Below are 1,022,663 nucleotides of genomic sequence, written 5' to 3'. Positions count from 1 at the left end.
TGGGCAACCTGTAAATAAAGATGTACTACAAGCGCAGTCCATGTATTCTCTATTAGAGTCTTATCTCCTTCTATAAAAGTTCTACTGCCCCAAAGTACCTTGTTTCGTAGAGTTCTTCAGTGAGTCATCGACAGGCCCTTCTTGAGCGCACTCCCTTTAAGGCAGGAGCCGCGGGTCGTCGAGATTCGGTGAAGAAAAAGGTGAACGCTGTTGTCTGGGAAGCAGCTTCAATCCTCTCGGTGCTCGTTGATGAAAGCTTGTGAATGTCCTGTGAGGAAGAGGTGGCAGTATACCTAGACGAAGATAGTTCGTTGCTGCACAGAGTTGATGAACTTTGGCCCAGCAAGGGCATCAGGTCATCGGTGTCTGGCGTTGTCAAACAGGAAGTGACCATGGCTGGCTTCAGTAGCTTCGTCAGCAAATCTTAGGTCTTCGGGTGGTGGGAAACCCACCAGCGTATTCTCCTCGGTCGTCGGCGGCCTGGACTTTCTCCAGCAGGACGAAAACGGTCGACGGTGATGAACAAGGGAGTCCTTCGATCACATGTTCTTCGGCAAAGGGAGCACGGTGGTCAGCGACGGTGGACATGCTTCTCTTTGTTCTCCTCGGCGGTCCCCTTCTCCGGCCGGCAGCCTTTCGTAGGTCTGTCTACAAAGGAGCTTTGGCAAAGATCAGCTGGTGCACGATGGTCCCTCGTAGCTTGGGAAGAGGTCTCCTAGCCAGGTCCTCTCTTGGATCAGTTCCTTGAAGGCACAGCAGCTTTCAGATTGGTGAAGGACAGCAGCAGCAATTCTTCTTCCAGTGGGCTTCAAGGTTTAAGCATCAAGTAGCAACTTCAGATTCTAAACGATTTCCATCAGTGAGAGGCCCCCAGATATACTGTTGATCTCCCATTCACTCTGCTGGGTCACACCCAGGCAACCAATCACTCAGAAGGGCATTCAGGCAGGCAGCCAATCAGGCTCACAGTGGATTCAGGCCATTTTCTCCATCCAGACACTCACAACACAGAATGTGGATTCAGACAAGCACTCTGCCATTCAGTACTCCACACTTTATTCATAACAGTTTCGGGCAGGGCTGTCATTGTGTCATACACCAGATACTAGACACCCATAACACGGAATGCGTATTTGTCACACACTCCATTCACCCAGGTCCCACCCCACGGGCGTACCCACAACATACAGTCATTGGGAAGGCTCCAGCCGGTCTGGCCTGGACTTCCCACAATACCATATATGGAACTTCCACCTGACAGCCAGTCATGGGGCAGGGGCAGAGCTAGGGCTTCCCCGGACTTCAGGAAACAAGGTAACAGGCGATGGAAAGCAAGAGGCCACGGGGGCCATCTTGTCTCCATCATGAATCCACTGATTCCAATGACTGGGCTTGGGCACCCTTCAATTCAGCACAGAGCTGCCACCAGCCCGGACCTGCTCTGTGGGCCACACACAGGTAGCCAAAAACATACACAAGGAGTACAGGGTCGTACTCCCACCCATGGGTGCCGTAAGGGTATCCCAAAGGTCTGTTCACCAACCAAAGACAGGAACAGCCACACCGGCAGGAGTCCCACATTAACTCCTGTGTGGAAAACAAGACAGAACATACATGATAATCAATAAAGGACAAGGATTCAGAGGCCTTGTCCCTCCGATGCATTTCCGGCATCACAACCACTGTCACGGTAACGTCTGTTTAAATAGATGTCTGGTTGGCGGTGGAGTTCTCCGATTTATGGTTTAGGATACAGGCTGTACGCTGAAGAGAACCCTCACTAAAATCCAGTGCTATATTGTTGCAAGAAAGATGAATTCCAGCTGTGACAGATTCTCTGCACAAACCAAATAAACTTTTTAAGTATAAGCCTCAAACTGAGCCAGCGAGTAGGGCTCCAGCAGGGCCTACTTGGTTGCAATCAATAAAAACATCTGTCAAGTAACAAAGTAAAGGACACTCACTTGTGCTTGCTTTAAATTTCTTAATTCCACAAACTTCAGAAACCACAAACTATTCATCTATTAGTGCAAAATATAATCCCAACAACTAAACTGCCAACAGGTGTCTTGCGCCATAAGGTGCATTCTCAACACTGAGCAACTGTCAAAAGTCTTAAAAATACCCAGAACAGACAGTATATTCATAGTACAAGAAAGTTTTTATTAAATACTTTGTTTCCAAATTTCTGGTTCCGCCTAACTCAGTTGATTCATTCACTTTTTTTCACGGCAAGAGGGTTTTCCTTTTCTGGAGAGTATTCATTATAAAGGAGGTATGTCTGCGCTGAGTAATTCGAATGCCAAGTTCGCCCAGGCTGGCCAATTGGTTTGATCAAATGAAAAGTATGCCCAGGCAAGAGTGTCTTCTAATAAATTCCTGAACCAGTCATTTGGTTGCCATGAGTGCGTTTGCTTGAGCAAATGGTGGCTGGAGAGAACTGTTCTCCCTGTACTCATCAGTGTGTTGACAGGAAGCCATGGAGACCAGCCATGTGAGCACACAGTCACTGAAACACACGTGAGATGTCTAGGTATGGTTGGAATATGTTGGGCTTTGACTGAAACACACAAAGCCTGGGAACAGGCCTGCCATGGTTGAAAGAGGAAGCCCCAGAAGGGATTGTGGGGCCCCCAAAGGTTGAATGGTTGTCAGTGGATGCAGTGTGTCTGGGATGTGTCCCTTAAAACAGAAGAGCCAGACTTCAAGACCCTGGCGATCATCTGAAAGCTCGGCTTGCATGCAGTCCTGCCACAGTATCGCTTACAAGGAGGAGCTCTGACAAGAAGTTGATTCAGCCTCCTCCCCATATTCCCCACCGCCAGGGCAAGTAGCGTTGAAACTGTTCTGACCAGGAGAACACTTGACATTGCTAGCCCAACCGATAACAATAGGCCATTCACTTCCATCGGTGTGTGGTTTGTCTCGTTGTGGTTAGTAAGACATGAAACTCCAATGGGAGTTGCAAGAACTCTATCCATAGGACGTTTCTTTTTTTTGTTTTGTTAGAAGTTTATCATCAAGCTGAACAAAAGCAGGGAATAAACAGTGCAAGAAATTATAAAAATGCAATAAACCATTACCAATCTCTGGTGTGTTCCAGCAGCCCCACCACCCCCAATAACCATTAATTATCCTAAACATCTTGTTAAGATGGGGTTATAGAACTAGCCCATTGGGCGGGCTATAAGAGGCCAACCTAGTCACTAACCACAGTATTTTAATCTAGTCTCGGCAAACTAACTTCAGGAGCTATGGGGGTTGTGTTAGACAGTCGAGGAATGGAGTACCATACACAAGTATAAAATGTCCCCTTTTATTTTTTCATTATACTGATGCCCCTAGGAAAGGTCAACAGCTGTGACAGTTTGACCCCTGGAAAACATTAACCCCTCAAATTATCTCGGCTCAAGGATAGTTTGCCCCTGCAACATTCCCTCCTTTAATATCCTACACACTAAATCCCATGCTCTATGCTGGAATAGTACAACCAAACGCAGCTCAATGAAATCTTCAGCAACAACCAAGGAACATTGACCACGGAAAAGTAGCCACCAACCATAACATCTGTGTGACTAGACATCAAGGAGGATAAGGAGAAAAATCCTGTTGACAACCAGACAACCCACCAGGGAAACTCTTGAACAACCAACCTAACTGGTAACGCAGACCCAGAATCATACAAGAAACCTATCCTCTAACCAACAAGCTCACACAGCAAAAATGCATTTTTACCAGGAAAGACCAACATGCAATAAGCAGCCGAAATAGAACCAAACAGAAGACCACCAACCATCTCAAACCACGACACCCGAGAGCGATCTAACCAACGCCAATAAACGACACGCTAAACTTCCCACTGGAAGAGAGCCCCTTTGCTGGAACAAGACCAAAATCACTCTGCTTTTTGTACTACCCATTAGGTAAGATTTTCATTTCAGTGATGTAGCTTCCTGACCTGTGTCAACCCTAGAACTTTTTGCTTGGATTTGGTAATATTTTTACCTTGGCCCTAGGTGAGTGGGAATCTTTTTCACCTCTCACTTAGTCTTTTACTGTTTTTATGGCTGACTTTTTATGTCTCTCCATAGTGTATGGTTGGAGTTATAGTTTCCTTTAACTTTTGGGCTTAGGCTGGGTTGCCCCTTTGGGCTTCCCTGTTAATTTCTCTTTAAAGTACCTGGGTGAACTACTCTTCCCAAGGGGTAAAGAGGGATTTTCATCCCCTTTACATGGTATATAGTGAGTGCCTTATGTAGAGTGCTCAGGGGATACATTGTATCCCCTTTCTCACTTACCTGTAAAAAAAGAATTGGTAGAATTGCAAGTTTACTTGAATGGCTGGTGGTTTTACCTTAGTGACTTTTTAGTCTTATTGCTCGCAGGCTGTTAAATCAGCCTTGGTAATGCACAGAAGGGCCACCCTTCTGTTAGAATGGTGGGTTCCTTCTTTTTCACCATTTTTCGGTATCCTTGTGGTTTCTGAGGTCTTCCCCTGTCATTCTAGGCGGGAACGACCTCTGTGGAAGTTTTGTCTTCAGCAGGAATCCTTTGTATTCCCCTCCCAGGCTCCAGAGTGTCTGAGAAGGCAGGAAGCGAGGGAGGAGTCCAAAACTCTGCAGCCCTTTATCTTCCACCCTGCCTGAAATGAACCCCATCTCAGTGGGGGGCTGACTGTCCTGATTGGACAGCCAGAACTCCCATTTCTAACTGCAGGGAGAGATTGTAGAACTTGTGCTGTAGTTCCTGATACATACTCTGAACCTGGAAGCTGCTGCCAAGTCGACCACTGGCAGTGAAACCGAAGAGGAAGATTAAAAAAGGACATCTATAGCGATTTCCAGTGATGAGATCCTGCTGTGTAACTGGAGCCTGATGTACCCTTTCCTTCCAATCGACCTGGGGTCCCGAATGCGACGACTCCTACCCAGAGGCGGGTGGGATCCACTAGTCTCAAGAAGACCTGCATTTTTAGCCATCTCGCGACATGCTGCGACCTTGCTGGGCTGCAAACTGCCAAATTCCCTGGGACCTCAAGTCTGAGTGTGGTGCATGGTCTTCTGAAGTCAGAATCCAGCTGTAATTGTGGTGGATTCCTCCTGGACCTCCAGAGACACGATTTGAATCCCTGAAGTCCCCTCACCAGAGTGCAGGACCAAAGCAGTGAAGAGAATCCGACCAGCGATATTAGTTCTTCCTCTGGTTGCTGTAAAAAGGCGCTGAATTCACAGAGCCGTGAGAATCCATGAAGAAACATTTGCTGGAAGCCTCCTCTCACTGCTGCTGCAAGTTCCCATCCAGTGTCCAGTTCTTTCGTCTCCAGACCAAGAATCCAGGTCCTGTGCTGCTGCATCCTGAAGGGATCCACTCCGAAACTCTTCTTTTCTCCTAAGGTACTCTATGGGCTTTTGTAATACTTACCTTAAGTCTGGTGTGCATCATGTGAGGCTGAGTTGGTGATTCATGTGGTTGGGAGTTTGTGCATACCACTTGCCCAGGCCTAATGCTGGAACACATATAGGGAGCCTTCTGTGAAATCCCTGTACACTTAAACTAACTCAAAGTGAATACTTGCTTGTTTAAGAAGATCTCCTATGGAACTTGACTTCTCCAGCATTGGATCTTTCATAGATTCACATGCTCTGAATATTCCCCGTCATCAGGATGGGAATCCTCATGAAAAATAGAGCATTTTAAATTAAACTAAAAACTATTCAATTTAGTGCTCTATCGTTGTCGTTTTGGGTCATACTGCCCACAGCCAATAGGGAACAACCCACTTAAGTCCGCCCCTGTCGGCTATCTTCAGATTTTTTACCAGACGTTAGTGTTTGGAGTCCCCAAAAATATTCTTCTTATTTCTTTGAAAAATATAATAACATTTTGGAATTTTGACAAAAAAAGTTTTTCTTTGATGTTGTTCGACGACCGGCAACACTGTATCAACAAGACCTCCTTCCGAAGTCCCTGCCACCGGTGAACGTCGAAGACAAGTTCAACTCCGCAGCTGGGCCTATCTCATGGCGGAACCCACGAGAAAGTGCCTCTTCAGGGCGTTTGCCACCTGTGGGCCTAAGAACGTCTGTGTGGAAGACTGCCTCTACTGCCTTCATCTTCACCCGCAGCATGTCAAGAACTGCGAGATCTGCCAGTCGTTCTCATCGAAGACGCTATATGACCGTTGTCGCCGCCTCGTCGCTTGGCTGGAAGACGCCGGCGAGGCCTTTGATTTGGCTTCAGTACGAAGTCGTGCCTCGTTATGGCAGGGCAGGATGGCCCAGCGAACCCCCTTAAGTAAGAGGTACAGATTGCATGACGACCAGGCCATGACCGAAAAGAGGCAGAAAGAGGGCCTCGGTTAAGGTCGTCCCACAATGATCTGCCTCTCCCCCCCCCCCCCAACTCCCCCGAAGGTCAGTGCCCAGGGAATTCCGTGGTAGGAAAAGGAACAAAGCCCTTTCCATCGCCCCAAAGAAGCATCGAGTTCGAGATCCATTTCCAAGTTGGGTGAGAATTCCTCTCCGACCTTATCACAGTCGGCTACGAAGCCATCTTCGATGCTCTCCAGGTTGTCAACACCAAAGTCGTTGACCACAGCTTCCTCATCTGCGATGCATACAATGGCAACAAAGTCTGTGGTCTTCTCCTCAAAGATGAGGCCATTGAAAACATCGTCCACAACGAAATCTTCCAAACCGTCAACCAAGATGACAACACCGTCATCAACAGGGGGTATGGACCAAGACCGTTAAGCCAGCGGTGCGGGCTGCACACCCAAACGCCACAATGTGGTGTGTACGTTCAATGTAATTCAGTCAAAAAAGTAACAAACTCCCGGTAACTTGTTGCAAGGTGCGACTATTTAATCTTGGTCTTATATTATTAACAACTATACATCCGGGTTGAAGCAGATGTGTAGGGTGAGCTCAAAAAATGGCCAATGCATTTCGGAACTAAATTCCTTCGTCAGGGCCAGCTCATTCTCAAATTAATAGGATCCGAATGTCCTAAAATCATAAACAAACGGATCTGTTACATAATACACAACAAATAAACAACAGTAGTTGGTACAACAGTGGGTACCGCGTTCATACAGTGAATTCACACAATTCGTGAAAGAGCAAGTAAATGAGGCCGTCAGCATGTGCATTATCATAATCATTTTTTTAAAGTAAGCCGGGTATGTTGTGCCATATTCAAAAGGAGGTATAAATGCACAAAATTGATAACACAACCCATCATTAATCATAAATGTACCGACACACATCAAAAGTAAAAAAATAATAAAAAGAAATAAAGGGTACATACGTGCAAAACCCAACCATATGCAAGGTTGTCAATGAATCGTAGAATCACAGCAATTATGCAGCGCCAACAAAGATAGTAAAGAGAGAAAGAAGAACAAGGTGGAAAAAATAACAAAGGGAAAGCGGTTAGCTGATACTTTCTCAATAAAGTAATGTAATTGTATGAATAAGGCTGCACTGACCTTGTTGTCAAAGCAGTATCGGCTTAAGTCTTGACAAACTCGTCAGGACAAAGATTCATGAAAGGCGTTCATAACCGCGTGCAGGCTATCTGAAAGAGACGCGCACCGCAGTGAAAAATATGCTTAAAGCCCATTCCGTACTCGGAGCTCAGGTGTCTATAATGACAGTTAGGCAAAGTCTAGACGCTTGAGAAGCGGCAGAAGAGTGAATCAACTGAAGGCGCCACAAGAGCGCGTTCATCGTATGCATGGTACTTTACTATGTTTACCTGTGGTTGCCTAGGCAATGTCAGGAGCCGTGACAATCTGGCGGCCATGACTAAAAGGTACTGATATGCTTAAAGGTAATAGAGACTCCCGTAACGTAGTGCATAATGTGCGTAAACACACATAATCCACCTAGATATTAACAAAATATAGAATGAGTAACAATTCAAATCTACATGAAAAGTAAAAAGTACATGAAAAATAAAAATACAAATAAAAAAACGGGAATAAAACACGTAATAGCAATGCATAGTGACAGTGCTTAACAGTAACTAGACAGATACCAAATGATGTCTTGGCCTGAAAGCCACAGTGAGGACCAGTGATGGACAAACTAAATAAGAAATGGATTGTCATGTGCTCAAACTCATCAATCAGGTGAAAGAGAGTAGGAGCCGGCCTAAACCGGCAGAAATTCAGGGTAAAGTTACCCAACAAAACCAGAGAGTCGAGAAAGTAGCCAGAAACGTGCTGGCGGTAACTAAGATGGTTCCATAAAGTGAATGCACAATTCATTACTTGCAATGCTGGCTATATATCTCATCATGACAGTGAATATATTTAAACCTATACCTCCAGTGGCAATTTCAACAAAAACAAAAATAACTCAATTTCATAGTTCGTTCTGAGGCATTGCACATTTATAATCATGAAAAATACTGAGGTAACTTCTCATGCGTCAAAGGAAACAACCGAGGTCGAATTCCTCATTCATCCCATTCGGTGATAAAGAGTCGAGCTTGTCAATCCAAAATGCCTCTTTCTGTGCTCTCCATTGCTTAATGTCTCGAGATTGATCTTCAGGAGGCATAACTTCCAGTACCAAAAACCTCAATTGGCTCACCGTATGCCCATTGTCATCAACCTCAACTTCGACAGCTACGACCACAGCGACAGCGGGTGCTTCGTCCATGACACAGTCAACGAGACAGGAATCTTGCCAGCCCATAGTTGCCACAGCTGTTGACTCGAAGACCAGTACCGACGCAGCAGAAGCACGGACTGATGACCATAGAACTGTATACCCAAACCTGGACGCAGCTCTACTACCAGGTGGCCTGGTTGTCCCAGAGCTGAATCTTACACAATCAGATGACGAGGACATTGGTGTACCAGAGCAGCCATCCCCACCTAGGGCTCTGCCACCGAGGAGTCCACCTCGGGGTGGGGTGGGGGGGTGTGCAAGCCTCATTAGACCACCACCTTTATTACCCCCTGCTGTTACCTGGACTGACTTCTGTCCCGGTGGGATGGGATCCTATGCTATAGCAGGAGCATTCCGAGATCAACCACCATGTCCTCAGAGGAACGTATTGTTGGATCTTTTATCAACCCTAACAACTGTGGTAGCTACCTTGAATGCACTCCACTTCAGAGCACCAGTTGCCAAACCCAGCAAGCAGAGGCTGGCTGAAACCTCAGGATCCTCCAGAGAGGGTTATGACGTTCCTCGCCCCCAAGCAGCAAGGGCACCAGTCGGCACCAACATATGGAACCTGAGGGGCACACTTCTCATACTCATGCCGATACAGACAAGTTCGGAACTTCATCTGGTTCACCATCTGCAGTGACAAAATCCTCACTCAGGGACTACCCCCCTCCAACCCCCCGACAGGATAGGGGTGTTCCATGCGCTTATGTCCAGAGCATCCACAATGTTCGGTTTAGCTCCGGAGGAACAAAGAAAGGAAGGCATTTTATATCAGCGCTCAGCGCAGAGAACAACAGAGAACAATGCAGGAAGTCTATCATGGTGATACCACTCCTGGAAGACATCTGGGAGGACGGCCTGGTAGCCATGGTACACCCGGCGACTGCACCTCCAAAGAGAAATCAGTTTACCAAAAAGTAAAGGGCCGCAGAAAACGCTGCAGCCAGTGTCCGCACACAGCCCATTCCATCCAGAAAAAGGCTGACTAACCCATCTTCATCCTGCTCGGTGCGCTCAGACAAGGAGGGTAAGCACCTTGACACCTTTGCCGAAAGGATCATCACAACGGCAGGTACCACCATCAAGGCGGCTAATGCTATGACCATACTCGCCCGCTATGATCGCAAGTTATGGTACAAGTTGGGACACCTGTTGGAATTATTGCCTGAGGACAAGAAGCAAGAGGCTTTGGACATTCTGCATGAGATCGCATCTGACCACGTCGACATCGCAGACACAGACTATTGCCAAATGGGCAAAGGAGTGGTCCTGTGCCAACAAGGTTGGCTTACGGCCAAAGACATCAGACCAGATGTCCAATCCTGGGTTACGTTTATGCCTTTCGATGGCAGAGCCCTGTTCAGAAAGAAGGTGGATGAGGCCTTTAAAGGCCAAAAAGACTGACACTGAAACTGCCCACTTCCTGGGCACATTGCGGAACAAGTGCCAGTCCTTTCAGGCAGTGAAGGGGCGCTATTCTAGAACTCTGTGGGACAGCTGCAGCACGTAACTGTCGTCCTACAAGACCCCTTATTCATCGGGACCAATACAGGAAGTAAACCCAGTTTTGCAAGGGTTCCCAGAGATGCAAGGCTCCTCCCAGCCTAGGAGCCAATCCAGCAAGCAGGCATGTCCGGCCGAGAGCCGGGCCCCCCACTTCAACACCCCAGTGGGGGATTGTCTATCAGACTTCGTTGACGAGTGGTCTCAAGTAACATCAGGCAAATCGGTGCTGTCCCTCCTCCATCAAGGGAACTCTCTAGAATTCAGAGAGTATCCTCCAGACATTCCTCCTGTGCAAACACTGGAAAAAAGTGCAGCTCCTCATAATACAAGACGTGTAGTCTCTACTAAGAAAGGGCGCTGTCGAAAAAGTGCCTAGGACCTGAAAGGGGTGTATTCCCGCTACTTTCTGGTAAGAAAAAAGGATTTACTCAAAAAAAAGAAGGGTTTGGAGACCCATCCTAGACTTGAGGGTGCTTAACAGGTTTCTTAAGGCACAAACCTTTTGTATGGTAACCTTGCTGCACATGCTCTCAGCTTCAGCAGGGAGATTTCCTAGCATCCCTCAATCTCGAAGATGCTTAACTGCACATCCCTATTCGTCTATCACTCCAGCACTACCTTAATTTCGTGTTGGCAGGAGAGCACTATCAGTTCAAGGATCTTCCCTTCGGGCTCAGATCAGCCCCTCTGGTTTTCACCAAATGCCTTGCACCAGTGGTGGCTCACATGCGGCGGAGAGGGGTTCACGTCTACCCATACTTGGATGTCTGGTTAATAAGAGCCCCGTCTTACGTGCTGGCTGAATCCAGCACGACTGTCATGATCCAATGTCTTCAGCAGCTGGGATTTTCCATCAAATTCCCGAAGTCTCAGCTAACCCCCTCCCGGACAGCACTGCACCTCTGAGCACTGCTAGACACCAGCGCTTGCAAAGCCATACCCTCAGACGAGAGAATAACGGCCCTTCTGCAAAAGGTGTATCGCCTCAGAAAAACCCAGTCAACCTCAGTCTGCAGCTCCAAGTCTCTGCTAGGGATACTGCCTTCATCCATCCTACTGTTTACCAATTGCAGATTGCGTATGAGGCCAGTGCAGGAATTCCTAGATGCCAGATGGGTACAAGCTTCAGGCTAATGGGAGGACTGCATCACGCTGACACCAGCATTCAGGAAGGGCCTGCTCTGGTGATTAGTGAGAGAACACATCCTGCAAGGAGCACCATTCAGGCTTCCAGACCATCAGATCAACGTAACCATGGACGCTTCCCGGGAAGGTTGGAGACCCACTGCCAGGACCAGCACACCAGAGGTGTGTGGTCAGAATTAGAGAAGACCGAGGACATCAACCTGCTGGAGCTACGAGCGACTTTCTGATCACTAAAATGTTTCCTCCTCCCATCCTCTGAGGGAAAGTGGTTTGGATCTATACGGACAACACAACGTCCATGTTTTACATCCACAAACGGGTAGGGGGGCCAGATCATCAGAGCTTTCCAGGGAGGCTCAAGCACTCTGGCATTGTACACTGCAACAGAGCATCTTCCTGATTCCCCTCCATCTACCGGGAAGCCTAGCAGACTCTCTCAGCAGGGAGTTGCGCTCTTGTCAAGAGTGGGATTTGCATAAAGACCAACTACACCAGTTGTTCCAGGAGTGGGGCACCCCAGAGATCGATCAGTTTGCTTTGGAGTGAATATTGGACGAGGGCGAGACTTAGTGTGCTGTTGGTGTTGTTTGTGTTGTTAGTTTGTTGTTGATGCCGTGTGGTAAAGTGCATGCGGTTTGCTGGGCGAGAGATGGTTGTGTGAGTTAGGTATGCAGAGATTTGAAGGATGGGTTAGTGGGGTGTGAATCATCCTGGATACGGCACATCTAGTTCAATATAATTTGTATTCCTATGGGTGGGGTTAGTTTCAGCTTTCCTTTCTTGACTGACTGTCACGGATAAATGCGCTCCCTGCTGTATTCTAATGATCTTTGTATAATGTGGATGGGTATGTCTATTCTCCCCCTCAGGTGTCGGAGCTGAGGGTTGTGTCTGTCTTCTATACCATGCCTTCCTTACAATGGCCTCCTCTCATCACACTCATCTAAAGGCTTGGGGCCTCGTAACAAGTCTGGTGGTAACCCTGCTGATGCTACCGGCAGATTGCTGCTGGACGTGTACATTTTTCTGGTGCCTGCCTTCCCGGTGGCAAAGGGAGATGACAACTTTGGCGGCCCAGGAAGTCAGGCACTGGTAAAATGTAAGACCCCATTCCTATGGAGTCCCATAGGACCTTAGTGCGTACCACTGAGGCACCGTTGCTGATGGTACCAGTGCTTCCTTGAGGGTCTGCCTACCATGGCCGCTGCGCCCGGCAGGGTCAGACCTGTCAGGCACAGCGGCTCCGGCAGGCAGACTCGTAGGTTGCCGGTCCATAAAAAATTGTGCTGGTAAGCTTACCGGCACTGCTGTTTCGAGACCGGCAAACTTGTAATGAGACCCATGGTCTTGCATGCTACAACTAAACAGATGACGCACATCATCTACAAAATCAACACTAGTGGAGAACAAGACACAACACTTATCAACTGCCTCACAGAAACAAACCATTGAATGATTACCAACCGCCTTAAACTCAACCCAGAGAAAATAGAAATCATGATCACGCCCAACTACCCGTCAAAACAACACCACGTTTCTTGGCCTATTGAAATGGGAAATCGACTGGAACCTTCCGAAGTGGTTAAAAACCTTGGAATATTCATAGACAATGACTAAACACTTGAACCGCAAGTCAATGCAGTAGTCGAGAAGTGCTTCTTCCACCTAGACACAATCAAGCAGATACTACCTTTCTTCACCTCACCACATGGAACACTAGACCTCATCCCCCTTGTCATTTCAAGAATAGACTACGCCAACAGCATCTATCTTGGAATGCCGGACTACGTTACCAAAAACTACAGCGAATACCGAACGCAGCAGCAAGACTACTTCTCAGACTCAGTAAGGAAGAACACTTAACACCAGCACCAAGAACCCTACATTGGCTATCAGTCAAAAAAATGAGTTTCTTATAACCCACAGAGCAATCCATGGCCAAAGAGCGGAGTTCATACAGGGAAAAATCTCCATCTACAAACCAAACCAAACGCTTAATATCTAGCAACGACATTCGCCTGAAAGCAAAAACAATACTCAAAGAAGAAATGTTGAGAATTAGCATTCTCCTGCATCTCAAAACTTTGAACTCACTCCAGAAGGAAATACGGACAACAGAAGGTCACCTTAAATTCAGAAAATTGCTAGAAATATTGCTCTTTAACTCACCAAGCTAAATGGGAAACACAGTTGAAGGGAAATGGCCTAAACAACACATGAGAAACGCCAAAAACAACTGAAATCTAATTAACCAAAACCTGGATACCTCAATGAAATAAAGCATTACCACCATTGAAATATATACACCCTGTCAGACCAACATTACCAGAGCAAAGAAGGACAGAGACTAACGAACCCTACTAAAAATGTTCTGATGCCCTGTTTACTCACCGACAAAAACAAAACTGTATTGCATCAGACACCTAAAACCACCACAAAATGCACAAACTCAGCAACACCCAATTGAATACAACACACTACAGAAAACTAAACCTATTGCACACAAATTATTCCACACGCATACATCAAGCACCACCTAACGCTTACCAACTAAAAATAAACCCAGCACACAGTGACAGTTTGTTTTCCAAACTGAAACTACCAACAGCACATCAAAGCTCTCTAGCGCTTTTCCCCTCTCCATCCCACTCACTAAGCCCTCCAGCCCTGCTTCCTTTTCAGATCTGCCAGTCTGCCTGGAGACTATGAACATGGCAGCGGTGCACAGTATAAATCACAATACCTGAAAAATAACAAACTTAGCAAATAAAAATTAAGAAAGGTGTGTCAGAAACACATACACACTCACTCTGCAGTGCAATTGCAAGGGAAGATTGTGAGGAAATGACTACTGCTCTGCAGGAGCATAGTACAGAGTAGTGAATAAAACTCCTATTCAGACCCACATTACTACTAAACCAGCAGTGATCCCACAGCCCCACAGGTATACCTCCATCGCCTCTTTAAGATAGCATGGGCCGAGGGAAGTATATACTCTTCAGGCAGGATGGGAGTTGGCACAGAAGCAGTCCAAACAGAAATAGTAATGGAGTAACCAAATAAAAGCATGTCCAACCAAAGTTGCTTAAAAATAGAATAAAACAAACTAATCCAAACACTCTTACCCCTGTAATAGAAGAGATGGAATATGCAGACTTTTAAAGAAAGGGGGCCTCTGGGTTTGAAGACGGGTGTACAGGCTATAATTTCCACAACAATGCCAAGTTCACTAAAGATGTATTTTAAAAAGGTCTTACAGGAGAGGCAGGGCCCCTTTAAATATATGGTTTCAAAGATTGTGGAGTTGTAGGTTTGGGATTGATGGTCCCCTGCGCACCTCGTGTTTTATGGTCAGACTCTTGCTTGCTGCCTAGTACATGGTTTGTCCGGGAACCAACTCCAGGGTTCCTGAGCAATTGATGCTTGGTGGGGTGACAAACCTTAGTTGAGTGTGGGCACTGGCTGGATCCGTGTGTCCAATGTTGGTAGTTAAGCTAACTTTTTGTCATCTAGCAATAGTCCAGTCTGTAGGTTTGTAGACATGGTATTTTATTGGTGTACGTTTACCAAAACCATTCAGTATGGCGTTGTGAGCCAAAAAGTGAAACAAAACAGCCGACACGCGTTTCAACCGAAGTCTTTCTCAAGGCTGTGATTAGTGAGATGAGTGATATGGTAATGTGAGTGTTTGTAATACAGTGCAGTGGAAAATGCCATATTGTTCTATAGATATTACACATTATTGCATCATAATTAACACGTGTTCATGAGACCAGTTTAAATCACAAAGCAGAATGGAGCAACAAACCATAGATTACAGTGTACGTGGTGCATGGTGAGTTGTGGTGATTTCAATACAATCAGTACTACATTTGTCATTTAGTATTGCAACATGTAAAATTGTCAGCATTGGGAGTTTTTGAGATTAGTTAGAGAGATACAGTACCAAGGAAAGAAGAGGGGGAGAAGAGATATTGAGAGATATGTTAGAGCCAGTGTGAATTGGAATAAAAGACTATGAAGACCATATTGATGGCAAGGAGTGTTGAACAGCTGACTGTTAACCCAGCGACCAAAATCAATGCTTGAAGGTATATTGCTTATTTCACGACACAGGGGGAACGAACCACATATATGCATCACCTTTTGGGCAACAACTTGGTATGGAACTACCTGGAAATGAAATTCACCTGTGTTAAAACATTGGAAATAGTTGTAGCATGGTCGTCCATACTGGGGTTAGAACGTTTCTGCCGTCTGTGTGGAGATCTACAATTGGAATCAGTGTACCACCTTCTGACTGAATGCCCGTCCTTAAATGACATGCGTGTGGGGGCCACAAGAGCAGCAGGAGTCAATGTTTCCATAAGAGCAGAGACCCTGTGGCATCTCGTCCTGTCTGGACATCACGAGCCATATATTATACACGTAACAAAACTCTGGTTAAGGATCTCAAATATTCTCCAGATTTTAATTTGATATGGCACGAGGAGAATTGGTATTGTCTGATGAGGTATAACATGGTACTTGATTGCTATTCACTGATAAGACTTGTGAAACAAGCGATTTAGTTTTAAAGGATTAAAAGGTGATCATTTGTTAACTATGTAATACTAAGTAAATAATACAAAAATAAAAAAGATGTATTGCTTGTCCTTGAGGCACCACAGTGTCGACACAGACTCGAACCGTGGAAAACACCTCGAAGCCTGGCACAAGACATTTCGAATCAGTTGCTCTCAATGGATCGCAGCGTTGCGACAGTCTAGTCCGCTTAAGAAGGTTCAGGCTTGTAGCGGTGATTGTCTCGAATCTGGTGGAAATAAATCAGGTAGGTGAGGAGTCGAGTCGGCTAGAAAAGGTTCAACCATCTGATGCAATTCTACATTGGTAATGGGCTCAGACAACTGGAGTGCAGAAAGTTGATGAGTCGAAATATTGGCTCGATGGTGGATCGTAAAGTCCTTATTGTCAAAGACAGCTCCAGGTGCCTTTAGCAGTTTGAAAAGCACCTTGAAAGAGTCAAGCCGGCTCAAAAGGATTGAACCTGATAACCAGGGTCCAGAGCTGTTTCCTGACTTCTGGGTGCTGGGGACCCTGTCCAAGGTCTACTGAGGCATGGTAAGTCATTTATTCGGCACTTCCCATCAAGGAGATCACTCCACATATTCTTCTGGGAGGGTTGGGGGGAAATGCTTGCCCTTTTCTTGGAGGTCTTTGTCCTTTCCACTTATATGGAAGAGGACTTTATAGCAGCCTGTACTTCCACCAAAGTTACAGGTGTAATTGTTCTTTAATCGTCCCAAGATGATACTCAACAGTGGGGAGATGGTATAACCCCCTTAAAAAGGCAATCTTCTACAGCAGATTGATTCCCTTCTCGCCTTCTGTAAAGGGCCCATGCCTCGATTCTGTTTCAGTCTTCTTCCTGGTGATGTCATACCAGAGTGCTTTGTCTGCAGGGGGAGGGGGCTTCTTTGGACTGATGCAGCTCTCCTAGTTATTTCAACTCAGCCCCCTTCTTCTGTCTGCCTACATCAGAGTCTTTGTTGATTACCTTCCTGATGTGATTTTCTTCGAAGCACTGGAATGCTCTCTGTTGGCAGTTCCTGTCTTCGTGGAAGGTGACAAAATCGATCCCATGGAAGATAAAGGATGTTGCTAGAGTAGAGCGCAAATGGTCCTATTTGGGTGACATTCAGGCCCAGTCATTGATCACACTGGAGGCCAGGAGAAAAAGGTCACTAGCTATCAAGCTGGTAATAAAATGACACCGGAAAGATGTGGCTGGTATAATTGTGGACCACTAGAGACTGCCATGTCATAACTAGACATGGCTTATATATAGTTATCCAACTATTCCCACCGAGTTCTGGGGGCACACAATTCTGTAATATAATTTAGGACCAGGATTATCCAAGGGTAAAGGTAGATCCTGGCTGCTGGAACTTTAGGCTCCATCCGTCTCTTGGTAGGACGGCGCATGTTACTTTGTACTGCCATGTTGCCAAACTACAAGGCAGGTGCTGGGGTGTCTCAGTAGACAAGCCCAGCAGAGTTCTATACCTGCAACATACTTAGCGTGGAGTATTATGAAAGGGGAGGTCGACCCACATCCTTTCATTACTAAATCAGAATTCAAGCTATTCCACCCTCGCTGATGGCATTTTGTCACAGAGATTACGCAGACTTTACGCTGCGCTAGAACACAGTAAAAGCAGTTCAATAAAGCAAAGCAATGGGTGCGTAGCAAGTGAAAAGGTCAGGTAATTAAATCATACACCATATACCATAAGTATAAGGCAGACACTTGCCTGTAGCAGCCCCTCCCTATCAGGTAAGTAGGCCGTGAGCTCCGCCAGGGTCAAGTTTCAGGTAATTTCCTGGATGGCTCAGAAATTCCCTTGCACAAGCTTTGACAATGCCAAAAGGTTGGTAAAAGATGACGCCAAAATCACCTTTTGGTGTAAAGATTTTAGGGGTAAACTCTCACTCCACTAGGAGCAAACCTGGCTGGAGGGGGATTCTTGGCTAGAAGAGTGTTTAGTGAGTGAACGTTTCACCCATTCACACCCTAGGACATGAGAGTGGCACGAAAAGGGGTAAGAACATTCAAGCCCCTTACTCTGATTTTGACTGACCACCCTTGAGGTAGTCGGGGTCGCTTGGACACATCTGTGAATGAAGGTGCAGGGGGGTCTAGGGTGCAGTGGCTGAAGTTCGTGTTGGATTTGGGTATGGGGTATGACTATACAGGAGTTTTGATCTCTGGTTCTGGGTCAACAGACTCTCAGCAGGACAGCCAAGTACCTCAGGAAAGCAGCCATCACAGGTCCCACGGCGTGCAGAGACCTCCATGACACAACAGGCGAAGGGTAGCAGCGAAGCAAACACTACTAAGGGTGGGCAGACACAGGTGTGTCTGTGGTCAAGATGAAACTCTGGGGAAGCTCTAATTCATGAAGGAGAGCAGCAGCAGCAGAGAACCTCTTGGGCTACAGGTCAACCTGCGGTGCCCAGGTTCCAGCTGAGGATGGTGACCGGTGCAGCCGAGACGCCAGGTAAGCAAATGGCCAGTCAACATCATGTTCATAAGACACTTCTGGCATCCACCAATGGGAAGCTTCCGGTGCAGGGCGCAGGATTGATTGTTCCAACTAGACAAAGCACCACCAGTGGAATTCTCTGGGTGGTGCAGGGCTTCACCAGGAGTTGTCTTTGGCAATGCAGATGGTCTGTACAAGCACTTGTATGAGTCTTCAATGCAGGCTCTTCGTCATTTAATGTTTTGGTTTCCAGTGGGCAACCACCAGAAAAGCTGCAGGGTTCCTCTTCGTATCAGAATTCTGGGCTGGGGTTTGTCCCAGCCTACCAACAGCAAGGATCTGCACCATTCGAACAGGGAAGGCTGTTTAATCATGGGCAGCCAGAAACCCCACAAGTGCCCAGCAATAGCTATTCTGTGCCTGCGGTTTTGGTTGGTACAAGATAGTCCCAACCCCATTTCCACCAGGTCAGATACACAAAGCACTTTGGCCAAAAGTGCATGCCCTTATATGGCATTTCCTGACCTGAGATGGCAGGAAGATGTACAACAACAAGATGGCTAAAGGACATGGCTTACCCAAAATTGCATTATGCTGTAAAAAGGAAACAGTACCCAGTCGTGCACTAGAAAAATGAGTGCAACTGTTCTCTGCCACTAGCCTTTCCTAGTGTGACAGGGTGAGGGGTCTGACCATGCCATAGCCAGACCTACTGCAGAGGTGGTGTGGATAAGGCAAGGACCACCACTGTCTCTAGCATACCAGAAGAGGTATATGAACATAGGTGCCCCTTTATATGATTCGATGCCTATTAGCATCTGTGCTGGCCAGGTCTCGGTTTAATCGTTCAGGTGTTTTTTCTTGGAGGTATGGTGACAATAACAGCTCGGCATCTTGACAAGAAGGACTACCACTTTCAACATGCACCAGACTTCAGACCCATGGGTTTGCCAGTAGATCCCAGGAAGCAGCTCAGTAGCAAACATCAAAAACTACAGGTACCACAATACACTTTGGTTCAATGCACGAGACCTGGCCCGGAAGAAGAGGGAGTCACTGGTTACTCTCATGGAAATGGGCTAGCCTTTATCATCCAAGAGCCAATTAGAACACCTACCCTACAAACCTTAGCCTGGATAAAGAGGAACAATGAGGTAGTGGGGGAGGAGCTGGAAAGGGATTATACAGGAATACTCAGGAACAGTCCAGGAACCCTGTTTAAACCACCATTTACTGAGTACAGGAGAGACAGAGGGCGCACACTGCAGGAGCCCGCGTGGCAAGATGGAGGCTGAAAGGAAGAGAGAATAGCTAGGGTGTGTGGGGGAGATGGAGCTAGGAGGGATCCAGGTGGACTAGGGACGTGAGCATAGACTAAAGAGGCCGAGACAGGAAAGTGAGAGGCAGGAGGGTGGGGGAGAGTAGAGACATTGATAGTGTGGGGAGTGAGACCTAGAGGGAAGCAGATAAGATCAGGTGGGAGCTGGAGAGAAGAGACGGAGCGAGAAGAACGGGGTGTTCGACCTTTTCAATAATGTCCAAGTTTACTAGATTGTCCAGCTCTTTGTCCACCAGTTCTCTCAGATGGAAGGGCACTCTCCGGTGTTTCAGAGTGATGGGCTGCAGAGACTCATCTATGTGCAGCCTCACCGGATCACCAGCCATTTCTCCGATTCCTTGGAACAGGGCAGAGTACTTATCCAGTAGGTCATGTATGTCTTCCATGTACATGGAGTAAGCGAAGCTTACAATGCCCAGGGCCTCCACGCGGTGCAGCTTAGCAGCATGTTAGTGCTCACCGGTGTCGCATAGAATCTCGCTGTGATTTTTCATCCTGCGTGTTCTACTTTGTTCCACGAATGCGCCATCCAGGGGAATCGGCTCTGATCCTCCGAACGTGAAGATGCGAGCCCTGGGGGTGACCAGTTTTGGTGGAGTGTCCATCGCATCATAGTGTCCACAGGCCATCACGTTGACTGACGCGCCCGTGTCCACCATCACCGGGACGGGGGACTTTTTTACTGCAACATTGCACCTTGGTTGCCGTCTGCTTTTCAACTGGAGGGCCTCCACACTTGATACGAAGATGTTCTCTTCCTCTTCTGCCTGGGCACCTTCTTCTTGGTCGACTTGGGCCACATTAGGTGGGCGGTATTGACGCAGGAATCCGGACCGTACCGGGCTTCTGGCACCATTACTGGCAGAGATGCCTTGCACACGCGTGCATAGTGGTCAGCAAGCCCGCACCGCCCACAGGTTCTTACCACCGCTGGACACTCGGCGGGGTGGGGCAGATTATGGTCACACTTCTGGCATGCTTTTCCAGCTCTCATGCCCCCGTCGCGGAAGCTGCTGCCGGGCCTCCTGGCACGTCTGCCGCCATGCCCCACCGCACATACCTCCTCTGTTTTCACTGGGCGTGTTCCTGCTTCCACCTTGGATGCACGTGCCTCTGAGACTTCATGGCAGCGTCCCAGTTCCAGGATGCAAGCAAGGGTGGTCCCCGGTTCCCTCAGTACCTGTCGCCGTAGTTTCCCCGACGAACAAGTCTGAATTAGGAGTGTCCTGATCTTGTCATCTGGGTCACCCCATGCACACGCCAGAGACAGGCGTTTGAGATGACCATAAAAAGTGTCCAGAGTCTCGTCTTCCTTCTGGCGAGCCGATAACATTACAAACCGCTCATAGTCTGCGTTGGCTAATGGGATGAAATGGTTGCGGAGAGCTGTCTTGGCGGCACCATACGAGGCATCAGCAGTTTGAAAGGATTCAAATATTTCCTGCACCGCAGGCCCTGCAGCATACAGCAGCGTCTCCAGCCTACTGTCGTCATTAGTCTCCATTGTGGCCCTGAAGTTCATGTCAAGGCGGTCAAACCACCGTTTCCATCTGGACCCCAGTCTGGATGGAGGGCCTGAGACATCGAACTGCGGGATTGGCTGGAGCACCGCAGGGTCCCGCATTTGTGCCATGACTTGGGGCACAGGCTGAACACCCGGTTGTGCCACAGGTGGGGGCTGAACTTGAGGTAACTGCTGGTCTGCAGGCTGCCCACCGTCTTGATCACCAGGTGCACTCATGGGTTAAAGCGCACAGGCACCCCCGCAGAAAAGAGATGGGGGCCGCAACTCACCCATCCAGCACAGGCCACGGAGGCTGTGGAGTACACCAGTTCAGTCACACAATAAAACCCAATGTCCAGACCTGATGATGATGAAGATATGTAGCAGATGCTGCAGGCCACAGGGTCCACCAGTTCAAAATTGTGTTTTAAAAATAGCAGCTGTTCATGATGACGATGGTGATGAAGATGAAAATCCTCAGCTGCAGAAAAGTGTGGAGGATCCACAGTCCAGCACAGATGGTCCAAAAATTGAGCCATGGATGTCCAGGGATCAAGCAGGCCTCAGCATCCTTCCCCCCGCACCTCGCCTTCACTCGCCCAAAAAATTCCAAATGGGCATGTGTGGGCAGATAGTTGCCCGCAATCATTGTGTCAAAAAATTGGGCCTGGATATCAATCACGGGCCACAACGGAGCGTCATGAACATCCACTGCCTGGGTTTGCGGCATGGAATGAACCAGCCTCCTCATCCGCTCCATTCAAAAATTGTTCTGGGTATCACCGCTGGGCCTGGGCAACATACCGGACTCGTTGCCACTGTTGGGGGTCTCTCAATGACCCTGCTCGTGATTCCCATGTTCTCCCAACTCCCACAGACTCACCCGGAGACGTCTGCTGTGTTCGGGCTCCCCGGTCGCACTAACGCGGCCGGGAACACCCCCTTTATTTACAGTACATGCGGCAGAGTGCAACGTCACTCCGCCGAGTGCTATTCCCTTAAAGGGGCAGCACCACATAGGGGATGGAGCATAGAGAGTGGGGGGGGGGGGGACAGAGGAGGGGAGAGACGAGTGAGGAAAAAGGTTGAAATGCGTTCATCCGGAAGAAAGGTGATCATACCACGGTTAAGTGAAATAGGAAGTCCATCAGGGCTTTAGAGAGATAAGGCTACATCCTTGAAGCCCTCCCTAAGATAGGGAGAGACTAGACCACATGGGTACCCTTTGATAGAGTGAATCTCTACTGTGGCAAGACCTTTGGAAAAGGGAGACTGGGTTAGGGAGGTGGAGCCCCCTCAAGGTTTAGGATATGATAGGTTATTTATAATGCGCTTAATACCCAGAGGTTTCTAAGCATGGACCCAGGGATTGAAATTGTGTAGCTCCGCGTCATCTTGCTTCCAAGGCGAGCGTTGCCCCTGAGCTATCCTCCCGGGACGGCATATTGGGTGGAACCCTGCCTGTTTTAATACGTAACAATTTTTGGAATTAAAACTTAAAATGTGTAGTCACGTGATTTATTGAGAACTTTATCACACATCACATCAAAAACACAAATAATATTACCAGACAAAAGGTGAAAAGGGATACCAAATAGCCCTACAGCACTCCACTGTAAGGTTATGTGTACTCCAATAAAACAACATAGGAATACATAGAAGGGACACAAACCACCCCCCGCCCCTCGGACTGGTAACGTTATGGGTAGACCAGTGCTCCAAAAGCAATTGATTGAGCAAGGTAAGTGAATCTAGAAAAGTCTTTGCCTATCATTCTGCCTTCCCGGATGCAGCTAAACATGCATACCAGGTCTTAACCCATCATTCCAGAAACCACCTGTACCACCCCCCTCCAGAACATCTGGACCAACTAACAGACCCAAATCATGCGCCACAAGTCTACTCTCGTGGCAGTTCAGCCACAACATACATCGGGTGCAGTAGGCTCTACCTCACGTAGGCAGCAAGGTATCATACAGGTATGTTTAATTGTATGAACATAAACCTAGCATTCTGGGATATCCCTCTAAACATCATACTAATCCTCTGCTAGGACTTGCCATCTAAATGGTCTGAAGGCTCCTACCGCACTCACATCCACAGATCAGGTGGTGTGCAAGAGGCTTTCAACAAGCTATAGTTTGAGTATAGGCCTTCAGCAACACCCAACATGAATGAAGAGGTTAGTAAGGTCGACATGGTGAGGAAGGGCAATATTCTTCACAGATGTTTCCCCAACCACAGTGTAGTAAATCATCCATGGTAGCTAAGGAACATGCCCACTGGACTATTGTAATTCAACCACCATTTGAAAGGCAGCGACTTCCATGGCTGAAAAAGTACCCTCCCCTTGACACCGGCAGCCAACTCTCATTCCCCCGCTGCACTCCAGATAAGAGGGTAGACCTGAGCGTTCCAATCAAGATAAGCATCCGAGTACAATAAGGAGGGTCACTTCTGATGTCCTGAGCCAATGCACCCCTTCCACAACCCAATAGCCAGACGGACCAACATGTGAAAATGCTTACATACCCTCTTCCCAAATTAATGCATGGAGAGGACCAGGACACAGCCGCCAAACATGCCAGCAATATTCATCCATGTTCTGTCCCGCAAAGCAATGTTCCCGCAAGACAATGTGATTCTTAGCATGCACCACACTTGGAATTATGAACCTAGCTTGCGTCACATCTAGATAGAAGTGTAACTGTTGGCATATGCCACACCTAGACGGAATCCCACAATTGCAAGGACAGCAATGCCAACTAACCAACCAGCTAACAATTCCATCCCTCTGCATACACCTCTCAAGCTATAACCAAACACAACCACAAGCCTAAAACGCAGCAATCCGCACAAACTTCACAACAACAAAACAAACCACACATAGACTTGCACAACAGCACACGACGACTACGGACCATAAAACACCCCAAGCCCAGCCAACGGACTCACCGGGCTGAGGCTGCCAACAGCGCATCACTGCTCTCTTGCACTTTTCCAGCTTATTCCCACTAACCCCCCCCCCTCTGCTCCCCTTTTCAGAGCCGCCAGAGCGCCAGGGGACCACTTCGGTGGTGATAGTGCGCGTTACAAATGTCCTTTAACATTAACAATGGAATTCCTAGGCGTGGCCGGCTTGGCACCCAGCCTCAGTCTTCCGAGAGTGAACAGGGCTACTCGTACTCTCACGCCGCCCGACAATAGTTATACCATCACTTGATCCACATTTCTGAAGAAAGCGGTGAAGACTAGAAAGGTTACAAAAATGCAGTTGCGGGAGTATCACTGTTTTAGAAATGGCAGTTCATCCCATCAGTGAGAGATCATCACTTGAGTCCACCGACTTCACAAATATATCAAGTGGTCTGCCTAAAAATGGACTACGACCTCTGGGAGGTCCTCAAAGAGGCACGATCTAAGTCACAATAGGGAAGATGCAAGACTTGCTTCGATTGATCTGGTAGCCTGCTATGTCTTGGGAGTCATCAATCGCAAAACAGAAAGGTGATGGCTGGAAGGTTTTGAATTAATCATAACCACGGGCAAAGCTCTGGGCAACCCTCCAGACCATCGTTTTTCAGCCTGCCAAGCCATTACAGAAGGGGAAAAACCATATGCAAATCAGGCTTGGTCCTACCCCAAAAGGGGCAGTCCAGCCCGAACTGCCAGGTCACATCCCTTCTGCACGAGACCACAAGCATCCCCAGACATGTTTCAGCCTTTTGGGCGTCATCAGTGAGGAGTAGCTTGGGTCTCTAGGCCCGGCAGACTCGGGACCCACGTCTGGGCATACCCGTCCCACTCGGGGTGACTTTAGCAAAACAGAAAGGTGATGGCTGGAAGGTTTTGAATTAATCATAACCACGGGCAAAGCTCTGGGCAACCCTCCAGACCATCGTTTTTCAGCCTGCCAAGCCATTACAGAAGGGGAAAAACCATATGCAAATCAGGCTTGGTCCTACCCCAAAAGGGGCAGTCCAGCCCGAACTGCCAGGTCACATCCCTTCTGCATGAGACCACAAGCATCCCCAGACATGTTTCAGCCTTTTGGGCGTCATCAGTGAGGAGTAGCTTGGGTCTCTAGGCCCGGCAGACTCGGGACCCACGTCTGGGCATACCCGTCCCACTCGGGGTGACTTTAGCAAAACAGAAAGGTGATGGCTGGAAGGTTTTGAATTAATCATAACCACGGGCAAAGCTCTGGGCAACCCTCCAGACCATCGTTTTTCAGCCTGCCAAGCCATTACAGAAGGGGAAAAACCATATGCAAATCAGGCTTGGTCCTACCCCAAAAGGGGCAGTCCAGCCCGAACTGCCAGGTCACATCCCTTCTGCACGAGACCACAAGCATCCCCAGACATGTTTCAGCCTTTTGGGCGTCATCAGTGAGGAGTAGCTTGGGTCTCTAGGCCCGGCAGACTCGGGACCCACGTCTGGGCATACCCGTCCCACTCGGGGTGGCTTTAGCAAAACAGAAAGGTGATGGCTGGAAGGTTTTGAATTAATCATAACCACGGGCAAAGCTCTGGGCAACCCTCCAGACCATCGTTTTTCAGCCTGCCAAGCCATTACAGAAGGGGAAAAACCATATGCAAATCAGGCTTGGTCCTACCCCAAAAGGGGCAGTCCAGCCCGAACTGCCAGGTCACATCCCTTCTGCACGAGACCACAAGCATCCCCAGACATGTTTCAGCCTTTTGGGCGTCATCAGTGAGGAGTAGCTTGGGTCCTAGCAGTTCGGGCTGGACTGCCCCTTTTGGGGTGGGGCCAAGCCTGATTTGCATATGGTCTTTCCCCTTCTGTAATGGCTTGGCAGGTGAAGAACGGTGGTCTGGAGGGTTGCCCAGAGCAATGCCAGTGGTTAAGATTCATTCTAAACCTTCCAGCCATCACCTCTTTGTTCTTGCTTTGTCACCCCGAGTGGGACGGGTATGCCCAGACGTGGGTCCCGTGCCTGCTGGGCCTAGAGACCCAAGCTGCTCCTCACTGATGAGCCCCAACAAGGGCGAAACATGTTTGGGGATGCTTGTGGTCTCGTGCAGAAGGGATGTGACCTAGCAGTTCGGGCTGGACTGCCCCTTTTGGGGTGGGGCCAAGCCTGATTTGCATATGGTCTTTCCCCTTCTGTAATGACTTGGCAGGTGAAGAACGGTGGTCTGGAGGGTTGCCCAGAGCAATGCCAGTGGTTAAGATTCATTCTAAACCTTCCAGCCATCACCTCTTTGTTCTTGCTTTGTCACCCCGAGTGGGACGGGTATGCCCAGACCTGGGTCCCGTGCCTGCTGGGCCTAGAGACCCAAGCTGCTCCTCACTGATGAGCCCCAACAAGGGCGAAACATGTTTGGGGATGCTTGTGGTCTCGTGCAGAAGGGATGTGACCTAGCAGTTCGGGCTGGACTGCCCCTTTTGGGGTGGGGCCAAGCCTGATTTGCATATGGTCTTTCCCCTTATGTAATGGCTTGGCAGGTGAAGAACGGTGGTCTGGAGGGTTGCCCAGAGCAATGCCAGTGGTTAAGATTCATTCTAAACCTTCCAGCCATCACCTCTTTGTTCTTGCTTTGTCACCCCGAGTGGGACGGGTATGCCCAGACGTGGGTCCCGTGCCTGCTGGGCCTAGAGACCCAAGCTGCTCCTCACTGATGAGCCCCAACAAGGGCGAAACATGTTTGGGGATGCTTGTGGTCTCGTGCAGAAGGGAAGTGACCTAGCAGTTCGGGCTGGACTGCCCCTTTTGGGGTGGGGCCAAGCCTGATTTGCATATGGTCTTTCCCCTTCTGTAATGGCTTGGCAGGTGAAGAACAGTGGTCTGGAGGGTTGCCCAGAGCAATGCCAGTGGTTAAGATTCATTCTAAACCTTCCAGCCATCACCTCTTTGTTCTTGCTTTGTCACCCCGAGTGGGACGGGTATGCCCAGACGTGGGTCCCGTGCCTGCTGGGCCTAGAGACCCAAGCTGCTCCTCACTGATGAGCCCCAACAAGGGCGAAACATGTTTGGGGATGCTTGTGGTCTCGTGCAGAAGGGATGTGACCTAGCAGTTCGGGCTGGACTGCCCCTTTTGGGGTGGGGCCAAGCCTGATTTGCATATGGTCTTTCCCCTTCTGTAATGGCTTGGCAGGTGAAGAACGGTGGTCTGGAGGGTTGCCCAGAGCAATGCCAGTGGTTAAGATTCATTCTAAACCTTCCAGCCATCACCTCTTTGTTCTTGCTTTGTCACCCCGAGTGGGACGGGTATGCCCAGACGTGGGTCCCGTGCCTGCTGGGCCTAGAGACCCAAGCTGCTCCTCACTGATGAGCCCCAACAAGGGCGAAACATGTTTGGGGATGCTTGTGGTCTCGTGCAGAAGGGATGTGACCTAGCAGTTCGGGCTGGACTGCCCCTTTTGGGGTGGGGCCAAGCCTGATTTGCATATGGTCTTTCCCCTTCTGTAATGGCTTGGCAGGTGAAGAACGGTGGTCTGGAGGGTTGCCAAGAGCAATGCCAGTGGTTAAGATTCATTCTAAACCTTCCAGCCATCACCTCTTTGTTCTTGCTTTGTCACCCCGAGTGGGACGGGTATGCCCAGACGTGGGTCCCGTGCCTGCTGGGCCTAGAGACCCAAGCTGCTCCTCACTGATGAGCCCCAACAAGGGCGAAACATGTTTGGGGATGCTTGTGGTCTCGTGCAGAAGGGATGTGACCTAGCAGTTCGGGCTGGACTGCCCCTTTTGGGGTGGGGCCAAGCCTGATTTGCATATGGTCTTTCCCCTTCTGTAATGGCTTGGCAGGTGAAGAACGGTGGTCTGGAGGGTTGCCCAGAGCAATGCCAGTGGTTAAGATTCATTCTAAACCTTCCAGCCATCACCTCTTTGTTCTTGCTTTGTCACCCCGAGTGGGACGGGTATGCCCAGACGTGGGTCCCGTGCCTGCTGGGCCTAGAGACCCAAGCTGCTCCTCACTGATGAGCCCCAACAAGGGCGAAACATGTTTGGGGATGCTTGTGGTCTCGTGCAGAAGGGATGTGACCTAGCAGTTCGGGCTGGACTGCCCCTTCTGGGGTGGGGCCAAGCCTGATTTGCATATGGTCTTTCCCCTTCTGTAATGGCTTGGCAGGTGAAGAACGGTGGTCTGGAGGGTTGCCCAGAGCAATGCCAGTGGTTAAGATTCATTCTAAACCTTCCAGCCATCACCTCTTTGTTCTTGCTTTGTCACCCCGAGTGGGACGGGTATGCCCAGACGTGGGTCCCGTGCCTGCTGGGCCTAGAGACCCAAGCTGCTCCTCACTGATGAGCCCCAACAAGGGCGAAACATGTTTGGGGATGCTTGTGGTCTCGTGCAGAAGGGATGTGACCTAGCAGTTCGGGCTGGACTGCCCCTTTTGGGGTGGGGCCAAGCCTGATTTGCATATGGTCTTTCCCCTTCTGTAATGGCTTGGCAGGTGAAGAACGGTGGTCTGGAGGGTTGCCCAGAGCAATGCCAGTGGTTAAGATTCATTCTAAACCTTCCAGCCATCACCTCTTTGTTCTTGCTTTGTCACCCCGAGTGGGACGGGTATGCCCAGACGTGGGTCCCGTGCCTGCTGGGCCTAGAGACCCAAGCTGCTCCTCACTGATGAGCCCCAACAAGGGCGAAACATGTTTGGGGATGCTTGTGGTCTCGTGCAGAAGGGATGTGACCTAGCAGTTCGGGCTGGACTGCCCCTTTTGGGGTGGGGCCAAGCCTGATTTGCATATGGTCTTTCCCCTTCTGTAATGGCTTGGCAGGTGAAGAACGGTGGTCTGGAGGGTTGCCCAGAGCAATGCCAGTGGTTAAGATTCATTCTAAACCTTCCAGCCATCACCTCTTTGTTCTTGCTTTGTCACCCCGAGTGGGACGGGTATGCCCAGACGTGGGTCCCGTGCCTGCTGGGCCTAGAGACCCAAGCTGCTCCTCACTGATGAGCCCCAACAAGGGCGAAACATGTTTGGGGATGCTTGTGGTCTCGTGCAGAAGGGATGTGACCTAGCAGTTCGGGCTGGACTGCCCCTTTTGGGGTGGGGCCAAGCCTGATTTGCATATGGTCTTTCCCCTTCTGTAATGGCTTGGCAGGTGAAGAACGGTGGTCTGGAGGGTTGCCCAGAGCAATGCCAGTGGTTAAGATTCATTCTAAACCTTCCAGCCATCACCTCTTTGTTCTTGCTTTGTCACCCCGAGTGGGACGGGTATGCCCAGACGTGGGTCCCGTGCCTGCTGGGCCTAGAGACCCAAGCTGCTCCTCACTGATGAGCCCCAACAAGGGCGAAACATGTTTGGGGATGCTTGTGGTCTCGTGCAGAAGGGATGTGACCTAGCAGTTCGGGCTGGACTGCCCCTTTTGGGGTGGGGCCAAGCCTGATTTGCATATGGTCTTTCCCCTTCTGTAATGGCTTGGCAGGTGAAGAACGGTGGTCTGGAGGGTTGCCCAGAGCAATGCCAGTGGTTAAGATTCATTCTAAACCTTCCAGCCATCACCTCTTTGTTCTTGCTTTGTCACCCCGAGTGGGACGGGTATGCCCAGACGTGGGTCCCGTGCCTGCTGGGCCTAGAGACCCAAGCTGCTCCTCACTGATGAGCCCCAACAAGGGCGAAACATGTTTGGGGATGCTTGTGGTCTCGTGCAGAAGGGATGTGACCTAGCAGTTCGGGCTGGACTGCCCCTTTTGGGGTGGGGCCAAGCCTGATTTGCATATGGTCTTTCCCCTTCTGTAATGGCTTGGCAGGTGAAGAACGGTGGTCTGGAGGGTTGCCCAGAGCAATGCCAGTGGTTAAGATTCATTCTAAACCTTCCAGCCATCACCTCTTTGTTCTTGCTTTGTCACCCCGAGTGGGACGGGTATGCCCAGACGTGGGTCCCGTGCCTGCTGGGCCTAGAGACCCAAGCTGCTCCTCACTGATGAGCCCCAACAAGGGCGAAACATGTTTGGGGATGCTTGTGGTCTCGTGCAGAAGGGATGTGACCTAGCAGTTCGGGCTGGACTGCCCCTTCTGGGGTGGGGCCAAGCCTGATTTGCATATGGTCTTTCCCCTTCTGTAATGGCTTGGCAGGTGAAGAACGGTGGTCTGGAGGGTTGCCCAGAGCAATGCCAGTGGTTAAGATTCATTCTAAACCTTCCAGCCATCACCTCTTTGTTCTTGCTTTGTCACCCCGAGTGGGACGGGTATGCCCAGACGTGGGTCCCGTGCCTGCTGGGCCTAGAGACCCAAGCTGCTCCTCACTGATGAGCCCCAACAAGGGCGAAACATGTTTGGGGATGCTTGTGGTCTCGTGCAGAAGGGATGTGACCTAGCAGTTCGGGCTGGACTGCCCCTTTTGGGGTGGGGCCAAGCCTGATTTGCATATGGTCTTTCCCCTTCTGTAATGGCTTGGCAGGTGAAGAACGGTGGTCTGGAGGGTTGCCCAGAGCAATGCCAGTGGTTAAGATTCATTCTAAACCTTCCAGCCATCACCTCTTTGTTCTTGCTTTGTCACCCCGAGTGGGACGGGTATGCCCAGACGTGGGTCCCGTGCCTGCTGGGCCTAGAGACCCAAGCTGCTCCTCACTGATGAGCCCCAACAAGGGCGAAACATGTTTGGGGATGCTTGTGGTCTCGTGCAGAAGGGATGTGACCTAGCAGTTCGGGCTGGACTGCCCCTTTTGGGGTGGGGCCAAGCCTGATTTGCATATGGTCTTTCCCCTTCTGTAATGGCTTGGCAGGTGAAGAACGGTGGTCTGGAGGGTTGCCCAGAGCAATGCCAGTGGTTAAGATTCATTCTAAACCTTCCAGCCATCACCTCTTTGTTCTTGCTTTGTCACCCCGAGTGGGACGGGTATGCCCAGACGTGGGTCCCGTGCCTGCTGGGCCTAGAGACCCAAGCTGCTCCTCACTGATGAGCCCCAACAAGGGCGAAACATGTTTGGGGATGCTTGTGGTCTCGTGCAGAAGGGATGTGACCTAGCAGTTCGGGCTGGACTGCCCCTTTTGGGGTGGGGCCAAGCCTGATTTGCATATGGTCTTTCCCCTTCTGTAATGGCTTGGCAGGTGAAGAACGGTGGTCTGGAGGGTTGCCCAGAGCAATGCCAGTGGTTAAGATTCATTCTAAACCTTCCAGCCATCACCTCTTTGTTCTTGCTTTGTCACCCCGAGTGGGACGGGTATGCCCAGACGTGGGTCCCGTGCCTGCTGGGCCTAGAGACCCAAGCTGCTCCTCACTGATGAGCCCCAACAAGGGCGAAACATGTTTGGGGATGCTTGTGGTCTCGTACAGAAGGGATGTGACCTAGCAGTTCGGGCTGGACTGCCCCTTTTGGGGTGGGGCCAAGCCTGATTTGCATATGGTCTTTCCCCTTCTGTAATGGCTTGGCAGGTGAAGAACGGTGGTCTGGAGGGTTGCCCAGAGCAATGCCAGTGGTTAAGATTCATTCTAAACCTTCCAGCCATCACCTCTTTGTTCTTGCTTTGTCACCCCGAGTGGGACGGGTATGCCCAGACGTGGGTCCCGTGCCTGCTGGGCCTAGAGACCCAAGCTGCTCCTCACTGATGAGCCCCAACAAGGGCGAAACATGTTTGGGGATGCTTGTGGTCTCGTGCAGAAGGGATGTGACCTAGCAGTTCGGGCTGGACTGCCCCTTTTGGGGTGGGGCCAAGCCTGATTTGCATATGGTCTTTCCCCTTCTGTAATGGCTTGGCAGGTGAAGAACGGTGGTCTGGAGGGTTGCCCAGAGCAATGCCAGTGGTTAAGATTCATTCTAAACCTTCCAGCCATCACCTCTTTGTTCTTGCTTTGGGAGTCATCAATAACCACGAGCATGGGAGGTTGCTGGCTGGATCACTCATGTATAATAAATCACTCATGTACAGCAAGGGCATGAGAATGGAACCGGAGAGACCAACTCCACCATCAAGAAAGTAGGACCTAAGGCCGTGCACCAGGGGTCCTCTGCAAACAATAGCAGCAAGACGGGACATCCTGGCCCTGTATACCTATACAGTGGCCACCCTTCTGAGATCATACTACATATCTTTACCAGAGCTCTTGGGAACACCCACAGCAACCTAGTCCGTCAAAGTAAATCCTGCTCCAACTCAAAAGCCTCAATAGTACAAAAAGAGCCATTTGGTCAGTCAATAGTTAGAATGTCCAGAGATGCAACCACTAACCTCCATCAATAATGTGTCATGTTATAGGTATCCTGACGCTGAGCGAAAAAAGACCTACAAGAGTAGCAAACTGTAGAGCTAGCAAAGATCAGTTAGGGAGCAAGAAAGTTTTAAGCAGTTTAGAAAGAAACCCGCAATCAGCCTGAGGGCAAGAGGAAGCGCATTCACACAAACGAGGGGCAACCACAAGTGAAGGCCCTACAACCAAAGGAAGCCTTCCTGAATTTGGGAACTAGCAGTAAACCAAGTTTGGCAGAGCAGAGAATCCAGGCAGGAGTATGAGGAAAAGAAAAAAAAAAAAATTCTCCTGGAGGAAAACCATGACCTGCTTTTGAAGCGCACGATGAGTCAAGCAAGGGGCCTTAAATGTGATTGTGCTTGTGACAGGCAACCAGTGAAGTTGAGCCAAAATGGGCAAAGAGCGCGAGAATGTAGGCAGACTCATAACAGATCGCTCGGCTGAATGATGCAGAATCTGGAGCCTTCGAATGTGATATTTTGGCTGGGATAGAAGGACAACGTTGCAATAGCCAAGCACTCCAGCAATTGGTGTGGCAATCACGGCACCCCGAACGTGCACAGGTTGAAAAGGTATAACTTTTTAAAGTGTTTGAAGCTTAAAGACGCCAGTTTTACAAATGCCACTCATTTGTAGTTCAGGCGACAAACGTAGAAGTGATTCTAACGCCACCGAATCTACTGGCACAGGCAAGTTCCCCATACTGGGGGGCCAGAAACCCAGGGTCCCCAACTGACTCATGGTGGGAGGGCCGATAATCATAACTTCAGACTACTCGACCGGGGAAGGGGAAGGCTGTGGCTCCTCACAAGTACAAGTCAGAATGTTTGCTCTAATAGGTAAGATTTTCTGAACAAAGTAATCTGAAAAGGAATCGCATAAAGGTTGCGAAGCATGAACCTGAGGAGAAATAGAATCAGGACAGGAAACTCCTTGACCACAGAAAATATTTATTCGCTGACATGGAAATGCAGTTAGTAGAATAGCCAATTTTTTCACCCTTAATAGCTCAGTGATAATTCAGGTGAGATGTGTTCAGCATAGGTCTGTCTGTCTGTGGACGGATAGGCCGAGCACTAGACGTGCTGGGATCGCTTGTATACAGGTTTCACCACACACAGTTCTGGAGTATACCAGGGTGCAGAGCATCGAAAAAGTTTATTCTGTATTTTTAATTGTGCCACCTCATCAGCTATAAGAGGTGTTAACGGATCATAGAGAGAGTCAGTAGACAAGATCTGAGAGAAACTTTCCGAACTCTGTGAAGACAGTCTTGCCAGTCGTCATAGAAATATTATTGCCAGATAAAATGTGTGCCCATCGTTCTTTAGGGACCATAGGTTTGTTGGATTTCATATAGAGCGTAGCAACTGCAAGGCGTTTGTCTGCTAAGGCTGGGCATTGCATTAGTAAATGATGCAGACTTTCGATAATGTCATCTTCCTTGCAATACCTGCATATTTGATGTCGGAGGGTTTTCTGTGCTCGTATCGCAAGGATTTGCTGTGTTGGTAGTACATTGAGACGCAGCCTCATGAAGGTGTCTCTAATAAGACGGTCGGGAAATAGCTTCAGATAGCGAGGGATCACATTTAAGGCTCTAACTTCGGTGGTACAATTTAACGTAAGTTTGTATCCATTTTTTTCATTTATTGTTGATATCCAATCGAATCTTTCAATTTGAATTTTGGCTCTTTGGGGTCTGCAGAGTAGGGTTTCAAGTGATATGTCATATCTTATCCTTTCTTGGTTAAGGAATTCCTTCCATTTGTTCAGAGCCATTGCATTGATATTTCCAGCGATTGGACGGAGAATATTCAAGGCGGGAATCTTCTCGTTGTTGTTTATTTTCCTGAGAAGATCCAGTTGTTTCCACCGTATGATTGAGTGTAGGGATTGGAGGCCAAGTTCGAAATCGGATTCTAGATGTTGGAATACATTTCGGGATGGCTAAGACCTTTGTCCAAAAGATTCGCTCCAGTTGGTCCCATACAGTTATTGATAGGTTTATCAATGACTCTCTGCCGTAGGTTAAGATGGGAACAACTTTTTGTTTGAAAAAAATGATGATTGGTTTCGTAGAATATTTCCCAAATTATTTATGTAGTACTAAGCCCTGACGCGCTAGAGAATGTGCTTTGCTTTTCAGATGGTCAATCCATGGTTGTTCGACTGAGGATTTATTGAGCCAGACCCCTAGATATTTGATTGTTTGCACTTGCTCGATTTTTTCCTTCTGTAGAAAAAATGATGGTGTTTTCTGAGAGGGACCCTTTTGTGTGGTTAACGACATGATCTTAGTTTTTCTGGTATTTATTTCCAGCTGATTTGTGTCCATGTATTTTTGAAGGTTATTCAGGGCAATCTGCAGACCTCTCGGTGTTTTGGCAAAGATTGCAATATCATCGGCATAAAGAATCATTGGAATTAATGTGGAGTTTAATTTTAGCGGATTCATTTGTGGAGTGGCTATAGTCTCTTCAAAATCTGATGTGTACAAATTGTACAAGGCTGCAGCCAGTGGGCAGCCTTGTTTGAGTCCATGCCAGGTTTTGATCGGTTGTGTGACAAGACCACTCTTACTCAAACGGATCTGCACTTGTGTAGATGAATATAGCAGTTTTATTGGTTCCAGTATGTTGTCTGGGCAACCCCATTTTGACAATTTTTCCCATAAGATGTTTCTATTAATTTTATCAAAAGCGAGATGGAGGTCAATGAAGGCCGCATAGGTCGGGGTGTTAGATCTGTTGGTTTTGTGTTTGAGCAGGTTTAAGATGAGTAAGTTGATATTGGTCCCAACATTTTTTACGAAACCAGTTTGCCGAATGGCGTGTCTGTTTGCTGTAGTGGCACATTGGTTCAGTTTCAAAAGAAGGATGTTTGCGAAAACTTTGCCCAATGGGTCCAAAAGCGCAATGGGCCTATAGTTTGATGGATTCTCAGTTGGTCCTTGCTTGTAGATGGGGATTATTGTCGCTCTTTGCCATGACGCAGGGATTTTTTTGGTGCGATTTATCAGTACAAATAGATGGCTGCAGAATGCTGCCCATGTGTCGGGATTCTTTTTAATAATGGCATTAGATAAGCCATCCGGGCCGGGGGCCCGAGATACATTTAGATGACGTATTGCATCGTTTATATCCGGAAGATCCCACTCGAACGTCCAGTCTAGTTGTCGGGGTGCTGATTCGTCGCAGTTTATCACGGGGCGCTTTTGATATAGCTGTTTGTAATGGGTGATCCAGCTTGTTTCAGGAACCTCGGAGATCATATGGTCAGCTGTAGTTGTTGTTTCATTGAACAGTTTCCAAAGATCTCGTGTATTTCGCGTCCCCATAGCTCTTAACATGGACTCTGCGTCATTTTGTTCGAGTGTCATCTTAGCGTTTTTCAACCAATTCTTATGACTTTGTTTTAGGTGTTTAATCTGAATATCCTTGGTTGGATTTAGTTGTTTCTTCAGTTGCCTGATCTGAGATCTTAGGGTTTTTTTCCTTAGAGCTATCATGCAGCTGCATGCATGATGATGTTGTTTTCTCGGTTGGAGTCCAGCAGTTGGACAATGGTGAAAATTTTGTAGTATCCATTCATAATTTAGTTTGGATTCGTCTATCATCGTTGTGCTGGTGAATTTGTCTGGGAGGGATTTTATTTCAGGTTGTGATAGTTTCAATCTTGTTGCCCTAAAATTGACTTCCAAATCAGGCAATTGGAGTCGCAGTGGGGGTTCTTTGCTGTTGGACCATGATCTAATCAAGATGTAATGGTCGCTATCCTTTGTGGCAATATTTTCCATCCGGCGTATGGGCTCTTTGATGCTCCGTGAACGATAAGTGTAGTCGATGATCCCAGAGCTAGCTCCGCGTGACCACGTTGGGGTGAATGAGTTAGAGGATGCATTAAAGGCATCAAGCCGCATCATATTTCGATCTGTCATTTCTTTAGACCATCGCCGAGCACGAGGTTCTAGCAAGTGGTCGGATAGCTCTTCGCCATTGGAGGAAAAAAGGTGGATATTCAAGTCACCGCATATGATAAATATAGTTCCGGGATATTTCAATGAGTCTTCGTCCATTTTTGTAAAGAAAGAGTCTAAAAAGAGGTCGTCAGATATTTTATTGGGATTCCAATATAGATTGAAGATGCCCATGTATTGCTTGTGGCCAGGTATCAAAAGGTCTTGTATAGAGTTCTTCTCCAGAGTCCCCTCTTGTTGTATAATGAGTCTCTGGATCCACGGAGAGATGTCTTGCGCTTCTACTACATTAAGATGAGAGCCCATTTTGATGAAAGTTAGAAGGCCAGCGGAGGGGCGTCCTTTTTGCCGGCAAATCGGTGGATTCATATAAGCAGTGTATCCATCACTTACTGGTTTTTGATGAAGCCATGTTTCCTGGAGACAAATTATATCAGAGTTTGTTAGTTCGGGTCTCGTCGATTGTTACAGATGAAGGTGACCGCGGGTGTTCCATGAGCAAATTGTCAAAGAGCATGGGTGTTGATCCAGTCGTTGCTAAGTAGCTTCTTGGACACTCATGTTTGTAGATGTGGATGTGTAACTCATGTCTTTCCATATTGGCTGACGGTCCTTCGTCGACTGATGTCTATGATAAAGGGTAGACTTCGTCACAAGGTTTATTGATCGCGCGTGAGAGGCGATCCGGTTTGCTGAGTAATGGCTGTCACTGGAGCTAAATGAAGAGTATATTGTTGTGTTACTTGTTTCATCAGTCTCTTGTTCAAGGTTAGAGTTGTTTGTCATATCTGTGACGCTGAGATGAAAACCCAACGTGCGGAGATCTTCGGTATGGGCTTCAATCAAGCGCAGAATCTTCAGTGTAGCACATTCGATCGCAATTTTGTCAAGTTTTTTATGATCTATGAATTCGATTAGGTGTAAGTCTTTCGTAGTAACTCTAGTCAGTGCTGGAATAGCGTGAAAGAGACGTAAGGTATTTGTCCTATTAAGGATTAAGTTGTCATATTGAGTGTCAATTCTTGCGAGTTGGAGTCTGTTTTTTGAAGATTTCTCTCGTGGATTGATGAAAGAAGGAAGTTTCAAGATGGCGGGCATCGGTTGATTAGGAATTGAAAAATCTAATGAAGTTTGCGAGATGGTAGAACCATCCAAATCAATGGTAGGGACGTGAAAATCAGGATCTCCGAGGGTCTCATCAACAGGATTTATCATGGATTGGAGGTCTGACTGTGTGCGTTCATAATTATCGATGGCGAGTTGGGCAGATACATCGAATTGGAGCTCTTCTTGAGTGCTAGCTTCATTATGATTGCTTGAATATGTAGATAAATTTAGTAAAAGTTCTGTCTCAGCTTGCTCTATTTTAGGTAAGTCAGCTTCACTAGAAATACTTGATGGAATTGTCAGCAGTTGCTGTTGCTGCAGAGGCCTGATTGTAAGATCCGGTTCGAGAATAGGTCGGGTCAGAGTCTGTTGTGGTATGCGGCTTGATAGTTTAGTGGTATGATTTACTGGGAAATTGAGATTGCGTAAGAAAGCTCGTGAGCCTTTTTTTTTTTTTTGATATAACATTTTTTATTGTTTTTTGACATCATCAAACACAACAACAATATGTGGTCGACATTTGGTCACCACACATAACCCTTTAAACATTTATAACATTTAAACACTCAGGTATACATTTCTTTCCGGCTTCAGGTTTCTGTTTGCATATATTGTAAACTTGTTACATCTAGAGTTTCTCAAAGTCGTTCCGATGGCTTATATCAATTCACAGATCAGCGCTCAGTGTCTCCATGTCTGTTCTTTGCTTGCCTTCAGCTATCCTCCCATTTTTGCCATATCTTGGCCGCTTTCTCTGGGCATCCTCTTGTAGTGTACACTCTCACCTCCATTGGGATACACATGTCCACGTCTGCTACCCATTTGGTGTATTGTGGCGGTGTGGGCGAGCCCCATAGTTGGGCTATGTTTCTTTTGGCAAGACTCGTAGTCGTTGTAAACATGAGTTTTTCAAATCTGGATAGCTCTATATCCGCAACTATTCCCAGTATCAGGAGTTTGGGGTCCATCGGTATTTCGCGGTCAAGTACTGCTGAGAGCTTATCGCAGCATTGTTGCCAAAAGTCTTGTATCTGCGGGCATTCCCATAGAATGTGGAAAAAGGTACCCCTCATCTGGTGACATCTCAAGCAATTGGGGTCTGTCGCTCTTCCCCACTGGTGCAGCGCCTCCCTGGGATAGGGATCAACTGTACTAGCCGGATCCTGGCTGAAATTGCTGATTCCCGGGGGTGCATGAGTGCCATTGTCCAGTCTTCCGCTTGTATTTGACCCACATCTCTTTCCCACTTCTCTTTAAGTCCTGTGAGTTCTTTCGTGGCAAATGAATTGATGGCATTGTACATTGTGGAGGTTACTTTATGCCCAATCCGTTCCATCACTATATTCCTCTCAATCGGGGTGCATTCCGGTATATTTGGAAGATCTATTTCGCTTGCGGTAAGTGCATGCCTTATTTGTAAGTAGTGGAAGTGCTCCGTGGTGGGGAGGTCGAATTCGTCCTCCAGGACTTGGAATGTCTTGATTTCGCCATCCTGTACCAGGTCTTCTAGTGTTTGTATCCCTGCCTCCTCCCAGACCGCCCATTTGGGAATGTCTTTAAGCTCCGGGAGGTGTTTATTCCACCACAGGGGTTGTTTCAGCGTGACTCTTCCTTCCCATCCTAGGTATTTATGCGCATCCGTCCAGATCTGTGTTCTCTGAGCCACCATTGTGGGTGTAGTTTGTCGGGTTTTCTTTTGATACAGGCTTTCTAGCGGGGCGACTCCATGATTCGCTTGGGCATCTGCTCTGTTGTGTGGTATCATTGGATCAGCATGCAGGCTATCATCCACTACTGACATTTGGGCAGCCCAATAATACGTCTGCAGGTGTGGCAGCCCGATTCCTCCGTCCCACACTGAGCGCTGAAGGGTTCTGAGAGCAATTCGTGGGTGGCCCCCTCCCCAAAGCAATTTCCTGAGCGATTCATCTATTTTATGAAATTCTGTTCGGGGTATGTATAACGGTGCGTTCTGCAGGGCATATAGGAACCGGGGGAGGGCCAACATCTTGAACAAAGCAGCTCTTCCCAGTAGGGTGAGCGGAAGGGCTATCCAGTGTTTAACGTCATTTACAAATCTATCCCTTACTGGGTGTAGGTTCCTCCTAATATACTGACTTAGGTCTGTTGAGATTTGTATCCCCAGGTATTGGAATTGCTCTTTCTCGATCTTAAATGGGTTATTTGCTAGGGTCGCTGCATCTAGTCCTTTTATTGGAAAAATCAGGGATTTGTCATAGTTTACCTTCAACCCACTAAAGGCTCCATATGTAGTTAGTATGTTAGTTACAATGGGACTGGAGATCGTTGGGTCACTAAGGTAGATTAGTAGGTCGTCTGCGTATAGGGACACCCTGTCCTCCCAATCCTGTGCCCAGCGGAACCCCCTCCAATCCATGGATTCCCTCAGCATTATCGCCAGTGGTTCTATCGCAAGTGCAAACAACATCGCCGAGAGGGGACATCCCTGCCTAGTACCCTTCCCGAGTTTAATGGTTCGTGAGGGCCAGCCATTGACCCTAACTTCAGCCATCGGGGCATTATATAGGAGCTTAACCCAGTCTGTAAATTGCTGTCCAAATCCCATTCTACCCATAATGTACCACAGGGCCTCCCAGTGGATCGAGTCGAAGGCCTTCTCGAAGTCAATAGTGAGCAGTGCCAGCGGGTCCTGTAGAGTGGCCGATCTTTCAATGGCAGAGTAAAGCCTGCGTATGTTCATTCGTGTGGATCTTTGTGGCATGAAGCCGCATTGGTCTGGATGGATTAGGGAGGTTATCACTGTTTGTAGCCTGTTGGCTAGTATTTTGGCCAGTATTTTAGCTTCCGTGTTAATGAGAGAGATTGGACGGTACGAGCTACATGCGTCTGGAGGTCTGCCTTCTTTGTGTATTACCACTATGCTGGCTTGTCTTAGGTCCGGTGGTAGGATGCCTTTCTCTTTCGCCTGCAGGAACATTTTGAGCATGTGCGGTGCCACTTCTCGGGTGCCAATTTTCTTCCATATTTCCACTGGAAGACCATTCGGCCCTGGGGTTTTTCCGTTCTGTAGCTGGGAGATGGCTGTCGTCAGTTCTTCTTCCGTTATTGGAGCCTCAAGATTCAGCTTCTGGGTTTCGTTTAGTATTGGGATGGTCACTGAGTCCAATGTGGTGGCGTCCAGCGGAGTTGTCGGTGGAGCATACAGCTTTTCGTAATAGGTTGCAAAGGCCTCCGCTATGCCTGAGTCTGTTGAGGCCCATTCGTCGCACCAAGAGGTGTCTATCCTCCCTTCTTTCCAACCATGCCAGCATTCTGCTGGCTTTGTCTCCCGTTTCATATATTCTTGCTCGTGTAGTTCTGTGCGCTTGTTTCGCGCATGTCAGTGCCACATTGTGTAGTTTCTTTTGTGCCACCTTTAGGGGTGTATTGTCATCTGTCATTCCTGACCTTATGAGGTTCTCTTCAGCTCTTCTCACGTCTGCTTCTGCTTCTTTTACTTCCTGCTGGTGTAGTTTTTTGTGTGCTGAGGTCCAGCTTAATATTTCACCCCTTAAAGTTGCTTTATATGCTTCCCATACTATTCCAGCGTCTTCCACGGAGTTCTGGTTTAGTTCAAAGTACATTTCGGTTGTTTCTTGGATTTTCTCCGTTAGTTCTGGGAATCCCAGGTAGTATGCATTTAGTCGCCACTTCAGTGGGGGCTGAGGTCTTTGTGTCTCAAGCGTCATTGTGAGTGCGGAGTGATCTGAAATTCCTCGGGGTTGCAGGGTTGACTCGATCACTTTGTGCATATTTACCCCAGGGAGGAAGAAATAGTCTATCCTGGACATCGATCCATGTGCACCGGAGTGGAAAGAGAATTGTTTCTCGCCTGGGTGGAGGTCTCTCCATGCGTCTGCAAGGCCCAGTGCTGATGCGAAGTTGGCCAGTTTGGTTGGTCTTGCCGGATTTCCCCCTCTCTGATGTGTGCGGTCCTCCACGGTGCTCATCACCTCATTGAAGTCTCCGCCCATCACTAGCGTATCCACTGGGTTATTTACTATTATCGGTGTGATTTCTTCTAATAGGGGGGCCAACAATGCTGGGGGCGAGTAGATCACCATTGTAGCTATGGTTTGGTTCCATAGTGTGCCATGCATAAACACAAATCTGCCTCCCGGATCTTGAATTATTTGTGTTACGTCTATCGGGGTTCTTTTGTTTATTAGTATCAGCACACCTCTCGAACCCATGGAGAAGCCTGCATGGATTGCTGTTTTGTATTTGGTTTTTTTGAAGAATTGACAGTTCGTGCCCGCCAGGTGCGTTTCGGTTAGCATCACTATATCCGGATCATGTCGAGTAATATATTGCATTACTAGTCTTCTCTTTATGCTGTTCCCCAGGCCATTCACATTCCATGTCATGAAGGCAAGCTTTTTTCCTTTAAGTCCAGCCGTAGTCATTACTCACTGAGTTCGTGGCCATATGTAGATGTTTGGTTCTTGCCATTTGCAAGCTTCTTTTATTCGATGAGGTCCTGATGAGCCAGTTGTCCTTTGGATACCTGTGTAACTCCCGATCCCCCCGCCCTATACTCCTTCCCCAACTGAAGCATCTGTCGCCCATTAAACAAAACATCTATCTACTTATAGTCTCTTTGGTATTAGGAATACCTCAATGCGTTCTTCGTACTTGTCCGGGGGGTAGTGCCGCGCCAGGTTTTGGGGCCGCCAGCATACATTTCACCAATTGTTATGTTCGTTAGGTGGTCCTTCTTTAGTTTCACATTATGGTACTTTTATCCTTCGTCCGTTCTTTCATCTATTCGTCTTAGTTTCGTGGTATCGCTTCCGTATCTTGATAGGGTAGTGTTTGCAGGGGTTCGTTTAGCTTTGGTCCATTTCTCTTTGATTCACTGCTTTTGCCTGGGTCTCAGGTGTCATGAGTTCTTTCATCTCACAGTCATGTTTGTACTGAATCACTTCCTCTCTGGGGTCTCGCCTCCATTTCTTGATGGGGCGTCTCATTTGGGGGCTCATTCAGATGTGGTCTATTTCTCCTTGGTTCTAGTCGCTTGCGTGGATTCCATTCCCCCTTCAGATGCCCCTCAGCCCAGGTCCATGCCTCTCTGGGGTCAGTGAAGTGTACTGTGGTGCCATTGTGGTATATCTTCAATTGCGCAGGGAATAGGAGGCCATACTTTACATTTAGCGCCTGTAGGCGCTTCTTGAGGGGGTCAAAGGATTGTCTCATTTTCTGCACCTCCCTAGTGAAGTCTGGAAAGAGGCCTATTCTGGAGCCGTTGTATGTTATCTCTCCTTTTTGTCTGGCCATTTGCAGTATAGCATCACGATCTCTGTAATTAAGGATCTTCGCTACCACCGTTCTCGGTTGCTTGGTATTGGTGTGCCCGTTGGGACTCGGTGCGCTCTCTCTATTGAGAAGAGTGTCGACAGGGTCTTGGGAGCGAATAGGTCGGTCAGCCATTTCTCCAGGAAGAGCTCCATGGAGTCCCCTTCAGTCTTTTCCGGCAGCCCAAGTATGCGTATATTATTCCTCCTTGATCTGCCCTCCCCCTCCTCCACCCTGGACTCTAGTACTTTGATGCGTTCTAGCGCTCTGTTCATTTGCTGGCCCATACTTCTTAAGTCATCCTCTGCAACAGATATACGGGTCTCGGCCTCACCAGTGCGGGAGGAGAGTTTTTGGAGATCATGTCGCAACAGAGAGACTTCTGTGGTGATGCTATCCATTTTGACTTCCATTGAGGATCGTGAGTTGGCAATGGCATTCATCACGTCCCTTAGGGATAGAGGTTCTCCAGGGTTTTGTGGATCTGAGTCCGTTGGTGGGGGCAGATTGGTGGTCGTGAATTGTTCCATGGTGCTCTGATTGGCCCATTTTTTAGTGGTTAGTGCCTTATCCTTACCCATTGTAGCAGCTATCTGGTTTGCTGTCGTTATGTAGTGCGCAGTTTCTGGGTCGTTTACGGGGTAGTTCGTCTGGCCTTATTTGGTCAGGAGGTTACCTTCTCGGGCAAGTGGTTCACTGATCTTTACGTGGATGCCTCCACTAATTTGCGTTATTGCATCATTCCACCAGTGGACTTCATCGCTTGGTGGGTTGGTTCTTGGTTTCACCCTTTCTCCTTTATGTGTCGGCCACAGGCTGGTACATCGGCTTCCCCTGTTGCTTTCACAGTCTTGGTAGTACCAGCACGATTCTAAGGGCAGTTCTGCGTTTATGTGTGTGATCGTCGCTGGTGAGAGGGTTAGCCGGTACGCCTCGTCTGGGAGTGTTATGAGCCACCTTAATTGTGCTGTCTTAATTGGTCCTCATGTCCCCCACCACTCTCTTCCAGCAATATGTTTTGGGGGTGCTTCCCTCCCGTACTCAGGGGGTACAGGTGGAGTGGCCCCAGGGATTGTACTGTCTCGAGGGGGTGGGGGGGGAGAATTACGGGTCGCCCACTCCAACCGATCGCCCTCTCCTTACCGCTGTGTTGATGCGGGTTCGGCGGGCTCAGTTCTGCTTCGCGTGTGTTGGCAGCAGCATGCGTATCGATCCCTCGTCCCCCTCCGCTTCGGTTCACACTGGATCTCTCACAGGGCGTGTGGGTTGCAGTCTCCGTGCTGTGGATCTAGAAGGCGCCCCTCGTCTCACGGCGAGCCTGCGGTTTCAGTCCGGGTTTGGGCGGTTTCGGGGGTGGGCTATGGTAGGCAGCCCTCCGTGCGATGCGTCGGCAACAGCGACAGTCGAGCAGTCCGGCCCGCAGAGGGTTGTTATTTCCCCATTTACCCCACTCGCCGGTGGGAGGCAGGCAGCGACTTCGACCACGCTCACACTGTCCCCCAGTGCACGGTAATCCAGCGCCCGCGGTTGCAGTCTCTCTCACGCTGTCTCAGGATGACTTCGCTGCACGGCGCCCCAGGTCAGTTGCCGCGTACGGCGGCCATTTTGTCGGTCCCGCGCGCTGCGGGCCTCGTTTCTTCTATGCGTCTCAGCCAGGGTTTCTCGCACCGGTTTTGGTCCGGGATCAGGCGGTTTTGCTCCGCAGTGGTTCTTGCCTCATCAGAGCGATTTTGGTCCTCGCAGGTGGTGATTATGGCAGGATTTCAGCAGGATCTTGCTGGCGGCCCCGGAGCGACGCGAGATCACGTCTGCATCGTCCGCCCGCTGGCCACGCCCCCCTCGTGAGCCTTTTTGATGCTGTTTATATTGTTTCTTTGGTTTCGGGTGACTGGAATTGGCGCTGATGAGTGGCCGCGTTGGATCGAAGATACTGTAAGAGTCCTTCGTTTTTACGGGGCAGTCAACGAGTGCTTCTGGACAGTTAGCTGGCTCTCTTGTTGAATCTTTCGGATCAATGGTTAAGTCGATTAAGCAATCAACAGTGCTTCCTCTATTGTTTAATTCCGAGGAAAAGCGCGTGGCTGTCTCATGGTGGCGTTGATTTTTCTGGTCCGTTTGTGTTGCCATGTTTTTTGAACTATATATCGTGTCTCGCTGGGGGGCTAGATTTTGTGCAGAATTAGCTATGTTGGTATGCATCAGTTGTATCAGTGCATCGGTAATATGTGCTTTTTCGATTCTTTCCTTTTGTGCTATATCAGCTAGCCTTTGTTGCCAGGAGGCACTGGTTTCAGCCTCCGCTTGGATCTGGCCTTCTATTTTAATCATCAGTACCTCTTGGATTTTTTGTTTCGAGTAGATTGAGGCTAGGATTGAGGCATGATCCCGTGCTGTATCTGCCTGTGCTTCTTGTAGTTTCATGTACGGAATTAGAGCTTGAGTGCAAACTGTTACCAACATATTTTGAAGATCCACCATCGTCGTAGGGATCGACTCTTGGTGTTGAGGTGGATTGGGCACAGGGAGAGGTTGGTAGGGATCAGATGTGGAAAATATATTCTCGCATTTAGGCTGCCGTAATGGTTGCATGCTTGCATTCATGACCGGCAATGGTGTGCTTGTTGTTTGATGTGTTTTGGCACTTGTAAATGGTCCACAGCTATCACTATTTGAAGTTTGCAGTCGGTCCCAAGTGTTTTTAGAGGTCTTCCTTTTGTTTTCTTGAAGCTCCATTAGGGCTTCAATCTCCGTTAAGTCTAGCGATAAACGCTGCAGACGTTGCTTTGAGACTGCTTGCGGCAGTAAATCGTGCAGTTCTGATTTGGTTCTGCGTTCATGCAGAGATTTCCATTTTGCTTTGGCCAGTTTTGCTCTATCTTTTTGGTGTTCCCGAGTTTGTGGGGGAGTTGTGCTAAGTTGAGGATCGGCTTGGTGATTACGTAGTAGAGTTACTTTTGGTTGAAGAGTAGTGAAATGCTGTAGGTTGGAAAGAATAGAGTTCTCAGGATTCTGTTGTTGGTGGGTGCTATTTGGGTCTGGGCACAGAGCGTCATTCTTCTCCAAGTGAATTGTCCGAGACGCGACTTCTGTATGTTGAGATTCAAGATCTATTGGTGGTATTGATTTAGATAACTGTGGCAAAGTTGTCTGTAATGTGGTGGATACCGCAGAGGAGATGTCATCAGTAGTTGCTGGTTCAGCTATGGTATCTGAAGTAGAGGTTTGTTGAAGGGCTTCTGACGTCTTCATATATGTAGTGGTTTCACTAAGAATTGTTTTTGGTATAAGGCAGATATTTTCATTAGACATAAGTGTAATATTTTGGTTGATGTTTTGATTAATATTATTTGAACATTGCATTGGATGCAATTTGCCGGATTGCTGTCTTGTTTGCATCCGCAGTGTACCAACTTGACCACTAGGGGGGTGGTTTGTTGAAGCTCCCTGCTTAGCTAACATAGCAGGATCTAGACGTTTATTCATGGGCGGGGCCTCCTCAGTGCCAGGAAGCCGCCGAAATCGCTTGACTTTCCGCACAGGGAAGAGAAACCTCAAAAACAATGGGTGCCACTGGGCCCAGCACGCACCCCGCACTTAACGCGGGGCAGCCGCCGACAGATCCGCCAGACAGACCCCTCACACACGCAGCAGGGCACCAGACGGCCCAAGGGAGATGCGCGGCACCGGGGGGCACCCGCTGCGGTCGCAGCCACAGCGCTCCAGGAGCAGCGGGGGCGGCAGGAGAGTCCGTCCGCCAAAAGAAAACGCTGGGAAAATGGTGAATCAGGAGCGGCAAGGTAACAGCTGCGGGATTTAACTTGGATGAGACTAATTGGGGTTGGGAAAAAGCAGTCTGGTGTCAAGACAAGGGCAAGATGGGGCTATTGGTCGTGGGTCTAGGAAGAGAGGGGCAGAAGAAGAAAGAAAAAAGAAAAAAAAAAAAAAAAAAAAAAGCTCCTTAGACACTGCAAAGGAGCAAGAACTTTATGTCCAGTAGTTCCGCACGTTTAAAATGTTATCCGTTAAATGTTTACTCGCATTTTGCTAGGAGCTGTCTGGTGAACAGCCACGTGGGTCAAAGGTTTCCCCGCAGTCCCCATGCGGCGTAGCTTCCAAGTATAGTGAGTTCAAGTAAAATGCCGAGTGGCACAGATTTACCTGCAAGACAGTTTGAAACGTCGTACTATATTGCTGGTGCTGCAGATATTAGAAGCGCACCGCGAACTTCCGTGGACTTCCAGGGACTCCAGTGACTCTGCACCGACTCCGCTCCGCGGGTCTAGGTGGCTTAAGAGTCCTGGAACCTCCCTCTTGCAGTAGAGAGAGAAGATAGAATCCAGGTGGGTACAGCAGAAAAAACACGAGTTCAGAGCAGCAAAGGTCCACGCTTCCACTCACTCCAGTGACTCTGCGAGTCATATTAAGCGAACAAAGAAAAGAGATAGGGCGATAAAGACATAAAAGAATAGGAACAAAGTACAATTACATACACAGCTATTAGTGGGAATTTCTAAACCCACAAATGGAATATTATAAAACTGGTAATAAATGGTATCTATTAACAAATTATAAGAAAACGGATAGTTCATGGTCTGAATTAAGGCCGCAATAGACAGTCCTGTATTTGCATATAAGCCTTGCTTTAATTCTACAGAGAATCAAAGTCAGGTTGCCCCCTCTTGGGGGCAGGACTGCTTTTGCAAGCTCTACAAATCTGATATTCTGTTTCAGGTCCATCTGATGATATTTCTGCCAATGACTGGCAAGAGGAAATTTGGCATCCTGGCTGGCTATGGTGAACAAATGTTCTCTGATCCGGGTCTTAAGCGGTCTGATGGTACTGCCGATATATTTTTTGTTGCACACACAAATGATACAGTAAACAATGAATTTAGTGTTACAATTCATGAACGTGTCAATCTGGTGGACCTGTCTTGAATTGAATACAACTTTTGTAGTCTCAAGTACATAGGGCCACATTGAGCAACTGCTGCATTTCCGAAAGCCTTTTAGATGATCTTGGCTTAGCCAGGTCGATTGCCGCGCTTCATTGTGCATGAATGACGGGTTTTGAATTTAATCCTTGCCTCTACTAGGAGCCAATGGAGAGATTTCAGAGCTGGAGAGATACGGTCCAGGGCTTGAGGCCAAGGACAAGTCTCGCAGTCCTGTTCTGGATTAGTTTCAGAGGGCGGAGAGTAGAGGCAGGTAGATTTAGAAAGAGGCTGTTACAATAGTCCAAGCTAGAGAGAACCAGAGCTTGAGATACCATGAGCTTCTGGGGTAAGGAGAGGAAAGGCAGAGTGGCTCTGAGGAGGTGCAGTCGGAAATTTGACTTTTTAGAGACCTCAGAGATGTGGGCGGAGAAGGAAAGGGTGGAGTCAAAGATGATCCTGAGGTTCTTAGCCTCGCAGGTGGGGGTAGGAGGAGGGCCAAGGGAGGCTGGCCAGAGAGTGAGGGGAAAGAATGGTGAAGGTGTGCCGATGAGGAGGATCTCCATCTTGCTGGCATTCAGACAAAGATCATTGGCGGCACACCAATCTTGAATGGCAGTTAGGCAGTCAGAGATGAGAGAGGGAGAGGAGGTGGCAGAGGGCAGCCTGAAAATGAGTTGAGTGTCGTCAGCGTAGCACTGGAAATTTGAGCAGAAAGTGGCAATACAGTGGGCGAGAGTTGCTAGGTATTGGTTAAAAAGCCAGGGCGAGAGGTTAGACCCCTGGGGAACACCACAGGTAGAGAGGAAATAGATGAAAGGAAGGACCCAAGTTGCACCTGGGAGGTTCGATCTGAGAGGAAAGAGGTCAGCCAGGCCAGAGTCTGATCAGCGATACCCAGGTTTTCACAGAGACGGTTGAGCAGGATGGTATGGTTGACCATGTCGAAGGCAGAAGAGAGATCGAGGAGGATGAGGACAGAGGGAATGTTAGAGTCAAGGTTGGAGAGCAGATCTTCACGGATGTTCAGGAGAGCAGTTTCCGTGCTTCTGGCAGCTCTGAAGCCAGACTGGTGGTCATGGAGACAGCTAACAGAATTAGAATGATGGTTAAGCTGAGAGATGGCCAACCTTTCCAGGAGTTTGCCAAGAAAGGGAGTAATGGAAATTGGGCGATAGTTAGCTGGACAAGAAGGATCAGCTGTGGGTTTCTTGAGAAGAGGATGCACAAAGGAGTGCTTCAGAGGGGACAGGAAGGATCCCGAGGCAAAGGAGTGGTTGCAAACATCCGCAAGGGCTGGAGCGAGGGTGTCAATGTGGTCCTTGATGGTTTTAGAGGAACAGGGATTAACCTGTTTTGACAAGGCACAAAATGCAGCAGTCAGGTTGATTTATAAAGTACCAAAATCTTCCCCAATATCGGCTCTGAGCTGCTCCCTCCACTGGCTGTCAGTAGGTGATAGAATCGATTTTAATAGCCTTTGTTTAATTTTTAAATGTCTGAACAACCGCGCCACATGATACCGGGCTGACAAGTGATGCGGAACCAACCACCCCGAACATTGCGCTTGGCGTACTAACTCCTATTGGATGTTCTGCCCTCCCGCTGTGTCTCGAGGGGGAGATCGACGGTTTGTAGTATTCGGCCCTAGACCCTGGAATAGCCTTCCGTGGGAGCTGAGGAAGAAGAAAACATTCTTCCAGTTTCTGAAATCCTTGAAAAACCTTTCTTCTTAAATAACTGATTTAAGTTTGTGGTGGCTGGCATAGGTGTTCATGGTTGAAAACTGGGATCCGCTCCATCTGAACCGTTTGAGATTAGATGGCTCCATCTGAATGTAGGAAATCAAAATAAATTTGAAGAATCAGCCCCATAGGGCTCTGATTGGTTGAAAAAACCTGACAAATCAGCCTAAATTTCAAGCCTCACAATTTGAGGATGAATCATCACGAGTGACCCAGAAGTCTGTGTGTTTGAATTGTTTTTCTATCACACTGAAAACCACTCCCACAATAGCAGTACAGGGCAAAACACAAAGGTGTTTAGGGCCTGCTGGTCGGCTTTTGGAAGTTCGTACAAGGATACCCATTGGAGTACGGGAAAGGAACATTTACATCTCTCTCTCCTCCCTCTCTTTTTCCCCCGACTCTGTGTTGTTCTTCCTTCTGGGGCCCAGGTCCTCAAGACCTTCAACTCTCTCTTCCTAAATATCTTCCTCCTCGAGCTCTTCGCTCATCCGCCTCCAACTCCCTCAGGGTCACTCGCTTCTTCAAGCAACGAGTTGGTGGTAGATCCCTTTCCTCGGCTGGGGCCTCCCCCTGGAATAGCCTCCCTGCCTCCCTGAAACTTGAAGAGAACCATCTCCGGTTCCAGAAGCACCTCAAAACGTTCTCTTCGCTTCTGCTCTATCTCCTCCTCTCCCCTGTTGGATTCCTTGCTGAACTGTACTGGCTACCTAGCCTCCCTCTCATCTCGGGCTCAGGTCCCCTACCCCGGCAGTTACACACCTGCACTGCCTCCCTTGCAACCCCCACACTTGGGGACTTTTTCTGTATCCCTACAGTCCCCCACCAGCATTTGACACCTGATGTCTGCACTTACCTTTGCACTTGCCACCAGCTGGCCCTACTTCTCATTTTGTTTTATTTATTCTATTTTTTCCCCATGTACTGCACTGTCCCCACCCCCTCCGCACTTTTCCTCTTCCCCCTTCCCCTGCACTTGCGCGATCTGAATGACACTTGGCCTAGTAAGATCGTTGTCTCTGTCTTCCCTCTGTTCTACCCCTTCCCTTGCCACGTCGCGCCTTGAAACATTTGCATATAGGCGCATTATAAATGCCATATCATACCCGAAGGTGGGGGGTTGGTAGGAAGCCCCTGGAAAAGTGACTGCATGAGCGTTCGCCAATAATCATAACAATAATGCATTGTATCATCACACACCAACGCTAAACCGCAAACCAAAAAAATGACATGCACATAAATGTGCTAATGATTACAGGATAAAACATGGCTATGTATTCAATAGCTCTTTCATAGAAAAGGCTACATCTGTCCCAATTGTCTTACAGATTTAACAGCAATTAAGGATGTGGTCTTCAAGGCCACATTAGGTATCAGGTCTCAAAGCGGGTTTCATGAGCTTAAATAATACAGTTTTGAGTCTCCATGTGGATGCTGGGTTCAGAGGCAACGCGCTTAAACCCTTTAGGAATTGCTTGCTGATATGGTCCAAAAATGAGGAATGTATACAGGCACCTTTTTGATAACAGGACTCCCACCTCATCCAGCTCTGGCTGTAGTCAGGAGGGGCAATAGTATCAAGAGAGACGCTTTGGAGAAGGTCCCGTCTCATCCAGTGCTGGCTGGAGTCAGGAGGGCAATATTATCAAGAGAGATAATTTGGAGAAGGTCCCGCCTCATCCAGCTCTGGCTGGAGTCAGGAGGGCAATATTATCAAGAGAGACGCTTTGGAGAAGGTCCCGCCTCATCCAGTTCTGGCTGGAGTTAGGAGGGGTAATAGTATCAAGAGAGGTGCTTTGGCGTGTAAACCTTCACAGGTACACAAGCAGCAACGGTTCCATTCCTTCTGATATGTTGTATGTGTAGTTGTAGCTCTGGCATCTGTCAGAATGGACATGCGACCCAGCAGTTTCTTTAGCATCCCTGCTCATGCACTACACAATCAATACTAGCAATGTCAGGTCGCATCGTAGTATGCGGTCTTGCCTCTTTCTGGTTTTACGTCTTGGGTGGATGTGAACCTGATCAGCTGTCAGAGACTGGTGAATGTGACCCAAAAACAAGATTTCTTTTGCATATGATGTTGGAAACAGGATCCCCTACACATCTGCAGTCAAAAACATGTCCCCCTTTGACCCTGGTTGCCTAATCCTACTGGAAAAGCATTGCAATTTGATGGTCTCTTTTCACACACAGATCATATCCCAAACATGGAAAATCTGTTGTAATCCCACTCTTGGGGAGATGGGGTCTAGTTGCTGAGCACTTAGATGACTTTATTCTGGCGGGCCCATGTCCCTTTCCATTATGTGCCCTTGGAAGGAATTGTGGAGCATTCTGGCCCGCTTTCTGATGATGTACAGTTATGTTTTAGTGTCAGCTCAGTTTCCATTTTAGACCTTTGCCATCTGATGACGAGAAGGAAGGGATGTTAATGCAAAGGGGATTTCTCCTCGTCCAAACAATTATCAAAATATCTGAGCAGTAGGCATCCCACCCAAAAACCCAAGCATCTGTCCTTAGTAGTGAAGTTGGCATAGCGTCCTGCAAAATGTCCACTTTTGTGAGTTCTTCACACGATTTATTTTAATTTATTATTTTATTTTAAAATGTTATATTACGAAAACCCGGGCCTGACGACAGCCGGGCACTGTACAGAATTATAATTTTGCTAATAAATAACGATATTATTATTATTCAATAGAAATTGGCTTGCTTTTTAAAGTTTTGGAAAATGAATAAAACTTGATTGTAGTCTACATACATTGCAGTCTCTCCACGATGATTTGCAAATCTGGAATTTTGAAAATACTTCCCTCCCTCCCAGAGAGGGCTAACCTACTGTCCATCACATTATAAGCAACACAAAAAAACAGGAGCAACCTAAAATAAGATGACATAATAAAATAGACAGGATAAAATTCTGAATGGCCAGGTTAAAAGAAATAAACTTTGATGGCCTTCTGAAACACACGTAATGGGGGGAGTAAACTAATGGGTAGGGCAGGGAATTCCAGGCACGGGGGCTAATAGAACTCCTAGTAGTCCATTGACCTCAGAAATGCTCAGTTCAGCCGCAAGATGAACAAGTTACTTTCTTACCTGGTAACGTTCTTTCGATGGGATGGTCCGACGACGTATTCCATATCTATGACAGGTAATCACCACAGCTGTGCTGCTTCGGAAACTTTTCCGGCGTCTGCGTCCTGCGTCGATGACGTCGATACGCCGACGTCTAGGACCTCCTCCGACGTCCGACGTCATCCGATGTGATAAGTAGGACGCACGACGCCTGTAGCCTCAGTTGTAGTTTTTTCCCCCAGAACGTGTGACAGAAGTCAACTGCCAGTCAGACACAAAGCCTTGCGGAACGTAAGCTGCAATCGCAAAAGAAATTCTGCAGCGGGGAAGGCAGGGCGGAAGCGATATGGAATACGTCGTCGGACCATCCCATCGAAAGAACGTTACCAGGTAAGAAAGTAACTTGTTCTTCGAGGGGATTGGGTCCTCCGACGTATTCCATATCTATGACAGACTCCCAAAGCAGTACCAGAGCAAGGAGGAGGGAAAGAATTTATAAACAAAATTAGAATAGCCAATCAAATAGCAGAGCAAAGGACCGCCTTGCCGAAGGCCAGATCCTGCCCTCTGATGGAATCGAGGGAATAATGCCGTACAAATGTATGTACTGAAGCCCAGGTGGCTGCATCACAGATGTTGCGAATAGGAACACCCCTCTGCAGGGCAGTAGATGCAGCCATGCCCCTGGTAGAATGGGCCCGCAAGCCAGCCGGTGGGTCCTTACCCGCCAAGCGGTAACATTCCGAGATGGCCAAAACAATCCAGCGGGACAAAGTCTGTTTCGTCACAGCTTGCCCCAAACGCTTACCAGCGTAACCAATAAAGAGTTGATCGTCCACTCTGACCCGGGACATGCGTGAAACATAAAAGCTTAAAGCTCTCCTAGGATCAAGCCTATGGAGCCTCTCCTCTTCCTTACCAGGATGCGGAGGAGGATAGAATGCCGGAAGAACAACCTTCTGGGCTAAATGAAATTCCGTCACTACCTTCGGAAGAAAAGAAGGACGAACTCGAAGGACAACCCTGTCCTTGTGAAATACAGTGAAGGGTGGCTTAACTGAAAGTGCCTGCAACTCACTCACTCTGCGAGCGGAAGTAACCGCAACTAAAAACACAGTTTTCAGAGTTAACAGCCTCAAAGGGCAAGAATGTAAAGGCTCAAACGGAGCACCCATAAGAAACCTAAGAACAAGGTTTAAATCCCAACCGGGCACCAGGAAAGGTGACGGAGGGAACACATTAGTGAGCCCTTTCAGAAACTGTGAAATTAAAGGGATCTTAAAGTAAGAACACTCATCAGACGAGCGCTTAAAGATGGACAGCGCTGCCAGGTAACCTTTAATGGTACCCACTTGCAAGCCCCTGTGGGCCAAAGAAAGCAAAAAGGACAGAACCATGGGGATGTCACATGCAAAAGGATCCACATTCCGAACTCTGCACCAGTCGCAGAACTTACGCCAACGGCAACGGTACAGAGACTTAGTTGCTGGCCTTCGGGCCGAAAGCAACACCTCCATCACGTCTTCAGGGAGGACCCAATCCCTATACCTCAACCTTTCAGAAGCCAAGCGTGAAGGTTGAGGGATCTGACCTCTGGATGGAGAACCAGACCCCCCTCCCGTGAGAGCAGATCGTCTCGGTAGGGAAGACGACGTGGAGGGCAGATGGACAAGTCGAGAAGGTCCGGGAACCACGTCCTCCGAGCCCACGCCGGAGCAATGAGGATCATCCGGGAACCGAACTTCCGCAACCTCCGCAGCACTTGCGGGATGACGGGGACTGGAGGAAACGCGTACAGCAGCGGGAACGACCAATCCACCACGAACGCGTCTCCTAAGGCCCCTCTTGGAGGAAATTCCCGCGAGCAGAACCTCCCGCACTTCCGGTTGACACTGGAGGCGAAGAGATCCACTTGAGGGGTCCCCCAAAGGGCGAAGATCTCCAGGAGAATCTCCTGAGCCAACTCCCACTCGTGAGAGATCGCGCTCTGCCTGCTCAGAGCGGCCGCCGTCACGTTTTCGACTCCGGCCAGATGAACTGCCGAGACCGAAACTTCCTGCTGGATGGCCCAGAACTCGAGCTGCATCGCCTCCCTGCACAGAGGAAGTGACCCTGCCCCCCCCTTTTTGTTGAGGTAGTGCATGGCCACCGTGTTGTCCGTCAGGATCAGGACATTCCTTCCTCGCACAGTCGGCAGAAAAGCCTTCAGGGCTAGCCTGACGGCCCTCAGCTCCAACAGATTGATATGGAGTCTGGACTCCGACGGAGACCAACGACCGCTGACTGTCAGCTCGTTGGCATGAGCTCCCCATCCCGTGAGGGATGCATCCGTCACGATCGTCACCTCCGGCCAGGGAAGCCAAAATGGAGCCCCCTTCATCAAGTTGCCTTCGACGGCCCACCACAGAAGGTCCTGGGCGACCGAGGGCGGCACCTGAATCGGGTCCGACATCCTGCCGGAGGACTGCGACCATTGCATCTTGAGTGCCCACTGCAAAGATCTCATGCGCAGGCGAGCCTCTGGCACCAGAAGAATGCAGGATGCCATGAGGCCGAGCAACCTCAAGAACTCGAACGCAGGGAGCGTCTGGGCATGCTGAAACTTGTGCACCATCTGCTGAATGTGAAGAGCCCTCACCTGGGGAGGAAAACACTGCCCCAGGGAAGTGTCGAGCACTGCTCCGATGTACTGGAGCCTCTGCGTTGGCGTCAAATGGGACTTCTTTAAATTGAGGGAGAAGCCCAGCCTGTGAAGGGAGTGGCAGGCGACGGACAGATGATCCAGGACCTGCTCGGGAGAGCTCCCCCTGATCAACCAATCGTCCAGGTAGGGGTAGACGTGAATCCCCCCTTGCCTGAGATGCGCTGCCACCACCACCATGAGCTTGGTGAAAACCCTCGGGGCGGAGGTCAAACCGAACGGCAGGACCCGAAACTGAAAGTGCGAGTCGCCAACCGCGAACCTCAGGTACTTCTTGTGCTTGGGATGGATCGGCACATGGAAGTAAGCATCCTTGAGGTCGAGTGACACCAACCAGTCCTGAAGCTGAAGGGCCTGGAGGACTTGAGAGAGAGTAACCATCTTGAACTTGTCCTTCCTGAGGAGTTTGTTCAAACCGCGCAAGTCCATGATGGGTCTCAATCCCCCGTCTTTCTTGGAAATCAAAAAATAAGGGGAATACCATCCCTTGTTCCTCACCGCTACAGGCACCAGTTCTATGGCGCCTTTCTCCAGCAGGGCTTGAATTTCCTGCGCAAGGAGCGGATCCGGACACTTCAAAGAGAGGTTCCCCGGTGGATTGTCGCGAGGCCTGTGCCGAAAGGGAAGACAGTAGCCGTGGGTTATGATCTCCAGAACCCACACATCCGAAGTAATGGCACGCCACTCTACAAGATGCTGCGCCAGCCTTCCCCCAACCGGCGAACCATGGGACAAGGCCTCATGACTGAGTAGGAGCGGCTGCGGCGTTACCTGAGGGCAAAGAGGCAACTGCCCGAGCGGCCTTGGCACCACGGGTACCCTGTCGTCCACCTCTGGTACCCCTGCGTTGGCCCCTTTGACTGCCAGCTCCTCTCGCTCTACCAAAGGACGAGTAATAGCGAAAGGAGCCACCCCTCCACTGCTGTCCCCTAGGACGAAAAGGCGGAGGTTGGCGAACTGCAGCGCCCAACGACTTCGCTGCAGCTTTTGAGGTCTGCAACCTCTCAAGGCTCTCGTCAGCCTTGCTGCCAAAAAGATGTTCACCATCAAAGGGCATGTTGAGGAGCCGGGACTGCACATCAGGAGCAAACCCCGACTTCCGCAACCACGCAAACCTGCGTATCACGGTGCTCGCCGCCATGGACCTACTGACGCATTCAGCTAAGTCCAAACCCGACTGAACGGACTCACACATGGCATCCTTACCATCCTGGACCAAAGCAAGGAAACCATCCCGTTCGTCCCCTTCGGGAATATGTTCAGCCGCTAACGCAACACAGTTCCACAGAGTGTGCGTGAAACGTGACAAGGCACAAATGGAGTTGGCCGCCTGAAGCGCCATACCACCAGAAGAAAACACCTTCTTCGCCCAGCCATCAAAACGTTTGTCGTCCCTATCAGGAGGGATGGTAGGGTACGACGCCTGCTTTGCCGGGGCCGTGGCCGCCTGCACCACCAAACTTTCCGGAGTGGGGTGCCTGGTCAAGTAGCAGGGGTCGCCACTGGCTGGACGGTATTTCCGCGACAAGGATCTGCCCACTGCCGGGAGACTCTCCGGAGCAGTCCAAGCCGCCGCCACCCTACGCTGTAAAGCCATATGGAATGGCAGAACCGGGTCAGACGGGGGACCAACATCAAGGATGTCCGTCAGATCATCCTGCACAAACTCCCCTGGGGGAGCAGACCATCCCAGATACTCAGACACCCTAGCCATAAGGCGCCGGTATGAGGAATCGGCATGGGAGCCAGGCTCAGGCCGACCAAATTCCACCTCCGGAGAGGTGTCCAGACCACTAGCATCATGCAGCGACTGCCTCAAATCGTCAAATTGACTATGGCCCGAGACAATGTCATCCGGCACCTGATCAGGAACCAGGCCAACCGAATCCTCATCCGCCTCCGAAATATAATCCAAGTGGTGGAAAGGCACCTGAGAGTGCCTGCTCTTAGCCAGAGCCTTCCTAGGGGGTACACCCGAGACACGGGGCACCTCCGACACGAAAGGCGTCGATGGCGTCGAGCGAATCGGCGCCGCCGTCGAGAAAACCGGCAACGGCGCCGAGAGGATCGGCGTCGACGTCGAGGAAATCGGCGTCGACGTCAGATGCAGCGCCTCCAATATCGGCGGCGTCGACACAGCCCTCGAAGCCGGAGCCCCGAGCGTGTCCCTCGACGACCTGAACGTCGACGGCTTCGACGACTTCCTCGGAGCCGGAGCTTCGAGAAAGCCTGTCGACGCCCTCGACGCCTCAGACGTCGATGTCTTTCTCGAAGACATCACAGGTGCACACGGTCTCGATCGCGTCGAGGACCGGGACCTGGAACGGGTACGGCGAGAACGAGCCTCCTTGTCCGAACGGGACCTCTCCCGTGACTCGTGCCGACCACTCTTGCGAGCGGCGTCTCTCGACCTCACACGGCCGACCCCACTCGGGGGCGCGGACGGTTGAGTACCCTGCGACTCAAGAATCGCCAACATTTTCTTCCCGAAGGAAGCCCATTCCTCCGGCGTCGCACGGCTGGTGGGATAACCGACGTGCCGGGCAGAGTCCTCGGAAGAGGACCTGCAAGGCGACCGGTGACGGCGCTTCCGAGAACGCCTCGAAGAGGCAGAGGAGTGGCGAGACCGACTCCTAGAAGAAGACCGACGAGACCTCCGACGATGACGCGGAGAGTCACCCATCGAATCATCCGTCGAAAGCCCCGCCGACTTCGACTTCCGGGGCTTGGACACCCGACCTACCGACAATTTCTTCTTACGTTCGCGTAAGGCCTTGGAAGTGAGCGACAGGCAGTCGACACAGTCATCCGTGTCGTGGGCCTCCCCGAGGCACCAGAGGCAGGCGTCGTGCGAGTCAGTCACCGACATCTTGGACCCACACACCCCGCACTTCTTGAAGCCCGGACGCGGGGTTGAAGACGAAGTGGAAGACATCGCTGCGAAGGAATATTCACAAACGAACAGGCTCGAAGAACCAGAAAGAACAGAACTCCAAAGAGTCGAGGCTAGAACCGAGAAACACGAAGCAACACGTTCGCGGAAAAAACAGAACTGAGGCTACAGGCGTCGTGCGTCCTACTTATCACATCGGATGACGTCGGACGTCGGAGGAGGTCCAAGACGTCGGCGTATCGACGTCATCGACGCAGGACGCAGACGCCGGAAAAGTTTCCGAAGCAGCACAGCTGTGGTGATTACCTGTCATAGATATGGAATACGTCGGAGGACCCAATCCCCTCGAAATGTTGGTTGTCCCAGCACCTCCATTTTGTACGTGATGCCGCAGATCGTGAAAAGGTATAGATAGTTAATTGGGAACCAATGAAGAGAAATTAGGGTAGGGGTGTCATACGGCAGGGTTTATAAACCTTAGATTAGTTGGGTGACGAAATGCAAAACAGCCTTCGGGGGTTCCAAGGTGGAAGAAGGGAGGCCCATGAAGATGGCATTCCCACCATCCAAACGAGGAAGAACTTGGTCCTCCAGCTGCGGGTGGTACGAGAGTCAGAGAGGAACACAAATGGTTTGGTAGTTCAAAGTAAAGGCAGCCGTAAAATAACAGCATTGGGAAATATGAGACCAAGTTAAAATCCTGAGTAAAATCCTAGGATTTTACAAAGGGCGCCAGGAATGGAGTAATTCCGAGTGAACAGCCACTCTGGGGGAAAAAGTACTGGGGAGGATGAGATGGAGGAAACTAAAAGAAACTTAGTGTTATGGGGTTTAGTTCCAATGATAAGAATATACAGTCCTCGATGGCACAGAGACAGTCCATAAGATGGAGACCATCAGCCAAGCACAACGCTTTGAGATAGACCTGGGCGTTGACATCATACTGGTGTAACCTGAGGCTTATACAGACACCAGATCTCCTAGATGTTCCATGCTGATCTTAAACTTGGGGGAAAAGGATCGAACCCTGGGAAACTCTGCATCACATAGGCAGGGGAGGAGGGTCTGACTTGGATGGCCCTATCTTCACAAAATGTGTATGATTGCACAGAAACCATTTTATGGTTCATTTAAACGGTAGACTCGAGAGTGGTGGAGTTTCCCATTGTCCGGTGGCTTAGATCTATTGCTGACTTCCTCTTGGATTGGGCCCATTCACCGTGGAACGAGACATATGTAGGAGAGCATGTCCCTGAAGAGGGACATGCACCTCCTTGTCCATGCAGGAGGAAAGGTTGAGAATTTGTTTCTCATGATCTGTGGTTTTCAATTCTATTACGAGGGGCACTGCAGCACTAGGTCTATGTCGAACTCTACCCCCAAGAAGATTGTATCTTGGGACAGCTTTAGCACAGAGCTTTGGATGTTGAGGGGAAAGCACAGAGATGTCAGGAGCAATATGGCTACATGTATATTTTCCTAGTTTTGAATTTAGGATTAACTTCACGTTGCCTACAGACGGTAGCCTGGTCTCTATTCACTATAGTTTCCTCGAGTTACTTCCATTTCACAGAAGGATCCTCAAATGTCACAGAAGATTTTTGGCTCTCTTTCAGGATCCACAGCAGAGACTCCCTGACCATTGCATTCTTCAAGATTTCTAACCCGTCTCCCCTGGAGCCAGACATTCTCAATGTTCAATACAGGTCTTTCCTGGACCAGTTTTTAAAGCACTCAAAACCATTCGTCCTTGGGCGCTTACTTTCTCAGGATTCACAACTGGTCCTCCTTGAACATTGGCTTTCTCAGAATTCACGTTTGGGTTCTCTCTTTGCTTTCTCAGGGTTCAGAGCAGGTCTCCCTGCAACCTTGGGTTTCTCAGCATTCACAACAGGTCCTCTCTGGACCTTGGTTTTCTTAGGCTCCACAGTAGGTATTGGTATTTCTCCACCCACCCCCTCTTCCACATTCAGGGTCTTTGTCAGGCAATCAATGTATCACCATCTTGCCAGGGGTTAGGGCTCACTCCATTCCAGGGTTTGCAGATGGAAAGCTTTGGATTGTCTGTTCCCAATTTTCCTAGGGGACCTTCAGGCAAACCACTCCCACTCTTCCATGGTGCTTCCAGATCTTAGCAGCACCCAGGATTTCCATTCAAGCCTTCATGGCTTGGGCTGCCTTCTTTAAGGCAGTGGCGTTTTTAAGGTTTCTCCAGAACTCAGCCTTTCACAGGGCTGTCAGCTTCTCGGCTTTCCTTCCTCCAGCCTTGTATCAAGGGAGTGGTGTTCGATATCTGCTTGCACCAAAGTCCTATCACTAACTGCTCTTTTCTGCACCCTAGATTGGGAAGGGTTTGCCAAGCCTTTGTCGGATTGGTTTTTCCCCCATACCACTATCAATTCTCACTTGTGATTGGTTACTCCCTTGGTGACTTCTAATTGCACTTATCAAGTGGTAATTATACAAACCGGGCATTAGTTAATTACCTGGTGTTCTAATTGGCAGTTAATGCAGGACCATGACTTTTGAAAGATGCCTGCTGTGTGTAGGGCCATCTGAGATTCACTTTTGTTTTTTTTTACAGGTCCTCTCATTGGACCTGGGGGTCTCAGCTTAATTTCAGTGAAACAACCATATCACCAAAATGTTAAGGCATTTAAACTACGTACGCAAGGCAACAGTGAGTCATCCACTTCTGCTAAATCGTACTACTTAAAATAAATTGGCCCTCCCTCTCCCTCGTCCTCTAATTCTGCTCAAGAGCAGAAAAAGTCTATTGAACTTCCCTCTGGGCATGTACATACCTTCCGCTCCAACCCTCATCAAGGAGCATACATCCCCGGTAGCAGGAAGGCTTTCCAAGTTCCTCCCTTTTTGGAAAACCATTACTCAAGGAGTGGGTTCTGAATATTATTCAACATCTTTCCTTTCCGGCTATGCCACCCCCCCTCTCCACTAAAGCTCAAAAAATCAACCCCAGAGCTCCTGGAAGAGATTCAAAAACTCCTTGTTCTAGGAGCAATAGAGTTGGTTCCTCAAGAGGAGGTAGGTCAGGGATTCTACTCTCGTTACTTCCTGATCCCAAAGAAATCAATTTTGGACCTTTCAGACCTCAACCAATTTCTATCTCTCGATACCTTCCACATGGTGACCATTCCTCAGATTCTGACTTCTCTTCATCCAAACGATTGGATGGCATCTGTAGATCTACAGGATGCTTATTTTCACATCCCCCCATCTAAAAACACCACCGTCAGTTCCTGAGATTCACAATGCGAAGGTCTCATTACCAGTTCACATGTCTTCCCTTTGGGCCAAATTTGGCTCCCAGGGTTTTCACAAAAATGTTGGGGTCATTGGCAGCCTACCTTTGGTTAAATCCCAGTCTCCGGAGGATTTGCTTCAGAAATTGCAAGTAACTTGCCATACTCTGTTCAACCTGGGGTTCTCCATAAATGTGACAAAATCCCAAACCCTCGCAAAGGATCCCATTCCTAGGAGCAGTTATAGACACTACCCTACACAAAGCCTTTCCATCCTCGGAAAGAGTGGAAGCCATTCAATAGACCATTGTTCAGTTCACTACCCACCAGACCCCAACAGCTTGCAGGTTTCAAAGCTGTTAGGCCTCATGGCACTTGCATAATGCTACTTCCCTTTGCAAGGCTCCATATGAGAACGACCCAGTGGCATCTTGCTCTCAACTGGAACCAGCTTTCAGATTCCCAGAAAATGAAAATCCAAATTCCAAAACAAGTTCAGGACTCTCTGCTCTGGTGGAACTCCCCAGAGAACCTGTTAACAGGGTCTCCCTTTCAACTTCCCCCTCACCAAATAGTCATAACAACAAACTCTTCAGAGTATGGTTGGGAAGCCCATTGTCAAAGTCTAACAGCTCACAGTCTTTGGTCCTCTCAGGAAAAGGACCACATAAATGTCCTGGAAGTAAGAGCCATATTTTGCACTCTAAATCTTTTCTTCCCTCAATCCAAAGAAAGGTGGTGAAAATCCTAACGGACAATACCACTTCAATGTTTTAGATCAACAAGCAGGGGGTACTTGTTACCTTCCCCTGTGTCTCTTAGCAGAACAAATTTGGTATTGGGCCACTCAAAATCAAAGTTTCCTGTTGGCGTCTCATCTCGAGGGGAAGAATAAGGTCATGGCAGACAAACTAAGCAGGTTACAGTCGCTCCGCACGAATGGGAGCTGAAACCATCTGTAGCACACGTAATTTCAGAAGTGGGGCCATCCATCAGTAGACCTCTTTGCCAACCAGCACAACTCACTCTTTCCTCAGTTTGCATCAAGGCAAGACCAGGGTCTTCTATCCATGGGAGATGCTCTACATCTGGATTGGTCAAATCTAACACTTTATGCTTTCCCACCTCTTCCATTGATTCACAAAATATTGCTGAAATTCAAAATGTCACACAATCTGACAATGATTCTAATAGCCCCATTCGACCCTCGCCAGATTTGGTTTCTAGACCTACTGGAATTAGCGGGGACTACCCCATTATATCTCCCACTTTCGAGAGATCTTTTAACGCAACAGAAGGGGCAGGTCCTTCTCGCCTCCCCTCAATTGCTCAACTTAAAGGTTTGGTTCCTGAAAAGCTAGCCTTCTCCCACTTGCATTTGTTAGAACAAAACATTGCCATTATGTCAGCCTCCAGAAAAGCTTCCACTAAGAAGCAATATCATAGCAAATTGTTATGTTTCTGTCACTGGGCCTTAGAACAAGACCTTAACCCTCTAAAGAACTCTATTGATGATGTCATCTCCTTCATGTCTTATCTTGTTTCCACCAGTGTCAAGGTAGACACGTGCAAACATTACTTTTCAGCTATTGGTGCTTACCTGACTAGAGAACCCAAGTCTTTCTCTCTTTCCAGCGAAGTAATTAAAAAGGCACTTCCAGGGCCTTTTACATTTGCATCCCCCTATTCGTGAACCTCCACCTCAGTGGCATCTCAACATGGTCTTATCAGCCCTAATGCAAAAACCATTTGAACCTATGTGATTTAGAATTCCTAACTTGGAAATCGGCCTTTTTAGTGGCCATTAGTTCAGCTAGACGAAGTTGTGAGCTCCAGACTCTTTCCTCAAAGGAACCCTGTATTGTCTTCCATAACGACAAAGTTGTCTTACGTACGGTCCGCTCCTTTCTAGCTAAGGTGATTTCTAATTTTCACTTAAACCAGGAAATATGTCTTCCCGTTTTTTTTCCTAGACCGCACGCTTCCACGGCCAAAGAGAAATTACATAATCTAGATATACAAAGAACCTTAAAGTTCTACCTTGAAAGACCAAACCGTTTAGGAATGCAGACAAACTCGTCGCTACCTACGGTGGCCCTTCTCCAGGCAGTAAGGCAGCAAAGGCTTCCGTAGACGGGTTGTCTCCTGTATCTCAAAAGCTTGAAAGGGGTTGTGACTTCAAGCTCATTCTACTAGAGCCAAGGCAGCATACGTAGCCTTTACAAGGCACGTTCCCATTGTAAAGCAGCTATCTGGGCTACCCCGCTTGCCTTTTTCAAGCACTATGCTATGGACACATCATTCAGAAATTATGCAAAATTTGGCCAAGAGGTTCCCCGCAACTTGGTTTTCCTGAATCCTGTACATGCGGTCGTCTCCACCCTCGCTTATTCAAAGGCTTTTTGGTCTGGTCCCAACCAGTTGGGATGGAGAGAAAGCCAGGACGACAGACAAATGAAAAATACCTTCACGGTGATTCAGGTTCTCTTAGTCCGGGCTCTCCCTCCTTCACAACACCCTCCTTCACAACGCCCAGTCATCCCCTACAGTACGCATGTAGTTAAATTCTACCACCATCAGGGGAACCACAGGAACTCGATGTGGACCGTTGGTGATGTGCGGGTAAGGTGTGGGCCCGGCGTACGTAGGGACGCATGCGTGATGTAGGCCCTTTCAAGTGACAGCTATCTTTTTCAGCCAGCTTTTCCGACAAATCTGCAGATGCAGGCATTGCCAAACAGTTGTCAAGGAGAGAGAGCCCGGGACTAAAAGAACCTCCACAAAGGTAATATTTCATATTTTTTAAATGTAGTAATGCAATTTGGTTTCAAGCAAACCTTCTGCTTAGTAACAGAGAAATAGACGGAACATTCACAAAACATATAAAACAAATGTTCCCCTCCTGAGTATGGTATTTATACAATCAATAAACATAATATCCAACATGATATTTAAACAGAAAAAATAGAGAGTTCATATATTTTAAAAAAATAGAAAAATACAGTTCCATAAAATCCTGGATCATCATGAAACTATTCAACAAACTTTGCAAATTAATAAACAGGGACAGTAAACAAACGGCAAGATTAAAATGATAGTGCTACCAAATACTTCCATGACTTGTAGATAATGATTATAGAAATCTTAGAACCTTTAAAAAGTGGCTTCCAAAAAACCTCCCCAGTAGTTAATCTATAATCTTTAAAGAAGCAATCGAAGAACTGTATTCTCAAAGGGACCAGTTAAATATTTGTCCCAGGATACAAACCGAGAAGCAGGAATCGACTGGCTACTCGTCTGATGTGTCTGATGGTTTGTAATTCTTGACTGAACCTTCAGTGAATGATGGAGCTGAATTGGAGTGATACCTTCTTTCCCAAATGTGGTCCAATATAGTCAGAAAAGTAGTATTCTCTGTTGTCTCTAATTAGCGAAAACACTTTCTCCTCCTGACTTACTGCTTGTGCAAAACAATTCAAATTATATACCTTGAGCTGGGGAAACAAAATGGGAGCATCTGGGTTGATGTTCACCTAGTCGTTGTTTAAGGGAGAGGTGCTCATTGTATTCTTCAACTTGCTATTCTCTTCACCACCCTCTTCACAATGTGTCATTGTCCTCTTCCTCATGTTCTTTTAATTATCCAAAATCAGATTTTTGCTCCCTTGCACTGGGAATTTGAGGCAGTATGTTCAAGGACACCAAGATCCCTTGATTTGGTTAGGTTTCGTATGAAGAAATTGTAATTTAGATGCAGGGTTAGGATACTCGGATATTTCTTCATTAATGTCCTCTGCTGTCGAGGGTAGGCCTCGACATCTTTTCAGGGGCTGTAGAGTAGGAAGGGTTTTCTTCCTTCCTTTAGCATAGTCTAGTACAATCCTCTTGAGGGAATGCATCAAAGCGTCTAGAAAGTTAACATCATCCCACTGTGTAGTTTCTGAACATTTCTCTCTGAGGTAGAGTCATCAATCATGGGCTGACTCTGTGTGCCAAAGTAATTCAGTAATATTTCTGGAAGTGACCAATTCCCTTATCGGAGAGACAAGATTTGTTAGCTTGCATTTCATAGGTACTGTTTACAGAGGAAGATATTCAAAGCATGCAAATCTATGAAAAATACAATAGCGGAGAACCGTGAAACTAAATGAATAGGAAACATGAATCCAAGTCATTGATTGAAGCTTCCCTAATAGTCAAGCCAACAGTAAAATATCATCTCTGGCCAAATCCTTCAGAATCTTTACTTGCCATGGCAACCTTCACCTGCTCTTTGCCGATGTTTAAAGTGCCAGTGTTTGGAATCTGCATAAAGGAATCATATGGAGCTTGCTGGACAAGCTATTGTAGAAGCGTCAGAAACCAACATACCAGTTAACCTTAAACTTAAACCGTAACACTATGCCAGAGTTTATAATTTCAACAATGAGAAAGCATAATCATCCATTGAGAGTAGGGTTGTACTGAAGGTCTCTAAAGCAACAGATTGATATTATGCCCCTGCCTGGTTATTTGCTGACGTTTTTCCGCAGACATCAGGATGGAATCAAGAAAAGACAGTGATCAGAAAGTGAATCCAGGGGGAAGTGTCCTTTCTGGAGATGATTAAGTTGGAACGAGGATAGAGACCTATCCTCGAGAGATCAAGCAAACTTTCGATCAGCGACAGGGAAAACTGGTCAGAAATTCCCCTTGAAAATGTTACTAGATAAGTACATGTTAATAGAGCAGGGCCCAAACTGTTGAACCTTAACCAATATATCATTGGCCCGTGATTCGATCAACCAGGGTCTTTCATAGAAATCCTTTGATGTGATATGCCTGAAAAATCCTTTCCTGGTGGCTTGTCTCAATGAGTTACCTATGCCATTTGGCGAGGTGAATACTGAAAACTGTTGAAGGATCTGATGGCGCTCAATAAGGATGCTGGCTCTCCCAAGTCTTAGAACCTATTGATTATTTGAACAGCATCACAAGTTATTATTACAGGCTCATTTTCCTAGTGTTAAAAAGATTACCTTTGCCTTACACCTACTTGCAGACGGCACTCTTCTTATGGCAAGAGAACTTGAGAATAATTAAGCTTACGGCAATTAGAAAGATGTAAAATAAACATAATGATGACTAAGGTGAAGATGCAGATTAGATTAGCTAATGGAGTAATACTCAAATAATACTAATTATGCATTCCACGGAGGGACACATGCATATTATCATCAGTTGGATGCGAGAATGAAATCTGAAGGAACTTGGGTCAACCGAGATTGCAAGAGGAAAACATTTGTAGCAAATGGCACTGTAAAGCCTGGAGAGAAGACACAGGGCCATGACAAATTCAACACGTTGAAAAAAACAGAACAGCAAACCAGCACAAGCCACCTCGGGCTGAATTAAGCTACAATTTACACTGAAAATGTAATTTTACTGTTTGCCCACTAGTGATTCTTGGCAAAATTGCCTTTCCTTTGACGGCATTTGTGCAATGTTACACAGTGCTAGAGAAGTCATGCACCCCCATTCCCTAAACAGACCCCATTATTGAAGCACTGTCTTAGTCATTTCAAAACTGTTTGCGCAGCACCCTACGTCTTGTGGGTGAGAAGGAGTAGGAAAGAAACCAGCTCAGAGACTGTGGTGACTCTTCAAAAAGGTTAATAAGTTGAAGGAAGATTTGGGTACCCACTTGGTTCATCTAAAAAAAGATTAGATTGATAAGGCAAAGTCAACCACTTGATAGGCCTGCTGATGAACAACAAGCAGGGTTGAGGTATAACCTGTCACATGTCAGTTCCATAGCAAAACAAAAGAGTTGATGGCTGGAAGCTTTAGAATAAATCTTGACCTCTGGCATTGCTCTGGGCTGGGCAACCCTCTAGACCATCGTTCTTCGCCTGCCAAGCCATTACAAAAGGAAAAAGACCATATGCAAATCAGGCTTGGTCCCACCCCCAAAGGGGTAGTCCAGGACGAACTGCTAGGTCACATCCCTTTTGCACAAGACCACAAGCATCCCCAGACATGTTTCAGCCTTGTTGGGCGTCATCAGTGAGGAGTAGCTTGGGGCTCTAGGCCCAGCAGGCAAGGGACCCACGTCTGGACATACCCTTACCACTCGGGGTGACAATAGCAAAACAAAAGAGTTGATGGCTGGAAGGTTTAGAATAAATCTTGACCTCTGGCATTGCTATGGGCAACCCTGCAGACCATCGTTCTTCGCCTGCCAAGCCATTACAAAAGGGGAAAGACCATATGCAAATCAGGCTTGGTCCCACCCCCAAAGGGGTAGGCCAGCCTGAACTGCTAGGTCACATCCCTTTTGCACGAGACCACAAGCATCCCCAGACATGTTTCAGCCTTGTTGGGCGTCATCAGTGAGGAGTAGCTTGGGTCTCTAGGCCCAGCAGGCAAGGGAATGACACCTGGGCATACCCTTCCCACACTTATAAGACCAGCCCACTTCAGTGCAGAATGTCTTGGTAAGAGTCGACTAGAAGTTGGACACATGCTTCAGAAAGAATGATGTGAAGTCACAGGCCAGGATTGTGATGCATGAACCTGCAATGTGTGACAGGATCAGGGGCAGCAGGGACACCTCCCAACCTGCTGTGGGCAGTCTGACCAGGCGTATACCAGCACCAATCCTATCTCAGTCAGGGTGAGTGGGTTGGGAGCGGCCCAGTCCTTGGCTCCTCTCCTTGAGTATGGATTGTGTACGTTTGCAGGTACCACTTTCCCTTCCACAATGGCCGTTAGCCTCTTTTCTGTCCAGAGTTCCCTTTTGTCTTTTTCAAAAAAGGAACTTCCAGAATGCACCTACATGCAAACAAGAAAACTCGGACTGGAATGAGGGAACCAAATCGAGAACAGAAATGGGACTTTTCTTGCCAAACAGAGATGAGACACTCCAAACCAGACCTATCAAACCCAGACAACCTCAGGTGAATGCTATGGCAACAGAAAATAAACGGCGTGAGAAGGGACTGTATGGGAGCAGAAGAGACCCACAGATCCTCTTCCAATCACAATCAAAACTTGCCTGCACATGAAACAAGCCACAAGGAAAAGGAGCAGCCTGAGCACATGGCTTCTACTGTGCAAATGGAGATTGAAAGGGGGCGGGGGAAAACACCTTTTCAAAGCAATCCAGTGAAAATGTAGCCCGCGATTGGCCAAGGGGAGCATGTGACAAGGGGGACCAATGGTAGCCAGGAGGATTGTTTTAAGGGGGAAGACTAGGACATAGAAGCTCAGCCATAACAATGGAGATTGAGAGGTGATCAGGTGGAGCAGTGATGGATCAAGAGACCAGGCAGAGGGCTGATGGTAGAGTGTTGACGAGACTGTGACAAGGTTCAGAGAGAGTGCAGATAAGGCATTGAGTGTAGGAGAGAATGGTACCCGTTGAGTGTAGTGTGGTGTGGTGTGGTGTGGTGTGGGTGGTGAGAGGTGTGTGAAAGGCAAGTTAAAGAAAGGTGGGAGATAGGGAGAGAAATGGAATATGTGTAGGGGGATTTCGAGATGATGTGAGAGAGTGACAGAGAATGTGTAACAGGAAAGGAAGAGGGAGCCTGTAATAGTGGGGTGGGCGAAGAGAGGAAGACCGTTTTGAGAGACTGGCAGAGAGTGTGTGTAGGACCATGAGACAGAGGAGTAGATCGGGGTTACCGAAGGTGAGAGGCGGGGTGGGCAGGTAGAAGAAAAATGGGAGGAGAGAGAGATGCAAGTAGAGTGAGGGTGGTGGAAATGAGGGTGGAGGAGAGGGGATCAGATAGAAGAGAAGCGAGGAGAAGAAAATAGGTAGAGAGAGAGATGGCGATCAGGAAGATTACAGGGTGAGAGTGGAGAGAGATAAAGGGAGAGATAGACAAAGAAAGTGAGAAGAGGAGAGACTGGAAGAGAAAACCTGGTGACATCGGGCAGCTCAACAGATGACAGCCATCCTTAAAAACGTCCCAGAGGGAGATGGATAGAAAAGGCCACAGACTAAGTTTTCCCTTGAAGATAAGAAACAGGTACATTGTTTCAATCATCCCAGTCTTAGCAGACATCTTCACGAAGCCCTTGTTCGATGATCTAGATGATCTGGGTGTTACCTACACTAACTATGCGGATGACACTCAGATTCTCATACCACTTTCAGGGGATTATGAACAAGATTTGGCATTGGTGAACAAGACCTATCTCATCATTCAGGCATGGATGGCCACCCACGGGCTATGCCTGAATGATGACAAAACGGAACTTATCATACTGGGGAACAAACAAAACATCAATAGATTAAAAGAAGAATACTCCTCCTTCGTCATAGACGGCAACACTATCAAGGTGGCAAAAGAGGTAAAAACATTAGGGTTTTACCTTGATTCCCACCTTTCCCTAACCAAACAGGTGAGCGCAATGGCATCCAGCACCGCATATACCTGCAAGCTGATTAGAGCCGCAAAACCATACCTATCCACTGCCAATTGCCTAACCCTTGCTCGAGCATTAGTGCTGTCGAAATTGGACTATTGCAACGCACTATACTTAGGGGCCAATAAACATACGTTGCAAAAGATTCAAACACTACAGAACAATGCTCTTAGAGCTACCTTAGGAATTCCAAGAAGGGAGCATATCTCAGAGGCTAGAAGACAATCCAACTGGCTCTCCACAGCGGACAAAATCAAACTCAAGACAGCTTCTCTAACTTTCAAAAGTATCAACCATCTAGCACCCAAATACCTAGCTGCTAAATTCAACAGAAAAATCTCCACTAGACCCACCAGAGAAGCATACTCCAACCAGTTAGTGATACCCCCATTTAAACTACGTACGGCCGGAGGAAACAGCTTCCCGGTCAAAGCTGCCCAGCTTTGGAACTCCCTCCCGCCCGGCCTGAGATCTACCCAATCCTACGCTCTCTTCAGATCTAACTGTATCAACTGGATCAAAGAGAATGACCGATAGTCCCGCCCTACACTAACATAACTACTGTCCTACAGACGTACTATGCACATAATTATATACTCTCTATCTTCCTACTGCATATTTCCTGTACATATTATGTTATATGTTTATTTTATGCACAATGTATATTCTCCCTACTGTCCTGCATTATGTAATTTCTACGATGTATAACCACCACTTGTAAGCATGCGTAACCTGTAAAGTTTAAAGTATCCTTGAACAACGCGCCCGGTTACCCTCGGGTTTGGTGCGCGCTATAAATAATAAACAAACAAATAATAAACAAACAAACAGACCAGTTATTTAAAAATGTAATAAAACTTCTTAAATCTATTTTTGTATGTGGATTTTGTGAGGCGATTTGTCACAAATGTATATTGGCGCCACTTTTTCGCACATCAGAGCTTGATGTACTTGTTCTGTAGATGCCCTCTCTCGTCCTGTTTTGAAGTTACTTTGGAGTAATGACTTTGAGGGTTAAGGTCCAGAGGTAGTGATGATGTTGTTGGGAGGTTTGGACCATGAATAGAATTAAAGATATGGACAAGCATCTTGAAGAGGGAGCAGTTTTGCATAGAGAGCCACCCAGCGTGGTCACGCCACACAGAGGTTGCAGAAGATGTAGGTAGGTTGTAGATGGCGCATGCAACAGACTGGATTATTTTGTTTAGACACACTAAAGACTAGAGAGGGTTGGCCAGGAGTAGACAGGCACAGGATTCAAGAATCCTGAGAACAGGATTTACAGAGTTTGGCGGGTAAGACGCAGGTGACTCGCTCTGATATTTAGGTAGATGCAGTGGAAGTAGCATTGAGAAAGTGATGTATTTGAATTTTGCAGTCAAATAGGACTCTAATGTCTCAAGTTCTGGGTGATGGGCTAGGATGCCAGGAGAAAAGATAAGGGATGGGAGAGTAGGCCTTGTACTGGAGGTTGTGAAGAGGTGAGCCTCAAACATCATCGGGCCCCCCAGCGATGGATGTTGGAGATGCAGTTGGCGATGCGCTCAGAGATGTCAGGATTAAAGAATTACAAGGAGAATAAGACCTAGGTGTTGTGGGCAGAGAGGTGATAAGAGAAGCCAGAGAAATCAATAGTTTTACCTAGGAGGTCGTGTAAAGAGAAAAATAAATGCATTGGCCAGGACAGAAATTCGTGGGGCGCCTACTGAAGCAGGCATGAGGGAGGTGGTGTTAGAGTTCCAGGAGTTGGGGAAGGAGTAACCAGAGAGAAAAGATACCACCCATTTGTGTGCAAAGTTCTTGAAGCCAAGGGATGAATACTAATCCATAGTGTGAAAGGTAGCCATGGAAGGGAGTAGAATGATACTGGGGTAGAGTTGTGAGTGCGAGCAGTGGTATTAAAGTTATAGACAGGAGCAAGAGCAGTTTCCGTGGGCTGTCTTCACCCATCTCAGAGTTAACTATAATCCAATCAGTATTGCACAGCAGAAGACTCTTGAGGATTCTGGAGTGGGTAGGCAGGAGAGACACTTATGTAGAAAGAGTGATTGTTTCGGTCAGTGTAAGCTGGTCCATCTTGTAGCAGGCTGGGAAGGCACCGGTTCATAGAGTTGGAAGAGGAAGGAATGGTGCGATCAGGTGATGGGTGCAGGTGATGGCCTGAGGTGTAAAGGGATCAACAAAGGTAGAGGATGAGCATCAGATTGGTAGAGGGAGGGAAGTGAGAGAGAAGAATGTGTGGGGTACGCAGAGTGGTGGGTAGAAGGCGGGAGGGGTGTGGGTATAGATGGTTGGACAAGGTGTATTATTTTAGGAAACAGAGGTGCAGCCATGGGCATGCTCATCAGCAGGGAGGGAGAAAATATGGAGCACGGTTTAGTGGAAGCGAGCATGAGGGTAACCAATGCAGTGTTGAACCCAACAAATTCCAGTTCAATTCAGTAAATCGGGAGACTGCTCAGAGGGATATCCCAATGTGGCCAAAATAAGGGACCATGGAATCAGACTTGAATTGTCTTTCGATGTTGGATGGGCAAGGGGGGATATGGGAGAAGATGGGGAGTGAGATAATCCTTTGCCAACAATATCTGCACAATTATTTGTAGAATCAACTACAGAAGTCACTGCACCATTTATTAATAAGTCCTTAGATCAAGGTATCATTTCATTGCAATTAAAGGCGTCTACCATTACTCCACTATTAATGAAACTAATGTTGGAACCTCAAATTATGAACAATTACAGACACATGGCTGGACTTCCATGGCTATCCAGGATCTTAGAACAGGCAGTAGCAGTCCAACTTCAATGTTTTTTGAATCAAACCAACTGCTTAACCTAAAGCAATCTGAGTTTTGTGCAGGATATGTCATGAAAACAGCCGTGCTCACAGTATGGGAATATGCTCTACAACAAGCTGACACAGGCCGTCGCACACTACTGGTATTGCTAGACTTGTCCGCTGCCTTGATCGTACCATACCTATTCAACGGCTCGAAAAATATGCACGTGTTTCTGCTCAGGTTTCAGTCATTCTAATCTGGCAGGACTCAAAAGGTGAAGCTGGGCCCTTCCTTTGTGCTGAAACAAAGTCTACATGTCCGATTCCAGTGCAGCAGGGTTCCCAGTTGTCTCCTCTTTTGTTCAACATTATGTCGGCCACTATACAACATTTTTGTTAAGGCGGTTGGCACGCAAGTCTATATTAAAACAATAACTTGGAGTTACATTTGATCATCTTGCTTTGTGGCTAAACGAGGTGGAATCTTGGATGTTGCACCATGCGTTACATTTAAACCCAAAGAAGAAAGAAATCATTTTGTTTGGCCTTAAATTAAAAAATTAAAGAGTTACATCTGCCCCCCCCCCCCAACACATTATTCAATATCCCTATGAGTTTTGTGCCGAAAGTGAAAAACATTTATTGGCAACTGCCTGGATGCACAAATCAATCAAGTGGTAAAACCTTCCTTTTACAAACCGAGGCTGCTACTTTAAACAATGGGCCTTATTCCGAGTCCGGCGGTAGCCGTGCCGGAAAAACCGGCACTCTGTCGCCGGACCCGAAATACCATTCCGCCTCTGTGATTACCGCAATCACCGGGGCATTACAACCCCTGGTGACCCGGTAATTCCGGTCCATGGGGATGGGGACAATGGAAACACTGGTTCCGTCTATGACAGAGCTGGTGTTCCCATTTCCGCCTGCAGGCGGGGGGCGTTCCTCCTGCCAGGTCAAACCTGGCGGGAGTGACACCTCCCGCCTGCAGAACTTGGAATCAGCCGGTCCGGAAACAACAGTGGTGGCGGATTTACCGCCACCGTTGTTCCAGGACCGGCAGGGTCGTACTGAGGCCCAATTACTTACTTTAATAAAGGGTTCTTTTCCAGTGGAGGTCGGTTCATTGATCAATTTAAAAATGTACTACTGTAACTCCCTTTGCTTAGGTATACCAAAAGTTCAACTTGAAAAAATAAAAATCCAAAACACAGCCATTCGGTTTATTTTCTAACTTGCTCGACAGGATTTGATTACCACCTTTTTCAAATCTCTTCACGGACGTCTGGTGAAGCAACGGGTCGAGTTTAAGGTAGTGTGCCAACCGTTTAAATGCCTCCATGGTACAGCACCAGTTTATCTTCAAAACAACATCATTTGCTACAACCCTAAGAGCAGGGGTGAAGTCCTAAAAATTAAAGTGGGGGGACTCTTCAACAAAATCAATGGGATGTGACCTCGCCAGAAATTAGCATATCAATGTGAAATATGCCCATTTCATTCAATTGGCTTTGCATAACCACCCAAATTGAATAGGACAAATGGCATTTGCCTTTCATAAAATCAATCACACACACAAAACTAAGGATATTTTCTTTTAATAGTGTTTTTGAAAACGTTAAAAGGTGTGCATGTTTTAAACTCCAAGAACCAATACAAATGTTTTCCCTGGGACTTCCAATACCGAAATGGGATATTTCACTGTTTGTTATTTTTCATCAGGCTATATAGTGCAGTGGTAAAGTGTCTGGCCTGCAAACCTGAAGACTGAGGTTTGATCTCCGAGGTCGGCTTTAATTCATAAATTAAAAGGGGACGTTCAATGTTTCTCTTTTAGCTGGGGGTGGGGGGGTACTGTTGCGAGTGAATTAAAGAACGGGCCCCTTTAAGAGGAAGAGGGCATGCAAGGGTGGGCGGGAGCAGGAGGAGGGAGGAAGTGGAGGAGAAAGGAAGTAGGAGGTCAGTAATGGAATGGAGAAATAAAGAGAAGGTTGGGGCGGATAATGGCTCTGGTGTGGTCATTTGGAGTGCGTGATACAGACCCCAGAGGGTGGGGCCAACAGGGACTCAGTCCCCCCCTCTGAATAAAGTGGGTGGACTCCTCCCCCCTCCACCCCCCGTGTACACTCGACTTGAGCCCTGCCTAAGAGATCATTACACTCCAGGATAAAAATGTATTAATGGTGCCTAAATCCAGATTTACGTCCCGAGGCGATCACAGATTTGAAGTAGCTGCTCCCAGTAGTCAGACTCACTACATGAATATATTCGCAAGGTATGTCATTTTGAATTTCAGGTGGCAATAAAAACCTGGCTTTTTTCTGATTTGATTTTGATTAGATTTTTAAATTTATATATCCCACCGGGGAACCTGGCAGCGAACTGCATCTACGTGCAGATGAATTTGTAACGAACCAACACCATTTAATTATGCCAAATGACTCAGAGAACTACGCAAACAAGTATGTTTACAGATTCTTCAGAAAAGTAGTTAAAGAATTGATTTGCCGTAAACGTAAAAGGAAGGGAATTCCAAGCCCGGGGTCCCACAATAGAGAAATGTCTATCACCCCAAGTATTGGTTCAAGAACGGGGAATTACCAGCAGGCTTTTTACCTGTCGATCACAGTGTCGGAGTAGGCTGATGACTTACCTTTCGAGATGTGAAGTAAGTAGGAGTCAGGCGGTGAATACATTTAAAGACAAGGCATACAACTTTGAACTGTATTCGCTGTTGCACTGGAAACCAGTGAAGGCTCTTCCGAAACTCTGAAATCAATGTTTTCCATGATAGTGAGAAAATCAATCGCACTGTGGAATTCTGAAGCGCTGAAGTTTGTATTTGGGTATAACGGCTGTCAGGGCATTGCAATAATCCAATTTGGTGTTTGTAAGAGATCCCACCACAATTGGACGGTCCTTCTCAGAAATGAGTGGGAGTAGGTGTTTAAGAAGTTTCATCCGAAAATAACAAGCCTTGCTGATATGGTTTGTATATTTGTTACTGTCAGTGTATAGTTGGCAGCCAACCCAAACAGGGTTGGGCAGGGTATCAAGTCTAGCACGTTGGTCAATTTCTTTTTAGGGCCAAGGACAACAATCTCCGTCTTCGAGGGATTTAATTGGGGTTTATTGTACAGCAATCATATTTACATTTTTTCAGCACATTTTAATATGTGCTCAAGCCTCCAGCGGCTGTGTAACACATACATATATCTGCGTGTCATCTGCATTTGAGTGGTAACACAGATTGAATTGAGCAAATATATTAAGTAGTGGGCGGATATATACATTAAACAATACAGGAGACAGGGATGAACCCTGCGGGACTCCACAGCTAAAAGGCAGAGGTTTGAGTCTGCCTTAACCTTTTGCAAGTGATTGGACAAGAGAGATGTGAACCATTGAAGGGCTGAGTCGGACATCTGTGCCAGTGATGAAAGTCTTCTTTTAAGTATGCCAAAGTCCACTGTATCGAAGGCTGCTGACAGATCCAGCATGACCAGCATGCTGATTTCCCCTTTGTCGGCAGTCTGGAGGAGATCATCCCAGACGGAAAGTAAAGTGGTGTCAGTCTCATGCAAGACGGCTAAATTAAGTGAGTGCATCACCCCTTGATGCAGTTAATAGCTTTCTTTTTATAAAGCACAACCTCCACCAATTTAACGCATCATGGTGCTGTAAAGGGACTGAGAAAGGGAGACAGCTGAAGTAAAAGAGAAACTAAAAGACTTTTTAGATGGCGACAGAATAAAAGGGGACTTTCTGGCACCCACAAAGAGCGGGGCAAGATTGTTGCACAACTGCTGCAGCCACTGAGAAGGTACTTCCTCCCACCCGCGAGCCTTTAAACCTAGGCACCTGAATCAGAAGTGCCTGCTCTGATCTTAAAGCTCAAGAGGGGATTTATATAGGTGAAACTTCTCCTGGAGATATTCTCCAACAGTGGCATAAACGGCACGATGAACAATACAAAGTGCTTTAAACTTAATGCGGCGGGCAATAGGTATCCAATGAAGGGAGTGAAGAACTGGTGAAATTGAGGTGCACAGGGGAGTATTAGTGGCAGCTCAAGCTGCAGCATTCTGTAAGACCTGCAGACGGTTCATAAAATAGCGGGGTTGCGCTAAATAAAGAGAATTGCAATAGTCCGTACTACTAGGATAGTGCAAGCGGACTGGTAGAAATGGGAGGACCTTGCAGAGAATTTTCAATTTGAAATATCCACTTTGACAAATGATGCTGACCTGAGCATCTGCAGAAAGAGATGCTAAGAGTTTACAGCCTAGGTCTTTAACCACAGAAACTGGTGTAGGAAGAGGACCCAGGGAGGTCGGCGAGAAGGCCTGCGTCCAGAAAGAAGTAGTAGAAGAAGAACCAATTACCAGAACTTCTGTTTTGTCCGCATTCATATTCAGACAATTTTGGTTTATCTAGTTACCCATGGATTCCAGGCAGTGGCTCAGACGAACTTCTGCGTCAGCTGCCGCCAGATCAAGATGTACGACGATTTGTGTATCGTTGGTGTAGGAATAGCAGTGGAACCCATGGGACTGGATGAGCTTGGCCAAAGGTTGAATGTAGACATTATATAGAAAATGTCTTGGGAGGATAGCTCAGGGGCAGCATGCGCGCCTTGGAAGCAAGACAACACGGAGCACCACAGGTTCGATCCCCAGATCCAGAGACGTTTTTATGGGAGGGCAAAAGAGGCATGTGCCCCGGGGCCCCGCCGCTGGTGGGGGCCCCCCCACATGGCTGCCTGATTGAAATCAGTCAATGCCCATTTGTTTTACAAAACTAAAATAACCCATACCATGTATGGTGCACTGCTGAGGTGCCACACGGGCTGGCCAATACATTTGGTTCTATCACTTAATCCTACAATTCATTTTGGGTTCACTGTAGTACACAGTTTGTCCAGTCATTATAGCACAACTCCTGTAGTTTTCTCACCCTTCTGTGGATTATATATAGGTACTGTGCCATACCGAAAGTTGAAATGCATATTGATATATTTGAGTGCCATGATTGCTCAGAAGATGGCTACTAAATTCCAGCAAGGCCGACTCAGCCTTTCCCATGTCTGAGGTTGATAAACGTGTATGTATAGATACTTTGTGATAGTAACACTTAATGTGTGCTACACAGCAATCTAATTGCACCAGTTAGAGCTAGCTATAGAAAGTGACATATCATCCATCTGGTGGGTCTAGAGCTTTGTTCCTCCAAATGAGGGTTGTTAAAATCGTAGCCACATCCCAATGAGGAACATAAAGTGTTAGTAGGTCGAGGTGGTTTAGGTTGTCAAATTCCAGACGCTGGCACCAAAGTGTTGTGGCTCATATCCCTGCATTGATTCTGGACAAATCATCTTATGCCACTGTATTGTGCTGCTGTGCCGTCTCCTGTGAAAAGGTTTGCCTTCTCACGTACAAGTGGCGTTGTTTAGCCTAGTGCTTGATCATTCTTTTCATGTAGATCATTTGAATGCAAGGGGTTCTAGACAGAAGCACGCAAACCAAACGTCGCAGACCTCTGGCAAACATATTTTCTAGTCTGCTCATTTGGCAAAAAACAGTCTGCTTTATTATACAATTTGAAAGGTAGTTCTGCACATACTAAACAACAGTCTTCAATTCTAACTTTATGGGTGCACGTAAAGCTTTAAAAAACTATTGAAAATCCCAGATGAAGCCGTTAAAGATCACATCAATTAATACTGTGGTGCTAATATACTTGCCTTGGTGATAGTGAAAATTAAGCTAGAATCATTGTCCTTTTGCATAAAATACTTCATATTGGGTTATTATGTGAATTGCATACTTCCATGTCAGTTCTGAAAACAATAAGGCATTATTTTAGTTCATGAAAGTGAAACACTCACAAATAATTGCACCTTGATCTATGATAAGAACTGGCAAACAATGTGTTCAAGTACAGAAATTGCAGATTCGGCTCAAATCTCAGCTTCACCTCTTAACCAACATATGTGATCCCGGGCAACTCATGTATTCTTGTTTTGCCTAACTTGTCCACTTTTCCAGTCTGTAAACTGTTGACAATTCTCAGGGCTATATTCTGTTCAAGGCACAGTGAACATGGTAAACACCATGCTTCATCGCGCCTTTTCATGATGCCCGGTACTGTCCTCATCCTGGCGCAGAGGATGATACTGGTGTGTCACAAACAGTCTGCCTTTTGCCTGTTTATTTAATTAATGGGTGGATTGCACGTTTTCAACAGCAGTTTCGTATAATTGCACAACATTTGCAATTTAACAAAAGCACTGCCCGAAACACCCCTTTTTGCATTCTGTTTATTTTTAAGTTTTCCGTAGCACTGTGGAACAACCCTCAATAACCAATCCCTCCAACACCCCAAAAAACAATAATCCATTCACTATAGGAACGTTGCAGAGTTATTTTCAATTATGGACAAAATATCTACTTAATTAATTAGGATCAGGCGTACTTGTGAGATTTTTTTGTTTTTGTTGAGAAGCACTTAATCTGTTGGTTTACCCCCGAGCAAAGGCACATGTCAAACAAGATGTGTAAGGTAGGTTGTGGGTGACCTTGCCTCTTTTCTCTGGTCACACTCCTCCGCTATAGCGAAAGTGCAATAAGCGGACCACCACCAAAGGAGGCTGTGTATGTGTCTGACATTTTTACACTCTCAATAACACGGAGCAGTGACACCAGAATCTACATGCAAACAACCTGTTTAACGAACTGGTGATTGCCAGGTTCGTTTCAAGCCAATGCTGGCAACAGGTGCATAGGTTGTTGAACTGGTGCATTGTGTGCTCCCTCAGTGACATCCGGGACCATCAGAATAGGTGTTAATTACCGAACATGTCGGTAAATCATAATCCAACATTTTTGGCAATTTACACCTAGCCGAGCATCGGGAGTTCGACCTCTAAGAGCCATTTTGTTCTAAGGTATGCTCTTCAAAAAAGTGTCACTCATGGTTTTACTGGCTACAGTGTTGAATTGTATATAATAATCCTGACCAATGATATATTACACATCACAAAGTCATTTGTTCTTTGTGGACTAATAGCAAAACGTCTTGAAAACCATAGCTTCTAATCTATAGCCACAATCTACGCAATCCGTCTACATGATTGGGCACTTTTACTTTTAATGAGACTGCCAACCTGAGTCATTTCTCTATGCTGGGGTATGTGTGCCTTTTTCATACAGCTACTTATCTGTGCCCTGCATTTGAACTACACCTTTCTCGTGGCTGCTATTTATAAAAATGTTCCTGTACCTATGCTTGAATACAACAGACCTTGTCCTGGACTGAAAATGTTGCCCTTCAAATGCTGCTTGTTTATTATTCTGATTCCAGCTAGTCTGAAGAGGGTAAGGAGGACCGGTAGGGAGCCCCATGCATATTTTCATTGCTGTAGGACAATATATCAAGCTGGGGTTTTGCTCGCGATGTCAGGGCGGTGACTAGGGATTTTGAATCCCGTAATTTCTTTGGTTCAGATAGGGGGCCCCAAGTGAGTCTGTGCCCCGTGCCCCAAGATTTCTTACGATGGCCCTTCCCGGGTCTGTGCTTAGAAACCTCTGGGTATTAAGTGCGTTATAAATAGCCTATCATTTCATATCAATAGGAGACATTGCAGAACCTTGGGTTACCCCACAAGTGAAGGAAACAGGATCAGATTGAAAAGGGCTGGCGATAAATTGATTGGCACCGATCAGATAGGAAAGAACCAAACCAGGCCAGGACTGAGCCGGAAACACCTGCACTAGACAGTCGAAGGAACAGGTTAATTTGGACTGTGGTGCGTTACAAATTACCATTACCATGAAGTGGTTGAGTGGGTTATCAGATGGTGACGCATCAACAGAGGCAGCAAGGGATCAAAGAGAGGAAGATTATATCTAGAAAATAGATGCGAGTCTGAGTAGGAAGATGTCTAGAGTGGATCACAGTTATAGATGAAGGGCCTAGGTCATATTGGGAATGTTCAGGTTCTGCCATGATGGAGTCAGGCACACTGGCAGGGAGAGAATCAAGGAGGAGGACGTCATCATTGAAGGACTGATGGAGAGTGCCGGTGGATAAGAAGATAGTCAGCGGCTAGGAGTGTAACGTGTTCAAAAGAGTGGAGTTAAGTCAGAAAGGGAAAGGTTGGATGGTCCTTCCTTTGATGTTCTCCAGACTAACACCACTGCCTCTTTTTAGCTAGGCAAGGGGAGTGGGAGATAGTAGAAACATCAGCACTGAGGGCAGCCAGAGTGGCAGTTTTGAGAGGGTCGATGCAAGTTTGCAGAGTTTGGGGTGATGGGTGCTGAAGAGGTAGTGAAGGAAGCGGCATTGCAGTACAATTAGGCATTCCATCAGAGAACAAGTTTCTTTCCAGGCCTTGGGTGGAAGTTACAGAGGGAGTGAGCTGAAGCACCTGGTAGGGACAGTACCGGCTCTAGCTCTCCGTTGTGGCTAAAGGGCAGGAATAAGGTATCATATGGCCTAACAGAATGTTGCCTCATTTGCAATAGGCCCACCCTGCCCCCCTTTAGAAGGCTGGTGTGGTTTATTGGTTTGCAGTACATGAAGATTTATAGCATGTTGTATTTTTATCATGACAGTTCTATTCAGGAACGGCCTATTTCTGGAGAGGTGGTGGATGAGTGAAAATCATCTTTCCAACATTTGAAACAACTTTTTTGCTATAACGTCTGATCTCCCCTCTGCTTCCTTCTCTGCCACTTGATGCAGAGTTCTTCAGGGGGTGGGACATAGACAGGAAGTGATTTTAGAAGAATATTGTGCTTTGAAGGGGCTGGAAGACCAGCTCCTTCAAAAGGGTCCGAAAGGCTTCCGATTGTCTTTGCGACGCTGCTCCCGCTCTATCTAGACCAGACATGACAACCAACCGTGCTTGATGGTTTACAATCATTTAATAGAAAAATAATTTTAAATGTTATAAATACTTATCCAAAGTTACAATAAGAATTAAGTTACTATTCAGTCCAATACACGAACAATTCCATCAAGTGCAAAGGAAGGGATCACACAAGGTACCCAGTCCCACAGTGAGAGAACACCATAGGGAGACATTACATGCTGTAGCTTCCCATGTCCCTCCCAGCCCAAGCGCTTGATGGGGCGAGAACACTCCGCTCACAGAGCCGCTTCATGGAAGTGTACACATCTCCCTTTCCCATCCCCATGGTCATAACGACCCCCAGTTGTACTTGATCACACAGTATTGAGAATCACCCAGGACTATCCAATGCAGAAGCACTTGCCACAGGCCATCAAGAACCCAACCGCAAAGGGAAAGTCCTCTGAGGAGCCCGAAAAGCACAAGGCACTAGATTTTGAGAATGTGATGCTACCATGGAGGAACCGGACCACACCTCAAGAAGTGCAGAGCACACTCATTAATCAAATCATATCTTGTGAAGAAAAACATGTCTCAATGCACCCAGTGGAACCCTATGCCATTCAATTCATAGTATCAGTCAATGGAAAATGGAAAATGGACCCTTATACGTAGCCAGCTATACAGTGACCCCTGTTACATAACACTTTATACGCATCTTCAACAGTCTTGTCGTGCACTTCAGCACGTTTCACAAGTACAGAAAACCCCATTTCTGCCAAAAGGAGAAGCTTCAGTTGCTCACGTGGTCCTCCGTTTCTGGCCTGTACACACAGCACGTTACTCTAACTGCTTGGTTGAAAAGTGAAGGCCCTCTTGGATCCAGACATTTCGACTATTTATCTTTTCACCCTTTGGATCATGTTCTCGAAAGCTCGCACCGCCTGCAAATTCCCGTTCAGGCATTTGGGGAAGTGAAAAATCGTTTACCCTTCAATGGCTCAGGCTTGTTCTTGGGCGTGGCCCTGGAAGCAAATCAGAGAAAGAAAAAGTCACCAACTCGTAAAAGGAAGTTAGAACTTGTGTACAGAGGAATCCATTGCCACATTCCAGGGGAGAGGCAGAAATTGCCAATTGGCCTTTCTCTATGTCCTTCTGTTGTATATCGATGTTCTGGTAATCATGTAATCTTATTATAATGTAGCAAATAGTTCATTTACACATGGTATTCCAATGTTGGAGGTTTAGCCTGCAGGGACAGAAGTTTCTTGTTATTAGGAATGGTGAAGGCCTTCCTTTAAATACAGTCCTTTGGGTGGTCTACATATTGAACATGGTATTAACCAAACTCATGATGATCTCAAAGATCTGGATGACCTTTCCCTTTGCGTGTCAATGCCATATTCAACACTTTAAAATGCAGAACATGCGGTATCACTCATGTACTATGTGGTAACTAAAGCATAGGAACTTTGTCGCTCATGTCCACACATTCTTGGTAGCCTGGACGTGTGCAGGTATTCTGGGTGTCCCAAGTAGATTCTGCCCACTGAATAGATTTTAAACCTGGATACTGCAGTATGTAAACATTTTAGAAGTCCAGGTTATTTGTGGTACCTTGAAATTGAAATGACCATTAAGTGCATTACACTCGCATAAGCCATCTGGTGCCGGTTTACCATTTGATGATTAGTTGAGCAAATGGGGACTCCGTCTATATGTCAAATTACGTCCTCCCAAAGGATAACTCCTTGAAAGAGCCTCAATGTTCATGCAAGTGGGATTCATTGTTGATTATGCCTTTTAGTACCCAGGTCCAGGCTGTCAACCAGTCAGATTCTATGAAATGAGGGCCTTAACAGTTGATTAGGCTTGCAAATTCCAAAGAATCTCATCTTTACGGACATCAGGCCGCTCAGTCACCTCTTGCACCCTTGTTGAGTGAAAATCCTTTTATACTTTTTACTGGCATTTAGGAAAAGCAACAGAGTATGTTCTTACGTGGGAATTCTAACATATACTGGAAGAGCCAGCATGAACATTTTGTGTTTTAGTACAATTACTGGCATTAAAGGTAAAGCAAACCAGAGTATGTTCTTGTGTGGGAATGCTGGCATATACTGGAAGAGCCAGCATGGACATTTTGTGTTATAGTATAATTACTGGCATTAAAGGTAAAGCAAACCAGAGTATGTTCTTGTGTGGGAATGCTGGCATATATATGTGCATCAGCACAGGACATTTATGGCCACAATCACCATGAATTTTCTTTTCACTAGCATTGTTCTGGCGTACAGTGGGAAAAGGCATTAGGAAAATGCGTTGGAAAATGCTCCTGTGCGTTTTGGGTGATTTGGCATCTACTGGACTTTTGTTAATTTCTTGCCCTAAAAAACGATTGCAAACTGTATGGCTTTTTACCCAATTTTTCACAGAAAGCATACTGTTAAGTGCACCATTTTAACCCATTAGTAAAAAAAAAATGTTCTTAGGGGAGAGCCCAACTGTTCCACAACTGCCTACTTAGGCCGGGGCAGAACAAGCCCCATTCCCTCTGCGGGCTTCCCTTGTGATGGGCCCTACCACGTTAGCTCCAGGTCCCACTTGTTAGACAATTCTGGCTCCGCCTCTGGCAACGTGGTCTGGGACCTTGCTGTGTTTCCTGTTTAGAGGATTGTGGCAGCCACACTTGGGTGTAAGGCTCTCAGCATAACAGGGTTCCATGTGTTAATATCCCCGCAAAAATATTGTGATAATAAAATATTGCCATATTTTTGCAGCTATATTGACGCATGGACCCTGCGGGGCACACCCCCGCAACCCCTGCTCCCACAAAATATCCTCCCCAAAAATATTGCCTATGACGAGACAAAAGGCCATATGTATGGCGATATTTTTGGTAGGGATATTTTGTATGGATACCCATAACAGCCATTTTCAAGCCACCTATTCGTAACCTATAGCAAAGAGAGGTTTAATGGTCCTGGGTACGGTTTCTGAAGTATGATTGGGGGCTTGGCAATATCACTGTGCTTGATCGCCCTCTGTTATGATTGCCATCGACCTGGATGGTCACCGCTAAATGTTATCTTCAGAATGCAAGCGGCCTAGGGAAGAAATTTGTTAAAGAGTAGAAAACGTGTGGCAAATGAGCGGTCTGCTCTCTGGTAACCAATCAGCCACTATTTAGTAAAAATCCCATTTGCCCACCACTGTAGAACACTAATCTCGCATACTGTCAAAGAGAGCACGGGAACCAGAGTAGTAGGTAAATAGCATCGACGAGGAAGGCAGTCTTTTTTCTGGAGAAAGATGGTCACTTACTGGTTTGTAATCGAGGGTCCAAGGCCAGTCTTTCCCTTCTTGGTCAGGCCGCTGGCGGACACCGTTGTTTGGCAGTTTACCTCTGGCGAGGTCAGTGGGTGAAACAGCCGTCCTATCAGAGAAGAAAGCAGTGTGGGATAAGATAATAGAGGGAGGGCATCCCATTTTCCTCCATCCTGTCCTAACTCGCCCATTCCACTCTGCCTCTTACTTCACTCTCACCCGCTTCATTGTCAATGCTTTTCAATGCCCCAGCCTTCTTTGCCCATGCAGCACTTCCTGCCAGGGGTGGACTAGGAACCAAAGGTTGCCCTGGAAATGTTTTACAAGGCATGCCCATATTACACTTCCAAGCCTAACCCCTCCAAGTATGGCGGCTGGGGGTGTTTCATAGAGCAGCATATACCATTTGCAAAAGTGAGGAATAACACATAGGAAGGTTTAAGTTACTTATGTGTAACTATTGTTCTCCAGCATGGGTCTGGCATGGATTCACATGCTCATCAATATTCCCTGTCAGGCTGGGAATCCTCAGTAAAAGAAAAAACTGTTTCACTTTCACTTTAAAACTGAATTTCTCCTTTAACCCAATCACTGTCCTCTGGATCATAATGCCCCATCCAATGACAGTTCTCTCCCTAAGCCCTGCCTCTGGCAACCATCTTCAGATTTGGTAAGCACATAAAGTGGCAGTATGACCAAGAAGAGCTGCAGAGGGGCTGGAGGGAGGGTTTGCATGTGAATCCATCCCAGACCCATGCTGGAGAACAATAGTTACAGGTAAGTAACTTAAACCTTCTTCAGCATGTGGTCAGGCATGGATTCACATGCTCATTAATAATGAATACACAGCAGGTCAACATTACACAACCAAGGATGATGGCAAGGCTCAACAGAAGCAATTAACATTTACCCCTGGAACAGACCCACGCAGTACTGCCTGGATAACTCTGGACTCCTCCCTGGAATCCCTGTCGATGAAGTAGAACTTCGTCAAGGTATGCGTGGACCTCCATGTTGCCGCCCTGCAGATGTCAAGCATGGGCACACCAGAAAGAAACACCGTTGTCACAGCAGTCACTCTGGTGGAATGGGATCGTACGTAGATCCAATCCCATTCCAATACGTAGAACTTCAAGGCATGAGCAATGTCCAGTGAATGCCGGGCCCTCTCCGCCAGAGACAAAGTTTTCGGGAAGAAAACGGGCAACATCAAGGGCTCATTGAGGTGAAATTCTGACGGAACCTTCAGCATGAAAGAGGGGTGTGTACACAGTACCACCCTTGATTTGTGGAAACTCAGATACGGTTGCTTGTAGGATAGGGCCTGCATCTCAAACACACGTCTGGCAGAGTGATGACCACAAGGAAAGCCGTTTTCCACGAGAGAAACTTGAGTGGGGCTTGATGCATAGGTTCGAAAGGTGCCCCCATGAGCCTCATCAGAACCATGTTGAGTTCCCATGCTGGGGCAGGAGCCTTCACCAGCGGGAAAGAATGGAAAAGCCCCTTGAGGAACTCCTTGATGAGTCTGTGGGAGCTGTAAGGAACTCATTGTGACAACAGTAAAGACAGACAAGTGATCACAGTTAAAGGGTGATTTTATTAAACTGTAAATACAGGGTGGAAAAACGCCTAACCTAAACCTAAATCTAAGATGGGAGCAAGCGTCGACCATCAAATAAAAAATAAGGCAGTCCTTGTGTCGCCTTGTCAAAGTAAAAGGGCTTATACTAAAACAAAAAACAATTGCCAAATCCGACAACTAATTACATAAAAAGTATGGGATAGGGTTTTCAATAAAGGAAAAAGTGTTCATAAATAATACGTCAGGATGGGATTGCCAGGGGTCTCCCTTCCCCACGATTTAGCACGAAACAAGGTGGGACTTTGGAGCACAGCACACACTCGAGCCTTCCCAGCACGAGCTAACAGTTCTGTATCAGCCATCAGGTTCTTCGATGGGTAAGTCTCTTTGTAATGAAAAAAGTCTCTTGCCTTCAAGGCCTGATGCATTCAACAAACAAACAATGTTCTGTTCATATATACTTTGGGTGATGGCTTCACCCCTTGGTCCCCCCGTTTCCGGGTGCAGACCCCTTACCAGTTGTATTCCACAAAACAACTAAACAGTTCCTTTTCTCAATGAACTTTGGGTGATGACATTTCACCCCTGGATCTTCCTTGGCCGGGCTCAGACCCAACTGACAAGGGGGACAATTCACTTCCCCTGGTCTTGCATTCACAAATCTTCAATGACTTTTTAAACAGGTCATAGAGCTTTGCCCTTGGTTGTCGGCTTCCCTCTGCCGGGTTCACTCTCGCCAACCTTTACCAAACAGTTCACAATGGGACTTTAGACTTCTCCCCTTCTCGTTAGCATCCCTCCACCGGGTTAACGCTTGCCAACTTTACAAAACACAGTTAATTACCGATTTCACCATGCGGGATTCATTTCACTTCTTCACAATTACCTGTAGCTCAAAGACTTTCGACGGTACAGGGTATTTTACAAGACCCCTGTATGACCACTTTGACCTATCTTCGCCTCTTCCCAAGGCCTTCTGGTTATGGTAATCTATCTCTGGGTAATCGCCCAGAGTTTTCTGCGTGAGCACCCATGTGGTGCCAGGCGCCTCTGTTGCAGGCTTTCCTCCCACTTTCTCAATAGTTCCTTTAAGCTCTCAAAGTTCAAATTATCTGTTCGCTACTTTTTCGTTCAACACAGCCCAGTCTCTTATTGACTCTCCCCTCGACTCACCGGCTGCGATGAACCGCTTGGCTTTCTTCTCCTTTGAGTCAAGGTTGGTGCCACAAAGACCAGCGTCTCTCCCCGGCTTGGTTATCAACGGAGGAGGGTCTTGCTTACCACGTGCATCTGCTGCAACACACGCTGGCTTTTGTTTGCAGCCTTAAAGGAGAGTTCCGGGACTTTTTTTTTTATTGTCCCTACGGTTCGGCCATGTGTTTTTAAGCATAACTCGGTAGATCGTGGAAAACTTTCCTATGGACCTTACCCGACTTTTCGTCCATTAACGCACTCGAAATCAGCCGCCATTTTATGATAATCCTATCACTTGCCGCATCGCCCTGGCTCACCTGCTTTTGCGGCACTAAATCAAATCCCCCGCCCCCGAGCCTGACATCAGCAGACGCGTACCGCCCATTTCCCAACGCCAAAGCACGTTTCGTGTCAACAATCGCTGCGCCTCAGCTAATGAAGTGTCGCCATGGAAACGGCAGGACGCCTCTTTCCTCAATAAGTATAAACACACCGTTTCACAACACACAGCAGCAGATTTTCGATTCCATTACTCTCGCTGTGTTACTTTGAGTATTCTGTGACTCGTTTCTGTGCTCTGGTCAAATACCTTCGTTGATTGTAGCCCGTGTGAACAGATACCAGTACCACCGCTATAAATTATTTTACTTTCTTTACCACACAATGGCTACAATAATGCCGTATATGTACGAGCCCGAGTACACCGAGGAAGAACTACTGGAAAGGCAAGCACGCGAAAACGATGGGGATTCGGACGGCAGTTGGGAGGACCAGTCAACGGATGAAGAGCCTGGACCATGTCGCATGGACGGCGTCTCCACCTGGTGCACGTGCAATCGTTGCGAGCTAATGCCAACTGAGGAGGAGAACTGCTGCTGCCGTGAAAATTCCGGGTGCTTGGCCTACATTTCGGAAGGCGAGCCAAGTCCGCAATGCATCACCGAGCTGCCAGAGTTCAGGGAAGCCTGCCTCTCACGGACAGTGTTGAGGATGATGATGGTGCTTATGCACGAACTTTGCGGCACTGTTCGTCCGCGTAATCCGAGTAACGAGTAAGTATACTCTGGTTGTGATGTCAGTGATGCCACTACTATTTCATGGTCGTCTCCCACATATAAAACTACATCTACATATCATTCGAATGCATGTAAATTGGTTCCATGTTGTGCATTTTCTAGATAGAATTTTTTTCAAAGCAGAATGACATTTTTGTACCTGAATCGACAGTGATAAGAAAGTTGTCATTTTAATACAGTTTGCATCTTTCATTTTCACAGGTGGTACAGGCTGGTGGCCTATCGTTGCTTCACTTGGTGGCTTCACGGGAGGCTCGGACACCGCGTTCGGAGAGTAATACCTGCCTGTGCGGTACTTGCCATTAGACAACATTTCCCCAGCGACAGTGGACAATACCGCGGCTTTTCCCGGGATGTGCTGCAACCGCAACTTTACAATGTGTAATGTTTATTATTTATGTTCAATTGAAATTAAGATCTAAAATAAAACCCAACATATATTTTAACAATGGTTGTTTTGATTTTTTAAATGAATCTAGTGTGTCTCCATTGAATAGTCTTCCTGTGCCTTGTCTTGTCACACCACATGTCTCCGGCCAGCATCCTCCCTCACGCTGGCCGCCCACCTTCAATCCACATAACCGTTGAACCCATATGCAGCAGACATACATATGTTATTTTGCGGGTTGGCATCAAGCCTCCCGGCCTTGCCTCCTCCCCCAAAAATACTTACCACACCACTTTGTTCAGGGTCTCCAGGGTGAACTGCACCCATATATTCTCCTGGGAGGCTGAGGTATTTATAAACTCACCCCCCTGCCTTCCATGTACTAGATCCTGCAGCCTGCCTCTTACATGCAGTTAGATGGCCTCTCCTTGGTGAGGCCCTACGGCAAACGAGTCTTGTCTGCACGACCACCGCCCGCACCGGGGTACTTGCGCTGGCAAGTGGAGCTGTCAGGGAGCGATAAAGGCCAAGAGGTGCCAAAGACCATGTACACTTCAAAGTGGTCTATAGAGCATGGGTTGTTGTTCCCATGTCTACCGCCAGACCCCGTGTCTCCTGCCAAGCATCTCCCCTCACGCTGGACGGCCCCCTGCAATCCACATAAGTGTGTCTCCATTCACGAGTCTTCCTGTGTCTTGTCTGCACGACCACCGCCCCAATCCACCCCCCGCCCTATCAAAGGCAGTTCGCACCGGGGTACTTGTGCTGGCAAGTGGAGCTGTCAGGGAGCGATAAAGGCCAAGAGGTGCCAAAGACCATGTACACTTCAAAGTGGTCTATAGAGCATGGGTTGTTGTTCCCATGTCTACCGCCAGACCCCGTGTCTCCTGCCAAGCATCTCCCCTCACGCGGGACGCCCCCCTGCAAACCGCATAATGCCACGACATATACACGTCATTCATTCACAAACACACCCCTGTTTCGAATTCTTTATAACCCACTTCATATTTCTAATGAGAACTTCTTTGCGCTTTGCTAGTCAACCCGTGAAGGTGCTGGTTGTCTGCTCTTCGTCTCTGTGAACTTCCGTGACCACTTTGAGCAAACTCATCAGTTTGCAACCTGTGAACTGCTCCCTGTTCTACGACAAGAAACTACTCTGATCCCTGCATCTAACTGTTTGCTCGTCAAGGTAAGGCCATGTACCATACTCATTTTGCGTCCAATTTCTTTTCGTTCAAGACAGTACATGCAAGGAACTAGTCACATGTTCTGAGTTTAGTGAAATTATTTTTGTATTTTTTTAAAGTTATTCAAATACTTATCCGCATGTGAATAACGTGTATAGTTCCAAGAACCAAAACATACCTTGCATTGAACCTTTTATGTATTTAATTTTTTAACACAATGGTATTCATAGAGAATTGTTGATCTTTACTTTTCAGAACTTTCCACAATGCCTGCCTGTTCCATTGGCGGTTGTCCTTCGAAGACCCATAATAAATCTGAAGGTACTATAATGCATGTTTTCCCTAAGACAATAGATCAGATAAGAGAATGGGTCCGATATTGCGGATATCCACCCTCTGAGCTTGAAAGTAGAGTCCTAGAAGTCTTTGCGGACAAGAGGGGTGATCGATACCGCATCTGCAGCAGGCACTTTACCTCTGACATGTACTCCACATCATTGCTAATAAAGAAGAACACACCGCGAGCGAGGCGAAAATTGCTCTCAACCGCTATTCCCACTCTATTCGTCCACATCCCTCCACTGGTGAGTCAAGTTTACGTATTTATCTCTCGGCCTTGCGGTAGTGTGTAGCATTAGCTAACAATAATTTCCCCATTTATGTATCCACTCAATATGAAGGCGGAAGATTCTCCATCCGTGTCGTTATTGCAGTCATCAGCCACTTCAAGCGCCTATCGGGTAATCTTACTTGGCTATTCTGCCACTGACTTGTTTTAGGCATGTAAATCAATAGTTTTAATTTATCGTGTAATTATTTTACCTAATGGTACACCCTTGTACTCGTCCTCTAGTCTTTGCTTTCAGTTATAATTATTGTTATCCAAAATAATTCAAGTACTGTCTTTCAGGGAGATGCTGAGGAGTCCAACGTATTGACGACTACCGTTGATGTCACTCAGATGCTCGAGGTACGTTTCAGGACAGTTCCATCGATGGAGATCATCAGATCTTGCATTCTTGTAGCGTGATTGTTACACACAATGTTTCTATCATTTTTAGCCATTGATATGTCCTTCTGTCGTCGCCCTCCTATGTGTCTTCTTTTTTCAATATTGTGTTCATTACTAATGAAAGTCCTATGTTTCAGGGAGTCGATGGAGCATTAGTCCAAGAAGAAGGGGGAGCGTGCAGTTACGGGTCGGCGCAACAGCTTGCAGAAGTGTGCACCGCAGTCACATCGTCCCTTGATGTTCTTATGCATTTCGAGGTATGGATACTGACAGCTCGATCAAGCGAGATCATATGACTTGATTACATCCGCTATACTTCCTTCTTTATTAACGCAAGTACTATGTTTCAGGGAGATGACGGAGCTTCTTCTACAAGAACATCACCCCTAGTAGTTGATGCAGATTTCTGGGTGGTGACACTTCCAACGATCGAGCAAATCGAATCATATTTAGATATCCATTATTTATTTTAGACAACTGATCATTTGTGCAGGTCTATTTAGATGAGCCGTTGACGCCTGCACAAACTTTATGTTCTTTTTATCAAAATAGAAAACCATACTAATGCAATTACTGTGTTTCAGGGAGTCACTGAAGCATCATCTTCAATAATATCATCAATGGAAGTCTATGAGGAGCCCGAGGTATGGATCTTGACAGTTCCATCTAACTAGATCAACAATGCGTGAACTATTGTCGTTTGAATGTTCTACACAATGCGTTCATTCGTGTTTTGCTATTGAGATGTACGTGGGTATTGGTCCCCAAGTACATTTTGTGTTTTCGATATTATTATACATACTAATGAAAGTTCTATGTTTCAGGGAGTCGATGGAGCGTCAGTGCGTGATGGATGTGCTTATCATGAAAATATAGTCGTTGCAGCGCAAGAGGAAGTGGAGACATGCACACACGAGTCGGAGCAACAGCGTCCTGATGTTGAAGTTCGAGGCAAGAAAGTTTCAAAGAAAAGAAAGCAAAAGAAGGTTAGTGTCCTGGTCACTATATTATGTTGTTTTTCACTGTTAATAGTTCAATACTGTAAGTTGTGTTTAAACTGAACATCCCTTTTCCAATCTGTCCTCTAGTTGCGAGTGGGTGTACGAACTAGATCTACACAGACAGTGAAGCGAACGAGAGATGTTGCTTGTCAAACCTTTTGGCAGGGACTTGAGACTGGAGATGCATCGTGCCAATGGGAAGAATATGAAGTGATTGACAACGGAGCTATACCACCACCAGCCATTGATAGTGAATGTCCTCCTGGTAGTTCGGATGCAGTCGGAGATCAATTCACAGAATCCACACCCGCAAAAACTAAGACCGCGAGAAAGTTGAAGAAATTGTTTTATTCACCCATCGCCGGAGAAGGAACAGATGTTGCAATGGAAGAGAATGAAGTAGACGACAATGAAACACCATCAATATCACTGAACATAGCGGAAGACGATATCAGAGATTCTACCTTTCATGTGAGTGACATGTCCTCAACGTTACAGGCCGAACCAGCTGGGATGCAGAGTGACAGTATAAGGAAAGAGGCCAAATTCATTGTATTCGATAGTTGTTTGATTGATATTATTATTCGGATGAAATGTGGGCATTTGGTTGGTGGGGAAGTATGTGGGGAGCCATTGATTAATGTGACTCGTGCAATTCGAGGCACTAACCTTAAAATACATGCCACCTGTACAAAATATCATCCTTTCACATGGTCTGCACAACCTATGCTGGGACAACTGCCAGCAGGCAATCTACTTTGTGCAGCGGCTGCACTTTTTAGTGGTTCAAGTTTTAAAAAATTAGAGTCGTTCTTTCAGTTTGTGGGAATCCATTTCATTGCGAAAACTCAGTTCTACAAATACCAAACCGATTATCTATTTCCAGCCATTAGCGAAGCTTGGAGAATGGAAACAATGTCTATTGATAGTACATTCGCGGGCAAACGGTTCAGGCTAGCCGGTGATGGACAGTGCGACAGCCCAGGATTTTCAGCCAAGTACTGCACCTACCGCTTTCAGGACATGGAAAGTAAGAAAATTGTGAGTTCGGTGGTCGTGCAGGTGTCACAAAGTACATCCTCAGTGGCCATGGAGAAAGTTGGCTTTGTAGCATCATTGCAAGAACTACAATCGCGGGGAATGGTGATCGACCTGATAGCCACGGACAGACACGTTTCAATTGCCAAGACAATGAGAGAACAGTACAAAAATATAAATCACCAATTTGACGTTTGGCATCTTGCAAAATCAATCAATAAAAAATTGTCGGCTGCAGGTAAAAAAAAAGAATTGCAAGGTATTTCACAGTGGTCCAAGTCAATCAGCAACCATCTTTGGTGGAGCTCAAAAACATGTGGAGGGTCGTTGGAAATTCTACTGGAAAAATGGCGGTCAGTAATGCCACACTGTACAAATGTTCACCGATGGAACACGAACCAACATTTCCACAATTGTGAACATGGCCATTTGTCCACAGAGGAGGCACGGAAGAAGAAGTGGTTGATTCCTTCATCACCCACTCACAAAGCCATTGAAAAGATTGTATTTGATAAAACTATAACAAAAGCTTTGAGTGGACTCACGGAATTCTGCCACACAGGAGATTTGGAGGTGTTCCACAATATGTGCCTAAAGTACAGGCCAAAACGATTGCATTTTGGCATGGAGGGCATGATAAATCGGACTCTTTTAGCGGTCTTGGCACATAACCATAATGTTGGCCGTCAACAAAGTAGGACGACCGGAACTTTAGGGACGCTTCGCTACAATAAGGCCTTCACTAAAAGAAGTAAACAATGGGTGATCAAACCAGTGTTTGAGGATATGCAATATGAGTTTATTGAGAAACTTATTGTTGACGTCCTAGATAGGCACATAAATGGAGCTGTGAACGAACCTGTGCAGGGGACAACTGCATTGCCACCCAACATTGCATCTGTTCCATGTCCACCTAAAGAAGAACTCATTGAGAAATACACATCACGGTTTAAATGATTGTAATTTGATTGTCTGTTCTCTCAAGTCTCCTCATGTCGCAGGCCCATTGAATATGTGTATCTATGTATTGTCTAAATAAAAGTGATTGCTCAGTGTACATGCAATGTGTCTCTCCACCCTTGTTCATTTGCGCATTAAATTAAACCAAACAGTAATATAAATCATTTTTCAATAAATATAGAATCTCTCCGTATTTATGGTTCTGTGTGGCTGCAAAGCACGCAGACAAAATGCAAAGATGGAGTGTAAATTTCAAGTCCTGTGAGAATGCCTTACACTGAATGTAGCTAACTTGGAATGTGTGCTCGTTCGAAGTGAAGGTCAGCTGCTTTGATTTTTTCTCGGGTGCCAGAATGGCCCACGACTCAGAATAAGGTTCTATTGTATTTTGACCTTGACAGGCCTGGACCACGTAAGAAACGATAATGAATATAATTTCAGAAACGAAAGCCATTTCATGTTCGTTCATTAGAAGAAATAACGTCGGCATAGAAGGAGTGGTATTTCGGGGCTGCCCTACGCACAGACGCAATGGAAAATGCAAATATAATGTAAGTAACTCTTTAGATGAGTTTATACCGCAATTTAATTACTATACAGTTGCTTTAAAGACGGGTTAAGTTGTACTTGTTCGTTCTATGTGGCATGTTGTTTTGTACCGCACACTATCTTGGGGAGAACCGTCTACTTTTACGGAAGCACCTCAAAACCTTTGCTTCTGCTTTCTCTCTCCCTCTCCCCTGCAACAACTGGTCCACTGTCTGCGATCTCGGTCCTGGGCCCTTCCACTCTCCACCTGCACTCCCTGTCAACCCCTGCACTGAGGGACTGTCTCAGTATCCTACAGCCCCCCCTTGACGTTTAAAACCCAGTTGCACTGTCCTAGCTATGAAATAATTTACCGACCGAATATATAAAATGAATAATTTTAATAAAGATCTGATGGTGAGACTAATTTCATTGTTTATGTTTTTCAAACAGGTACATCATGCATTACTGCATGTGTCACGAGTACCAGACACCGGCGGACGGCTTCTTTAACCGCCAGTTGCTTCTCCGCGTGAACAACGTTACCACCCTGACCATTTTATGGGACGATCGCCAAGTACAAGTATGCCCTTACGCGGTACTAACGGCTAGATGCAACATACAGACCGTTGTGGTGGCCTAGTGCCTCGTTGTTGGAACAGCCATGCGATTATCAGTGCGACCGAAGAGCTTATTTTATCGTAAACCAACACCATGTCTACTGCACACGAACATCGCTTGCCTCAAGACGAAATATTTTGGATCGAGAGCAAATAAAAATTCATTTATCTAAGACCCTGTGTACAGCAAAGGAACATCGTGTGCCTCGAAACGAACTTTTCGGAACGTGAACAAATAAAAATGCAAATCGCTGAATATTCTCAAAACATTTGATGTCAAATAAATGTACTTTGCCAAATGTACAATCTTGCCGTTTGCTTTTAAACCACTGTTTCATATTCCGAATTGTGGCGCTGTATTGTGAGATGATCTAAGACCCTGTGTACAGCAAAGGAACATCGTGTGCCTCGAAACGGAACTTTTTGGAACATGTGCAAATAAAAATGCTAATCGCTGAATATTCTCAAAACATTTGATGTCAAATAAATTTACTTTACCAAATTTACAATCTTGCGGTTTAATTTAAAAGTACAGTTTCATATTCCCAATTGTGGCGCGCTGTGTTGTTTGAGCTCATCTGTGTTGATTTCCTGGTTCTGTGTGGAGTCGCGTAGAAGACGCCTGGGCGCGTTTGCCTACGCAGCTCAGTCACGTCACGGATAGAGGCGGGGAATATGAATGTTTTGATCAAGTCTGTTTCAGGGGCGGGGGATTTGATTTAGTGCCGCAAAAGCAGGTGAGCCAGGGCGATGCGGCAAGTGATAGGATTATCATAAAATGGTGGCTGATTTCGAGTGCGTTAATGGACGAAAAGTCGGGTAAGGTCCATAGGAAAGTTTTCCACGATCTACCGAGTTATGCTTAAAAACACATGGCCGAACCGTAGGGACAATAAAAAAAAAGTCCCGGAACTCTCCTTTAAGAAGAGCCTACCACCTTTTGCGGATACGATCAGGCGACGAATGGAAAACTGCTTTTCGCACTCCTTTCGGACACTACGAGTATTGTGTCATGCCCTTTGGTCTAGTCAACGCTCCATCGATTTTTCAAAGATTCATGGACCGCATCTTTTCTGATCTGCTTTTTCATTGTGCCGTCGTCTACCTTGACGATATCCTGGTTTATTCTAAAGACGCCCAACTCCATTCTAATCACCTTCACCAAGTTCTTCAAAGACTGCAAGACAACCTACTTAAGGTCAATGCTGATAAGTGCGTCTTTCAAGCATCTGAGGTAAGCTATCTTGGCTTCATCCTGTCTTCGGAGGGAATCCACATGGATCCCGCTAAGATCGACGCCATACTGCAATGGCCTACACCCCATTCCATCAAAGACGTTCAAAGGTTTCTAGGGCTAGCTAATTTTTACCGCAAATTCATCCAAGGTTTCTCGGATCAAGTCCTTCCCATTACAAAGCTGTTAAAGAAGTCTTCAATGCCCTTTGTCTGGTCTTCTGAGGCAAGCTTGGCTTTCCAACGACTGAAGGAGGAATTCTGCTCTGCCCCGGTACTTCATCAACCAGATCAAAGTCTAAGATTCATTGTAGAAACTGATGCCTCCTCCGCTGCGATTGGTGCAGCTCTTCTAAAGGAACATGAAGGTTTGGAATATCCTGTTGCCTACATGTCCAAGACATTGAATGACAGCCAGACACACTATTCGGTAATAGAAAAAGAACTCCTGGCCATGAAATCCGCATGCGAAGAATGGAGACATCTCCTACAAGGGGCTAACCACCCCTTTGAAATCAGAACTGACCACAAGAATCTTAAAATTCTGCAAAAGATGGAATGTGTCAACTCCCGTCAGGCCCGTTGGGCGAATTTTTTCTCCCAATATGATTTCACATTGACCTACTTGCCAGGATCCAAGAACATCCTAGCTGATGCCCTTTCTAGAAGGCCTTATCCAGACATGCCTCAGAAGGAATACCCTAGTCTCATGCTTCCTGAAGTCAAGGTAATCTGTACGGTGGAGTCTTTCTTGGAAAGGGTTCGGAAGGCCACACAGTCTACCAGCATGTTTTCTGTCTCTCCTCTCTCAAAGGACATATCCATTCAAGATGGCTTATGTTTTAAGCAACAGAGATTATTCCTGCCAGACAGATTCACCCGTCATTCGGCTTTAAAGTGGTGTCATGATGACCCAACGGCAGGTCACAGAGGTGTTAAGAACACTCTGGAATTGCTTCATCGCAGGTTTTGGTGGCCCGGCATGGCCAAAGAAGTTTCAACCTACGTCAAGTAATGTCCTGTATGCTGTCGATCCAAACATTGCACTCAGAAGTCGATTGGGTTTCGCCAACAGCAGGATCTTCCTAAGAGACCTTGGAGCCTTATTTCCACAGATTTTATTGTGGATTTGCCACCCTCGGAAGGTTGTTCATGCATCATGGTAACTGTCGACTGCTTCACCAAGATGGCACATTTCACTCCCTTGGCTGGTCTTCCCACTGCCGCCGAGATGGCGGCTGTATTTGCCAGAGAAATATTTAGTTTGCATGGTACTCCGGACAAGATTATTTCTGACAGAGGTTCTCAGTATACTTCGAAGTACTGGAAGGAGCTTTGTGATAGACTGGGAATTGAATGTGCCTTATTGTCTGGCTTCCACCCGCAGACTAACGGGCAGACTGAAAGAACCCATGCCACACTGGAGCAGTATCTTAGGTGCTTCACGAATGCCCAACAGGATAATTGGGTTAGTCTGTTGGTCACCGCGGAATTTGCTTATAACAATGCCGAGCACAGTGCCAATGGTCTCAGTCCTTTTTTTTGTTCCTATGGTTTCCATCCCAGCTTTACTCCTTCTCTCTCCTTTCCCCCTTCCACCACTCCATCTGTGGATGCCCTACTTACCAGTATCTCGGAAGCCCACAAGTCAGCCGCCGGTTGTTTGCGGGCAAGCAGTCTTCGGTATCGATCGTACTGTAATCTTAAGCGCTTGCCCGTTCCAGCATGGTGGAGGGGCACCAAGGTCTGGTTGTCTACTAGGTTTCTGCCTCGCTGGCTTCACCCCTCTAAACTGTCTCCCCGGTACCTGGGTCCTTTTCTTATACTTCGCCATATCAACCCAGTGGCCTTCCGCCTCCTGTTGCCCAAGCACATGCACCGTCTCCATCCTGTTTTCCATTCCTCTCTCCTGAGGGAATGCAAGGGAGATCCCTATCATCGCCCTTTGCCACGGGATCCGGTCCCCACGGTGATTCCTTCCGATGAGTATGAGGTGGCCTCCGTTCGTGACTCCCGCTATCGGCGGGGTCGCTTGGAGTATTTGATCCACTGGAGGGGGTACCCTCACTCGGAGGACTCCTGGGAACCGGTGTCTCATGTGCACGCTCCGGCGTTGGTTGAATGATTTCACCGTCTGTTCCTGGGTAAGCCGGGGGGGGTGGCCCTTGGGGGGGGCATACTGTCATGCCGCCGTCTTTTGGTGGTCGCTGGCGGCTATGGAAGGCTTGGCGTTGGTGGCGCCATTAGACTGTCCCGTGTTTTTTCCTTTCACTTCCTGGTTTGACGGTCTAGTCTTTTCTCTTGTTTCCGTATTTAGCCACGCCCTTCTCTGGGCTCTGTTCGTTGCAACTTTGTTTCCTTTTGCCTTGTTGCCGTGCTACTTCTTACCTTGCTTCGTACCTGTTGTTTTCCCGCTGTTTCTCACGCGGATTCTTCCCTCCTAGCTTTCTCCTCCTCCCTTCCCCTTCCCTGTTATCCCGTCCTTACGGTTCCCGTACCGTATTGGGTCTCTCCTCTCCTTTTCTCTCGGACCGTGTCCCTGGTTCCTGCCGGTGCTTCCTTTCCAGTCCTTTGCACTGCTCCTTGCTCAGTACCAGCATCTCCGCAATCCGGACTCTCCGGTTCTCTGCAGCATCGAGAAACTTACCTTCATATCTGCTGCTCCCGCTCTTACCTGCAATTCCGGACGAAATTGGTCATCGCTTCCTGAACAGCATCAGTACCAGCTACATCCGTAGAGAGGTTTTTTTAAGCGGCTGCTTTTTTCCTCTCATATTGGTTCCTGCAGGACGGGGGCCGGCTGCTTCCCTGTTTATCAGGAAATCAGGGTGGCTTTTTCCCGCGGACGGCCGTATCTCTTCATAAAGAAGAAAAGACCCAAGAACAAGACCTCCAGACGAGAACTCGTTCCGGAAGAGACAGGTGAGGAGAAAGGGGAGGTGGACATTGATATATCAGACATAGAAGATAATCCGCTTGCTCCTATCAAATGTGACAGTTTCTTCTCCTACAAATACAAAAGAAATAAAGCATTATGCCAAGAGACTTAATGCAACCAATAAGAACGAGAATCTGATATCTACTGAAGATGCGAGGGGATCCATGTTAATACCTAATGGAAAAATGCCTTATAAAAAGAAAATATGAAAATGAAAGTACAATTTCGAAAGATGATCTGGATACGGTTAGCCTTGTCTTAACAGAGAGTCCTTTACAAGATAGACTCTTGAAACCACCAGCAGTTAACACAGATCAAGAGGGAAGTAGATGGGTAAGGCACGCACTAAAGAAACGAAGGAAATAAGTATGTCAGAGTTTAAGTGCTGTTCATTTAGTACAGCATTCTTCCGCTATGTGTAAGCATCTCCTAGGAAACATTTGTCGCGTAACACACATAAGCAGATTTCTGCTTTTGTCTTACATTAGGCACGTTAGATTTCTTCTTTTGCTTTACAGTCTGTGCATTACTCGCTGTTGCAACACTAGAACACAGTTTAGTCTTCACACCAGGGAGACAGAGTAATGACAAGCTAGCCCAAAGACGCCACAATCACTTTAGTGAGCAGAATGGGTTGCTTGTTTGTCTGGCCACAGAAGAAGAAACCAAGAGTATCTGAGGGGCAGTAGGTGAGTACCAGACCTCAGCCGGGAGAAACATAAGCCAAGCAACAGCCTGAACAGTGACATTCAATCAGTGGAAGTACTAATTGCATATCACTTACAATGTTAATGCACTTTTGTACACTTCCAACACTGGAAGTGGAAATCTTGCAACTGTAGGTCTTGCGTGTTAATGGTTGTTGGCAGACAACTGAAATGCGCCCATCTCTTACATAGTTCACATTGTGCCTGGTAAAGCAAACATGAAAAACAAGAGTAGTCGTACGTATCATTTAAAACAACATTCTTTAACATTCAAAGTAAAGTCGCTTACTAATTAGGAAAACACCAATGTAAGTTTCTTTGCATTTCAGTACACCGACAACTACTTTAGCGATAGATTAATGAGCACAACATGCATTCAAGTTACAGACATCAACTGTACCAATAATCACCAATAGATGTGTAATAAGTTATAATTATGTCCTAGCATCTAGCCTTTCTGTACTTGCACAAGTGATACTTTCACCACCGTTAAATACCATGATTTCAGGCCATTACAAATTTGTTCAAAGGCACTGACCAAACAGAAAACATTTGCAAAAACGCCAAATATCCGAACAGGAAATTTTGACATAGCGTGCCACCCCTCTAAGGACAAAACCAAAATAGCACAGGGGACACAAAGGAAACCTTGACCTTTGTTGTCGCATGGAGGGCGATTGAAGAAAGTCAAGGAGGGGTACACCTTCTACTCAAATGCACAGCACACGCACTGCAGGATAGATTACGTGTTGTTCTCCAGAAGTCTGCTAGTCCACACGACGGGGATCTCGCTCGAGACTATCATACACTCAGATCACACACCCATAACCCTAAACCTGAAAAGAAACAGACGACCTGCCACGCCTCTGGGTAGCAAAATGGGCAAATTGGTCTAACAACTGTATGAAGCAAATTATCTGCCCCTCCTAGAAAGGCTCAGGATGAAAATGATAGGCAGGTTGGGGGAACCAGATCATAAAGCCTACTATGTAGCAAGTACAGGGGAGGTGCCCCGAGGACTCAACGGAAGCATGCGGTGCAGAACTGACTCATGACACCAAGGACAACAAAGCATGGAGATGACACTTGAGCACTACGGACTACCGTCAAGGTGGGAGTGGGTGGGGTGTACACGTTACAGTTGTATTTTTTTTAATGTAACTTTAAGGAAGAATATTTCAACTGACCATTGCTTCATCCAAGCAGTTTGAGTCCATGAGGTTACAAGCCATACAGTAGTCGTCAATGTTGCATGCAAGAGAGAAAAGTGTAACTGGGTAAATCACTGCTTAATTCTATAACTCGAGTGTTGATAATTTCTTGAATATACTGCGTTTAGTTTTCCAGGAGGTCGAATCCAGGAATCCAGGAGGCAAGGTAAGTTTGCTAGAACTAGAATCCAGGAGGAAGAAGAAAGGTGGGGGGGTTCGAGGAAGGGATAGCGGAGTGGAAAGGAGAAGAACCGCGAGCTACGGAGCACACGTCTGGTCACTAATCGCTATAGCATTGAGACGCGCGGAGCCGCGGAAGGCACGGTCTAGAAATAGAGATAGGTTACGTCCAACGCATGGAGAGAGAAGGGAATGCGTTGGACGGCCATATTGGAGCTATTAATGTGTATAAATCCGTTGTGACAAGGACCCATAAGGCCCAAAAGTGGCGCACCCTGCGATTCATGACACCTGGTGCCTATGGCTCCAGGCTCAAACACCATGAAAAACATGTGCTTGGGAACTACTTATTGTGTTGTCAGCCAACATGGAGGCATCCACATAGCTTGGTTCCTAGGAACCAAGCTATGCGGTCTAGTGTTTTGGGTGTGGTAGCCTAGGGACTACTTTACTTGGACTATTTTGTTGGGGCTATTTAAACCACACCCGAGCAAGACAACACGCTTTGTGTTACTTTGCAGCTTGCAACGTGACGCTCACCGTGTCCAGCTATTCCCTCGAACCTCGGAGAAGCAGAACCTGCAAGGAGACAAAAGGAACATCATTAGTAGCAGCATCTTACCTGCAGTCTTCATCTTTAGCCACTCGCAGCTACTGAGAAAAAAGAGACATTTTAAACAAAGAAAGGCATGCAGGATAGCAACAAAACTAAAGAACAGCAATAAAACCTACCTGAACAATATCAAACGGGCCAGCGTCAGTGAAGTAACTGGACCACACACGCCCATGAAAGACAACGCGCCCCTCCAAAGAAGGCAGGACGGAGAGCACGCCTAACCCTACCACAAGGCAGAACCTTCCCTGCAGACCACATCTGGGAAAAGCTGAGAAGCATACCAGCGAGTATCCCGGCTGGGTGGCGTCCCTGTGGATACCAGGTGAGCGTAACAGAAGCAGTGTGATTTGTGCAGGCAGCCAACACGGAAGCTGGAGGAGGGAGAAGATGCCAGGACCACTGTTCGGCAGATATCAGCGGCTGGTCCTGAGAGAGTCCTTACGCCATAAACCCTGAAGTGCAGAGGTTGCGCAGCGGAAAGCGCACAAGAGGGAAGCTTGCCCTCTTCTGAACTGTTCTGCAGAGGCTGCGCAGCGGAAAGCAAAAACGAGGGAAGCTCTACTTCCCAGGAGGTTGTCTCCGGTGGCTGACATGCACCAGTGGGCCTCGGGAGCAAAAGGAGCTCCTGTTACAGATGGCGTGGATGATGGAAGACCCGGAAGTAGTTTTCCGGGTGCGAGGAGCCACAGAAGAAGAAGTCCTGCGAGCAGCGAGGGGAACAAAATACAACCCTATCTTTGTGAGTATTTGGTTACTGTGGGGAAACAAGAGTGGCAAAAAGGCTGCCCTTCTGGAAAAGGTTATGCAGAAGGAGAGGAGCATTATTTGCCAAGGAGTATTAAAGAACACCAATGTGAATTGTGTTTTACCTGAAGAGTTGGTAAAGGTTTGAAGCTTCAAAATGATGAATATTGTCAAGCTGTCATGAACCTCTTGTCAAATGATCTTAACTACAAAAGCGCTTGTGAAATGCTGTTCAGGCAGGGGAGTATACTCTGGTGGCAACCCTTTGAAGGAGAAGGCCTGGCATATGAGCAAACCAGGTATGAACTGAGGTAGTAGGCCTGGCATGGAAGTAACCTAGGTAGACGTTGATGAAGTGCTATAAAATGAGCCTGACAAAGACAATTTATGTTGCTGAAGAAAGAACTTTGTAAATCTGCTGTAAAGGAGTTATATTTCTTTCTAACTCTTCAATGGTGGCAAATCATCATGACCAAGACAATTATTGTTGCTATTAATGAACTGAGAAAATGCTGTTTATTTGAAGAAGATAAATCTTACGCTTGTTCAAGGAAGAAAAAGAATCTTCTATTTTCTTTAGTGAATCACTGGAAGGTTGGATCTTTCTGTTGACAAGTTGAAGTTGCAAAGAACTGTTTTGGAACTTTGGTGCAAACCAGGATTTCCTTATTTCTTTTTGGAACTGGGGAACAGAATCCTGCTTAAATTTGGGGAAAGGGAATTCACCCAGTTATAAGGAGAGGCTGTGTGTTACATTATGAACTCAATCATTATACTATTGTTGTTGTCTTTGAACTGCCATGCCATGTATTACCTCATTTGTTTATTGTATTTATAAGTGTGAGGGACAGATATTCTTTGTTTGATCATTTCCTTTAGTTTATTTTAGGCAGGGAAATCCCTTTCAGGGTAGGGATAGTGAGGCGTTTATCCAGCCTTTTCATTTTATAAATTGGCATTTCTTGAAAAACATTCACAAAGTTGTCCACCTCACATTTCTGACCCCTCACATATGGTGTCAGAGTGGGATCGGAATCAATAGATACAAATTGGGGATCCCTTACATATGAGCAACTAAGTAAAAGAGCCTCCACTCCCACTACAGCTAGTGAGAAATCAATAGATTTCGATATATATAGTAGAAGAGGGGAGTTAATTCATCCGCGAGAGAGGGGTTTGATCCCCTCAGATTTAAGTCTTATTCCTCCCAAGGGTACTTATGTCCGCCTTGCCTCTAAGTCAGGTCTATCCTGGTGTTATGTCCTAGACCATTTTTTTCAGGAGTAATTGATGCAAACTATAGAGGCGATGTTAAAGTATTTATGCAAATTAATTGAAAGAAAAGATACCAAATTAAAGCTGGAGAACAGATCACCCAAGGAATATTGGAGAGGACTATGTTTCCAAAACCAAAAGAGGTTAAGAATTATGATCAAACTGGAAGAGGAACTCAAGGTTTTGGGGAAGCAGACCTTGACCTGATGGTTCCAGTTAATATAGAAAAAAAAGGAGATTATTCCGGATTTAGCACAACTTAATGATCTATTACTAGGCAAACATTTAATCAGGTAACTGGTGAGGAAGAAGGGAGGAGAAAGAATGCTCAATTTTATTTTCTTTAAAAGCCAGATGTAGATGCCTGTGGTAATACCAGGACCCACATTGTGATTCCTAAAAGGTCAGAAAAATATTTTACTGGAATTGGCTCATGCTCATTTAACAGAGGGACATTTAGGAACAGCTAAAACACAAGCTCAAAATATAAACAGATCCTATTGGCCAGGAATGTATGCCAATATAAATAATTTTATAAACCTGTGTGCTTTGTGCCATAAAACTAGCACTAAAATGCTGCCTCTTGCTCCTTTACCTATTATTGATTTTCCCATTTCCAGAATCAGGATGTATATAGTAGGTCCATAAAACAAATCAAATCAAGGTTGGTTAATAAAAATATATTAGACATTTTAGACTATGCAACCCGTTACCCCAAAGCCTTCCCCCTATGGAACAATACTTCACAGAAGATCTTGAAACATGTACTTCCATTTTATTCCCAAACTGGATTCCCCAAAGAAATCCTGACTGATCAAGGGTCTAACTTTATGAGTAAACCCATGGCTGAGGTAAAAGATATTCTTCAGATCAAAACTTTATGAACTTCCATTTATCATCCCCAGACAGGTGGACAAGTTGAAAAATGTAACCAAACTCTGAAATACTTCTTAAAGGAAGTATTTTAGGCAGACGGGAAAACTGGGATATCATGATACCATGGGCCCTATTTACTATTTGGAAAACTCCTCAGTCATCTTCCTGAGTTTCCCCCTTCGAGCTACTATATGGAAGGGAACCCAGGGATGTGTCGGACATGATACATGAAACCTGGGAAGAAAGGGCTACTATTCCATTGTCACAAACTGCCCAAAGACTAAAAGAATATATGACCACATTTAGCAATATAGTACAAGTGTATATGACCCGGGCTCAAGAACATCAGAAATAATGTTATAGTAAGAAGGCAGTAATGAAATATTTTTCAATAGGCCAAAAAGTGTTGGTTCTCCTTCCATAATCTGACAATAAGATGCTTTCTACATGGCATGGGCCATGTGAAATCCTCGAACAAATGCTACCTTATAATTGTAAAATCTCTCAGCTTGAGAAAATGAAAACCCATATTTATCATTTCAACCTGCTTAAAGAATGGAAGGAAGATCCAGAGATAAATACTTTGGTATTGTTAACAAGCTTATTATATGAAGAGAGTGAAGCGGCTCAGTTAAGCTCTCCTACGTTATCTCGGAATCATAAACAAGATCTATTAGACCTTCTACAGTAATTCCCTGATGTGTTTAGAACTGAATCAGGAAGACTAAAAGGAGTGTATCATTACATACGTACTCCCCCTGGACAAGTAGTCCACCAACAACCCTATAGAATCCCTGAGAGCAGAAAGCAAATAAATCATCCATGAGGAAATAGAGGCTATGTCAAAAGCAGACATTATTGAGCCATCATCATAAACTCCACGGTCTTCCGCTATTGTACTAGTTGCCAAACCAGGCAATTCTTGGAGGTTTTGTATTGATTTCAGGGAAGGTAATGAAGTGTTACAGTTTAACAGCTATCCAATGCCCAGGATAGATGACTTGATTGACAGGTTAGGCGATGATGTATACCTTTTAATCATTTAGCTAACTAAAGGTTATTGGCAGGTTCCAGTTAATCCAGGGGATACACCAAATAACGCTTTTCCACCCATTTTATATGGGGCTTATATTGATGACATTATTATCCATAGCAAAACCTTGTCTGAACATATGCCGCATTTGTATCAAGTCACCTGGGCATTACGAAAAGCAGGACTCACTGTAAACACAAAGAAATGTCACCTAACTAAATCTGCTGTAAAATACTCCTCCAATTTCTCATAGGATATTCTTTCTCGGGTGACTCATGGTTCACCCCGGATCCCCTCAACCGGGCTCAGATCCCTGTTTACACAATGTTCAATCCCGTCTCCCTCTGCCGGGCTCAGACCAATTCCAATTTCCAATATAACTTTACACAAACCTGTTTTAAACAAAATCTTTTAGCTGATCTTCCTCCTCCAGGCTTGTACCAACTTCATATACGTTTTCATCAACTATCGAAGAATTGCAAATGTGCACAAGGTTTTGCTTGACCCGTTGCAGGACCACTTCAATTTCACAATTCTTTATCACTCTTCACATTTACCACCTTTCAGCTGGATACCTAACAGATACTTTTGAATGAGCACCCATGTGGTGCCGGACCACTCTGTCTACTGTATAGTGTCTTGGCTTCAAAGTTCACTCATCTTCTGTTTAATTCTGTTCGTGTCATTTGCCACGTATGCTTCATACAATGTTTTCTTTAGTTTTCACTACAGACTGTTGCCGCTTGCAAACTTGGCTTCAACACAGACCGGTCTGGTATCAGTCTCCCCAACTCTCCGGCTGTGCTGTCTTCACTGGCACTGCTTTGTTATAGGAGCCAAGGACAGTGCCAAGGCCACAAACGATTCTCCCTGCCTTGACTATCGACGCGGCAGAGCCACCGGTACCACCAACACACAAGTCTGGATTCCTTCAGCCTTGATTCCTGGTCTTAAGTTTCCTGTTCTGTAAGGCTCTTGAAAGTAATGGTCTTTCATTGAAAAGGTCAAGGGCTCTTCCCTTGTTGCAATCCTCTTCGGTCTTGCCGTCTTTCGCCTTGTATTAAACTGCCATCTTGGAACTGCTGCTTCCTTTGTGTGCTTTGCCTTGCTCAGAGTGTGCTTTCAAGCTGCGCCTTTTATCCCTGTGGGGAAGTGTAATGGAAGTCAGGTGTGAGCAATGGTCAGCAGCAATTGCCTGACACTGTCTGACCATTGTATTCGGACATGTCAGGTATACGGCTCGGGTGTTAGTCCGTTTTCTCTTGTAGTGAGCTGTCCGTAAGGAAATGTTCGTGTTGGGAAACAGGGTGGTGCGGGGGGGTTGAGTTCCTAAGTATCCTACTATGCCCTAGGATGGGCTAATGGTGTTACAGGGAAGGGGATACAGTGTCTCGCCATCCGGTGTACCACTTCCACTCCCCGAACACCCCTCACCCAGGTGATCCTCCCGCACTGGTCCACCACCAGGAATTGGATCCAAAACTGATGGCTGTGTACTGGCCATCTGGATGACAGATCCCTGGGGACTAGTGGGCGAGACACCTTCAGGTTCACACATTGTAAACACTAAAAATATATTGCACAACCAAGTTTGGATTCCACAAATGGACAATCTAGTAGAATGAATAATACAGCACTCTATGTATGTACTGTGGCTCAGTCGAACACCAACTGAAAGAATGCCCTAAGAAACCTAACAAGAAGGCGAGAAACGCCAGAATCAGGCGATAGACAGAGTCCCTACGCCGGGGATACTTTCAATGGACTCACACGGTACAGCCTCCGCCCCTGTGACTTTGCCAGTAGTATTTACTGCAACTACTGACGCTTCATTTCCTTCTCTAGCTATCATCGATTCCGGGGCAACTGGGAATTATATGGACTGTGATTATGCCATCAGTAACAATGTTCCTGTATTGAATAAGGACCAACGAGAGACCGTCCACGCTGTGGACGGTACTTCTCTGGCTCTGGCTTGGTTACCCAAAACACATCCCTCGTCCGCATGCAAACGGAAGGACATGTGGAAACAACCGCCTTCGATTTGATTAAAGTACCCCAGTTTCAGGTCATACTAGGTGTCCCGTGGTTACAATATCATAACCCAGCTACTGATTGGGCTGCTAAAACTGTCCAATTTCATTCCCCGGTTTGCAATGAGAAGTGATTTCAGGGCCCAAATGTGTGTCCGGAATCTTCTTGCCAAGCGTTGGCGGCCTCCCTGGCACTCATTGGAGTCATTACTACTGTCGAGGAAATCCACATTCCCTCCGAGTATACTGCCTTCCGGGATGTCTTCGACAAAGGGGCTGCAGATCATCTACCTCCGCATAGACCCTACGACTGCCCTATCGATCTAGTGCCAGGGGCTAAGATACCAACGGGTAGGGTGTACTCGCTTACTCTGCCCGAGGACAAGGTACTGAAGGAATACATCGACAAGGCCTTGGTCACAGGGTTCATCAGACCGTCAAGATCTCCTGCAGCATCTCCTCTCTTTTTCGTCCCTAAGAAAGAAGGCGACCTTCGCCCTTGCATCGATTACAGGGCCTTGAACGCTATAACTGTAAAAAACCAATACCCTCTCCCGCTGATATATGTTCGGTTGGATCAGCTTGGTTCTTCACTAATCTTCACTAAACTAGACCTTCAAGGCGCATACAATCTTGTTCGAATACGAAAGGGGGATGAGTGGAAAACAGCCTTCAAGACCCAGTAAGGGCTGTTTGAGTACCTAGTAATGCCCTTTGGGCTGTGCAATGTGCCACCCACATTCCAGGCATTCATGAATGATATCTTTCATGACTGTATTGATCAATTCGTTGTAGTCTACTTAGACGACATTTTGATATATTCCTCTTCCAGAGAGGAGCACATTGAACACGTTTGCTTTGTGCTTCAGAGGCTACGAGAAAGCCATTTGTTTGTCAAGGCAGAAAAGTGTGTGTTCAATTCCACTGAAGTGGAGTTCCTTGGGTACGACCTTACCAATCACGGAATTAGAATGAGTCATTCTAAAGTTAAAGCAGTTCTAGACTGGCCTGTGCCTACTACGACCAAGGCCCTGCAGTCCTTTTTGGGCTTCTCAAACTTTTATAGACGCTTCATCCACTCATTCTCATCCATCGCAGCTCCACTGACAGCATTGACCAATTCCAAACGGTCATTTCAATGGAGCCCGGAGGCACAACTGTCCTTTGAGGCTTTGAAGGCTGCCTTCTCAACTGCAACAGTACTACAGCATCCTAATCCGCTCTTGCCGTACCTGGTTGAGGCGGATGCCTCGGGTTCAGCCATAGGGGCAGTGTTATCTCAACGTTGTCCTGACTCAGGTGAGATCCATCCAGTTGCTTTCCATTCAAGAAAATTGACCCAGTATGAACGTAATTATCCTATCACGGAAAGGGAACTATTGGCCATCAAGGATGCCTTTTCTGAATGGAGGCACCACTTGTTGGGTGCGTGTCATCCTGTCACGGTCTTCTCAGACCATCGGAGTCTCCTTGCATTCAAGTCAATGAAATGCCTCACAGCTCGACAGGCCCGCTGGCATCTCTTCTTTTCACAATTCAACTTCACCATCACTTATCGGCTGGCCAGTTACAATACTTGCGCTGATGCCTTGTCACGCTTGGCTTCCAACCCTGATGGTAACACGAATGACCGCTCTCCCTTGCTACCCTGTAGAGTGGTCTGTGGGTGCACCCCTCAGCCTTCAATTCGTTCCCTATTATCTGACTGGGTTTCCTCAGATGCAGGGGATTGTGAGGCTCTCAACCTCGATGTGGTGCAGGGTTTGCCCTACATTCAAGGCAGAATATTTCTACCACATGGGTAGGCGCGTCTACGCATGCTTTCCTGGTCCCATGATTCACTGATAGCGGCTCATCTGGGCCAGCAAAAAACCCTGGACTCTTTGCGCCGTTGTCTATCCATGTCTAGCGAAGTAATCGACTACCTGGCCTCCTGTTCTGTGTGCTCTCAGTGCAAAATCTCCAGATCTAAACCTGAAGGTTTATTGCAGCCGCTTCCGGTACCGCACAAGCCATGGAACATGGTCTGTATGGATTTTATAGTCGATCTGCCTTCTGTGGATGGCTTTGATACCATCTGGGTTGTCATCGATTATTTCACCAAGATGGCACTTTTCATACCGTGTTCGGGACTGCCTTCGGCACCTGTCTTGGCCTCTGTTTGTTAAGTACATTTTCAGATTCTTTGGGCTCCTTTCTAATGTGGTTTCGGACCATGGCCCTCAGTTCACATCCCACTTCTGGAGGGCCTTGACAGCATCTCTTGGTGTTGATGACAGGTTTAGTTCTGCTTACCATCCACAGACGAATGGGCAACCTGAGAGGGTCAATGCAACTCTTGAGCAATACCTATGTTGCCTCTGCCTTTGCTTTCAGTCATCCTGGTTGGCGATGCTTCCACCCTCTGGCTTTCAGTCATCCTGGTTGGCAATGCTTCCACCCTCTGAATTTGCCTATGACAACTTGCGGCATTCGGCTTCTGGTGTTTCACCTTTCTTCGCTCTGTATGGTCATAATCCACGGTCCTTGCCTCTGGATCCTGCTCTTCCCATGGATAACTCGGCTGCTTGGGCATGTGTTCGGGATCTCAAATCTGTCCACAAAACCGTTCGGATACATCTCCTCTGTGCCCAGGTTAGGGCAAAAAAATATACTGATCGACATAGGATTCCTGCTCCCAAGTATAAAGTGGGCATGAAAGCTTGGTTGTCTACTCGCAACCTGAAGGTTCCTGGGAAGCTCTTGCTCCTGCCCAGGTTTGTGGGTCCTTATAGCATCATGGACGTGATTAGTCCCGTAGCTGTGCGGCTTTCTCTGCCTTCTTCTTGGAAAGTGCATCCTGTTCTTTATGTTTTTCTGGTGAAGCCGTGCCCTCCTTCTACTCATTTGCCTGTCCGTCCTCCCCCGATTAGGTTGGAGGGCGATGTCGAATACGAGGTGGCGGATATACTGGATTTTCAGCTGTGCAAGGGTCATCCATTCTATCTCGTTGATTGGAAGGGTTACGGCCCAGAGGATAGGTCCTGGAAACTGCTGGGTAACATCTGTTCTCCTGTGCTCCTACACTGCTTCCATGCCCGCAAGGGGTTGGCGCCACCTTTGGGGTTGGATGCTGTCACACATCGGGGTCTGAATGCCCCTCTTGCCTCCTCTTCATGCCAGAACAGACAGAGTTCTTTCAAAGTGCCTGCCAGAGTCGTGGCGCTCCGCCACAGTGTGCAACGCTGTGTAGCTCCCCTTTTCTCTCAATGGCGATTGCCATGGAGATTGGGGACGGCAAAAACGAAAAAACCAAGAAGCCATCCTCTGCATACAATTCCCAGGAAGCCTGACTATTGCGTGTAGTTTCCAATGCGGATACGTGATCTCTGCCTTGCATACGGTGCTCCGCCTCCTTGGTGAATTAACCTACTGCAGTTGGAGGGACGCTGCTTCCATTTAATGTTGCAGCCGGCATACAAAGTTTCGTCTTCCGTGCCCATCTTTGCTTTTGCTATATCATGTACCAGACCTTGTTTCCTCCTAATGGACTGCTTTAGGATTCCTCGATTCGTCTGCCCGCACGTGCACCAGACCTTTTGCATTCTTTACGGTTTGCCTTTGGATTTTGATTATTGCACTGTGTACGCCCGCCCGTGTACCGGACCCCATCGCCTGTCTACGGTCTGCTTGTGTATCCTGATTCTGTACCACCTACCGCCCACCTGTGTACCAGACCTTGCTGCCTGTCCCTGGATTGGCTTTGTTTGCTTGTTCAGAACAGGGTTTTCCACCCGTTACTGTGCCGAACTACCGAACATTCGCCTACACACTGATCTGCCTCATCCTCCCTGCTGACTCCAACCTCTCAGCTTCTACTCCTTAAAGGAGAGTTCCGGGACTTTTTTTTTATTGTCCCTACGGTTCGGCCATGTGTTTTTAAGCATAACTCGGTAGATCGTGGAAAACTTTCCTATGGACCTTACCCGACTTTTCGTCCATTAACGCACTCGAAATCAGCTGCCATTTTATGATAATCCTATCACTTGCCGCATCGCCCTGGCTCACCTGCTTTTGCGGCACTAAATCAAATCCCCCGCCCCTGAAACAGACTTGATCAAAACATTCATATTCCCCGCCTCTATCCGTGACGTGACTGAGCTGCGTAGGCAAACGCGCCCAGGCGTCTTCTACGCGACTCCACACAGAACCAGGAAATCAACACAGATGAGCTCAAACAACACAGCGCGCCACAATTGGGAATATGAAACTGTACTTTTAAATTAAACCGCAAGATTGTAAATTTGGTAAAGTAAATTTATTTGACATCAAATGTTTTGAGAATATTCAGCGATTTGCATTTTTATTTGTTCACGTTCCGAAAAGTTCGTTTCGAGGCACACGATGTTCCTTTGCTGTACACAGGGTCTTAGATAAATGAATTTTTATTTGCTCTCGATCCAAAATATTTCGTCTTGAGGCAAGCGATGTTCGTGTGCAGTAGACATGGTGTTGGTTTACGATAAAATAAGCTCTTCGGTCGCACTGATAATCGCATGGCTGTTCCAACAACGAGGCACTAGGCCACCACAACGGTCTGTATGTTGCATCTAGCCGTTAGTACCGCGTAAGGGCATACTTGTACTTGGCGATCGTCCCATAAAATGGTCAGGGTGGTAACGTTGTTCACGCGGAGAAGCAACTGGCGGTTAAAGAAGCCGTCCGCCGGTGTCTGGTACTCGTGACACATGCAGTAATGCATGATGTACCTGTTTGAAAAACATAAACAATGAAATTAGTCTCACCATCAGATCTTTATTAAAATTATTCATTTTATATATTCGGTCGGTAAATTATTTCATAGCTAGGACAGTGCAACTGGGTTTTAAACGTCAAGGGGGGGCTGTAGGATACTGAGACAGTCCCTCAGTGCAGGGGTTGACAGGGAGTGCAGGTGGAGAGTGGAAGGGCCCAGGACCGAGATCGCAGACAGTGGACCAGTTGTTGCAGGGGAGAGGGAGAGAGAAAGCAGAAGCAAAGGTTTTGAGGTGCTTCCGTAAAAGTAGACGGTTCTCCCCAAGATAGTGTGCGGTACAAAACAACATGCCACATAGAACGAACAAGTACAACTTAACCAGTCTTTAAAGCAACTGTATAGTAATTAAATTGCGGTATAAACTCATCTAAAGAGTTACTTACATTATATTTGCATTTTCCATTGCGTCTGTGCGTAGGGCAGCCCCGAAATACCACTCCTTCTATGCCGACGTTATTTCTTCTAATGAACGAACATGAAATGGCTTTCGTTTCTGAAATTATATTCATTATCGTTTCTTACGTGGTCCAGGCCTGTCAAGGTCAAAATACAATAGAACCTTATTCTGAGTCGTGGGCCATTCTGGCACCCGAGAAAAAATCAAAGCAGCTGACCTTCACTTCGAACGAGCACACATTCCAAGTTAGCTACATTCAGTGTAAGGCATTCTCACAGGACTTGAAATTTACACTCCATCTTTGCATTTTGTCTGCGTGCTTTGCAGCCACACAGAACCATAAATACGGAGAGATTCTATATTTATTGAAAAATGATTTATATTACTGTTTGGTTTAATTTAATGCGCAAATGAACAAGGGTGGAGAGACACATTGCATGTACACTGAGCAATCACTTTTATTTAGACAATACATAGATACACATATTCAATGGGCCTGCGACATGAGGAGACTTGAGAGAACAGACAATCAAATTACAATCATTTAAACCGTGATGTGTATTTCTCAATGAGTTCTTCTTTAGGTGGACATGGAACAGATGCAATGTTGGGTGGCAATGCAGTTGTCCCCTGCACAGGTTCGTTCACAGCTCCATTTATGTGCCTATCTAGGACGTCAACAATAAGTTTCTCAATAAACTCATATTGCATATCCTCAAACACTGGTTTGATCACCCATTGTTTACTTCTTTTAGTGAAGGCCTTATTGTAGCGAAGCGTCCCTAAAGTTCCGGTCGTCCTACTTTGTTGACGGCCAACATTATGGTTATGTGCCAAGACCGCTAAAAGAGTCCGATTTATCATGCCCTCCATGCCAAAATGCAATCGTTTTGGCCTGTACTTTAGGCACATATTGTGGAACACCTCCAAATCTCCTGTGTGGCAGAATTCCGTGAGTCCACTCAAAGCTTTTGTTATAGTTTTATCAAATACAATCTTTTCAATGGCTTTGTGAGTGGGTGATGAAGGAATCAACCACTTCTTCTTCCGTGCCTCCTCTGTGGACAAATGGCCATGTTCACAATTGTGGAAATGTTGGTTCGTGTTCCATCGGTGAACATTTGTACAGTGTGGCATTACTGACCGCCATTTTTCCAGTAGAATTTCCAACGACCCTCCACATGTTTTTGAGCTCCACCAAAGATGGTTGCTGATTAACTTGGACCACTGTGAAATACCTTGCAATTCTTTTTTTTTACCTGCAGCCGACAATTTTTTATTGATTGATTTTGCAAGATGCCAAACGTCAAATTGGTGATTTATATTTTTGTACTGTTCTCTCATTGTCTTGGCAATTGAAACGTGTCTGTCTGTGGCTATCAGGTCGATCACCATTCCCCGCGATTGTAGTTCTTGCAATGATGCTACAAAGCCAACTTTCTCCATGGCCACTGAGGATGTACTTTGTGACACCTGCACGACCACCGAACTCACAATTTTCTTACTTTCCATGTCCTGAAAGTGGTAGGTGCAGTACTTGGCTGAAAATCCTGGGCTGTCGCACTGTCCATCACCGGCTAGCCTGAACCGTTTGCCCGCGAATGTACTATCAATAGACATTTTTTCCATTCTCCAAGCTTCGCTAATGGCTGGAAATAGATAATCGGTTTGGTATTTGTAGAACTGAGTTTTCGCAATGAAATGGATTCCCACAAACTGAAAGAACGACTCTAATTTTTTAAAACTTGAACCACTAAAAAGTGCAGCCGCTGCACAAAGTAGATTGCCTGCTGGCAGTTGTCCCAGCATAGGTTGTGCAGACCATGTGAAAGGATGATATTTTGTACAGGTGGCATGTATTTTAAGGTTAGTGCCTCGAATTGCACGAGTCACATTAATCAATGGCTCCCCACATACTTCCCCACCAACCAAATGCCCACATTTCATCCGAATAATAATATCAATCAAACAACTATCGAATACAATGAATTTGGCCTCTTTCCTTATACTGTCACTCTGCATCCCAGCTGGTTCGGCCTGTAACGTTGAGGACATGTCACTCACATGAAAGGTAGAATCTCTGATATCGTCTTCCGCTATGTTCAGTGATATTGATGGTGTTTCATTGTCGTCTACTTCATTCTCTTCCATTGCAACATCTGTTCCTTCTCCGGCGATGGGTGAATAAAACAATTTCTTCAACTTTCTCGCGGTCTTAGTTTTTGCGGGTGTGGATTCTGTGAATTGATCTCCGACTGCATCCGAACTACCAGGAGGACATTCACTATCAATGGCTGGTGGTGGTATAGCTCCGTTGTCAATCACTTCATATTCTTCCCATTGGCACGATGCATCTCCAGTCTCAAGTCCCTGCCAAAAGGTTTGACAAGCAACATCTCTCGTTCGCTTCACTGTCTGTGTAGATCTAGTTCGTACACCCACTCGCAACTAGAGGACAGATTGGAAAAGGGATGTTCAGTTTAAACACAACTTACAGTATTGAACTATTAACAGTGAAAAACAACATAATATAGTGACCAGGACACTAACCTTCTTTTGCTTTCTTTTCTTTGAAACTTTCTTGCCTCGAACTTCAACATCAGGACGCTGTTGCTCCGACTCGTGTGTGCATGTCTCCACTTCCTCTTGCGCTGCAACGACTATACTTTCATGATAAGCACATCCATCACGCACTGACGCACCATCGACTCCCTGAAACATAGAACTTTCATTAGTATGTATAATAATATCGAAAACACAAAATGTACTTGGGGACCAATACCCACGTACATCTCAATAGCAAAACACGAATGAACGCATTGTGTAGAACATTCAAACGACAATAGTTCACGCATTGTTGATCTAGTTAGATGGAACTGTCAAGATCCATACCTCGGGCTCCTCATAGACTTCCATTGATGATATTATTGAAGATGATGCTTCAGTGACTCCCTGAAACACAGTAATTGCATTAGTATGGTTTTCTATTTTGATAAAAAGAACATAAAGTTTGTGCAGGCGTCAACGGCTCATCTAAATAGACCTGCACAAATGATCAGTTGTCTAAAATAAATAATGGATATCTAAATATGATTCGATTTGCTCGATCGTTGGAAGTGTCACCACCCAGAAATCTGCATCAACTACTAGGGGTGATGTTCTTGTAGAAGAAGCTCCGTCATCTCCCTGAAACATAGTACTTGCGTTAATAAAGAAGGAAGTATAGCGGATGTAATCAAGTCATATGATCTCGCTTGATCGAGCTGTCAGTATCCATACCTCGAAATGCATAAGAACATCAAGGGACGATGTGACTGCGGTGCACACTTCTGCAAGCTGTTGCGCCGACCCGTAACTGCACGCTCCCCCTTCTTCTTGGACTAATGCTCCATCGACTCCCTGAAACATAGGACTTTCATTAGTAATGAACACAATATTGAAAAAAGAAGACACATAGGAGGGCGACGACAGAAGGACATATCAATGGCTAAAAATGATAGAAACATTGTGTGTAACAATCACGCTACAAGAATGCAAGATCTGATGATCTCCATCGATGGAACTGTCCTGAAACGTACCTCGAGCATCTGAGTGACATCAACGGTAGTCGTCAATACGTTGGACTCCTCAGCATCTCCCTGAAAGACAGTACTTGAATTATTTTGGATAACAATAATTATAACTGAAAGCAAAGACTAGAGGACGAGTACAAGGGTGTACCATTAGGTAAAATAATTACACGATAAATTAAAACTATTGATTTACATGCCTAAAACAAGTCAGTGGCAGAATAGCCAAGTAAGATTACCCGATAGGCGCTTGAAGTGGCTGATGACTGCAATAACGACACGGATGGAGAATCTTCCGCCTTCATATTGAGTGGATACATAAATGGGGAAATTATTGTTAGCTAATGCTACACACTACCGCAAGGCCGAGAGATAAATACGTAAACTTGACTCACCAGTGGAGGGATGTGGACGAATAGAGTGGGAATAGCGGTTGAGAGCAATTTTCGCCTCGCTCGCGGTGTGTTCTTCTTTATTAGCAATGATGTGGAGTACATGTCAGAGGTAAAGTGCCTGCTGCAGATGCGGTATCGATCACCCCTCTTGTCCGCAAAGACTTCTAGGACTCTACTTTCAAGCTCAGAGGGTGGATATCCGCAATATCGGACCCATTCTCTTATCTGATCTATTGTCTTAGGGAAAACATGCATTATAGTACCTTCAGATTTATTATGGGTCTTCGAAGGACAACCGCCAATGGAACAGGCAGGCATTGTGGAAAGTTCTGAAAAGTAAAGATCAACAATTCTCTATGAATACCATTGTGTTAAAAAATTAAATACATAAAAGGTTCAATGCAAGGTATGTTTTGGTTCTTGGAACTATACACGTTATTCACATGCGGATAAGTATTTGAATAACTTTAAAAAAATACAAAAATAATTTCACTAAACTCAGAACATGTGACTAGTTCCTTGCATGTACTGTCTTGAACGAAAAGAAATTGGACGCAAAATGAGTATGGTACATGGCCTTACCTTGACGAGCAAACAGTTAGATGCAGGGATCAGAGTAGTTTCTTGTCGTAGAACAGGGAGCAGTTCACAGGTTGCAAACTGATGAGTTTGCTCAAAGTGGTCACGGAAGTTCACAGAGACGAAGAGCAGACAACCAGCACCTTCACGGGTTGACTAGCAAAGCGCAAAGAAGTTCTCATTAGAAATATGAAGTGGGTTATAATGAATTCGAAACAGGGGTGTGTTTGTGAATGAATGACGTGTATATGTCGTGGCATTATGCGGTTTGCAGGGGGGCGTCCCGCGTGAGGGGAGATGCTTGGCAGGAGACACGGGGTCTGGCGGTAGACATGGGAACAACAACCCATGCTCTATAGACCACTTTGAAGTGTACATGGTCTTTGGCACCTCTTGGCCTTTATCGCTCCCTGACAGCTCCACTTGCCAGCACAAGTACCCCGGTGCGAACTGCCTTTGATAGGGCGGGGGGTGGATTGGGGCGGTGGTCGTGCAGACAAGACACAGGAAGACTCGTGAATGGAGACACACTTATGTGGATTGCAGGGGGCCGTCCAGCGTGAGGGGAGATGCTTGGCAGGAGACACGGGGTCTGGCGGTAGACATGGGAACAACAACCCATGCTCTATAGACCACTTTGAAGTGTACATGGTCTTTGGCACCTCTTGGCCTTTATCGCTCCCTGACAGCTCCACTTGCCAGCGCAAGTACCCCGGTGCGGGCGGTGGTCGTGCAGACAAGACTCGTTTGCCGTAGGGCCTCACCAAGGAGAGGCCATCTAACTGCATGTAAGAGGCAGGCTGCAGGATCTAGTACATGGAAGGCAGGGGGGTGAGTTTATAAATACCTCAGCCTCCCAGGAGAATATATGGGTGCAGTTCACCCTGGAGACCCTGAACAAAGTGGTGTGGTAAGTATTTTTGGGGGAGGAGGCAAGGCCGGGAGGCTTGATGCCAACCCGCAAAATAACATATGTATGTCTGCTGCATATGGGTTCAACGGTTATGTGGATTGAAGGTGGGCGGCCAGCGTGAGGGAGGATGCTGGCCGGAGACATGTGGTGTGACAAGACAAGGCACAGGAAGACTATTCAATGGAGACACACTAGATTCATTTAAAAAATCAAAACAACCATTGTTAAAATATATGTTGGGTTTTATTTTAGATCTTAATTTCAATTGAACATAAATAATAAACATTACACATTGTAAAGTTGCGGTTGCAGCACATCCCGGGAAAAGCCGCGGTATTGTCCACTGTCGCTGGGGAAATGTTGTCTAATGGCAAGTACCGCACAGGCAGGTATTACTCTCCGAACGCGGTGTCCGAGCCTCCCGTGAAGCCACCAAGTGAAGCAACGATAGGCCACCAGCCTGTACCACCTGTGAAAATGAAAGATGCAAACTGTATTAAAATGACAACTTTCTTATCACTGTCGATTCAGGTACAAAAATGTCATTCTGCTTTGAAAAAAATTCTATCTAGAAAATGCACAACATGGAACCAATTTACATGCATTCGAATGATATGTAGATGTAGTTTTATATGTGGGAGACGACCATGAAATAGTAGTGGCATCACTGACATCACAACCAGAGTATACTTACTCGTTACTCGGATTACGCGGACGAACAGTGCCGCAAAGTTCGTGCATAAGCACCATCATCATCCTCAACACTGTCCGTGAGAGGCAGGCTTCCCTGAACTCTGGCAGCTCGGTGATGCATTGCGTACTTGGCTCGCCTTCCGAAATGTAGGCCAAGCACCCGGAATTTTCACGGCAGCAGCAGTTCTCCTCCTCAGTTGGCATTAGCTCGCAACGATTGCACGTGCACCAGGTGGAGACGCCGTCCATGCGACATGGTCCAGGCTCTTCATCCGTTGACTGGTCCTCCCAACTGCCGTCCGAATCCCCATCGTTTTCGCGTGCTTGCCTTTCCAGTAGTTCTTCCTCGGTGTACTCGGGCTCGTACATATACGGCATTATTGTAGCCATTGTGTGGTAAAGAAAGTAAAATAATTTATAGCGGTGGTACTGGTATCTGTTCACACGGGCTACAATCAACGAAGGTATTTGACCAGAGCACAGAAACGAGTCACAGAATACTCAAAGTAACACAGCGAGAGTAATGGAATCGAAAATCTGCTGCTGTGTGTTGTGAAACGGTGTGTTTATACTTATTGTGGAAAGAGGCGTCCTGCCGTTTCCATGGCGACACTTCATTAGCTGAGGCGCAGCGATTGTTGACACGAAACGTGCTTTGGCGTTGGGAAATGGGCGGTACGCGTCTGCTGATGTCAGGCTCGGGGGCGGGGGATTTGATTTAGTGCCGCAAAAGCAGGTGAGCCAGGGCGATGCGGCAAGTGATAGGATTATCATAAAATGGCGGCTGATTTCGAGTGCGTTAATGGACGAAAAGTCGGGTAAGGTCCATAGGAAAGTTTTCCACGATCTACCGAGTTATGCTTAAAAACACATGGCCGAACCGTAGGGACAATAAAAAAAAAGTCCCGGAACTCTCCTTTAAGATTCCATCTGCAGAGCTTTCACAGACCGTGATCGGAGAAGGCAAGGTCGCTTCTCTCCTCGTCACCCTCTCGGTATTCGCCGTCTTTCACCTCCTCTTGAACTGCCGTGCTGAGTTAGCTCTTACGGCGAGCGGTCTGCCTTGCTCGTCCTGTGCTCTCGTGCTCCACCTTTATCCCTGTGAGGAAGCGAAAGGGCCATCAGGTATGAGTGATTCTGGTCAATTGCCTGACTTTGCCGAACCCTTGTATTGGGACATGCCAGGTAAACGGCTCTGGTGTTAGTCCATTGTCTTTCGTGTTGTGCGTAAGTTTTTGTGTTGGACATGTTTGGGGGGCAGTGTTTCGGAATATCCTATGTAGTAGGATGGGGAAAAGGTGTTGAAAGAAGTGGGATACTGTGCCTCACCTGTTGGTGTCCCACTCCCCAAGAACCCCCCCTCCAGATGATCCTCCCCCACTGGTCCACCCCCCGGAACCTGATCCATTAGCGATGGCCATGTCCTGGTCACCTGGATGACAGATCCACCGGGCACTAGCTAGGGAGACACCTTCAGGTTTCTCACAGACCACAGCAAGGATCTTCCCGGTGATTTGGTGTAGTGTGAGATGGCCTCCAGGTGTACCTTGATGGATGCATGAGCCAGTCCAGCTTTTGCTAAGGACAGCAAGTATGGAAGGATCTGTGGAGCCGTGACCCTACATGGGGTCATCTTCTGGGCCCGGCACAACATAGCAACATGCTTCCACTTATGGCCATAGCACTTTAGAGTCAATGACGCCCCGGCCTTGGCGATGGCTTCCATGCAGTCCGCTGAGAACTCAAAACCTCCAAACTCGAACGGTGCAGGAGCCATGCCCTCTGGTTCAGTGATCCTGGGTTGTGATGAAGGATTGTGCCTCCCTCTCTGGTGAGCAGATGCGGAAGTACCAGCAACTTGACTGGAGGTGACGCTGACAGGCAGAGCATGTACGAATACCAAATCTGCCTCTGCCACGCTAGGACGATGAGTATCATCTTGCAGCGACACTGTCCGAATGTGTTGATGACACGTAGCAGGAGAGGAAACAGGGGAAAAGCGTACAGAAACAGACCTTCCCACAGGAAGGAGAACGCGTCCCCCAAGTTGGTGGAATCTGCTGGCAAACTTTTGGCATTTGGAGTTTGCTGCTGTGGCAAAGAGATTGATCAGGGGTCTGATTCATATGACGAACAGGCGGTCCACCTGATCTTGACAAAGTTCCCACTCATGGCAGCAGCGCAGTTCCCTGCTGATGGAGTATGCAATCGTGTTCTTGGAGAGGGACGAGCAACATCCCTTGTCCGATGGCCCAGTGCCAAAAGTCCTGAGCTTCCTTGGGGAGCGCTGGGGATCGAGTGCCTCCTTGCTTCCTGATGTGGAACATGGTGGTGGTGATGTTTGTGAAAATCCTCACTACCTTGCCCTTCAGAGATGGTAGGAAAGACTGGAGGGCCGAGAACACTGCCCGCATCTCCAGGATGTTTATGTGCAGATCCTTCTCCTCTGGAAGCCACATTCCTCTGTCGTGTAGACATCCGGTGTGAGCCCCCCCAACCTTCCAGAGAGGCATCTGTGGTGAGTCTCCTGGTATGGCAGGGTTTGAAATCCCATACCCTAGGCAATGTGGGAGAGCACCCCGGACATTTGTATCCAACGTGTATCCAAGAATTCCTGTAGGGGTCGCGTCTGCAACCTGCAGAGATGGACGAGGTAGATGCAGGATGACATTATGCCCAGCAACAACTTGACGGCCCACACAGTGTTCGCTGACAACAGTCGTTGAACCTTCTCTTGAATGGCTGCTAGCCTCTCCTCTGAGGGCAACACCAGGCAAGTCACTGTGTTTAGTGTGGCGCCGAGAAACAGCGTGGTCTGCGATGGTGTCAAGCAGGACTTGGGATAGTTTACAGAGAATCCCAGCTCTGTCAGTAGTCGGACTGTCTCCTTCATGTGTTCGTCGGCCAGCTCTCGAAAGAGGGCATGTATCAGCCAATTGTCCAGGTATTGGTACACGTGTATGCCCTGCAGAGGCAGATGGGCCACCACCGGGGCCAGGCATTTCGTAAAAACACTCTTGGGGCTGATTTCAAGTCGAATGGTAGGGCTTTGAACTGTCAGTGCTAGCCTTGCACCACGAACCGTAGGAACATTCAATGTTTCCTGTGGATGGGGACGTTGAAGTACGCGTCCTCTAGGTCCAACAATCTCAAAAGATCCCCTTCCTCCAGTTGGCTGAGCACATGCTGCAATGTGACCATCCTGAATTTTTGGCCCTTCAGCTACTTGTTCAGATGGCGCAAGTCCAGGATGGGTCTCCAACGCCCTGTCTTCTTTCTTACCAGAAAGTATCTGAGTATCTGGAATAGACTGCAGAGCCCCGGAGTCATTGGGGAACAAGCTCTATCGCTCCTTTCCATAACATCACCACTCCCAGGAGCTGAGGGTTGTGAAGCTCCCGACGGTGAATCCGTGGAATACATGGGCACCTGCGTTGGAACTCCAAGGTTTGTCCCTGTGCAGGAGCGTCCAGCACCCATCTGTCAGTGGTGATCTTTCTCCACTCGCTGACAAACCTCGTCAGCCGGCCTCCCACCGGGATGCACGAGTGGGGCCCCGATGTCTTGGCAAGTTCAGGCTTGCTGAGGCACTGGCGCCATGCCCTGTGGACGACGGTGGCGCTGACCTCTGCTACCATAGGCCTGGGAGCGACGTCTGTAGGCTTTCTGCGTGGAGGATCAGGGAGGTTGTCAGTATGATGTGGAGAATCCCTTGGCTAAGCTGCTCAATTTGCCCCTGGAGGAGCAGAAAGAAGACAAGCAATGCTGTTGAAGAGTGGCAAGGGAACATGACGTCTCTGTATCTGTCTTTAGGGCTTGAACGGATTTGTCGACCGCCTTCCTGAACAGATTTCTCAGTCGAAGAGCATATCCAGCACCTTTGCATGAACGTCCTGACGAAAGTACGTGGCCTTCAACCATCTCTGCTGATGAAGGCAGACTCTGTTCCACATCTGCGAGAAACCTGTGTCAGCAATGTCCACTGTCACCATAATGGCATGGTCTGATGCCACCTCCCCTTCCTGAAAGAGATTTTCTTGTCGTCAGGGAGGAACTCTAGGATCAGGCCCAACTTGTACCAAAGCTCCAGGTCATATTGGGACAAGATAGCCAGAACATTGCTCACCTTGATCATGGATGCTTCTGTGTAATTTACTCTCTTCACCATGGGGTCCAAATACTTCTCCTCGTTGTCTCATGACGATGAAGCCGGGTTAGGCGAGCGTTTCCTCGCGGCAGCCGATACTACTGAGTCCGACGACTGTTGCAACCTCAAGCACTTGGGCGCGGATTCTGCACCCTATATTTCTTCTCCAACCTGTCTTGCTTGGTTGGAGCCATGCATGGGTTCCTCATGAGGGCTAGGCCTTCCTCCCAAATGTCATCCAGAAAGGGCACCGCATTGATCGTCTTCCTCTTGGACTCTCATCACTGATACAAGAAGCCCCCTTCCCTGGTTTCCTTGGGCACCAGCTGGAACAACTTTGAGGCCCTGGAGATCGAGTGGAATGATTCCACCTCGTCTGGTGGAGAGACTATGAGGAGCGTCCAGGTGCAGCGATTCATTGTCTGCCAAGACGAAGTCCTCATCTTCATCAGTTCCCATGAACATGTCCGTACCAGAGTCCATGTCTGGGTCTGCTGGTGGAGTTGGGGCCAGACATGGTGGAGGAGGCTGATGTGGAAGCGTTGGATGATGCTTTCTCTTCTTACACAGAGGCTGGTCAGTCGCCTGCGGCACCACAGGTGTCGGTGCTGGGGGCAACCTCTGCTGGATCTCCATCACCAAGGTGTGGCGAGTCGACAGGATGTCCATGGATATGTACCTTGACTGCGAAGGGAACAATGGAGCGCTAGGCCCTGCACCACAGTTGTCCTCATCCTCTTGGTGGTGGTCGTCCATGGATGAGATGTCCATTGGTTGAAGGCCAACCTTGGAGGGCTGTTTTTAGGCCTCCTCACCTCCCCCTTTTCCTCCCTGAGGCTTTTAAACCAGGTTCTGGACCGGTGCCTTACCCCCTCAGGGGTGCTTGCAGTCTTTGCTGCCGCTTCGGTGGTCATGTCATGCCTTGGAAGCAAGGATACCCTTTGGTCCGTAGGAGTCTCCCTCATCAGATCAGCACCTACCTCTGCTGTGGTTGTCACAGCAGGTGTCGACGAAGTGGTTGACGAGGACTTTTGCTGCGCCGGTTGAGCCTGCTTGGGCTGTGAGGCCTTTTTCTTGTCCTCCGTCCAGGGCTTATCCGATTTCTCCCATAACTTGGCCGGGGTGGATGACTTCCTCTTTGAAGAGGAGCTTGATGGCAGGCTGGCTCTGGAGGCGAGCAGGGATAGTGATTGCGGCCTATCCAACTCGGACCAGCATCAGCAGTGAACATGGTGGAATTGGACTTGTGGTTCTTGGCCTTATCTTGGACACCCCCCCCCCCCCAAGTGGGGCGACCTCAAAAGACTTTTACCTCTTCCCAGAGGGAGACCGCTTTTCAGACCGTCCGGTCCTGAGCGAGTCATGACCCTGCTCGGAGCACAGTCAGAGGCCTTGTTCGAATGGAGCCATGCCGCCAGCCTGCTGTGCCTGTCTTTCATTGTCTTCTTCGAGAAGCCCAGGCATATCTCACACTCCACCTCTCTGTGCTCTGGGTGCAGGCAGTTAAGACATTGAAGATGTTTGTCCTCTATGAAGACATTCCGTAGCCCGCATTTGGTGCAGGGCCTGAAGAGGGTCCTTCCCTCCTTTTTCACCTCCATCATGGTCGGAGGGTGTGAAGTAGGACCAAGATGACCTTCCAGAAACTTCAACGAATCTTCGCAAAACTTCATCCCTTTTGCTGGCCGATGAGGAAAGAGCACACGGGCTCTAGTGGAAACAAAAATCGAACTTTTCTGCAATGAAACTTGGAAAGAAACATACAAATAGCTTGGGGAGAAATTCGAGGACTCCCAAAACTGAAGCGTGCAGTACAAATCGTAAGATGGCTGCCAGAGGTGGGGCTTAGGGAGAGGACTGTCATTGGATGGGGGCAGTATGACCCAGAGGATCGCGATTGCTTTAGAGGAGAAATACAGGTTTAAAGTGAAAGTGAAACTGTTTTTTCTTTTACTGAGGATGAACAGACTGACGACGGGGGATAGTCAGGAGCATGTGAATCCATGTCATATCCAATGCTGGAAAAGCTTTATAACAAGTTCAAAGGCATGCAGGGGATGAGAAGAGAAGGAAGGAAGGGACAGAGATACATGCAAGAGGGAGTAAGAAGAGCAGAAAACCAGGGTTCCCACATACAAGAGGCCCACTGGGAAATGTCCACATTTTCCTGTAGGCCACTTCACCGCAGTTTCCTAGCTAACTCACCCATAGGATAGAGCATATATATTTAAGTAGATTCTTAGCTGCGCACACAACTCTTTGCTTACCCACCCAGGCCTGCAGCCTGAAAAGCACATGCGGTGCCCATTTAGCCTTCTTCTCTCAGTTCTCATTGACATCAATCCCACCTTTCACATGGACCGTAGTGCCCCTGTCAACGCAGCTTTCTCGATTAACATGAATCCTCTCTGCTCCTAACTGACCAATTCTACTCGCTCTTAAATAAGTATGCCCTCTGTCCCTGTGGAAACCTGAAGACCAAGCGCTTCTAGACCCTGTACATTTTTACACCATGAAGAATCGGAAATAAGATGAAATTTGGGAGCCTCCAGCCATGTCCAAACCCGTTCTTTCTCCAAGCCATTGATATGCGTCGCCTCTCAAGTGCAAATGGCTGCGATGCCCACAGCTAAGATAAAGGGCCATGGTGGCAGCCAAATGCCCTTTACAATTTAGTGTGTGCTGATCAAGTTTCTTTCTGATTAAAATCTAAACGAAAAATGGACCCAAACCAAATTTGGCAGCTTTGTTTAATTGTATCCGCAAATATTTAGTCTCCAGCTACATACAAAGGTGGGATTACTCTTATTGTTGATCTTTGCAGGTAATCTTGATGCAATGTTGTAAAAACACTCTGCTTTATCTGTTTCCATGACTTATTGCAATACATACTTGTCCTTTCCGTCCAGTGTTCACTCCCCTATCCTTAGTATGCTTCCTTCAGATGCGAATGTCACCCCTAACTCTGCTGTATAGGGACACTGCCATCAATATGTTGGTGGGTTTAAAATAAAAAATCCCTTTTACTTAGTAGAATGGGCTATTTCAGCGAATAACAGATATTGACCTAGTAGCCATCACTTGAAACTCACCTCCAGATCAATGCATCATGGGTATTCAAGTTAGCTGAAAAGCTTGCTTGTTTCCACCCCCATGCATAACATTGTCATCATCTTGCAGGCCAGTGTTATTTTATGCTGACTGTTACCAACCACTGCTGACAACTCACAAGGATCCAACAACTATCCAGACATGCACTGCACTCTACATGGAGATCACCAGTGTGGGGCAGCTTGACATACTCGTCACTGGAGCAAGGTTACCAAACATCATTATTATTAGGGACAGGGCTAATAAAAAAAACAAAGCAAGGAAAAACCATTCTAATTTTCAGCAAATAAGATAAACACATTATTTTAATGCAACTTTTAGCATTATTTAAAAGAAAATCCCCATCAGCTGCACGTGACCGCCTACATTCTTTTTAGCCTCCTTGGTGGTAGTGAGTCTTAATGAATAATATTTTAAACTTCTCCTTCCCAAGATTTATTTATTTATATACAGGAAGAATAATGCTCTTTTGATTGCAAAAAACATTCAATAGATATCATATTTGATGGGAAGCAGTGAGCTTCCAACAATGGGGTGAGTTTGAGTGACATTCTGAGCAGGTTGTGGAGGGCAGCAAATGGAACAGTCACCGGGGACAATACATGGGTGCACACACATAGATTCAAGACAGTCAACAGATATTTTTAGGTGCAGGTAGGCGGTACGACCAGCTATGTTAGGGATGTGACCATGATAGAGTGGAGGCTGAGAAAGTGATTGACAGAGGTATGTAAGAGGCGAGGGGAAAATGTTAACGGATGACGGGTGGGTTAAGAGGGTAACTCTGAGGCAAGTAGGTAGGCTGTTTCTCGGATGTCCGGGGCAAGAGAATTCCATGCAAGTGAGCAAGAAGAAAGAAAGAGCGGAAGGGAGAGGAAGCACAGGAGATTACAAGATGCCTTGTAGAATTGGATAGAGGAGGATATATATAGTGGTGCCTAACCATGGATTGATTTGTGAAGCAGGAGAAGACATGTAAAACTGGCCCTGTTTTCCATTGTCAACCATCCAGCCTGGTGACCGTAAGAGGAAGTAGGTGTGAAGTGAGAGCGTTCAAAGAGAGTCCTGGTAGCGACGTTAATGATCTTGTCGAGAGGACAGAAAGAACAGTTGGGAAGACAAAAAAGGATGCTGGCACAGTAGTCCAGTTTAGAGAAGGCAAGGATGGTTACGAGATGCTTAGTGGTGTTAAAAGGAAGGAGTAGGGGAGAGTGTCATTTGGGAACTGGATAGGAAGGGGAGGAGATGAGAGAGATAATTTGGCAGGGAAGAAGAGCACCTCTGTTTTGTTAGAGTTTAAAATCAGAGAGTACAAAGTCATCCAATATTGGATGGCTATCAAGATATGTCCCCAGAGATTCCGGTGTACCTGTTGTGTCCCTTCGCCGATCCAGGGTAAGTGAAAGCCTGGTGTCCAACTCAGTCTGCAGATGTGCAATGAGGAAAGCAGACACCCTGCCCTGGACTGTGTCTGGAAAAACAGCCAGAAACTGGGAGCCTTCTTCCAACACCACAGGGAAAGATCGACCACGGATTAGTGCAGAGCACTGGACGTGGAAAGCCCAAGGTGAGAAACTAGCCCCCTTCCCGAGTGGGGAGGGAATTGACAGAAGCAAGAAAATACAAGCGGACTCAGGGAAGGTTCCAGGAGTCCAGAAGAAAACAAAAACGGAAATCAAATTTATGAGACCAGGAACCATAGGAGAGTAGAAGCAGAAGCTAGGAGCAAGGAGCAAGAACTCAGGAGGAAGCTAACTGGGTAAGCAGCAAACAGATCCAAAGACTAGCGTCACTTCCGGAAAAGGTGGTGATGCGATGAGCCAAGGGCATAGTGCTTTTTATGGGATCTGAAGCCCGACGCCAAAAGCTGTGACGCCCTGGGCAACGGACCAAGCCATGCGCACGGTGCATGCAAAGAAGGCAGATGCAGGACCAGCGCACATGCGTGATGCGGTCAACATGGTGGCCACCATGGTCTGGGGCCGCAACAACAGAGAAGGCTGTGACAGTCCCTGAGGGCGTGGATCGTGCAGCAGTGGTGCCCGGGGACCTAGATAGTGCAAGCACCAACAGGCCCACCAAGGGGGAAAGGAGCGACTCCACTGGTAAGGCGGGGATTGACAATGGCACAGAGTTGGACATTTTGACAGAGAGATCAGAGGACAGTTTGGGAACAGGGAAGAGAAGGCTCCCAAGGGAACGGGAGGACTCCATTGGGAGGGATGCAGGATTTGTCTTCCTCAGATAAATCTGTAGTGGCTTTCTGTCGGAGCGAGCTTCTTTCCCAAAGCCAACTATGGTTTCAGGTGTTGTCCGCAAAGAGCTGGTATGAGATCCCAAAGGAGATTAGTGCCCCAACAGAAGAGGCGTAGCATGAGGAGAGGACCCAAGACACAGCCTTGAACAATACCAACAGTTAAAGGAGTGAGTTGAGAGGTGTTGTTGCTCCAGGAGACAGAATTAGCGAGGTAAAAGGTAGGATTCCATGCAGGCAAAGGCTCGATTGCGAATCTCAAGAAAAGAGTATTATGAAGATCAGAGTGATTGGCCGTATCAAAGGTAGCAGACAGGTTAAGGAGAATTAGGATAGAGGATTGGTTAGCAGAGACAATGAAGTTGGAGACATTTATGAGAGCAGTTTCCGTGGAGTGACTGGAGCTGAAACCTGCTTGTAGGGGATCGCAAAGGGCTTGAGGTCTACAAAATTTGTAAGACGGTTGAACAGAACTCTTTCCAGCACTTTAGAGTAGTGCGCAAGGAGAGACGCAGGGCAAATGATGGCTTGACCCAGCAAAGGGTGAATTTTGATATGCTCCTTTTCAGCAGGGAAGGTTCCACTAATCCTGTAGCCCATGGTCTCATCAAAGTCACACCTAGGATAATCCCAAACTAAATTGCAGAGTCTAGATTCTAGGTGGCCAACAAGAGCATGTCAGGAATCCCTGTAAATATGTCACCAAGGTGAACTCTGTTGACTATCAATGTTTTTATATTACCTTCCAAGTTGAAGTAGCTCTTCTGTGTTCACTGGTCTGTACAACTCGACACATTGGTGCATAACCATTTCATAGCTACTAGCTCCTAAAACTCATGCCAGAACTCCAGACAGAAATATTCTGATAGCATCAGTGAATCTTTGTTCAAACTTGAGTTTAATATTCATATCTGTTTCTCCTCATACTTTAGTTACCAAAAACCATTGACATTCTATGAAATAACAGTTTAATGTCTTAGTTATTTTTATGTTGATATAATAATAGGTGAGATATCATGCAATATGCAATAGGTGAGCTCATTTTGAGTTCTGCACATCATCTTATTCAGCAGTCGAAGAACTGTAGGCCATTATGACACTCCAAATTAGTTCATGGTCCTTGAAAGATATTAAAACAGATTTCCTAGCATGTAAAGAGCTATTTTCATCTGCGTACGACGGTGCCACACACAATTGTCTACAAATGTCATAGGTCCACAGATTGTATTCTTCTGCCGAAAGAGTTCAGATAAAACAAAACTTGTTGAGTTATTTTAGTACATGTTGGTGTTATGAGATGTGAACTCAACTGTGAACTCAACCAAAAGAGGCTATTTTACACATGTATTTGATAACTTATGAACAGATTTATGTAACTAAATTCAGTGCGATACAAATAGCAAATTCAAGTTTAAAATAAAATTAAACACTGCCTATGCTATTAGAAACCCAGTCATCGTGCAGTGACCTAATGAAGCTCACTAAATGCTTCAGGGTGCTTCCTTAGGTTACTGCACTATGTGATGAATCCTGCGGATTCCTCACAAAGGCCCTACTTAAAGTCTCCTCCCAGGTGGCCAGGGGAAGGCAGCTGCTACCTGATCCAGACCCTGGTGGTGCTATTAGCCAGGAGCATCACCTGGGAGGAGAAGGCTCCCAAGGGAACGGGAGGACTCAATTGGGAGGGATGCAGGATTTGTCTTCCTCAGATAAATCTGTAGTGGCTTTCTGTCGGAGCGAGCTTCTTTCCAAAAGCCAACTATGGTGGCAGAAACTGTGCTCAATATGCTCAGCAGGCAATGGAGAGGGGCAGCCCTTGTGCTCATTTTAATTGGTTCAATGCACTAGTACTGAATATGATTTGCTGGAGAACAACTTTGGTTCTCGGCTTTCCGAGTTTGAGGTTGCCAGGTGAGCCCTGATTGTCAGCAGGTACTTGCTACCACATGCCTCTCCCCACCTTCTTCACCCCGACTCTGCTCCTTTCTGCAACCGCCGTCTCCCTGATCTTCCCGGTCCACATCTAAAGTGCCACCTCTCACCAAAATTCTGTGTTCCTTAAGTCTCTATGGTTTCCCTTAAAGCTAAAAAGGCAAGATGCCAAGAAATGCTTTTAACTTCTAGAATTCTCATGAAAGCCAGAACCATAGTCTGATCAACCCAATCTATTTCGACATTCTGTTTACATTGGAGAGAAATTGAAAGGAACATTTCATGAAATTGATTTCCTACCAAGCCCTTCCTGGACTTCACTTTTTCATGTCTCTTGACTGTCACTACCTGGGCTTCTACACCTATTCACGGACATATGCTTCTTCAACATGTGACCCCAGATTTGTATTTATCAATTGGCTTTATTAGCTTTACTCCTTTCGCCACAGAATTACAGTCCCCCCCCCATATCTCCTTACTTTTCTCCTACCAATCCTTACCTGGGATTCTCCCCATTTGCTATCTAAGCATTGCTCGTCTCCATTCTTCCCTTTGCTTAAGAAACTCTCCATTCCATCTCTTTTAGGCCATTCGGACCATCTGTTCATTTAAGTGGTTCCTTGCCTCATCCATTCTTCCCTGCACAGCTCAGGCTTTTTTTAGGGTCCCTTCCCTTCCCAGTCTTCTGCGCTTCTCCTCCATACCATTCTCCTCGTGCCTCCTTGGTTTTCTCTGTGCCCCTCAGTCACCATGGAGGTCCCCCATTCTGCTACATTGCCCATGCTCTTTTACCATTGTCCTCACCAGTCTTACATTTTCCACATCCTATCCTGTCTCGAGTATCCAGCCCTCCCTTTCACTCTTGCACCACACACACTAAAGACATTTACCCTTTTCTGCAGACATGGCATTGCACTCTTTGTTGAAACCCATCAGTCGGGAGGTGATGTTCTCCTGGTCATCGGACAGGAATTTGTTCCAGAAGCTTCCTGGCAGAGACAGCAGACGGGAGAGAACCTGAGAAGAAATGAGGCTGATCAAGTCATAGGATATGCACCTCTTTTTCCTGGTAGCGGCTCATGCAGGTGGATCAGTGGGAACTAGGATTCACTGTGGTCAATACTTAGGTCATGAACCTACCAGGCAGACTCTACATGGCCCGCTCAGCTCACCAGCTCCCACTTTCGCACACACACACTGTGAGCAGGAGTAGAAAATACATTTGTTCTCATCTTAAAAGGGACTGGTGGCTACGCCCCTTTAGAGTTAACCATGTGCACCCCATTTTTCGGGTTGGCTGAACGTTATCTTTGCATTTCATGGTGAAAGCATAGCTTTGGGGTGTCAAGTCTACAACCATCTCATTTCAGAGGTCCACACTCCACCTTGGCCAACATCACTTTTCAGAAGGGCACCTTCGTCCCAACCACCCATGGTATGCACCTACATCTGTAATCTGAATATGGTGGAGAGGGGCTTTGCTCGGATACATTTATCCTGACCCCACACGTCTAGGACAAGCACCCTTTTAGTGATCGTGTCTCACTGCCTCACATTGGGTTCTCCTACGTTTCACGGGCGGAAAAGGGATTCTTGGAAGAGAAGATCACTGCAATGGTACAACTTTAGAAGTGTACAGGTGAACAAGAACATGAAGACTTCTCTTCGCGCCTTCCCATGCTGAAATGGGAATTCATGGGAATGTTGTCCTTGGTTAGGGGGTTGGACCAACCTCAACATTTGTGGGGGCTGGATTAAAGTTTTTAAAACCGTGTCATGAGTGGGGCCATGAGCGATTACCCAACACACCTCCTAATACGTGCATGCTGCCCTATCAATTGTCCCTTTGCTTAATGCACGCTGGCCTCTAACCCTCTGAACACATAAGTGGTCTATCTGCTTCCAACTGAGCTGAGAAAAATGAAGGAAAATTAATTAATCTTTAGAGCTTGCTCTTAATTAATTACTAGTACTGGGTATCAAAAAGAGCCCCTCTTCAACATGACGCCAGCCGGCTTCTGTTCCGAGCGTAGCAAGAAAATGTATCAGTATCTCACCAGCAACTGGATGTGTGGCCTGCAGTTAACACATAGATCGTTGGAATAGGTGCATTCACACATTGGGCAGTTTTATGAGGTTTCAAAGGCTTGCATGTTGTGATGAACATGGTTTACTTTCATCCCTTGCCCCTTCAGAACCACCTTCCACCCCAATTTACGAAGTTTTTGTTTCACAAAGAGATGCTAATTATTGGGAGGCGTGGACCATCCAAAAGCTGATCTTGAGCAGTTAAGTCTTTGACTTCATCATGGGGGTGTATTTATATGGGGGCTTGGCAGGCTTCTAGTCTCTGGCACTGGGCGTTCATTGCTGCTCCCTGTAAAGGATAGTTTAGGCGTATTCTGCTCTCCCAGGTGAGAGATTTGATAGGCTCTTGCATTATGACCATTACCCATCTGCAGCCCGGGCTGAGTATCATTGCAGAGTGCTCCATTCCAGACGTAACTTCCTCGGTTTGTGAGGGCTTCAGCCCCCTCATTCCCCAATTCTGACACCACGGGACTGGTGGATTCATAGGAGTCATCAGTCAAAGCCATTTCTTTCATCACAGGACCCTAAAGAGTCGGGATAAGCTATTCTAACCCCTCCTCTCTTGCTGGGATGATTTGAACAGAGTACGGCATGCTCCAATTCGTTAATGTCACAATACCACTTTCATAAACCCTTTAAATACATACTGAGCTCACCTGGATCAGAACATGCATGTTCTGTTGCAGCATCAGGTCTAGTATGTTGCCACCAGGGCATGGTCCGAAACAGGGCGCACTGCACGCAGTACAAAAGTAAATCTGTTTGGTAAAAAGCCACCATGCAGCCTGAGACGACCATCTTTGGGCAGAATTTGCTAGTACTAGTCCATGAAATAAACCAATCACGCATTAGAGGAACTAAATTATGCACCTGTAAAGGCAGCGAACAGGTCCAGCTAGGAGCAGTCCAGCACTGACATTCTCCAGAATTGGGTTTGGATCAATTTAATTCAAATACAAACACTAGAAAATTTGGAAACCAACTAATCCACAGTATTTTGTGATTGAAACATTTTAACTTGTATGCTCTTGTATAGTCATACCAAGAAAGGGAGAGTTAACAAGTGTTTCAAGAACTAGTGCTTCAAGTTCTGTTTAAAAAGAAACTCAGAACATTTTCACAATGTAATTTCTTCTGTATGTAGCAATGCTGGAGATTTTGTCAAGCAATAATGTTAATGTTAAAGGACATTTGTACCGCGCACTATCACCACCGGAGTGGTCCCCTGGCACTCTGGCGGCTCTGAAAGAGGGAGGGAGAGGTGGGTTAGTGGGTGAAGGCTGGAAAAGTGCAAGATTGCAGTGATGTACTGTTGGCAGCCTCAGCCCGGTGGTTCCGTCGCTGGGCCTGGGGTGTATGCGGCCGGTAGACGTCGTGTGCTGATGTGCGGGTCTATGTGTGTTTTTGTTTTGTTGTTGCAGTGTAGTGAAGTTTGTGCGGTTTGTTGTGCTGGAGGTTTGTGGTTGTGTTTGGTTTGGAGTTTGAGAGGTGTATGCAGAGAAGGAAATTGTTAGTGGTATTGGTTAGTTGGTATCTCTACCCTGGATTGACCAGTTGGGCTCGTGTAATCATACACGACGGGTGCTTGCGCACCCTGTGCCTCAGAAGGTGCCCGTTTTGCATTCGAAGCCCCTTGAGCATTTGGCTGTCCCCTCCGTCTGCTCCCTCAATAACTTCGCATGCTCCTCACCCCCATCCACATGACCAGCGCACCTGCTAGTGTCCATACTTCAGATTGTGTGGTGATTGGTGGTATCTCGTCCGTTCCACAACCCCGTGGTACCTAATTGTAGCTGTACAGGCGGTGGGGGATGGTAAGGATTGGCTGGGGTTGTTGCCTCTGTCTCCCTGGGACTCGCAGGTGGTCCGCTGTGTCCAGCGTCAGCCCTACTGGTGCTCAGAGTACTTCTGTCGGTTCAAGGGGCTTGTAAATGTCCTTTCCTGTTGAGTCATTTGTCTTACTGTTGTTTCGGTTTTAGTCTCTGGTGTTGAAGAGCCAGGTTTTTAGTAATTTTCTGAATTTAAGGTGATCTTTGGTGTTCCTTATTATTTTTGGGATGTTGTTCCAGGTTTTCGTCGCTAAGTGGTCGAAGGCGGTGCCTCAGAGTTTTTTCTTGATGTAAGGTTTTAATTCGTCGGATATCGTTGGTTGACCTGAGCGGTCTCGTTGGCTTGTAGATTATTTTCTTTTGTAGGAATTCTGCTCTTTGTCCGCAGATTGCCCTGTGCGTTATGTACATTGCTTTGAAGGTGATAGTGTTTTACTGGGAGCCAGTGTATTGTTTTTAGGGCCGGGGTGATGTGGTCTCTTCTGGATAGTTTTAGGAGTAGTCTGGCTGCTGTGTTTTGGATCCGCTGTAGCTTCTTCAGTAGGTATTCCGGTACACTGAGGTAGAGGCTGTTTGCATAGTCGATACTTGACATGATGAGGCCGACAATAGTGAGTGTTTTGTGTGTGAAGGAGAGTAAAGGTAGTATTTTTCTTGCCGTGTGGAGGAGGAAGAAGCATTTCTTGAATGTTGCATTTATTTGCGGTCCTAAGGTTAGGGTGTTGTCCATCAGGACTCCCAGATTTTTTACTACCTTAGATGGTGATGGTGCAAATCCCATTTCCGTTGGCCACGGGATGGCAGTTTCCTTCTCTTGGTCTTTGTATACGATCATGATGTCTGTTTTTCCTGGGTTGCTTTTCAGGTTGTTGGCATTCATCCAGTTGAAGACCTCTTTTAGACAGTCGGTAAATGACAATAATGTAAATTTGTCTGATCTAACTGACATCTAGATCATGGCCACATTATAGCCTGTGTCTATGCCAGCCGCCCTGTCCTAAGTGGTGTATGTCTGTGTCCCAGCAAGCACTGACACGCCCCTCCTGGAAGGGATGAATAGGAGGGTGCAACAATTCAGTACCTCCTCTGATTGGCGGCCTGTACAGGTTCCTGGTTTGCACCTTATTGGCCAGGGCAAGACTGAGCATATTTAAATAGACGTTGAGCGAGTCAGAGTTGTCATGATTTATGGCCGTTGTTAGGGAGATGTTTCAACAGCCCTCTGTTTAGGGATGTGAAAAGATTTATCCTAAGGAGGGAAACATGAGGTCCACCAAGTTAGACCACACCACTTAACTGCTAACACAGCAGAGTGATCAGACATTCCCCAGGTGGGGGCTCGGTAGGGGGGTTGGCAGGCAGGCAGCTAGGAACGTGTTTTGCCTTCCTGTTTTCTCAGTAGTTTAAAGATATCTTTCTTAACTTAAGAGGTTCCTCTCTGCACTTAAATAAGGCTGGAAGGCCATGTGCTTTGTCGTGGACTGCAAATAATGCATTCACACTTATGTAAAGTTTGAAATAGACCTCTCTCAAGGGATCTTTATTATCACAATTAAAGGTTATCACAGTAAAAGACAGATAGAAATGATACAGAAATACATCAACATTAGCGTTTCTCTAAAATTCTTCATCTCTGCAAAGTCTTCACTGGGAATGACCCGGGTGGGAGCGAGAATCCTTCGCCAACGGGAACAGGCTAACGGAAACATCTGCTTCAGTCAGCCCAGCCGGAGTTCAAAGTAAGAAGTCAAGAAGTGAAGTGACTTGCTCTTTCCCAGTCTGTGTGATGTCTTGCCATCCAAATGTAATCCAGTATTTTTCCAGAGAGGTCTAAAGTCATTAGAATCCCACAGCTGCGCAGCCGTTGCAGCTACTGGACTCCACTGAATTTGTAAATAATCTCTGGATTCTCATGAGAAGCCGACAGACTTTGTTCGCGAAGAATGCAAAACAAGCTTCATCTGAACACAAACAAGCTGTCTTTCCATCGCTCCATCGAACACACATTGTGCTCAGAGAAATGGGCCCCTCTTTAAGCTTGAAGTCTAATGCTCATGTGTGTTCACAGAATGCATTTCACTTAGACTTGGAATCAAAGGTTACTTTTTTGTAATGCATTACAGAAAGTAGGGTCCAAACAATTACACCAGAGAGGACACTACACTTATATTAATTATAAACACTCTTTATTATGGTATTAATCAGAAGCAACATTCATTTTAAATAGGTTCTAGGCAACATACATGAGCTAGCGCGTATATTTGAAAAACTGTAAAAGGGACTTAGATAAGATATTTCCCATCCCTAAAGTCAGCATCAGAATAATTAACCGGTGGCAAAATACCCCGCAACTTATAAAAATGACGGCAGTGAAAAGGGATTCCTAGAAACAGGTATTTCAAGAAATTGTAGCCAATACATGAGAAGGCCTGTGTCCTTTTCTCACCCCATACCTAGCGTAACAGAACAATACTAACAACTGAACAATTCTACACAACTAGTACAGAAGGGAGGGTAAAGGGTTAAAAACAATGGCAGACCATGACAGTCATTGAGTAAGGTAACCAGAAACATGATCACACTGCGCTGGTTTAAAACAAGTTCCAGCATAACACAAAACCTGTATAGCAAACAAATTACTCAATGGCAAAGAGAAATCTATCAATCAGAAATAAATATAAAATTGTTGGTCCCTTCTAAAGATAGCAACGAGTCCTACTAATTCGAGGACCCCAAAAGGGACCTAGAGAAAATGTCCTTGTCCAAGTAAATACATGCAAGAGTCAATTTAGGTGAGCTGCCAAAGTTCGCAAAAGCTTTCCCAGAAAGAATAACAGGTGAAGTAGGGTACAGCATAAGGGGCAAACAGCTATAGGGTACATATGAGCAGACCCTCAAGCAGAGATCCAGTCTAGCGTTAGAGACTAGGCAAGAAAGAATGGATTGCAGAGGGAGCAGAGTCAACCAAAAGTGCAATAGAAGGGGTGGGGGACCTCAAAGGACGGGGTGGGGGACCTTAAAAGACCACCATTTCTGGTTCAATACGGCCCCTGATGAAGAACATATCATGACTCAAGGACCCAGGGACAAGTTCACACTGTGTTAGATATGAAAGACTAGCAACTGCCTGAGAGCAGGAAGTTTGAATAACATATTGCGATCGGGCTGGTCATGCTTGTGACCTTTGTCACGAAGGAGCTCAAACCCATGGTACACTTAGCATCCAGACGACTCAAAGGAGCAACAAGCATGACACATGGGAGGACGACCTGCAAGTCAGAAGCACTAGCATCCACAAAGAAGTTGACAGTGTCACGGAGGAACCCAATGGCCATAATTGAAAATAAACCCTTGAATATGTAATCCAAGAGGCTGAACTCCCCGATGTGCACTTTAATCCTCCCACCGCTTCTGCATTCTCAGAATGTTAACCTGTATTACAAAATATGTAAAGTGTTACCACTGGGACAACAGTCAGTGACCTTGCGTCATTGGTCAGCTGGGAGATGGAGGCTAAGCAAGTTAACACAGCCATGTGTCTTTCCAAAGGAGTAGAGCGCAGGTGCGGTCAGATGATCAAACACACCTGCCTGAGACTTATACTCTCTCAAACATGGGATGGGCAATAGTTCAATTGGGTGACCCCACCCCGCAAACGGGCTGGACCACAATTCAGCTGGTAGATTTGAACAATGGTACAGGGTGCTTTCAAGGGCAGCCTTCGACACAAAAGGTGTCCCCAGATACTTTTAAAAAATCTGACCCTCATTTTTTTTTATTTTTAAAAGATCACTTTTTCTTTGGTGCCCAAACAATATTTTTGTGCTGACCTGCTCTGGATAAATCTCTGTCAACTTGCATTTGTTCTCCTCTTCACGCACCCCCAGGTGTGCGCTGCCAGTTCCTGCCGAACCTTCCCTATGTAAAGGCATGCGGTCTGGTTCTTTCCTCCTCGCCTCATCCATTCTTTTCCTGTCCAACTCCAGTGCAATCTGTTCACTTACCACCCTTAGTGCTTGTGCATCCTCGTCCTCCCGTGCTCGTTCCCTAGCCAGTCTTTCTAACTATAGCTTCCTTAGCCTTCTCTCCTCACACCTACGTGTTTCCTGCTGTGACATGTTCCTACTACCCTGTACCATCTCTGCCTCTTCCAAATCCATCCCCTTTTTCTCCCATTCCTCCCTCTCCTTTTCCTTCCTTTCCCTTTCTATCATCTCGTTTCGCTCCCTTTCCATTATCCCCAACTCTTTCTCCCTTCTGTGCTCCCACTCTTCCTGTTCCAATTGCTCTTCCCTTCTCTGTTCCCTGTCCTCACATGCTCGCCTTGCTTCTCTGTCCCACTGTTGCTGCTGCTCCTCTCCTCCTGAGCTGCCCCGTCTTGACTTCCTTGTCCCAATTCCAAGCTCTCTATTCCTTTGGTTGCTCCTGTTGTCGTTACATTTAATTTCATGAGTATCTGTGCAGGCTATCCATTCTTCCAGCCCTATTCCCTTGAACTCAGTTTTTTGCATGCCACAGGCAATCCTTGTTTGGGTCGGTGCTGCTGGCGGCATGCCCTGTACCTCAATGTTGTTCATCTTTGGTATATAGTGGTGGTCTATACGTTGGGTTTGAATACTCGGCTGCCCTTAGTTCCCTCAGTTGATCCATTCCCTGCTCATCATCTATGTCATCGGATATTACACTAGGCGGGGCTGGCGGAGGTGCGGAGGGGTCAGAACCCTCCTACTTTGCCTCCTGCTGGTTCATCATCCATACCGTTCCCCCAGCCCCTTTTGGAACATGCGCCAAAGCTCGAATATGGCCATGCGGTTTGCTAATTTCTTCCCCTTGTATGAACTCTGTAAGTGGGTCAGTAGCGATTGCAGCACGTCCTTGGAGAAACTGCGGGCAGGCGGCCATGGGTTCAGGCTTTTTCCCCTCAGTGCCCCTTGACCACTGTATACTATATTTTACTATTTTATTCTTATAAGGTGGCATGGTCTTGCACATATGTTGTATTGGCGTTACTCCCCCCCCACCATCCCGTTTTACATTGGGTACATTATATTTTACCTGACCTCTAAGCAAGGGTTTCGATAATCCGCAGTCAGATAGAGAAAGTTACAGTGCAATGGTTATCACCTTGCACAGCGTACTCCAAGTACAGCCCCTCCTTCACCAGCTCTGCGGTTCTCTGGCACTCCACTCCACCCCAATCCACCGCCACTCTATCACCTCTCTACCAACCCAAGTCCACAATGCTAACTCCTCACCGTCACAACACTCCGTCCTATGCACCAACCTATGGGTGACGTCACCGAGCTAAAGTTAGAATAGGTAGGTAGACAAGTTCTACACACAGAAAACAATGACCTATTGCTTCAATCCCACAGAAAACACCACAAAACCTCAGAAAACCCCACATCTGTCTTTCTGCCTCTGCAGGGCAGGGAATACTTCGATTTCGTGTGACTAACTGCACCTGTTGTGTTGCTTAACGTGTGAAACGCCTCTCTCCAGGAAACTTAACCAGATAGTGCACCTTCCGCAATCTAGGATAGCTCCAGCTAACCCTCACAGGCATACCGACATCAACGCTTCAAGCTAAAACGCCCAATTCACAGGAATACCTTATTTATATACTTCTATAGTCCAAGCCTATCAAGTCTATAGTTCCCGTTCACCACCGGAACCTTTTACCTGGAAGACTAAACACTCCCTAGACATAGGAAAGGGACTTCTACCTCTGCTCCAGTACCTTCTGCCTCCCGCACATATAATATCCACACTCACACTTTCCTTTGCTATTTGCCTGGACCAATACTTACATTCCATGCTTGTTGACGGCGCTCAACCGCTGCCCCCTCCCCCCCCCCCATCAACCGCTCACCTCGCCCTTCTGGTCTGCCATGGACTCTTCACCGATCGCGGGCGGGATCATTTTCAAACGGCTCCCGACGGCCTTTCTCAGGTTAGCGATGTTCCGGCTTTCTTGCAATTCCCGTGAAGGTCCCACAGACTTTCAGTCCGGCGGCAAAGGAGGCAGCTTCTGGCCCCGCTGAAGCCACAAACCATCGCCTCTGCTACCAACTTGTTAGGGAGAACTCCCAAACAAGCAGGGCAGTTTGCTAGGAGTTCACAGACACCAAACTCATGGAAGGCATAACTCCTTGCCAATCCCAAAAGGAATGCAAGTCCAGACAAGTAGCAAGTTCAACTGATGTTTATTACAGCCAACAAACCAACAGGGTTCAGATGCTCAGAGGCAAATCCAGGCGCTCCTTGACAAACTCTGGCTCACAGACCAGTTTTGATAGCATATTACGTCACAAGTGCGTCACCCACTAGGCCCTTCTCCAAAAACCTATCTTCACTCGGGATTGGGTAATGAGTGGTAGTTCCCCTATAGTAGCCCTTGTAGAGGTTAGTGGATTGGACATGGCTATGTCAGGTGTCAGGCCTGGTCCATCCCCGAAAACTGCTACTTTCTAATTGTTACAGTATGTGGACACACTGATTGGTCGGTGGCTCCAGCTACCCACCCCTAGGGCCATAAACTGTGATTGGCTGAGCAGTGAGACCCCAGGCCTGGGACAAAATCAATTCCCAGCTCGGACTGCACCTGTTCACGGTGCTATGTGCAACTATATGTCTGTGATGTAACCGTGTGTAGGCCATTATTGCTGTGTGAGAGCTCCTTTCCCATCACATAACTGTAGTTTGCGCGTATCAAATTTTGTTGCGATGGTTGTCTGGTCTACGAGATGGTTGCGCTTCTCAGCCACCCGTTCTTGGCTCACTCTCAGCTCGGCTGTGTCACGTGCTGAGAGACCGTGTTTGTGAGCTCTGGAGTTCTGAATTATTCTGCATTTAAGAGGGATTATGCTTCTCTGCTGCCGGTGTTACTTCGGTTCAGGGTAAAGAATGTCACTTTGCAACAGTGCATCCTTGGCAGTGGCTTCATTCCCCACCGCGTTAGCTCTGCTTGCAAAGCACTCAGCGTGACTTCATGTTTTCTGAGACGGCTGTGGCCTACTAGGATTTCCTAAGCCATGGTCTGGTTTCTCCTGTGAGTGTCTTCCGTATAGCATCTATAGGTTAGCACGTTATGGCTCTGTCAGGTCCCCTGAGTGCTCCTGCCATTCCATGGGGTTGTTTGCATGTAAGCATCTGCAAGCATGTACACCTGATCTTCTTGCTTCTGGCGGTTTCTGCGTTGCTGCGATAAGCTAGTGGCAAAATAACAAAATTGCAGACAGTATGTGCATGTCACCGTCCTCTATCTCATAGAACTGTTTGCATGTGTTCGTGTGTTTGGGTGTCCCGAATGTGCAGATGGCACGTTCATGTCTAACGCTGCTGGGTCATGTGATCTCTAACGACTTGAGGCATGGTTTCTCAGTGTTTTAGTCGATTCTGTCCATATAGCTGTCTCTGGTGCCGTCTTGCGCGTCTTCATCCACTCGGAGTAATGCTAGTAATGCTCGTACTGCTCCTGGGTTATGGGGTCGTCTGAAGGGGTACTTCTCATGGTACTTGTCCATCGTGAGTGCAGTGGGGGTTGGTGCGAGCTCGTACGATCAGCGGCCATATTGTCTCTGGTGCTTCTTCCGGTTGAGGTGTCTTCCAGGACGGGCGGGGGGGGGGAATAGTTTGACCTGCCCTCCTCACCTTCTTTTCTCTCTTTACACACCTCCACTCTCTTCTCTTAACTCTTTATAACCCCTGAATGGGGGAATGAGGCAGGGATCGCTGGCCAGTGAAGCTGTGCCAGGGATCCCGAAAATGAGGGGAGAAAAACAATAATTGGATCCCCGGCGCGAGAGCCGAGCTGGAGATCAAGAGAAAAAAAAATAGAGTAAGGGACCCTCATGCACGCGAGGGTCCCTTTACTCTTAAAATGGAAAACAACTGTCACTGGCAGTGCGAGCGCAGTGCTGGTTGACAGTTGTTGTACCCTTCAACAGGGTTTCAGGTGGTCTGCACCCTGACACCGCCGTGGCCCATTCCTGATAAGCAGGGGAGGGCCTGTAAGCATTGCCACCCATCATGTGGCATCACATCACCTGGGCTCCATCATCTTTAATGACTGGCGCTCCCCATATAAGGGGAGCGCCCAAGATGTGTTTCTACTCCTCCTGGGGCTGAATATAAGAAACAGGCCATCCTCTTTCAGGTGGCTCACCTGAGCTCCCTGGGCCACACCTGGCATATATGGCCCAGGTGGAGCAAGTATTGTAGGGCCCCCATGTTGCCTCAGAGTGCTGGGCTGTATCTGACATGCAGCCCAGTCTATATAAAGACTTTGGGGCCCACACACTATTGCTGTTGCCGCTGCTGGCTACCACCGCCTACTGCCAGCTCTACAAAGACTTTGGGGGTCCCCCGCACTGTGGCTGCTGCTGCCTAGTGCTATGAGAGCCACCATTGAAGAGGGCAGGGAGAGAGAAGAAACCGAGAGCAGCAGCAAGGACCATGACAACACTTGCCAGGTTGTCTTGCAAGTAAGGTCATTATAAAAAAATACTCTTATATGTTTAATATTTAAAGGACTCTGTATATAGTGTCTTGCGTTTGTTCCTTTTATACAAAACACCACAAAACCCTGCTGGTGAACATGAAAAGTATATAAGTGAGCTTTTTACAACAAAAAAACCCCCTTTCCTTTTGTGCTCCAGTTGCTCTAACATTGTGTTTCCGCCTTAGGGGTATTTGGGGAACCTGCCTGCCCCAACCTCTTGATCTTCCCTAGCCTTATCACTTTCCTAGCGAGGTACACCAGGGTGATCTTGAACCCAGGAGAGTGGGGTTCGGAGACAGGTAAAGCAGGTCAAGTTACAAGTGAAGGAAGGGTTAAGTTGTCTATTGTGTGCCCACCGGTATTAGCCAAATTGATTGCTTACAATCGATTGAATAGTACATTTGACCGAATTTCGGCCAGTACCATTCAATCAATTATTAAAACATACCGAACATGTCCCCCGCTCGCCATATTTTGTTTTTCTGGCCTTGGGGTGCTGTGGGATTGTCCCCACTTCCTCAACAAAAAAGGAAAAAGAAGAAAAGGGGACTCTGCGGTATCTGATCGGATGCCACAGTGGTTCAGGGGACGTGGAGGCTAGCAAGTAAGTAGGGGAGATGGGGTGGGACGGGTGTATTTTGGTTTAATGTGAACAGCGATTGGGGTTGTTTCTGCGTCTGGTAATTGTTTGAATGCGGGCAGATTTATTGCATACAGTTCAGTGCAAACAATTATCAGATGAACAAACAACTCCAATCCGTGCCCGCTTACACCTGTCTCCCTATAAGGTGTGCTGGAAGATCACCTGCTACATCTTCATTCGGGTTGTCATGCCATTTCTGTGCTGATGATTTCCACATCTTTGAGTCCTACTCATCTTTCTCGCATGTCCTCAGCTGTACTATTTCTACCTGTCTTCTTGCTGTCCAGCCGCCTGCCTCAATGAATGCCCATTTTCTCTTTCTCAATGCAGCAAAAACTGAAATTCTCTTTTCCCCCTTCTTCCTCCATCCCTCCACCCATCCCCCCCTCACACCATTCGCTTCCCCCATCCTCTCTCTCCATCAGTCATTCCATCCGCAACCTGGGCATTATCTTTGACACCACTCTCTATTGCTAAGTCTTGCCGATTTCAACTCTACGACATACGCGAAGACTGCCCTTTTCGTACCTTTCATGTGACTTAAGTCTCTACTCTCGTTTTCTCCTGCCTTGACTATTGTTCCTTCTTTCTCATTGGTCTTACCATCTCGCTCCCCTGTGGTCTATTTTCCATTCTGCCATCCGTACCATTTTCCTATTGCCTCCTCGCTCCTCCCATTCCTCCTTGCTTCGGTCACTCTCTTGGCTAACTCTTGATAATAGCTTCCTCTCATTTTCTTACCACTGTATAAAAAGGCACACATGTTCTAGCTCCACCTCATCTTTCCTCTCTGCTCTCATTTCATACCCCTGACAGACCCCTCCCATCTGCCAATCAATTTTTACTGTCTGTCCCAAAGCCTCCCTGTGCTAAATCTCATTTCCTTACCTACTCCTTGTTAGCCCCTTAACTCTGGAACTCTTTTCCCCTTGATGCACATCTGTCCCCCATGCTTTCTCTTTTCCGTTCTCATCGTAAACTTCAGATGCTCAGCTCTAACTTTCAGTTGCTATTTTGTTTCTCCTTATTATTTATTTTCTCCTTTTATTTCATGATTTTGCACTGTATCCCTGTTTGTACAGCACTTTGGCAAAAGTGCCTTACAAGTTCAATAAATGCAAAATAAAACTAGTTAGGCACATCCTCAAGTCCATACACGTGTGCTGAAGGATGCCATCACCAATGATTCTTTAGAGTATATGCTGTAGTATCCTTTTTATTGTTAGGGCATGTATTGAGTGCCGACCTAGCTTGAGGAAGCAACAGAGCTTAACAATCATAGGGGGAAGAACAAGGGTTCTGAGCAGTGAAACAAGAGTGGTGATCTAACAACAGGAGAGGGAGGGCTATTCTCAGCAATGGACCTACAAATAACCAGGGGAAAACACAGTGGGGATCAGATCAACCAGTCTCAGTTATGGTGGGGAGTGGACCGTGTATGGATGTAGGTGTTAGGGAGGAGCCATTCCTTGAAGCAGAGGGTCTTGAGCTCTATCCTGAACTGTAGAAGTGATGGGGACAAGTCTGATGTTGACTGGGAGGAGGTTCCAAAGTCTTGGGGCATAGACAGCAAAGGTCTGTCTTTTTGTTTTTTCCTTCCTGCAGTGGTGGAGTTCAAATGTGCCCATGTCCTTACTTCTAGTGGTTCGTAGGCCTCCGGAGATGCCGAGTTTCTCAGTGAGGAAGCTTGGGGGCTTCAGGGCGACAGCCTTGTGGATGATGCAGCAAGTTTTGAAGATGATACAGGCTAACAGCAGGAGCCTTTGCAGTTCGATATGGGTCAGGGTGATGTGGTTGAATTTGTGAAGTCCTTTGACGAGTTGTGCTAAGTCTTCTCATTCTTGGCATTTTGGGACTGCTCAGCCAGGGAAAGAATTCAGCAGCTCACAGAGGTGTATACAACCCCCAATACCATAACAGTTGGCATACCAAGAGCTCCTTTTGTGAACTTCTCTCCTAAATTTACTCACATACAGTGCCAGCAACTGTTTACACACCTTCACAAACCAATTAGCTAACAGTTGCACCAGGCAATCAATCGAGTTGCCCGGCACACACCCTCTAATCACACGGTAAGGTCCTTCCTTAGACAGGCACCCAGAGCTTGTCTGACAGTGTACATCCTTCCATAGCATTTATTCAACACACTTGGTCAGACTGCAACATTCCAGGTGGTGGTGCCAAAGTCAACACAGACAACACAAACCACTGCATGTCTAGTGCAAATCACCATCGCATCTCTAGTCAATTACATGTTTATGCTAACTCTCAAAATGAGACGTACCCCAGTCTGTGCACCCCTTTACATCTGAGCCTGATAGCCTGTTCCTGTAGGCCACAGATGGTTAGCTGATAACTGCATTAAACAATGCTGCCACCAAGACTTCATTGACTATTTGCCGTAGCTGGTGTCCTTGTGTTACCAGGGGACATCTGCACTCTACTTTGCACTGGATAACAAGGGATTGATGGCATAAGTTGTGGCCCACTGAGTTAGTGTCTCAGATTCAGTAGCTTCTTGGGTCTACTTTTCACGATGGTGTGAGTCACACCAGAACGTCTGTATGGCCTCTTCATTTCACTATTCACCAGCTGTTGTCTATGGTTGTGCTGGTGAAAGCTTTGTAGCTTCTAGGGCGCCCTACACCACTATATTTACTAATTGAAATCTAGGTTATACCCAGATGGGCCCAGATTTGGGAGGCAGCTTTGGCGGCTGTAGTTGTGTGTGGTGCTGAGCTAGAAGAGAAAGACTCCTGCCACTTTACCCCATACGTACCCTGGCCTGCCGCGGAGTGTCCTGCATAATCATCAAGGAGCTGGGCTCAGGAGTCGAGTGACCAATGAGCGTCGGACCAAACACCCGGGATAAGTTACTCTGGTCCATGTTACAGTATGTACTCTGCATCACCCTGTGGAAAAAAGGACCTCAATCAGTGAGAGGAAGCATGGTGCATTGGACAAGGCCAACTTCAGTGTCAAACCAGTGCGGCCCATTTGAAACCTATTGGCAGGTTTAAACAGTTCACAAGATCATGCTACTCCCTATGTTTCTTTAAAGAAGCCGACTTAACATACTTATCAAATGTTGTATGTATACACAATCTAACTAATAGTGGGTGCACATTATCTTGAGCGGGGATGAGAATGAACAAAAAATAAATCAGTTGAGACTACGCTATGTTATCGAGACAGGGAAACAGGGGACATGGTATATGATGTTAGGTACAATGTACTGCCGTCAGTCGCCCTAAAAAAGTAGAAGAGGAGGGAAAGGGAACTTGCCAAAACTTCAATATAAATTTTTTAGTTAAACTTTAGGATATTATTGTGCACCAAATTCATGACAAATTTCCACATCAGATTTTAATGAGTTTGTCTTCGCGAAGAAATCAAAGTAGCAGCATCAAGCAATTCTTTGTCATGGATTTTATTACCCTTATCTGTCGAATGAATCCATTAGTGAGTGTTACATGTCTGTGGCATTTAAATGAAACAATGTTTTTCGTAACAGTACAAAGTAATAGCCATCGTTATGATGAGCATAATGTGGAAGAGTTGACCAAATTGGTGAAACATTTATAAGGTGATAGTTTACATGTTGACAAAGGATATATCGCCTTCGTTTCGTACAAATCGCACTTTATCAAGACTCAAATTAAAAGTTTATTTGGATTACAAAATGTTTTGGCAGGTGTCTATTTCTGATCCTCAAGTTAAACATAAGTTGTTTGTGAACATTGCATCTACAAGCATGAGGTTCTGTGCTTGTGGGAATGTATCCAATGGTTCACTTGGTATACTGTGGTTTTCACGACAGGAATTACTTTGAAAATATAAGGGGTTGTCAGTTAAGGGGTAAAAAGAGGGTGGTGAGGGGCTTGGGGTAGGGGTGGCATTCCCCCCATTTAAAAAAAAATTACTTTTCGAAGTAATTACTGTCGTCAAAATGACATGGAACCATTCACTTTAGCGGTCTGATGCCAGCTATTTTCTTAATTTAGAATATGCTTGTTTTAACTCTTATTTAGTGCTTGCATGCCCATTTGGTGCATCCTACATTACATACTATGAACCAACCTTGGCGATGAAACTTTAACAAACATAGATGAGATGCATGCCCCATTGCTCATAGTGCACAACCTACGGCATGAATACCACACGAGCGGATACCTTTGCACATGGTGTTTGGACACTGACTATTGGTTAAAGAGGGGAATTTCTAGGGGGTTTCTAAAGATAGCGTATTTGCGATTCAGATTCAGGAGAAGATGACAGCATTTTGTGGCTTCAAAAGAGAAATGTCTTATCAATCAAAGTTAATGGATATTGTTATTAGTAGCTTTTCCCATACAATGGTTGGAAGATTTTACATGTCGCTTACAATTTCAATACATTTGAAGAACTGTAAATCATGCTGCATCTTAACTCCACTTGTGGAAGCAAAAGGCATTTAGTGGCGATTGTTGGCTGTCCAATTTTAATAATAATGAGATCTGTGTGGTTGTGTTACTAGAATGTAAGACCTCCAATAACTCATTGGCCCTCATTACGAGTTGCCCAGTAAAAGCAGGTTCATTACCGGCATGCCGGAACGTGCGAGTCCGTGCTCGTATGAACCCGCTAACAGCGAGTGATTACGAGTGCGCGAGCACACACGTTCCCCCCATGCCGGTAGTGGCAATACCGCAATGCCGGTAAAGGGCAACCAACCCCCCTATACTGGCATTGCGGGGCCCGCCCATTGCGTAACCGCCTCATAACAACCCCTAAATACTGGCACGGTAATACCGGCACGGTATTACCGTGTTTGCAAAAAACGGATCTGGAAATTACATCATCGCGCAGGAACGGGAAATGGGCCGGCATGGGAGGAGACCGCAAGTTCCTTCATAGACCCTGAATCAATCGAGGGAATTGGAGACCAGGAGGTTGGCGCCGCATCATCCACAGAGGAAGGTGAGTGAACCATCACATCCATGTAGACTAAACCATGATGTGGCACAAGTGATGTGGAATTGAGACTAGGCAAGGCAATGCACGTCCCAAGGTTACATCAACATATCCATTCAAGAATGTGTGCCACACCCTGCACCACACGCATGCTGAGTGCCAATCCCAACAGAGGTGCAACATGACCCAACCATGCCCATGGAACTCACCACAGACACCAAACCAATGCCAAGCCAACAGCCATGCATTGATTGCCCACATGCCCCCTCAGAACACAGAATGCCACACCCCAGAAATTAAATGATGCCTGAATGTATGAACATATCACACAGCAATACATCATAGCTGCCATTTGACACCATCACTGATGACCTGCATCTCTTCTATCCCCCAAGCACCAATGAGGAAGATGGAATGCAGGACAGGGTTGCACGTTCATCCACTGCACACCAAGGGACCAGGGCCACCACCACCCCCCAGCCCAAGAAACTTCCTAGAGTAACAGGCAGTGTGCCACGCAAGGCAGTAACCCTGCAGGGGACACCTGCAGCCACAGAACAGCAGCAGCCACCCACAACAGTGGGAGGCGTTTCCATTGATGCTCCCCCAGCCACCGCGGACGTTGTGTCTACAGAGGTGGATAATGAGGGTGACATGTCCGGCACACCCACCACAAGCTCCATTACCAGCCTCCCCCCCTACAGAGTCTGAGTGCATGGACGATCGTGCCTCCATGACTCGGACCTTGGAGACTCTGACATTGGCATCTTTGAGGAGGACAGTGCCATGGACGTGGGCCCCACGCAGGTGCCATCCACCACTCTGCCAGCCACCACCCTGGCCACCAGTACTCCTGCAGCCAACGACTCTTTCGAGGCTAGCCTGGCAAGGGTTGAGGCCCGACAGGAGTCCATGCTGGAACTCATGCGGCAACAAGTAACCACTGAGAATGACGCCATGAGGGACATTGCCACGGCCATCGCAGCCAATACTGCTGCTGTGGAGGCATCGACATGTGCCTTTAGGGAGTGTATGGGGTCACTTACACAGGCCCTGCTTGCGAATCTGTCGCAAATTCAGCGCCCAAACCTTGGGGCAGCCATGGGACTGACCATCGACACCTCCACTGCAACAACCCCTTCCACCTCGGCCCAATCGAGCCCTGTGCGTTTGACGCAGAGGAGTGCACAGCGCTTGACCATGGCACCCCCGGATCCAAAAATTGCCAAGAAATAACAGGACAGGCAATGACATATTGAAAATGTACGTTGGTGAAGGGACCACTGTTTGTTTGACATATGGGGACATTTGGGGTTTGTGGGGTGGGTGAGGGAGTTTACTGGGGGTTGTGAGGGGATTATGTTCACAATATCACGTCTGTTGAAAATACACCGTTGTGTGCAAGCAAATCATTGGCTGGACATACTTCTTTTTGTACATGTACATTTATTGTGTGATGGTGTACAGTGGGCAGTTCTAACAAAACAAGTGTGCATGTCCACATTCAGCCAGTTTGTCGCAGACACATTACTTTCATTGTCCCTGCGTTTCAAAAGTATTTGTCAATTAGTGCTTGGCGTACAGCATGGCCATCCCGTGCATCACGTAATGACAGGGGGGCTCCTTCGCCTCCGTCTCCATCCCCTTCATCCTCACCCGGCCCATGCATGTCAATGTCAGGTGGCAGTGGTACATTCCTTCGGACGCACATGTGCAGCACGACACAGGCCATGGTGATCTTTGCCACCTTCTCGGGCCTATATAGGAGTGCCCCACCAGACCTGCTTAGGCAGCGGAACCGCACCTTCAACAGGCCAAAGGTCTGCTCAATCACAACACAGGTACGAGTGTGCACACGATTGTACTCCTCTTCATGGCTGTTCTGCGGGTTTCGCACAGGGGTAAGTAGCCACGGCCTCAAGGGATATCCTCCATCATCTGCAAGAAGATACAAATAGGTGTGTGTCACTCTGAAATGCCACTTTCAGGGAGCACGGTCATGGCAGCTGCTATTTGGTGTGGGCATGCACATGTCCCTGTCCGTGTACAAAATAGTCACCTACATGCAATGTATACTGTACAGAGGTATGGTACACAGGATGGGGTTAACTAGATGATGCAGGGTGTAATCCTGCATGCTGAGGCAGATGTGCTGTGGTAGTGTGACAAGGTTTAGTCTCAAATTCATGCTGTATATTGATTGCTATGCATGGTCACACTAGCCGCATTGCCACAGTTGCCAACCTATTCAGTCATGCATTGCTTGCCATCACCATGGTGCCCTGGTTGTGCCTCTTACTTGTTGTCATCCATATGCATTATTTGTGATATGTGGCCCAGTGATGTGTCCTGTTCCGTTTTTCTGGTTCAGGTGAGGAGTGTTTAGCTCTGCATGCATTCTCCACTCACTGGCTATTGCCACCCAGGTGAATTCCCCTCCTCCCCCTTTCTCACCCTAGTGCAGTAGCCCCCCCGTTCTGCATCTGCACACATCAGTACCCCACAGCATGGTCATGGCCCTGTTGTGCAACTCACCAAGCAGCCAGGCACGTGGTACAGCATGTCGCTCCATGTGACGGGGTAGCGTGCAGTTGCGCAGTAGCATGGCATCATGGGTGGATCCGGGATATCGGGCGCAGCAATGGGTGATGGTCTTGCTGGAGTCACATACCATTTGCACATTGATGGAGTGGTATTGCTTGCGATTGCGGTACACCGCCTCTATGGCATGGGGGACTACCAATTCCACATGGGCTCAGTCGATGGCACCGACACAATTGGGCATGCCTGCCAGTGCATGGAAGCCTACTTTGGTTTCGGCTATCTCCTGGCCAGTCCGTGGTAGGGATATATGGGTGCTTGCGTGCTTCAGGAGGGCATCCAGCATTTGGTTCAGCATGCGTGAGAATAGTGGTTGTGAAATGCCATGCAGTTGGCCCACTGTGTGTTGGTATGTGCCTGTGGCCAGGAAGTGTAGCACAGACACCACCTTTAGTAGTGGGGGGATGGCAGTACGTATTTGTATGTAGCTAGCAATGTCGTTCTGTATCATGTCCACTATGGTGGTGATGGTGTCACGGTCCAACCCTACAGGGTGTGGATCTGCTCAGGGGTTAGGTTGAATGGGCTGGGTCTGGTGCGAGGGATTGCTGGCTGCCTACGAGGCTCTGGTGGCTGCGCTAGTGGTAATGGCTGGGCCTGTCTCACCCTCCTTCTCCTCCTGTGTCTCCTCTGTGCTGCCTGTTCTTGCTGCTGTAGTTGTTGTTGTTGCAGTTGTTGCTGTAGTTGTATCAGTATAGCCATGTCCTCCTGCGCCATGAGTGCAAATGCTAGTGGTAGCATTTTGGTGTAGGAAGGGGTGTGGTGTTTAGTTGTGCTCCTTTTGTTCTGGGCAACATTGCCTACACCTGTGGGGGGGTTGTGGTGTGTGCTCAGTTTATACTGGCACAGCCTCCTTTGACTCCACCTGTGGGGATTGTGTGCACCTGTGGCAGCTGCCTTGTATCTTGCTTGCTGTTTGCGGGTGGTCTGCGATGCCTGTTTTGCCGGCATCCTGCAGCCCATGATTACCGGCTTTGCGATGCCGGTATTTGCATGTATGTGTGGGTTGGAATTACCCCCCCATTACCGGCATGCCGGTATTTACTCCCTGAAGGGGCACGTGTACGCGCCTATGCCGCTATTAGCGGCACCGTTGTTTAGTGTGGCGCTAATACCAGGTTTGCGGGTCGGAATGCAACGGAACGGTAAACGATGCCAGTATTACCATACCAGCATCATTTTTGCCTTACCGGCATACCTCGTAATGAGGCCCATTGAGTTTTAAGACCATCAAGCAAGACTTTTGATCATCAGGGACGGCAGGCAATCTTAGGGGCATGATCCTTTCAATGAATCAAACATCCGTGCACCAAGCCCCACCAGGTCACATTATAGGATGCGCCCTCATCACACGTGGGAGAACCAGGAGAATCGTGTGAAGTGGAATGATCCATGGAGGGTTATCACACCATAGCCTTACAATTCAATGTTAAATGTTTTACTCGTGTACCCTGAGGAAGAACTGGTTGATACATTTGGAAGAAAGTGCATAGCAGGACACCTCTAAAGGAATGATCATCTGTAAGATTATGAAGCTCTAACAGAGAGGAAAAAGAGAATAGCCGTGCCCCACACACCACTCAAGAACCTCAGTCTTATTACAGTAAGGAAAATTCAAGACTGTGATAAACACCAGCCAGTTGACTCTATGGATCTGATGCTTCACAACTGAGCCCAATTTAGGCCCTTCAGAGGGAGTGCTTCCAGTTCTCTTAACTCTCATCCGTGACGCTTCCTACACAATAACTTGATAAGAGTATAATAAAAGTAGCTACCGCCTACTCTCATTACCTCTTTGTGTCTTGCAAAGTGCTCAGTGCACCCGCTTCCTTTTATAACAACTTTGCATCAGTATTCCATCACACCAAAAAATAGCAGCAAGAAGTAAAAAAAATATACACTTTGTGAATATCCTAACACTGTTTGCACCGAGAGCAATTGGCCGGATAATTTAGAGTAGTTGACCGACATCCACTTCTTTAACCATTTCCCAAGCAAACAGAGTATTTATTGGTCTGAACTCCTACTTTGAAACTCATGAGTGTACAGCCTCAAAAAGGTGAGGGGGGCTAGATGGGAATCTATTATTCTGAGTTTAACAGACAAAACATTCACTATCAACATCGATCATGTTCCGAGTGGAAAATGCCCCCTTCTCAGTACTTTCTACAAACCTTTCTACCCCTCAGGGCATTACTACCAGCCTCAAAATCTTGGCCAATACGCCTCCAACAATCTCACAACCACCCTGTGGACTATTCATAATCTTCTCCATTGGACTAATGCTCCACTCCTAAACAGTCTGGTGTCTATGAACAAAACCCCATCACCCCCCTTCACTCTTCAGAATCCCAACAACTTCCTGTCCTCACAAACCACCATATACCTGTGCTGGGTCAGTCCACTTAGGTACTAATACCACTTGCCATCGCGTCCCTCCGAATATAAAATTACCCGAGGCCTGTGATAACATCCATCACCATCACATCCCTCGCAGAAGCCGCAACCTCATTACATCAAGTGGGAACAACTGCAAATGTATATTGTAATGTATATACTGTAAATGTATTGTTGCGATGCTAAATGCAAGGTCATCTTGCCACATCTGTAATATCATAGAAGAATGCTAAATCTTCTTGGGTATATCTGAAAGATGGTTTTCAGAAAATTATGCAACCCTCCAACACATTACTGCAACTGCACAACAACATCTAGCCGCACAACAGAAAAACCAATTTGAGGTGGGGTTGCTCTTATATATTCTGATAAATCTCAGCCTTTTTTTCTCTGCATTTACAACAAAACGTCGATCTACTGCATTGTATTCTATTGGCTGAAAGGTCACACTAAAGCCTTCTGCAGGAGTTATCCAACAGGGTCTGATCTACTACCCTGCTCCTTCGATTCCTCTGAATGGTATAGCTGAATTGGTCAGGACATGAAAGCATAAGGGAATTAAGACAACTGTAATGGCACAATTGCAACAATAACAATTCTCAACCCCTTTAATGAAGTGGTCCTCAAACCCCTGTAAAATGAAACAGTCCTGGAGTGTCTTAGTTGGGACAATTACCATTTTATCTCCAACATTCCCTTCCTGGAAAACATCACCTTTCAATTGAACCCATACAGCAAAGTAAAATGAGTGCTCCAGGATAACCCTTATGGGTTCACACAATCGAGGAATCTAGAAACTGGTCACATTTTTACATGGGAAGATATTTTGAAACCCATTGATAAGAAGTCTGCCTTTTTCATCCTCCTCCTGGACCTTTCATACAGTGGAGATTTCATCTTCGTCAAAAGACTTCATTGAGGCATGGGAATTGGAAACAAATTTCACTTTTCAAAGTCGGTACATTTCCTTAAATTTGGGTACCTCGGGGGTTGACCTTAAAGACTGCTTGATTTTTTATTAGATTTATGATATCATTAGCTTCGCCCCTTAACCAATTCTTGCCCTTTTTTCAACTCTACGCCGATGATTCCATTATTGCCTGTAATCTACCGAAATGTTAATGTGTCCTCTCAAATCATCACCAAATGTCTCTTAAGAGTTGAATACTGGAATGCAACCAACAATCTGTGCATGTTAGGAGCAAAACAGAAGCCATTGAATTTGATTCTCCTCAACCTTTTTCCCTTCCCATCAATTGACCCCCTTTGCTAGGCCCCACCCTAGAGTGCCTAACACCATCAAAAACCTCAGCTTCCGTTTCAAAATGGAGAGGACCTTCACACCACAGATAAAGTGTCTTGTAAAGTCAATTTCCAAATCCACACGCTCTTTGAAATCATCCCTTATATGAAGATTTTTCAAGACTAGACTATCAAACATTTGCACATATGATTAAAATTCAGCAAACGCACTTCTGAAATGCACTGACCAACCCCTTGCCATTCACTTCTTTTCACAGGTCTATCTGTAGCCTAGAACCGTCAGACTTTGGTTCTCACAACTGGTGATTCCTGGGGTAGTGCCCTCAAAATCATAACATCGGGCCCCCATAAACTTTACATCCCTTCTTACACCCTACCACCCCCTTCCTGGATCTTAGATCCACTGAAGGAAACCACCCCACGAGTTCTAGGTTTAAGAAACCTCATCACTGAGGCAGGTCAACCCCCCGAAAATCTAGAACAAGCTTCATGAAGAACTGAGAGCTAAATTCAAACGTGCCCTGAAAACTCACTGGCTAAAAAGGGTTGTCCTGGACCACAGAGATGACTTTCTCGTAAATCAAGAAATAACAGGGGTGTTTCTGTTTGGTCTCTACACTTTTCCATGAAGCAGTAGATGACAACGGAGGGGTTGGGGTTTGAACATAGTGGACTTGAAGCAAGCTCCACCGTGAACGTTTTCAGCCTTTATCCTCCCACCCCCCGCACTGAGGAGGGCATTAAACCTGAAAGGTTACTTCTATGGAGATGGTTTTGCTTCTAGGACATCTAATCCAAGAACTGGCATTTCCCAATGAAAATCCCTACAAGTGTCTGTTCTGTACTTTTAATTCAAGGGAATAAACCATTAAATCAAATAGTTGTAAAATATATCCTTTTATCGGTTCTCTGAGATTATTTTTACTATTTGATGCCAAAATTGGACACAATCATTTAAAAGGTTTTTTTTTTTTAGAAATACTAGCTCAATCCCTTTTGCATGGTTAAATCAATCATCTCCCAGGGAGCCTATGAAAAAATGAACTATGTGCTGAGGCTCTTGGTCTGTTCCTGTGAGCTCTTGTAGATGTATTCTTGCACACCACATAAAACAATATTAGTGGCGAGTGGCAAGAAGTGGGATGAACAAGGAGAAAGGACGAGCAGAATACACAAGCAGGATCAAGGCCAGGTCAGTAACTCCACCAGTCACACTTTGGTAAAAAGCCACAGATGGAAAAATGAAGTGGATAGAGAAGGAAGGAATGCAACTCAGAAGAAGTATGGCTGAAAGGTTTTGAATGAATGTAAACCAGTGCCATTGCTCCAGGCAACATTCTAGGCCGTTGTTATTTAGCCTGCCATACCATGTGCAGATCAGGCCTAGTCCCACCCAAAAAAGAGACAGCCCAAAAAAGAGACAGCCCAGCACAAACTGCTTGGTAGAAAGAAACTCCAGGTATGGTTGGTTCACATTGGGCGTCATCAGTGAGGTAGCACCTTGGTCTTTAGCCACAGCAGACTTTAGAAACAGGGCAGGGCATAGCCGTCCTACTCATGGTAACTTGTGCAACACTGAAGAGTGAGGGCCGTGAGGATGTCACTAAATAAATATTCCCATTGCTCGGGGCATCCCTGCTGAACAGTGTAATGTGAAAGGAGCTGCTGCATCAGAAGAGAATGGCGTCGCGTCAGGAGGATATGTTGCACACATTATATCAGAGAAGGAGCCATCAGAGAAATAGTGTTAAAGAAAGTCCTTGCATCATACAAGCGGTCATCATGTCGGAGAAAGAGTAATTGCATCAGGGAAGTAAGAATGAGCAATTGCTTCAAAGAATGAGTCCTCATATTAGAAACAGGATTCTCATAGTAAAGCAGCAGTGGAAAAGTAGGGTTACTGGCATCCAGCGAGAGGGGTCCAAGCGGTGTCATCATACCTGTGCAGGTGCAGAATGATATAGGCCATGGTGTCTCGGTTTGCTAGAGGAAGCTTCTTCACGACTTGACACATCTCTGCTTTGCTGTCTTCCTCGTTGATGATATCTGCCGATCAAATCAACAGAACAGGAAAGACTTCCATGAATTCATTTACGCCATTTTCCCCCCTCCCACCCAATAAATCAATGTAGACAAATCAACAGCAATGCAGCACATGTCCTTTTACTCATTCACTCCACCTTATGAAATCCACTGACCAGCCCCACAGAGAGCCCAGCCCCCATCCTATTTTATCAGAGGTTTTCATACCGTCTCCCGTTGTGTCCACTACAGTCATTACTTCGAAAATACCACTGTCGTTGAAATGACATGGAACCACCATACCTGTAGCCTAGAACAGACTTACAGACTTCAACCACTTTCCCTATAATCAACAGAATTCAGCCATTTTACTGGGAGACCCCCTTCATGTCTCACCACAACCCAGAGCAAACATGGAAGTGTCATGTCTCTAAGAGCACACTCATTCCTCGCACCGCCACCAGACCCCACATAGCAAAAACCCTGCATCCCACATGGCCGCTGTGAGGATGTCAGGGTTCTCTGTGATTGGGTAATCAGTCTTTATTGAGCACTCCACCAATCATGCTTTTTCTCGCCGACAATAAAGAGCTTGCAAAAGTATCTGGATGTTCTGCTGGTGGCACCATTTAAACCCAACTGCTTCTAGAGAATCATGGCAAATATGTCAGAGCAGGTGACCTTCTCTCAGAGGTCTTTCAACAAATATGTGGATCTTGTGACATGGAGGGCATTATCTGGACACTGTTCTGATTGACAAACCAATCCTTGGCAGTCCCAGGATGACCCTACTGGAGTTGTGTTTGGAATGGATATTGATTCTCATATTCAAGCCTCCATGATTGGGCACATCTCCAATCGCTCACCACACACATACACCAAATGATACCTGCTATTTGTGTACCAAAATTCTGCCACTCAGCTATAGTCCAGGCTAACCTTTTTTGCCCTGGTGTTGGCTTACTCCTACTTACAACTCCACTCGACCCATCACTATTGACTACACGCATTCACGGTTAAACAAGCACCACCCTCCACTCCGTCTTCCCTACTCAATACCTAATCATGCATTCATATGTAGCTTGTGTCTAGTTGCTTCCACTTTGATCTCCTATTTCACCCTTCCCTACTCCTCAGCCTCCCATCTGGATAACTCCAGTGGTGGCACAATCTACCAACCCGTAGACAAGCCTTAGTGCTGGAAGACTACAACAGTTGAATTTGGTGAAGTATAAAAGACTACTCAAATTATTTAAAAAAAAATGTAACGGCAATGCTTTTGCCCCAGATGCCAATGTGCCTATGTGTGGTTTTCAGAAATCAAACTGCACATTACGATTAGATGGCATGACTTTGAAGGACACAGCACAAAGTTTGATTTACATTGATCCGCCAAGTTAACATGCTTGCCACTGCCCCTTGTGTCTGACCCGAATAGTGGAAAGCATTGCTCACTTTCAAAGACTGTCAGGTAAATGTTGAGTGTCCGGGAACTTGATCCCACACTGGACCAAATTGGAAATTATACAGTAGCACTAATACTTTAGGGTAACTAGGGTTACACTACCATGGGCTGCTAGTGCCATGCAGCCATCAAACTTGCTGCAGAAACACCAACTGTAAAGAAGGCGAGCAAAGCACATGTTGCTGAATGTGAAACTTCAGACCCTCGTGAGGGATTTACTACACACTTGCATTCAAGGCTGATGTGAAGCCAACAGAAGACTTTAAAAAACCACATGCTTTACATCCAAACACAGGTCTTCATAGATTTTCTTCAAGAGAGTCACTTCCCCGGGTAACCTCCATCTAACTAACTTTTTGGGGATGTCCATGAATTGATCGAATGTGAAATGTCTGATGGAGGAAAAAATGAAATTTATTTTGCTGAAAATTACTTTTGGTTTTCTCTCCCTCTGACATTTCCGGCAACCCGCTTCCCTCGACCCCCTTACTTACCTCTTGGCGTCACACCTCTGTGTGTGCCGCCGTCTCCTGCATCCCTCTGCAACGCTGGTTCCCTTCACTTACGTGGATGGGAAAAGGCGCTGCAGGGTCCTCTTTTCTTTTTTTTCCTTAACTTTATTCGAACAAGTGCAGGGGGCACCCCCTCAACCTCTGATGACATCATAGTGAACAAGGGTGCAAGGGACACCCCCGCAGCCCCTGCTGCCCTTGAGCACTATAATGGCACCAAATGGTAGATTTGATCTAAATTTGCGGCTGTTTGGAAATTTTTATTCAACTGAAATTCGATCAAATCTCCAATTCGTTTTTTTTCGAATTGTTATATGGGTTTCACTATTTTGTAATTCAATACAATTGTCAGAGTTGACCTAATAAACCCCAATTAGTATTGTCATTTATGTTTCATATATAATTGACGTGAAAAAAAATATAATTCAATATGATTGGTTGACTTTCCATATGATCACTGGTTACTGTAATGCAACAGTTATTCTTTTTATCATATACATTGAAATAAAATGAACAGTGTGGTTTGTCAAAAAATGCATAAAATGATAGAGAACAAAAACATGAAATATCAAAACAAATATGGGAAAAAGTGCATATTAATGGAAACAATATATTTCAAGTATTTGAAGAAAGAAAGTGCCTACTGCAAGAAGTGTAATATAAATACTCAAAATCATACATAAAAACCGATAAAAGCTTTAGATACAATGCACCAGCCTATAATGACCAACATAATACAAATATACTAAAATTAAGGTCATGGTAGACCAGACTCAGTTGTCATTTGCAACATGTGACATATTCCATGTATTTAGAATGTCACCATGTTTCTGTCCCTTCTAATAATTGTGAGACCTTCTTCAGGCAGATATAGCATTTTTGTGGAACCAGATGGTTATACTCTAGTCCCTTTTTAATAATAGTTGGACATTCCAGTGCAGGGTTGTCCAACTCCAGGCTTTGAGGGCTGGAATCCTGACAGGTTGTCAGGATATCCCTCATTAATATTCATGAGAAAAAGTTTGCATACATTTAGAATCGTATTCAAATTTATCTCATACATGTTAATGAGGGATATCCTGAATACTCGCCCCAGGAGTCCGGTGCTCGAGGCCTGAAGTTGGACAACCCTGTTGCAGTGTATTATAGCGAACCACCTGCAAATAGCAAGCTCTGGACTACAGAAGCAAGAATATTGTTAAATTACAAATGAAATGTAATGGACTTTAAGATTCTGTTCTAAAAGCGCATAGTAACCATCAATACATTTATAAGAATCTAAAGGGATACTAAAGGTTCCTACTTAAAATCACAAATGATCCTAAATACACCAATGAAAGGTGAGCTATGTACCCTCAAATCCCCCGCTGTGCCCTACTCATGATCTTCCAGGTACATTCAGGCAACAATGAAAATGACATCTGTGATGATCTCGCATATGACATAATTGGCGACCATGATGAAATCTCCAGTGGCCAGCTTTATGTCTGAAATGCCCAGTTTGTAAATTGAAACACTTTTATAGTTGAAAGTTCAGAGTATAAAATGCTGTCCCAGTTTTTTACTGGACCACTTGCAAACCTAGAGAGGCATCAGATAGTCCTATACAGAACACAACGGTAGATTGATCGCTCTAGTTCCCCCCTGCCATGCTTGAGAAAGTCTCAGTCTTTCTTGGAATTTTAAAAACTTTTTTTTTCCAGTTTTAAATTCCGGACTACAATTTTTAACTGCATTTGGGTAATATCGATTGAACTCTTGAAATCACTGTGGAGGGCTAAACTGCAGGCACATGCTTTTTCCTACAGTCTCTGCTCCCACCCGCAGAGTAGATGTGTTCCAGCCTCTTTGCAACCTCTGGCTTGAGATGTACTCTTATCTGACACCACTATTAGAGCCAAGTCATTTGGACTAATGCCAACAATCTATCAAGGACCAGGATTTATGAAGCCTCCATTGAGGTATCGCCTTTAACGGGGATAGAGTGGATCTGGTGATCTTGCTACACCCCTGCTGTTAACCACCTATAATTGACTTGAATCCCATGAAGGCAACATGGTCTAGGAGCGAAACAAACTCTGGCCGTGATTGCACCCACACACACCAGCACATGCGAGTTAAACCGAGCACTGGGGAAAACTAGTCGATCAAGTCTTACTAAAAAAGAAAAAAAACACAGAACCAGAGGATTGTTCACAAGTCAAAGGGTGATCCACATGGAAGATGTGTACATACATTATGTGGTGTAGGCTACACAATACAACCAAAGAAAACTGACAGAAGCATTGAGAGCATGAGGAATCCGGCTAGGACTACCAAACACCTCAAGGACAACTGGTGTTACACAACATATAACCATGGCAACCAGAGGAGAGTTTTAGGAAACATTGTGGCTGGAAAACAAAGGTCCTCCGTTCATCTAATCCCTGCATTGTGACCCTTGATTGGGGTCAAGAGAAGCAGAGCTCTGAAGTTACCAGTGGCCATTAGTGAAAAAATGCCATACAGTCCTGTTTTTGAATGGATTTCTTGGACTTTTAGCTTCCTTTCCATCTGAAATTTAAAAAAAATAAGCCCCATGATACAGAAGGAAAAACATGGAATGGATGGCATGCGCATGCATGGCGAGAGGAAACAAACTCTGGAATAAGAGGAATTCCAGGGTGTGCCACCTTCTTTTGTAGCTGAAATAGAAATCCATGGCCACCCAACTACTCTGCATGATTTACAGTGGTTCATGTACAGTGCAGATATGAAAGCCACCCTGTCCACTCCAATTATTGTAACACGGACCATAGACTCAGAGAAAGAACAAATGAAGAAGCACTTGACCCAGATCTCGCAACAGATGACAAGAAAGAGCCAGAATCAGTCAACTGAAGATTCACATTAAAAAGGATAAAATCAGGTCTTTCGTAGACTCAAAGGAAGATTCTATGCGGTTTCAACCACCACACTTATCCTGTAGCCCTTAGTTAGATTCCTGTTTGTGCACATTTTTTTCTTTTTATGGGAAAATCTCCTACTACTCACTCCGTTCCCCTTATCGCCACAACCGTCTCTCTCTCTCTCTCCCTCCCTCTCCCTCCCTTCCTCCCCCTCCCTCCCCCTCCCTCTCTCTCTCTCCCTCCCCCTCCCTCTCTCTCTCCCTCTCCCTCCCTCCCTCCCTCCCTCTCCCTCCCTCTCCCTCTCCCTCTCCCTCTCCCTCTCCCTCTCCCTCCTCCCGACCCCCCCCACCACCCCCGGGCAAAGAGATGACATGCCTCACTGAGCATAACCGGTGTGCCATCTGTAGCCCACAGCCATGAAATGCAGGAAGTGGGAACCTAAACAAAGAACAGATTCTTTTTACATAGGCGGTGCATCGCTCGTTCAAATCATTGTTTACACAATATCTTGTGAACCATCAGGATTTATTGAATACATTTTTGCCTCGAATAGTGCCATCATATTTATTTTATTTTGAATTTGTGTTTTATGATGTGCAAACTTTCAACAATGTGGTTTCATAGTGCCCGGGGCTAAGTGGAATCAGACAGGTGCAATCAAACAATTTGACATTTTATGAACATACACTGAAAATAAAAGCAACACTACTAAATAGTAGTTGGATCCTTTTGATAAGTCTAACCTGCCTAGACTTAGAGCAGGATCTGTGAGTCTTAGCAAGAGAAACAGTGAGGCAATCTACGTGGATTAGTAGGGTGCTCTGTCAGTGTTCTGTGAAGGCAGACTTGAATAAGATTTTTTCAAACTTTTTTTTTTTTAAGGTTTATGTAGAAAGAATGGTCCAGTCCCAAAGAGTATCGATTCTATATCTTAACCAATTGCTGTGGGATATTGCCATACACAGAACACTTAATTGTGGTTGCCTTGTGACACTGGATTACTGAACTCTTTTCCAAGCTTGTTGAATAAAATAGTGGTAATGAACGTAATGAGCTCTACATTATGAGTCACAAGACCATCAACAAAGGTTTGCATTTTTTTTCTTTCATTTTCAAGACCTTAAAAAATACATTACTCCCTTTCAACCAAGCTCGTCTGTATGGTCATGTAAGATGGACATTGTCATCACATAAGACACATGTGGGATGCTGGCCACTATCTAGAGATGATCATCTGGTTCCAATGATTCAGTTTAGATAAGGCAGTGGGCTATAGCTGAATGACCCCTCAGTTGCTTCTTTCAGGTGGAGGTCCATCTGGGGGTCCTTTAATCATTTTGAAAAAGGCAACCAAAATGAGTAAAGGGCGTCCTTAGGGGGGCTTGTGCATTGGTCTCAAAGCCCATATCGATGCCTGCTATTTCTGTGCAACATCTGTCTCCTAACATGGTTTGGGCGTTGTTGTCAACAATTATTCTTCTGTTGCTACAGCAACTCTTGTTTTACATCTTTATGACCTGCCTCATGGTAACCTTACTACTGCCCTGTTTTGCAAGCTATCAGGAGCCTTGTATGGTTGGCTGTTACCTACACTGGGAGGAAGTAACATTTTAGCTGGCGACCTCAAAGCACATTGTATTGGCAGAAAAGATGATCTGTTATTAGAATTTGAAGTAGATATGACTAATGAGTACAACTTGGCGCTTCTTAACAAGGGCCGCAAAAGGACAGATGCTGCTAGGCTTTGAACTTGAGCCTATGTTGCCTTCTGATCGCGACACACTGCTAAATGTCACTACTAGGCACAGTGGAGACAGCACGTCCTGTCTAGACAGCATCGTTGTTACGCAAAGCCTATGTAATTTGGTTGTGAGGTACGAGATAAATCAGATCTCTCTTAGTGACTATGCGTTCTTACAGATGCCTAAAGTAGTGAGTTCCTCAACATTGGCCACCTGCAATTCCCAAGGCAATCAAAAGGTGTGGACTGAAGCCAACATAGAACAAAAAATCAATTTGCTAGCATTGGCCAGTCCTTACACACCAGTTGAATTACTTAATAAGGCAAAGAGAGACAAGTCAGCCTTGTTAGCTATTTTATGGCCTCACACTTCAAGGAGAAGAGTCTTGAACACGCAACAAAAAGGCTCCAGCTGTAAAGAAATTAAAAACAGGAGCATTACAGACAATATAAGCACTAACTAAGATTACACAAGTCAAGCTTATATAATGCTAACTGGAAGATGGTATACACTTTGATTAAGACGCATGACGCAAGCAAGGTCTGGCATCTGTATTGCTGCCATCTGTCAGTTCAAGTGCCTAGTGAGCTTAGCAGTATCTCCGAGCAGACTTGGATGATACACATTAAATTGTTATACTATAATTCTACTTGTGCTAACAATGAGATTGCGTCGTCCAAACCGGTGGTTAGCCTGAGTGACATTCAGATTGTTACTATAGACGTAACAAATATAATAATTAGACTGAAGGCATCCAGAGCTCCAGGCCCTGACGGACTGTCCAATGCCATCCTGAAGCGTAATCCAATCTATTGGGGCAAGACGGTGCATCTTTATACCTGTACACAAAAAGGGTTGTTATACTGACCCTACCAACTTTTGGCTGCTCGCCATGATAGATACGAGCAGCAAGATATTTGCAACCATACTCCTACAGCTGCTTGGTAATGGCAGAAACAAAGAAACTACTTAAGCTACAACAGATTGGAGGCAGGAAATAATGCACTACTTTACACGCCACGTGGGCGTAACAACTCTTGTCCGCTGATGTATTAGAAGGAACTGACAGAGGGCTGGCCTTGTGTTTCGTGGATTATTCTGCGGTGTCCAACAGTGTATCAAGACCTCACTGTGGGACAAACTCGAGCACTGGGGAATAAATCCCCACTTATTATACTATATAAAGACACTTTATACTAACACTCAGGTAACAGTCAGCCTCACCCAGGAGGGATCCATCTGGGCCCCAGTGTCCACCAACAAAGAGCTCAACCTTTACGTGGCCGACATGGGTGATAGCCTTTCGAAGTGCAGTGATTTTCCACCTAACCTGGGTGGTGTTCTCTTGAGCTGATCCTTTGCTGGCGATACGGTCCTTTTGGACAGAACACTGTTGGGGTTACAGCGCTCTATAGACTCTCTTTTCTTATATGCATCACTTGTGTATCAACCGAAATAAGACCAAGTTATTACGGATCAACGGGAAGAGAAGGTGCCTGTACAAATATAGTTGTTATATGGGTGGAGAGAGGCTAAACAGTTGACCAGTACCTGGGCCTTCCTTTTGATCGTACACCCAGTATTCAGCAATACAAGAGTCACATTTCCCTCAAGGCAACGCGTAAATGGCTCGTTATCAAAAGCGTTATTGTCAATGTTGGTGGGGGATCCACTGTAAGCTATCTTGAGATATATATGAAAGCTTTAATTCCAAGCATATTGTATGGATTGGAAATGCTTCAAAGAGGCCAAGTCAGTTGGCTCAAAAATCTTGAGGGTAAGCTTTTAAGGTCTCAAATCTGTATCGGTTGAAGCCTTGCGGCTAGAACTAGGAATAATTTCACTACTCACTATGGAACATAGCTTGTTGTAAGCTGCTAGGGAAAATATAACTGGGCGGTGACAACAATGGCACTATGTTCTGCCGGGTCACTCATTACAGTGGCTGCAGCCGTGCATGTATGGGATTGTATTCTTCTCAAACTCACCGTTTTGTAGCCATTGGTAATATGACTAGTAAATGTGACCGCAAAGGTTGGCAGCTTGTTTTATTCAGGTCTTTATCATTTTGCCAGAGTAATGAAGCCTTGCTTTATACATTATGGAATGACAGACTCTATCAGTGTTTGTCCGACCAAAACGAAAAGTAACTTAAAAAAGGTATCTTCAACCACAACAATCACATTGACGCCACGAGCCAAATCACAATCAAAAACGCCAACTGTGAGCAAAGATATTAGGCAATTCTGCCCTGCTCTGTCAACATGAATCAAGTATGTTTCCCCACTTGGAGCGAAACGATACATCTAATCCTATAGCAAAGAATCATGATGAAATTCAAACGCCGGTGAAACAAACGTCTCAGGACAACACACGCCTGCCATTACAACATGATTCATCAAAGAATCCTAAGTTGTGTGATGTGGAACCCCGAGATACGCGAGGAACTCCCGGTGTCTGATAACACCATGTTACAAACAATCAAACAATCTGAACAAGATAAGATCTTGAAGCCACAACTAGATCAAACAAACGAAATATCAGAAGTTGAAAACAATGAAGAAAATGATGAAAATGTATTCACAGAGGTAGCCAAACAAACCACCAGCCGAGAAAAGAGCTTATCACCGAGAACCTTGGCTACAGATTATCATCAACGTTGTTCAATGGATTCTTCTATTTCCGTGGCCGAATCATACATATTGCCCACGCCGTGACATTGAACTTCCTCAAGAGGAAAAACAGTAATACCATCAAACTCGGGGCTCTTGGAAGTTACATTGGTGGCGGTAAATACCACGATTCAAAGCCTATTTAAGCTCTTTGGAACACTTGAACAAAAAAATCATCCTGCAAACGGAAAAGATTGATCAAATCACATAAGGGATTCAAGCACATCCATACCAATAGAAAAATCTCAACATGAAGATCTGTTCATAAATGACTTGTCAAGAAGTGTTGAAATTGTTACAATACCTTCAACAGTTGCAACAAGCCTTCCAGCTTTTGAGCACATTATCTGCCCAATTGAAACAGATGTCCTGAAAACAGCTGATACAAACTCCTCATGGATAAGTGTTGATAATAATACTGTCACAACTATTCAACAGACCAATAAAGTAACCTATGACGTCTTTTCGAAACGCCCACGACACAAAGGTAAAGCCAGACACCTTATGACTAAACCAATGCAACCAACAAGAAGAGGCAATAAACGGAGTGTTCTATCCTCACGTACTCCTACTGTAGACTTGACAGGTCCCGAGAAGACTATTAATGAACCACAGGATGGCACTAACTCATTGACTGGACAGATCGCTCCATTAAATCAAACAGAAAGTTATCCTCAACCTCCAACGAATCATTCACCATTAAATCAACTTGTTATAGCACTTGATTTAGTGAATCAGAATCATCACAACAAACCAAATTCTTCAAGAACCAGTAATGGAATCGTACATACTAAGAACTTGGCTCCTTCGCCTGCAGTATTACACCAAGTAGGGCCCATGAGAAACAAACAACATCAGAATGATGAAATAAAAAATGCGGTAGATGCCTATCTTCAACAACGCTCAAATGAATTAAGGACATTAATTCCACCAAAAGAGAAATTTAACCAAGATGTGAATCTAGCCTCACAAGAAGTCCATACCAGCGGAGTATTACAACATTCTCATGATTTGAGTTGTAGAGAAGATACAACTCAATTCATCTTTGAGAAGTCCTCCGCTCCAATGTCTCTAAGGGATGTGCCCTCATTTGGCACGAGTTATGTACAGAACGAGACCATCAAGTCTATGATCGAATCGTATTTTTTGCAACATCTCCAGACGATGAATGCTTGTGAGCGAATGAAAGAAACCCAACAAAAAGTTACTTTCGCGGACGATAGGATTTCTGCCCATGAGTCTTTACCACGGCAAAAGATGAGCAATATGACGAAAAACTCGTCCTCCAAAAATCAATCTACAACTGGAGAGTTGTCCAACAAGCAACACAAGATGGACCCTAATAAAAAAAGGCATTTGTGAATTATCACACCTTAATATTGAAATGTCGTGCTGCTCCACACCCGCAATATGACTTATCAAGAGCAAGCGGGTTAAACATCTTTAACAATGTTCCTGATCTAGGAGATTTAACTTCGTCTGACATTGATCAAGTATAATTTATCTACGATGTAAATCTATCTATCATTCGTCTTTGGATGAAATCCGGCCCAGTGATGTACACTCTACGGGAAGTCAGGATGGAACTTTTCAAAATGGGATTTTTGCTCGCTCAAGATCCAGAAAGGAAAAATGGTGATTCTCCATCTGAATCGCAAGTACATATAAAATCTCCTATGTCTGAATAACAGTGTATTCATTGCACTATTGAACAACCCAAAACAGGGCACTCATCTGAACTTCAAGCATAACCATCATTGTACCAAAAAGCTAACAAAAAAAATCATCACTCAAGTTGCCTGACATTAGTAAGCTGGAATACAAGAGGCCATGCTCACTTTCTAACTGAACAGAACAATAACCTTATTGAAGCAGATGTAGTAGCCCTTCAAGAAACTTGGTTAAATGCTACTCCAATATGGGACAATCATGAAATATCTATTATTCTAGCGGTAATGGAGCAAAAAGGTCGTTCTATGGCAGGTTTGTTGGTTTCTGTAAAAACAAGCGCAGGATTAAAATTGCATCCCTGGGCAAGCCCTAACAACTACACTCAACTCGTGAAAATCACGTTGGACTCTCAAGTTGTGGCACTAATTAACCTTTACAGAAATCCAGCAGCCATATCTGATGGCCTCTTTTACAAAGATCTATCTGAGCTTCTTGAATTGATCGCAACAACCAAAGGAATGACATCAGTCATATTAGTTGGAGATCTTAATCTCGACCTCATTAAACCCACCAAAGGGAAAAAAAATCAAGAGATGAATAGATGGACTGCTTTCATGAAGCATGCAGGCATGTGAATGGCCAACGGTTCACTTCCCGGTGATATTCCTCCACAGATGACCTGGCAGAGAGGTGCTTCAACAAGCATCATCGACTATATATATTTAACAGAAGCACATTTTATACGGACATCAAGCTTCAAGATAATAGAACAAGCGATGAGTGATCATCACATGCTACAGTTAACCTGGCCAAGGGACAATCATGATGATCCATGTGAGCACCAATGGATGTCTCAAAATTTGACCATCAATAATGCAAAAACTTGCTTTAAGTGGTCTTTGAAAAATTTGACTGCGCTTAACTTAATGAAACTTTGAAGCTACAGATTTTTCACCATTTAAACTCATATGTGGATGCACGGTCACCATATAAAACCATTTACATTCCGACCAGAAGATCACATATCCATACTTTTGATACTGTAATGTCACATGCAAAAAAAGAATACCGAAAAGCAGTAAGAACAATCAGACACCTCCCATGGAATGAGAGGATTAAAACCAGTAAAGCGTTGAAATCACGCTATAGAAACTGGGTTAGGTCCCATAAAGGCAAACTTTTTCAACATGATGGGAGAGGCTTTTCTCGTTGCCACACTGAATAAAAACGCCTCACAAATTTGGCAACTGTTAAACGCAAACACTCATCAGTTGCAATCACAAATAAATGGAGTTATTGAAAATCAATGAATACTACACTTCACAAATCTATATGCTGACAAGTCCTTTGATTTTTTTCAGTATAAAAACAAATGTTCATCCTCTTGGTCCTTGGAATGCTCCGAGAATATAATTGAGGAACTAATAGCAAAATCTGCATCATCTTGAGCTGCCGGGCCTGATGCCATTACCAACTATATGCTAAAGGAACATCCTAAGCACTGGGCAATCGTCTTGAACAACATTTTTCAACGTATTCTTCGATCCAAGGAGATACCGAACTCTTGGCGCACTTCATGATTGTCCCAATCTTTAAAAAAGGAGATCGTGGAACACCTTCGAACTATCGACCAATCGCTCTCTTGGACTCTCCAGGCAAGATCTTTAATCGCTTAGTCCTAAGAGACTTTAACCAATGGACTCAGACAAGTAACCGCCATGATTGTAACCAAACAGGCTTTGTTTCTGGCCTTGGGACAGCAGTTAATCTCTTCATCCTCAATTCATTAAAAGCACAAGCGCAATATACTAAAACACCCTTACTCTTTGCATTTGTTGATCTAAATGCGGCTTTTGATTCAGTGTCAAGAGTGAAACTCATTGAAAAACTCATTAAAGCTCAATGTCCTCAAGATCTGATTGACATTATCTTTGCTTTGCATTCTTCGACGTCCATTCAGATCTGTTTGACTATGATGGGCATGCTGTCTGTGGTCATTGGAACTTCGAGGGCTGAAGCAGGGATTTATCCTAGCTTCAGCCCTCTTCAATTTCTTTATCCATGATGTACAAGCCATCTTCCTAAATATAGCATCTGACTCACCTAAAATTAATTCAGTTCCTATTCGAGCCCTGTGGTATGCTGATGACCTCGTCCTGGTCTCTAAAACTCCAACTGGGTTACAGAAGCTAATTTCTACTCTTGCTATTTACTTTGACGAGAATGAGTTGTCGATGAAAGTTAAAAAATCCCAGATAGTAGCCTATAGTCCAAAACCAACTCATAGAACTAAAATACCTGGATGGTAAAGGACATAGTTTTGGACATTGTTCCATGCTATAAATATCTGGGATCACAATTTGAAGCAAATCCATCTTCAATAGAGCATTTGCAGACATTACAAAACAAATTGACATCGGCAATATCTCAAACCAAACTCATTCTCTATAAATATGGCAAATTTGTCATCAGTCCTGCATTACACTTTTGGCAACAAAAGGTAACACCAGTGTTATTGTATGGGTTGGAGGCAAGAGCCATCACCGATACACAAGATTTGGATAAACTAGAATCTAAATTTTGGAGAAAAAGTTTAAATGTTCCACAATCAACACCTGGCCCATGGTTGAGATATGAGCTAGGTCTTGTTTAGTTAACTGCAAAATATCATTGGCAACTATGTGCGTTATTTCGAAAATGTCTTGTAAATACTAATGAAGGGTCGATTTTAGCCACTTTATCCACATATCTGTTCACATCAACTCATCTGTTTGTCCAGAAATTGACTAAATATGTGTATCAAATTATGATCAGTGCAGATGTAGATCTCGAAACACTTATACAAAATCCTAACAGAGCAAAAAAGAAGATCTTTCTCGATGACTGGATTAAGACACAGACATTGGGCCTCATTCCGAGTACGGCGCTAACCAATGGCGCTATTAACGCCTTGGTTGACGCCGTACCCGGACCGGCAGCGCCTTGGTGGATGGCGGAATTACCGCCCCATTCCAAGGTTGGCGGGGCGGTAATTCCCCATTCACCAAGGCTCTTCCCCATTCCCAAATGAGCCCCCATAGGACTCAATGGGAATGGGAAAGATGCAAATAACGGTGACCGTTCATTATTGGCTTGGAGGCCCCTTTGCGCCCTCGACTTTAACACCTGCTCAAAGCAGGCGTTAAGGGCGAGGGCGCAAAGGGAACTCGGAGTATGGCGGTAAGGGATCACCGCCACCGGTCTCGTTACCGGTGGCCGCTATCCCTTACCGCCATACTCGGAATGAGGCCCATTATGTCTACAATATAAGCATTTTTCAAGTCAGTTATATGGTGACAAGAAAATGGGGAGTGTGGAACCGTATTTGTTAAAATCTCTGTCACCCCAAGTGCGTATGGGTATTCTGAGAATGCGATTCAACCTCTGGCATACTCGCGATATTCTAGCTCAACGCAAACTAATTAAAATGACTGATAACTTTGTAGATTTTGCAATGACCCATCTCAAAAAGAAAGTCTAGAAAATATTATAACTGAATGTGAATAGCCAGCATTATATGCATTGCGAAATAAGTTCTTTATGAAGCATATGCTTACAGTAGCTAATGTCCTGCCAGATCTTAGATGGGCTTTTTTACTTAATTCTGCTAACATGAGTATACTCATTGCATCGGTTGGTTTTCTTAATGCACTCCATTTGTTTGATCCATAGAACCTGTGAATTTATGAATTGATGATTGCTATAACTTGACAACTTGTTAAAGATCTTCAGTATCAGCACAAATTGAATAATCAAACAGATTGTATTTTTTTTGTAATCATATGTTGAATGTTTCTTTTCTGTAATTTAGCGTTGATTGTTGTTTTCTTTTTGTGCTTCTTCTGGCCTCTAGAAGCCCATGCCACTTCCTTGTTTTTCCATGTAAACATTTTTTTTAATGTAAATATGTCCTTTTATATATGAACTGTATTTAATCATGTTAAAAAAAGTATTCTTATAAATTGAAAAAAAAAGTTGATTTATTTCAGCTAATATTTCAATAAAAAACAAAATGAACCCTTGCTTTATACATTATGGAATTTTAGTATTGTGATAATTGTTGAAATTGTTTCATTATTTTTTTTGTTAAATTTGCATTTTGTTTGTTTTATGTCTATGTGAAAGGCTTGATTATTAGCTAAAAGCATTAATAAAAAACAAAAAAAAGAATCACTCCCCCAGTATAAGAACAATTTCATCAGTGAGTAAATAAATCACTTATAAGAATGGGGAGGGGACAAATGGCAACAATTAGGGTTTTGGGAACATAAGACTGACCACATAATTTTATAATTTGAAATAGGTCTGCTAGAGGTCAATCATAAAACCCTTCTGAACAAACAAAAGGCTTTCTGCCCATTTCATTTGTCACCACACACACCAACAGTAATATGTCTGCAAACCACACACCCTACAAACATTTTGACTACATCGGTTTATGGGTGTGAGGTTTGGGCTGTTCTGCTGGAGAAGAAAACAAGGTCCCATTGTCCTAAACGCTTGACAGAGTTTGTAAATCAATAACTCAGTCCCCCTGGCTTGCTGAGAGTCTCCCTAGTGTGCACTCAGCAGAAGGATGCAGTCACGGGTGAAATCATATGGGCTGCTTATGAGGGACAAAGGTAGCCCTGGTAATGCTCTGGCTGGCCCTGCTCCACTTAAAGCCCTGTATATACTGCCTGTCACTGAGCCGCAGAGGAAGAGAACTCTACATGGAGAAGTTATCTTTCCGGACAGGGCAGAGAGCTGGAACAGGGTCAGTAAAACATGTGACTGATACTACTGACATGTTACCTTGAACAGATGTGATGTTCTTCCCAGATCTTGTTTTTAAGAGTATCAGGCATGTCAGGAAATTGCCAAATATCTCTCTCTTTCACTCCGCCTATGTCTTGCACAACAATAAAAGCATAGTACAATCATAGGCCTCAAACCTTTACCCTGAGGATTAGAAGGGGCTAATATTGAATCAGAAGGTAGTCCGGGTTCAAGAAGCTACCAGCCCAAGACCATCTTCTTCACACCATCACTCTCAAGCCAAAAGTCACACACATTGCTTCAATCTAGCTAACATTTTAAGTGGTGCGATTATATGAGTATTTAAAGTCTTCTACATGCACTCAACTCAGAATCTCACCTAAAACTGCCTGTAACTGCCAGTGCACCTGCAAAACATTCAACCAGTGACCAACATCCCCTACAGCCACAGCCAAACCCAAGCCAAGGACCTACCGGCTGCCTCCAGGAAGTGTGGGTGAAGGTAAAAAGTGACCAGAGGTTCCTTCAGGTTGCGGAGAAAGTCCTTCAGCAAGCCGCAGACTGCATGGATGTCATCCACTCGGTTCAGAGTCAGGGGGCCCTTTGCTCGCAGGAATTTCTGCTTCAGGTCCTTCACCAGTCGATCACAGCCTGGAATGCGGTATATCCCCTTCTGCCAAAGATAATAGGTGGTCAAAACGGATTTGGGGGTAAAAAGGGTAGAGCATTTCCACCAGTGCAAAGGTGTGGCATGGTATAGCACTGTGGGGAGGTGGAACAGGGCATGGTTCACACATCCAATGAGGTTTCCACCCTTGCCCAATGACCTCTTAAGCAGGAAGGAATGCAGTCTGGTAAAGTGAATCAAGCACCGGAGTGATGGTATAGATGAGTCACAGCAGGCAAAGATATTTCATTAAAGTCACCAACATGTCACACCTTCTCTTGCAGCACAGGGCACAGATGAACGTTTCACATAGGAAGATGTGTCATTTTGGTATACCACCCGAACACCAACATGTGTCTTCTTTGGTTTGAACACTGGTTGAGGCCTTACCTCCAATCCAAATACAGCCTCAGACCTTCCGAGGTTGGTGTGCCCGGCTTTTATGTAAGCTGGATCTCTTTTCTTGGTGGAGGCAACCAATACATAGTAAAATCTAAAAACGAAACTTTGGGTGTTTGGTGACAAGAACATCAGTTTTTTGCAGGAGGTTAGGGGCCCATTTGTACCTCTCCTCATATCTGGGTTTCTAAACCAATGGGAAATCTGTATCTAGTGCACATTTTTCACCTGATTAAAGCATTTATGTTCCCTTCTGCAAATATATAGGCTGAAACATTGCATCCTCCCAATTTCCATTTTTCAAACCACAGCCTGTAAGGTGGTGTGCTGCCCAGAATATGGGTCGACGAACCCGGAAAAGAAGTCAGACCAATTGTATTTGCCAATATGGCCCGAGTGTTCATTGTAACTTTAATTGATGGTAAGTAATATTTAGCCAGAGACCTTTGTTGCTTAGGGAGCCAAATCAAATAAAGGTATTGTAGCCAAACTGGGTCTTGTATAATTGTATAGCAGGGCTGAGCAACCACAGAGAACCTGCCAAGAGAAGAGGCTGAGTAAACCAGTTTGAGCCCCTGGAGAAAAGTGGGTGCCAGGGGAGGAAGGAGGGAGAAAAAGAGAACTAAAGAGAAAGAAAGAAAGAAAGAAAGAAAGAAAGAAAGAAAGAAAGAAAGAAAGAAAGAAAGAAAGAAAGAAAGAAAGAAAGAAAGAAAGAAAGAAAGAAAGAAAGAAAGAAAGAAAGAAAGAAAGAAAGAAAGAAAGAAAGAAAGAAAGAAAGAAAGAAAGAAAGAAAGAAAGAAAGAAAGAAAGAAAGAAAGAAAGAAAGAAAGAAAAGAATTCTGTGCCGTTATATTCTACTTCATGTTAGGTCATCCACCAGAACCTTCGAGGTTAGGTTCAACCTGAGCTTAGAGCCCTTTAGGTAACATGCATGTAGTGGATGGGATGCAGAAAAGCTAACACCAAATAATCGAACCAACTCAGGAAGATGACAAAGTTTACTGTTTTACTATCAATTGTCTAAAACAGGGAATTACAATGGACATCAAAGGACGTTAGCTCAAGTTATCACCTAACATTTTGCATAAAAAACACATTTGTATGCTAGAAATATGTCATAAGTGATGCCATACTACTTGGCAAATGAGAAAAACCTATGATGGGCCGTGATAGGATCAAGGGGAACATCCAAGTGTACTTTCTATATGGGGTGAGGTTGTGATTGGATATCTACTGTCAGGTGGACAACTTATGCCTACCTCTACTATTAAGTATATGGTACATCATTGGCTCTCAAACTATAAGGCCCTTCTTTATACGGCCCTCTACAATTGGTTGGCACGCTTGTGCCACGTCTGGAACATTCGGTTCACTTAGCAGCCCGTGAGCTCAGACCCAGGTGCCAGCAGGTGGACTTGACTTTACCTCCCGACCCAAATAGCAGTCACATTGAAATCAAGGCATAACACTGCACTGAAACCGGGCTGCAGGCGTAGGCCATAAACGTGGAATAAGTGTATGCCTGTGAAAGTAGGTTGTATTATGGGCGCTGGTGAGAAAGGCTAGAGCTGCAGAGATTCATAGACCTTTCATTGTCTCATGTTGCCAGCATTTCGTATCCTCAGAAAAATGCACCCTGCATGGCCACAAGGGGTTTAAAAGCTCCCCCTGAAAAGTGATCCCACGAGAAAGAGGGCACGAGCCTCTGACCTTCTTCCCCTGTCCCAGCTCTAAGTAATAGCACCCAACTCACCCCATCCCAAGACCCCAGAATTCCAAGGTACCAGTCAGTCCTAGACCACCGACCATAAAGCTGTTAGACCTCCCAATCGATTAGAAAAGATCAGAAAGCAGGGACAGGCTGCCTTCACCATGGGTCACGTGATTTGTGCTGCGAGGTGCCGGGCGGGCAAAACAACAAAACTTAAACGAGGGTGGAGAGCTTTGGAAGGGTGCAGACGGGTCTGAAATTGAGTTGTGGTTTGTCAGTTACAATGACCTTGAAGTATCGTCTTAGCCTTTGTCTGCAGTAGTGGTGCACACTAGGTTAGAGATAAAGTTTGTATTGTTTTTTCTTCGCCTAAAGAGCAATTACCTGTAGCCTCCTGCCTGATGCCGTGAAAGAAGCCCACTAGGAAGAAGATGGACAAACTGGGCTGGGACCAATGGCCTGGTATCCCTTATGGAGCAGGTAGCCTATGTATAAGGTTGTGCCAACTAGCCACTCCGATTTGTATTTTATGTAACTTACGTCACTGATGACGCTGTGTGCCTTTTTAATTTGTTGCTCGTACTAATTTTGCCAGAACGTTCCACGGCCGCAGAGTGCGTTGCTGGTGCATCTCTATTTTTGTGGAAATAAACCGTGTTCTCCTTGCAAGAGGTTTGCTGGGCCTTTTTCCCTAGTGGGTTGCATTTATTCTGGTGTGATCGTTGAGGGATTCTCTATATTTTTTATGACCCTGACATGATCCCAGCTACCCCCATGAAGACAGACGCTTCCAGGCCGCATCTCTGGAGGGGCCACGCCCACCTGCAGTGGCCAGTCCCAAGCACTCAATTCGCAGTTTTGTACAGGAGCCGTTTAAACAGAATTGCTGTCTGCTCTTTGGAGCAGGGGGCGGCTCATAGAAGGATGCAGGCCATTATTGGAACCCCTTGATGGAGGAGCTCAGGCGAACAAGGAGTTGTAAGTAGACCTCAGGCAAACGACAACAATGGGGGAGTGAGTGAGTGGGGAAACGTAGTATGTGTGCATGAAGGAGGAGCGTGCGAGGCCACGTGGCGGGTTGTTGTACTTTTTATTATTTTTATTGAGAAGGTAACAAGTAGGAAAACAGGAGTGTGGGATCCTTTCCGAGTAAGGGGAAAAGGTGGTGCCATATTTTTTATTGTGATAAGGGGATATAAAAGGTAGGAGCTCCGTACAATTAGAATCCTTGTATCCATGTGCCCAATATATTCTGTGTGAGGGTAGGGGGCGACTCGGATGTGGGAACAGAGAACTGGTAGTAACACTCATAATAGCACTGTGCGTGGCGCATAAGTACAATATTTCTTGTTGTAAATATGACAATTGTCAATATGGGTGTGATGACTCAGTTGGAGTACATGTATACTGAATTGCCATTGTATAAGGATAAGATCGAGAAATATTACAAACAGTGGGTGGCAGAGACACAAGGGGGGATGCCGTGACCCTGGCCAGAACATGGTACTGCACATTTGCAACTGCTAAATATAAAGGTAAAAAACTCCTGAAGAGAAGAGATTTTAGAATTGTGGAAGATGATAGAGGATGTTGAGGACCGGGAGGGGCACAACCCCCAAGATGGTAGCATCCCAACCCCAAGAGTAGCGCAGCCAACCACCCCGGAAAATACACAGTCACCCCCACCCCAAGTGGGGCTATTCCCACTCACGGCCCGACAGGCTACAGGATACACCAACCCAACATACATGGCTTCCTCTGCCACAGCACCACCCCCATATCACCCAGCACCTAACATCTAACACAACTATAGAAGAAGCATTGGAGGCAATGCAGGCAGAGTTGGCCCGCTTGAGGGCAGTGAGGGGGGGGGGGGCAAACAGGGGTGTGGTTTGGAAGAGATGAGAGCAGGAGACATTGTGTTTAGGCTGGAGAGCACTGTAACAAAGGAAGTGCATGTTGAGAAAGGGAATGGAGATGATCGAGGGGCTGAGTGTGTAGGTTACAAGACAGTAAGGTCAGACAGACCTGTGAGAAACCTGACGGTGTCTTCCTTACTAGTCCCCGGGGGTCTATCATCCAGATGGCCAGAACATGTCCAACACATGCCGGTTAGATAACACAGCGAATAGAGCCCTCGCTTTGACATCCGTGCAGAGACTGCCGACACAGTTTCGTATCCCGGCTGGGCCAAACTCAGCCTTGCATCCTGCCGAGGTTGATAAATGTAAAAATAAAAAATGATAAAAATAAATCTCTATTGGATCCAGTTCCTGGTGGTGCACCAGTGAGGGAGTGGAATTGGGACACCGACGGGTGAGATGCGGTATCCCCCTTCTTATGACAACTTTTCCCCACCTTGCACGTTGAATACCCAAACACTTTACCCCCCTATTTCCAACGCAAACACTTTCACATATTAGGAAGGACGGCGAACTAACACTCGAGCCATTTACCAAACATGTCGGAACACAAGGGTCAGGAAAAGACAGGCAATTGACCAGAACCGCACACACCCGACGGCCCTTTCCCTTTCCCACAGGGATAAAAAGGTGGAGCATGAGAGCATATGATGAGCAAGGCAGACCGCACAACGTGAGAGCTAACTCACCATGTCAGTTCAAGAGGAGGAGAAAGACGGCACGTACCAAGTGGGTGACAAGGAGAGAAGCAACCTTGCCCTTTCCGACCAAGGCCCGTGAAACCTCTGCAGAAGGAATTGTAATACCGTGAATAATAGCCAGCGTGTGTTGCAACAGATGTCAACGGTACACAAGACCCTCCTCCGCTGATAACCAATCCAGGGAGAGACTCTTGTCTCCATGGTACCAACCTTGACTCCAAAGAGGAAGAAAGCCAAGCGGTTCATCACAGCCGGTGAGTCAAGGGGAGAGTCGATAAGAAACCGAACTGTGTTGAACGAAAAGTATCAAACGTCTAATTGAACTGTGAAAAGTTAAAAGAACTATTGATACGAAAAGGGGCAAAACCAGCAACAGAGGAGTCCAGCGCCACGTGGGTGCTCACTTAGGAAACTCTGGGCGATTACCCGATTGTTGAAACTACCATAACCAGAAGGCCTTGGGAAAGGCGAGCAGTGGGTCAAAGTGGTCATACAGGAGTAAAATCCTCTGTACAGTTGAAAGTCTTTGACCGACAGATGATTGTGAAGCTAAGGGAAGTGAATTCCGCATTGTAAAAATTGAATAAGAAGGACATGATTGACAAGATTGGCAAGAGTGAACCCGAACGAGAAATGCAAATAAAGAGGGGGCGAAGTCTAAAGTCCCGAAATACAGTGTGTTGACAAGAGTGAACCCGGCCGAGGGATGTCCAGAGTAAACTGTTGAGAAAGACATTAAGATTTGCGAAGACACAGCAAAGTTGCATTTAAAGCCATAGTGAACCCAATCGAGGGAGGTGAATAGTCGGGTCGGATCTGCGCCCGGAAGAGGGGGATCCGAGGGTGAGAAGCCAACACCCGGCAACACGTGAATGCAACAAAGCAAAGTACAAGAGGGGAAGCCTTTTGAATATACGCCATACGAGAGTGATGCCAGACAAAGAAGATTGTGAATGCCAGAAGGGTCTGAGCCCGAACGAGGGAGACCCAAGGGGTGAGCAGCCATCACCCGAAGATTACATGCAAAAATACGAAAGGAACTTTGAACTTTTGTTTATTATTGAACTACCACCCACATAAAACCACAAGAAGAACTTTCGTACTTTTTGTTGAATATTTTACTTTGAACCCGTCAGACCCTCGAAAGTAGGAAGATATAGCTATCGGAGGTCCTGGTATCATTATCAGGGATCTGCGGCCGCAAGAGGGGGATCCAAGCAGGGTCGGATTGGCCCCTCGGCCCGTGGCTGGGCCAAAATTGTCCCTGGGAAGTGGGGCTGGTTTCTGGCCATGCCTGGGCCGGTTTGAAAAAAAAAATCCAATCTTTTTTTTTTCTCCAAAAAGCCTTTCATCCTTCTTAGGTCAATAAATGAGTACCAACACAGGTTGGGTGATATTGTATGCATATTTGTTCTATAAAAAAGAGCTTAAGCATAAGTGCTATATAATAACATTATCATTTGGCCTTGGGCGTCTGCTTGGATTCACAGTAATTTGACAATATGGATCTATACACACAGATATTAATGATACATATGGTGATCCATTCTTGTATGAAATGTATATCACATTAGTGAAATCATAACCATATTTTTCGTAGTGTACTTAGGAACAATGCTATTTGATGCCACTTCCTGTTTTGTCAAGGGGTGAAAGGTCATGTTTCATCGCTTCCCGGGATGTCACTTTGGGGTGGGGTCAAATGACATCACTTCCGGTGATGTCATCAGAGGTCAAGGGGTGGGCCACTTTCTTTTGGGTGACCATGCCCATTTCTTGTCCCAGTCGGACCCTGGATCCAAGAGTGAAAAGCATCACCCAACGTGCAAACAGAGAAGAACGTTTTGTTTATAAATTTGAATACATCAGGCCCACGGCAGCAAGAGACTTTTTGTAGAAAAGAGAATTAACCACTGAAGGTCCGGATTGCTGAGAGTGGAACTGCAGTCTCGTGCTGGGAAAGCTTGATCATGTGCTGTGCCCCAAAGTCCCACTTTGTCCCGTGCTGAAAACATGGGGAAGGGAAACCTCAAGTACTGCATCCTGACTTATCATTTATGAACACTTCCTTCTTTCTTAAGAACATTATCCCACACTTCTTTTTGTAATTAGCGTAAGAATTGGCAATAGGTTTTTCTTAGTATAGGCCCTTTTATTTGACATGACACAACTAAGACTGCCTTAATATTCATCGATGGTGGAAGCTTGCTCCCATCTTAGATTTAGGTTTAGATTAGGTGTTTTTCCAAACTACCTTTGCAATTTAAACACCCTTGAACTGTGATCACTTGTGTATGTCTCCACCATGAGTTCCTTACACAGGAGGCATCGGAGATATCACCAAGAGTAGAGAAGTTGTGGGGTACAATTGAGGCGTAGGTTTGGGCGGGTAGCAGTGGCAAGGAAAAAGGGAAGTGATGGATGGAAAGCGAGGTGGGGCGTGGGCACTCAGCTGCCATTTTTGCATAAAGGCACTGGGAGGGCGCATTATGTGCCTTGGCTCAGATGGATAAGAATAATTTGATCAAAACGCTCCTGCCTCTCACAGCGAGGCCTGGGTAGGGGACGCATGCATTCAATTGGTCTTAGAGCAGGCACTGTCAGCCATTTTACAACTCAGATCATAGAGCTTTTTTTCAATCTCTACCTATGCTGGTAATACTCATTTACCTGGTTCTCATACTGATATGTACTACACGAAAGTGATGGCTACAACTCCTCAACATTCCCCGATTCTAATGGTACAATGCTCAAGAGATGATCAAGTTAGCAGACAATTGATTGCCCATCTAATCAACAATGTGGAATCTAGGAATGGCACAGATTGGAGCTGGGTCTCTGCCCATTTGCTTGCTCGTAGCAATTAGAAATTGAGTGATGGCTCGATTGCAGCCCCCTGGTCACTTAATTGTACTTCAAGGAACTCAAGGCTAACAAAAGGTTAACAAAAGGTTAATCTTTTGTCTTCAACCGATTCTACTATTTTCGGGGCAGAGACATGTTCTGTATTCAGGAGTGCTGGTTGTCAGAACCTCCATCTGTAGATGGCTACCGCTATCTACTTAAACCACCCTACAAAGTGGATTAAAGGGAGACCTGCTTCTGGGCTGTTTGGGATTAGGAATGACATGAGTCTCAGCAAAGCCCAATGCCACCCTAAACTCTTTTGTACAACCTGTAGAGTTAACATGGGACCAGGCGGTGTACACAGAGCAGACATTTACTTTGGTTATGAATCGTTATCGGAATCGCAAAGAAATTACACAGGATGAGTTTTTTTTAGGCCTTTGAAGATGTGATCTATGCCTGGCAGATGGAGAGGAATTGTAACTTGATTTTTCTGTTTGGTGACCTTAATCTGGTTTGTGGGGAGCAACCGGACTCAATTAATGTCTCTGGGCACAGTTTAGCGGAAAGGCAGCCTGGTAGAGCATGGTTGGAACTTATGGCAGCCGGGGAATTGAATATTGTGAATGCTTCAGTAAAGGGTGACACGCCTGCCAATTATACCTGGAATCGAGGTGATTTGAGTAGTATTCTGGACTACTTCTTTGTTTCTGGTGACATTTGGTAGAATGTGTCCTCACTTAGAGTTAGGCACCCAACCCTCAGTGATCATAACCCCCTCTCACTATATTGGGAGGTGGTAAAGTTCAAAGAGGGCTGTCCCGTTTACCAACCAGCTGTGAAGGTGAAAACAGGAGGGGGAGGGTGGGGAAATGGGGTGAGCTGGAATCTTGGTAGTATGGAGAAATTCTACAAGATACTGAATCGCTGCTAATCCGCAGATGAACTTGAGGCAACACTGTTGGCTAACACTTACCAGGTTATCCTGAATCATGTATACGCCCATATGCCTTACACCCAGCAGTCAAAAATAGATATTAGGAATCATTTATATGATCCTGAGATTCAACTAAAGATCAGCGACTTGAGTCGAGCTCTAGCGTTTAAGACCAATGACGCCCAGGAGCAAAAATCCCTTAAGCTTAGTTAAGCAATGGTTGCCATTTCACAAATATGGTATGACCGATGCAAGGAAGATGTTGCAGGTGGTCAAATCTAGGGATGTCAGCTCGTTCTGGCGTACGACTAACAATACCATTCTACCGTCCTCCTATGCCAAGATTAACCCTATATGGGAGCAAGGGTTTATAAAGAGGACCGCACCAATGAAGATGGCCTTGAGTTTTGGTGCTTGGGATTTTCTGAGGAGGACATAGCTAACATAATCACCCGGAGTAAGAACACCCAAGCGCCTGGGTCCGACGGCCTTTCAAATGCAGTGTTGAAATTGGACCCCTTTCTATGGGCTCACACCCTGGGAATAGTCTTCAGTAGAGTCACCTCATTGGATAATATCCCAAAGTCTTGGGCAACATCATTGTTGTACCAATTCATAAAAAGGGCCAAAGACTGCTCGCGAGTAACTATCAACCCATCGCCCTATGAGAAATTCCAGCTTAAATGTATGCCACCTTAGTTCTGAGAGAACTGACATATTGGGCTCGGCATGCAGGGCGCCTAGAACCGCTGCAGACAGGCTCTTGAAATGGTACTGGCACTAATGCCAGTGCCTTTTTTTGGGCCCTGGTGAAAAAGGAAGCCATGGGGAAGTCGAGACCCTTATATGTGGCGTTGCTTGACTTCTCCATGGCATTTGATAGCGTAGATAGGTCCCGCTTATGGACTAAGCTTACTCAGTGGGGCTGCCCGGCAGACTTGCTTGTGATACTTGTCGCCTTGCACTCTTACGCCACCATCAGAGTGCGCCTTAATGACTAGGGCAAACTGTCTGTCTATTTCCATATATACGACGCAAGGCCTCAAAGCAGGGCCCCGCTATAGTTCAGTTTCTTTCTCTCTGACATTGCTGACATCTTTAGGAATAATCGATGTTTCTCTACATGCCTGGCTACTGCTTGTTTGGACTAATGGTTGTATGCGGATGACCTTGCCCTGTTGGATTACACCCCAATTGGCCTCCAGCATAAAGTGGCTGCACTGCAAGTTTACGCTAATCTAAACAAGCTAACCATTAACACAGCAAAATCGAAGTTTCTTGTTTTTAGGCCAGGCATGAAGCTAAAATACAAGAGTTTCAGCTGGAATGTGTGTGGTATGATCATGGGGAGAGTTACGAATTTTACTTATCTGGGCCACTATGGTTCTAAAATCTTAATGTTGGCTACTCAAGCGTCTGCAGTGAATCGAAGGTATGGCCATTTTCTTTGACGCCATTTCTTGATTTCTACAGACTAATGGTACTCCTAACCATTGCATACGGTGGTGAGATGCCAGGGTCTCCCTCTTGCTCTGGACTGTGAGGCCCTAGAGGAGCCGATTGGGCATAAAAGGTTGCATTTGCCTATCTGACCTCCTGCGGCTGTAATCCGTTACGAGTTGGGTTTATCCTCCATCAAGTTCCCATTGAAAGACTGCTAACTCATGATGAATTCTCGTGGGCATAACAAATGGCTGATTGCTGCAATGCAGTTTTTAAAAGAAGCTTTAAAACTGATGTCTATTTAAGCAAACTGTGGTATTTAACTGTTTACTGTTTACCATTTTATGGTGCTGATTGTAACATTTATACTTTTTTTTCCCTTTCTTCCTTTGTCTCCCCTTGTTGATTTTTTGTTTTTAATGATTTTTATTGTGACATTGTATATTGTTTATTCTTTGTTTTACGAATTTTTTAAAGGTTACAGTGATAACCAAACAACAATAAAAACAAAAATGAATAAAAATAAAAATAAATCAAGATGCCCACAACCCAAATAATTTAGCGACGAAAAATACTTGGACCCTAATTCACAGAGCCTTTTCCAATGGGGTTGCGCCATTATAAAACGCTTCTGTGAATTAGGCCCTTAGTCTACCCACAAGCATCTTCGGTAGATGGGGCAGATCTGTGCACAGGACGCTCATCAGATGATTCCTCAGCACATGGAGGAGGTAGTCCATCTTATTGGGGGATGCACACCATTGAAGTACCACTTTCACACTTGTGTTGGTCCGCCTGCACCAGTAATTTGAAGCACTATGAAGCATCTGCAAAGTGGCATGCTGGGGGTATAAAAACATCAGAATGAACAAATAAAGGTTCCTCACCTCCTTCAGTCCCCGGAGCTCGATCTCGTTCACGCACTGAATAACCAGAGAAGGAATCCTCGGGGGTGTGGTGGGGGCAAAGTCTGCAAGGACCCACTGTAAGGAACAAGGAAGAGTTACAGACAGCGAGAAAAGGCCTCCACACACGTTTTCAGTGTGAGAGCCTACCAATCACACTAGTTCTAGCCCTAGCGTGTATTGTTCTTCAGCTGCAGTAATGGCTGCTGATGTTGGTGGCCATCTTGGGTGCAAAATCCCACCTCTTAGAAATTGTCTTTTAAAGTCAGATGGATGGGCCAAACAGACCAGTGAAGAGGGGAGGTCAGACATGCAATTCAGGAGATGAGGCCAGCAACACAGGAAGGGCAACCAGGGGCCCAAATAAACTTGTAGAGAGCCAATCGGTTGGGCTGTTTGGAGTAAAAAGAGGGAATGCTACAAGCTCGACTGAGGAATTGGTCTTTCACCTAGGTGAAAAGACCAAGTACAGCCAAGATCTGTTTGATCAAGTGATGTGGTTCCAGGTGCAGAAAAATAAGCGCCTGCACTATATCCCACAGACACTGCGGTGATGCAACACCGTTCCACGAGCAGAAGAGTATGGAGGCCAAATAAACCTTCACTGTATGGATGATCCCAAGGGAAAAGGACAAAGATGAAGTGTTCATGAGCAAGGAGCCCTCATTCTAGTGTTTGCAGTAGCTGTGAGAAAGGCAAATGACTGAACTTGGAGACCATGGTGCCTGCTGAACCCTAGAGACCACTCCTACTGAAAAAAGACCAAGGTCAAGGAAGATGCGTCAATAAGAGAGGCCAATGACTAGCCGTGTGCATCTCCGTTAACAAGGGATAACGCACACGCTTCATTAACTCGCCCATATGGATAATCCCAACATAGAAAGGCTCTTGCACCACACCCCATTGGAGTGTACCGCTCTCTGGTAACTCACCTGTCCAATCTTCATTGGGGCCACCAGCGATCCGGGGACACAGAGCTTGGAGCAGATGTCTTTGCACTCCGGGTGAATCAGCAAACGGCAATCCCGGCACTTCAGGGACAGCTTCCCAAACCGTGTTCTCTTGCCACAGGCTGCACACGTTTCAGCAAGGATCACCTGTCGATAGATACCAGAACGTAAGATAGGTTACGCTACTGCAGAAAGTGGATACAAACCATTGAGGAGGTAGACCCTGGAAGTGAGCTAGGGGACGGCCGAGCGCCTAATAGAAGAGCTTGTCTTAGGGACCAGCGAGTGCACGAATGGATTGCTATATTACACAGAGGCCAGTTTTGCTAAATATACATAAACATTTGAGCCAACTCCTCTGGATCGTTGGCATATACTATTTGCTAGCCTTTGGGTAAAAAGTACCAGCCTCAAATGGAATCTACTTTGTTGATATGACCATACAGTCCTCGAGACCAGAGGTATCCCCAAGCCAAGTCACTTAGTTCAACATCCCAAATCCATGACTCCTAAATATCCTCTTGGTCAGAAGAAAAGCCTGGACTGGATCCGAAGTGTCGCATACAGATCTGGGAGGAAGAGGCCTGCATAAAATGTGCACGTGGGTCTGTACACCACAGCACACCCCCAACCCACTCTACACACATCTGGAAAAGAGCTCTCTCTCTCCCATAATTCCCCTTCCCTAAAGGAACGTCTGGATTGGAAAACACCACATTTGCTGGTTTGGTTGTGGCACGGGGTGCAGGAATATTGGAGTACTCCCGCGTGTGTATATTTTGCAATCCCCACAGAGTGTGAACATGGAGAACACTGGCCGCTTGCCCAGTAATACTCAGATGGGCAGAAGGAAGTGCAGCCGTTCCCTGAAGTCAAAACAATGGGGAAAACCTCCCAGTCCAGACACAAGCAGTAGATGTGGTTTCTCAGCCGTCTCACACCCCAAATGGAATGCTCCACACACACACACACACACACACACACACACCTTTGGTGTGCAGCAATCTAACAAAGTACACTCCGGGAGGGCGGGCTACATTAAGGGACAGCTTGCAGGAACTGCCACAACATTCAGGACTGATCCGAGATTACTCCCCCAGCCCCCAAAAGCGCTGGACCACCCAGCAAGCAGCCTTGGCACTGGGCATCTTCGGGAACTGAACATGACCAGTGGCAAGGCTGCTGGGTGGTCCAGCGCTTAAGGTAATTAGGATAAAGACATTCAAGTCCCAGTCCAGCACTGGATGGAACCTTTGGAGCTGCAGAGTGGGAGGCTGGAGATGGAGGAAGCTGGAGGTGAGGGGTAGAGAGCCAGAAGGTGGCGAGAGTAAGGAGGGGGTGTGGAAGAACTTCAGGAGTGAGGCACTTGGAAGGGCAGCTAACGGAGGAGCGAGCGGAAGGGAAACAGAAGAGATTGGCTTTTGCAAGGAGGAAAAGTACATTAACCCCTTCCATGCCAGGCTATTATACAAGTCTATGCAAAAAGGACGAGCATACTCGTCCTTGGAATTTGGGAAAGGAGTTGGGGGCATGGCCAAGAGGAAGTTGGAGGGGATGACAGAGGAGATGCTTTAGAATGTGTTAAGATTAAGAAGGAGGTTTGAAGAGGGCTTGAGGGGGAGTGTTTTTAAGAGGTGGCTGTAGGAGACATCCGAGAAGAGGAGCATAAAGGAAGGGGTTGGAAGAAAAGTTGAGCAGGAGCTTGAGAGGCAGAAGGTCAGAGGTGGAGAACAACCAAGAAGAAGTGAACCGAAAAAGAGTAATGCAAGATGGCAAACGTATAACAGAGTCATGACTGAAGAAACATCAGGATACTGCTGGCCAATCAATGGCCACTAGCGGTTAATTGCCCCGCATCCTCTTGCTTCCCAGGCGAGTGCGTTGCCCCCGAGCTAGTATCGATATCTGCAGTTAGGAGGCGCGTTAAAAGATGTGAAAGTTATAACAGCAAAAGAAGACCTCAAAATAAAAAAGTAAAAAGGAGCACCACAATTGTCCATTAAAAGATATTTGAAATACTGATATTTTGCAAAATTATTTTTTCAACAAACCAATACCATTTCAACCAAGTCATGTAATATTTTGAATGGAAAGTTACATTTTGTAATACAAAGATTCAGAAGCATTTGCCCCCAATCTATTTTAACTAAATACATGGCAGTGTACTTTCTGGTCCGTTGAATTGGTTTTCCCGATGTGCACACATCACTTTCTTCAAGTCCGATGTCTTCATCGGCCGAGAAAGGAATGGTCTTTTGTGGAGCATATCTTGTGGAAGGCAACCCATCAGCCCAGTGTGGCCTGCATTCGCGGGTGCATTCAAGTTCTTTCCACCAGGCACGCGTAAACACCTAAAAGAGCTTTCCCAAAGTCCCAGTGATTTTTATTGGCTCCCTTGCTCGAAGTGTGCCCTGGTGTATTTAAGACACAGATAGAAGCCGCAGCTCCGCTGAATAAACACAGACATGTTTCGTAGAGAAACCACTTTAATCACTTGAAGTGCACACACTTGGGTTTGTTTTTAAGGCTGTGTACGTAGTCCCTACTTACCTGGCAGCCAAAGGGCTATTGTGTTGCAAAGCCATCCTGGTGGCTCTGGGCATGGATGATGCGGCTAGATTGTAAGGTGAAGGTGTCATGGCCGAACCGGATAAACTGACAAGAAAATGTGCCATCAGCAAACAAGTGGCACACACCTGCACATTTAAGAAATGTTTCCGGAATAACTACTTTCTCACCCAGGAAGAGAGACAGCACATGAGTGCAGTCAATACCTCCGACTACGCTCAGAAATGAAGCGCAATTCTAAAGTTAGGCTTCACTTGTTTCAATTCTGCATTTTGGGTTTTGAAATTGAATATATTTTCATGTCTGAGAACACTGCGTCCTCACCTGCGTCTTGATCCGACAAGCAAGGCGGCGAATTCCTGCTGCCACGCGGTCTGATGAAAATACCTAGCACCACACAAATTCGAGCATAACCTGGGCATTTGTCCAATAGCTATGCCGTTGTATCCAACATTACCCATTTTGTCAGCCCCTTTCGTTTCCCCTCCAGTAAGGTGCTGCATGAGACATTTCCTTTGATTTGGCATAACAAGGCCGCAGATTTATTTTTACATATACATAACCACTGTAAACAGGTATTAAAAATTAGTTCCAAAAGGTGTGGCGACTGCTCCTCGTCCTGCTTCCCCCTTTACCTCCATATTGTTTGCAGGCACAACTCCCCCAAGGCCTTCGAGTCTGAGAAATCGCCTGCCCCTGCAGGTCTTTGCGGACTGGGGGGGCGCCGTTTGTTGGGGGGAAGTTGAGCCCCAATTGCTACCGCCAGACACCCCCGCCGTTTAGGCTCCCAGGAGGCGCTGTCTAGAATGGGCGAAGCCCCTTCCGGTTTAGCAATGGCTTATTCGGAGTCTTTGTCTTATCATAGGTTGCCACAACCCGCCACGCCAAAGGTGGGTTACCGCCCACCGTGGCTCCCCCTTTTCCTATTTTGTAGTTCTAGCAGTTCTGAGTACACCTTGCTGCCCTGTGCAACTCCGTCTATCCTCCTTTGACCAGGGATTTCACCTTTGCCCGTTGTGCCTGATCTAGGGATACTTCAGTCCCCTCCCTCTTTCCGTCATACCTTGACCTGCTCTTGCACAACCGGCTCCCGGTTTGACCACCGCTTTGAGGCCAACTGCCTCCCCTTTCCTCAAACCATCCCTTGGTAGCCCCAACTCTCTCAACCCTCCGTGCCTGCTATCCCCCTGCCCCTGCAGGTGATTCTGGGCTGAGAGAGAGCCATTTGTTCGAAGAAGCGGAGCCGTCGTTGCCACCACCAGACGCCCCTGCCGTTTTAGGCTCCCAAGAGGCTCTGGCCCGACTCCGCTTCTTGCATAGTCCAACCACCTCCTTTGTAGACACCGCTCTCTCAACCCTCCATGCCTGATACCCACCTGCCCCTGCAGGTGTTTTGGACTGAGAGAGCGCAATTTTCTCGAGGAAGCGGAGCCCTCGCTGCCCCCACCAGACGCCCCTGCCGTTTTAGGCTCCCAAGAGGCGCCGGTCCGACTCTGTTCCTTGCCCAACCGTCTCCTTCGTGGACACAATTCCCTGCACCCTCCGTGCCTGATACCACCTTGCCCCTGCAGATGTTTTTGGGCTGAGAGGGTGCCATTTGCTCGAGGAAGAGGAGCCCTCGTTGCCACCACCAGACGCCCCTGTTCTTTCAGGCTCCCCAGGGGGGCTGGTCCGACTCCGTTCCTTGCCTTGTCCAACCATCTCCTTCGTAGACACGACTCTCTCAACCCTCTGTGTCTGATACCACCTTGCCCCCGCAGATGTTTTTGGGCTGAGAGAACACCATTTGTTCGAGGAAGCGGAGCCCTCGTTGCCACACCAGACACCCCTGCCTGTATTTGAACAGAAAACTATTTGTTATCCACCCAATGCAGACATGAGGCATACTGTGGACACTTGTAGGCTGTGTCCCAAAAGCATTGCCTCGTGGATAGGTACCTTCCCTCATACATAAATGCCTTTGTCAGCTGAGTGAATAATTGACCACCCTGTCATCTCAGGGAAATCTTGGTTGGTGCAATCGCTACCTGTCCGTATGGATCATCTCCCCCAAGGAATGCCTCCCGGAAAACCCTTTCGAGTGGCTCCTGAAAACCAACCAGCCTATTATCCCTCGACCTTCCTCATAACTACTAAGTACTCCCATATCTAAACAACTTCAGGCCATGCTACAGCCTTCTGCCGAATTGCATTCTGGTATTTGTAGTCTCGTTATCCAGAAGTGGGGCTTATTTGTATCCATACAACCTATACTATTAGCCATAATTTTATTATCCACCCGCCATGTTTCCGCTAATCTTTCAGTAATTGTGCCTCTTAAAAGAATGTTAAATCCCGTGGCACGCTATCCTGCCCTAAAGACGTAGAAACCCACTTTAAGAAACCTATACTCGGTCCAGATGCACCCTAACATTTTTCTTGGATGTTGCATAAAAATCCAGACACGCGAGTTCCGCACGTTGCTGTGCTATGGCAAGTGTACTTAACTATTCACCTCCCGCGGGAGGGACCAGTGACTCACTACGCGCAGCAGTGCCCCCCCCCCACGCAACAGTACCCGGGGCTGTCCCCCCAATTGCCTGGCCATATGCCCCCCTGCCGTAAAGTCAAGCCGATCAACCCAGGAGATATACCCACACCCATCTCTCAAACCCAACAGTTGTGGGCTGTGTATACGCCTAAGGGATACGCCAGGCACAATCCCCTGGCCATGCACCCTTCTTGCACCTGCTACCATCGATGGCTAGTAAATACCCCAATATTCCATGGCCTTGTGCGTACACCTGTTACCAACAATGTACAGTAATACCACGGGCAACCATATCCCGTGGCCATGCACTTACACCATGTTTGCACCTACTAACATCAATAGTCAGAAAATCCCTATTCGTAGCAAGTATTCCCTATTATTCGTGTGGACATTACTGGAAACCAACTCTGATTACTTTTGTTTTTTGGAAAAACCAATCCCATGCCTGTGTAATGAAAGAAAATGTCTTCACTGCAAAGCCGCCATTTTTCCATTTCCAAAACAATAGAGAGCACCTTGACCAATGCGTAGCAGCTGCATGCAATCCGCCTTACTTAGAAATGCACATGGCAAATGCCTAAACGCATTCTGGGACTTAGTCTTGCAGGTATACAGGGCATTAAACCCCGGCCAGGGGCATGACTGCGTCTGGCATAAATTAATTTACCGAATAAAAGCCAATCTGATACCAATCCTGTGCCCAACTACCATTCCCATAATGCACCAAAATGGGCTCAAAACCTTAAACGCAAACTCTAAACACGGCCACTGACCCCATTTCATTTCAGCCCGCAAGTATTGCAGCAGTTCTTTAAAGCTGTGCCCGTACCTGGACCTCACTTGTAAAGGCACAACATTGCCACACCAACCTTAGGGGTTATCCGTTCCTTATGCAATCACGGCCTCCAACCATACCAGCGAACACTGCGCCTATACCATACTGTGCATTGCCCATTGACCCTAAGCGAACCCTCGTAAGTGAAAAGCTCGCCCCGTTTCGTCCCAAATGCACATCACACCTGCTTATACCGCTGTAAGTAGCGAACTGACCAGTTATATTACAACCCCAATATCTTTGTTGATCCCCTGAGCTACAGAAACATGGGGGGAGAGGCCAGCCCTAAACGCAAAATCGCGCCTTAAAAACACTAGCGTACCGGTGCGTTACAACTGGCCTATCATAAAATTCCCCCGCACTTTGCTATTACGTCCCTGCTATACTTCTTAGCCCACATTTGTGCCCATGTCGCACCATCATGCAACTCAATCCTACCATCTTGCCTTGTGGTGCTCCGACACCCGACACCAGAGTCCAGCCATAATGCTTAATAACAACATTTTGTCCCCGCTGCCTCGTGATGCACCCCCTAACGTTGGAAAGAGGCATGCCATAATCCTTGCAGCGCAACTGGGTGCTACCTGCCTCGTGGCGCTCCCACACATAATGTAAGGCGTCATTCAATACTGTTTATAGTGCCCTTTTGTAGTCCCTGCCCAGAGGCCTCCCCCATCCCTTGGGAAGAGTCGTATCTGCTTGTCCCGCCGTTGCAAACGTCAGATCTTTCCTTTTCGTACCGACAGTTTAAATAGTTCCCAAGGAGGCGTTTGACAGTAACATGTGTCGTAAATTGTGCAATTTAATGACTACCGTACAGTAACTGGTCAAAACTGCTAGGCGCACAGTGAAGTAACACACCATAGTAGCTTCTACGCATTGTCACTTTCGTGACGCCCCTCCCGTGCCTGCAATACTAAACCAGTTGACCACAACTACTACTGCCCGCACAACCGCAATGGAAGAATTCATGCCCGCCTTTCTAGAACCTCTTAATAATTGTGTATGAACTATGTTAGGTTACTCATACCTTGTTTAATACCCAGGGGCTTCTATGCGCGGAACGAACCTGGAGTGCTTTGTACCGTCATGCTCCCAAGGTGAGCACGTTACCCCTTGAGCTATCCTCCTCCTTATAAAGTAAGAATGCCGCCTTAAAACCAAATTGCCCCGAACCACCGCCGGTTTAAGAGAACAGTTTCTTATCCATTAGGCCACCGGGACCACTCGTGTGTGACAACCCACCCAGTGCTGTGTTAACAGAAACCACCCGCCTGATCTGCGTGTTGCGGACAACCTCAGCTCGCAACTCCAACTTTCCTAAAATGTGTCACCTGGGTGGGCATTAGATCGGTACCCACGTCCGACCCCTAAGGTGCCATATGTAATTTACTCCGCAAGTTCTGCTGCAGCGCTTATTAATGTGCGAAATCGGACCACTACTCCCACAATTATTCCTTAGTTGTATACTCCTACTTAGTTCCACAACGATTGCCCTAACGCAGCTTCGCCCGACTGAGCTGTTGGACTGGACACCCTGCATCAAAAGCACCTAAAACCTTAAACCCCTGTGGCAATTCCCATAAGATCGACCGCCGACCAGCTCCCTTATTGTCGTTTAATACGAGCGCGTACCCCGAGGGGACAGACACCCCGGAGTGACGTAGACCCAGCGCGGAGATGTCATGACCCAAAACCAAGCCCGAGTAACATTTAGGTTTGCTGTGTTGCAGCACAAAAAATCAATCGGGCTCGCCGCCACACGACCCCACTAGGACCCACCTAATAAAGAGGCCATCCAAACCGCTGACGCTGCACCTGGAAACATAACAACGGGTAACTCGAGTAATGAGGGCAGCCTGCTTCTGCTCTATGTGCCCGCGAAGAAAACAATAATTTGGCACTTATATAGCGCTACGAACCCTCAGGTATCTGAGCGCTTCTTATTACCCATGGTGTGTGGTGCTCATTTATCGACCTCGGAAGGATGAAAGGCTGAGTTTGGCCCCGCCGGGATTCGAACCTGCGTTAGCAGACTCTGCACCGATGTCAAAGCGAGCGTTCTACTCGCTGTGCCACTTGAAACAGATACTTTACGACGCGTTTCTTCTCGAGTGTATGTTGCCATTGCCAAACGTTTCTAAAATTCCAGCCCTTTTCCACTGAACACAGGAACACTTTTTTGATTTATCTCAGTAGCACAGGGGTTATGAACTGAGGAGACCGATCGTCACGGAATTAACCCCATATGCGCCCGCCGCCGCTTCAAAAGCGCTAAAACTTAAACCCCTGCAGCAACCCACCTAACCTCGATCGCCGACCCGTTCCCTTACTCTCCTATTAATACGGAGAGCGCACCCAGCTACTTCTGAAGCGACAACAGCGCATATATGGCGCTATATCCACCCCGCTCCTTACCCGACGCATACTCCTAGCTGGAACACCATCCACTCCTTCACTGGAAATCTCCTTGCTGGAACACCATCCACTCCTTCACTGGAAATCGCCCCAACATCGCCACTCTTCGTCTTTCTGGGTCGAAAAAAGCACTCCTGCAGCCACAGCATCGCGGGATCACAGACTCACAAACAGCAACCGAAAACGAAGTCCTCCACTTTTGGCGGGCGCCCAGCTGCTGGAAGAGCTGCAAGTGCCCCTGCGCCGGGCGCCCGCCGCTTTTATGTCCCAAGCCCCGCCTCCTTCCTTTGTTGCCCTTCGCTGGCTTTCCCGGGCTCTTGTCGCCCTCTCCTCTGGCTCCTTTGCCGCCCTCTCCCCTGCCCCTGGGGGGGAGGGGCGAGAGAGCGTCCAGGAGGAAGGCCCCTGCCCCGGTTATCGGGGTGCCTCCTCCACTTGCTGCGCTCTCCGTTCGTCACCTTCAGAATGACTCCACAAATGGTGAGACAGGTGCCCACCTGTTGGCAGAGTAATCGAATCAGAACAATTCCGAGGAAAGAGAGGCTATTATGCTGATCAAGCTCAGCCTTTAAAGATTGGTTTACAGGTAATATCAAAGAAAGATGCTCTTGAGCTGTAAATCCATGTATTCCTGGTTTGTAATGTATAAGCAGTAATTCTGCTCTGGCCTCGGCTACGGAACACCTTTGGTCTCCTCCTTCTCCGGATCGACCTGCGTCGATTTGTCTTCAGTTTGTCACTGTGGGATTCATGCTGGAATCACTGATAATGTGCTCTCTGAATCCTGTGACACGGACGCTTCAGCCTGACCATGAGGCTGGAGCAGGGGCGCCGAGTACGGGGGGCTGCGGGGCCTGCCACCCCGCCCCCCCAGGAAATGCAGTCGGGACTGAGCCCCCCGCCCCCCCACCAGAGAGAAGAGACGCAGTATGGATGGCCCTTTGTTCCATCCATACTGTCTCTCTCTCTGGTTGCCCGGGTAAAAGCCGGGGGGAAAAGATGTTTAGAAATTGTGGGACAGATGCAAAGCAAGAGGCTTTTGCTTTGCACCTGTCCCTCCATTTCTAAAAATCGTTTTGGGTTTGGTGTATTTGTACATCTGTGCACCCCTCTTGACAAGAGGGGTGAACAGATGTAGAGGTACACCCAACCCAGAAGGATTTTTAGAAATGGAGGTACAGATGCAAAGCGAGGGAGGGGGCAGGGAGAGGGCAAATGAGACCGTTTGCATGTCTCTGAGTGTGCACGTGGTGAGGGTGAATGCTATTGGCGGGGAGCAGAGGCGTATGAGCCAGCACTTTCTAGTAGAGCTGCCATATTTGAAATGGGGCAATGCTAGTGCTCCTCAGTTAGCTGGCTATACTCTTGATGGGATAGTACTGCTGTAACAGGGCTTCTATAATTGTTCAATCTACTCAGCAGTAATACTATGCTTTTGTTGAGGCACTGCTAGTTCATCTTAGTGGGGCTGGTATACTTTTGATGGAACAACATCAGCACTTCTCAGTTGAGCTGCTACACTCTTATTGACAAGGCACAGCACTTCTCAACAGATGTATTTCTTTTTATTTTAATTGGTTATTTATAATGTGTGTACTACCCAGAGGTTTCTAAGCGCGGACTGAGGGAGCGAACCTGTGTTGCGTGAACCGAGGGAGCGAACCTGTGTTGCGTGAACCTAGGGAGCGAACCTGTATTGCGCGGACCGAGGGAGCGAACCTGTATTGCGCAGACCGAGGGAGCGAACCTGTGTTGCGCGGACCGAGGGAGTGAACCTGTGTTGTGTGGACCGAGGGATCAAACCTGTGTTGCTCTGTGTCGTCTTGCTTCCAAGGCGAGCACGTTGCCCCTGAGCTATCCTTCCGATACTCTAAAGATCTGAAGTACATTTAATGATACAGAACCAGAACTATTGAGCAGGTATGTCATCATCAGTATATCTCAACACTGTCGTGGTTATACAAGAGCTCATATTTAAAGGGATGGAGTTACTCAGAATGTAGCAGCACTATTCACTAACCCAAAGTTCTTAAGCATAGTTAATGTGAAAATACTACACTTCTCACCGTTGGGCCAGTACTGCCACTTCTCACAGAGGCTTCTACACCTTTTATGGGGCAGCACTGATCAGCCTACTGCTGCCATGCTCAGAATTGTCATTTCCCAGCAGGACTGCTGTCCATAAGCTGCCGCTCAAGATGTTGGGAGCCGTGATGGGGCAAGGGATAGAAGGCTTGAGTCTGTAGGATAGCAGATTCAGCAGCGTCTTAAAACCTGCTCACTCCTTCTGGAGGGGCCATGGGGCAAAATTAGCCTGATCCCACATAGAGGGGGTTGTTACCCCTTTATCTCTCCTGAATGAAAGAATGAGTTCTCTCAGACACAAGTTATCACCCCTGCACACACTGAATGAACATGGTATGGATCTATAGATCGAGAAAACTGGAGTGACAATTCAGGGTGTTTAAACAGAAATATAATTGTCTTCCCAGATGGGAGACTGACTCCATTGATATACATGGGGTCACTGAGATGACCAAGAGTGAAACTGTACATTCAGTTGTAAGATTACCAGCAAAGGTTGATATTATGCTCCAAGGAGTGAGGTGCCCACTCAATATATCACACTGTTTATAGGTGTGAGACCCATCCTGAATGCTTGCCCAAAGAGCCTTGGACAGAGTTTCACACTGAAGAAGTGAGCATGTGATCTGGGGTCTGCAGCCAACACACACGCAGGGGAGTCCCATGCTCCCACTTGAGAGATGTGCACCAAATTAGTGATATTGTGGTCCAAGGTAGGAGGCACACGCACAGTCTTTGCTCTGACGTTTGACACACTCACAGGATGGGACGGCATTTCGTTCTCCCATCCTAGTTGTGTTGCTCTGCCTTTTGAGGGCTACTACAACCTGGATGATTACAGAGGGGTGGGGTAGGGGCAGTGACGGCCTACTGGAATGCAACTGAAGTCTTAAATCTCCTTCTTACTTGACTTCAATATATGCAGTACATGCTAGCCAATGTTTCCACTGTTCTGCGCTGCGCGCACCGTTGCACCAAGTTGGCGACTACATGCACATTTGCGGTCCTATAACTGCCAGTGATGTCACTTCCTGTATTTGGGCCCCCCCGCCCGGGAAATTCATAAGTCGACTCCCCTGGGCTGGAGCAGTATTCGTCATTTAGCAGAGACCCCGCAAGACGTGCCCACTGATTGGAACAAGGGGTTGAAGGGGACCATGAGGCCTACTTTTGGGACCGATTGCGGTCTGTTGGCCGTGGAGGCAGAGCGTGAGGAATAAGGAGTCACATACTTAAGTGCGACATACTGTGCATTGAGCTTTCATCTCTGCAGCCGGCAGCCAGCGAACCAAGCCAGACGGAGCCCGCAGCAGGTGAGGATGGAAGAGGGCGCAGAGTAGAGTGGTTGTGTGGGAGGCTCCTCCCAAAAGGGATTGGCAGGGGGCCGGCCAGGTCCAAAAGTCCGCCCTGGCAGGTGAAGCCTTCTCGACCCGAAATCTCGGTCTTTTGTTCCCGGCCTTCAGACATAGATCCCTTGGGACACAGGGAGATATCTCTACAGCCCAGATTCAAGGAAATACCATGCAGGGGGGCTCAATGCCCCACACTTTGAAACGTATGCCTTGGTCTCTATGTTACAACACTTCATCTATTGATAGGTGGTGCCTCTTACCCCTCACGGTTAGAGAAAATGCTATCCAGATCCTACTCTCTCAAATCGATACTACGGGTGCCGCCATTTTACCCATGGCATGAAATTAACACTGTAGTATTAACTCACTGGGCCCATCATAAATTACACCTTGAGTATTCACGCCCTCCACCTCACATATCTACTATCTTCTTACAACAAATAGAAGTGCTGCCACTTACAGCAGATCCCGGAAAATACTGTGAAGACGAAATAGAATGGACATTGTTAGACTTGAGTAATGATATGATATGATGTGGCATTTATAACGCGCCTGTAGTCAAGTGTTTTTAGGCGCGACAAGACTAGGAAGCGGAAACAAAGGGAGGACAAAATAATGATCTTACTAGGCCTTGATTCAATCAGATCGCGCAAATGCAGGGAAGGGGAGAAGTGCCAGGGGGGAGGGGAAGGGGGAAATGCTGTCAATTCACAAGAGCATCCAGCGGGTGGCTCATAAGTACAGAGAGAAGGGACTGTAGGGTTGCTGATCCAGACCCTTAAGTGTTGGGGAGCCCCGGAGGCAGTGCAAGGGCAACTGGACATGCAGAAGCCTAGGACCGAGTTCAGAGGGTGACCAGGTGACCAGTGCGTGGAGCAGTCAGGTGCATCAGCAGGGGAGAGGAAGAGAGCAAGTGGAAGTGAAAAGGAAGGTCTTGAGTTGCTTCCGACGCTGGATATGGTTCTGCTCAAGTAGAGGAGGCAGGGAGTCGGTTCCAGAGGGAGGCTCCAGCTGACGAGATAGATCTGCCCCAAACTCTCTGCTTGGAGAATTGTCTGACCTTCAGAGAGTTGGAGTTGGATGAGTGGAGAGCTCGAAAAGGAACATGTTTTGGAAGAGGAAGTTAGAGGTAGAGCGGTCCCAGGCCCCAGAAAGCCTTGTGGATGATGCAGAGGGTCTTGAACATGACCCCTACAGTCACGGGAGCCAGTGAAAAGATTCCAGAGCTGGAGTGATACGATCCCTGGGCTTGAGGCCAAGGACAAGTCTCGCAGTCCTGGTTTGAAAGCGGGTACTTACTCTCTTTCACAAACCAAGTGGGGCCTCTTTTGCAAGCACATTATTATAGCCTATTAAAGGCGAGACAGCCTCCAAGTTCCCGCTAATTTCCCTGTGAGCTGTTCACCAGCACTGTGTTACAATACATTACACTGGCAACCAGTGCTACACTGGCTGCTTCAGCTTCATATAAATCAGAAACGGGTCGGGTAAACGATAACTGTGGGACTTTGGTGGGAATCTGATTTGAATATCGATATTAAGGAAGAACAATGGACTCAAATTTGCAACCAGACCAGGCTTATATTGTAATTGGTTATGTGTAACACACTTAATACCCAGAGGTTTCCAAGCGCGGAGCGGGGGGGTCAAACCTGTGTTGCTTCCAAGATGAGCACGTTGCCCGTGAGCTACCCTCCCGAGACATCAAATCATAAAGACAGGGCTCTGCAATCTAAGCACCTACCTGAAGCCCATTACACACCACTAAACGAGCGCATGTTCGACTCCTCAATGTCACGAGCGGGTCCAAGACGCAAGCAAGATGATGCTATGCTTGCGCATCTATCTTGGACTTGGCCTAGAGTCTAGGCCACTCTAGCTGATACTGTGCAGGACAACGACCCCCACTCAATCGAGCTGGGTGCAGGAACTTGTGAGGGCTTATAACAATGGCCTACAGCACTTCACACGGGCCTACATACATAGGGACAAACCTGAAAAGGTATTCACAAGACATTGCAACTAATGAAAGATTGTTTTTAGTTTTAACAGGTCACCAAATAAGATACCCGCAGTGCGTGGATACGCATAATGACATTGTAATCGCTTGCTACTATAATGGTGCCCAATATAGCTCTGTAACTTTGGCTCATGTGTCTTCACTGGCATTAATCGATTTCAGAACCTTATGTTTTTGGATCTAAATGAACAACCGGATTTAATATGAAAAGAATTAAAGGCCTTGGCGTTGTCTTTACTCAAGGTCTTGATGTTGGGAAAGGGTCAGAGGTTTTCCAAGTAAAAGGTGATGCAATGGCTGGCATGGTTGACAAGTAGGCATTACTTATATGAGAGGACACCACCCACCATGTGCCATACACAACATTATGAATGTAATTCAAACAGCAGAATGCATCGCGATAACCAACACTGAGGCATGAAACTTGCAATTTCTCAAAGAATAGCCCATGTGAAAGTAACTATGAAATGGTTGCTAAACATAGGGCGACACTCTCCTCCACCACCCCCAACCCCCCAGTAATACTGCCAAATTGGAGCGTGAACGGTGGGTCTGCATGTCTTTTGACTCATGCAGACCCTTCGGTTATTCCCCATGTTGGTGTCCATTGGACTTCACTGGGAAAATGGAAAGTGTTCAATGCGTAGTTTGGTGGGGGGGTGGGGGGAACCATGCAAGGTTGACACTGGGGCACTGGTGGTGGAACTTCACACTGGAGGAGGAGCTGGAAGAGGCGCACACTGCTGAAGGTTGAAGCTCGGAAAAAGACAGAGGGCACTACTTAAAGCTCAGAATGAGGGCGCCACTAGAGTGAACGCGCCCCGAGTGAAATGGTGGAAGGCAATGCCAAAGACCAGGGGTTTGCAACCTTTGACTCCTCAGATGTTTCTGACCACAACTCGGGCTACAACTCCCATCAGCCCATGCCAATATAGGTGAGGGATCACAGGAGTCGTAGTTGAAAGCATCTGGAGATCCCCTAGTGGCAGCCCACTGCTATAGGTAGCTAACACTCAAGGCACAACTGGAGAAAGCACACACGGAAGGCACTGCTTGAGTAATCTCATGGTAAGGGCAGTGTGAAAGGAAGCACTGCTGGAGGACAAGGCGATACCATTGTGGGGGGGACGGGGGCGATCGCATAACACAGCTTTGAGGCATGATCACAACGAGGGCACCGCTGGAGCAAGGTCTCCCTAGTGCTTTGGCTTGGGAACTCGGTGTATGACAAAACGGGAGATGCAACAGAAGGCAGCCTTAGACCAAGCTTGTACAAAGGGCAGAACTGGAGGGCTCCGTTGGAACGGTGCAACCAAGGTAGGCTGAGGCTAGGGAGGGCAGACGGCATGCATACAGCAGGGTAGGATGCAGTTATAACCCATTAGATGACTTTATTCATTTTGGAAGAAAGAATTATTCTCCTGGGTCCAGTTTGCCCCTAGAGTCCAGGTCAATACATTATCTGGATCTTAATGTTAAGTTTCTACGCCACATCATCAAACCGGGGCGTTGGCTACGGAAGAAGTGGTGCCTGATCGGTCATCTCCACACCCACACTACCGGCAGGTTGCTGCCAACCCCTTAACAGTGAATCCGGCGCCTGACTTCCCAATGCCACCAGGACATTACTAGTCCCGGTGGCGCAGGAAGTCAGGTGCTGGATTCTGTATTTCCCATTGAGTGCCATAGGACTCTATGGGAGTGGGAGACAGGAGCGCTGGTGCCGGCACTTCCGTGACGAATCTGCCTACTGGGGCCGCTGTGCCCACCAGCGTCAGACCTGTTGGGTGCAGCGGCTCCATCAGGCAGACTCAGTGTGGCGGTCCACAAACAAGGGTGCCACCACACTTGTAATGAGGCCCCTATGTCTCCTAATATTCCCTGCCATGGAGCTCCTCTGGCACGTCTACAGACGAGATGGGGCATCAGTCCCGGGATATGCTACGTGGGTTGGACGGTTGTTAGTAAGATGCGAAGGAGAGCACAAACTCAACATATCCATTGTGATTTCCGACCCGTTGTTTCGCTATTTGTTGTTCCGTCCCCACTGTGCGATTACCTCTCTCTTTGTACCGATCCTTGCTCCGTCCCTGGATTGCCTTGCCCGTTCCTCTGTGGGTTTTGATTTCATGTGTGCAGAACTCTGATCTGCTTCAACGGACCGCGACTGCTTCTATCCCTTCCGGATTATGCCTTTGGCTTTTGGACTAATGCCCGCTTCCCCATTAGTTTCGTCATCGTGCTGTCTCGGGAGGATCGCTCAGTGGCAACGTGCTCGCCTTGGAAGCAAAACGACACAGAGCAACACAGGTTCGATCCCCGGGTCCGCGCTTAGAAACCTCTGGGTATTAAGCGTGTTATAAATAACCTATCGTATCAAGAGGTCCTTCCATGTTCTTTGATTTTGTGTCCTCATGCCGGAGTGTCGGGTTGTCTGACCCTGTCCTAAGGATTCCTCTTCGGATCTTCCAAAGATAGTGTTTCGGGTGACTGTTCCTTCAGTGCTCACTAGGGTACGCAGAAGGGGGTGCAGTATACTACGCATAACGCAACCCCTTGTTTCTTTCTTCCTCATAGATCTTCCTGTGTTCAATTCTACCCGCTTGCTCCACTGGTGGGAACCCTCCTGCGTAGTTTGACTCAGCTGGGTTCCGAATGGGGGAGACGGTAGGGAATGGTCCACAACACACAGCATGATTGGGTTGCCATAACACCCAATAACTTTTTGATATCCCTCTTCTGTTGCTCATAGCTGACCTTGGGGCAGATCCATACTAAGGCAGTGCAGGGAGCAGCAGGCACAGCTGAAGCAGACCAGGGAAGTAGCAGCGGATCCAGAGAACCGGTGAACAGAGACCGACTTCCCTGGGACAACTTACCAAGAGGTGGCAGTAAAAAAGTGGTATTGGAACCTAGTAGCTCAGGTTGTGCATCGGAAACGTAATCGAGTGGGTGTTACTCAAATACACACTACAGTAGTTAAAGAAAAATACAGCCAATTAACAAATAAGTACTTGTTGCACACCGGTCACCACATTTGCATGACGCAGACCCTTAAAATGCACAAAGAGACGAAGAACATCAACTCCTAGTAATCAGTGATCCCGTCCATTTTGCGTGTTATAGTCAAGAGGCGATGGTATGACTGGAGGAGTGATAACTAGCCGTTACTTTTCATCTCTACTTACAGGTGCTTTTAGGTGTGGACAATTTTCATGCCCGTTTGTCAGGTACCATTTTGTCAATTCTTTGACAATTTAAATATTTTTGTTAACACAAGTATTTTGTAAACATAAAACCTCAAATGCTGGCATCTTTCTATGGCCAAAGAGTTTTTTTGGTGTTTGTATCACTTGCTGGAGGGACAGGCACATTTCTTTAATTGTTCACATATTTTATGTGTATATGTATGTATGACTCTTAACAGATGGTTTAACGACTAGGGAGTTGCTATCAGTTGCTTCCTGACGATTCTTTTTTGAGGACCGGAACTGTCTGCAAAGCAATGGACTGCTTCTCCTGCCCCCATGGGCTACTCACCTGCTGTTCTGACACATTAAACAGGTTTCCTGTGGAACATCCAGCAGAACGAGGTGAAGTGTGTTTAGAATTGGACCTCATTTAGAAATGTCAGCAGTACATAAGGCATGGGAGCACCCAGGACTAAGAACTAATGATGTAGGTCTGGCATCAGTCCATCATGTGCCAAACGACCCCTTACATATAGGCACAGACCTGCCCTTTTCTCCCCCAGCTATCCTCCTCACAGAGACACCCTACACCACTCTACAACAAAGCAGGAGGTATCTTCTCACCGTTTTGGAAATGAAGATGTGTTTTCGAGGCGCTAAAGATGGGCGAGGCTCCGAGTTCAGCAGGACTTCTGGCTCCAGTTCCGTCTCATCAATTTGAGGCAGGGTCTCGTCCTCTATGCTTCCCCAGACAGAGGTTTGGCCTGTGGCGTTGCAATCCAAAGGGGAAATGGGTGAACACATTAACGGATGAATTAATGACAGAATAAACGTTGAATAACAGTGTTCATATCATACGGATTGCCTCTAGCGAGTAGTGCCTAGAAGCCCCACCTTACACCATTTCAACCAAAGAAATTGGGCCCCTTCCCTTTTAGGGGTGGCAGACAATCTCTCAGAGTACATTCCTCACTGTGAACCCCTTTTATGAAGGTAGGAGATATGTCCTCACTTTTTCATTCATTTTTATGCTATTGATAAGTTTTATGAAGCGCACTGATCCCACCGGAGTGGCTTCGTAGCGCTGCCGATTGGTGCTTATCGTGCAAATATAAGTGGTGTTGTTTACGCTTTGATAATCTGGGGCAGGTGAGGAACAGTAGAGCGACCATCTTCATTGGGACCCCAGATCTCACTCACTTGATCTTCTGCAGGGAGAGACAGCACATTGTTAAAAGTCATTAAATATTAGTTTGGAGTAACTAGGGTGATCAGAAGGTAAGTGTGGAGGGGAACGGTAAAAAACCATTTCAATTCAATTGGCCAAGAAAAGAGTTTTAGAGAAGCAAAACTCAAATTAAAGATTGGATCTGGGGCCCAACCACGTGCAAAAGAACACCCAGATTGTGTGGTAGTTTGGCGGGTGACATCAAGGGTGTAAGTATGTGCGTGTGAGAGACAGAGCGAGTGGACTGTGAACGTCACACAGGTCTGAACGTTTTAAAGCTGAGCTGATGGAACCTAACTCCAAGGCATAGATAGAGCAGGCGATGAACAGAGTTCGATTTTTACCTAAAGTCAGGCAGATGTGGGAAGTGCCACGAATGCACCAAAGAAGCTCTACCCGCTTCCAATAACCCCAGCACAGTCTGGATTACAGTCCAAGTGCTCTCTCAGGTTCAGCAGCATAGACTCGGCCATGAGGTGTGCCTCTCTCGCTCTCTGTTTCAAGCACCGCCCTCCTCTCGCACACACTCCCCCCTCCCCGCTCTCTCACACACGCACTCTGCTCCTACTCTCTCTCACACACAATCTGCCACCTTCTCTCTCATACACACAAACTGCCCTTTTATCTCGCTCACACATACAAACTCTGCCCATTTTTCTCACACACACTTGCTGCTCCCTTCCCTCACACTGTGCCCACTATCTCTCTTGCTCTGCCCCTCTTTCTTGGTCCATCTCTCTCCCCGACACTCTCAGAGTCCCAACACAGTCTCTCATTCCTGTGGTTTAAGTCCCTCTATCCGGGGGAGAGGGTGGGATAACACGTTTAAAAGCTGGCCGAGAGTTGGGCCATGAACCTATCGGGTTGCCAACCCCCTCCCACCCTTCCCTCTGAGCCCAGGAGTCTGAACCGCTATTACGCCTTCCTTTGGCCCAAGAGATGCATCGCGCACCCCACTCCAGAGGATATATATTTTTTTTTTATGCATTTGTATAGCGCTCATACAGCCCTTAGGCATCGTGGCGCTGTTACTTGTGTGTGGATTAGTTACAGAGAAGAACAAGTTACTCTCTTACCTGGTAACGTTCTTTCGATGGGATGGTCCGACGACGTATTCCATATCTATGACAGTAATCGCCACAGCTGTGCTGCTTCGGAAAATCTTCGGCGTCTGCATCCTGCGTCGATACGCCGCCCTCGAGGACCTCCTCCGACGGCCGACGTCACTGGATGTTATAAGTAGGACGCACGATGCCCGTAGCCTCATTTGTAGTTTTTTCCCAGAACGTGTGGCACCAGTCTTCTGCCAGTCTGACACACAAAGCCTTGTGGAAACGTAAGCTGCAATCACATAAGAAATTCTGTGGCAGGGAAGGCAGGGAGGGAGCGATATGGAATACGTCGTCGGACCATCCCATCGAAAGAACGTTACCAGGTAAGAGAGTAACTTGTTCTTCGAGGGGATTGGGTCCTACGACGTATTCCATATCTAGGACAGACTCCCAAAGCAGTACCAATGCAAGGAGGTGGGAAAACAATTTAGAAAACAGAAATTTAGAATGCCCAATCAAATTGAGGAGTAAAGGACCACCTTGCCAAAGGCCAGATCCTGCCCACGGATGGAATCGAGGGAGTAGTGACGTACAAAAGTATGTACCGAAGCCCAGGTGGCTGCATCACAGATGTTACAAATAGGAACACCCCTGTGTAGGGCAGTAGAGGCAGCCATATGCCTGGTAGAATGGGCCTGCAAGCCTACCGGTGGGTCCTTACCCGCCAAGCGGTAACACTCAGAAATAGCCAGAATAATCCAGCGAGACAAAGTCTGCTTAGTCACAGCTTGTCCCAAACGCTTTCCAGCTTAACCAATGAAGAGTTGATCGTCCACTCTGACCCGGGACATGTGAGAAATATAAAAGCTTAAAGCTCTCCTAGGATCAAGCCTATGGAGCCCCTCCTCTTCCTTACCAGGACGTGGAGGAGGATAAAACGCCGGAAGAACAACCTTCTGGCCTAAATGAAATTCCGACACCACCTTCGGAAGAAAGGAAGGACGAACTCTAAGGACAACCCTGTCCTTATGAAACACAGTGAAGGGTGGCTTAACTGAAAGTGCCTGTAACTCACTCACTCTGCGAGCGGAAGTGACCGCAACCAAAAATACAGTTTTAAGAGTTAACAGTCTCAAAGGGCATGAATGCAAAGGCTCAAACGGAGCACCCATCAGAAACTTGAGAACAAGGTTCAAATCCCAACCGGGCACCTAGAAAGGTGACGGAAGGAACACAGTGAGCCCTTTCAGAAACTGAGAAATTAAAGGAATTTTAAAATAGGAACACTCTTCAGATGAGCGCTTAAATATTGAAGGCGCCGCCAGGTAACCTTTAACGGTACCCACTTGCAAGCCCCTGTGGGCCAAAGAAAGCAAAAAAGACAGAAACATGGGAATGTCACATGCAAAAGGATCCACATTCTTAACCCTGCACCAGACGCCAACGGTACAGGGACTTTGTTGCTGGACGTCTGGCCGAGAGCAACACCGCCATCACATCTTCAGGGAGGTCACACTCCTTATACCTCAACCTTTCAGAAACCAAGCGTGAAGGTTGAGGGATCTGACCTCTGGATGGAGAACGGGACGCCCCTTCCGTGAGAGCAGATCATCTCGGTAGGGAAAACGATGTGGAGGGCAGATGGACAAGTCGAGAAGGTCCGGGTACCACGTCCTCCGGGCCCACGCTGGAGCAATGAGGATCATCCGGAAACCGAACCTCTGTAACCTCCGCAGTACTTGCGGGATGACGGGGACTGGAGGAAATGTGTACAGCAGTAGGAATGACCACTCCACCACGAACGCGTCTCCTAAGGCTCTTTTTGGAGGAAATTCCCATGAGCAGAACCTCTCGCACTTCCGGTTGACACTGGAGGCGGAGAGATCCACTTGAGGGGTCCCCCAAAGGGCGAAGATCTCCAGGAGAATCTCCTGAGCCAACTCCCACTCGTGAGAGATCGCGCTCTGCCTGCTCAGAGCATCCACTGTCTCGTTTTCTTCTCGGCCTGATGAACTGCAGAGATCAAAACTTCCTGCTGGATTGCCCAGAACAAGAGCTGCATCGCCTCCCTGCACAGAGGAAGTGACCCTGCCCCACCCTTTTTGTTGAGGTGGTGCATGGCCACCGTGTTGTCCGTCAGGATCAGGACATTCTTCCCTCGCACAATCGGCAGAAAAGCCTTCAGGACTAGCCTGACGGCCCTCAGCTCCAACAGATTTATATGGAGTTTGGACTACGACGGAGACCAACGACTGTGGACTGTCAACTCATTGGCATGAGCTCCCCATTCCGTGAGGGATGAGTCCGTCACGATCGTCGGCCAGGGCAGCCAAAATGGAGCCCCCTTCATCAGATTGTCTTCGACAGCCCACCACAGAAGGTCCTGGGCGACCGAGGACGGCACCTGAACAGGGTCCGACAACCTGCCGGAGGACAGACCACTGGAGCTTGAGTGCCCATTGCAAAGATCTCATCCGCAACCTGGCCTCCGTCACCAGAAGACTGCAGGATCCCATGAGGCCGAGCAATCTCAAGAACTCGAATGCCGGGAGACTTTGGGCAAGCTGAAACTTGTGCACCATCTGCTGAATGTGACGAGCCCTCACCTGGGGAGGAAAACACTGCCCCAGGGACGTGTCGAGCACAGCTCCGATGTACTGGAGCCTCTGAGTTGGTGTCAAATGGGACGTCTTTAAGTTGAGGGAGAAGCCCAGCTTGTGGAGGGAGTGGCAGGTGACTGACAGATGATCCAGGACTTGCTCGGGAGAGCGCGCCCTTATGAACCAATCGTCCAGGTAGGGGTAGACGTGAATTCCCCCTTTCCTGAGGTGCGCTGCCACCACTACCATGAGCTTGGTGAAGACCCTCGGGGCAGAGGTCAATCTGAACGGCAGGACCCGAAACTGAAAGTGCGAGTCGCCAACCGCGAACCTCAGGTACTTCTTGTGCTTTAGATGTATCGGCACATGAAAATAAGCGTCCTTAAGGTCGAGAGACACCAATCAGTCCTGAAGTTGAAGGGCCTGGAGGACTTGAGAGAGAGTAACCATCTTGAACTTGTCCTTCCTAAGGAGTTTGTTCAAACCGCGCAAGTCCATGATGGGTCTCAATCCCCCGTCTTTCTTGGAAATAAAAAAATAAGGGGAATACCATCCCTTGTTCCTCTCCGCTACAGGCACCAGTTCTATGGTGCCTTTCTCCAGCAGGGATTGAATTTCCTGCGCAAGGAGCGGATCCGGACTCTTCAAAGAGAGATTCCCCGGTGGATTGTCTTGAGGCCTCTGCCGGAAAGGAAGACAGTAGCCATGGGCTATGATCTCCAGAACCCACACATCTGAAGTAATGGCGCACCACTCTGCAAGATGCTGCGCCAGCCTTCCCCCAACCAGCGAACCATGGGACATGGCCTAATGACTGAGCTGAAGCGGCTGCAGCGTTGCCTGAGGGCAAAGAGGCAACAGCCCGAGCGGCCTTGGCACCTCAAGTACCTTGTTTTCCACCTCTGGCACTCCTACGGTGGCCCCTTTGACTGGCAGCTCCTCTCGCTTTACCAAAGGATGAAGTTGAAGGGCCTGGAGGACGAGAGAGTAACCATCTTGAACTTGTCCTTCCTGAGAAGTTTGTTCAAACCGCGCAAGTCCATGATGGGTCTCAATCCCCCGTCTTTCTTGGAAATCAAAAAATAAGGGGAATACCATCCCTTGTTCCTCTCTGCTACAGGCACCAGTTCTATGGTGCCTTTCTCCAGCAGGGATTGAATTTCCTGCGCAAGGAGCGGATCCGGACTCTTCAAAGAGAGATTCCCCGGTGGATTGTCTTGAGGCCTCTGCCGGAAAGGAAGACAGTAGCCGTGGGTTATGATCTCCAGAACTCACACATCTGAAGTAATGGCGCACCACTCTGCAAGATGCTGCGCCAGCCTTCCCCCAACCGGCGAACCATGGGACATGGCCTCATGACTGAGCTGAAGCGGCTGCAGCGTTGCCTGAGGGCAAAGAGGCAAGAGCCCGAGCGGCCCTGGCACCTCGAGTACCTTGTTTTCCACCTCTGGCACTCCTACAGTGGCCCCTTTGACTGGCAGCTCCTCTCGCTTTACCAAAGAATGAGTAATTACGAAAGGAACCTCCCCTCCATTGCTGTCCCCGAGGACGAAAAGGCGGGGGTTGGCGAACTGCAGCGCCCAACGACTTTGCTGCAGCTTTTGAGGTCTGCAACCACTCAAGGCTCTCGTCAGCCTTGCTGCCAAAAAGATGTTCCCCGTGAAATGGCATGTTGAGGAGCCGGGCCTGCACATCAGGAGCAAACCCCGACTTCCGCAACCACGCAAACCTGCGTAGTAAGGTGCCTGCTGCCATGGACCGGCTGACGCAATCTGCCATGTCCAACCCCGACTGAACGGCCTCACACGACATCCTTGCCATCCTGAACCATGGCAAGGAAACCATCCCGTTTGTCCCCTTCGGGAATATGTTCAGCCGCTAAGGAAACACAGTTCCACAGAGTGTGCATGAAACGCGACAAGGCACATACGGAGTTGGCTGCCTGAAGCGCCATCCCCCTGAAGAAAATACTTTCTTCGTCCAGCCGTCAAAGTGCTTGTCATCCCTATCAGGAGGGATGATAGGATACGACGCCTGCTTTGCCGGGGCCGTAGCCGCCTGCACCACCAAACTCTCCGGAGTGGGGTGCTTGGTCAAGTAGCAGAGGTCACTACTGGCTGGGCGGTATTTTCACGGCAAAGACTTGCCCACTGCCGGGAGACTCTCCGGAGCAGTCCAAGCCGCTGCCACCCTCCTCTGTAGAGCCATATGGAATGGCAGTACCGGGTCAGTTGGTGGACCTTGGTCGAGGATATCCGTAAGGTCATCCTGAAGAAAATCCCTTGGGGGAGCAGACCACCTCAGTGACCCTGGACATAAGGCGCCGGTACGAGGAGTCGGCATGAGTGCCAGGCTCAGGCCTACAAAACTCCACCTCCGGAGAGCTGTCCAGCCCACTGGCATCGTGCAGGAACTGCCGCAGGTCCTCAATTTGGCTATGGCCCCGAGAGAATCTCGTCTGGCACCGTATCAGGAACCATGCCATCATCAGAGCCCTCCTCCACCTCTGAAATAAACTCAAGATGGCGGTAAGAAGGCACAGAATGTGGAACAAAGCCATGCTTGACCTTGGCCAGAGCCTTTTTAGGGGGTTCCACTGAGCCCTGGGGTACCCTCGTCAAAACAGCCTCGAAAGGCGTTGAGTGAATCGGCGTCAACGCTGAACGAGGCGCCGACAGCATCGATGGCGTCGACACAGGCCTCGTGGCCGGAGCCCCGAGCGTGTCCCTCGACAGCCTGGGTGCCGATGGCGTTGACAACTTCTTCGGAGGCGGGTCCTCGAAAGAGTCCGTCAACGACCTCGACGCCACCGGCGTCGACGTCTTCCTCGAAGACACCACATGTACACACGATCTCGAGCGTGTCGCGGACCGGGACCTGGACCTGGACTGGGCATGACGAGAATGATTCCCCTTGTCCGAGCGGGACCTCTCCCGCGAATCGTGCCGACCACCCGAGCCCGAAGGCGTGCGAGATGTGTCTCTCGACCGACCATGACCGACCCCACTCTGAGGCACGGACGGACCATTGCCCTGCGATTTGAGAATCGCTAACATTTTGTTCCCGAAGGAAGCCCATTCCTCCGGTGTCGCATGCTTGGTTGGATAAGCGACCCGCCGACAGGCGGAGTACTCGGATGAGGACGGGGAAGGCGACCGATGACGGCGCTTCCGGGAGTGCCTTGAAGAGGCAGAGGAGTGGCGGGACCAACTCCGGGACCGAGACCCACTGGACTTCCGACGACGACGCGGAGTGTCACCCCTCAAATCGGCCGTCGAAAGCCCTGCAGACCTCGACTTCCGTGGCTTGGACACCTTAACAACCGACAACTTCTTCTTGCGCTCCCGCAAGGCTTTGGATGTGAGCGACTGGCAGTCGACACAGTCATCCGTGTCATGGGCCTCCCCGAGGCACCAGAGGCAGGCGTTGTTCGAGTCAGTCACCGACATCTTGGACCCACAGTCCCCGCACTTCTTAAAGCCCGGACGCGGGGTGGAAGACGAGGTAGACATCTTCACAAAGAATATACTTCACAATACGAACAGGTTCAAAGATCTGAGAAAGAACAGAACTCCAAAGAGTCGAGGCGTGTCGAGATCTCCGAAGCGAACACGTTCGCCGAAAAAATGGAACTAAGGCTACGGGCGTCGTGCGTCCTACTTATAATATACAGTGACGTCGGCCGTCGGAGGAGGTCCTTGAGGGCGGTGTATCAACGTCATCGAAGCAGGATGCAGACGCCAAAGATTTTCCGAAGCAGCACAGCTGTGGCGATTACTGTCATAGATATGGAATACGTCGGAGGACCCAATCCCCTCGAAAATAACATTTGCATATTAGTAGTATAAATAACATACATTTGAAACATTCTAATCTTGCAGGCATATTTAGCTTCACACAGCAATGGATGCGTGTGCCACCGAAAAGCTGAGCCCAGCAGTGAACTCTAGGGGTTGTGGTTGGAGCTTGTAGGAACTGTGAATCGCTGCGCTAGGTGTTTAGTCTGTGTTGTTGCTTGTTTTGTAGTAAACTGGTTATGTGCTGCTGCCTGTGTGTGGGTTTCCAAACGGACAGAGCTTCTGCAGTCCAAGTTTTAAGTATATGTTTTTTGCTGGGATTGGAACACTCCTGTACGTTGGCGCAGGATCAGGTAGTGAGTGACCTGTTCTCAAATGACAATATGTTAAGTTCTTCTTCAATAAGATTCGTACACCTTATCGCAGGGACATCATTTCACCAAAATGCCAGGGGTAGCAGAAGTAACATCACACGACCCTTGACCCCTGATGACATCTCAGTAAGTGATGTCATTTGACCCCCACCCCGAAGTGATATCGCGGGAAGCGATGGAACACAACCTTTCACCCGTTGACAAAACAGTAAGTGGCATCACATAGCATTGTACACTACGAATAATATGGTTAGGATATCACTATAATGTAATGTGCATTTCATACAAGAATGGATCGCCATATGTATCGTTAAAATCAGTGTGTGCAGGTCCATATTTTCAAAATGACTGAATGCAAGCAGACGTCCATGACCAAATGATAATGATGTGTTATTATATAGCACTTACGCTTAAGCGCTTTATATAGAAAAAATATACACCCAATATCACCTAACCTGTGTTGGTACTCATTTATCGACCTCAGAAGGGTGAAAGGCTGGGTTGAGGCGTTTAAGAACAGACTAAATCAGTGACTCCCCCCCCCCCTGAGGTGTGCCTGAAATAAACCTTTAATGAGTCTAGCAATTATTATATAGAATTCCAGAAAGACACATCATTTGGTATTCCTATGCTTTCTTATTTAGGATCACTGCTGAAAGTGTTAGACTTGTGGCACTCCTGTTCTTATTTTTCTTCTTCTTTTTGAGGGGCCTGAACAACAAAGCCAGTCACTCCGGAAGTAAAGAGCCACATGGTGCTGGCCACAGCCCAGGAGCTTGCATTACAAATGCGCCCCCCCCCCCTAAGAGGTTGCAAGGGAGACCACTGAGTGCGCAAGGGAGACCTCAGAGGAGAGGTTGCAGTTGCGACCTCTGGCGACCCCTAAATGACGTCCCTGCCTTATTGGTTTTGAGAAAATATTAGGTCTTATTGCGTCAGTTGTTCACACACGTTTGTTGGTTGTCATTTGTATGCCATACATCCTGCTGTGTACGTTGTTTCAATGCAAATCATAAAGCTCCATGCTTTCGAGTTTTAAGTGCCGACACGTGTTTCAGTCGTTGGTTTTTCTCAAGCAGTTGATTTTGTTCAGATATCTAGCTAAACCTAGCAGATCACCACGGGACCGTCACAGGATTCAGAAACCCAACCGGGAATGGATGCTATCCAGCAGACCATTTACCAACCCATATCAGAGACCCACAGGTATATCTGAACAAAATCAAATGCCTAGAGAAAAACCATCGGTTGAAACATGTGTCAGCACTTAAAAAAATCACAAGCATGGAGCTTTATGATTTGCATTGAAACAACATACACACCAGGACGTATGTCATACAAATGACAACCAATGCTAACCAACAAACGTGTATGAACAACTGACGCAATAAAGCCTAATACTTTCTCAAAACCGATAAGGTGTACAAATCTTATTGAAGAAGAACTTAACATATTGTCAATTGAGAACAGGTCACTACCTGATCCAGCGCCAACGTACAAGAGGGTTCCAATCTCAGCAAAAAATGTTAACTCTGGTAGTATGTTGATATTCCCTGTGCAGGATTTCGCCTCTTCCCCATCGCACCCCAGGGCTCAGTGTCACAGCAGAGTGCTGCCTTCTCCCTGCAACCTCCTCCATTTGGGAGGGCTTGAGCCCAGACAAGCCAGGTGCTGGATCCACCACTAAGGGTTCAGCACTGTCCCCTCTCCCAAGGGACAAGGGCTGTTGCCTTGATACCCCAAACAATAATCAGCATCACATCTGTAATAACACTGCGTGCAGTTATGATGGAGATTGTGGGGCCAAAATCCAGCCGGAAGGCCCTGCACCTACCAGACTCCTTGGGTACAATGTGAACACAAGGTCCTCCTCAGAGTTCACACTCCAGACACTACATCACACCCAGCATGCTTGCTTCCAGGCACTACTCAAGCCAGACCCCAAGGGTTACATACGCAACTCGTGAACCTTCTTACGTCGCCACTGAACCCACCTGTGTCCGCTGTCCCTTGGTCCCCCTCATCACCTTACCCAGTCCAGCAAATGGTCGACTCTGTCTGGACCTCCTGCGCGGAAGAGCCTCGACCGTGGGTGAAGGCTGTGTGGGGCTGTTGCAATCCGTGTACATCAAGGAGGTCTTCGTTATGAGTGCGCCAAGCACCTGCAAAAGAAAGTAAGAGAACATGAGGGAAAGAAGAAGGCCGGGCAAAGTTGGAGACCAATCATAACCCCAGGGAAGAGGCACAAAGGGGAGCCCACCCTGCGCACTGCCATATATGCTGGCAGGCGTAGAAGGATGCAGGCCTGCATTGGACCATTCGGACGGAGCCCTCCTTGGGTAAAGATGGCGGATCGGCAAGGTGCAGTGGGTGACGGACATGAGGTCTGGAGTTGACAGAGTCTAGAGAGTTACAACCGCTCTGTTTAGAGGGAATTGTTCAAATGCTTTTGAAGCAAAACTGGTCAAAAAGTTCACACACAGCAATAGAGAAGTTCTCCTAAACTCTGGAGATGGGAATTGTAATCAACATTCATGTGCCCGTTTGCAAACATAGATGACAATAACTGATTCTAGAGTATTTTTTCCTTTTGTATATTCTATGAAATTTTGCTCACAATGCCATCTTTTTGTCTTTTCAGTAAACTCTTTAAGTATTGAATTTATTCACTTATTTATAATGCGCTGAAAGCCCTGAGGCATCGTAGAGTGGAGCACACCGGAGGCGTTCACCCAGCTTTACGGAGAGCTTGGATTTCCTCCTTTGTCACAGCATGATGTCAGATATCAATTTACCAAGAGGCTGCTCAGGCTGTGATTGCATTTTTTAGGTAACCAATATGCTCCTAATGTTTGTCAATGAGCTAATTGATGTAACACCGGTTCTAGCCTGCTGGTATAGATTCCGATACTATTGGGAAGCCTGGGAGTCATTAGTCAGAAAGAACCTTCAATCGCATCACGATCGTGAATGCGGTTGAGTGGGTGAGCAGTCCCTGTGCTACAGTCCCATAAAGCAGTCCCGCAATCAGACTCTGCTGGTAGACCAGAAAGATGCAGCTATGCCTGAAACCACCATGGTTGTTGGAAACGTCCCTCATTTTACCCACATTTTGTAAAAAGCCGTTTGTCTGTGGTTGAAGTCCTTGGCCGCAGGTTGGTGGCAAGCCAGCAGGACTCCAAGCTACAGACAAGACTGAGTACATTCAAGTGACTGATCTTCAAAATGCAAACCAGTGGTTGGCTGTGCTTTCTTTTCATGAAATATCATAATCCTAGATTTGTTTTTGCATTTATTTCTAGGTGATTTTCTTTAGAATAAACCATCAGAGCCATAATCAGCCTCCTCATACCGACTGCCGTTTGGTCAAGTAGTACCACATCGTCAGCGTATGCCACCCAAGGCACATGTTTGCTGGCGATTCCAGGTGGGAAGGAACGCGACGGGGAGAGATAACCGGGCAGATCTGAGATATACAGATTCAAAAGGAGGGATGCAAGTAGACACCCCTGCTTAAGTACAAAGTTTGTTGAGACCGAGTCAGTTAGGCTGCCATGGTTATCCAATCAAAGATGAACAGTGGGGTTGCTATAGAAAAGATAAATCAACTTCAATAAACCCTGAGGTATTCCCCACTTAATTAATTTCGCCCGGAGTCTAGGAGGATCAACGCTATCAAAAGCCATACTTTTGTCAACAAAAGTGACATACAGCGGAGCTACTTTGCCCTTCTGCACCCTGGCAATTAGATGAAGATGTTGAGGGCAGTGGAACATTGTTTCTGAAAGCCAGTTTGAAGTGTATGCAGAATTTGTTTTCGTTGTGCCCAGTTTATCAATTCATCGTGCAGTAATGTTGCAAAGAATTTGCCGGGGGCATCCAACATGGCTATCAATCTGTAATTTTGTGGATTAAGTCCGTCACCCTTTTTGAAAACAGGTCTCGGAATAGATTTCTGACAAGAAGATCAGTCCTATCCTCAAACAGAAATTTACTGAAGATGTGCTGGAACAGTGGAATCCAGACATTGCAATTAGATTTGAAATTGGCATTTGATAAGCCATCGGGACCAGGGATGCTTTCAATTTCTCAATCTTGTTGGCAAGAGGACTCTCGTCTATCTCATATTTATTTATTTATTTTATTTATTTAAATTTGTATAGCGCGCAAGCAGCCCAGGGGCATTGAGGCGCTGTTACTTGCATGAGCTTAGTTACAGGCATGGTATCAGTAAGAGGCATATTACAGATAGGAACAAGCAAGGTTATCATTACAGCTTATGCGGTTGGTCAATACAACTTAAGCAGTGGGTCCTATGGTTGGTATTCATGCTGCTGCGAGGGACCTTATGAGAAGAGGGAGGTTTTCAAAGCTTTGCGGAAGGCTAGGAGGGAGGGCTCACTGCAGATGGTGGGAGGTAGGGCATTCCAGTGTGTGGGTGCGAGATAGGGGAAGCTGGATCCACCTGCTCTGGATCTTTTTACTAGTGGCACAGAGAGCATGTTGGTGTAGGGTGATCTTGTTGGTCTTGTAGAGGCGACGGAGTGGATTCTTTGTGAGAGGTAGTCGGGGGCAGTGAGATGGATGCATTTGTGTGTCCGTGTGAGAGCTTTGAAGACGATTCTCTCCTTTATTGGGAGCCAGTGGGCTAGTTTTCTGGCTTCCGAGATGTGGTCCCTTTTGGCAATACCTTGGGCTGCTCGGAGAGCACTATTCTGGATGACTTGTAGCCTCTCCAAGTTTCTTTTTGAGGTTCCTAGGAAGAGTATGTTGCAGTAGTCTAGCCTGGAGCCGGTGATGGCTCTGGCTATGTTTATGCAGTTCTCTTTGGAGAGGAAAGGCCTGACTGCGTTGATCAATTTAGCATGATATGCGGCTGAGGAGGCAATGGCGTTGACTTGTCTGTCCATGGAAAGGTTAGAGTCTAGGTAGACTCCAAGAGTTTTGACTGAGTCTGAAACAGGTATTTTGATGGTGTCGATGGTGAACTGACTGAATTGGGAGTCAAGTTTTTTTAGCGTTTCGGGGGAACCTACCAGTAGGAGTTCTGTCTTGTCAGAGTTGAGGCATAGTCCATTGTCTGCCATCCAAGCTTGGATGGTGTTGTAGAGGTTGTTAAGGGTCATGGAGTCAGTGTCGTAGTTGCCTGTGAGGGTAAGGAGGATCTGGGTATCGTCCGGGTAGTTAGTGTAGGATATACCCATAGCGTCGAGGATGAGGAAGAGGGGTCGTGTGAAGATGTTGTAGAGTGTGGGGGAGAGGCATGAGCCTTGGGGCATGCCAAAGAGTATGATAGTGGGTGAGGCAGAGGCTAGGTCGGAGAATACTTGCATGGTTCTGTCTTGTAGGAAGGATGTGATCCATGCTGTGGCGTCAGGGGAGAACTTGGCAGTGGAGGAGAGATGATGGCAAAGGACGTCATGATCTACGAGATCGAACGCTGCAGATAAGTCAAGGAGTAGGAGAAGAGCTGGTTTGCCCATGTCTCTGGCATCGTCCATTTGGTTTTTCAGGTCAAGTAGGGCGGTTTCAGTCCCATGTCTAGGGCAGAAGCCAGATTGGCGCAGTCCCAGGAGTTTGTTTTCTTCGATGAAGTGCTGAACCTGCAGATAGGCTGCTTTGTCGAGTATTTTGAGGAGTAAAGGGACAGTGGTGATGGGTCTATAGTTGTTGGGGGAGGTGGGATCGAGAGTTGGTTTTTTTAAGAGGGGGCGGACCCATGCTTCCTTGAGGGAGGTGGGGACTTTCCCTGTTGCGAAGGAGGCATTAACAAATGCTGTCAGGAAGGGAGCAAGCGCTTCAGTGCAGTCCTTGATGAGAGTGGCTGGGCAGGCATCACCTTTACAGTTGGATGCTTTGATGTTCTTCATTATGTTAATGATGTCCTTTTCCTGTATGGATTTGAAGGAGAAGGGTTGGGGAGGGTCTTGGGCTGGTGGTGGGACAGGGATATGAGTATTGGGCAGGGCTTGTTTGGTAGCTAGTATTTTGCTTTGGAGGCGGCTCAGTTTTGTTAGCATTGCCGTTTGAATTTCGTCGCACCAGGCTTTGTCTTTGGTGAAGTTCTGGGGGGTGGGAGTGGGAGTCTCTAGCTCCCTAAAAATTGCAAAGATTTCTTTTGTGCTGGATTGGGCTTCCGAAATTCTGGATTCAAAAGATTTGGATTTTGCCCGGGTGATAGCTTTTTTGTACTCCGTAGAGCAGGCTTTAAAGATCAGCTTGTCTTTGTCAGTGTGGGACGTTTGCCACTGAGTAAGTGCTGCCTTTTTCTCGTTTCGGAGTGCGAGCAAGTCTGGGGTGAACCAGGAGTTAGAGTGGATGGTGGGTTTGTATTTACAGGGTTTTAGTGGGGCAATGGAATTGATAGCTGCTTTAATGGCAGCATCGTAGGTTGATGCAAGAGTTTCTGGGTCTGTGGAAAAAGGTGGTCTGAAGGCTGGGCCTTGGAGGAAGGGCAGTAGTCTTTCCTTAGTGAGCTGGCGGGAGCTTCTTGTGAGGCAAGGTGGTAGGGGTTGGGGTGGCGGGGTAGAGGAGCTGGTGGTGAGGATGCTAAATGTGATGATATGGTGGTCAGACCATGGGGTAGGAGTGTTTCCAGTGATGATGAGTGGGCAGTTGTGCTGAGCAATCCAGTCGAGTGTTCTGCCCTGAGTGTGCGTTGGGCTAAAGATAGTGTTCTTATAGCCTAGTGTTGTTAGGGCTGAGTCAAGGGATTTGGCTGCTGGGTCCTTTTTATCCTGGAGGCCTAGGTTGACGTCCCCAAGGAGAATGGCTTGCAAATGTTTTTTGAGGTTGTCAGATAGAAGATGGATGAGGGAGGCTTGGAAGTATTCTATTGGGCCAGGAGGGCGATAGACAATATGAGCGGTAATGGTACAGTTGGGGGAGAGGATAATTTTGACTTGGAGGTAGTCGTTGTTGCTGTGTAGGGATTTTTCTACCTTTCTAATACTATAGCAGTCCTTAGCGATGATTACGACACCTCCACCTTTAGAGGGGCGATCTTGTCTGGTGATGGAGTAGACAGAAGGGAGTGCCAGGGAGAGCGCAGGGCCAGAGGCGTCGTGTAGCCAGGTTTCTGATATCATGAGCAGGTCAAGGTCATGGGTGGTTATGAGGTCGTGGATGTCTAGAGCGTGGGCGCTGATGGATCTAGCATTGATCATGGTGCATTTGAGGTGGGGTTCTGTGACGACTAGGGAGGGGTCTGTGGGAGGAGAGGGTGAGGTGATGGGCATGGTCGGTGTGGAGCTGGGGGCTCCAGTGGTGTTGTGGTGGGGGGCAGTAGAGGAATTGCATATCATACATATAGCACTGGGGGGCGCAGTTTCAGTGGTGGTGGGCACAGGTGAGATCACATTTGGCACAATAGCATTCACAATGGGGGTAGAAGAATTGCATATCACACATTTTGCACTGGGGGGCGCAGTTTCAGTGGTGGTGGGCACAGGTGAGATCACATTTGGCACAATAGCATTCACAATGGGGGTAGAAGAATTGCATATCACACATTTTGCACTGGGGGGCGCAGTTTCAGTGGTGGTAGGCACAGGTGAGATCATATTTGGCACAATAGCATTCACAATGGGGGTAGAAGAATTGCATATCACACATTTTGCACTGGGGGTGCAGTTTCAGTGGTGGTGGGCACAGGTGGGATCACATTTGGCACAATAGCATTCACAATGGGATAGAAGAATTGCATATCACACATTTTGCACTGGGGGGGATCGGTTTCAGTGGTGGTGGGCACGGATGGGGAGAAATTGCGGGCAGAGGTGGTACAATTAGGGGTGGGGTGGAGTGTATCATTTGCTACTGTATAGGGGGTAATTGGGAAGGCTTTAGGCTTTGTGGTTAACCGTCTGAGTATGGCCATGTAGGTGGGTGGGGTGGGTTGCGAGATACGGGAGCATAGCCGCGCATTGCGGATGTTAGTGGGAAGGGGATTGGAGCTGATGGTGGGCTCTATAGTGCGAGCACGTAGTCTGGAGCTCCTGGTGGCCAAGTCTTGGTGTAGGAGGAGGCAGTGGGCAAGCTCCTTACCTCTGTGACGTTGCATAGTATCGTGGCAAGTGGCAGACGAGCAGCGAAGAGCTGCAAAGAGGAGTGCAGGCCTTGTCCTCTGGCCTTCTCCTCGCGGCTTCGCCTGGCGGTGAGCCCCGTCTCCCTTTATGGTGGGGGGGGTCGGAGCCGGCAGGGCGGGAAGCCGTATCAGGCTGCGGGCGGGAAGGGCTATCGATTCGGCGGGAGATTCGAAAGATGCTTTTTTAAAAGCATTGTAGGCGGTGATCATGCCTTCCATGGTGGAGGCCTTTGCAATATGCGCGGGACGCGCTGGATCAGCTGGGGCTCGAAATGAAGATTAAAGTCAGCAGACAGCTGATCGAGCACAGCTGATGGAGGCACTCGCAGCGGAGTCGCCATATCGCTGCAAAAGGTCACTGGGGAAATCTGGTCCTTATACAATAATTTCAGAATGTGAGATGACTACCATGTAGCACCAGTAGGATTAATATTTTATATTCTGTTTTTTATAGAAATGATTCCAGATCCTTCTACTATCATTTGTTGCCAGTACCCTAAGCATCATTTGCCAATCCACAGTCTGTGTGGTTTGGCAGTGTCCATTTAACCAGGCACGATAGGCTGCTTTGTGTCGTTTAATAAGTATTCTAGCATCTTCTGGGTTTCGGTCAGAGTTTTTTTAAGACATGCCTAATGTTTTCCCATGAGACTCTTCTCAAATGCTATCGGCCCATTATATTTACTTGGATGTGGGTCAGAGCTTAACAGAAGTCAAGGACCTTGCTGAGACCACCTACAAGCCACTCTAGGTGCCAATGCTGGCATGACCACTCTGCATATGGATGGCAGATGTTTGGTGATTTCTATGCAAGAGAATATAATAGGTTAGGTTATGTGATTTGATATTTGTATAGCACCTACTGCAATTGTTATTGCCTCAAAGCGCTGTGGGGTGGAAGACCCTTTGAAAAACAGTAGCATTACAGTGCATGAATGTACGTGCCTATTCAATTACAAGCAGAGATGACTAGTTTAAGGACATCATAAAAGCGATGCCAACCAACGTGTTCAGGCGCATAGAGGACAGCTATGTCAGTGACTATGTGAAAGCTGGACAGACCTTTTCGTGGGACTACTCTGAATTCTATTGGTTGCAGAGCAAATGGGGGATGTGTGCTTTTGCATCTCTTCTTTGCACTTAAGTCCTGTACTAATAAAGGCAAATTGTGACGAATCAACTTCCGGGGCACCAGTGGTCCAGGGATGAATATCGGTTTCTAAACCATCAATCAACCCCACACCAGTAGTACACCAGAAGGGATCTGAACAGGTTGCAATACAAGTGCATTATAAGACCTTGTCCAATTTTGGTAACCTGGATGGAATGGTGGGCTTCAAATACTTGTGTATAGGCGCGTTATAAATGCCATATCATATCCCGGCAAGGTCGTGGATCGTTGGCTACATGCAACACAGCGAAAATACAATTATTACCCAATGATAAGAGGCACTGTCCAGTCAAGGTTGTATACAAATATCTACTTTATTATTACTACAACAGACAGCTCTAGCACACGACAATTACAACCCACACTGTAAAGGAACAAAGAGGACAGACAGTTTCACGAAGGAAAGGGATGCACTCTGGATACTGACAGGAGGGTACTTGGTACAGTAATCAGTCTTATTGTTCAAGATTATTTGGTTTTAGCACAAGGGGCAAAGGGTCGTAACTGTCTCTAGGGGCCTTTGGAGAAGGACCAGGGGAGCAGAACCACAATGTACCTGGTGCTGAAAAAGGTCTTGGTGCTCAACAGCATCAAGGCGGTTCCAGGGAGCTTTGCAGCCCTTGAGACGAGCTTGTGGCAGGAGCCAGCTGTGGGTACCAGGCGGCAGGCAGTTCGGCAAGTGAGGCTGGATGGACATCTGCAGATTGTCCGGCATGGCGGCTCAGGGCCAAGAATCGTCTCTGTACTGGTTGGCTGATCTGGAATGCTGGTCGAGGCATCTGGGACGGCTCTTGTCACTGTGGCGTGACAACAGTCAGCGGTGCATCCGGATGCGGTTCGAGGACTTGACGGTCTCGAAAATGTCCTTACAAAGATGGTCACTAGATGATGCTTTAGTGGCACTCCTCCTAGCTTCTTCACTGACTCGTGTCCTTTCAAGGTGGACGGCCAAAAGCTCAGGAGGGTGTTAGCAGGCAACAGGCTTGTCCTTTGTCCAGAGACTCTCAGGCACTTCCCACCTAGGAAGCTTGCTGTCAAAACCTAGCAGGGCATGCTGTGTGCTGGCTGGGTAACGGTTCTGGAGCTTCTGGACGGGTCCTCCGAGTCTGGTATCTCCCTCTGTTCCCTGGGAGATGTTTAGGGGAGGGATCTTGCTTCCCTCTTGGAACTCCTGGCCTTTCTTCACTGGCGGAAGATGTATTGTAGACTGTACCTTCAGCTCAGGTCCAAATGAGTCCTTTTTCTTACTCCTTTCAAAGTCTTCAGATCTGCTAAGTGAGGGGGTTCAGCTCTCTTTTAAAGCCAAATGTGCCCCAGTGATTGGTGTAGGTTAAGCACACCTTAATGAACTAATTCTGGGTCCCCACCAACAATGTTCTGTTATGCATGCATGCATGAGGTGTGCTCTGCAACAGGACAGACAAGGGGGTAGGTATTGTATTGTATTGTACCACAATTTATAGAGCGCAACAAGACCAGACGGCATCAAGGCGCTGAAGAGAACAGTGGGGCTGCAAGTCAAGGACTAGAACAGGAGGGTTTAAAGCCTTTTTTGAAAAAGAGATAAAGTCAGGAATACCATAAATCTGTGGAGGGAGGGCATTCCACAGCGTAGGGACATCATATACCTAAGTCACACCCATCTTCCTGTCTGTTCTAGATCAAAGTGTCTCTCTGGTTAACTGAGCCTTCTATGACTCTTGATTAAAGCGCAGGTTTGCCCTTGAAGTATGTTCACTCCCTTCAGTCGGTCAGAGCAGACTTCCCGTTTCCCCCAAACCACATACTTCTCCCCTCTGAAAGGGGTCATCTGTGGAGGGGGATGCCTACGGTAAATAGTGGACCCAGATATGCATTTCACTGCTTTTCATACATAGGGGTGGTAACTAGCTTCAAGTTGACATATTGCACACCAAAGGGGAGTTAGTCCCGCCTTCCTGTTGTCTCTCCGGCAACCAAGCCCACTCGGCAGGCTTGCCACCACCCGGAGAACAAAGGAATGCAGATCCATGGAGCCTTTGATATTTTAATTAGGCTGCTCATGGCTGGAGGAAGGTGTGCCTTCACCCTTCACCCTTCTTGGAATGGTTTGATGTACGCATGGCTGTCACATTCCATGTGAATATGACAGGGGAAGACGGTGCCTGTACGCTGTGTCTTCCCAGAGTACAGGTGACTATGTGTTTGGTGTGGGAAGCAGATGAAATGGGTGGGGAATGGCCTCACTCTTTTCTCAGAGGTTGGTCTCCCATCATTCATTTTCATTTATCAATGAGCTCAGACGAGCGCACTCTCCCTGTGCAGGTGGTCGAATTCCTCACACAAGTTATTTTGCTTTTGTATAGGTATTGCATAGTGGAATGTAAGTGATCTTGTATAGCCACTCCTGACACTTTTCGTAGGCTCTCTGCCCTTAGTTCTGTATAAAGGGGGTGGGGTTTATTAGAGGGACAGTGGAAAAGGCTGATGCAAAACCTTTGATGTTGATGGGTACAGCTTGGCTCCTGAACACCAATCTGCTTTCTATGGTTTTGGCAGAGAAACCTGGGAGTATGTTATCCAAAGCGAAGAGTCCAATACCTGAAAGGCTATAGCGCGTTGGGTCAGGTAAGCATCTGATGTGGGAGAGTGTGACAGGGCTAAAGAGGAAAGCTCATTCATGACTCAGTTGGTGTTGATGTGCTAATAGTTGGGCCTGTGGTGGCTGTCTGGGTGGGGGTTGTGCGTGTACTGTAAGGTGGTAGGGGATCTTAGAGGGGAGTCTGTTAGTCTGGGGAGGGCGGGCATAGGCCTTACAAGGCAAAATAACTTGCCAACCCTGCACCCCAACACCTGGTCATTTGCACACGGATCCCCTTTATCTAGCTCCCAATGCCACCTCTATGTCTGAAATAGATACATTGTACCCCAGGAGGAATGCACTAAGCGACTGCGAGTTGGCAGATAAGGGTCAGTGTGGATACTCAGACATTACCATTACCTGTTAAGGCTTATGGGTGGCAAGAAGCTAAGATTGAGTGGAAGGGCAGCTTGATATTTGAGGACCACAGCCACCCAGTCTGCCTTCCTAAGGGGATGGGGGAGAGAGAGAGCGAGCGAGCAAGGGAAATAGAGAGAGAAAGAGATAGGGGGAGGGGGAGAGAGAGACAGAGATCATATTTTAATGCATGTATGCTTAAAGAGTTTATACATTAATGATTTCCTCATAGAGGAAACATACCTTTTGAGTAAGGTCTAGAAGATCCAGCTCCAGCGCCAAACAGAAGGTCTTCAATTTCAAAAGGTTTAGAACTCCAGCAACGATTTTATTGTAATAGCCCAATCAGTTAATACAAATTTCAATGGAGGTTTTTTTTAGAGGTGTATCCGCTCATTACTTTGACTTTTAATAAAACACTATTTCTCTCCTGGCTACTACAGCATCAGCAACTCCAAGCAGATTTGTTGTCCCCCTGCAGTAAGAATAAATGCACATGATGGGGTGAATCTAAAGGGCGCCCCATTGCTGTTCGGTTCCCTCCATTAGCTGAGTTTCCCATCCAGACACTTGAGTTTTATGTTCAAAACACCTAGCTATGGAAGCTGAGAAAGCCCAAATAAGGATGAGGGACCTACTAAGATTGTAATACGAGTTTGCAGGGTGCATTTTAAATAAGTGTTTAAATGTTTACAAAATTAAGGCGGGGACTGCACTGTTACACGGGAGCGAGATTTGGGGTTACTCAAAATGTTCTAAATTCGCTGTTATACAGAATACAATTTTAAAAAAGATAATGGGACTTCCATTGAGCACTCCGAGCAGTGCCCTGCGCCTGGAACTGGGGGTGCCACCATTTGCAAACATAAGCAAGTATTAGATTTGGGTCCTCTTTCATGAAGATTCGTATGCAAGAGATTGAGAACCCAAATATCCAAAATGCATTCTTTGTAAATTGCAATTCTCCCGCAAACACTTGCTACACGTGGTATAATGAGGCTGGTTAACGATTTAAGAAGTGGGGATTTGTAGAGGTGGACATAAGGAAGCAAACTAATGACACAGACTTAAGATCTGTTTTAAAGCAAAGAGCTCTATGTGCTGATCAGGGGGAAAATAGGAGAAGGGCACGCGGCCAGGGATTGCCGAGGCCTTCTGCCCCTCTATTGTAATTGTAATTGGTCATTTATAACGCGCTTAATACCCAGAGGTTTCCAAGCGTAGACCCGGGGATCGAACCTGTGTTGCTCCGCGCAGTCTTGCTTCCAAGGAGAGCACGTTGCCCCCGAGCTATCCTCCCGAGACAAGGAGTGTATACAGAGGGTGTATACTCCAAGGGTGTATACAGAGGTAGAAGTGGATGCGTGTAACATTATGTCCCGCGACTGCCGATAATTGGCTTGGATGACCCGCTTAAATGTGCTCCCCTTAAAGGCTTGTACAAAATGTGGCCAGGAAGAAACCACTAATGCCTGCCTTTGTGACATGGCTGCCCCAGGGGGTCTGGCCATTTTCTGCCGGTTTGTATTTGTTTTATGGATTTGTGTGAGAAACTATTGGAAGCACATTTCATCGGGAATGATATCATGCACTGTGGGAAGGGAAGGCAGTATATCATGAATTGCAATAATGCAGATTTGTATTTGTAATGTCTACGATGTTAGGGTTGCGTTACATCGCTGGGCAAGGTATATGAAATAATTGGCTTTGTATTGATTTTATGTAGATTTGATAAATGTATCTATGTATGGTCGGAATTAGTGTTGAACAAAAGGTTTTTATTAATTGGTGTTGGGTGGTATTTGAAACTCGGTATTCTTTTTTTTAATGCGTGTTTCATTTATTGTTAAAGGAGAAATCCGAATTTAATAAAGTTGAATTGAGTGTTATGTTACCTAAATCATTATTTCAAGTGGCAGCCAAATAATCGGTTCTGCAGCAGCTGAACATTCTCAGCGTGCCTCCATGTACCCGGCGGACACAGTCGTCTTGAAGCAATTCCGCGACCCATCTTGTTGCATCTTCTCTCAAATCAGATGCCTCAGATGCGGTTAGAACAAGTGGAGCATCCAACACCACCTGCCGCATGAGAACATGCAACGAGCACTATGTCGAGGAGGCTAGTGCTTCTGTGCACGGCAATGGTAAGTGGAGGGAGATCTAATGCAATTAATGGCTCGTGTGAACCTGGATCTTTACTGGATGGCTTGGATGACTGGAGGGGAGTCAACCCCACTACCTGAATAGCCGATTCTAAGTGATATTTCCGGATTTGATGGCTGAACATAAAAAAAGACTGATTTATTTCGGCCGATTTTGTGTGGTCTCCAAAATATCACACTACAACCCCCTTCCCCCCCAGACCACCTGGAAAGGTGATCCGACTAACTCACTCATTCCCACTGTGTCTCACGCCAGCTGAATTTCAATGAATTTGCGGGTTTCACATCCCCCAAACCTACCTTTAATCGCCTGCTGCTCCCTGCCCAGCCCAAAACATTCCCCTTCACTTTCCACCACTCACCCACGCAAACACACTTTTACCCACTCCCCCCTCCCCTGCCACAAACATTTCCCCTCCTCGCCCACACAGACAAATACACACACAGAAAATAACACTTGCCTCACTCCCGCGACTTCCCTCGCCTGGCCGCATCGGTCAGACGCTGCGCGCACTCGTCCGCGACAGGGGCATGACAGTTTGATTTAGAAAGACCTCTCAGAGCGGTTTTGCGACATCGGTTTTGCTTTTTCCTTTTGCTGCGAAAATTAAACTATTTGTTCACTCCATAGAGAATAGCCTGGTAATGAGCCGCTGTGGGGTGTGCACTTGTGCAGCTAGGGTAACTGTAATGCCTCATACTATGACCAATGCCCTTTGGCGGGTTGCATAGTCATTATGGAATGCTGCAGAAACCGACTGAAGGGAGTGATACGTCTTCAAGATGTCAGTGAATGTCTGAGCCAGGTCCATGCTTCCCAGTTGGGTGAGGAAATACACATGGTCTTGTTATTCTATCGGAATGCTGTAAGACCTACCATTGACCCTCTTGTAGATGTGACAAGTCATTGGGCACAGTCCCTTGGAGGCATGCCAACCAAGGTGATCAGTGCTCCCCAGCCCATGCAGTCAACGATGGAGGTGCCCGGATCTGCCCTGCCTCATGTTGGAATTTCTTTTGTTTGAACCATGTTCTGCATTGGGGTGGGGCATGAAATGTTCCCAATACAAAGGCGCGAAGAACATGCAAGTTGTTGTGTTGTTCCATAGTGCATGTAAGGCTTTGCGACCTGACCGGGGGAGTAGACTAGGTCAAGACGAAACCCAGAAAGGAAACCTGGTGACCAGTGGCGCCAGCTATTCTCAGCTCTGGGTGATCCAGGGGTGTCTGTGAATGACACTGAAGAAGTGTTCACTCCAGAGAGGGTAGCAAGCGACTGCTTCAATGATGTTCCCTGCCTTTCAATGGTTGGCAGAATGGGGCTGGCTTGCTGGGCTGTGCCCCAGAACACACACCATGATGAGGAGCACAGGGGCAGCATGGAGAGGATCCTCTGGTACCCCAGTGTGGGGTTGGGCTAGCAGACGATTGCCACATTGTTAGGACTACACTTAAAGGTTCTGTGAAAGCACCTTTCTAAACAGGTATACATTGGTCTTTTGGTGCCTTTAAGGCAGGGCCCGCAGTGTCAGGCAATATGCAAATAATACTGCGGAAGGTATATATATATATATATATATATATATATATATATATACAAAATGGACGAACACTGCTACGACAATAGACAAAAGCCTACCAAAGCAGATCCAGATCGATCTCGATCTCTCTCTCGATCTCTATCTCTATCTCTCTCTCTCTCTCTCTTAGTTTATTTATTTAGCGCCTATGCACAATGTGTTTCAATGCCCTTCAAGGCAAGGGAGGGAAAAAGGGAAAATGCAATGAAATTGTCACAGTCCATGAACAGTAAGGATGTGAAATTAACTATCATACTCGGCCTGATGACATTTCAGATAGTGCAAGATTTAAGACATAGATAAGGAAGGGAGGGGGAGAGTGGAAAGGAAATGTAAACAGACAGGTGACTACTGTACGGGGCCTGACGACATTTCTGGTAGAGCCGGAGAAAAACAAAAGGTGAGGGAGAGGGGTGCAGAAAGGGAGGGGAGGAACAAAACAAGCAACTATCGTACTAGGCCTGACAACGTTTCAGATAGTGCTGGAGGGAGCAGGGAACAGTAAGGGGATGGGAGAGCGACAGACGAGGTTGCTATCATACTAGGTCCAGGGACAATTCTGATAGAGTAAGTGCATAGAAGAAAGTAAGGAGAGCAGGGGAGGAAGGGAGGAGATAGGAAAAGGGAGAGGGGAATAGAGTGTAAGCAGTCAAAAAGAGTGGAGACGCAAGAGGGGAGAGCAAATACAATTGCAGAAGTCAGTAGTAACACAATGTTACAAGCCAGGATACAAGGTGAAGATGGGAACAGCGTGATTCAGGGCCACCATGAGTACAAGATGCAAAGGAAGTCAATCATGAGAGTTGAGAAAGGGTGACACCGTGAATCAATGAAGTTCATAAAAGTAGAATCCAACGAATTGTCAACCAGGGAGGTTCAATACTCAAGGAAACAAATCCCAGTGGAAGAGGCTACCTGTCGATTTTGCAAGGACCCAGAGATGATGGAATCAATTAAACATTGGATGTTTTCTTGTCCTGTATTAAACACCCAAAGGAACCTATGTTTAGGAGAGTGGGTGGTAAATATAAATACGTCAACGGACGAGGAATACTGGGAAAGAATTTTGGCGGCTCAAAAAATTGGACCCACCCTGGAAGCTCTAAGATTCATAGAATCGATTCTGAAAGGACTAAATGAGGACAACAATGAATCCTGAGAGCAGGGCGAGGTCACGAATGAAGGCTGGGGAATGGGAAAGGTCATTGACTGATTTGTTAAAGGTTGAAAATTTGTATTTAACCAATAAAACAAAAAAATAAATAAAAATAAAAGTAGAGTCCAGCATTGGCCACAAGATGGTGATGGTGAAATCAGAATGTATCAGGACAGACTCCTGTGTGCAGGAAGGGGGGGCACAAGGGAACAACACAGGGGAACCAGAGAGGGTGGGAATGGCCTGAGGGGACAGAGGGTGTAAACACATGTTGGTGCATGCTTACCTGCTGTCTTAGAAGGGGGTAGGGGGGTCGGACCCTGGATCCTCCTGGTCCGCACAGGTGCAGACAGAGCCTAGGTGCGGGAGTTGGTAACAGTGAGCAGAGAATTTAATGTGCAGAAGGAGGAGGAGGTGATATGATATGATAGGATAGGTTATTTATAACACGCTTAATACCCAGAGGTTTCTAAACACGGACCTGGGGATCAAACCTGTGTTGCTCCGTGTCGTCTTGCTTCCAGGGCGAGCACGTTGCCCCTGAGATATCCTCCCGAGACGTGCAAAGTGAAGTGGCGGAGCAAGCGGGAGGAAGGGAGGTTGAAGGAGGTAGTAGAGATCAGGAGTCCAGGCTCCAGTAATTTGGCCTGAAGAGGAAGGAAGTGAGACCGACTTGGGTAGCTGGATTAGGCTGATTAGGCAGTGAAGTGAAGTAGGATCTCATCTGGCAACAATTGTTCCTCCAGGCACACCTCACCTCTGGGTAACACTGCCGACCTTGCTCCAACAAAACCTAGAGATGCAACACGAGTGTCTACAATGCATTAGAGCCACTACCAAACTCAAGGCTCGCAAGAGAACAACCCACCTAGGATCAAGAGGGGATCTATACAGAGAAGAGTTGGGCCTAAAGACTGAATGACTCCGGGGTGAGACCCAGAAAGAGAGACAATTTGCACCAGATATTGATTCTTTGTGACGCAGAAAAGGAGCAGACCTGTATATTGACTTACGCCATTGAGACCAATCTCTACCCACTCTAGGTGGACGAAGAGAACCTATGACACCCTGGGCACTGCTTGCAGAGGGTCGTGGGGAACCTTAAACGCCCAAGCACAGCCTCCACAGGAACCTCAGAGAGACTTTGTTCGTTCAAGGCATCACTCCCAAAGACTTTTTTTCAAGCATTACAGAAGAGAGTTGCTGGGCAGCTTTGTTTATTATTTTTCAAACCCGCAAAAGAGAAGTGTTACTAAGATACCTTCTCAGTGAAATCCAAAACCCCATTCATTGTATGGTTATCCCATATTTTGCGAGAGTGACTTCTGCATTCACTGCACATGGAGTCTTCAGGAAAACAAGCCACTTTTGTAGTATAGTTTGGCGGGACTATATACCAACTCCCTTCTTACCTAGATGTAAGCAGGAGATGGTATTCTAACAAGGTTGGAAGCAAGTCTTATTTCTGTAATTCAAGCAATGAAGTTAGGCTACCAGACGGCCAAGTGGCTTATGCATGTCCCCCATGGGAATATGAGAAAGTGGTGTGAGATTGACGGAGAGCAGGTAATCGGCAAACCCTGGTTTCATAGGTGCAGGGCAACTAGAGACATGCATTCAAACTAGTGGTTAAACTGAAGTCAATCCTGTATTAGGAGTGCAAGACTTCTCCCCCCAAGTAAAGAGACCTGGTGCACTGAAGTGTGTGCTATGGTCATTGTGATGGAGTTACTGATAAGACCAACAAGTGGGGGGGGGGGGGGCGGGAGAATCTGGTTACCAGCAGTGATGCTCACCCAGAGTTGGTATGTGGAGGATTCCCCCAGAGCACAGTATTTTAGTCAGAACCTGTAATTGAGAAGCTCTATAATAATCGATGAAATCTGCCCCCATACCCCACCCTCTGTGTTTCAGAGGTTTAATACCTCAAAGATGTCCTTTGTTTTCTGTTGTCTATGACCCTGCCAAAGAAGTCGCTTAACTTCACAAAAACACTGCCGGGCACCTTAATGCGGTGCACCTGAAACAGGAGGGCAAGCATGTGTAGAAGGCTATTGCTCATTAATATCCCAGTCAAGCTCCCCACCCAGAAGAGTTTTAGTGTGGCCCATCAGGCCTTCATGATCAGGGAGGTTTTGCAAGTACAGATTCTCATATTATAATATGCAGCGGTTGAGCTATGGTGATTCTGGAAGTCTGATATTGGGACCATAGGCAAGAGATCAATTGTGAAGCATGCTTTTTATAAGGTTATAGTGTATGATGTTTCCTTTACATGTGTTAAGAAATGTATGCACTGCTTTTAAGGATCGCCCCATTAATTACATGTTGCCTATGTTGTCATTATTTCAGCCCTCAAAGTGTGCAAAACAGGTGTTGGCTGTTTTGCTGTTGATTTGTTAAGCTGGTCATTATGTGAAGATTTCTTGTAACTAGATACAAATGGTGTACACCTTCACAATCATGACTTTACATTACACTGTACTTAAGCGACCACGATTAATCTTCATGTGTCTCCAAGGGTCAGCTTGTGGCAATTTTATGCAAGAGTAGCAGCCCACTGCTTGATCACTCATTGTAGGAATCGCCAGCTGAAGACAGCATCTCTTCTGGAATAGCACCTGGCATTTGCATTAGAATGAATTGGCACAGGTATTCTGTGAATGGCCCCTCTCTCAGCAAAGCCTCATTACACTGCCCTCTTCCCATCCCTTCCTAGGAATCGCTCTATGAAGACTCATTCCAGCCATGTCCGACCATGCAGTATGCAGAATGGAACAGGAGGCACCTAAAGACCCTTACCCTATTTACAGGGATAGGTAATGTATCCTGCGGTGGGAGTGCAAATAAAAAGGAAATCCCTGCACCTCTGGGTTGAAAACACTCCACAGGTCCACCAGAAAGAGGTATTCCAGATGCTTCTTAGACTCCCCCATCTTCCTGTCCTGCTGGAAGCACCCCTCACCCCCATATGTGTGCCTATCGCTTTGGGTTTCTATCATCATAATGAAATCTCCCATGAGTAGCAAAACGCCTTTCCAACCACCCAAACACCAAATGCAAACCATCTGCAGATATCAGCCAGTCCCTGATATGGGGCTGTGCACAGAACTCAACATGACTGTTACTGTTCCTCTCCTGCTGTACACCAGTTACAGGTGGCCTTACCAATCTCTATATACTGCCCAAGCCTCAAGATGTAGCATATTTATTAGTATGAGTATACACTTCCGCCTTCTTGCAATTAGGATGCCAGATAATAGTGTCCCACGTGATCACACTTCAATCTCTCTCTCTTCAATGAACACATCTTGTCTTTTAAACTCCTGTGACATCAATGATCACTTACAAGGGGAGTTCAACCATTCCATTTAGTGTGGCAACCTTTACGTGTCTTGTTTGGTTATTCAATACTGTGGACATAACTATTCTTTTAATTGTGAATCTCAAGTCCGGTTAGAAGACGTGCTTAGAAAGCAGGTGTGCTATAACATGTTGCGCGATACTGCATGTTTGGACACCAAGTTTATTGGTAACAAGGGCAGCCAAGATCACAACCACTTTGGCCACTAACTCTCAACCATAGTTCTCCCCCTGTTCGAGAACTCCCAGGAGAGGACTAGCAAGTAAAGGGAAGGAAGGAAGAATTAGACGAACGACAACCAGACAAGAACAAGGGATCCATAAGCCAGGGATGGCTTACACAGAATATAACGCGCCCTGACCCTTTTATTCATTTACTACAACACCACAACAATACAAATCACTTCACTACCAATACATCTACTGTTGCAATTATAATGTATCATATCTAAGAAAACATAAGCAATTCATACATTTTTCAGCATGTATCAACAATATTCGTCTGCCTGTCAGTCCCACCTTCTCCTCCTGGGGAGTTACCATAACCCAATAAGACTTCCTATACTGTAAGGGAGTGCCACAATGAGGTTTCCTTCTCTCTTCAACCCTCTTCCAGCCATTGTAGTGCTGAATGCTCTTGGAGTTGAATGCCTGACTCAGGTCTATCTTGACACTGTTGCATCTGTGCTAGGTTGGTGTGTGGATAACTGTTAGACTGTGCCCCTGCTTCGTTTGCATCATCATTAGTGTTCAAATTAGGGTTAGTGCTAGCAAACCTATTGGTTTTCGTGTCGCTGAAGTTTCAGCCTGGACACCAATTGGGAACTCCGACGCATTCCTGTAGCTGTATCATTTTAGGATAGTTTCCAAAACCTTTGGATTGCACCCCAGTATAAAGCACACATTCCATAAACTGCCATCTGAAGTGTGTACCGCGTTGCCCAAAACCTTTACTATCCTGATATTCTGGCTAAACTTAGGGACCCCTTTTCCCAGAAAACCAAGGAGCCTTATTTGAACCTATTGCCGTACCTTGAATTCGGATACTCTTACTTCATTTTTACCATTTAAATTATCTTTGGCGATAGCCTGTTTCTGGGTCACTCTCTCCCTTATGCTAATTAGGTCATGAGAGGACTGTACCTCTACTCTTGCTTCTCTTAAAAGCCACCAAGGTCTCATTTGTTTGGCTGCTTTATTGCCTCTCATGATTTCAGGTGGGGGTATCTCTGTCCATGTGTTTGTGCCGGTCAATACATCTAAAGGCAATCATCCATGACTTCTTCCATCGGACATCCATTCAGCAACGCTGTCTCTACACCATGCTTTACCACTCTGTTAATTCTTTCCACAAGTTCAATTGCTTGTGGATGATGTAATGCCACTATTTGATGTCATACTTCTTTATTGTTCAAGAAGGTGTTCATTTCACATAACACCAGTTGCACCCCATTGTCCGTAATTAGTCTTTCTTGGCACCCTTCACAAGCAAGCATTCCTGTGAGGGAAGTAATAATGGTGTCTGTGAATTTCTGTCCGATTAACTCCACTTTGGACCACCTTGAAAAGCAGTCAATTGCTACTATGGAAAACCTCTTCTTCTCTGGCAGGCTGTTGAACGGTCCAACAAGACCCAATGCAATTGTCTGCCATGGCCTTTCTGGAATTCATAACTGTTTCAAGGGTGGCATGCTATTAATACACTTTGTGTAATTCCCAGCACACTCTTGACACTAATCCAACGGTTTATTGCCTTTCCCATCATTGGCCACCAGAATTCTTCTCTTGCTAACCTTTATGTGAGCATATTCCCTGGGTGCACCTTGTATTATTCTCTGGCTTAATGTGGTGGGAAGAATAATGCACTGGCCTCTGAACACCAAATTGTTCATGACTCTTAATTTAGCAGCCACTTTCGCATATGGCTGAAGGTCCTGTGGTATTTGCCTCAAAATATTCCACCCTTCCATTTGCTGCTTGACTTGATCAGAGATCACGTCTTGCTCATCATCCTCCCTCCAGTTTGATTCTGTAACCACTCCATCACTAATGGCATCTACACTTGCTATTATCTACTCCCCCTCAACAGTCCCATTATCCATATTGGTTTGAGGAAGACGAGCCAGAATCTGCTGCAGTATTTGTTCTTCCCGGTTGATATTGTATGCCGTACGCATATTCTTGCAATCCTGCTGCAATCCTGGCCAGTCTGGGTGAGACTTCAAAGTCTCCGCACGCCTCCAGGCCCCTCAAAAGTGGTTGATAATTTGTGCTACGTACAAAAGTTGCTGTCCACAGAAATGTTCTGAAGTTTTACAGCCCAAAGACATGCTAATGTCTCTTTTCCAATTGTAGAATAACTGATCATTTTCTTTGATGGGATGGGTTGAAGGATGCTACTTACTGCATGTTCCCTCCCTTCTTTAGTTTGACATAGTACTGCACCAGCCCCTTATTGCTCGTGTCCACATTTACTATGCTCGATAGCTAGGTGTCGAACTTCTTTTTGAGTTGGAGATTGTGTAAATATATTTCTTGGATGCAGAAGGAAGTTTGTGCTCCATTACGCTAGGTCTGAAGTTATTGGCAACGTTCAAGGACCAACCTGGTGTTAGGCAGAATCTTGTGCATTTCCCTTAGGGAGCACTACAGAAGATTAGGGCTACAGGTGAGAGCAATAAATCCCCTTTGGTATCAGTCTGTACCACAAAGATTTAGTTGGTAGCTGTGGCTGAGCAGTCAGACTTATCTCAAGAGGGAGATGAGAAGTATTCAGGGTTTACACAATAGGCCTATAGTACTATGGCTCAAGGAAACACTGACCAAAGCTTTATAGTAAAAAGAATATATATATTTATTTTATACACTTCTAGTTAAACACATTCATCACAGTTATTAAGCAATTTAAATTCGGTCAAAGAAAGTATACACAACTCCCTAGTTAAATTGTAGACAAGTTTGAGCAAGAGTGAAAACTGAGCAAAATGGCACAGTGAAAGCCAAACACAAATGGTACTCTAACAATTTCTCACAAGGGAGGGAAAGCACAAGTTATACAGAAATATCTTCTTACTACCTCTAGCAACACTTCCCATAAGTTTGTGAACCAGTTTAGGCAAGGCAGTACATCAGTATAGGCACTACTTAAATGAAAACTGAGCTAAATGGCACTTCACAAGGTTTAAAAGTGGGAAGAAAGAGGTTGTTATAAGAAGTAGGTGCACCAACACAGTTCTAGTTGAGAGGCAATCCAGAGAAGGCAGTTTCTAACATATTTAGCCAGAGTAAGTAGGCTTGTGCCGGAGTCAGTGGTACAGGGCAAGGGCCCAGGAGCAAAATGTTCTTGTAGCTGCAGTCAAGTCTTTGGTTAACGATTTTGAAAAGGTGGATGCAGAAGGTGAAAGACAAATGTTAAAAGAGAGGGGGGCCAACCCAACAGGTAGGTAAAAGATTTTAAACACCTTTAGCTCTACCAGGCAGAAAGGGCGGTCTGGCGGAACAATGTGCCTTTAAAATGAAGAAGTGGCTCCTGCGGTGGTGGTTGTTCCTGGTAGTTCCTGCAGTTCGGGGGACCCAGCAGAGGAAGAGAGGCTCTCGTCATGGAGGAAGGTTCAAGTTACTGCACTACCCAGGGATGAAACCAGCCGCGGTGCTGCCCGACGAATAAAAGGTACGCTCCTTTAAATCGCGGTCTGGGTGGACTGGTGTCTGGCTATCCGGCCTCCGAGTACAGGGTACTGGCGATTCGACCAAGGCAGGTCCGGGACGGAGATTGGCAAACTAGTTGGCCCCACCAGCTCAAGGGAAGTGTTACGCTCACCTGGTATCCACAGGTACGCCACCCAGCCGGGTTACTCGCTGGTATGCTTCTCAGCTTTGCCCTGATGTGGTCTGCAGGGAAGGTTCTGCCTTGTGGTAGAATTAGGCGTGCTCTCCGACCTGCCTTCTTTGCAGGGGCGCGTTGTCTTTCATGGACGAGTGCGGTCCAGTTACTTCACTGACGCCGGCCCGTTTGATTTTGTTTGGTAGGTCTAATTGCTGTTCTTTAGGTTTGTTGCTATCCTGCATGCCTTTCTTTGTTTAAAATGTCTCTTTTTTCTCCCTTAGGTATGCAGAGCTTCAGCGCGATGAACTGGCTTGGTTGAGCCCCGCTGGTAAATGAGGGCGCATTAAGAGCGCTATGATGCGGTAAGTAAGCACTATGCGCAGCGCTGCAAAGTCTTGCCTTTGCTAACCATTCTTGTAGGTTGCAGTGTTCTTCAGCGCAAGTGGAATGTCCGGAGTGGGGCCAGCCGAGAGGCAACCAGCCAGGTAAGCCTTTTCAGCAGTTCGTAATTTGTAAATGTCTCTACAGCTTTCTTTAATGTTGCCTCTATCTTCCTCTTTCAGGTCGTTCTGTCCGGGAGGCGTGCAGATTTGAGGAAGCTGTTCTCAGTAGCTGAAAGTGTTTAAAGATGAAGACTGCAGGTAAGATGCTGCTGCTAATGATGTTCCTTTTGTCTCCTTGCAGGTTCTGCTTCTCCGAGGTTCGAGGGAATAGCTGGACACAGTGAGCATCACGTTGCAAGCTGCAAAGTAACGCGAAGCGTGTTGTCTTGCTCGGGTGTGGTTTAAATAGCCCCAACAAAATAGTCCAGGTAAAGTAGTCCCTAGGCTACCACACCCAAAACACTAGACGCATAGCTTGGTTCTTAGGAACCAAGCTATGTGGATGCCTCCATGTTGGCTGACAATACAATAAAGTAGTTCCCAAGCACATTGTTTTTCATGGTGTAAGAGCCTGGCGCCATAGGTGCCAGGACTGGCCCCCATGAGGGCTTTTGAAGAGGATGCCAGGCTCTAGAGGCCCGAGTTCTGAGTCCACCTGGCCAATGGATTTGCCAGAGGGGGTTTTGGGCGAGGGTCGTGACAGGAAGAAGGCTCTTGCAGATGAAGATCTTCTCTTGTCGTGTGGAGAAAAGTGGCAAGACCCTGCAGCAGGGCTTCACCGGTGGTTCAGTCGTTGCAGATGTCTTTGGCTTCTCTCCTCTTCAGCTTCTTAGTTCCAGTGGCGACGTCTTGCTCTTCCAGTCCTCAGGACCCTGCTTTTATGCAAAAAGATCCCCATTCATACAGCCTAGCTGTCACTTACACAGTGGAGTGGTCATTTTGGCGGGAGACCCTCCAGCCTATCAGGATAGAGTGTGACATGGGTTGCTGTGGCAACCCTGTCCAGAGGTCCTACTCCCCCTCCCACACAATGGACCCACCCCAGACTCAGTGGCGCCGAAAGGAGAGCTTCTTGGTAGAAGCCCGCTAAAAGGACAAACAAAGGATCCCCGACCTGGGTTAGGAGTTTAGAGAAAGACACGAGAAAGGATTTATATTAAAGTTCTGGCAAATAAAACCTACCAGAGCAAAGTTAACATTAAAATAAACCGGCGGTATGTTAGAGGCTGTCAGAAAACGTGGTAGCCTCGAACAATGGGAAAATCCCATAGGGAAATATTCGCAGTTGAATATTTACGGTAGTAACCACCGCCACCAGCCAGAAACTTTGGAGAGAGGGACTGTACGGTACCCTCTCGAAAATGAACATAAGGGAAAAACTATTAACCCTTCCCAGTACCTCCATAGTAAGATGGGCTGTACTGGTTTAGTTCATAGAAATTGACTAGTAAAGTCAATGGGGACTTTACATGCCCTGGGAGACAGTAGTCAGTCCCAGGGTTTAAAGTCTATGTTTGGGGGTCACTATGGCACCCCTGTGTTACGGCACTGAGGGGCTGTGTAACACATGTGAATAAAGATGCTTCCTATGGAGGTGAGAAAAACCCCATAGACATTAAACGCAAAAATAGCCCAGAACACACAGAGCAAAAATGCCTAAGAGTGGGAAAAAGAGTCTCACTCTCAGCAGGTAAAAAGAAACAAACCCTTCAAATCCAACAAAGCTGCTGGGGGACTCTGTAGCTAAGGGAAATTAGCCATAGAATGAGAATTCTCCCTAACACCGGAACTTTAGATTTGAAGGGAATGTTATGTCTTAGAAAAGACAGTTGAGGGAGCAGGAGTCTGTAGCTGAAGTGAGAGGCCGGGGCTGCTTATATTATTTCTTACCTGAATGCTGTTGATATACGTGGAATAAAGAAGTTTAAGTTCCCTTCAATGTCTGCAGTCCCTTTCGTAATAATGGCCCTCTTGATTTTTTCAAACGCCATTTGCTGGTCTTTGTTCCACATGAACGTTGTTCCTTTCTTTCGTATTGCTCTCAGTGGTTGGGATTTTACTGCAAACACATGTACAAACCTTGCCTGAAACTCAAATACCCAAGAATGAGGACATTTTCTCCTTGGTGGCGAGTGTTCTAGCGTCCTTCACTTACTGTAGCAAATTCATATTTGTTCTCACGCCTTCCTGTGTGATTGTGTGACCCAAGTAGTCTACATGGCTACAGCCTGGGTGGTATTTCTCTTTCTTGAAGGTGAACCCCTTGTTCTGCAGGTGTTGGGAATGTTAATAAGCTATGTTTTATGCTCTCTACTGTTTTTGAGAAAAGTAATATAATATGTCCTCTTAGAAATACAACACGCTCTTTATACGTTTGACAACTCTATCATTCTTTGGAAGATAGCTGCCATATTTGCATCCTTAGAGATTGGAAGGTGCCAAATGGGGCTCCAAATACAGTCTTGTTTCTGGAGTCTGATGTTAGCTTGATCCAGTGGTACACCGACTTCAAGTCCAGTGTGGAGAAAGCTCTAGCTCAGTTAATTATTTTTATTTTTTTATTTTTATTTCCTTTCTTTGTATATAGAAATAGGTAACAGTTGATGATATGTTCTTGTTATCCTTTTACTTGCTTGTTTGATACTGTTGCCATGGTGATCTTGTATCTGCTCATCTTACATCCAGAGGGATGGCTGGCCTATTAGCTGCCTTCCAGCTTCCTTATACAGGAACCCAAATCCATATAGAGTGCCAGGGGACCACTCCGGTGGTGATAGTGCGCGGTACAAATGTCCTTTAACATTAACATCTCTCTACCACGCCTTGACAAATACCCTTTGGTCGAAACACGTGTTGGCTTTGCTTATGGAATAGCCACTCCTTGTGTACAATACATATTACACACAGACACAAAAAATAGCAGCAATCTCATGCTAATAATAATCATTGCACACTACATTTCTGAGGGGAGACTCATTTTCTTGCACGCCACGCACAACCCTAAAGAGTATCACCTCCACAAATCCAGCACCAAGACTGACAGAATTACCAAAAAACACCTTCTCTACTAATCATGACGCAGGCTTTTTCAGCATCGCTCTTTGGGAACCATCAACCAGGCAACAGGAAGAACCATTGGAGAGACAACTAGATCGGCGCAAGGATCCAGCGTTCCCTTTTGCTCTAGCCGCTACCTATCCTTCTTTCTCAGAGAAACAGTGAAGTTCGTCTCTCACACCAGCACATGATGCTCCATGGGTTCCCAACACTTGATGCTCTTTCAGGGGTGAGGGGTAATTGTCTTAAGAGGCTAGACCACTGGCTTAGCTAGGGAATTGAGTAGCAGCTGAATTAGGCAGACATGTTTCACATACCCCTTGGTGGTGTCCCTCAAGACACTCTTGTACATGAGGGATTGACTAGGAAGACCATCCAGAATATTGGGGCATGAAATGGCAAATTTTGCGACATGAAATAGCAAATTCTGCAGCACAAAACTTTATTTATTGCAGCATTTTGCAGCACATTTTTATTGACTGGAGGGTGTAAGATTGACACTGCAAGAAAGCGGCAGTGTCCAAGGCTACGAAGGAGCCACAGTGTCATTATGTTCACCTTTTGTATTGATTTAAAACAAAAAGAGTCCCAGATATCTCTGGCTTGGCAGAACAGTGTTTGTTTGGCTATGTTTTTGGTTTAATGCGCATGCCTATTTAATATTATTGACAGTATTGATTGTTATCAGTCGTAATTCTGAAAATATCCCCCTTCTAGGTAACCCCACCCACATACCTCTCTCACCAACACACCTCACACATCTCAACTCCTCATCACAACTTGCGTTCTCAAACCTCTCACTCTGGCATACACATGCTCATGTGCTCGGTCACACTGCCAAGTCAGAATTTGCACTCCCCATTCCCTGAAACACTTCAAATCATACTCCCAACTCACACCATACACTCCCCAATTCCTCCTGCAGTATACAGCGCTTCATTCTTTCATGCTACCTCTGCATCTTGCATTCTTTCTCCCATTCTATCACACTCTTCCCTCATCCTTTCTCCCAATCTGCAATCTGTCTGGCCCGCTGCTCCCTCTCTGAGGTCTGGCCCACTGACCCCATTGCTTCCTCTGCTCGCTTGGCCACCGATTCCTCCTCTGACCCACTGTTCTCCCTCTACTTTCTTGCCTACCATTCCACATCTCACCCATCACCCCACTCTCTCTCCTATCCCTCTCATATTGTGACCGTTTGAAAAAAAACATTTAAATGTAGATTTATGCTACTTTTAGATAACCCCTTTTTTGGAAAGGAGCAGGTCACCTTAATCCCAAAGGTGACCTGTGCATTTCCAAAGGGCTGAGCTGTGGCACAAATGATGTGCTGGCCGCTGGCCAACCGCCTTTTGCGTCAGAAGCGTTCTCCCGACAATGTCCTACAGGCACCCAGCGCATTGCTCCGTGACAGGCCTTTAAGGGGCCTACCTCTGTAAAATGCAACCCAAAACGCATTTGTATCCTATTTGAGGAACAGAAGATAACAGGGGTTAATAACTCTACTGTCACAAAAAAGACCCTATCGTGCAATGGCACCCAGCGTGTGCCTATTCGAAGCAGGCGGATAGGGTTCTGCACATTTAAAAGCATATTTGTTTGTAAATTTGGGTTGCGCCCATTCAGAGGGCCTTTTTCATAGTGCCATGGTGAATTCGGCTGATCTTCTTTGCGTCATATTTATTTGAGAACCTTGACAGAAGGGGGAGAAAGACACAGAAGGCGGAGAGAAAGACACTGAAGGGGGAGAGAAAGACACAGAAGGAGGGAGAGAAAGACACAGAAGGGGGAGAGAAAGACACAGAAGGGGGGAGAGAAAGACACAGAAGGGGGGAGAGAAAGACACAGAAGGGGGGAGAGAAAGACACAGAAGGGGGGAGAGAAAGACACAGAAGGGGGGAGAGAAAGACACAGAAGGGGGAGAGAAAGACACAGAAGGGGGAGAGAAAGACACAGAAGGGGGGAGAGAAAGGCACAGAAGGGGGGGAGAGAAAGACACAGAAGGGGGGGAGAGAAAGACACAGAAGGGGGGAGAGAAAGACACAGAAGGGGGAGAGAAAGACACAGAAGGGGGAGAGAAAGACACAGAAGGGGGGAGAGAAAGACACAGAAGGGGGAGAGAAAGACACAGAAGGGCGAGAGAGACACAGAAGGGGGAGAGAGAAAGACAGAGGGGGAGAGAGAAAGACAGAGGGGGGAGAGAGAAAGACAGAGGGGGGAGAGAGAAAGACAGAGGGGGGAGAGAGAAAGACAGAGGGGGGAGAGAGAAAGAGAGGGGGGGAGAGAAAGAGAGGGGGGGAGAGAAAGAGAGGGGGGAGAGAGAAAGACAGAGGGGGAAGAGAGACAGAGGGGGGGAAGAGAGACACAGAGGGGGGGAAGAGAGACACAGAGGGGGGGAAGAGAGACACAGAGGGGGGAGGAAGAGAGACACAGAGGGGGGGAAGAGAGACACAGAGGGGAGGAAGAGAGACACAGAGGGGGGAGAAGAGAGACACAGAGGGGGGAGAAGAGAGACACAGAGGGGGGAGAAGAGAGACACAGAGGGGGGAGAAGAGAGACACAGAGGGGGGAGAAGAGAGACACAGAGGGGGGAGAAGAGAGACACAGAGGGGAGAAGAGAGACAGAAACGGGGGAGATAAAGAGAGGAGGAGAGAATGAGGGGGAGAGAAAGAAAGAAGGGGAGAGAGAGACAGAGGGGGGAGAGAGACACAGAGGGGGGAGAGACACAGAGGGGGGAGAGACACAGAGGGGGGAGAGACACAGAGGGGGGAGAGACACAGAGGGGGAGAGAGACACAGAGGGGGAGAGAGACACAGAGGGGGAGAGAGACACAGAGGGGAGAGAGACACAGAGGGGGGAGAGAGACACAGAGGGGGAGAGAGACACAGAGGGGGAGAGAGACACAGAGGGGGAGAGAGACACAGAGGGGGAGAGAGACACAGAGGGGGAGAGAGACACAGAGGGGGAGAGAGACACAGAGGGGGAGAGAGACACAGGGGGAAAGACAGAAGGGGTGAGAGAACGACAGAAGGGGTGAGAGAACGACAGAAGGGGTGAGAGAACGACAGAAGGGGTGAGAGAACGACAGAAGGGGTGAGAGAACGACAGAAGGGGTGAGAGAAAGACAAAAAAGGGGAGAAAAAAGACAGAAAGGGGAGAGAAAGACATAGAAGGCAGAAGAGACTGAAGGGGGGAGAGACAGAAGGGGTAGAGCAACAGAAGGGACATAGAGAACAATGGCGAGATAAGTGGTCTGCCCAGGGAGTGGCATGGGGTGGCACATGCTAGCCCTTGAATCTGATTTGCCACCCCCTTTATCCTAAACTATGATCATTATGTGTGCATGTGTGTGCGCTGTTACTTCATGCCATCCCTGCATAAGCCACTGGCCCATTTGGGCCCCCCAGTCAAAAGTCTGGACACACCACTGGGGAAGAGAAAGAAAGAATGGGGAGAGAGAGACAGAATGGGGAGAGAGAGATACAGAATGGGGAGAGAGACATAACAGGGAGAGAAAGGCACAGAATGGGGAGAGAGACACAGAATGGGGAGAGGCAGACGGGAAGAGAAAGACAGATGTGAGAAAGAAAGACACAAGGGGATGAAAGACAGAGGGAGGAGACACAAAGGGGGAGAGAGAAAGACACAGAGTGGAGAAGAGAAACAGAGAGAAGAGAAACATAGGGGAGAAGAGAAAGAGGGGAAAACAACTAAAAACATGGTTCTTCAACCCAGAATCAGAAGGGAACGAGTGGGAATTATACATTCTGGCAGAAACAGGAAGCCAAGGCAGGGACCTACAATCCATTCCGGAACTATGCCCAACTGGTGGGCGTCGGGAGGACATTTTGGACCGCTCATGCACACATCACCAAGTTTACAGAGGAATACCGCAGTAGGCAGGCACCCCCACTAGAAGTCAAGGGAGAGACCCATAACCTTCCTAACCTAACCATCTCTAACCCTAGGGCAGGGGAGACCACACGGCCATGACTCATGCCCACATACCGCTAGACTTCGACAGAAGATAATTACCACACCACAACATACCTGCCGGCTAGGATGCCAAACCATATCAAAGCACACAGGATGTTCATCGATGCCGACCACAGAAACCAAAGCAAAGAGGTAAGAAAAAAACCCCAAGCTAAGCCAATACTAAAACCAAATTTGTCCGCAAACTCTTCTACAGAAACTCACATGACCACATCCATGCACAGCAAACCGTACGTAATTCACCACACAGCAACAACATACAAACACATAACCATGCACAACAGCACATGAGAATCTCTCAGACTCTAAAATCGCACCTAAGCTCAGCGAACGGTGCAAACCGAACTGAAGTTGCCAACAGACCATCATATCTCACTTTCCTTTTCCCACTGCATCCTACTAGCCGCTCCCACAGCCTCCCCGTTTCACACCGTCCTTTTTCAGATCTGCCAGAGTGCCAGGGGACCACTCCGGTGGTGATAGTGCGCAGTACAAGTAACCTTTAACATTAACATTAAAAATGCCATGCCACAATGAAAACGGTATGCAGTCTTTATAACAAATGAAAAAATAACTAGTGTTTTCCATATTTTCATTATTTTATTTAAATGCACTATCCAACACTTTCCCCAAACATTCTAGGACTAGAGTTAGTATAGAAAAGTACACCAGTCCTAAAATATATTGGGGAGGGTGTTTGGTGCATTTAAATAAAATAATGAAAACATCAAAAACACTGTCGTTATTTTTTCATTCGTTATAAACACATGGAACCAAAGAAAATATGTCCAACTGGCTGCACGATGTAGACCAGTCTAGACACATAACATATTACAGTAAACATGCCAGGCCACATTTAGACATACCTAGACTGGTTGCACCAAAATGAAAGTCGAAGCAATAACACTTGTCATGGTTATTTTATCACTGATACCCAGAAAAATATACAATGATGCAGTAAGAAACGACTAGACTGGCAGCACCAAATGCCAGTCTAGCCAGGTAATGACCCTTAGCAGGGCTGCTTTATCAGAGATGCCCAGTTAAAAAAAAAAGTCAAGCCAAACCAAGAAATGACTAGACTGGTTGCACCAAAATGCCTCTCTAGCAACTAATACCACGTATCATGCCTGCTTAGCCTGGACATGGATGACCATTACGATTCATCGCACAATCTCTGTTCTGCCCCACCCCCACACATCCCGTCTCCTCGAACCTCCTTACCCCAACACCCAACATCCCTTTTCCTTGTCCCAGTGCTTGCGTATGAGGCTCCTTACCTCATAGGTAAGTACTGGGATGAGGAAGACTGGAACTAGCAGTAATGAAGATTACATGTAACTAAGCCAGGCAATACCTCCACGACCCTCTACCTCATCTGAGTACTTGTGTATGAGTCAAAGTGCCTCATGGGGACGAGAAAGAATAGGGCTCCGAGTAATGAAGATTACCAAAAAAGTAACCAAGGGATTAAACCCAAGTAGTGGCACAACACCATTGACCTGGCTGGGCTTCAGCCCCTCCTCACCCGAAATTGTGGGCTATGCTGTCTTGACCTGGCTGACCTGCAAAGCCGTTGTCAGACAGAACAGGACACAGATGTTAAACGACACCTGGGTTTGGATGTTAGCAAAGGCCCAGCAATTACTAACGTGAAGCATTTCACTTTTAGTACTTGCATTTAAATGCAGAATTCTTTAGGCTATTGAAATCTTGATGTGGGTTTAGTACTTGCATGCCAGGGAAGTGATTGGAAGGGTAGAGAGGGGACAGGCGACCGCTTATTCTCACAGCTGTCCATAAGTGGGTGCGTTCAGACTTAAAGGAGAGTGTTAACTGCTTGTAACATTGAGGCTGCACTACAATTGTCTCATTAGAATGCATAAAGAAGTTAGATGCCCCACACAAATAAATGTGCGTCTCCCCATCACCCGTGAAGTTAGCACCCCTCCCGAAATGTAGGGTTTGTTGCACCCCTGAACACAAGCACACACCATTCACCATACACACACATGCACACCCAGCCACACATACATTTAAGTGTGCACCCTTTCACCATAAAGGCACCCCCAGGCAGCCACCTATACATTTAATTGTGCACCCTTTCAGTATAAACTCACAAATGCAAGTGTCATGGGGTTAAGGGGAGCCCTATCACTTCAAAAAGAAATGGTTTCTTTTTGAAGTCACTCAGACTTCATAAACAAATTAATTCAGTTAAGGACTGCACCATAATGGAAATACTTTCTTTATGAAGGCAGAGTGACTTCAGAAATAAATAATTACTTTTATAAGTCATAGAGCTCCCCCATCCCATGACATGGAGGCCTCCAACTTAGAGGCTTCCAGGTCATAGGGTGGGGGTGTCCTCAGACTTCAAAAAGAAATTTTAATTTTTGTATAGTCACTCTGCCTTCCTATTCGAAGGGGGCCCCATCCTAGGACATGGGCCCCCCGCACTGCGAGGGGTGCAGGGGCCCTCGTTACGCCAGTGCAGCCACCGTTCTCATAGGTACATTTGGTAACAGCAGGGACTCTCAGAAAGTCCCTGTGGATTATCTGTCTCTGTGGAGTGGAGATTTGGCCTTTACATCCAAGATTTCAGTGCTTCCCAGTTTAATTATGTTTTCACCTGATGCCAAAAACAAAACCTCAAGTTTAAGGGTCCAGCACATTGCACCCACTTTCTCACGGATCTCTAGTACTTTGTTCCAGCATGCAGCATGTCTCCTGTCAATTTCAAGCACTGCCCTCTCCATCACTCACACTCTATCAATCACTCCTTCAATCACGCTCATTGTTGCTACCCCTCTCTCTCTCTCACTGAAACTCATTTTCTCTTGAACTCTTGAACTCTCTCACACTTATTCACTCTCCATTACTGTCTAGATCACTCACTCTCCCATCCTATCCCTCAGACTTACTCTCACACCATCACTTTCTCCTACTCATCCCTGCTTCGCTCTTCCCCTCTCCGCTTCCCTACTTCTGTCCCGCTCTCCGCTTCTGTCCCCCCCTCTGCCCTTGGCGTGTCCAGGGAGTGACCTGAGGTGACGTGTGCTACCCCCAGAATCTGATTGGCCAGCCTAGGTGCCACCCCATTATCCTAAACTATGAACATTATGTGTGTGTGCGCTCGTACTTCATGCCGCCCCTGCATAAGTCAATGCCCCACTTGGACCACTCCATTCAAGAGTATGGACACGCCACTGCCTCTCTGCTTCTCTCCCCCTCCTCTGCTTCTCTCCCCCGCCTCTGCTTCCCTCCCCCGCCTCTGCTTCCCTCCCCCGCCTCTGCTTCCCTCCCCCGCCTCTGCTTCCCTCCCCGCTTCTCTCCTCCCTCTCTCTGCTTCTCTCCCCCCTCTCTCTGCTTCTCTCCCACCCTCTCCCTGCTTCTCTCCCCGGACCTGGAAAGTACATCAGTCCTGCACGCGTCGCTTCGCCAGCTCCAGCACAGCACCATACTCACCAGTTCTCACAGCATCTTTCGATCTGGCATTGTCTCCATCATTTCTTCCCTGTAATCCGGCACCTCGGGGACATAGGAAGAAACAAGGTGAGCCAAGGGAATCAACAAATACAACCTCTTACCACCATAGACTTACCACCGGCCGTATTATTCCATAACTCTCCACATTTTCATATGCCGCATCTGTAAAGAGGGAGAAAAACAACACGTTAACGCATGCAATAGTTACCGGACAGCGTTGGATAACACAGACTCTTACCTGAACGCCAGCAGCAGCTACGAGACCTTCTTCTCACGAACTCAGTTGCAACTTAAGGAAGGAAGGAGACAAGAGTGAACATCGGGCACATTGAACTCTTTGAACTTGATACTTACCAATCCTGCCAGGGACTTCAGAGTCAATACTTACCGGAACTCTCCCAACGCCTTCAAACCAGTGAAGTAACTGGTATCTACGTGCCCCTGCAAGACACGCAGGATGGAGAGCTCATCTTTTACGAACATAAGGTGAGGTTACTAAGGGGATATCGGAGGTGATTAGTGGGGGAGAGCGAGAACAGTTGGGAGGCCATCACTAAAACCCATAGGTGGTTAATCCCTGTCTCCACTTGCAGGAAAATACTTCTTCGGGTCCAGCAGACAAGACTAGGCGGGGGCCAGTCCAGACAGTCATCTCTGCACTACGCATCACGTTGAAGGAGACCCCAGCTGTCCAGGTCCGATTGACACCCCTGTGGGGTCCAGGTGAGTGTAACAGTGCTTGCTCATATTTGTTGTTTTAAAATGTTATAATTCGCGATTTAAGCAAAGGTAAAGGGTTTATTTAATGATATGGTAAATATAGACCGTCAATTGAGACTTGTCATTATGGGGGATACTCCTCTCATGCACCTATGCAAGAGACTACCAAAACACACGCCCAAGCTCAAACAGTATATTGCAGAATGGGTAAAGGGCACAGCAGATAAAATGTTCATGTGGCCACATGGGGGATCATTGTCAAAAGTGGTATTGCAACATATGACCAGGTACTTGCACGCCGCATACACAGGGAAGAAATTAGAGAAAAGATTGGTGATTTTAGAACTTTGGAAGATGTATCAAGAAGAAAGAGAAGATCCACCACCTGAGGAGTGGATGCTTAGTTGGCATAAGGAGGAAGGCGTCAAGCCCTCAGTTACCTTGTCCGAAGCAAAGAGTGTTGCTCCGGAAGAGATAGGAGTGTATCCATTAAAGGAATTAGGAGCAGCGACAGGGTATAGTAATCCGATATATGAACGACCCGCTTATTGTAGTGATGATAGTCCGTAAGAGAATAAAAGAAAGAAAGATTTATATGTTCATACAAGACAAGAAAGAAAAAATGAGCGGTCAAATTTGTCGACAGAAGTAGACAGGGAGATTAAGAGATGGAAAGGAGACAAGGACATGGCTGACGAGATAGGGCTCCTACAAAACAAATGTTTGGGAGGACAGATATTACTCAAGATAGATGGGAAAAGTATTGAGGAACTTAGGCTAAGAGAAGATTAGGACGAACAAGAAAGGAAGGATAAGGAACGAGAGAGGAGCTTAAAAGATGAGCAGAAAAGGAAAAGCAGAGAGCGACAAGAAAAGATATCAAGAGGAGCAAGAGAAAATTGACTAATGGGCAGAAGAATAAATAAATTACGACAATAGACAAAGAATGATAGAAGAGATACAAAGGAAAGAAACAGAGGAGGAAGACGCACAGAGATCAAGGGACAAAAGGTTACAGAGATGAAAGGAAAAAGAGGAAAGTTAGAAGGGATGCAAGAGAACAAAGGGAAGTAGAGGAAGAAATAAATCAAAAAAGGAGACAGCACGATTTTTATGTCAGTCTCATTCATAAAGAACAAATTGGGCCGAGCCCAGAAATACGATGAGACAGGGTGGAAGAGATTCTTCTGATAAAGAATATACGCCAGCAGTATCTATAGTAGCACTAGAAGAAGAAAGATTTAATGCGGAAAGCATTGGAGAAAGGATCGATAAGGTCTATCAACAGTTAAGACGAGATAGTGAGTATGAAGCTCGAAAGAACGGTGATCGATCCCCAGTACCACAATCATGAAGTGAGGAGGGAAATCTGTTCAGTGATGAACATCTGGCATTGTCTTTGAGCAGACTGAACTTAGACAAGGGTGAGGGGGATGACAGTCACACTAGTTGGAGCCTAGACATGTCAGATGAGGAAAGAGTCCGATCGTGGGGTAGATGGAGGGAGCGCGTGCGCCCCTGAAGGAAGTTGCAAGTGCATAAGGAAGTGAGATGGTCAGATCTGGAACACCCTAAAGATAGAACGCTAGATCCCATAGTATATCGTGAGCGTTCCCTGGAGGACGATCACATAGTGAGAAGGGAGAGTCACCACCATATGTAAGCAGGTTAAGGTCATTACCGATGAGGAGACAGACAGGGACGATTATCCCTGCCATGGATAAACTAATAGTGGGATCCGACTATGTGATGGGGTTCACACAGTTCCACTTGTTAGAGAAGGGGAGAGCAAGACCGCAATGCATTCCATGGCCAGAGATGGACAATGATAACTTAAAATGCTCTCAGGGTACAATATCCTGACAAATCAGATATGGGTGCAATTATGACACGTAAGATGAAGGAAGATGAAGACCCTATTGCTTACATTCAGGAAATTCTGGAGAAATGGCAGCTTGAAACTCACGAGCTGTGGGAAAAGACAGTGGCATTATTTCACCATATTTTATGTCAGGGGTTGCCTGAGCCAGTACAGGGGCAGATGAAAAAACAAATGGGGATGGAAGCGAAGCCATGGGCTGAGATACAGTTGACAATAGTGTACCATTGTTGGTTATTACAAGAGAAAAACAAGAAGAAAGATAAGAATAGGAAACCAAGTTGGTTCAGAAAAAGTTGTCAAAATTTGCCATAGAAGCGGCGGTACTGACAAGCGGAGAAGGATTGGGAATGCAGGAAGCAATAGGTACACTGCAGGTGAAGAATGTGCGCCTGATGGACCAAGGTGGGTATTGGTTTACGCCACGAGGCAGAGGTATGGGTTATAGGGAAGAGGAGGCAGATTTCAGAGTAACCAAGGTGGGTTTAACAATACACAGAATGAGAACCAGAGTGCTCATGGAGGAGGATATAATCAAAGAGGGCTTAACAGAAGAGGTTCCCCCAGTATGTTGGAATTGTGGAATGACCGGACATATTGCGTGTGTATGTGGGAGCCAAGTGAATGTACAAAATGGGCAATTTTCCAGATACGGGACAGATTATCCTCCGCCATTAAAGCACACAGACCAGAGAGGGCTTTGCCCAAGATCACACATCTTAGCAGTCAAAATCACCGCAAGTACAGCATGTGCAACAGCAGGGACAAGCACAAATGAATCCACCACAAGGGCAGTTGCAACAAGCCCCTATGCAGACACAGCAGTATGCGGATACAGGACAAGTATTGACACCTAGAATAGGAGGTGTCACCGTGGTAGGAGGAAATCCTTTCACAGGCACAGGGATGAGCTTGTATCCACAATAGGACAGCACACAGGGTGACTTGATGTGTTCAGTGCTATCTGTGACACCAGACCCCCAAGAGGAACCAAGGGTCAATGTGACGATAGGAGGCAAATCCTTTTGTTTTCTTGTAGCCACAGGAGCAACTTGTTAGTGTATACGAGAGGGAAAGTATCCAATGTCAGATAGTGCCATGAATGCTCAAGGGTTCTCTGGAGCTATGAGTCGAGTTCCTTTTACTGATAAATTACCAGTCTCCATAGGAGAATGTGACATGTCCGTTCCTCTGTTATATTCATGCCAGACACTGGTTAACATTTTAGGAAGAGACTTAATGATGAAGCTTTATATGATTATTTAATTTACTGATCATCAAGGAATAGTGTGCTCCACTCAAGGAATACACTATTTAAATATGGGAGAGTTCATAGTGGCATTCACAGGGAAAGTGGCTCTGCGAAGCATTTCAGTAGATCCAGAGATTTTTCTAGCATTTTACTGACATGATTACCTGATCTAGTATGAACGATTGTGAGGATATCTGATTAGGTTTTATTTAGACCTCAAATACTTATCGCTGAGGAGAGTGGACAGACTATTCCTACAGAGTTGGAAGCAGCTATAGTACGAAAACAAATGGCAATGCTTGAAGGGATAGATGATGAGGGTAGACCGTGGAGAACAGTTGTAGCTCTTGAGATAGGGTACAGATTGACCGACATAACCGATGATGATATTTTTAGGGAAGATCAAAGCAATGACTTAGTGGTGTTCTTCATGAGCATTTCATACTGTATAAGGATAGAGAAAAGGGAGGTCTCACAAAGAATGGTGATAATGCGGCAGCGACCAGCATTTTTTCAGGAGGATCTTAAAAAGGTGACAAGTGCCCTATGGATCACAGGCTCCTATGACGTAGGTGATTTGAAGGGGGTAGGGGAGGTTAAAATAAAGCTTAAGCCAGGAGCAATTTTACCCCGAGCAAAACAGTACCCCATGTCTCGAGAAGCTGATAAAGGTATATTTCAGACTATTTCAGCACTGATGAATCAAGGGATTCTGGTACCATCAGAGTCATTGTGTAATACCACAGTGTATCAGATTAATAAATCTAAAGGAGGGTTGTGGAGATTTATTCAGGATTTGAGACCTTTTAACCAGATTTTAGATGCAGAGTTTCCTTTAGTTCCTAATCCCGCAACAATATTGTGCAGTATCCCAGTGGAATCTCAGTACTTCACAGTGATTGATTTGAAAAATGCGTTTTTCTTGATCCCGTTGAGCAAGGATTCACAAGACTTGACTTTATTCACGTTTCACCAAAAAAAGACTAAAAACATACCTGGCTGCCCCAGGGGTACTGCGAGTCCCCATCGATCTTTAACAGAGTCCTACAGATGGACCTAGGCAATATCGATCTCAGAAGTGCAGTGGTACAGTACGCAGATGACCTATTAATTTGCAGTAAAACAGAGGATGAGTGCAGACAGGACTCCATCCAACTAACGACTATTTTAGCAGACAAAGGATATAAGGTGGACAAGGAGAGTTGCAGTACTGTCAAGAAGAGGTGTTATACATAGGCCAGTTGATTTCACATGAAGGAAAGAAAGTGACACCTGGGGCGATCATGAAAACATCAAAACCAAATACAGTGAAACAGATGCAACAGTTTCTGGGTTTGTGCAATTATGTTAGAGCCTAGGCGTTTGACTATAGCACGTACACAAGGCGGCTTCTGCAAGATTTAAAGAAAGCACAAGTTGGTAAAACAAGACTAGAATGCACCGAAGAAATGGAGGAAGGATTTGAAGAATTGAAAAAAGCTATTTGTACAGCCCCAGTTGTAAAAATTCCCAATTATGCTGAGGAATTGTATTTGTTTTCACACACAAATGGGACAGTCATGACAGCAGTGCTTACACAAAGAACCACATTAGGGTACAGACCGTTGGCATATTACAGTGGGATTCTAGACCCAGTTATGAGAGGACACTTCCCTTGTGAGCAATCTTTGGCAGCCGCTGTGTTTGCAATTGAGATGTCCACAAGTATTGTCATGGGCTGCTCTATGACCCTTTACGTAGAGCATGCTTTATTTGTAATTTTAGAGAAACCCAAGGCACATTGACATCCAAAGAGCTTCGGTTTATGAGGTAATAATTTCAAACCCAGCGATTAAGATTGTAAAATGTAAAATAGTGAACCCAGCCACATTCATAACTAAGCTCATAGAAGAAGGTGATCATGTGCATGACTGTGCCAATTTTGTTGAATTTTATGATGCTATACCCTTTGTGAAGGAGAATGCTTTAGCAGGAGGGGAGATTCTTATAATTGATGGTTCTTCGAAAATTGATCAGACTAGTCGGGGAAAGGCATTCAAGTCCCGCAGTAGTAAAACACAGATTAAATGGAGAATTCGAGGTCATAGGCTATGGTCTCATTTTTCAGGGCAAGCAGCAGAATTAATAGTGCTTATTGTTGCACTTAAAAACATGAAGGACAGGAAGTGACGGTTTATAGAGACTGCGCCTTTGTGACGTCAACCGTACACGCAGAGTTGGCACATTGGAAGAGGAGGGGCTATTTCCGGGCAGACGGCTCTCCAGTGCAGCATGTATCCTTATTGCATAGGCTCATTAAGGCACTACAGCTCCCAGTAGCTATAGCGGTTATCAAGGAAGACAAGCTTGGTTGCATTTGATTGATGGATAGGATTATAAAAGGCAAGACTCTCCCTCCCACCGTTGCTGATACAGAAGCAAGACAAGAAGAAGAATTTCTGCGTTTGCAGACTCAATTGATGACTAAGAAGAAGGATGATAAAGCAACCAACTATTAATGCAGATTTTGCATTTGGACAAGGGCTGAATCGGACACTCCTTATAGATTTTATAGCGGGAGTGCAAACCCTTGCTGAGAGCCTTAGGGATCTTAAAAAATGAACTTTAGAAATCACATCGATGTATTAAAGTTATGCCTAAACAACAGTTTTTACTTAAGAGTTGGAAACGAGAGCCATATCCAGATTCATTCCTCACTGAGTATCTATTTGGTTAGCCCTATGGTTTTGACTGATGGGGGTTTGCACAGGCTTGTGTTTGCTGATTTTGTATTTATCCTTGACCCACTCTGCTATACTATGCGGCCTGACTCTGCTATCTATGGTGCGAGAAACAGCAAAATGGCGGCAAAACTCTTGTGCGCCAAAACCGCGTTTTTCAACACACAAAAAGATGGCTGAAAACCTGCCACCCATGGTACATGTGTGGTGGAACAGAGCACATGATGCAGAAAAAGTGCCAGTGGGCTCCAGGACAAATAGAGTGCAGAGGGAGCAGCGGCACTTTGCAAGTGAAACTCCAAAATTCGCCTGTAAATGACATTTACTTTGCTGCTGAAATTTAAGAATGCCTTTACAAAACACTGCCCAACACTCAATCTTGCTTGGCGCTAAATTCCATTTAATCTAATGAAACACTGTGAACGCACAAGGTCCTGAAATGTCAAAAGCAAAACATTTTCTCAGCAAAACTGGATTACCTGTGAATGACAGCGCCTGTCAAATGGGCTCTCCTTAAAGTTGTCTAAAACTAAAGATCTGCCGGGTTAGCAAATATAAAAGGACTGTTTTTGAAAGGAACACGGATCTCAGTTGTTTTGATCCCACAGGTTTAAATCTAAGAATGTAATTTATCTATGTCATCTGATGCAACAAGTTTGTGTTGTGCTGATTTTTAAGTCAAGAAAGTAAAAATTTAACTTAGGCTGGCGGGGCCTGCAAAAAGTTGAAAAACAGGTTTGCACCCAAGGGGAGGGCATTCCTCTCAGCAGATGCACACAGACACAAGTCTGTCCTACCCCACAATTATCATGTGTCTGCTACCAAGGACTGAACAATGTCAGATTCTCCAGGCCAGGAAATGGACGTGTGAAAAGGTCGTAAACCAGGCTTGCAGAAGGAAATCCCAAGGGTGGGGGCTACTCCTTGACTCCAGAGACATTCAAAAAGCGGACCATTTGCTGCTAAGAATCTGTAATGAACAATGTTTAGAGACTTATAACTCACTATCAGAAATGGTGAAAAATATAAAACGGGCAGATTTGTTACTCTAATTTTTGGCCCTACATTTCAAAACGTAGAGGAACTGTGTGGCATATTCTGAACAAGAATAGCAATATATGTGGTTTTATGGGAACTGTATTTAGGCTAGAATTGTTAAACTTTTAACACACATTCTTATGGTAAGCACGCATATTTGTGTAAATTTGGAGAACGTTTGGAAAATGTTTTAATGGCGAAATGGACAAAATGCTGCAAAGAGGCAAAACAAGGTCTCACAGCTGTGGGATTTTGAGGAGCAGATACTCCATAAAATATGTAATCCTTGCATGTGATTTTCATAGAGGTTACAAATGTGTAAATATGTATTTAGGACAAAACTCAATTTTGATACTAGTGGCTAGGGGAGGTTTCTAAGGATTGTAAAAACCAAACCATAAAACTTGACATCATCTGTCCTTGATCCAATCACTCGGGTGAAAGGCGGAGATGAGGCTCTGATCCAATCCCAGTTCACAGGGGCAAGCTTAGTGAAGCCGGCCCATACACCCATTTTTGTGATGTCATTTGAAAGGATAAAAGGAGACAGCTGACAACACAAAGGGACTCTCTCTTCTGATTCCAGCGAAGCACTCTGATTCAGCATTCAACATCCAGCCTTTAACATCCTTCCAGATCCAGATGCCAAGAACCAGGCCAAGCAGCTAGGCCACAATCCTCAATTAACCCTTACAACCCAGTGGAGCGCTGTGGTGTGGGGAAGCATCCTCAAACTATCTGGCATGCTAGCATAAATGCTTGCCCGATGAACTCGCAATCCCACTGAATTGAAATATCCAGAAACAAGAAGGGCAGATCCTGTGCAGTTCCGGTGACCGGCCTAGCTAATCCAGTCCCGCGTCTGATGTGCGGTCTTTCCCCGTTAGACCCGATCCATTGACCAAAATCTTGGCGGGCCTAAAATCTTAAATCTCAGTGGATTATGAGTATTAACAGGAAGCTAGAGAACTATTGTATACCTTGCCTGATCTCGTTCCACTCCAATCTCTGAACTACTCTTACTTTCATTCATAACCGGTAAAAGTGTCAAAATCTTTAGTGCTATCTTATTCTGTCTAGTTGCTAAAGCGTCATTTTCATAGTCATTTTTATTTTTGTAACTCTCATCCAAAAATCCCACTTCGAGTGTGTGGACTAGTTCAGAGCTTACTGCGGCCCAACCTTGTTGTCTAGTCTGCATGCTCTAGTCTTGAGTAGAAACATAAGTCATATTTTCTGGTTTTGAACTGAAGTTTTTCTCCAAATTCGTGTCTTTATTTCTGAAAAACATCTCTCACTAAAACCTCCATAACTCCCTCAGTTTTAAAGATAGAAATGAAATTTCAGTGCAAAACAGTGCAATTGACCCGTTTTTATCAAAAATCGCATAGTAAATGTTTGCTGCGAATGTATGTTTTGCAAAGGTTTTACACGTGTGAATCGCCTTTAAATTATTTCCCTCTTTGCTTTTGAGATTCCAAATGTTTTCTTTTGATTAAATCATTGCTTTTGCTTGCTTGCATCCGTACAAAGCGGCTCCCGTAGAAATTTATAATAATGTAAGCATTTTTTACCAAATTTAGTGTTTTTGCTCAGCCAGTTTCAAAGCCATGCTGACAGTTGAAAAGTCAAATCAGTTTTTCTCTTGTGTTTAAGGGGGAAAGGTGGGAGTGATATTCTGTTTGTTCTGTATTATTCCAGAGTACCTGCTCTCTCCTCACATCTATTTAAATTGCCTATTGGTGGGTTGAGGGGTGTTGCAGGGTGAACCTCTAACCACAGTGCTATCTGTTCCAAACCAACCCAAAAGTATTATTTTCTGTGCTGCATTCTTTTTGTGTTCATTACCTGATTCCCAGTGCATTAAAGATATTATTCATTGTTCTTGTCACCCATTGGTGATTGTGACCTATTAAAAATATATTGGGATTTTAAATTCTAAATAAATAAATACTTACCTTTGCAAACTAGCCTGATTCCTGGTTCAGTGTAACCTGGGGTTATTTTCAGAAGGGTGTAATATGAGTGGTATATCATTCAGAATATTGAATTTATAGACAAAATAAATAAGGGTTTCATTTTCGCACTACATGCTGGTCGAGACTTGGGTGTGTGCCTGATTGAAATCACTTACACTGCTCTTTTCAGAAGAGACATTGATATTTGCACTTTTTTACAGGATCCTAAAAATGGCCCTTGATTAGAAGACGACTCATAGCGATAATAGAGGCGATATTACAACTGCAGGAGTAAAATAATATTTTCCTTAAATGATAGTAGGAATAATGAGGAATGTTGAAACTAGTACAATATTAGGGAATGAGCAAGCCCGAGGTGGATGTCTATGGTATTGTGCATAGTGTATGCCTGTACAATCACACTTTTAACACTTACTTCATTTGGACTGGAATTCAATAGACACTCCTTATATATATTTTAGCAGAGAGTGCACGACATGCAGAGAATTTCAGAGTTTGAAAAGAACTTTTAGAAAAATATTGAAGCAGTGAATAATGCACCAGAGTTATGCCTAAAAGTCAGTTCTTGATCAGAAATTGGAAAAAAGACCAGAATCCAGATTCATTTCATGGAGAATATTTGTTTTAAAGTAATAAAAACACATGATATCTCTCAATAGTGACATTCATCAGCTTATGGTTTCTGCCTTCGTGTTCATACATCAATATTACCCTGCTCTTGTCAGAAGAGATGTTAATATTCACACTTTACCGGATCCTACAAATGGTCCAGTGATCAAAAGACTCATTATTGCTATAATTGAGAAAATTGTACAGTTGCAAATGTAAATGAACTCGATGATTGTATTACAAATTATTAATGACGAAAATTGTATGATCATAGAGAGCGAACAAGTTCAGCAAGTTGCAGGATGGCGCGAAAAATGGCTGCCAAGATTTCTATGCATAATTTATATTTGCATGATTTCTCTCATTGCCTCTCTGTTCCTTATTTTTCACAGTGTACCATCTCAATGCTTCTACTGAAGAAAGAGTTCCTATGGGTATTCCCAATAGGAGTATGAATGATGATAATTTCCTTGATCTCTATAAATATGTTAGGGGAGATAAAAGATGCAGTGGAAGATCATGAAGGGATAAATACCTATCTAGATAATTAAGCTCACCTATGGAACAACATGTGGTATCAACACATGAAAAAGGTGGGGGGAAAAAAGCATCTGATGAGAGTTGTTATGTCTGCTCTCTCATCCCATGCCATGAATACAGTAAGGACTTTCATTTCGAAGGAGGTTTCAGCACACAATGCGAAGTGCCTCAGCCATCTTGCAGCATGTACTACTTGAGGACAGTTGCAAGGAAGTTGGACGACTTTGCGATGGAGATCAAAATGGTTGTTTCCATAACAGGATGACTATATCAAGACCCTACAAATGGAGAAGGAGCCTAAATGGAAGAGCAAGAGGCTAGGGTATCCTGCTGCAGGACAGGATACCCTAGCTGCATTGAAGAAATTAAGAGAATGAATTGTCCTGATGTAATAGAAATAGCAGGATCACCTGGATGTTGGGAATGAACTCAAACTATTATTCTATGGACAAATGCATACCAAGAAGGGATGGGAAGAAGGAATGATGTCCTGTGCAGCTCATCTGCTGAAAATATATGATGTACAAGAAGTGCATAAGGTGAATGATGGATGCTTACAGTCTTGGGCCAAGCACTCCAAGCTACTGACATAGGTAAGACGAATCAGGCCCAGTAGTTGTATTTCCATTGGTTAATGCAACGCTAGGTTTCCAAAATCATGGGAAGCACCATGTGGGGCATAACAAAGAATGCAAAACCACAATTGACGTTCCTAGGATGAAAGAAGGGACAGTCGTCCTTCTGGATCGATATTGGGCTTGTGGATCTAGAGTCTATATGAAGTTGCACAAGGACTGGGGCGGAGTATGTTCCCTGGTGCTCATCATCTATGTTCCAGCATTAGTGATTCCTCAGAGTGACCTAAACTCCATTAAAGAAGAACTGAGACCCATACGATTGATGACAATCCAGAATAGGTCCGTCCATGATATGATCACAGTGATGGAAGGAGGAGTTTGCCCTAAAAATCGGGCCATCGTGTTGCACATTTGTACCTTCTCGTGATGACCAAAATGGAACCTTAACAGAGGCCATAACGTTGTTGACAGACCTGCATATCAAGATGGAAGATGAGACAGATGACATTGAAGATGACAGCTGGTTTATCTCTTTGTTCCCACAGTGGTTGGAAAATCTATTCAAGGTAATGTTTGGATTCTGTATGGTCAGGATGATGATAATGATGATTTCCCAATGTAAGAAAACGGCAAAGAAGGTGGTAGGGATGAAGATCATGATCGATGTCAAACCTAAACCGAACGCCAGGGAGTTGACTGATGACGCCATCAGAAAATACATAGATGCCAGCATCGCGACACTGGAAGGAACAAAGTTTCTGTATTCAAAGAATCACAAGTAGTATGTGGTCGATTAGTCTATTGTTCCCTGAATGGACAATGTAACTACATGACCTGGAGTGTGGATGAACATGTCAAATCAGCAGGCACCCTGAAGGGAGTGATGAAGATATGGACACCAAAGAAATACTTTTTCAAGAGAACATATCAGGATGTGGAAACGATTGAGGAGGTGGTCGAGCACTCGACCAGAGAGGGGAATGTAGAGGAGCAGCTGCATCCCTCTGCAGGTAACCCTGCCCGCCTTCCTCCCATATGTTGGAGACCTGAGATCGTGCCATGTTTGACACCAGCAGGTGTACCAATACAGCAGTACATGTTCCAAAAAAGATAGCCATTAAGACAACTGTACCAAATGTATCCCCGAAGGGATGACAAACCTCAGGGAGGAACTCCCTGAAAGAATATGAAAAAGACCAAAGAAAGAAGGTAGTGACGTCACAAGAGATATATACGACGTCTCAAGATACTGGCTGAAGATGTATGGATCCTGCAGAAACTAACTACGAAGTAAAGAATCAAGTCGACTTTTAAATTCAGCGCTTTGGCGTAAGGCGCTTCATAAATCAATAAAATACAAATACAAAATATGAAGAAGATTACACGTGCACGAAGTGCTACTGAGAACCAACCATTCTATAATTGTACAGATGCTGAAACGCAAGTGGACTAAGTCATCATAGAAGCGGGCTATCGCAGTAAATAAAATGCAGACGAAGCAGCCATTGTATGGAAGCTGGACATCAGTATCATGAATTTAGTAAGCCAGGATCCATGAAGAGGGAAGTGAAACTCTGTCACAGCAAGAATAAGCAGAATCGTGGAGCTGCATGGAGAGGTTGTCTGGCCTGGAGTCAAGACTGAAGCAGCCAATGTCAGCTATCTATTCGGGAAAGGAGCAAACGTGCGAAGGATGAATCATCCCTGGATAATGACCTGAATGTCTTTATTGACATGATTTTATAACACAGTTTGGTCATGGGGTGTCAACACGGTTGAACAGGTACCTCATACTTATTTTAGGGGCTCACTAAGGGCCGTCCCGCTCTCTATCTCGGTATAAATTCACCAAATCCTTCATAACCTAGACGTTCCTACTCCCACGGCTAGCAAATACAGACGGTTTTTCAATACTGTCTCAAAGTCTAACTTTCCTACTGGTGAGGACATAAAGGCAATCGCCTTCTCTAGCTAATCTCCTTCAGAGAATTCCTAAACTGTCCCTGCCATACCACGAGGTTAGTGCTAGTACTCACAAACCTGTCGGCAGCATTTGCAAGCTCCCTACCGTCTGTGATAGTCTTGTCCACAAGATGCTGGTGTAAGTCAACCTGATAATTATTCAATACATGCTCACACGCAATCAAATTGTACATTCTTTAAATGTGTCAACTGTTACCAGCCACCCACTCAGATATTTCAACGACAAGTGTGTGAATGCTTCAAATGTCTGCCCACTTTTCTTTCCGAGCTCTCTGAAGCTCATGAGATACTATTCTGGGGCATTACAGAACTTCCTGACGAGGGCTGCCAACACGCTCTCATAAACGGGCCTTTCCTCAGGAGTTAACTGAGGAATTGCATCAGTCCCCGGTGTCTGTAAGCGACTCATCAGACCTGCACCCTACAGCACCTCATCCAGCTCCTGTCGCTGGAAAGCCATCTTGAGCACTTCAAACCAGTCAAAAATATCCTTACCCACTTCATAAGCCTGTACTAAGACTTTGGGGATGTGCCGTCGGGGCTCATCACGGGCAATCTGGTTTGAGCCACTTCTGCTGCTTTCACTAGAGACAGATCTGATGGCCTCCTTCTGCTCTTCAAGCGCCAGCTTGCACAGCTCTATGGGGACTGTATCCCACTGTTTCTGTTCCTCTAGCACTAGTCTTCTCTCCTACAGCAGGAGCTTTCTAGCCGCTAACTCATTAACAGCCGGAACAATTACTGGGCCACTTAGAGACTGTGCTGGGGCCTGGGACCTGTGGGATGCCGCATTAGCCCAGTCCTCACAGACACTCTTGAGTGTTGAGAAACCACATTTGGCCCCCGGTGGGATGATTGGTGAGGAACCCTGGTCATGCGTTCATCCTCATAATTTTTCCCCCTCCGGCAAGTCTTATCCTTTCAGGTACAGGGGGCCTAACCCGTCCCATGGGGTCTTCTACCCAACCGCCCTCACTTCTACAGACAGTTTCATAAAGGAAAGGGATGCCCTCTGGATGCTGACAGGAGGGTAGTTGGTAAAGCAATCAGTCTTAACTGTTCAAGGTTTCTGGTTTCAGCACCAAGGAAGCAAGGGTACCTGATGCTTGAGATGTTATTTATGCTCGACAGCGATGAGTTGGTTCCAGGATGCTTTGCAGCTCCTGCAACAGAATTCAAGATGGGAGATAGCTGCGGGTATCAGGTGGCAGGCAGTTTGGCAAGTGAGGCTGGACGGATGGCTACCCTCCTGTCAGTATCCAGAGTGGCTCCCTTTCCTTCGTTAAACTGTCGTGTGTGTGCCTTTACAGTGTGAGTTGTATTTTGTAGTGTGCTAGAACGGTGTTATAATAATAATAAGTCCATATGTTTATACATCCTTGACTGGACAGTCCCTTTTATCATTGGGTAATGAAAGGATGCTACATAGACTTCCAATTGTAGCAATGTGGGCTTTTATTTCCAAGTGAGATGTACAGGTACAAGACCCCCCAACCTCCTCTCAAGGCTGCTTACTCTAACTGCCTCTAACAAGCTACGCATTCCCTTGGAGAACACTTGCAAAGCATTCTAACCAGAGAGTTCCATTGCTTTTCTCTCCCATCACCCCGACCACCACACAAAACACCCCTCCTCCCTTACCAAACAAAACATCCCTTAAAAAGTACTTATGCTTGTGAAAATTGAAAATATGAATTGAAAAGCATGAACTCAGAACAAAAAAATCAAAGCAAAGCTAAATGATGCACTGTTGAGAACTCAGTGAACCTTAAGAACTCTCGGCAAAATGATGCACAGTTAAGTACTTAGTGAACCTTAACTCAATAAATTCCACACTTATCCACTACACAACCTAACGGCACCTTTTAGCACCTGAGCCACCTGCACCGGCTTTGAATATAACAAATCACCCTTCCTTCTCACTACACCCTTCTTCACTCTAACAACATCCCCCACCTCTACCACTTCACCCCCCTTGGGGCGTGTCTCATTCACATTCTTCACCCATTTCTCCTTCCTCGCCTCCAACCTTTTTCTTACCTCATCCACAACACCACTTGTTTCCCTGGCCCTTCCCAGCCATGCTGGAGCCACCAGGGTGTTGGGATTTCTACCCCTCATAAGTTCAAAGGGACTGATCCCAGTCTCCACATGGGGAGGGGGGCAATCGCAATGCATATAACCGTTCCTTTATCGCAACTTTCTTATCTCTCCTGACACAGCACACATATGTACAGCCTCCATAATACACTGATTAACCATCTCAACCATCCCGTTACTGTGGGGTTGATTCAAGGCAGTCAGCCTATGCTTAACTCCACATCTCCTCAAATACTCCTGGAACAGCGCTCCCACAAATTGTGTACCATTGTCTGTCAAAATAGACATTGGCAAACCTCCCTCCTCAAATACATCTTGCAAGAATTCCACCATACACTGTGATGACACCTCCCTCACCACTTTGAACCCAGTCCACCTAGAAAATGTATCAACCACTACCGCAACAAATATACCTCGACCACCTCCTAAATCCATGGGCCCCACGATATCCATGGCCAGATCGTGCCACCCCCCCACAGGGGCATCAACTTTGATCATCGGTTGAATCTTGGCATGAATATTTTTGGCTGACCTTTCACACTCAATGCAAGACCCAACAACCTTCTCAATCTCTCGATCTAACCCTGGCCACCAATAATCCTCTTTGATAACCTCTTTAGTCTTGAAAAGTCCTATAAGGCCTTGATGACCAATCTCAATGAGCCTCCTCCTCAGTATCGACGGAACTACCAACCGATACCAGCGATATATCAAACTACCTTTTATACTCAGTTCCGCCCTCACCTCCCATAAAGCCCTCTCCTCTCCATTCAATTATCTCTTTTTAGGCCACCCACTCTGGACAAAATCAACAATGCGTTTCCACATATCATCCGACAACAACACCCTTTCCCACTCCTCTCTGGTAATCACTCCATTGCGTGTGAAATAAACTAAATCAGTAATGGCATCCTCCGGCACCCTTAAGCCCATCTCACACTCCTCATCTCGCAACCGGGAAACATGACCCGCACGAACATTCTCTTTTCCCGGAATCACTTCAATATTACATTTGTGGCACTGTAATCTTGCTACACAACACGCATCCCTCCTTGACACCTTCTCCAAACCTTGACTTTCAAAGATGGCTTCAAGCGGTTTGTGGTCTGTCCGTAATGTAAATTCAGAACCCCACCAAAAATTCTTGAACTTGTCAATTCCCCAGCCGCATGCTAGCGCTTCCTTTTCCAAGACAGAATAATTTAGTTCAGCACCTCTTAGCTTCCTGGATGCATGAGTTACCACTTCTTCAATACCCCACCTATCTGTCAAGGGATAATACAACACCAATTCCCGATTCGCTAGCATCCACTGAAATTACACTTGTCTTCCTGGAATCAAACATCGCCAATGCCTTAGCCATATCCATTTTCCTTTTCATCTCACAAAATTCACTTTCACAGGCATCATCCCAGTTGAACTCAACACCTTTCTTCAACAATCTTCTCATCTTTTTCACACCATCAGTGAAATTCTCCACAAATCTATGGTAGAACTCTATCGTGCCTAAAAATGACCAGAGCTCAGCCTTGTCCCTCAGAGACCTTATCCTCTTGATCCCCTGAACCAGATCCTTTTTAGGCAAAAGACCATTCTCAGATATCTCATGTCCCAGATACTCGATGCTTCTACTACCGAAAACACATTTTTCTGCCCTAAAGGTTATTCCCCGCTCCTTGAACACATCCAACACCTTCACTACACTCCTCTCAAGATCATGTTCGCTCGCACCACAGATCAACACATCATCCTGAAAACCCACACATTATTTATACCACCCAGAATCTTGTCCATAACATTTTGGAAAACGGATGATGCGGAAATCGACCCAAACGGCATGCAGTGAAACTGAAACACACCGTCATGTGTTATGAAGGCCGTAAGCTATCTCGAGTCCTGATCCAAGTCAATCTGATGATAAGCACTAGCCATGTCCAATTTTGTAAAGAACTTGGCTCTGCCAATTCTTCTCAGCATCACACTCATATTCGGCAAGGGATGCCGTTCAGCAATGATGCATTTACTCACCTCCCTCAAGTCATCACATACCCTTAACTCCCCATTGGCCTTCTTCGCCATCACCGTGGAGAAATCCACTCCACACTCCTCTCTGGTTCAATTATTCCTCCCTTTTTCAACCTCAAGTCCATCATGCACCGCACCTCAAAGAGATAAAGGTACCGAGCGCAATTTGGCACACACAGGTTCACTTCCACTTTTCATCACTATTTTGTGTACTATACCCTTTACACATCCCACATTTTTGGTGAATACTTCCAGGAATTTCTCAATCACACTCAACCCCTCTCCAACCTGAAGCACTTGTTCCTCTGTGTTTGGATCTAGTCGTATGAGCAACCGTCTCTGCTCCCTCCAACCTAAGAGAGTCTCTCCACTCTTTGACACATAAATCTTTCCTTCTGTTTCTCTGCCCTTGAACGCAAACCTTGCAGTGCAAAAGCCAATCACGTCAATCCTCCCACAGTTATATCCACCTGGCCTCTGATCGGATGGTAGCAAGTCACCAACCTTCCCTTCTACAACATTCTCATACACATCCTGCGACATACGTGTAATTTTGGCTCCTGAATCGGCCATCATTCTTACCATCCTCCCATTCACACCAATTAAAGCATACAGGTGTTCACAGTCATCCTCACTCTCACACTTCACTATGTTGACCGCGACTACCTCCACGCTTTCATCATCCTCCTCCTCCGATGACTGCTGCGTTTCCTCCGCGACATACAACACTTTCCTCCCTTCACCTATAGAATAATTCTTACAAGTTTTCAAAATGCCCCAACCTCTTACATTTCCCACATAAAGCCTTCCTACCCGGACAAATGGGTGAGTTAGCAAAATGCCCGGAACTGGCACAACGGAAGCACAGCCGGTCTTCCCTTTTCCCACATTGACAGCTGCAGTTTTTTCCATGGCGGGATCCCCTCCCTTAGGCCCCTTATCTCTTGGCTTCTTTCTCGAACCCTTGCGAAATTCTTTTTTCTGTTCGCCCACTCTCAACGCCTCACCAACGGGAATCTTTGCCTCCTTTTTTGACAATTTAGACACACACATTAAGGTATGCTCAGCCCTCTTGGCTATTCCAATGACCACTTCGAGATACGGGTCATCCTTCAGCCAAACCTCCCTCTGGGATCTTGTCATTGGAGCAATGTAACATAAATTGGTCCCGAATGTGCTCATTGAGCTGTGACCCAAACTTACAAGTCAATGACAATTGTCTCAAGGCCGTAATATACTCCTCCACACTTCCCCCCCCTCATGTTGTGCCCTCATCCCGAAATGAAATCTTTCAAGCACAGTGCTAAGGTGGGCTTCAAAATGTCTATCCAGTTTTTGCAAAGCCACATCGAACTCATTCACATTCCCATCCACATCCAGTTCTCCAATATCCAGCAATGTGTCAAAAATCCTTTGACCTTCATTACCTATAAAGTGCATTAACATTGACACTTTCCGTTCTGTCGACATACTGTTGCTAGCTGCAGCCTTCATGTAGTGTAAAAACCCCTTTTTCCAGGTCCCCCATTTGATCTTTGTAATACCAGCGGAGGGCATAAACATAGGCGGACCTGGTACCCCTGCCAAGGCCATGGTGAGTATTCTCCTATTGTTGAGAGTACCCAACAGCAATGAGGGCTAATACCTAGCTACCAGACCACCAGCTTGTGCTGTATGTACTAAAGGGGCTGCTAAGCAAACTCTGTCAATATCCCAATGAACAAGAGGAAAATCTCAAGAAGAACAGTGCTGTACAGTAACACTTCACAGAGGTACCAACAGGGAATATGCAGGGTAAATAAAAAAAAAAGAATTAAAAAAAAGAAAGGGCGCGACTTCTCACAGCAGTACTTTTCTGAACTAATGACAATGTCAGAAGCGCATACTCTCGTTCTGCATCGCGTCCGATTTTGCTCTTGTAGCCCGGTTCCACACGTTGCTGAAAACGCCTTCCCCAACTGGGCACTGGGCGCACTGTCGAATCACACGGTGTCCAATGTTTCCCACGCACCTCCAGCCGTGCACCCGGAATTCGTATCCTCCGACCTGAGGTGAAGGTTGCCGTGGGAGAGCACAGTGTTGAACACGTGACTTGCATGCTTACGCTGCTCCGTACATTGCGTGCTGGTCGTAATCTGATTGGCCAGCGCGCTCCAACACAAGCATTGCTAAGATGCGTCCAAGCACCGAAATCTCCGTAAGAGAAGCTCCCATCAGCTGGAATGCTGCAACGTCGCCGTGCCTCGTCCTCGAGGAGGTGTCGCTGTTGGAGTCCGACTTCAATCGGGCTCCAGGGTAGTTTGAATACATATAATAATCGCACATTCAAAATGAGACGCGGGAGCCGAGGTAAAGAGCTGCACTTCAATTTAATGTTGTCGCCAGAACTGGCGTCGGAGGCGGTAGCCCCGCCTCTTCCTTCTTCCGTGGCCACGCCGCAACATCGGCGTAAACAAAGCGGAAGGACTCAACTTTTTACAATGAACAAACCGATGTCCATGGAAATAGGACACATCTCCCCCCCACTTAAATGAGGAGCTCAATTCTTACATTTCTTCTATCCACCTAGGTGGTCGGCGAATAGTCCGTTTGGATGGGCTTCTCCGTGGTGTCTTCTCCCACCGTACGGGGGTGTCGCTGTCGCTGTCGTCCGCATCCCGTGCTTCCATCTGATACTCTGACTCCACTTCTGATGATTCCTGGTCAGTCCTCGAGCTATCAGTGATTGGTTCAGAGTGTCCTTCAAAGTTCTTGAAGAATGATGAGTTTCTCGTGATGGACCCTGAGGGGCTGGCTGCTGTTATCATGGAGCCACTTACGTGCGTCACTTCTAGGGGCTCAGGTCTGAATGCCGGGGTGTCTTTGGTGTTTTGTTCTTGCCTTACCAGCACCACGTCGCCCACTTGAATGTGACAAGGCTTGGCCTGTCTCTTTAGGTCAGTGTAGGTCTTCGTTAATTGTTTGCTCCGCTTATCTCTTTTGATGGCGTCACCAACGGCCGTTGGCGACGGGCAGGCCTGAGGATTGTGTGGCAGTTGCGTGCGTATGATGCGCCCGAACATTAGTGTGGACGGACACACCCCTGTGGTGCTGTGTGGAGTGTTCCGGTACTCGCGTAGGAGGGTGCAGATGGCCTGCATGAATGAGCGGTTGGTGATGGAACATATTTGGAGGGTTCTCTTGAGAGAGCTCATGAATTTTTCAGCCATTCCGTTCGCTTGTGGCCACAGAGGTGTGATTGTTCTATGCTGGAAACCAAGGTGTTCTGCGAACATTGCGAAGTCATGTCCACTGAACGGTGGGCCATTGTCTGACTTAACTGTCGATGGTATACCATAATCAGCAAATGTCTTGTCCAGGGCGGGTATAACCGCTTGGGCACTTGTAGAGTGAATGAGATGCACCTCCGGGAACCTTGACATTTCGTCTATAATTACCAGGACATATTTCCCGTTTGCCAGGGGTCCAAACATGTCTACAGCCACGCGGTCCCATACTTGCGGGGGCATCTCTGATGGTTGTAGGGGTGCCGGGAATGTTCGGTGGCCCACCGCCTGGCAGGTAAGGCAATTGCCGAGAATCTGTTCTACTTGTTCGTCCAGTTTGGGAAACCAGACCTTTGTTCTGAGTTGTCTCTTGGTAGACACTATTCCGCGGTGGCCAGCGTGAGCTATGTCCAGTATTTGCTTCTGCAAGCTGGAGGGTATTACAATTCGGTTTTCCTTGAGCAGCAAACCTTCCGGGGACACAGATAGCGTGTGGCGTATCAGTTTGAAAATACGGAGTTGAGCCTTTTCGGCTTCGGTCAGGTCTTTGACGTGCCACCGGTCCGTTCGCAGACACTCTTTGATGATGGGCATCATCTTATCTGTAGATGTGGCTTCTACGAGTTGAGCAACGGAGACATGCTTGGGTAGTGCATTGTTGACTAGAAAGTTGAGGTATTGATTTGCTTTTGTGGATTGTCGTTCCACTTGAGCTGGTAGGGGATATCTGGAGAGAAAGTCAGCTGGGTTGTTCTCTTTCCCCGGGCGATGTATAATCTTGAATGAGTACTCCTGTAAGCGTAGACCCCATCTGGCGATTCGGGGTGGCATTTTGGCCGTGGGTTTGCCATATATCGTTGTCAGTGCTTGGTGATCTGTCACGACCGTGAATGGGCGGCCATATAAGAAGAGATGGTAGTGCTCGCACGCCCATACAACTGCGAGACTCTCCTTTTCGGGTTGCGAGTACGCGCATTCTGCCTTTGATAGGCTCCGACTGGCATAGGCTACTATGCGCTTGGGTGCATTGGGCGGCGCTCCCGGTCTGGATTGAGCTAGAATGGCCCCCAAACCTACGGGACTGGCGTCCACTGTGAGTTCCGTGTCATAATCAGGGTCGTAATAGGCCATGCATGACGCTGATGATATGCGTCGTTTGATTTCCTGGAAGGCCTTTTCGCATTCCGTTGTCCATTCAAATTCTTGGTCCTTCCCAGTGAGGACTCTTAGTGGGGTGCTCACAGACACAAAGTCCTGAATGTACCTCGTGCAATAACTTGCCATGCCCAGAAAGGACCGTATGCCGGATGATGAAGTGGGAGTGGGGGCATCCACCAGGGCTTGCACCTTTTCGGGATCTGGGCGCATGCCCTTGTTTGAGAATATGTGTCCAAAGAACTTCAGAGTGGTCTTGTTGATCTCACATTTTTCCGGGTTGAGCGTGAGATTGGCGTTTTCTAGAGCCATGCAGACTCTTCGTAGCGTGTCATCGTGGCTTTCTTGGGAGGTGCCGAAGATAAGAATGTCATCGCTGTAATTCAGACAGTGCGGGATGTGCTTGATTATTTGATGTATCTCGTTCTGAAAGATCTCGGCTGCAGATGACACACCAAAACTTAGTCTCTTGTATCTGAAGAGTCCTAGATGGGTTGAGAAGGTAGTTATGTATCGAGAAGACGGGTGAAGTTCGAGTTGGTGGTAACCCTTGTTCAGGTCAAGCTTCGAAAAGACGGTGGCCCCATGTAGGAGGTGTATCATGACGTCATGCGTGGAGCCAGATGCCGTTCTCTTTCAATGGCCACATTTGGAGCACGCATGTCTACACAGATGCGTATTTTGGAGGTGCCATCCTTCTTGGGTACCGGTACTATTGGTGAAACCCATGGAGTTGGGCCCGATGCTGGTTCGATTATGCCTTGTTGGAGTAGCGAGTGGATCTCATCTTCAACTTGCCGTTGTATATTGAGGGGAATGCCCCGATAGTGTTGGGCAATGGGTTTTACTTGCTGATTAATGTGCAGCTTGATTTGCTTGTCCTTTAGGCACCCTAGTCCTTTAAAGAGTGACGGGAATATCTTCTGTATCATGTCTTTGGCGCCGGAGGTGTATGCAGACATGATCTGATACATGATGCTGATGAGGCCCATCTGTATCGCTGTGCGGAAGCTTAGGATGCTTCCTCCTGGAACTTCGCCCTTGATTACGTATACCTTTACTTTCTGGCTCTGCTCCTTGTACGTGCAGCGTGCATTGAACATCCCGATACAGTCTAGCGGTCTGTTGGATCCGTAGGGGTATATTAGCGTGTCGGCTTTCTTTAGGTCTTTCTTGATTTTCAATGATTTGTATATCATGTCATTGATGACATTCACGGTGGCGCCCGTGTCTATCAGAAATTCTAGGTCTTGGCCGTTCAGTTGGAGTAGTAAGGTCGGACTGTATTCAGTCGCTGTGGCATTTCCAATGGCATGTACGTAGGCTCGTTTTCTTTCTCCACTGGATGAGGAGGACCTAATTATCTGTCGGTCCTGAGGCGAATCATCCACGTATCTGATCCTATGTCTTGGTCTGCGGTGTGGAGAGTAGCGTCTGCTCTCTCGGTGGTTGGATGTTTCTCTCTCTCTCTCCTCTCTTCTCGCCTCCTTGATGAGGGCGCTTGTTCTTTGGTTGAGCTGTGAGAGCGTCTCCTTCCATGTGTGGAGCCTCGATGTGAGTTTCTGCGCGGGCTCTCCCGCCTAAAGCGTCCGCCTTCTCTGTTGCTTCCCGAGTTGTGGAGGGATTTGATGTTCTTGCAGACGGACTGGAAGTGGTTGTCCCCCCCGCATTTGTCGCACTGGTGTCCAATCGCCGGGCATGGGCCTACATGGGGAAAACGGAAACCACATCGATAGCATTTCTTTTCTTCAGTCGGGCTAACAGGCGTGCGGATGGGGCAGAGAGAGGCTGATTTTGCATTTTGCGTGATGGAAATGTTGCTTAGAGATTCCGTTTGTAGAGTTAGTGCAGCATCGGCTCTTGCAATTTGAAGGATCTCTTCTAGTGTCCTGCTTTTTTGTAGCAATTTTCTTCGAAAGTCAGGGGAGCCGCACCCTGCGATGGCTTGAGATTTCAGGGCCTCTTCGGTTGAGTATTTATCAAAGTCGCAGTATTTGGCTCTTTTCCTTAGCCTCATGATAAAGTTGTCCATGCTCTCATCTTTGTCTTGCGTCGTTGTGTGGAACACGTGTCTCTCGTAGTCGACGTTCCGTAAGGGTGCGAAATATGCATTTAATGAGTCAATTATGCCTTGGAACGAGTTGGTGTTGTCCTCGGGCATTTCGAACACGATGTCTCTCACCACGGGGCCCAATGAATGAAGCAGGATGCCTCGCAAGCGGCGTTCTTCTCGCACGCCCGAGGCGTCGATGTAGATGTGGAGTTCCTTTAGCCAGCGAGCCCATCTGGGTGCCAGGCTGTTGGTGTCCGTCATGTCAAAGTGAGGGACTGCTTGTAGTTGTAGAGATTCAGAGGAAGTGTCCTCTCCATTGTTGGCTGCTCTCGGAGTGGAGCTGGCTTGGGGGCTCTGTAGGCCGCTGTCAATGTTGTCAGTCGACATGTTGGTGGAAACGGCAGGGCTGCGTGGTTGTGGCACTCTGTTCACTGAGGTGGCATGTGCTGATGGTCCTTCGCTGCTTTCAACACCAGCACGACCTCGCCCTCTGAACGTAGGGGCTAGTGGTGACTTGGGCTGCATGGGAGTGACATGAGCAGCAGGCGGCCCTTGGGTGCTGGGCTGCAGAGTAATTTTCCTGGTGTAAATGTGAGCTGGTGGGGGCTTCCTTCTCCCCTACTGCTGAATCAGGCAGTATGAAAGGCTGCCGTGCCTGGGCAGCAGCTTAATGGTATGGCCCACACGTGGCACTGTACCTGCCAGCTGATGACTGTGGAGCCGGCGGCAGCGACGCTGCTCCTTGGCCCACACACGATGCTGGAGCACTCTGCGGGTGGGCGTGGGCGGGCCGGCGATTAGTAACAGCGCCGGAGGCAGTAGCGTTGCTTCGCGCTCCACACGCGACGCTGGAGCAGCCTGCTGGTGGGCGTGGGTCGGACGTCCTCGTCGCCAGTGTTGGAGTCCGACTTCAATCGGGCTCCAGGGTAGTTTGAATACATATAATAATCGCACATTCAAAATGAGACGCGGGAGCCGAGGTAAAGAGCTGCACTTCAATTTAATGTTGTCGCCAGAACTGGCGTCGGAGGCGGTAGCCCCGCCTCTTCCTTCTTCCGTGGCCACGCCGCAACATCGGCGTAAACAAAGAGGAAGGACTCAACTTTTTACAATGAACAAACCGATGTCCATGGAAATAGGACACAACATCCGCCACAACTTTTTTTCCAAAAATTCCGAGTAGCGATGCGCTCGAGTGAACCACATCACAGCCCCAAACAAAATGTTAACCGCTCCTCTTTACAACGATGGGTACATCCACTTGCTGCGCCGCAGGTTTCACACGGTTCCACACAGCGTACAGCGTACAGCGTTGAGCTTCCACACACTGGACACGCACCTTTTTGGAGTGGGAGCCTAAAAATGAAAAAAGGAGGCATCAATATCTTCCAGCTCCCTTTCCCAAACGTTAAATTCCACACGAGACCAAACGAATTGTGGCTAGAAGAGTCCCTCCTCATGACCTTGAGCGCGTGGGGAGCAGGGTCGGGGGGTCTTGATATCCCATCCTCGTCGCCAATGAAAGGATGCTAAATAGACTGCTAATTGTAGCAATGTAGGCTTTTATTTCCAGTTAAGATGTACAGGTACAAGACCCTCAACCTCCTCTCAAGGCTGCCTACTCCAACTGCCTCCAACAAGCTATGCATTCCCTTGGAGAAGGCTGGCAAAGAATTCTAACCAGAGAGTTCCTTTGCTTTTCTCTCCCATCACCCAGAGCACCACACAAAAGTTAATAATTGTATTTTCGCTGTATTGCAACTAACCAACGATCCACGACCTTGCAGAGATAAGCTTGCCTTTCCGTCCACGTTACCAAAAGTGGACAAGGAGGTTTATAAATGACTTGTGTTCCAATCTGTTCGGATCCCTTCTGGTGTACTAGAGGTGAAGGAGGTACAGCCATATGAACAGGTGTTAGATCAGCTGCTGAGAGACTACAGGAGTACGCCACACAGCTCCACAGGGAAATTCCCTGCAGAGGGACTGTTTGGCCGCAGCATCCGCACTCAGCTGCCACAACATACTAAAAAATCTGAGAGCTATGTGGAAGACGATGCCATGAGAGAAAGGGACGTGGCTGCTAAGGAAAAGATGAAGCACTAGGACAACAGGAGAAGTGCTAAGGACTCCTTGGTGATGTGGTAGTTGTGAAAGAGCCCAGCACCTACACAACACTGCCACGTTCCAGAAGGATCCACTGGTCATAACAGGGAAGAAAGGCTTCATGATTACCGCGGAAGGAGTCCAGCGCCAGGTGACATGGAACTTGTCATACTTCAAAAAACTATCAGTGACTGTCAGTCACGGAGGAGCAGAAGTTTTGAATGTGCGTCTTTATACTCCTCAGATGAGTCCTATCAGGGTGACGGCGAGCATTCTGAATACCGGCACACACCTGAACTTTCCTCGCTGCAATAACATAAGGGCGGGAGGCTCTAGTTTCCCAGTCGCTGCACCAATGGAATGATCACATCTCCCAAATTAGAAGAGAAGTTCATTGGCTCCCTGTCAAAGTGAGAATCCTCTTCAAGACCCTGATAACTGCTCAGAAATGTATCCCTAATGACGCCACTTCCTAGTTGAACAACAGCATAACCCAAAAGGTTTCTACCCGATTCTTAAGATCATGTACCAGCACACATCTGAACATTCCTAGCTACAAGAAAATAAGGGCGGGAGACCATTTTCCCAGTAGCCGCAACAATGCTCTGGAACACTCTACCGGCACACATTAGAAATTAGCAATTGCACCTGCGATTCAAGTCATTGATCAAAACCTTGTTTTTTTTATTAACAAATTTGACTAAGGTTTTAACCAACTCCGTCAATGTTCTTAACATGTTGTAGCTAAACTGTATGTCACTAGTTTTCCAAGTCTGTAACAAGTGATGTTTTTAAGCAACCAACGCTGTGATACCCGTGGGTTTGGACATGCAACAAACGTAAATGCAATGAGTGGGCTGAGCAAGGCAACTCTGTGCCTGTGTCTAGACCAGGAGAGTTGGAGGTAAGATATGACTGAGCGCAAAGGGCAAGAATAAGACCCAGGATACGTATTGAAGAGATGGGGTAATGAGACGCAGTTGGCATTTAAATTGGGTGGTGGGTTGTAGTATCGGGGAGTTGGGATTGTGGGACGTGCAGTTGGTGGGTGGGGCCAGGACCTTTGAAGCGAAGTGACATAGCAGGACAGGGGGAAGTAGTTGTATGCCAGAGAGTGAATAAAGAAGGTATGCTCCATGACGGGTGTGATGTATGCTCCATGACGGGTGTGCGCGTCTGATTTCCCCGAGATGTTGTGCAGGCCTTGGAGTCATGGGCCATCCCTGTGAACTTCTGAGCTGATAGAATACATTATTTAAATTAAATGTGTTCATGGTGCACTTTGGATCCCGCCACAAAAAAAGTGTTTTAAAAAATGCAAGCAAATGTCCATTTACAGTTTCTGACCATACCAGCCTAACCTCTGGATTTTTTCCGGAGACTCAGGAATTTTAACAATTTCTCCAGGTCTCCTGGAAAGATCCTGGAATCTCAGGAATTTTGGTGGGGGACAGCTTTCACTGATTACTTTTTTTTTGTTTTGTTATGCTTGCAGGAATGCACGGCCTCAGACACGCTGCCTGAGTGTGGCTTTGTCTCTGCAGCAATGACTGTAACGCTTCCAGCACATTGGCAAAAAGAATGCAGGTGAAGCAAAATAACGCGTGTTTATTTTGCTTCACCTTTCATTCTTTTTTGCCGACTTTCAATTCGAACGCGCGTTTATTTTGCTTTTGTTCTTTTTGCCCAGGTTAGGGTGGACTCAGCTCCATTGAACCACATCCATCAGGTTTGCAGGCTGGACAACTCACCACTGCACTACATAACCTGATGAAATACAACTAAGGTGAAATGTCCAATTTCGGTACTGCAGAATTCAGGGAAAACCTTTTGTATTGGTTCTTGGAGTTTACATGTGCACATTTTAATGTGTTGATTTTATGGAAGGCGATTGCCTTTTGTCCTAGGCGATTGCCTTTTGTCCTATGCAACGGGGGTGGTTGTGAAGAGGTAATTTTATGAAATGTGCATATTTCAATTTGAACTGCAAATTTCTGATGTCACATCACAACAGTTTACCTTTTTGACATGTGGGCGGGGTCATGTGAAAATGGGCGGAGCTGTGTGCCTGTGGGTGGCGCATACATCTCAGAAATTTTGATTTTCAAACGTAGGCGGGTATGTTTCTGACCATCATCTGTCAAAGCTCGAGAAAATAAATGTTATTTCTGCTGTAAGAGCTTAGCGCTCGAGAAGACGCAATCCTTGAGCCCAGCTCGCGGTGGTCAAGCTCTCCCACCAGGCCCCAGTAACCGCGCGCTTCTTCCCCACGTGCACCGCCGCCGCGCGCCCCTCGGCCGCCCACGCGCGAGATCGATGGCGCTATCGCGGCATTTTCTGCTGACCTGACGGCGGGCGCCCGTCCCCCGCCCCGGCGCGCGCACGCTGCGTAATTTGGTTAGCTCGATGAAAGTCATCAGCCACGTCCATCTATGGATTTTTTCCCCTCGTTGCTGCAGGCCGAGCTAACACAGTAACCGCATTTTATTAACTTACAGCCGCCCTCGAATAAATGAAAAAAAAGATGCATTGTAATTCCTAGGCCCAATTTAGCCCCAATCGATGCTTCAGGCTGTGTCCTCGCCCTCATTATTGCTTATAAACATGAGAATCTGCGCCAGGAACGCCGATACAGCAAAAGCTGCCTAGCAGCTGCTCTGTATGTTGAGGGGGCTGGGAGGAGGGCGGCAGTCCCCCACTAGTCCCTTATAGAACACTGCAGGTTGGCGTCAGGCCCACCAAGTCCTTTTCCATATGAGGGGAGTTCAACGCCTTAGAAAACTGCACGGTTAGACCCACCACAGGTTTCCTAGATAAAGCCCACCTTGTAGATTTTTAGGCTGCCTGTTAAATAGAAGCCTTTAAGCAATTCACACAATAAAATCCACTGTGATTGACTGACACCTACGCCCTAGTTAAGATCATACTGGAAATGACATTGATGTCACCTATTGCACTGCACAAACCCACGATTTTCCTTATCCTCTTGCTGAGATCACTTATTTAAGAGATGCCGTTCACTCACAGCATTAAACAAGCCTTCAAGCAGTGGTAACTAGTAGAAGTTTCATAGCGCTGTTACCAATTAGTATGGTTGCCCGTTCAAGGCCACACATTCAGGGGACTGGGAACCAAAAGAGGCCCTGGAAATAATTTTCAAAGTGGCCCCATATTGCACATTTTCAGCAAGTCCAACCATTTTCCAATGAGCAAATATGGAAATACCACACAAAAGAGGCCCAGGGTGCAGAGGCCTACCAGGAAAGCTCCAGAGTTCCAGCCCACCCCTGCCTAGGGTACAGAGGCCTACCAGGAAATCTCCAGAGTTCCCTATAGGCCAGCCCACCCCTGCCTAGGGTACAGAGGCCTACCAGGAAATCTCCAGAGTTCCCTATAGGCCAGTTCACCCCTGCACATATTGTATTGACTATGTAAGGTTGGACAGTCGAGTTGCCCGTACATAGATTATAATCTCGCATCCTCATGTTGCGCCCAGTTTTCTGCATCAAGCACTTTAACCTGCTGAGCCATTTCACAGGTTCATTGTTTCACCAACAGGACAAATAACCCCCATTTGGGTGACAGAAGCATTGCAAATTCCTTTGTTAGCTGAAGGTCAAATGTATTGCTGTCCATGGGCAGTGCTGTTTCTCAGTCCAATCACATTTAATTGAAAAGATCAAAGATGACACATTTTTCAGAATCACCACGTGAGAAAGCAAAGAGGGACCGCAAGAGGGAGTGTTGCTAGAATGTTAACCAATTTTAGCACAGCTTACACAACGCCCTTTACCGGGGTTCTGAATAAATGGAAGAAAAAACTTCCCCTTGGAAAAAAACTCTGGCTCGCTTTATGGCAGCGCATACAGAACTCCTTCTGCAGGTGGTGGGGGAAGGGTGGCTGGGAGGGGTGCAGACGTCGACATGCACAGTTTGCTAAGAGGTAAAGATCCAAGCAGGACTGAAAGGAGAATACATTATTATATTTACTAACCCACCACACATCAGACGGAGAAATGGATCAGGGAACAGCATTTGCAGTACTTGCAGGTCCAGAGAGAGCATCCCACAGATATGTCTGAGTTTCTAAAAGTGGCCTGATCATGGGTCACAAGGCACACCAGGCCTGGAGGTGGCAAATCAGTATTCTATGTTACTGCAGGTAGAAGTGTGTCACTTGCCTGCATGGGTGGCCACTTGTGATGCAGCGTCACCCAACAGGGTCTACAATGGCGCTGTAGGCAAGCCTGAAGTTCCCGTACAACAGGGGGCCAGCCAGGAGGACTTGGGTGGTGGGGGAGAATAGGGCACACTGAAGATGAAAGCAGCATACGCAGCCTTCAAGTCTGTATGGGCAAGAACTCTCTCTGGCTCCTGGCAGGGAATGCAGGACCCAGAGGTTTCACAGATCCTGCTTGCAGCTAGGTCTTCAGTGCAGGTATTTATGGACACTGCCATCTTGGGATCAAGGTCAAAGATGGCCACATTTCCTCCATGGCTTGTGAACCTGCAACCTTTTATTTCAAGCCTCTTACAGTCAGGAGTATTGGGGTGTAGCGTTTGGGACCAGCACTGTGCTTGGGAATCCCATGGTGTGAACTTGACTAGTTTTGGTTTCAGAAGGCCAGCTGCAAGTGAGGTGGTCTTCTCCATCACTTCTGCGGTTATTCCACAGGAAACTGGCCTGGGGTACAGGAATCAAAGAACACACCCATTCACCAAGGGGTAGGCTTCACACCAGGGTGATGCAGTTCTAATGGTCCTTTGAATTTATTTAGAAGGAAAGGGGGCAGGATTAATGTAGACATAGGGAGGTCTGTACACGTTTTGGAAACCTCTGCTCTCTTGTTCCTCATCCTCTTTCATGTCCCCTCCACTTCCTGTAGCACAAAGCACTTTGGTTGTGATGTCAGAAGGGCACATTTCACTCATTTTATGAGAAGAAATTGGACCCTTCAAGCAGGTTCGCTTTAGTCCAATCACCTGTGGGCTTTCGCCATTAAAAGAAGGGGTCTCGCACCACTGCTTGGAATCATCTTTGGACTTCAATCCTGAAAGATGATTGTGTTGGCCAGAGCAGTCCTTTCCAGAGTCCTCCAGTTGTGAGGTGAAGGCAGGTGTTCCAGGGCCGAGGCAAGGTCTGTCCTCTAACCATCTCCAGGGACCATTGGGGGTGACCTTTGCTGCTGGACAAAAAACACATCTCTGCCAGCGACTCTGTTGCCTGGGAACTCACAGTGTTGCAGGACCCCTGAAGGTGTGTGCCAGCCTCCCCTGTGTTTGGGAGCCCGAGAAAGGATTAACCTGGGCCCTTGAGACCCTGGAGTGGGACTCTCAGCACCTGGAAGCCATGAATGCCGAGGTCCATATTGTCAACATCGAACTGCTGTGAGCCATGAGCGTATGCGACACCAAGAGAGCCATCAGGATACTTCAACGAGCATTGTTCTTCAAACCACCATTGCCTTTATGACTCTATTCGCCATGACACTGTCTGCTGAAGCGCATCATTGCCTCGGCTGAACCCACAAAGCACTGCTGCCTCACATTGTTTGGGTCTCCGTCCGAAGCAACAGCCTTGTCATCGCTGCTCCTGTAGGTCTACTGACCCGAGCCTGATGCATCCCGAACTGCAACCCCCGAGCGCCACATAGAATTGACTTGCCTGCGCATCCTAGCCCAGCCCAACCAGCCCCTGTCGATACTTGACCACAGAAGTTAACCTCGTGACCGCTGGATCCGCAGAGCTCAAGTAAACGATTTGAGATTGAAGCTGCCTTCCTTTCAAAGCCCGACTCAACGCTGCTTGCTGCTGGAACACCGCAACTGCCGTATCTTCGAACCGAAGAGAACCCACGATCGAAGCATGGTTCAATGTCATGGAACCACCAAGACCTTTGCAAAGCTATTATTGACTAGTATCTGCTGCACACCTGGTCCCGCCTTGGGCTCTAGAGACTGGCTAGATCATTTTAATCCTTTTTGCAAGCTCCGGACATATCCTTGTTGACCATTGTTGTCTTTTAAGTGCCCCTTTCCCTCTGTCTCCTTACCTAGAGTGCTGCATTTATTCTATCTTTGCATATTCTGTGTTCTTTCTACAGGGGTGAGTTCCAACCATGTTTCTAGTTAGTTGTTATTGTACATGGTGTGTTTGATTAAAGTATATATTTATGGGAACCCATTTGGATATTTCTTTATTTTGGACGGTTATACTTCACTGTTTGGGGGTGCGACGGAACCACATTCACACCCCTCTTGAGAGTATAGACTTCCCTCGGCCAACATTACCACAAAAGGGGAAGATGATATATCTCTTAACTGTGCGTGTTTTTGTTTTGGCAGGATTTACCAAACTTCATACTCGGGGTCCATGACATAAGGCACTCCAACCCATAGTCCCCCAGAAACATAGCCCCCCCCCCCCATAGAGCTTCCCTCCAGTCCCCACAACTATGTTAAAACAGTGAGAATGGCAGAATAAGCGGAGGTTTTGCCACAATGCCTGGGTAGTTCTCGGCAAAGTCAATGAAAGGTCTCCAGGTAGTGACATTTACCTTTACGATTGTGTTGGCTCTTGGTTTGTAGAAGGGTGTGGGCCGAGAGGGCGCTTTAGCCTCTACTCACCCTTGTACTCCTGCAAGGCAGAGATCAATTCATCACAGTTTCGGTCCAAAGCAAGCCTGCTATAAGAGGTCCAAATCCAGGCTGTTTAAATAAGTGTCCTTTACCTTCGGACATCATACCCAGAATGGGGAGGACACAAAGTTGTAGAGAGCACTAGCAGAAACTAAGATGGCTACTCTGGCTACTCTAGCTATGCCACTTCTCATGTCTGTTGACTTCAAATGGACTCTAGTGGGCAGCATCCTGGCGCCGGAGTGCCTTTGTTATGTCAGTGCTGCATTTGAAGCTCAGAATTCCAGGGGAACACCTGGGGAGGGTTCCTGTGCACTGGGCGGAAGGTGCTACCGCTTCCTTCAGGAGGATCAAATGGCACCTTCGTGACCCTGGTCCCACATGACTTTTATGGGGATACCCAGGCCAGACAACTAATACACAACCCAGATATACCAGTGCAAACTGACACTAGAATGACATCAAATTGCTTTGCCAGTAGGATTGAGCGACTCTAGTAGCCATCATTTCATATCCAGTCATGGCTTATATTTACTGTTTAACTTGCCAGGGGCTGACTAAGATACACTATTATAATTTGAATCAGCGGTGTAAACAATTAAAAAACGACCTCTGCCTGCTGTAACTTTGTGTACCAGCAGACATCATGAATGCACATGTGATCTTTCAACCTGTTTTTCTGCCAGTGATGGGCGTGTCAGAAGACTGCATCATCAAAGCCACGCAATTGCACTATAATTTCAGAATGGATCATTTACGAAAGGGGTGTCTGATTAGCAGACCTCCCTTTCAGAAACAATTACCCGTATCAAAAGCTTGAGCTCTTCCGCTCTGTCACAGACACCAAAAGTGTTTGATCCACCTTTGCTTTTCCAAGGCTTAACAAAGATAAGTTTTAATTCTTACATGAAACCACTCATTTAATTGTCTGTGGTCCTGTTCCTTAGTAAATCAGTGTTTCTCTTTCTACCTTCTCAGCTTGTTTGATATCAAGATTGTATTGATCATCTGTTATGTTGTGTTATTTGGCATTTATACCCTGCTCTATATATCATTGGTATGACCTCAAAGTGCTTGTGGGTTGAACGCCCTTGGGGACCATAGTCCAGGTCAGTAGAGAAACAGGGTAACATAGGGTGCTTGGGTGCACTCATTATGTGCGCAGCTGATGCAATAGTCTGATGGTAGCTGCATGTTAGCATTAGGTGTAGTGGTATTGAGATCAGTTCAATGTGTGCAGTCAGGAGGTTGGTCTCCAAGACTGGATTCTGGCTGCGTTAGGCCTGTGTAGGATGCTTATGTGTGCAGATAGGACAATTTTCATGGGGTATAGCTGCCTTCTAGCAGGATGTTGAGGTGTTTGTGGGGTTTTGTTCGTATGTGAGCAGCTAGGCCGAAATTGATCGAGCGGTGTGGCTGCGCTCCAATGTGTGTTGGTGTAGATTCAAGAGTGAGCATAGTGATAGGAGAGGCGAGTGTCTGGAGAGGAGGTTTTATTCTTACGAGCCCACTGTTCTGGGTTTAATTACGCGTTTTGCGATTGGCTTTATTAGCGACTTAATGGACGTATTCAGTGGTATCATTGCTCGGTATTACACTGATCATTTTTCTGCAGGTTGTAGTGTCTTTGTGGCCTTTAAAGGTCTTAAAACCGGCATTATGGAAAGAGCCAGTTTTTTAGAGCTTTGCGTAAGGCCATGTAGTCTTGGGTGTGTCGAATGTGTGGGGGGAGTGAGTTTCACAGAGTTGGTGCCAAGATTGAGAAGGCGGATCCTCCAATCCTGGCAGAATTGGAGGATAGAATTACTAGTAAGAGGGCAGTGCTTGATTTTAGGGGTGCGCGATGGGAGGTAGGGTTTTATTTTGTCTTGTAGGTGCGTTGGGTCGGTCTTGTGCACTGCTCGGTGGGTAATGCATAGGGTTTTGAAGGTGGCCCTATGTCTGACAGGGAACCTGGGGAGGTTGCGGAGAGCGGGAGAGATGTGGTCTCTGTGTCCCAGGGCGAGAAGGAGTTTGGTTGGTTACTGCGTGTACTTGCCCAGTCTTAATCCGTCTGGGGTTAGAGGCCGAAAAACATTTTACTTTTTTAAAGTTTTGGCACAAGACATATTTGGGTCACTCAAATGAACCATAGTACCCCCTTGCCTCTGCATATGGTGGCACATTGTGATTAATGCAAAAGTGTGTGCGGGTCCAATACATTCAATAATTAAACTACATGGGTCAGGGAGGTGTGAACACAGGACCTTGTACGTGGCAGGTCGGAAGAAGGAGAAAGACCAGTTATTCTTGGTTCAGGGTATTTTATTTAAATAATCATAGAAGAAAATGGCTAACTATCCCCTAATCTATGGGGTTCCCTACCTCACTAACTAACTAGGGGTCTGGTCTTTAGAGAAGTTTACAAACAAATGGCCTGTCATCCGTCCAACTCTAAGCTATTCTATCCCTACCATTATAAGAAGACACAAAATGTCCAGGGGATTGGCTTCCTTCTCCTGAATAGGTGTCAAACATTTCAAAACAACAAAAGACAAAGAGACTGACTCCCTTCTCCTGGATAGATCTTGTAAAGTTACAAACTGCAAAAAAAAAGATCAGGAGAATGCTCCCCTTCTCTTGAATAAGCGTCTTCAACTTTCAAATAAACAAAGTCTGGCTGCAGAGTGGCAGTCTCTGCAGAACTTACTACGAGTTTCCTGATCACTGTGTGCTTTGGAGTCTTTTCGCAGTGTCTACAGCAGTGAGGGTGGGACATTTGTTTAAAAACCCTCTTTCCCGCGGAGCGGCCGCGGAGTGGCTGCAGAGTGGCAGCCTCTGCAGTCTATGGCAGCTAGGGCGGCAATACCTGCTAGCAGAAAAGTCTGCGCTTTTCCCACCTTCGCCTCCGCCGAAAAGACTCTGCTACCTGATTCAACCCACCCTGCCCCTACTCAGCCCGAGACCAAGCGCCCCTGACTATGGAGTGCAAAAACAAGTATGGCCCTTTTGGGGCTATTACCGCCTCCGTTGGATCAAGAGGAGGATCCCCCTGCGGTGAGGCTGGCAACCATCGAACCTGGACTTGATTTCGGATCGGAACCCGGAGCCCGCCAGCTGGATGTCCCGGGGACTCACCCCACCACTCGTCAATCTACTACGGCTGAGCTCCTCCCTTCCGCTCGCTGTCTCTTGCCGTGTGAAGCGAGTACAGCGTCGCCCCTCGGAGGAGAGGAAACACCGCCCGCTAAAGGTGAGGTGGGGCCTGCGGGTGGGGAGGGGGGAAGAGGGGACCTCGACTTGATTAAACTGCCTGATCGTTTGTCTCCCGGGCCCGTGGCTCGGGAGCCCGCATCCTTACCCCCCCCACCGACCACCGCCCCCCACGTTGTGGAGGGGATTAAAGATTGAGGTGGGGAGGTGAACTCCAAAACTCCAGAACTGTGCTGCAGGCCTGAACCACTTCATAGTGGTTCCCAATCCACACCACCCTCTTACTGAGTCCCGGGAGGTACAGATGGGGGGGGGTCCCACCCCTGTCCGACTCGGTAGAAGGTGAACCGCATTTAGCACCAGCTGCGACTGAACAACCTGAACCTGCTTTGCCCAAAACCCCCTCAGGAGCCTCTTTAAAGGACAGCTATAACAAACCCTCACACGCTTCTGCAAACTCCCTTCACCAAAAGAAGAAAGGAGTGCCGGCACGTAGCAAACGATGCGCCCACCAATGACAAAAGTCGGGGCTTAAAGCCCAGCCGACCAAGCGCCAAAGACTCCCCAATTTGCTTGACATGCTCCAGAAACCACCCGAGAAGGATGACACGACCCAGTTGTCTGGAAACAACAGGTTCTTCGCAAACTTTTAAAAAAATAAATCAACAGTCTCGGAAGAACTCCCCGACGCTGAGATCTTGAAAGTTGTCACGGACCAAACTCCTACAGTTAAGAACCTCGGAGGGGCTACCGGCGCGGGACCAATATTTACGTTAGAACCAGCACGCTTCTCATTTACTAGCATGGTCCCTGATGCCAAAATCAGATGGCATTTTGGTTCACCGCGACCCGGTGCCTCCCCCCTACCTAGACGGTCCACCACCACTTCAAATGACATGGAGGAGGTCACAACCCCCCCGTTTTCAAAGCGCCTCGAGGTGGTCCCAAAGGCCTCTTCAAATATGGGACTTCATTCAGGGGAGCTTGCTGCTTTGTCTCTTGCCCCCGTAGCTACACCGCCTACATCTAAGCCTTTAGTGCGGAACTGGGGGTCCCAACGACCTTCGGTGAAAGCCATCGACGAATTAAGCGACATCGAGTATCACTCGCATGGCTCGCCCTCGCTTGTACGAGAGGCTTATGCAGAAGAACTGGAAACCATTGACCTTACACGAACTACCCCTCACCCAGGAGCGTCTGTGGGGGTACCTCGGGCGAGAACCGAGGACCCCCCCCAACAACCTCGACAGTTCAAGCTACGGATACCAGAGAACTCTCAAGGCCAGGTGGGGGACCTGTCCTTGCCGCTTCAACGAGCCCTGCGATTCGCAGAGCTTCCGCTGGGACCCAGAACTTTAGCTCTCAAACTGCATTCAGTCCAACGAGAACCAGACGCTCAAGCGAGATAACAGGAAACCCATCGAAAGACTCCTCACCAAAGAAGACAGACTTAAGGCTAATCATGTCCATGGTAACTCTGGCTACGGCTCCGTTTTGCAAACTGTACGAGTCGATAAACGACTCGTTGAAAGATCATACCTCCATAATAGCAATGATGAACAGTCACCTGATCTTCTTGGAAGGTTCCATAAATGCACTTAACAACAAAATGGAAAAACGCCAAATGGATGAGGAGTCTGTGAAGCCCCAAGATGCTGTACCATCTACGCGAGTCTCACTTCTTGACTCGAGCTCTCAGACCCTAGAGCTGTGGTCGACCCCCCACTCTGAGGAGCACACGGAAGAGCCTGACCCATGATCCCCCCTCCAGGGGCTCCACGGAGACGAAAGCCAAGCCGGCAACCGTAAATGCAAACGGAGCAATCTATAACGAAACCATGTCCATCTTACCTGACCGTAAGCCGACTCACGACTCAAATGTAAAGGTAAATGTACCTGCAACGAAAGGTCTCGCTATCCTTCAAAATCAGAAAACAAATACATTTTTCTCCCCCAAACTGAACAGCGGTAAAGAGGCACCCTCCAAAGAGAACGGGGGCCCCCGCATATTGACTGAGAAACCCTTGTACACGGAATCTCCGACAACCCTCGTCTAAGGAGGACATTTTAGAAGTGGATGAGGACCTACTAAACCTTAGCGTTTACACGTTACCCGACAATCAGGAGGAAACCAGTAAACCCCACTACATGGAAGAGGAGACCTCTCCCTTTGAAACCTTAGAAAATCGCTGTAAAAAGCTTGTAAAGAAGTCCAGATGGGGGCCGGGGCCTCCGAGGTTTCGGACTCAGGAACCACATTGAAGGATTGAAAAAGGATTGAAAAAAACCCCTCCCCGCCTGGACAGAGAACTATTCCAACGACTAAATGGGTGCATGCTACACGGGCCAAATGGCTACCAGAAATGCGAAATCACTCAGAAACCAATAATAAGGGAAAGAAAAACTGGAACAGCCCTAAATCTAGTCCAAAGCAAGCTCCGAGAAGTTCGGTCCTTGGCCTCAAAACAGAACGCAACTTCAAGATTGAACAACTGCCGGATAACAAAAAATATGTGATACTGAACCGAGGTTTCCTACTACAACTTTTCAAATGTGTGCCGACGCTTCGTAGAGTTGAAACAAAAGACCTAGCCCGGGTCGAACCGTTTCACAAAGGTAAAATCGCTAGTGCCTACCTGCATGTGCATACAAACTGGGCAAAAGTTAGGATCTCTGAGGCAGCAGAACACTTATTAAAGCTGGGATTTGACTTGTTCGAACTCGGAGAGTGCACTACCCGCCTCACCACGAAAACCATCTGAGACGGCTGGGTATAATAAACTTTCCCATTCAACAAACCCTAGCAGTAAACCAAAATCGTCTGGGGAAACAACGGAGTCGAGGGGCCCGGAACAGATAGTTCAAATCAACGACCCACCTTCACAGGACCTCTATATACGGGGTTCGCCCCCGAGTTCTCGTCGTGAAGCAGAGACTCGTCAACCCACGAAAGACGCCACAGAAACGAAATTGCCTATAAAGATCCTCTAGGAAGAGGCAGACGCCCTGTCGGCCCTATGGCAAAAATTCAACAGACTGTAAACCAATCTCTCGGTCCAAAGGATCTAGGCTCTCAACAAACTCTCAAACAAGCCCCATTATCGCAACTATGGGCCTGGTTACCGAAGGCCCTCACGCTCAGTAAGAACAAATAGCAACCTGCCAAGCACCTCTCCGTACCACTTTCTATCAGACAAACCCCTGGGAAAGCAGAGCTATCTTTGGGGTCATGGAACACCCGCAGATTCTTACATCTGACCAAGAAAGGGGACCTAAATCTTGGGTGCTTTGATATAATCTGCTTACAAGAGTCCTGGATGATTGAACGTCCCTCCATGGATGGATACGACATGGCATGTGCTCCAGAAACTAAAGGGATCTTTGGCCGCCCCTGACCCGGCCTCATAACGGCTATCCGCTGTGGTTGTGGACTACACCTCAAAAAAACTCTGAGATCTACTACATACCTGCTTGCCATGGAAGTAAACTGGGAGAGTTTTGAGGAGGAAAAGGGCAAGTCCAAACCGCAGCCCTTAATTATCATCAATGTTTACTGGAACCCTGTAGCCATGAGTGATTCATCCTTCATTGCCTTGACTGGAGAGACCATTGACGAAGCTCATGTGAATTGTCCAGAGGCCTTGTTGATCATTTGCGGCGACCTAAATGCCACTTGGTCCCCGCATGAAACGACTGGTATTCCTACCCCTTCTTCATCACCCAGAAACAAACGTGGAGCAACGTGGCTGTCCCTGATGTCGTCCAGAGACTTGCTCTGTGCCAACGACCTATTCTCTAGAGAAAAGAGGCCACCAACCTGGGAAAGAGGCAACTCTCATGCGGACATCGATCACATTTTCATCAGCAGACATCTGGCACCTCTAACCATCTCGTTTGAAGTACTAAAGTCTTCTGCGAGCGATCACAATTTGCTGGTCCTGAAATGGAAGACTAGTCCGACTCACAACTTATACATGCCTGCTCAAGTGGAGTCAAATAATCAACAAAACCACCTAAAACTATCGGCAGCTTCCATTTTGAAGATAAAGTACCATTACTTATGTAAAGGAAGCGAGCCTGGTCAACAGAACGACCCGCAACTACCAGACTATCAACCTCTCCTGGTGCCATTCAGATATCGATCCAATAGCTCCAGACGGAGAAACAAACTCGCTACAGATGAGTACAGCAAAGAACTGGTCGTGAAAAGGCGCCTAGTGAGGAAAGCTAGAAGAAAACTTCGCGTTTTTCCCCTCGATAGAAAATCAAACAAGCTTCAATCGGGTCCAGCTAATCTACAAATCCTGGATCAGACAACATCGGATTCACCTATACCAACAAGACGTGCAAGCCATGTTGAAGTTGGTCAGCGGTCATCATCCGCGAGAGTTCTGGTCCCTCCTCAGATCCACATCTGCTCCCCTAGAGGAATCGCCAATAAACCCGATCTGTGAAACCGACTGGATGTACTTTTATTCAAACTTGTTCCAGACACCTGCAGCCTCCAGCCCTCCGGCGACCAGTACTAAACAGGAGCCATGGGTAGACCTGAGCAACGAAGCAGAGATCACCAAAGTTCTTCAAAGACTTAAACCTTCGAGAGCCCCTGGCCCGGATGGAATCACAAACCTTGACCTTAAACAACATCCAAAAGAATGGTCTACGCTGATTAGTGAAATTTTCAAACGATGTAAACAGGCCAGGCAAATTCTGTCCTCATGGACCACATCAATTGTAGTGCCCATATTTAAAAAAGGGCGCAAAGACGACCCAAAGAATTACCGCCCTATAGTACTTCTGGACACTGTCGGTAAAGGTCTTTGGCTCACTGCTACTGCAACACTTTCAGCGATGGGCAAGTAACGCAGAGTGCGCCGACCCGTTTCAAACGGGATTTACTAAAAACAACGGCACAACAACAAATATCATGTTCTTCAGCGCGTTAAAAAGCAAAGTCCTCGGAGGAGGCCCGAGAGTGTTCCTGGAATTCATAGATCTGGCGCTTTGATCAAGTAAACAGAGCGAAACTGTGGGGAAAACGGAGTCTTTGGAAATGCCCCACAGAATTTCTTCAACCGATTCAAGCACTACACCAAGATACCAAGCTGCGTGTGAGGCTAAATCAAGCCGGCTTGTTATCGGCAGGAATCCCAGTTGGTAGAGGAGTGAAACAGGGCTGCCCATTTGCCCCAGCCCTCTTTATTGCTTATCTCGGAGATTGCAAGGATTCTGAACTACCTATTCGCTCCTTTCCACCATCGATGGGGAAGCAGAAAACCACAAGGCTACTATACGCGGATGATTTAATTTTAATGGACATGACCCCGATTGGCCTCCAGCGCCAGCTTGATAACTTGGCCGCTTATACTCGAGCAAATGACTTAACCATCAATGTATCCAAAACCAAGATCATGATCATGGAAAAAAAACAAACGACCACAAGAAAAACTATCCTGGTACCTGGAGGGGGTTGCACTAGAAAAAGTCTCGAGCTTCAAATACTTGGGAGTACCGCTGGACTGTTCTAGTATCAATGCAACCCTCCAGAGCTGCTTAAGGAACAAAGCAAAAAAACTAGCGGCACAAGCCCGCGCCCTGGATAAGAAATTTGGACGTTTTTCCTTGCTACCAATGATCAAATTTTACCGTGTGAAGGTGGTTCCGTCACTCACCTACGCAGCAGAAGCTCTTCCTCACACGCCAGCGCATTTGTGGCTGAAGTTAGAGGGCTATTTCTGGCGCACGGTATTAGGCCTCCCAAAGTCAACATCTGCGCTTCTCATCAGAAGAGAGTTAGACCTTCTCTCCCTAGAAGGGACTACGGAGATAAAATCCATGATGCTCTATAGGAAAACGCTGCTCCCAGACTGTCTGCACCTGTTAGCCATTATACGTACTGACCCCTGGCCGCACGTTGTAGTGTGTTAAAATCTTGGGAAACAGCGTGCAAAGCGAAACTACTGGAAATTCACTCCTCAGAGCAAGACCTCATCTGTAATCCGACGAAGATAAAAAGAAAAATGGGCGAGCTTGACTGGATTAAAACCCTGGACAATGCAGCAAAAGCAAAATCAGTCAGTCATCTCCCACCCTATCAAAGTAAATTGAACACTGTTCCCCAGCAAGTTCCCCAGCAAAGCAGCCAGAAACTTGTTCTTGAGAGCACGTCTAAATTTACTGGAAACCAACGAGATCCTAAAACTCAGAGGACAGAGTAATTCAGACACATGCCGTTTCTGTAAGAACGACACAAAGGTGGAAACCATACGCCACCTGCTCTTAAACTGTCCAGGAACAAGAGAAATAGGCGAGAAATTCCTGCTACCACACCTTTCGGCATCATATATTAAGGAAGAGGAACTGTGGTGGAGCCGCTTAATGAGCGGAGAAAGGAACACTTGTACAATTAGTTTATTCTATCTTTATGAAATCTAAACCACTATTCAAACATCAACAAACTTAGTCACTAGAGCGCTGTTGGCTGAAATGACTTCTGCAAAAACGTTTTTTTCTTGGTTTCCTTGGTTCTTTTCTTTACACTTCGAAAGCATTGATCGTCCTTCACATGAATCTCTTCCTTTGAATCTCTTCCTTTGATATGCAGTTTCTTTTTTCGATATACAGTTTTTGATATACAGTTTCTTCTGCTTCTTCTACAATGTTTTGTAAAAATCATTAATTTGATTAAATCAACTAAATAAATAAAATAACCAAAGTCTAGGAGAATTACTCCCTTCTCCTAGACTTCCTTTCTTGCTTTTAATATGCAATCGTCTAATGTTCTTGAACTTTTTTTTTACTTGGGGCCAAGTACTGTGACGAGCATAATAATGATAATGATAATGATGTGTTATTTATATAGCTCCTTAATCCAAAGTGCTTTACAGAGCACATATTTACATACAATACACTCTTGGTTGCCGTGATCACTCCCTGGTCTCCCGCCATCCCGGTTACCTTGTTTCACATGGGTTGGCATCACTGGACCGGTTCTCAGGAGCGGGACTTCACATGACGTCCAGATGACTTGCTCTCTTGTTCCGTTACCTTTCTGTGTCTTTCTACAACTCTGCGGCTTCCGGGCTTCAATGGTCTCTGCGTAGTTGTCAGACCCACTCGTCCACCTCTCCAGGGTGACACCACCGCTCTTGCCTGCTTCTACCTCGTGGGGTTTCTTTCCCCTCTGCTAGTCAGTCTTGGTCTCCTTCGAGGTCTCTGGCCAGCAGGACTTTCTTCCTTTCTCCCAATGGAGGCTTGTGCGGTCTTGACGTCGAGCCATGACTTGAATGATTTGAAAGTCCCGGGCTTCTTTCCTGTCTGACACTAAGAGGAGTCCGTCCTTGGTTTTTATTACAGGTTGCTAGGTACTCCCCAGCAGAGGTTCGTCGTCTTTCCTCTCGGTCTGATGAATGTTCTGCATCCTCAATTCACTCTTCATCACAGTATTGGGATTAATCATTATTACTCTGCTACCACTCCTCTTCTTCATAGTACTTGTGATGGGTTGTTTTATTAAGAGGAATCTTGAATTCTGTAGGGCAATAACATTCAGTGGTCTGACTTGGTGGTCTTGTCGTGGCGTTAGAGAAAGGGGCTTTAGGGAGTTCCTCTGTGCAGCACGAGTCCATGCCCCTCGGGGGGGGGGCTCCCTATGAAGTCCCACTTACCGCCACCTGAGGGGGATTATTGCATAGTGGGCTCACCTCCCTAGCCTCGCAAGGAAAGGCTGCCCCTCTGGGGAGAAGTGACTGAATCCCCATGATGAAAGACAGGAAGTCACATTGCACTCCCCTTTGCTCTGCAAACTGAGGAGCTACTGCCTATAAGTATTTCTGCAACACCCGAGGCAACAGGCACAGCAAGCGAATATACGAGAGCAAAGTCCAATGCTAAGATTAGAAAAAACATTCAGAAATAAATCCTAGGGTCAACTAGCAGGGAACTGGCAACATTTGGTCTGGGGGACCAGTTTACTTTTCTGTCCCATAGTACAATGGGCCAAGCCCAAAATACTGCGGCTCCAACTACCAGAACAAGGAAACTCAATACTAACCTCTCACCCCAACACATTCCCAAGTATATATAGAGAACCGTACTTTCCTTTTATGAAACATATTTTTTCAGTGATGTTTGTGGTTTCCTAGACACCCAGACCTCTGGAAATTCTCCCACTTTCCAAATATAGTAAAATTATGTCACCAGGATAATGTAATTGGTGAAATGGGAAAGCTGGGATTTGAGCCCGGTTTTCAATGTGTTGCAGTTGTAATTTGACAGCAGGCTACATCTTCTCCCATCCCATCTTTAGGCATAGAAAAATGTAAAGAGGTGGCAAAGCTAGATAAATCATTGGTAGAGCAGAGCCATTGCTGAACCAGGGGCATCTGGGTTTGTTCTTAGGGTCAACCATGAGCTGGCGTGGCAAAAGCTCATACTGGCTTCCTGCCTCCTCAGCCTACAACACAAAACACATTCCTGCACCTTGTGTACCCACACCAGACAAATTAAGACCCTCACTTGTCACCAGTATGCTTAACATAACCTGTTTCCATTTTTAATAGAGTAATACTATAGAGTATAAACCCATATGAGTGAGGCTTTCTCTACAGATAATTAAGGAAAGGCACATCGATGATATGATAGGTCATTTATAATGCGCTTTATGCCCAGTGGTTTCTAAGCGCGGACCCGGGGATCAAAGTTGTGTTGCTCCGTCTTGTTTTGCTTCCAAGGCGAGCACGTTGCCCCTGAGCTATCCTCCCGAGATGAAAGGTAGTTTGCCCAGGATCATAATGTATGAAGTGTGAAAGTTGGGGATTTGAGCCCTGTCTTCCTGGTTCCACAATTCAGAAACCAGGAGCGACTTTATCTTCTCCTATTACATCTTCAATATTACAAAAAATACTTAGTTGTTATTCAAGGGCTAAACTAGTATACTGTTAAATAAATCTGGTTTTCAAAGCACCAACAAGGGGGAATCTTATTAATCGTCTGTATACTGAGGCAAATACATTTGAGAAACAGATTTGGATTATAATTAGAATGAAAACCCACTGTATAGTCTTAGTCTATACATTAGTGTGTAGTTTCAAAGCACCAAGTCACATGATAAAGCAACCTGAACAAATATAAGGGAAGCAGTAACTGAAACATGCTCATAAAGCAATGATGAACATGTTCAGTCCAGTTGTTCTAGTACCAGAGGCAGGATCCAAGGAGTTGAGATTCTGTGTGGACTACAGAGTTCTAAATGCAGTCACTAAGACTGATGCCCATCCTTTACCAAAGACAGATTAACGGGTGGATAAACTTGGTGCAGCTAAGTACCTCAGTACATTTGATCTGACGTCAGGCTATTGGCAAATAGCCCTGACAGACAATGCCAAGGAGAAAACTGCATTTTCAACCTCAGCAGGCCTCTACCAGTTTAAGGCTATGCCTTTTGGATTAAAAAATGTACCTGCTACATTCCAAAGGGTGGTCAATCAAGTTCTGAATGGGATGGAGGACTTCTACATGGCATACTTGGATGACATTGCAGTGTTCAGCCCTACTTGGAAATAACATGTTGATCACTTAGGACATGTTTTGCAGGCTCATCTGACCATAAAAGCAAGCAAATGTCAAATTGGTCAGAGCAAAGTGGTCTACCTTGGTCATGAGGTAGGAGGAGGTGAAATAAGGCCATTGTCTAGCAAAGTACAAGCTGTACAAAACTGGGCCACCCCTACTACTCAAACCCAAATGAGAGCCTTCCTAGTTCTCACTGGGTACTTTTTACGCTCACCCGGTCTCTGCGGAGGCGTTGGGGCACGGTTGAAGCCCTCCCTGAACTTGAATCACCCCCTTCAGGCCTCTCAGTAGAAAAGCTGTGAGCGGTGGTACGCAGTGATACTTGCCCTGCGTGGAGATAACAGTGTGTGAGTGCACCATCTGCGATTGTTGTACCTCTTGAACCCTTCACCCCAAAGTACATTTTCTGTGAGCATACGCTGGCCAATAAAGCTCACCTGTGAATTATGGAAGATAAGCTCTCAGTCTTGCTACTTCTGGCAGGGGCGCATCGAATGGGATCTAGTTCCTTCAATGATCCCTGATGAGGATTAGTCCTGTCCAGCTGTGACTATGCTTCTCCTTATGATTGGTAAGTCTTCCTTGAGCTCTTGTGATGCCGTTTGTTCTGTTTAATGTCTTTATATGTTGCTCCTATTTATGCCCGCAACAATGTCTCTCTTCCGTTTTCTTCCCTTATATAGAAATGCAGCCTCAATGCAGCTGTGAGACGCGAGACGCGGCTGGATGGAAGATGGATGTTACCGCAGTGTTCGATTGAAGGTAAGTGATATTTTAAGGAAAAGTGCAAAGTATGGCGAAGCGCAACCTTAAACTGACTGTTTTTTCGATGTCTAACCTTGTCTTCTGTTTTTCCTTGCAGGCGCTGCTGTCGACGATGGAGCGTGTCGTGCTGCATTGCCAAGATGAAGATTTTAGCATTCCGGAAAGTGTAAAGATGAATACTTGTTTTGCCGAAAGGAGATGTACAGGTAAGAACAGCTTCCCCCAGTTGGTAAGTATGCTGGCAGGAAGCAGGATGTCCAGGAAGCAGGATCTTCTAAAGGTAAGTCTGACCTTAGGCGACGGTGAGCGTTACACTGCTTGCAAGTGCAGAATAACGCAAAGCGTCTGTCTTGAGGATCGGGGCAGCTTATATAGCTGAGATCATGGGCACGCCCATTAGGGCCGGCTTACCAGCCACCCCCTGAAACTCCTAGAGAGTGAGCACGTGCGAAGGCAATCCATTAGCAGCCACACCCAAGAATACACTTGGGGCTGCTTAATGGATGGAATGTTCAAGGTTAATGCATCCTACTTAATGGATGGAATGTTCAAGGTTAATGCATCTGAAGTGCTATGTCCATAATAAAAGCTTTTTGGTGTTGAATGGGTGTTCTGGTTTACTTTTGTTCATGAGCCTGGCGCCAAAGGCGCCAGGACAGTGTCCACCCAGGTCTCCTGTGCATGCGACCCCTGCATGCCTGTGCCCCTGACTTCATGACCATGACAGTACTACAGGAATTTCATTGAGAACTATGGGTCCATAGCTTATCCTTTGAATGTTCTCTCCTCTCCAAAATTCACTAAAAAGCCTTTGAAAACCTGAAGAAAGCCCTTTGTCAAGCTCCAGTCCTAAGAGCTCCTGATTATCACCAACCCTTCATTGTGCAGACAGATGTATCCAATACAGGTAGAGGTGCAGTCCTTAGTCAACTGGATGAGAAAGGTAGGGAGGGCCCCATTTGCTTAATCAGCAGGAAGCTCAAGGAACCAGAAACAAGGTGGGCAACCATAGAGCATGAGTGTTTTGCCATTGTGTGGTCTCTGAAGAAGTTTAGACCATACTTATATAGATCTAGTTATGTGATTCAGACAGACCACCAAACCCTGAGATGGTTAATGCAAATGAAAGGGGAGAACACAAAACTACTATGATGGTCAATCTGCCTGCAAGGGTTTGATTTCACCATCGAGCACAGGTCAGGATGCCACTACCAAAATGCTGATGGTCTCTCTAGGATGTTTATAACCGACTAGAGTGAAGAGATTCATCCAGGACTGGATTAAATCCTCCAGTCCCTTAGTCTGGGGGGGAGGGGGCGAGTGTTAGGGAGAATTCTCCTCAATGGCTAATTTCCCTTACCTACTGAGTCCCTCAGCAGCATTGCTGGATTTCTAAGATTTATTTTTTTCACCTGGTAAGAGTGTGAGCCTTTTTTCCCCACTCTTACATGTGTTTTGCTGTGTGTTTTACATTTATGTGTTCATAGACTGTGGTGCCTCACCTACTCCAAAGGCATCAGCTTTTTACTGTGCGTCACACAGCACCTTCAGTGCAGTGACACAGGGTTGTCTTTTTCAGACTTCCCTTTTTAAACTCAATTTTTCTGGGACGGAATACTGTCTCCCAGAACATATAAAGTTGCCATTGACTTTATTAGTCTTTTTAAATTCACAGACCCAGTACAAACTATCTTCCATAGAGTACTGGAAAGGGTTTAAGGTTATCCCTTTTTGTCTGTTTCTCATGGCACATTATTTTGTTCCCCTTTCTTTAAGATTTGGCTGGTGGCAGTGGTAGCTACCATATTTTTCCTACCGCAGGCTATGAAAATAGCCTTGGTACTGTTTTAGGCTAAGTTAGAAGCCTCAAACTTTAATCCGCTGGACCCCATTTACTTTTATTTGGTTCCGGCTTGGTTTATTCGCCATTTCTTTTTGTTAAGGTCGTTCTCGTGTTTTACTCTGCGCGGCAAACCAGGTTTGGTTCTTTTGTTTGCTGTCCTTTGGCAGGCTTCTGCACAGAAGCCCGCCTTAGGCGCCTGCGAGTCTAGGTAGACAAGATGCAAGGTAGGGATTTTAGACCCCCAGCACAGGGTCTCCTTGGAGACCCAAGGCGCACTCATGTTTGATTGGCTCAGTGACTGTCCTGCCAGGACAGCCACCCTGCTGTGCGTTTGACAGCCAGGCTGTGTGAATGGGGAAAACTGCATAGAAAGCAGGTCTCTGCGACTTGGAAGGCAGAGTCGCCACTGGATTGAGAGAACCGAAGAGAAGATGACGGAAGAGGACTGCTGCAACTACTGAACCTCCCAGTGAAGCCCTGCTGCGGGTCCGAATCTCCTACGCTTCGACGACAGAGAAGATCCGCAAGGAATCTTCTTCCCTTGAGCTGGTGGGACCAACAAGTTCGCCAAACACCAAGCAAGGTCTACCTCCCCTGGTCGAATTTGCTGTGCATCGCTGCAGCAAACCGGATAGCCAGGAGGACCGGACCCTGTTTGGGTTTTAAGAAGCACACCTTTTATTTGTTGCTTTGCTCTGCTCCTGGTTTCTTCCCTGGGCAGTGCAGGACCCTCCAGTCTTCCTCCTTCGTGTCAGTCCGACAGTCGCTTCAGGAACCGTGAGCCTGCAGGAACTGCCAGGAACGTCTGCCTTAGCTACAGCATTATTCTTCTTCTAAGGTACTGTTCAAACCCGGTTGTTCGTTTTGTCTGACTACAGTGAAAGTGTTTTAAATCTTTCACCAATCCGAGGGCTTGTCCTTCTCTACTCTTAAGTAACTTTTCTTGCGACCAACTTTTGGCAAAGACTTAACCGCGAACTACTCTGAAGTGTGTGATCCTCTGCAATGTCTCTGAACCATTAACATTGGCCCAGGCCAATTGATTTGAATCCTAGTTGTAGTAAGCCTTTTCCTACTTACTTGTTGGTGCTGCTTGATTTTGAATAACCTTGTTTTTCCCTCCCTTTTTAAATTGCTAGAGTGCCATTTTGCTCACACTTCATTTTGAGCTTAACTTGTCCAGAATTCATTGAGTGTTGTGTAGTGTATTAAGAGTGTGATTTTCTGCTGCTTTATTTAGTTAACTGTTTTACAAATGATTGTGTAAATAAATGTATATTCTTTTACTCAGAAACCTTGAGTCAGTGTTTGTTTGAACCATAGCAGTTGCTGTCCTTTGTGTAATTTCTGATACTGCTCCCTTTACTCTTGAGATAGGTCTGGCTGCTCAGCCATCGCTACCACTTACTGTGTAGGCTTGTGCCAAAGGTGAATTTGTACTGTCACTTGTAGTCTTAATTGTGTGTGGTGTTCCCAAAGGGTACTGCATATGATTCTGCCTAACATTCATTCCTTTACAGGGTGGGTTGTATTTTGTAGTATGCTAGTACCAGTGGTCGAAGTGTAAGAAAGAAGTAGTGGAACCATGTTTCCTGCCCCCTCCCACACGCCATACAAACCCCTAAACAAATGTGTCTGCTGTTTAAGGGACCATTCAGTGCAGTGCACTGAAGTGCAAGTTTCAACTTCTTCTTACACTTATTTTAAAACAAAACTATTCCAGAATGGTTTCTTTTAAAAATAAAAAAAATAGGAACAGTAAAACCTCATTTAAAAAAGTAGAGGGGGCCACCAGGGGGCACACGGATGCTCTTCTTTTTTGTGTGAGCTCTGCGCCTAAGGTCCTGAAAAGCAGTGAGAGCCCCCACTGTTTGCCCCCCCCAAAGCTGGGAAACACACGAAACAACGTCCGAAAGGACCCCCTCCATCTGGGTGAAACCTGGAAGAAAATCAGACAGGATCTCATTGAGAAAAAAAGGTCAGGGGCAACCAGACGTGGACTCCCTGCTCACTGTGCTTAGAGCGACGCAGCTTCACCTCACTGATGAGGCCCAACAAGGCTGAAACACGTGTATGGGGTTGCTGTTGGTACTCTTGTTCAGACAGGAATTGCCATAGCATTTCGGTGCTGGACTGCTCTTGTGGGCGGGACAAAGACTGATATGGAAATGGATATTTCCCATCTGTGAAAGGTACAGCGAGCAAAAAGCGTGTGCTGCAAACTCTCATTTCAGAACAGGTTATCATGCTATGTTCTTTCTGGAGAGGAGCGCCTGCTACCTTTTTTTTGAAGGATCTCATTTCCCAAAGTCAGACACGCAGCTACGCCACAAGAACCCCTGTCTTCCATAGGACAACAGACTGCGGCCCCATCCCGCGGAACGCCGAGCCCTGCGGTGGATCCGAGGGCCTCCACATCGCGACCTGCAGGATAGGCGGCGGAATAGAGGTCCGGAAGAACGCGCGGGACCCAACAGTTAAGGGGTGAGTGCAATGCTCTCGAAAGAGCAAGAACGAAGCGGAGGCCCGGACGCAGCAGCCCTGTGTCCTGCTTGCCCACCAGCCTCTGGCGCTGCTTCCCCCAAGGCGATCCCCACACCAACGCGCTCCAGTGGACCCCCGCCAGGGTCAAAAAGTCACTCCCCTAGATCAGGGAAGAAGAAAACAAAACTGAGTGGGGACTGGGCCCAGGCGGACACTAATACGCATAGAGAACACAACAGTGCGTAGGAAGGCCTACCATACGCACGGCAACAGACACTGTTTACCCACGGTCTCCCGCGTGATCAAACGGATCATCAGCATCTGCTCAAATACATGAGCTCGCTCCAAGTGAACACCAGGCACAATCTCATCAGTGGGGTCAGGGGGGGGAAGTCACCTCAAATTGGAGCCCATACTCACTAAATCAATGCACATCTACCAGGCCTCCAGCATCCCAGCGACCCGAAATAAATCCCTCTGAGCCCCCCCCCCTTTGAGGGCTACTGACCCCGGATCCGTTGATCACACAAACAAAGAACTGAAAAAGGCGACATCCAACAGAGCACTGAGAGATTACGTACGACACTGCACTTACTAGATGGGCTAAAGCATCACGCTTAGCCTGGTATCCCTGAAGGACACGCCTCAGCTCCGCGAATCACACTGAGGACACCCGGAATTGAGGCCGCACTGGCCGAGCACTGACCTATCTGATACTTATGCGCAAGGGGCAGAGGGATCAAGAAAGGTTCAACAGAACACTTGCATGCAGAGGCTAGGTACCAGAGCTAGTGTTACAGGGACACCAATTAGTTCGCTCCTAACCAAGTGATCATGCATTCATCAGAAGCTATTTCTCATGACAACACCATATCAAGCCTGTCACGTTGGGATGGAAAGAGCTGCCTGAACCCAGGAATCACTGAGACCATAAATTGGCCCTGGTGAAAGGCCCCGGCACTCTGACTTCTAACCCTGATATTCTCAGAACCTTTGAGACGTCATAGAGCAGCATCTAGAGTATATGAACGCACAACAAAAGTTGGCTACTTTTGCTTATGCTCCATCTTCTCACCACACCAGTAACCCAAAAATGGCAACCGCAGCGACCGCAAATGTTGAAACAACGGCCACAAAGGGGGCATTGCGGCCTTACTAAGTGAAATAAAAAGCATGGGGGCCAACATAGGTGGCAAAATTGACAAGATTACTCACCGTCTAGACAAGATTGAAGACAGGTTAGACGGAGTGGAGAACAACCACGTCTCAATAGACACCCTAGAAACACATTTGGAACATAGAATAACAGATCTTGAGCAGAGTGGAGTATAAGTTGAAGATGGACGATTTGGAAAATCGAGAAAGATGCAAAAATCTGTGCTTCTTTGGCATTCTGGAACAAGAAGGCGAAACGGAGAAAGACCTTAAGAAAACACTTCACAACATCATTAAGCTCCTAGCTGCCGATGACGCAATCGACAAACCCAAAACCGAGCGAATTCACAGACCCGGAGGTACCCCCGGGGGTCCAAGATCGGTCCTTGCCTGCTTCCATCGTTACCAGGACAAGGCCAGGGTGCTGGAGAAAGCGAGGTGTGGAGGTGCGATCACTCTGTGGAGCACAGATAACAATATACCAAGATCTAGCCTCCCTGACGCTAGCTCTCAGGAGAATGTGCGGTCCCCTCACGAAATGCTGAAGGAACGGGACACTCGCTATAGATTGGGATACCCCTTCTCCCTCTCCTTTGAACACGGTGGCTCGAAGATCAGGCTAAGATCTGAGAGGGAGATAAAAGCATGCATATCGGAGCTCGTTGAACCACATGACCAAAGGGACGATCAAGGTGTATCGACAAGGGAAGGAAGAGAATGGCACATTCAATGTCCAAAGAGACAGTGGGTGAAAGTAGACTCGAGCAGACTCAGCACACTCAAACTAAATTGGCTGTACAGTCCAAGGTTTGATTATTGGTCACTAGAGTGGAACTGTGACTCATGCTTTGTTTCGACTTATTAATTTGAAACGGGGGTGGAGGGGCGGTGGGGGCTCATTTTTATTTTATGACTGTTTGTTCGCAAAGGACCGCAAGGTACCGGTCTCCGCTGGTGGTTCGTTGTCGGGCCAGTGCTTTCAACAAGGCTCGAAATGGGGAGAGGGTGGTGAGGCAGGGAGGGTAGGGACTCAGTACAAGGCAAGGGGAAAGGCAAAAGCAAAATCTCAAGAGATAAAAAACTAGGGAAATGAAGTGTGGTTAGTTGAACAGATGACATGCTGGAGGTTACGGATTAAGAACTTTGTAGAGCCAAAATTGACGTCCTCCTTCTACAAGAGACCAAATACATGAAGGGAGATGAGACCGGTCCTTGGGAAACGCATCAGTATAGAATTCTGTGGCTCTGGTCCACTGAGAAAGGGTGGGAATTCTCATCAAGAAGAGAATAGACTTTAAACTCAACAAATCTTGGTCAGACACAGAAGGTCGAGCACTATTGATCACGGGATCCATTGGAAATGTGAAGGTAACAATAGCCACGATTTACGCTCCTAATGTAAGCCAAGTTTGATTTCTGTCTAAAACAATCCCCAAAATAATGCTTGAAGCCACAGGACATATAATTCTAGGCGGGGATTTCAATCTATGGGCAGATCCTACCCTGGACCGGAAGGCTGGTAACCCTGTCACAGATGACAGAACCAAGGGAGAACGTAATGAGTTTGCAGATATGATGCAAGTGTATGCAATGAATGATGTGTGGAGAGAGATGCACCCAGATGAACAAGGTTATACCTTTTATTCAGCCCCGCACAACACCTTCACCTGAGTTGACTACATTTACCTTTCAAGAGAGCTATATGACATCACAACACACACAGAGATCACTCCAATGACATGGTCGGATCATGATATGGTCATCGCTGACACACAGTGGGAACATCTACCAGTTAGGGGAGGCAATGGAGATGTAATGGGGCTCTATGGAAGGACCCTGTCTTCAGGACTGAAATGGAAACAGAGATTGTTGAATACTTTAAAACAAACACCGGGGAGGTCTCCAAACAGGGGGTGTGGGAATGCGGGGAAAGCAACCTGGAGGGGTGTCCTCATGAGGGAAGGGGCCCATAGGAAAAGACAGAGATCCCTGATTGAAAACAGGCTCCGGAGCGTGATATGCCAACTAAATAGGGAGGCTACGAAAGGTGACACGGTAGACCCTGACAGAATTATCAAGGCGAAAAGGGAAGAACTCTGCCTACTAGAACATAATCAAACAGTGCGTAAATTGTACCTGCTAAAACAAACATTTTATGAAAAAGGAGACAAAGCTGATGCGCTGTTAGCAGCTAGACTCAGAGCACAACAGGCAGAACGCAGGGTCCTAGAAATAGCAGAAGAAAGGCCCCATCCAGTGGCAAGCAAGCCCACCATCCCCAAAGCCTTTGCTGCCTTTTATGAAACACTATATACCCCAGAGGTGGACCCAGACCCAAATGGTATAGAAAATTATCTTGCCGACATCAACATTCCTAGGATAGCAGACATTGACTAGGCACACTTAGAATCTCCCATAACAGGAGAAGAAACACAGAACGCGATAAAAAGGCTGACACTAGGCAAATCCCCAGGTGAAGACTGATAGACAGCTGGCTTCTACAAATCCTTTAGCACTTACCGTATACCATTCTTTGTTGAATTATTTAACGAGATTCTAGAATCAGGAAAGGCTCCAGACTCCTTTGTTAGAGCGCTCATAACTGTAATCCCCAAAGAGACAAGGGACCCCAAAACCTGTGGTTCATATCGCCCCATATCCCTACTAAACATTGACGTGAAATTTTACACCTGGGTTCTAGCTGCTAGACTGGAGGCACTCATGCCCCATCTCATTCATCCTGACCAAGTCGGATTCATTATGGGGAGACAAGGGGCCGGCACAATGCGTAAAACCCTGCACTTGGTCAATGCCTCCCAAAGTATGAACGATGAGCCCGCTCTGCTCTCCACAGATGTGGAAAAGGCCTTTGACAGGGTGGAATGGGACTTCCTGACAGCAGTCCTGCACACGGTGGGGAAAGGGCCTAAATTTAGAAGGGGGATTCAGGCAGTCTACATAGCACCCAAAGCCTCTGTATTTGTAAATGGGGAATACTCGAGATGGTTCAAATTAAAGTGAGGTGCCAGCCAAGGATGCCCTCTCTCGGCTATCCTCTTCGCTCTTTTGTTGGAACCACTGGCTCAAAAGATAAGGGAAGATACCGGGTTGAGGGAATGCAACTGGGTCAGACTGAGTATAAAATGGCACTGTACGCCAACGACATACTCCATGTCACTAACCCGAGAACGTCCATCCCCAGAGCTCTGCACCTCCTTGAGGAATACGGCCAAATTTCCGGTTTCAAAGTTAACAAAACAAAGTCTATCTTGTTCCCCCGACAGGGGTCTGCAGAGACAAATAACAAATACTCCTCACTAGGTCTTATGATAGAGCATAGTAAATTGCAATACTTAGGAATACAAATAACTAAAAAAAATAGAAGACCTGTATGAAGCTAATTTCCCAATACTTCTAAAAAAGAAATGTTCATGCGGAGTTTGCTAGGTGTGACAAATTGACGATATCCTGGCTAGGACGCCTCAATGCGATAGAAATTACCTGTCTCCCACGGTTCTTGTATCCCTTTCAAATGCTCCCTATTAAGATGCCGGGACACTTCTTCTTTGAAGTCTAGAAGTTGATCGTAAGATTCCTATGGCAAGGGAACAGAGCTAGAATTGCATATGATACCCTGACACTATCTAAGGACGGGGTGGGTCTCCCTGACCTCAGGAAATATTGTGAGGCGGATGAATTATGAGTGCTAATTCCCCATTTCCGTAATCAGAAAGAGCCCCAGTGGATTTAGATGGACAACCATTACCTATCCCCAGCCACGGTCTCTGAATGGTTGTGGGCCCCTAAGAGGAAACTACTAAATAGGATAAAAGCACACCCGATACTAGAAACCATATGGGAAATTTGGAGGGAAGGCACAGAGATGCGGAACATTACCACATGGCCATCACCACTGAGCCACTTGTGGTCCCCAAGTATCAATGACCATATCCCCAATGGAAAACAAAAAGGTTACCACGCACAGATATTGTTCATAGCACTACCCTTATGTTGGGGTGTCTAAATAGTTTGTGGTCAAATTGTTAGGAGATTGTGCTTCAAGTAGTAAGCCAAATATCTTTATCAATACACACTAAAGTCACTACGTGTGACAAAATAAGACACAAATCCCTTATTCTTGTATTAATAATTATATTGTTCAATGTATTCATTGTTCATATTAATCTCTTTTGACAAGACAACATAAATGACTGACTTGTTTTTATGAAAATGGACAAAGGACAGTCAGACCTCAAAACAGTTTAACAAAAAATTGAGTTTATGAATTGTTCAATAAACATAAAATTTGTGAGTTAGTATCAAAGTGTACAAGAAACATTGTACAGCAGATTTCAAACTTGATACGAGGCGGGACTAGAGAGTGAGACAGCTCTTGAAGAACGACTCCTTCATCGCGCTCCCAGAGCTGGTGGAGGCCCTAGGGATAGGTGTATTCTCTACATTTCAACTTCTGCAGATTAAGGGTGTCTTGACGAAACCTGAGGGGAAGGACAAATTGAGGAGAGAACTTACCCCCTTTGAGACTTTACTGAACTCCAGGACAGAGATGAAGGGACTAATATCAGTAATGTACAAAATACTGATAGAAGCGGGAAAGGGAACTACAGAGCCCCTCAGACTGAAATGGGAATGAGATATGCGATCACTGTAATAGGCATTCATTTAGCCTTGTGCAGTAGGCCACAGCCCAACGCAGAGCTTCTGCTTGTCGCCTGTTGCTAACATTACGAAAGCCTTAGGGCTGTCATGGTGTCCTTATTCTGGCATTGTTGTGTACTATCTTTCAGATAATGGTCTTGTGGAAGCCCTGGTAGGTGAGTGTGACAAGGCCACATCAGTGGACGCTTAGTGCTTCCCAAACAGGGAATGCAAAAACACATCTCAACATTCAAACAAATGTTGGTCTTGTCTAACCAATTTGGAGTAGAAACTGACAATCCACAAGGTAGCATACCACGCTTTCGCTGGGAAAGAAAACTGCAGGGAGACGCGTATTCAGGGGAAAAACAACAATTCACCATAGTAGTGGTTGTACAATTTTCTAGAATGCCACCCATTTGCCTGCTTGCCCTGCACCTTGCTTTCACCACCCTTCAAAATGGCGTGACAATGCAGACGTCAAATGTTTCAGGCTATTTAACTTTTCTTGGGGAAGAAAAGCCCACCTACTAGAATGCCAGACCAATGTGAGTCAAGTGGAAAGTTCTCTGACCTTACCCCGGTGCTCTCCCTGGCATACACCCTCTCACCCTTCGCTAGGCACCTATATCGCATGACTAACGGCAGGACGTATTCACCCTTCTATTATACGCTGTGGATCTCCTGGGCCCTATTACCGCCACTTTTAACCTCAACTCTTACACTCCTTCACTCGGTCTCATTCACGAAAAGTGTGGCCTCCTCCTCAGCTGTGAAAGTCCCCTAACATAACTCCTTCCACTCTGACTCTCCTGCCTTTCTCTACCGCTCACCACGGCACGGTCCAGAAAGCAGTCTACCTGCTTCATCCTTCCCCCAATTCCTCTTCCTCATAACTTCTTCTCTTCTCCTTCCTTGTTATCCCATTTACCCTGCAGGTATCCACATTTAGCATTGTACACACACCAATAAATGTATAAATGATGATTACAGGTATATGATAAGCCTGATGATCGATACGAAGAAACGAAACCGTAAGTTGTCGAAGGAACTGCAAGAGGAGGCATCATGGCCATGGGGTTGCCTTAAGGCTATTGAGTGGCGATGATGAGGAGCACAGTGAACGGATGATGAAGAGCACAGTGAACAGATGATGAGGAGGAGCGGAACAGCGACAATGTAGCAGGAGCTTTAAGGCGGGAGCCCTGGGGGGAATTGGCACTCAGACCAGCTGGAGCGACAGGAGGACCAGAGACAGAGGATTTGGAAACTGTCCTAGCGAACGGATGGTGAGTTACCACAGGCATCCTACGGACACCATGGTGCTGCTCTAGGAGTGCCTCCACTGAACATTCATCTGCTTCTTCTCAAACCCTCGCTACCCAAAATGCATTGCTCAGTGGCTTTGAACTGGAGGCGAACTTCCAAGGATGGTTACTGGGTGGTGCTGGGGCAAGTTTGACTTGATGACTGAAAGGACCTATTCTGCACACACAGGTCATGTAGAAGTTTTTTTAAATGCCTTTTTAAACCCACCATTAACATGGCTGGCTGAATCTTTTGCATATAATCAGTGCAGAAACTTTGAAGTGATGTAAAGGTGATAAAATACTTATGACATTCCTCATTACATCATTGATGACATCACTGGGAACGAAAGCTCACCGATGGCCGCCATGGCCTGTTGCCAGATTGCTGTTGTCATGTCAAGCCACTCAAAGTAGCTTCTGGCCTGTTTTGTGAGCTGGCCCAGTGACCAGTCAAAAAGGCCCTGCCCAGCCATCCAAAGTAGCCAATGGGCCTGGGCGCCCCATAAAGGTTTCATGAGCCACTCGCGTCGCCCTATAATATTTATATACCAATCCTAATTTCAAAAGGAAAGCATTCAAGTCCCCCAGCCAAAGGGTTTTAAAAAAGCTTTTTTTTTCAGTTCCAAATTTATTTTTAAAAGTTTCTTTAAACGACCTCCAACACTGGAGGCTTTCTTTGTGATTTCTAATAAGTAAAGATAAAAACTTGGTGAGAACGGAGATTCTCCCGGAACACTGATTCAATGAAAAGAGGATGGCTTCTCTTTTCATTGTAGTTCAAATTCTCTGGGCAATAAAAGGTCTTTTTGCTCAAATAAACCCTCTTCCTTTGGGGCCCCATGCCAGAGATAAAGAGATCATTGCGTCCACTCTCAGTCTGGGTTTGAAGCGGCTCCGTGCTTAATGTATCGTGGTTTCTAGGGCAGCCATCTGCTTCTTTGCAGCCTAGTGGTAGGATTCTCAGGACATTTTTCAACTGCGTCTTAGTGGTATGCCTAAGCAGCCGCACAAGGGATGGCAGAGGGCCACCAGTCTATGCCCCAGACTTTCCACCAAGCTCTAGGCCACCTAAGCAGATCAGGAAGCTAGGTGTGGCATCTTACTCCTCCCCTTTATTTAGGGATGCTCCTCACCACCCCATTTGTCTCTGCCTCAAAGTTCAGCGACACCACATTCATAAGGGGATCCCTCACTGCTTGCTTCTGTTCTTCTCCTCTCTTATTCCCCTGGCGTCTCTCTCTCTCTCTCTCTCCTCTCTCTGGACATTCTCAATGCTTCGCCACGCGCTTGTTCCCTCCCCCTTCACATTTCTCTCAGGCTTTTATTGTGCCGATTCTCCTCTCTGCCTCATCTACTCCTGAGGGATTAACCCCATTCTTCACAGCCTTCTTTCACCCATTTGTTCTCCTCCAGCACCAGGTGCTTCTCCTGGTTCTCCCCTTGTCCTTCAGCTCTCCCTCACTCTTTACTCTTGACCACCTCCAGATAGGAGTCTCTCCATGCTCTTATTAGTTGTACCCTCTTTACTCCCCCACCTTCCCCGGATTGATTTTCCCTCCTTGCTCCACCTCAGCCTCCTCGGACTTCTTTCTCTGGTTTCATGCACCATACTTTTCCTTTCTCCAATGGGCTACACCTTTCTTCTCTCTAGGGGCCTAGCACCACCTCCGTGGCTCTCTCTAATGGATTCAGGTGTGCACCTTGGTCTCTCTGCAGCATGGCTGGTTAAGCATTCCCGTTACACAATATTCTTGTTGCATTCTGTGAGAAACCTGAACCCTTGGATCCTCTGCGCAGGTGGCTGGGGAAAGGCCATTGCTTTTGGATCCTGGCCCCGAGAGCAGAGAAGCGCGGGAGGGTCACCTGGGTGGAGGGTCCTAGAGGATTGGGTGTGGATTGACCTCAGGCGAGACGTGGTATCCCCATGTTCATAGAGATGAACATCCTAACCCTCCCCAACCTTTATGGGTTATTTTATGTCAGTTCCCCTCAATTCACCATATGGGACACTTGACAGTACTGAGACGAGGAAGAGACAACAGAGTAATGAACACCACACACTTTCCCCACTTTAGTACTGGGACGGAGAAGATGCCTGCAAGGTGGTGTGAATGTCAGGCATGTCCTCCTAATCATGGTCAGGCAAGGCCGATTGAGAGAGCACACCTGCAACCTGTTAGAGGGTTACAGGTGTATAAAAGGAGGAGGACAAAGCAACACAGAGCATCAGCAGGGAAGCCTGTGTGATCAGACGGGAACTTTGTTGGAAGAGAAGTGAGCTGTTGGAGGGAACTACTGTGGGAAGTGCTGTGGTACACAGCACACCGAGACACTGGGGACTGCAAGGAGAGGTGATCTGAGACAGTCTGACATGGGAGCAGGAGCTCAGTGTGGCGGACTGGCAGTGGATAAGGGTCCTCGGTGGAAAGGCGGCCCCTTTCCCTTTCAATCAAAGTGCTCATTCCTCGTTGCAGAGAAGCCAGGCCAGGGGTGTCTATGGGGCAGTAGTTGGGCCCCTAGCAGCAGAAGCTGCAGTTCGTGTGCTCCGCGTTACAAGCTACTAAGGAGGCTGGTGAGTTTTTGTGAAATAAGAAACCCAGTTCACGAAGCGCAAGTTGAATGAACATTTCCAGTGTGCTGAAATACTGTAACACAGTGGTCGCATGAATCACAAGGGCACACTTTCGAAGGTCTCCGGTCCTAGGCTTTTCACATGAATGACCTTGTATCGGAGTGGTCAGATATCTTAAAGCAGAACGGTTTAGAAAGTCTCTGAATATTGGGAAGTTCTTTTAGAGTGAAAGGCATAAATATTCTATAGCGGTGCTGAATGAAAACAAGATTGTGAACCACACCAATGCCTAAAGAACAACAAACTGAATGCGAACTTTATAATTTCGAAGGAACCACCACATGTTGAACTTAGAAGTGAATGGAAGTGTGCAATCATTCAAAACCACTGCGTACTGAATTTGTAAAGCAACTAAACACAAGTTAAATTAAACCACTGCATGTTGTGAAGTATCGGATGGAATCTTGGAGTTAACTCTCATACATGAAGAAAGGAAGTGAAACTTCATGGGCCAAAGATAGCAGAAAAGATCCTTTATTTGTGTGCTTTGAACTGTGATAAAATACAAGTCTTGGGGAAGGGAACCTTGAGATTTCATTAACTGCCTTGGCGGTCTTTGAGGACAGAACCTCAAGGCTATTTTGTGTCTTGAATGTGACGCTTGGAACTTGGGGAAGATAACCCCGAAGATAGGTTCAAAACCATATAATTTTGAACTTGGAAATGATAACAGACTTTTTGTGGAACTATTTTGCACTTGGGGAAGGGAGCTGAAGGAAAGCTGCGAGCTGGAAGAAGCTCAGAACCTTTTGTTGAACAGTGTTTTCATTTGACATCTGTACACATTGTCTGTATCCAAAACCTATCCTTGGCCTTTCAGCTACAATAAACCAGACTTAAGTTGAACTCTTTGACTCAGACTTTCCCTTAGTTTTATTCAGCTTGGGAAATCCCACCTCAGCATAGGGTAAATTAGGCGTTTGACCATCCTGACATTTAAGTTAATAAATATCCTTTTGCTCAACGGAGATATCTCCCTTCTTTATTTTATTTATTTATTCCTACTGCACCATAGCCTGCAGGCTTCAGGACGCAAAACAGCCAACATAAATAATAGATGGGAAAAGTTAAGTAGTTAAGAAGATCAGAATGGTTTTCAAATGTATTTGGAAAGAAGAGTAACTTTCCTCTGAACGCAAGGATATTGGATGTTTATTCCAATTTGTTGCTGCTTTAGTAGGGCAGGATTGGCATGTGAGATAACCAAAAGGTGAGTGGCGTTTGAGCGCAGACTCCTGCTTGGGGAGCATTTTCTTAGAGTTTGTTTTAGATAGACTGGAGCTTCTCCATATAGGCCTCTATGCGCCAGGGCCAGTGTCTTAAACAGGATTAGTTTCCACAGACAGCCAGTGAAGCTCCTTCCTGTATTGCGAGATGTGTTGCTTCCTAGTAACGTTATGGATTATATGGATGGTGTCATTTTGGACAGGCTGTCGTTTTTTGGATATTCTTTTTACTTGCTTTGCATAAAAAGGCGGTGCAGTAATCGAGCCGGGGGCACGATTATGGCTAGAAACAAGGTTTCACAGTTTTTGACTATTACCAGGGGGTTTATCTGTCTCAGGAATTTTAGGTGGTAGTGTGCATTTTTGGTCACATAGTTGACGTGCGCATCTGCATTGAGAGATGCCTCAAATATAGTGCCTAGAGTTTTTACTTTTTCAGCCGCCCTGATGGTGCAGTTGTCTAAACTAAATTTTGTGTACGCAGGATCTAATTTCAATCTAGCCTGGCTGGTCCCAAAGATCATGAGCTCTGTTTTAGAGCTGGTGCGACACATCCAGTTTTCAATCATCCATTAATGGATGCTCGAATATACATGGTTAATGTTTTAGTATCTTCTGCGTGGCCACCAGTAAGGTCCATAATAAGCTGGAAGTCGTCGGCTTAGTTGGTGAAATGAAAGCCCATGCTTTCTAGTCTGTCACATGGTAGCCTTATATAGATGTTTAAAAGGATTGGCGAGATACAGGCCCCTTGTGGTACTCCATATTTGATGGAAATTGGGTCTGAGCAAGCCATACCCCAAAATATCTTAGATGTTCTTTCGCTCAAAAAGGAGTGGATGCATTCTACGGAGTAGCTTGAGCATTTTCCAGTGACAGCCAGTGTTTCCAATAGTCTGGCGTGGTCTAGAAGGTTGAATGCCGACGAGAGAGCTAATAAAATCAGCATGGCCGTTTTACCTTCTGTGCCGTACTCCATGATGCCTTCACAATTCCTAACCCCACTTCTCAGGCGAAAGCCTGTGTGGACAGAGTGGAAAAATTGGCTGCCATCTTTTAACAGAGTCGCACGTGCGTAAATAAGGTTAGTGCCCCAGACCTGCACACTCCACTCGCTCACATTTTCCTGCTTGAAAACCAACTGGCAGCAGAGAGGTTTTCCTTTGTGTGAAAATCTGTGCCTTCAAGTTAGTCTCCTTTTCTGTGTTTGTGAAGCATTTCTGACCCTCGCTCTGAGGGTACCTCTCCGCTCACCAACTTCTCATCCTCGCAAGTCCTCTTTTCTAGAGCACCACATGAGAACTCACGTAGATGCTAAACAACACCCTCCTTGATATACAATGAAAACACAACTTCCTACAGGGTAAAGCAATGACATGACAGCTATTGAAAAAAGGTCTGGTTAGGATCACAAAGAACAGTATGACAAAAAGGACAGTAACTAAGATGAAGACATTTAACATTTCATAAATAACCCAACATCTATAACAATTGTGCACATTTTCTATAACAATTGTGCAAATGTTCAGTCTAACATTTTATGCAGTTTACATGCACTTCACTTGGCATGACTATTATTCAACACAAAATCTAACAAATACTTGGGCTTGTTAACCAGTCTTCTCAATCCTTCATCACCACCTCCACATCCCTGACCCCTGTCCACTGACATTTTTTCCTATAATCTCCTAATTTTTCAGTTAATATTTTCTGTTATAATTCCAAACATCTCATAGGTACAGGCCATTTGTACACTCGATTGGTATTTCATACACTTCCATCTGGGGTGTTCGCCGCATCACTTAAGCTTCTGTTACTTTAAGTGGCTGTGATCATCTTTGTCCCACCTTGTGTAAAGTTGCGGCTAATTTAATACGTACCCATTTGCCAAAACAACTGCCTTACGCTTATCAAAAGTCAATTTATTGCATATTTGTCTATTTTCAATGCAGCCTTTTATTACATCCCAATTTTGATTCGATATTTGTGCCGTCCCGAACCATGAAGGACAGATATAATACTTAAAAGGGAGACACTCCTGTTCTGGAATGTGGAGTGAATCTATGAGCAGTTACCATATCTCTCACTGCTCCCTACCAATCTACACCCATCACTAGAGCACTTTGAATGCGGTCTTGAATTACCCGATTGAACCTCTCGAGCACGCCATTTGTTTCTGAATGATAAATGGAACTGGTGCGGTGGTCAATTCCTACACTTTTTACAAAATGTTCCATCCCTCTAGAGACTAATTGTACCCCATTGTACGTAATCGACATATCAGGATATCCTTCCCTCTTAAACGTATCATCTAGAAATTCAATGACATCATTGATACATATATTTGGCACAAGTTGGAATTCTACCCACCTTGACATATCAAAACCTATTCTCTCCCACGGAAGGATGGGAATATACATGAAAGTCATGGAATTGCTCCTTGATAGGCCAGCCTTTGCACCATTTTCACAAGACAGACATTGGGGGTCATTACGAGTTTGGCGGTAACCCTTGAAAGTGGCTGTAACGGTATTACCACCACATTTACAGTTCCGCCCAATGATAAGTCAGTGCTAATTCTGCAGACTATGTTACAGCCAGCGGAATTACAGCCAGCAGAATTACAGCTGAAACACCAAAGCAGTACCACCGTCCAATCACAAGTACAGAAACAGCAGCAACAGCTCCAAAAATCCACACAAATACAGCCGAAAACACAGCTCAGTTACCTGCAGTTTCCAGTTGGAAGTAAATGCATGCAGGTGCCACAATTAAGTCAGAGGTGAACCCAATCCACTCTAGAGGGCTACATAAATCACACACCTACCCCAAATACACTTAGCAATGGCTGCCAGATGGGATGTGCAGCTGCTCATGCTGGGCCTGGACCTATAGAGGCAGAAAAACCAGCACAAGGCACATGGTGCAGCGAGGAGGAGGAGGATACACCATGTAAGGCTAGTGCCCATACCCAGGGACAGGCCATCACCCAGGACACTAACGGACAGCCAGCTGGTAACTTTCTACCAACTCAACAGGGAGACCATAAGTGAGCTGCTCACCACAATCCAGGGGGACATTGAGAGCAGGATAAACATCTGTACAGCTGTGACACTACTGCTAAAGCTTATGTCCTCCTGGCAATTCTTAGGAACTGGCACTTTCCAGCACTCTGTGGCCATGATGTATGACATGTCACAGCCAACATTTTGTCTCGTGCTTGGTCAGGTGCTGGAAGTCCTATTGCACCATGTTACACAGTATATCTCTCTTCCCGCTACCCTGGCAGAGGTGCACGCCATGAAGGCACGGTTCAATGCTGTAGTACACATGCCACATGTCATTGCAGCCTGGACTGCACCCATGTGGCGTTGGTTGCTCCCCCAGGCACACAGAGCGGTGTACCACAAAAGGAAGCAGTACCACTCCCTGAATGTCCAGGTGACCTGCGATCCTGACCTGAATATCACACACTGCTGTGTCCCCGCTTCCCTGGTTCCATCCACGACGCATTGGTCATACGAAATAGTACACTGCCTGGATACATGGACGCACAGAGGATAACGGACGTGGATAGTGGGCGAGTACAAGTGCCATCACACATCTTTCTCCTCATCATTATGACTTTCTTCTCCTGTATCCTGTTTTTACCTCGATAAGCAGTCAGATGGTTTGTTCTTGCGTCTCGGAATGTAGTCAAAGTCCCATGTACATTCCTGTGAGATGGACACCCATTCCCTAATCCACAAAGACACTTTTGTCCAGGTCTTTCGTGTTCCAAATGTCTCTAAGGGGTTTATGACCTTTACTCGACCCTATGCCACCAGAAACATTGTTAACCCACACCTTCGCCACATCACCAATGCCTCCCCGTCCACCCTATTTTGATGCCGCACTCATGTCAACCACATATAACGTCTAGCTTGTCATTTGTATGTGTTCATGCATGTATCCTTCTTCAATTGTAACCAGAGAAATTAAGCCTTCTGTAACGTACGCCGTGATACCTATGGGTTTGTCCGTACTATAAATGCAATAAATAAATAAATAAAAATAAACTCAAATGATGTACCCCAGAGGGAAAAAAAACAGAATTTTATAACTGCAAGCAACTCTTTACTTGTGGATATTTTTTCGGATCAAATATTTTGCAAGGCAGTAAGGTATATTTAAGGTAGAATCTATGGCAATTTCCAAACCTGTGTCATTCCCTTTTATAGTTGGCACAGGATTCTCTGTGTCGGCATCTTCTTCACCTTCTCGCCCGTCTCTCCAACTTTATCCTGTGCTCCCTCTGCACTCTTGCCATCTTCCACCACAAACCGATTCCTCCAATTCTTCACATACGTCCTCTACGCAATCCATTGAGTCCATTGCATCTCTGGAACATTTGACAAAATATCCCCTCTTATTGCTCATCTTACAGAACACTGATTGCTGGACACGCGTCGCTAGTTGATTATATGGTACAGAACACCACATCAAAATCACTTTCTTCCATCAACCTTGTCAGGGCGTTCCATATGGTTCTGTCTTTTCCAATTCTGTTTCTTCTTTTCACCTCTCTTGCTCTGCACTGGTTTGTGAGATGCATTCCTCTCTCTTGGTTTTAGTATTTACTTTCTTCTCCAGTTCTTGAACACACGCATTAGCTGGTTCTTCTTCTTTAGCCACTCTCAAAAGTTCTTCCAACGACGGGTTCCCTTTGGTCCACTTAACCTCCCTCACATTGCCGCGTGTGCAATTGATCTCTTAGGTGCTCCTCGATGTTATGACCAAACTCACAGCGAGAGGCAAGTGCACGTAGGACCGTGATATATTGATCCACTGATTCCCTTACTCTTGGGCTCTTTTACCAAAGTGATACTAATCCAGAATCCCAATGATTCTCCTTTCATAATGCTGGTCCAACATTTTAATGCAATCCTTGTTATTCTTCTTGACTTTGGGCCTCATCACGAGTTTGGCGGTAACCCTTAAATACAATGGGAACGCTATTACAGCCGCATTTAAGGGTCCACCAAATCATGGGTTTGACGGATTTACCCCCAACTCTGAGCTGGGGGCAAATCTGCAGCGATTTTGCCAATTTTCGGCACTATTACCGCTGACGGTAATAGCGAAGAACATTCCCCATTGGGCCCAATGGGGAATGGGAAATTCTCGAATGGGCCCAATGGGGAATGGGGAATTACTGTTCCGCCAAACCTGTGATCCGGTGCTAATAGCACCAGGGGGTTTGGTGGTAGGGCTAATAGCCCCAGCGGTAATACCGCAGGGTCAGTGCCCAACTCGTGATGAGGCCCTTAGTGCAGACAGGTTTTCAAACTGTTCCGGTCCAAATTTCCCTAGGCAGTGCATTCACAGTGATTTTTTTTCTCTATGAAGCGTAATTCGTGTCTTGTACAGCTTGAAAATAATGTTTCAAATGTGTCTTCCATCTTTTTCAGGGTATTGTGGGTTCCCCTAGTTTTTCCTCATGCTCTCCATGTGTCAGACCTTTATGTCTTTCACTTGTGTGCTTTCTTCTGTGCTGTCTTTTCGTTTCCCCCCTTTATTTTCTTTTTTAGTGCAGCGGTAACCCGTGATCTTCAACGTTGTGTTGACAGCTTCTTTGGGAGCGCAGTAACACCCTTTGTGAATTTCTCTAGCCCGTGGTGTAGACATCAGCTCTCTGGAGCTCACGGTGCTGACCACTGTCTCGAGCTCGTGCTCCAAAATCAATTCAGTGCCCCATATCTTGGGGTGACGGCGATCTGTTCACTCGCACAGAAGAGTTGGCCCTGTGTGCCCTCGGGCGCTTGTCCAATCTGATCGACCCGTTGAACGTGTGGCCAGCACCCCAAACCAACGGGAGACGCCCGCCACACAACTGCATATTGCCTGCTTCTCTGGTTGGACCACAGCTTGCAGTGTCCAGTATCCCTCTCATTACCACTGAAGCAAGATAGACAGGCCCACGGTAGGTAAGTTACCAATGTGTATTCACTCTTCGGACAGGCTCATCATTCACCCCACCGTCCCCGCCCTCCACCCACCAACTGCTCATCCTCACAACTCCTCTATTCTAGAGCTTCAACATGAGAAAGCAGAAGGATGCGACACTGAGCTTTCCCCGCAGCCAAGGAAACTATCGCTGGACCTTGCAAATTGTGAATGGCACTGCCCTCTGCCACCCTTTACCCTCAGATCGACATCCACTTGGCTCTCATCCAGTCCAAGTAGTTGCCCTTTTTCACTATGGTGGGCTCCCTTTCTGGCAGGGACGTCATTTCACCAAAATGCCAGGGGTAGCGGAAGTGAAAGCACATGACCCTTGACCGCCTGATGACATCACAGGAAGTGATGTCATTTGACGCCACCATGAAGTGAAATCACAGGAAGCGATGGAGCACAACCTTTTGCCCCTTGACAAAACAGGAAGTGGCATCACATCGCATTGTTCCTAAGTACACTATGAAAAATATGGTTAAAATATCACTAACTTGATAAACATTCCATACAACAATGGATCACCATATGTATTGGCAGAAAAAAACATGCTATAACTGCAACTTGCGAAAAGCAAAACACATAGGGCATTCATTACGAGTCCGGCGGTAACCGAGGTGGTAAAACCGCCTGGTTACCGCCGGACTCGTATTACCATTCCGCCTCCATGACTCCCGGAATCACCAGGGCATTACAACCCCGGTGTCCCGGGAATTCCGGAGGCGGAATGGTGTAAATCCCCATTCCCATTGAGTCCTGTAGGACTCAATGGGAATGGGGAAGTGGAAACACCGGCACCATCTCGTGATGGTGCTGGTGTTTCCACGTCTGCCTGCAGGAGGGAGGTGTTCAACCCGCCAGGTCAGACCTGGTGGGAAGATCACCTCCCGCCTGCAGGACTCGGGATCGGGCGGTCCGGAATTAACAGTGGTGACGGGTTTACCGCCACTGTTATTTCCGGACTGCCCGACCTGTAATGAGGACCATAGTCCATAATGAATGCTTATTCTATTCTAAATGCTTTTTGGAATATGTCTGCATTGTGTATTTGAGGTGTTTAAGAACAGACTAAATCAGTGACTCGCCCCCTGAAGTGAACCTGAAATAAACCTTTAATGAGTCTAGCAATTATAGTATAGAATTCCAGAAAGACAAATTATTCGTTATTCCTATTCTTTCTTATTTAGGGTCACTGCTCAAAGTGTTACACTTGTGGAACCCCCTGTGTTTTTAAACAAGCATGAACAAGAAAGCCAGCCACTCCAGATACAAAGAGCCACATGGCACTGGCCAAAGCCCAGGAGCTTCAATTTGTAAAAACAAAAAAACATTTTTTGTTTAAAAAAAAAAAAAAATACAAATTTAGGGGTAGTAATGGAGACCACAGGGGTAGCAAGGGAGACCTCAGGAGTTGCAAGTGCGACCCTAAATGACGTCCCTGCTTTCTGGGGGGTATTCCCCCTACAACCTCCCCTGAGCTTACTTGCATCTCTTCTTCTTGGTCTTTACTTTGTTGTCTTTTCTTCTCCTTTCCTGCTGTTACGAGATTTCTTTCCTTTTCCTCCTTATTGTGTTCCAGTCTTTCTCCTTCTCAATTCCACCTAACTGTGCCCTTTCCATTCTGTGCGCCGATTTTGGCTCCCTTTCACACATTTCCCCTCATGTGGGCTGTGATTTGCTCTGCTGGGCTTTGCTTCTTTGGAGGAGAGCACTTCTTGTCCTCTGTGCTTTTCCTGCCAAAGTTTTCATTTTGCCACATTTTTCTCGGCTATTCCAGAACCTCTCTCCCCCGTCCACTTGCTCTGAACCTCCTCTCGCTCCATCTTTTTCTTCTCCCCGCCTATTGTCTCCTTACTTTGTTTCCTCTGTACCCTCCCTTCCTATTCGCTTCTGCTTTTTCCTCCTCTTTACATTTTCTTTTGTCCTCCTCCTCACCCTTCTCTCCTGCTTTCAGCTTCTCTCTATTTTATCTTTATTCGATATTATTATTATTATTATTATTATGATGGTATTTATTGAGCGTGGATCCAGCTTCGAGAAGTATCAGAGCGCTTTCAGAGGCACAGCGGAGGGGTAGAGCTCTACTGGGTGGCGGGGAGGAGAGGGGCATGCAGCGCCTAGCGAGTCAGGTGGTGCGAGGAGTGACTTGATTGCCTAGGTGTTGAGGAGGAAAGACGCCTTGAAGAGGTGGGTCTCGAGTTCTTTTCTTAATTGTAGGAGTGTGTGGGTGAGTCTGATGCGGATTGGGAGAAGGTTCCATAGTCTTGGGGCGTAGGCAGAGAAGGCTTGTTTTCTGGTCCTTTCCTTTTTGCAGTGACGGATTTCAAGTCTGTATTCCTACACGCACACATTTTTACTGCCATTCCACTGCTTCTTTGTGGGTCCTCCTCTCATCACCCTTTCTCTGCAACTCCCGAGTTCGCGTTCCTTCCCATCAGCCCTGTTGTTCCTCATAACACGTCATTGTTGCTCTCCTGAATGGTTCCACCTTACACAATTTCCTTTTTTCTAACGTAACCTTCTCTACGCCTCGTTTACTTCCCTCCAGCAATCCTTCGCTCATTTGTGCAGTCTGCTTCCTCCCATTGTCCCTCTATGCCTCTTCCCACACCGGTATCGGCCCCACTTCATCATCCAACAGCAACCAAACAAATCTATCCCCCCAGACCCTTTGTATACTCCTTCCCTACCTGGGTTCACAAGAGGATTGGGGAAGTCGACTCACCCGTGCTTGGGTCATCCACACAATGCAGGTTGGGTGACTCCAGCCTTGCTCCTGCCTTCTTCTCTACTGAAGAGTACCTACCCAGTGCGACAGCATGCATTCAGAGCATATGATTTGTATGACACACTTGAGTCAAGCAGCCCAAGTAGAGAGAACACCTGACTTGCTGGGCAGTCCAAGCTCCACACTGGACACTGGCGCGATACTGCTCGGGTCCCCCCAGGGCCATTCAGCCTCATCACACAGGAGGCCAATGGCCCAACCGCAACTCTGGCCATAGTTTCTGCACACATCAGCTCACCACCACATGGATTCCAATGGGCCAGCATCATCGCAGCTCATGGACGTACCACCCTCACCTGCTCCCCACACCTCTCAGCCAGCAACCCACCTGTCCCCCAAGGAGAGCCACAGGGACATGGGATATTCCTTATCCCCATCTAGCAGTGACTTAAAGGTGATGAGCCCAAATTCTGCCTCCCTTCTAATCCCAGTGCATGCAACATTGACAGTATTCTGGCAAGATTTTTAAGCACTGAATTTATGAGACAGCACACAAGGAACAAGTTACTTACCTGTAACTGTTGTTCTCCAGTATGGGTCTGGCAAGGATTCACATGCTCATGAATATTCCCCGTCGTCAGACTGGGAATCCTCGGTAAAGAAAAAAATATGTTTCAGTTTCGTTTCTACTAGTAACCAATCACTGGTCTCTGGGTCATACTTCCCCCAGCCAATGAATGTCCTCTACCTAAGCCCCTCCTCTGGCAGCCATCTTCAGATTTGGTAGCATGAAAAATGGCAGTAGGACCAAGAGAAGAGCCGCTGAGGGGTTGGAGGGAGGCTTCGCATGTAAATCCATGCCAGACCCATGATGGAGAACAACAGTTACAGGTAAGTAACTTGTTCCTTCTCTAGCATGGGGTCTGGCATGGTTTCACATGCTCATGAATACAAGAATACATAGCAGTAGACACATGCACAACCACGGGAGGTGGCAAGGCTCAACATTAAGCATTTCAACACCTCAATATTAAGCATCTCTTACCTCCTCACCAGGCTCACCGTCAAGCGAACAGGTTGCGCAGCACTGCCTGGCTGACTCTGGACTCCTCCCTGGAATCCCGGTGGACGCAGTAGAATCCCGTGAAGGTGTGCGTGGACCTCCACATAGCAGCCCTGCATATGTCCAGCAGGGGCACACCAGACAGGAACGCCGTGGTAGCAGCGATCGCTCTGGTCGAATGGGCTCTCGGACGGCCGGGCAACGGTCGGTTTGCCAACCGGTGACAGTGCATGATGCAGCCGGAGAGCCATCTGGAAATGTAAGCCTTCAAGAGGGCCTTTCCCTGGTTCACAGGTCCAAAATTCACAAACAGCTGTGATGTCTTCCGAAAACTCTTTGTGCGGTACACGTAGAACTTCAGCGCACTAGCCACATCCAGCGAGTGCAAAGTCCTCTCAGCTGGCGACTAAGGCGACGGGAAGAAAATAGGTAACACCAAGGGCTCGTTGAGATGGAAGTCTGATGGCACTTTGGGCATGAAGGAGGGGTGCGTCCTCAGCACTACCCTCATCTCGTGGAATGTCAGGTATGGAGGTTTACAGGAGAGGGCCTTGATCTCTCCCACTCGTCGTGCGAAGGTGATGGCCACAAGAAACGCTGTTTTCCACTATAGGAATTTCAACGGTGTCGAATGCAGAGGCTCGACTGGCGGGTCCATGGGCCTGGTCAGCACCACGTTGAGCTCCCGTGCCGGGGCCAGGACCTTCACCTGTGGGAACGAGTGGAACAGTCCTTTCATGAACTCCTTCATTAGTCGGTGAGACCACAGCGACGACCGCCCCGAAGTTCTGGTGTAGTGGGAGATAGCTGCCAGATGGATCTTGATGGAGGTATGTGCCAGCCCCACCTTGGCCAGCAATAGTAGGTACGGCAGCACTTGAGGGGCCGTAATCGGCAGAGGGTTGATCTTCTGTGCACAGCACCAGACAGAGAACCTCTTGCATTTATGTCCGTAGCACTTGAGAGTCGAGGACGCCCTGGCCTTTGCAAGGACCTCCTTGCAGTCCGCCGGGCTATCGTAGCCTCCGAACTCTAGTGCTGCAGGAGCCAGGCCTGCAGGTTCAGCGATCCCGGGTTGTGGTGTAGGATGGCGCCTCCTTCCCTGGCGAGAAGATCCGTGTTGGTTGGCAGTTTGACTTGGGGGGGGGGAGATGCTGACAAGTCCAGAAGGTCCGGGAACCATATCTGCCTCCGCCACGCTGGTGTCCTACACCGGGACCGCCTGAGTTGACTGATGAGTCGCAGAAACAGCGGCAACTGTGGGAACGCATACAGGAACAGGCCGTCCCAGGGGAAGGAGAATGCATCGCCCATGCTCCCCGGCTGGGAAAACCTGCTGGCGAACCTGCGGCACTTGGCCTTTGTCGCTGTCGCAAATAGATCTATCTGGGGACTGCCCCATCGTCGGAATAGCAGATCCACTTGATCCTGCCTTAGTTCCCACTCGTGGCATGAGTGTAGCTCCCTGCTGAGCGAGTCAGTGACAGTGTTCTTTACACCTGCCAGGTGTAAGGGTACCACGAACATCCCCTGGGCCACGGCCCAGTGCCACAGGTCCGGCGCTTCCTCGGATAGGGCTGGGGATCTGATGCCCCCTTGCTTCCGGGATGTAGAACATTGTGGTGGTGTTGTCGGTGAAGACCCTCACCACCTTACCCTTGAGGGATGGGAGGAACGACCTGAGGGCCTCGGAACTCCAGGATGTTTATGTGTAGTGACCTCTCCTCCGGGAGCCAAAGGCCTCTTGCGCGGAGATCTCCGGCAGATCTCCGGTGTGCGCTCCCCATCCTTCCAGGGAGGCGTCCGTCATCACCGTCTCCTGGTGTGTTGGGGTCTGGAAGTCCATACCCGCCGCTAGATGCACGCGGTTGCCCCACCACCGGATTGCTTGGCAGAACGTCTCAATGAGAGATCTTGTCTTCGAAACTGCCCGCTGCCTACATCCAACGGGCGTGGAGGAACTCCTGCAGTGGTTGCATCCGCAACCTGCGTAGGCGCACGAGGTAGACGCACAATGACATCATGCCGAGTAGGGACTTGATGGACCTCAGCCTGGCCGTGTCCATGGTCACCAGCCGATGTACCTTGCCCAGGATGGCCTTCATCCTTTCCTCTGACGGCGAAGCCAATCGCGCCACTGTGTCGAGTCTGGCTCCAGGAACAGGGCGTCTTGTGACGGTACCAAGTGCGATTTCGCAAAGTTGATTGAGAATCCCAGATCCGTGAGCAGTTGGACGGCGAGTTCCCTTGACTTTGCTCAGATGAGCCAATCGTCCAGGTAGGGGTAAACGTGGATCCCCTGCAGGCGCAGCCGCGCCGCTACCGGTGCCAGACACTTGGTGAAAACCCTGGGTGCCGACTTCAATCTGAAGGGCAGGGCCTTGAACTGGAAGTGTCGCCCCTGGACCACAAATCGTAGGAACTTTCCATGTCCTGTGTGTATGGGGGGTGTGGAAGTAGGCATCCTCCAAATCCAGCGATGATAGGAAGTCGCCTTCGTCCAGCTGTCTGGGACAGGATGTATTTGTTTAGATGACAAAGGTTCAGGATGGGTCGCCAACCACCGGTCTCCTTTTGGATGAGGGAGTACCGCGAATACACTCCGGAGCCCCCCAGCCTCTTCGGGATGAGTTCTACTGCTCCCTTTTTTAGCATTGCTCATACCTCTAGAAGGCTTTCCTTCCTGGCCACTGGTGGTAGATGGGGGACACTTTCTTTGGAATTCCAGAGTGTGCCCGTATGCCAGCGCGTCCAGCACCCAACGGTCAGCGGAGATGGACGAATTTTGACAGCCGGCCTCCCACTGGGGTGCTTGGGTGGGGGCCAGACGTCACAGCCGGTTCAATCTTGCTTCACCGAGACCTTGGCGACGACATCCTCCGGCCTTGCTGCGGCCTCTGTAGGCCTCCTGCGACAATGATCGGGCCGCTTGGCGGTATGACGAGGAACCACCACCAAATCCTTCGGAGGCACCTTAAGACTTGCCTCCGGGCGTCCGAAAGGCGGCCGCCGTTGGAGAGAACCCAAGGCCCGGTCTCGTAGTCCGCCTTGATGGCCTGCAGTGACTCGTCCACTGCCTTGCCGAACAGGTTGTTCCCGTCGAAGGGCATGTCCAGTATCCTGGTCTGAATGTCCTTACGGAAATCGGTGGCCATGAGCCAACCGCGCCGGCGAAGGAAAAAAAACTGTTGCCCATCTGTCGAAATCCGGTGTCAGCGATGTCTGTGGCCACCGTGATAGCGTGGTCCCATGCCACCTCTCCTTCCTGTAGGATTTCAAGGGCCTCTGCCCTCTTGTCGTCTGGTAGGAAATCCAGGAGGGGAGCGATCTTGAACCACAGCTCCCTGTCGTAGCGTGACTAAGATCGCGAGGGCGTTGGCCACTTTGATGGTCGTCGCCGCCGACGAGATGACTCGTCATCCTATGGCGTCCAGCTTCTTCCCCTCGCCGTCCGGTGGGGAAGTGGAAGTTGATACCATCGCCCCTGCCGACTTCTTCTTGGTCGCCGTGGAGACCACTGAGTCCGGGGATGGCTGAGCTCTGAGACACATCGGGGCAGAGTCCGGCACCCGGGAATTCTTCTCATACCGGTCCCTCTTCGCAGGAGCCGTGGACGGGTTCTTAAGTAACTAGAGTCCTTCGTCCCAGATGTCATCCAGCAACGGGACTGAAAGGACGTCTTCCTCTTGGCCTCCCGTCGCTGGTAGAGGAAACCTTCCTTCTTCTGCTGTTCGGGACAAAGCTGGAAAAGCTCTGATGCCCTGGCGATAATGGCATGAAAGGAGCCAATTTCGTCGGGAGGCGAGGCCCGGGCAGGGGGTGATGTCTTAGCCGTCTCCGTTCCTGTCTCATCCCTCGGAGGAGGGGAAGGAGGTGAAGGCTGGAAAGGTGGGGGGGAATGGATTTGCCTCCGCTTTTTGAGTGGGCTCCCTGCCGGTCCAGGCGCTGCTAGAGCGTCCGCTGGGGGTAAGGGTAATCTCGTCCTTATCTCCGTACAAAGAGTCTGGATGGCCATCAAGATTGCCCCCGAGTTATCTTGTGGCATAGGCATCGGTTGCGACGAGAGCGACGGTTGGGGCGTGGGATCCTCCGTATCCTCCACAGCCCGCGGTTCCTCGTTGGCTACACCAGCGCCCTCTACATCAGTCTTGTCAGGATCCCTCCTGTAGGACCGGACTTCCTCAAACTTCTTGTCCAGGATCTTTTTTATGCCGGCCAGCTCATCTTCGGAGGTGGTATCCGTGTCCGTTATGGCTACCGTGCCCCCCCTCTTTCTCGTCCAGGGGTTTCACAGGGGTGTTCTCGATAGGTTGAAGAGATAATTTCCCTCCAGGGTGGCAGGGAAACTCTAGGCCCAGAAGTCGATTCCACTGGTGTAGCCTCCGCAGGCTTCGCCAGGGCTGCCACAACTCCTTCAATCGAGGCTTTTGCCAGGTGAATCAGGGCCTTCATGACGTTGGCCGCCTCTGGGGCCCTTCACCTTAGGGGGAGGGTCACCGCCTCACCCCCTTGTCTTTCTCTGTCAGATCGACCGGGCTTCTCCCTAAGCTTACCCGGGTTCTCCGACTTACTTTTTCCCGAGCCAGAGCGTTGGCTCGTGGTTGATGGCGTTGGGGACATAGCGCCGTGCCTGGCTGCAGAGGAGCCCGAACCAACGGCGCTCCCGGTGCCCGCGGACTTGCGGTGCTTTGCCTTATGTCGGGCCCCCGTTGCCGGAGCGCCCTCAAAGGTCTTACAAACCGCTCGGACTTCTTCCTCTTCTCACCTGCTGCTGGGCTCTTCCCTTCCAGCCAGTTAGTGAGTCGAGTCCGACGGTCCTTCAATGTCCGTTCGGACATGTTCTTACAAAACGCACAGTCCTTCACCACGTGCAATTTGTTGTTGTGAAGGCAGTAGAGGCACTGAGAGTGCTCATCTTCCTTGAAGACATTCTGTAATCCGCATCCAGGGCAGCTCCTGAACAGCTTGGGTCCAACAGGCATTGTGTATCCTTTGTCCTGGGCCATGTCCACGTGGGGTAGGCCTCAAAGATCTTCCGAAACCCTCCAAGAAGTGAAAACTCAATGAAAATTCGCCTTTAAGGGGCTTAGAAGAATTCTGAAACGGGTCCTGTTGATCGGAAGTAGAATCAGTGGAGTTTAAGGCTCGATTGACTGAAAATATAAGATTAAACTCTTCCAAAAAACGCAAAACGCAGTAAAAGCTCGAGAGCTATATAGCACAAGGACTCCCAACAATTGAACGTGCAGTAAAAATCTGAAGATGGCTGCCAGAGGAGGCACTTAGGTGGAAGGCAGTCATTGGCTGGGGGCAGTGTGACCCAGAGACCAGTGATTGGTTACTAGTAGAAAGACAGTTCAGAAACGAAACTGAAACTGATTTTTTTCTTTACCGAGGATTCTTAGCCTGACGACGGGGAATATTCATGAGCATGTGAATCCATGCCAGACCCCATGCTGGAGAATGTAGGCATCTACCATTCTAAGCAAAGCATACATTCTTTGGATTAGTGCTTTTTCAATAATTCTAACCAGAATGCCCCAATTCAATTTTAAAGTGCGTATTTCCATAAAACATATAGAAGGATTGCTTTTGTGTTACACATTCGAAAAATGCATGTCCGACACATTTCTCATTGTCAACAAGGGTTTCATGCTAGCAGCACTTCATCAGGACATTGATTTAGGAAGGCTATGTCGTGTCTAAGACAACTGGTGCGAAACGTCCTCACAAGAGACTTTTCAGACATGCATTGCTCGACCAAAAACACCATACATATATTAATTCTGGAATTAAAGCATTTTAATACTGAATAAAGACATTTGGGTCTCAAGCTCTACAAAATCAAATGTCTCCATGCCTGTGATTTGGCTTGTACACTGCATGCACTGAAGCCGATTCACGCATAATATACATATGAATTAGGTGGACATGAGACAGCTCAGCACCTTGTTTATTATTTTCAGAGTTTGGATTGGTTAAATGCATAAGTGGTTTCTGTATTGTACTTGCACACATTGACAGACACCTTTGAGCCCAAAGGGTCAGTCTGAAGCGGGGAAGAGGGTTAAGCAACATCGTATAGCAATGTGCTATGCAATTCTGTAGGTTTGCTAATTACATTGACATTTGTGTAGCAGAAATAGCCATTTAAGTTACCCTGTTCAATGAAAGTACAGCTCACCCTGCATTCCTCTCTTGACCTCAGGCCCCTCTCTGCTCTTTTTCCCTCTGTCCCTTGCAGTAATCATCTCCTCCACTCTTAAGTGTCAAAGGCCTGTGTGGGAGTGCTAGTCAAGAACTTTTTTCTTTTCTTCAAATAATTGCAAGTCAAAAGCAATTAGGATGACACTTTTATTAAGCCAACCATATCCTGTCTGGCCAAGACCAATGTGTGTTAACTTTATACTTTAAAAAAAAATAGTCCTTCAATTCCATTCCATTCCTTCCATAATTGCAGTATTTCTACTGTAGAACACTGCAGTGTTTCCATGCTTCACAGTAAAGTTTAGGTTAGTATATCTAAATCTCAGTGTCAACTCCATTTCATTTTATTGGGAAGGAGCATCATATTGACTAATCAACACTTTTAAAAATGTACATGATTACACAGCCAAATACTTCTGATTGCAGACCTAGTACTCTGACCTACTGGTTGCATACTTCTGCAACTAGTGCTCAACCCACGAGTTGAACTCATACTCCTGGACATTCTATCTTATCACCATGTTTTATACCAGCTATTCTGAAAGGGAGACGGCCACAAACTACCATTTTCCACCTGGTTTGCCCAGTTCTCTGCCTGCTACACCATCCACTCTGCTTAGTCTCTTACCCTTCTTCCTCTTACATAATTAATACACAACACTAACTAAATATGATTGCAAAGTAGTGATCAATAGTTCCATCCAGTCTGCTGTGAAGGCATCATGAAGCAGACACAGACAACAGAAATTAAGTTTGGGATACAAACATTTATTCAACCTAAAAAGGTTTGGAAAAAGTCCTATCTTGCTCTATGTTAAGGTGGGACGTCCCTACCTAACTGAAACTAAGGATAATCTGTCAGGAAGAACCAAAGTAAATGTCTGTCTGTGTCCCAAATCTATCCTTGCCCTCACATCTATTTGTTAATGTTAAAGGTATTCGGACCGCGTACTGTCACCAACGGAATTGGTCCCCAGGCGCTCAGGCGGATCTGCAAACAAGAAGGCGGGGTGAGGTAAGTCGGGCAGAGAGGGGGTAGAAAAGAAAGAGGTGGTGTTCTGTTGGCAGCTTCAGTTCAATTTTACTGTGTGCTGAGCTTGGGTGTGAATATCAGATCGATGTCAGTCCTCGCGTGCTGTTGGTGCGTCTTATGTGTTTGTTGTTGCAGTGTGATGATTTGTGTGTAGTTTGGTGTGCGAGAGGGTTGTTGTGTGGGTTAAGTATGCAGAGATTTGAGCTTTTGGGTTAGTGGGGTAGTGTCTCACAGCTAACAATCACAGTTCTTTCTCAATGCGGCCACAGCTAGTATTCACAGCTCGACCATGCCTTAGCTTTATCTATCTTAATCAGGAAGTGACGCATTCTAGTATTCACAGTTCTATCTAAATGTGGCAGTGGCAATATTTGCAATCTTGTCTCGAAATGACGCCAGCCTACATTTAATGCTTCTGTCTGGATGTGACGCAGGCTGATATTCACAGTTCTGTCCAAGTGTGGCACATGTTAATATTCACATTTAATCTAAATATGGTATAAGTTAACATTCAAATCCTGTCTAGATGTGAAGCAGGCTGATATTTACATTTCTCTCTAAATGTGCGACAGGCTACTGATCACACTCTTGTCTAGCAGCGACGCAGTCCTACCTTTACAGTGCCGACTAGGTGCGATGCATGCTAGTATTCACAGTTATATCTGAAAGTGGCAATTTACAATTCTCTCTAAATGTGGCACTAGCTAACATTCACAGTCCTGTCTAGATGCAACGCAGGCTGATATTCACAGCGTGGCGCATGTTAGTATTCACAATTCTATTTAAATATGGTGTTAGCTAATATCCAAATCCTGTCCAGATGTGAAGCAGGCTGACATTTACATTTCCCTCTAAATGTGGCCCAGGCTACTGATCACAATCTTGTCTAGCAGCGATGCAGTCCTACCTTTACAGTCCCGACTAGGTGCGATGCATGCTAGTATTCACAGTTATATCTGAAAGTGGCAATGGCAATGCTCATAGTCCTGTCCAGTTGAGACGCGTGCTAGTGTGCAAAATTCTGTTTAAATGTGGCAGTAGTAGTATTCACAATCTTGTCTAGTAGAGACGCATGCGAATATTCACAGTTCTATTTAAATGTGGCCCTGCCTAACATTTACGATCCTGTCTAGATGTGACGCAGCTGATATTGACAATTCTATCAACGTGGCAGTGGTAATATACATTTACAATCCTGCCTAGAAGCGACGCAAGCCTACCTTTACAGTCCAGACTAGATGTGATGCATGCTAGTATTCCAATTATATCTGAATGTGGAAATTTTAATATTCACAATCCTGTCTAGATGAGACAAATGCTAATATTCACAATTCTATCCAAATGTGGCACTGGCAATATTCACAATCCAGTCTAGAAGAGATGCATGCTAGTATTCACAATTCTAATTAAATGTGGTACTAGCTAACAATTACGAGCCTGTCTGGATGAGATGCAAGCTGATATTCACAAGTCTAAATGTGGCAGTATTTATTTACCATATTGTCCAGAGGTGACACAGGCCTACCTTTACCATTCCGTATAGGTGTGATGCATGCTAGTGATCACAATTATATCAGTGTGGCAACGGCAATATTCACAATCTTGACCAGATGCAACGTATGCTAACATTCGCAATTCCGGCCAAATGTTGGACAGACCAATCTTCACAGTCCTATCTCAGTGTGATATTCTCTAGATTTGACTTAAGGCAATATTAACAATTCTCTGCAAGTTTGATGGAGGATAATATTACCAGTTCCATCTAGATGCGACTCTGGTAAGAGTCAAACTCCACACTAGTTGTGCAGCTGGTTAGTAGTAGTAGTAGCCTGGTCTGTTATGCTTTAAGGGTAGGTTGAGTGGCTGGGCTTCTGGGTTAGAGTGACTGCTCTACCCCCCAACCCAGGCCACACCTACCTTGTTGGTTGTTGCTGGTTGACAGCTGGCCTCCCCTGCCGACACCTGCAGACACGATAGGGAGCCGCCATTTTGGAGCCGCCCTTTGCCTTGGGGCCCTTTGGCAGGGGAGAGGGGACACACACACACTGCGCTAAACATGCTTTTTAAAGCACAATGAACAGTTTTTTTAAGGCTGGCTACGGGCATGGGGGTCTGGAGACACTCAGCTTGCTTCAGCTGTGCCGGTAATGGCGCAGATGATATTCTGGCCATCAGGTCTTTAGGCCTGCATTATGGGGAACTGCAAGGGACCAATCAGGTCAGGTGGGAGGGCTGGGAGGTGGGATGAATCGCAACAAGGAAGCGGGCAGGGGAGAGGGGACACAGGCATATACATAAAGTGTAGGGATGACGGCGTCAAACTGAAAAGTGTTCACCTCCAAGTTTAGAGCTTCTTCCAGCTCCTGGTTCCCTTCCCCAAGACAGTTCACAATGCAACAGGGGATCCCTTCCCCAAGCTTTCAAGTCTTTCAGTGTCTTCAATATTCAATTACCTGGGAAACGTCCCAGCTCCTCTGGTTACTATTCAGAAGGTTCACAAAATAAACGTTCATTTCACTTGAAACACAAAATGTCCAATATCTTGATAGTTGTCCCACACTGTCCACCCATTGCCGGTCATGCAACTGATGCACAATATTTGTTGTTTCTCATAAGTTCCTTTAAGCATCTAATGCCACTGCTTCCATTCTACAGCGGAGCCTAGTGTATTCGCCTGCAGGCTAAAGGATTTAGCTTACCCCCATTTTGCATGCAGTTTCTCGATAGTTGATTGGCCACCTTTCAGATGTTCAGCTTTTCCTTCATTCACAAGATTTGTATCAATATTTATCTTCAACCTTCTCTCAAGCTGGCCAATGTTTGTGTTATAATTTATTTGCTGCTTTGGGCCACGTTTATTCTCAAAGTTCAATGTCTTTCAAGTGCATTCTTTGCATCAACTTTGTTCCTTGTTGAGTTTTCAATCGTTCACATACGTATTCAAAACTACTTAAAGCTCAACAGTTCATATGGGCTCAAATGCCCCCTCGCCGTGCCCGGGCCCCCTTCGCTAGGCAGACTCACCGGATTATACACGTGGTGGTTCTGCAAATTTCCCACCTGCCACGGTTCAGCTTCTCCATGCAGTGTCTCGCATCCGTGGTGTGCTGGCATTCGGCGGCAGCTTTGCTTCTTCCACCTGCAGGCTGTCAGTGGGACGGGCTTTACCTCGCGGGTCCTCCGGCTCTCATATGCTTCACTCCAGCAGATTAGCCTGGATCTCCAACTCGCACCATATCCTCCTTCCACTGCCTCAGCTCTGCACTCCCTGGCACTCCTGCAAACCTCTAGCCTTCACGCACACCACCGACTGTGGCACCGGCTCTCCCAGCTGGCTTCAGCCACTCCGCCTCCTTCACAGGTGCTGGTGAATTTATAGTCACTGCCAGATTGATTGTCCTTTAAAAAGTAGAGGAGGGGAAGGAGGTGAAGGCTGGAAAGGTGGGGGGGAATGGATTTGTTGAGTGGGCTCCCTGCCGGTCCAGGCGCTGCTAGAGCGTCCGCTGGGGGTAAGGGTAATCTCGTCCTTATCTCCGTACAAAGTCTGGATGGCCATCAAGATTGCCCCCGAGTTATCTTGTGGCATAGGCATCGGTTGCGACGAGAGCGACGGTTGGGGCGTGGGATCCTCCGTATCCTCCACAGCCCGCGGTTCCTCGTTGGCTCCACCAGCGCCCTCTACATCAGTCTTGTCAGGATCCCTCCTGTAGGACCGGACTTCCTCAAACTTCTTGTCCAGGATCTTTTTTATGCCGGCCAGCTCATCTTCGGAGGTGGTATCCGTGTCCGTTATGGCTACCGTGCCCCCCCTCTTTCTCGTCCAGGGGTTTCACAGGGGTGTTCTCGATAGGTTGAAGAGATAATTTCCCTCCAGGGTGGCAGGGAAACTCTAGGCCCAGAAGTCGATTCCACTGGTGTAGCCTCCGCAGGCTTCGCCAGGGCTGCCACAACTCCTTCAATCGAGGCTTTTGCCAGGTGAATCAGGGCCTTCATGATGTTGGCCGCCTCTGGGGCCCTTCACCTTAGGGGGAGGGTCACCGCCTCACCCCCTTGTCTTTCTCTGTCGGATCGACCGGGCTTCTCCCTAAGCTTACCCGGGTTCTCCGACTTACTTTTTCCCGAGCCAGAGCGTTGGCTCGTGGTTGATGGCGTTGGGGACATAGCGCCGTGCCTGGCTGCAGAGGAGCCCGAACCAACGGCGCTCCCGGTGCCCGCGGACTTGCGGTGCTTTGCCTTATGTCGGGCCCCCGTTGCCGGAGCGCCCTCAAAGGTCTTACAAACCGCTCGGACTTCTTCCTCTTCTCACCTGCTGCTGGGCTCTTCCCTTCCAGCCAGTTAGTGAGTCGAGTCCGACGGTCCTTCAATGTCCGTTCGGACATGTTCTTACAAAACGCACAGTCCTTCACCACGTGCAATTTGTTGTTGTGAAGGCAGTAGAGGCACCGAGAGTGCTCATCTTCCTTGAAGACATTCTGTAATCCGCATCCAGGGCAGCTCCTGAACAGCTTGGGTCCAACAGGCATTGTGTATCCTTTGTCCTGGGCCATGTCCACGTGGGGTAGGCCTCAAAGATCTTCCGAAACCCTCCAAGAAGTGAAAACTCAATGAAAATTCGCCCTTGAGGGGCTTAGAAGAATTCTGAAACGGGTCCTGTTGATCGGAAGTAGAATCAGTGGAGTTTAAGGCTCGATTGACTGAAAATATAAGATTAAACTCTTCCAAAAAACGCAAAACGCAGTAAAAGCTCGAGAGCTATAGCACAAGGACTCCCAACAATTGAACGTGCAGTAAAAATCTGAAGATGGCTGCCAGAGGAGGCACTTAGGTGGAAGGCAGTCATTGGCTGGGGGCAGTGTGACCCAGAGACCAGTGATTGGTTACTAGTAGAAAGACAGTTCAGAAACGAAACTGAAACTGATTTTTTTTTTTACCGAGGATTCTTAGCCTGACGACGGGGAATATTCATGAGCATGTGAATCCATGCCAGACCCCATGCTGGAGAATGTAGGCATCTACCATTCTAAGCAAAGCATACATTCTTTGGATTAGTGCTTTTTCAATAATTCTAACCAGAATGCCCCAATTCAATTTTAAAGTGCGTATTTCCATAAAACATATAGAAGGATTGCTTTTGTGTTACACATTCGAAAAATGCATGTTCGACACATTTCTCATTGTCAACAAGGGTTTCATGCTAGCAGCACTTCATCAGGACATTGATTTAGGAAGGCTATGTCGTGTCTAAGACAACTGGTGCGAAACGTCCTCACAAGAGACTTTTCAGACATGCATTGCTTGACCAAAAACACCATACATATATTAATTCTGGAATTAAAGCATTTTAATACTGAATAAAGACATTTGGGTCTCAAGCTCTACAAAATCAAATGTCTCCATGCCTGTGATTTGGCTTGTACACTGCATGCACTGAAGCCGATTCACGCATAATATACATATGAATTAGGTGGACATGAGACAGCTCAGCACCTTGTTTATTATTTTCAGAGTTTGGATTGGTTAAATGCATAAGTGGTTTCTGTATTGTACTTGCACACATTGACAGACACCTTTGAGCCCAAAGGGTCAGTCGGAAGCGGGGAAGAGGGTTAAGCAACATCGTATAGCAATGTGCTATGCAATTCTGTAGGTTTGCTAATTACATTGACATTTGTGTAGCAGAAATAGCCATTTAAGTTACCCTGTTCAATGAAAGTACAGCTCACCCTGCATTCCTCTCTTGACCTCAGGCCCCTCTCTGCTCTTTTTCCCTCTGTCCCTTGCAGTAATCATCTCCTCCACTCTTAAGTGTCAAAGGCCTGTGTGGGAGTGCTAGTCAAGAACTTTTTTCTTTTCTTCAAATAATTGCAAGTCAAAAGCAATTAGGATGACACTTTTATTAAGCCAACCATATCCTGTCTGGCCAAGACCAATGTGTGTTAACTTTATACTTTTAAAAAAATAGTCCTTCAATTCCATTCCATTCCTTCCATAATTGCAGTATTTCTACTGTAGAACACTGCAGTGTTTCCATGCTTCACAGTAAAGTTTAGGTTAGTATATCTAAATCTCAGTGTCAACTCCATTTCATTTTATTGGGAAGGAGCATCATATTGACGAATCAACACTTTTGAAAATGTACATGATTACACAGCCAAATACTTCTGATTGCAGACCTAGTACTCTGACCTACTGGTTGCATACTTCTGCAACTAGTGCTCAACCCACGAGTTGAACTCATACTCCTGGACATTCTATCTTATCACCATGTTTTATACCAGCTATTCTGAAAGGGAGACGGCCACAAACTACCATTTTCCACCTGGTTTGCCCAGTTCTCTGCCTGCTACACCATCCACTCTGCTTAGTCTCTTACTTTCCTTCCTCTTACATAATTAATACACAACACTAACTAAATATGTATGCAAAGTAGTGATCAATAGTTCCATCCAGTCTGCTGTGAAGGCATCATGAAGCAGACACAGACAACAGAAATTAAGTTTGGGATACAAACATTTATTCAACCTAAAAAGGTTTGGAAAAAGTCCTATCTTGCTCTATGTTAAGGTGGGACGTCCCTACCTAACTGAAACTAAGGATAATCTGTCAGGAAGAACCAAAGTAAATGTCTGTCTGTGTCCCAAATCTATCCTTGCCCTCACATCTATTTGTTAATGTTAAAGGTATTCGGACCGCGTACTGTCACCAACGGAATTGGTCCCCAGGCGCTCAGGCGGATCTGCAAACAAGAAGGCGGGGTGAGGTAAGTCGGGCAGAGAGGGGTTAGAAAAGAAAGAGGTGGTGTTCTGTTGGCAGCTTCAGTTCAATTTTACTGTGTGCTGAGCTTGGGTGTGAATATCAGATCGATGTCAGTCCTCGCGTGCTGTGGGTGCGTCTTATGTGTTTGTTGTTGCAGTGTGGTGATTTCTGTGTAGTTTGGTGTGCGAGAGGGTGGTTGTGTGGGTTAAGTATGCAGAGATTTGAGCTTTTGGGTTAGTGGGGTAGTGTCTCACAGCTAACAATCACAGTTCTTTCTCAATGCGGCCACAGCTAGTATTCACAGCTCGACCATGCCTTAGCTTTATCTATCTTAATCAGGAAGTGACGCATTCTAGTATTCAGAGTTCTATCTAAATGTGGCAGTGGCAATATTTGCAATCTTGTCTCGAAATGACGCCAGCCTACATTTAATGCTTCTGTCTGGATGTGACGCAGGCTGATATTCACAGTTCTGTCCAAGTGTGGCACATGTTAATATTCACATTTAATCTAAATATGGTATAAGTTAACATTCAAATCCTGTCTAGATGTGAAGCAGGCTGATATTTACATTTCTCTCTAAATGTGCGACAGGCTACTGATCACACTCTTGTCTAGCAGCGACGCAGTCCTACCTTTACAGTGCCGACTAGGTGCGATGCATGCTAGTATTCACAGTTATATCTGAAAGTGGCAATTTACAATTCTCTCTAAATGTGGCACTAGCTAACATTCACAGTCCTGTCTAGATGCAACGCAGGCTGATATTCACAGCGTGGCGCATGTTAGTATTCACAATTCTATCTAAATATGGTGTTAGCTAATATCCAAATCCTGTCCAGATGTGAAGCAGGCTGACATTTACATTTCTCTCTAAATGTGGCCCAGGCTACTGATCGCAATCTTGTCTAGCAGCGATGCAGTCCTACCTTTACAGTCCCGACTAGGTGCGATGCATGCTAGTATTCACAGTTATATCTGAAAGTGGCAATGGCAATGCTCATAGTCCTGTCCAGTTGAGACGCGTGCTAGTGTGCAAAATTCTGTTTAAATGTGGCAGTAGTAGTATTCACAATCTTGTCTAGTAGAGACGCATGCGAATATTCACAGTTCTATTTAAATGTGGCCCTGCCTAACATTTACGATCCTGTCTAGATGTGACGCAGCTGATATTGACAATTCTATCAACGTGGCAGTGGTAATATACATTTACAATCCTGCCTAGAAGCGACGCAAGCCTACCTTTACAGTCCAGACTAGATGTGATGCATGCTAGTATTCCAATTATATCTGAATGTGGAAATTTTAATATTCACAATCCTGTCTAGATGAGACAAATGCTAATATTCACAATTCTATCCAACTGTGGCACTGGCAATATTCACAATCCAGTCTAGAAGAGATGCATGCTAGTATTCACAATTCTAATTAAATGTGGTACTAGCTAACAATTACGAGCCTGTCTGGATGTGATTCAAGCTGATATTCACAAGTCTAAATGTGGCAGTATTTATTTACCATATTGTCCAGAGGTGACACAGGCCTACCTTTACCATTCCGTATAGGTGTGATGCATGCTAGTGATCACAATTATATCAGTGTGGCAACGGCAATATTCACAATCTTGACCAGATGCAACGTATGCTAACATTCGCAATTCCGGCCAAATGTTGGACAGACCAATCTTCACAGTCCTATCTCAGTGTGATATTCTCTAGATTTGACTTAAGGCAATATTAACAATTCTCTGCAAGTTTGATGGAGGATAATATTACCAGTTCCATCTAGATGCGACTCTGGTAAGAGTCAAACTCCACACTAGTTGTGCAGCTGGTTAGTAGTAGTAGTAGCCTGGTCTGTTATGCTTTAAGGGTAGGTTGAGTGGCTGGGCTTCTGGGTTAGAGTGACTGCTCTACCCCCCCAACCCAGGCCACACCTACCTTGTTGGTTGTTGCTGGTTGACAGCTGGCCTCCCCTGCCGACACCTGCAGACACGATAGGGAGCCGCCATTTTGGAGCCGCCCTTTGCCTTGGGGCCCTTTGGCAGGGGAGAGGGGACACACACACACACACACTGCGCTAAACATGCTTTTTAAAGCACAATGAACAGTTTTTTTAAGGCTGGCTACGGGCATGGGGGTCTGGAGACACTCAGCTTGCTTCAGCTGTGCCGGTAATGGCGCAGATGATATTCTGGCCATCAGGTCTTTAGGCCTGCATTATGGGGAACTGCAAGGGACCAATCAGGTCAGGTGGGAGGGCTGGGAGGTGGGATGAATCGCAACAAGGAAGCGGGCAGGGGAGAGGGGACACACGCATATACATAAAGTGTAGGGATGACGGCGTCAAACTGAAAAGTGTTCACCTCCAAGTTTAGAGCTTCTTCCAGCTCCTGGTTCCCTTCCCCAAGACAGTTCACAATGCAACAGGGGATCCCTTCCCCAAGCTTTCAAGTCTTTCAGTGTCTTCAATATTCAATTACCTGGGAAACGTCCCAGCTCCTCTGGTTACTATTCAGAAGGTTCACAAAATAAACGTTCATTTCACTTGAAACACAAAATGTCCAATATCTTGACAGTTGTCCCACACTGTCCACCCATTGCCGGTCATGCAACTGATGCACAATATTTGTTGTTTCTCATAAATTCCTTTAAGCATCTGATGCCACTGCTTCCATTCTACAGCGGAGCCTAGTGTATTCGCCTGCAGGCTAAAGGATTTAGCTTACCCCCATTTTGCATGCAGTTTCTCGATAGTTGATTGGCCACCTTTCAGATGTTCAGCTTTTCCTTCATTCACAAGATTTGTATCAATATTTATCTTCAACTTTCTCTCAAGCTGGCCAATGTTTGCGTTATAATTTATTTGCTGCTTTGGGCCACGTTTATTCTCAAAGTTCAATGTCTTTCAAGTGCATTCTTTGCGTCAACTTTCTTCCTTGTTGAGTTTTCAATCGTTCACATACGTATTCAAAACTACTTAAAGCTCAACAGTTCATATGGGCTCAAATGCCCCCTCGCCGTGCCCGGGCCCCCTTCGCTAGGCAGACTCACCGGATTATACACGTGGTGGTTCTGCAAATTTCCCACCTGCCACGGTTCAGCTTCTCCATGCAGTGTCTCGCATCCGTGGTGTGCTGGCATTTGGCGGCAGCTTTGCTTCTTCCACCTGCAGGCTGTCACTGGGACGGGCTTTACCTCGCGGGTCCTCCGGCTCTCATATGCTTCACTCCAGCAGATTAGCCTGAATCTCCAACTCGCACCATATCCTCCTTCCACTGCCTCAGCTCTGCACTCCCTGGCACTCCTGCAAACCTCTCGCCTTCGCGCACACCACCGACAGTGGCACCGGCTCTCCCAGCTGGCTTCAGCCACTCCGCCTCCTTCACAGGTGCTGGTGAATTTATAGTCACTGCCAGATTGATTGTCCTTTAAAAAGTAGACCGCTCACTCTCTTTGAGGAAGTCCCTTCTCCATAATTGTGTTGTCCTTTTCCTTGTCCCTGTAAGTGGTATTTGGTACTCTTCATCCCAGTACCAAAATGGTGTGAATAGGAGTAGCTGTCAATGGGAAAATAAAGGCCTGGGGGATATTTAACTCCATATGAAAGGGAAATGCGGAATAAAGCGTCTTATCCAGGTGATCCTCCCTCGCATACCCATCCCCAGGATCAGGATGCAAGAGTGATGGGCTTTCCCAGGCCCCCTGGCATCTGGGAGGAGGATATATTGGGGAAAGAGGTGAGGACGCCCTCAGATTCCTCACACTGTACATCTACAGATCTTCTGCAATACCATCCACCGTAGCTAGCTGTTACGCTCACCTGGTTCCCACAGAGGCGTCGATCGGACCCGGACAGCTGCGGTCTCCACCAACGTGATGCGTAGTGCCGAGATGACTGTCTGGACTGGCCCGCCTAATCTTGTCTGCTTGATCCGTAGAAGTATTCTCCTGCAAGTGGAGAAAGGGATTTAGCCACCCGTGGATATGAGTGATAGCTCCCTCCCACTGTTCTCGTTCTCCCTTCTTGTCACCTCCGATATCCCCTTTTAGGACCCTCACCTTAAGTATTTAAATGATGAGCTCTCCATCCTGCGTGGATTGCAGGGGCGAGTTGATGCCAGTTACTTCACTGGTTTGAAGGCGTGGGAGAGTTCCGGAGAGTATTGACTCAGGTTCCTGGCAAGGTTCGTTAAGTATCAAGTTCATAGAGTTCAATATGTCCGATGATTCACTCTTGTCCCCCCTTCCTTCCTTGTCTTGCAACTAAGATCGTGAGAAGATACCCCTCGTGGCAGTTGGTGGCGCTCAGGTAAGGGTCTGTATTACCCGACGCCGTCTGGTAAATGTTGCCGGTGTTTAACGTGTTGTTTTCTCTCCCTTTGCAGGTGCGGCACATGAAGATGTGGAGAGTTATAGAATAATGCCTCCGGTGGTAATCAGATAAGTCTATGATGGTAAGTGTTTTATTTGTTGGTTTGGTTAATCTTGTTCCCGGTTGAACTGGTTTTAAAAGTGAAACATGAAAGACAGGATGAATTTGCATATTAGAGGGTAATTCCAATTTGACGGCCACCGGGTTGATAATGGCCTTAATGGTGTAAGGCCCCAAATATCTAGGGTTAAAAGTCCGAGTTCCCTTCAGAGGTATGTGTTTTGTAGCCAGCCAAACTTGATCCCCAATCTGGCATTGTGGAGTTTCACTTCTATGTTGATCAGCATTTTTCTTATATTTCTCTTTTGCTTGTTTCAAATGTTCTGTTGCCTCTTTAAAGGCTTGTGTAATAGTTGAGTGTAAATGGCTAACTGCGGGCATTTCTAAATGCTGAGGCGAATCTAGTTCTGAGGTTCGAGGGTGATGTCCATATATGGTATAAAAGGGGTTTTGTCCGGTTCCTGAATGTACAGAGTTATTGTATGCATACTCGGGAATCCATAAAATATCTTTCCAATTACTTTCGGTCTGGTGTAGCATGCAACGTAGGTACTGTTCAAGGGTCTGGTTGGTCCTCTCCGTCTGACCATCGGTCTGGGGATGGTGACTGGTTGATAACCTCACGTCGATTTGCGCCAATTGACAACATTTCTTCCAAAAATGTGAAATGAATTGACTACCTCGGTAAGAGACCAATACGGAAGAAAATCCGTGTATTCGAACAATGTTTTCGAGGAACTCCCTGGCCAGAATTGAAGCAGAAGGTAATCCCTTTAAAGGAATAAAGTGGGCCATTTTGGAAAACAGATCCACAATAACTAGAATGGTGTTAAATCCTTTACATGGAGGTAGATCTGTAATAAAGTCTAAAGATAAGGTGTGCCATGGTGTAGGTGGAATATCCAAAGGTTGTAAAAGGCCAGCTGGCTTTTTCTTCTGACTTTTGTTTTGGGCGCAAATGCCACAAGACATCACAAATGACTTTACGTCTTTTCGCCAGGTAGGCCACCAGAATTGTCTCTTAATTTTAGCTTCAGTTTTTGCGATACCTGGGTGTCCTTCCATCAGGGTGTCATGATAATTGGAGATGACTAGTTCTTGTAGTTCCTTGTGTGGTAGAAATAGTCGCCCTTGATAATAAGGTAGGTCATAGATGACTGAGTAGTCCGGGCCTTCCTTTACCCAATTCTGCAGGGCTGTTGGATCGTAGAGTGGTTGGATCTTTACCTGAATATCCTCTAGTGTCTGTAGAGTAGTTATGCCAAGAATTCTTTGTTCTGAAATTATAGGCACCGGTTCCAGGTTCGCATATTCTTCTCCCATCCCTATTCGGGATAAGGCATCTGCCTTGCCATTTTTACAGCCTGGTCACGATAAGTGATCACGAAATCGAACTCGGCAAAGAACAATGCCCATCGAAGTTGGCGCAGATGATTGGGTCCTGGCTGTTTTTAAATACTGCAGGTTTCGGTGATCGGCGATTACAGTAATGGTATGCCTGGCACCGAGAAGATAATGCTGCCAAGCCTTGAAAGTGGATTTGATGGCTAATAACTCTTTATCGGTAACCGCATAGTTTAATTCGGGTGCCAAGAACTTTCTGGACCAAAATGCTACTGGGTGAAGTTGACCGGTTTCAGGATCCTTCTGGGACAGGACAGCTCCCATGGCTAAACTGGATGCATCAGTTTCAACTATGTATGGAAGTTCAGGGCGTGGATGCTTTAAGACAGGTGCAGACGTGAATTTCACTTTCAGCTCTTGGAAGGCCTTTTCAGCTTCTTCGGTCCACAAGAAGCGTTTGTTTTTTCGCAAAAGTGCTGTGATAGGGTGTACAACATGTGAGAAATCCGGAATGAATCTGCGGTAGAAATTAGCAAATCTGAGCATGCTTGGTACCCCTTTAACTGAACTGGGTGATGGCCACTTAAGAATTGCATCCACCTTTCGAGAGTCCATTCGGACTCCTTTTGTCAGGATAAATCCAAGGAATTCAACTTCTGTAGCATAAAAAACGCATTTTTCCAATTTTGCATATAACTTGAGCTGGCGTAGTTTCTCGAGGACTGCACGAACGTGCTTCACATGGTCTGATTCTGAGGAGGAGTACACTAGAATATCGTCTATGTATACGACAACACAGACGTCAATGAGTTCATGAAGGACATCATTCATAAAATACTGGAAGGCTGCGGTGCATTGCACAACCCGAAGGGCATCACCTGGTATTCGAATAACCCGTACTTAGTGCGAAAGGCAGTCTTCCATTCGTCGCCTTTCTTTACACGTACCAGATGATATGCCCCTCGGAGATCTAATTTAGTGTAAATGCAAGCGTACTTTACTTGGTCTAGTAATTCGGGGATCAGAGGCAATGGGTATCGGTTTTTAACCGTGATCTGATTTAATGCGCGGTAGTCTATACACGTTCTGAGGTCACCGTCCTTTTTAGGCACGAAGAAAAAAGCTGAAGATGCAGGGGACTTGGATGGACGAATGAGGCCATTTCAAGGTATTGGTCCAAGTATTGTCGCAGGTGAAGGTTTTTGGGTTCCGTAAGGGCGTAGATCCTACTACATGGAGGTTGTGCACCGGGTATGAGATTGATTTGACAATCGTATGATCTGTGAGGTGGCAAGGTGTTGGCCTGTTCTTTTTGGAAAACATCCTGGCATTCTTGATATTCCTGAGGTAACTGCACGACTGGAGTAGCAACTGTGCCAGGCCTTGGTTCAAGGGTTTTTCCGGGTAACAAGTATGTGCACAATCCGGGAAGGTTATTCTCTTCTCTCGCCAATTAATACAAGGATTATGTGTTTCCAACCAAGGTATCCCTAGTATTATTTGGAACTGCAGGGCTTTGATTAAATCAAACAAAATAGTCTCTCGATGCCCATCTTGACCCAATAATATCATCTCTGTGTTGGAATGAGTTACAGGCCCAGAGGCAATTTCAGTTCCATCGACTGTGGTGATGACATCTGAAGTGGTCTTTTTGCAGAGAGGTAGATTCATCCTAGTAGCCAATTCGTGGTCCACATAGTTTCCTATGGCCCCGCTATCAATGTATGCCGTTACTGGGTGCATGTGGGATGGCTGCCTAGGATACACAAGGACCATTGGTATGATGAAGTGCGAGGTCTGAGTATCCTTCTTTAAGCTCGGCAAGCGGACCTCTACGCTTGTCGGGCGTGGTCGTTTCCCGAATCAGGCTCGGTTTGATTTTTATCAGCAACTCCGACTACTTTTTTGGATGGTTTTATAGGGCAATCCCGTAGAAAATGTCCTGAGGCCCCACAGTACAGACATAATTGCATCTGCCATCTCCTTTCTCTTTCCTTTTGAGTTAAGGCTCCCTTGACCCCCACGATCTGCATCGGTTCTGGTGCATCTGTTCCTTTGAGGGTAACATTGGGTTTAACCAATACCCGATTCTCGAACTTAGCTCGATCAGCCTTTCTATTCTGAAGTCGGTGATCTAACTGGACCACTAAGTCTATATATTCTGCGCAATCCTGAGGTGGGTTCACAACTTGGGCCAAAACATCTTTGAGTTCACCCCGAAGTCCACTATGAAATAATGTAATTCGGTTTACCTCTGGCCATCCGGTTTCCACCACCAACCTATTGAAGGTTGCGATATAGGTTAGTAGATCCTGGTTACCTTGTCGTAGGGATAGAAGTTTGTTATCCAGGGCCTGTCCCTGTGAATGTCTGGCAAATAGTCTCTCCATGCTCAATTGAAACCCTTGGAAATCCCGAAGAAGAGGATCATCCTGGTTGACTAATGGAATTGACCAATCCGCTGCACTCCCACTAAGATATGATAGTACAAAGGCTACTTTGGCTTGGCCGTTCGGAAAAGCTCCAGGTCTGCATAAAAAGTGCAATCGGCATTGGTTCATAAACACGGCGAACTTTTTCGGGTCCCCAGCAAAACGTTCAGGTGGAGCTAAAGGAATGCTCCCTGGTAGAACCACTTGCACAGGATTGCTCGATGAAACAGGAGTTGGATTTCCCCCCCGAGTCCAGGTAATGGTGTTTGCCCAGCTTGGTTTTGCAGCAATTGTCTAGCAAGATCATCAGTGCGCTCCTTTGACACAATCAGTTCTCTCCTGAGGGCATTAGTTTCCTGGCGCGCAGAGTGCACTTCTGCCCTAAGTTCCCCTAACAATAGGGCCAGTTGGTCGGTTTCTGAGGTTTCCATGACGCCCGGGTGGGGATTTATAGATGGGCTTTGCGTTCTGTTACGCTCACCTGGTTCCCACAGAGGCGTCGATCGGACCTGGACAGCTGCGGTCTCCATCAACGTGATGCGTAGTGCCGAGATGACTGTCTGGACTGGCCCGCCTAATCTCGTCTGGTTGATCCGTAGAAGTATTCTCCTGCAAGTGGAGAAAGGGATTTAGCCACCTGTGGATATGAGTGATAGCTCCCTCCCACTGTTCTCGTTCTCCCTTCTTGTCACCTCCGATATCCCCTTTTAGGAACCTCACCTTATGTATTTAAATGATGAGCTCTCCATCCTGCGTGGATTGCAGGGGCGCTTTGATGCCAGTTACTTCACTGGTTTTAAGGCGTGGGAGAGTTCTGGAGAGTATTGACTCTGAGGTTCCTGGCAAGGTTCGGTAAGTATCAAGTTCATAGAGTTCAATATGTCCGATGATTCACTCTTGTGCCCCCTTCCTTCCTCGTCTTGCAACTAAGATCGTGAGAAGATACCCCTCGTGGCAGTTGGTGGCGCTCGGGTAAGGGGCTGTATTACCTGACGCCGTCCAGTAAATGTTGCCGGTGTTTAACGTGTTGTTTTCTCTCCCTTTGCAGGTGCGGCACATGAAGATGTGGAGAGTTATAGAATAATGCCTCTGGTGGTAATCAGGTAAGTCTATGATGGTAAGTGTTTTATTTGTTGGTTTTCTCGGCTCACCTTGTTGTTTTTCTTTGTCCCTCAGGTGCCAGAGTTCGGCGAAGAAATGATGGAGGCAGCGCCGAATCAAAATATGCTGCGAGGACCGGTGAGTATGGCGTGGCGCTGCAGCTGGAGATGCGACGTGTACAGAAATGATGTTCTTTCCAGGTCCGGAGGTGAGATGGATCCGAAATCAGGTGAGGAATTCGAAATAGTTAGTTTTCTAATCTTGTCCTTTTCTTTCCTCTTGGTTTTAGGAGCTCTAGATTAGAGGCAGGCGTGGCAGAAGGCTGGATGCAGACTGCAGGCATGGTGAGCGTTACGCTGCTGGATGCAGAATAACGCGAAGCGTGTGCTGTTCGGGCGTGGTTTAAATAGCCTCCAAAGTAGTTACAGGTAAGAAGTTCCCTAGAACCACGCCCGAGTAAAAAATAGTCCCTGTAGAAAAATAGTCCCTGTAGAAAAATAGTCCCATCCAGGCCTCACCTTGGCTTGGACTCACTAGCAGCATGGTCTGCATCAGGTAAGTAAAGTCTATGAGCCTGGCGCCTGTGGCGCCAGGACTGATTTCCATGAAGATCCTGGCGCCTAAGGCGCCAGTACTGAACACAAACAGCCCCCAGCCGGGGCTGTTGGGGTTTTAATAAGTATCTGGATGCCTGCTCCCTGAGCTGATGGGCTTGGTCCTGATGCCCGGGGGTAGGCATCATGACACTAACCTCCAGAGCTCACTTTGCTCTATGATTATGATTGCCTTGTTGATTAGGATTGCCTTGTATAAAAGGCCAAACATGTGAGAGGTGGCCAAACAGTTTTCAGAGCCTTTTTATGTGTCCATTTATGCAACCAACCAACCAACCTCACTCATCCAGGGCATGCAAAGTCTACTCGCCCACTCACAAAGGCGAGTACCTTTTGCAGGGGACGTTTGAAACTTTTATTTAATATTTACTTTGTTTGCAGTAAATGTCAAATACAAGTTTCACTGTGCATGGCTGGCCTCTGAGTGGCAGCAGCAAACCAAACAAAGTGTGTTTTTAGTGACATGCACCATTTTACAGGAAACGCATTTACATTATTTGTCATCTGTTGCCAAGGGTCGAGTGCATTTTTCTTAGGTCGAGTAGGTAAATTAAGTTACTAGACCTGCAGGTCTAGCAAAATTGTAAAGAATTGGCAAAGCATGACTCCTTTTCACTAATGGCTTAATTCAGCAGAACCCAAACATGTTGTATTATTACTCGGCTTATGTCTTGGGCACAAACAATCAAATAGGTGTGTTTGCTAATCAAGAACATTTTAATTAGCAGGCAAATCAATTTTTTCAAACTAATGTATGCCTTGCTTTAAGAGAGATCCTCAATAGTCCTGAAGATCCAGGACAAGGCTCTGGATACCAGATTTCAGAATGTTTGCAGTCTGCACAGTCTGGAGGAAGTGCACACAGTGTTGCGCATGAAGCCGGACAATTCCTATCTGAGTCCTATCTCTCGATGCTGCATGGATTTTTATGAATAGCTGTACACGCAGCATGCAAATTTATGCATTGGATGAAATGTGTCAACAGGATCATGTCAATGTTGGAAAGTATTGGTGATGGTGCTGAATTGTGCGCTACTCCACATGCGATGATGACAGGGCGCGACATAAAAGGGATAGGTTTTATCTGGTGGGTGCGCTTGTCTGGGAAGGAGTAGAAACATTTTAGTTCTGTTCTGCGGATACATGTAACGCCCACAGTACAAGCATGTATGAAATTGTGGTTTACTGGAGCATATATGAACACATATCCCATGCTCGTTAGACTTTTGAGAAGAACAACTTGGTCCACAAATCAACCGAACGCCTAGCTCAAGTGAAACCAAATTGCGTGGAAGCATAGGGTCGGGTGCATCAATTGCACTAGCCATTGGCTACTGATAAGTGAGTCTTGGCGAGTAAAAAATAGTGTGCTTTCTGTATGTATAGAATTGAGTTGGCGAGTGACGTTTTAGGGTTGGCGAGTAGCTTGCAGCTTGAGGTTTGTACCCTGATAGAGTAAAGCATAAATGATGAAAAAGCAGAGAAAGGAACACTGGGTAAGCTCCCATTTTAGCTGTATAACATACCAAGTAAAAGTCAATCATACCAGGGGCACCATTTTCCCTGCTCAAAGATCTATATTCTAATAATGATACTAGTAATACAAATAATGACAGCCACATTTTTATACAGCTCTTCAGGCCTGATCCCGACCCCATCTAAGCTCTGAAATAACAGATGTGTAGGATACCCAAAAGCTGGTACCCAATTTACCAGCCATCGGAAAACCTGCCAGAAATAGAACCAGTGTCCTGCAGGCTGAACACAGATGGGTTAAGTAAACACTTAACTCGCCGAGCTATATTGCCAAAGTCTTTGAGTCCTGGATTAGTCGACTACAATTCATGCTGAGCCAGAATAAGACAAAGATGTGCCTGTCCGAGCAAACTGTTACAGCTTTTTGATTACTAAAATAACATTTATGAGACAGGGATAAGAATACAAACCAACTACTGCCACTTTAACAAACATTAGCACTTAGAGGGTTAAAGCGTAGTCCTGACACAAGCAGGGTGTGCAGTACAACAGACGTAAACCATTCACAACATCTCTGGCTTAGATTTCAGATCGCAGATGATTACACTGCAGTAAATAGAAATGAAGAAAATAACATGGCGGTGCACAAGGCTTGTGGCCCCTGGGAATTTGAGGCATGATCCCCTTAGCTGCGATTAGTTAGGCATACATTAGATGGATGCCATGCATTGTAAAAGGGAGTGTTCAACCCACTTTATGGACAGAATAGATTGTCCTTAGCTGGGCATGAACCAACTGAGTTCTTCCAATCTGGTGGAAGGAGAAGTAATGAAATGCTCGCATCATCCAGGCACCCTTCCATATGTATAACCATTGTCTTTCATTTTCTATCCTTTCATTCTATGTCCTACTTTTTAGAAGGGGCCAACAGCAAAGCTTTTTAAATATGGGCCAAATTACCCAATGTGGACAGTAATTGAGTAATTCCCCTTGAAGGGAGGGGATCATAAGACCACTTTACATTAAAAAAAGCAACAGTGGATATTTCAACTCCAAACACATGTAACTGGCCTGAATGAGGTTTTTGATTGGCATCGTTTGGCAGTGTTGCTACAATGAAAAATAAAAACATGAATCAAGCTGCTGGGACAGGCAAATATTCGTAACACTGAGGGGCTTGTGGGAATATCTCAGATACCTCACCAGAGGTGGCAACAGATCCAAACACGAAGACACTAATGCCATTACAGTCTAATATACCTTAAAAGAACAGCTGGTTCCCCACAAATAGGTATATAAGAAGCCATGCACAGATTGAATTGTTCAGTGGCAATAGAAAGTAGAACAAATAAATGAATAACGGACAAGCAAACAAGGCACCAGAAAGAACAAAGATGCACTCTGAGGATATGTCATACCAATTTGGCACCCCCTTTACTTTGAATGCAACTCAAGAATGATGTGAGCACAAACTGATTTAAGAGCATTGGCAACGCCCAACAAGCATTGGCATCACCCAAAAAGAAAAAAACACAAAAAATTGATGACTGTGGAAATAGGTAAAGATAAAAACACAAAAGATGTTATTACAGTGATAGAAGATGGTATGGCTTTCTTCAAATACCCCTAAAAAATAGCTATGAAAAATTGGATTGCTTGAATTTGATGTCACGATGCCTGCCCCCAGACATCCGGAACAGGTTCATCTGTCCAGGGAACAGGCACCCAAGAAGACACAGGAATTCCCAAAACCCCGCCTAGGAACTATATGGGTTCAGTCCTGGCGCCGTAGGCGCCAGGCCTATATTGCCAACTTTAAACTATGCAGGTTATACTGCAAAGAACTCATGTACAGGCCATCATGGGGCCATGAAGGGGCTACTTTTCTTTAGGAACTATTTTGCTGCTTGGGTGTGGTACTGGAACTTCTTACCTGAGAACTACTTTTTTGATGCTATTTAAACCACGCCCGAAGAGCAGCACACGCTTCGCGTTATTCTGCATTTTAGCAGCGTAACGCTCACTGTGTCTGCAGTCCAGCATCCAGTCTACAGCCACACCCGTCTTGTGTCTGGAGCCGATCCTAGAGAAAAGGAAAGAAGAAGAGAAGGTTAGAACAAGGAGATTTCCATTTGGTCATCATCTTTCCTGGAGCAGCCGCACCTGTGGATAAAAGAAAAAGACATTAAAATAAACCGGGTCACATTGCCAGCTGCAGCGCCACGCCATACTCACCTGTCTTCAGAGCATCTCCACAACCCGGCGCAACACCCGTTGAATCGCCGCCCGAAACATCAGCATCTGAAAAGACAAGAACAAACAAAAGGTGAGCGGGGTTCTGCCAAAGACATTCTTTTACTTACCGCAAGATACTTACTCAGAATTTTACCGCTCGCGGCAGCGCTGGTCACCATCCTACGTTAGACATTTTCGGCAAGGCGCCGCACATGCAAAGAAGATAGAGAACTATTGGTTAATTACATTTGGAACAATATTACTTGCTAGACCGTGCTTGGTAAAAACTGACTCTTACCTAAGCGCTACCTTCATCCATCGAGGCGAACTCACTCCTTGGATCACGCTGCAAGGGAAAAGGTATGAAAGGAGCAAGAGTGAATTAACAGACATTTGAACTCTAAAAGAACTATACATTCGGTTTACACACTACTTACCTCTGAGTCATTGTTGTCTGGAACTCTGCCAAAAACCTTCGGATCAGTGAAGTAACTGAACTTCTACGCGCCTCTGCACTCCACGCAGGATGGAGAGTTCATCCTTCCAAACAATAAGGAAAATATTCTTGCGGGCCAGGCAGACGAAACTGAGTGGGCAAGTGCAGTCGATCATCACTTCGCTACGAGTCACACTGGTGGAGACCGCAGCAGTCTAGCTTCGTTCAACGCCTCTGTGGAATCCAGGTGAGCGTAACATTTGATGAATTAGATTATGGGGTATTACCTACATGTTACAACTGTAAGGTTCAAAAATTAATATTGTGAGATAATGTGGACACAAGGTCATACATAACTATTGTGTTAAGTCAGAATTATAAGACGGATAACTCATTGTGGTTTGAATCAATAATCACTTTATTGTATTTCCAAAACCCTACATTAATCCCTGCCACTTGAATATGTATGCTAAGAAAAGGAAAGGAAAAAGGATGCACATCAGGATGTCGTCAACACAAAGTTGGTCCACCATCTGGAAGAAAACCTAATCTAGCATGTTCCTAACCCTACCACTTTTAAAGAAATAATAACCTAATCGAGACCTAAATGCCGCTTGGGGCCTCTTGCTCAAGTGATATATCGCTGGCTGGTTTCTGATCCGCGCTCAAGGTTCTTAGGAGTAGAGAAGGTGTCTTACCCTGAACAGACTTCAGATTTTTTTCACCAGCCAATGTCTCTGGGCTTCTTACCCCAATTCACGGTTCCAATCATATAGTCAACAGGGTCCTTTGGGCTTCTCGCCTGGTCATTAAAGAAATAATAATGTCCCTAGGCATCCTGGTCTGCTAGTCAATGTCATTGTTCTATGAGGAAAAGTCCATACAAATGTTCTTGAGTGGACGGGCCTGTCCGGCCTTTTGTAGAAAGAACACTTTTGGCTCCTACCTCTCCCAGGGGTCTCGGGTTGTACAGTCCCTCCTGCGGTTGGTCTCTGGGTAGCCCCATCCAGGGCTTTTTGGTTTTGCACCCCCTTGTGGGGTATTCCTTCTCGCACTATGCGTGGGCCTTTTTGTCTGTATTTCGGCTTCTCTGCCAGGCTTGAATTTAATGAGCCTTGCCCCGGTTCTCTGTTACTTCAGCCCCTCTTGGACTATTCAGATTCTTGCACCAGATTGTGGTATCTCGGGATTTGCCCTGGTACCAATTCACTGTGGCTTCAGCCCCTCGTGGGCTGCTTGGATTCTCACCCTGGGTTATGTGGGACATCATTCCGGTTCCAAGTTATTTCAATTTGTTTAGGCTTCTTAGACTTCTCGCCCCGAGTTACAGTATTTTTTCTCTCACCACACGTGGGTTATTTCTGTCCTCTTCCCAGCATGGGGTATGTGTGGGCCTGTCTGCCCTCCTCCTGGTTTCCTGAACGCACAGAGTACCTGTAGTCTTGAGGTTGCATTCCTCAGGGCAGGATCCAGCATGGCTTTGGCTCATCAGCCCGCTTCCGCGTCAGTGAACGGTCTCCGGTCCTTCCTGTTGGTTCATCACTGGACTTCTGCGGTGCTCCCATCAGCCCTGGTGAACCACAGCACGTCCGGTCACTTCTCTTCTGACTTCGGCAGGAATGAGCCAGCTCTGACTGCAAGCAGCATTGTTTTCCGCAGGCTGCATTGCTCCTCTGCGCACCACGCCGCCTGCATGTGTCCGATTCCTGACTCTGCTTAGAAGAGGGAGACAGTTCCGCAGGCAGGCATGCCGCTCCCCTGCTCGCTCCTTTGCTTTGTCTTTGGGCGTTCTCACTGGTCATTTATGTCTCCTGCTGGGAAGAGATCGATCATGCCATTGGTTCTCTGTTTGACACAACAAGGGCAACATTAATAGATCAGAAACCACAGCAGCTTTCACTTCATGACCATTTCTAGATCTGTCTGAGAATATAGCCATTAAAGCTTTGGCTGTCTGGAACCAGGGAGGAAGCCATTTCCCTCTTAAGGGACTTCCTTTCCTCTTGGGGTGGTGTTTAAATGGTCGAAGTCTGTGTGCCACTAGTCGAGTTAAAGGAATGTATTTATTTTATATGAGATTTTTAATGTGTTCTGTTGATTTTTAATGTCAGGAGCCCCCACCTCTACTCCCTCAGAGCGGGCAGGAGCCCCCACCTCTACTCCCTCGGAGCGGGTAGGAGTTCATACCCCTCCTGGGTCCTTCCTGCCACCATTGCAGGGCCCCATTTTGCAGGCCCACCACCTTCTTTGTCTCACAACCCGCTCGCGCCGACATTACGAAAAACAAAATGTCGGGCGCGATGCGGGATGAAAGCGAGGCTCGGCCTCGTCCTCGTTGCTAGGCAACGCGTCCCTGCTCCACAGTACCAGGAACTTCCGCCGGCAGGCGGAATAGCCGGCGGCCACCCCAAGGCCACTATAAGGCCAAGCTGCCCTGTTAGCCCCTGTTCGCCGCTGGCAGGCGCAAGGCGCTCGCCCCTACCACTGAACTTGCTTCCATCATAGACATCCAACTGCTGCACCTGTTGCCACCCTTCTCCACAAAAGTACCTTTGGTCCAGGTCTCATAAAGTGCCGAGTGCCAGGTCCCATGCTCCTTCTGAAACCTACCTACAACATCCTGATTATGCCGGCACCTATTCAGGGTAAGAAGCTCACTACCAGCATACATCCCCAACCATCATTGCAACCGTGTTGCACTATTAGTGTATGGCTGTGTGGCCTGAGTATACTCGCCATTTCTAAACTGTGTTGTGCCCTATGGTCGCTTTCAGATCACTCTTAAATTGTGCCTTATGGTCGCTTTCAGACCACTTTAAACTGTGTTGTGCCCTATGGTCGCTTTCAGACCACTTTAAACTGTGTTGTGCCCTATGGTCGCTTTCTGACCACTCTTAAATTGTGCCTTATGGTCGCTTTCAGACCACCCTTAAATTGTGCTGTGTCACATGGTCAATTTCAGCCCACTTTAAACTGTGCTGTGCCTCATGCCTTTGTCAATTTCTAAGTGCCATGCCCCACTATATTGGCATTACTAGCCACGATTAGGACTTCCCAAGCCTGAACCCTTGCTGTAGCATATCCGCCTTACAGATACTAACAGGATCTTCCAACCTAGACTGATAGTACATTTGCACCCCAATCCCCTCCGAACTCACCAAATACAAGCATTATCTTGTCGCTCTCACAATATGTACACTACTACCTGCCTCTCACACTCACGTGGGACCATAGCCTGGACTCTCCTAACCATCACCATCATAATGGCCCTTACCAACTCTACACCTTGCAACTTGCAAGAGAGAAACCTGCGACTTAGAGCTAGGCTCCCACGACTTTATGACATCAAAAATAAGAGAACCAACCCACCAGTACCGACGCGCACCTCCACCGCCATCAATCCTAACCTCCTAGACCCTGCGACGATAAATCGTCCTCAACCACTTGATTACCCATACTACAAACAGAGGAGACCCAACCACCCCAATCCCAGAACTACCAAAGATAACAAGATAAATCCAACACTATCAGGAGCCCTCTTTAATGCTAGGTCCATTATAGCACACAACACCGAAATAGCAGATATACTGTCTTCGGACAATTTAGATATCCTTGCTGTCACTGAAACCTGGCTCCATGATGCAGCTGGCCCTGCCCTCTCGACGGCCATACCAGATAACTTCAATATCCTTAGAGTCGACCGACCCAACACTAGAGGAGGTGGCCTAGCCATCATAACCAAAACACATCTAGCTGCCAGACTCACCTCACACCCAGCTCTCACATCGTGTGAACTTCTCTCAGCCAAAATACCTATCTCAAACAACAGCACACTAACAATACTTCTTGTGTACAGACCACCAGGCCCACTAGGCAATTTTGAGGAAGACCTATCTAGCCTCCTCATTGACAGCATTAAATACTCCACTCAGCTCCTTCTACTAGGCGACTTTAACCTAGGCTTTAATGACGCTGAAGACAAACAAGCACAAGCAATCCAATCTATTCTAGCCAATCACGACATCACCCAAAATGTCCTAGCTCCTACACATACAAAAGGCCGCACGCTAGACTGGATAGCCAACCACAACTGCAACATCACCATCTCCAGTATCCTACCTCAAATATGGACTGACCATCATCTTATATACTTCACAGCCAACATCGAACCTCCCAAACCCAATAAGAATAAAATAGCACCCCCCATGCCATCAAGAAGTAAAAAAGAAATCACAGCTGAAAAACTACTCCCACTTCTCCTACCAACTCTCATAGCTTGTCCTAACGATTCCAACCCTAGTGAGTTAGTTGAATCCTTTAACAACGCCATGACCAAAGCGCTAGACTTGATTGCCCCTACCAAACTTCACAAAAGTAAACGTGAAACTCACCTTAACTCTTGGTTCACCCCCCATCTCAAAGAAATGCGTATCCAAAAACGTAAACTCCAAGCTATTTGGAGGCATACTCCCTCTGCCGACAATAAAACCACACTTGCTAACTTTGCCAAAAAATACAAAAAGGAAATTATTCAAACGAAAAAAGACTCATTCAATCATAGAATTAGTAAAGCCAATTCTAATTCCAAAGAGCTCTTCACTATTCTTCGTGAATTGGAAAGCCCTATTGCCCCCACAGACAATGTCCCTAAGGACAAATCCTGGTGCACTAGCATCCAAAATGCTCTTGCAAATAAAATCATAACCCTTCAATCTAAAATTGCTGAGAAAAAAGCCTCCTTGCACCCTCACGGTACTCACACCACCCCATTGAAGGAGTTACCCAGCACACCCCCACAAAACAACGATAAACCCTTCAGGTTCACCAATATCTCTATATTGGAAACTGAAAAGGTCATTCTGTCCCTTAAACCATCAAACTGCCAAGGCGACAGTTGCCCTGCGCAAATCATCAAGGATGCAGCCAGAGATCTAGCACCTTTCATCTCGAAACGTATCAATGCCTCCTTTAACACGAGCACTGTACCTACCAACCTTAAAGGATCCTGGGTTCTCCCCCTTCTCAAAAAACAGACACTTGACCCAGCTATCCCCACTAACTACAGGCCTATTACTACGGTCCCATTCCTCCTTAAAATCATTGATAGAGTAGCCTACCTCCAAATCCAAAACCATTTGGAGACGCACCAACTGTTAGGTACATGGCAATCTGGCTTCAGACCACTGCACGGTCCCGAAACAGCCCTCATTGACCTCAAGACACAAACTGACGAGCTGAAGGACAAAGGTAATACAGCTATGCTCCTCCTCCTTGACCTGTCAGCGGCCTTTGACCTTGTGGATCACGCAGTATTATGCAACCATCTAGCGTCTGCCGCTCACTTCTCAAGTGAAGCTATAGCATGGGTACAATCCTTCCTAGCCAACCGTTCGATGAGTGTTCTCCCCTGTAGCAGCAGCGGACCCAATCCAGATCACTTGTGGTGTCCCACAAGGCTCCTGTGTCTCCCCGACTATGTACAATATCTTTACTAAGCCTCTCTTCGACAAACTTGACAAATTAGGGGTAACCTACACGAATTATGCGGACGATACGCAGATTCTCATACCTCTATCAGGCAACTTTGTCGAAGATACAGCTCTAGTAAACAAAATCTACCTCCTCATTCAGGCATGGATGGCCTCCCACGGCCTCTGCCTAAATGACAACAAAACTGAGATACTAATACTGGGTTCCGACTCCAACCTAAAAAAACTGAGCCGCAACTATCGTAATTTTAACATAGATGGCAACACAATCAAGGTGGCTACCGAAGTAAAAACCCTGGGCTTTTACCTCGATTCCACTCTATCCCTCAAAAAACAAGTCAACACCCTGGCATCCTCTACAGCGTACACCTGCAAACTAATCAGGACCTGTAGACCTTACCTCTCTAAAACCAACTGCATCATGCTTGCCAATGCGTTAGTCATGTCCAAACTGGACTATTGCAATGCCCTCTATGCAGGTGCCAGCAAATCCATCATAAATAAAATGCAAATCCTTAAAAACAACGCTCTTAGAGCAGCCCTTGACATACCCCGCAAAGCACATATCTCAAACGTTAGGAAAGACCACCACTGGCTCAAAATCAGCGACAGAGTCCTCCTCAAGACACTATCGCTTACCCATAAAGGGCTCAACAACACTGCTCCCCCCTACATCTCAGCCAGACTGACTAGAAAATCGTCCAGCCACCACACCAGGGCTACTAACCACTACCTGCTCGAAACCCCTAGATTCAGACGCTCCAAAGCGGGCGGAGCAAGCTTCCCTGTCAAAGCTGCCCAGGCCTGGAACGCACTGCCCACTGCACTAAGAGCCAACTTACCCTACTCCAATTTTAGATGCAAGGTAAAAAACTGGCTCTGGACAAACGACAACTAACTCGTGAGGCACCTAATGACCACGATACCGTTGTCCAAAATGATTCTGTTCTCATACCTATACCAGTACACTCCCTCAAATCTACAATATGCTAGTTTTTTTCTTCTTCCACACGGCGTGTAATGATATGTTCTTACTGTACTGTTATGTTGTTTCTCGCCTATACTCTGTATGTAACCCAAGCTTAAGTAACCTTGTACCTGCTGCGCCCGGCTACCCCTGGGTTTTGTGCGCATTATCAAATAAACAATACAATACAATAATTACAAACACTCTGATGGCCCAGAAGACGCAAAGGAAGCCTGTGATATTATGTAAATGAAGGGCAACGTTCCCCCACTTTGGAGAATTAGTTCACATGGTTTTAACTGGGTGAGATACATTCTATTTGTACCCAGGGTTGAGCGCTCAGCCAATTAGGTGCCTGGCAGATTGACCAAAAATACAATGTTAACCGCCCGCTCTTTCCAGCCACCCGAGGCACTATCCAGGGTGGCACCATCTTGATTGTGGGAATGCAACAGGGAGCCTCTCCCTTTTGCCTCCCCATGTCCCCCGCTCCCAAAAAGATCCTGCTCCCATTTGCCTCTCCCTTTCCCCACTCCCTTCCTCCCTCCCCACTTAATTGCTGGACCAGAGCTTTGTACTCCGGTCCTGGCACTTCTTCCGCCTGCTGACATGGAAATGGAAAAGGGTCCCTTTCCCATGGCCGGTAATGGCCTGCAACCCTCGCCGAGGCCTGCCTAGGTTGCAGTTAGCGGGCCGGTACCTGCCATTTACACCCCCCCCTCAACTCAGGCATGATTACCAAATCCTTATTTTGTATTTGGTATCTGTGATTTATATTGTGCAAACAGAGCTCGGGTGAGCAAAGCGCTGTCCATGCATTAGGGAGAACAAGACGTGTACATTTGTGTGAATCCCTGAACATTGAATCCTAAGTCTCACCTAAGAATTCCCTCAAAATGGGTTATTAAGTTCTTTCCCTTACTGCTGAAGTGTTGGAGCAGTCGTGGTCATATATTAATTGAACCACACTAAAAATAGATCAAATTAAAAAAACAAGCAATGTGGTATGCTGCAGTGAGATGGACCTCCTCGAGAAGGGCGAGATATAGGACAGTGTGCCCAGTGAAGGGGGAGTTTCCCCCATCAAAGTGTGCAATCACGAGGGCCTGTCTAATGATCCGCAAGTCCTGTAGAGAGGACAAACTGGTGGAGCAGTGTGTGAGCTGATAACAAGCAGTCTGAACCCTTTTGTTAATGTTATGCTGGAAGGAGAGGTTACAGTCTACAAATACCCCAGGGGTTTTGGTGGAGGGAATGAGTCAAGGAGTGAACCCATCCTTGAACGATTTCCTGTTTTGATGGGTACCGAGGAGAACAAGTTCCATTTTGTATGGGTTGAGTTTTTGAAGGTGCTGCCCATCCACATTTGAATGGCGGGCAAGGCATTTCCGAAGGAATTTCATGTCGCAAAGCAGTTCATGCTTGTATAAATAAAGTTCACGTTTATATAAATAAACGATCATATCATATCATATCATGCTTGGGTACACCTGACGATCATCGGCATATTGCTGTTGAGAGAGGCTTGGATCTAGCGGTTCAATGTCTGGGTTGAAAATCACTATTGAGAGCATTGAGTCGTGTGGAACTCCACAGGTGCCGGGCGACATTTTGATCTGAAGGTGCCCGTCTGAACCGCTTAGTGTCTGTCTGATGGGTAACAGGAGAACCAATTGAGAACCAGGCCTGAGAAGCCCATTCTTTGAGCGTGGTAGTCTACTCTATCCAAAGTAAAAGCCCGGTCCAGAAGGACCAGGAGGCAAGAGTCCCCTTTAGCCAATGTCTGGAGAGCAACGTCAATCACCTTGATATTAGCAATTTCTTAAGCACATTTGGGACGGAACCCAGATTGGTTATCCTGGGCCATCCATGGCGGATGATCTGCTCATGGAGTTGATTACCTACTGCCTTCTCAGTGATTGGACACTGGTGATTAACCAGTAGTTTTTGGGGTAAATGCTTGTTTTTGTGTGCGTGTGAGTTTACAGAGTGGAATGTGTAGGTGTTGGAAGGCTTGTCTGGTGTTTGTGTGGATGATGGGATGGAGTTTGTCTTGAAGGTAAGATGGTGTTTTGAGGTGGATGTATTTGAATCCAATGCAGAGTCCTTTGAGGGAAATGGAGTCGGTGAAACTAGTGGAGGGCTGAGAGGATGCGTGAATGTTTGGGTAGATGGAGGAGGAGTCTGGATGCAGTGTTTTGTATGGCTGGCTTGCAGGGGGCAAGGGTGCTGTTGGGTAGTTCAGTGAGGAGAGCATTGGCCTAGTCCCCCTTGGAGAAACCTAGTGTGTGGACTGTAGTGCAAAGGTCGTCAGGGGGAAGGATTTGTCTGACCTTCCGTACGACGTGTAGTTGTAGATTGTGTGATATGGTAACAGTAGCTATGTGGTGTGTGAAAAATGTGGGGTGGAAGGTGAAGCCAACGGATTTGGCAGGTTTGGAGAGGGATATGTGCGGGTTGTTTGTGACTAGTTCTTTGATCCAGGGTTTGAGGATGGGGTTGTGCCGGGGAGAAAGATGGTAGATAAGGAGCTATTCAGTTTTGAAAGGGATTGGCTTGAGGAACTGGGTGGCAATCCAGGCGGCGATGGAAAGACTGCTTGTGAGGGTGTCGAGTTTTGCAGGGATGGGATATGGAAGTATATTTGTGTGTCGCCTGCGTATTAGTGGACATTAACATTGTGTTTGCTAAGGGCCCGTTCAAGGGATTTTATATGTAGGTTTAAAAGGAGATGTGGAGATGGGGGGGGGGGTTTGTGGGACCCAGTATAGACTGGGGGGGTGGAAACGATAAGGAGATATGACGGGAAAGTGTGTTCTGTCAGTGAGGAAGGAGGTGAACCAGTTGAGCATGGTGCCGGAGTTTCGTCCTGTGGGAAAGAATGTCAAATAGAATGATGCCAAATGATGCAGAGAGGTCGAGGAGTACGAGCAGGGCTGTGCAGCCTTTGTGATGTTGTGCAGCCTTTGTGACGCTGTGCAGCCTTTGTGACGCTGTGCAGCCTTTGTGATGTTGTGGATGTCATCGAGGATGTGAAGTGTAATGGTTTTGATGCATTATTCCAGTTCCAACGCCAGGTTGGAAGGGGTTGAGTAGGTTGTTTCTGGTGCTGTGTTGTTGAAGTTGGGTTGTGACAAAGCGTTCTATGACTCTGGCGGGGTGTGGCAATTTGGTAGTCTTCAGGGAGCATGTGGGCGAGACATGGGATTTTGAGGAGTGGGAGATTTGTCCCGTTTAGAGTTCACTGGGGATAGAACCATGTGGGAGACGGGAGTTGATGTTGAGCCAGTGCAAGTGTAGGATGTGGCTTGAGGTGGGCATGTGTCTTCCAGGAAGTGTGCAGGTTTTGTTTTGGCAGTACGGGTGATGAGGGCATCTCTCGATGGGGTGGAATGTGTCCAATCTGTTCTAATCTTTGGGAGCGGGCGTGCCAGTGGGAGAGCAGAGGGCTTGCCTGATGTTGCATACTTTTCAGTTGCAGTAGTCTATGAGGGAGTTGCATACTGCAGTGGATAGGGGTGTGGATGTTGGTTTGAGGCGTGATTTGACAATGTTGAGTAGTTTGTGTGTAGCATTGGAGTTCTTGGAGGTAGTGGGTGGCTTTGGCATTGTGTGTGGCTGTTTGTATTTGCTGTGGCAGTGCTTGAGAGGTGTACTGTTGCCAGGGCATGGGCTTTAACAAGGCTCTCGCTATGCATCTGACTCCTGCTTGAAACAAATGAGGGACCTGTTGAACTATGGTTTATTAAGGTAGCTGCAGATGTTTTGTGCTTTTGTCGAGGGCCTGTGTCATGATTGTGTTGTAGTAGCTGAGAAGATTGAAGGGATGTGTGTGTGGGGGGGAGGAGGGCGTGGTATGAGTGGTGCTAAGGCTGTGTCTGTAATTAGTTTAGCTTGTGTGGCTGGTGGGTGAGGAGGTTGTTTAGTAGGTGGGGGTTTGAGACATGTTTCTGTAAGAAAGAGTAGGTCTGGGGAATATGTGCTAATTTGCACAATGATTTGACGTGTGTGTGTGTACAGGTGCAGAGTGGCAGTTGAGCAGAACGCAGGTGTATATGATTAGTTGTTTCAGTGCAGTGGTGGAGTTTGATTTGGATATTGTTTGCGTTCGTCACTGAGTGGCAAACAGGGGCTAAGAGTGGGCTAATGAGTGGAACGCAGACCAGATCATTTCAGGAGCCCTTGGCTCCGGTCTGGCCTTTGCTTTGGATGCCCTGGTGCAAGGGCGCTCTAGGGAAAGTGCTTAAATTCCCAAAGAAAGCACGTGACACCTCAGCATGAAGCAGATCTAAACTGGAAACAGGAAACCACCCCTCCTGACTCTATAGGCAGCAGCGGGATCACAGAATGCAAGTAAGGAGCTGGCGGGAGGGCTGCAAATGGGGCTTCAGGCTTCAAATGCAACCCTCTTAAGGGTCAGGGGCTAAAATCTACCAGTACCTAAAGCAAACTGCCATACCTTCTCTCTCTGTCTCTGCCGATTGCCCATCGATGCCACGCCTTCCTCAATTAACAATACAGGTTCAATGACCCCAATGGGTGCTGTCTTTGCACTACTTAGTCATTTCACTGGCATGGCATGCAGCACAAATCCAGGAGATATTGTATGCATATTTGTTCTATAATAAAGAGCTTAAGCGTAAGTGCTATATAATAACATATTATCATTTGGCCTTGGACGTCTGCTTGCATTCACAGTAATTTAGTGTACTTAGGCACAATGCTATTTGGTGCCACTTCCTGTTTTGTCAAGGGGTGAAAAGTTGTGTTTCATTGCTTCCCGGGATGTCACTTTGGGGTGGGGTCAAATGACATCACTTCCGGTGATGTCATCAGAGATCAAGGGTCGTGAGGCGAGGGGTGGGCCACTTTTTTGAACATGGGTTGTGCCACTTTTTTTTGGGTGACCGGGCCTATTTCTTGTCCCAGTCCGACCCTGGGTGTTTAGTGCCACAGGCACCCCGCTGTCCCCCCTCCACTTCTTTTTAATATCGATCTTCTCCCACAACTGAACTTGTGGAGTCTAATATTTGTCCTTTGCTGATGATACTAGGACCCTGTTGATGGGGGCCGGGCTCTCCGATTATGTATTCTACCACGGCGCACGCAAGGATTTATGGTCGTCGCAGGGCAATAACCACATGGACACGCTGGGTGCAAGGGAAACGACCCTGCTCGAACTGCCTGTGGAAACACGCGTGGCGCGGCTCCTGCCTGGGCACATTGTTAAACATAGAAAGTGGGCTGACAGGGCGCCCAAACACTACACAGAGGATTTTGCAGAGTTGTCAATTTGGACCAAGCAATCCACTGGGTGTTGGGAGAGTGGACTCAAGCTTAACTCTTCAAAAACAGAGGTCATGCTGATGGGTTCGCACCACTTACTGCAAAGTCTGCCCGCCTGTCCACCGCCTCCTTTTCGGTTAGGTCATCGTGTGCCGTACGCTATTAAAATGCGATAGCCTTCGGTGATGCGGCCCTGAGCTTTAATGCTCACATAGTTGCAGTGGTCTCACAGCCTCCTCGTGTTAAGTTCCGCCCTGCGTCCCGCTACGCGGTGACGCAGGGCGTCCTAAATAAAAGCCCCGCCCCCGCGTTCGGGAGGCAGTTCCGGGGCCGACCAGCAACCTGTGTGGGTGTGTGATCATTCGGCTCCCGCTGGAGCTGCGCAACAGGCCGCGCGGCCTATCTGCATTCTGCCAGCCCCCGCGCGCGCAGGCCGAGGGCTGACAACATAACACCTAGTTTACACTTCGCCAACTGAAATGGATGATACCCTTTCTCCCTAGTAGGTGCCCTCATTTATTCCAGGTTGGATTATGCCAACGTCAGCTATGTGGGATTCATTTTGGGTTTGGTTTCTCGCCTTCAAACTATCCAGGATGCTGCAGTCCAACATATATAGTTTGAGCAGATTCAATTCAGTATCTTTAACAACAGAGGCTCAATTGGCTCCCTGTCAATAAGCGCTTTGTGTTCAAATCTGCCTGCTTTTCAAGTGTATTACTTGGCCAATAATCTATGGCCCTCTTGCCCATGACCGAACCTTACGATCCGCTGCGTTTCATCTCCTGTCTATCCCAGTTTGAAAACGTATGCCGAAAGGTTTTTCAGTGCAGGTTCCCCGCTTATGGAACGCTCTTCCTGTTCCGCTTCGCCTGTTCATTCTGCATTATCAGTGACATTATCAGTGCAGAGCGTCCTCTTTGCCACCAGATGGGGGTGTCTGACCACAAACGTAGCATCGCTCCTGGACACAATACCTTCACATTCTAATCTAGGCAAAATAGTCAATTGGGAAACCTTGACACCGTCACAGGGCCATCCCAGTAAAATAGTCCAGCGAGGTAAGCGCTCACCTCCGACATGTGCGTTATGTCCGCAGGTCACAGATTCGAAAGCCGCGAGGTCCAATTCAGCCACAAAGCACACTGTGGGCGAAACACTGTGTACCAAGTTATATGATCTGATATGGCATTTATAAAGCGCCTATACACAAGTGTTTCAAGGCGCGACGAGGCAAGGGAGGGAAACGGAGACAACGATCTTACTAGGCCAAGGGACCTTGAGAATGTGCAAGGGCAGGAGGGGCAACCCTTTTTTCTGTCAGGGCGAGTCTCGTTACAAATGACATGAGCATCAAGCCCAATGCGCATGACGCACTTTTTGATTCAATCACTAAAAGCCGGTTTATCAAATCTATGTGTCAAAGAGAAACATTTATGTTCTTTCTTATGCTCCTAAAATGATTTTTGAACTTTTAAAAAGCAGCCAGGAACCCACGGCAACAGTAATTACTCCCTCTCTCTCATAGGAGGTGTATTTACAGAATAAGGGGGGTAAACTTGCCGATTGAATTATTTATAGGTCGAGGGATTTATTTACAGACTGCAATGTATTTACAAACGGAGTTGGAAAGAGAATTTACAACATGCAGACTGAATGAAAACAACCGCCAAGCCCGCGCCGAGAGACGCCATTGTCAGTCAGAATAATTATAATCAGTCAGGAGCAAGCCTGTGATACAGGTCAGTAAGGTATAGAGTCTGCTCCACTTGGCGGGAAGCAGGAGGGGTGAGATGGAGGGAGAGAACGCCTGCCACTAGAATTGTATGACGGGATGTGTAGGACGGGAACACCGCGGCTTTCAGCAGCTCTTAGGACCTTTCCTGGCGGGGAGAGTTGAAAGCTGGGAGAGGGTGGGGGGGGGGCACACCATGACTGAACAGCTCTCTCAGCTAGGCCTTTCCCCACATGCAGAGCACTCAATGAGGGAATGTTTTCCTCTCCTCCCTCAGAACCACTTATCATTTTCGTTCTTATATATCCAAACTCTTCCCGCGGTGTCCACAGACCCCGCTTCCATTTCAGGAGCTGGACACACTCCATGGCCCACATCCGCATTGTGGTGTCTGTATATATCCTGAGTGACAGAAGTGAGGGGGGAGGCCACCTCATGTGACGGCGGAGAGAGGAAAAGGAAATAAATTAACGGCGATGACCAAAACGTATATGCGTGCCGCGTATTGATTTCACCCCAACCTCCCCGCAGTCATACGCAGGTCGGGAACTGGTTATTACACTGGCGACGAGGATCAAATACCACGTGCACTCCATCCTGCCACATGCCATCAGTGGTGCCACGTTCCGGCCGCCGGCTCATCAAGGCCCGGCCATTCGGAGAGCCAGTGGGCCACCAAGCACCAGGGGCTGCGCTTGACATCACAGGAGAGGAAGAGGCGCGCTGCAGAACAGAACGTTACTGGACACACCATCCTGCATGAGATGTGGGTGTGTGGGGCACACCATTGATAACAGGAGTGTAGAACCCCTAAGAAACACACAGCCAGTAGTAAAGTAGGCCGCACACGGCCAACACACACGCCTGCACACATGGCAAGCCCACAAAGCAGCCCAACTGGAGGGAGCAGCATCAGAGACTCCAGGAGAAACTCAGCGAGAGTAGAAGGGCCAATAGCAGGACCAGATGCCACGTATGGGGCGTTTATATGACCTTTTGACCCTTATGCCACCAGAGCAGCCATACGCTGGGCTATATGGTTCCAACAATTTTGAATTAAACATGGAAGCCAAAGAAATAACAGACCAAAAAAAACGATGTGCACCCTGCTTCTTCACCTCAGCGCTCTAGTGCTTATACTGTTCAACACACTGCCAAACAGATGCGCAGTAGAGGACTATGAAGCAGCGAAGTCCGCATTAAATGGCAAATTCAAACCCAGATTATGAGAGATTTCAGTTCAGTATGACCCGACAAAGGGCGATGGAAAACATCGACGATTTCCCCGCATGCCTTAAGGAAATGAATGGCGCTTTGTTGCGAATTCCCGGTCAAGGATTCGCTGTCCGACAACAAATTATTAATGGGATCTCCTCAGACAAACTACACAGAGCCGTGTCACGACCCACATCCAGAAACCCCCCAGGCAAGCCCATGGGCCAGGAGGGGTCTTGGCTCGGGTCTCCAACAAACTTAGGCACCCTTTGCCTAGGCCCTCTTGAAACTACTTTATTTCAAGTGCCAGCCAAGATGGAGGCATCCTTATAGCTATGCTCCTTGGAACCAAGCTATGCGGTATAGTGTTTTGGGTGTGGTAGCCTAGGAACCACTTTACCTGGACTACTTTCTTGAAGCTATTTAACCCACACCCGACTTGGATAACACGCTCCGCGTTACTTTGCAATCCTGCAACGGGACGCTCATCGTATTCAGCTGTACCTGCGAACCTCAGAAGAACAGCATCTGTAAAGAGACAAAAGGACATGGTTAACAGCAGCAGCTTACCTGTAATTTCATTGTTAGCTGCCCACAGCTCCTGCAAACAGCATCCTAGGATCAGCGCGCCTCCCGGACCGGTGGATCTGCAAAAAAGGAAGAAACAAGACATTAGGCACTTTTACAACATAACGAATTGTGCCGAAAAGCTTACCTCGCAAGTCGCCCCTCGACCAGCATCGCCTCGGGATTTCATACACCGGGTGAGCACCACAATCTATGGGAAAGAAAAGACAACAGATTAGCAAAGGCAAGGCATCATAGCACTGCGCATAGCGCCTACTTACCGCATCAAGGCGCTCTTAATACACCATCATTTACGAGACCCAATTCAGCCAATGCATCACATTGGACTTCCGCGCACCTAAGGAAGAGAAAAAGACATTATTTAAACCAAGAAAGGCATGCAAGAATAACAACAATATACAACAGCAATAAGACCTACCTGAAAGACTCAAAACGGGCCGGCATCAGTGAAGTAACTAGATCGCATTCGCCCACAAAGGACAATGTGCCCCTGCCAAGAAGGCAGGATGGAGAGCACACCTGAATTAACAAGGTGAGGAGAGGTCCAGAGAGGCTGCGGGCATATGGGGTGGTGGGGGGGTTGCTTACCCCAATTGCCCAGTCTTGAACATTGCCCACCTGTATTCCAAGCAGAACTTCCCTACTGGTCACACCTGGGAACCGCAGAGGAGGATACCAGAGTCCCTACGGCTGGGTGGCGTCCCCGTGGATACCAGGTGAGCCTAACAGCCGTGCTCTTACAGAAATTAGCACACAGAGGGGAGTCCCCCAGATGAACCATTTCAAATCAACTATAATGGCCTAGCTCTAATTTAAACTAGGTCACATTCCGTGAAATGTATACATCACCTCACAAAATGAAGATTACACAGAGTACCAGGTTTTTCATTTAATAAAAATGTTTTCATAATTTAATTACGTAGGCCATAGGTCCTACATGCAATAGTCATAAAAAACACCACACAAAGACATGTATCAAATGTGGAAAATATGTACAGTGCATCAATTAGCAATTACATGTGTAATTATAAAAACACGGATGGCACCGCCAGGGTTTTGTGTCACTGAGCTGGGAGGGCACATATTCTAACTGCCTATCCCTATCTGGCTAACAAGTCACAGATATTCTCTGCATGGCAGTGTCACCCGATGACAATGCTACAACTAATTAGACATGGCACATAAAAATTGCGTCTGACCAAAACACACACATCCCGGGTCTACGTCCGTTGTGGCGTTGATGAGCCACATCACCAAACTCGATTGTACGGAATGGTGTACCGGGCGTTTCGGCAGGGCATTAATTCTGCTGCCTTCATCGGGACCCCAACGGGAATGGAGTTCTGTGGATGTGATAAATTGTAATGTTACTGGCCTATACAACCAAATACACATATCATCAGCAACTCAAGAAATAACTGCTTACAGTTACTGGTGCAATTAACTAACAACAACATATTAGTGGTGGGGGAATTCTCCACCTATAGAAACCCCAAACTCCTGTGTATTGGAGGAAATCCACCCTAGAACAGAGTGGTAACAAAAATATAGAAACAACCTCCACCAAGCCGAATTAATCACCATGCCCATCTCTATTGCAGCAGGAGAAGGGCAGAAAAGACAACACTCACCGAAAAACGTGAAAGAAAAGAAAAAAATTATACAGCCTAATAGTATAATTCCCCAAAGGAGCGAAATGAGGTGCTACTGTGTCAAAATGTATGCATGCCGAGAGAGCCCAAACCCCCTTGACCCAAAGTGAGGAGGTATACCGGACCTTCCGTCATGCACAAATAGGGCTAACAATGGCCCAGTACTTACTAAGAATGGTAAGGTGGCGGCCCCATAACGCATTTCAGAAGCCGAAAAAATGGCGTGGAGGCCCAAAGGAGTGCCTCCTCATCGGCTCATCTGAAACCACAGGACCAAGTTGAAACACACATAAATCAATATATAAGCCAGAGCCCCATTAACAAGAACAAAGCCAAAAGTGGGAGATTTACCTGCAGCTATAGAACGAAGCAGGTGATAGGAGATAATCAATCTCACGGCCGACACAAGATATCGAGGACCGGTAGTGCCGCTCTTGGGGGAACAATGTCACATGACCACTACCCCGACTGTAGACGGGAGAGAGGAGCCCTGTGCCGTTCGTTCCTGCAGGAAAGACGCAGAAAAATATGCCGTTTCAGAGAAATGTAAATTCGAAATATATTGGAACTTAACCATATCTTAAAATCGTAGAGGCCACAGGCTTGCATATAAGTGTGTGACGTAATCCGCTCCTCACGAAAAATCTACCCCGCGCGGTCTTATCCACGCGTGTCCCATTTCTACATTCATATTATTATAACAAATGCATGGGATAGGCACCTACCTAGGGGGGGCCCACAATCCGAACGGAGCCCTACAGTTGAGGTTGTTGGTCTGAGCCGATGACGACCCGCGCCGTGATCTCATGGACTCAGGCTCAGTACGTGCTCGGAGGTGAACTCTCCACTTGCCGTATCTGAAAATCGGCACAGAGGAAGGGACCCAACGTTGCCTAGGCAACGTGTGTAAAAATAGAAGTCGAGCACAAAACAGGCATAAAAAACGAAATAGGACTAAGGAAAAGGGTCTGGCTGTAAGCTGAGCTTAGCCAGAATATCAGAACCTACCCCAAGGGGTCTCATACCGTCTTTATAGCCAGATGAATATAAGTGTGGCGTCCCTGTACGGGGACCCCGCACACTGCTGTCGGTCCGCATGAAATCACCCCGAAGGATCACAGTCCGCATGAATCCGTAGCTGCGTGGGCAGGGAAAACTATCTACACGTTGACTGGTAAGCATCACAATGTGTAGTGGGAAAAGAGGGTACATCGAAGGGAATCACCACCGAAGGGGGTTATTTTCATTTAAGCCCCGTTCTATGGTGTCCAATCTGTGTATCCACCTGGCTTCTGCTTGGTTAAGACTACGTGTCGAGATATTGTGTTTCGGTAGGGCCTCCAGAATCCACCAGAAGAGATCCTCAGGGGAATGACCTAATTGCATATAGTGAGAGACTAAGGGGGCCGTGATATTTTTACATCTGATGCGTGACCTGTGTTCCACAATACGTGTGTGGGCAGGTCTCCCGGTTTGGCCCACATACTTAAGGTTACATGGGCACTGAATGCAATAAATAGCATTAGATGTTTTACAGTTTGTCATATCTCGGATGTCCCACTTCCTGTCTCTTACCTGGAAGTCCTTGATTTTTTTAGTGTACTTGCATACAGAGTAACCTCCACACGGGAAATGTCCTACAAGGGGCCGGAGATCCCATCCTGTAGTTCTATTTCTTGAAAGCCGTGGTTTCGAGTGCACAAAAAGATCTCTCAGGTTTTTCTGTCTAGTCATAGCAAAAAGTGGTGTTGGCTCATCACACAATTCCAGTTTAACCAGAGGCCAAAATGTTTTAATCAATTTCTTAACCGCATAAATATGCGTAGTATAAGGCAAAACACAGACAAGTTTTTCTTCTGTGGTGCGGACTTTGGGGGTAAGCAGGCATTCCCTCGGAGTAAATCTCGCCCTTTTAGCCGCCTTTGAGACCAATTTCCTCGGGTAGCCCCTAGCCACCAAGCGTGTGGTAAGGCTATCTGCATGGATGGTGTATTCATTGGTAGATGTGCAATTTCTGCGTAATCGCAGAAATTGGCCATATGGAAGATTCTCCTTCACTGCCCTCGGATGGAAACTCGAGAAATGGAGTAATGTATTTCTATCCGTGGGTTTTCTAAATAGCGAGCATTCTAAGTTGCCATCTCTTACATAGATTCTGAGATCTAGAAAGTGGATCTCTTTGGTACTTGAGCTAATCGTGAATTTAATCTCTGTGTGTTGTCTATTAATCCACGAGAAGAATTCCTGGAGAGCCGATGCTGGGCCCTGCCAGATAAGAAAAATGTCGTCAATGTACCGCCGCCAAAGTTTTATGTGATTTACAAACGGGTTGGTTTCAGCTAGTACAAAATGATGTTCCCACATAGCCATGTATAATATGGCTAAGCTGGGCGCGAACGCCGCGCCCATCGCTGTCCCATGCGTTTGCACAAAGAATTGTTCCTTATATCGGAAATAATTATTTTCCAAGGCCATAGTAAGTAACTCTAAAATGAATTCTGTAGGGGTATTGCGTGGTGATTCCTCAATCGAGAGGATTTCCCGTATACATTGAATCGCCTCCTGCTGGGGGATACTCGTGTATAAAGCACATATGTCCAGTGTGACAAGGATTTCTTCCTCAATATTGAATGGTCTACCCTCGACCAGTCCTATAACTGAGGAGCTATCACGTAAGTAGGTGTTAGTGGCCTGACTAAGAGGCTGCAAGAATTTGTCAATATATTTACAGACTGGTTCGAGAACCGAACCGCAGCCCGCAACTATTGGGCGCCCCGGGGGGTTATCAGCATTCTTATGAATCTTCGGGATCGCATAGAATGTAGGGGTGCGCCCTTCCGACAGATTCAAAAAATCAAACTCATCTTTAGACAGCCAGCCCCGCTCGAGCGCAAGAGTGGTAGCTGACTGTATAGTCTGCCTAAGGTCCATACGTGGATCTTTCTTGATTTTCTTGTAACTGACCTTGTCATCCAATAGGTTCAGGACCATCGTATGGTATTGTTGTTGGTTGAAAACAACAATACCTCCACCCTTATCCGCTGGTTTAATAACCAATTCAGAGTCCTCCGATAGGGTTTTGATGGCTTGTCTCTCCAAGTTGGTCAGGTTATATCTGATAGATTGCTTCTTGTGTTCTAAATCTCGGACTCCCTTGAGGACACATTTCTCAAAGGTAAGGATCTCCTTAGTCACCTGGTTGTCGGTAGGTGTAAATGAAGACGGACCTTTTAATCCCGTATCAGAACTTTTTTCCAGTGGTTCTGAGTTCTTAAAAAAAGATTTTAGTCTAACTTTCCTCAGGAATTTTCTGATGTCTGTTTCAACTACAAACCAATCAGTGCGGGTAGTAGGAACAAATGAAAGTCCCTTTGTTAGAACATTTTTTTGTGCTTGTGTTAAAATTTTGCCCGACAAATTAAATATGGGTAAGTCAAGCTGATCATCAATCTGATTTATCTCCTCCGGCGTTGCCGAGGCCTGTATGTCGGAGGAAACCACATGGGGGGCGGCGGATATTGAGGGCCCCAAAACTGGCCTTGTGGAGAACCTCTGCCTAAAAAAGGTCTGTAGCCCGGTTGCGGGGGCCCAAGGGGATACTGATTGGAGCCCTGGGACGAGTCACTGCCTGAGCTTGAGAAACTAACACGTGTCCCCTGTCTACGTACCCGACCTCCTATTGAATTTTTACTATTTCTGCTCTGGAGGAAATCAGCTGATAAATATGGATAAATGGTCTCCAATTTGAACTCTTGAATATCTTTAGATAATTTTTTGGTTTTTTTAGTTAGAGTCATATTTTTAAATTCTTCGAATAATTTTTGGACCTCCTTAAGTTTTTCCTGTGCATTGGCAATCACCGTACTGGTACGAAATTTAGTCTCTGCCTCATCCAATTCAATTTGTATCTGACTTGTGAGGCGTTGCGCCGTAGATATAGTGAGATACATGAGATCGCGACTACATTTCGTCGCAATAAAACTAAAGTTTGTTTTATACATCTCATCTTCTAAGAATAGACACGGTTCATTTCTAACGACCAGGCCTGCCGGTATAATATTGGCCTTCAAATATTCACAAAGGAAATGCCCATGTAATTCGGTACGAAAAGATTTTTTCTTTAGTTTAAGTAAATCTTCCCCCGATGATGTTTGGGGAACGTTGGCATCAGAGCTGCCTAGATCGAAAAAAGAAGGGCCTTTAAGAATATTTGTAATCTGTTCCTCCGTAAAGCTGAGCGTGGCCGCTTCCGCCATCTTGTCTTCAAAATAAAGGACAAGTGGCGCTAAGAAAAAGGGGGAAAACATTCACCTAGACAGCAGTCTGGCCATGGGAAGACTGTGAGAATGCACCGATGACTTAAGTAGCAATCATGGAGGCTGCCATGCAGCAGCTCCAACGTCCAGAAAGAGGAAGAAATAGTGGCAATCAAAGGAAGACAAGAAGGGAGATGACCCACCAATAGCACGCCTAGCCGGACATCAAAGCGGCAAGATTCATGCAAGTGGTGTGGAGGACCCTGGCACAGGGGAGAGCCCTGCCCGGCAATAGGGGTCTGCTGTCGCAAGTGCAAGAGACTAAACCACTTTGCTGCAGTCTGCATAAATCCACCCCCTCGAAAGGGTACCAAACAATCATAGGCAACAAACCCTTGGGGGAATGAAAGAGGCAGGGCAAAGGCCATAGCCACTGTATGAAGATCAACCAGCAGCAGCGACACAGATGATACCTCAGAGGAGGAGGAACCTACTGGAATCGACCGAAAAAGAAGGGCAAATGTGTTCTTATGATATCCACCATCAAGCCAAGGCAAAACAAACTCAGAGGAAAGGTGTATAGATGACCCACTTGCATTGTCCTAGCATACGGGACCCCCATCAAGGTTTTAATAGACACCGGGGTGACAAAATGTCATGCCTCTGTTCAAGAAAATCAAACCGATACCCCGACTCAAGACAGAAGAGTAAAACTATTTGCATATGGTTGCAAAAAGCTGCTACCAGTTGCTGGGTCATTCCGATCAGACCTAACACACAATGGGACAATGTGCTGAGCCTGGATATGCTTGGTAGACACAGGTTTGGAAATCCTCTTAAGCTTTCGTACAGCCAAAAAGCTGAGGCTGGTACAGTTTCCGCTTGGCCTAAACACACCTGACAACAACCTTCTAGCAAAACACAACAAGGTGTTCCAGGGCATAGGGTGCCTCTGAGGTAGAATGGCCAAACAACACATTGACCCAACGATCAAACCCAAGGCTGTGAGACATCGCCGGGTCCCCTTCCACCTGCAACAGGCAGTAGAGACAGAGCTAGAGAAGTTTGAAACCTAGGAGATAATCGAAAAGACCTCAGGACTGACACTATGGGTGTCTCCCAGGGTCATAGTTCAGAAACAAAGACAACTGAACGCAGTCAGAATCTGCATTGACATGCGGCTACCCAATGTAGCCATAGGGCATCGACGACACGTAACCTCAACGATCGATGAGAAAATTGTAGTTCTAACTGGAGCGAAGATATTTAGTAAATTAGACTTACGCTTAGGCTATCATCACATATGCCTAGGCCGAGAATCATGCTATATCACAACATTCTCGTCCCACCTGGGCCTCGGGAGATACCAGAGGTTAAACTTAGCAGCAGACGTTTTTCAAAAAAGAGATCCAGAGAGTTCTGAATGTCCTTGCGGGAACCACCAATATCAGTGAATGCATCCTGGTGTAGGGAGCAACAATAGAAGAACATGACCGGCTAGCAGTGGTCCTACAATGCCTGGAAGAGGCCGGCCTCACCCTACATGCAAGAAAGTGTGAATTGGGCAGCAGCGAACAAAATTTCTTTGGGTATGTGTTTAATGCAGGAGTATCACTAGACCCTGCCAAGCTGGCAGAAATCAAAGGAGCTAAAGCCCCCACATCTGCATCAGAGATCAGAAGCTTCATGGGGATGGCCACATATTGTGCCAAATTCATCCTGGATCTAGCCACCATTGCAGCCCTCTTGAGAAGGCTGACCCAGAAAGAAACACCATGGGAATGGTCAGAACACCACCAACACGCTTTTCAACAAATCAAGGACTCCCTGCCAAGCACCACCAGGATGGCATTCTTCGACACAAACCGGGCTACGGAACAGCTGGTTGATATTAGCCCATTAGGACTAGGGGCAGGACTGACTACTGGCACATATCGACCAGGAGAGCACTGTATTCTTGGTCGCTTTTGCCAGCCAGGCACACTCACTAAGACTGAGCAAAACTATGCCCCCACATAGAGAAAGAGGCACTACCAATACTGTGGGGGTGTCACCATTTTCAAGTTTATCTCTTGGTTCAACCGGCGAAAATATTTACAGACCATAAACCCATAATACCAATATTCAAGGCTTCTGCCCCACACCCTCCAGCATGCCTAGAAAAGGTGATCTGCAGCTATAGCCATTTACCATCGAGGTGATATACCGAGCAGGAGCAGACAAGCCTGCAGACTATTTGTCCCGCCACCCACGACCAGCCACTCCCAGAAAAAGAACATGCCAGAGAAACAGAAGAACATGTATGTCATGCAGTAGCTTGCGCCCGCCCAAAGCAATGACACTACAGAAAATAGTGGAAGAAACTGAAACATATGCCTGCCTCCAACGCATAAAACACACCACAAACTGTAAAAACATTGCACTACAACAGCACAAGAGAAACTGCAGGCCTTGCTCAGCATCAGACATGAACGTACCGTGTTAGAAGGGGTCATACTGAAGGGACGCTGCACCGTTATGCCGGAGGTGCTGAAAGCGAGAGCCCTGCCATTAGCACAAGATGGACATAAAGGCATTGTAAAAACTCAGGCATACCTCAAGTCCTGAGTGTGGATGCCGAGAATACAGAGTAGGGTAGTTGAACTGATTGAGACTTGTGCGGCGTGCCAATCCTCAAGGAGACAACTAATCCCAGCACCCATCGCAAATGCACCCAGAAGCAACACAAGGTGGGAATCAGTCAGTGTAGACTTCTATACCATTGCCAGAGAAGGATACCGGTTTGCCCTAATAGACAAATTGAGCCGGTACCCGGAGGTTGAACACATCAGGTCCACAGACACCTCATCGGTCACAACTGCCCTAGAAAAGGTATTCGCCATACATGCTCTACCACGGAAAATACAGCCAATAAATATAATATATATTTCTGATAAGATAACATTTCTGCCATCTATTTGTGATAAGAGAAAATGCTGGGTGCATTAAAAGTTGTGGAATTATTTGCAGGCAGGAGCAGATTATATTAATCAACTATAATTCAGTGTGATGTGGTTTTGGGTTGGGGAGAAAATTGAAATTGCTTACACGTGTCTGGGGTTGCTGTTGGTACTCTTGTTCAGAGGAGAATTGCCTAGCATTTTGGTGCTGGACTGCCCCAGGGCAGGACAAAGACTGATATGTTTAGGATATTTCTCCTCTGTGAAAGATAGTGAGCTAAAGACTCTGGGTAAGGCTCTTGTAACCAGGACTCATGCCTGGCAGTCTCCCAGGACCCCCCTTGTTATTTACAGGCAGTGATTATATTTAGTGCTTGCGACTCAGAGTGCAACACATGCACCATATTATTGTGGCTACTGAGAAGTGACCATTTTGGGTGCCAACATGTCAAGAGTACCTCCATTTGCCAGGCATAAGGATGGCATGTAGCGAGAATATTTTTTACATCAGCCCCAGCAATGGCGGTGTGCATCCGCTACACGAGAAGTGTGAATGGTAAATTGAAGCAAGCACTCTTGCACTTCGCAGCCGCACCTTCGGTCACACATCCCATTATCAGTGCGCAAGATAAAGCAGTACAAGCTCTGGTACTTCAGCTGGATGAGAAGGTTCAGTGCACACTGTCTCTGGGGTACAAGGAGGAGATGTGATGCAGACTGCTTCTGACAAGTTGTGAGAAACACAACACAGTGCAGAGGTGCAGCCTATGGCAAGTTCCTGATCTCTCCTTCACCACCTCCCATGTCCACTGAGCAGTCTATGCAGGGTCAGGCAGCAGCACACGGGACAAATGTAGTCATGCGACGCCGGTGCACCCAAGGAGGACTTGAAGCCCCGGGGGTGCGCCAGTGCAGCACGCAGAAATGATAGTGTTACTGTCATGGCAACCCTGTGAGTAGTGCGCTGCGCCGCACACGTCGGCGCGCCACTTACAGGGCTATTTTTTTGTTTTTTAAGATATCACCAGAGCTGGTGCTCAGTTAAAGCTTTGACTGAGCAACTGCTGTGCCATTTTAAACAAAAACACTGAGTGCCACACTGCACGAGACGGCACGCCACTCACAGGATTACACACAAATATATATCAGGGCTGGCACTTTGAGTGCCATCACTGCGGGTGGCCTAAGGCCGCACCGGACACTAGGGAGGAACTGGGGTGGGGTTGGAGCTGCCGACCCCCGTTCTCTCTCGCCTCCACGTTCCAAAAGCAGTAATAAACGGCAGATAAAAAGAAACATGTTTTCTATATATTTGCGCCATGCATGGGTCAGGGTCAAAACTATACAAGTGCATCTTCTCTGCATTTGGCGAAAGACACGTTTTATATCTATTCCCGAGTGCTCAAGAAGCTACATTGGCGCTGAATATACATTAGTTCATTTGTTAGCCTTGGTGGGAATATGTGTCATCCTCCAGGCCTCTTTGAGCAACGATTCCCCATTTGGAAGGGTGGCCACTTGACCTACGCAGCGCGCGCGCACGCGCGCTCTGCTGCGCACCACGTACGCGGCGTCCATTACAGAGCATACATCTGTGGCGTGCCGGCGCGCGCAGGCTCCGGAAGAAAGATGGGGCCGAGTCACAGAAAACGCGGCATTCTCTCCTCTCTTCCCTTCCCTTCCCGGAGCTGATTAACTGGAGGAAGTTCACAGGGCGGCGGCGAGCGATTATCGAGGAAATGGAGCGGCAGAAACGGGGGCAGAAAGCCCTTCATCAAAGAGGCACTTTCACAGACCAGCACTCGCTGCCAAAGAAGATTTCCAGGAAGGGCAGCCGCAGCACGGAGGAGCCGAGAAAGAAACAGCGTGTATGGCAGTGGTCTCCAAACCTTTTCATGCAGAGCTCCCATATCTGCTTAAATTTGCTACTAAAAGCAGTCACCATCCTCCCCTTTGGAAGGTCCTTGCAGCCAGTGCAGGAAATGGGCAGCAAAAGACGCTTGCGGCTTTCTGAAGCATGGGTAACTTGTGCATGTGATAGCTCTGCCACAGTCTCGGGAGGATAGCTCAGCGGCAACGTGCTCGCCTTGGAAGCAAGACCACACAGAGCAACACAGGTTCGATTCCCGGGACCGCTCTTTGAACCACACAGAGCAACACAGGTTCGATCCCCGGGTCCGCACTTAGAAACCTCTGGGTACTAAGCACGTTATAAATAACCAAACATATCTGTCCTGAAGCCGAGTTATGACATGCACAAGTGACCTATGTTTCAACAAGCAGACACTTTCAGTATGACACAAGAGACTGAAAACAGAAACTGCCAAAGCCTCATATACTTGCTGCAGCTGTCCAAACTTGCAATTTACAGACATGTTCCTATGAGCCCAACCGCCATTATTGGCTCAAAAGGCTTTCTTACTGAATTACTATTACACAGCAATTTAAAATGATGTACATTATGCTTTTATGCAAATCACCAGGATTGCTTCTATGAAGAGATACTGTATTGTGTGAACTGGCCTGGAGCCATGCCCTTTGGCCCTGCCCCCCTCCTCCCCACAGCCCTGCCCTTCCAAGGATGAGAGGGTTACCCCAGTAAATTTGTTCAATTTCCGGCACTGCTTGCAGCACCCTCGACAACCTCTGGGCCCTCGCTCTGGGGGGGGGGGGGTAGTCCCACAGTTTGAAGACCACTTGTCCATGGCATCACTGCATCTGCAAAACAAAAAGGTGATGACTGGAAGGTTTTGATTTAATCATAACCACAGGCACAGCTCTGGGCAACCCTCCAGACCATCATTTTTCGACATTACAGACGGGGGGGAAAAACCATATGCAAATCAGGCTTGGTCCTACCTGAAAAAAGAACGGGCAGTCCAGTCCGAACTGCTAGGTCAGATCCCATCTGATCTACAGCCACCACTGAGATGCTGAGAAACACAGAGCTTCACAACAGCGCCTAACACAGATTACAGCATCGCACTGCCCAATCTGCAGAAACCGCGGAGGAGCACAGCAAGCTTCACAACAGCCCCAAACACACAGTCAAAGGCATCTCAGTGCCCAATGTGAAGCAAACACAGAGGAGCACAGCAAGCGTCACAACAGCCTCTGACCCATTGAAAGCCCCCCCACTTCCCCAACCTACAATTGCAGAGGAGCAGAGCGAGCTTCACAACACCCCCAACTCTCAGTCAAAGGCATCTCACTTCCCAATCTGCAGCAACCACTGATATGCTGAGAATAGAGCATCTCCTCAGTCCCTAACCTATTATCTGGCATTGCACTTTCCGAACTGCAGCAAACACTGATGTGCAAAGGAGCGTAGAGCATCTCCTCACTCCCTAACCTATCATCTGGCATTGCATTTACCAATCTGCAGCAATTACTGATGTGCTGAGGAGAAGAGCATCTCCTCAGTCCCTAACCTATCGTCTGGCATTGCATTTCCCAATATGCAGCAACCACGGATGTGCTGAGGAGAACAGAGCATCTCCTCAGTCCCTAACCTATCACCTGGCATTGCACTCCCCAAAAGCAACCACTGATGTGCTGAGGAGAACAGAGCATCTCCTCAGTCCCTAACCCATCGCCTGGCATCTCACTTCCCAATCTGCTGCAACCAGTGTGGGGTAGTGGGGAACGGAGCATATCCTTAGTCGCCGACCTATGGTCTATGGCCTCTCACTGCCCAATCTGCAGAAATCACCAATGTGCGGCGGAGGACAGAGCATCTCTTCAGTCCCAAACCTATTGGTAGCTCCAGATGTTTTGCACTATGACTCCCGTGATCTCACACGATTGACTATGGTGACTAGAGCTGATGGGATTTGTATTGCAGCACATCTGGAGAGGCAAAGGTTGCAGTCCCCTGGTGGATGGCATTATACAGCCCAATCTGCAGCAACCACTGCGGTGCTGAGGAGGACTGAGTACTTAACTGCAAAAAGCATCACACTGCCCAACCTTCAACTACTACTGTGGTGTGTCCGCAGAAGGTCCTTTAACCAATCAAAAATCCCAGTCCAAGCTACTCTAAGGGCCAACGTGCCCCCGCCACTGAGGTGCTGATGTGCATAGCAAGTATCCCATTAAACCATAACCCTCACTCTACAGCCATTTTGCAGCCAGTATCAACATAGCAGTAAACTGATAAGAACTACGACAATCCCATGGCTAGAGCTGAAGGCATCTCATAAGATAGGGTCATCAATGAGATGCTGGGTATCTGCAGTAACCCGGCCTGAAGCCCCACAGCTTTCCCCAATATGAAGCCAAAGCCGGGGTGTGGAAGAACACAGACTACTGTGAGAAACCAGAGGGTATTCTCGCAAGTAGATCTCGGGAATCCCTTATTCAGGCGGCCAGTGAAGGGCTGATGCTAACAAAACCCAACCCTGGGGGTGGACGAGCGAGGTAGGATCACCTGGGTAGGGGAGCCGAGGGTTATGCTGGGGTAATCCCCCAGGCGAGACGCTGTATAATACCAGGGAAGAAGGCAAGGAAGACGAAGTCCCTGAGGCTTTTGTAGGCTGTACCACATCTACCTCCCTTCCACCCAATTAATCTCCCTTGCCTAAATCCAACAACCCCTATGCATATAGTAAATCCCCTAGAAACCCAAACCCTGTTGCACTCAGAACCTACATCTCCCAGAATCCCTGTTTTCATATGTCCTACCTGAATACTCCCAGTCATTCGCCTCCCCGTCCCTGTGATTATTATTTCCCGAATTCCCAGTCTGCTTTAACCAAACACCATCCCCCCTATTAATTTCACAAACCTTACAAACCTCACCTTTTCGAATTGACCTACCCCCCCTATGACAAAGAATAGAATTTCTCACAACACCTTTTCCCCATCCTGCTCAGTAGGATACTTAGAAACTCTACCCTCACCCTTTCCTACAAGAACATTTTCACACACCTTGAAAAACAATGGTCTAACACCAGAGCCGTTTACCTGACACAGCTCGACACAAGGGTCAGGCAGAGGCAGGCAATTGACAACAAACGCACACCCCTGACAGCCCTTTCCCTTCCCCACAGGGATAAAAGGTGGAGCACAAGAGCACACTTGGAGCAAGGCAGACCGTACAACGAGGCAGCTATTCCAGGATGGCAGTTCAAGAGGAGGAGAAAGGCGTTGAGAACCGAAAGGACGAAACGGGGGGGGAGGGGGAGGGAGTGCCCTTGCCCTTTTCAACCCAGACCCGCAAAACCTCAGAGAAAAGAATCAGAAGGCCGGGAACAACAGCCAGCACTTGGTGTAACAGGTGTCAACTGTGCTTGAACCCTCCTACATTGATAACCAAGTCAGGGAGAGATGCTTTCTACTGTGGTACCACCCTTGACCCCAGAGACAAGAAATACCAAGCGATTCATCATACCCGGTGAGTTGGAGGGAGAACCGATAGTTAACTGAAGTGTGTTGAGTGAAAGTTGCAAGGGGCAGCATCATGTGAATCAAGGAACAAAGACTTTGTGTGTTACAGAATGGTTTTGAAAACCCAGGAGGAACCAGGTGCATAGTCAATCAGCACCACGTGGGGCTCATTCGAAAGACTCTGGCCAGTCCCCTTTTGTTGAACTACCGATACCTGAAGACCATAGGCGAGCCTGACGTAAGAGATCATAGTGGTCATACAAGGGACGAGTGAAAAGCTTGTGTACAGTTGAAAGTCTTTGACCCGTTGTGGATACCAGGTGAACTGTGTTTGTGGCAAATGTGAACCCAGCAGATTGATGCCTGCGAATTAGTGTGGTCAGTAACACCCAGACAACATTGAAGTATGTGCAGTCTGACTGGGGGCTGAAACCCAGACTTAGGGAGGAAATGAACCTAAGAGGTACAACAAGAGAATGAAAATCATGAATCCCAAAGAGGGATGTTTACAGTGAATTGAAGGTCTGAGCCAATCAGATGGAGGCTATCGTAACCACGAGGAAAGCTAAGGGAGGAAAATCCTGTATTGTGTAAAGCAAAGGGAACTGTGTAACTGGCAAGTGTAAACCCGACTGAGGGATGCCTACTAAACGTACGATAAACCCGTTAACAAATGAACCTGACTGAGGGATTTCCACAGTGAAAGATTGTTTAAAAAGACCTTGAGACTTGTGAATACAACAAGTGAAATAGTCTGAGAAGGAGGCCACCAGGGGGCGCACAGGCAATGGCTGCCTGATTGTACTGCTCCCACCGAGGCCCGGCGCCAAGAGGGGATTGAGGCCCCCCCCCCCGGAGGCCCAACTTGGCGTTTCGGCTGGGTGACCCCCCCGGGCACCCTCGGAGCGAAAGAACGGGGTCCGGCGACTCTGGGGACCCTGAGATCGACACCCGAGCGGGAAGTGCGACGTGGAGAGACAAGGCCTGGGCGGACGCAGAGCCAGGCGAAAGGCGAGGCCTTCCTGCACTTCCGCGGGCACACTGCCGGGTCCGCCGCCCCCCCCCCACTTTCAGTCTCCATCTCCGGCTGGGGGGAGCGGCTTGGCTGTGGACCGGGCTCGAGGAGACCCATTGTGGAACAGGTGACAGGCTCCCTTCGCCCTCCTCCCCCGCCTCCTGGACCGGAGACTCGCACGCTGGGAGCCCCCGTGCAGCGAGACTATGCTCGCCACCCAGGGGATTGTGAGGAGGCCCCCGCCCCTACCAGGAGGTCCTCCACACACCAGCCGCGGGGGGAGAGGGGCCCCTGCAGCACGTCGGCTCCTGACGGGGGGGCCAGATTGAGCGCTTCAGCCCCCCCCAGGACACCAACAGCTCCACCGAACAACGGGGTCACCCGGGTGCGAGGCCCCCACTTGTAGCTGGTGGGGCGTGTGCCCGCCCGGAAGGGACCCCCCCACACCCCTCTTGGAAACTAGGGTGCAGAGGGGTCCCCATAGATTGGGGGCAAGAACCGCGGCGCCCCTCCCCCCCCTGCGCATCAAGAAGGGCCCACAGACCAGGCCCCGCGAATTCATCTGTACCCACCCCCCCCTGGGAGGAAGCCAGGGAAGGACCCGGCCTGCCGAGAGGAGTTCTGTTAGGGTGTGAGGCCCCCACCAGACAATGGTGGGGCGTGTTCCCGCCCTCCACAAAATATATCCACCCCCCTGAGGCAACGGGGACCACCTCATCCCAGTAGGAGGAATCCTTGCTTCAGCTCCCTCTCCTCACACGTGCCCCCCCCGGGCACCCTGGGAGGGTAACTACGGATTGAGCCGTGGGGGTCTCCCCACCGCCCGACGGGGAATCGGGGGTTGGACCGGCTGTCCACAGGGGAACACCAGATGAGCTGGCGGGAGGTCCTGCAGGGATACCGCTTCCAAGAGACTGAAAGGGGCAATAATGGTTCGAGTCTCAAAAGAACCATGGCTCATTCGGAAGACGCAGACCCCTCCTCGTCGGCGATGGAAAGGGGCTTCTCCTCGATTTTACAGGAAATCAGGATCAGGGACATGCGTTCCGACATAGCTCAGAAATTTGAAAAAATGGATCAAAGGGTAGACAAGGTCGAGGGTAGACTGCTTCAGGTCGAGACTAACCAATCTGCATCAGTGTCCCAAGACATACAAATAGGCATGAGGCTGGAGGCCCTGGAAAAAAGGGACGAGGAGAGGGCTCGGCAGATGGACGATTTTGAAAACAGGGAGAGGAGGAACCACCTCAGAATTTTTGGGGTGCCCGAAATGGAAGGGGAAACGGAGAGGGACGTCATCAGAGCAGTGCGAGACATCATTACCCTCCTGTTCGCTGAAGAGATGACAACGGAACTCACATTCGACAGGGTGCACAGGGCGGGGGGCAGAGCGGGGGCCCCTGGTCGATCTTGGTCCGGTTCCATTACTATTCGGAAAAGACGGGGTCCGGCGACTCTGGGGACCCTGAGATCGACACCCGAGCGGGAAGTGCGATGTGGAGAGACAAGGCCTGGGCGGACGCAGAGCCAGGCGAAAGGCGAGGCCTTCCTGCACTTCCGCGGGCACACTGCCGGGTCCGCCACCCCCCCCCCACTGGAGGAGGCCAGAAGGGCCCGAGAAATCACCTACAATAATGCCCAGGTCTCAATATATCAGGATCTCTCTGCCTACACGCTGGCCAAGCGGAGAATGTGCCGCCCGCACACGCAGTTGCTTAAGGAAAAAGGCGTGCGCTACAGATGGGGTTACCCCTTCTCTTTGACTCTTGAATATATGGGCCAAAGAACAACCCTGATCACGGAAGAGGACATACGGGGTGCTTTGCAAGAATATGTAACGGATACAAACCCCCGGAGGGGCCCATCGGGCCGGAGAAGGGTAGACCCAGTGGCCCCGGCCCGTCGGGAGATAGAAGAAGGCGTATTTTGGATACATCAGGACCTGTAGCCTCGTGCTGGAGAAGACCAGGAGTGTGCTGTGCTCAAGAGTCCCACCTTGTCCCGTGCTAAAAATGTGAGGAAGTTTTCAAAATTCCAATCATATTCTGAGGAAGATTGGTGGTCTACCCTGCTAAGTGGGGAAAGAGTGCAATGGGTAATAGCAGTGGTGGCAGTTATCTGAAAATTGGACTTGGGAAACAAAATAGTGGGAGATTGAAGAAGTTGAGAGGTCACGCTTTTTTGTTAAGTAATTTTTACTCCGGCCCACCATCCCCACTCCTGTGTAGCTAACAGAAGTCAAAGAACTTAAAAATACCCAAATGGAGTTAAAAAGATGTTAAAGACTTTAAAGGTGGACATACTTTTCTTCTATTCTATTTTAATGGATTGTTAAGTTTTAAAGATGCGAGAGAGGATTTCTTGTAAAAATTATAAATCAATTAAACAAGTAAAAATATATATATATTTTTTTAAAGTGAGGAAGCGAGGCCCACGCTATAACATCCTCACTTGATATTTGTGAACACTTCTTTCTTTTCTTGTGAACACTATCCCACACTTTTTTGTAACTTAGCGGTAAGGATTGGCAATTGTTTATTTTTAGTATAGGCCCTTTTATTTGAAAAGATGCCACTAGGATGACTTATTATTATTTGATGGTCGTAGTTTGCTCCCATCTTAGATTTAGGTTTAGATTAGGCGTTTTTTTCACCCATTTATACAGTTTAATAAACACCATTGAACTGTGACCACTTTTGTCTGTCTTTACAGTTGCCACCATGAGTTCTTTACACTACCTCTCGCCACTTATCTGCCTACCCCAGGGGATGACGACTCGCAGCAAGCATCACAGGAAAGTGCCAGTGTGCAAATGTGGAAGAATGCTTTGCTGTAGTGCTTGGAACAGCCCACTACAGGGAGGATAATCTGCAGGATACCCTCATTAAATACAGACGAGTCATCAGGAACAGAGAGCGGCCCTAAAGCAACACAGATGCTTGAGACCCATCTACTGGACACTACACCATGGAACAGGATGTTGATCCGCTAGATCAAGCAGTCCCATATTGCCAGCAGCACCTGTGCAAGTTGCTAGCAGAATCGCCAAAGCTGGCCCTTATCCCCCAAAAGTATGCAGCCCAAGAGTGAGTTCAGTGCCATTGTCGCCAAGCGCAGGATAAGGCAAGTAGTGCTGCATGTAGAAAAATAAACATTTATAAAAATTAATGAGTCCTTCACTGCAGAAGATTATGGGACATCTACCATTAGCCAATACACAAGCATTGAGAGAGTCTACTTTGAAGCTGCACAGCCCACATCATTCGGTTACCCAGCCAAGCAGCTCTTGGCTGGGTAACTGCAGAGGAGGTCTGCAAAGGGATGTGTAGTAACTAACTCATTATATTGCACCATTCACACACATTCTAGTCCCACTAAACACCACCGTTGCAACACCCACTGCTTTCCTGAAAACCTCAGAATGTTCCTACTGATTCAATCACATCACCACTCCCTTACTCAGTAACCCAACGCCATCACACTGTGTTCCTCTCACTGCCCCACTCACATGGACTGATCATTCTCTTCTCTCTTCTCACTTGAAGTCCTCTTCTTTTGAAATGGCACACTGTACTCCACCTCCTGCCTTCAAGGTCATCCGACCCATGAAAACAGTGTCAGTGGCTGCCTTTGCCTCCACCTACTCTCCTACTACTCGGGCTGACTCCCACCCTGATAGCCAATGGCGTTGTTCCTTTTAGCTTGAATCTATCTCTGGATTCTGGCCATACTGCAGTCAGTGTTTCCTACTGTGTGAAGATTTCATGTGAAATAGGAATTACGATCTCCCAAGAAATAACATTTGTTCGGCACAAAATCCATACAGAGGTAAATACCACTCCCTTGCCGTTTATCACTTTGAATGAAAAGCGACAGAAAGCTGTGGACATCCAATGCGGACATTCGCCTGAATCTAGAAGCCATCAATTTGCACCAATGCGGTCCTCTGAATTTAGCTAAACTGGCTCGGGACACGGTTCTTTTAGACCGCAACCTGAGTCATCCAAACGCAATTCTTTATACGAGACCCGCTAGCCACCCTTGGGCGCTTGCTGCCTGCCCACGATGACTTAATTCTGAACCGTGCTAATGTGCTAAAATGGTTTTATAATATTCAGTTCAATTATGTTTTTTATGATCAGACTGTATCAAGATCGTTGAATTTCCAACTAAACATCACAGACAAATTGCTATTACATCTGAAGACATCGTTGATTAAGTCTGCCGTCTTGGAACTGCCCCATTACTTTCAATGGGATTGGATTGCCGAGAGGAGTTGCCTCAGTTTCAAGAGGATCGATTAAAGAGGTGTCCGAACCGTGATTGTGCCATGCTCCACCTAATGTGGCTGTGTCTACCCACAAACGCATAATTTTAAAACCTTCTGATAACAACGTGCCAAGTTCACTCATTCCTCTTCTCATTTTTTTGTCTGATCTGCTACCACTTGATCCGCATAACAGTCGACTTGTCATCACAGCCTGCAATGATTCGACATCACAAATGGTGGATTGCTTCACTTGCAAAACGAAACTTGCTTCCTCACAATTACCAAAAGAGAAACAATTAGTACCCGAGGACTTGCACTAACCACAAAAATCAATGTGGAAAGCAGCTTTTTGGAACACTAGAGGATATTCTCATCTTCCAAAGGATTCTAACCTCTTCCCAGGAGCTTTCCACATTATCTGCCTTCAGGAAACTTGGCTCGTTTCTCTGCCGATGCTCAATCAGGTGGCAATGTCAACAAAATACCTCTTCCATTGCCGTTCCAAATTCTTTCTCTGCAAGACAAGTTGGTCACTCAAAGAAAATAAACTGAATAAGGATCGCAACGATTCACAAACAATATGGCAACTACTTAACAGGGCCGATTCCAGCCAGAGAATTCGTCTCGCAAATATCTCAGAGAAAGATGGGTCGAAACAATTGGAAGCTCTTTGAATTTAAGAGAGATTTCATTGCGTCCCTGTATTAGCCCTCGATGAAAGGATGGCACCTGCAGATTGACAGACGCTGTGATGCTACTCATTACAAAGGTCAACAATCCGAGAGCCGCGGGGCCGGATCTTATAACCAACACAACACACAATGATAAAAGCGGCTCCAGAGACTTGGGCACCTTTGAATCCAAGTTTATTAATCCACATCCTGGTGACCAAATTGATTTCTACATCCTGGAAGTTGACCATCATAGTGCTGATTTATAAGAAACGTCCCAGAGACAATTCTGCAAACTATCGAACCATTGCCCTGTGGACGCTCTCAGCAAACATTTTGCCCCGTTTTTGCTTCATCACCTTCAATCCTGGATCTCATTGAATGACGGACATCCCACGTCAATCAGGCTTCACTAAAGGTGTTGGCACTGAATTAAATCTATTTCTCTTAAACATTCTTAAAGCAAAAACACACCACAATAAGAGACGAATTTACATGAAATAAAAAAGGCTTTCGATATAGTGAATCGCCGAGAGTTGTGGGCCAAGATGGAAGGATTGAATTGTCCGCCCGATTTAATAGCACCCATCCAGGCCCTGTACTATAACACTGACATTCGAATTCGTCTCAATGCTCAAAGCCTCCTGTCTACAAAGATTAATGCCAACAACGGACTGAAGTAAGGCTGCCCGCTAGCAGCCACTCTATTCAACCTCTTTCTCTCCGATATGACGGACTATATGAAAAAGACTTGTTCCTTTCTACCAAAAAATTGGTCCTGTCCATCTTTCCTGCATCCTTTATGCTGACGACATTGTTCTGTTAGACACGACGCCCACCGGTTAAACGAGCATTGACGCAACTGCAGAACTATTTGTCTAACAACGGCTTGGAAATTATTGCTTTAAAAACTAACATCATGATTCTGGGTCGACGTGATTGCCGGCGTGGCCCAGTATTCAAATGGCATCTTTCGAACCAACCTCTTGGAACGATCAACAAGGTTTGCTATATGGGAGTTCAAATCAATAACCTTCAAAGTAAACCAAGCTCGACAACCAAATTTGAAAGCAAGATTAAGGCCGCTGATCATGCAAGGACAAATTATACACAAAAGATTTGGTTAATACTCCTTGCAACCTCTACTCACGTTTTTGACAGCTAAAGTATCCCAGGCACTTCAACATGGGTGGGAGGAGACATCTTCACTCCTTGCAAACTCTGGTCAACTCTTGAAGGGACCTTTTGGAGGAAAAGCTTCAGTCTTTCAAACAACATTCCTGCTATGGTCACATGCTACGAACTGGGTCTTGTTTTGCTCCTCACGAGATTGAAAACGGAAATCCCTGTCACTTTATCGCAAGTGTAAACTTACACCATCAAATAAGCCCCATTGTATTCTAAACTTTGCATTGATTAACAGCACAGAAGAACTACTGGCACAACAGTTGTGAAGCCCTATTGATTCAACTCAACACTGGTGCCGAGGAATTAGTTAAAAGAAACTGTGGATGGAGGACTGGATTAAAACCCAAGATGGTAAAAAGGGGTCTAAACTTCCATCTGCTTTTACAGATGACATCAAACCCAGAAACCAGTTGCCAAAATATCTTCTCAAATTTCCGAATTCCTGGTACTGAAACTACTTCTTGCGGGTCAGACTGAATCTGTTACCTACTAATCAACTGCTATTTATCTACAAGCAGTCCACCTGCAACAAATCTGAGGAAATTAAAACATGTAACTCTATTCTGTACAGCCTTGACTGATCTGCGAACATTCTAGCTTGGTAGTCGGGCTACCACAATCTAGAAGTCCGATGCAGAAGTATTCTGGGCCTTTATATCTGAGGGAAATAATATTTTTTCAGTCATCTTCTGCCTGATCCAATTTCTTGTTGGGTCTTCGATGAATTGGAGAAATCACGTCTGCTAACGATGACATACTGAGAAATGCTCGGATTTGGCATGTAGGAACAAAGGTTTGTTATGAACCATATGTTTCACTAAATAAAAAAATATATGGACGCCATATATAATGTTGCCACAACCTTTTACTGGTGACATTATGTGTGGCGGCGACTATATATATATAATTATATAATTACCGGATACCATCTTAAGTGGGGCACTGCCAACCGCTAGCTCGTTTAACATTTGCTGCAAAGCCTGATCTATTTGATTCTCTCATATGTTACTAGGACGGCAGACCATGGGTCCTCTGCCCTGTTACATTATTCAAAGAGCCCCTCTGGCCTTTCTTTGCCTCTCCCTTTTCTCACTGCTTGCTTGCTTAATACATACCTCCTTGCTTGAACATATTCTCTCTAACACAGCAAAGGCAACTGCAGACTGTCTTAACTTCAATTTTTTTATTGTGTCTTAAATTGGCCTCTTATTACTGGTTTTCTGTCTGCAGAGGAAAGGCATTTGCCAGTCACTGTCATGATGGTTCTACCTGGCCATAAGAGGGCAACAGCTAGCCAATATTGGAAGAACATGGGCATATTATGCCAGAGGCTGGCAACTGCCTTCCTAATGCCTACACAAGAGACACAACTCTTGCTTTTGTTTCTAACAGTAATTCATTGGATGAAGAAACGCGAGAACACACATATTGCTTAGAAAGGAAGGGGATGATGTCACACTTGGTTAAGACATTTTGGTCACGCCAGGAGCTAATTTCCAGCTGCAATTAAGTGATTACCTTTTAGACTTCTGGCTTTAAATAACGTTAGTATCACCTGGAAAGCACAGAGGTTGCTCAACAGGGTTCCTGGAGCACAAGGGGTACCCTACTCGTGGGCATGGATGATTGATGGGCATTCTTGCCCTGTTTTGGAGCCTGGCCCCTACAGCCATGATGGGGGGAGGGGCCTATTACTTTTGGTTATATGTACCCTTTGAGAGTGGGCAGACATTGCCTCCTGCTTTAGCCCAGTAACAGCTCTGCAACTTTATCACACATACCTGTCAGGTGGCATGTAACTCAATGCTACTAATGTTATCAGTCTCAGAAGTCTGGAATCCTTTGCTACATCAACTAGGGTACAAGGCTTGCCACCTGAGACTTACCCATGTCCGAGTCTGCATCTGTCACCCTGTGGGGGAAGACACACACAGAAAGAGCAGGGCACAGTGCCCTTGTGGGTTTTTCACACTTCTTCCTCGGGGTGGGCACAATTCACTCCGCAGAGAAAGTGGCACATGCTGGGCAACATTCTCCCACTTTGACAATGTCACCCAAAGAGCGAAATTGGCCATTTGAAATACCTCTGTCGACTTATTATTGCGCAATCCACACTGATGGGTTTCAGCACCTGCTTAACACGAGATGACAATTAAGGGCATTTGCCAACACACTCAAGAAGCACAGGACACCCTCTTACCAGCGACATGCCATGCTCACTCATTCTGATAACTAATTGGCATTTATCTGGGGTAATGTTAAATGTATTTATTTATTACATGTGTAGCATCACGCTAAACCCCCAAGCATCAAGGCGCAAAGTAAACTGCATGGAGTGGACACTTCCATTGGCGCACATTTTAACTATTCCGCCACAAAATGGAAGATTTTAGCGTAAAAGGCAGGTGACATCACATTGCTTTTCCAATTTGGAAGAGTGTAAATACCTCACGCAATTAGCGATTGCTGACGGAATTGACAATGACTTCCTCTGGACTCCGCCCGCTTTTACTAGGTTTCATTTCCAAATAGATCCCAGAGGAATCCCTTTCCTTATTTCCAGCATGAGAATCCATGCTGGCAGTAAGGACGCATTTGTCTGGTAGAGTGGGAAATACAGGGGGTCCTGGTGTGTCCACTCGGCTCCCGAACACCACCCAGAAAACTCCCGAAAATCTGGCCAATTAGAAAAAGCAACAGTAATAGCGTTTTCCACCACTTTTTCTGAACTAATTGACCTGAAAAATGCTGCGTTGCATCTGGAGCTGAATGCATTCACTCTACCTATTATCCCACCGGACGATAATAAGCCAGGTGCTGAACACAGGTGTTACATATTCCTGTGCACAATCTGCATTTGGAGAATTTACTAACTGCGCTACCTTACAAATGATATCTCCTCTGGGGCTTTACCGTCTTAACCCCTTACCTGCCATGGGTATTTCCCCCCCAGTGCCAAGACCTTTTTTGGTGATTTCGGTATGTCGCCATTCAATCCCTTGTAACTTCTTTGTTACATGAGATATCTCGGCCAAAGTTGACTCCTTTTTTCCCACATGTAGCCGGTCAAAACGCAACCCAGGAATCCTAGTTTGCTGTAGGGTGGTGAGAGAAAAAGGAGAACATTTTTTTTTTTTTACAGAAAATGCCAATAAAATGTTGTACAAAGAAGCCTGTGGTGTTTTCCTTGTAAGAGCTAGGAACAAATGGTTTGCTGTGCTGGATTCTCCATTTTCCAGGCTTTCAAGAACAGATTGAGTGGAAACCAAAATAACATATTTTGATATGCTAATCAGCCGTTTTGTGAGAGGTAGGCGATTTTGGCATTTTTTTTGTCCAATAGGACATGCATGGACGGAATGGAAGAAAAGGTTAGGAAAGCTGAATGCGAAGCCAGAAAGGCATCCATTTCTGAAAAGTAGACAATATTCCAAGTTTAGGAAAGAGCGATTTGCACAGGTCAGGCAACAACTATGTAGGGAAAGATTCCATAGTTTGGGGGGAAATCGGGAAAATGACAGAAAAAAACCTACAATTTCTGCACATTTCACTCTGGTCACCCACCGAAACACGCAGCCAACACCACATGGCCTACCTTCTCGCGTTCCCACAGGTTTCCTAATGAAAAAAGTACCTCACATGTGTGGGTGCACCTACCTGGGTGCAAAGGGAAAAGCCTAAAACCGTGGTAACCCCAAGTCTTTTCGCACAGCAGATTTTCAGGAATTTTGCTCATGTGGACAACCTACAGATTTGGGCTTAGGGTGTCGAAGCCACGAAGGAAAACAGGGAACCCCATGCATTTCCGAAAAGAAGACACCCGTGGGAATCCACAGAGGTCTGAATTGCGCGAGTCACCCCATAATTTATGACCCACAAACCCTGACAAAGTCTGAAATTTTGTGGAAAAAACACAATTTTCACTTTGTCTGGGATTGTGGGTAATATATTCTGGGGCGATTCAATCAAGTCAGACCTCTGTGGACTCCCATGTGTGTCTTTTCAGAAATGCATGGGGTACCCGGTTTTCCTTCGTGGCTTCAATACCCTAGGCACAAATCTGTAGGTTGTCTCTCCAAACCCTTTGAGGGTTACCAGTGGTTTAGCCTTTACCCTTTGCGCCCAGGTAGGTGCAGCCACACATGTGAGGTACCGTTTACATCGGGACACCTGTGGGAACACGGGAAGGTAGGACATGTGGTGTTGGCGGTGTGTTTCGGTGGGTGGCAAGTGGGACATGTCTGAAAATTGTAGTTTTTTCCCCAAATTTCAGATTTTGCCCGGGATTGTGGGTAATACATTCTGGGGTCGATTTGCACAAGTCAGACCTCTGTGGATTCCCACGGGTGTCCTCTTTTTGGAAATGTATGGGGTCCCGGTTTTCCTTGGTGGCTTCGACACCGTAGGCCCAAATCTGTATGTTGTCCAAATGAGCAAAATCTGCACTGCCGAAAGGCTTGGGGTTAGCAGTGGGTTAGCCTTTTCCCTTTGCGCCCAGGTAGGTGCACCCACACATGGGAGGTACACCTGTGGGAACGCAGCATGGTAGTACATTTGTTGTTGGCGGTGTGTTTCAGTGGGTGGCCCAGAGTGAAATGTCTGAAAATTGTGTTTTGTTCGACCAAATTTTAGAGACATTTCCCTCTGCCCACCCACCGAAACACGCCGCCAACCACAGATGTCCTCCCTTTCCAGAGGTGTCCCGACAAAAACAGTACCTCACATGTGTGGGTGCACCAACCTCGGCGCAAAGGGAAAAGGCTAACCCACTGATAACCCCAAGCCTTTCGGCAAAGCAGATTTTGCTCATGTGGACAAACTACAGATTTGGGCCTAGGGTGTCGAAGCCACAAAGGAAAACAGAGAACCCCATACATTTCCAAAAAGAAGACACCCGTAGGTACCCCCCTTTTCACTAAAAACATCCATGGTGGTTTAGTGACCCCCACGCCCTACCAAAACAAGTTATAATTATTTCTTTCTTTTTTTGCCCCTTTCCTAGGGGCAGATGGGCACATGTGTGGACATCTGCCCCCCGGGGGGGGGGCAAAACATACTGCCCCAGGCATGGGGAGTGGCTCTGCCAATATTTGCAGTGGCCACCCTCCACCCCAAATGGATGGGGGCATCTCATGTACCCCTTACTAGGGGCAGAAATCTGCCCCCAGTGAAGGCTACATAAGGTGCCCTCATCCACTTAGGGTAGGGGGAGAGGGCCACCCCCCCTTTCAAACAAAAAATCCTGGTGGTCTAGTGGGCCCCCCACCCAAAACAAGTTATAATATATATATTTTTGTTTTGCCCTTCCCTAGGGGCAGATGGCACATGTGTGTGACCATCTGCCCCCAGGGGGGTGGCAAAACGTACTGCCCCAGGCTTAGGGGGCGGGGTGGCTCTGCCAATATTTGAAGTGGCCTCTCCTCTCACCCCAAATGGATAGGGGCATCTCATGTACCCCTTCCTAGGGGCAACAATCTGCTCCCAGGGAGGGCTACATAAGGTGCCCCCTCATCCACTTATGGTGGGGGTGAGGGCCGTTCCCCTTTCAAACACAAAAAATCCTGATGGTCTAGTGGGCCCACCCCTCCCGCCCCCACCTAAAACAAGTTATAATATATATATATATTTGTTTTGCCCTTCCCTAGGGGCAGATGGGCACATGTGTGTGGCCATCTGCCCCCAGGGGGGTCAAAACGTACTGCCCCTGGCTTGGGAGGGGTGGCTCTGCCAATATTTGCAGTGGCCTCTCCGCCCCCACTCCAAATGGATGGAGGGCATCTCATGTACTCCTTCCTGGGGGCAGATTTCTGCCCCTAGGGAGGGCTACATAACGTACCCCCATCCACTTAGGGTGGCGGGGGGAGGGCCACCCACTTGCAAAAATCCCTGGTGGCTAGTGGTCCCACCGGCACTCACCCCACCCAAAACTACATTTTAAAAAAATAAATCTTTTTTTGTTTGACCCTCCTTCCCATCTGCCCCCAGGGTATTGCCCCCATGCTTTAGGGTTCGGGGGGAAGAGGGCAGCTTACATAGTAAGCAGCCCTTCCCCCCACTTCAAAAACCGATCCCTGCACGACACACCAAACACATATTCTGGGGGGGATAAATGACATTACACCCCCCCCACTTAAAAATGTGGGGGATTTGTCCCCCCTGCCCCCCCATGTCCTACGCCCATGCATATCCCCTTTTCTAGAAATGTGTGTTCTTCGCGTTGCATTGTGGCTCAATCCTGCTGTACATTTCAGTGTGGAGTCCCCTGGGCTTGTTTCCCCGAACAATGTGCTGCACCCTGAAACCCCTCCCATGTTATATTTGCCTATTTTACTCCCTGGTATTGCTCAGCCACGCCTCTGCTCTGTGCCTGCGGAAGAGAAACCATGTTCCCGGTGTGATTTGGGGGAATGCGTATGTGTGTGGCCGGCTTTGCTCAGCAAATGCAGAAAAGCGTGCTCACATTTCTGTAACACTATATATTTCCAGTGGTCGAAGTTGGCGGGAGCGGGTGGAAGTGGTGCTCCTCTACTTTTTTAAATTAAGTTTTACTGTTCCTATTCTTTTATTTTAAAAAAATACACTGTCCCGGAATGGTTTAATTTTAAAATAAAAGTGTAGGAAGAAGTTGAAACTTGCACTGAACATTCACTTGAACAACCAGCACGTGTATTGGCGGGATTTGTATTGTGCGTGGGAGGGGCGCGGCGATGGGGTTTGTGGGGAGCGGGCTAGTAGAGGACATACTTCCGCTACTTCTTTTTGTACCCATCGACCACTGTATTATTCTCTCACAATATGCACAGCAACACGTTGCAGGCCTGTGTCAAACAGCAATGAAAGCAGGTCACTTCATCACACAGGTGCTTCTGGGCTGTGCTTAGATCTTAAAAGAAGAATAACTCGTAGGGCAGTTTTTTTCAGGTTGTTCCACATCAGATGTGCAAGTGTCAGCGTGGCATGCTTTTTAGGCCCACTCCATATTGCATTCTGGTGCTTTGTGTCCTCATTCATATTATGAAGAAGCCACAGGACTGTGCAAGAATGCACAATGGAGTGCTAAAGGACGGCTCGGCCTACTGAACATGAGGTGTGCGTTTTTCTGTGGGATGTTTCGACACCATCTGCTTCGCTCTAGTGATGTTGTGTTGTATTGTATTGTTTACTTGTATAGCGCCTATACACATGAGAGTGCTTCAAATTGAGACACAGCAAATAGGCCTAAAAGGGATTCTGCAGTGTTAGGTGGGAAATCCAGGCAGTGGTTCGTGGCATTAATACAGCTTTTCTGTGCTTTTGGGTTGTACAGCCAGCAGTTAGGTTACGTTTCTCCACACGCAGATACTGTTGTGTGGCGAAACACATGCACATTAAGGTGTCCTCAGCACTTTAGGAAATGTGGGACTTCAGTAAATGGTAGCACTGAATGACAACATTAAGCTGGTGTTTGTGGACATGCATAACAGACATTGTGTGCTGTCAGGTCGCCCACATCGTTGTGTGGGAGGACCCCGTTTGGGTCCTCAGGACATTGACGTCCCGGACGTGACGTCAGGGGTAGGGGGAGGGACAAAGGGGTTTACGGCAGTTCGGCCGGCAGTTATCAATAAAGAAGGTTGTGTGCAGCAGAGGCTCCCGTGTGTCATTCCGGCATGCGCCGGATCCGCCGCGTGGGCCCGCTTCCGTAAGAAGCGGGGACCCAACATGTGCCAATTTTGAATGCCCTTTTAAGTTGTACTCTTTGCTCCCCCACCCCTCTCAAAAGAATTGGCACCTGGCTCCATCCCCTCTCACAACTTCAATATTACAGGTGATTTACACAATATTCCACTCAAGATGTGCACAGCCATCCTTTTGCCGGCGGCTCGGCTTGCATTTGGTACTTATCGGCAAGCCAGACCCCTGTGGCTCTGGCTCGGTTCTACCTATGAATTACTGGCCCTCCCTACATGCCTCCAATCCCAGGTCTTCAGCTTTTAAAGCTTGACGAGTGTAATGTCCTACTTCCATTGTCATTGGAAAGGAGCCGCGTCTCCTTTCTGTTGTTATGACTTTGGGTTGCCGCCCATGTGTTTGATGTGGGCGGGGTTTACTCCCGTGCGCCAGTTCGCGCTTGATTAGTGAAGGATTAGCAACCACATTACTCGGCTCTGAGTTTCATCGTCTCTCCGCTACGTTACTGTTGTTCATTGGAATGCATGATTGAATTTAACAATGGTGACGAGATGCTTGCGCGACCGAGCAGCAGTGTTTTGAATCGAAGATTCCAGACGATCGGAATAAGCTGCAAGGCGACGTACGCTTCCGAGCCCCGTACAGGCCAAGGTCTAGGAGGACACGTGTCCCAATGCCTCACACGCATCAGAAAGGGAGAGAGTCGTTAGAAAAAGACAAATTGCACTACCACAGAGGAATTTCTAATTGCGTATGGACAGTGAAAAAGAGACGCGCAACACGTAAGACACCTGCCACAGCACACAGGCCCCTTCATGCACATGCTCGCAAGCACCGGCACAGAGGAAACCTTTCTGATCACCTCACCACAGCATATTTTAAACGTGCAGCACGCATCTTAAGGGCAGAACTTTCTCAAGCAGCATGACCACACGCTGATATTTTGTCATTGCATCCACCTACAAGCACCGAGCCCATCACAGCATGTGTTGGGTGTAGGCCCCTTCTGTCTCTGAGGCCATCCAGCCCACAGCAGCGGAGAGCATGAAAGACAACACAATACAGCCTATCAAGGTGAGAATCTGAGAGCCCTGTGCCCCAGACGAGATGAGGCAGACAGCAGTCTGCAAAGCCCCCAATCGAGCTCCACTCCCTGCCACCCTGTGCTCAGAGAAGAGAGTGGCACCAACTCATTACAGCTCCAGGCCATGCAACATTTCGACATTTCTGATACCAGTAGCTTGGTGCCCAGATGGGGCAGGTGGCTCAAAGAAATGCAGATATATATTGATGTGTCAGGGGTCCGAGAAGAACGCTGTCTAAGGGGAATCCTAATGCATTCGCTTGGCCCGGTGGTAAGAGACATTGTATTTGAGATGCCAGAAAATAACACAGACACATTTCAAGATGTAATTAACTCCCTGTACAATTATTTTGCACCGTTGAGAAACGAAGTTTATGAGAGACATATTTTCCACACAACCACCCAAGAGAAAGGTGAAAACATGGATAATTTTGTGATGAGATTGAGAAAAGGAGCAAAATACTGTGACCGATACTCGAAGGAAGAAGCACTCAAGTCGCTGGCAATAGCTGGCTGTGAGTCTCCTGAGTTACCGAAAGAAATAGCTCCAGAAAAGCAGAACGCTCGATGAAATCTTACAGCTACCGAGAACAGATTCTGCGATAGCCTTGCAAAGCGAGTCATCCAGCAACATTAAGATAACAAAATCTGCATCATCAGCAACAGTGTGCCCCATTCGCATGCCGGGAGACACTGCAGAGCAGAAAAAGTGCTACAGATGCGGATACAAGTTCCCACACGTTGGTCCATGCCCGGCTATAGGTCATCATTGTGACAAATGCAGAGGTGATGACCACTTCCAATCCGTCTGCAGGAACATTACATTCTTTCAACCAGTGGAAACTAGCAGAGATTCCAGGAGACAAGATGGCCGTCGCCCATGCAGGAAAGGCCACGACCCAACACGCAGCGATCGCCCACCACTAGTAGGTGCAGCTCCCGCAGTGATTCACGAGAGTCATCACACAAGGACAGGGGGCGTGAAGAAAAGAGAGAACACCCTGGTCGCTACAGGAGCACGCAAAGACGGCCCCTATGACAAAGGTTAGATACTTGGAAAAATCTCCACGATATCGACGATACTCTCACTCCTCCTCATCCAGCGGAGACCGCAAGAGAGGATACCTCCATGCTATTGGGAACAGCATTGCTGCAGAATACAGCCCGACATTATTTCTACAGATAAACGGACAGAACTGTGAATTTCTAATTGACACCGGAGCCACAATAAACGTGATCAACGAGGACACATACACGTCTCTGGCTAGAAAGAAAGAATTAAGCAAAGCAGACACTCAAATCTATCCATATGGCTCGAACACACCCCTCAACTGCCGAGGCATGTTCACAGCCACATGTCAATACAAGGACAAAAGTCTAAAAGTCAAAATATAAGTCATAAAAGGAGAGGTAACGGGGGAAGCACACTTAGCTTCCGGTCAGCCATTCAGATGGGTCTCATCCATATAATGTACCAGATCATGTCTGCATAGACCACAAGCCCGAAGGACATGATACAGAAACATTTCCCAACACTGTTTAAGGTCTGGGAAAACTCAAAGACAAACAAATCAAACTACACAAACACGCATATTCAACCGACACGTGGAAAATGACATACAATCCCTGTTAGAACAAGACATAATTGATCTCACATCAGGACCGACACCGTGGGTGTCCCCCATTGGGCCTGTGCCCTAAAAGGAGAACAATACCAGCATCCATCTGTGTAGTCATGAGGGCTCCCAATGTAGCAATAGAAAGAGAACGTCATCTTGCACCCAGGATGACGGACATGATGCATCTATTACATGGGGCAAATGTATTCTCAAAATTGGATTTAAATAAGGGATATCACCAGCGCGAACTGCATCCATCCTCCAGATATATCACCACTGTTTCTACGCACCTGATACTTTTCAGGTACAAAAGGCTCAGCTTTGGAGTGTCATCAGCAGCCGAAAGATTCCAAAATGAAATTCATCAGGTCATCAAGCATTTCCCAAATTGCTTGAATTATAGCGATGACATTTTAATTTTTGGCACCACGCAACAAATACATGACAACACACTAAGGAGAGTGTGTATGGCCCTTGATGATGTTTACCTCACGCTCAACTCCGACAAGTGTGAGCTCAGCAAGTCAACTCTAAAATTTTCCAGACACATTTTCAACCGGACCCCTAAAAGGTGCAAGCAGGAGGCTCCCACACCCACCTCCGTGTCCGCAGTACGATCATTCCTGGGAATGGCGAATACTGTACGCAATACAGTCAAGACTTTGCGTCAGTGAGTACGCCCCTCTGACTACTCACAGGGAAACATCAAGAATTCTACTGGTCCAACGAATGCGAGGAAGCCTTCCAGGATATCCAGAAACGCATCACGTCAGCATCCTGCATGGCGTATTACGACCCGGATCTCAACACAGAATTGACTGTTGACGCCAGCCCTGTCGGATTAAGGGCAATAGTAGCACAATCAAAGCCTGGAGCGTCACCTGACTCCCAGAGGCGCATCGTAGCAAATGCAAGCCGCAGCCCCTCAGCGACCGAATGCGCGTACTCCTAACCAGAGAAGGAAGGCCTAGCGGTTGTTTGGGCGTGTGAACACTACCATCTGTTCCTGTATGGATGCCTGTTCACCATCACTGACCACCAGGCACTCACCACAATATATGGCAAACCAGCAGCTAAGATGCCACCACGCATGGCAAGGTGGGGACTCAGGCTGCCAGAATACTCTTTCAAAAAGTAAACCACCCGGGGAAGGACACCAACCCGGCAGACTTCTTGTCCAGGTACCCGCTTCTAGCTCACGATGAGCGCCAGTCCATCAAAGCGAACCAATACATACACTATCTAATAAGCAATGCACTCCCCAAATCCATCACGAGTGCTCAACTGACAGAAGCCCTCAAGAAAGACCAGCTACTTCAAAAAATACAAGAATGCCCGAGCTCAAGTCAGTGGCACGTCAAAATCGATCATGAATAACCTCTGTCCTCAACTGAAGAGAAACACTTCCACACCTTCAAACTCATTAGACACACGTTGTCCAAGGGCTCTTGCTGAATGAAAACAGAATTGTCATCCCTGCAAGCTTGCACCACAAGTGTTTGCACTAGCACACTCGGGACATAGGGGAATTGTATCGATAAAACGACAATTTAGTACCAAGGTGTGATTTCCCCAGATGGACAGTCTCCCCACACACCTTTCCAGAGCCTCTCAAGATACCATCGATGTTGTTGCAAGTATGGGACGAAGTTGCCATTGATTTGTTCAGCCCGCTGGCCAATGGCACATACGTGCTGGTGATTATCGACGAAATGTCCAGATTCCCAGAGGTGCACCTCATTCATTCCACCAGCGCCCAAGCAGTAATACCGGCTTTAGACAAGTCTTTTGCAGACTATGGCATTCCATCCATAGTAAACTAAGACAATGGTCCACCATTCAGCGGACATGATTTCGCAGAACATCTTGGTTTTTAACATCGCAAGATTACGCCATTGTTGCCACAGGCCAATGGAACGGTGGAGAGATTTATGGGAAACCTGAAATGCGCTCTCTAAGTCTGCTCAATTACTAATGGATCATTCATACAGGCTATATGCACCTTGTTCAGGGACTACAGAAACACCCCACAGAGCTCGACAAGGGCACGTCCCTCTGCACTAATGTTTGGAGGAGCGGGAGGAACCACACTGCCACACAATCTAAATGCCTCTCTTCCCAACACGTATGTCGACACTGTGGCAACAAAGCACAAGGACAGCAAAACAAGGATGAAGGAACATCCCGATCTAAGGAGGAAAGCAAAAGCCAGTCACATCCTGATAGGAGACAAAGTAGTGGTAAAACAGACCCAAGATGCCAAAGACGTCCCTGCGTTTAAACCTGAGCCAATGACTGTGACACACATACAAGGGTCCATGATAACTGCAGCAAGCCCAATGGGCACCATCACACGGAACTCATCATTCTTCTGAACTTTCGAGGCGACAGAGGCCAGGAAAGCACCGACCCCACTAGGGAAGAGGACTCCTCTGAATTGGACTCTGAATACAGAGCAGAGGAGAGGGACGCTGATGATAGTGCCAGTGACTGTACTGTAAGGGACGTTCGCCCATACGCAGCCCCTCACGAACAGTGGTACGTAAATGCTCATGGTGGATAGAAGAAATTAACTAATGAACCCCAGGTTTTTTGTGTTAAGGAAGGGGGAGATGTAATGTCCTATTTCCATTGTGATTGGAAAGGAGCCTTGTCTCCTTTCTTTTGTTATGCTTGTGGGTTGCAGCCCACATGTTTGATATGGGCGGGGTTTCCACCCTTGGGCCAGTTCGCGCTAGATTAGTAAAGGATTAGCAACCACATTACTTGGCTCAGAGTTCCATTGTCTCTCCGCTACGTTACTGTTGTTCATTGGAATGCATGATTGAATTTAACAAAGAGGCTCTTAGGTTCTGGGTACTGCTGGGAAAATGCTAGAGACAACCGATAAGACAGCAGAATACATAGAAACAGCACACCAGCTTGAGAACTTTCAGGCAAAAAAATGATGTTACTGCACTAGTAAATTTGCCTATCCATGAGCCATATCACAAAAAAAACCCATAAAAACATCATTGTATTATATTGTAATGTCAGGCGTCGCCTCGGCTCAAACAGTTGACAAACAGCCTTCTGTTCAAAGACATCCGCCTGCATGAAGAGCTTTAATTCTTTATGTAGCTATACCAAGTATAGCCATACGATGGCAGCATAGGCCTATCTTTGCCTTCTTCTTAACAGATAATCCGAAACGGAACGTTTTGGTGTTGCGCATTTCGGAGCGGCTACTTTGCTTCTGCGTGGCCGAATCGATGGTGGCACTCTCAGACTAAAGTTGTACCCATTTTCGTCTCCAATTTTTTTAAAACACTCCCTTTCCTTGTTTTCAACATTCATTTTAAACACCCATATTCCCTAAATCAAGGAGTCCGTAATTGTAAAACAATCACAACAGCCTGATGCTTGAAATGTTCTAACCTGCACAAGACAACCAGACATCTCTATGTATTGCCCCACTTGTCTTCACTCATAGAAGTGCTTGGCACACGCATCTTCTGAATAAAAGGTGCAAGTGTGCATTGTACACATCATTACCTTACTGTGTTCATGCCAATTTAGACACATTGCAGACTAGCTAGAAAAGAAATCAGGGTTTTTTGGTGCAGACATTTACTGTGGAGTGTATGCTTATAACATGGTGTTTGTGCTTATACTGGGGCATATGTGCTTATACTGGGGCGTATGTGCTTATACCGGGGCGTATGTGCTTATAATGTGGAATATGTGCTTATACCGGGGCGTATGTGCTTATACCGGGGCGTATGTGCTTATACCGGGGCGTATGTGCTTATACCGGGGCGTATGTGCTTATACCGGGGCGTATGTGCTTATAATGTGGAGTGGAGTATGTGCTTATAATGTGTGGTATGTGCTTATACTGTGTGGTATGTGCTTATACTGTGTGGTGTGTGCTTACTGTGTGGTGTGTGCTTATAATGTGGAGTATGTGCTTATACTGTGTGGTATGTGCTTATAATGTGGAGTATGTGCTTGTAATGTGGAATATGTGCTTATACCGGGGCGTATGTGCTTACATCGGGGCGTATGTGCTTACACCGGGGCGTATCTGCTTACACCGGGGCGTATGTGCTTATAATGTGGAGTATGTGCTTATAATGTGGAGTATGTGCTTATACTTTGTGGTATGTGCTTATAATGTGGAGTATGTGCTTATAATGTGGAGTATGTGCTTATACCGTGGTAATGTACTTTTACCATGGCGTATGTGCTTATACTGTAAATTCCATATACCGTGGAAACTAATGACTTGTCAGAGAAAGGGGCCATTAGCATTCTCCATTTTACTCGTGTGTCTGCCCAAGCCCAGAAATAAAAGGTAAGAGTTAAAAGTAATATGCAAAAAAAAAAAACGTTTTCATGATTTCACAGAGGCAAACTTAGAGGTGGGGGAGCCTGAGAGTTCATGGGTGGGGCCGAGCCTGGTGTGCAGGCCTGGCTCTAGGAGCCCGGCCTGGGAAACGGCTGCACAAAACAAGGGGAAGGGAGGGGCTGTAACAGGGTAAAAAAAAGAAGGCGACAGACCATCAATAGCCTATTGGTGCGCTATATAAATGCCAGCAATCATGCCATCAATAACTACGGGTTCAGAAACCCCCCTTTTAAGCCACTTTCCCTTCCCACTCCATGCATTTTCACGTCAGCGTCAGACAGATATTTTTTCTCATGACCATGAATCGGTTACATGTGATTTCAACGAATTACATTATAGAGTATGCTGTAATAATTAACATTTTATAAGGGAAAATATCTATTTTCTTTTCAATTGTGGGATGCCCCCTCCCAAACCCCCTGTTCACCTATGCTTTTAAACCCACCCCAACGCCCACCCCACCCGTTTTAACCACCTATTCCCACCACATATTAATTTTATTCCAAAACAATAGATATTTTTCATTATAACATTTTTGTTCTTGCAGCATCATCTGTAACTTAATTCGTTAACATCACTGCATACCCATTAAAGAGGGTTTCGGTGTACGGTACAGTTCCGGGTGCTACGGTTCCTGTGACGTACAAGTGAACCTGCTCTTAGCAAATTGAAGGAAGTGCTGCCCGATGGGGAGGGGGAAGCGTTTGTCATGAAATCCTTCCCCAGCCAATCAATGAATGGCTGGGGAGGGACTGGCAGTCATGCGGCCGGAGGACAGGCAGAGGGCAGCATATCTGTGGGTGTGAGTGGGATACCACGCAGTGGGGCTTCGGGTGGCCCCTGCTTTGGGTAGGAAAAGGCCCGAGAGGGGCGTTAGGCCAGAGCCCTAGGTGGGGCTCAATGCCGGCTGGAGCCACCCAGGCTCGCCAAGATCTAGGCAAACCTCTGTGTTTTACACATCAAAAAGCACCCTTTGCCTCGTTTTCAGGAACGGGGATGCCTACCAGGAAACAATTTAAGTGCCACCACTGGGCATCGTGCACTGTTGGCCATGGCCATCAGGGCACAGGGATCTATCGGCACCACCATGTTACGGCGAATAATCCTCTAAAATATATGTAAAAAATGGTAACTGGTACCCGAACCCGGGTCTCTGGTCTTCAAGCCCCAGCACTTAGTTACAAGACTAAATGGAGATTATATTTGAAAGATACATGACTTTCATACCTACCCTGCAATCATATGCATGTGGCTGCAGGGTAAGTATTATATTTGTGCCTATAATCTATAGTCTTGTGGCTGTGGTCCGTCAAAGTCAGCTATCCGGGTTTGAATGCCAATGACTGCAGTGGCCACATATATTTCCACCTCCCCACTCCCCGGAAATCAAGTCAACGCTTCGTGCCCAAGTTGTTTCGTACCTGGTCCAATTCTGTCCAGCGGTTTTGGCTGTGTGCTTGAGCATAACTTGGTCTTTCTCCTATATGGGAAAATGAACGGGGACTAGGACCAAACTGAGTTTTTTGGTTTTCTTAATAACTTTTTTATTTTGTACCCAATCTTTCCCAAAATGTCCTGCCGGTTGGGTGGGTAGGAAGGCGATGGGTTAGGGGGTAGTGGGTTGGGTTTAGGGAACAGGACGCAAGTACAATTTAGTTTGAACATATCAGCCAAATCCCTTCTACAAGTCAAAAGTTGTTAGAAATTCATTTTTCATGTTTCCTATGGAACCTGATACTCAACTGAATTATATATATATATATATATATATATATATATATATATATATATATATATATATATATATATATATAAAATCAAACACATGCACACAAAATTTTGGAATTTAGGTGCCCATTTGGCACGAGTGAGATTTCGGCACAGCTGCTAAATGTCAGCAGGTGCGCCCAGATCCCCCTCGCTCCAAATGAGCTGCGCTGAGCTGGCTGTTGCGCCACAGTGGCCGTGCCGAAAGCGGCTCTGCAGTCACAGTGGTGCGGCCAAATTGCCCATGACAAAACAGGGCACAGCGCAGCTAATCAGAACTGTGAGGCATCCGTAAATGAGTCAACAACGACTCCCCCACTTGCTAGGGTCTTCACGTGGCTTCTCTTCAGCTTCCCCTTTACTTCCATATCACCCCACCTCCCACGATTTTCTCAGCGGTGGTCTGGTGAACACTCCTAACCCAGACTCTGCTATCCTTTAAATATTGAACTTTTGCCAAGCTTGCTTTCTTGCCGAACCTTACATTCTCCTTGTACCTTCCTATGGTGCACACCACAAACTGGTGCTGCAATATTGTGTTGCTGTTTCAACTCAAAGCCATAAATGCAAGGGATTTGCACACGGCGCACACCGGGCTGGATACTAACAAGGCACTATATGCGAGGGGAAAATGCAAAAGGGTGTGCGGAAGAGGTGCTATCAGAGGGGCAATGGGTAAGAAGGTCTTCCTTGAAGAGCAGGGTCTTTCCTAGCCTGAATGAGGGAGCACCAGAGATTCAGGGAGGCGGTCAACACACTGTCAGGTAATAGTGTCCCTATACATACTGTTGCAGGGGAAAGCCATTGGCGATATTATATATGGTGACATTATGTATGGGGATGGGTTGCCGGGATGTCCCCTGCTCCCCTTGGTAAAAAAAACAAAATTCCGGGTTTTGCAGGGGTGTCCCCCCGCATGTTTAATGTAATAATGTCTTGGCAAAACACTGCAACTTTTTTTTCAGGAGACATTTTTGCGGGGACATTATTATATGGCACCGTCAACACACCAGTCACTTTCCACCCGATGATGGGAGTGTGTGACACATACCATTGGGTGACACCTGGGGGGAGGAACTAGGAATCCCAGATAGTAGTTTGTGGGGGAGTCATGCTCACCCGCTTGACCTGGGAGGGAACAGCAAGATTTGGGGAGACCGGTGACACACTGGAAACCATGTCCGCACCCAAACAAGCGAGAGGGAGTAGGAGATGGGCTGCATGTCTTCTTTTCAGTCCTGAAGCAGCACCTGCTGCGGGCGCACTGCAGAGGCATGCAGACAAATGAGGGAATCACCCAATTCATGTTCCACTCCCCGACTCACAAGTCAATGAGGGATACATGTGCCAGTACAGGAACATGTCCAAGTATTGCACCAGACAATCAACATCAACCCACTGACAGAGGAGGACACACTTTTGGTTCCTCCCAGCAACTCAGGGGGAGGTGTGCAGATCTTATCGGATGAAGATTAGGGACGCATGGCAGAGTACCTGAACAGCGGGAGGAGACTGAACGTCCCAGGTCTCCAGCTCCACCACCCCCTTTCCAATGGGTTCCTACAGTAGTGATGACCTAGACAAAGATTATATTCAATCGCAGCCTGGGCTGCAGCGATGATGAGATGGAGGATGAGCTAGACAAAGATTATACTCAATCGCAGCCTGGGCTGCAGCGATGAGGAGATGGAGGATGAGCTAGACAAAGCTACTCAATCGTAGCCTGGGCTGCAGCGATGACGAGATGGAGGATGAGCTGCACAAACATTATACTCAATCGCAGCCTGGGCTGCAGTGATGAGGAGATGGAGGATGAGCTGCACAAACATTATACTCAATCGCAGCCGGGGCTGCAGCGATGAGGAGATGGAGGATGAGCTAGACAAAGATTATACTCAATCGCAGCCTGGGCTGAAGCGATGACGAGATGGAGGATGAACAGGACAAAGATTATACTCAATCGCAGCCTGGGCTGCAGCGATGAGGAGATGGAGGATGAGCTAGACAAAGATTATACTCAATCGCAGCCTGGGCTGCAGCGATGATGAGATGGAGGATGAGCTAGACAAAGATTATACTCAATCGCAGCCTGGGCTGCAGCGATGACGAGATGGAGGATGAACTGGACAAAGATTATACTCAATCGCAGCCTGGGCTGCAGCGATGACGAGATGGAGGATGAGCTAGACAAAGATACTCAATCGCAGCCTGGGCTGCAGCGATGACGAGATGGAGGATGAACTGGACAAAGATTATACTCAATCACAGCCTGGGCTGCAGCGATGATGAGATGGAGGATGAGCTGGACAAAGATTATACTCAATCGCAGCCAAGGCTGCAGCGATGATGAGATGGAGGATGAGCTGGACAAAGATTATACTCAATGCAGCGAGCCTCGTTCTTGGAAAGCAGTGATACTGAGGAGGAAGAGGAGAATGACACCACAGATGCAGAGGCTGTTGTATTCATTGAAGCCCACCCCCCCACCTGTTTGCAGTCCCATCGAGGAAACGACTTCCCGCTGTAAATCAGAGAGCACATTACGTTACGTACTAGCCAGAACTTCACCTGCACAACACCTGCAGCACCATCACATGAGTCCAGGCCAAGTGTGGCAGTACTTCACAGAACATAAAAAAACAACCACATCTGACCACACGCACACACTCCGGGTAAGCCGTGTGCAGAGGGAAGGCATGGATACACCTGGATACCACATCTATGAAGTTCCATATGTAGCAGCACCATGCACAGATGTGGGACAAGAGCACAAGTCTGCACTATTACCCCTGAACATACTTGAAACTAGGAGTATCCCGCCAAGCTCTACCCCCTGCAATCCAGCAGCCCACAGCAATGTCAGTAATCCCCCACCCCCGTAAAATGTGTCAGTGCAGTGTTATGGAAGTGTTTGAGCGTGGCAGGAAATATCACAAGTCGCACAACAGATAGTGCCTGCTCGATGCTAACCGGACAGCTATCTTGCCCCATTCATTTGTGGGCATGCTGGATTCCCGCACTTAATGGGAAACATTGACGAGAGCTGGAATGTGCCCAGGTGAGGTATGTTCCTCAAAAAGTGCTACCAGTATTGTACAACAAGGTGATCACTGCAGTGGGGCGGGCACTACAGCGGGCCATGGTGCAAAAGGTCCACTTCACCATGAGCATGTCATCAAGCGGTCAGGGCATTGACTACATGGACTTCACAGCCCACAGCCAGGAGGGTTAATGGAGTGATTCAAGGTTGCTGCAGCTGTGTAAATCACCCCAGGCAACCCTGCACCTGCAAGGGTTCAGTCAATAAGCCACAGGGTTGGTGACCTTTGAGAGAAGGTAGAAGCGCAGTGGCTCAGGCCTCATACTTTCCATGTGGGTTTTGTGACAGCAGACAATGTGGCAAATGTCCATGGTGACTCCTGAATTGGCAAGCAAATATCGGTCTCCCATTTTGCACCTGTCCTTCACCTGGTGGTAACACGCTTTATCACCAATTGTCAACCTGTCAAAGAAATGGTTGCTGTGGCCCAGAAGATTAGCTATCACTTCAGGTGCGCTTCTCGTGCAAATAAATGCACTATGCCAACTATACAAGCTGAAGACATCAGTGGGCACCCATTGGCACTCGACTTTGCATATGATAGAGGGGCTTTGTGACCATTGCAACACCATCACGGATTACTGCAACACTCACAGCAGAGCTCCAGATGGGCCATTTTTAACACAATGTCAGTGGCAGGTCCTGTCTAATGTATGCTCTGTGCTGCAACCATGTAGGTTATCTATCACAACTCACCCCTAGTTGAGGTCCTCCCTCTGGCGTACCCACCTGAACTCAACCTGACCAGCATGATTAGGGCCAGTGCCTCGTCAGGGGATGCCAGTGCAGCCCGGCTGGCGAGGGCCCTACTTTCTACCTTGCATGGTGACCACAGGGAGTTGGATTTAAAGAAAACATTGGGCACCTGCGGGCTACTTTTGTGGGCCGATGTTTCAAAGAAAATTGGACTACTTCTCAACCACATGTATCAGGTAATGAGGTCTCGCAGCAGGAATCACAAGAACGACACTGCAAATGCGCAAATATGTTTTGCTTGCAGTGCTTGCAACATAAATTAGCACACAAATGCAGGCAGCAGGATGTGCACCAACCAGCCCAAATGTTGCCATGCCAAGCCCACATGATGGCGATATCAATGGGCAGCCCATCACCCACACCTGTTGAACGACTTGAGAGCAGTGCACGAACAGCCTATGGGCCGGCGAATCTGTGGGATACTCTCCTCTCTGACTCGGGCATCTTCAATACAGATGGGTCATCAGCAACAGACAGCAGACCATCAGCAACACAGATGCTTGATGACTATCTACTGGACACTTCAACCATGGAAAGGGATGATGACCTGTTACAGCACTTGTACAGCAAGTGGTCCCATCTGGCCAGCAGTACTTGTGTGAGCTGCTGCTGAATTGCTGAAGCCGCCGCCCCCAGTCCTACTCCACAAGTGCTTGAGAGCGATTTTAGTGCGGCTGGGGCTATCGTCTCTCACTGCTACGGAAGCCCAGCAGTGCTGCATGTAAAACAATTGACACCCCTTCATTGCACAAGACTAGGGGATATCGACCCATAGCCAATGCACCAGCTCGGAAGATGAGGAGGAGGGGTTACCGAGAGCAGTATCACACGTCAGCAATCAAAAAGTGGAACAGGGTTGTTGCATGTGGGTGGGAAACAGATAGCTGCAGTAGTGACTGCGACTGAGTCGCCCCAAGTAACCGGTTAGTGCCGTACCACTGCATGGACTATTACTGCAAGTAATGTTTCTGAATGAAGCCTAATCACACACTTGCCACATGTTTTAATCTCCTACAGTGCAAGGCCATCCGTTAAACGTTCTCACAGGATATCATAAGGCACTGCCGTCTCTCATGGTTCTCTAGTCTTTTCACAAGCTGCAGCTGCCCGCAAGGGTTCCCCGATTTCCTCACAAGATGCAGCCACCCCTAAAGTTCTCAGTTGTTTTCATTGGGTGCGACCGCCAGCTAAAGAGGTCAGGCTCTCTCAGAGCATTCCATAAAGTTCTCCAGGTCTCTGGCAGAACCACTCTTGCGGGTCGTGAGCCGCCCTGTGCAGTCAGTCCCCAGTCAGTCCCCCCCCCCGCAGGACTCACTTGGAATAACGCCCTACAGAAAGGAAGGGTGGTGGAGTTCCCATTGCCACCTCAAGTTGCCTGCCACCATTGTGTGGTCCAGCTCCTCAACTTTCTCAGATGGCTTGCAATGAAAGCAGTAGGTTTCTCCATGCCACATGATCTCATCCAGGAGGTCCTGCCCATAGATGCGTGGTGCTTGTGGGATGGTGCTGGGTGGTGCTGGCAAAAGTAGCCTGCCGTTGGCCACAATTGTTGCTGATGATTGGGCAGGCTGGATGGATGGGTGTGGTGTTTGGCCACAGGATGCCAGATGTTGCATCTGTGCAACACTCCAGCCCTGCGATGTCCTAGGACCCTCCAATTCACCACGGGTTGGTGGATGTATGGTAGTGGCCACTGACGGCATGTGCACCTGGATTACCCTCCTATGTCACGGGCACATGTGGTTCTTCATTTCTGTGGTCCCTATGGCACAGGCCCCCTTGCCAGTTGGCTTGTGTCCTCGCTTACTAGAGGCCTCCATCTTGCAGAATACCTATGGGACATCTCCCCTAACAGCCTTTCCTGGTGGTAGGGCAAAATAGTCCCACACCCAGGACCCAGATGGATGTGTGTAGTGTGGAGCATCAGAAGAAGGACCTGGATGGAGTAAAGGCGTGTTCATACTGTGGTATTTATTTAAAGTAAAATAAGGCCAATCTTTACCTATATCTATCCCTATATCTATGGGATAGCCCATGCTTTACTTTCCAACCACGGTGCTCGTCGCTCAAGATGAATGTCCACAAAAACAAATCTGTCCTCTGACCAAATCTAAGTTGTCTGACTGTTCTTGCTCCTTTCAGTAGACCATATGCAAATAGTCTCTCGTCATTAACTATATCAAGTTCTGCAGTTCCTTTGAGGGATTAGTAATTCCCTTGTCCTTCCTGGACTCACTTCGCTTGCTCTATTCGAAAGACTGTAGGCAAATAATCCCTTGTCACCCATTGTATCAAGTTCTGCAGTTCTTTTAGAGGACTTGTATTTGCCTTGTCCTTATTCTTCCTGGTCATCTTAGATGTATTTAGGTTCCTTTTTTCCCATTGAGGGGTTCCTTAATCTCCGTTACATTCCTCCTTTTTAAAACCTTTGCTTTTTAATTTAGTGCTCATGGTTATACATTCAAAACCTTTTGCACAAATACATACAGCTACAATACATGTGATTTAAGTATCAGGTTTACTTTACAATAATTATATTCATGCCCATTGTCCACACCTAAATAATTACATATTTATGTTTTATACATAACTTTTCTATTTATAAACATCCATGACACATCCTAATTAAAACATATATGACCATCAAGATTTACTTTAGAAAAAAAACAACAATTTTCCAAATATAAACAGAAGCTCCAGTGATAATAGCCGATTGCCCAAAACTGATCACATAAAATACCTGCGTAGAGGAGGAGCCAAACTCGATACGCACCCCAACCGCCCATTTTGAAGTGCCAAGAACATTCACGCCAAAATATGTGACGTATGATGAACAAATAAACCAGCAGAGAGCCGCAGTGGGCCTCCGTCTAGTACCTATCAGAATAACAGCAACTATTGAAGTACCGACACCTAAGAAAACCTGGACAGTAAGGTACCCATTGAGAAAACCATGTCGACAAATGAGACAGAATGACGATCGCCAGACTGTGATACCCGAAGAAGCTAAGAAGATGCTGAAGGAAGACGAATGATGACGTCATAAGACCCCGGACTGACTCACATATAAAAGATATAACGACCTGAGAATGATGACAAACGAGACGAAACACCATGGATGTGCGACATCCTAAGCCTAAAGTGAAACAATTGATGTCAAGATGTCGGAAACGTATGCCTTATGCACGATGAAGATATTCAGTTAGTTTAAACGTGTACATATGCAAAGTAACCGCAAGAAGCACAGAAATCGTGAGGCTTGCTTATGCTTAGTAGTAAGATAGATTGCGGCAAGCGCCACATGTACATATCTACCTCAAGAGAGCACTTTATACAAGTATACTTCCACTATGCACAAGAGCAGAATCAACCAAAGGTTACTAAAGGTCTCAAGAGGAGAGCTCTGCAGCAAACAAATTGAGAATTAAAGACGGAGTGAAACTCAGACGAGGGTAACCATGCCAAGAAGTCAAGGTCACATCGGCTGAAATAGGCCAACAGTGGATACAATTAATGAGAAGACGAACATAGTATCCTGTTCAGAAAGGTCAATATAAGCCACAGATGGCAGATGGCTGGCAGAATTAAATCAAATACACGAAATTGCATGGAGAATAAGATGATTTCACGGTGTCAGAATCACGTGACCGAGCAAGCAGAAGTGATGAGAATTTCACACCTACGCATGGACCCTTGCCATGCACAGACGCCTTAACTTTCCCAGACCAAGAAGCAAACTCGAGGCCAACCACAAAGAAATAATTGTCACGATTGTGCTTGCCTGCCTCCAAGCACCTTTACATGCACCTAATCCTTTATTTCCTTGTTTTACCGCTGCAGTTCTGACTAATCTAATTGCATGTTCCATTCCAGATTTTGGATTAAACCAGCAGATGCATTCTGGGACATGTAAGCTGTCCAAAAGGCAGAGGGCTGGAGGAGGCATATTAAATACATTTGTTTGCAGCAAGCTACTAAGAGCTTCAGAGGGCCCGATTGCATTCACCTGTTCCAAGCTACTGCAGGCTCGGCTGCAGAGAGCTGGAGAGCACTTGATTAGAATCCACTGCTGCAGGCTACTGAAGCCAGGGCTGGGCTTAATTGAGCACAGCTGCCAGAGTCTGCAATCAGCTCCACCCTGCTGGCCTGCTGGCTGGGAGGGCCTTTATAAGCTCACTCTGAACAGAAGCAGTTGTCAGTCAACTGCTTTCTCTGGGAGTTCGTGCTGGTGCTCCTGTTACCAGTTTCTGACCTTTCCTGGAAATCTTCTTTTGGCGTTTTGATTCCTGCTGCTGCTTGCAGCTCCCTCTCCATTCTGCTGCAGCCTTTTGCCCTGTTCCTTTGGGCTTCCACCTGACGGCTCTGCCGCACTCCGCTGCCTTCCACCCTGCTCCTCTGGGCTCCCACCTGACGGCTCTGCCGCACTCCGCTGCTTTCTGCCCTGCTCCTCTGGACTCCCACCTGACGGCTCTGCCCTACTCCACGGCCTTCCGCCCTGCTCCTCTGGGCTCCCACCAGATGGCTCTGCCGTACTCCGCTGCCTTCCACCCTGCTCCTCTGGGCTCCCACCTGACGGCTCTGCCGTACTCCGCTGCCTTCCGCCCTGCTCCTCTGGGCTCCCACCTGACGGCTCTGCCGCACTCCGCTACCTTCCGCCCTGCTCCTCTGGGCTCCCACCTGACGGCTCTGCCGCACTCTGCTGCCTTCTGCCCTGCTCCTCTGGGCTCCCACCTGACGGCTCTGCCGCACTCCGCTGCTTTCTGCCCTGCTCCTCTGTACTCCCATCTGACGGCTCTGCCCTACTCCACGGCCTTCCGCCATGCTCCTCTGGGCTCCCACCAGATGGCTCTGCCGTACTCCGCTGCCTTCCGCCCTGCTCCTCTGGGCTCCGACCTGATGGCTCTGCCGTACTCCGATGCCTTCCGCCCTGCTCCTCTGGGCTCCCACCTGGCAGCTCTACCGCAGTCCACTACCTTCTGCCATTCTCCTCTGGGTTTCCTTGCCTGGCAGCCTTACCACACTTCTCTGCCTTCAGCTCTGTTCCTCTGGGCTCCTTGCTTTGCTTCCTGCCTGTTCCAACTTCTGATATCCTATCCTGTCCTGTATCTGGTTATTTCTTCCAACACTGCTTTCTACTTGTATACATCTTGGTCCACTGTGGTATCTCCACTTGAATCCGTTTTACAATGTGACCCTGGGTTGGTCTCCGTTCAGATCATATAAGGGAAGACTCTGTTGCCTTCAAGTAGTCCGTTGAAGTCGTACCTGTCTCAGTATACGGTCTTTCAGTTTTCCCCTTGCACGGAGTACAACAGTTTCTTCGGCACGCCCAAGTCATGACATTGCTGTATGACTGTTGTTACGAGTAATCTGCTGGTACCTATCCCAAGGGCTTTCCTTAATCCCTGGAGACCCCTTATCATATTCCAGTACACCCTTATTTCTGATCAGTCCAAGTTGCCCAGTGTACTTGCTTGTCTTTTCCTTTTCTCTGTCTCTTTGTTTACAGCCTGCTCCTGCAGTTCCTGGGAATTCCTGTTTCGACTAACAGCTCGGTATGTACCTTTAATGTGTTATATGCTAGCAGTGTCTCCGGAATCTTCCTTAAATCTACTTGCATACAGGGAGAGATCGCCTCTGCCCTGTGCTCTCCGCCTAGACTTCTGAGAATAATTGACACATGCCCACTGAGGTGATGATTGATTGTAGCAATAATTGGAGGGAAGCTGGGGGTGCAGACAAACACCCCAACACCTGGCCATCTATACTGCATGCTTCTAAGCAAGTGGAAAGGTATGAGTGGGGTTGATGCCTAGTGGACCAAGTAATCTGGGGTCCTATTAGTTAGTAGAACCAATGAGGTGTCGTACTTTTAGTGACGTATACAGTATCCATTTTGAAGGAAGGGCTTAGTTGCCCCACCTGACACTGTTTATCCAATTCCCTCTTCCCGTTAACATATACAGATATAGTGCTTATATTAAAGTTACTTTCCTAGAACAAATCAAGTTGCATACTAAGTTTTGAGAGTTACACGTCAGTGGTGATGAGTTTTTGGTATAAATACTATGTTTTTTTCTGAAATTAATTGAAGTTGAAGCGAGAAGGAAGATCCACCGATTGCTGATATTCATGAACTCACCGTTTTTTGTACTTGTAATTAAACAGACTCTCTTTGCGAAACTATTGAGTTGTCATTCTTGATTTGATGCGAGAGTAGTAATCTGCATCCCCATCCAATTTCACGGGTGCTGCTACTCATCTTAAAGTGCTGTTGGGAAACCCCCAGTCCTATGGGCCGACTGGGTTCCCTACTGCACACCTGCAGGTGATCTTAGAACATTCTCATATCCTTTCCGATAATGTTTAGATAAATAGGTGCAACCCGTTAGGATGTGTCTCGCTGTTTCTACACCCATTGTACATAGTCAACATGTTCCTTCTGCATGAGGGATGCCCACCCAAGACCCTGTGTACTCAACAGTAGGAAGAATATTAACACACAAGTGTTTAATAAACCTTCTTAGGTTTGCATTACAATATTTAAATAAATAGCTCTAGGGTTGATCGGGAATCAAGCTCTGTCTTGTAAATTCCTCATATCTCTTTTTAATGGATAGGCTCAGGAGGTTATTAGGTTTATCCAGTCAATCTTTTTCAATTGAGGTTCTTTAGAAATTCAGCAATGTTAACTTCAATGTTGTGAGGAACCGGAGGGCATCCTCACTTATTTTCCCCATAGATCTCCTCTCAGGTGGCCAGGCAAAGGTCATAGCTTTTGGATCTCGACCTTAGGGGTAGATATACAAGGGAGGATAACCTGGGCGGAAGGATTTTGGGGAGTGGGGAAGAGGATGTCCTTAGGTGAGACATGGTATCCCCATTCCCATTCCAAAGCAAACCTTCTATGCCTCAAGACTTTGTAGGCAACTGTCAGCACTTTCCCTTTTCTTTCTTCCGAAATGTCCTCCAAAATCATCACCTCGACACTGGGACGAGGATGGGACCAACTAGGAGGACACATCCTCATTTAGGTGACAAAACCCATATTCAGCTTATATTCTTAATACAGACATACATCAGTCAAGTACCAAGACAAGTAGGAGACAGCACAGAGTAATTCACGCTTCCTTTTCAACCCCCCCCCCCCAAACACCACTTTGGTATTGAGACAAAGAAGAGGGCTATGGAAGTATACTGTTGGAATAGCCAGGCATGTCCAGCTAATAGGTTTCCTGAAGGTCAGGCAATTGAGCTAAATTACCTACTCCTGTGGGCCTTTCACAATCCACACACGTATAAGAAGCCTGGCTGCACAGTAAGAGGGAGAGCACGGAAAAGAACTCAGAAGTGGGCTGCCGACACGAGCGGGAGAGAAGCTGGCTGGAGAGCGAGAGGAGCGGGACCCGAGAGCAGTGTCGAAGGATGCCGCGGCAGAGGCCTGCCACGAGAGGGTCTGGAAGGCCTGCCATCCCTCGCTGTTGGGTGCACACAGCAGGAGCTCTGGGTGCTGATCCACTCCTGTGACAGGAGCACGCCACCGGAGTGGGCAGTGCTCTCTCCGGTCTCTGCGGAAGAAGAGCAGAGACACAGGAAGCCAGACCACAGTGCAAAAAGCAGACGAGAAGCCGAAGGGAGCTGGCCTATAGAGCCGGTGAGTGGTACAAGAGAAACACTAATACCGGGGCGTTGCGGTAGCTTGAAACAATCATTCTTTGCTACCGAATGAATGGAAAATAGTTGGAAGCACTTTTAGAATGCAGAAACAAGTGCTTTTGAAAACGCAAACAAACTGAAAGTGATAAGCTATTTTGAATGCCGCACAAAGCAAGCTATGAATCTTTATGAATGGAATGGATACCACTGAATTCATTGTTTAGGACACAAGTGTTGGGAAAGCCAAGGAAAACCCAAGAAGGGTATGAAAGGAGAAGCCAAGTGTTAGGCAAAGTTAAAATAGTTCAAGAAACTGCAGTTTATGGGAAAACCTGTATTGGCAAGAGCCAATGACATTGTGGAAGTACCAACGTTGTAGAATCAATCCTGGCAAGAAGCAGATAATTGTGGGGTCAGTTCTTAACCCCTTTTTATAAACTGGAACTAATTTCGACTTTCGCCAGCTGAGAGGGATAATTCCTGCCCTCTATATGGATACAAATATCCTTATATAATAGGGCCCGCCAAAAACAAGGATTATTTTTAAACACAACATTAGCGATGCCATCAGGCTTTGGTGCTCTAGATTTTTTTTATTTTATTTTTGATATCGCGCTAAATCGTCCACAGGCCTCAGAGCGCACAAAAAAACGAAACATTACAAACATATGGAAATCTAGCAGCGTTTACATGGGGGATGGTTAAGATTAGTCTGGGTGGAGATTGAATAGGTAGGTCTAAATGCCTTTTTTGAACTCTGAGATGGACGTAGCCAGCTGTAGTTGAATGGGAATTTTATTCCAAGCCAGGGCTGCTTTTGCATCAATTCTAGTGCCTCCAATGATCGATGGTTTAAATCTGGGTTGAGAGAGCTTGGTGGCATCGTAAGAACGCAATGAGCGACGTACATTGCGAGGAGTTAGGCGACTGTACAGGTATTGGGGTGCTTCAGAGTTACAACACTTAAAGGTAAGGGAAATAATTGTATGCGTGACACATTGTTTTGCTGGCAGTCAGTGGAGTTTCCATCTAGGCTTGGAGACATGATCTCTGCCGGAGAGGCCAGAGATAGCTCTGACGGCGTTGTTTTGTGTGATCTGTAGAGTATGAAAATGTGCCTTTGTGGTGCCGGCCAGGAGACTGCTGCCATAGTCGAGGCATGATTTTACCAGTGCTGTAGCCAGCAGGGACATATTCTGCAGGGAGATGTATGGACTTATGTGATTAAGTAATTTTGAGACATAACTGCACAAGGCCTTTAACTGTGAAACCTGCGGCTTCATAGATAATTCTGCGTCTAGTGTAACGGCCAGGGTCTTTAATGATCTCACCACCTTGATCTTATTGCTAGCTATGGTAAAAGTATCATAATCGGGACCCACATTCTTGAGTTTATGCCCGGAGGCGATGATAACTCTGCGTCTAGTGTAACGGCCAGGGTCTTTAATGATCTCACCGCCACCTTGATCTTATTGCTAGCTATGGTAAAAGTATCATAATCGGGACCCACATTCTTGAGTTTATGCCCGGAGGCGATGATAATTCTGCGTCTAGTGTAACGGCCAGGGTCTTTAATGATCTCACCACCTTGATCTTATTGCTAGCTATGGTAAAAGTATCATAATCGGGACCCACATTCTTGAGTTTATGCCCGGAGGCGATGATAACTCTGCGTCTAGTGTAACGGCCAGGGTCTTTAATGATCTCACCGCCACCTTGATCTTATTGCTAGCTATGGTAAAAGTATCATAATCGGGACCCACATTCTTGAGTTTATGCCCGGAGGCGATGATCAGCAGTTCGTTTTCTTTCTCCATTCGGGCAAGTGAGTTGATAACCATTCAAGCCAGAAAGGTGTAATAGATGGAGTTAATGGTGTTAGTGTCACTAGTGTGACAGCCTGATAGCTCAATTATGACCCTCGTGTCATCTGCATAGTTGGTAAATTGGACTCCCAGGTCTCCAAGGAGAGTAAGGAGGGACATGGGATATACATTGAACAGAGTGGGAGAAATACATGAGCCCTGTGGTACTCCGCAGGTAGCGAGTGTGGGGTGGAGCTGGCATTATACACTGCTACTCATGCATACTAGGGCCCAAAAAAGATTCAATCCATTGGGAGGCCAATGGAGAGCACTGTGCCTGGTCCACCAATCTTTTGACCAGCCGAGTATTACCGATCAACTCTAAAGCTGTGCTTGGGCGCCCAGTCACCTCCATCACGTCCACCTAGTTCAAAGCTTGTTTCAGACTCAGCCAGAATGGACCTATCGTTTTCCTCATCCAGTGTATCCCTCAATTTAGTTGTATAGAGTTCCCAATGTATGCCACCCAAGTCTCCACCGTGATGGGATTTAATTCATTCACCACATTTTCTGCCAAGTACGATCGATAAAGGTGCCAAAATCTTTTGCTGTCACAAGACTTCATCATCCTAAATATGAATTGCCAATTAGCATTCTTTAAATTCTGTTTATAAGATTATGCAAATTTTCTTTTTTATATGTAATAATGAAGACTGTTTAGGCTTATCCATGGAACTCAGCATGGATTTTGGAATTTGCTGCAATGCTCCATGCAATAATGTTTTCCTTCTATTAATAAGGGCATCAAATACTGAATTACTACTTGATAACTTGGCTGCCTTATTCATTATGAATGTGAAGAGGGGGACCCTGGAATGGCCCTCATGTCCCCTATGAGAATGTCACCCTAAAGATGAGATACGAACATAGCAACTCACTGTTCGGCCAATCACCAGACGCGCAAGTGTATCCCACATAAGCAAAGAGATATTCTCTCAGACGACCATTTAACCCTTACCCAGTTAAGGGTTTTAAAGAGACAGGTGCCTCATCGATGGATCAGGTTGACTGATGACAAGATCCAGCCGTGATGTCACTAGTGACAACATGACATAACAGAGTTAGTCACGAAGCAAACTTGCATTCCTGCATGAAGATACACAGACACACACTCACACATACACGAAGAACATGCTTACACCTTCTATATGTAAAGGACAGATACATGTACATACTGTCAAGAGCTTTTCCTTTTCATTAGCCAAACGAGAAAAAACACAAGAAAGCGAAGCATACATGGACCGAGCTTGCAACCGCTTTACCGCAACTTATCATAAGGAGCTACGGGAACGTATAAGGGACCTATAGGGTTCTATCATGACTAAGCTCTAAGAAGATATTAGAACATTGTAAGAAAGGCATGGTATCAATTGTAAGACAGACAAAAGAAACCACAGTTCAAGGGTGTTTATTGAACATCAAAAAGAGTTTGAAAAACGCCCATCTAATCCTAAATCTACAGATGGGAGCAAGCTACGACCATAAAATAACAGTAATGCAGTCCTAGTGGTGTTATGTCAAAATAAAAGGGCCTATACTAATAAACCTCTAAATACAAATAGTGTGGGAAACAATGTTACGAAAAAGAAAGAAGTGTCCACAAAATTATATGTTTGGCTGTTCAGGCCATTGGCCTCACTTCCCCACGCTTTCAGCACAGGACAAGGCGGTACACTCGAGCATAGCACAGTCTCTGCCTTCTCTAGCACGAGGATACAGTTCAATCATTAGCATCAGGGCCTTCCATGCCAAAGTCTCTTTTCCTTTCAAAGTGTCTCCATTCCATTCAGAGGGCCTGATGCGACAAACAAACAATACATTCTCTTACTCTTTCAGATTTTCACAAGTACTCAAGTTCTCAGGCGATTCACTATTCACCTCGAATCCCCCTTAGATCCCCCTTAGCTCAGATCCTCTCAACACAATGTTTGTAGCTTATTTATGCATCCAATTTCTCTGTGGCGATGCGCCACGGCGCCCACAGGGGGTGTTGGGCGCACCGGTGATCGGGGGCCCTGAGAACCGTGGCGACGGGTCGGTTCCTTCACTCTCGGCTGTCATAGGCGCCGAGAGTGAGGGAACGCGAGCCGCCGCTCAGAGATGCGGCGAACCACGGCTGCACTCACCTGGGGGGAAACCCGACCCCGAGGGGGGTGGGACGACGGCGAGGACTCTCGATGGCGCCGTGGGAGGTGGGCGACCGGTCCGCCAGTGTGGTGTGTCCCGCGGCGGCCCCAGAGCAGGTCGCGGCTGGAAGGGACCCAGAACCCGCCCATATCCGGCGCGATCACATGATCGCCTCGGACGATTCTCTGGAACCCGGAAGCAGGGAATAGTGCACGCTGGCATGGCAGCCTTTGTGGGAGGCGGGACAAACCCTCGGCAGCCAATAAGATTTCAGCTAGGCCAGGCTGATGCCGATTGGTGGGGACTTGAAAATGAAGACGCCTATAAAAGCGCGCCAAATAAAACTAACGAGGTTCTCTCATTTTTCAGGAAAGGGAAGAGGAAGAGGAAGGAAGACCGGAGTGGTGGGCCTATCCGGACACCACGAGATAGGACAAAGTTGGGGATTGCCTCAATCTATTCTGGAAGGGTCAAAGACTGGTGAAGGAAACCAGAGGACTATATTCTTTGTTTTGCTAAGGACCCTTAACCCGTTAGAAATAAATATTATTTCAGCATCCGCCTGTTTCCTGAAGTCTAGTTTGTCACACTGGCGACGAAGGTGGGATTGCGACAACGACATGGAGGCACTGATCAAAACTCTGTCAGAGGGGCAGCAGCAGCTACAACAATTAATACAGCTGCAAACCCAACAGGCGGCTGCCGATAGACAAGCTTTTCAGCAGGCCATCCAGCTGCAGGGTACTATACAAACCACGGCCCAGGATAAACAACATGAGACCATAGCCCGTCTCACGGATGTGGTGGCCAACACCAGGAATCAACCATTGGTGCCATCAGCTCTACTCCAGAAATATAAGGAGGGGGAAGACCCTGCCTTCTTTTTCACTAGTTTCGAGAGGATCGCCAGGAATGCGCAATGGCCTCCGGACCGTTGGGGACAATATGTCGCCCCCCTGCTATCCGGGGTGATGCAGGGTGCCTATCAGGCGGTAAACCCCAACGGTAGCACCCCTTACGGAGAAATCAAGGCCGCAGTCCTGGACCGGCTAGGCCTAGACGAAGAGGCTTACCGGATACAGCTAAGAGAGGCCCGACTCAGGACGGGAGAAAGCCCGCGCCAATTGTACTATCGTATAAAAGATTTGGTCGAGAAATGGCTGCTACCTCCCACCCCAGCGAATCAACCCATCCTCGACAAGATCATTTTGGAGCAATTTATCGAAGCCCTACCGGGACAAATGCAGAGGTGGGTTAGACAGCACCACCGGCCCACCTTGACCGAGGCAGTAGATATCGCCTCAGCATACCAGAAGGCGGGTCACCACAAAATGCAGCCAACTGGAATAACAGCCCGGATTGCTATCCCGATATCTGACCCCCTTGCATTCAGGGGCGTCAGAACCCTAACCCCGAGATGGAGACACGTCGACGACGTCTCCCGGAAACCGGAAGACAAGAAACCGGGAGGTGAGGAAAAACACCCATTGGCAGCACCAGGATATAAGCAACCGCAGTGCTACGAGTGCAACGAATGGGGCCATATAGCCAGGTTCTGCCCCAGAAGGAGACCAGCCGAACCGATGGACATCGGATACCTGAGCCCTGGATCGGAGGAAAGAATCCCGGGTCCCTATGTGGTGGACATCCGGGTGGACGGCAGACCCTCGCGCGCTCTACTTGACAGCGGCAGCCGACAGACCGCCATTTCACCAACTGTGAGTAACACTCCCTATTTATCTAATAAAACAGTACCAATTACATGTATACATGGGGATGTGAAGTGTTATCCCATGAAGGATGTGGTGGTAGAACTAAACGACACAACCACTCCCTTAAGGGCTGCCGTCCTGCCGTGTCTGCCTGCCCCGGTAGTTATAGGGACCGATCTGCCAGGATTTGGACAGGCCATGAATGCCCTGGAGGAAAAGAAAAAGATTCTGCACGGTTCCGACACACCAACGGCGGACTCCGCTTCCCTGTCCCCTTTGCCAGGAAGGAAAAGACGAACCCGGATGGAATGGTGTCAGGCTAGTTACATGACCAGACCCATCGACTGGAGTCTGGAGGAAAATGAAGACACCATTAGGGGGGAGACCCTAACTGACCCGACTCTACGGGTAGCACGAGAAAGGGCAACACAAGAAGGGGAACCCGATCTAAGTAAGGGACCAGGGTTCCTACTACGCCGGGGTCTGCTATATCGAAGATACAAGGGCGAGGATGAGGTCGCCAAAGAGCAGTTGGTGCTACCAAGGAAACATCGTGCCATAGTTGCACAACTGGCACACAACCATCCTTGTGGCGGTCATATGGCTTCCCTCAAGACTCAGCAAAACCTATTGAAGCAATTTTACTGGCCGGGTATCTACGGGGAAGTAGCGCAGTTCTGTAAAAACTGCCCTACATGCCAATTGACCAGCGGTATCCTACCCGCAAAAGCACCCCTACAGAAAATGCCTCTCATAGCGGTTCCCTTCCAGAGAATCGGCATGGATATCGTTGGTCCTTTGGAACCTGCTAGCAGGGGGTATAGATATCTGTTAGTGATCGTCGATTATGCCACCCGATACCCGGAAGCTTTTCCCCTAAAGGGAACATCAGCCAGAGTCCTGTGTGATCAGCTTATCCCGTTTTTTGCACGAGTGGGGTTGCCTTCGGAAATAATTACAGACCAGGGTACGAATTTCATGTCCGTCCTTCTACGGCAAGTATGTGAACGTCTCCAAATTAAACAAATGAGAACCTCTGTATACCATCCCCAGACAGATGGACTGGTCGAACGGTATAACCAGACCATCAAGAAAATGCTGAGAAGGGTGACCGGGCCGGACGCTAAGAACTGGGATCGGGTGCTGCCTCTGGTGTTGATGGTGTTAAGGGATACACCCCAATCATCCACTGGTTTCTCCCCCTTCGAACTTCTATTCGGAAGACAACCCCGAACGATATTGGATCTGGTTAAGGAAGAATGGGAAGCCAGCGAGGAAGTATCACTCACTGAATATACAGAGGAGCTAAAGACCCATCTGACGGCTCTGCGTACCTTGGCCGAAGCCAACCTCAGCCAGGCTCAAACGACCCAAGAGAAGAACTATAATAAGGGTAGCCGAATGAGGACCTTCAAGCCTGGAGACCAAGTACTAGTACTCCTACCTACATCTGCAAACAAACTATTGGCCAGATGGAGGGGGCCGTACAAAATAACGGACGTGCTCAGCCCAGTGACCTATCGGGTGCATCAACCTGATAGGACCACGACCAACAAAATATATCACATCAACCTTCTGAAGGAGTGGAATGGGCCGAGTCTGGGCGCCTTCGCCGAACCCGTGGAACCAGAATCAGAGGAAACCGTGAACACTGTTCCCGATACCCTCGAAGCCATCAATTGGGGTGATGTCCTATCCCCGAGTATGAAATCAGACGTCGTGAACAAGTTATTCCCCTACGCCGATGCCTTTTCTACGTTACCCGGTCGGACCAGTGTACTGGAACACGAGATCAACACAGAGCCAGGAAAAACCATAAGGCTCAGACCTTATCGAATCCCCGAAGCCAGGCGAAGAGTTATCAATTCGGAAGTCGATGAAATGCTGCGGAGGGATATCATTGAGCCATCCAACAGTGTATGGTCGTCTCCCATAGGGCTGGTTCCCAAGCCGGACGGGTCCGTCCGCTTCTGTATGGACTACAGACAACTAAACACGATTTCCCAATACGAAGCATATCCTATGCCGCGGATGGACGAACTCTTGGAAAGCCTCGGAGCAGCCCTCTTTTTAAGCACCCTAGATTTAACCAAGGGTTATTGGCAAATACCCTTGCGTTCCCGGGACAAAGAGAAAACCGCCTTTTCCACACCAAGGGGACTCTATCAATACAAGGTTCTACCCTTTGGACTACACGGCGCTCCTGCCACGTTCCAAAGACTAATGGATATCATCTTACGACCACATGACGGATATGCGGCCGCTTATCTGGATGATATTGTGGTGTATAGCGAGTCCTGGGAAGCCCATCTAAACCATTTGGAACTGGTGGTGGCCGATCTGCACAGGGCTGGTTTACATATAAACCCGAAAAAGAGCACGATCGGAACCCATGAAACCAAATATCTGGGGCACATAGTGGGGGGGGGGGTCCTGAAACCACAACTGTCCAAAACTCAGGCTATACACGATATCCCGACTCCCACCAACAGAAAACAGATCCGAGCGTTCCTGGGGCTAGTTGGGTACTACAGGAGGTTCATACCCGACTTCTCTTCGGTGGCCGCCCCCTTGACCGATGCTTTGAGGCTCAAAGGTGTTCCAAACCTGACCAACAACCAGAGCGCCCTGAACGCCATAGAACTCCTGAAACATAGGATTACATCGAATCCTGTACTTTGTTGCCCGAACTTCCAAGACCATTTCTATCTACAAACGGACGCCTCAAACCAGGGCTTGGGGGCTGTACTCTCGCAAGACCGGGGGGGCGACCTACGTCCTGTATGCTTTGTCAGCCGGAAGCTACTACCTCATGAGGCTGCCTATTCCACCATAGAGAAAGAATGTCTGGCCATCCGATGGGCCGTCGATTCCCTCAAATACTACCTGTTGGGCCGCCGGTTCACCTTGTACACAGACCATGCCCCCTTGCAATGGCTTGCGCGACATAAAGACACCAACCAAAGAGTGCTCCGCTGGTTTCTCTCCCTCCAGCCTTATGACTTCCTCACGTTACACAAACCGGCCAGGTTTCAGCTGGTGGCCGACTACCTGTCTAGGTGTGCTTCCCAGCCCGAACGGCCTGGGACTGGGGTGGGGATGTGTGGCGATGCGCCACGGCGCCCACGGGGGGTGTTGGGCGCACCGGTGATCGGGGGCCCTGAGAACCGTGGCGACGGGTCGGTTCCTTCACTCTCGGCTGTCATAGGCGCCGAGAGTGAGGGAACGCGAGCCGCCGCTCAGAGATGCGGCGAACCGCGGCTGCACTCACCTGGGGGGAAACCCGACCCCGAGGGGGGTGGGACGACGGCGAGGACTCTCGATGGCGCCGTGGGAGGTGGGCGACCGGTCCGCCAGTGTGGTGTGTACCGCGGCGGCCCCAGAGCAGGTCGCGGCTGGAAGGGACCCAGAACCCGCCCATATCCGGCGCGATCACATGATCGCCTCGGACGATTCTCTGGAACCCGGAAGCAGGGAATAGTGCACGCTGGCATGGCAGCCTTTGTGGGAGGCGGGACAAACCCTCGGCAGCCAATAAGATTTCAGCTAGGCCAGGCTGATGCCGATTGGTGGGGACTTGAAAATGAAGACGCCTATAAAAGCGCGCCAAATAAAACTAACGAGGTTCTCTCATTTTTCAGGAAAGGGAAGAGGAAGAGGAAGGAAGACCGGAGTGGTGGGCCTATCCGGACACCACGAGATAGGACAAAGTTGGGGATTGCCTCAATCTATTCTGGAAGGGTCAAAGACTGGTGAAGGAAACCAGAGGACTATATTCTTTGTTTTGCTAAGGACCCTTAACCCGTTAGAAATAAATATTATTTCAGCATCCGCCTGTTTCCTGAAGTCTAGTTTGTCACATTCTCATAGGACATTCTTTCTTGGGTGACTCATGGTTCACCCCGTATCCTCCTCAGTCGGGCTCAGATCCCGGATCCCCCTCAGCCTGGCTCAGATCATGGATCCCCCTGAGTCGGGCTCAGATCTTTAACACAACGTTCAATTAGTCTTCCTCTGCCGGGCTGGGACTAATTCCAATGCATGTTCAATTAATCTCCCTCTGCCAGGCTCGGACTAATTCAAATTTCCAATATAACTTCACACAAACTTGCTTTAACCAAAAGCTTTCAGCTGATCTCCCTCTGCTGGGCTTGGACCAACTTCATCTACTTTGTCATCAACGTTCTTTATGTTAGTACTATCGAAGAATTTCGAATGTGCTCAGGGTTTTGCTTGACCAGTTGCAGGACCACTTTGATTTCACAATTCTTTATCACTCTTCACATTGCCACCTTTCAGCTGGATACCTAACAGACTTTCGAATGAGCACCTACGTGGTGCCAGAGCACTCGGTCTAAGGTATCGTATTTTAGCTTCAAAGTACATTTCTCCTTCATTGTAGAATGTTGCCACTTGCAACCTTGGCTTCAACTCAGATCGGTCTGGTATCAGTCTCCTCAACTCACCTGCTGTGCTGACTTCACTGGCGCTGCTTTGTTGTGGGAGCCAAGGACAGTACCACGGCAGCAAACAATTCTCCCCACCTTGACCATCGATGCGGGAGAGCCCCATGTACCTCCGACACACAAATGCAGGATTCTTCAGCCTTGATTCCTGGTCTTACGCTTACTATTCTAAAAGGTTCATGAAAGTAATGGTCTTTTGTTGAAAAGGTCAAGGTCACTTCCCTCCTTGCATTCCCTTCGGTTTTTCCGTCTTTCGCCTTGCATTAAACTGCCATCTTGGAACTGCTGCTTCCTAGTGTGCTTTGCCTTGCTCAGAGCGTGGACTCGTGTGGGGAAGCGTAATGGAATTCAGGTGTGTGTAACGGTCAACTGTAATTGCCTGTCCCTGTCTGACCATTGTATTGGGACATGTCAGGTTTACAGCTCGGGTGTTAGTCCGTTTTCTCTCATAATGAGCTGTCCGTGAGAAAGTGTTTGTGTTGAGTTCCTAAGTATCCTACCTGGTAGGATGAGGTTTGTTGTTACAGGGAAGGGGATACTGCATCTCGCCATTGGGTGTCCCACTTCCTTTCCCCGAAGACCCCTCACCCTGCCGCACTGGTCCACCCCCAGGAACTGGATCCAAAAGCGATGGCTGTGCCCTGGCCACTTGGATGACAGATCCCTGGGGACTAGTGGGTATGTCAGGTTTCTCACAACATGTGGGGAACCCATAGAATGACTAGTGAATACACATAAAACCACAGGCCTCAAATACATGGAGGGAAAAGTGCAATCCCTGCAGCACAAAGCACCGAGATGGTGTTCACAACCAAGGACAAAGGATGGGTGGAAGACGTGAGCCACCTGCGAAATACAGAATAAATTCCTCATAATTGTAGACAGAAAGGCTCAGTTTTGTGGTCCTCGCACACGTGACCCAGCAGAGCCGAACAATGGCTATTTCCTCATGGTGTGAAGAGAAGCTGTACCCAGCGAAGCAGACAAGATTGATACATGTGTTGTCCACCAAAAACTGCCACCTGTAGGCACTCTCTTGGGCTAGGTGATCAGACCAGTTGACAACAATGGGGACACATAGGCCTTCACATTACTTTGAAAAGGTAAACCGAGTGCTGCGAACAGAACAGGGTCCCAGACCAGGGGGAACATGCTCAGATCATGGGGTGGTGTAAAATGCAGCGCAGGCCAATGATCTCTGTGCGACCCAGCAACAAAGTAATAGATCGTTTTTGGGGAATTCTAAGGCGAAACCACCTGGCATGGTAAACCAATGGGATAACTAACATATGGAACTTCTATAGGTAATACCACCTGAGCTACCCAATGGGAATGCCCCTCAGGTTTTGGGGATGATGTTAATGTTTGGGCATCACCATGATAGAAAACCAGGTGACACAGGCTCAAACGCTGAGATTGCCAGAGATTTTGTTGTTTCCTGTATGATCCGTCTGTTGGAGAATAAAAGGCAGTACAATTTGCCCCATTGCCGAGTTCTCCGTTATTGCCGGGGGGAAAGTTCCGGATGGGACCAGGATACTCTGCTAGCTTGTGGTATTGTTGATGTGAACAACTCCCTGTCCTCTGGTATACTATTACAAATGTTCAAAGCCAACTATTTAATGTCATGTATATGCCAGTATGGTTAAGTTGCTGTGACTCAGTGGCTAATATGGCATCCTGTATCATTATACAATTACATTAGCTCACATTTGCTTCATTCATTCTATCGCCCTGGCAACTAACCGCTATATTTTGCTGGCAGATCTTAATTTTCCTGCTCTTGTTCACCCCAGCTCCAAATATAGCACCACAAGGTCATTAAGATTATTACAGAGCATTTCAAATGTTCTAACCATTTTGTTCCACCACAGCACCCACCGTTTGTCCAGGTCTCTAACCCCATGCCTTCCACCAGTTCAGGATCCAATTAGTTTAATTTATGTCCTTGTATCAATTTCTTGCCATTTTCAATTTGCTGTTTACATTCCCCCTCAGCTATAATTCCCAATTACATCTCAAGCCACCACTCCAGTACACAAGGGATCTAGCACCAAATTGGGAACTATGTCTCGGACCAGATGACAATACCGTTAAAATCCCCAGCCACAATGGTACGTGGCTTAGGGTGTTCTAATACCAAAACGGAGAGAATAGCTTCAATAGACCATTGAATCTGCTCGATATATTGTCCTCCCAGCAGATCATACACATTGACCAATAACACTTCATGGCGAGGGAGTGTGGGGGGGGTCAAGTCTTCCCTTTAACTCAGCACAGAGAACATGTTGTAAAATGCCACCCTTTTGTATTGTTTTAAGCAATGATATGTTTTAGCCCCTATACATAGTCCCCCCGATGGCCGACCTTTCTCAGACTTGGTTGAAGCTTGCCATAAAATGTTAAACCCATCCTCAACCAAGTTTCCTGCAACATAAATACATCACTCCCAACCAGCAATGCAAGTGCCTCAGGATTCGATTAAAAAGACTGATGTGTTCTAGTGTTCCAGGATATGAATTCTCAGTCAATGCTGCTTCATTGATATTGATTCAGAGATCCACTGTACGGATGCATGATCGTTTTGCTCCCCATTTCTATCGCAGGGCGGAGGACCTAATAAGCTCAGCCTGTCAGGCATATGCCTTCCCACATTCCCCTCCATAGATTTCCATTCATTTTGTGGCCCACATTGACAAACTACTGGCAATCATATTTTGCAAATTATGATATCAAAGCCCAGTTTCAACAATAGGCTGAATAGGAGATAAGTTCTACAATGATAGGGGACACAAACAGTACCCACGCCCACAGGTCAGACAGCTCTACCAAACTCAATGTGCATAGAAGTTATCGCGCTCAATTGTGGTACCAAGTGCAATAGCGATAGAATGTTCCCCCGATTTAGAAAGAGGCAGTCAAGTGTAGTCAATCATCCTGCAATCTTGACCGATTTCCCAGGTCAGTGCTCAGGATTATAATTTCCTTTCTCCCGGGTTCCAGACAGAAGCAGAGCAGAGTTATGTGTTGATGTAGCAGTGCCCATTCCTGCATCATAGCTTCTGGTGAGTGGTGCAGTGTCTATTTGATATGACATTTATAACACGCCTGTACACAAGTGTTTCTAGGTGATTTCAATAGCACAAACGCTTGTTTGCGTAACCTCTGCTTTACGTGTACACTTATCTGTAGAAGTAATAACCTCCTCGCTCTGAGCTTTACTGGTAATGTGTATCCATTTGTCCAAGGGGCCCTTCAGACCATCCAGCTGTTTTGATCTGCCCACAACTGTGGTCGGCCTACTATCGTTTTGAACCAATTCATGTCTTTGCTCAATGCTAATACAGGTCACTTCATCAGCATTAATAGCCGCCAGAGTGCTTGCATTCTTTATGGGTCGCAGCCCAGTTGCAGTCTGGGCAGGCACCCTCTGCCCCCTATTTTATCTTTGAGTGCCGCTTATTCTTACGTTTCAGCCGTACGCTTTACCACTTCCCATGGGTATCCGTGTCCTGTGAACCATGCCTATCTCCATCAATGACCCTGCTATTTAATGTTTCCTCCAGTGCTGCATCAACTGCCGTGACATTAACTTAATTTAATTCTATACTGGAAACCACTGACGGGGACGAGTTCAGACCTGGGCTCTGGACACTAGAGCAATCCAGAGTGGAGACGCTTGAGGTAGCGCTCATGTCCATCCTAGCACTATTGAAAAGGATTAAGTCTACTACTCTAGTTATAACAAGTCCCTATGTTCTTTCATTAATGAAGAGCAAAGTCCAAAGATGGCAGCAATAGTTTCCGCCGTTGCATTGAGATTAGAAACGCGATTCTCAGTCTGTGGCTTTGAATTGCAGTACTGAATGAGGAATCAAGACTCCTATATAGTTCCCTCAAGGTCCGTAGCTATACATTCCAAATCCGGTGGCGCAGATAAATTAGTACCAATGATATCATTGTATGTCGCTGGTATAGAATTAGATGTCTGGGGCTGCGGGAGGTCCATAGATTCACAGTGCAAATTAAGGCAAAGAATGACTAACAAATTGTTATCCCCAATGGGGGATGAGTTGTTGCCGCTGGTTATCACTATTGCTTCATTGTCCATATCAGTCTCCCCCTCCCTCCCACCCGCTCATGATTTTTTGGTGTCTGAGGCGAAAACGAGCCTGTGATCTTGGCCTGTTCTACTGCCTGCCCTTCCGTCTTATCTCTTTTGGTTGGGTGTCCACTCTCATCAATCGTTGAATCCAAGGTGATTTGGCTCCAATTTCATCTTTTTTATTTTTACACTGGGACTTGTTCCGAGTAGAGTGGGAATGTAATTTTGCCGGCATTTGTACAGTAACACGTAAACAAATAGTTGCTACATGTGTCAGCCAAAGTCCAGTTTCAGGTAGGTAGCATAAGTTCAATTGACTGATTAGGAGCAGAGCTCAGCATTAATAGAATTGAGAGGCACTTGATTGCAAGGCCACTAGATTACAGTCTGCATTCAATAGTGTTTACAAATTGTGGCCCATGTGAAGCATTCAACCACCCGGACCCACAGGCTGTTCACTTCTTGCCTTGCTCCACTCCCCATGGCAGTTCATTCTACGCCTCAGAGAGCCTTATTACCCGGCAAACCGCTCAGTCACTCTGCATAGCGTATTGCTCACTAATTATTAAAGCAATGCTTTCCCAGAGCATGGGTACCAAGGCAGAATCTGACCAGGGCCTCAGCATGCTGTTCGCTTCCCGTCAGAGTCACAGGACCACCAGCGAGGTGTCTGGAACTTGACCACCCTGAAATGCAGAGTTCACTTCACACCACCACTCTCAGCTCTGCACACCAAACCGCACTGGTAACACAGAGGAAAGCACCAACGTGCGTCGCTGTCAAGCTGCACCTCAGTGCTCAATCAATGAGGCACTCTTCTTTCTTTTATAGTAGTTCAAGTTCCAATTATTTCCCCATTCCCAGGATGCAATTTCATGTAGGAGTTTGGGCTTCCTAGCTTCACAGGTTGGTTCTCCCGAAATGTCTGTTTCCTGTGTTCTCTTCCTTACCTTCGAAAAATATGCGTGGGCCTCCCCTTTGCCCCCCAGAGTAGTGAGCTTCCAATTTAACTTCTTTACCACTCTATCATTTTCATTTTTCTTAGAGTGGGGAGTTTGCCAGGCTTGTCTGGGAGCACCATTTTTCTTCAATGTTTATCTATTTCACATGGGAGAATATCGGGCCCCAGTGGCACTGGCAAGCCCGGTGCTAAAAAGCACCAAAATCCACTGGCTTGCATATGCGGATGATGTGGTTGTTTTAGATAAAACCGGAATAGGGCTGCAACGGCTCCTGAATAAATTACAGAGCTATGCAGAGGAAAATGGTTTGGCAGTAAATCCGAAGAAGTCAAAAATCCTGGCATTCAGACAAAGGAATCGAAAGATCACATTCTCTCATTAGATGTTGGGAGGTCAACAAATTCCTAGGGTGGAAGATCTATTCTACCTAGGATATAAAATCTATGCATCACCGACTGTATGTAAGGTAGAAATTAACATACAGATCAAAATCAAACAACTATCGGCAAGGATGAAAAATATTGTGTTAAGATATTGTAGATTTTCCCTCCTCCCCCTCGTCAAATACTATCAGGCCAAAGTCACTCCAATAATACTCTATGGGGTAGAGGCCAAACCCCTTATGTGGAATGGAAATTGGAACAAATGGGAGGGATGGTTGTGGAAAAATGTCCTTGGCCTACCTATGTGCTTACCTATCTCAAACATAAGGTTCAAATTAGGTTTAAGATCTTTGAAAGCTCAAGCAGGATGGAAATTGATCTCCCTGTACCGATTTATAATATCACCCCAAGAAGATTCACTATACCGAGACATACAAAACCACCTAATGAATAACAAATCAAAAATGTTAACAGGTTTGTGTTGTCAGATAAAGGAATGGATGGGAAAGATGGACAGTGACATCGAAACATTACTGGAGAATCCTGAGAAGGTAAAAATAAAACGATGGTATGAGTTGGACCGCATAAATACCATCGATGAAATTCGGTCAGCAGTGAATCCTAATCCACTACAGAAAGTGGACAGAAAACAGGGGCACTTAAATAAATATCTGCTAAAATTTCCAGACTGGAAAATTAGGAAAATGTTTCTGAGACTAAGACTGAATTTAATCTACACTGCGGAAAACCTCGCAAAAAGAGGGATGGGAGACTCAGCAACCCAACTATTTGAGATCTTCAAAAATCCCAAGAGGCAGACGACTAGACTCTGCAGGAACATTGCAGCATAAGCTTGCTGCCTTTGGAAAATTTGGGCTGGATTCTCCTTTTTAGGATGATCTTGGGGAATTCAAAAGGACTTACAATAGCAGTAGTCAGAATGCTGGAAAACTAATATCCATTTCTGAAAGACGTGTGGGTCTTCCTTGTATATTCTCTGTGTAGTCTTTCTTTTTTTATACTAAGTACTGAAAAAAAATTCTTTTAATTTTTGTAAAAGGTTTTGTAAAAAGAATACAATTTTTAAAAAAAAGTTTTTTCTTATCCCATTCCAGCAGTTCTGTTTTGCAGGTTTTTTCCAATATCTTGTCCATTAATACTGGGACGAGTTTCACTTAACTTATATTGAATCCTACTTATCTTGCTGGTATTCCCATTCCCTGTCTTAGCTTCTGAGTTCTGGGGTAACGTACCTGCAGACCCTTGCATCCTCTTCCCTTCTCGTAGCTGCTCTACTGCTTCCTTTCCACAGTGTCTCCTTCCTCAATGTACCGTTCTTGTCTTTGGATTGTCTCAGTGCTGTTGGACGGCCAGACTACCCACCACTCTAATTCCGTGGTCGCGCCACCACCTCTCTTCCTCCTCCACCTTGCGGGGCTTTCTTCCCTTCTTGCATGCTGGTTGCTCAGCATTTCTGGTTCCACGCGCAGCATTCTCTCGGAGCCCCACCTTCTTCCACTACCTTACACACAGGGAGCTTTTCCTGCATCATTCGGGTTCTCGCTCTCTCTCGGCTCTCAGTCACTGCTCTGGGCCTTCTTTTTGTAAGCATTTTATTTATTTAGCGCCAACGCATCCAGGCCCGCGGGCATAAGGGTCCCTACTGAACAAATAAATACTAGACATACATAACAAAAACAAATAAGCAGAGAAAAATGTATTTTAAAAAAACGCGCATCAGGGTCCAAAGGAAAGCTTTCAACATAAAGTATCCACTTTAACGTCTCAAGAGAATTAATGCTTCCCAGACCATGGGGCAAAGCATTTCAAAATTTTGATGCAGCGGCAAAGTACGCTCCTCTGTTCACCAGGGTCGGTTTAGTCCTAGGGACGAGCAACAGGTTAGAGTTGTTAGATCTCAGGGTCCTCTTCCTAGAACTCTTCAATAAGCTTTCCACTAGGTGCTCGAGGCCAGTGCTAAACAGGCATTTTTGGGTTATTGTCAGAAGTCGGTGAGATATTCTGGTCTCAATAGTGTTGGGATGCCCTTACATATATGCGTTCTCCCGAGCTCCTTCTGACAACATGGCGCCTGCGAACCTCTTCAAGTCGTGCACAAGGAGGAGGCACTGCAGGCGGGTGTCGCAACCTAGGATGCGTGGCTGGGACACCCTCGATCTCTGAGTCTGGGGTCACCAATTTTGTAAAGAAAGACAAAGAAAGAGGTGACCCAAAACCTGTACAATAAAACATAATCCAAAGGCCAAATACCCATGGCACTCCTTTGCAAGGGAAAACATGCAAAAAAGTGTCAGAGGGTCTCATACAACCGAACTGACACAGAGCTCCTCACGCCCCAAAATATTACAGGTTTTCTAGCGGAAAACCGCAGATTTGCATACATATGTTAAGAATGTCATCCCACCACCCTCATTGGCGACCACGTATAGAAAATGCAAATACCCCTATATTCCCTGGACCAAATGGCCACACCTTATCTAAACCTATTCCCCTATCCACATGGCCCGCTACATTGTCACTATTGAATCCACATACATGGTTGGTCGACTGATGCACGAATAAATCGTGACCATCACGTGATGTGCACTCCTCCGACCCAGACACGGTCCAGTAAGACTGGTGAGGTAAACTCTGCTTTGATAAGACAGTCGGCCTTCTCATTATACCAGACTCTGTGGTGCACACAAGCTGCACCCCTGACCTTGTACTAAATTTACTAACATCACCTCTGCTCCTCCTATCCCAAAACATGGAACGTTGCAGACACGGCTCCCCCCCCCCCTTATGTCCTTCAAGCCCCATGTGCCCAGTAATGACATGACCAGGGCACCACTCGAGTCTGAATTTCAGAGATTGATTTGCTTTCGTTATGCGTCTACTTGTAGTTCTAATGGGATGACCGCTCCTTGGGTAAGGGCAATATTGCTCTAAATCTTTGCCTGGACTATTGGCATCCCTAAACCTCATGCCCTATTCTCATGAATTTGTCTTTCAAAGGGCACATCCCTACCCGCCCTCCGCACAGCTAACATTCTATTCCCACCGCTTTCAAGCTCAGCAGCTGTGTACAATTAGTGTTTATCTGTGCAACACGGGTGCCTCTGGCCTCGCTTTCTTTCTTGGGGGACAGAAAAGGGATTTTTCTTGGGACTGAGCTGCACAGAGCCACAGCTCCACATCGGGGCCTCCATTCTGTTCATCATGTACTAAGCCTTAAAATTCAACATGGCAGCTCTCCTGCCATGCCTACACGCTGACCTTGTTCTTACTACAGTACCTTTCGGACTCCTTCTTCCACCTACTTCAGCCCTCTCCTCGCACCTCACTGAAAAACATAACTTTATGTACTCCTTCTAAACACGGGGCCTATAACACTCTGCAACCACAACATTGATATATTTATTGCTCATTCTGTGTTGCTATACAATGCATCTATCTTGTGTCAAAACGACGTACAAGTGATATGTGCGCCTTCTGTAGAGCAAATCTCATCCTACTCACACTATGGCACGCACTAATAGTTTCTTAGCCTGAACCTTTTTCCCTGTCTGGGACACTGTACATACATCCCAACAATATGAAGCCAGTGCAGATTTCCCCTGGCTCGGGAGACATGATCTTTCTTACTCAAACTCTCCACAGCTCTCACTGCACTATTCTGTACGACTTGCAGCCTAGCGCGGTCTCCCTTGCTAATGCCTACCAGCAGACTGCTGCTGCAATTCTCCATTGGTACCAATAATGGCCCTAGCCACAGTGGCACAATTCTTTTTTTAGAGAGATGAGGTTTTATCTGAGTCAGCAATTTGATAAAACAAGCTGCGGTAGATACAAGATTATTAGCCTGGACTTACATATTCAGGTTTTGGTCCAAATTAACTCCTAATGCTTTTACCTTGGTTTGAGTAGCTATTTTACGGTCAGCAATCATGGAATGCTGATATTCAGGACCCAATTTACGTAATCTGCCTGCTGTTCTGGAGATCATGAGCTCAGTTATTTCATCATTGAGGGCCAGGCCATTCTTCACCATCCAGATCTGACTCAGTCAATAAACTCTATTTATGTTTCCCAAATCCACTTTATAAATCCTAGACAAGTATCATCAGAGTATGTGAATTCAACGCCCTCATCCGCCAGCATTTGGAACGGTGGTAGGGTAAAGATGTAATACAAGGATGGCTAGGGGCATGACCCTTGCAGGACTCAGTACTGGATCTTTACTTAGTTTGCAGCTGCAATGGCACTACAAACCCTGGCTGAGCAATTCTCCAGAAAGGATTGAATCCATCCTGCCGCTGAGGTGGAGAAGGCACTGACCTGCTGGAGTCTCTCAGTCAGCAGGGTATGGTCCACCAGATCGAACCCTGCGGACAGGTCAAGTAGCATTAATGTAGCTGGGCCTTTATCAAGAGATTGTAAGATGCTTGATTTCAGATCCAGTGGGGCCGAGTCTGTCCCGTGGGCAGGCCTAAATCCAGACTGCCTATCTCAAGATGTTATCGGTCAAATATTTTGAATCGGAACAGTACATTTGTGATTGGCTGAAATGTGGATGGGGTAAGGGGACCCAGACCACTTTTTTTCAATAATGGGGTAATACACGCATTTTTAATGCAATCAGGAACCTCGCCCAACGCAAAGGTTACATTTACAAATTTGGTTATAACCGAGGTCAGTACAGGTAAACATGTCTTGACTGTAATCACAGGAAATACATCACTCTTACAACTAGTTGGCTTGAGGTGGGCGATGATGTCCGTCATTTCAGCCTCTGTCACAGGTTTAAACTTAAACGCTGCCCGTTCGTCCTTCACATTAACAGCGGATGGTCTTTTAGGTGCCTCCTCCATTATGCCAGAGATGGCAACATTAATCAATCTGCTTTTGAGATTAATATTTTCTCCGATCCTAATTAATTTATTGAACATAGCATCTTGAATCGAGGCACGCCAGGAGATGTTCTTAGTGATCTTAGCAACTTTTCTAGGACATGGTGTCCTCCAGCTCCTTCAAGATTATAAATCATTCCTGCGAGTTAGACTCTGCATTTGCAATCCTACTGTTGTAATCTGTCTTTTAAGCTCCAATAATAGTCAGTTTATAGCCCTTTACTGCTTTGGTATAGGCATCTCTGTCTGTAGAAGATCCCAATGTAATCAAGTTTTAAAAGATTTCCTTTTAGATGCTTTCACCCCTTGCAATTCAGGGGAATACCGGGTATTCAACTTTTTGCAAGGCACTGATCTAATCTTTAGCGGAGCAAGGGAATTGACAGCATTCGTGCATTCCACAAGACCAAATGGTAAATGTTTGCCACGTCCTTATATTCAAGATTAGTTATACTATGCAAGGGGCGATTTAAAGGATTCCGTCACTTCAGAGGTAAGTTTACGTACATTGCTTGAAGTAGTCTTAATCTTGTTAGCTTTTGTCCTACCACCCGACTAGGTAACAATACGTCAAAGTTGATGAAATTATGGTCTAACCAGGGACACAGAGGGACTCGTCTCGCTAACGTGGATATTGATCGTCCCAATCATTCCAATATATTTTCTCTGGCCCCGGCATATATATATTTCTTTTTCTTTTTTTCTCTCTCTTTTTCTCTCTCTTTTTCTCTCTCTTTTTCCTCTCTCTTTTTCTCTCTCTTTTTCTCTCTCTCTCTCTCTCTCTCTCTCGTTTCACATCCCTTTTCATCCTCCTCGTCTCAGTCCATTGGAGACTTGAATTTAAAGGGATGTTTTCCATTTCTTGTTGTTTATAATAGAGCTTCATGTTAACTTAATGATTTTGATAACAGTTTGGTATATTGTAGAGGTCCATATACGACATCACTTGGAGGCCCTCAGGGAGTTATTCACGTGAACGGGAGTTCTTGTCCCCAAAGGGGGAGTCTCTCCTAGTGTGGTCCCACTTGTCTCAACCCCTCGGGAGGGTGTCGCAGAAGGCTCACCTACCTAGACTCAGGGGATAACAGATGGATTCTCTCAATTCATCAGAATAGACAGGTGTTTGAGTGCACTGCTTCCTGATGCTCCTCCTGTCTCACCTCTTTGCCATTGAAGGAACAGACTCCTCATCACCACCTCTTCCTGTAACTACCCCCTTTCCCCATCCCCCTGAGGTGGATCTACCTCCTTCTGTGGTGGCTCCTCCACAGGCTGGTTCTCTGCCTGATCTCCACCCCGAAGGTCCTGACCCTCATCTTCAGCTGCACTCTCACCCTGCTGGGTGGAGAAAACATACTCATTTATGCCACCCACCTATTTAGGACCCAATCCCAACATCCCCTCCAGGGTGCTTTCTGTGACCACGCCCTCCTCCCACATGACCGACATACCTGGCTGCTGCTCCTCTGCATTGACCGGGCCATCCACAGGAGGCCCTCACTCCCCTGCCTCTGTGCTGGTCTCTGCTGGGCCACCCCGACACCCGACGCCTCTGCCTCTTCTCCCGCTCCTGAGGCTTCTGACTCAGCGATGAAGCAGTGCTCTGTGACCAGGGCCCATGCTCCAATATCCAAAAAGACTACGAGGTTCCCCGCCTTATCAATCAAGTAGAGGAGCACTGCTCCCAACCGCTTCAACCACTGCTCTTCCCCTTCCCAAGTGGCAGCTGGGATGCCATTGAAATATCCGGAAAGGCTGATCCAAGAGAACCAGATAATCCTGAGAAACTGCAGCGCAACACCAAGCAGACAAGCAAGTGGACAAACAAAACAATCATACAGCTAAAAACTACAACCACAATCTACAACTACAACCTACAACTACTACAATACAATAAAACAATACATGACATACAATATCATTACAATATATTCATGAAGCCACTCTACGACCGGCTAGATTCATTGGATGAATTAAAGATTCATCCTATAATCTAGAGTCCAACACCCCAGGTAGGATCTACCAAACCATTCAGGCCTGGTTGGCCACGCACTCAGTTTGTTTAAATGACGACAAAACAGAGCGGTTCTTGGTCGGCTCCCAACCACTATTGAATAAACTAGACAAAGCATACAATTCATTTATCATTGACGGCAACACCATCACAGGCGTCAAAGAAGTAACACATTGGGAGGGTATTTAGACACTTCTCTATCCCTAACTAGACCGGTTAATGCTATCACCTCAGCAGCAGCAGATACCACAAAACGAATTACCGCCAGCAGACCATGTCTCTCTAGAGAGAGATGCGTCACACTAGCAGAGTATTGACAGTCTCAAGACTGCACTACTGCAATGCTCTCTTCGCAGGAACTACCACCTGCAATATTAAAAAGATTCAGATTATTCAGAATAATGCTCGTAGAGCGGCCCTAAACATGCCAGAAAAAGACCACATCTCGCCAGCCAGAGGAAACCTACAATGGCTTCCAACGCGAGAGCGCATTCTATTCAAAACCTTGTCCATAACACAGAAATGCCTTGCCAACACCGCGCCCAGATACTTCTCTAGGAAATTTGGGAAACCCACCATCCACTAGACCCACATGGTCCACTCATGCCCACCTCCTTTCGATACCAAGATTCAGGTTACAAAGTGCTGGTGACTCCAGCTTCCCAGTAGTAGCAGTGCAACAGTGGAATGCATTACCACCATCATAAAGCGCTGAACCTTCATTCCCGCCTTGTGGATCTTCACAAAACTCATTACAGGGATCATGGCTCCTTTCTCAGTAACCATTAGGGATCCAGCCACAGACCGACATAGTCTGAAGGATTGGCGACCTAGGGGAGAACAGAACACAAACATACAAAGTCAAAAGGCTACCCCTCTCTTTGATGCACAGCAGGTGCAAGCATGCTACAGAAGGTTAGGTTTAAATCGTAAACTAACCAATTGATCACACAACTGAAGTGGGAAGAGTACAGATAAAACAACATTTATTCATATTCAAGTTAAATATTAAAAACACAATAAAACAGGGACTAAAGCATTAGTCATGCACAAGCAGGAAAGCATACAATTCTGTATGTAGTGTGGTTAGTAACAACAAGAGTGATATTTCATGTACTGTTGGAACATTAACAGTAACAGTCCGTATCTACGTACTGTTAATGTTCCAACAGTACATGAAATATCACTCTTGTTGTTACTAACCACAATACATACAGCATTGTATGCTTTCCTGCTCTGTGCATTACTATTCATGACTAATGCTTTAGTCCCTGTTTTATTGTGTTTTTAATATTTAACTTGAATATGAATAAATGTTGTTTTATCTGTACTATTCCCGCTTCAGTTGTGTGATCAATTGGTTAGTTTATTATTTAAAACTAAACTTCTGTAGCATGCTTGCACCTCCTGTGCATCAAAGAGAGGGGCAGTCTTTTGACGCTGTATGTTTGTGTTCAGTTACTCATTTACTCTCTAGAGTCAGGCCCCCCGAAAACAAAAAACGAGGGTTCTTTCGCCCCTTTCCTTTTTTCATGACCCAGGGGAGAATCCAGCACTTCAGTGAGGCACGTCCGGAATTTCTGAGATGCAGGACATCGTCTCAGAGGGATACACACACAATGGAATTCTTGGAACGATCTACATGTTCCAGGGCTCTTCCCACTCTACTCAGAAGTGTCTAGTGGAACAGCCAACCCGGTAAAAGGGGATCTGGAATGGATTACTTAAAGTGATCATCGTGAGGATCTGCATGGGTTCTCCATAATCACAGCACATTCATCACGCGCAACTAGGCTGCTAAAATGTGCGTGAAGGGCTATTGAAGGCTACTTTACATTACATAAGCTCTTTTCAAGTTATGCCATAGTCTGAATCTAAAGAGGCTGATTTGATCGATCAAATATCAATTTCCTATCATGTACTCCCAACACAGGATCAGCTTACTTCAGTGGATTTTTAAGATGATTACCTGCACGTTTAAATATGCAGGAGTTATTGAACAAGTGTAAGGGTCTCAGTGCAGCACTTGTAGTCAATGGCTCATTATTTCAGCCTGTCGTTAGCCCATCAAAGGTACCAGACTTCGACGCTATCTGGTCAACTGGTTGATTCCAACCTCAACTACAGTGGACGCTCCAGCTCAGTTCAGACGGTGTGCTTGGTTGTGCAAGAAAAGTCACCAGAAACCTCTGCTAATCCAGTTTGGTTCCATTTTTATTAATTCCAGTTAACATGGGATTTGTTTCACACTGATGTAGGACTAGGTCTTGCAAAGGTGCAGAAGAAGGAGGCTGACACAAAGAGGGCATGTTTGTGGGTAAAGACTTTTATTCAGTGAAAAAGAGTAAGAAATCCTATCTATCCCTATCCCTCGTGGGGAGGAGGGGGGGTTCCCTGCCTCAACTAAAAGATCGAAGGGGATTGTTAGGATGTCTAGCAACTCAAAATGTCCACCATCTTGTGTCATGAAAAACCTTGCTTCTGTCCCTCACACTAGGAACTATAACTAAAGCAGTATCGTTCTGGGCCGATACCAGGGGAATGACTCCCTTCTCCTGGGTTCAAGTTACTGGTTTGCTGTAACAGTTCTATTCAGTTGAAAACAGTCTTGTGACTCACACATTGTCTGGGGGAATGGCTCCCTTCCCCTGCTAGTAATGCTCCAAACAATACACACTATCATGGGGAATGGCTCCCTTCCCATGCTAGTAATGCTCCAAACAATACATACTATCATGGGGAATGGCTCCCTTCCCCTGATGGCAGAGTCTTAAACAATCTGGAAATCCATCTTGGTGGGTTAGGAAAATGTCTTCCTTTTATTGACGTGCATTTTCAGATAGCCTGGGGGAATGACTCCCTTTCCCCTGGGGCTTCTTGGGCTTGAATGCCATTCCAGACTACCAGGAGAATGCCTCTTCTCCTTGCATCTTGCTCTTAGTTCCTCACTGCCAGGGGGAATGCCTCCCTTGCCCTGGTCTTCTTTCCATCAGGCTTCACACCTACAAAACCCAATTCTGGTTTCACCTCTTCTTTGACTTGGGCCACTGGGCTCACTTCCTTGCCAAGTATGGCCATGAGGAAGATGACTCTTATTTCTTTCTTACTTTTTATAGTTGGGGTCCTCGACACTTTTCCCTCGGTTAGTGGCCTTCGGGCTACCATCAACATGAGGAAGACATCCTCGGATGCAAATGTCACACTCTCCCATTGGGGTCCTTGACCTTTCTCTGGTGGTCAGTGGTTTTGGTACCATCACTGACACGAGGACGATTTCCTCTTTTGCAAATTTCACTTGTACTCTTTCAAATTAGGTGACTTGTGCCTGCTCCCCCGTTCCCCCATGTGCCGTTAATCAGAAGCCAGGACCCGCTCGTGCCCCCAACAGTCAACCTGCTCTCTCCCATGCCTTCTGGGATCTTCCTGCCGGCTGCAGTCTATCTTGGGGTCTACACTCACCTTGCTTTAGTCTTCGGCGGCTTCCGACAACTTCTGGTTTGCTGCAGTGGCTCTGCAGCCTCTGGCTCCTTGTAGTCTCAACACCTTTTAAAGACCATGTGGTCCACCTCCTCCTGGAGGCTGTGCTATGGCTTCACCAGCTTCTGTCGGACCCACTAGAGATGGGTCTCTTCCTCCAATGGAGTCCCGGTCTCCAGCCCACTGAATCTCGCGCCCAGAACCGCTTCCATGAATGCTGTTGCTCTTGGGACTGCTTGCGATGGAGTCAAGCCCCTCTTTGGTTTTTAAAGTCTGTACAGATGCGTTTCTTCCTGGAAAGCTAGAATGCACCTCCCGGTTCACAGAAGTGTTCTTCCTGCATCCGTACATCCTATTTGTGTCAGTACTTGCCCCCCGTGTATTCTTCTTTGTCTCAGTACTGGAGTCAGTCAATGGTATAATGTCACAGTAGCAAACGGAGGTGCTAGCAAGTGGAGGTTGGTTAAAAGATGGCAAAAGAGCTTGGGAAGATTAGGTTGGGGATGTTGTGCCTAATTCTACCCAGGTGTTTGCCCATCTCATTAGGGGGTTTTGGGAGAGTCCCTCCCCATGAGATCCTCCTGCGGGGACTATTGGATAGCTGCCTTGCCTCCCTGGCCTCATGGAAAGGGGCTCTCCCTCAGGGAGAAGTGACGACATCTGATGAATTGTCACAGTCTTCTGCCATATAACACAGCCAGGGCTCATTGTGGTCCTGGCGGTAGATTACTCCAGAAGGCCAGAACTTGGACTCAGGTGCCAGAAAACACAGCGGCATGCACAAAGACCCTTGGCCTAGCCCCACCCACTACCTGCCAGTTGGCATCTCAAACATCTAGTCTCTTTGTACTATGAGCAAACAAATCTTGACTAATTGCCCATGAGGTGTTCTGGTGTAGTGGAACAAAAGTTTAACTCTCCCTGGTTTTTCGAGGAATTACACCAGTAAATCCCAGAGGTCCCTCCGTTGTCTCATGAAGATAGTTTTTCAGACTGCAAAAAGGGCCCATGGTATCATCAGGTCCCAATTCTTCGCGTCTGTCTCTACCAATCTACTCAATATATGCATCACGGTTGGATTCGAGCGTCCTACCAAGCCATCTGTCATGAGGTTGATCGGGGTTTGCAGGGTTTTGCTGTTGAGTATTTCCTTTACCTCCTGCATAAGGGGAGGCATGAAGGTCGTGCCTTTATCTGTGAAGATCTCTTTTGGGAACCAGACTCAGGACAGGCAGGGAATGAAACGCTTTAGAATGTGTTGTGTAGTATTGTTTGGGGAAAGGCTCTGGTTAGTGGGTAGCATAATCAAAGATCACAAGGATGTATTTATTGCCCGGTTTGGATGGTTTTAGAGGCCCCACTATATACATGCCAATCCTAGAAAAGGGCATCTCATGGGCCGTGATCGTAACAGAGCCCTGGAAATGGGAGTGGTAGAAGCCTTTTGCCAAATTTCATAATTGGCCAAATGGGTCTTGACATCAGTCTGGAGTCTTTGTTACCTAATAAGCCAGTTCCAGGACCACTGTTTGGTGGCTCCCAGGAATGACCAATTGGTTTCTCCAGGTCTCATTGCTCAATACATACTCGTTAGAGTAGGTCCTTTCTCGTAAAGAAGTATGTCTAGGGTGTGTCTGGTTGTACTGGATAGATTATCTCCTTCATGTAAAGGTGGAACCATAACTTGTTCTAGTATTCCCTGGGCTATTGCCTGCCCTTTTTTTTAATACATACTTTTGTGGGCCCACATTGTGCACCAACACTTGGATATTGCCCCAGTAATCTGGGTCTAGGATGCCGGCAGCATAATCTAGAGAGTATTTCCAGGTAAAGCCTGATTTTGCTGCCAGCCTCAGTGAACTACCATGTGGAGCGGAGATGGCTACGATCATAGGAATTGGCCTTCTTACTGGACTGGGTATCTCAACTTCATTCAGTCTGAGTAAATTGAAGCCAATGGATTGGGGGTGTTGCAGGCTTGGCTAGTTGAGCTGTGTGAGTAAGGTGTTTTTACAAAAATGGGTCCTAAGCTTGTATCAGGTTGTTCGAACCACGTGTGGCAAGTCAAACAGGAGACGAAAAAGTGACATATTAGTAACCTTCTGAAAACCTAAACTATCCTTACTCATTTGACCCTAATCTAAAGAAAGACAACTAAAAGGGTGCTTGTCAGCCTGTTACAAATTAACTCCCGTCCGTCCTCCAGAAACCTTTTCTGACATGAATTCTGTCCTTCACTTTACATGAAGAAGATAACATAACTCTTAACAAAAAGATCTAACGGGGGTCATCACCCAAATTGGAGAATAGTGGTTGACTTCTGCCCCCACCATGATATTTTTCTCACCAAGCCAGGCTCCTGCCTGTCAGAATGAATCGGTGGGTAATGAGTCAATAGATACTCACCAGGGAACAATCAGGGGTACTTGAGACAGGGCTCTGTTGTGTAGTACAACCTAGACCATGTAGGTCGAAGTCTCCTCACAAGAGGAGATCTTCCCAATGATACCCCCACTAGCCGATACTAATTAGGAGGGTTGGCAGAGCAAATCACTTGAAAGAGCAAGGATCCAAGACATCGATAAGGCACATGGCTGTAACAATGGAAAGTAGTCTGAGTCAGTATTACGCAAGGAACCAACAAAAAGGCAATTCACTAAAATACCAACACCAACCTGTATAGAGGGGCAGTGAAGTCTTAATTGTATCGCTGCGTCCCCAGCCTTGAGTCTTCCTCTAGGAAAATGCAAGAATATCCACTAAGTTATTAAACCGACGACAACAGGTGAACATATTCTACCAGTTACAAACTCCTACGTCAATGTGTTAACCAATGCTGTCTAGTCCTTACCAGAAATAAACTGCTTGAAGCATCCCGAAGCGTAGGCTGCGTACATGGTGGAAGGATGGGAATGGAAACGAGGGATGGAAGTTTAGTAAGGGACTAAACCCGGGCGGCACAGGGGACACACTAGTGACAGGCTGATGCACAGATAGATGTTATCAGCATAGCATCCAAAGTCCTGTGCAGAAAGTGGTAGTTCAGTTTTGAAGTGATTTCAGCAGTAGAGGAGAAATTAATGTATGTGAATGATGGATCCCAGGTGCAGATGGAAAATCAAAGAGTGTATTGTATTGAAGCAGTTTTCGGCGAACCAATATGTTCAGTGAAGGTAGCCAAGGTCAACGTTAAGCAAACTATGCTTGCTGGTACAAGCGGCAGACGAATGCAGCTACTGGTACACGCGGCAGACACTTGCAGTCCGTATGACATGCCAAGGTCGTAGTTGTGCAGACAGGGACCAAGGTGAAATCGGGAGACAAGTACAAGTACCGTGAGACAGGCCGAGGTCGTAATATTGCAAGCGATCAGTGAAGTTCCAAGCGGGCGACAAAAGCAGGTCTGGGAAACAGGCGCGGTTGGCAATGGGTGAGCAGTCAGGGATTGTTATGCGCAAGGGCTAACAAGGAACAGTAGAATCAAGAGCTTCGGACAGAGGATTAGAAGATCAGAAGCGCAGAGCAGAATGACATTCTTTTAAACAAGTCAAGGAAGGCGGTGCTCATGCTGCAATACAGAGCGCCGTGTAACGTGACCGTCAGTATATGCGGAACGTGTGGCTGTGGAATGCAACGCTGTTCAGCCGCGCACTGGTCGTTTACAGCAGGACCATGGTAACCTCAATGGTAGTTTCCAACGCAATGCAAATGGACAAGATAGGGACTGGGAAACAGGCGGTATACGCACCCACCGAGGAACAGACCGAGCCGGGATCGGGTGGGGGCAGACCAAACCGGAACCATCACACTGCCACATTGCCCAGTTCCATTCAGAACACCAAGTTCCACTTAGGGGAGTGCCCCCTTCTTTTGGGGCTTGAACATCAGTCCCTGATTAGTCTCTTTTCTTTGAGACACTTCCAGGTTTGTATGCCCACACCTGGTATTTCCCCTGGGCTATCCACCCAGGAATTCTACTTTATAGTCTACAGTAGTCGGACCTCCCTGGGGTGTCATGTCCCTCGTCCTGCCTTGGCGTTTGTCTTTCACCCTGCCCTGGGGTCTACTTTCTTGCACTCCTCCCTGGGTTGGCCTTCTTTCACCCCCGCCTTGGGGTCTGGTTGCTTTCACCCTACTTTGGTGTTGGCTTTCCTTCACCCCACCTTGGGGGTCCGTTTCTCACACCGCCTTGGGGTCTGGTTGCTTTCACCCCACCTTGGGGTCTGGTTGCTTTCACCCCACCTTGGGGGTTGTCTCTCATCCCTGCCTGAGGTCTGGCTGCCTTAGGGTTTTGTGGTGCCCTTCTGCCCTCCACCAGTCTCCTGGAGGAACTGCATACCTTCTATTTCTGAGCGGTGATCCTCTGAGCAGGCATTTGGGTAGGGCAAAGTGGCTTCTCTCCCTCGCTTTCCTGTCTGGAGCCTTGGCTACCTTCCCGCTCACGTACTGCAGGGCTCCCGTGTCTGTTCCTTGTCACGGCTCTTCGGGCTTGGGCCTCTTTTTCCCCGACCGGGCTGCGGTGCATTCTGAAGGCTTGTCCAGGTTACCATTCGGCACTCTAGGTGAGTGCTTCTTATCTGTTACCACACCTCCCAGGAGGAGATTCTATGGCCACTGTTGCTCCGTGGCGGTCTCTTTCTCTATGTCTCTCAGCAGATTGGAGTTTTATATTCCCTGTGACAAGGGTGTGTGCCAGTTCTCGGACCTCCATTTTCTGGTATGGAATGATAGAATCTCATTACACTTACGTAGAGAGATATATCTGAAAGTTCAATATACATTGTTTTATAAATCGGAAGTAGCTGTGCACCCCTGCACCCCAAATCCTTTGTTGGCATAAGAAAGGGGTCAGCAACCACATCAGACATTCCTGTATAAAATTGCCATCAATTACAGGTGTAAGCTTCCATCTAGCCAATACAGCGGTTCGTTTCTGGGAGGATAGAATAAAACCCTATATAGGGTTTGCCTGTCCTCTAAAGGCAGGGGCGATGGAGGAGGGGATCACTCTCAGTGGGATCCCACTCGCCCGCCGCCCTATGGGGGTTAAGTTTAGTGGGCTCACCTCCCTAGTCCCAAATGGGTTGGCTCCCCCTTTCGGGAGAGGGGAAGGATTCCCTGGTTTTGTCGTAGGTGGCACTTATGGAGAATGTCCTTCAAAACGATAAAAATAGGGTCCACAGAAAAAGTATTCACGGACTAGAAAAGCACATGCGTGTGCTCCCTTGAAAGGAGGATAAAGGTTGGTTCTAAGGCAATGCTGTGCTAGCTGAAAAGAGCAGTGGAAGATAGGGTTTAGTCAGGAAAGAAGAAGCCTGCACCGTCTGCAAAGAATAAGAAGAGTTGGTGGGATCAGAAAGGAGTAACAAAGGTCAGCAATTTGTGTAAGGAATAAAGAATTGCTTCTTTATACAAACCCCCATCCACAATGTGCGGACATGTCCCCGACTTCCAGCCATCACCCTTCAGTTTTGCTTCAAGTCACCTCAAGTGTAACGGGGGGATGCCCACACAGGGGGTCAACTTGCTTACGTGTCTAGAGCCAGTGGCGTCGCCAGGAATCAAATTTAGGAGGGGCACAGAGGGGGCCAAAGACAAAAGTAGGGGGGGGCACAGACAAAAGTGATGGGAGAAAATGGTCACTGCTCGTCTTAGGTAGGGGAGAACTGGGGGGGCACAGGGTTTCACAGGGGGGCCCTGGCCCTTCCAGCCCCCCCTAGCGACAATAGCTTGGGGGACTGAGGTGTAGCTTAGAGCGCCAAGCTACACCTCACCGACTATGGCCAAGGAGCCTGAACCATGTCCGGTGTTGCTTGTCTCGTACAGAAGTGATGCGACTTAGCATTTCGGGCTGGGCTGCCACTTTTGGGGAGGGGCCAAGACGGTTTTGCATGGGGTATCTTCCCTTTCTGTTATAGCTTAGCAGGCATGGTTGCCCAGAGCAATGCCTGTGTTTATGATTCATTCTAAACCCTCCAACTATAACCCTTCAGATTTGCTTATGGTCGTGCCGCAATGCTACCCCCGTCCACACAGTTAAGTACTTTTTCCAGTGGCACAATTTCTCCGCCTCCCCACTAACATTCTTTGTTCAGGATCTCTACTCACCTACTTGGGAGCAGGGGGCTGGGTACTCCCTGTCCTGCCATGAGTGGTTTATAGCTGTACTGCCAGGAAAGGGCATTCAGCTTGGGCTTTACTAGAGGTGAGAGGCATGTGTGTGTGATTCTCTTAGTGAGGCGTCTTTTTGACCTGTGCATGGGCGTATGTAGGGAGAGAAGGTGCAGGTTCCATGTGATAACGTCCTCTGGGACAAAGTTGCAGAAGAGGTGACTTTTTCCATGCACTCCTAAATGCCTTCCCCACAACATATTCCAATATGGTTATCATTTACTATTATATTCTGTGCAAATTTGGGGAAATGTCACCGACTGGCGACCTTGTCACTGGATACCGTCTCAGCAAATCAGAATCTTCAGAATACAGACACTAGGTGCTTCCCCACCTGCAAGCTGCTGCTTGAGTTTTATTTACTCGGCGGCCATCTTGGGCCAGAGAGTGTTCAGTGTGTTTCTTGAACACTGCTTTTATGATTTCCAAGTTGGCACATTCAACACATAATGGGAAAACTTCACTCGACCCTGCGGATGGGCGGGGGCACGAACTTAAAAACAGCCCCCACTTTGCAGATAATCAAGCCCGGGTAGTGTCCTCGACCGCGGGCATCAAGTCAAAAGCTGTGCAACCAATACCAGACCGAAAAAAAAGAAGTTGCACAACGACGCGGTAGATTTCGGATTATATTAAGAGAGCGCAGCGCTTTCCAAGGAAAACGCAGCACTCCAGATGCAAGCACCTTCCCTTCAAAGAAGGTCAAAGATGTAAATGAAGAAATCTGAATCACAAAGCAAGCCACCCAATTATTTCCAAATCAGTCTTCTTAAGAGACTGAATACCAGGAAATTCACAATATTTGCTGCTTTCAGATTGTAATAAGTGCAGTTAATGCTTTCTAATTAAGGTTAGTGCTTTTCATTTAAGAGTATGAGGAGTTGGCTCTTTGTGATTAAAATGAGCACAGTTGGTGCCTTCTGAATAGAGTGTGAGAAATTAGTATTTCGTTTATTAGAGCACGAGCGGGTACAATAGCGCCAGCGGAATAAAATATTCCGCTTTCTGATCAGTATAATTGAGGGTCTCTTCATTTGTATAGACTCGTTAAATGGACAGGGTTTTCGAGTATGGAGGCATCTGAGAAGCTGGCACCTTTTTTTTGCATCATCTAACAATATAATAAAAGGCCGGATGTACGTTTGTCCCTATAGGTTTGTCCGATGCAGTAGCTTCACCTGTTGTCACCACTAGAGGGATCTGTTGCCTTAGGATATATAGTGGTCCCACTGTGTTAATGTAAACCTGCACTTTGCCCCGTGTACACAAGCTTCTGCACTAGTTATTAATACTGCAGTACAAATATTTGAAGCATTTGTGTGCATCGGATAAGGGGCTGATGCAGTGTCAGGGGTGCGGCGATACCCAAAGAAAGGTCAATCTAGCTAGTGCTCCTATCCGCAAAAAGAAATGGGGGTAGATGCGATAACCCATGACCATTGACCTCCCAGGACATGACAGGAAGTGACAGCACAGGACTGCTGATCTGGATGATGGTCAATAGTATGTATTTTATGAACACCCCATCTGTATCATTTGTTGCATCAAGCTGGACTGCAACGATTTGTATTATTAGTCTCTACCAACACACTTCATGAACGTCAAGGAAAGCACCACCCCCCACCCCCCCCGTACTACTGGTCCACCTCCAGGTCTCCACACTAGACAACTCGCCATGCTCCGGACTATTCTACAACTTTCCACACTGTTTTCACTTTCTCCCCTTTACTTGTGCCTTCGCCTACCGCAGACTCTGTCCCACTGCTCTCCCTGTGTCACTCATTCTCCAACACTATCCTCCACTCTACTTCTAAAGGGCATCATGGCCTCTCCTTCCACCCCATCCACTCGAAGCTCATCTACCCCATCTGCCTCCCCACTCCCATCTCTCCACACATCCCCCTATGCTCTAGCCCCTTGTAGCGTCTCGTGTGTAGATGGAATTACCAATAATGATCTCAGTCCCAAAAACCGGACAAGCTCAAAGACTATGGCAAGGTACTACTTTATTGTTAGCTCAAATAAAGTAGGGCAATCTGGCTAACAACTAACTGTAGTCCATGCACTCACACTTCAATTTTGATTACACAAAGGCTTTATACCTCAATGTAGGTCAGCTATGACGTCATTCTATGTGGCATTTCACTTATAGCTCTTTGATGCCCAATGATGTGCGCAAACATCCTTCCACCCTTTCAGTGCGGGGGCACATTCGATACGGTTGTCTGAGTGCATACCACTCGAAGCGGTATTGGGACAATACCTGGTGTCCCACATAGGGCTCTTCTCCTTCTAGTCCAATATGATGGAGGTGAGGGGGCGGGAGCCAGGGATGACGTGTCCATCTGCTCATCTACACCCCCTACTAACCTTTTTCTGGCAATACCTCTCGAAAAAAAACAGATCCCACTCCACTAATCTGGCTACTCTAATGTCAAACCACAACCCTTATTCTCTGGTATTCTCTGAACTAGAGCTATTACTTGAATTGCTCCAGTCTGATGTCACTTTGCTCATGATGGATGACTTCACCATTTTCAAGATGACCAAGGCCCATGAGCTCAACTCCACTCTTTCCAGTCGCTTCCCCATCAACTTACATAACCTTCCCACTCGCATCCAGGGGAACGTCATCTTTTCCAAACCTGCAATCTAACTATTCTGCTCCCTTTGTCGACCCTCGGACCACTCACTTATCTACTTCACCATCTCCACTCCCATCCCATCATAACCTCCACAATCCTCTTAACAAAAGGAAACTCAAATGATACCCTACCTGAACCAAGACAAGCCCCACCTACGAGCATTCTTTCCTACACCTGCCCATTCTATCAACCAAGCCTTTTTAGAGTTAATCAATGCACAGGCTACCTCCGAATGTCACTCTCAAGCTCACTCCTCCACCCACTTTTGACTCCATCTTCAACCATAAATCTACCCAGTAATCCAAAAGCTGCGGACAATCATCCACCTCCACCTTTGCTGCTGGCGCAAGGATTTCTCCCTTACTTTTTTTATTGATTAAAATGACCCACTCCTTTCCCCCACTACCGCTCGACTCGACAAATCTTACTACAGACCCGATTTCTTTTCTCCATTCACACCCCACAAACTATCCATGATCCTCAAAGACCAGGATTCCTACATAATAACACTCCTTAACCTCCTCTCTCTGCCGATACCTTTACCTCTTAATTCTCCAAAATCACCAAAATATGTGACACTGTTCCTCTTACCTCTCCCACTTCTCTCTCACGGTCCCCACTGAGTTTGTACGCATCGCCCTCTCAGCTAATCTATCCTCTGCTTCCATTGACTTATTTGCTTAACAATTAAAGACCTTGGACCTCTCACCTCTTATCTCTCCTCCCTCTTCAACATCTCCCTCTCTCCATCTTCCTTCGTTGTCTACTACAAAATAGTCACAGTCATCCCCATACTTAAGGAAACCACTGATAACCCTAACATGCCCTCTTTTTACAGAGCTTTGTATTTTACCCATCCCCACCCATCAACCCAAAATATTTGAGCAAGTTATCTTTAACTGTATTTGCAATTACCCTAAGGTGCACAGGCTTCAAGGACACAATGCTAAACTGGGCAATACCTCTCTCAGACTGATCCATCTCATTGAAGCCCAAAACCTCCCCTACCCACTTTCTTGTGGGTGCCGCCCCCACAAAGATCAGTCCTCATCCCACTCCACCTTCTTCACCTCCTGCCCCTGGGAAACTCATATCGGCCTTTGACATTCAGTATTACCTCTTTGTCGATGATACGCAGATCTTTTCCTCCTTTCCCTTCTTTATGGCTGCTATCTCCGACAGCCTCACCATCTGCCATACAGATAATGAATATCGGGTGGCTGTATGTTGCCTGATGTTTAACTCCTCCAAGACAAGTTTCGGCTTTCTTCTCGACTAACACCAGCTCCACTCTCCCACTGCCTTCCACCCTGGCTACTTGGCTTTATCATTCAACGGTTGCAACAATAGGGTTCTCTTTGGCAACAACATTCGACACCAGAACTTCATTACGGCGACTGTGGCAATGATTAACCTTTTCAATGTAAGTAAGATCTGCCCCCACCTCACCCACCACCAGCCTAAAGATATTAACTCTTTCTTTGAGCTCACCAAACCGAAGTGTGCTCAAACCTATGTAAAATAAAAGTGGCAGACGATCAGCCAGATGAGTGTTCACAAAATTACACACAGATGTATAGCTACATGAATTTCCTTGCAGACCACATCTGCACAGCGCCAAACTAAATGTGTTTTGCTAGAAGAAAGGAAATATTCTTGCGTTAGCAAGATCTTTAAAAAATGCACTCATTTATTCAAACCTTTTTTTGTTGGTTCAATAAAGAACATCATAGATCAGTTTGCAAATTCTAAGTATTCGAGTTTTGTCTTAAATGATAGTCCAAAATTGGGTCTTATTGGTTGTCTGCAAAATTACTCTGCAATCTTTTTATTTTTCACTTTGTTTCCATATGTAAAGAAACTGTGCTGTATTTAATTTTTTTTAAGAGTCTTTTCTTAAATATCCTTATTTGTCCTGATTTTGGGATAGTTGCAGATATCCTTAGATTGTTCATTAATACATTTTATAGACTATTTATCTGAAGCTCTATATTTTCATTTTGATCATATATTTGTTTATACCTCTTATTTATTCACCCTCATTTATTTATCCTCTGCACAGGTTTTGCCATTTCAAATGGTCCATCAAAAGGAATGCTCAGGTATCATTTACAGGAGGAATATTGTGTTCTATTAAACCTTATATAACAAAAAAGGGGGGATTCTCTAGAGGTTTTTAAATTGAGAATGTATGAAGGACAAGATTATCTTTGTCAATTAGAACTAAAAATAATCACAACCTTTGAGAATGCTTGGAATTACATATCATTCTTATCCTTAGCTTCCGATTATTTCACTATTGTTTTACTGCAAATAAAATGCAGCAAATTCGATAATTCTATATATGACGATCGCTATTCTATAAAGAAATGTTTAGGATGCAGAAAGTCTTAACAGTGACATTTGGTATTGCAAAATAGAAGGTAAATGTTGCACAAAAACAGGATCTCAATTTAGGTACCTTAATTCCAGGTTTTACATAAATGAGCAGAGTCCCTCTCTATGGGGTAGCGTGTACAATTGCACGCTTACAAAAGCACACGTGGGAGTCAAAATGGCCGCTTTATAACATATTATATACTATGGCATTTATAACACGCCTATACACAAGTGTTGCAAGGTGAGATGAGGCAAGGGAGAACAAAGGGAAGACGGACAACGATCCTACTAGGCCAGGCGATATTTAAACTGCGCAAGTGCAGCGGAGGAGGGAAAGCGAAAAGTGCGAAGGGAAAGGGGGGGGGACAGTGCAGTACATAGGATAACAGTAAAATAAAAAATAAAACTTAAATACAATAAATAAGGAGTGCAGCCAAGTGGTGGCAAGTGCCTGGGTACGTGCAGACATCAGGTGTCAGGTGCTGGTAGGGGCTGTAGTGATACAGCAACAGCCCCCAAGTGCCGGAGGTTGCCAGGGGGGCAGTGTAAGTGTGCAAATGGCGGGGAGAGGACCTGGGCCCCCGAGTACAGAGAGTAGCCAGGTGACCAGTGCAATTTCAGTTAGAGCCAGGAGTTCAGCAGGGGAGAGGAGGAGAGAAAGCAGAAGCAAAAAGGAAGGTCTTGAGGTGCTTTTGGAATCGGGGATGGTTTTCTTCAAGTTTCGGTGAGGCAGGAAGGCTGTTCCAGAGGGAGGCCCCAGCCAAAGAAAGATCTACCATCACTCGTTGCTTGGAGAAGCGACTGACCCTGAGGGAGTTGGAGGCGGATGAGCAAAGGGCTCGAGAAGGAAGATATTTAGGAAGAGAGTTGAAGGTATTGAGGCCCCAGGCCCCAGAAGGCCTTGTGGACAATGCAGAGGGTTTTTAACTTAATCCTCGCAGCCACTGGGAGGCAGTGCAGGGATTTCAGTCATGGAGAGATACAATCCACGGGGTTCAGGCCAAGGAAAAGTCTCGCAGTCCTGTTTTGGATGAGTTGCAGAAGGCGGAGTGCAGATGCAGGAAGATTTAGAAAGAGGCTGTTGCAGTAGTCCAGCCTAGAGAGAGCCAGAGCTCTGGAGACAATGAGCTTCTGGGCGAAGAAGAGGAAAGGAAGGAGGTGCAGCAGGTAGTGTGACTTCTTAGAGACATCAGAGATGTGAGGAGAGAAGGAGAGTGTGGAATCGTAGATGACCTAGAGGTTTTTTGCCTCACAAGTGGGAGCAGGAAGAGGGCCAAGAGAGGCCGGCCAGAGAGTTACAAGAAAGGAGGGAGCGGTGTACCGAGGAGGAGAATCTCAGTCTTACTGGCATTAAGGCAGAGATCATTGGCGGAACACCACACCTGGATAGCAGACAGACAGTCACAGATGAGGGAAGGAGAGGAGGAGTCTGAGGGTAGCCTGAAAATGAGTTGAGTGTCATCCGCATACCACTGAAAGTTGGGGCAGAGAGAGGCAATGCGGTGGGCAAGAAGTGCCAGGTATTGGTTGAACAGCCAGGGAGAGAGGTTAGACCCCTGGGGAACACCACAGGTAGAGATAGAGGCGAGTAGAGGAAGGACCCAAGTTGGACCTGGAAGGGTCAATTGGAGAGGAAAGAAGTCAGCTAAGCTAGGGCCTGATCTGTGATACCCAGGTTGAGCAGGATGGCATGGTTGACCGTATCAAAGGCAAAAGAGATCAAGTAAAATGAGAACACAGGGGGTGTTGGAATCGAGGTTGGAGAGCAGGACTTCGCGGATGTTCAGGTGAGCAGTTTCCATGCTTCTGGTAGCTCTAAAGCCAGACTGATGATCACGGAGCCAACAAACACATTCAGTGTGGAGATTAAGCTGCGAGATGGCCAGCTTTTCCAGGAGTTTGCCCAGGAAAGGAGTGATGGAGATTGGGCGATAGTTAGCTGGGCAGGAGGGTTTCTTAAGAAGAGGGTGCACAAGGGAGTGCTTCATGGGGGGGGGGGAGGGAGGGAAAACTCCAGTGGCAAAGGAGTGGTTGCAGAAGTCAGCCAAAGCAGGAGTCAGGGTGTCAATGTGGTCCTTGATGGTTTTAGAGGAACAGGGGAGAGCCTGCTTTGCTGTGACTTTCATAGATCGGACACGTCTAGAAACCTCATCATAGGAGAACAGGGGACAGGCAGAGAAGGGGGAGGCGGGGTGGCTACAGAAGGGCCAGAGGAAGAGAGGGGATTAGAGGGGTGGGGAGGCGAGGAAGAGAGAGAGGACAGTATGTCCTGAGGTTTAGAGATAAAATGAGAATCCAGGGCTGTGCAGAGGGTCTGGGAGGGGACAGGAGAGGTAGAGACTGCAGCAGGATTGGCCAGCTCCTTGCAGATTTTAAAGAGGTCGGCTGAATTGTTGGATGCCGCAGGAATAGCGGTCATTAAGTCATCACTATCTAGCATGATTCACAATGACATCATCTTATTCCATGCGTCGCCGATGACATCCTGTCCGAACACATGCAATTCTGTCATCTTGTCCCATTATTTTAAGTATAACGGATGAAAACAGTAGTTGGTTCTCCTTAAGCAAAACCAAAAGTAGATGCAACCCCAAACATTTCAGCCAAATTGGGCATCATCAGTGAAAATGAAGCTTTTTTCTCTATGCCCAGCAGGCCCGGGACCCACATACATGATGACTTAAGCAAAACCAAAACGTGAAGCATGGAAATCTTTGGCGGGAACAAGACTTGTGCATAAGGGATGTGACCAAGTAGTTCTGGCTCGACTGCCTATTTTGGGGTGGGACCAAGCTTGATTCGCTTATGGTCTTTTTCCCCTTCCTGTAATGGCTTGGCAGGCTGAAGAAGAAGGGTCTGAAGGGTTGCCTAGAGCAATGCCAGAGGTTAGGATTTATTCCAAACCTTCCAGCAATCACCTCTGGTTTTATTCAAACCTACTTTTCTTCTCCTCTACTGATCCCTAGACAAACTTCTCAACATTGCTACACACATCCTTTCCAGCTGACCACCCACCTATGCATACCGACATGACCTTGGATTGTTCCCTCTGCAAAACCGACCCAACTCATCTTCAAATCAATCCATGCGCCCATTACCGTGCCAACTGCATCGCTCTACTCTCCCTCTCAAACTCTGCGATCCTCCTCTCTCCCCACAGGCTCCCTATGCCTTCCCTCACTTCTGCTTCTTCTTTCTACTTGCTCCCCCGGACTTGAACACTCTCCCCAGATATCAAAAGCCAGTCTATCTGTGAAAGTGCTAAAGGCCGGACTCAAGCTGTACCTGCTAGCAGGTGAAGGGGCATCTCCCACCACCTCACTAACCCTCCCAAACCGGCGCCAGCCTACCTCTCCTGATTTTGTCACAAACATATGTCATTATGTAAAATATGACTATGTCGTTTCTTGTACTGGGTCATTAATGTTTGCATATATAGGCCTCTTACATAATTACTGTTCCTGGCCTAGGTCTCATTATGTAGAAAAGCATCCTACATTGTGCCAGCATCCTGCATAGGGGATGCCTCAATCAACTAATGTGTCCTATGTATGTTGCATCTACTAGAAATTACATGATTCTTACATAAATTACATTCTTACTGAATTAAAATATTATAAGTGATAACGTGATATCAAGGCCATGCAGCTAGGTATTGCTACCATAAGCTGAAGGCCTGCTTTACTATTAAACAGGTCAGTAATCAGATGATTGCTATTTTGTGTGTCCTATAATTTGGACCTGCCAATTTTAGTTTGAGACATTGGGCTTCATTACAAGTCCGGTGTTAACCGTGCCGGTAAAACCGGCAGATTGTCGCCAGACTTGTGAATTTTACCAGTGTCTGGCTTGCCGGAAACACCAGGGAATTACAGCTCTGGTGGTCCGGGAAGTCATGAGCCGGTATAATGTTAATCCCCATTCCAATAGAGTCGCATAGGACTTAATAACGGTGCCGGTGCTCCCGTGTAACTCTGTGGGCAGGTGTCGTTCTGCCCGCCAGGCACTGTGGTTACCGGACCGGCACAGCCGGAATGAGGCCCATTCTCTATAGAATAGTACACTATTTAGATTTTGTTTAAAATGTATACTAGAAATATGAAGTACTCGGGAAGCATTAGAAAGCGTCTCAATTAAGACAGGAAATACATGGCAACTGTGCCTTAATTGTTTTGTAAACGGAATAAGCAAAGACTGGTCAATTGCAGGTGTTGCAAAGCGATCCACAGCGGTCACAAGCACCAATAGAGGACTGCTACGAGTAGATCAATGAAGCCCATGTGAATGCTTTGCCCTGGTAAGTTCCAGAAGATCCCTAAGCGGTACAGCTCTGATTGGAAGAACAATTAGGGGGAATCACAGATCCTCCATTCGATTCTTCTGGTGGGGGTGACCATGTCATGCTTCCAAACTAGGTTCATAAACAAAGCCAAGTGGATTCTGACCGGAAAATTATACTTGGGCATGTGTGTTAGCAATTCTCAGCCAATCAGATGTCAGCACTAGAAACACAACCTGTGACATTCATGTTTAAATGTAAGTGTAAGCAAAGCAAGCTGTAGCAGGAGTACGGATTGTTAGGAAGACCGCTTCCTGGTTATGGAGACGTCTAGATGGGGACCCAGTAGATTCCACGATCACACTCAGTTAGACCCCTCTACATATTAGAAGCAGTCCCATACACAACATTACTCAGAACGGTGGCCCCTTACGAGAAATCAAAAGAACCCCAGGGGGTGCCCCAAGAAAGGGTGATGCATCAGTTTGCTGCCATCTGGGGCACGCAGATTTGGCCTTTGAGACGGTTTGTCAAACTATAACGTACTTACGTTTTCAGGGGTGGCAGTGGACTGGCTGGGCCGCGTGCGCTTTGGTGGAACTGGTTGGCTGACCCTGGGCACCAGTGAGGAACGCTGCGAGAAGAAAAGAGAAGTTAACCAGTCATGCTTTTCAGGAAGGGGCATCCAATATTAAAGCAATGGTGCAAAAAGCCCTTCAGGAAATAAAACTGAGGTACAGCTCCCCAAGCATCACCCAATGTCTGCGACCAAAATAAACCTTATTGAATACAATGGACTACACAATGGCCATTCAACCACACCTCATTATCCCTAAATCCAGCCAATACTGCTGTGATGAATCCAATGGAGTCATCACGGCGGTGACCTCCTGCCATGTGACTGGGGACGGCAGCCGCTACCCGATACTGACCCTGGGGGCGGCTATATGAGGGAGGACCACATGGGAGGAGATACCAACCAGCGAGAGGTCATGACTTCATTGGACGAGACATGGTATCTGACCCTTTCCAATGAGGAAGACGCTCTAACGCTCAAAGCCCTTTTCCATGAGTAAGACTCTCTAATGCCCAGGGCCTGAATGGCAAATTGTCCGGTATTGGTTCCCCTTGTATAAGGAGTAAAGGATCCTTTTTTCAACCTTCCCTTTAATCAAACCCCAACCTACAACCTCAACACACAAAGCTCCAACACAACACATTTTTGCTTCTGAGGTGCCTTTATGTAAAATCACTACAAAGAACTGTTCAAACACCATGTATCCAATTAACTATGGACTCCAACTCCCAGAATCACCCAAGTACTGGCACAACGGGGATGAAGGAGTTTGTACAACATATTTTGTACAACATATCAAGAACTCGAAGCACCACATGCAGTCTAGATATTTTTCCAAATTACCTGTGCACGGGACATTTAAAGATGGCAACCGCATTTCTGAATGTGAAGGTGCAGGAGGAGACATCAGGTCATACGCAGGGGCGTGTTAGTATAAGAAACATGTACCAGTGTGGCGAGGCGGTGGGGACCGCCCGAGTTCGAAGGAGAAACGCTGTCCACAAGCAGGAAGTGCCGTGGAGACGCTGGGAACCTCGAGAGAGTTCCTGGGTGCTCAGCTGCTTGAAGAGGCAGCGTTCTCCAGACTGGGACCAGAAGGGAAGTAGGCGAGTAACTGCAGGGCCTCGAAGGAAGCTGGAAGGATGTCTGCACACTCTAGAAAGGGAAGCGAGTGAGAGCTTCACCTCAAAAGCACAAACTGGACCCAAGATTCTGGAGAGAACTAGCGAGTGTACCAGATGGGGACCCCGGAGCATTTGACGACCTCACCAACAACAATTTGAATATAAGAACATTGCTTAAATCCCAATAGGAAGTGTGTTTGAATGCAGAAAAGGCAAAGTACAGATTCAACCCCCAGTAAGCTACAGAAGCACGAGTTCGCAAAGTGTGCGCAAAGTTTGAGCGAATATTACTGCAGACATATATATTATACCAAGAACAACAATTTTGGTAAAACAGGAACTGTGAGATGCATAAAAAGTCTGTGCAAAGGAAATATCTCAGGCAATTGAAATGCACAAGAAGTCCTTTCAAAGAAAAGACACCAGGAAATAGTAATGCATAATAGCCGGTCCAATAGCACAGTGAGTAGAGCGCTCACTTTGACATCTGTGCAGAGCCTGCTGACCCAGGTTTGAATCCCGGCAGGGCCAAACTCAGCCTTTCATCCTTCCGAGGTCGTTAATGAGCACCACACACTGTGGGTAATAATAAGCAGTGCTCAGATACCTGAGGGTTCGTAGCGCTATATAAATGCTAAATTATTATTATTATTATGAATCCCTGGCAGGGGAGTATACCAGGCAGTGAAGTTGCAAGAGAACTCCTAGCAGGAGAGTACACCAGACATTTGCAATTGAATGAGGGATCCTGTCAGGAGACTACACAAGGAATTTGGAATTGCATAGAGTCCTGGGAGGGGAGTATGGGCATTTGTAAAGGAAGCCATCATCACTGGTGTATCTGGACAATGCGGTATGCTACACGGGTGGGTGTCTAGAAAGGTTCGCCTGGGAGCAAGCTGGTTATTAGTTGCTTCTTGTACAATAGATCTGCAGGATTCTGGAAAATCCTTCCGCAGAACTGCAGTGTGGCTGCAAGCCTGGGGAGTCTTACGTAACAACTAAACACAAACATACTGACATCCAATGGTTTGTGAACCAAAAAATTCCTTCTCCAGCGAGGGGAGACAACAGGGAACTTGCACTTAGTCGCTGTGAACAACACGGGGATCTCTACCCTCAATACAGTTAACCAGGGGTTAAATCCCTCGGTTCAATCGAACAGCCTCCTTGGGTAACTTCCCCCTTAGCTTTCCGAGTCTCGACTTCCTCAACGGTACACCTGTGAGTGACAATCAGCTTTTGCAACCTAATGTACTTTTTTGATGCCATAGTGAAAATACTAGTAGGTTCCACTACCGTCCTGTTTTTGAGACTGGTATTTCAGACCCCACCGTGTCTTTCTTCCACCTGTCTTTAAAGTTGTGCTCGTTTTACTGGCACACACGACTTTGCTGCGACTTACCCTGTTTCTTAGTAACCTTAACATGGGTAGGAGTAATAGACACGTGTCTTAAAAGCTGTGCTCGTTTCACTGGCACACACAATGGGCCTCATTACGACCCTGGCGGAAATCGCGGTGCAAAATGCACCATGGAGCACGGCGGAAAGCTGCCGATAGCACCATGGGGGTTGGCGGATGTACCGCCCCATGCCGACCTTGGCGGGGCGGTAAATCCCCATTCCCCATTTTACCCTTCCCCATTCCCATTTTTGCCCCATAGGGTATAATGGGAGTGGGGAAGGCGTTAATTACGCCACCGTAAAATACGGTGGCGTAATTAACAACAAGGTCCCGTAGCGCCATGGATTTCTCCGCCCGGAAAAACCAGGCGGAAAACGGCTCCATGGCGCTACGGGAACTCGTAGTAGGGCGGACGGGTCCACCGCGAATAACGCTGGCGTAAACCCACTCCGCCAGGGTCCTAATGAGGCCCAATATCTTTTTTGACATACTCCGTCCCCCCGCAACTCCATTCTGGTGCATGGGTATCGGTAGTAGGCGCGTATCATTTTATGAGCCTCCAGGCACCTCTTTGATCATCTGCCCTGGATGTTTTGCCTGCTTTAAGTGCTGCGTTTATTGGAACCGAGACGTTTACATCCCAGGGTTACACACTGTTCCTTTAAGAATTGGTGTTTACCTTGCCTAGTCACGGGATCCGGCGTTTTCGGGCCAGGCGCGAATATCTCCTGCGTTGGCTGCAGGCGCACGTCTCCAATCCACCACTGTCCGCGCATCTCGGTGCACTCTGGCTTTTTTCAGCATGCCTGTCTCTTTATACCTCGAACCTTAGCTGTAAGACGTGCCTAACGGATTTCCTTCCACGCTGCCCACTTCTCATTAGCCCGCCATACCCTCCGTCCTTTACACATGGCGAGCCGCATAACAAGCGCCTTCTGAAACCAGCCCTGCTTGTCTCTGAGCATTCAACTGCCGTTTCTTTGCTGTAAGATTTTGTCAAACTATCTGCTTTTTATGACATTTGCTGTTTCGCTATCATTACTTGCAGATCTCTAACTGAGGTCCCCTTTTCCCCCTTTTTTCATCAGTGTATAAGGCATTTTCACTAAATACGCCATCACTGGGCTGTGCAGAAACCTCTATCATGACCAGTTAGAAGTTGAGTTGTGCCGTGCTAATAACGACGTCTTCACTTACTACACCAAAGTACCAATCGTTACGCTCTTCTCAAGTAAGCTGTTCAGAACTGGCCCCTCACATAAGTACTCATGGACCTTTGTCAATATTTCAATCTGACTGCCTTTTGCATTGATTTTGGTTTACAGTTGACTCTCAATCACGCCTACAGCTACTTTGCGCGTTTTTCTGGCACCACCACATCGAACTTTGGCCGATGTCATGCAAAGGAATTTTTAAGGTAAATTACCTGCATATTTTCCAGTAATAGAGTTACTAGCACAATTACAATCTGGACTTAACCTAGTCACAAAGAGTTCGTCACAAGATGAGATCTCATAACTATTTGTCTGTTGGTGACCATAGAGGTTCTTGATAATGGTACACTTCCACCATTGGTCTCGAACCTTGTTTAAAACAAAAAAACTAAAAAATATATAATTTAGTTAAAAATTAATCTAAGTATGGGAACTAATAACAATAATTACATTGTAGGACAAGACTGCCCTTGCCATAAGAACGAGATTTAACTTCAGTATATTACGTCATTGCTAACGAAATGACTCAGACTGACGTGTTGTGCGTCAACCTTTTCTCACCTAGCCTGGAGAATCAAGTAAGAGATTGGGGTGGTTATTTTCAATTCTATGTCATCTGTGTTTTTCTGTCCATATGCGAAATCAGAAATACAGGGGGTGGATTGCAGATACTTCCACCTATGAGCAAATTGTTTTCTTGTCTATTTTTCTAAAAAAAAGGGGTACTGGCTTTATTGTATAATGTTCCCGTTTTGCCACCATCTATGTCAGACGCTCTTTTGAATGTCTTTTTGCTCGTTGTGAGATCAATGTATCAGCTAATACGTCAAATAACATCTGTATGGAGCATACAATCACTCCCAGTTAATAATCAATTGTTTGTATTCTTATAGATCAGTGATGTTACACTTGCATCATAAAATGGAGTAAATCAATAATTTGAAGATTTCCTGGAAGAAATCCTTTGTCCTGAAGATGGCCGTTACATCTACTTCCGAAAAGACACTAGAGATAGTGTCCAATTTATCTCATGGCCGAAACATGTCGACCATCTCTTAAAAAGACCACTAATGATAATAGTCGGACAAATTAATTTCGCAAAGTTGTGTTCATTCAGTGTCTTACACGCTGATCCTATGTTTTAGTTTTTCATGTTTGTGACTATTATGAATTCATCTGTTCAGACCTTCTTTAGTACTGTTCTTTTAAGTTTTGTACAATTAACATTAAACAAGTGCCATTTTGTTCAAATCCACTGTGTTGCCTCCCGTTATTCAAAGAATTCCTGCTATTGAGTGATCACTATGTTGTTTAAATGCTAAACACAGTGTAAAAACTACCCTCATCTCTCCTCTTCAGGCCTGTGTAGAGACGGATAATCAATTCTCCTTGTTTCATGTTTAGACAGTCTTAACATTCTGTGACCGTGCTCCTTAGGAGGGTCGTTGAGTCTCTCCTCCTTTTCTGCCGACGCAGAGTTGCTTATGCAACTCTTCCACGTCTGTCTTTCTGTGGGGGTCCGCTACACTCTCCAGCAGCATGTCCCAGCTTGCCACGCTGACATTGGTGGTTGTTCTCTCTTCACAGCCACACATCATTTGGCATTTATTGCATAGTAAAAACTCTGCGGACTTGCTGAGCCTGCCTCATGGTTGGTCGTCTCATGAACACGCCTCCTGTGGACTAGTTAACTTTCCTCATTCTTTGGGGGAGATTGGGCAGATCTATGGTGAGAAGCCAAGTCAGCCATGAGTAAAAGGTATATTCGGTTAATACAAAACCTAGCCCCTACATATCCTTTATAAGGTGTAGGTAAGATGGAGGGAGGAATAATGACTTATACCCGCTATCGGGCGGATCCCTGTCCCTTAATAAAGGGGGGTCACCTCCGAGGGATTGCGCTTACCCTGTCCCCTATTGGGTGTTAAGCGTAGCAGGCTCACCTCCCTAGTCTCAAAGTGGGTTGGTCCCCATTGGGGAGAGGTGACAATTTACCTCGATTCCTCACAGTGGGTAATATACAATTTTGCCTGTGAACTTGATTGGGGGAATTGCAAGGTGAAGGGAGCTTGGGGATGGATTGTGTGTTGGGTCGGTCAGCACCCGCTCTATACACATCAGAATGACTGCCCCAATTTTGTTTGGGGAAAAGCCTGACCCAGCTTATTGCACAGATCCTTGGGATTAAGCAAATGCTATTATATCGAACGGACTGCACACTTATCAATACTTTGAAAGATTTTCTTGGTAATGTATGAGAGAATAAGGATAATAAAACATGTTTTTTTCAGTGAACAACCAATTTTAATAAGATGTAGCTGCTTGATGAAAGTGTATTTTGTCTGCTGGATCATAGGAACAGTGCCAGGACTTTCTTGCTTTCTTCAGACATCTGTTGGATGTCCTTTGAGAACAATTGTCTCACTCTTTACATTAATGCTGGAGACTTTAGTAAGTGCCACTAGAGGAACTGCTCAGTGGATTTTGTGGTTATAGTGATCAAGGACTTTAGTAGAATCTGATCCTGACCTATCCATGGAGTTGAAAGGAGAGTGTGGGGTGGTGGCCAATCAACGCCTGGTAGAAAGAAGGAACATGGATTGGAAGCTATGTCAAGTTCTTGATCATATGAAATTATCACGGAAGCAGTGCAGAATCAGGCACAGCAACTGTAGGATTTTCATTAATCCCATTTGAGCGTGGTGGTGCGATCAGGAACGCAACCACATTTATCAGTAGTGCGTCTGGATACGCTTCAAAAGAAGCCAAGAATAATTTAGGTTGCTGAGGGTACCACAAGGGTGAAGCACGGAAGGGTGATAGGATGATGATGATGATGATGATGATAACGCATTTAAACGCGCCTATACACAAGTGTTTCAAGGCACGATAGGCCATACCACACATGGAAATCGCAAACTACAGTAAACTGAGAGGACACGCCAGCTTATGGGTATCAGAAAATGCTGGTCTTGTATACGGCAGTGGAGGGGGCTTATTCTCAAAGAGAGTCTTCAAGAGAGTGGGATCTGAAAGTGTACAGACATTTATTTCCTGTAAGTGGAAATCCTTAATGGATATTTGTGGTTCATGGGAAGACTTCCTGCTCGTCTACCCGGATGGTGAAATGCCATCAGGGGGCAGTTGTGGGGGCAGAGGGAAGACTGGTAGGTGCGTTTACCAGGGCAGGTTATCCAGCTCTCAGAGCTAGGTTGGTTGCAAATAATAAATCCAAGTTTAGGTAAGAAAATAAATAATATAAACTAGCATTTCTGATGTTAGAGCGTGCAGTTAAGAGGGCACAGGAGGAAGGGGGTTATTTGGTGGGTGAGGGGGTAGTAGTGTCTGGCATTACAAAGGAACAATGATGGAGATTTCCAATTTTGGGAAAAGAAACAACGGACTGAGAAGACATTTGGGACCTACTTCATATAAACAAGTGCTTGTGGACACCATGATCATCAGCAGGTGATGAAGAAGTGATATCCGGCCGGGAGTCTTGAGAACCAAAAAGACTAGCCGCCATTGGCAGCCTAGAACAGACAGGTGCAGATCCATGGCATAATGAATAAATACTGTGAATTAAAAACAAGGGAATATTAGCTGGATTTTCTGGTGAGGTTACAGCTAGGAAGCTTACTCTTAAGCTTGTTTTGTGGTTTAGTTCATTTTAATATTTAATTTATTGTTGTAGTGCCGACACATGTTTCGAGCTTCCAGAGCCTGGTGTCTTGAAACACATGTGAACGATGCAACAAAAAAGGCAAACCTGAAATAATAGATGTGAATTAAACAAAGCAAGCATAGCAGTAATAGTCTGAGCTGTTAGCACACAAGTAGGGTCAATTTCCATACACCTGCACTTTCCCGCCATTTCAAGCAGCCTGACTGCATTACCTGCCAGGTGGCCAGAGCTCTAAGCAATGGAGCCATCTAGAATCTATGGAGCCCCTCTCCACCCCACACCAACACTCATTATATAGTGTACCCATATACTGTTTAAACACCATGTATCCAATTAACTATGGACTCCAACTCCCAGAATCACCCAAGTACTGGCACAACGGGGATGAAGGAGTTTGTACAACATATTTTGTACAACATATCAAGAACTCGAAGCACTACATGCAGTCTAGTTATTTTTCCAAATTACCTGTGCACGGAACATTTAAAGATGGCAACCACATTTCTGAATGTGAAGGTGCAGGAGGAGACATCAGGTCATACGCAGGGGCGTGTCAGTATAAGAAACATGTACCAGTGTGGCGAGGCGGTGGGGCCTGCCCGAGTTCAAAGGAGAAACTCTGTCCACAAGCAGGAAGTGCCGTGGAGAAGCTGGGAACCTCGAGAGAGTTCCTGGGTGCTCAGCTGCTTGAAGAGGCAGCGTTCTCCAGACTGGGACCAGAAGGGAAGTAGGCGAGTAACTGCAGGGCCTCGAAGGAAGCTGGAAGGATGTCTGCACACTCTAGAAAGGGAAGCGAATGAGAGCTTCACCTCAAAAGCACAAACTGGACCCAAGATTCTGGAGAGAACTAGCGAGTGTACCAGATGGCGACCCCGGAGCATTTGACGACCTCACCAACAACAATTTGAATATAAGAACATTGCTTAAATCCCAATAGGAAGTGTGTTTGAATGCAGAAAAGGCAAAGTACGGATTCAACCCCCAGTAAGCTACAGAAGCACGATTTCGCAAAGTGTGCGCAAAGTTTGAGCAAATATTACTGCAGACATATATATTATACCAAGAACAACAATTTTGGTAAAACAGGAACTGTGAGATGCATAAAAAGTCTGTGCAAAGGAAATATCTCAGGCAATTGGAATGCACAAGAAGTCCTGTCAAAGAAAAGACACCAGGAAATAGCAATGCATAACAGCCGGTCCGATAGCACAGTGAGTAGAGCGCTCGCTTTGATCTCTGTGCAGAGCCTGCTGACCCAGGTTTGAATCCCGGCAGCGCCAAACTCAGCCTTTCATCCTTCCGAGGTCGTTAATGAGCACCACACACCTTGGGTAATAATAAGCAGTGCTCAGATGCCTGAGGGTTCGTAGCACTATATAAATGCTAAATTATTATTATTATTATTATTATTATGAATCCCTGGCAGGGGAGTATACCAGGCAGTGAAGTTGCAAGAGAACTCCTAGCAGGAGAGTACACCAGACATTTGGAATTGAATGAGGGATCCTGTCAGGAGACTACACAAGGAATTTGGAATTGCATAGAGTCCTGGGAGGGGAGTATGGGCATTTGTAAAGGAAGCCATCATCACTGGTGTATCTGGACAAAGCGGTATGCTACACGGGTGGGTGTCTAGAAAGGTTCGCCTGGGAGCGAGCTGGTTATTAGTTGCTTCTTGTACAATAGATCAGCAGGATTCTGGAAAACTGCAGTGTGGCTGCAAGCCTGGGGAGTCTTACGTAACAACTAAACACAAACATACTGACATCCAATGGTTTGTGAACCAAAAAATTCCTTCTCCAGCGAGGGGAGACAACAGGGAACTTGCACTTAGTCGCTGTGAACAACACGTGGATCTATACCCTCAATACAGTTAACCAGGGGTTAAATCCCTCGGTTGAATCGAACAGCCTCCTTGGGTAACTTCCCCCTTACCTTTCCGAGTCTCGACTTCCTCAACGGTACACCTGTGAGTGACAACCAGCTTTTGCAACCTAATGTACTTTTTTGATGCCATAGTGAAAATACTAGTAGGTTCCACTACCGTCCTGTTTTTGAGACTGGTATTTCAGACCCCACTGTGCCTTTCTTCCACCTGTCTTAAAAGCTGTGCTCGTTTCACTGGCACACACAATATCTTTTTTTGACATACCCCGTCTCTCCGCAACTCCATTCTGGTACATGGGTATCGGTAGTAGGCGCGTATCATTTTATGAGCCTACAGGCACCTCTTTGATCATCTGCCCTGGATGTTTTGCCTGCTTTAAGTGCTGCGTTTATTGGAACCGAGACGTTTACATCCCAGGGTTACACACTGTTCCTTTAAGAATTGGTGTTTACCTTGCCTAGTCACGGGATCCGGCGTTTTCGGGCCAGGCGCGAATAGCTCCTGCGTTGGCTGCAGGCGCACGTCTCCAATCCACCACTGTCCGCGCATCTCGGTGCACTCTGTCTTTTTTCAGCATGCCTGTCACTTTATACCTCGAACCTTAGCTGTAAGACGTGCCTAACGGATTTCCTTCCACGCTGCCCACTTCTCATTAGCCTGCCATACCCTCCGTCCTTTACACATGGCGAGCCGTATAACAAGCGCCTTCTGAAACCAGTCCTGCTTGTCTCTGAGCATTCAACTGCTGTTTCTTTGCTGTAAGATTTTGTCAAACTATCTGCTTTTTATGACATTTGCTGTTTCGCTATCATTACTTGCAGATCTCTAACTGAGGTCCCCTTTTCCCCCTTTTTTCATCAGTGTATAAGGCATTTTCACTAAATACGCCATCACTGGGCTGTGCAGAAACCTCTATCATGACCAGTTAGAAGATGAGTTGTGCCGTGCTAATAACGACGTCTTCACTTACTACACCAAAGTACCAATCGTTACGCTCTTCTCAAGTAAGCTGTTCAGAACTGGCCCCTCACATAAGTACTCATGGACCTTTGTCAATATTTAAATCCGACTGCCTTTTGCATTGATTTTGGTTTACAGTTGACTCTCCAATCACGCCTACAGCTACTTTGCGCGTTTTTCTGGCACCACCACATCGAACTTTGGCCGATGTCATGCAAAGGAATTTTTAAGGTAATTTACCTGCATATTTTCCAGTAATAGAGTCACTAGCACAATTATAATCTGGACTTAACCTAGTCACAAAGAGTTCGTCACAAGATGAGATCTCATAACTATTTGTCTGTTGGTGACCATAGAGGTTCTTGATAATGGTACACTTCCACCATTGGTCTCGAACCTTGTTTAAAACAAAAAAACTAAAAAATATATAATTTAGTTAAAAATCAATCTAAGTATGGGAACTAATAACAATAATTACATTGTAGGACAAGACTGCCCTTGCCATAAGAACGACATTTAACTTCAGTATATTACGTCATTGCTAACGAAATGACTCAGACTGACGTGTTGTGCGTCAACCTTTTCTCACCTAGCCTGGAGAATCAAGCAAGAGATTGGGGTGCTTATTTTCAATTCTATGTCATCTGTGTTTTTCTGTCCATATGCGAAATCAGAAATACAGGGGGTGGATTGCAGATACTTCCACCTATGAGCAAATTGTTTTCTTGTCTATTTTTCTAAAAAAAAGGGGTACTGGCTTTATTGTATAATGTTCCCGTTTTGCCACCATCTATGTCAGACGCTCTTTTGAATGTCTTTTTGCTCGTTGTGAGATCAATGTATCAGCTAATACGTCAAATAACATCTGTATGGAGCATACAATCACTCCCAGTTAATAATCAATTGTTTGTATTCTTATAGATCAGTGATGTTACACTTACATCATAAAATGGAGTAAATCAATAATTTGAAGATTTCCTGGAAGAAATCCTTTGTCCTGAAGATGGCAGTTACATCTACTTCCGAAAAGACACTAGAGATAGTGTCCAATTTATCTCATGGCCGAAACATGTCGACTATCTCTTAAAAAGACCACTAATGATAGTAGTCGGATGAATTAATTTCGCAAAGTTGTGTTCATTCAGTGTCTTACACCCCTGCTGATCCTATGTTTTAGTTTTTCATGTTTGTGACTATTATGAATTCATCTGTTCAGACCTTCTTTAGAACTGTTCTTTTAAGTTTTGTACAATTAACATTAAACAAGTGCCATTTTGTTCAAATCCACTGTGTTGCCTCCCGTTATTCAAAGAATTCCTGCTATTGAGTGATCACTATGTTGTTTAAATGCTAAACACAGTGTAAAAACTACCCTCATCTCTCCTCTTCAGGCCTGTGTAGAGACGGATCATCAATTCTCCCTGTTTCATGTTTAGACAGTCTTAACATTCTGTGACCGTGCTCCTTAGGAGGGTCGTTGAGTCTCTCCTCCTTTTCTGCCGACGCAGAGTTGCTTATGCAACTCTTCCACGTCTGTCTTTCTGTGGGGTCCGCTACACTCTCCAGCAGCATGTCCCGGCTTGCCACGCCGACACTGGTGGTTGTTCTCTCTTCACAGCCACACAGCATTTGGCATTTATTGCATAGTAAAAACCCTGCGGGCTTGCTGGGCCTGCCTCATGGTTGGTCGTCTCATGAACACGCCTCCTGTGGACTAGTTAACTTTCCTCATTCTTTGGGGGAGATTGGGCAGATCTATGGTCAGAAGCCAAGTCAGCCATGAGTAAAAGGTATATTCGGTTAATACAAAACCTAGCCCCTACATATCCTTTAAAAGGTGTGGGTAAGAGGGAGGGAGAAATAATGACTCATACCCGCTATCGGGCGGATCCCTGTCCCTTAATAAGGGGGAGTCACCTCCGAGGGATTGCGCTTACCCTGTCCCCTATTGGGTGTTAAGCGTAGCAGGCTCACCTCCCTAGTCTCAAAGTGGGTTGGTCCCCATTGGGGAGAGGTGACAATTTACCTCGATTCCTCACAGTGGGCAATATACAATTTTGCCTGTGAACTTGATTGGGGGAATTGCAAGGTGAAGGGAGCTTGGGGATGGATTGTGTGTTGGGTCGGTCAGCACCCGCTCTATACACATCAGAATGACTGCCCCAATTTTGTTTGGGGAAAAGCCTGACCCAGCTTATTGCACAGATCCTTGGGATTAAGCAAATGCTATTATATCGAACGGACTGCACACTTATCAATACTTTGAAAGATTTTCTTGGTAATGGATGAGAGAATAAGGATAATAAAACATGTTTTTTTCAGTGAACAACCAATTTTAATAAGATGTAGCTGCTTGATGAAAGTTCATTTTGTCTGCTGGATCATAGGAACAGTGCCAGGACTTTCTTGCTTTCTTCAGACATCTGTTGGATGTCCTTTGAGAACAATTGTCTCACTCTTTACATTAATGCTGGAGACTTTAGTAAGTGCCACTAGAGGAACGGCTCAGTGGATTTTGTGGTTATGGTGATCAAGGACTTTAGTAGAATCTGATCCTGACCTATCCATGGAGTTGAAAGGAGAGCATGGGATAGTGGCCAATCAACGCCTGGTAGAAAGAAGAGACATGGATTGGAAGCCATGTCAAGTTCTTGATCATATGAAATTATCACGGAAGCAGTGCATAATCAGGCACAGCAACTGTAGGATTTTCATTAATCCCATTGGAGCGTGGTGGTGCGATCAGGAACGCAACCACATTTATCAGTAGTGCGTCTGGATACGCTTCAAAAGAAGCCAAGAATAATTTAGGTTGCTGAGGGTACCACAAGGGTGAAGCACGGAAGGGTGATAGGATGATGATGATGATGATAACGCATTTAAACGCGCCTATACACAAGTGTTTCAAGGCACGATAGGCCATACCACACATGGAAATCACAAACTACAGTAAACTGAGAGGACACGCCAGCTTAGAGGCATCAGAAAATGCTGGTCTTGTATACGTCAGTGGAGGGGGCTTATTCTCAAAGAGAGTGGGATCTGAAAGCGTGCAGACTATTATTTCCTGTAAGTGGAAATCCTTAATGGATATTTGTGGTTCATGGGAAGACTTCCTGCTCGTCTACCCGGATGGTGAAATGCCATCAGGGGGCAGTTGTGGGGGCAGAGGGAAGACCGGTAGGTGCGTTTACCAGGGCAGGTTATCCAGCTCTCAGAGCTAGGTTGGTTGCAAATAATAAATCCAAGTTTAGGTAAGAAAACAAATAATATAAACTAGCATTTCTGATGTTAGAGCGTGCATTTAAGAGGGCACAGGAGGAAGGGGGTTATTTGGTGGGTGAGGGGGTAGTAGTGTCTGGCTTTACAAAGGAACAATGATGGAGATTTCCAATTTTGGGAAAAGAAACAACGGACTGTGAAGACATTTGGGACCCACTTCATATAAACAAGTGCTTGTGGACACCATGATCATCAGCAGGTGATGAAGAAGTGATATCCGGCCGGGAGTCTTGAGAACCAAAAAGACTAGCCGCCATTGGCAGCCTAGAACAGACAGGTGCAGATCCATGGCATAATGAATAAATACTGTGAATTAAAAACAAGGGAATATTAGCTGGATCTTCTGGTGAGGTTACAGCTAGGAAGGTTACTCTTAAGCTTGTTTTGTGGTTTAGTTCATTTTAATATTTAATTTATTGTTGTAGTGCCGACACATGTTTCGAGCTTCCAGAGCTTGGTGTCTTGAAACACATGTGAACGATGCAACAAAAAAGGCAAACCTGAAATAATAGATGTGAATTAAACAAAGCAAGCATAGCAGTAATAGTCTGAGCTGTTAGCACACAAGTAGGGTCAATTTCCATACACCTGCACTTTCCCGCCATTTCAAGCAGCCTGACTGCATTACTTGCCAGGCGGCCAGAGCTCGAAGCAATGGAGCCATCTAGAATCTATGGAGCCCCCCCTCCACCCCACACCAAGACTCATTATATAGTGTACCCATATACTGAATAAAAATAAAAGTTGACATTTTCGGTGGTCGACGTAAAAACGGTGCAGTGATTGTATGATCCCGAATCTTGGACCTGGTCATGACCTGGTCAGCGGGAGGCATCTAACTACATGCGGCCGAGCAGTGTCTAGAGGATTCCCTCAAACTAAAAAAAGATGACATTTGCAATCATACAATTTGTAAAGAAAATTAAATATGACACGGTAAGCATATCAATTAGCGAGGCATTGACTAAAGCCCCTATCTTTAGTGGGGAGAAATTTCTGTTGGGGTAAATTTGCAGGATTTATACATTTCTACCTGGGGAAAATATATACCCGAAGTTATGCTCCTCTTTTCCCTATGCATAGGGTGGGTGTCATCCTTGGGGCTTTCGCAAAGCATGCGTTTTCTCGACAGGTTCGTATGCTTCTCTTTTCCCTGTGCATAGGGTGGATGTCATCCTTGGGGCTTTCGTAAAGCGTGGGTTTCTCGACAGGTCCGTATGCTTCTCTTTTCCCTATGCATAGGGCGGGCATCATTGTATGGGCTTTCGCAAAGCGTGGGTTTCCTCGACAGATCCGTATGCTTCTCTTCCCTATGCATAGGGCGGGCATCATCCTATTGGCTTTCGCAAAGCGTGGGTCTCTCGACAGGTTTGTATGCTTCTCTTTTCCTTGTGCATAGGGCGGGCGTCATCCTTGGGGCTTTCGCGAAGCGTGGGTTTTCTCGACAGGTTTGTATGCTTCTCTTTTCCCTGTGCATAGGGCGGGCGTCATCCTTGGGGCTTTCGCAAAGCGTGGGTTTTCTCGACAGGTTCGTATGCTTCTCTTTTCCCTGTGCATAGGGTGGATGTCATCCTTGGGGCTTTCGTAAAGCGTGGGTTTTCTCGAAAGATCTGTATGCTTCTCTTTTCCCTGTGCATAGGGCAGGCGTCATCCTATAGGCTTTCGCAAAGCGTGGGTTTTCGACATATCCGTATGCTTCTCTTTTCCCTATGTACAGAGCGGGCGTCATCCTTGGTGCTTTCGCAAAGAGTGGGTTTCTAGACAGGTCCATATGCTTCTCTTTTCCCTATGCATAGGGCGGGCATCATCGTATGGGCTTTCGCAAAGCGTGGGTTTCTCGACAGGTCCGTATGCTTCTCTTTTCCCTATGCACAGGGCGGGCATCATCCTTGGGGCTTTCGCAAAGCGTGGGTTTCCTCGACATATCCGTATGCTTCTCTCTTCCCTATGCACAGGGTGGGCGTCATCCTTGGGGCTTTCGCAAAGCGTGGGTTTCTCGACAGGTCCGTATGCTTCTCTTTTCCCTGTGCATAGGGTGGGCATCATCCTATGGGCTTTCGCAAAGCGCGGGTTTCTCGACAGGTCCGTATGCTTCTCTTTTCCCTATGCATAGGGCGGGCATCATCGTATGGGCTTTCGCAAAGCGCGGGTTTCTCGACAGGTCCGTATGCTTCTCTTTTCCCTGTGCATAGGGCGGATGTCATCCTTGGGGCTTTCGCAAAGCGTGGGTTTCTCGACAGGTCCCTATGCTTAGAAAAAGGCTTTATTTGGACAAGTCCCACAATGGTCACTCGCCAGGTGGTATACTCCGATGCCCAGGTTGTGTGTGGAGGCCCTGGCCACGTTACAAATGCATTTTTATCTTTTTATGCTAGGCTTTTGCTGGAGGATGTATTTTTTGTGGACACTCCATGCGTTGTTAATAGGGATGCTTAAGCGGTAATATGCCCCATTTACTGAGGCCAACCGATTGTAATTAGCTTTCCCTATGTGGATTTAGCTAATAAAATAGCATATTTATTTTTGACATAATTAGAAAGGCAGAAACCAGCGAAACATGCGCAGGAGCCATGCTACTGCGCATTTCATTGGTTTCTGCTAACACTTAAATGCACCCCTTACTATAAAATATGCCAGTGCACAACTATTTATTTCATTGGTACAGTAGATGGTGCCTATGGCAGTGTCCCCAACCTGCAACCGGAGGACCAGGACTCCCATGATCCCTCACTTTGACTAAGCTGGATGTTGGGAGTTGTAGTAGACATCTGGAGAGCCAAAGGTTGCCAACCCTGTTCTAGGGGCTGTCCGCAGCACGTCTTGCAAACAGAAAATAAATGGACCTAGTACATCATTTTCAACGAACAGGAAACTCCATAAGACAGCAGGTTCCACCAGCCATCAGCTAGCCGGACAAGCCAACTGGAATTGAGTGTTTTTTAGGCTTCCTGTAAAGCAGAGAACACTTCCAAATCCCCCTAGAACCATATTCCAGAGGCACTGCTCCCAGTATCTTGGAACTCTGACTCAAAATCACATTTCTGATAACAGTTAATAGTCATTTCAATGAAAAACAACGATCCCAAGTCTCCTGTATGGGCATACCTCCTGATCCTCGCTAGTAGTTGTATTGGCCCATCACCCAAAAAGCAGTCTGGTTTATGCACACAACCTTGCTTGGTTTCGCAATTTTTGGAGGAAAGCGATGCAGGCGTTACAGTACTAGGATCATGAGCCTCAAACCTTGGGTCTGCAAATCGAGAGAGCCTCACTGAGGAACCCAATCGCTTACCACAATTACTAGTTTCGGGCTACCACTATGGCTTCTGAGCTAAACTTTCATAAAGCTGTTCTCTACACCAATGGGAACAACCCAAGGCCCCGCTTTTTACACCAGTTTATTAGCCTTCATCCAGTCTTGAAGCCAAAACCGAAATGCAGTGATGTTATCCAAATACGGTGAAGCCATCCCAAAACCAGCAAAGGAAGATTGGGAACTGAGAAGAAAACTACAACCAGAGATATTGGCTATATATTAAAGAGATGTGGAGATGGCTGGTGAAACCTGGACCTCAAACAAGGATCCGTCAAGGGATATCCCTCACTTTTAAAATGGGATTAGAGGGGGGGCTACCAGAGGTAGTTAGATAATCCAGCACTCACTGTGTGCAGACGCAACATCCCACAGCATGCAGGGCAGCACCCATATTCAAGAGAACCAGGCTGGGTGGTTGGGCTTAATACACCGATTGAGGAAGCACACCTTTCGCTCCAAGCCCTTTCTGGGCTAGTTCTATGTGTTAATATCACCGCAGAAATATTGCCATACAGAAATATTGGCATATTTTTGCAGCGATATTAAGGCATGGAACCTCCGGGGGACCCCCCTGCAACCTACGCTCCCAAAAACCCCAAAAATTATCCCCCCCCAAAAATATTGCCTATGGCCGTTCCAAACGACTTCTATACCGCAATATATTTGGTGGGGATAATATGTAGTGATACCTCTGGGCTGTGATGTGGACACATCTACACATTTTAGTAAAGATCTTAACATGAATTTGAAGCAAATTCTCCTGGACTGCGACCAAAGAAGTAGCCTTTGGAGGGGTTGAACAATTGGGAACATCCATTTTTCTAAAACAAAGTGTTTTACTGCAGCTATTGCACAGGCAGTTTTGAGTGAAGGTGGTACAGCGCAATGACAAACCAAGACTTGTACCAGTGGAAGAGTATCCAGGAGCAATGCCAATGACCATCCTCCTACCAGTGGAGCTGGACATCATTACAACAACCAGGTTCTTTTGAGATCATCCTTTGGCAGCCCTAGAGGTGCAAGTGTTTGCTACATCCAAGCAGAGGGCCGGGCCTAAATTTGGCCCAGGATTTAAACAAGTGATCCCCATTTTGCGGAAACCACTTCAGCAGGCATACATGAACCGATTGCACAGTCTTGGTAGCTGTGGACCTAGTCTGCCTGCATCTGGATAATGACACCAATGCAGGAGGTAGGAAATCAATACACCCAGATGTGCTGTATGTGACTAGGATATTTCCTGGTGGCAGGATTAAAGTCCTACATGGATCCGATTTTTAGAAAAGGAATCTAGACATCAGTGCCTCAGTGACCTGGGCAATGATTCCAGGTAGCACCTCTGCTGCCTAGGCTTGTATTGCAGGGATCGACAGACCTCCTGATGCATCACCAACCAACACAAAGGCATACATGCCGAGCCAAAATGGCTGGCCTTAGCAGTGCTTCAAAATTCACTCCCCGAAGGAGGGCTTGCGACGAGTGATGGAGCTGGGCTCCCAGAACAAGCTTTGCAGGTCTGTCCCAGTGGCGGTCCACAGAAGCAAGCATGACATTTTATCACAATCTTCCCTCTGCAGAAGCCATGCATATATAGGGTGTAGTACTCTGGCGACTCTCTAAGCAGGTAATAGGGCAAACGATTTTTAACCAGACTTTGGTGGCATTCAGTTAGCCTGAGCAGTTTTCTCCATTTGCCATCAAGTGGAATTGTTATAATTTGCAGAATAGACCTATAACAGTTGTCTGCAACTTGTGGATCTCCAGATATTTTGGACTACAACTCCCATTATGCCTCATATTTGACCACGCTGGTTGGAACTTGTGGAATTTGTAGTCCAAAACATCTGGGGAGCGAAAGGTTGCAGACCGCTGAACTAGAATATGTACAGCAATACGACAATTGATAAACCATCCCAACCCGGACTACACCATGGACAATACTCCAACTAGAATCAGGGACAAACTGGAATTCTTTACCCTCTGCACACCGTACATCACCAAAGACTGGAACAAAGGACGGGCACCAACAAACCTCACCAGCCGGAACGAACCAAAACCAATCAACCATGCCATCAACCTAATCAGCCTACTCGACGAAGAGACTGACCACCAAAGAACTCCCTATCCCAACAGGCACAACCAGGAGAGGACCATCAACAATGGAAATCCAACCGACAAAACACTGCACCGAACCAACAATACCAACAACAACCCAGAAAGAAAATCAAAAACTATACTGCAGCCTTGTCAAGTCCGATCCGTGGCAAAACCATGACCTTCTAAGCAAAGGAGGCACAGACGTGCTCTTTCTTACAGAGACCTGGTTATCAGACGACTACAAAGCTATACCCGACAACTTTAAATTAATACACACCAAAAGAGAAAACTGAAGGAGGCAAAATTGCAATCATACACAAAGAACACATCCGAGTATCTCAACTCATCCCAACCGACAGATAAGACTGTGAATCCCTCCTCATCAAGACCGAACTCAATGACCAAACCAACATAGTATTCCTCCTGATCTATGGACCACCATCTTAAAACCCCAACTTTGCAACAACATTAGCTGCCACCGCTGTCATTTTATCAAACTACCATGAGAACCTACTCATACTGAGAGACTTCAACATATGGTTTGAAAAAGAAAACGAAACCACACCAACCTCACTGTGCGCACTCCAGGAAACATTGCATTTCAAGCAACTAGTAAATAGATCCACCCACAACGCTGGACACACCTTGGACGCAATTTTCTGCAGAAAAGAACTATGCGCATCTGCGCCACCTACACCGATGTACAAGTGACCATTACTTGATACTATTCAACATCACATTCCAAACCCGCACACCGGCCGGAAAGGCAATACTAAATACCAGCAAGAAAAAAACCCAGAAAAACCTAGACCTAGGAGCCTTAACAAACGTACTAGACTCGACCCATCCAAGCAGAACAGAGCCCACTGAAACAACTGCAGACGCAGCTGAAAACACACCCAACAGCTGGATCACCAAGGCATTAGACCACCTGGCACCAGAAAAACCATTCAATGCCACACCAAAACAAATGGCAGCAAAATGGTTCACAGAAGAACTGAAAGTGCTAAAAAAAAACAACTGCAAAATGGAAATGAAAAATGGGACAGACATGACAAAATAAAATACCAAAGACAGCTTATATTATATTGATCAACAGTCCTCAAAGCAAAAATAAAATGTTTTAATTGTTTTTATTTATAGGATAATTATAATGCGTTTATACAGCAAAGGTGTGTCAAGGTGCAAAAAGACAAAAGAGGGGGGTGAAGAAAAACAAAAACCGGTCCTACTAGGTCTTGTGACATTCAGATCATTCAAGTGCAATAACAAGAAGTGCGGGAGAGGGGGAGGAAGGAAGTGCCGGTCAGGGCGGAACGGACTCATGGGTTATGCGAGTGCCAAGCGGAGGCCATATGGTAAGTGCCAGGGCAATGCAGAGAGTGCAGGGGAAAGACGGTCCAGGTGCTAATTGCGAGAAAGGTATCTGAGAGGCCTCAATGGGACAAAGCTAGTGCAAGGGGAGGGAGTTCAAAAGGGCAAGTGCAGGTAGAGGAAGGAGGGTCAAGTGCATGAGTAGACTGGTCGGGGAGGGCTTGGTACTGTAAGAATCTGAAGGAATCAGGCAGCCAGTCAGAAGGAGGCAGAGGGGACATTAGCTGGGGAGGAGGGGTTAGGGAAGGAGGAAGAGCAAAGGAAGGTCTTTAGACACTTCCGGAACTTAAGGAGATCCAGCTCAAGTCCGAGATGGGCAGGGAGGCCATTCCAGAGGCAGGCACCTGTGGAGGAGAGAGATCTACCCCCCACTCTCTGCTTGGAAAAGTGCCTGATCTGCAGAATGTTGGAGCTACAAGACTGAAGGGCTTTAGTTGGGAGGTATTTAGAGAGTTCAATCTATCGGGCCTCAGGCCCTAGAAATCATTGTGGGTGATGCAGAGAATCTTGACCTTGATCCTCGCAGCAACCAGGAGCCAGTGGAGAGATTTTACAGCTGGAGAAATGCAGTCAGTGGGCTTGAGGCCAAGGATAAATCTTGCAGTCCTATTCTGGATTAGTTGAAGGGGGAGAAGAGAGAAGTTAGGCACATTAAGGAAGAATATGTTGCAGTATTCTGGACTGGAGAGGACAAGAGATGTAGAGACATTGAGTTTCTGGGGGAAGGTGAGGAAAGGGAGAATGTCTCTGATGAGGTGCAGCTGAAAGTGGGCCTTCTTGCAAGGTCCAAGATGTGCGGAGAGAAGGAGCGAGAGAGAGGAGTCGAAGATGACACCAAAGTTTTTAGCCTCACAGGAGGGCGAGTGGAGGGGGCCCCCAACAAATACAGTCAGATTGCAGGAGCGAAGAACAGAGCAGGGGTGCCAATGAGAAGGATCTCATTCTTACTAGCATTCCGGCAGAGATCGTTAGCAGTGCACCATGCCTGAATAGCAGACAGACAGTCATGAATGACAGAGGAAGAAGGGAAAGCACAGTGAAGGGAAGCTCGAAGTAGAGCTACGTGTTTTCCACATAATACTGAAAGTTAGGAGAGAAGTCAGAGATGAAATGGACTAGAAGGGCAAGGTAGTTGTTGGAAAGCCATGGCGAGAGGATAGAGCCCCGAGGGACACAACAAGTGTAGAGTGAGATGGAGGAGAGAAAAGGACCCAGTTGAACCTGGGAAGGTTGGTCAAAGAGGAAGGAGGCCAACCAGTCCAGAGCCAGGTCTGTGATGCCATTACACCCCAACAATAGAATCTGCAAATAATCCACCGAAAGAACTATTCAAAATCAAAGATTAAAAAAACCTCATCCTGCAAGAATTCCTTCATTCCGAGACAAGCACTTGTGACAACATCACCAACCACCTGAGATGAGAAATACACAATCCAGGAGACCGTCAACAATCCAGGCTAATACAACTACTGAACCATAGACATCGGGCAAAACACAGAATACAGCCAAACTCACCTGCCTAGAACCAATCACAGAAGAAACGTTCACCACATTGATCAAGGACACAAACCTTGCCTGATGCCCGAGGTACTCCACCCCCTGACTGCTTCAAAGGGATCTTGAACCACAGAACCCTGGCGACACACTTCTGGAACGTAATTAACCTATCATTCAAAAGAGGAATCTTACTGTACGCCTTAAGATCATCATACATCAAACCACTGATAAAAAAGGAATCAGAAAGCGCAGAGGACCCGAGCAACTACAGCCCGATATCCAACATGTCCTACCCAGCAAATATCCTTGAGAACCACGTTTACAAGATCCTTCTTAAATATGTCGAAACAAACGGAATACTCAACCAGTCATAAGTCAGCATTAGACCAACGACAGGAACAGAATCAGTGCTCCCATAGATATGGGACGACCTGAAAAACACAGATGACGCCCAATTGGCCTTCATATTGTTGTACATATCAGCGGCATTTGACACAATCAGCCACGCAACACTGATAAAAAGATTGATGGAATGTAGCATACAAGAATCCGCACGAAGGTGGCTTACCTCATATTCCTAACAAACTGGACCAAAAGAACCTACCTACCACTGTTCACCTCAAATACCAAAAATATATATTCTGCAGGGTCCCACACAGATCCAGCCTCTCTCCTCTGCTTTTCAACATCTACATGTGCCCACTGATCAAAATCATTCGAACCCACAGACTAACTGCCTTCAACTACGCAGATGACACACAACTGATTTTAAAAACAAACACAACCCAGGATAAAACAACTGCCTCACAGACATCTACAATTGGATGACAAGCAACAACCTTAAACTGAACCTGACAGAAATGGAAATAATGCTCTCATCCGCAGGATTCGATGCAGGAAACCTGCGACTGGACTGGTCAGCTAGGAATGCAACTGGAGAATCCCAATGTAGCCAATAACTTAGGAATACTCATTGTCAATGCACTGTCCCTGGAACCGCAAGTCAACGCAATCACCAAAAATGCTTCTTTTTTCCTAAGACTACTCAGAGGATTACTCCCCTACCTCTCCTTCCCTCACAATCATATCCCAATTCACTACGCAAACAGCCTCTACCTGGGAATGCCAGAAAGACTCACTAAGAAACTCAAAAGGGTGCAAAATACAGCAGCTGGGATCATATTAAGACTAAACAGAAGAGACCACATCACCCCAGCACGGAAAATCTTGCACTGGTTACCAGTAAAAAAACTGCATCAAATTAAAAGCAGTCTGCATCGCCCACAAAGCCATTCACAAACAAGGAGCTGAATTCCTCCAAGACAAGATCATCCAGTAACGCTCAAGAAAGGATCTACGATCCAGCAACGACCTACAAACAGATAGAATACATTAAGAAAAAAGGAAATTTGGTGAAACTGAGTTCTCATGCCTAATTGTAAACATCTGGAATACCATGCACAAAGAAATTAGAACTGCAGAAGACCATATCACCATCAAGAAACAACTAAAATCCTGTTTTTCTCAACAGACAATGACAAACGCAAAGGGACACTGGCAGCAATAACATCCCTGACAAACAAATAGAGAGGAGGCAAGATGGGCCAGTGAACCGAAACTAAGAACGTAGGTGGATACCATCAAGGTGCAACCAAAGAGTCACAACAGTGGCTGCAACAAACCAACCGACTGACCTACTTGCCCTCTTTCCATTCCTGCTCCTCCAACATAACCATCGCCACTACACTAGACCATGGGCTACTCGCACTACACAAACACACCAAGAAACAATTCTATGTTCACACCCACCATCTCTGAGATCCTGCAAGTACACCTAGAGCGAATCACCCGCCACATAGTCCATAAAACCATCAACAATACAAGTACGCACTAAGACACCAGCAACAGCCATCAATGACTCTGGATCTTTTATGGACGCAATCAAGCCAATGCGCAGAACCACAACCCACATCTCACTAACACCAGCACAAACACTAGCACACACCTGAGGTACTGAGTCTTACCCATACGGTTAAAATGCACAGGGCCTCCCACACCAACTCCCACATGCAAAACAACATTCACAGATGCCTGTTCCTCCTGGTTCTGAACCGATCCTCTCATCCTATCCTCACTAACCACCCCGTCCCCTCCTCCTTCAGAGACACACGCGCGCCTGGAGACTGCTCATGGGTGGTAGCGGTGCACACTATAAATCAACATGACATAACATCTCAACTCCAAGCCAGGCAATATCAGCCGGTAGTTGCTTATGAAACATTCCTGTTAACTTTGACAGTGACACAGTTCATAAATAGGGCCAGATGCTGGCTAAAGTCCAAAGAGAAATGTCACACCCACCACTTCAGTACCCTCCTAAAAAATCAATTTAGCTAAAGTCATGGAACTGATATTGGATATTCTGTGCCCAGGAAAAAAAATCTAGCCTATGCAAGTAGTAATATCATGAACAAGAATTCATGTTTGATGCTTGGACAGTGACACCTGCAGTATGAAAATCTGCATTTATATTTTTGGTCAAACTGAATCGAAAGTTTAAGTGTGGAATTTTAAATCAAATATTGTATAATTTGAAAATGCATATCTATATCATGGAAGGTTCTGCAAACCTAAAACAAATTGCAGTTCATCTATATAATGTATATCTTGTAACATATATAAATTGTTCCTGGTGCAGAATGAGAACAAATGTTTAAACAAGGAAAATCAATTATCTCAGTAAATACACACCATACAGGGACATTCATCTTATTGAATTGTGCATTCTGGTGTACAGAATATGATTAGCTTTATTTTATTAAACTCACACATTCACATCCACAGTTATACCATTAAATAGAAATGCTGCTACATATGTTTAAAATAGTTTGCCCCTCCCTTCTGTGTCATGAGACTGGTGGAAGCCACCCTGTTGGGCCAGATTGTGTGCAGCACCATTTGGGAGACTACAGCAACCTTGACCTCCTGGCAATAAGAACCCAAACTTTGGTATAAGTCTGTACTACACAGGTTGGTAGTGTGGCTGAGCAGCCAGACGTATCCCAAGAGGTGTCAACGTGAGCAGTGATGTTGTAACACAGAGTTTCACAGTGACAGTTATTCAAATAAACACTTCCACTCAAGGTTTCTTTAGTAAACAATTATTAATTTATTTAACAGTCAGTTATATAAGCCTTCTTCAAAAGGGAGAAAAACATGTAACAACTATAACGCACTTCAAAACACACTGTTTCTCTAAACCAGATGATACCCTTTGGGAATGGCACACAGACACTTCCTACACCCTCAGGTGACTTAAATAGTTAGGACACTGTGGACATCGATGTATCACTGGTACAGTTCAATACTGAGATTAGGGTGAAAGATTAGATAGAGGAGAATAGCAAAGGTTAACAAATAATTCATAAACTGGTAAGTACTTCCTAAACCTTCCAATGCAAAGTAAATTAGCTCTTTCCTGGGGGAAAGGCAAAAGCACAAGATTAGACATGGAAGAGTCTCCCAGGGAGCCAGGACAGTCAATGTTATGCTCTTCTTTGCAGGTAAGTAAAGGTCTTGCACAATGTTTTTAGAAAGGTTTGCAGAAATAAGATTCACTTGAAGTGCCACAAGCTGGGAGGCTTGTGAGGGACAAAGCTGCAAGCAACTCTGCAAAAACAGCCAAGACAAGTCTCAACTGAGAGCATGTAAGGCTACACAACAAGAGGTAAGTCCTCTTAGGTGTACAGTACCTTTGGTTAGAAGAAATGGTTCCAGCTGGCTTCTGTTCCCGTGTGCCTCTGCAGATCCTGTTCCTGTGCCTCAGTCATGGGTACAAGAGGGAGGACTTCTGGGGACTTCTGCAACACAATGCGAAGGTTGGCAGGAGCAAAGGTCAAACTTCAATTCAGCTGCACTTCACAGTTTCAGCTCCTCGCGTCTATAGCAAATAGAAACACCACAGTTCTCGGATACCACTTCAGACTTTCCTCGCACATGGGGTCCAGCACTCTGTTGAGGTGGCTCAGGCTTGGTTAGTCCTGCTTCAGTGAAGTCCAGCGGATCATCCTGGTGCTCGGGTCCAACTTAAAAGCGATGCATTGGATCTGGTGTTCCTCTATATGGCACTTCAGTTCCATCAGCAGCAGCGGAAGTACAGGCAGCTTTGAGAGGATCTCCAGATGAGTTCACTTTGGGGTTGACTGGTCCCACCAACCGAAGAGAAGTCGTCCTTGCAGGACTTCTCTAGTCGAGGCAAACTCAGAGCTTCAGAGCAGCAGGGCTTCACCGGGCAAACCAATGATCAAGGAGTTGCAGCAAGCATCTCTTCCAAGTTCTTTTTTGGATGCTTTCGTCCAGTGGTCAACTCTGCCTTCCAAGCCAAAAAGCCTTGCCTTTTATGCAGGTTGCTCCCATTCATTCCAGCCTCGCTGTCAATCTGTCAAGACTAATAAACTAAAAAAAATATCTCAATGTTCAAAAAAGAAGTGGTGTATCCTTATCTGGCAGAGAACTTTATTTTTCAAATGTTCTGGAAACAATCTGGCAACCAGAATGTTGGATTGAGCAGAAGACGAGGGGTTACCTTTTCCGACACATCTTCCAGTTCTTCAGAGAACGAAGATCCTACTAATCTGAACCCAGGGAATCGTCCTTTTCGAGGAAGGGGTGGCCACAGAGGCTGCAGGAATTTCCAACAGAGAAGAGTCCTGCAGAGGGACCTTATTTGCAGGTCCAAAATTCCCCGGGTCCCCCACAAGGCCAAGGACACCGCAATTTCCAAACACACAACCGGTCATACCGGTGGTGAGCGAGGCGTTACCTATTTTCAATTTGTCACCTCGGACACTCTCTGAACACGAATTGGCTATTTTGAAGCATGGTCTATCATTTGTTCCTACACAGACTCTTAGTGCCAAGTGCTTTACTAATGAGGTCCAACAAATTTAAAAAGATCAGGTTAAGAGCTTTCTTCTCTGACAAGGTGTTACGCTCACCTGGTTCCCACAGGGGCGTCGATCGGTCCCAGACAGCTGCGGTCTCCACCAACGTGATGCGTAGTGCCGAGATGACTGTCTGGACTGGCCCGCCTAATCTTGTCTGCTTGATCCGTAGAAGTATTCTCCTGCAAGTGGAGAAAGGGATTTAGCCACCCGTGGATTTTAGTGATGGCCCCCTCCCACTGTTCTCGTTCTCCCCACTCGTCACCTCCGATTTCCCCTTTTACTAACCTCACCTTATGTTTTTAAATGATGAGCTCTCCATCCTGCATGGCATGCAGGGGCACGTAGATACCAGTTACTTCACTGGTTTGAAGGTACTGGAGGAGTTCCGGAGGAATATTGACTCCGGGGTTTATAAAGTTCAAAGAGTTCAATATGTCCGATGTCACTCTTGCCCCATTCCCTTGTTGAATTGCAGCTGGTTCAAAAGAATGTTGCCTGGAGGCAGCTGATAGCGTTCAGGTAAGAGTCTGTATTACACAACACTGTCCAGTAAAAGTTGCATGAGTTTAACTTGTTGTTTTCTCTCCCTTTATAGGTGCGGCATATGAAGATGAGGTGTATTAAAGGGTAATGCCTCCGGTGGTAAATCAGGTAAGCCTATGGTGGTAAGAGATTGTATTTGTCGGCTCTCTTGGCTCACCTTGTTTCTTTTGTTTTCCCCCAGGTGCTGGAGTTCGACGAAGAAAATGATGGAGGCAGCGCCGAGTCGAAAGATGCTGTGGACTGGTGAGTATAACACGGCGCTGCTGCTGGCGATGCAACGCGTGCTGGAATAATGTCCTTTCCAGGCTCGGAGATGTGCTGGATCCGGAATCAGGTAAGGAATTAAAATAATGTCCGTGATCTAACCTTTTCTTCCTTTTTCCCCTTTTTCTTGGAGCTCCGGATTCGAGGTGGGCATGGTAGAAGACTGGATGCTGACTTGCAGGCACGGTGAGCGTTATGCTGCAGGATGCAGAATAAGGCGAAGCGTGTGCTGCTGTTCGGGCGTGGTTTAAATAGCCTCCAAAGTAGTTCCAGGTAAGAAGTTCCCCAGAACCACACCCGAGTAAAAAATAGTCCCTGTAACAAAAAAGTCCAATCCAGGCCTCACGTTGGCTTGGATTCATTTGCAGCATGGTCTGTATGAGGTAAGTAATGTCTATGAGCCTAGCGCCTATGGCGCCAGGACTGGTTTCTAAGATGAGCCTGGCGCCTAAGGCGCCAGGACTGAACCCAAACAGCCCCCAGCCGGGGCTGCTGGGGTTTTAACAAGTATCTGGATGCCTGCTCCCGGGGCTGATGGACTCGATCCGGATGCCCGGGGGTAGGCATCATGACAGCACTCCCCCCCCCCCCCAAGGCCCCTCCTAAAGTTGTTCTTCCCCTTGGTCCTGGCTTGTCTGGGAAGTTCCGATGGAATTTTTTCACCAACCGAGGAGCATGAACGTGGTCACTAGGTTCCCATGACCTTTCTTGTGGTCCGTAACCTTTCCAGTAGATTAAATAAAGTCTTGATTTAACCCTTTTAGAGTCCAGGATGTTTTTTACCTCGAATTCTGGTTCTCCATCTATCAAGATGGGGTCTGGTGGTTTGGTTAATCTTTTCCCGGGTTGAACTGGTTGTAGAAGGGAGACATGAAAGACAGGATGAATTTGCATATTTGAGGGTAATTCTAATTTGACGGCCACCGGGTTGATAATGGCCTTAATGGTGTAAGGTCCCAAATATCTAGGATTAAAAGTCCGAGTTCCTTTCAGAGGTATGTGTCTTGTAGCCAGCCAAACTTGATCTCCAATCTGATATGGTAGAGTCTCACTTCTATGTTGATCAGCATTTTTCTTGTATTTTTCTTTTGCCTGTTTCAAATGTTCTGTTGCCTCCTTAAAGGCTTGTGTAATAGCAGAGTGCAGATTGGTCACTGCAGGCATTTCTAAATGCTGAGGCGAATCTAGTTCTAAGGTTCGAGGGTGATGTCCATATATGGTATAAAAGGGGCTTTGTCCGGTTCCTGAATGTACAGAGTTATTGTATGCTCATTCAGAAATCCATAAAATATCCTTCCAATTACATTAGATTTGATGAAGCACACAACATAGGTATTGTTCAAGAGTCTGGTTGGTCCTCTCCGTCTGACCATCGGTTTGGGGATGGTGGCTGGTTGATAACCTTACGTCGATTTGCGCCAATTGACAACATTCCTTCCGAAATTGCAAAATGAACTGACTACCTCGGTCAGAAATTAATACGGAAGGAAATCCATGTATTCGAACAATGTTTTCGAGAAATTCCTTGGCCAAAATTGAAGTGAAAGGTAATCCTTTCAAAGGAATAAAGTGGCCCATCTTGGAAAAAAGATCCACAATAACTAGAAAGGTGTTGAATCCATTACATGGCGGTAGATCTGTAATAAAGTCTAAAGCCAAAGTGTGCCATGGTGTGGGTGGAATATCTAAAGGTTGTAAAAGACCAGCTGGTTTTTTCTTCTGACTTTTGTTTTGGGCGCAGATGCCACAAGACAGTACAAATGACTTTACGTTTTTCCACCAGGTGGGCCACCAGAATTGTCTTTTAATTTTAGCTTCAGTCTTTGCAATACCTGGGTGCCCTTCCATCAGAGCATCATGGTAATGACTAGTTCTTGTAGTTCCTTGTGTGGTACAAATAGACGCCCTTGATAGTAAGGTAAGTCATTGATGACTGAATAATCTTGGCCCTTTTTCACCTAGTCCTGCAGGGCTGCTAAATCGAAAAGTTGGTGGATTTTTAAATGAATATCTTCTAAAGCCTGTAGAGTAGTTATGCCAAGAATTCTTTGTTCTGGAATTATAGGCACCGGTTCTGGGTTCGAATATGCTTCTCCCATCCCTATTCGGGAAAAGGCATCTGCCTTACCATTCTTACAACCTGGTCGATAAGTGATCACGAAATCGAATTCGGCAAGGAATAATGCCCATCGAAGTTGACGCGATGATTGGGCCTTGGCTGTTTTTAAATACTGCAAGTTCCTGTGATCTGTGATCACAGTAATGGTGTGCCTGGCACCGAGAAGATAATGCCGCCAAGCCTTGAAGGCGGATTTGATGGCTAACAACTCTTTATCGGTAACCACAAAGTTTAACTCGGGGGCCGAGAACTTTTTGGACCAAAAGGCTACTGGATGAAGTTCACCGGTTTCCGGATCCTTTTGGGACAGGACAGCCCCCATGGCTAAACTGGATGCATCGGTTTCAACTATGTATGGGAGCTCGGGGCGTGGATGCTTTAAGACAGGTGCCGACGTGAATTTTAATTTCAGATCTTGGAAGACCTTTTCAGCCTCTTCGGTCCACAAGAAGCGTTTGTTTTTTCGCAAAAGTGCTGTGATGGGGTGTACAACATGTGAGAAGTCAGGAATAAATCTGCGGTAGAAATTAGCAAATCCAAGCATGCTTTGTACCCCTTTAACTGAACTGGGTGATGGCCACTTGAGAATTGCGTCCACCTTTCGAGAGTCCATTCGGACTCCTTTTGAATCCAAGGAATTCAACTTCTAGGTCTGGTTTCTAAGATGAGCCTGGTGCCTAGGGCGCCAGGACTGAACCCAAACAGCCCCCAGCCGGGGCTGCTGGGGTTTTAACAAGTATCTGGAGGCCTGCTCCCGGGGCTGATGGACTCGATCCGGATGCCCGGGGTAGGCATCATGACACAAGGAGAATACTTTTGAACTAAATAAATCAGGGTTGGCTAGATCTTCTTCCTTTACCCTTAATTCAGCGGAACTTCCATCAGAAGTTCTCGTCTTTGAAAAAATTGTGCTTTTAGCTCAATGCTTGGAGTTTCCAAGGAACACTACGAGACCAAATCTTAAATTAGCCGAGTTCCATGCTATCGATTCTCTTTCACATGACCCTTCCATCGTGATCAAGACAGCTGATAAAGGCGGGGGCATAGTGGTTTGGGACTCAAGGCTGTATGATCAGGAGGTTGTCCGACTTCTTAGTATCCCTGGCCACTATCTGGAAATTAATGGTGACCCTACATCTCTGATTAAAAAGAACATTCTTACTGTCTCTGAGAAAGCTCTAGAAGAGGGAGTGTTGTCCAAAAAAGAATTTGAGTTTATCAATTTTTCAGAAGAATGAACTCCTCTCTTTTACATTATCCCTAAGATTCATAAAGATACATTAAATCCGCCAGGCCGACCGAAAGTCTCAGGTTGCGGCTCTATTTTAGAGCCATTGTCTAAATATATAGACGTGTTCATCAAACCTTTGGCAATGGCTAGTCCTACATTCTTGTTAGATTCCAGGGATGTTATCAGTCTTGTTGAAGGTCTTCCTTTTGACGCCTCTAAGCAAATTTTGGTGTCCCTTGACATAGAGGCCCTTTATACTAATATTCCACACGATAAGGCTATCCGGAGTTTGCGGGTTATGCTAGATCGCCACCCCCTACCACACATGGTCCCAACTGACTTTTTGACCTTATGTGCCGAACTGGTTCTTTCCAACAGTTTCTTCAAGTTTAAATATGCTTTTAATTTACAAACGAAAGGGGCGTCGATGGGCTGTACTTTTGCCCCTAATTTGGCCATCCTCTTTATGTCCCTGTTTGAAGAAAACTGTCTTAAATGACGTGAATTCTTACATTCAAAACATCAAGTTATACCGTCAGTACATTGATGATATTCTGGTCTTGTGGGAGGGTGATTACGCCACTTATTTTGTGGGGTGGCTCAACCAGGTAGATACCAATATAAAATTCACTTTTGAACACTCTACCTCCCGGATTGCTTTCCTCGATTTATCCATCTATAATGAGGAAGGGTTTCTGCAGACTGAGCTCTACAGAAAACCGACAGAAAGGAACACCACCTTGCAGTTCAAAAGCCAACACCCCAAATGTCTTCTACGCAACCTCTCTTATGGGATGTTTCTACGGCTACGTCGCAACTGCTCTAGTATCACGCAATTTAACACTCATGCGGATGTGCTACAAGCCAGGCTTATACATCGTGGGTACTCCTGGAAAATCATTAAACATTCAAGAAAAAGAGTACGCTACACAAATCGGGATGCCCTTCTTAGGGCTAAACCTAAAATTGTTAAGAAAGAACAACTAGTCTGTGTGTCCACTTTTTGCCAACATAGTGAGACAATTAAAGCCATCATTCTGAAAAATTGGAGGATCCTTAACTCCACTGACCTTAATCTACAGAAACCATCATTTGCTTTCAAAAAAAGCAAAACTCTGGGGCAGAAAGTCACCCGTGCCACTAGACTCCGTTTACGTACCAATCAGGTTAGAGATACTAATTTCAATCAAGTCAAAGGCCACTATTCATGCATCACTTGTGTAGCCTGTAAATTTTCAACAAAAATGACAGATTTTTCCTACAACGGCAGGACTTGGGAATTACGTACATTTACCACCTGCAGAAGCAAGAATGTAGTTTACGTCATTCAGTGTCCATGCCAGTTGTTTTATGTAGGTAAAACTTTTAGGGAAGTCCATTTGCGTATCAATGAGCATCGCTCCAAAATCAGAACGTGTACTCTCTCTGCACCATTAGTTATTCACTGTGTTGAAATGGGACATGACCCAGATTCTCTAACATGGTTTTGTGTAGAAAAAATCTCCGCTAATGGTCCAGTGCAAATGGCTAATAAATTGTCCTACAAGGAACAAATGTGGATTTTTAATTTAAAAACACTCCACAAAGGCCTTAATACATTGGAATCGGGGGACTTTAATGCTAATTAGTGTGTTCAGCCATCTTGTTCCAACATGCTTCATTATCTACTCAAATCCACCTCTTGTGATATGGCATTGCGTGGCTATTTTCACATATACCCTTCAAGTGCCCTGGCATGTTCTCGTACTTCATTTCTTGCTGTACACCCTAAGAGTAACTTTCTAAGGTCTACTCTAATTGTCATTTAGATTTTCTTTCAAATATTTTACCGAAGTTGTTATTGTTTATTGGTCTGACACAGAATACAGAGCAGCCATTGTTTTTTTCAGGTCTCCCCTGTATTTCAGGAGACATCTGTATTAGTTTTCTTCTCCTTCTGTGATCGTTTTCGGTCATGCGACCGCTTTCCATGTCTCCGCTGGACTTTTGTGCCGGAGTCACTGGGGCACCCTTTTAGCAGCCATGAGCCCGCCCAGCATGCTTCGGAGCTGCAGCCACCATTATACTGCATGTACTTTAAACGCACACGCAGCGGTTTGGGAACATCTTGTCATTAGCTTGTCTAGGACGTTTTGATGTTGCAGTTATTATCCAATTGGTACATATATTTTTTAACGCATGCGCGGTGCTCCAGGAACATCCCGTATTAAGCCTGCCTAGCACGCCTAGTTGCTGTCGTCATTACCCAATTGCAAGGATTCTAAAAGCATGGGCAGCATTTCAGTTTCATTGAGCCGCAGCACGGAGTGTCAGATTTCTCGTCCCTCCTACAGATTGCTCGTATTCAGACACAGTGAGTGCCTCTCGCTAGAGTGGTCATGTCGGGTCCAGTTTCTGCCGGTCCCCCAGCATTGCACTTTTGATACAATCCATTTTCGCGTGGCAATGGAGCCCAGTGCATGGCCGATTTATAGTTATGCCAAGTACGCTCTTGTGCGCGGTGTTCATCGTTCCTGTTTGGGCACTGCTTTTGCTTTAATTTAATTTAGCATATTGTGCTATCCTCCTTTCCCCATTGGATGTCGCAGCCTTTCCCTGGCTATCTTATGCGGGGGCAGTCTGTTTTTTCTTGAACTTGTTTTCTTTAATTTGTGAGGGGCACGGTGGTTGACCTGTAGTGTGCCTTCTTTGACTGATGTTTCCATCCTGTTCACATCAGTAAGCACAGCACTAATTGGTTCTTTTGGGCTCTTTCTCAGTTGCAGCCCACCGTTTTGGCGCCCACGACAGAATATGTTCTGCCCATTTCCATCGGGCGTGTGAAGCTTCGGACACCTTTGAGCTTCACAGAGATTGTCACACAAGGTGAGGCACCGCTTATCCCCCTTTTTTTATCCAATAATGGCGGGCCCTTGTCAGGCCAGGTCTTCTATTAATTGGCTGAGCTCACCTTGTTTCTGTTTGTGCTTAGGACACAGCTTGAAGCCTTGTTGGATGGTTGCTTCATTTTCCATCCTTGGTTGCTTACAGCAGCTGGTTGCCCACCAGGTTAGTGGGCTTCTACCCTTTACTGGTGCGGACACTGGCCTGTTGCACACTTTTGCAGGTTCACCCTGGTTTGTTTGGTTTACCACTACTCAGCACGGTTCTCTATTGGGTGTCACTAACCCTCGGCACTGGGTTTCAACTCTGTTTAGGGGTGCCAATATACTAATTCATTCTGCGGTATATTCGGCCCCTAATTGCTGTTATATAATTTTAAAGCCTTTTTATTTGTAGTTGGCAGGCAGCCTGCATTTGCAAGGGTTTGTTATGTATTAGTCTATAGTGATGTTTTTGTGTGTTTTTTACAGTATGGTTACATCTTCCTCCTGATGAAGACGTTGTGTAAACCAACACCTTACATCGAAACCGGTCGAGAAAACCTTAAAGGGATTTCCTCCTTTCATTTCCTCCTTGTGATCCACCTTTACAATAGATTGTGCTCTAATAAATTCTATTGCGTTTTAGAAATCTAAAAATCATGAATATCGCTGAATATCGCTGTGGGGAGTAGTTATCAATTTTCCCTCATCATATGTTTTTAGAATGGTCCTTTTGTCTTTTAGTATTTCGGATGTATGTCACTGAGTGTCGAGCTGTGTGTGAATGCTGCACCATGTATGGAAAGTGTATTTGATGATGTTTTAGCCTATTTTCAGGCACATTTTGCTGCTGTTCTGCTATGTTTAAAATTATAACAGTGTTCAATAATTTGTGATAAATTTACTATTTTTCAATTTCTGTATCATTCCAAATAAATTTTGATACATCTTCATAAATATTTTTCTCTAGACATTTTTTCCGTTTTCTGATGTCAGAATAATACTCTGGTCCAGAGGTTAGAGTTTTCCTGCTTCCTTTAGTTATTGCATCAATCTGCTCACATTCATTCCAGCCTAGCTGTCAATCACACAGGAGGGTGGCTGTTCTCCAAGGACAGCCAGCCAGCCAATCACCTTTTGGTGCATTCCTGTAACCAAGGGGATTAAGCACAGGGAGTTTCTGACACATCTCTCACTTCCTGCCCCTGCTAGACAAAGGAGCCAGTGGCAGGCTTCACTCATGAATCCCACCAAAGAGAAAATGAACAAACGGACAAAACCTGATTTGGCTTGCAGAGATTCTCACAAAGGACCTTTCCAACAAGAAATGGTGAAAAAGAAGACCAGGGCCATTTTGACAAAATGGGCACCCATGTGTGCTTGTCATGCATGGTGGGCCTATTACCTCTGGACCTGGAACACCGTCTTCTCACAGAACGGGTTATGCTCCTAGAACTGCTAAACCTTTCTATTCTAAATGGAGGTTGTTTGATGTCCTGCCTCGAAAACAACGTTTGCATTATTCACGTCGTTGAATTCACGCTATTCAGGGTAGTCACGTATGTTACTGCATTACGTTCATTAGCAGCGTGGAGACGTTGCTCGCTGCTTCTGATTGAACCAACATGGCGTTTGGTAGCTGAATCCTTGATCTGCGTCCTCGCATCTCTTCAGTTACTTCTTTGGCGTGTTTCTTCTACACGCAAACTCCTGGAGCTGCATTCTAGAAGTTATGGCAGATTTTCCTAAAGTCCAGCAAAAGATCTGGGGGTCTCTAAGGTAGAAGGGAATTAGCACATTTATGGGAACTCTCCCTAACACACACCTTACTCACAAGATGAGGGGAGCAGTAGATGATTATAAAACAGCTTGCACATGGAACTTGCATGTGGAATTAGAGAAATATTGAAGAACATTTCTGGATAAAACTGAAAGGAGATGGCTCAGGAGCTGAGACCAATTGGAAACTGGTTTCCAGGCTGGCTGGAGAAAGGAGCCCTTTGAGGAAGTGAGGAGTAAGCCATGTTGGAGACTGGGTTCAAACCAGTCAGCTGAAAAGGACCCTGCTGACAACGTAACTCCAGATTGAGGACCCAAGCTGATCACCCAGAAATAAGAAGCTACATTTAAATTGTAATTAGAGTCATGCGATAACTCCAAATTGGCCCTTTAAAGTATCCATGGTAACATCACAGGAATAAAAGGGATTGGGAGGCAATAGGGGATGCTAATGTGACAAAGATGCAGGTGCAGTGTTAAATATGGTGCCCTGGGTCTCCAATTTACATAGTGAGATGTAATTTCCTTGTGGCCCAATGCATTTGGTATTAAGAAGCACAGTTTAAAACTAACAGCATTTGGTGCAAACCTACATGAAGACTGTTTTTGTCAAACTAAGCGCCATTAAATCAAATAAAATCTGTGGATCCTGCTGGCATATACACACACAGACCATAGTATTGTCGTGAAATACTATAACTTGATGAGGCGTAAGGCAAATCTGCAGCCGATGGGAGCCTAGTCATAAATTAGATGTTTGCGCAAGGGAATTTGTTCTAGACACAGACAATTGTACACTGTTAAACACCTGAAAAACCTTATATCAAAATGCACAGGCAGCCCTATGTGTAATGTGAAAGGGCATGGGTGCTCTAACATGGTATATGTTACTGGAGAAAATTACATCTCTGTACACTGTACACACACATGCTCATTGGAAGCTATACATACCCATTCCCATTGATAGATGGGCCCATATATGAAGATTGAACATCTCAAACATATATAAATTGAAAGTTACATAACATGTTCCAAGAAAGCTGCACAGACATGTTAAGGAATCCCCTGCACCTCATTTAATGTAGATACAATATTTTGATTGGGTAATGGTGGGTGTCATTGGGGAAAATGAAGACTGTATTTTGACCTGTCTACACGGCAGTGTCATTCCATATGCTGAAATGCTTTTGTGAATTTAAAGATGACTAGCAATAGAAGCGTTTGGCCTTCTAGAGGCTCCCACTTGATTCAATTATAATGCTGTTGCATTTTATATATAACTGGAAATGTAATCTTACTGCATGTGTTTTATGCCACCCTTGATGACTACTTCATGGGCTGCTTTGATGGGGGCCACTCAGAAGCTCCAGCTTCTGGGGTAGTGGGCTGTTCCCCCACCCCCTGTTAGGCTGCGGTACTGGGGCCCTGCTGGGAAACTGTTGGAGAAGAGTGTGTTTTTAAAACAGGGGAAGTGGTGGAGACAAAAGAAGAAAAGAGAAAGAAGTAGAGGGTAGCTACAGACTTTACCGGGGGATGCTGCTGCTGCCTCGGGAAACCCTTATAGGGCTGCTCCTGAGGTAGCCAAGACGATGTGTTGGCAGTGAGCAAGGGTTGCAGAGTGGCACATGCCTAGGATATCCCTTGCAGTGCTACAGCCAAGGTGTGACTGAGGAGAAGCCGTAGGTCAAACCAGATGCCAATGCTGGCTTGAGCTCAACAGTACGGCCTTCACCCAGAGTTGGAGGTCTATGGACAAGGAACAGCCTGGAGGGAAATGGCCAAACAGTGCCAGCCAAGGGTGAGGAGAGTGATTTTGGCAGGCAGTTAGCACAGTGTCCTTGTTCGGCGGATGGAGCCACGCAGAAAGAGGCAATGAAGAGTGGTGTGTGGTGGGGTGGAAAGTGCAGATCCCACCTTATCTAGTCCAGAACTTGACCGCTGGAAGCTAACGTGAGCAGAGGCAATCCACTGAGATCTGGGTTGGAGATATGTAGAGGCGTGGTAAGGGGTAGAAGTAAGTCGTAACAGACGTGGTGGGAAGTGCGTGCATAGCCAGGATTGCTGTTGTGGGTAGTCCTGGGGTGTCAACCCCAGATCACCCCTTTGAGACTCATCAGCACAAGAGACATGGAACAGGATGATCCTATGGCACTGTTATGCCCTGAGAGTGTAAATGTAAATGTAATTGGTTATTTATAACAGGCTTAATACCCAGAGGTTTCTAAGGGCGGACCCGGGGTTTGAACCTGTGTTGCACCGCATTGTCTTGCTTCCAAGGCGAGCGTGTTGCTCCTGAGCTATCCTCCCGAGACCAGGGATTGTAAAACCTGGACCAGGTCTGGCAGGATGGGACAGGGAATCGGTTAATAGTAAAGGAAATGAGTGTGAAGACCACACATGAGCAAGCTGATGATGGACTTTTGGCATAAGGGATTGGATTGCATGTACATAGTATATGGAGGAGGAAAGATGACCCCTTCTGTGAGCTGCCCATTAATGGTTAACTATCTATGAGCAAGGTAAGGGCATTGTTCAAGGATGGCTGCTTGGAGGGTCAAGTTTGCTTTTGAGTCAATCCACAAGAGCTCTCAGATTCTTAGATAAATTTGGATACTGCATGGGAGCTGCAGGAATACCATTGCAACCACCAAGATGACCTAGGCTTTTTCATGGTATGGTAGGGTCATGGGCCCCTGTACCTTGCTAGGAGCATATGCCTAGACTGAAAGAGACCCTGGTGGTGCTGAGTGTTCACCATTCAGTCCAGACTCTAGTGCTCCCTCGAGGTTTGGACTGGAATGGGGATGCCTGCATAATGAGGCAGCTCTGCCTCATAGTAGTGGGATGCCTTGTTGCGGTAGGTGTACCAGTGAATCACTACTTTTACCCATTTCTCTGACTGGGGATTTTGGGATAACTTATTTTTTTAGATGAAATAGAAAACATTTCTTTGGGGGTTAAAAACTGTTCAACTGTTTCATGCTTCATTGTATTCTTGTGATCTTTAACGCTGACTGAGTGACACGCTACCGAATATGTGGAATGCTATGTTGCTGTGTCTATTCGACATGCTGTGCCCGTGGATCGCTTGTTGGTTATCCTTCGAACTCAGGGTTGAGGCCTGTTTCTGATTCCAGTTGACATTGCAGGTTGCCTTCCCTTACGTGCTTTTACTTTTCAGCTGGACTGGGAATGTGTTGGACTGGAGTATTCTCCCCTATGGCCAGGTGGCAATGGCCAGCCGGTGGGCCAGAGAACTGAGACCTGGGCTACCATGACATCTTGGGGGACACCAAGTTCCCCAATTGAGAGACCATATTCAAAAGTTCAAACTCCCCCAACCCCCAGGACGAATGTACTGATTGTTTCTGCTCACAATGTGGATAAGACCATTTAAGGCATTTACCAAACTACTCTTAAAACTGCACACAACCTCTGTATGGGGCATGTCTTGTGATGGATCCTGTAATGTAGCTAAACCAAAAGAATATAATCAGAGCCGCGACAAAGAAGCGTCTGTGCTCAAGATCATGAGCTTATGGCCGTTAGGAACGTGCATATGGTAATGGGTGGGGTTACACCAGAATAACCGAACCAACTCAAGAAGATGTCAAAGTACCGTTTTATTAACAATTGTCTAAAACAGGGAGGTTACAATGAACATCAACAGATGTACCGTCAGTCTCTCAATGAGCTCCACAAAAAATATTATTCTTATACCTGAATATACGTCAGAGTGACGTCATACTATGTGGCAATAGTGAAAAACCTATCAAGGCCTTGCCGGTCAAGTGGCAAAACGAGTAGAGCGCTCGCTTTGACATCCGTGCAGAGTCTGCTAACGCAGGTTCGAATCCCAGCGGGGACAAACTCAGCCTTTCATCCTTCCGAGGTCGATAAATGAGCACCACACACCGTGGGTTTGTAGCGCTATATAAATGCCAAATTATTATTATTATTATTATTAAGGGTCAGGATTAGTTAAGGGAAACCTCTAGATATACATTATACATTTGTATAGTGTCAAAACCTGGAGGTGTCGCCGTAGCTAGTCCTCGGGGAACTGCCATCCAGGTGGCCAGGATGCGGCCATCACTATTGGATCCAGTACCTGGGGGTGGACCAGTGAGGAAGGATCACCGGGATGGGGGGGCCCCTTGGGAGTGGGACACCGATGGGTGAGACGCAGTATCCCCCTTCTTTCAACACCTTTTCTCCATCCTACCACGCAGGATATTTTAACACACTGCCCCCCCCCCCTTTTCCGATGTGAACACTTTCGCACAACATGAAAAACAACGGACTAACACCAGAGCCATTTACCTGACATGTCCCAATACAAGGGTAGGGCAAAGTCAGGCTATTGACCAGAATAACACACCCGACATCCCTTTTCCCTTCCCCACAGTTAACTCAACACAGCAGTTCAAGAGGATATCGAGAGGGAGACAAGGTGGAAGCGACTTTGCCCTTTCTGACTAAGGCCCGTGAATCCTCTGCAGAAGGAATCGTAAGACTGAACAATAGCCAGCGTGTGGTGCAACAGGTGTCAACGGTACATGAGGCCCTCCTCCACTGATAATCAAGCCGGGGAGAGACGCTTGTCTCCATGGTACCAACCATGACTCTAAAGAGAAAAAAAGCCAAGTGGTTCATCACAGCCGGTGGGTCGAGGGGACAGTCGATAAGAAAGCGAACTGTGTTGAATGAAGAGTAGCAAACTGCTAATTGAACTGTGAAAACAAAGACTTATTGATGTGAAAGGGGGAAAACCAGAAACAGAGGAGTCTGGCATTACGTGGGGGCTCACTCAGGAATCTCTGGACAATTACCCAAGTATTGAAACTACCAGAACCAGAAGGCCTTGGAAAAGGTGAGAAGAGGGGGGTCAAAGTGGTCATAAAGGGGTCTTGTAAAATCCTCTGTACAGTCGCAAGTCTTTGGACGACAGATGATTGTGAAGTTAAGGGAAGTGAATCCTGCATCGTAAGAGTTGAATGAGAAAGGTACGATTGACAACATTGGCAAGAGTGAACCCGAAGGAGGGATGCTGATAAAAGGGGGCGAAGTATAAAATCCCGAAACCCAGTGTGTTGACAAGAATGACCCCGACTGAGGGATGTCCATAGTGAACTGCTTAGCAAAAGTTGGCACGAGTGAACTGCGCAGAGGGATGCTTGCAAAAAGGGCTGAGGCTTGAGGTTCCTATGAACAGTGTGTTGACAGGAGTGAGTCCGACCGAGGGAGGTCTACAGTGAACTGTTTTGCAAAATGTTCTCCAGAGTGAACACAACAGTGGGGGGCCGACAAAAAGTAGCCTGAAGAACTGTTTAAAAAGACATTAAGAATCGTGAATGCAAGGAGTATTTTAAGACCAGGGGAAGTGGATTGTCCCCCTTGGCATTTGGATCCGAGCCCGGCAAAGGGAGATCCGGAAGGAAAGGCCTGAGCCTGATCAAGGTAAGCCTAGGGATCCAAGCCCGGCAAAGGGGGATCCATGAGTGGAAAGTCATATCCAAGTCCATTTAAAAATAAACTTTTTGTTCGTTTTGTTGACTATATCAGGTCTTCGAAGGCAAGAGACTTTTAATGAAAAGAGACTTAACCATCGAAGAACCTGATAGTTGGTACAGAACTCTCGGCTCGTGCTGAGAAAGCTCAAGTGTGTGCTGTGCTCTGGAGATCCACCTTGTCCCGTGCTCAAAACGTGGGGAAGGAAGACCCCTGGCAATCAAATCCTGACTTATTATTTGTTAACAGTTCTTTCTTTTTAGAAAACCCTATACCACTTTATGCAATTAGTTGTAAGGATTTGGCAATGTTTGCTTTTTTTAGTATAGGCCTTTTTAGTTTGGTAAGACGCCACAAGGACTGCCTTATTTTTCATTTGATGGTCGAAGCTTGCTCCCATCTTAGATTTAGGTTCGGGATTTTTCCACCCTGCATTTACAGTTTAATAAACAACCTTGAACTGTGATCACTTGTGTCTGTCTTTATTGTTGCCACTATGAGTTCCTTACAATACTAGCTAGGATTGTTATCGGCTGTCCTTTATCAGGTGGACAATGTATGCCAACCTCTTAAAATATTTCACTTTATAAACATTTGGTACACAGTTTCTCATTGGTCTTACAAGCTATAACGAAATTCGTTATACAGACTATTGCAATTGGTTGGCATGCTTATGCCATGTCTGGAACATTCGGTTCATTTAGCAGCATGTAAGCCCCAACCCAGGTGCAGGGATATAGAACATGAAGCTACCTCATACCGTATCAGCCTTCATCTCTCATCACCCATCTCTTCTGCCATGAAATTGTCTTTGTACTTGGCCTTGTAGAGTATTCTCATCTTTGGGAATACACGGGAGCGGAGGGCACTCGCTATTGTGCCTGGAACTCCAAGTTCAAGCTCTATTTCCATCCTTGGTTCACGTGACAGGAGACCACAATCTGGTCCATATTGCAGGTTTTAAATGCTCTAAATGAATTAAAACTTGACATCTTTTGTGTTCTTTCTTGCACCTTAATGAGAAGGTTCATCCTTCGCACACTCCTTCAGAGTAGATTGCTGACCTCGATTTCTACCGTCTTGACTTCAGGCCAGGCAGCCTCACCACACAGCTCCATGAGCCTGTTATTCTGCTGCGACACAGCTATCGATTCTCCCTTCATGTATTTCATGGTACCAATGTCCAGTTTCTGTACAATAGTGGCTTTGCCTGTATTCTATTCACTTCTCATAATTAGCTTCTATGATGACTTGATGTACCTTGCGTTTCAGCATCTGTACATTCATTGCACTTTTGTTTTCTGCAACATTTTGTGCATGTGCAATCTTCTTTTACACTTGAGAGTTCACTTGGTTCTTTGATTCGTTGTTCATCCTTTATGATCCATACATTGTTTTAAGGCCATATCTCGGGACGTTGTGCACACTTTCTTATGACGTAATCAATTCATGTGCCTAGCTCATTCTCATATTCCTTCAGGGAGTTCCTCTGCAGGTTATCATCACTTCGAGGGTACATTTGATAGGGCTGTCTCAATGGGTATATTCTTTCAAATACTCGCTGTGGTATTGGTACACTAGCTGGTGTTAAGCAAGGCACGATCGCATGTCTCCAATACAGTGGAGGTAGAGGAGCCGGATCTCCTACAGATGTACACAGCTGCTCCTCTACAATCAGATGCAGTCTGTGGTGGGTGGGGTGAGATAGGAGCGAGAAGAAGGTGACGGTGGAGCTAGTGAAGTCCTTACTACGTACTCCATGCACTGCACCTAACATACGTTTATGGTCCATTAGCACGCAGGGAGGGGACAGTGGCCAATCAGAGGGCTCGGAACATGAGCTGTACTGTATGGTACAAGCCTATGTTACGACCTGGCTGGGCAGACAGCACCCTCTTCCCTTCCCTCCCTTTCCAACCCCCTCACCTCTTAGCACTCACGTAGTTTCCTACACGGGTGCTAAGAGTGTGTTTCCACCCCCACAAACAAGCAACTTACCTTTGCGGCGTGACCCGGCACCACACAGTGCTGTTGTTCAGGCAGTCCCTCTTCCGTCAGTCATCAACAATGCAAATGAACTGCCTAGATGTTAGAACTGCGCAGCATCAGGCCTTGCTGCAAAGGTACGTTTCTTTCTTTTTTTTTTAAACCGCCATTAGTAACTGTGTAGGGAACTACTTGGGTGCTAATGGTGATATCAAACTCAGCAGCGTGCCGAACCTGTCGGTAACAGCACCCCTGCCTGCGTTAAGGGACTGTTGCTGCACTCGGGCCTTTAAGTCGGGTGGCGGCCCGTTATCAACAGGTAGGCCTGCCGCCATGTTTATTGTTGCATCAGTAATATTACTAATTTTATCACCCGGAAACCTTTACTCATAGGCACAAGTCTTAGGTGGAGGGAGGGAAGTACAATCTCCAGGAAGGGCCCGCAGCCCTGTAAAAATGAATAACACAGGTGGAGGTGGAAGGGGGAGGCACGGAGGCCGCTTCTGCCACAAAAGCTCCAGGCACCTCATCTTGCGATAATGAACTTTTTATTGATTCTGGGTCCTATGCCGACAAATGACGTTCCTGTGCTGGCCTCACCATTAATAAAATAAAAAGCTGCATCACAACAGCGCCGCCTTCCATGGGATTCATGCTGACAAAGGAAGGTGTGGGTGCACGGGGTGACGCGCGATGAGTAACGGCACAGGAATGGATGGAACATGTACTGCCACCCATTTATACATTAATACATTGCATACTTGATCATAATGATTCATGAGTTGTCTGAGGGGCCCGTTTGTGGATGCAGAATACAGGCTGCCGCAGGTGTTCGCAGCGGCGCCGCCACGTTAGCCGTGGGGATACCCCTTTGTGGTACTGCAAGGCCTGATGCTTGGCCTACCAACTTCCACCATGGAGCACTGCAGAGTGACAGTGAGGCCGAGCAACGGCTGGCTTTGTTGTGCACCTCATGGAGTTCATGGCAGGACTATCATTTCTTAGACCAGTTGTCACATGCCTGACTGACATGCCCTTCTGCCTTCTACACACACACTACAGGCAAGTTTACCAGGCTTCCTTTAGTGAATTACCAGATCAATGTCCATTAATCCTTGGGAAACACTTCCATCAACAACCTAGTTACTCCTTCAAACCCATTCCCATGCTGGTCAACCCATGCCTTTGCTGGTCAACTAATCTTAAAGTCCCTTTCATCACTAACCCCACCAACAAATTTACTATTACAAAACAAAAAGGTTCTCCATTAACAAGAGCTTACTGTTGCCAATATCCTGACACCACCTCTGGCCAGGCCTACTAAGCCCCTTCCAACAGTCCCTCCTACTCACTCCATTAAGAAACTCCTCCAGTTAATAACCTTCACCCTCTGATTATCAAAGCATAATTGCTTACCAACAACAATACTCTGCACCTCTATTGAATAAGAGAGGGCCCTTTTCCAGCAAAACATCCCTGCATCTCCTCCCGTCTGGGTGATGTGAAGCACTAAAGAAGCTGCCAAACATGAAACAATAACTACTTTCCAACTCATGACAACAACTCTAGGTTTTCTATTGTAAACATCCCTAAACGCTCACCCGTCAACAAGTCCTTTACTACGATGAACTAGTGCCTCTCCAGTTTCAACAACCCACTGCCAAGCCATCAGCGACCCCGGCACCGCTTTCAACATGCAATCCCCACATCTTCCTATCAACCACCTTGCAACACCTCTTTCAGACAACACCACCCCAACTATAGATTGATCCCTTCTAACAGCTTGCTGCTACATGACAACAACTGTGCCAGCTTTTGCCAAGCAGCCATGGTCCATTTCCCGCAAACAACCACACGCGGCCGCTGCAGGTTCTCCCAGGAACAACCCCATTCTTTCGGACATCAATAACCTCAATAACGGAGGCATCTTGCTCCCAAACTCTGTACCTTCCATCTACCCATCAACAAACTTTGCACAGCCCCCTGCCAACAGCCCACACCCCCAAACCCTCACAGGGGCATGTATTTGATCACAATAGGCTAAGAGGTGTTGGCATTGATCAGGATATTGGGGACAGGATCAGAGGCTGTCCTTCGTATTCTGAATCAGGATCGACAATTGTTGCAGTCGGTTCATTTGACCTTCCTTGAAATTACCATCCATTCTGCATGGTCACCACCAGCCACGGGGTTAAGTAGTGCCCCCCCCTTCTATAAAAGCACCAACAACCACCTTTAGATCTACAGGCAAACATGGATGACTTACCCTCTTCTTTCTGGGCATCAGTCTCTCCTCTGGCTTCAACACAGACACCTCTGAATCCTACAGAGGAGATAAAACAGAAAAAGTCGATGAGCGTCAAAGGTGATCGTGGGATAATGGTCAGACTGACTTCTACTGGATTTGCCTTCCCTCAACTTGTTATCCTGGTTTCTCCTGTGGCTGCATCGGTCACCCCCAAATGCCCTGTGGAACCAGGTTATTGATTGGTAGTGGGATTCTCTGTGCTCTTGGAGGTGATGCCTGGTTTGGCAAGACATATCTTTTCAATAAATAGCATATTTGAATGTTAACTCAAAATGTCAAACAATCTCTAAGATTCGGCAAGCATTAGTTGGTAAACGCAACATGGATTTAAAATAAATTTCGGGAGGAACAGTATTCTAAGTGCAAGGAATAGGGACGGGCTAAGTTTGGGACAGATCTGGGAGGAGGCTGGGCTAGGGTCGGGATCAGGCTGGAATAAATTTAGAGATGGTGAGTAGTGATGTTCCTGGGGTTTTGGACTAACGACTTCACTGAACAAGAACATCTTCCATCTTTTCCTTAACACTGTCGTTCTCTGAGTGGATTGCCAGAAGGAGCGCATTCCACACCATAAAACACTCCATGGCCTCTTTCTCTACATTTCAGTGCAGGGTGTAGCCTAACTGCAAATAGATATTTATTGATGGAAGGGACCTTGTTAGTCGATCATGGACAGAGGTTAGGTTGGCCCAGTGTGTGATCCAGAGGATTAAGTTTGAAATTTCTGCATTGCTAAGAAGCGGATACAATCCATAGGTTTGTGTGAGAAGGCGGTCTACCTTGTTTTCTACTATTGTCTCGAAGTGTATTTCAGAAGAGGACCAATGTGTGTTGCGATAATGGATTCTTAAGAGTAGCGAGGCTCCCACCCAAGAGTCCTCATCAGAACTCCTAGACCATGTCAAGGTGGGAAATTCTCAAGGAAAGCCATGGAAGATGAGAGCTTTCTGTGGGATGTGGTCACCGTTCTTGAGAATCTTCACACCCAAAGGAGCAACACCCATTACAAGTAGGCACACCACCCTTACCGGATCAGTACTAGAGTGAAAGCAACTAAAAACCAATACTGGTCTCTGCTGGCAGAACCTATTGCGCTTTTGGAAATTCACACCTTGTCGTCAGGTTGCGTTTCTCTAACTTTTCTTCCCTCACGCACAAGCTCATGACCTTTGATTTCAGATACCAAATGCTAGAGCATATGGACCACGACTGGAGGCGATCGTCTCTAAAGACATGCTTCCTGGTGACCTACAGCATTCGCTTCCAAGACCTACTGTTCTCAGACCTGAGGAAACTGGGATATGTAGGCAGAACTGAAGGGCTGACGAACAATTATAAAACACTCTAGTTGATTTGTTGATTTAAGGATGTATTTATCAGAAGATAATGAAGGTGCTTGCAAGAAGTGCATGTTGCGCAACTTAATGCGCGGTGTTGTCTTGAGATGACCACTTTAACAAAACTTGCTGATAAGACTATGAGAACGTTTTATCCAAAACAGAAAACACTAAGGGCCCGATTCGCAGAGTGTTTTCCTATGGGGTTACGCCATTATAAAACACTTCTGTGAATCAGGTCCTAAATGGGTTGAGAATTCAATATTAGAAAGGTTTCGGGCAAGGCTGCATTTTCTTATCCATATTTGGCTATTTGATGGGATAATGTTGCAATGCTACACAACAAACATTATGTGTTTAAATAATGATCAAGTGATTCTTTGATTGTAATCATACATGTGTACCAACATGTCTACACCCTACCGCTCCAAGTGGATCACTGTGGTTCCAATCCTGCAAGCCCTCAGTGTCCATGTTTTATGTCCAAGCCCTTCCGTTTCACTAGGATTTTCATGAAATTGTTTTCTTGGCCAGAAAGGCGAGCTATGAAAAACGTCTGTTTCACAGAGATGCACGCGCACTAAATATAAATATTTAGGCGGGTCCGGCCCCCATGAAGCAGGCGCAGAGCCCGGCAGGGGGTCAACGTATCCGCTTTTAGAGACGGGCACATCAACAGAAAGCGATTACACACAGGTTGCGGAGAACACAGCGCCACCCGGCTTTACTGGGGAGGACGGGGAATTAGCATTTAAATTGGATTCAATCAGATTGCGGCCCGTTTCCTGTTATGAAATATTAATCAATTACCCGGAGGGCAAAAGAGGGATGAAGAGTGCCGAGAGGGGGTAAACGATGAGCGCAGCACGCCTCGGCCCCACATGCCCAAAATTATAGTCGAGCATCGCTAAAAAAAGGCAATGGAAATGTCTCGGTCAACGCTCTCTAAATACGGGGGCCTTCACCTGTATGTGCTCACAGCAGCGCGCCTTCATCTTTTCATGTCTGCTTGGGCATTTACAGGAAGTGGCGGCCATTTTGAAATATGTTTGACCCAGCCACAAAAAGCACAGTTACAAACTACTAGGCGTGGACATTCTGTGCAAGGGAGTCGTCCATGTCTGGATGGACTCACTGCAACCTAGGGACACTCAAGGATAACCCTAACAAGCATTGGCAATGCCAACAGTTTGGGCTTTTGGTGTAGGCATGGGAAAGGCACTTGTCAGGCACATAGCTCTCAACGATTTGTGCTGCAAAGGCGGGTGAAATCACCCGATTTTGTTTTTGGCGAGTGAGACGCCCATTGGAATGAATGGGCGAGCAGGAGGCTTGGCGGGTGATACAGCCCTTTGCAAGGCGTGTGACACCCACCAAAAGCGCGTGAGTTGAGAGCTATGCAGGCACAGCCGGTAGCAGGTGCAAAATGGTGCGGGTTCCTGGGCATCTAATAGCAGTGACTGGCAAAAGCTTAAAACTCATGTACAAGCCAAAAATGTTGGCTTTGCCAATGCTTGTTTGAAAAAGGACTTCAGTGAAAGACAAGCAGCGTGTTGATAAATCGAGTGGCCGAATATACCAGTAGCATGTTTACAACTGCAATTAATTCATTAACTCTCAGAAGACTGCTTTGAACACACACTGGAAGGCTTTGAATGCAAAGCCTGATGGTAAGGCTTGATTAAAGCAAGCTCAAAGTGTTCCCATGAGGTGGTGTTTTGGGTGTGGAGAGGCAGGAATGGGTGGGAATGGCCATAGGGATTAGCATGGATATGGGCAGGGAATGGGTGGGCAAATAACCAAACAACACCTACAAGCTGTGTGACCCTCCTCATATATCATTCCTGCAGTTTCTTCCTCTTCGCAGGTCTTTTCAGAAGATGGTCTCTGACACCTGGGACACAGCACAGCTGGCCAGAAGATGTTTAATGGCGAGGGCGGCTTGGTCCAGTAGTAAGACCAGTGTTCTGCTACACGCACCAACCCATGAGCCATCTCTAGACACGTTTGTGGGGACGCATGTGGGTTAATAGGCTCCAACATATTTGAGCGAGTTGTTCCAACCCCCTGGTGTGACATAACGGGGTTCTTACTCTTGTCTAGACCGAGAGTTTGCAGATTGCTGGCCCCGATGAGACGCAGGCATTGGAATCACGAGACTTTGCTTCAAACCTGCTTGGCGTTTGTGGTTAGGAAAACCATACTATATGTTCATTGCGCGCTAAATGGCCTTTGTTGGGGTGTATGAATGTTTTGCTTGATAGACTGAATGCTTTCTTTCTTTATTGCTAATTGTGGAAAGATGTGTTGGAAAAAAACATGATTTTGTCCACAAAACACTTGCGATATTTATTTTCTCTTTCATGTTTTCTCTTTCAATTTTTCTCATTTCATTTATGTTGAATTTTTTGAATTTAAAACGGTTCCGATATGTTCAAAATAGGGATTTTGGACATGTGCATTTAATAACTTTGACCCTTTTTGAGGGGTTCCAAATAGCATAAAAATATTTTGTATGAAGAAATCTCAGGAGTACCTAATTCTTTTCTGGTTTAATTGCCGTAAGGGTATTTTGAGTTACAGCCCCTGCTCTCCTTTTTTGGTATACGAATGTGATCTCTACAAAATGGCTGCCGTTGAGTGCATCACATTATCTTCAGAGCCAGTCATTGTGTGAAGGGAGAGAGGAGTCACTGCATCCATCTACTTTATCCTGAGTGCTTTGAGTTGGCCTGACTGAAGTGTGAAGCGCTTTACAAGCTACCAACATGCATACCATGATGTTTGTTCGGGGGGTTCCAAGAGTGACTCGGTCTACTCTCCCATGCTCAACCATATCCAACTCTTAAACCAAACTCAGCCAAGAGGTAAGAACACCTGGTGCGCCTTTTAGCAGCGAGGCTGACCTATCAGATTGTACTACGTAGAAGGCAGGTGCACAAGCTCAGAGTACAGCATAGATGCAATCTCAATAAGTACATAAGATCTTCGCATGTTCTTAGCATGTTCTTACACACAAAATGCGGGTTTTGATACCTTTTATTGCACGCGCTGGAAACAGTATGCCTTGATGTAGTGCATTATCTTTCCAAGTCCCACAGACTTGAGATGGTACGGAGTGAAATGAGCGGAAAACTCTTGGAAGAGGTTATTACAAAAGTATAACCCTTTTGTTCCCCACATACAAGAATTACACAATTCTACTTTAACAAAACATAATAAAAAATAGAAAAGTTATAAATGCTCCCAAACATTCGCAAGAATACGTTTCAAGACCAGGAATATCTCACTCCTAATTCTTCTCAATCGCAGATGAGAATAATTTCATATGAACATTCCAGGCAACCACGCGTCTCCAATGACGGCCTTCTGCATTTACGGCAGTTCCGTTGAGTTGTGGGTATTAAAGAAGTCCTGGCATAGTTTGGTCTAAAACAGGGTGCCCACAATATGTATTGCGCGTAATGCCACACCCGTCCAGATTCTGGACCAAGGATCAAACCCATTTTGCCCGGCATTTTCTTTTGTTCCAAGGAGACTAGGTTGACCCCGAGCTATCCTCCCAGCAACAACCTGGAAAAGCTGGATGTTTATGTACCAACATGAAACCAAACCATGCACAACCAGACCTCAACACCACCGGACAGCTACTGACTGAAAACGTACCAACGCTCAGTGACCGGTTTCTCCGAACGGAAGCTGCCAACAGCACGTCAACACTCTCTTACTCTTCTCCCTCTGAAGCCCACTAACAAACTCCAAGCCCCCTACCATTGCAGATCCACCAGAGCGCCAAGAGACCACACAAGTGGCGATAGTGCACGGTACAAGACCAATTAACATAACATGTATGCGATTCCAAAGCCAACGGGTCCAAAGCTCTGTGCACACAAAGGACAGCACAGAGACTACAAAAAGGTCTCCTCAGGACATGAACAGTTCTCCAGTTCAATTGCTTGTGTTGCAGAACCTCAGTCAGGCGGCATGCTGTTCAAGTAGGGCTTTTACATGTGCTGGGACAGCACCAGACACTAAGCAGCACCAAATGTTCCACTGCAAGCCGACAAAATGGGTTATCTTGTAGAGAAGCAGATGTGTACGTCATTGATAGAACCCGCCCTCTCACCTCCGACATACTGGATGAAGGACAAGAAGACACTGCATGATGCCAGGTGTTATTCCAATACTGCATCAGGTGTATGAGAGACGTTATGCACTCAGGCAGCCGTACCAAATGTACCCTTAAAACTGAAGTGGTAGCAGGAGATTTGCACGCACCACTGAACATCGAAAAGCTGTAAGGAAATCTGATCGGTGCAAAGTGACATCATAAGGAGAAGACACAATGACGCACAGAAACGATATGAGGATACTTAAAGAATGAAAGTGTAGAGGAGGAGTCAAGTACCCCCACTCCAACTGCCCTGCCTACATTACCTGAAACGTATGAACCAAAATATGGGACATACACTGAACAGTTAAACCAACAAAGAGAAGAGAGAGGGCTATGTGCAGTATTGTTAGGGAGAATTCTCATTCTATGGCTAATTTCCCTTACCTAGCGAGTCCCTCATCAGCTTTGCTGGATCTCTGGAGTTATTTCTTTCCACTTGGTAAGAGTGTGAGCTTTTCCCCCACTCTTACACCTATTTTGCTACGTGCCGTTTACCTGTTGATTGTGAGCTCTGGAGTACACCACTTCAGTAGCCCCCTTCTTGTGTGCGTCACACAGCACCTTCAGTGCAGTGACACAGGGTTGTCATTAAGACTTCCCACCGAATTCCATTTCTGAGGTGACTACTGTCCCCCAGAAAGGGGTAAAGTTACCATTAACTTTACTTAGTCAAATTTAACCACAGATCCAGTACACACCATCTTACATGGAGTGCTGGAAGGGTTAACTCTTAACTCTTTATCTGTACCTCCTCGAGCATTGTTTCTCTCTTTTAACATTTAGACATGGCTGGTGGCAGTGGTACCTACCCTACATTTTTACCGTGGTTATCTTATATAACTGTGGTAATATTGTAGGCTATTGTGTTAGTCTCAAACTTAAACCTGCTTGACCAAATCCTTTTTCGTTTGGCTCCGGTGCGGTTTATTCGCCATTTCTTTTTGTTAAACTCCTTCATGTGTTTTACTTTGCGCGGCAAACCAGGTTTGCCTTCTTTGTTCACTGCCTTTTGGCGGACGTCTACCTAGAAGCCCCCCTCACGGCGCCTGGGTGTCTAGGTGGGCTCAATGTGAGGGAGGGGTGTAGTCACCCCCTGCACAGGGTATCCTAGGAAACCCAAGTCGCACTTTGTCATGATTGGGCAAGGTGGTTGTCTGGGCTGGACAACCCCCCTGCTGGGTGATTGACAGCCAGGCTGTGTGAATGGGGTTTTTCGCATAAAAGGCAGGTCTCTTGGGCTGGAAGTCAGAGTCGCCACTGGAACTACAAGGAACCGACAAGAAGTGGTGGAGAGGTCAACTGCTGCAACTACCCCATACTGGTGAAGCCCTGCTGCAGTCCTGAGCCATCTACTCTTTAAAAACTAAGAGGAGATCCAGTACGGAGTCTTCTTCCCTTGAGCCTGGTGGGGATAATTAGCTCATCTTCAGTCAGAGGTCGCCTTTGTGGTCGAAATCGCTGCACACTGCTGTAGTGGTCCGGATAGCCACCTGAAGAACCGCTCTTGTTTTAAGGAGCACACCTTTTATTCATTGTCGCTGCTGCTGGCCTCATCCCTGTGTGGTGCGGACCCCCTCATCGTCCTTTGTGCTGAAGCTGCAGGAAAGCGTGGGTCTGCAGGAAACCAACAGGAACAACTGCCGTGGCACCAGCTTCGTTCTTTGAGAAAGGTACTGTGTCCTGTTTGAGGAATTTTGGGTGAAATCCCCATTTCTCTACTTTGAGGCTTGTCCTTACTTTTCCCTCCTTCTTATAACGTGTGCTTCCGAACATTGACAATATCAAAGTACTCTTGGCAACGTTGAATCTCAAACTGTCCGACTGTGTGATCCTCGACAACAGGCACCCGGTGTCACTTGACTTTGGCTCCGGCCCTTTGACTCTTGAATTCCTGTCTATGTGTGTTCTTCGATTCTGTCTGCCTAACCAACATATTGCCTGTGATTTTTGCCCCCAACTCGCTCTGGGCATCTCGGGTGCTAAGTGTGTTTTTGCCCCGGTAGCATTTCTTACCGCGGATACGCATTTATCTAGTAGACCGAACTGTCAAAAAGTGATCGCAATTGTATTCACGGTAACGTGTTCTGTTTCATAACACCGGTCCATTCAAACACAGGGTACTTACCTCGAATAGTACTGTACAAAGTGAATTGGTTAGTTGTAGAATATCTTTTTGTGTGGTTTTTGAATTAATAGAAGTGTTGTGTTGATAACAAATGGTTTAAAAATAAACTTACTTATATTTTTACCTGAAACCTTGAGTCAGTGTTTGCTTGAGTCACAGTAATTGTGGTCCCTTTGTGTAATCTCTGCTACGGCTTATATACTCTTGAGATAAGCCTGGCTGCTCCGCTACTACTTTAACATAGTAGTACGGGCTTGTACCAAAGGTAAAACTTGTATTGCTACCTGTAGTCTTAATTGTGTGTAGTGGTCCCTAAGGGCACTGCACAGGATTCTGCCTAACACTGGTGGCAGCGGTGGGATTTGGAAGTAGAGTGATTACACTTAGAGTGCTGCTATTGCTTGGGTTCAACTAACCACAAGGAAGCTACACTGAAGGGGGTCTTTTGAACTACACTGCTGAGGTTTTGAGAACCATGTGTAGGGAGAGGAGTCTCGCTGGTAAAGGAAAGAAATATGAATTGATTGCAAAGTTAATAGGAAAACAAAGTCTGGAGAGTGGGTCAGAAGGGCCAACCCCTCCAGCAAATGTGGATAATGATGTTTCTGATTCTGAGAGTGTTGATTTAGAAGAAGTAGACGAGTCCTTGTTAGGTAACCCTACAACTCCTTTGCCTGCTCAGAAAGCACAGCCTCTGTCCACTGGGATCCCCACAGGTCCTGCACTTACTCTTGAATTTATTGCACTTGAGAAAATGAGACGAATTAGAAGTGAAACGTATTGATGCACAAACTGCCATGAAACATCAAGAGTTAAGGCTCAGAGAAATGGAGCTGAATCATGAGCTAGAGATGAAGAAATTGTCTGCAAAAAATGCTTCTCTCCCAGAATCTTCTAGGTCTGCCAGCTATAAGAGACCCCGTATGCCTAAGGGAATGGTTGGTATGTACGAGACTAAACTTGATGTTTTGGATTGGTTAGCAATGTCTAAGTACAATCATGGGATTCAAGGTATCTCAGGGAATCAGCTGATTCCCTGGCTTTTCTCTAGGCTTCCCCCTGTTGCAAGTGATGCTGTAGTGGAGTTGGGGGAGGAGGATAAACAGGATTATGAGTGTGTGAAGCTAGCATTAATAGCTAGATTTGGGAAGACCCCTTCCCAGTATCTTAAGAGCTTTAGAACCCTCAAAAAGCATGATGTTACCCCTTGGGCTACCTGGGTGTGTGAATGTTTGAAAACTTAGATGGTTGGGTTAAGGGTTACAAAGTGAACACTTATGAAGGTTTGAGGAATCTTGTAATGTTGGAGTCTATTTTTGATGTCTGTCCCCCTGAAATTAGACAGCACTTGGCTGATTCAAAGGAGATAGATCCTAAGAAACTAGCTAAGGCTACTGACTTGTGGGTTGCCAACAGGGCCACTCACAAAGATTCGGGGGCAACTCAGAAAAAGGATGAGGGAAAGCAGCCAAAGAAAGACAACAAAGAGAATTCCAATAATTTCAACCCAAAAGAGGGCCCCAAACATAACCAGGGTAAGCCACAAGGAAAACCGAATCAGGCCAGTGTACCATCTGGTCCCAAACCAGATGGAAGTCAGAGTAAACCCCCATTCCAGAGAGCATTTGGGAAATGCTTTGTTTGTGGCTACCTGACCATGTGAAAGGAGATCCCAGATGTAAGGGTAAACCTTCAGGGATCAACACTGACCAGTGGAAACTTTCAGTTACTAGCTGATGAGCCCATGAGAGTCTCAGCTAGTGTTTCTTTAGTGTCCTTGGGAACTACAGAACTTAGATGTCTATAACTCAATCGCAGATAATACTAAAGAGTAATAGTGTTCTTGTGAATGGTCAGGAGACCCCTGCATCAGAGATACTGGAGCCAGCATAACTGTTGTTGATTAATGTTTTTTCAAAGAGGAGGATGTTGCTAAGGCACCCAAACACTTAACCAAGTTAGCTGGAGGCCCTGTGCAAATGGTTCCCCAGTTACCAGCTCTCATCCAGTGTAATGACATGACTGTCAGGGTACCTGTAAGTGTGCAAAATAACGTACCTGGGAGGGTCCTGCTGGGCAAGGACCTTAAAACTCTTGGAGTTGTGTCTAGTACCCCAAGCCCCCAAGCAGAGGAAGCAGCAGCTCACAAGTTCTGCAAGGGAGAGAACCTTGAGAGGCTCTCCTGGGGACATGATAGAGGAAACTATCACCCCAAGTCCACAGGACTTACTTACTGCCATTGCAGGGCAAGTAAAGACCAAGGGGAAACCCAAGTCTGCCAGCAAGAAACCAGCAAGCACTCCTGTGCCCAGAAGGACATCTCTGAGACTGTCCAAAGTCACATCTGTGACCCCCACACCAGCTGAGGCTGTGTGTGAGGTTCAACACTGTATGGTCAAACTAGATACTGAGGAATCAGATCTAGAAGAAGATATTTCCTTGGTAGGTAGATCTAGACCCTATTGACTATCCTGAGCTGCAGTCTTTACTGGCAGAAGGTGGACCCAACAGGGAAGATTTCAGTAAGGGACAAAGGATGTCCTACCTTGGAAGGACTTCGCCAACAGGCAACTTCTCAGCTCAATGGGACTGAGCCTGGGAAGTATAGGTTGCACTGGGAAGATGGCCTCTTCTACAGTGAATTAACAAGGGGGGTCCTGGGAGTCTCTCTGCCAGACATTAGTCCTGGTTACGAGAGACTTACCCAGAGTCTTTAGCTCACTATCTTTCACAGAGAAGAAATATCCCAAACATATCAGTCTTTGTCCTGCCCTGGGGCAGTCCAGCACCGAAATGCTAGGCATTTCTCCTCTGAACAAGAGTACCAACAGAAACCCCAGACACGTGTTTCGGTCAGGTTGGACCTCATCAGTAGGGTGGATCTGTGCCTCTCTAAGAATAATGAGCAAGGGGTCCACTCGGGGCTCGCTATCTTTCACAGTAGAAATATCCCAAACATATCAGTTTGGACAAGGGCAGGGCAGGGCAAAGACGGATATGTGTGGGATATTTCTTCTCTGTGAAAGATAGCGAGCTAAAGACTCTGGGTAAGGCTCTTGTAACCAGGACTTATGTCTGGCAGAGTCTCCCAGGACCCCCCTTGTTATCTGCACTCTTCTACAGTGAACCAACTTAGTCAAACCCTGGAGACTGCAAAAGACTCGTAGTACCTCTAGTGAACCGACTCCAGTTTCTGCAGTTATCCCACGAGATACCTTTGGCTGGTCACTTAAGTTTTAAGAAGACCAAGGAAAGGCTCTCTCCTTACTTCTATTGGCCTAAGGTGGGTTCAGAAGTAGACAAATTCTGCAGAAGCTGTCACACTTGCCAAACCTCTGGCAAGAGTGGATCCAAGAATGTGGCACCCTTAGTGCCTCTCTCAGTGGTGGGAGTTCCTTTTGAGAGGGTCGGGATTGACATTGTTGGTCCTCTTGATCCTCCCACATCTTTAGGCAACAGGTTTATCCTGGTTGTAGTGGATCATACCACTAGGATTCCTGAAGCCATACCTATGAGGACTGTTACGGCTCCGGCTGTGGCAAAGGCCCTACTTGGTATTTTTTAATCAGAGTAGGTTTTCCTAAGGAGGTGATATCTGACAGGGGATCAAATCTTATGTCCAACTACATGCACGCCATGTGGAAAACATGTGGAGTTACCTAAAAGTTCTCAACTGCCTACCACCGCCAAACCAATGGGTTGGCAGAGAGGTTTAACAGAACTATGAAGAGCATGATAGGTGCTTTAGAAGAACCCCTTAAGAGAAAGTGGGACCTTCTACTGCCATGCCTTCTCTTTGCATATAGAGAAGTCCCTCAGGAGGGAGTAGGACTCAGTCCCTTTGAACTTCTCTATGGCCATCCAGTCAGAGGTCCATTGGCCCTCATTAAGGAGGGGTTGGAGAGTGCTCCTTCCCCCAAGCCAGTCAGAGTGAGTGACTATGTGATAGGTCTCCAGAGGAGAATGTCACACATGATGGCAGAGGCAACTGATAACTTGAAGGCTGGTCAAGCTCTGGTAAAGCATTGACATGACCAGAAGGCTAACATGGTTGAGTTTACTCAAGAACAGCTTGTTCTTGTTATGGTCCCCACAAGGCAGAGGGCCTTGCAGGACACATGGATAGGACCCTTCAAGGTTGTGGGTAAACTTGGAGAGGTGAACTATCTGGTGGACTTAGACAAACCTAAGGAGGCTCCCAGAGTCTTTCACACCAACCGTTTAAAGGCATATGTCTCTCGACCTGACATAGGAGCTTTGATTCTAGCTTCAGCTCAGGAGGAGGGAAGAGCGAACCTGTGCCTGACCTCCTCAGAGGCTTACCTTTAGATGAGCAAGTGGAAGGAGTTATTCTCTCTTCCAGTCTCACATCTGACCAGCAGGATGAGTGCAAGTTACTGTTGAATCAGTTTGCCTCACTGTTCTCACTTTCACCAGGCTTAACCCCTTGGGGCCAGCATGATATACTCACTGGTGACTGTTTGCCTGTCAAAACCAGGGGGTACAGAATGTCAGACAATTTCAGAACCCATATAAGGAATGAGGTCAACAAGATGCTTGATCTCGGCGTTATAGAGCCCTCTACTAGCCCATGGTCTAGCCCAGTTGTGCTTGTAGCAAAGGCAGGATCCAAGGAGTTGAGATTCTGCGTGGACTATAGAGCTCTGAATGCAAAGTACAAGCTTTACAAAACTGGGCCACTACTACTCAAACCCAAGTGAGAGCCTTCTTATGTCTCACTGGGTATTACAGGAACTTCATAGAGAACTATGGGACCATAGCTTCTCCCTTGAATGTCATCTCCTCTCTCAAATTTCCTAAAATTGTTAAGTGGAATGAGGAGTGCCATCAAGCCTTTGAAGGTCTGAAGAAAGTCCTTTGTCAAGCTCCAGTCCTAAGAGCTCCTGACTATCACCAACCCTTCATTGTACAAACTGATGCTTCAAATGTAGGTATAGGTGCAGTCCTTAGTCAACTGGATGAGAAAGGTAGGGAACACCCCATTTGTTTTATCAGCAGGAAGTTAAAGGATCCTGAAACAAGGTGGGCAACAATAGAATGTGAATGTATTGCTATTGTGTGGGCACTGAAGAGGTTTAGACCATACTTGTATGGATCTACCTTCACCCATCAGACTTTCCACCAACCCTTGAGATGGCTGACGCAAATGAAAGGGGAAAACCCAAAATTACTCAAATGGTCAATCTGCCTGCAAGAATTTGATTTTTCCATTGAGCACATAGCAGGAAGTCACCACCAAAATGCTGATGGTCTCTCTAGGATGTTTGTAACCGACTAGAGGTATGACATCCATCCAGGAGTGGATTAAATCCTCCTGTCCCTTAGTCTGGGGGGGTGGGCGAGTGTTAGGGAGAATTCTACTTTTAGGGTTAATTTCCCTCACCTAGTGAGTCCCCCAGCAGCTTTGCTGGAGAGAATAGGGGAAGTAAAGTACCCATTGAGGAACCCATACTTGCATCCAAGACAATATGATGGGCATTTGAACGAGATTCCTGAGGAAACAAAAACTGAATGACCAGGATGAATGGTGACATCATACAAAGTTGAATCGACACCCAGATAGAAGGATAACCAGACCAGAGAGGCAGATGATTATAAAGAACAAAGAAGTACCAAGGATAAGTGACATCTTGGGATCAAGATGAAGAAACTTATGCCACTAACGTGATGAAGATATTTAGTTAGTTTAAACGTGTACAGATGCAATGAAACGCAAGCAGCAAAGCAATCATGAAGCTAGCCACATGCTTAAATAGATTACACCGCGGCAAGCACCAACATATACCTATGTACCTCATAGATACATATGGATTAGGTAAAGAATGAATGTTTCAACTACGTATAAAGCAGTACTGAACAACGCAAGAAGGCCTAATTTCAGTGTTGCAGTTACAAAAAGCAATTGAATTAAACAGAATCCAGTTCCGCTAAGGAGTTCACTGAGCCAAGAAAGGCAAGGTCTTATCAAACTAGGAGTTGGCTGACATTGGATACAATTAACGTGAAAGAACAGAAGCTCCTGTTCAGGAAGGTCAAGCAAAAACAAAAAGACGACAGAGGACTATTCAAGAATAAAATCAAATACACAAAAAGGCTCAGTTCATGGTATCCAGTCACATTGTGAAAACAAAATCAAAATACCGAGGCCGAGTACCCCAAAAGGAAATACACCAAACAAGGGTTACAAAGGAACATATAAAGTACTTTATTTTATACTGAATCCAGTTACAAAAACAGAGAAAAATCAGATAGCTATGGGCCCTCAGTACAACACAACAAACTCCAGCGTGGTTCAGTGCGTTCATTGAGAGACGTACATTAAAATTCATTCGCTTTTTATACACTTGGTGGGCACGATGTCCAGCCCCACTTCGGGTTAATATTCCACTTAATACATCACCGATCTAGGGTTCGTGCCAAGTCTTGAACAACCGCATATAACTGGTTTGCCTTTAATACATGTATCAACAAGCCTATGCAATAACTGTGTATTCTAAGATTTTCTATGCAGGCCTTCTCAAACATGAATACAATGTAGTTAAACAAGTGTTCTACGGTCAGTATTTGAATACATTTTTTCAACATATGGTCGTGGATTAGTTTCATTGCACGAGTAATCCTTTTACACACAGGTCAACGAAGGACAAGGTCTCTGTTCACGACCTCAACAAGTGGCCTGCAGGCAAGTTACATATTAGCTATGTACAGAGGTCAATACGGCCATGTTGTATTTTTGGAATGACATCGTCCACCATTTTAACTCACAGGGTGACTTTTACAAAGTGAATCCTAAAATGGCAGATTGGCCTAAAATGGCGTCTTACATTGATTTAAGGTCAGGACCTTGCAACACGGATTCTTTCGCAAGCGACTTTCGAGCAGCTTGGCGTAGGCCAATATACATATATTTATTGCAATAGGAGGCATGATATAATTTCTCTTTTGACAACGTGATGGAAGAAAGTTGGATGGACGAGATGGTCACACCTACGCACGGAAGCCAGATAGTACCCATACTCCTTAAAAATTCTCAGAGAACAGTACAGACTCAAGGCCAACTTCAAAAGTACAAATTGACACTAGACCATTGAGGTGATGATGGATCCCATTTTAATTGGAGGAAGCTGGTATTAAGACAAGTTTATCTGCACCTGGTTGTTCAGTCTGAGTGCTGCTCACGCAGGTGGAAAATTACTGACAGGGGTTAGAAGCCAACCAATTGTAGTTAGGGGTCCTATAGTTGTTTAGCTAAAGGGACGTCGTACATTTAGTGACGTTCATAGGGGTCATTTTGGAGGGAGGGCTTAGTTGCCCCACCTTATGTTAGCTATCCTATTACCTTTCTCCGTTACTCCATACAGATATAGTACCTATGCTTGGTTATTCACTTAGACCCAATCCCACTTCCAGATAAGTTTCTGTAGTTTCACACGTAGGATGAAGTTGGTAATGACGCAGGTCAACACGTCAGTTATGACCAATTATCGGTATAAGAACCCAACTTTTTTATGAAGTAGTTCGAGTCAGAGTATCGAGCGATTGCTGATGTTCGTTGTACTCCTCTTTTTAAGACTTGCATTAAAAGAGACGAACTTTGCCAAACTATTTGTGTCATCTTGATTATTGATGTATGGGTAGAATCTGCATCTCCACCCATCTCCAGGGTATTGCTACTCATCTTAAAGGGCTGGAAGCCTCCAGTTCACTTGGTAGCAAAGATTGATGGTTAGATAAGATACCATCGACCGTCGACATAAGTAATTTTAGAGACTCAGCAATATCGCACGACCTTTGCCATTCGGCTGACAGGACGTGAAGCTCTCCGTAGATAGCGGTTAGTATAGGAACAATCCCTGCAGGAAAAGATTTGATGGGACCCCTATTTTGACATATGAACCCCCTCCCACATCTACGAGAAGCAGATCGGAAAGCGCCTCGAAGAGGCGGTAACCAAGGCAGTGATACCGAGGGTCCAAAGACAAAAAACATGCGAACGGTGAGTGAATAGACCAAAAAGTATGGCAAAGGGATGCATGCGTAGTAAATAACAGAGAGTAACGGAGGGAAGCGGGATAAAATATAATGCAAGAGTAAGAGTGTAATATATATATGCATATGGGAAACGAGATATTTATTGACTTGAGTATGATCAAGTAATATATGAAGAAAAATAGTCGCGAGTGTAGCCACGCTATGAGGATATGCCCTGTTCCTAGACTTTAAAGAGTGCTAGCAGAAGCTTTAATTCAGAGGCCCTTTACATGGGACATATAGAATACTATATAAGTTTAAAGACTTTCTTAAAGGAATTAGCTTAAGTTCCAATCGAAGCAGATCTAGAGGGTAAGACGAGTCTTAGAAGAAGATCGTAAGCAGTACGTACATGTGGCCGGTCAAGTCTGATGTGGTTGTAAGGTGTGATGATGTCAGAGTTGAAAAAACAAATGTTATGTGATTAAAAAACATGAAGTGATTGTTTTAAGATTAAACTTTGATGGTTGTTTTTTAGCAAGATTAAAGTAAAAAAAAATGTATTGTGATGGGTTTGGAGCTTGCGATGGTTGGTGCTTGCTCATGAGTGTATGTTGATTAAGTCGTAAAATTGAAAAACTGTAACGAAAGCATAAGCAAGTGGTAGCAAAGAGAAAAGTAAAGATTAAGAAATTAAAGAAGTTACGCCATTAGTGCATCTTTGCAAACAGCTACCAAAGCACGCGCTTAAACCTAAACAGTACAGTGCAGAATGGGTTAAAGGAACCGCAGATAAAATGTTTATGCCATGGCCACAAGGAGGGTCATTATCGAAAGCAGTTCTGCAGCATATGACGAGATATTTGCATGCTGCGTACACAGGGAAAAAGTTTGAAAAGTGCATAGCGAGTCTAGAGCTTTGGAAAATGTATGAACACGAGAAGGAGGAGGAGCCTCCTTTAGATTGAATACTCAATATATGCAAAGAGGGGGGTGAAGAGCTTTCTACTCCGTCCACCCTGTCTGAAATGAAAGACGAGATTAAGAAAGACGAAGGATTGTACCCATTAAGAGAACTTAAGCAGCAATGGGATATTGTAATCCGTCATATGAGTCACCTACGCAAAGTAGTGATGAGGGCCCAGAAAAAGACACAGAGAAAGATATAACCTCCAAAATCCCAAGGGACAAGGAGAGATGCAATAAGGAGAGAAATTATCGAGCAAGCACATCTCTAGACATAAGGAGAGAAATAAAGAGATGGAAAGTAGATAAGGATAAAACTGATGAGATAGCGCTCTTAAAGAACAAATGTTTAGGAGGTCAGATTCTACTTAAACTTGATGGCAAGAGCATTGAAGAGGTAAGACAAAGGGGAGATCAAGACGAACAAGACAGAAAAGACAAAGATAGGGAGGAACGATTGAAAAATGAAGGAGCGAAAAGAAAAGATAGACAAAGACAAGAACAGTTATATCAATATGAGCAAACCAAAGAACAAGAGAGCAGAAGAGCAAAGAAAACGCGATAATAAAAGGAGAACAGCCGATGAACAGGAAAGGCTAGAAGGAAAAAGAATAGAAGATGATGAACAGGAAAGGATAAGAGAGAAAAGAATACAAAGACGAACAGATGAGGAAATACGAAGGGCATATGAACAAAGGGATATGAAAGAGGAAGATGGAGTAAGAGAAGAAGCAAGAAAGTGCAGAGAAGTCGATGACAACATGAAACATAAAAGAAGATAGAGAGGACGAGATCTCTAGTATTTGGAAAGGGAAGTAAGAAATCCCAATCCACGAGTAGCATGGGAACACAGAGGAATTCTTCCCTGAGTCCGAGTCATTACCGGGCACGTCTAGAGCAAATCTAGAAGATGAGTTTGACTCACGAAGAATTGGGGACACGATTGATAAGATATACCATGAAATGCAAGCCCAGAAAGAATCACAAGGGAAGGGAAAAAATGATCGTCTCGAGAGCACTCAGCTGTAGGACACGGAAAAAGCCTCCTGTAGTGCAGGACATAAGGAGCAGTCTTTAGACAGACTAATGTTAAATAGAGATGATGAGGAGAGAAGTTGCACGAGTTAGGCACAAGAAGTATCAGACGAAGAGAAAGAGAAATCTTCCTGAGGAAAAAAAAAAGTGACATATGTGGTCCAGAGGGATGTTCACCTATGGATAAGGGAGTAAAATGGTCAGATTCAGAAATACCTATGTTTAAGGCACCAGAGCCACTGACACAGTCAGATCAACATAAGAGGCAACCCAATGGTCAGAGGGGGAGTCCCCACCTTATGTAAGCAGGCTAAGATCACTGCCAGGTAAACAGCGATGTGGGAATATTACCCAGGCGGTAGATAGACAAATGATGAGAAATTAGGAGTTTGGAGCGTCACAGTTCCCCTTGTTGGAAAAGGGAGGGGCCAGGCCGCAATATATACCATGGCTCCCGATGGACAGAGAAAATGTAAAATGTAAACTCCCAAATTTAACTTCCGATGCTGGAAAACGGATACATGAGTTAGAAAAAATGACAGGAGGGAACACATTAGCTATAGGGGATATTAAAGGTCTTCTAATCACCATTCTTGGTGAGAGAGCTGATGACGTGTGGACACGGGCAGGTTACCCTGGTGTGACTAGAGTCAACACTGCGCACGATGGAGCACCGTTTAATAACTGTAGAGCAGCAATTTGGAAATCGCTTCGAGTGCTATAGCTGGACACGTCCGATATGGGAGCTATGATGAGAATAATGAAGGAAGGAGAGGATCCGCTGCTTTAAATTCAAAGTTTTCAAGACGCATTGGCGCTTGAAACACGGGAGGCTTGGGGGAAGTCCATACCTGTATTTTATCATATAATATGCCAAGGGCTGCCAGAGCAGGTACAGAAACAGCTCAAGAAATTGGTGGGCATTGAAACTAAACCATGGTCGGGAATCCAGTTAACCATTGCACATTATTGCAGACTCCTGCAGGAAAAGGATCGCAAAAAGGACGATGCACGAAAAGGTGAAGAAGCAAAATTAGTTCAGAAAAAGCTATCCAAGTATGCCCTTGAACGGGAAATGTTAACTAATGTAGGTGGATCAAATTTGCAGCAGGCAGTGTACATGCCACAAGTAAATCACCAAAGACAGTTTGATCAGACAAATAATGGATATGCTCCACGAGGAAGTGGATATCGATGGAGAGGTTGGCAAGGAAATCAGGGGTATTGGCAGAATAATCAGGGAGGGTTCCAGAATATGCTGAATGGTAATCAGAACATGCAATATGGGCAGATGGGGAAGACATCCGCTTGTATGTTGGACATGTGGAATGACAGGGCACATAGCTTGTATGTCTAGAAGCCAAGGTATGATACAGAATGATCAATTTTCAAGACAGGGAATGCCAAGTCCACCTGCATATTCGCAGCAGGGCAAAAATGGATTTGTGCAAAATCAAACAGTGCAGCAGCAAGCACCGAGAGTGCAGCAAGGCTTGTAATAACAGCAAGTAACAGGTGATCAACCGCAAGGACAATTGCCGCAATCTCCCATGCAAAGTCAGCAGAACACAAACACAGAACCCTCTATGACACATAGATTGGGAGGTGTTACTGTTGGAGGAAATCCATTCACGGGTGACAGAGTGAGACTGTACCCGAAATAGGACAGCTCGCTGGGAGACCTGCTGTGTTCAGTCCCATCTATTACGCCAAATCCTCATGAGGAGCCAAGGGTAAACATAATTATAGGCAGCAAAGCTTTTTCCTTCTTATTGGACATGGGTGCAACTCGCTTGCGCATACGTGAAGGTACATTTTCAATGTCTGGCGAAGCAATGAATACTCAGGGCTTTACAGGAGCAACAAGTCATGTTCCTTTTACAAAAGAATTCCCAGTCTCCATAAGAGAATGCGATATGACAGTGCCACTGCTTTAATCGAGGCAAACACCTGTCAACATATTAGGGCGAGATTTAATGACGAAAATTAATATGACCATTTTGTTTACAGATGATGGCATAGTATGCTCAACACCGGGAATGCATTATTTAAACGTATGCAAAATGATCAGGACATACACAGGGCAAGTAGCGCCTAGAGCGATACCGTTGGAACCAGAAGTGTTCCATTATGGGATACATGTTTTGTTAACATGGCTGCCAGGTCTAGTAGGCAGAACCATGAGAATACCAGATGAGTTTCTATTTAGACCTCAGATACCCATGGACGAAGAGGAGGGGCAAATGTTCCCCTTAGGCATAGAAGCAGCTATAGTTCGAGGAAATATGGCTTTGCTTGATGCAACTGATGATCAAGTTAGACGATAGAGCACAATAAATGCCATTGAGGAAGATTGCAGAGTGACTGACGTCACTGATGAGGATTTGTTTGGAGATTACATATCTGACGATTCTGTGATATTTGAAATGTGCATTACTTATTGGGTAAAGGCAATTAAGAGAAGTTCCGCAGAGAATGATGCTAGCAAAAAAGCATCCTGAATATTTGATGAAGATATGGGCAATTTCATTATGGACCACTGGCCCCTATGATGTAGGCTTACTGAAAGGAGTTGGGGAAGTAAAGATTAAATTGAAACCTGGAGCGATTTTACCTCGAGCACGACAATATCCCCATGTCTCGAGAAGCAGATGAAGGTATTTTCAAAACAATTTCCGCCATGATGGACCAAGGTATATTAGTGATGTCAGACTCACCATGTAATACGTCAGTTTATCATATCAAAAAATCTAAGGGGGGGGTTGTGGCGTTTAATATAAGACCATCACCCAATAAACCAAATTGTAGAGGCCGAGTTCCCTCTAGTCCCTAACCTGTCTACGATATTATGTAATAAACCTGTTGATGCACGATATTACACAGTGATTGATTTGAAAAATGTGTTTTTCTCAATCCCACTGCACAAAGACTCACAAGATTTGACATGGTTTACTTTTAGACAAGTGCGATTAAAAAGCACAAGACTGCCCCAAGACTGCCCCAGGGGAACTGCGAGTCTCCATTGATTTTTAACAGAAAAAAATTGTGTGGACTGAAGCAATGGAAGAAGGGTTTGATTAATTGAAAAAAGCAATCTGCACAGTCCAGTTCTAGGGATCCCCAATTATGCAGAGGAATTCTTTTTATTCTCACATACAGGTGGTACATTTATGACAGCAGTGCTCACACAGAGAACAGCATTGGGTTACAAGCCCCTTGCATATTACAGTGGAATTTTGGACCTAGTAATGAGAGGTCACTTTCCATGGGAACAAAGTTGGGCAGCTGCCGCTTTTGCCATAGAAAAGGCTACAGGAATAGTGATGGGATGCTCCATGATGTTATTTGTTGAACACGCATTATTTGCCATTTTAGAAAAACCAAAAGGCATGTTGAATACTCAAAGGGCTTCTGCCTATGAGGTTATAAAATCAACTCCAGCGATTAAAATAGTTCGATGTAAAATAGTGAATCCAGCCATGTTTATAGCTGAGCCAATTACTGAAAGAGAGCCTATACACGATTGTGCAAACTATGAAGAATTCTGTGATGAGCTCCCTAGAGTAAGAGAATGCACTCTCAGGGGGAGAGATTGTATTCATTGATGGGTCTTCGAGAATCGATCAAAATGATGGGCACAGATATACAGGCGCCGCAGTAGTGAAACATTTGGCAGATGGTAAATTTCGAGTGCTCGTGAGTACTCGATTGCTATCTCATTATTCAGCGCAAGCTGCAGAATTACTGGCGTTGATACTCGCAATTGAGAATCACGCGGACCAGGAAGTAACAGTGTACAGCGACTCTGCCTATGTGACATCGACAGTACATGCAGGATTAGCACGCTGGAAAAGGAGGGGCTACCTCCGAGCGGATGGCACACCAGTGCAGCATGCAGCCTTATTGGATAGGCTCATTAAGGCACTACAATTCCCGGTGGGCATAGCGGTCGTCAAATGGGCAGCTCACATGAAAGGGACAGATTTGATCTTGCGCGGAAATCAAGCGGCTGAAGCTAAGCGCATAGCAAATACAGATACAGGGATAATTAATTTTGCAACCAATAACGTGAATGAAAGGATGACTGTGACGAGTGTGGATGAGGGACATAATCATATGTCTAAAACACAGATAGTGGAGCTTCAAGGAGAGGCACCGCAAGAGGAAAAGCACTTGTGGAAGCGAAGAGGGTGTTCTTTAAACCCCTCGGAAGCATTGTGGCGACAAGACAGCACTGGTAAACCAGTGATGCCTATAGAGTTATTAAGGGTGGCGCTAGAACAGCTACACTATCGAGTGCATACCACTAGGGAGAATCTTGCTGTAACCATTGCTGAGGATTGGTTCGTACTGAACCTAAAGGAGCACGTTACATTTTTTTATGGTAAATTGTATTGTTTGCCAACAATTCACAGCTCGGCATACACTGCGCATAGTGAGGGGAGCCATCCCAACACCTAATGGCCCTTTTCAGCACTTGCACATCGACTATGTTGACATGATACAAGTTTGTAATGGATATAGATACCTATTAATTGTAATATGTCCTTTCTCTAGATGGATAAAGGCAGGCCCATGTGCGCACCCAGACTCTACCTGTGCAGCAAAGTTCTAAGTGCGCAAATTATTTCCCAGATGGGGAGTGTGTGAAGTAATGAGATCAGATAATGACCTCACTTTGTTAATACAGTTTTCGAGCAGATCACCTCGCTGCTTGGTATAAAACACAAGTTTTCTTCGGCTTATCATCTGCAAGACAATGGTATCTGTGAAAAGCTCAACGGCCTGCTAAAAAAAAAAAAGAATAGCTACGTTGAAGCTTACTTTGAAAAAAAGGTGGTTGCACTGGCATTGTATGCATTGAGCAACCAACCAGGTTCTGACCATCATCTTACGCCACAAAAGATTGCGATAGGCAGGCGAACGAGGATACCTTTAATGCCTCCATACCGAGTTAGAAGTGATGCTCAGCCAACATCAGAAATTAGGACTTGAATTGCAAAACTACTTGAACTGTTTAACATCTAGTTTTTCTGTAATTTCAGGACAGTTGCAGAGACGAGGGTGTGAGGCAGTACAGAACACAGAAGGAGATGCTTCAACAACCCAAACTCCCGAATTTCTATGCCCAAGAACCTACCCAGGAGATAAAATCCTAATTTGTAACCACACAAGGAAAAAGTGAGATGAGCCCAGTTTCAACTGACCTTTTGTCGTTAAGGATGTGACGCCATCTGCTGTCAAATTGCAGGGTAGGCAAGCTTGGATTTTCCTGGGCGATACAAAGATCTACTTCAGAGAGACCCGTCCGCCTGCACCCCACCACGAAGAAACTAAAAACATTGGGGAAGAACCACAGCACGTGCAGACGAGATCTATGAAGATGAAGAAGGACATATAACCCAACAAGTGGAAAGAAAGGAACCTACTAGTGGACTGTGGCTTAATTTGGACACTCCCTTTACAGCTACAAATAAAAGGGTAAAAGGACACATTCGAACACTCTGTGCATCTTAGTTGCAGGGTTAAGGGAAGATCTGCATTCTTGAAAGCCACAGGAGCTTATTGACTTTGGACTAAGGCAGACGTAAGCCTTGATAAGAAAAAGGATATGCCAAATTTTGATCGTGGACACAGCAATTGGAAGAGGGTACAATACCCCGATTCATTTTACACAGAGTTCTTCTTTGGCTCTACTCATGGTGTTACCCAGTGATGACCTTTTTAGGTTCGTACTTGCGTATCTTGAGTGGGTGTTACGTTCTTTTCTTACATTGGTGGGGAGAACTTGCCGTATTCCAGCATAGGAAAGGCCCGAAGAAAAAGGCCAGAGGAAAAAGGCCCTGTTGCACTCCTGTTCGCCCTGGGACGCTACGGACCTGCGGCCACATATGATCGACCAGCTTCTACTAGCCATAACCATTTGAGCAGACACTTACTACTCCCACCCTTAATGCTCCGCACTGCTACGCCAGATCGCTATGCACCGGGGTCAGAGAAGGGGCTCTCCCACAGCAATCCGCACTGCAGGAGCAGCATAGAGACACCTTTGTCCCTGACCTTTGTCCTTTAAGGTAAGCCTGCGGGCTATATCTAACCCTTGCACTATCCCCAGACATGCATGTTATTTTCATATGTCAGCCACAGTGCCATAGTCATACTATTAGCTACGCACCTATTGCATATGTACCTTTGCTAGCCACTCCTTGCTCTACCCAGTCTATGCCACTAAAAACAGTTTGATAAATATGCCCAGCTTGTGCCCGTCTCCCATCTTAGTAACCCGCTTCCAGCCCATCCACAAAGATTGTTTCTATGCTTGTGCCTACACTCTGAATTTGGTATCTAGCCAATACTGCACCCCTTTACAAAGTTCGCATCTTGCCTATGCCTGTATGTGCATCCTGATCTTTGTAGCTAGCCTATGCCCATATGCGCATCCTGATTTTTGTAGCTAGCCTATGCCAGTAGGTGCATCCTGAATTTTGTAGCTAGCCTATGCTTGTATGTGCATCCTGATTTTTGTAGCTAGCCTATGCCTGTATGTGCATCCTGATTTTTGTAGCTAGCCAATACTGCGCCTTTTTATGAATGTTGCATCTAGCCTCTGCCCGTATGTGCACTTGCTAAACTACCTCTAGCCTTGTCTGCATTGAAAACTCACAGCCCTGCCACTGACGGCGCCACACTGTGTCCCAGTATTATACAAAGTTAGCTCACTCGCCCCGACGACTGCCCAGAGAGACCTAACTGAACCTCAACTAACCTAGCAAGCCCTTGATCACAATGCCCACTTTTATGACGAACCTCACTAACCTACTCCTACTCTCTCTCCTGCTTGCCACTCTACAAATTCTAGCAACCATGCCCTACCCAATAAGTACCAAGCCCGCACCTACTACTAATCCAGGGTACCTCGGAACTAACGTTTACGCTAGCACCCCCTGCACCCTAGCGACTAGAAATGCTAGACTTTGCGCACGCCTCAGCAGACTACACAACCCACTTGCTAGATCATGATCTCCTGTCAACATCAGAACTAGAGCCCACTCTACTTATAAAACGCCCAATAAGACTAATACTAAGATTACCCATTTAGACCTTATCGCCACTAAACCTGACATCGCTTACAACTCCAAAAGCCCCCACCAACGGCCATCACCCGCCACCACCACCAAATCTCAACCTGCTCCTCAAATCAAAGCTGCACTAATAAACGCAAGGTCTCTAACAGCACATGCTACCGACATTGCCGAATCAATAATAACTAACAATCTCGACTTCCTAGCCATCACGGAATCCTGGCTACATGAGGCTGCAGGACCCCTACTTGCTGTAGCTGTCCCGGATGGTTACACTATAATTAGACAGGATAGAGTGAATGCACGAAGTGGAGGAATTGCCATTATCACTAAATCCACTCTCGCTAGGAGACTTGCCCAAACCCATAACACTCTCTTGCGAAACACTTACAGCCAAACTCCCTCTAACTGACTCCCAAACACTAACAATCCATCTCATTTACAGACCTCCTGTGCCCATTGAACCTTCGAGGAGGACATCCTTACCCTCCTCTCGGACAACCTTAAAACTACATCCCAACGACTAGTCCTAGGCGACTTCAACCTAGGTTTTATTGACCCCCTTGATAAACAGGCCTCAATTATAGCCAACTCACTAACTGAACTAGGACTATCCCAAAAAGTTAATGAGCCCACTCACGCTAGAGAAAGAACCTTGGACTGGGTAGCAGAATACAATTGCATTGCCAATATTACTGCAATTACGCCCTATCCCTGGTCTGACCATTTTCTCCTGTCCTTCTCACGCCTCACTACTAGACCACTCCTGCCCACAATACCCAGCACCCCCCTTGTCCAACCAGAAATAAAATAAATATAACCAGAGACACTGTAATACCAGTTATGCTACACACCTTAAATCGATTAGACGACAACCTCAACCCAAGCATACTTGTGAAGGAATACAACAAAATAATGCTAACCACACTGGACAGCATTGCACCCCTGAAACTCAGAACTAGCAAACCTAAAGCACACATCAATAAATGGTTCACCCCCCAACTCAAGGACCTTAAGACTACTAAAGAGGAGTTGTGAAACTACATGGAGACTCTTCCCAACCACTGCCAAATCAAATAAAGCTCAGAGATCTCATCGCAATACAAAAAAGAAATCTTCCTCTGAGAACGTAACTCTTATAACAAACGCATCTCCAAGGCCAACTCCAGCACCAAAGAACTATTCTCCATACTCAAAGAACTTGAATCCTCCATCACTACACCTGAAATTTGCACCAAGGACAAAACGTGGTGCTCTGAGATACAACAGGCCCTAACGAATAAAATAACTACCCTTCAAAACAAAATATCTCCAAAAAAACATTCCATCAACCACCTACCCAACCTCACTGCCGCCAATGCCCCCCCTAAAGACATTCTAACTAACCTAACCTCCCCGTTTCTACTTCTCCAAAATGACTACCCTTGAGGCTGAGAAAGTAATCCTATCACTCAAGCCTTCAAATTGCCAGGGTGACCTCTGCCCGGATCAGCTTATTAAAGGCGCAACAGGAGAGATCTTGCACCGTTCATCACTAAGCTGATTAATGCTTCATTCGCCTCAGGAATCGTCCCAGCCAATCTTAAATAATCATGGGTGCTCCCATTACTAAAAAAAACAAACCCTAGACCCGCTAATTCCAACTAATTATCGCCCTATCACCACCATACCCTTCCTGCTCAAGATCCTCGACAAAGTGGCCTATCTCCAGATCCAAACATTTCTGGAAGAGCATCAACTCCTAGGAGCCCGTCAATCAGGTTTCCGACCCCAACACAGAACTGAGACAGCCCTCATTGACCTGAAAGCACAGGTAGATGAGCTGAGAGACAAAGGGAAAACAGCCCTCCTTTTACTATTAGACCTCTCAGCCGCATTCAACCTGGTAGACCACAAGATCCTTTGCAGACACCTAGACACAGCTGCCAACTTTTCTAAAGAGGCAATCATCTGGATTGAGTCCTTTCTTAGTGACAGAACTATGACAGTCTTCTCGCCCTCAGCAGCAGCAGACCCTATCCCCATCACATGCGGTGTTCACCAAGGATCTTGTGTTTCCCCACCTTGTACAACATTTTCACCAAGCCCCTTTTTGATGATCTGGATTCTCTTGGTATCACCTACACTAACTATGCAGATGATACTCAGATTCTCCCCCCTCTTTCCGGGGATTACGAAAAGTATTTGGCCTTGGTGAACAAGGTGTATCTCATCATCCAGGCATGGATGGCTATCCATGGTCTATGCCTGAATGATGAAAAAACGGAGCTCATCATACTAGGTACACATGCTAATATAAAAAAACTAGGACCCAACTACACATCATTCATCATCGATGGCAATGTTATCAGGGTGGCCAAAGAGGTGAAAACACTCGGGTTCTACCTCGATTCCACCTTATCCTCTACTAAACAAGTTAACACCCTGGCCTCAGCCACTGCATACACATGCAAGCTGATCAGAACGGGCAAACCCTTTCTATCAGATGATAATTGCATTACCCTAGCCAGAGCCTTGATCTTATTGAGGCTCGACTACTGTAATGCACTATATATTGGCGCCAACAAAGCTATCACCCAAAAAATCCAAATTCTTCAAAACAACGCCCTTACCCAAGGTTTAGACTTAGTTATATCAACTGGCTCAAGGCAAATGATCACTAAACAAGTACATGCCTGTGTATATTCTTTGTATATTTTTTCTGTATATATTTGCCATGTCCTTCTACTTTTGTAGTGCATACCAATTTATTAGTTATGCCTTTTCTATGTACTACCTTGTAATTATATGTCCTGTGTATAACTATGTATGTAACTTGTAACTAAACTAAACATATATACAGGATCCTGACAATGAGAAACGTATTAGAAGATTTCTCATAATCATCACTGAAGAGTTTTTGAAGTTGCCCGAGTTCAGTGAGGAAACCACAAATGCCCCTATCAACCGACGCAGCACATGACTGGTCAGTGTGGTGTTCTTTTGTCCAATTGAAGAATACCCACATCTCATTGGAAGACACACAGACGTAGTAACTTTCTTAAGAGATACAAGAAATACTGCAAACTTGAAGGTGATCCTAGAAGGAATTATCATCCAGGTGGAAATCTATTCTGAAAGAAATCACAGAGCTGTGTAGAAACTTTCCTCCGAGGGACAGATCGAGCAATTGAATGAAGGACAAAACTCTTTGTTCATGCTATATCTGCTATTCAAGCATGGTGCGCCTCTAACTATCTCTGCCTTAATGCTAGTAAGGCTGAGATCCTTCTCATTGGGAACCCTACTCCCACTTTTCCACTCTCACACTGGCCGCTGTGAGAAATATGAAGTTCTCTCACCCGCTAGTCCCCAGGGAACTCATCCAGGTGGCCAGGACACGGCCATCGCTATTGGGTCCAGTTCCCGGGGGTGGACCAGTGTGGGAGAACCACCTGGATGGGGGGTCTTTGCAGCATGGAAGGGGGACACCAAAGGGTGAGACACAGTATCCCCTTCCTTATGACCCCTTTTCCTCATCCTGCCCAGTAGAATACCTAAAAACTCTACCCCCCCTTTTACAACACAAACATGTTCTCACACCGTGAGCGACAATGGACCGATACCAGAGCCGTTTACCCGACATGTCCCAACAAAAGGGTCATGCAGAGTCAGGAGACTGCCGACAACTACACAAACCCGACCGCCCTTTCCCTTCCCCACTGGGATAAAAGGCGAGCACAAGAGCACGCACTGAGCAAGGCCGGATGCATGAGGAAGCAGCTATTCCATGATGGCAGTTCAAATGGAGGAGAAAGGTGACGAGACCTGAAAGGATGCCAAAGAGGTGGTTGCCCTTGCCCTTTTGAACCCAGACCCACTCAGCCTCTGATGAAAGAAACATAAGACCAGGAATCGCAGCTGGAGAGTGGTGTGATGGATGACAGTGGCACATGGAACCCTCCCGCACTGATAGCCAGGGTGGGAGACGTGGTTGCCATTGTGGTACCGTCCTGGACTCCAGTGGCAAAAGAAACACCAAGTTCAGCACAGCCGGTGAATCAGAAGAACCTGATAGTGGGCCGAACTGCATTAGACTCAAGGTTGCAGTGGCAACATTAAGAAGATTAACACAGGTTTTCTGTGAACAATTTGGTACCAAAGATGGAGTGGTCAAGTGCCATGTGGGCACTCATTCGAAGGTCTCAGGCTGGTACCACTCTCTTGAACAAGGAAAGTATTGAACTGGAATATAGTGAAACTACAAGTACCAAGAGCTAATAGAGAAGGCTGGCGTAAGGTGTCAAAGTGGTCATACAAGGTTCAAGCCAAACCCCTTGTACAATCGAAAGCCCTTGACACGTAAAATGTATTAATTGTGGAAAGTGTGAACCCAACTGAGGGAATTGTGAAACTGGCATTTGCACCTGGCTGAGGGGAACGCCCTCTCTGAAGCAAGAGACTTGGATGAAGGAGACTTGGGCACAGATGGCCCCGATATAGAGAAAAGGAACCTTGTGCCAGAAGCCCAGGATTGTGCTGTGCTCAAGTGTCTCGCCTTGTCCCATGCTACAAATGTGGGGAAGGGAGATTGCGGCCATAACATCCTGACTTATCATTTTGTGAACACTTCTTTCTGTTCTTGTGAACATTATCCCTCACTATTTTGTAGTATAGCTGTAAGGCTTGGCAATAGGTTTTTTAGTATAGGCCCTTTTTATTTGACTAGAAACTGCTAGTACTGGCACCTCCAAAAAGACAAAGTGACTAATCATATTAAGAACATTTGGTTCACGGAAACTTTAAAACAACAAAGAATCATAAAAAGAAAAGCATTATATAAATGGAAATATACGGGGGCGCTGTTGAGCAGCCTGCAAGATGGCCGCTTAGCGCTCGAGCTCCACGCCTAGCCGCCACCTATCCGATTACATTTGCGGCTCCCTGCCTGATCCTGGTACCCTGCCTCGCACTAACGACGGCTGCTGCTGGGGGCTCTCTCCACACCAACTTCTGGAAGAAATCGGACTCCGGGTACCCGTAATCCACCCACGAACTACGCGGGCGGCGGCGCGGCCTGTGCCATCGTTCGTCTCCCGAGTCTCTCGGGCCCCGACTCGGCGCTCGCCGCCGCCCACTTTGCTGCTGGATCGTGCCTGCGTCTTAGGCGCGGCTCCTCTACGCCACTGGCCCGGAGTTACAACCATCTCCGCCTGCCCGCCCCTCCGGGGGGAGGAACGTTGCTGCGCCGGCCGTCGGGCCGCGGCTGAGGGAGTGTGCTGGCGGGCCCGCTCGCGATCGTTCCCCGCCCGGCTGCGGACCCTGAGGGCGACCCACGGATCTGCGACCTCTCCCTCCGCTCCCGGGGGGCTGCTGGAGGTCCGGCGTGCTGCGGCGGCCCTGCCTGGACCTGACCGGTTGTGCGGCGAACTGCGAGGTGAGATCCGGGGGTGACTGTATTTTTCTTCCCGGCGGGATGGCCAGCTGAGGCCTGGATGTATGGATCGCTGCTGGGGCTGCATGGGGACCTCACTCCGCTCCTGGGCCTACGCTGCACCTCACCTCCTCTAGGGTGGGCGTCCTGCTCCACACCTAACGGACCCCCGCCTCCCTGGTCCTGCTTGATCCTCGCCACGTTAACCGGGCCCGCCACTGGCGGCGAACTTTACCGCACCGGACCGTTTCCACTGGCTCCGCGGCATCTCTTCCGCACATCTCGCCCTCTCAGCGCCCCAACCTCTTATTGACTACGCGCTGCTCGCCTTGGCGGAGTCCATCACTGGGTCTGTGCTGGGTGGGCTGCCGGTCCCTCTGCTGAGCCCTGCATTGGCTTCATATCTTCAATTCCCACGCATATCGTCTCCCGGCTCAGGGCTTTACCAACCTAGGCCTACTTGGCCACCTCCTACGTGCCCGTAGCAGAACGGGCCGCTACATCTGGCTACTCTTCGCTCTGCATCTCCCTCTCATTCTCTTCCGTCGACCATGTCGAATCGCTCCAAGAGCGGCGCTAGAGGGGGTGCCATGGACAAATTTACCAAAGCGGTCCCTCGATCCGAGGGGGGCCACGCATCAACTACGCCAGAGGAACCTGATATCGAGCAGAGCCCCGGGGCTCCATCCCCTGATCTTACTGCCATGATGGAATCGATGGCAAAAAATTTCGCCTCCTTTCATGAGAAGCTTGACGACATCAATGCTAATGTGGCTTCGCTCAAAACACGTGTCGATCAGGCTGGCTCCAGAATTACAGAGGCCGAGAATCGGATTTCGACCAACGAAGACGACCTACACACACTACAGGACACTGTGGCTGCCTTGTCGCGTGACATGAAGAGCGTAAGGGCCAAATGTGACGACTTAGAATCCCGCTCCCGTAGGAACAACCTACGCATCATTGGGGTTCCCGAAACCGCCCTGAAGGGTCGTATGGAGGAGGCGGTCGAGCGCCTACTTAAGGACTTGCTTGGGGACCCGGAATTTTCCCCTTATTTCACTGTTGAGCGAGCTCACCGTGCCTTGTCCCCGCGCCCCAAGCCTGGCGATATCCCCAGGCCCATTATAGCCAAGATCCTCAATTACCGGGACAGAGACCTCATTCTCCGCCTGGCACGCGAGAAGGGTGAGCTGCGCTTGGAGTCTAACACTATTCGAATTTTCCCGGATTTCTCAGTGGCTGTGCAGCAGGAAAGGCGTCAGTTCCTTGGCGTCAAGAAGATGCTTCGGGAGCGCAAAGTCCCATATGCCATTTTATTTCCTGCCAGACTCAAAATCACCCACAGGGGCAAACTCTTTTTCTTCACCATCCCTGAAGAGGCGGCGAAATTTATTGAAATGGAGATACCGCTCCAGGGCCTTGCTGATGAGAACTGAGGGAATGTCGAGGAAAGGGTTTATTCGCTGCATTTGCTGTCTTTGTAATTACGCTATCTCACTGTGATGGTCTATGCACTCGTTATTGCCCGGGTTGGGATGCCGGGGCCCTACTCCTCCTTTGGTCTGGGTTGCCGCTGTACATGGGTCCAACATTGTGAGGTTTAGCTGCCCAACTGTCATGTTTTCCTCCCTAAGCGGCACTACTGCGAGACCCCCACTTCATTAAGACCGCTCCAGTTCCCCACTCAGGGGACACATGGGGTAGATGCTATTCGTTTGTTGACACTGGTCTGGTGGCTGCGGGGCCGCAGGGGCTTGCGTGTGGTCCCCACATTTCCGCTTGTGGGCGGGGACTCGCGCTGGGAGTCCACTGATACTGTTTGTTTGGTAACAGAGCCGCTGGCTCTAGGCGTGCTAGTGCGTGGCAACGGCGCACCCCATTGCGATTGCACTGTTTTTCTCTGTTCTGTTGTTATGGGTTGGCCCCTGTTGGGCCCTTGGGGGGTTCTGGCCAGGTTGTGGTTGGCCTAATGTCGGGCGGCTAAGGGTGGGTGATGGGTACACTGCTGATTCACGGTTAGTGGTGCGGGTGGGGGGTGGGAAGGGGGTTGTTTTCTCAAAAGGCACACGAGGTTTCACTGGGCGCATGCTGGCGGGGCGCAAGCGCGCATGCTGTTTTAACTACGGAGGCCCACATTGCCAGTTGGGTTGGGATGTTCACTGAGGATGAATACTGCGGTTGAATATGGCTACGATTAAAATGCCTACTGTCATAATGTCCTGGAATGTTCGAGGATTTAGCAACCATACCAAAGCGCGCAAGATCATGGCGTATGCCAACAGGCATAACTCTAGGATCCTGCTACTGCAGGAGACACACTCCAATGGTCTGATACCAAGGGCAGTTGCCCCATCCTGGGGTCCCGCCAGATTTTTCACTTCCTACTCCACGCAGTCCAGGGGGGTTCTCACGCTTATCCACAAATCAATTAAGTTTGGACTTCATAAAAGCTACATCGACCCCGAAGGTCGCTACGTTATATTACACTGTACATTGGTCAATAGGGAATACCTGCTTGTCAACACTTACTGCCCCAATGTGGACTCACCGGAATTCTTTGACGCAATAGCCACCATACTTCTGGGTTATGTGGGAGTGCACATTATATGGGGAGGAGACCTAAACCTGATATTGGACACTGTCTTGGACAGAACATCCACGACTCCTAGGGCAGTCTCCCGCGCGGCGCGCAGGCTACGGGGTCACATGAAATCCCTCACCATTTGTGACGCCTGGAGGACTCTCCACCCGCAGAAACGCGAATATACCTATTACTCGTCTGTACACGACAGCTCGTCCAGGATAGATCTGTTTCTTGTTTCCGGTGAGGTAATGGGCGGAGTGGAGGGCGCGGGCATTTTGGCCCGCACGCTCTCGGACCACGCCCCAATCACATTGTCCCTGAAATTAGGCACTACTGCTCCAACGGTCAGCACTTGGCGTTTTAAATCTGAGGCCCTAAAGGACATCGTGTTTAAGGCCGAAATACTAGCGGATATCGAGTCGTTCTTCGAACTTAACTCTCTCCAGGACACGACCGCAGCGGTTAGGTGGGAGGCCTTCAAAGTATATATAAGGGGCATGTCCATCTCCCGGGAGGCCGGGGTGCTGAAGGCCATTAGAACTGCCCTGGGGCAATCTGAGGCCAAATTGAAACAACTTGAGCAACGCGCCACTACCGGCTCTGACACCTCCATTCTTGCCCAGATTTCTGACGAACTTCAAGTATATAATACACTGGCCACCTCCGAAGTCCGTTATTTCAGTCGCCCACAGGCCGCCAGGAGATATGGGGAGGGCGATAGACCTGGGAAAACGCTTGCGACCCTGGCTAGGGGGGAATTGGGCCGTACACAGGTCTCCTTCATCAAGGATCGGAATGGGGACGTGCAATGGGCGGACCCGAAAATACTAGAGACATTCACTGAGTTTTACAGCTCCCTCTATTCCCAGCCCGCAGAACACGCCGAGCAACATATGCGCGAACTCCTCGGGCAAACTCCTACCACGGAGATTTCCCAACAGACTAGGGACCAGTTAGACTCCCCGATTACATTAGACGAGATAGTAGCGTCCATCTCCGACTTGCCCAAAGGCAAGGCGCCTGGCCCCGACGGCCTCACCGCCGACTTTTATCAGGAACACATTGCCGTCCTGGCCCCTCGTCTGTTCGAGGTATGGAACGAGGCGCTACAAACCTCCATCCTTCCCCCCTCCATGCGTGAAGCGGTAATCACGGTGTTGCTCAAACCGGGCAAGCCGGAAGACGAATGTGGGTCATATAGACCCCTCTCTCTCATGAACCTGGACACAAAGATCTTCGCTAAAATTATTGCCAACCGTTTCTTGCCGATAATGACGCACCTTGTGCATGAGGACCAGGCGGGCTTCGTCCCGGGCAGGTCCACCTCCCACAATATCAGGAGACTGTTTAATGTCATGTCCCGCATAGACCAGGATGCCCAGGCTGTGGCGGTTACGTTAGACGCCCAGAAGGCCTTTGACATGGTCTCTTGGAAGTATATATGGCTGGTCCTCGAGATAATGGGTGTTGGTCCAAACATGATAGGATTCATCAGACTTTTGTACACCTCCCCCGTGGCGCGGGTTCGTGTTAACTCTCTTACATCTGAGATCTTCACGCTTTTCAGAGGCACCCGGCAGGGCTGCCCCTTCTCGCCGATTCTCTTCGCACTGGCGATTGAACCGATGGCGGACTATGTGCGCTCGAGACATTCTCGCAAAGGTATAAGATTAATAGAGGAGCCTGAAATCATATCCCTATATGCAGATGATGTCCTACTTTACATCAGGGATCCCGCTACCCATCTCAACCCCATACTGAGAGACATCACTCGCATTGGTACACATTCCGGCTTTACGATCAATTACTCCAAGTCGGAGATCTTCCCGCTTACGAAAATTACTACACACCCTGCTTCTGAATATCCTCTGCGCTGGGCCCCTAACGGTATTAAATACCTGGGAGTACATGTATCCCTCACTAAACCCACCCTACTCACCGATAATTACTCCGCTGTAGCGCGGACTGTTGAAGAAAAAATTTCACGATGGCGCACTCTCCCATTGTCCTTTGCGGGTAGACTGTCCCTGATCAAAATGATCCTCCTCCCCAAGCTCCTGTACACCTTTAGTAATGTGCCCCTGTGGCCTGGGAGGGCATACTTCACTAAGCTTCACACACTCTGCGCACAGTTCCTCTGGCACTCTGGTGCGGTGCGCAAAAAGTGGACTGACATGGCACTCTCGTACAGGCGGGGGGGCATGGCTGCCCCTGACCTGGCTACATATTGGTTCGCGGCCCAAGCCCAGTATGCCACCCACTGGTACCCTGGCGCCCCGGGACGCCCTCACGTCAAGCTGGAACGGCTGGCATCCTCGGGTATTAATCTGATGACCCTAGTGCTGCACCGACACTACGCACCGGACTCCCCCATTGACCCCTTAGCCGCGACATTATTCGCCTGGTCACACATACTAAGCCCGTCGCCTGGGACTTCTCCGTATTACAAGTGGCTGCCTGTGTGGGCCTTCCCGGGCCTGGAACCCACGCACGATGTGGCCTTGACCCGCCACTGGGAGGCTTTGGGATATAGGGCACTATCTGACTTCTACCCAGAGGGCAAATTTATAGATCCCCGGACGTGGAGGCCGGGTCATACCAAATCTCCCTTAGAGACCCTTCAATACTTCAGGCTTCGTGCTTCGTTCCGCACTATGTGGCCCTCCTTCCCAAACGAACCCCCAGACGACCCTGCTTTAGCGTACATTGCCAATTCGGGCGGGGCACGGGGGGTTGTCTCATCACTGTATCACATCCTGCAGGTTGCCTCCCCTGCCCCGATCCTTGGGGCGCGCAACAAATGGGCTGATGAGTTGGGTCTAGAGATACCGGATGGGATATGGGATGGCATGTGCCTCCACACCAAAAGAGTCTCCTTCAACTTTCGCTTTCGGGCCATGCAGTATAAACTCCTCAACAGGCTATACTACACACCTCACAGGACTTCTGGGTTTGCTCGCTCCGAGGTGCGCCTTTGCCCTCGTTGCAAGGCCACAGATGCTGATCACCTCCATATGTTCTGGTCCTGTCACAAGCTGTCCGATTTCTGGGGAGGGGTCATGAACACACTTAGTGCGGTAACTGAAACCACTGTCGATCCCGACCCTCTGGCAGTTCTATTTGGGGTTTGGGGCACCGAGGAAACTAAACGCCTGAAAAAGTTTCTAGACATAAGTTGCATGGTTGCCAAGAAGTGTATACTTCAGGCCTGGCGATGTTCCTCTCCCCCGACCCCTCAGAGATGGTTGGGCATGCTCACATGGTCAAGGAACTGCGAGGAGGACTATCTGGCTACGCTGCCTGCTCGTTCTCGTCCTAAGAACATTTGGAGTGAATTCACCACATATCTCAATAACCTGTCTGATGCCACAACGGGGTCTTGTCCATCCCCGGCACCCACCCATGCATTGTGATCTTATCCAGCCTCCTCTTTTGTTTGTACAATATTGCAGTCATTGTTGTAAAGATGTTATTGTGGCCCGTTGACGGCTCTACGAGCCACTCGATTCATATGCTTGTTGTCCCGATGTTTGTACCCTGTGAACCTCTGCCAATAAAAATAAAAGTTTTAAAAAAATAAATAAATAAATAAATAAATGGAAATATACTAAAACAGAGCACGACAAAACCACATACTCAGATGCTGCCTATACTTTTAAAAAAGCAGTCAATGCAAGAAAGTCATTTTACGAGGCACGCAGTCATGATGCCCAATATGATACAAAGGACATTTTCACAATATTGAAAGAGCTGGAAAAACAAGCATCTTGTTCATCTTGCTGATGATTTTCAGCTGGTGCTAGATATCACTGGCGATCATGATGCGGACCAACACATGGTAGATGCGGTGTACCAACTGATAAAACAGTGGATGTCCACTAATTGGCTCTGCCTGAATGCCACAAAGACTGAGCTCATGCTATTTGGCTCGCATCAGGCACAAATTAAGCTGGGCCAGGAGTATACTGGCTTCAGGATAGATGGTAGCCATATTAACGTTGTGCAGAAAGTAAAAACCCTTGGGCGCATTCATGGAAAACATCTTTGACTGCGAAGCCCATGTTGCAGCCATCACTACTAGCACTAATTATCATCTCAAAGTGCTTAGGCAGGTTGCACCATTGGTCTCGGTCGAAAATCGTACTAAACTTGTGAGAGCTGTCATTCTGCCACGAGTGGATTACTGTAACGCACCCTTAGGTGGCGCAAGTAAAGCTGATATCCAAGAACTACAAAAAATACAGAATAAAGCCATCCGCATCATCTTTCAAATGAAGCTTTCAGAACCTACAACCGCAGCTAGAAAAAACTTGTACTGGCTCCCTGTGGAAGCCAGAATTCAGTTTAAACTGCTAACTATCTGCCATAAATGCATCTTTGGCAATGCACCAGTCTATTTAAAGGACGTTGTTAGCATTTACCAGCTGAAAAGAAACTTAAGGTCTGCAGAAGACTCCTTAATGGTACAATACCGGGTGAAACGATCTCAGGGCTTGGGAAGGGCTTTTCATACCCAAGGAGCTAAGGCATGGAATGCCTTGCCTGCACATCTGCGTAAAACAAAAGACCTTTTTGCCTTCCGGAAACAATTGAAAACATACCTTTTCAATTAGTACGAACCCCTGCAGGTAGGTTTACGTCACTGTATCGGTCTCTCGGCGACTGGATGCCCACGGGCTTTGGCGCGGTACAAGCACAATAACGTAACATAACATCTATATACCAAGATAAAATAGACAAAAACCAGGCCTGGTGTGCATCTATCCAACATGCTATGATAGACAAGACTACCACAATAAAAGAAGGAAACTGACTCCATGAAAGTCACAGAGGCAGCCAGAACCATTAATAAAAAAACAAAAATTGTCCCGGACTTCAAATTTAAGAACATATCAGAGGGTGATCTCGGGATCGTGCTTGCTAAATTAAAACCATCAACCTGTAAAGGAGATCTATTTCCAGCCGTTTTATATAAAGCATGCTTGGAGTTACTCATTGGATCCCTTACAAAGATTTTCAATGCCTCGTTTAGAGAGGGAGTAGTTCCTAGTAGGATTAAGGGATCATGGATAACTCATCTTCTAAAGAAAGCCGACCTAGACTTGTGTGAGGCAAAGAACTATCGGCCCATCACAAACCATCCATTTATTTTAAAAATTATGGATAGAGTGGACTATGATCAACTAGCTGAATTTATTACCGAACACTCCATCCTTAATAATGGACAATCAGGATTTCGCCCAGGCTATAGCACAGAGACAGCTCTTTTGGAACTCAAATCCAATATGATGACAAAAATCAGTGAAGGTTCCACAATGCTGCTGATGTCCTTGGACCTCTCGGCGGTATTCGACTTGGTGGACCATCAACTCCTCAGACAGATAAGAGGAAAGAGCCAACTTTAGTACTAATGCCAGTAAATGGATGTTCTCTTTCCTAGGTTCAAGAAGAACTTGTGTCTGCAGCAATTTAGTGCTGACAGACCCAATAACATTGAACTACGGAATTCTTCAAGGGGTGGCATTATCGCTGATTCTCTAAAATGTATTTTCAGTTCCATTCTTTGATGACTTGGAAAATAAGAATATCTGCTTTTCTAACTACGCTCATGATTCTCAGTGTCTCATCGCCTTGTCAAGCATCTATGACAGGATGCTACGACTACTGCGGAAATATATAAGTAAATCCGCAAATGCATGGATGCTAATGGCATGGCCTTGAACCCAGGTAAAACGGAATTGATGTTGTTTGGCTCTAAACAAAGGCTTAACAAACTGTCACTGGATTATCAAACCTTTTGTATTGATAACCATGTGATTCAAGTTAAATAAAAAATAAAAATCCTTGGAGTCACCTTCGATCAATCACTAAGCATGTCGGATCACGTAAATAACTTAGTGTCATCCTCTGCGTATTCTATCCGCCTCCTGACACATATAAGACCTTTATTACCACAAGCAGGATGTGAAACCATAGCTAGAGCTGTTGTATCGGCTAAACTGGATTATCGTGGCTCCCTGCTTAGCGGTATAAATAAAACTGAACTGAATAAACTTAAAGTAGTTCAGAATAGCTCGATAAGAGCCCTTATGGGATTAAAGAAATACGCCCATGTTTCTGAGGTAAGAAGGATGCTGCACTGGCTACCGACTGAACAAAGAGTGAAGTTTAGACTTCTAACTATTACGTTTAAGGCCCTAGCTGGTGATGCGCCTCCATATATAATTAATAGGCTAAAAGCCAAACAAGCTAACCACTCAATCTGCTCAAATGGAGATAGGAACCTCCAGATACCCAAAACTGCATTAGAACTCATGAGAAAGGGAGCGTTCTGGTCAAGTGCACCGACAGCAGGAAATGCCCTTCCAGCTAGAATAAAAAACGGGCACAATTGAAGAATTTAAAAACAAACGCAAGACCCACCTATTTAGATAATCATGTAGCACTTGAGTTGTCTTAAAGGATCACTTCTGTTTTCACAATCTGTGCCTGATGCTTCCGTGCCACTGTGGTTGCGCATATAATAATAATTATTAAATAATAATAAGATAGTTTTATTATTATTTGATGGTCGTAGCTTGCTCCCATCTTAGCTTTAGGTTTAGATTAGGCATTTATCTCATCCAATTTACAGTTTAAACACCCTTGAACTGTGATCACTTGCGTCTGTTTTGCTTTGATACCATGCCTTCCTTGCACCGCCTTCCTTGGGCCCTCTGCCCTCACCCTCTTGTGAGGCAAACAACTTTGGGTCATCTTCGACTTCACCCTCTCCTTATCTCCACACATCATGGACCTTGCCAAGAAGGTCCATTTACAGCTGTACCTCCTCAGAGGTATTCTCCCTTTTCTCACCTTATCCCAGAAACTTACTGGGCCTCATTGCAGGGTTGCTGGTAAAACCCGCTTATAGGCGGCCTGTTTTATCGGCAACCCCCTAACACTATTTCCGCCACCTGAAAAAACAGTAACTCCCCATTCTCGTGGAGTCCAATAGCACTCCATGGGAATGCGGTCACTGAGCACCGTCCTGCTGGTTGGAGTTTGAACTCCCGGCAGGTGAGGCCTGCCAGGAGTTCTGTGCCCTTACCAGCAAACTCTTAGTTTGGCGGTCCGGAAGGGGTGCCGGTACGTTGCTAGAGGCACCCTTATTTCCGGACCGCCAAACTCGTAATGAGGCCCACTGCCCCCGGAGCCCTAGTTCCCTCTAGGCTGTACTACTGCCACAGCCTCTTTCTCAGTCTGCCCAACTCTACACTTCAACTCTTCCAGAACAGGACTGCAAGACTTATCCTTGGCCTTAGGCCCAGGGACTGCATCTCTGCGGCCCTGAAATCCCTCCACTGGCTCCCAGTGGCTGCAAGGATCAAGTTTAAGACCCTCTGCATCGTCCACAAAGATTTCTGGGGCCGTGGCCTTCACTTCCATCAACTCTCTGAGCCCAAGTACCTTCCTCCTAGAACCCTTCTGCTCGTCTACTTCTAATACTCTGTGGGTGAGCCGCTTCTCCATGCAGAGAATGGGGGGTAGATTCCTCTCCTTTGCAGGTGCCTCCCTCTGGAATGGCCTCCCTGCCTCTCTCTGCCTTGAGCCAGATCGCCTTAAATTCCAGAAGCTCTTCAGGACCTTCCTTTTCTCCTCTTCTTCCTCGCTCCCTCTCCATCTGCTGACTGGCTGCTCTGTGTCCTCTGAGTCTTACTGGACACCAGCCCCTTCCCCCTGCACAGTCCCCCCTGCACTTGCCGCCTGGTCCACCTTGCACTACCGGGCTGGGATTGCCCTCTGCAGTCCCAGTCTTCCTTGCACTTAACTCAGGGCCCTGCTGCTCTGAGTGCACTTTGCCCTGTACCCTCTCCTGCACTTCTTGTTGTGCACTTGCACGATCTAAATGACACAAGGTCTAATAAGAACGTTTGTCTTATGTTCCCTTTGTTCCTCCACCCCTGCCCGGTTGCACCTACCTTGAAACACTTGTGTATAGATGCATAATAACGAATCAATCAATATAACTTGCAATATCCTTTTTACATATGGTAGGGGGTATTTTATTCTTTATAGTACAAGGCCGTACACGGTCATCCCCTTTAATACTTGGCCTCTTGCCTATTCCAGTATAAGAGGTTTTCCAGTTGTTGATATATAATTAGTGCAGTATAAATGTGGATTAAAAAGAAATATGCAGCTTCTAATCTGCTTCTAATCTGCTGCAGGAAAACGGTTTAATAAAATTAAATGCATCTATGAAACATGTTGTCCTTTAAAATAAGTAGTTACATTGTGGTGTCTGGTAGCGCCCTGTCCACGTGCTCCCTGTGTCTGTGTATGGCTGTGTGGGTTCCTGTCATAGTGCATGTGAGGTCACTCATCGAATGTGTGTTCACCCATGTTGATATGTTGTGAGAGGTGTCCAACCTCTGCTTGCCTACCGTTGCTCACCCATGGCTGCATCCTGCATGGCAAGCTGGCTGAGGTTGCACAGGTGATGCATGGCAAGCTGGACGAGGTTGCACAGGTGATGCATGGCAAGCTGGACGAGGTTGCACAGGTGATGCATGGCAAGCTGGGCGAGGTTGCCCAGGTGATGCATGGCAAGCTGGGCGAGGTTGCCCAGGTGATGCATGGCAAGCAGGGCGAGGTTGCCCAGGTGATGCATGGCAAGCTGGGCGAGGTTGCCCAGGTGATGCATGGCAAGCTGGGCGAGGTTGCCCAGGTGATGCATGGCAAGCAGGGCGAGGTTGCACAGGTGATGCATGGCAAGCAGGGCGAGGTTGCCCAGGTGATGCATGGCAAGCTGGGCCAGGTTGCACAGGTGATGCATGGCAAGCAGGGCCAGGTTGCACAGGTGATGCAAGGCAAGCAGGGCGAGGTTGCACAGGTGATGCAAGGCAAGCTGGGCGAGGTTGCACAGGTGATGCATGGCAAGCTGGGCGAGGTTGCACAGGTGATGCATGGCAAGCTGGGCGAGGTTGCACAGGTGATGCAAGGCAAGCAGGGCGAGGTTGCACAGGTGATGCATGGCAAGCTGGGCGAGGTTGCACAGGTTATGCATGGCAAGCTTGGCGAGGTTGCATAGGCGATGCATGGCAAGCTGGGCGAGGTTGCATGGCAAGCTGGGCGAGATTGCACAGGTGATGCATTTAAGCAGGCTGAGGTTGCACAGGTGATGCATGGCAAGCAGGGTGAGGTTGCACAGGTGATGCATGGCAAGCATGGCGAGGTTGCACAGGTGATGCATGGCAAGCTTGTTGAAGTTGAACAGGTGATGTATGGCAAGCTGGATGAGGTTGCACAGGTGATGTATGGCAAGCTGGGTGTGGTTGCACAGGTGATGTATGACATGACAAGCTGGGCGAGGTTGCACAGGTAATGCATGGCAAGCTGGGAGAGGTTGTGCAGGTGATATATGGCAAGCAGGGCGAGGTTGTACAGGTGATGCATGGCAAGCAGGGCGAGGTTGCACAGGTGATGTATGGCAGGCTGGGCAAGGTTGCACAGGTGATATATGGCACACTGGGTGAGGTTGCACAGGTGATGCATAGCCCCGGTGGTTGGAGTGCTGTATAGTGAAGGCAGTCAGCACTTCTGAGGACTAGAGCGTTTGAAAGTGTGAGAGAAGACAATGTTGGACCCATGTTGTGTGTTTGTGATGGTGTTTTTTGAGTGCTCGGAGTGTGTTTCAGCCTGGTATGGCAAGATGGGTGAGGTTACAAACATTCAATGCATGCCCTAGTTGTTGCAGTGCAGGTAACAGGGGACCTCATGGACTGGTTGTGAGGATGGATTTGGATGTAGGAGAGGGGGCATGTCACCGGGTAGGTGTGTGGTGCTCACGAGCGGTTGCATTTGCTTGCAGATGCTCGCTTTGGTTAGAGTAGTCTGTTCTTCTCCGTGTTAATTCCTTGGTGCGGTGGCTCAGTTGGACCCTCTTTGTTCTTGGTAGATTTCTCCCTGTCTGGATATGAGAGCTTGGACGCTGATGCATGCTTTGGTTGTTGCAGTGCAGGTGGTGTTAGTGGTTCTTGATAGCTTGGCTGGTACTGACACTTGGGTGCATGCTTTTGGGTTTGGTCTGAACCCTCGTGGGCTTGTTCTGCGGTTGGATTTAGATGTAGGAGTGGGGACATGTGTCGGGCAGGTGTGTGGTGCTCATGATATGGCATTTATAACGTGCCTATACACGTGTTTCAAGGCGCGATGAGGCAATGTGGGGGGGGAGGAAGATGGAGGACAACGACAATGATCTTACTAGGCCTAGTCACATTGAGATCGCGCGAGTGCAGTGGATAGGGGAGGGGAAAAGGTAGCAGTGGCAGGGGAGGATGGGTAAGTGCCAGACATGGGACAAGTGCAGACAACACGTGAATAATAAGTGCAGGTAAGGGGACTGTAGGGTTGCACATACAAACCACAAGTGCAGGGGATGCCAGGAGGCAGTGCAGGAGTGCAACTGGGCGGGCAGGGACCTAGGCCCGATTTCAGAGGGTAACCAGGTGAACAGTGCAGTATCAGACAGGAGATCAGCAGGGTAGCGGAAGAGAGAAGGCAGAAGCAAAGAGGAAGGTCTTGAGGTGCTTCCGGAACCGGAGAGGGTTCTGCTCAAGTTTCAGAGCCACAGGGAGGCTGTTCCAGAGGGGGGCACCAGCCAAGGAAAGAGAATGAGCGGTTTCATTTGCTTGCAGATTCTTGCTTTGGTTAGTGTTGTCGGTTCTTCTCTGTGACAATTCCTTGGTGCGGTGGACCCTCTTTGTTCTCGTTAGAGGTTGCACACCGATACGTTCCCCAGTGCTACACCCAGGACGTTGGAGATCAGTTACCTGCTTGGTGGGCACCAGTGGGTCCCTGCTTGTATATCGTTCTTGCCAGAGACCCTTGACTTCAAGGGACTGCATACTACAAATGTGTAGATATAATCGTGCTCAGTGCGTTGCCATCCAGCTGTGCATAAAATAAAAATACTACCATGAACAGTTCCTTTATTTATTGGGTATTTATAATGCGCCTCTACAGCAAAATGGTGTTTCAAGGCACATCAAAACAAGGGAGGGGAAGGTACATGGGAGGGAAACAAAATCAATAGTGTTCCTACTAGGTCGTGAGACAGTGCGTATTGTGCAAGTGCAGTACCAGAAAGAGGGGGCAGAGTGTAGGGAAGGGATGAGCAGGGGAAGAGGACAAACTGTAATGTTCCTACTAGATCGTGAGACAATTCGGATCGTGCAACAATTTGGATCGTGCAAGTGTAGTAACAGAAATGAGGGGAGAAAGCGATTTTTCAAGAAAGGAATTTGAAAAGATTGTGGTGGCTTTAAGTGCTGCAGTGGCAGCAGGGATTCTGCTCTTCTCTGGATCAAAAAGCAGGCATTGCAACATCAACACCAGCTGCGGCAACTGATCACAGTGCAGTAATGATGGCATTTCCTATTACAGGCCAGACTCGATGCCAAAGCTAGCCTGTAATAAGACCATTATTTACAGGCTTTTATACAGGTTTTGCAAACTGCCATGACTAATAATACTTGTTAGCCTGCAATATAGGTGGTCCTTATGACAGGTATGCTGAAAGTATCTGCACTCATCCTTTGTAAGAAAATGAAATCACTACTCAAATATAGAATTGGCTGTTTGAGTTAACAGGCCATGGCCCTCATTACAAGTCAGACGTTAAGGGTTTAACGGCGCCGTCGGCGCCGTTAACCCTTAACGCCTGATTCACACTTTAACGCCTGCTTTTTGCAGGCGTTAAAGTCCAAGGCGCTAAGCGACCTTGGTGCTAATTACGGCACCGTAATTTACGGTGCCGTAATTAGCGCCTTCCCCATCCCCATTATGCCTTATGGGGCAAAAATGGGAATGGGGAAGGGCAAATGGTGAATGGGGAATTACCGCCCCACTCACCTTGGAATGGGGCGGTAATTCCGCCATCCACCATGGCGGAATCCGGCATGGACCATGGTGCTAATAGCACCATGGTCCACCGCCTGACTTGTAATGAGGGCCCATGTGTGTTATAGCGTCACCTAGTGGCAGCTCCTAGAAATGAACCTCCAGTTCAAAAGGTTGGAGGTTCGAGGCTACCCCGGAGTTTCTAACAATGGTGATGCTATCAAAACAGTTTGTTATGTAAAAATGTCAGCTTGAATTGTTGCATTACAGCAGCAGCCACCCTCCCTTTCCCAAAATCGGGACATGTATTTTACATTTTAAAAACTCCCGGGATGGGGTTCAGGGGTCCTAATTTTCTGACGGTCCCGGCAAAACCAGGACATCTGGTCACCCTATACTATATTATAGGAATATGCATTTGGTGGCAGAAGTACAGGGCAGCACCAAGGATCGTACCTTCATGTAGTGAGTCCTCCGTTCCATCTGCTTTTCGCCTTCAAGGCTTTAAGGCAGCCCAACAACAGCATACATTACTACGCCAGCAAAAATCATAACAATCGGTTTCCCCCTTCCTTCTGGCACTCCCTCGCTCACCCACTGTGGGGAGATGGGGTATCAGAGAAGGGGGCAACATACCCCATGCTTCTCCTTCCCGCAACTGCTCTTCCCTTAGCCCCCTACCAACCCCAAAGCCCAACCACCCTACCTATGCCCTCCAACCCTTAAAATCATCTATAACTCCCCCCTCTCATCAAAGTAATTTTGTCGAAGTACATTATCATGTAGCAATTCACTTCAGCAAACAGCAACAAATGTTAACAGCTATGGTGAGTGAGGTTGCGCATGATGTAAGATGTCATTTTAGGACGATTGAACCGTGTTACGAGGGATGTCTAATGATGTGAGGATGTACCTTTACGCTGGTTGTAAGTTTGCAGGGGGCACAGAGGGCAGTCACTGATGGGTTGAGAGTGCACTACTCTCCTTGGTCATTCGTACACAAGCAAGGCGCCACTTCAGCCCTCAACATTAATTGAGGCCATCAGCTATATAACTAGACCTGCTCGGTCTCTCCAGGCGAGAGCCGGAAAGAGGTGAGGGGGAATCCGGATGCTCTTTTCACTCAACAAGGGTTATGATTTGACCACTAGAGTGGTGATGACTGCAGTATAAAAAGAACATAAAATAACATAGGATGTGCCTCTTAAATGCCCTTGGGGTGAGGTGGCGGAAGGGTATAGCCTCCATTGAGGGACATTCCAATTTCTCCACCTGACTCAGACTTACCATGAAGTCCTCCGTCTTGTCGTAGCTGATGTCCGAGTGGGACAAGATGGAGACGCTGCTGCCGCTGGACTCCCCCGCGGTCGGCAACCTATAGACAGGGGATACAATTGGGAAACCAGTTACAAATCCCCAGATGCCCTGACGGCCTTGTCCATGACAGCCCCTTACTAATGGCCACAAGCACCGGTCTCCCTGGACACCCATCGTTAAATTTGCATCGGATACCCACACCGGAACCCGGCCTCACCGTACACAGGGGCAGCTCTGGAAACAGTCTGAGACCTGCCCTAAAACCCATGTCACCAAATACTAATAATGAAATGGCCACCACATGCATCCCACCTGAATCCATAGCAACGCTTGTATTTAATTGTCAATCATCTGGTCATCACCAGTTGCAACGTGGACCACAACCGGCCAGCCAAGTGATATTCAAGAAATGAGCCAGACCGGCTCAAGCCACCTTCATTATCCCAACATTCTCGCAAAACCCATCCACGTGTATGCTGAAGCATGAGCATCGCTGGCAGATATGAAGCCGCGTGGTGCATGGTGGCATGCCCCACACACTTAGACCAGGAAGGCTCACCGTTCGATGTGCTGTGGCCTCCTTCAGGCTCCCACCCTGATTTAGTTTTCCTGCACCACCCACAGTTCATGCAGGTGTGGATACCTGAAGTGAGGTCATATCTTCTGGCTTTAGGTGTGCACGAGTGTGCACCAAGCTGTATACCCACACAGCATGCACACGCATACTCAGTGGCACCTGTTCAGTGGTGCAGGCAGATTCGGTGCCACAGGGGATGATGGACTCCTAAGGGGGTAGAGGTCAATACAGCTTCAATACCTTGCAGATGGTAAGGGGGGCAAATCAGGATCTGAAAGGAACCCCAGGTGGGACAACTGCGTCCCCACGAATGCCTTTCCCTAGATCCACCAGTCTGATGTGACTGGTGGAACCGCAGACTCTGTCCAGCAAGTACTGTAAAGTTGGAGTGGCAGGAGCAATTTGGCAGGTGATATGCACCCATCAGCTATACCTGCACACTGCTTATATGCCCATCAAATTCTGTGCAGCGACTGCAACTTTGTTAATGTCATTTCTGTTTCCATGTATGTAGTAAAATGTTCAGCTGTGCATGCAGTGTGTGTGAACTGAGGATGCATGTTAGATTTGAGAACATTGCACATTTGTTATTCTAAAATGTGACGAGGAAAGAGCGATTTATTTGGAGAGCCTGAAATAATTATTTATATGTCTCTAAATATATAGGACAGTTCTGGGATGCAGAGTTTCTGCGAATAAGGTGCTTCGTATGAAGATTTGCTAATGACCTGAAGGAGCTTTTTTTGTAGAAAGCAACTGAGCCAGGGGAGCAAGACACAGCACATCAAATGGTAAAGTATGCACTGAAAGAGAGGCAATCAGCGGGGGGGGGGGCGGGGGGCTGGTGGGTAAGAAAGACCTGTCAGACCTTGTCACCTGGACACGCCCCTCCATCCCAGCACACCACTGCCACGGCATTATGACCCAGGCCTACTGTGGGGCTGCTCTTACTCGAGTCCAAACTCCAGGTCGTGTGCTAATGTGTTATTTGGGGGTCAAGTTGCTTGGGAACATACTGGGATGGGAAGAGGTTTTCCTTGCACATGCGCCATAGCAGGCTGTGAGTGGACTCTGGGTTATAAAGATGGCAACATGCTCGGGCCCCAACTGTTGACCGACCCGCAAGTGGTTCCCTTGAGAGAACTGATGTTCTTGGAAAGCTGCAGTGGTTATTTTTTTTAGGACTGGATAGAGAGACCGACAGCTCTCTGCCAGAGCACTTAGAATGACATGCAGAAGGGCCCTGGTGACAATCAGCTGCTCCATGCCCCAGAATGGTCACAGCGTCAGCCATATTGTAGAAGCTGCTTGAACTGTGTAAATTGGGCAGGGAGTTGTCACATGTTGCCTTTAAGTGCTTATTCTGTTTCCCTTCTGCTTGGCCCATTTATTTTTCTGTCAATTGTGTGCTGCATGACCGCGTGATTAAAGAATCTAACCGCTAGGCTCCCAATCTAACCAACAGCTGGGCTGTGAGGCAGAGAGCCCTGCTTTAGACCATTGCATTTTACATGCAGCATCTTAGAGTAGCAGGGCTCACCAGACAGCATTATTAGTGCGCATCCACTCATTGACAATGTTTCTATTGACTCGCCCTTGTAATAGATGCGAACGGAGGATAGCACAGGGGCGAACGAGCTGGTCTTGGAAGCAAGACCATGCAGAGCACCAGAGGTTCGAATCCCGGATCCGCGCTTACAAACCGAATTCTGGTACGGTAAAAGGCGCGTTATAAAAACAAAACTATTAAATAAATATATCTGAGGCATATAGGTAATTAATAATGCCATTAAATTTTGGGGGAATATTTTTACTTAGTGTCAATATTGCCAAGCCCACTTTTGTTAAATCAGCTTACTTTTCTCTGAGGCGGACGGCACTTTTCATTTACGGTTATTGTGGTATGACATTCAGGGTTCGAAATTGAGGGGAGCTGGGAGCTATTAACTCCCGCTTGCACCCTAGAAGCGCCTGGTTAGTGTGACATGAACATAGACCCGGAGCTACTTTTGGCTGCCAGGCCAACTGATGTCGAACAAACACACCTATCTGAATGTAACTATGTGTTTGGAACATCTTTAAAGCATAAGGGGTCATGAATAATGTACACAATTAGGTGCCCATGTTATTTGGAACTTCGGTTTGTGGAACGCTATGCGCTAGCTTCTTGTTCCCCAGTGGTAGCTCCTGGTTACTGGTTAATGCTGGACACCCAGGAGCTGCTTTCAGCTCCTGCTTATCCTACCTTAATTCCGAGCCCTGTGACAGTAATAAAACTGCAATGCACTGTCCAATAACTGATTCACTTCCTACCGCTTTATCACCTCTAATCTATCCCCCTTGTCAATTTACATTGATTTGTTTTAACGCAACAAAGTGACGTCAGCAATGCCACAGCATAAAAAGCAATACAAAGTTATTCAGAAAGAAACCACTGCAGGGTCACCTCAACAGGGCGAGATGGCAATGCATCGGTCTTCAGGGACCGCTGGCAATCATAACCCTTCAAAACAATAAAAACAGAAGAATTTGTTTTCCAATATGGCAGTTAATATCAGATTTCTCCCACACGAAGCACTGCAATAGCATGCCCTACCACTATCCACTATAACAGTACTCAGTGTACAGACCTCGGAATGATGAAAGAGCCAAGACAGCTGAGCAACAGGACTCAAAGTGTAGTGCAGGCTGGCCCCCTGTCTGGAGTGGGCAATGTGCCGGATAGCTATCCACAGAGAGGGCAGAAGCAAGCAGAGTGAACATGCATATAATGGCTTGCAGTGTGGTTCCTGGGTCATACGTCCAATACTCTGTATGAAGAGGTTTCTTTATGGAGAGATGCCTGCTCAGTCATCTTTAGCGGTGGGTCGCTTTGGAGACCAGAGATGTAGTTTTCAATGGTGTATTTCTATTGCACCGATGCTGGTTGGGCCAGTTTGTATTGCCGCCACTACGGTTTCCAGTTTCGAGGCAGCTCAAGTACACCGATGGAGGCCCTAAACTTGGGACATATGGTAAGAGTCAAGTGGTGGGGAACTTCATCAAAATAAACTGCATATTTGTTAAGTTCAAACACCTTCATTTTGAATTTTGCAATTTGGACACTGCAGGCCACAATTTTAACAAGCAACGTACTTGGCAGTGGTGAACTAAAATTGCCATGAAAAGAGGTAATGCACCCTCGGTTCGAGAAACCGCCAAATCATAAACAATCAATAATGGCAACAGCCCTCCAATCTTAACATGTTTACAGCAAAGGATAAGGCAAAATGTATGGTTTGATATTAGATTTTCCATGAGGCATAACGTGGCTGGTGGTGCCGGCGTGGTGGGTTCTTTTTCTGTACTTTAGCCCCGATTTTGTGGATTCCCATTTTTGGTTTTAGATCATTTTCCTTCTAAAACACTGAGGTCATCAACTGCGGCTTCTTGGATAATCGCTATCGCTGATCTGTACATTTGTAAATGAGCCCTCAAACGGAGCACCCAAATGGATTCCTGTGGATGAGCCGTGAGGCTCGGTTTTGGAACACATCTTTGCTGCTCTATGACAATTGCTACAAAGTAACCAGAATTAATTGAGAACTGGAAGCCCTAGTTTTCATAGAACGCTGGTAAGAAAAGAAACACTATCACATTGTATCACTCAGTAGACCATATAAGTGAAATTGACATTTCTAATGATGTCTTTCTCTCTTGTCCCTGCAAGATAGATTTAGTTTGAATGTCAATTTCCATTACATTTTCTACTGTGCCAAGGCCCAGGGATCATAAGGATGCACTCACTACCTGTAAATAGGTAAACACGCCCTCAAATTGACTCCTACAGTGAACTGAGGGGGTGCCATTTTAAAAGGATTCTTTGCTACTCATCAAGTGTACTTTGTAAGAGTTGCTGATGATTAGCAGTCCTTCTAAAATCGCTCACCCCCGCACAAACCATACACATTCCAAGTCCTTTTATTCCGATGGCAGTAAAGGAAAACAGTCATCACTGGCTGGTGGAAGCATTCATTGCAGTGGAGCCATCGTTGGCCGATTGAAGCATTCATTGCAATGGAGCCATGACTAGCCAGTGGAAGCATTCATTGCAGTGGCGACATCATTGGCCGGTGGAAGCATTCATTGGAGTGGAACCATTTTCAAGCAGTGTAAGTATTCACTGCAGTGGAACCATCATTGGCCGGTGTAAGCATTCATTGCAGTGGAGCCATGACCAGCCAGTGGAAGCGTTCATTGCAGTGGAGCCATCACTGGCCGATGGAAGAATTAAATGCAGTGGAGCCATGACTAGCCAGTGGAGTATTGAGGATTAAAGTATGTTAGAGGAGAGGACAAATAATTATTCCCGAATGTATTCAAGGAGAGTATTGGTAGACTTCAGGGTTACAAACATAAAATCCAGTTGAAATCTGGAGTTAAACCCATGTCACATGCAGTAAGGCATATACCTATAGCTTTGAGAGATGATGTGAAGGCATAACTACAAAGATTGAAGTAGTTGAAGAGGTGGATGTGTCTCAATGGGTGTTACTCATAGTGGTTGCTAGGAAACCGAACGGCAAAGTAAGGATATGCATGGATTTGAGAGAATTAAATAGGGCAATAGTAGTGGAAAAATATACTTTGCCTGCGATATCGGAAATGCTTAATTTAATTGCTGGAGCCGATACGTTCTCCACTATTGACTTGTCTGCTGCATATCACCAAATACAGTTACATGAAGAGTTGTAAAAGTACACCACTTTTATCACACCATTCAACATGTATACGTATGTGCATAGAATGCCATTTGGTTTAGCCTCAGCTGCCGCAGTATTTCAAAGAGACATGTGCATTTGTTGGATGGTATGTCTGCTGTATGTTTTCCAGGATGATCTATTGGTGTGTGGACGGGGTACTGAAGAGCATGATGAGAGGACGTGTGGAGTTTTAAAGAAGTTGGATGCGAAAGGATTAACTGTGGAATATTCCAAATGAAAATTTGGTAGCTGGGACACACGCTGTCTAAGGGAGGATATAGACCAAAACTTAAAGCAATGAGAGCTGTTGAAAAGGCACCTTATCCTCGTAATAAGGAAGAACGACTGTCCTTCTTAGGGTTAGCCGCATATTAGATTAAATGTATAGAACATGTTGCTGAAAGTTACCCACACATTAAGAGAACTCATGAAACAAAATGGGACATTTATTTGGAGTGATGTTCATGAGAGACTGTTGGACGTGATTAAAAAAAGTATTGTTGAAGCACCATTGCTCAGAGGCTTTGTACCGGGAAGGAAGTCCATTATTACGGTAGATGCGAGCAGCGGAGGATTAGGTGCTACTTTCTCCCAAATTGAAGGGGATCAAGAAAGGGTTGGAATGTTTGCCTCAAGAGCCATAACTGATACCAAAGCACGCTATTCTGTGATTGAGAGAGAATTGAGAGAGAATTGTTGTTGTGGTGTGGAACATTTCAAGCAGTATGTATGGGGAGGGAAATGTATTGTAAAAATGGATCACAAACCGTTGAGGTTTTAGTGGTCAAAGGAATGTCCAGGGCTACACCAAGAACTGCAAGATTAAGTCTTCATTTATTGGCATACAATTGTGGAGTGGAATATGTTCCTGGGAAGAGGAATTGTATTGCAGATTTCTTATCCAGAATGCCCTGTGAGAGTTGTATTGAAAATGTCAATACTGATGCTGAAGTTGAAGAACAGGTCTGTGGCGTTCTTAATGGCTTGAGTATGGAGGAGTGGAGAGAGGACAGCATGAAAGATGAAATTTTGATCCAAGTTAAAGAGTGGGTAGTTGAAGAATGGCCGCAAAAGGATAAGGTGGAAGACAAATATAAAGGTTATTTCATGGTTAAGGATGAGTTGACAAGGGAAGGAGAGTGGTTCCTGAGAGTTAGTAAGGTGATACCTCCTGAAGTGTTGAAGGAAACAATTATAATGTTGGCTCATGAAGGACACCCAGGATTGACAATAACTAAAAGGAAAATCAGAGAGATTTTGGTGGCCTGCCATGGATGTGCAGGCAGATAGGATTGTTACAATTATGCTCAGCGTGCAATAATTGTGATAAGAATATTGTCACTGAGAGGTCACCTTTGACGCTGATACCTGTTCCTGAAGGACTGTGGGAACAGTTAGCCATTGACGTGGTAGGTCCTTATGAAGGACATCGTCTTGGTAAAAAGTTTACATTGGTGTTAGTTGACAGATACACGAACGGGCCAAAAGTGGGTGTCTTGGATTGGGTCACTTCTAGGAATGTTATTGAATTTTGGGAGAAAATATTTAGAAGGGAAGGAGTCCCGAGAGTGATTCTAAGTGATAATAGTACCCAATTTAGAATCAAGGAAGTTAATGATTTTACTAAGATGGGTTTTCAGTGAAAGCTTTCGTCAGTGTACCACCCAGAGAGCAATGGTATGGTAGAGAGACTCAATAGAGTCATAAATTACGCTCCGTGTCCGTGTGTTATTCCTGATCTGCGCATGCGCAAATTACGGGAGGAGCAAGATATTCAGGGAAAGTGGATTTTTCCCATCCCCGGAATCCCAGCCGTGTGAATTTGATTTGATAGAGTCATAGGTGAGTGTGTACAGTTAGCCTTGGCAAATGGGTTGGACTGGAAAGAGAATGTGTGTGATCTGCTGTGGAGCCTAAGAAAACACAACATAGTACAACAGGACTTTCACCATTTAGATTGATGAGGTAGAGAATCGAATAGCAAATTGTCTCCATTTTGGTTGAATATGCTACGGATTCCTTTTAATAAGGATTTTGTGGCTTATAAGATGTTATTAAAACAACAGTTCTAAGGAATGTCATGATGGAAAATTCAGAGGTACTATTTATTCCCTGTAACCAGGGTGGCATTCAGGTGGGGGATGTGGTGAGAGTGAGAAAGGTGAAAGCGAGTGGTAAGGGAGTTTCTAAATATTCCAATCCTGTGGAAGTTATTGAACGCTTTAGAAAAGCAAATTTGAACAGAGTTTTCAAGCTGTCTAAGGAAAGCAGGAGAAATGGTAATGATGGCGAAAGGCAGTGGGATCGTTGGGATTACTCAGTGTTACGAGAGAATAGTAATTTTAATCAAAACAGGATGGAGAGTGTGGAAGTGGGTGGGCATACTATTCATGATGTTAGGAAGAGTTCCAGAGTCCGTAAATTACCAAGCAAGTTTCAGGTGTTTGTCATGTATAACAAACAACTTTTAATAACTTCTATTTTGTAAGTTGTTGACAGTACATCTGTTGGTTTCACCTTTTGGACATTTGTAAGAGGATTCAATTCAACACTACAGCTAAGTCAATGCCTAGTCTGGCATACTGAATGGAAACCCTTATTGATATATCTTTATGTCCATTTCATGCGTTCTGGATGACTACCCCTATATAACACCCCTCTCTTGGAATCCTCCTGACCCCACTGAGCCAAGAAGTAGTTCTGTTTTGCAAGTTTAAAAGGTTTATTTGATAATTTAAACAATAGATATATATATCACACTTTAGAATAAATTAATAATTGAATATCACACTTAATCTGATCAGTAATCAATAATTGATAGTCTGGCACTAGCACACTTCTTTATAATCAATGTTGAGTGGTTATAGGATGGATAAGATAGCAACAATACTTTTATGGTTTCAAATGGATGCAATGTGGAATGAAATGCAGTACAGAAAATAACTTGATAGGATTTCAGCAAAAGACAATGTAATCACTTTCTTGGACAATTCACCCCCCCCCCTTTTATGCAATGCAAGGAAATGGAAGGAAGGCACACAGTTCTCAGAAATGCAATCAAATGTGATTCAGTTCACCCCAGCAAGCTTAGATTACAGATCGGAGTTTTAAACACAGGCCCAAAATGCTTTTATATGTGCTGGCAATGAAGTGAAAAATATACTAAAATGCTTTTAATTCCCTCTAGAGGTTCAGGGTGAGTGGTATCTAGTTAATATTAGTCCAGGCTCACTCTAGCAATATTCTAGGAATGATTGGCAGGTTGCAAACAAATTCTTAGCAAGGAAAGTAAAAAATCTTCTGTTTTCACACGTGGAGAAATTTGCAAATTGCGGCAAATTCGCGAGTGCGTTTCTCGCGATTGCGGCAAAAGTATCGGGGGTAGGAGTGCGTAGAAAAGCCACGATTCTAAGCTTTCTGAGGAAAGTTACTGCAAGTCTCTAGGACAAACGGTCACTGAGATATGAGCGATTAAATAAAGGTTGTTTTTCAGATTTGAAATTTTAAAGTTCAAAAAGACAAGTGACAGCTAGCAACTAGAAAAGGACAAGTGACAGTTAGGAGGCAGTTCTACTTAGATTAAAATAGATTGAATTATATTATTTTAACTAAGAGATTGGTTCTGCACAGTCTTGCTAGGTACTCACTATATTTAGAAATAGGCCTCGCCACGGATCTGGTCAGGTTTTAGACTGGACTCTGGTCTCTGCACTTCACAGTGATCTGGGTCAGCTCTCTCTCTCTCTGGATTCTGGAGATTGATGGATTTGAAGTCTGGATCTTTGGATGTGGTATGGACCGGCAGAGCGCGTTGCAGCAAATGGAATTGAAAAGTCCCTATCTGTCCTGTCTGTCTGCTTTTATCTGTTTTTAAAATGGGTGTGTGTGCAGCATCACTAGACCCTACCCCTCTACACTTGCCATTGGCCCAATTCTCCCCTCTCCCATGATTGGGGAAGGGACTGTGAGTCAGAGTGATGTCATTTTACAGCCTGCAGAAAGTCCACTCCTCCTGTCAACTTGCACACAAATCTAGATTTGAACCAAATACATATTTGCAGAGGTACATATTGTTTTAAAATCATATGCCCCCATCACATGTCACATGGGGTATACTCTGTCCAAATCTGCTCTTCCTGGGGGCTTGCATTCAGAAATGGCACATATTTCACTTTTTAACTGATTTTGCAATATCGGACATTAACCCAAATTTACACACATGTGCGCAAGGAGTATGGACATTAGTTGATGAAGTGTCAGATTTTTCACATGCACACATTTTGAGTAATAAATATCCTCTTTTCCGCTAAAACCCCCCTGAACATACCACCGGGTCCTAACACGTCTGAAAATGTGGGCAGAAAAATCACAAGAATTATGGTATCATTTAAATAATTTTCACAAGTCCGCTCTATGAATGATCCATCTTTTTAGAGTTATGTTCTGGCCCCCAAGGGGTGTGGTTTCCCCCCAGCACAAGGTTGAATTTCTGGTTTTTCCAGTTCTGCCAAGCCAGCTTGCTCTCACAGGCAGTGCCCCTCCCCTGTCCTTCCAGGAGGAAGCTCCATTTACGACTCCCGCCAATAAAACATTTGCCTGAGTCAGGACAGGGCTTTGTTCAGAGCTCCTGTATTCTGTGGGGGCTCCCCTTAATTCAATTATCAGAGAGATGGCATATCCTTAGTGTGGCCAGCAAAAGGCAGATAGGCCTGGGAACACAGCTGTGACTCAAGTTTCACTCCTGACGGGGGTAGATGTCAGGCAGAATTCAGTTTCTCAAGCCAGGTTTCAGATAAAATGTCACTTTTTGTTCCCCAGTTTTCTGCATTCAAATAAAACTAAACATTTCTACATATGCAGCTAGAATGCTGATTCCAAGTTTACAACTATGACATTTAAACAATTGCAACCTATGTGACACTCAGAAATAGGTCACTCATTTCTTTTAAACATTTAGATTTTTAGTGTCTGTAGTTCAGTTAAACTTAAAACTGCTGACTCCATAGCTCAGCCAGTTTGGTTATAAGCACAGTTCTGGGCTCTTCATCTTCCCAGATTTTTGTAGGCACACAAGATTTCCTTCTGCCAGATGTCCGCTGGTGCTCAGTGAGATTTTTGGATGTGTTGCAAATAGGCATTTTGAGCTGGCATTCAGAGAAACAAAAGGTGATTTTAAAGTGCAGTTTTTCCTTTGGCACACATTTCACTCATGGCACCCCGGCCCATCCTGCTCGCACTGGTGGGTGGCAAGTTAGGCAACCATTTTAGTGTGCACAACTGCGCGGTTTTCATAGATTCTGGCGCACATGTGGGCTTTTTCGGCCATCTTGGATTTCCTAAGCCCACAGCACCAAATGTTGTAGCATAATAGTCCAAACGTGGGTCAGAACACCCAACAAACCCCCCCGCCCGACGGCACTTGGATTGAGTCGAGGGGATGTCGGGTGCACAAGGGTTTTGACCCACGCACTGGTATGTCCGCATAATCTTCTTCCAATTCTGCAAATGGCACAGTTCAGCATCTTTTCCTCCATCCGGTACTGATTGATCGGTTCTCCTCGCCGGTCCTGATGGGAATATGGGCGGTACACCGGGCCCCTTGTGTCTCTGCTCCCGGTCTCCAGATCGTCCTCCTTGTCCCGTCTCCAGGTTTTCATTCTCCTAGGACGACAAAGGAAGAGCGGCAATACCTATTCATAGACGTCTTTCCACCACTGTTGAGATAGTGGGGCAGCATATGCATTTCATCATAACGAAACATTACATTCTTATTTTGAAAAAAAAAACAGTATAACTAAGAGACAGTTTCATGCAAATCACAATATTTTAGAGACTAGATGTGGTATGTTTTATGGTTGGACCTGAATTAGTCTGAGACAGTACCCGCTAGGATTCCAGAGGATTCCTCCAGTTGTTGCAGAGTGTGCCTGGGATGGCAACATTTCAACTGGTTTATGTGGACCCACTTGTCTTCCCCCTCTGCCAAATGACCTTTGGGGATGTGGATTTTGTACGCCACAGGGGAGATCTTGTCGATGATCTCAAAGGGTCCCTTCCATGTAGGCAAAAAGTTGTGCTGCTTGGCCTGGTTCCTTTGGAAGTTGTATAGATCGACCCGGTCTCCCACCTGATATTCCTTCCTGGAAGTTTTCAGGTCATAATGGGTCTTCATGCTATCAGCCGATCTTTCTAGATTCCGCTGAGCATAAGCAAAAGCATGTTGAAGGTGTTTCCTTAAATTCTCCACATACTCATGAGTTGTGGAGGCATTTATCAGTGTCTGCTCTTGGGTCCTATAGAGCAAATGCTGGGGAAGCACCATCTTGCGCCCAGTCATCAACTCAAATGGTGACATTTTGGTTGCAGATGAAGGGTTAGATCTGATGGCCATTAGGACCAGAGGTAATCGGATATCCCAACTTGGCCCAGAATCTGCCACAAACTTTTTTAATATGCTCACAATGGTTCGGTTAGATCTCTCTACTGCCCCAGAAGATGCTGGCCGGTAAGCAATATGCAACTTCCTTTTGACCCCCAGTATCTCCCACATCTTTGTCATTACTTCACTGGTGAAGTGGCTACCCCTGTCTGACTCAATCCTTTGAGGTAGACCAAAACGGGAAAAGATGTGGTTAATCATCAGGGCAGCTGCAGTGTCTGCTTTGCAATTTGGGGCTGGGAGACATTCCACCCACTTGGTAAACAAGCATGTCACAGTCAACATGTACTTATTCCCCCTAGCAGAGCAAATCACAGGGCCTACAAAGTCGATTTGTAAATCTGACCATGGCAGTGTCATCCCCCTCTTTTGGAGAGGCGCACGGTGCGTGAGGGATGATGGCTGAAATTGTGCACACACAAGACACCCCTTCAAGTATTGGTCGAGGTCCTGCCCCATGTGTGGCCAGTATGCAACCCCTCTTAAGATTTCCAATGTTGTGTGAAACCCCCTATGACCGGCGGTGGCCGCATCATGGGCGTGACTTAACATCAGGCTTCGGAATGAGGTAGGAACCACCCACTGATCGTGACCAGCTTTGGATTTCCTTACCAGCAAACCGTCTTGGATCCGGAACATTTTTGGACATTTCATCAACACTCTTAGGTCTTCTTTCCCAGTGTAATCGGTATCGGTATCCGTCAGGGGAAAGTTCTCAGGGTCCTCAAGGTGCTGGTAAAATTTATCTATTATCTGAGCAGTAATCAAATCAGCATCAGGGGTCTCCTTACTCCATTGTGCAATTGAAAGGTCGTTGTGAGCATTTGTCTGGGACCTAGTGATAGCAGTGACCTGGATTTCCCCCAACAGGGACTCAATCTCAATTAGATCCCCTTGGATGGCCCCGGTTTTGGCCAGCTGATCAGCTAAGTCATTTCCAGTTTTGTCTGGTCCCTCTACTTTGGAATGACCCTTGATCTTTTTCCAATAGATGGTCATCTCATTCGAGGTGACCAGATCATCAATGTTTTGGATCAACTTCCCATGTTTCAAGGGTTTGTTAGCAGCACATAACATGCCTCTGGTTTTCCAATTAACCAGGTGCTCCACGAACCCGTTCCGTACATAATCCGAATCTGTGATTATGACCAGTTCGTGGAGTTGATGCTGGACAGCAGTGAGGATGGCCTGATGCACAGCCATCAATTCTGCCACCTGATTACTTCGGGGACCAATTTTGTATCCAGCGGAGGGTTCTGGGGACTCCTTCACCCATGCATTCCCTACGCCAGCCACCAGTTCTTTCTCCCCGTCGTTGTCAACATGGTACGAGCATCCATCCACATAGACAGTGGGCATTCCCTCACACTTGTCCTCTTCAAAGACTTTGTGTGGGGAATTAAGGTATGCCTCCGTGTTGTCCTTTATTTTTAGACTTTCGTCCTCAAGACAGTTTTCTCTGGCACAATCATGCAAGTCAGCCAGACCTTGCGCGAGGGGACTCTTCTTGTTTTGGCCATATCTGACCTCCACAGGAAAGCCTTGCATTGACAGAATCCAGGAAGTAATTCGGGAATTACTCACATTTCCGGCCCGGATTCTGTCACTTTGGAGATATTGCAGAGGCTGGTGTGGAGTCTCCACTATGATGTGTTCCCCCTGGATAAACGGGCGGTAATTCTTCAATGCCCACACCGTTGCCAGGAGTGCCTTCTCACAATCGTTGAATTTTTCCTCCACAGAGGATAAGGTTTTGCTCGCATAGGAGATTACTTTATTGACCTTGTCATGCTTTTGGTATAATACTGCCGTCAAGCACGTATTAGAGAACCCCGTCTCCAGGAAGAACTCCTTGTTTCTGACAGGGTAAGCTAGGCAGGGCGCTTGTGAGAGGCTTCTTTTGAGTTGTCTTACTGCCTCGGATTGTTCTGGACCCCATTCCCACTTGACCCCCCCCTTCAAGAGATGAATCAGGGGTCTGGTGATCTCTGCGTAGCCCTCACTGAACTTTCTGCTGTAATTAGTCAGTCCAAGGAGGCTCCTTAGTTCCCGCAGAGTTGTGGGGTCTTTCAGTTTCTGAAGTGCTTCCACTTTCTTTTCCTGGGGACAGAGACCCTGAGGAGTAATCTCATGCCCCAAGAAATTAACACGGGTTCTACACCACTGTGCTTTCTGAAAGGAAAGTTTTGCTCCAGCGGCCCTCAACTGCGTCAGAACATAACGGATCTCCGCTATGTGTTCCTCCACAGATGAACTTTTGATGAGGACATCATCTACATAAGCCAGGTTACCCCTCGCACCCAGGTCGGGCATGGCCTTATGTAGGAAAATGTTGAATTCATTGCCGGAGTTGAGGTATCCGAAGGGAGTCTGGGTCCATGAGTATTGCTGGCCCCCAAAGGTAAAAGCCAGTTTGTATTGGTCCTCCCTACTGACAGGCACAGTCCAGTATCCATTGGTCAGGTCTATTGCAGTGAATACCTGTGACCCCTGGATCTGGGCCAGCCCTTGGTCAATGTAGGGCAGAGGCCATCGGGAAGTATGGACCCGTTTGTTGAGCTCCCTGAGGTCGGCGCAGAGTCTCCACTGGCCGTTTGGCTTCAATATTCCCAGCACCGGATTATTGAAGGTGCTGTGGACTGGACGGATTATTCCCCGGGACTCAAGGTTCTTAATTATTTCAGTAAGGGACTCCATTGATGCGAGAGGCAAGCGATATTGCTTCACAAACACAGGAGTCATGCCAGGGTCCGTGGGGATTGTTGTTGTGTGGATGTCGGTGCGGCCACAGTCATATGAGTCTACCGCAAAGAGATCTTGGAAATCCAAGAAAACTTGTTTCAACTTTTGCTTTTGTTCCAGAGTCACACAGGCATCAGCTAGGTTGACTCTCTCTTCCACCATCTGCCTGAAGCCTGGAAAGACTTCTGGTTTGGCTATTTCAGCGGTCTCCTCCAGCTGGGTGGAGAAGTCCCTGGTCAGAGTGCTGATTTGGACTGGAGGCTTCAGGTGGGAAAGGCAGCCCTCATGGACCTGGAGAATCACCTCATCCCTCCTGAAGTCACAAGTCACATCTTCCTTACCATAAGGGCAAGAAGTGTACACCAGGAAGTTCCCCCCATGCCGGGTAAAAATCCTGTCTGGTGTTGTATTGTCATCACTGTCACTGTCAAAGCAGTCCTTGGGGATTGGCCCTAACAGTTCATTACCTAAATCTATGGAAAAATGTCGGTCATCAACCGCCATTCCAATAATGGTGCCTGCGGCTAGAGTAATACTCTTTAAGTGGCTGTTATCCACCTCTATTAGAATGGTGTCATGTTCTATGTTGACTAATGGTGTTGGGTTTACCCCCAACCCTTGCTGTTGGAGAGAAGCGTTTAGATGTATGTAAGCATCAGGGTTTTGCAAATATTGTCCTCTTTTAGCTTTCACTTCCAGGGAGAATTGTCGGGTCCTTTCTGGGATGGTGACCTCCTCTTTGATCTGAATTTCAACTGCATAAGGTAGCAATTGAGCTGACCTAAATGCTTTTTCTGGATCATCAAAGCCCATGGGATTATCCGCTAATCGGGACCAAACTTTGAAGTTTATTAAGTCCAAACTAATGGCAAAGCGATTGAGAATGTCACTGCCTAAGTAAAAGGCGGCAGTGACGTCTCGCACGACCCAACAATTATGGACTCTGCTCTTGTTGCCAATGGAGATTTTGAGCATACACCTGCTTGGCAGGAGATGTTTGGAATTAGGTGCTTCCAGGTCCATTTCCCATTTGTCTATCAGTTTGAAGGTGGGAATGGCTGGATCTTTTGGGAGTTGGCGGAACATGGCTTCGCTGATGAAGCTCTTACCGTTGTTCACACACACTCGAGCGAGAACAGCGTCCTTCCCATCATTTAACTGAACAGGGATGAACAACTGCTCTCCAATTTGCTGAATATCAGCCAGGCTCTGAGCTGATTTCACATCTTTCTGGACTATAGGAGTGGGAGTTTCTGATTGTGGATTAGTATAGAATCTCAGAGTGTTTCCTTCCAGCGTGGAGTACCACTTTAGACTGGAAGGAAGGTTGATTTTCAGAAATAGAGAGGACCCCCCCATCACCAGTCTGTTGTCCTACTGCTATTACTGTCACGTCTGGAATTTGGCTATTCTGGAAGTGAAATTCTACTTGGTCAGGTTTTTGTTCAACCATGTGGCAGGTGCCGTTTAAACTAACATGGTTGACACTCTGTTTTAATTTTATTGGTCGGCTAGTCTGGGTCCAGAGGACCTTGTTTACACAATCTATTAGGGGTGACAACCTTCTCAGGAGGTCATTCCCCAGTAAACAAGGGGTGCCCTCTGGAGTCACTACTATGACCGGGTGTTTCACCTTGTGTCGCCCGATCTTAATGTCCAAGTCTGCAGTCCCCTCAACGGGAATTTCCTTCCCGTCAAAGTTCTGCAGTTGTCCAGGAAGAGAGGTGAGAGGAATTTGGTAATTCTCTCCCCTTCCTGCATTCAGTTTGTCAAAGGCCCTTCTGGACAGAAGGGTGGCTTGAGATCCAGTGTCCACCAGTGCCAAAATTGTACCCTGCCCCTGTACTTGTACCGGGGCATAGTATCTTCCCTCCTTCTCCTCAAGGGGGCATAGATAATGCACATTTTTGGACAACTGGTGGGCTAACTTTCTGGTTTTGGACATCGCTAGCGAAGAGATTTGGGCAGAATTCTGTGGAGAGCCTTGGGAATCTGAAAGAAAAAGTTGGCAACTGGAGATCAGAGCCATTGTGGGTTCCCCTGGCTCCGGTTCTGGGCCGCCCCCCCCTTTTTGGAGGCAGTCACCAGGATGGGTTTGAACCAGGGGACTTTCTTGCTGTTGGTTCTGGGATGAGATGGTGGGCGGCGGTAGCTCAGTCTCCACATCTCCCCAGTCTGGATTTGCATCCCTAGGGACCCATTTTTCTTTGGGAGGAGTTCCCCCCTCTCTGAAGGAGAAGATCCTTTTCCCTGGATCCTCTGAGGATCCCTCTCCCTCAAATTGGAAGATCTGTACCTCCTCCTCAAACTGAGTCTGTTTGGGTCTTTTGTTTCTCCTACCCCCCCCCCCTCTGCTCCTTAGGAGGCAGACTTTCAGGGGCAAGAGATTTTGTTTCCGGTTCCTGGGTTTCCAGGGGCTGTTTACAAGTGAGGAAGGAAGCTTCCTCCAAGGCTTTACACCCCCCTTCCCCTTGTGCCTCCTCCCTGGGAACCGGTGAGTTATCGGGGTGCTGCCCCCGTCATTGTTCTGGAGCACCAGGTCCAGAGTTGGGTGCGTTCTGCGCCGGCATGCCGATCTGAGGGTTCTGCTGAGCCCTCAGTATGTGACCCAGATCCCACGCCATGTTTTGAACCTGGCGCTCTAACTGGGAAACCCGCTCAGGCTGATACGGGGCCCTGTTTTCTCCCCTGGGCTGATCCCGGGAAGGGTAGCTATCCCTTCTTTGGTAGTACCCCTGGTTGGGAAGATTTGGATACCCCTCCACCCTTGGCCTCCCCTCTCCCGGATTCGGTTGTCTGGGCTCAGGGAATTGGGGAAAGAAGGGTGGAGGATTTTGGGGTTGGAAGTTGGGTGGATACCTGGGGAAAAAGTTCTGCCCAGGATTTGGAGAATTTCTGCCCTCCGGTGGGAAGTTAGGAGGGAAGTTCCCTGGGTTAGGTGCTTGGCTGGATCCCCCCCCTTGGGCTGGTGGAGTCCACACATAACCCAGGATGGGTCGATTTCCCTTGTAACGGGGACTTACATAATCAGAAGAGCGAGGGACCCCATTTGTGGGGCTGCCTCCCTGGCCCCCTGTCTGTGACTGGCCCGAGGACCTTCTGGGCCTAGCATTATTAGGTGCAGGTAGGTTTTTAGGCCCCCCCATCTCCAACTCTAAAACGGGGGTGACCTTTGCCTCTGCCACCTTGGCAGCAGCAGGGGTGTTGTTGGCTTTGGGTTTTTTTGGCGCATTATTTTTATTATCTATTGGCTTCTGCACCTCATAGATCCGGGTCGCCTGTTCAATGACCCAGTCTAAAGATCTTTTCTCGTGAAAATCCCTCACGAGCTGGGTCATTATGTATTTGGGCAAGGCATGAAAAAACGTATTAATAAATTCTCTGCTGTCTGTGCGCACCCTTCTGGTGGTCTGCGCAAAGGCACGTTTCAGTTCTTGCACAAACTCTTGTGGGGCCTGATCCTCCCCACACTGCAAATTGTAGGCTGCCTTGCGAGCCTCTTGGGGGTTTCTGTGAACAGAAAAATGTTTTAATATGGCCGCCCTATAGGTGGACCACCTGGAATGATTTTGGTCCTCCAGCCCTGCAAAGAAACTGGAGTACTCTGGGGAGAATGTCCACTTTACATATTGGATACAGCTTTGGCTGTCCTTCAAATGAAAAGTCTCCATCATTTGCTCATAGAGCTCCAAGTGTACCCAAACAGAGTACTTGGCGTTCTTATGATAAGGCGTGATGACACTCCTGATTGCCTTAATCTGTTTCAAGGGGTCCTTAATCAAGGCCCTTTTTGCCTTATTGGCCTTTTTGGTTCGGGTAACCCTTGTCCATTCGTCCTCTGACTCAGAGGCACTGCTCCCAGAGGTTCCCGTCTGTTCTTCCAGGTTTTCCCGGATTCTGCGAGCCTGGGAATGGATGGCAGAAAGTGGGGACCTGGTTTCCTGTGTCCTGTACAGCTCAGAGGAGTCTTCAGATCCCTCCTTGCTGCCAGGATTTGATGGGTACCCCCCCCACTGACCTAACTGGGCAGAGGTTTTCAGGATGCCCTTAATGGGCCTACTCTCCTGGGGTTCCCCATCAAATTGCACTGTGCTTGGGTGCCCATACCCGGATGCCCGCCCATCCATTCCTGGGTGGTACTGGCCTATGAGCCCCATGCTTCTGGCTGGATAGTAATCTGCCATCCCTGTGGCCCGGTGCTCATGTGCGCCAGGGGGCATGGGGGTGGCAGAGTCCAGGGACTGAGAGATATAAAGGCCTCTGGTACTAGGGCTCCTGAGGTTATGCTCATGAGTCTCCCTCTCCCAGCGAACCTGGTCTCTATCCGCCCCTGCTCCCTGTTGCAATGCAAGAGCCTGCGCTTTCAGTTCCTCAGTTAAGGCCTTACTCGACTCTATCAGTCTCTCCTGCATCGCTACCTGCTGCTGGAGCCTATCATTGTGCTGGCAGAGGGCCTCATTCTCTCTCTGAGTTTCCTGATTGGTCCTGGAGCACTGGGCCAGTCTTTGCTGCAGGAGGGTTACCTCCTGAGCGGTGTCCCTATTGGCCTGCTCCTTTCTTGCCAGAGCATCCTCCACCTTCCTGGTGTGCTCTAACAAGTTATGGTGTTCTTTTTGGAGGTCACCCAGTCCCTGGAGGGCCAGGTGATTTTCTTCCATTTTCCTTTTTAAGTGGCAGACTTCCTGGCCTAAGGTATCCCTTTCCTGACTAAGAGCCTGCATCTGTGCCGCCAGGTTGTCCCTTTGCCTTTGGAAGGCACCAGCTTTCTGGCGCTCCTGGTCAAATTCTGCCTGGGTATCCAGGTCTTTCAAAATCAGTTTATTGCTCTCTGCCTTCTCCCTATCTAGGTGGCTTTGCAGGGTGACTACCTGCTCAGCACATGCCCTATTGAAGTCTAACTGTTGCTCCAGCTTTTTCTGGCTCTGCAGTAGGGAGTCCAAACCTTCTTGGTACTCCTTCTGCAAGGCCAGAAATCTGGTATCCTGGTCAGCCTTTTCCTGTTGCAGGATGTCCATATCCCTCTTTATTTTAATGGTGTGCTGTCTACTCTCATTTTCTGACTCCTGGCTCCCCTGCAGCCTCTGCTCAGAAGAGACCAGGTCAGATTGGACCTTCTCTAACGCCATCTGTCGCTTATTCGCCAGATCTTGGCTTTCAGTGCATTTATCCTGCATGTCTCCCATATATAGGTACAGGTATGCCGCTATCCTAACCATCTTGTCTTGTTCATCCTTAGCTTTAGGAGCCATGTATAGTTCACTCAGGGCCACATGTAAGGGACCCTGATCTCTCCATATATCTGACCCTGTTTCTGTGATCTGGGGTGCGATTGCTTGCAACCAGACCGTCTGGTCCTGGTGAGTCCACTCACCTCTCACAAATAACTTATGTAAGAAGTGCTCTCTGGCTATTTTCATATCTACCAAGGTCGTCATTCTAGAGATTGGTCTTTGTCCTGACTTACAGATATTAGTATTTTATTTTTGCAAAACAGACCTTTTTCTTAGAGCGTTCCTTTGAGGAGTGCTTTACAGCGTAACACAGCGTGTGATCCGACCGGATATGTGTATCTGGTCAGCTGGCACGCTGTATTAATCTGCACAAGTGATAGATCTAATCCAAACGTCCGGCACGAGCCCCCAATTTGTAAGAGGATTCAATTCAACACTACAGCTAAGTCAATGCCTAGTCTGGGATACTGAATGGAAACCCTTATTGATATATCTTTATGTCCAGTTCATGCGTTCTGGATGACTACCCCTATATAACACCCCTCTCTTGGAATCCTCCTGACCCCACTGAGCCAAGAAGTAGTTCTGTTTTGCAAGTTTAAAAGGTTTATTTGATAATTTAAACAATAGACATATATATCACACTTTAGAATAAATTAATAATTGAATATCACACTTATATCAGTAATCAATAATGGATAGTCTGGCACTAGCACACTTCTTTATAATCAATGATGAGTGGTTATAGGATGGATAAGATAGCAACAATACTTTTATGGTTTCAAATGGATGCAATGTGGAATGAAATGCAGTACAGAAAATAACTTGATAGGATTTCAGCAAAAGACAATGTAATCACTTTCTTGGACAATTCACCCCCCCCTTTTATGCAATGCAAGGAAATGGAAGGAAGGCACACAGTTCTCAGAAATGCAATCAAATGTGATTCAGTTCACCCCAGCAAGCTTAGATTACAGATCGGAGTTTTAAACACAGGCCCAAAATGCTTTTATATGTGCTGGCAATGAAGTGAAAAATATACTAAAATGCTTTTAATTCCCTCTAGAGGTTCAGGGTGAGTGGTATCTAGTTAATATTAGTCCAGGCTCACTCTAGCAATATTCTAGGAATGATTGGCAGGTTGCAAATGAATTTTTAGCAAGGGGGTAGGAATGCGGTTCTAGGTTCGTAGAAAAGCCACGATTCTAAGCTTTCTGAGGAAAGTTACTGCAAGTCTCTAGGACAAACGGTCACTGAGATATGAGCGATTAAATAAAGGTCGTTTTTCAGATTTGAAATTTTAAAGTTCAAAAAGACAAGTGACAGCTAGCAACTAGAAAAGGACAAGTGACAGTTAGGAGGCAGTTCTACTTAGATTAAAATAGATTGAATTATATTATTTTAACTAAGAGATTGGTTCTGCACAGTCTTGCTAGGTACTCACACTATATTTAGAAATGGGCCTCGCCACGGATCTGGTCAGGTTTTAGACTGGACTCTGGTCTCTGCACTTCACAGTGATCTGGGTCAACTCTCTCTCTCTCTGGATTCTGGAGATTGATGGATTTGAAGTCTGGATCTTTGGATGTGGTATGGACCGGCAGAGCGTGTTGCAGCAAATGGAATTGAAAAGTCCCTATCTGTCCTGTCTGTCTACTTTTATCTGTTTTTAAAATGGGTGTGTGTGCAGCATCACTAGACCCTACCCCTCTACACTTGCCATTGGCCCAATTCTCCCCTCTCCCATGATTGGGGAAGGGACTGTGAGTCAGAGTGATGTCATTTTACAGCGTGCAGAAAGTCCACTCCTCCTGTCAACTTGCACATAAATCTAGATTTGAACCAAATACATATTTGCAGAGGTACATATTGTTTTAAAATCATATGCCCCCATCACATGTCACATGGGGTATACTCTGTCCAAATCTGCTCTTCCTGGGGGCTTGCATTCAGAAATGGCACATATTTCACTTTTTAACTGATTTTGCAATATCGGACATTAACCCAAATTTACACACATGTGCGCAAGGAGTATGGACATTAGTTGATGAAGTGTCAGATTTTTCACATGCACACATTTTGAGTAATAAATATCCTCTTTTCCGCTAAAACCCCCCTGAACATACCACCGGGTCCTAACACGTCTGAAAATGTGGGCAGAAAAATCACAAGAATTATGGTATCATTTAAATAATTTTCACAAGTCCGCTCTATGAATGATCCATCTTTTTAGAGTTATGTTCTGGCCCCAAAGGGGTGTGGTTTCCCCCCAGCACAAGGTTGAATTTCTGGTTTTTCCAGTTCTGCCAAGCCAGCTTGCTCTCACAGGCAGTGCCCCTCCCCTGTCCTTCCAGGAGGAAGCTCCATTTACGACTCCCGCCAATAAAACATTTGCCTGAGTCAGGACAGGGCTTTGTTCAGAGCTCCTGTATTCTGTGGGGGCTCCCCTTAATTCAATTATCAGAGAGATGGCATATCCTTAGTGTGGCCAGCAAAAGGCAGATAGGCCTGGGAACACAGCTGTGACTCAAGTTTCACTCCTGACGGGGGTAGATGTCAGGCAGAATTCAGTTTCTCAAGCCAGGTTTCAGATAAAATGTCACTTTTTGTTCCCCAGTTTTCTGCATTCAAATAAAACTAAACATTTCTACATATGCAGCTAGAATGCTGATTCTAAGTTTAAAACTATGACATTTAAACAATTGCAACCTATGTGACACTCAGAAATAGGTCACTCATTTCTTTTAAACATTTAGATTTTTAGTGTCTGTAGTTCAGTTAAACTTAAAACTGCTGACTCCATAGCTCAGCCAGTTTGGTTATAAGCACAGTTCTGGGCTCTTCATCTTCCCAGATTTTTGTAGGCACACAAAATTTCCTTCTGCCAGATGTTCGCTGGTGCTCAGTGAGATTTTTGGATGTGTTGCAAATAGGCATTTTGAGCTGGCATTCAGAGAAACAAAAGGTGATTTTAAAGTGCGGTTTTTCCTTTGGCACACATTTCACTCATGGCACCCCGGCCCATCCTGCTCGCACTGGTGGGTGGCAAGTTAGGCAACCATTTTAGTGTGCACAACTGCGCGGTTTTCATAGATTCTGGCGCACATGTGGGCTTTTTCGGCCATCTTGGATTTCCTAAGCCCACAGCACCAAATGTTGTAGCATAATAGTCCAAAAGTGGGTCAGAACACCCAACAACATTACTCCATTTTATGGATTTATTTTCTTGTTTTAATACTGGTATATACTGTATATAGTTGTTGTTTTCATCACATATCAAGGGAAGAGGGATGTGTTGTATCCTGGTTGGAATGTAGGGTTTGAAGGTGGAATGTAGAGTGTGGGTTCCTGGTGAGGACAGTTGGAGGGACTGCGAGTTCAGAGGACTGCTGTGGGGCCAACTCCCTGTATCTTGCTTTCGGCTCCAAAGTTACAAATAAAGAAGATTACTAACCACTCCTGCCTGTTACGTGGTTAGTTCTGTAAGAGGAGGAGCCAAGCTCATGGATGGATTTGAGGAAGAGCAATATGAATTTAAAAAGAGACCAGTTTCTCATATAGAGCCAACCAGCAAGGGGGCAGTGATTGCAAGTGGGATAATAGCAGGGGATACTGTAGAGGGCGTGGATAGCAAGGCTGATTATTTTTGTCAAGCAGGGAGAAGGAAGAGGCTAATGCAGAAGTCTAGGTAACTGAAAACCAGAGTTAGAGTTAGTGAGCTGGTTTTGGCACCGTTGTAGGGAAGGATCAAGTTCATCTTAACATAGGCTATTCCTATCAGTCACAGATGTAGCAGTGATAAAGTGGTGGCGATTGGGACTGTAGTCAACAAGGGCCTAACAGTTGCATGCCTTGGAGGATGGGGAGAGAAGGGGTTAGAGGGAAATGAGATAAGCGAGAGAAGGGTTCTGGGCACTGGAGGCTGGGGGTAAAAGACTTCAGTCTTTGAGGAGGTAAGCATGAGACATACAAGTTCCATCCGGTGGTGGATGTCTGCAAGGTATCTGAGACGTTTGCGGAGAGATCAGGTGTGTGAGTAGGCAAGCAGCACATTCTTTGGTTGTAATCCATAAATAAGTGATGTCAGAATCCGAAGGAGGAGACAAGTTGCCTGGGGTGGAAGTGTAGATGGTGGAGAGGAGAAGCCCAAGAATGGAACTTTGAGGATGCGGACAGCAAGGTAGGATCAGCGGTCGTAGTGTTCCAAGAGAAGGAGAACGTGCGATGGGACAAATAGGAGGCCCACCAGTATAGACTGTATTCTGGATTCTGAGAACTGAACATCCAAACAAAAGGCGGGATAGTTGATTGTGGCAGAATAGTCCACTATGGAGGGTATGGAAAATCCTGCTTTTGATTACCGTGTAGTGAACGAATGCAGGACCGCTTAATCTCTTGGTTTCAGGAGATAAAAATTCAGCTTATGAAATAAGCAGGGCTCTTTAGGTGTCACGACCTTATCCCCTTTTAGGGGTCACAGGCCCTTAAGGGCCTCATTTGGCTCACCTCGGATGCCCTGGAGCCAGTCTTGGTGTTGCTGGCATAGGAGACGCTTGCGGGAACGGGGTTTCAATGAGCATTGGACCAGCATGGCCGTCCCCAGGTGGAATACAGGAGAACTGCATCCTGCGGTCTAGCTTCCAGGGTGGGGCCCGCCCCAAAGACACCTGGGAGACCGCCTTGCTATTTAAACCACGCCCGTCTTGAGTCACGCGCTTCGCGCTAATCTGCTTTAGCAGCGTGATGCTCATCTGGTCCTGTCCAGCATACCTCCGGCTTCGTCGACATCCAAGGCCCGAATCTTCTCCATCCTTACCTGCATCTCTGCATCCGTCAGCTAGACGGTGTCCTCCGGCTTCGTCGACGTCCAAGACCAGTCTCTTCTTCATCCTTACCTGCATCTCTGCATCCGTCGGCTAGACGGTGTCCTCCGGCTTCGTCAACTTACAAGACCAGTCATGTCTTCATCCTTCCCTGCACAGCTGCATCCACTGCCTGGGCAGTACCCTCTCCTCCCGGATTTTCGAGGACAATTCACCTCCGGGCTGCCCTGGCCTGCAAGATAAAGCAAATCACAGGTTAGCCATTTGCAAGGACGCTTCCGCGCTGCTTGGCGTTCACTTACCTGTTCGGACTCGCCTTCGGCTACTTCGCAGCATCATCACCTGCAGCAATAGTAAGAAGGTTACTACCGGCGAATTCATCACAGAAAAACCCCACCCAAAGACATCGTTCCACCAATCAAGACTCTCCTGAATACTTACCTGGATAGGAGTTGCAGCCGGCCTGAACTCCGGCCCTCGCCAGTGAAGTAACTCAGCGATACGGTGCCACATCGACGCGCCCCTGCCCAGCGTGGCAGGACGGAGAGCGCATCTTTACATTATACAAGGTGAGAGCCGTCACCTGGGGAAAACTACAGGGGGAACCCGGGTGGAGGGTTTAAGAAGGAGTAGTTTCTAAATCGCCCCTCCTGTCTTCCAGTGTTACCTCTACCGATTCCAGGGGCAGGCAAAGGGTTCAGAAGAACTTCCCGGTTATCGAGCGGCGCCCCCGTGGAGACACAAGGTGAGCGTTACAGAACGCGAAGCCCTAACTTAATAATCCACCTGGGCGTCTAGGATGGAAACTTCAGAAACAGATGAGCTAGCCCAGTTGTTGGGACAGTTGCGTGCGGAAGTCCATTCCGCGCGACAGGAGACCAACGCATTACGAAGGGAACTGATTGTCGCCAAAGAGAGGACGGAGGACTTAGGGCGGCAGCTTCTTCAGTCCCAGGCAGGACAGGCTCCCTTGCCCGGATTGGGTCCGTCCACCTCAGCCACCGCCAGTAATCCAGTTCAAATCAATCTCCCTGCAACCGTGCCACTAGCTCCTCCTGAGCGCTTTGCGGGAGATCCCCGGGGGTTCGCCACTTTTATGAACCAATGCCGCCTCCACTTTCTGTGCCGACCGGGGGCCTTCCCTACGGACCAAGCCCGTGTTGCCTTTGTACTATCTTACCTCAGTGGGAGTGCAGCGGATTGGTCTGTGCCGTTCATCAGTCGAGATGACCCGCTGCTGCGAGCCTTTGATGGGTTTCAACGGGAGCTGGAGAAACTCTTCGCTCGACGCCACCATGGGGAGGCTCTAGACAACGAACTCCTATCACTCCGTCAGGGGAGTCAGGACTTGCTAACCTATACCGCTACGCTCAATCGGTTGGTGGTCGAGGCTGACTGGCCAGAAGATAAACGAACTACCTTGTTTCATCAGGGTCTTCGTGGAGAGCTAAAGGACGTCTTGGCCCAAGTGGTGGACATGCCCCAGAATTGTGCTGAATTCATCAGTCTGGTGGTACAACTGGATCGTCGCCTACAGGATAGGAAGAGTGACCGTGGGAGATCGGATTTGCGTCCCTTGTTCTTACGTCCCAAGGAACACTCCTCGCGGGGCCCTGAGGGAACCAGTGAACCCATGCAGATAGGAGGTGCCAGACCTCCGTTAACCAAGGCCGAGAGGGAGAAAAGAAGGGAGATGCAGTTGTGTCTCTACTGTGGCAAAGCAGACCACTTCTTGAAGGAATGCCCGGTTAAGCCCCCCAGACGAGCACTCTGTGCCACCAATAAGGAAACTCTGGAAGAGGAATCGGGAAACGACCAAGCCCGGCAATTGTAGGGGTCCAATTGTCGAGCAGAGAAACCCAGCTTCAGACCTCCCATTTTACGCTACCGGTGATCTTAATTCCCCACCAGCAGTCGACCAAAATGCATTCACTGGAAGCTTACCTCGACAGCAGGGCAGTGGGGAACTATATCGATCAGGACCTTGCGGTAAAGATGGGCCTAGCCCTGTGCTCCAAACCAACTGAAGAGACGATTACCACGGTTGATGGCACCGAGATTGCTTCAGGCCCCATCTCAGAGTGCACCACTGAACTTACCCTTCTGTGCGAAGATGGGCAACGTGAAATCATAGCCTTTGATTTAATTAAGGCACCCCAATTCCGGCTGGTCCTGGGAATGCCTTGGTTATTGGCTCACAATCCTCGAATTGACTGGCGAGCTCGGGAACTGGTTTTCGCTCATAGCTGTACGCATACCTGTTACCCAAAGGGACGGAAGGCCAAACTCACAAGTACATCGGGTCAAGAGGGACTGGCTCACACCCTTGGAGGAGTCGTGAACCTGCCTGCTCATTACCAAGACTTCCATGACGTTTTCCAGAAGGAACAGGCAAACACGTTGCCTCCACATAGACCTTATGATTGTCAAATCGACCTGCTGCCCGGAGCCCAGATTCCGTGTGGGCGCATTTATGCGCTCACTGAGCCTGAAAATCAACATCTTAAGGCATACTTGAAGCAATACCTGGCCAATGGCTTCATCTGCCCGTCCAAGTCTGCAGCCGCGGTGCCGTTATTCTTCGTACCAAAAAAGGAAGGTGAACTGAGAGCATGCATCGATTATCGTGCATTGAACCAAGTGACTGTCAAAAAACGCTTTCCATTGCCCTTGATTCTGGAGCTACTGGACCGGGTTAAGGAAGCCCAGATTTACACAAAGTTGGACCTAAGAGGGGCCTATCATCTGGTGCGCATCAGAGAAGGGGACGAGTGGAAGAAGTACCGCCTATTCGAGTACCAAGTAATGCCGTTTGGCCTCTGCAATGCCCCAGTCGCGTTCCAATACTTCATGAATGAAGTCCTCCAAGAGTTCATTTATGTCTGTGCTCTTGTATACATTGATGACATCCTGGTGTATTCCACGTCCGAGCAGGAGCATATAGGGCACGTGCGGGCGGTCCTGACTAAGCTTCGCGAGCACCACCTTTATGTGAAACTGGAAAAGTGCTTGTTCCATGTTACGGAAGTGGAGTTCCTGGGCTTCGTTCTTTCCCCCCAGGGCATTCGAATGGACGCACATAAGGTGGGCGCAGTCCTCAATTGGCCAGCCCCTACCTCAATCAAGGGAGTCCAAAGCATGCTGGGGTTCGCAAACTTCTATCGTCGCTTCATCCCAGGTTTTTCTCAGATCATGCACCCAATCACCTCGTTGCTCAGAAAATGCAACAAGACTTTTACCTGGACCGAAGAAGCGGAAAAGGCCTTCCAAGAACTCAAGACAAGGTTCACCTGGGCCCCCATTTTACGTCATCCGCGTCCAGAGCTCCCCTACGTGGTGGAAACTGATGCCTCCAGTCTGGCCATGGGGGCGGTTTTGTCCCAAAGGGATCCGCTAACTGGTCAGCTACACCCAGTAGCCTTTTGGTCGCGCAAGTTCACGCCGGCCGAACTCACTACGCAATTATCAATGAGGAGTTATTGGCATTAAGGCGGCTTACAAGGCCTGGCGGCACTACCAACTGGGGGCACGGCACACCATCACGGTGATAACAGACCACAGGAACCTCCAATACTTGAAAGGGGCAAAGGCCCAATCTTCACGGCAGCTGCATTGGGCTTTATTCTTCGCAGAATCCGACTTTGTAATAACATATCGACCTGGTGTCAAGAACGGCAAAGCGGACGCTCTCTCCCGCATGGGCACCGACGAGTTAGCGCATACGCCGCCTGATCCAGTGGCTATCATACCGGAGAATCGGATCCTGGGCATTGCTACTACTATGACCCAGAGTGAACTTCTGTATGAAATCCAGCAGGTTCTCACCCAGGAGCAGCTACAAGAGTGGGCCTCCAGAGGAAAGCACTACAGTGTCAAGAACCAACTGCCATATTATCGTGAACGGTTATTCGTCCCGGTGAAGGAATTACAAGAGCAGGTCATCTCTGGGCATCACGGTTCCCTTATGGAAGGCCATCCAGGAATCGCCAAGACTCTAGCCAAAATCAAAAGGAACTAGTGGTGGCCCACCTGGCGGAAGGATGTGATTGAATTTGTGGCTTTGTGTGGAGTGTGCGCCCAAAACAAGTCCAGCAAACAAAGACCAGCCGGACTCCTTCAGCTCCTGGCCATCCCACCAGCCCCGTGGCACACATTGTCACTGGATTTCATCACCGACCTTCCCCGTGTCAAGGCTTCGATACCATCTTGGTGATTGTGGACTTATTTTCCAAAATGGCCCACTTCATCCCCTTTGAGGGACTCCCAACTGCCTCCGGTCTCTCCAAAGTCTTTTTGGAACAAGTCGTGCGCCTGCATGGATTTCCATCGGTCTTAGTATCTGATCAGGGAACTCAGTTCTTGTCCAGCTTCTGGAAAAAGTGCTGCTCCTTGGCCCAAATAGACATCCGTCTATCCACCAGTCACCACCCTCAAACCGACGTCCAGACCGAGAGGACAAATCAGACTCTTGAGCAGTATCTGCGCTGCATGCTTCACCAGGGAGAAGGGGATTGGAGAGAGTTCCTATGGATCGCACAGTACGCATACAATAACTCGTTACAAAGCAGCACGGGGCAAACCCCATTCTTCACAATTTACGGTCGGCACCCTCAGACTTCCGAACTAGACATCCCTACCACCCTATAAATGCCGGCAGTCGAGACTCTGCATACAACCATCACCCAAGCTTTCGCCAAGGCTCAGGAACATCTACGACAAGCCAAGGCACGCCAGAAGAAGTGCGCGGACCAGCCTCGTTCAGAAGCTCCTGTCTAGCAGGTGGGAGACATGGTGTGGCTTGCCTCCAAGCACGTACCAATCAAGGGAAAGCGAACGTTTCGTCCATGGTTCTTGGGACCGTACCCAGTGGAAGCTATCGTTAATCCAGCAGCGGTGAGGCTGTCGTTCCCAGCCAACATGCGTATACACCCAGTTTTCCATGCGTCTCTCCTGAAACCCTTCAAACCGGGAACCCATGTAACAACCCCACTTGACCCAATCATCATCCAAGGAGAACCGGAGTACGAGGTAAAAGACATCCTGGACTCCAAGGAGGTAGGGTCGAAGCTTTACTACCTGGTGGACTGGAAGTGGTATGGACCTCAGGATAGGACGTGGGGGCCTAGTGAACATGTTCATGCCCCTCGTTTGCTCCAACGCTTTCATCGGACATTTCCCTCTAAACCTGTACCTGGCCGGAGAACTACCCTGAGAGGGGCCTTGGGGGGGGGGGGGGGGGGAGTGCTGTCATGACCTTATCCCCTTCTAGGGGTCACGGGCCCTTAAGGACCTCATTTGGCTCGCCTCGGATGCCCTGGAACCAGTCTTGGCGTTGCTGGCATAGGAGACGCTTGCGGGAACGGGGTTTCAATGAGCATTGGACCAGCATGGCCGCCCCCAGGTGGAATACAGGAGAACTGCATCCTGCGGTCTAGCTTCCAGAGTGGGGCCCGCCCCAAAGACACCTGGGAGACCGCCTTGCTATTTAAACCACGCCCGTCTTGAGGCAGGCGCTTCTCGTTAATCTGCTTTAGCAGCGTGACGCTCATCTGGTCCTGTCCAGCATACCTCCGGCTTCGTCGACATCCAAGGCCCAAATCTTCTCCATCCTTACCTGCATCTCTGCATCCGTCGGCTAGACGGTGTCCTCTGGCTTCGTCGACGTCCAAGACCAGTCTCGTCTTCATCCTTCCCTGCACAGCTGCATCCACCGCCTAGGCAGTACCCTCTCCTCCCGGATTTTTGAGGACAATTCACCTCCGGGCCGCCCTGGCCTGCAAGATAAAGCAAATCACAGGTTAGCTATTTGCAAGGACGCTTCCTCGCCGCTTGGCGTTCACTTACCTGTTCGGACTCGCCTTCGGAGCATCATCACCTGCAGCAATAGTAAGAAGGTTACTACCGGCGAATTCATCACGGCAAAACCCCACCCAAAGACATTGTTCCAACAATCAAGACTCACCTGAATACTTACCTGGATAGGAGTTGCAGCCGGCCTGAACTCTGGCCCTCGCCAATGAAGTAACTCGGCGATACGGTGCCACATCGACGCGCCCCTGCCAGCATGGCAGGACGGAGAGCGCATCTTTACATTATACAAGGTGAGAGCCGTCACTGGGGGAAAACTACAGGGGGAACCTGGGTGGAGGGTCTCGAAGAAGGAGTAGTTTCTAAATTGCCCCTCCTGTCTTCCAGTGTTACCTCTACCGATTCCAGGGGCAGGCGAAGGGTTCCGAAGAACTTCCCGGTTATCGAGAGGCATCCCCGTGGAGACACAAGGTGAGCGTTACATTAGGGGCTTGCAACAGGCTGAACATTTCTGATTGGTCTATAAGGTGTTTTCAAATGTTCTCCAAGAAAGTCACTTAGCAAGACTGCACCTCTAACTAGTGTTCCAAAGAAAGAGACCTGCAGCTGGTGTGCAGCTGGAAACCTGCACTGTTGCATTGTATTCATGAAGGCAAATGAACATCATGTTTCCACGGATGAGGAAGTGGATGACCTTTAAAAGGGGTGCGGTCCAAGGTCGTCTTGTGACATGTGTTGATTGTAGAAGCAGTACAATATTTTTGAATGTTCAATTCAGTCACAGAATCAGAGCATGTGAAAGACAGGGCGGCAACAGGTGGAAGGAAGAGTCGGGAAGAAGGGTGCACGAGGGAATCTCTGATACAGAGCCATCACGAGGTCATCCTATCTCCTAGATACAGACAGACCAAGGAGTGACTTAAATAATGTGATCATCCTAGCTCTTAAATACAGACAAACCAAGGAGCATTGTAGATAATGAGGTCATCCTAGCTCCTAGATACAGACAAACCAAGGAGCATTGTAGATAATGAGGTCATCTTAGCTCCTAGATATAGACAGACCAAGGAGTGTTGTGGAGAAGGTGATCATCCAAGCTCCTAGATAGAGGCAGACCAGGGAGGAAATGAGGTCATCCTAGCTCCAACATACAGACAGACCAATGAGTGTTCTAGATAATGAGGTCATCCTAGCTTTTAGAGACAGAAAGACCAAGGAGCATTGTAGATAATGAGGTTCTCTTGGTTCCTAGATACAGACAGACAGGACCTCCATATCTCTCTCTCTCTCTCTCTCTCTCTCTCTCTCTCTCTCTCTCTCTCTCTCTCTCTCTCTCTCTCTCTCTCTCTCTCTCTCTCTCTCTCTCTCTCTCTCTCTCTCTCTCTCTCTCACACACACACACACACACACACACACACACACACACACGTTTGCAGAATAGTAGTGATGGGTAAAGATTCTCAAAATCTTGTGACTCTTGGGTTTTGTGACATTTAAAAATATATCAGGCCAGCTGCCTAATGAGATATGATGGGAGCAATTAAACGTTTACTATTATGGACCCAGCCGCATATGCAGAATGTAGGATCTCACACAGACCACACACCATGTGTTGTGGACTGGACTTTGGAGGTGGGCTGACAGCCCTCTACACCTTGCCGCAGTAGTGCTTTATACCTTGGGGGGAGAGATACACGAAGGTGCACGATGGCACAACAGCATATTATATGTTACAATTACTGGCCAATAACTTCATTTGCCGTAGCGTGCCTTGTAAAGTAAGACAACGTTTCAGTAGATGACACTCCAAGTGCAGCTCCATGCAATGGTCACTCACCTATGTCCATCCACGGTCAGGGCAGAGCCAAGATTTAGCTTTCCAAAGAGAACCATCATGGAGGCATTGAGGGGGGCACTGGCAATATCTCCAGACGTGAGGAGATCCCGAACCAGCTGCAGCTGACGTTCCTGAGAAACAAAGAGGAGGAGACTTAAAAAGACAACCAGCATCATACTGTGATGCCTCTATTCAGGAGAAAATCGGTATGGGGAGGGGCAGTTTGACTTTAGGAATTCATAATGCTGAAATGTCCCCTTCTTTTTGGAACACCACCGTACCGCACACATTTCAAATGTTGGCTAAAAGACGTGGGTGTTAGTCATTTACAACAAGACCACAACATTGCCACAGGTACATGTGAATGGATCTGGAACTGGTGGTCTCATAGAGCCTAGATTTAACAAGGGGGGTCCTGGGAGTCCCTCTGCCAGACATTAGTCCTGGTTACGAGAGACTTACCCAGAGTCTTTAGCTCACTATCTTTCACAGAGAAGACTAATGTCTGGCAGAGTGACTCCCAGGACCCCCCTTGTTAATTTGCATATTCAAGTAACTTTGGGTCTCACCCTAAGTTACTAGGGGAATCCAGACGTGGACCCCTTGCTCACTATTCTTAGAGAGGCACAGATCCACCCTACTGATGAGGTCCAACCAGACCGAAACACGTGTCTGGGGTTTCTGTTGGTACTCTTGTTCAGAGGAGAATTGCCTTGCATTTCGGTGCTGGACTGCCCCAGGGCAGGACAAAGTCTGATATGTTTGGGATATTTCTTCTCTGTGAAAGATAGTGAGCTAAAGACTCTGGGTAAGTCTCTCGTAACCAGGACTAATGTCTGGCAGAGTGACTCCCAGGACCCCCCTTGTTAATTCTCATAGAGCCTAGGTCATTACGCTCAGCTGTGTTCAACTCGTGGTCTCCTAGTGTCAATGGTGCAGAAGGCCTGACCACGTATCCCCACAAAGCAACGCCCTACGGATTGTAGAACATCTTTGCAGAATATGGACCACATACTGCACTTGCACAATCCTAATGACAAGGCCTAGTAGGACCGTTTTGTTATTTTTCATCCCGGTCCCCCCCCCCCCCTCCTTTTTCTTGTTGCTCCTTGAAACACCTTTGCTGTATAGGCGCATTATAAATACCCAATAAATAAATAATAAATCAGGTCATAGTATTTAAAGGAAGGTTGTATGCTATATAGCAAATCCGCATCGGGTCATTTATCCTATATGCCGCCATCATCCATCGAGCCGTCTTCTTCAGCACCAACCTCACAGATAGTTTCCATCGGGTTTGCATCCTGCACAGCCCATATAGCTGAACATCCCCTTTTCATCGCAATCGTTGAGTGCAGATAAAGTGTGGTCCCCACGCTCCCCCAGAAGGAACCCTGAACTTTCCAGGGTCCTAATTCTCTTCTCCAGGTGAAACCTTCTAGATGCACTCCCAGAGGACAGTGTCCAGTGAGTCCAGCCATGAAGAAGGGCCCACCTAGCCTCAAGGACAGAGGGACCATCTTCTTATCCGTCCAACGTCTTCCTCCATAGATGGTCCCTGGTCCCTGACCAAACACTTAACCCTGCAGACGGTGCACATCTCCTGGCACTACTGCTCCTGCAAAGAGTGCTCGATATGTACACCAGTCGAACCCCGAAAGGTTTTCTAGTTTTTTTGATCGGCCCCAACTCTGGATTTTATAGTGAATTTATGCAGTACCTGTTAGTCACATCTCTTTCTCTATAGATTTTCAAGCTCTTGGTCAGTCATAGTCAAGAGCTGACTTAACTCGTCCAGTTCATCATCTCCACTAGCTCCGACACCAGGTGATTCCCAGCTCTTACCCTCTACCTGGCCATTTCAGTTCCTAACTGACCTCTGATCTATAGGTGGCTTAAGAGTCCCAACTTTGCCTCTATACACTACTCTAAAATTGGCTCGATTCTGACCAGTATCGACTCTCACAGTACATACATGGTTTTTTTCCTGTTATTGGTCTGTCACACACCATTTCCTATAGATCCTTCCTCATCTGTACACCATCTACCCCCCAGATGAATTTCCCAACTTATCCCCTATAGATAGTTCCCTGGTGATCCTAGTTCTTCGTTCCCTATAATGATCAGGTTACCCCTTAGATATAGTTCTCTAGAGTTCTTCCACTCATGATGGTTCACCTACAGGGCTCAACCTGACCCCCTCAATGTGGCCCTCTGGAGTTGTTCCACTCCAGGTGGTATCTATAGTGCCCAGTGTGGCCCCTACCAATGATTCTTTGGAGGTACCAGCTCGACCTCAGTTGATTGTTCCTGGACAGGCCCTGCTATGCCCAGTTAGCCCCCAAACAGGACCACATACCAGCTTCTCCTGTTCGGTCTCAGCATTCTGTCGCCTCTTCATCTCCACAGACACCTGGTTGCGCGCATGCTTCAGCTTCACCTCCAGTGTGTTGCGCTCACTCTCGCACCTCAAAAGCTTCTCCTTTTTTTCACACAGCTCCTTCTCTGTGCGCCTCCACCGCTTGCAGATCCTCTGGAATGCCTGGGTGATGGGGATGTACTCTGTGGGGTTAGAACGGAAAAGGAACACACAGCCAAGAGTAAGTGGGCCGTGAAAGAAAAAGGGCACAAAAATGCAGACACAAACTTCTGAAGACTCGCCCCGTAAATGCTCACACCAGAAAAAATACAACCCACTAGGGAAAAAAGGCCAATAGGTTCTTGCAAGCATAACAAGTTTTAATCACACCAAAAAATATGCAGGCCAACAAAGAACTCTGCTGCTCAAGAACGTTCTGCAACAAAAAAACAAAACAAAAAAACCCCAAAAAAACCAAAAAAATCAAAATAGTACAGGCAGAAGGTTATAAGGAGACACATTGTCATTACTATGTCACACATATACAGTAAGAACCTGCATGGCTGGCGAGATCCTATAAATGGGCAGCCGGCTCCATAGTGGATACCAGTCTGCTATTGGTCCCAGCTCCATCCGTCAGCTGGGCTCATCTCTCCAGGGAATGAAGGTCATGTTCCTCATTGGTTACTATTGTAAGACAATGCTACTCTATCATTATGGCGTGCACCTGGGAAGCTCTGGGACTGGCACAAGGCGAGGTTTAAGATCCTGCTGACCCACACATTCTTCTCTCATTCCATATCGCACCATCCGCACCCAAGGTTTCCACTCTTACTTTGGGCTATAATGTATACCCCCCCTGTACCTCGCATTACAAAGTGTGTCATTATGAATTACGGTGGAATGGTCATGATCTTTTAGGACCACTGGGCTTATGGTTGATGCTCTGAGGTCACCTACTATCACAGAACTCGGGGGTCTTGGACTGGGGCAGTTGTGGGTGTCATAACTCATGATGGGCTGGGTGGGGGTTGGAGGTCTGCTTTTTGGCCCGTCTGTGATAAACCTGCATTGCAAGGCACCTGGTACTGTCTCGCAGCCTTACAGGGCGCATTCCTTCTTGGGATAACACGCATTTGAAACAGTTATGGAACAAAGGAACAGTTGCTATGGGAGCTAGCATCGTGGGTCTATCAGCAGCGCTTCGGCCTGTTCAGGTTTCTTCGTTGGATCTGTGTTTACCGCGCAGCCATGCAGGGCTGAAGGTTTTATACTATGACTACAAAAATGGTACTTCCTTATATGTGCACACTAAATCTCTGCATTTGTATTTAATATTGTGTTCTTGCAGGGTTTCTTAGCATGCCCCTCCCCCCGGCACATCAAAAGTGTGGTTATGGGATTCACTTTACTCTAAAGCGCCTAGGGGGGTGGGAGAGGTTCATTTCCTTCCCAGCACTTCCTAAACCATGGCTTGCAAACATATGTGCAGGGATGCCTCCATTTTCTCTTTTTGTCCTTTGGAAGGTAGAGATGTGACATTTGGCCACACAGCCTGTGGGAAGCGAGCAGACAGATGCCAGAGGATCATTACAGCCCATCAACTAGATTTACATCTTCAAGGAATGGCTCCTCCCTAACACCTATGTCCACACACCCTCCACTCTGCACCCTACCTGAGAGTGGGAGGTCTGCTCCCCACTGTGCCTTCCCTGGTTGCTTCTAGATTCCTTGGTGACTAATTACCCTCCCTACCCTGTTGGGAAATCCCCACTGCATTGTTTCTCTGCTTCTTTAACTATGTTTTTCCACATATGTAAAACGTTCCATTGCTTCCCGATGCTAGGTCTGTGAACCATGGATAGCACAGGGGCAAGGTGCTGGTCTTGGAAGCAAGACCATGCAGAGCAACAAAGGTTCAAATCCCGGATCCGTGCTTAGAAACTGAAGTCGGGTACGGTATTAGGCGCGTTATTAAAAACCAATTAAATTAAATACAATAAAAATAAGAGCTAGATATGCCCACTACATTTTGAGTAAATCATTAAACACACCCTATAATTCAAAGGGATTTTTCACAAACACACACACAAAATGTAATCTTCAAACATACCATTTCATAGCAGGAATAATGGTCGAGAGAAAATTAAGCATTTTGTCAATGTGGTATGCATAATAATCCCCCATTCCAGGGGCTGCAACGGGGGGTAATGGCACGGCTGCCTAAGTTATCGGCCCAAGCAAAGCGAGGGTGGATAACCAGGGCTCTGTGCTGTTCTAGCCCTTATAATAGGGCAGTAAGGCTATTAGCACACCCCCGGTTGTCAAACCCGAGGTGCTAAAAAAAAAAAAATGTTTTAAAAGTATTTTCCTTCATTCAATGGGACGCCACATACATCCCCTTAAATGAAGGAACATAGTTTTCCAAGATGGCTGCCATGGAAAGGGAGATGGGGAGAAGGATCAGCTGCAACAGCGCCGCAGAAATAAGGTAAGTGGGGGGTGGGACAGTGATAATAAATAAATAAATAAATCACACAAAAAAAAGGGACAGAGGGTGGTGGAAGATGGCGGCGGGGGAGCCGGCCATCAGGTCGCATGGAACGCGGGCTTACACTGCCAGTTCAAGCCCATGGTCCTAGCCACCTGATTGGCTGACTCCCCCCGCAAGGGTGCTAATATATATTATGGCATTGCATAGTGAAGGTTGAGACAAATTGCCCATTTTATAGACGGTCAAGATCAAGTATTTTGAATGAGTTTTGAAAAGCTGTTGACATGGAATGTTCTCAAAATAATATTTTCATCCCAAAGATCTAAAAATTGTCTTCTTTGGTTTTCATAATTTTTGGCAGGCACCTACATATTATAATGAACTTGACAAAAATGTGAGAATCAGGCTGGCCACTTTTTGAGATAGTCAATTAAGAAAGATGCATCTATATATGATGCATGCGCAGAATTAAAGTGCATCTTCTATATGGCGTTAATCCCCCGTTCCAAGGGCTGGAATGGGTAGTAACGGCCCAGCAGCCCAAGTTATGTGGCAAGTGATCGGCCCGAGTGAAGATTAAGGTTATTAGCCCTTGTGTTGCCATAGCGGTAACCCGGGGTGGTATTTTCCTTCATTGAACGGGACAACGCGCGCATCCCGTTGAATGAAGGAAGATACTTTTCCAAGATTGCCACCATGGAAAGAGAAGCCCCTCTTCCCTTTCCAAGGCGGCCAGCGGGAGCCGGGACGATGGAGCACCTGCGACACTCACTGCCGCAGAAAGAAGGTAAGTGGGGGTGAGAGGGTGAGAAAACACCAATGCAAAAAATGGAAGGAGGGTGTCGGAAGATGGCGGTCGGGACAGCCAGCCATCAGGAAGCATGGAACGCTGGCTTTCAATGGTGGTTCAAGCATGCACTCCTAGCCACCCGATTGGCTGGCACTTTAATATGAAATATACAGGTACATGTAGCAGATTTAAATTTCGTACATGTATGCTACTAGAAGTAACAAAAAACGAACTTCAAAGTTAGGGCCGACTGTGATATGATATGACATTTATAACTCATCTGTACACAACTGTTTCTATGTCAGTTTTATCATTCATTCAAGATGTAAAAATGCAAATTACGCACATGTACGAACTAAAAGTATAAGCCTCTGTACGTATTGAAAACAGAGCTAAAGCTCACTTAAATGTAAGTGTTTATACGTATAATACGTGAACTTAACTAATGTATATTTTATATACAACCTACACAAAAGTGTGAGAGATGTACATTTCATACATGTACGCTAATATACGTCTGAATACTCCCATTGAAGTCAGGACTGATTTTGATGTCTGTTTTCAGGGGATGTAGATTGTGTACATGTATGAACTCCTCATCTCAAATGCCTTCTATACATATAAGAACTCTCAAAGTCAAACCTGACTTCAATGTGAAATTTCATAAGGATGGGTGGTGTGTAGGACATGTGCATTGCATACACTACTTATATGCTTTACATTCACATGCCAGACTTTTACACACCGCACATACTTACGACATGCATGATTTATAGGACTTGTAGTGGAGATGCAAATTGTGTACATGTACGAACCATAAACCTTTTACGCACCAGACATTTAAACACCAAACACACATATGCCTTACACTATACACACTTGAAACAAATGCTCTTATAACACAAACATATGACACCTAGTAGCCACCTATGTATAGAAGGGCTAGAAGACATGCACTAAATTAATGCACATGTTCTCCACATCATCTCCTTTCTCATCCCTGTAGCCATTCAGCCTCCCACTGCTACCTCCTCACTGCCTACAGGACTCGCACACTGCTCGCACAACTTGACCAAAGACCGCCTCCTCCCCTTGCTTGCAGCGTACTCCTCCCTCTCCCGTTCTCTGCCATCCTCCAATCCTACCTCACTGGTTGATCTATACAACATCGCCATCAATACTGCAATCAACACACTCTTCACTTTGAAACCCTGTAAATCCAAACCCACTGCATTTAAAAACACCTGGTTTACCCCCGACCTATAAACCTTGCGTTCTAAGAAACGTTCCATTGAATCGGAATGGCACAAAATCCCTACTACCACCACCAACAAATTCCACAAAAGCTACCTCCTACGTGGACAGAATCTCAAAGGCCAACTCCCATTCGCACAAACTCTTCACCATTCTAAGCAAACTGGAAACCCAATCATGCCCCTGCAGCCAACTACATTGACGATGTCTGGTGCAAACAAGTTCAGAACTGCCCTTATGAATAAAATCACCACCCGTCAAGATAAAATTCATGAGAAGCAAGAGCCTTTCTGCTCCAAACCTCAATGCCTCAACCCCCTTCCCTTTCCCCCTGCTCCCAGATCCACCCGTAACATCAACCCCCTTCAGCTTCCATCCGGGAACCGAAGCCGAAACTGCCAAGGTCATCAACGGCCTCAAACCATCTCGAAAACCAGAATATACTCAGCCCTCGACAATCATACTTCCGCCCAGGCCAGAGCACTAAATCTGCTCTGCTAGACCTAAAGAACCACTGGATGCCATCAGAGAATCTGGCAACCTTGCCCTACTACTCCTTCTTGAACTATCAGATGCCTTTATCTCGTGAACCACCATACCCTCCGTCATCACCTTACCTCTGCCGTCAACTTCTCCTCCGAAGCAACTAGATGGGTTGCCTCATTCCTTGCAAACAGAACCACCAGCATATTCAGCAAAAACACCAAAGCCCACCCTACTCCTGTTCCATGTGGAGTCCCACAAGGCTCGTGCATCTCCCCTACACTTTACAATGTATATACCAAAACCCTCGTCAACCACCTCGACTCCCTCAGCATCTCCTATACAACTATGCTGATGAGACCCAAATCCTCTGTAGTAGAGCAGCTGCATGCCTCTGCAGGAAGTCCCGCCCCCATTCTTCCTATATGTTGGAGACCGGAAATCGTGACATGCACGACACCAGTGATGGTGCCTTTTCCACACAGAGATTTCGAGGAAAGGTATCCATTGAGAAAACGCTATATGATGGATCCCCGTAGAGATGACAATCTCTTGGAGGAGATCCCCGAAAGAATATGAAGATGAGAGCAAGAGAGGCTGGTGATGTCACAAGAAAGGAGCATGACACAGTGAGAAGAGGGATCGAAGAAGAAGATGCATCTTGTAGAATCTGATGACGAAGTAAAGAATTGAGTAAACGTTCATATGCAGAATGAAGAGTGCACGTGTGAAGAGCACTGCAGAAAATGCAAGCCGTTTAATAACTGTACAGATGCAGCAATGCAAGTAGACCAAGTGATCATAAAGGCTGGCTATACGCAGTGAAGAGACTGCAGGAGGTGCCGCTATTATATAGAATCTGGACATCAGTGTCACACATTTAGTAAGCTGAGACCCGTGAAGAAACAAGGATCGGAAAGCTGTGTCGCAGTGAGAAAGCAGCCAAAGATCGAGGAAAGGCCTGAAATAGCTGTCTGGCCTGGTGTCAAAGGATGGAGCGGCCCATAACCGGTTATCTAACCTTGAAGAACAGAGAACACGAGAAGCTGAATCAGCCCTTGTTAAGGTGCAAGGAAGAACTCCATGAGTGCCAAGACTATTGCACTTAGTGCCGGTAAGATAGCTCAGCAGGTTCAGCACTCTCTGCTGCAATCTGAATGTGATCTCCAGGTCGCAGGTTCAAATCCTGGTAAGGCCAACTCAGCCCTTCATCCTTTCGAGGTTGATAAATGAGAACCAATTTCGGTTGGGTGACACTGTATGTAAATATGTGCTCTGTAAAGCACTTTGGATTAAGGTGCTATATAAATAACACATCATTATCATTATTAATTCAAGACAATCAAATGCTGCAAAACAGGCCGAAATACTGTCTCCTGTTGCGGGAGCCATGGATGGAAATAGGAGTTGGCCGTGCAGACCAGAACTATGATAAGAGTGTGCCTATACTCCTTTTTATTCTCAGGAGTGAGAATACTTTGCAAGGACAAGTTCAAAGACACTCTGAATGGCAGACAGCACGAGCGATGAGATATGAGATATGTTGGGCTAATTGGGTGGGGAGACAGTCAATTTTACCCACTGTCACCTGGGGTCCCAGCCTACGTGCTGCTAGAGTCAGGAACTCACAGTAGCAGGCATGAGCTGGAAGTGACCAGAAGACTTGAACCATGACATACACATGTGTGGCCTAACGAAAGGGCATAAAACACTTAAATGCCCCCATGTCAGGAAGCTTCTTTATTTTATATGCAGGCAAAAAAACTCAGCTTGTGTTACAATGGCCCAGGAACATGAGATCAGCCAAGAAACTACACTATGTAGAAGGCCCATTGACAAACACGTCTTGCTCAACAACTAGACTTGCTAGCGATCACAGAATCTTGGCTACACCCAGTGTCTGGCCTAACTCTTGCACTAGCCATCCTCCTGACTACACTATCCTCAGGACAGACCGCCAGGATACCATAGGGGGTGGAGTAGCAGTAATCTCCAAAACCTCTATGCAGTTTGTAAATGTATTTCCTTCACAGAGAAGCTGCGCCACGCTTGTTAGTTTGCTTCAAAATCTTTATGGTTTGTTTTTAAACAAATAGTTGCATCTCCCAAAGGAGAAAAAAGCCCTTTTGATCACACTTGTTCCAGCACTTCATGTGCCTTTCTCAAATCAGACCAAAGATTCACGTTCAGACATATTCACTTCATATACACATTCAATCAATCGAAACAATATATAAACAAGTAGAAGTAAAGAATTGTTGTAGACAGACATTGAGGAGGGGTGGTAGGGAGGGTAAGTAGGGTGGAAAAAAGGACAAAAAGATAAAAACATTTTTAGAACTAACCTTTAGTACATATGCCATCACTACTACGATAGTCATATTCTCATCATAACTTTCGTAGTTAGTATTTTACATCCATTTTGTTAGTCCATTCACCATTTGGTTACCTTAGTGAATCTATTGTGGTTACAATTAGTCCTTATTTTATGTTAGTTCCTAAGGCTTCCTATTCCTAGAACCATGTTTTGACAACAGAAAAGCCAGTTCCCACAGTATCTTTAGAATAGTTCTTACCATTTGTTCCATCTATTAATTCATCTTCGTTAGATTTTTCAAATGGTCCAAACGTTTCTCGGGTTCAAATCCCACCTGTAATATATTCTTAGCTATAGTCATCCATTCTACAAGTTGCAGTCATCTACCGCACTTACAATCATACTTAGAGCCCCCCATCTCAAAAATAATATTGGGGGATAATTTACCTGATGTAAATATTGCTCATATAATTAATTGCTGTATTTATTTTATACTTGTGAACATATTGTTATAGTTTTATCGTGCCGCCATAGTTCTAGGTTCCAAGTATGTTTGTTGTTACTTTTGACATCATGTTTGTCATGCTGGTAATTGTACGTTCCCACACGGAAACTGGCTGCTTATTATTACCCACGGTGTGTGGTGCTCATTTATCGACCTCGGAAGGATAAAAGGCTGAGTTTGGCCCGGCAGGGATTTAAACCTGCGTCAGCAGGCTCTACTCACTGTGCTATCGGACCGGCATATGCGTGCACTTGCTACTTATACAATTAGTTGATCAATTCTTATTCTAATGGCCTCATCAGTATCAATCTACCAGCCTGTATTATGTCACATACACTCTGTATGTCATAAAGCCTGTGAATTTTACATCAATGCATGTACATGTTCTTGGTTCTCATGTATCATTGTCCCTCTATTCAGTCTTACAGATTTAGACATATTACTACAAGAAATGCACCATTTCATTGTCCTTATTAAGTCCAAATTCAATTGTACATATTAAACGTGCTTCAGCTTGTCTCAACATGATTTCTCCATTTCCCCCTCCTCTGCCAAGTTCGACTTTCTGTAGTCCTAGAAATCTTAGATCCTGCTCATCTTCCATCTGATGGTTTTGTTGCCAGTGCTGTGCAAGTGGGAGTGATGCGTCTTGGCTCCCAATTGATGAGATATGTTCATGAATCCTTATCCTAGACTCCCTTATTGTGCTTCCTATAAATGTGCGTTTGCATACACAGATTGTGCTATAGATTATATATTTCGATCTGCAGTTGATAATGTCCTTGATTTTCATTGGTGCTCCTCTTGCATCCTGAAACGTCCTAGTGCTTTCATGTGCATGTTCACATATCCTGCAAGTACCGCAAGTACCGCATTTTCTGAAACCTGATGTTATGGTTGGTAAGCAGGTTTCAGTGGTTGTAGTTGGAGGCTCCAGGAGTACTGATGGGCTCAAGTTCATTTTCAGTGTTTTGGCCTTTCTGTAGGTAATCTTAGGATAGTCATTAATATGTGTTTCCAAATGTTGGTCTAGTTTCAAAAGATACCAGTTCTTTTTTAGAATTTTTCTGATTTCATAATTGTGGTCACAGTATGTGGTTATAAATTGTACTTTATCCATTGTTTGTTTCCTTTTGTTGGTTGTAAGGGTTTATTCCCTCGTCAAATTTCTGGCTTTTTTGTATGCTTCTTGGATACATTTGTTTGTATACCCTCTCTGTCTGAATCTCGTCTTTAACAGTTCACACTCTTTGGAGAATATGATTGGATCTTTACAGGTTTCTCCGCGCTCTGATGAATTCCCCTGCGGGTATGTTTAGTTTTACTGACTGGTAATGGCAACTGGTTGCATGAAGTGCTGAGTTAGCCTCGGTTTCCTTTCGGTACGTTTTTGATTGTAGATGGTCTCCTTCCACATAAATAGTTAGATCAAGAAAGTTGATGCTTGAATTGCTGACTCGTCCAGTAAATTATATTCCTAAATCATTCTGGTTCATTCTCTGTCTGAAGCTTTCTAGTTCTACCTCGTCCCCATTCCAAAACATCATGAATGTAGCGGGCCAATTGTACGAACTTGTCTGAGAATGATTTATCTTTATACACTAGCTGGTCCTCGAACATACCCATAAAGAGGTCTGCAAGACCCGGGGCATATTTCGTGCCCATAGCCACTCCCCTTTTTTGTTGATATTTGCAGTTTAGACTATGCCCCATAGACCCTGCTCCAGGATACAAACTCCTGCTCTTCATGCGGACTACAGACCCTGAAACCACATTCAACTTCCTTCTTATTTACAGACATCTGAATAACACTTCCAATCCACAACTCGACATCCCGCTGCTCATCACTACTCTCTTGAAACCATGCACCAAATTAACTATGCTTGGAGATATCAACCTTGGCTTTGATGACAAATTAGATCGCAAAGCCTCTGCTCTCGCTACTGCCCTATATGACATGCATTTCACACAAATTGTCAACTCTCCTACTCACATTAAAGGAAGAATCCTTGACTGGATTCTTACATCTAACGTATCTATAAACTTAGAATCCATCTCTGAAGTTACCTGGACTGACCACTTCCTAATACACTTTAACTGCCTCACCACTAAGGCACAGTCCCCTTCACCCGCTAGTCATAGACCTATCTCCTTCATAAATACCCGAAAACTCGCAGCAGAAAATATCATCACCATACTTGCTGATGCCCTCAACACTCACTCCTCTGCAGATACCAACCCCGACAGTGTCTCCACGCTCTATCAAACGTGTCTGAAATCCACTCTTGACATAGTAGCCCCATTCATTTCCAAAACCTCTCACAAACTGAAGCAAGCTAACTTCTGGTTTGATGAAGAACTCTTACTCCTTCACCGCAACAAACGAGCATTGGAGCACCTTCACAAAAAGAACCCTTCCACCAATACACTTAACGCACTTGCTGCAGCCAATAAAACGTACAAATTGACAATGATAGCTCACAAAGCAAACTCCCTCAACACTCGCATTGCTAATGCTACATCATGGACTAAAGAATTATTTTCCAAACTTAGGGAATTAGAATCACCCATTCTCACAGTAGCACTCTTCCACTCAGACAAAGCTTGGTGTACTACCATCCAAAATGCACTGGCACACAAAATCCTCACACAACAAGAGAAAATATCAAGAGAAAACTACTAGCGGGCAAAAGTGTGCCCTCACACCTACCTAGCACTAATGATCCTACCACTGCTTCCCATTTTAAATTCAGCAAAGTATCCGTAGAGCAGGTTTTAGCCACCATCACCACCCTCAAACCCTCCAACTGCAGAGGCGACAGCTTCCCTGAACAACTGGTGCAAACTCTGTGCACCAGTCTTGACTTTATCAGTGCCTCTTTTCACCTCCAATGCAGTCCCAGCCTGCATCAAAGGGGCATGGGTAACCCCACTACTTAAGAAACCCTCCCTTGATCCCACCACACCGAATAGCCTAAACTCAAATCCAGCACTACCTGGAAAGCATCCACCTGCTAGGATCCAGGCAATCAGGTGTCCGCCACAAAACATAGTACCAAATCAGCACTATTAGACTTAAAAATACAGATGGACAGCATCCCAGACTCTGGTAACATAGGCATCTTACTCCTACTCGACCTCTCAGCTGCATTCGATCGGTAGAACACGATAAGTTATGCCATGCTTTGGCTGAAAAGTTCAAATTTTACCCCCAGAAGTTACCCTTTGCGTCAAATCATTCCTATTGGAATGCACCTCCAGAATCTTTATTGGTGATGAGGGTGCCAATCTCATCACAGTACCACTAGGTATCCCTCAAGGCTCTTGCCTTTCACGTACACTGTACAATATTTACACTAAACTACTATTTACAGCACTTGATGCCAGGGGCGTTATCTACACCGACTTCGCAGGTGACACCCAGATAGATATGGATTCCCATCACGGGTGACCACAAACATGACACTGCTACCATCAATAAGATCTACGCTATCATCCAGAACTGTTAAGGAGATGAAGACCCGCAAGTCGCGCTCCTCCTGAATATAATCAGTAATGCTCAATATTTGACAGGTCTTTATAAAAAGTGGTAAAAAGTCCATATATTGGTGAGGTTTATTAACACTGTATATCAGCCGACACGTGTTTTTCGACACAAGCTTCGTTCTCAAGGCTAGTTCCTTCTATGTCTATATTAGTAATGTCCAGTCATGTATTCCATTCAGATAAGAATCCATAAAGTGTTCCTGCCCAGTAAATACATTCAATGCAATGATTTGCCCTCTGGAGATAAATTTGGTCTTGGCTCTTGGGTAGCAAATTCAGTCGGAATCCATACGGTCGGTTTCCCCGATGCAAACATATATAGAGTTCCTAGTATCGGGCTAAATCCCTGGTCTGCAAAATATATGGGTAACAAAAAATAAATGGATGGCTACCTATAGCCTTTGCCTGAACGATGAGCAAACAGATCCTCATTGTATGTTCTCCCACCCGCCTAAAATCTTTGGTTGAGAACTACTATCCTCTATCCCAGTTTTGAAACAAGTAAAACATTTGCTGTCTACCTAGACGCTAACCTCTCCATGACAAAACACATTAACACCCTATCCTCGTCCACTACCTATACTAAGAAACTAATCTCACTCAGCCGACAATTCCTCACTCCCCAGAACTACCTTACTCTAGCACAAGCCCTCATCCTTTCAAAACTTGATTACTGCAACATCCTTCTACTGGGCACCACGACCTCTAATCTTGCCAAACTGCAACTACTCCAGAATAAAGCTCTTTGTGCTTCCTTTTGTTTAAAAAGAAAGGATCACATCTCCCATATTAGAATAGAAGTCACTGGCTGCCTGTCAAAGCGAGAATCCACTTTAAGGCCCTAATCACTGCCCACAAATGTATTAATGATGCTCCCATCTATCTGAACAACAGTGTAACACAACATGTCTCCACGTGTTCGCTAAGATCTGGTTCTAGAACATTCCTGAATGTTCTACGCTACAAAAGTAAAAGGCTGGGAGGCTCTACCTTCCCAGTAGCTGCATCTATGCTTTGGAACACACTACCGGCCCACATTAGAAATGAGCAATCGCACCGACGTTTCAAGAAAATGATCAAAACCTGGCTCTTTGACAAATTTGACCAAGATCTTAACCAAAACTGTCAATGTCTCTGAACATGTAACTGAATGTTTGTATGAAACCAGAATCCTAAGATTGTAAAAAGTCAAGCTCTTAAGTAACCAACACTGTGATACCCTTGGGTTTGGGCTTGTAACAAAATAAATATATATATATATATATATATATATATATATTATATAACTATTGGTGTGTATACATAGGGGTGCAAGGGCAGTCAAGAGCTTGTGGAGTTGGCAGGCATTAGACGCCTGCTACTAGCCTTGTTGGAGTCACAGGGGAGAGTAGGGGGGGGAGCCTTGCATTCTCCCCGATACTGTTAAGGGGTGTAATAAGACTCCCAATAACCCCCCCTTGAAACATCCGATGGATCTGGGTTCTACAGACCAAGTAACTCTGCGTGTGAACATGGTCTCCAACAATCCGGCAACTGGGAAACTACAGCCAGTCAATGCTCCACCTGAACCAAATATTAAGACCTGTAAGCCCAGTAGGACGCCCAAAGCCAAAGAAACGTTTCCCCCCAAGGGTGGTTCAGGTCCCTAGTGCCATCCAGCGTCTGAACCAAGGGACACCTTGGCAAATAAATGCTCACATTGGCTGGGGACTGTCAAGGGGTGCACGTTTGTTTCCAGGGAAGCTATGGTGGGATGTAGTAGAGTCCTAAATAAAGCCAGGAATCCCTATGACACTATTAAACTGGTATTCCGGGACTGGAGAGTGGCCAAGGAGTTCCTGGGAAGACGTGGGTGGGCCGACAGGGCAGCCAAGAGCGGGATTGTAATCGGTGTGTTTCCACGCCAAGGTCCTGATGACCTACCTGGAACTATCCCATGCAGCATCCCTGTAACTGGCGCAAACTGCATACCGCGGGGTCAATAGGGGACGGAAGCATCAAGCTTGTGGTACTTTGAATAGGGTTGGCCTGCCCCATTAGTCGCCCTTAGTTACCTTCTCAGTCTGAATGAGATTTATTGTGACCCCGAGTTTCAAATGTATTTTGTGATGGCCCGACGGTTGACTAAAGTTATATGATATATAGGGGTATCAGCCGGGGGCAGAACACAATTCCTCTGAGCAACCCAATCCCTATCAATTGAGGCCATTACATTCTTAAGGGACCCCATAGGTCCAGTCGAGGCCATTTATTAAAAAAGGCGGTTCATAAGAGAAGGAGCCAACATTTACATATAGCCGAGCATCATCAGAATAGGAATGGAACCAAAGGCCTCAAGCCTTTAAAATTGCAAAGAGGGGCCTCAGAAATATCAAAACAGATCGGGAGAAAAGAGGATCCTTATAGACATCCACAAGAAACAGGGAGTGAAATCGAAGGAAACATGTTCCATGGCGAGACGCTGGCTTTGATAGAAAGGAACGGATCCGGGTAATGGCATTCCCAGATACACCGACTTCCTCAGACGGGAAAGAAAGATGCCATGATTGACGGCGTTGAAGGCTGCAGACAGAGCCAGCATAACCAGGAGGGTCAGCTGGCCTTCGTTGTCGTCCTGTACTGATAAAAGAGCCATCAAGTGGACTAACACAAGATTGAAGAGGATCCTGAAGTCAATGAGTTGACATGAGATTGGGTTTCTCGTGGAACGGACACTGGCTCGATTGGTTAACATGACCAGGATGAAGGAACTTATCAATGTAAACCAAGGGGTAGTCAATCTGGCACCTGCCAGATGTTTTGGGCTGCAACTTCCATCAGCCCCAATCAACAAACAGGGGCCAGAGATCATTGGAGCTGTAGGCCAAAAACATCCATAGGTTACTAGTTTTGCGATCCCTTATATAGAAAGACCTGAAACAGTTCTGCATAATAGGAAGACATCTTTTCCACCAGCACATGCAGACACTATGCGCAGTAAGATATTGTATTGGACCAACATTTTCCTCCAGTGTCCAACAAATGCTATTAGCTGGTAAATTGATGGTCAGCTCTTCTGTCAAATTTAAGAAAGAAACAAAATACTGTATACTAAAAACTAGAAGAGAATCCTATTAGCGCACAAGGTTGGGATTATTGCTTTTAAAAAGTGCTTTATGAAGTGGTGCTCAGACTGAAACTCCTGGCCTCACCTCAAATTATCCTGCATGGTTGGATTACACAGTGCTTCCGGGTCAGGGACAAGACTGCTTTAATTGAATGAAAGTCTTTGAATTTTCTGGTCCTCCCCCTCTTTGACATTTCCATTGAACCTTTTAATTTTGCACTCTGCCCATTGAAACAGTAGGAATGACTTCCCTTTAGGGTTCTTCCCTACCATGAGATACCCAGGCTCCCTCTTGGTTGAAAATAACGGGCAGGCTAAATTAACCCTACAGGCAACTGTTAAGTACAAAAAGCGGTGGCAATCCGCATTCACAATTATACAGAAAATGTCAAGACAGCCTCGCTGCACAGGCCCAAATATGCCAATTGTCACCACCCTACCTAGGTTGAATAATTGGTCAACTACCTGTCAACTGGTGCAGGAACCCTCTAATAAGTACCCCGGGAGTTTCTTTCTCAGGTCAAAAGGCCATTGAGCGAAATCTGGCCATTTTCACTCATCGTGGGGGCCAAACCTCGATTCCTTCACATCCCCAATCAGCTACATCGATATGAATGACTAGTCCATCACTAAGCGGCCATTGGCTGCCAAACGCATGCAATTTCCTGTAAAATCTCCATTTAGTGCCGTTCAGCACCATTACCTTCCAGCCCTCCAAGGCTTGTGTCCATACGTCACTCTTCACATTAGAAGCCTTAACCAAAAGGAATGCCCCACTTGTGCCCCACTCGTGTCCCACAGAGATATTACATTTAACAGTGGGGACAAAGGCTTTCTTAGGACATGTTGAGCTAAAATGTTTCATTAATAATGTTATCCACATATCACTCCTAACCATCCTTTTAAATAATACATCATGGATTTTATTGTTCACTTTATTTTCCATTTTCATTTTTTATTCTTGATTTGTACAGTGGTAACCATGTAACATAGCTCACTTTAGGGTATCCACATAGGAAAGAAGGGGGAAGGATGTTAGCAAAGAAAAAAACACAAAACAAAACAAAAACAAAAAACACTGGGTACGAAGGGTGGGGTATTACGATTACAGCACTCCCAGACAGATGGCGGTCCAAACATTCTTGATCCCAAGTATTTTTATTTAATATTATTTTTATTTATTGGGTATTTATAATGCTCGTATACAGCAAGGTGTTTGAAGGCGCAGCAAAACAGATGCAGGGCTGGGGGGTGAGGGAGGGATGTTGACAGAGGACAACAAACACAAACTGTCCTACTACACCTTGTGACATTTGGGTTGTGCAAGTGCAGAACAAGAACTGCAGGGGAGTGGGGAAGAAGGGGGCGGGGGCTGAGTGCCAGTCAGAGCATAAAAGTGCTAGTGCTAAGGAGGGAAAGTAAGTGCGAATGGGCTGGGCGAATGCTAAGGGGAGGCTAAGTGAACAAGTGCCAGGGGAATGCAGAAGTGCAGGGGAGTGAAGGTCCACAAGCAAGTGCTAGGACGTGGATGAGAGGGCTCATGTTGGTGCAGGACCAGCCAGGTTTGTGCAGGGGAGGGAGCCGGGGAGGGTACGTGCAGGTTCGGGGGCAGGGGGATGGCCATGGGAGAAGGAAGTGCTAGGCTGGGCAAGGACGGCCTGGTGCCCTGCATGAATCCGAACAAACCTGGCAGCCAGTCCCAATGAGGCAGAGGGTGGACATTAGCAGGGGAGGGCGAAAGAAGAAGAGAAAAGAAGGGTCGTCAGAAGCTTCTGGAACTTAAGGAGATCCTGCTCAAGCCCGAGAGGGCCAGGGAGGCCACTCCAGATGAGAGCTCCTACGGAAGAGAGTGATCAACCCCACCACTCTCTGCTTAGAAAACACTTCTCAAAAACACTAACACTTTCAGCTATACAGTATTGTCCATCTTTGCCGAGGACAATGAAATGGATCCAGAAGCTTCTGGCAACAGAAGATTCCTCCATGGTGTCTTCTGCAGGCATATATTTAAGCATGGGCGTAGATCTATGAACTGCGTCACCAAACCTTCGGCTTTTCTTTTTAGTCCGTGCCGGTTGATGCTAGCTCGACTCAGCTCCCCCACTGCTACCGTCTCATTTTTATCCTGACCCCAAACTTTCCAGCAAAAATTCTGAACGACTTTGCTCATACACAAACAACTTGACCTCCTCAACCCCCGTCAAGCTCCCTTCATTTCATCCAGCACACTTGACCATGTAACTTATGTCAGCATTAGCAGAAGGCCCATTGTCCACTCTCCCATTAACATTCTCACCTCGAAATATATTCTGTCAAGATCAGAGGCGAGCATTATGATTCAACTTCCTTTATTTCCTCTCTTCAGCAGTTTTAAATCTTTGAAACCTATAACAACCATTTTTTTCCTTTTTTTAATAAAACATTAAGGAACTACAAGTCCCCGTCAGTCCTTGCACTCATGTAGAGCCTTCCTGCCCTCAGACCCAACACCTCACTTCCAGTTCAGGTCCCTCCCTCTTGCTTTACTGCTCTTTGCAAAGAGAAGTACAGCATGTGTGCATGGCTTACAGTGTAATTTATTCACAAATTAGATGTACATATTAATATAGTACGGATATTTGAGACTCAAACACCGTAGAAGCACTGCCGCTTCAGCGCAAGTGCTCTTTGGGACCCGTAATAGCTGTACAAGTGTTCGCTTCAGCGCAAGGGTGTGAGCATGATGCAGCGTTTTGTGGAGGACGCAAACGGGGCCCATGCTCATATCAGAGCACTCCTGAGGGCCTGTTTGCTTCCTCTAATGGTTCAGAGCTCCCATCGCTCCGGGGTCCCATTACGGATTCGGGAGACGAGCATAGTGCTTCTGCGCATGTGCGAGTGATGTGATCGCCATGCGCCGGCAGCATGAAGCAGGACATGAATTAGAACCGCAACCGTGACGCAGAGCTTCCAGAAACCTTGCACAAGTTGTCGGAGTGTGGAGCGGTCCATGAGCACTGTGCGACTTACCTGCTCCTGCTGAGCAGAATTTAGAGCGCACAGCAGTGGCTGTCACATCCTAAAGCATTCAGATACAGAGATCTAACAAGAGACAGATATAAATTCGTCAATATAAAAAAAGAAAGAAAAGGAACAAAGAAAGAGTACGTATATATTTTGGTCTGATTTAAGTCCTTCACAGTGAGAGGGGGCATCTCCACCCAGGCAAGTGCAGATAAGGGGACGCTATGGAGGAACACTCCTGGAGCGAAGATAGCCAAGAAGGCGCAGAGCCTGAGAGCGACCTGGTGCTCAGTTTTTAAAAAGTGCTGGGGGATTCACTGATGGAGGCTGTGGCGCAAGGGGTCTGGAGACCCCGTTAGAGAGCAAACTGGGCGCAGAGTGGTGTGTCTTGTAGGAAATGGGAATTGTGCTTTGTCCTCTGAGAGGAGCAAGGGCCTGCTGCTCAAAATAGATGCTAAGCTGGGGGATGTAGCGTCCTATGCAGCAGGAGAGGTGGTGCAAGGTCTCCTCTTCCGAGAAGCATTTGCTAAAGAGAAGGGAAAATCCATCAGCACATATTCCGTGCTGGAGAAGGGAAAAGAAAGAAAAAAAAATGAAAAAGAAAGAAAAAGAAAGAAAAAGAAAGAAAAAGAAAGAAAAAGAAAGAAAAAGAAAGAAAAAAAAAATGAAAAAGAAAGAAAAAAAAAATGAAAAAGAAAGAAAGAGAAAAAGAAAGAGAAAAATAAAGAAAGAGAAAGAAAGAGAAAGAAAGAGAAAGAAAGAACGAAAAAGAAAGAAAGAGAAACAAAGAGAATGAAAGAGAAACAAAGACAGAGAAAGAAAGAAAGAGAGAAAGAAAGAGAAAGAGAAAAAGAGCGAGAGAAATTCTGATCCTAGCAAGCACCAAAGACAAGCTGGTAGAGCAGACTCAGTGGGTGAAAGACCTAGTATACCTAGGGTTCCTAATAAACCTAGAGAAGTCAGACTTAGAGCCCAGGAGGAGGATGGACTTCAAGGGGTTCATAGTAGACAACACATCAGCGACTCTAGACTCCCAATAAGGGTATGTCTCAGGAAGACCATCATATCTCTTAGGACATTAGCGAGAATTGTAGGATTGTTAGCCTCGTTCATTCAGGCCATATTTCCAGGGCCTCTGCACTATAGAGCCTTAGAGAGAATCAAGATCAGACACCTTCAACAGGGTCTGCAGTACCATCAACTGATTCCTTTAGACCAGGAAGGGAGGAAGGAGCTCGAAGAGTGGCTCCGCAACATGGAAGAGTAACCACTGCTACACCCCGAGTGGGTAACCCCTTGTGTGGGTGGTCACAGAATTCTCATGAAACTGTTCTTCTGCACAAAAGGGTTTTATTTTGAAGTGCAGTGGTGTAGTAATACACTGGTATTTTTCAAAAACATAGGACATTCCCATTCAGCTATCAGGATCGTTGAAGCAGCAGTGTGTCGTCTCGGCTGTCGAGACGACACACTGCTGCTTCAACGATCCTGACAGCTGAATGCACTGGCAATAGGCGTGAGCGCGCCTGTTGACAAGATGACGACTGCATCCTAAAGAAGTGGATCCTTCCACCTCTTACTCTGAGCCACTAAGCTCCTCGGATTTGACCACATAGGACCCTCCTCTCGTAAAGACACTCCTGTCCTGATGAGGGCCTACACCATTAGAGCTCACCTAGCTCCACGCAAAATGGCCGAAACACTGTCGTGTTGACATGTATTATATGTTGTTCAACTCTTGATTGTGCCCACACTCTATGGGCCCTCTACCTGTCTATGATTCCACTGAATTCTCTACGCTTCCTTCCCAAGGAACCTATAGAGAATGAACAAACTGTACAAGTAGATGTCTCAAATATTGACTACTTGATCATTCGTACTTAGGTACTACACTTTGTATGTCCTCAAATGTGATTGTCCTATGTTTCTTTTAAAAATACCAGTGTATTACTACACCACTGCACTTCAAAATAAAACCCTTTTGTGCAGAAGAACAGTTTCATGAGAATTCTGTGACCACCACACAAGGGGTTACCCACTCAGGGTATAGCAGTGGTTACTGTTCAGCAGAGATCGACCTGACCTTGGTCATTCGTTTGTTGATACATTTTTATTCATTCATTTAATCAATATACATAGTCGCCAGAATTAAATTTGCTGTGTCTCCCAATATCGTAGTAACCAACCTATATGTGAATTCATCTTTTCATCATTGTCTATGTATCAAGTATGCCATCTTTGTACCTGTGAACAATGACTTCAAGAACTTGCAGATTATTAAACCTATTTAAAGAGGGCTGCCATAGTTTTGACAATGGAAATAGACCCAAGCTGTAGAGTTTAAAAGAAGGACACCGATGATGCACGTAAATAACCAAATCTGTCGCGAATATCGTCAGACAGCTGACTTTAGCTGTATGTTCTCCACACAGGCATATCAATGAGTAGCTAAACACCGCTGACTGTGTAACTCAGGGATCTATGTGCAAATACATTTTCGCCTTATACCTATACATTTCCTATTAACTTTACCCCCCCTCACATATATACATATGTGCGAACAAATGGGTCCAGGCTTTTGGCTTTTTGGGTGTTTCCGGAACTCAGACTATAGAGATACCGCTTGACTTCAGGTCCGAACGCTGGACCGTTGGTCTCTCTAAGTGATCATGAAAAAAGGGCTAAGGCGACACTGATGTTGGTCCCATTGAGTACCTTAAAATATAGAAAAACAACTGATGAGCATTAACACAACACACTAAAAGATATATGGGTGTGTTGGGTTTTTCAGATGTGGAGATCGAGTCCCGCCCATACAATGGATGTGGCAGTAATAGTTACTGGAAGAGTAATAAACACTACCAGGTACTGGCCCCATTATCTCCATGAAATAGGAATGTGATGGGTGCATTAATGGATTGGCAACTGTAGCTAATGAAATGTTCTTTGATGTCTTTGTTGCAGCTTGAGTGTACACATACACTTGATCAAAATCTTTCCGCCTGATTTCACCCTTTGTGATGGGGATGAAGCAAATGCTACCAAAAGAAATTTTAAACTTGAATACAGATGAGTGGAATATGCTAGGAACACTAGACCACAGATTGATAAGGGTAAGACATGGTTTAAATGCAGTGAACTGAGCACACTATCATGCAAAATCCCCCATAGCACTATACCCCTGAAGAATGTTCTGCATTTATATGAGAGAGAGAACTGAAACGTGACATGTTGGGTTTATTAGACATGTATTGAGCAAATCGTCTGTATTTAACTACACAGAATGTATTGTCTAGATTCCAAATTATAACACATAAATTAATTGGAAAGCAGAATAATCGGTTTCCTAGAGGTCCTATAGCTCTATGTATATACTGCATGTAGTGGGGTATTAAACAATCTGAAAGTTCTTGACAGTGTTCACGGGCGCAAAGATAGCATACTTAACACAGACAATGATGAATTTGCAAGATTAATTCACATATAGGTGGGTTACTCCTATATAAGGCGACACAGCAAATGTAATTCTTTTTTAATGGAAACTATGGACCTCATTATAGGTTTGCCAGTCTGGAAATAAGATGCCGGCAATAGCATTTCTGGCACCTTTTCCGGACCGGCAAACTACAAGTCTGCCGGTAGGGTCAGTGAACTACCGACAGGCCGGACCTGCCAGTAGTTCAAGCCCCAGTAGTTCAATCCCCTACCAGGAGAATGTTCCCTGAAGCACCGGCACCGTTGCCAACGGTGTCAGTGCATCAGTGTTCGCATTCCCATGGAGCCCTATAGGACTCCACGGGAATGGGGGGACTTACCGTTCCTCCGCCACCCGTAACATCCCAGTATTGCCAGGATATCTGGTGGCAGAAACAGTAAGCCGAGGCCTTATGTATATTGATTAAATGAATGAATGAATGAACAAACATATATTTATTACTAAGCGGTGCACTCGCTTGCAGCAACAAAGTAAATAACAGACAGATCTGGTAAGTGTCTAATCTTCTCAACACCACCTGCAGCGTCATTGGCTCCCTGTGTTCATGGTTATTTCAGCCTACTGCCCAGTCCCTTGCATCTCCCTCTACCCATCTGCAGTTGCCAGGAGCCATGCAGTTGATTCCCCTTCTAGTCTGTCCACTCATTTCTCCCGTTGTCTGCATCTCTGGTAGCCATCTTTGCCTGTGTACACATTTCTTGTCCTCCTATTCATGCATACCATTCTCCACCTCACAGTCGGCCATCTTTCCAATTGCCCACCTTTTCATATTTCCAATTCCTTTGTCCCAGCCCCTCTCTCCCAGTTCTCCAACCTCCCGCTTCTCACCATTTTCAGTCTCATCAGATTTGCGTCCTTGCCAGACTTCTCAAGGAAGACATTCCTCTTGCCCCCTTCTTGCCCATCATCACAGAGGTCTCCCCTCTTACCTTCTTCCACATTGATGTCGAGAAAAATCTGGAGTAGGTCGACATCACGTCTCAGTTTAGCCCCCATCCTGAAACAAGAAGAGGATATCAGGCTGCAAAGCATCTCACAAGTAAAACATGCATCAGGCAGCACAGGGGCACAGGTGGGCACTTAATCATGGCATGAGGGGCTCCGATAGAATGTACATCAGGTAGGGTCAGGCGCAGAAGAGGAGTACATAAGACAGTGTCTGGTTCTGAGGGAGAGTACTTCGGGCAGTGTGGAGGCTCAAATGAGGTAATTAGTACGTTAGACAGTGTAGAGGCGCAAATGAGAAACACCTGAAGGCGAGCGTCCCCAGATAGCACGATCCTCCCCACAATGAGAGACAATAATGGACTCTCCCAAGATGGGAATGGAATAAGGCTTAGACAAAGTACGGGTGAGCTTAATGGGAGTTTATATAAGTCAAAATAGGGCATGCAAAGGACTCTGCAAACTCCGAGAGCGCTCTGTCTGACACTAGCAAAGACAGGCGTATATATTTACAAAATGCGTCATAAGAACCTACACACTATAGGGGGCACATGTTTGTGGGGATTGGGTGGCGACGACTAACTATAGGTGCAGCTGTGATGTGTTACACCGTGGTTGGTGGATGTCACGGGGTGCCAACGTGGGGCGGACAGGTCAGCTGGGCTCATCTGGGCGGTGCTGCGGTGCCAGGCGTGGCCAGTGTCATTGATGAACGTCTTTCTTGGCTTTTTGCCCTAAGGCCACGCACACCACATTCATTCAATACCGCAATATTATCTTCCCCTGTAAATCCTACCATAGGTTATTCTACAGGTTAATGCAACACAGGAGGAATGCACCTAGAGCAGGGTCCTTTGGTGATACCTCAATACATGGTTACCATCATCCTGTTGGCCGGGTATCGTAGGTCACGAGGTTGGGTCTCAGGGCAAGGGGTGAGCTGTCCAAGTTTTCGTGTCTCGTTAGAAGTCATTATGAATGGGTTCCTCCAGTGCTGCTATAATATTGGGTGTCCTAATTTTACAGGGGCCATTAACCTGGGGTGAGCTGGTGGATCATGGAGCCTAAGAAAGGGCACCTTTTGGCCTGCGTTTATGGCCGGGGTTTACTGCTGGGTTGTAAATAATTCAGGTGGCTGGTTGCGGCCATGGGAGCTGCGGGGGAACGTGAATGCTTGAAGCGGCTCCAGCAGAATTGGGGGAGGTGAGGCAGAGCAGCACAGGCCTCTGCTTTTCGTCTGGCAGGCTTCAATGGGGAGGGAGGGGAATGGCCTTGGATATGCCCACAATGGTATTTTCCTCGTGTGTTGCAGATTATATAAAAAAAAGGCATAAACATTCATATAATGTACAATACTCATTGAGTCTTTTTAAAGCTTACGTTTCTACATTGTTAGTGCCTTTACATGGCCATTTCAAATGCGTTTCCTATAACCATTTTGCAATATGCTAAGGGCCTCATTACACGGATGGCGGTATTAGCACATGGACCAAGGTGCTATTAGCACCTTGGTCCATGCCGGTAAAATACCGGCACCGCCTTGGTGGAAAGGGGAATTACCGCCCCATTCCAAGGTTGGCGGGGCGGTAATTCCCCCTTCCACCACTGCCCTTCCCCATTCCCATTTTTGCCCCATAGGGCATAATGGGAATGGGGAAGGTGCTAATTACGGCACCGCAATTTTGCGGTGCTGTAATTAGCACCAAGGTCCCTTAGCGGGTTGGTTTTTAACGCCTGCAAAAAGCAGGCATCAAAGCACCAACCTGCTAAGGGACCTCGTAGTAAGGCGGTAATGGTTAATGGTCACCGTTACCATTAACGGTGACCGTTAACCATTACCGCCATCCGTGTAATGAGGCCCTAAGTGTTTAATAACTACGACAGTTTGTTACACTCTGCGCATGCACAATAAACGAGGTAGTGTTAAGGTTGGTGGAGCACGCAGGAACAACTGGCCAATGATACTGATGGCAGTGAAACATGGCGAGCTTGAACATTCGAATACATTCTATGCGTTTTCTTACACAATTTACATGAGCTCCCAATGCGGTTGCACTTGTTTTCCTTTGCAATCTAGCAGCATTAGTTCAGTTATGGCAAAGGGCCTTGGAGTATTCTTCTCGGAGAAACATAAAACCCCGGGACACTTCTACCATTTGCGCATAGCTACGGGGATGTGGGTGTTTCAACCAGAATGCCACATGAACACACATTCTGCCATCTTCATGGAGGTTACATGTCTTATCAAAAGGTTGTGGAGAAAAGGGTTTTATCACAGGCAGTTTGCATATTGGTATTTGGGGTCTCTACTTTTGCCGGGGGACCATTTTACAGTTCTTTTCCACCCGGCCCTGCTGGCCGGGTCATACTGAGGACAGCGATACACTGCGGAAGGTGAATGTTACAGTGTTTGCTTCTAGCACTAGCTCATGTCCGTCTGTTCGTGGGAAAGGGCTCTCAGCGGATCAGCCAGGGAGCTGCGGCCGCAGGGACAAGTAAGAACTCTCCATGGGTGGGGGCCGCGCTGCGGCACACAGGGCTCATGTCATTCTGGTTTCACAAAATGGTTTCCAGGGCCTAGCTTAATACAGCAGGTTTGGTCAATGTTTCAGCCAGTGGCCCACCCGCCACCTGGGCCCTGGTGGCAGGGGGGACCCCCAATGAGCCATGGACTTCACAAGGGGGGGGAGAGCTGCAGGGGAGGGGAGTATCTTGGACCTATCCTCCCATACATTTCCCCCCTGGAACTGCCTCAACCTCTGGCGTTCCTCTTCTTCAGCTACTGCCTCATCCCATGCAGGGGTGCCTTTTATGGGCATCCATGCCCTACATACCCCTTGCAGGCTTTCCTCCCTTCTAGCATACTCGTCTGGTGTGCAGGTCATATATATACAACCCCGTCCCCTTCCAAATCCACCCACACCTCCTCATACCACTCAAGTTCATGGGGCTCTTTAATTGTAGTGTGCCATAGCCTGTCTACTACATCCCCGCTGTGGTATATGGGCACCATCTGGAATCTTGGTGTGCTTTCTGCTCCTGTTTGTGCCTCTACCTCCTGCAAATTTTGCATTGTACCGCAAGCGTTGCCCATTGTCACCATCATCATTGCACCATTTAGTACTGCGTTTGCACAACATCGAAGACCCACCTGGCACACACAAAAAATAAAAAGGAGGAACACCACTGCCGGCATCAGTAATTTAACAGTCATTCCCAGCCATGATGGGACCCAGGAGAAGAGGTTGTCGAACCATGTGCTCGTTTCTGCTCCACCTTCCATTTTCATTCTTTCTCCTAGGTTATGTACGGCTTCGATCACGTGGGATAAGGTACTATTATCTGCATCTTCGGAAGGTACGAAAGTGCAGCAGGCACTTCCAATTTTTTGGCAAACACCTCCATCCATCGCTGTTAACAGGTCTAAGACATACCTATTTTGCATGGTCATTAGCCGCAGTGCTCGCAGTTCCACTTTTATTACGTTAAATCCTTCTTCAGTGTCATTTGCCAGCTGGATCAGCTCCCAGCGTGTGATTTGGAGCCATTTTGCATTTGCCCGTGCCTGGATGCTGGGGATGAGTGAGGCGAAGAAAGTCTCTGCAGAGCTGAATAATAGGTATCTGTCTGGTATCTGTGTCAGTAGTTCTGAGGATGCTTTTGATATGTAGTTCGACGATTGTCTGTTCCGAGACAGCATCTCCCCCTTATTACCGGAAGACAGAACATATAATTGTGATTCTGCAGTTGGTTGGGCCTCATTCTTCTGAGGGGTCTCACGCATTTTCTTGCTCCCATCAATGTGGGTCTCCGGTATCACCATTAGTGCAGAATGTAGGGTGGCCAATGAGCAGCTGCTGCTTCAGGATTGTGGGAGGTGCAGGTATGCCTGGTTGCCACATACCCAATAAGCGTCCATGAGGGCTGCTGTCCCTTTTCTCATATCCGGGATGGCGAGGGTCTTGTTGCAATTTTTGTTTACCCCCATGATAGTTTTCCCATCTCCCTTGAAGCACAGTTCATAGTTTATTTCTTTCTGTAGTTTGAAGGGCTTTTCAATGGCAGTCACCGAGGTCAATTTTGAGATGTGCTCCTTCCATACTGGTGTGCATGTTTTCTCTATCCACTGCAGTTTCTCTGGTGCCACACCTCGCAGCGCTTCAGCTTTGCACATTATCTCTTCATCTTTCCACTTATTTTCTGAAAATAATGTCCCTTGTATTATAAAAAATGGTTCTTCCAAACATATCACTCCTTCCGCTTTCGGGTAGCAGGTCTTCTCATTCTGCAGCATTTTAAAAGTTACTTCGTGTGCCTGGAAGGTGTTCGTAATTCTGCACAACGTGAGATGAAGGAGATATTGGGCATCCACAATAGGCAACTCTTTTGGCAGCAATACTTTGGGTGTACCTGAAGCATGGGGAATGAGGGAGCAGACATAGCAACTCTCGTTTGTTGTTTGTTTTGCAGTTGCACTCATGTCTGCATACCATTTATTTGTCTGGTGGGGGTGTCGTGGGTCTTCCATCTTGTCCAGCCCCACCCCGTAATACTCGTCATATTTTCTCCTCCCCACCTCCCTTTTCCTCCTATTATTTCTAAGATATCTCCCAGCTTCATGGGCGAGGAACAGTTTAGACCCCCCTTTCTTCCCTCCGCCCCCTTCTCCCATTCATCATATAATGCTGTGCATCTCACTGCCATCTCTTCATTCTCTTTCTTTATTCTATCGGGTAGTGTGTTCTCTATGGTGGGGGTGGTTACATGTGTGGGCACGCTGGTGGGGGTGTTGTACAGCCATGATATAACAGAGGGGTTGCGATCATTTAAACTGCGGGCATTGTAATCGGAAGTTGTCAGGGAAGTTGTGCTATTTTGCATTTTATCCTGCCTTCTTTCATTTGGCGGGGCAACAACATTGGGCGGTTTTGTGTAATATCCCCATACAAGTTTAGATCCATCCCACCTCAAAAAATCACCTTCTTTAATATTTGTAGCTGTAGTTTGATTTGTTACTTTAATCCCGATATTCCCTCCCCCCTTGTTCATCTCGATAGAGATGAACGCTATGAACCAATAAGTAACCAAGCCAAACAGCATTGTAAAAAATAATGTAATGCATACAAACAATCCACACTCATACGAATATCTACACCTTTCAGCTAAAGCATCTCTACATCTAATCAATCTATTCATTGCAGGCTGCCCGTTTGTTGCCATGGTAGTTCCTGTTTGAAATATAAAAGTGCATTAAGTACGTACATGTAAACATTGTAAACATTTTTGTTGGCACTGTATGTACCAGGAAGTTATAGAAAGGGAGATGGTTGGGAAGGGGGGGGGAGAAGGGTGCACAGAGAAAGGAACAGAAAACACACATTTTACACCATTATTTTCAATCAAACACATTTTTCTCGATCAATAACCTGTAATAGAATCGTTTTGTTAACATCTTAATTTACCAGCTACACTCATTCATTCATCTGTTCATATTTACTCATCATTTCCATTATTTTGGTTTGCTGTTGTCTGTGCCTCCCCATCCGCTTCTTCCTGCACACTATTATATGCCTTTCGCACGTCTGTCAAATGTATCCAGTACCTGAGTCCCTTTACCTTTACCGCTGTGGGTGTACAAAACACTACTTCATATGGCCCATGGAACCTTGGGGCATTCCACCGGCGCACAAAGCTCCGGACAAAAATGAATTCTCCTGGCATTAATTGTACTTGTGTTTCAGGTTCCACAAAGGACACCGTTGTGTTCCCTTCTTCCCTTGTGAATGGTGGTGAGAGCTGCCTTGAGATTGCACGCGCTGCCCTAGTTAGTTTCTTCAGGTAATCTGTGAATTCATCTCCTAATATGGTGGCGCTTCTGTGTGCATCTGAGTGTTGGCGCAGTGGGGAATGTGCTGTGTGCATCCGTCTCCCTGTCACGATTTTGTGCAGGGACAAATTGTGATCCTTGCTCGGCTGGTTCCTCAGCCCAAACAGTGCAAGGGGTAAGCAGTAGATCCAGTTTTTCTTTAACGAAAAGCACAATTTATACAATCTTCCTTTTAACAGGCCGTTCATCTTCGACAACGCTGTTACTTTGAGGATGATAAATCGAGCAGAGTTTATGTCTTATTCCTAATAATGTAGTCACTTCCTTGAAAAGTTTGTTCACAAAATGAGTGCCGTTGTCTGAGTGAATTACGTCACAAATTCCCCAGCGTGGGAACACTTCCCTCACTAGGAACTTTGCAGTGCTTTTAGCATTAGGACGCGCACATGGACCTGCTTCCACCCACCTGGAGAATGGACACACAACCACTATCATGTAGCGTGCCCCATTACACCTCTCCCCATGTCTGCATAATCAATATGTAGTTCTCTGAAAGGCCCGGTTGGTTTTGGAATTGTCCCCCCGAGTGTCTGTAGGGTTATCCCGGTGTTATATATTTGGCAAGTCGTGCACTCCATTGTCAACCTGGATACATGTTCCTGGAGACATGGCACAAACCAATCTTCCTGTATCTCTGCCGCAATGTGTTGTTTAGTATTGTGCGCTGGAAAGTGTAACTGCTGGAATGCTATCTCTAACAGTTTGATGGGCATTACTACTTTTCCTGAGTTATTTTGGCGCCACAATAAGTCTGTTGCCGATTGGCTGCACCCCCTTTTTTCCCACAACACCTTTTCTTCACTACTTGCACCTTCCTGCAGCTCTAGTATTTGCGATATGGGCATGGCATTGTATCCTTCTGGAAGCTCTTCGTTCGTCTGGTGCTGCAATACGTATTCACCTGTTCCATGTCTTTTGAAATACGAAGCCTCCTTGGCAGCAGCGTCTGCTGCTGCGTTCCCTAAAGACACAACGTCGGTGTTGGACGTATGTGCTTGGCATTTCACTATTGCTATCATTGTTGGGACTTTCAGGGCTTCAATCAATTGCTTCAACAGTTCGGCATGTTGCACTGGGGTCCCATCCACCCTTCGAAATCCTCTCCGCCCCCACCGGGCTAGACCTCCGTGTACCGTGGTCGTCATGTAAGCTGAATCTGTGTATATTGTCACTGCACATCCCTTAGCTGCATGTAATGCTTCTATTAGGGCGATAAGTTCTGCTGCTTGGGCTGAGAAATGGGAGGGAAGGCGATATTGTACTAACACTTCATACTCACCTTCTTCTAGCCTCACTACTGCTAGTCCCACATGTTTCTCTCCTGTGTCCATGTCAATAGATGCTGACCCATCTACAAAATACACCTCTCCCTTGCTCAGGGCATTTTCACACACCACCGTGCCCTCCCCTGTTTCTCCTGTGTATGTTGCACAATTGTGTTCTTACATGTCCTATAGTGTGCATGGTTCTGTAATGAATGTTGCTGGGTTTACTGTCCTGCACCTCACTACGTGGATATTGGCGCTGGACAATATTATCTCATAAGCGGTTGCTCGATGTGTAGTCAGTGTACTTTTTGATCTTTCCAGTATTGCAAACAATGAGTGTTCCACAAATAACGTGACAGGGCACCCCATTACTATTGTGGAACTTTTCTCAATGGCGAACGCGGCAGCAGCGAGAGACTGCTCGCACGCGAAGTGACCTTGCATTACTGCATCAAATGTGCCACTATAGTAGGCCAATGGTTTGTGTCCTAGGGAAGTCTTTTGTGTCAGTACAGCCGTCATAAGAGTCCCCTTGCAATGTGAGAACAGGTCAAATTTGCGCTCATAATCAGGATTGGCGAGTACTGGATCATTCGAAATTAGCTTTTTTAGTGACCTGAACGAGTCACTCATTTCTTTTGACCACTCTATTTTCCTGTTCTCTTGCTGGGCCTCTTTGAGTGCTTGCAGCAAAGGTCTGGTGTAGGCTGCATAATCTAGTATCCATGGTCTGCAATAGTTACACATTCCTAGGAACTTTTGCATCTCCTTCACTGTGGTTGGTTCTCCCACTGTTCTTATTGCTTCCACTCTGTCAGGTATTATTCTTTTCCCATCCTTTGATATCGGCTGCCCCAGATACAGCACTTCTGATTGGCAGTATTGTAGTTTCCCTTTGTCCACTTTGTACCCTTTATTGGCCAGTAGTGTCAAGAGGGTAACTGTGTCTCTTCTGCACATCTCTTCACTCTGTGCGCAGATGCGCAAATCGTCTACGTACTGAATGATCGGGCTTTCAACTGATAGATTACCCAGGTCTTCGTGTAGTATGCGGTTGAATCTGCTTGGACTCTCACAGTACCCCTGAGGTAGCCTGCAATGCTCGTATCTCTTCCCCCCCTAGTGAGAATGCTGTCAAGTATCTGCTTTCTTCCGCCAAGGGGATGGAGAAGAATGCATTTTTCAAATCAACCACTGTGAAATGTGATGCCGTTTTTGGGATACTGCACATTATGGATGCAGGGTTCGGGACCAAAGGAAATTCTTTTTGTATGACGTCATTTAGGGGGCGTAAATCTTGGATCATCCTGCAAGCCCCTCCTTTTGCTTTTTTGATCTGGTAGATACAGGTGTTAAATGGGGAGTTTGAGGGCACTATTATCCCCTGTGCTAGCAATGCATTTATTGTCTTTTATCCCTTCCTCAGCTTCGCGGGGCAATAGGTATTGCTTCACTCGGGGCACAATTGCCCCTGGTTTGAGTTTGATTACCACTGGTGTCACTCCATGCAACAAGCCTACATCATGGGGGCCTGTTGTCCACAAATTGTTTGGCACCAGTCACATGTCATCATCAAAAAATGACGGCGGTGCTCCCACCACTGCCATCAGCTGGACGGGCACTTGTCTTGTTTGAATTAAAATGTCACAGGGTATTGCTATTTCCATTATTATCTCGCCATCACTCTCCGAATCAGAAAAGAGATCCTCATCAGATAAGTCACTTAGGGCAATATCAGCATTGATGCACAGTACAGTGCGCCATTCACACCCGTCTAGGTCTATCCCAATTACTGCAATCCTTTTTGCTGATACTTGCACAGCATGCAGGTCTAAGGATACCACTAAACCTGGTGCTATGTCTGGGCCTACTATTGGGCGGAAGATAAATTCTGCTGGTATCCTCCACTCTAACTTTTTTAGCTCGGGAAATACTTGGGCTAGTGTTTTTAATCCTTTCGATAAACATTCTTACGTCCACTGCCATGCCGCGTATTTCTGGTGCTGTTGCCCGGGCATGTACCACCAGCATTACGCGTAATGGGCATATTCCTGGGGTTGAGCACACTATCCCTCTTTCTGTAAATGATATCGTCATGTTGAGCTTGCTAAGAAGGTCCCTTCCGAGCAGGTTTATTGGTGAGCGTTCATAATATAGTAAGGGTGTCTTTACCGTTTTACCCCCCCACTGTCACATCCAAATCTTCTGTGTAAGGAACTTCAATTACAGCCCCAGAGAACCCCTGCGTCTCTAACTTCCGGTTAGATAGCGGAAACCGACCTTCACTGATACATGATTTCTCAGCTCCCGAATCTACCATAAATATGAACTGCTTGTCTCCTATCTGCGCCCCTACCAATGGTTCCTCCGCTGCATCGTAGGTGGCAGATAGATCAGGACACGCAAGTGTTCTCAGTGGGCTGTCCTATGCTGGTTGTCTCATTGCCCCCGCCCTCACTGAAGACGTTTCCTGAAACTACTGACACACCACTATAGGGGGCCGGGGCTGGTGCTCCATTGGCATTCGTTGCGAAAGGGTTGCCTGGGGTGTAGTGCATATTGTCATTTTGTGGGTGATTCTGTGTTCTATAATGGTGCGCTTGTCTTTGCTCTGCGTACCCCTGTTCTTGTTCCCTCTGTTGTCGTTCCATTGGAAGACCGTATGGGCTTCCCCGGTGGGGGTTACCATAGTGTTCCATCTCTTGAAATCCGTTGTTCGATCTACTCCTGCACTCTCTAGAAAAGTGCCCCCACCTCCCGCAGTTCCAAAATCTTCCCTGCACACCTCTGGGACCTTGCCATCCATTTCCTCCGTTTCCCCCATACCCTTGTCCACCCTCTCTGCGACCCCTGTACCCACCTCGTCCCCCTCGAGGGGCCCAATCTTGCCACTGCGGACGTCCGTTCTGCTCATGCTCGTTCCACTGTAGTTGCCCTGCTCCTGCCCAATTCGTTGCCATCCTCCCCTGTATTGCTACCAGCCCCTCCTCCTCCTCTTCTCCCTCCCTGCTGTGTGGGAGCGCGGCTACTGCTGCAGTGACCTTCAACAGCTTTGTTTGTACTAACTTTGCCTCGTCTGCCAATCTTTTTTGCGCCATTTCCTTTTCCCTCTCCTTTATTCTTTTACAGTGGTGAACTATTATACTCTGTATTTCGGGCCACCCTTTTCGCTTCGATACCTGCAATTTTGTCAAGTGCCTTTTGTACCTCTTTAGGGAGCCCTCTCTTTATTATAAAGTAAAATAATGAGGTTGACTGATACTAGGGCGTGCCCGTTTCCGCTTTCCACATCTCCTGGACCCAAAAAATGTAATCCATAGCGTCTTCTCCATCATTCATCGTACATTGCATGACTGACTGCAAATCTGGGGTGTCTGGGAATGTCTCTCTTAATGCGTCCAACACCCTTGCACGTACTGTATTAAAAGAGGCACCATCATGGCGATCGCAGTCTAACATTACCCCCGGGAAGCCAGCCTTTACCCATACTCTGTCAGCTTGATCCCCAACTGCCGATATTAGCAGACTTTTCACATCCCCTATTGCTAGTGGTACCCCGGCTGTGTGTTCTCAAATGCATATATCCACTTGCTTACCCCTCCTGATAGCGGTGGTAATAGCTTTAACAAATTGGCCTTGTCCATCTGAGCCCAGGGTATGTAATTCGGCATCCCTCCTCCCCTGTGTATTAGTGGGAGTTGTAACTTCCCCTTTGTTGTCTTATCTGTACTCACCTTCATTCCATTCTTTCCTAGTGGCGCCATTTTCCCCAACCTATTCCTTAGTCGTCCTGTCCATTCTTCTTCCATTGTTCTTCCCGAACACGCACCATCCACCCCCTCATTTCCTCCTCCAATCGCCATGCCTAACCTTTCACTTTCTTCTAGGTCCTCTTCTATATCGCACAATAGTTCCTCTCTACCTCCTGTGGCCATTATCTCATCGTCAGTATGCTCCTCCCTTTCCTCTAGCTCAATTATTTGGGTTGGTTCTTCTTGTATTCTGAACAGTATCTCCCCCTTCTTCCACCCTTCCTCAATTATTTTATCATGACTCTGTGTTCTTCATGTCAGTTCTGACAGAGCAGCGTTAACCCCACTCTGTTCACATATACTTTTTATCCTTGAGAGCTCATCTTTTGCTACGGAGAGTCTAGACTCTAAGTCTTCTGTTAGTTTCTCTATATTTACTGTGGGTGTACTTACCTGGTTGCTCTGTCTATGGCTCTCATACGGTGGGGGTGCCGTTGGCCCTGGAGTCGTAGTGACTGTTTTTGGGGGCACATATGTTGGGTCACTGTATCCTTCTGCGGGCACTGGCTTATTTAGTATTGGGTACAATCAAGTTACCTCTACTGGTGGTTCCCCTTCTTGCAACACCTTATTGTTCTGACTTGAGTGTCGTGTAGACCGTTGAAACCTCTGTCCTCAAGTGACGCACAGGGGAACTAAAAGAAACCCGCTGTGCGACCTTTGGGGCCACAGGTGGGAGATGTTACTTCCCGGATCCACGGAACCTCTGGAACACCAAGGCTGCTGTCAAAAAGAACGAGGTTAAGTACAAGGCAATTACAGTATAAATCACGATAACCAAAGAATCTGAATAGCCTTACCTATCCGGTGTTTGGAAAACCCAGGAAACCTAGGAGGGAGGTTCGAGACTCAGATGAGGCGGTCCCTATAACGTGAGGACCGCAGACAAGTGTGGATGCAGGATGAACTACCTGTAAGACTGAAGGCGTGACTTGAATCCCAAAAGGGAAATGACGTAGAAGTTCAACAAGGTACCAAGGATGATCCGAAGGCAAGTCAGGTTTGTGTCCGAAATCCAGCAACAGGTAAACAGTTCCAAGCAAAAGTACAAAGGGGTAATCCGAAGGAGTCCACGAGAGAGTCCCAAGATCAAGGTAAACCTGAAAAGCAAACCAAAACGTAACACCAAACAGGGTCTGAAGACAGCTGAGAAGCAATGAGTGTTCCGTGTCTCAAGCCTTATATACTGTGCGTTTCGGGGTCATGTGACGTCCACCAAGGTCACGTGAGGAACGCCACTCTGGATCACATGATCGGCGTGGAGATGTAACGCCGCCCCTTCTGCTGTATGTTCTCCATGGCAACTGCCAGTGCAGGAAGGGTTGCAATCGAGCCCGTACACCATACCTGGTACGGAGCTTTCGGTCCTTTGGGTAAACCGAATCACATGAGCCTCGAACCCTGAAAGGAGGTGTTGGTGAAATGTGAGCAGTATTCTGGTGTGCAGTGGGTCGGTGTGCAGAGGATCGCCTAACATGATCCCCTCCCCCCAAAGGGCCCACGACCCCGTGGGCAGGACGGGTGATCCCTATGGAAGCGAGCCACCAACCGAGGAGCGTCAAGATCCAAAGCGGAAACCCAAGAACGCTCCTCCGGTCCATAACCCTTCCAATCCACTAAATACTGGAGCCTACCCCTAAACCAGCGGGAACCCAAAATGGCCGACACTTCAAAAACATCAGGGGAGGCCAGGGACACCGGAGCTACAGGGGCCCGGAGGCGGGAAGAATCAGGACAAGGCTTGAGGAGAGAGACATGAAAAACAGGATGGATACGCCAAGAACTCGGGAGAACCAGACGAAAAGCCACCGGATTCACAACCTGAGAGATCACATATGGGCCAACGAAACGAGGCAGAAGTTTTGGCAACCCACCAGGCGAAGGTGACGTGAAGATAACCAGACCCTAGAACCCACCACCAGGGGAGGAGCAGCCAGGCGCTTGCCGTCAACATGAGCCTTCATAGAAGCCTTTGCTTCAGTAAGATGGACCACAGTACTAGCATGAACAGCAGACAGATCCCTAAGACAAGCCGTGGCCGCAGGATTCAAAGAGACAGAAGCATAAGGGACAGGCAAGACCTTGGGGTGTTGCCCATAGAGGGCGTAGAAAGGAGAAAAACCTGTAGCAGAATTAGCCGCGTTATTGTATGCGAACTCAGCGAGCCGTAAGGCGCTCAACCAGGAGGCCTGTTGCTGCAATATAAGACACCGAAGATACTGCTCCATAGATTGATTCGTCCTTTCGGTCTGCCCATCAGTCTCAGGATGATAGGCCAAAGAATACCTGGTATCGATGCCAAGTAATTTAGTCAATGATCTCCAAAAACGAGAGGTGAATTGCGACCCTCGATCGGATACAATGACCGAAGGGAGTCCAAATAACACGAACACATGTTCAAAAAACAAGTCTGCCAAGACTGGGGCTGAAGGAATGCCCTTACAAGGAACAAAACGAGCCATTTTTGTGAACGTGTCCACCACCACCCAAATGGTGTCAAAACCTTGCATCTTGGGGAGATCGGTCACGAAATCCATTGTCAGTGTATGCCAAGGTCTTGGAGGTACCGGAAGCGGAATCAGCAACCCAACTGGTCGTCCTCTTCGATGTTTAGCCTGAGCACAAACAGTGCATGAATTGACATAGCATTCCACATCGCGCTTCATAGAGGGCCACCAACACCAGCGCTTTAGGAGATCCAAAGTGCGCTCTTGACCGGGATGGGCATTAAAGGGAGCATCATGAGACCACTCAAGGGCCAAGTTACGAGTGTCAGGCGTGGGAAGAAACAGACGTTCATGCACGAAAGGCAAACCATCAGAATAAACGGGGTCTCAATCCCGCAGTTGGTCGGAATGATTGCTCGCCCAAGCTCGTACAGAATCTAACAATGACAAAGAGGGAGTGCAGAGACAAATCACATGACTCTTTCCAAGAACCGTATCAGGGAAGGTTGGCAATTCGACCCCACCCGGAGAACGTGACAAGGCGTCCGCTTTTCCATGTGAGTTTCCAGGACGATGCATAATGTGGGAATCAAAAGCGGAAAAGAAAAGATGCCACCGGACCTGTCTGCTATTGATGCACTTTAAGGAGGCCAGATCTTGTAGATTTCGATGATCTGAGTATACATTGATTGGATGCTTAGCCCCCAGAAGATGATGGCGCCAGACACGAGAGGCGTCCATGACAGCCAGGAGTTCCTTCTCCGTTACAGTATAATGGGTCTCAGTATTGGAAAACCTACGGGAGTGGTATGCCACCGGGTGCAACTTGCCTGTTGTAGGACATGTCTGAGACAATACCGAACCAAGAGCAAAAGAAGAGGCATCCGCCTCAACTATGAATGGAAGATCGGGATTGGGGTGCTGGAGCACCGGTGCGGTAGTGAAAGCGGTTTTCAAAGCCTCAAAAGATTCTTGATGTTCCTTCTGCCATCAATAGGGTACCTGAGGGCTAGTCAGGGCCGTGAGTGGGGCTACAATTGTGGAAAAGGAGGAAATAAAGCGTCTATGAAAGTTGGCAAAGCCCAAAAAGGCCTGCAAGGACTTGAGTGTTTGAGGAACTGGCCAATCTATGACTGCTTTAACCTTGGATTCGTTCATGGATAAAGCCCCAGGGGTAATCTGGAAGCCCAGAAACTCAACAGACGTTTTATGGAATTGACATTTCTCGGGTTTGGCAAATAGTGAATGTTCCCTCAGACGGGACAATACTTTCCGGACATGCTTTACATGGTCATCAAGATTCCGTGAAAAGATCAAGATGTCATCCAAATAAACAACCATGTATACGTCCAGAATGTCCCTGAATATGTCATTCATAAAACGCTGGAATGTTGCCGGGGCGTTGCATAGACCGAAGGGCACGACTAGATATTCATACAAGCCGTAACGGGTGCAAAAGGCAGTTTTCCACTCATCGCCTTCGCGAACGCGCACTAGGTTGTATGCGCCGCGAAGATCCAGCTTGGTGAAAACAGAAGCATGGGATAAGTGGTCCAGAAGAGGTGTGATTAATGGAATTGGATATCTATCTTTTGTTGTGATAGCGTTAAGACGCTGATAATCCACACAAGGACGTAAGTCCCCCTCTTTCTTAGGTACAAAAAATATGGGACTTGCAGCTGGTGAAGTAGAGGGGCGGATATGTCCAAGTCGTAGGGCGTTCTGTACATACTGTTTCAATGCTTGTTCTTCCGAGGGAGACAAAGAATAAATCCTGCCCGAAGGGATTGTGGAATTAGGGATTAATTCAATTGGACAGTCATATGGTCTGTGTGGGGTAAGTACCTCGGAAGAACCGCGATCGAAAACTGATTCGAAAGCTTTATATTCAGATGGAATCCCTGACACCACCCGCCCAACGGTGTGGGAATTCACAACCTCTGATCTATCATCATTCAGCGTGAGTTGAGCAAGAGCTCCCAATGCCCGAGAAGGAGTATCTGTTGCTTGATGGGTTGGGAGACAATAGTTCTGACAAATCTCAGACTCGAAGAGCACCGTGCCAGATTGCCAATAAATCAGAGGATTGTGTTCACGTAACCATGGTATTCCTAATATGATACCGAATTGAGGTGTGGTGATCAAGTCAAAACTTAACGTCTCTGTGTGAATGTCTTGTATGGTCAATAATAGAGGTGCAGTTTGGTGTCTAACGGGACCAGAGACTAGTGCAGTGCCATCTACAGCCTGAACAGGTTCAGGTCGGGTTTTTACCACTAAAGATAGATTGAGGGAATGGACTAACGCAATGTCTATGTAGTTCCCAGTGGCACCTGAGTCAATTATGATCGTGACTGCATGAGAAATACCCGTAGAGGGGCAAAGAGTGGCCTGTACAAAGATGGGCTGGGCACGAGCAAAGGCAAGAGGGGTACCCGGAGATGAAGACTGAACACTCGACCTGGTCTCCGGATCTAAGGTCGAGCCGGCCGAAAAACCTGAATCTTCTTGGGACGTCGAGGACATTCCTTCACATAATGTCCCGTGGTGCCACAATAAAAGAATGCATTATCCACCCTTCTACGTTCTCTCTCAGATGTTGTGATAGGGCTACGTAAACCTCCTACTTGCATAGGTTCTTCAGTACTGGAAGCAGGAGTACTGACAACTGTAGGGTGGGAAGAAACCCCCAACTCAGCTCTGCGCTCTGATCGCCGTGCATCCACCTGCAGGGCAAGATCCACTAGTTCCTGATACTGAATGGGCATGGAAGGAATTACTGCTAAGGCATCTTTCATTGCGTTATTCAACCCCCTATCGAATATGACCGCCCGCTTGCTTTCTGGCCATGATGTCTCGGCGACCAATTGGTTGAACCGGGTGATGTAATCTATCAAAGTCCCTCTACCCTGGGTTAGTTCTAACAACTCCAAATCCCTAGACTGTGCCTTGTGTCTGGTATCAAAGACTCGAGACATCTCTAGAACTAACAAATCAAAATCATAGAGAACCGGGCTATTGTTCTCCAATAAAGGGTTAGCCCAAGCGCCAGCTGTCCCGGCCAGATGGGAAAGGGCAAAAGCGGCTTTGGCGGTGGTATTAGGAAATGCCAGGGGTCTGCACAAGAAATGTAACTTGCACTGATTGATGAAAGTCCTGAACTTCTTGGGATCACCTTGATAGCGTTCAGGAGCAGCCAAAGGGGAAGGGGTTGGGAGGACCGCCGGAGCTGGGGTACTTGCCAACGGAGGCGGTGTGGTTGAAGTGCTAGCATCCCCGAATTCAGGGTCTGCAGGGAGAGAATGCTGAACACTCTGTATGGAATCTAACCTTTGGTGAATCACCGTATTAGCGGCGGCCATATCTGCCCTTAACACTGTAATTGCCTGAACTAAGGCAGCTATGGGTTCTTCCGTGGACCCCTGCATTGTCTAACACGACTATATGGCTTCTCAGTCTGTTCTGACTTGAGTGTCGTGTAGACCGTTGAAACCTCCGTCCTCAAGTGACGCACAGGGGAACTAAAAGAAACCCGCTGTGCGACCTTTGGGGCCACAGGTGGGAGATGTTACTTCCCGGATCCACGGAACCTCTGGAACACCAAGGCTGCTGTCAAAAAGAACGAGGTTAAGTACAAGGCAATTACAGTATAAATCACGATAACCAAAGAATCTGAATAGCCCTACCTATCCGGTGATTGGAAAACCCAGGAAACCTAGGAGGGAGGTTCGAGATGAGGCGGTCCCTATAACGTGAGGACCGCAGACAAGTGTGGATGCAGGATGAACCACCTGTAAGACTGAAGGCGTGACTTGAATCCCAAAAGGGAAATGACGTAGAAGTTCAACAAGGTACCAAGGATGATCCGAAGGCAAGTCAGGTTCGTGTCCGAAATCCAGCAACAGGTAAACAGTTCCAAGAAAAAGTACAAAGGGGTAATCCGAAGGAGTCCACGAGAGAGTTCCAAGATCAAGGTAAACCAGAAAAGCAAACCAAAACGTAACGCCAAACAAGGTCTGAAGACAGCTGAGAAGCAATGAGTGTTCCGTGTCTCAAGCCTTATATACTGTGCGTTTAGGGGTCATGTGACGTCCACCAAGGTCACGTGAGGAACGCCACTCTGGATCACGTGATCGGCGTGGAGATGTAACGCTGCCCCTTCTGCTGTATGTTCTCCATGGCAACTGCCAGTGCAGGAAGGGTTGCAATCGAGCCCGTACGCCATACCTGGTACGGAGCTTTCGGTCCTTTGGGTAAACCGAATCACATGAGCCTCGAACCCTGAAAGGAGGTGTTGGTGAAATGTGAGCAGTATTCTGGTGTGCAGTGGGTCGGTGTGCAGAGGATCGCCTAACACTTATCGTCTTTGGGTATCAGCAATGGATTGTCAGTGGTAGATGGCAAATCAGTACCTAGCTCTCTTTTTTTGGAGGGGGCACCTCCTCAAACAATCTCCATAGATCTAATATTTCTCTCCTATTATGTAACTGCTTCCCCTTGTATTTTAGACAAATGCATGTAGCTACCATATCCAGGATACTCTTGTCAAACGATCCTCCTTCTGGCCATATTTGGGGTAACCCTTCCCCCTTCAGTTCTGTAATCCACTGATCGTGGTATTTCTTAATACGTTCAGCTTACCCAGGTAGATTTTTACATATATGGGCCAGGGGTGTTTCTGCCCCCATGGTTTGTGGTTGCTCTAAATTATATATATCACTAAATATATCTATATATGTGTGTATCTCGGCGTGTAGGGACCTGTGTGTGTTTCCGCCACCTGAGCAATATGAGAATGGGCGTGCACAGCCTCTATTCCGTATAATTTAGGGGGCACATACAAAAGCAAACCACCTTTTCCAATATCTTCAGCACATTTATTAAAAAAAATAGTCATTTTACTGCATCGGGATCTTCCCCGTAAAATTTCTTCTGGTCACACTTACCATGACCACACCATGATTATGCACTTTTTACCACTTTTACACATTCATCTTGACAAAATATGTTTCGACACATGTGATGCATACACACCAATAGGCAACACTCTATTCACAGCTGAATTTGCAATCCCTTTCCTCCCTTGCTAGTTGTCCCTTTCTTTCTTAATCTGATATGAATTCGTCTTTTAGTTTGATGTAAAACTCGGCTTTTTACTTAGGTTATCTTCTTTTTTTTTTGTACTAATGCTGTTTTTTTCCCCATAAACCCAGAGAGAAGAATAGAAAGAATAGCAGTTACTAATGTATTCACTGTGTCTCCCTTTTACCAGACACCTTTATCTTATTTTCCACTTCTTCATATATTCCCAGTACTAGTCAAGATAGCACTATGCGGCGCCGCCTTCTACCCCCTTGCGGAGCTAGGTTCCGGTCTCTTTATCTCTTTTCACCTCTTGATCCTAATGGCCATATGCAAAGAAAAAGTAAAGAAAGCCTAGAGTGATTCTTAGTATTCCAAAGTGTCCCTTTTCAGATAACCTTGTTGCCTGTCCTGTTTTCCTCCCCTGCTCCCTTTATGGTCGCTCGCACTTAATACTCATGTGCCAGTTTTGAACCGAGAGTCTCCGAACTGGGTCCGTCCAGGCAGTGTTGCCGTACGCTCAACGGTCGGCCCCGGCTCCGGCGAGCAGTACTCAAAGGGGATTTTTCAACCGGGATCCCGTACCCTCTTTCTGTTGAGTGCACACTTCTAAGCGTACCGGTCGCCGTTGCCGGGCAGCCTACCGGAGCCGGCGTACCGTGCGTATCCCTTTTCGACCGGATATTTTTGTGCCAAAGGAGACGGTAGGGATATATTTAAGGAAAAGATAATCACGCTGTCGTGGTCACCACTGAAGGCGAGAGCCCCAGATAGCAGGATCCTCCCCACAATGAGAGACAATAATGGACTCTCCCAAGATGGGAATAAGGCTAAGACAAAGTGCGGGTGAGCTTAATGGGAGTTTATATAAGTCAAAATAGGGCATGCAAAGGACTCTTGAGAGCGCTCTGTCTGACACTAGCAAAGACGGGCGTATATATTTACAAAATGCGTCATAAGAACCTACACACTATAGGGGGCACATGTTCGTGGGAATTGGGTGGCGACGACTAACTATAGGTGCAGCTGTGATGTGTTACGCAGTGGTTGGTGGATGTCACCGGGTGCCAACGTGGGGCGGACAGGTAAGCTGGGCTCATCTGGGCGGTGCTGCGGTGCCAAGCGTGGCCAGTGTCATTGATGAACATCTTCCTTGGCTTTCTGCCCTAAGGCCACACACACCACATTCATTCAATACCGCAATATTATCTTCCTCTGTAAATCCTACAATAAGTTATTCTACAGGTTAATGCAACACAGGAGGAATGCACCTAGAGCGGGGTCCTTTGGTGATACCTCAATACATGGTTACCATCATCCTGTTGGCCGGGTATCGTAGGTCACAAGGTTGGGTCTCAGGGCAAGGGGTGAGCTGTCCAAGTTTTCGTGTCTCGTTAGAAGTCATTATGAATGGGTTCCTCCAGTGTTGCTATAATATTGGGTTTCCTAATTTTACAGGGGCCATTAACCTGGGGTGAGCTGGTGGGTCGTGGAGCCTAAGAAAGGGCACCTTTTGGCCTGCGTTTATGGCCAGGGTTTACTGCTGGGTTGTAAATAATTCAGGTGGCTGGTTGCGGCCATGGAAGCTGCGGGGGAACGTGAATGCTTGAAGCGGCTCCAGCCGAATTGGGGGAGGTGAGGCAGAACGGCATAGGCCTCTGCTTTTCGTCTGGCACGTTTCAATGGGGAGGGAGGGGGAATGGCCTTGGGTTTGCCCACAATGGTATTTTCCTCGTGTGTTGCAGATTATATAAAAAAGGCATAAACATTCATATAATGTAAAATACTCATTGAGTCTTTTTAAAGCTTGCGTTTCTACATTGTTAGTGCCTTTACATGGCCATTTCAAATGCGTTACCTATACCCATTTTGCAATTGATAACTATATGTTAAGTGTTTAATAACTACGACATTTTGTTACACTCTGCACATGTACAATAAATGAGGTAGTGTTAAGGTTGGTGGAGCATGCAGGAACAACTGGCCAATGATACTGATGGCAGTGACACATGGCGAGCTTGAACATTCTAATACATTCTATGCGTTTTCTTACACAATTCACATGAGCTCCCAATGCTGTTGCACTTGTTTTCCTTTGCACTCTAGCAGCATTAGTTCAGTTATGGCATAGGGCCTTGGAGTACATTCTTCTCGGAGAAACAAAACCCCGGGACACTTCTACCATTTGCGCATAGCTACGGGGATGTGGGTGTTTCAACCAGAATGCCACATGAACACACATTCTGCCATCTTCATGGAGGTTACATGTCTTATCAAAAGGTTGTGGAGAAAAGGGTTTTATCAAAGGCAGTTTGCATATTGGTATTTGGGGTCTCTACTTTTGCCGGGGGACCATTTTACAGTTCTTTTCCACCCCGGCCCTGCTGGCCGTGTCATACTGAGGACAGTGATACACTGCAGAAGGTGAATGTTACAGTGTTTGCTTCTAGCACTAGCTCATGTCCGTCTGTTCGTGGGAAAGGGCTCTCAGCAGATCTGCCAGGGAGCTGCGGCCGCAGGGACAAGTGAGAACTCTCCAAGGGTGGGGGCCGCGCTGCGGCGCACAGGGGCTCATGTCATTCTGGTTTCACAAAATGGTTTCCAGGGCCTAGCTTAATACAGCACGTTTGGTCAATGTTTCAGCCAGTGGCCCACCCGCCACCTGGGCCCTGGTGGCAGGGGGGACCCCCGACGAGCCATGGACTTCACAAGGGGAGGAGAGCTGCAGGGGAGGGGAGTCTCTTGGACCTATGCTCCCATACACACCCCAGGTATTAGAAGGATCAATGGGAGAGCACATTGCACAGTGTAGGGCCTTGGCAGTTAAACAAGTCAAGTAATAATCGAGTAACATGATATAGTGTGAGGGGTATTAGTGGCAGAATGCATTTGACAGGGTAGGGGTTGGCGGCAGAGTGCATCAGACAATGCTCCCCCTAAATGTGCTCCTCTAAGCTGTGGAGGGGGGTTGCTTGGATCCCCCTCAGGGGCCAATACACAGCATAGGTGGGCCCAGTGCAATAGGGTCATCAGCCCACCATTGTGTGACCCCTAGTGCAAGAGAAGCTGCATTTGGCTCCTCACTTCTGGGGGAAGTCACCCTGCTGTTCTGGGGGTTAGGGTCATCTGGAGACAGTCTTTAATGGAAATGCTAAGCACGTGTAGGTGTGGGGTCCAACTGAGAAGAGGTATACAAGGACAGTTCGAACTCTTCGACTCCCCTGCCAACTTCAGCCTAGTGGTCTCAATCATGCCATCTTCATGGGTTTACACAAACATCTAATGCAAAGGCTCCCTAGCCATGGATCTGCATCATGGAAATGGATTTGGTGTCAAGGAGGAGTATGTGCAGAGGTGATGCTAGCGGGGATTAGGGAGGCTACAGCACCAGGTCTTTTGGTTGAAGCCCAGTTAGAAGCTCAGGGGCTACAACCAAAAGGCTAGCAAGCCCAAGTCCCGACAGTCCGCACAGTAGCGTAGTCCCGGATCTTTTCCAGACCTAGCAACACCCCTGAAAAGCTGGGTACTAAGCCCTTTTTCAAGATGTGTTTTCATAGGAAAGTTTTTTATACATGTGTTTTTTGCATTATGCCGAAAGTGTTTTAATACATTTCTAAAATTTCTTAACCCTATATGCTATCTTGTGAAAAGCCTACTGCTGACTGGCGGTCAGTACAGCAAGACATAGACACAAGCATAGTACCAAAGTATTCTGCTTTTCCAAACGAGAGAATAAACCAGTGAGTGAATTGAAGATCTTGCTCACTCTTTTTAGTTTTAGCTACTAGGCAATGCTTTTCCACCAATTATGAGCCAAACCTACTCCAATGGAGTACGGATAGGAGGGAGATGGGATGCGAGGAGGTACACATAGCGTGTAGGTGTTTGAATATTTTCCCACTCATTGACTGTCTGTGGCCATGCTAATCATCATGGCCAGTTACACTAATTACAGCCCCTCCCCACCCAAACCACACTCTTCTAGAATCTTTACGAGATAGCTCGATCATGCCGTATCAAACTTTGTGCTGGTTAGGACCTGCCACAAGCAGTCCTCTGAGGGATCCTGGTTTAACTACTTCTGTAAATTAGCTGCTGCTTTAATGTCTTTACCAAGCATTTGTTCAGCCATCTGATTTATAAGGAGAATATGTGTCCTTTCATCCGTTCCTTGCACCAAAGCCCTGTAAACAACAAGCATTGGCAAAGCAAACTGTTTGTATTCTGCACAGTTATTAGATGGACATTTTACATGTACTGACATCTTATGATCAGGTGCTCGCACAATTGTCAAGCTGTTGCCATCTTATGATCTGATATATTATATGATGTGGCATTTATAACGCACCTCTACACAAGTGTTTATGGCCATTAGTATCAATCTGGCGGTGCCAGGCAACACTTAAATCTTACCTACTCAAAAGTCCAAACTGCTGGCTTTGCCAATGCTGGTTTCCACTTCCAGTTAAGACTAGGATATATCTTTTCAATTACAAACAGACCATGCCATGAGATATTGGTGTGAGGAAACAGCAGGTCTGAATTGAGAAATAGCACAAATCCATAGGAAAACAAGAGCCTTGATTGGAATGTCCTGGTGAAGGCCCTAGGAGGGAAGGAACTTGGGAGCGAGTGCATAGTGCGTCTTGCCCAGAGGCCGAAGCAGTGAACCATTTTGATCGGTTTTTGTTAAGATACATTTTCGATTCACCAGAAATATGAGGTTTGACTTGATGTATGAGATTGACAATACTTCATGGTACACGAGATATCTCTGTCCATTGTGACAGGGCCATGAGCCTGTCGGAGGAGGGGATACAGGGACCCCCCCCCCCTCTACTTGGGGCAGGAGGCTCACCATGACAAAAGACAGATCCAGGCATGTCTCAGATGTCGGAGGGGAAGTGGGAGTTGGGAGGCCTTTGTCGAATTGGATTCTGCCCTGCCGAAGTACAATGATGAGTAGGGGCTAAAATGCCCACTCAGGCCTCACTCTGCTACAAACCAAGAGTCAACGCAATCATAAAGGTAAAACAGGGAGTGTTAAGAGATGTACTTCCTTTGCGGTAACGAGGGCTGAGGGAAGGCTATACTCTCAGCAGGGGTGTGAATGTGGGTCAGTAGCGCCTCAAACAGCAAAGCATAATAGTCCAAAATTAAGAGAATGTCCAATCAAGATTCAATAAAAAATAGATATATTTTAATAAAATACACCATCTGCAAAATTACTAAATAGAAAAACACTACACAAAACCCATCCCTGCGGCAAGAACATAGAATGAGCAAAGATAGCACAATTTCCATTAATCCTTTTCTGGGCAAACTCCTGGAAAAGCTGGCCATCTCTCAGCTTAACCTTCATTATGATTCTGTTGGCTCTCTCCACGACCACCAGTCTGGCTTTAGAGCTGCCGAAAGCAAGGAAACTGCTCTCCTGAACATCCGTGAAGATCTGCTCTCCAACCTTGACTCTAACATTCCCTCTGTCCTCATCCTACTTGACCTCTCTTCTGCCTTTGACACAGTAAACCATACCATCCAGCTCAACCATCTCTGTGACAACTTGGGTATCACAAATCAAGCGCTGACCTCTTTCCTCTCCGACGAACCCTCCCAGGTCCAATTTGGGTCCTTCCTTTCATCTATCTCCCTTTCTACCTGTGGTGTTCCACAGGGGTCTAACCTCTCGCCCTGGCTTTTCAACCAATACCTGGCAACTCTCGCCCACTGTATTGCCATTTTCTGCTGTAATTTCCAGTGCTATGCTGACTACATTCAACTCTTCTTCAGGCTTCCCTCAGCCATTTCCTCTCCTTCTCTCATCTCTGATAGCCTAACTGCCATTCGGGGCTGGTGTGCCGCCAACGATCTCTGCCTGAATACCAGCAAGACAGAGATCTTCCACATCCTCCTTTCCCCTCACTCTCTGGCTGGCATCCCTTGGCCCTCCACCTACCCTCACCTGCAAAGCCAAAAATGTCGGGGTCATCTTTGATTCCGCGCTTTCCTTCTCTGCCCACATCTCTGATGTCTCTAAAAAGTCAAACTTCCTACTGCACCTCCTCAGAGGTACCCTGCCTTTCCTCTCCTTCCCCCAGAAGCTCACTGTCTCCAGAGCCCTGGTTCTCTCTAGGTTGGCCTATTGTAACAGCCTCTTTCTAAATCTTCCTGCCTCTACTCTCTGCCCTTTACAACTCATCCAACTGCGAGACTTGTCCATGGCCTCAAACCCTGGGATCTCTCCACTGGCTCCCAGAGGACACAAGGATTAAGTTCAAAACCCTTGGCATCACCCACAAGGCCTTCTGGGGCCTGGGTCCAAAATACCTTTCAGCTATCCCTCCCTAAATACCTCCACTCCCGAGCTCCTCTACCTCTAACTCCCTCAGGGTCTGTCGTTTTTCAAAGAAACGATCTGGGGGTAGATCTCGGTCTTTGGCTGGGGCCTCCCTCTGGAACAGCCTCCCTGCACTCTGAAACTTGAGGCGAACCATCTCCCATTCCGGAACCACCCAAGACCTTCCTCTTTGCTTATGCCTGTGCCCCTCCTCTCCCCTGCTGATCCTTTTTCTTCTCGGCACCGTGCACCTGGCCTACCCTTTGTCTTCCGGGCCAAGGTACCTGCTCACCCTGCAACCCACCCGCACTGCCTCTGGGCAATCCCTGCACTGGAGTCTGTAGCTGTAACCATACAGTCCCGACCCCCTTTTATTTTTTTACTGCACATCTAATTTAATTAAGACCAGAGGCCGTGTGCCACCTTTGTACTTCTATTTGTGGGCTCTGTGCCGTCCTGATCCCCCCATCTCCTGTCTACTTCCCGCTCGCATTTCCTGGTTTGCTGTCCCTCCCTGCCTCCTGCCTCCCATCCTGCCCACACCCCTGATGGCTGCTCTGAGCTTGCCTTGTAGGCCTAGTGCACAGCTGCTACCATCTCTCACCCCTTTGCATCGAGAGCGAGGCGAGTGAAACACCTAATTTAATTCATCCCAGTGGCCATGTGCCACCTTTTTACTTATATTTGTGGGCTCTGTGCCCGTGTGATCCCCTGCCTTCCATCTACCTCCAGCTTGCATTTCCTGGTTTGCCGGCCCTCCCTGCCTCCCGCCACCCATCCCGCCCACGCCCTGATAGGTTTGATCATTGGTCTTAACTGACCGCTCCAGGGCAGCCCTCTGCCTGTGCAGCCCTGCGGCTACTGGCCTGAGGCAAAGGGCGGCTCCAACAGAGGTGGCTCCATATCGTGTCTGCAGGCGTCAGCAGGGAAATCCAGTTGCCGGCCACCAACCTGCAGTCAACCATCAAGGCAAGTGTAACCAAGGTCACCCCCACCTCACAAAACACCCAATGTAATGAAATGTTAGCCTATGTCATTCCTTGCTGAGCATTTCAGGCCGACCTGTGTTATAGGTATACACACTCAACTCCTATAACTTTACCCCCTCTCCTCCACTCCTAGATAGAACACCCTTAAAATTACTGTACTGCTCTCTACCCATCAAAGTTTACAGTGTTGTATACTGCCTCTTAAGACTGTGCCACATCTAGATATTGTAACCTAGAGATACTGGGCCTCATTACAAGTTTGGCAGTAGCCTTGCTGGTGAAACCGACAGGCTGCCGCCAAACTTGCAATTCTTTTGGCACATGGAAATGGGTAATTACCGGGTCATTATGGCCCAGCTGGACCCGGCAATTGCCCATTCGCGGGCGCCAGAATTAAATGCTCACCATTTCCATTTGAGCCCCATAGGGCTCAATGGGAATGGGGTGGTCGGATGCACTGGTACCATTCTGAATGGTGCCGGTGCATCCGACATGCTCAGCTCGCGGGTGCCGTTCCGCCCTCCAGGTCAGACCTTGTGAAAACAAGGAAATAATATGAAGCAGGGTAACCAAAAAGGAAACACACCAAACACAAGTTACAAAGGAACATACAAAGTACTTTATTTTATAATGAATCCAGTTACAAAAGAACAGAACACAATTCAGATAGCTATCTACCCTCAGTACAACACAGCGAACTCCGGCGTGGTTCGGTGTGCTCAGTGAGTGCAAATATTCATTGAAACAGTCAGGCTTTTATACATTTCTCCAGCCTGTTGTCCAGCCTTTCTGCAGGTTAACCATTCCATAAATAAGTTACTGCTCTACGGTCCCTTGCCAGGTCAAATCTAGTTCATCTTAGGTTTATACATTAACAAGAAGAAAGGGTAATAATGTATGCTCTAGGCCTAACATTACAATGCGGGACTTAATTTATACAATATAGTTAAGCAGGTGTTCTCATTCAATTATAGATCAGTTTCGGTGATACAGGTAATCCATTGCACACAGGTCAGCAGAAGGACAAGGTCTCAGCTCATGACCCTAACAAGTGGCCTGCAGGCAAGTTATACATTAGCTGTACAGAGGTCATGACAATCGAGTTCTGTTCTGAATAACATAGGCTACCATTTTAGCTCACATGGTGACTTTATAGAGCAAGAAAACCTAAAATGGCGGCTTGACCCAAAATGACAGTTTACATGGTTTCTAAGGTCAGGACCTTGCAATGCGAGTTTATTCACATGTAGTTTATAAGCAGCTTGTTAGCAGCTTGGCGTAGGCAAATATACATATATTCATAGCAATAGGAGGCACGATATAATTTCTAGTTTGACAACCTGGCGGGAGAAAGTTCACCCGCGAGCAGAACTCGTAGTTTGCCGGTCCAGTAACTACGGTACCGGCAAGCTTACCGGTAATGTAGTTACCGGACCGGCAAACTTGTAATGAGGCCAACTGTGTTGCATTCCATCCTCTTAGCACCTTCTTAGCCTATCTCAAATCTAGATGGTGCACTGAAAGTTTACTGTGTTGTATTCTACCTCTTAAGACTGTATCACATTTGGATGGAGACCCCGTCTCGAAGGATCCCCCTCTGATCCCTAGAGCCCCCCACTCCCTCCCTCCTGTCCTCACTCAGTCCTCACGGCTCGCCACCCACACTCTTGCACCCACCTTCTCGAGCCCCCCCACCATTCCTTCCCTGAGCACATCTGTCGAAATCCCCCTGCCCACCTCACTTCAGCATAATCCCAATCTCCTACCACCACCCCCCCCATCCAACTCTAAAATTAGAGCTGCAGTCTGGCGCGCCAACCACCTACCTCCCTCGGAAGCCTACTACCCGCCCCCTTCCCACCCAACCTCACCGCTCCCCATCCTCCCTCTGACCGCTATTGAGAACTCCCTAATACACCTCGCCATGACACCGTGCCCCCTATCAAACTACCAAGCCAGAGGAGCCCGCTGGCGCTCCAAACAGCTCAAACCTCACCTTCTTCCACCCCTTCCTTTCACCGTCCAGCAATCATCCCTCCCTTCCTTTCGCCCCCCATACCTCAGAGTCCCTCTCCCCTAACCCATCACAGAACTGCTCATCCTCCCACCCACACTCCCCCGACCCCCTCCTTAAACCACCCTCGACATCAGCCAACAACCCCCCATCCCCTCTCTAAAAGCAGCACGTCTCGCCCTCACAAGAACAGTAGCTTCAGCATCCATCACCCTCCGACCCCCCCACCCTCTCTCACATCCCTACCACACAGAAACGCTTGAAAAGTAGAAAATGACCCTGGTCCCCCTCCATGACTGTCACCTCCTCACCACTTCTACCCCTACCCAGCCTCCCAATCTCTCCCTCCCCCACCCCCATTACACTCCCCCCTGCCCTCGCCCTGCTTCCACCCCCTCTCGCTCGACTTCTCTCCCTGCACACCGGACTCCCCATTCCTTCGAGACTCACTCAAGACTCTGCCCCCACCCCACCTACTGAACATCTGTCCACTTACCCACCCCTCCTCAACTGTACCCACACCCCTCACATATCCTCCTCCACCCGCCTACTCTTCCCAGCCTCCACCGACTTGCCCCCACCCCTCGTCACCCAGAGCCCGCTGGTACCCTACCTGCCCACTACCTCGCCTCTCCCTGCCTCATTGACCTTGAGCGTCCCTCCTCCCTGCCCCCCCCATTATGCTCCACGCACCTCCTGCTCACACCCCGATAACCTCCACGACCACACCCCACTCCGAAGTCAAGTGCATCCTTTTTAATGCCCGCTCTGTAGTGAAAAACAGACACAACATCTTCGACCTTCTCTCCTCTGACAAACCTGACCTAGTCTTTATAACTGAAACCTGGTTCTCCGAGAACTTTGCCCCTGTTGCACAAGCCATTCCACCCTGGCTACTCACTTATCCCTCTCCATAGACCTTCAAGAGGAGGCGGCGTGGCAGTCCTCTTCAAATCTCACTTCTCTGTCTCACTCATTGATTCTCAGACATGCATTCCATCATGCAAATCCCTTCTTGTTAAACTCTCACTACCTCCGACTTTCTCCCACAGCTTCCTACTCATTTACAGACAGACATTTCTCAACCAACCTATGTGACTCTGTAGCCACCATTCAAGCAAATCACCCCTCCCCGACTCTAGGAGACTTCATTATCTGGTTGGACATTCCCACCAACCCCATGACCCATCCACTGGTCGACAGTCTTGAAACCCTCAACCTCTCCTTTCATATGAACGGTCCAACCCACTCTAAAGGGCAATCCAACAACCCCCGCCCCCTTCCGCCCCAACCCCCACCTTTGACTCCTTCAGACAAATCTCCAGAGAAATATTTCTTGACCTATCTGCTAGCAAACCATCTGGCTCAACCCTAGACCCCTGCGCTGCCTCAGTCCTCAAAGAAATATTCTCATCCACCTGCGCAGGAGAACATGCAAGAACCATTCTAAATGACTCCCTCAGCTCTGGAATCTTCCCCGATGCCTTCAAAATTGCACATGTCAAGCCTCTTGTTAAAAAACCATCTCTTGACCCCCTTGACCCCAAAAACTACAGGCCCATCTCGAACACCAGATTCCTTGAAAAACTGATTGACCAAACAGCATACTCCCAACTAAACGCCTTTGTTGAATCCAACAACCTCCTTGACCCTGCAGAGTCAGGCTTCAGACCATGACATGGAACTGAAACCACTCTGGCCTCAATCTGGGACGATCTTAAGATTTCGCGCCTTGAAACACTTGTGTATAGGCGCGTTACAAATGCCATATCATATCATAACTGCAGACTCTGCAGGATGCGCTGCACTAATTCTCTTCGACCTGTCTGCAGACTTCTACATGATTAACCACTCAATCCTCCTGGACCGTCTCCACTTCCTTGGAATCCGTGGCACCGCTCTCAAATGGATCGCCTCCTTACTCAACAGTAGGAAACAAATAACCCTCATCTCCCCTTTTGTCTCAGCTGCTCGTACGGTTAATACTGGAGTACCGCAAGGCGCATGTCTATCTGCTCTCCTATTCAACCTCTATGTCCACCCTTCCTGGAATCATTCGCCTGCACAGTATCTTGTGCTACAACTACGCCGACGATACCCAAACATCCTTAAAATCCACATCTCAGACTCCAAACCCCAGCCCGGCCTCGCAGCCTGCCTCCTAGATATCGACCATTGGATGACTATAAACCACCTCCTCTTAAACCCCACTAAAACCAAAATCATGGTGTGCGTCAACACTGTCCACTCCCTTGGTCCCCTTCCATGGCCCAACACCCTACCCCCTCCATCACAGTAAAAACCTAGGGTGCACTATGGACTCTGGCCTAAACCTCTCCCCACAGATCAACATCTCTAAATGTTGTCACTACCATCTCAAAATTCTCAGGCAAATTCTTCCCTACCTCTCCTTCCTGAACAGACTTGCCGCTGATATGTCTATTGTAATGTCGACACTGGACTATGCCAACTCCCTATACCTAGGAGACTCGGCATACCACCTTAATAAACTCCAAAGAGCCCAAACCACTGCTGCTAAACTGCTCCTCGCCCTGGGTCCAAGAGACCGCACCTCTCCAGCTCTCAGAACCCTCCTCTGGCTCCCAGTCGGACGAATGCCCACTTCCAAACTCCCTGTGCATCACTCATCTTGCAGTGCACAAGACCGGTCCACTATACCTGCAAGATAAGTTAAAACCCGACCTCCCACCCCGCACCCTAAGATCAAGCACTGCCTTCCTTTTAGTGATCCCAACCACCAACTCCGTCAGGATCAGATGATCCGCTTTCTCAGCATTGGGCCAGATTCTGTGGAACTCGCTTCCACCTCACATCCGACACACCCAAGACTATATGACATTCTGCAAATTACTAAAAACATGGCTCTTTCCATAATGCCAACATGAACCTTAAAGATGCGACTGAACTTCGAACAACCCAATGACTAAATACAAAATGGGACTCTTAACTTGTCTTCAATGAATACACCCACTGAAAGGGCTATAGACAACTGTATCCCTGAACACTGTACAATGATCTCTTTAGATCCTACGCACATGAGGCCCCAGCCTGTAACACGTCCCTGTGACATCGCTGTGTGCCCTTACTTCGCCCTTGCAATGTCACCCGCCTTCTGTATTAGCCCCTCCAGCCCCCATGTATCCTTCTATACCGCCATCCCATCTAGCCCCGGTGTTCTCATTGCATGCCCCACTGTGTCCATGTCGCTTTGTACCCTGCCTTCTGTTCCCCATGATGTCCCTATGTATCCCTCTGCCGTCCTGTCGCTGAAACCCCTGCCCTCTATCACTATATGCTCTTTTGTGCCCATGTGTCGCTGTGTACCCTCCCCTCCTGTTCCTGTGATGTCACTATATATCCCACTGTATTACCCTCCCCTCTTGCCCCGTGATGTCACTGAATTCCCTTCTGTGCTTGTGCGTCGCTGTGTACCTTCCCTCTTGTTTCCCCTTGATGTCACCATGTATCCCTCTGCCACCCCCGTCAGGTCGCTGTAAGCCCAGCCCTCCATCGCTTTATGCCCCTCTCTGCCCGTGTCACTGTGTACCCTGCCCACCTGCTCCCATGATGTCGCTATGTATCCCAATGTATTATGGATGGAATAGATAGATGGAATGGATGGATGGTATAGATAGAATGGATGAAATGGATAGAATGGATGCATGTGGAATGGACTGCATGGATGCATGTGGAATGAATGGATGAAATTTATGTATATGGAATTGATGGTTGGAATGGATGGATGGGATGTAATGGAAGTGATTGAAGGCATTGAATGGATGGGATGGATGAACAAGATGGACTGGATGGATGGACTGGAAGAAAGACTAGACGGACTGGATGGATGGACTGGATGGATGGATGGGATGGATGGACTAGATGTACTGAATGGATGGAAAGGATAACTGGACTTGATGTAAAGGATGGAATGATGATACATTGATGGAATGACTGGATGGAAAGGATGGAATGTATGGATAGATTGATGGAATGAATGGGATGGATAGAATGACCCTACCCTCTAGTTCCCGTGTGGGCCCACCTTGCACGCGTCTGTGTACCCTGCTTTCTTGTTCCCCATGCTGTTGTTGTATATCCCTATGTCCCCCTCCTATCACTGCAAGCCCAGCCCCCTGTCACTGTGTGATTGTGTGTCCCTGCCATCCTGTTCCCGTGATGTCGCTATGTATCCCAATGTATTACCCAACCCTCCCGTCACTGTGTGCCCACTGTGCCAGTGTGTCACTGTGTACCCTGCTTTCCTGTTCCCCATGCGGTTGCTATATATCTGTATGCCCCCCTCCTGTTGCTGTAAACCCAGCCCTGTCACTGTGCATCTGTGTGTCACTGTGTTCCCTGCCATCCTGTTCACATGGCTGGTCTCGGCCACTTTAATGATGAACCATCATATCATATCATATCAAATCACTGCGCCTACTCTCTATTATACACCATCACACAACTAGAACACATCTATACCCCTGATAATTTTGGCCTAGCTGTTCACATACGAACACTACCCCATTAACACCTCATCACCCTAATAAAACGCAGCTATCCCATGACATTCCGGCCTAGTTGCTCACATAAGCAGCTACCATCTGGCATTTACATCAGCTGCACACATATCTGGTGCACCCACGCACCCTATGACACTATCTCTCTCTACTGATCAGAACTGCGGTTCCCAAGGGTGTTCAACCTACCAGCGCTTTGAGATCATACCAATGATATATAGAGCGTTATATAAATGCCAAGTAACATAACATAACTTATCAGACATACCGTCTGCTGCCTCAACCCAGCACTTGCTGCACTACCACTGTTTTGTTGCCTTTATTATTATTATTTGTTATTTATCTGTTTTGACTTGCTCTGTACTTTCCACTTCTCCCCCTTCCATGCACTTTTCCCCCTTTCCTTCTCCCATTCACTTGCACATTCTCAATGTCAAAGGGCCTAGCAGGATCGTTGTTTTTTGTTCTCCCTTGTTCCCCTCCCTTGCCGCGCTCTGAAACACTTGTGTATGAGCGCAATATAAATAAAATATATCACAGGTGTAAGGCAAGTAAAAACCACAATGTTCTTAAAAAGGATATGTTTCATGGATGAAAAGGGTGCAGAAAAAGTGTCTGGACAGCTGATCAGACCTTGATATATACCCAAACTCCTGCTTTGGTCAAATACCTAGAGGTCATGCAGCGTCAGATTCTGTCCTGCCCAATATCAAAGGGGCATGCCCAAAATCACTCAGAATGCTCGGTTAGATTGATCACTAGAGGTAGAAAATGAAACGCGCCTACATGAATAACGGGGATAGTACATGTTATGCACTTAAATGGATTCCCCTGCATAACTATTAAAAGGGGCTTGCCCAAGCACCCAGAACGCTCGATTCGTAGTTTCACTGGAGATTCGAAAAGAAGAGCACCTAGTTAAGTGTGGGTATAGGACATGCTATGTTTTTTTGACCGTAGGAATAATGACACACTAAGATGGTTCTGGACGGCAACTACTCACCGAGACTGATAGTTTTTTTAGGGCCATAGATGAGACCCCTACCATACCAGCAAGGTTATACCACATGGCCGGGCCAGAACATGCGGCTCCACTTCTAGCATTACGCTTACAAGGTTCCAGCCCAACCATGACACTCCAAGCCACTTGCTAGCACCCTGCTTCGTACTTATAACTACCTAGGTTAGCCGGTGAAATGCACAATGGTTACATGCAAGTATCCCTTGACATCGCCAATCAGATTACTTGGTTAGCTTCTTTAGAACGTGGAACACAGGTACTACGCATGCCTATTTAAGTTATTTGCCTATTGCACTCAAAGGAACCCAGCAGCCTGGTCCTCTCCATGGTAGCAGTCTACACCTACCAGAAGACACTCTCTGACAACCAGCCTATCGCCTTAAGAGATTTAGGGGTAGCCCGGCCAGACATCAAAGATCAACTCCATTGGAGATTAAGGTATATATAAACACACCACTTCTGTGGACATCTGCCGCAGGCACGGCTCTCCATCCACACACTCTAGAATGCAGCTATGGCTATGACAAATTCGGTCTAGCTTGTCACATAAATTTGCGCTGAAACCCCAGACGTGTTTCAACCCCTCTGACATTAGCATACAGCGACACCCTACAACAAATTTAGTCTAGCTGGATACACATCAAGTCTCCTGCACCAGAGCTTGGTCATGTCCACCCTCAGCACCCACCAACGTACCTGACCTCTTGGGTTGCTTTCTGGAGCCTAGTCAGCCCTGTTAAGTGCTAATCATGGCCAAATGCGCACACTGATCTTAGATTCTACTCTTGGAAGGTTTTTCCCATACCTGAACTTCGGTCCCCCCCAGGGAGTTCCCACCACAAAGCGCATTGAGGCCATACAAATGGGAAAATTGTGCTATATAAATTACAACTACAATACAATCCAATGCAATACAATACAATACAATACAATACAATACGTGACCTAACCAGACTCTAGGGCACAGAACTGGACCAAGGGGGCAGTTAATAGTCAAAAGCATTTTTGCAGCTCTTGGTGGTTTGACAGCATCAAACCAGGTTTCGAGCCATTGCGCAAGCGGGTCGAACCAAGTTTGAGGACTGTGCTTTGTGTTGATCCAAGTGTAGAGGGGGTATCGAGCCAGGTCAAATACGGAAGTTCAGGAGTTCGAAGGAAGCACTTGAGTGATGCAGCTCGGAATGTGTACGAGGGTCAGGTCAAAGTCTAACCGGTCGAGATGAATGGATCTTCTGGTTAGGATCGATCAGTGATGCTCAGGTAGTTCATGTCGAGGTCCAGCATGGGTTCAAAGAGGGGACCTTGATATTCCAGTATGCAGTTCAGTGAGGCTGCGTTTCGAGGTCCAGCGGGATGGAGTCATCAAGGGAGGGAGTCAGCGAGTGACATCTCAACGTTTCGAGTCGAAAGCCGACAAGGAGGTGTTGATTCGAGCAGGCATGTAACATGCTCAGCGAGGAATGAAGCAGCATGGAGGTGGTTTGATCCGTGCAAGCACATTGGGTCAAAGAGTTAGAGTGCAGTAGCTGCGTGTTTCCAGTTGGCGAGCAGGTGTCAAGCTGGCTCAAGGAAGAAATACGTTGCAGTTTGAAATGTTGCAGATTAGGAGGGCCTTCAGTGTTGGTTTGACTGTCCAGACAATGGCGAGGATGCCGATGACTGGTTACGCAGATAGATTTGAGCAAATCAAGGTAGTGTTTGAAGATTGTTGTTTGAAGGATTTCCCCAGTGTTCTGAGAGTCAACAACAAAGGTGCTGGTGTCTCAACTGCTGTTCGAACGCTGCGGCTGCAATGAAGATCTTCTGGTTTGAGCCAAAGCAAAGAGGCACTCAGATGGCAGTGTGAGAGCCTAAGTCAGCTCTGGAGGGCCCTGTACATTCAACACCTTTGAATCAGGCTCAGTTCATCACTCAAAGGTGTTCAACTGGAGAACACAGGATTCCTGACTGGCGTGGCCTCTCTGGTAGCTGCAAGATCCAACCCAGGGCCTCAAAGCTAGGTGTTGACCCTTGTTCTCATTCTCCCAAGCACTAGGGAGGCTAGTCCACAACTGCAGGTGTCCTACAACACAGTGAGGTCCTGGGAACCTTTGTGGCAAGCAGAGAGGCAAGTCCTGTTCCAGCAGCAGGTCATCCCCACTGGTCTCTGGAACTGTTAGGGGACAGAGCTCATCTCTGCCTTGGATGCTCAGTCTTCACCTCATTGGCGGAGGACTTGAGGGATCAACTCTCCCAGGAGGTCCAATTAAATCTTGAAGAAAGATTAAAATCCAAAAGATGATTCCAAGAATTGGTGCGAGACCCATTATTTTAAAAGGTAAACTTCTGCAGGTGATTCGACTAAAGCTAGTCTGCCTTAGTGGCACAATACCTGTCCTTGAAAGAAGTTGACTTTGCTCTTCTGATAACACACCTGAAATGGTTTGCACTAGAGATAGTGACGGGGGCAGGAAGGAGAGTGATAGGCAGAGGAAACAAGACGGTGCAAGTTTTCAACCACTGAACAGAGCCCTACTGTCTACTCTAACCTTGCACCTTACCTTGTCACTAGGATTAAAGGCCCTTTGAAATGCAGCACCCTGGTGTGAGGCCAAGCCTTTTGTGAATGGGTATGCCCTCTGGTAACCTGTTCCCAGGCCAGCTTCCTGTGGAGTGGCTGTCTTCTGGGGAAGGGTGTTACCTACCCTTACAAGTCAACAAAGCGAGGCAAATCTGATCAGCAGATTTCCCTTTCAGAGATGGACTTACCCGCATCATTTTATTAATTAATACAACTCAAAAAAGCCATGGTTTCTAAACCCTTGAAAATGGCAATCCTTCACAAGGCCCCACACCCAGTTTAAAACCCCTTAAAAACCCATGTGCCACGAATGTCATCACTGGTCTTGGGAGGATAGCTCAGGGGCAACACACTCGTCTTGAAGCCGACACAGAGCAGCACAAGTTCGAACCACGGCTCCACGCTTAGAAACCTCTGGATATTACGCACGTTATAAATAACCCATTACAATTACTGGTATCTCTCCTGATCATCCAATGCCTTCAAGTACATCATTCTTGCCAGTGTTCTCTCTTTTCCAATTCAGGACTTAGGCCGCCTAAAGTGCATCTGGGATCAACAAAGAAAATCCGGCCTGGTGAAGGCGCTCACTCCCCACATCACAAATAAGACTCAGAATAATGGACACATCCCAGTAGGGAATGAGACCAAGAGATTGGTGGTGAGAGGCAACAACGTTTTATATAAGATTCAGCATCCACAGAACTCTGTATCGTTTGCCATAGACAATACATTTTTATCTGTGACGATTTCTATACAGTCTACAAGTTACATTTTGATTGGTGAGGGAAGGGGTTTGAGTATAGCGCTGTAAGGGCCAGCTCCACAAGATTGGTTGGTGGCTTGGTGGGATGTCGGACATCACGTGGTTCATCTGGGCCGGTCAATGAGAGGTGGAGGTCAGGTCAGGTCCGGGAGAGGTGGCTGGTTCTGGCTAACTAATCGACACACTAAGACATACAGAAATTAATGACCATTGCTACACCTTTGATATTTTACGAGAGGCCCATAAATTGTACACGTGTATTCACATTATCTTGCTTCAAATCATTGGCCAGGTGAATTGGTGTGGGGGTCTTGCTCTCCAGGTGACATGTGGGAGGCAGGATTGATAGCTGTCGGGTCTGGCACATTAGAGTGGAAGGGGATGGAGTGAAACATGTTAGTTTAGGACAGAATATATACCTTGACAGGAGTTTGCTTTTTATTGGGGGCACTCTAGGGTGGTCAGCAAGGAAGGGTCACACTTCTGTTACATCAAAAGAATAGCTTTGGAGGGGCACAGGGTTAAAGTGGGGCTGAGAGGTGCAGGAGCAGGTTTGTTGAGATAGATGGGCCAAAACTCTTGATTAGGCCCGGTTACACACAGGGCAGTGTTCTCAGAGGAAGGATGAAAAGAATACACTGTTTGCTTGCAAAAATTTGCACTAGAGCATCCATGAGAAAGGGACTTGGGAGGCTGTCCAGTCATTTGGTGGAAAGAAAAAGGTCGACAGGACAAATGGTCGACACCATTTGGTCAAAAGCCAAATGGTCGAATTTTTTTTTTTGTATTTTCTAAAAAACCCTTTTTTCCCCTAAATGAAAACCTCCCCCAAAAAAAAACAAAAAAAAAGTGAAAATACAAAAAAAAAAAGAAGATTTCGACCATTTGGCTTTCGACCAAATGGTGTCGACCTTTTTTTTTCCGACCAAATGTCTGGTAACCACTTGGGAGGCACAGGAGTGAGAGGAAAACGGTGGGGGCTGACAGTGCTCGCTGTGCGCGGTGCTGCTGAGGGGAGAGAAGGCTTCACAGATACCAGAATGCGGCCTAGTCCAAAGATGGAGTCGGGGGTACCCAAAATGTAGTCCAAATGTGTCTTACAATAGCCCCACCTCTGTATTTGCCAGGGACTTGTCCTGTCAATGACATTTGTGATGTCATCTTTGATGTCCTGGGTGTTAGTGTTAGCAGTGCACGGTGGCGGGCGAGTTATGGTTGCTTATCTTACCATAACTGCCGAATTTCAGGGGTTTTTCGGTTTTACTTTGAACCATAACGTCCCTTTAACAACGTTTTTTCACTGAATTTCATAGGTTTTTAGTAGCGCAACTTAACCATAACTACCCTTTAACAAAGATTTTTTACTGAATTTCATAGTTTTTTAGTAGCACAACTTAACAATAATAACTTTGACTTTATGTACATATAATATGGAACATACTGAACCCTTTCTACTGAATTTGACGGTCCGCAGACATGTTTGGACAACAGTACCACCACCTAAAAACTCTGGGGGGGGTATGTGTAATAGTTATATCATAACATAGGAACATTTAACAAATTCACAAAGCAGCACACATACAAAGTATATGTAGTAATACTTAAAAAATGTTACCCATATATGTAACACACTAACCATTCATGTAAATACAATGTGTTTTAAAATGGAATATACCAAAAGAAGATTAAGTGGCTTCCACCATAATTACCTCACAGACGCTCCACAACCAACAGCAAGACCAGACGTATACACTACTGATTACATATCTCACCAGACATAGTAAGTGCACTTCTTTTTACTCATATATTTATAAACTTTCTATATTAGAAAAAAATATATATTACTTTTTTGTTTTCTCACAGAAATGTGTAGTACTCTCGACTCGCTAGAGGAGCATTTCCCACGAGAGGAAATGTTAGAAAATGAAAATAGTCCACCTAATGGTACACACTTTACTATATAAACCAATTAAAAAATATTATTTTGTATACATTTAACATATACATTTTTTTTATTACAGACCATACAAAAATAGCAAGCATCTCACAACAATAATCAGAGGATATCACTCTACAGAAGATTAATCAAAAAATGGACAACCTTATGCAAAATTTTATGGATTTGAAAAACTTTGTGGAAAATTATGTGAAACCCCCAACAGCACACCATTGTCCAACCTGCACTTGTCCCCCCTCACCTTATCCCACAGAGTTAACCCCAAACCCTGTCTATGGACCAAAACGTTTCGATGAGATTTCCTTCCCTTCTTCACCTGATCCCAGTTATCTAGAAATCCCTAATTCTCCAGTTTTTGTTTGGGTTTCTGCCCCACCTTCCCAGTCATAATTGTATATATATATGAAATAAAGTTACTTTTCTTATATTGTGTTGTAATTACTTTCAGTTCCTTGTGATAAAACCAATTTAGGTGTCCACGGACACCACGGTTGTTCGGAAATGTTCGTAAAGAAACGAAAATGTAACTGTCCTGAGGACACTACATCTGTCCGTAATGTTCTCATGCAAGTTGAAAATGTTCTAAGAACACTCGTAGTGCCCTGAAATGTTCGTAAATAAACGAAAATGGAGGTGTCCTTAAGAACACTATGCCTATTCGTAGTGTTCGATAGCAAGCAGAAACTGCTCTAAGAACACTTGTGGTGTCCTGAATTGTTCGTAAATAAACGAAAATGGAGGTGTGCTTGAAACGCTATGTCTGTCTGTATTGTTAGCAAATAAATTAAACTGTGCTAAGAACAAACGGTTGTCCGTAACTGTTCGTTTTACATGTGACGCACTTTTAATTAGTTCAGGACCCGAACACTGTCCGTAGAACATCAACACGCATGCGCAAAACAATGTCCGTACATTGGGTTTCCTGCGGACGACCGCTACCTTAGCGAACATGCTCACAAAACAATCATGTGACCGCGCCCACGCTCATCTCGTGCTCTAAATGCGGACACTGTTCGTGTCCCCGACCAGTTTAAAAGTACATTTCCAAGTAATCCACAATATTTCTCATTAAAAAAAATCACCATTCCACAAATTGGACATACTAATCCTAACTTTCCACATAGTTTTTGTGACTTTTTGAACCTTTTTTGATGTTCGATCTGTCTTGCGGACAGCGCGCATGTCCGTGACCCGCGCACAAGCACCCCTATATAAGACCACGCCCTAGAGCGCATTCTCATTGTGTTTCTGACTATTCCACAAAGCACACTGCATTTTGCTGCATACTTTGCAGATTTTCATCTCCAAGCCTATGACATCCATGGCTCGACTATTACCACATGGTGCTACATCTGCCTCAGCACCACCCCCACCCCCTCCACCACCACCATTTCCCCAAGGGCCTGAAGAGGGGAACAGGAGTGAGGATACAGAGGAGGAAGAAGATGACGAGAATGAGGTAGAGGAAATCCCTACTACCCGCCGTCGGCGTGAATCTTGGGTGTGGCGGTTGTTTACCGTTCATGGAAACGGTCCTAAGTCTCATGCGAACCGTGTCACCTGTAATGAGTGCAAAATGGTACTCAGTTGCGGGAAGCATGGTTCGTATAGCTTTGGGACCACTACCATGAAGCAACACCTGCGCTCATTCCACAATGGGGCCATTCGCAAGGTTGTACCTTGCGAGAAGCGTAGTAGGTTGATTGCCTCTACTTCATCCTCCGTTTCTGATCCTGGCACCACAAGGAACACCTCTGTGGGACAGCGTCTTCCTCAAGCTGCCTCACAGGCCATACAGATTTCTGATGACCCTTACCTTTCGAGGGTCACAGTTGTATGTGTGTACTGTGACACAGTACTCTGCAGGGGGGAGTGACTTCGTCTCAAAAGCACTCCGATCGTCTCAGAGCACCAGAAGACCTGCTCACTACCCAAATAAAACCCACTCTACATCTTCCTCTCTCAGATCGCCCTTTCTTATCCCTTTGGTTGGTGCCCCCCCCCCCTTTACCCTCCTTTCCCTCCTCTCCTAGTGCGTCGTGTATAAAAAAAGAACAAAAAAATAGAAAATATCAAAAATCAAAACAAAAATAAGGCTCTTTTCAGAGCTGCCTTTCACAGTTAAAAAATAGAAGTGAAGATACATAAAGCATAGCCATTTCCATTTCATGAAAGTACGCGGACGGTCCGCGAACAGAAAAACAATTGCATTGCTACCCTATTGAAACCAATGCATTTTTCTCTAACAGGAAGTGGTGGCTCTGAAAAGAGCCTTTGGGAGGTGTTTGAATGTAAAACATTTTAACTACGTAAGACGTACTTCAAAACGAATGCTGTATTTCTAAAAAAGGTCGCACTGCATTTTGTACATTTCTCAGAAAAATCTGATTGCCAGCATAAGTAAGATGGACTCCATCTTTGCGAAAAATGTATGTACTACGAAACAAAATATTTTCATTGTTAAAAGAGGACATGCCAAAATCTCTTAGGAAGGCACAGACAGCCTTATTAACATTACGCCTTGCTTTCTCCATTTGTGGACCACATGAGAAAGAACGAAGCCACACTTGTCTCTGCGCAATCCGTGAAAAATTATTTTAGAGTTTGGAAACATGTCCATTATCTTCTGAAATCCTTCTTTCATTGCAAATTGCAAAGAAATTCCGGACACATGTCCTAAACTGTTCCCTCCACAATGAATTACAGTTATGCCTGGATGTTCCTCTATCTTCAAAGTTGCACAGAGAGGTAGCAAGTCCAACCACTTCATTCCATGCACTCCATGCCAGTGCACTTCCACATGTGGGAATCCAAGATCTATAGATACTCCACAGCTTTCTGCATGCACCTTCAACCAATGAATCCACGAGTCTCCCAAAATCCATACAATCTGTGTTTTGAAACACTCAGCCATAGCTATCTGTTCTTCTCTCTGCAAAAACAATATCTGAGAAAACCTCTCCTAGCACAACACACTCACTAAACTTTACTGACCAATCCCTGGCTTCATCCAATCTCATTTCCATACCTCCACTCCCCAAATTCCCCAGATGTAATACGCGGTGTCCTAGAACTACCGCCATGTCCACGAACGTATCGTAACATGTACTGCCCTTCTACCATTTCGATTTCACTCTGTGCCATTCCCTCATTGGATGTAGCTAAGCAATCACATGACCATCCACCAATCAAATCCAATAACTCTACATGTAACTGCATCATCATAGAGCAGAACTACAAAAGTACGGTGCATCTCTCGGAGTACAAGTCTCATACCATTGATAACCATGATCTACGAGAAATACTATACAAATCTCCAATATTTCTACTTGCAGCTTGGTCCATATCCATATACATGAACAGAAAGTACAGGTATGCATATTTTCTACATAGTACATGAACACATTTTCTAACCGACTTTTACCTTCTATAATCTGAAAAATGAATGGACGATCATTGTTTCATTGTCCTAAAATGACCTGTCACTTACAAACCTTTATATTGTTTAATTCTTTCATACACACACACACACACACACAAATACTATTAAACTAACATTTTTGAAATAAAAATATATACACGACATATAATCACACAAAATAACTTACACACTCTATGATCAAATTTCAAACAATAGTATTTGTACAAACACATAATTGGTTTTAATTTTTTTCGTTTATATAAGTACTTACATACATTTATATAGGACAAGCAGACTATGACATTCACTCACTGTTACGTGCAAAAGCAGGCAATGACTGACTCACTATTACGTGGAAAAGCTTAGTTACAAGAATAGTGGTATACGTTGGTAGATTATGAATTCCACAAACCATAGTAAAGATATTTTCTTTCCTACTCTTAGTCATAATATAGTTTTAATGGTTTTCAGGAAGGCGCGGAGCATTTCAATTTAAAAAAAACTATGTCTAAAATGAAAACAGTGCTATATAGCAACCAAATTACTAATTTCTTTCTTTTACAATTGCAGTGAAGCCCATTCTCCTGAATAGGAGCAGCCGATTTTGATTTACAAAGAACAACTAAGAAGCAAACTACTCATTTTTGAAAAAAAAGTAAGTAGATTGTTACCATAATATTTGATTTATAACTCACACGCACTGTACGGTGCATTCATGATATTTCTGTCCCTAAAAATAGAGATTCTGCACCATTCTGACCAAAAATCCCCCCCCGTCTTAAACAGTGATCTCCTATCAGAATGGCCCTCATATTCCTATTTTTCGGCACACAAATTACCCAACTCAGCCGCTAGAATGTAGATGTTGTATAGCTTTACCTATATTATTTATTCTTCTCCACACCACCGGCTTACTTTTTTCTGTCATCTGAACACCAGTTTAGTAACACATTAATTGAAGAATACCCATCCCTAGTAGTTCAACTTGCCAATTCACAATCACACACCATTACATACATCTTTATCATCTTACTCAAACAATCATGCACACAACGCACATGCATTGCAGAATAGCCCAACCCATACCTTCTGTATTTTTTTCAACAGACGCTAAAGAATGCCCAGCAAAAAGCAACTCTGTAGAAAGGGACACAGAAGTAGAGCAAATGAAAAGAAAAGTCTCCAACATAAACACCCATCTATAGCAGAATTTGTAAAAAACGTTGAAACACAACAGCTAATACAGTCATGTTGTGAAACAGAAGAAGTTTCTAGTGCAAAAACTTTGCCTCCTCTATCACAAAGTAAAACGACCCAAAAAACTATTAACAGAAAATCAACTATCACTACAAATAAAACGTCTTCTATAAATCTTGATATAGTACAAAGTAAGCATACCAAGAAAAGTATATTAGCCAAAATGTTCCGTCACAAAGTCCTTCAAAATCTGATAAAAACAGGAGAGAAACCAGGTTCAACACTTCAAACCTATCGTAGGAAAGTAATCTTAGAAGCGTTGATAGACAGTGCAATTCTTCTCAAAAGAAACTTATTTATTGTTGTGTTAAACAGAATTAAACCACTAACAAAACTAATAACTACATTTCAAAAAAGACTTCTCAATAAACAAAATGTGAACAGAAATAACTTCTTAAATATCTGTGGAGGTGAATGGAGTCACACTACAAGCACAGAACCATACTTTAATGAAGAAGCGTACAAACAAAAGCAAACAAATACAATTTCCATACATAGCAGTGGTCGAGGTTATGAAAAAGTTAATAATACCATAATGGTATAATGGTATAGAAGTACTCCTTACAAAAATATGCCCTGAAAACTTAGATGTTCTGATTCAGTCGAATGGAGGGGTAAATCTAATTTACACATGGCCATGCACGTCAATGTGCAACATTCCCAAAAAAATGTTCAAATCTTTACGCCTATTCCTCAATCAATATGTGAAAAGCAAAGACAAAATCAAAATTAAAATACTGCAAAGTATGGATGCTTGTCCAGTACGCAAGCACACAGGACTGCAAGGACATTCGTTGGCCTGCATATCAGGACCTACTTGCAAAACAACCTTCCATGATATCAAAAGGATATCAACACATCATGCAAGTATAAGAAATCTAGTTTATAAACTGTATTATGCAAAAAGTCCTGCTTTAGCACTAGCCAATTTAAATAACATTATTCTACATGGTACACCAAAAGACCTACTAGAAGAAATCGAGTATATACAGAAAAAATATTTTGGAAATGAAACCCACTTACAAGATGTATTAGCTGTCAACCAACTTCGTAACAAATCTGCACATGGCAACCTTTCACTACTCACATACAAAAAAGAAATACTAAAATTTCAAAGCACTTCAGCTGAAGTACCAAACCACGTGTGTGTATGTTGCCGCAGAACATGTTATAAAAGTAACACAAAAACTATAGACCTTTCATACAAAATAGAAGACAATGAAGATTCTAAATGGTTTGAATTATCTCTCTACCTTATAGCAGAAAACAAATACGAAATAACTGACCCCATAATACTTTGCAGTTACTGTACTACCAAACTTGACAACAACCAAACTCCTTCACGTGCTATCTCAAATAACTTGGAATTACATCCACTATCAAAACTCCTTCAACAACTTAATTTATATGAGAGCATCATAATTCAAACAGTTCATCCATTTCAAGCAATATTACGCCTTCAACCAAAAACTGCAAAATTACCTCCCTCTGAATTAGTGAAAGATATTTGTGGAAAAGTAGTGTATTTACCATTAGATCTAAAAGAAAATGTGCACACTCTAGGAGTGCAACGTCCAATGCAACAATCTTTAATTATCTTGGTAAATGGAGTACCTACAAAAGACAAAAAAAATTGGCAACAACTGGTAGATTTACATAATGTTAGAGAAGCCCTGCAATATCTCAAAGAGAATAATGATTATTACAAAGAAATTAATATCGAAGAAAACTTGAAAGATACAACTGAAATAATTCAAGACAAAAGAAACTGGTCAATTTGAGCTCCTAGATCCTGCTACAATAGCAAACACTTTAGACCATTATACAATTCACCCATCGCACTCTAATGACACCATAGAAGATGCAATGGAAACGTACCAAATGCGTCAAACAAAAGGATCACCAATCAGCATATGGGAAAAAAGTATAGAAGCATGTGCTTTTCCTCTACTTTTTCTTACTGGCAAAGGAGGAAGATACGATGATAGACCTGTTCAAATATCAGCATCAGAATATCGCTCATTACGAATGTATTCTGAAGATCCACATTTTGTCTATTCCATCTACTCTTTGAAAGTGAACTCGCAACTTTATGTGACGGAGTTGCACACATATTAAAATCAGGATCACACTTTCAAAATATGACAGCCACACAATTATTACAAAAAGTTCAACAAAAAGATGAGGTTTTACAGGCAAATCTTACAAATCTATTAGCAAATTTGCGAGGTACTAAAGAGTACTGGTTTCGACGCCATGGAGATGTACGTTGTATGATCAGAAACCTTGGCCCACCCACTTGGTTTGTTACATTAAGTTGCGCAGAATATGCATGGGAAGATTTACATGCTTTCCTACGCATATCAAACGAAAACAAAACAAACATAGATATACTAACACCTGGAGAACTTTGTTCTCAGGATCCTGTTAATATTTCTAGATATTTTCACCATCGCTTCATTGCTATGCTACATTTTATTTGTAATAAAAAACTGTTCCTCCTCTTGGAGAAGTGCAACACTTCTTTTGGAGAAAAGAATACCAAGCCAGAGGAGCGCCACATGTCCACATGCTTTTATGGATTAAAGATGCTCCTAAATTTTAGAACAGAATTGCACGGCCATTTCTTGAGGGAGTATTTAAGAGCAAGCATTATACCAGCTGGCCTGGTTATACACAATGAGCCAGGTCTTTTTCTGGAAGACGAGGAATACAAAACGGGCTTTAGCAAAATTGCCACCAAATGCAGTAGAGATCTGATGGCCCTGACGATCTCAACAGCTCAGAGACTGGCAATAATAGTACAAAAGGATATTGAAACGGATGAACTTAAATTTAAATCTAATCCTCTAATTGTCAATGCGGAGGAGAAATTAAGAGAAATTGAAAACCTTTTTGAAGAATTTAAAACATCTACATTATCAAAAAAACCCAAAAAACTTAATAAAGATATCCAAGAGTTTAGATTAGAGAGAATATATCCATACCTGAGTGCAGAATATTTGCAACAAAAAAACCAAGAGAGATCCCAACAGACCGGACGAAACAGGAGGGGAACTAGAAGGTGGGTGACATTTTCGGACACTAGCAGTGACTCTGCCGGGGATGACCAGCACCAACTGGGACCCCAACAAACCTTTAGATCTAGGGGACAAAGATCTTTTTTAGGGAGAGGCCAGTTTCGAGGCCACCCAGGGGATTTTTACAGCCAGCCATGGGATACGTGGGGAGGAAGAAGGTGGCAACGATCCCGCAGGAGAGGCTACAACCAATAGAAATCCCCACTATCCCTCAGGTAAGAAATAGGGAAGTTCAAACTATTCCAGTTTTCAATCTATCAGACATAGTATTGTCTGAACAACAAATTCAGCTCCTCACAAAGGGCCTTTCGTTCGTCCCCACCAACAGGACGGATTGGTATTCTACGGAAATTGAGATGAAACAATTTTTCAGAAAAGTTAGACTTAGTAACTTTTTTTGTGAACAAGGGGACCACGAGACTTCGACAGACACTGGACTTAGGGTCCCCTCGGCCTTTACTCCATCCGATAATCAGGTGGCAGAGGAAATTGTCCTATTTGAAAAATGTGTTTTGAATGATCTGAAAAGAATCCAGAATATAAATCATCAGGTCAGAAATAATCTCTCAAACAAAGAGAAGAAAGCACTGGAAGAACTAACATCAAATCCCAACCTGATCATTAAACCCGCTGACAAGGGGGGGAGGTATTGTCCTCTTCTCGTGGGAACGATACAACCGTATGGCTCTAGACTTACTGGAAGACACCCAAAGCTATTGCCACCTGAGGAAGGATCCCTCATTAGACATAGAAAAAGAGATCAGGGATGTCACGCAATATGCAGTAGAACGATCATGGATAACAAAGGAAGAATTTGAATATCTTAATTACTCGGAAAAAAGGACTCCTTCTTTTTACAGTCTTCCTAAGATCCACAAGGACCAAATACACCCTCCGGGTAGACCAATTGTGTCGGGCTGTGGTTCCATTTTGGAACCTTTATGTAAGTTTATAGATCTATTTTTGCAACCGATCAGCCAACAAACAGACACATATCTGAAAGACACCACAGCAACTATAAAAATCTTTGAGGGAGAACCATTTGATGAAGACCAGGACTTCTTAGTTACAATGGATATTACATCGCTCTATACAAACATCCCTCAAGAGGAGGCAATAGAGATAGTTCATCTTTTCCTCACTCACCAGGCGACCCAACATAGGGTCCCAGCGGCTTTTATAGTCGAATTAATGACTATTGCTCTACAAAGAAATTTCTTTATTTATTCAGGGCAGTTCTTCCTACAAACAAGAGGCACGGCAATGGGAGCAGCATTTGCTCCTAGCCTGGCGATTTTGTTCATGGCTGCTTTCGAGATGAGATATGTCCTCTCGGAAGACAACATCCATAGACCATATATTAGAAAATGGTATAGGTATATCGATGATGTGATTTTTCTCTGGAGAGGCAATATTGAGTCTCTACAGGAATTTTTTGCCTATTTGAACTGCTAGCATAACACCATCAAATTCACGATGTTGCACTCTAAGTCGACAATCAATTTTCTGGACTTATGCATTAATGTAAAAGTAGGACATCTGGCTTGCTCTCTACATAAAAAAACGACCGACAGAAACACCTTTTTACACTTTAAGAGCTTTCATCCTAGATCCCTTAAAGAGAATTTGCCGTTCAGTCAATTTCTCAGACTCCGCAGAAACTGTACAGAGATTGCTGATTATTACAAACATGCTAACAAACTTGCCAGTGACCTCAAAGAACGAGGCTACCCAAAGAAACTGGTGTCTCACTCCCTCAAAAGAGCAAGATTCACCCCCTGGGAAAATTTGCTAGAGCCTAGCCTGAGGGAGGGAAACCAGAATCGTATAACATGTGTCACTACTTACAGTACACAATCTTTTTTGATTAAGAAGACACTTTTGAAATACTGGCCAATGGTGAGTAACTGCCTACAAGATAGGCAAACCATTGTTTGCCTTCAAAAGATCGCGAAATCTGAGAGACAAACTGGTGCATTCAACGAGCTACGGCAAGCCGAATATAAGCCTTGGAACTCTCAGACCATTGTTGGGACACTACCCTTGTGGAAATTGCCGGGCCTGCAAATTCACAAGAAAAATGTCCAATTTTAAAATCCAGGAGAGAACATGGAACATACGCTTCTTATCCAATTGCAAAACATCGAATGCAATATACTGTATCCAATGCCCATGTGGACTGAGATATGTGGGCCAAACCACAAGATCAGTGCACATAAGGATTAATGAACATCGATCCAGGATTAGGTGCAAGAACCACCAAGCACCAATGGTGTCTCATTTTGTTGCTTTTGCACATACCCCGGATGACATTCAATGGTGGGTGTTAGATGTTGTGAAAAACAGCTCCAACCCGAAGAGAGCTCTGAGTAACAAAGAATCCAGATGGATCCATCGTATGCAAACTCTCGATAAATTGAGAGGACTTAATGAAAAATCTCCCTCCTATGAACTCTCCTAATGATTTTGGGCATGCCTTAATCTGTCAGTGATCCTTGTAATCAAGGTCTTGTCAACTCACCCGCATAGGGCTCTGTTTAAAATCTCTATAACATTTTGTATCTCTAAAATATGGATTCAAAATCCGCAGTGCTGAAGCACACTTTACTCGTTAGATTTATATTTACTTACTTGGCACCTACTATACTTTGATTACTGGAGGCCACCGGTCATTTTCACTTTACCTATCACCTTGTTCAGTGCCCGCTTTTTTGCAGACTCTGGCTGCCACCTTTTCTCCCTAGTTGGTTGACACAGCAGCCATCTATTGAACTTCATTTACTTCCACATAGCTGACATACACGAGGTTAAGTTAACCTCCAGGGATATATGGCTATTTTTGAACAGCCTGCAGCTATTTGAGGGATATTAGTCTACCAAATATTATGGCATATATTATTAAGACCGCATTGTCATTGAGTCTTTGATGTTGATTCTACCCGTCATTTTAAATATTGGCCTTTGTTAATACAGAGAAATCCTCTAGGGTAGGATGTATTTTCCTACCTGACCGCTATCATAACAATGGCGCTCTTCCCTCAACTTGGACCACTGTTGCAGTCCCCAACCACTATGGAAGCGTGGACTACCCGCTGTACGTCACGCAACTCGATGCTCCAATACAAATCATTGTAAATACACTGGAGCACATATAGGCTGCCCTGTTTACTCTGCCACACGGTAACGGGGAGACCTCTGTGCAGCGCGTTACCAAACGGACTGACCCATTTGGATTCCCAGAGCAACGGTATATGCTCTGCTTCTTGAAGAATCGTGCGCTTAATTATAGTGCAGGAAGCAACTTTGCCGCACTGTAGAAGTTGGTGAGTTAGTGTTTGTGTTTGCTATTTGTTAACAATTCAAATCCTTTCCTTTTATAATTATGGTTAGCACACAACGATAGTGCACCTCTGACACGCCATTTGTATTTTTATCTCTTCCGCTCCTAGACGTATTCACAACCAGTGACCAGCCAGCTGCCACAGATATTAGAGCCTAACATGAAAACACAGGGCATCTTAAGAACATTATAGCAAGGTATTGCTTTTAATCATACGCTTTATTCCTTGTTACTAATATGCTATATCCTCTTTAGGACTCTTCGAGACCAGAGGATTACAAATATACATAATGTGGCTTGGTTTTTTGTTTTTGTTTTGCTTCAGGCATTGTGTAGCAGACACAGACTACATCTGATGAAGTGCACCTTGATGCCCTTCAGAGAGTTGACTTTTTTGCATTTTCCGGCCCTGCTGGTTTTGTGCTTAACTTCGAAACTCTATTTGAGGTAAAGTATTGCCCTTAGTTTTTGGGCACCCCTTCTTCAGCTTTGTCCTTTCCGGCATCATTGAGGGCCTATTGCCTGTAATGTCCTATTCCATTTAGGCGAACCAGCATGCACATGGGATGGTGTTTTCCTCTTCTTTTTCTTCCTACTGAAACCATAATGTGGCGTTTCTATTCAATTATTTACCTTTTCATTTACTTTAATTATTTTATTTTTGGGCTAAGAGTTACACACCCTTTTATCTCTTTAAAGCACGATTCTCTAGTGTATGTTGAATTACTTCACACTGAGATCGGGTGTGTTCTCTTACTCTCCCTTTTCTGTCCGAGCGGTTACATTGATTATCTGCTTAGAATATAGCACTTTCGAAATATCCATTTGCTACAACCCTGGGCTAGGAATTGGAATGCTTTTAAGTATTGTTCAGCCATCGTTGGGTGGCTCTTTTAACTTTAACATCCCCCCTTTGTCATTTTTGTCTTTTTTTTCCCTAGGGGTTAATGTCTTACACATCTGACCTTTGGTCCTGAGGAAGGCGTTTTCTGTTAAAGTCTTTACGCCGAAACGTATTTGACCACACCTGGTTGACCTTTTTCGGCCCTCAGAGGTGATATCTGTGCCTGCATCTGTTAGGCCAGATCCTATACGTTAAAAAAAATGTCTAACAGCTAGTGAAATGTCACAGAGGCTCATGTGTAATATATTGTTTTATGTTCTTTATTAAATAATGGAAAAAAAAACATCCTTAATGTATAGGGTGTAACTTCATATTTGGTTAAGTGACAAAATCAAAGTAAATGATCCAATTATATATTTTTTTGTTTGGTCAGAGAGAAAGAGGTGTGTACAGGTAATACATATGCCGTGTCACCAGTTTATGACCTGTGGGGACATTTTTTGTTGGTTTTTCCTAAATTTGGTCAAGACAGTGATGCCACTGTTTTACAGTTTATTGAAAAATATGTCACTTGTGAAATTCCGTCAGAATCCACAAATAGTGATTTTCATGGAAAAATTCATGGAAAAATCTTACAATTCCAAAGACACAAATGTGGCAAATATTGTCGTCGCAAATACAAAAACAAAGGGAAATACTACACCAAATGCCGATTTGGTTTCCCTAGACCAGTTAGAAATACAGGTCAAGTGAACAACCTCATGTCTTCAGTTAGACATAGTGTTAAAGGTAAGTCACCTAAAAATACATATTGCATAAAAAGAAAAGAAGAAGAAAAAAAATATATCAATGATTACAATGCAATCATTGCCCACTTGTGGAATGCAAACATAGATGTGCAGTACATTGCAGACAATTCTACTGCAGTTGCATGATATGTCATAGCATAATTAACCAAATCAGAAAGGACAGAGCTCCAAGTCCTCTGGAATGACCTATCATCAGATAAAACAGTGTCTCAGAAATTATACAGCTTGGGCATAAGAATGCTGTCCCATAGGGAATGTGGATCCTATGAAGCAGCTGATCGATTAACTGGTACTGCATTGTATGGTAAATCTGCAAATATAGTATGGCTAAGTCTTGTTCCAGCTAAATCTAGAAAAAGAGTTCTAAAATCATACGAAGATATAGAAACAATAGCCAAACATGATCCCAACAGCCAAGGCATTTCAAAAAACAATTTATTGGACACATACTACCCAAACAGGAGTACCACTTTGGAAACCATGTGTCTATACCACATAGCCCAAAACTACACATACAAAAATAATATAAAACCTGATGAGCAAAACCGTAAATACAAAGTGACAAACTGTGATGGCAGCTTAGTAAAACTCACCAAACCAAATTTAATTAATCATATCAAATTGTCATTAAAGACTCCTCAACATAAAGAAATATATTACATGTCCCTGCTACAACTCTTCAAACCATGGAGAAAAGAAGAAGAAATACTAGATACCTATGACTCATATGAAGACGCTTTCAAAGCCAATGAAAGCAGTATAACTGATGTAAACTTTGCACAGTACAAAACAATGTTGCACAATGAACAGCAACACGAAGAGGAACTCCAGGCCCAACTAGATAAGGACACTCCTGACAGTAGTCAACCTTCTGTCACAGGAAGCCAAGAACCACTAAGAGAACCACTAATAACAAATGAGGCAGAATTAGCTATGATAGAAGTAGAAAACACCATGTGTCACTATGAAGATAAAGAAGACTTAACTACACTACAATCAAAACTAAACAAAGAGCAACGTAGCATTTTTCAAGAAATAACAAAAGAAATTGCACATGGTGGGCAACATGAAAACAAAGAAAGCACCTGCCAAAATTACAAACCTATACTATTGTATGTCAGTGGTGAAGCTGGTTCTGGCAAAACATTCCTAATCAAAATCATCAGTAAGTTCCTTCAACAATTGACAAACAACAAACTGTCAGCTGTTGTCACTGCCCCCACAGGTTTAGCTGCCTACAACATAGGTGGTGTCACTTTACACCGATTACTACTCCTGCCAGTAGAACACCAAAACAAGTTAGATTATTACAAACTTTCTGCAGAAGCTGCAATGGAAGTACGCAGAGTATTGAAACAAATGAAGATGATATTAATAGATGAAGTGAGCATGGTGTCCAACCTAATGTTAGCTTTGATTCACCTCAGATTACAAGTACTCAAAACAAACTATGAAGAGCTCTTTGCAGGAAAACACATCATTGTTTTCGGAGATCTTCTTCAATTGACACCTGTAAAAGGTGAGCCTATTTTTAAAACATTAGGACACAAACTCTGCCGTAAAACTGTTGGCAGCATTGGAAATGTCAACCTTTGGCAACATTTCCAATACAGAGAATTAACAGAAAACATGCGCCAATCTGCAGATCTCACTTATGGCAACATCTTAAAAAGTACCAGAGTTGGTATACTTTCTAGAGAAGCAGAAGCAATATTGAAAACCCGGCACATTCATGCACTTTATGGTGATAATGCATGTGCTACAGATGTTATGGAACAATAAGCCCACAAAAATGTCAATTGTATGGCCTTAATGCCAACTCTTGCAAGCTGTTTCAAATTCAATGAAATAATGTTAAGCAAAGAAATGGAACCAATTATGGAAATTTGCACCACAGACAAACTAGATGTACATGGAATGACACTATCCATGTGTGACCAAGCCACAAGAAGACTAAATGGTTTAGAAAAATCAATCTCAAACACAGCAGGCTTGGAAAAGATATTAAAATTATCCTTAAATTGCAGAGTAATGCTTAAACGTAACCTTGACGTGGACCAAGGACTATTTAATGGAGCACTGGGTACAGTTGTTGGCTTTCAAACATACCCATGTGACAACAAAATTCAGTTTGTCAATATTCTCTTTGACAAACTTTCAGAAGTAAAAAGAATAGGACGCTCAACAGCTCGATTCCTTCTCTTCAAAGACATGTATGTACGCAGAGAACAATTTTCTCTAACTCTTGCATATGCAGTCACCATTCATAAATCACAAGGTCTTACTCTAGACAAAGCAATGATAGACATTGGTAACACAGTCTTTAAAGAAGGCATGAGCTACGTAGCACTGTCACGCCTACGTACAATTGACGGTCTATTTCTAATAAACTTTGATGCAAGTAAAGTAAACGCTGATATTCCTTGCATTTTAGAATACAATAGACTTCGTTCACTATACACCCCCCATCTACAAACATATCCTGTTCCACAAAAAGGAAAATGTTCTAAAAGAAAACTAAATCAAACAGAAATGCAACAGGATGTCACTGCAAATCCTCCAAAGAGACTAAAAGAAACGAAAACTTCATCAAGCACCACAAGCAAAAAAGAACCAATTAGGGAAAGTAAACCAAGTACTTCGTCAAAGAAGGAAGACAAACTAAAAAAAAAAATCACTCAGATACAGAACTACCTGGTCCATTTAAACTTATGAAATAGGTGTAAGTTGCTACGCAAATGTAGCAATCAATATTCTATTTCAAATACCAGCAATTGTTGACAACATTTACTTACACTTTAGAGACCCATTGTGTATGCAAATGTTAGTACTTCATAGAAACGCAAAAAACAATCCTGACACACCGTATACTGTTCATGGAATAAGACAAGAATTGGACTACTGTGCTGGAATGGTGAAATTCACTATAAACTCACAGGAAGATCCACAAGAATTTCTAATGTACTTACTATTAGTACTGGAAAACAAAAACATACCTATAAATGAAATCTTCCAGATTTCATACATGTGGAAACATACATGCATTCTGCAACAATGTGACACAAGAACAAATCCCCAATGAGCGCTTTGTCTATATATCAATACCTAATTGTGAATCCGTTCCATTTCAGCAACTTGTACAAAATGCAAACCACAGTAGATTATGTTCTACCTGCAATTCGGATAATCACTCCACATTACTAATACAAACACATAGTAAATACGTAATACTAATGCTTCTACGTTACAATGCAGATGGTACGAAAAACAATTGCAAGCTGACTGGATTCACACATGGTCAAATATCACTTGGTAGGAAAACCTTCACAACAATAGGTATAATCTACCACGCAGGAGCCACAACCAACTCAGGGCACTACACTGCATATATAAAAAGAAAATGTGGATGGTTTGAATGTAATGATAGTACCGTTACTCTAAAGCAGAGATTACCAGCTAATCTTACAAACGCGTATTTAATGTTCTTAAAACCAAAATTTGATAACTGAACTGTACTTAAACCTTAAGTACACTTGTAGTAAAAAAATATAAACTGTCACAATAATTCAAAACCTATCTAACTGCCCAAAGATTCTACAACAACTAATCAGATAAATTAATACCACTCAAATAGAGCAAAAAATAGACAGTTAGAATACGCCAATTGGTATCTAACTGTCCCAAAATTTACAAATATGCAAACAGATAAATCAATACCACGAAATTATATCAAAACATAAACAGTTAGAATACACCTACTGGTATCTAACTGGGCCAAAATTTTACAATATCCAAACAAATACCTAATATCTTACTGCTCACAAAAACTGGAACAATCCAATGCATAAAGCATTAGGCAGAAAGAAAAGTAAACGCGGAAAACAAAGAAAAAAAACTGTAGCATAACAGAAAAAGGTTTTTTTTAATCCAACATGGATTTTTTTCTCCCACAGACTCAATGATTTTAGCAACAAACACAGAAACTTTGCAAATTGCACAGTACTCTGGTTTGTAATCTACTAAATATGAGGGTCAATAAAAAGAAGAAAATGTTGATTGTACAATGTAATAAGTCATTATAAAATACTAATACTAACATGCTATTTTCTTATTACAGAAATGAACAAGAAAAACATGGACTCCCGTTACTAAACCAAATAGTACGTATACCAAGATAAATACAACCATCGCAGCAGATCACACCCATACAAGCGTATAACATTGTTCCTTATAAATTAGTTTTTGACCCAAAGTTAAAAGCCACTATGGCTGTGATATGCTGCGGTGGTTGTGGCCGGGCATACACTCTTGGGTGCATGGCCAAATGGCCATGCACCCAACATTCTATACCCTGGCCACAACCACCGCAGCATATCACACCCATAGATGCAAGCATTGCAACCATTTTAATGTCCGCGGACAGAGGGAAGGTCCTAGGACACATTCAACTTGCCAGAGGACAATACAAACAGCGTCCTCAGGACACCCCCATTTTCTTTATGTACGAACATTTCAGGACACCGCGATTGTTCTTAAAACATTTTCACCTTGCCAACGAACAATACAGACGTCGTCTCCAGGACACCCCCTGCAAACATTCCAAGACCCCACGAGTGTTCTTAGAACACTTTCAAGTTGACACTGAATCCATTCTGTTTATTTACAAACATTCCAGAACAGCCGTGTTGTCCGCAGACAAATCAAACACAACAAAAGCGTCTAGCACATAAATAAAATACAACTTTGAACCTATCTCATACTCCCCCATCCTCCCCAAAGACTTCTACACACCAACACACTCTACTAAATACACGTTTTGAACAAACTTTCACAGCGCTGTCTGCGGACGTCCGCAAATGCAAGATGGCGGGCGCCACAGAAAATCTGACGCGCATCACGCACCACGCCGCCCAATCAGCAAACACGTTGCATGTCCGCAGACATGACGCAAGCCGCTGGGCCAATCGGGGTGCTGTCCGCGGAGCGAACAGGGAAGTCCGTCCGCGAAGCGAACACAGATATCACTAATTTTTTGCCTTACATTTTGGTCAAAAAACTACTGGACGGATTTACACCAAATTTGCACAAGCACGCTTTTGGGACCAGGCCGCCGCTCCTGCCGCAAATTTGGTGTAAATCCGTCCAGCAGTTCGGGCTGTAGCCGTGCGCAAAGTTTTTTCCCATTCAGTCTATGGGAAAAAAAAAGTTTTGGGACCCCCCTATAACTTTTCCCCCCCTGGACGAATCCTCACCAGACTTTGCAAAAAAATTCAGAGTGGGCCATATACTTTTTTTGCAAAGTTTGGTGAGCATTTGTCCAGGGGGAGCGAAGTTATAAGCCACCCAAAAAGTGCTCTTCCTATGGAAACACCAACTTAACCATAACTACATGGACGCTACTGCGTCCATGTAATACATATATACACACATACATATACACACACTAGCACGAGGAGTTGGGATGCCTGGGTTGGGGGGGTTGTGTGCATTTACACAAGAGTGAATGATGGCCCATAGCAAAACCCCTTCAACACCTTTCTCCAGCCGGCTGCCTTCTATTTAACCACCTGCCTGCCTGCTTTACTGCTGAAAAATCAAAAATGCATTACCATAACAGTGAATTTATCTGTATCCCGTAAATAACTTGCCATGGAAAATGTCGGCACGGGGAGATATTTACTCACATTTGCATCTGAACTACAATCAAGCACTTTACACAAATATTATAGGACTGGAGTTTAGAACAAATAACACCAGACCTAAAATATGTAGGGAGGGCTTTCTAGGAGTTAGGGGAAAATAAAATACTCCCTGGTGACATTTTCAAGGCGAGATTTTCACATAGAACGCATACGTCTTACACAGTTTTGCGTTGAAAATAAAACCCCCTCCTTAAACCTGCCTGGACACTCTGAAAGATATTAAGGCCCTCTTTGCTATGATGTAGAAGATGCATTAAGTAACAGACCCTAGGTGATGGGTTTCTAAACTGGCTGCTGCATATTGCCGACAATTTAAGCACACACATGATTCTTTCTCTAGGTGTCCCATTGTGTGCGGTTTTGGGAGCGACTACTGAAGGCTGTAAACCCACAACATTCACACGTCAATCAAAAAGGAACTGCTAGTTCTTTCACGCCTAGACATCTAGGACTCTCCATTCAATTGGCACCAAAGGCTACCAATTGCAACTAAGGCACACAAAGAATGTTCACCTTTCAGCCGGTCACAGCGCCATGAAACTACAAAAGGAGTTAACGATGACATCTCTAAGGTGGATGTGTATGGTAAGGAAGGCATGGTATCACAGTAGGACAGACAAGTGATCACAGTTCAAGGGCGTTTATTGAACTTTTTTTAGGGGTGTGAAAAATACCTATCTAAACCTAAATCTAAGATGGGAGCAAGCTACAACAATCAAATAATAATACACAGTCCTAGTGGAATCTAGTCAAATAAAAAGGGCCTATGCTAAAACAAACCTATTGCTAATCCTTACCGCTATGCTACGAAATGTGGGGGATAACGTTCACAAATAGAAAGAAGTGTTCACAAAATGATAAGTCAGGATATTTAGGCCATTGGCCTGCCTTTTCCAACCGTTTTTAGCACGTAACAAGGCTGGTCACTCAAGCACAGCACACTCCTGGCCTTCTTTGGCATGAGGTCACAGTTTCCTTCACCAACATCAGGGCCTTCTGTGCCCAAGTCTCTTTTGTGTAAAGTCTCTTGCCTCAGAGGACCGGATGTATCACAAACAAAGAAAGGTTCCTTTCTCAATATTCACGTCGGGTGATTTACTCTTCGCTCTGGATCCCGCTCAGCCAGGCTCTGATTTTTCTTTCACCATTAGCCTCAGTTGGGTTCAGACCAACTTCAATTTTTAGGCATCCCTCAGTGGGGTTCACATTTACCACAACCATCTTCTCAGGTGCGTTACTGTTCACCCAGGATCCCCCTCTTCCGGGCTCAGACCCCTTTTCTACAATGAGTCCCCCTCAGCAGGTTTCAGAACAACTTCAGTTTACAGAAAATGGAAGACTTTCCAATGTGCAAAGGATTCAGTGTAACCCGCTGCATGACCACTTCTATTTTACATTTCAACAATTCTTCCCCACTCAGAAAGGGAGGGGGGGGACCAAACAGAGACCTTCGAGTTAGCACCCACGTGGCGCCGGACAACTCTGTATCTGGTACCAATCTTGGTTTCACAAGTTCAATTGTATTCAAGTTCTCTTTCTTTCATACAGTGTTGCCGCTTGCAACCTTGAGCATAATGCAGTCCAGTCCGCTATGAATTTCTCCAACTTACCGGCACTGCTGAACTCGGCGGCGTTACTGTGCTGTCAGAGCCAAGGATAGTACCATTGTGGCAACTGCTTCTCCCTGCCTTGGCAATCAATGCGGGAGGGCCCAGTGTACCTTTGACACATGCTACACCTTTCGGCAGCTGCAATCCCGGTCTCATGTTTCTTTTCCTTGAGGCTTCTTGAAAGTCATGGCTCTGCGTTGCCTTTTTCCTCGGTTTTAAACCTCCATCTCGGAATTGCTACTTCCTCATGCATTTTGCCTTGTTCAGAGTGTGCTTTCGTGCTCTGCTTTTTATCCATATGGGGAAGTTTAATGCGAGTCAGGTGTGTGTAGTTATCTGTATTTTCCGGACTCTGTCCGACCCATGTGTTGGGAAAGGTCAGGTATACAGCTCTGATGTTAGTCCGTTATCGCTCACGATTAACTGTCTGTGAGAAAGTGTTTGTGTCGGAAAAGGGGGAGGGATTGAGTTTCTAGGTATCCTACCTGGTAGGATGGGGAAAAGCTATTATAAGGAAGGGGATACAGTGTCTCACCCTTCGGTGTCCCACTTCCACTCCATGAAGACCCCCAATCCAGGTGATCCTCCCGCACTGGTCCAACCCCAGGAACTGGATCCAACAGCGATGGCCGTGTACTGGCCATCTGGATGACAGATCCACGGAGACTAGCAGGTGAGCCACCTTCAGGTTTCTCACAGTATTCACACACATTTGCCATCCACCGTTATTCGTACTAAAATGTTTTGCTTTGCTAGTTGTCGTTTTCACATCATCCATAATCTAAACGAGTGAATGGACAAAAGGGAAGACAGTGAGAGGCAAGATAAGAGCTAGGAGGGTAAACAGTGAAGAGTGAAGAGCAGGTGGTCCGGTCCTCCCTGAAGAGATGGGTCCAGTCTAGCATGCATAGGTATGGTGTAGGAGGAGTTCAGGTGTGCAGAAGGAGAGTCCATGTTCTGGCTCTTTCCTTCTTGCATCTTAGATTCTAGTCTGCCGTGGCCTCTGGTGCTGGGGAGGCCTCCAGAGATGGTGAGCATTTCAGCTTGTTAAGGAGAAACTTGTTTGCTATTGCCTTATTTGGGATGCAGGCAGTTTTAAAGGTGATGCGCAATGGGTGTGGTAGCCAGGGTGGTTCTATGTGATTTCATCGAGGAGAAATCATTGAATCCGATTTCATCGAATCTTTTTGTTCTTTTATTCAATTTGGCTACAAGTGTATGTGGGGGTAGACCCCCTGCAGCCCTCCCTACTTCTCCCACCTTAATGATTACCTTTACGCACCCCCACATAGATTTGCAGTAAAATTAGATTAAAAGATTTTTTTTAATTCTAACGTGAAGAAACCTCCCTATCCCGTGCGAGGGTAGCTCTTGCAGGGTTGGGATGATGTGTTCCTACATCTATCGCAGTGAGCAGAGGCTGCATGGTGCTGGCCAGGGAGCAGCTCAGGACTCGGCAAGAAGAGAATTGCCTCTGTCTAAATGGGAAAGGACCAGGGACTGTGGGAAGGGGTTCTGAAGTCTGTGTGTGAGGAATTTGACCATCTGCACGGTGGGTGTGCACTCGCCTGGGCTTTTTTGAAATTTTATATGAAATTGAATGATGGTAGATCAACCTCGGAAAATGTGTGGTGCTTATCCGCACACATTTTCCTGTGCTCAGCGCATGAAAAACACATAGACTTGTGTACTCTGGGTGGAGACAGCCTACAGGCGCAGTCCTCCATGTCACATTTAGGTGGAATATGACACCCAGTAGTACATCAAGGCATCTCAAAAGGGGATGGCCAAAGCCTTCCACCTGCCATGGCCAGCCTAATTAAATAAAGGCTCCATGGATCCGCCCTCTCAATTTTCAGTTCTGATGGTGGCAGCCTCTCATACTAAACACAGTTAATTCAAGCAGGCCTACAAGAGGCATGGTTGCAGAGCTAACAAAAGACAGGAAACCCTCAACACCTTTGTTTTGCATCTTTGTCAATCTGAAGCCAGCTCCCGCCTCTTAGGATCAAGGTGTCATGATTCCTGCCCCTCATTTCCCCAGCCCTCCAAGATGTCAGGCTGGAGCCAGGCCACGATCACCTACATGGCCCTCAAGGGCTTCTCCATCCCTCCAAAGACCCACTTGGAGTCAGACTTGGCGCTTGTGGCATCAGACTCACTCACTCCCATAGGATAACATTGGGGATTTGACTTGCAGTGCTTTGATGGGGACAAGATGGATGCCCCCACATATTTCAGTTCCCAGAACGTTGCAGCATAATAACTCGAACATGGGTCAAAACCCCTGACAGTCTCCAGTAGGCCTGCATCTTTCTTCTGCGCTCAGCTCCTGTAAGAACAAGAACACTGTTAGGAACAGCCTTACCTTGCGGCGCTTCTGCCCATCATTCATCGCTTCTTCTGTTCTGTGGGCATCTTCGGCGGTGTCATTCCCATCCCGGCACGCCGCTTCCTAAGGAAAAGGGAAAAGAACAGAAAAAAGGCATAAGTAAGCATTCAGTAAATCTTCACTTATTTTTAAAGACTGTACGAGCTTCAAACGCTTACCTGAATCCCAGCTGCTCTGGGGGAACTCTGTCTCCAGAACTTCTCATCCATCTGCAAGAGGGAAAAGACACTCCAGGTTAGCATGGAAACATCTAGAGGCGCTGCATACCATGCTTACTCCCCACATTTCTTCTTCATAACCGGCATCCACGAAAACGTTGCGGCACCTAAAAGACACAGAAAAAGAACTCAGTTCAATACAAATACGAAAGGGTCGCATCGCGCTCTCACTCACCTTCAGTGCTACTCATCTCCATCCCCGGACGCCGGCCATCATCTAAGGAAGGAAAGGAACGAAATTAGAGAACTGTTCAAAAGACTCATTATACTTACCCGTCGCACTCTTGCCAGTGAAGTAAATAGGCAGCAACGAGCCCGCATCAATCAACGCGCCCCTGCGCTGAAAGCAGAATGGAGAGCACACTTTCCAAAAAAACAAAGCAAGCTGTGGATCAAAGGGAAGGGTTGGACCCCGGGGAAGAAGGGGTTCAAGCACACAGAGACAATAGGGAGTTAAACTCTACCAATCCTGTATTTCAGGCCCAGTCTCCAGTCGAGTAGACTCCAGGGAAGGGTTCAAGGTCATAAGAGGTCAGAACAGGCTGAGTGACGTCCCCGGTGGCTACCAGGTGAGCTTTACACAAGGGCAGTGAAATGTCATGTCTGGGACAGCTGTTTACAGTAGTCATCCCCGCAGGGCAACCCCATTCAGAGGTAGGATTATGTGATTTGTGATTTGATGGAGACAGAAAGTCTGTTCTCACCACAACTTCAAGGGAGACCTGCCTTTAATCAGGAACCACAGAGTGCTCAATTAAGCAGAGAGACCATTTGATTCACAACAGACAGGAAGATGGCTGGGGCTTAGTAGTACATGTTTTCACCCCTTTACCTTTCCTGTTGCAAATCACTCAGGTCCTGACGTCACGCATAACAAAAGATTGTTGGTGGGGACCCAGGATTAGTTCATTAGGATAGTCTTAGCCTCCACCAATCACTGGGGCCCATTTGGCTTTAAAAGAGGGTTGAGCCCCTCTTTTGGCAGATCATCTAAAGTCTTTGCAAGGATAAGCAAGAACTCCTCATTGACACCCTGGCTGAAGGTACAGTCTGCCTTCCAACTTCCATCAGTGAATGAAGGCCAGGAACTCCAAGAGGGAAAGATACTTCCCTAAACATCTCCCATGTAACAGAGTGAGATACTGAATCCAGAGGACCCTCCATCAGCTTGCGAACCGGTACCCAGCCAGGACACAGCTTGCCCTGCTAGGCTCTTCAAGCAAGCTTCCTAAGTGGGAAGTGCCAAAGAGTCTCTGAACCAAACAAAGGACCAGGCTGGTGCCTGCAACACTCTCCTCAGCTTTGGGCTGTCCGCTTTTAAGGCCGACACAAACCCAGAGAAAGAGCTAGGACGAGTGCATCGACAAACATCAACCAGAATCCACCTTAAAGGACATTTTCGAACCAGTTGAGCCACTCGAGCTGCAACAGACTTCACCACTGGCTGTGGTCATGCCGCAGTCACTAACGGCGTCCGAGATGCCTCAGCCAGTGCTTCAGACCCGACAACCAGCACTGAGACCACGATTCCTGAACCAGAGTTCCGAGGAGGCCAGCCTGCAGCTGGTAGTCCAGTCCCACTAGCCGAACTGCCTGCAGCCCGATACCCGCAGCCATCTCCCGTCTTGAACTCTGTCACAGAAGCTTCAAAGCGCCCTGAAACCGACTCAACCCTGTCAAGCACCAATAACTTCTACAAGCATAAAGGTACATTGTGGTTCTGTTCCCCTGGTCCTTGTCCGAATGCCGCTAGTGACATTTTATGACCCATTGTTCCTTTTGTGCTGAAACCAAGTATCCTTGCACTATTGTGATTAATCACTTCTCTGACAACCCTCCTGTCAGTATCCAGAGTGCATCCCTTTTCCTTCTTGAAACTGTTTGTCCTCTGCATTCCTTTATAGGGTGGGTTGTATTTTGTAGTGTGCTAGAACTGTCTGTGATAATAAAATAGATATTTGTATACAACCTTGACTGGACAGTCCCCTTCATCATTGGGTAATAATTGTATTTTCGCAGTTGCAACTAACCAATGATCCACGACCTTGCAGAGATAAGCCTGCCGTTCCATCCACGTTACCAACATTGGACAAGGTGGTTTATATTTTGCTTGTGTTTCCAATCTGTTCGTATCCCTTCTGGTGTGCTAGTGGTGTGGGGCTGGTTGATGGTCTATTTACTGTCCGCAGTGCGGTTCTTAAAGGGAAGGTGATTGTTGAAGTTGAATAGTTAACGCTGGATGGGAGTTCAGGAGTGAAGCTACCAGGTTTTGTTTCCATGAGCCAGTTTTGGATTTGGTCATGCTCGGTAAGCCCCCATAAAGAGTGAATTCAGACTTTGTGGGTTTTTTTTTTGGTGGGGGTATCAGTCAGATAGGTGCTTGGCATCCATACTGGAAGGAGGACAAGGACCAGGTTAAGTGGGTGGCTATCCAGGTATGGTGTCAGGGTGCTTTAACCTTATTAATTTAACTGAGCCTTAGGGAGGGATGCAAACAGCCTGCCTCCATGTTGTCAGTCTTATCAAAAAACAAAATACATCTCGATATCAATACATTAAATGTGCGATTTGCAACCCACACATTAGAGCAGTGGTCTTCAAACTGTAGGGATGTCCCCCCAAGTGGGGCCTGAAGGATGTACAGAGGAGGGCCCCGAAGCCCTTAAAAAAGGCACTACGATGTCGGGTTTCAATAGAAAATATAAGCAGATATGCATCGAGTGGGGGGAGGGGGGGAGCCAGCAACAATATTTTTACCCAAGGAGGGGACACCGCACAAAATAAATGGGAGTACCACTGCATTAGAGGCTACCTTTGCTGGCACCCTCATGCCTCTTGTAGCACACAACAGCGTCATCATCACCTCCCTCCCATTGTATTCCTGCTTGAACAACATTAGCACCTTGCTGACAAAGAGCCGAATACCTTTTCAGTGGACAGAAGTGTTTCAGCTCCTCGCCGACAATCCGACCTATGATAATCTGCAGCAATTAACCCCATGCCTGCATTCCTTTATCTCCCCATTATTATTCTATCCACTTCACAGGTGCATCAGACTGGTTTTTCCAGCTAAAGGCAAGGGGGGGGCTAAACATTTTAAAATGAGCCCCACATCTTCATGGGCCCCCCTTTCCTAGCCTTCATTGGGACACCCCCCCCATTCTTAGACACGATGGTGCACAATGCATTTAATTTTTTTTTATTAAGGTTTATTTGGTAAATCTACAATTTAACCCAAAAAATGTCATAGTAAAATATCACATTTTTCATAATTTGTTTTTATAAAACAGCACCAATAACAAACCAACAAGAACATACACATTTCAATTTCATAGCATTTAAAAATTATTTGTACTTATTCAATTCATTCTTTGATTTTAAGATACTTTTGTTAGATCAATTCCCATATATGCAATGCTGCATACTTTAATTTCCCGATTAAAGATGTTCCCAAAATGGATCGGTCTGCACACCTGTTATGTCCATGACCACATTGTTATAACCCTAGATATATAGATTCATATTTATTGGTTCACAATGTAGAAACAGTATTTCAAACGCCGGCGTGAAATCATTTATTTTTCCTGTGCCCCTCCACTTAATTCCATGAAGCGGAAGCTCTGCTCTAATAAACTCTAATATCATTCTGTTGCAATGCCACTTATTTAAAAATAATAAATATCCCCATTTTGTAATGTCCGTTGTCAACTTGCCCGCCATATACGATCACACAATATTGGCTAGTACTGAAAAACTGTCCCACCCCACTCGCCCCCCTGCTGCTGTCCTCGCCTCAGCCACGTGCCATCTCCTTGCAGTTGGCGTCACCCAGAGCAGTCGAGAGCATCTTGGCCGGTGGCTGGCAGAGGACAAACATACACCAGCGTGTTTATAAATAGCCCGGCGCCTTAGGCATGCAGTGGGCAGCGAGGCGGGCGGCATCGCACCAGCCCAGGACAAGTCGCGCTGCCCTTCTGCGCCAGCCTGGGGGCGGAGCCGGCAGAGCATCACGAAAACGGGACGTGCGCCACGTGCGAGATGGGACACAATGATCCAGAAAAAGAAAACAGGGCAACATTCCTGCTACTCCAATCCTGGAACCCATGCAAAGGTCTGCTAATGTGCCTCACACATGGCCATCAGCACCCCTATGCAAACACGGTAGCAATACTTCACGTGCACAGCGGCCTTCCAATGCACATCAAACTTTTCCCCCCTGGACCAAACATCACCAAACTTTGCAAAGATATTCCCAGTGGCCCATATACTGCAAAGTTTGGTGTGGATTCGTCCAGGGGGAGCGGAGTTATAAGCCACCCAAAAAGTGCTCTTCCTATGGAAACAGCAACTTAATCATAACTTAACCATAACTACACAGCCACTAGCGGGGCTGTGTAATATATATACGGTAGTGGCTGTGTAGTCTTGTTTCCATAGGAAGAGCACTTTTTGGGCGGCTTATAAATCCGCTCTCCCGGATTATAACGACAAATCCTCTTTTTTAGTAGCACACGTTACTGCTTTGCAAATCTAGATTGTTCATGGCAAATCTTATTGCGTCTATGTCCTTTACCGAGAAATATGAAGTGGATGGAGTGTATGCGATTTGTTTATTATTATTATTTTATTATTATTTTTTTTTTTAATTTATTTATTTTTTAATTTAAAATGTTTAAACTGTGAAAGGTGGTTCTTAAAGGAACATTTACTTTGTTTACGGATGGCTTTTTATTTTTGGAAGGACAGCTAAGAAGGAAAGTTGCGGACGGAAATGAGTAAAGAGGCACCAAACAGTAATATGAGGGGGTAGGTGGACGGGGGAAAATGTTGTGCGTGTGTTATTTGTAAAGTAGGGGCAGTGTTTCTCATGCTCCTTCATTACAGCAGTGGTGCTGTTTCTTGGGGAGGAGGGATGGCCTTAGCTCATGTCGTTTTCACATAACTAGTACTTTTGCTAAAAGTATGTACTGTGTACTACATTGTTAATGGCCGACTATGAATAAGTGTTGGAGCTGTGCAAGGGAAGTGTTGAAGGTGCAAGTTCCTACATCAGTAAAAAATGTATTTCCACACTGTCTACGAGGCATACATCTTATTGTTAAGTGTGTACAGATTCTCTGACACGTCACTGTGCTGTACGCTAGCATATGGTCATGTGGCATTCTCCGCAAGGTGTGCAATGAAGTCAGATGTTACTTTACATTATGGTTACATGCCACTACTACAAACCGATGACCTTTAGCCAAAGAACTTTGTTAAAAGGGACGTTATGGTTAAAAGTAAAACCGAAAAACCCTTGAAATTCGCCAGTTATGGTAAGGTTAGCAACCATAACTCACGCCACCACCGTGCACTGCTAAGACTAACACCCAGGACAAAGATGACATCAAAAATATCATTGATGACATCACATGTGCATTTACTTTTCATACAAGGGGTTGTGAATGTAATGTTGGGGAAAAAGTATCAGGGATTATCGAGAGATGTGTAATAAACTACATACTTCATTATGCAATGTAGTGTTCTAAAGAACATTCCATTGCAGTGTACAGGAACCTACTCATACAGAAATGTAGGTATTGGCTGCAGCATACACCACAGAGGTGCTATATTTGTAATTTTCAAAAGTTATATAAAGAAACGTTGAATGCTTCTGTATCAGACTTTTCCATACTGTGAAACATGTACTAAGTAGCTAATAATCCATCACTTACTACAAATTTCTACTACTACACACAAAACATGAATAGACTACAGTGCATACAAATATGGGCCTTGTATCTGGAGAGCAAAGTAAGGAAACAAGAGGCAGTATCATGAGCAACTGTGTATGATCTACATAATTGCATTGACGCACAAAAATGATTGCTGTGTTTCAGGGCTGCTTCTTCCCCTATATGTCTACATCATAAGATGCAATTAAATTCTAAGGAAAGTAGTGTAAGAACATGCGAGAATAGCAATATCTATAAATGTAATACCTTTTGAAAGTTAAGTTTCTGACTGTCAGTAAATAAACCCAGCTGGCCTAGATATGGCAGTGAACAAAAAAGAAGGGCCTAGACATGTGATGTCATCAGTGATGTCATCAATGATATTTGTGATGTCATCTTTGTTGTCCTGTGTGCTAGTCTTAGCAGTGCACGGTGGTGGCTCGAGTTATGGTTGCTTAGCTTACCATAACTGACGAATTTCAAGGGTTTTTCGGTTTTACTTTGAACCATAATGTCCCGTTAACAAAGTTTTCTTTAGTGATTATATATATTTAGTGTTAAACACCTTTTACCACAAAAATATAGAATAACGTTCATACAATCAATAAAATAAAACTAATACAAAGAGATAAATAAGACATCACATCTCTAAATTTGTAATTCACAAAATAACATGCACAATCCCACGACAAATCATAATTTATTACTCAACAATCTAATTATTTCTTGCCATATATAATGTATTTATTTAATGGGTATTCATAATGCGCCTAGACAGCAAAAGGTGTTTCAAGGCACAACAATACAAAAGAGTGGGGGTCGGGGACAGGGACGAAGAGAAACAAAAAGGGGCCTACTTGTGTCATTCAGATCGTGCAAGTGCATTAACAAGAAGTGCGGGGGTGGTGAGGAGTTCCAGTCAGGGTGGAAAAAGGGCCCATGGGTTAGGGGAGTGCTAAGGGGAGGCCAGGTGGACAAGTGCTAGGGAATGCAGAGAGTGCAAGGGAAAGAAGGTCCACGTGCTAAGTGTGAGGGACAGCTGGTAGGGCTCAGTTGGGGGTAGGAGGAGGTAGCCCGGAAGGACACGGGCAGGCTAGGGGCAGTGGGAGGGTTGGGGAAAACCGAGTGCCGGGGTGGACTGGACGGGGAGGGCATAGTGCCCTGTACAAATAAGAAGGAACCAGGCAGCCAGTCAAACAGAGGCAGAGGAAGGCATTAGCAGGGGAGGGGAAGAGGGAAGGAGGAAGAGAAAAGGAGGGTCTTGAGAAGCGACCAGAACTTAAGGAGATCCAGCTCAAGTCTGAGAGGGGCAGGGAGGCCATCCAAAGGCAGGCACATGTGGAAGAGAGATTTACCCCGCACTCTCTGCTTGGAAAATCGTCTGATCTGCAGAGAGTTGGAGCTAGAAGAACGAAGGGCTCTAGCAGGGAGGTATTTAGGGAGAGCGAGTTGGATGTAGCTGGGGATGGGAGGGTCCCAGGACCCAGAAAGCCTTGTGGATGATGCAGAGGTTTTTTAATTTAATCCTCGCAGCAACCGGGTGCCAGTGGAGAGATTTTAGGGCTGGAGAGATGCGGTACCTAGGCTTTAGGCCAAGTATAAGTCTCGCAGTCCTATTCTGAATTAGTTGAAGGGAGGAATTAGGCAGATTGAGGAAGAGGCTGTTGCAATCGTTCAGTCTGGAGAGGACCAGAGTTCTGGAGACATTGAGTTTCTGGGGGAAGGTGAGGAAAGGGAGAATGCCTCAGAGGAATTGGAGCTGAAAGTCAGCCTTCTTGGAAAGTTCTGTGATGTGAGGAGAGAAGGAGAGAGGAGTCGAAGAGGACACCTAGGTTTTTTGCCTCACAGGGTGAGGGGAGAGAGCCCATGCAGGGCGGCCAGAGAGTAACATGGAAGAAGCAAGCTGGGGTCCCAATGAGACGGATTTCAGTCTTACTGTTATTAAGGCAGAGATCAGTAAAGGGTATGTAAGGAAGGCATGGGATCAAACAGTAAGACAGAACTTCAACTGGGTTTGAAAAACACCTATCTAATCCCAAATATAAAGATGGGTGCAAGCCAAGACCATCAAATAATAATAACGCAGTCCTAATGGTGTCTTGTCAAAATAAAAGGGCCTATACTAATAAACCTATTGCCAATCCTTAGATCTAAATACAAATAGTGTGGGAGACAATGTTATGCAAAATGAGATTGTTCAAGAAATGATGTCAGGATATTCAAGACATTGGCTTCCCTTCCCCATATTTTCAGCACGTGACAAAGCAGCACACTCGAGCTTAGCACAGTCTCTGGCTTCCCTTGCACGAGGATGCAATTTGAATCTCAGTATTGGCGCCTTCTGTACCAAAGTCCCTTTGCCATTCAAAGTCTCTTATTTCAGAGGGCCTGATACGACCAACATTAAAAAATTCCTTTCTCCTCAGGATTCTCATGTACAACTTCTTGGGTAATTCTTGATTCACCCCGGGTCCCCCTCCTCCGGGCTCAGATCCACTTTAAAACACAAAATCTTCAATTGGTCTTTCTCTGCTGTGCTCGGACCAGATAAGTGTATTTTTCCAAACTTTCTTCATTTCATCAAAAATCGAAGACCTTCCACTGTGCGCAGGATTTAACTTGACCCGCTGCAGGACCACTTCCATTCACATTTATTCATTCACTTTAACTGACTGGCTTGGATCAAATGTATCTACTTTCATTACTCCTCAGCTAGATACCTTACAGAGACCTTCAATTCAGCACCCACGTGACAAAGGCATTGTAGCTTGCTTTAAGTTCAATAACTCATCAGTAGTTTAACTTCACTCTCTTATCACACGCGTTTATTAATGTTTGTTCCAGCACTCGCCATACAATGTTGCGGCTTGCAACCGTGGCCTCACCACAGACCGGTCTTGTATCGGTCTCCCCAACCCACCGGCTGTGTTTTCACTGAAGCAGCTTTGTTCTGGGAGCAAAGGACAGTACCACGGTTGCTGGTGATTCTCCCCTCCTTGATTGACGCGGGAGGACCCCGGGTATCTGACACACAATGCAGGATTCTCCAGCTTGTTTCCCTGGTCTTATGTTTTCCAATCTCGAGGACTAGGGAAAGCATCGGTTCCTTTGTCGAAAAAGGTCAAGGGTACTTCCCTCCTCATGATCCCCTTATGTTGCACAGTCTTTCTTCTCTCATTAAGCTGACATCTGGGACTGCTGCTTCCTCGTGTGTTTTGCCTCACTCAAAGTGTGCTTTTGTGCTCCCCCTTTTATCATATGGGGAAGTGTAATGGAACTCCGGTGTGAGTGATTGTCGATAATTGCCTGACCATGGTATCGTGACATGTCAAGTACATGGCTCGGTGTTAGTCTGTTGTCCCTAAGAGCGGGCGATCAGTGAGAAAGTGTTTGTGTTGTAAAAAGGGGGTAGAGATCCTAAATATCCTACCTGGTAGGATGGGGCAAAGGTGTTACAAGAAAGGGGATACCCCATTTCACCATCCGGTTTCCCACTCCCACTCCCTGGAGACCCCTCACCCAGGTAATCATCCCACACTGGTCCACCCCCAGGAACTGGATCCAAAAACGATGGCCGTGTCCTGGGCACCTGGATGACAGATACCCGGGGACTAGTGAGTGAGACACCTTCTCGTTTCTCACAGGTATAATTGAGAACCATACAACTTCCTGCAAATAATAAGACCCAAGTTTGGTCAGGGCTGTCATTTCATAGGGTATACCAAATATTAACATAGCCTTTGTTATAGAGTCCCCTAAATACCATAGTTTGTCAACAATTGTTGAGATGTCTCAACCTCGACTTTGCATTCGCGAAATAGTCTTTCCCGGTTTGGTGCATCAGTCCGTGCTCCCAACCTGGACATAGTAGGTAACAAACCAAATCGTAACTGAGTGATAAACTGTCTGACGTTTCAGTTATTTTTATTATATAAATATTTGGTTTATCAGAAAGGCCTGATGCACATGCACTGAAAATGATGATTTACTAGTTTGCCAAGTTACGTTATTGTCCCTATCCCAAATATAGACTTTTTAAAATTTCGTTAATTGCTACTGCAATATTTGTGCGAGTTTATAAAGCAAAACCAATTTGTTAAAAAAAAATATGAACCTCCATTACCCAACCTTTCAACGTGCTCTGTACGAAATCAATCTTAAGGAGATCCGTGAAGTTGTTCTACATTGAGTCAGGATTGGCCTTGTCTCTCAGCATTTTAAGGTAGAAAATAGCACTATTCATTCGTTTCAGAGTAAATAGAGGTCAAATCGAGCTCAATGATAATCAGTTCTACTGGAGAACAATTTGGAAGGCCAAGTGCTTTGCACCACAATTTAGCCTCAATGAGCTTTAGTCATGTAGTTTCTTTATCGGTGCAGAGCTCCGAGCCATATAACACACTAGGTATAAGACCAGCAGAATATATCTTCAGTAGGACTTCAATAGAATAACCCCCTTTATGCCCGACAAAGTTTTTAACATTATGAAACTTTTAGAAAATGTTGTTCATTATAGTTCTTCCCAGCTGCGCAGGATAGATAGTGTTTGCCGAAAGGAATACTAAAACAGGCATAGGTGTCAACCTCTTCAATGGTTTCATTGTCAATTTTCGAGGCAAAGTTACTCTTCTTGCCTCTATTTGCTTGAAAGGCGATTATTTTGTTTTTTTTAAAAAATTGATTACAAGGCCATTCTCTACCGAATATCTGAGAAGAGAGTTAATACTGCGCTGTAGACTCACAGCTGCCTGGTCCAGTAGGAGGGTATTATTAGCATATAATAACCATGCCAAATGTTGTTTACCAACACATGGTGGGAAATTATGGCAGTTGGTAAACGCTTCCCCTCAGTCCGCCACGTAAAGCTTATATAACAGGGGTTCCAAGGCGCCGCCCTTTTTAACCCGTGGTTTGTTATAATGCTCTCACTAAGCAGGCCTACCTGGTTAAGGCGCAATTTCACAAAAGTATTTGCGTAGAGCTCTTAGATAAAGGTGGGTGAAGACCCCACTTATTCAACTTACTCCACAATCGAGATCTATTCACTGTATCAAAGGCGGTCTTGTAATCAATAAAGCGCGCATATTGTGTGCGATCCCTATGCTCCAGGGTAGCCCTCATCAAGGAAGACAGAAAACATGGATTTGATAAAGTTCCAAAACCTTTTCTAAAGCCTACCTGTTTTTTCTTAACAGGTTCTGTGGTTTTATCTAAATCTTCATGAAGTCCAGAAAGAGCGGTGTGAACATCTTCGAGATGGCATCTACCATGGCAAGCAAGTGGTAATTGGAGGGATCATCCCTGGGTCCTTTTTTGTTGATCGAGATCAAAATGGATCTTTTCCAGCTTTGTGGAATTACCCCAATAGCTATGACCACAGAGAAGAGGCAAGATCTTTTACCATAATATGGGCAATGTTGGGTACCCCATTGGGGCCCGGAGCTTTAGATGGTTTGTGCTTTGCTATTAGAAATTCAATGTCCTCAGCAGTGCAGTGTAAGGAACTCCTGGGGGCAACAGTAAAGACAGACACAAGTGATCACAGTTCAAGGGTGTTTATTAAACTGTATGCAGGATGGAAAAACACCTAATCTAAATCTAAGATGGGAGTAAGCTTTGACCATCAAATAAAAAGAATACAGTCCTTGTGGCGTCTTCTCAAAATAAAGGGCCTAAGCTAAAAAAAAAAAAAACTACTGCCAAATCCTTCCAACTAAATATAGAAACAGTGTGGGATAGGTTTTTTTTAGAAAGACGTGCTCATAAATAAAAAGTCAGGATGGAAGTTGACAGGGGTATCTCTCTCTTCCCCACGTTTTAAGCACAGGATACGGTGGGACTTCCGAGCACAGCACACTACTCGAGCTTTCCCCAGCCTGAGATGACAGTTCCCGTTTCAACTTCTCTGAAGCCTCGACGACCAAGTCTCTTTTCACCAGAAGTCTCTCGCCTTCGAGGGTCAGTAAAATAATAAACAAATGAAAGTTCTTTTCAACTTGCAATTGGGATGATTATTCTTCACCCCTGGATCTCCCTCTACTGGGCGCAGACCCCTCTTGATTCTCAGCCTTCCTCCGCAGGGTTCACTATGGGTTTCTCATATGTACAAATCTTAATGTCTTTTTAAAAAGTTCTCCATGGACATTCCTCGGCCGGGTTCACTTTTATCAACACACTGGGCCTTATTACGAGTTTGGTGGTAACCGTGCTGGAAATTCCGGCGGTTTACCGTCGGATTCTTATTACCATTCCGCCTCCATGATTCCCGGAATCATCGGGGCATTACAACCCCGGTGACACGGTAATTCCAGAGGCAGAATTCGGTAAATCCCCATTCCCATGGAGTCCCATATTACTCCATGGGAATGGGGAAGTGGAAACACTGCCACCATCTTGTAATGGTGCCGGTGTTACCACGTCCACCTACAGGCGGGTGGTGTTAAACCCGTCAGGTCAGACCTGGCGGGAATGACACCTCCCGCCTGCAGAACTCGAGATCACCCGGTCCGGAAACAACGGTGGCGGCGGATTTACCGCCACCGTTATTTCCAAACCGGGTGACTCGTCATGAGGCCCACTGTTTCTTGGGACTTAAGACTTTGCCCCTCTTTATTGGCGACCCTCTGCCGGGTTCACTCCTGCCACTTTACAGTTCCTGTTATTGTCAAAGATTGCAGTATTCACTTGCCTTGCTTTCTCTTGATGCAGGATTCTCTTCCCTAGCTTTCTCTTGATGCGGGATTCACTTCCCTTGCTTTCTTAACAGTTTGTCAGTCGAAGACTTTCAACTGTATGGGGATTTTGCTAGACCTCCTGTATGACCACGTTGACCTGTCTTGGCAGCTCTCCTACGGCCTTCTTGTATCAGTAGTGTCAATCACTATGGGATCAACCAGAGTTTCTCGAGACGCACCCACGTGGTGCCTATCCCCTCTGCAACTGGTCTTCCCTTAACAATTTTACAGTTCTTTGAACTCTTTTCACTATGCCACTTTGCGACTTTCATTCAACACAGCTCGGTTGATTATCGGCTCTCCCCTCGACTCACCGGCTGTGATGAACTGCTTGGCTTCTCTGGTATCTGCAGTCAAGGACGCTACCACCATAGCAGGCATCTCTCTCCCTCCTGCTTATCGGCGTAGACATGCCCCGTGTACCGTTGACATCTACCTCAAGACTGTATAGCTATTGTTCTCGGGCTTACATTTTCTTCCTTGAAGTTTTCACAGATTTGGGTCGGAAAAGGCAAGGTCTCGTCTCTCCTTGTTGTGGGATTTTTTACCCATGCATCCGAGCCCTACCTCAAAAACTGTGCAGTACTGGCATTGAAAACATCATGATGGCCAGAGATTCCCAGAAAATGCCCAGGGAAGTGCATGAAGAATAGGCTGCCACCCATTTTGCCGATGTTATGGGCACAGAAGGGCACTGCCTAAAACCACCACTGGACTACCCACACAGTAGCCTGAAACCATTGGGAATGGCAATGCTGATTGCCAAAAGCAACCTAGAATTGTGGGGAATTCATTTTCTTAAATCCCAAAAATGGGTGCATTACCAGTACTCACCACTATCAGAAAGCCGGCGTTTTAAAACAACACCAGACATTTTTTTGTGTAAAACTGAATAAATGAACCCAAAGCAGGCCAAAGAAAGACTTACTGAGAGGTGGATACAATGTAAAGTTATATTCTGAAGTGACTTGAAGGTTTATAACAAGACTGGCTGAGCTGTGGATTTCAGCAGTTTAAGTAAATTTGGACTGAAAGACACTAAAAATCTAAATCTTTAAAAGAAATGAGTGACCTACTTTGAGTGTCACATAGGTTGCAATTGTTTAAATGTCATAGTTTTAAACTTAGAATCAGCATTCTAGCTGCAAATGTAAAAATGGTTAGTTTTATTTGAATGCAGAAAACTGGGTAACTAAAAGTGACATTAGCTGGGGCCTGGCTTAAGGAACTGAATTCTGCCCACCAGCTACCCCCGACAGGAGATTAGACTTGCACAACAGCTGTGTTCCCAGGCCTAGCTGCCTTTTGCTGTTCCCACCAAAAGGGATATGACACTTCTCTGATTGAATTACCTGGGCTCTGCAGGAAATTGAACAAAGCCCTGTCCTGACTCAGGCAAATGTTTTATTGGTGGGAGTCGTAAATGTGGCTTCCTCCTGGAAGGAAAGGGGAGGAGCACTGCATGTGAGAGCAAGTTGGCTTGGCAGAACTGGAAAAACCAGAAATTCAACCTTGTGCTGGGGGGAAACCACACCCCTTTGGGGCCAGAACAGAACTCTAAAAAGATGGATCATTCAGAGAGCGGACTTGTGAAAATTTTATAAATGATACCATAACTCTTGTGATTTTTCTGCCCACAATTTAAGAGGTTTTTAGAACCGGTGGTATGATCTGGGGGCAAGCTAGCAGTTAAGAGGGTATTACTTAAAATGTATGCATGTTAAAAATCTGACACTTCATCAATTAATGTCCATACTCCTTGCGCACATGTGTGTAAATTTGAGTTAATGTCCGATATTGCAAAACCAGTTAAAAAGTGCAAATGTTGCCATTTCTGAATGCAAGCCCCCAGGAAGAGCAGATTTGGACAGGGTATACCTCCTGTGATATGTGATGGGTGCATGTAATTTTAAACAAATGTGTACCTGTGCAAATATGTCTTTTTGATCAAATATAGATTGTGTGCAATTTGACAGGGGAGTGTCCTTTCTGAAAGCCATTAAATGACATCATTCTGACACACAATCCTGCTCTCCAGTGAATTCTCCAACCTATGAGAACTCTGAAGGGGTTGGGCCTAGAAAGCTAGCCTCTCCACCCACTTTCAAAACACACAAAAGCAGACAGTCAGGACAGATAGGGACATTCTATTCCATCTGCTGCGGGACGCTCTGCCGGGAAAATACATACTTTACCTCCATCAACCTCCAGAGAGCCAACATAGAGACTTCAATCTATCCACCTTCAGAGACCAAGACTTTACTTCAGAATTTGTAGCAGAGAGGTCAACTACAAGCTAAATCCCTCTTTAGCAGGCCTCAAATCATTGCCATTATCACAGCCAGGCGAGCTGTTTGAATTCTTTGCAAGAACTCTTGCCATTTGCCAGAGAGCAGTGTTGTATCCAGAGAGAGACCAGCTGAACCGGAGACCGCTGTATCCGGACCCACAGACCTGATCAGAACCAGAGACCTAGACCAGACCAGCAGAGTAGAGCTGACCCCGACGCTGTGCGCAGAAACCGTCCGTGGCGAGGCCTATTTTAAAATATATTGTGAGTACCTAGCAGAACTGTGCAGAACCATCTCTTAGTTAAAATAATATAATTCAATCTATTTTAATCTAACCAGAACTGTCTCCTAGAAGTTGTACCTTGTCATTTTGCAAAACTGTCACCGGTCATTTCTAGCTGCTAGCTGTAACTTGTCACTTTGAACTTTTAAAATTTCAAATCTGAAAAACGACCTTTACCATATCGCTCATATCTCCGTGACCGTTTGTCTTAGAGACTTGCAGTAACTTTCCTCTGAAAGCTGGGAATCTTGGCTTTTCAACGAAGAACCGCGAATTTGCCGCGATTTGCAAATTTCTCCACGTGTGAAAACAGCAGCTTCCTTGCTTTCATTTGCCAAAAATTCGTTTAACCTGCCAATCATTCCTAGAACATTGCTAAAGTAAGCCTGAACTAATTTAAACCAACTAATCCTCAACCTGAACCTCCAGAGGGAATTAAAATCATTTTAGCACATTTTCCAATATATTGCTATCACATTTAAAGCATTTTGTGCCTGTGTAAAACTCATATCTATTCTCCTCTAAGCTTGCTGGGAAACTGGAACTCTGTATTACATTGTGATTGTATACCTGAACTGTGTGCTCTTCCTTCCATCTCCTTGCATTGTATAGGGGGGGAATTGCCACAAAGGGAAAGTGATTACCTTGTCTTTTGTGAAACCATATCAGTTTATCTTCTATACTGCATTTCATTCATTCAACCTTGCATTTCCTTGAACCCTATAAAGCATTCTCTACCACATTATTCTTCTGTCCCCATTTACCAGTGTGCTACCTTATCCATTTCATGTCAACTCCTTAGTGATTATAAAGAAGTGGGCTAGTGCCAGATTCTCCGTTGTTAATCTTTATCATATCAGATTAAGTGTGATATTCAATTATTAAGTTATTATAAAGTGTGATATATATATATATATATATATATATATATATATATTGTTTAAATTCTCAAATAAACCTTTTAACTTGCAAAACAGAACTACTTCTTGGCTCAGTGGGGTCAGGGGGATTCCAAGAGAGGGGTGTTATATAGGGGTAGTCATCCAGAACGCATGAACTGGACATAAAGATATATCAATAAGGGTTTCCATTCAGTATCCCAGACTAGGCATTGACTTAGCTGTAGTGTTGAATTGAATCCTCTTACATTGTCACCCTCTCGGTTCTAACCACCTTTCTCCTCTTGAACTGCCGGGCTTGATTAGCTGTCTTGTCGTGCGGTCTGCCTTGCTCGTACTGTGCTCCCGTGCTCCACCTTTTATCCCCGTGGGGAAGGGAAAGGGCCGTCAGGTGTGTGCGATTCTTGTCAATTGCCCGACTTCGCCTGACCCTTGTATTGGGACATGTCAGGTAAACGGCTCTGGTGTTAGATCGTTCTTTTCCATGTTGTGCAAAAGTGTTAATTTTGGAAAAAAAGGGGGTGTTAAAAGAAGTGGGATATCCCCATCTCACCATTCAGTCTCCCATTCCCACGAGACCCCTCATCTAGGTGATCCTCCAGCACTGGTCCACCCCCGGGGTCTGGATCCAATAGCGATGGCCGTGCCCCAGCCACCTGGATGACAGATCCCAAGGGACTAGCCTGTGAGACACCCTTTGGTTTCTCACATGTCATAGTACCCTTTTCTTTGACCTTATACAGCTGATACAGCAGGTGCATATCAATCAAGTTCCTCAAGGGTTCGGGTTCACAGATATGTGTCCACCTTCACTCACAATAGCCTTGACACCATAAGGCTTCTTAACATTTCAATTGCTGTTAATGCTAGTCCTACGATAATTGAGGTCACCCATAATAATAAACTGACCTCCCCCGCTATTGTTCAGCCATTCTTCTAATATGTCATCCACCTGCTCAGCTATATCTCCCGTTAGAGAATTGTTGGGATGCTTGCTCAGATCACCACCCCTCCCAAATGACTCAGATTGCGGAAAATATATTAAAACCCAGAATGCGTAGAGGACGGTGTAGGGGGAGGGAACCTATGGATGAAGTAGTTGATGGGAGACACATGTACTTTAGGAGCTCATAAACCATTGCTTTGTGATAGTGTCGTTTCGAATATATTGCATGTGTGCAAATTAGAGTTACCTTCAAGAATAGGCCTGAAACCTCGCAGGCCCTGTTGGAGACACAGAACAACAAAGCCTCATGTTTTGCTTGATTAGTGCATTCCAATTCCCAGGCATGGCAAGGAACACGCACGCACACCCACCCACGTATAAATTTATAAGGTTAGTCCTTTGAAGAATTAGGTAGGAATGTTAGATGTTGAACGGGAGCTGGGCTGCGGCCCAGTATGGAGGCCATATTCATGGGAGCTGGGGCAGAGGTCTTGAGCAGCCAAAACAGGAACACAGCTTTAGGACACTAGCACCCCCCCAGAAGAATGGCCATTCTATTTGAACTGCCAAATGCACAGGAATAGTGCTCTTAAATCCTTCATGAATTGGATGAATTAGTGGGACACCAGGTCCATTTCCTGGAAGGGGTAACTATTACACGGGGGAGCAGAAGACAACAAGGTCCGTGATTTGTACCAAAGAGAGCAAAGTGTGATGGCAAATTATAAGTATCCGATGGGGGCACCTACATGTCTGGGCTGAGAAAGGAGTTGCCTTCTTGGCAAGGACGAGGCTTACATCGAAGTTATCTGCCGAGTTCATGTTGATGACCAGGTGCACATCACGTGGTTAGGAGTGAAAATAGGGTGTTGCCTTTTAAGCCTAACCAATTACCTTGTAGCACTCCGAGGTGAAGAGCTGAGAAACCCACGTGTGGAGAATATGGAGGAGAAGATGACACAACCAATCGGCAAAGGGGCTATATGTAACCATTAGCATGTATGTAGGTGGCAGCCAATGAGGGTGGGGAATTAATACTGTTTATTGAATGCGTCATGAATGACGATTTTTGTGTTGATAAAGTAGACTCGATTTTGATGAGGAGAGAGAGCTCTGTGGCAGTGGACCTCTTCCATTTTTGCCATCTTCCTTTTTATATACAAAATAGCTCTTGTACTTCTCAATAAAGGGTGCACTGGCTTTTTTCCCTTGCGGGTTGTTTTTTTTATGTCTGGTTGCTGTGGAGTTACCCTACAGAATCATCAGGGGGATTGCACACATTTATTATTAGGATCTGAGAATCTACTTGGAGCAGCGAAAATAGTGGCTACAAATTATAGGCTATTCAGACAAGAGGAGATGGTTTTTAGCGCCCATCATCAACCCTCCAAAAGAGTCTATCCCAAGCATTATTCTCCACTAATTTCTGTAGGATTTGGTAACCATCAAGTGCCAATACGTGCATAAACCAAGTCTCCTGTCATGCCTTCCTTTTCCAATACTGGGTCTCCACCAGAACTCTGTCAAAGCACCTCAGTCTTTACCTCCTAACATCCCATGCTATTTCAGAGCTGTGGATTCGAGACCCCCCCCAAACCCCTAAGCCATTATTGAATTATGATTGTCATACAGAAGCACTGGAGCTTCAGCAATCACATTTTGGGGCTGTCTACACCCCTTTTAGCCTGTGATATGATATCATTTGGTATTTATAAACACGCCTGCACACAAGCGTTTCTAGGCGCCACAAGACAAAGGAGGGGAGACAGAGGGATAACAAGACAAACTATCTTACTAGGCCTTGTGACTTTCAGATCGTGCAAGTGCAATGAGAAAGCGCAGGGCAGAGGGTGAGGGGAGAAAGGCAGCGAAGGTGTAAGGGGGAAGTGCAGTCAGGGCAGCAGGGCTCTGAGTAAGTGCAAGGATGGCAGAGGACTACGCAGGTGCTGTCCCAGACCGGAATTCCTCGGTAGACCAGAAGGCATGCAGGGCGACTGGTCAAGGTGGGGGGGGGGCGTGGAACCCTGCGTGAATCTGAGGGAAACCACGTCAGTCAGGACGAGAAGACAGGTGTATTAGCAGAGGAGAGGGAAAGAGAAGGAAGAAGAGAAGAGGAAGGTCTTGAGCAGCTTCCGGAACTTCAGGTGATCCGACTCAAGTCAGAGAGGCCATTCCAGAGGGAAGCACCTGCAGAGGAGAGTGATCTACCCCCACTCTCCATTTGGAGAAGTGTCCGACCAGCAGAGAGTTTGAGGTAGCTGAGCAGAGGGCTCTAGAAGGAAGGTATTTAGGAAGAGAGTGTTGGATATAGAGAGGTCCTCATCCCCAGAAAGACTTGTGGATGATGCAGAGGGCCTTCAACTTGATCCTCGCGGCCACCGGAATCCAGTGGAGAGATTTCAGAGCTGGAGAGATGTAGTCCCTGGACTTGAGGCCAAGGATAAGTCTTGCAGTGCTGTTCTGTATTAGTTGAAGAGGGGCAAAGGTTAGAAAGAGGCTGTTTCAGTATTCCAACCTGGAGAGAACCAGAGCTCTGGAGACAGTGAGCTTCTGGGGGGAGGATGAGAAAAGGTTGGATACCTCTGAGGATGTGCAGCTGGAAGTGGGCCTTCTTGGCAAAGACCGTGGTGAGTGGAGAGAAGGGGAGAGTGGAGTCGAAGATGAATCCGAAGTTTATTGCCTCACAGGAGATTGAAGGGGCCCAAGGAGGGCAGCCAGAGCTAGAGAGGAAAGGCAGGAGCAGGGGTCCCAATGAGAAGGATCTCTGTCTTACTGGCATTAAGGCAGAGGTTGTTACAGGTGCACAATCCTGAATAGTTGATAGACATTCAGGAATGAGCAAGGAGGGAGAGGAGGCTGAGGGTAGCCTGAAAGAGAGCTGTGTGTCATCCGCATAACACTGAAAGTTAGAGGAGAAATTAGAGATCAGGTGGGCCGGGGGGGGCAGATAGAAATTGAAGAGCTAGGGTGAGAGGATAAAGCCCTGGGGAAACACCACATGTGGAAAAAGAGGTGGTGGAGAGAAAGGACCCAAGTTGGACCTGGGAGGGTCAGTCTAAGAAGGAGGTCAGCCACACCAGAGCCTGACCAGTGATGCCAAGGTTCACACTAGGATGTTTGATCAGGGTGGCGTGATTGACTGTGGCAAAGGCAGAGGAGAGGTCAGGGTGAATGAGGACAGAGTGAGAGCTGGAGTCACGGTTGGAAAGCAGATCATCACAGGAGTTCAGCAGAGCAGTTTCTGTGCCTCTGGCCAATCTGAAGCCAGACTGGTGGTCATAGAGATAACCATCAGATTCAGTGTGGAGGTTTAGCTGAGAGATGGGCAGTTTCTCCAGGAGTTTTCCTAGGAAAGTTGTGATCGAGACTGGGCGATAGTTGGCCGGGCAGGAAGGCTCAGCAGAAGGCTTTTTCAAGAAATTGTGCACAAGGGAGTGTTTGAGAAGAGAGGGAACAGATCCAGTGGCAGAGGAATGATTGCAGAAATCAGCCAAGTCTGGAGCGAGTGAAACAATGTTGTCCTTCACGGCTCTGAAGGAGCAGGGGAGCACCTGTTTCGATGAAACTTTCATAGACCAGACTTCTCTAGAAACATCGCCAGGTGTGTGGGAGAGGGAGAGGGAGGGGGACGGGAAGAGGGAGAGGGAGAGGATGGACAGGATGTCCTGAGTTTTAGCAGTGAAATGAGAAGCCAGGGCTATACAGAGGGCCTGGGAAGGAACAGGAGAGGTAAAAACTGCAGTCGGATTGGCCAGCTCCTTGCAGATTTTAAAAAAGGTTGGCCATGCAGTTAGAGGCCGCAGAGACGCGGGCTTGAATGTGGAGCCACTTCTTGGAGAGGATGGAGAGTCTGTATTGCCTTTGGAGTGGGCGGCAGGTGCGGTAAGCCACCCAGGCCAATAGTGGAAGAGTGGGTGTTTATAGGACTAGATGTACACATGGCATTCAGGAAGGGGGAACTGGAATGGTAGTAGAGGTCTTCAATGCCCCCTTCCCTCCCATATCTTACAGCTGCTCCAACACTTCCCCACCCCACCTCAAAACACCAATCCAGGGATTCTTGACACCATGTCAATTATCAGCATCCAGTGTTGCCAGATTGGACTATTTCCTCGCAGAACTGGGCTACACACAGGGTTGGACTGGGAACCAAAAGAGGCCATGGAAATACATTTTCAAAGTGGCCCCATATTACACATTGTCAGCAAGCCCAACCCTTTTCCTATGAGAAAAGATGGAAATAAAAAAGGTTATCAAACAAAAGAGGCCTAGTGCGCAGAGGCCTCTGGGAAATCTTCAGATTTTCCCATAGGACAGACCACAGCTGGCTACACAGCTGTTGCATGGGGGAAACGTGTGTGTGTGTGTGTGCGATGCACATTTTGGATTTCCTTTCAATTTATGTCTATTTACATAGAAGACAGAGCATATTCCCCAATCTCTCTGGCTGGCTAAGTGTTAACCACAGCGAGTGGGTGGGGTCACTGGAGAGAAGTTGCCATGAGTAGCTAAGAGACTAATAAATGTGTGATGAGCATTATTATATCTGCGCTTACGTTTATCATCAGCGAAGATTTTTATTTTGAATAACACTTCTAGTGAGAGAGTGCTTGCAAGAGAGAGCGCGTGCGTGCAAGAGAGTGTGCGGCAGAGCGCGTGCGAGTGCATGTGGCATTTTTCCACCTACATCCTCCGGCGCTGAATGTAGCTGAAAGTATAGTTCCCTTTACGGCCCCCATGGTTCCATTCATCTCTGCAGTCTTTGCATTGCCTTATCCAAGCAGTAGCTGCAATTATTAATATTATCTATTTACTGTGATTTAGTTCATTGCAAATTTTTCACAAATGTTCAAACATAAGACACTCAGTATAAAGAGTAAAACAGTATGACAACAATAAAGCATCTTTAAAAATGAATCAATCAATATACTATCAGCTAAAAATCACTTCAGCACTAATTATTAATAAAAACCCACTGAATAAAATGGATATCCTCTGATGCCCAAGATCCTAAAGCAGTACAACTGATCACTTTGCTTCCACACACAATCAAATACACTATTCAATAATCACTAGTATTCCTTTTGAGCACCCTTTAAAACATCCCAGCATCTGCCCCATTCCTCTGCTCCCACTTGCTTCCCCCACGCCACAACCTCCCACCGTGCACTGCACCCCACCAGTGGCCTGGCTGTGTGCAGGAGTCTGCGGTATCCTGGGCAAGAGTTCAAGGCATTCTGCGTGTTGCTTAATAACAATGGTCCAAGCCAGTGGAGTAACTTTGCTCAAAATGTTGGGAGAGGCTCGACATCTAATGGATAGGGGTCCCTGCCAAAAGAGGGCAACAACATGGTATGCCACAAAGATTTGGCGGGAGGAATAAACACCCCTAAAAATACACCCATGCTGCAAGCTCTTGCGTACAGGGTGGCAGAGGCAGACCACATTATGGTAACTGAGATTGGCTGGGCATCTGGAGGCGGTGGGACTGCAGCAGAGTCCATCACAATCCAGATGTGACATTATCTGGCACTGGATGGTCTTCCCAAGCTCCTTTTTAAGTACCAGCCCAGCAGTCTCCTGACCTGCATCGTAAGCCAGTCCGCTGGAAAGCTTTGCAATTGTACAGGCGACAGAGGCCTTGAAACTGTAGTTTTTCTGTAGATCTTTTGCCCCAAAATCACTGCAAACAAAATTGGACCAGGATGGCACCAGATCCAAAAGGAAGGAAAGAAGACACATATGTTTAGTTCATATATGCCAACATTATCCACTCCATTCGGGAGATGCTATTGTAGATGGGGGGCCAAATCTGACCCTCATGCCCCCGCACGACTCTCGACACGAAGACAGAAATGACAAATGTGCCTCACTCTTAGGCCCATCACCGCAATCATCGATGTATCGCAGGTGTGAAGAACGTCATTCTCTAAGACAGCCATTCAGACCATACCCAATTGATGATTTGGACGACATAGAAATGACACCAATCAAGCAGGTCGACTGACTGGAAAACCAGAAATCAATGGCATCATCACCGACATCACAACAATGCTGCACTTCTACATGAAGCACACATTCATCCATTCATGAAATTACACAAACATGCACTTGTTTATTGCATGCAGGCACGAAACACATGCTTATGACCCACGTAGGTAGAGGATGAACACACGTACATATCTCTATATTCATATGATATCTTTCGCAAAAGCTGAAACCACAAGATGCAAAGTATTCATATATTTAGCTTGCACATGCTTAACTGCCACCAACATGGAGAAGCCATAAAGGACACTATGAAGTGAACAAGGAAGAGGAGACAGGCCCGTGTTCACCCAGCCAAGGACAAGTGGAGGCAGGAAAAAGTGTTTTTTAAAGTGATGTATGGCTATTTAACCCTCACCCCACCCCTGTACTCCCCACTCCAAAACCATGAGGGCAGGGTATGGCATGGGACACCATTTATAGCACTAATCAAAGTGAACAAAAAACAATTGTGAGGTACATGTTGTCTATTTGGTTAATTTTCAACAGTTGCGCAGATTAAACAAAAAGGGACACGTGGTGCGAGGGCCAGATGACAAAATCTGAACACGGACTAATCCCAATGGACGCACAGAATGCAAGTCACAGTACTGTGCCAATGTTCAAAGATGCCATCCCAAACCCTGTACAGCACTCCACTGCTCTCAAGCTGGGTCTGGACTTCAAACAATAAAATACAATAAATGACAAATGTGACAAAAACACAAGAAGAACATGTTAAAAAAGATTTGTACAGCCAGCATGTATTGCTAATTATCACGTAAAAGGTCAGGCATGAAAACTGGGCAAACGATCTTTGCTTGATCAAAATTAATTTAACGTTAAAAAAGCCATGAAATGTGGTCTACTGCAACCAAAACAAAGAAAATAACACATACAATTTTTTTTTAGTTGTCAAAAAGCTAAACAAAGGGTCGCTCACATAAATAGTCTAACTCATCTACTGTCCAGCAGAGGGCCTCAGCAAGCCTGGAACGGCTCAGGAGAAATCTGTCAGTATTTGCGTTTCCTTTATAGGGACCGCTGCTGCTTTCTGTACTATAGTCCTGAGCAGGAAGCCTTTCCAAAGATGCAGGTGTCGAGAGATAGAGGATTGTGTCATCTGTAGCATCGGCCCCTCCCTCAGCTCCATATCGAAGGAATGGCAGGAGAGCATCATTCATGGAGTGTTGACCCTTCCCGTCACCGTATCATGGAAGTAAAAGGTGGTATTTGCTCAGACAACCGTACCGGCCTTATCCGGAAGCAATTGGAGAGGAGGTGACCGTGCAGAATCAAGAAGAACTGAACCTGGTGTGACCAGGTGTCAAAACAAGTAATGTCAGGGTTGAAGATGACCATGAACCTATACAAACACTAGGTCAAACTAAACTTAGACATGAAGAACATAGTTCTGCCCAATAGGTTAGAAAACATATACACTCAATAGGCTGAAACGCAAGACGCACAAGAAATGCACATAAAAGCCTGCTTAAAATGCAAAAAGAGGAACAAGAATGAGTGTAAAGCAAGATGGATGGGGAGGCTACAGTCAAGTGAATGGAAGGCTGTACGTAGAACAGACCTGCTGAATTAGCTAGAATCCCTGGGCTGAGCTGCACAGAAGCCAGCTGTTCAGCCCATGCCAGGGTTACAGTAGAAAGGGGAGTTTTGTTCTGGCACCGAAGAGAACGACAAATAACCACCAGGGGCAAAAACATTTCTCTTAGATTAAGTCTAGGAAAAACAACTCATCGAATACCAGATGCTCATTAATTAGGAGACAATTGTGAAGAAAAGTAGCTTGACTAAGTCTCTAGAGGATAAGGAGGGTAAAGACACCCATAACCAAATGGCAGAAATTCCAGTAATAGGCGAGTAGAATGAGTCGAAATGTGGTCTCGCCCTACTTGACCTGGGGGGTGGAGGGAGAGACAGTGCCTATTCATTAGGACAAGATGCAGGAACACACTTGCCAGCAACTCCTTAAAAGGTTCTCGGAATCCCGATTCAGGACAAGGTTAAGTTCAAAGCTGGAAGCCCTGGCTCATGGCATAGAGACTCGGAGATGGCACATTTGAATTGGGAAATTGGCCTCTTGCTGTCTCTCCCCCTGCCAGTGCAGTTACTCATGTGTTGATGACCCACCAAGTAATCAAGGCTGGTGAAGTCCATGCCAACCAATCCTTAGCCTCTATTGACGATGTCTCAGAAGTAAATGCACTGACCAATCCAGGGGTAAAGAAAGTATATGCCTTGTCTATTATCAGTTTAGAGGTGGTCTCAGGTGGAGCCGTCAGATAAAGCATAACCAATGCAAAGACTACCCCCTTTAGCTTCTATATGTATACGATTCCCTTAACCAATCCCCTTACTTCATAGGCTTTTGTAACCAAGATTGTGACGTGACAGCAATGACGTATTTTCTGTTTTTAAACCATTGTCGCGCTCGACAAGGACGAGAGCTCTGACGATTGTTCCTTCTGGCTGTCCCTGTTTTACAGAACTGATGAATAAAACAGGCCTTTGTCACTTACTTTGACTCTTCCGTTTACTGGGTCCGGGACGCCCCGGCCTACCTGGTCTGCTGAAGGGCTTGGATTTCTTGCCTTGGCATTACACAGGGATCATGCAGGGGAGAGCCAGCCAGGTGCTGAGGGGGTAATGCATGGGTACATGGTAAAGGGCATTTGCTAACAAGGCAATGCATACTTATACTGTACACATTTAGGATTTGGGCCTGCGTTTTCACCAGTGCAATCTACATAAGCACATGTGTTTGCCTGTGGTGGGAAAAAAGAGCAGGTGTGAAAATTGAGGTATTCAAGGCTGCGTCTTCACTGGCCAGCAAGTCGGGCTTGAGTCTGGTCATGGAGAGTTCCATAGATTGACTTGCTGGGCCTAGGGGCCGTTCATTGGTAACATCTGAGGCGAGATTCCCAGAGTTCTCTGGCAAGCCAGGGGCGTTGCTAGGGGAGGGGGCCAAGGGGGCTATAGCCCCTGATCTTTTGGTTGTAGCCCCGGCTAGAATCTCAGGAGCTACAGCCAAAAGACTAGCTAGCCCCCAGTCCCAACAGTTCTGACATCAGCTTAGCCCCGGGTCTTTTCCAGACCTAGCAACTCCCCTGTGGCAAGCTATGCACTGCAGCCAACCAGAAAGTAGCGTCGCGTACTCTTATATTCTAGAACAGCTGCACGGTGCTAGGATGGCCCTCAGCCCTGATCTCAGGAACGGGACAGCTCCACTGCCTTCACTAGCTCTGCAGGAGCCATGCTTACATGAAGTTACATTTATGATCAAGAAGCAGCAAGAAGACGCGCTTGAATAAAAGAGCAAAGAAGAAGCAGAACTTCTAGGAAAGGGATGAACGCTGCAGTGTTTAGGAGCGAGAAGTGCAAACGAGTGAAAGCAGATCAAGCACAAGGAGGGCGAGGGACAGGCGCGAGAAACAAAGACTAGTTTTGGAGGCAGGCGCCACAGTGGGCGGATACTAAAGGGCAGGACGTTGCCTTACTTCTCTGGGAAATCAGTGATCGTTCCCTTACTTTATTTACAGGACGGCAGTGATGGACACCTTTATGTATGGATCTATATGCCTTCTTCAAATGCAATCAAAATTGTCAATTTTTTTTTTTTAATTAGCTGCCTCTTTTCATGTGTTTTTATTTTTTGTATCATTTTATATTTTCCTCGCATCACCTATAGAACAGGCCTTTGCCAAACAATGAAACACCATGGGGATACCATTTCACTCATTATCTTCGGTTGTGAGCTTTTAAGTCTTGAACATACATGTATAAAACCCACAGGTAATGTTTGTTGGCCTTCTGCTGAATTGCATTCTGGTATTTGTAGTCTTCCTGTCAAGATAGTAGCAAAGAACACTAGAATCATACATTTGGCTTAACAAAGTTCCAGAAAGATGTACTGATGGGCATGAGCACTTTATGATTGGAGTTCTTTTCTAGTCACACTTAGGAAAAAAAGCAAACATGGGGGTGAGGAGAGGGCAACAAAGTGGCGGTGATTTGCAGGGATGTGGGAGAAGATGTTACTGTCCTGGAGACTGGAGAGGTTGGATTCACTGGTCCTGTCCCTTTGCTGATGAAAATCTGCAAAAACATTTTTGTCTCACTGCCCCAAGAACTCCCTTGTAATTAGGCTGTGCTTCACACTAAAAGACAATCTTGCCCCTCTACCCCAGACCTAATCTCTGCCTTGACATCCTTGTGAGCTGCAGTGACAGCTGGAGACCTAGTAATGCAGCGCACTTTATGGCTTGAAAATAATACAAGCATTGCTTGGAGATCCATTTCTTTGAACAGGCAAAGTCATTCTCAAATGTAGCTTAAAAAGGAAAAACATACTGCTCGCTTGGACAAAATGAAAGCAATCAAAAGCGTTCTTGTTCTTGTTTGTTGCTGCTGCAGTTTGTTTTTTTCCATCCTGCCAAGAGTGAGACTCTTTTTCTAACACTCTTGGAAATGAATGTGTGTAATTCCTTTAAATGTCTATGTGTTCGATGGGCTATGGGGTCTTTTACTCCATAGGGTCTCATATGTTTTTCTATGTGTGTTACACCGCACCTTCCGTGCCGTAGCGCTGGGGCGTCCTAGCGGACCTCCATCATAGACTCCATACCCGGGGACTGACTACTGTCTCCCCGGCATGTAAAGTCGTGAGGTGTCTTAATCCTCGCCTCTCCATTGGGTCGCCTCCAAGCTTTCTTAACTTTCTGTTCTGAACTGGTCCAATCTTTCCATAACAATTTGCGATAAAGACTCAAAGCGCATTTCCACTGAGACACTTTTTGGGACATATCGCCTTGCCTCTCTCCGAGTGGGCCTGGCCTCTGAACTTTGTGATCTGCAGTAGACTCTGCCTTACTTGCCTTGCATTTGTTCGCAAAAGTGTTGGTGCCGAGTGATTTCATAACCTGCCTTTCTCTCCCGTCCTAACGAATACTAGAGTGCCATCTAGGTGAAAGCATTCACCTCGGTCTGCAAATAAGTGGTGCCGTTGAACCTAGACTTGTCGAACTATTGTTAGGGGGATTGATATTTCTCTTATAGTAATCGTGATTGAGGTTGTTTGCCGTATTAGTGCCAGAGTGTTTTTCATAGATGTGTTGTTATAAATAAATACCTTTACACCGAAGCCTTGTTCCATGTTTGCTTGTTCTACTGTGTAAATTGCCCTATTTTGTATACTCCACATACTGTCTAACTCTTCTTGAGGGAAGTCTGACTGCTCAGCCACAGCTACCAAGTGAATCTGTGTGGTACAGACTGCTACCAAGTGGGTGTACTGCCAAACACCTGTAGTCCTAAATCTTTTGCAGTGGTCCCAGAGGGAACTGCACAGGTTTCTGCCTAACACTGGTGTACAGTGGTGGGATTTGTATCGAGTATACAGTTTAGAGTGCTTTTCGACACTTTAGGATAACTAACCACAAAGCTTAGCACTAAAAAGCAACTTTCAAAAACATGTCTACTATGGAAGTTTACAGTCAAGAATCCTTGTCAGGTGAAAATACCGAGAGTTTACGAGCCCTCTGTAGACAAGAGAACCTTTCTGTAAAAGGCAAGAAAGTAGAACTGATAGCGAGATTGCTGGCGAACCGAAGTCTGGATACTGGTTCAGAGGAACCAACTTCTCCAGCGAATGTAGATAACAGTAATGGTGTTGATGTAAATCATAGTTCGGATGATAGTGATGAAGAGGCTGAAGAGGAAGGAGAGGCTAACGAAACTGTCTCCCCTGCCCCTCTGTCTGCCTTACCAGCTGTACCTACAGGGCCTATAACAGGTCCTTGAACTAGAAAAAATGAAAATAGACTTGGAATTCAGAAGGATTACTGCTCAAACTGAACAGAACACCAAGAAATGCAACAAATTCTTAGGCTCCGAGAAATGGAGCTCAAGCATGAGTTAGAAATGAAAAAGTTGTCTGTCGAAACTGCTTCTGTCTCTGGCTCTTCTAGAATCTCCAGTCCCAAAAGATCCCGGATGCCGAAGGAATTAATTGGTATGTATGAACCGAAGTTGGATGTATTGGATTGGCTGAGTTTGTTTGAGTACAATCATGGGCTCCAGAACATCACAGGTAACGAGTTGCTTACCTGGTTGTTCTCTAGGCTCCCCCCTGTTGCAACTGATGTGGTAATGGAGTTGGGGGAGGAGGATAGGAAAGAGTACGAAAGTGTGGAACTAGCTTGGATAGCTAGATTCGGGAAGACCCCTTCTCAGTATCTTAAGAGGTTTCGAACCCTCAAAAAGCATGATGGTACCCCTTGGGCTACCTGGGTGAGTGAAGGGTTGAAAAACTTAGAGGGATGGATTAAGGGTTACAAAGTGAACACTTATGAGGGTATGAAGAATCTTTTTATGTTGGAGTCTATTTATGATACCTGTTCTCCTGAGCTCAGACAGCACTTGGCTGATTCGAAGGAATTGGATTCCCGGAAGCTAGCTAGGGCTGCTGACTTATGGGTTGCCAACAGGGCTACTCATAAGGATTCTGGGGCAACTCAGAAAAAGGATGAGGGAAAACAGCCTAAGAAAGACTCAAAAGAGAATTCGAATAACTCAAATTCCAAAGAGGGCCCCAAACAAAACCAGAAGGGTAAGCCACAAGGAAAACCCCAGCAGAATAGTGTGTCTTCTGGTGCCAAACCGGAAGGAGGCCAGAACAAGCCACCATTCCAGAAAGCATTCGGTAAATGCTTTGTTTGTGGCTCGACTGACGACATGAAAGGAGATCCCAGATGTAAGGGTAAACCTTCAGGGGTCCAGCTTGTCTCCTTAGCCTTCGCTCCAGAGGAAGAAGTCCAAATGGCAAGTGGAAACTTTCTACTGCTAGCTGATTGAACCCATTGGAGTCTCAGCCAGTGTTTCTTTAGTGTCTCTGGGGTTGTGGGAAACACAGAATTTAGATGTCTATAATTCTATCCCCGATAATACTAAAGAGTATTATAAGGACAGTGTCCAGGTGAATGGTCAGGAGACTCCTGCCATTAGGGACACTGGGGCCAGCATAACTGTGGTGGATAAATCGTTTTCTCAGGCTGAGGATGTTGCTAAGGCACCCAAACGCCTCACCAAGTTAGCTGGAGGGCCTGTGCAGATGCTTCCCCAATTACCAGTTCTCATCCAGTGTAACGACATGACTGTAAAGATCCCGGTCAGCATACAGCGTGAGGTACCAGGACGCGTTCTGTTGGGTAACGATTTGAAAACTCTCGGAGTTGTATCACACCCCCCCAGACCTCCTAGTAAACGGTTACAGGAGCTAACCAGACCTGCAAGAGAGAGGACCATGCGCGGTACTCTCCAGGAGATGATGAAGAAAGAAATCGCTCCTGCTCCACTGGAATTGTCAGCCGCTGTCTCGAAGAAATCAGAAGCGAAAGGGAAACCTAAGACTTCTACCCCGAAACCAGCAACCAGCATTTCAGTGCAGCCAACACGGACTTCCCCGCGGTTGTCCAAAGTTACACCCGTAACTCCACCTCCGGCTGAGGCTGAGGCTGAGAGGGAGGTACAACCCTGTGTGGTAGAATTAGACTCCGAGGAAGAGCTAATGGAAGGCCAGGAACTCATTGGAGATCTGGATCCTGTTGACCATCCTGAGCTGCAGTCTTTACTGGCAGAAGGTGGACCCAACAGGGCAGACTTCAGTAAGGGACAGAGAGAATGTCCAACTCTGGAAGGTCTTCGCCACCAGGCAGAAGCTCAGGCTGAAGGGCAAGAGCCTGGGAAATCCAGGTTGCACTGGGAAGATGGCCTCTTCTACAGTGAACCGACCGAGTCTGCACCTGGAGACTACAAACGACTTGTAGTACCCCAAGAGAACAGACCACAGTTCTTGCAGTTAGCCCACAAGATTCCTTTGGGTGGTCACTTGAGTTTCAAGAAGACTAAGGAAAGGCTCTCTCTCTACTTCTATTGGCCAAAGATGGGGGCCGAAGTGGAAAAACACTGCAGGAGCTGCCACACCTGCCAGACCTCTGGTAAGGTTGGCTCCAAGAAAGTGGCACCTTTAGTGCCTCTCCCAGTTGTGGGAGTCCCATTTGAGAGAGTAGGGATTGACATTGTTGGTCCCCTTGATCCTCCAACCTCCTCAGGCAACAGGTTTATACTTGTTGTAGTAGACCATGCTACTAGGTATCCTGAGGCAATTCCTATGAGGACTGTTACAGCTCCGGCTGTGGCTAAGGCCCTCCTTGGTATTTTTATCAGGGTCGGGTTTCCTAAGGAAGTAATCTCTGACAGGGGGTCAAACTTTATGTCCCACTACATGAAAGCCATGCGGAAAACCTGTGGAGTTACTTACAAGTTCTCAACGGCTTACCACCCACAAACCAATGGGTTGGTAGAACGGTTCAACCGAACCATGAAGAGCATGATAGGTGCTTTAGAGGAACCCCTTAAGCGTAAGTGGGACCTTCTACTGCCATGCCTTCTCTTTGCTTATAGAGAAGTCCCTCAGGAAGGAGAAGTTTATTCTCCCTTGGATTTTCTCTATGGTCATCCCGTCAGAGGTCCATTGGCCCTGATTAAGGAGGGGTTGGAGAGTGCTCCTTCCCCCAAGCCAGTCAGAGTGACTGACTACGTGATAGGTCTCTGGAGGAGAATGTCGCACATGATGACAGAAGCAAGCGATAACTTGAAAGCTGGACAAGCATTGGTCAAGCACTGGCACGATCAAAAGGCTAACATGGTTGAGTTTGCTCAAGACCAGCTCGTTCTCGTTATGATCCCAACAAGGCAGAGGGCCTTGCAAGACAAATGGCTGGGACCCTTCAGAGTTGTGGGTAAACTCGGAGAGGTCAACTATCTGGTGGACTTGGGCAATCCCAAGGAGGCTCCGACAGTCTCCCAAACCAACCGACTCAAAGCGTATGTCTCAAGACCGGATGTAGGAGAGTTGCTTTTAGCATCATCCGAGGAAGAAAAAGAGAGTGAAGCTCTTCCGGATCTCCTCAGAGGCTTACCTTTGGACGAAAAAGTTGAAGGAGTAAATCTCTCTTCAAATCTGACACCCGAGCAACAAGAAGAGTGCAAATCTATGTTGAATCAGTTTGCCTCCCTGTTCTCGCTTTCACCAGGCTTGACCCCTTGGGGCCAGCATGACATACTCACTGGTGACTGTCTGCCAGTCAAAAGCAGAGGATACCGAATGTCAGAAAACATACAAACCCACATCAAAGGGGAGGTCAACAAGATGCTTGATCTCGGGGTAATAGAGCCCTCTACTAGTCCATGGTCTAGCCCAGTTGTGTTCGTACCAAAGGCAGGATCTAAAGAGCTCAGATACTGCGTGGATTATAGAGCTCTTAATTCAGTCACCAAGACTGATGCCCACCCTTTACCAAGAACAGATGAGTTGGTGGACAAACTTGGCGCAGCCAAGTTCCTCAGCACATTTGACTTGACGTCAGGCTATTGGCAAATAGCCCTGACAGACCATGCCAAGGAGAAAACTGCATTTTCTACCCCCGTTGGTTTACCCAGTTTAAGGTAATGCCTTTCGGACTGAAGAATGCACCTGCTACATTTCAACAGATGGTAAACCAGGTTCTGAATGGGATGGAGGACTTCTGCATGGCATAATTGGATGACATAGCAGTGTTCAGCAATTCCTGGGAAGAACATGTAACCCACCTGAGAGATGTTTTGCAGGCTCTTGGACGAGCCAATCTGACCATAAAGGCGAGTAAATGCCAAATTGGACAGAATAAGGTAGTCTATCTTGGACATGAGGTAGGAGGTGGAGAAATAAGGCCTTTGCTCAGTAAGATTGAAGCTGTGCAAAATTGGACAACACCTACTACTCAAACCCAAGTGAGAGCCTTCCTAAGCCTCACTGGGTATTCCAGGAATTTCATCGAGAACTATGGGACCATAGCTTCTCCACTGAATGTCATCTCCTCGCCCAAATTTCCTAAAAAGGTTAGATGGAACGAGGAGTGCAATCAGGCTTTTGAAAACCTGAAAAAGGCTCTTTGCCAAGCCCCAGTACTCAGAGCTCCTGATTACCGCCAACACTTCATTGTGCAGACAGATGCTTCAAATGTAGGAATAGGTGCCGTACTCAGTCAACTGGATGGGAAAGGTAGGGAGCACCCCGTTTGCTTCATCAGCCGGAAGCTGGAGGATCCTGAAACAAGGTGAGCAACAATCGAAACAGTGCTTTGCTATCGTGTGGGCTCTGAAGAAGTTTAGGCCATACTTGTATGGTTCTACCTTTGTCATTCAGACCGACCACCAACCCTTGAGATGGTTAATGCAAATGAAAGGGGAAAACCCAAAACTATTGAGATGGTCGATCTGCCTGCAAGGGTTTGATTTCACCATTGAGCACAGGTCAGGGTGTCACCACCAAAATGCTGATGGTCTCTCTAGGATGTATGTCATTGACTAGAGGTATGAGATTCATCCAGGAGTGGATTAAATCCTCCTTTCCCTTAGTCTGGGGGGGGGGGCGAGTGTTAGGGAGAATTCTCTGTTTAGGCTGAATTTCCTAACCTAGTGAGTTCCCCAGCAGCTTTGCTGGATTTCTGGAGTTTGTTTTTTTCCATCCTGCCAAGAGTGACACTCTTTTTCTCCCACTCTTGGACATGAATGTGTGTAATTCCTTTAAATGTCAATTTGTTCGATGGGCTATGGGGTCTTTTACTCCATAGGGTCTCATATGTTTTTCTATGTGTGTTACACCGCTCCCTCCGTGCCGTAGCACTGGGGCGTCCTAGCGGACCTCCATCATAGACTCCATACCCGGGGACTGACTACTGTCTCCCCGGGCATGTAAAGTCACCATTGGCTTTACTAGACCTAAATTTACTAACAGAACTAGTACAAACCATCCTATTGTGGACGTACTAGTAGGGGTAATTCGATTACTCCTGGGTCTGTTATTTGAGGGGGCACTGTCCCGTTCCCTCCTCGTCGAGTTTTGGCTGGTGGCAGTGGAAACTACTTGTTATATTCGACCCTGAATATAACCCTATGGGATTCTTCCCATTGTTGGAGATTAATACTTTTTCTCGTTAATCTCTAACATACCACCGGTTTATTTATCTTAAATAAGTCTATCGGGTGGTATTTTCTGCCAGAACTCGGTTTTTAAAATGGCGTCTGTGTTTGTCTCTGACTCCTAAACCAAAGGTTGAGCCCTTTGTTCCACTTTTGGCGGGCCTCTACACAGAGGCCCTCCAAAGTGGTGCCATTCTGTCTGGGTACCACAGGGGGCGTGGGAGGGGTTTAGGCACCCTGGACTGAGTTGCCTTGCCAACTCCAGTCGCACTCTGGTGTGATTGGCCCAAGTGGTGAGCCACCCCGCTCACCACTTAGCGTGTTTTGATTGACAGCTAGGCTGAATGAATGGGGGTTTTCTGCATAAAAGCAGGGCTTTTGGGACTGGATCTTCAGAAGTCGCCACAGGACCCAAGAATCCGACGAGGGTAAAGCTGAGCCGACGTGCAACGACGACACCTTCGGTGGAGCCCTGCTGAACCTTCATTACGGGAAGCATCATCAAGGCGATGAGCAACATCTGGACTGGGGCTGAAGGTAAGTATGTGCTTTGTATGCATGAATGTGTATGTTATGAGTGTACATAGGAGTGTGTGAATGAGCGAGTGTATGATGTATATGTGGTTGGGTGCACGTGTGAATGAGCGAGAGAATGTGCTTGTGTTTAGTTTGTGCAAGCCCGGGGCACTAACTTGGGCAGGAGGGGGGGAAAAAGAGGGATATCAATTTATACTGGGCATCTATGATAAAGGAAGCATGGTATGTGTTATTACGTGGCTAGATTGGCATTTTGATGCAGAAAGTGTAGCTTTTTCTTACTACGGCATTACATTTTTTTACCCGACATCTATGATAAAGCAATGAGAATACGCATTATTACAAGGCCAGTGGCATTTTGGTGCAGCCAGTCTAGCTATGATCTCTTACTGTGGCATGAATGTTTTTTTACTGGGAATCTATGATGAAGTAAATATGACAATTGTTATTACTGGTCTAGTCTGGCCTACATTGATGCAGCTAATTTGGGCATGTTTTCTTATTATGGCATGGCATTATTACTGGCAAAGTCAACAGGAGTATGTTTTTATGTGGGGGATACTAGCATATATTGGCAGAGCCAGCTTAGTCATATTTTCCTATAGTATAATTTCTGGTATTATGAGCAAAGGAACAGGAGTATGTTCTTATATGGGAATAGTGGAAAGTATGGGTGCATCCATCATAGAAATATATGGGCTAAGCCAGCGTGACTTTTATACTAGCGTATATTGTGGGGAAAGGCATCATGAACATGCATTGGAAAATGCTCCTGTGCGCTATTGGCGACTTGCATCTGTTGGATCTTTCCATGAGTTACCCTACATAACCGATTTCAAACTGGCTTTTTGGCCACATTTTCACAGAAGGTCTTCTCTATAATGCACCATTTTAATACATTATTCCAAAAATGATCTCGGGCAGTAGGGAGAAACTTCACCTTGGTTGGTTTGGGCTCCCTACCTGTGCTCTCACATATTTGAGGTAAATATTTACGCCTGTCCAATTAAAACATTCACCAGACAGACTATAGTGGTGCAAACTCCCAGGTGATCGTGTCCTGCAGCTATAGCATCAGTGAAAAGAATTGTTGCTCCATGGCAACACATTCTCACTCTCTACTTAAGATCAATCTCCACCCTCATTAAACACTTGGCAAGAACTCAGTAAAAAAAAAAAACTCCTGTATCACACGAGCCCTACACTCTTTATCTGTACCCATGCAGCCCCCCTTTTTTCTTCCTGCACTTATCAGACCTACCCTGTCTGCTGCCTTAAACCCAGCACTTGCCAATTGCTGGCTGCACTACCACTGTTTGGTGCCTTTATTATTTATCAGTTTCTCCTTTGCTTCACACTTTCCACCTCTCCCCATTTCATGCACGTTTCCCCTCCCCCATTCACTTGCGCGTTCTCAATGTCACTGGGCCTAGTAAGATCGCTGTTTTGTTCTCCCCTGTTCCCCTCCCTTGCCTTGTCGCGCTCTGAAACACTTGTGTACGAGCGCGATAGAAATAAAATATCAATATCAAAACACTCTCCTGACCTCTCAGCAGAGCAACATTTGCAGCGTCACCCATGATCAGGGTCGGACTGGGGCATACAATTGTCTCGGGCACCAATGAAAAAGTGGCCCAGAGTTGCGGCTATTCATTCCTTTCGTGACAGACCATTGGTCTTAGTAACAAAGGGGGAGTTTTTGATAAAATACGAGGCATATTGTACATTTTAAAGAATATGTTTTCAGTAGCACTGGCCAATACTACTAGTCACATGGTGAAGTAACTTATCGAACTGGCCCACTTTGGCCCAAAACGTGGTCCACACAAGCATTTCATGTTTTTCATTCGGCCATTGCCCTATTGCCCCATAGGCCAGTCTGAGCCTGTAACGCCATTTTCCTTAGTAGGGTGGCGGGGTTACCGGGCCCAGTGGACCCAAACATGGAGGATCTATCCTCTTTGGTGCTTGTCTTGGGTGTGCTTGGTCCCAGTCCCCAGCTCCCTGGGTGCGGCAATAATTGCTGGTCTGTGCAGACGTCTGTGTTCGACTCCCAGTGCATGCGCAGTCGTCCTGGCCTTGCGGCAACGTCTGCTTGTGGTGCAAGCCTCCTTTAGGTCCCAGATGTGCATCTGGGCTCCACAGGTAAATGCGCACCGCGTCTCAATGTGCTCTGTTTCCTGATCGTGTTCCTGCTTCGTGTGTGTCTTTGTACCAGTACTCTGTGCTTCTGTGAGCTCCCTTATTCCTTTCCTTATGGCTCCCTGTTTTTGCCCTCTGGGATTTTCTACTGTACCTTGCTCTTCTTGCCTGCTTGGCCCCGGTTCCTTGCCTTTTGTTTCTCTGTTAGGTTCTGGGTCTCTATTGCCTTGCCCTGGTTCCCTGCCTCCTAGGTCCTCACTATTCGATCCCCATCTACTCAACTGGACATCCAACGTGGCTTTCCCTGCCAGTGCTCGCACTGGTCTGACACCACGTAAATATGGGTACCGCCGTCCTATGTCATTGAGCGCTGATCCAGTGCCCGTCTTGTTTTTACAAGGGAGTTGTTGGGTCGGTACCCCGCGCTGCACGTGTATCTCTTCTATGTTCCTTGACAGGCTGGCTACCTCTTCAAAGCAATCACCAGAAAGGTCAGGTACACAGCGCCCGTGAGATGCTTTGTACAATAGATTGAGACGCCTACCTTCCAGCCCAGAAATGGATGATGTCCAGGAGCTCTGGGATGAAAAACAGGCTCTTCGTTTGGAGATGACCACCCTATGCCAGAAAAATGTCACTTCACGGCAGATGGTGGTTCAAGGAGCGGGAGCTGCCCCTCAGGTTGAGAGTGCCATGGCTCACGCATCTGCTATACAGTTTGATGGAGACCAGAGATGGTTGGTGGGATTCTGTAATCATTGCAAAGTCCACTTCCTTTTTCAACTTTCGCATTTCAATCAGGATAAAGCCAAGACAGGCTATATCCTGAGTAATTTAACTGGCAATGCACTTGCTTGGGCTGCTTCTATGGTGTCTTCTAACAGTCCCATCCCGGATGATTTCACAGCTTTCGAAAAGGCAATTCTAGGCGTTCACAAGTGCTTTAATTTGGCCATGGCAGCTCATAAGCAGCTGATTGACATGCAACAAGTTAGCAGTGACTTCATAGCCTACAGAAACTGATTGACAGTTGGCAATTGACTCTCAATGGCCCCAAATCAAGCTGAAAACATTGTTCCGTTGTGGTCTGAGAGATGAAAACAAGGATGAGTTACTGCACATCCCAGAACCAGACACCCCACAGGCTCTTTTGGATCAAGTGCTTTGTATCGACCATAGGCTGACAGAAATAAGAGGAGAGAGACGCAGAGCTGAACGGACATTACCCAGGTCTCCAGTGACTCCTGTGGTGTTACCTGGTCCTATGGAGTCAGGTCCAGAACCTATGCATTTGTGAGCCATAAGTCTGTGTTGATACTGTGGAGTCGCTGGTCATTATTTTGGGTCTTCCCCTTTGCATCCAAGGAAAAATCGGAAAACTAGCAGGCCTGTCGTTTGGTGGGAAAGCAACGTGAGGTCCTTCTTTTGTGTCAGTGCTTCTGAATCTTGTCCCAACCATTCAACCTATGCAACTAGTAGCCCTGTTGGTTTTAAAGATCCGGATTGTTTGGCAGAGCAGGAGTGAACACCCTGGCCCTTCTTGACTGCGGGGCCTCCAGCAACTATATAGATTCTGCTTATGTGGCTTGCACCGGCATCCCTTTGAATTGCAAGGAGAACGCTACCATAGTAGAGGTTATCGATGGAACTCTGTTATCTTCTGGTCCCATTCATCAACACACTGGGGGTCTACAATGGTGGATAAATGAACACAGAGGGAGCATTTCTTTGGATGTCAGCAAGTCACCTTTGTACCCTGTTGTGCAGGGCTTATCTTGGCTGGGAAACACAGACTTTGGTGTTTGCATCCACTCGCTGTACCTGAGACTGATGTTCCTCTGGGGTTCCTAAGGCTTCCTTAACTGCCTTTTCATCTCCTCATGGAGACATGACAACTCTTCTCTGCTCCACACAATACCTCCAGACTAAGTGGTGTTGATGTGTTCGCAAAACCTGCGGTTATTCCTCTGCCACCGCACAGACATTTCGACTGTTCTATCAATCTGCTACCCGACACAGTGATACCTCACGGTAAGGTCTCTACATTATCTCCCTCTGAGAATGAGGCCCTTCACTGTTACATTGAGGAATGCCTCAGGAAGGGATATATCGCACCATTCAAATCTCCTGTGGGCTTTCCGTTGTTTTTTGTACAGAAGAAAGAAGGGACACTCCGCCCATGCATAGACTACCACTAGTTGAATGACATCACTCGCAATGACAGATACCCATGATCCACAACATCGTGGCATTGCTGCATGCTTCTCGGACTTACACTAAACTGGGTCTCGGAGGGGCCTATCACCTGGTGCGGATTAAAGAAGGGGATTAGTGGAAGATGGCCTTTAAGACTTCATCTGGGCATAATGAATATCAGGTCATGCCTTTCTGCCTGTGTAATGCCCTGGGCGTCTTCCAATGTTTTATGGATAACAACATCTTCTCAGATCTGATCGGAACAGTTTGGGTGTATCTAGAAGACATCCTCATCTTTTCAGCTACTCTGGAGGAACACATTTGACACGTCAAGGAAGGGCTGCGTAGGTTCCCAGACAACCATCTTTTTGCCAAAGCAGAATAGCATCTATTTCATCAGGTAAAATATGGAATTCCTGGGTCACGTGGTCAGCAGTACTGGTATACAAATGTATCTGGCTAAGGTACGAGCCATTCAGATCTGGAAACAGCCACATGATCTGAAGTCCCTCCAACGATGCTTGAGATTTGCCCATTTTTAGCAGCATTTTATTGCCCATTTTCCACGTTTGGCAGAGGCTTTATCTCGCTTGACCTTTCTCTGGGATACCCATTAGTATTCTGCTTTCAGGGAATTAAAGGGTGCCTTTATGTCTGTGCTCAGTCTTCAGCATCCCAACGATGAGGGACCATTTATTGTCGAGGCAGATGGATCAGATTTCGCTGTTGGGGCGGGTGGGGTACACAAGGACCCAGAAACCAGGTCTGCACATCCAATTGCCTACTATTCCAGCAAACTGTCCCCGAGCAAACAAAACTATGCAGCTATCGAAAAAGAACTCTTGGCCATAAAAGCTGCCTCACCTTTTTGGGTGATGTTTTCCTGTGGAGGTACGTACCAAATCACAAGAATCTTCAGTACCTACATTCCTTACAATGCCAGACTGCCCGACAGGCCCGTTGGGCTTTCATTTTCTTCCAGTTCGATTTTGTGGTGATCTATATTCCCTGTGCACAGAACTTGAAGGCCAATGCTTTGTCTCGCTCATTGGAAAACAATATCGTAAGAAAGAACGCGGGTGAACCTCTGATCGCCCCCAAAACATTTCCTGCTTGCTCTCAAACTTCATCTGCAAACTCTCCTACAGGACACACCATCAGATCCAGCTAGACTGTATTTATTGCGCCAATCCGACACATGTGAACGTGAAGGGGTCTTGTTCTTTCGGGGTCGTTCATACATTCCCTCTACCTCCCTCTGGATTGCGATTCTTCATTGCTTTCATGATTTGAACATCAGAGGACATCGGGGACTTAAGGTCACCAAGGAACCGATTGCTCAACAGTTTTGGTAGCTCGGATGGGCCATTCACATGAGAGAATGCGTGGATTCCTGCCCTGTCTGCGCTCAAACCAAGACCATGTGGAAAAGGCCATTGGGGCTCTTACAGCTGACCAGAGTCCCACCATATCCTCGGCATATCATCACCACAGACTTCATTGTTGACTTACCACTTTCCAATGGACAAACCTGTATACTGGTGGTTGTAGACTGCTTTACCAAGATGGCACACTTCATTCCATTACCCAAGATTCCCACTACCATCCAGATGTCACAGGTTTTTGCATGAAGTGGTTTGTCTCCATGGCTTACCAGAAAACGTTCTGTCCGATCTGGATCCCAATTCATCTATTCCTTTTGGAGTCATTTGTGTGGTCACCCAGTCTTCAGTGAGCACTGAGCTCGGGCTACCACCCTAAACCAACGGGTAGATGCAGCGGACCCACAAGACGCTGCAACAGTTTCTACGCTGCTACGCCAATGCTTCTCAGGACACTTGATTTGACCATCTGGATGTGGCTGAGGCGGCCAATAACAACTCAATACATGAAGCCACTGGTCTCAGTCTTTGTCCCTCTGTACTACATCCAAATGTGATGCCTCTTCGCCCAGTGTTGCCTAGTGCTGTCCCGTCTGCTGATCATATGGTGACTAGGATCCAAGGCCAACATAAGCTGGTGACGGGTACCCTTGTGGAGGCATGTGAGTGCATGAAAGCTCAGGCTGACTAGAAACCCTCTCCTGAAGCTCGGTTTCAGGTTCGGGATTTGGTTTAGTAGTCCTCAAAGAATCTACCTGTAAACAACTTGCCTACCAGACTTGCCCCCTGTTTCTTTGGGCCCTTCAGGATCACCAGACGTTTATCCTGCAGTGGCCTTTCACCTACAGTTGCCTCCTACCTGGCGCGTTCACCCTGCATTCCAGGTTTCCCTCCTGAAGCTTTATGTACTAGGCGCACACGGTCGTTCCTGCTCCTGTGCAACTGCAAGGAGTCCCACAGTTCGAGGTGTGGGAGATCTGTGTTTTGTGGAATCCACTTGGGGTGATCCAATTTCTAGTGGGCTGGAACAGTTACCCAGCTTGTGACTGCACATGGGAACCCTGCAGTTATGTGCATGCCCTTCATTTGGTTTGGGAGTTGTTTCTCCGGCCTCCTTGGAAGCCCATAGATCCAGGCCATCCTGGGAGGGGACATAGAGTCACACCACTTACCTTAGTAGGGTGGCGGGGTCACCGGGCTCAGCGGACCCAGACATGGAGGATCTATCCTCTTTGGTGCTTGTCTCTGGCGTGCGTGGTCCCGATCACCAGCTCCTTGGGCGTGGCAATTGCAGGTCTGTGCATACGCAGATGTCCGTATTCGACTGCATGTGCATGCACAGTCCTCCTGCGACAACATCCGTTTGTGGTGCAAGCCTCGTCTGGGTCCCAGAAGTATATCTGGGCTCCACAGGCAACTGTGCTCCGCGTGTCAACGCGCTCCGTTTCCTAATCTTCTTTTTGCTTTGTACGTGTCTTTGTACCAGTACTATGTGCTGATGTGAGCTTCCTTATTCCTTCCCTTTTAGCTACCTGTTTTTGCCCTCAGGGATCTTCTACTGTGCCTCGCTCTTTTCGCCCGCTTGGCCCTGGTTTGCTACCTTTTGGTTCTCTGTTGCCAGACCCTGGTTCCCTGCCTGGAACCGGTTCCTTCAATTTTATCTTTGGGTTTCAGCCTGGTTTCCTGCCTCTTGTCATTGCCCCTACCTAGTGGCTTCGCTTGGTACTCTGTATCCGGACACTCAGTTTATTACACTTATTGGAAACTCGTTATTCAAACTCCATCTACTCAACTGGACATCCAACGTGGCCTTCCTGACAGTTCTCACACTGTTCTGATGCCACGTAAATCGGGGAAGTGCCATCCCGTGGCATTGGGAGCTGATCCAGTGCCTGCCTGTTTTTACCAGAGAGGTGTTGGGTTGGTACCCCACACTGCAAGTGCGTCTCTTCAATGTTCTTTGACAGACTGGCTACCTCTTCACAGCAATCACCAGGAAGGTCAGGTATGCAGCGTCCGTGAGACGCTTTGTACAACAGAACCTACCCATGATCCACAAAAAGGTAGTTTTTCAATGCATGCATTACTCCTGCTGTGACATTGGGGCCTGCATTTACCTTGTGCCATAGAAGAAATACTTACACTGGGCGATTTAATTCATAGTGTACGTGGTTGAAATATTTTAATAATGAAGTCATGTATTTAACACTCGCTATAAGAAACCGCTTGACAATAAACACATGATATACCCATCAACTGGGCTGCATATGCTAGTCAGGAGTACCATTGTGCAACTATGGATGATGCTTCAGCATTAGAAGGGTGCATACATGCAGGGTATGAGCAGTGGCTGTATAAATGATAATATGATATGGAATTTATAACGCGCCTATACACAAGTGTTTAAAGGCGCGACGAGGCAAGGGAGGGGAAACGGAGGGAAGACAGACAACCATCCTGCTAGGCCAGGTGATATTGAGATCGCGCAAGTGCAGGGGAAGGGGAGAGGAAAAGTGCAGGGGGAAAGGGCGGGGGCAGTGCAGTACATAGGATAACGGTAAAATAAATAAACTCAATAAATAAAAGTGCGGTCAGCTGGTAGCAAGGGTAAGAGCAGAAATCAGCGGTCAAGTGCTAGTAGGGAATCTAGGGATACAGAAACAGTCCCCAAGTGCAAGGGTTGCCAGGGGGCAGTGCCGGTGTGCAACTGGCAGGGGGGGGGCTAAGCCCGAGATGAGAGGGTAGCCAGGTAACCAGTGCCGTTTCAGATACAGTCAGGAGATTAGCAGGGCAGAGGAGGAGAGAAAGCAGAAGCAAAGAGGAAGGTCTTGAGGTGCTTCTGGAACCGGAGATGGTTCTCCTCAAGTTTCAGAGAGGCAGGGAGGCTGTTCCAGAGGGAGGCCCCAGCAGAAGAAAGAGATCTACCACCAACTCGCTGCTTGGAGAAGCGACCGACCCTGAGGGAGTTGGAGGTGGATGAACGAAGAGCTTGAGAGGGAAGGATGGACAGGAGTGAGATGTTCTGACAATGTCTGAGGCTCACTACCACTATTAAATATACATTTCTGGCACAGTTTAATCGCCCCCTGGAATGTGTAAAAACAACCCAAGTAAAGAGTAAGAGCAAGTTAGTGTCCGGATTAGACTTCTAAATTCCTTAGAACATACCTGTCTTTGCAGGGATTTTCTACAAATTTGTTCAAACTTCACAGATATAAAACAAACATACATTATTAATGTGACATAAATTCTTGCATGCACAAAGCTAAACATTCACTGTTCCTCTTGTGGTGTTCCACAGTTTAACTTTCTTTTAAAGAGGATGCCCTGGATTTTTCATAATGTATCTGGTGAGTTCAAACTCTCAATCTTTTTTGTGTGGGTGGATTGAGACATAGGGGGAATGAGTTTGAGCTATAATGACTTCCAACTATGGAATAGATCTCAATTTCTGTTTTAGATTCTACTATGGAGAAATGACTGATCTAATGCACCCCACTGTGCCAATCCCACTCCAGAACCCGGGGCAAGAAACAGGCTGATGTTGATATGATTATTCAGTTTTATTTAAAATTACAAAAACACAAAATTAAAGGTGATTCCCCAACTTTGAATGCTGGGGAAGTCCCCCCACAATATTCTACAAAAATACAGGCAACGGGACTACATTAAAAAGGAAAATGTTTAAAATAATACAATTTAAAAAAACACATCTTGCTCGTTATTATCTTGCTAATATTTATATTCACAATGCAGCCAGACATTTGTATAAAAGCAAATCTGAGAAGCTATTCTTGCCAAACTATACAACTTTCTCCAACATAAACATGCAAATGGTCTCATCACAATGAGAAAACACCAAATTATTCTTGGAATACATTTTACACAATACAATCCACTTTGTTTTCTTTGACATCATCAACAAGTGTAGGCAATATATACAAATACTAGCTGTTCCTGGCGTAACAAACACTGTTCTAGTATATCTTAAAGGTCAATATCGGTTGCTAATTCATAGGGTCTCTACTGTTCCCCCTTCTTCAATATCAGAAATTAGCACTGATCGCTTCCTGGAAGGGGATGTAGGTTCCTGTGACTTATTAATGGTCATTGAAAAGGCTAAACGTATAGGAAACAATCTTCTTTTGAATTTGTAAGGCATATTTGTATTAGATGGAAATAGAGGTATGAGCTTTACGAGAACAGTATCCAAGTTTAATTCATCGATTACACAGGCCTCTATGATGTGCCTTTGTAGATGCATAATTGTCAACTGTGTTCCATTGCAGAGTCCCCGTGATGGCATAAGACTGCGTAGTAGCATAATTACATCACCTACTTTCAGTTTTAGCTCATGAGGAGGCATTCGTCCTACAGTGTTTCGCTCTTTAGAGACTGAAACGTTGAGCAGGTAATTAACTGTTCATTGACGCTGGCTGTGCTCTGTGTGAAGAGAAGCAGGGGTGGAAAGAAGTAAATTTAAATTATTCCGAATGTTTTGCGATAGTGGAAGGTGAAGATGACCATGTAGAACTGTGCATTGTTGAAATGATAGCTGTTGTTGAAGTGGAAGGGTAAACAGAGGTGCCCTTTGCCATTTGGACAGCAGAGGGCAACCTAACACTGATAAATTGCATCAGCTGAGTACGGAAACATACCAAAACATTTTATGCATTTAGATTGGGTCACATATAACTTTCTCATTCTAAGACTGATTTAACTCTCACACACTGAAAATGATTGGTTTCTAGGTCTCCCTGACCTGACATCTGCAAAGGAACCGACTCTCCCACTCCTTTTGCGTCCTGATGTCTGTGGGCTCCGGCTACAGGTTGGTGTTTGGTTTCGGGTAGAAACTCACAGGAATGAGATCAGAAAATTTAAATAGAAAGGAAACTTTCCATTAGGAACCCACTTAAGGCAAAATCCTCTTTTCTGCATAACGTTATTTTGAAAAACTATATTGGTTATTTCAAAAGGACTTTCTTGGGAATACTAGGGGAGAAGCTAACCTCCTTCCTATCCCACTTTGAGGGGTAGCAAATTCTATTTAGAATTGTTCTTTTATGTAAACAATTGAAAGGGTCAAGATAAATCTGTTACTTCTTTCCTTTCATTCCCTTCTTTCTACTCTCTGTCCCTTCCCTTCCTCAGTCACTTCTTTTTCTCCCTCTGTTGCTCCGATGTTCTTCAATCTACTGCTACTCTCCTCGCCCTGCGCCTTAGGACACTCTTCACCCTGCTCCCTACCACACTCTCCTCTCCTTGCTCCCAACCACACTCTCCTCTCCTTGCTCCCAACCACACTCTCCTCGCCCTGCTCCCAACCACACTCTCCTCGCCCTGCTCCCAACCACACTCTCCTCGCCCTGCTCCCAACCACACTCTCCTTGCATGCTGCACTGCACTGCACTCCTCCTCTCGCAGACACCCGCCTTTCCCTCTCCCACCCACATTTCTCACTCACTTCCACTTACCCTTACCCTTCCTGCTCTTGCACTTATCCTTAGTCACCATCTACACTCCCCATATGCGCACTCTCACACCCAAGTACCAGTTTCTCTCACCAACCAATGCTTCAACTTTCCCATGCTCACTTTAAGTCTCTTCCACCCGCCTCTCCCCTGTCCATCCTCCCGAGGTCTGGCAGGTATGGGTTGATGGTAAGTGGTACTCGCCAATGGTAGCCAGGCTCATGTTGAGGGGACAGAGAATGCCCCCCCCCGACCCCTTGTCCTGCACCCCCTTCGTCCCCCTATACTCCCTCATCCTCATCCCCACCCCCATCCACCCCTCCAAAACGCTGTGGTAGTCCTCCTGCCACAGGTTGCAGGGCTGCACCATCCCTCCTTGACAGGGTCAGTTAAGAATGGCGAGAATGACCAGACATGACAGAACCACACACACGCATGCACTAGACATGAAGCACATGTGCCCTCAACAGATAGAAAAAAGCACTTGGTTAAATATGCATTTATACATGAAAGAAATAACATTTGCAACCATATAAACATGAAGGACATAACAGACTGAATGCAACACGAACAACACGCGAGTATAGCTCACCTTAGAAAGGCAGCGTGATGGGCAGTCATCTTTTCAAAAGTGAAAGCTGGATCGCGCTTCAAAAGTGAACAAAAGGCCTCAAGGTTTCACAAGAATTCACGCATTAAATAACAAAAAGAAGATCCATGCAGAATTCAGGCAGTAGTTCAGAGCCCATGCCAAAGCTACGCAGAACTTAGGGAGGGTCTGCACGCCACTGAGAAGACACTAAATATGGATTCCCAGGACGTAAAAAGTACACTTTCGTATTTAATTAAAGTTTAGAAAACTACAACTGTCCATTGTGAGCCAGATACAGGGTAATTATAGGTTAAAAGATTCTATGAAAAGTGTGCCCAACGAAGTCTCTAGTGGTAGAGAAAAATATAACACTTGAATTAATAGTAGGTGAAATACTTACAAACGCAGTACGACATAATTCAAAATGTGTTCCTCTCACACATGATCCATAACTCAAGAACACGTCTATTCATTAGGACAGACAAGACACCTGACTTGTTCCTCATTCATATTTTTCAGACACGGTGGGCCATACAAGGTTAACTACAAAGCTGATCAATCTGACTCATGGCCCAGTAGATGATGGATGGTATTCTTCTTGAAGTCAATAGGCAGCTTTGGGGAGGGGAGGCACTCTTCCCCCTACTCCAGTTTGGTTCATGTTTTGATGACCTGTCAATTGCTCAAGGTTGGTCAGCAAGGTGCCAACCAAGCAAAAACCCCAAAGCCAGGCCACCCAATTCTTATTAAACTAACCAATCATTGGTTGTAAAGGTGAGGTCTTATTTTTGTTATCAATTTAGGAGGTAGTCACATGAGGAGCCAGTAGATAAGTGATATGTAAAGTTCAATATTTCATATAGAATCGGAAGCACAATAGACGTTCCCAAGTTATTTATTTTATCAAGAACATGTGATTTAGATTAAGTTACACGAAAAGGAAAACATCCACCAGCCCCAGTGGTAGGCTGGCCCCAACTGACTCACAATTCAAATCCCCATCCTATAGATTGTACAACAAGTCCAGTGCAGAGTCCAGTCTGCCTCCAGTCTCTGTTGATACCTGGTGTGAGAGGAGCTGCACTACGTATTCAGTCCCATTTCTACTGCTATCTACTTTTGCTTTAAAGACCTTCCCAGCGCGCGGAATCCGGTGCAGAGTCCAGTCTGCCTCAGCTGCAGAAGCGCCAAGTGCGCAACTGGTAAGAAAAAAATAAAAATGGTGATTGACACTAGGCCACAAACTCGCCTGAAGACATTGCATGCTCGCGGCCGCAGTGAACTGTCTCTCACTATTGAGCCCGTAATGTCAGCTTCGACTGCTCCATCTGATCCTTCGGGACATTTGGGTCCCCTCTCTTCCCTCCTCCCCCTTCTCTTTCCCCTGCTTTCACTACTGACGCCAGCCAACCTGCCAGCCTGCCAATATTACTGATGGCTGGATCCGACGCCGCTGCAAGAACGGAAACAAACGTTGCATTGCCAACAGCTGTAGTGTCGCTTGCAGGCTAGCAAGTGCCTGACATAGTAAACCCAGCACCGGGCAATGAAGTGTGTGCTAAGCCCGAGTGTGTGGCTTTGAATGCAAACTTGCTTTCAAAGTCTGAACGACATCACTGTCGATGTGGAACTTAAGTTAAGTTACTGCCGACTTCAATCGACCTGCACACTGCCCACACTGAAAATAAAACGGCTCAAATACCCGATTTAAGTGCAGCGGTGGAAATTGACACTGCTTCCTTTCAATCACCTTTTGATGTCACGGACACAGAACTTTTGGCACTAAAACTACCCAGTGGAGTGGGAGATCACACAAATTTCACATTCGTTCCTCCATTAACTACTAGTAGCAATAATTCCACTCTGACTGATGACTGCAACAATTTGCAACAAATTTGTGCAACGATAAAACCAACAGCCAGGTTGTGTGGGTGCCTATCTGAAACACCTGGCATGTTGCATGACACACACCCTCAAAACCCCAATTATAGTGACAACGTGGGATTATTAAGTGACGAAGCAACCAAATTTGACAGGTGGCTAGGAGTGTCCCAAAAGCCGTGGCAGTGCAAACTTCACTAACCTTAATATCTGATGACGAACCAAACAGTGCGACACATACTAGTGATCAGCCATCTTCCATGCCGACCTCTCAAAATGCTGCTGTTGACAACATGGCCACTAGGGAAAGGACGGATCTTTCCGACGCTGGCGTAGCACGTCCGTCTGCAAGCCTACTACCACAGCCCTTTCAGCCGACAAATACCCTAAAAAAAAAAACTCAGCTTAGACCTGGCTGGTCGGGAAGCGGGGGTGACTGAACGTCTTACCGCTGATTATCAGCTTGTGAAAGACAAACTGATCAACAGATTTTCCAGTGCCTCACCAGGCATAAGCACTGTAAAAGCCAAAGCACCCTCTAATATTAAGAAAGGAGAGAAGTTGCTATAGCGACTAAGCATCGACCCGTTTAAATCTCGAACCAGCACTCCACATCAAAAAGGAGCTCAATGTCAGTCAAATATGGTCAATGCTTCGACTGTAAACCCAAATTCTAATACTACAAATGAGTCATATTTTAACTCTCGCGACCACCCAAATACAAAAGCTGCTCACCAGTCATTTACAAATGAAAGTCGCCTAAGTCAACATGAAGAACCTTCTACCCAGGTGTTTGAATCAGACACAGCTAAAAAAGCAAACTTATCGGTGGCAGCCGGGATACAGATCCACAACAATGTACTGGCAGCAACATCATTAGCCCTGATACCGTTCATCAAGTTGTACGAAACTCTAAGTGAAACATCAAAGGACCAAAGTGCGCGGTTGCATAATTTGGTAACCAAAATATTGTCACTTGAAGAAACCAATGCTCATTTATTGGTAAGAGTCGAATGTGAAGCAGAGATCTCATTTCAATGGCAAAATCGGCTAAGCGACCTTGCAATGAGAGACCACACCGACAAAACAGACTTAATGGAAGCCATCCTCCAAACATTGAAATGGATTCGGCACTCTGAGCAAGCGAGATCGGGGTTTGTCGACCGTGAGCAAGAAGAGAGACAATTGCCGCACCCAGTGAGTAGAAGTTCAAACACGAGAAAAAATACTTTGGTAACTCGTGTAAAAAACAAAATCAAGAGAAATATCATTCCTGACAAGAATGAAGGATCTTGCCAAATCATTGAGGCAGGCTGTGTGCCTATTGCCACATCTGACCCAAAGGCCGCAGAAATCTCAAAGGATCTCTCTGAGGGTGCACAACCGTCAGAAATTCAATCTCTGACCATCAGCCCAGTAATAAACAACAATTTACCTAACACAGCCCCTTTGAAAGAACAACTGAATATTTTTGATGCACTTCCCTCAAAGGAAAATTGAACACTTTTGGAATCTTTATGGGGTCTGCAAAAACTCTTGAACCCACAAAACAGATCAAATTATGTGAAAAAGTGACAAAAGCATCAATCAACAAAAAAAATCTGACCAAGAAGAAACCCAATGTGAGTAAAAGCCGATTGAAAACCAAACAGTTTGTTAGGAATCTCTCTACTCCTCAAAAGCTTGGTCTATTCTCTCGATGTCCACAGAATGCTCAGCTGGGTGGCCCTGGAAAAGTGTCACCAGCTGAGTCACTGCCAAATGCCACTGTCAATCCAATTGTGGTGGAAAAAATGTATCCAATTAAAAGAAGAAGACCCGATTCTGACTCTGGTTCACAGATTTATGTGATCTATCTACATATTTAGTTGAGTCGGATGAAGTGATGTCGCCTTCCCAGGATTTAGAGATATCACAGTGCTCTGTGAAAAATATTCGACCACCTGTTTAAAAATAATGCAGCCTGAAACTAAAACAAAAGACGGTTTACAAAATGATGCAGCAAATCGTCCGGCTTCAAGTGTCTCCTTCGAAAAATAATAAGCCAAAAATAGAAAACGGATGGGGCTGGCGATCAAAAAACAAGAGAGACCTCGACAAAGCTAAATCCAAAGATGACGGCTGCACAATGGCGCAAACAAAACCTAACTAAATTAAAAGAGCTACCAATCCCTTTGCAGAAAAAAGATCAAAAGCACCGGAAGATCCGGCTTGAGAACATTTTTCCTGATGAGAATGAGGTGAACTTAAATTGCAGAAACGTGATGTGTCTCCTACGCAATTTTCCCTCGCTAAGAACGATAACCTCTAATGATATAGCAATCGTTGAATATATCACCGAAGACTCACTAGACAAGGTCTACTTACACATCAATTCACAAGCTGTCGAGAATACATTAATCACGGCTAAAGACGAATTGCTGTCGCGTGGCTTCGATTTGACACTAGAAGCCAAACCAACTAAAGAAATAGTTGAGGTGGGAGTGTCGGATGAAAGTGAGTCCACACACGAGCAAAGACGTGAAGCTCTGAGGAAACAATTTAACATAAATGAAGGAGTGGCTAGTGGAAGAAATCTACAACTTTCTGTCCAAAATGCCCCCTCAAAATTCGACTCACAACACAAATCTCGAAGAGCTTAGCTATCGCAAATCAGTAGGGAGGCTGTAAATGTGTTGATATCATAACACCAGAGGCTTTCGACACTTGTTTCAGAACTGTGAATTATCTTTAATAAACAACTTTGCGGTATGTCTTCAGGAGACGTGGTTGCGGGAGGCGCCACCGAGAGACAGATACTCCATGATACTGAATCCAGCCTGAAAAAAACAACTAGGTCGACCTTACTCTGGGTTGTTGACAATGATAAATAATGCAAACGGCTGGGAGACCATGCACTCTTTTTCCCCAAACCTCTTTGTTCAAGGAACAATCCTTCAGAGCAAAAATGGCCTTGGGGCAAAACTTAAACACTTGCTATTACTTAATACGTATTGGAACAGAGCGTTGATCTCTTCTTGTCGATCCATACAGTCTATAATAAAACTGATTGATGACAGTATGGAAATCTACATGGATCTAAATGTGATCCTATGCGGCAACCTGAATTTCTCCTGGTTTGACGATCGTAAGAATGTTATAAAGCCTAAGTATCAAACTACTGTCACATCTAGAGGCTACCAATTCCAATCAGCAATGATAGCTAGGAATTGTCAGATACTCAACGGTCAAACAAAGGGAGACATTCCCCCAAACTATACGTGGCACCGGAAAGGTTGCAAGAAAATAATTGACTACATCTGGGCCTCAAATTCACTGTGTAATGAGATCGAATGCCTGAAGATCTTGGACTCAGTGACCACAATCCGCTAGAATTAACATGGGCATCACCATCAAAAACATCTGATGTAAAATTCAGCCAGCCTTTGGAAATAAATCAAAGAGGCAATAGACTTAAAATAAATATTCGACAAATCATGACCGGAAATATGTCTTCAGATGCAGTATCCGTAAAAGACAAACTAAACTATACTTCACTACTGTCACAATTTCGAAAAAAGTTCAACCATCCGAACAGCTGCACCTATGCAAAGAAACAGGAATTCAGTACGCTGGTTTCTCAACAAAATAAAACTATTGCAGAAAGATCTCCGAAAATTGAAAAAAGGATCAGATCCTAATAAGCCAGTTCTAATGAAATATTGCAAGATGAAATATGGCAATTGGCTGAAGAGCTTCGCAATTATAAGAGACCAAGAGCGTGGTGAGCAAATTCTAAAGATGATCATATGCCATCGGACAAAAGAACTATGGAATATAATAAACAACAAGTCTGTATTTCAGAAGGCAAAGATTCACAATGGCATATCAAAAGCGGGTTGGCAACAACATTTTGTGAATGTTTTCAACACCGATGAAAGCAGACAGATTGATGAAATTCCCTTATTGGTTTATTCTTGGGACATAATCGAATCTAGAGACGATATCATAACAGCAATTAAACATCTCAAAAACTCACGAGCTGCTGGTCCAGATGGCCAAACAAATAATGAGCATTGGGCACTATTCATTGGAACACTTGTTTCGACTGATAGCAATAACTAAGCTCCCACAATCATGGAACTCTGCCATCATAGTTCCCATATTCAAGAAGGGCAATCGGGACGATCCGGCGAACTATCGTCCCATTGCCCTTCTGGATATTGTGGGCAAGATTTGTGCAACTTTCCTACAGCAAAAACTTGCAAAGTGGGCACTAGTTTCAGGTCATTTTGATATACGCCACACTGGATTCACCAAGGGTGTCGGCACGGAACTGAATCTGATAATACTCCACCTGTTGAAATTGGAAGCGCTTAAACAAGGGAAAAACTTGTTTATTGCGTTCATAGACATGAAGCAAGCGTTTGACTCAGTTAACTGATATGAACTATGGGCAAAATTGAAGAAATGGTCATGTCCCCCAGAGCCATTACAACCAATAATGGCACTACACAAGAAAACTTCCATCAGAGTGCGGATAAATGAAGCCAGTGATCTTACTGAGGAAATAATGACAAATAAAGGAGCCAAACAGGGGTGCCACTTGGCTGCTCTTCTCTTTAAACTCTTTATATCAGACCTCTCAGAAGCGTTTCAACAAGTGCGTTGCTTCCCTCCAAAAATAAACGGCCAGACCATCAGTTGGACCATCTATGCTGATATCGTTCTAATAGATTCCACTCCAATTGGTCTTCAAAGACTCTTATTGGCTCTACAAAGATATCTAAATGACAACGCTTTGGAAATTAATGCATATAAAAGCAAAATCATGGCAACTGGGGGAACTTCCAAAAGAATAATTAAAAACTTCAGATGGAAACTTGCCGACTCACAAATCAAGCTTGTTCCAGTGGTACGATATTTAGGCATCCAGTTCAATACCTCAATTAGAGAGCAAGAATGGATGACAGACCTGAAACAATGAATGGCAATATTTTCGCTTCAAGGGGCAAAGTTACATGCTGAATACGGTAAATTTACACTGAAACCCGTTATAACCTTCTATACTCAAAAAGTGATTCCATCAATCACATTTGGTGCCGAGGCTGACTGGAACTTAAGTTACAAACTGTGGCCATCTCTTGAGGCCTATTTTGGAGACGCATTCTTAAACTGGCCATGGGTGTTTCAATGATCTCCATAAGACATGAGTTAGGGATCAAATCCATGTATGACATAGTTGGATGGAAATCGCTGTCTGTGCTACGGAAGATGTCGCTGGAAGATCAGGCTCCCGCATACTAAATCCTAACATCAGTCATATCAAACCAATATCATGGTATTTTGCTGGAATGGGCTACCAGATTAAAACTGATACTTCACTATGTTGACATAAATTCGGAAACACTTCTAGCAACGCCACACAAAAAAAACAGAGACAGTGGAATTGGATCCAAAATTTAGAAAAAAGGAATCTGTTGAAATCCTCAATTGATTTGGGACTTGCAGCAAATTGCTCAGACCAGCTACCCAAATAGCTTTAAAACTTTAAAAAAAATTCCATCAAGAAAACATCGTAACCAATTCCTAAGATTCCGGTTGAATGTATACAGAACAAAAGAGATCCTATGGTTTAGACGTGATACAAATATTAACAATAATCTTTGCAGGGTTTGTGGGAAGTCAATTGAATCACTGAAACATCTGATTACGGAATGTCAAAAATTAACGCATTCTAGATCTCGTTATCTTGGGAAATGTGCTCCTGCAGATGGCGATACCGCTAAATGGTAGTTCTGGGTACTGTCTGGCAACAATGTGCCACTCACATATGCAGTGTACGATTTTCTAGAGAATAATTTGAACGATGAAATCTCCGCTCCACCCAATGTTATCGGTGATTGATAAGCAAATTCATTTTCTACATCAATTCAATTTCTTGGATTGTTGTGATCATCTGTACAGAGTGATAAATTGGAATTTTGATTGTAATTGAAGTTTGAATACAAACTAATTGTTACAAATAAAATAAAAAAATGTAAAAAAGATTGTACAACAACATTCCACAGGGTGACATCACGGCCAAGCTGCCTCACCCACACACACAGCCAAGCTAGATCCATACATATCTTCCCCCTTAGCAATGTAACACAAGCCAGAAACCCAACTAAAGAAAAGAGAATCACCCGACAACAAAAATAAAACTCCCTCCATCAACACAACCTAAAGTAAAGATCACCACTTCCAACTCAATACCCATGTGCCAAGATTGCACTCCAACTACCATGACAATCGAAGCAGGCTGTAGGCCTAACAGCCGAATCTTCCACAGGGAACCAGCCCCACCTATCAACCATAACACACAAAACCCTCACCACTAACCAGTACCACCATTTACCACATTCAACCAAAAACACTGCCCCCCCGACTGGACAGCAAACGCTAAAATGAAAAACCAAATGGCTCAGCTAACCCAAACAACCAGTAGTTCACACAACCCTACTCCGAACACCAGCACTACATTAGATACCCCAAAAGGAGACCTCTAACATTCATCAGACACCGAACACACTGGTCACCAGCCACACTTTATCTTCTCACCCAGCCATAGCAGAGGCGAAAAAATTATGCAAAGCGCCTATATTGATCTCATTAACATAAAATGAGGGCTCACAGGGCTATACCGAACTCCAAAACCCTACATAGCGCCATGCCATATACCCAGCTCCATGCTGATCTCCCGAACACCTAATTAATTCCCACAGCGCCATGCTGATCTCCCAAAACACCTAAAACACAACCACATAGCGCCATGCCATGTACCCAGCGCCATGGTGGTCTCCCACAACATTCAACAAAAACAAAACATAAAATGAGGCCACTGGCACCTAATGGCACCATGCCCATCGCATAGCTAACTGTGCAAGGTGCACATCCTGTAATAGTAGCTCTAAATTAACACACATCCTCTGAGAATATGAACTTGAACACTTCATAAGTGCCTGCATAAACATCCTGTGTGCACACATCCTGTTAACTCTCACACACAAACAGAGGCCACGACAATCAACCCGAAAAACACAACCACTCCGGCCTCACATCACCTCAATCTAATATTCCTCGTCGTAACATTGCAAATCTTGAAGAAAAAAAAAACAAATCGCAGCTAGTCCGGGTCCATTTCTTGCAACACCTTAATGCTTCTCTCCACTCTGCCTTCAAACAGATGCTCCTCCTGCGCCTCTTCCATGGCCAGTGTACTGTCCATATCGTAACATAACTTTCCTTCATTATGTTTACAGTACCTGGGACATTCAGTAACTGCCCCCACAGTCCGAAAAGAATCCTCTTCAAGCTTAGACTTTTTCCCCCATGATGCACGCCTTCCTCCATCACTGTCGATACACTTTTAACCAAACTTCGTTTTCCCAACAGGGCACAAACTTGTTTCTCCGCTGCCTCCGACTCAAGTTTGCCCTTTCTTGCACACCACAGCCTGCCCAGCTGTGTCAAAACTCTCTGCTCCAGAACTCGTTGCTCCCTCAGGGGAAGCACAGCCCCACGTGACCAATCTGTCACTGACACCGCTACTGTTACTCCATGGTCAGATGTCGTCATTTCTGTGTAGCTCTCCTAGAATCAAGAGCCTCCTGTGGAAATGTTCACACCACTTTAACGACGACACCGGTGCTTCAAAACTCAAGGCACTGGCCAATTCTCATGCAGCACTGTACGGTACTCTACGATCCCCCTAACGGACAAATAATCATTAAAGTCACCAGTGACACTCAGATGACAAACTTCTGTGAGACAGTTTTCACACATATAAAAAAAATGTCACTTTGCCGTTTTGCTTTTCCTATACGCCCCCTTTCTTCAGACGCCTGCAGCAGCCTTTGATGTTATGACACTTTGCCGAGTAGATCAACTTTGCCGCATAACTTTAAATATGCCCCCTTACTTCAGACACTTGCAAAGTCCACTGGTATATCGCTGCACGGCAGTTGTGCCACAAACTTGACTTAATGCCCCCTTCCAATTACCATAATGGCTGGGCTCACCTTATGGCAAGTGCTGCAGGGCCCGGGACTGGTGGATCTTTCCTACGTCCGATCTGCACCTGCTGTCATCAACGTGGAGCTCCCCCACGCTGTGCTGCTCATCTGGCGAACACCTCCAGCAAACTCTTCCTCCACGTTTGCTATACATAGCTCCAGGTGTCCCGGCAGCACAATTACAGCTTACTTCAGTGCGATTCTGCTGACAACTTCCCAGCTTCTTCTCAAGCTGCACTTTTACCAGAATCATCGTCGCCAATGTAAAGTTCTATGTTTCATATAGAATCGGAAGCACAATAGATGTTCTTAAGTTATTTATTTTATCAACAACATGTGATTTAGATTAAGTTACAAGAAAAGGAAAACATCCACCAGCCCCAGTGGTAGGCTGGCCCCAAATGAATCACAGTTCACATCCCCTATAGATTGTACAACATTCCACAGGGTGACATCACAGCCAAGCTGCCTCACCCACACACACAGCCAAGCTAGATCCCTACGATACCCAATTAGAAACTGAACCCTTATAGAAATGTATATGTAGTTTATACCTTAACCAATCCCCCACCCCGTAGGTTTTGTATTTTGATATAGTCATTATGACATGTTTTTGGTTTATAATCCGTTGTTTTGCATGAAGAGCTGTGAGAGTTACGAGATCTTCAATGCTTGTATGCTGTCCCTGCTTTATGTTGGATTGTTAATAAAGCGTGTTTTGCCTTTCGCTTTGACTATTTCCGTTATTGAGTGCAGGATTTCCCAGCCTTTTCTAGACCATCTTAACATATGGTAGCAGAGACTGATGGCTGGCCAGAGCACTCGATTGTTGAAGTTTCCCTGCCGAGGCCTGAAGACTGCGAGGTGACCTGTGGAGACCGGTATCACACATGAACAGACAGAGGTCATCAAGAGACCCCTTGCAGAAATTCCTGTCTGATCCCAATTGGGTGGCCCCTAGGACAGCTCGCTGAATGGGGGAAGCTCGATACCGAAGGCCCTTGGCTGATCCACAGATGTAGGTAGAAAGCATTGGCCTGAAAAAATGGAAACTGGAGAGGGAATGGTTTGTATTTTGGGGGAATTGTGTTAAAAACAAAAACAAAAAAAGATTAATGAAGATGGATAGCCTGTGGCAAGGCCACAGAAGATTATGTAATACACCTTGTACAAGGTATTAAGGGTGATGAGATATCCCGGGCCAAGGACACAGAAGATTACATAATACACCTCTTTGTTGGGTAACATTGATAAATTGGATTACCTCACCAGGAGTGGAGAAGACAGCCATATTGTATTTGAGGTGTTTTCATTTGTGCAGGGATTGCTGTTGCCAGCTGTAGGTTGTAAAATGGTTTAGTTTTGCGAAAAGTACATTTTTGTGTATATCAGTGTATATTGTGGAAGAAGTTCAGCTGTGGTTTGGACAAAAGGGTGCAGTACAGAGCGTGGGAGGCGTGTGTGTGGTATTGCCCACGTATTTATTGGTGACATAGAGGTGTGGTGTCGCGAGGGGAGATGTAGAAGCATTAGGAGTAAAGGGGAATATTGTTGGTGGGAAAGTGTGGAGGAGAGGTGAACAGAGAGGAAGTTAGAATTGAAATAGGTTTGTTAAATACCAACAGACTAAATTGTCACGTGCCATCATGGAAGACCCTATTCATTTATGTAAAGCATTATCCCAGTACGAGGACAAAATTGTCAGTTACCACACCCATTGGATTCGGGGCACTGTGGCCAAGATGTTTATGCCTTGGCCACTGGAAGGCTCTCTTTTGTGATCAGTACTGTAACACATAACATCTACATGCAGCATACAAAAGGAAGCAGTTAGAAAAATGACTAGCCATTCTGGAACTGTGGAATGTTATATGGAGGAACCACCTGTGAAAGAATGGATGCTTAATCAGAAGGAAAGTGAGGGCACAGCGCCGTCCGTGTCTCCTCATGCTCCCCAGATAAGCAATTCGCCTTCGGAGGAGCAGGGATTATATCCATTAGGAGAATTAAAAGCAGCTGCAGGATACACTAATCCCACATATGCGCCCTCCGTGTATAGTAGCAAAGAAGTTATAAACGGAATAAAAATAAATACGCGAAATTCAGTGTTCACACGTGATGACTATGACACGGTAGGTTATTTATAACGCGCTTAATACCCAGAGGTTTCTAAGCATGGACCGTGGGTTGCTCCGCGTCATCTTACTTCCAAGGCGAGCACGTTGCCCCTAAACTAGCCTCTGAGACAAGATGTTGGGGAATGCAGAGTTGGCACGCAGAGGAAACTATCTTGAATCAACTAAGAGTGGGCCATGCAGGTTTGAAAGGATGGAAGTTTAAGCTAGGTAGAGTCACTTCTGCAAATTGTGAGGCGTGTGGAAGCCCAGAAACAGTGGATCGTTCTATTATTGGATGCGAAAAGTTCAGACTTCAGAGGGCAGTGCTAATAGCCAGGATGAGTAGCATTGGGGTGGCAGTGAGGGGGAATATCTGATTTGTTTCACCTGAAACCAGGGTCAGAGAACAAGCAATGCAGGTTCCTCCTTCAGTATGCTAGGGAGACTGGGAAGTGGGAGGAGCTTTGGCGGCAGTGAGCGTGACAAATCAACTTCCGGGACACCAGTGGTCCGTGGTGAATATCGGTTTCTAAACAGACAAAATTAACAGGGTCGCTCCACACCAGAGTGACCTTGGGCCTCATTACAACCCTGGCGTTGGACCATGGTGCTATTAGCACCATGGTCCATGCCGGATGGCGGATTTACCGCCCCATTCCAAGGTTGGCGGGGCGGTAAATCCCCATTCACCATGGCCCCTTCCCCATTCCCATTTTTAGCCCATAGGGCTCAATGGGAATGGGGAAGGCGCTAATGACGGCACTGTAAATTACGGTGCCGTAATTAGCACCAAGGTCCCTTAGCGGGTTGGACTTTAACGCCTGCAAAAAGCAGGCATTAAAGTGTGAATCGGGCGTTAAGGGTTTAACGGCGCCGCAGCCTTTTTTTACGGCGCCGTTAACCCCTTAACGCCAGGGTTGTAATGAGGCCCCTTGTCTCCGTGCACACTCATGTGCATATAGCTATGCAAATTAAATGTTACTTTTCAATTATGATATACTCGGAAATGATTAGGTTACTTTTTTAATATTTCAAAATAAAATAAATTCCCAAAACGGAATTTCTATGTTTCTCGCAATTAATTACACATTGCAGATTACTGTGTACATAACTTCATTGCTTAAATAAACAAACATTGCTTTCATGGTTCTAAGGTTCCCAGTGTTATTCTTTACAACATGCATACCCAATGTGATGATGGAATTAGCCACTCAAATTGACATAATTAGTCCACAACTATTCAGAAGGAATAGCCCGAAACGCGTTGTGCATTAAAAATCAACACAAAAGCAATCACATTGAAAGAAAGGAAGCCATACATTTGGAGCACCCCTATCTGAAAAAGACAGGGAATAGGAAATTGTGGACTAATTATGTAAATTTGAGTGGCTAATTCTATCACATTGGGTATGCATGGTGTAAAGAATCACACTGGGAACCTTCGAACCATGAAAGCAATGTTTGCTTATTGGGAATGTATTTTATTTTGAAATATTAAAAAAGTAACCTAATCATTTACGAGAATGGGAAAGAAGGTATGACAAAGAAAAGGAAGCAAGAGGCAGACAGAGAGAAGGAGAAAAACCAAGAGGAAAAGGAAAGAGTACGAGTGCAGGGACGTTGTGGTATTTGGCTGCTACCATTGTAAAGCTGTGCAAGAACTGTGCAAAAACAGAAATCTTTCTTCACTTTCTACTTTTTATTCTACAGAGGTGGGCCTTGCCCTTAAAAACTCCAATTCAAGCAGCGCGGGGGAGTTTTGTGGTGTTCCGGTGTTCGGAGGTTCGGTTTTGGTGTGACAGAGTTTGCTTTCTCGGACCAGTCGCCTCCAAGCCCATAATTCTGCCTCAACTCGCATTATCTGCCCTGCATAACTGCTGTGGGCTCCACTAATGTAAGAGTGCTTCCTATATATACACACACACACAATCGCACCTGAATAATCGAGTGCCTTATAATGACATTTCTTATTTTGTGAGCAGCATGTACTATTTGTTGGCAATTCCTACAAACTAGTTCACTCTGCAACAGAAACTGAGATAATTCAGGAGACTGTATTCTTGTGCAAACTCAGCTGCGTGTGACACCATCGGACAATCAGTTTAATTTTCATGCTGTGATCGCATTCAGTATTACTTTCAAATTCGCATGTGAGAATCACGCTGAAGTATCTCTGGCCCAAAGGGATTGGGATGGCACTACATGACTGGTGTAATTCCGAATAAGTCTTTTTTGCTATAACTTCAGGCCCCTGACCTCTTATCGATTGTATCTGGAAAGATTATTCTGTATGATTAGTGAAATCAATAATCAACTGTTGCAAAAAGGCGGCAGGAGAAACTGTGGGCTTAGTGCCTTGATCTCCTACTGTCCCCGTTTTGACTTTCCTCGTTCAACCACCGCACAAAGCACTCATTTTATACCTGCTGCAGGAGAGGCTGCAGGCCTTTGATCTCTTGCTGGGCGGGCTTATTTCACCAGGAGAAAGAGCCCCGGTGTGTATTTTTGAACTGCTCTGCTGTTCTTACAGTGTGTTGTAGGTTTATCCATGTGCAGAGCGCCGTTGGGTTTGCTCTGAGCGGCACGACACTCGAGTCTTCGTGGAGCATTCCAACCCTAATAAGAGGCGGTTTGGAATTTAAACAGTTTTGACATTCTGGAAATAATTTATTTATCCAACGCAGAAAGCGCACTGATCCTTCTCGCAGCAGGAGAGACTGCGGGACTATGTGCCTTTGATCTCTTGATGGGTGGGCATACACCACTAGGAATAAGAACCCCTGTGTTTACTTATAAACTGTTTGGCTGTTCTCACCGCGTGTTGTTGGAGTGTCTCTGTGTACTGTGCTGTTTGTGCTGTGCACGGCACGACTCTGGAGCAATTACAGCTCACTTCAACCTAAACAAATTGCTGCTGGCAATCACTGTAGTTTGGTGAGGATAATTTTGCTATAACCCTTAACTCGGGTTTAACAAATAATTACATAACTTTCTGATTCACCTATAAAAGTGTATCTTTTGCATCTCCATGACTATTCGGCCAATGTGAGATCACTGCCTTATTGCACGTGAAGCACTCCAACTTTACTTAAACATGGACATACAGTTGTGACTTTTGAGCCGCTCATCTCCATCCATTTCATCAATTGAATTAATTCATTGCGTTTCTTCTGTTGTATAATTAACCAATCTAAATGATTGTTGTCTCTTCTCAACTTGCGTTCTAGATAAGGTATTATAAATTAATCAACAACAAAAAAAAAATAACTTCATGGTGGTTGGCCTGAGAAGCGGAAAGAGCCTGAAAGAACAGGGCTCTCGAAATCACAGACTAAATATGAAATCACCTGTTAAAGTAAGTTCCACTAATAATACTTGTATGCCTGTATCTGATAACATCATGAGTGGTGCCAACTCCAATGAAGTTAAAGTCACATCAAATCTTATTCCAAATAATAATGAAAATATTCTTGTGAATAAAAATGCTAAAGAGGGTATTGCTACAACTTCTCATACAGACCCACTTGCTGTATGTATGAGCCCACAGGCTACTAGTCTAATTGGGAAGTTGCAAACTAACCAGTGAAACTTCTCCTCATATTGTTACAAATTCCTGCAAAGATTGGAAATGAATTGGGGAAGTTGCAAATCAACCTGAGTGTAAATCCTCCTCATACTGAAGATTCCTCCTGTTCTCCTACTTGTGTAGATCCGGAGGACCTTCTAAAAATGTGCAGACAACAATTTAATTTCCGATGTTTCAATCTTAGAACCTGTAATATCAAGAGAACTGGGAAGCAAATCCTCTTATCCTTGGGACCGTTTACACCACACCCACATTTCCCTGCACTGATTGATGAAGTATGCTTATATAATGTGACAAATGTATTCAGCTTCCTCCAACTCATTGAAATACTCAACAAGCCCTGCTCACATGGTTGCCCCTTTACATGATGATTTAAATTATACAATAAGAATACCTTTGTATGACAAAGGAGAAAGGTACCATGATCATAGGGAACCGATTTCAACTCCTGTAACTTAAAGCTCTCAAACTAAAAATCAATCACCAATTTACATTTGTCCTTTTCCCGTACTCAATAGAATTCTGAACCTATTAGATAGAGGCCATGACACGACACAATGTGAGCTACGTGAAGTCAGGTCTACCTTAATTGATAGGATGTCCAAGATTAACATTCTTGAGGGATTCATTCTTGCCTGTGGCAAAGATATTCTTAGAAACAAGGATTCTTTGGGAGAAAAAAAAAAAAAAGTGTATGTAAAGTATCTGTAGCCTTTCAAACTAAACCTTCTCCCTCTAGTGCCACCGCAATTGGTGTGCAGGTATTTTCTCACTCAACCGAGTCAACTCAAAATGTCACTGATCCAACTCAGGAATTTAGAACTATTATCATCATTAGATACCAATTCACGCTCAAGTCATGTTGATACCAAAGTGCCTCTGATACAAGATGATTCAATTTACTTTTCAACCAAAAGTCCAACGCCTTTGGGTAGATCTCTTAGCACGGAAACAAATGAAACTAGAATAAGAGTGAACTAATAATTCTATGGTCTTATCTGAAACTATCTGAAACTATGCATCTCCTCCACAAACTACGCTCAACTCGCATAGAATCAGATGTAAGAAAAGCAAGGCTAGGAGAAAGGCATCTAGGGGCTCTAATAATTGTAAAGAAACAAAACAAACTAAAAACATGCAAGTTGACAAAATTCACGGCCACAACTCCACAATTAAAAACCTGCAAAATGTGTCCGGATACACTGGACAAAAATATTGTTAAAGGTGACACTGATTCCAATGATAATAGTTCTGCCATAACTGACAATAGAGACCGTGGGATTACTAACAAAAAGAAATAAAATGAATGTCCACTCCCATAAGGGAAAAATCCTCAACAAATGAACACAAGAATTCTCGAGTTGATCTAAGGCCATTACCAATACATCTCAACAATGGCGGAAGGGCATCAAACAGACAGAAATGTCACTCTTTTTTTCCCATTCTGGGGGAAAAATTATAGTAAGGCCAGCCTGATCACCCCTGTTGTTTCTAACTGTATGGATAAAAAAACCTGCTCCAAAACCATTAGTCATGACCGAACACACCAAAGAATCTAGCAATTCTTCCCCTGGCACCTCCATCTATAATAATTTTGGCATTTATATAGCGCTACGAACCCTCAGGTATCTGAGCGCTACTTCTACTTATTATTACCCACGGTGTGTGGTGCTCATTTATCTACCTCGGAAGGATGAAAGGCTGAGTTTGGCCCCGCCGGGATTCGAACCTGCATTAGCAAGCTCTGCACGGGTGTCAAAGCAAGAGCTCTTCTCGCTGTGCCACTTGACCGGCCAATCTCATCACTGGTACCACCATCTATATCTATTTCATCCAATAATCCCCAAACCCGCCTTCCGATTAATCAAGAAAATGCTTTAAATTTGGAAAGTCATTAAACTAAAATAATGGTATGGGTGGGTAAAATTGAAATGAATGGGAGAGGTAGCATAAATAGATCATCCCTGCTGAAATTATTCAAACAAATTCCATCTTTAAGATCGTTAGAATCATATGACATTAAGTGGGTTACTCTGCAGCAAACTAACAACAACAGTATGTTTTGTGGTCATCAATCCGTAATTATATGTAAATTAATTTGGGAACAGCGTCACAATCTGTAAATCCTGGGATACAAGTTATTCAATATTGAATCACTGGAGGATGGTAAAGCATTCATAGTGTTTCAAGCGGAACCAACTGAGTTCAAGGCAGAGAGTAATCACAGGACTAACTCAGCCAAAACTTCAACCAAATTTATTGAAACTCTTAACAACTGCAAATAACACAAGTCATGATTTATCTTGGGTAGAACCTGCTATAAAAACGTTAATGGCTCTCCAACGAGGACTTAACCAACTTTACAGTGATCTCGCTCAAGAGTATCTCATGGAATGCTTGTGGCTCAACAAATCTGAACTCATGATTTTATACTACAAAACAGCTAAAAATAGCGACAATTTTACAGGAACCCATGATGTCCTCACATTTCCAGTTACCTGGATACGAAACATATGCAAGTGGTTAATGGTCGACCTAGTGGTGGATTAGCGATAGGGATAAATAGGAACCTTCGAAGTAAAAATAAACTTATTCATTCTTCTGATGGATTGTTAGCCATTTAAATCGAACTAATGGAAAATGCCAAAGCACCTATATTATTACTTAATATCTATTGGAACCCATTGAAAGACACATTACTAGAATTTCAACAAAGAATCTCCGATATTCTGGAACAATGGGTCATTGATCATTCCAGCTATGAAATAATTATGGGTGGTGATTTCAGCTGTAAATGCTTGGGGGGCCACAACATAAATAATGACTATTTACCTGAAGTCTTTGCTACTTAATCCTCTCGAATGTGACCCTCGTCTCTCGCAATGGGACTTGGTGCAATTAGATTTAAACAATACTGATTCCTTTCTGAATTACACTTGACATCGATGTTGCTCCCACTCCACCATAGACTACTTCTATGTATCCTCTAACATAAGATCCAGCTGTGGCGCTGTGACTATTGTGGACCCTGGAGTTGGTGATCATATGCTTCTTGAAATGGTCTTTTTGACTAAACCTTTAACTTTGGAAATAAATCCTTCTTTAGCGTTTATTGAAACAGACAGTCCTGGTATCTTTGTTAAATGGAATAATAAACTAGCCATGTTATGCTCCAAGCGATTAAAAATGGAAATTCTCTCCTTTGAAGTCTTAACTAAATCAAAATCTTCACAAAAATCAGAGGGGAAATGTATTATCTGAAAATATGCTTTATTGCCTGAAATTAACTATTGACATAAATAAATCAAGACCGGTTTAACTAAAAAAATTAAATTAAAAAAAAACATTTAAAAAAAAAAAAAAAAAAAAAAAAAAAAATAAACACATTCCTGTAAAACTGTCGCTTGACTCAAAACTGACAAGAACAGAAAAATTAGACCTCTTCTTTAACAGGACTTCACTATTAATACGGAGAGGGGAAGAGGTTAATTATTCAAACCCACAAAAATCTCCAAAATAGTTAGGATAAACATCCACACGAAAGACAACCAGATAATGATAAAAGATCTATGTAATAAAAACTTTATAGCATTTTGGTCCACCATGAATCAGACCATTGGTAAAAGACGGGATATCTAGAATCTCACATATTTGAGGTAGTTTGGGTACAATTCTTCAAAGAGAAATACAAGCTACCAGAACAATATACGAGCTTAACTAATTCCTGGAAATACTTACACATTCATGGCGTGTGTGCTTGGAATGAAGACGATATTCAATGGGCCATAAGCAAAACTCAACTCAAGAGCACCGGCCCAGATGGCATTCCATCATACGTGATCAAAAAAATTCTGAATCTATGGGCCTCGATTCTAAAAATAAAATTTGATTTGAAAATCTATCCCGAAAACATGGTCTCAATCTCTTGTTATTCCAAGCTACAAAAAAGGAGATTTGTCTGATCCGGCAAATTATAGACCTATAGCCTTGACAGACACATCAGCTAAAGTATTTGCATAGCTGATCTTGAGGGAGCTCGAAGAAGTCCTGCTACTATCAAATACTTTTTCTCGCTTCAAGTTGGTTTCCGAAAAAGGATGGATACTCTGTGAAACGCTTCAATTTTGGCACATCTCTTGGAAACACATCTCTTGTAAAACACAATCAAATGAGCCCCATTTATATAGCATCCCTCGACATGACATCCGCATTCGATTGCGTCATTCATCAAGTTCTGTGGAACAAATTATTGAGGATGGGAATTCCAACTAAATTAGTACAACCGATAACTTCTTTATACCATGAAACCACATACAGAATTCGATTAATGCAAGAGTGGTCAGTATCTAGGGCTATTCAAACTGCTACTGGTTTGAGACAGGGATGTTGTTTAGCCTCTACGGTATTCAATATATATTTAAGTGATTTGGATGAAATCTGGAAACACAAGGAAATGTCATCGGTGAGACTGGATAGATTGAGAATTTACTGACTCGCTCGCAGATGACTTAATCTTCTTTGACAGAGCCCCTATGGGCCTGCAAATTAAATTGGAAATATTTACGCAATGCCGTCTAAAGAATAACCTAAAGCTAATGCTCGTAAATCAAAAATCATAATCTACACTGGACCAAGGAAGCTTAAAACATTTAAATGGATCCTGGGTTCGGAAATAATTGAAAAAGGTACCTGTTCTCCGTTACTTGGGCTACAATCTCTGCAATTCTGCTTTGAAGCAGATGTGGAAAGATACCTTGGAAATAAAACTCTGCCCTTTTCTATCTCAAATGAAATGTTTATTCTCGAAACTTGCAGATTTTCACTACTTCCTATCATAGAAAACTATACAATGAAGATCAAGGCTATCCTACTTCATGGTTTAGACATGCGTCTGATAGACTTACATGAATTGTTAAACTCACTACAGGGTCAGTTATGGAAAGGAGTTCTCAGTTTTGCCAAGTCTCTGCCCAACGCACTATTAAGACATGAGTTAGGCCTGGTATCACTGTCGTCCAGATTTGACTGGAGATGACTCTTACATGACTCCAAAATCGTTAGCTCACCTAATAATTGCCTCTATGAAGATTTGAATTTGATGATTAAAGATAAATCAGTTAAAACAATGCATACATTTAGTGAGGTGATGCGAGCGTTACTTGATTCCACTGATGAGTTAATTAATCGCCCAGAGAAAACACACAAAAAGAATTGTATACGTATGATTGGATTAAAACTAAAAACTGTTTGAGCAAGTATTCATTGCACAAAGATTATGCATGCTATCATAGAAAGAGGAAATAATTTAATAGTTACATCAAATGCTTTCCTTGCAGTAAATTAAGAGGACTATATATGCGTTTTAGCTTCAATCATTTCCCGTCGTGAGAAAGATCAAAGCACTGGGGTAGGAATGAAAGTATAAGTATTGAACTCCATTGTCAGTTCTGTCATTTACCTGCCGAAACTGAAACGCTAAAACACTGGATGTTAGTATGTCCATACTTTGATATCCACAGATTGCAGCTTCTTGCCGGAAATTCATCAATCATTCCAAATTCTATCTTGATTTGCTATGGTCCAGATTGATGTGGGGTGATAATATTTTGCTAATTCTGGCCTTATCTTGCTTTTTGAAATACATCAATTCTCAATTGCAAATTGAGTTTATGGAGTACAGCAGTATAACTTTGACAAAGTCTTTAGAAATACCTGTATCAGTTTATTGATCGTTTTATATGATTGAGTCAACTTCTTGGATACTAGTCCTAAAGCGGTTTAAATGTTTTATTTTATAAAATTTTGTAAACGAAATATGAATTGTTGAGGCACACCGATCCGATGCAATTTGGTATATAGTGACTCTGTATTGTGAATAATAAAATTCTTCATTTTATTTAAATCATGTTAACGTTTAAACTATCCAAACGTGATGATCTTAAATCGTTAAAACATTTTTTGCATCAAAAGCTTTCCTTTCATTTTGACACAATTTGGAATTTTATCTGATAAAACATGATGTTTTCTCAACTATATTAATATTTCTTTTTAAGTTAAAAAAAAAATCAAAGAAGGAAGGAAAGATGATGGAATTATCAAGGGGCGCACGGTTACAGATAGAGAGACAAAGAGCAGGAATTGAGAGAAATACAAAGAAGTTGGGAAACATGCAGAAAGGAAGGGGTTGAGATACGCAAAAAGCATACTCTTCCAGATTAAAATGAGGGAGAAGCCATGCAAAGATGGATTGGCAATTTGTACAGAAGCAGAAGAGATTGGGCAAGTAATAAAGCAAAGACAAGAGGAGGGTCTCTACAAGGAGAGGGGAGGAAAGTATTGGAAGAGGTACTGAGCGGGACATATAGAACAAGTCCCCTTAGAAGACTAGATTTTTAAGAAAGGGAAAATAAGGAAGGTGGTGAAAGTGATGACACAATGTTTATAGTTGAGGAAGAAGATTAAGAGGCCGCACAAGGCCCCTCTACAAGCGTGAGAGTAAGGAAAGACAGCATGGTCAGATTTGGAAGAACCAAAAAGAAGAAATACAGAACCTGTAGAATATCCCAGGTGTCCAAAAAAATGATCAAGTAGTTTGGAAGAGAGAACCCCATACGTGAAAAGGTTGAGGACTTTACCGTGGTGAAAGAAAGTTGGCATGACAGATGCAGTTGTAACGACGGAGGGTGCAGAAACACTCCGACAAGAGGCAGGATTGACACAGTTCCCATTGTTTTAGAAGGGGTGAGGACGGCTGCAATATATTCTATGGCCACGGATGCACAAAAATAATTTAGTTTGTAAGCTGGCAATGCGTACATCGGAAGCGGGCAAGTGGATTTATGAATTAGAAAGAATAACAGCAGAAATGACTTTAGCGTTGGGTGACATAGAAAGCTTGCTTGCTGCTATAATAGGAGAGAGAGGGCAGATGACATTTGGATACGAGCAGGCTTTCCGGGAATGACAGCCTAAAATAACGGCCATGATGGAGCACCTTTTAACAAATGCTAGGGACGATGTATGGAGAGCACTCAGAGTTCAGTATCCCGATTCATCAGACATCATCGGAACTATGACACGTAAGATGAGCAACGTTCGAGACCCAGTTGCTTATATTCAAGAGATTCAGTGAAAAAGGCATCTGGAAACGGGCGAACCATGGAACAAAATGATATCTATTCTTTTTCACATATTGCGCAAGGGGCTGCCTGAGGCAGTACAAGACAATTAGAAATGATAGTGGAAATGGAAGCAAAAATCATGGCCAGAGATTCAGTTGACTGTAGTTCACCACTACCGGATAAAACAAGAGAAAGATAGAAACAAAGTTTAGGAAAGAAAGCTGTAGGAGGCAAAACTATTTCAGAAAAAAACAATCAGTTTTAACCAGTGGAGATGGGGTTACTACACAGGAAGCACAGCAGGTACAATCAATAACGAATGTGAATTTTGCAGGAGCGGGAGAGTATAGTTATTTCCTGACAGAAAGAGGGGGTGCACCCAGACACAGAGGGTTTTGATTTCAGGCTCCACAAGGAGGACGAGGACAACCTAGGTTTGGAGGACAGATGCAGCAGTGTTGGACATGTGGAAGGATGGGGCATATTTTCTTGATGTGTCGGAGCAGGGGAGGAATGCACCAGAATTGGCCAGATCAGATCAAAGAGCGGGGACAACCTATCCCCCATCATATAGTGCAGAACCACTTGAATATGCCCAAGATCAAACATAGTATCAGACACAAGCACTACAAATGCAATCTACACAGCAAGCAAGGCCAATACAAGCACATCAAACACCAATGCAAACACAGCAAGCCCCTATGCAGACACAGCAGATGCTGATGCAAACACAAGCACCGGTGCAGCAGAATACAGGGGCACCCTGGAATGCAAAAATATTGCCACACAAACCCACACCCAGCATCGGGGCTATGACAGTAGTGGGAGGGAACCCTTTCACCAGCACAGGACTGAACTTATTCCCACAACAGGACAGCCCACAGAAAGACTTGATGGTGTTCCATCCCATCAGATACACTAGACTCACAAGAGGAACCGAGAGTCGGGGTAACCATAGGTGACCACACATTTTCCTTTGTTGTAGATATGGAGGCGACTCGATCCTGTGTTAAGGAGCGAAAGTAGCCAATGTCAGACATTGCCATGAATGCACAAGGCTTTTCTGGGGCAACAAGTATGGTTCGTTTTACTGACAACTTACCTATTACTATAGGAGAACACAATCTTTCCATGCCATTATTGTATTCCCTCAAGACGGCAGTTAACATAGTGGGGAGAAATTTGATGAGTAAATTGAACATAAAAATATAATTTACTGATCAGGGAATAATATGTTCTACTCCAGGTATTCATTATGTAAATGCACAGTAATTAATATCAGCATTATTTGTCCAGAATCACTAAGGACGTGGCCTTAGACCCAGAAGTATTCCTTTACAGAGTACTAATACGGTTAGCATGGCTTCCAAGAATAAAGGGTAGACTATTACGATTACCCACAGAGCTTTTGTTCAGACCAGATGTGCACCCCTGGATGAGGAAGAAGGGCAAGTGATAACAATAGAGCTAGAAGTAGCAATAGAGAGGGGTGATTTTGCATCGAGTTGATGAGGGAATAAACTGGAGGACAGTGATAGCTCTTGATGAGAGACACAGACTGACTGATTTGACAGATGAAGACTTGTTTTCAGACGATGACTCAGATGATGAAGTAATGTTTCACATAAGTCTTATTTATCAGCTAAACATTGAAAACAGAGAAGTGCCTAAGAGAATGGCATTAGTAAAAAGAAAGAACTGTCTTTTCTCCAGGAACATTTGGCACAAGTACCAAGCATGTTGTGAACAAGTAGTTCATATGATGTTGGTCTATTGAAAGGAGTTGGGCAGTCAAAATTAAATGAAAGCAAGGAGCTTTTTTACTGCAGGTAAGACAGTACCCGATGTCAATAGGGGCAGACTAAGGTATTTATGACACCATTGCTACTCTAGTGCGACAAGGGATATTGGGTCCATCAGAATCCACATGTAACACAGCTGTGAGTGTAAAAGGCAATGGGGTCATGGGGATTTATTCAGAACCTACGCCCCTGAACAATATTGTTGAAGCAGAGTTCCCATTGGTTCCAAACTCAGCCACAATATTCTGCCCAAAGCTAGATATTTTACAGTTATCAGTTTAAAGAATGCCTTCTTTTCAATTGCACTTCCTGAAGAGTCCCAAGACTTGACCTTGTTATTTATCACAGCATCAAGCTGAAACATACTCGTTTGACTCAGGGATAGCGCGAGTCACCCTCAGTCTTCAGCCAAGTACTTCAGATGGACTAGGAAATGTACACATTGACAGCACAGTGATACAATATATAAATGACATTCTGGTGTGCGGTGAAACAGTGCAGGAGCAACTCAGTGGCAGTTTTGGCAGAGAAGGGGTACAAGGAAGAAAAATGCAATACTGTCAGGAGGAAGTCCTGTATATAGGTCAGCTAATATCACAGGAAGGAAGGAAAGTGACACCTACACAGGCAGAAGCACTTACGAAGACACCCAGGCCAGACACAGTGAAAGGGTTACAACAATTCTTAGGTCTTTGTAATTATTGCAGTGCATGGGTCTTTGATTACATCACATGCACAGAGCCACTCCTAAAGAGGCACAGAAAGAGAACAGTGACATCGCCTGGACAGGTGAAATGATAGATGCCATTGATGAATTAAAATCAGCAATTAGTACAGCAACCGTGTTAGGGATCCTGTTCATAGTGCAGACTTTTCCTGTTTTCCCATTCAAATGGAGTAGTGACAACAGCTGTCTTTGCTAAAAAAAAAAAAAAGAAAAAAAAAAAAAGAAAATCACCCTGGGACACAAACCATTAGCATTTTACAGTGCGATTTTAGATCCAGTGATGAGGTCACTATCCATGTGAACAAGCATTAGCAGCATCAGCCTTTATAATTGAGATATCTGCTAGCATCACAACGGGCTGTAAAGTAACATTATATGTCGAGCATGCCTTGTTTGCTATTTTTGAAAAGCCTAAAAGCACACAGAGAGCCTCTTGCTACGAGGTGATTATATCACACCTATTGATTAAAATTGCCAGATGTAGAGTAGTAAATCCAGCCAGATTCCTAGCAGAGCCAGTAAAAGAAAGACAATGTGCATGATTGCACCAAGTACACTGAATATCATGACGAGATATCAAACGTTAAAGAAAATGCCCTAAGCAGAGGGAAAATCCTCTGTATTTATGGGTCCTCATCAATTGATCAAGGCAGGGGCAAACACCACAGTGGGACATCAGTAGTGAAAGTGAAATTGAATGATTGGTAGCACTCATTTTGGTACTTGAAACGCATGAAGATGAGGCAGTAGTGGTATGTTCTGACTCTGCCTACATGGTGTCAATAGTACACGCATGGCTGTCATGTTAGAAGAGGCGTGACTTCTAACATGCAGAGAGAAACGTCAGTGCAGCATGCGCCATTATTGGACAGGCTCATAAGCGCACTACAGCTTTCATCTGCCATCACCAGGGTGAAGTGTGCAGCACATACAAAAAGGTGCAGACTTGATTTCTCGCTGTAATGATGCTGCCGACATTGAAGCAAAAAGAGCAGCATATTTTTCTGAAATATCCGATTTTGCGACTGCATCAAATATGTACACATGTGCATGAAACATGGTAATGATGGAAGGTTTTAATACATTACTGTAGAGGAGCAGGCGGATGCTTTCTCACTAGTTCCCACCCCCTCACCGCCGTCATATTGCAACAGCAGATGAAGAGCCATCAATGGGACCCCCTGTATTGTCCCTATACCACATTGAGTGTATGAGAGACGTTGTGCACTTAGACAACCATATAGAATGTACCTTTGCACTGAAAGCGTGCAAAGATGCCACATAGAAGGATGTCAGCATGCACACACCAAAAGACATTATGGCACGTTAAAATGAAACCGGACGAGGACAGAGTGATGTCATGAAGAAGATTTATAAACCTATGTTGAAATGATGTAAAAAAATGTAACTGAAGCACCAAGAGAAACAGGTACCTGAAGATAATGCTATCATGAATACAAAGATGATGAAGTGACTTAATGGTCACCAACTGTAAAAATGCTGTAACGCATGATAGAAGAGGCGTATAGAAGCTTGCTATAAAACATTTTTTTTAAACGGTATATAGAACGTGGCTAGGACAGCCATGATAGGAAAATGGATGCCGACTCATGTCAGATTTAACCAAGCTACCTCAGAGACAGACCGAGGGTGCAGAATCAGGAGATGTGAAAGAACAGCTCTGTGTGCAAACTGATGGTGAGTCTATGTTGGCCCAGGATTAAGGAAGCTATTTCAGAGAATAAGCACAGAGCACAAAGGGAGGCAGACTGATAAGCTCAGAATGTGAGATTTATTTTTCATAGATTAAAGATGAAGAAAACATCTGCAGTAGCCAATTTTTGGACAATTAAAATTGAATGAAGTTCATATGAGATAGAGTGATCAAGTCTCTAGAGGCCAAGAGGAGGAATAGCACCCAGCATAATTGAATTAAATAGCAGTAAGCAGAATTTTGAAATGGACAAATTCGTGGTCTCTTAACACATGATCTTGAAGATGAGAACAAGGGCTTTTTTTTTTAATCAAGCCTTAACTGAAGATAGTGATGTGCTCACACTCCCTTGAATGTTCCAGGACAGTGAGCAGGCTTACAAGGTCAACTACAGATCGAAGAGATGATGGGCTAATTGGGAAAACGGGGAGTAGTCTGACGGGATTCATACACCCAAGATTTGTTTCACTTATGTGCTGCTAACGAGTCGAAAGTTCAAAGTTGGCTGGGGGTGCCACCCAATCAGTGGGTCTGAAGGACAACCTAACATATAATGTTGCATAGACCAATTCACTGCCATGTTGTCCCCTATAAATCAGTACTATACATATTTAGCGGTAGTTCAAGGTGTGTCCTACAGATAAGGAGTAGCCAATGGGTTAATAATCCTTATATGGTCTATAAGTAGCTATGTTCCCTTCACCAATCCCTTCCTGCAATAGGTTTTGTACTTTGCCAGGTAGGATGATGTCAGATTATGCATATTGGGGTATAAGACCTCTGTGTAATGAAGCTACTATGTGAGTATACATGCATCAGTCGGATGTTTGTCAGGTCTCACGACTTTATGAAATGAAAATAAAGTAGTACTTTGCCATACTCTTTGAGTCTGTCCGGTTATTTGTTCTGCAATCCTTATTGATAATTTCATCTAGCAAAAAAAGACGCTTTAAAAAGGTGCTAAAGTACATTACCCATAGCCCAAATAATTGAATTGCAGGGAAGAGCACCACCAGAAGACCAAGAGTTGTGGAAATGAAGGGGGTGCTTAGTGTTCCCCACAGTGTGGTGGCAGTACAGCACCGGGGCAACAGTTATGCCCTTGGGATTATTTAAAAGTAGCATTAGACCAACTACATCACCCAGCGCACACACAAACGAGAGTTTCTTGCAGTGTTCATCTCTGAAGACTGGTTTGTTTCAAATCTGGCAAAGTATTTTATGCCGAATTTGTTGTGAACTGTCTAACATGCCAGCGGTTCACTGGAGTGCACATGCTGCGAACAGTGGAAGGAGTAATACCACACCCAATGGACCCTTCCTACATTTGCAAATAGACTATTTAGATATGCTCCCAGTTTGTAACGGCTGCAGGTATATGCTAGTAGTCGAATGTAATTCTTTGTGATGGATTGAAGCAGGTCAAGGCACACATCCTGATGCCACATGTGCTGTGAAGTTCCTCGTACATAAGGTCTTCCCAAGGTAGAGAGTGTGCAAAGTACTCCGGTATGACAATGGACCACATTTTGTAAATAAAGTGTTTGAGCCCATCACAATTCTGTTGGGCATCAAGCATACATTCTAGGGGGTTTACCTCTCTGCCTCACTCTCTATGTATCTCTGCCTCACTCTCTATGTTCACTCAGGTAAATGCAGTATGCACAATGGGTCACTTCTTGCTAGGTGTACTCCACGGAGTACTACCCCCATCTACCTATCCACCTTCTCCCTCGGGTTGTGCCTCGATTGTCATCAGTCAAATTGACTATACCAATGGCTTGTTCTTGACTCAACCACTTGGCCCGATTCATCGGCTGCAGCAACTTCAAATTCTGGCAGCTAGGGTGGACACCTCTACCCCATATGGGTCCCACATCAGCCCTGTGCTTCGTACCCTTCATTGGCTGCCTGTAACAAAAAGGATTGAATGCAAGTCTCTATGTTTGGTGCACAATTATTCTTGGACAATTACTATCAGGATGCATAATATCTGCAGGATACATTTCAGCTTTATGTACCTGGTCAGGCTCTCTGCTCTGCAAATGCACATTTGGTGGCTATCCCCAAATTCCATTGTTTAAGGACTGGGGGACGAGCTGTCTTGGTCTCTGTGGCCAATTTTTTTAATTGTATTCCTATCACTCTTAGGCAGGTTGAGAACCACCTTCACTTTCATCACCTCTTAAAACCTTGGCTCTTTTAGGCTACTGTACAGCTTTTGCCTACTGTGTTCGTTCTCGCACCATGATGCCCTTGGGTGACCGTTTGCTTTATACATTCCAGTAACATAACATAAGCCCTCTTCCGCCTACCACCTACAAGCAAATGGTTTTGCAAGCAGCTCAATGGCCTCCTCAAGGAGCGCATTGCCAAACTAAAAATGGACCCAGATAAAGGATGGCTTCATTGCCTACCAATAGCGCTATTTGCATTACATAATCAGCCTGGCTCAGACTAACAAACAATCTGGTTATGCGCTGGTGGCAGGACAAGGTTTGTGTGTGCCTCCTGTTCCTCCCACTTGAGTGCAAACTGATGCCTATAGTGTTTCAAATGTATTGGGAACTGAAATGCATAATTATTTGACTGCTATGATGGCAGGAATTTATTTTAGATCTTGACAGAGAGGCAGAGGAGGTCGAAGAAGACTGGCACAAGCCACGATTGAAGGGTCCTTTTGTCGTGACAAACTGCTTTGAAGCTGTAAGAAGACGGTTGTGCCTGCACCTCTACAAAAGGAGAGATCACCCTGCTACAACCCCCTGAATCTGAAGATGAAGTACAGATGAGTCGTGATCAGTAACTAGAGTAAACCAGCAACCAGGACTATAATGAGACAATGTTACTTTTGTTTATATACAGCAACTGAGAGGACTTGGTGAACACTTTTTTGATTATGCCTGCATGAAACAAGGAGTAGCACTAAATACACACACACACACATATTTACATACACACACACTAAATGCTTCCACTAACAATTATATTTCTTATGGCCTTATCTTATTTAGTGAATACTTATCCCTTTTTAGGAGTGGGAAATATAACCCTTGCTGTACTACCAGTCAATCTGAAGACCGATTTTATTTTTTAAAGACTTTTTCTTGCTGTTGAAGAGGCGTAGAGCAAAATCTGTCACCTCCTCTGGTGATGGCGAGGTACAAATGTCACTCGGGGCTCTTGTCCTTTACCCGGTCCAATATTGCAAATATGAGAAGAGTTATTTACTTCAACAACTGTATAATATATACCCTAAGCAGCGACAGCGTGGATAAACACGGTGTAAGCCAAAATTGACAAGAAAGTTATGTCATCTCATTTATGACATACGTGGCTGCATAAGACATGAGGAATATATGTATTTATTACAAAGTTACACAGACATAAGTCAAACTGTGTGTGGGGGTGAAGAATGTTACCCACACTCAATATACACTAGAATATGTAATGCTGAAATATATGGAGAACATAGCCCATGACACAAATGCTACAGCAAAAAGGTATCCATTCCTTTCAAAATGAACACCACAGCATGCATTACAAAATGAAGTGCAGACAGATTTTGGCAAAATGTCATGTATAAAACAGAATCAAATAGGAGAGAAAAAACACAATCTCAGCAGTGTGTCGCAAGAGCCTTTTTTATAAATGAAATTGGCAGTAAAGTAAGAAATAGGTAAGCTAGACCAACAGACCAATGGGGATGCGACAGAAGGCCTTATGTCCTTGGCAGAGATTTGCTACCGCCTGCATCATCCCAAAATTGCTTTTATCCAGCCCTAGGTTGCAAAATATTTTCTTTGATACATTGAAAATTGGAAAAACAAGTTTTGTGCTGGCCAGCAGGGCATAAGATCATTGAAAAAGGAAATAATGATGCATTTCAGGAAGCACTTAGGTCCAATAAGAAAGGCCAATGTAGTTCACTCATGAAAAACTTGACCAATTAGGTTGTAAGATTCATGTTAGAACAGAGCGAATGTGTGATGCTTTTCAATCTATAAATGTATGCAGGATGTCGAAAAACCCTGAGACTTTCCTTGCCAGCTTGAAACATCTTGCTGTCATGAGAAACGCTCCCAGTTGGCCGTGAAGAAAAAAAAGTTGTATTTCTTTGCACAATTGCGTGTCTCTATCCATGAATGGCTTTATTGGATTATGTCAGAGAAATGACCTCTTCTACATCTGGCGATTTCCATGAAGGGACGTTTAAATCTTTTACAGATTAAAACGACAAGAGCCTTCTCTTCTCTGATGTGCTGCACTGAAGGGCATGGAGATTTTAGCAGAACCAAGATGAGAGGCGAGAGGGAAGGTGCAGTTTGACTCCATCCATCAACAGCAGCTGTCTGGTGATGTGTTTTTTTCCGTGCACAGCTGTACAGTGCAGACAGCAGACTAAGAAGGAAGAACCACCCTCATACATTTGGGTAAAGTATGAATTGTGCAGGGAACAAAAACTAAAATGGGAAGGGATTCGATTGCACGTGTAAATAGAAAACGTAACAGGACTTTGAAAATTTGGATCCATTTCCAACTTATCACGATCCTCCTCCAGAAGTTCAACCAAATAATCAAGTGTGGATTGGTCCAAAGCATCAAGGATACTGTGGCTGCTCGTAAGGTCTTTTAGGAGAGCAGAGTTTTCCTGTACCCCAAAGTTTACTTGGCCATACGTTCTCACCAATGATTGTAGAACCAGGTGTATGGCAGTTTTCCAAAACGGACAACGGCTGCTTGACTGAGCTCATGCTCTGCGTACATATTTATATAGTGTACGTAACAGGTGCAAGGAGCTAGAGGGTGAGGACTTAACCTCAACTGCACTTGGCCTCAAATGGGTCCCAGAGAAAGCACCAAGCAAACTCAGCAGCACTTTAAGTGCCTCGAACCTAACCTGGGTGGAGTCCTGCAGTCTCCAAAAACGGCCCCATGCCTATGCTCCCTGTGTCACCTGGGAAAAAAGACGTGGAACATTTTTCCCTCAGCACGAGTCAGGAGCACGAAAAGGTGCACAAGAGAATCCAGTGCTAGTTTATAATAGAATAAATTGTGAAATCAATGCCTGCAAGGAAGCCAGAAGCCATTTTCTGCTCAGGCAGGACAGGCAACGTCTCACGCTCAATAAAACAGTATTCATGACTCATGGTTTGGAAACGTTTTACTATTAGGGTGTACTCACAAATGACATTACCATCATAGCTAGTGGACAATATGTGCTCAGAATCGCTGCAGGCCTAAATCACTCTGGCAGATAGATTTGTCAAATATAAAAATGTGTGGTCATTCTTATGTTCTCAAAATGCTTTTTTATGTAAAACAGCCAGTAGCTTACATTGGTGTCATTTATTTCCCAACATCCTTTTTTATAAGTCATTTCAGGGACAGCTGAAGATGCGTGGGGACCTTTTTCAAATGACCGCTCTTTTATACGTTATCCCTTCTAAGGCATCTTTGTGGTGCATAGCTTATAATTGAGAGGTTTCCTAATGCAAACACCAACTGACAATTTCCTGGGTTTATCATTAAGATTGCACAACATGAGCCCCACCTTGAACTTCATTATTCTCCAAGCATATTCCCTGCCCCATATCAAAGAACATAAAGTTGGTTAAAGTGTGTTTGTAATAAGATAAGCGGTCTGTCTTTCACTAGCAAATGCACATTTAAAGTGAGACAGCCTTTAGCCTGTAAAGGCTGATGAATCCTTAGAGAATATGCGCAAACCATCAGCTCCACCTTGGTGCTTCATTCTGTGGAGAAGTTCTAGAAAAGCAATGGAGGGAGGGGATAAGTGGCTGAAGATTATTAGCGGACAGGTGTAGTGCCCTCTGCGCAGCAAAACAAAGGAAGACCGCCTGCTGGGCACCATAAATAAACACTTAAAAAGGCTATTAAAAACAGGCCTTGAAGCTAGGCCTGAATTATTTATTTAAAGGAGAGTGGTGTATTAACATACTGAACCAGAGATAAACTTATTTACAATGTGCAGACAAGACCCCTGAGACAATCTGGAGTAATTCAAAAATACAAGTTTGCAGATACCTTGTCTAAGCCACTTACCCTTCCTTCAGGCCGAACCCATCACTCTTTACACCATGCCCTACATGCTGGCCATAAAACCTTGTTCGAACCCCCACACATTGATTTTGCATCCCACTTATAGCACTGATTGTCAGTATTTACCACAAAGGCAACATCAGCGGATAAAGCAGTGTCTTCACCCCTCGCAGGTAGGGCATTTCTTAGCATGATAGACTCATAATGTATGTCTTCACTCCAGGGTCAGCAAGGGGCCTTCCCAGCAATACAGCCTGATACAAAGTGTATGCAGCCCTGAGAGGCCAGGGTGTGGGAGGGAGGGAGGAGTCCCAGCACCCGAGCCTGGTGCAGAGTGTCTGCAGCCCTGAGAGGCAGGCAGAGTCTCGACACAAGAGCCTCGTGCAGGGTGTCTGCAGCCCCGAAAGGCAGGGTTGTGGGGTTTAACGATAGCCACAGGATGGCATGAACTGAAATGCCATGTAGGCCCAAAATGTGCAGAAATATCTTTTGTCATAGAAAAGGTACACTGGCAGAAGAAAGGCCAGCCTCCAAACCTCTAACACAGCCAAGGTGCCTAGTGAATGAAGATTGTGTGTTTTCTGCAGTTGAAACAAGGATTTTGTGAAAAATAAAACCATACTGCAGAAAGGAATTAGAAAGGCACATTATGAACAGAAGTGTTTCACTGTCAGTTTACCACATTAAAGAAATGCTATGTGCAAGAGAAATACACCGATTCAAAAGGGCCTTGGACAGTGATGGCAAGACACAATTTATTAAAATAAATAAAATGCTTCACAGGAAAAATAAATGCAACAGATTGAAAAGGCTGTATTTTCTTTCAGATGCAACATTTAAAAAGGCCTCATGGGCCCAGGAAATGTATGACTAAGTTTGAATTCCTGAGAAAGAGTCGGTTGCTATGCAGAACACTCAAGAAGTGATCAAGGAAGGTATTGGGGGTCTGGTCTCCGAGATAAACAGCAGGATGATCATTTTCTGAGAGAGGTCAAAAGGTAGATGGTATAATTGCAGGCACAGTCAACATTGGGACAGCTGACTGGAACAGGTGCGAACAAGAAATGAAAACTGAAGTGGAGGAAAACTATGAAATGAAAGTTAAGAGCTGCATACATGTTGAAGATTTCCATTATTTTAAATGGACTATCATAATCGTTATTTTTCTCAGCAACGACAAGTCTCACCAAGGCCATTCCAGTGTCATTTTAAAGCTTATTATGAGCCCTTTATGGTGAATTCATTTGTATCCAAGTCACATTTTTTGACACCCTGTAACAATCAAACATGTGTTTCTAGCTTCCCTGAAAATGCGATGAAGCAGAAGGTTGGGTACCTGCTGGCTTATTAAATTAGATATCTGGGTAGAACCTCTAACATTCATAACTATTATAATTGTTGTGTAAATGGCAAAAAAAAAGGAAAATCACAGTTTGCACAAGCAACCTCTTGCTACATGGGAGTCATCGTGACAAATCTGCCATAGTTGGCCGAACCTGAATATATGCAGGTTATAATGTGCATTTGTAAACTGCAATGTTTTGTCATTTAGTGACTTTTTAGATGAAAAATCTGAAAAGCGTAAATGGTAACACTGGTGGGTGTATTCATTCTTCCCAGCATTTCAGTTTCATTTTCAGAACTCCAAGGGCCTATCGGCAGGGAGGGGTTGAACCTTCGGGAGGAGTGGATCATAAGGAGTCCAATGAAAATTCAAGGCTAATAAGTTAACACCTCCTGATTTTAATGTTTGGGAGGTGTGACTTAGGGGTTAAAAGGTAGATGTACAAGCCAGAGAGAGAGACTTGCCTAGAATCATCTGGGTGAAATACTGATGGAAGGTAGCAGGACAGCTGCCTAAACATTATCTGGGTGCCACTATCGAAAGCTGGATGGCGATTTAACATTGCATGGGAGGATTGAGAAAGACAAAAGAAGATGGGATTTTTTCAAGGAGAGCCGAATTAGAGGGATGGATGCTGGTGGCTATCTTTCACTGAAGTGCCTGACCAGATCTGTGTGCCTTCCCAAGAGAGAGTCCCAAAACTCTGATGCCTTTCCTGCACACCAAACCCAGAGAAATCCAATGTAAGTAGATTGTCCAACAGAACCATGTGTGTTGGGGATCTGCTGGTCTTAATATTCCCCCCTTAATAGTGTGGGGGGCAAACTGAGTAGCCCATAGCATATTTTACTGAATAATAATTTAAATTAACTCCCATTTAGATTGACGCGGGGGGAGGCCTCAAAACCTCTGCCTTTTTCCCAGTGTTAATTCAAGTTGTCATTTAAAGTAATTGGGTATTAATTTTCCTGTCCACTACAGACTGCCCTAAAGGAAAGGGGTGTCCGTGTCCAAAAACTAAATTCCTAACTTTTCCCACTCCCCAGACCTGGCCTTTAAACAGAGGGGTGCTGAATATAGCTAAAGCCTGGTGTTTCAGTGCTGGGTAGAGGGGTTCTTGACAAGTGAAACCAAGTGTAATTCTCCATTGAAAAATGCACTCTTTCCTGAGAGTGAGAAAGTGATCCGGATATAAGAAAGACTTTCTATTGCTTTGGGGTGACGAAGGAAGAAGCGTTCCATCAATCCAAAGTAAGATCAAATGTCTGTTGTGATTTCAAAACTGCTAGCATTTTTCACATACAAATCGCTGCATGTGTGCATTTGCTTTTGAACACAGAATAAGTTGTAGTTGTTTGAAATATCATGAAATTCGAATGCTTATGATCTGGTAATGTTCAAGGTATTGTTTACATTTTTACATAAAGGGACTCATGGGACCAAAGGTTTGAACTGTTTATTTGTGTTCCATGGACATGAGACAACAGTAAAATTCAAAGAAAAAGTGAGTTTTGTATTGAAGCGTTGTTTTGAGCCACAGATAAGGTGGCGTGTGTGATCAATTGGTGCAAACATTCATTGAACCTATCATTTAAATAAATATATATTGTTTCTGTACCCTGGCCTAGTTCTTAGCTTGTTGTTGGCACAGGGGGGGGGGATCTATATGCGTCATAGACAGGGCTAGCTTAAACTAGATCAATTATTTATTTTCTGGAACCTTAATTGGGGCAGGGGGAGGGGGAGGAGGGGAACTCCTCATGTTGATGGTGGTCTCTCACTATATATTACAGGGTGAGTCCCAGTACCAGAGCCTCGTGCAGTGTGTCTGTAGCCCTGAGAGGCAGGGAGAGTCCCAGCAGCAGAGCCCAAGGCAGTGTGCTGCAGCCCTGAGAGGGTCCAAGCACCTGAGATGCATGCAGTGTGCTGCATCCGAGAGGCAGGCAGAGGCCCAGCACCAAAGCCTCGTGCAGTGTGTCTGCAGCCCTGAGAAGCAGGGAAGAGGCTCAGCACCAGAGCCTGGTGCAGGGTGGCTGCAGTCCTGAGTAGCAGGGAAGAGTCCAAGCACCAGAGCCTCGTGCAGTGTGTCTCCATCCCTGAGAGGCAAGGAGAGTCCCAGCAACAGAGTCTCATGCAGTGTATCTGCATTTCTGAGAAGCAGGGAGAGTCCCAGCATCAGAGCCTGGTGCAGTGTGTCTGCAGCCCTAAGAGGCAGGGAAAGTCCCAGCCCCAGAGCCCCGTGCAGTGTGACTGCAGCCCTGAGAGGCAAGGAGAGTCCCAGCAACAGAGTCTCATGCTGTGTGCCCTGCATTTCTGAGCAGCAGGGAGAGTCCCAGCATCAGAACCTGATGCAGTGTGTCTGCAGCCCTGAGGGGCAGGGAGAGTCCCAGCCCCAGAGCCCCGTGCAGTGTGACTGCAGCCCTGTGAGGCAGGGAGAGTCCCAGAGGCCTGTGCAGTCCCAGCCCAAGCCCCAGAGCCCCGTGCAGTGTGTCTGCAGCCCTGAGAGGCAGGGAGAGTCCCAGCCCCAGAGCCCCGTGCAGTGTGTCTGCAGCCCTGAGAGGCAGGGAGAGTCCCAGCCCCAGAGCCCCGTGCAGTGTGTCTGCAGCCCTGAGAGGCAGGGAGAGTCCCAGCCCCAGAGCCCCGTGCAGTTTGTCTGCAGACCTGAGAGGCAGGGAGAGTCCCAGAGGCCTGTGCAGTCCCAGCCCAAGCCCCAGAGCCCCGTGCAGTGTGTCTGCAGCCCTGAGAGGCAGGGAGAGTCCCAGAGGCCTGTGCAGTCCCAGCCCAAGCCCCAGAGCCCCGTGCAGTTTGTCTGCAGCCCTAAGAGGCAGGAAAAGTCCCAGCCCCAGAGCCCCGTGCAGTGTGACTGCAGCCCTTAGAGGCAGGAAAAGTCCCAGCCCCAGAGCCCCGTGCAGTGTGACTGCAGCCCTGAGAGGCAGGAAAAGTCCCAGCCCCAGAGCCCAGTGCAGTGTGACTGCAGCCCTGAGAGGCAGGGAGAGTCCCAGCCCCAGAGCCCCGTGAAGTGTGACTGCACCCCTGAGAGGCAGGGAGAGTCCCAGAGCCCTGTGCAGTCCCAGCCCCAGAGCCCCGTGCAGTTTGTCTGCAGCCCTGAGAGGCAGGGAGAGTCCCAGCCCCAGAGCCCCGTGCAGTTTGTCTGCAGCCCTGAGAGGCAGGGAGAGTCCCAGGGCCTGTGCAGTCCCAGCCCAAGCCCCAGAGCCCCGTGCAGTGTGTCTGCAGCCCTGAGAGTTAGGGAGAGTCCCGGAGGCCTGTGCAGTCTCAGCCCAAGCCCCAGTGCCCCAGAGCCCCGTGCAGTGTGGCTGAACCCCTCGGAAGCAGAGAGCTTCCCAGCTCCCAACGCTGGAGGTTTGGTCTTCGCAGAGGCGGCGCTTCTCAGCCCTAGCACCCAATGCACTGTCCACAACCCGGAGCCACCTGGAGAGTTCCTCTCACTGCCAGACTGTCCCCAGCAGCAATAGCCTAGACCAGCTTGTGTACCCGGCAGAGGCGCTGCGAGAGGGGACCACCTTTGCCATCAGCACTTCCCCCGGCCCACCACCCCATTGTCTAATGCGCCTGGGCCCCAGTGTCAGCCAGGGAGCTTACCTCACTGACAGGCTCCCCTCAGCACCAGCGCCTCATCGAGCATGCGTGTACTCCTCACTCAGGCAGCACGCTGGCCTCGCCAACAGTCTCCCCTGCTTAGGTTTGATTCCCTTTGCCTGCTTGTTTGAGAGCCAGAGCTTGCAGGATTCCCGCGGCCATGCGTGAGAAACCCACCCAGTCCTACTTTTGCTTCTTTGAATTCTGGGATGTGTAGTTTTCGTAAAATTGCAAACCGAAGGAAAAAACTACAAGTCCCAGAATGCCACATGAAAACACAGGACTGGATGGCCTTCTCAAGCATGTCCACGGGAAACATGAGGGCTCTGGAGAGGCGGGGAGCGGGCCTCCCTGACCACCATCTAACCTAATTTCTATACTTGGCAGGGGACACTCCTTTGCTTTGTGAACACACTACAACGCCTCCTACCTTCGCGGAGAGTTAATAAGCACTCCAGAAAGCACACAGCTCGGTGCGAGAGAGCAGCAGTGAGACCTACAAGGCGTTGCTAGAGAAAGCATCGCCCACAGGGGCGTGAGTAGTCGAGGAGCTTTAATGGGACCCGATCTATACAGGGCTATTGCCAGGAGGGGAGACGGGTGGAAAAGCGTGCTGCACGGCTCTCGCTACACCTGCTGAAAGTTAGGGTGAGGGTAGCAGCTGTAGACACCGCTCAGCACCTGGCAAAGGAAGCCCGGCCTTTAATTAGACATAGACATTGATTAACATTCACTCTCAGCCCTGGGGCAATGATCTGCACCAGGAAGTGGATTCAGGGAAAGACAGACAGGTATACAGATTGCCGGAACTTTGCCTTCTGGTACTTGTAGTTTTTTCCTTCCCATTATAGAAAAATAAAACCGGGCCTGGATGAGACACATTCTCTCGTCCTGTTGTTAGTTTTAGACTCAACATACAGTGCTTGCTGTGAAGGTATATTTTATGAACTAAGCTAGCACTCTCTTCTGGAAATCTGTCCTAGAATACACCGACTAACATGAAATAGCAACCTGGTGGCATGCCGGAAGATAGATCAGCGGGTTGAGGGCTCACTGCTGTGATCTGTGTGTGATTTGCTAGGCATAGGTTGATCTCAGCCTTTCATCCTTTTCAGGTCTATTAATGAGTACCAACTTTAGTTGGGTGATATTGTATGTAAATATGTTCTATGCAGGGGAGTTGCTAGGTCTGGAAAAGACCCGGGGCTAAGCTGATGTCGGAACTGTTGGGACTGGGGGCTAGCTAGTCTTTTGGCTGTAGATCCTGAGATTCTATCCGGGGCTACAACCAAAAGATCAGGGGCTATAGCCCCCTTGGCCCCCCCCCTAGCAACGCCCCTGGTTCTATGTAAAACGCTATCCATTTTTGCTGTCTCATTTTTATAAGCCTGATTGACATCAATCTCTTGATTTAAAGATCTGATGATCACCTTCATGTTTTACTATCGTATTATATTTCCTAGTCTAGACACAATAAAAGTTTAATACTGACATATTTATAACCCGATACACATGTGTACGCCTTTCTTTACTACCTCTAGTAAATGTATCTCATCTCATTTTTACCCCATTTTGGAGTTTGATACGCGCTCTTCTTGGCTCTGCCTCGGGAATCCGTAAGTAATCAATCCCCCCACTTGGAGTCTGTAGTGCGTACCCTTCTGCCCATCCTGGAACCAGGAATCAAGGTATCTATTTGTCTTCTTTCTAATCCCCAAAGTCCTGTTACTTATATACATATATTTACATTACAATCCCTCTCCCTATATTTGCCACTTTCGTTGTTCTACTTACATCCGTGCCTCAGGTCAAGTCCCTCGGCATCAACTCTTCCCCAATCGACCAGTTGCCTTCGGTCTGCGAGTCACCTGCGGGGACCAGCCAGGAATTTCTTCGAAGGGGGACCTGCCAACTGATTTCTTTCACACGTGTGCATTTGCACGCCGCTCTCCGCGATCTTCCGGCTAATGGCGGAAGCAGTGGATTGTCTGGGAGTCCAGATCGACTGGACCAGAACCATCCGCACCGCTACCAAAATATGCTCTAGCACCTTGAAGCGTATCGTGTGCTTGATAGACTTACCAGTATTGATCTCAGACAGAAATGACCAGACAGACTCAAAGAATATGGCAAAGTACTACTTTATTATCAGCTTTAGTAAAGTAGAGCAATCTGGCAAAAAACAACTACAGTTCAGACACTCACACATTAGTTTCGGTTATACAGAGTTTTTTTTACCCCAATGTACTCCACTGTACGTCATCCATGACGTCATCCTACGTGGCAAACTGTAAAACCTACTGAAGGGAGGGATTTGTTAAGGGAACATGTGTACCTATATATCATATAAGTATTAGTAATATTACTGGATGCTGCTTATCTGGTAGGCACACCCTTAACCACATCTAAATAAGTATAATACTGAATATAGCAAAATAACAGCAGTGGATTGGCCTGTGCAACATTGTATAGCATGTTACCCCATAGACCCTCTGATTGGTTGCCATGCTTTCTCACCCAGCCTTGGACTTTTGGCTCGTTAGCAGCACGTAAGCAAAAGGATACCCAGGTGCCGAGAGCAACATCAGACTACTACCCACTTGCCCAATTAGACCATCATCTCTCATCGGTCAGGCCCCAAGGCTTCTCGTTTATTGTTGACTTTGCAGCCTGTTTTTTGTTCTGGGACTCTCAAGGGAGTGTAGGTTCACCGTTATCTTCGTTCAGAGCTTAATGAATAGCCCTTGTTTTCAACTTCTGAATCATGTGTGATGAGACCAAAGAATTTGTCCATTCCATCCTTCTATTTACTGCTATTTGATTTAATTGTACTGGGTGACATTACTGCTCTTGGCCTCTGGAGACTTTATCACTTCAACTTACACATGCTTTTCGCATCTTTAATTGTCCAATACTTGGCACTTGCAGATGCTTTCTTCTTTGCTTATTCTAAGAGAAATATGTCTTCAGTACATGGCATATCCTTTTGACTCCCTTTGTGCCTTCCAATTATTCCTTGAAGTGGCATTCTTGATCACAGGCCAATAGACTCCTCTTTATTCCTTGCACTAAGCTGTTTTTCAGCGTCTCCCAACTCTGCAGCCCTCATCTGTCTCTGAGGTATCTTGATTGGTTTCAACACAAGCCTAGCGTCCATCTTTCCATCATGTGCGTCCTAGCCACATTGTTTTCCTCTGCAGCAAGCCTCTATGTCTCATCTACCTTGTGTTTCAGCATATGTACATTAATTTAATCTCTACTCACTAATTTTTCTAGTGCATATGATTTATTCGTATTCAATTACATGTTTCTTTTATTACTTCAGTTATATCTTCATTCTTTAAGTATTTGCATATCGTTTCAGTGCGTCTTTGTCTTTCCTTCATTATGTCACTCTGCTCTCATCCAATTTCACTTCTATCTCTTCGATATCCAATGGTGTGTGCAGACATCCCTCCCCCCTTTCAGTGCAAGGGTACATTCGATATGGCTGTCTCTCAGGCATTCGACGCAGTATTGGGATTATACCTGGTGTCCCAGATAGGGCTCTTATCCTGCTGCTCCAATATGATGTAGGTGAGGGGGGCGGGAGCTAGGGATGACGTGTCCACTGTGAGAAACCTGCTAGTCCCTCAGGGATGTGTCATCCAGGTGGCCAGGACGTGGCCATCGCTTTTGGATCCTGTTTGTTTCTTGGGTTGGACCAGTGCCGGGGGATCACCTAGATGAGGGGTCCTCAGAAAGTGGGAGTGGGACACCAGTTGGTAAACCATGGTATCCCCTTTCCTGTAACACATTTTCTCCATCCTACCAGGTAGGATACTTAGGAACTCAACCCTCCACCCCCTTTCTCGACACAAACACTTTCTCACAGACAGCTCACTGTGAGAGAAAACGGACTAGCACCCGAGGCATATACCTGACATGTCTCAACACAATAGCCAGGCAGAGTCAGGCAACTGCTGATCATTACACAAACCTGACTTCCTTCACACTTCCCCACACAGATAAAAGGCCAAGCACGAAAGCACACTGAGCGAGGCAAATTACACGAGGAAGCAGCAGTTCCAAGACAGCAGTTTAATACGAGGTGAAAGATGGCAAAACCAGAGAGGGTTGCAAGGAGGGACGTGCCCGTGCCCTTGACCTTTTCAGAGGAGAACCATTACTTTCACAAGCCTTTGAGAATAAGAAACATAAGACCTGGAATTAAAGCTGAAGTAACCTGCATTGTGTGTCGGAAGTACTCGGGGCTTTCCCGCATTGATAGCCAAGGGGGGAGGAGTGTTTACCACCGTGGTACTGTTCTTGGCCCCTACAACAAAGCAGCCCCAGTAAAGTCAGCACAGCCGGTGAGTGGCGGAGACTGATAGCAGACCAGTGTTGTGTTAGAACCAAGGTTGCAAGCAGCAACATTGTAAGGAGAAATCTGAAGAGAAGAGTGTGTGACGTGCATGTGATGAGCGATACAAATAATTGAACATCAAAGGAGTGACGTAAGTTTTGAAACCAATTTATGCAGAGTGGTCCGGTGCCACGGTGATGCTCATTCAAAGGTCTCTGTTAGGTATCCAACTGAGAGGTGGCAAATGTAAAGGGAATTGTGAAATCGAAGTGGTCCTGAAATGGGTCAAGCTAAACCCCTTGCACATTCGAAAGTCTTCGATTGTTAATATAAACTGAAATTGGTCCGCGCCCAGCTGAGGGAGACTAATTGTATAAGAGAAAGGGGCATGGAAACTGCTCTTCTGAACACCTGTGAAGAGCTGCTCGCATCTCTGGACTCCAACTTCCCAACTGTCCTTATCCTTCTCGATCTCTCCTCTGCCTTTGACACAGTTTACCATTCCATCCTCATACAAAAACTCCATGGTATCCTTGGTGTCTCGGAATGGGCACTGGACTGGCTGACATCCTTCCTTACTGCCGATTCTTCCCAAGTCATCCTGGGCACTTTCTCATCTCCTACTTCCCTCTCTACCTGTGGTGGCCCCCGGGGTTTTATCCTCTCCCCCTGGCTCTTTAACATCTACCTTGCTCTGCTTGCATGGCTCATCTCCTCCTTCTCTTCCAACTTCCAGTGTTACACAGATGACACACAGCTCTTTTTCAAACTCCCCGCTGACCCTCTTGGACCCTCCATCATCCCTGACTGCCTATCTGCCATCCAGTCCTGTTGCACCGCCAAATATCTTTGCCTCAATGCCTGTAAAACTGAGATCCTTCCCATCAGGACTCCTGCTCCCTCCTTCTTCCCTTCACTATGGCCTTCCTCTTTGGGCTCTCCCCTTATGCCCTCTTCTGAAGCCAGAAACCCAGGAGTCATCTTTGACTCCTCTCTCTCTTTCCACCCTTACACTCAGGACATTGCCAAGAAGTCCCATTTCAGCTCTTCCTTCTCAAAGGAATTCTCCCTTTTCTCATTTTCCCCCAGAGGCTCAATGTGACCCAAGTCCTGTTTCTCTCTAGGCTTGACTATTGCAATAGCCTCCTTCTGAATCTGTCATCTTCGCGACCCCTCCCGCAATCCAGAATAGGGCAACAAGACTTATCCTTGGCCTTCAGTCCAGGGACCGCATCTGTCCTGCACTAAAAAGTCATCACTGGCTCCCAGTTGCTGCACAGGTTAAATTCAAATCCCTCTGCATCATTCACAAGGTGGTCTGTGCCTGGGAACCACACTATCTTCAACTTTACCTTACTAAATACTCCTCCTCTAGACCACTACGCTCCTTTGGCTCTAACTCTCTGTGTAAAGCGTTTTGCTAAATAGAGGGCAGGTGTTGGTTTGCTTTCCTCAGCTGGCTCCCTCATATGGAACAGTCTCCCTATCCCTGTTCACCTTGAGCAGGATCTTCTTAAATTCCGGAAGCTTCTTAAGACTCTCCTCTTTACCTCCTCCGTCCCTTCTTCTCTCCCCTGTGAATCCCACAGTTGCTGTGATTGGTGTCCTGGGCCCATAGGCATCCTCAGGGCCCTGACCGCCCTCACCCAATCGGCCCAGCTCTTGTCTGGCTGCACTTGCACTTACACCCTCCGTCCAGGTGGCTCACACTTACACCCCTCGTGGCTCCAGGCCGTGTAGCACTCAAAATTCCTAGCACTTCATCTGTGTCACTCCCATGAGCTCAGATTCCACAGCACTGACCCCCTGCCTTCTTCCTTGCTGCACTTGCACGTTCTGAATACTCACAAGGCATAGTAGGTTTGTCCTGTTTTCCTCTTCCCCCCACTGCTCTTATATATTGTGTTTTTAATGTACTGTAATGCATTTCCCACTCCTGCTCCCTCCCTTGCCACGTGGGCGCTTCGAAATAGTATTTTCCTATTATATAAGGCCTTACAAGCAAACAATAAAATAAATAAATACATAAATATGAGTCCGGCTGTGGGTGGGATCTGAACCTGGAAGAGGAGAATCCAAAGTAACGATCGTGGTATAAAAAGGGAATTGAGCCCAACTGAGGGGGATCCAGTGTGAAGAGTGAATCACCTGACTTGAGTACTTGTAAGAGGAAATTAAGCCCATGTATTGTTTGTTTTCATACATCAGGCCCTATCAATCAAGAGACATTTGCTAAGTAAAGAGACTTGGACACAGAAGGCCCTGAGACTGGTAAAGGAGCTGTATCCTCGAGCCGAAGAAGCCCGAGATTGTGCTATGCTCGAGTGAACCACCTTATCCAGTGCTGAAAATGTGGGGAAGGGAGGCCAATTCCCTGAACATCCTGACATATCATTTTTGTGGACACTTCTTTCTTTTTTTATAAATACTATCCCACACTATTTGTATTTAGAGGTAAGGATTGGCAATCTTTTTCTTTAGATTTAGGATTAGATAGGAGTTTATCAAGCCCTTGTTGAAGTTCAATAAACACCCTTGAACTGTGGTCACTTGTGTCTGTCTTACTGTTGATACCATGCCTCCCTTACACCACCTGCTCCTCTACAACTATGTAGCTTTAACGCAGCTCTCAGCTACAGTTGTTCAACCTGCTGAGCTACCTCCTATAATTTCTGTTTTACACACAGAGCCCCTGATACAAGCAATGTGGCCACATAACGCAGGGAACAGTTAAAAAAAACGATGGAAAAGGGAAAATCAGGGTAAAGGGGAGACACAAAGCAGGGGGGAACTCTGACCAGGAAAGAGCACACATGCGTCTTTCTATGCAGCAACAGGAGCAGGCTTTCATTGTTTTTGCCTGCAGGACAAACACTGGCTAATGCAGCAACAATCTGGGGTAGTGGGGGCCCACACAGTCTCATACTGATAAACAGTAGTGAGGCTAGGAAATCGTGGAAGCAGCCTCCATTGTGGGAATGTTCAAGCAGCAACGCCCCAGTCACTCTGCAGAGGAGACAGAGCCACAATAACAGCTGCAAACAAGTTCCAGTTCTTTCGTAACTGATTGACAGTCAGCCCCCTGCCATCATGACCCCAAGCGGGATTCTGCACCAATGCAAAAGCTGGAAAGAGGTTTTGACATAGTTGCCAACATTACCCTTTCCAATCTGTAGGTGTTAATCCAGTCCTGTGTTTTCTGTGCATTCTGGGACCTGCAGTCACAGTTTTATAATGGGAAAAGTGGAACTAAAAGTCCCAGAAGTAAAAAAAAAAACAGGACTGGATAATCACCTACAGATTGGAAATGGTCATTTTGGCAACTTTGTGTTAATGACCAGCGCTGCCGGTTAATTAACTAACAGAATGACGAAGAGGTGATAACAACACAAGCCCCTGGACCTGAACTCTGGCCTGATGATCAGCACTGATGGAGAGGCAACAGAATGCGAATGTATTGGAAACCGCCGTGGAACGGAAACAAGGCCTAAATGTAACACGCTGCTGGATACCGTAAGGCTCGAGTGACTGACATAGTACAACATGGGGCCAGCGGCCTGGGGGACCCCTGATGCGCGGTGCCCATTTTAACTGAAAAGGGTGAAAGGCCCGGAAGCCACTTCTGGGATTCGGGTTGAGTTGTGGGGTAGAAGAATAAAAGTAATGTCAAAGCTTATCAGAGCTCTGAAGTTTCACATGGCCATACGCGAGAAGGCCCTCAATATCTGTTTTTTTCCTTTGGATTCTGGGACTTGTAGTGTTATTTTCTTTCTGTTTGAAATGTAGGAAACCTATTGTAGCATTCTCTTCTTAGGTGCCTTCTTTGGAACATGGAATCATGCTTGTCATTTCGATTCCATGTTCCATGTGAGAAGAGGTTTCAGTTGACGAGGAGCCGCTGGGGCAAAAAGACAGTAAATAAACATCACTCCTTCACTTACTGCTGTGGAGCATCAACATGACACTGGCGATGAGCGGGCAACGAAAATGTGGTGCCCCACCGAGTAGCTGCCTTGTGCTGTGTGTCCCACTGCAGTGGCAAGTTGCATGTATGCTGAAGATCGCGCCAATGTTTCAGAGCGAGCGGACCGGAGTGGAGTGGAGTCTGCAGGCCGGAGCGACCATTGTGCCACAGAATATCCTTCCTGTGATGAGCCACTGTTTGCCTAAATTCAGGTGCCCCTGTTGGGTCCACGCGTTCAAATCGAGTGGAATCGCTGTGTTGGAGGGCACGGCCACAGAGTAACGGATCCGTACAGTTTGACGTGAGCAGAGGGCGTCAGAAACGGTCAGTTGCTCGGCGATGGATGACACCGACTGTGCCGTGGTCCGCACAATCACAAGACACATGCTGTGCTTCTGAGCAGGGGAGTTGCTAGGTCTGGAAAAGACCCGGGGCTACGCTGATGTTGGAACTGTTGGGACTGGGGGCTAGCTAGTCTTTTGGCTGTAGCTCCTGAGATTCTATCCTGGGCTACAACCAAAAGATCAGGGGCTATAGCCCCCTCAGTTCCCCCCCTAGCAACGCCCCTGCTTCTGAGAGTGCAGGAACAAGCCCTTTTGACACCAGTGTAAAACTGACGTTAGCACAATGCTCTTATGCAAAGGGACATTGAGTGAGCTAATGAACAAAATGCTTGGCAGGTGAGCCTTACCATTTTGTACAAGGAGAAGCAATTAAAAGATTTATGAACAGCTGAGAGAATCGTAAGAGCTCAGTGTCTCTCCTTCTGCACTGGGATTCAAAGATATAAATGCAAGACTTTTATGCAAGAAGGATGTAGGTCGATAAAATGTTAACTGTTAAAGGTATTTGTACAGCGCACCGTCACCAACGGAATTGGTCCCCAGGCGCTCTGGCGGATCTGTAAACGATAAGGGGGGGAGGGGTAGGTTAGTAAGGTGAAGAGGGAGTAGGATAGTGAGAGGAGTGGTGTTCTGTTGGCAACTTCAACTCGGTATACACCGAATGCTGAGCTTTGGTGCAGGTATTGGATCGGTGTCAGTCCGCGTGTGCTGTTGCTCCGGCTTATGTGTTGTTGCAGTGTTGTGAAGTGCGTGCGGCTTGTGGTGCGAGAGATGGTTGTGTGAGTTTTTGAGTGAGATAAGTATGCAGAGTTTGAGGTTATATTGGTTAGTGGGTTACCTGACCTTTAGCATGCTAACATTCACAGTATTGTCTAAGCGTGGCACTTGTTGGCCTTCACAATCCTATCTAGAAGCGGCGCAGGCCACTGTTCAGAATTCTATCTAGGTGTGGGCATGCCAACATTCACAATCCTATCTAGATGCGGCGCAGGCCACTGTTCAGAATACTATCTAGGTGTGGACATGCTAATGTTCACAGTTCTACCTAAGTGTGGACATGCTAATATTCACGATTCTATCTAGATGCGTCGCAGGCTAGTGTTCACAATTCTATCTAGATGTGGACATGCCAACATTCACAATTCTATCTAAGTGTGGACATGCTAATATTCACGATTCTATCTAAGTGTGGACATGCTAATATGCACAATTTTATCTAGATGCAACGCAGGCTAGTGTTCTAAGTAAAAGATAGAAAGGGAAGGCTACACCAACACCCGTGTCAATACAATTGTTATAGGAGCCATGCAGGGTGTGCCGCCACCCATATATTTCCTGGAAAACCAAGGGGAACCTCGAATACCTTGGAAGCGGTGGGAGAAATGATTTGACCATTATGTGCAAGCTGTCCATTGCCCGAATTAGTCAAGTTACTGCAAGAAGTCCCTGTTGATACTTTGTCTTGGCAATTAAGGACAGGAACAATTTGAGAATCTCCTGGTTTTGGGTGAAGCAGAGTCAGAAGGCCTTACGGGTTATGAAATATGCACAACGATGTTGGACAAACACTGAGATAAGAAGGTCAGCATTGTCTTGGAGCGGTATCATTTTGGAAAAAGGGGGCAAGAGCAAGGAGAAACAATTGAGCAATTACTCTAGAAAAGCATCTACCACGAAGATTGAGTAATTTCTCTCATATGGTGTCAACTTGCGAGAGAAGTAAGCGATGGGATGTATGTCGCCCGAAAGAGAGCACTGTAGAGATAAAACAGCACCAACTGCATAACCTGAGGCATCCGCTTCTACAAAGAATGGAAGATCTGGGTCTGGATGCATAAGAACAGGAGCAGTAGTGAAAGCAGATTTCAATTGATCAAATGCTTTCTGTGGCTCTGGTGACCATACATAAGAGATTTTGGCGCTAGTCAGGGAGGTCAAGGGAGCTGACAGATCAGAAAAAGCATTCACAAAACGCCTATAAAAATTGGCAAAACCTAAGAAAGACTGTAGGGCCTTCCTTAACTGATTTAGGTATAGGCCAGTCTAAGATAGCCTTTACTTTGGATTGACTCATCCGAATCCCATGGTTAGTTAAATCGTAACCTTAGAACTCCACTTCGGAGGCATGCAAGATATACTTTTCTGCTTTTACGTACAACTTATGGTCTCGCAGGTGTTGAGGCACAGTTCTTACATGTTGGACATGTTCGGTGAGATTCTGTGAGTATATTAGAATGTCGTCTAAATATACCATGACATATTGATCCAAAATATCGTGGAAAATGTCATTCATGAAAGCCTGAAAGGTGGCCGGGGCATTGCAAAGCCCGAAGGGGATCACCAGGTATTCGTATAGACCATACCGTGTTTTAAATGCGGGCTTCCATTTGTCCCCTTCTCTCATGCCTACCAAGTTGTACGCTCCTCTAAGGTCAAGTTTCGTAAAAACCTGCGATGAACCCAACTGATCGAGGAGAACAGAAATCAACGGAAGGGGATATTGGTTCTTTATCGTTACCGCGTTCAGGGCGCAATAATCAATACAAGGACGCAGGTCTCCTTCTTTTTTCGGAACAAAGAAGAGAGGAGAAGCAACTGGAGACTTTGATGGTCGTATAAAGCTCATAGCAAGTGCTTTGTCTATGTACTCCTTGAGTACAACATCTTCTTTGAGAGTGAGGGAATACACTCTTCCAGCCGGTATCCTTTCCCCTGGTACAAGATCTATTGGACAGTCATAGACCTGATGTGGGGGTAGTGTTTCTGCTATTCCTTTGTCGAATACGTCCATGAATTCTGCATATTGAGATGGGACCCCGGTTGTGGAAGATTTAGTGATCGCCCCAATATGCATGGAAGGAGAGGCTATTGCTCTAGCCGGACGGTCTTGAGTTATCCCAAGCAATGAAGTGCATTGGGTATTACAAATGATTGACGGGAATTGGATCTGGTTCTTTGACCATTCAATGGCAGGGTTGTGAAATTGCAACCACGGAATACCAAGAATGAGTTTATAAGCCGGAGCCTTGATAATGTCAAAGGAGATTTCTTCCGTATGTCCATCCTTAGTACTCATGATTAAAGGAACCGTCTGATGGGTCACTTGGCCAGAAGCAAGAATAGAGCCGTCTACGACATTGACAGTTTCAGGGTGTTTTTTGCGGAGTAACAGTATTCCTGACTCAGAGACGTAGCCTTGATCAATGTAATTGCCTGTTGCACCGGAATCTATTATCGCCGTAGCTTTTAATGACAATCCCTGGTTCGAGGAAAAATCAACAGGGAGATGAAAAAGATGAACAGGATCCTGCAAAGGTGAGTCCAGAGTAAAATATCCCGACGTAGGGACTCTTTCTACTGTCGGGATTTGGTGTTTCCCACCTTGCATTTGGGTTTTTTAGGACACTCGGGCAACAAATGATCTGAGGCTCTGCAGTACATACACAAGTTGTGTGACCTGCAATATTCCCGTTGAGCAGGCGTCAGCGGACCCCTAACTGCTCCTATCTGCATGGGTTCAGGGGCAGGTAGGTTTGTGGATGTGGCTTCAGCTGCTGCCGGGGCGAACACAGTTGTTCTTTTTTCCCCACGTCTTTCAGCATTACGGGCATCAATTTGGAGGACTAAATCAAGTAATTCTCCAAATGCAGTGGGAACGACTGGAACAGTGGACAAAATGTCCTTCAGTTCATCAGATAGACCTTGATAGAAGAGTGCCGATTTCTTCTCTTCATGCCAGTCGGTTTCGGCAGCCAACTGATTAAAGCGGGCTAGATAAACCATAGGCTAGTATTCCCTTGTCAGTGTTTCAGTAACTCCAGGTCGGTGGCTGAGTGGTGTATTTAGTATCAAATACTTTACTCATCATGGTAAGGAGGGCATCACAATTATAGAGCACATGACTGTTAGACTCCAACAATGGGTTTGCCCATGCGATTGCAGTACCACCTAGGAGTGACAACACGAACGCGGCCTTAGTGGTGGAAGAGGGAAAAGAGGCTGGGCGACAGAGGAAGTGCAATTTGCATTGATTGACAAAAGTTCTGTATTGCTTGGGATCACCCATAAAACGTTCTGGGGGGGGCCAGAGGAAATTGAGTGGTAAGCATTACCGGAGCTGATTCCTGACTGGGAGCTGGAAACCCTGACCCCGAAGCCGTAGCTGCAGTGCCACTGAGTTGTGAGACTGAGGTAGTCACCAAAGACTGAATAGCATCCACCCGTTGACGCAATGCCTCCTGTGCGTTGGTCAAATCGGTACGTAGATCCATGACCATTTGCACGATCTTATTCAGGGCATCGGCTGTCTCTGTAGACATTTTTAAGGCTGCTAATTCTGTTACTCACCACTCCGTATGCTGATTGGAGCCTGGGTAAGACGACCTCGCAGAGGGAGGTAGGATTTAACAGGTTCGGGTTCAGCCCCCAGGATTCCAGCTCCCCTGAATTCTGTGATTCAGGCTTCCTCTAAGAGGGACTCTTTTCTACGATGTACCTCTCTGCCGTTTGAGAAAAAACCAGCATAGATGTCTATCGCCTAAAAGAGCGGGAGAACACACACCACCAATAACCAATGCTGCAAAGAAAACACAGTATGATTAGAAGCCATCAGGCAATATGGAGTTATTTAGACAATCAGATATTATTCTAAGTACCTAGACAAAGGTTGAAGTGGTGTTGGACCTTAATGGATGAACCTACAAGAAAACCCAAAACTATGAGTATGCACAAATGATAACCACAAACTCACTATGACTGATACAACCCCCAACAGACCTGATAAGTGGGATTCCTAGGGAAAATGGGTACCAGTTGAAAGGAAACAACGGCAGGTACAAAACAACAAATGGGAAGTTTAGTAGGGAAGAATATACCCGGGAGGCATGAGGGTCGCACTAGTGACGGGATGGTGCATACACTGGAAAGCGTCACTACTATGCACTTGGTTGAAGTAGAAAAGGATGATTAGTTCCAGGAATCCACACGTATGAGAAAAACTGGTGATTTCAGGTAATGAACAATACAGGAGAATTAAATGGGTTACCTTAATTACACAAACACAGACCAAGTTGGTGAGGCAGTCTTGTAATGTGCAGCGTGGTACTCCGCATAGGAAGATAGTTCAAATTGCGTATAGCGGCAAGAAAAAAATAATCTCACCAGACAGGCAAAAGCACAGTGGAAATCTAGGGACAGTCCGAGTTTGGCAACAGGTTCACTGATCAAAATGGAGGAAAAAGCAAATGCAATCCAAGGACAATCCGAAGTCGGCAACAGAGTTCAAAATCAGGTTGAAGGAACAGGCAAGGACAATCCAAGTATACAAAGGAGGGCGAATTAACAGGAGGTCAAATAACAAGAGGAACGGGACTAAGGCACTGGAACGGGATGAAACCGTAGGAGCGTAACACCACAATTAGCAGCAACAAGCCGCTGAGTCCCTTCGGCTTTTATGGTGCAGGGGGCGGAGCCTCCTTACGCGTTCTCTATGCACGGGACATCTCAGCTGATGCGACGTTCTCTGCTGTACGGCCAGACGCCATGGCAACCTATACCGAAGCCACAACGAAGTTCTGGAACGCGCTTGCCCCCGTATGTGGCCACAAGAAACGGGAGGTACTGCAGGACGGGGCTGATATGTAACAGAAAGACAACAATGAGCTCAGACCTTGCCTTGATTATAGAGGCCTAAATCAGTGCACCCTAAAGGATCGGTATCCATTGCCCTTGATCTCAGACATCCTGGAAGCAGTAAGAGGAGCCGTAGTATTCACCAAATTGGATCTTAGAGGTGCCTACCATCTGATCCGTATTAGAGAAGGTGACGAATGCAAGACAGCCTTCAGGACACCCTTTGGTCATTATGAATACTTGGTCATGCCTTTCGGACTTGCTAACGCCCCGGCGGTTTTCCAACGTTTTATGGATCGGGTGTTTTCGGATATGCTATTCCTTTTTGTCATCGTGTATCTGGACGATACCTTAATATTCTCGAAGGATCCACTCAAGCATGAGGAACATGTTAAGGCAGTGTTACAACGGCTACATGAACACAAGCTCCTGGCAAAACCTGAGAAGTGCCTCTTTCATGTCCCTACTGTCCACTATCTAGGATTAGTTCTTAGCCCAGAAGGTATTGGAATTGATCAATCCAAGGTAAAGGCTATACTATCCTGGCCAAGTCCGACCACCGTGAAACAGATCCAGTCCTTCCTGGGTTTAGCTAATTTCTATAGGAAATTTATACCTTCCTTTTCTGAGATAGTCCCACCGATTATTGCCTTGTTGAAGAAAGACGCTCCCTTTCATTGGGCAACAGCTCAGGAGGAAGCCTTCCAAAGCTTGAAATTAGAGTTCACTCAAGCTCCCATCCTGGCTCAACCTGATATCAATCGGCCCTTCTTAGTGGAAACAGACGCCTCTAACTACGCCATTGGAGCAGTTCTTAAACAAGAATTCGACGACAGATTGGAACATCCTATTGCTTATCTTTCACGGACCTTAACTCCCAATGAAACCCACTACTCTGTTTTAGAAAAGGAACTGTTAGCCATCCGTCAAGCCTTTACAGAGTGGCGTCATTTACTCTTAGGAGCAAAACAACCGGTCCAGGTTCGCACTGACCATCGAAAATCTTCAAGTATTACAGGCCTTGGAATGTAGAAATAGCCATCAAGCCCGTTGGGCCTTCTTCTTTGCCCAATACCAGTTCCAGATTCACCATGTCCCTGGAATGCAGAATATAATTGCTCGACGTCCTGATTACGAACCTCCTGAAGACCGGACAATCCCTAAGATGTTTACCCATACGATATTTATAGCTCACGCAATCAGCCTCCTGGAAGAAATTCGCTTACAAACCCAGTCCTCTGAACTCTGGAAGAACATTTCAAGGAAGAATCAATGGGATCTGAAAACCAAGGACGGATATTTGTTCAAAGATAATGCTTTAGTCATTCCCACACAGAAACTACAACAAGGGATAATAAACCTTTCCCACGATACACTTCACTCTGGACATCGTGGCATTACCAATAGTCTCCGTCTCATACAAAGGCAATTCTGGTGGCCTAGAAGGAAGACTGACGTAAAGATGTATGTCCAAGCCTGTTCTGTCTGTAGTCAGAACAAACATGATTACAAGAGACCGGCGGGTCTCCTACTGCAGCCTACACTACCAACAAGGCCCTGGGAATTTATCGCTACAGACTTCATTGTGGAATTGCCACCTTCTAGGGGATACATGACTATCATGGTCACCATTGACTTGTTCACTCATTTGGCTCATTTTACACCCCTGTATAAACTACCATCCTCATCAGAACTTGCTGGAATTTTCCTGGAACACATATTCCGGCTTCATGGTCTCCCTTCCAAGATAATATTGGACAGAGGACCCCAATACATTTCTCAGTTTTGGAAACACCTTTGTCGAATACTAGGAATTCAACGTGCTCTCTCCTCAGGCTGTCATCTCCAAACCAACGGAGCTGATGTACGTGTGATTCAAACCTTAGAACAATATCTTCAATGTTTTGCTACCAAGGTCCAGGATGATTGGTCCCTTTTAATACCTGTGGCTGAATTTGCCTATAATAACTCAGATCACTCGGCTGTTAAAACCAGCCCTTTTTTCTGTAGCCTTTGGTTCTACCTTCTGTCCTCCCCCATCCTACACCGGTTCCTACTGTCGATTCCTGGATTGAAACACTTATCAATGTACAAAGAGAAGCCAAAGAACAGCTAGAAATAGCCTGGAATCAGACCAAACATTATGCGGACTCAAAGAGAAGACCAGGGCCCTCCTACTAAATAGGCGATAAAGTATGGTTATTTAAACAATTTTTATTATTTTATAACAAACACGTCAACCATGGTACCTTTTAGGACATACATAATCAATATCAAAACATCACATTAAGCATTGTCGCTTCCCGTCCTCCTCCCTCCCTCCCCACAAACTCGAGCCATCACAGATTCATCATCTACATGAGCATTTTCGGGAATCTCTGTGTTCGTTGACTCATCTGAGTCTTCTGTATCATGATTGACCTGGTGGGGGCTTACCATTGAGGTCACCAGCTGCTTCCAGACTATCAGGGGGCCCGCTTCCTCCTCCCCCCCCTGGTGATAGCTTCAAACCATACCACAGTTTCTGCTTCCATGCATCTCAAGAGGTCCGCCCACCATATCTCCACTCTGGGTCTGTGGGCCGCTTTCCAGCACATTGCGATTCTGCGTTTAGCCAAAATATAGGCCAGGTCCTTCGTTTTACTTATATTCTTCGAATGACGTGGCCTGGGGAAATTTCCGAGCATGCAAGCCCAAGCAGATCCTACGTCCAGTACCACTCCCCCACCAGCCATTTTCATCTTTATTTCCTCCCAGAATCTGTGCACCTCAGGGCAAGCCCAGAAAATGTGTAGTCCTGCCTCCTCCTCCCCGCATATGGGGCATTTTTGTACAGCCGAGCCTCCAAACCTAACTATTCTACTGGGAGTCAAGTAAGCTCTATGAGTGACATACAGCTGGATCTGCTGGAGTCTCGCATTCCGGGACACCTTTTTATGGTACCTTTGGGCTCTATCCCACTGTCCCTCTGTCATGGGTTCCCCCACCTCCTCCTCCCAGTCATGCCTCAATTGGAGCAGCTCCTTCCCCGTCTTCACCCTCAGGAGCTCATATATCCTAGGTATTTTGTGCCCACCCTCTGAGACATCATACATCGTTTCTAGGGAGGCATCGGGTTCTTCCTCTAGCACAGTCTCAGGCCACCTCTCTCATCTTCTTCATGAGCCTAGTATAAGTAATAAATTGGCCTCTATGCACCCCTGTCTCACCCTGCAGCTTCTGGAATCCCAACGCCTCCCCTTCCTGCCATATGTCTCCAAGGGTGGCCAATCCCACTGGTTGCCAGTACCTACGGACCGCTTCGAACAATTGGGAGTCACCCACCGTTCTCCATGTCCTGCACCATACTTCCCAGCCCAGCTTCAATAATCTCCCCATCTTCGCCATTTTAGTTTTGCGCAGCCATACTGTCTCCCTCAAAAAGTAAGGAGCCGATTCACCTTGCAAAAGCCTAGTTTCTGCTGAGTCTTCTGCAGACAACCACCGAGCCACATACAACTGTCCTGCCATGTAATACAGCTCAAAATTTGGTAGGTTTATGCCCCCCTTATCACATGTGTTCTGTAGTTTCCACAGGGCCACCCAATTTCTGGAGTTTCCCCATATGAAGCCCCTGCACATGCCATGAAGTTTCACAAAAAAGCGTTTGGGGATTAGGTACGGGACATTCACAAAAAAGTGCAAGAGTCTGGGCAAGACCACCATTTTGAGTAGAGCTGCTCTCCCCATCAGGGCTAGGTGTAATTTAGACCAGAACACCATGCTATTCTTAACTCCCTCCATCGCCTTCTCTGTGTTATGTTTGTGCTCTGTCTCTATATTGTGGTAGATATTTACGCCCAGATACCTGAATGTCACGGTCTGCCAGGGTATCTGCAAGACGGGCAGCCTCTCCAACGGGGTGCTCTTGTACCTTCCCAAGGGGGAACAAACTGGACTTCCCGGGGTTCACCGATATGCCCGAGAGGGTGGCGTAATGACCCATCACCTCCAACACATATTGCAGGTTCTCCTCCAGGTAGCAGTAGAGAAGCACATCATCTGCATACAATGATATCAGGTGTATGCTCCCTGTCGTGCAAATCCCCACCTCCCCGCATTGTTCCCGCAGGCATATTGCCAGCAGCTCTAATGCCAGGATGTATAACATTGGCGACCAGGGGCATCCTTGTCTGGTACCCCTGCTAAATTGCCATTTATCTGCGATTGTGGTTCCGGTTTTGGCTCTCGCCGTCGGGGTACTGTACAACATCTGGACCCATCTAATATATCCTGGTCCCATCCCGTATCCTTTCAGGGTCGCTTTCAACCACGGCCACCGCACTGAATCAAAATCTTTCACCGCGTCCAGCGACACGATAGCCAGCTCGCTCGAGTCTCCCTCAGTTTGGTCAATAATATGGTGTAGCCTCCTCTGGTTATCTGTAATATTTCTACCGGGGACATGGCCCGTTTGGTCTGGGTGTATCAATTTACGATAATTACCCTCTTCAAAGTATTGGCTAGCACTGCCGTGAGTATCTTACTATCCTGATTGAGCATAGACAGGGGCCTGTAGGATCCGCATTCCGCGTCTGGCTTGCCTGGTTTCAGGAGCGGAATTATCACCTCCTCGCGGAGGGACACCGGCAGTTCCCCCCGCTCATATGCTTCATTAAACATGGCCAGCAGCGGCTGGAGTAACTCCTGCTTGTATGTTTTATAGAACTCGCTGGGTAACCCATCCGCCCCAGGCGCTTTACATGTGGGCAGGTGTTGGATCACTGCCTCCAGTTCGTCCACGGTGATGGGGGTGTCCAGGTCCGCTCGCTCTAGGTCATCCAAAGTAGGCAGCCCAATGTCCTCTATCGTATCTAATATATCTTGGCTCATGTCCTCTCCTTTGTCCTCGTATAATTGTCTGTAATACTTGAGGAACACCTCATTTACCCCTTCCGGCGATAAAGTATGCTATCCTCGAAACTACTGCCTCAACATCTACGGCCAAATAAACTGGCTCCCGGATATTATGGGCCTTTTCCTATAAAAGAAATCATCAACCCAGTGGCCTTTCGCCTCAAATTGCCAGATTCCTGGAAGAAGATCCCCCCAGTTTTTCATACATCTCTAATAAAGCCATACATCCAGACCTCTCGGACTAACCTCAGACTTAGCCCTGTCCTTATCAATGACCAACTGGAATATGAAGTCTCCCGAATATGTGACTCCAGATATAAACGTGGTCAGCTCCAGTACCTGGTGGAATGGAAAGGATATCCACCCAGTGAATGCACTTGGGAACCCGTTTCCAATTTGAATACCCCCAGGTTACTCCGAAGGTTCCATCTCATACACCCAGGCAAACCTGGTGGGACGGGTTTTTGGAGGAGGCATGCTGTCATGACCCATCAGACACGCCCCTTCTGGGCCTCCTGGTCCCTGTCACGCCGGGGCTTGCACTCTGTTGTACTATCAATATGGCTGCAAACACTGAACGCTGCCTACCAGTCTTCACGTTCATTGCAGCATGCTCGATAAAATAGCCACACCCCCGCGCTTCCACGCGTCTCAATGCTACTGTTAGCTGTGGCTAGACGTGTGCTCCGTAGTTCGCTTTCACGGAACTTTGTTGCTTTCCTGGTTCCCGGACCCTTGCTCCATTCTATCCTTTCTCCTTCTTACCCAACCATCTCCCGGAATCCGTTCACCCGCCTCCGAGTGCTTCTTCCCCTTCTACAATGGAATCCATCAAGCAACGAAAACAGGTGAGAAAGGGGGAAACTTGTGACAGTAACATACATGGGATGTGGAATATGTTCCAGATGTTCAGGATAAGGTGGCAGATTGTTTGTCTAGGTTCACTAATGATAGTGAGGATGATGATGATAACGATCAAGTCCTTGGTGTAGAACAAGAGACGGTAACTAAGGATGAGTGGGATGTGGCCATGAATTTGGTTGAAATATTGAAGGATGCTCTGGAAAGAGGGAGTGTGAATGAAGAATCATGTTGAGGATTCCACTCAGAAGTGATTCAAATGGTGCATAATGAATTGCATGTTGAGAAAGGGTTTGTTTTGAGAGGTGATCAGATTGTTTCACCCATTGGAGTGAGAGGAAGGATTTTGTTGGTTTCCCATGAGGGCCAACAAGGAATGTCAAAAACCAAACAAATGGTTAGACAGGATCGTTGGTGGCCAGGTTTTGATTTACAAATTGAGAGGATGGTCAGAGGTTGCAATACTTGCACATATTTTAATAAAGGGTGTGTTAGTATAGCTAGTCCTATGACAGTCATAAACATTCCCTCAGTTCCATGGGAACGAGTTGGTTTCCATATTGTTGGTCCTGTGAAGAGTCAAGGCAAACAGATTATTTTATGGTATTGGGTGATTTTTTTGTCTAGGTGGGTTGAGGTACAGTGTACACAGAATATATGTGCCAGTGATATTATACAATTCCTCGATTTTGTGTTTCAGAGGGAAGGTTATGCCACGATTTTGCTCATGGAAAATTGTGTGCAACTAGTATCAGGCGAGATGGAGGAATTTCTTAGGAGAAATGGAAATGAGCATCACACGAATTTCATTTACCATCCTGAGACTAACAGGTTGGTTGAACAATTTAATCATGTGCTAAAGCTGAGTATCTAGAGTGCCATAGTAGATAATATGGACTGGAGGAAAGCTGTTGGTGAGGCTATGGTGGCGCACAGATTCACTCCCCATTCCACAACTCGAGTATCTCCTTTTGAGGTACTATGGGGCAAGAAGCCCAACACCAGGTTTATCCAGCGTGGATGGGTAGATCTAATGTGAGTAAGGTGAGATTGATTGATGTTAGGTAAAACACTAGAGAGAGGCAGCTGAATAACAAAAGTTGTGTATGACATTTGCAAAGCATCCAGAGTGTGTGATGTAGTGGAAGCTGAATAGGTGTGAATTAAATTGCCCTTTGCATTACAGAGGCAAGGTGGTTCCTGATCTAAGCCCATAATGGCGATGGAAGCGTTGCACAGAGCTCTAAGGACGACAGATGAAAGGGTGTGGCATATGGCTAGAGTGAGTAGATTTAAGAAGCCGCCATTACCTTGAAGTACCAGTGGCAGAAGGGCTGTTGGTAGGAATGGCACACATGACCAGTGTAATGGGAGGAGGTATAGTAATGAGGTTGCAGATAGGCCCAGGAGGGAAAGGAGGAGGCCTGTTTACCTTAATGAGTATGTTGACCGATCCAGTATTCATGGTCCGGCTCGGTAGGGTTTTCTCCACGTGATTTCCTAATTGTGTCGGTGTAGTGGGTGTTGTTGATATATGTTCTTAGCACGTGTGCGGTTCATTTTGTGCATGTGTTGTATTACACAATATTTTTTTCTTTCCTTGTTTATAGTTGTTTTTTAAGTAGTTGAGAACATTTTTGGAATTGTATTACTGTTGATAAGGAAAGGACATATGCGGCATTCTTTTCTTATGCACGTTCTTTGGAACATGGAATCATGCTTGTCATTCCGATTCCATGTGAGAAGAGGTGTCAGTTGAGGAGGAGCTGCTGGGGCAAGAAGACAGTAAATAAACATCACTCCTTTACTTACTGCTGTGGAGGGTCATGATTACACCTGTAAGTCCCAGAATTCCAAGCAAACACAGGCCCAGATCGGGGAAACTTCGGAACTCTGAATATAGAAATACAAGCCCAGCTTCAATTGAATACAATGGTTCTAAATGTATGGACATTTCCTCTCATGAATATTAATGAGGCATAGCCTGAAAACCCAATAAGATTCCGGCACTCGAGGCCTGGAGTTAGACAACTCTGTACAAGACAGTAAAAGGAGAAGGGTGAGGAGGAAAGCGAGGGGCACAGTGAAGGCAGCCCAAAGGCAAGTGTTTATGAGTAAGACAATTTTGTGGTTTAATAGCTGCCAAGTGGCCCAATATCATGAGTGCCACCCTCATTTGCTTCTAGTTTTACACACTGCATGCCGGGACTTGTAGACCCATATTTTCAGTGTGAAAAAAGCATGCCTCAGCATGTAATCTGCAAAACCGGAACTGGCTCTAGGCAACATGCACGGCACTGTGAAATCAATGGATGGTGACAGTTCAGTTAGATCTGTAAAATAGAGGGCATTGTCATTGCTAGGAAAAAGCAGAATTTGTCTTGGAGAGCAGCAGTGAGGCCTCATTCCAGTCGAAGGATGGCAGTTCATTCCTGGTTTTAACTTTGCATTCGGGGACGTGCAGCCCTGGATTGATAAAGCGGTAGATGATTGTGGGCAAGGCAGGCTTCCATCTGCTGTTCCTGTCCGTGTGTTGCTGCGGTTTATTTTATTTGAGGACAGACACGCTGAGATAAAGTTCACGTCTTTCTTTATTCCTTTACAACTGAATACTGAACTCCCAACATTCCCTCCCCCTTGTGTGCCCTTGTCACGTGACGCTACCCACGTGGCACGGTGTCGGTCTCTTAAGGAGACATGCACCCTGTAACATCACCCCCAGACGAAATGTCCTTATAACGTTCTCAACATTCTTCAACCAGGCGTGCTGGTTTCTTCACGTGGCGGTGGGGCTGGCTGCTGGTACCTTCTCCTAGATCTTCGTCTGGCCTCTCTGTTCTTTTTGTTCCTGGGGGAGGTAAGAATCTTGGAGGCGTCCATAGTGTGTCTCGAGGATCTATTGAAATGGGTTCAGGATCTGAGGGCTGAAGTCTCTCACTTCCTTTGGTGGCCGTGAGTTTGAATTGTGAGCTGTTCCGTGTTATTTCTCTTTCTTGATTTTCCACAGTCACCATGGTCCCTTTGACTGCTGTGACTTGTAATGGCTGTGGGGCGAACCTTGAATCCGTCTTCTTGACTATTGGTTGTTGTACCAACACTTCATCTCCCACTTGAAAGTCTTTTGGGCGCGCTCCTCGCCTTTCGTCACTCTGGATGCGGGCTCGTTCTTTCCTCTCCGCGTCTCTCTCCAGGACTTCCTGATCTGCTTCGGGTTTGTTCATCGGGTGTCATATGATCTGTGTGCGAACTTGGTACTTTACCATAAATTCAGCCTGGGTCCTGTTTGTGGCCTCATGTGGCGTGTTTCGATAATCTCGAAGCATTCGGCATAGGGCCTGGTGCGGGTCGACGTTTTCTAGTCTGGCTCTTTGTAACGTCTTTTTGATCGGTGACATGAATCGCTCGCCCATCCCGTTGGCTTGTGGCCAAAGGGGTGTTATTTTCTGGTGCTTGAACCCGAGGTGCTTGGCAAATGTGGTGAAATCATGGCCGCAGAAGTGCGGCCCATTGTCTGACTTGCTGACGTCAGGTATGTCCCATTCGCTCGCGACTTCGTCAAAAACGGCTGCGACTTGGGCAAAGGCTGTGAATGAAGACCACTTCACGATTGGAAACCTTGAATGTTCATCAATGAATAAGAGTAAGTATTGTACTGATTCTAGGGGGCCATAAAAGCCCACTGCTATGATGTGGTAATCATATTCTTGTAGGCGAATGCCCCAGCGTTCAATTCTGGGGGGATTCTTTGTTCGGGGGTTTCCAAACAGTGAAAGTAGGGCTTGATTGTCCGTTATGAGGGTGTATCTTTTCCCTATTATGAAATTGTGAAAATGTTCACATGCCCAGACTGCTGCCAGACTCTCTTTTTCCGCTTGGGAGTATGCAGACTCGGGGGCCGCCAGTGCCTTGCTGGCATACGCCACTACGTGTCTCGGATGGGTGTCAATGCTGTTGGTCTGGGCGAGTATGGCTCCCAACCCTACTGGGCTTGCGTCGACCACAATTTCATTGTGCCAGTCCGGGTCGAAGCAGGCCAGTTTTTTCGGAGTGGTTCGGTTATTGTGGCGTAGTGCGGTATGTACCTTGCACAGTATCCAGCCATGCCCAGGAAGGAACGTACGTCCGCTATTTGTCTCGGTTCTTGTAGGTTGAAGATGGTTGCCACTTTGTCAGGATCCGGGGTCATTCCATCTGCTGAGAATATGTGGCCGAAAAAATTTAATTTGCTTTTGCTGAACCCGCACTTGTCAACATTCAAGGTGAGGCCTGCATCTTGTATGGCTTTGCATGTGGCCCGAAGGGCGACATCATGTTCTTCTTTTGACTGTCCATATACAAGAATGTCATCACTGTAGTTGAATGCCCCTTTGACTGGGCGAATGATTTGTCTGATGGCTTCGTGGAAGATTTCTCCAGCCGACTAAATGCCGAAGTTTAAACGCTTGTAGCGAAAGAGTCCATTGTGAGTGGCAAAGGTGGTGATACCTCTCGATTCAGGATGGAGTACCATCTGGTGGTATCCTTGGTTCAAGTCTAGTTTGGAGAAAAGGGTAGACTTATTCCGTTGGACGATCATGTCCTCGATTCTGGGGCCTGGGTGTCGTTCGCGCTGAATGGCGGTGTTGGCTAGGCACATGTCCACGCAGAGTCTGTGTCATCATCTGTCCTTTGGCACTATGACCAGTGGGGAGACCCATGGTGTCGGGCCCGTGGCTGGCTCGATTAGTCCGTCCTCCAGGAGTTGACTGAGTTCGGCTGACACTGTGGTTTGAAGGTGGAAACCGACCATCCTTGGGTGTTGAGGCACAGGTCGGACCGTGGGATCTATATGGAGTTTCACCAGGGGTTCTTTTAGTCTCCATAGGCCTTTGCAGATGAGGGGGAATTCTGTCATGATGTTATCTTTTGACATCATTTCTGTATGCGTGGACTCTGGTCGGACATTGAACACGCTCTCTCTTGTCTCCGTTATTGGTTCTCTAGAGTGGATTTTGTCGCCTTCTTGCACATGAATGTCTATGTGCCCTAGGCAGGAGGCGGTCCTATAGCTGAGGAGGCATCTTCCTTTGGTCGGGCTGCAGATGACGTGCATGCTTGTCTTGGTGGAGTGGTTGTCGTGGATGAGGCGACGACCGAAAGAGCCGATTGTTAGTAGAGGGGTTGTAGTGCCCCATTGGTATATCTTGGAATCGGATGGCGTCAAGGTTGGTTTGTTGGGAATTTGGTGGAACTCCTTCTCACCCATTACGTTGACAGTGGCCCCGGAGTCAACTAGGAAGCAGAATTGTCTCCCTCCTATGTCTACCGGTATCTTGGGTGCTTCACGGGCTTCTCCTTCGTCCATGATAAGATTGACTTAGTCATCATGCGGATATTGGTAGTTCTGATCGACCTCATATTGGACATTTTGTTGGTCCGCTTCATAGTTGGCGTGATGTGTAGGGGGTCCATCATATTCGTCTCTGATGTGGGATACTTGCTTGTATCCTTCACTTCCCTGGATCTCACCTGTTGGGTAAACATCTTCGACCACTCTGACGTATCTTCTTGGGCTTTGGTGATATGGTCGTAGTTGGTAGATTTGGCTTTGTGGGTTTCTGTTGGGTATTTTGAATTGAGGGGCAACCGGTGGTCTTTGCGTCGTAAATGGTCTACCTTTACTGCAAACTGATTGGAAGTGTCTCTCTCTGCCACAGTTTCCACATCTCTGGGATAGAGCGGGGCAGGTCCCTGCATGAGGGAAGGCCATCCCACAGCAGTAACATTGACGTTGGGTTCTCGGCGTCATGGAATTGGTGGGATTGTTGCCCCTTTCCATTGGTCAGCTGGCATTGGATTGCAGTGCCACTATCGTTTCATTCTTGTCTTGTTTTGTCGAAGTGGTACCTGTTATCTGTGTCACCTGTTTTTCAACCCTTTCTAGGATCCTGGCCATCTGACTTACTTCTTCTATGGTGATTGGCTTTTTGAGGAGTTGCTTCTTTAGGGTCTGGGATATACACCCTTCGATGACTCTCAAACGTATGGCCTCATCGAGCGAGAAGGCATGGATTTGACAGTTCGCTCCTTTTATTCGTAGGCGGGTGATGAATTCATCAACGGTCTTGTCGATCCTTTGCGTGCACTGATTAAATATGTATCTTTCATAGTCCCTGTTGGGTTCAATTACTAGTCTCCTGTTCAGTGCTACGATGAGTGCTGGGAAGTCAGCTTGTTCGGCCGTTGGGATGGTTTTTAACAGGACTTTGATGTCATTGCCTGCTAGGTTTAGAAACATGCTGCGTAGTCTTGGTGACTTTTCTTCCCCTGAGGCATCTATGAAGGTATTAAAATCTTCCAGCCACTCAACCCACCTTGGGCCCTTGTCCGCTTGGGGCATCATGGAGAAAGGGGGGGGGCATGCGCCATGCTGTGGTCGCCGTATTCCCTGTAGGAGCAGGTGGGTTTGGAGCTTGCTGATCTGGGGCGAGCTCATGGTGAGGTGTTGTTGTTGGGCCGTGGGTGGAATGGGCTTGGGGCTGCTATCTAGTGCAATTACTGTTGGTGCTGTGTCTCACCCACCTTTCACAGGAGTCTGCTGGGGTCTGCTGGGCCTTGGTTGTGACCGCTGGCGGATTGCCGTGCAGTCGATGCGTTGGGGCGCTTGTGCAATCCCTGGACGAGTAGTCTTCGCCTGCGTGGGTTGGTCGCTAGAGTATGGGCCACGTGGAGGTGAGGGATGGCCTGAGTTGAGGAGGACGTGGGTCGGGGTTCTGGCGTGCTGTTGTGCTCGTGGCCTGCACACGTGCCTGGAAGATGAGGAGGACGGCCTCTGGTCTGGCTGCCTGCCAGAGGCGCACGTGGCGCAGGGACCTGGGATCAGGTCGTAGCTTGGAGGAGGAGGGGTGGGTGTGGGATCACACGCGCCACTAGTGCTGAGCGGGCCAGGATCAGTCCACTGGAGGAGGTGGGCGAAGCAGGCCAGGATTGGTCCGTTGAAAGGGGCGGGCCTGGGATCAGGCGCGGGTGCCAGCGGAGCAGAGTGGGCCGGGATCGGTTCTTTGAAGGAGGCGGGCCTGGGATCAGGCGCGGGTGCTGGCAAGGCAGAGGTGCCTGCAGCGTCTGGCTGAACGGGATCGCTGCCGGAGGGTGGAGGAGGAGGAGGAGGGCTCATCGCCAGATGTTGTACCTTGATGGGCCACACTAATGAGGACAGACATGCCGAGATAAAGTTCACGTCTTTCTTTATTCCTTTACAACTGAATACTGAACTCCCAACGTTCCCTCTCCCTTGTGTGCCCTCGTCACGTGACGCTACCCACGTGACATGGTGTCGGTCTCTTAAGGAGACATGCACCCTGTAACAAGCGCCTCCACCCAGCTGTGCCCCAGGTTTGCCCGGCCCTAGAAATGGTCCTGTTCCTGTGCTTCCTGGGACATGAACCTTATATGAAGCAGGTGCAATAGCCTATATGTTAGATAATCATATAACGTAATGTTCTTGGAGTCAAATTATTTAGTCCTTGGTTTTCGTTTAACAAACTAAAGCAACCTAGGATTTGTAGTGTTGCAGACATCAATTGAACAAGTTGGACTTTAAATTCCAGAATACGATGATATGTAAATGAAAGGTCTGTTCGGGGACGTGATGTCTTGATAACATGGAGCCATGTAGTTGCCATACCGGTGGGAGCTTCAGTCTGCTGCCACATGTCATGAGAGGTCTTGTCAGGAGATGCTAGTCCAGGCCTGGTTTTATCTTTGCGTTCTTAGACGTGTAGTCCTGAATTTATAATGGGGACATTCGGTACAAGTCCCAGAATGCAAAGTTAAAACCGCAACTTGATTAGAATCTCCCAATTGGAATAGGTTATTTTTGGAGCAGTTAGATCAGAATTTCAGAAGTGATGTTTTCTTCCAGTAATGCTTTGTTACAGCTCACCGAGTCGCAGCATATCAGCTTTCGGTACATCTATTTTTTTTCTGTTCCGTGTTAAAGAAGAAGGGCAAGTTCGTGATTGAAAAGTGATTCAAGTTAAATCCCACAATTGTGTGCAAATTTCACAACTGACTTGGGAAATCTCGAGTGCTCGATTGCCGTTCGTTGCTTGAAGCCTTGTTTTCCCCACTACAACAATGCCCCTGGTGTCCAAGAGCAAGTACAGGAGAAGATGGCCGTCCTATGGAATGATGCCCAAGCCCAGCAGAGGAACCCGGGAGCACGGCGCACCTGTAAGGAACCGAGGCCCGCCACACATTCCCACCAGGGGCCAGCAACTGTAGCTCCCCGGAGCCCTGCATCGGGAATAGACAACCTGCCGGAGGCAGGAAAAATTAAACTGGATGCAGTCGGTTAAGGGGAGGAATTATGAAGAACAAAAGAAGTAGAAGAAGGTCCTGTGTCGGAGGTGGGGGCCTCATGAAGTAAGTACTGGTACGAGGAAGAGTGGACACATGGAGGTAATGCTGCCTGTTCCCGCGCAGGACAGTTTCCAGATACTATTTCAACCAGGGTGAAATGTCAGAGGCGGGGGCAGTAAGGTCTTGGACGAGGAAGAGTGGACGTGGAGGTAATGGCAGAATATGACTTGCCACGTTGCTTCCATACTGCCCCCGCATGCGCTCTTCAACATCACAAAATCACTGCAATCGAAATAACGTTTTATTGACTTGTAATAGAAAACAACGCAGACACAATTACAAACAGCAATATATTTTCACTATCCCATGTTTAAGCTAATTATTGGGCCTCATTACGAATCAGGCGTTAAGGGGTTAACGGCGCCGTAAACGGCACCGACCCTTAACGCCTGATTCCGAGGTCCCTTTGCGCCATGGTGAGTTTAACGCCTGCTTTTTGCAGGCGTTAAAATCCATGGCGCTAAGGGACCATGGTGCTAATTACGCCACCGTAATTTACGGTGGCGTAATTAGCGCCTTCCCCACTCCCATTATGCCCTATGGGGCAAAAATGGGAATGGGGAAGGGTAAAATGGGAAATGGGGATTTACCGCCCCACTCACCTTGGAATGGGGCGGTAAATCCGCCATCCACCATGGTGTAAACGTAGTTTACACCATGGTGGTAAGGGTACGAACCAGGCGGTAACTTACCGCCTGGGTCGTAATGAGGCCCATTGTATACATGAAGGGTACGCTTCTCGATGTTGCTTGCACAAACACGTCTATTGCTGCTGCATTTGCTGTACATGTCAACATGCCTCATTACATGCAGGAGATGCTAGCCCAATCCTGGTTTTCATTTTGCATTCTGGGACTACTAGCAATGGATTTATAACAGGCAAACACTGGACTACAAGTCCCAGAATGCAAAGTTATGTAGCATTTTCTGAATGGAACGGGTCATGTTGCCATGTATGAGAGAGCGCTCAAGTTTCCGAGGAACATTTGTTAGAAGGCCACCCAGTCCTGTTTTTGCTCCGCATTCTGGGTCTTGTAGTTTTCGTACATTTCAAATAGTAAAGTAAAAACCACAAGTCCCAGCTGAGATATGTTAAACTGGATGCCGCGGGTTAAAGGGAGGGGTTATTAGAACAAAAGAAATAGAAGAAGGTCCTGTGTCGGAGGCGGGGGGCACATGACGTAAGTACTGGGACGAGGAAGAGTGGACGTGGAGGTAATCGTTTTTTCCCACTGTGTCCCTAAGATGCTTGTGTTGTGAGCAAGGATGTGAAGTATAGACGCTGGTGTGCAGGTGAGTGAGGCAATACACCACAAGTGCACGCCCAGCACCTTGCTTTTGTTAAATCTGCGGCTTTTAGAAGCTGCCTTATCTGCAACTGTCCTTAATTATCAGTGTTTGTGTGGGGAATGCCAGGGGCACCCGTATTAAGCATTTTTTTGCTTTGTCTAGAGCAAATAGGTACGATGTTGATACCGCAATGTTTCTTTTATAGGTACGATGTTGATACCGCGATGTTTTTTTTCGCAGAGTTTTTTTTCAGACAATTTTTTGCTGAATAAACTCATAAAAAATATGGGAGGGGTTAAAGGGATATAAGGGGTAGGGAGATGCGGAAAAGATAGTAATAACAGGGTAGGAGGGCTTGGCAGGGGGAATCACTCCAAAATAAAAAAGATTATTTGGTGAGTTTTTTCAGCAAAAAAATAGTCAGAAAAAATCTCATTAAAAAAACGGGTGATATAAGAACATACAACCTACCTATAAGCTGAGACTATTGCACTGGAGTGTGGCTGGGAGGGAGCTGGCATGTGAGGAGGGACACACAGCTTGTAGGTGTTGTTTGGTTATTTACCCACCCATTGCCTGCCCTTTGCCATACTAATTCCTATGCGATCTCTTTGGGCTATCTTTATCAAATAGCAACATCAAATCAGTATTTTTCTAAGCCGTCTACTGAAAGTTAATGGCTTAATTGCAGCTGTAAAGCAAGTCTTAAGTGACCACGCGCGAGGAGGCCATCCAGGCCTTCTCACGCATGGCCCAATGGTGCTACTGGTGTAACGACAATGTCTTAAATAAGTAGGCCTGCAGTCCCTGGGCGTCTACCTGTCATGGGGCAGTATGAGAGCTGTTAAGTAATGTGATTTCATTTGACTATGGGCATAATTTTAGCAGGGACAGGGGTGTTTGTCCCCCCAACTTTCACGGCACACCATTTTGTCCCCATTCATTTGGCTGGGGCACCTTTTCTTCAGATGTCATGCCCCATTCCCCCAACATTTTCAGCAAAGTTGCTCCGCTGCCCCTCCTTACCATGTGATGATGAAGACCTGTTCCCTGGATGCAAGGGCGCCTTTTGATTTGCGAATGCTCAGGAGTAGCTTTAGGCCGCCAGGGCCCGTCCCAAGCCATCATTGTTTTACATCCAACCATTTATTTAAAAAGTAGTCATCACTTTGTTTCTCAACAAATGAACTGTGTCCTGTGAAATATGAAAATGTCTCATTCATGCCCGACATTCGTTATATCTTTGGTAATTTTGATTCAAATATTCTGCGGACGATAGGTAAGAAAAGGGCCGATATTGATTTGCAAAAGATTATTAAGCATTAACACCCAATCTGGGGGGCTGCATTGGCCGTTATCGGCCCAGTGCCTGAGTTTAAGGCCAGAGCGGGTGCTAATTACTCATTAGTAACCAGTGATGTTACTCTGCTGAGTGGGCCATTTGCACAGTGGTGCCGCTCAAAGGGTAAAGACCTCTAAGTGCTTTATTATTTTATAGTTTGATGCACATGTTTTTTCTGTGTGTGCTGCGCCCCATTCCTAGTTCGTCTAAGCCTGCGCACACCTTTCTCCGTGACTGTTTTTTGAGTGGCCATGTGTCCTATCCTTGCATTTCCCATAACCTTTCCTGAAATATTTATTTTCATTTTGCCCTGTTTTAGAAACTGGCTTGGGGGCAGGAGGGAACAGCGACTATGGGCAAATCACACCACACCACCTAAGCACTGGTTTGCAAACAGAGGCAAATCAAAATGCTTTCTTGAAGTAGATTTGAGCTCACTGATATTGCAGTCTGAGCGCAAATGTTTAACTCTCTTCTAGTGGCCTGAAGGCCAGAATCACACGGCAACCAGACCTGTTTTGCTTGGAATTCTGGGACCTGAATTTTTCCCAAATAAATTAAAACATTTTGTGGAAAAATAAAAACAGGACAGGAGGAGCTTCCCACTCATTGGCCCTTAAACATTGAGAGCTCAGAAATCAGAAGTTGGCAATTAATTGGTGCTTTAAGCACTGCCTACAGGGCCCAACTACTGGATGAGAAGTGAAGCTCAGAGAGAAATAGGATGTGAGGAGAACACCCACAAGCTGTGTGTTTGGATATTTATCCACCCGCTGACCACTCAGGGCCCTGGGACCTATCGCCATTCTCAATGGCTACCTATTCCCATCTACAAGCCCCTACCTGCAAGATCTCTTGAGATAGCTCTGTTCTTTAAAGGGGTAGCTATCAGGCTATCTCATCTGTAAGCAGTCTTCTGTAAGGTAATAGCTATTTGCCGGTTGCCAGTCATTTGGTCGAAATCAATTGGTCGACTGGACAACTGGTCGAATCAATTTGGTCGAAAACCAAATGGTCGAATTTTTTTTTTTTTTTTTTTTACCCCTTTTTTTTTTTTTTTTGGGGGGGTCCCCCCCCCCAACCCCCTTTTTTTTCTTTCTTTTTTTTTTTTTAACACGAAAACCCACAAAACACATATATAAATAAAAAAAAAGAATTCGACCATTTGGTTTTCGACCAAATGACGTCGACCAAATTGCAGTCGACCAGTTTGTAGTCGACCAAATGACTGGACACCCTATTTGCCACCATAGACCATCTCCTGATGTAATATAAATGTCTCAACCATATGTGCCTTCAGGCACTTGATTAATAATTAGAAAGTGTATTCTTGTATCTGTTCCTTACACAGAATTCCTGTTCATAGCAGGTATTGGCAAATCTAATTGTTTTGGCTGGTGTATAGGCATTGGATAGGCATTTTCCAGGCATAAAAGACCAAACGGTTGGCTTTGTCAATGCTTGTTTTGTGTAGGGATAAAGGTCTGCAGTTCGAGCAAATGGGGTGTAAAATCCTGCTCCCTTAACCCCATGCTCCCTGGCTGTTTGCCTGATCGCTCCTTTGGGAACTGTGCATGGGGGTGACTGGGAGTTTGGGGGTGTTAGCCTTTGGGATCCTAAGACAGGGCGAGCCCTAAGGTGAAGGGATCAAAGAAGTTGGTCCAGCTTGTGCTTCACCCCCCTACGTGTACCCATATGCTGGGGCAACATCCCAGACCAGGTTCCACTTTGCATTCTGTGTGCATGTTTGCTGCACACACATGCGACAGCACAGTGTAAATGTGTGTCCAGATAGTGCACCAATTTGTAGTGAGGGGATGTCACCAGGTAGCGTCTAATGCTGCCTTATACTATTATTTCTCTCTCTTTGAGCAAATGTGTCCCCAATACCGGGGATACACTGTTTCTATGAACACAGGGCAGGAAAGTCTAACGCTGGACCATGTAGGGACACACCAACCTGGGGAAAGGGAAGTGGAAAACACACCTGTGGCAGGTGTCGGTGACAGCAGAGTATCTTCCAGGGCGACAGAACAAAGTAGCCGTCTGAAACTCCAGATTTCTCAGGGACGCCAGTGATTGGAAGCAGGACCGACAGGGGTTTCTGGAGCTGATGGCTCAATGGGGACCGTGCCAGATCGATCTTTTCACATCGAGACTGAACTATCAATAACCTCGAATTTTCAGTTGGAGAACTGGATCCGGAGGCAGAAGCGACAAACATGGGGTCCGGACACATCTTACACATTCCAGCCATTCTCAATGATTGCAAGGATGTTGGCTCAGGTGAGGAGACAGAAGGCCTCTCTGATCACCCCAGATTGGAAGGGTAAGGCCTGCTTCCCCAGTCTTCTACAACTGACTCACGTTAACCCGATAGCCTTACCAGAGAATTAATTCATAGTTTGGGATCCCAGAGGACACAGCCACCCGCTGTGGCGAGCGGCAACCTCAACCTGATGGCCTTGGTGATTTCAGGGGATTTTCGTATAGTTTATCGGGTGAGGCTGAGTGCATTATTGGGGAATCTTCGGACATGTCGAGCATCCAGGTCAGCAAGGGCGATTTGGCACAGTTGCTGTGTGGAAAGGAGTTTGCATCCTGATAGAACAGATGCAGTACACGTGACTAATTTCCTAGCGCAATTAGCAGCTCAGGGCAAGGCATATAGGACCATTAATATGGCCCAATCCGTAATATCAGCTGGCCACCCTCACATTGAAGGCAAGGCAATAGGGGAACACCCATTAATATGGAGAGTACTCAGGGGCATAAGGTTGACAAATCCTCCTAAAGAGAAATATTCTCCGATGTGGGATGTGGACCAATTTTAAAACTATTCACAGCTTGGCCTGACAACTCAGATCTAACTATGAAGGCTCTGTGAGCTAAACTGACGATGCTCCGATGTTTACTCCTATGCAAGAGAACTTCAGATATGAGAGCATTAGAGGTGACCAGAAAGTCACTTTCCACTAAGGAAGTCATTTTCCAGATCACAAAAAGAATGAAAACGGGTTTGAGGTCCGTTTCATTTGACACACTCTTGGATAATACAAAACTATGCCTGGCCAGGTGTTTAACAACATACGAGAACATCAGGAGAGATTTAAGACCCAGGGTTGTGACGCAGTTACTCATAGCACTGCGTAAACCCTACGGGTAGGTGACTCCCATGACACTAACAAAGTGGTTAAGATGGGTAATGCAACAAGCTGGTGTAGATGAACAGCGTTACAGCGCTCACTCAGTGAGGGGTGCAATGGTCTCGAAGGCCTTTAATATAGGGGCTCGAATTGAAGACATAATGAAAGCGGCAGATTGGTCGAGCAAATCAACATTTACGACCTTTTATTTTAAACACAATTGAGAAAATAGCAACCTTGGTGGTAGGTAAGCATTGAAAAAGCATAATCCGAGCCTCTGTGTCTTGATGTAGAATTCAGATTTTTAACACTTACATTCCAGAAAGTCATAATTCTATTAAATACACGGTGGTGAAGGATTATCCCAATTTTATTATCATGTTGCTAATGTTGATGATTACATATTAATGCAGCGGTATTGTACTGTTAACTGTGGTGATGTTTATGACACGATTTCCCACCCGCGTAGACCAATTTGATGATATATGTTTATATTATATGATCTGATTGGCCCTCGCTGGGTCATTACCTGGCCGGGTAAGACTTACCTGAAGTGCTCTGTTCGGAGTGCCGATTCCCGGAGTTTCTTCCCTGTCTTCCCTGGCCGCAATGGAAAGGGAGAAGGGACTACATGTAGTCCCTTCTCCCTTTTCATGGTAGCCATTTTGTTTGTTTACCTTTCTTTTAATTATTTCAATGGCTGCCATGGAAAGGGAGAAGGGACTGCATGTAGTCCCTTCTACCCGATCCCTGGCTGCCATTTCATTTGCTTTCTTTAATCAAGTTGAGAAACAATTTCAACGCTACGTTACTAATAGCAATAGAACCCTCGGAGGGCTCGTTCAGGCTTGTAACTATTGCCCCTAGGCCAATACCGGACCGGCAATGCCCCCCCCCACCACTCCTCGGTTTCTATTGCTTTTTAAGAAGATATTCCACAGACTCTATTTTCCCACGCTCTCCACAAAGTCTACATATACGCATATTTCTTGGTGTATTCGCCCCAGCACCCATAACTTCTAGGGTGAGATACAAATTAAATCTCTGTTTCATAAACATTTTACGCCATATAGGACATGGAAATGTCTTAATACATTCCTCTGGTCCGTTGTAACGTTTCTCCCGGAGTGCTTTGAATTAAGAGACTAAATGGAGCATCAAGGGTTAATAACTCCCACACCTGTACATTTTGAGTGGCCCCAACAAAGTGTATGATTTGTAAGTCCCAGTATGAAATGTATATTTACATTACCGACACACGCTTCTCCCAGGCTACCTTTGTATGCTCCAATATGGGTGCAGATGTGTAAGTTTGGGTGACTTAACAAACTAAAGGGCATATTTCATTGCTATCAGACAACGAACTGAAAGTACGGCCACTGATGTGGCAAGTTTCAAAAGATTACTAGCAGACGGGCCATTGTAAGAGGAGGCCAGGCTTAAAGCCAATGCATGCAAGGCCCTTTTCAGACTGAATTTATAGTCTTGGTGCTGGCTGTGAAATTGGACAAGATCCGTTTGGCTTGCCAAATGTTTCGAAAATAAAGGTAGGTGTGCGACCTGTCGTTTGTGAAGATTTGTGAGTTTCTGGGGTCTGTGTCTTTTGCTGAGAAAGGAATTTAAGGAAAATTGAGCACGATGTTTGGATTGTTTAAAGACATCCATTTTGTCAAGAAGGGCCCCAAGTTAGAGAGGACCTCTGTGCACCCGAAAGTGACGATGGCTTCAGCTTGTGGGGATTTTATTCCGAGCCCTTCAAAATGTATTCGCATGAATATTCCGATTTCTATAAAGAAGGTTTTGGCCACAGTGGATTCAGCATCCGCTGTGTATTGTACACCCAACATTTCTAAGGCAACAAGTTCTTTCGTTTGAAGTCAAAGAAAGTCCTAAATTGGTGAGCAGATTGTGTGGTTCGACATGCACTCTGATTTGGTTAATCGTCGCGCGCAGGTGTCAGAACCGAGGATTGGTGGCGCACTGAGAAGATTCCGTCGATCTACACAATGGAATCCTGGGAAGGCCTTCTCTTGCTTTTCATCACCCTGTCATTGGTTGGAGACACTGTGAGGTGCATTAAATGCCAACGAGGGTTGAAAAAGGATCTTGCTGAATATCTTTGCATTTGGATATGAAGTTTTGCATTCTGCATCGTGGCCATCTTAACCGCCAATCGTTTATCCGCGGTCATTGCCTTTGACGTGCGTCGTTTTCAGTTCCTTGCATCTTTTCTGTCAGCACCTGACTTTGCTTCTGGGTTGACGTTCTCTGCTAGTGGGGTCGGCAACCTGTGGTTCTCCAGATGTTTTGGACTACAACTCCCATGATCGCTCAACATTGACTGCTGACTAAGGCTAATGCGAGTTGTAGTCGTTACTCCTCTTCTTTTTAGTTTTTCCTTGCCCTCCTTCCACGACAGCCAATTTGAGAAAGCAACATTACTCTACCAGAAGCCATAGAACACGTGGCATCATTTGGAAATACGATGCCCACTAACCCAGACAACATGTGACATCAAGCACAGACTTTGAAGCAGTAACCACTTTTGACCCTCATGTAAGGGCACGGAAGATTGGGAAATAAATCATTATACTTTTTTCAAATTGCAGTTGATGTGCCATGCCTGTTTTCCTCACACAATGCAGACTTTGGATGGCTCAGGCCGTGTGGCGTGTGGCATGCGGTGTGGCAAGGGATAAGACCACTCATGCTATTCTTAGACACCACATAAGCTTCGGCCATTGGCATAGGATTCTGGTTTGCTGCATCCTTGTATGATACTAGTGGCCACTAGTTACCCAGAGCTCCCTCGCGATCGACCCCTGATTACACTCGAGGGCACCAGGGTGGCCAATGGAAGGGACGTCCCTTCCTCCCTTCAAGACTGAAGGTTTAAGGAGAAGGTAAGTGGCTCTAACTATCCTGCCACAGACACCGTCAGTTTCAGAGACCTGGAAAGACTACGATGAGGGGTGAGACCCAGGGGATGCATTGCACCCCCTTAGCATACAAAGGAGAGGTGGACATTCCATGGGCAACACGTGTGCATAAAGGATAACGTTTCTGACTTGAAGGCTGTTGCCTGCGGAGGTAACCCACAAAAGGTTAGTTCTTACTTGGATACAGCTTAACTAATACCCGCCGCTTTGTACGTAATAATAGTAGTGTGTAGTGCTTCAAGCTGGATGCCTCACGCCCCCAAGCACCATAATTACCGTGTTATTAGTAACCCATTTTATGGTTTTCAACTTATCAACCTCAAATGGATGAAAGACAAAAATCGGCCCTGCAAGGCATTCGACCCTGCCCCTGCGTCCTAGACCAGCACTGTACTCGCGAGCTGTGCACCCGCACATACATACATCTTGGAAGGTGAGGTGGGGCTGCAAGGATTTGAACATGTGCGCCCAGGTAACACCCAAAACCCTGAAAAAGGGCCAATTAATCTATTTATGGAACAACACATGAGAGGAAAGACTAGGTTTGTGTAGACCGTGGTGAACCCGATGAAGGAGTCGGCAAGGACTTCTCATGTTCAAGGGTGTTTATTCAAATCGTCGGAAAAAGGCCTGTCGATCGCTCGGAGGGCGATTCCCTACCTAACAAACTAGACTAAGGGTGCTAGCCAATGTACAAAACAAAAATAGTCCTCCGTCCAAAAAAGGATTTTCCTAGTGTGATTCCAGCACTCGTGAGTTTGTATATTAAATTGTTCTTTGCTTGGGGGAGAGTAATGGCTCCCTCTTGGCTCTCTCCATTCCCACTCTAGTACAATAACCTTCACAGGACTCCACAAAATCCTCTGGACCGCTGTTATATTTTGCTCAGCAGGCTTTCCTGTGGGTCTCTGCCCGTGCTCGGCATTCAGGTTTTCTGGGCTCCCATAACCCCTTTGGCTTTCCCTGGTTTGTATTTCAAAGTTACTGGTATTCTTAGGACTCTGACTGTTGTTAGTTCAGCAGACTCACTCTTGGACCTCTGTCTATGTCCAGCATTCGAGTCTCTCGGGATTCTGTAACCCCTTTTGTGTCACCAGATTGGTATGTTAAAGTCATCGATATGTCTCCAACCTGGTATCTCAAAGTTATCGGTATTCGTAGGACTCCCCAAAATCCTTGAACCCTTTGATATATGTATGTCAGCGGGTTTGTTCTTGGGCGTCTGCCTCTGCCCAGCGTTCGGGTTCTTCACGCTCCCGTAATGCTCTTTGTGTCTCTGGTTTCTCTGGGACACCCTCATTCCCCCCTCTTCCCTGGTGTTACCCTAGGCAGGGTCTTGCTTGACTGGCTCACCTCCGTAGCCTCAAAGGGGGTGGCTCCGCTGAGGGGAGAGGGGACGAATAGTCCATATTCGTTGCAATACATAGGTATAGAAATGTAACCCTGTGGTAAGCATGTGCAGAGCAACAGGAATGGGTGCGTGCATGGGTGCGCGCCCGCGCACGCGCATGCTTCAATGCGGTACATGTGTACTTATCCCAGAGCATTAGAAAGTCGATAAGCAGGACAGTCTGGGGTCAGAGAGTTTGCCAGGTTCCACGTCATGTTTGAAGTGCATCGAGGAGGGGGTTCTTTAAGGACACAGGTGAACTGAAAACAAAGCTGTTGAAAAGTCTGGAGCTGCGACCTTGCGGCATGACTGAGTGCAGCGCAGTCTGATCTATGCATGAGTCCATAAAAGCAAAGTGCCCTTGTGCTATGATCTTAATAGAGGAAATCGGTAATGTGCTCGAGCAGAGAACCATTTCATTTTTATTCCTCTCAGTAAATATCTACAAGTGTGCGCATTCTTCTTGCAAGCCTAGGGCTGGAGGCCAGCCTTACACGCGCAAAGGGCACCCTTGCGCGGAGGGCTGCCAATTGTGCACAATATACCACACGCCCCTTGCCAAGTTCTTTATATTGACATATACCATTGCCACTTCATAGCCTTTCCTCGTCACTGCCCTTGTTTCAGGGGGGCAGTGTCCCTGTGGGGAAAGGGTAACTTGCCTCACCATACCATGTAACCCCTCCCCATGACCTGATCAATCACCTGGAACTTCCTGTTGCTCTGTTTCCCACCTGCTACCGGAAGCGGTCGCATTCCCTCTTTTTTCTTTTATTTCCAAATGAAGAAATATTTCAATTCTGTAATTTCGTTTATTTTTGGATTTAAACAGAAGTGGCTTTGATGGCCTGGCTACGTGGCTTGGGGGTTCCAACTTTTACGGGGGGTATATTTCGGGGTGTCTTGCTTTGCAGTCTTGTTGACCTGGGCTTTTGTTAACTCATTTCCCCCTACTTCCGGAACGAGGGAATCGTAAATCCCATCACAAGGGGTTGGTTGTGGTAGCCCAGGGTTGACTAGTACAGGGGACCACACCCTTCTTGGGGGTTCAGAGTACAGGCCCTGCATGACCTCCTTCTGTCACTTCTCTGATTCATGCACAAACCTTTTCCCACTTGAGCAGTCCTTTGGTGTGACCAATATCCCCAGCCATCCCTTGCTTTTGTGAAGCTGGTGAGATAGCGGCGCGTGTTGAGCAATTGCAACTAAAAGATATGTGTGATCTGGAGGTCTCTGGTTCGGTTCTCGGCGGGGTAAACCCAGCATTTCATCCTTTCGAAGTAGATAAATTGAGTACCCATTTTGAGTTGTTAACATAGCCTTGTAAATTGAGTGAGGGGTCATTATTGCGGGATAATGACCCACCACCAAGTTATCGCAGGAGGTCCATAACTTGGGCAAGGGTCATTACCCCAAACGATAATGACCCCTCCAGAGGTCTATAAGGCTAGTAATACTATAATTTGTATTACTAATACTAATTAGTATTATTAGTAATACTAATAATTTGTATTACTTAGCCACGAAAACGTGTAGTGGTAGCAATACACGTTTTCGTGGCTAAGTAATACAAAAACAAATGTTACTTTACTACTCAGTAAATAGTCAAAATTAGTTACAAAATGTAATGTTTTTTTATAGTTTTTAAATAACAAGGGCATCTTGTAAATTAAGCATTTTAATTGCAGATTTGTTTAAATGATTCTATGTTCTTTCATCATGAGGCATTTTTACGACTGCCTTTTAAACGAGGACAACATTTTGGCGGGAGGATCCTCCCACAAATCCCTCTACCCCACCCATTTTTAACTATTCACAACCCCTAAGCTTCCCTTTCCCACCCCCTAAAAAAATGTGATAAACCTTATTCGTAATTTTGCACACGTAATTTTAAAATTTAGACGTAGAAATGCCTTGCGATGAATGGACGTTCTACCATTTAAACTGGAGCGGTTTTAACATGAACACGCATTAGGTGTCATGGAAAAGTAAACAGTTTCTCTATTAAGAAAGTGAACCTATTTTTCCATGCTTTAGCTTTCTCTTTGGTGTGTTAAATAAGAAGTTGCTGCGAAAAAAGTTCCCAGAGAGAGGAAGTGTCTTGATTAAAAATATCTTTCCTGGAAACTGCGTTGTTGTTTCCCTGTCTGCCTTTGAAAATGTTATTGACTGCAGTCTGAAAATTCTGATTGGCTGAGAAGAGGTCAATAACAATTTCTGTGTGCTAATTAAGCAATAATCCCTGATCCGGGGGGGCATTACTGAGGCAGGTAATGCCCTGGGCCCCTAGTACAGGCCCGTGTGAGAGGAATATTGCTATTAGTAACCCGTTGACCGGAGTACTAAAAGCTTATTCCTTCCTTTCCGCTCCTGTGTTTCGGAAAGGAAAAAAAAAAAAAAAAAATGTCCACCGGGTAAGGGAAAATGATGTACATTTTCCCTTTCCATGGCGGCCATTGAAAATAATCAAAAAAAGTAAACAAACAAAATGGGCATCATGGAAAGGGAGAAGGGACTACACGTAGTCCCTTCTTCCTTTCTGTGGTAGCCATTCATAAATTAGAAAAACATTATGAGAAGGGACTACGTGTAGTCTTCCAACTTTCTATGGTGGTCTGTCACAGATCGAGAACGGACGCGCTGGAGACAGAAGTGTTTCCAGCGCATCCGCTCCCGAAGATAAGCAAAAAAGCAGGTAAATTGAGGGAAGGGAGGAGAAGAAAGGGAAATCTGTGGAGGGGAACAGGGGTGGGGGAGGGGGAGAGGAGCCGAGCACTTACCTGAATCCCCGGCGGGGGAAGATGGTGGGCTCCAGTCGTGAGGAGGCTCGGAGTGGGGGTATTCAAAGGAAAGTACAAATCGGTCCCATCTGTGCAATTGTGGATCTCTCTAATACAAAGAGCAAAACATTGAAAGTTGGAGAAAAAGGTTCAAACCTTTTCTGGTTCTCCATAATGCAAAAATGTACGCTTGAGGGGATGGGTGCTTACAGTGGGTATGGAATTTGCACGCTTTCAAGCGGTGCTAAGACAGGTGACTTCTCTAGGAATCCATTGGTTTTCTGCCAGCATTACAATTACATGCTGAGGGAAAACCATTTGCTTTTTGCAGTTAGAAACAATAAATCTATTCCATGCCCCGGATTAGTAGGCCAAACGACGAAAATAACCTGCTGCGCAAAAAGTGGAGTATAACAGGCTTTTTGCACCACTGTTTTTGCTCCTGGGACTTCATTAATGAGACTAAAGGCCTTCTTGACAAAACATTTTTTGATGGGATTGCATACTTACCAACATTCTGTGACCAAAAAGATGTACATTTTTCAAGTTTGAAAAATAATAATTCCCATAACAATGACGTCACAGGAAAATACAAAACATACAAACAGCACAACATGGAAAGATGTTGAATTGTTAAAAATCTACAATTCTGAATCCTAACACCAAATTGTCGGCAGATGCTGTGTGATGGTGTTACTGTCGAGACTTGCCACGTAGTGAAGAGTATGGAGCCTCTGTCCACAAATCACCCACAGGGAGAGAAAGATAAACACTCCCTGTGCGAGCCTTGAGGCCACAGGTGGTTGTTGGTTGTAGAATCAGGTGGCGCCGAGGACTCCAGAGGCTGTTGGAAGGAAGTCGGGGTTATTACAGGCAAAGACAGTGCTTTAGTTAAGAGTGAATAAAGGATACTTTCTTACCTATGTTCAGTGGAAGGGAGCCTGAGGAATTGGTGCAAGGGAGCGCCGATGATTCAAACAGTCAAGTACCTGGAGGTAGGTACGAGCTGACCAACAGGAACCCGTAATGATTTCCAAGAATGAACAGAAGGAAGGTCGTAAACAATCCAAGGGTCGAAATCCAGGTTGTAGCAAGTGAACAGATAGGGAAAATCCAAAGCAGTCCGTTATGCGCACACCAAAGGTCCAAAGTACCAGTATCCGTGCAGAGTATCGGCAACCGTATCCAAGGAGCAAGAGTTAATCAAATCCGTGAGAGTAAGCCTGAGGTCGAAATCCGATGAGGTCAAAAACAAGAGTCAAGAACGCCGAACAGTGTTAGAGAACAGCTGTGAAGCGGCGAGTGATTCAAAGCTCCCGGCTTTTATGCGAGCCGCCTCCCGATCACGTGAGTGGGGCTCCATGCACATGATCGGGAAGTTGATGTGAAACCAGGAAGCAATCGCGATCGGCTGTTCCAGTCTGATCGCAATCTCCATGGCAGTTGCCATTGGAGACGAGGAAACAAACCACACCGTCCTCTGCGTGTGATCCGCAACCATCGGTGATGGCGACTCCTCTGCACCCTAGGTGATGGGACATGAGGAGGGTTGGGCTGTGAACCGGGGAGCCTGACAGTACTTTGTATCGGAGTGTTATGCAAGGTGTTGTATGGGTGTGTAACTGACCTACTGTGCATAACAGAGCCCCCCCCTCAATGGCCCACGACCACGTGGGCAGGTGGGATGGTCCAAATGAAAATGGGAGACAAGCCTCGGAGCATGGACGTCACTCGCGGGGACCCAACACCGCTCCTCTGGACCATAACCCGCCCAGTCCACCAGATACTGGAGACAACCACGAACCATACGAGAACCCAGTATACCCGACACTTCATATTCCACAGAGCTACCCACAGACACAGGGCTAGGCGTAGACCTAAGGCGAGTAGGGGCAGGACAAGGCTTTAGCAAAGATGTATGGAATACAGGGTGAAGGCGCCAGGAGGCGGGAACTGAAAGGCGATAAGCCACAGGGTTGATCACAGCAGATATCCTGTATGGACCCACAAAACGGGGTAGCAATTTGCGACAACCGGGCAGCCGGAGGTGACGAGAGGAAAGCCACACCCTGTCCCCCACAACATAGGAAGGTGCCACGGCCCTCCGCCGGTCAGCCGCAGATTTAGCAGAGACTTGGGACTCACGAAGGTGAGCGAGAGTCCGGGCATGAACGGCCGATAGGTCACGTGCACAGGAAACAGCAGCAGGGTTAGCGGAATGTGTAAGGTCTGGAACAGGTAAGGTGCGGGGGTGTTGGCCATACAAGACAAAAAAGGGAGAAAAGCCAGTAGAAGAATGCAGAGCATTATTATACGAGAATTCAGCAAGATGCAGTACACTCAGCCAGGACTGTTGGTGCTGTAGAATGAGGCAACGTAAATATTGCTCCATGGCCTGGTTCACCCTCTCCGTCTGGCCGTCTGTCTCCGGGTGATATGCGGAGGAAAAACGGGAATCAATGCCCAAGAGGCCTGTGAGCGCCCGCCAGAACCGAGAAGTGAACTGGGGTCCCCTGTCCGAGATTATGATAGTGGGTAACCCGAAAAGACAGAAGATTGATCTAAAGAAAAGGTCGGCCAGAGCCGGTGCTGATGGGATGCCAGAACAGGGAACAAAACGGGCCATTTTAGAGAAAGAATCGACCACCACCCAAATGGTGTCGAAGCCCTTGGTTCGAGGTAGATCTGTCACAAAATCCATCGACACTGTGTGCCAGGGCCTAGGAGGTATAGGTAAGGGAAGTAAGAGCCCCACCGGACGTCCCCGGCGATGTTTGCATTGGGCACACACGGCGCACGTGTTGACATACCCTTCAACATCGCGTTTCATGGAGGGCCACCAACACCATCGCCTGAGGAGGTCCAGCGTGCGCTTCTGTCCAGGATGACCATTAATGGCACTATCGTGGGACCATTCCAGTGCAAGATTACGAGTGTCGGCTGTTGGTAACCATAATTTGTTCTGTATGGTTAGGGTGATCGGGGCAGTTTGTTGTCGAATTGGGCCAGAAATCAGTGCTGTGCCATCCACCGCCTGTACTGGTTCCGGATGCTGTTTGGTAATCAGGGGCAGATTTAATGACCCGGCCAGGTTTATATCGACATAATTGCCAGTGGCACCAGAATCGATATAGATCGAAACAGCATGAAAGATGTCGGGTGTGGGTTTTAACGTAGCCTTTACCATAACCGGCCTGATCCTGCCAAATGTGGGGAATTTGTCCGAGGGAGTTGAAGGATTGCTCGATCCGGCCCCCGGATCTAGGGTCGAGCATTCCGAAAAACCGGATTTTTTAACTTGGGGCGTCTGGGACAGGACTTTACAAAATGCCCACTCAGGCCACAGTAAAAGCAGGCATGGTCGGTTCTTCTGCGGTCTCTCTCTAGTTGTGTGATCGGGCTACGAATACCGCCTATTTGCATAGGTTCACCACCGGTATCAGAGGAGGGGGAGGACAGACTAGGAGTAGGGAACCCTGTTTCGAACTTGCGTTCGGAACGCCTTGCATTGATCTGTAGGGCGAGATCCACTAAGTCAGTATGAGATGTGGGCAAAGAAGGAACGACGGCCATAGCATCCTTCATGGTACTATTGAGCCCTCTGTAAAACACAACTGCCCTTTTGGGTTCAGGCCAAGATGTTTCAGCAGCCAGTTGGTTAAATCGGGCAATGTACTCTATGAGTGACCCCTTTCCTTGAGTTAGATCTAACAATTCAAGATCCCGGGATTGGGCTTTATGACATGTGTCGAATACATGAGACATTTCTGTGACCAATAACTCGAAATCATATAGGACAGGGCTGTTGTTTTCCAGTAGGGGATTGGCCCATGCTGCCGCAGTGCCGGCCAGATGGGACAAGGTGAAAGCCGCCTTTGTGGTGGAGTCGGGAAAGGCCTGAGGTCTACAAAGAAAATGTAGCTTGCATTGATTCACAAAAGTGCGAAACTTTCTGGGGTCTCCGTGGAATCTTTCTGGAGCGGCCAAGGGAAAAGGCGTAGGCATGAGTACAGGAATTTGTGGCGCTACAGGGGGAGCAATAGGTTGGACAACTGGGGGTTGGGCAGCGGCTTCCCCGAACTCTACATCAGCGGGTAACGGGTGTTGTACACTTTGGATCAAATCTAACCTCTGATGTATAGCCGCGTTGGCGGCTGTCATGTCTGCCCTCAAAACTGTGAGTGCCTGTACCAATGCAGCCACGGGGTCCTCGGCTACAGGCTCCATACTCGACACAGCGCAACGGCTTCACAGTCTGTCGAGACTTGCCACGTAGTGAAGAGTATGGAGCCTCTGTCCACAAATCACCCACAGGGAGAGAAAGATAAACACTCCCTGTGCGAGCCTTGAGGCCACAGGTGGTTGTTGGTTGTAGAATCAGGTGGCGCTGAGGACTCCAGAGGCTGTTGGAAGGAAGTCGGGGTTAATACAGGCAAAGACAGTGCTTTAGTTAAGAGTGAATAAAGGATACTTTCTTACCTATGTTCAGTGGAAGGGAGCCTGAGGAATTGGTGCAAGGGAGCGCCGATGATTCAAACAGTCAAGTACCTGGAGGTAGGTACGAGCTGACCAACAGGAACCCGTAATGATTTCCAAGAATGAACAGAAGGAAGGTCGTAAACAATCCAAGGGTCGAAATCCAGGTTGTAGCAAGTGAACAGATAGGGAAAATCCAAAGCAGTCCGTTATGCGCACACCAAAGGTCCAAAGTACCAGTATCCGTGCAGAGTATCGGCAACCGTATCCAAGGAGCAAGAGTTAATCAAATCCGTGAGAGTAAGCCTGAGGTCGAAATCCGATGAGGTCAAAAACAAGAGTCAAGAACGCCGAACAGTGTTAGAGAACAGCTGTGAAGCGGCGACTGATTCAAAGCTCCCGGCTTTTATGCGAGCCGCCTCCCGATCACGTGAGTGGGGCTCCGTGCACGTGATCGGGAAGTTGATGTGAAACCAGGAAGCAATCGCGATCGGCTGTTCCAGCCCGATCGCAATCTCCATGGCAGTTGCCATTGGAGACGAGGAAACAAACCACACCGTCCTCTGCGTGTGATCCGCAACCATCGGTGATGGCGACTCCCCTGCACCCTAGGTGATGGGACATGAGGAGGGTTGGGCTGTGAACCGGGGAGCCTGACAGTACTTTGTATCGGAGTGTTATGCAAGGTGTTGTATGGGTGTGTAACAGACCTATTGTGCATAACAGTTACACTCTGCCACTTGCTTTCACTGGTGGTTCATCTAAGGGTTGTCTTGGCAAGAGTGCAGGACAGAGTCACGCAGCTGTCGGGTCAGTGTATTGGTCTGAGTGTAATCAAAGTAATCACCTACCAGGCCACTGTACAGACAGACTAATTAATGTGTTGCATGCTCTGTCCTGCAGCCTGCCTTCGAATCACATAAATTACTTGCCACTGTAAAAAGCAGTAGGATCTGTCACGGAAATCTGTAGGCGGTTGGGCTGCTTCAAAAGCAGTAGCCTACTGCCTAAATCTGTAGGGTTGGCAAGTATGGGATTGTGCCATTGTAAAACGCTTTTGTAAATCAGGCCTCAGTGTTTACATGAAGCTTGTTTCTAACTTCAGTTGTGATCGGCTAGATTTGCAAAATCATTACTGACAAGATACTAACACTGTGTTTACAATGGTGGGATGTACTTTCACGATTAAACTTCATGTGGGAAGTGCTTGTCTTTATTTTATTGCTGCAGTTGAGGTCATTTTGTATCCTAAAAGTATTACCCAGTCTTTGTCAGACTTTTCGGATAGTTGGCGGCAAAATTCCACACGCTCAGATAAGATTTCTTCTATAACGTGTACACTAAGTTGCAGCCTGTGGCTGTAGTGCCTTTTTATCACTGAAAAGCTTGAATGAAAATGTCTGAACTTACATTTTTTCCCTTCCTTTGGAAAGCTCAGGATGCCTCCTTTTGTACACCAAGAGGTATGTTTCACCAGAAGTTAAAGTGATCTCTTTCCTCAACTGAACCCTCAATTTCCAAGTGACAAAAAGGCCACAGAAGGTTGGGGGTTTGGAGTGCACGTGGGAGTGGGTGTAGCGATGGGGTTTGTGGGGAGCGGGGACAGGGCAGCAGGGAAATGAGTCCCACTACTTCTTTTCGTACACTTCGGCTACTGAAGCCTGACTTGTGCATCGCCGCCAAGGCATCCCATTTGACGGGAGCGTCTTGTGTTCCAGTCGCTGCCGGCTCCCCTGGTCCATCTACACCTGCTGGCGGCGTGGAACGATGCTTCTCCTTCCTTCAGACTGAGTGCGACCAGCCATGGACCACCCACTTCCTCTAGCAGCCAGTCAGAAGGAAGAGAGGATCAGTCTGGTGAAGGGGGGAAGCTGTTCGGATATTGATATTTTATTTCTATCTCGCTCGTACACAAGGATCTTACCTCATGGAGACTGATATGTTAACTATAGGTTCTAGGGGCCTCATTAAGAGCTCACAAGTTTCACCTGATACCACCAAACTGAATTACCGCTACCACATGTGTCAACAGTAATTTACTGGCTGTATTTCCTATTTTGGACTACCTTAGTACTCCATTCGGTCTGGATAAAATTACTGTATGTGATCCTTCGGCCTGGGCCCTGACCACCCTTTTAGGTCTTGATAAGTACTTCACTTACAGCCTGGAGTTTATTTAATGTATGGGTACTCAACCCAATTACTGTGTGAAGCTGTCAAAGAGGCGGTATTCTGAAATACTGCCTTTTTGCCATTAATGCAAAATTTGTGATGGGACCAAAGGGGTCAGAGAACAGTCCCGGGAACTTCATTAGCTGTCGGCCCTACGGTTATAACCCCGGAAGACCATTTGGAACCCAGAGGATGACGGCTGGATAGGCCGGCCCCTGAATGACTCTCGCTAGAGCCCACAAAGCGACTGACCTTAGGGACTCCTTTACAACACCTGCTAGGGGAGGGAGGCCCCAGCAGGGCATACCGTTCCTATGCCTGGTCGGTTTAGTGGACCGGTGGAAGCTTGCCCAGGGTCAGAGAAGGGTACTTCCACTGCCCCATTTCAAATCTATTGTGAAGCTGGGCTTCTGTATCCAAAACCCAGGTTTCCTGAGGCGGTACGACGTCCTTTCATCCAGGGACTTTTTTCGCTGGGTTTTTTACTGTGAATTTTTTTTTTAAAAAACCCATTGAATTTTTTAGGGGTGGTTAGTAAATTATATATATATATGGGGTGTGGGTGCTTGGGAATAAATGCAAACGAAAGAAAATGGCGGGGATCGGGGGGAACCCCCATTGCAGTAAAAAACCCTGCGAAAAAACATCCTGTGATGAAATGACATGGAACCCCTGAAGCTGGGCGGACAGGGAGGCAGAGGATAGGTTGTGCCAGAGGTATTCCTTAATAGGAGGCTCTATCCTCCTGCCTCATGCCCTAATACGCAGCCTACATTATGTCTTCTTCCTGCACTCTCCCACGCCACACCACAGCCATGCCCAATAACCCCTCGCTATGCCCCAAACTCCCCTTTCCACATCCCCTCATTCTCCTTACCGTCTCTTCCATAGCGTTCAATGCTGTAGTTCACCGCTCTGCGCAACAAACACTGGAGAAAGAAAGCGGACTATGCTTTTAATCCTCCAGGGTTCGTTGTGCGGGGCCATTCAGCGTCACTGGGATTCGCCTACCCATCAACGGCAAAGATGGATTTGACGAGTCAATTTTCCCCGAATACGGGTAGAACCTAATTTACAAATTCCCCACCTCTTACCATATACAAACAAATGGCCAACTCTTGTCCCTGCATCTACCAAACTATAAAAATCATGATAGGAATTTTGAAAGATTGTTCGCCAACAGAGAATTTGCACAAAAAGCATGTAATTCAAACTGCTCTGGATCACCCTATTCGGGGTCCCGTAGACTTGGTGAAGGAATAATATGGAAGTAACCCCAGATAAACAGCACGTGATGTATCAGGCTGTGTATTAAGGCTATTGGACATAGTGGTGAAGTACATGAAAAAGGCAGATAAAAACCTCAGAACAGGCCAGGGATTGATCAGGAGTAGGTCTGATCAGGAGGCAACCTTGACACGACACCTGGAAGGGCAGCATGTGCGACTCAGTCAACCACCAACATAGTCGAGATTTAGAAAGCAAACGGACAGGTCCTCACACTACCTTGAAAATGAGTACCTTGAGCTATCTGGGTGACACTGGTGCAAAGAAGGTTTCACACATCTGCTGGTCAACAGGCTCCGACGATATAAGTGGGAACCTGTGTTGCTCTGTGCCGTTTTTCTTCCAAGGCGAGCGCGTTGCCGTTGAACTATCCTTCCCAGACGATATCCCAGGTGTGATTATAGGGTGATGCAGGACAGGAGTGGAGCCCAATGGGGCTTTAGTGGTGATAACGCAGCTCTCGGCCTTGCTGGCATGAAAGCAGAAGGAAGACTGTTGGGAATTTGCCAAACAGTTCTCAAAGCTCTTTTGCCTGTGCGCAATCCGACTGACTGGTGCACTCATGTTGCCAACATGTTAATGAAGCCTAAACAGTAAACAATATCAGAAAAGGTCAGACATATCAGTAAGGTGAGGTAGCCGCGATATCGAACATTGGGGTGACTAGCACTCCAATTACAAATGATTTACGCTGTCAACTCTATCCTTAAGAGTCACGTGACCTATTGTTGTTGGCAGGGATGACAGCGGATATGGCTTTGCTAAATTCCTGAATACCTTCGATCTGACCAGTGTCTACTGGCAGAGTGCCCCGACTCCTGACGCAATTGAGAATCCCTGTCCCCAACGTGCCACTACCAGTTGAAGATTGTACCCTATGGATTAATTATTCTGCCTGTCACCAACTTCTATAAATTGGTGAATGAGGTCTTAAGCCTTTATGCTCAACTCCTCAGATGGGAGTTTTACACCTCTTTGCCTTCCCCTTTATGCCTTCCTCCTGACCCCATCCGGCAAAGCTTGCATCCTCAGGGCCATCTTCAAGAGTGATCTTGCACGTAACCAATGTATCACCACTACCTGACATGTGCAAGGCGCAGCCTACTAAGCACAAGGAACTTCCCACCCTCCCCATTATTCCTCTAAGAATCTCATCTCCACCCTTGCACTGAGTCGACTACTGCTCTAGCCTTGTTCTAGGCATCCATCGGTGCTCCTTTTCCCTCGATCTGTAGATTCTACCAACTCTACTCAAAGCCTCCCTCCTGGCTAGCTCGCCATGTACCGCGGATCCTTCTACAAACATCTCCTAGACATTTTTAAATTCCTTCCTGGCCTTGCACTCCCCCCATCAGGCTTACTCAATCACCAGTTATGACCCTTCACTCCAGCTCCCTACTCTATCTCCCTGTTCCCCGGCGCCATGTGCTGCCGCTTGCTGCTTTTCCCTTCTTGCCCCACTGAATTGCCACTCCTTTCAGTTTCATTTGCCCAGCCGAGGTCCATTTAATTGGCTAGTCTGTCGGCAAGACATCTTGGCGTGCATTGCGTGAACAGTTGTCCCAGTTTGCGGAGCAGGCCTGGTTCTCTTTTTCAGGGGTGACCACTCCACCTGAGAGGACAGATGCTGCTTCTCAGGGCATTGAGTACATCTCCTGTTATTATTCCTGGGAGTCCTCGCTTATTGGTAAAGGTGGGAGGTCACACTTACCGGAGATCACTCGTGCCTTTCCAGCCTTATACCCACTTGAATCTGAGGGTGGCAGGTAGGTGCTGGAGGGCTTTTAAATCTGCGGTCCTTCAGATAGAGACAGGATTCATGGTTTTTGGCTTTGATGGGGAGAGAAGGAGTGTGGATTCAGAGAGCGGTCATTTAAACTATCTGTGTGTGGGACCTCTAGTATGGCCATCACTGTGTCAGCCTTGGAAGCTGCTCCAGGTTTGGGTCTCATGAGGGTTCTTCTGTTATTTCTATCTCTTCCACTCCTATATTCCCATTTCCTCAGCCTACTTTCAGCTCCCCCTGCTGCTATGTAATACCTGGTCCACTCTTGTTTCATGCCGCGATTATCGGTGTGTGTGGTGTTAGAGCTGTTTTGTTGGCTCGATCACAGAGTCCTGGGACTGGTTCCGTAGAGTGTTTTGCTGTCGGTGTATGCTGATTCACGGGTGGGAAATGCGCCAGGCACTGCCTCTTCCTCCCCCAATCATCTGGGATTAGGGAGACATCTGTGCTCTTTGTTGGGCATCTGGAGGGCAGATGTGCAGGCACCTTTCTGGGTGTATGAAGCAATCCCCATGTTATGGATCTGGTGAGCCGCAGGGTTGCAGTGAGGCTGCGTGTGAGGTCTGTGGGGCGTGAAGTGGTGCCTTGGGGGGATCATGCAGGAGTGCAAGGCTGTTGGGAAGGGAGAGCAGAGTCTTGATTGGGAGTTTGGGAAGTCCCATGGTCTCTTGGCAGCTTCATCTGATAGTGGATAGAGGTTGAGGCTTCTGTAAGTAGGGTGCCCAGCTCAGGTCTTCTGGAGTGGAAACAGGTCTGGCGGAACTGAGGCTTGGTCCAGCAGATGGGCTCTGCAGCAGAAGGAGGCCTCGGCGGTATGGACTATCCTGATTGCTCGGATGGGTGTGGCGTTAGAAGCCAGTGGGTGGGGGAAATGAGGGGGTGATATCATTGCTTGTTTTCTCAGTAATCAGTGGATGAAATGGTGCGTCTGGTACTAGGTGGGTGGGGGAATTGAGGGAGTGGCGTTCTTGCTTGTTTTCTGGGTAACCAGTGGATGAACCTGTGCATATGGTCCTATGAGGGTGGGGAATTGAGAGGGTGAGGTTATTCTTTGTTTTCTGGGTAATCAGTGGATGAACTGGTGCGTATGGTTCTATGAGGGTGGGGGAATTGAGAGGGAGAGGTTATTGCTTGTTTTCTGTATAATCAGTGGATGAACTGGTGCGTGTGGTTGTATGAGGGTGAGGGAATTGAGAGGGTGAGGTTATTGCTTGTTTTTTGGATGATCAGTGGATGAACTGGTGCATATGGTCCTATGAGGGTGGGGGAATTGAGAGGGTGAGGTTATTGCTTGTTTTCTGTATAATCAGTGGATGAACTGGTGCATATGGTCCTATGAGGGTGGGGGAATTGAGAGGGTGAGGTTATTGCTTGTTTTCTGTATAATCCGTGGATGAACTGGTGCGTATGGTCCTAGGAGGGTGGGGGAATTGAGAGGGTGAGGTTATTGCTTGTTTTCTGGATAATCAGTGGATGAACTAGTGCGTATGGTCCTATGAGGGTGGGGGAATTGAGAGGGTGAGGTTATTGCTTGTTTTCTGGATAATCAGTGGATGAACTGGTGCGTATGGTCCTATGAGGGTGGGGAAATTGAGAGGGTGAGGTTATTGCTTGTTTTCTGGATAATCAGTGGATGAACTGGTGCGTATGGTCCTAGGAGGGTGGGGGAATTGAGAGGGTGAGGTTATTGCTTGTTTTCTGGATAATCAGTGGATGAACTAGTGCGTATGGTCCTATGAGGGTGGGGGAATTGAGAGGGTGAGGTTATTGCTTGTTTTCTGGATAATCAGTGGATGAACTGGTGCGTATGGTCCTATGAGGGTGGGGAAATTGAGAGGGATAGGTCATTGCTTGTTTTCTGGGTAATCATTGGATGAAATGGTGCGCATGGTCCTATGTGTGTGTGGTAATCGAGGGGGTGAAGTTAGTGCTTGTTTTCTAGGTAATCGGGTGCATATGGTCCTATGTTGGTTGGGTAATCGAGGGGGTGAAGTTATTGCTTGTTTTCTGGGTAATCGGGTGCATATGGTCCTATGTTGGTTGGGTAATCGAGGGGGTGAAGTTATTGCTTGTTTTCTGGGTAATCGGGTGCATATGGTCCTATGTTGGTTGGGTAATCGAGGGGGTGAAGTTATTGCTTGTTTTCTGGGTAATCGGGTGCATATGGTCCTATGTTGGTTGGGTAATCGAGGGGGTGAAGTTATTGCTTGTTTTCTGGGTAATCGGGTGCATATGGTGCTATGTTGGTTGGGTAATCGAGGGGGTGAAGTTATTGCTTGTTTTCTGGCTAATCGGGTGCATATGGTGCTATGTTGGTTTGGTAATCGAGGGGGTGAAGTTATTGCTTGTTTTCTGGGTAATCGGTTGCATATGGTCCTATGTTGGTTGGGTAATCGAGGGGGTGAAGTTATTGCTTGTTTTCTGGGTAATCGGGTGCATATGGTGCTATGTTGGTTGGGTAATCGAGGGGGTGAAGTTATTGCTTGTTTTCTGGGTAATCGGGTGCATATGGTGCTATGTTGGTTGGGTAATCGAGGGGGTGAAGTTATTGCTTGTTTTCTGGGTAATCGGTTGCATATGGTCCTATGTTGGTTGGGTAATCGAGGGGGTGAAGTTAGTGCTTGTTTTCTGGGTAATCGGGTGCATATGGTGCTATGTTGGTTGGGTAATCGAGGGGGTGAAGTTATTGCTTGTTTTCTGGCTAATCGGGTGCATATGGTGCTATGTTGGTTTGGTAATCGAGGGGGTGAAGTTATTGCTTGTTTTCTGGGTAATCGGTTGCATATGGTCCTATGTTGGTTGGGTAATCGAGGGGGTGAAGTTATTGCTTGTTTTCTGGGTAATCGGGTGCATATGGTGCTATGTTGGTTGGGTAATCGAGGGGGTGAAGTTATTGCTTGTTTTCTGGGTAATCGGGTGCATATGGTGCTATGTTGGTTGGGCAATCGAGGGGGTGAAGTTATTGCTTGTTTTCTGGGTAATCGGTTGCATATGGTCCTATGTTGGTTGGGTAATCGAGGGGGTGAAGTTAGTGCTTGTTTTCTGGGTAATCGGGTGCATATGGTGCTATGTTGGTTGGGTAATCGAGGGGGTGAAGTTATTGCTTGTTTTCTGGGTAATCGGGTGCATATGGTGCTATGTTGGTTGGGTAATCGAGGGGGTGAAGTTATTGCTTGTTTCTGGGTAATCGGGTGCATATGGTCCTATGTTGGTTGGGTAATCGAGGGGGTGAAGTTATTGCTTGTTTTCTGGGTAATCGGGTGCATATGGTCCTATGTTGGTTGGGTAATCGAGGGGGTGAAGTTATTGCTTGTTTTCTGGGTAATCGGGTGCATATGGTGCTATGTTGGTTGGGTAATCGAGGGGGTGAAGTTATTGCTTGTTTTCTGGGTAATCGGGTGCATATGGTGCTATGTTGGTTGGGTAATCGAGGGGGTGAAGTTATTGCTTGTTTTCTGGGTAATCGGTTGCATATGGTCCTATGTTGGTTGGGTAATCGAGGGGGTGAAGTTATTGCTTGTTTTCTGGGTAATCGGGTGCATATGGTGCTATGTTGGTTGGGTAATCGAGGGGGTGAAGTTATTGCTTGTTTTCTGGGTAATCGGGTGCATATGGTGCTATGTTGGTTGGGTAATCGAGGGGGTGAAGTTATTGCTTGTTTTCTGGGTAATCGGTTGCATATGGTCCTATGTTGGTTGGGTAATCGAGGGGGTGAAGTTAGTGTTTGTTTTCTGGGTAATCGGGTGCATATGGTGCTATGTTGGTTGGGTAATCGAGGGGGTGAAGTTATTGCTTGTTTTCTGGGTAATCGGGTGCATATGGTGCTATGTTGGTTGGGTAATCGAGGGGGTGAAGTTATTGCTTGTTTTCTGGGTAATCGGTTGCATATGGTCCTATGTTGGTTGGGTAATCGAGGGGGTGAAGTTAGTGCTTGTTTTCTAGGTAATCGGGTGCATATGGTCCTATGTTGGTTGGGTAATCGAGGGGCTGAAGTTATTGCTTGTTTTCTGGGTAATCAGTGGATGGAAGGGAATGGCGGTCCTGGATGGAGAACAGAATGGTCTGGGACTTGGAGGGCATTGGCTCTTGGAGGGTGGTGGCAGCTGTGCTCCTGTGGAAGTGAGTACAGATCCTCATGTTTCTCAGGGCTTGCTTTGCCCTCCTGTGCATGCTTCCTGTTTTGTTCGCTGCATGGAGCCACTGTCCCTGCATTTCCTGCACTTTGGTCCTCCCAGACGAGTTTGCATGTACATCGAACAGGAAAATGCCCTGACATAAGCGGGTATTTGAGGCCGAGTTGGAGGGGGCTTGGGGGAAGTACTCAGCTTGGCTTGGAACCGGAAAGAAAGGGACACAAAGGGAAAAACTGAATTTTTCCTAGACTTTTGGCCACCATTTTCCTTAGGACTTTGCATTTGAACTTTGCAGCTATAATCATAACGGCAGATCATGTATTTTGGAAATGTACAAAGTCATTTTGAATGATTATAACACTGTCTCCGTGTGGGGCTAAGGGGGCTGTCAGACCACCCGCAGCCAGCACCCTATCTCCCATCCCCTGAGTGCAACTCCACAGCTCCTTCTCATGCTGCTTCACAGTTCCTTCTCATTGTGCATGCATTATGCATGTGTCGCTCATTGGCCCGGGCTTGTTGACCTTGTCACACAATAGCTTTTGTTTGTCTGTCTTTGAGGCTTCAAACTACACTTGCAGAACACGCAGGTCATGTTGAACTGCAATTGCATTCTGGTGTGTGCAGCCATCAATGGTGTTATGGTAACAGTGCACGTACTCTCCCCGAACCCTGATGCTCATCCTGCGAATATTGGCCCCCAGTGTCTGTGCCTTCTCCCCTGATCTGCTCTGTCAGAATTATGCATGGGTACCGCACGCGCCCTGGCCTTACTCCATGACCTCCAGCACTCTGGACTTTGGTCCTTCGAGGACGTTCCCAATAGCAGCGCATTGAGCCTATAATAATGGTAAAAGGCACTATATAAATTACTAGTACGATACAATACCTTACCTGCATGACTGGCAGGCAAGCCAGGGAACCTTGGGCTCCTCGCCATAGGCAAGCAGACACACAGGGAACATCCAAAAAAATTGCACGTTTTCTTGCCTTTCATTACTTTCTTGACTACATCATAAAACATGTATTTTTTTTATTAGTGTATTTGGTTATATTACAAAACCTTTTACACAAAGGTTATTTTCTTTAGAGTATTTCTAAAAGGTTACTGATACTAGTCAGATGTGATAACACATCTAAAACTCCCACACCCACAGACCTGGCAGCATACAGCCACCTACTTCAGGGGGACATGCTTGCAACATGTGCTGCAATGTGCTGTATTGTATTTGGTTATTTATATAGCGCTCTTTCCCCATTTGTATGGCCTCAATGTGCTTTGTGGTTGGAACGCCCTAGGTGACCGTAGCCACTGTGAGGAGATGCATGTGTGCATTTTCACCGGTCTAGGACTTAGGTGGCTGGCTGTGTCAACCCCTTCATAGCAGCTCATCCCTCCCTTTTGTTACCCACTTCACTCACCTTCCACTCAGTCTATTCTTGACTGCGCTACACCTGGACTCTAGGCTCAGCAGTCCCTGAATTGCTATTCCAGAGTTTGCCATGTCCAAAAAATGTGAAGGGATTCCCTGGCCAAAAAGCCCACACGATTGAAGTGGGCAGCTGGAGCACACCTCAAGCTCCTCACATAGCCAAACACTATGGGACATTCTCTCCAAAACATGCGCAGTTCAATGAGACGCGCAGTGGCGCAACAATGTGCTTGCCCATTCGCGCATCTCATTGCGATGCATGGATTCTCAAAGGACGCACCAAAAAAATCCTGTTTGCTAAAAACATGCCCAAATAATTGGGCGTTTAATGGTGCATCTGATGTACCGGGCATATTTCTGGCACATCTGTTGGAGGCACATGTTTTATGTGCAATTGCCACCACAACATTGTGCCCAAAACATGTGCATCCCTTCAGATGCACTGAAAACGAGTGCAACCACCACAACACACATGCAAAGTATTTCTGTCAATGTGTTTCTGGTTTATTCTCTGTAGTGTCATGTACACAAAAAGTCTTAGATTAAGACAGATATACGCATTTTTTTTAACTTAAGCTGTGCGGTAAGCTTTCCTTGTTATGTGGATCACCTGCCATGGGTAAGGAAATAGCATTTAAATGTCGCAGGTGGTAGTTTGGCCATGCCATTCAGGGATGTCCTTGAGTAATGTTTATTTACATAATTGTGTAACAACTTTGCATAAGTGTGTGTTCATTGGCCAGCCACACGGAACGTGCCTCACGTGCTGGTATCCTCTCATTAACCATCCATATTGCAAGGTGTTGTACCCCTGAACAAAGGCTGGGATGTGCGTTGGCATCATACATTGCCAGAACACCTCTGAGGCCACTTGCACTTCCGGTGCTTTCACAGGCCAGTGGTCACATATGTGCCAACCCTGCACTGGCATACCATCCTGCCGCAAAATGTTGTGCCATAGCAGCGTGCAGGTAGATGTAGCTGTTGTGTGTAGTTCCGGGGCGGTTATCATCCCATTCATGGTGATGTTGCCTGCACTACACACCACCTGTACATGCACGGACTGCCAGTGTCTCGTTTTCAGGTGTAAGTGGTCTGTGGCCACAGGCGGTATGAGGGCCACATGGATGCAATCAAGAATTTAGGAGGCAAGGAGATCTGGGCTCCACGTATGCGCTCCGTTGCCCCTGTGCCTGGTGCGCTCTACAAATAAATAAATAAATACTAAATACTAAATACTTGCATGGCAACTGGCAGCAACCAAGGCAAAGTGGATTGTCATCAGCTGCGGGTACATATATTACACAGAAACAGCAATTGTACATGGAGAGGGATTGTTGTCGATCTGTCACAGTGTGGTACAGCGCAAGGAGAAAATACTTCTAATGAAAAAATGTCAATACTGTAATTGGTTATTTATAACACACTTAATACACAGAGGATACTAAGCGCATACCCGGGGATCGAACCTGTGTTGCTCGGCGGCATCTTGTGTTGCCCCAGAGATATCCTCCCGAGACTATACTGCAAACTGGGCTAATGATATCCCAAGACCAACTCAAAATGAAGCCACAAACCCCCCATGCACATGGACTGCTCCCAGTATGGGACTGGGACCCAACGTCTCCATTCTGATCCTCATGCTCGTGGTCCCCAAACTGACCCTGATAGACAATAATGGCACCAAGCGATACCGTGGCCATGATTTGCTGGAGCGACATGTTTGTTCTTGCGCCTTCCCCAAAGTGCCATGCCTGTCCCAAAGACCAGGGTGCCCTTTTGGCACTTTTATGCCTCTTGAAATTTGTTGGTGTGTGAACAGAAGACTTGTAGGAATTGAATGTCTTGTTTGAGGACATCATTAGGGGAGACTGTGACCCCTTCAGGTGGTACATGAAGGATTCCCAGAGTTCCCCCAGGTGACCCTCTAGATGCCCCATCACATATCTGACGGTTACTTCTCAGGGAATCCTTCCTGATTTAAGTCACCAAGAAATGTATTACATAATAATTGAAGGAAAGACCATATCATTCCATGCTTAGACTGGGGAAATGAAAGGGACAAGAACTCCGGAGAGACAACGACTCCACACAAAAGTTGCAAAGAGCCCTGTTTGTGCAGGACTTTAGCTGTCCGCTCCGGGCACGCTCAAAAAGTTTGCTCAAGAAGCTGGATTCTATAGTGAGCTAATCCTTGACACTTACCATCCGGACTGGAGTGTAGACCATTCCAAGCATTCCAGTGCTTGCGTACACTGTGTGATCTGGGAGCTATGGAGCAAATCCACAGAGAATGTGTATTCGAAGGCACACTGCACTGGCTGCCATGATACCTGAGCCTGACTTCAAGATGGCAGCCAACCTAGTTAAGCCCTCTGACCCCAGGCTGACCTGAATTGAGTTATTGAGGGACAACACTTGAAAACACAAAGAGGAAAGGAATACGCTCTCTGGGCAGAGTTGGGGTTAGGTAGCCCAGACTAATCACACAATCCTGACCTAATTGGGAGATGGACCCACCAATCTGAATGCTCATTGGAACAAATAGTGCCCCAGCAGACCTATAAAAGGAGGCAGGCATTCATAGACGTCGTGGGAGGTAGGTTGGGATTTGGGGGGGTGAAGTTACAGTAGTGAGAGGAGGGGGGAGACAGTGGGGGTGGGCAGTAGGCGGCCAGGTCAAATAGTTCAGAGTGCAGACAAGATCCCAACATCAGAGGGTTTAGGCTTGTAGGAGAAGCTAGCGCATGGATCCTGGTTGGGGCTTGGACCCAGATGCTGGCAGGAGCCTGTGGAAGAGGGGAAGCAAGAGAATCGTCCTGTTAGGGTCTACAGCCCAGGTCTTGGCCAAGATCCCCAGAACTAGAACGATGCTTGCATCGCTGAGAATCCAGAAGGAGTCCATAGCGGGCTGAAGTCCACGTGGGTGACACTTGTCTGGAAGGGTTATTACTACTGCAGTCTGAAAAAGAATCAGGTGTCTGGGGATCCTATGCAGGGGACCTTAAGGGCAAGGAGAGCATTCACCTGAGCAGAGAACACCACAGACCCACAGGGAACAAAAGCCGAAAGCTGGCAGGTCTTCCCCAGTAGTTGTGCACCATCTGGCTACAGAGACCCAGGAAACTACTCTCCATTGGACTCCTCTGTCAAGGCCCTATAAAGAAGTGTCATGGGGCACTCAGAACTCTCAAGGAGTCTGAACTTCTCGAAGGACGTTATTGAGTGCAGGTCCCTTCTTTGCAAGATCTTTATGGCTTAGACTAGCGACTGGTCATTGGACGCGGGACACTGAGTCCTTTTAGCATAGTTCTCTCACCTGATTTGCTTTATCCCTGCATCCTAAAGATGGCCTTTCTTTTGGCTGGTTAGCCATCTCTGCAGGTTCTGTGGGAGTTCATCGCATCCTGGCCGAACCTTAGGATCCAAGTTAAGAGGACCCATGAGAAGGCCTTAGGCAGTTAAGCCAAAAAAGCCAGACTTATATTTTGGAGAGAAAATTGGGGGAAAAGTGTTAGGAGGACAATCAACCCCACAGTACCCAGTGCTATTCCGGTACCTACTGTGTACCAAAGGCAGCCGGACAGGCCATCGCCTTGTTCCATGGGACTCCCCATCCGCCGTTTGGTTCCACGTTCACCACCCTGCCAAAATAGATCTTGCTTGCTGTAAACCCCTTTTCCTGTCTGCAGAGCCACACCCTTCATATCCACCAGAATAAAAAGGCCACCATTGTGACAAGGACTGACCTGTCATCGCCCGCCATTATGTCGCATAGTCGAGTTCTGTAACCTGCATCAAAGTACACGGCACGTGCAATTCATTCAGACTTATTTGAAGGGTCATTGGTTTAGACTCACTCACAGAGGTCTTGAAATGACTGGACCAACAGCTGAATGTCCAGATTTATTTGTGAGCCTGGTTTGTGGCTTGATTGATGAAGGAGCCAGATTGTACCGCATAGCTTATCGCAAGCCATGCGGCAATGCTGATGAATAATGCAGGGCTGGTCTGCACCGAAGGAAACCTCTCTCCTTCTGAACAGGGATGAGGATCTTAGAACATATCTTATTATAAAAATGCTTTCGAACTTCACTTCGCGGAATGTCCCAAGAGCCTGTGCAATGGTACACAGGAGCAGCATCCTGCTCACCTGTTGCCATGGAAGGAGGTGAGATGCTCAGGCTGAGATCAGCTGACGGGGCTCTCATTCTTCAGAAGAGGCACACAGATCGGAAAAACAGCACCTGCTATCTCCGCTGGCTGTTTCCCTGTCTTCCAGTAGACAGACTCACATCCTCTTTCTTTCTGCCATTCTCACATTTAAGGCTAAGGAGCCTAGATCTGTGAACCATTTGGGAACCTGGACATTCAAAAATTATTTTCTGATCTATCCCCACAGAGTTTTAGGTTACCAATATAACTACAAATTATATTTTGTTACGTTTGGGATAGATGAAGCATGTATGTCTTTTTTCAAAGAGATAATCAAAGTCCCAAAGGCTTGATTTAAATCAAGTCCATGATATAAGGATTTCCTGACACTGGGTGAAGGTTCACAAAACTGACCCCATTGGTGCTTTTGCCACCAATCTGCCCTGTTATATTTTCAACACGGCTATTAATTAGTCATACACTGGCAATGGAAATGCAATGACCGTGTCCATACTTGTGTGACAGGAAGTGGCTGTAAATGAAAACTCCCCCAAAACAACGTTTTAGAATTTTGTCATTTGGAGATTTCATGACAATTGAATCACATGCATCATGTGATGAGTGCTTTCTCAAGACAACAACAACACCGTGTGGGTACAGCACGCACCTCGCAGAATCCACACAACATGGGGATGCAGGAACAAGAAGACAGCAGTCTAGTGTTCCAGGCTTCGGTGTACGAGCCTGTGGCCACGCCCCACGACCTGCAAACTGCATATCTGAATCTCCGAGTTCGCCCAGACGCGTTGCTACTCTCGTTTGAGACCAGCTACGCTTCTTTCAAGGCGGGATTTGTTTACTACATTGTGTACTACGAGGAGGTGCTTATTCTTACAGTTGCGTTTTCCACACCTTACCGTCTCGGTACGTGTAATCATCGCCTTCTAATATCTCGCACATGCCTTTATGCCAACCTAATTAAATACTCTGACCCTTTATATCCGAATCAGTAGGCGAGTCCACGGAACGCAACAAGGAGATTCCAACCCCGGTACGATTCTAATATCTGGTGGAGCGGAGAACACATTGCCCAGGTTCTTCCTACCTGGGGGTAAGATTCTCCACGACACAACCATGAGTTTCTGTAAACTTGTTCCTGGCTAGGAGTTTCTGCTAAAGTCTAATTCTTTCTATGTTGCAGTCTCTCCGTCTATCCCTATCTCTCCTCCCAGTATCAACTCTGTGATCACCATTTCCGACGTCTATACCAATTCTCCCTGGAGAGAGGGCTAAGCCTTATCCAGACCAATTTAGGTATCACTTCTCAGCTGTCGTTAGACACCCCCGTTCTTCAAAACTTTTCTTGTGCTTACTGTATGTACATAGCCATCACCTGACTGAAGGAAGTTACGGGGACCTCTGAAGATATTGTAGTCGAGACAACATCCGGAGAGCTGCTTTCAGGAGACCCCACACCCTATCAGCTCTGCGCAGGGTTTTTTCCCCTACGGGGGTTTTCCCTGGAAGTCCTGCAATTACACCGACCTTCCGTTGCATTGTAAATATGGGCTGCTCCTGACTACAGCTTGGTGAATCGTGCCTCTGGCAAGGATCTGTGGGGAACAGTTTGTCCAGTGTTCGCATTGACAGTACCATAAATGCAGGGCGAAGGATATTCCCCAACTTGCTGTGATCTACATTGAGGAGACACTGCTGCCTACTTACTTTTTAGAGCCCATAATCGGCTGCTCCTTAACAATTTTCGTCTCACCTTCATAATTCTTCCTGACCATAACAGAATTTGTACACTAGCATGGAAAAGAGATTCTGGGCATCATTACGGGTCAGGCGGTAACCGTGCCAGTGCAACCGGCGGGTTGCTGCCGGACCCGTAAAAAATGACTTGCTCCTACTTTCCCGGCGCCACCAGGCTATTCCAAGTCTGGTGGATGGGAAATCCAGTGCCGGAATGGTGACATAGAAGCACCGGCACCGTTCCGGTGCTTTTGTGGTATGTCCGCCTACCGTGGCCTACCGGAACCGTTGTTTCCGGACCGGGATAGTCAGAATGAGCCCCTCTGTCTCCAAGTGCCCATTGAAGTGCTATCCTTTGGGAGCCCCCTCATGGCCTGTGAATCTGCACACGGCTCCTCTGTGTAGTGGAATACTCTGTGAAATGACAACTCTTGCCGTATTGGGTGTTTTTGAAAACCAGAATCAGGGGACAGACTCTTTTATATCTTCTTAAGGATTATTTAGTATTTCACTGTTTCAAATCCTACTCGGTCCATGATGTGTGGAACCCACCCCAGAAAGAAAGAAGTCTAAAGGGTGCTTGTCAGTATGTTCTCCAAAGCAAACTAAGTCCATTGTTCCGGAAAACCTACTCTAGTGTGGATTCTGTCCCTACCACTTTGAACATAAACACAGGAAGAGTTGCTTCCCCAACCAAGGAATGGTGACTGACTTCTGGCCATCACGTGATCTCTCCTGGTCACAGGTAGCACAGGCTCTGGACCGTACTCAGAGTTCCTGTCATTAATATAATTCTCTTTTTTTCCTTTTCTCCCTCTTTGGGGGGTTTCAAAGTATCATTGTCTCTGATTAGTCTCTTCCGTGTTACACTTTACCAAAAGTTAGTGTCAGTCTCTGCTTAACAAACCAGCCTGGGTTGCTATCCATTCACTATTTTTTTTTTTTATTATACTTGTCTACAATCAAAAGAAAAATTTTGATTTTTACAAGAAGTCACGTCCCATATCTCAGATATGAATGTTAATGTCAAAATCTCAGATGTAAATGTCAAAACTGTTAAATTGCAGAACAGATAAGGACCATTGGAAAATAAAGGAGAAGAAGAAGAAAAAGAAAACAGTGCAACATAAGAAGAGAAAAGATGAAATGTTGAACTACATCGTGGAGGTTTTGTTAAATGGGACCAAGTGCGGACCCACGCTCTGATGCTCGCTTAAGAGCTGCCTCCAAAATGTTTACAGCCGCGGTTGCCCATTTAGTTTTTTCGCCTGCAACCAGTCTGCACCACCATGTATCTTCTTCTCGGAGTGACGCATCATGCATTAATGGTGACAAAAAAGCTTCACGCAAATATGCTGTTTCTGCACAGTCTAAAAGTAAATGCTTTACAGTTTCCTCCTCTTGAGACTCGGGGCATAGTCTGCATGTTTTTATGCTAGATTTTGATCGGATGGCTTTAATTTCCTGGGTTAGCATGAGATTTAGCCTCAGTTTCATGAAATTCTTTCGTAGGCTTTTGTCAGGGAATTTTATACAGTAATTCAGAGGTCTATTCAGCTTGTTAGTAGTTGGCGGCAAGTGGGCAAGTAATTTATTTGCTGTTGCTGCTTCGCATGTTTGTATCCAGTCCTCCTGGGCTATTTTTCTCTTTAGCTTTACAGGATTGTGGGTTAGATCTTCTGATGTACTAGCCAAATTAGCCAGAATTTCCTGTAGTTCTTGCTCCCATTTCTTCAGGGCGATGCAGTGGCCTTGGGTAAGTTCCTTCTGAATAGCTTTGAATAGAGGTAAAGCATCAGGAGAAGGTATTTTACACAGGAGTCTCATTTGGCTTTGCTTGACTGACGCTTTCATCGATAGGAGGCCCAGTTCACGCCTGATAGCTGAGATAGATGTTGATTTTGGAAGGCCCAATACTGCCTTCCACAAAAAGCCCTCCAATTTCGGCCATAACGAGTCTTGGATGTTTAGTGCTGAGTCCATTGCGTAGATCATTGATGGGACCACTTTTTGTTTATAAAATTGTATCGCCGGTAGGAGAGAAAATTTTCCGTATTTCCGGTCAACAAGTTTGGTCTGAGCGGTTAATGATTTTATTTTCAGCCACAAGGCTAAACGTGTGGCTTTTTCTGACCGCGTTGCGTCGAACATTATTCCTAAGTATTTTATACTAGGAACTGTTTCAATCTTCTTGTTGTTCAGGAACCAGCGGTCATTGCTACGTGTAGATGAACCAGTTTTCCCCATGATCAGAATCTTAGATTTGGCGATGTTTATTTCCAAATCATTCTCCTCAACGTATTTGGCCAGGTTGTTAATTTGACGCTGGAGCCCAATTTGTGTCTGATCCATAAGGATTAGGTCATCCGCGTAGAGTAGTCTAGGTATTGCAATGTTTCCTACTTTTGGTGGAAAGACTCTTAACGACGTTTGGGTGTGTTGGAAGTCACCCAGAAATGCTATAAAGAGGGCTGGAGCAAGCGGGCATCCCTGCTTCACGCCTCGTTCCGATGGAAATTGCGCTGATAGCAGGCCTTGTTTATTGAGACGGACTCTCAGCTTTGTGTTCGTATGAAGAGCGATCATCGGTCCTAGGATTTCTTCCGGGCAATTCCAGTTCGATAATTTTGACCAGAGCTTCCGTCGCCCAATTCTGTCAAAAGCCTGCGTCAGATCAACGAACGCTATGAATACTTTCGGTGCACCGTTCTTCACATTTTCTTTTATGATGTTTAATATCATAATGTTTATACTTGTACTCGCGTTTTTCACAAAGCCTGTTTGAAGTTCGTCGAGGCATGGTGCGGTTCTTGCCCACCCGTGAAAGCGCGAGAGCAGAAGAGTTGCGAAAATCTTGCCCATGATGTCTAGCAGGGCTATTGGTCTATAATTCGCTGGATTGTCTCTACTTCCCTTTTTAAAGATGGGCACTATAAGTGCTTCTGTCCATGTTCTGGGGATCTGTTTCTTTACCTGGCATTCGTTGAAGATTTTAGATATTAAAAGGGACCATTCTTTGGGATGTTGCTTTAAGTCCATATTTGTTAAGCCATCGGGGCCCGGTGCCCTAGATGTTTTCAGCTTAAGAATTGTGTTCAAAATTTCGTCTCGATCTGCAAGATCTGCCCATGTGGTCATTATCGGAAGAGCAGAAGGTTCTGATGATTCAGGCAGAGATGCAAATTGAGCAGAAAAGAAGGACGTCCAGGTCAATTCTGGTATAACATTAGATAGTTGGTTAGCTTTCTCATTGCTTTTGTTTTTAATCAGTGCCCAGAAATCTTTCGATTTTTTGGTCATCAAGGTTTTAAGCATTTTTTCGGCATCATTCTGATACATTACTCCTTTATGATGTTTCAGCCATGCTTTGTATGATTTTGCGGCGGCTATGGCAGTTTCTTTTTGCTTGTTATTGTCTGAGACTCTGGCCATACGCTTCAATTTACGGAGTTCTCTTCTTCTTAGTACTAATTGAAAATCATATTCATGGGATCTGTTATCATTAGATGAGTTTTGGAATCTTTGCTTTTTCCTGTATTTCACAAGTAACGGCAGGTAGTTTGGTCTGGTTTGCGAGGAAGTATTGTTGTCATCTACCTCGTCAAATTTCCGAGCAATATCTATGATATTTGCTGCTGAGAGTTGTATTCGCGAAAAGTTGCTTGAAACCTCCAAATCGAATGGATAGAAATCTTTTGGAGTCCATACTGACTTCAGTGTCATAGATAGCAGATTGTGATCACTAGCTTTTGTACGGTAGACTTCGTAGGAGTCAATAAATGACAGAAGAGAATGGGAAGCAAAAATGTAGTCCAGAGTTGCGAAGGTGTCGAGTCGTTCCCAAGTTGGAATCAATGGGAGGCGGCCACGCAACGTTGCCACATTGTGAACATTTCTTGAGTCCATGAGGTCCGACCACAGTACACCTCGTTCCGAGGATGATAATGAATGAAGACTTGTCTCAGATTGTTCACACCTAGCGTTTAGGTCTCCGCAGATAAGAATATAGTCAGTGGCCAATTCGATGGTGAATTTATCTAAGATGTCTATGACCAGGTTGCAGAACTCCGAATTTGTTGTTCTTTGTGGATTCCAATAAACGTTTATGATGGCTAAACTGGATTTGATTTTCTTTCGAGATGGATTTTCGTGGTGGATCCATTCTGTTTGTAAAGCCAAAATACCGTAGGATTCTGCCACTTTCTTTTTGATGGAGATACCTGATCCGAGTTTAACTGCCGTCAGAAGGCCTGACGATGGTCTGCCAAACAGGCCCTTACATGCTGGAGAAATACAGGTTTCATAGCCGTCGATCGTTGGAAGGTCCCTCAACCAAGTCTCTTGGAGGCAAATGATGTCGAACTGTGCTAGATCAAAAGCATCTAGCTTGGTTAAATGTTCATGGCCTCTCGTATTCCACGAACACAACGATGCTTCTTTTGATATAAGAGGTTGGCGAGATTCATGCGTTATGTTGTCAGTTGGCGTTTGTGAGGTGTTTCGTTGTTATGTTTGAGCATTAGGATTTAGCACCTTCTTTAGCCACCTCCATGGTCCCGAGGGTTCACGTTTTTTGTTGTGGGACCATTCCGCACTTTGCTCCGTCGATGACCCATGTCCTCGTTTATTCTCCCCTCTTTCGTTCTTACTCGTATTTTCTATGTAGTTTGATCTCTCGTGGCCTTCGTTCTCCTTTGTTTCGTAACGTCTGGACTGAAATCTACCTCGTCGGCTCTCCTCGTCCCTCCTGTACGTGGGAATTCTTTTCTTTGTCATCTGGAGTTCTATGCCCGATCGATGGTCGTGTTGGGTTTCTGTCCGTCCACGCGGGGAATGCAACCGTTTTTCGAATGGCGACGGTGGTGGTTTTGTAATTTCTTCCAGGGCAAAGCCCATTTCTTTCAAGGATGTAATCACGTCTGGTTTAAGACGGATGCTTGCTGTCTTTGTTACGTGAAGATACGCTTTGGCCCTCTTGTGTCTGTGATAGGGTTCGATCAACACGAGATCCGTCGTCTCCAAGGTTTCCAATTTCGGTATTTTTGCTAAGATTTTAAGGATTGTTTTCCTGTTTAGTACTACATAGTTTTTTCCGACCGTCAATTGCTCCATCTTGAAGATTCGTGCTTGGGGAAGCCTTGCACTCATAGATAGGCCAATCCGAGATTTCACCATATTTTGTTCCTTACCGGCGTTCTGCCTTTGTTTAAGGATTTCAGTTTTCGCTGCAATAGAATTCTTATTTTGATTAATTTTCTTTGGAGGGGCCAATGTAGCTCTCTTTGCTTCTTTACCCGAGATGTCTGTCGGTCTCTGACTTTCAGATATGCTTGTAGTTATAAGTGGTTCTCTCAGCTTTTCCTGAGTGGCAATGTTTTCTGGTGTGTTCGTTTGCAAATCTCGATTTTGGTCAGGGTCGTCTTGTGAATCGTGAGTTCCTTCATAATCCAGGTGAACTGTTAAATCTGAAAGTGATATATTTCCCAGTGAATCGACTGAAGATGCACAGGAAATGTCTAATTCAATTATCTCTTGTTCCTTTATTGAGTTTTGACAGACCGGACCTTTAGACATAATGGTAGTTTTTGATGGTAGTGCAGGGTTGCTGGAAATTGGCAAAGTTGCCTTTGCGGTATTGAAAATTGTCGCTATTTTAGTTTGATTGCCACTTTTTTTTTCCTTTTGGCCTTTTGAACCAGGGCATTGGGTTTTCTTAATAGGAATAGTATTTATCTCGTCAGTTTTTAGATCCTTCGAAATCGACGTTAAATTTTTCTCCTTTTGGGTCATCGCGTGTACTTCTTGAAGAGAAGTTGTCATAATTTTAGCTTCAATTAGGTTTTGCAGCTGAGCAAATTTGGCATCTTGCTGTTTTTCTTTCTCTGTGTTTTGTTGAATTAACGCTGTAATAAAGCCCTCTAAGAAAGTTACTTTGGTGTTTATTGAAGCTGACAGAGTTATAGAGTCTTTCATTGAGTCATTTATTGACTCGTACAGCTTAACAAAAGGGGCTAATCCCACCGTAATTTCTGACATAATGGTGAGAAGATCTGTTTTTTTTGATGGAGTCTCTTTGTGTAAGGTTCCAGAATTACTACTAAGTCTTTCGCTTCTTAGAGGAGTTGAGATGTTATATTGAGGACCACTTTGAATTGAAGATCTTCGGACTGGGGAGTCTATGTTAGTCGTTCTTTGGCCCGATTGGGACGGGACTGGGTGGTTCTGCAAAAGAGAGCGTGAACTTCTTTGCTCCCGTCCCTCAATTGCAGAAGTGTTAGTTGACGGAATTAGGAGCTCATTTCCAGGTCCTGACCTCTCCGTGCCATAGGGTGGAACCTCATCATCGAGCAAATTCAGTTGAGGCAGGGATGTGTCTATGGACGGTAAATTTTGGACGTTTTCTCTCTCCTTCATCTCAACGTAGGTTTCTGAATCGGGGACGGTGTCCTGCTATCCCGTAGGGGCTTCCTGAAGTGGAGAGAATGATGCAGGTATAGTCTTTCCCTGGTTCACAACTAAAAATGCTGGGGGAGCTTCAGCGACTGCATCTAATAATTCGGCATCTGAAAGTTCAACCTCAGATTCTGATTTCCTTTTGGTTTGTTTAAAGAAGAAATCTTTTAAGGAGTGATTCGTCGAAGGGTTTTGTGGGAGTAGCTTTCCTAGTTCTCCCTTTTGGGTTATTCCTCTAAAACCTTTTCTTTGATGTTGGCGATCTTGGTTTAAGAGTTCTCCTTGTTCCTTAAGGATCTTTTTTGTTGGCGCTCTTTTTTTTAGCAGCGCTAAAGCTGTGTCTCTTTTCTGTTTAATTAGATCATTTGTAGTCACATTCAATGGGGTGAGTATTGGTTCTCGATCAAAATCTGAATCCATATATTCCTTCCCCTCAAAATTTTGGGAGGTGTTTAGAATGCTTTTTCTCTCTTTGTTTAAAAGAGTAGGGCGCAGTACGCCTGCCAAGACAGCAGAGGGCGCCTCCTTTCCCACGCTGCAATCGCCAGGCGGCTCTCCCATCTGACTGGGCAGAGGCACCGTCAGGGGGGCGGTGCGCGAAGACTCTCCCACCGCCGCTTCACCCGTGCCCAGGTCCGACTCCTGGGTTGCGCACACATGACCCGCGGCCACCTTCTGTGAGAGGTCGCACATGGTACCACCCGACCCCCTCCCCACTGAGGATTCCCCGGCCCGCGGGCTGAGGTTTGCCTCGCTGCGTCCTCCGACACCGCTTGGCTCTACCTCACTCGCCACGGCGGAGGCTCTCGGACCGTAGGTACACAACAGCGGGAGGGGTCGGGCCGCCACAGACTCCTCCACCGAGGAAGGCGGCAGCAGTTTGGGTGCTGCAGACGGCGAAGACTCTGCGGAATGGCACATCGCATCAAGTATAGCAGGTAGGGGCAAAACTTGCGTCGATTTTCCCAGCAGAGTAGTAGAAATTACTTGGGGAGATGGTGAATCGAGTGGCCGAAAAGATGTTTTAGAGGGAGGTAAATCATCTCCACTCGCATCCTCATAGTTCTCCTCTCCCTCCTCCTCGTCTTGCGAATCCTGCAAGTTTTTCATCTCATCTTCTGGGAGGCAAGGAGTTGTCTCGGAAGGGACTGAGCACATTTGTGCCGACACGATGGATACTGTTTTTCGTATGGGTGTGCTCACATTGACTTTGGTAGCGCCATCAGACCCCGCACTCAATGGGCATGGTTTCGAAATTTTGCTAATTTCTTTCCGGTTTTGCAGGGGGGCGTACTTGCTCCTCAGTACTCTACCGGAGGGGCTTTTTTGTAGAGCCTGGGGAGCCAATTTATCCAAGATGAGTGGATTGTCACGGTGTGGTTGGGTCGTTTTGGGGAGCGGCAACAGAGTTCTAGAAACATCTTGCATCGACATATCCTCTCACCTCCAAGCCTCTGTAGACTGCTGAAGACTGCTCGCACCTCAGCGAGCCAACTCCGCGTGCCGCTCCGCGTAGTTTCAGGGGATTTTAACCTCTGAGGCAGGTCCAGTAGACAGGGTAGACAGACTACCAGGCAGGAAAACAGGGACTGCTGAAGACTGCTCGCACCTCAGCGAGCCAACTCCGCGTGCCATTCACTATTCATTGCCAGGTACAGGTATTTTCCCTGGGTTCTTCACCCAGGAGTATTGTTCAGCTCTCTCTAGTATTGGTTACCCTTATCAGGGTTGTCAGTTTTCTCAGGCCATTTTGGCTGTCGCTCTCTAGGGGTTTATTGCTCTCAACTGCTCTTGCTCTTTGGTTTCTTGTGCCCTGCTCAGGGGGTTGCTTTCTCTTTCCCCAGCCTGGATATTCTCCTTCCAGCCACTCATTCGGGTAGTGTATCTGGTACCCCATTTTAGGGTCTGGTCTATGGTAGCCAGCCTTGGGCTATAGTTTATCTTTCTCATCTTTGGGGGATACTCATTATCACTCCAGCCTGGGGTATGTTGTCTTACTCCCCGCCTTGGGATATGGTTTCTGGTAGCCCACCTTGACCTGTGGCTTGCCTCATCCTGCTTTTGGGTATACTTGTGCTCAGCCCACCTTGGGGTATGTTTTCTGGCACTCTGTCCTGGGGTATGGTTGGCATTCCCATCCCATGTCTCTTGGAGCCATTGCATACCTTGATCTCCGATTGCGGTCCTCCTCGGGCAGACAGAGTTTTGGGGTAGGAGTCCTTGGGTTCTTGGCAGCTTCTCTCCTCTCGGCCATGGTCAGCGTTGAGCCTTTTCTCTTCTGGTCCCTTCGGTTTTCAGTGCTTTTTGTGCCTCGACCCGCCGTTGGTCTATTTCTCTAATACCCTCTGGGTAGCCCCGACTTCTTCCTCCGTCAGGGTCTTGGCATTCTGCTGGCCTCTCCACTTGCTTCAACACCATGCCAGAAATTGATCCATTTCCCTGGGACACCCCTTCCAGGTGGAGATCTTCCCATCTCTGCCGCTCTGCAGGCGACTTGATCTCCCTTACTCAGGTTGGTGCGCACCTTTTTGTTCCAGCCCAAAAAGGGGCGTGTTTGTACCCTTCAGGCATGGAGAGTGTCTGAAAGTATTTATTTATATGCAGGGAGGAACAATGCTCTATTGATCACAAAAGAATAGCCAATAGGTAAGTAATCAGATTTGTCAGGAAGCAGTGAGCTCCTTACAGTGGCGGAAAGGAATCAGAATACAAGTCAATCAGTTTTGTAAGCGATTGTGATTCAATGCACCATTCAATTCCCATATAACCAACAAGGCTCTTATCTTCTTGGGATAGCAAATTTCTCCTGCTTGCCCTCTCCCCTTGGAGACGGACCAGATTTTTCCATTCACAAGTTGGTTTTATTGAAATAATATGAAAACCGCCTCACTTTCCGTAAACTATGGGTTTCCATACCTAACAGACTAACTGGGGAGACGTCTGTGAGTTGTGAAGCCCAAAAGCCTGCCTTACCTACTCTGACCCTACCACTAATACAAAACAACTAAAGTCCAGTAGTATGACTCCCTTCTCCTGCGGTTGCTTTCTCAGCAGGTTTCCATCAATGGTGAATCATTAGATCATTCTTGGCTACCACTTGTATCCGTTTGTTTAATTCCCTTAGGGGATTCTTCCAATTCTCTTTTGCCTCTCTTCTCTTTTCAAAATCTTCTTCTCTTCCGCCCCTCTCGCTTCCGTGCCACAACTGCTTTGAACTTCCTGGGTTTCAATCTCGTTGGTGTCCCTTCCTCCAGTCCTTATGACGCTGCGCTGGGGCTTCCCCTGCGTAATGTTGTAGTCCTTGTTTTGTGTTGGAGTATTATTCGTTATTGTCCCTTTGGCTTTCTTCGTCACAGTACCAGGCAGGTATTTCTTCTCAGGTTGGATACTGCAGTAACAAATGTATAGCGATTCGTTCTGTTCTTTTCCAGAAGGGTTCACCACCTTTGGTTGTTGAGTGAATTGGGCAGGAAGCTCCTCATCGGAACGGGTGTCCTTGTCCCCGGTGAGCTCTCGCTTGCCTCTACCCATAGGGAGGGTATCGCATAGTGGGCTCAGATCCCGGGCCTTACAGGGAAAGGCTTCCCCTGGGCAGAAGTGACACAACACAGTGATTCATCACAAGGTCTTAAGCTTAGTAGGCTCACGTCCCTAGTCCCAAAGATGGTGGTTCCCCCTTGGGGAGAGTCGAGGAATTCCCTGGATGTGTCAGTGTGTCTTCTCTCTCCTTTGCTGCTGCCTAAAGTGTGCATGAACCAGCTACGCTAATGATTTTGTCCTATTGCCTGGTGGCTCTCCTGCAGGTGAGAACCTGGTGCTTCATTGCACAGAGAAGCCCATGTTATGCCTTTCAGACCTCTCTATGAGGTGCTGCAACACAGAACACTTCACTGGAAAGCCTGTTTTATTTTCTATGATCTAGTATTTATTGAGCACAAACTATCGCCGGTCGGCATCCCGGAGCCCAACACTAGAAGGGCAGGAATCGTACATTGAGTATTTCATTGCCGATTGTAGTGGATCGGCACTCTAGATGACGCAGAACCTTCATTTCTTCCAACTTTTTATTGAATGTTCAAGAGGTGGTAGGAAGACCTGATGCTGCCTGCCAATGGGCACCAAGTGATTTCAGTGCCGAACATTCACTGCACACATGTTTCACTGCAGAATATCCACTGCACACATTTGTCATTGCAGAAGATTCACTGCACACTTTTGTCAGTGCAGAATATCTACTGCACTCATTTTTAATTGTAGAATATTCACTGCACACATTTGTCAGTGCAGAATATCCACTGCACACATTTTTCACTGCGGAATATTCACTGCACACTTTTGTCAGTGCAGAATATCCACTGTACACATTTTTCACTGCGGAATATTCACTGCACACTTTTGTCAGTGCAGAATATCCACTGCACACATTTTTCATTGCAGAATACTCACTTCACACATTTGTCAGTGCAGAATGTCCACTGCACACATTTGTCAGTGCAGAATATCCACTGCACATTTGTCAGTGCAGAATATCCACTGCACACATTTTTCAGTGCAGACACTGCACACATTTGTCAGTGGGGAATATCCACTGCACACATTTTTCACTGCTGAATATTCACTGCACACTTTTGTCAGTGCAGAATATCCACTGCAGACATTTTTCAGTGCAGAATATCCACTGCACATTTGTCAGTGCAGAATATTCACTGCACACATATTTCACTGCAGAATATTCACTGCACACTTTTGCAAGTGCAGAAAATCCACTGCACACATTTTTCATTCTAGAATATTCACTGCACACATTTTTCATTGTAGAATATTCACTGCACATATTTGTCAGTGCAGAATATCCACTGCACACATTTTTCACTGCAGAATATTCACTGTACACTTTTTTCAGTGCAGAATATCCACTGCACACATTTTTCATTGCAGAATATCCACTGCACATATTGTTCAGTGAAGAATATCCACTGCAGACATTTGTCAGTGCAGAATATCCACTGCACACATTTTTCAGTGCAGAATATTCACTGCACACTTTTGTCAGTGCTGAATATCCACTGCACACATTTTTCATTGCAGAATATTCATTGAAATGAAATCCACCAATTATATTTCAATGACAAAAGTGCAGATAGTAAGTGTCGGAAAAGGCATATTGTTTTTAGGGGTGAGTTTGGCGTCTATTACAGGAGCAGGGACGTCATTTAGGGGTTGCCAGGGGTTGCACTTGCAACCCACAAGGTCTCCCTTGCTACCCCTGTAGTATCCCTTGCTACCCCTACAAAAAAGTGTAATAAAAATAAAACATATTTTTTTTCTTTCTTTCTTTCTTTCTTTCTTTCTTTCTTTCTTTCTTTCTTTCTTTCTTTCTTTCTTTCTTTCTTTCTTTCTTATTATTTTTTTTTTTTTTACAAATTGACGCTCCTGGGCTGTGACCAGTGCCATGTGGCTCTTTGTATCTGGAGTGGCTGGCTTTCTTGTTCCGGCATCTTTAAAAAAACAGGGGGCTCCACTAGTGTAACACGTTGAGCAGTGACCCTAAATAAGAAAGAATAGGACTAGCAAATAATGTGTCTTTCTGGAATTCTATACAGTGATTGCTGGACTCATTAAAGGTTTATTTCAGTTACACTTCAGGGGGCGAGTCACTGATTTAGTCTGTTCTTCACCTCAAGTGAAGAGTAGAATAAGCATCCATTTCAGACTATCTATTTTCCTTTTTGCAAGTTGCAGTTATAGCATGTTTTTCAGGTGATCCATTCTTGAATGAAATGTATGTATCATGTCACAGGGATATTGCTACCATATTGCTAATAGTGTACTTAGGAACAATGCTATGTGATGCCACTTCCTGTTTTGTCAAGGTCTAAAAGGTTGTGTTCCATCACTTCCTGTGATGTCATTTCGGGGTGGAGTCAAATGACATCACTTCCCGGTAATGTTATCAGATGTCAAGGGTCATGTAATGTCACTTCCGCTACCCCTGGCATTTTGTTGAAATGACGTCCCTGTACGGGATTGGAGGGAAAAATCAGCTGAAATAATTGTTGGAAAATCAAAAGCAAGGAGCCATAGCAAGGAGCTCCATAGCCCTGCTGCTTGGTTCGGAAACATCCTTCCATAGCTCGTGCCGCCTCAGTGTGGACTGACGGATCCCTCCTGACGGACCACGTCAATTTAAGCATCTTTCTTTTTCTTAAAGTTTTTTTTTCCCATAGATAGCTTCTTGAGCTAATCCTAGTGATTCATGATGAAATATTTCCTTTCACAGGAAATCAGTGGATTTATTTGAAGGCCTTCGATAGGTGACCCCGGCGCCTGAGCCTGGCAGACCTGCGTGACGGCAACACGTGTATTATCCAGTGTGCAACTGGGAGTCCAGCCCGGATTGCGTCCCAGTAATCCAGTTGCAGGCATACAAGTCTCAGTGTTTGGAGAATCTCTGGAAAAGCTTTAGCTGGAGAAAAAAAAAACCTGCTTGGGCAACAGCTGATATCTGGGATATTTGCAAAAGTGCTGCATGCACTTTGTGTCATGCTTCTGCCACTTGGACACTAGGAGGGGCCCTCATTACAGTAACCATGGCTTGTAACACCACCACAATTCACCCTGAACTATACCTGGGCGTATTTATGCCTTTACATGTTCTCTGTAACGTGTTGGACCTTCCCTAATGAATTGCACAAACCACAAGTTCCATAATGCACCTTTTGGTCCTTTGGAAAACCTGGCTGTTATCATTTAATACCCTGAGAACTGCAATCTTTAGCGGTCAATGGGCCTGCTTTGCTTTCACACTCCAAGGATCACAGAAGGAAGAGGCTGATTACTTTCAGGTGTAGTGTTTCATGTGCATCTGAAAAGCCCGGTTCAGGGCAGGGTTTTGAAACAGTTGCGCGGAGGAGCACTTCGTTCTTGCATTGAGAGTTTTTCAGAATGACAATTTCACGCAGCGTCCTGTTACTGTTGCCTGCTGTTTCCAGAACCCGCTCCTGTTCCAGTTCCCTGTAATCTCTGCCCTGCTGCCCTGTGCTCTCTGCCATGCTGTCCTGCGCTCTCTGCCATGCAGTCCTGTCATTATCGTCCCTGCAGCCCCGTGTTCTCTGCCATGCAGTCCTCTGATGTCGGCCCTGCAGTCCTGTGCTTTCTGCCATGCAGTCCTGTGATGTCGGCTCTTGAGCCCTGTGCTCTCTGCCCTGTGCTCACATCCCTGTGCTCTCTGCCATGCTGTCCTCAGGTGTCGGCCCTGCAGTCCCGTGCACTCTGCCCTGTGCTCGCAGCCCTGCAGTCCTGTGATGTCCGCTCTGCAGCCCCGTGCTCTCTGGCCTGCTGCCCTGTGCTCCCAGACCTGTGTTCTCTGCCATGCAGTCCTGTGATGTCGGCTCCGCAGCCCTGTGCTCTCTGCAATGCAGTCCTGTGATGTCGACCCTGCATCCCTGTGCTCTCTGCCCTGCTGCCATGTGCTCTCTGCCATGCAGTCCTGTGATGTGGCTCTGCAGCCATTTGCTCTCTGACCTGTGTTCGCAGCCCTGTGCTCTGTGCCATGCAGTCCAGTGATGTCAGCCCTGCAGCCCTGTGCTCTCTGCCCTGCTGCCCTGTGCTCGCAGCCCTGTGCTCTGTGCCATGCAGTCCTGTGATGTCGGCCCTGCAGCTCCGTGCTCTCTGCCATGCAGTCCTGTGATGTCGGCCCTGCAGCCCTGTGCTCTCTGCCATGCAGTCCTGTGATGTCAGCTCTGCAGCCACGTGCTCTCTGCCCTGTGCTTGCAGCCCTGTACTTTCTGCCATGCAGTCCTGTGATGTCGGCCCTGCAGTCCTGTGCTTTCTGCCATGCAGTCCTGTGATGTCGGCTCTTGAGCCCTGTGCTCTCTGCCCTGTGCTCACATCCCTGTGCTCTCTGCCATGCTGTCCTCAGGTGTCGGCCCTGCAGTCCCGTGCACTCTGCCCTGTGCTTGCAGCCCTGCAGTCCTGTGATGTCGGCTCTGCAGCCCCGTGCTCTCTGGCCTGCTGCCCTGTGCTCCCAGACCTGTGTTCTCTGCTATGCAGTCCTGTGATGTCGGCTCCGCAGCCCTGTGCTCTCTGCAATGCAGTCCTGTGATGTCGACCCTGCATCACTGTGCTCTCTGCCCTGCTGCCATGTGCTCTCTGCCATGCAGTCCTGTGATGTGGCTCTGCAGCCATTTGCTCTCTGACCTGTGTTCGCAGCCCTGTGCTCTGTGCCATGCAGTCCAGTGATGTCAGCCCTGCAGCCCTGTGCTCTCTGCCCTGCTGCCCTGTGCTCGCAGCCCTGTGCTCTGTGCCATGCAGTCCTGTGATGTCGGCCCTGCAGCTCCGTGCTCTCTGCCATGCAGTCCTGTGATGTCGGCCCTGCAGCCCTGTGCTCTCTGCCATGCAGTCCTGTGATGTCAGCTCTGCAGCGACGTGCTCTCTGCCCTGTGCTTGCAGCCCTGTACTTTCTGCCATGCAGTCCTGTGATGTCGGCCCTGCATCCCTGTGCTCTCTGCCCTGCTGCCATGTGCTCTCTGCCATGCAGTCCTGTGATGTGGCTCTGCAGCCATTTGCTCTCTGACCTGTGTTTGCAGCCCTGTGCTCTGTGCCATGCAGTCCAGTGATGTCAGCCCTGCAGCCCTGTGCTCTCCGCCCTGCTGCCCTGTGCTCGCAGCCCTGTGCTCTGTGCCATGCAGTCCTGTGATGTCGGCCCTGCAGCTCCGTGCTCTCTGCCATGCAGTCCTGTGATGTCGGCCCTGCAGCCCTGTGCTCTCTGCCATGCAGTCCTGTGATGTCAGCTCTGCAGCCACGTGCTCTCTGCCCTGTGCTTGCAGCCCTGTACTTTCTGCCATGCAGTCCTGTGATGTCGGCTCTGCAGCCCTGTGCTCTCTGCCCTGTGTTCGCAGCTCTGTGATTGCAGCCCTGTACTCTCTGCCCTGCTGCCCTGTGCTGGCAGCCCTGTGTTCTCTGCCTTGCAGTCCTGATGTCCGCCCTCCAGCCATGTGCTTTCTGCCCTGCTGCCCTGTGCTTGCAGCACTGTGGTCTCTGCCATGCAGTCCTGTGATGTCAGCCCTGCAGCCCTGTGCTCTCTGCTATGCAGTCCTGTGATGTCGGCCCTGCAGCCCCGTGGTCTCTACCATGCAGTCCTGTGATGTCGGATCTGCAGCCCCATGTTCTCTGCCCTGCTGCCCTGTGCTCGCAGCTCTGTGCTCTCTGCCATGCAGCCCCATGCTCTATGCCCTGCTGCCCTGTGCTCGTAGCCTGTGTTCCCTGCCATGCAGTCCTGTGATGTTGGCCCTGCAACCCTGTGCTCTCTACCATGCAGTCCTGTGATGTCGGCCCTGCAGCCCAATTCTCTCGGCCCTGTGCTCGCATCCCTGTGCTCTCTGCCATGCAGTCCTGTGATGTCTGGCCAACAGCCCCGTGCTCTCTGCCCTACTGTCTTGTGCTCGCAGCCCTGTGTTCTCTGCCATGCAGTCCTGATGTCGGCCCTGCAGACCCGTGCTCTCTGCCCAGCTGCCCTGTGCTGGCAGCCCTGTGCACTCTGCCATGCAGTCCTGATGTCGGCCCTGCAGCCCTGTGATCTGTGTCCTGCTGCCCTGTGCTTGCAGCCCCGTGCTCTCTGCCATGCAGTCCTGATGTCGGCCCTGCAGCTCTGTGCTCTCTGCCCTGCTGCCCTGCTGCCCTGTGCTGGCAGCCCTGTGTTCTCTGCCTTGCAGTCCTGATGTCCGCCCTCCAGCCCTGTGCTCTCTGCCCTGCTGCCCTGTGCTCGCAGCCCTGTGCTCTCTGCCATGCAGGCCCGTGCTCTATGCCCTGCTGCCCTCTGCTCGCAGCCCTGTGTTCCCTGCCATGCAGTCCTGTGATGTTGGCCCTGCAACCTTGTGCTCTCTGCCATGCAGTCCTGTGATGTCGGCCCTGCAGCCCCATTCTCTCTGCCCTGTGCTCGCATCCCTGTGCTCTCTGCCATGCAGTCCTGTGATGTCTGGCCTACAGCCCCGTGCTCTCTGCCCTACTGTCTTGTGCTCGCAGCCCTGTGTTCTCTGCCATGCAGTCCTGATGTCGGCCCTGCAGACCCGTGCTCTCTTCCCAGCTGCCCTGCGCTGGCAGCCCTGTGCTCTCTGCCATGCAGTCCTGATGTCGGCCCTGCAGCCCTGTGATCTCTGTCCTGCTGCCCTGTGCTTGCAGCCCTGTGCTCTCTGCCATGCAGTCCTGATGTCAGCCCTGCATCCCTGTGCTCTCTGTTCTGCTGCCCTGTGCTTGCAGCCCCGTGCTCTCTGCCATGCAGTCCTGATGTCGGCCCTGCAGCTCTGTGCTCTCTGCCATGCAGTCCTGTGCTCTCTGCCCTGCTGCCCTGTGTTTGCAGCCCCGTGCTCTCTGCCCTGCTGTCCTGTGCTGGCAGCCATGTGTTCTCTGCCTTGCAGTCCTGATGTCCGCCCTCCAGCCCTGTGCTCTCTGCCCTGCTGCCCTGTGCTCGCAGCCCTGTGCTCTCTGCCATGCAGCCCCGTGCTCTATGCCCTGCTGCCCTGTGCTCGCAGCCCTGTGTTCCCTGCCATGCAGTCCTGTGATGTTGGCCCTGCAACCTTGTGCTCTCTGCCATGCAGTCCTGTGATGTCGGCCCTGCAGCCCCATTCTCTCTGCCCTGTGCTCGCATCCCTGTGCTCTCTGCCATGCAGTCCTGTGATGTCTGGCCTACAGCCCCGTGCTCTCTGCCCTACTGTCTTGTGCTCGCAGCCCTGTGTTCTCTGCCATGCAGTCCTGATGTCGGCCCTGCAGGCCCGTGCTCTCTGCCCAGCTGCCCTGTGCTGGCAGCCCTGTGCTCTCTGCCATGCAGTCCTGATGTCGGCCCTGCAGCCCTGTGATCTCTGTCCTGCTGCCCTGTGCTTGCAGCCCCGTGCTCTCTGCCATGCAGTCCTGATGTCGGCCCTGCATCCCTGTGCTCTCTGTTCTGCTGCCCTGTGCTTGCAGCCCCGTGCTCTCTGCCATGCAGTCCTGATGTCGGCCCTGCAGCTCTGTGCTCTCTGCCATGCAGTCCTGATGTCGGCCCTGCAGCCCTGTGCTCTCTGCCCTGCTGCCCTGTGCTTGCAGCCCTGTGCTCTCTGCCCTGCTGCCCTGTGCTGGCAGCCCTGTGCTCTTTGCCATACAGCACTGTGACGTCAGCCCTGCAGCCCTATGATGACTGCCATGCAGTCCTGTGATGTGGCTCTGCATCCCTGTGCTCTCTGCCCTGTGTTTGCAGCCCTGTGATTGCAGCCCTGTGCTCTCTGCCCTGCTGCTCTGTGCTGGCAGCCCTGTGTTCTCTGCCTTGCAGTCCTGATGTCCGCCCTCCAGCCCTGTGCTCTCTGCCCTGCTGCCCTGTGCTCGCAGCCCTGTGCTCTCTGCCATGCAGCCCCGTGCTCTATGCCCTGCTGCCCTGTGCTCGCAGCCCTGTGTTCCCTGCCATGCAGTCCTGTGATGTTGGCCCTGCAGCCCCATTCTCTCTGCCCTGTGCTCGCATCCCTGTGCTCTCTGCCATGCAGTCTTGTGATGTCTGGCCTACAGCCCCGTGCTCTCTGCCCTACTGTCTTGTGCTCGCAGCCCTGTGTTCTCTGCCATGCAGTCCTGATGTCGGCCATGCAGACCCGTGCTCTCTGCCCAGCTGCCCTGTGCTGGCAGCCCTGTGCTCTCTGCCATGCAGTCCTGATGTCGGCCCCGCAGCCCTGTGATCTCTGTCCTGCTGCCCTGTGCTTGCAGCCCCGTGCTCTCTGCCATGCAGTCCTGATGTCGGCCCTGCATCCCTGTGCTCTCTGTTCTGCTGCCCTGTGCTTGCAGCCCCGTGCTCTCTGCCATGCAGTCCTGATGTCGGCCCTGCAGCTCTGTGCTCTCTGCCATGCAGTCCTGATGTCGGCCCTGCAGCCCTGTGCTCTCTGCCCTGCTGCCCTGTGCTTGCAGCCCTGTGCTCTCTGCCCTGCTGCCCTGTGCTGGCAGCCCTGTGCTCTTTGCCATACAGCACTGTGACGTCAGCCCTGCAGCCCTGTGATGACTGCCATGCAGTCCTGTGATGTGGCTCTGCATCCCTGTGCTCTGCCCTGTGTTCTCAGCCCTGTGATTGCAGCCCCGTGCTCTCTGCCCTGCTGCCCTGTGCTCGCAGCCCTGTGCTCTCTGCCATGCAGCCTCGTGCTCTCTGCCCTACTGTCTTGTGCTCGCAGCCCTGTGTTCTCTGCCATGCAGTCCTGATGTCGGCCCTGCAGACCCGTGCTCTCTTCCCAGCTGCCCTGCGCTGGCAGCCCTGTGCTCTCTGCCATGCAGTCCTGATGTCGGCCCTGCAGCCCTGTGATCTCTGTCCTGCTGCCCTGTGCTTGCAGCCCCGTGCTCTCTGCCATGCAGTCCTGATGTCAGCCCTGCATCCCTGTGCTCTCTGTTCTGCTGCCCTGTGCTTGCAGCCCCGTGCTCTCTGCCATGCAGTCCTGATGTCGGCCCTGCAGCTCTGTGCTCTCTGCCATGCAGTCCTGTGCTCTCTGCCCTGCTGCCCTGTGTTTGCAGCCCCGTGCTCTCTGCCCTGCTGTCCTGTGCTGGCAGCCATGTGTTCTCTGCCTTGCAGTCCTGATGTCCGCCCTCCAGCCCTGTGCTCTCTGCCCTGCTGCCCTGTGCTCGCAGCCCTGTGCTCTCTGCCATGCAGCCCCGTGCTCTATGCCCTGCTGCCCTGTGCTCGCAGCCCTGTGTTCCCTGCCATGCAGTCCTGTGATGTTGGCCCTGCAACCTTGTGCTCTCTGCCATGCAGTCCTGTGATGTCGGCCCTGCAGCCCCATTCTCTCTGCCCTGTGCTCGCATCCCTGTGCTCTCTGCCATGCAGTCCTCTGATGTCTGGCCTACAGCCCCGTGCTCTCTGCCCTACTGTCTTGTGCTCGCAGCCCTGTGTTCTCTGCCATGCAGTCCTGATGTCGGCCCTGCAGGCCCGTGCTCTCTGCCCAGCTGCCCTGTGCTGGCAGCCCTGTGCTCTCTGCCATGCAGTCCTGATGTCGGCCCTGCAGCCCTGTGATCTCTGTCCTGCTGCCCTGTGCTTGCAGCCCCGTGCTCTCTGCCATGCAGTCCTGATGTCGGCCCTGCATCCCTGTGCTCTCTGTTCTGCTGCCCTGTGCTTGCAGCCCCGTGCTCTCTGCCATGCAGTCCTGATGTCGGCCCTGCAGCTCTGTGCTCTCTGCCATGCAGTCCTGATGTCGGCCCTGCAGCCCTGTGCTCTCTGCCCTGCTGCCCTGTGCTTGCAGCCCTGTGCTCTCTGCCCTGCTGCCCTGTGCTGGCAGCCCTGTGCTCTTTGCCATACAGCACTGTGACGTCAGCCCTGCAGCCCTATGATGACTGCCATGCAGTCCTGTGATGTGGCTCTGCATCCCTGTGCTCTCTGCCCTGTGTTTGCAGCCCTGTGATTGCAGCCCTGTGCTCTCTGCCCTGCTGCTCTGTGCTGGCAGCCCTGTGTTCTCTGCCTTGCAGTCCTGATGTCCGCCCTCCAGCCCTGTGCTCTCTGCCCTGCTGCCCTGTGCTCGCAGCCCTGTGCTCTCTGCCATGCAGCCCCGTGCTCTATGCCCTGCTGCCCTGTGCTCGCAGCCCTGTGTTCCCTGCCATGCAGTCCTGTGATGTTGGCCCTGCAGCCCCATTCTCTCTGCCCTGTGCTCGCATCCCTGTGCTCTCTGCCATGCAGTCTTGTGATGTCTGGCCTACAGCCCCGTGCTCTCTGCCCTACTGTCTTGTGCTCGCAGCCCTGTGTTCTCTGCCATGCAGTCCTGATGTCGGCCCTGCAGACCCGTGCTCTCTGCCCAGCTGCCCTGTGCTGGCAGCCCTGTGCTCTCTGCCATGCAGTCCTGATGTCGGCCCCGCAGCCCTGTGATCTCTGTCCTGCTACCCTGTGCATGCAGTCCTGATGTCGGCCCTGCATCCCTGTGCTCTCTGTTCTGCTGCCCTGTGCTTGCAGCCCCGTGCTCTCTGCCATGCAGTCCTGATGTCGGCCCTGCAGCTCTGTGCTCTCTGCCATGCAGTCCTGATGTCGGCCCTGCAGCCCTGTGCTCTCTGCCCTGCTGCCCTGTGCTTGCAGCCCTGTGCTCTCTGCCCTGCTGCCCTGTGCTGGCAGCCCTGTGCTCTTTGCCATACAGCACTGTGACGTCAGCCCTGCAGCCCTGTGATGACTGCCATGCAGTCCTGTGATGTGGCTCTGCATCCCTGTGCTCTGCCCTGTGTTCGCAGCCCTGTGATTGCAGCCCCGTGCTCTCTGCCCTGCTGCCCTGTGCTCGCAGCCCTGTGCTCTCTGCCATGCAGCCTCGTGCTCTATGCCCTGCTGCCCTGTGCTCGCAGCCCTGTGTTCCCTGCCATGCAGTCCTGTGATGTTGGCCCTGCAACCTTGTGCTCTCTGCCATGCAGTCCTGTGATGTCGGTCCTGCAGCCCTGTGCTCTCTACCATGCAGTACTGTGATGTCGGCTCTGCAGCCACATGTTCTCTGCCCTGCTGCCCTGTGCTCGCAGCCCTGTGTTCCATGCCATGCAGTCCTGTGATGTTGGCCCTGCAGCCCCATTCTCTCTGCCCTGTGCTCGCATCTCTGTGCTCTCTGCCACGCAGTCCTGTGATGTCTGGCCTACAGCCCCGTGCTCTCTACCCTACTGTCTTGTGCTCGCAGCCCTGTGTTCTCTGCCATGCAGTCCTGATGTCGGCCCTGCAGACCCGTGCTCTCTGCCCAGCTGCCCTGTGCTGGCAGCCCTGTGTTCTCTGCCTTGCAGTCCTGATGTCCGCCCTCCAGCCCTGTGCTCTGTGCCATGCAGTCCTGTGATGTGGCTCTGCAGCCCTGTGCTCTCTGCCCTGTGGTTGCAGCCCTGTGATTGCAGCCCCATGCTCTCTGCCCTGATGCCCTGTGCTGGCAGCCCTGTGTTCTCTTCCTTGCAGTCCTGATGTCCACCCTCCAGCCCTCTGCTCTCTGCCCTGCTGCCTTGTGATCGCAGGATTGTGCTCTCTGCCATGCAGTCCTGTGATGTCGGCCCTGCAGCCCCGTGCTCTCTTCCATGAAGTCCTGTGATGTCGGCTCTGCAGTCCCATGTTCTATGCCCTGCTGCCCTGTGCTTGCAGCCCTGTGCTCTCTGCCATGCATTCCTGTGATGTTGGCCACGCAGCCCCGTGCTCTATGCCCTGCTGCCCTGTGCTCGCAGCCCTGTGTTCCCTGCCATGCAGTCCTGTGATGTTGGCCCTGCAGCCCTGTGCTCTGTGCCATGCAGTCCTGTGATGTCGGCCCTGCAGCCCCGTGCTCTCTGCCCAGCTGCCCTGTGCTGGCAGCCCTGTGCTCTCTGCCACTTAGTCCTGTGATGTCGGCCCTGCAGCCCCATGCTCTCTGCCCTGCTGCCCTGTGCTGGCCGTCCTGTGCTATCTGACATGTAGTCCTGATATCGGCCCTGCAGCCCTGTGCTCTCTGTCCTGCTGCCCTGTGCTTGCAGCCCCGTGCTCTCTGCGCTGATGCCTTGTGCTGGCAGCCCTGTGCTCTTTGCCATACAATACTGTGACCTCAGCCCTGCAGCCCTGTGATGACTGCCATGCTGTCCTGTGATGTCGGCCCTGCAGCTCCGTGCTCTCTGCCCTGTTGCCCTGTGCTCGCAGCCCTGTGTTCCCTGCCATGCACTCCTGTAATTTCGGCCATGCTGCCCTGTGCTCTCTGCGAAGCAGCCCTGTGATGTTGGCCCTGCTGCGCTGTGCTCGCAGCCCTGTGCTCTCTGCCATGCAGTCCTGTAATGTCGACCATGCATCCGTGTGCTCTCTGCCCTGCTGCCCTGTGCTCTCTGCCATGCAGTCATGTGATGTCGACCCTGCATCCCTGTGCTCTCTGCCTTGCTGCCCTGTGCTCGCAGCCCTGTGCTCTCTGCCATTCAGTCCTTTGATGTCGGCCCTGCAGCCCCGTGCTCTCTCCCATGCAGTCCTGTGATGTCGGCCCTGCAGCCCTATTCTCTCTGCCCTGTGCTTGCATCCCTGTGCTCTCTGCCACGCAGTCCTGTGATGTCGGCCCAGCAGCCCCGTGCTCTCTGCCCTGCTGCCCTGTGCTGGCAGCCCTGTGCTCTCTGCCATGTAGTCTTGTGATGTCAGCCCTGCAGCCACATGCTCTCTGCCCTGCTGCCCTGCTGCCCTGTGCTGGCAGCCCTCTGCTCTCTGCCATGCAGTCCTGACGTCGGCCCTGCAGCCCTGTGCTCTCTGTCCTGCTGCCCTGTGCTTGCAGCCCTGTGCTCTCTGCCCTGCTGCCCTGTGCTGGCAGCCCTGTGCTCTTTACCATACAGTACTGTGACGTCAGCCCTGCAGCCCTGTGATGACTGCCATGCAGTCCTGTGATGTCGGCCCTGCAGCCCCGTGCTCTCTGCCCTGCTGCCCTGTGCTGGCAGCCCTGTGCTCTTTACCATATAATACTGTTATGTCAGCCCTGCAGCCCTGTGATGACTGCCATGCAGTCCTGTGATGTGGCTCTGCAGCCCTGTGCTCTCTGCCCTGTGTTCGCAGTCCTGTGATTGCAGCCCTTGCTCTCTGCCCTGCTGCCCTGTGCGGGCAGCCCTGTGTTCTCTGCTTTGCAGTCCTGATGTCCGCCCTCCAGCCCTGTGCTCACTGCCCTGCTGCCCTGTGCTCGCAGCCCTGTGCTCTCTGCCATGCAATCCTGTGATGTCGGCCCTACAGCCCTGTGCTCTCTGCCATGCAGTCCTGTGATGTCGGCCCTGCAGCCCCGTGCTCTCTGCCATGCAGTCCTGTGATGTGGCTCTGCAGCCCTGTGCTCTCTGCCCTGTGTTCGCAGTCCTGTGATTGCAGCCCTTGCTCTCTGCCCTGCTGCCCTGTGCGGGCAGCCCTGTGTTCTCTGCTTTGCAGTCCTGATGTCCGCCCTCCAGCCCTGTGCTCTCTGCCCTGCTGCCCTGTGCTTGCAGCCCCATGCTCTCTACCATGCAGTCCTGTGATGTCGTCTCTGCAGCCCCATGTTCTCTGCCCTGCTGCCCTGTGCTCGCAGCTCTGTGCTCTCTGCCATTCAGTCCTGTGATGTCGGCCCTGCAGCCCTGTGCTCTCTGCCATGCAGTCCTGTGATGTCTTCCCTGCAGCCCCATTCTCTCTGCCCTGTGCTCGCATGCCTGTGCTCTCTGCCACGCAGTCCTGTGATGTCTGGCCTACAGCCCCGTGCTCTCTGCCCTACTGTCTTGTGCTCGTAGCCCTGTGTTCTCTGCCATGTAGTCCTGTGATGTCGGCCCAGCAGCCCCATGCTCTCTGCCCTGCTGCCCTGTGCTGGCAGCCCTGTGCTCTCTGCCATGCAGTCCTGATGTCGGCCCTGCAGACCCGTGCTCTCTGCCCTGCTGCCCTGTGCTGGCAGTCCTGTGCTCTCTGCGATGCAGTCCTGATGTTGGCCCTGCAGCCCTGTGCTCTCTGTCCTGCTGCCCTGTGCTTGCAGCCCCGTGCTTTCTGCCCTGCTGCTCTGTGCTGGCAGCCCTGTGTTCCCAGCCATGCACTCCTGTAATTTCAGCCCTGCTGCCCTGTGCTCTCTGCGATGCAGTCCTGTGATGTCGGCCCTGCAGCCCCATTCTCTCTGCCCTGTGCTCGCATCCCTGTGCTCTCTGCCACGCAGTCCTGTGATGTCTGGCCTACAGCCCCGTGCTCTCTGCCCAACTGTCTTGTGCTGGCAGCCTGTGTTCTCTGCCATGTAGTCCTGTGATGTCGGCCCAGCAGTCCGTGCTCTCTGCCCTGCTGCCCTGTGCTCGCAGCCCTGGGCTCTCTGCCATGCAATCCTGTGATGTTGGCCCTGCAGCCCTGTGCTCTCTGCCATGCAGTACTGTGATGTCGTCTCTGCAGCCCCATGTTCTCTGCCCTGCTGCCCTGTACTTGCAGCCCTGTGCTCTCTGCCGTTCAGTCCTGTGATGTCGGCCCTGCAGCCCTGTGCTCTCTGCCCTGCTGCCCTGTGCTTGCAGCTCTGTGTTCCCTGCAATGCAGTCCTGTGATGTTGGCCCTGCAGCCCTGTGCTCTCTGCCATGCAGTCCTGTGATGTAGGCCCTGCTGCCCCATTCTCTCTGCCCTGTGCTCGCATCCCTGTGCTCTCTGCCACGGAGTCCTGTGATGTCTGGCCTACAGCCCCGTGCTCTCTGCCCTGCTGCCCTGTGCTGGCAGCCCTGTGCTCTCTGCCACATAGTCCTGTGATGTCGGCCCTGCAGCCCCATGCTCTCTGCCCTGCTGCCCTGTACTGGCAGTCCTGTGCTCTCTGCCATGCAGTCCTGATGTCGGCCCTGCAGCCCTGTGCTCTCTGTCCTGCTGCCCTGTACTTGCAGCCCCGTGCTCTCTGCCCTGCTGCCCTGGGCTGGCAGCCCTGTGCTCTTTGCCATACAGTATTGTGACGTCAGCCCTGCAGCCCTGTGATGACTGCCATGCAGTCCTGTTATGTCGGCTCTGCAGCCCCGTGCTCGCTGTCCTGCTGCCCTGTGCTCGCAGCCCTGTGTTCCCTGCCATGCACTCCTGTTATTTCAGCCCTGTTGCCCTGCGCTCTCGGCGATGCAGTCCTGTGATATTGGCCCTGCTGCCCTGTGCTCGCAGCCCTGTGCTCTCTGCCATGCAGTCCTGTGATGTTGACCCTGCATCCCTGTGCTCTCTGCCCTGCTGCCCTGTGCTCTCTGCCATGCAGTCCTGTGATGTCGACCCTGCATCCCTGTGCTCTCTGCCTTGCTGCCCTGTGCTCTCTGCCATGCAGTCCTGTGATGTCGGCCCTGCATCCCTGTGCTCTCTGCCCTGCTGCCCTGTGCTCTCTGCCATGCAGTCATGTGATGTCGGCACTGCATCCCTGTGCTCTCTGCCATGCACTCCTGTGATGTCGGCCCTGCATCCCTGTGCTCTCTGCCATGCAGTCCTGTGATGTCGGCCCTGCATCCCTGTGCTCTCAGCCCTGCTTCCCTGTGCTCTCTGCCATGCAGTCCTGTGATGTCGACCCTGCATCCCTGTGCTCTCTGCCTTGCTGCCCTGTGCTCTCTGCCATGCAGTCCTGTGATGTCGGCCCTGCATCCCTGTGCTCTCTGCCATGCAGTCCTGTGATGTCGGCCCTGCAGTGCCCCCTGCTCCTCTGCTTGCAGCTCTCACTGCTCCTCTGCAGCATTTTGCTTTCTGTCGGAAGTCCCTTATTCTTGTCTGTATTCCATTGCCATGCGCCCTCACTATCCACTATTCTAGCCCAGATGTTCTGTGCAGTTTCCTAGTTTCTAGCTTGTAGTGCAGTCCTGGGTTTCTTGATTCCCATCTGAAGCTGCCGGTCCACAGTTACGTCCGCCAGTACCTTATTCCGCAGCGCTCCTGCTCATTATCTTGCTCTTTGGTTTCTGTCTTGAACTTTATTTACCAGTGTTATGGGCGTGTTAGGCCCAAATGAAGACGCAGACTCAATGTGCGGCTTAACTCTCCTTTATTCATACACCAACTGCCATTTCCCTCTTTCCCGCCTCCCCTCCTCCCGCCCCTCCCCCTGTCCCTCTCCTGCTTTTGTTTTCCCTTAAAGGGGCCCTGTACCCTGTTCCTTTCACAACAACCAGACCTCCTTCTCTTTCCCTGGATATATGTTTGTGAAGGTTTGCGTTGTTGCTCTTGTTCTCACTGGTGCCTGTAGAGTTTGTTTGTCTGGCCAGAGTTTAGTTGCTGGATTTTCCAGCAGACAATCTCCGTTCCTTTCCTTTGCAACATCTCTCTTTGATGCGCCATATTTGTTAACAGTGTGCCGATTTCTGTTTCAGGAGGCGGTCACCTTGATGTGACACAGACGTCTATTCCTGCTGCTCCTTTCCATCAGCATTCAGATGGAAGGCTGGAGTTTCTCCTAACATTGTCGGCGATGCTTTTACTGTCCTGTGCACACCCCCAGTGAAATCCCAACCTGTTTGTTTTAGAGTTGCATTCCCTGCCCATCACTGCTTTCATTGCTTGTCTGCACTTCTAGCCTGTTTCCATTGTCCTAAGTGAACTGTCCTTTTCAAAAGGGTTGAATAGAAAACATGTTGGATTTAGAAAGACCGCTCCGTGACCGCACAGAAAAGCTGTTGGACAAGTGCAAGGTGGTTGTATGTCTGTGTGTGTGTGTGTTTGTGGGTGAGAGTGCGTGTGTATTGTAATGGGAAGGGGCGGTGAGTGGGTTAAAAGGAGGGTTCAGGGGGTTAAACCCCCCCCAGATTAAGTAAACGATCTGTGGGAGAGGGTCGGGGTGGCTGGGGTTCACCTTGTCAGGAGCAGGGGTAGTGGGGTCGCTGGGGGCCACACCAAGTGATATTGCCGCATTTAAAAGCTGAAACTAAAACGGCCGAAATAAATCAGTCTTTTTTGTGTTCGGTTTTTAACATGCAGTAATATCACCTAGAACCGTTTTCATGTGTGTGCAGGACTATTTTCCTTACTGTTTCTTGTAATTATACCATTTTCTCTCAGGCTTTGGGGTACTAGTACTCCCTCAAGCCTCTGAGTCTTTGACTCCCACATTGTTGACATGCCCTGAAGATGTGGGACATAATCCCATGCCTGCTGACTAAAATCAGGGGTTTCAAAGCATGGTAGTTTGGGCACGTTGTAAGTATCTGTGTGTGCTGTGAGCTCACTTGGAATGGGAGAGGAGTTACAGGGAATGCGAGAGCCCAGGGTAGTGGTTGACCAGGTAGCGAGGACTAGAGGGGGGTAGAGTGCTCCGTTATTAGAAGACTTAGATGGTGTCAAAAATAAAGACCATACACATCAACAGCAGCGCCTCCCACTCTTTGTTATAGTGCTGATGACGGACCCCCTTCTACGGAGGTACAGGTGCTCTGCCCCTCGTGAGCTTCCCTGCTGCGTACCAGGACAACAGAGCCTCACCACAGAGACTCCTGACCCCGCAAACCCCTGGCACGCGCCCCAACACTGTTTCTGCACTGCTCTCTGTGGCCAAGAAAAATTGACCCAGCTATGTGCCGGTCGGTGCATTGTCGGAGCACGAAGTTCCATTCCCGAGAAAGGAATTGGAAACTCTGCACACCACCAAGCTTGAGAAGGCCCACGCACATTGGTCTCAGACTCAGGGAATGAAAGTAATTGCTCCATCCATGAGAAAGCAACATGTGTTTCAACGGTGCACAGATTCTTCCTACCCTGAGACGGAGGGAATTGGTGGAGAAGGAAGGAACATGTCTCAGTGTTTTATTGTGTTTAGTTGGCAATGCCATTACCAACTAACTTTGAGATTCTCGGAGGAGAGGAAGGATAATGGTGGCCCTGCTATGCTTTGCAAGGACAGGATTCTACGATTCCTGGGGCAAGCCCTATGCAAGGTGGACTAACAGGTCAGAGAAACAACGATCCACAAAATAAACTACCAAATTATAGCAGGGCCACCATTATCCTTTCTCTCCTCCGAGAATCTCAAAGTTCTGTTGAAACATGGAGGAGAGGGTTCCTCACCTATCTGTTGGCGGCATATGGTCTCAAAACAGCTTGGAGCACAAAACCTCCCCTGCAAGAGGCTTTCTCTTTGACTGAGAAATATCAGTCCACGAAGCACTAAATGCCTTTGATGTTGTGTTGGAAGAATTGGACACATTCACTTGGCAGAGAAAACCAGGATTTTGGGTTGTTTTACTGTAATGGAAGAAAAACGCGACAGAAAAGACTATAGCGGTTTTGGCCGAACATCGTTTTTTTCATTACAGTAAAACAACCAAACACCACTAATTTAGCTGCTTCCACCCAACTCCCCTGCAACCGACTCGCTGCGTCCCTGCGATGCCTGTTCCCACTAACTTCCGTGATTGGAAACGGGTGCTGCAGGGACCTTCTATTTTTAATTATGCAAACGGCTGCGGGGGACACCCCCGCAATCCCCCGCTGACATAGTGAAGAAGGGTGTGGGGGACAAACCAGTGGCCTCTGCTGCCCTTGTTCACTATAATGCCACCTAATGGGGGATTTGGTCGAACTTTTCAGCCGTACACAATTTTGGTACTGCCAGAATACGACCAAATCTCCCATTCGGTCTTTTATATTCAGTCTTTTTGGGTATTACTGAAAACCAGTACCATTCTGGAACGAAATTACGTCAGCATCAGGAGGGGGTCATGTGAAAGTGAAGGATTACATTGTGGCCAGCGGTGGACCAGGAACCAAAAGAGGCCCTGGGACTATTGTTCAAAGTGGCTCAATATTACGAATGTTCCGCAAGCCCAACTCTTTTTCTGTGAGAAAATGTGTAAATACTGCACAAAAGAGGCCCAGGGTGCAGAGGCCTACCGGGAAATCTCCAGTTTCCTATAGCACTGTCCACCCATGATTGTGGCGCACAGGCAGTGTGTCCGGATCTTCCACTTTTGAGAGACATTTAATGAACGTATCAGGGACTAGTTCATTGTAGGTTGCTCCACTGGGAAGATTGGGGGTGCACCTTGGCCCAACAATGTCCCTTTCCTCTAGTAACTTGTCACAATTGGAAAGAAGGCAGAGCACAGAGTAGCCTTTGTGGTGGAACTTCAGAAAAGTGACCGCAACACCCTGTCAAAGGGCAGGTTTTTAAGCCAAAGATACAACCAACAGGCCCCAAAGTAAAGCAACACGTCTCAAATGAACAACACACGTGCCTGCTATAGATGTGGCAGTGTGGCACACCTCGCCAACGCAAATAATTGCCCTGCTAGGAAAGTAGGATGCAGCGCATATCGGATAATAGGGGATTTTGCAAAATGTTGCAAATCTGCCAGGGAAAACATGTAGGTGCCCACAGTGCTAGCTTGGCTTGACTGTAGACCTCTCGGGAACATTGCAAAACAACTACCCTCTACACCTGTTGGGAAAGTACCCACAGGTTTGTATGACAACACTGCACAATCTTTCCCTCAAGGCGTGAGTGCTACTGGATACACCCACCTCGAACATGACGTCTTACATAGAATCTGCTCAGTGAATGACACTGAATCAGAAGATCTGGTCTAAACTTGGTGGAGATCTGAAAGATTTTAATGTAGGAGAAAAAGCATGTAATCATGCTCAAATACTCCCACATGCAACTGAGTTACAGTTGAAGAAGTAAGTATGGATACAAGCATTTGCAAAACAATTCACAGTGGCCGTAAAGCAAAGAAAGGGTCAGGAATGTGGAGGATCTAGTGCATTTGTGAGCATTAATGACAATATCTGACAACAAGGGTTAACTTGTGAATACACACCATTAGTGGCGATTGTGGATGAAACAATCAGGATTTTAGTGGACAATTTAGGTTGTCAAGTTATTCATATTGAAAAGGGGCTTCCATTGGAATGGCCATCATCTAAGACTATTACACTGCAGAACTAAACAATTCAATAATAAGGGGCGTCCCAGAAGTGTGTGCCAATGAAGAAGGAGAAAGGACCTGAAATGGTTCAAACAACAACAGAGGGAATGTTTTCAGTCACTTCTGTATATCCACATGATTACTATATACATTTCTAATTAGACGGTGATGACCAAGGACAAGATAATAATGAAAATGCATGCTGAGTTGGAGAGAGGAAAACATTAGGTGCTTTGAAAAATATTGTAGGAAAATTAATAGACATTCAAATGTACGAGGTATCCACAAACATGGAAATGATTTAGCAGACAAATTGGCAGAGGAAGGAGCTTTAGAAGGCGAATACATGGAAATGGACCATCTATTAGACGAAAGACCGATATCAGTTGTTACACGACCACAGTCTAAAAAGCAAAATGAACTCCCAGTGGCTCAATGGAGCTGTTGTACTCATGCCAAAGACTTAATGACGTCACAAAGAGAGGATCCAATATTAGGGATAGTCTATGATTATGTTGAAGATCCTGGGAAGAATCTGATTTCAGAAGAAGATTGTGTCGGAAAAGAGCTACGAGCACTAATGAAGACACTAGTGAGCGACCCCTTGCTCACTATTCTTAGAGAGGCACAGATCCACCCTACACCAGACCGAAACACGTGTCTGGGGTTTCTGTTGGTACTCTTGTTCAGAGGAGAATTGCCTAGCATTTCGGTGCTGGACTGCCCCAGGTCAGGACAAAGACTGATATGTTTGGGATATTTCTTCTCTGTGAAAGATAGTGAGCTTAAGACTCTGGGTAAGTCTCTCATAACCAGGACTAATGTCTGGCAGAGGGACTCCCAGGACCCCCCTTGTTAATTTGCATATTTAAGTAACTTTGGGTCTCACCCTAAGTTACTAGGGGAATCCAGACGTGGACCCCTTGCTCACTATTCTTAGAGAGGCACAGATCCACCCTACTGATGAGGTCCAACCAGACCGAAACACGTGTCTGGGGTTTCTGTTGGTACTCTTGTTCAGAGGAGAATTGCCTAGCATTTCGGTGCTGGACTGCCCCAGGCCAGGACAAAGACTGATATGTTTAGGATATTTCTTCTCTGTGAAAGATAGTGAGCTAAAGACTCTGGGTAAGTCTCTCGTAACCAGGTCTAATGTCTGGCAGAGGGACTCCCAGGACCCCCTTGTTAATTTGCATATTTACGGTCTCACCCTAAGTTACTAGGGGAATCCAGACGTGGACCCCTTGCTCACTATTCTTAGAGAGGCACAGATCCACCCTACTGATGAGGTCCAACCAGACCGAAACACGTGTCTGGGGTTTCTGTTGGTACTCTTGTTCAGAGGAGAATTGCCTAGCATTTCGGTGCTGGACTGCCCCAGGGCAGGACAAAGACTGATATGTTTAGGATATTTCTTCTCTGTGAAAGATAGTGAGCTAAAGACTCTGGGTAAGTCTCTCATAACCAGGACTAATGTCTGGCAGAGGGACTCCCAGGACCCCCCTTGTTAATTTGCATATTTAAGTAACTTTGGGTCTCACCCTAAGTTACTAGCGGAATCCAGACGTGGACCCCTTGCTCACTATTCTTAGAGAGGCACAGATCCACCCTACTGATGAGGTCCAACCAGACCGAAACACGTGTCTGGGGTTTCTGTTGGTACTCTTGTTCAGAGGAGAATTGCCTAGCATTTCGGTGCTGGACTGTCCCAGGGCAGGACAAAGACTGATATGTTTAGGATATTTCTTCTCTGTGAAAGATAGTGAGCTAAAGACTCTGGGTAAGTCTCTCGTAACCAGGACACGTGTCTGGGGTTTCTGTTGGTACTCTTGTTCAGAGGAGAATTGCCTAGCATTTCGGTGCTGGACTGCCCCAGGGCAGGACAAAGACTGATATGTTTAGGATATTTCTTCTCTGTGAAAGATAGTGAGCTAAAGACTCTGGGTAAGTCTCTCGTAACCAGGACTAATGTCTGGCAGAGGGACTCCCAGGACCCCCTTGTTAATTTGCATATTTAAGTAACTTTGGGTCTCACCCTAAGTTACTAGGGGAATCCAGACGTGGACCCCTTGCTCACTATTCTTAGAGAGGCACAGATCCACCCTACTGATGAGGTCCAACCAGACCGAAACACGTGTCTGGGGTTTCTGTTGGTACTCTTGTTCAGAGGAGAATTGCCTAGCATTTCGGTGCTGGACTGCCCCAGGGCAGGACAAAGACTGATATGTTTAGGATATTTCTTCTCTGTGAAAGATAGTGAGCTAAAGACTCTGGGTAAGTCTCTCGTAACCAGGACACGTGTCTGGGGTTTCTGTTGGTACTCTTGTTCAGAGGAGAATTGCCTAGCATTTCGGTGCTGGACTGCCCCAGGGCAGGACAAAGACTGATATGTTTAGGATATTTCTTCTCTGTGAAAGATAGTGAGCTAAAGACTCTGGGTAAGTCTCTCGTAACCAGGACTAATGTCTGGCAGAGGGACTCCCAGGACCCCCCTTGTTAATTTGCATATTTAAGTAACTTTGGGTCTCACCCTAAGTTACTAGGGGAATCCAGACGTGGACCCCTTGCTCACTATTCTTAGAGAGGCACAGATCCACCCTACTGATGAGGTCCAACCAGACCGAAACACGTGTCTGGGGTTTCTGTTGGTACTCTTGTTCAGAGGAGAATTGCCTAGCATTTCGGTGCTGGACTGCCCCAGGGCAGGACAAAGACTGATATGTTTAGGATATTTCTTCTCTGTGAAAGATAGTGAGCTAAAGACTCTGGGTAAGTCTCTCGTAACCAGGTCTAATGTCTGGCAGAGGGACTCCCAGGACCCCCTTGTTAATTTGCATATTTAAGTAACTTTGGGTCTCACCCTAAGTTACTAGGGGAATCCAGACGTGGACCCCTTGCTCACTATTCTTAGAGAGGCACAGATCCACCCTACTGATGAGGTCCAACCAGACCGAAACACGTGTCTGGGGTTTCTGTTGGTACTCTTGTTCAGAGGAGAATTGCCTAGCATTTCGGTGCTGGACTGCCCCAGGGCAGGACAAAGACTGATATGTTTAGGATATTTCTTCTCTGTGAAAGATAGTGAGCTAAAGACTCTGGGTAAGTCTCTCATAACCAGGACTAATGTCTGGCAGAGGGACTCCCAGGACCCCCCTTGTTAATTTGCATATTTAAGTAACTTTGGGTCTCACCCTAAGTTACTAGCGGAATCCAGACGTGGACCCCTTGCTCACTATTCTTAGAGAGGCACAGATCCACCCTACTGATGAGGTCCAACCAGACCGAAACACGTGTCTGGGGTTTCTGTTGGTACTCTTGTTCAGAGGAGAATTGCCTAGCATTTCGGTGCTGGACTGCCCCAGGGCAGGACAAAGACTGATATGTTTAGGATATTTCTTCTCTGTGAAAGATAGTGAGCTAAAGAATCTGGGTAAGTCTCTCGTAACCAGGACACGTGTCTGGGGTTTCTGTTGGTACTCTTGTTCAGAGGAGAATTGCCTAGCATTTCGGTGCTGGACTGCCCCAGGGCAGGACAAAGACTGATATGTTTAGGATATTTCTTCTCTGTGAAAGATAGTGAGCTAAAGACTCTGGGTAAGTCTCTCGTAACCAGGACTAATGTCTGGCAGAGGGACTCCCAGGACCCCCTTGTTAATTTGCATATTTAAGTAACTTTGGGTCTCACCCTAAATTACTAGGGGAATCCAGACGTGGACCCCTTGCTCACTATTCTTAGAGAGGCACAGATCCACCCTACTGATGAGGTCCAACCAGACCGAAACACGTGTCTGGGGTTTCTGTTGGTACTCTTGTTCAGAGGAGAATTGCCTAGCATTTCGGTGCTGGACTGCCCCAGGGCAGGACAAAGACTGATATGTTTAGGATATTTCTTCTCTGTGAAAGATAGTGAGCTAAAGACTCTGGGTAAGTCTCTCGTAACCAGGACACGTGTCTGGGGTTTCTGTTGGTACTCTTGTTCAGAGGAGAATTGCCTAGCATTTCGGTGCTGGACTGCCCTAGGGCAGGACAAAGACTGATATGTTTAGGATATTTCTTCTCTGTGAAAGATAGTGAGCTAAAGACTCTGGGTAAGTCTCTCGTAACCAGGACTAATGTCTGGCAGAGGGACTCCCAGGACCCCCCTTGTTAATTTGCATATTTAAGTAACTTTGGGTCTCACCCTAAGTTACTAGCGGAATCCAGACGTGGACCCCTTGCTCACTATTCTTAGAGAGGCACAGATCCACCCTACTGATGAGGTCCAACCAGACCGAAACACGTGTCTGGGGTTTCTGTTGGTATTCTTGTTCAGAGGAGAATTGCCTAGCATTTCGGTGCTGGACTGCCCCAGGGCAGGACAAAGACTGACATGTTTAGGATATTTCTTCTCTGTGAAAGATAGTGAGCTAAAGACTCTGGGTAAGTCTCTCATAACCAGGACTAATGTCTGGCAGAGGGACTCCCAGGACCCCCCTTGTTAATTTGCATATTTAAGTAACTTTGGGTCTCACCCTAAGTTACTAGGGGAATCCAGACGTGGACCCCTTGCTCACTATTCTTAGAGAGGCACAGATCCACCCTACTGATGAAGTCCAACCAGACCGAAACACGTGTCTGGGGTTTCTATTGGTACTCTTGTTCAGAGGAGAATTGCCTAGCATTTTGGTGCTGGACTGCCCCAAGGCAGGACAAAGACTGATATGTTTAGGATATTTCTTCTCTGTGAAAGATAGTGAGCTAAAGACTCTGGGTAAGTCTCTCGTAACCAGGACTAATGTCTGGCAGAGGGACTCCCAGGACCCCCCTTGTTAATTTGCATATTTAAGTAACTTTGGGTCTCACCCTAAGTTACTAGGGGAATCCAGACGTGGACCCCTTGCTCACTATTCTTAGAGAGGCACAGATCCACCCTACTGATGAGGTCCAACCAGACCGAAACACGTGTCTGGGGTTTCTGTTGGTACTCTTGTTCAGAGGAGAATTGCCTAGCATTTCGGTGCTGGACTGCCCAGGGCAGGACAAAGACTGATATGTTTAGGATATTTCTTCTCTGTGAAAGATAGTGAGCTAAAGACTCTGGGTAAGTCTCTCGTAACCAGGACTAATGTCTGGCAGAGGGACTCCCAGGACCCCCTTGTTAATTTGCATATTTAAGTAACTTTGGGTCTCACCCTAAGTTACTAGGGGAATCCAGACGTGGACCCCTTGCTCACTATTCTTAGAGAGGCACAGATCCACCCTACTGATGAGGTCCAACCAGACCGAAACACGTGTCTGGGGTTTCTGTTGGTATTCTTGTTCAGAGGAGAATTGCCTAGCATTTCGGTGCTGGACTGCCCCAGGGCAGGACAAAAACTGATATGTTTAGGATATTTCTTCTCTGTGAAAGATAGTGAGCTAAAGACTCTGGGTAAGTCTCTCTTAACCAGGACTAATGTCTGGCAGAGGGACTCCCAGGACCCCCCTTGTTAATTTGCATATTTAAGTAACTTTGGGTCTCACCCTAAGTTACTAGGGGAATCCAGACGTGGACCCCTTGCTCACTATTCTTAGAGAGGCACTGATCCACCCTACTGATGAGGTCCAACCAGACCGAAACACGTGTCTGGGGTTTCTGTTGGTATTCTTGTTCAGAGGAGAATTGCCTAGCATTTCGGTGCTGGACTGCCCCAGGACAGGACAAAGACTGATATGTTTAGGATATTTCTTCTCTGTGAAAGATAGTGAGCTAAAGACTCTGGGTAAGTCTCTCGTAACCAGGACTAATGTCTGGCAGAGGGTCTCCCAGGACCCCCTTGTTAATTTGCATATTTAAGTAACTTTGGGTCTCACCCTAAGTTACTAGGGGAATCCAGACGTGGACCCCTTGCTCACTATTCTTAGAGAGGCACAGATCCACCCTACTGATGAGGTCCAACCAGACCGAAACACGTGTCTGGGGTTTCTGTTGGTACTCTTGTTCAGAGGAGAATTGCCTAGCATTTCGGTGCTGGACTGCCCCAGGGCAGGACAAAGACTGATATGTTTAGGATATTTCTTCTCTGTGAAAGATAGTGAGCTAAAGACTCTGGGTAAGTCTCTCGTAACCAGGACTAATGTCTGGCAGAGGGACTCCCAGGACCCCCCTTGTTAATTTGCATATTTAAGTAACTTTGGGTCTCACCCTAAGTTACTAGGGGAATCCAGACGTGGACCCCTTGCTCACTATTCTTAGAGAGGCACAGATCCACCCTACTGATGAGGTCCAACCAGACCGAAACACGTGTCTGGGGTTTCTGTTGGTATTCTTGTTCAGAGGAGAATTGCCTAGCATTTCGGTGCTGGACTGCCCCAGGGCAGGACAAAAACTGATATGTTTAGGATATTTCTTCTCTGTGAAAGATAGTGAGCTAAAGACTCTTGGTAAGTCTCTCAGTAACCAGGACTAATGTCTGGCAGAGGGACTCCCAGGACCCCCCTTGTTAATTTGCATATTTAAGTAACTTTGGGTCTCACCCTAAGTTACTAGGGGAATCCAGACGTGGACCCCTTGCTCACTATTCTTAGAGAGGCACTGATCCACCCTACTGATGAGGTCCAACCAGACCGAAACACGTTTCTGGGGTTTCTGTTGGTATTCTTGTTCAGAGGAGAATTGCCTAGCATTTCGGTGCTGGACTGCCCCAGGACAGGACAAAGACTGATATGTTTAGGATATTTCTTCTCTGTGAAAGATAGTGAGCTAAAGACTCTGGGTAAGTCTCTCGTAACCAGGACTAATGTCTGGCAGAGGGACTCCCAGGACCCCCTTGTTAATTTGCATATTTAAGTAACTTTGGGTCTCACCCTAATTTACTAGGGGAATCCAGATGTGGACCCCTTGCTCACTATTCTTAGAGAGGCACAGATCCACCCTACTGATGAGGTCCAGCCAGACCGAAACACGTATCTGGGGTTTCTGTTGGTACTCTTGTTCAGAGGAGAATTGCCTAGCATTTCGGTGCTGGACTGCCCCAGGGCAGGACAAAGACTGATATGTTTAGGATATTTCTTCTCTGTGAAAGATAGTGAGCTAAAGACTCTGGGTAAGTCTCTCGTAACCAGGACTAATGTCTGGCAGAGGTACTCCCAGGACCCACCTTGTTATTTTGCATATTTAAGTAACTTTGGGTCTCACCCTAAGTTACTAGGGGAATCCAGACGTGGACCCCTTGCTCACTATTCTTAGAGAGGCACAGATCCACCCTACTGATGAGGTCCAACCAGACCGAAACACGTGTCTGGGGTTTCTGTTGGTACTCTTGTTCAGAGGAGAATTGCCTAGCATTTCGGTGCTGGACTGCCCCAGGGCAGGACAAAGACTGATATGTTTAGGATATTTCTTCTTTGTGAAAGATAGTGAGCTAAAGACTCTGGGTAAGTCTCTCGTAACCAGGACTAATGTCTGGCAGAGGGACTCCCAGGACCCCCCTTGTTAATTTGCATATTTAAGTAACTTTGGGTCTCACCCTAAGTTACTAGGGGAATCCAGACGTGGACCCCTTGCTCACTATTCTTAGAGAGGCACAGATCCACCCTACTGATGAGGTCCAACCAGACCGAAACACGTGTCTGGGGTTTCTGTTGGTACTCTTGTTCAGAGGAGAATTGCCTAGCATTTCGGTGCTGGACTGCCCCAGGGCAGGACAAAGAGTGATATGTTTAGGATATTTCTTCTCTGTGAAAGATAGTGAGCTAAAGACTCTGGGTAAGACGAAACCAGGACTAATGTCTGGCAGAGGGACTCCCAGGACCCCCCTTGTTAATTTGCATATTTAAGTAACTTTGGGTCTCACCCTAAGTTACTAGGGGAATCCAGACATGGACCCCTTGCTCACTATGCTTAGAGAGGCACAGATCCACCCTACTGATGAGGTCCAACCAGACCGAAACACGTGTCTGGGCTTTCTGTTGATACTCTTGTTCTGAGGAGAATTGCCTAGCATTTCAGTGCTGGACTGCCCCAGGGCAGGACAAAGACTGATATGTTTAGGATATTTCTTCTCTGTGAAAGATAGTGAGCTAAAGACTCTGGATAAGTCTCTCGTAACCAGGACTAATGTCTGGCAGAGGGACTCCCAGGACCCCCCTTGTTAATTTGCATATTTAAGTAACTTTGGGTCTCACCCTAAGTTACTAGCGGAATCCAGACGTGGACCCCTTGCTCACTATTCTTAGAGAGGCACAGATCCACCCTACTGATGAGGTCCAACCAGACCGAAACAAGTGTCTGGGGTTTCTGTTGGTACTCTTGTTCAGAGGAGAATTGCCTAGCATTTCGGTGCTGGACTGTCCCAGGGCAGGACAAAGACTGATATGTTTAGGATATTTCTTCTCTGTGAAAGATAGCGAGCTAAAGACTCTGGGTAAGTCTCTCGTAACCAGGACTAATGTCTGGCAGAGGGACTCCCAGGACCCCCCTTGTTAATTTGCAATTCCCCTTTTCTTATAAACATTATAGTACCAAGAGGCCGTACGAAAGGCCGGCATAAAGAGTTAAGGTGGTCATACAATGGTCAAGCCAAAATCCCTTGTACAATCGAAAGTCCTTAACCCATTACCAAAGTTTTGATATTGTGAAACAGGCGTGTGTGCCCGGGTGAGGGAAACGTTGTACGATCTGTAAATGTGTGAAGCCTGCTGGGGGCTTAAGAGAAAGCCTCACTAGGGGCTAGAAGTGAATCCTGCAAGGTGTAAAAAATAATTGAACTGTGTAAAATTGGCAAATGTGAACCCGATTGAGGGAAGCCAACGTTGTAAAAGGATCGGAGCCCGGTGGAGGGGGATCGACGGGTGAAGGGAAATCACCCAATGGAAAGATTACTGAAAATAACTTTTATTTTGTTGTTTATAGCACATCAGGCCCTTTGATGCAAGAGACCTGGTGTAAAAGACACTTGGCCACAGAAGGCCTTGATATTTTGGAAACAAACTGTAAGCTTGTGCTGGAGAAGCCCAGGAGTGTGCCATGCTCGAGAGTCCTGCCTTGTCCCATTCTAAAAACGTGGGGAAGGGAGACCCTGTTATACCATCCTGACTTAACATTTTCTGAACATTTAATTCTTTTCTGGTGAACATTATCCCACACTATTTTGTAACTTAGCGGTAAGGATTGGCAATAGTTTTTTTTAGCATAGGTCCTTTTTTTGACAAGATGCCACTAGGACTGCCTTATTATTATTTTATGGTATAGCTGCTCCTATCTTAGATTTAGGTTTAGATAAATTGTTTTTCTCACCCATTTATACAGTTTAATAAACACCCTTGAACTGTGATCCCTTGTGTCTGTCTTTACTGTTGCCACCATGAGTTCCTTACAGTGCGGAATCCCATATCAGGACTTACTCAGTGGGCTGTACCCATGTATTTTAGAGGATTGATGATGCATCATCCACACACCACTACTACTGTAGGATATAGAGGGCCATAGAAGACGTTTGAGAGTTTGAGTTAATTTGCATATTGGCCACACATGTCACAACAAATCACCTTGTACACTAGAGGATGCTTGATATGTGCCCAATTCCTTCCTAATTCCCTGACACATAGGACACCTTTACTTAAAAGAGGGTTAACATTGCCATGGACTGATCTCCAAATCGACTTTATTGGTCCTGTGCAAAGACCTACCTGTGAAAATAAATGTATGCTAACAGTAGTATTCGTGATGACCGGGTGTGTTGAATGCATACCAGCTGCCAGTTGTTCCACAGAAACAGCTGCAACATTGATGGTAAATCACATTTTATCTACTTTTGTGTTACCCCAAAGGATTGAATCAGACAGAGGCAGCCATTTCACTAATGCCGTAATGATAAAAATGTGGGAAATCTTGGGTGTATAATGAAAACTACACATTACCTGCCATTATCTAGTGGGGGCGTAGAGAGAACAAATCAAACCATTGTCAGCGTATTGAATACATCTGTGGCTGAAATAGGACTTAGTAGGGATTTGAGAGTTCCACTTATCCCCATGGCTATCAGAGCAGAACCTTCCAAAATGATTTATTTAAGTGCACATGAATTGATGACAGGAAGGAAAATTGTATTATACAACATTTACTATATAAAACAAATGAACAAACCTTGTTCAACGTGTCCACTATTCATGAGTATGTAGAAAATTTGAGGAAACACTTTCAACATGCTTTTGCATTTGCACAAAAGAATATGGAAAAGGCAGCTGACGGTGCCAAGACATGTTATGATAAGAAAGAATCTGTAAAAGAATACCAGACTGGTGACTACGTCTTCCGATTCAGTTTTGCCAAGAACAGATCAAAACATGCAAAGTTCATGATCGCCTGGAATGGCCCATTTAAAATCATTTATAAAATATCTCTGGTTGTACATAAAATCTTGATAAAAGAAGGAGATAAAGTAACTGAGCAGTTTGGACATGGAAATCAAATCAAGTCATGTCATCCGAAATCCAAGATTCAAGAAATTGAGGAATCAATTTAGGAAAAAGTGTACAAAGGAAAAAGATATTCAGACGAAAGGTATAGCAATCAAATACTTTTACAGGTAAGTATGTAGGTTTATGAGACAGTTTTTTCAATATAAAAGATGGGAAACTATATATCACAGATGAGTAAGAATGTTTTGAATTCAAGATGAGAGTGTGAGATAATGTTTTAACTGTACTTTATCTCTAGAAAAAAGATAAAAAAACTGAAAATGGAAACAATCATGTGAATTAATACTTAACCTGTCTGTTTTTATATCTATTCTAGACATATCTCCTAACTCTATTTCCTCCATAGAATACCAGCAACAAGAGGGAGCAGAAATGGAAGTACAAGAAGGGGACCGGAAGCTGGAGATAACCGGCATATCAGAGGAAGAGGATCGATCAAGCTATTACAGAGATTCCCCCAAAGAGGAACAATATGCAAAGTACAAAATTCATTGGAAGAAGATAAACATTCCAAAAGAGAACCATGGGTATATTACACACTGTTAACCATTAAAAGGAAATATGGAGCCAGTAAAGAAATGAAAGTCCAAACAAGGTTTCCCAGACCTAAGGAAAGCAGATTAGGAACACCTAATTGTAACCTACTGCGCTTTGGGAGGAAATATTACTGCTTCAAAAAAAGATGCATTTTCTAGAGACAAAGCAAAAAGGCAGAATGCAAGAATTCTGAAACCAGCACATGGATCTTTTAGCCATGTTAAGGGTTGAAAAATTGCAGACAAGCAAAAAAGGATTATATAATGTGCAGCATTTAGTAGCGCTTCATCATGTTGCAAGTTAAATTTCCTTCTTGTAGTGCAAGACTGTACCAGAGATGAAACATTAAAGTTTAGGAAGTGACATTATTGGTAACAAGGCTTATTGCTCTAAATGGAGTGACCGGACATCAGGACATCACTGGGAGAGATCTGATGGCATTGGATTGACCGGTTGCTAAATATAGCAACTCTGAATGCATTACAAAAAAAGAGATAGGAGGCAAGTAGGAAAAAGAAAGAAAAACAAGAAGGGCAACCCCAATCTGCAGAGAAGAAAAAAGTTACATGAAAGAATAGAGGAGAAAATCGACTGGGTGAGTCGGGAGCAGAGCAAAGAAGGATAAAGTTCAGAGCCTTGGAATGGGCATTAGCCAGGTGGTGCAGAAGCTACGTGTGTCATAAGAAACGGGGCCTACGCGGCCATGCAGAACTGGAAAACCCTCTGAATGACAGTGTTAAGGTGGTGCCAAAAGTTCCAAACAGACCCAGAGGAACAGGGGTCAATCCTACTCTGACTCAAATACGGAGTAGACGTAGTGCCAGGCAAAGTCCAGCTTTATTATCATCCAAAGAAAGCGGGGACAGCATACAAGCATTCAAATCTTGTTACTCTCGACATGTTAATACAAAGCATTGCTTAAGTACTAAAAAAGCAGCATCAATGGCGTCATAACATAATCTCACTTTACAAAACCTAAGGGGAATGGGGATAGGTTAGCAGGTTTGGCTACATATAGGTTCCATAGGGTTTTAAGGTTTCATTGGGTTTTAGATATGTGATGGCTCCACCTGGAAAAATCCCTCTAGTGATAAGGTGAAAAATACATCATCTCTACTACACATAATTGGTTGGCATACTACTTGATGGGTGTCACAACACTGAGGATTTTGATAGGTTGGTGCCATGCTAAGCAACCTTGGACACTTGACAGGTCATCAAGATATGATTCAAACAGGAAATAGGGAGAGAAAAGCCCACAGACTGCTATTTGTTCAATTAAAAGTTACTATCACTCCTTCCTAGGTCATGAGACCGGGCAATCGCTTTGAACTTGGCCTTGGGTGGAAGCTTGCACCTATGTGTGCTTCTAGGAAGTACTGGAGGTGTCCTTTCTATGTTGGTTTGTAATGAATAGTGTTCTCCAGTTATGGCTGACGTGCTTAGAGACCGTGTATGAAACCAAATTACCTTCTATTTATTGAGATTTTAGCTAATATTAACGTGTGTGTCGTGTTTCTGTTACCGCCAGGGACACTCCTGAGTTATTCTTCCTAGACCTAGGCACTAATTATCAGCTACCGTCTGAACTCTGTATTTCTTTGGATTCAGCGCTTTGAATTTGTTTCAAGGACGTGAGGCTTTTGCTCATTCGAAAGCATGCTTACACTTCCATTTTAAAGAAGATGGCTGCCCAGAAACACTCTTGTTTCTGTGATTGTGAGCTATATGTGTGTGCCGTTCATGCTGCATTCACCTTATACAACAACAATGTTAGTGTTTTTCATGTCTGTGGATGATATGTTAATACTCTTCATGTATACATGCATATATTACCTAGTGTACGTGTTCTTCATGTGGAGTGCATGTTTGCTTCGTGTCTAATGCATGTGCTTGTTACTGTTACATTATTAGCTTGAATGTGTTTACCATCTTCAGCTTAAATAGTATCCATCTCCTGCTGTAACTTCCTGGGATAAGGGTGGTACGGTTGTCTCAGTGAGTAACGTTCCTCACCTGTGTGGTATTGGGCCAGAGGAGGGGCCGAAGCTATGGATGACGTATTCATCTGCCTCCCAACAAGGGAAGCAGCCAAATAATTTTAAAAACAGACGTCCGCAGATGAACAGAACAATTTGCACACAGAGTCGGTTGCTTTGAAAATGAAGAGGGTCCTTGAAAATCAAACTCCTTATTCTGATAAGTCGGCAGCTCTGAGACGTGCGAGAGAGTTCCACGAATTCAGATGTAAGTAAATTGCATCTAAAAGAGACATTTTAATGATGAGAACATTGCAGGCTATCATAACAGCGAGCGCAGTTTGCACGTTAAATGAATTCTATCATGTCTCGCTGCGAGTAACTAAATCTAAAGTCCTTAATCAAAAATGTTTGGGTAATTGACAAATTAGAAATCACAGATTTTGTTGAATTAGGGGTAGGCCAAGAAACGCTAGTGGGCAGAGTTCATGTTTTAACCAATTACAAAGTGGATGTATAATGCATACATAATTTCAATGATGTCTGACGTTGGGAACTAATACATTGCATTAAACCAGTAAGAACCAGTATTGGTTATATTTCAATAGAGTTGTCTGGTATCCATTTCAACATCAATAATTATGTAATCAGATAAGAAAAAGCGTTCTGGGGAAGTGTAAGATGTTTGTTTTTGAGCTGAAAAGATAATTAAAAAATGACATATAAATTTAATGCAAAGCAACAACGGGGGGTTTGATTTCTTTCTATTTAGATACATTGAATTTTTGACCATAATCCAATTTCTGCTTTTCTTCATGTGCTGATTCCTAGTTGTCATCTTCACCCGAGTACAGTTTCATCTGTCTGGTGCGCCTAATAAATTCCTCAAAATCAAAATCAAATGATCATAAAAACAAACCATTACATTAATGCCAGAGCTATATAAATGAGATAAGCGTCCGAGAATTAGAACAGGTGATACTGTAATCTCACAAGAGACGCACCAATTAGGAAGTAGGAGTCTCACAAGATTAAAGGCTATACCCTGTCAGTTAAGGTCTTGGAGGTCTGGCTCAATAACATTGATTGGGCCATGAGGCTCATGGTCATGCAAAAAGCAATGAGCCAAACTAAGTACCTAAATCTAATTCCCTGGTGGATGAACGTGGCATGATTTAGGGAATCCTGGCATTGGATGGATGTAGGGTGTTGCACGAACACAGTTCTACTGTGACGTTGCTCTTAAATACTGAACAGCAGCAGCCTTTGTGTTTCCTGCTTAGTACAAAACCTTGCATATTAGAGGAAAGGACCTCCTTACGTGGCTGCTCACTGTGTTTGCATAGGTGCAACGAAGAAGATGAACAGCGGTGTGACAAGGATGATGAGATTATTCTCAGAGACTCCCAGTGCTTGTGGTCAGTTTCTCCTATCGTGTCAGTGGGTATTAGTGAGGATGAGGAGTGTGAATGTCCCAGAGCTGGAATGTGTGCTAATGGAGAAGACATTAAAATGCTTGTGGCATGGCTGGATACATCCAGGAGAAAATCGATTTAGTACATTTTCTCAGGCCATCCTAGGTTTTAAAGACAGAAAGGCCCAATGCAAGGTATAGGTATCTGTAAAATGGTCTTACAAGGTCAGATGGGGGAACAGAAGAGGTTGGGAAATTTAGCTGGATCCCAACATGTGCAAGCAGGTCATGGTAATCAGAATGGGTGAGCAGAAGGTACCCAAGGAGGATCGATTGCCGAACATCTTTCCACAATATACAGGGAGCCTTAAGGATATGGTACACAATATAGAGATTAGGATAGAGACAAGGCCTGTAATTGCCAAAGTATGCAATATACCCCAGATTTTAATCAGATCTCAAACTGCGTCAGAAGAATATAATAGAACAAATGTGGTTGAATGGCTGTCACCGCTAGTTAGTGGTGGCTAAGAAGGCTAATGGGAATATGCGACTGTGCATAGACTTGCGTCAACTTAATATATAATATTTAACCTGAGCCCCAGCATCGTGTCTCTGAACTTTGCTTACGACTCTCTGTTGGCTTAAATGCTTGCGGCTGCTACTTCACACGCTCACCATATCTAATGTGACTACTGCTACTATGACTACTCTGCATGCATTTTGTGCTGTTTTTACATTGAAACTTACTAGTAACATTCTGGATTGACCTGCTGCTGTATGCTGCTCATGCAATCGGTAATTGGTTTTAATATTCCAGATTTGACTTACTGGTGTGTGCTGTATATACAACCGATCTTACTTGCAACATCCTGGTCTTGACTCACAGCCATGTGCTGTACCCAGAATCGTTATTTGACTGTAATATACCGCACTCTACTGCAGCCTTACACTGTACATACATCTGAACTTACCTGTAATATACCCTATTAGCTGGATAGCCTCTGTGCTATATTTGTAACGTAATGTGCCTGCAAATTACCGGATTTGACTCATAGCCTCTGTGCTACATATGTAACATAATGTGCCCACAACCTACCAGATTTGACTCAGAGCCTCTGTGCTACATATGTAACCTAATGTGCCTGCAAATTACCAGATTTGACTCATAGCCTCTGTGTTACATATGTAACCTAATGTGCCTGCAAATTACCAGATTTGACTCATAGTCTCTGTGCTACATATGTAATCTAATGTGCCCACAACCTACTGGATTTGACTCATAGCCTCTGTACTATATGTGTAACCTAATGTGCCTGCAAATTACCGGATTTGACTCATAGCCTCTGTGCTGCATATGTAACCTAATGTGCCTGCACGTTACCGGATTTGACTCATAGCCTCTATGCTACATATGTAATCTAAGGTGCCCACAACCTACCGGATTTGACTCATAGACTCTGTGCTATATATGTAACCTAATGTGCCTGCAAATTACCAGATTTGACTAATAGCCTCTGTGCTGCATATGTAACCTATTGTGCCTGCAAATTACCGGATTTGACTCATAGCCTCTGTGCTACATATGTAATCTAATGTGCCCACAACCTACCGGATTTTACTCATAGCCTCTGTGCTATATATGTAAACTAATGTGCCTGCAAATTACTGGATTTGACTCATAGCCTCTGTGCTATCCATGTAACCTAATTTGCCCGCAACCTACCGGATTGACTCATAGCCTCTGTGCTATATATGTAACCTAATGTGCCTGCGACTTACCGGATTTGACTCATAGCCTCTGTGCTATATATGTAACCTAATGTGCCCGCGACTTACCGGATTTTACTCATAGCCTCTGTACTATATATGTAACCTAATGTGCCTGCAAATTACCGGATTTGACCTGCATCAAATGTAACTAGCGCCTAGATGCCTGAGGGCTTTGTGTGCTGATATAAATATAAATACAAGTAAATAATAATACAAATAAATGTAGAACTACACCCTTTACCCACTATAAATAAACTGGTACCCTCCATGAGAAGGTGGCAGCACTTCAGCAAGCTAGACCTAGCCCATGCATGTCACCAGGTGTGCCCGGGCACAGTATCCTGTAAATCGACAGCATTCATAACCCACATGGCTTTGTAATGCAAGTGCATAGATTGATCTTAATCATTCAGCAAGTAGTAGTGCATAGACTGAAGTATAGCGCTTCTAAGCTGACATTATGATTGGTGAAGTCAGTCAAAAGGGAGCATATTGAAAACCTCCGAAAGTTCCCAGGTTTTTCCCCAAGGCACAGGCTGACTGTTAGCAAAAGTGTGTGCTCAGCTCGCAAGTGATCAACTATCAGTGACACCACATCACAGGAAGGGGGAACCAAAAAGGGAGATTCTGGAAGCCATTAGAGAGTTGTCCATACGCCCTGATTTATTTATTTAAGCATTTATTTATAGCACACACAACCCATAGGTATCTAGGAGCTCGTTTGATTGGTTATTTATAACGTGCTTGTTTAAAAATTATATATATATATATATATATATATATTTGCATGCCCGGTCCGGGATGCGAACTGGTGTTTGGTTAGCATGGTTCTGTTTCCAAGACCCGTGCATTGCCACAGAGCTACCCTCCCTTGAGCAAGGAATAGGCAACCTTCTTTGGCATGGTGGAATGTTATCGAAAACATGTGTCGCACTTTGTGGATGAGGTGGTCAGAATGATGAGGTTATTTTGGAAAGGGGGTGATCACGTGTCTACGAGTCATGTGACAGGGAGTTTGATGGAATGAGGAAATGAAATAAAGCAGGCCCACCCCTCGGAGCAGGTGAATGGCAGGGTCTGGGGATCCTGATGCTCAGTGCCAGGGGAGTAAGGCTGAGAGCCGCATTGACGCAAGCGCATTAGGACGCTGGATGATGGAGGCGGGGGCCTGTGTGTCCTACTCTGTTATAGAGCGAGAAGCCTATGACATGTGAATGCAGCATTGACAAGTTCAAGCCATTCCTATGGGGAGCTGAGTTCACGCTGCACACAGATCACAGCCCCTTGAAAAGCATCACCGAGAGCAAAGAGTGCCATGGTGTGTCAAGACACATCTCTAATTAGGACTCTAGGATGCAATAACACATGAGGGGCATGGCAAAGTGCTCCGGGATTCGGGGACTTGGGCAGGTGAAGAATGAATACCCTACTCTTCAACTCAGTGCTTCCAAATTACTATTCCAATATGTGACCTATGGAACAGTAACTACAACACTGAGTACTTACCTATGACAAATGGCAAGCCCGCAATTGTTTTACTGTGCAGCTGGCGTGGCGGGATCACGCGCCAGCTTGGAGGGAGGGCTCCGGGTCACGGGAGACTGCCTTGTCGCCAGTTGTTAGGCCGGGTGGCCTAATGGAAGAAGCACACGACACCAGAGTGGACTGGAACGTCTGCTTTATTCAATTCACAAATGCGTACCAACTCTCCCGCTCTCGATCCTCCCACGTCATCCTCCCACGTGGCCTCCCCCTGCTTGCCTCTTAAGGGGGCAGCGTCTGGTCACAGAGTTCAGGGTAGGGTAGCACTGGCCCAGCCACTGCTCTCGGGGGCAACGCGCGCTATCGTGACGGTGACGAATCCCTGTATTGGGGGTCTTTTGGGCAGCGGTAGTTCAAAATGGATTCTTTTTAGAATAAAAGTATAAGAACAGTAAACATTTTTTTTTTTTAATCAGAGGAGCACCGCTCCCAACCGCTCCCGCCCACTTCGACCACTGCTTTCGGACAGGTGCCGACAGTGCTGGGTCCCTTTTTCGATAGCAAATGTGGGCGGCTGTAGCAGGGGCGAATGCAAATAAACAAAGCAGGATACCCAAAAGACGAATGTCCCCTTTCTCCCACTCATGCCATGGCCAGGGGCGGACTGGATGTTTATCAGTTCTGACATTCGCCCAATGGGCCAGCAGCATCAAAGGCTTAGGGGCTGCTCTCATGTGGGTTTAGGGCTCCCCCCGCCCCCTTTTGTGTGGTCACTACCCTCCCCCTCCACTCTTAAGCCTCATGGCCTCTTGAGAGTCGAAACAATTAAACATAACGCATTGGCATAACTAAAGGACTTGGGAGACTTGCACCTCTCTCCTACGGTCACCAGGGTAAACATCAGCCACGTTTCCACGCAGGACAGATAGCTCACTGTGCCAGGCACGTGTTGCTCACAGCCGTGCTTACATTGCAGGTAACCAGGTAGCCAGTTTGAGTCCAGGAAGGGCCACATCCTTTTTTCTGATATTGAGAAAATGGGTCCCTTTAAAATGGCTCCTATTAACAAAATGGTGTGAAACAGGGCAAACGGCATCAGTTATGTACATGTGCGTGCCCCCTACTGGCACTGCCATGCTAGCAATGGGTGTGGCAGTCTCCCTTTTTTGTGTGGCAGTGCTTATGAGCTCAGAAGCGTTCACAGTGTTGTGTAGGCAGAGGAATAGGCCAATAGAACGAAGCTGGAGTTCCTTACTGGCCGGCCTGCTGGCGACCTCCCATTCCAGCCCAAGGCTTTAAATGGTAGCCAGGGAAAACCTTGTTGGAAAAATTAAAAAAAACGTGCACACACAAACGCCGCTAATTTAACACCGAATGACTTCATTGATGTCTTGAACTTTCTTTGAGAATATAAATTCCACTGCTGAAAACACAACGTGCCCATGCATTAACAAGAACTCTAACCTGCACATTAAAATGACCGTTTATGAGCACCAAGTACTGGAGGCACAATGAACATTAACAGGCGTTCTCTACACATTTTAAGTTGAAAGCAACACTCTGCAGGTATGGCAATGCGGGTACCTTTCCAGAGTTCCCTGCACAGTATAAATAGCTATTCTGTGAGCTGAAATTCAGCCCATTACCTTTGCAAGTGCGGCTTCTGCAGAGCTCGTAAATCTCACTTCCTTGAGCAGAGGCCTCACTCAGGCTGAAGTGGTGTGATCCTTAGCTCGCCAGACAGTTCCCCATTCCCACATTGATTTTCAGTTTCACTGCTGATATGTGTTGGGGGGCTGTATCTGCGCCCCCGATGCGGTCCCGCAAGCCCCGTAACACATAGCACACGGAGACACAGTGTTGCTAGTTCGGGCTTCCCGGTCGCTCTGCCGCGGCCGGGAACGCCCCCTTTATTTAAACACCACGCGGCGGCGTGACACGTCACGCCGCCGCGTTCGCCCGTCATCGGGCAACGCCACACTCCTCCTTTTCCGGGAGGATCAACAAACAACACAAAACCTTCAACTTTATTAACCCAATAACCACACTTATGAACACTTCACTGCACACCCAGAAGAGCAGAACCCCTTTAATTGCAGCCACCCCCATTAGGATCCCCAAATTCACTGGCCATCTGTCCAACAACATAGTCACTGAGGTAGGCGGGTTTCCCACGCCCAGATCGCTGGGGGTACCTCCGGCCTACCTCCGGCAATTGATGTCCCTCGGTTGCTTCACCTCGGAGGGGAGACTCCGGCAACTCGTCCTGGAAGCTGTCGTTGAACGATGTGTAGGGAGGATCAGGTTCAGGGGGGGTTTCAGTTCGCGAATCACCCAACTTCTTGAAGAAGCTGACGTTCCGGGTGACGGCCGACCTGCCATCAGAGGCCGTGACCATAGAACCTTTCACCGCCCCAACGTCCAATGGTTCGGGTTCGTAGGGTAGTGAGAGTTTGCCCTGGGGATGTCTATTCCGGATTAGAACCTCATCCCCTGGTTCGAGCCTCTGAGGTTGAAGGCCCCGTCGTAGATTTTCCTGCTCAATCCGAAGCCGTCTTTCAACCTCAACTCGCTGATCATCAATGACCCCTGGTTCCCGGTCCCCCGCTTCCGGCAGCAGTCCTCGGGGGCATCTCCGGAACAGCACCTCCGCCGGGGCCACTCCGGTGGCGGCATGTGGAGTGGTACGGTACACACGGAGAAACTGATAAAGGGCCCGTTGTAAGGATTGGCCTTGTCCCTGAGCAATCCGGAATGTTTTGTTCAATGTCCGCATCAGTCTCTCGGCATCTCCATTTGCCCGGGGCCACAGTGGGGACACCTTCCTATGATGTATTCCACAGCTCTCCATCAGCTCAGAGAATCTCTCGCTTTGAAACGGCGAACCATTGTCGGAACAGAGTGTGTGTGGAAAACCATGGGCCGCAAAGATCTTCTCAACAGCGATCACCACATGCTCGAATGCCACGGACTCCACAAACTCAACCTCTGGATATCTGGAGTATTCATCTATTATAACCAGGAAATGAGTCCCCACTGACGTCGAGCCAAAGTCCGCATGAACGATCTCCCAAGGCCTCGTGCCCCTAGGCATGGCCTCAATGGCAGGCTCCTGTTGGAGAGGGGAGGCCGCTTGACACCACACACATGCTGCCACGAACTCGTCGACCTTTCTCTACAGCTCGGGAAACCAAACCTTCGAGCGGAGTCGCGCCTTGGTCTTGGCGGCCCCTTGATGTCCATGGTGGGCGAGACTGATCACCTCGAGGACCTTTGATTGTGGAACAACAATGCGGTCCCCCCGGAGCAGCAGCCCGGAGTTAGAGAACGATAACTCTTCCTTGACCTTCCACAACTGTTCCAGCGATGCTCTAGCTTCTGGTGTGCGTCCGGCCACTGCCTCCAGAATGGACTTCCAAGATCCGTTGTGCATCAATTGTTTCAATATTTGAAAACACTCATCTCCTGCTGCTGCCACCTCCAGTTCCTCTATGGACATCGCATTTGGTGTTGCCGCCTCCACGACCATGCGTATATGACTGTCCGCTTCCTCTTCACAGGTATCATACACCTCTCCCCCACTCGCTCCAGGATGGCGGGATAAGTAGTCCGCCGCATTGTTGGCTCCTGGTCTGTAAACAAGGGTGACGGAGTATTCAAGTAGGGCAAGCATCCATCTCTCGATTCTTGCCGGGGGTTTAGATGAGGACCCTGCCAGTATTGGAATCAGTGGTTTATGGTCTGTTACCACAGTCACCGGGCGCCCCAGCACGTAGAGCCGGAAGTGGCGGCAGCCCCATAACACCGCCAAAGCCTCCCGTTCAATTTGGGAGTATCTCTGTTCCGTGTCTGTGAGAGCCTTGCTGGCATACGCCACAGGTCGAATGGTCCCAGTGATGTCTATTTGGGTCAACACAGCACCCAGCCCGAAAGGGCTCGCATCGACCACAATTTCCGACTCCAGCGCTGGGTCGAAGAATGCCATAGTGTCCTCCATGGTGAGAGCACCTTTGATGTCTTCGAAGGCAGCTTGTTCCAGGGGGCCCCAGTGCCACAGCGTGTCGTTCTTGGTGAGCGCCCGAAGAGGTTCCGATCTTGAGGCCAGATTCTGGATGAAACGCCCACAGTACGTGACCATCCCTAGAAAACTCCTCACCTCCGTTACCGACTCAGGTGCTTTCGCCGCCTTAATGTCTTGGACTTTCTTCGGATCTGGCGACACCCCACCCTCCTTAAAAATGAACCCAAAGAACTCGATAGACGAGCGCAGGAACTCACATTTCTCCCTGTGAAGGGTGAGGCCCAGCAACAGAAGGCGTTCTAGAGTCTTTCCCAGTCTCTGCATATGGTCCACCTCGGTCTTGGCAAACACCAGAATATCATCGCTGATATTAAGGACGCCTTCCAGATCTGCCAGGGCGCCCCTGATGATATTCTGGAATACCTCGGCGGCCGACGACACTCCAAAGCTCAGCCGCTTGTACCGATACAACCCCCGATGAGTAGTAAAGGTCGTAATGTACCGGGACTCAGGGTGGAGTACGACCTGATGATAGCCAGCTCGGAGGTCCAGCTTGGAGAACACACGAGCCCCTTGGACCTCAGCAATAATGTCATCGATGGTCGGTGTGAGGTGCCGCTCCCTCCGGATGGCTTTATTGGGGAGCCTCATGTCCACACAGATGCGTACTGAGTCAGGTTGCTTAGGTTTTCTGGCAACCACAATCGGGGACACCCAGGGTGTCGGGCCCTCCACTTTCTCGATGATATCGAGGTGCACCAAATTGTCCAGTTCTTTGTCCACCAGTTCTCTGAGATGGAAGGGCACTCTGCGGTGTTTCAGCGCAACAGGTTGCACGGACTCATCAATATGCAGTCGGATCGGTTCTCCTGTCATCTTACCGATCCCATTGAAGAGTTTAGCGTAACGGTCCAGGAGGTCATTTATGTCCTCTCGGTGCACGGCGTATGCAAATCTTACGATCCCCAAAGCTTCCGCAGCCGCACAACTGAGCAAGGTATTGCTACTGACTGGGGTTACGTAAAATCGAGCCTTGATGTGCGACCCATCATGCTCCACCTTCGCTACAAACGCCCCATCCAGTGGTATGGGATCTTGACCACCGAACGCAAATATACGGGCCCTCGGCGTTACCAAACCTGGGGGGGGTCTAAGAGAGTCATAATGTTCCCTGGCCATCACATTGACAGAGGCACCTGTGTCCACCAGGACTGGGACCGGGGCGTTGTTGATCTCTACGATACACCGTGGCTGCCTTCTGCTCTTCCCTTTGAGCATCTCCACACTCGAGACAAAAAATATGTTTTCCTCGTCATCTTCATCAGCCACCTCCGCCTGAGGATCACCCTCACCCTGTTCCACCTGGGCTACGCTGGGCTGCTGGTATTGGCGAGGGGCCCATATCCGAGCCTGACCTCTCGGTACCATCACGGGCAGGGCTGCACGGCACACCCTCGAGAAGTGATCTGCCAGTCCACACCTCCCACAGACCTTTCCAGCCGCCGGGCACTCCGCTGCGTGAGGGAGGTCATAGCCGCACTTTTGGCATGACTCACCGGCTCTTCCTGCCCTGTCTCGGGGCCCTCCGCCCGGACGCCTCGCTCCTCGGCCACCTCGCCACACGACGCACACCTCCTCCGACCTCACTGATCGAGATCCAGACTCCATCTTGACAGCCCGGGCTTCAGCTACCTCATGGCACCGGCCTAGCTCCAATATGCGTGGCAGCGTGATACCAGGCTCCCTGAGGACTTGTCTCCTGAGTTTCCCCGACGAACATGCTTGAATGAGCATGGTGCGGATCATGTCGTCCGCATCCCCCCATGCACATCCCAGAGAGAGACGGCGTAGGCGACCATAGAAAGTGTCCAGCGTCTCCTCCTCCTTTTGTTTGGCCGAGAGCATGACAAACCTCTCATAGTCCGCGTTAGCAAGAGGGAGAAAATGAGTAAGGAGTGCCGCCTTGGCCGCATCATACGTGTTGTTGGCAGGCGTAAGGGACTCAAAAATGTCTTGGACTGCGGATCCAGCCGAATACAGCATAGTGGCGATTCTACTGTCATCATCCGTCACGTGTGCCGCCCTGAAGTACATATCAAGACGACTCACCCATCTCCTCCATCGGGGCCCCATGCTTGAGGGTGGACCTGACGCATCAAACTCTGGAATGGGCTGCAGAGCTGCGTGTGCGGTGGGCACTGGTAGTTGAGCCATGATGGGGGGTGCAGGTTGACCCAGCAGCAGACCTGGAGGAGCCTGAGTCCCTGGGGGTGCAGTAGCCGGCTGTTGGGCGGTCCGCGGGACAGCCACCTGGCCACGATCCCGGGGTTGCAACGTTGATGAAGTGTCGCCGTCTGAACCATCAGATCCGTCCATGGACTTGAGCGCACAGGCACCCCCACCTACTGCGTTGGGGGCCGCAACTCAAACCCACGACCATTCCGGCGTTCGTGCAGCAGCCTCAATCTGGTCACCCCAGCACACCAACAGTCACCATGGGGTAGATCCGGCAAGACCCAACACGCCAGGTGTACCTGATGATGAGGGAGATGAAGAAGGAGATGCACCGCACACTGATGATGAAGGTGATCAAGAAGCTGTCATGCAACCACTATTGAATGTCCATTCCAATTTAGGAAGTTCCAAAAATTAAGCCTGGAGCATGGATTGGTTTCAGGCAAGCCCAGTCATAACAATCCTTCTCCGAGCTTCCACACGACGTATGAGTCCCAGAAAAACTCAAAAATCCATAACAAGGATATGGGCGTGCAGATTGAGCTATCCGCTCTTAATGTGTCCAAAAATTAGGCTCATAAAATGTTTCTGCTCCAAACCGGAGCCTGAGAGAGATTTATGGCCTCGAGACAAAATGGCCGCCGGCCGCGTGTGCGTCCTCGCGACCCGGCCTTGATCGGAGCGAATCTTCGATCCGCTCCGGTAAGAAAAATTTTGATGAAATCATTCACCGCCGGGCCGGGGTCTCCTCTACACCTCGTCGCCACTGTTGGGGGGCTGTATCTGCGCCCCCGATGCGGTCCCGCAAGCCCCGTAACACATAGCACACGGAGACACAGTGTTGCTAGTTCGGGCTTCCCGGTCGCTCTGCCGCGGCCGGGAACGCCCCCTTTATTTAAACACCACGCGGCGGCGTGACACGTCACGCCGCCGCGTTCGCCCGTCATCGGGCAACGCCACAATATGTATCTGTTCTTTTTAGTGCTTTGAAAATAACAAATATTTCACTTCCCACATTCCAGAACATGGTTGGTTTCCAACAATGTTTTTAAAACGATATTTTTTAATGTGCCATAAGTTTTGTCAGTGCCCAATATTTAAGCACATTCGTTTTTTCAATATTTCTGCAAAACGTTTTTGTTTAAACCACTAATATCACATAAAAGCTGGGGAAACATGCCTAGGTAATCTTCCTGTGTGTGAATTAGTTCTGCCAGAGAGCCAACGCTCGCCTAATCAGACTGAAGAGAGAGGGGCGAGAAGCCACCTGTCGCGTTTCCTTCATTGCAGAGAGTGACTCATGAAATGTCAGGATCAGTTTCCTTCCGGCGGCTGCACAGCTCTGCAGACTCGCGGGCGTGAAATGCACTGCACAGAACGCTGATATATCCTGCCAGCGGATACCATCGTTTGCTCTGTATTCCATCACCTGATAACACCTTCAACAGTGACCTGCCAATCTCAGGCATGTGCACTGCTAAAATGCAAAGTCATCTGCGGCCATTAGACCCAGCTGCTCTGCTACGAAAGGCAACTATACCAGGAACACCTACACCAGGCCAAAATAGCACCTTAAATAACATTACTCACGTGTTATAAGCCGAAACCAGTGCATTAGAGTACAGATAGGAAGAAATGGCACAGGAGGCGGGACACAAAGCTTACAGGGGTTGTTGTTATTTGCCCATCCTTTGACTGCCCATGACTATTAATATCCAGTACCTGCCCTCCTGCCCCAAAACACCTCCTCTTAGGAACTCTTTGAGCTTGCTTTATTCAAGCCTTACCATCGCACTTTGCAGTGGAAGTGCGGCCAGTGTTTTCGCATAGAAGTCTTCTGAGAGTTAATGACTTAATTGGAGTTGTTAAACCACTACTGGTGTAACAAAAATGTCTCAACCAGGCCTGCCTTCAGCCACACAATTTATAAGCACTATTCATGTCCTTCACTGAAATCCTGTTAAAAACAAGCATTGGAAAAGCCAACAGCTTTGGCTTGTGTATAAGTATTAGGCGTTTGCCAGGCACGGCTATTCGATGCCCAAATACTTGTACCATTTTCTCACCTGCTACAATCAATGGCCAGTTAATACCACTATGGCAGTGCTTGGCAAGTGCCTTTCCCATGCCTACACAAAAACACTGGTTGTGCTTTTCTACTGGTCTTGCTTTACCTTGGCCGTGCTTTGCCCCTCGTTGTGTTTTTCCTCGGCTGGGTTTTTCCCCTGGTTGTGTTGTTCCCCTGGTCGTGTTTTTCCCCTGGTCGTGCTTTTGTTCTAGCCGTGCTTTTACCTGGTCATGCTTTTCCCAGGGCTGTGCTTTTCCATTGGTCATGCTTTTCCTGTGGTCGTGCTTTTCCCCTGGTTGTGATTTTCTTCTGGTTGTGCTTTTCTTCTGGTCATGCTTTTCCCCCAGGTTGTGCTTTTCCCCTGGTCGTGCTTTTCCCCTTGTCGTGCTGTTCCCCTGGTTGTGCTTTTCCATTGCTTGTGCTCATCCCCTGGTTGTGCTCATGCTTTTCCCCCTGGTTGTGCTTTCCCCTGGTCGCGTTTCCACTGTTCGTGCTCTTCTTCTGGTCGTGCTTTTCTTCTGGTCGTGCCTTCCCCTTGCCATGCTTTTCCATTGTCTGTGCTTATCCGCTGGGTGTGCTCATGCTTTTCCCCTGGCTGTGCTTTGCCCTGGTCGTGCTTTTCCCTGGTCGTGCTTTTCTCCTGGTTGTGCTTTCCCCCTGGTTGTGCTTTCCCCGGGTTCTACTTTTCCCCTGGCTGTGCTTTTCCTCTGGTTGTGCTTTTCCTCTGGTTGTGCTTTTTCTGTTGTTGTGCTTTCCCCCTGGTTGTGCTTTCCCCTGGTTGTGGTTTTCCCTGGTCGTGCTTTTCCCTGGTTGTGGTTTTCCACTGGCCTTGCTTTCCCCCTAGCTGTGCTTCTACCCCTGGTTGTGCTTCTCCTCTGGTTGTGCTTTACCCTGGCTGTGCTTTTAACCATGTTGCCCTTTTTACCCTAGTCATGCTTTTTCCTGGCCGTGCTTTTCCATGGCTGTGCTTTATCCTAGTTGTACTTTCCCCCCTGGTTCTACTTTTACCCTGGCTGTGCTTTCCCCTGGCTGTGCTTTTCCTCTGGTTGTGCTTTTCCCCTGGTTGTGCTTTTCCCCTGGTTGTGCTTTCCCCTGGTTGTGCTTTCCCCTGGTCGTGCTTTTCCCTGGTCGTGCTTTTCCCTGGTTGTGGTTTTCCCTGGTCGTGCTTTTCCCTGGTCATGGTTTTCCCTAGCCGTGCTTTTTTTCTGGTTGCTTTCTCGCTGGTCGTGCTTTCCCTGCTTTAGCCCTGGTTGTACTTTTCCCCTGGCCATGCGTTCCCCCAGGTTTTACTTTTCCTGTGGCTGTGCATGCCCCTGGCTGCGCTTTTCTCCTGCTTGTGCTTTCCTCCTGGCTATGCTTTTCTCTGGCTGTGCTTTACTCTGGTTGTGCTTTTCCCTGGCAGTGTGTTTCCCCTAGTTGTACTTTTCCCCTGGGCGTGCTTTCCCCTGGCCGTGCTTTTTACCCTAGTCCTGCTTTTCCCTGGCCATGCTTTTCCCTGGCCGTGCTGTTTCCTGGCCGTTCTTTCTCCCTCGTTGTGCTTTTCCCCTAGTTGTGCTTTTCCCCTTTTCGTACTTTTCCCTGCTCGTAATTTTCCCTGGCCATGCTTTCCCCTGGTGTGCTTTTCCCCTGGCTGTGCTTTTAACCATGTTGTCCTTTTTACCCTAGTCGTGCTTTTCCCTGGCCATGCTTTTCTCTGGCTGTGCTTTTCCCTGGCCTTGTTTTTCCCTGGATGTGCTTTTCCCTGGCTGTGCTTTTCCCTGGTAGTGCTTTCCCCTAGTTGTGCCCTTCCCCTTGGTGTGCTTTACCCTGGGTGTGCTTTACCCTGGGTGTGCTTTACCCTGGGTGTGCTTTACCCTGGTTGTGCTTTACTCTGGTTGTGCTTTTCCCCTGGCCGTGCTTTTTACCCTAGTTCTGCTTTTCCCTGGCCGTGCTTTTCCCTGGCCGTGCTTTTCCCCTAGTAGTGCTTTTCCCCTAGTTGTGTTTTTCCCCTGTTCATACTTTGCCCTGGCCATGCTTTTCCCCTGGCTGTGCTTTCCCCCTGGTTGTGCTTTCGCCTGGCTGTGCTTTTAACCATGTCACTCTTTTTATCCTAGTCGTGCTTTTCCCTGCCCGTGCTTTTCCATGGCTGGGCTTTTCCACTCGTTGTGCTTTCCCCCTAGTTGTGCTTTTCCCCTGGCCATGCTTTTCCCCTGGTCGCGTTTTTCCCCTGGTCAAGTTTCTACCCAGGCTGTGCTTTTCCCTGGCCATGCTTTTGCCCTACTCGTGCTTTTCCCCCACTCATGCTTTTCCCCCACTCATGCTTTTCCCATAGTCATGCTTTTCCCCTAGTTGTGTTTTTCCCCTGGTCGTGTTTTTCCCTTGGTCGTGCTTTTCCCCTGGTCGTGCTTTTCCCCTAGTCATGCTTTTCCCTGAGTCGTGCTTTTCCCTGGTTGTGCTTTCCCCTGACCATGCTTTTCCCATGGTCGTGTTTTTCCCCTGGCCATGTTTCTATTCTGACCGTGCTTTTCCCTGGCCATGCTTTTCCCCCAGTGGTGCTTTTCCCCTAGTCGTGATTTTCCCATAGTCGTGCTTTTTTCCCTAGTTGTTTTTTTCCCCTGGTCGTGTTTTTCCCCTGGTCGTGCTTTTCCCTGGTCATGCTTTTCCCTAGTCATGTTTTTCCCTGGTCGTGCTTTTCTTCTGGTTGCTTTCCCCCTGGTTGAGCTTTCCCTCTGGTTGTGCTTTTCCCCTGGCCATGCTTTTCCCTGGCAGTGCTTTTCCCCTAGTTGTGCTTTTCCCCTAGTTGTGCTTTTCCTGTGGTCATCCTTTTTACCCGAGTCATGCTTTTCCCTGGCCTTGCTTTTCCCTGGCCATGCTTTTACCTGGCCATGCTTTTCTCTGGCTGTGCTTTTCTCTGGCTGTGCTTTTCCCTGGCAGTGCTTTTCCCCTAGTTGTGCTTTTCCCCTGGTTGTGCTTTTCCCCTGGTTGTGCTTTTCCCCTGGCCGTGCTTTTCCCTGGCCATGCTTTTCCCTGGCCGTGCTTTTCCCCTAGTTGTGCTTTTCCCCTGTTCAAACTTTTTTTCTGGCTGTGCTTTTACCCTGGCTGTGCTTTTCCCCTGGCTGTGCTTTTAACCATGTCGTCCTCTTTACACTAGTTGTGCTTTTCCCTGACCTTGCTTTTCCCTGGCCATGCTTTTCCCTGGCTGTGCGTTTCCCTGGCTGTGCGTTTCCCTGGCTGTGCGTTTCCCTGGCTGTGCTTTTCCCTGGTAGTGTTTTTCCCCTAGTTGTGCCTTTCCCCTAGTTGTGCTTTTCCCCTGGCCGTGCTTTTCCCCTGGCCGTGCTTTTTACACTAGTCCTGCTTTTCCCTGGCCGTGCTTTTCCCCTAGTCCTGCTTTTCCCCTAGTTGTGCTTTTCCCCTGTTCGTACTTTGCCCTGGCCGTGCTTTTTCCCTGGCTGTGCTTCCCCCCTGGTTGTGCTTTCCCCCTGGCTGTGCTTTTAACCATGTCGCTCTTTTTACCCTAGTTGTGTTTTTCCCTGGCTGTGCTTTTCCATGGCTGTGCTTTTCCCCCTAGTTGTGCTTTCCCCCTAGTTGTGTTTTTCCTCTGGCCATGCTTTTCCCCTGGCCGTGCTTTTCCCCTGGTCGTGTTTTTCCCCTGGCCAGGTTTGTACCCTGGCCGTGCTTTTCCCTGGCCATGCTTTTCCCCTACTCATGCTTTTCCCCTACTCATGCTTTTCCCATAGTCATGCTTTTCCCCTAGTCGTGTTTTTCCCCTGGTTGTGCTTTTCCCCTAGTCATGCTTTCCCCTAGTCATGCTTTTCCCTGAGTAGTGCTTTTCCCTGGTTGTGCTTTTCCCTGGCTGTGCTTTTCCGCTGGTGGTGCTTTCCCCCTGGTCACGCTTTTCCCTGGCCGTCCTTTTGACCCTAGTCGTGCTTTTCCCTGGCCGGGCTTTTCCCCTGTGGCCGTGTTTTCCCCTGGCCGTGCTTTTCCCTGGCCGTGCTTTTCACTGGCCGTGCTTTTCCCTGACTATGTTTTTCCCCTAGTTGTGTATTCCCTGGCCGTGCTTTCCCCTGGCTGTGCTTTTCCCCCGGTCATGCTTTTCCCTGGTCGTGATTTTCACTGGCCGTGCTTTTTCCTCTGTCTCTGCTTTTCCCATGGTCGTGCTTTTCCCCTGGCCTTGTTTTTCCATTAGTTGTGTTTTTCCCCTAGTAGTGCTTTCCCTTTGTCGGACTTTCCCCTGTCTGTGCTTTTGCTGAGGCCGTGCTTTTCACCTGGCTGTGCTTTTTTCCTCTAGTCGTGTTTTTCCCCTAGTCGTGCTTTTCCCCTGGCCGTGTTTTTCCCCTGGTCGTGCTTTTCCCTGGCTGTGCTTTTCCCTGGCTGTTCTTTTCCCTGGCTGTGCTTTTCCCTGGCTGTGATTTCCCCTAGTCGTGCTTTTCCCCTAGCTGTGTTTTTCCCCTGGCTGTGTTTTTCCCCTGGTTGTGTTTTCCCCCTGGTTGTGTTTTTCCCCTGGTTGTAATTTTTCCCCGGGCCGTCCTTTTCCCTGGCCGTGTTTTCGCCTAGTTGTGTTTTTCCCTGGCCGTGCTTTCCCCATGGTCAGGTTTTTCTCCTGCCCGTGCTTTTCCCTGGCGTGTTTTTCCCATAGTTGTGTTTTTCCCTGGCCGTGCTTTTCCCCTGGTCGTGCTTTTACCTGATCATCACCTGGACACCCCCACTCTCTGTGTCAAGGAGCAGGGAGAAGGGGCTGGGGGCAGGGCTCAAGACGAGGGTACATGCGGGCGGAAGGAGTCCCCCCGCTTAATTCAGAGGGTGGACTCAGTCCCCCCCAGCTAAAAGAGAAACATTGGATGTCCTCTTTGAATTTATGAATTAAAGCAGACCTTGAGGATCAAACCGCAGTCATCAGGTTTGGAGGCCGGACACTTCACCACTGCACTATATAACATAATCAAAAATAACAAACCACTAAAGGTGAAATAACCCATTTCGGTACTGCAGGTCCCAGGGAAAACATTTGTATTGGTTCTTGGAGTTTAAAACATGCACACCTTTTAACGTTTTCAAAAACACTATTAGGAGAAAATATCCTGTCTTGGTTTTATGTGTGTGTTGATTTTATGAAAGGCAAGTGCCATTTGTCCCGTGCAATTTGGGTGGTTATGCAAAGCCAATTTAATGAAATACGCATATTTCACCTTGTTATGCTAATTTCTGGTGACGTCACATCCCATTGCGTTTGTGATGAGTCCCCCCACTTACATTTTTAGGACTTGACCCCTGGCTGAGGGGTAGGTTAGAGTGCCCAAAACAATTGCAATTTGTGTTCTCAAAGCATGGCCACATTTTAGTTGAGGTTTTATGAACCTTAGTATCATCCCTTGTGAGAACACTGCAGCCAGAATTACAAGGAGAACTAACGTGGGTGGGAGTGGGGCTTGAGATGACAGAGTGCAGGGGCCCCAACACCTTCTTGATGTTCCAACCAATCACCCCACACGAAAGGGCATTAACTGCTCGAAAACATATAAATATATTGGTGTTACTTATCTTAATAATATCTTATTTCCAATAGATTGTGATACTTACAACTACATAATTTGCTATTTAGTAACAACCATAGCTGACTTGAAGCTGTTTTTCTTTTTTATGTTGAATCATATCCTTACCTGCTTGCTTTCCCCAATGCCATCATCCTGTGTGGTATGTGTTATCTTATTTTCACAATTTCATTGCGCAATGCTTTAATTTTGTCTTGTTACTTTCAGCTAACTTGTTCTGATTCATTTGTTCAATTCACATTTGCAATAATGTTAATGCACAGCCTTGACAAAGACCAAGCCGGTCGAAACACGTGTCGGCTGTTCTGCCTATCAATGAGAAATGAAATACAAAACTTTACAAATCCTTCTCAACTCAAGATACTGTTTATTCCAAGACATTGTTCAGTTACTTCAAATATTATGTTCTTAATCGTTGTTGTTTTGTCTTAATTACCATTTGTACAAGGAAAATAGTTTATACCAAAGCGCGAATATTGTCTCGTGACATTCACATAAATCTACTGCTCGAAAACATCACTCTGTTTTTCGATTCTCTTTTTTCAAATGCATTCTAAATTATGCATTTGACCTTTGTAGATAGTAAGTGAAAACACCCACATAGTCCGGGTGCAAACATAAAATGCTTACAGCTTGGCTGTCTTTTTCTTCCAGACAGGGGCCATTATATGGCTTGAAATCAATGACTGAGTGGTGACGATAACCATAATAATAATTAAAAAACTGGGGACGTGAATAGCGCTCTATGCAGACAGACTGCTTCTAAGCACTGTGATAATCAGTGTTATTTTACATTTTTTTTTTAAATTTGTTTTGGTTTATAAAACCTTTACAAAATTATCTATCAAAAGTTACAGATTTCGCTTTCTCGATTAATACATTTTCTAATTTCTAAATTCATTATCTTATCCTAATATCCTAGTACCTATGTAACCTAGTGTTACTTAAACATAATACCTAAAATCTTTATCCATTCTACAATCCCTTCCGCACCCTAAGGTGTTTTCCAGACCCTATTAACATATATAATGACCACCATTGACCAAACAATTCCTAAAATCTTTATCACTCCTAGTATGCAACACCAACCTAAAACAACTTACAAACATTTTTTTTTAAACTAAGAGCTGCCAACTTCAAGGACACCGATGGCGTTCATCCGCAGTAAATATTGAAAAACCTGTTCCGGGTTCGTAACATAGCTAGTAAAATATTACATTCTTCTGGTCAATAAGGCAGGACAATTAAGCAGTAAATACGGTAAGGTTTTAATTTCGGCTGTTCATACAGTATCTGCATGAAACTTTGTAATTTCTCCATTTTTGTCACCGGCTAAGTATTTTGTTTGTTAGCAGAACATTAAACCTGAATTGCATAAATCGATTTCGATATGATTCCACCGCCCCTATTTCTTTATACGGTGAAATCACATGTACATACAATTGATGCCCCATTACTTCATTTAGTGCACCTGCCCGATCTTGGCCTTTGATCATCTTTTTTACCTTAAGTGGATTATTTACTAATGTTTCACTTGAAGTGATCATCTTAAGTAAACTGCTAATGCCTTCCTCATATAGTTCTTAGATTAGATTCTCCCTTTGGAGTCAATTTCTCAGTTCAACACCTAACATTTGATTAAAGTTACAATCTGTATTTATCATACATTTCCTCAAGAGAGTAAGTCTTTTCCATAGTACTATACACTCAATCGATTGTGAGCCCAGCTCATACCGCAGTACTACATAAGGCACACACTTCGGTATACAATAAAAGATTGGACGCCATATGTTAGCAGCAAAGTAATTCAAATCCGACAATATCCATGTAGGGAAGAACTCTGGCCTGTAACATAAAGATAATCAGTGTTATTATTAGCCCCTCGTGCTGCTTGACTCGATGAAAGATGGCCAGAAATTTGGATAATTTCTGCGTTGCATTGTTCTGTTCCAGAGGCGAGCATGTTGCTTTTGAGCAATGCATTAGAAAGACGTCTCTTTCTGCTGAGAGGTGAATATGAGGAAAAACTGGGCAAAAGAGCTTCTGCAGTATCTCTGGCACACCCACAAATTCCTACCTTTGTGGGGTCACAGGGAATACATGTGCTCTGCATGGGGTGTTATATTAAGAGTTTTTTATACTGCAAAAGTTGCCACTATGGTGGTGTAACACCACAGAAGCTTGTTCAGTGAGTGATGTTTTGTGTCCCTACCAGGAGTATGCAGGCATGTGTGGACTCAGGTGCACCCGGTACGTCTGTGGGAGACGGCATCATCTCTGCAGTCTCTGCAGTGGGTGCAGAGCCCCTTGAGGGTGGGGAATTGGTCTGGATTTTGCTTGTGCATGCAAATCCCAGGCACAATCTTTCATTTTAAGTGGACAGATCACGTCGGCCAGTGTTGCAATGGGAGGGGATACTGCTGATCTCTGCTTTGCACATGTGCGTAATGGTGGGGTTTGCCCCGGATTCAAGGCATGCGTGAGCTGAAGGGCACGAAGGACGGCTGCATCACGGGGTTCCAGGCCCTTTAGCTCTTGTTCGCTTATTCATCTTCTGCCTCCTTCAAATATGGAGAACAATCAGAATCAAGTGGACGAGCCTGACCAAGCTCCTTCAGATATGGACACCAATCACAATCAAGAGAAAGAGCCTGAACAAGCTCCTTCAGATATGGAGACCAATCAGAATCAAGAGAAAGAGCCTGACCAAGCTCCTTCAGATATGGAGACCAATCAGAATCAAGGGAAAGAGCCTGAGTAAGCTCCTTCAGATATGAAGACCAATCAGAATAAAGGGAAAGATCCTGACCAAGCTCCTTCAGATGTGGAGACCAATCAGAATCAACGGAAAGAGCCTGACCAAGCTCCTTCAGACATGGAGACCAATCAGAATCAAGGGAAAGAGCTTGAGCAAGCTCCTTCAGATATGGAGACCAATCAGAATAAAGGGAAAGAGCCTGACCGAATCAGAACCAATTGGAGGAGCCTGACCAAGCTCCTTCAGATATGAGACCAATCAGAATCAAGGGAAAGAGCCAGACCAAGCAGCTTAATTACCAGGTGGTGTTTATTCTTTATTTTTTTTTATAGATGTATAATGCGCTGACAGCCCGCAGACATCAGGGCACAAAAGACAGAGGGAAGATCAAGCGGGAGTCAAATAAGGTTATTCAAAGAGGACTGTTTTCAGTGGTTTCCTAAATGATATGCGATTCTCTTTCTATGGAAAGATCTTTTGGGAGATTATTCCACAGACGTGCCTTCTGGGACTGGAAGGATCTTCCCAGACCCTTGGCTTGCTTGCTCATAGGAATGGCTAAAGGAGCAGAGTCACTGGATCTTGTTACTCTCTTGGGACAAGTGACTCTTATTGAGTTCTTCAGATAAATCGGCGCATGACCGTAAAGGCGTTAATGCAAAAGAATGCATGCTTTGAATCGAATCCTGGCTTCAACTGAGAGCCAGTGCAAGTCTTTACGATGCTCAGTAATGTGTTCTCTCCTAGAAACACCTTTAACAATAGGCACAGCATTGTTTTGTAGAATTGGATGCCTTTGAATACAGCCCTTACCGGCACCGGCCAATAGCGTGCTACAATAGTCAATACACGGCATAATCAATGCACGAACTATGGTGGCGCAACTGGCCTCTGAAACATAAGGTTTAACTAACCGAAGTAATCTCAGGAAGTATTGGGCCTTATTTGTGATATGCTGGATTTTGGCATCTGAGTTTAGGGAGGCCTCAAATACAACCCCCAGGGTCTTAACCTTTGAAACAGTGTTTACTTGATGGTTCTGAAGAACAAAGCTGGAAAATATATCGTCCAGTTTCGAGCGTGCCTGAGCAGAACTGAAAATAAGAAGCTCTGTTTTGGCCACATTAAGGGACATACCACTGTTGGACATCCAACTTTGAATAGTATTGTAGAGCCTAGAGATAAGACATAGGTCTTTATCATAGTTACCACTGATATGTATAATCGGTTGGGTATCGTCTGCGTAGTTAGAAAAACGGACTCCAAATGAGTCAAGGAAATCACATAACGGACGACAGAATATATTAAAAAGAGCTGGTGAGAGGCAGTCGCCCTGTGGCACACCGCTCTGTAGCCTCTCTGATTTTGATCGATACACGCCCCAGATGATTTTAGACATCCTATTTTGCAAAAAGGATTCGATACAGAGGGCTGCATTTTCTGAACAACCAGCAAGATTCTTCAAGCTATCTATAAGCTTACTATGATCAACAAGGTCGAAGGTGCTGACAGATCTAACAACATCAGCAGCCCGACCTTGCTATTGTCCATAATTTTGAGCATTTTGCTCTGGAGATCCAACAGGGCGCTTTCAGTGCCATGATGAGACCTGAACCCTGATTGTCTAAAGTATAAGACTTGCGACTTTTCCTAGTGTTCTTGCAGCTGAAAGGTAGCCACTTTATCAACTGCCTTCATAAGAACCAACACATTCGTAAATGATCTGTAGTTAGTATGGACCTTTTGATCTAGCCCTGGTTTCTTCAATAACGGGGTGACTACCACATTTTTCAGGGAGTCAGGAATACAACTTTCACTAAAGATCGGGTTAACAAATTGAACTCAAAACTGCAGGAAGATACTAAGATGCTCCAGAATTATTTTAGAGGGGAGAGTGTCACTCTCACAGGTTGTAGGTTTCATTATACTTAGTAGTTTGACAAGAGACTCTTCTGAGATCATTTCGAAAGAAAAAGCTGTGTTTTGTTCCTGATTAATTTCATTTAAACTCTCTGCCAAAGAGGTAGCGAGGGGATTACGTGTCCATAACAGCCTAAAGTGTGGATTTAAACAGAATTGTATACGCCTAGAATAAGAAAACAGATTTATTTAGGATTAGCCATTAACAGTTAATTACAACACAAAAACCACACAGACAGTACCACAATTTAAAAACTCCAACCCATTTAAAATACCTCTAAACATTTAAAAAAAGATCTTCCTAGCCTTTTAAATGCCACTTTTACGACCAAACATCTGATATAAAATGAATATCCTAAGTAGGTTCATTGCTTCCCTAGTTTCCCTAATTCCTTTATTAGTAAAATGCGTTCTAAGCAATTGCCTTCTAAGATCATGCAAGATAGGGCAGATCAACAAAAAATGCCAAAGATCTTCTTCGCAGCCAGACCCATACGTGCACTTCTTGTGACGCCACAACCAGTTCATTCTTGCCAGTAAAGGGAGCACATTTCAACGAATGATTAAAATGATCCTCCTGTGCTCTGGAGATCTAAACATGCTTACACGCCTCCTGTTGGCGGGGCTCTTACGTGATGTAGCAAAGAATGTAATTAATGGTAAACCAAAAATTCGTTTCAACATGCTTGCATGTTCTATCTGTAGCGCCTTGTCTTAAGAGCGCTCTTGAATGCCTCCAGGTTATTAACTTGGCTAAGTGCAAAGCCCCACTTCCTCACCAGCATTTCCCCATATTTAAACCATGTGTACTTCTTCTGTGCTGAGTACAGGCTTATTTTCGGTCACTGCAATTAACCTGTTTGGGTTTTTAATATCACATTTGTTACTTTTGCCAAAATACTCGAAAACGTGCATTCAGCGAGGACTGCAGTACTGCCCACCCCCTCCACAAACCTTAGAGAATCTCCCAGTGTGCTGGGGTCCAGGCCAGTTGCTTTCCATAACAATGTATTTTGTGCTGCGTCTTGTTTTGGGCAATCAGCATATCCCATAGAATGCGGACGAGTGGACTTCGACCTCAATCACTCTTCAGCATTTGCCCAATCTCCCCCCTCCCCCGAATCTGTAATAGAATCGTAGCAGACCCCAAAACTTGACTGGATCCTCTTTGCCATCGTTTTAATATGATGCAACCAACTACCATTCCTGTGGAACAAAATGCCTAGATAGTTACATGAATCCTCTGTGATGTTGACATTGTAAATTTACCATGAAAAGTTTGATTCACTGTTTCCAAACACCACTATTTTGGTCTCTCCCAAGTTCTATTCTAGGCCATGCTCCTAGAAGAACCTAGCTGCATAAAGCAGGCTTCTTTGGAGTCCTCTCTGTGTGAGGTCGATCAAGGGCATGTCATCGACGTACAGTAACGCGTCTTGCCTAACCCTATTTGGTTGGTTCGTTTTTGTAAAGGAATTACAGGGGTCAAAATCCGAGAAAAAAATAATTAATAATAACGGAGCAAGAAGGCACCCCTGCCGACACCGTTATTAGTTGCAAATTCCTTGGTCTATCTTTTGGCTCCTGCGCAGCGCATTGAGGCCAATGTTTCATCATACAGGAGTTGAATGAGCTGAAGTAGCCCCTCAGGTACCCCCAGCCTATTTGGTTTCCTCCATAAAATTGAATCAAATGCTCTTGCTAGAACCAAAAATGCAGAAGAAAATGGCCTCTCCCTGATCTTAGCGTATTTTTCGATGATCGTATTCAGCATGGCGCATTGATCGACCGTTCTACATCCCTTACTTAAGCCTGACTGCGTATCCGGAAGAACGTTGTTGGCGTCTGCCCATTCCACTAAATTTAAGAAGATCCATTTTGAGAGCATTTTGCGGGAGCTGTTGAGAAGAGAAATAGGCCGGTAACACTGCGGGTCGCTGCTTGCTCCTTTTTTTAAAAAGCTGAACGATCAAACTCCTTTTCCATGTACAGATATTTGTGGGTTCGCCAAAGTAAATCATATCAGTTTATAAATGGCTGTAGTGAGAATGCTTTATGGCACACTAAGGTGAATTGTTCTATGCCGCGTACACTGGAAGCCATGACATCACAGCAGTGAAAAAACCAAAATAGTTACTCACTTCTGTGACATCACAGCAGTAAATAAGCAAAGTCATTCTGCATTGTGGTGTACTCATAGCAGCAAATAACCAAAATCATTGTCCATAGCGTGATTATCCATCTCCAGCTGCCTCCCTTGAGGTAGGCAGAGGTTGGGCCAGTGCCCTGCACCATCATTGCAAGTAGCACCGTGCCCAACAGTAGGCATGCCCCTGTGAGGAAGCAAGTGCCAAGCAGCACAGCACCAGCCTTTGCTCCTCTGCGAGGTCAAGCCCTGCCCCGATTTTCAGGACAGTTACCCAAGCTCTGGTTATCTCCCATCTCAACAGTGGCAATGGCCTACTGCCCGGAGTCCCAGGTGCCACCTTCCCCACTTTGAAAGTCATTCAGCACACTGCAGCACACCTCTTCACAGGACTAAGCACTTGCATTATGAAGAGCTTCACTGGCGACCCCTTCATGAGTGCATCATGTTGAAAACAGCCTGATCGTCTACATAGCAGTAACAGCCAAAACCGCACTCTGCTTGGCCGAGAAACTGACCGTCTCTGGAGTCCAACACACCAGCAGAAGCCACAACATCTCCAGTCTGGAAACAAAGAACTACAAGAGGGAAACAACAGGAAGCAGGCTCTTTACTGCCACACACAGTGTCTCTGGGACAAGGCACCACTGCAGATAAGATGCCTCCCTCCATCCTGCACCTTCTGAAGGACCTGAAGACCCTAAACTTCAAAGAACATCTCACCTAATGCTGATCACTCTATTCCACCCTATTTCTCCCCTTCCGAGATCACCCCTCCCCTGCTTGCCCTCCCTTGATCCTCTGCTGGCCCATACCCTACTTGCAAACACCTGGGTTTCTCCTTCTGTAGAGCACGCAGCTGCTTCTCAGCTTTGCGCTCTATGACCCCCACATATGTGCCTTTGCAGAGCAGGTGCTGTGCGGTGCTCGACAGCAGATGGGTCATTGTGACAGCCCTGCTGCTGTGCACTCAGTGGGAGCAGCGCGTGGCAGTGGAGAAAGGGAACGCAAGGAGAGATATGTATTGTTTTTGATAGGTGGTGGGAGCCACATGAGACGTGCTCCTAAGGGTAGTGTGGGGGGGAGGCACTTTCTCAGGTTAGTTGATGGTGGCAGTAGTAAGACCTGGTTGGGGGAAACTTTGGTAGGAGACGAGGTTGTGTTTGGCTCCCTGTGCTTGGAAAACGTGAGTCTGTTCCCATTTTGGCTTACTGCACAAAAACCCAGACTCATTTAAAAGTGGAAAAGGTCGCTTTAATGTGACAGGCCAAAGCTTACAATCAAAACGCTTAACTGGCTCCATGGCCTAACAAGCTAAAGACATATTTGAACAATCAATTAAATAACTTAAACATGTCAAGTCCTAACCGTCGCCTGCCTCCCGAACCTTCCCTGATCCCTTAAGTACCCCTAGGGGGGCGCTCTGCATCCCCACGGCCACTCGCTGGCCGTGTGCAGCGCCAAAAAACTCCCCGGGGGGAAACGCTTCGCGTTCCCCCCGGGACCCCTCTTTCAATAATAACATCTACCTGCTGTCTTTATACTCGGTTATTAGTCGTCTGTGCTTCTAATTGACACATCCACCTATTCCAGCCATTTCAACGATGTGCCTGTGCTCTCTCACCCAGCACTTAGTCACCAGTTGAGAGACCACCTAGCGACTGGGACTGGGATGGGCAGCACTGCCTGTTCATGTGTCCACATCTCCACCCTCTGGTCACGACCCTCTATTCGGCCACCGGATGCTGAACTTTGAATCCCCAAAGCCCACCTTTTTGGCCTTTCAGTGATCTGCCAATCACCTCTGACCCTGTATGTGGTCATCAGTTGCCTGAGTTTGGTATTGGTATTGCTTATTTATAAAGCGCTTAGACAAAAAACAAGTGCTTTAAAGCTCTCAAAGGATTGTGTCAGAAGTGGGATATGAACCCACGCTTCCAATTGGAATCCTCAAGTCTGCCTAATCATGTTTCAAAGATCTGTGCCCTGTGCTCTCTAATGCTGCTTTTTCTCAGTATTTGCCTGTGTTTGCTAACCCCAAGGCTGACTGTTCCTGTGTCTGAAATCTGTCTATGGTCTATGACCCTACACTCGGTCATTAGTGTGTTTCCAAACGTCATGGCTGCCTGTTCTGTTTCATTGATCTGCCTGTGGTCGCTGACCCTGCTGTTGATCACTAGTTGCCTGTTTTTGGAAACGTCATGGCTGCCTGTTCTGTTTCATTGATCTACCTGTGGTCGCTGACCTTGTTCTGGTCGTCAGTTGCCTGTTTAAAATCCCCAGCTGCGTCTGTCTGCAGGGGTGTTGCTAGTTTTGTGAAAGATTTGGGGCTACTGTGGGGACTGTCAGGACTCGGGGCTAGCTAGCCTGTTGGTTGTAGCCCCTGAGCTTCTATCTGGAGCTCTACCCAAAGGATCAGGGGCTATGTCCTCTTCAGCCCCCCCCCCCTTAACGAAACCTCTGTATTTCAATCAACAGCTTGTGGCCTCTAACCCTGAGCTCGGCCACCAGATGCTTGTGCTGTGAGCAGATTCTGCTGAGGAGCAACTCCTGTGGCTGAGCCTGTCAGACTTACTAGTTTGCCTTTGAATCTCTCGCTCTCTGGGTTCCTACGCTGGCTGCGTTTCTAATGTATTTCCCTGTGACTCCCTCCTTGCCTGGGCGCCTGCTCTTTTTCTTCCCTGCCGTGTGTTTCCTCTGTGCTGCCCTTTTCGTGCTGCAGATGGCGCTCGCACACTGCTTGTACTGTGCCCTGACTTCATGAAGGCGAAACGAGCGCAGCTGTTCTTTAAAGGACCCTGATTTCCAGACCTTTAGCTGGGAGAATTTGCAGCCTTTAGGAGACGAGTGAGGCTCTCAGCGGGGAAGCGAACGGACCAATAAGACCACAGTCCTAGGAGGCTGGACAGCTTACAAGAACATTCTAGAAAGCCTCCATGGTCGACACCGCGGGAAGGGCAAAGCTCTTAACCCTTTGGATGGCCAAGGTGGATGATTTTGTTTTTAGCCGATGAGAGCCCATTGAAATCGATGGTCGGGTACTGGGGCTTTCCGTGTGTGCGAACCGCTTCCTATTAAATGCGTGTGAGTTAAGAGGCATGGAAGGCGTGAGGGGAGGGGGAGGGGGTGCTCTCCAGGCCACCCACGTCCTGAAAGCAACAGTGTGGGTATTGCAGGCGCGCAATGACTTGACTAATTAAAAGACTGACGGTCCTAATTACGAGTTCGGCGGTATTTTCACCAAATGCTATTACTAATTCGAAGGGTCTGCATAGTTTAGAATCAGCGATTTAAGTAGCACATCGAAGGGGGGGCTCTAGTAGAAAGGGCGTGTGGTCAGATTGTGCTGGGCGTGGCCTAGAGGATGGGCAGGGGACTCAGGCAAGGGACACCTGCCCCAACAGTACATCACGAGGCCCTGCAAACATGTACTTTGGGTAGGGTGACCCGACGTCCCGGTTTTGCCGGGACTGTCCCCCTTTCTCAAGATTATGTTCCCATCGGAAACTGTAGTGGTCCCGGTTGTTGGTACCAGGTCTTCATAGCTGGCACTAAAATACTAAAAATAGTATTAGTTTCTGAGAAATTGATTATAACTTGTTTATTTGAACAGTAACACTTAAACCCCCTTCTCCTCCAAATGCTACTGAAGTGTAGTGCCTTGACAGCCACTTTCAAGAGTTAGTCCTACTTTTATGTTAGTTGCCCTGTCCCGGTTTTTTACTTTTTAAATCTGGTCACCCTTGGGCCACCCAGCCTGCTGTCAGGTGGCCCTGTTTGCATCCAGTCTGTACACTGTAAATAAAACTCCCTCCGTTTCCAAATAAAATGCTGTCTGTAAATAAATTCCTTCCTGACTCGGGATATAAGCAATTCAACCAGGGAGTGGATTGCCTCCACTCTGCAGATAAATGACCCGGGCGCGGTGTACATAATAGCTCTGCAGTGCTCCTTCAAGCGTCGCAGCTCCCCTGCTGCCTGCCTGTCCCACGATAATCGCTGGCTATTAAACCCCTGCAAGGGGGGGGGGGGTTCATATAGCACCCTTGGATCTGTTGGCCGCCTTTCATACTGTCAACCACTCTAGTCTTCCTGATCCTCTTCGCCTCCGTTTCCGTGGATCTGTTCTGGAATGGCTGTTCCGAACGGCCGCTCCGCCTCTGTGCGTCCTCTTTGCTATGGCGTCGCACTGCAAGGTTCTGAATACTTACTGCTTTGCATAAAATCAAAGAGCATTTGGCAACTTTAGAACAAACACATATTTTCTATATGTGACATATCTGTGGCAGTGAGTCAAGGGCATCTGAGCAAATAACACACATTGGCCTTTCTGCTTGTTTAACCTACGATGGCACCCTAGGAGCAAAGCGATGGCAAGCTATGACTCACATAGACAGATAAGGAGAGAGTCTTCCTTTGGGAGTCAGGTGCTGGCTGTCCAGCTTTAGCAGGCAGTTGGCTTCTCTGCACGAATTTCCGTGGCAGTCCAGTCCCTACCACGTGCTTATAGGCCCATGACTACAATCAGTCCAGTTGCTATCAGGAGTGAGGGGGTCCTCGCTCAATCCATTATTCAAGTCTGCTGCGACTCTGCCCTGGCTATCCCCGGCCCACTTAAAGCCCTGTTTAGAATCATGAGTACTCTTCCATTTTTCCCTATTTTGGAGTCCAACACGACTCCATGGCAATTTCATATCACTGCATGTGGTCATTTCCAAATACGGTGATGCTTTTGTGCGGCCGTAATTACCTCCATCCAAAAGCAGGCGATTGAAAAACGTTCACAGCTGAAAATGAGAAGGTGTTTGAATGGTGACACATCTGGAATTGTAGGATGTTTGTATCAGTACTGCAAGCTCAGCACTAGGCCCCCGAGTGTTAATGCCCAGTAATGTATGTGATGAATGCATGTTGATCCTGGTTTCCAATACAATTATATCACCTAAAGGCGAGCATACACTTCTAGATAGAACGTTATTCACATGTGGGTAGAGATCTGCCCAAGATCACACAGTTTGCTCAAGATCAGAAGCCCTGGTTAGAGCTGCAGATTTCACAGCAAACAATGTAGCCACTAGACACATGGGGCACTTTTTCAAAGGGTAGGTCTTCCGCCCCTTCAAAGTAAGAGGTCCAGTCTAAGCTATCCTACTGACCGCAGTGACCATACTCCAGGCTCAATGGCATGACCTTGACTCTCTTGGCCATTCCCATTACAGGGCCAACCCTTGTCAGTGCCAATAGGCGGAATCGGGCCACAGCGCTTCAGCGAGGACATGTGGGAGAGATGATAGTTTAGAATACGCCATACTAAGGTCAGTAATGACTGGGAAAGACCTGTGGTCTGAGATAAGAACTGCACTGGAGTATATCACCGGAGTCGGATTGAAATGCAGTGTAAAGAGAACAGGAAGAGGCGATGCACATACGACTATTATACCTCCATGGCACTGGGAGCTTAACATGAAGCCCCAACGGATGAGCAGAAGCCAGGAGAACCACTGAGAATAAGAGAACAGATGAAAGTCAAAACCCTGAAACGAACAAAAGACACACCTCCACCCAAGCAGTGATCGTCTGTTGGCTGCGTGACTGGGATGACTTTGTGCTTGTAGAGTGATCACGAATCATCCTAAAACCTTTGCTCACACATGCCCTACACATGTCACAGATGACTGCAGAAATCCACAGAACAAGATAGTAGATTGAAGGGGTTCTGTTAACGTTTTAAAGAACTGGCCTTGCAAGACTAGGATGGTTAAAATTAAATCTCCCCGTGAGCTCCCTCCACCATAGCCCAGGTGTCCCCAACTTCCAGAATCTCACCGATGTGCTGTAAAACTGGGTAACCCCTACTACCCAAGTCTTTCTACTCTTGACAGGAAAACCTAAATGGTGCAGTCTTTTCTATGTATCTCCCTTCCGGGTGCTTTTCAATGTATCTCCCTTCCGGGTGCTTTTCTATGTATCTCCCTCCCGGGAGCTTTTCTATGTATCTCCCTCCCCGGAGCTTTTCTATGTATCTCCCTTCCGGGAGCTTTTCTATGTATCTCCCTTCCGGGAGCTTTTCAATGTATCTCCCTCCCGGGAGCTTTTCTATGTATCTCCCTCCCGGGAGCTTTTCTATGTATCTCCCTCCCGGGAGCTTTTCTATGTATCTCCCACCCGGGAGCTTTTCTATGTATCTCCCTCCCTGGAGCTTTTCTATGTATCTCCCTTCCGGGAGCTTTTCTATGTATCTCCCTTCCGGGAGCTTTTCAATGTATCTCCCTCCCGGGAGCTTTTCTATGTATCTCCCTCCCTGGAGCTTTTCTATGTATCTCCCTCCCGGGAGCTTTTCTATGTATCTCCCTCCCTGGAGCTTTTCTATGTATCTCCCTCCCGGGAGCATTTCTATGTATCTCCCTCCCGGGAGCTTTTCTATGTATCTCCCTCCCGGGAGCATTTCTATGTATCTCGCTCCCGGGAGCTTTTCTATGTATCTCCCTCCCGGGAGCATTTCTATGTATCTCCCTCCCGGGAGCTTTTCTATGTATCTCCCTCCCGGGAGCTTTTCTATGTATCTCCCTCCCGGGAGCTTTTCTATGTATCTCCCTCCCTGGAGCTTTTCTATGTATCTCCCTTCCGGGAGCTTTTCTATGTATCTCCCTTCCGGGTGCTTTTCTATGTATCTCCCTCCCGGGAGCTTTTCTATGTATCTCCCTCCCGGGAGCTTTTCTATCTATCTCCCTCCCGGGAGCTTTTCTATGTATCTCCCTCCCGGGAGCATTTCTATGTATCTCGCTCCCGGGAGCTTTTCTATGTATCTCCCTCCCGGGAGCATTTCTATGTATCTCCCTCCCGGGAGCTTTTCTATGTATCTCCCTCCCGGGAGCTTTTCTATGTATCTCCCTCCCGGGAGCTTTTCTATGTATCTCCCTCCCTGGAGCTTTTCTATGTATCTCCCTTCCGGGAGCTTTTCTATGTATCTCCCTTCCGGGTGCTTTTCTATGTATCTCCCTCCCGGGAGCTTTTCTATGTATCTCCCTCCCTGGAGCTTTTCTATGTATCTCCCTTCCGGGAGCTTTTCTATGTATCTCCCTTCCGGGTGCTTTTCTATGTATCTCCCTCCCGGGAGCTTTTCTATCTATCTCCCTCCCGGGAGCTTTTCTATGTATCTCCCTCCCGGGAGCATTTCTATGTATCTCGCTCCCGGGAGCTTTTCTATGTATCTCCCTCCCGGGAGCATTTCTATGTATCTCCCTCCCGGGAGCTTTTCTATGTATCTCCCTCCCGGGAGCTTTTCTATGTATCTCCCTCCCGGGAGCTTTTCTATGTATCTCCCTCCCTGGAGCTTTTCTATGTATCTCCCTTCCGGGAGCTTTTCTATGTATCTCCCTCCCGGGAGCATTTCTATGTATCTCCCTCCCTGGAGCTTTTCTATGTATCTCGCTCCCGGGAGCATTTCTATGTATCTCCCTCCCGGGAGCTTTTCTATGTATCTCCCTCCCGGGAGCTTTTCTATGTATCTCCCTCCCGGGAGCATTTCTATGTATCTCCCTCCCGGGAGCTTTTCTATGTATCTCCCTCCCGGGAGCTTTTCTATGTATCTCCCTCCCTGGAGCTTTTCTATGTATCTCCCTCCCGGGAGCTTTTCTATGTATCTCCCTTCCGGGTGCTTTTCTATGTATCTCCCTCCCGGGAGCTTTTCTATGTATCTCCCTCCCGGGAGCTTTTCTATCTATCTCCCTCCCCACTATCACCCTCTGTGATCTCCCTCGTCTCCCTCTCTCTCTCTACCTGTACCTCTGTCCTTCTCCCACTTCTCTCTTCCCCTTTTCCTTCTATCTGCTCCCCTCCTCCTCTCCCCTCACTTCTGCCACGCTCAGCCTGCCTCTACCTTCCCCTATCCCATTCCCCTCTCTCTACCTGCACTCCCGCTCTCTGCTTTCTCATTCCCCTCTCTCTGCACCCCTCCCCTCTCACCCTCAATGACCCCTGTTTACCCCGTCTCCTGATCTTACACACTCTCTCCGCCTGTCTTTCCCAATTATCTTCCTCCCCATTGACTCTACTCTCACGACTACTCCCACTACTGCCTGCACTCTCAGCATTATTCTACCAGGCACTCTCCCTCACATACTCTCACACCCTCAAGAAATCCCCATACACGTATCCCCTCTCCCAATCTCTCGATCTCCCACCGTTCTTTCATTCACCTTTTAGACCCCTCCCCTGAGCACACTACACTCAACTGGTACCACTCTCTCTTACACATAGTGCACACAATGCCTTACCTGCACTCTCTAAGAGCGCTGCCACATTCGACTCAACTATCCATTCCACTGTCCTCCCTCTGCCTGCTCTCTTATCCACCTCTGCTCCACCTGACCATACCCGTACACCTTTCAAGCTTCTCCGTGCTGGCTGGGTTTATAGCTCAGCTTTCCCTCTTCCAACACTCTCCCCCGGTCCCCCCCCCGGCGCCCATTGGTCCCTCTGGTCACATGCTCTCTTATCCACCTCTGCTCCACCTGACCATACCCGTACACCTTTCAAGCTTCTCCGTGCTGGCTGGGTTTATAGCTCAGCTTTCCCTCTTCCAACACTCTCCCCCGGCCCCCCCCGGCGCCCATTGGTCGCTCTGGTCACATGCTCTCTTATCCACCTCTGCTCCACCTGACCATACCCGTACACCTTTCAAGCTTCTCCGTGCTGGCTGGGTTTATAGCTCAGCTTTCCCTCTTCCAACACTCTCCCCCGGTCCCCCCCGGCGCCCATTGGTCCCTCTGGTCACATGCTCTCTTATCCACCTCTGCTCCACCTGACCATACCCGTACACCTTTCAAGCTTCTCCGTGCTGGCTGGGTTTATAGCTCAGCTTTCACTCTTCCAACACTCTCCCCCGGTCCCCCCCCCCGGCGCCCATTGGTCCCTCTGGTCACATGCTCTCTTTGGGAAAGCTCTGGCTATGCTATACGTGGATGGATTTCAAAAGGCGTTTAGCCCCTCACCCTCTTCAATCTTCATTTGCTGGGTAGCAGTCATGTGCTCAGGCTGCTCATTTTCCTTGAGGTTTTCTTCATGACCTGCTGTGTGTTGCTTCCAATTCAGTTTGGGAAGGATTTCTGTGTCTTTCTGGCTCCCCTTCAGTCCCTTCTCACTTTCAGTTGCTCCGCCATTCAGCTGGGGTCTTTTTGGTGTTGGTAGGTCGAGTGTTGAAGGCCTCATCTCTGTTTGGCATGAGCATTCCCAGTCCATTCCATTTCTGTTCTCGATTCCATTCCCCTGATTCTGGTCTGGGTCTTCTTGGTTGCACCCAGGTGCACTCTGGGAGTTGCTGTCATTACAAAGACAAGAGAAAACTCTGGCCAGAAAAGAGGCTGGCGGCAATTATGGAAAGTACGGCTGAACCAGCAGATATTTACAAAGCATATTCCGAGGGGGAGGGGGCAACATAATGGGGCTCCCCAACTCCCTCACACCGCCTCTGGTAGGCCAGTCAACTCAGGTCAGGAGCGGTCCTTGTTCCCCCCGACAAGGACATAAAACTAACCATGTCCTACACAGTATCCCTGAAAGAGAGTTACGCTTGCGTTGTACAAGGTGTAAATGAAAACACCTTGTCACTGGCCCCCTTGTTAAAAGGAAGGTAGCACCCTGAAAGCAGATGAAGATCTTGTATAGCAGGGAAGGCTGATATGGAATCAATACAGGCACGCGTAGTATAGCTCAGTGGCAACGCGCTCAGCTTGGAAGCAAGACAACGCAGAGCAACACAAGTTCGAATCACTGTCCGTGCCTAGAAACCTCTTCGGTATTAAGCACATTATATATAACCAATTATACAATTATACGTTACAGTAAAATGCTGGTTTGGATCCTGGAATGAGTGACAGGGATGATGGGAACTGAATGAGGGGCTGGAAATAACATGGCAGATGGCATGAGAAGGAAAGGGCATGCACAAGAAACAACATACAACAAAACGACTCCTTACTATCAAATCAACACTAGTGGAGTGTGAGCCTTCTATGAGACTAGTGCTCTGAAACCTTTGGCTCTCCAGATAATATGGGATACAACTCCCCAAAACCCTAACCACTGTCTATACTGGTTAGGGCTAATTTGAGTTGTAATCCAAAACATGGGGAGAACCAACGTTTTCAGACACCGGAAGACTGTGGAGCACACGTGACTTGCACCACACAAGACATCTGTGAGCAAAGGCTTTGAGCTGGGAACAAGGAGCTTACAAACAACATGCTTAAACCTGAGGAAGAGAGCTAGCATGCATCAGGCTTGAGCTGTTTTGGAGCAGTTTGCAAGCTAGGCTGGAAAAAAGCAACTGGAAAGGTGTGCAACTTGCAAATCAGGCCTCAAACTGGAAAAGAATGCAGTGCTCTCCAAGTCAGGAACGAAGTGGAACAAGTGAGCCAAGTGGGTCAAAATGTAGGTCACAATGACAATGGTCAGGGAGGAATGGCATTGTGCTGGAAAACTGAGCTACAAATATCAGGGAGCTTGTAAAGTCCTTGAGCTACAAAACCATTATATTAAAAAAAGACAATCACAAGGGGGCACGGATGGGGTGGTGTTCAAACAGTTAGGATGCATGCTGAGCAGTCGAAAAGCAGAGCTTCAGAGCAGAGCAAGAGCAAAGCAGAGCAAAGCAGAGCAAAGCAGGCTCTGCATTGTAAAGTCAGGCTGGTGGGTGAAAGCTACTGGCAACTGCCCACCTGGAAACAGCAGGATTCCAAGTCCTGAATGGGGTCTTTGCACATACGATTTGAGGTACGGGAAGGCTGCAAAGACTGGAGAATGTTCTAGACTGGGATTTGGATCGTTAATTTATCAGCTACTGCATAGACAGGTTTCAGTAGTTGTTTACATAAGCAGATGTATGATAGCCTGAAGACAGAACCAAGCACGGCCCTTGCACCCGCAGACATGTCATGGTTATAAGTGAGAGAAAGACTACAAGGTCCACAATGCACTATTCTGTATTCAGAAGATTCTCTTCTGGACTCTGTAATGGAGTCTATTTCAGAATTCATCCTGGAGGTGTGCAGATTATTACCAGGCTACTTCAACAGTTATGGAGATTAACCGATGAGTGAACCTGAGATACCCCTTGGTAGCGCTCTCTGTTGGTAAGATGTCCTGTTCATCACAATCAGATTGTCAAAAAAAGATCCAGATTTGCCACATGGTAAAAAAAATGTAGGAAAAGGTAGATGAATTCCCCAGTCTGATAAATATACTTATGTAGAAAATCCCAACAGTTGTTTATGGTACCCAAAAAGAGAAGGTGCTACCATCATCCAATGCAGAACAAAAATAGCTCAAATATCTTCTGCAGGAGAATCTGTTTTATTCCTCAGAAAGGCCAGTACAGGTCCAAGGATTGGACATCACTCAAAAGGGTAGTAAGGCCAGTCCTCAAAGACTCTGAGAGGCCCACTGATGAACTATCATCGGCGTACTCAATAAAATGTTGGAACTAGGGAGTCATTGAGGAGTCTGACAGTGAATGGTCGACACTTGTGGTATTAATACCTAAAACATATGGTACCTGAAGGCTCTGCATTGATTTTAGAAAAGTAAACATAATTTCTGTGTTCAACTCCTAGCCAATGGCCTGCACTGAAGAGATCAAGCATAATCTAGAATAATGATGACCTCCATTTGATCGGACCAAAGAATATTGGCAGGACTAGGGGAAAAAAAGCAATTAGGAGAAAAACAGCATTTTCAAAATCTGTATGGATTTACTCTTTCCCTTTCAGACTGTACAGTACCCATACCACCTTTTGCAGACTTATGGATCGTTTGTTATGGCTCCATAAGGAATCCACACGCCCAAAATCGGACAACAGTTTCATTGATAGTCCACACTCGGACTCACATATGAACCACCTATAACTAGTTTGTGCTATCCTGAAGGAAGCTGACTTCTAAAGTGATCTGTTGCCCACTACCCGAGAACCTAATATCAACCAAAGGTCTCAAAAGTGGTATCCACTCGAAAATATCCTATGCCTGAACCAAAAAGGATGTGAGAACTTCTAGGCTTAATTAATTTATCAATATTTCTTCTTCTGAAACCAGTTTTCTAATTTATACACTCTCTAACAAGTATCCAATCCAACTGAAATGACATGACCATGCCCCTATAGTCTTCCAAGATCTACCAGTGTGCTTCTCCTCTGATGCTGCTTGCCCCCTTCTTTTACAGATGCATTTGATGTTGGATTATCGGTGTCAGACTCCTAGTTACAAGATGGGGAAGGAGACCCATTGTCCTAATAAAGTGAAAGTTCAATTTCTCTTTCAATGTATTGCTTTTTGCAAAGCGCTTGATTACCCCAAAGTGGTATCCTTGTGTTGAGCCCAAAAGTAGACAGGAGGCAGTTAATTAGTGCTGAAAAGCCTTAAGAAAAGACAGGCTTGGAGTTTGCTTCTAAAGATGGAGTAAGACGATTACAAAGGAGTAAGAGCGGTCCACAGAGTGGGAGCCAAAACTGAGAATGCACAGCACCCCTTATGGGAAAAACTATGTCTAGGAAGAGCAAGAGGCATGCAGCCAGAGGAGTGAAGTCTGGAGCGAGAATAAGGGCTGATTTTGGTGGAAAGAAAACCAGGTCCAAGGTGGAGCAGACTGTGATTTGAGCTCTTTGTGATTAACAGGAAGCTGGGTTTTGTAGAATCTGAAAGCATCCCATATGAGTAGCGGGGAGTCCCAGGTAAAGGGAATTTCAATAGTCCAGTGGGGCCTGTATAAGGATGGAAGAGACAGAAATCCGAGCGGATAAGATAGGGAAATATTTGACACAGAGTCGCAGGTAGTTCCTACAAGAGAAAGATACCTGACGGACCTGTGGCAGAAGAGACAGGAAATCGTCAAGCTTAAAACTCAATTCTGAGCACCAGAAGTTTGTGAGGCAGCTATTAAGCTGGGATGCCAGAACCGGGGTCTCCACAAGTTGGAATGACAACTATATGTGATTCCCCCTCTTTAATTTACGATGATCATGGAAGAAGTGCTGCCCATCCAAAGGGAGATGGCTGACATACAGGATTGGAAACATGAGGTGCAGTCACCCAGCTCCTGGTCCAAATGGACAAGAAGCTTGGTGTAATCCACTGAGGAGCTTGGCGTCATCCATTTAGGAGCTTGGTGTCGTCCACAGAGGAGCTTAGCGTCCACTTGGGAGTTTGGCATAACCCACTTAGGAGCTTAGCATCCTCCACCGAGGAGCTTTGCATCCTCTGCCTAGGAGCTTGGCGTCCTTCACCTAGGAGCTTGGCATCCTTCACCTAGGAGCTTGGCATCCTTCACCTAGGAGCTTGGCGTCCTTCGCCTAGGAACTTGTTGTTCTTCGACCTAGGAGTTTGGCGTCCTCTGCTTAGGAGCTTGGTGTCCTCCACCTAGAGCTTGGCATCCTCAACCTAGAAGCTTGGCATCCTTCGCCTAGGAGCTTGGCAGCCTTCGCCTAAGAGCTTGGCTTCCTCCGCCTAGGAGCTTGGCATCCTCCACTTAGGAGCTTGGCAGCCTTCGCCTAGGAGCTTGGTGTCCTCTGCCTAGGAGCTTTGTGTCCTCCACCTAGGACCTTGGCGTCCTCCACCTAGGACCTTGGCATCCTCCACCTTTGACCTTGGCATCCTCCACCTAGGAGCTTGTCGTCCTCCACCTAGGACCTTGGCATCCTCCACCTAGGACCTTGGCATCCTCCACCTAGGTGCTTGGAGTCCTCCAGCTAGGCGCTTGGTGTCCTCCATTTAGGAGCTTGGCGTCCTGCACTTAGGAGCTTGGCATCATCCACTTAGGAGCTTGGCGTCCTCCACTTAGGAGCTTGGCATCATCCGCAGAGGAGCTTGGCGTCCACTAAGGAGTTTGGCGTTGTCCACTTAGGAGCTTGGTGACATCCACTTATGAGCTTGGTGACGTCCACCTAGGAGCTTGGTGTGCTCGACCTAGGAGCTTGGCATCATCCACTTAGGAGCTTGGCGTCCTCCCTTTAGGAGCTTGGCGTCATCCACTTAGGAGCTTGGCGTCCTCCCTTTAGGAGCTTGGCGTCCTCCACTTAGGAGCTTGGCGTCCTCCACTTAGGAGCTTGGCATCATCCGCAGAGGAGCTTGGTGTCCTCCACTTAGGAGCTTGGCATCATCCGCAGAGGAGCTTGGCGTCCATTTAGGAGTTTGGCGTTGTCCACTTAGGAGCTTGGTGACATCCACTTATGAGCTTGGTGACGTCCACCTAGGAGCTTGGTGTCCTCGACCTAGGAGCTTGGCATCATCCACTTAGGAGCTTGGCGTCCTCCCTTTAGGAGCTTGGCATCATCCACTTAGGAGCTTGGCGTCCTGCACTTAGGAGCTTGGCATCATCCACTTAGGAGCTTGGCGTCCTCCACTTAGGAGCTTGGTGTCCTCCTCTTAGGAGCTTGGCGTCCTGCACTTAGGAGCTTGGCATCATCCACTTAGGAGCTTGGCGTCCTCCACTTAGGAGCTTGGCGTCCATTTAGGAGTTTGGCGTTGTCCACTTAGGAGTTTGGCGTTGTCCACTTAGGAGCTTGGCGTCCTCCACTTAGGAGCTTGGCGTCCTCCACTTAGGAGCCTGGCATCATCCGCAGAGGAGCTTGGTGTCCTCCACTTAGGAGCTTGGCATCATCCGCAGAGGAGCTTGGCGTTGTCCACTTAGGAGTTTGGCGTCCTCCACTTAGGAGCTTGGCGTCCTCCACTTAGGAGCTTGGCGTCCTCCTCTTAGGAGTTTGGTGTCGTCCACTCATGTGTAAAAAGTAAATCCAAATGAAAAAGGAAGTGGGGAAAAGAAAACGTGTAGGGTTTCACATCAAGGCAGATGCAATCCTTGTACAAAAAAGGCATAGTGAAATAGATATTGATAGCACATAGCAAAGACGGGACAGACCTTGTCTGTCCATCCCCTGCCTGATACAGGCTTATAAAGTCAGCCTCAACATCTCTCTTCCCCCTTAACTCACGAGATCCAAATCAGGGAGGCAGGTAAGAGGCATGAGGTTGAGGACCGAGGAAGGGAAAGAGGGACCAAGCACTCCACCCCTTTGCATGTAAAGCACTTACAATGATGCATGTAGAAAAATAAAAGTACATGTGTGTAGCTGGTACAATAGCTCAGTGGGTTGAGTACCCCCTGCTGCGATCTGTGTGTGATCTGCAGGTTGCCAGTTCCAGGCAAAGCCAACTCAGCCTTTCATCCTTCAAAGGTTGATAAATGAGGACCAGCTTCAGGTGGGTGATCATTTTATGTAAAATGTTCTATGTACATCGCTTTAACGAAAGCGCTATACAAATAACAAATCCTTATCATCATTACCCACTTCTAGCAATGAAAGATCTGCTTTTCAACTTCCATTCCAGCTAGGTTTCGATGAACGCCTGTGTGACGTGTATTCCATGTGTGTTCACTGCAGGCGGCAGTAAGGGTGTTACGGGGCTGCCACGGCAACTCCGTAATCAGGTCCACGGTGTGACTTCACCAGTGCCCGGATGAGTATTATTGAAGAATTAAGAAAAACATGATTTGAAACTGTAACTACATTAGCTATATAGACCCAGCCCGAGGGCTGTACAGGGAATTATGGGCCCTGAAAAATGAGTTAAAAGCCTGGGCTCAGTAAGGGTGTTTAACAGGGTCTAATAGGCCCATAACTCTGGGTAGGTCTCAGGGGCATGGTCTATAAAGCTATTATGTCCCAATGAGGGGACGGTTAAAAAAAAAAGAAAAAAGGCAATCTGTAATCTGCCAGGAGTCATTGCTGTGAACTGGATAGTACCCAGCAACCCCACATAAAATGTAATGAGGAGAGAGTAGCAGAGTGGAGAAACCAGCCGGCCTGGAAGCAGACATCGAGAGAGGCCGAGCTCCATCCGACAGGTGCTGCCCAGGAAAATTGTGGCCATGATGGGGTGGAGCCATCCGCTTCGCCCCCCAACTCCATAAGGTAAGGAGCGAGGGTGTAAAGGGTAATGAGGATTGGTGGTGCCCCGATGGCACATGTCAAGTGTAGCACAGGTGAGGAGGAGAGTGGTGCTGCCAGCCGCCTGCTCAGTGTGGCATTCCCGTCATGAGAGGGAGCACTGCGCCAAGAGCCCTGCCAGAAGCTCACTGACACAGTGGGAATGATGTGGCTTCCCTCCAATTGTTGCCTTTCCAGGCCAGACAGGATTTCGGAGCCATACCAACTCGTACAGCCTGGAAATTGGCTCATGGTGGAGTGCCATTTCACTCCCAGGCGTATAATGTTTTGTTTCCGGTTAGTGCAGATGCTCATAGGACAATGGCCATAAGGGGATGGGTATATGGCCTTGGGTGGATATTTTCATGGATTTGGGAAAAGCCATGTTCTTACCGCTTTACGGAAGGCCATGTAGTCCTGGTTGTGCCGAATATGAGAAGGTAGCGAATTGCATAGAGTAGGTGCAAGGGTAGAGTAGGCTGACCCTCCAAGTCTGACAAAATTGGAGGCTGGGATTATAAGTAGGTGTGCTGTGCTTGACCTTAGGCTGCGTGTTGGGTGGTAGCTCATAGTCTTCTCTTGGAGGTATGACGGAGTAGCCTTGCGTACTGCTCGGTGGGTGATGCACAGGATTTTGAAGGTGGCCCTTCGTCCACCCAGCAGCCAGTGGAGGGTGCGGAGAGCAGGAGGGATGTGGCCCCTTCGTCGTAGTGCAAGGAGAAGTTTAGCAGCAGCATTTTGGACTCTTTGCCATTTGCTAATTTGGTATGCCAGAGCACCGAGGTATATGGAGTTTGCGTAGTCCAATCTGGACATGACGATTGCCATGAAAGAAGTCAATCTGTTGGGGAAGGAGAGATAAGGGAAGATGCATCTTAGAAGCCTGAGGTGGTAGTGACATGATTTGGATACATTATCGCGCCTTGAAACACTCGTGTATAGGCGCGTTATAAATGCCATATCATATCATATCATATCATTATTGATCTGGTGGGACAGGGTTAGGGGCGGTGCAGAGGGAGGGAGGCCATGGGAGTGGTTGTGGGAGTAGAGCTGTGTTGCCATATACCATGATCTCGGTTTTTCCTGGGTTGAGAAGGGGGTGGTCTCTAGACATCCATAGCTCTATATCATTAAGGCAAGCTGATAGGTTGTGGAGGATGATCATAGCTCATCTTGGGGATTTGCAGGATAATTTGAGAGTCATCAGCATCAATGTAATAGGTTCATGTAGAAGTTGAAAAGGAGCAAAGAGAGGCAAGCGCCCTGTGGTACTCCGGTGTTCACCAGTCGAGTCGAGGAGGTAAAAGGGGGGAGGATTGTGATTTCCTGTTGTTAAGGAATGAGGCAACCCAGTTGAGTGCCAGGTCTCGGATTCCCAGGGGTGGAGTTGGTAGAGGAGGATTGAGTGGTTAATGGTGGCAAAGGCAGCTGAGAGATCAAGGAGAACCAGAGAAGCGCATCCTTCAGAGCCTGCCGTGACCTTGAGGTCATCCAAGATCCAGATCAGTGTGGTTTCAGTTCCGTGGCACGGCCGGAAGCCAGACTGAGAGGGGTCTAGTAAGTTGGAGATGGGCCTGTAATTGGATGGCTGGAGGGGGTTGAGATCTGCCTTTTTCAGCAGGGGTTTGATGTGCCCTACTATGAAGGGGTCAGGAAAGGAGCCAGAGGTGAAGGAGTGATTGAGTATGGATCTAGCCTGTTCTCCTGCAAAGGTAGAGAAGATTTCTTAGAGCAGGGGGGCGGGGCAGTGGTCAAACGGGGACCCAGAGGGTCTGCTGCTGGACAGTTGTTTGTTGAATTTCTCTCGAAATAGGCTTGATTGAGTGGAACGTCGGCACTGCGGCTGGGGTGTGATCTTGAGCAGCAGGGGATGGGCAGGGGTGAGGATAGAGAGTTTGGCATTCAGGGTGGCCGCCATGTCTAGTGTTGTTCTGTAGAAATGATGGGAGAGGGAGTTGCACAACGCTTGCATGGGCGTGGTAGGGGTAGTGGTGCAACTGGCCTTCACGAATTCCGAGATGATCCTTCGGAGCTCTTTACTACTGTTGCAGGAGTTCTGCATTCTATTATTATAGTAATTTTTTTGGCCTTTTCGGATCTCGCATTTGTAGTTACGGTGGACGAGCCGGGATTTACTAAGGAACAAGTTAAGAATGAAACATTGCCATAATCCTGCTTTAAATGTGCGATTATTTGACATTTTTGCTAATTGCCTCCTACACTTCTCAACACATTGCAATCCTAACACCATTAGCAGCCATGAGCATCGGCCACTGATCCTCTATCTTGGTGGCTGGAGAGAAGCTCCCACCACTTCTAGGGCTGAATACAGACTTACATTGGTGGATGGTGGGGCGATAACTCTGCAGACTCTCTGGATGACCAAAGTCATGATCAAAACCACCTACTGTGCCTGTTTTGTAGGCTACCTGGGTGAAGTCAGAGGGTTTGGAGTCACCCTGGGGAACCATGAAATCACTTGCAACTCCACTAAAGGTTTCCAATAAACCACCCTGCGCCTGGTGGGAACCAATGGACTGCCAGAAAGAAAAGTAGCTGGTGCACAGTATGCCCCCACTGTACATTACTAAAGTCTTCAGCCACAAGACAATCTCAAAGTCACCTTCTTCCTGTTTCTGATGTCCTTGAGCAGTCACAGGGCCAGCTGAAGATGTGTCGGGGCTCAAGGAGACCCATTTTACCATGATGTATGGAGGGCATTAATTTATAAAGGAGACATAAAGGAATACAGTAAGGGGAATAACAGCTGCATATTATCCCAGTACAGGTAGTCAGCAGGGAGCTGAAACACTAGATGTCCACTGAATAGCTATTAATTCCCCTTTGTCAGCAAAGGACTAATGTAGATGAAACTGAAGTAAAGAGTTAACAAGGTGATAAGACTATTACTGGATAATGCAAGCGGCCCAGTGGAGGTAATGGCCTCAGGATGCTAGAAAGGGCAGCCCGTAGCTTGTGTGCTACAAAGCTCATATTTAATTCCCTGAATTAAAGAAGTAGGTTTTAGTGTCATTGGATTGCCAACATGGGGGCAGCTGCTCAGGTGCCTCCCTGAAGCTGCGGGCCCATTTCAACCGAAACTGTTGAAAGGCCCTGAGCAGTGGAGAAGGAGGCTTTCATCATTCCTCTAGGTGAGTTGAGTGTGCCAGTCAGTTTTCATTTGGCTCTTGTGTGTCAGTCACCATCATGGAATGCTAGGACATCATTATGTCGAGAGCTGTGATTTTAGATGTGTTGTTTTGTCCAGTTAAACACCTTTCCATTTCCCTTTCCACAATGGCTGCCACAAACAAGGCAATCTGATGATCATGGAAGGACACAGGAACTATTGAATCTACTAATCAGCGCCGAAACTCCAGAAATCACATGTGAGGAGGAGCCCATAGCCACTCACACACACAAGGGTGAACACAGCATTAGGGCAACATGGCATCTGGCCTCTCCACGCCAAGACCCAGGACACCAGCAAGGATAGCTGCATCTCTGACACCGCCAGTGTCATCTCCTCAACATCATGGAGGTGCCCCGGTCGCACTGGGACCTTTTGACCCCTATACCGAGCCATCATCAGTGGGGCCTCGCTGGATTCTTTGGATTCAAAGGCTCAAGATGGCGATGGAGTGCAAGGACATAACAACACCAAGAAAAATGAATTTGCACCTCCTACTCAACGTGGGCGATGACGTGCTGCACATTTTCAACTCGCTGGTCATCGACGATGCTGCAGACATATACCGACTAGCCAAGGACACCCGTACAGCATATTTCATGCCACAGTTGAATCTGGACTATGAAACCTTCAACTTCTGCACCACAGTACAAATGGAGGACGGAACACTGGATGCCAACCACACGAGACTCTGAAAATTAGCACTGTCTTGTGAATTCAACAACATCGAAAAGGAAATAAGGTGCCAGATCATCAAAGGCATGTACTCGGAGAAACTGCACAGATTGGTATTGGGCTGGTCATCGACGATGCTGCAGACATATACCGACTAGCCAAGGACACCCATACAGCACATTTCATGCCACAGTTGAATCTGGACTATGAAACCTTCAACTTCTGCACCGCAGTACAAATGGAGGACGGAACACTGGATGCCAACCACACGAGACTCCGAAAATTAGCACTGTCTTGTGAATTCGACAACATCGAAAAGGAAATAAGGTGCCAGATCATCAATGGCATGTACTCGGAGAAACTGCGCAGATTGGTATTGGGCGAAAAAGGCATCACCCTAGCCAGGATTCCCGAATATGGATGCCAAAGGGAGCTGTCGCATGCGAGGACAGCACAAATGGCCACAACACTACAGAAACTTCAACTGGCGCTGAAGACAACGGTAATAGCACAAATCTCCAACTGTCAAGCACCGAGGGACAACTACAATGAAACAAACAACTCACTGCCGTGGCAACCAAGAATCCTGTGGCCCACCGAGTGTGGATGGGTGGTGGAGCATGTCACGGAAGGAGAAACTGCCCAGCGCAGGGAACTATGTGTGGAGCATGCGGCCGGAAGACTACTACGCACATGTCTGTAGATCCTCAGGGCAGCCTCAACACCCACAACCGCAACAGGCCAAATCCTTCTCCAAGAAATAAAGCAAGCAGATACGCGTCGTGTAGTGGCCAAGGGCAACTCATCAACAGTCGAATCCGGAGATGACCATGGAAAAACAGCGACAGATGTGTGGGCTGGGAGAAAGAGAAGGAGCAGCAAAATGCACTTGATCTTGTCACTGGACCACAGAAACTCCAGGCCGAGAAAGAAACAGAAAAGACCCAAATGCCTTGTGAATATACTGGGTCGAGAGACACTCATGACAATAGACACAGGAGCATCGGTAAAAGTGATGCCAACAAGGATGTTCCGGACACTGCATCCTCGACCAGATCTCAAGTCAACCGAAACGCTCCTATTCGTCTATAGCAGCAAGATGCCACTCCCGGTATAGAGACGCTTTATAACGGAACTAAGCAGAGATGAGACCGCCGTCAAATCAAAGATCTACGCTGTTAATGCTGGAATCAAATGCCTACTTAGTGAGGATGCAGCTGAAGACCTGGGACTAATCCATTTAATTTGTGATGTCGCGGATTTCACTGACGTCACCGACCTACTAGCAAAACACCCTGGCACCCTCAAAGGCATTGGATGCTTAAAAGGCAAACTCATAAAATTACACATTGACCCTACGATACAGTCCTGGTGATACGCCATAGGAGAACTCCATTTCACATGAGAGACCTGGTGGCAAAGGAGCTACAAGAACTTGAAAAGGCTGGTATCATTGAACAGATCACAGGACCAACAGTCTGCGTATCGCCTATGGTGGTCACAAAAAAGCCGTAACAACCGGGGAAGGTAATGATTTGCATAGACATTTGCCTACCAAACGCAGCAATCAAAAGAGAGCGACACATCACCCCCACGTTATATGAGATTATCATGGACCTCACAGGGTTGAAGATCATTTCAAAGATAGACCTCAACGCTGGCTATCACCAATTGAAACTACACTGAGATGCAAGGTACATTACAACATTCTCCACCCACCTGGGTCTGCGGCGGTACAAAAGACTAAGCTTCGGTATTTCCGCAGCGGCAGAGGTGTTCCAACAAGCCATCCAGGAGGTGATCCAAGGAATCCCAGGAGTGCTGAATGTCAGTGACAACATCCGCATCCACGCCAGCAACAGGCAGGAGCACATGCGTCACCTAGAAATGGTGGTCAGCAGGCTGGAGACTGCAGGTCTAACTATCCACCGGGACAAGTGTGAATTCCTGAAAGAAGAGATAACGTTCTTTGGGTATATCTTCAGTGAGGGGATATCTGCTGACCCACAAAAGGTGCATAAAGGAAGCCTCCCCCCCAACACCCACAGAAGTATGCTGTTCTTTGGGGATGGCAACATATTGCGGCAGATTCATTCCCAACCTGGCAACCATATCCGAACAGCTCACGTAGCTCACCAGGTCAAACATCAAATGGAACTGGAGCCCTGAATGCCAGGAAGCGTTTGAGCAAATCAAGACATTTCTTTCTTCAGACACAATGATGGCCTATTATGACCCAACTCTGATGACAGAACTGTATGTCGATACGAGTCCCGTTGGCCTCGGGACCATCCTTGTCCAACAGTCACGGACAGGGAAAACCAAGCACATTGCATACGCCTCCCGAGCCCTCATGCCCACCCAATAGAGCTATTCACACATTGAGAAGGAGGCCAAAGTGGTACTCTGGGGCTGTCAACACTTCCATATCTACCTCTATCGACGGACGTTCAGGGCATACACAGACCACAAACCACTCATTCCGATCTTCACAGAGTCATCAGCACACCCTACGGCTAGAATTGGGAAGTGGCTGCTCCACCTACAGCAGTATGAGTTAAAATCGGCCTACCAAGCGGACACGGACAACCCAGCAGACTTCCTGTCCAGCCACCGAAGGGCTGTGGCCCTGGGGGAAGTGAGCAAGGCAGAGCAGATGGAAGAGCACATATGTCAAATCATACACACCATGAAGACCAGGGCGGTCGGCATCGATGACATGGTGGAGGCCACCCAAAACGTTGCTTGCTGCGATATAGTGAAAAACACGATCATATCGGGTGATTGGATATCATTCCTCTGCTATGTACACAACCACACACCAGCAACCCCCCTTGTATGTTCCCCATACGACAGGTACTGTCCATCACCAGCGAAGGGCTAATCCTGACAGGAACCTGCATAGTCATCCCCAGCAGCCTGCAGGATAGAATCGTGGTGCTTGCACAAGAAGGCCCCCAGGGACTGGTTAGGACAATTGCCATAATATGACACTGAATGTGGTTCCCACACATTCACACCAAGGTGGAGGAGATCATCGCATCCTGCCACTCCTGCCAAATCACGGGGGCACATCCAAACCCTGAGCCAATTAGTCAGCAGAACGCGGGTCATCAAGGTGGGACACCATCAGCATCGATTTCTGCACGGTGCAAGAAGGGACATACCTGCTGATGGCTATTTATGACCACTCACAATACCCGGAAGTGGAGATCATATCCTTAACAGCGGCGGAGACCGTAATACCAGCTCTCAAGAAGATGTTTGCAACACACAGGCTGCCAAGACGCATCAGGAGCGACAATGGACCTCCATTCCATGGGACCGAGCTAAAAAATACATGGACGATCTAGACATCAGACATCACCACACCACGCCCAGGTGGCTACAGGCAAATGGGGATGTGGAGAGGTTCATGAGGACTATCAACAAAGTGTTGTCCATATCCAGGTCCCAAAACAGCCCATGGAAAGTGGATCTGTACAGATACTTATGGTACTACTGGCTGATGCCCCACAGCTCCACCAACATACCCCTGGCAGACCTCATGTATGGGACCATGGTGAACTCAACCATACCACACGGCCCTAGCAGAGGGGTCGATAATCTCGACAGCGACTGCACCCAAAGGGAAAGAGTTGCAGCAAACAGCCACATGAGCAACAGGAGATACGCAAGAAGATCAAAGCAGAAAGTCAGAGATCATATACGGGTACTGCGAAACCCCACCAAGTGCAAGCTGGAAACACGCTATGACTACGCACCCTGGACAGTGGTGACCCAAACGGAAGGAACGATGGTGACAGCGGCACAAGGAGAGCAGACAATTGCCAGGAATGCATCCTGGTTCAAGAGGGTGCCCCAGCAGATGTGGACAGATAGAGAGAAGCGAATGAAGATGAGGAGCAGTCACAGCACGCCCCAAGTCACTGATGCGACGAAGAAGTGACACAGAGCGGAGAGCCAGAGTTGCAGCAAGAAGAATATGAGGAGGCATATCCAGAAGATGGAGGTGATCCAGATGGGGGAAATAAACCAGAGACAAACCCCCGGCAGAGGCCGACAAGGTATAACATAAGGGCAGCCCCGAAGGCCCCGAGAGACTAAGAGACTATGAATGGTGAAAGAAAAGGCAGAGAGTATGCGCCTGTGCCGGACTAGGTTTGCACAGGAGAGTTTCTGATGGTTTTTGAATACTGTTATGGAGTTATGAGTATTTTTGTTTGTTGGGAAAAAGGAGGAATGTTATATCCGCCTCACGTCCCACATGCGCGGTGACGTGAGGTGTAATAAAGGGCCCGTCCTGCCGGAAGGAAGTCAGTTCGGGGCACGAGTGAAAACTGGTGTGATGCGTCTTCTGTAGCTCCCATTCAGCGCACCAGTGGACCTGCAATGCAGCCCCCCATAGCTCTTTCCCTCTACCGGCAGCACTGGCAGGAGGGATCTAACAACCTCCTGCTCCGGTTTAACCAGGGGACAGGAAGCAGGGAGAGCTCCCTTGATCCTGGCATGCGCATGGGAGCTGGAGCACCACTGTCTCGCTGCCTGAGTCCACACAAAAAAGCGTGGCGGCACAGGTGCACCTGCTTGCAAATTTCAGCCTGCAATACCATAGCATGCAAACCCAATAAGCAGTGTTGCACTGGGGTATAAAATTGTCTCGGGCACCAATGAAAAGTTGGCCCACCGTTGCAAATGGCAATTAATTCTTTTTGTGACACTGTTTGAGTAGTACCCAAGGGGGAGTTTTTTTTATAACATGTGATGTAAATTATGCAATTTAAAGACTATTAATTCAGTAACACCGGTCCAAACTACTAGTTGCATGGTGAAGTAACTTATCAAACTGCCCACATGGCCAAAAAAGTGTCCCACTTTGACCAAAAATGGCTGGCCCACGCTAGCATTTTGCGTTTTTGGTTCGGGCATTGCCTTATTTCCCATTGGGCCAGTGCGAGCCTGGCCAATGGCCATACAAGCCTGGCGAGGCAAAAAACCTCCGGCCTTGCACGGCCCGTCGGGCATGCGTGTTGGGGTACTGTAGTTTCCCGACACTGAAGCCAGCCCAGGAGCGCGCCCTCAGCTGCATCCTGCACTCAAGTTTTCCCTGGGCTTGTCTCTGGCACCTGCATAGTGAGGGCCGGGTCTGCGCCCCATCGCCCATCATAGACGAGAAGCCCCAGGATTCAACGTAAGACGGTTCACCCCCCATGGATGGTAACTATGACGCGCGCTCCACGGAACCTAGGGAGAAGGCTGAGGCCAAGTCTGGGAAGAGTTCCCCTCCTACAGCTTTGTTAAACGCGAGGGCAATTCTGATGAGTTCAACTTTTACAGTCACAGACTTCCTGTTTGTGGTTTTTCCATGCTCATGGACGCTTGAAGGGGGGGTTCAGCTTTACTTCTCTGGTTAAGGTTGTCAGGGGGGGGGGCATGAATAGGCTACCACAGGTGATATTTCTACTATTGTCCTCTGCAAAAGTTTAAAAGACGTGTTTGATAAAACAAAAACCCGCCAGTGATGAGTGTTTACTAGAAAATTACTGCTGTGGCAATACAAAAATAAAAAAAGGAGGACAAGGAAACTTAAGCTGTGGGGGCAGATTTCTGGGGCAATGGGAAAGGAGGGGACAAGTATAGCGGGACATACAGGATGAAATGTGGTGGCTTCTTTTGAAAAAAGAGGACTGTAACATGGGTTCCCCTATCAGAGCTAATACAAACTGCGGAAAAGTAGGTGATAAGACTGGACAAAAATACAAGCAGAAAGGGAGTGTTAAGGGATGGATGCAGGTGGCCACACACCCCTGCCCAGTAACCAAGTGAATATTGCTTAAGGATGAATGTAACAAAAATGAAAAAAGCAACAAAAAAACGTAATTAGTGAAAAAATGACCTAGACATAATTTTGTCTGCTGGTGCATTTATATATTTATTTAAAATTAGCTGCGAAGACATAAAGCCAAATCGCCAAAGAAACTGTCCAAAATATTTCTCTAAAAGGGACGTCTTCACAATAACATGAACCCACACATGTGTGGGTGGAGGGGCTGGAGGAGGGGTCTTTTTAATCCTTGTACAATGGAGCGAGGAGTCATCTACCTCCATGGAAATGCTTCAGGGGTGCAACTAGGGTGGCTAGTCATCCCTTTGAACCGGAAGTGAACCTCAGCGCCTGATTTAACCCCGGTCGAGGTGCCGCGTCTTCCTTGCCACAGTGTCCGGCTATTCAGGACCTCCCGCTCTTTTGAGTGTGAGTGGTCATGAAAAGTCTGCCTCCCTCATTACCATCAACATTTCTCCTGAACTCCCCCACCTCCAGCTTACTCGCTTCCCCACATTCTGTGAGGGGGGAAAGAGAATCTTTCAATGGAAACCAACAAAGAAATAGCGACCTCATTCGAGGAGAACTAGCAAAAACAGCCATTTTGGCCAACGCTGCCAGGTACCAAGCGGGGCCAGGTAACCTGTGCTCCCTGGCAGCCAGGCTGGGGAGAGGGCCGAGCAGCAGCCCAACAAACGGGGCCGGGCTCCCCCGCTCCCACACCACTGCCACAAGGTGGCACACAGTCACAGGCCAGGATGACAGAAGAGAAGGGCGAGGTGTTAAACCAACACCTTGCCCTTCCTCCCAAAAGGATAAGAAACACCAGTGCCCCAAGAAGCAGGAAGTAGGCGGGGAACATTCTCGTTAGGCACCATAAGGCGCAAATTGCTGTCAGCATCTGCCAGCCAGGGGGCTGGCACCACATCCCCCACAGAGACACAACAAGGACCCAGGGGACAGCCCCTGGGCCCTATATAAGGAGCTTCTTTGGCAGCGGAAAGCAGAATCAGTTTAGAGTACTTTGTGTACACAGAGTCTCTTCTTTTTCCCAGAACCCTCTCACCCTAGAAAAAGGGCGCCAAGAATGAGAAAGTAGACAGGTCACTGTACAATGACCACACTGTCGTGGACAAGAAAGGCGTCACGGGCCAGAGGGGGTAACCTCGGGACCCGATGCCCAAAAGTACAGCATATTATGGTTACTGTAATTATGATTATGTTTTGTTATGAGCATAAGGGCGCAATAAAATCTCACAGCCTTTTATTGCCAACACTTACCCTATGTCTTGCGTACTACCTGGGGGGGAAAGGGAGTTTGGTTCATCACCCCAGGGTATGTTATCAATCTGCTGGCATATGGGTCCACTGGTTACAGTCGAAGTGCTGCTTTGGTACCAATACTCCCTGCCAATGGGGCCACGTTTGCTGTTTGTAACTGCGTTAGTGCTGCCATCTGGTGCCCTTAGAATCCCCTTAAATTGGCATCCTATGGAGCTTCCTGAAATTGCCCTGCAGGGTGACCGGTCCTGGAAACAGCAGTGACAGCACTAAAATATGCCTGCACATGTGTTAACAAAAAGACTGGGTGCCAGTGGTAGAAGTGCACCGAAAAAGCAGTCCAACTGTGGTATCAGCAAGGGAGAGGGTAGGCGGAAGCCTAGTGCACCATGTGACAGCCGGGGCATTGCAATAGTCTAAGTGACTAGTAACTAAGGCTCCTATTACAATTTAGAACTTGCACAGGGACATGAATGGACAAATCCTCTGTATAGAATGGTGGATATGGTTGTAGAAAGTACAGGAATGGTAAACAGATACAAATAAAAGTAGTGGAACACCGTTCCCGACGGTTCCTGCTCACTTGGATCACTGCTGGGCGCATGAAAGGGCTGCTATATTCACTGCTACCACTGGCAGAACTACGCTATTGGAAGTTTCCTCCAAAGTGCCTGCAATGCCCTATTTCATGGGGTGTCTAAGAAGTGCTCTGCAACCAGACAGTGCGGGTCCCGGCCGCTCTCACAGACTGCACCGGACGCATGTATGTTTCATGCACTTGTACTAAATGCATTTAACAGCATGGCATACATTTAGAGCAGGCCGCTGAACAGTGGAGAGCGCAGTGTTAAGATACTGCACACTCACTGAGCAGTGTTTCTGTTTAGCCATGGAAGCTATTGACGCAAGCATGAGCAGCTTTCTGGAAGCAGTTCTCCGCAATCCTCCTCCTCATTTACCTCTCATTCTCTTTGCAGCCCTCTTTCCCTCTCTCTTTTTTCTCTCATCATTTCTTTTTTCTTACTATCTTACTTTTACTTTGTCTTTTGTTCTCTGCGTAGTCCTTCACTTCCCTTCTTTCCCAAATGAATTATTTGTTTCCTTCTCTGCTTCCTCTCACTTGTGCACTTCCCTGGTCTTTTTTAGTTTTGGGTATTGTTTGTTTGTTTATTTTGTTTATTTATTTGTATAGCGCTCTTGACCCAGGGGTATATGTGCGCTTAGAGCATCAAGTTACAGGCATCAGTAGGGAACAATAGTACAGTAGTAATGAGGCAGAGTAAACAGAAAGACAGTTAGTGCATAATAAGAAACATTTGTACATTAGGAATGCATACATACATGGTTGGTTATTTGTTGAGTAACCAAGTGATGACCTTAGTTCTGAAGGGATGGAAGGTAGGTGTGGATTTGATATCCAGTGGAACAGTGTTCCAAAGTTGTGAGGCCAGAGTTGGGAAGCTGGATCCACCAGCTCTTTTGAGGGAGTATTTGGGCACAGTCAGTTGTAGTGTGTTAGAGGATCTAGTGGTTCTAGTGTTCTGTCTTAATGTAAATTTGTTAGTGAGATAGGGTGGGGCTAGATGGTTAAGAGCTTTGTATGTAAGGCATAAGGTTTTTAGGTCGAGTTTTTGTTGGATAGAGAGCCAATTGCAAGCGATTCTTGTAGCGGAGATATGTTCTCTTCTGGGAATATTTAGGGCGGCACGGAGTGCGTTGTTTTGTAAGACTTGCAGTTTGTTGATTACTGTTTTGTTGGCGCCTACATAGAGGCTGTTACAATAGTCCAATTTAGATTGAATGAGTGCTCTGGCTAAGGTGAGGCGACACCTATAAGCCAAAACTATTGTACAGATAGGGAGTAATGGCATGTGAGGAGGGACACACAGCCTGTAGGTATTGCTTGGTTTTGTGCCCACACAGTGACTGCCCATGGCCATGCTAATCCCTATGGACATTCCCACCCACTTCCTACCCCTCCCTGCCGAAAACACCTCCTTGTGGGAATTCTTCAAGCTCATGTTATTCAAGCCTTACCATCAAACTTTGCACTCAAAGTTCCTGTCGGTGATTTTCAAAGCATTCTTCCGAGAGTTAATGACTTAATTGGGGTTGTGAACGCGCTACTAGTGTAATATGTAATACATTTATTTTTAACCAGGTCAGCCTTTAGCCACTCGATTTGTAAGTACTATACGTATCCTTCACTGAAGTCCTGCTAAAAACAAACATTGGCAAAACCAAATGTTTGGGCTTGTGTATCCGTATTAGGTATTTGCCAGGCCCTGTTATTAGATGGCCAGGTGCTTGCAGCTAACATCTCGGGCTGTATGCCAGAGGGCATTCGCCAGGTACCAGGCTGTGAACAAATTGGAAACTGCCAAATGTACCCGCATCCAACTTTTCTTTTGTTTGTCCGATTTATTAACAAAACGGTATATAGTTCACGGCACCATTAAATTCCCCTTTCCTGCATCTGTTAGCCCTCTGGGTCAGGGGTTTGTGTTCACTATTTGGATGTAACACCCGTTTTTTGCCCTCGACTCAGAATTCATCAAAAATGTGTTTCTTTTTTTGTATTCTAGGCTTAAAATGTTCTTCTCCACAGATTCTCATAGGAGTCTGATTCTCCACAGATTCTCATAGGAGTCTGATCCAGTCTTTATTAGAGTGACGTTCGAGAATGGATTTTCTTGTTCCTCTCTACAGTTCTTAATTTATAAGGAAATAAATGGCAGGGCCCAAACATTTTCCAGTATGATTGTGGCACTGCGGGCAGGCAGTTCCCCACCACTGCTGCCTCCACCCACAGCTGCACCCCACAGTGTCGACACATTTGGGGATAAACCTCAGCCCACAACTGCTCTTTGGGGTTGATGGATGCTCTGTCTATCATCACTTCATAATCAATCTTCTCATGAGACAATAAGTGCCGGGGCTCAGAAATAAGTGCCAGGGCTGAGCCCCGGCAAACACCCCCACAAGTTAAGCACCGGTCTCATAACAGGAATTGGAAGCCCCTCTTCTTGACACATTCTACACCTCCTTTCTTCTTTCATCTTCGACTACAGTAACCTTCTCAAAGGTGGTCTTCCAGAGCAAAGCATTCTGGTACGCAGCTGCAAACTCAGGAGAAATCTGTTCCCAGTGCTGCTTCTTTCTTCTGAGTAGCACATGCTCCAACCAGCTCTTCTTGACTTGTTTTTTTTGTTTTTTTATTACATTTAGCCGAAAATCAGCTTTTTATAAAAGAAAACACATAATGTTACATTTTACACACAATAAAACATTCTAAAAAGACCTGGTTTTCCTTACAATTTACAAATAAAATAGAATTTCCTTTAAAAAAGAAAAACAAAGCGATATAGAGAGAAAGCAAATTTCCAAGACAGTTAAATGAAACCAACACTTTTCAACAATTTTAGCACCCCCAAGGTTAATTTGGTTTCATAACCGAGGGCCCGCTGCGCTCTCTCCCAAAACTCAGCCGTCCGCAGCGTTGCTTCCCGATGGACGAATTCGGAGAGAAGACTCACTCTTCCATCTTGTAGAGCAACACAATCCATCACAATTGTTTAAGTGTTTGCAATTCCCCATTCCCGCATAGAGTACAAAAACGTCTCTACAGACACAGGCTGTCCTGACTTGTCCTCTCCCCGATAGATCTGTGGATCCAAAACCCTTTGCCCCTTGAGTCATCTCAGGGAGTTGGACCAGTTCTTGGGGATCTGGCCAACAAATCGCTTCCCATTTTATCCGATCAAAGGCAGTCAACTCCTTTAACGCGCCATCTCTTCTTACCGAGCTTAACCAGAATGGTGCTGATCTTTCTCTGCTGAACCCTGTAAGAGGATTCAATTCAGCACTACAGCTGAGTCAACGCCTAGTCTAGAATACTGAATGAAAACCCTTATGGATATATCTTTAGGTCCAGTTCCTGCGTTCTGGATGACTACCCCTATATAACACCCCTCTCTTGGAATCCCCCTGACCCCACTGAGCCAAGAAGTAGTTCTGTTTTGCAAGTTTAAAAGGTTTATTTGATAATTTAAAATAGATATATATATCACGCTTTATAATAAATTAATAATTGAATAGCACACTGGTAAATAGGAACAAAAGTATAATGTGGTACAAAATGCTTTATAGAGTTCAAATGGATGCAAGGTTGAATGAATGAAATGCAGTATAGAAATACTCAATATGATTTCAACAAAACAATGTAATCACTTTTCTCTGGCAATCCCCTCCCCCCCTTGATGCAAGGCAAGGAAATGGAAGGAAGCACACAGTTCTCAGAAATGCAATCAAATGTGATTCAGTTCAATCCCAGCAAGCTTACAGAAAACAGATAGGAGTTTTGAAAACACAGGCCCAAATGCTTTGATATGTGCTGGCAATGAATGAGAAATATGCTGGAAACGCTTTTTAATTCCCTTTCAGAGGTTCAGGGTGAGTGGTATCTAGTTAATATTAGTCCAGGCTCACACTAGCAATGGGGCAGGGATAGTTAGCAGGTTAAACGAATTTCTGGCAAATGAAATCAGGCAGCAGCAGTTTTTACATGTGAAGAAATTGCAAATCGCGGCAAAATTCGCGGATGCGCCGAGCGCTATTACAGAGGAACCGCAAGGACTATCTCTACCGTTTTGGGGTCCTAGGAAAGCCTGGGATCTCAGCTTCAAAATGAAAGTTATTGCAAGTCTCTAGCCCAAACGGTTGCGGAGATATGAGTAATTTAGTAAAGGTCGTTTTTGGTTTTGTAAATTTTAAACGCACACTTTTTCAAAATGACAAGTGACAAATTTTTGCAGCTAGAATGACAGGTGACAGCTAGGAGGCAGTTCTACTTAGGTTAAATAGATGGAATTAGATGAATTTAAACTAAGAGATTGGTTCTGCACAGTTTTCTAGGTACTCACACTATATTCTTGGGTGAAATGGGCCTCGCCATGGATCTGGTCAGGGTTTTAGACTGGGCTCTGGTCACTCTCTCTGCTGGTCTGGGTCTCTCTGGTCTGGTCTCTTAGTTCTGGATAGATTGAAGTCTCTAGTTTGGCTCTCTGGAGGTTGATGGAGGTAAGTATGAATTTTTCCGGCAGGGCTTCCAGCGGCAGATGGATTTTGAAGGTCTCTATCTGTCCTGTCTGTCTGCTTTTATGTGTTTAGAATGTGGGTGTGTTCTAGCATCACTGACCCTACCTCTCTCTCAGCTTCTAATTGGTCAAACTTTCATCCCTTACTTGATTGGGGGAATGAAATGAAGTGTCATCAGGATGAGGTCTGTTTATGATACAGAGAACCCACCCCTGTCAACTTTACACACAATCTATATCTGACCTAAAAACATATTTGCACAGGTACACATTTGTTTAAAATTACATATACATGGTGTGGCTGAATTTAGCCATGTCTATGTCCAAATCTGCTCATTCTCGGAGCTTGCATTCAAAGAGTGTACATAATTGACTTTTTAACTGCTTTTCCAAATTCCGACATGGACCCAACTTTACATACATGTGTGCAGGGGGTAGGGACATTAACTGATGAAGTTTCAGATTTTTAACATGCACACATTTAGAGTAATATCCACTTTTCCGCTAAAACCCCCCTGAACATACCACCGGTTCCTACCACGTCTTAAACTGTGGGCAGAAAAATCACAAGAATTATGGTATCATTTATAAAATTTTCACATGTCCGCTCTATGAATTATCCCCCTTTTTATAAAACCATATCCTTGCTGCAGGGGTGTGTCTTTTCAGGTCACATGGTACAGAAACCAGTCTTTCCAGTTTCTGCCAAGCCAGCTTGCTTCTCACAGGCAGTGCTCCTCCCAGCTTCTCCAGGAGGAAGCCACTTTTTACGACGTCTGTAATAAAAAACCTTTGCCTGAGTGGAGAGGGCTTTGTTCACTCTCTGGCAGAGCACAGGAAATTCAATTATCAGATAGATGGCATATCCTTAGCCTGGGCAGCAAAAGGAAGGTTGGCCTGGGAACACAGTGGTGACTCAAGTTTCACTGCTGATGGGTAGTTGCTAGGCAAAATCAAGTTCCTTAAGCCAGACCTTCAGCTAACTTTTTGTTGCTTTTAAAATAACTTGTAATTTTACACATGCAGCTAGAATGCTGATTCTAAGCGCAAAACTATGACATTTCAACAGTTACAAAGGCATGTGACACCAAACATAGGTCACTCATTTAATTTAACATTTTCGATTTTGGTGGTTTTAAATCCAGTTGTAGTTAGGCTTAAGCTGCTGACTCCATAGCATTTTTGTTATAAGCATTGTTTTTGGGCTCTTCATTTCCCAGATTTTGTAGGCACACAAAACTCCATTCTGCCAAATGTCTGCTGGTGTTCAGTGAATATTTTGCACATGTTGCAAGGTTTGAAATAGGCATTTTGCTTGCCTTCAGAAAAACACACAGAGTGGTTTTAAAACGCCGGCTTTTGGATAGTGGTGAGTACTGGTACTGCACTCATTTTTGGGATTTAAGAAATGAATTCCCCACACTTCTAGGTTGCATTTGGCAATCAGCATTGCCATTCCCAATGGTTTCAGACTACTGTGCGGGTAGTCCAATGGTGGTTTTAAAGCGCTTTGAAGCTAACCGGCGCTACTGTTTTTCCTTTGGCAACCCATTTCCCTCATGGCAACCCGGCCTTTCATTCTCGCACTGGTGGGTGGCAAGTGAGGCAACCATTTTGGTGGGCGCACAAACTGCGCAGCTTTCCTGGATTTCGGCGCACATGTGGGTTTTCCGCCATCTTGAATTTCCTAAGCCCACAGCACCAAATGTTGTAGCAGGATAGCTTAAACGTGGGTCAGGACACCCAACAAGTCCCCCCCACGCGACTGCACTTTGAATTTGAGTCGATGGGGAGTCGCGTGCACAAGGGTTTTGACCCATGCACCGGTCTGTCCGCATAATCTTCTTCCTCTTCTGTAGATGGCACAGTTCAGCATCTTCTTCTCCATCCGGTACTGATCGATCGGTTCTCCTCGCCGGTCCTGATGGGAGTATTGGGCGGTCCACTGGGCCCATTGGATCTCCGTTCCCGGTCTCCGAATCGTCCTTCTTGGTCATCCTTCATGGTTTCATCTCTCCTAGGATGATAAAGCAAAAGCGGCAATATCTACTCATAGGCGATTTTTTCCACCACTGTTGAGATAGTGGGGCAGCATATGCATTTTATCATAACAAAACATTACATTCTTATTTTAATAAAAACAGTATGATTAAGAGACAGTTTCATACAATCACAATATTTTAGAGACTAGATGTGGTATGTTTTATGATTGGAACTGAATTAGTCTGAGACAGTACCCGCTAGGATTCCAGAGGATTCCTCCAGTTGTTGCAGAGTGTGCCTGGGATGGCAACATTTCAACTGGTTTATGTGGACCCACTTGTCTTCCCCCTCTGCCGAACCGCCTTTGGGGATGCGGATCTTGTAGGCCACAGGGGAGATCTTATCGACGATCTCAAAGGGTCCCTTCCATGTAGGCAAAAATTTGCGCTGCTTGGCCTGGTTCCTTTGGAAGTTGTATAGATAGACCCGGTCTCCCACCTGATATTCCTTCCTGGAAGTTTTCAGGTCATAATGGGTCTTCATGCTATCAGCCGATCTTTCTAGATTCCGCTGAGCATAAGCAAAAGCATGTTGAAGGTGTTTCCTTAAATTCTCTACATACTCATGAGTAGTGGAGGCATTTATCAGTGTCTGCTCTTGGGTCCTGTAGAGCAAATGCTGAGGAAGCACCATCTTGCGCCCAGTCATCAACTCAAATGGTGACATTTTGGTTGCAGATGAAGGGGTAGATCTGATAGCCATTAGGACCAGAGGTAATCGGATATCCCAACTTGGCCCAGAATCTGCCACAAACTTCTTTAATATGCTCACAATTGTCCGGTTATATCTCTCTACTGCCCCAGAAGAAGCTGGCCGATAAGCAATATGCAACTTCCTTTTGACCCCCAGTATCTCCCACATCTTTGTCATTACTTCACTGGTGAAGTGGCTACCTCTGTCTGACTCAATCCTTTGAGGTAGACCAAAACGGGAAAAGATGTGGTTAATCATCAAGGCAGCTGCAGTTTCTGCCTTGCAATTTGGGGCTGGGAGACATTCCACCCACTTGGTAAACAAGCATGTCACAGTCAACATGTACTTATTCCCCCTAGCCGAGCGAATCACAGGGCCTACAAAGTCGATCTGTAAATCTGACCATGGCAGTGTCATTCCCCTCTTTTGTAAAGGCGCCCGGTGTGTGAGGGATGTCGGCTGAAATTGTGCACACACAAGACAACCCTTCAAATATTGGTTGAGGTCCTGGCCCATGTGTGGCCAGTATGCAACCTCTCTTAAGATTTCCAATGTTGTGTGAAACCCCCTATGACCGGCGGTGGCCGCATCATGGGCGTGACTTAACATCAGGCTTCGGAATGAGGTAGGAACCACCCACTGATCGTGGCCAGCTTTGGATTTCCTTACCAGCAAACCGTCTTGGATTCGGAACATTTTTGGACATTTCATCAACACTCTTAGGTCCTCTTTCCCAATGTAATCGGTATCCGTCAGGGGAAAGTTCTCAGGGTCCTCAAGGTGCTGGTAAAATTTACCAATAATTGGATCCCCCTTCTGAGCGGTAATCAAATCAGCATCAGGGGTCTCCTTACTCCATTGTGCAATTGAAAGGTCGTTGTTAGCATTTGTCTGGGACCTAGTGATAGCAGTGACCTGGATTTCCCCCAACAGGGACTCAATCTCAATTAGATCCCCTTGGATGGCCCCGGTTTTGGCCAGCTGATCAGCTAAGTCATTTCCAGTTTTGTCTGGTCCCTCTACTTTGGAATGACCCTTGATCTTTTTCCAATAGATGGTCATCTCCTTCGAGGTGACCAGATCATCAATGTTTTGGATCAACTTCCCATGTTTCAAGGGTTTGTTGTTAGCACATACCATGCCTCTGGTCTTCCAATTAACCAGGTGCTCCACGAACCCGTTCCGTACATAATCCGAATCTGTGATTATGACCAGTTCGTGGAGTTGATGCTGGACAGCAGTGAGGATGGCCTGATGCACAGCCATCAATTCTGCCACCTGACTACTTCGGGGACCAATTTTGTATCCAGCGGAGGGTTCTGGGGACTCATTCACCCATGCATTCCCTACGCCGGCCACCAGTTCTTTCTCCCCGTTGTTGTCGACGTGGTAAGAGCATCCATCCACATACACAGTGGGCATTCCCTCACACTTGTCTTCTTCAAAGACTTTGTGGGGGGAATTAAGGTATGCCTCCATGTTGTCCTTTATTTTTAGACTTTCGTCCTCGAGACAGTTTTCTCTGGCACAATCATGCAAGTCAGCCAGACCTTGCGCGAGGGGACTCTTCTTGTTTTGGCCATATCTGACCTCCACAGGAAAGCCTTGCATTGACAGAATCCAGGAAGTAATTCGGGAATTACTCACATTTCCGGCCCGGATTCTGTCACTTTGGAGATATTGCAGAGGCTGGTGTGGAGTCTCCACTATGATGTGTTCCCCCTGGATAAACGGGCGGTAATGCTTCAATGCCCACACCGTTGCCAGGAGTGCCTTCTCACAATCGTTGAATTTCTCCTCCACAGAGGATAAAGTTTTGCTCGCATAGGAGATTACTTTATTGACCTTGTCATGCTTTTGGTATAATACTGCCGTCAAGCACGTATTAGAGAACCCTGTCTCCAGGAAGAACTCCTTGTTTCTGACAGGGTAAGCTAGGCAAGGCGCTTGTGAGAGGCTTCTTTTGAGTTGTTTTACCGCCTCGGCTTGTTCTGGACCCCATTCCCACTCGACCCCCCCCTTCAGGAGATGAATCAGGGGTCTGGTGATCTCTGCGTAGCCCTCAATGAACTTTCTGCTGTAATTAGTCAGTCCAAGGAGGCTCCTTAGTTCCCGCAGAGTTGTGGGGTCTTTCAGTTTCTGAAGTGCTTCCACTTTCTTTTCCTGGGGACAGAGACCCTGAGGAGTAATCTCATGCCCCAAGAAATTAACACGGGTTCTACACCACTGTGCTTTCTGAAAGGAAAGTTTTGCTCCGGCGGCCCTCAACTGTGTCAGAACATAACGGATCTCTGCTATGTGTTCCTCCACAGATGAACTTTTGATGAGGACATCATCTACATAAGCCAGGTTACCCCTCGTACCCAGGTCGGGCATGGCCTTATGTAGGAAAATATTGAACTCATTACCGGAGTTAAGGTATCCGAAGGGAGTCCGGGTCCATGTGTACTGCTGGCCCCCAAAGGTAAAAGCCAGCTTGTATTGGTCCTCCCTACTGACAGGCACGGTCCAGTATCCATTGGTCAGGTCTATTGCAGTGAATACCTGTGACCCCTGGATCTGGGCCAGCCCTTGGTCAATGTAGGGCAGAGGCCATCGGGAAGTATGGACCCGTTTGTTGAGCTCCCTAAGGTCGGCGCAGAGTCTCCACTGGCCGTTTGGCTTCAATATCCCCAGCACCGGATTATTGAAGGTGCTGTGGACTGGACGGATTATTCCCCGGGACTCAAGGTTCTTAATTATTTCAGTAAGGGACTCCATGGATGCGAGAGGCAAACGATATTGCTTCACAAACACTGGAGTCATGCCAGGGTCCGTGGGGATTGTTGTTGTGTGGATGTCGGTGCGACCACAGTCATATGAGTCTACCGCAAAGAGATCTTGGAAATCCAAGAAAACTTGTTTCAACTTTTGCTTTTGTTCCAGAGTCACACAGGCATCAGCTAGGTTGACTCTCTCTTCCACCATCTGCCTGAAGCCTGGAAAGACTTCTGGTTTGGCTATCTCAGCGGCCTCCTCCAACTGGGTGGAGAAGTCCCTGGTCAGAGTGCTGATTTGGACCGGAGGCTTCAGGTGGGAAAGGCAGCCCTCATGTACCTGGAAAATCACCTCATCCCTCCTGAAGTCACAAGTCACATCTTCCTTACCATAGGGGCAGGAAGTGTACACCAGGAAGTTCCCCCCATGCCGGGTAAAAATCCTGTCTGGTGTTGTATTGTCCTCACTGTCACTGTCAACACAGTCCTTGGGGATTGGTCCTAACAGTTCGTTACCTAAATCCATGGAAAAATGTCGGTCATCAACCGCCATTCCAATAATGGTGCCTGCGGCTAGAGTAATACTCTTTAAGTCGCTGTTATCCACCTCTATTAGAATGGGGTCATGTTCTATGTTGACTAATGGAGTCGGGTTTACCCCCAACCCTTGCTGTTGGAGAGAAGCATTTAGATGTATGTAAGCATCAGGGTTTTTCAACTCTTGTCCCCTTTTAACTTTCACTTCCAGGGAGAATTGTCGGGTCCTTTCTGGGATGGTGACTTCCTCTTTAACCTGAATTTCAACTGCATAAGGTAGCAATTGAGCTGACCTAAATGCTTTTTCTGGATCATCAAAGCCCATGGGATTATCCGCTAATCGGGACCAAGCTTTGAAGTTTATTAGGTCCAAACTAATGGCAAAGCGATTGAGAATGTCACTGCCTAAGTAAAAGGCGGCAGTGACGTCTCGCACGACCCAACAATTATGGACTATGCTCTTGTTGCCAATGGAGATTTTGAGCATACACCTGCTTGGCAGGAGATGTTTGGAGTCAGGTGCTTCCAGGTCCATTTCCCATTTGTCTATCAGTTTGAAGGTGGGAATGGCTGGATCTTTTGGGAGTTGGCGGAACATGGCTTCGCTGATGAAGCTCTTACCGTTGTTCACACACACTCGAGCGAGAACAGAGTCCTTCCCATCATTTAACTGAACAGGGATGAACAACTGCTCTCCAATTTGCTGAATATCAGCCAGGCTTTGAGCTGATTTCACATCTTTCTGGACTATAGGAGTGGGAGTTTCAGATTGTGGATTGGTATAGAATTTCAGAGTGTTTCCTTCCAGCGTGGAATACCACTTTAGACTGGAAGGAAGGTTGATTTTCAGAAATAGAGAGGACCCCCCATCACCAGTCGGTTGTCCTACTGCTATTACTGTCACGTCTGGAATTTGGCTATTCTGGAAGTGAAATTCTACTTGGTCAGATTTTTGTTCAACCATGTGGCATGTGCCGTTTAAACTAACATGGTTGGCACTCTGTTTTAAATTTATTGGTCGGCTAGTCTGGGTCCAGAGGACCTTGTTTACGCAATCTATTAGGGGTGACAACCTTCTCAGGAGGTCATTCCCTAGTAAACAAGGGGTGCCCTCTGGGGTCACAACTATGACCGGGTGTTTCAACTTGTGTCGCCCGATCTTAATGTCCAAGTCTGCCGTCCCCTCGACGGGAATTTCCTTCCCGTCAAAGTTCTGCAGTTGTCCAGGAAGAGAGGTGAGAGGAATTTGGTAATTCTCTCCCCTTCCTGCATTCAGTTCGTCAAAGGCCCTTCTGGACAGAAGGGTAGCTTGAGATCCAGTGTCCACCAGTGCTGAGATTGTACCCTGCCCCTGTACTTGTACCGGGGCATAATATCTTCCCTCCTTCTCCTCAAGGGGGCACAGATAATGTACATTTTTGGACAACTGGTGGGCTAATTTTCTGGTTTTGGACATCGCTAGCGAGGAGATTTGGGCAGAATTCTGTGGAGAGTCTTGGGAATCTGAAAGAAAAAATTTGCAACTGGAGATCAGAGCCATTGTGGGTTCCCCTGGCTCCGTTTCTGGGCCGCCCCCCCTTTTTTGGAGGCAGTCGCCAGGATGGGTTTGAACCAGGGGATTTTCTTGCTGTTGGTTCTGGGATGAGATGGTGGGCGGCGGTAGCTCAGTCTCCACATCTCCCCAGTCTGGATTTGCATCCCTAGGGACCCATTTTTCTTTGGGGGGAGTTCCCCCCTCTCTGAAGGAGAAGATCCCTTTCCCAGGATCCTCTGAGGATCCCTCTCCCTCAAATTGGAAGATCTGTACCTCCTCCTCAAACTGAGTCTGTTTGGGTCTTTTGTTTCTCCTACCCCCCCTCTGCTCCTTAGGAGGCAGACTTTCAGGGGCAAGAGATTTCGTTTCCGGTTCCTGGGTTTCCAGGGGCTGTTTACAAGTGAGGAAGGAAGCTTCCTCCAAGGCTTTACACCCCCCTTCCCTTTGTGCCTCCTCCCTGGGAACCGGTGAGTTATCGGGGTGCTGCCCCCGTCATTGTTCTGGAGCACCAGGTCCAGAGTTGGGTGCGTTCTGCGCCGGCACGCCCATCTGAGGGTTCTGCTGAGCCCTCAGTATGTGACCCAGGTCCCGCGCCATGTTTTGAACCTGGCGCTCTAACTGGGAAACCCGCTCAGGCTGATACGGGGCCCTGTTTTCTCCCCTGGGCTGATCCCGGGAAGGGTAGCTGTCCCTCCTCTGGTAATACCCCGGGTTGGGAAGATTTGGGTACCCCTCCACCCTTGGCCTCCCCTCTCCCGGATTCAGTGGTCTGGGCTCAGGGAATTGGGGAAAGAAGGATGGATGGTTTTGGGGCTGGAAGTCGGGTGGATATCTGGGGAAAAAGTTCTGCCCAGGGTTTGGTAAATTTCTGCCCTCCGGTGGGAAGTTTGGAGGGAAGTTCCCTGGGTTAGGTGCTTGGCTGGATCCCCCCCCTTGGGCTGGAGGAGTCCACACATAACCCAGGATGGGTCTGTTACCTTTGTAGCGAGGACTTACATAGTCAGGAGAGCGAGGGACCCCATTTGTGGGGCTGCCTCCCCGGCTCCCTGTCTGTGACTGGCCCGAGGACCTTCTGGGCCTAGCATTATTAGGTGCAGGTAGGTTTTTAGGCCCCCCCATCTCCAAATCTAAAACGGGGGTGACCTTTACCTCTGCCACCTTGGCAGCAGCAGGGGTGCTGTTGGCTTTGGGGTTTTTCTGGGCATTGCTTTTATTTTCTATGGGCTTCTGCACCTCATAGATGCGGGTAGCCTGTTCAATGACCCAGTCTAAAGATCTTTTCTCGTGAAAATCCCTCACGAGCTGGGTCATGATATATTTGGGCAAGGCATGGAAAAACGTGTTTATAAATTCACGGCTATCCGTGCGCACCCTTCTTGTGGTCTGTGCAAAAGCCCGCTTTAACTCCTGCACAAATTCTTGTGGGGCCTGATCCTCCCCACATTGCAAATTGTAGGCTGCCTTGCGAGCCTCTTGAGGATTTCTGTGAACAGAAAAATGTTTCAGGATGGCCGCCTTATAGGTGGACCATCTTAAATGATTTTGGTCCTCCAGCCCCGCAAAGAAACTGGAGTATTCCGGGGAGAAGGTCCACTTTACATATTGAATGCAGCTTTGGCTGTCCTTCAAATGGAAAGTCTCCATCATTTGTTCAAACAACTCTAAGTGCTCCCAAACAGAATACTTAGCGTTCTTATGGTAAGGCGTGATGACGCTCCTGATCGCCTTAATCTGCTTTAAGGGGTCCTTGAGCAAGGCCCTTTTTGCCTTATTGGCCTTTTTGGTTCGGGTAACCCTTGTCCATTCTTCGTCGGACTCAGAGGCACTGCTCCCAGAGGTTCCCGTCTGTTCTTCCAGGTTTTCCCGGACTCTGCGAGCCTGGGAATGGCTGGCAGAATGTGGGGACCTGGTCTCCTGTGTCCTGCGCAGTTCAGAGGAGTCTTCAGATTCCTCCTTGCTGTCAGGATTTGATGGGTACCCCCTCCACTGACCTAACTGGGCAGAGGTTTTCAGGATGCCCTTAATGGGCCTACTCTCCTGGGGTTCCCCACTGAACTGTATTGTACTTGGGTGCCCATACCCGGATGCCCACCCCTCCATTCCTGGATGGTACTGGCCTATGAGCCCCATACTCTTAGCTGGATAGTAATCTGCCATCCCTGTGGCCCTGTGCTCATGTGCGCCAGGGGACACGGGGGTGGTAGAGTCCAGGGACTGGGGAAGATGAAGGCCCCTGGTGTTAGGGCTCCTGCGGTTATGGTCAGGAGTCTCTCTTTCCCAGCGGACCTCATCTCTATCCGCCCCTGCTCCCTGTTGCAATGCAAGAGCCTGCATTTGTGCTTTCAGTTCCTCTGTTAAGGCCTTACTCGACTCTATCAGTTTCTCCTGCATCGCTACCTGTTGCTGGAGCCTATCATTGTGTTGACAGAGGGCCTCATTTTCCCTCTGTGCTTCCTGGTTGGTCCTGGAGAACTGGGCCAGTCTTTGCTGCAGGAGGGTTACCTCCTGAGCTGTGTCCCTATTGGCCTGCTCCTTTCTTGCTAGAGCATCCTCCACCCTTCTGGTGTGCTCTACCAAGTTCTGGTTTTCTTTTTGGAGGTCACCCAGCCCCTGGTGGGCCAGGTGATTTTCTTCCATTTTCCTTTTTAAATGGCAGACTTCCTGGCCTAAGGCGTCTCTTTCCTGACTAAGAGCCTGCATTTGTGCCGCCAGGTCGTCCCTTTGCCTTTGGAAGGCACCAGCTTTTTGGCGCTCCTCATCAAACTCTGCCTGGGTATCCAGGTCTTTCAAGATCAGCTTGTTGCTCTCTACCTTCACTCTATCTAGATGACTTTGCAGGGTGGCTACCTGCTCCGTGCATGCCCTGTTAAAGTCTAATTGTTGCTCCAGCTTTTTCTGGCTCTGCAGTAAGGAGTCCAAACTGTCTTGGTGCTCCTTCTGCAGGGCCAGAAATCGGGTATCCTGGTCTGTCTTTTCCTTTTGCAGCACATCCATATCCTCCTTCATTTTAGTGATGTACAGTCTGCTGTCATTTTCTGACTCCTGGCTCCTCTGCAGCCTCTGCCCAGAAGAGTCCAGATCAGATTGGACCTTCTGTAATGCCATCTGTTGCCTATTTGCCAGATTTTGGCTTTCAGCACATCTATCCTGCATGTCTCCCATATATAGGTACAGGTATGCTGCTATCCTGGCGATCTTATTGTGTTCCTCTTTGGCTTTAGGAGCCATATATAGTTCACTCAGGGCCACATGTAAGGGACCCTGATCTCTATATATATCTGACCCTGTTTCAGTGACCTGTTGTGTGATGGCCTGCAACCACACATCCTGGCCCTGTTCGGTCCATTCACCTCTCACAAATAGCTTATGCAAGAGGTGCTCTCTGGCTATTTTCATGTCTACTAAGGTCGTCATTCTAGAGATTGGTCTCTGTCCTGACTTACAGAAGTTTGTATTTTATTTTTGCAGAACAGAACTTTTCTTGGAGTGTCCCTTTTGAGGAATGCTTCACAGCGTAATGCAGCGTGGTGATCCGACTGGATGTATGTATCCCGTCAGTTAGCACACTGTATTAATCTGCACAAATGGTAAATCTAACCCAACGTCTCGGCTCGAGCCCCCACTTTGTAAGAGGATTCAATTCAGCACTACAGCTGAGTCAACGCCTAGTCTAGAATACTGAATGAAAACCCTTATGGATATATCTTTAGGTCCAGTTCCTGCGTTCTGGATGACTACCCCTATATAACACCCCTCTCTTGGAATCCCCCTGACCCCACTGAGCCAAGAAGTAGTTCTGTTTTGCAAGTTTAAAAGGTTTATTTGATAATTTAAAATAGATATATATATCACGCTTTATAATAAATTAATAATTGAATAGCACACTGGTAAATAGGAACAAAAGTATAATGTGGTACAAAATGCTTTATAGAGTTCAAATGGATGCAAGGTTGAATGAATGAAATGCAGTATAGAAATACTCAATATGATTTCAACAAAACAATGTAATCACTTTTCTCTGGCAATCCCCTCCCCCCCTTGATGCAAGGCAAGGAAATGGAAGGAAGCACACAGTTCTCAGAAATGCAATCAAATGTGATTCAGTTCAATCCCAGCAAGCTTACAGAAAACAGATAGGAGTTTTGAAAACACAGGCCCAAATGCTTTGATATGTGCTGGCAATGAATGAGAAATATGCTGGAAACGCTTTTTAATTCCCTTTCAGAGGTTCAGGGTGAGTGGTATCTAGTTAATATTAGTCCAGGCTCACACTAGCAATGGGGCAGGGATAGTTAGCAGGTTAAACGAATTTCTGGCAAATGAAATCAGGCAGCAGCAGTTTTTACATGTGAAGAAATTGCAAATCGCGGCAAAATTCGCGGATGCGCCGAGCGCTATTACAGAGGAACCGCAAGGACTATCTCTACCGTTTTGGGGTCCTAGGAAAGCCTGGGATCTCAGCTTCAAAATGAAAGTTATTGCAAGTCTCTAGCCCAAACGGTTGCGGAGATATGAGTAATTTAGTAAAGGTCGTTTTTGGTTTTGTAAATTTTAAACGCACACTTTTTCAAAATGACAAGTGACAAATTTTTGCAGCTAGAATGACAGGTGACAGCTAGGAGGCAGTTCTACTTAGGTTAAATAGATGGAATTAGATGAATTTAAACTAAGAGATTGGTTCTGCACAGTTTTCTAGGTACTCACACTATATTCTTGGGTGAAATGGGCCTCGCCATGGATCTGGTCAGGGTTTTAGACTGGGCTCTGGTCACTCTCTCTGCTGGTCTGGGTCTCTCTGGTCTGGTCTCTTAGTTCTGGATAGATTGAAGTCTCTAGTTTGGCTCTCTGGAGGTTGATGGAGGTAAGTATGAATTTTTCCGGCAGGGCTTCCAGCGGCAGATGGATTTTGAAGGTCTCTATCTGTCCTGTCTGTCTGCTTTTATGTGTTTAGAATGTGGGTGTGTTCTAGCATCACTGACCCTACCTCTCTCTCAGCTTCTAATTGGTCAAACTTTCATCCCTTACTTGATTGGGGGAATGAAATGAAGTGTCATCAGGATGAGGTCTGTTTATGATACAGAGAACCCACCCCTGTCAACTTTACACACAATCTATATCTGACCTAAAAACATATTTGCACAGGTACACATTTGTTTAAAATTACATATACATGGTGTGGCTGAATTTAGCCATGTCTATGTCCAAATCTGCTCATTCTCGGAGCTTGCATTCAAAGAGTGTACATAATTGACTTTTTAACTGCTTTTCCAAATTCCGACATGGACCCAACTTTACATACATGTGTGCAGGGGGTAGGGACATTAACTGATGAAGTTTCAGATTTTTAACATGCACACATTTAGAGTAATATCCACTTTTCCGCTAAAACCCCCCTGAACATACCACCGGTTCCTACCACGTCTTAAACTGTGGGCAGAAAAATCACAAGAATTATGGTATCATTTATAAAATTTTCACATGTCCGCTCTATGAATTATCCCCCTTTTTATAAAACCATATCCTTGCTGCAGGGGTGTGTCTTTTCAGGTCACATGGTACAGAAACCAGTCTTTCCAGTTTCTGCCAAGCCAGCTTGCTTCTCACAGGCAGTGCTCCTCCCAGCTTCTCCAGGAGGAAGCCACTTTTTACGACGTCTGTAATAAAAAACCTTTGCCTGAGTGGAGAGGGCTTTGTTCACTCTCTGGCAGAGCACAGGAAATTCAATTATCAGATAGATGGCATATCCTTAGCCTGGGCAGCAAAAGGAAGGTTGGCCTGGGAACACAGTGGTGACTCAAGTTTCACTGCTGATGGGTAGTTGCTAGGCAAAATCAAGTTCCTTAAGCCAGACCTTCAGCTAACTTTTTGTTGCTTTTAAAATAACTTGTAATTTTACACATGCAGCTAGAATGCTGATTCTAAGCGCAAAACTATAACATTTCAACAGTTACAAAGGCATGTGACACCAAACATAGGTCACTCATTTAATTTAACATTTTCGATTTTGGTGGTTTTAAATCCAGTTGTAGTTAGGCTTAAGCTGCTGACTCCATAGCATTTTTGTTATAAGCATTGTTTTTGGGCTCTTCATTTCCCAGATTTTGTAGGCACACAAAACTCCATTCTGCCAAATGTCTGCTGGTGTTCAGTGAATATTTTGCACATGTTGCAAGGTTTGAAATAGGCATTTTGCTTGCCTTCAGAAAAACACACAGAGTGGTTTTAAAACGCCGGCTTTTGGATAGTGGTGAGTACTGGTACTGCACTCATTTTTGGGATTTAAGAAATGAATTCCCCACACTTCTAGGTTGCATTTGGCAATCAGCATTGCCATTCCCAATGGTTTCAGACTACTGTGCGGGTAGTCCAATGGTGGTTTTAAAGCGCTTTGAAGCTAACCGGCGCTACTGTTTTTCCTTTGGCAACCCATTTCCCTCATGGCAACCCGGCCTTTCATTCTCGCACTGGTGGGTGGCAAGTGAGGCAACCATTTTGGTGGGCGCACAAACTGCGCAGCTTTCCTGGATTTCGGCGCACATGTGGGTTTTCCGCCATCTTGAATTTCCTAAGCCCACAGCACCAAATGTTGTAGCAGGATAGCTTAAACGTGGGTCAGGACACCCAACAACCCTCGTCAGCACTCCCAGATCATGCATGGATTCATTAGCAACTCTTCCCTTGTAGCCAAGCAGAATACATAGATCTAGTTCTGCTTTGATTAGAGTCCTCTCTAAAGAGTCAATCTAATATTCATCAACACTGTGTAGATCAGGGGGTGGCAACCTGTAGCTCTCCAGATGTTTTGGACTCCAATTCCCATCAGGCCTACACAGCATAGTCAGTAGTGAGAGATCATAACAGTAGTAGTGCAAAACATCTGGAGAGCCGCAGGTTGCAGACCCCTTGTATAGGCTACACCCAGCAGCCTTGCCCCCCCCCGTCTGTAGGTCATGTGGCACTTTCTGCCAATCATCGTATTCCCAGGCGCCCACTTTTGGTGACAAGCGTTGCAAATTCTTAAATCATGGTCCTCCAGAATGTTGTATATAGGAGTCCATAACAAAGTATATAATGGATTCATTGTTACTCAATCTAATGTATTCACCACAGAAATGAACAATTCCTCTTTGAGAACCTCAGTTACTTCATTTAAAGCTCCCCTAGCTCCCAAAACCCATATAGTTACCTCTGAGACAGAGTACAATGCCACCCAGGTACAATATAAGGTCTAACCCCGAGGTGGGGGACTTGACAGAGGCCCCAGCGCTATTACCAGGCAGTAACGTGGGCAGTGAGGCTGAGTAAGCTGGAGAGATTGGAGGCCACGAGAGGTGAGAGGAGGATACCTGGATGGTGAAAGGGAGAGTACGGGCAGGGGGTTAGGGTTAGCGTGGAAGGGGATAGGATGAAGTGTGGCTGGAGTAAATGGAGGCCAGATCTCAGAAGGGTACTTGAAAGGAAGGCCAATAACATGCAGTAAGGCATGCATTCCCAGCTCCATGATTGGTGGGGAGGTACATTCTCATCAACTCCCAGGGTCTAGGTCTTGCATCTGCCCTGTCCTGCTGGTGAGTGTGAGCCTCGCTAGATGAGGAGTGTGACTGCACTCAGCAGCGCAGCCGTAGACTGTGCTGATGCCATTGGCCTTGTTTGTCAAAGAGCTCAAGGAATGGCTCCCAGGCTCATGTAAAGGCGGCCATGTTGTTTTTGAGGCCATGGTGTACACCTTCTATTTATGCCAAAGTAGGCCTCATTACAAGTTTTGCAGTGTAGGAAAAGTGCTAGTAAAAGTGCCAGTAATTCCATGATTGGCACTTTTACCGCACCAGCCAAGATCTGACGGTAAATCAGGCCCCCACCAGCAAAAAAAACACGGGTATTACCGATCCATAGAGTCCTATGTCAGGCCTCTCAGGGTTCCCTTCCCCAAGCTTAGGCCCCTCTTGGATTCAAACACAAGTTCAGTAAACACAAGTTCACCTGTCAGGATGTACCTTTCTCTCATATAAAGTTCTTTCACATATAATCCATTCAGGGGGTAGCATCAGAGACTAAAAAACGCCAGGTTCGTTGGTCCTCCTAGCGTGACTCCCTGATCTTTAGCACCTCTCTTTATTCCTTGCTCTTCCTTTTTAACCTTTCACCTTCAGGTGCTTCCTGCACCCCATCTTGTTCTCCTGTGTTTCCTTTGCTTCTTTCTCGTACACACTTGTACCTTTCTTACCTTCTTGTGCACACTTGCACCTTCCTTGCTTTCTCGTGCACACCTGCACCTTCCTGACTTTCTCGTACACACTTGTACCTTTCTTGCCTTCTTGTGCACACTTGCACCTTCCTTGCTTTCTCGTGTACACCTGCACCTTCCTTACTTTCTCGTACACACTTGTACTTTTCTTGCCTTCTCATGCACACCTGCACCTTCCTTACTTTCTCGTACACACGAGAAAGCCATTTCTTGCCTTCTTGTGCACACTTGCACCTTCCTTGCTTTCTCGGGTACACCTGCACCTTCCTTACTTTCTCGTACACACTTGTACCTTTCTTGCCTTCTCATGCACACCTGCACCTTCCTTACTTTCTCGTACACACTTGTACCTTCCATGCTTTCTCGTGCACACTTGCACCTTCCTTGCTTGCTTTGCTTTCACCTTTTTGTGCCCCTAGCAGCTTCCTTTTCCTTCCCATGCCTCTTGCACACTTCTCTTGATCTTTTGGTGCTCACTTTCACCCCCATTATCTTTACGGGTTACTCACACCGTTTTTGTACACCTTTCTGACCTTCCAGTGCTCATTCGCACCTTTCCTTTTCTTTCTGTCCCCTTAGCACTTCTTAGTACACCTGTCGCTCTTTCTCCTACTTTCGTACTCGCTTTCCTGTTTGTGTGCTTTAACACTCTTTTCACTTGCTTTTTGGTTCATGCCTCTTTACAATCTGTCACTTGCTTATCGCTCCGTGCCACTTCACTGTCTGGCCTTTCTCCCACTCCGCTGCAGTCACATGCATGCTCCCGAGTTTCTCTCTCATTGCCTTTCACAAATCTCACTGGGCAGCATCGCATTGACAGGCATCACTTCAGGGTACACAGGGTTGAGGTCAGGGTCTCACCACTTGTCCCTCAGACACCCTTGGGGCCGGCACAGGTCCCAAGGGAACAAGCACTTCACTGAACACCACAAGCAGGATGCAGGCAGCCTCACTCCAGTTCCTTGGATGCATGGCTCCCTCGCCACGCTGGATCCCCTCACAGGCACTGGGCCACTATATTGGCACACCGTTCTCCAGCCTTCAGCTCCTGCCACTCTCTGCTCCTTGGCTTCTATCCCCAATTTGCTCATTCTTTGGAAAAAGCCCACACCTTTTATAGTTGTGAAAATATTCAAGTGGAGTCAGGTGTGAGTTATAATGAGTAAATGCCTGACTCTGCCTGACTCGATCAGTGGGACAGTTTGAGTTCTTTCTATAGCCAGTTTCCCTTGCACTCCCCGTGTTGTTCCTATGGGAAATCTTCACTACACTTTGTTTCTTGTCCCAGTACTGGTTGGAAATGGGTAGGGGGAGATGGAATGGGTTTGGAAATACTGTATGAAAGCTGAAGGAGAGGATGTAGAGGTGAAATGGTAAAAGGGGGAATACTATGTAGCACCCTTCAGTGGTCTCCCAATTCCCTGTGACCCTCCACTCAGGAGTTCCTCCCTCGCTTGTCCACCCCCAGGGTCAGGATACAAAAGCGATGGCCCTTCCCTGGCTACCTGAATAGAAGATCCCAGGGGAGTAAGTGGGAGAACACCACCAGGTTTCTCACAGACCCTTCCCCTATGAGGTTTGGACTGCATTGCTTCATAGGGGAACCTCGAAAGGAAATCGCCATGTCCTTGCTCTCTGCCCTTTCGATGTTCCACTGAGTAGCCATATGGCTGTAAGTCCAAGGACCACCACATAACTCTTGGGTTAGATTCTTTCCTTTGACTGATCCAGGTTAGGGGGGAGTGGTTGGTGATCAGTGTAAACCTTCTGCCTAACAAGTAGTACTCGAGATGTAAAATGGCACACTTGTTAGCTAATGCTTCTAGTTCTATCACAGAATAGTTGTTCTCTCTAGGGAAGAGTTTTTGACTCGCATGAAGAAAAGGACGCTCCGTCCCGCAATGGTTCTGACACAATACTGCACCTAACCCAGTAAAAGGAGCATTAGTTTGCAGTATGAAGTTTTTGAGAAGTCTGCCACTTTAAGAATAGGGCTCTGACATAGGGTCTCCTTGAGGGTTTGATGACAAATTTCATCCTCTTTGTCCCATTTAAGCTTTTGGGGTTTGACGTTACATAGTTTGTAAGTCAGTCGGGCAGTTTTGCTGGAAAAGTTCGGTATAAACCGGCGATAATATCTGATTAACCTTAGGAAAGATCTTAAATCCCACTTGGTGTTAGGTGTAGGTGACTTTAACACTGCTCAAACATTTTCCTCTTGTGGTTGTACACTGCCATTTCCAACAACAACAAAAAAACAAATACTTACTAGCAGGTTAGGCTAATTTGCATTTCTTAGGGTTGGCCGTCAACCCTGATTTTCCCAAGACTCTGACTATGGTATATAGATGGTATAAATGGTAATTCTAGCTCTTGCTATGGATGACTGTGTCGTCAATGAATGGCCCACAAAAGTATGAATAAGGTTGGATAATCTTATCCATCAAACTTTGGAAAGTCGCTGCGCTACCATGCAAGACAAAGGGTAGAACTTTACACTGATATAAACTTAACGGGTGGCAAATGTGTTTTTTTCTTTGTCTGGTCCATGCAGCGGGACTTACCAGTAACCCTTGGTCAAATCTTTAGTGGCAAAATAGACTGCACTACCCAATTTATCAATATAATCATCAATATGAGGCCTTGGGTATGCATCAAAGGCTGAGGTGTTATTCACCTTGCGGAAGTCTATGCAGAACCTCCAGCTTTTATCTGTTTTTTCTACTAGAATGATGGGAGAGGACCAATGACTGGGAAATGGTTACATTATATTGGCCTGGAGCATTTCTTCTACCTCTTGGATGACAATAGCTTTACGGGCCTCTGGCTATTGGTACAGTTTGAGATGTACTACCTTGCCTGCAAGCCTGTGGATGTGGTGGAATGTACCTTTCACCCTGCGAGGCTCTTCACAGAAAACATTGGGGAACTGTTCTAACATCTCCCTACGGTCTTTTTTTTAGTATTAGTAAGGTCTGAGGGAATTCATTGTTATTGTTCACCTCTTCTGGTAGTAAACATTCTAATACTGTATCATTTGTCTCAGCGATGTTTTCCTTCCACTTTTTTAGTAAGTTCACATGGTAAACCTGTGTCTTTTGACGGCGGTCTGGTCGGATGATTTTATTATTACACGGCCCTGTCTTTTCCAGCACCTCATATGGCCCACTGACCAGAGTCGAACGCAAGGTAAAAAAAAAGAGAGCCACAAAAAATTTGAATTATACAAGAAAATGTGATTTTTACAGCGACTGTGAGGTGGGGGTCGAAAGGGGACATGGAAAAAGGCCATGGGTAGTGGCACATTAGTGTTTTATAGTGTTTTAATATATACAGTGGGCATTGCCAAAGGCCATTCTCACTGGCTAGGGCCGAAGGCCCTGGCTAGTGGTTCCAAAAGACATTTACAGTGGCCACGACCAAAGGCTGTGGCCACCTAGTGGGTCCAAAAGAAACATATTGGGGGACATGTACAGTGTACATGGCTGAAGGTCGTGGTCACTGGCCATGGCCGTAGGCCATGAGTCGTTGCCCTTTAGTGTTTTAAAAGATACAGTGAGCAAGGCCAAAAGGCCATGCTCATTGTCCAGGCCCGAAGTCCCTGGCATGTGGGCTTAAAAAACATGTATTTCGCCCGTGGTCGGATAGTTGATCCAAAAGAAACATATTGGGGGAACTTGTACAGTGGTCATGGTTGAAGGCCATTGTTAGTGGCCGTTTAGTGTTTAGTGTTTCTCCATGTCGTGGAAATCTCACTCAAACACCGAGACAAATGTCTGATTCATTCATACCCACGGATTATGCTTTGGATGTGGGGGCCATATCTCCCCCGTCTCCTCTAACCATGACGGACTCGGGTTCATTAGGAGGGGTACAGACGGAGGTTGATTTCTCCTCCAAGGGTGACGTGACTCTTAATACGCAAATGTTGGAGAGCGGGGAGGCTGTGAATTTACCTGCCTTTCAGCGGATTACCTCCGTTAATAATTTATCTTGTATGCTATTGAATACAAGAGCTCTTGTTAAACATGCTCATGAAGTGAGCGCTTACATAGAAGATAACAACATAGATGTTTGCGCATTTACTGAAACTTGGGGTTCCAGTGCAGCAGGACCATCCCTTAACCTCGCTATTCCTGAGGGCAATGTCATGCTACAGCAGGATAGAGTAGCAGGTGGGGGGGTGGGTGACTTGAGTATTTGGAATATACGCGGTCATATTATGGGTGGCATTGAGTCTTTGCTCTTTAAATTGGGTCTCAATGCTGAAGCTACTGTTAATTTTCTCTTAATATATAGACCTCCTTCTCTTACCGAGGACTTTATCCTAGCCCTATCCAATTATTTGTTAGCCACTCTTAAGCCTAATTCCAGATTTGTTTTATTGGGTGATTTTAACTATTGGTTGGGTCACACAGAGGATGCTCTGGCTGCAGATTGGGAGCAGGCTCATACAGTCTTGGGATTTGAACAAAACGTGTTTGCACCCACCCACCATCTTGATCATACTCCTGATTGGATTTCTAATACTAATGTTATAAGCAATGAGTTCCAGGTTTCTCCTTGCCCGGGGTCCGATCATGCTTTCGTGCACTTTAACATCTCATCAGATTTTCCTAAGAAGGTAAAAGACAGGAGAACACAGGGCTCCCTGGCAAGAAACTTAAAGTTTCTCACACGGGACAGAATTGAACCTTTGCTAGGTCCTTCTATAATTTGATTTCGTCCACTGATTCCGTGGCAACAATGTCCCATTCTCTTATAAGGAACCTGGACTATATTACTAATTCTCTTGCACCACTTAAACAAAAAATAAATCGGTCTTGGAAAGAAAAGAAAATCCTGGTTCTCACCAGAATTGCAAAAACTTAAATCCTCTTCTCTCAAGTTGTTTTATCAGTGGAAGTCAAACCCGTTGTCAGGGGCATTGGCAGCATATTCTCTGCCTTCCTTCCATCGTGACAGAGCCCCTTCCCACTTCTCCCTAGCACCCTCCATCGTGCCATTTTACCTCCTTGATGCGCATTGCTGGGGGCAAGGAATGAGACAATTTGTTAAATCCGCTTTGGCGAGCGACCTTGTTTTTGGTCGAAAAATGCACTATTTTATTGTGCTTGCGCGTGTTTGGGCTGGTTTAGCCAGCATGTTGCGTTTTTTGTATTACCCACTTGGGTTTTATTAATCTAATATTTTATCTCTGCTGCTGTCTCCATGCCTGAAGGCCTTCCAAGATGGCCGTTTCCTCGTTGCTGCTGCATTTGTTGTTTCCTTTGTCTGGGCCAGCTCCTGCCACCCTCTCCCATTGGTTGCCTTGGCCCTTTAAACCAACCGGGATGCAGGAGCCAGCCACATCATCAAAGGCCCACTACAAGGCCCTGTCTACCCCTGTCCACCATGGTACACTGCAACGTTGCCCCCATGATTGTCTGTACGCCCCCTGCCTCCTCTTGCCACCAGTGATTGTCTGTTCACCCCCAACCCTCCCATTGCCTCCTGTGATTGTCTGTTTGCCCCCCCCACCCTTCCCTTGCCCCCGTGATTGTCTGTTTGCCCCACCCTTCCCTTGCCCCCTGTGATTGTCTGTTTTCCCCATCCTCCCCTTGCACCCCATGATTGTCTGTTTTCCCCCCACCCTCCACTTGCCCCCGTGATTGTCTGTTCACCCCTCCCTCCCCTTGCCCCCAGTGATTGTCTGTTTGCCCCCACCCTCCCCTTGCCCCTTGTGATTATCTGTTCGCCCCACCCTCCCCTTACCCCTGTGATTGTCTGTTCACCCCCACCTTTCCCCCCATGATTGTCTGTCACCTCCCACCCTCCCCTTGCCCCCGTGATTGTCTGTTCGCTTCCCCTCCCTCCCCTTGCCCCCATGGTTTACGCCCCTCTCCACCACCCCTATTATAGGCTGCAACCCCACCCCCCGTTCTTCCTGTTCTCCCTTGAAGTTGTGTTGTTTCCCTCATTCTTCCCCTCTCTTTTCTCTAGTACTTTGCTATTTCATACCTGTCTCCTGACTTGTATGATAATTGCACACCTATGTACCCCCCTCCTTTTGTTCTTCTCCTTCCGCTCCCTCTTAGCATGACTTGGTAGTCTTCCAACCTAATTTGTTGGTCGCTTGTTTTGTCCTAATCCCCTCCTCACCTCCTTTTCCCTCCTCCCCTGCCCTTTTACCTCCTTCCCTTCCTTTCCCTCCTTTTGTTAAATTCCGGTACTACCTCAATTGCCGTCAGGCATAGCAATTGTAGCCGCCTGTCTTTCTCATCCACCTGCCCTCTCCTCTTCCCCTCCCTCTCCTTCTTAAATTCCGGCACTACCTCAATGGTCACCAGGGATAGTAATTGTTGCCCCTTGTCTCTCTCAGGCACCTGCCCTCTCCTACCCCTTCCCATCCCTCCCCTCGCATTGTTAAAGTCTGGCACTACCTCAATTACCATAAGGCATAGTTATTTGTAGCCACCTGTCTTTCAAAGTCAAATGCCCTCTCCTCCTCCCTTCCCCTTTTTTAGATCCTTTAGCACTTACTCTATCATTTATCTCGTGACATTTGATAGCAGATTGTATGTCTGTTCCCTCTCCCGCCTTGTCTTCTCCTCCCATTTCCCCCTCAAGCACTATTCTGAATCGTTGTCTGACCTAGTGTGATAGTTGCTTGTTTTGTTCCTCTCCTTCTCCCTCACTCTATACCCGCTATACAAATAAACAATCAATCAATCTGTCAGATAAGGTAGCTGCTAAATCCTACAAATTGTCGACCGTAGAGGCAAAAAAACCTCTCATAATTCTACAATCCAGAATGCTAATTCAGATGATAAAGAACTTTTAAAATTTTTAAAAGAACAAGAAACTACTAAACAGCCTATGGCTTGTCATTTAACTAAAGGTGTAGCTTGGTGTCAGGACACTCAGAATGCCATGCAAAATAAATGAAATGGCACCAGGACTAAAATAGCTTAAAAAAAGATGATCTTCTTTTGGCCTCCAGTAATATTAGGAAAGGGTAGTTTGCCAGATGTCCCACTATCCTTCAATTTAATATATCCCCCATTACTGTGGATGAGTTGTCAGTCATGGTGTAACAGTTGATGGCAACCAGATCCAAAGGCGACCCCTGCTCTTCGATGATAATTAAATAATGTCCACCTATCTTATTGGACGCTATATACAAATTTGTGAACTCCTCCCTTCTGGAGGGCCATATTCCAGCCAACATTAAAAATGCCTGGGTTACCCCTATTCTAAAAAAACCTGGTCTAGCAATTGATGTTCGTCTCAATTATAGGCCTATAACGAATACACCTTTTCTGTTAAAATGTCTGGATCATATCGTCTATAGCCAGATCCCCCAACATTTGAATCAGCATCCTGTTCTTAATCACTGCCAATCAGACTTCAGACAATGCTTTTGAACTGAGACTTCACTTTTAGAGTTGAAATTGAGACTCTTGGAACATGCTGATAAAGGCCTGTCCTCCTCTATGCTAATGTTATTAGATCTGTCGGCCGCATTTGATTTGGTCGACCATTCTATTTTGGTCGCCAGGCTAGAAGAAGTAGTTAACTTTTCCCCAGTGGTGGTTCCTTGGATCAGCTCCTTTCTGGACAATAGAGAAAGTCGAGTCTTCTTTGAGGAGGCGGAGGCCAAACTGGTCTCAGTTAACTTTGGAGTACCGCAGGGTGCATGCATATCCCCCTTCTTATACAACATCTTTGTGGCCCCTTTTTCCGCCCTCTTGGAGCAGGACGGGGTGCTATTCACTAACTACACAGACGACACACCGTGTGTCGTCCCTATTGTAGGTACTCATTCACAGGACGAAGAAGAACTAAATAGAGTGTATACCATGGTTGAGAACTGGATAGTGTGGAACAATCTAGCCTTGAATATGGATAAAATGGAGTTGCTGATCGTGGGCGCGCAGTCTATTCTTGCCAAGCCTGGACCATCTTACTATAGCTTTCAACTCGGAGAGGTAAAGATTATCCCCCAAACGAAAGTAAAATCCTTGGGAGTGGTCTTCGATCAGCAGCTGAACTTGAAAGCTCATGTTGGGAGCCTTGTCTTGGCGGAAGTTTATTATAATAAGCTTTTGACTCACTTAAGACCATTCACGTCTCAGGGAAAGGCCGAGACAATTGTGAGAGCAATTATCGGTTCAAAAATAAATTACTGTAGTAGTCTTTTGGATGGTCTAAGTAAAACCAATAGACTACAAGTGGTTCAGAATGGCACTGTTAGGGTGGTTGTTGGATTATCTCTCCGCAACCATGTATCAGCTCCCTGTGGAGGCGAGTGTCCTCTTTCGTCTTCTGGTTATCACTTTTAAATGTAGCCTTGGCCGAATGCCCTCCTATCTGCAAGATCTTATCTCCAATAAAGTGAACAGTAGATCTCTTAGGTCGAGCAACAAGAACTACTTGACTCTTCTCAGATGCAGGACTAAGAAGGTCAAAAGTGGAGCTTTTTTTATTGCAGCTCCAAGAGCTTGAAACTTACTCCTCCCTGATCTCAGATGTCAGGAATCCTTGGAACTCCTCAAGAAAAAACTGAAAACATGGCGGTTCGCCTGATCTATTTGGGCAGTTTAGATTTTAAAAATGACCTTGTTTGATAGCTTCTTGTGTTCCTGTTTAGTGTTTTGTCTGCACCCTGATGCCCATGGGCCCATGGTTTGGGCTACATAAATTTTATGAAGTAAAGTAAAAAGTAAAATATGGTATGTCACAGTGAATCCCTTATCTTATAATATGTATGTGCTCATGGGCTTTGCAATGGGAACGCTCAGAGTTAAGCTGGTCATGACCTCCGACATCCACTGAATTTCTCGGGTTTCGTTGAAGTAAATCTGGTCAATTTAACTGCACTTTAAGCAAAGATTTTTCAGTGGAAAAAAATACATTTTATGTATATATATATATATATATATATATTACATGGCCGCCACTACCGTGGCCATGTAGTTATGGTTAAGTTGCTTTTTCCATGGGAAGAGCACTTTTTGGGCGGCTTATAACTTCGCTCCCCCTGGAAGAATCCTCACCAATCTTTGCAAAAAAAGTATATGGCCCACTCTGAATTTCTTTGCAGAGTTTGGTGAGGTTTGGTCCAGGGGGGGCAAAGTTATAGGGGGGTCCCAAAACTTTTTTTTTCCCATAGACATAATGGGAAAAAACGTTGCTCACGCCTACAGCCCAAACCGCTGGACGGATTTACACCAAATTTGCAGCAGGAGCGGCGGCTTGGTCCCAAAAGCGTGCTCTTTTTTATTTGGACAGGGATTGGGCAAGCGACTTGCGTGATGTCCGCGGACATCTGACATGCTCTCCCATTGCCTGTAGTAAAGCGTGCAGTGCATCTTATTTTCAGAGACGCCCGCCATCTTAGTTTATTGTTGGTATATTGGCATCTGTGGCAAGCTCTGCGGTGACTTCAGACTTCACAAGTGATTATCACAACGTAAGAAGCGGAAATTCCGATGCGATAAGATCAGAGGACAGCAGGGCCTCCAATGGGGCTGTGTGAGGCTCATGTGGTTTACACTTCTTGAACGTCCCAGGCTGCTGCAGACTTGCAGGAGACACGTCGGTACACGGTGGCCTGCAGAGGACCGAGGAGCGGATATCACGTTCCCCCACCCCTGCTCATTACCCGTGTCTCCCTCCTGTATCCCCCCACCCCCGCTCATTACCCGTGTCTCCCTCCTGTACCCCCCCACCCCCCGCTCATGCCCGTGTCTCCCTCGTGTTCTCCCCACCCCCCGCTCATTACCCATGTCATTCTCTTGCTTCCCCCCACCCCGCTCATTACCGTGTTTCCCTCCTGTACCCCCCAGACCCCTGCTCATGCCCGTGTCTCTCTTGTTTCCCCACCCCCTGCTTATGCCCCGTGTCTCCCCTGTTCCCCCCCACCACCCGCTCATGCCCCGTGTCTCCCTCCTGTTCCCCCACCCCCGCTCATGACCCGTGTCTCCCTCGTGTTCCCCCCACCCCCCGCTCATGCCCCGTGTCTCCCTGCTGTTGCCCCCCACCCCCCGCTCATGCCCCGTGTCTCTCTCCTGTTGCCCCCCACCCCCCGGTCATGCCCTGTGTCTCCCTGCTGTTGCCCTCCACCCCCCGGTCATGCCCCGTGTCTCCCTGCTGTTGCCCCCCACCCCCTGCTCATGCCCCGTGTCTCTCTCCTGTTACCCCCCACCCCCGCTCATGCCCCATGTCTCCCCTGTTCCCCCCCACTCATGCCCCATGTCTCCTTCGTGTTCCCCCTACCCCCCTCTCATGCCCGGTGTCTCTCTCCTGTTGCCCGCCACCCCCCGGTCATGCCCCGTGTCTCCCTGCTGTTGCCCCCACCCCCCGCTCATGCCCCGTATCTCTCTCCTGTTGCCCCCACCCCCCGGTCATGCCCCGTGTCTCCCTGCTGTTGCCCCCCACCCCCGCTCATTCCCCGTGTCTCTCTCCTGTTCCCCCCACCCCCCGGTCATGCCCCGTGTTTACCTGCTGTTGCCCCTCACCCCCCGCTCATGCCCCGTGTCTCCCTGCGTTTGCCCCCCACCCCCCACTCATGCCCCGTGTCTCTCTCCTGTTACCCCCACCCCCCGCTCATGCCCCGTGTCTCTCTCCTGTTACCCCCACCACACTCTCATGCCCCGTGTCTCCCTGCTGTTGCCCCCCACCCTCCGCTCATGCCCCGTGTCTCCCTGCTGTTGCCCCCCACCCCCCGCTCATGCCCTATGTCTCTCTCCTGTTAACCCCCCCATCCCCCTCTCATGCCCCATGTCTCTCTCCTCTTACCCCCCACCCCCCTCTCACGCCCCGTGTCTCTCTCCTGTTACCCCCCACCCCCCTCGCATGACCCGTGTCTCTCTCCTGTTGCCCCCCCACCCCCGGTCATGCCCTGTGTCTCCCCTTGTTGCCCCCTGCTCATGCCCCGTGTCTCTCCCCTGTTACCCCCCACCCCCTGCTCATTCCCCGTTTCTCCCTGCTGTTGCCCCCCACACCCCGGTCATGCCCTGTGTCTTCCTGCTGTTGCTCCCCACCCCCGCTCATGCCCCGTGTCTCTCTCCTGTTACCCCCCACCCCCCTCTAATGCCCAGTGTTTCCCTCCTGTACCCCCCCACCCCCCACTCATGCCTGTGTCTCTCTTGTTTCCCCCCACCCCCCTCTCATGCCCTGTGTCTCTCTCCTGTTGCCCCCCACCCCCCGGTCATGCCCCGTGTCTCCCTGCTGTTGCCCCCCATCCCCCGCTCATGCCCTGTGTCGCTCTCCTGTTACCCCCCACGCACCTCTCATGTGCCTCTCTCCTGTTGCCCCCCACCCCCCGGTCATGCACCGTGTCTTCCTGCTGTTGACCCCCGCCCCGTGTTTCTCTCCTGTTACCCCCCCCCCGGTCATGCCCCGTGTCTTCCTGCTGTTGCCCCCCAGCCCCCGCTCATGCCTGGTGTCTCTCTCCTGTTGCCCCCACACCCCGGATCATGCCCCGTGTCTCCCTGCTGTTGCCCCCCCACTCATGCCCCGTGTCTCCCTGCTGTTGACCCCCACCCTCTGCTCATGCCCCGTGTCTCTCTCCTGTTACCCCCCACCCCCCTCTCATGCCCCGTGTCTCTCTCCTGTTACCCCCACCCCCCTCTCGTGCCCCGTGTCGCTCTCCTGTTACCCCCACCCCCCTCTCATGCCCCGTGCCTCTCTCCTGTTGCCCCCCACCCCCCGGTCATGCCCCGTGTCTCCCTGTTGTTGCCCCCCACACCCTGCCCTGTGTTTCTCTCCTGTTACCCCCCACCCATGCCCTGTGTCTTCCTGCTGTTGCCCCCCACCACCCGCTCATGCCCCGTGTGTCTCTCCTGTTGCCCCCCACACCCTCTCGTGCCCCGTGTCTCCCTGCTGTTTCCCCCCACCCCCCGCTCATGCCCCGTGTCTCTCTCCTGTTACCCCCACCCCTCGCTCATGCCCTGTGTCTCTCTCCTGTTACCCCCACCCCCCTCTCATGCCCCTTGTCTCTCTCCTGTTACTCCCCACCCCCCTCTCATGCCCCGTGTCTCTCTCCTGTTGCCCCCCACCCCCGGTCATGCCCCGTGTCTCTCTCCTGTTACCCCCACCCCTCGCTCATGCCCTGTGTCTCTCTCCTGTTACCCCCACCCCCCTCTCATGCCCCTTGTCTCTCTCCTGTTACTCCCCACCCCCCTCTCATGCCCAGTGTCTCTCTCCTGTTGCCCCCCACCCCCCGGCCATGCCCCGTGTCTCCCTTCTGTTGCCCCCCACCCCCCGGTCATGCCCTGTGTCTCTCTCCTGTTACCCCCACCCCTCTCATGCCCCGTGTCTCCCTCATGTTCCCCCGCTCATGCCCCGTGTCTCCCTGATGTTGCCCCCCACCCTCTGCTCATGCCCCGTGTCTCTCTCCTGTTACCCCCCACCCCCCTCTCATGCCCCGTGTCTCTCTCCTGTTGCCCCCCACCCCCCGGTCATGCCCCGTGTCTCTCTCCTGTTGCCCCCCACCCCCGGTCATGCCCTGTGTCTCCCTTTTGCCCCCCCACCCCCCTGTCATGCCCAGTGTCTCCCCCCACCCCCCGCTCATGCCCCGTGTCTCTCTTCTGTTACCCCCACCCCCATCTCATGCCCCGTGTCTCCCTCGATTTCCCCCCACCCCCGCTCATGCCCCGTGTCTCCCTGCTGTTGCCCCCCACCCCCCGCTCATGCCCCGTGTCTGTCTCCTGTTAGCCCCACCCCCGCTCATGCCCTGTGTCTCTCTCCTGTTACCCCCCACGCCACTCTCATGCCCCTTGGCTCTCACCTGTTGCCCCCCACCCCCCGGTCATGCCCCGTGTCTCCCTGCTGTTGGCCCCCACCCCCCGCTCATGCCTCGTGTCTCTCTCCTGTTACCCCCCGCTCATGCCCCGTGTCTCCCTGCTGTTGCCCCATGCCCCCGCTCATACCCCATGTCTCCCTGCTGTTGCCCCCCACCCCCCGCTCATGCCCCGTTTCTCTCTCCTATTTCCTCCCACCCCCCTCTCATGCCCCTTGTCTCCCTCCTGGTCCCCCCTACCCATGCCCTGTTGTGTTCTCTTTATACACCCCTCCTTCCCTTTCCATGGTGTCCATCTTGGGAATAAAAATCTTTTTTTACCACCCACTTTAAGAACCTAGGATGCTAGTGGTCTTCATCCATTGAAAAGGACGTTATGGTTAAGTTGCACTAATAAAAAACTATGAAATTCAATGAAAAAACGTTGTTAAAGGGACGTTATGGTTAAGGTGCACTAATAAAAACCTATGAAAATCAATGAAAAACCTTTGTTAAAGGGACGTTATGGTAGTTGCGCTACTAAAAACCTATGAAATTCAGTGAAAAAACTTTGTTAAAGGGACGTTAACTGTTAAGTTGCGCTACTAAAAACCTATGAAATTCAGTGAAAAAACTTTGTTAAAGGGACGTTATGGTTCCAAGTAAAACCGAAAAACCCTTGAAATTCGCCAGTTATAGTAAGCTAAGCAACCATAACTAGTGCCACCACCGTGCACTGCTAAGCCTAACACCCAAGACATCAAAGATGTCATCACAAATGTCATCGATGACATCACTGATGACATCACATGTGCATTTACCTTTCATGAAAAGTCTGTACAAGGGATTCTTAGTGTAATGTTAATAAAAAAAGTGTCAAAGATTATTGGAATAAATATCAAGTGCTAATGAGTGCATTAAGCTATGCATTGATATAAATAGCATTCTATTATTAACTTCAATCCAGTATACTAAGGTACTCATGTAGAAACATGGGCATTGTGTGCAGCATACATGATGGAGGTGCAATATTCATAAGCTTGCCATGTTGAATAGTGAAATGATAACTGTTTTCATATTAGAGTTTTGCGTACAGTGAAACTTGTGATAAGTAGGTAATAAAACCCACTTACTACATAATTGCATTATTACAGACAAATCACAAAGAGACAACACCACATACAAATATAAATATATACAAGGGAATTGAAGTAAGAAAAAAAACAGCAATAGTAGCAGAAAGTGTTCATAACCCAACTGATTACCTTTATGCAGAGAAATGATTGCTCTGTTTCAAAGTTGTTACTTACCCTATCTATATATATATCACATGATGTGTCCGGACCCTAAGGAAAATAGTGTGAGTACAACATAAAAATATGAGTGTATACAGGGAAAGTACAGTAATAAAAAAACATCAATACTATTAGAAAGTGCTGATAACTCTACTGATAATTTTAATGCACAAAAAAGGATTGCTGTCTTTCAAGGTTGTGTCTTCCCCTATGTATATGTTTCATATGATATGACTGGACCATAAGGGAATTATTGTAAGAACATACTTGAAGGATAAGTCTACAAATATAGCACATTTACAATTTTTAGTTCCTGACTGTTACTGAAGAAAATCACGTGGCCTAGATATGTCAGGAAAGGAAAAAAGGGAGCGTCAGACATGTGATGTCATCAGTGATGTGATCAATGACATTTGTGATGTCATCTTTGATGTCCTGGGTGTTAGGCTTAGCAGTGCACGGTGGTGGCGTGAGTTATGGTTGCTTAGTTTACCATAACTGGCGAATTTCAAGGGTTTTTCAGTTTTACTTGGAACCATAACGTCCCTTTAACAACGTTTTTTCACTGATATATATATATATATATTTATTTTTTTATATATATTTATTACTGGGCCTGAGTAGCAGCCCTGTAGTTATGGTTAATTTGCTCAACTCACAGAAAGAGCACTATTTTGGCAGCTTATAACTTTGCCCCCTCGGACGAATCCTCACCAAACGTTGTAAAACAAGTGTATGGCCCTACTGGAATGATAGTTTGGTGCTGTTTCATCAAGGGGGGCGGAGTTACAGTAGGGGTCCCAACATTTTTTAAATCTTCCTAGACACAATGGCCATTTTTTTTTGCTTGTGTCTACAGCCCAAACTGCTGGACAGACTTTCATCAAAGCGACAGCTTGGTACGTAAAGCCTGCTTTTGTAAATTTGGTGTAAATCCCTCCAATAGTTTTTAAAAAAAATGTCCAAAAAGTAGGTAAAAAAAATGTGTGATATCTGGGTTTGATCCACGGACTGATTTCCTTATCAATCAGAGACGGTCTCGATGTCCTCGGACACCAAAAACGCATGCTGGTTGGATGCTGAAAAACAGGAGGTGTGTCAAATATTTTCAAATGGTCGCCTCGTTGAATCCATGGGTATTGCCACTGATCGCGGACAGCACAGTGAGGAAATGATGCGGAAATTACATTTGATGTGATTTTGTGGCCGAAAGAGGGCTGGCAAAGGGTGGGGGAGTAGACAAAAGTTGATAGGGAGCTGTTTTTATATCTGAATAAAAGCGTTGCAGGTGCCGCCTTGTCTGCGGACACCGCAGTGGTCTGTGAACCCGTACATGCAATCCCGGTATTTTGAGGATGTCTGGCATGGAATGAGGACATTGAGTGACTAGCCAATCAGGTTTTGTGGGTCTGGAGGAGGGGCTGAAGTGTACAGGAGTATAGGGTAGGAAGTATTGTCTTTGTTGTGTGTAGTAAAGATAGCTATGGCTATGGCTATGAAGAAGTGTGTGGATGGTGGGAGATTCTTGTATACATTCATTAAAAGTTTATACTGATTCTCGTGGCATCTCTGCTACTATTGGATTGGGCGAAGGGGAAGTTCCCTGGTATGCAGATTGTGGCTTAAAGTGGGTAACTTTATTACTATCTTGTGAGAGTATGGCTCACTTTAAACATCCAGATATTATGATTGTTCATTGTGGAGGCCACAGTTTGGGCTATGTGACTGCAGGATCTTTGCAGTTTGTTATGAAGGATATGTTCAAAGGCCTAAAGGAAATGTTTCACACTGCAAATAATATTTTTTCTGAAATCAATCAAAGACAAATATGGCAACACCACACTTTCTTTGTCCTCAAAAGGTAGAAGCTAGACAACATGTCAATAAAGATTTATGTGCTTTTTGTATGTGCTTTTTTACATGCTTTAGGATTGGCAACGAAAATATCAAGTTGGATGGGGCATTTGACTGAGATGAATTTGGCAATCTCAAGATCTTCTGCCAAAAGAAAAATCCCTCCAATCGTTTCCAGACTTTTCCACGTTAAATTTAGCATTGCTTCAGCACCATGGGTTAAAATCTAAATAACTTTCTGACTGTAGAATGTAACAAGCGGTATCATCTAAAATATACCGTAGCATCTATGAAGGGCTGCCCCCTTTGTTGTCAGCTTTGTTACTTTAGCCCTTAGTGAGAGATATTGGCATTTATCATCTATATTCCTGTTTATTACCACACCCAAATAGGTCATAGACTCTAACACCTCCAGGGATTGGTCCCCCACTCTCCATGTAAACTTCGCCCTCTGTTTCCTGGGTGCCAACGCCATGGCCATGACCTTCGATTTCCCAACATTTATTTTCATGCCGTTTTCATTAAGATATTGATTGAAGGCTTCAAGAAACCCACAGCTGATCCTTCTTTTCCAGCTAACTATCGCCCAATTTCCATTACTCCCTTTCTGGGCAAACTCCTGGAAAAGTTGGCCACCTCTCAGCTTAACCTTCATTCCAATTCTGTTGGGTGCCTCCATGACCACCAGTCTGGCTTCAGAGCCGCCAGAAGCATGAAAACAGCTCTCCTGAACATCTGAGAAGACCTGCTCTCCAGCCTTGACTCTAACATTTCCTCTGTCCTCATCCTTCTCGATCTCTCTTCTGCCTTTGACACGGCCAACCATACCATCCTGCTCAACCGTCTCTGTGATAACCTGGGTATCACTGATCAGGTTCTGGCCTGGCTGACCTCTTTCCACTCTGATCGACCCTCCCAGGTCCAACCTGGGTCCTTCCTATCATCTATCTTTCTCTCTGCATCTGGCGTTCCCCAGGGGTCTAACCTCTCTCCCTCGCTTTTCAATCAATGCCTGGCAACTCTCGCCCACTCCATTGCCATTTTCTGCTCAAATTTACAGTGCTAAGCTGATGACACTCAACTCATTTTCAGGCTGCCCTCGGCCACCTCCTCTCCCACAATCATCTCTGATTGCCTAATTGCCATTCAAGATTGATGTGCGCTAATGATCCTCCTCATCGGCACACCTTCACCATCCTTTCCCCTCACTCTCTGGCCAGCCTCCCTGGGCCCTCCTCCTACCCCCACCTGTGACGCTAAGAACCTCGGGGTCATCTTTGACTCCACATTTCCCTTCTCTGCCCACATCTCTGAAGCCTCTAAAAAGTCAAACTTCCTACTGCATCTCCTCAGAGGTACTCTGCCTTTCCTCTTCTTCCCCTAGAAGCTCATGGTTTCTCAAGCTCTGGTCCTCTCATGGTTGGACTACTGTAACAGCCTCTTTCTAAATCTACCTGCCTCTACTCTCCGCCCACTTCAACTAATCCAGAACAGGACTGTGAGACTTGTCCTTGGCCTCAAGCCCTAGGAATGTATCTCTCCAGCTCAGAAATCTCTCCATTGGCGCCCAGTGGATGCAAGGATTAAATTGAAAACCCTCTGCATTGTTGACAAGGCTTTCTGAGGCCGGGGTCCAAAATACCTTCAGCTATCCCTCCGCAAATACCTCCCCCCTCGAGCTCTTGGCTCCTCTACCTCTAACTCCCTCAGGCTCAAAGAAACGGGCTGGGGATAGATCTCTGTCTTCGGCTCGGGTCTCCCTTTGGAACAGCCTCCCTGCCACTCTAAAACTTGAGGAGAACCATCTCCGGGTCCGGAAGCACCTCAAGACCTTTCTCTTTTCTTCTGCCTTCGCTCCCCCTCTTCCCTGCTAATCTGTTCTCTCTTGGCACTGTGCACCTGGCCACCCTCTGTCCTCCGGGCCCAGGTACCTGCTCACCCTGCCACCCTCCCGCACTGCCTCCGGGCCACCCCTTGCACTGGGGTCTGTATCTGTACCCATACATCCCCCAAACCCTCTTTTCTTCCTGCACTTATCAGACCTACCCTGTCTGCTGCCTTAAACCCAGCACTTGCCAATTGCTGGCTGCACTGCCACTGTTTGTTGCCTTTATTATTTATTTATTTATTTATTTATTTATTTATTTATTTATTTATTTATTATTATTTATCAGTTTTGTTTCTCCTTTGCTGCACACTTTCCACTTCTCCCACCGCGCATGCACTTTTCCACACCCCCTCTCCCATGCACTTGCGCTTTCTAAATGTCACTGGGCCTAGTAAGATTGTTGTTTTGTTCTCCCCTATTCCCCTCCCTTGCCTTGTTGCGCTCTGAAACACTTGTGTACGAGCATGATAGAAATAAAATATCAATATCAATATCAATTCTTCTTTGTAGGCCAATGGGGGTTTGGTCCAAAAATACCAGGTCATCTGCAAACATTATCCAAGGAACCTCAATTGAATTCACTGTGGGGGCAAAGGCTTTGAGATCTTTTTGGGATTCAGCCAAGTCAGCTATATAGAGGCTAAAAAGCAGGGGGACCAAAGCACAACCTTGCCTCAGACCACGATAGGTTGAATTCTTCCTTGATAAATGGCCCTTGGCGGATAGCCTTATTTGGATACAGGTGTTTGAGTACAAAGTCTCCATGGTCTCCACCAGGTCGAGGGGGCAATTCCATTTTCTCTGTTTGATCCATAATCGTTCTCTATTCACCCCGTCAAGGTCCAAGAAAGCCATGTACACACAGGTTTTTGACTCCAGCGCCCTCTGCTTTAAGATGTTGATGATGTATAGGTTCAGCGAGGTCCAAACACCCTTCACAAACCCAGTTTGTCTTGGGTCCATGCTTTATTTTCCCATGCATTTAGATCCCATAGCAAGACGGATGCAAGTCATTTTCCTAGGGAGTCTAGAAGGGCGATGGGGCGATAGTTTTTCAGGTACGCCCAGTTGCCCTTTTTGAAAATGGGGACTATATTGACTTCCCGCCATGAAGTCGCTACTTGCTTATTGTGATTGTGCATTACTTGTTTAAACATATTAACCACCATTCCTCCCCATATCCCTATATTGTTTTTTAGTTCCTGGTTAGACAGACCATCTGGGCCCACTGGCCTCAAGGAACTTAGGTTGTTTATTATATTTTCTATCTTCTTCCTCATCAAATGCAAATTCCCATCTCTCTCTAATACCATCATCTCCTTCTTTTTTGCTTATGTTCTGGGGGCCAATGAACAAAGCAGAGTAGTATGATACACATCTTTCTTCACTTACTAAATCTATAGCTTGTGCCGGTCTGAAATTACCTCCATTATTCAAGAGTTCCCATAGGTTTCTTGTTTTTTTTGTGCCGACAATTTATCGCATTTTCTCAGCGTCTGCGCTCTCAATGCTCTACTTGATCTCAACCAATTGCAATATTTCTGTTTCTTTCTTTGAATCCTCTAGTTCATAAATGGTTCACATTCCATTTTTATCCCCCTAATGTCAGCTCTCAAGGCTCTTCTCACTCCCACCAGCCCCATATCATAAGCATGTTTTGGTAGCATATACATTTTACCATCTTTACCAGTCACTTGTCTAATGTCTTTAAGGATCCATGAGTAGTTCACTTTTTGGGGGTTTTCTTCTCTCGCACATTGGTATTGTTTCGCAACATTCAGAACATTGTGCTTTCTAAGCCTCAATCTGTTCTTTCTCCACGTTAACTCTACAGGACCCATTTTTTCCAGCCACTGATGGTCATGGTCACTTAACAGCTGTTTTAAAACTTAAAATCTTTAAACCCCTTCACTCAAATTTCTTGACACAAAACAGTAGTCCAGGCAAATTCTCTGCATACCTCTCCCCCATGTGCATGCACCTGGTCGGTCACCTTCCGTTTGGGCATTGAGCATATGCCGGTCTCTGGATTTGATAGCTTCAAACCAACTACGCGCTCTATTGTCCAAATCTGATTCTTTCAATGGCCAACCTTCTTTATTCAACAACCTAATATTCAAGTCCCCTCATATGATAATCCGGGCATCTTCCCACTCTGTCATGGCTGTATCCTCATAGTTCATTAATGATTTAATGAATGTATCTTTTTGTGACATATGGTGCAATTCTATTGTGGTGGTTGTGGCCAGTGGCCGTGCCTCCAAGAATCTGGCCATTGGACACTTAAATTATAGTAATATGTGTATAGTCATTATAGGTACTATAGGGGGGAGTATACTGTATTTGTAATATGTTGGAATGATGTAATTGAAGTGTTTATGGTATTTATGATCGTAGGACAATTGAGAATAGTGCTCCTTGATCTCTCCTTGGCCTTTGACATGGTCAACCATTCTATCCTCATTAAATGGCTGCAAGTCACCTTCAGCATCACAGACCGGGCACTGGACTGGCTGACCTGTTTCCTCACTAAACGCCCTTTCCAGCTGCAACTGGGCCGCTTCTCCTCTACCACATCACTCTCTACCTGCAGTGTCCCCCAGGGTTCTATCCTATTGCTGTGGCTCTTCAATATCTATCTCATTCCTATAGCTCATCTGATATCCTCCTTCTCTCCTCATTTCCAGTGTTATGCCGATGACACACAGCTTTCCTTGAAACTTCCCTGTACTACTTTCTGCTCCCCGTCTTTTATCCCCAATTGTCTGACTGCCCTCTAGGCATTGCGTGTGGATAACGATTTCTATCTCAATGCCAGTAAGATGAAGATCCTTCTTATTGGGAAACCTGTGCTCTCTTTTCCCCCTACCCTCTGGCCGCCTCCCTTGGGCCCCCTACCTGCATTCTACCTTTCCTAACCTTCCCCCAGAAGCTCAACATCTGTACATCACTGGTCCTGTCTAGGATGGACTATTGCAATAGTTATTTCCTCAACCTCCCCCTTTGTTCCCTACACCCCCCTTCAGCCAATCTAGAATATCACTGCAAGACTTACTATTGGCTTCAAGCCCAGGAATTGTATCTCTGAAGCCCTAAAGTCTGAACACTGACTCCTGATGACCGCAAGGATGAAAATGAAGGCCCTCTGTATAAATGACAAGGCTTTCTGGACCCTGGCACCATGCTTTCTCCAACTTTCTCTCCCTAAATACGCCCCTGCTAGATTTCTCCACTCCTCTAACTCCATTCTCTGATTGTCAAATGGTTCTCCAAATAGTGAGCAGAAGGCAGATTTCTCTCTTCAGCTGGTGTCTCTCTTTGGAACAGCCTTCCTGCTCCTTTCAGACTTGAGACAGATTTATTTAAGTTTTGGAAATCTTTCAAAACCCTTCCTCTCACCCTCTGTCCCTTCCCTGCTAACTCATACCACTGCCACTGAGATTGGTGGCCTGGTCCCTCGTGAACCTCTAAGTTGGCACATCCTATACATGGTCAACACCGGTACCCCTTCCCCCTTCAGAACTGCCTCACTTTTGGGTCTCCTATGCCCCACCACTAGCCAGTGGCCTCACACTATGGCATCCCTTGACAGTTTGCTCCCTGGCTCCCATCAGCACTTGTGTGTCCCTACCTCCTTCCATTCATGCACTTCTCTCACTGCACAATGCGTATGTACATTTATAGCAGCACTGTGTACAATTATTTTATATAAGTAAAGGAAATGCAGATACAAAAGATTTCTAGAAAATTGTTAAGTGGCAGTTGGTGTGCGGACGTTTAATACGTTGATAGGGGTACATGTAGAGTTTTTGGAAGTGATTGGTGGATGGATGTGTGACTGTTTGAAAGCAGGCAATGAGGGAGTTTTACAAACATAAAAGTAAAAAGGGTAGAATGGCTGTCTTGTGTAATGATGTGCACTTGCCATCCAGGTCCTTTTATGATGCCTGTCCAGGAAACGGGACTGTGGAGACCATGGATAGTCATGAAGGTCCATGGATCACGGTTCTTATTGTGTGCTAGAGAAAAGTGTGTGTGACAAAAACATTTTTTATCCTTTTTTGTTTTTCTCTAGTGTACAATTATCCATTACTTCCATTAACATAGTACAAAATGTGTCTAACTACTTTATTGAAAAATGTAAAGTAGATGGAATCTATAAGATTCATTTTTTTCTTCTATTATTTTTTTAATTGTAAAAGCTGGTACCAAATGGAACCTTTTTTGTGGTGCTTTTAGATTTTGTATTTAAAAAAATTAAGACAATTGCAGCATAGGCCAGAAAGTAAGGTTGGGGAGGGACAATGGAAGGGCTATCAACCACAGATAGAGAGGGGCAGGTGGACAGGGGAAGATGTTGGGCGTGCTTTAAATCTAAGGTCAGGCACAGTGTTTCTCATGCTCTTTGATTACAGCCTCAAAAGCACTTCGAAACTGCTCCTCCCTGCATAGTGGTGTGTTGCAGTATATACAGAGTACTGTTGTCTTGGAAAGATATGGATCAACAGCCTTTTTTATGGCCTGCAAGGCAGCTTGTGGGATTTTCTGCCACACAGGAGTAACCTGTGTGGTGTCAGTAGCGGTTCAGGAATATGAGGTAGAGGAAGTCAGCCTACTACATTTTGAGAAAGAAACAGCCTTACTCAGAGTACCTGGGTGGTGTGAGTGGGTGTGGCGGGCATGGACGTGGTACAAAAAGAGTACGGCCTGTGTATTCCCACGACTGAGTATGATTCAACACTCAATGCATCCCAACACGGGTATCCCGAGCCTTTGGTACCCCTTGTACTATCTTAAGGAACTGCTACACCCATGATTCTCTCTGGGTGCTGGAGGTAGGCATTTCCTCTATCACATCTTCCCGATTCTCTTGATCCTCCTCTGCATTATTGCGCCTTTTCCCTTGTCCATGCCCTCCAGCTGGTGGTGGTTCCTGGGAAGAGGGATGGCCATGGCTGATGCCAGTTTTTAATTTAAATAGCAGATGTGCTAATGCTCTTCCAAGCAAGTGCTTTCTCCTGGATTGCAGATGAAAAATGAGTAAGAATAGGACTAGGAGCTGTGCAAGGGTAAGGAAACTTCCTAGATTGACAGAAAATTCAGTTTTAAAATGTCCACGAAGCACGAACCCGTTCGCAAAGCGTAGACCCGTTACAAACATGTCATCATGGTTTCCGCATGTGAGTGTTCACATGACACTGCCTGGAAAGTCCTCTGTGACATCAGACATTCGCAGATGTCGGCAAACAAAAAAAAAGTATAAAAAATTGGAGAAAGTTGATAGAAGTGTTATGTGGGGTACATTTAAGCCTAAGGCAGGACCCCCCTAAAACAAAAATCTGCATTTCAGCAGTTACCCAAAAATGCCTGTGTTTTTGTCTGCTGAGCACATATGGGGCAAGAGTTGAACACAGCCACCCCAGGAATAGCTTCATTTTGTTTTCATTCACATGAATCTAGAGAAAACAAATCAAATTCAGAATGGCTGTGCATTGCTGTTCTGTCATTTAAACATTCTAGGATGCACAAAAAATGACCTACAATTAAAACGGCATTGCACTGGTGCTACTTTAATTCTTAACATCACACAGTTTTGTTCTATTAAAACACAGCCCTGCCTGTGTATTTCATTTTGTACACCATCAAATAAGGCCATCCCTTTCACAACGTCATTGTTTCATCAGTAAAGTTCATGAAAAGCAAAAGAATTCTGCTTCAAGTCCGCACGGCTTGGATTTACTTTTTGAAATAAACCAACACACTGAAAATACTTCTCTTTTGTTCATGTCAATTACCAAGAAACCATTTTCAAGCATATATCTGTGTTCAGAAACGGACCAGATCTATAAAAAGCCTTTGATAGGTTATTTATAACGTGCTTAATACCCAGAGGTTTCTAAGTGCGGACCCGGGGATCGAACCTGCGTTGTTAGGTGTCGTCTTGCTTCCAAGGCAAGCACATTGCCTCTGAGATATCCTCCCAAGCTGTTAGAAAGTAAATACATAGGAAACTGTGTGTGGAGAAATAACTCATCTGGTGAAATCAACATGAGAAAAAAAAAAGGAACACATGTAAATCTGTTGTTGCCAAGCAGAAAATGACCTTGGGAAGGCTAAATGTGAGCTAATACTGTAGCTCACACAGAAATGTTGCATGCAATTCTATTGGTTACAGGAAGGTAACTTTACTATAGGTATTATATCAGTTTGTGGTAACGGGGTGACAGGATTGGGTAATCAGTGTCAGATGGGGCATCTAAGGCCTTTCTTCAGAATAGCTATTGTGGACGTCAATAAAAGTATGACGTCCCATTGGTTCTACAAACTATAGGATCCTAGATTACTTGGTCTATTGTGATTGGGTTGGCACCAAGCCTCCTTGTACTTTCCCACTGGCTTATCAGCGTGCAGAATGGTTGACCAGGTGCAGGGTGCTCGCTTGCTCTTCCAGCCTTTCCCCAACCATTGCCATCATCAATCACCTCCCCAATGGTCATGTGTCAATTATTTCTTGCTGGTTTGGCCTTGGGACTGTATCTCTGTCGGGAGGAGTTCAGATATCTGTGCATGGCACAAGTCCGCGCGTAGGTGTGAAGGCCCCAACTCTTCCTAGTTCACAGGTCACGTGATTCAGACACCGTGAAATCTTCTCCTTTTCCCTGCAATTCGTGTATTTGATTTAGCTTTTTGCCCACCACCTGCCTTCTGCTGCTTATCTTGACTTCTTTGACCAAGATACTCCGCTCTTTGATTCATAAATCGTATCTATGGTTCGTCTATGTCAGCCGATGCGACCTTGGCTTCTTGGTATGGGTTGCATGTGTCTGATTTTCATTTCTTGTCTTTTAGCTTTTGATTCTCGTGTTGAGGGTCTCGTCTCCTGTGGCCTTTTTGTAACGTTTGGTTGATTCTGCGCTTGTGCACAATGGAAGTATACTTATATAAAATGCTTCTTTTTGAGGTAGATATGTATAGGTAGCGCTTTCCACAATCTATTATACTACTAAGCATAGCAAGCCGCACAATTTTCTCAGATTTCTTTCAGGTTCCAAGCATATGTATGCATGTAAACTGGCTGCATATCTTCATCCCGCCTATGGCATAAGCTTCATACCTTTGACAACGTTATTTCACTTTAAATTCATGATATCCCTTGTCTGTGGTGTTTCATCTCTTTTCGTCATTCGCAGGTTGTCATATCTTCTATTTGTGAGTCAGTCCAGGTTCTTGTGGCATCACCATTCGTCTTCCTTTAGGACTTTCTTGGCTTCTTCAGGCATTGTTTTTTGACAATCTTCAGTTTGTCTCAATTGTCGATATGGTTTTCTCAATGCTTACCTTACTGTCCAAGGTTTCTTAAGTATAGGTACTTCAATAGGTGCTGTCTGTCTGATAGGTATTGGGCAGAGCCCCACTGCGGCTCTCTGCTGGTTTATTTGGTCATCATACATCAAATACTTCGGCATGAAAGTTCCTGGCACTTCAAAATGGGCAATTTGAGTGCGGGTCGGGCTTGGGACCTCCTCTACACTCCCCCCTCTGGGCGATTCATCGACCACTTGCATTTATTTCTTGGTATCCACCTTTTCTGCATCCTCTGCATTCACTTCTCCTTCATCTTCTGGGTTCACACATAAGAGTCTGTTGAAATGGCTCTTTGGGGTCCATATTTTTATGAGTCCCTTAAAGCTTCCTGCTGCTCTCACGTGTTCGTCTTTGTTCCATGTCATTAGTTGACATTGTCCATTTGGGCTGCAGTAGATCCATCTTCCCCCATAGTTTCTGTGTTTCCTTGGATACCGAAACGTTGTTCGTTCTGGTGCATAAATGCTAGTTTTCACAAAGTATCTTATTTCTTCATCAGTCAGGTCTTTGGGCTTCCATCCGGGTTCGACATCAATCATGATCTTCATCCCTATGGCTTTTTTTGCAATTTTCTGGCACTGGGAGATTATTATTTTGATAACACAGAATCAGAGCAATATCATCATTATTAGGGCTCCTAGGAATTTGAATGCATCTGCCATCCATTGTGGAACCCATGAGAATAGCAATCCAAACCAACTGTCATCGTCCACTTCATCAGTTTCATCAATCATTTGATTCTGTAATTTCGTCATCATACCTATGGCCTCTGTTAACTTTCCATTTTCTTTGTCATAAGATGGTATAAATGTGCAACATGATTCTCCGATTTTTGCACAAACACCTCCATCCATGGCTGTGATCATGTCAAGGGCATATCTGTTCTGGAGAGTCATTAGTCGAATTGCCCTTAACTCTTCCTTGATCTTGTTGAATCCCTTTATGGTTGTGTTGATTGTTTGCAGTAACTCCCATCTGGTTATCTGCAACCATTTAGTATTTGCTCCAAGTTGGATCCGTGGCATGAAGATTGTCGTGAACACTGATGAAAGCTTCTTCTGATTTGGCAGAAAAGTAATTCTCTCTCTTCATTCTATTTATCAGTTCCACAGATCTCCTTTTTCTTAGGTGAGCATTGGCTTTCGGGAAACTGTCAATATTCAGATCCCGTTTGGAATCACCATTGCTGGGACATGGACATTCACTATTGTGCATATACCTCCCCAATTCTTCGGCAGCCTGATATATGCCCTGGGTCCACATGCCCAGTAATTATCCTTTATTACTGCGGTACCATGTGCCATTCCTGTGGCATCAAAGATACGTCCACAGTTCTGATTTTCTCCCATTTTCCTTGTACCATTGTTTCTGAAGTACAGTTTGGCATTTTCCAATGGCACTATCTGTAGGGGTCCTCCTCTGTCTTCGACCCATGTTAGTAGTTTTGCGAGTTTTGGCCATAATGGTCTGCATATCTTCTGCAAATTTTTAATTGCTTCTTTGCAGGATCCAAAGACCATCCATGCTCTGCAAATCACTTCTCCTTTCTCCCATCCGTCTGGTGAAAGCACTGTTCCCCAGATTTGCATTTGACCTCTGTTCTTCCATTTTCTGGCTTCTTCTGGAGTTCTTCCTTGGACATTCAGTTTTTGATTTGCCTCTCTTCTGATCTCCACCCCTTTAACTCCAGGCCTCTCGTATCTGAACACAATGTGTTTTGTCTTTCCATTGTTCCTTGTCTTTATGTCCTGGACATAGTCGTCTTAATTTGGATCAGTTGCTTCAGTTGCCTATTTCAGTGAGGCATCACTTCCCATGAACTGGCCTCTGGTCTTGCTCATTGCTATGTGTGACAGACAGTGTGCTGTCTGGACATCGATTTCTACTGCTCCAAAGATCTTTGACTTCTCCATTCTGTAAGGTAGGAGTGCACAAACAAAGCATTCCTCCTCTGAATTCTCTCTTCCAACTTCTTTCATATGCTGGTATCATATGTTATTCCCCAAGTATGCTGTGCTGTCTAAGTAGTCGTTTAGTTCACTGTCATCTCCTTGCATGCTTCTCTTGATTCTCAGGGTTTTCATGTAGTTTTCTATAACTACATCTTTGAACACCTCCGTATGGCTTCTTCTTACTGGAGGTTTCTCAGGTACCTCAATCCAGGGTTCAGGCCTCTTCATCTGTACTAGTGGAGTAGGCAAACGTCTGGCAATTATTTCCTTCTCCTTCTGCATTCTTTTTCTTTTGGTTATAAATGTCCATATCCATTCTGCCATTGCTCCAGTATATGGCTGTATTGTAGAACTCATACTTGGCCCCTTCATTGGATCATGTGTGCTTATCAATGCTGTCTCAGTTGTTTCATTCTCCAACTCCTTTTGTCTCTTTAAAGGTTCAGCTTTTACCACTTGTCTTATCACTTCACTTGTAGGGTAGCTTCTCATTGTTGGCTGCCCAAACATTTCCCTTTCTTTGACCTGAGGTTCGGCTTTTATTGACACTAGACCTGATGTGTGTGCACTTATCGCTTGCATGCGTGTGGTTGTCATTAACCCTCTTTCCTTCATACTCTGCCGACCCTGTCTCCGGCTATTCAACTTGATTGCCACTGTGTGTGTGTCATTGCTAATCACATTAATTTCAAGTTCACTCACTCCTGTGTTGGACCTTCTAGGAACTGAGATCACTATAAAGGGTTTCAGTGCTGTTGTGGGTGTCATGCATACGTTATTAGGTGGGTGCACTGGACTTGGAACACTTTTTACACCTATAGAAAATGCAGTTAGACTTGTCAGTGATAATAAAACCATGATGTATATGATGCACAAATACATTATGCCCCTATATGTTATGTTTGTTTATGTTTATTTGGCTTATATAGCGCTTTATACCAAATGTTAGGCGATGACACTTAGTTCTGGGACAATAAGTACTTCTCTCCTCCTGGGAGGTGACGATGCTGCTGGTTTGATTTCCCATCTCTATCATTGGAAGAAAAAGACTAATGTTAACATATATACTCTATGCAACAATAGCTCTGGATTCTGCGGTCTTTGCTTGCTTGTCAGCTGCAGGTACTGAAACAATTGTCCCCCTTTGCCTGGATTACGGATTGTCTATTGTCTTTGGATACAGTTCTCTTTTCTGTATTCAAAAAATGTCAATTAATGCAATAAGTTCGGCAAGTTCTCTTTTACTGTATGTGTTCAAAAATACACAAGTTCCCAAGTCTACTCCTCTTATCTTTTTCACTCCGGAAGAAATATCATGTCCTTGATAGTATGAATAAAAGTGAAGTCTCTGGCAATACTTACTCGATCTGTCCCTTGGCAGAACGCTTCACAATCTCCCCTGGGAATTCTGATGGTGATTAGAAAGTTCAATTTTCATTACAATACCCTGCAGGAGCATGCTCATTGGTGTACAATTTGCTGGCTCTCTGATGAAAGTGAGGACGTCAACCCCGGCGGGCCTCCCCACAAGTTCTGGAAAGTCCTCAATTAGGCTTAGGCGAAAGAATACATTGCTCGCCAATCTACTATCTTCTGGTGACAGGGGCATTTGTCTTGTCCTTGCTGAATTCTGGAATCGTTCGGTATTCACTGTGAGTGGCTTCTGTGAACTCGGTGTGTGTGGAGAGCAACTTCAATTTTTATTCCGTTCAGGATTATACTCAAGCGTTCTGGGTTTGCTGGATCTTGAAGAAATGTCAGGAAGTCAATGTGTCTCTTCCGACAAGATTTGGGCAGTCTTCAATTAAACGAAAGACTAGCACGTTGATAAGTCTATTCGCTTCTCCTTCTGCTTGGGACATTTGTTTTTTCTTCTCTGTATTCTGGAAGCAGGAGGAACTGCTCGGCAATCACAGTGAGCAGCCTCCTTATCATCTTTTCGTTTTCAGGGTCTTGAAGGAATTCAGTGATGCTAGGGAGCCTTCCCACTAGTGACGGGTATGACCTCAAGACTAGGTCAAAGTAATTCAGAACATCTTTAGTGACGCTACTGCTGTGGGGCGTCATAAGTGAGTCCGAACAAAGCTCCTGTTTTGAATGAATCTGGATACAATTCTTCCAATTTGTGTGTCCCCGATCACATTTTGGCATATTCTTTTCTTATCAAGGCTTCAGTGTGCCTCAGTCCAAAGTTCAAAGTCAACAGAATTTTTGTGGCTCATACGTAGAATTTTATTCTTCACCCTGCAACTAGGATGCACAGAGTGTCTGTGTTTTATGTCCTTATCCCCTTTTTTTCTCAGAGGAAATGTCAAATTTTAAGCCACAATTTTGCACAAAAGTTCTTTATTTTTGCTTGCTGGTCATGCGTCCTTCTTCCTCGTCATAGATCTCGTCTGCACATGCTGTGGTTCTTCCCCGTTGTCTGTAATATCTACGCATTGGGGTGCGGGCAGGGGGTCTTTACTGAGGTACGGTTTGATGTCGCCCAGGAAAATCCAAGCTCTTCTTCCTTGTAGTTTGACTGCAGATGGGGTAACGTCTTCCACTGTGAAGGGTCCGTAGAACCTTGGCTCGTCCCACTTCTTTCTTGTGTGGTTTCTCACCAGGACTGGGTCTCCAGGAAAAATTGATGGAACACGTAAACTCTGCACTGAGTGTGTAGACATATCTCTCTGTGTTCCGTGCTGCCCTACACCCTTTTTGTCGTCGCTGCAGCTGTCCTGAAATGACAGTAAGACAAGATGTCATGCAATTCAAGTAATTCTGCATTTCAGACCCTAAGATTTCTCCTGTTGGCTGGGCATCACATCTAGCTCTATCTCGGGGTGTCAACGGTGTATGCATCCTTCTGCTTGTTGCTATCTCATGCAGTGTAAGATGATGGTCAGAACCAGGCCGGTTTCTGAGTGCATACAGTGCCAATGGAAGGCAGTGTAACCATCCCTTCTTTAGAGTAAGCTTCAACTTGGCTATCCTTTCCTTTAATAAGCCATTGAGCTTCTCACATGTTCCAGGTGATACACCAATCCTTGTGCTTTATACCAAGCAGCAAGCTAATCTGTTCGAAGACTGCATTAACAAAGTGAGGCCCATTATCTGACCACATGACCTCTTGACCTCACATACTCCCCATCTGGGAAATACTTCTCTCACTAGAAAATGGCAGCATAGGTACAGTCTGGGTATGTACATGGACCTGCTTCTATCTATATAGAGAATGGACACACCACAACAATTAAATACCTGTACCCGCTACAAGTGCCGACAAGGTCCATTTGGCCTTTGGATGACTCCTCTTATCACTTTTAGTGTGTGCCCAGCCGTGAACTGTTGGCAGATCATACAGTTAATCATAAAAAATGCAATGTGTTCCGCTAAATTCGGTACAAACCAGTCTTCAGTGATCGTTGCTGCAAAATTCTCTTTCGACATGTGTGCCGGATAATGCAATTCTTCCCATGCTAAGTTTAAGAGGGCTATAGGCATTACTGGTTTACCAGTGCTGTCTTGTTCCCACAAGCTTTCGGAGGGGTTAAAAGAACACCCTCGCCGCTTCCAGAGGTTCTTTTCCTCCTGTGGTGCTTCTGCTTGGAGTTCCATTAACTGAGGTTGCCCCATGTTGCTATAACCCTCAGGGTTCACTTCGTGCAATGATAATTTTGTCATTTACATCAGTAATTTCCACGCCCATTATGGTTTCACCCTTGGATGCCATATGCTTGGCCTCTGTGTCTGCTGCTGTTACGCTCACCTGGTCTCTGCGGGAACGAATGGGCACAGTTGCAGCCCTCCCAGGAAGCGGATCCCTCTTGTCAGGCTTCTTCCCCTGCTCATATGCTGTGGGCTGTGATAATTGCTGACTCTGCTCCTGCGTGGATACGAGAGATCGTGAGAATGCTGCTATATGACTGCTTTCTCACTCGAACACACCTTCCCAAAATGTGGTGAGCATGCGCCGACCCATATAGTCTTGCCTGTTGATTAATGATGACAAGCTCTCCTTCCTGCTTCTCACTGCAGGGGTGCTTCTTGATGGACCGAGTTCCTTCACTGGCCCATTGTGCGTGGCAGCCCATACCAGCTGTGACTTAACCACTCCTGAGGGTAAGTGTCTGATGGCTTTAAAATATTGTGATTTGATCCCTGATTATTGTCTGTATCTTTTAATGATGTCTTTCCTCCGCTTCTTCCAACAGACAAAATGTGGCCCAGCGGTGGTTGCGGTGCATGGAGCGAGGCCAAATGGGAAGATAAGGGAGTCTGCGATGCTCCGACAAAAGGTGAGTGCTGGTTTAAGGTTAAGCAGGAGGATTTGTCAAAGCGCGACCTTAAACGTAATGTCTTAGCAAATTCTAACCTTGTCTTTATATTTTTCTCTTGCAGGCACCGTCTTACAATGGATTGCTCATAGTGTCACGATGTCTGCCTGGAGCGCTGCTTTCCGAAGGTCTGGAGATGGATGTTCGCCGAAAACAGATTCCAAGGTAAGTGCTACGGCTGGTAGCTGGAAACGAGGTAAGATGCACTCAGGCTGGTAGTTGGAAACGTGGTAAAATGCCCTCAGGCTGGTAGCTGGAAACAAGGTAAGGTGCGCTCAGGCTGGTAGCTGGAAATAAGGCAAGGTGCGCTGAGGCAGCGATGAGCGTTACGCTGCCATCAGCAGAAAAACACAAAGCGTTTGCATGCAGGCTGGGCAGGCTTATATAGCCTAGCCCTGGCCACGCCCATTAGTCTTGGCTCACCGGCCCCACCCTGCCACTCCTAAAGGATGCTGCACATGCAATCCAACCCTCTCAATAAGCCATTCCCGAACCAATGCACGTGGAGGTCCCTGCAGGGAAAATAAGTACCTTGCACCAAATAAAAGTGTGCCAGTGCACACTTATACGTGAGCCTGGTGCCAAAGATGCCAGGACTGAGTCCAGCTGGGTCCTCTATGCTGTATTGTTCCCAAGGGGCAATAAAAGGTCGTGTTACCCCTTGCTCATGTCCCCTGATGGTGCATGGTCTGTGTTTCTGGGCCAATGGCCATGACAGCTGCTTGATTACCTCGTGAGATAAAATCTGTCCCCTTCATGCGGGCGGAGCATTTCATGACTGCTATGCCCACTGGGAGCTGTAGGGCCTTAATGAGCCTATCCAATAGGGCTGCGTGCTGCACTGGCGTGCCGTTGGCTCGGATGTAGCCCCTCGTTTTACAGCGCGCTATGCCTGCATGCACTGTTGATGTCATATAGTCGGAGTCACTGTACACCGTCACTTCCTGGTCTGCGGGATTCTCGATGGCGAGTATCAACGTTAATAATTCTGCAGCCTGTGCAGAATAATGAGATGGTAATCGTGCACTAATAATTACCCGAAATTCTCTGTTTGCTGTGTGCTTTACCACAGCAGTGCCTGTGTGCTTCTGCCCATCATTTTGATAGATTCTCGATTAACCATCAAAAAAAACAATTTCTCCTTCTGTGAAGGCATTTTCTTTCACTCTGGGAATTTCATCATAGAATTACTCATAATTTGCGCAGTCATGGATCAGTTCTCCTTCAGTGACTGGCTCTGCTATAAACATAGCTGGGTTCACTATTTTACATCAAACTATCTTAATCGATGGATTCGATATGATGACTTCATAAGCAGAAGCTCTCTGAGATGTCAATGTGCTCTTTGGTTTCTCTAGAATGGCAAATAGTGCGTGCTCAACGAACAACGTCATTGAGCATCCCATTACAATGGTTGTAGCTTTCTCTATGGCGAATGCTGCGGCAGCTAAAATGTGTTCGCAAGGGAAGTGGCCTCTCACCCCTGGGTCCAAATTCCCACTGTAGTATGCTAGGGGCTTGTACCCCAATGTGGTTCTCTGTGTGAGTACTGCCGTCATAAAGCTGCCATTCGTGTGTGAGAACAGGTAGAATTCCTCTGCATAATTGGGAATCCCTAAAACTGGTGCGGTGCAAATGGCTTTCTTGAGTTCAGTAAACCCCTCTTCCATTGTCTCAGACCATTCCATTTTTTCTTTTGTCACCTGTGATTTCTTCAGGGCCTGTAACAAGGGCTTGGTATGTGAGCTGCAGTCAAAGACCCATGCCCTGACGTAATTGCAAAGACCTAGCAAACTCTGCATCTGTTTTATGGTGCGTGGCGTGGCTGTGTTCAGTATGGCTTCAGCCCTTTCAGTGGTAATCCATTTCCCCTCATGTGAGATCAGCTGGCCTATATACAGCACTTCTTGCTGACAATATTGTAACTTTTCTTTGTCAACTTTATATCCTTTCTCAGGCAGTATAATCAATAGCTGAATAGAATCGTGTCTGCATTTTTCTTCTGTTGTGCTACAGATTAAAATGTCATCCACATATTGCAATACAACACTCTCGAATGCAATGTTGCTTAAGTCCATTTGTAGGACTCTGTTGAAAATTGAAAGAAACTCACAGTATCCCTGGGGTAGCCTCGTGCTCTTCAGACACATTTGCCTGAATGTAAATGACGTCAAATCTTGTGAGTCTTTGTGTAATGTGATTGAGAAAAATACATTTTTCAAGTCAATCACCGTGAAATATTGAGCCTCAACAGGTATGTTACATAGGATCGTGGACGGGTTAGGGACCAATGGAATCTCAGCCTCAACAACATCATTTATCGGGTGCAAATCTTGAACTAGTCTCCAGGACCCTCCCTTTGATTTCTTGACCGGGTAAACCGCGGTATTGCATGATAACTCTGACATCATTAAGATGCCCTGCTCCATCATAGCAGAAACTGTCTTGAAAATCCCTTCATCTTCTTCCCTAGACATGGCATACTGCCGTACTCTTGGCAAAATTGCTCCTGGCTTCAGTTTAATCCTTACTTCTCCGACTCCCTTCAATAGGCCTACATCATAGGAACCTGTGATCCCCACCGAGACAGGCACCTGGGCCATGTCATTATCAAAATATTTAGGGTGTTTTTTCGCCAACATCATTCTCTGTGGCACCTCTCTTGTGATCATTCTCACCCAGAAAACAAAATTTACCTCAACTGATGTTTCGCCTACATCTGTTTGTTCATCAAATAGATAGTCATCAGTGACGTCAGTCTGTACCCCTCTTCAATGGCGATTACTGTGCACCATTATCTGCCTTCATCATCACACCCATTGATCAGTGCCATTCTCCCTCGCACTATGGCTGTGTGTATTGCCAAGGGAAACACTTGTCACTTTTCCTCGTGCATAGGTATTCATGGCCTAAATAGAAATTCATCTGGGGTTCTCATGGTTTTGTCTGCAAGGCCTGGTAGCCCTGCCATTAGTATGTGTATCCCATACGCAAATTTTTCTGGTTCCAATGGGACAGCTCTCATAGCTGATTGTCCTACATATGCTCTAATCTTTTTGCATACGTTCAAATAATGCATTCCTGGAGTCGAACATACTATGCCCTTCTCCGCGAACGAGATTGTCATGTTTAACTTTGTCATTAGGTCTTGTCCCAATATGTTTACTGGGGTTTGTCTTGAGTATAACAGTGGCACATTCATGTCACATTCTCCTATAAAGACTGGAAGTTCTTTTGTAAAAGGAACACAACTTGTTGCTCCTGTGAAGCCCTGAGTATTAATAGCATTGCCGGACAAGGAAAACTTGCCTTCACGTATACACAAACGTGTTGCACCCGTGTCAACTAAGAAGAAATATTCTTTATCCCCTATAAGGACATCTACCCTTGGTTCCTCATGAGGGTCTGGTGTCACTGATAGGATAGAACACATCAGGCTTCCCAGTGAGCTGGCCTAATCCATATATAACTTTGTCCCATGCTGCGTGAATGGACTTCCACCATCACCAGTGTTAGCTCTCATTTCAGAGTTCGATGCCTGTCCTGCACTCGTTGTCTGTGACAGTTGCATCGGCAAATGTTGAGTCTGACCTTGTGGATAACTTATCAAGTTCTGAGATTGCGAGCTTTGCTGTGCTCCTGGTGCTTGCTGTTGCACTGTGTGATTCTGTGCAACTCCATTTCCACCCTGCCGAAAGTACACAGGTGGATTCACCATTCCTACTCTTGTCCCCTGGTCACTTTGCACCATGCATTGACTTCTGCATGTGCGTGCTAGATGTCCTGACATCCCACACGTCCAACATATTTGCGGTGGTCTGATTCTTTGCCCATTTGGCATGTCCTGATTGCCTTTTTGCATGTTTTGAAAACCTCCCTGATTCCCTTGGAAACCTCCGTGATTGCTCCGGAAACATCTCCCTTGAAAGCCTATTCCCTCTGGGGTAGAACCCATTACTGCCCTGACTAATTTGCTGTTTATTATTGACCTGTTGCATGTTCGGTCCATCTGTGCTAATGATCATTGCCCCCTCAATGGCATATTTTGACCATTTCTTCTGCACTAATTTGGCCTCTTCTGCTTTTCGTGCAGCCTCTTTTTTGCGATTCTTCTCCTGCAGTAATCTGCAATAGTGAGCTATGGTCAACTGTATTGCAGACCATGGTTTGGCCCCAATTCCTACCAATTTCATGAGCTGCTTCTGTACCTGATCTGGCAGCCCTTGGCATAATATATGGTAAAACACGGGTATAGATTTCCCCCAAGATTTATGAGTTTTGAGCACCCACGCGTCTTGGAAATTCTGAATTTAAAGCAAAGGATCCTCTGACTCCTTAATTTTTTATGTGTCATTATAGATCCCATGTCAGAAGTATCCAGGTATAACAATTGTAATGCTTTCCATACCGCAGCTCTGCAATTGTTAAATGGAGCTCCATCATGTGCAGTGTTAACTGTAGTCATGCCAGGGTTACCTGCACATGTCCACACATCGTCAGCTCGATCACCAAGTATGGCAATTAAAAGACCTTTAATATCTTCAATAGCTAGCGTGTTCCCTCCCGTCATTTTTTCCAGCTCATGCATCCATTTCCCGGTTCCCGATGTTAACACTGAAAGCTTATTTTTCAGGTTTTTTTCAATCCATGTGTGGCCATTGAATATACTGTGGCCTCGTTCCTCCTTTCTCAAGCAACGGGAATTGTGATACGTGACACTGCTTTTCCTCTCTCATCATTTTTCTATCGATTGCAGGGGTGATAGTCCTGCATCGCCGTCTACCTGGGAATGTCCTTAGTCGGCTCACATAGAGTGGTGGAGACAGCCCCCTCCGGCCGTAAGATACTCCTTCATGTCGGTCTGATTGCGTGACTGACTCTGATGCCTTAGGTGCAGATTCACTAGAATCTGACCATCTTATTCCCCTTCTCCTTGCGAAGAGTTTTTTGTACCGTCCCTCATTCTCCTTTCCCTCATATTCCTCTCTTTCCCTCATACTCCTCTATTTCCGTATATGACATTGTCTGTGCCCAACTCTTGCAACTCCTCTCATCATCCTCATTCCAGTTTAGTGTCAACCCATCTAGGGACAGCTCTCTGTTTCTAGTACTTCTGGAGGCGTTCTCAGTGTCATACAACTGAGTGCTCTCAAGACGCTTGTCCTCTCCTGTCCCTTGGGGTACTTGTTCTAGCCCCATTTCATCATATATTCTATCGATCGTCTCTCTGATGCTTCGGGTGTCAAAGTCATCCTTGATATTTGCCCTAGATGTGCCTGATACCGGATTGTACCTGGGAAAGAATTCTTCTATGTCCTCCCAGCTTACCACTTGGTTAGGTTTTTTAACCTTTCTTTCCAGATACTCAATATCTCGTGCTCTCTGTCTTTGCTTGCGTTCTATGTGGTCATTGAACTCTCTGCACTTCTGCGTTTCCTCCCTGACTCTATCTTCTCCCTGTTTCCTTGCATCTCTCTGTTCATTTGCCCTTCGTGTTTCCTCATCCCTCTATCTTTTTATTCTCCTTTCCCTGATCTTTTGTTCTTCTTCTATCTTCCATAGTTCCTACCTACTCTGTTCGTCGGCTACTCTCTGCTTGTGACTTAGTTTCCTTTCTTGCTCCTCGTGATACAATTGTTCTTGTCTCTGCCTGTCTCTTCTCATGATCCTTTCGTCTCTCAATCCTTTTTCCTTTTCCTTCTCATTTCTTCAAAACTCGTCTAGCTCTCCTGTTTGTCTCACTTCTTCAATGTCTTTACCATCGAGTTTCAACAGAATCTGGCCTCCCATCCGTTCGTTCTGTGTGAATGCTATCTCATCAGTTCTATCCTCATCTCCATTCCATCTTTTGCCCTCTCTCTTGGTATCTAGAGATGTACTTCCTTTTGCCTGGTCTCCTATCTCCTTTCTCCTTTTCGTGCTTCTCCTTGTCCCTCAGGACCTTGGGGGTGATATCTCTATCTCTATCTTTGTTTAGGTTTTTGTCACTACTTTGCGTAGGTGACTCATATGCCGGGTTGCTATATCCCATGGCTGCTTTAAGTTCCCTTAGCGGGTATAATCCTTCGTCTTTTCTAACTTAACCTTTTGTTTCAAGCCGGGCGGGTAGCACGGAAGGCATCTCACCACCCTCTATGCATGCGTTAAGTATCCAATCTAAAGACGGCTCTTCCTCCTTGTCCTCTTGGTACATTTTCCAAAGTTCTATACTTGCTAGGCGTTTGTCTAACTTCTTGCTAGTACATGCAAATATGTCATCATGTGTTGCAGGACCATTTTAGATAGTGACCCGCCCTGGGGCCATGGCATAAACATTTTGTTAGCGGTTCCCTTAACCCATTCTGCACTGTACTTTTTGAGCTTAGGTGCATATTTTGGCAACTGTTTCCATAAGTGTATCAATGGTGTAATATCTTCCATACTTAAAATTATCTCTTTTCTTCCATACACAACACTTAGTCAAATTTTATGTTGCTTAAACAATATCAACAATTTGAGCGAGCACCAATCGTCGCAAGCTCCAATCTTGTTTTTTTCCCTCACAAAATATGTTTTTTCTTTTCAAACAATAATCATTGATTCATAATATACAGTGTCTTGGCTACACAATCGCACAATTTTCGTGCTCAGTCCTCAAAAATGTCCTTATTTATCATGTCATCAGAGAGAAAAAGAAAAGGAAAGAGAAAAACACAAAACAAATGTGACAGACTAGACAGACAAGACAGACTTCAGCCGGCTACACAGATCTCTGCCCCTATGAGTAACCCCGACATGGAGTGTAAGCCCATCCCTTTCAAAAGCGTCTTTAACTGCTTTGGTCTCCTAATTCGTCCTATTAAGGACTTTGGATGCAGGCTTCTTCTAACCGTTATATTAAGCATAGGTACTTGGGCGTATCCTCTCTCTGCTCAAGTATCCTCCCAGTATCCTCCTCTATGCACGGGTACCTTCCCTGTATCCTCTTCTATGCTCGGCTATCTTGCCGGTATCCTCTTCTATGTGTTACTCGGTCACCCTTGAGTCTTTATTTCCTTCCCGTTATATATATATATATATATATATATACATTCTACTCTATCTCTACCTTTATTTTTTGTCCCGCCTTCCACCGTTCAGTCTTGTTCACTCACTGTTCGCATGTTTCCACTCTGAATCCTCGGGACCACCGCCTTCGTTACTGCCTCTCCTGCTGTTCACTCAATAGGCTGCTCATAGAAGTGGGAAGGGGTTTGTGGGCAAAACACTGGTTCCTTCAAACCTTGATCTGCAGGATTTTTACTTAACTAACCCCTAATTACGGGGAGCTTCTTGGTGCAGTTAGCCGGATGGCAAAAGGACTTTTGATATTGCCGAGGACCTAGAGTTACTTTATGTCGATGGACAATAGGTGTCTTTGTCCAATCAATAATCGATAAACCATACTCTCTCTGCTACCAAGTGTGCACCAGGACCGCAACCGGCCCATAAAGCTGGGGGTTACCCAATAGCACTTTAAGATGAGGCAGCAGCCCCCGTGAGATGGATGGGGATGCAGATTAATACTCTAGCATTGAATCAATAATGACAACTCAATGGTTTGGCAAAGGGAGTCCCTTTAATGACAAGTACAAAAAACAGGGAGTTCATGAACATCAGCTGTTGCTTGATCTTCCTTCTCACTTCAACAAACTTCATAGAAAACACATCTTTTATACTAAAAACTCATCATCACTGACGTGTAACGCTTAAAATGTTGCATTCAATTCTATTGGTTATAGGAAGGTAATTTGACTATAGATACCATAGCTGTATGTGGTAACGGGGTGACAGGATTGGGTGATCAGTGTCAGATGGGGCATCTAAGCCCTTCCTTCAGAATAGCTATTGTGGACGTCACTAAAAGTATGATGTCCCATTGGTTCTGCAAACTATAGGATCCTAGATTACTTGGTCTATTGTGATTGGGTTGGCACCAAGCCTCCTTGTGCTTTTCCACTGGCTTAGCAGCGTGCAGAATGGTTGGCCAGGTGCAGGGTGCTTGCCCGCTCTTCCAGCCTTTCCCCAGCCATTGCCATCATCAATCACCTCCCCAATGGCCATTTGTCAATTATTTCTTGTTGGTTTGGCCTTGGGACTATATCTCTGTCGGGAAGAGTTCAGATATTTGTGCATGGCACAAGTCTGCGTGTAGGTGTGAAGGCCCCAACACTTCTTAGTTGGCAGGTCATGTGATTCAGACACAGTGAAATCGTCTCCTTTTCCCTGCAATTCGTGTATTTGATTTAGCTTTCTGCCCACCACCTGCCTTCTGCTGCTTATCTTGACTTCTTTGAACAGGATACTCTGCTCTTTGTTTCATAAATCGTATCTATAGTTTGTCTATGTCAGCCAATGCGACCTTGGCTTCTTGGTACGGGTTGCATGCGTCTGAGTTTCGTTTCTTGTCTTTTAGCTTTCGATTCTCGTGTTGAGGGGCTCCTCTCCTGTGGCCTTTTAGTAACGTTTGGTTGATTCTGCTCGTGTGCATAGTGGAAGTATACTTATATAAAATGCTGCTTTTTGAGGTAGATAGGTGGCGCTCTCCGCAATCTAATTTACTACTAAGCATAGCAAGCCGCACAATTTTCTCAGCTTTCTAGCTGTTCCAAGCATATGTACACATGTAAACTGGCTGCATATCTTTATCACGCTTATGGCATAAGCTTCATACCTTTGACATCGTTATTTCACTTTAGATTAATGATGTCCCTTATCCATGGTGTTTCGTCTCTTTTCGTCATTGGCAGGTTGTCATATCTTCTATATGCGAGTCAGTCCGGGTTCTTGTGACGTCACCATTCGTCTTCCTTTCGGATTGTCTTGGCTTCTTCAGGCATTGTGTGTTGGCAATCGTCACTTTGTCTCACTTGTCAATATAGTTTTCTCAATGGGTACCTTACTGTCCAAGGTTTCCTAAGTACAGGTACTTCAATAGGTGCTGTCTGTCAGATAGCTACCGGGCAGAGCCCCACTGTGGCTCTCTGCTGGTTTTTTTGCTCATCATACATTACATACTTCGGCGTGAAAGTTCCTGGCACTTCAAAATGGGTGATTTGAGTGCTGGTCGGACTTGGGACCTCCTCTACACAGCTGCTGCACCGCCGTCCTCAGCACCCCGGCTAGGTGGGAGACCCACCTTCCCTTTCCATGGTGACCATCTTGGCAAAGTATTTTCATTCATTGAACGGGGTGCTAATGGCGTTAACACCCTGTTCGAAGGGCTGGAATGGAGGTAGGGGGTAACAGCTCAGAGCCTTTTTTAACTTGGGCTGCCGGGCCATTAGTCCTTGGAACGGGGTGTTAACGCCACATCATAACTTTGTATAATGACCATTTCCCAACGCAGTACCTGAGGCAAAGCAGGATTTATTTTGCAATGATGTCCACTCCGTCAGTCTATAAAGATCAAATATTGTACAATAATAGCAACTTATTAGAAACTAAAATTTTATGGACAAATAGCTCTTTTTGTGAGAGCAACCCCTCCTTGCAAGCGGGACACCATGCAGGAACACACCGCAGGAACTGCACCACCCACACAGAAACTGCATGCTTTTGTTCATGTCACACTGTAAAGCCAAAGGCCGTGTTTTCCAGGCTCAGTGACATTGCAGGGACAAAGCGCTTGTGCAATTAACCACACAACAGGAGGATCACCCACAGAAAAGCTCTGTTCTACCAATCAATATCATACAGAGAGTCTTTAAGGCGCCGCGTGACGTCGGCGGTAAGATCAGGCTCCCACGCAATGAACTGGAGAGGAAGGCGCCCTGCAATGGGAAATAACACGATTTAATAAGAAGCAAAACAGATGGGGGTTAGAAAAAAAAACAAGAAAAGCATTGGCACAGAATCCAGTGCCAAGCACCCCCTACGGAATTCAGGAGCAACACTCCTGCTCTGGGGTTTCGTCTTACTATAATGAGATAATAATAACATGTTCTTCCTTTTTGAGTTCGCTATCTCAGAACCCTTTTCCTGTTTTTGTGTCATACTTTGTGAGATCAACTTAAACAAGGCACCTCCACTACCAGTGAAAGGACAGGGTGTGCCCTAGTCTAGGCACCATGTTTATTTCGGTATTTCAAAGGAGTAAAACGCAGGAACAAAGTGGGATGCAGTTGGCACAGAGTGGGCAGTTATGCTGTGGGTGCAGCTATTCCCAATAGAGAAAAGATAGGCCAGAATCCTCCCACACTCGACTATCTGCTCGCATTTGTTCCCAAACACTCTAATCATTTTATTTATTTATTTATTTATTTAAATTTATATAGCGTGCTAGAAGCCCATGGGCATTGAGGCGCTGTTACTTGCAGGAGCTTAGTTACAGGAAAAGTGGCATTCAGTGGTACATTATGAATTCTACAAGGCATAAAACTGATATTTTGGTTGGTACAGTTATTCATTACAATACAGTTTATGCAGTAGGAACATATGCATATGATATGGATACCACTGGTGCGGTGCAACTTATGTGAATAAGATGGATTTCATGGTTTTGCGGAAGGCACTGGGGGAGGCTTCACCTCGCATTGTGGGGGGTAGGGCATTCCAGTGGGAGGGTGCGAGATATGGGAAGCTGGATCCGCGCGCTCTGGCTTTTTTTACTAAAGGCACAGACAGCATGTTTGTATATGGTGATCTGGTTGGCCTAGTAGAGGAGACGGGGTGGATCCTTTGAGAGAGGTAGTCAGGGGCAGTAAGGTGAATGCACTTGTGGGTCAGTGTCAGAGTCTTGAAGATGATTCTTTGTTTTATTGGGAGCCATTGGGCTAGTTTGTACATACAATAAATGTACAATAATATGTTTTATACATACAATAAATAAGAACGGTATAATATAACCTTATGGACCGAGGGAGGGGTCATTATCGTGGGATAATGATCAGCGCCATAAGCCAGGGAAGTGTCATTATCGCAAGCAATAATGACCCCTTCCAAGGTCTATGAGGCTATTAGCACAACCTAATTTGGAGTTTTCGTGGTGAAGTAAACGCTAACAGTGAGTAAAGTAGAGTTGGGAAATTAAATGTGCTCATATTTGTTAGCATTTAAATGAGGTTGTCTTCATAAGTTAAGTATTTAAATTGCAAACTTGGTTATACTGGAGCAGGATTAAAATGAATATGCATTAGCACCCTGCATGGGGGTGCCAGCCAATCAGGAGGCTCAGAACATGGGCTGTACCGTATGGTACAAGCCCGCGTTCCGAGCTGCCTGGGCAGTCAGTAACCCCTTTCCTTTCCCACTCCCCCACCCACTTCATCTCTTAGCACCTGAGAGAGTGTGATTTGTTTTGTTATTAATAAAAAAAGAAGCTTACCTCAGAAGCACGACCCAACGCCGTGCAGTCCTGTTGAACAGGAAGCCCGTCTTCAATGTTGATGATGTCCAACGTCATCAACATAGAAAACAGGAAAAGTTCATAATGAGAGGAACATGGGTTACAGTTCATGGAACCTCTGGCATTAGGGTAAGTCAAGTAGGACTCCCTACCTCCAAGGGCATGAATGGTAACCCATAAGAGACACAGGGTATCCCCTTGATCCCATATATTACCATGACCCAACAGATGCTGTTGTTGCCTAATTTGCCCTACTGTCATGCACCCCCTTATTCCGATAGATCAGCTTGTCACCATCCAATGCCCTGTTCCATACTTTCTACATTTTCCACACATTCCTATGATCCAATACATTTTTTCATTTCCACACACCCCCTTGTACTATGCATTCTGGCTTAGTTATACATTCCCTTCTTCTCACACGTTCTCTTGTACTGCACTTTCTGGCCATCCTATACATTTCTTTGTTCCCACACATATAATGTATATATATGTATATATATATATATATATATATAAATAACGGGAAGGAAATAAAGACTCAAGGGTGACCGAGTAACACATAGAAGAGGATACCGGCAAGATAGCCGAGCATAGAAGAGGATACAGGGCAGGTACCCGTGCATAGAGGAGGATACTGGGAGGATACTTGAGCAGAGAGAGGATACGCCCAAGTACCTATGCTTAATATAACGGTTAGAAGAAGCCTGCATCCAAAGTCCTTAATAGGACGAATTAGGAGACCAAAGCAGTTAAAGATGCTTTTGAAAGGGATGGGCTTACACTCCATGTCGGGGTAACTCATAGGGGCAGAGATCTGTGTAGCCGGCTGAAGTCTGTCTTGTCTGTCTAGTCTGTCACATTTGTTTTGTGTTTTTCTCTTTCCTTTTCTTTTTCTCTCTGATGACATGATAAATAAGGACATTTTTGAGGACTGAGCACGAAAATTGTGCGATTGTGTAGCCAAGACACTGTATATTATGAATCAATGATTATTGTTTGAAAAGAAAAAAAAAATTTTGTGGGGGAAAAAACAAGATTGGAGCTTGCGACGATTGGTGCTCGCTCAAATTGTTGATATTGTTTAAGCAACATAAAATTTGACTAAGTGTTGTGACTCCAAATATCCCCTTACACCATCTTTCTTCAATCTGTTCCTGATACATTCCCTCATTCTCGTACATGACCTTGTTTCAACACATCCCCTTCTCCCCAAAATAATTTTCTCCACATTCTGATGCTCCATGAATTCCATTGTTACATGCTCTCCCTTGTTCTAACACATCCTTTCCCCATACATTTCCTTGTTTCCTGCATTATTTTGTCCCCATCTATTCCCGTCTTTGACACATTCCCTTTTCTTTCATTCTCATGCTGCTTCTTTTCCCCCACACATTTCAGTGTTCCATACATTCAGCCATTCATCGCCCTGAGGTCGCTTGTTAACACAGCACTTAGAAGGAGGAGAAATGTTGCATTAAGCACTATGTACAAACGTTATACTTGTATTATTATTATTGTTATTATTTTCCGTACCGGGCATATTTTACGTAGATCTAGCACGCTCTCTGTCTCTCACTCATTTTCTGCCTCTCTTTCACCCTCTCTTTCTCTCTCTTTCTCTGTGCCTCTCCCAGTCTCACTCTATGTCTCTGTCTCTATATGGGTGAGAGGTGGGTTGTCAGGAGGGTGTTTGCTACAGCCACCCCAGCTGTTGCTGATGCTACGCGTTCAGAGGGGAAATAAACAGATATCTTGGGAGGAGGAGGCGTTATTTATATTGCAAAAACAGCCAATGAAAAAAGAACATCATTTAATTGTGCTAACATTGTAAATTGCCTCTTTTTAAAATGTTACAATGTTAAATTCTAATGATCACTTGCAGTATGCATTGCAGTCATAATAGGAATGTTACACTTGTCTTGCTGAGCAAAGCATATCATTAAATCCTTTAATAAACATATACGTTATTTTTCGATAGGTTATAATTCCAAGATTGACACGCTGGTACGCTCCTATTATACTCTTTTGAGGTACCCATATGAAAATATGGAAGGGGACAAATGGCACCAATGAAGATTCCTAGCTGCTTTGCATAAAACCAAATAGTATTTAGGGAATATAAGAATGGACACAGATCTTTACATCTGACAAATATTCCTCTGATAAAAGGGTTGTATGCTTGAATCGTTAATGACAAAATGCATATGTGTCTTAGTGCACATTTAATTTTTTACAACACTCACCCTAACATTAATATATTTGTAACATAGAATGATGTATATTGATTCTGACAGCCTCAGAGTCTGGCTATGAAGATAGAAAGGCTGTGATATTATGAGACCGTCTTTAGATAATGTTTCCTTTCCTGCCGTGGACTCAGGTTAAGGATGGCTGTATCTATCTATCTATCTATCTATCTATCTATCTATCTATCTATCTATCTATCTATCTATCCATCTATCTATCTATCTATCTATCTATCTATCTATCTATCTATCTATCTATCTATCTATCTATCTCTATATTACATGGCCGCGGTAGCCTCCATGTAGTTATGGTTAAGTTGGTGTTTCCATAGGAAGAGCACTTTTTGGGCGGCTTATAACTTCGCTCCCCCTGGACGAATCCTCACCAAACTTTGCAAAAAAAGTATATGGCCCACTCTGAAGGTTTTTGCAAAGTTTGGTGAGGATTCGTCCAGGAGGGGAAAAGCTATAGGGGGGTCCCAAAACTTTTTTTTTCCCCATAGACTGAATGGGAAAAAACTTTGCGCACGGCTACAGCTCGAACCGCTGGACAGATTTACACCAAATTTGCGGCAGGAGCGGCGGCCTGGTCCCGAAAGCGTGCTTTTGCAAATTTGGTGTAAATCCGTCCAGTAGTTTTTTAAAAATGACCAAAATGTAAGGCAAAAAAATTAGTGATATCTGTGTTCGCTTCGCGGACGGACTTCCCTGTTCGCTCTGCGGACAGCACCCCGATTGGCCCATGGCCTTGCGTCATGTCCGCGGACATGCGACGTGTTCGCTGATTGGATGGCGAGGGGTGTGGAGCGCGTCAGATTTTCAGATTTTCTGCGTACAGCGCGGTGAAACGTGGATACAAAATTGTATTTAGTGCCCTGTGTTGGTGTGTAAGAGTGTTTGGGGAGGGTGGGGGAGTATGAGATAGGTTCAATGTTTTTTTTTTTTATGTGCTAGACGTTTTTGTTGCATTCGATTTGTCCGCAGAGAACACGGCTGTTCTGACATTTTGTAAATAAACTAAATGGTGGGGTGTTTAGAGGACGGAGTATGTGTCATTTTTGTTCGCAAGGAAGGTAAAAATGAGCTATGAAAACTCACGGTGTACTTAATTGTTCGTAAATACACAAACTGGGGGTGTCCTCAGGACGCTGTCCGTATTGTAATCTGTCTAGTTGAATGTGTTCTAAGAACACTCGCGGTGTCCCAAAATGGTTGCAATTACAGAAAATGGGGGTGTTCTGAGAACGTTGTATGTATTGTTCGTTGTCAGGGTGAAAGTGTTTTAAGACCACTCCTTTTTCCGCTAATAGTACAATTTCCTATGGGCGTCAACCAACTTTTTGTCCACTAAAGAAATGATAAATCCGGCTGTTGTGCGCCGACATTATGTGATAATCTTATGACTGGCGCTATTGACCTGGCTGACTTGCTTTTGCGACACTAAATCATATCTCCCGCCCCTAAGCCTGATATTATCAAAGCATTCATATTCCCCGCCTCTCTCCGTGACGTTACAGCGTGCGTCATCAAACGCGCCCAGTCCTCTCCAGTCCTAAGTGACTTTACACAGAACCCGGAAGACAACACATATTATGTCACAACACAGCGCGCCACAATTCGGAATATGAAACAGTGATTTAAAAGCAAACAGCAAGATTGTAAATTTTGTAAAGTACATTTATTTGACATCAAATGTTTAGAGAATATTCAGCAATTTGCATTTGTCTTTGTTGTCGATCCGCAAAAGTTCATGTTGAGGCACGCGATGTTCCTTTGCGGTACAGAGGGTGTTAGATCAGCTTACAACTCAGTGCGCCACAATTCGGAATATGAAACTGTGGTTTAAAAGTAAACAGCAGGATTGTACATTTGGTAAAGTACATTTATTTCACATGAAATGTTTAGTGAATATTCAGCGATTTGCTATTGTCTCTGCTGTCGATCAGCAAAAGTTTATTTGGAGCCACGCGTTGTTCCTTTGCGGTATAAAGGCTGTTGGTTTATGATAAAAGCAGTAAATGGTCGCTCTGGTAATCGGAAGGTTGCTCAAAAAACGAGCCTTTGCACCACCCTATTGGTTGGTATGTTGTTTGTAGCCGCTAGTACTGCGTAAGGGCATGTCCCATAAAATGGTGAGAGTCATGAAGTTGCATATTTGGACCTGCACCTGGCAGTTGAAGACCCCATCCGCTGGAGTCTGTAAATCGTGACATAGGCAAAATGGGGCCACATACCTGTTTTAAAAAACATAAATTAGTCTCACCAGCCGATCTTCATTAAAAATCATCATTTTGTTTATTAGGGCGTGAAACTATTTTCTATCGAAGATGTAACGGAGTATGTTAATAATAAAATAATAATATTTTCCCATTCATATAGCGCTAAGAACCGTGAGGTATCTAAGCGGTGCTTATTATTAACCACGGTGTGTGGTGCTCATTTATCGACCACGGAAGGATGAAAGGCTGAGTTTGGCCTTGCCGGGATTCGAACTTGCGTTAGCAAGCTGTGCACGGATGTCAAAACGAGCGTTGTACTCGCTGTGCCATTTGACGGGCTACAGTGAAGTGGCACAGCGAGTAGAGCGGTTGACTGCCTATGGACCGGTTAAATTATTTGTATTAACCCACCCTGTGTCGTCTGCCTTTTTCAGAGCCCTCTAAACAACAGGGGATCAATTCGGCGGTGATAGTGCGCGGTAGAAAACATTAGGCCACTTTCAACGAACAAGTTCAACTTGAGCAGTCTTTAATGCTACGCTATTGTAATTATATTTGATATAAAATAATCTAAAGGGTTACTTACAGTACAATTGCAATTTCCATTGTCTACGAGTGGTGCAGTCCCAAAATACGACTCCGCGTGTGCCAACGATCTTTCGCATAGTGATATAATATATAAAAGTGGTTTTGTTTCATAAATTTCATCCTTATCTTCTCTTACGTTTTAGCAACACTCCTTCAAGAGAAGTCTTTCATCACAATCTCTGTCTGTCAAGGTCAAAACACAATACAACCTTATAGTCCGCTTCGTGAGCCTCTCCGGGGCCCGAGAAAAAAATGGAAGCAGCTGACCTTCACTGTGAACGAGCATAAATTCTTACTTTGCAACATTCTGTGTAAAGCCATGTGTAGAAGTTGGTTTTTGCACGCCATGTTTGTATATTATTTGCGTGATATTAAAAAAAGTTTGTTTAAAGGACGTTATGGTTTTAAGTACAGCCGAAAGACCCCTGAAAATCGGAAGTTATGGTAAGCTATGAAAAATAACTCGTGCCACCACCGTGCACTGCTAAGACTAACACCCAGGACATCAAAGATGACATCGCAAATGTCATTGATGAAATCACTGATGACATCACATGTGTATGTACTTTTCATGGAATTTGTGTACTAGTGATTTATTTTATAATGTTGCGAAAAAAGTGTCAAGGATATTGCAATAATTATCATACCGTTATTAGTGCTTTGAATGATGCATTGATATAAATAGCATTGTATTATGGGATTCTATCTAGTATACTGAGCTACTAATGGAGAAACATAGCATTGTGTGCAGAGTACAAGATGAAAGTATAATATTTGTAATGTTAATATGTTGAATAATGAAATGATAATTGTCCTGAAATGTTCGAAAATTCACAAAATGGGGGTGTTCTGAGGACGTTATTCGTATTGTGTGATTGCTTAGCTGTATGCAATGAGGGAATGGCACAGAGAGTAAAGTGGATGCCGTCCGCTAACACCGCGGATGTTCGTGGACAGGGCGTGCTACATCTGGGTTTTTCCAGGAAATCCAACATGGAAAGAAGACTGTACGGATCAGCCAATCAGATGTCGAGGTTGTGGATTTGTGTTGAAAGAGACTGTGTGTGGTGAAGAATGCAGAAGTGGAGAAAGCCAGGGTTTTGGTGCTCGGAGATGTGTTTGTGCATGGTTTACAGCAGTATGCTGAATGCAGGCATGTTGCAAAGAACTTTGATGTGAAAGGAGTGGAGGTGGTGTGGAGCACTGTGCCTGATTGCAATGTACAGGGAATTGTACAAGTTTGTGAGGATATGGCCACGATGAACAGTCCGCATGTGGTAGTTTTGCACTATGGTGCTTTCCATTTGGGCAACGTCAGTGCCCCTACTTTGTTGGCTGATTTGGAACGCTTGGTTCAAGCCGTAATGAAGATCCTTCCAAATGCGAAAGTAATTTTTTCTGGATTACTACCTAGGGCAATATGGGACAATAGTTCAGTTTTTTGTCCTCAGCAAAACATTGCTAGGTGTGTCATTAACCGAGGCATGTGTGCCTTCATGCTTAGAGCTGGTATGTTCTTCTGTAACAATGAGAATATTGATGCCAGTAATGCTGTTAATTTTAAAGAAGATGGCATTTCTTTATCTTTTACAGGAAATGACTTTCTATTTTGGAATGTAAGGGTTGCTTTGGAGAAGGTTATGTAAAGATTTTAGGAGTAAAGTAAGAAAAAAAACAAGAAAAAAAATACAAAATAACAGGTGTCTGTCAAGCATCTGTAAAAAAAAAAAAAACGGTTCTTTTCAGAGCCAACTTCAAAGGGGAAATGGGGCACAATTTTTAAATTTACATTCACCACGCTCAGATTTTCGATATGTCCGCGGACATGGCGGTAGTCCGCGGACATGAAAATCACTACGAGGGGGTTAGTATGTTCTATGTTACATGTATATGAAGTCAGGGATATTATGGTTAAGTTGTGCTACTAAAAACCTATCAAATTCAGTGAAAAAACTTTGTTAAATGGACGTTATGGTTAAGTTGCGCTACTAAAAACCTATGAAATTCAGTAAAAAGAACTTTGTTAAAGGGATGTTATGGTTAAGTTGCGCTACTAAAAACCTTTGAAATTCAGTGAAAAAACTTTGTTAAAGGGACTGATTGTCTTTATGCAGAGAAACTATTGCTCTGTTTCAAAGCTGCTACTTAACATATGTATGTGTATCACATGATGTGACTGCACCCAAAGGAAAGGAGAAGGAGTATAATGTATACAAATATGAGCATATACAGGGAAGGTAGAGTAATAAAAATAAAACTATGAGAAAGTGCTGATAACCCTAATGATTATCTTCATGCACAGAAAGGATTGCTCTCTTTCAAGCCTATGTCTTCCGCTATGTACATGTTTCATATAATGTGACTTGACCCTAAGTCTACAAATATAGTACCTTTTCAATTTTTACTTCCTGACTGTTACTGAAAAAAACTATGTGGCTTCGATATGTCAGTAAAGGATAAAAAGGGAGAGCCAGCCATGTGATGTCATCAGTGATGTCATCAATGACATTTGTGATGTCATCTTTGATGTCCTGGGTGTTAGTGTTAGCAGTGCACAGTGGCGCGAGTTATGGTTGCTTATGTCACCATAACTGCCGAATTTCAGGGGTTTTTCGGTTTTACTTTGAACCATAACGTCCCTTTAACAAAGATTTTTCACTGAATTTCATAGGTTTTTAGTAGTGCAACTTAACCATAACGTCCCTTTAACAAAGTTTTTTTTACTGAATATATATATATGTATTATGCCAACTTAACAATGGGCTGGTGGGAAGTGACCATTTTATTGAAAATCATATCTGAGTTTTTCAATGATCAGATTTATTTAATTTATTTTTATATTTATAATGCATTGAAAGTGAGCAGGCATTAGGGCGCAGAAGCAGAGAAGAAATGAGAAATATAGAAAGGACACTAATAAAAAAAGAACGGTCTTCAGTCTTTTCCTAAAAGCTAGATGGTTTCTTTCAGCAGCTAGGTCTTTTGGGAGGCTAGTCCACAGATGGGCAACCTGTACTTGAAAAGATTTCCCCAGACACTTCTCTCGTCTACTCTTCGAGATGGCTAGGCGAATAGAGTCGCTGGATCTGGTTACTCTCTTAGAGCAGTGGACCCTTCCTGTGTCCTGGAGGTAGCTAGCACCTGTCCACAGAGGCACTTATGCACAATAGTGCAAACTTTGAAACGGACCCTGGCTGCCACTGAAAGCCAGTGCAGACCTTTGCGATGCACTGTAATATGTTCTCTTCTAGAGACCCCTTTAAGGATGCGCACAGCATCATTCTGCAAGATTTGTAACCTTTGCAAACAGCCCCTGCCAGCTCCAACCAGGTGTGCATTGCAGTAATCAATGCATGGCATAATGAAGGCCCTGACTATGGTAGTACATGTAGCCTTTAATACAAGGGTTTGACTGATCTAAGTAGTCTTAGAGAATATTGTGCCCTATAAGAAGTGTGTTGAACTTGGGCTTCTGAACTCAGTGAAGCTTCCAAAACAGCTCCCAAAGTCATAACTTTTGAGACAACATTAATAAACTGATTCTGAATGATAAGCACCATCCAATTTCGTACATGCCTGAGTGGAACAAAATACCAATAATTCAGTTTTGGCTGCGTTGAGACACATACGATTGTTGGCCATCCAGCTCTGATTACTATTATAGATTCTAGTGATGAGGTCAGGCCTTCTTCATATTTCCCACTAATGTTAATAATCAGTTGGGTATCGTCAGCATAGTTTGAAAAACTCACTCCCAGTGAGTTGAGAAGATCACACAAAGAACGACAGAATATATTAAAAAGCACTGACGAGAGACACGCACCCTGCGGTACACCACACTGTAACTTCTCTAGTTTGGATCTGGCTTCACCTCAGGACATCCTGTTGTGTAAAAAGGATTCAATCCAGAGGGCTGCCTTCTCGGAGCAGCCAGCAATGTTATTAAACTGATCCAATAACTTCCTGTGGTCCACAAGTTTGAAAGCTGCTAATAAATCCAGCAGCATCAACAAACCGGCCTTGCTGTTGTCTACGATCTTAAGGTTTTCACTATAAAGGACCAACATGGCACTTTCTGTACCATATTGAGCTCTAAAACCTGATTGTTTGGGGTGTAGAATTTCAGACTTTGCCAGGTGTTCTTGCAGTTGCAAAGTGGCCACTTTGTCCACCACCTTCACAAGGAATGAGACATTTGTGATGGGCCTATAGTTACAATAGACCTTCTGATCTTAACAGTGGGGTTACTGCCACTCTTTTTAACGAGTCAGGTATACAGCTATCCCTGGAGATTGCATTAACAAAATGAACCAGGAAGGGCAGAAAGATGTTAAGGTGTTCCAGAATTATTTTAGTGGGAAGAATCTCCCTTTCACAAGTTGTGGGTTTTGTTTTGCTTAGCAATTTAACAAAAAATTCTTCAGAACTAGGTTTAAAAGAAAAAGCAATACTTTGCTCTGGGTTAGCTTCAGATTTATTACTAGTCCAGGGATCAGTGGGGAGTTGGCTAAGTCTCCCTAATTTGGGAATGAGCAGCCAGGATTTTATCAGCAAATGCTTTCTGCACCATTTCACAATCATCAGTGCTGGGAGAAAACCGGTCAGTCAAAGACTTAGGTTTCTCTAAAGCTCTTAAGATTGTTGCCTGGTGGCGTTATATTGAAGACGTCTTTGTACTATGGAAATGGTCTGAGTTGAAACAGACCAACTAGGTTAATTTAGTGAAAAGGATCAACTTTAACAGTGTCAATTTGGTCTTTACAGAAAGTCATAGTACTTCTGAAATTGTTTATCTTGACGTCAAAGTCACTTTGGATATAGGTGGGTTACACACTTCTGTTTATAAAAAACCCACCAGCTCGAGTCTTCCTTTACATGCTATCAGCAGTCACCCTACAAGTTGTAAGAGGAAAATTCCATACCGTGAATTTGTGCATTGTCACAGAAATTGTTCAGATCTTGTTCAATTTGACAAATGTTGTTCAGAAGCTTCTTACAATTCTTTTCCCACTGTTATTCAAAGGGTGTTACAGAGAATGCTTATGTTAAGGCTAGACAACTCAATAAGGATAATATTCTCAGCACAAACAGATCATCCACTGAGAAGATAAATGTTGACCCGTGTTTTATTGTGACATTTGGCACTTCTTCACATAATGTCCGGAAGATAATTCAGAGGCATTGGGATGTGCTCAGGATGGAAAAGGAGGTACTGCCATTGCTCTCGCCACGGCCACCTTAACCTTTAGACGGGCACCTTCACTAAGGGATATATTAGTGTTGAGTTTTCTCCATACCATGACCAGAGAACTACAAAGACTTCTTGGTTATCCACATTGCCAGTTGGGCTTATGAAATGTTACAACGGTAAGGTGTTTGTCCATGCTATTCCATGTAAAGCATTTGAACATCCTATCACTGCCTTACCCAGGACTATACAACAATTGATAACATGCAACACCACATTTGTTGTTTATGTACTTTGTTGTCCATGCAATAGATGGTATGTGGGCAGCACCACATGTAAGTTGAATATAAGGATCGTGGAGCACCTTTCAGCCAGCTATTAAAACTTCAGGCCCGCCCTATCCCACGGCAAAGCATTTTAAGAAGTACCATGATAACAGGGCACAGTTGTTAACCTTTTTTGGTGTTGCCCACATTGCCATTCATCCTAGAGGTGGGGATAGGACTTTGAGATTATGCCAGCTGGAGACTAAGCTCATTCTGGATTTTGATACTAAAGCGCCACTTGGCCATAGTCTTGATGAGGAACTATACATTTTCATTAGAGTCTGATTTGCACTAATTGTACATTTATTGTATCCTTTTCTTTTAGGTATTTATTGATGTTGTCTGCGTGATTATGTTGCTTCTCATTTTAATTTGCTGATACATTTTTAGGTGTTATTTTCCTCAATTGGTCTCAGTTACAGAGTGTTATATATAACAGGGCCTGCGGTAACGGCCATGTAGTTATGGTTAAGTTGCTCAACCCATAGGAAGAGCACTTTTTGGGTTGCTCAAAACTTGCTTAAAAGGTATATGCAACCTTCGGATTGATTTTGCAAAGTTTGGTAAGGTTTCATCTGGGGGGCAAAGTTATTGGGGATCCCAAAATGTGTGATTTTCCCCACAGACGCAATTCAAATGAACATTTCTCACATCTACAGCCCAATCTGTTGGATGGATTTTCACCAAATTTGAGTCAGGAGCGGTGGCTTGCTCCCAAATGCGTGCTTTTGTAATTTTGGTGTGATATCTGGAACAGGTCTATGGACCCACTTCCCTGTTCGGTCTGCGGACAGCCCAGTGATTGGCCCTGGGAGCGACTTGATGTCCATGGACATCAGACTAGTCTGCTGATTGGATTTTGAAAAGCGTGAAGTCTGTCATATTCCCTGAAACGTTTGCCATGTAGGGTTTGTGGACCGCCGCCTCTGACCACGGGCATTGCGGCAGGGAAAAAGTTTGGAAAAGACATTTAGGGTTATTTGGTGGTGGAAAGAGAGACTGGGAAGGGTGGAGGAGTGGAAAAATATGATATGGGGCTATTTTTATAGGTGGAAAAGGGCATGCAGATGTTACGGTAGTCTGTGAACAGCGCAGTATTCTGCAGAGCGTGTGGTGAACGGACGAGTTGGGAAATACGTTTGAGGTTATTTGGTGGCTGAAAGAGGGCCTGGAAAGGGTAGGGGAGTGTAATAAGGATGATATGGAGCTGTTTTTATAGGTAAAAAAATGGTCTGCAGATGCAGCCACGTCCCAGGTCAATTTATGTTTCCGCAGATATCACTTGAACAAGAAGGGGGTTCTGTGTGAGTTTTCTTATTTGAACATGTCTTGGATGTACTTGTTATATGGTAATCTGGTGACTGACCACATACACTATAGTAATATGTATATAGTAATTATAAATACTGTAGGGGGAGTATACAGTATTTGTATTATGGTGGGATAATACAATTGAAGTCTAAATAGTATTTATGATTGCAATACAATTGAGAGTAGTGCTTATTGAATTTTTATTTGTTTCTTTGTAAAGAAAACAAATAGGATTACATTTGGTAGAGTTACTTAGTTGCAGATGGTAATGAAGGTGGAATCATTGGTTCTTTCTCTGTGAATAAAACACAGTACAATGTGTTAAGCAGGATATTTTAAACTGCTTGATTGCATACAAGCTCACATATCCATTTACTTTTCAGACCCTCATAATCAGTAAATTCTATGTACTATGTTTGGTACAACATTAGGGTGTGGTACATAGTTGTTGTATTGACGTTCAATAATCATTGGGTCATTGGGAAAGAAAATCCATAAAGGATTTTTAAAAAACTCTAACATTTATGTGTGTATGTAAGTGTGCAAGTATGTTTGCCTGAAGTGTGTTGTAATTAAGGGAATGTTTAAAATGGTTAAGTTGACTTATTCTAAGTATATTGGCCGTTAGAAAACTTTTTGTAATAAGAAGAATTGTGATGGTGTATTTGGAGTGCAGGGCAATGAAGGGTATTTTTAAAGTAGTTAGATACCTGTTAGCATATTCTAACCATTTTGCCTTTTAAAAGTAGTATTGTAGTATTATGGATGTAGTTAAATGCCAGTTGCCATATTCTAGCTGTTGATTGTGCTACAGTTTGTCTTAATTTGGGTTTAAGAAATATTAAGTAGGCATTAGTTAGATTTGCGGGTAGACTATGATTTAGAGTAACAGACGTATTGTCACATCCAATCCAACCACTTCTTTTTTGTCATGTCCGGTATAGTGGCCGGCAGTGGTTGTGGCACCAGTGTGGTAGATTATGCCTACTGTTGTCAATGTTTTCTTGCCTAGAGCTACTTGGCCATGTGTGAAGCTAGTAAGCTTACAGTTGTTTTGGCACCATCTGCATTGTACCTTAAAAGAATTAGTATCAGATATTGGCTATGTGGCTTTATTTGCATGGTGGTATGAATTGCAAAAAGTGCATAATATGAATGATTTGCATTTTGCAGAAGCTGGTGAAATGGGATGGATTCACAATTTGTTATGGATACATACGCAAGTCATTCATTGGGGATTTTCTCTTGTGAAACATGGTTGCAGAGACTGCATGTATGTTTCCATGTGGATGAAATAGGTAAGTTTTTGGTTTCTTTCTTCCTGAGTGTTTATGGTGAATTTCACCATTTCTATACAGTAGTCCAATTTTTGCCTTATACCTGAGACACTGTAAGTGTTGTCAGGATTATTTTGGCATTTCTATGAAGGATGAGCATTTGTAAACACAACTGGTCTTTGCCGTTTAAGTAAATGTTTTGAACAATTGGTGGCAATTGGAAGAGATGATTGATTGCTACATTTGCATATTAATTTACTCCGGTTGTGTTGATAAATTAAAATGGATCAGAGAGTTGTGTCTCTGTGTCATTTGATGGGCCAGAACTTGTTTTTTTAGAATACATATTTATCTTGCTGTCTTCTGATGGATGTGCACTTGGGATATGCACTAGACAGTTTTGTGGGTATACTGCTTGATGGAGCAGCAGTTGTTTCTTGTTTCTTTGGTGATATTGTTGGGACATCGCTTATAGGTTCTGTTTGCATTACTTTTCTTTTTAAAGGTTTAGCTTTAGGAGGTACAGGGTACATATGTAGATGGGGGTGTCCAGTGCATGTAGCCTGTTGTATTCTAGGATGTAAGGAATATCAGCGCTGACTTTGTTTGCACCAAAGGTGACCAGGAATAGACTTTGGAGTGTATGTATATGTGAAAGTGCTACATAACTCATACCTTCTTTAAAGACTGTGCTGCCAATGTCATTCAATGTGTCATCTAGGGTTATAACTTGCGATTTGTGAATAGTGACAACATATACAAGAGACAGAGAATTGTTCTCTACGTACGTACATGTCTTCGAAAAGAAGGAATCGTGCTATTGTGGGGCCTATTTTCTTAACTTCTGCAAGTTTGTCAAAGTGGATATTGACAAACTGAATGTTGTTGTCATGTGGATATGTTTGGAAGCCAACAACTATACCAATTGCTCCATTTTCCACTGAGCTATCCTTGTGAAGGGAGTATCGCTCCATGGCAACACGCAAGTCTTGGAAACAAGACAATGCTGAGAAACACTGGTTTGAAACCTGGATCCATCCTTAAAATTGACCTCTGGTATTAAGCGCATTATACATACCTGCACTTGCATCATTCGAATGTCCAAGGCCTAGAGGATCATTCCCCTCTCTCACCCTCTTTATCCTTGTGCCTTGAGACACATACACACACACACACGTGTATACTGTATAGGACTATTACAAATTAACAATAAAATAAATTCACTAAACCTTGTTCTATGTCAAGGTTACATTTTGAAATTACTCTGCAGTTTAGATACAACGTTAACATTTTCTCCAATCCAGCTGTGTGATTTTTCTAGGCTATATAGCCGTGCTGTTGCTTGGGTTGCTCATAACTTGCTTAAAAGGTATATGCAACCTTCGGATTGATTTTGCAAAGTTTGGTGAGGTTGCTTGTGGGCAAATAGAGAGTGGCATGCCATGAACTTCTAGTTTGTCTGTGGAGCCGATATGCAGTGTGGGTTGCATTTCTTTTTTTAACATTGTCTTGTTAAATTGAGTAAAGCTTGCTAGGGTTGGCATTAAGGACATGCATTATATATTGTGTTGAGTTAATTGCTCCCGTACATCAGGAGCAGATGTGGTTTGCCCATATAGATCATGGATTAGTTTACTATGTAAGATGGATTTTGCATCTTTAGTAAGTAGACCAGTTCTAATGCTTTTTAAAATGTTAGCCTAGGAGAGGCCTGCAGATGGACACATGTTTGGAGTCAGTTCTTTGTTATGAAAATGTTGCCAGAGATTTAGATTTCCTATGCTGCCAAATATTTTGCGGCATTGTTTGTGTCCTAATGTTTTGAAAATAGGTTCACATTTTACTGGTGTTAACTGTAGGAGGTCTCCAAAAACAACAATGTGTTTTCCTCCAAACACTTCTTCGTAGTGCGTTTTTAGGACTTCGTGCATCCTGAGGTGAATTAAAGCCAACATGAGGTTGGAAACCATGCTTACTTCATCTAATTGGAGCGCTTTCATTTGTTTCCAAAATCTGTGTACTTCAGTAGCAGCTTCTGCGGATTATTTGTAGTATTCTAATTTGTTTTGGTGTTCTACTGGAAAGAGCAGTAGTCAGTGTAAAATTAAACCTCCTATGTTGTAGGCAGCTAAACCTGTGGGGGCTATTGCAACAGCCAAAAGGTTGTTGTGTTTTATGTTTAGCAGAAAATTGCTGATTATCTTAATTAATAATTGTTTTCCATAACCAGCTTCACCACTTACATACAAGAGCAGAGGTTTATACTTTTTACAGGTGCAAGTTTTAGTTTCATGCTTAAAAACATGTTCTTCAGTTACTTCTAGATAAATGGTGAGTTGTTCATCATTTAGCTACGATTTTAGCATTGACAAGTCTTCTTCCAATTGTTTATGTTGATATATGGTATTTTCTACTTCAATCATGGCTAATTCTTCTTCATTTAGAATGAGTGGTTCTCCAAGTGGTTCTTGGCTTCCAGCAAGGGAAGGTTGATTGCCCTCAAGAGTGTCTTTATCTAGTTGAGCCTCAACATCTTCTTCTTATTGGCATTCATTGTCCAACATCTATTACTTGAAATTGGCATTTGTTATGTGGATTTGATTTGCATTGAATGCAGCTTCAAATGAGCCATGGTTACCTAATAATTCTTCTTCTTTTCTCCATGGTTTAAAAAGTTGCAGTAGGGCCATGTAATAACACTCCCTATGTTGCAGAGATTTAAATGATAATTTTATATGATGAATTAGGCTGGGTTTGGTAAGCTTGACTAGGCTTCCTTCACGGGTTGAGACTAAATGTCTGCCAGTTTTCTCATCTGGTGTTACAATATTTTTGTAGGAGTAGTTTTGGGCTATGTGGTACAGGTGCATGTTTTACAAAGCAGTACTTCTGTTTGGGTAGTATGTGTCTATTAAATTGTTTTATAAAATGTCCTGGCTCTTGGGTTTATTTGTGGCTATTTTTCTTAAATTTCTTATTGTTGTTTTTAATCAAACAAATTGATTTTTACAATTTACAGGTTTTGCAATCTTAATCTTATCTAAATAGGCGACTTCAGCATCACCAGTTTATTGTGAAAGAGTCGTAGAAAAGAGGAGAGAAAACAGGAAAACAATGTCTATTCTCGTTGGTCACCGTTAGATTTCATGTGCCGGGGTTTTTGATAGCTCTTGCAGGATTGATGTTATATGTTGTAGAATCTTAAAAGTAGCTATTTGCCACGTTGCTTTGTCTCCACTGATCATTTGTGGCTATTATTTCTGTCTCTTGGTAGGATTTGAGTACTCTTTTTCATGATGAAGTAGACCAAAGCTTAGCCAGACAATGTGTTCAGATTTGCCATATAAGGCTGTACCTGTTAAATGGTCTGCAGCTTTGTAGCACCTGCATTCTCTATGGGAGAACATTTTTTTCCAAAGCTGTGCAATTATTGTGACAGTGTTTTGTTAGATGATATGTCATCCCAGAGGTCTTTTAGCTCTGTTTTCTCAACTTTGGTGAGATAGGCTGTTACATATCTTGCCACAGCTGTGGAATTGTCTGCAATATATTGTATGCCTATATTTGCATTCCACAAGAGGACAATGATTGCATTGTAATCATTGTGTACTTTGATGGGTCGTCCCTTTTAATATTGTATGTGTTTTAGGTGATTTGCCTTTTACACAGTGTCAAACAGAAGACATCAAGTAACAAATGTAATAAATAAATAAAAAATAAAATCAAGCTATTTACTTGTCCTTTTGCTGAAACGTGTCTATGGAAGCCAAAACGACATTTGGTATAGTATTTAGCTTTGTTTTTATATGTTTGTTTGTAGTATTTGCCACACTTATGTTTTTGGAAGTGTAATATTTGTGTACAGAGGTCACTATGTGTGATTTCTGAAGGGATGTTGCAGGTTATGTATTTTTTAATAAACTGTAAAACAGTGGAATCACTGTCATGCCCAAATCTGGGAGCCTCTTTTATCCACAAAAGCATGTAGACGTGTGGTGCTCCTCTGGATTGATATTCTTCTCTCCAAAAGAGTTCTTAAACTTGCACACACCAAGTGGCATTTAAAACATTGTAAACATCGTTTGCATTTGCTTTCTTGTTTGTTTCAAAAAAGATACACACAGTGCTGTTGTAAATGTATACATGCATTTGTTAGCTTCAATGAAAATGATGCTAAAAAGAAATGTTTTTAAATGCACAGCATTTTCTATTTTATCAATCAATGTACATGTCATACTTTGCAAGCTTTCACACAGTCGTTGTTTTGAATTTACATTCTGGGAGTTGTAGTCTGAGTTTTATAATGGGAGAAATGGTATTAGAAGTGACAGAATGCAAAGAAAAAAAGACTTTAGAAGCACTTATAGATTGGAATGGGTCATGTTGGCAAGTATGCATGTATGAACTTAAACACACCAATTTAAACATGTTGTACAAATGTTTTCAAAGTGCTTTGTTACACACAGTGCTGCTATGTATGCACATATGCATTTTTAACTTTCATGAAAATACTCCTATAAATATACATTTATAAATGATAGCATTGCAAGTATTTGCTCCTTGATGTGAGCAGGTGCTGAATGCTGCAATGCATGGATATTGCTGAAGTGGTTAAAAAAAGAATATGCTTATTGAGAAGCTTGTTACAGGGTAAGTAGGAAGAACCCCATATATATATATATATATATGTCTAAAAGGGTTTCAGAAAATAAAAATATAAGCATACCTGTGCTATGCATTGTTAGATGCAGATTTTTAATCTGGAAATAGAAATGTTGTAGAGTTTCACAGTAGATTTTGAAGCAGATGGCTCTGATTAATAGGAGATATGTACTCTCAGAGTTCAAGTGTACATCTGAAGTGTTGAACTGAGATGACAGGGTTAGGTGCAGAGTTTTTGGATGTGATTGGTGGATGGATGTGTGACTCTTTGAAAGCAGCCAATGAGGGAGTCTTGAGAGCATGAAAGTGGGCAGGGTAGAAGGGCTGGCCCTGTGTTACGGGGTCCATGGACACTGCAGTCCTCTGCAGACAGCACGTGCCACATCTGGGACTTTGAAGGATGCCTGGCATGGAAAGGTGTCACGATCCATGCCCCTGACCCTCTCAGGTATAACAGCCCCCTGGCAGCAGTGGGGCTAAAGCCCTTCACAGTGGCCCCAAGATCCTTAAAACTCAATCAGAAACATACATGAAGTCAGTCCTGGCACCTTTGGTTTCAGGCTCATTATCAGGAATAAGGCAATACCAGTTTTGGACCTTAATCCAACATGGAGGCCTGTTACATAGTTCGTAGAACTGAGCTATACAGACTAGTATTTTGGGTGTAGTCAGGACTTCAGGTGTGGCTGGCTATATAAGCCATGCCCACACTGGAATACACGCTTTCTGTTATTCTGCAGTCCTGCAGCGTAACGCTCACTGTGTCCAGCTCCTGCTCATCTGCTTCTCTGGCGGCCTGATACTGAAGCCCCTGATCCGGATTCCATTACTATCCTGGAAGAACAAGAACAGCATTAGCGAGCAAGAACACTTACCTATGAGTAACCGGTATGGAAACCATCCTGCGCTTTGCTTACCTCGCCCGTCTCTGGATTTCACTGCAACCTGCAAAGGTAAAGAAACAAGGGCAGCATTAATAAAAATTCTTACGTGGGCAAGCAGTGAGTCCTGGCCACACCCTGCGCTTCTCTTACCTCCCCCATCTCCGGGTTTCACCGCAACCTACAAGGATGAAGGAACAAGGACAGCATTAACAAAGCACTTACCTGGGCAAGCAGCGCTTCGATCGCTCATCACTCCGAAACATCGCCCCAACCTCTATAAAGAAGGGAAGAGAACACAGGTTAGGAATTAACACTAATAAACAGCACAGCGCTCCGCTCTACCACAACTCACTGTGGTCTTTGCCATCTGGCGGAAAGCAACTCCGAAATAACAACCATCCCTGTGAAAACAAAAAGAGACATCTTTAGGGAACCGTAGTGGAGCACAGATGCCAAGAAGACAGAGAAAACGAAGGGAAAGAAAGAGACAGAAAGACTGAAAAGACATTATAACTCACCTGGAACACAGCAAGCAGAGTTGGAGTCACAGCCGGTCTGGACCCACCATAAGGGCATACGGACCAGTGAAGCAACTAGGTCCACGGAACACCGCATCAACCACGCGCCCCTGCACAGATACGCAGGATGAAGAGTTCAACGCACAAAAACCTAAGGTGAGCAATAACCCCAAGGGAGGGGATTTGGACCGTAGGGAGGTGGGAGTCCACCCAACACAGAACCAGTATCTTAACCCTCCATTCTCCTGTTCTAGGTGCTACCCAACGTCTGGCACATAACCACGCAGAGAGGGGTCCGGGATAGCGCTTAGACGTCCATCCAGTATTGTATAGCGCCCCCGTGGATGCCAGGTGAGCGTAACAAAAGGGGACTGCGGAGATTAGCCAATGAGGTGTTATGGTTATTGCTTACAGGAAGAGAGGGTAGTAGGTGTTTTGATTGTTGTGTGTAGTGATGATGGCTATGACTATGGCTTTGAGGAAGCAGAGTGTGTGGATTTTTTGAGATTCTTCAATTCAGTCATTGAAGGTGTATGCTGAAAATCATGGCATCTTTGGAAGTATTGGAATGGCAAAAATGGCTGTTTTGTGCATGCAGTTTGGCTTACTATAAATGTCCATATATTGTAATTGTGCATTGTGGAGGGGACAGTTTGGGGTATGTGACTCCAATGTATTTGCAGTTTGCCCTGAAGGATTTCTTGAAAAGCCTAATGGAATTGTTTCCTACTGGAAATATTATTTTTTTCTGAAATTAATCAGAGGCAAATATGGAGATGTCCAAACATTTTGTGTCCACAAATGGAAGAATTGAGACAGCTTGTCAATAAAGCTGTGGTTGCTTTTTTTTTGTTAGGAATTCATTGAAAAAGTTCCTATAAGAAAATAGTAAGGGAAGATGTAGACTGTATAGGACTGCTGCATGTAAAAGCAAAAAAAAAGGAAAAAAGGTGTTTGTTAACAAACCCCCCAAAAAAGAATACATAACTGAAATTGAGTTTAAATTTCCCTCCACCCCTTTGAGTGGCTGCGATGTCCGCGGACAGAACACGCCACATCTGGGTCTTTTGAGGATGTCTGGCATGCAAAGACGACTGTGGAGACTGCAGACAGTCATGGGTATCTGTGGATAACAGGGGATCAGCCATTCAGGTTTCTTGGGTGTGATGTACAAGAAGAGAGGGTAGCAGGAATTTTGTTTGCCGGAGATTTGAGGAGCACTCAAGATGGCTATGGTTATGTCTTTGAGGAGGCAGAGTGTAAGGATTTTGGGGGACTCTTGGATCCATTGACTGAAGGTCTATGTTTGAGCACTGTGGATTGGGTGGAAATCTTGGATTCCATGAATTTGAAGTGTCATGTATGGAGTGCAAGGGATGAAGTGGGTTAACGTGCTCCCGTTTTGTGAGAATATGGTCCACGTAAAACATTGGGACATCATTGTTCTACATTTTGGAGTGAACAGTTTGTGGAGTGAACAGTTTGGGGTACGTTACCAGAATTTCATTGCAGTTTGCAGTGAAGAAGACATTTGGAAAGTTGATTACAAAATGTCCAAATTCCCCCCAAAAGATTTCTCTGATTTCTCAGAGAGAAATGTGGCTGCGTTCCCATTTATTTTGTCTGCAAATGGAAAAAGCAAGACGCAGCATAAATAAAGCTGTGTGTGCTTTTTTTACGAGTTGGCATGACATATTTTCATATGAGAACATTACATTTGATATTGTCAACATTTTTCGGAGAGATGGAGTGCATATAATTGATGTGGGCAACCTGAATTTTCTGGAACTCAAAATGCATTGAAGCAGTTTTTATGAACATATAATAATTACGTTGTCTAGAATTGTTAGCTTAGTATATAAAACAAAATAATCAAAAAAAATATTTAAATATTTAAGAGTCAAAAAGACAAAAAAAGGTTCTTTTAAGAGCCACCATTGTTGCGTGAAAAACAATTAAAATGAGTTTCATGCCCCCATCCCATGCTTATAATTTTCAAGATGTCCCGGACTACCACACTGTGCACGAACTATGCAGGATGCAAAGGGGCCTGTGACTTTTTTTCTTACCTCTATTTTTTAACTGTGAAAGGTGGCTTGTAAAGGAACTTTTTTGTGTTTTTTTTGCTTTTGTGTTTTTTTTCAGGAGAGGCAAGGTAAGGTGGGGGAGGGAAGGCAGGGAAGGGGTACCAACCACTGAGATGAAGGGGCAGGTGGACAGAGGAATCTATTAGGCGGGCCTTAATCAAGGTAGGTGGCAGTGTTTCTTGTGCTCCTTTTACGCAGCCTTGAAAGCACTTGGAAACTGCTCCCCCTTACAGGTTGATACTTCATAGTTCAAACATAGGACTCTGCCCCTCGAAAGGTAAGGGTCAACAGTATTCTGGATGGCCTGTGAAGCCGCCGCTGGGATCCTCAGCCCCAAAGGAGTGTCTTTTGTGGTAACAGGAGCAGTTGAAGATGATGGGGTGGAGGATGAAAACCCACTCTTACCTGAGAAAGGCATCAACTTCCTCAGAGCATTCGGGTGGTTAGATGTGGTGTGGCGCCTTATGGAAGTTTTCCTTTAGGAATACAAGCCAGGTTGCCCATGACTGAGGACAACTTTGCACTCAGCGCATTTCACCTTGCTTGCACAAGCCTTCCAGACATTTCCAATGGTTGTAAAGAAATTACCACACCCAGGACTCAACCGGAGTACTGGAGATAGGGAATTCCTCCACCTCATCCTCTTCTTCCTCTTGATCATCATCTTCTGTATTTCTGCGCCTGTTCCCCTGTCCAGGCCCTCCAGGTTGTTGAGGTGGGGGTGGGGTAGTTGGGAAGCAGAGATAGCCATAGCAGATGCCATTGCAGCAGGTTTTCAAAAATCTGCAGAGCAGGTGTTTCCCAAATGCTCTCTCCTGGACAGCCTTTTGAGAATGAGGAAAACAAATGAATTGGTCCCTCCAGAGGAGCTGTCCATAGACTGTGCAAATGTCCACGGACTGCCGAGTTGAACATAGGCCTTGAAAAGTTGGAAAAAGTTGCCAGATCAACTAAGAATGTGTCTAGGAGCTCTGGAAGGGTACATTTTGAACTTGAAGCACCCTAAATTGGCCGGAAATGCAGTTTTAAACTGTCCACAGTGATGGACACTGTCACCCCACACAGGTGTAGTCACATGATGATGTAAGAGGATGTCCGCAGCCCCAATGCCCTTCCGTGGACACCCATTGGATAGGAATCGCAAGGCGCATAGGTTGGTGTCTGTAGTCTGAGGTGCAGTGTCTGAGGACTAATTAAAAGTGCATCATTCAAAACTGGATATGTCCAGACATCGCACCTGTCTGGGGCACCTCCATTTTGAGTGTGGACATCCCGGAGAGTTGTTGTCTCTTAGGACTCATAATTGGGCTTTTACAAAAAAGAAGTATCACACAATGATATCAACATATTTATAGTATAAAAAATACATGTATTCATGAAAGGGATGCGGTATCGGAATGGGAAACATAAATGGGAGAATAAGGAATGTCTGTACAATAATGATCAGGGGAGGAAGGGAGTGAGGTTTCATCAAATCCTCTTTCAATTACATTTTGGAAATTTGATGGGGATGATTGATGAGGGAAGGTGATGATGATAGGTTATTTAGAACACGCTTAATACCCCGAGGTTTCTAAGCGTGAACCCTGGGATTCGAACCTGTGTTGCTCCATGTTGTCTTGTTTCCAAGATGAGCACGTTGCCCCTAAGCTATCCTCCCAAGGTGGACAGGTGCAAGAAGGACAGTGACAGGCAACATTTTTAATGACATGATTTTTGACATATTGTAAAAGTTCCTTAAAATCATTACTTGATCCAATTTTGCAGAGTTCATGATTGTAAAGATGCCGGAGGGGGGTGTCTGTACTTCTGCTCTCTATATGGTAGAGGAGAAGAACAGAGGACCCCAGCCAAGATTCTTTATTATTGGTACGTGGTCAAGCAATCAAGGCTTAGCTTCTCAGCAGGTGATGCAGGCTGGTTCTTAAGTACAGTGTAGTCCCCAAGTCTCCACAAAGGAATGTCCACACACAGTATTAGTTAAAACACAGTCTTTATGTAATTAATATTCAAGGTTATGTACACTATCGCAATAAATCACTTTGTGCTCAGAAAATAAACAAAGGTAAATGTATACAGTTCTAAGTGTTAACACTATCATTAGCAGATCTCCTTAAAGTGCATCAACTGTACTCAGGTTAAATGTCACACAGATAAAATTAATAAGGAAACCAACAATAGAAAATAGGAGGAAAGCAGTTGGTTGGAACAATTGGCAGAATTCTGGCCCCGCTACCTAGACACAGTTCTGTGTGGAGATCCCTCCACCTGGGCAACCTGTAAAGCAAAGATGTATCACAAGCCCAGTCCATGTATGGTTCTATGAGTCTTATTTCCTTCGACAATAGTTCTACAGCCTCAATGTACCTGTAATTGTAGCGTTCGTCGATGGGAAATCGATGGCCCATCTTGAGTGCCCTCCCTTTAAGGCAGGAGTCACGGGTCGTCGAACGTCCAATGGAGAACAGGGTGAACTACGGCGGTGAAGTGGCAGCTTCTTTCCTAGCAGTGGTCGTCGATGATGGAGAGTTGGCGTCCTGCAAGGAAGAGGCATGCGGGGCACCTCGGTGACGATAGTTCTGGACCGCAAAGCGATGATGAAGAACTGTGGCCCAGCAAGGGCGTCGAGTCGTCAGCGTCTCTGTGGTCTTTAGGTGGTGGGAAATCCACCAGCAGATGCTCCTCGGCGCATCAACCATCGGGCCTTTTCCAGCGGGGTAAAGCGGGCGGCGATGCAGACGAGAGTTTCCGTGGATCAAATGAAGTTCTTAGGCAAACGGGAGCACGGCAGCTCCAGTCGGTGAAGGCGGTCATCGACAGTGGCAGACAACAGTCTGGGCGCTTCTCTTTGGGATTCCGCAGCAGTCCCCATCTCAGGTTGGCAGCCTGTCAAAGGTCTGTCTACCAGGGAGCTTTGGCAAAGATCAGGTGGTGCACGATGGTCCCTCGTCGCTCGGGAAGAGGGCGCCTTACCAGGTCCTCTGTGGGTCAGTTCTTGGAGACACAGCAGGTTTCAGATTGTGAAAGAGAGCAACAGCAATTCTTCTCTTCCAGCGGGGCTTCAAGGTCAAGCTTCAGGTTTACTCCAGTTACTCGTCGTAGTGGACTTCAGCTTCTGAACACGAATTCTAGCAGTGAGAGGATATACTAGTTGATCTCTCATTCATTCTGCTGGGTCACAATCAGGCAACCAATCGATCTGAAGGGCATTCATGCAAGCAGGCAGCAAATCAGGTGCATAGTGCATTCAGGCCATTCACTTATCTCCAGACACTCACAACAAGTTATGTGTATTGGGACAAGTACCCAGCCATTCAACACTCCACACTGCATTCATACCAGTTTCGGACAGGGCTGTCTCAGTCATTGTGTTAAACACCAGATACTAGACACGCCCAACACAGATTGCGTATTCGTCACACACTCCATTCACCCAGGTCCCACCCACAGGCGTACCCACTACATACAGTCATTGGGAAGGCTCCAGCAAGTCTGGCCTGGACTTCACAACAACACCATATATGGAACTTCCACCCCACAGCCGGTCAGGGGGAAGGGACAGAGTCAGGGCTTCCCAGGACTTTGGGAAAACAAGGTAACAAGCAATAGAAAGCACGAGGCCACGGGGGCCATCTTGTTTCCTATCAGGGATCAACTGATCCCAATGGCAGGGCCTGGGCATCCCCAAAATGGAGGATACTCAGAGCACCTGTCAAATTCAGCATGGAGCTGCCACCAGCCCATACCCTGCTCTGTGGGCCATACACAGGTGCCCAAAAACATACACTAGGGGCACAGGGTTGTACCCCCACCCATGGGTGCCATAGGGGTATCCCATGGGTCTGTTCACCAAACCAAAAGAGAGAGCTGCACCGCCAGGAGTCCCACATGAACTCCTGCGCAGAAAACACGAATGAACACACAATAAAAAGCAGTAAAGGACAAGGATACGGAGGCCCTGTCTCTCCGATGCATTTTCAGCATCACAATGATTTGATTCTGGACAGTTGGGGATAGGGCTTCTCTTTGTGATTCTTGGGTTTGTGTATAATTAAATTGGGGCATGGTTTCTTCATGAAAACTATGTACCGTAAGAAAAAAATAAATTATTATTTCAGTGAGATCTGTACAAATTACATTATTTGTTTATATTAAAAGATGTATTGTATACCATTAGAAATGTTATTGTCACTCATTTCTTCTTTTGGGAAGTTCTCCTCTAACCACTCAAGTGTGTTTGCCATTTCTGTCAAAATGAAAAAGATTGTGCTTTTTCCTTATAAAACATGTTTACATGATGAATGCTAATAATAAAGAAATACATACAGTGTAATTACTGTTTGGTGAGAGATTGTTTTAGAATAAGCACTTGGTGCATGTCCGTCTCTATGAACAGTTGAATGGAAGTGATAATATGAGATGTACAGTTATGGTTTATGATTCATGCATTCCATTGTATTGTGTTTTATAAATAAAAATAATTTGTACATTTTCAAGAAATCATTTGTACAAAAAGGTATATTTGGGTGCAGTAAATATAGGTAATGTTGTTTTATGCATATGTGTGTGTTGGTTGAAGGGAAGAACATTTATTTTCTGTTCTCCCCTGTGCTTCTGGGCTCTGTGAATGCTACCTTCTGTCCGCAGACATTCGTATTGCCTGTAGACTCCACAGCTGCTACATTGGGGGTGAGTACAATATGAGGAAATTGTAGCAAAATAAGGGTGCACTGGTAAAAACCTATGAAATTCAGTGAAAAAACGTTGTTAAATGGACGTTATGGTTAAGTTGCACTAATAAAAACATTTCAAATTCGGTGAAAAAACAATGTTGAAGGAACGTGATGGTTAAGTTGCACTACCAAAAACCTATGCAATTCAGTGAAAAAACATTTTTAATGTGACGTTATGGTTACAAGTAAAACCGAAACCCCCCAAAAATTCAACAGTTATGACAAGCTAAACAACCATAACTCGCGCCACCACCGTGCACTGCTAAGACTAACACCCAGGTCATCAAAGATGACATTGCAAATGTCACAAAATATGACACACACTCCTATGACACATGCTCATACAACACATGCTCTTAGGAGACATGATCTATATATATTTGGTGCATGCCATGAATGAATGCCCATCGTTTATATGAACAGTTCTCAGAACGTATGAGTTTCACAGTTCATAAATTATGCCATTGCATCTTCAGAAAACGCACATCAAAGTCAGGGTTAACTTTAATGTTAGCTTTCAGATGGAATCAATGTGTACAAACTGTACAAAGAGGCATGTTTATATATAATGCTACTCCTACAACAGGTGTTTTTACAACATACTCTCTTACCACACACTCCTGCGACACATGCTCCTATTATACACACTCTTACGATATACACTCTTATGACAAGGTCTTAGTACACAAGCTCCTACAACCTAGGCTCCTTCGACATATGCTATGACATGTGCTCCTATGACACCGGCTCTTACGACACCCTTTTACCACACACTCCTACGACATGTGCTCCAATGACACAAGGTTCTACAATATACTGTTACAACACTCACTCCTACAACAGGTGATTCTACAACACATGCTGCTTCGACCTGTGCTGCTATGAAATGTGCTACTACAACAGACGCTCTTATGAGACACGCGCCCATAATGAATGTTCATCAAGTGCGCTAAGCATGTATGAGAACATATGAGATTCACAGTCCATACGTTACGGCATTGCATCTTCTGAAAACTCACATGAAAGTCAGGGCTGACTTTGATATCAATTTTCAGATTTAATCAATGTGCACAAACTATGCAGATTTAAATTGTGAAATCTACAAACAGAAAAACGCACATGCCTTTTTGTACTGTTCATGCACATTAATTCAAGAACAAACTGTTGCAGCATCCTCAGAATTAATGTACAGCTTGTATACAAAACTTACACAGACATGAATAGTATGTACATTATTCACACTCAGAATAAATGTACTGCTTCTATGCAAAAAATACAAGAGACATGTACAGTATGTACATTTCACAAACTCAGAATAAATGTACAGCTTCTATACAATAGGTACATGGACATGTAGAGTATGTACAACACACACTCTTAGAATGTTTGTACAGATTTCTTACAAAATGTAAACCTCTATGTACAGTACGAACATTACACACTCAGAAAGAATGTACAGAGTTTATACTGATATGGGAATCATGCACATTGCAAATCAAAAACAATCACATCACCATAAACAAGTGCACTTAATTTTAAAATATTTATTTTACAAAAGAGTTAAGGTTAAACCAACAAAAACATAAAGTCTAGAAACATTAGAAATGATAAAGTTAAGGTAACAACATAAGACACATTTTTTATTTATTCCAAAATATTTTATATATTAAAATCAAATATTATCAAGTAATAATTATACACATACAAACCAGTTATTGTATTAAATGTAAAAATAATAAAATGTAGATTAAATGTATACTCATAATAACTGTTAAAGTATAAAATGTTTTTGTTATACAGCATTACTATATAATAACACACTGAAATTACAATATACACGAGCAGGATTTCTCCAAAAAGTGCAATTAAAAAAATAAAATAAAAAGCTCACTTTTTAAATAATAAAAGTAAATTAACCATCAATTTAAAATTACTAAATATAAATAAACAACATGTCAATATCATACATTACATTAAAATATCGATTTACAAAGTACATGTAATAATTTCCAATGCATAGTTTAGTAAACAATCAACGTAACAAAAAACTAAAACAACATTTTGAAATAAGACAAACTGTAAATACTAACAAAAGCAGCACACATGTAATACACACTAACAACATAAATAAATAAAAACTGTTTAACATTTTTGTTAATTTCTACTTAAAGGTGCCATCAGCAGAATACTTAATTTCCTTATTTTCTTTGTTATACCATGGCCGCATACAGAGTGCTATTATGTCGGAGCTTAGGCGATCACTGAAATATGCATCAATTTCACACCTTCAATGCATTAGAGTAAACAAGAAAACTCAACATTTGTGTATACAAATATTTCTACTCAAATGTATTCTGAATAAAACATATCAATTTCAATCAATACAACTGTAAATCATTACGAAAGTGCTCAATAAATAGAAAGGAAAGAGTAAGAAAAGAAAATAAAGCACAACTTCCCCCTTGTGACTTCAAACACAAGATTTTTGCATGAACACAACAATATTTTAGAAAGACTGATTTGCTCTCATGATCCTAGGTAGGTGTCTTAGTATCTACCAGGGGATTTTAAATTCTTGCTTCTAAGTACATTTTTGCATTTAATTTCACAAAAGAAGAAAAAGAGACCAATGTCCAGAACACCTTCTATTTGCTATATCGTACATTTACATATTCATTTGTAGACTAAGAGAGGTGCCTGGCATAGTATGTGGTTCTATAATAAGGGTCATGTTAGGGGTTGACGTCCCTGTAGAAAGTCTTTACAGCAGGTTTCGAGATATCACCTCCTCACGGGGGGCTTATCTAACTGCTGCACACAGAGAGGTTTCGGCAAGATATGCCTGTTCTCGCCTTCGTCAGCACAACAGAAATAAAGGCTAACCCTTTACTGTGGGGTTGTGATGTATTCACAGTCAATGCCTGGGCTGACAAATTCTCAAATGACTAGAAATCCTGCTAAAGCGAAAGGAGTCACTGGAGAAAAGTGTGGAAACGTCCCATGCTTCAAAGGAACACCCAATATGGAATTAGTCACTGAATGAGGTGTGTTTCACTGATGTTTTTGCATCTTTGTCCATAGCTCCACTGGAGATGAATGCTGCTGTTAATTTCTCTATTTTATACATCGGCCGTACCTCTTCCCTTCTGGTTCGGGTCTGCTGATCTAGACACAAACAAATATTCACACAAAACATTACAATACTTTCACTATAAACATTTGATAGCAAAAGCAAAACATTGCAAACCAAAAACAGTGTGAGTTAAGGTTACCATGATATTTGATTTTAACAAACTATATTTTTTAATGAAATAATAACATTTATTATGTTGTTACCTTAACATTATCATTTCTAATGGTTGTAGACTTGAGGTTTGTGTTGGTTTAACCTTAACTCTTTTGTAAAAAAATGTAATTCTAAAAATAAATTATATATATATAATTTTTAGAATATATATATATTTCACAGCCTGCAGTACCGGCTGTGTAGTTATGGTTAAATTGCTCAACTCACAGGAAGAGCAGTTTTTGAGCGCATTATAACTTCGCTCCCCCTGGGAATCCTTGCCAAATAGTTGTATATATATTTCCACTACAGCTTTTACAGCGATGGCACCAGTGATTTAAGGTGTCCCTGCATAGACTCTTTATTGCTGATATATAGTCACTGAAAAAATCTTAGTTAAGGTGCAGTTAAGTTGAACAGAGTTAAAGCAACAAAACCCTTGAAATACAGCAGATTTGGGAATTCATGACCGGCTTAACTCGCTGTGCTCTAATTGATGTCCCCCATAATGCTATGTCTCTGAAATGCCATTTTTTGTATGTCATTGTGAAACCCTTCAATTATAATATGTATGTGCACATGGGCTTTGCAAGAGGAAAGTACCGAGTTAATCTGGTCATTACTTCCCACATCCACTGAATTTCAAAAGCTGTGTTGAATTGAATTGGACCAATTTATCTGCACCTTACCTCGCACTTGCCACCAGCTGGCCCTTTCTATTTATTATTTATTATTATTTTCTACGCTACTTACCTTGTACTGCACTTCCCCCCCACCTCCTCCCCCCTGCACTTCCTCCTTTTCCCCTTACCTCTGCACTTGCGCGATCTGAATGACACCTGGCCTAGTAGGATCGTTTGTCTGTTTTCCCCTTGTTTCCCTCCCTCCCTGCCTCGTCGCGCCTTGAAACACTTGTGTATAGGCGCGTTACAAATACCATATCATATCATATCATATCATACCTTAACTAAGGTTTTTTCACAGAATTGCAAGGGTTTTGTTATCCCAAGTTTTTTTTACAGGCCTTCGTTCATGTCCACTGTACATTTTCCCCCAATATGTTTAATTTGCGGCTACTAGCCAGAGCCTTCGGCCGTGCCCATATTTTAAAACACTACATGTCCAGTGACCACGGCCTTTGGCTGTATCCACTCTACATGTTCCCCCAATATGTTTCTTTTGGACCCATTACGCCGTGGCCACTATACATGTCTTTCGGGCCCATTAGTCAGGGCAACTCTACATATTTCTACAATAGGTTTCCTAAACGAGCCCCTAGCCATTGCCTTCATCCGTGGCCACAATACTATGTTTATTTTCGGCACACTAGTGATGGCCAGTGGCAACTTTGGCCATGTTCACTTTTCATATTTCACCCCTTGACATGTTGCCCCAATAGGCTACACCCACCTCACTGTTGCTGTAAAATTCCACTTTTTTGTATGAATCTCTTTTTTAATGTTTTTTTAAACATGTTTTCCCATAAGTGCAGGTATTTTAGCAATGTACTGCAAATATCCCGGGTTATACATGTGATGCACTTTATTTCCTGATCGCCCTTTCTATTATAACCCTGGTTATCTCCAGAATAACCTTGGTTATGCAAAAACGTTCCAGCTCTGAACTTCTTCTCCAGCTCCCCAAAATTCCAATTCCTCACAATGTCCTCCATTCCCCCCACTTCTAGCCTGATGCCTCTCTTACATCGAACAAAAGAATAAAACAAAATGGCGGTCTTTTCATTTCTGAAAAGCCTCTCTGCTGCAAAGTACCATGCAAGATATAGCTATAATTTTGGGAGAATGGGACATCCCCTTCTAAGTCAAATATTTTCGCAACTATCGGATGGAATAACCCCAGAATCCTCCTGGAAATCGAGTCAACGCTTCATGCCCAAGTTCTTTCATACCTGGTCCAATTCGATCCAGTGGATTTTGCTGTGCTCCAAAAGTATAGACTCTCCAACCATACAAAGAAAAAGGCCTGCATCCATGCACGGGTATCTGGTGCATCCAACAACAAGGCTGAACTCTATGAAATCTGCAGGGAACTGGCCAATCCTTCCACAGTCTCCTACTCCCCTCTTCCATCCCAGGCCTTCCGCAATGCACTGGCCACACACTTCACTACCAAAACTCCAGAGATCCTGAGCACCCTTGCCACCCTCCTTCCCAACCTGTCCCTCACTCCCCTGCCTCCTTCACACCCTCCTTCATCCTCTCTCTCTCCATTCTCCCCTGTCACACCTGAAGAAGTCAATAGAGTTGCTGGTCCATGAAGGTCTCTTCCAAACAGGTTTCCCACTGCTCCTCCAGAGCCATCAAGGACAACAGTGGCTCTATTGCCCCTGAACTCACTAACCTCTGTACCCACTCTTTTTCCACTGGATCTTTCCCCTCAGCCTCAAGCACTCCCTTGTGTGCCCTCTCCTTTAAAAACCTTCAGCAGACCCTACCTGTCCAGCCAACTACTGCCCCATTTCTATCACCTCCTTCCTTGGGAAACTGCTGGAGAAGCTGGCCTTTCCACAACCTACATCACACACTGAACTTGTTGGAGGCTTCCTAGCATCCAGAAGCATGGAAACTGCTTTTCTGAACATCCATGATGTAAGATCAAGCAAATATCGAGGCTTGGTACCACCAAAAATTAGATCCGCCAGTCACAAAGTCGAAGATTTATTCTGTACAGATTCAAATATCAAAGCAGATAGCTATCTGGTTCACAGCACCTCGCAGTGCGTACCAGAAACACTGTGAGGGGAGTGAGTCCTGGTCATCACAAAGCATGCAGTATTTATACACAGTCCTGGTTATAGCTCAGCCCATCTCCAAACTAATAGTTTACAAATTTGGGTTTGTGCCCAGTTCACATGGTAAATACAACAATATTGTCTTTACATACTTCAAGTGTTTTCCAGTCTTCAAAATACAATGGTTACAACTTTGTTCTGTCTGGTCATGTTGGTTAACCAGTTTAGGCTGATCCTAGTTTCAAGAAACAAATTCAATAGCTTATTGTTAAGGTACACAGTTCTAGTTTATCTAACATTCAGTTCTTATGCTTGAATATGGCTGAGGCTATTGATACAGAAAACACTTTAAATTGGCGTTCACTTTAGCTCCAAGGTTCCTTAAACATACTGACAAACTTTGTTGTCGTCAGCTGTGTGGATCTTTAGCTTTCTAAAGTAAATTCTATTTCCAGAAATGTACACAGGATTCCTTCAAAAACACGCAGCATTAGTTTACATTCATTGTATAACACTGTTTGTGGGAGGATGAGTTTTGTAGACATAGATAACACTTTGAATGAGAGTTCGTTCTGACTACAAGGTCTTGTTTGCACAGGACAAATAGTCTGCTCTGCCAGCCCTAGTGTTGACATAGGCTCAAAGGTCGATTCTGCTCTGGCAGCTGAAAACATAGCTAATCATTACTGAAGAGTGACTAGAAGTTAGAACCAAGATGGAGGACTTTTTCGAAGATGGCGCTTGAAGTCAATTCTAATTCAGAACTTTGCAACGCGGTTTCCCCCATGGAGCGACTAGGCTTAGGCCAATATAAATCAAAAGGAGGCATAATATGATTTCCGTTTAACAAACCCTCCTTTTGGCCTAAGCCAAGTGCTAAACTAAAAACTAGTTGCTTTACGAGTAACTCCACATCTCAATGTCCATACATTCTGAATCACATTCATCAGATATATCAATGGCCATAAGATCCGCGGCGGAAATTTCCTTCATCACAAATTCGTTGGTCATTCTTTCCGGTTCGTGTACCTTTGGCCCTAACGTTCCCATAGTCTGTGCACAACATCCCCCTAACATTGAACATATGGCAGGAAGGTATTGTATACAGCAACAGCAAAACAACAGAATACCCAGAATTATAAATAAAACCGAGAGAAGCTTCCATCCCCAAGATCGTAAGAAGTCCTAGAACCAAGCACTAAGATCCCAGTTTCCCTCTGGAACATGTACCTTTGGACTTAGAATGTGCAGATATTGTATTGCCTTAAAGATGGTTGGGGAGGAATCTGGACCAAAAACGCAGCAAGCGGACCCCACTAATTTGCATACTCCACCACGCTCAGCCAAGATGACGTCTAATACCATCCGGTTTTGTAGCGCCATGAATCTAATTGCCTTTTGCTCTAGAGTCATTTTATAGAGTATGTCAGTGGTCCGGTTGTTGGTTTTCTCCAGCACTCTTGCTAGTCTCCTGATATCCTCAGAATTCATAATCTGTCCCCAAAAAGGTACAGAGGATTTTGCTACATCGGCCAGACGCCATTCTCGTCCCGTCTAGGACGAGCCCTAGAGGTTTCAGTGGTACTGGCTACATATACCCCAGGTAGCAGAATTCCCAAATAACAAGTTCCCTGCCAATCCCTAGGTAGCCATGGATAAGCTTCATTACCGCAAGCGAAGTAGACAAGTTCGCCTACATACAAAGGTCTCTCCTCACTGGTCAAGTTTGCAACACTAGTGCAAGCCTCGAAATCACCCATTGACTGAGTACCATTCCTCTGTATGCAGAAAGAAACTGAGTTGGGGCTATGGTTAACAGTGTAAGAAGGTGGTGTGGCATCCCTATTGCCTATAGGAGCCATCTTAAAAGAAATCAAAGATTGAAAAGGTTGGGACAATCTATCAGAAGGCCTAATAGAAGCAACATTAAGCTTGCTCCTATTTGCAAAGAATGAGCATCCCAGAGGCGTTAGGACTCGCTTTTCAAATTCGTTCAAATTTGTCCCATCAAAGTTCCCTGAGATACTATCATTCCATCGGCCGAAGAATAGTGCCCATAGAGAAGCATAACCTGCAGTAGTAAGAGGCAAAGGATGAATATACCAGCCCAACCCTTCTTCCCCATGTTGCGGTAAATGGGACCAGATCCAGCAATTTGTCCTACTCAAAATGGAATGAGTTGCGTTCATTATAAGCAGTAATGTATTGTTATGATAGCTCTGTCTATGTTGAGAGTCTCTTGGAGATAGAGTGTGCAGCTGCACGAATGTTGTAGATACAGTAGGAACATTCTCAGTAGGCAAGAATGTTTCAAGTGGGCGTACTTCTTCCATATACCAAGATCCTAAGGCAGCTAATATTTTGAAACTGGTTAACGCAATTACAAGAAAACAGGTTTTAAATGACCATGTATTTGATCGTCCATTGTCATTGTTGGCCACACATGTGACTGTTTGTGCCGCACGCGTAAGGCCGATAACAGGCATTGTTCCTTTGAAGCGAAATCTCCATAGTCCGTTTGCTGGTGATCTCCTCATCAGGCATTTTCTTAGTCTTTTCCCTATCCCCAGCCACCTATTTTCCTTCAGATGCAAAAGATGGGGTGAAGGATAAGCCCTATATTGTGAGCAGAGCTGAACTGTGCAGTAAGTCTAGCTCCGTGGACGCAGATTGTACCTTGTGACTCCTGGTACAGTGTGATCTGCGAACATCATGTCGTTGCTTCCTGATGGAAGTGATGAATTTGCAGCAGAACCAGAAAGGATGCAAAAGAATCTGCAGGAGAGTGTGGAGATGAAGCAGCTGTTTCCCCAGGCCACGTGGGCTCAGGGACTGTCTCCGAAGCACTATCAGTACTGCTCAATGCTGACTGATCACTGGGAGCAGAGCAAGTAAGTTTCTCCTTATCTTCTCCGTCGTGTGGCAAAGGGAAAGGTATCCTCTTGACATTCGAAGTGTGGATCCAGTGTTTCTTACCAGCTACTCGTACAGCGGTCTGTGTTGCCAATAGGACCTGATGCGGCCCTGCCCACCGCGGTACGAGACAGGATGCTCTATCAAATGCTTTGGTCAGCACCCATTCGCCAGGTCGGATGCTGTGACCTGGCCCCTCGTATTTGGCTGGGAGGGCTTCTCGCACCTGTTGATGAATCAAATACAAATTTTGAGTTAACCGATCACAATATTCAGAAAGAAATACATGCTCTATATCCCTCAAAGCCCTAGGTTTAGAAAGATTACATATGTTAGCTGGCCTGCCCATCACCACCTCATACGGGGAGAGCCCAGTCCTAGTCTGTGGGGTTGTGCGCATGGAGAGTAGCACTATCGGTAAGGTGTCCGGCCACTTCAAATTGGTGCCGGCACACGTTTTAGCGAGCTTGTTCTTTAAAATTCCATTGTGCCGTTTTACCAATCCAGCACTCTGACTGTGTCTGGCCGAATGGAACCATTTATCGATCTGTAATCCTGCACATATTTCTAGAATTACAGCAGCAATAAAATGTGGACCATTGTCCGACCAGATGACCCTCGGCAAACCAAACCTAGGAAAATATTCCTTAAGCATGGTTTTAGCCATTGTCATTGCTGTGGCATCTTTTACAGGGAAGGCTTCAACCCATTTACTAAAAGCAGAAATAACAACCAAAACGTATTTCAGATTATTACAACGCTCCATTTCAATAAAGTCAAAATGAATCACTTCAAAAGGGACAGAAGGTGGACCAAAACTACTCCTTGGTGTTGATGTAACCTTCCCTATATTGTGCTGTAGACAGACCTTGCAACTCTAGACAAAATGCTCAGCAGTTTTCTGGATGTTAACATTTACCCAGACAGTTGCTAACATTTTGCAAATTTTCCTAGCGCATATGTGAGTGGGACCATGAGCCATTGAAACCATCATAGTGATGTACGCGTCTGGCAGCATCCATTTTCCCTCTAGGTTATCAACCCAGCACCCATCATCATCCAACCTCGCCAAGCCCTCAGGCCATTTCTTGGTTTCCTCTAGAGTGGCATCTGTTTGAATATTCTTTGTGGAATCAATTCCTTCATCTATAGTACAGACATTCGTGGCTTCTTTTGTAGTATACATATCTGAATAGAGATCAGTAGCAGTCTGTTTGGCTATCTGGTCAGCGAAAGTGTTCCCTTTTCCTACATCGTCTATGATTTTCTGATGTGCCGTGCACTTCATAATTGCTAGCTGAGTGGGACGTGCAAGCGCTGAGAGTAGCTGAACTATCAAGGTGCCATATTGGATCTTTGTTCCATGTGAGGTCAAGAAACCTCGTTCTGCCCACAGTCTACTGAAGTTGTGAACTACCCCAAAAGCATACTGACTATCAGTATATATGTTTACTCTAAGCCCTTCGGAAAGTTCACAAGCTCGAGTCAATGCAATAATCTCTGCGGCCTGCACAGAGTTATGCAAAATTCTTTTGGTCTCTACAATCGTGCTTGTAGTGATGGCATAAGCAGCAGTGGATGTACCATCCAGAAGTTTGAAGCAGGAGCCATCGCAAAACAGCTACCCTTGTGGATCGTTCAAAGGTGTATCTTTCAGATCAATCCTGACTTTAGTTTCTTGTTCTGTGGTATAAAGGCAGTCATGTGACATTTCGTCACTGCAAGCAGTATCTTGCGGAAGGGGTAATAATTCAACCAGATTCAATACACAACACCTCTTAATTTTAATATGCGGTGCAAACAAGATCAATTTGTATCTCGTTAATCGTGCGGAGGTGAGATGTGTTTGCGTTCTATTTAATAGAACGTCTACAGAGAGAGGTACCAACAAGGTTAAAGCATGGCCTAGGACCATACCCTCGCTCTGTTTTACAGATGCAGCAGCAGCAGCGACACCTCTCAGACATCTCAGCAAAGCGCATGCTACAGGATCAAGGGTGGAGGAAAAGTAACCGCACGGCCTATTCCTCCCCCCATGTTCCTGCATTAACACAGCCAAAGCACATCCGTCACGTTCATGCACATACAACTCAAAGGCCTTTTCATAATTTGGTGTGCCCAAAACTGGTGCTGAACACAGTGCAGTATTGAGCAAATCAAAAGCTTCCTGGTTCCAAGTTCCACGGTAATGGCAAAGAAATGCCCTTCTTTGTCAAAGCCAACATTGGTTTGATCACTAGTGAGAGGTTCGGGATCCACTGTCTACAATAAGAAGCCATTCCTATCAAGGCTCTGACTTGCTTATGTGTATTTGGGACAGACATGCTAGAAATGATTTTAATCCGTTCAGGCGTCAATCTTCTTCCCTCCTTTGACAGGAGGTAGCCTAAATAAGTGACCTCCTGTCGACAATATTGAAACTTTTTCAGTGAAGCTTTATGTCCATGCTTTGCTAGGTGAATAAGCAACAACACAGAGCCCTCCTTACAGACACTCTCTGAATCTGCAGCTAAAATAAGGTTGTCGACATACTGAAACAATGTACAAGTAGCAGGAAACTCAAGTGTATCAAGCTGCTCTTTCAAAGCCCTACTGTAAATGCTCAGACTTTCTGTCTACATTTGTGGTGCACGGGTGAATGTAAACGAGCCTCCACCTAGGGTGAACGCGAACAGGTATCTGCTATCCTTGTGTATAGGAATGCTAAAAAATGCATTCTTAAGATCTACAACACTAAAATGAGTAGCAGAAGCTGGAATCATTGTTGAAATTGTTGTCACATCAGGCACAATAGGAAATTGTGGAGCAACAATCTTGTTGATAGCGCCTAAATCAATAATAAAACGAAAACGAATTGCAATATCACCTTTCTTATACACCGGTAAAATCAGACTATTGCACAAACTACCTGCAATTTCTTCAATTACCCCACGGTGCACAAAATCAGAAACTATACACTTCAAATCTTGCTCACCATCAACTGAAATCTTATACTGTGGAATGCGTGGCAACTTTACTCCAGGTTTCAAAATGATTTTAACAGGCTCAATCTGTAAAACACTGACATCATTATTATCAATCGCCCATAAACATTCCAGAACATCACTAAATTCCGGTGGCAATGGTTTAGTCAGAAACTGTGAGACAGAAAATTGCTGTGGTGAAATCATCAAACGCACTCCATCCGAAGAACAATGAATTTAGCATTTAATTCCTTCAACAGATTCAACCCCAGCAAATTCTCTCCACAGTTTGATGTCAAAAGAAATGGACAGTGATCCGTGAATGGACCCAGTGAAATCAGTACCGGCAGAGAAACCGGACTAACCACTGGCGTACCAGAAAACCCTACAGAAACATTAGTTTGCCCTGACAGTGGAATGCCTGGAACCCGTGAATGGTCAATGGAACACTTCTGTGCTCCTGTATCTATCAAAAATAGATGTTTCCTATTTCCCACTATCATTTCAACGTAGGGACCTTTCTGATTAACGGGAATAGGCGTCGGTTCCACACCCTGCTTCGGGCAATCCTAGCGAAACAATATATCATTAAAGGGAAGGTCTTCAGAGAGATAAGCAGTGGAAGGATGATCAAAGATATTTCTATTATCCATACTCGGTGGCTGATTGTCTTGCGAAAAGGATGAGGATTTTGAGAAGACTGGCTTCTACCAGGACCTCCTGCCCCTGGGCGGCCTCTGGATCATCTACCCATGATACCATATGTGTTATACGACCTCTGCTGGAGGATCGGGCATTGTGCTCGCCAATGACCCTCTTGTCTGCAATAAGCACATTGGTTCACTTGTACAGGACCCAATGGCATATTACCTTGTGGAACATACTGACCCCTAAACCGTGTACTACCCCCTCTAGGACCTCTAACAATCTGTTGCAACAACACCTTAGTTTTCAAGTCTCCCTTTTTCTTTTCAATCCTTTCCTTCTCATTATTGACTCGGTTTTCATAATACTGAGCCATATGCAATACTTCAGAATGAGACTTAACTTGCCAAGCGCTCTCAGAAGTCATAATTTGTGACTGGATGTCAGGTAATGTCAGGAATCGAGGTGGGTCTGGCCGGAATCATGAAAGACAAATGCCGTTCCCATCAGGTAAACAACAGAGACATTACGGAATACGCCCTTTACATCGTACTTCATTGTTACGGCTTCGTTCTCCTCCTCACACAGCAAAACAAAGGTTAACATCTTGCTGCGCCGAGTATCTGAATACTTACCCTTCTGCTTGGTCGCGTTGGCGGTTGCCATGGAGATTGGGGCAAGCACGCCGAACCTATACGTCAGACGCACGCTTGGGTCATGTGACTTGAGCTTGATAAAGGTTACTGTGTAAGTTGTTCGTTGCTTCTGATTTTGCTGAAGTACGCTACGTATCCTGGATATCGTAAACTGTTGCTGCCTTTGTTTCCTTGTGATCCTCGCCCTTCTTCCCAAATCCTTGTCTATGTTTTGGTTTCCTGATTCCCCGTTCACCCTCTGAGCGCTTCCCTCCTGTCCCTTTACTACCTGTACCTCTCTTGCTCTGCTATAGACTTTTGCATTGCTGACGACTCGGAATTCTACAGAAACTGCTTCTGCCTCACGTTTTGTCATTGGTAAAGATTCTCTGTTGCCGACCCGGACTCCATTTGGACTGCTTCTGCCTCACGTTTTGTCATTGGTAAGGATCCCGTGTTGCCGATTCGGATTCCTTTTGGATTGCTTTTCTTTGGACCCACGCTGTTGCAAGTGTCCTGAAAAGACCGCCGGTGCCCTTCTCCTCTCCTCACCCTAATACGAACTAGAGACTGCAGGAGCATTCATACAGGGTGAGGGGGGAGTGTCCTCTGAACCGTCGGGTTTTCTCTGTTGGACTTCCTACCCCCAGGCGTCCACGTGCCGGCGGGAATAGTCCCAGTCACCCCTGCACCTGGTGGTCTTACAGGGAGCATTTGCATCATTTGGAAGATCACTTGTCCCATGGTAAGAGTGTCTGTCCTTACTCCTGATTTCATGTCTTTTCATTCATTCTGATATTCCTGTAAGTACTAAGACCACTTGTTTGTTTATTGTGACAGAATCTTTGCAGTGTTTTTCTTGGTGTTGATGCTATTGCAAGACAAGGGGCTTGCCTGGGAAATCGTCTCCTTCCAAGAAGAGAGTCTTTGGCATCGCGTCTGGGTCCATTCTTCCAAGTAATTGATCTCTGGTGCTGGTTTGTTTTATCCAGACACAGGGTTACATTGCAGGGTAGAATTCGTCGTTTACACCACAAGGGCAACTTGGATTGGCTACCCGGACAGGTAATAATCCACGCACAAATTTGTCCACAAATAATTGTTTTCCAGACTCTGTGCTTAAATCTTGTCCACTAAAATCTGAAAATACTTGTTCAAACCGATTAAAGAATTCGGTAGCACCCTCCGATTTTCCTTGGACACAGCAGTAAGTTTGTCCCAAACAATCCTTCTCTCAGGAATTAAGGCTTTCAGTTTTGTCACTATTCTATCAGGCAAAGTCAGTATTACCTGCGGTGGTCTCTCACCAGCTGGTCTATCTCTATATTGCCTAGCCAAATTATCCCATGTGTCCCCTAACCCTGGTACATCGTCTACTGTCCTAATCTGTTTCCACAAATCGGCAGGTAGGAGCACAGGAAATAACAAATCTATATCACCCAGAGTAAATACTGACGACTGCAAGACAGATTCTATCTCTTTATAAAACCCTGTCGGATTCTTCCTAATATCTGGGATAGATTTTCTAATAGTATTCACCTCCTGTCTTGAGAACGGTACATGAACAAACTGTGATACATAATGTGCATCAATGTCATAGGCGGCTACACCTGTTGCGGCATTAGCCGGGATCTCAACATTAGGGACAAATGTCGGAGGAACCTCTCTCATAGGCAACTGAGAAGTAGGCAACTCCGAACGCTTACCGAGCAATAGAGCTAAATCGAGCGCTAAAGCAGCTGAAGGAGTGTCAGACGAAAAAGCTCTCCTATAGATAATCAATAATTCTGCGGGAAAACAAATCTTTCTTTTTATACATTCATCCTGTAGGTATTCTACCATTACCTGTATCACTTTCCTCTGCATTTCTGGCGTATACTGACTATACATGTCATATACTTCTACGGGAGATATCGACATGTCTGAAATCCATCTAAGTGCATCTCTTGTGCAAATTCGGGCTTCTTCACTCATCGATTTACAAAGAGGAAGGAACCGTTTCTGTACAAACGTAGCGCCCAAATTATCACCATCTATTTCATCATTCCGTAACCTTTCTAACTCCCTTCTATACTCAAAAACCCTCTCGACGTGCTCATATACTTTCTCCGAAGTATCTCTTGAATATGCTAAAACATTCAGATCTCTCAACCCTTTTGGGAGATCTACATCATTCAGTCTGTTCCACATTGCGGATAAATGAATTCCCAACCCTTCAATAAAGACTTTTTTCTCAGGAAAACCTTCTAGATTAACGAGTGTAGCAAAAACATCAGATTGATCCCCCTTCTCCATGCACTGTCTAGCCCATGCATTCAGATCTCGCTTTCTTTCCTTAGACACTGTATTGCGAGTTACAATTTTCAATTCCGCTCCCTTATCAACTACAAGTGGAACAGAACCACTTGGAAGAGAAAGAGTAGACACATCTTGTACACTAGGTAACGAAGGTGCTATCACTGGTGGAAAAGATAAATCTACCAAACCCATAGCAGCAGGCAAAGGTGGAGGTACAGGTGGAGGAGCAACAATAAGAGGAGGAGCAATAACTGGAGAAAGAGGAGCAATAGGAGGAACGAGAGGAGGAGCAGGAATTGCTACGGGAGGAGGAACAACAGCAGGAAGAGGTACATAAGGAGGTGGGGCGGGGGCACCAGGCCTCCGTTCATTTAAAAGCTTATCAATTAATTCATCTGACGCATAGAAATCTTTAGATGGGTATATTTTCTGAATGCCAAGTTGGAAAGTCCTATCCGTATTTCTAACTGACTCTGACTGTTTTTGTTGATCATACAATAACGCTTTCTCTGCATTTGACATATGTCGGCACGCATGTTTCTCTCTACTTTTAAGCTGCTGCATAGATTCTTTTTTCCAATTTTGTAATACATCAAACGCTGCAGTTCTAGCTTTTTTCTTTAACAATATAGATTCTAAATATTCTATGCGAGAAATCTCAAAGCTACCATTGATTGGCCACTGAAATTCGGAAGCATGTCTAGTTTGTCTGTGCCAAATATCATTAAACACTATACTACCAATGCCTGTTAAACGAGTCTTCACGAGATCGCTGGTTACCTTTTCTTCCTGGAGACCGTGGAGTTGAGGTTGCCAGTCTGTCGGAGTATCTATTGCCGATGAATGGGTAGCGCGAGAAATTAGCCCAATACCCTCCTGACGATATATGACAGGATGGCACTGAACCAACTCCCAACGCCACGGGTGGCACTTCTCAGTATTTACGTGACGTCGGGACAGTGTTTCCACTGGCAGAGAAGGCTTGATGAAGACACCGATAATAGTAGAAGCTGAACTCCTGAACATCCAAGAAGGCAGCAAGGCACAGGTACCGGCAGGGCACAAGACAGGTAAAGGAGGAAGGTCTGCAAGGACAAGCAGAACAGACAGGGGAATCCTACTATCCTAGCAGAAGGGAAGCAATCCAGGAACCCAGACAGGACCTCCCCTTACCCTTAACCAGGAGGCAGGCAAGGACCAAGTAGAACTGGGAAGCAAGGGGTAGGAGGACTAAGGAGCAGGGAGAGGACAAGGAGGAGAGGCTGGACAAGGCAGGATAAGGCAGAGCAAGGAACTGGGGAGGCTGAGGCACGGACGCCAGGGCTCCAGCAGCGCATACACAGTAACAACCGTGTTGAGACGCGTTGTCCCTGTGTATGCGGTGCTCTTTTAAAGCCCGGCATCAAAGCGAGGCTTGGAACGCATGTTCCGACACTGCGCATGCGCGGGACGTCGGATACTGACGATCCGCGCATGCGCAGATCCTCGCAAGATGGCGGCGTCCACGAAGCCTATCCGGACCGCGGGTCGGCGTGGGGAAAGACGCTACCGCGGATACAGCCTCCATGAAGGAGGAGACCGCTGCGGCCGTGGACCCGGGACCCTAGGACAGGTAAGTGGCGCCCGCGAGCGAGCGCGCGGTGTGACAATGCCATGCTTACAGTACATAGTACATGCCGGTGACCCCTCCTGTGGTGCCGGATGGCCAAATTCCAAAGATTGTCTGTCTCTGCGGAATAATGCCTGAAACAAGCAGACAATTTCTCAGGCATATCAGATTACTGGTGTTAACTGGTCAATAATTGTACTCGCGAGGACAATGCGCCAAATCAAATATCAGGATACTTAGGAATTGGGGCACGACTCACCTGACTCAAAGGACAAAGGGAGGTCTGATCGGATTACAAATGATCAACGTTGCTGGCGATTCCGGCAAAAATACCCACCTCGATATGGGGACCCTCGTCAAGATGCCATCTCGGACTGCGAGCTCACCGTAAAGGTATTGGGCCGTGCAGTACTGTTGAGGTGTCAAATCTCATCCAAGAAGGGGCCCCCTTTCTCACCGTCCGATCCCGGTCCGACAGCCGCGTCAAAATCTTCAACGAGATGGCATCAATCTTGAGGGTCCCCATTCGGGCACCATCTTGTAAGATCAAGCAAATATCGAGGCTTGGTACCACCAAAAATTAGATTCGCCAGTCACAAAGTCAAAGATTTATTCTGTACAGATTCATATATCAAAGTAGATAGCTATCTGGTTCACAGCACCTCGCAGTGTGTACCAGAAACACTGTGAGGGGAGTGAGTCCTGGTCATCACAAAACATGCAGTATTTATACACAGTCCTTGTCATAGCTCAGCCCATCTCCAAACTAATAGTTTACACATTTGGGTTCGTGCCCAGTTCACATGGCAAATACAACAATACTGTCTTTACATACATCAAGTGTTTTCCAGTCTTTAAAATGCAATAGTTACAACTTTGTTCTGTCTGTTCATGTTGGTTATGTAGTTTAGGCTGATCCTATTTTCAAGAAACAAATCATCTCATCTGCCTTTGACACTGTCAACAATTCTATCCTCATAAAATGGCTCCATGAGATCCTTGGTATCTCGTAGCGGGCACTGGACTGGTTGCCCTCCTTCCTAACTGACTGCTTGTCCCATGTCATTTTGGGCACCTTCTCCTTTCCTACTTCCTTCTCCACCTGTGGTGTCCCCCAGGGCTCAAACCTCTCCCCTGGGCTCCTAAACACCTACCATGCTCAGTTTACAATCCTCATGTCCTCCTCTGCCGACTTTCAGTGCTACGCAGATGACACACAACTCTTATTTAAACTTCCTGCTGACCCTCTTGCATCCTCCATCATCCCGAATGCCTATCTGCCATACAGTCCTGGTGCACTTCTAATGCTCTCTGCCTCAATGACAGCAAGACTGAAATCATAACCATTGGGACCCCTGCTCCTTCTTTTCTCTCTGGTCATCCTCTATGGGCTCTCCCTGTTCTCCTTCATCTGAAGGCAGAAACCTTGGAATCATCTTTGACTCCTCTCTCTCCTTCCTCCATCACACTCAGGACATTGCCAAAAAGTCCTACTTTCAACTCTTCCTTCTCAAAGGAATTCTCCCTTTTCTCACTTTCCCACAGAAGCTCAATGTTACCCGAGCCCTGGCACTCTCTAGGCTCCACTACTGCAATAGCCTTCTCCTGAATCTACCTTCTTTCACTCTACAATCCCTCCAGCTGATCCAGAATAGGGCAGCAAGACTTATCCTCTGTGTTAAGCACAGGGAACGCATCTCTCCTGCCCTAAAAACTCTTCAGTGGCTCCCAGTAGCTGCACAGATCAAATTCAAATCCTTTTACATCATCCACAAGGCTGTCTGGGGCCTGGGACCACGCTATCTGCAACTTTCTCTTTCTAAATACTCTCCCTCTAGACCTCTATGGTCCTATGGCACCAACTCTCTGTGTGTAAAGAGTTTCGCTAAACAGAGGGGCGGAGGCCGATCACTTTCCTCAGGTGGTTCCCTCTTATGGAAGACCCTTCCCCTTCCTCTTTGTCTTATGCAGGATTTCGTCAAATTCCAGAAGCTCCTCAAGACTTTCCACTACACCTCCTCCTTCTCTTCTTCCCTCCTCTGCTCATCTCACAGTCACTGTGATTGGTAACCAGGGCCCTTATGTATCCTCAGGGTCCTGGACTCTCACACCCTATCGCCCCAGCCTCTGACTACCTCACAGCACTTGCCTCGGCACCCACCGTCCTTCCTGTAGGCATGGAAACTCGTTTCTGTTGTAATGAGGAGCTCAACTGTAATCTTTGGCTCGAGGCAAACATGTTGTGTGGCACAATCATGATTTTATAACCGATCATGTAACTTGTTTGTTCATTGAAGATTTGTAAGGCACCAACTGTGAACAGGTTCTTCATAGTGTCCCAAATACAAAGGGATGGGAAAACAAGTCATCAAACTCTTGGAACGGTCGGAACAGGTAGGTGAAAGGAGAGGGCAGGACAGGAGATGAGGGCAATAATCCTACAAATATAGTTCTCTTAGGATGTATGTTCATCGGAGACTGAGCATGTGGACAGCCCAAACACAGATACCCTTAGCCTGAGGCACAGCTCTTGCCCAACTAATATTCTGCAAACTTCTCCTCATATGGGAGAGAAACCATTGTCTGCAGAAGGACCCTAATGGAGCACATCCTCCATTCATCTGTCCTTGCCGCACATACTACAGCCGCATGACATAGGGATGTGGTCCTAACTCTTTTGGTTGTTACACATATTTAATGCCTTTTTCCTGACCACCGTCCATTTGTCATGTCCGCCATGGACATTGACCATGTTTGCCGCCCCCATGGTCCAGCCACCTGGTCGGCCCGTAGTCGAGATTCCAGAGGGGAGAGGTCTTCTCCCAGCCCTGGGGTCCTCACACCTCCTTGTTTGCCTTACAGAACTCTCTGTGCTTTCCTCACAAGTGCTTCCTCAGGCTCCAGCTTCATCTGGCTGCCTCTGCCACACCCATGTGCCTCACCCATGTTCAGTTGGGGGTGCCCTCATAGGTTCCTTTTACATAGCCCCCCATAGTCACACAAATAACACTGTTCTTGTGCAGGTATGGCACCCATCAGTTCCAGACGGTACTGAGTGCTCTGGTTTCCACACTGCTCTGCACATGGGAACTTTGGCAGGTACTTGTGCTCACCTTTGCTCTTTACTGGGCCGACAGATAACACAGTTTTTGAATCCTCATGTCCATATCCTATACCTTGCCAAATGAGTATGTATGGTTTATGGTTACAAACACTGTAATGTTAGGGTGAGTATTCTGACATCTGAAATGAGCAACATGTCGATTGAGAATGATGTACTGATCCAAGCACACAGCCATTTTATCATAGAGATAATTTTCAAATATAAAGCTATGTGGTTATCTTAAGTTCCCAAAATGCTCTTTGATGTTATGCAGATCAGCTCAGAACACTCAGCAGAGCCATGCGTCTTTTCACCTTTCACATAGGGGCATTTCAACGGAGTACAACAGGCGTGAGTAGTGTGCTTTGTGGTGCATGTGGCATGTGTGGAATGTATATGTGTGTTCTTTAATGGAAGGGTGAGCTGTGGAGTGGATGGAGAGAGATGGCTCCTTTGGCTGTACCGCTGATGAGCTTGATGAAGTAACCTAAATAAATACCTGTGAACAAATGACCTGCTGCCTCCAGGCCTCTACTTCACTTTGGTGACGAGCGCCCATCAGCAGGAATCCACATGGTGAGTTATCCTTCGCCCTCCTGAGTTACCACAGAGATTTCCACTTTCCGTCATCCCTGCACATGCCGGTAAGGTGTGCGAGCAGCATTCCAGTAAGTGCCCTACTGTGATTTTCCGAATTTAGGGAAGCTATTTCATATGCCCCGGAGCATGAGCATACCAGAAACCACAATAGAGGAAAGGACCTTCTAGCGTTATTATGCCATGACGTTTCCGCTCCCAGCAACCAACCTGAGCATTGCGCATTATGCGTGCCGAGGTCACGTGTCTCTTACATTAACAGACAACAGATTTACAGTGCTGCTGCCTCTCCTTATCCATTCCAGCTTTCAACCAGCATCTGGTTCAGCATTGATTGGAGGGAGATAACAGTAATGAAGCCATCAATAAACGATATTGACATAAACAAAGGTTTATTGTACATCCTTTCCTACTCTAAAGAGTTATCTGTTATAAGCAACTGCATAAACAACATATATCCATAGCATCCTTAAATAAAAAGAGGGACAACTGTTTTCATTTTTATTTTAAAAAAAAGAAAAAAGGTGTGCAAGTAGAGACCTACACACAAAATAAAGTGTCAGTGTACGTGTCACAATTGTGGCAGGAGACCACACCAGTAGCAAAGAAATGATGCAACACATCGTCCCTCCACTTACATTTCTTCCAAGTCCAGGAGATCCTCCAGTGCCCTGGAAAAGATGGAAGAAATCTCTTGAATATTATGCTGCAGCTGTATGTGGGACATATTTCAGCACAGAGAGGAAGAAATCCCTCTTAATGCACTGCCTCAGAACTCCTGGGCAAGAAAAATGTGATGACCGACCTGATTTACAAGAAGAAGCGCTGATGGTCTCAATGAATATGAGAAGTGCATATTGAAGGTAGATAAACATTCTGAAACAAAAATCAGCATGATACTGGAATGATACAAATTCATAACAAAGATCACAAAAAGAAGAAGAAACTGTGGAGGCCAGTAATATATAAAGTGAGTACATAAAGTGAGAGCCATTCCAATGACTCTTCGAGAACAAGTTAAAAGTTATAAAACTGAAGCAGGAAGGAATAATTGAAAGAATTGAATCTTCAGAGTGGGTATCACGATTACTAATGGTAGCAAAACCCAATGTTAAATTAAAGGTTTGCGTCAACCTAAAGTCTCTTAACAGATGTGTAATAACAGACCATCGGCGCCTCCCAAATATAGCAGAAACACTCTCAACTTTGGGGGAAGCACAGGTGTTTTCATCTGGAGACCTCGCATCTGCTTAACACTAGATACAATGACACAACGATTCTAAACAATTAACAGTTTTTATCACTCCAGAAGGCCTCTTTTAATTTGTAAGGATGCTATCTGGTCTGGTGTCAGCATCGTCGGTGTTCCAGAGGATCATGCATGAAATATTCCATGATGAAAAATGAGTGATTTAGTTCCAAGTTGATGTGCTATTTTTTGGTCCCGACCAAAGGACACATGATAGCAGATGGGAAAGAGTAATGGCTATGTTGATGGAAAGAGGTCTTACACTGAGTCATGAGAAATGCAAAATCAACTAAGACATAATTGAATACCTTGGACACACTGTATCAGCCATTGGAGTGAAGGTCAAAAAGAAATTGGTGGATGACATGAGAAATGTAGTAGAACCGAGCAGTAAGGAGCAACCACGTTAATTTCTTCGTATGGCAACATTTTATGCAAAGTTCATAAAAATGTTTGCAGACAAAACAATTAATATGAGATCCTTTTTAAAGAATAAGCAACCATTTGTGTGGATGGTACAATGCGCATCAGAATTTGAGAAAATAAAGACAGCACTAGAGAACAGTCCCTTCCAACAGAATTTTAAAATGGGAAGAAAGGCCATTATTTCTACTGATGCAAGCAACACAGGTGTAGGGGCTGTGTTCACACACATAGAAGAGAAAGAATAATATGTTATTGCATTCGTGGAGTGCCTGTTAAGGGGTGTGGAATTGAACTATTCAACAATCGAAAAGGAGTTATTAGCGATAAAATGGGCCCTTAGAAAATGTAATAAAAATTAACATTCCTGTGAGGCTCAGCTTTCACGATTAAGACAGATCATAAACCATTGAAAAAAACAATGCAGAAAAAGGGGTTAAATGGAGTGTCTTCAAGAATAAGAAAATGGGTTGTTGCCTCTTTCGGAATATCGCTTTGAAGTCGAATTCCTTCCGGGGAAGAGGAACCTTCCTGCAGACTGTATGTAACTCGGCTTAAGAGCAATAAGGATGAGGAAGAAGATGAAGATGACCCGGAGTGTGCACTACTAGTGGAAAAGAGCAATTGCTAAGGATGAAAGGGATGAGTGTATGCAAAATGATGAGAATTTAAGAAGGGTGAAGGTTGAACTTGTGAAAAAGGGGTGATTATGAAAAGTTCTGTGAATGGTCTGGATTTGGATGGTGAAAGAGGAATTGCATATGAATGATGAATGTGCAATGAGAGGGGGCCGGATTATTCCCCCCAGAGGAGTAAGAGGAGTGTAGAAATTTCCCATGAAGGGCATCAAGGTATCACTGAAACTAAACAAACTGTTTGTGCCAGTGTGTGTTTTGGCAGTAGAGTGTTCTGTGAGGAATTGTGTTTCATGATCATTAGGTGAGAAGAATTTGGTGGCTAGAGAGAGCCCATGACTATAGTTGCTGTTCCCAGTATGCCATGGGAAAAGGTTGGGATGGATATTACTGGTCCCATGTGGAGCAAAGGAGTGCAGAGGTACTGCATAGTTCTCGTTGACATACTGTCAAAATGGGTAGAAGTGAAGATTACAAGAAATATTACAACTAAAGAGGTGATAGGATTTATAGAACTAGTGTTTAGGCAAGAAGGATATGCGTGCACACTCATTACGGACAACTGAGTCCAATTCAAATCCAAAGTTATGTGTCTGTATTTGTTGGAGAATGGTATCAATCACACGTTTACCTCTATTTACCACCCACAGGCCAATGGCTTGGCTGAAAAGATTCACCAAAGTCATTAAAGACTGCATAAGGTGGGCGTGGCCGAATGGCGAGGACTGGGAGAGTGTGGTGTTGAGCAGGATTGAGGCACATCGATTTCTCCACATTGTGTGACAGGTGTGTCTCCCTTTGAATTAAGTAGAGGCAGGCGATTGAATTGCAAGTTGTGTCCCCTTGAGATGAAGAGGGCTAGGTGGTCTGGCGACAGTGTTCTGAAAGTGAAATTGCATGCCGGGGAGAGGCAATTGTCTAACAAGACTAACTATGACTGAAGGAAAGCTGTCAGAAGGAGTTCTTTAAACACTGGAGATATAGTGAGAGTGAAACTTCCTGCACCACTGAGGGATGGGCTGCTGAGGTGGTCTAAACCTTGTCAAATAGTGAATGTTTTTCACAATGCGGCAAGACTGAGGATGTTAGGACATGGAATATGAGCAGAGTGGTGAAGGTTGAGGAGCATTGTGTTCCTGAAGTGATGGCTCAGGGTAAGTTAGAAACGGTAAGGCACATGGGGAGAAAGTCATGGAGGGAAAATGTGATGGGCCAATGTGGTTGACTCCGCACCACAGACTGTAGACAAATATAACTTTACAGTGGGCTTAGTGGTGCATGTGGCATGAGTGGAATGTATGTGTTTGAGTGTGCTCTGTGTGTTTGAGGGTGTGTGGCGTGCTTAGTGCTGCATGTGGCATGAGTGGAATGTATGTGTTTGAGTGTGCTCTGTGTGTTTGAGGGTGTGTGGCGTGCTTAGTGCTGCATGTAGCATGAGTGGAATGTATGTGTTTGAGTGTGCTCTGTGTGTTTGAGGGTGTGTGGCGTGCTTAGTGCTGCATGTGGCATGAGTGGAATGTATGTGTTTGAGTGTGCTCTGTGTGTTTGAGGGCGTGTGGCGTGCTTAGTGCTGCATGTAGCATGAGTGGAATGTATGTGTTTGAGTGTGCTCTGTGTGTTTGAGTGGTGTGTAGTTTGCTTAGTGGTGCATGTGGCATGTGTGGAATGTATGTGTTTGTGTGTGTTCTGGAATGGAAGGGAGAGTTGTGAGATGGTTGGAGTGGATGGAGAGAGATGATTCTGCTGATTCTTAAGGCACTGGAAAACCTAAAGCGGGCAAAGTCTCATTTCAACCTACCAGTCACGACTGCCTGAGAGTTCAGGAGGCTTTTAAAGCCAAAGTGAATACTGGCAAATTTAAAATAAAAAATCATGCTATCCCATTTAAGCAAATAGGATTCGGTGGAAGTACCCCTTAAGGAGGCCAGTGAACATGCTAAGTTCAGGCTATCCCCTATTTCTATCACAGAAATGATAAAACATGTTTTCATCCATGCGCCCTACCCTCTGTGCCGGAAATGTTCTTCCACCCAAGATCATCTTGGCACATAAAGACATTTTGCCCCCTTCTTAACTAGGTTTGTAAACTCATCTTTTAGGAATAACTAGGTTCTGGCCTCCATAAAAGCCATGACAGTTACCCCACTTTTGAAAAAAAACAACCTTGACCCTAAAGAACCCAACAATCTCAGGCCAAATACTAACTGTAATTTTCTCCTAAATATCCTAGATAAGTTTGCTACCTCACAATTCCAAACTTTCATTGAATCTCGTCAAATCTTACATGACAGACAATCAGGTTTCCAGCCTTCTTTTATTTCTGAGACTGCTCTGGTGGATTTGCAGACATATTTGCTGTGAATTATTGATGAGGGAAGTTCAGGCCTGCTGATTTTGCTTGACTTGTTGGCAGCATCCGACTCGGTGGATCACGATCTCCTCCTGAGCACCCTCCATGACCTGGGCCAATGTACTGATGAAGCCATTGGATGGTTCCGTTCTTTCCTTATGGACAGAGAATCAAGGGTAACATGGTACCAGGCTTGTTCCCCATTAGCTCCCATAACATGTGGAGTCCCTCAGGGGCCTGTCTTTCGTCCCTTTTGTTTAATCTATATATCAGATCTTTCTGCATGCTCCTGGAATGCCAGGGTGTGGTGTTTACCAACTACGCCGACAACACCCAGATGGTCTTTAAGTTAACAGGGGACTGCAATCAAGATCAGGACAACCTGTCTAGAGTGTATAACTGCATAGAATCTGGGATGACCACAAAATTGGCTTTGTCTGAATGGAAACAAGACAGAGCTTCTGCTTGTGGGCTCTCAGCAGGTTCTCTCCAAACTGAGCTCCTGCTATAAAGTTTTTGACCTAGGCAAAAATTCCATCAGGGTTCACAAACAGATCAAAACTCTTGGTGTACAGACTGAATCTTCCTTCAGTGCTGACGCCCTCGTCAGCCATCTGTCCCGCACTTGTAACTACCGCCTACGCTTACTTAGGACTCTGCGCACTTTTATCTTCAAAAAGCACTGCACCACTGTTGCTTGAGCCACGATACTGTCCAAATTGGACTATTGTAACCTGTTGATTGGAGCATCTTCGAGCAACTTGAGAAAATGTCAATCACTACAGAACGATGCAGTTCGTATTACAAAAAAGATCTCAAGAAGATGCAGCATCACGGAACACAGAAGGTACCTGCGCTGTGGCTTCCAGTGAATGGGCCTCATTACGACCCTGGCGGTAAGGGGTTAACGCCAGCGTTAGCTGCGCCGACCCCTTACCGCCAATTACGAGGTCCCTTAGCGCCATGGCGCTTTTAACACCTGCTTTTAGCAGGTGTTAAAATCCATGGCGCTAAGGGACCATGGAGTTAATTACGCCACCGTAATTTACGGTGGCGTAATTAACGCCTTCCCCACTCCCATTATGCCCTATGGGGCAAAAATGGGAATGGGGAAGGGTAAATGGGGATTGGGGACTTACCGCCCCGCCGACCTCGGAATGGGGCGGTAAGTCCGCCAACCACCATGGCGTAAACGTAGTTTACGCCATGGTGGTAAAGTCACGGCCCAGGCGGTAACTTACCGCCTGGGTCGTAATGAGGCCCAATGAGTGTATAATCTTTAAGAGCCTCACCATTGCTCATTGATGTGTCATTCAGAACGGTCCCCAAGTATTTAAAAGCCTGGGTGTCTTTGTACACCCCACATTGCACCCTGTGCTCTACAACCCAGTCTCTGCTTGTCTGTCTAAGTTTCAAGCGCTCAAGTGTCGGAGGTAGATCATAACCGGTTTGAGTTGCAAAAGTCATGGAACTCTTTGTCTCCTGCCCTACGATTTGAAGAAAATATCAGTCCGTTCAGGAAATTCTTGAAAACCTTCCTGTTCTAGTAGCTCCTACCCGTGTCTTTTTCTTTGAATCAGCTATCTTGCTTGTCCTGTCTTTAATGGACGTTCCTTGTGTGTAATTGTGCGCCCCATGCCCATGGGCTACCACCGCGGTATAAATCAATAAAATAAATAAAAATAAAAGAGATGGTTGCTCCAGCTGTACTGCTGATGGGCTTGATGAAGTGACCTAAATAAATAGTGTGAACAAATGACCTGCTGCCTCCAGGCCTCTATTTTAGGGTGGGACAGACTGTCCATCTTGGAATTATAACCTTCTATCAGAAAACAATGTATATGATTTTCTAGCGTTTGATAATGTGCTTTGCTCAGTAAGACACATGCAATGTTCTTATTATGACTGCAAGGTGTACTGGAATCGATCATTAGAAAATAGCATAGACACATTTTAAATAAGCAGGGTTGTTAGGTGAGTACACTTACATAATTTCCTTTTTTAATGGCTTCTTTTATTGAGACTACACACCATTTTGTCCTCAAAACGTCATTTCATCTTGGAAAGGGTTGCACTCAGATTTAACTAAAATGATCTGTTTCTTCTGTGAGCACCAAAGCGATGTTGAATGTTCTGTGCTGGCCATTGATTGGTTGTTGGTGATGCTTAACCTTTGTTGCAGCATGCAGAAACACTAATAATTGACATTCCATTATTATTATTATTTTCATTTTTATAGTGCTACGAAATCTCAGGCATCTGAACGCTGCTTATGATTACCCATGGTGCGTGGTGCCCATTTATCAACCTCAGAAGGTTGAAAGGATGAGTTTGGCCCTGCCGGGACGGAAGGCTCTGTACGGATGTCAAAGCGAGCCCTCTACTCACTGTGCTATCTGACCAGCAGAGAAAGTAGAAAATAGAAAATAGACACAATTGTAGGCCCTTACAAGGTCTTTCAGAACCCAGGCCTATCCTGCACAGCCTAGCCACATACCTCTTTCATCTCTTGTATGCACAATGTGCTGAGGGTGACAGTGACATTCCTGCAGGACACACACAATGACAATGTCTCTCTCCAAACACCAGGCCTGTCTCCACCTTGTGGGATGCCTCTGTTGCTGCTATGTCTCTCATTTTCCTTTTAAGCATAAGAAAATGGCACTCACCATCAAGATATGTTTGGTTTTTCTCTAGCCGTGCGAAGGCTGAGGTGGATCTAGACAAAGAGAACAAGAGTGTTCAGAGGAAGAGAAAGAACTCTTATTTTTATTACACACACATATCCCCTCTCTCCCACTATCTTTCTCTCACACACACAATCCACATGATATGATACCAATACCCAGAGGTTTCTAAGACCCAGGGACCGAACCTGTGTTGCTCCATGTCGTCTTGCTTACAAGGCGAGCACGTTGCTCCTGAGTGATCCCGATCTGCGTTTTAGACTTTTCAACATTTTTTTCAATCCGAAAATGTTACCTCTTACTTTCAATGAATCTTAATATGGCATGATAGGCCAAACCCTCTTAATGCATAAACCCTGGCCTATAGATGAAGACCAAACTTGCCCATTGCTCTCATAGGATTGGAAAGGAAATATTCCGCAAAGCCATAGGAAATAGCCATTTTCAACGAATTCCTTTTAAGCGAAAGTAACATCTGAAAGAAAATATTGCACGGCTGGTCCAAGAGCCTGAAAACTGCCCCTGTCGCGTGCTCCCCTGATACACACAAGGTGCGCCTGATTGCATCGTGGATCCATCTTGTTCGGAGCTTAACGTGGACAGGGGCGTAGGAGACACATAAAATCTGGGGGGGACAGATGACATCTTGGGGACTTTGCTTTATTCATTTATTAATTGTGTTTTAGTCAAAGAACTCGACTTTTCACAAAATTAGAATTAAAATAGCAGTACGTATTAAATTACAAATATCACTGCATAAAATAAGAGAAAAGAAGAAAACAGAAGACAATTAAAGGATGCAGAAGCAAAGAACATGTCTTTGTATGTTGCATTTCTGTATTTTCCATCTGACTATGTGCTCATGGTAAGAGAGAGGAAATAACAATTACTTCTAGTGGGCCACAGCTAGGACGCCAGCGCGTTAAGAGGCAGATCACCTC

The 1,022,663-nt window shown here is 46.4% G+C and overlaps 1 protein-coding gene across 1 annotated transcript; it reads right to left on the bottom strand.

The window, feature by feature from the left end:
• Positions 1 to 81,651: 81,651 nt before the first annotated feature.
• LOC138487500 (uncharacterized) lies at positions 81,652 to 746,473 on the bottom strand. Its single transcript, XM_069614007.1, has 19 exons — positions 746,331 to 746,473; positions 600,718 to 600,785; positions 578,795 to 578,997; positions 576,436 to 576,566; positions 544,207 to 544,294; positions 539,463 to 540,343; positions 527,758 to 527,815; positions 498,284 to 498,340; positions 452,906 to 452,989; positions 213,610 to 213,739; positions 203,151 to 203,290; positions 185,513 to 185,677; positions 184,563 to 184,658; positions 173,523 to 173,721; positions 157,220 to 157,325; positions 146,845 to 146,977; positions 131,890 to 132,016; positions 84,774 to 84,885; positions 81,652 to 82,474 (listed from the first exon to the last, which is right to left on the bottom strand). Exons 2-19 carry the CDS (start codon positions 600,782 to 600,784, stop codon positions 82,408 to 82,410), a joined length of 2,844 nt encoding a protein of 947 aa, XP_069470108.1. The 5' UTR covers position 600,785; positions 746,331 to 746,473; the 3' UTR covers positions 81,652 to 82,407.
• Positions 746,474 to 1,022,663: the final 276,190 nt, after the last annotated feature.

Source organism: Ambystoma mexicanum, chromosome 9 (assembly GCF_040938575.1).
Source record: "Ambystoma mexicanum isolate Mex_15411 chromosome 9, UKY_AmexF1_1, whole genome shotgun sequence".
In the NCBI taxonomy this organism is placed as follows: Eukaryota; Metazoa; Chordata; class Amphibia; order Caudata; family Ambystomatidae; genus Ambystoma; species Ambystoma mexicanum.
The sequence above is the reverse complement of the archived record's forward strand: the minus strand, read 5'-3'. Positions and strand labels throughout refer to the sequence as shown.

Coding starts and splice junctions, on each gene's coding strand:
- LOC138487500 (XM_069614007.1), bottom strand. CDS start 600,784: ATGGGGGCTAAACTGAGACGTGATGTCGACCTACTCCAGATTTTTCTC. Junction 576,567..578,794: donor AGACCGAACAGGAGAAGCTG/GTATGTGGTCCT, acceptor TTTGTTTCTCAG/GAACGTCAGCTGCAGCTGGT. Junction 157,326..173,522: donor ACACTTCCTGGAGGCAGCCG/GTAGGTCCTTGG, acceptor TTTGATCGGCAG/ATATCATCAACGAGGAAGAC.